This window comes from Balaenoptera acutorostrata, chromosome 4 (genome assembly GCF_949987535.1).
Source record: "Balaenoptera acutorostrata chromosome 4, mBalAcu1.1, whole genome shotgun sequence".
Lineage (NCBI taxonomy): Eukaryota > Metazoa > Chordata > Mammalia > Artiodactyla > Balaenopteridae > Balaenoptera > Balaenoptera acutorostrata.
This window is the reverse complement of record NC_080067.1, coordinates 27,604,018-28,671,747: the sequence shown is the minus strand read 5'-3', so window position 1 is coordinate 28,671,747 and position 1,067,730 is coordinate 27,604,018. Positions and strand designations below refer to the sequence as shown.

The window sequence follows — 1,067,730 nt, the reverse complement described above, 5'->3', positions numbered from 1 at the left end:
CTGTAACTTATATAATATTGTACATCAACTATACTTCAATTAAGAAAATTTACAAACACAAACCGTAAGGCAAAAACTTGAGGCATTTGATTACATAAAAATTAAGGAGTTTTATTAAACAAAGGCCATCACGGATAAAAAAATAATAGATTACAGAATAGTAGAAGATATTTATAGTGTCTCAAAATGGAAAAAGATTAACATCTCTAATATATAAGAACAAAAAATCATCAAGAAAAAGTCAGCAACTTCATAAGAAAAAGGGGCAAAGAATATGAACAGGCAATTTAAGAAGAGGAAGCCCAAAGTCCACCAGGCACATGCAGAAATATTCAATTTTATTAGTATACTTCTAAAAATCCAAATTAAGTAAAATATTATTTATACCTATAAGATGGGTAAAAATAAGAAAGCCAGATTATGTCAAGTGTTGGTGGGAATGTGAGATATGTCAGGGGGGGAAATATCACTTATCTATTGCTGCATAGCACAACACCCAAAACTTAGTAGCGTAAAACAACAAACATTTTATTTAGCTCACAATTCTGTGGGTTTGCAATCTGGCCTGGGCTCTGCCAGGCAGCCTACCCTCTGGTCCCACTACTCTCCACTCACTCCCGTGTCTGGGGCCTCAGCCAAAGCGGCTGGGGCACCTGGGTCCTCTCTCCGCATGGTCGCTCATCCTCCAGCAGGCTAGCCCGGGCTTGTTCACATGATGGTGGAAGGGTCCCAGCTCAACAATAGGAGTTGCAAGAACTCTCAAGGCCCAAACTCAGAACTCAAATAATGTATTTTCTGGGCTTCCCTGGTGGCACAGTGGTTGAGAATCTGCCTGCTAATGCAGGGGACACGGGTTCGAGCCCTAGTCTGGGAAGATCCCACATGCCGCCGAGCAACTGGGCCCGTGAGCCACAGCTACTGAGCCTGCGCGTCTGGAGCCTGTGCTCCACAACAAGAGAGGCCGCGATAGTGAGAGGCCCGCGCACCGCGATGAAGAGTGGCCCCCGCTTGCCGCAACTAGAGAAAGCCCTCGCACAGAAATGAAGACCCAACACAGCCAAAAATAAATTTTAAAAAAATAATAATAATAATGTATTTTCTGCCATGTTCTACAGTTCAAAGTAAGTCACAAGTCAAATCAGATTCAAAGGGAAGAGAAATAGTTTCCACCTTTTGATGAGAATTTGTGAACACGTTTTTGGCCCTCTGCTATAGGAGGTACAGATTAGTTCATCCATTCTGGAAAACAACCTGGTACTATAGTCAAATTAAACATATTCATATTCTATGGCTCAGCAGTTCCATCCCTCAGTATATATCCCAAAGACGTTCTCACTCAGATTCATGAAGAGACAGCATTATCTGTGGTAGCAGGGAGTTAGAGACAATTGGTTATCCATCTCTTGGCCAGTGGATTGTTAAAATGGTAGATATACATCATTTAATATTATGCAACAGTTAAAAACAATGGATGAAGAGTACACACAGCAATATAAATAGATCTCAGAGGCATCTGCTGAAGCAAAAGAAAAGGAACAGAATGAGAGATATACTGTAGTACCACTCAATTAAAAATACATGTACACAAAACAATTATATATATTTTGCACGAAACATACACACAGATACACATTAAACACATAATAATAGTTGCCTTTGGGGGAAGGCTTAAAGGGAAGCAGATAAGGGAAGAGGAGATAACAAGTAAACTATTTAATAAATCAGTCAGTCACAAGAGGAACCCTACCCAGACAATGATGACAATGTACCTTGAAATGAGAAGTATGATTATTTGAAACCTCTGCATCTGAGATCCAGGATGAAAAAGATAGACATGATACCTCCTTCATCTCTTCCATTCCTTCCTGTACTAGTGTTCCTTTCTGTCACTAAAGAATTGTCAACTTCAGAAAAGGCAAGAGCCAAGAGAAAGGAAGGGCTAGCCCAGGGACCAAGTCTATGTAAGGACCTCTTTCACAGGTGGTAAATCCGAGAAAATGTGGCATGTTAGTATCCTGTGCATTTTTGCCAGAGTAAAGGCATTGGAACTGGGTGTTCTTCCTTGAAAAGAAGTCCACACCTATTCTGTTTTCCTTCCACTGACATGGGTGGAATTGTCAGTCACCTCCATCAAGACGGCCCCCATTCACCCCACTCTGAGCTGAACTTTCCATCCTGTTGGACAAAGCTGCCCTCAGAAGACCACATCCCAACACTCCTTAGGTTTCCAGTCTTCTTCAAAGAGACCCTGGTTTACCATCACCAGACCCAAGGAAACTTTGCAAACAAGGGCTTTGACCATCAAATCACCCTCTGTGATACACTTTCTGAAAAAATTCTATGACTTTTGTTCTTAGATCACTTACTAAAAGCAGGCATTCTTTCATTAACCAATTCCAATGGCTATTTACTTTATGATGCATCCTTTGTTTCCTTCCTGGGCAAATTAGAATTAGTTTTCTGCTTCCAATCCAATTAAGTTATCTTTCTAACTAAATCTAAACTTTGGAAAGTCACCTTTGATCTGTGTATTTGGCTCCAGAGAGATGGATGGTAAAGTAAGTTAAATATGTTTTGATCGTTTTCTTCCTTAGCTACTATTTGTTTCTGATTTAAGAAATGTACCTACTGTTATGGGCTGAATATCCGTGTCCCCCCAAAGTTCACATGTTAAAATCCTAACCTTCAATGTGATGGTTATGGAGGTGGAAACTTTGGAAGGTGATTAGTTAGGCCATGAGGGTACAGCCCTCATGAATGGAGTTAGTGCCCTCATAAAAGAGACCCCAGAGAGCTCTCGCGTCCCTTCCACCATGTGAAGACACAGTGAAAAGACGTTTGTTTGTGAACTAGGAAGCAAGTCTTCACTAGATACCAAATCTGCCGGTGCCTTGATCTTGGACTTCCCAGCCTACAGAACTATGAGAAATAAACATTTGTTGTTTAAACCACTCAGTCGATGGTATTTTTGTTGTAGCAGCCTGAATAGACTAAGACATCTGCTATGTTTATGTTTCTCATAGCTTTTTTGTCTTTCACTTTAGAACTGAGTTTTCACTCATATTTTTAAAACACAGACCTTCTTTTTTATTAATTTATTTTTTATTGAAGTATAGTTGATTTACAATGTTGTGTTAATTTCTGCTGTACAGCAAAGTGACTCAGTTATACTTATATACATTTTTTTTCATATTCTTTACCATTATGGTTTATCCCAGGATATTGAATATAGTTCCCTGTGCTATACAGTAGGACCTTATTGTTTATCCATTCTATATGTAATAGTTTGCATCTACTAACCCCAAACTCCCAGTCCATCCCTCCCCTTGGCAACCACAAGTCTGTTCTCTATGTCTGTGAGTCTGTGTCTGTTTCATAGATAGGTTCATCTGTGCCTTATTTTAGATTCCACATATAAGTGATATCATGTAGTATGTATTTGTCTTTCTCTTTCTGACTTACTTCACTTAGTGTGATAATCTCTAGTTGCATCCGTGTTGCTGCAAATGGCATTATTTTGTTCTTTTTTATGGCAAGTAGTATTCCATTGTATTATATATAGGTACCACATCTTCTTTATCAGTTCATCTGTTGATGGACTTTTAGCTTGTTTCCATGTCTTAGCTATTGTGAATAGTGTTGCAATGAACATTGGGGTGCATGTATCTTTTTGAATTATAGTTTTGTCTGGATATATGCCCAGGAGTGGGATTGCTGGATTATATGGTAATTCTATTTTTAGCAAAACACAGAAGTTCTTGATTCTTGAGGAAAGAAGGGGCTGGTGCGTTTGAGAGTGTTTTCTTTAACCACTAGAGGGCACACTACATTGGGTATTTTGGTTCTATTTCACTTCTGGGTAATTTAAAATGTTTATTTCAAGAGTACTCAAAGAATAAGAGGAAGAATAAGAGAACTTTGATTTTTCAATGTGAATATTTCTTTTTTTAGCATCTTTATTGAGGTATAATTGCTTTACATTGTTGTGTTAGTTGCTGCTGTTCAATGTGAATATTTTTTAAAACCCTCATTAACTTAACGATAAGCATGAAGAAAGGGACAAAATAAGAGGGAAAGAAATCAAAATACTTGAAATCTAAAAATTGGTAAATCCAGATACTGTACTTGACAATCAAATAAATAAATACATACAATTTTCCCTTCAGTTGCTAAGTAGTAAGAGGGTAAATCTAACTCTCTAGAAAGCAAAAAGAGAGAGTTGCAGCACCAGGAAAGAGTTAAACTGTGAAGTGTAGGCAAAAGATGCTCTATGGTATTGTGATAAGAGGTAATTTCCTACTTAAAAAGTCATTAGATGTTTTATTTGCTTTTATTGGATTGACAATATATATGGGTCATAAAAAACTTAAAGGTACAAAATACTCTCTTCTTCCCCCAATACAGTTCCCCTCCTTAGAAGCCACCATTGTTACTAGTTTCTTATACAACCTTCAAATAAATCTATACATGTATAAACATAGAACTGAACAAATATATTGAGCTCCATCCCCAACAGAAATGGCAGTGTGCTACCTACACTGTTCTCCCTTCGCTTCTTCTCTTTTTTCCTTTTTTTTTTTTTAACTTAATGCTATATCTTGGAGATCCTTCTCTGTACGTTTGGATCTGCTTTATATCTGCCTTACTATTTTTAGCGGCTGCCTGCTATTGAAGTTACATGATTATTTTATAATCCTATTGAAATTATACTCATCATGTATTTCATCACTCTCTAGTAATGAACATCTAAGTTATTCCCAATTATTTCTTGTATAAACATTATTGCAGTGAATACTCTTTTACAGAGGTGATTTTGCACTGTGTGTATCTGTAGAATAAATATCAGGATTGAGTCAAAGCAAACACACAATTAAAGTTTTGATAGACACTATCAATTTGTCTTTTACAAAGGTTGTACTAACTAAATTCCCATAACCCTGTTTTCCTGTATCTTGCCCACACAGTTTATACTTAATTTTTTTTTAAATCTTGACCAATCTGCTACGTGAAAAATATCTCCTTGTATTTTGCTTTGTGTTTCTCTTAATATAAGTGAGTTGAGCATCTCTTTTACATATTTAAGGAAAGGCTAGTCTTAATTAGGGTGAACTCTACCATATAAAGGAATAGGATGTGGAGACAGTATCACCCAAGTTAAGACTAGAGGGGAGTACATTTTCACGGGGAAAAGAGAATCTGGAAAGTCCTGAGCTGACCCCGCAAAGAAAGCCCTCGACATCACCCCAAGCCATACTACTGCTTTCTAGGCTGGGACCCCAGGCCGTCAGCAGGTCTCGTAGGGGTCCTTCCCATCAAACTGAGAGAAGACCGGACACCACCTGGGACCAAAATGTACTAAAGCACCTCTTATCCCCACAATCCTCAGCCCTGCTCTGACCTGATCTCCCTCTCAATCTTTTCCCCTGCACTTTTTTGGATCGACTCTGTCCAACAGAAATATAATACAAGTCACATATGTAACTTAAAATTTTCTAGGAGCTACTTTAAAAAAGAAGCAGCTATAATTACTTTTTTAAAATGTCATTGAAGTATAGTTGATTTACAATATTGTGTTAATTTCTGCTGTACAGCAAAGTGATTCAGTTATACATATATACATTCTTTTTCATATTCTTTCCATTATGGTTTATCACAGGCTATTGAATATAGTTCCCTAAGCTATACACTATGACCTTGTTGTTTATCCATCCTGTATATACTAGTTTACATCTGCTAATCCCAAACTCCCACTCCATCACTCCCCCACCCTCCCTCCCCCTTTGTAATTACTTTAAATTAAATAATATTTTTATATGATGTAATATATGCAAAATATTATCATTTCATGTAATCAATATTTAAAGTTATTAATATTTTATATTCTTCTTTTGGGACTAGGTCTTTGTAATCCAGTGTGTATTATGCTCACAGCACATCTCAACGGCTCAGTAGCAGCATGTGTAGACTAACATTGTCCAGTAGAACTTTCTGCAATGATGGAGATGTTAGATCCTTGTTCCCATAAATACCTTCTAACCTCCTATATATTCAGTCTTTCCCCAGAGCACTTTTTTTCCTCTTCTTGCATCATTGGGATCCAGGTCCTCTCCTAAGGCCACTACACCACCCCTGGGCGTCTCTAGCAGAGGCCACTTATTCTTTTATACCTCAAACTACCAGAATCGGTTCCTCATGCAGCTTCAGGCTAGCTCTGTGTTGTCCAATGTGATAAACACAAATAAGCATGTGGCTACCTAAATTTAAGTTAATCAAAATAAAATAAAAAACCTCATTTCCTCAGTTGCACTAGCCACATTTCTAGTGCTCAAGAGCCACATGTGGCCAGTGGCCTTCATATTGGACAGTATTTCTCTTCTATTTCCCTTCCACCACCAGATAAAGCCATCTCTCCTTGGAGACCATTCAGCTCTAGAACCTCCAGCTATGCCCTCGTGGGAGTCATGGAGCTGCCTCTCCTGATGAAGACTTTCAGAGGGTCTTTCAGCCTTCAGAGCTGCCCCATGCTGTCCCAGCCCAGCTCCCAGCATCACACTGGGGCTTTTTACCACGTGTGTAGCTCTGGGTAACAGCTTGACTCAACACGTCTGGTACCTCCTTAACTCCAGCTTCACCTTCACTACATTTCAATCACCTACTCCCAGAACCCAACCCTTAATCTGGTCATCACCTGGCAGTACTCCACCCAAGATATATTTTTTATTCCTTTATTTATAACTAATTCATAAATAATGCATACTACATTCTTCTTTTTAAAAAAGAATTGACCCACACAGCTAAAAGGAAAGTTGCCTTTGGCCAGCCCACCCCTAAAAATCAAGCCCCCCTCTTGCGCCCTTCTCCCAATCCCCTGTCCTTATATTTCTAAACCTTGATAAGAGTCTGCACGTTGTTATGCAGCGTGCTCGTTTTTCTTAACAATTTGTCTTGCAGACCTTTTCATGTCAGAATATGTAGACCCACCTCTTCCTTGTTTTGTGTATGTAGGGGCGGGGGGAGGTAGTATATTCGCATAGTTAAAGCCCCAAAAGTATTTATTTTTTTATTTTTTAGCCCCATGGCATGCAGGATCTTAGCTCCCTGACCAGGGATCAAACCCGTGCCCCCTGCACTGGCAGCACTGAGTCTTTTTTTTTTTTAATACAAATTTATTTATTTATTTTTGGCTGCATTGGGTCTTCGTTGCTGCACGCAGGCTTTCTCTAGTTGCAGCGAGCAAGGGCTACTTTGCGTTGCGGTGCGCGGGCTTATTGCGGTGGCTTCTCTTGTTGCAGAGCACAGGCTCTAGGTGTGCGGGCTTCAGTAGTTGCGGCACGTGGGCTCAGTAGTTGTGGCTCGTGGGCTCTAGAGCGCAGGCTCAGTAGTTGTGGCTCACGGGCTTAGTTGCTCCGTGGCATGTGGGATCTTCCCGGACCAGGGCTCGAACCTGTGTCCCCTGCACTGGCAGGTGGATTCTTAACCACTGCACCACCAGGGAAGCCCGGAAGCACGGAGTCTTAACCACTGGACCACCGGGGAAGTCCCCCCAAAAGTATTTGAAAATGTACAATGAAGCTTTCCTCCCCATTCTTGCTCCTCATCTACACCATTCCCATAAAAGTTTCATAGGTAACCACTGTTGTTAGTTTCTTATTACCATCCGTTATTCTTCATGCATTTCAAGCAAATATGAATAGAGATTCCTATTTTCCCCCCATTTTATGCACTATTCTGCACCTTACAGTGACTTTACATATCTTGAAAACCCTTCCATATCAGAGTATTGAGAATATCTTCATCCTTTTTTCAGCACCATGGTGTTCCACTGTATGGCTGTACCATAATTTAATCAGCCTCCTGGATGGATGTTGATGGAGTCCTGGGTTGTTTTCAATGTTTACTATTAAGATGAGTGCTATAATAAAGAACTTTGTACCTCTGTCACTTCCCTTGTGGAAGTATACCTGTAGGGTGAATTTCCAAAAGGGAAACTGTACAAAGCGTTTTTGAATTGCTAATTTTGATAGATATTGTCAAATTGCCTTCCACAAGTACTGTACCAATGTATACCCCCATCAGCGTGTATCTCAGTGTTGCCAACTACTGCATAATATTCTGAAGACGATGGTCTCCCGGTATCCGCGGATACGGAGGACCGACTGTACAGAGGATATGCATTGTAGTGGATAGGCCCTTTTCTACTGATGCAGGACATTAGGTTGTTTTCAGTTGTTGTATTTCAAAGTTGCTTCAATAAACGTCCTTGCACATGTTTCCTTGTGCATGTATTTCTCTGGGATAATTAAAACAAAGAGCAAAGGAAGCAGCTGTGCAAAGGTTCCAGGGTGGAACAAAGCTCAGAGTGATGAGAAATGGGAAGAGAGCCGTTGTGCCTGGAGCACAGGCGCGAGGCTGGAGTCCTGAGGGCACATGTTCACAGGGGCCCGTAATTGGGCCAGGAGGCCATGGGTAAGATTTTGGATTTTATTCAAAGATCAAGACTACCTGATTTACAATTCAAAAGATCGGTCTGGCTGCTGCACGAAAAATGGTTTCCAGGGAAAGAGTGGAAGCAGAAGACCAAGAAAGGATGAATGTCAGAAGGGGCACCAGAGGCCTGGCTAAAGTGAAGGAATAAATTCCTAGCAGGTTGCACCAAATGGGAAGTAAATGGAACAGGAAGTGCCCTGCTCCCAACAGAGGACTCTGTAGAGGGCAATGAGGGACACCTGGATCCACAGGGAGACACAGCCTCTGCCCTCAAGGAGCTTGCTCTCTAGCAAGGGATTCAGAGATTAAGCAAATAATTTCAAGTGTAGACAACAGTCCACACACAGTGTGACAGAGAATAGAGCTCTGGCTTTGACCTCAGATCGCTCCACTGCATTCAAAACTCTGCTCTCCCACTTACTAGCTGTGCTACATTCACCAAGTATCTCTCTCTCTCATCTGATTTCTTCAACTGTAAGGGTTAGTCAGAGGATTAAATGCAATCCTTTTTGAAAAGCACCTAACACTGGTAAAAAGGAGGTACTTAATTATATTTGGTAAATGCACAGAAAAACACATTCCCTTTTCTCTGCCATCTGTCTTCTTGTGCCCCTGCTGCCTTTCCAGGCAATCATTCTGGTTCTAAATTCCTGCCACCCCCTTCAACTACGGAATGCGGCTACCGACTGAGTCATTAACCCTTTGCGTGTGGTTTGCCAGAATCAGGAGCTGCCAAGTAATGCAAATGAATAGTGTACACTCCTTTGGGTCTATTCTTTTCCCAAAGTTATCCTTTGTAAATTGTAAATATACTCGAAACCGTGGATGGATGAATTAATTTATTTGACTAATGGATACCAAATTAATATGGCTAAGTTTATTGTTTCAGACCACAGCTCCATGGGGACGTTAATAAATGTGATTGCTTTTGCTAGAATATTCGTTAATCCTGTGGTTTAGTGTGCTGATAGTGGAACATGCTGTTCCCCTGACTTTTAATGAGTGTGCTCCACTGACTAGCAGAGAAGCAAAGAAAATAATTTTATAAACATATACACATTAAGAAGAATAAGGTAGCTTTTAAATCTCCTTATGCTCTCAGAACATGGCACAAAGGTGCTCTTAAATGTAATTTCCTTTTCCTATAGGCTTTTATCTGTAGATCTTTCTAAAATTTAAACTAGAAATCTGAGGAATAGTGCTCTTAAATTCTGAAACAAGATGCGTTATTCCTAGCTATTGGGATTTTAAAAGACTTTCTTTGGCTGGGAGGCCTTAATTAACATGATGTGTTTTGGCAGCTTTGGGGTTTTACCTTCTTTGTGAGTACATAATTCAAAACTGACAAATTAATATGATGATAATAGATATTGTACCTTAGTTGATTCAGGTCACTGAATCAGTTTCAACTGAATCAGATTCAATCTGTTTACAACGGATATCCACAGTTGTAAAGTGAAATAATGTTATTTACAAAATCATGGGAGCTTTCCACTCAAGGACAATAGATTGCCAATGTGTCAGTTCAAATGTTAAGACTCACTGTGTACTCTTTCCTACTTTCCTCTGCCCTCATACAAATCTATATAAATCAATGCATGCAAGTGCAGGGCAGCTTTTTCCCTCTTGTTTAACAACATGAAATTAAAGGATTCTGGTTCAAGAGAGTGGACCAAACATTTGTCTCCTGTTGTTCCACAGACAAACTGTATAGATAATTGGGGGCGGGCGGGGGGAGCGGGGAGAGGGATAAAATTAAAACACAAAGAGAACAAATAAGGAAGTCACCAATGGACAATAATTTCTGGAAGACAATTCAGATAAAACAGAGCAGAGAAAGCCAAACCCCGGAATACACCAGGGAGGAGGATGCAGATCCGGTGAGAGAGAACCCTGATAACAGATGTTTAATGAAGAGACCATATTTAAATGGCTTAGCACACTGTAAGTGCTCAATAAATGTCAGCCATCATGTCATGACTCAGGAACTTGCTTTTGTTACTCCAGATCAATACATAACATGGAATGTATTCTTTGTAGACATAATAGTCCATCTCTTGTTCATCCATTTCTCTATTTGAGAAATCTTCAGATTATTTCCAGTGGTTTTTTTTTTTTTTTTTTTTTTTGAGGGGATGGTCTAAAAAATTGGTGTACCCAATTACTGAGCCTGCGCGTCTGGAGCCTGTGCTCCGCAACAAGAGAGGCCGCAATAATGAGAGGCCCGCGCACCACGATGAAGAGTGGTCCCCACTTGCCGCAACTGGAGAAAGCCCTCGCACAGAAACAGACCCAACACAGTCATAAATAAATAAATAAATAAATATTAAAAAAAAAAAATTAAAAAAAAAAATTGGTGTACCAAATTCCCTTATACACCTATCCTTTAATGATTTGTGCTCTCATTTCTATAGGCTAGAGTTGCAAAAGTGGGATTTCTGGGTCAGAAGGTATGTGGAAGTTTAATTTTAACTAATTAGCCAACTGATTTAACTTTACCAAGAGTTGTAGCAGACATACTCTGGCCGGCAACACTGGGGACCACCTGTTTCTCTATCCTCCAGCCAGAGCTGGAGGATAAATTTACAGATTTTTGTCAGTCTGTTGGATTAAAATAAAAAGTCAACTCAGTACTATTATAATTTGCATTTCACTGGCCTAGTGTAGCTGAGCATCTTTTCAGACATTTCTCAGCTATATAAAGTTCTTAATTTGTGACCTGATCATTCATACCCTTTGCCCATTTTTCCTTTTTCTATTTTCTTTTCAGATTGTAGGAGTTCTCTGTATTTTAAAGATACTAATTTCTTGTCTGTCCTATACTGACGTTGATTACCATTTTTTCCTAGGCAGAAGTTTCTAATTTTTATGTTGTCAAACTCATCAGATTTTTCTTTTATGGCTCTGGGTTTTCTGTCTTCCTGCAGGCTGTCTCCCTCAAACTGAGATTATACAAATACTTTCCTATATTTCCTTCTGTTATTTTTATTGTTTTACGTCTTAAACAGATCTTTAATCCCTCTGGGATTTTTTGTTATTTATTTATTTATTTTGAGGGGGAGAATACAATCTTTTTTATTGAAGTATAGTTGATTTACAATGCTGTGTTCGTTTCAGGTGTACAGCAAAGTGATTCAGTTATACATATATATATATTCTTTTTCAGATTCTTTTCCATTATAGGTTATTACAAGATACCCCTGTGCTATACAGTAAGTCCTTGCTGTTTATTTTATATACAGTAGTGTATATCTGTTAATCTCAAACTCCTAATTTATCGCCCCCCGCTTTCCCTTTGGTAACCATAAGTTTGTTTTCTACGTCTATAAGTCTATTTCTGTTTTGTAAATAAATTCATTTGTATCGCTTTTTTCGATTCCACATATAAATGATATCATATGATATTTGTCTTTGTCTGGCTTACTTCACTTAGTTTGAGACTCTCTAGGTCCATCCATGTTGCTGCAAATGGCATTATTTCACTCTTTTTTATGGCTGAGTAATATTGCATTGTCTATATGTACCGCATCTTCTTTATACATTCGTCTGTCGATGGACATTTAGGCTGCTTCCATGTCTTGGCTATTGTAAATAGTGCTGCAATGAACACTGGGGTGCATGTACCTTTTTGAATTAGAGTTTTTGTCTTTTCTAAATATATGCCCCCATCTGGGTTTTATTTTTATACAGTGAGAAGAAATAATAATAATGAGCAACAATAATAGCTGAAATTTACTGAGCAATTTCCATATGCCAGGAGCTCTGTAAGCACTTGATTCAGTTCACATAGATAAGAAAATTAAGGATTAGAGAATTTAAGGAACCAGCCAAGTTTACACAGCTACTAAGACACAAAAATGAAATTTTAACCCAAGCAATCTCACTCAGGACCTTATCCTTCCAAACATCCAGATGAACAGTTAATTGTGCTAATCCCATTTAAGAAACATCCTTCCCATTTAACTGAAACACACATTTCATGGCACAAGTTCTCAAATATAGCCTGACTAGTCTATCTCTGGATTCTATTGTAGTTGTGTCACATCTATATTGTTTTGATTTTAGTTGTTTTATAGTACGTTTTCTCTCTCTGGTAAGGCGAGTACTCCCTTACTACCCTTCTAAATTTATCCAATAAATTTTAAATATTTTTATTCCATACAAAGGTTTAAATCATTTGTTCAATTTCAAAGAAAAGATATTTTCACATTTTGATTTGGATTGTATTAAATATGCCTATTAATTTGTTCAGAAACTGACACATATATTAAATCTTTCTATCCATGGACATGGTGTAATGCCCCATTTATTTAGGTTCTTCAAGAAAATGTTAGAGTTTTTAAAAATAAAATTCTTGTGCCTTTATCATTGAATCTGCTCTTTCTGTCACTATTTTGAATGGGATTTTTCTCCATATCTAATAGACAATTGCTAATATTGAAGAAACAATGATTTGGGCATATTTACCTGGCATTCAGCAACTGAGCTAAAATCTCTAATTGTTCTAATTGGTTTTTAACAGAATCTTGAATTTTCTAGGTATATAGTCACACCACTGCAAAAAGTTTATCCTCTTTTCCAATATTTATACCACTTGTTAAATTTATGGAAGAGTCCCAAACACATTAGTTAAAACTTTCAAAAAATGTTGAATGGTGGTGAATGAGCCTATCCCAGGTTTGTCGCTGATTTTAATGACAGTAGCTTTGATTTTTCACTCAATAATATGATGTTGCCGATTGTAATTCATAATTATTAGCAAATTTAAGTAGTTTCCTTTTGTTCCTATTACATTTGGAATTTTTATTAGAAAACCTACTTTGTCAAAGTTTTTTCATCTACATCACCATAATCACATAAATTTTAACCTCTAATGTTATAATATTCTAGACAATGTTGATATACTTCCTAATGTTATAAAATGATACAATTCTGGAATAAGCACTACATAATTATTCCTATCCTTCCCAAACCATCCCAGACCATGGAAAAAGACAGAAAGCACTTTATTTCACTGTATGATTTTACCATATCCTTAATACCAAAACCTACTACAAAATACACAACACAAAAATGATGGAACAATTTTACTTAAGAAGATGGGGATAAACAATTCTAAATAAAATATTAGCAAATTAAATCTAGCAGTGTGTTAAAAGGATGATAGCAAATGATGTGAGAGTATAATGAGAAGACATAAGAGATTCAACAACAAAAATATACTAAAGGATTTTGAAAAAAATGGCTAGATATCAAAAATTAATAATATCAAAAATCAATAGCTGTTCTCTATATTAACAACAACCAGTTGGAACTGGAAATGGAAAAGAAATCCTATTCATGCCATAGTTTTATGTTTTTAATAGATTTTTTGGAAGAAAAATTATTTTCCGTGTTATTTGGGGATTTGTGAAACATAATCTTGCAGATGGAAAGTAAACATGGGTGGGGCCCTGCCTGTGGTCTAACGATTAATTCACGAAAGACCATTTAGAGATAGAGCCCTGGCTGCATGGCTGACTCATCAGATCTTCATTCCCTCAACCAAAACCGGTGCACCAGCAGAATTCAAAATAATCCTGCAGGTTCCCTAGAAAGTACTGATTAAATAGCATTTCCCGAGAGAATTTCTGGAATTAATTTCCTTTTGTTTGGGCTGGTCTTTACATCGGGGTATGGTTGATGTTCACATCACGTCTGCTAAGTGTTGTGTTGTCACTGTTAACTATTAAAGAAAAGCAAGAAAGCTTCTTGGATAGAAAGTCCCCTGGAGAAAAAGAACTGGGTTGTCTCATTGATTTCCTATTTCTGGGCATACATTCATTCATTTATGAATTTAGCAGGTATTTCCTGCACTTCAGGTGCTGTACCAGGTGCTGGGAATAGAGAGGCAGCACAGCTGGACAGGGACCCACCCTCATGGAGCTTACAGACACATTTGGGATGAAATTGTGATGCACTCACCACTTTCCTTTGGAACAACCAAACGGAGAGCAGTTGGTGAATGAAGAATCGGTTATCTCCACCTTTAAATGAACAAATAGGATCTTTTATCATTAAAAGACCTGATAACAGTATAGTACAGTAAATTCTGTTACTACACATAGGAAAGTCTTTTTCCAGTTCAGTTCTGTATCCTGTTTCCTTCTACCATATGTTTTCTAAGAATCAATAGAAAGAGAAGCAGCATTTCTTCTCTGCCTTCTCTCTCGGGCTGAGGTCAGCCTTGGGCCGAGGCCAGCATGAGTCAGTTTGCCCAGCACCAACTCTTACCTCTGCCTCGAAGCCGGCCTTGCTCAAATCTTGATGCACACATGAAGTGTGTCTTCCAGGGTCCAGGGCAAAGGTGGGGTCATGTCCCTGTGGAACATGGGATGTGAGACCTATGTGGGCTTTGGGTTGACAGGGCATTGAGGAGGGAGATCTCAGGGGTTTTTTGCAAAAGAAATTTGTCAATCATGTCAGAAGCCACCAAACTGTTCATATATTTGATCTCATAATTCTGCTTTGGGGCATTTATGGCAAAGAAACAACGTAAAAGGAAAAAAATGGCCAAAGATATTCTCATAATAGTGCAATTGGTAATTATGATAAATTCTTAGCATCCCCAATACTTCCAGTGGAGAACTGTGATATAATCTGGATGAAAGATTACAGAGGCATTAAAAATGGAAAGGGTGTGTACTCTGTTAATTCATGGAAATATCTACATTTAGAACAGAAGATGGAATTCACACATGGATTATAATTACGTGAAACATCTGGAGGAATATTGAGAAAGATTAGAAGAGCATTTAGACTATTTCTTTTTTTTTTTTTTTAAAGAAATTCACGTTCTTTTATTTATTTATTTATTTATTTATGACTGTGTTGAGTCTTCGTTTCTGTGCGAGGGCTTTCTCTAGTTGCGGGAAGTGGGGACCACTCTTCATCGCGGTGCGCGGGCCTCTCACCGTCCCGGCCTCTCTTGTTGCGGAGCACAGGCTCCAGACGCGCAGGCTCAGTAATTGTGGCTCACGGGCCTAATTGCTCCGCGGCATGTGGGATCTTCCCAGACCAGGGCTCGAACCCGTGTCCCCTGCATTGGCAGGCAGATTCTCAACCACTGCGCCACCAGGGAAGCCCCATTTAGACTATTTCTAACGGTTTAGAATTTAATTCGGTTTTTTCCCCAGAATTCTCTATTTCTAAAAAAATGCTTTTATGTAAATAAAAATAAATGGCAACTGACACATCGACATACACAAGCTACTCTTGCCAGACTTAAAAGGGAAGCACAGAAGCAGTTGTCTGCTGTTGGGATTTGTCGGTCTGCCCACCGCCAACCTCTCCAGGACTGAACATGAGAACAGGTGCTATGGTCTCCCCACCTCCTGACGGATCGCCCTGAGGTCAGCTACTCAGACTTACAAGTGTGCATCTCAACTCCTCCAGGTTTCTGGTTGCTGTGCCGTGTCCCTCTTCAGGCTAGCTAGATGGCTAGCTACCTGCCCTAAGGCTGCCTGTCTGCCTGGACACCACTTTATCTGTCTTCATGTGTTCACGCGTCCTCCTCGCACTGGCTTCCTCCTGGGCCCGTCAGGGGAAACTGTTCCCCTAACACTTAACCCGTCCCCCTGCATGTAGCTGGACCATGCCCAGATGTCCATCCCATTACTAAAGTTAATCCCTTTATATCTCAGTGGCTTTTTCTTTTCAAGGATCTCTACAAAAAAATAAATACTCTTGAAAGCTCTACCATCTTAAACTAGTGTTTTGTAATATCTGTGGCTGGGTTTGTTTTTCCTTGACTAAGGTTTTGGGGGGAGGGCATAGGAACAACAGTAACAGCTACACTTTATTGATACCTAGTCTGTATCTAGCACTTTTTATGCATCAATCTTCCCAACAAACTTGCAAGACAACATTACGGGTTCCCTTTGCAGATCAGAGAGGTTAAACAACTTGCCCAAGGTCACACAGTCGATATATAACAAAGCCATGTTTCAAGCCCAGGCCATATGATCTAGCAATTTCACTCCTGGGTATATATCCAGAAAAGATAAAAACTTTAATTCAAAAAGATACACACACCCCAATGTTCATAGCAGCACTATTTACAACAGCCAAGACATAGAAACAACCCAAGTGCTCATCAACAGATGAATGGCTTAAGAAGATGTGGTATATATACACAATGGACTATTACTCAGCCATAAAAAAGAATGAAATTCTGCCATTTGCAACAACATGGATGGACCTGGAGGGTATTATACTTAGTGAAATAAGTCAGAGAGAGAAAGACAAATACTGTATGTTATCACTTATATGTGGAATCGGAAAAATAAAACAAACAAATGAATAGAACAAAACAAACAAGACTCACAGATGTAGAGAACAAACTAGTGGTTACTAGTGGGGAGGGGAAGAAGGGAGGGGCAAGATAAGGGTAGGGGATTAGGAGGTACAAACTATTATGCATAAAATAAATAAGTTACAAGGATATATTGTAAAGCACAGGGGATATAGCCAATATTTTATAATAATTTTAAATGGAGTATAATCTATAAAAATATTGAATCACTACCCTGTACACCTGAAACTAGTATAATATTGTGAATCAACTATACTTAAATTAAAAAATTTTTTTAAAATTAGTGTTGTGGTCCTAAAAGCTCTTTAAAATTTGCAAACCTCCAAGCATTTTAAATCAGACTTTCAGGAAAAGGATCTGTTAAGTTCTAAAAGCTCAGGCCATAGGGAAAGAGGGTGTAAATTTTTTATATCTCTGTGGCACTATATCCACGCTGACATTTGCTTCTTTATCTCAGTTAAGGTGAAACCATGGTGAGACAATCCTAAATAGCCTCTGCAGAGCTGCCCGGGTGCAAAATGATGCTATTAATAGAAGAGATTTGAGGAATTCTCTTTGATACAAACTACTTTGTTAGAATTGACCTTTAAAATTCAAATCAAAGCACTGGTAAGTCTTCCTATCATAATAGCCCACGTTATATGTTGTTTCTTTCCAGATAAATGACTTGTCCACCAAGTGAACAGGGCTCTTTCCAGAGGTTCAGCTGAGGGGAGTGGTGAGAGTGGGGTGGCATGCCTCATTTGGGGGTTTTGTTGTTAAGGTCCCCAAGTGATTGATTCTGAAGTGCAGACACCACAGCCCTAGTCACAGGTTCTCAGCCAACAGCTTTTGTGTTTTCTATTTTTGGTTTAGCTTTTCTGGGTTGTGGAGATCAGTTAATTAGAGAAGAGTCTGCTTGAACAGGGTCAGTACAAATGTTCTGAACTGAGCCTAACTCTGGACTTAGAAAGCCTTGGAAATGGGTGTTTTTAAACATTTCACAAATGTTGATTCAGTGCCTTCTCTGTGCCAGGCCCTCTGATAGGTGCTGGGGATACAGCAGAGAGCAAAGTTCCTGCCCTCACAGAGCTTATATTTCAGGAGGGGAGAAAGAATGAAGAAGTATATATCATGCCATATATTACACAGTGTCAGCTAGTAAAATATGAAGAAAATAAAGCAGGGTGAGGAGGCAGAGAGTGACGGGGGCTGTCATTTTAGATCGGATGGGTGGCAGAGTTTTCTGAGAGATGGTGATGTTGATCAGAAAACTGAATGAAGGGAGAATGTCAGGGCAGAAGGCATCTGAGGCAGAGAGAAACAGCAAGTGCAAGGGCCCAGGGGCAGCTGTCAGCCCAGCAGTGAGTCAGGGAAAGGCACCCTTTCTTCTGGGGAGACAGCCCATGCCTGGGCTCAGAGTGTGGCCGGCAGATTACAGGCTGCCTGTCAGACCTCCCTGCCCCTGCTGCCAGGCTGTGGTGCAGGGGACAGCTTGCGCACAGCGACACGAAGCCTCTCCTGGTGGCACATGCTTTTAGAGGGACAGCAGGAAGCCTGGTGCAGCGGATGAGAGAGAGGATTGAATGAGGGAGCACGGTAACTAGCAACCTCTGTCTTAAAAGATGAGTGATGTAGATTAAAAATCCCTTTCTTCCGTGAGCTGACCACCAACCACATGGGACAGGATTTAGTAGCCCCCCCTCCCCCCGACAAGGGACTCCCCTCCGTCCCCCACCGGGGCGATGATTCTCTGCCATCAACCATGAGGCTGACGTAGAATTTAAGAACCACATCAGCCCTAATACAATACCATTCCAATTTGGAAACTAAGGCAGGCTATTTCCATGCCCCTCTCACACAGAGAAATCCTCTCCTTCCTCCCCATTTTATTCCTTCTTTTATAGTATTTGTACCATGCTTTGTCTCTCCTGAGATAGAACATTCTTCACAGCAAAGTCAAAAGATTCTTGACGTGGGCTTCCCTGGTGGCGCAGTGGTTGAGAATCTGCCTGCTAATGCAGGGGACACGGGTTCGAGCCCTGGTCTGGGAAGATCCCACATGCCGCGGAGCGGCTGGGCCTGTGAGCCACAATTACTGAGCCTGCGCGTCTGGAGCCTGTGCCCCGCAACGGGAGGGGCCGCAATAGTGAAAGGCCCGCGCACCGCGATGAAGAGCGGTCCCCGCACCGCGATGAAGAGTGGCCCCCACTTGCCGCAACTAGAGAAAGCCCTCGCACGAACCGAAGACCCAACACAGCCAAAAATAAATAAATAAATAAATAAATAAAGTAGCTATAAAATTAAAAAAAAAAAAAAAATTCTAAAAAAAAAAAAAAAAAAGATTCTTGACGTAAGTGTAAAATCACTACCGGTTTTTAAATTACCAAATAAAACAAGAAAAATAGCCTTTCCTCACCCCTTCTTCCATCTCTAATCCCCTTTTTTATGAGATTTTCATTTTCTACTTTATTTCTGAATTGTTTAAAATGTCTTACAAATTTATGGTTTTGACAAGCCCACATCTAATTACTCGATATTTGTTTTAATTTTGTTTAATAATATGAGAAAACAAAGTGTTGTGCTGACATCTATCAGACCTGGATTAGCCTGTCTCCCCTAAGTTATTGCAAAGGAATTTGATGCCAGTAGATAGAATATATGTACATTACTGAAGGACCTGTTAGAAATGTTAATTGAGGATTTCCGATGCAGTCTGGAGCTTGCAATATGAGATAGAATTGTAAGCCGGAAGAGTCATTCCATTCCCACCCCCCTTCCCTCCCAACACTGACCCAATTAAATAAAGTTAGTATAATCAGGAAGCTTCCAAAACATAGGAGTGGACATTCATGCAATTTAAAGTGGAAAACAAAGTCAGTTTCATGCTCTTGCATTCAAAGCTGTTAATTAGAAGTGATTGTATCAATTTACATTCCCACCAACAGTGTAAGAGGGTTCCCTTTTCACCACACCCTTTCCAGCATTTACTGTTTCTAGATTTTTTGATAATGGCCATTCTGACCGGCCTGAGGTGATACCTCATTGTAGTTTTGATTTGCATTTCTCTAATAATTAGTGATGTTGAGCATCTTTTCATGTGCCTCTTGGTCATCTGTATGTCTTCCTTGGTGAAATGTCTATTTAGGTCTTCCTCGGTGCTTTGCAATGACCTAGAGGGGTGGCATAGGGAGGATGGGAGGGAGCTCAAGAGGGAGGGGATATGGGGACACGTGTATGCATATGGCTGATTCGCTTTGCTGTGCAACAGAAACTAACACGGTATTGTGAAGCAATTATACTCCAATAAAGATCTATTTAAAAAAAGAAGAAGAAGAAGTGAGCCTGGGCATTGGTACAGTAAAGGAGAAATCAGAGAACAGAGATGGAAACCAAGGGACAAACAAATAATCCAGGAATGACAGTTCTCTTTGAGATGAACAAGTGTGGATGAGTCACGACTCTTCATTTTCCATAGTTTTCTTGCCAGATGGTGCTTAACCCTCACCCCAGCCCTGACCTCCGTGGGTGGGGTGCAGGTGTCTGTCTAGCACATTACTTAGAAGTAAAAACATCAGAAGCTTAATGGTGTTTGAAGCAGCATTGAAACGTTCCTTGTTTCAAAATGGCTGCATTAAATAAGTAATCACAAAGTGGTTGCATTAGAACATTGTGGACCCATTTCCCCTCCAAGTGAGAAGAGGGATGGTTCTGACTTCTCTTTGTTGTGCTCCAACTTGCTCCTCTGCCTTTCCATGCCCTGAGCAATAGGTACCAGCTATGTGCATAAGTGGTGTTTATCATCGCCTGTTAAATAAACAACTGGCCTGTCTCCTGAATGCTCACTATAGATTTATTCAATAATCCCTATCCAGCACTGGGTTATCTCTAATCAGTGAGTTTAGTGTGTGTGAGAATGAGGTATCTAAAGCTGAGTTTGGTGGAAGTGTGGAGGAGCAGGGCAGGGACCAAGAATAAAACAAAACTAATGCATTTTGACCATAGAATTCTCAGAACACATGGCTCAAAGGAAACGTGCCACTGGGTGACCAAGGGACTACGCATGTTCCTTAAAAAACGCTCCTTGTTCATCGTGTAGAAATGAATTAAATGTGTGGAGGAAAGTCCTATTATTAACCACATTCTTGTGGTTTTCACATGAATGGGGTACAAGGTGAATGCAAGATCACACTCTTTAAAAAATCAATATATGTAAGATACGATACCTTCAGTTAGTTTTGTGATTGGTCCCAAGATAATTATGTTGATAAATATTTTCAACAAATAGACATTGTACCTCAAAGAAAAAGAAAATCATTATATTAACAAGCTAGATGTACAAGTACATGAAAAGATGCTCAACATCACTAATCATCAGGGAAATGCAAGTCAAAACCACAGTGAGATATCACCTTACACTTGTTAAACTGGCTATCATCAAAAAGGTAAGAAATAACCTGTATTGGAGAAAAGGAAACCCTTGTGCACTGTTGATTGGAATGTAAATTGGTGCACCCACTGTGGAAACAGTATGGAGGTTTCTCAAAAAATTAAAAATAGAATTACCATACAATCCAGCAATTCTACTCCTGAGTATTTATCCAAAGAAAACGGAAATGCTAATTCGAAAAGATATCTGCACCTCCATGCTCATTCCAGCATTATTAACAACAGCCAAGATATGGAAACAACCTAAGTGTCCACAGATGGATGAATGGATAAAGAAGAGATAGATAGATAGATAGATAGATGGATACACCAATGGAATATAATTCTGCCATAAAAAAGAGTGAAATCTTCCCATTTGTGACAACATGGATGGACCTTGAGGACATTATGCTAGTGAAAAAAGTCAGACAGAGGAAGAAAATAACATATGCAGGGGCTGGGGGTGGGCAAGATGAGTGAAGGGAGTCAAAAAGTACAAATTTCCAGTTAAAAAAATTAATGTCCTGGGGATGTAATGTACAGCATGGTGACTACAGTTAATAATACTGTATTGCATATTTGAAAGTAGCCAAGAGAGTAGATCTTAAAAGTCCTCAATGCAAGAAAAAAAAATTTTTTTGTAACTATGTATGGTGATGGATGTTAACTAGACTTATTGTGGTGATCATTTCACAATAGATACAAATATCAAATCATTGTGCACCTGAAACTAATATAATGTTGCATGTGCATTATGCCTAAATAAACATTTTTTTTAATTTTTAAAAAGAAAAAAACTAAATGAAACCATAGCAGAATATTTTCCTTTCTGTATTAATCAATCACTGTAGTCAATAATATTGTACTAAATGCAAGGATCATCTCTGAAATCACAGAATCTGCTATTTGCCTCTTTGTAGAGATCGAGGGTATGGCAAGCCCCCTGGTAACAACAGATGTTAATTGTTTACAGGAAAATGCTCTTTGTATGAAATGTACCTTCCAGCCATGGATAATCAATACGCAGCTGACACATACTGCATGCACACACGCCTAATTTGGCATCATTCTTTTCGGGGACTTTCTAACCAGATCCAACCAGTGACCACATTCAATAACACTTATGGTTGAGCTTTAGGCCAAGACGCAACAGTGGCTTTTTTATCATCAGTTGTGCTCATTTAATTATTTACAAAGTTCTCCAACAACAACCATTTAAAATGCTTAAAATGGAAGGGGAGACCATATGAGGTAATAGGTGCCTTTGCTGGAGATGTTCAAGGCTCGCTACACCATAGCCTTGCCGGAGACAGTGCCCCATAAAGGAAAGAGTGGGGAGTTTGGAATTAATAGTTTGACTCTGGCTCTGCCACCCAACTGCTTCACATCTCTGAGCCTCTGATTTCTTGTCTGAAAATGAGGACAGTGGATTTACCTTACAAAGAGTATTCTGAGATTTAGAGATAATATAGGTAAAGTACCTATCCCAGTACCTGAATACAGTGTATGATCAATAAACTGAAACAACTATGATAAATGGGAAGAGAGTTGGACTAGATGACGAACTCTGTAGATGACCAAAGGGTTACAGGACATGCCTATTCTAAGATTCTAACCTTTTAAAGATCTACAGTACTGAAAAGAATTGCCCCAATCGCAAGTACATGTTGAGTACTTACTATGTGCAAAGCACTGTGTCTCAAGGAAAACTGTCAATAAATAATGAGAAGCAGGCACTGAGAAGCAGGCACTCAGTCATCTATCTTACACACTTGTATCACTGTTTCTAAAGTTAAATAAATGGAAGCCACCTCAAAGACACTACCAAAAAAGTCTCTTCCCCAAAGGGTAACTCTGAATTAGGGTGAATGTTAACACATAAATACGAGGATTTTATAGGAAGACAATACAGGCTCTAGTCAGGAAACAGAAAGGGCAGAAATGGGAGAAATAACTCCAGAATGGAGACTGCATTAGCTCAGGAAAGCTGTGGGAGGGGCTGAAGGCTTGGGCAGGGCTAATCAGAGCCTAGGGACTGTAGGAGGACAGACGGTGACTCCGAAACACCCTTTCCAGCAACCTGAGAGGCAGGAAAGGGGAGTCCATCCTGGATCTGGGACAGGGGATGGAAGCAGACCAGACAAACAAGGGCAATGGACTCTAGGGCGGAAGTCGTCAAACAGTTTCGATCACGTGCCCTTTACCTGCCAGTGTTTAGACGCTCCCCACGACCCAACATATTATTTGTAAGTTACCTCCATGGGTTCCACATTAAGCGTATTACACAACCTTCACAGAGTACGGACATTCAGAAGGATGAGAGCTATTGAAACAGAAGTTGTGACATCTTATTCTTCACCTTAATCGGTCTTCATGTGCAGACCACTCTGGAGACCACTGGTAGAGAGCAGGTGAACTTGTGGAGAGAGGGGCATATGGAATTGTCACTCCCGGCATAGAACCTCAAAAGGCAAAAACACCCTCAACAAGGCTCCCTTAGCTTTCCTTCAAAAGAGATCCCTGTTGGGAATTCACTGGAGGTCCAGTGGTTAGGACTCCACACTTTCACTGCCGAGGGCGCGGGTTCAATCCCTGGTCAGGGAACTAAGATCCCACCAGCCTTGCGGTGCGGCCAAAAAAAAGGGAGAGAGAACCCTGCCACCATGTCGGTAACCAGGCAGGAACGGTGCCAGGTAAGAACTCAGTCTCCCACCACTCTCTGTCTCACTTTGAGCCCTCTACCCAGGCTTTGGATTGCACTTTGCCCTGAAAAAGTTGCCATAGTTACACCTGATGCCACTGCCAGAAGCTTTTCCACCATTAGGAAGCCGGGACCCTATAATCTGGTAGTGACCACATCTGACATGGAAGTGATTGTTTGTTTTCGTTTTTTTTAATTTGTATTGAAATATAGTTGATTCACAATGTTGTGTTAGTTTCATGTGTACAGCAAAGTGATTCAGTTTTATATATATATATATTTTCTTTTTTAGATTCTCTTCCATTATAGGTATATTGGAAGATACAACATATTACAAGATATTGAGTATAGTTCCCTGTGCTATACAGTAGGTCCTTGTTGGTTATCTATTTTTTTAAACATCTTTATTGGAGTATAATTGCTTTACAACGTTGTGTTAGTTTCTGCTGTATAACAAAGTGAATCAGTTATATGTATACATATATCCCCATATCCCCTCCCTCTTGCGTCTCCCTCCCACAGTCCCTTTCCCACGTTATCTATTTTATACATAGTAGTGTGTATATTTTAATCCCAAACAGCATGGAAGAGTTTGGATGATAACATTACGACTGTTTTCAATTTGAGGAAAGGGAAGCACTTTGTTTAGACTGTATATTCTAAGGAGAGGGACCAAACCTTATAGAATTCTCTTCATACAGAGTCATGGGTGCATTTAAGCACTGGGTCCAGAGTAGGTTTTGTTTGGTTAGTTGATTGATTTTCTAAAAATGAGACTAGCAAAAAAATTACTTCCTCCAAAACCAGGTGTAGTATTAACAAATATCATAGCATATTTTTTTCTGCAGGTTTTACAAATATCTCATCATCCTTATTAGAGGACATCACATTTGCTGGGGAATTTTTATATATGCTTCATCTTATTACTGTAGAGAGAAACACAAATAAACCTATAGTTGGTCTATAAGAACATCACCAAAGCAAACCACAAGGGCAAAAGCCATTTGTCCTGCTTGCTACAATTCCTACCTATGACTGCGTTTTGCAGCCAGGACCCCTCAGCACCCAAATGTACAGAGCCTCCACAGAACTGTGAAAAACACATTTGTAGCCTTGGTTTGACAAGATTTCAATTGGGAGAACTAGCTGGTTTCTGCCTCTAAATGCTGGCACTGGCTTTCCAATGTAATATCTGGTGACTCCTCTCTATCAGGGACTTGGTAGTTCTGGTTACCTTAGAGATGCCTTATCTCCCAGTGCACCTTCAGGGAATGGCAGCCAGCCCGCTGCTTCTATCTGTTTAGCCAAGCCCAGGGGACGGAATCGTGGTTCTCACTGACAAGAGGCAGTTAGTTTACTGGAGTTAAAATAAACTACAAAAGCCAGCCTTTGTAAGGTTTGGGGAACACAGTTTTACATCTCAAAAACCTTAAGAAAAATTAATTCTATAGATTGGTAGTAATTAAGGAAAAATCATAGTTTTTTTTTTTTTTTTAAGTAAGTTAGGTGAATTTTGCAGTTTCCTTAGTTCCTTTTTACTTGGCTTTGTCAAGGTACAGCCAGGACACCTGTCTTGGCTGGCATCAGAGAGCTTTCGGGAACACCACTTCAAGGCAGCAGCTGATTTTGTGCCTCATGTGCGGTGGGAGACGCATGAGAAAAGAGAAAAGCAGAAGTCACAAAGGCTTTCCGAAAGACATAAGAATGTTACAACAGATCTTTTGACTTTATAAAATACTGAGTGTTTTAAAGAACACCATCTTTTATTATAGCCAGTCTCACCACTCTTAGTCATAAAGATAAATGTTATTCCATCTAACCAGAGTTTTTTCACTTTCATTTACAGTCAATTCCATTATTTCACTTGATGTGAACTTTCTATGCTTTCTCCCCGATTATGTAAGTGAGCTGATTATGCAACTAAGAGGTTGGTAAATATGGGGTTTATTATAAGATCAACATTTTTCTACAGCTCAGGTTGTTTGTGGAGTAACAAAGAAAATAGAAAAAAAATTTTTTTACCAGCCTGCCCTGGATTCAGTTTTATCATTCCCAGGTTTGAGTTATAAATGTCTGAATCTTAATCCCTTTTACAAATTAGCCTGGATCCTTAGTCCAGATGTGAAAGGAAACTAGGTTTTGCTTTAAAACAACAAGGCTATAGACAGTGGCAAAACAAAATACTAGTTAAGTAACTACGGCAAAATCTCATTTATTTAAAATCCAATAAGGAATTTGTGATAGTTCAGAAAGGCTCAAGACCCAAGTGTACCTTTGGTCTAATTGTGTAAGAGTCTGCTAAAGCAGTTACTAATGGAAAACACTTTTTTGAAAGAGAAGGCGGAAACTTCTAAAGGGACTGTTTCTACTACCTTTAAGTAATTTTAGACATTTACAATACTGAATGATTTCTTAGTTATAAATAATTCTTATCCATAACTTAAGTCCTCTGAGCCACCACTAAGTAAATCTTCCTTGACATACCTACAGGATTTGTTATAGTGATGAAGGTGGCCTTTCACTTATAAAATTAAAATGAAAGGCTTTCCTCAAATCGGACTATCCTTCCCTACTAGTTTCCTTTGAGCAAATCAGGTTGTTGGATGTTCTGCTTTAAGTACACGAGATCAAGAAGCAGCTTGCTGGGTTCAAATCCCCCTTCTGCCAATTGGGCATATTATTCACCATTGTGGTGCTTCCACTTCCTTACCTGCAAAATGGGAAAAATAATAATACCTAAAAAAATTTTAAACTGTAAAGCACTTAGAACAGTGCCTGGTTTCTTAAAGATTAGCCCTTGTTGCCATGACACTATACAGCAGGTCAGTGATGCAAGTCAGACTCAGTCACACCCCCAAGGCATCACTAAGAGAAACTTCCGTGAAATGATAAACATTTTACAGGAGGCAGGTTTTTTAGCCCCTCTTTTCACAAGGCTTACGGGCATATTTTCACAGCGCAGTTCATCACAACTGTTTTCCATTCTTCAGTCTTCCTTTCTTTTGGGCTCCAGCCACCAAACTTAGCCTGCCAGGTACTTCTGCTAAATTATGCATAAGCTTTTTCCAAGCCACCCCTCCGAGTCTCTACGAATTCGTCTCCGTTCTCTTTTCATTTAGGGCCAGAACGCACCTCCTCCCTGAAGTCCTCCGTCATCAACGCCCCCCACTTATGATCAGCCTTTGACTCAGGCGCAGCCCTGCTTGGGAACCCCTTCTTAATAAATTCCTCAGATCGTTACAGGCTTTCTGAATCACCTGGTCTTCACCTGAAATTTTTGATTAAAACGTGGAGTTTGAGCAGCCCGCTCTGAGTTGTAGGACTTTGGGCTCCAAACAAAATTCCTAGTTAAAGACACAAGAACAGGAGCACGGGTGAGCTGCGGCCCCCGAGGCCTGGTGAGTGCGACCACAGGCCGGTCTAGAGGACCGTTCGTTTGGACCGGACAAGGACGAAAGGAGGTTAGTGACGCACCTGAATTAAGTCCGCTAGACGAAAGGAGACAAACTAATGCTTGATATGGTGCTGAAGAGTGAGGACCGCGCGCGCGGGCGCGCGCACACGCACGGAAAGAGAGGAGCAGTCCCAGGTATCTGACAATGACACGCCCCGATCCAGACATGGCCTCAAAGGCCCCCGATTTCCGGAGCGCCCCCGCCCCCTCCGGAGATTACTGTCAGCGCATCCCTCCGCCCTGCCCCGGCTCCGGCGCGCAGGCTGCGCTCCTCTCCCCTCCCCCGGCGGCCGCAGCTCCCCGCCCCCAGCGAACGCGGCTCTCCGGTGTCCTGTCGAACGCCCGCGTGGCTGTCGGGTTTCGAATCCACGCGCCGACCCTCGCCCTCGGTGCGGGCTGCCGAGTCGCGGGCGCAGCCTTTGGTCCCCCGCATCAATCATTAACGGGCCAGCTCGGGCTTCTGCGACCCGAGGGAGGGAGGGATGGTACGGAACTCGAGCCCAGGAACAACTCTATCCCCCGAGGCCGCCGCGAAACACTAGCCAGAGAGGCCCCCGCCCTCCCCCAGTGCGCCCGTCCCTCCCTCCCTCCAGCGCCTCAGCTCCCACATCCCCTCCTCCCGCGCCGGGGGCGGCTGCTGCTGCGCCCGCACCGCGCGATGCCCAGTCACCGCAGCAGCGCCGCCGTCAGCCGCTCCGCCACCGCCGCTGCAGCAGCGCGGGCGGCCGAGAGCCGGTAGCAGGGCGCCTGGCGAAGGGGCCGCCGAGCCCCGTGCGCTCCTACCGGTCGCTACGCGGCTGCGAAATCGATGACTATTTTTATTTACTTATTTATTTATTTTTTAGGAACGGCTGCTCCGACGCTCAGGTCTTCTCTGGAACCTGCAGCGACGCCCCCGGCGCGTGCACAAAGGCTCCGACGGCAGCCGGCGGGGACTGGCGAGCGCGCCGGAGCCGGCGCCAGAGGTCGCCTGTGCGCGCCCTAGCCAAGCCCCGGGCACCATGCCGCGGCGCCTGCAGCCCCGGAGCGCGGGCACAAAGGGCCCGCCCGGCACGACCGCGGCGGCTTCGGAGGCCGCCTCGCGCCCGCACCCCTCACTCTCCGGAGACCCTCCGGCCTCCGCCAAGCCGCTGCTGCGCTGGGACGAGGTGCCCGACGACTTTGTGGAGTGCTTCATCCTGTCGGGCTACCGGCGGCTGCCGTGCACGGCGCAGGAGTGCCTAGCCTCGGTGCTGAAGCCTACCAACGAGACGCTCAACTTCTGGACGCACTTCATCCCACTGCTGCTGTTCCTGAGCAAGTTCTGCCGCCTGTTCTTCCTGAGCGGCCGCGACGTGCCCTTCCACCATCCGTGGCTGCTGCCGCTGTGGTGCTACGCTTCGGGCGTGCTGCTGACCTTCGCCATGAGCTGCACGGCGCACGTGTTCAGCTGCCTGTCGCTGCGCCTGCGCGCAGCCTTCTTCTACCTGGACTACGCGTCCATCAGCTACTACGGCTTTGGCAGCACTGTGGCCTACTACTACTACCTGCTGCCCGGCCTGAGCTTGTTGGACGCCAGGGTGATGACCCCGTACGTGCAGCAGCGCCTGGGCTGGCACGTGGACTGCACGGGCCTCATTGCCGCCTACCGCGCGCTCGTGCTGCCCGTGGCCTTCCTGCTGGCCGTGGCCTGCACCGTGGCCTGCTGCAAGAGCCGCACCGACTGGTGCTCTTATCCGTTCGCGCTGCGCACCTTCGTCTTCGTCATGCCCCTGAGCATGGCCTGCCCCATCATGCTCGAGAGCTGGCTCTTCGACCTGCGGGGCGAGAACCCCACGCTCTTCGTGCACTTCTACCGCCGCTACTTCTGGCTGGTGGTGGCCGCCTTCTTCAACGTGAGCAAGATCCCCGAGCGCATCCAGCCGGGCCTGTTCGACATCATTGGCCACAGCCACCAGCTCTTTCACATCTTCACTTTCCTCAGCATCTACGACCAGGTGTACTACGTGGAGGAGGGCCTGAGCCAGTTCCTCAAGGCGCCGCCGGACGCGCCCACCTTCTCGGGCACCGTGGGCTACATGTTGTTGCTGGTTGTCTGCCTGGGGCTGGTCATCAAGAAGTTCCTCAACAACACCGAATTCTGCAGTAAAAAGTGAGCCTCCGCCTTGGAGGAGACTGCCGGCTCGCCCACCTGTTTGTTTGAAGTTTCTGTTGTTGGTTTGTTTTCAAGTTTTGTTGTGTTTCCTTCTTTGCTCGAGGAGGGTGCTGCAAAACCACAGGGAAAAAGTTCAGTGCGACAAGGGGGTCTCAGTGCACTTAGGGCTTTGGAAGAGGGAGGTGGGGCAAGCAGGAGGGAGAGGGCGGCTGGTTCTTGCCCCTGGAAAAAATGCAGGTGGTGTCTGTGACATCCAGGGATTCTTCTAAGGCAGCGAATAGAACCCCACATAAAACCCCAACCAGTTCAATCTTCCAGTCGTCTTTTCTGCCAGAGGTAATAACAAGCAGCCCTTGTGAGGTCAGGCATGCAGTAAAGAGGGTAAGTAGACAGAATCCCTGGGTACTTCCGTTTCGGTGTGAGGAATGCTTGGATTTGTCAAAGAATAGAGCTTTGTAGGAAAAGAGCACAGAGACACTAACCCAGGGCTTAACCTGCTAGAAAATGCATGGAATGTGAACACACGTTAATTATTTCAAAATGTTTCTTAGATGTTAGTTAAATAGTAATATATACAATGATTTTTCATAATTTATCAAAGCCTGTGATCTGCACTGAATTTTCTTTGTCACGTAGTTTTGAATCTTGCAGCTCTTCTGCATTGCATATACTTGAACTGGACATCAGGGCAAGCTGCTTGAGAGTTCTCAGCTACTTTTTTAAACAGTATTTTTTGAAGGCCTGTGTGTGTCATGATACAACTGTGAATTATTCTACCTTAGGGACTCTGGTTAAACTATTGGGAAGGAGCTAAGTGGTTTGTATAGGTCCCAGATTGCTATTTACTTTAATGTATTCCACAAAACCCATCCTATTTTTTGGTTTTGTTTTTAATCTTATTCTCTCTTTCTCTACTGATTCAAATTGCCACTGGAATAAATGTGCCTTTTGAAGCAATGCCCAAATGACTGGTCCTCAAACATAGTTTCTTGCATATGGAGAGCAGTAGGTGTAAGCTTTTCTTACTTTATTGCAAATCAAGGTTTAACATTCTACTCAGGAGGGAAGGAAGATGGTATGGGTTGTAAGTTTTTGGTAGGACCAGTAGTGGCTTCCTAGGACCTGCAGAGCATTTGGCTTCTCTTAAAAGGAGAAGAAATCAACCCACTAATGAGGCTGTGGTTCCTAATGCTGCCATCGGGGAAGGTGAAAGGACACTGTTCTAGACTGAGCCCATCTAGCCTTGCTTAAAATTAAAATCGTAGTATTCAGGAGTAAATATGGCAGTTGTAATATGAAAGTCAGGAGTATGTTACTTGAGTTATAGCTGAAAATTTTGAGTTAAATAAGATGACCTTTGCCTAGTTAAGCACTGAAGTCTCATTTGGATCCAGACTATGGAAATGAATGGCGGTCACCCTAAATCGTTGAGAAATTAGGGAAACACGCTCCTGAGATCCTATCTGACAACCACATTGGCCAGTGTTACTTAAGACATTTCTCATAAACGTTATCCTGGACTTGAGATGGCAAGTCTAGACTAACACAAACTACTGAGGTGGCTTATTTAAATACTTAAAACACTTCTTGACAAGTCCTTTGGGTGAAGAGCCAAATAAGTCATTGAATGGGGAAGTCTTGACTTCATGGTATAATTTAGATCAAGCACAGAAGGTAGATGAACACTTACCTCAGCACTGGTAGGCTGGTGCTCCTGCCAAGATTGCTCTTTTTGTTTATGCTTTTAATCACTACTGTACTTGTAATCAGAGAGGCTCAGCACAATTCCCTGGAGGAACCAGTATCCTTGTGTGTTAATTGCACACAGAAGTTAACGTTATATATGTCTATATTTAACTTAGGACCTCAATGAGATCGTAAATACACTTTGCACGTTTTGCTGATGGGTGTCAGTGTCTCATGTTTGGCAAAGTGCAAGGAGATTCCTGTTAGGTTACAGAGACTGAGAGTTGTGCCTGCCACGGATGTTAATCCTCAGCTGTAACTTAATTCAGTACATGTATTCAAGGACAATTGTGGAAATCAGGCTATTTCCACATGCAAACTCATTTGCATGTCATTGTTGTCTCTTCCAGAGCCCCCAGAAATGTTGGTTGGGAAGCTAGAAAAACAGGTTGAGGAGCATTTTGGATCTTCCTTGTAAACTAGAAGAAACTCTCTAGAGACAGACTTCTAAAAAAGGTTGATGAGTTTGAGAACAAGAAATAAAGCCTCTATTTGTCACTTTAAATTTTTGTTGGCCATCTTCCAGGTCCTCAAAGAAAATTCTCTTCTTGCCTTGTGTCTTTGTCCTTAAGCAGAGGCCACTTAAGGATAAAATCATACCCATATAATTTTTCAAGTGATTATGATGCATGAGCCCAGTAAGATAACACACTTTTCCCCTGGAAGGTTTCAGCAGAGTGGGGACTGACTTTCCTTCCCTTTGCCTCTTCCCTCCTGCACTTTCCCTTTCCCATTCCATCTTCGTTTTTATATACCACATACAGCACTGACAAAGGACATTCTAGTTGAAAACAGTGGTTTGGCTCTACCTCATGTTTCCAAATAGGTACCGTATGCACTACATAAGACCAGGGTTGATTTGTGAAGCTATATATGTTATTTGCTAAATGATATCGGATTTCGGTCAAGATAAATGATGATATTTGAGAATCAGCAAATATTTACTCAGTCTCCACATTTGCATGGAACTCTCCAGGTATATTACATATTTCGGGGTAATATGACAATCAGAATAAAATCGCTTTTAAAATATTTTTTCACACTCTTCATTTTGCCACATCCTTTAAAATTCAGTTTATTGTGTTCAGCTGTTAGAAATGTAGGACAAATGATAAGAATGCACTCCCTTATCTCTGTACAACCTATTTCAGCAGTAGAATTTTGAAGCCCGTTATGTAATGCATTTTATTTTTACTTGTTAGTCATGATCTGGATGACATCTCAAGGAGCAACATCAGAGAGTCATGCCTGGGAAATGAGGGTGTTTGACTTCCATGCCTGTCAACCTGTGGGTTGGTCTCTGGAATTGACTCAGGCTGAGTTAGGTGGCTAAGGGGAGGTTCCTTTCTTCCCTGCCATTCTTGTATCTGCACCTTCAGGTGAAGAGGGTGACCTCCCAGAGAGAGGAAGTGAGTTCTTCGGTCATGTCATGACTGGCTTGTAAAAACAAACGTGATCTTTTCCCCTGGCCATACACTTTCTGTAAATAGCCCAGGAAGAAAGTATGGGGCTTCAGAGCTGGCCAGAGTGGCCTTTCCATGTTTCCATTCATAAATCCTGCCTGTTAAGTGATCGCAGTCAAAAACCATTTCACTTAATTCATCATACTACTTCAGGGGAATCATTTTGAAGAATGCAAATTTTGAGGATAGAGGTGATTTTTATAACTTTTTCTGATTTGGTGCTGAATCTGAGAGCTAACAGCAATAACAAACAGGGATTTTAATCTTCAAATCTCTTCACAACTTGATTTAATCTGCACAAAGCTATAGTGGGAGACATACGGTAGGAGTTGTCTCCACTTCAAGGTTATACCGTTGGTCCAAGGTGGCAGAATTAGAACGTGGAGACGGTTGTGTGCTCGATTGTGAGTGTTACTAGTTCGCATGGCTGTGATGCCTGGCCAAGCACACCAACACTAATTGGATATCTATATATTTTCCCCCTTTAATTGATTACCTTATAATTGTAAAACAGCGAGGTTAGAGATGGCTATCCTTGAATTTAGGTGATAAAATTTTAAACAAAATGTTATCGGCTATTTAAGTACTTTCTATCATCTTGGATTGTTCTTCATCTGCTGAAGTCTGCCACTGCTGACTTCACTCTGAGTTGATTTTCACTTGCTTTTTCGTGTAATCCCTTTAGTGATCGTGAGGAACCTTCTGCATGTAAGATGCTGGGCAAGGAACCAGCCATATTATTATAGCCATTACCCTTTTATCTGCTGGTGGAACAGAGGTAGGAGCACCAGAAAGGCCCTCTGGCCAGGGATCCAGCTCTGACCTTGGCCATAAGCACAATGTCCCAAGCCACTGAGTTTGGTTCTTTTCTCCTATTAGCCTAAGAGCAATGCATAGACTCTTATTTCAATTAACATGCTAATTTACCCACAATCGATTTCATTCCTTTTTTTTTTTTCTGTCTGCTCCTAGGCCTATGTGAATTTTCTTGGTAAAAATAACTAGAAAGTTTAATGCATAATCCAGGTGAAGGGAGAGCAGGCATATGTACAAAGAGTTGAAAAATTTATCATCACTGCTAATAAATAAAGATACTAATAACGATCACTTTTGGAAGTTTCATGGTTTTAAACCACTATGAAGCAAGGTTCATCCAAAGTGCCTAAACCGTGATATCATTAAGTGTCTGCATTTCACAGATAGCATATTTAAGTTTTTTAAAATGTGAGCTTAAATGCTTATATCTCCAAAGATTAGCTGAGATTACCTAATGTTCTTTAGCCTTTTTCCTCTTTTCAGGTCATTGTGTTGTAACCTATGAAACCTGTTTTAGAAAAAAATTAATCTGGAGAAAGCTACATAGAAAAAGTATCAGATGTGAAAAAGATAGGAAGCAGGCATGGGAGAAGGGAGAACAAGGGGGATTAGATTCACACAGTTAGAATGGGACAAGTTGAACTACGGACAATTTGCCTGAGTTTTACATTTTGTCCCTAGAAAAGCATGTGCACTCCCAGGTCATTAGTGCTCAGATAGGCAGGCGAGGAATTCTATTTGGCAGCCTGACCACATCCTGTAGCTTTTGACCTGAGCACAAGTGCCTAGGTATATTTTGAGTAGTAGATGTACTCCTGGTTTACCGTCTTTAATTTGTCTCCATAAAATTAGGGCATAAGGCAAAAAAGCATGAGGGGATAGCATCAGCCAATTGTAAATCACCTTTTGAATCATTTTCTTGAAGGATTGCCAATATTCTCTGACCTATATAGCCTGAGAAAAAGCGAACAAGTCTAGACAAACTGAAAAAGGCAGCAATCATTGGTGGAAGCCGAATGCTGTACTCTGTTGTGATAGGCTGCGTGTCTTCCTACTGAAGATTTTATTCCTTCAATATTATGGATAATTATTTCTTAATTGTGGAAGTGGGTGTCCACTCTTTTTTTTTTTAATAAATTAATTAATTTATTTATTTATTTTTGGCTGCGTTGGGGTCTTTGTTGTAGCACTCCGGATACTCTTTGTTGCGGTGCGCAGGCTTCTTATTGCAGTGGCTTCTCTTGTTGCGGAGCACGGGCTCTAGGCGCACGGGCTTCAGTAGTTGTGGCTCGCGGGCTCAGTAGTTGTGGCTCATAGGCTCTAGAGTGCAGGCTCAGTAGTTGTGGCACATGGGCTTAGTTGCTCTGCGGCACCGGACCAGGGCTCGAACCTGTGTCCCCTGCATTGGTAGGCGGATTCTTAACCACTGCACTACCAGGGAAGCCCCTGGTCGTCTACTCTTCTTGGTCACTATTCCAAAAGCCAACACAAATTTTTGTCGTTGTTAAAAGGAGGACAAATGTATTGCATTTCTGGTTTGCAGATTTCTAACCGGTTCGTGGGCTTCTTTTGTTTCCAAACAGCTTCTTCAGAGCCTGTGAGTGAGTTGCAGAATTAGTGTTTACGGATAGGTCAGAGGCCGAGAATGCTCATTTGGCTGTTAATTGTGGCAGGATGTAACTTTTGAAAGCTCTGAACACATACCTAGAGGCAGCAAAAATGCTGATTTATTGACTGTTTAACTCAGTGGAACACAGCTTTGCGTTTGAGCTTTTGAAAATGTTCTCCAGTGTATTGTGCTTCTAAATGTAACACACGACCTTTAATACGTTTTGTTCTTGAACAGTCTCTGAAAGCTATTCCAACCGTGGCATTTCTTGAATGTGCAGTGTTATTCTCCAGCGTGTAAAAGTGGCTGGCCACCTTTCTCATGCCTTATACTCCACCTAAAATATGCAATAAGCACTCAAGCAGGAGTGGAGGGGTCTTCGGTTCGTTTTCTAACCATGCTGTAGAGATGGCCCTGCTCCTCACAGCTCACCACAACATTGAGAAAGCACCCCATGTAAATAACCCTTGTTTCCAGATGGAGTACAGGGACACATTAATATCATTTCTCCTTTTAGGTCCATCTCTAGTTAGAAAGCATGATCTGTTTGTAACATGCTGGATGCAAAAACGAAAATTAATAGGCAAAATTTTTAGAGAAGAATTCTAATTTTATATATTAAAAGTTTATAATAGCAATTTGTTTGTAAAAACCGGCCTTTGCACATAGATGAGAACCAGCGCTTTTTGGAAAGCCTCATCTTTGTCCTGGGAGTTTAATCACCTGGAGCTCTTACCCAAATGATAAAGACCTACAAGGTCTTGAAAAATGTAAATAGTGTATAGTTTAAAAAAGGATAAAACAATTTTTTTAAAAAGAAGAAAACAGGTCAGCTATGTTATAGGTGTGTCACAAGGCTAAATTTAAGTCTTTTTAAAATTCTAGTTAGAAACATCATTAAATTCATTCTCCCAGCAAGGCTTAGCACAGAAGGTCTCCTTTTCTACCAGGTTGGTCTTTTATGGAGGCTATGAGCAAAATTATTCCAGCTAAGCAACTGAGTACCAAGGCAATAAAGAAATGAGGCCCAGTTGAGTTTGATGAGGGTTCACTCACAGTGGATAACATAGCCAGTAAAATGTATAGCGCTGGACACTCCGCTCCTAGTTTCTCTGGAGCGGAAAGAAGAATAAAGCCTCATGCCATCAATCCAGAGACCAGGAAAAGGCTGTGTTTCAGGGCTGGGGGAGGACACTATGGCCGCTGTCTTCTCTAAATAAAGCACGTGGTAGCTCTGAACTCTCTTCATATCAGCCTTCTCCCAGACCATGGCCATCACCCCTGAAGCCTTCACTTTCCAACTCAGCCTTGAAGACAAAAGGTTTCTAAAAGGATTCCATGAGTATTTAGGCCTTCTCAAACCATCTGCCTTAGGAGGTTCATCCATTTCTAAACTGAGGATTTAAATACAATGACTGTACTCAGATTTACAAGAATGTACAACCAGCAGGTCCCCTTTTGCAGTCAAGGGCATTAACTGAAGGACCATACTCATTTTGTTCCTCAAGTCAGAGACAGAGGGAGGATTTAACAGTGACCAAATAGAGCCCTCCTTGTGTCAGTATTTTTGAAGTTCATTTAATGGTGATAATGGAGGAAGAAGGGAGTAAAGGAAAATGCAGGCATGAAAAAAAGAAACTAATAGTTTCTAGTTTTTCCACTGCTTGCTAAATTAATTCTTCTTAGGCTACCTTAACTCCAGTCACCACCTAGATCTTAAACAGCTGTGTTTAGCTAGCAGGCGAGGCTTTCTCAGGATGTGTGAGCAGGGACTACAGTGTGGTTTCAAATTGTTGGTGTATTCTGCCAGGAAAGGATTATTTAATCATAATCCCCTATTACCTGATAAATTAAGCAAAATAATCCATAGAAATAACGATCACTTGGTCAGTTCTGTGCATGTAGCTGAACAAAATTGTGACTCATTTCTGTTGTATCATGATTTGGGTTTTCTGAGACATTTGTTCCCTACGATCTTGAATATGAAAATCTGTATAAATAACTGTTCATTTTTTGCTGAAAAACAAATGTATGAAATAAGAATAAATTATTTGTAAGCATCGTGTTTAGGACTGCATTTGTACGCCTCTGTGCATGTCCAGAAGATATCCTTCAGCAAACAGATTATTCCTAAATTAATAGTATGTATGACACAGACATCAGCAGGCAGAAGGGAAGAATGTTAAGTTTGTCCTGAAGAAGCACCCTTAGTATATTACTTTTACAATTTTAGTTAAATGAAAAAGAAGATTCATGGGAATTCCCTGAAGGTCCAGTGGTTAGGACTCTGTGCTTTCACTACCAAGGGCCTGGGTTCAATCCCTGGTTGGGGACCTAAAATCCCACAAGCCACTCAGCAAGGCATCCCCCCACCCCCAACAGAAAGAGAAAATTCATGACTTACTTTGAAACCATATCTTCTAAGAAAATACATAACCCAGGTAATGAAGTTTCTCCTTACACCTCACTATATTTCAAGGGCACATGTGGTCCATGGACTTCTGTGCAAATACAGCCTGTTCCAGAACCCTGTGATCTGTGTAACTTTGCATCATCTCTGTCCTAAATAATACTAGCAAGGGAGATTCAACTTCAGTTCTTAAGCTCTGTGGTGACTGTGAAGTCTTTAACTCATGTTGACTCTTGTTTCAGGGGTTTGGGGTTGTTAGGAACAGAAAAAATCAATTAAGCACGAAAAGGTTTGTAGGAAGAATACTAGGGAGTTCCCAGAATGCACAGAGCTGACCACCCACACCTCAGGAAGGACGAAGAGCAGGAGAGAGCTTGAGATTCCAGCTGGGAACTCCGGCCCCAAGCCAGCGTCTTTCCAGGGTACTGCTACCAGAGAGAGGCAACTTCAGCTGTCTTCTGGCCCTGTTATATCTGTCCTCAGTTCAAATTCCTGGGAGGGAGTATCTGATTGGCTTAGCTTAGGTCACATGGACTCTTCTGATGTCAGGGTATGGGTGCTTGTGATTTACAGCTCTTTCCAGAACCGCAGGGAGAAGAAGAGTTAGTTCCCCAAAGGAAGGCATGATGGGCAGACAAAAACAACTGCTGTCCACCTCATCATCCATCCCCTTGGCTGTCTGGTACACAGGCGTACCTCTGTAATCCCAACTCCTGGGGAGTGTGAGGGCAAGGACACTGGGAGACCGAAGGTTTGGGCCAATGGGCACTATGTAAGGCGCTTGTCTAAGCTGAGTGTCTTACCAATGTGGGGTTCCCATCCAAGTTTTGGAGCACCCGCTTACAGAAGGAAGGAAGAAAATGCATGCAGGCAGCCCCAAACAATAGCAACCACAGCCCAGCACCTGGCTGGCTAGCCCACACTGTCCTTTCCATATATGCTTGCCTTACGCAATAGACCCGTTACATGTATAATCTAAGTGTTCTTGCCCCCTTTCCCAAAATCAACTCAAAGTCCTGGCTTAGAACTGCAGCCAGCTCCCAGCACCTAGGATCTCCATGTGATAGGAGTTCCTCTCAGTGAGACATTCAGCTACACCCCAACTCACTGTGCGTGGAGAAGAATTGGATCACTGAGAGGCAAACTCCTGCTCACAATATTGTACCACTTCTAATAGCATACTATGCCACCAATAAATGGCAGCCATCACCTCCCATGATCTAGGAAGGCCGAGCCCTCCATGAGCTGGTTGTAGGACGAGTTCCTCAGGTTCTGTGTGCTGGGAGGATTTCTGTCCACCTTAGGCCTGTGCCAGATATCTGCCTGTTTGCCTTCAGATCCATTTCCCCATCCCTCCCCTCATTTGTTCTGTATTGGAGCTGATTCTAGGCCCCTTTCTCTCTGGCTTTTGTTAGGTCCTGCCAGGGAGAGAAATGGTGGGAGATTGGATGGAAGGAAGATGGCAGGAGGTAGGTATTTTTTTCCCTTTCCCTCCCCCTCTTCCTTTATGGTTCTAATTTTTTCTGGGATCCTTAACCCTGGCAGCTGCTGGTAGTCTAAGTGTAACCCTGAGGGAAGCCAGAATAAGAATACAGCTAGCACATGGAGTGGGGTCAAATAGAGTAAATCACAAAAGGAGACTTGATCAATCTATGCCTGAAGCCTATACATTTTTGGACTTTTCCTTATAAACCTTCATTATATAATCTAGTTCAAGTTGTATTTATTGCATGTAATCAGAAACATCTTAACTGATCCATAAGGTTTGCTAGCGTCCCAGTTATATATAATAGGACTTGCACAGCCCCCATCTCACCTTCACTCAGCCAGTTCCCCATTCTAGGATCTGTATGTCAGGTATTTGAAATATCTTCTTAAAGTACAGATTTCTGTTGATATATTAGGACTCGGGGCTGCCCAGTGACCCTCCTGTTCTCCATTGCAGGTATTTCATCTCTTTGATCCTCCCACTCCCACTCTTTCCTCAGATCTCTCCTCCTACCCCTTCCCATCTCTTCAGGAACCACACTCCATGGATTGCACATTGTTCTCCTGTATGTTCAACTACTTCTACTCAATAGGATTCTCCCTATGAACATTTTAACATGTGCTACTAGTCTTTCCCATCTTCTAAAAAAAGAGTCACCCTCTCCCCACTATGTCACACTCTAACGACCACTCCCCTCTCTCTTCTCCTTCACAGCCAGGCTTTTTGCAAGAGTGGTGTACACTTGTCTTTGTTTTCATACTTCCCACTCACTCCTTCACTCACTGCATTCTGGCTTCATTAATCTCACCAAAATGGTTTTTTACAAGATTTCTAACAACCTCCTTATTGTGTCCTGGACATTTCTTAGATCCTCTTTTCCATTCCCTTCTGCTGAAAGTCTTCCCTCGGCCTCTGTGACCCCATACTCCCTGGATTTCCTCCTACCTCTCTGGCTACTCTTTCATAATCTCCTTTGCTGACTCCTGTTCCCCTGTTGACGCCTGACGTCGATGTTCTCAAAGTATGAATGCAGACCCTCTACTATGTATAGTATACATTAAGGACTCGGTTAGCAGCTTGATTCTGCCACTTCCTGTCAGCTCTCTGACTCACCAAGGCATTGTAATTCTAGTTCCAGGAAGCTCAACCTTGAGCCTACTCCTCCAATCCTTTCAGTGGGTGTCTAAGCCAACCAATGCCTGTTAACAAATCCCCTTCAGCCCCAGCTAGCTTGAGTGGACTCTGTTGTCTGCAACTGATTCCAAATTGATAAACTAGCTAAGCAGAGAAAGATGGTGATCAGGAGTGCTGGAAATGGGAAGCCATAGCTCTTTATTCCCCAAACCAATCATTAGCAACTAGTCAATTAGGCCTCTGATTTTTCACCCTTAATTCTCCTTGGAAGACAAAGCAGACTCTGGATCAGGCAGAGACTGAACTCTCTTCAGAGATTTGGTTCTACTTCAAAGGAAAAAAGGAACATTAGGAACAGAATTACCTAGGATTTCTTTCCCTTAATGTTGACTTTAAATAGATGAAGGGAGATAGAACATGGATACTTAGAACATATGTCAAGTGAGAGAAATCTAAAATAACAAAACTCACAAAAAATAAGTGACATTCCCATGTATCAGCATAGTGTTTATAATTTTCATATTGAGACTCAGCCCCTAATAACCAAAAATCCATTAAATATAAAGAATATACAGAATTATAACATTGGAAAGGAATTCCATGAGTCTCTGATCTAAAAAATTAATTGTGGTCCTCTATCCCAGTGAAAGGCCATCAGAAGTGAGTTGGAACTTCAGCAGCTGCTTGGTTTCCTCTTTCCCTTGGTTTCCTTCTGTCCTTATAATACAACCCCCTGCTTCTTCTAGCAGTACCCTAAATTTCCTTTTAGGAAGAATCCCTCCCACTCAACCTTGGTGGGACTGCTCTCCCTGGCAGTGGCGGGGTGCGGCATGTGACCCAAGGTAGGCCTGCGAGCCCAAAGTGTCTCTGGATTCTGTACTTTCCATGACTTGCCTGCATATGACTTTATGTAATCCTGTGAGGCACCCATAGCCTTCAATATATTACTTCTTTTTAAATTTTTTTCCCCTTAAGTTAGCCAGAAGGTTTCCATTTCCTGCAACTAAAGAACATTGACTGAGGACTTCCAGTTTCTGGTCTGGCATGTAAAAAGCTTACAAATTGTCACTCTATCCTAACAACAACTAAAACTCTGAATAAACCAAAAACATCAACAACTCTTCTTGGATCCATCAGAGAAGTGAGATCACAGAGCAAACCACTGTCCTCAAAATTAGAGATCCAGACAGGTGGATGCAAAGAATTAGAACTTGCTGCGTTAGGAATCCATGAGCAGAAACCTCTGCAGGAACAAGTACTGGGTTCCTTTTACCTGATACGCATCACGTCTAGCTTTAAATAAAAAACTACAAGGCCACTGAAAGGCCAAAAACATAGTTTAAAGAGACAGAGCAAGCAGCAGAACCAGACTCAGATAAGGCAGGGATACTGGGATTATCAGACTAGGAATTTAGGACAACAATGATAAGGGTTCTAATTTAAAAAGCAGACAACATGCAAGAAGAGATGGCTAATTGTAAGCAAAACAATGGAAATTTTAAGAAAGAATCAAAAATAAATGCTAGAAATCAAAAACATGGTGACAGAAATGAAGAATGACTTTGATGACTCATTAGTAGACTAGACACTCAGGAAAGAACCAAGGAGCTTGAGGATACATCAGTAGAAACTTCCAAAACTGAAACGCAAAGAGAAAAAAGACTGGGGAAGAATGGAACAGAATATCCAAGAACTGTGGGACAATTACAAAAAGTATAACATATGCGTAATGGGAAGGCCAGAGAAAAAAGAGAGAAAGGAACAGAGCATAGCGAATGATACAACACCCACTCAAAATCTGTACAAAGGAAATTCTACACGTAGACATGACATGACTTTTTTAAAAAAATTTTTATTGGAGTATAGTTGATTTACAATGTTGTGTTAGTTTCAGGTGTACAGCAAAGCAAATCAGTTATACATATACATATATTCACTCTTTGTTAGATTCTTTTCCCATATAGGCCATTACAGAGTATTGAGTAGACTTCCTGTGCTATACAGTAGGTCCTTATTTGTTACCTATTTTATATATAGCAGCATATATATGTCAATCCCAATCTCCCAATTTATTCCCCATACCCCCCCAAAACCATAAGTTTGTTTCTACATCCGTGACTCTATTTCTGTTTTGTAAATAAGTCCATTTGTACCATTTTTTTTAGATTCCACATATAAGCGATATCATATGATGTTTGTCTTTGTCTGACTTATTATACTTCACTCAGTATGACAATCTCTGGGTCCATCCATGTTGCTGCAAATGGCATTATTTCATTCTTTTTTTTTTTTTATGGCTGAGTCATGACGACTTCTGAAGCATTTGTAAATAATTTCTTTCTCTCCTTTCTGTCTGAGGAGTCCACTCACAGTTTCTGACCTCCAATTTTTTTTTTTTCCAAGAGCTGAAAGAATTCCTAAAAGAAGGTAGAATTTAAGAAATTGGACTACCTTTGCAAATATAAGTACTTCTTAAAATCATAGGACTAATAAAAGAGGTCCCATATCCTGCCTGCTCACACAGTACCCAACCTTCCTATCCTGAACCTACATAACAGTAAAAATGTATGTAGAAAACTGAGAGGTAGGGAGAAGGCACGTGAGCATTTATTAGTACAAAATGTAATTCTCTAAGAGCTACATTATTAATTAAAGGTGCTCTGAGTGGGTTTTTACTCCTGCTCCTAATTCACTGGTTCACTGTATTATTTCATCCTTACCATCTATAAATCTGTTTTTATGGTAATCTATAAATATCAGTTTAGAATTCTTTCATATTCTTATTTTAGTTACACAGAAATTTCAAAAAGTACAAAAAGAAATAAGCTTAAGGAAATAAATATTTCTACAGATATATGCATATAATACACCAACTATAAGAAGATCATGATCATATCTTGCATGTAAGGTAAGAAAAAGGTGCATGTCCTCATTTTCTCTTGCTGTTTGTTTTGGTTTGATTTTTTGGTTTTCATCTGAATTTTTGCTTTTGGTTATGGTGTTTTCTTTTTGTCACTTCTAGATCCTAGGAAAGGGTCACATGTAAAAAATGGTAGATGTGAAATCCTGTCAGAAGCCCCTCATTTTGATCTCAGATGTTACCTATGTCTTGGCAAATGTAAAGCTTGTTAATTTATAGGCGCCTATGTATCACATGAAAGCGTAAGGAGATCCAGGGCAAGTCCTATAAATCATGGTGCCTCCCTTTAATTTGGTTACACAGATGGAATCCAGCTAAAATGAATTTAAAGAGAATAAAAAGGAAACGTTGAGGGCTTTTCTTAGCACCAGGTGGCAATTCTACCCTGTCTCCCCGTCAGACTGGTTCACAGAATCGTTTCAGCCCTGGGGCCATCATTTGCTTCTTCGCGGCTGGGGAAGTAGTCCTGGAAGAATGAGTCAGAGCTGTGCTGTGAGTCAGACTCAGGTCTGGTGAAGATGAAGTTCTCCCTTTCTTCCTGGGCGTAACAACACGGGGCTCGTCATGTGAGCAGCAGGGTACTTTAAAAACGGAACCTTTTCCTCCCCGTCCTTGCTGTTCGATGCCATAAATAGGTCTGACAAAGACACCTGTCAAGGCTGGTGTTGCTTGGCTCCACCTCCCAGCCCACCCCGAGGTGCTAGTGACTCTTCACAGCCCCTCCTAAGACACCCCAAAGAGGAACTTAACATCCAGCTTGCTTGTTGTGTCTGGAACGATGTCCCCACTGTCCCCGCTGCGGCCATGGCGCTGGATGACTGCACACTCAGGCAGCTTTGTGGAGGCGCAGAGCCTGAAGTTCTGGACAATCGGGGAGAAAAAGCTGGACCCCCAAGGTGGAGGTGGGGTGGGGATCCTGCCTCTCCAGAGAACGGTGTCTAACGAGCTGTGGACAAATATACACACACCAGACTCAAGCACCCTGGTCACTCCAGATGGCGAGATGACCCTCGAGCGATAAAGGTCTCCAGAAAGGCCTCTTTCAGAACCACGGCTGGCGGAGCAGATGGGGAGATGCATGCAGTAGGCGAAGGGGGAGGAAATCGGCTCTCGCTGGATTTTTTGCAGGAATTCCTGCAGGGCCGGCGCTGGCTCGGGAAACACATTTCGAGCAGCCAGAGGGATGCGGGGTGCTCTCCGGTGTGCTCGGGGAGTAGTCGCCAGGGGACAGGGGTTGGAGCGGCAGCGGGGCGAGGGCCGAGGGTCATTGGCGCGCGGGGCACGCGGGGCAGGTGGGTCCCAGAGGACGAGGGCGCGGGCGGCGGGGTCGGCCTGGGTCTTGGGGAGGTCGGCGCCTCGCACTTGGCCTTGGCCTTGGCCTGCGGGAGCTGCTGGGAGGGCAGCCGGAGCCGGCGCAGGGGCGCGGGGCGCGGGCTGGACGGTGGGACGGCGGTGGGGACCAGGGGACCCGCACTCCAGGACCCGGGAGGCTGCAGGAAAGCCCGCGGTGGTCCCGACCCTGTCCGTGCTCTAAACTCCGGCCTCCTCCCACTGCAACTCCTGGCCTCCCGCTCATCAGACCTGGACGTGGGTCTGACTTCTCACGCCATGATTTCGTTGTCATCTCAGGAAGTTACTTGGCCCCTGTAGACCTCCATTTCCTCATCTGTAAAATCGAGTTGGAAATATTTATGTCCTAGCAGTGTGAGAATTCAAGGAATGAATGTAAAGCAATTTTACTAAGTGCCTGCTACATGCTAACTGTTCAGTACATTTTAGCTAGGGTTATATTAGCTCACACTCTTAGGAACTCATAACATCCCCAATCCATAAGGACCCTCAGGGGCACGTGTGCAGTCTGGAAAAAAACTGGAATTGAATTAACTTTCTTTCTAGATCAATGCCATCCAATAGAAATATAACGCAAGCCATATATGTAATTTTCTAATAACCACGTTAAAAGGGTCAAAAAAATCAGGTAAAATTAAATTTAATGATACATTTTGTTCAACCCATTATATCCAAAGTACTATCATTTCAACCTGTGGCACCAGCCCCATTTCAGGAGCTTCAATCTCCCGTGTGCTGGACAGCACAGCTCAGACCCCTTGTCACCATTTGAGTCTCAGCTCAAACGTCACCACCACCTTTGACTCTGTAAGTGGTGGCCCCTGTCTCCTCCCTCCCTTCGTACACACACATTCACCATGGCCTTACCTTATTTTATTTTCTACACATTATTTACCACCATGTGAAATTACCTTGTTTACTGTTTCTGTCTCCCCATTAGAATCTAAGCTCCAAGGCTGCAGGTTTAGATCCTCAGCACCCAGCACAGTGCCTAGCACATTGTAGGCAGTTGCTTAATACTTGTTGAATGTATGAGTTAATGAGTTAACTGAATAAATGACTGGATGTGGTAGTATCTACCTACTCTACAGACAGAACTACCCAGTTCTGACTAAGAAGATCTCTCAGCATCATGGAAATAATATTATATTTGAAGAATAAAGAATGCATTATACTCACAGGAATATGAAAACAGGCTTCTATAAATCTGACAATCAGGCAACGACAAGTGACTTAGCTACCACCTTGTGCCTAAGGTTATAAACTAACTCTCCCAACTGTGATGACGTAAGTTTCAGATGTTCTTCAACTGCCATTTATTTACTTCATAGATTATCTGAAATGTAATGCCAACTCAAAGATAAAAGACTTTTAAAAAGAGTGTTAAAATTAAAGATTAATATAGAAAAATATTAGACTGAGTCTAAATGGTGAAGAGCCAATCCACTATGGATGGGTTAATCTTCACTAAAAAGAGAGTAGATGGCCAGGCCTAAGAGTATGTATATCTGCTCTGCTGAGACCATTTAACACACGAGCTTTCTGGATAAAACTAAATATTTGGGCTATGGGTCAATAACAATGGTTAAAACCTACTTCTGGACAGACTACACAATTAAGGCAACAAATGTGTTTGTGGTACTAGTTCTAATGGACTCATATGCTATTATAAATTGGTTAGTAAAATAGTGGTGTCCAAACCTAGCTGCACAGTAGAATTGCCTAGGGAGTTTCACAAGACAGAGATTCTAATTCAGGCACTCTGTTGGGGCTTTGCAACCTGTCGTTAGAAAATTCCCTTGGTGTCTTGAATAATCAGCCAGGTCTGGGAACCTCACAGCAGAATTGTCCAAGTGTCACCAGAGGCAGATTCACCAGGACACCAAGGAGACTCCATTTTCAAGGGCCTCTCATCTGCACGGGTCCCTCCCAAAGCCTTGTATCTAATTTCGTATTTGTAATTTTATATTATTTTTTAAAAAGAAGGACCCCTTAAGCTAAAGAGATGTGCAGACTTTACTTATGACATGACCTGGATGGCATCCTGTACTGAAAACAGTCCTACATAGGACATTATTGGCATAATTGAATAAAATGGAGTGGGGATTGTAGGTTAGAATAAAGTATTGTATTACTGTTACATTTCATAAATTTATTAGTTTTACTGATGTTACTTAAGAAAATATCCTCATCCTTAGTAAATGCAAATTGAAACATTAAAATGATAAACTGTTAAAAAAAAAAAAAAAGGCCCCCTTGTAAAGAGTTCTCTCCTCACAAAATCTGGATCTGCTTCTGCCTTTAAACTATACTGTCCCAGAAAACCACAGCTACAGAGCAAATCCAGCCCTTTGCCTCTTTTTGTACAGGCCATAGAAATGGTTTTTACATTTTTAATGGTTGAAAAAAATAAAAAGAAAAGTAATACTTTATGACCTGTGATAATTATATGAAATGCAAATTTCAGTATCTATAGGTAAAGTTATATTGTTCACAGCCATGCTGATGCACTTATAAATTGTCTGTGACTGCTACACAGCAGAGCTGAGTAGTTGCAACAGAGATTGCGTGGCCTGCAAAGCTTAAAATATTTACCATCTGACCCTCCAAATATTTACTATCTGACCCTCCAAAAAGTTGGCCAACCCTGACCTATACCATCGAATGATTACGTCATAGATACAATAGAAAATTGATTTGAAAGGGTTACTTTATTTAATGTGAAAAGCATGATAGGGGAACTGTTTAACATAAGCAACTTATAAACACTCCCACTGTAGAGAGATTTATTCTATGAATCTACAAGTGATTGCATTCAGATGTGAATATCAAAGGCTTTACAGAACCATAGCATCTTATTCAACATTATTTAGAGTAAGCTGTGCTTGGTCTGTAGGTTAGGAGCAATGTAATATAAGACAGAAGGGTTTGTGAGATGATACAGGATAGGATGATTATCAGTAAAAACCTTCCCAGATAGAAAATACTGGAAAAATCTTGGAGGATAGTTGCAAAAGATGTATGCCATTAATGATTAACCATTAAGCATAAAATAGTATGTACTCTGGGTTGTGGAAAAGTATAGTAAAATGTTGCTAAAGTTATACTTCAAAGTTTAGCTCAGAGGTAGCTTATGAAACCACTTAACCCAATACTTCAAACAAAGCTAAAAACATTTGAACAATAATGATTAGACGAATTGGGCAAGAACTGTGACAGATCATCGAATTCTGGCAGCAAAGGAGAGCAAAAATATTGATTTAGCTGTCCCTCTTCAAAGACATATGATGGAAACCTATGCAGAGCAGTGAGCGTACCTCTGAAGATCTGAGATGGAGGAAAGAAGTCTTTGAAAGGACAGCCAGTGTAGCAACCTGAGTTGGTGTGAATGCTGACTGGTCAGGTTCTGTAGACATAGCAGATTTCCCAGTCAGACAAACAGCAGGTAGAAAATTAGACCAAAGGGCAAATCAATTGGGAAGATTAGTAGGTGAAATGTTACTAGGTTGGGAGGTCAATGATAAAGGCAGAGCTTTTTTTATCAGTCAGTTGACTTTACAGAATTTATGATTGGATCATACAAAAGAGAACAAGAGATCTTCCTTAACTGATTCAGGGACCCAGGTACTTTGAAGATCCAAGTAGTCTGCTACTGCAGCTTCTGACGGAATCTTGGCTGTTTGAAGACAATTGCTTCTGTGTCTTTGGAAGGAACGCAGTCCTCTGCGTTCCAAAGACTACCTGGGAATAATATCCCAAATGTAGTCCACCCTTTCCATTTTCATGATAAGAGAAGGGTCGTGAGAGCTGGAAGATAAGAGGTTTGTTGAGTCAGTCTGAAGGATGAGTGATTTACCGGGCAGACATAGGGAAAGAGGGTAAAGCAACATTTTGGAGCATCTGCCATGCGCTAGGTACTTTGCATATGTTACTTCATTATCTCCACATCCCCTCAGTATAATTATCATTGATTCCACTGAACCCCTGAGGAAACAGAGAGGATCAGTTTCACACTTGCAACCAGCCAGCCAGTAACTGTAGAGCTGAAATATGAACGCAGGTCTGTCTGGCTGCCTGGCCCTGAGTCCTTACTCCTTCCTTCACCATCCTGTTCCTGGCAGGCTCTTCAAGCAGAGAAAGCAACAAGCAGAAAAGCACAGCATCATAAATATGTTTTCCCACTTTTTTTTTTTAATTAATTAATTAATTTTTGGCTATGTTGGGTCTTCGTTTCTGTGCGAGGGCTTTCTCTAGGTGCGGCAAGCGGGGGCCACTCTTCATCGCGGTGCACAGGCCTCTCACTATCGTGGCCTCTCTCGTTGTGGAGCACAGGCTCCAGACGCGCAGGCTCAGTAGTTGTGGCTCACGGGCCTAGTTGCGGCTCACAGGCCTAGTTGCTCCGTGGCATGTGGGATCTTCCCAGACCAGGGCTCGATCCCATGTCCCCTGCATTAGCAGGCAGATTCTCAACCACTGCGCCACCAGGGAAACCCTGTTTTCCCACTTTGAATGACCACTAAGACATTCCTTTAAGTTTATTAGAGTTATAAAAATAAAACTAAACTAATACACTTCATCAATTAATAATACTGTCTCTAAGGTGGAAGGTCACATTACCCATTGTAGTCTTTCTTAAGCTAAGTGTCAAATACTAAATCTCAGAAATGTCCTCAATTTAGTCCCTTTGAGAGTTTCTACAATTTAAACCCCCAGATTGGCTGCAAAAATTGTCTCATATGCTGATGCAAAGCTTTGCTGACTATTGGTTGCAAGACAAGACAAGCAGCCATCCTGACCCCTTGTTCCAGTTGTAACTAGTGTCTTTTTCACCACACTCCAATTAGAAATGAGGCTGTACAGGACATGGAAGCAACCTAAATGTCCATCAACAGATGAATGGATAAAGAAGATGTGGCACATATATACAATGGAATATTACTCAGCCATAAAAAGGAATGAAATTAAGTTATTAGTAATGAGGTGGGTGAACCTAGAGTCTGTCATACAGAGTGAAGTAAGTCAGAAAGAGAAAAACAAATACCGTATGCTAACGCACATATATGGAATCTAAAAAAACGGTACTGGTGAACCTAGCAGCAGGGCAGGAAAGAAGACGCAGACATAGAGAATGGACTTGGGGATGCGGGGAGGGGGAAGGGGAAGCTGGGACGAAGTGAGAGAGTAGCACTGACATATATACACTACCAAATGTAAAATAGATAGCTAGTGGGAAGCAGCCGCATAGCACAGGGAGATCAGCTCGGTGCTTTGTGAGGACCTAGAGGGATGGGATAGGGAGGGTGGGAGGGAGGCTCAAGAGGGAGGGGATATGGGGATATACGTATACATATAGCTGATTCACTTTGTTGTACAACAGAAACAAAGCAACATTGTAAAGCAATTATACTCCAATCAAGATATAAAAATTTTTTTAAAAAAAGAAATGAGGCTGTAGTTCTAAGTCTTTCCTCCCACGGGGGTTTCTTTATCTGGGCCATTACAGCAAAGAGTCACATGATCTTTCTTCCCTTAGGTAATGGTCAGTGGTAAAAACACATTCAGTAAATCATTAGAGGAATTATTACCAGCTCCTTTAAAAAATGGTTAAAAAACATATGCTACCATTTAGAAGTCCTTTAGTTTGTTATTTGATCAATTTGTAGATATTTCGATTCCCTCTAAAACTGCATCCTCCAATTTGTCAAAACTTATTTACATTTTGTTACCCATTCACGAACCACTCAGAAGAGGCTGTAGGAAGAAACTACTACCAAGTAATGCTGTCTTAAAGCCTTCTGTCTACTCTAAATTTAGTAAATTTTTTGTAAACCTAGGCCTAATCTCAGATTAAACAAAACAAATGGTAACTAAGTAGATGGCCTCTTTAAATCTGTTTGCTTTACCACAGATGAACAAGCCAAGACTATCTTAATTTGCAGTTCAGAAAGCTCTCTTCCCAACTTAGAAGCAGAGGGAAAAAGAAGACCGAGCAGCAACTTAAAACAGACATTTCATAATTATAGGATTTAGGTTTGGAATCACTTCACTTAATCTTTGCATGACCCAGAACTCAACCCAGAAGATGAAAAGAACAGTATTTTCAATTCCATTCATGAAAATTAAGGACTTGGCTAGAGTTAATAAAGCTGAGAAAAAATATATATAAGCTGTTAGTCAAGGCAATGTAATCCTCATCCCAATGCCAAGCGAAAAACTTTTAGTCATATGTTATTTCCATTATAATAGGTAATACTTTTGCTTATAGATTTGTAAAAGAGGACAAATAATATCCTGAAGGTGAGTCGCTCCATGTGGGAGAACCATATTAAGATGCCACTGCTGGAGCAACCCCAGAAGCTTATCAGATCTAAATAAAAGATTGATGGTGATTCTGAGTTTAAAATTTAATGTCCAAGGCTAGCTACTAAATGTTACATTACAAGAATGTTGACGGTACTGTAAATCAATAAAGTCAATTATGCTCTCTTATGGGATTAATTTTATAAGATAAAAATTATTTACATATTACTGTGTTTTTTTCCAAGGACATTATTTATTTATTTCACTTACTGTCATTTGTCAAGATTTTCATTTTGATGGATTTAATGGATAATATTTAATATATGGTACATTAGAAGTTCCTACCTATAAACATGGCATACTGGGTTTGCAGATACAACGTAATAACCTGATATACCCAAATTCAAGGAAATAATTACCAACTTTTAATTATATTTAAACTGATCCTCTCCTTGGGAAAAGGAGCTCCAAGACAGCTATATTGTGCTCTGAAGACACAATCAAAATAATACTCATAGCTATGAGGCATCTTTGTAAATAAATGGTAAGTGTCTGTTTACCCAACACCTTAGTTACTATGTAAGTCTTTTCCCAAAACCAGGTTACCAATTCACAGGGGCTTTACCTTTGACTAAACCCATCTCTCAAGTGGGTTAGAGGCTTGGAGAAAGTAAATGACCTTTTGTGGGTTTAAAATGGGCTGTGAGGTTAAGACCTGTGAAATGCCACTCAAAGGTAAGAGCTGGCAGTGTTTTCTCCTGGCTCTGTCATTAATGTTCTCACTGACCTCCCTTCCCCAACTTCCAGGAGGGAAAAAACCATCTTACTAAATAATGCAAATGTAAATACTGTAACAACATATGCCTCGAATTGTGTTTTCATAAAATTATAAGATCTAGTTTTTTTTTAAATAAATTTATTTTATTTATTTATTTATTTATGGCTGCGTTGGGTCTTTGTTGATGCACGCGGGCTTTCTCTAGTTGTGGCAAGCGGGGGCTTCTCTTCGTTGTGGTGCACGGGCTTCTCATTGCGGTGGCTTTTCTTGTTGTGGAGCACGGGCTCTAGGCGCGAGGGCCTCAGTAGTTGTGGCTCGCGGGCTCTAGAGTGCAGGCTCAGTAGTTGTGGCGCACAGGCTTAGTTGCTCTGCGGCATGTGGGATCCTGGGACCAGGACTCGAACCTGTGTCCCCTGCATTGGCAGGCGGATTCTTAACCACTGGGCCACCAGGGAAGCCCCAAGATCTAGGTTTTTGATTTAGGTTGATCAGACCCTTGGTTACATTTCTAATCAAGAAATAAAAGATGCCAGTGTGAAAAAAAGTCTCAAACATTATCAGAAGGCATCATTCAAAGCATATTTCATAAGTTATAAGAAGTTATAATTCGTTTTTTAACTCAGAATTCAAATCTGAGAAAGACAAATTTCCATGACAATAGTGAAATACTTTATTATTTTGTTTTCTTTTGTTTTCTTAATATAGGGGTGGGTATATTTTAATCATGGAGGAGAAATCCTGTTTCCTATTCCTAAATACATTGAATTAAAGCCATATGTGCATCAGGTTAACTAGGAATAAGGACATTTTTTAAAAGCTTTAATCATGTGCATTCAAAATAAGGATATAAAAAGCAATAATCAATTATATTTAAGTTCTGAAATCAAGAATTAACTCATAAAAGTTTTACTAGGTTTTCATCAGCTGATATGATTATTTGTTTTAAAATGTTTCTAGTATCAAATTTAAGCTTTTTTTTCTTTTTCTGGGTAATTTGCGCCATTTCCCCTTTTATAAATTCCCGTATTTGAAAAAACACAAAACATATGAAAATTTATAGGGTTTTAAAAATTGCAAAAGATACGAACACCTGTGTGAAAGTCAAACATTACAGATATGTATAAAGAAAAAGTTATTAATCTTCCCTTCACTCCCTCCAATTCCATCCCCCTGAGAAGCACAGTGTTAACAGTTTAGTGTATATTCTCCTCACTAAAGAAATATGTACATTTATTCAAACACAAATGCATAATTGTAAAGGCTTGTTTTATAAAGTCAGAATCAAACCATTCACATCATTCTACATATTAATCAGGACTCTTGGTTGCAAGTAACAGAAACAGAAAGTAGTTTAACTAAAAGGGGGGATTTATTGGTTCACTAAACTGAGAAGGCTTCAAGAATAGCTGGATCTAGGGACTTAAATCAACACCTGGTTTTGCTTTGTCTTGGTGCTGGTCTTCTCTATATTGGTCCATTCTTGGGCAAATCTTCCCTTGTGGTGGCAATAACTTACATCTTCACAGCTCCAAACCCGGGAAAAAAAAGAGTACGTTTCTCTTTCAACAGAATCAACGAAAGTTCTGAGGTTTTGCACTCACTGCCTCTGATTGGATCGATGAAATGTCCATTCCTGAGGCCAGAGGAATGCTCTCATTGTGATCTTCCTGTCATGTGTCATGGGTACACATGGACTGAGAATAGGCTCCCTGTCTTAGTTTGGGCTTCCATAACAAAAATATACTAGACCCGGTGGCTTGAATAACAAGTATTTACTTCTCATAGTTCTGGAGGTTGGAAATCCAAGATCAAGAGCTGGATTTGATCTGGTGTCTGGTGAGGATACTCTTACTGGTTTGCAGACTCTGAGAGAGAGAGAAACAGAGACACAGAGACAGAGAAAGAGATGGAGATGAAGGAGGAGGAAGAGGAGGACAAGAAGGAGAAGGAGGAGGGGGAAGAAGAGGAGGAGGAGGAAATGGAGAAAGCTCTCATATCTCTTCTTATAAAGGCACTGATCCCATTCATGAGGCTACACCCTCATGAACTAATATCCAAAGTATCCAAAACATCCCACCTTCTAATATCATCACATTGGTCGTTATAATTTCAACATATGAATTTGGCGGGGTGGGAGCCATGGGCATAAACATCCAGTTCATAATACTCCCAAAAGGAAAACCACATTTACCAGAAAGGTTAATGAATCCTGGGTCAGCAAAAACAACACATTGTTTATTATTTCCTGTATCTCTCTTTCTTCACTTAATAGTACATTATGGACATCCCTCCATATAAAGTAATCAATGTAATATAATGTCAATAATGGAAAAAAACCACCTCATTTTTGTAAATTCCTGTAAAGTATACCATTTCATTACTGATGAATGTTCAGCTGTCTCTGCTCCCCCCACTTCCCATAAAGTTTTATATTATAAGCAGCGCCGCAAGAAACATCCTTGTATTGGCTAGTTCATTTATTTCTGCAATATGGATTCCTCAAAGCAGGATTGCAAGTTCTAAAGATGAACATATTTAATGTTTTAATATTTGTTACCTGATGTTGGGGGACAGAAGGAATGAAAAGTGCCCGCAAAACTGGGAAGGCATCTTGAGACTGAAAAAATTAGCAGGCAGCCCCATCTAATCAATGGATCAATTTATTACAGGGTAACTTACAGGGTGTAATGGGGATTGGGCAGACAACCATCCAGCATTCGCAGCTGCACTCAGCACCACCGAGGGGCCACTGAAACAACTTTATAGTTAACCTAGGGTATGCGGGTTGGTGCTTGGAAACAAGACATCCATTCCTAAGTCAAGATTTAGGAATGGGTGACTAGTCTCATGGGCACCAGGAATACGTCAGTGAAGGTCTTCATCATTGTTTGGAAACTAACAGAGCATAGAGGCCACCTGGTCCTAATGATTATTAAACAATATCTTAACTACAAAGCCCTTCACGACAGAGAAGTGATTTACCACACAGTATAGTCTTAGGTAGCATCAGTGAAGGGACAGGACGAACTAAAAGGGGTCCAAGAATGTGTTAGTTATGCTAACAGCCATATAGCTGATTATATTTCAAAATCTGTTGTTTGCATTCCCATCCACAACATGGGATGAGAATGTTGGTTTCCTCACATCCTTGATAATGTTATTATATATGTTATTATAATCTCTTCCGTCTTTTCAAATCTCAAGGATAAAAATGATATCACACTCGTAAGAAGAATGACAAATCTGCATACATGAGAACATTTAAAATCTGCATGTCAATAAAAAGACAACTTTAAAAAAATTTGAAAACCAGATTCAGAGAATATTTGCTGCAGATGTGACGACTGAAGGTCTCTAATTTGTGTTTCCTTAACAATTTAATGACTATTTACTGTTCTTTCATATTTTGATTGGTCACTTAACCTCTTCAGGTCGTTGGCTTATTCTTTAATTGATTGCTGATTTTTTTTTCACCAACTTTAGAAGTTCTTTATATGTTAGGAATGATTTCTGAATTTTATCAATTCCTCTTCTAGGGACATATGTTTATTCTAACATAGGATTCTTTACTTTTAATTAGTTGATGCAGTATATTGAATAATGTTGATATATTTCTTAAGACTGAGTCATCTTTGCATGTGACTGCAGGACATTTTTCTCAATCCACTTTTAGATTCAATTTCCAGTTATTTTATTTTGAATATCTCTGTATAGAGATATATGGTTTTTCTTTGTTTATGCATTTTATTTTTAAGCTTTTTTCTACATATATACATTTATAAAAATACCTAAACATAATCATAAATTTTTGCATCTTTTGTTCCTTTTTTGCTTTGCTATTCGCAACCTCCTTCTCTTCATCACCCACATCATTCTTTCTCCACCCTCACCTTTACCTCCATGCCCATATGGCCAGGTTAAAAATATATTGTGCATCCTTCCATATTTGTTCTTCAAGCTGATGTAATCTTATAAATGCAGATATGTGTATATGTATATATATTTTTAAATTTTTTATTGAAATATAGTTGATTTACATTTTGAGTTTATTTTTGTGTATGGTGTTAGGAAGTGTTCTAATTTCATTCTTTTACATGTAGCTGTCTAGTTTTCCCAGCTCCACTTATTGAAGAGGTTGTCTTTTCTCCATTGTATATTCTTGCCTCCTTTTTCAAAGATAAGGTGACCATATGTGTGTGAGCTTACCTCTGGGTTTTCTATCCTGTTCCATTGATCTATATTTCTGTTTTTGTGCCAGTACCATACTGTCTTGATTACTGTAGTTTTGTAGTATAGTCTGAAGTCAGGGAGGCTGATTCCTCCACTCCATTTTTCTTTCTCAATATTGCTGTAGCTATTCGGGGTCTTTTGTGTTTCCATACAAATTGTGAAATTTTTTGTTCTAGTTCTGTGAAAAATGACATTGGTAATTTGATAGGGATTGCATTGAATCTGTAGATTGCTTTGGGTAGTATAGTCATTTTCACAATGTTGATTCTTCCAATCCAAGAACATGGTATATCTTTCCATCTGTTTGTATCATCTTTGATTTCTTTCATCAGTGCTTATAGTTTTCTGCATACAGGTCTTTTGCCTCCTTAGGTAGGTTTATTCCTAGGTATTTTATTCTTTTTGTTGCAATGGTAAATGGGAGTGTGTCCTTGATTTCTCTTTCTGATTTTTTGTTGTAGGTGTATAGGAATGCAAGAGATTTCTGTGCATTAATTTTGTATCTTGCAACTTTACCAAATTCATTGATTAGCTCTAGTAGTTTTCTGGTGGCATCTTTAGGATTTTCTATGTATATCATGTCATCTGCAAACAGTGACAGTTTTACTTCTTCTTTTCCAATTTAGATTCCTTTTATTTCTCTTTCTTCTCCTATTGCCGTGGTTAAAACTTCCAAAACTATGTTGAATAACAGTGGTGAGAGTGGGCACCCTTGTATTGTTCCTGATCTTAGAGGAAATACTTTCAGTTTTTCACCATTGAGAATGATGTTGGCTGTGGGTTTGTTGTATACAACTTTTATTATGTTCAGGTAGGTTCCCTCTATGCCCACTTTCTGGAGAGTTTTTATCATAAATGGGTGTTGAATTTTGTCAAAAGCTTTTTCTGCAGCTATTGAGATTATCATATGGTTTTTATCCTTCAGTTCGTTAATATGGTGTATCACATTGATTGATTTGCATATATTGAAGAATCCTTGCATTCCTGGGATAAACCCCACTTGATCATGGTATATGATCCTTTTAATGTGCTGTTGGATTCTGTTTGCTAATATTTTGTTGAGGATTTTTGCATTTATGTTCATCAGTGATATTTCAGGTGTACAGCAAAGTGATTCAGTTATACATACGTATATATATATGTAATAACCTTTTCCATTATAGGTTATTACAATATATTGAGTATAGTTTCCTGCGCTGTATGGTAGATCCTTGTCGGTTATCTTTTTTTTAACATATTTATTAATTTGGCTGGGCAGGGTCTTACTTATGGCATGCGGGATCTTTTTTTTTTTTTTTTTTAGTTGCAGCACTTGGGATCTAGTTCCCTGACCAGGGATCAAAGCCAGTCCCCCTGCATTGGCAGACCAGAGGCTTAACCACTGGACCACCAGGGAAGTCCCTCGGTTACCTATTTTATATATAGTAGTGTGTATATTTTAATCCCAAACTCCTAATTTATTCCTCTCCACCCCTTCCCCTTTGGTAACCATAAGTTTGTTTTCTATGTCTACAAGTCTATTTCTGTTTTGTAAATAAGTTCATTTGTACCATTTTTTTTAGATTCCACATATAAGCGATATCATATATTTGTCTTTCTCTGCCTGACTTACTTCACTTAGTATGATAATCTCTAGATCCATCCATGTTACTGCAAATGGCATTATTTCATTCTTTTTTTTATGGCTGAGTAGCATTCCACTGTGTGTATATACCACATCTTCTTTATACATTCATCTGTCAATGGACACTTAGGTTGCTTCCATGTCTTGGCTATTGTAAATAGTGCTGCTATGAACATTGGGGTGCATGTAGCTTTTTGAATTAGAGTTTTCTCCGGATACATGCCCAGGAGTGGGATCACTGGATCATATGGTAACATTTTTGTTTTTTTTTTTTTAAGATTTATTATTTGTTTATTTAATTTACTTTTTGGCTGCGTCAGGTCTTAGTTGCGGCATGCAGGATCTTTTGTTGTGGCGTGCAGGCTTCTCTCTTGTTGTGGTGTGCGGGTTTTCTCTTCTCTAGTTGTGGTGCACAGGCTCCAGGGCGCGTGGGCTCTGTAGTTGTGGCGCATGGGCTTAGTTGCCCCACGGCATGTGGGATCTTAGTTCCCTGACCAGGGATCGAACCCGCGTCCCCTGCATCTCAAGGTGGATTCTCTCCCACCGGACCACCAGGGAAGTCCCTATTTTTAGTTTCTTAAGGAACCTCCATACTGTTTTCCATAGTGGCTGCAGCAATTTATATTCCCACTATATGTATATGTTTTTAAATTTGTCTTCCTAGGGATTTTTCTTTGTGGGGGGAGGCAGGGTTAACGGGAGTGGAGAAGGCTCTTTGAATCTATGGATTTTTTTAATTAGTTCTGGAATTTCACACAAACACACAAATTCCAAGAAACAGACAACCATCAGGCAAAAATAGTAAATATACTAGGAAATAAGGCACCATGAGCAAGATCCAGCAGAAAGGGTAGATGTCAATAAAGGACTCCAAAGACCTCATATTGGATATATCAAACACAAAATATGAAATAACTACTTTTAACTATTTTAGAAAAATACAACAAGCTTGAAAAACTGGGCAGGCAATACGAAATCATTTTAAAATGTCAAAGAGACTTAAAGACCATTTGAAACTTATAAGAATGAAAAATATAGTAATGAAATTTAAAAATCAATGGAAGATTTCCATTTATGACAATATGGTTACCAAGATATTTTGGACCACTCTCCCACTGAAAATAACAAAAAATACTGGCTAAATTAGAAAAAAGACATCAAAGAGCTAACAAAGTAGTAAGAAATAATCAAGCCAAAATCTAGGTCCAAGTGGAAACACAGAAAAATAAGCATAGTTATGAATCCAGTAGTTATTTATTCAAGGTAATTTCTAAATGTACTCTTACTTTGTGTGTAATGTACTCTTACTTTCCTAAATGTACTCTTACTTTGGGCATTGCCTCATAACCTAATGTCGTGATAACCCTATGAACAAGGACTCAACACTGAATAGCTGTCCCGTACACCCTGGGGATTCTCAACAAGTGCGCTTATCTGGAAAGGGGCCAATTGGGAGGGTGCTTTCCTGGGCATCTCAGAATTAGACCTAGCACTTGAAAGTCTAGACCCTAGACAGCCAACCTTGCTGAACCAGCACAATGATAGGCATGCAAACCCTTAGCTAACAATATCAAAGTTGAATGGGATTGGGGTAAGGAGAACACATGATAATTGGAAAGGATAAGCTAGCCTGTCACTCTTCCTTCATGCTTTACCCGCAACAAAGAGGGCAGTGGAGAGGGCATGATGCTTATCCTCAGATCCAGGAGGAGCCAGGCGGCAGAGCTAAGTTCAGACCTGCAGTCCTTTCCGTACTGTGGTCACCACATGACTATTGCCTGCCACAGTCTCCTTGCCTGCAGCAGATGCACTGGACTAAATTCAACTTTGCACACGCCCCACTCTAACCATCTGTTTGTTATTGCTCAGAGCTCTGATAACACTTATTGCCAGTACTCCTGCATCAGTCAGGGTGCTTCTGGCTTCAAGGAATAGGAAGTCCAGCTCAGATGGGCTTAGACAATAAAAGGGGATGTTCTCGCTAAAATTTTTAGAGAGGATTCTCAGTTTAAGCACTAAAGATGGATTCCAATTGACTTAGGAAATAACAAATTTGTTGGTAGGAAAGAATATTGGGTAGCTCAAAGGTCAGGTAGAAAGAACCACAGCCAAAATTAGGCTACAGAACTATTTTGGTAAAGACAGTGCACTACATCTGACCCAAGTTTCCATTCTGTCCTGGGCTGTTAGCTTCTTATCACCCTGTCAAGTGCTGATGTGCTGATCACTTCCTTCTGAAATAGCAAACAAATACACAAAACAATAATAAGCTGTTTTCCATGAACAAGAAATCCTCAGGAACAAGGACCTAATTTATCTTGATCTCTATCTACCCTCCTGCCTAGAAAAATGCCAGGCCTAAGGTAGGTGCTTGGTAAAATGGGTTGAGTTCACACACACACACACACACACACACACACAAACACACACTTAAAATGATGAAAAAAAATTATATGGTCTTTTCATGGTAAAAGCTCCAGCTGGAATTTATCTACCTCAAGATAACAAGCATAAATGTAGCTTTGTTCAGCACCAATTTTTGCTCACAAAGAATTGATTTCCCTCATCGGGACTATAATGGGTGATGATATTCAGTGAGCAATAAGTGCCAGACACTCAATTATCTCATTTAAAACCCATGACAACCCTATGACTTAGGTACTCTCTTATCCTTATTTAAAAGAAGAGAGAGAAGCAAGAAAAACTACAATCCTGCAGCCTGTGGTCCAAAAACCACAGTTACAGAAAGACAGAGAAGATGAAAAGGCAGAGGGCTATGTACCAGATGAAGGAACAAGAAAAAACCCCAGAAAAACAACTAAATGAAGTGGAGATAGGCAACCTTCCAGAAAAAGAATTCAGAATAATGATAGTGAAGATGATCCAGGACCTCGGAATAAGAATGGAGGCAAAGATTGAGAAGATGCAAGAAATGATTAACAAAGACCTAGAAGAATTAAAGAACAAACAAACAGAGATGACCAATACAATAACTGAAATGAAAACTACACTAGAAGGAATCAATAGCAGAATAACTGAGGCAGAAGAACGGATAAGTGACCTGGAAGACAGAATGGTGGAATTCACTGCTGCAGAACAGACTAAAGAAAAAAGAATGAAAAGAAATGAAGACAGCCTAAGAGACCTCTGGGACAACATTAAACGCAACAACATTCGCATTATAGGGGTCCCAGAAGGAGAAGAGAGAGAGAAAGGACCAGAGAAAATATTTGAAGAGATTATAGTCGAAAACTTCCCTAACATGGGAAAGGAAATAGCCACCCAAGTCCAGGAAGTGCAGAGAGTCCCATACAGAATAAACCCAAGGAGAAACACGCCGAGACACATAGTAATCAAAGTGGCAAAAATTAAAGACAAAGAAAAATTACTGAAAGCAGCAAGGGAAAAACGACAAATAACATACAAGGGAACTCCCATAAAGTTAACAGCTGATTTCTCAGCAGAAACTCTGCAAGCCAGAAGGGAGTGGCATGATATACTTAAAGTGATGAAAGGGAAGAACCTACAACCAAGATTACTCTACCCGGCAAGGATCTCATTCAGATTCGATGGAGAAATCAAAAGCTTTACAGACAAGCAAAAGCTAAGAGAATTCAGCACCACCAAACCAGCTCTACAACAAATGCTAAAGGAACTTCTCTAAGTGGGAAACACAAGAGAAGAAAAGGACCTACAAAAACAAACCCAAAACAATTAAGAAAATGGTCATAGGAACATACATATCGATAATTACCTTAAATGTGAATGGATTAAATGCCCCAACCAAAAGACATAGACTGGCTGAATGGATACAAAAACAAGACCCATATATATGCTGTCTACAAGAGACCCACTTCAGACCTAGGGACACATACAGACTGAAAGTGAGGGGATGGAAAAAGATATTCCATGCAAATGGAAATCAAAAGAAAGCTGGAGTAGCTATACTCATATCAGATAAAATAGACTTTAAAATAAAGAATGTTACAAGAGACAAGGAAGGACACTACATAATGATCCAGGGATCAATCCAAGAAGAAGATATAACAATTATAAATATATATGCACCCAACATAGGAGCACCTCAATACATAAGGCAGCTGCTAACAGCTATAAAAGAGGAAATCGACAGTAACACAATAATAGTGGGGGACTTTAACACCTCACTTACACCAATGGACAGATCATCCAAAATGAAAATAAATAAGGAAACACAAGCTTTAAATGACACAATAGACCAGATAGATTTAATTGATATATATAGGACATTCCATCCAAAAACGGCAGATTACACGTTCTTCTCAAGTGCGCACGGAACATTCTCCAGGATAGATCACATCTTGGGTCACAAATCAAGCCTCAGTAAATTTAAGAAAATTGAAATCATATCAAGCATCTTTTCTGACCACAACGCTATGAGATTAGAAATGAATTACAGGGAAAAAAACGTAAAAAAGACAAACACATGGAGGCTAAACAATACGTTACTAAATAACCAAGAGATCCCTGAAGAAATCAAACAGGAAATAAAAAAATACCTAGAGACAAATGACAATGAAAACACGACGACCCAAAACCTATGGGATGCAGCAAAAGCGGTTCTATGAGGGAAGTTTATAGCTATACAAGCCTACCTAAAGAAACAAGAAAAATCTCAAGTAAACAATCTAACCTTACACCTAAAGAAACTAGAGAAAGAAGAACAAACAAAACCCAAAGTTAGCAGAAGGAAAGAAATCATAAAGATCAGAGCAGAAATAAATGAAATAGAAACAAAGAAAACAATAGCAAAGATCAATAAAACTAAAAGTTGGTTCTTTGAGAAGATAAACAAAATTGATAAGCCATTAGCCAGACTCATCAAGAAAAAGAGGGAGAGGACTCAAATCAATAAAATCAGAAACGAAAAAGGAGAAGTTACAACAGACACCGCAGAAATACAAAACATCCTAAGAGACTACTACAAGCAACTTTATGCCAATAAAATGGACAACCTGGAAGAAATGGACAAATTCTTAGAAAGGTATAACCTTCCAAGACTGAATAAGGAAGAAACAGAAAATATCAACAGACCAATCACAAGTAATGAAATTGAAACTGTGATTAAAAATCTTCCAACAAACAAAAGTCCAGGACCAGATGGCTTCACAGGTGAATTCTATCAAACATTTAGAGAAGAGCTAACACCCATCCTTCTCAAACTCTTCCAAAAAATTGCAGAAGAAGGAACACTCCCAAACTCATTCTATGAGGTCACCATCACCCTGATACCAAAACCAGACAAAGACACTACAAAAAAAGAAAATTACAGACCAATATCACTGATGAATATAGATGCAAAAATCCTCAACAAAATACTAGCAAACAGAATCCAACAACACATTAAAAGGATCATACACCACGATCAAGTGGGATTTATCCCAGGGATGCAAGGATTCTTCAATATACGCAAATCAATCAATGTGATACACCATATTAACAAATTGAAGAATAAAAACCATATGATCATCTCAATAGATGCAGAAAAAGCTTTTGACAAAATTCAACACCCATTTCTGATAAAAACTCTCCAGAAAGTGGGCATAGAGGGAACCTACCTCAACATAATAAAGGCCATATATGACAAACCCACAGCAAACATCATTCTCAATGGTGAAAAACTGAAAGCATTTCCTCTAAGATCAGGAACGAGACAAGGATGTCCACTCTCACCACTATTATTCAACATAGTTCTGGAAGTCCTAGCCACGGCAATCAGAGAAGAAAAAGAAATAAAAGGAATACAAATTGGAAAAGAAGAAGTAAAACTGTCACTGTTTGCGGATGACATGATACTATACATAGAGAATCCTAAAACTGCCACCAGAAAACTGCTAGAGCTAATTAATGAATATGGTAAAGTTGCAGGTTACAAAATTAATGCACAGAAATCTCTTGCATTCCTATACACTAATGATGAAAAATCTGAAAGAGAAATTATGGAAACACTCCCATTTACCATTGCAACAAAAAAAATAAAATACCTAGGAATAAACCTACCTAGGGAGACAAAAGACCTGTATGCAGAAAACTATAAGACACTGATGAAAGAAATTAAAGATGATACAAATAGATGGAGAGATATACCATGTTCTTGGATTGGAAGAATCAACATTGTGAAAATGAGTATACTACCCAAAGCAATCTACAGATTCAATGCAATCCCTATCAAATTACCAATGGCATTTTTTACGGAGCTAGAACAAATCATCTTAAAATTTGTATGGAGACAGAAAAGACCCCGAATAGCCAAAGCAGTCTTGAGGCAAAAAAATGGAGCTGGAGGAATCAGACTCCCTGACTTCAGACTATACTACAAAGCTACAGTAATCAAGACAATATGGTACTGGCACAAAAACAGAAACATAGATCAATGGAACAAGATAGAAAGCCCAGAGATTAACCCACGCACCTATGGTCAACTAATCTATGACAAAGGAGGCAAAGATATACAATGGAGAAAAGACAGTCTCTTCAATAAGTGGTGCTGGGAAAACTGGACAGCTACATGTAAAAGAATGAAATTAGAATACTCCCTAACACCATACACAAAAATAAACTCAAAATGGATTAGAGACCTAAATATAAGACTGGACACTATAAAACTCTTAGAGGAAAACATAGGAAGAACACTCTTTGACATAAATCACAGCAAGATCTTTTTTGATCCACCTCCTAGAGTAATGGAAATAAAAACAAAAATAAACAAGTGGGACCTAATGAAACTACAAAGCTTTTGCACAGCAAAGGAAACCATAAACAAGACAAAAAGACAACCCTCAGAATGGGAGAAAATATTTGCAAATGAATCAACTGACAAAGGATTAATCTCCAAAATATATAAACAGCTCATTCAGCTCAATATCAAAGAAACAAACACCCCAATCCAAAAATGGGCAGAAGACCTAAATAGACATTTCTCCAAAGAAGACATACAGAAGGCCACGAAGCACATGAAAAGATGCTCAACATCACTAATTATTAGAGAAATGCAAATCAAAACTACAATGAGGTATCACCTCACTCCTGTTAGAATGGGCATCATCAGAAAATCTACAAACAACAAATGCTGGAGAGGGTGTGGAGAAAAGGGAACCCTCTTGCACTGTTGGTGGGAATGTAAATTGATACAGCCACTATGGAGAACAATATGGAGGTTCCTTAAAAAACTAAAAATAGAATTACCATATGACCCAGCAATCCCACTACTGGGCATATACCCAGAGAAAACCGTAATTCAAAAGGACACATGCACCCGAATGTTCATTGCAGCACTATTTACAATAGCCAGGTCATGGAAGCAACCTAAATGCCCATCAACAGACGAATGGATAAAGAAGTTGTGGTACATATATACAATGGAATATTACTCAGCCATAAAAAGGAACGAAATTGAGTCATTTGTTGAGACGTGGATGGATCTAGAGACTGTCATACAGAGTGAAGTAAGTCAGAAAGAGAAAAACAAATATCGTATATTAATGCATGTATGTGGAACCTAGAAAAATGGTACAGATGAGCCAGTTTGCAGGGCAGAAGTTGAGACACAGATGTAGAGAATGGACATATGGACACCAAGGGGGGAAAACTGCGGTGAGGTGGGGATGGTGGTGTGCTGAATTGGGCGATTGGGATTGACATGTATACACTGATGTGTATAAAACTGATGCCTAATAAGAACCTGCAGTATAAAAAAACAAACAAAACAACTAATACTAAACTTTCATTGGGTTATTTGTATGGAAATATGTTAATATAAATGTTTCAGACATTACATGAAATTTCTAAAAATGTTATATTTGTATTTGTATGGAAATATGTATGGAAATATGTTAATATAAATGTTTCAGACATTACATGAAATTTCTAAAAATCTTATATTTGTAAAAAAAAAAATAAATAAATAAAAAAAATAAAAAAAAATAAAAGAAGAGAAAGTTGAAACTTAAACAGATGTAGTAACATTTAAATGACGGCTAAATCTGGATTTTTAATCCCAGGTCACCTGACCCCAGAACTCTTGGATGAACCTTTGAAACTCTGGTCAGCTTCACAAAATAAAATGTACTAACGTTGTATCTGAAACAACAATTACTCTTCTGAATATTGTTTTTTCTTTTCTAGACCAGTCATTAGCATCCATAGGTTTAAGCAGGTTTTAAGGAACTGAAAGCTTTTCACTATATTGTAATCATTAAAAAAAATAAGGTTTGGGACTTCCCTGGTGGCGCAGTGGTTAAGAATCCGCCTGCCAATGCAGGGGACATAGGTTCGAGCCCTGGTGCAGGAAGATCCCACATGCCGCAGAGCAACTAAGCCCGAGCGCCACAACTACTGAGCCTGTGTGCCACAACTACTGAAGCCCTCATGCCTAGAGCCCATGCTCCGCAACAAGAGAAGTCACCGCAATGAGAAGCCCGCGCACCGCAACGAAGAGTAACCCCCGCTCCCTGCAGCTAGAGACAGCCTGCGCGCAGCAACAAAGACCCAACACAGCCAATGAATAAATAAATAAAATTAAAAAAAAAAAGTTTACAAGACAGCTTGCTAGTGAGCAGCAGAGAAAAAATAGAAGTGAGCTCTTCCAGGTCAGAGGCTATTCTTTGCACCGTGAGTCCACGTTTGTTTTCATTTTAGTTTCCAGCTTTGAAATTCCCTTTTTTCGCTCTAGTTTTCCTTCTTTTTCTCTGTGCTAATGGTTTAATTATTTTTTTTGTGTCCATAAAACAATGTCTGAGCATTGTGACAATTTTGCTGCAGTCAGCATTCTTTGTCTGAGTCTGAGTTCCCTGGAAATTAGATCCTGAGGCAAATTTTACATTCTAAAGCTTTACTGGAAGAACGCAAACCCGGGGAAGCAAGAGTGAAGGGGAACAGGGCACTGAGGCAGGAGGAAGGGGAAGCAGACCGAAGGTGATCTTTGGCTGAGCTGGCCCCCCGCACTTCACTAGAAGGCCCAGTTGGTTGCTCAGTCATGTAGGAAATTTCCAGAGACCACATGGAATCATTTCTTAGAAGACTCCTTTGGGGAGAGGATGGAGAAAAATCATCCATGGATTCTTTTCCATCCTCTCAGTGGTTGAAATGTTTTTTTGATTTTTTTATTGAAGTAGAATTGATGTACAATATTATCTAAGTTACAGGTGTACAGTATAGTGATCCACAATTTTTAAAGGTTATACTCCATTTACAATTATTATAAAATATTGGCTATATTCCCTGTGTTGTACAATATATCCTTGTAGCTTATTTTATACATAATAGTTTGTACCTCTTAATCCCCTACCCCTATTTGCCCCTCTCCGCTTCCCTCTCCCCACTGGTAACCAATAGTTTGTTCTCTGTAAGATGTGGTATACACACACACACACACACACACACACACACACACACACACAATGGAATACTACTCAGCCATCAAAAAGAATGAAACTTTGCCATTTGCAACAATATGGATGGACTTGGAGGGTTTTATGCTAAGTGAAATACGTCAGACAGAGAAAGACAAATACTGTATGATATCACTTATATGTGGAATTTAAAAAATAATGCTAGTGTATAATAACACTAAATATAACAAAAAAGAATCAGTGGTTAACACTTACTTCACTGGGGTATTAACATCCTGCACTTCCGGCATTGTTTGTAGGCTTCTCCTGGCAGCCCTGAAGAAACAGCAGTGGCATCTGCCACCTGTGAGCGGGCACAAGCCAGGGACCTCCCCTTTCTGCCTGCAGCCCGCAGCATCTGGGCCCTCTCAAGCCAGCGTGCCTCCAGTGGTTCTGTTGTATCTTGTACCTCCGTGGTGACGGGGAGGGTCCAGGGTGGGAAAGAAGGGGCTGCAGTGTGAGGTTCGAGGCTGGGTGATAACTGGCTGTACCACGGTGACCTGGGAGACCCGGAGCAGCTAGACGATGGGCGCAGCTGGCTGAGCAGGAAGAGCGTGACAACAGCATGGCTTCTGCAGAGGTGGAGTTTCATGAGCTTCCCTACGACGATGGTCAAAACGACCTCCTTGTGGCTCCAAAGAAGGTGCTTTTCCTGGGGGGTCTTGAGAAAACCGCGGCTGAGCCTAAGAAACTCAGCCTGTCCGAAACATCCTCACACGTCTCCTTGTGCACATACACGAGATTTCCCTTGGGTGTATATTTAGAAGTGAATGGCTAATTTAAAAAAACAAAACAAAATTTTGCCATTTGCAAACATGCATGGACTTCGGAGGGCATTATGCTAAGTAAAATAAGTCAGACAGAGAAAGACAAATACTCTATGATATCACTTATATGTTATATGTGGAATCTAAAAAATATGACCAACTAGTGAATATAACAGAAAAGAAGCAGACTCACAGATAGAGAGGACAAACCAGTGGTTACCAGTGGGGAGGAGGGGGAGGGGAATGCAGAAATGGGGGAGTGGGAGGTGCAATCTACTGGGTGTAAGATAGGCTGCAGGGATGTATTGTACAACACAGGGAAAATAGCCAATACTTTGTAATAACTGTAAATAGAGTGTAACCTTTAAAATTGTATAAAAATAAATTTTTTAAAAAAGAGAAGTGAATGGCTGGATCGTTGGGAATGTCTATCTTCAACTGTACCAGGTATTGTCATATTACGCTCCTAAATAATTACTTCTTACTGATTTGGTCTCATTCTTTTCCTGTCCTATGGATATGTCTAAAACTCATCTACCGTTTAATAAATTCACCATGGAGTGAGGGGAATCACTGAATATACCTTCCACAATTTCCCCCTGCTTACGGAAATCTCTTGCCAAACTCATAGGGAAACTGAAAATATGAATTAAATGATGTCTGTGAGGTATTTTGAATTCGGAGAAGCTATTTAAATCCACATTAATTTTCAAACCAAAATTTCCCATTGTTTCCAGGAGAGGGCACAAATTCGTTTTACATTTATTCTTACTGCTTTTCTCCAGCCTCCCTAACCTCACACCACAGGCAAACATGCCCGTCTGCACGCATACACACCCTGACTCCTATTTCGCACTCACCCAATAGACACACAGCCTCTGCCATCATCTCAGAGTCTATGATAAGCAGCCTTGGGCAGGCTCCTCACCCGGCTGCAAGATCCAGAGGGTGTGCAGGGGCTTCTTGAGGCTCCCACAGCTGGGAACTGGCCTGGAACAGAGAGGCAGGGAGGGTCTTACCAATTAAATACATGTGGCTTTAAGTTATAGTTCCTATATTAATTTTCCTCACTTCCTCTGCCATTGGTGTTCCAAGAGTAGTCACACGAATCGTCCCAGGCAATAAGGGAGTGAATAGTCTGTAGAGAGATTTAAAACAATAATAAAACAGACTAAGTTGGTCTGCTTTTACATATTCCCACACTGGCAATTCTACACAATGTCAGATACAATGTGAAATACTCTTCCTCTCCCAAAATCTTTTGTTTGTCTAAATTCTGGAAAAGTTCTGTGGTTACTATTCAACTTTGTAATAAGTAAAATTAGCACATTTTGTCACTTATCGTTCAATAAACATTGTATTCTACATGGAAGTTAACTCACAGAAGCCTTCACATAACTGGACTAATCTGCACAAGTTTGTTTGATAGCTTAGTTCCTAATGGTTTGGAATCATTCATGCTTGCTTTGGGCACATTTCATGTCTCCAATTCCGGTGGAGTTCTCTGCTTTTGCATTTACACACTAGATTTGAAATAAGAGGCAGTCTTGATTATAACAGAACTTGAGCTACTTCAATTCTCTCATTCGGTTTAATTCTCTCATTTTTCTGTGACCACTTGGAGCTTTAATTTGTGATTAAAATTCTAAAGTGAAACAGTGCAGACTGCAAGGTAGAACATTTTTGTCTGATAAAAATAGAAATTAGTTCATACGTGAAATTTAACAGCATTTGAACAATACCTTTAAAAATTGAAATTGATTCCTTTTTAGTTGTCATTTTCCTTATTTGCTGTTTAATTGCTATTCACCTGCCAAGTTATTAGTTTCTGTGGCAGACTAATATGTAGGTATATTTTCCCCCTCCGTTTGAAAAATAGTAATGTAATTAAAAAGTAGTAATCCATTACTTTTCCCCCTTTTTTGATCCTGGAATCCTTTATTTTATTACCTATTTATTTTTATTGGCATGATTATACATACAAAGTTCAATAAAGGAAAAACGTCACAGTGGGTTTTTTTCTGCTCATATTATTTTTCTCATTGTATTACTATTACTGAAAATAAGGTATAAAGGAGGATCTGTAAACCAATGCCGTGCTCTGTGTGTCAGATACACAGGGCACACCACTGACCCCCAGAGCTAAGAGCCAGGGGTCAGGGAGAGCTGCCAGGGAATGGGGAGAGCTGCCCTGGCTGACAAGGCTTCCCCCTGCCTGTGTTCCTGTTTCTGAGCATTTAGCGCGAGCGTTCCCAGCATGAGATGGGACCCCATTGAGAGCAGACATCATGTATTTTGCTTCTTTTGCATCCTCCCCATGGCTACCCCCAGCAGTGCTGGAGTCTCCACAGTGGCAGACTGACCAATTGACTGCGAGGTCAAGACTCAAAACACTATTCTGAGGAACTTTAAAATGGCCAGGAAGTTAAAATTCAATAAAACAAAATAGCATTTCTTGTTCTCTTCTTACCCTCTTTCGGATTTCTTTTGGAAGGCAGGGCTACTCATTAGAAAATAAAATGCTTAACTTATCAAAAGATACTATACCTGATACTAATCTTTGCCAAATTTTAATAATGTATGGCTCATTTATATAACTGATGGAAGGGGGGTGGGGAATACATCTAACTATGTGTTAGAATTACCAAAGGTTCTATTCAAAGTAGGAAAAGAGGGAAAATGTAACTTTTAAAGGTTCTGAGCAGCTCAGATAAGATGTTCTTTCATCTGAAGATTACATAATCCAGACTCGGTCTGTAAATAAAGACTTCAGAGCCCAGAGAACACAAGACTTCTGTCCAGTGTCACAGAAGGGGGAGAGCCAGGACAAGGAGTCAGCAACACTGACTTTTATCCCAGCCTCTTTTTCTATATGACTGAGCTTCTGAAGTACAAGAAAATGGCTCTTTACCTGTTTATTGTATCAACTTGCTTAAAGTAAGATAGGTGCTCCAGAATTATAGCTGTTTATGGTAGCCACTGACTAAACAATGAAACAGAAACTTATAACGATATGCTTACATTGGCAAATAACAAGATACTGATTGAAGAAGATTTGAGGATACTTTTAAGAACCACTTATTATAGCACATACATTTACAAAGTAGAATTAATAAATATTTATTGATCATCCACCACGTACATGACCTGAGTTATTTCCTACAGAGACTACTGAATGAATAAATAATAGACACACTTGCATAACACTCACCATATGCCAGTCTCTGCTCTAAATGCTTTATATTCATTAACACATCAATCTTCACAGCAACCTGCTATTATCATCATCCCCATTCTACAGATGAGGAAATTAAGACACAGAGAACTTCACCAAGATCAAGCAGCTAATAAGTAGATCCTCTACTAATCTGATCACCTGGCACCATAGGCTGTACAAACTGTGATCCACTTCTTGCCTCAAGGGACATAAATATAGGAAAGGTGAAGGGCAGTGCAGATTTAAAGAACAGTTAAGGAAGACTCTGATGTGCACCAGGCAGTACACAGAGCTGAGGGAGTGGTAAATCAGAGCTCTTTGGGTCCAAGTGGCAGAAACGAAATTAGAAATAGCTTTTAAAGAACGAAATAATGCCATTTGCAGCAACATGGATGCAACTAGAGATTGTCATACTATAAAGTCAGAAAGAGAAAGACAAGTACCGTATGATATTACTTATATGTGGAATCTAAACTATGACACAAATGAACTTACCTTGAAACAGAAACAGAATCACGGACATAGAGAAAGACGTGGTTGCCAAGGGGGAGGGGGCTTGGGGAGGGCTGGAGTGGGAGATTGGGGTTAGCAGCTGTAAGCTTTTATATATAGAATGGATAAACAACAAGGTCCTACTGTATAGCACAGAGAACTATATTCAATATGCTATGACAGGGACTTCCCTGGTGGCGCAGTGGTTAAGAATCCACCTGCCAATGCAGGGGACACGGGTTCGAGCCCTGGTCTGGGAAGATCCCACATGCAGCGGAGCAACTAAGCCCGTGCGCCACAACTACTGAAGCCCGCGCGCCTAGAGCCCGTGCTCCGCAACAAGAGAAGCCACCGCAGTGAGAAGCCTGCGCACCGCAACGAAGAGTAGCCCCCGCTCACTGCAACTAGAGGAAGCCCGCATGCAGCAACGAAGGCCCAACACAGCCAAAAATAAATAAAAATAAATTAATTAAAAAAAAAACTCTATGACAAACTGTAATGGAAAAGAATATATTTAAAAAAGGAATATGCATATATATCTGAATCACTTTGCTCTACAGCGGTAATTAACACATTGTAAATCAACTATACTTCAATTTAAAAAAGAGAAAGGAAAAAAATAAAATAAAATAAATAAAATAAAAAAGAGAAAGGAATAGCTTTTATAAAAAGGAAGAAAGAAAGAAAAGGAAATGTTATTTATTCAATACTTGCTGTCCATACATGTTGTTACGGGCTAAATTTGGGGTCCCTACCCCACCTCAAAATTCATATATTGAAAACTTAACACCCAGTACCTCAGAATGTGACTGTGTCTGAAGAGGGGGGCTTTAAAGAGGTAATTAAGGTAAAATGAGGTCATTAGGGTAGACCCGCATCCAATCAGACTGGTGTCCTTATAAGAAGAGGAGATTCTGACACAGACAGACACAGAGGGAAGACCATGTGAAGACACTGGAAGAAGACAGCCATCTGTAAGCCAAGGAGAGAGGCTTCCGAAGGAACCAACTCTGCTGACATCTTCCTCTCAGACTTTCTAGGCTCCAGAACCATGAGGAAATAAATTTCTGATGTTTAAGCTAGGTACTTTGTTATGGCAGCCCTAGAAAACTAATATAGAAAGATACTAGGTAGCCTATAGAATTGAAGGAAGAGTTACCGGAACCAGTCAAAGCCAGTAACCTCCAGTACTAGATACAGGGCCTCAACACACACACACACACACACACACACACACACACACACACACACACACACACAAAATCTCTCTCATCTGTGTTTGACTTCATTCTTTTCTTCTAACTGCTTTCTCTCCCAGCTTCAGAATATAAAAGTGTCAAGGATGGACACAACTGACCCAATGTGGGTTGCATGTCTAACACTAGACCAATCAGTTAATTCTCCTCTTTCAGTGCGGAGTCTCTGTACACCCTTGGCTGGTCCATATCCCTGAGTCTGGAGCCTCCTGTGGTTCACTTTCCCCAAAGAGTAAACCTGGTTTCTGCTGGGGTGGGAGAAAGGCAGTCATTGGCTGTGGAGAGAAGGAATTTGGGGATCTGACTGCCCCTTCAAAAGACTTTCCATGAACCTTCTGTTTGCAGCCCTGCCTCCTACCCTCTCTTTCAGAAGATCTGTGCCCCCAATCCCAGGGCCTTTCTGGGGTGCAGTGCCATGAACGGGCTTCCTTCTTAACAGTTCCCCGTCTGCAGACGCCGGGGTTGCCGTTTTCTCAGCTCTGCTGGGTTACTCACCACTCACCTGGTCCCTGTTTCTGTTCCCATAGAACTGACACTGACTCCACCTCTTCCCTCTGTCCTTGTGGACTTGGGCCATTTTAGCTTGCTTGCTGTCATTTTAGTGGCGTTTTGGAAGGGATCAAAGAAAAGTGCATGTTTTTAAACAGCAGTGTTTAACCAGAAGTCTATTCTGGGGATTTTCAACTAATCCTCTCTGAACATGCCACAGTGACTGCCTTCCGGCTTGGGAGTAGGGGGTGGAGGTGGTGGGATAGAGGACAGAGAGGAGGAGGGAAGCGTGGGCAGGCTCTGGACCCCACCCCTGCATCAAGCAGAAAATCTCTGCCTTTTTCTGTTTTATATTTCGGGGCTTCTCTGATTTCATTTGGACAAAAAGCCTTTAACTAAAAATAGAAAACCTTTAAAACCACTGCACAAAACAAGGCTGTCTCCTACATATTTTACAGAGTTGTAATCATAGTGTACACCCAGTTTGGTATTCTGGTTTTGTTTATTTATTTATTTTACATTACACTGCATTATAAACATGTATTCATATTTCTGTAGCTTTTTCATTACCAGTTTCTTAAGCCAGTGCCTGGCACATGATAAATCCTTAGTAAATAGTGATTGAATGAGTGAATGAATGAATGGTAATATTTAATAGCTGCTGTTTCTGATTTTTTCGTTATTGTAGTAATAACTACAGCTGAGTTCATGCATTCATTCTAACACTAACACGTATTTGTTGAGTACCTACTATGTGCCGTGCACTGGCGAATGGTGCTGGGAATAAGGCAATGAATAAGATAGACATGGTCCTTTCCACACCAAGTTTACAGTCCAAACGAGGAACATGGCAAGTGAGTTGACAATCACAGTACAGAAGCATAAACGCTATAGCAAACAAAAAGGACTAACCAAAAACTGGAGCACTTAATAGGGGCCACTAACCTAGACTTGAAAGCCTGAGAAGGTTCCCTGGAGGAAGAGACCCAGGAAAATCATTTAAAAAGCAAACAGGACGTGACAGGTGCAGAAGGGAAGATAAATGCTCCATGCAGAGGAAGCAGCAGGTGCACGGCTGGGCACAGAGGAGACCATGACACATCCCAGGACCTGGAAGAGGTTCAAGGTGACGGGAGGGCAGGGTGCATGTAAGTGAAAGCCCAGGGATGAACGGAAAGGCAAACAGGAGCCAGAGAATGAAAGATCTGATGGACTCCCTGCATTTGGCCTGCATCCCGAGGCATTAAGCACTCTTAGGGTAAAACCCACTTGCTGTTTCAGGGCCAGATCTGCAGATCCTGTAAGGCCTGTAAGCTGTGATGAGTCTGCAGCTCATCCCTAAGAGTAATGGGTACCATTAAGGGGACAATATTTTCACTGCAAAAAATAATAAAAAACCAATATGATGGCAACATGAAGAATGGACGCAGGGAAAAGGAAGACCACTTAGGACTAGCAGAGAATATAAGAGAACGGCAATGGGGATGAAGAGAGGTAGATGGGTTCAAGGAACAGGCACAGGTAGAAGCAATAAGCCTTGGTGGCAGAATGTGGGACATAAAGAAGAGGAAAGAGGCTCAGATGACGCTGGATTTCTGGCTCAGGTAACGTGTGGGGTGTGGAGCCATTTATTAAGACAGAGATCACAGGATAGGGGTAACCAATGAGTTCAGTTGGGCACATTGGGATTAAGGTGCCTGAAGAACCTCCAAGAGGAGTTGTCTGTAAAGTAAGTGGAAATGTAGCTCAGAAGCAGATGCGGATCTGGGTACCCATCCTCAGCACGGAAGTGGTAAGGGGTGTGGAAATGAAGAGGAGCAGTGAGATCCGTCAGGAAGAGATGCGGAGAAGGGAGGAGGCATGTGATCAGATCCCCAAGGTGTCCTGATAGTTCAGGATGGGCAGAGGGAGACTAGCCTGCTAAGGAGCTGAGAAAGAGCTGCTCGAGGTGTTAGATGAAATCCAAGGAGGTGCTGGTTTATGGAGGCCGAGCGAAGACAGTGCAGGAGGAAGGGTCAGTGTGTCAACGTGATAGGGACTGCAAAATGGCATCAAGAATGTCACTGGTAGCACAGGGAATGATAGTCAATATCCTGAGATAAACCATAATGGAAAAGAATATGAAAAAGAATGTATATGTATGTATAACTGACTCACTTTGCTGTGCAGCAGAAATTGACCGACATTGTAGATCAACTAAACTTCAATAAAATAAATTAAAAAAAAAAAAAAAGAATGTCACTGGTGCACTCAATAAGGCAGTTCCAAGCAGAATGACAGGACAGAAGCCAGGCTGCAGTGGTTCAGAGCATCTGAATTTCAGACAAAGTATTTAGGCAAGACTTTCAAGAAATATGGCTGAAAGGGAGAAGAGAGAGATAAGACCTATCCGGAGGGGAAAAGAAGGTAAAAGAGACTTGAGCATGTTTGAATGCTACCATTGGCTCCCCATTACTACCTGTTTAAAACCAAAACCAACCAACCAACCAACGAGACTCCCTAATCTACTTACTATTCAGGGCTCTCCAAAGTTTGATTCCAACCAGATTTATTTTCTACTATCCCCTCACCATCACCCAGTGCTTCAGCCAAATAGGTTAGTTCCCCAAACGAATTGCACAATTCACCACCTCTTTTTCTTGCTTTATATTGTTCCCTCCCCTGAAATGTCCCTGTCCCCTGGTCCAACCCTACCTACCTGTACTGCCTACGCCTGGCTCTCAGGAAAGCCACGATGTTCCACCCTGAGACTCTCCACAGCTCACACTGCTTGTCCCACACTCAAGTCCCTTCTTTTCTTCTGTCCCTAAGTTGTTTGGATATTTCCCTCATGCCCCAACTTGACTATAAATTTCTTGAAAGCATGGGTTGTAGCTTACCTAGCACTTTGGAAGCTCTTTTTTATACAGTATGAGTTCAACAAATATGAATGAGTAAAAGTTCCAATGAACTTCATGGAAGTGTTTATCATACACAGTTGATGCCCTGCCAAGAGGTAAGCCTCACTCCAATCCTGTTCTGGGCCCCTGCATTTTCATTAAATAGTAACTCCCTGGGCATACACGATGTGCTGGGCATATCATCTATTTTACTCATCAATCCTATGAGGTGGCTGCTATCATCACCCCATTTTATAGATGAGGAAATTAAGGCACAGAGAGGTTAGGTAACTTGCCCAAAGGTCACACAGCTAGTGAATGGTTGAAGCTAAACTCCAAATTCTGATCTCTTGACCCTTGGAGCTTGTGATCTTATCCAGGACAGCACATTGACCTTGCTGTGTTCTCTCTGCTGTCCTTGTTGACTTGAAGAGTGGAGAAAAAGAATTTTAAGAAATGTTTTAAAAGTGCTCTCAGTAACAGTCATATAAAAGATTGTAAAATATGCTACTTTAGAAAGCCCTTTCAGACTGGTAGAAAAGTCAGTGGATTCTGTCATTTTTTCCTTCTTTAAAATTTGGTAATGAGTAAATAGCATAAACAGTAGGAACCTCCAAAAAACAGCCAAGTAGAATATAGTCGGTGAGAAAGCAAGATATTGGAATACTAGAAAGAAGGGAAGTAGCTAGATAGGAGAAATATTCATTTATCTTGGCTTTTATCTGGCAACACTTAATATTTAATAAATTCTGAATGTTCAACTCCCTGGCATGATTCTGAAAACAATTTTTTTTTTAAATTATATTTGTCAGTGAGTTTCCTAGGAACATTCTTTGGTGATGACACAAAATTTTGTGGCTTTAGTTTTCCAAACTTGTAAAAATGACTCTTTGCTTACATGATTTTGTTTTTCTAGTAGAGAAACATAAAACATAACAACTTATCACTGCCTGGAATGAGAACCCTGCCCTCATTCCTAGGTAGTGATCCAGAAGTTGGATTGTATTTTCTGTTTTCACCAACATGTTGGGGTCAGCCTTTTCCATTCATCTAATAACATTACTCATTATTTCTTGACAATAATTATTTAAGAACTCATTTGTTTTTCTTTGGGGTACCATTTCTAATTAGATATTCATTATAATGAAATTAAAACATAGTTCAATTTCTGCTAATGGACTGTGGCATTCTTCATATTAGGAAAAGCTTCTATCTCTATGGCGTTATAAAGATATTGAGTTCCAGGAATATTCTGAACAAAGTCAGAAACATCCAGTAATAGTTCCTCCTTTGGCCAGATTCCCAGGAATGTCACTGTGTCTTTTCCCCAAATAATCTATTAGAATGCTGGTTCCTCATCTTTTAAAGATGTGCAGTCCATCCTTGTTTGATGTGAAAGATTTCTCTTTCGGTCTAACTCCTTTCTTCTTTCTGACCACCTGTCCTCCATCAAAAAGTGCTTCATGAAACACTTTTAAAAATAAAAGTGAAATTAAAATAGCTGTGTTTTGAGAATTTTTTTCCCCCACAAAATTCTAGGTCAGGCTTAGAGAATTAATTTCGGTAAAGATACTTTTTTGACCCTTAGTGAATCCTTTTAGATTCGCTAGCATCTAAAATTTTTATAACTGATTTACTATTTATTCCTGTTCACTTAATGAGAAATTTAGAAGTTGGTCAAAATAATTTTCTTAAATACAGGGTTTTAGAGAGGCACTCAATGTCCTGTTTTTATCCATGCAGCAGCTGGGCTTTATTCTCAGTTCCAAGCCCCAGGGTAGTGGGTGGAGTACATCCCATCAGGCAACTGGGTGAGGCCAAGGCAGGGATGAAAACCGGAGGGTGACCTGGAGTGGGTGCAACGTGGCTTACCTTAGCTGTGTTGTATCATGCAGAACATGCCACTGCAGTGCCGGCCAAAGGCAGACCAGGATTCAAACCCCAAAGAACCACTCTGTGACCTTGGGAAATTCCTTAACCAACACGAACCCCTGTTTTCTCATTCAAAAAATGGAAAAACTGCTATATCCATCACGGTCCAGTCAGGAGACAGGAAACCATACCAGTTATCTGAACAGTGAGAATTTAATATATACATATACATTAAAAAGCTGTTAGCTAGGTCTAATGTTGTTAACTAGGGGACTGGAAAGGTAGAAAGAAGACACTAAGAAATCACAGCAGTAGCAACTATGGGAAACAGCTACCTCCCCTAGAGGTGGGGAAGAGAGGAGGAGGGTGCAGGTGGGACCTAGGACCTCTGCAGGATGGGGCCCGTGTCTCCAAGGGGGTGTGATCAAGCTGCTTCTGCAAGTGAGGGGGGAAGTGCAACCTGGATTCAGACTGCCCCTGGAAGGGATGAATAAGCGTTGCTGACGTGAGGCTCACAGGAACAAGAAGTAGATCCCAGCCCCCAGGGAAGGAGCACGTTCCTTCTCCCTCTTCCAGCCTTGTAGTCTCCCTCTGGTTTCCCCATTGGCAGAGCCCAACAAGGAGTAGCTGGTAAAGCAAAACTGTGGTCTGCAGAGTCCCAGACCCACAAAGCAGAGCAGACAGTGGTAGGTTTAGAACTGAGAGACAAAAACCAAGTAACTGACACAAATATCACGTACGGCGCACTCACTTCATGCCACGCACAATGCCAAGTGCTTTACACGCATTACCTTATTGATCTGAACAACTTAGTGAAGTATCCCCATTTTACAGATGGTATGTCAGGAAGCTGGGTTTATCTGACTCCTTAACTCCTCTGCTGTACACAACCAGACATTGTCTGGATCGTATCTCAGTAAGCAGATGTCCCTCCCACGTTACCCTCCCTCCCTGTTCTAATATATTCAATTTTCTCAGAGCTTGATGGTTCCTGGGGAGAGGCAAGGGGAATGGACAGTCAGGCAAATTTACAGAGGAGCCGGGGGGAGGAAGTGGACCCATTTCCATTTCGTGCTTCAGATGTGCATAATGTGGCCCTGACAATAGGCAGATGGAGAAAGGAAGAGCAAGAGACTCCAAGGAAATTCACCTGGCAGGAAGGAGAAGACCGAACTCATGGCCATTGGTTCACTGGGGAACAGTGGTGCTAGTAAGTGATGCCTTGGCGGCTGTTCTGACCCAAGAGGGTTGCCAGGGTGGAGGGTTCATAGGAAGGTCTGTGAAACTGGGGTGGAGCTCCTGAGAGAACCTCCAAGGGTAGAAGCTTTCTTCCTTGTGTCTTGAGCTATCACTGTGGCCTGGGGCACTGGGACAAGAGAGCCATCTCTGGCCATCAGGGCTGAACAAAGAGTTCCAGCTTCAGTGAGAGCAGCTGTGATGAGAGGTGGCATCTTCCTGAACTTTGGAGGTTTCAGGGAGGAAGGCAGAGGCTTTTGCGGCGCCCATGGCCATGTCACCTCAAACAGTTCTAGAAAAAGAGCCAGTCTCTAGAGAGGATTGTTGAGGTGAGAGCCACAAGGCTGAGTGAATGACACATTCCATCCGCCTTGGATCAAGCTGCCTGGAGAAAAACTCTGAGATAGAGATTTGCATGCAGGTGGTTCACTGAGGGGTGTAGTCAACAGTAACAGCTATAGAGAAGTGAGGAAAGCGAGCAATTATACTCCAATAAAGATGTTAAAAAAAAAAAAGGAGGAAAGCAAGACTGGGTAGAGAGAGAGACTGAACTGCAATGGAGATGCAACAGAGGCCTAACTGATTCCATCTCCAGTGGGACCTGGGATGGCCCTTCAAATTGGGACTGATCTTTTAACTCCCACATAGACCAGCCACTGGGTGCCATCCTTGGGGGAGGGGTTGTAAATCTTGTCCTGTGGGAAATTCCTAGACATGTGCCAATTGGGAGATGTTAGCAGCTGACACCCAGCAACTGGGGGAATGAATGTCTTGGTCCTAAATGAGAGACCAAGGGGGCCCACCACAGCATCCCCTGCATATGCATCAATTTTAAAAGTATTTGTTGAATAACTCCTCTAAGTCAGGCATTGTGCTGAGCACCGGAAACACATCAGTGACCAAGACACACAAATATCCAGTTCAAGGTATAGTTACATCTACTAGACCTCTCTTTGCCTCGGCGCCCTCATCTGTAAACTATGGATAATAATAGTTCCTAACTCAGGGAATTGCTGTTACGAGTGAAGAAGATAGCACACACAAAGCTCTGCCTGGCACATAACAAGCTCTCAATCAGTATTAGATGTTGTTATCATTATGTATAATGCCCACTCTACAGTGTTTGAGGACTGCCTGGAGGACCAGCAGGGCAGTCAACTCCACTGCTACCATCCTTTCCAGGCATGGATTTGCATGAAGAAGAGGACATCCCTTAAGGGAGAAAGAGTTGGAACCCTGGGACCGGTCCAAGAGCAATAGTAAGCAACTCCTGCAGAAAAAGCATGGTTCTCAGCCATCTACCCTGTCGACTGATGGCCAGCCCAGCCCGCAGGGACTCACAGTGGGAGAGGACTGCAGGAAAGAGTAAGTAATAACATACAGGGTGGTTTGACTAATCTCTGTGGCCAAATAAGCACAGTCTCGCCCAGCCAGCAACTCTGGGAGAGGGGATACTCATCAGGCAATCAACTCAAGCTCAAGTCCATTTCTCCACATTGGTGCTCCTCAACTATCTGCCCACCTATGTCCCTGGACTTGGGCTCTGAACTGGGACTTGAACAGGGCACTGCATCCAGGAATTTCCCTGGGCTCCATTCCCTCGGCTTTATAACCACAAATAGCTGTGCTCCAGCTCCATCCCCTGGCTTACCTGTTGGCTGGGCACGCACCACCTGAGCCCCGTCTGTCAGGTAAGAGGGGCTGATGGCAAAAATGGGAGTGAAGGGTGTTGTCTTCACATGGAGTCCCTGTTGGAGAAGTGAGAAGAGACACCAGTTTTTAAAGGGTTTGATCCTTTCAGCAACACGCACACCATCTCTGCTGCCCCTGGAGGGCATTGTACACTGTAGCAGCAGCACTGTGCTTTGCATACCTTGGCCTTGGCAGCCACGGAAAACATCACAAGAGGCCGCAGCAAAGGGGGAAGAGGTTACAGGTCCTGAGCAATACCCAGAAGAACTCTTTCACAAGTGTATATGGGACTCCTTGCTAAAGTCTCCAGGGGTGGCACAGTGATTAAGAATCCGCCTGCCAATGCAGGGGACACGGGTTCGAGCCCTGGTCCGGGAAGATCCCACATGCCGCGGAGCAACTAAGCCCGTACGCCACAACTACTGGGCCTGCGCTCTAGAGCTGGCGAGCCACAACTACTGAGCCTGCGTGCCACAACTACTGAAGCCCGCACGCCTAGAGCCTGTGCTCCGCAACAAGAGAAGCCACTGCAATGAGAAGCCCGCGCAGCGCAACGAAGAGTAGCCCCCGCTCTCTGCAACTAGAGAAAGCCCGTGGGCAGCAACGAAGACCCAACGCAGCCAAAAATATATAAATAAAGTCTCCAGGGACTCCCTAAATAATAGGGGAGGAAGCTGAGGGTCTGGAGTTCTCACATAGCAGGTGGGGATTAAACCAGAGAAATTCTAGTTTGTATGCTCTTGTGACCCTCTTTGTCCCTCCCATCTGCCTCAAGCTGCTATCACCACTCTTGTGTGGCCTGAGGTCTTAAGAGTTACATATGGGTAATTGACATCTGTTGTTTTGTCACTTAACCTCCGTTCTCCCTACTGGTAACCACAGCACAATTTCCCTTGGGGGATCACCAACTCTTCCCCTCTCAGTTCATGAAATAAGGGTGGGGTTGATTGTAACCTTGGCTCAAGGTATGGGCATGTGACTCAGCCTCACCAATCAGAAAAAATATGACATTTCTTTTGGTCACAATGATTGGTTTGGGGATGGGCACATGATCCAAACAGTCAATAAAACTCAATGACATTTTTACTGGGACTCTTAAGGAAAGGATAATTACTCCTTTCCAACAGACTTGAATGAGGTCTGCTGCTCCTGGAAGCATCTTGTGACCACAAGGGACAGTAATATTTGGAAACTGAGCCAACACTGAGGAGAACAGAGGTGAGAGAGATTGGCTGGGTTCCAGTGATGCCATTGGAGTCCAGATCTCTCTGGGGATTTTTCAGTTATGAGTGTCAGTGTATCTTGTTTTCACTTAAGGTTGTTTGGCTTGTTTTTCTCTGTCATTTGCAACCAAGAAAATCAAGACAGATGCAGTCTGTAATATGTGCAGTATAGGATAGGGAACTTAAAAGGTGTCCAATCTCACTTCAGTTTCCATTTCTCCCTTCATTTAATCCTCATTTCAACTATGAGATGTAGGTAGGGATGATGGTTTTATTGTCCCACTGAAAAGGTGATAAAATTATACCCTTGATATGCTGAATGACTGGCCCAAGGTTTCCTAGCTAGTAGATTACAGAGCTTGGGGTTGGTGACCTTCTGATTTGGGAAATAGGAAAAGTCAACAAGATCAGTACACCACAACATGAGAGGTGATCAGACCTACTTACTGATAGTATTGTCTTGAGGATACTTTTGGTGCTTCAAATGATGCTTCAAACATTTTCTGTTTACATTCACTAATGTCATCTTTTTATTTTGCCATTGGTCATATTTGCAACTCCAAGTGGCTTCTCATATTAATGGGGACAAAAGAAGTTCCTATAGGAAACAAATTCAATGGAGCAATAAGAACTTATTAAATGCTTAAAAACTGTTCCATCACTTTCCACCTCATTCCCTCAGCTTTTGTGCCCTTGGCTCTCCAGAGCTGCTCACCAAGATGCCCACCTGAGAGAGACAGAGCAGAGTTGGGCAAGGATTGTCACAAAAATCAGTGCTGGGCATAGGTGACATTTAAACAGCCCTGAATTTCCTATTCCCAAGCATGAGTCACTGCCCCAGCCTGGGGATCCCAGTTGTGAGTGATGCCTAAGGAGATTCAGATAGACAGACTGACTGAATGACTGACCGATGGACAGATTGGTTCCTTCCATTGTGTATCCCAAATTCTCCATGGCCTTACTCTGTCCACCTGCTGAGATGTGAATATCACTTATACGAAAACTTGGGTGCAGACTCTTGTGCTATTCACTCATTCATTCATTCATGTAACAAATGCTAGTTATGTACCTACTATGTGTCCGACACTGGGCTAGACTCTGAGGATACAAAGCCCACAAATGGACAGTTCCTGCCCTCAACAGCTTTACAGCCTCATCGAGAGAGAGCCACAATGATAAGAATAAGTGTTCTAAAGCAATTTAGGTGCGATGATACAAATGTGTACAGAGTACAGTGGAGGAAAATAAAGGAAGGGTCAGTTCCCCCTGAGACAGGAGAGCCAGAAAAGGCTCATAAATGATTGGTGCATAAATTGAGTCTTGAAAGAGAAGGAGATAGTTGCCAGTCGATGGGGGTGGGTGGAGGTATTCCTGGCAGGGGAAGCAGCAAGAGCTTGCCATTCCAGTTGCATGAGACAGAAAACCTGAGCCCAACTGGTTTAAAGAAGAAGGGAATGTACTAGGGAACCAAGTGAGCAAACAAAAAGGCCAAGGATGGACTCATCAGGCATGGCCGGATTCCGGGCCCAACCACTGTCTCCAGGACTTGCTGTCTATCTGTCTCTCATCTGATTTCCTCTGAGATGTCTCCAGAAGTATCAAGATGGTGACAGCAGATCCGACCCTACATCCTCTCAGGTTTCAGCTTCAGAGCAAAAAGACTTCCACATCCCATGCTTCTCAGAAATGTCTCATTCTCCAAACATGTTTCATGGCAACCCATGGGCTCTGGGGAGGAAGCAGTCATATGCCCATCCCTGAAGTGATCGCTGCGGCCAGGGGAGTGTGAGCTCTGATTTACTGCGGCCTGAGTCACTGCTTTCCCCGGAGAGTCAGGGTGGAGCCGTCCTCATCAGGACAACTTGCACTGAGAGTGGGGAAGGACAATCCAGGCGCTGTGATCACAGGAATGCAGAGCTGACCACGAACGTCCGTTTCAGCTCTAGCGCTACCGACCTCCGCTGCTGCGTGTCATTCTGACCAGGAACCTGGAACCAAGCAATCCAACACCACAGAGTCCCAGGTGACTAGCACCAAGTCAGAGTCTCCAAAAGGACCAATTTCTGGTCATCTCTTTTGGAAGCATTGTCTTCTCTGGAGCCCACACTTTGGGAAAGGTTTTTATTTCATTCCCACCAGAGACCCCCAGCCTCTGGGGGGAGCCAGCGAACAGCTGCCGTCCGGAGAGGCCCCTGGAGTCCCAGGGGAGCCCTGGCTGCCCCCCAGGACCTACCAAAGCCAGGCCACAGGTAGTGCCATGGCAGTTTTCTATTTTTATTATACCCTATTGGAATCTACGAGCCGAGAGATAGTCGGAGCAGCTAGAGGCTTTACCCCCCCAGGAGCTGAGCTTCAAGTTTGTGCAGTGGTCTCGCTCCAATATTTTGGAATCTATTTCTACCCGCTCATTGCATGTTATCCTCAAAGCTAAGAAATATTCTCATTCTTGGTACAGTTTCTTCCTTGTCTGGAACTTTCCCTATATCCCCAGAGCCCTTCTTATACGGATGAGAGGGAAATTATGCACACATACACACACATGTGTATATACAATTCATAGGTAGATATGTATTTTTACATTGTTTTTATTGAGATATACATTGCACCCATTTTAAGGGTACAATTCAGTGAGTTTTGGCAAAAGCATACACCCGTGTAACCACCACCATAACTGAGCTATCGAACATGTCCACCACCCCCAAAAGTTACCTTGTGACCCTTTGCAATCTACACTCACTCACCACCCGCTCCCATTTCTGGCCGCAGACAAACACTGATATGCTTTCTGCCACACCAGATTAGTTTTGCCTGATGCAAAGTTTCATATAAATGGAATCATATCAGGCACTCTTTTAGGCTGGCTTCTTTTGCTCAGCATAATGTTTTTGAGATTCATGCATGTTCTGGCATATATCAGGAGCCCATTCCTTTTTGTGACTGAGTAGTTTTCCACTGTATGCATATACAGCAGTTTGTTTATCTACCCTCCTATTGATGAACACCTGGGCTGTTGTAGCTTTGAGCTACTATGAATAAAACTACAATAAACATTCATGTATAAGTCTTTGTGTAGACATACATTTTTATTTCTCTTGAGAAAATATGTGGGACTGGGGTTTCTGGGTCAAAAGTGTATGTTTAACTTTATAAGAAAGTAGGCAAAGCAACAAGGGTATATTGTACAGCACCAGGAATTGTAAGCTTTCTTTTGCAATAATTTTGAATGAAGTATAATCTATAAAAATACTGAATCAGTATGTTATGCACCTAAAATTAATATAATATTGTATATCAACTATACTTCAAGAAAAAATAAATTTTATAAAGAAAGTAGGCAGATGGATTTTTGTTTGTTTTTTTTTTAATTTTTGGCTGTGTTGGGTCATCGTTGCTGTGCACGGGCTTTCTCTAGTTGCGGTGAGCGGGAGCTACTCTTTGTTGCGGTGCACGGGCTTCTCACTGCGGTGGCTTCTCTTGTTGCAGAGCACGGGCTTCAGTAGTTGTGGCTCACGGGCTCTAGAGCTCAGGCTCAGTAGTTGTGGTGCACGGGCTTAGTTGCTCCGCGGCATGTGGAATCTTCCTGGACCAGGGCTCAAACCTGTGTCCCCTGCATTGGCAGGAGGATTCTTAACCACTGCACCACCAGGGAAGCCCAGGGAGATGGATATTTAATAGAGAATGGAGCACTCATATATGTCAATACCCCAGGCTTGGTTTCCTCATTAGCAAGATGGGAATAATATCTACCCTAATTCTTGCCACCATTGCAATGGGTAATGCATGTAATATCTCATAAAGTGCTAAGCTGCCCAGCATGCAAAAAGGGCCAAAAGGATTCCGAGGGAAGGGAGACAGGTAAGCGTTAAAGGAGGACTGAATGAAGAAGGACCTCACTCTTGGATGTTCAGTGAAATGTGCCCAACAGGTAGATGGATGTATGGATGATAGTTGGATGGACAGATAGATGACATAGCCTCAAGGAATAAATAATAATTCAAAATTTTTAGGGAGAATATTAGATGTATTTTAATTGTGATACATGTTTTTTAGAATCACACTGGCATAAAGAAGTTCCCTAAGAACTTTTCCATATGTATTGTGTTGTTTAGGTGCTCAACTGAGGCAAGAGTGACAATTGGCCAGTGTGGTCCTGCAAGAAACATAATGCTCCTGGGAAAGATAAAGCATCATCTTGGCTCTTGCTTCAGCTTACGTTGTTCCAAGCCCTAGACTTTCTTAATATTATTTCTATTTTCCACTAAAAGTCAAAAATAAGTAATGCAAGGAATATAAAATAAAAGGGGAGAAGTGAACAAGTTATCAAAGAATGTTTACTCTTGTGTGGTGAAAGTCTAAGATAATATTAAAGTTTCTCTTTCCTAGAACAAACATATGGACACCAAGGGGAGAAAGTGGCAGGGGTGAGGTGGGGTGGTGGTGGGATGAAATGGGAGATTGGGATTGACATATGTACACTAATATGTATAAAATGGATAACTAATAAGAACCTGTTGGTTCTTTCTTATTATTCAGTTCTCAGCTTAAATACTACCACAGTGAGGATTCCCGGCTCGCCCAGGCCTCTCCACCACAACACCCTATTTTCTCTTTAGAGCTTTTACTAGTGTCAACATTTTTCATGTATTTATTTGTTTGCTTTCTTATTGTCCTCCTTCCCCACTGGAACGCATGCTCTACAAGGGCAAGGACTTTGTCTTCTTTGTCCCCATATCCCCAGTGCCTAGTTCCTGGTAAATAGTAGCAGCTCAGTAAATGTTTGACAAATGAGTGAGATCACCCCTTGAAGAAGAGGAAGACAAGGGAAGTCATGACCACTGAGTAACTACCCAAAATAAACTGATAAGAAACTGGCAGTGATTTAGGTTTCAATTCAGTAGGTAAGACGAGGCTCTCTGCCTTCTAGGGCTTGAGAGATGGTGTAATTTCAGCTATAGAAGCATAGCGAAATTTCCATTTTCATGACATCTAGCTCATACACACTGCACAATTGATAAAGTGAATGAATGTTTTTACTCATGTAAAGGTTACTCTATTCAAAGTTAGTGTCTGATTTGATAGGCAAGATTTTATTAATGATTTAAGCAATAGACCTAGTGTCCCTAATTGTGTATATAAAAATATTTCTGATTTCTTTAAAACACTGGTAAGATTTTTACATATTGTAAACATTTTTAGAATTATGTCTTCAGAGAGCAGCCATTGATTTTTTTTAAAGTTTCCTCTGAAAAGATAGTTAAAGCTGTTTTGCCTAACGTTCAAATATATTTTTCTTTTTTTTTAAATAACTCTAAGTTCTTTTTATCTTTACTTGGGTAAATAAAATATAGGATTAAGATACTATGATTTTGTTTAATTCCAAAACCTTTAATTTAACCTGACGGGAAAGCTCATTCCCAAGAGGAAGGATACAAATCTCATAGTTGGTTACTATGAAATTTTAACTGATGTAAGGTCTATCTTTTCCTTTGGGCTTTAGACAACAGAGGTGGGAGGGGCAGGCTAAACCTGCTGAGAATGTTTGGGAGCATGACTGGTCTTCACACCAGACAGCAGAAGAATAAACAAAGGAAGGGAAAAAAGGACTAGGGAGGAAGGAAAACATGGAGGGGAGTTCTCAAAGCAAAGAGAGAAGTTATAAGCATTTGCTGAAGGGAAATGCACTATTTATTTAACCACTTGCAAGTGAGAAGCTGTTTGACTATCCTGTATATTAGGCCAACTTATTTAAAATCTAATTAGTCATCTAGATCAGCACTGTGGCTATGGGGCACTAGTACAACTGCAGAACTGAATTTTAAAATTTTACTTCATTTTAATTAATATAAATTTAAATTTAAATAGCCATAGGTGGCTAGTGTCTGTCTTACTGAACGGCACAGATCTAGATACTTAGCTAAATTATACCGTGTTTTAATTTACTGTTTCTTAGAATAACATTAAAGACATCATAGTTATGTTTCAAAATTAACTCATGTAAGGAGGTAGTATTTTGGATAAGTGGAGATCCAACCACAGAAATGTCGAGGAGCAGCGATAATTAGAGACGATCTCCCAATCACCTTCTCATTGTGTCTAATGTTCTCATATTTCCTTTTTTGGAAGCCAAGAAACAAGTTTCTCCTGTTTCTCTAGTGCTTTTTGCAGAGATTAAAAAAAAAAAAAAGTCCAACCACCAGATATTCATCTGAAATACTACCCATCTGGACACTTACTATTCGGCTGTTTGTTTTTGCCCTGAAGAGTTCAGACGACTGCTGATTGTGGTATTTCAATTTTTCCTTGGTGGTAATCTTTTTGAAGGCGGAGAGTTGTTGGCCTGGTATGTTGTTGTTTAAAATCCTTTGGGCTGTCTAAGTTTTCAGACCCACTAGAGCTATCTGATGAGAGGGCAAGCTGGAGGAGGGTTCAACTGAAGTGCAGTTGGGTATAATTATTCTGGAGATAATTATGTCATTTTGTAGCTTTTCTTTTTTAATCGATTTTTCTTGCTTGGTCTTTCTTTTCCTCAGCTACAAGTGTTTTGGTGGTGGTGATGGTATGGGATGGTGTGGTTTTGGCTTTATTTTGCTTTAAAACAAGAGGAAAGGCAATCCAAGATGTCCTAGATTTGTAGGTGACACAAGCAATCTAGAAGAGATAGGTGTTACAGGATGCCTCCTGTGTATCTAATTCTACACCTTACTGCTGGTAGGTGTCTGTTGTGGGACAAGAGTGAAATACAGGATTTGGAGCCTTAAGCATCCGAAGAAATGCATCATTACAAAATAGCCCTATATGTATTTTCAATGGAGTTGGACCATATAATGACCTCTCTTCTAAAACTGGGAAGGACACAGGTATGTACTTGTTTGGGTGTCACAAAGTTAAATTCTTTCTTTTTTTCACACAAAACTATTTTTATTAAATTTCACCTTTTTAATTTTGTACCATCATTGCCAATTCATAACCTGAACTTTTAATTCATATTATTTCTTCTTCTTTTCAAAAAAAAATATTATTGAAGTATAGTTGATTTACAATGTTGTGTTAATTTCTGCTGTACAGCAAAGTGACTCAGTTATACATATATACATTCTTTTTCATATTCTTTCCCATTATGGTTTATCACAGGATACTGAATATAGGTCCCTGTGCTATACAGTAGGACCTTGTTGCTACAAAATTAAATTCTTGATATCACCATCTTTCCATGGAGGCAGCAGTGAAATGTTTCTCCTGCTCCCACTCCCACCTCTTCCAAGAACTTGAAAATAAAGTTGCCTCTGCATATAAAACCCTAAAATTCACCCATGTGGTAGCCATGGAGTACACCATATAGATGTCCCTTCAGGAGAGAACCTGGCGTAAGGACTGTCATTAGCTGTCAGCCTCCAGCTGCTGTACTTTAAGGATGTACTACAGGATACATGCCAAGGCCACCCAGGCTGTTCCCAGCCAATGGCGGAAGTACTAGAGCCAACACAGGTCTCCTCTAACAGGCTCCTTGCTAGAGGTCCTTGTTGTGCTGGCCCAGCTTTTACTCAGGGCTGCACTGTCACCTAAAGTTCTTCCAACCCAATCCCACTTCTTTCCCTAACTCCTTTCACAGGGGCCAGACCTGCATTGCAGTCTGAGGCTCCCTACCTACTCATGCCTCCTCATCCCTTTATCCTCCACAGGTGTTTCCCCCAGTATATCTGTGGCCATCTAAGTCTGTACTAGTGACTGTCTCTCAGAGGACCCGAACCAACACAATACAAAATGAATGAGATTAATTACTTAGAGAAATAAACTTGAAGGACCTTCTCAACGGTGAGGATACAAACTGGGTCTGTTCTATTCAACACTGTATCTGCAGGGCCTAGGGCAGCAGTTGGCATAAAGCATAAAGTAGCCTCTCAAAAACTTATGAAAGGAAGAGAGGGAGAGAGGAAGGGAAGATTTTGGATTAGCTGAGATTAAAAATCTAACTAAGCTTTAGTGAATGTTAAAAAAAAAAACAAAACTGGAGCATTAGAAGGAAAAACATGTAGACAGGAGAGGATGGTCAGTTTTGAATTGAGAAAAGGGAACGTCAAAGAGTAAAAATTTGTTATTACTTCCTCAACACTGTCTGGAGAAGATACACACACACACAGATGCATACACACATTCCAACCTGCATCCATATCTATATATGCACGAATAATAATGTGTAGGGAATAATGGATATATTATACATATATTCATATACCTATTACCTTGCTCAGAATTCTCAATATATACCAAGAATATACCACAAAGGTCAAAGGAAAATGAAACAAACAAAAAAATCTCCTCTAGATACTGCCAATGGAAACATTACCAATAGAGAAAACAGACAATCGTCAGCTGCAGGCACGGTCACAGCACTTCTGTTGCTACAACTTCCCATTTGTGCAATTAGCTCTACACAGCAGGCCAGAGTACTCCTGTCATTAGCGTCTGGCAAACATCCCTCAGTTAAGATGTGGAAATTGCAGTGTCCCTGAGAAAAGGCTCTGGCCTCTATCAAGAGCTGTAATCCTATTAAATTCCATCAAACAAGTCTCAGGCTAATTTTTAAAATTAATAACCGTTTAATGTCCACAATAAATATATGTTGATGTTCAAGCATTTTGGCTTTATTTAAATTTACCGAAAGTGATGTTTTCCCACATATATCTTCTTTTGCAACTATCTTAGTGGAAAACTGTGTATTCAGAGTTTGACTTGTTTCTTAGGAAAAATGAAGTTTTTGTTTGGATTATTAAAAAGTATTTACAAGATTATAAAGTGTTTTTAGAACTCTGAGGGCAAAGGACTCAGGACACATACTTGAAACTAGTTTTATTAATATCATGGATTTAGGACTATGTTCATGCCATAATTTTATGTATATTTATATATAAACATATATTCATATACTGTAGTATATATAAATCCTTTACATATAATTTTTTATATTTATAAATTCTTTATATATAAAGTTTTTAGAGAAATTCTTAAATTTTAATTTCATTTAATTTTAGTTAATTCTTAAATTGCAAATTCTCTACAGAAACACTTAAAAGAAAACCAACTGCAAAATTCACAGAACTCTGAAGAATCTCGTAATGATTCAGTCTCATAGTTTTAATGTCTTTGTTCGCATATAATATTTATTTGGATAATGCCTTTTAGGTAGTTATCTTACCTTTTCAAAAGCAATAACCTTTAGCAGTCTTGAAACTCATAACAAACCAGACTCAAATTAGAAATACAAATTCTTTTATTCCAGATGTTTAATGAGCAATGAATGTGAATCTTTTCCTTGAGGAACAAATAAAAGGCAATTGCATTGAGGTAGATTTGTTGGTTCTGCCTGTGTTTAGAATTGGTTTCTCCAAACAGTAGTTTAGAAGACCAATGAGTAAGCAGGAAGTGACTTGTGAATGGAGAAAATAGAAAAAGATCCACTACTATTCCTCTCAGGAAATCATGTTCAGTCTGTCACCGCAGTAATGTTGACACTATAAGATCATTATCATTGATTTTCTTTATTGGTAACTTTCCCAAAATCGAAGAAGGACTTGGAATGAAAACAAACTCTTTAAATCTCTAGATATAATTTCATAGTAGAAGAGGCACATCAGAAAGGACGGAAAACTAAAGGGACACTAGTGTCGTCTTTGGGTGGCAAAGTTAATGGTGATTTTCTTCTTTCTCTTTTTACATATTTTCCTGAGTTTATATAATGAGCATGTATTTCCTTTCTACTCAGGGAAATTTTTTCTTAAAAAATAAAAAGAACAAGAGATGGTGACCAAAGATGGAAACCCACGCAGCTTAAGAGAGAGCTTCAGTTTTCATTCCTTGGTGTTGGTTAGGGTTGGGTGCTGACACCAAATGCTTGCCTCGAGCTTTGAGAATCAGTGAGGAGGGCACAGGAACCGCGGGGTAGTCTGGGGCAAAGGGATCTGGGCTAATACCCTCTGGTGCTCTGGCATTTCTTGTTCCAGACTCCTGGTTCCTTGTTAGTGGGCAGTCATGGTGGCATTCCTCTCACCTTTGGGGTCCCAGCACTTTCCTCCAAGTAACCCTATCTTCCTTGAAGACAACTACCATCTTGGCATGACTCATGATTATGAGTAATATTGAGTCCTGGTGAGAGAACCAGATGAGTTAATTGCAAAAAGCATCCATATCTGGAGCAATTTATTGAGGTTATTTAATTATGGGAAGTATACCTAACAAACAAAAAAGATATTTCTTACTTACAGTTAATACTAATCTATCTAATAGACATAGACTCATCCCCCAAAGTCAACATAATAAATAATTCCAAGGCGTTTTGGTTTGATTTGGTGGTGTTAATTATACTCTTCACTTCATGGCCCTCATTATCATCAACGGCCCACACACTGAGGATTTTTTAGGATCAAGTTCGTTTTTTTATTAACACTGGTACTGACATCTTTTCTCATGGCCAAGTCTCCATATTATGTGGTAGAATCCTGTGTTCTCAACAGAATCTTTTTCGAATTCTTGGAGGGCCATCTTCATGTGGAAGTTGGGTGTCCAGTTGCTCTGAATCATTCACCTCAGGCTCTCTCTTCCTTTCCCGTAATGTTTGCTTACACGCTGCTTCCAGAGGAGGAAACAGGGTAGCAGAACCTTTTCCTCAATACCAATGGTAGAAAAGTCCTGGGAGAGCTCTCTGATTGGACAGTCCTAGGTCACATGCCCCACAGGGCAGGTGAGGCGGGGGCCCGGAGGAGCAGTGAATGGAATCGGTGATCCTTGGTGCCTACACAGCGTATATCCATCCACTCCAGGCACCATCTCCATCTCCACTGAACTCATGGGTCCCAAATGAGGCTCTGCTGGATTGGCGTGCAGTATTGATGAAGAGCTTGGGTTTTCCAGTCAACCGGGGTTCAAATCCCAGCATTTCATTTACGTCTGGCAGGTTTGGGATTAGCGGTTAACCTCTATAAATCTCAGAATCTTCACCTGTAAAATAGTGATTATCACTCTTACCTTATAGGGTTTTTGGCAGAGTTAAATGAAATATTATTGTAAAGCATTTATATCACAGTTCCTGGTGTATAATAAGTGCTCAGTAAAAGTTAGGGATGATGATGAGGAGGAGGGTGATGATTTATCGCGGAGTGCTTCCATTGGACAAAGTTTCATTCCAAACCAGCAAAGGGCTGCTGACTTCTTTGTCCAACGTTGGCAGATGAGTGGAGTTGGTTTCATTCAACACACATTACGTTGCCTTGGGACCCTTATACATAAAGACTACCTTGGAGCCGTTTTCCTCAACAGAGACAGGCTAATTGAACTTTGTATATCCCTGTCATGGACATTAATCATACTTGTGCCTGCCATTATTTTTTGAGTAGCTTTCTAATATTTGGGGAAATTTCTACAGCATGCAGACCTTATTTCCCACAAAGAGTTGTGTTCTTAGCCTCTCTTGAAGCTGAGATGCCGGCATGTGACAGAGACATTACCATATGCACTTGCATGAGACTGATTCAAGAGATCCATCTGAGCAAAGAAGGTCAGTGATGAGCTTTCATTTGTAGGTGACAGCAGAGCTGTCTGGCCTTTGGGGTACAAGTATTGGGAGATTGAATTTCTCGGGGCAGAAATGGATCTGCTGTGTTCACAGGTGTCACAGTGTCGGCAAGTGGAAGTACCTGTGTTTAGTACTTAGCCTTGGTGGCAGTAGTGGCAACAGATTTCTCACAGGGGCATTTCTGAAGCAAGGTTTTGGCCACTATTCTGGGAAAAATAGCCTTGGAATAAGTTTCTCCAGTTCTCTTAATGGTAATGTGAACTACCTTGTGTTTCAAAATACATCCCTTATACTGCTTGAATCAGCCAGAGTGGACTCAATTGCTTGTAGCTAAGAAGCCTAACCAGTACAATTCCCCTCCAATGTTCTATTCTTAGGAGGAATAGTATGCTTCCAAACATCAAAAAATATTGAACTAGGGCTTCCCTGGTGGCGCAGTGGTTAAGAATCCGCCTGCCAATGCAGGGGACATGGGTTCGAGCCCTGGTCCAGGAAGATCCCACATGCCACGGGGCAACTAAGCCCGCACGCCACAACTACTGAGCCTGCGCTCTAGAGCCAGTGAGCCACAACTACTGAGCCCGCATGCCACAACTACTGAAGCCCGCACACCTAGAGCCCGTGCTCCACAACAAGAGAAGCCACCGCAATGAGAAGCCTGTGCACCGCAACGAACAGTAGCCCCAGCTCGCCGCAAATAGAGAAAGCCCGCGCGCAGCAATGAAGACCCAACACAGCCAAAAATAAATAAATAAAATAAATAAATTTATAAAAATAAATAAATAAAGTTATAAAAAGATATCAAACTAACTTTTAATTCTAAAAATCCTTGTTCACAAGAGTATCTACTGATAGACCTGTGCACAAGAATTCAAAGATTACAGAGTTCCTAAACGTTGATAGTATCTGAAAAGCTGAATTCAGAAAAGGCACTTCATCAGTAAAGTACTAATATCATAACTCTACACTATTATATTTTCCTAGGTAAAAGAACATGCGGAAATTCCAGTTTGATAGTTTTGCAGAACGACAGATGTTATGGAAATGTCACGAACAGTATTGTCACTAAGTTGGGCTGCATAAAAGAATTTCCACACTATTTGCTTTCCAGATACTTTTCATTCCTTTTATACATTTGGAGCACTTATAAATCTAGAGACTCATGTGGTGCAGCTGGAGCAGTGTCACGTTCAAGGAAGCACAGACCACACCTGAGTTCCAGATATGGTTCATGCCTCTAAAAGAACAATGGGAGGGATCCCGGGATAGAGCCCAGCCCACCGTTACGTCCTGTCCCGGCCTCTCCCCCTCAATCTGATGCAGTCCCCTGGATTGTTGCTCAGGTGCTTTTCAAGATAGTTGGAAAAATTATCTGAGATTTTGAATGAATCCATACCTGAGATTTACTGTACTGGAAAAGACCACTTACTTAAAACAGGTTCCAAAGTTTCACAGCAGACATTGAAAAAGTGTTTAGGGTTTTACCTTCAAAAATGAAGCTGAAATTTTTAAAGTTAAATTTATTTTGTATTTAACAAAATTTCGTCTATATTTGCAGCTATGTGCCAATTCTCATAATAAACAAAGAATGAATCAAATCTGGATTTTTTAGCATAATTTTCCCTACAAAATTACAGTCGAGCAAAATATAAACATTCTTCCCTTCACTTTTGATTTTCACAACATCATAAAGTAGAATGTTACTTTTGAAAAAGTAGCATAGGGAATCAATTGTTCGCATGGGCATCTCTTTAATATTTTTGGCATTAAAAATCATTCTTTTTTGGTCAACGACCTCTAGTTTTTTTTCCTTCAGTTGTTCACTGGAGTGATTCATCAGGTGTTCATTTGTCAAAGAAGTCCATCATTCCTCCACTTCTTTCAATATCACTTGCATCCATCTTATGAGATTCTGGATCTTTTACAAGATCAGTACTGCACCATGGATTAAATGTGCATTGTATTTATGTTGCATTTTCAGATGTTTGCAAGGTTGATGAAATGACCAGTGACTAACCAACAAAGATGTTGACATACTGGGCCCAGCTAGGTGCTAATATTATGCAACAAAGTACTTTGAGTGGGGTCTAATTTTATAAGTGGTCAGTTCATTGGTGAATATTCTCCTATTCCCATGATTGTGAGTCTCTGTGCAACTTGGTTAACTGCAGAGACTGGGTAATATATACTTTGGACAACAAGGATCACTTCACCTACCACTCTGCACCCACAGGGGTTTGGCTATCTCCACCTCTCTCCTTTCCTAGTGCCTGGAGTTTTGCGGCTTCCTACCATTACACCAACGCTGCATCTCTGAAGTCCAGAAATTGGTCTCACAGAAATGAACCTTACACAAACCTTCAGAGTCCACTTGGGTGTGTCTCAATTTTGACACATTAAGCTTCTCAGGACATTTAAGTTTTATAATTTTGGTCAGAACTGTAGTTCCAAGTTAAATATGCGTTTCTAAGGGCAAATAATAATGTCTTAGTAAATTTTTTAAATCACATGGTAACATCAGTGTCTTTCTACATGTCTCAACAACAACAGAACTATCAGTGTTGGAACCCTAACTTTTTAGTGAGGATATAAACGCAGTCATCAGTCTGTAAATTAAGAAAAGAGTTGTCGCATATTTGTGTTCAAATAGTTTTCTATCCACTTAGTCATATTTCACACTTTGTTTTTTAATTTTAAATTTTGAAAACTTAGCTTAGTTTTGAAGAATGAAGTATTTGCTGGCTATGATCACTTCAAATCATTACCAGAAAGTGAATTAAGCAATATTTTCACTTCGTAATTTAAAACTATGACTTTTTAATAAAATATCATCTAAAATATGTATACTGTTGGACAGCATATTCTTGAAATGTGTGCAAAATAAACAATCATTAATTTTCCTATTTGCTCTTTTAAAACAATTTTATTGCGTTGAGGGTGTAGGTTTCAGGAGGTAATGTAGTTTGCCAAATTCTGTAATCCTTTTTTTTTTTTTTTTTTTTAAGTCATACAGGGTGTGGTGCCTTCAGAAAATTTTTAACAAGTTGTAATTCTTGGTGTTTTTTTCCTTCGCATTTTCAAAAATAGTAAGAAAATCTAAACCCCACAGGGAAATTCTGGCTCCTACTATTGACTCCTGGATTCCCCTCCTCTAAAAAGTGAGATTATTCTCTGCCGCCAGTTGTTGCTTATTTCCTTGCCCGGAGTATTTATGTTCTTAACACTGTAGGCTCATTGTTAGAAAAGAAGTCTTAGGACTTCTCTGGTGGCACAGCGGTTAAGAATCTGCCTGCCAATGCAGGGGACACGGGTTCGAGCCCTGGTCCAGGAAGATACCACATGCCGTGGAGTAACTAAGCCTGTGTACCACAACTACTGAAGCCTGCATGCCTAGAGACCGTGCCCCACAACAAGAGAAGGCACCGCAATGAGAAGCCCCGCAATGAGAAGCCCGCGCACCCCAACGAAGAGCAGCCCCCTCTGGCCGCAACTAGAGAAAGTCTGCGTGCGCCCAGCAATGAAGACCCAATGCAGCCAAAAATATATGAATAAATTAATTAATTAAAAAAAGAAAGAAATGAAGTCTTGATAAGTATTATTTTAAGGCTTAATTCTTTTTGCTTAGAATGGTGAAAATACTTTAGGAGGAACAACACAAATGAGGCATCTGAATTCAGCTATATCCCCTTGTGGTAACGTGGTCATTGAAAAACCCAATGACTCCATTCCATTCTTGTTTTTCTTTTATTAATCCCTAGTTATTGGGAAGCACTTAGCAAAATAAATATTTAAAATTATTTTTAATTTAAATTAATTAAAAGTAATAAAGGAAAGCCTTGATTCCATAAGACTGCAATTGTTCTTAGAAAAACAAATTCTCTGTACATCTCAACTAATCAATACTACAGAAAAAGGCATCGCTGGGAAAGATCTTTGAAGAACAGAGAGGCACCAGCAAAGAAGCGCTATTCTCAGGACGTAACATGGGGTGGTGAGAGCTGACGATCCGGAGTTTGTCTCCGTTATTTGTCACGGTAATGACAAGTCACTCACTAATCACACGGCTGAAAACTCACTTCTAAACCGCCCCCCGCCTCCCGCTGAGAACCTATCTCCCTATTCTCATACACCAGTAAAAGCAAAAAGAATCTACTGAGATTGTGTGTGTGTAAAGTAAGAGAATTAGAGTAGGAGTTAATATATAGTAGAATCTCTCTTCTACTTTCTCTTTTCTTTCTTTGGATCTAGACGTCGGAAGGAGGAACCCTCTTTTCCAGCAATCAGCAAGCACGAATACTTTTTATTTAGAAGCAACTAGAGAAAAACACTCCCCAAAGCAAAGCAAACCAAGGCTACCCCCCTCCAACCCTCCTCCCACCCCATCATCTGTGGATCAAGGCGCCAGGTCCCATTTGGGTACCACGCGGCAGGGGGTTCCCTTTCATCCTTCTCTCCACCACCCCTGCCCGAGGGATGTGAGCGGGGTGCGGGTCCCGGGGTGCCAGCGAGGAGCCGCCCGCCCCCCCGCCCGCCCCGAGAGAGGAGGCGGCTCCGGCCAGGGAGCCGCCCCCTCTCGCCGCCGGAGAACAAACGGGATATTCAGCAGTGGCCTGTGGCTGCCAGAGCAACTCCTCAGGGGAGATTAAGCGGCGAGGCAGACTGCACCGTAATCGCCTCTAGAAAAGCGCCGCGGCCCCGCCTGCCGCGCACGCCCGGCTACCTGGGCTGCCCCGCGGCGGCGCGTGCGAGAGAGCGGGAGAGGGCTCGCCGGGGTGCGGGGCGCGCCGGGCCGGGAGTCCGGGCCGGTGCGGAGCGCGCGGTGCTCCGGGGTGCGCGCCGGCGTGGGGCGAGCCCCGAGCGTCTCCACCGGCCATGAGGGGCGCGGGCGCCTGGGCCCCGCTCTGCCTGCTGCTGGCCGCCGCCGCCGCCGCCCAGCCCTCGCCGCCGCAGCCCCCGGAGAGGTAACGCGACCCCCGCCCGCGCTCGCTGCCTTCCTCCCTCTCTTTCCCTCGCCCACGGCTTGGCTTTACCCACTCCGCTTCGGGGCGCCGGGGGACCCACGCGCCACCAGGACCCCGGGGTGGCGCCCGTCCTCGGGGCTCCTTCCGGCGCCCCCCAGCTCCGCCCGCCCCACGGCCCCGCAGCTGGCCGGCCACCACCTCTCCTCTCCCCGAAGGTTCAGGCGGGCGCTGGGAAGCACTGGGACCCAAATGTGTGGACTTTGGTTTACTCCTGTTTTCTTCCCCGGAGAGGCTTTGCCCAGAGACAGAAGCCTAGGGGGAAACGCGAGTTGCCCGGCGCCCGGGGAGCGGCTTTTGGCAAGTTTAACTCTTCAGCCTCTGAGCTGCCAGATGGCTCCAGGACCTGGGCCGGGAGACCTGCCCTATGGCCAACTTTGCCATCTCCTTTCCCACCTCCATCACCATCAACCTCCCTTTTCAATGGGAGGCTCTGCCAATGGCCAACGATTTTCAAACAAAGAGAGAATTAGGCATCTCTCCAAATCCAGGAAATTAAAACTTTTTCATATTAACCAATTACTTGTCTAGCTTTAAAACCATTCACTTCACGGATCCTAGCTCTCACCCTCTCTCTCTCTCTCTCTCACTCTCTCACTCCCCGCAGTTAAATTTTCCATTTACCATTTTCCTGTAAGATCTTACCACTTACGTGGAGGACTTGATTGCATATGGATGGATGGATGGAGAGATTGATCTTGTTATCATGGTGGAGACAGATGGCAGCTGGACTGAATGTTTTATCAGGCTAGAATTTATTCTAAGAGCTAACAAGTATTTCAAATCCCGTATATGATGCAGGCAGTTAATTGTCAGTATTCACTTTATCCATATTAATAGACTGCATCTTTCTGAAATTGACATTAAATTGTTAGACAGTGTTTCAAATTTCTTTTCCTCTTTTATTTTCCCAGACCTGTTTTCACATGTGGCGGCATTCTTACTGGAGAGTCTGGCTTTATTGGCAGCGAAGGTTTTCCTGGAGTGTACCCTCCAAATAGCAAATGTACCTGGAAAATCACAGTAAGCATTTTTTAAAAGGGTATTCTCCAAAAGTGAATATTGGAAACAGTGGAAGAGCTGCTGCTTTTTTCTTCTGCTGTCAGAATTTGGGTTGGGGACAAATGTCTGTAATAGTGAAATGTTGGATTTATCTCAACTATTTGGGAGATTTTTAATAGAACTAGCGGTGCCCTGCATTAACAGTTAGAAAGGGCTCGAGATAATGCTTGGAGGGATAAATTCTTAAAGCAGATGTGTGTCTGAAAACCCAGTCTAACTCAGCTGAGTTTCATGGATTCAAAATTAAGGCTATCTTCAGGCAAAGACCCATCATAAAGACTTCTAGAAGCTGTTTGTTGCCTGTGCCTTTCATAAATGTCTCCCAGTGGCGGATAGAAGATCAAAGGTAGTACTCACCTCTGACTACTTTATAACCATTAGGGGGGAAAAAAGGGGAAAGGAAAAGAAAAAAACAATCCCACTTAATGTCTCTGACTTAAAACCACCACTAAAGGCAATCTAAGAATAGAGAATAGCAATAACTTAGGGGAGAAAAAGCCTAAATATCAAACAAAAACTAACAAAATGCCCAGGGTGGTTAGTAATGGCATAGATTATGCTGAGTCAAGATAAGAAATCAGACTTAGAGACAGCCAGCCTTAAAAAAGTAAGTCCGGATTTAGTCAGCCAGAGTGAGTCATCTTTCCAAGTGAGCATAGTAGTGACCATTATCTTCTTCATTTTTTTCAATTTTGGGAAGTTGTTTGGTAATTGAACACATTAGTTCACTGAAAGCTTCATTCAGTCAGATTGTACCACCCATGAATTAATGATTTTTAAAAGTAGGTACCTCTTATTGAGCACTTACTGAGTGCCAGGCACTGTGCCAAGTAGGTAACAAGCATAATCTCACTGAATCTTTGAAATCACTGTGAGGAAGTATTATTATCCCCATTTTACAGATGAGGAAGCTGAGGTCTAGAACAATGATATAAACTGACTTGATCAAGCACTGGGTAAGTCCAACTTTCTACAAAGTAAAGCCTATTTTGCAGTGAGGCCTTCCCACCAAGAAGGTCATTTGACAGGCAGATATGAGGGGGTCTCCTTCCTTAAATAAAAGTCAGCTCCTATACACATTGATGCTCTCCTATAAAATATCGGCTATCTAATGAATTGGTACAGATTTCATTACGTTATTGCAACACATGGGGCCAGGAGAGGATGGTCATGAAAAATAGCTCTGCAATATTGATATTAGCATAAATGTGAAATAAGGCTTCGAAACAAACATGTAACTTGGTTTTTATGTTATAGTTGTGTTTCAGTTATGATTAAATGGCTGTAAGTTTAAAATGACCCAAGGAAATTAGTGACTGAGAGGCACCATGTGCCTAGCAAGTAGACTCATGGTTAGCCCAGCGTTTTGGGTCTTCGGGGCATTGTTAGTGTTGGAGGTGGGGAAGGGTGTCCAGTGAAAGTTGTCCTTGGTAAAGGAGGGGTGTGCCCTCGCAGAGGCCTGACTACCTTATTTTTATGTGTGGGGAAGAGGACGTGTAATGGATGCTGCTTATGGATACAATGTAAAGGTGAGGCATGCTGGCTCTCATTCCATCACTCATAAGCCGTGTGATGGATTTATCTTTAAACCTCAGGACTGTTGTGAAGATAACATGAGATGGTATGTATAAAGCTCTTTGGCTGAGTGTCTGCGATATAAGTGCTCACTAAACGTTAGCTACCACCGTTACCGCTGTTGCTGGTATTGACTCATCCTTTCTTCTGACTGGTAGGCAATATGTCAGATCACTGCCACCCCCTTAGTATATTGGTTTGGCTGGGCTTGGCATCAGCTTTAAAGCAGCTCAGACTTTGATGGAACAATAGACTTTGTTATGTGTATCTAGGAAGCACTTATTTCTGTGCTTGGGTTCTCCTGTAATCTTACTGGAGAGATTCCGTGTGCGTTAGGACTAGTTTGGCTCCTAGTAACAGAGATCCAAAGTAACAATCTCTCAACCAGAAGCTTGGTTCTCTCCCGTGTAAAGGAATCTGGAGGTAGGCAATCCAAGATTGGTGTGGCAGCCTCAAATCATTAGGCACTCAGTATCCACTTAGATGTGTGCTCAAGGTCCAGCCATCAGGTTCATGGTTTAGCCAACAAAAAGGAAGAGAGGAAGGGCACAGATCCTCCCTTTAAGGACATTGTGCAGAATTACCTGCACCTTGCTGTTTACATTGCACTGGCTAGTTATTAGTTACATGGCCACTTCTAGCTGCAGGGAAGCCCTGAAATGAAGTCTTCATGTCAGGAATCCATGTGCTCCGCTAGAATTCAAGAGTCTTCTTTTGAATAAAAGTCTTCTATCAACTGTGGAAAGAAGGGAAAACAAGCAAACAACAGGCAGTCTCTGTGACATATTTATTTGTGGTTTGCCCAGGCTGCCTGAACTAATGCTCAAAAGTTGAGTAGCAAATGCCAGCCTTTTTTGAAAAATATATATTTTTAGAAAGCATAGGTAAGGCACAAGAAAGGACTGCACAATTTGCTTTTCTAGTGAAAAGCTTTATAGTTTTCACTCTTAGCCATTTGATTCTGTTTCAAGGGGCTGCCTCTTTTATGTTTGCATATGCGTAGCAACAAGGACTTCCAGAGGAGCCCAGCACATTCTCCTGGTTATAATTACAGCCTCAGCAGAATGTTCCCAAAGGCCTTGGATGCTCTCAAGATCTCAGTTTCAAAATATCTTCATTTCTTTGTATTTCACAAGGAAAAGCACTGAAGCGTTGGGGAAAATATTCCCAGTTCTTCTTCATGGTCCTCTGGTGTGTCAGAGTAGAAGAAGGGAGCTCCCCGGCTTCTGTATATCCTTGGGTTGATAAAAGAAGGGGGACTGTGGTAGCACTAAAGCTTGTAGAAGCTGGTAGCCCTAAGGTCTGTCATTCATTCAGCAAATGTGTGTTGGGTCTTGGGTGCTACTGGAGTTTTGGTGCACAAGGCAGCCAAGCTCCTTGCCCTCATGCAGCTATCATCCTAGTTTGGAGAGACAGGCAGTTAATGTTTAAACAAACAAGTAGACAAAAGATTACATAGTGATAACTGAATTATAAAAATAAAATAGATACTACTTCATATCCATCAGGATGGCTATTATTAAAAAAACAGAAAATAATAAGTGTTGACAAAGATGTGAAGACACTGGAACCCTTGTGCATTGCTGGTAGGAATGTAAAATGGTGCAGCTGCTGTGGGAAACAATAGGATACTTTCTCAAGGAGTTAAACTTAGAATTACCATATTATCCAGAAATTCCACTTCGGGGTATATACCCAAAAGAAGTTAAAGCTGGGACTTGAACAGATATTTATATACGTCCATATTCATGGCAGCGTTATTCACAATAGCCAAAAGTTGGAAGCAACCCAAGTATCTATCCATAGATGAATGGACAAACACAATATGGTATACAAAGGAACATTACTCAGCTTTAAAAAGTAAGGAAATTCTGACACATGCCACAACATGGGTGGACCTTGAAGACATTATGCTAAGTGAAATAAGCCAGTCACAAAAGAACAAATATTGTGTGATTCTGCTTACATGAGGCACCTACAGTAATCAAAATCATAGAGACAGGAAGTAGAATGGTAGTTTCCACAGGCTGGGGGGGGGTAGAGGAATGAGAGTTAGTATTTAATGGATACAGAGTTTCAGTTGGGAAAGATGAGAAAGTTCTGGAGATGGATGATGGTGATTGTTGCACAACTTAATGCCACTGACCCATACACTTCAAAATGGCGAAAATGGTACATTTTATGTTGTTTTACCGCAATAAAGAATTTTTTTTAATAAAATAAAACAGAGCAGTGGAATATTAGATAATAACCGTATAATTCCAAAAGGGCAAATCTGTAGAGACAGAGAGTAGATTAGTGGTTGCCTGGGGCAGGGGATAGGTATGGAGATTAACAGTTAATGGTCATGAGGGATCTCAGAGGTGGAAATGACCTATGGTGATGGTTGTACAACTTGGTATAGTTACTAAAAATTATTTAATTGTGCTGTTAAAATGGGTGAGTTTTATAATATGTTAAATATACCTCAAGAAATATGTAGAAAAAACCTAACAAACATAACATAGTGATGGGATAGAAGTAGCTATGGATGAGGTGGTTGGGAATGGCCACTCTGAGGAGGTGACATTTGAGCTGAGGCCTGAGTGGTAAGGATCCAGCCATGTGAAAGTCTGGGGAAGAGCATTTTAGGCAGAGGGACCGGCAGGTGCAAAGGCCCTGAGGTACAGACAAGCTTGATTTGTCTGAAGAACAGCCAGGAGGTCACTGTGGCTGGAACAGAATGAGTAAGGGGGACGATGGGAGAAGTAAAAATGGTGAGCAGGGCCCTGTAGGCCATGGTGAAGAGTTGGAATTTTATTTTGAGTAGGAAGCCACTGGAGAATCTTAAGCAAAGGAGTGAGATGTTCTGATTTTAAAAGATCATTCTGGCTGCTGTGTGGAAGATGAATTGTAGGGCGTTAAGAGTGGAAACAGGGAGACCAATTAGGAAGCTGTGTGGTCTCCAGGAGAGAGAAGATGGTAGAATGGGCAAGAGGGGTAACCAAGGAGATGAAGAAATATGGTCTCTTCTGCCTAAAGCAGTTGTCTTAGCAGTTCTGAATGCAGCTAGGGTGGAGTAGCATCAGCCAAGAGGCCCAACGCACCAGGCTCTGGACCCTTGCTTGACATCTGCTCCAGACAGGGCTGTGCTCTGGTGTAGCCTCATCCAAGGCAGTCCGTTAAAGGCTTTCTGGAAACCAGTGGATCCAGTCCATTTTCCAGCTCCTGCAGTCAGTAAACCAAGAATAGAATTCCCACTGGTTATTCAACATCGTAGAGACCCCTAAAGACGGAAGAGCCTGAGAGTAGCCCCCAAACTCAAGTTCCCGTAGCTAGAAAGGTCCTGCTTCTCACCACTCATCTGCTTCGCAGTTCATTCTTCCAGACTGGAGAGCTGTGTCCCAGCAAGGTGGCTTTCACCACCAAATCCTCTTCATCAAACTCTGTCTTATCAGTGGGGGTGTGGAGGTGGGAAAAGCCTAATGTTAAGGTCTGTATACTTTGAGAAAGGTGAAGGCTAGTGGTCACAAGCAAACTTCCTAGCCATTTGTATTGGACTTTCTGAGATGGAAGTACAGCTTGCAGAATGGAAATTTAGATTTGCCCTTAAATGATAGGACTTTAACATTTTCCTTGCTATTTCTTGGACAGCTGCACTGTCTAAATATACTATCAACGTTGGCTATTTAAATGTAAACTAATTAAAATTAAGTTAAAAATTAAAAATCCAGTTCCTCAGTCACCCTGGCCATATTTCAGATGCTCAATGGCCACATGTAGATGGCAACCACCATATTGGACAGTATATAATATGAATATTTCCATCATCACAAAAAGTTCCTTTGGGCAGTGCTGTTCTAGAAAAATTTCGAGGTTAGTTTTACTCACGTGAAGATATGTTGAGGGCGCACGTGCTCCGTGCTGCTTACTTCTGCTTTGCAGACGAGGAAGCTGACGCTTGTTCTGTGTAGTGCTGAAACTGTGCCTGGAACTCAAGCCTCTTGACTCAACTCTATCTTTCTGGCCACCAACTCTTGGTGACCTCAACTAGTCTTAGACTTTACTAATTAATTTTGCTGAGTGTGTTCTAAACAACGTATGGCTAGAGTTCAAATCGGAGAATTTGAGGGTTAAGAAATTGTTAAATATTTTGTTACTAATGATGGAGTTGAGGGTTTCTTAGTTTCTCCTAAGAGTTGAGGTTCAAGACTGTAACCTAAGGGGCATCTGCATAAAATACCAAGTCTGCATACATGGGGGGTGGGTAGGACTTAAGTATGATTTGACAGCTAAGGGAAGTATAATTTTTGGAAAATGGTGGCTGGTCTTCTAAGCAGGCTTGGAAGGACAACGTGACTGAGTTGAGGCAAAAGTCACCCAAAGCGATTGAAGGATGAGAGCTAGTAACTGCGCCTGTACCAAGTCCGGCACCAAGAAATGAAACTCCAAGTATTGACATAGCACCACCTGGACCGCTCTATCACAGTGGTCCCCCGGCTGGGTACGTGTGCCCAAAGGGGCAAGACTGTGCAGGAGACAGTAAGAGACCTCTGAGATCCCTAAAACAAGTCAGGGAGAGTGGACCAGTGTCAAAAAGAGCGCAGCCGGTGGGCTGTGGCTCACTGCTACACTGGCAAGGCGCGTTTACCAAGAGCCCACCAAGCACGGCTGTAGGTGCTGGGGACACACAGATGAATACCTGGGAGACGTGAGCATGGGAGGCTGCCTGAGATGACGCACTCCCCAGGCTCTGGGTGGGAAGGGAAATAAAACCCAACAGGCACCTTGCCTTCTTGGCTCCGCCGGCACAAAGATCACCATTCTATTAACAGTTTCCTTATAAATTCATTGCAAACGTGGCAAGTCACCCAATCCTTCGGTTCCTTGATCTTTTCATCAATAACTTCTTCATTTTATAATCCCAGGAGAATTAGAGATTCATATTGATGATTTGACACAATTTAAAAAAAAAAAAAAAGAGAAGAGGCTTTAGTAGCAAAATAATACCTTGTGAAAGCAACTCTATTCAGAGTTTGACTTGGGCTGCATATGGTATGGCCAGCTAAGTGGAACCAGCTGAAACTTGGTTTATAGCAACTATGCAAATTAGAGGAAACTTGAAGCCTAGAACATTCTGGGAACTCTCCTCGAATAGGTATGTAGGAATTGTTATTTTAAATTGGTTCCCGAAGTTAAAACTAAATATTGCATCTGAACTCCTGTTGTTATCTAACAGAAACAGCAGTTGGTATGCAGATGTCAGTGAAAATGATTTTGTTCTTAGATTTAAAGGTGGGCATAATTTACAAAACAGTTTTTAAAAATGAGATTATTCATGTATGTGATCTTATTGTTATAAAACATTATCAAAATTACAAGGTATTTGTTTATGATTTACATCTCTTTTTTATTTCCAAAAAAAGTTTGAAGGTACTGAAATTAGAGAGCAGATGATTGAAGGTTTCAGTTATTATTTTGAGCAGAAATCTGGCTTAGGAAAAAACCAGCAAACATTTGAGCAGTTTAAAATTTGGTGGCTCCTTTAACTCTGAAGTAAATAATGTGGGCCAATCAGAAAGTCACAGACTTATGCCAGAGATGGAAGGAGAATTATAGCAATGAATAGAGTCAGTCCTATTTAAGCCGAAAGTATGTGGCAAATTTTTCCTTATTTAGCTAATTCATGCAGAGGAAAAAGGCATAAATTGTCATATGTAGAAGGTCTTCAGATACCCCAGGTAATACACGTACTGTCATTTTGATAACTACCTTTTTTTTTCTATGCAACTGGAATTAAATATACTGGTTATTATATAGGTCGCAGATCTAAAATAATAACATGTGGTTACTTCATCTGCATCCAGTTCCGTGATGTCAGTGGATACATGTTAGTATGTCCATTTCACAAATGGCAAAAGTGAGGTCTAAAGAACTTGTATCTTGCCTAATATCCCTGCAAATGGTTTGAAAAGACTAGCGCATTTTCTGACTCGGTGACACAAATGCACTATTATGCACTTATTTAACAAATAAACATTCGATCAATGCTTATTGAGAATCCGCTATGTACTGAGCATTGGGCTGGGCCCCAGGGGTAAAAAGTCAAGGCATAGTTTCTATGCTTACAGAGTTTATAATCTGGTAGGGAGTAGCTAGATAAGAAAATCAGTAGCAATTATGTTGTGTAAATAATTATGCTACTCACTGTAAGTAGTTTTAAGTATTGATAATGTGGAATAAGGCTTATTGACATTTTAAAAATTATTGAAGTTCTTAGATTATTTAAATGAAAACAATTATTACCACATGCAAAGAGTAAAAGATGTTATGACCCATTTTACATCTGTGCTGCTCTAAGACTTGAGAAATTGTTATATGTCCTTTGTCTGACAGCACAGGGCTGTTTTACAGCACATGCCTTGATATTTCCAAATACACCTAATAAACAATTGTGTAAAGGCATTCCTTACCATGGGGTGATTTTGTTACTTATGTGTGTTAAAGTCATCATACTGAATCCATCCTCCAAAAGCCTGATTAAGTTTAAATGGCATTCACATTTACTTTAGAGAAATGATAGATTGAAAATGTGATTGGGATTTACATCTTCCCACTAACCTTCATATGGCTTCATGAAAAGCAGGTCAGCAGTGGTGGGGCATGGAATTGCATGAAAATTGAAACATATAGTGATGTTCTATTTAGATTGGTGCTAGGTATATAATTTGAGAAAACAAATCGTGAATTTAGACAGGAACTCAACATTTAAGTCGCTTAATTATACCTAAGGGTATGGCAAGGGGTTCTAAAATTACTGTAACTGTTATTTGCCTGGCATAACCACAGCAAGACAGATAGCGGAATGGAATTTTGGCCTTAAACACATATTTCCTGGCTTTACAATACATGTAGGATTTAGAATTATATCGAGATTTAAATTCCAGTCAACTATGGGGTTTGTTTTAATGTACCTATACATTTGTTGGACTAAGCTTCGTTACTTCAGCTGCCTGAAGAGTAATTTAACCCAATGCTTGACTTAATATTATTTATATCTAATTCCTTAGTAAAGATGAGTGCAATTAACAGAGAATGTCTGCATACCCAAACTTGAGCACTATATGAATGGGAAAAGAGCACTATAGCTACATGTTGTCTGTTTTTTAATTAGGAGAGAATAATTCAGAAACTTTGTGATTCTTATGACACTTAAACTGTCCCAGTTAGGTTTCAATTGATAAAATACTGGGAGCATTAAAACATTTTCCATGCTGCCTTCAGTCCTTCTGAGAAGCAGGGGAAATATAAATCCTAAATAAATAAGCAAGTAGGTGACGTTTTCCCACTGGGGCCTCAGCCCAATTTTTCTAATTTTGTTTAGTTTCCTGCTTGCTTTTAAGGGGCTCTGTTGCTTGTTTTGTTTTGTTTTTCTTTGCTGTCTCACATGGAAATCAAATATGTTTTTATTGATTGAAAACATGATGTTTTATTAATGTGCTTATTTGTACCGCTTGTATTTTTAGAGCTGGTCGAAGGCAGATGCCTTAGAAAGGGCTTAATGAGTAGAGAAGAAAATGAAGTCCTCTTTGGGTATTTCTTTTTTCTGAAAGAGATTCTCTTTAATAATATATTAATGACAAAAAGTCATTTTTCCTGAAACATCACTATAGTAATAGAGCACAAAGATAACACATTTAAAACCCCTCTGTTAAAGAGCTGTATAATGAGAAAGCATTTAACAGAAGTAAAACACCCGGAAATGGTTTTAAAGATTGTATTATTAAAAAGACTGATGGAATTAGTTTCACACTCCTATCCCAGAGTTCAATGTATGATATGAAATTATAGGCAAATTTGAATTGTTCCATAAATTTTCAGATTCCTTGCAATATATCAGGTATTGACAGAAAAAAAAAGAGAAAGAGAGTGGTTTCATTGGTTGGTTGCTGTATGCTGGAGACCAGAGAAGCATTTGCAGGGCTCCTAATTCTAAGGCTTTCTCTCTTTTTTTTTTTTTTTCACATTGTCCTGCTTTTAGAGTTTGGAAAGTGTTCCCGTGGATAGCTGCTGCACAGTCAAGTTTTATCTGTGTGGATCATTGTTCCTTGATCCTATGAAAAACGTAATCACTAAAACGCCCCTGCACGTTATAATTTAGCAGCTTTATTGACAGTGGCAATGGCGCTTTGGGGGTACTCTTGAATTTCTTACTCTAGGGACTTGGGAGAATAGAAGTGTTTTCTTCAGATATATTATTTGTTAGCTCCTAAGAGTCAAGGTGGCAAGTCTCTGTAAAACCAATATAAATATCTAAAAATAAATGGAACAACCACAGAGACGTGGGGAGTTGCAATTAAAGCTGCACAAGCCCTGCCACTAAATATCACCTCTCTTTCACCACCTCAGCCCCAAGACACTCCTGGACATGACATATAATAAAATAGTGTTTCCCAAAGTGCAGAGGGAGGGAGAGACCTTTTAGTCACAGGTGGTCTGTTCTATGGACCAAGCTGATAAGAAGCACGGGGAAGCCAGTGGAGATTTGATTGCTGCTTACTTTCCTAGAAGTGAATTGATAGTGTTACGGACTAGGGTTCTTGACCTTCCTTAATCGATAGAAATTGATACGAGGCCAGACAAGAAATTCAGGCCATGCTTTATTGGGGCCCCTGCTGCAGCAGGGGGGGAGCGAAAACAAGTAACGTGTTCCCTTGCTCATTTCTGGGGGAGGGTGGCGAGCTGGTTCCTTACATGGAGTGAGGAGAAGGGTGTGTCCAGGGGTCGGGCTGGAGGTGTGGCTTAGGTGGCTTGCCCACCCTTTTGGTGGAGTTGAGTGCAGGTGACATGCACATTACCCCTGTTTTTGCTCCTGGCTCTTCAGAAGTGGCAGTTGGGTTTTTGATCTCTTTGTATCTTGTTGTCCATAATTTGCCCCAACTGGACATGCATGCAGTTATTTTTAGTCCCTTATAGTTTCTTTATATTTTGTTGCTTGAGGAGACATTTTTCCAGGTGCAAGCACTGCAGCAGAGGGTCCCTGGTCCCAGCCTGTCTCAGTAAGGGTCTGATAGAGGTCTGATATAGACTTTCTAAAAGCCCTGGGCTATGATTGACCTTCTGGGAAGAAATCATAATTCATTACAACTATTTTTAAAGTACCTTCCAGAGATCAGATGCTGGGTTGGGCAGAGAGACTGTAATGTTTGGAAAACCATGTCCCAGAACAGGGTTTGGGGTGGCAAGGAGGCTTTCACTAGTCTGGGAAATGTCCCGGAAATGAATCACAGTAGCACAGGGTAACAAGGTTCACGGTGGAGGGTTGTAAGTATGGCATCACTCAGTGACTAGTAGAAAGGGCATTGTCAAGTCATACTGAAATATTTTTCAGCTATTTACTAGGAATGTGATGCAGTTCCCAGAACTTTCCAAAGTTGGTTATCATGGCCAGACCTGCATCGTAAAGGTAACGTGAGGATTGAAGGAGGTGGTAGATGAGAGGCCCTTGGCACGGCCCTTGATGCAAGAAAGTACTCAATAAATGTTTTTTTTTCAACCTCTCTTCCAGGACTGTAATAAGTCATAAAAGTGTGGTGTTTGTGTAGAACTTGTCTGCAAGCCAACGCATTTCAAGCTGGATGGTAATCCTTTTGGGGCATGGCTAGCTCCCATGGGTATTGGAAATACCCATTCCTACTCACTATGTCCTTTCTTCACTTAAAATATGGTCTTTCATAAGACTTTGTCCACAGAAGTGCTTCCAAACCTTCCCTGATTCTCCTCAAGCTAACCACCTCCCACCCAGCACCAACTGAGAATGCCCCTTAACTTTTAAAACTAGGGTGTTTAGAGGCAGAGAAAGGATTGTCAGTTAAGAATCACAAATAATTTTCTGTCTTTAGAGATGGGGATTTTAATTCACTTTTGGAGGCTCAAATCATCAGAATAGTCCCCACTAGTTATACAAATTAAGTAATGAATTTATTCATTTATTCCTAATAGAGATACCCCATGATATATTATTGATAGTTAAGAGTGCAGTTTCTGGAGCCAGACTGCCTGGGTTCAAATACCAGCTCTCCTATTACAGTGGTGAATCTCCGAAGATGACCCCTAAATAACCTCACCTCCTGGTATTCACGCCTTTTTCTAGTACCCCCAAACATTGAATCTTGGTTGGCCCTATGAAAAAATAGAATGAGACAGAAGTGATACTACAAGACTTCTGGGGTTGGGGCATAAGAAATCTTAAAGCTTTTGCCTTAGTCTCTTAAAACATGAACTCTGGGGGAATCTAGCTGCCATAAAAGGACTGCCGTGCTATGAGGAAGCCCAAGCTAGCCTCGTAGTGAGAGAGAGAGAAAGATGCTCAGACAGCCCCCAGCTGTTCCAGTATTCCCAGCTGGGGTGCCAGACATATGAGTGAGAAAGTCATCTTGGAGAACCAGCCCCAGTTAAGCCTTCAGACAACTTAAGCCCTAGCTGAGAACTGATACTAATTGCATGAGATAATTCAAGCAAGAATCACCCAGATGAGACCAGTGAAGTCACAAAACCATAAGAAATAAGAGTGCATTGTTGTTTTAAGCCACCAAATTTTGGGGTTGTTTGTTATGCAGCAGTAGATTACCAAAACAGTTACTTACTAGCTGTATGACCTTGAGTTTGTTAGTTAACCTCTTCATGTCCCAGTTTCCTCATCTATAAAATATGGCTAATAATACTCTCTACCTCATAGGATCATTTTGGGCATTAAATTAGTTATTGCATGTACAGTATTAAAAACCGTGCTTAGCACATGGTAAGTACTTGAAAAAAAAGTATTATTCATCCATGAAATATTTATTGAATGCTTAATATGTGTCAGGCCTTGTTTTATATTCTGGAGATATAATAGTGAAGGTTCTTGTACTGATGGTGTTTACTCTCTAGGGGGGAAGAGAGACAATAAAATAGATCACAAATAGTAGGGTGGGAATAAGTACCATGAAGACAATAAAACAAGGTGATGTAATAGAGACAGGCTGACAATGTGACATTTGAACTGAAACCTGGGTGATGCAAAGCGTCTCCCCACTGATGGTTCCTGAAGAAATTGTGAGGTCATCACTGCTCTGAATGCAGATGACTAGGTACGTGGCGTTAAGCAACTTCTGACGTTTCTTGCCCATATGAGTACAAAACGTCTTCTGGATGATTACGAGTGGAAAGGCCTTGCTCATGAATTAAGGTTAACTCCTGTGGAGAGGAGAGGAGTGGATTTGGTTTGCTTCTTTGCTTCTTTCTATTTGGTTTGTTTGGCTTTTACTTTTGAAAGGTGCTTTGGGATGTGGACAGGGGAGGAGCTGAAGGGTCAGTTTTTGTGCGTAATGTTGTCTTGGGTCCCAGGTGACACGGAGTGCGGCAGAGTTGGGAGGAAGGTGTTGTCCTCATCCTGGCTCACAAGTCTCTGCAACTTGGGAGGGTGCAGAATCTTAGGCACATCAGAAAATAACACCCTTGAAACAGATAGATGCTTCCTCTTCATCGGCCCGTTCAGGGGACTTGGTGGGCACATCCATCACCAGGAACATTCTACTTATCCATTCATCTGTGAATGGACACTTGGGTTATTTCCACTTTTTGGCAATTTTGAATAACGCTGCTGTGAACACTGGTGTTCAAGTGTCTGTTTGAGTCCCTGCTTTCAATCCCTTTGGGCATACACGTAGGAGTGGAATTGCTGGATCATGTGCTAATTCTCTGCTTTATGAGGAGCCACCGAACTGCTTTCCAGCAGTAAGAGAGGAAAGACATGTGAACGCTGTCACTAGGGAGCCAGACAGCTTTGTGGGCCTGTGTAGACATCCCTTGGAGGTACTCCAAAACAACTGAGATTTTAGGGGGGATTCTGGCACAGTCATCAAGCTAATAGGAACTTGCACCGTTGTTCTTTAGGGATTACAACTAAGCATTTATTGTGTGGGGGATACATATATGTGGTAGAAAAAAAATTTTTTTTAGTGCAGGGCAATTATCAGGAGCCATGCAGCTACCCTAGGAATTGCCCAATATACTTGTTTTAATTATTATATTATATTTGTGATTTATAATTTTAATGAACTTGCTTTATTATTCTCCATAAGTCTTATATATATTTATCCCTATAAATCTGAGCAATGCATATATTGTTTTATTACTCTCTATAAATCTTAGCTATTTATATATCTGAAAATAATGAAACTATATTTCTTAGTAGAGAAATAAATCATAGAATTATTAAGTCAGAAAGGAATTACCAGAAAGCATTCCTGACTGTCTATCCCCCAGTGCAGACTGGAATCTACTTCCTCTGTGTTCCCATAGCATCCAGGGAGTATCTTTATTGCAACACTGATCACTGATCATCTGTTTACTAATCTGTCTCCTCTACTGAACTGAAAAGCTCTCGAGGACAAGACCCTTATTTTAGTTGTCTGTTCTGCTAGTAGCTAACATAGTGCTTGACACAGGCAATAGTTGCTGATGAAAGAATGAATGTGTAAATGAGTGAATGTTCGAATGAATGAGTGAATGAATGAATAGATCAATGACTACACCTCCTTTTAGGCAGAACAGCACAGAAGCTATAGATCTCTGCAGAAGAGTATCAACTTATTGCCAAAGATCTCTAGGGAAGGAGACGACTTATTCTGAAAATGTTTGTAATCTGCAGAATGCTACCATTAAAAGAGATGCTCCCTTCCTGCATCCTCCTTGCTTCTAGTTGTGTGCTGTATGTGTGCTGTTTGCACCTCCCCCTGCGTTTGTGCATTATCAGTCACCTTATGGTTGTACTGGGTGACCACCAGTCAGTCAGCATAACATCAGTGACATGGACAGAACAACACACCCTGTGGATTTAATGTCGATTTCTGAATATTTACTTTCCAACATGGGTGAGCATTCTTAGATGCATCATTGTGTGAACTTCTTCTTCGGTGCCTTCTGTTCCACTGCACGGTGTCACTATAAATGTGCATCACACTTCTCATATATGCAAAAGTACAGTGCTGCAATATTAATGTTGACTTTGTAAGCTGTTCGTTTTGTGTATAAAACCATACGGGGTTGGAATTTGTAAATAGTTAAGTAGAGAAATAGATAAACAGTTAATATGAATTAAGAGTGTTCTTTTTTTTTTTGAATTTTATTTTATTAAAAAAAATTTTTTTATACAGCAGGTTCTTATTAGTTATCCATTTTATACATATTAGTGTATATATGTCAATCCCAATCTCCCAATTCATCCCACCACCACCACCAAGAGTGTGTTCTGTTAGCTACTTCACTTTGGTAAAAACGTCATTTTCTTTTAAAGCCAACGCATCCTTATAAAAATGTAAGTGATAGAAGGCTGAATGAAAGAGATTAGATTATAGCATAATTCTCACATTTGTAGAATTGCTTGGTTGAATGAGCATTTATAACATTGAATAATATCACCTTAAGTATTATATTTAAGTTTAGGTATTTCATTCCATTTAGTCAATAAATCTTTTGAAAAAAAAAAGTCATTTGGGAGGAATTCTTCACATCTTGTGAGGATGAATTAACAGTAAAATTGTCATCCTGTTGATGATGATACTTGCCTCTGGCTGAGTAGTGATTTTCACACTTCCCCAAGATATGTATTCAGTGATCCTGGGGGCTTTTATGAGGGAAACAGACATGGTAGCTTCTGTTGCAAAGCCAGGCAACAAGAGGCAAGATTTTTCTTCCCACTTAGTGTTACTTTGTGAGCTGTGACGAAGACACAAGATGGAGCACCTATGAGGGATGCAACAAGGAAGGATGCTGGTATGGGAATCAATGAAATTATTTTATCTGATTTAGGCAAAAAATATTTACTGAGCACCTACCATGTTCTAGGCAGTGTTTGGGCACCAGGGATATATCAATGATCTGGGCAGACAGAGATTCTTGCCCTCAAAGAGCTTTGCATGCCTGGCATTTGCTGGGAGCAGCAAAGAAGCCTGTGGAGTGAACAAAGGGGAAGGGAGCAGACGCTGAGGTCAGACAGGGAAGGGTGGGGTAGATCCTATAAGGCCTGGAGACCAGTGTGCGTGAGATAGAGAGCCTATCAGTCAGGGTCTCCATGGAAAACAGCATGCTTGAAATAGCATGTTGGGGATGGGGTGTTGTTTACAGAGAAGCTGTTTAAAAAGGGTAGGGAAGCCTAGAGGAGAGAGATATTACTAGAACCCAGGAGTCAACCCAAGGGGACCTCACAGAGAAGGAGCCAGGGAAGTTAATATCCTGACCTAATTCTTTTCCGTGTTTTCCGTTTCCTGTTGGGGCTTCCCATGGCCACAGCACCCGAAGACAGTGGTTGATGCATTGATCTAGGTCAACCACCCAGTAAGGGGAGTAGGATGGAGCTGGGAAGAGAATGGATCCAGAGGGACAAATGGAAGACATTGGGCACAGGAAGCCTGTATCAGCAGTCTCCAGAGAAACAGGACCAGTAGGACATGGATATACTTATACACACATGCATATATACATACAAACATATACACATGTACATATAATGTACATATATGTATACATATAAACACACATACATGTATATATAAATATATACACACGTATACATATACATACATACATACATACATATATAAAGAGATTTGTTTCAAGGAATTGGCTTATGCAATTATGGAGGCTGGCCAATCTGAAATTTGTAGGTCAGGTCAATTGGCTGGATTCTGTCAGTCGGGAGCTGAGATGCTGCAGTCTTGGGGCAGAATTCCTTCTTCCTCAGGGAAAGGTTTTGCTCTTAAGGCCATTCAGCTGATTTGATGAAGCCCACCCACATTATCAAGACAGCCTTCTTTACTTAGTGAGCTGATTGTAGATGTGAACACATCTATGAAAAACCTTCATGGCAACACCTAGGTTAGTGGTCGATTGAATCATTAGGTGCTACAGCCCAGCCAAGTTGACACGTGAAACTAACCATCCAGAGCCACATCAGGGTTCTGGGCCAGGAGTGACATAATGTGACTTGTGCGTAAAGGATCACCTGGATGCTGTGTTGAGAATAGAGCATAGGATGCTGGGGTGGAAGAGGGGAGACTAGGTGGGAGGGTCCTTCTGTAATTTAGATGAGAGGAGATGATGGCTTGGACCAGCATGGGAGCCACGGAGGAGGTGAGGGATGGTCAGTGTCTGGATATACTTTAAAGTAGAGCCAATAAGAATTGTCGATGGACAAAATGTAGGGTGGAAGAGAAACAGAGGAGCCAAAGATGGCTTCAGAATTCTTGGCCCGAGCAAACCGGAAGGAGGAGATCAAGGTGGCACAGAAGGTGGGTGTGGAGCGGATTTGCCGGGGTGAGCAGGGGTTCCGTTTTGACATGTTAAGCTGGGGTGTACATCAGACCCCACAGCAAAATGTCCTTCCAGATAATGCTTAACCAGCAGAGAGAACAGGGGGCAGGTAACAGATTGCTTCCTATTCTTGATTCAGTGCCGCAGAAAAAGTAACGAAAATGTTACAAACTTGATCAAATGGCAGCAGTGAGCCCCATCTTTAAAGCGTGGGGTTCAAGGAACTGGCTGCAGTATAGGACTATGCTTAGGTGTGCTGGCAGCTGAAGATAAAGGTGCTCATGAAGCTTTTGAAGTGAAGGTATATAGTAAAAAACAAAAAAATCACTTCACTTCACTGTTAATGTCTATAAAGACATTTCTTCTGCTTCAAATGACCTGCTCTGGTGTATTATAGCAATAAATCCTATTTCTTGCCTACCCTAAACCTATTATTCAGAGCCATAACGTCACTATTTTACATTGAAAATTAGGAATTGTAATCTTTTGAGTTTGAACTGGGGTACAAAGTGTTTGGTTGCTGAGACTTTGGCATATTCCCAACACCAGATGTTTTCCTTCACTTTTCAGAGAAATAAATCAATAACTTAACATTGGGCATATTTTTAAGATACACCCAAATACTGCAGCAGAAAGTGAAAAAATACTTTTTAGAGCTAAATATTATCAAGACAGAATCAGGAACCCATTCACTGCTCTTGCCCAAATTGAAACAGTCAGCTTTCTAGGCCTTGAGTGTGTTAAATCCATCAGTCTAACATTTTACAGAATGCTGCCGTGTGTAATGAGAAATCACTCTGTTATTCCGGGTCCTAATTTGATTTGACTCTCCAGAACTTTCTGACAAAGCCAGCAAACACTTGCTGCCATTCTTGACATCCTATGATGCTTAGGATTTTCTAACTTTTAGAGACAAGAATAAAAAATAAAACTGACTGCCTTTGGTACTATTACCAAATGTATTGGCACACTCTAGAATCATCCCTTTTGTTTATGCGAAAATTCTATTAATTGTAAGATAGTAAATGAATTTAATTTTAGACTTTTAAAAACAAGCCTAGAGTTGACAAACTGTGTACATTGCCTGTATCTGTTAAATGTTCCTTGGAGGCCAGAAGTTTGAGAAACACTCTTCAAGACAGTGCTCTCCTTAAGAGCAGAAGCCACAGTTATGTTTATCCTTTCCTTAGAGCCCAGCAGGTGACCTGACACATAGTAGGTCCTTGATAAATATTTGATTAATTTATTGAAAAAAATTGGATAGCCCTCCTAGAAGAAACAAAAGAATTATCATTGTTCCCTTGTGTTTTTTGTCCTGCCTGCAAGGAACTTGCATTCGTTTGGGAAGAGTTTACAGCCATCGCATTCCTGTGTTTTACTGATGAGTTATTGTCAACACATTCTGCTGCACTTTCCTCACACGTTTCAGGTACTTTGCTGAGCAGAGACAAAGAACCACAAGTCACAACCCTCTACAACAATTCAGCTTTAACTCCCTTGGGAAACTGTCAAATTAACCACTAATATTTTCTGTTTTCACTCATTTATGAAATGGCTGTTACTTCAGATTAAGAATACAGTTGATATTAATGCTACTGAACTGAACTTGGGTCCACTTACCTGCCCACTGTGCAGCAAAGCCAATCTGCTGACACTGGTTTGTGGTGAAGGAAAGTACAGTGTTTATTTGCAGGGCACCAAGCAAGGAGAATGGGCAGCTCATGTTCAAAAGACCCAAAATCCCTGATGGCTTTCAGGGAAGGGTTTTTAAAGGCAACATTTGGGATGAAGGTTGCAGATCATGGACTTTCTTCTGATTGGTTGGTGGCGTGGTAACAGGATGATGTTTTTGGAATCTTAGCCATCAACCTTCTGGTTCCAGCCAGTCTGGGGTCTACAAGCTTGTGGTCAGCATGTAGTCACTATTCTCCACTTTAGTGTGGGCCTTAGTTTCTGCAGAACAACTGGAAGATATGCTTCACATTGTTATGTCTATCCCTTGAGGAGGAACTAGGACTCTGTTTTATCACTGAACTATTGTTTAGGCTAATGCTACTTTTCTTGCTTAACTGCTTTTCCTTTGTTTCTGAATTCCACCACTTCTCTAATTAGTAACTGGTTGAGTCTGTGCTTTGGAACTAAAGGAAGGCCCAAGAGACTAAAGCCTTTCTCTGCACACAAGAAACAGGGGACACGGAGGGGGGTGGCTTTTGTACCTCTGTGGGCTCCACGGGGTCCTGCTCGATTTTACTTCCCCCTTTTCTTTGATACTTTTCAATCCTGAGGGGAACAGGGGCAGGACAAGAACGGAAGTAAAGTTTTGGATAGAGAGGTTAATCGTAAACTTGGCAGGGTAACTCAGTTTTAGGGAGACTGGGTTTCATTAACAGGACAGCATAAATTAGATATGGCTTGTAGTAAGTTGTGAGATTTTTATACTGGATCACAGGGCAATGGACTATGACTAGGCTTTATAGCAATTTCTTGTTCAGGTTCATATCAATTTCACAATTCCTCAATAGCAGGTTTCAAGTTTGCACAGTGTTGTGGATGGCATTTAACTAGTGGCTGTGTTATGATACATAATACTTGTAATTTTAGCCAACATTTATTGAGCCTTAAGTAAGCAGCAAGCACTGTTCTAAACTCAGTAGACTGATACATATATGTTCCTACCATCTGCATGACATTGTGTATTTCTGCTTATTTTAGTTTTGGAGGGTTTTTTTAGGTATACTTTACATAGAGTGAAATGCACAAATTTAATATTTATAATTCAATGTATTTGACAAATGCATCCACCTGTGTAACTGACACCTCCATTTCTAGTACCCAGAACCTTCGCTTTCACTCCTTCCCAGACAATTCAACATCCCTCCACGGTACAAGCACCATAGATTAGTTTTTCTTGTCCTAGAACTTCATAAAAATGGAATAATTTGGAAAGCACTCTTTTTTCTTCTTCAGAGTTTACTCGGCATAATGTTTTTGGATTTATCAATACTGTTGTGTCAGTAGCTTGTTTCTTTTATTGCTAAATATTATTCCATTGTATGAGTACACCACAGTTTGTTTATCCATTCTCCTGTTGACGGACATTTGGGCTATTATGAATAAAGCTGCTGTGAACTTTTTGTGTAGGGCTTTTTAATGCATATGTGTTTTCTTTTCTCTTGTGTAGCTACCTAGGAATAGAATTTATGAGTCATGGGATAGGTACACATTTAACTTCATAGGAAACTGCCAGATCAGTTTCCAAAGTGGTGACCCTTTTACACTCCCACCAGCAATGGCAGAAAGTTCTGTGTGCTCCACATTCTAGCATTTGATATCATCATCAATCTTTCTTTTTATTTATTTATTATTATTTTTTTAAACATCTTTACTGGAGTATAATTGCTTTAAAATGGTGTGTTAGTTTCTGCTGTATAACAAAGTGAATCAGCTATACATAAACGTATATTCCCATATCTCCTCCCTCTTGCATCTCCCTCCCACCCTCCCTATCCCACCCCTCTAGGTGGTCACAAAGCACGGAGCTGATCTCCCTGTGCCATGCGGCTGCTTCCCACTAGCTATCTGTTTTACATTTGGTAGTGTATATATGTCCATGCCACTCTGTCACTTCGTCCCAGCTTATCCTTCCCCCTCCCTATGTCCTCAAGTCCATTCTCTACATCTGCGTCTTTATTCCTGTCCTGCCCCTAGGTTCATCAGAATCATTTTTCTTCTTTAGATTCCATATATATGTGTTAGCATATGGTATTTGTTTTTCTCTTTCTGACTTACTTCACTCTATATGACAATCTCTAGGTCCATCCACCTCACTACAAATAACTCAATTTCATTTCTTTTTATGGCAGACTAATATTCCATTGTATATATGTGCCACAACTTCTTTATCCATTCATCTATCAAGGGACACTTAGGTTGCTTCCATGTCCTGGCTATTGTAAATAGAGCTGCAATGAACATTTTGGTACATGACTCTTTTTGAATTATGGTTTTCTCAGGGTATATGCCCAGCAGTGGGATTGCTGGGTCGTATGGTGGTTCTATTTGTAACTTTTTAAGGAACCTCCATACTGTTCTCCATAGTGGCTGTATCAATTTACATTCCCACCAACAGTGCAAGAGGGTTCCCTTTTCGCCACACCCTCTCCAGCATTTATTGTTTGTAGATTTTTTGATGATAGCCATTCTGACGGGTGTGAGGTGATACCTCATTGTAGTTTTTTTTTTTTTTTTTTTTTTTTTTAAATTGAGGATCTTGAATCAGATGCGTATGTTTGATTGATTGATTGATTGATTGATTTTGGCTGTGTTGGGTCTTCGTTTCTGTGTGAGGGCTCTCTCCAGTTGCGGCAAGCGGGGGCCACTCTTCATCGCGATGCGCGGGCCTCTCACCGTCGCGGCCTCTCTCGTTGCGGAGCACAGGCTCCAGACGCGCAGGCTCAGCAGTTGTGGCTCACGGGCCCAGCCGCTCTGCGGCATGTGGGATCCTCCCAGGCCAGGGCTCGAACCCGCGTCCCCTGCACTAGCAGGCAGACTCTCAACCACTGCGCCACCTGGGAAGCCCCCTCATTGTAGTTTTGATTTGCATTTCTCTAATGATTAGTGATGCTGAGCATCCTTTCATGTGTTTGTTGGCAATCTGTATATCTTCTTTGGAGAAATGTCTATTTACATCTTCTGCCCATTTTTGGATTGGGTTGTTTGTTTTTTTGATATTGAGCTGCATGAGCTGCCTGTATATTTTGGAGATTAATCCTCTGTCAGTTGCTTCGTTTGCAAATATTTTCTCCCATTCTGAGGGTTGTCTTTTTGACTTGTTTATAGTTTCCTTTCCTGTGAAAAAGCTTTTCAGTTTCATTAGACCCCATTTGTTTATTTTTGTTTTTATTTCCATTTCTCTGGGAGTTGGGTCAAAAAGGATCTTGCTGTGATTTATGTCATAGAGTGTTCTGCCTGTGTTTTCCTCTAAGAGTTTTATAGTGTCTGGCCTTACATTTAGGTCTTTAATCCATTTTGAGTTTATTTTTGTGTATGGTGTTAGGGAGTGTTCTAATTTCATTCTTTTACATGTAGCTGTCCAGTTTCCCCAGCACCACTTATTGAAGAGGCTGTCTTTTCTCTGTTGTATATTCTTAACTCCTGTATCAAAAATAAGGTGACCACATGTGTGTGGGTTTATCTCTGGGCTTTCTATCCTGTTCCATTGATCTATATTTCTGTTTTTGTGCCAGTATCATACTGTCTTGATTACTGTCGCTTTGTAGTATACTCAAGTCAGGGAGCCTGATTCCTCCAGCTGTTTTTCTTTCTCAAGATTGCTTTGGCTATTCAGGGTCTTATGATATCTTAGCTATCATTTCCTTCATTTCTTTTTCATTTATTTCTGATCTGATCTTTATGATTTCTTTCCTTCTGCTAACTTTGGGGGTTTTTTGTTCTTCTTTCTCTAATTGCTTTAGGTTTAAGTTTAGGTTGTTTATTTGAGATGTTTCTTGAGGTAGGATTGTATTGCTATAAACTTCCCTCTTAGAACTGCTTTTGCTGCATCCCATAGGTTTTGGGCCATCCTGTTTTCATTGTCATTTGTTTCTAGGTATTTTTTGATTTCCTCTTTGATTTCTTCGGTGATCCCTTGGTTATTTAGCAGGGTATTGTTTAGCCTCCATGTGTTTTTAATTTTTACAGATTTTCTCTTGTAATTGATATCTAGTCTCATAGCATTGTGGTCAGAAAAGATTGATATGATTTCAATTTTCTTCAATTTACCAAGGCTTGATTTGTGACCCAAAATATGATCTATCCTGCAGAATGTTCCATGAGCACTTGAGAAGAAAGTGTATTCTGATGCTTTTGGATGGAATGTCCTATAAATATCAATTAAGGCCATCTTGTTTAATGTGTGATTTAAAGTGTCTGTTTCCTTATTTATTTTCATTTTGGATGATCTGTCCATTGGTGAAAGTGAGGTGTTAAAGTCCCCTACTATGATTTTGTTACTGTTGATTTCCCCTTTTATGGCTCTTAGCATTTGCCTTAAGCATTGAGGTGCTCCTATATTGAGTGCATAAATATTTACAATTGTTATATCTTCTTCTTGGATTGATCCTTTGATCATTATGCAGTGTCCTTCTTTGTCTCTTGTAATAGTCTTTATTTTAAAGTCTACTTTGTCTGATATGAGAATTGCTACTTCAGCTTTCTTTTGATTTCTATTTGCATGGAATATCTTTTTCTATCCCCTCACTTTCAGTCTGTATGTGTCCCTAGGTCTGAAGTGGGTCTCTTGTAGACAGCATATATATGGGTCTTGTTTTTGTATCCATTCAGCCAGTCTGTGTCTTTTGGTAGGCACATTTAATCTATTTATATTTAAGGTAGTTATCGATATGTGTGTTCCTGTTACCATTTTCTTAGTTGTTTTGGGTTTGTTATTGTAGGTCTTTTCCTTCTCTTGTGTTTCCTGCCTAGAGAAGTTCCTTTAGCATTTGTTGTAAAGCTGGTTTGGTGGTGCTGAATTCTCTTAGCCTTTGCTTGTCTGTAAAGGTTTTAATTTCTCCATCAAATCTGAATGAGATCCTTGCTGGGTAGAGTAATCTTGGTTGTAGGTTTTTCTCTTTCATCACTTTAAATATGTCCTGCCACTCCCTTCTGGCTTGCAGAGTTTCTGCTGAAAGATCCGTTGTTAACCTTATGGGGATTCCCTTGTATGTTATTTGTTGCTTTTCCCTTGCTGCTTTTAATATTTTTTCTTTGTATTTAATTTTTGATAGTTTGATTAATATGTGTCTTGGCATGTTTCTCCTTGGATTTATACTGTATGGGACTCTCTGCGCTTCCTGGACTTGATTGACTATTTCCTTTCCCATATTAGGGAAGTTTTCAACTATAATCTCTTCAAATATTTTCTCAGTCCCTTTCTTTTTCTCTTCTTCTTCTGGGACAACTATAATTTGATTGTTGGTGCTTTTAATGTTGTCCCAGAGGTCTCTAAGACTGTCCTCAACTGTTTTCATTCTTTTTTCTTTATTCTGCTCTGTGGTAGTTGTTTCCTCTATTTTATCTTCCAGGTCACTTATGCGTTCTTCTTTCTCAGTTATTGTGCTATTATTGATTCCTTCTAGAGAATTTTTAATTTCGTTTATTGTGTTGTTCATCATTGTTTGTTTGCTCTTTAGTTCCTCTTCGTCCTTGTTAAACGTTTGTTGTATTTTCTCCATTCCATTTCCAAGATTTTGGATCATCTTCACTATCATTACTCTGAATTCTTTTTCAGGTAGACTGCCTATTTCCTCTTCATTTGTTTGGTCTGGTGGGTTTTTACCTTGCTCCTTCATCTGCTGTGTATTTCTCTGTCTTCTCATTTTGCTTAACTTACTGTGTTTGGGGTCTCCTTTTCATAGGCTGCAGGTTCATCATTCCTGTTGTTTTTGGTGTCTGCCCCCAGTGGGTAAGGTTGGTTCAACGGGTTGTGTAGGCTTCCTGGTGGAGGGAACTCATGCCTGTGTTCTGATGGATGAGGCTGGATCTTGTCTTTCTGGTGGGCAGGACTGCGTCTGGTGGTGTGTTTTGGGGTGTCTGTGAACTTATTATGATTTTAGGCAGCCTCTCTGCTAATGGGTGGGGTTGTGTTCCTGTCTTGCTTGTTGTTTGACATAGGGTGTCCAGAACTGTAGCTTGCTTGTCGTTGAGTGGAACTGGGTCTTAGCATTGAGACAGAGCTCTCTGAGAGGGCTTTTGCCGTTTGATATTACATGGGGCCAGGAGGTCTCTGGTGGACCAATTTCCTGAACTCGGCTCTCCCACCTCAGAGGCTCAGGCCTGACACGCGGTTGGAGCACCAAGACTCTGTCAGCCACACGGCATTGGAACCCATATTGAATCTCTAGTCCAGGGTCTTTTGGAGTGAAAATGTGATGAGCTCTGGAGCAGCACCAATACACCACTGAGGTGCACACCATAGATAAACCTTAGATGATCATCAATCTTTCTAATTTTAGTTATTCTAGAGGATGTAATGTCTCATTGTGATTTTCGTTTGCATTTCCCTGATGACTAATGAGGTTGAAAGCTTTTCATGTGCATATTGGTCTTTCCTTATGAAATGCCTGTTCAAGTCTTGTGCCCATGTTTCTTATTGGATTATATGTATTTTATCATTAAGTTATAGGAGTTCTCTGTTTATTCTGAATATAAGTTATTTGTTAGATATACGTATTGCAAATATTTTCTTACCATCTGTGGTTTATCTACTCATTTTATGAGTTTCTTTGGATGCCCAGAAATTAAAAAATTTTTGAAGTCCATTTTTCAGTTTTTACCCTTGTAGTTAGTGCTTTCTTGCTACCCAGGGTTGTAAAGATACTCTTCTATGTTTTCTTCTAGAAGCTTGTAGGTTTAGCTTTTGCACTTATGTCTATGATCCATTTCAAATTAATTTGTGTATGGTGTGAGGTGGGAGTCAAGCTTCATATTTTTCTGTGTGGGTTTCCAGTTTTTCCAACATCTTTTGTAGAAATTGTTGTGGATTGAGAAATTAAAGTGAGAAACCAGTGTTCTTAACCAATGCATTCTTTGAAGGATACTGTTGTCAACTCACAGTTCTTTTGTGTAGAATAACTTCATCAAACAAACTTGTTAGGGGTGCCTTGTCCCTCCCTCTTGGCGTGAAATCGATGTGCAAAACCAGATTTTGCAGTGTGACTCAGATGCTCATCTTTATTACAAGTTAAGTTTTGATGCTTTTCTTTCTATTTGTAATTTGAAAGCAATTTAGGGTTGACAATTTAAAAAAAAAAAAAAACAATGGGCAAAAGATTTGAATGGACATTTCACCAAAGAAGATATATGAATGGCCAATAAGCACATGAAGAGATGTTCAGCATCGTTAGTCATTAGGGCAATGCAGCCCCAAACCACGATGAGATACCACTTCACCTCCACTAGGATGACTATCATCAAAAAACAGAATAATAACAACTGTTGTTGAAGATGTGGAGAAATTGTAACTTTTGTACACTGATGGTAAGAATGTAAAATAGTGCAGCCACTTTAGAAAACAGATTCTTTTAAAGTTAGACATTTACTATATGATCCAGCAATTGCACTCTCAGGTGCAAGAAAAATGAGAACACACATCCACATAAAATTTTGCACAAATATGTTCATAAAAGCATTGTTAACAATAGCCAAAAATTAAATACATCTCAAATATCCATCAACCAATGATATGTGTTATGTCATACAGTGGACTATTACTTACCCATAAAAAGGAATGAAGTACTAATTCATGCTACAACATGGATGAACTTCAAACACGCTATGCTAAGTGAGAGAAGCCAGATGCAGAAGACCACATGTTATATAATTCCATTGATATGAAATATCTGGAAAAAGCAAGTCTATAGAGATTAGTGGTTGTCTGAGACTGGGCATGAGAATGAGGAATGACTGAATGGGCTTGAAGAGTGATGGAAATGTTCAAAAATTGGATTGTGAGGGAGTTTCCTGGTGGCCAGTGGTTAGAATTTCGTGCTTTCACTGCCATGGCCCAGGTTCAATCCCTGGTCTGGGAACTGAGATCCTGCAAGCCATGTGGCACCGCCAAAAATTTTTTTTAAATTAAAAATCAAATTAAATTAAAAAGTAAAAAAAAGATTTATTAAAAAAAAAGATTTATATTTTAAAAAATTGGATTGTGATGATGGCTGCCCAACTGTAAAAATTTACTAAAACTCATTGAAATGTACACTTAAAATGAATGAGTTGTATGGTTTGTAAGTTTTACCTCAATGAAGTTTTGTGTTTTTTTAAAGTGTTTTAGGATTGGGACATTTTGGCCTGAATGGGGTCTGAGATATCAAGGAAACACCAAGACCCTACCTGACACTTGTGGCCAAGTGGGGAATGGTACAAGCAGAACTGCCGTGTCCGGCATTATAGGACTTTGGTTTTAAGAATCACTTTCTTGGACTTCTCTGGCGGTCCAGTGGTTGGGACTCCACGCTTCCACTTCAGGGGGCGCGGGTTTGATCCCTGGTCAGGGAACTAAGATCCAGCATGCCGCACGGCCAAAAAAAAGAATCATTTTCTTGAATTGAAAACCCACAAGATAACACCTCCCCTCAACATCAGCCCACACTCTAGGGCAGCCAGGGGCTTTGAGGAAAGGGTGCTTGGTGAAACTTGGGTCTTCTCATTTTATGAATAAGCCCAAGGTTTGCAGTTGAAGAAACAAGAACAGACAGGGGACAGCATGGAGGTGGAGGAGAACACCATGCCAGGCCACGTTTGAACGTAATGACCCCTGCCCTGCCGTGACTTTTCAAGCCATCTGTGCCAGTTACAAGCAGTCTGAACTAGTGAGTTTATTCTGAGCCTCTCTCCAATTTTGTTCTTCCCATCCACGAGTGTCTTCTTTTTATGATTTTTCCTAAATGTGTTGTCACAGAACATTTAATTTAAATGTCACACCATGTGAGCAGGAGGGTTCAGTGCCTTTTCTCCTGCTGACTAAACTCTCCTTTGGGAATCCTGAGGTTTTTCTTAAATAGCACGTTAGTTTATCCATTTTTCTTTTGTTTTTAATTTCATTTACGTTTTTTGAAAAGTCTCCTTGCGGGGTGGGGATCTGAGGGGAGGAGAATTTATAAGCAGAGTTAGCTAGGTTGTTGGTCTTGGGAAGACAGTTGTGGAAATAATGGAGGTGCCGCCTTTGTTTACGCTGCTCACCGCCATCCCCAGGATGTGCCCTCCGGGTTGTGGCTTCTGGCATCTCTGAGCCCCACACACACCCTCTTTCTCTCTTACCCTCTCCTTATGGCTCCGCATTTGGGAGACATCTGGCTACAGTAAGCGTCATCTCTGGCCTCAGATTGTGTTTTCTCTTGTAAAAGTTTTCCACATCCTCTTTCCTGACAGAACGACACCTTTTTTTTTTCTTAAATTGGAGTATAGTTGCCTTACACTGCTATGTCAGTTTCTGCTGTACAGCAAAGTGAATCAGCTGTACCTATACATATAACCCCTCTTTTTTGGATTTCCTTCCCATTTGGGTCACCACAGAGCACTGAGTAGAGATCCCTGTGCTATACGGTAGTTTCTCATTAGTTATCTGTTTTATACATAGTATCCATAGTGTGTATAGGTCAATCTCAATCTCCCAATTCATCCCACCCCTTTTCCCCCTTGGTATCCATACATTTGTTCTCTATGTCTAGAACTACACCTTTTAAACTCATTCCCCTCCCTCCAGCCATCGTTCCAGCTGCCTTTTGATACGGAAACATGTACCTCTAATATCTTAAACTTGCCAAAAGCAAACTTATTACACCCTCTGTCCCTCCACCCTGCTTTCCTCTAAAACAAAACAACACAAAACCTTTCTCTCCTTCTCACTGTCCTTCTGATGTGGATGGTGCCTGCGGGGATTGAAGCCTCGAGGTCATCTTTAGTGAAGCTTCTCCTCCCTGCCATCCTCCCTCTCATCCCCACCACCTCAAGTGAACCCAGCGTTCCGCTGCAGATGCTCACTGTGAAATTAAAACAACAAAAAAATGTCACTTTTGCCTACCAGATTGACATGTCTTGACAGCATCTGTGTAGTTGAGGGTGTGAAACATGGGACTGTGAATTAATTCAGCTTTTCCTGGGTCTATTCTGTAATCATCTAAAATGCCCATACTCCTTGACTTAGGAAATCCATTTCTAGGAATTCATCCTACAGAAATATTCTCTTAAACACAAGAAGCCCTATATTATTGTGATTATAATAGCATTATTTATAGTAATGAAAAATTAGAAACATACTAATTTTATTAGAAATTATTAGAAACATATAAAAGCAGAAAAATATGTGATTGTTTCTGTAAATTATGGTACAGGCATACATTAGAATAAAGCCATTAAAAATGGTAACGTAGCTGTCTTTTAGTTCTTTTGAGTCCTCCATAGCAGGGGTCCCCAACCCCTGGGCCACGGACAGGTACCGGTCCGCGGCCTGTTAGGAACTGGCCACACAGCAGGAGGTGAGCGACGGGAAGGTGAGTGAAGCTACATCTGCCGCTCCCCATTGCTTGTGTTACCGCCTGAACCATCCCCCTGCACCCCGTCCGTGGAATAATTGTCTTCCACGAAACCGGTCCCTGGTGCCAAAAAGATTGGGGACCGCTACTCCGTAGCATCTAGCATAATTCTTGGTATTTGATAAGTGCTTAATAGAATCTGGCTTTCCTTTTTTTTTTTTTAAAGTTTTACTTGATTTTATTTATTTATTTATTTATTTTTTTATTTTTGGCTGTGTTGGGTCTTCGGTTCGTGCGAGGGCTTTCTCCAGTTGCGGCAAGCGGGGGCCACTCTTCATCGCGGTGCGGGGACCGCTCTTCATCGCGGTGCGCGGGCCTTTCTCTATCGCGGCCCCTCCCGTCGCGGGGCACAGGCTCCAGACGCGCAGGCTCAGCAATTGTGGCTCACGGGCCCAGCTGCTCCGTGGCATGTGGGATCTTCCCAGACCAGGGCTCGAACCCGTGTCCCCTGCATTAGCAGGCAGATTCTCAACCACTGCGCCACCAGGGAAGCCCTGGCTTTCCTTTTTTAAATGTACTCTTGTACATAATTTTATAATGTTATACCTAACATACTCTTACAAGTAACCTAAGACTATAGTGTCATATCATTCTTATTACTTCTTAATAAAAATCACCTTAGTGACCTCTGGTTAAGCATGGTAGATTAAACACACGTGTTTATATGTGCCCCCTCTCAAGATCCCACCAAAATTACAGTAAGGAAATTTAAAAATTCAAACCCACAAAGACAAAGGGAACTTGAATGGTACTAACAGTACATGAGAGATACCAACAAAATTTTGGAGGATAAGAAAGCAGATGGTCAATGGTAACTGAATTAGCAAAGGAGAGAGAATGAAATGGTGTCTTTCAGAGGGGAGGGGGCGCTGCCACTGAGGAGCAATCTGATTTGTGCCACGGAATCCCTGCCACGGAATTGGAGGCACCAGGTTTCCTGGAAGGCAGCAGAGCAGGGGAGGTTATAAATTGGAGTTATGTTTCTTTTTTTAATTTTTATTTATTTATTTTTATTTTTGGCTGTGTTGGGTCTTCGTTTCTGTGTGAGGGCTTTCTCTAGTTGCGGCAAGTGGGGGCCACTCTTCATCGCGGTGCGCGGGCCTCTCACTATCGTGGCCTCTCTTGTTGCGGAGCACAGGCTCCAGACGTGCAGGCTCAGTAGTTGTGGCTCACGGGCCCAGTTGCTCCGCGACATGTGGGATCTTCCCAGACCAGGGCCCGAACCCGTGTCCCCTGCATTGGCAGGCAGACTCCCAACTACTGCGCCACCAGGGAAGCCCTGGAGTTATGTTTGAAAGCCTTTTAAGAGCAGTAAACCTCCCAGGTTCCCTCCCCAACTCCCAGCAGCAGGGGGGCTGCCTCCCTTCCCTGTCGCCCTCCGTCATGGCAGGGCTTCTTCTCTGGGAACCAGAGAGGTTCCGGACTTGGGAACTGCAGGTCCAGCAGAAGGGGCCAGGCTGTTGGGGAGGTCCTCCCAATCCCCTTTCCTTCTGCTTCTCTCATGAAAGCTGCAGCAAAGTCTTTACCCCTCGGACAAGACATTGAAGGATCTCAGCAAAAATAAACAGCCCCAAGGGAAGGACCTCCAGACACTGACTTTTGGGAGACCCCGGGAAAAAGCCAGTCTGTCCCCGGTCACGCTGTGGTGACTAGCCCTGCCACAGATCTTCCCATCTGCCTCGCCTCAGTCGAGGGTTCCTAGACATTTGAGGAAAGCCTCTTACCTGAAAGAGTGGAGCCCAAACAGACAGAAACCAAAAAACTCCAAGGAAACAGAGACAATGCAGAGGGCAGAAGAAAATTTCGAAATGAATATTGTTCTCCTCAGAGAGATCAAAAAGGATATTGTTCATGTGAAATAAAAGCAGGATGCTTAAAAAAAAAAAGAAAAAATAAGTTAAACACTCTTGGAAATTAATAATTTGGTAGAAATGAAAAATTAATTTCAATTAATTTTTAAATTGATAGAAGGGCTGGAAGATAAACTTGAAGAAGACACTCAGAAAGCAGAATATTAGAGAGAAAAAGTAAGAAAATTAGAGGATCCAGGAAGCCCCATATGACTAGGAAGAGTTCTAGAAAAAAAGAACAGAGAATACGAAGGGGAGGGAATTATCAAAGAAATAATACTCAGCACAATGAATGAAAAAGATAAACACCAAGGCACGTATTTGTTAAACTTAGACGAGAAAATCCTGCAAGCTTCTGGAGGAGGCGGAAATCACGTAGAAAGGGAAAGGAACATTAGTTTATTGGAAGCTAGAAGTCAGTGGAACAATGCCTTTAAAATTCTAATGAAAATTATTTTTAAGCTACAATTCTATACCCTGCCAAACTGTCAGACAAATGTGAGCACAGAATTAAGGCGTTATTTTTTTTGTTTCTTTATTTGTTTGTTTTTGGGTTTGTTTTTTTTTTTGGCCACACCATGCGGCTTGTGGAATTTTAGTTCCTTGACCAGGGATCGAACCCAGGCCCTCGGCAGTGAGAGTGCTGAACCCTAACCATTGGACCGCCAGGGAATACCCAAGGCGTTTTTAGAAATGGAAGATCTGAAACTCTTTATCTCTGTATACCCTTTGTAAGAAAACTGCAAGAGGATGAGCTCCAGAAAAATGAAGGAATAAAGCAAGCAAGAAAGAAAACATAGGAGCCCCATGGGGATTTCCTGAGTTAATGGCTAAGCAAAATCCCAGCCTAACAGCTGTGCAGCAGGACTTGAGAGTAACCAGACCAGACCGGAGAGATAGAGGGCAGGAGGGTGGAAGGCTCCAGAATCGATATTTCAAAGAGGAAAATGGAACTGATAAAACACCCATGGCTGACCATTACTGAGAGGGGTTTTAGTGACAGGCACGTGGAAAACAAAGGAAGCTTAAAGAACAAGGCAATAAATTAGCCCTAAGAAAAACAAAAAATTGTGCAAGAAATGTAACAGCTTAGTTCAGCAGTGAATAATAATTATGTGGTCGTAGTACTGGAAATCCTAAATATTGATTTAACCAGAATTTTCATGGGGGAAGAGGGGAAATAGTAGTAGGTAAAGAGATAAAGATTTAGAAGGATAAATCAAGAAATAGAAGCACAAGCATTTTATTAAGAAGAAAGGAGGTAAATGCCAGATAAAACAGTCGAAAGAGTTAAATTGGTTATCCCTGAGGAATCAGGGATAGGAAGAGGGGCAGGGCTGTTATTTTCCGTTACAGCCTTGTAGTGCTATTTTAAATTATAAACTATGGACATGATTTTTTTGGATAAAAGAATTAGGTTTAAAAACAATTTGAGTTCTTTCTTGTAACAACCTAATGCGGCCACGTGAACCCTGTTTCTTACTCCTTCAAGAGAACATTAGATGCTCACATTTGCATCTGTTCTGCTTGAAATGTGTTTATTACCTTCCTGTGACTTCTCTTATCCCAGAAGGGAAAGGCTTTCTCTTTCATTCCTAGTAAAATATAGAATTTTGTGTTCCTGGGCCATTATAGATTTTTCAGATGATATCACAGATTACCAAAGGATTTTCTTGAAAATATCATTTCAAATTTTTTTCTTAGGTCATCGCATAGAAATCAGCGCTATCCTTTAAAAGCTTTCCAAAAAATTACACCCACGTGTCATTAAGGAGAAAACACGGGTTCTGTATGACCCAAAGGCCCCTGGCTAGCAAAAAAACAACCCTGGCTTCTATGTCTATTACCCTTAAGCCTAGCTGTCAGACGACACAGACCAGTAGCTTAGGTTAGGGATGCTTTTTCTCCATGAATCTCCACCAGTCATGTTTATCCCATTCTGGATTAACTCATGCTGACAGCTTCTGGAGAATTGAAAATATATCCTAAAATGACTTAAGTGCTTTGTTCTATTTTTTGAAGGTGTGAAGAAATTTGCTAGATTTAATTCTATGACCTATCTGCAGTCTTTTATCATGAAACACAGCTAAGAAAAAAGCAATGACTGTCCTTTCTTTAAAAAAGTTATAATCCATCATAATGCAGATTGAGAGATTATAGCAAACCGGACTGCTTGGGATGGGTGTTGTTTTTACAGTCTTTCTCTCTCACATGTCCTAATGGAGCCCTAACCTGATCCAGGGAGGCACTGCCAGGTTCTGTGTCACAGGGACCCTCGGAGTTTATGTTTTCTCCACCTGGATATGTGTCACTGTGCCGGCTGCTATTATTTAACGAATACTTGCTGATTTGCAGAACAAATAATCAAGTGGCATAGAAAGTCCCCAAACTGTTTGCAGATCTGAGACTAAAATGAACATAGAAAACTCTTCCCCATCTCCGTCCTCACCTTCCCTGCATGTTTTTGATGCCTGGACTCCAGCTGCCTGTGGGTTCAGACTCAGATGAATCAGGATAGAGCAGTCCTGCCCCTGAAAGGTTCACAGTCTGCCTGGAGACAGAGCACACACCCCAGACCCTGTGGGCCCCTGTGGGCCCCGTAGATGCTGAGGGATCTACCAAAAGAGAGGCGAGAACAGTAGAACAGTGGGCTCTGGGAGTGGAAAGAGGGAAGATAACATCCCCCTGAGTGTGGACACTGGGCAAGCAGTGGGAGGCTGGTGGGTTCCTAGAGAAGGTGCATTTGGCCCAGATTTTGAAATCGGGGTGGCAGTCGATAGACTGAGATGGGGAGAGAAGATTCCAGGCAGGGGATACGCACGTGATCTCATAGAGATGCGAACAGAAAGGAGCTGGCTGTTTTCGAGGATGGGGAGATTCGAGCCCAAGATACAAAGGACTGGGTAAAGATGAGACCAGAATGTCAGAGGGGTGGGCCTCACACAGCATTAGTGTAAGGAGTTTGGACTTCATTCTGCAGGTAACAGGAAGCCATTCTCTCATCCTTTTACCCATTCAGCAGCTCTTCATTTAGTCAACCTCTGGTTTTCACTGGGGCAGCTTCAAATTTTAGAGGAGGGACCCAGATGCCCTGCAGCCAGGATAGCCAGGCGTCCTCATTTGTCCTGGACAGTTCCGATGTGTACCTGTCATTCAGGGCATCTCATGTGATTTACCATTTGTCATGGATATTTTATTGTTTTAAAAGAAATATTACTCCTGAGAGTTGCTTTAAAATAATGCAAGCTGGGTCTGGTAGAGCTTCCCTTTGTGCTTCCATCTTCTGCCGTGGTCTTGTCTAGAAGGGCATCGTACACTTATGCAGTAGGCAGAGTTCTCTCTTCAGCACGTGGTTGAATGTGAAAGACAACCAGTGCAAACTTGTCTCTTTTTTCCCAACTCAGCTAAGACCTTTCAAGGACAGCATTCAAGACACCCACTAATCACGTGAAATAGCTTGGGCTTTAGCCACTAGGTTCAGCCACTCCTTCTAGTCTTGGGTGGTAGAGGGATGAGCGTTTGATGCTTCTGGTCCCAGAAGCCAGGTGGCACCAGTGCTGTGGCGGGTGCTGTGACCAGTGAGACACACGAAGCCACCAGGCTACCAGTTGGCTGGTTCAGTGGACAACATGGGAAGTATAGGTTCATTGTATGTGAAATATATGCTGGGGAAAGGAGGCTGAGCTGTCCTGCTGTAAGACAGTCTGAGTGCTCTTGCTACAGTGGTTTCATTATTTATGGCTTGGTATAAGTCTACAGCTCTTTATTTTATAAATCAATATTTTATTGTATGGTAGTGCTTTTTTATTTTATTGTTGGGTAATGCTTTTTTATTTTGCAGTAAACCCTTTCAAGAACAAATAGCTAAAAAGACAGCTCACGTGTAGTGAAAAATTAAGCAGTGAATTTCCAGTTCTCAGGAAAAGTGATGACGAATGCATAACTTGCCCAGAAGATGTGTCACCACTTACATCCACGGTAGGGTCCTAGTGATATCATGAGCCACAGGAAAAGCAGAAGAGGCACATCTGTGAAAAGATGTGAGCAGTATGGAGGTTCCTTAAAAAACTAAAAATAGAGCTACCATATGATCCTGCAATCCCATTCCTGGGCATATATCCAGAGAAAACCATAATTTGAAAAGATGCACGCACCCCAATGTTCATTGCAGCACTATTGACAATAGCCAAGCCATGGAAGCAACCTAAATGTCCATCCACAGAGGAATGGATAAAGAAGATGTGGTACATATATACAATGAGATAACACTCAGCCATAAAAAAGGATGATATATAGCCATTTACAGCGACGTGGGTGGACCTAGAGATTATCCTAAGTGAAGTAAGTCAGACAGAGAAAGGCAAATACCATATGATATCACTTATATGTGGAATCTTAAAAAAAAAAGATACAAATGAACTTATAAACAAAACAGAAATAGATCCACAGACACAGAAAACAAACTAATGGTTACCAAAGGGGAAGGGGGAGAGGGATAAATTAGGAGTTTGGGATAACATACACACACTACTATATATACAATAGGTAAACAACAAGAACCTACTGTATAGCACAGGGAACTATAGTCAATATTTTGTAATAACTTATAGTGGAAAAGAATCTGAAAAAGAATATATATATATATATATATATATATATAAAACTGAATCACTTTGCTGTACACCTGAAACTAACACAACATTGTAAATCAGTTATACTTCAATAAAAAGTAAAAATAAATAAAATTACTTCATTCAGAGTTTAAAAAAACAAAGGAATACTCTACATTTTTAAAAATTTCTATATATGTTATTTATATATATATATATTTTAACATCTTTATTGGAGTATAATTGCTTTACAATGGTGTGTTAGTTTCTGCTTTGTAACAAAGTGAATCAGCTATACAGAATAGTCTACATTTAAACCTGACTTCTTCTCCTCCCCCAGGCAAAACCTATACGAGTAGCTTTTTGCCCAATTGCCTGTCTCCGAATCCTGGCTGGACTCCCCTCAGAGTTCCTGTTGCCCTGGGCGCTGCTTCGTTGTGCCTTCACATTTCTCCCATCTGCATTTTCCCGTGGCAGACTTGAGTGGCCCTGCCAGAGCCACCTTGTCCTCTCTGGTTTTTCCATCTTCACCCTCAGGCTTAGGATGCATGACCAGCTTCTTGTTCATTTCACAGCCAGGTCTTCCATCAGAAGACTCATTTCTTTTCCCATCTCGAGCAGTACCCATGGCTGCTGACGGTCTTCTCACCTTCGCTGCCCAGCCACAGATAAAGGCGTCAGGGGTCACGACGGTGGTGCCAGAGGAGCCAGTTAGACTTTGCAGGAGCCACTGAATTTACAGCACGTACCTCGGTGATGCCTCTGAATTCACTCTTTTCTGACTGCTTCAAATCGTCTGTCACCTCCCCTGCTATTCACACAGCCTGAGACCGTGTCCGCTTTTTGGTGGCCATATTACAATGTTGATTCATATGGAACTTACAGGCACCAAAAAACAACAAAGATATCTCCACAGTTGCCTGTCACCGAGCTGCTGGGTCAGGACAACTGGCACGTGTCACTATCCATGTGTCAATCAGGATAATTAACCCAAAGTGTAAAGCTGTACCAAACAACCCCCCAAATCTCAATGGCCTGACACAACAGACGGTTATTTCTTTTATACATTTATTCATTTTTTTTCTTTATTTTTGGGTGTGTTGGGTCTTCGTTGCTGCACACGGGCTTCCTCTAGCTGCGGCGAGCGGGGGCTACTCTTCATTGCGGTGCGCGGGCTCTGGTGCGTGGGCTTTGGTAGTTGTGACACATGGGCTCAGTAGTTGTAGTTCTTGAGCTCTAGAGCACAGGCTCAGTAGTTACGGCACACAGGCTTAGTTGCTCTGCGGCATGTGGGATTTTCCCGGACCAGGGCTCAAACCCGTGTCCCCTGCATTGGCAGGCAGATTCTTAACCACTGTGCCACCAGGGAAGACCCAAACGGTTATTTCTTTCTCTTTTTTTTTCTTTATTTTATTCAGGTATAGTTGATTTACAATGTTGTGTTAATTTCTGCTGTACAGCAAAATGATTCAGTTATACATATACATTCTCTTTCATATTCTTTTCCATTATGGTTTATCACAGGCTATTGAATATAGTTCCCTGTGCTATACAGGAGGACCTTGTTGTTTATCTATACTGTATATACTAGTTTGCATCTGCTAACCCCAAACTCTCAATCCATCGTTCCCCCACCCCACCTCCGCCTTGGCAACCACAAGTCTGTTCTCTATGTTTGTGAGTCTGAACAAATGGTAATTTCTTGCTCATGCCACAGTCCAATGCAGTTGGATGGCTGTCCCGGGCAGCTCTCCTTTGAGCATTAGCTCCTGTGTGGCTCTCCCATCTCCTAGAACCTTCCTGTTTCCTCCGTTGAGTCCCCTCCTTAGAGCAAAAAGAGAACTCCGAAAGGATTGTGCAGAGGACTTTTATGGCTCGGCCTGGACGTGGATACCTCACTTCACCTGCATCCCACTGACCAGGACCCAGGCACCTGGCCCCAACCTAACTGCAGTGCAGGCTGGAGCATGTCAACTTCCTGTGTGCCTGGGGAAAGGAATCGAGATCAGCGAGCATCTCCTCAGCTTCTGCCACGGTCAGGCCATGGGAAACACAGTCGGGTAGAAGTCAGGACACCTGGGCTCTGCCGCTGACTTGCTGGGTGGCTGTAAGTCATCATAACCACTCTGAGCTGTTTCTTCCTTTTCAGAAGGGTGCCACTACTGCTTACCTTGTACCTGTTCGTTAGTTTACATTGTTATATAAACTTATGTGCTAGTAATAGGAGTTGTGGTCTGCATTGCTTTTTTAAAATTAAGATTATAAGGATTCCAGTCATTTATTCAATAACTACTTTTTGAACTCCTATAATAACTAAGTCTTGAAGTAGCTGTGGGCAACCTCTGATCTCTGGATGGTACATTCTGGTGAAGAGACAGATGATAAATAATCTGTAAAGAAATAACACGGTTATATGGTCAACATGATCTAAAGCAACTGAAGGGCTCGGGAGAGACCCCTCTGGAGAGGTGACACTTGAGCTGAGAGTTAAATAATGAGGTAGGTAGAGGCAGACTTGGGACTATCAGGGAGGAGAGTGCGCCGAGTAGAGGGGCCAGACTGTGCAAAGGTCCTGAGGTGGAGAACCAGCTTGGAGGGTTCCTTGAACAGCCAGATTGTTGCATGACAAGGAAAGATGAGGTCGGAGAGATAGTCAGGGGCCATATCATACAGGACCTTAAACCTCTCATTGCTTCAGTTTCCTTACCTGTAAATTGTAAAACTGGGCTAATATCAACTTCATAGGGTTACTGTAATTAAGTGGAATAATATGTGTAAAGGGCTTAGAAAAATACCGGCACCTTTTATACACTACTTAAGTGTGTAATTATAGGTACAGTGAGGATTTTATTCCTGCCACGCTGGGAAAGCTGTGGACAGTTTTCAGCAGAGGAGTGTAACCTCATCTCCACTGGTTCTCGTGGGCTGGGCTTGAGGTAGTTGGGGGTTTCCACCCTCCTTCCAGATGTAAGGGTGTAAAGGGGGGTTTTTTGGTAAAAACCCTAACCAAAAAAAAAATTTTTTTTTCAAAACATCACATGTTATTTCCATGAATCAAAATGTATGTTTTATTTTCCAAATGTTTATAAGATTCCATCTTTAAAAAGAGGAATATTTAAATAGACACAGACGGGGCTTCCCTGGTGGCGCAGTGGTTGAGAATCTGCCTGCCAATGCAGGGGACATGGGTTCGAGCCCTGGTCTGGGAAGATCCCACATGCCGCGGAGCAGCTAAGCCCGTGAGCCACAATTACTGAGCTTGCGCGTCTGGAGCCTGTGCTCCGCAACACAAGAGGCCGCGATAGTGAGAGGCCCGCGCACCGCGATGAAGAGTGGCCCCCGCTTGCCACAACTAGAGAAAGCCCTCGCACAGAAACGAAGACCCAACACAGCCAAAAATAAATAAATAAATAAATTTAAATAGACACAGACGATGGGAATTCCCTGGTGGTCCAGTGGTTAGCCTCACTTCCATTGCAGGGACCACAGGTTCAATCCCTAGTCGGGGAATTAAGATCCAAGCAACATGGCACTGCCAAAATAAATAAAATAAATAAATAGAAGAGACACATGAATAAGATCGTGCAGTTTCTGATTGATCCCCCTCTTGAAGCCTAGCCAAATATTTGTGCGTAATTTGTACATACATTTCTCTGGATTACATTTGGAGATGTAAGTGAGTTGACACAGAGCTGCCGTGCCTCTTGAACTTGCTGTAAATAAAAATGTGGCCTGCATTTTAGAACACGCTTTCCAAAAGGTCTTTTTGTGGAAGAAGAAAATCTAAGAAGATTAAAACGAGGGCTTTTTAAAAAAATCAGACAGGCTGCAGCAACAGATCTTTTTGCTCAAATTAGTAAATGATGCATTGGGGGAAGAAAAGATACAGACACAAAGGAGCGTTCCCACTTCTACCGAAATCTATTCCTCTACACCAAAGAAGCTGTCTTCTATTTGCATTTGCTCATAGTATCCTGAAAATGCAAATGACCAGCTCAGAATGCAATTCCCCATTCATTCTCTGGCAGCAAGCCTGGCGTTGGCATCCAGCAACTTGGCGTACTTGCCTCTGACCATAAGGACACCCCAGGGGCTGTGGGGTGAGCTGAGGTCACTGCTGCAGTGCTGGGCTTTGGCCCACACAGGACTCGGCTACTGGTAGGGAAAATCACAAGCCCAGAATTATTTTTCTACAGGCAGATAATGAATCTCTTGGTCAATAGAATCTCAACAACTCGGTAGCCTTGTCTAATTTGCTACCCCAAAAACGTATCTTACTTGAGTTTCTGCATTAAGTGTTAGCATTTACGGGAGATTTGAGATATAAAGTTTCCCCAAAGATATGTGTCTTCCTTTTTTGGTAAAGAAAGACGTAGAAAGGAGAGGGGCCTTCTGGAGTTTTGTTGCTTGGTGGGATATGAGATTAAAACCCAAGAGGCAGAGCCACCCAGAAGGTGCCTCGTCCAGGATTTGTGCAAAGAAGCCGGTGTCCATCTAGCTTTTAATGGATTCATTCATTTAATAAATCTTTATGGTGCACCTCTACTTGGGGCCACGTGCTGTCCAGAAGATGGGGATGCAACAGTGAACAAGGCAGGGGGTATCCTTACCTTCTAGAGCTCCCTCTTTCAGGGAAAACGGACACAGAAACATAACTATGTATTTTGCATGGATACATATACAGGTATATAAAGGTATTTTGCATGGCGCAGAAGAAAACTCACTAAATTTGTGACAGTGGTTGCTTCTGAGAAAGGAGGGAGAATGAGGCTATGAATGAGGACAAAGGAAAACTCATTTTATCTGAAATTATGTATTTACTTTTTAAAGGAGACTTTAAAAAATGTGTTGACAGAATGTTAACAATAATCAATTCTGGCTGGTTGATACCCAGGTGTGTGTTATATTACTCTCTGTTTCTTTCTATATTTTTTTATATCCCTAACAAAGAAAAATCAAGGGTACAGACCGTAGATTCTTCAAGTAGAAGGTCATCTTCAGAGAATATGCTTTCCAAAGTCCTTTAGAATGAGAATCCAGGAACTCTTAGCAAAGTTCACCTCACAGAGCATCAGACAATCTTGGTTCCTTATATAAATATGAAGAACAGCTGTTGTGTTACAGCGAAAGGGTTTGATGCAGTGTGCATCTCACTTGCAGCAGAATTTCTCTTTGGCCTTCAGTGTGAGATGGCATTCGTCTGTGGTTCCAATAAACCCACAATGGGTACAGATCTCCCCCTGAAACCTTCCTTCCAAAGAGTTTTTGTCAGGGTTGTTGGGTTTTGTGTTCAAAGTTATACGATGTAACCCATTTTCTGCTGCTGATATATTTGTGTCTCATTCTCAGAGAAATTTCCACTTTTCATTGCATCGAGACCAAATAAAGAATGTTGGAGAAGGAAAGATTTATCCCACTGGGAATGAGTATCCAAGGCTTGGATTCCATTTCAACAGCCTGACCACAGTCACCCAATTTTCTCAGTGTCAGAGAACTGAGAAATTACCAATGAAACAAGACTGTGATGCCCCGTGTCCCTCCTTGTTGCAGTCGTCCAAAGACTCCAGGACAGTCTCCCTCCTTTCTTGTAAACTTCAGCCCCTGGCTCATGGTCACTGTCTTCAGCACCTTCCTTGTCATCATTTGCAGGAATTTCAATATCTACGTGGATGATCCCTTTGGGTCTTTAGCCTCCTCTCCTCCATCGCTCCTCAGCCACCCACTTCCATTGTCATTGTCCTTGCCTCTACCATGATCTAGGTTGTTACTGCCCTCACCCTACTGAGTCCTGATTTCTAAGCTTATAACCCAACTTGGATTCCATGGTCCACCATTATGGTCATTCTCCTGCCTACGTCCTCTGCCCCACCATAGTCCTCACTTGGCAAACACCCTTCCACCTCCCAACCTCCCCACCCAGCAGTGCTTAAATCCAGCTCCAGCCGCTCTGCACCTCCACCCAGGGAGGTGAACGCAGCTGGGGAGAAAAGGAACGCAACCATGAAGAGAGGACTCACTTTTTTTCCCTTTTTAATGAAGTATAGTTGATGTACAAGATTATATAAGTTACAGGAGTACAACATAGTGATTCATAATTTTTAAAGGTTACACTCCATTTATAGTTATTATAAATTATTAGCTATATTCCCTGTGTTGTACACTCTATCCTTGTGGCTTGTTTATTTTGCACATAATAGTTTGTACCTCTTACTCCCCTACCCCTATCTTGCCCTTCCTCCCTGCCCTCTCTCCACTGTGGTGTACTCTCTACATCTGTGAGCCTGTTTCATTTTATTCACTACTTTGTTGTATTTTTTAGATTCCGCATGTAAGTGATATCATACAGTATTTGTCTTTCTCTGTCTGACTTACTTCACTTAGCCTAATACCCTCCAAGTCCATCCGTGTTGTTGCAAATGGCAACATTTCATTCTTTTTCATGGCTGAGTAGTATTCCACTGTATTTATATATACCACATCTTCTTTATCCATTCATCTGTTGATGGACATTTAGGTTGCTTCCATATCTTGGCAATTGTAAATAATGCTGTTAAGAACATTGGGGTGCATGTATCTTTGAATTAGTGTTTAGTTTTTTCGGATATATACCCAGGAGTGGAATTGCTGGGTCATACAGTAGAAAGGCCTCACTTTTAATTCATTTACTTCAAGTGGACCCTCAGCACTCACGGCAGCCCTGCTACATTTCCCTCATCCATTTACACACCTACTCTTCTTTTCTCAAACTCCCAGTAGCTCCTCTCACATCCACTCTTGCTGCTGATGACCTTGTTTCCTATTTCACTGAGAAAAGCAAAGCAATCAGAAGAAAAGTTTCACATGCCATCACAACCTTGTGTACTAACCTACCTGCATCTGCCTTCCTTCCTCTCACTGGGCCGACCATCGGTGCTGCTATCTAAGGCTGCCCCCTCCATCGCTGTCTCAGATCAAATCTCCCCTGGCCTGCTCAGCGACATTTCTCCAGCAATCCTCCCTCTCTTTTACTTCAGTTTTGCCCTCTCTACAGAATTATTCCCACTGGCCTGCAAACATGCCTTAATACAGCCCGTTTAAGAATCCTGTCATCATATCCCCTTCCAGCTACAGATACCCTCCTATTACTCTGTTCATCTTTCCAGCTAAATTCCTTGAAAAGCTTGTCTACATTCATTATCACTAATTCCTCTCACTCCATTTTCTCTCGATCCTTCTCTTAGCAGGCTTTGTCCCTACTGCTGCACCAAAACAGCCGTGTCCGAGTCACCGGTGACCTCTGGTTGCTAACCCCAGTGGTCATTTCTCAGTCCTCATCTTCCTGACTCAGCAGCAGCACTTGACTCAGCCAATCAGTCTTTCCTCGTTGATCCACTCTTCTCATCAGGGTTCTGAGCACCACATCCTTCTGGTTGCCTCCTACTTAACTGACTCAGCCTCTGTGGTGGTTTGACCTCATCTTGGAGACCCAGTGACATTGGAATGCTCCAGGGCTCCATCCTGAGACCTCTTCCCTTTTTCATCTACACTCACTCTGTGGGTGGATGAGTCTCATAGCTTTGAATTGCCCTCCATAGAGTTTATCGATACATTTATACAAATAGTCATTATTCATACAATGATGGTCCTAACTAATTCAATTCAAAATGTTTTTCCTGGCTGGGAATGTTTCAGTGATTTCATAGAAAGCTTGCTTATACTCAGGGTTACAGACGTGGCATCACATTTTGATCATTTTCTGATCATGGGATAAATAGAGATTGTATGCAACAAAGCAGAACATAAAACCAAGGCATTCTACAACAGCTATCTCCGTGAGCATGCTTAAAAATTTAATTGCATTTTTTGCTATCAGCTTCTTAGACTGTGGCTTTAGAGCTTCTGATATTCACACTTAAGATAAGCTTCGAGCAATTAGAATGCAACCATGTCAAAGCCAAAATATCCCTCTTCTTGTGACTACTCTGTTACAGCTTCTACATTGGGTGTGTATGTGTTTGACAAAAAAGGCAAATAACACTGAAACACTTCTTATTATAGGAAAAAAAATTCATGGCATTTACCAGCATGGGGAAGCCATATTTATATGAAAGCATCTGTTGATCTTTGAGTCTGAGATAGTTAATTAAGATGAAGCAATCAGTGTTGCTTGTGTTTTTTTTTTCTTTAATCACTGACCTTTGTCATCTGTATGCTTTTACAGAATGAAATTCTTATTCTATTGAGTATGAAACAAAGCTGATCAAGACTTTAAACAGCTTGGATGAAGAAATTAAAATAGTGTGAACTGGGAAATAAATGGGGCTTTTGTAAGAATCCTGACAAATGCTTTTATAGCCTATTTCCTCTACCTATTCAGGGAACAAGGAGAGAGGAGGAGATTATGGTGAAGAAAGTCTTATGAGAGAGTGAAAACACATCTTTTTCATCAGTGTATTGTGTTTCAAGGCTGCCTGTTATACAAAGTTTTCACCTGGAAAACAAATAAAAACTCAGCGACTTTGAAAAGAGATGATTCAACAATTACTCAATTAATATAATCAGTGTAGATAGTTGATCGGGATTATTCAGGATCCAAAGTGGATTATCTGTAAATTAACTGCACAATTGCCAAATCACCCCTTCAGTTTGAACTTCATAGAAACATTCTGTATATTGAGATCGTCCTATTGTAATATTTGTGAAAAATGGCATTTCAAATGTTGCTTTGCCAAGCACCATCTCTGAGTGCCATGGTGCTTTAAAATATGCAAATGTGTGCTAAGGTCCAATCAGGACTGGTATTCTTTGTCAGCAATGACTTATCAATTAATAAGACTGATCCAATATTTTGCAGCTTTGTTGAGACAAACTCCCTAGGAATAAGCTCCTGTGCCCTAGAGAACTGTGGAATTTGTCAAAAGAGAAAAAATGCTTATCTTTTACTAGGAATGCATTATGGTAGAAAATCTTTTCTGGCCTAGTTCAGAGTTGAGGGAAGAAAAAGCATCATTTTGGGTATTAAACTTTTATCTGCTCATTTTAGTAATTGGCTAGATGTGAAGATTTCACATGTTTTCATGACACGGTTTTCCACTTGGCCCTTTTCTTGGCAGGTCCCCGAGGGAAAAGTAGTAGTTCTTAATTTCCGATTCATAGACCTGGAGAGTGACAACCTGTGTCGCTATGACTTTGTGGACGTGTACAATGGCCACTCCAATGGCCAGCGCATTGGGCGCTTCTGCGGCACGTTCCGGCCCGGAGCTCTTGTGTCCAGCGGCAACAAGATGATGGTGCAGATGATTTCCGATGCCAACACAGCTGGGAATGGCTTCATGGCCATGTTCTCTGCCGCTGAACCAAATGAAAGAGGTATCGTTTCCACATAACAGCAATAATAAGGGCTCACGGTTGTTGAATGCCTCCTGTGTGTCAGGCACTGTTCTAGGCACTTTATGTGGATTTACTCATTTAATCTAAAGTTTAAGAGCAATTCTTCTCAAGCAAAGAGCTAATAAATACCACCAAACCATCAAGAGACCATTAAAAAATCAGTCTTGGGACTTCCTTGGTGGTCTCGTGGTTAAGACTTCGCCTTCCAATGCAGGTGGTGCAGGTTCTATCCCTGGTCGGGGAGCTAAGATCCCACATGCCTTGCGGCCAAAAAACCAAAACATAAAACAGATGCAGTGTTGTAACAAATTTAATAAAGACTTTAAAAATGGTCCACATCAAAAAAAATCTTAAAAAAAAAATCAGTCTTGCCAAGGGGAAGGGAGGGTTGGGGAGGGATGGAGTGGGAGTTTGGGATTAGCAGATGCAAACTATTACATATAGAATGGATAAACAACAAGGTCCTACTGTATAGCACAGGAAACTATATTCAATATTCTGAGATAAACCATAAAAAATATCAGTCTTTTACTCTGACAAGTACAGGTTTCTGGTAACTGACTCTATTGCTGAACTGAATGAATAAGCATTTTCAGAACTCTAATGAAAAACTGATGAACTCATAAAAGTGCTAACAAAAGATCAAGATGAAAAAAAAATTAATTACATGGGACTGAGTGAACTGATGAGGATGAGTATAATTTTTGTGACTTTCTGTCTGAATTAAAAAAAAAAATCCCACAAGGACTGAGAGGCAAAGAATATACAAATCAATTTTCACTGCAAAGTAAAGGAGCTGTTACAGTGGAGGATTACTGGACTGAATGTCAATATTATGACATAGTATGAGTGTGTTTCATGTTTGGTAATTGCAATCATTGTTGCTTTTGTTGTGGTCATCCATGTACAATGCTTGGTGTCAGTCTATTTATCTCTTGTAAAAATAAAATACAGTGTGTGTGTGTGGAAAAAAAAAATCAGTCTTTTTTAAAGCCCATATATATTCTTATAAAAATTCAAATGTAGAAATTCATGGAGTAAAAATGTGAAGCCTGCATACAGATATACACATGCAGCTATAGAAACATTTCACCCCATTGTAGTCCCCTCTTAGAAATAGCCATGGCTGGTAGTTCCCATACCGTCTATGTGCACTTACTTATATGTATGAACTTTTGCAATAGCTTTTAAAATATATAAGTGGTATCATACGTTCATATTGTTTCACAACTTCTTCTTTACACTTCATGGTACAAGTTGGGATCGTTTCGTGTCAGTACATGTGCGCTCCCAAGGGTAGAAACCTCTACCCTTGGAAGACAACCACAGTGGTCAAGATCTGTTAAACTTACAGCCTTCCGCCTACAGGCACTCCTAATCTTTTCTTGCCTTGGGCTATAGTGCAACATCGCTGGTTTGAGAAAGCAGCCAGAACCTTTGGGAGGAAATCCCAAAGAAGAATTGAGACACAAAAAATTTAGGTATAATCCAGCTAAATCTTTGGCTAATGGCTAAACTCTACATATATGAGGGAGAACTCAGTTGGCCTGGCACAAAAGCATCATCTGGAGGATGAAAAAAACAGAGATTACAACTGCCGCCCACTGCCAAGGCAACAGACTTTGAGCTTGGGTCTAGCCAAGTTGAATGCCTGCTAGAACAAAAGTCACTTTTTATAGGAACACAACAGAATCTAGAGACTTTATAATGTATCATTCATAATGTCCAGTATCCAATCATGTGATGAAACCAGGAAAGTGTGTCCATATTCAAGAAAAAAAGCAGTCAATAAAAACTGACCCCAAAATAACCCAGAAGTTACAGTTAGCAGACAAGCACTTTAAAACAGCTATTATAAATGTTTAAGGATTTAAAGGGAAATATATGTGTAAAAAATAAACAGATTGAGAATCTCAGAAAAGAAACTATATAAAAAAAGAAAATGGTAATACTAGAGCTGAAAGATACAGAATATGTAATTTTTTAATTTACCTGATGGGCTTACAAGCAGATTGGAGGTGGTAGAAGAAAAAGGCAGTGGATTTGAATAGAAATGATCCAAGCTGAAGAACCAGGAGGAAAAAGATGAAAGAAAGAGAGCCTCGGAGACCAGTGAGACAATGTCAAGTGGTCTAACACATGTGTAATTTGTGTCCCAAAAGAAAAAGAGAGTGATAATAATGCAGAAAAAGTATCTCAAGAAATGATGGCTTGAGGCCATCCAAATTTAGTGAAGAACATCAATTTATAGAGCCAAGAAGATCAACAAATCTAAATTAAGATAAATAAAAATGAAGCCACACCTAGGCACATCATAATTAAATTACAGAAATCGAAAGATAAAGAGAAAATCTTAAAATCAATTAGATAAAACCCAAATTACGTACAGAAGAACAATGGTATCAAGGATGGCTTTCTTTTAATCAGAAACAGTGGAGGCCAGAAGGCAGTGGAACAGCATTTTTAAAGTGCTGGAATAAAAGTATCAACCCAGAATTCTACAGCTAGTCTTCAAAAATGAAAGTAAGTCAGAAAGAGAAAAACAAATACTGTATGCTAACACATTTATGTGGAATCTAAAAAAAAAAAAAAGTGGTTCTGAAGAACCTAGGGGCAGGTCAGGAATAAAGACGCAGACGTAGAGAATGGACTTGAGGACACGGGGAGGGGGAAGGGTAAGCTGGGACGAAGTGAGAGAGTGGCATGGACATATATACACTACCAAATGTGAAATAGATAGCTAGTGGGAAGCAGCCGCATAGCACAGGGAGATCAGCTTGGTGCTTTGTGACCACCTAGAGGGGTGGGGTAGGGAGGGTGGGAGGGAGACGCAAGAGGGAGGAGATATGGGGATATATGTATATGTATAGCTGATTCACTTTGTTATAAAGCAGAAACTAACGCACCATTGTAAAGTAATTATACTCCAATAAAGATGTTTAAAAAAATGGAATAATAGTAACGGTAAAAAAAAAAAATGGAAATGAAATAAAGACATTTTCAGATAAACACCTGCATCACAAGAAATATTTAAGGAAGTTTCTCAAGTTGAAGGGAAGTGGCCCCACAGGGTAACCCAAAGGTAATGGAAAGATTGAAGGCCACTGGAAATGGTAAATATAGAAGTCTATATTTTATTTTATTCTCTAATTTCTTTACATGTGTCGTTCAAAACAAAACAAACAAAAAACTACCACTCTATTGTGGCAAGCGTACTGTATGACATAATATATATGACAACAATAGAACAAAGGATGGAGGAGCAAATGGAAATATACAGTACCTGAAGAAATACACTGTTAACTCTAAATAAGCTGTCCTTGGAGAACCCATTAAAAACACACATATTTTAGCTAAAAGACAAAAGATTAAAATAGAATACCAGAATTATTGAACAGCCCAAAGAAGGCAGGAAAGGAAGAACAGATGGAATAAGAGAAAGGTGTGACAAATAGAACAAAATAGTAATTGGCACACTCAATCCAAACATGTCAATAAATACATTAAAGGTAGAGGATTAAATACTCTCATTAGAAGACAGTAATTATTAGAATGGGTTAAAAAGCAGAGCCCAACCATAATTGTCTAAAAGAAAGCACTTGAAATACAAAGACAAAAATAGGTTCAACATAAAAGGATGGAAAAATATGTACCATGCAAACTTCATTAAAATCAAAACTAATGCTTATAAAAGGCAATGTTACAAAGATGGATAGGCAACCTACAGAATAGGAGAAAATATTTGCAAAACAACCTCATAAAGGATTTGTATTCAAAATATATAAAGAACTCAACAGTACAAAGATAAAGATCCCCATAAATATAAAAATGGGCAAATACTTGAACAGATACTTTCCGGAAGAAAGTATATGAATGACTCATAAGTACATGAAAAACTGTTCAGTGTCCTTAGTTAACAGGGAAATGCAAATTAAAACCACAGTGAGATACCATTACATACCAACCGGGTTGGCTAAAAAAACTGACGGCACTAAATGCTGGCAAGGATGTGATGCAACCAAAGTGCTCATCCCTTGAGAGGTAAAAAATGCTACAACCGCTTGGGGAAAAAATTTTGGTAGTTTCTTATGAAGTTAAACATCTACATCTACTCTTGGCCCAGCAATTGCATTCCTGGATATTTATACAAGAGAAATGAAAATACATGTCCCTAAAGAGATTTATACAAAAATGTTCATAGCAGCGTTATTCACAGAAGCCCAGACTGGAAGCAAGCCAAATGAATATCAGCAGGAGAATAGGTGAACAAACTCTGGTTTCCACACCCCAGAATACTACTTAGCAATGTCAGGGAACAAACTACTAGTACACACAGCAACATGAATGTATCTCAGAAATTGTACTAAGCAAGAGAAGTCAGACACAGAAGAGGACACACCGTATAATTCCATGTATATGAAGCTCTAGAATAAAACTAATCTAAGGTGAAAATTTTTAGAAAAATGGTGTGAAGAGCCAGCAGATTGACTGACAAGGGATATGGAATTTTGTGGGAAATGATTCTATTATCATCATAGGAGTGTGGTTCACACGGGCAGATCCATTTCTCAGATTTTTACAGCTAAGACTTGTGCATTTCAGAGTATTGAATTTACCTCCCCCAAACCTGTAAAATGATAATAATAATAATAATAATGCAGGTGGTGAGCATTGGGTAGTGATATTGATAGAATAGTAAAATGATGATTATTGTTGAAATTGGATGATGAATACATAGAGATTCATTATATTGTTCTGTTTACTTTGTATATGCTCGAAATTTTCCATGAATTAAAAGTTACAGATGGACTTCCCTGGTGGCGCAGTGGTTAAGAATCTGCCTGCCAATGCAGGGGACACGGGTTCAAGCCCTGGTCCGGGAAGATCCCACATGCCGCGGAGCAACTAAGCCCGTGCGCCACAACTACTGAGACTGCGCTCTAGAGCCCGCGAGCCACAACTACTGAAGCCCACGTACCTAGAGCCCGTGCTCCACAACAAGAGAAGGCACTGCAATAAGAAGCCCGTGCACTGCAACGAAGAGTAGCCCCCACTCGCCGCAACTAGAAAAAGCCCCTGCACAGCAACGAAGACCCAACGCAGCCAAAAATAAATAAATAAATATATTTTTTTAAAAAGTTACAGAAATTACTCCAGGCTCAATTTTTATAACAGATTGTCTTAAATTTAGAGACTTCTTTTAAGAATGATTAGCTTCTGGGCTTCCCTGGTGGCGCAGTGGTTGAGAATCTGCCTGCCAATGCAGGGGACACAGGTTCGAGCCCTGGTCTGGGAAGATCCCACATGCCGCGGAGCAACTAAGCCCGTGCACCACAACTACTGAGCCTGCGCGTCTGGAGCCTGTGCTCCACAACAAGAGAGGCTGCGATAGTGAGAGGCCCGCGCACAGCGATGAAGAGTGGCCCCAGCTCGCCGCAACTGGAGAAAGCCCTCGCACAGAAATGAAGACCCAACACAGCCATAAATACATACATACATACATAAATAAATAAATAAATAAATAAATAAATAAATAGAATGATTAGCTTCTGTGTTACAGAAATATTTTTATTAAAGTATATTAATTCCTTTCAGTGTTTCTTTGTTAGTTAAGTCCAAGTAAAATTAAATGTAAAACTTGTATTAAAATGTCTTTCTAAAATTACTTCTGTGAACCTTTTTGTGTTGGGTTGACCAAAAAGTTCATTCAGGTTTTTCCATAAGATGTTAACAGGAAAAACCCAAACGAACTTTTTGGCCAACCCAACACATACGCATAGAGATTGGTCTGAAACGATGTTTGTCACATGTTCATTGTAGTTAGTGGGATTTGAGGTAATCCTACCCCGAATTTAATTTTAATTTTTTTTTCCCCCACCAATGAAGAAACAGCTTTACTAGGAGTCTAGGCGTATTTGGGAAACCCAGTTCAGTCCCAGAGAAGTGAGGCTAATATCGGCACAGGGCAGGAATCTAGCACTGCAGAATTTTCTCTTGAAGACCAAGTGTGAAACTAAACCTCCATCTTAATATCCTAACCATCAGAAATGCTGCTGAGTTTAGCTGTGGTGAAACTTCTAGAAGCTCCTAGTGAAATAATGAGACTTGTGCATAAAGGGAGAGCCTCCAGCACTGCTGAGTCTGAGCTCTACCTGAGGTTATGGGTCTGGGGTGGGAGGGATAGAGGAAAAGGTAGGGGGATGGTGTCATCCCCACACAAGGCCATCTCAGTGTGCAGGTGAGGGAGGAGCCGTGGGTTTGGGGACAGAGGGCAGCAGAGGGACACTGGCTGAAGAAGCACAGGGCCCGTGCTGTCTGGCGTGAGGGCACCTCCAGCAGGTCCCGGCAACACCCGGTGACACCCCTTCCTGAGGCCCCTGGGACAGAGCCTTCTTGGTTCTGTTCTGAGTTCATTCAGAGCAGAACTGCCCATGCCTGGCAGCAAGTCCAGGGTCATGGTCAGCTGCGCGGGACGGAGCGGCCCCCCTGTGACACCTACACCTGTTAGTCCAGGAGGCTTTTCTGGAGCAGTCACTTTCTCAGACCAAGAGGGAGCTTGCCCAACACAGGCCCAATCTAGAGATCACTCCCACCTTCTTTAATGCTTTTCTGTATTGCTGAAAATTTATAAACATGTATTGTTTTTACAAACAAAATTATTCTTAAAAATGGTGAAAGATGTATAGTATAAAAAGTTTTCTAGGAATGAGAGTCGTCTATAACAGCTAATTCAGATTTTGTCCGTGGACATGGACAAAAATATTATTAGTAAATAATACCCCTGCCTTGAGAGTTCTAATGAGCCTGCATGATTTCTGAATGAGTGCATGCCCAAATGTTTTGTCTCATCCAAAATAATGGGAAAAAGAAAAGAAGCTATGGCCCTGATTTCACTTCTTCTCTCTCTTATGCTAATATGATATGTCAGGTAACCTAGAGATCATTGTGTGTGTGTCTGTATGTGTGTGTGTGTGTGTGTGTGTGTGTGTGTGTGTGTTATGGAGCGGGGTGGGTTTAGAGGAGACTAATCATTTTTTTAAGAGAAAATTTAAAAGCATCTGCCATTGTCTTTATTATACTATCAATATTCCAAATTCCTAATTTCCCCATGGTTGCATTGCCATAAACTTGGATTTTCTTGTTTCATTTTTAATAACTTCAGGGGATCAGTATTGTGGAGGACTCCTTGAAAGACCTTCCGGCTCTTTTAAAACCCCCAACTGGCCAGACCGTGATTACCCTGCAGGAGTCACTTGTGTGTGGCACATTGTAGCCCCAAAGAATCAGGTGAGATTCCCTGAAAACATGAAGAAAGTATGCATGTGTGAGTTAGTGTGAATTGTTAAAGATACAGGGTGAGGAAGACCCCCTGGACACAGTATTTCTTCATGCAAAGGCCGAGGTTAAATTTGCCTTTGTGCCATTTGACTTGCAAAGTCATGGATTTAATTTCCTATTATAGAATTGTAATTTTCAAAACAGGTTTTGAAATACAAATGGTCTGCAAATTCCACATGAGATTGTTTAACCCTGTGGAAGATGTTGTTAAGCATGGGGTTATAAGCATCAGTGACTAACCATGGGAGCATAACAAATCCCCAAGTACATGTACACTTCAGGTTACTATTTGCTCACAGAGCATTATGTCCTGATAATGGCCCTCTTAGTCACCAAATCAGAAACAGCCTGAATGCTTCACTTTAACAAAGCCAATGCAAGCATACCACATCATCTTTTCTAAGAACAAGGTGTCTGATGAGAAAACTGGTGGTGTGTGGTTGTTTTTTTTTTTGGGTGTTGTTTAAAATAAAATTTGTGTAGGTTCCCCACAAATAACTTTATTCATTGCTCTAAAACAATCAACAGAGAAGCTCTAGTTTTCCATTGTTTATTAGTATGTGGTTATATGAATTTTTACCTTTTTTGGGGACCACTTTCAGATATTAATTGCAGGGTAGAACTTAGCATGAGAATAGACCAAGCTTACGTTGTGGAATTCTGAAAATAACTTTTAAAAAATTGTTGTTATTACAAACATTATAGACTTTAATCAAAACACTGTATGGTGAGCATTATAATACTGTTAAAACAACTTTTCTAAATTGATCTTTTGTATTGCTTACACAAATATTATTTGACATATATTCATTTCTTTAGTGGAAAATTATTCAGGTAAATATACCCTGCAAGTTAGTGATTTGAGTACACACACACACACACACACACACACTTCACACACTTTGATCATAATCCCAAAACTCAGTTTTATTTTTAAGATGAAAAATATGTTCATTTATTTGATAATGAAAGATTCTATAGATCTATTAAACATTTTATAGTTTAAAATAACATTAAAAAATTAAATTTCTCAAACATTTAAGCCATTATGTAATTCTTGAGATTGTATTGATCATTTTTCTCTCTGTGTCATTTGTAAATATGTTAGATTAAATAATTTGAATTTAATTATACTCACAATTACAATTTAGCATCTTTTTTCTATTGTTTTTCTCTTGGATTATTTAAATTTAAATTTGGGTTTTATCTTATTTATATGACTTTTGGCTTCAGCCAGCTGAGTTTTTAATCATGGTTGTAGTGTCTGAAATCACTGGAAAGTGTCCAAATGAGAAAAATAATATGAGAAAGTTAAGTCCTAAGTAATTTCTATGTAAATCTACGGGCATTTTCTTCTATTAAAGACTTACTTTTTAAAAAATCATAGCTTTCCCCTTTACCCTCCTATTTATTTACTTATTTTTATTTTCTCTTCAAAAGTTCTGTGACTAATTTCTAAGTAGAAAAAGTTCAGCCAATTTTTTAGTAACCTAGAGCACATTTTATTACTAACTGGTAAGGAGTTACAGGACCCAAAGAGGAAATATTTTAATATAACTTAAAGCAGTGTTAAGTACGAATAAGCAATTATTCACCCATCACTGGTGCTGACTTTTTAAAGGTGGATAAATATGTAGATAAGTGGCAATGATGTTCAAAGCCACACTTTACCTTTGTGTCTCTCTGTGGTACCATTGCTGTTATCACCTTCACCCACATTACTGTGTCTAAATCTTTGCTAGCTAACAACTAGTAACAGCGTGCCTGTCCTAACAGGAGTTAATGCCTATTATATTCCATAAGCAGCAAGGAGGGTTGCCTGCCCACCTGCCATCCAGCAGGAGTGGGGACCAGCTCTCTGGGTGCCATGGGTATTTATGAACCCAGTGAGACTTCCTCTGATTTACACGTTGGAGGGAGTCTTGAAAAATCTGCTTATGAGGGGAATGATTGCTCTTACATCAAAACTTCTTATTGATTCGAATAATTTAGGACACTATTACTGGTACCAGTGCAAAAAAAAATAAAGAAATAATTCAGAAATCTAACACTGACTTTGTGTATCCATGCTTCTATGCACCCTCTTCAAAAATCAACCAGATCACCAAGTAGACTGTGTTTGGCAGGCACAGTTTTCAAACATACTTCCAGAAGACATCATAGTCAGTTCCCTCTTCCCTGAACCTCTGGTCCTAAAGAATTTGACTTCTTTACATGTGGTGGGAATGTGAGTCTCCTTTTCTTGAAAGGGGAACTGTTGTGTCCACCCATCTCACGCACCCCAACACATGCTACTATAGGGGACATTGTAGATAATATTTTTATTTCTATTAGTTTTCCTCTAGAGAAGAATGAAGTTGGTGTATAGCCCTGCTTCCCACTCCAACACAAGCCCAATTTAAGTCTTAACATAGGTTTCTGGGGTTATATCGTGTTTTTATACTTTCTTAGCTGTAAGTGAACAGAGTTCCCATGTTTAAGATCCTAATTAGGATTGATTTGGGCTTGAGATGGTCTTTTGGAATTATTAAAAATGAAAGCAAAAGAATACCACAATTTTGATAACTAATAAGTATGTAAACACTAAGAAAAAATTCAAACACGGTGAATACATTTTTTTAAGAAGGAAAATCGTGGTACCCTACACATCTGGGGAGAGGAAGAATTCTGTTTGAGGTTGTTCCGCACTGCTCCTCTGACACTTCTAATGTTGTGCTTTCACTAAAGCTTATAGAATTAAAGTTTGAGAAGTTTGATGTTGAGCGTGATAACTACTGCCGGTACGATTATGTGGCCGTGTTTAACGGTGGGGAGATCAACGACGCTGAAAGAATTGGGAAGTATTGTGGCGACAGCCCCCCTGCGTGAGTAGCACCTGCTTTATTTCATTAATATTTTAGGGGCTCTAAACTTGTTTCTTATTAAATTGCCCAATTATGTTGTATTTTCTGGAAGATTTTGTGGTGTTGTTTTGTTCTCAGATTCTTGGGTTCCATGGCAGTGGAGTCCCATACATCGTCAACACAAAGAGTAGCCAACCCAGAGAGCGAGGCAGCATTAGCAAGAGTGTAGAGAGGGCTCGGCAGCCAAACAGATAAACCGAAGTAGAGTTGGTGATATCCCTGGGGCAGATGCTGAGCCAGAGAGCTGACCTGGATACCTCACTGCCCTGCAAGGGGGAGCTGAAGCATCAGAGTGGAATGAGGAAAATTCTGAGCAAAAACTAGGGGGCTGATTATTGGCAATCCAGACGAGGAAACCTGGAAGCTTATGACAGATCCAGGTGATCTTACCTGCCCTGGACTTTGGGGGCTTTACGCCGCCTCGCATTGTTGCTCAAATTCTTGCTGAGTGAGCCTGAAAGGTACTGTGTATTTATCAGCAAATATTTATGGCGCTAAGAGCTCTGCCACTTACTAGATGCATGACATTGGACAAGTTACTTAACTCCTCTGTGCTGTATTTTGGTGCAACACATGACTGTTTTGGTGCAAGATATTTCACACCGTCACATACAATACTAGGAAAAGTGGCAATGACATTACTACAGCTTGCCGGCAAAGTCACCACTGTGCCAATTTAAATAGCCTTTCTTATTCTGTTGCTTCAACATAATTAGAATATCTGCATCACTTGATCTTACATGCATTTCTATGATTTTCCATAGACACATTTGAGTTAAAGCAAGGTACTTTAAAGATGTTAAAAACATCCAGAAAGAAAAGATAGATTATCACAAAGGAAAGAGCCTAACAACTGACTTCTCAATAGCAACAGTGGAAGTTAGAAGATCTTAGAATATCTTCAAAGTGTTGAGACAAAATTACTGTCAATCTTGAATTATTTACCCAGAAAAACCTCTCTTCTGTGAATGTGGGTGAAATAAAGACATTTTCAGTTAAATAAGAGCCGAGACAGTTTACTACCAACAAACCCTAACTAAAGAAACTTCATTATGACTTTACTTCAGGCAGAAAGATGATGATCACGGAATAAAGGACAGAGCTGCAGGAAGAAACACTGAGCAAAGATACTAGTTGTAGAGTTGAAGGATTTTCAGGTCCTTGTATTGTTTGAGAATAGGGTGGAGATATTGTGAAACTTTATAATATGCCAGAGTAAATATGGATGTTAAATTGAGGCAACCTCTAAAAAAAGTAGAAATAGAGTCTTTAACTTCCAAAACAGTGGAGGGAAAACATGCAATGAGAAAAAGTTCAATCCAAAGAAAGCAACAAAAGAGAAAAAGAGAAACATTTTAAAAGACAGGACAAATAAAAAGCACGAAAGGCGGACTTCCCTCGTGGCGCAGTGGTTAAGAATCCGCCTGCCAATGCAGGGGACACGGGTTCGATCACTGGTTGGGGAAGGTCCCACAGGCCGCAAAGCAGCTAAGCCCGTGCGCCACAACTACTGAGCCTGAGCTCTAGAGCCCGCAAGCCACAGCTACTGAGCCTGCATGTCACAACTGTTGAGCCCACACACCACAACTACTGAAGCCTGTGCACTCTAGGGCCCACGTGCTGCAACTACTGAGCCTGCGTGCCACAACTACTGAAGCCCGCGTGCCTAGAGCCCATGCTCCACAACAAGAGAAGCCACTGCAATGAGAAGCCCGCACACTGCAACAAAGAGTAGCCCCTGCTCGCCACAACTAGAGAAAGCCTGCGAGCAGCAACAAAGACCCAACACGGCCAAAAATAAATAAATAAAGATTTTTTTTTTAAAAAAGCACCAAAGGAGACCATGGAAATATATCTAGACGTACCTGTAATCAATATAAATGCAAATGGATCAAATCATTGATGAAAAGACAAAGAGTGTCAGGCTGGATAACAAAGTAAAATCCAGTTATATGCTATTTATAAGACACATCTCCAAAAAATAAGAACACAGAGTATTCGAGAATGAAAGGATAGAAAGATCTATTGTAAGCAAATGCTAACTGAAAGAAAACTGGCATAGCTTTATTGATAACAGGGAAAAGAATTTTAGGCAGAAAGCCGTTCTGAATAGTTCCTATGTAATGATAAAAGGTGCAGTTTATCAGGAAAGTATAATAATTATAAACTTGTATGCACATCAAAATATCTAATTCAGAAAAATAATAAAAATTAAAAGAAAAATCTACAAAGTCCACTGTTACAGTAGGAGATTTTTAACACATCTCTTTCAATATGGGAAATTAGGATGTAGACGATTTGAAGGCAACAGGCTTGGTCTAATGGATAGAGAACATTGCATTCAACCATTGGAGAGAATACTTTTCCTTTTTTTTTTTTTTTAAGCAAAATGGACGCAGGCAAAAGAAAAAGCCAGAATAATGATTAAAGAAATTTGATCTGTAGTTGAAAAGTCTTCCTATCAAGGGGGGAAAAAAACAGGCCCCGGTTGGTTTTCTCCATGGGTTCTAACCAACATTTGAGGAACAGATAATTCCAACACTGCACAGATTCTTCCAGAGAGAAATAGGGATTGTTCCACAACAAATTTTACAAGGCTAGTATAAAGTGACACCAAAACAAGATAAGGACAAAGAAAAGAATACTGAAGACCAATGTCACTTATGAATGTGATGAAAAATAAATCCTAAAAGAAAAAATATTAGCAAGCCAAATCTAACAATCAAAAAATACTTTATGACCAGGAGTTCAAGGTTGGTTTGAATTTAGAAAAATCTATTAATTTAATTTTATATATTACCAAATTAAAGTGTGACTTGTAAACTTATGTTTTTATTAGTTGAAAACGTTAACTTATATAAGACTATCTTAAATAGCTTGAATAAAAAAGTTTGTATTTTTAAAAAGGTATCTTAATAGCAATAACAAAAAAAATAACCTCAAGAATCAATCTAACAAATCATGTACAAGGCCTTAATAGAGAAAATTATAAAACGTTACTAAAAGATATTTTAATAAGACCTAAATAAATGGAGCTATGTGCTATTCTCATGAATAGGAAAAATCAGTATTATTTAAAAATTTTAAAGATTGGCTTTCCATTAAACCTGACAGTCCAGCTGTAAAATGTACATGGCTTTGCTAGGGGAGGGGACAAAACTAAGACAGTTTTGAAGGAGAAGAAACCGGCAGGAGGATTTGACCAACCATAGTGGAGCCAGGTCAGAAAGCTGTTGTAATTAAGACAGTGTGGTTTTAACAGAGAGGTAGAAAAATTGACTAATGAAAACACCACAGAGAGGCCAGAAACATCTCCACATGTCTCTGCAGATTAGACATATCCCAGAGACGCACAGATCAGCAGGTAAAGGATGACCCTGTTGAAGTATGAGGCAGGGACAACTTTTGCTTCTATGGGAAAAGTGAATTGTATTCATATCTAATATCACACAAACGTCAATTACAGATGGATTGGGAACTGAAATGAGAATTTCTGCTCATCAAAATACACCTTAAAGGGGCTTCCCTGGTGGCGCAGTGGTTGAGAATCTGCCTGCTAATGCGGGGGACACGGGTTCGAGCCCTGGTCTGGGAAGATCCCACATGCCACGGAGCAGCTGGGTCCGTGAGCCACAACTACTGAGCCTGCGCGTCTGGAGCCTGTGCCCCGCAACGGGAGGGGCCGCGATAGTGAAAGGCCCGCGCACCGCGATGAAGAGCGGTCCCCGCACCGCGATGAAGAGTGGCCCCCACTTGCCGCAACTAGAGAAAGCCCTCGCACGAACCGAAGACCCAACACAGCCAAAAATAAAAATAAATAAATAAATAAAGTAGCTATAAAAAAATAAAAAAAAAAAGAAAAAAAAAAAAAATACACCTTAAAGAGAGAGAAAAGAGAAGGCACAAAACGGAAACAGATATTTGTAAAATATTTGATATATTTGACAAAGACCTAGGTCTAGGTTCCAAAACATATCAAGAAATCCTTAAAAATTATTAAGGAAAAGATAACAACTCAGAAAAAATGGGCAAAAGACATGGAAAGGCATTCCCCAAAGAAGAAAGCTGCACAGTGAATAAATCTTTGACAAGAATGTAAATTGGTACGATCACTTTGGAAATCAGTTTGGCAATATCTAATAAAATTGAAAATAAAGACTTCCCTAGTGGCTCAGTGGTTAAGAATCTGCCTGCCAATGCAGGGGACACGGGTTTGAGCCTTGGTCCAGGAAGATCCCACATGCCGCGAAGCAGCTAAGGCCGTATGCCACAACTGCTAAGGCCGTGCGCCACAACTACTGAGCCCGTGAGCCACAACTGCTGAAGCCCGCGCGCCTAGAGCCCATGCTCCGCAACAAGAGAAGCCACCGGAGTGAGAAACCCGTGCACCGCAGCAAAGAGTAGCCCCCACTGGACACAACTAGAGAAAGCCCGCACGCAGCAACGAAGACCCAATGCAGCCAAAAATAAATAAATAATTTTTTTTTTAAATTTGAAAATGAGCTTGTATCCTCTGACCTGGTATAGAGCATATACCCTACTCTCCTCATGGACAGTTTTGTCCCTGTGCATCACAAGACATATACAAGAATGTTCTCATTAACATTATTTGTACTGGGGGGAGAGAAAACAGCACCATGTTTATCAACAAGAGAATAGTTCGATTCTGTTATAGTTCACACTATACAGCCCCGAGCACAGTGGATGAATCTCACAGTTATAATGTTGAGGGTGAAAAAAATAACAGAAAAAGACACACTATACTCTTTCATTTATATCAAGTTTAAAAAACTGCAAACCTATAGAATATATGGTTTCATGATGCATATGTATGAGTAAATCTGTAGACAAAAGGAAAGGAGAAGCACAAAACTCAGGGTGGGTGGGGGCAATGGGGACATCACTTCAGCGTCCCTGTGCCTGGTTCAAATCAGTATCGATACCATTGGATTCAGTTCAGAAACATTTACTATATATACCCCAGCCGTGTGGTAGACACAATGTTAGGGACCTGGAACACAAAGATAAAATAAAAGATACAGAGGTAAGTAGTGGGAAGGACCAAAACAAGGCAGATAGGTAAATTGGCAACGGAATGTCCTGGTGGATTTCTGACAAGGAGTCCTTTGGTCCAGTCGGGACAAGTGGCGGGAGGTCAGGGGAGGTTTGGGAAAAGAGATTATGCCTCTTGAAGCTGAGTCTTGAAGCAAGAGAGAGAGTTAGAGGCAGAACTTAGGACAGACTCATTCCAAGCAGAGGGGACTCCGTTATTGAAGATCCACAGGGGAGATATATGCTCTTCTGGAGCCTGAACCTTGCGTGGGTGCACAGAGAGCGAGGAGGCGGAGAGTGGAGTTGGGTTCCACATCCTGCAGACATGGGAGCTCTCGAAGTGCAGTTAGGGGAAGTGACAGGACCGGTGCTTCTAGAACGCCCGCCCTAGACAAGAGGAGCAGGGAGCTGGCAAGGAGGCTGTAGCAGTGGTCCCGGTAAAGCTGAGGTGGTAGAGATGAAGAGGAGGTGGATCAAGGAATATTTAGGAGGCAAAATTGGCAGGACTTGGTGGCTGGTTGGCTGTAGTGATTGAAGAAGAGGAAGGCTGTGGATGGCAAAGCAGAGACCGCTCACATAGCCGGCTCTATAAGACACCGGTCAGCATCCTCAGTCCATTCCTGGGATTTGCCCGTGGGGAGTGGGTCCACGTGAGATGCCCCCTTGCCTTCCTAGCGATTTGTAACATTAATTTGCAGATGCAACACTCTGCCCTCAGTATATTCACGGCACTGTGACTCTGTCACATTCATACTAAAGCTCAGTAGCAGCATAACTAAAGATACCTTTGTTACTAAAATACTCTTCCTTGAGAAAATTCAGCTTCCAATATCGTGCTTCCAAGATGAGTTCATAGAAAAGGCAGTGAATGATCACTATGATTATAACATCATGCCTAGAAGGCTGACCTGGTTGGATCTTAAGGTTTTCTTTGCTGCTTATAAGAAGTGCTTTTTGTAATTTTATCATCTAAACAAGATTAACGTGTCTTATTCGTACTTGTAGTTGAAAACTGTGTTTCCTGCACACTGTATTTATTCAATGGAATGTGTTTTCAAAAGCAAGATAAAATATTTCTGTTCCAGGCTTGATTCTCAGAAGCATTATTTAAATGACCTTGGTCACTTCTGTGACTGGAACTCTAAATGTGGGTCACAGAGCTTGCTCTTAGGTTTGTCTCAGCCCTTGGCTAAGAAGGCAATAACCTTCAGGACAGAAAAGATCCTGCAGTTTTTCTAACTGGTTGGGTCAAGTCCAGATCTACCCTCCCCTCCACCCACTCCACTCAAAATAGCTGATAGGTTGCCTCATTACTTACTGTCCGTGAGGGCTAAGAAGTGATTCAGCTGAGAAGACGCCTCAAAAAAAGGAGTTTAGTCAAACCACCAATTAACTCAATTAAATAAATTTTCCACTTCTGAATTAAATAGTTTTAAAATAGAATTAGCCAAACAGCATTTTTAAACCATTGTTTAAATAACAATAGCAAGATTAAATGAAACTACCGTCTTGTATAATATAGTTATCCCCTAAGATTTAACAGAGCTTCTGAGCCTCAGTTATTATCGCCACTAAACCTTTAGTACCAGCACGCCCCTAAAATTGCTTTAAAATTAGAATTCTTAATGATGTCGTTCATGACCACCAAAACAAAGTAATCACTTTCTCTTTCTCCTTCACAGCATTTTGCTACCCAGATTATAAACAGAAAGGTTTCCATTTCAGGCACGCGTAAGAACTCTCATTAACAATGAAATGAAAGTCCCATTAAACCCTGCATGGCTTTCTTATCCCTAGGTGACCAGCCCACTGAGGTGATCCCTTTGGTGGTGTCTTCACAGGGTGTGGGAATTTGTTCACCGAAGTTCTCTATCTGATTCCCCAGGGCCAGCACCACTAGCTCCCCAGGCCAGCTGGAACCCAGAGTCTTAGTTCAAAGAAGCTGTGTGGTTGCCAAGTCAGGCCCAACCCTGCGGCGCTTGTGAGGAACCAGCTGCAGCTTCAGTGTTTACATTGGTCCCAATGTCTACCAGCGTCTCTAAACGCACCTGGTCCTTTCAAAGGCTGACTCTCCCACATACTAACCGAGGGCCTTGGGCAAATCACTTGAACTCTCCCATCTTCACTTGCCTATTCCATGAAAAGGGGATAATAACAGGGTTGTTGTGAAGACAGAATTCAACGGTTTTCATAAAGCACGTGCCTAACTGAGCAAACGTTCAGTAGATGTTAGCTATTTGCATTAATGCTGAGCAGATTAAGACCATCATCTTTTTAAGTATTTCAGCTTTTCAGCTTAAACAAAGAATAACCTATCGTCAGAAATTGATGGAAAGTTAGAAAATTCTACATTTCAGAGATGCGTCACCTAAATTTTTAAATATATATATAGTTACATTTTTTTTTTCTTTTAGGCCAATTGTATCTGAGAGAAATGAACTTCTCATTCAGTTTTTATCAGACTTAAGTTTAACTGCAGATGGATTTATCGGTCACTACAAATTCAGGCCAAAGAAATTGCCGGCAACTACAGCACCACCTGTTACCACCACCTTTCCTGTGACTACAGGTAAGTTTTTCTCGTTTGAAGTTTGTACACACACTTGAGGAGTATAAGAAAAATTCTTCTGAAGAAAAAAAAACAAAAATTAAATAAGAGGAAAATACTTAAGACTAAAATAAGTTAAATAAGATGAAAACTTATGGAAGAGAATAATATGATTCCATGAATTAAAGAAAAGTGTAAGGTGTAAGAATGCTTCTAAGCTAATAATTTTAAAATGTTATCTAAGAAAATTATGGTCACTTAAAAATGCTAGGAACCCTATTTTGGCACAGATCATTACAAGCCTACTTTTTCTTTCTTGGCACTTATAAAATTATGTTTTTCTATTGATTACATAGAACTGTAGTGTTTTCGGTTAAAGTTTCAGGGCCCTGATACCTGCCTGTTTTCACATCTGCCAGTATTTGGACTTTTTTGGGAAGGGGTATGCTCCAAAATGTGTCATACAAAATGTATTATTTTTTCAAATTGGAGTAAATCAAACAAAAATATTTGAGGTATTATAGAAGCCAGTTGGGAAACTCTGGTATTATCTAAGAAATGGAGAGGCAAGTGTGGGTCCCTGTATCTTGTCTCTACACCCTGTCAGCTCTACCCACCAGGATTTCAGGCCTGAGATTTCAAAATCTAAATCCAGGGAGGAGAAAAAAAGTGGGAAGGAAGGACCTAAGGTTAAGATATGAAATAGTCTGAGATAAACCCAGCTTGACTGCCCACCATTTTCTGCAGGTACCCTGAGCAGGGCTCTCCTGAGTACAGGCACTTCTAGAAGGGCTGATTTTTCTGAGCACTCCACAGTGTGCCACCTTGTGGCCTGCAAGTGTACTGCCGCATGTTACAGCAATATTTCTCCAGCCCATCTCAGTGGACCCTGGTGTCCTTATTCTATCCAGTGAATTATCTGTCTGCACTCATGTGGTTCCCCAGCTTTTATCCTGTGGTTCCCCAGCTTTTATCTCCAGTCCTAAACTTTCTCTGAAATTGCAAACATGAATTTGTAATTTTCTCCTAGAGTTTTGCAACTGCTAGACATTTCAATTAAAACATAGCAAAGGTAACTCATTTCTATCACATTATTTTCTGCCTCAGTTCTGCTTCTCCACCCGTTTTCCCAAACATCGTCCGCAGCAACCGTAGCCACACTCTTAGGGTCCCCTTCCTCTGTCTTAATTCCCCACTGAATGCCCCATACACACACACACACACACACACGCACACACAGAGCAGACTGTGTCCTTCTCCCACTTAAATTCATTGTCTACACCTGTGCCATGCAATACAGTGGCCACTGTTGAACACTTGAAATGTGACGAGTGCTACTAAAGATCTGAGTTTTTAATTTAGTTAAAATTTAAAAGCCTCCGTGGCCAGTGGCTACCATATTGGACGGCACAGGGGCCAAACTCCTTCGCACTTTGTACCCTAGCCTCTCTTGCTGGCTTCATCTGTAGGCCCTACCACCTCGCTCCTGATGCTCTAAGTAGTTGGGGTTTTATCCTAAGTGCGGGGGGAAGCTGTTGGTGGATTTAAGCAAAGTTCAGGATTCGATTCACACTTGGTGAAGATCACTCTGTGAGGCCCCAGTGAGGTGAATGGACTGTAGGGGTCAGGAGGGTCAGCGTGTTCTTGGGGTTGTCCAGGGGAACTGCACCAGACAGAAATACAGGGACGGTCAAGAGACGCTGACAGTTGTGCAGGCCAGAGACCTGGGGAGATATTGACAGGGCTTGGCGTTAATTGGACTAGGGCGATCCAGAAGCATGCCTCCCGGGTCCCTGGCTTGCACAACTCAGAGGAACAAGGTTACCATTCATAGAAGTAGAGTCATAGGTTGAGGGGTAGATTCATAAGTTAAGCTGTGCTTATTATGAGGTTTAAATGAAATAACACGTACAATATTCAGCTGACTCTTTGGCAAATAAATAGTAAATATCCAAGCATGTTAGCATAATATTATTAAAGTTATTTGAATATGTTATTATATGGCAAGAGCATTGACATAAGAATATATACAATATGTATAATAAACTTAAATTTGACTTTAAAAAAAAATAAGTTAAGCTGTGCCCTTGTGGGGTTAGAGGTGTCTGTGAGACAAGCAAATGGAGCTGTTCTGTAGGCAGTTAGATCTACGGGCCTCCAGGCCAGAAGAGAGATGTAAGCAAGAGATTTAAATCTGAGCCTTCAACGTATATGTGGTTGACACCATGGTGCAGGATGCGATTGCCTAGGGAGAGGTTACGGGGAAAGGAGAAGAAGGGCTGGAATTAAATCTCTAGAAACTCCAGGTCTTTGAAGAGGAGGATCTGCTGGCAGAGAAGAATGAAAAGAGCAGCTAAGGGGAGGCGGCGGACGTGGGGGGAACCCAGGTGCCGGGGAAGTGAGTGTTTTGAGAAGGGGGTAGTCAGAAGAGCCAAGTGTTGATGAGACTTCAAACAAGGGCAGGACTAAAATGTTACCATCTCATTTCATGACGTGGAGGCTACTGGACACCCTGGCAAGGGTTGTGAATGGAGCTGTGCAGGCAGAAGCCAGATGGGGGTGAGGGGCGTGTAGAGCAAGGCAAGGAAACTGACACTAAGTCCAGCAACTCAGTCCACAGGTTCGAGCCTAAGGGAGGGTGTGAACGTGGTAAAGCCAATGGGAAGTAGCCGGCACAGCAGGAGAACAGAAGGGCAGAGTGAAGGAATAAACTGAAGAGGAAATTTCCACATAGATGAGAGGGTCTGGCCTCCGGAGGACGCACGGAAGGACAGACCTCAGACCAGACGTGGGCAGCCTCCTCTCTCAGGGGAGGAAAGAAGTGAGGGGGGCAGATAAAGACAGCTCGGAGGTCTGGTGGGGCTTCGAGGACATTTTCTTCTGTGATCTCTGTTTTCCCCAGAAAATAGGCACGGTCACCTGCTGAGAATGAGAAAGAAGGGAGGTAGGAGCCCCGGGGGGCTTGGGGGAATCCGAAAAACAGCTGTGGAAATTGGAGACAGCTTGTCATTTGGACGAGGGTCCATTTGTGTCCTCAGCTGTCTATGTGCAGAAAGAGAAGCAGAGGCTCCTTCAGGCTTCCTAAGGGTTGGAGGGCAGAGGGGAAAGGGAGTTTAACATATTGTCAAGAAAGTGAGATAACAGACCATGGAAACTAAGTGGAGTAGCTAAGGAAGTGAAGACGGGCCAGGTTGGTGGAGTGAGAAGAATGCGAGGGGTCAATGTGTTGAACCTCTACAGACAGAAAGCAAGTACTCATGAGAGTCTGAGAGTAAATAAATAAGCTTGAAGGAGAGGAGGCTACACTGGCTGACTGGGTGTCTACATTTGGGAGATTGGTGATGAGACTTCAGCAGGAGGACATGTAAGCCTGGGACTGGGGGGCGGAGATGGAGCAGAGGGGACGTGTCTGGGAAGGATGGGACCGTGGCGGCACCGAGAGGGATCGTCCCCGAGGAGGGAGGACCCACCGAGATGGGCACGGGAGCACATGGAGAGGAGGGCTGAGACCCAGGTGCCATGCTGGGGGTGCAGGGCAGCAGAGAGAGGACGGGAGGATGAGGAGGGTCAGGGTGGGACAGCTGATGGCTTAAAGGCAAGAGAGCAGGGATGTCCCCAAGGGAGAGAAGGGGCCATGTGGGACACCCACCCAACCTCCAGACTAACATTCTGAGGCCGAGAAGGAGCTGGTTTCCAGTGGCCCACGTGAAAAGATGCTCTTTTATCAGACAGGGAGAACCACTAATGCCACTACCTTTTGACTCAGCGAATTAGGTAAATTCAGGTCCCCACCTCCTGGAACAATAGTCCCTGTAAATGCTTTCTGAGCTCTTTCTCCATATATATGTATATATGCTATTGTGTATATTTTAACATTAAATTGTGTGTATTTTAACATTAAACTGTGTGTATTTTAATACTATAATCCACTTTGGATCCTCTTTGGAGTTAAGTAGGGGTACAAATTAAGAGTAAATTCACAGAAAAGTTAGCAGAACATATTAGCAGGGCAATATTACAGTTGTAAATTCTTACCCACCAAGTACTGTTCTGTGACAGCTTTGTTTAGTTCTTCCTAGCACGTTGCCACATATAAGTGAATCATTAGGAAATATTTTGGAAACATTTTTAATGATGATAATGAGGATTATTTTCATTTCATTTCATTTCGTTTCATCATATTACAGTTTCTCAACCTTGGCACTATTTACATTTTTGGCCAGATAATTCTTTTTTTCTTTTTTTTTTTTTTAAAGGGTGAGTACTGGAGTTACTTTTCTTTTTTTTTTTTTAATTTATTTTTGGCTGTGTTGGGTCTTCGTTTCTGTGTGAGGGCTTTCTCTAGTTGCGGCAAGCGGGGGCCACTCTTCATCGTGGTGCGCGGACCTCTCACTATCGTGGCCTCTCTTGTTGCAGAGCACAGGCTCCAGACGCGCAGGCTCAGTAGTTGTGGCCCACGGGCTTAGTTGCTCCGCGGCATGTGGGATCTTCCCAGACCAGGGCTCGAACCTGTGTCCCCTGCATTGGCAGGCAGATTCTCAACCACTGCACACCAGGGAAGCCCCAGATAATTCTTTGCTGTTGGGGGCTGTCCTGTTCACTGTAGGATGTCTAGCAGCATCCCTGGTTATATACCCACTAGATGCCAGTGGCATCCCCTAGTTGTGATCACCAAAAATATTTCCAGGCATTACCAAATGTCACCTAGTGGGCAAAATCACCCCTGACTGAGAACCACTGTGGTTATCTATTTAGTTGTACTTTCAAATTTGTCTACTTCTCAGTTCTTAAGATCCTTCTAGGCAATGAATAATGCCTTACTAATAATCCTTCCAGGCTCAAAATAAATGTTTAGTGACTGGTTGCATCTGATTACAGCTATAGCACACTTTACCACATGAGCAGTGTTCCCAGAAACCTGTACTGCTCACATTTGGGCGACTGTGTATTTCAGATGCACCAAGAAAGCGCCCTCTACCCTCAGCGGGAGCCCCATAGGATTCCTTTTGGAAAATGAGGAGTTAACCTACATCTCCTGTGTTCATATCTGTTGTACTGGGTTTTTCTAAGCAGGGTACATGAGACTGTATCTATTTTTGGTACAGCATTAGTTATATATAAAGGAAGAAGAGAATAGGGCTAAATTTGGGTTATCTTTGATCTCAGGTTTAAAACTCAGCAGAGGGTATTGAGTTACCCTGAAGAAATTAGAGCAGGAGTTGATAGCATGAAGAATTGCCTTTGCATGCTTTTTAATTATTTCATTGCAATGACAGATTGGTGGCCCAGGGAAATATATGGGAATTTTAAATTGGTAGATTCAGATCTAAACACCAATTATACTTGAATTCATTTTCCTGAATCTTATGTCTTTCTTCTTTGAATGAAGGTTTAAAACCCACCGTGGCCCTGTGTCAGCAGAAGTGCAGACGGTCGGGGACTCTGGAGAGCAATTATTGCCTGAGTAACTTTGGTAAGAAATAAAACCCAGCCTTTCCTCTTTAATCAGAAACCTGAAACCGCATGCTTAATCGCAAAGGAATTGCCGTGAATGTGATGGTAAAGGGTCAGTTACACTCTTCATTTACCCAAGAAAATATTTTCTTACATACTAGGGTATGTTGACTTGTGCCTTTTGAAGTGTTAGATTTCACACCTGAGAAAAATTCATGTACAGAAAATATACATTTTTCCACGTAAACTTAATAGTTTGACTCCTGGTACGTGATACTACCGCTCTGTGTATTCTGACTGGCTCCGTATTCCTGAAAAAACCTGTACCCCTTTTTTCTCACATAGTTTTCATGTACTGAGTATTTTTTCACACATCTGTAATTCAACTGAAGTTAATTAGAAACATATCCAAGCTGGCCTCTCTCAGAAGAAATTCAAGTGTTTCCTCTGTAGTGTCCTTCCAAAGTAGTAAATTAAAACTTGGAAATCTGAAATCCATTTGGAAACTCTTATAAACTGGAACCTGAGGAGATATTACCTAATGACTTAGAATTTCTAAGAGTTTTTTCCAATTAAAAAAAAATTGCACTCTCTGTGAAAACCACTTAAGAGCAAAAGATTCCAAGTTTAATTATGTTGGTTATGTTTAAAAGGAACATCGAAGAGAAGTCTTATCAGGAAAAGAAAGTTGGTACAGCCTTTAAATAGGTTACCCAGAACAAAGGGCCTCCCAGATGAGGCTTTGCTTGCTTTTTCTTATGCCTTCAAGTGGTAGCTGCAGCCCAGACGGACTATGTTGTAGAGAAGGTATGAAGGCACTAAAGAATCTAGGGCCCTAAATCTAACTGGAGTTTGCATGTGGAAATTCAAATAATGGCATGAAAATGAAAACCAGTAGCACGAGGTGTCATTGCTCCCACACCCAGTGTGGTCTTCTGTAGGAGGTGCTTAAGGAAATCTCCCTTCCTGTCCCTCAGAGCCACCTGATTTCACTCGGCTACTGACTGACGTTTTGCAGTAAACACTCATGACCGAGAGTCAAAGTAAGGCATGAGAAGAATTCTGATGTTATGAGCTTTGCGTTCTACATAAGCAGTGAGTTCTCACTTTATACTGAAAGGGTCATATCAGCCAAGTCCAAAACTCGACCTATTCCACTGTGACTCACTTCCATGGCAAAATGACCCAATACTATCACCAGTGGCCCATTGGCTCCCAACCAGCATTGGTAACACTCCTTTAGGGGCAGGTTTTGATTGTCACAATAACTTCTGGGTGCTACTGGTTTTCTGCGTAGAGACAAGATTCATCAGAAAGTCATTCAATGCAAGTTCTGCCTCACATGCAATGTCCCCTGCCCCCCCATCCCAGAATGCCAAAAGCACACCTTTGAGAAACACAGCATCTTTCTTTCTGTGGGTCAGAAGTGAGACTCTTCTCTGAGTGTCACATAGTAAAAAGAGAGAGTGACATAATGAAAAGCAACTGAATTTTGCTAGAGTTTTTTTTTTTTTTAAGCAAGAAAATGTCTTAAGTTATACCTCAGTTCTATACTTTGACTTGTTAAATACGTTAAACAGGATGGATTAAAAAAGAGAATATGAAAGACCCAGAAAAAGACAGATATTTACTGATCATTAGAGGGAGATGGGGATCTATGGATGAATCAAAGTTCAAGGAGAGACCACCTGATATCCACTGAGAGAAGGCAAATAAGGGATGAAGGGGGGGGTTGCTCTAAGGAACAAAAATAATTCTGGTTTTTGCTAACCCTGATTACCTTCACTGCTTTTATGATACTCTTTCTTGAAAGGGGCTTCTATTTTCTGACCCCCCTCTTCCCTCTTCCTTCCCCCCACCTCCATCCCAACCTGCTGCTTCCAATTCTCTTTAGTTTCCTCCAGCACCTGCAATTGGTCATTTGCTGTAGAAGCCTGGGAGAAGGTTTAAGGGAGTGGATATTTGTAAGACTGATTCTTCATTTAATAAATATGTGTTTTATTTTAAAAAGTTCAAGGAGAGAGGCCAGCCAAAGAGAGGAACCAGGGGGAGACACAGAACGGTAGGCGCTCACCCACACAGACACAAGGACTCAGATCTTCGTGGCTCAAACCCCCATCATGCAGCCTCTTAGTATGGTATTGCCTCTAAAGGTACAAGGTCCTGTTGAGTATTCACAGGTAGAGGCGCATGAGCCCATCCCTTATTTGGTAATTGATCCATATGTTGGATAAAACATTGGAACGAGTCCTCGTCTCAGCAACTGACTGCAATTCCGCAGTTATTTTGGTTTTCCTACCTCAGTATCAATGCCTAACAGCTGCGGTAACATTACAGCTTCACGACTCCTTTTTTTCAACCTGAATTTTGATGACAAATGTACAGAATCAAATTCAATGGCTCTATTAGGACCTTCTTTCTAACTTTAAAATGTTTCCCATCTGAAACTTAGAGAAATGTACAACTACGTTCAGTTCTGCTTACATTTGCCTTCACTGTCCCATTATTTCAAAAATGTTTTCTTTTGCAGTCTTGGCCGGCACTGTTATCACCACCATCCCTCGAGGTGGGAGTTTGCACGCCACAGTCTCAATCATCAACATCTATAAAGAGGGAAATCTGGCAATTCAGCAGGCCGGCAAGAACATGAGTGCCAAGGTCGTCGTGGTCTGCAAGCAGTGCCCACTCCTCAGAAGAGGTGAGTCAGAGGAAAACTTCAGTCTTTCTTCCAGGGGAGCTCAGGGGCAGAGAAGGGGACGGGAGAGCCTCTCTGAGAAAATCATGGATCTTTCCATGCCATGGCTGGTCTAGGGAAGTAAAGTCAGGGCTAATGTATTGCCCACTTGTGGTTTCAAAGGAGGGCCTTTGGAGTCAGCCAGAATTGGGCTCCAATCCCAGTTCCGGTAACTTGTGGAAGAAGACGAGGTAATGGAAATGATCAATGAGTCCAAGAAACGTTTGAAGTTGGATCCACAGGGAACAGACAGAGAAGGAGCACATCAGGAGAAAGAGATTTTGAATTATTGCACTTAAGGTGCCACTACTATGTGTAGAGGAAGATATCCATCAAGGAACAGGAAATTCAGAGCTGGAGTTCAGAAGAGAGAGGTATCTATGGGCTAGAATGAAAGATTTGGGATTCATTTGTAGATATAGGATTATTAAATCCATAGATGGGGATGAGTTTATTAAGAAATTTTGGAAAAAGAAAAGCTACTCCAGAGCCAAAGGTACATGATATTTTTTTTAAAACAGGTTCTTTAACTTATAAAAGTAATGTATGCTCTATGGTTTTTAAAAAGTTTAAATAAGTAGAGAAGGATATAAAATAAAAAGTGAAGCCCTTTCCCTTTCCCCAGAGGCACAATGAACAGTTCCTTCCACAAAGTTCTATCCATATAAAGCCTGCACATACACACGTAGACAGAGGAATCATGCTACACATGTTCTACTGAAACTTTTCCCCCACGTGATGTATATGTGGACAGTTTTCCATCAACAGCACGTATAGATCTCTTTTTTGGCATGGCAGTAATGCCTGGCATTCCACTGTGTGCTATACCATGATTTCTCTATCCAATATCAGCTCATTCCTTTCCTCAGTCTTGTTACACACCTCTCCTACAAGTGAAACAAACCAAACCTCTGCCACACACACACAGAAATATAGAATATCCACCTCAAGAACGCTTTACTATGAATTCAGATTGTTGAGAAAAGTCGGGAGGCCAGCAGCCTCACATTGACTCTTTAGAGGGAATAGCAAAGACCCTGTAAAAGGTAACACTTCTTTCCAGAACTGTCCGGAACAGCAAATAATGCACATCTAGACACGATCAAATCTCATAATGATGCTAGCAGTGCAGCCTTTCGGTGGCATCTACCTGCTCAGCCTACCAAGCCTTCACAGGCTCAAGACCACTATGATGCCAGTGTTGGCCCACAGAGGAAGGCCTATGCAAGAGAAAAAGGAAACACACATTTCTCTTATGACACACCGGGGAGAGGGAGAATAAAGGGGGTGGTAAGACACACTTCCTTTATGACAGTTTTCTGAAGCAGTATAAAACTTCAGAGTTGAACCCTACATAGCTCAGCTTGGGCCCCAGTCTAGGCCTACCTTAGCCAGACACACTGATATATAAAAAATACTATAACAGAATAAAGTACTTTTTAGTACTTATCTTTTTGCAAGGGACTATAAGAATGGAAAGAAGTATATGATCCAACCATGCCCTCAAAAAACTTACATAGTATAAATGTTGGAGATGTTAATAAAAAGTTCAAGACAACAGCAACAGAAGACAATGGATCATTAGTTGCCAAATGCCTGGGGAGATCCAGAAGCCTTGTGACACCAGGAGAGGCCATCTGAAGATGGCGTGTCGGGGAGCCCTGGAGGCCCCTTGAGGAAGAAGAGCCTTTCACAGAAACAGTGTATTGTTCATAGCAGACACTCAGTAAATACATCAGACCTTCCGCAGAGCTGGACATGACCGGATCAAATCATTCCATCCACTTTCCTAGTGTTAGCAGAGCTGGAACATGCTATTCAGTTAAATTTAGATTTTTTTCCAATGAGAGTCTTAAACCAGATTTTATCCTAGATAGGATAAATGTCTAATTATACCATTTACAGACCATTTACCTAGAGGTGAGTTATAGTCGAAGTTGTTTCAAACCAACACACATAGAGAAAAAAATTAATCTTATATTCTCTTTTAGGTCTAAACTACATTATTATGGGCCAAGTGGGTGAAGATGGGCGAGGCAAAATCATGCCCAACAGCTTTATCATGATGTTCAAGACCAAGAATCAGAAGCTCCTGGATGCCTTGAAGAACAAGCAATGTTAACAGTGAACTGTGTCCATTTAAGCTGCGTTCTGTCACTGCCTTTAAAGGATCTATTTTTTTCTCAGTAGGAAAAGAAAATTTATAACCTGAAATATTGAGCATTCAGAGACATTTACTCTTCACATGATGTAGGTAGGAGAGCTCCGGTATCACTGATGGAAGTTCTGTTGCCTGCATGGAAGAGGAGCAGATAGTCGATTGGAAACCTGCAGACTTAGTGAGGTGATAAGAAACTAAACGTATCAAGCGTTGACAGTTTGGAAGCAGTTTATTTATACATCTCTGTAAAAGGATATTTTAGAAATGAGTTGTGTGAAGATGTAAAAAAGAGATTTTATATGTGCAATATTTATAGTGATATTTGTTTTACCTTCAAGCATTTGCTCTGAGTTGTTATATTCTTCTCTTGCATTTTTAAAATCAATGCTTAATAAAATATTTTTAAATGATTATATAACAGCCATTAGACTTGTTTTTATAGAAAGTGGGACACTGTAAAAAGAATATTCCCTGCTATTTACACATAAGGTTGTCCTTGTATCAGTTTATACTTTGCTAAAACAACATTCCAAGAACCGCAGGGATTAGATGGACTCAGGAATGTAAATAGACTATAATCCTTCTCTGCAGAACCAGAGAATGTTAGAGCTAGAATGGTGTCCCTCAGGAATCTGATTCAGGTCCTTCATTTTGTGATAGAAATGGAAGCTCAGGTATATTTAGTGACTTGTGCAGAGCACACATCTCCCAAGAGACAGAACAGGCAATCTAGCTCAGAAGTCCTAATTCTAAACCCAGTGCCCTCACTGCCACTAGAAGAGGCCTTCTCTGCTCCAGAGGAAAACCCTCTTCTCTTGCAGAGTTCAGTCTTTGTTTTCCTAGCCTAAATCATAATTCGTTGTTTCATAGGACTTGAAATTAGAAGTGAGCCTGACACCCTTATCTTGTTAATCCCTAGTTAACTGGACGAGATTGTATCAACTGGGATGCATTCTGCCATTGCCTTTGAAAGACCTCTTCTCACTCAGTAAGGGAAGAACTGTGAAAGGGTTCCCATCGTTTGCACAGAGCTGCTTAAAAGGCAGCAGTACCTGCAATGATTGTGGCAACCAGCCCTCAGGAGGTTGCGGGCCAGGAGCTGCAAAAGAGGGGACAACCATCCCTATCCAAGGAAGGTAGAAAGAATACTAGGGATAAACACAGGCTTGGGTCACAAGGTCTCTCATAGTTGAAGCAAAGTTTTGGAATTAAGGGAAGATATTCTTTGGGGTGAAAACAATAACTCCCAGCTCTAGAAGTGACCAGACACTCAAAGAGCAGAAAATAGAAGTTCAAAAGGTAGAATCCTGTTTGGGCAGCTGAGGGAGTGCAAGAAAACAATGAATGGGGGCTGGTTGGCAGGGTCAGGAATCATTCCTAAACTCTCCCACCAGGATGCCCATCAGTACCAGGGCACTCACCAGCCTGAGGAAGTGAATGAACTAGAGGAGCCGGTGGGTGGCTTCCCTGGCCAGTGCCACCTTTTAGAAAAAAGCCCTCTCAACCGGCTGAGGGCACAGGGCAGCTGTACCCAGCCAGGATGTAACTGTGGAATCCTGATGGATTCCAAACTTCTCTCGAAAAATCAGTACCTTTCAAGAATGCATGTTGTGGGACTTTGGGGTGATTACTAAAGATTTTAGCATGTCTTCTCTTTTAGTAGAACCTTCTTATTGGTGCACTAGGGCAGCAGGCTTGCAGCCATCAGCCTCCTGCACAACCAGTGAAAAGACTTCCATGGGTTTCTGAGTGGGGGCTGGAGTCACAGAAAAGTAAAAAGTTATCCAAAGTATTCATACCATTGGCATCTCTGACACAAGACTTACAACTGTTGATGGGCTTTAGAGTTTAATAACAGATGACAATGGTTTGGCTTTTAATTCAATTATTCAAAACAGACATAAACTAAATAGTGGCATGGCTCTTTCCGGTCCAACAACCATCCCTTAATTTCTTTTCTTGTTTATTATATCATTTATTTTAACTGAACTTCAGTTTCCTTAGTTATAAATTGAAGGAGTTAGACCAGATGACTTCTGGAGTCCCATATTATTTTCTCTTTTAGGAATCATTTCTTTTAAATATTTTGTTTCTTTTTAAAGAACAGTTGATAAAGTTTTGGTTTTGTTCTTAGGTATTTGTACTTGGGAAATCAAATACATGTAACCAACAAATGGGTGACCATACTAAACCATCACAAAACAAATTTCAAAATGATAAACCAGACTCTCTGATGTGTTTCGCAGGGTCCTGCTAGCTTAATTTTCATTCTTTGAATTCAATTCAATTCCTATAACAAAAACAAAAGAATCTTGCAAAGTTCCCAAATCTTAAATTCTGTCATATTACTTACTTGATTGAAGGTTAAACTTAGTTGGAAGAAAGTTACCTTCTTTCTTTCCTTTCCGTAGGGAAGTGCTGCCAGGCTCCCATTAGACCTTTTGGACTACTAAATGTAATAAACCAATGACAAAATCTTCTCTAAAGAAAAGCCCTATAATAAAACAGCTACTAATCAGGAAGCTCTAATATGAGCTAACTAATATTAACCAGAAAATTCTTTTGCTTAAATGCATGGACATATTTATATGCATGCAAACAAATTTGCAAAAATAGTAAGTTCATGTGGAAAACAAACATTAAAAAAAAAGACTTGACCTAAGTGTTCTAAGCCCTTTATATTGAAAAAGAGAAGGATAAAAATATTGATTAATTTGATAACTTAAGGATTTACATTAAAATATCTAGGGTAACCATAAAAGAACACTGAGTTTGAAAATTTATTTTAAAATAGCAGAGGAAAAAAAGGTAAGAAATTAAAGAAAGTGAAATAAGGGAAAATAGAATAACATATGCTGGTAGAAATGAAAATGTATCAATAATTCCAATTTATATAACTAGACTAAAAAATTAAAAGCCAAAGTTTATCAGACTGGATTAGAAAAACAAAATACAACAATATGCTATTTGAAAGAGACACCTAAAGCATAAGGACACAAAGAAGTTGAAAAGAAAAGGATAGAAAAACATAAATATACCAGGCAAATATTAACCAAAACAAGACTGAAGTGGCTTTATTCATATTAGGGAAAAAAATAGACTTTAAGGTATTTCTCAAGATGAAAAGGGTTACAAGGAGATATAACAATTCTAAAATTTGCATGCAGTTAATAACATGCAAAGATATATAACTAAAATATATTTTTTTATCCTTCAATATAATATAGGCTTCAAAACATATAAGTCTGGCATAGTATAAATGGAAATTGACAAGTTTACCATCATAGTGGGAGATTTTAACACACTTCTCACAGTAATTGGCAGATTTAAAAGAAACAAAAAAAAGATATAGATTTTTTTTAATAACATCTTTATTGGAGTATAATTGCTTTACAGTGGTGTGTTAGTTTCTGCTTTATAACAAAGTGAATCAGTTATACATATACATATATCCCCATATTTCTTCCCTCTTGCGTCTCTCTCCCTCCCACCCTCCCTATCCCACCATTCTAGGTGGTCACAAAGCACCGAGCTGAAAAGATATAGATTTGAACCACACAGTTAACTAGATTTACCTGATGGACATAAAACAGAACCAAAAGCTCATTTTTTTTTTTTTTTTTTTTTTTTGGCCATGCTACCCAGCTTGTGGGATCTTAGTTCCCCGACCAGGGATCAAACCTGGGCCCTTGTCAATGAGAGCATGGAGTCCTAACCACTGGACCACCAGGGAATTCCCCAAAAGCTCATTTTTAATCTCAGTATGGAACAACTTCAAAACTTGACCACTTACTGCACCATGAAACAAATCCCATTTAAAGAACTAGTGTCGCACATACATCCTTCTCCAGCAACAATGAATAATTAGAAATTAATAACACAAAGTACACAATAGTTAAAAAAATAAGAAAAAAAAACCCTGATGTTGGAAATTGAGAAATGTACTTTTAAGTAACTCGTGATCAAAAGGAAACTGTCATGGAAAATAGAAAATATTAAAAACTGAACAATAATAGAAACACTGAATTTTAAAATGTGTGGAATGCAATTTATAACCTTAAATGTTAATATTCTAAAAGAAAGACTGAAAAATATTTTGTGACTGATACAAATTATGAAGGTTAGTAAAAGAACAACAGAATACACTTCTAAAAATTGGAGGAAATAAGCATACAAGCAGAAATTGAGTAAAATAGAATCATAAATAGAGAAAATTAACAAAATAAAAAATTGGTTCTCTCAAATGACTCATATAATTGACAAAACTGACAAGATTAAGCAAGGAAAAAAAGTGAAAAAGGACAAGAAAATAATTTAGGCATGAAAAGGGACCTTACAACAGATGTTACACACTCTCAAAAAGCAGTTAAGAGGATATTATGAGCCATTTATGTCAGAAGATTTGGAAACTTAGACGAAGTGGACAAATTCATGGCCAGGGGGTGAGGACTTATCACTTGGACTCAAATAGAAATAGAATACCTAAATAGTCTTATAGCGGCGATCAGCGTGGACCCCAGAGACGGGCAGGAGACGCTAAGGCTGCTGCTGCCGCCACCAAGAAGCCTGTGTGCGAGCACAGGTCACTCTCCACACCGCCCCTCCCGGCAGCCGGTGCAGCCCGCCACTGCCAGGGTCCCGGGATCCAGGGACAACTTCCCCGGGAGAACGCAGGGCACGCCTCAGGCTGCTGCAACGTCACGCCGGCCTCGGCCGCCGCAGGCTCGCCCCGCCTCCTCTATACCCCTCCCTCCCCCCGGCCTGAGTGAGCCAGAGCCCCCGAAGCAGCTGCTCCTTTAACCCCGTCCTGTCTGGGCAGAAACAGACGCCCTCAGGCGACCTACACGCAGAGGCGGGTCCAAATCCAAAGCTGAACCCCAGGAGCTGTGCGAACAGGGAAGAGAAGGGGAAATCTCTCCCAGCAGCCTCAGAAGCAGCGGATTAAAGCTCCACAAACAACTTGATGTACCTGCATCTGCTGAATACCTGAATAGACAACGAATCAGCCCAAATTCAGGAGGGGGACTCTGGGAGCAGGAGATATTAATTTTTCCCCTTTTCCTTTTTTTTGTGAGTGTATATGTATATGCTTCTGGGTGAGATTTTGTCTGTATAGCTTTGCTTTCACCATTAGTCCTAGGGTTAGGTCCGTCTGTGTTTTTTTTGTTGTTGTTTTTTTTGTTTTTTTTTTGTTTTTTTACTTAAAAAAATTTTTTTCCTAATAAATGTTTTCTTAATAATTTTTTCCTTATTTTCTATTTTTAGAAATTAAAAAAATTTTTTAATAAGTTTTTTCATATTTTTTATTTTAAAAAATTAAAAATTTATTTTTCTTAATAAATTTTTTTCTTAATAATTTTTTTCTTATTTTATACTATAAAAAATTAATAAATCTATTTTTAGAAATTAAAAAAAAATTTTTCTGAATACATTTATTCTTAATAATTTTTTTCTTATTTTTTATTATAATAGCTTTATTTTATTTTATCCTCTTTCTTTCTTTCTTTCAATTTTTTTCTCCCTTTTATTCTGAGCCGTGTGGATGAAAGGCTCTTGGTGCTCCAGCCAGGCATCAGGGCTGTGCCTCTGAGGTGGGAGAGCCAACTTCAGAACACTGGTCCACAGAGACCTCCCAGCTCCACGTAATACCAAACGGTGAAAATCTCTCAGAGATCTCCATCTCAACATCAAGACCCAGCTTCACTCAACGACCAGCAAGCTACACTGCTGGACACCCTATGCCAAACAACTAGCAAGACAGGAACACAGCCCCATCCATTAGCAGAGAGGCTGCCTAAAATCATAATAAGGCCACAGACACCCCAAAACACACCACCAGACGTGGACGTGCCCACCAGAAAGACAAGATCCAACCTCATCCACCAGAACACAGGCACTAGTCCCCTCCACCAGGAAGCCTACACAACCTACTGAACCAAACTTAGCCACTGGGGACAGATACCAAAAGCAACGGGAACTATGAACCTGCAGCCTGTGAAAAGGAGACCGCAAACACAGTAAGATAAGCAAAATGAGAAGACAAAAAAACCACACAGCAGGTGAAGGAGCAGGGTCAAAACACACCAGACCTAACAAATGAAGAGGAAATAGGCAGTCTACCTGAAAAAGAATTCAGAATAATGATAGTAAAGATGATCCAAAATCTTGGAAATAGAATAGACAAAATGCAAGAAGCATTTAACAAGGATGTAGAAGAACTAAATAGTCTTATAACCATTAAAGAAATTCAATCCTAATTTTAAAACTTTCTTCAGACAGTTTTACTTAGAATCTAACATATACTATTCCAGAGTATAAACAAAGAAGTAACACTCAGCAACTCTTTTTATGAGATTAGTATAATCTTAACATCACAACTTTAGCAGACAATAGGATCTAAAACCACTAGTCTGATTTTACTTCCGAACATAGGTGCAAAAACCCTAAACAAAACATTATCCAAAAAAATCCAGCAAACCAACCAAATAGGTGACAATCAAGTTGGGTTTATCCCAGAAATACTTGATTAATTTAACATTAGAAAATCAATGATCATACTTCACTGCGTTAACAGAACTGCAATGCCAACTAGGGAGTCTTAGGGGCAGCTAAACATCCAGACTTAACAGTATCACAGGCCTCCCTTGGTACCAATATCCTCAGAAAGATACTGTATAGCAACGGTACCAGAGCTTAACGGCACAATGTCACACTTTCTTCGCTGGGAGTCTTTGCAGACATCTGGCAGCAGTTCACACCAGCTATCCATGAGCTGTTTTCTTTGCCTCCCTAGATAAAGTCTCAGATGCCAGGAGACAAGATTCATGCCAGATGGACGTAGACACCCCAGTTTAAAGGTCGCATCTCCACAGAAGCCAGTAACTCTTGTAACAACTCCATAAGCCCAGCTCCCAGACGCCTCATAGATGACACACCTGGTTATAAGAGTTACTCAGGAAAGCCCAGAGCTCTGGCTCCCCTATCGGGTATTTCTAGTTCGCTTATACTGGATTGAATTCCTCCCAATCCAAAGCAATTTACCAATCAGGGATCATTTTTACCAGAAACAAGTTTGCCTAGCAACATAGTTGACATACTGTATTATCAGATTACTAGGTAAACGAAGCTAGAGTTAAGCAAAGATCATCTTTTAATGGGGAAAGGTTCTGTTAAGCCCTATTCACAGTTGATTAAAGAAGAAAAATAATTTGATCTTAGTAATGCAGAAGCACTTGATATAATTCAACATTTACTCATGACAAAAATAAACCCTGAGCAAACTATGAATAGAAGGGAACTTCCTTAAGTTGAGAAGAAAACTTGCAGCAAATCTTATATTTAATGGTAAAGTATTGAAAGCATTTCCTTTAAGATCAGTGATAAGACAGGAATGCTTGAAATCACATTTCTATTAAAAATTGTACTGGAGGGTCTGGTCAGTGTAGTAAGTCAAGAAAAAGAAAAAATGATATTGGAAAGGAAGAAACAAGACTATTATGCAAAGATGATATGATTATCCAAATAGAAAACCTGAAGCAACCTGCAGGTGATTAGAATTAATAGTTTCACAAGTTTGTCTCTTAGCCCTAGCCCAAAACAAGATATAAATATTATTTTATCATTTATAATTAAGCATCTTGAATTAAGTACATGAGGGTCATTATTCACACGCTAACAGCCTCTTTTTAACATAGAAACTATGGGGGTGTACATGGATGTACAGAATTAGGGATTCAGATGGGGCAGCTCTGGGACATACATAGAAGTTTTTCTGAGGGATTTTAAAGTTACTATGTAAAATTCTGACTTTGTTTTTGTAATTTGCTTCTTCCCTGAGTCAATAATTAGGTTTAAAAAGGCTAAAATTTAATTAGATATAAATTTGAAACAGTATCTTTTGCTTGAAGGCTGTCCCTGTGGCATTCTGATACCAACATTAAGTTAGATTTAAACAGTGAGGTTTTTTTTTTTTTAACATCTGTATTGGAGTATAATTGCTTTACAATGGTGTGTTAGTTTCTGCTTTAAACAGTGAGTTTTTAAGTATAGAAACCTATAAAGAAAAATTACAAGCTTAACGTATGACTTTATAAAGCTGATTAATTTATCTCACGAACAAGAAATTTGTATTAATAGTAACATAATACAATGAAGAGCCTCCTGGATGGGGAAAGACTTGGATTCTCCTTCACAGTGCAGCATTGGGGAACCTTAGTTTCCTTATCCATAAAATGATAAAGTTGAATTGGATTCTTTCTGAGATCCTGTATAGGTCTTCAACTGTTTCCAGATTCTTGAATAACCAAACTGATAAAGATATAAAGTAGCACAAAAATAAAATTAACCACTTTCTCCATTCTACACCCTTGGTCCCTCCATGGCCTGGCTTGTTTATTTTCTAAGACTGACTCTTTCCTTTTTATTTATGTTTACTACCCCACTGTGCATCCTTTCCCTCTGTCTCTTGCTCATCTCACTGGTCTCTGCTTCTGACCTTGGTCCTAAACTTAAAGTCTTTAATAAACTAGTCACTTAGAAAATAGGGACTGGACATCTTAAGTTCTGTTCTCTGACCAAGATGAAACTACAGTGAGAAATTCATTCAAAAAACCAAAGTGTTTGGATCTATCTTTCCCAACACAAATAGTAAATTGAGCTCAAGATCTCAAGTCAGTCATTGTACAACCTGGACAAATTACTTAAAACGTCAGTTTTCTTTCCTATAAAATGAGAAGGTTGAAGTAGGTGATCTAAGTTTTCTTCCAATCCAGTTTGATGGAATAAGACTTAGAGATTGCAATTGTTAGAAGGATATCTGACTGGATATCATTTCCAGGATATTTACACAAATAGATAATGGCTAAAGTTTCATTTAACAAACTTGTGTCATTTAATATCAACAACATACTTAAGCTGAGGATACAGAGAATAAAAGAACTGCCCCTTCCTATGCTTAGTTTAGATTTGTACCTTAAAAAAAAAAGAAAAGAAAAAACCCTCTGTGTTAAAACAAGCAATGTGCTTGCTATTTCTACTGAAATATAAAATGGGGGAAATGAGTTTTAAAATATGGAGTTGAATCATCTCCCAAATTAATTTAATTTCTGAATGAGTTAATGGGGTGGCTAGTACATTTTCTTCCTCAAAACCCTTTTCAAATGGCACCTGATAGTTTTACTATCTTAGAATAATTTTATCTAAAACTGAAAGGATTGATCAAATAGTCTTACTAATGGAGAGAGACAGAGAGAAACGTCTAGATTGCTGGTAGCAGGATGAAGAAACCTGTCATTATCTGGCTGAAACAGTTTTTTGTTTTTGTTTTTTTTTTAGAAATTCACGTTCTTATTTATTGATTGATTGATTGATTGCTGTGTTGGGTCTTCGTTTCTGTGCGAGGGCTTTCTCTAGTTGTGGCAAGTGGGGACCTCTCTTCATCGCGTTGCGCGGGCCTCTCACTATCGCAGCCTCTCTCGTTGCGGAGCACAGGCTTCAGACGTGCAGGCTCAGTAATTTGTGGCTCACGGGCCCAGTTGCTCCGCGGCATGCGGGATCTTCCCAGACCAGGGCTCAAACCCGTGTCCCCTGCATTGGCAGGCAGATTCTCAACCACTGCGCCACCAGGGAAGCCCAACAGTTCTTTTTTGAAACATACATTTACCTCCTACCCAACCATGCTGTTTTGCCTCTTGTACTACTGTAATTTCATTTACATCAGAAACCATGTCTCTTAAAGATGGTTATTTTAAACCATGTAACTAACACATAAAATTTTTCCTACTTTTGAGTTCCATATTTGAAGCACGTATTTCAAACTGGAGGCAGGGGGAGTAGGAAAAGGAAAAAGTAGTGTGAAATGACCAAATGAAGACAAACACTGTCACTGGCAATTCTTCTAAATATCTCTTCAAGAAACACAACATATTTACCCACAGGGCAGTGATGCCAGAAAGCTAACAAATTTACTTACAAATGAGAAATCCACAGCAGCCATTGCCCCTGGTACTGTTAAAATTTTCTTAGTGTAATTTTGAATAATTAGACTCCCTACAGCCTATAACCTCGGCCTATTTTTTATTTTATAAATGTAGTTTCTGAGGAAAAGAAAAATTTCAATATCAATGCAATTCCAATCAAAATCACCACAAGGTTTTTTTGGTAGAAATTGACAGGCAGATTCCAGAATTTATATGAAATAGCAAAGAATCTAGAATTGCTAACATAAATTTTAAAAATACAAAATTCTTCACCCTGGCATTTACTACCATACTTCACATGACTGTGTTATGTTACTAATGGGCTACCAACTTGCATATTCAAGCACTGTTTTCTTCTAGAGTGGTAATAAATCATAAAATTCCACTGTTATTTTCTTAGTTTTCTTTCTTTCTTTTCATTGAGGTATTGTTGATTTACAATATTGTGTTAGCCTCAGGTGTACAACATAGTGATTCAGTATTTTTTTTATTATATTCCATTATAGATTATTACAAGATATTGAATATAATTCCCTGTGCTATACAGTAAATCCTTGTTGCTTGTTTTATGCATAGTAGTCTTTATCTGTTAATCCCATACTCCTAATTTGTCCCTCCCTCATCCATCTCCCCTTTGGTAACCATAAGTTTATTTTCTATGTCTACGAGTTTTGTATATAGATATGTTTTTTTTTCTAGATTCCACATATAAATGATATCATATAGTGTTTGTCTTTCTCTGACTTATTTCATTAAGAATAACATTCTCTAGGTCCATCCATGATGCTGCAAATGGCAGTATTTCGTTCTTTTTTATGGCTGAGTAATATTCCAATATATGTGTATATATGTGTATATATATATATATATATATATATATATATATATATATATATATACACACACACGTGGTATATATATACCACATCTTTATTTTTTAACATCTTTATTGTAGTATAATTGCTTTACATTGTTGTGTTACTTTCTACTGTATAACAAAGTGAATAAGCTATATGTATACATATATCCCCATATCGCCTCCCTCTTGTGTCTCCCTCCCACCCTCCCTATCCCACCCCTCTAGGTGGTCACAAAGCACCGAGCTGATCTCCCCAAATGATGCAGCTGCTTCTCAGTAGCTATCTATTTTACATTTGGTAGTGTATATATGTCAGTGCTACTCTCTCACTTCTCCCAGCTTACACTTCCCCCTCCCTGTGTCCTCAAGGCCATTCTCTATGTCTCCATCTTTATTCCTGTCCTGCCCCTAGGTTCATCAGAACCATTTTTTTTTCTTTCAATGCCATATATATTGGTTAGCATATGGTATTTGTTTTTCTCTTTCTGACTTACTTCACTCTGTATGACAGACTCTAGGTCCATCCACTACAAATAACTCATTTTTATTTCTTTTTATTGGTGAATAATATTCCATTGTATATATGTGCCACATCTTCTTTACCCATTCATCTGTCGATGGACACTTAGGTTGATTCCATGTCCTGGCTAATGTAAATAGAGCTGCAATGAACATTGTGGGATTGCTGGGTCATATGGTAGTTCTATTTTTAGTTTTTTAAGGAAGCTCCATACTGTTCTCCATAGTGGCTGTATCAGTTTATATTCCCACCAACAATGCAACGGGGTTCCCTTTTCTCCACACCCTCTCCAGCATTTACTGTTTGTAGATTTTTTGATGATGGCCATACTGACTGGTGTGAGGTGATAGCTCATTGTAGTTTTGATTTGCATATCTCTAATGATTAGTGATGTTGAGCATTCTTTCATGTGTTTGTTGGCAATCTGTATATCTTCTTTGGAGAAATGTCTACTTAGGTCTTCTGCCCATTTTTGGATTGGGTTGTTTTTTTTGATATTGAGCTTCACAAGCTGCTTGTAAATTTTGGAGATTAATCCTTTGTCCGTTGATTCATTTGCAAATATTTTCTCCCATTCTGAGGGTTGTCTTTTCATCTTGTTTATGGTTTCCTTTGCTGTGCAAAAGCTTTTAAGTTTCATTAGGTCCCATTTGTTTATTTGTGTTTTTAGTTCAAATACTCTAGGAGGTGGATCAAAACAGATCTTGCTGTGATTTATGTCAAAGACTGTTCTTCCTATTTTTTCCTCTAAGAGTTTTATAGTGTCTGGCCTTACATTTAGGTCTTTAATCTGTTCTGAGTTTATTTTTGTGTATGGTGTCAGGAAGTGTTCTAATTTCATTCTTTTACATGTAGCAGTCCAGTTTTCCCAGCACCACTTATTGAAGAGGCTGTCTTTTCTCCGTTGTATATTCTTAACTCCTTTATCAAAAATAAGGTGACCACATGTGTGTGGGTTTATCTCTGGGCTTTCTATCCTGTTCCATTGATCTATATTTCTGTTTTTGTGCCAGTACCATACTGTCCTGATTACTGTAGCTTTGTAGTATAGTCTGCAGTCACAGAGCCTGATTCCTCCAGCTCTGTTTTTCTTTGTCAACATTGCTTTGGCTATTGTGTCTTTTGTGTTTCCATACAAATTGTGAGATTTTTTGTTCTAGTTCTGTGAAAAATGCCATTGGTAGTTTGATAAGGATTGCATTGAATTTGTAGATTGCTTTGGCTGTGTCTTTTGTGTTTCTATACAAATTGTGAATTTTTTTGTTCTAGTTCTGTGAAAAATGCCACTGGTAGTTTGATAGGGATTGCACTGAATCTGTAGATTGCTTTGGGTAGTATGGTCATTTTCACAATGTTGATTCTTCCAATCCAAGAACATGGTATTATCTTCCCATCTGTTTGTATCATCATTAATTTCTTTCATCAGTGTCTTATAGTTTTCTGCATACAGGTATTTTGTCTCCTAAGGTAAGTTTATTCCTAGGTATTTTATTCTTTTTGTTGCAATGGTAAATGGGAGTGCGTCCTTAATTTCTCTTTCAGATTTTTCATCATTAGTGTATAGGAATGCAAGAGATTTCTGTGCATTGATTTTGTATCCTGCTACTTTACCTAATTCATTGATTAGCTCTAGTAGTTTTCTGGTAGCATCTTTAGGAGTCTCTATGTATAGTACCATGTCATCTGCAAACAGTGACAGCTTTACTTCTTCTCTGATTTGGATTCCTTTTATTTCTTTTTCTTCTCTGATTGCTGTGGCTAAAACTTCCAAAACTATGTTGAATAATAGTGGTGAGAGTGGGCAATCTTGTCTTATTCTTTTTTTTTTTTTTTTAAACATCTTTATTGAAGTATAATTGCCTTACAATAGTGTGTTAGCTTCTGCTTTATAACAAAGTGAATCAGTTATACATATACAATATGTTCCCATTTCTCTTCCCTCTTGCATCTCCCTCCCTCCCACCCTCCCCATCCCACCCCTCTAGGTGGTCACAAAGCACCGAGCTGATCTCCCTGTGCTATGTGGCTGCTTCCCACTAGTTATCTATTTTACATTTGGTAGTGTATATATGTCCATGACACTCTCTTACCCTGTCACATCTCACCCCACCCCCTCCCCATATCCTCAAGTCCATTCTCTAGTAGGTCTGTGTCTTTATTCCCGTCTTGTCACTAGGTTCTTCATGGCCTTTTTTTTTTTTTCCCCTTAGATTCCGTATGTATGTGTTAGCATACTGTATTTGTTTTTCTCTTTCTGACTTACTTCACTCTGTATGACAGACTCTAACTCCATCCACCTCATTACAAATACCTCCATTTCATTTCTTTTTATGGCTGAGTAATATTCCATTGTATATATGTGCCACAACTTCTTTATCCATTCATCTGTCGATGGACATTTAGGTTGCTTCCATGTCCTGGCTATTGTAAATAGAGCTGCAATGAACATTTTGGTACATGACTCTTTTTGACCTATGGTTTTCTCAGGGTATATGCCCAGTAGTGGGATTGCTGGGTCGTATGGTAGTTCTATTTGTAGTTTTTAAAGGAACCTCCATATTGTTCTCCATAGTGGCTGTATCAATTTACATTCCCACCAACAGTGCAAGAGTGTTCCCTTTCCTCCACACCCTCTCCAGCATTTATTGTTTCTAGATTTTTTGATGATGGCCATTCTGACCGGTGTGAGATGATATCTCATTGTAGTTTTGATTTGCATTTCTCTAATGATTAATGATGTTGAGCATTCTTTCATGTGTCTGTAGGCCATCTGTATATCTTCTTTGGAGAAATGTCTATTTAGATCTTCTGCCCATTTTTGGATTGGGTTGTTCGTTTTTTTTTTATTGAGCTGCATGAGCTGCTTGTAAATCTTGGAGATTAATCCCTTGTCAGTTGCTTCATTTGCAAATATTTTCTCCCATTCTGAGGGTTGTCTTTTGGTCTTGTTTATGGTTTCCTTTGCTGTGCAAAAGCTTTTAAGTTTCATTAGGTCCCATTTGTTTATTTGTGTTCTTATTTCCATTTCTCTGGGAGCTGGGTCAAAAAGAATCTTGCTGTGATGTATGTCATAGAGTGTTCTGCCTATGTTTTCCTCTAAGAGTTTGATAGTGTCTGCCCTTACACTTAGGTCTTTAATCCATTTTGAGTTTATTTTTGTGCATGGTGTCAGGGAGTGTTCTAATTTCATACTTTTACATGTTCCTGTCCAATTTTCCCAGCACCACTTATTGAAGAGGCTGTCTTTTCTCCACTGTATATGCTTGCCTCCTTTATCAAAGATAAGTTGACCATATGTGTGTGGGTTTATCTCTGGGCTTTCTATCCTGTTCCATTGATCTATATTTCTGTTTTTGTGCCAGTACCAAACTGTCTTGATTACTGAAGCTTTGTAATATAGTCTGAAGTCAGGGAGCCTGATTCCCCCAGCTCCATTTTTCGTTCTCAAGATTGCTTTGGCTATTCGGGGTCTTTTGTGTTTCCATACAAATTGTGAAATTTTTTGTTCTAGTTCTGTGAAAAATGCCAGTGGTAGTTTGATAGGGATTGCATTGAATCTGTAGATTGCTTTGGGTAGTAGAGTCATTTTCACAATGTTGATTCTTCCAATCCAGGAACATGGTATATCTCTCCATCTATTTGTATCATCTTTAATTTCTTTCATCAGTGTCTTATAATTTTCTGCATACAGGTCTTTTGTCTCCTTAGGTAGGTTTATTCCTAGATATTTTATTCTTTTTGTTGCAATGGTAAATGGGAGTGTTTTCTTAATTTCACTTTCAGATTTTTCATCATTAGTGTATAGAAATGCAAGAGATTTCTGTGCATTAATTTTGTATCCTGCTACTTTACCAAATTCATTGATTAGCTCTAGGAGTTTTCCGGTAGCATCTTTAGGATTCTCTATGTATAGTATCATGTCATCTGCAAATAGTGACAGCTTTACTTCTTCTTTTCCGATTTGGATTCCTTTTATTTCTTTGTCTTCTCTGATTGCTGTGGCTAACACTTCCAAAACTATGTTGAATAATAGTGGTGAGAGTGGGCAACCTTGTCTTGTTCCTGATCTTAGTGGAAATGGTTTCAGTTTTTCACCATTGAGGACAATGTTGGCTGTGGGTTTGTCATATATGGCCTTTATTATGTTGAGGTGAGTTCCCTCTATGCCTACTTTCTGGAGACTTTTTATCATAAATGGGTGTTGAATTTTGTCAAAAGCTTTTTCTGCATCTACTGAGATTATCGGATGGTTTTTATCCTTCAGTTGGTTAATATGGTGTATCACATTGATTGATTTGCATATATTGAAGAATCCTTGCATTCCTGGGATAAACGCCACTTGATCATGGTGTATGATCCTTTTAATGTGCTGTTGGATTCTGTTTGCTAGTATTCTGTTGAGGATTTTTGCATCTATGTTCATCAGTGATATTGGTCTGTAGTTTTCTTTTTTTGTGACATCTTTGTCTGGTTTTGGTATCAGGGTGACGGTGGCCTCGTAGAATGAGTTTGGGAGTGTTCCTCCCTCTGCTATATATTGGAAGAGTTTGAGAAGGATAGGTGTTAGCTCTTCTCTAAATGTTGGATAGAATTCACCTGTGAAGCCATCTGGTCCTGGGTCTTTGTTTGTTGGAAGGTTTTTAATCACAGTTTCAATTTCAGTGCTTGTGATTGGTCTGTTCATATTTTCTATTTCTTCCTGGTTTAGTCTCGGAAAGTTGTGCTTTTCTGAGAATTTGTCCATTTCTTCCAGGTTGTCCACTTTATTGGCATAGAGTTGCTTGTAGTAATCTCTCATGATCCTTTGCATTTCTGCAGTGTCAGTTGTTACTTATTTTTCATTTCTAATTCTGTTGATTTGAGTCTTCTCCCTTCTTTTCTTGATGAGTCTGGCTAGTGGTTTATCAGTTTTGTTTATCTTCTCAATGAACCAGCTTTTAGTTTTATTGATCTTAGCTATCGTTTCCTTCAATTCTTTTTCATTTATTTCTGATCTGATCTTTATGATTTCTTTCCTTCTGCTAACTTTGGGGGTTTTTTGTTCTTCTTTCTCTAATTGCTTTAGGTGTAAGATTAGGTTGTTTGAGATGTTTCTTGAGGTAGGATTGTATTGCTATAAATTTCCCTCTTAGAACTGCTTTTGCTGCATCCCATAGGTTTTGGGTCATTGTGTTTTCATTGTCATTTGTTTCTAGGTATTTTTTTATTTCCTCTTTGATTTCTTCAGTGATCTCTTGGTTATTTAGTAGCGTATTGTTTAGCCTCCATGTGTTTGTATTTTTTACAGTTTTTTTCCTGTAATTGATATCTAGTCTCATAGCATTGTGGTCAGAAAAGATACTTGATATGATTTCAATTTTCTTAAATTTACCAAGGCTTGATTTGTGACCCAAGGTATGATCTATCCTGGAGAATGTTCTGTGAGCACTTGAGAAGAAAGTGTATTCTGTTGTTTTTGGATGGAATGTCCTATAAATATCAATTAAGTCCATCTTGTTTAATGTGTCATTTAAAGCTTGTGTTTCCTTATTTATTTTCATTTTGGATGATCTGTCCATTGGTGAAAGTGGGGTGTTAAAGTCCCCTACTATGATTTCATTATTGTCGATTTCCCCTTTTATGACTGTTAGCATTTGCCTTAAGTATTGAGGTGCTCCTATGTTGGGTGCATATTTACAATTGTTATATCTTCTTCTTGGATTGATCCCTTGATCATTATGAAGTGTCCTTCTTTGTCTCTTGTTATAGTCTTTAATTTAAAGTCTATTTTGTCTGATATGAGAATTGCTACTCCATCGTTTTTCTTAGTTCTTTATTTTAGTATGTTGTAGCATTATGTAGTTTTGTCAGGTTTACTGAAGCATAATTTCCATACATTAAAATTCACCCTATTAAATGTATAGTTTGATGAGTTGTGTAATCAGTCTTCTCTTCCCACCAGATCCTGGTAACCAATGATCTGATTTTGGTTTCTATAGTTTTGTCTTTTCTAGGATGTCATATTAATGGAATCACACAGTGTGTGTAGCCTTTTGTGACGAGTGTCCTCACTTGGCATAGTACTTTTAAGATTCATCTGTGTTACTGCATATATTTCACTAGTTCCTGTGTCAACTTGGGTAGGCTGAATTATGTTTCCCAGAATTCTCTCCCGTGTATGCTTCTAGGTAGGGTGGGCACAAGACACATTTCAGTGTGAAATTTGGAGGGTAGAAATGGAGCAGCAGCCATTTGGGGTTTTTTTGCAGGCACTTGCATTGTTTACACACGTTGAAACTTATCTGCTGGCTCAACCTACTGGTGAAGGGCAGCGGCCAGGACTCTAATCATTCCACCTTTCCTTGGCTTGTCCTTCAGTTTCTCTAATTCTGGGCTAGGTGTGTTTAGCAATGTGGCAAAGGGTAACTTCTTCCACAGGATTCCCACATCATCAAGGTTGGAGACAGTGACAAGTGACAAGGGTCTCAGACCGTCCTCATGGGTTCCAGCTTATCCGCATTTCTTCCACCTATTTTCCTCTTCCAACAGCCAACCTGGTGAACTTCAAGCTCCAGTATTAGATGCAAAAACAACAGCCTCGGAGACTGCTTAACCAAATCCAACAATTGTGTAATGTCAAATCCCTGTAAACAAATCACTGTACACACAAACATATGTGCCTGCCAATATCTTAGTAGTTCTGCTTCTCTGATTGAACTCTGACTGATACAATTCCTTTTTATCACTGAGTAGATTTCCATTGTATGGATGTACGATTTACTTACCCATTCACCAGTTCATGGGCATTTGGTTGTTTTCAATTTGGGATCGTGAATAAAGCTGCTATAAACACTTACATACAGGTCTTTGTATAGACATATTATTTCAAAATATGGTATTTACAAATATAAGAAGAAATAGTTAAAAGAGTCAAATATCATTGCCACCAGAGGCAGGAAGAGGTACAAAGGGGTCTGATGTTGATGCTTTGCATTTTAGACCTTTGTTGCCATAATTTAAAAAAACAACAACAGTGAACTGTATACTTTAAAAGAGTGAATTTTATGATATGTGAATTATATCTCAATAAAAAGTATAAAAGTATACAATAATACAATGAACAAACTCTGTCAATTTATAATCTAATGTCAAGTTTTATTTACCTTTTTTCTTACAATATGCTGTCATTCAAAATATACCTCGTAACTCATGCATACAGTAGGCACTCTATAAATATTTTGATTTAATAATTAGATATTTTTTAGAATGACTAAAAACCCTGATGTAAAATCCCAGTTGGGAAGTGCATAATCCCATCATAGACAAAATATATAACTTTACAATAAACATTTTTATAAGAATTTGCCCAAAAAAGGGAACACTTACAATTTGGAAATTAAAAAATAAAAAGTAAAAAGCAAGATGAAACACAACACTAACATATTTCAACAATGATCCCTGGATCGGTGGTACTTATAGACCAAGGGCTACCTGCACCCTGTGGCCTTAAGACCATCTGACATTCAGTTAAGAAGATAATTATATACATAATAACCTCTTAACTAGAAATGCTGCAAGAATAAATAAGGAATAGCCTGTGAAAAACTGTTAACTATATCCCTTACATGAACACAGGAAAAAAATTTAAATATATACTTTATTCTCCAATTTAAAAAGTCAATGCTTTTCACCCTAAGCATCAAGAATGAGCCACAAATAAGCATGAAGTCCCGTTTATAGAACTATGTTAAATTCTGTGGAAAATACTTTCGGATATAAGGTCAAGAACCTTAGTCCAAAAATAAAACAAATCCTTGCATTAAAGGGTCTTCCAATGTTTACACAAACAAAACAGGCTGTGACCATACATGACAAAGAAATACCTTCTAAATCCTTATTTTGGGTTAGCTTTATAACTAGGAACATTCACTCCAACTTGAAAAAAAATTATATCACTTTTATGATAATAAAAAATTAAAAGCCAATAAATACCTAATCTTAGAGAAGTAGCTGTGCAAACTTATAAACATAATCAAATACTCTATAGCTACAAAATGAAAAGTCTACTAACTATATTTTTCAAAAACTATATAATTCTATAAAAATTTAAATATGTGGACTCTATCAATACATGGAAATGTATATATAAAATACTATTAAGTGAAAAAAGCAAAATTAAAAATATAAAGTGATTACAACCATGTAAAAGTAAATATGTTACAGTAACAAACATTGGGGTGAATTTAAATTTATAGACACAAATAGATTCAAACATTCATTAGGGCTTTATCTTTGTTGCTTAAGATTATAACAAAAGAAAAAAGAAAAAATAGACTACTGTTTTAGGTAAACCTATACTCCTAAACAATAAATACTGAACTATATATGTAAACTCCTAAAGCAAAGATTTTAAAAAACAAGACTTCTATATCTCAAATGTACCCTATGGAAGGAGATCAGTCCACATTTGCTGATCTTCATTTTTACAAAACTTTCTGGCAATAGTCACTACAATTCTAACACTGCCCTTCTTAAGCAGAAAGAGAAAAAAAATTTAAGCACCGTTTAAATAAGAAAACTAAGCAGCATGCTAACAAAATCTATCTACTTAATCTGTTTTATTACTGCAAAAAGCCACGAACAGAGGGTTTTAAAAAAACTAATCATATATACATATTTTACATAACATATATTTATGCTATAAATATTTTAAAGAATGGCTTTTACATAATTCTTTATTTCAATATATATCTTACTAATTTAATTGCAAGTTATACAAATGCAGTCTTTCAGATTTATTATTGAAAATTATTCTCTACGTGATTTAGAAAATGGCTAATTTCTTGGATAAAACATAGCATATTTAGAAGTCCGAAAGCCAAGTAAATCCCTTATTTCATTTCGGAATTTTGACAGATCTTGGCGCAGTTCATTTAGATTTTCCACAGTTGCCTGATCTGTACTTTGCATCTTTTGTCTCATGGAAGTCAAGTAACGATGCACTAAACAGCACATCACTTTTTGGTAGTTTTCATCTCTCTTTTGCTTCAAATTTCTCCATTCCTTCAAAACAAAAAATATGATATTAACAATGTGCATAAAAATATTTAGATGAGGTGGATTTTTTAAAAAAATTTACAGATACAAACACTATCTTGTAATGCTTTATTAGACTATATTTTTGCCACTACATGTTACAAAATAATATTCAACACATTTGAAACATGCCATGCATATTTGTTTTATTCATTTACCTGTACACTTACCTTGATTTAAGATCCTTAGTTTGTAGCAGGGATTAGCAAACTATGACCCATAGGCCAAATATGACCCACTTCCTGTTTCTGATGGCCTGTGAGCTAAGAATGGCTTTTACAGATGAACCTTTTGTAATCAATTTGATGATGGGGACTACTAACTTTGAACTCCAAATAAACAAAATGTTATTCCCTGCCAAAATGGAATTCCATTCATTAATAGAGCTGTATTATAAAAAAAATATTACTCAATTATTCTCATATGTTTAATTTCATCAATAAAAATTTTGTGGAAATTTGTTTTCTCTCTTGTTATATTACTACCCACATAAAATCTACAATTTTTTCACAGCCCACAAAGTCTACAATATTTATTATCCAGTCATTTACAGAAAAAGTTTGCCAGTTCCTGGCTTATAGCAACATGTATTGAATTATTCATGTATTGAACAACTTTCAAGAAGAACCAGAAAAATATGCATTGACTCTAAGAGTCACTCTTATGCTGACAGCCTAGGTATTCTGAATATTTTCCTTGTTTTAAAACTGTGAGATGAGAATTCATGAAAAAAATCACAGCTCTCTCTCTCATTTTCAATAAGTATTTATTGAATCCTTACTTTATGTTAGATACTATGCTATGCATTAGGGATACAGGAGTGAAAAAAAAAAACAAGTCTTAGCCCTTGTTTTTTTGTAAGCTGTTTCGCTAATTGCTTTATAACCACAACAAATTAGTGCAGAGAATGCCCTGTACAAAACAACACAAGTCTTAGCCCTTAGGAACCTGCATATTTATGCTTTAGGAAACATCTGAGATTAGTAATTATTAAAATTATCATGTTGCAGTTCAACCATCTAACTTCTTACCTTTAAGCTGTTCTGCCGTTTAACCTTGCCTTTTGATGTATGAGAGCAAATCCATTTACTGAGGCTACTAATCATATAGCAGATAGTCTTTGGTGAAGGAATGATGTTGAAAGGTGGGGGTAATGTACATTTGTCATCAAAGTAGCTAAGCCACAACTTTGCTCGAGCAAACTTCCATTCTTTGTCTTCATGATTCTATAAGAGGCAAGTGAAAAAGGAAATGAATAGGCATGCACACGTGCACACACACACGGTAGGGCTGGTATGAAGAGATTGTTTAAGATTGTTCAAATGTTTCCACACCTTGTAGGTAAAAATTTGGTTCAAGACTTGCAGTTAATATACATTACTTACATTTTTTAAAAAAAATCTATATTTAATTTTTAAATGACACACTCTTAATTCTTTTAAATCTTTGCCTTATCTACTACATACATTTGGTATGGTCTGAAGAGAATATAAAATTTTTAAAAGAATGAACACTTACTGCTATCAACTGAAAACTTTTATGAAGCATTGCCACCAGCAGCTTGGTAAGCACAATCACAACCACAACATTGTATGTCCCAACAATAACAGCTCCGACGAAGGACTGTAATTCTTCTCCGTAGCTAAATCTTGTGACAAAGATTGCCACATGTGCTAAGGAGAAAATATACCAGAACAAAGCAAAGCAAGTGCCGATGAACCTGTAAAGACAATTACATTTCTGTTTAAAAGGAATTTTAAGTTAATTAGTGAAAATAAAGAATTCATTTATATCAACATTACATAAAGAATACATAGATAGCCCAGGAGTAATATTTTATAAAGTAACTGAGGTTGGACCCAACATCACAGATATGCCTTACTTTAAACAAAGAAACAAACTCAAAAGGAAGATAAATTATTCCTGTTTAATCTCTTACTACTTCTCTGTCTTTTCTCAACACAGCAGCCTATGATCCTGTAATACTTAATTAGATTTTGCCACTTCTTCGCTCAAAAACTTCAAATGGCTCTCAAGCTCAACAGCCCGAAGTCCATACAAGGGCCAACAAGGTCCTACATGATCCCATTACCTGTCTTTCTTTTTTTCCCTCCCTTTATTTCTTTCTTTCAACTGAAGTATAGTTGCTTTACAATATTATGTTAGTTTCAGGTGTACAACATAGTGATTCAGTATTTTTGCAGATTATACTCCATTATAAATTATTACAGGATAATGGCTATAATTCCCTGTGCTATACAATATATCCTTGTTGCTTATCTATTTTATACATAGTGGTTTGTATCTGTTAATCCCATACCCATAATTTGTCCATCCCTGCTTCCCTCTCTCCCCTTTAGTAACCACAAGTTTGTTTTCTATATCTGTGAGTCTGTTTCTGTTCTGCATATACATTCATGTGTATTATTTTTTAGATTCCACATAGAAGTAACATTATACAGTATTTGTCTTTCTCTGACTTATTTCACTAAGCATAATATTATCTACGTCCATGCACATTGCTGCAAATGGCAGAATTTCATTCCTTTTTATGGTTGAATATTAAATTGTGTGTGTATTTATATGGATTAAGAAGATGGAATATATATATCCATCTTCTTAATTCATTCATCTGTCGACGGGCCCTTGGGTTGCTTCCATATCTTGGCTACTGTAAATAGTGCTGCTATGAACACTGGGGTGCACTTATCTTTTCAAATTAGTGCTTTCATTTTTTCCTGGATATATAACAAGGAGTGGAATTGCTGGATCATACAGTAGTTCTAGTTTTAGTTTTTTAAGGAATCTCCATACTATTTTCCACAGTGGCTGCACCAGTTTACATTCCCACCAACAGTGTATGAGGTTTCTCTTTTCTCCACATCTTCTCTGACATTTGTAATTTGTAGACTTTTTGATGATGGCCATTCTGACTGGTGTGAGGCGATATCTCATTTTTGATTTGATTTGCATTTCTCTAATAATTAGTGATGTTAGGCACCTTTTCATGTGGCTGTTAGTCATCTGTATGTCTTCTTTGGAAATATGTCTATTCAGGTCTTCTGCCTATTTTCTGACTGTGTTGTTTGTTTTTCGATATTGAGTTGTATCAGCTGTTTACATATTTTGGATATTAACCCTCTATCAGTCACACGACTTGTAAATATTTTCTCCCATTTTGCAGGTTGTCTTTTCGTTTTGTCAATGGTTTCCTTTGTTGTACAAAAGCTTTTAAGTTTAGTTAGGTCCATTGTTTATTTTTGCTTTTATTTCTTTTGCCTTAGGAGACTGATACAAAAAAATATTGCTATGATGTATGTGAAAGAGTGTTCTGCCTATGTTCTCTTCTAGGAGTTTTACTGTGTCGTGTCTTACATTTAGGTCTTTTAACCACTTTGAGTTTATTTGTGTATATGGTCTGAGGGAATATTCTAATCTCATTGTTTTACGTGTAGCTGTCCAGTGTTTCTAGCACCACTTGTTGAAGAGAGTGTCTTTTCTCCACTGTATATTCTTGCCTTGTTTGTCACAGATTAATTGACCTAAGGTGCATGGATTTATTTCTGGGCTCTCTATTCTGTCCCACTGACCTGTTTTTGTGACAGTATCATGCTGCTTTGATTTCTGTAGCTTTGTAGTATAGTCTGAAGTCTGGGAGGCTTACACCTCCAGCTTTGTTCATTTTTCTCAAGATAGCTTTGGCAATTCAGGGTCTTTTCTGGTTCCATATGAATATTAGGATTATTTGTTCTAGTTCTATGAAAAATGTTATGGGTATTTTGATAGGGACTACATTAAATCTGTAGATTGCTTTGGGTAGTTTGGCCATTTTAACAATGTTAATTCTTCCAATCCAAGAACATGGGATAACTTTCCATTTCTTTGTATCATCTTCAATTTCCTACGTCAATGTTTCATAATTTTCAGAGTACTGTCTTTCACCTCCTTGGTTAAGTTTATGGCTAGGTGTGATTTTAAATCGGATTGATTTTGGTTTTTTACTTTCTCTTTCTGATATTTCATTATTAGTGTATAGAAACTAATTAACATACACAGATTTCTGTATGTTAACCTTGTATCCTTCAACCTTGTTGAATTCATTTATTAGTTCTAATAGTTCTTTGGGTGGAGATGTTAGGGTTTTCTATATAAAATATGTCATCTGCAAATAGTGAGTTTTACACCTTCCCTTCCAATTTGGATATGTTTTATTTCTTTTTCTTGTCTGATCACTGTGGCTAGGACTTCTAATACTTTGTTAAATAGAAGTGGTGAGAGTGGCCATCCTTGTCTTGTTCCTGAATTTAATGGGAAAGCTTTCAGCTTTTCATCATTGAGTGTGATGCTGGCCATGGGTTTGTCATAAATGGCCTTTATTACGTTGAGATATGTTCCCTCTATTCCCGCTTTGATGAGTTTTTATCATGAATGGATGTTGAATTTTGTCAAACACTTTTTCTGAAACTATTGAGATGACCATGTGATTTTTATCCTACCTTTTGTTAATGTTGTGTATCACATTGATTGATTTGCATATGTTGAACCATCCTTGTGACACTGGAGTAAATCCAACTTGATCATAGTGTATGATCCTTTTTACACATTTTTAGATTCAGTTTGCAAATATTTTATTGAAGATTTTTGCATCTATATTTACCAAAAATATTAGCCTGTAATTTGCTTTGTACTGTCTTTGTCTGGTTTTGGTATCAGGTTAATGGCGGCCTCATAGAATGAATTTGGGAGTGTTCCATCCTCTTCAATTCTTTGGAATACTTTGAGAAGGATAGGTATTAATTCTTTATATGTTTGGTAGAATTCCCCTGTGAAGCCATCCCATTCTGGACTTTTGTTTGCTGGGTTTTTTTTGTTTGTTTGTTTGTTTTACAAATCCAATTTCAATTCTAGTGATCAGTATGTTCAAATTGACTGTTTCTTCTTGATTCAGTCTTGGCAGGCTGTATGTTTCTAGAAATTTGTCCATTTCTTTTTGGTTGTCCAATTTGTTGGCATATAACTGTTCATAGTATTCTCTTATGATTTTTTTGTATCTCTGTGGTATTGGTTGTTACTTCTCCACTTTCATTTCTTATTTTGTTTATTTGGGTAAAGGCTGGCTTTTTCTTCTTGGTAAGCCTGGCTAAAGATTTATCAATTTTGTTAATCTTTTCAAAAAAACAGTTCTTGGTTTCATTGATCTTTTCTGTTTTTTATCTCTATTTTATTTATTTCCACTCTGATCTTTATTATTTCCTTCCTTCCTTCCTTCTGCTGACTTGGGGCTTTGTTTGTTCTTTTTCTAATTCTTTTAGGTGGCAGATTAAGATATTTGTTTGAAATTTTTCTTATTTCTTCAGGAAGGCCTGTATTGCTATAAATCTCCCTCTTAGAACTGCTTTTGATGCATCCCTCAAATTTTGGAAAGGTGTGTTTCCATTTTCATTTGTCTCGAGCTATTTTCTGATTTCCTCTTTGATTTTATCATTGACCAATTGGTTTTTTAGTAGCAGTTATTTAGTCTCCACGTGTTTGTTCTTTTCCCATTTTCCTTTCTATAGTTGATTTCTAGTTTCATACCATTGTGGTCAGAAAAAAATGCTTCATATAATTTCTATTCTCTTAAATTTATTAAGGCTTGTTTTGTGGCCTAGTATGTGATCCATCCTGGAGAACGTTCCATATACATGTGAAAAGAATGTGTATTCTGCTGTTCTGGGATGGAATGTCCTGTAAATACCAATTAAGTTCAACTGGTCTATGGTGTCATTTAGGTACACTGTTTTCTTGCTGATTTTCCGTTTGGATCATCTATCCATTGATATCACTGAGAGGTTAAAGTCCCCTACTATTATTGTATTACTGTCAATTTCTCCCTTTATGTCTATTAGTATTTGCTTTATAAATTTAGGTGCTCCTGTATTGGGTGCATATATGTTAATGAGTGTAACATCCTCTTTTGTGTTGATCCCTTTATCATTATACAGTGCTCGTCTTTGTCTTTTGTTACAGACTTTGTTTTAAAGTCTATTTTGTCTGATATGAGTACTGCTATCCCTGCTTCTTTGTCATTTTCATCTGCATGAAGTATCTTTTTCTATCCCTCACTTTTTCTGTGTTTCTTTAGCCCTGAAGTGAGTCTCTTGCAGGCAGCATATTGAAGGGTCTTGTGTTTTCATGCAATCAGCCACCCTATGTCTTGATTGGAGCATTTAGTCCATTGACATTTAAAGTAGTTACTGATAGGTATGCAGTTATTACCATTTTATTCCTTGTTTTCCAGTTGTTTTTGTAGTTCTGTTCATTTCTTCTTTTTGTTTCTCTTGTTGTGGTTTGATGATTTCCTTTAGTAGTATGCTTGAGTTCCTTTCTTTTTGGCTTTTGCATATCTATCATAGGTTTTTGATTTGTGTTTACCATAGGGCTCATATATGTTGTCCCATAATTATATCTACTTGTTTTAAACTGATAGTCATTTAAGTTCAAACACATTCTAAAAGATCTACATTTTTACCCCCCTCACCCACATTTTGTTTCCAATGTCATATTTTACATCTTCATGCTTATCTCTCAACTGTTTATTGCATTTATAGTTGCTTTTGTGTGTGTGTGTGTGTGTCTTTTCATCTATGTACTGGCTTTTTAAAGTGATCTTCAATCCTTACTATGTAACTGCCTTTCCTAGTGGGATTTTCCCTTTCCTATAGATTCTTACTTCTTTTCCATTTAGAGAAGACCCTTCAACATTTTTTAGGTTTACTATTGATGAATTCTTTCAGTTTTTGATTGTCTGGTAAGTTCTTTATTTCTCCTTCTATTCTAAATGATAATCTTACTGGGTAGAGTATCCTAGGTTGTAGGTTTTTTCCTCTCAGCACTTTGAATATATCAAGCCTCTCCCTTCTGGCCCACAAAGTTTCTGCAGAGAAATCTAAACTGATAGTCTTATGGGGATTCCCTTGTATATGACTGTTTTTCTCTTGATGCCTTTAGAATTCTCTCTTTACCTTTAACTTTTGCCATGTTGATTATGATATGTCTTGATGTGGGTCTGTTTGGTTTCATCTTGTTTTGGACCCTCTGTGCTTCCTGTACCTGGATATCTGTTTCCTTCTTCAGATTTGGGAAAGTTTCAGCCATAATTTCTTCAAATACATTTTTGATCCCCTTCTTTCTCTCTCTTCTCCTTCTGGAACCCCTATTACGTGAATGTTGGTATGTTTAATGTTATCCTAGAGATCTAATGGACTGCTTTTGTTTTTTTGTTTATTTTCATTTGTCTTTCTTTCTGCTGTTCTGATTGGGTGATTTCCATTATTCTATCTTCCAGATCCCTTATGTGTTCTTCTGTGTCACTTAGGCTGTTATTCAGAGTGTTTTTTATTTCAGATATTGAATTGCCTATTTTTGTTTGGGTCTTTTTTATATTTTCTAGTTCCTTGTTAAAATGATCTTTGTTTAGATCAATTCTCTTGATCTGAGTGGATCAAGCAGCCCATGGTCGTGTCTTTTCCCTGGTATTGGCCACCCCAGATCTAGCGCTGCGCTATGGCGTGAAGTGAGTGGGGCCAGAGCATCCACTCAGCCGGGGCTTTGGCACATAGCAAGGTGGTCACAGGAAACCCAGCAGCTGTGCTGCTGTCAAAACTCTGGGCTGCTTCTGGGGTGCCGCTGGAGTAAGCTCCAACAATGGCAGCTGCCGCACCACCTGGGCTACGCTCCAGGACTGGTTGCCTCTATGTCACAAGGATGAGTCTTTTGCCAGGTCCTGGATGCCGTAGATCCAGTGCCATGCTGTGATGTGGAATGAGCGGAGCTGGGGTATCCTCTCAGTTCGGGCTGGGGAGAGCAGCAAGGTGGTCACAGGAAACCTGACAGCACTAGGGCAGACCTCTATCTGCCAGTACCTGCACCCCTCATGAGTGGCATCCAGGCTTCTCCAGCCTTTCTATCTCTCCCAGGGGTTCTCCAACCAGTTAAGGGGGCTTGTCTCCTATGTGTAGAAACCAGACTGGAACACCCAGTCTGTGGCTTGACCCACTAACTCCCCAGGGCGAGTATGCACCTGTGTAATCTCCCTTTTCCTTTGAATCCCTTCCCGGGGCACAGGTCCTGACCAATCACTTTCTTCTCATCCTACCCGATTACATGTATACCTTTCTTACAGCCTTGCTTGTACAGGAGTCCTTCTGCCTGTTTCCAGCTAGCTTTCAGTGAGAATTATTCGACACGTAGATGTATTTTTGATGTGTTTGTGGGGGGAGGTGAGCTCCAAGTCCTCTTACTCCACCATCTTGATCCGCTTTATTCCCCATTACCTTCCTGACCTAATCTACTACAACTCTCGCTCTGATTCACTACATACCATCCACGCTGACTTCCTGGCTTTTCCTTGAACATACCAACCACACTCCCATCTCAAGGCATTTGCATTTGCCATTCCCCTATCTGCCAATGCTCTTGCTTCAGATACCTTTTCATGGCTTGATCCTTCACCAGCTTTATATCTTTACTTGGATGTCATCTTTTGTGAGGCCTTCCTTAACCTCCTACCTAACTAAAGCTACACCCTCTCACACAAAAATCCTCCCTGGCCCAAGCTTTATTTGGGCTACAGGCAAGGGCCTGTGTAATACTGATATACACTATACCAATACTGTGTAATATACTATATATTTTATTGCTATTTTTATTGCCTGTATCACCTCACTTGAATAATAAACTCCATGAGGGTAGTTTTGTTCACTGATACTTCATTTATTTAGCACTTAGAACAGGGTCTGGCATACTGAAGGTGTTAGATGAATATTTATTACTCATTTAATCTTATTCCTTAAACAAACTAAAGAATAGTTGGTACATAATAGGAATACAACAAACGTGTAATTCTACACCTCCTCTCCATTATTTTATCTAAGAATGTGGGGAGGTATTTTGTCTGCCTTACAACTGGTTGCTCAATTCCTTCCGATACAATAAATTAGAGGAAAAAAATGTTCTTGAAGCTTTAACAATCTCAACCCTAATGACCTCCTAAGAAGTGTTGAAATCTGAGAGTGCTTTGGTTGTAACAATGACTGAGAATTGCCACTGACAATTAATACTTGAAGGGCAGAGACATGGAACATCTCACAATACATATATAGGGCCCACAAAGAACTGTCCTGCCCAAAATGCTAAGAGTGCACAAAATGCAAGAGTTCCTCTGTTAAGATAGACTGTAGTCGAGGAGACAATGTAATAACTCAGGCCACTAATTATTTAAGATTCTATGTGTAAAGATGACTATCAAATGATTCATGAAAAATAAGTATTTCTTATTCAAAACGCATTTCTTAAAGAAAATTTGAAGTTCTAGTTCTGTAGGTATGAATTCATACATAACACAACAGAAAGACAGACATATATTTACTAAAAATTTAAAAGACACTCACGAATGGAAGGTATCATTGCTTTGCTGTTCACAGAAGATGCCTACACAGTCCTTCTGTTCTTTTGGAGTATAGTCTTTATCATACAGTTGTGTCAGTCCAATTGTGAAAGAAAACAAAACAAGAAGAAACATTCCAAGAAATTTTCCAAAATCTTGTAACATCTGTCCCATTGAAATCTGTGGAATACATTACATAGGCATTCATTAAAATCATCAGGAAAACAAAATATGAAAAACTAAATGACCAGGCAAGAAAACATATGATCCACAAGGCTACTCCTTTTTTTCCACCTGTTTGAGATATTTCATCACTTTTAAAACATCAAAAATCCAGTTGCCAAACAAAAATGGTACATTCCTTGAATCTGGATCAAGTCTGCAGAGGATAATTTTGCTATGAAGGTAGAGGAAGAGACATAGAGATTTAAGAAAAGGCCTAATTTGCAAGGGATGAAAGGAAAATTATTTGCTAAAACCTAAAGGGAAATAAATGCTTATATTTATAGTTTCTCAAAGTTTACAAATATAAAACCATTAGGACATAAAGTATTTCATTTGATTTTTGCAACCAATTCTAAACCACTTCCTGAAGAACAGCATTTCCCCCTCTAGGACTGCCCTAATCTCTTTTGCCAAGGTGATCAATTTTCTTTCATTTGGGGTCTATTATAAGAAAAAATTATATGTGTTAAGTCAAATGAGAGGGTCTAATACTTATGTGAGTATCTACCATAATTTAGACATGTGTAATGCATCTGGGAGCTTTATTCAAGCCTGATTTCATTCTCCTTTAATACTCTTTCAAATTCTGGGGAATAGGTACTTTTCATAAATTCTTGTTATTTAAATTGGCATACAAATTTGGGGAATAATTTAACATTACACTTTGATCCCGAAATTCTATCCCTAGGAATTTAGCCAACAGGAAGTACACAAAGATGCATTACATACAAGGATTTTCATTGTAGTGCTGTAGAATAAAAAATTAGAACATCCTAAATGTTGTTGTTAAAAAGAATGAAGTGCTATGTGCTGGCAAAGAAAGGTGCCTACAAAACATTAAGTCAAAAAAGCAGGGTACACAACAGTATTAAACAGCTATTTTTTAAAGAATAGGTCAGATATATATTTTCATATAGATAAGGCTTGATATGCACAGGAAATTTCTGGAAGTTTACACAAGAAACCATTAACAGTGCTTATCTATGGGAAGTAGGACTAGGGGTGTGGTTTGAATCTTCTTTGCTATATGCATTCATTACTTTTAAGATACAAAAATTAGTGTTTAGAAATAATCCCTCCTCAAATGCAACCAGGCCAAATTTATATAATTAGTGAAATCCAACTTCAAATAAAATTCCAAACTCCCTCGAGCCTGCCAACATAACACATGCCAATCACCGACGATACAAAGTAGTAGCAGCAGGCAAGTGGCCAAGCCCCTCCAGCCCACTATAGTGAGCCAGCTAATTAAGTCGAAGAGGTGTGCTAAAATTTTTAGGCACAGCACAAGCTAGTACTCCCGGCGACTTGAAGTGGGGAGGTCCACTATGCCTGACTTTTATGCACTTGACTAGCATGTGGCTCTTTTCAAAATCTTATGCTTCCCTCACTTGGCCCCCTTGAAAAATTCTGATGGAAGAAACAGAAAACTTTTAGAATCAGAAAGCTCAAAATGTGTGAGAAAGAGAAGAAATACATTTCTCTCTTAATCAATGATAGCTTTATTAGGTCACTTTGGAAAGAAATCATTTATTCAGATTGTGAGTGCTTAGAATAAAGCCGTATCGTGTTAGTAGAGAACCTAATAATGTATGACAGTAAGAGTACAATAACTGCTTTAGGTAAGTACAGAAAAGATTGGATTTGAAGAAAATTTAGACACTGTGAGCTTAAAGGTAAATAAAGTTTTCCAAGAGTGACCATGTATGCTGTTATAATTTTTTTTTTTTTTTAAATAGAAAGTCTTTATTTATTTATTTATTTATTTATTTATTTATAGCTGTGTTGGGTCTTCGTTTCTGTGCGAGGGCTTTCTCTAGTTGTGGCAAGTGGGGGCCATCTCTTCATCGCGGTGCGCGGGCTTCTCACTATCACAGCCTCTCTTGTTGCGGAGCACAGGCTCCAGACGCGCAGGCTCAGTAATTGTGGCTCACGGGCCCAGTTGCTCCGTGGCATGTGGGATCTTCCCAGACCAGGGCTCGAACCCGTGTGCCCTGCATTGGCAGGCAGGTTCTCAACCACTGCGCCACCAGGGAAGCCCTGCTGTTATACTTTTAATTTCAAAAATTTAGTCCCAAAGTAAAAGCCTTAATTTAATATTACTGTTTTAAAGATAAGAGTAATTTAATTTCAGTATCAAGATGAGCAATATTTAATGAGAACACTACAAACTTCATGACTTGTTTTTTAAAAACATGATATTAGTTCTTGTATAACATGGAAGAACCAAAATTAGCTACAGTGGATATCACTGAGGTGAACATTAGCTTGAAGAGCACACTAATGAAACATTCATGTGAAATGCAAACATTAAAAGCAGTAAATTAATTTTAGTCTGAGAAAGATTATAAGGCTCATTTATTTGTAAAAATAACAATCACGCTTTCTTACATGTTTACTTATTTAAAACTACTTAGTAGTTTTAATTGAGAAATATGAACAGTAAGTACTAAAAACAAGATGGTAGTTTAAAAATTAATACTGAAATTTACACAGAAGTTAACACTAGTACACACAGAAAAAAATATTTTCCTAGTAATCAGAAGAATGGAAATTAAAGAAAACTACTAAGATAGTATAACAAAGAAAGATAGCACTAAAGCTATTAACGTGGTGAACTGTTTGTGTGCTTTTACACTGTTTGTGTGACTGAAAATTAACACATCCTTTTATAAAGAAATAGAAATACTGAGGCACTATAAGAATCCTATCTTTTGATATGTTAATACTACTGAAGATGTATCCTTAGGAAATAATTTAACAGAGGAAAAAGCCTCATACACAGAGCACTATGTAGAATAGCAAAAACATGCTAAATGCCTGATAGAGGAAAGAGGTGTTATCATTAGGGTGCATATTAAGTGTTCAATTATAAAAGTGGCTGACAAAAGGGAAGAAATAAGAATAACTTCCAGTCATTCTTTTTCCAAATCTTTCTCCAGAAAAACCCATAATTATCTGTAGGAAAGATAATCCATCTATCTAATCAAGCCATTCATGCTCAAGATGCCCTTTATATGTGTCAAAAGAATCAAACTGCCCTTTATATGTGTCAAAAGAATCAAACTTCTCACACCATATACAAAAACCTGAAACCATAAAACTCCTAGAAGAAAATATAAGCCAGTATGCTCTTTGATATTGGTCTTAGCAATACATTTTTTGATATGTCCCCTCAGGCAAGGGAAGCAAAAGCAAAAATAAACAAATGGGACCTACTCAAACTTAAAAGCTCTTGCGCAGCAAAGGAAACCATCAACAAATGAAAAGGCAGCCTACCAAATTGGAGAAGATATTTGTAAATGCTGTGTCTGATAAGGGGTTAATACCCAAGATTGTACAAAGAACTCAGACAAATCAAACTTCCTGACTCTCTCCAAGCACCCCCTCAGTCATGCTCCCAAGTCCTTTGTATGTAATCTCTAAAACAGTATTCTTCACTTTATACTTTATGTTTGTCTCTTCTAGCAGTCTTTAAGGGCAGGCACAATGTCAGTAAGCTCCAGAGCCTGGCATATTAATTAAAATACTGAATACATAACTACTTTTTATATGTCTTTTATCTAACTCTTTACCATTTTCCAAGAGGTATCACATATTTTTATTTATCTTGCAAGGTGGGGAAGGCTAGCATTATCTCCATTTCTCCAAGTGACAAACAGAAACTCAGGGAGATTTAGTAAATTGCTCAGGGTGAAAGAACTAATAGATGGCAAAGGTGGAATTGAATTCTTGCTTCTGACTCCTCGCAAGGGCTTTTCTAAAACATCTCTTTGCGGTTTTTATCTTAGCTCTCCCATTAGAAATTTGGGGCTGGGTACAATTAAGAAATATTTAGTTCTCATGCATTTTGCCTACACAGCAGGGCTTGTTGAATTAATACACGAATAAATGTATTTTAAAAGATGTAATTGTTAATTAACATTTTGCACCGTCTTTTTTCTAACACTATGTGAGCTGGGCCTTACTTTCCTGACCTATAAAAGAAATGGCCACATGCTGCATCAGACTTGCTCATCTACATGCTATTAAAAATTTGTCAGACTTCACCCCAAACTATTTAATCAGCATCTCTGAGGGCAGGACTGGAGAATGTAGGTTAAATGTGCTCCCCACACCATCCTTGCAGCCTCTCCAGTTTTTGAACCCCTAGACTATACACGACTTCTAAGTTTCCCTCTAGCTCTGACATTCCATACTCCCTTCAAGAAAAAATATCCGTCCCCAGTATACCCTAAAATGCAAAACACCTGAAATCACTCTTTACTCACAAAGAACAATACTTTACAAACAACAATAATATGCCATTTATGTTATACAGGCCACTAAACTAAGTCTGATAATTATCCAATAAAAACAAACAATTCACTAGGAATAAAGGATGCACTCGTGTGTCACATACTACATTCACTTTCCAAGTTTTCTTGTATAATTTTTCAGGTCGGTCACAGTTACCTCCACTACTCTAAGGGAATGGAGGAGTGGATCTAAACGTTTATGTAAAGCCCATGATGCGTCAGGTACTCTGCTGTGCATCTGGTATACGCTGACCCATTCAATCCTCACAACAGATACAGAAACTGAGACTCCAAGAGAAGAGGTAACAGTAAGTTATGGAGCAAGATTCTGAACCAAGCTGTGTGATCCTGTCTTTTCCTTCTTGTCTAATCACCCAACTACCAGTATTAAAGGCTGTGTAAGTCATTTGACACACATGGATAAATGAAGAAGAATTTTAAAAATCTATAAATTATGAAAGCCTGCCAACAGAAGTATTGTACGGTAAAAGTTAATGAGGGACTCGTATTACTCAAGAAAACTCTGAGAAGCAATTCAGCAGAGTGGTTAAGACCACTAGCTCTGGAGCCAAACTACCTGGGTTGGAATCCCAGTTCTACTACTCACCAGCCGTGTGACCTTGTACAAGTTACTCAATGTCTCTACGCCTCAGTTGCTTCCTCTGTAAAATGTAAATAAAAGAGTCTGCCTCTTCGAATGGTTGTGAGGATTGAATGAGGTCATACATGTAAATAAAGATCTTAGAACAGTATCTGACACACAGTTAAGGACTCAAATGTTCACTGTTAATATTACTTTAACAAGATTATTTATAGATTGTGTCTTCTTTTTTTTTTGGTTGTTGAAGTATGTAACATTACTGATTTATGCCCAATCATGTCTCTTACATCTGCTGAGGCAGATTAGCTGGCATCCTGAATTCAAAAAAGCGGGAGAGCAAACTTCAAAGAGCAGGCTGGCCTCTGGAGTCAGACAGACGCAGGTTCAGCTCTTGACTCTGCCACTTAATAGTTCTGTGAACTGTTTCTCTCCCTAAGCCTTAAACCCTCCATTTGTAAAATGAAAATAAAAAATAACAAGGGTTGTGATGAGGGTTAAATAAATGGAAAACATATAACAGAGTGCCTGGCCCACATGAAATGTTCAATAAATGTTAGTTGCTGTTATTATTGGGAACAAGCAGGTACAGCAACAGCTAGGATGTAGCCCTATTTCTCCATCATATTTTTTTGTTTTCTCAGACCAATCAGTGCTTATATTTACTCAACCCCATCTAACAAGTTTTTCAACTCAATTCAACAAACAGACATTAAGTAACTACTATGGCAAGGCAATGCATAAGGTGCAGACCAGAAAGTGAAGATATATTCCCAATCCTCAAGGAATTTTTAGTTTAGTAGAAACAACATAATTTAGGACAAGCTAAATTTAAATTGTCTTATGATTAAGACTTAGCTATAGGAAGTGCTCATTAGAGGTCCAAAGTACTAAGTCCATCATATGGAGAAATTCATTCTCACGGGAGTACGAGTGTAGGAATAGATTTTCTAGTGGTGGGGACACTAAAGCTGGTGCATGTTCCCTCTCCCTGGAATGCCCTACAGCCAACCTCCTTTCAACTCATCTTTTAAGGCTTAATTTCAGTGTCATCTCTTCTGGGAAGTCTCCTCTGATGCCTTAGGCTGAAGTGAGTACCCTTCCTCTGAGCTCTCTATTACAGCATCTACTATTCCAAATGTTGTCATTGGCTCGTCATCCTCAGTGAACTATGAGTTCTTTAAAAGGAGACTGCAGCATACTCACTTTAGTATTCCCAGTGTCCAGTACCTATCAGGCACTCAATAAATGTTTATTGAATGAATAAGTAAAGTTTCAAGAAGCAGAGGATAGTCTGGGACAGCGGTCCCCAACCTTTTTGGCACCAGGGCCTGTTTTCGTGGAAGATAATTTTTCCACAGATGGGGCGGGCGGTGGGGGGGATGGTTCAGGCGGTAATGCGAACGATGGGGAGCGGCAGATGAAGCTTCACTCGCTTGCCTGCCGCTCACCTCCTGCTGTGCAGTTTGGTTCGTAACAGGCCGCGGACCGATACTGGTCTGTGGCCTGGGGGTTGGGGACCCCGGGTCTGGGACATTCTAAACAGGGTAATAACACAAAAAATGACAAGGAAGTGGGAAAGCACAGGACCTGTGTGAGATCAGTGACTGGTCTTGGCCCAGATGGAGAAGTATTTCACGAAGAGATAAGGAGATGAGTACAGTGAGCAATGGCTAGAAAGTAAGGCCCGATTGTAGAAGGCCATCTTCCAAAGTCTACCTACAACATGCCAGAAATTTAACAAATACAATCATACAAATTTCAAGTAATAGAATAAAGGATTCAATCACTGCTGAATCAGGATCATTTTAGGTATTCTACTACAGGATAATTCCACGAGCTTGCTTTGCCTGGTACAGTCCCAGTTCACAGCTGTTGTCCCAACTTGGTAATGAATAATATCCTTTTCATTCTCCAAAGTGTCTCTACTTGGATGATAAATTATAGTCATTCTAACTAAGGGAGAGATCTGGACTCCTACTGCAGGTTATATAACCAGCTAAAATAAAAGTCTGTCAGCTTCTAAATCTACAAAGATTTGGAAGGAAAAAAATGTTAGTAAATGGAGATAAATTTAACAAACAACTGCAGTAATCACATAAAAACATTATCTGACATCACATGTTATGTAAAGAAAAAAAGCTGCACTTTAGCTAAAGTGGTTAACTTATTGCCAATTTTCCTTTTGCATTTCTTTTAGCTTTATATTCGTAACTGGATCACTCTTTTAATTGAGTTCCTTGCTTCTGATTAACAAAATGGAAGAAAATGTATTATAAATCTTCTGCACAAAATTATTCTAGAGTTCTTTGTCACCAATATGTTATACAAATCTGTCATGTCGGGCTTCCCTGGTGGCACAGTGGTTGAGAATCTGCCTGCCAATGCAGGGGACACGGGTTCGAGCCCTGGTCTGGGAAGATCCCACATGCCACGGAGCAACTAGGCCCGTGAGCCACAATTACTGAGCCTGCGCGTCTGGAGCCTGTGCTCCGCAACAAGAGAGGCCGCGATAGTGAGAGGCCCGCGCACCGCGATGAAGAGTGGCCCCCGCTCGCCGCAACTAGAGAAAGCCCTCGCACAGAAACGAAGACCCAACACAGTCAAAAATAAATAAATAAATTTAAAAAAAATTAAAAAAAAAAAAATCTGTCATGTCAATAAGATTACACTGGAAAACAAATACCTTTATTGGAGAAATTTTTTAAGGAAAAGCCTGAAGATAGGACTCTACAGATTCTTATTAAATATCTATTTTTCATCCTCTTTCTGACTAACCAGACCTTGGTTTCTTGGGGGGAAATATGCTCAATTAAAAGTACTCATCTCGGGGCTTCCCTGGTGGCGCAGTGGTTGAGAGTCTGCCTGCCAGTGCAGGGGACACGGGTTTGAGCCCTGGTCTGGGAGGATCCCACATGCCGCGGAGCGACTGGGCCCGTGAGCCACAATTACTGAGCCTGCGCGTCTGGAGCCTGTGCTCCGCAACCAGAGAGGCCGCAATAATGAAAGGCCCACGCACCACGATGAAGAGTGGCCCCCACTTGCCGCAACTAGAGAAAGCCCTCGCACAGAAACGAAGACCCAACACAGCCATGAATAAATAAATAAATAAATAAAAATTGTATAACTTTAAAAAAAAAAGTACTCATCTCCTCAGAGATACAAACAGCCATGTGACCCAATTCTGGCCAATGAGTTATAAGTGGAAGTATTTGGTAGGCCTCGAGGAAAAATAATTGTCCTCTTGTTAAAAAAAAGAAAGACAGCTGGCTCATGCTTTCTGCCTTTCCCCTTCTTCCTGCTGGATGCAGACTTTATATAATGACTTGGAGCAGGGAGCCTGCACCATGAGAACCAGTCACACTCGAAACAAGTTTATATATTTGCAAAACTGATCAAACTATACAGTTAAGATGGGTACATTTTACTGTATGGCAAATTATACCTTAAGATAATTTTTTAAAAAATCATTTGCTGGACTAGATCATAATATTTAAACATATATTATGATTAACCTGTAGACCTTTTAAAAAATAGGAGCACACTAAATATTTGTTAGCTTCACTTAAATTATTTGCTAGTTCTGTGGCTATTAGAACAATATAAAGTACCTTGCTGGAGGAGAAAAACACACACCACAGCTAAAAAGACAAATACCCACTTATGCAGTATTTGTATACATGTCTATAGTTCTTTTGGGAAAAGATTAAGTCAGTAAGACCTGACTCAACAGTTCTAAGAAAAAGAAACAAATAATTTGCTAAGAAATAATAATATACTTTTTCCTTTTTAACTCGTTTTAAAAATCTGTAAAGAAATTTTCAGTATAGAAACTTAGTGATACCATCAGTTTTTAGCTAAAAAACAAAGAAAACAATGTGCATATAGAAATACTGTGGACTCTTGATTAAAACATTTATAGACGATATTAGTGATAAAATTAAATCAAAATAACAGACAGTCTAAACCAGTGTTTCACAAACCATGTCTTGGAGAAAAAAAGAGACCTGAGCATATTTCATGAAAAATGGGTATGATGTTAACTGAATTTAGGTGATGACAGTTTGAACAAGATCAAACAAGTTTCTTTACTTCTTTCTCATAGGCTTTAATGTGATAATGTGCACTGTGAATTCCCAAAAGAGGTTATATGGAATGCAGTGTATCCCAAACTTATTTCAGTCAGAGCATCTCACAGGACTTGGCTAACAGAGAGTCACACTTCAGGAAACACTCTTGGAGGATGACAGCACAAGCCAAATCAAATGGGGTTTTTCCTACATATTTTGTTTTCATATCTCTGTTGGAGAAGGTAATTATGCATTTTATTTAAAATATCTCCTTTAAAAATACAAAAAAGAATCTAAATTGTTAGTAAATTTTGACTCAACAAGGAAAAATGAATATTGCTCAGGTTTTCAGACTTATAAAATAACAAAGTATTATGTAGAGCTGGTCACCAAGCAGAACTGACTCCACCTTTCAAGAACAATCAACTACTAAAATCTGTGGGGTACATGCAACCAATTATGAGTCCTTTCTTTAGTGTAAAGAGGCTTAGAATTTAGTCCTGGACTCTCATGTATAATAATCATACTACTTTGAAAAAATAAAAGCTCAATTTCTTTAACTATAAAGTACTGTAAAGCATAAAGTTGGACTACATAAGCTCTATGAAATTTTTTAGCTCTAAATACTCTATTTTCCAACTTATTACATTTGATATTTATTAAGCAAAGTAAAAGAGTATTTTGTTAAAATATAACTTACATGTTTTCAAAATCATCATGAAGTATGAATTCTGTTTGTACAACATCTCCCTTATATTTATCACTTAAAACTTTAAATGTGAAATTAATTTTGGTAAAAAGCAAAATGTTATGTTCCTCTACTATCTGAAATATAACTATATTTTAAATACATCTACGTCTATGAACTCGGGGGAGAGGGACAATGGACCACAGCTTAACAAAGTTTGGAATATCTAAAAGCAAAGGATTATCATTCAGCCAGAAGCAAAGCAGATGAACATGCTGTGACTTTTCAACCGTTAACTATTTTCAAAAGCAAAGTTTAGCTTTAATATCATGAGAAAACAACGTTCCAGTGGACAATTAAAAGGTGTAGTAGTTTTAAAAAATTTTCTTCAAGAAATTTTAATTACTTACCTGTAATGGACCCAAGATAGAGCTTGTTGTATACATAAAAAAGAGACGAAGATAACTCAGAACATTGGCAAATGCAAAAAGCCCTTCTGCCACCAGTGTAGGATGGAATGCGTCCCAGTCCTTTCGGTCAGCAAAATCATGAAACTAAGGTTAGGGGAAAAAAGCCAAAGATAAAATAGCTCTCTCAACTTAGGAAAATAAAAACAAATATTCTGACTGTTGAAAGAAAACTATTTTATGTCTCCTTGTGGGGGAACTCCATTTATGTTTTATAAAGTTCTCTTCTTTTAATAGAAATAACATTGTTTTAAATAAATAAAAGATTTCTACATATGTGGGGCAATATCACTTATGCTATATAAAGAGGTTTTCTCAAAAATTCTTATGTTTTAAAAACTGTCATTAAATTTTTTATGAATGAAATTTTTGCTAGTTTTTCTTAAATTCCACAACACAAACTTTAAGAATGTGTGCTGTCAATTAATTAGCTATTACATTAAATTAACCTAGCCCTTTGACTCAGGATTCTACAATGGCCCATAGACGCTTTCTCCCTTCTAAATAACAAGAAAAAAAAAAGAGTGTATTATTATACTTAGACATAGAATGACCACATGTTCCAATTGCCTGGGACAGTCCCAGATTACATACCAGTTTTCCTGGCATAATTATTAATTGTGCCCCCTTTCATTTGTAAAGTGTCTTGGTCTGAATAATAAACTATATGCACACCCTGCTTCTAGAACTAAAGAGACCAGTCTAAAAAAACCAATGACCATCAACTTCTCTATCAAACCATCTATCTATATATGATCAATTTTTATTTTCTTAATAACTTCACAACTCTGGTCATTGAACATACCTAATAAACATGTTTGGTACTACTGATCAATTACAGGAATAGAGGTTTTTAATAAAGTGATATAAGATAACCAGTTTGCTTTCTCTATAGTCTATAAATTAGTCAAAAACCAAAAAGTATTATATAAATAGTTCCTTGAATGTGACGCCTCAGAATTCTAAACTCAGGTGTAAACAAAGATAGTTAACATAATCTCCATTACCTTTCCTGGGCTTTTAATAAATCTTTATAAAAGTAACATTATAAGATGTCTATAAGGTTAGATTTTTGTCAAATTTTAAATTTAAAAATATAGGAATCAGAAAATAACTAAATTTACGCAACTTTTTAAGCTGTGGAAGATAATAGTCATGATTAGGAATGTGTAAAACACTATATAATGAGTTCCATTCAGATAAACTTTTTCCTGATAGATATAAAGATATCTAACACTAATCAATTTAAGTAACTTTGTGTTACTTAGGTTAATGAGGTAAGTGAACCTAGCTCAGATGTAAGGAATTGGCATTTGGTAGAAAGAAAATGCCTAGACAGACCTGGATTTAAATCCAGTCTTGGTTTCTTACTGTGTGGTCTTGGACAAGTTACTTATTATCTCTGAGCTTCCTTTTCCTTATGTGCAAAATGGGGATAAGGACATCTGTCTCATAGAATCCCTGTGAGAATAAAATGAGATAAAGTATAGCAAGTATCAACCATGGTGCCTGGCATAAAATAGGTAACCAACATTTAATGGTAATTAACACCCTTGAAGCTATTACAAAGGAAGGAAACAATGTGTACTATTTATTCCCTTGCACAAGGATAGGTTTAGAATGAAAACACATCAGACCCAGATTTGGGCCAAAGTAACTCTGAAATACATAGCTAAATATCCTGGGTTTTTCCTAAATAAACTTCACTTGTGCCTCCAGTTGACATAGTTAATAGTCACCTTGTTGTGAGCAACCACTTTGAGGGCAAAGGTTGCCAAATAAAGTGAATTCATGACAAAACTGAGTTGATTACGTGATTCTTCTAAAAAGTCTTCCAACCCTTCATACCAGAGTCTTTTAATGTCTGACCAAATCATCCCTAAAGAAGGAAGAAAAAAAATCAGATAATGCTCTCTTAATTCAATAATAAACTAAAAAATACCTTAAGACTCAAAGTACTAAATAAATAACACATGTCAGTTGTAGCCTCATTCAGAAGAAAAAAATAACATTCAGTAAAATGTTCTTAAAATATGAAAGAAAATAACCTTAAGTTTCATATGATAATATCCTTCCCAGAGAGGGATTTTAATAAATGATGTGAAACAAGCATAAGAAAGCAAATTGATGTTAAATACATAACCCCCAAAAGGCTCAGTTCCTGATTCTTTTCTCTGTCTACACTCACTCCTATAGTGACCTCATCCAGTCTAGTCTAATGGCTTTAAATACCATCTATGTGGTAGACTTTCAAGTTGTTATCTCTGAACTCAACCTGTATTTACATAATAATATCTCTAAACTTCTTTCCTAAACTTAACTTGTATAGGTACCTGGCTACTCTACATCTCAAACTGGATGTCCTAACATGTCCAAACTGAACTCCTAATCTCTGCACCCAAATTCACTGCTCTTGAAGACTTCCCCATCTCACTTGATGGCAACTCCATCCTAGCTGTTCACTCTAAATGTCCCTGAATCATCCTTGACTGATATTCTTTTAAATCACACATTCAATGCAGTAGTAAATCCTGCTGGCTTTACTTTCAAAATATAGTTAGGATCTAACCTTTCTCACCACTATTTCAACTTCAAGCCACTATCTTCTCTGGCCTGAATTACTGAAATAGCCTAGTCTCCCTGCTTCTACCCTGTTCTCCCTAAAAGCTATTCTCAACACGGCAATCAGAGTGATCCTTTTAAAATGCAAGTGTTACTTCTCTCCTCAAAACACTGCAGTAGGGCTTCCCTGGTGGCGCAGTGGTTGAGAGTCTGCCTGCTAATGCAGGGGACACGGGTTCGAGCCCTGGTCTGGGAGGATCCCACATGCCGCGGAGCAACTAGGCCCGTGAGCCACAATTACTGAACTTGCGCCTCTGGAGCTTGTGCTCCGCAGCAAGAGAGGCCGCGATGGTGAGGGGCCCGCACACTGCGATGAAGAGTGGCCCCCGCTTGCCGCAGCTAGGGAAAGCCCTCGCACAGAGACAAAGACCCAGCACAGCCAAAGGTGAATAAATAAATAAATAAATTTAAAAAAAAACAAAAACAAACAAAAAATAACACTGCAGTAACTCCCAGAGGAGAAAGAATTAACTGCAGGACAGAACTCTTTTCCCATGGGAACAAAATCTCATGTTATCATCTATTTAAGTATTGCCTTGGAAACATACTACATTAAGAAAAATATGGAAGGTCAGCTGTGCTGAAGATTGTTAGAAAAACAACCACTGACCGGGAAACTGCATCTGGCCTGGGAGGGCTATGAGTGGACTCAGAGACCCTGAACGTAGACCCAACCAGGACCATATGAAAACATGCTGAGAAACACAGGCCTCAGCCTCTCTGTGTGATGTCTCTCTTAACGTAAAGTGTGCATGTAGCGGGAGCTACATTCTGAGGCTTTCTAAGATATCCTGATGGATTTATAAGAAATCCTGGTAGATTTCAGCCTTCTTTGGCTGGGGTAGCCCACACCTCATTCCACGCAACTGAGTGTGCCCCTATGGGGCTGGGAAGCAGCCCCGTCTTTTGTAAGAACTGCCAATAAAGATATATTTGAAGCTGTCATGCTGACGTGCTCTATTTTCTGTCTTACATCTTCCAGAGGTAAGTAAACCTGGTGCCAGGTTTCTGCCTATCGTGTCCGGCGAGTGTGAATGTTAATGAGAACCTAAGACCACCGCCGCTGACTGTGCAGAGTGGGCATTGCACCTTCCCTTATAGCTCATTTTATTCAGAGTCAAAACCAAATTCCCTACAATGGTCTACAAGGCCCTACATTACCTCTTCTCTCTGATCTCCTCTCCTATCAATCTTTCCCTCCACTACTGGCCTCCTTGCTTCCTTGCTGTTCTCTGAACACACAAGACTCCTGCCTTAGGGCCTTTACATGGGCTTTTCCCTCTGGCTGGAAGCTCCTCACCCAGACATCCATTTGGCTAACTCCCTCACTTTGCATCTTTGCTCACCACCTACTCTGATCCTCCTATTTAAAATTGCAAACCCTGTGCCCCTCACTCCCAATCCCCCAACTCTTCTTTCTTTTCCCTTAGTACTTATCACTTTTAAACAATGGATATAGTTTACTTATTATGTCTATTATTAACTGACTATCTTCCTCCCACTTCGGGTAAACTCTTCAAGGGTAAGAATCTTTGTTTTATCAACCAATGTCCTAAATGTCCTATATAGTGCCTGATACACAGTGGGTGCTCAAAAATTGGCTCAACAAATAAATATACATAAATAAAAACCAATCGAACCAAATAACTCCCTTCCCCTTCTTTGGCCAGAAGTTTCTCCATAGTTATATATTCCTGGGAGTAACAGAGAACAGTAGTACAATCAACAATAGCTTTATGACACATTCCTCCACTAAGGTATTTTTAAGGAGAATGTAAAGTGACAAAAGAACAGAGTGCTACAACCTAAATATGGATGAAGATCAAGTTAAGCCAATCAGAATCATCCTCTGACTTACCAGTGAACAGAATAAGTCCCCTGGGAAACACATGAAGTATTCTCAAAAAACTCTGTTCATAACATCTTAATTATACAGTACCCATATTTTATGTAGAAAAACATTTTAAAATATTTGCAGGTCTGACAGGGAAAACACCTTTTAAAAATTCCACTTGGATGAACTTCTATTTAAAATGAATAGATAAAAACTAACCAAAAATGTTAAACCAAATAGTTTACATTTTATTAACCCAAACACTGTAACAGTAGAACACTAAGCCAAGAAAGATGCTTACAGAAATAAGTGTTTTATTTCTGTAAAATATAATATTATACCTAAAGGGAACGCTTGACAAAAATTACAACACGAATTGGAGAAGATTTTGATCAAAAAAGGCAGACATATGAAAGAATATTAAGTACCACTGACAGGTAGTTTCCCAGCTCCTGTGCAATATCCCACACCAAAGTGAAGCTAATACACTTGATGTATTTCACATTTCTGAGCTGGATTGGAAGAACACAATAATTTTAAACTATTACAAGCAATGCAATCACTACATAATCAATGGACTACATTTTGGGGTCCTTTTTTGTTGTTTTTTAGAATTAGTAAGATTAGCAAACCATAATCCCATCATTCTGGGAATTCCTCGAGACTTGCTCCTAGGTCCTCTCTTCTTCTCATCTTATACTTTCTCAAGTGTCTCATGTGTGCCCACAGTTTCGTCTACAACATATATGCAGATTATTCGCATACTGCTAACTCAAGCTTAAACTTCTTCTTGAGCTCTAGACTATGATATCCAATTGTCTGACTGACATCTTTTGAATTTCTCGAAGGCTTTTCAACTTCAACATACCCAAAACCACACTCAGGATCTACTCTTTCACAAATCCCCAAACCTAGTACTCTTCTAGAATACTTAGGTTGCTTAATAATTTCCTCCTCCCTCACTTCATATATATATATATATATATATATATATATTTCTATGTCCTACTGGCTTTACTTTGTAAATATCTCTCGAATCTGTTTCCTTCTCTTTCTATGGCAACCGTCCTAAGTCCAAGGCACCATCAGCTTTCATCTAGAGTACTGCAACAGGCTCCTTATTGGTCTCCCTCTACCTACTCTTGCCGCAGCCCTTCCTCCCAACCCAGCGTTCTCTACACTGTAGCCAGAACGATCTTTTCAACATGAAAATCTGATCATGTCACCCATCTACTTAAAAACGCCAGTGGTTTTCCACTGCTCTTAGTATAAAGTCAAAATTACTTAATATGGCCAACAAGGCTGTCCATGGTCTAGTATAACATCCACTTCTATAGTTTCATCTCAGATCCCACTTCCCTTGTCCTCCTTCCTCCAGCCTTTACGCAGTCCCTTCTTTGCACTATGCTCCCTCTTGCCACAGGGCATCTGAATGTAACTTTTACATCAGCCTAGAATATTTTTCTCTCCCAATTCTCCTATAATACTTTTCTTTCCCGATTCTCCAAGTAGACTCCTATTTATCCTTTAAATCTTAGCTTATCTATCACTTCTTCAAGATAGACTTTCCAACCCCCTGAGTAGGTAAAATGCCCTTAAAAAATGCTTGCTCTCCTAGCTCCATGACCTTTACTTAGTAGCACTTAACTCATGTGTAATTTTTTATTTTATCTGTGTGATTTTCAAGTTATTGGGTGTTTTTCTTTTAAACAATAATTAGACCATAAGCTCCATGAGTGTTGGGCCATATCTGTTTCTGCCTGTGCTTGGACAAAGTAGGTAGACAACATTTCAAAATATACATTTCTGTAAGGGCTGTTCTATTATATTCCAATGGTAAAAAATTAAGTAAATGGATACCATTAATATTCTGTGGATTCATCAACACATTGTTTTCTTTTTTTCTACCTTGATTTTTATAATTTAACCCTACTTTCTTCCTGGAGGGCTAAAGAAAAGAACAGGAAACAAATGTACAGAAGCCAGGCATCATGAGTCAGAAGTCCCTGTGCTCATTGCATGAAAAAGTAAATTGAACCAAGGAGTGACTTTGAACAAGTAGGCAAATGATTCTTACATGTTTCCTTAGAGCAAGTTCAGATCTATATATTTAAGAAAGTCAGAGTGATCTAAAGACATAACAGGTTCAGAAAACATCCTTGGCAAGGTTTATTCATATCTAACTGTGTCAAAGCAGAAGCTGTGCTGAGAAAAGAAAAACACTTCCAGGAATTTTACTGGCATAATTCATACTGCACTCTTCTACTGAGACAGAGTATGTTTAGAAAATTAATAATACTGTGTGTGTGTGTGTGTGTGCGTGTGTGTGTTCAGGACCATTGTGATTAGAAAAGAGTAGCCACAGTTTTACCATTTGTTGTGAAATTCAGTGACAGCAGCAATATTTATGCTATCCAAGGAGTGGTATGACTCTCTGACTTCAATGAGTTTTTACTCACTGCTAAGAAATATAAACTTTACTTCTTATACAGACTTGGCTACAGACTTGTTTATTTTACAAAACAAAGAAAATATTTTTTCTCTCTCACTACTATTTAAACAATAGGTTATAGATAAATGATATAAATTTTCCCTTTTTTATGACTAAGGTATATATAACAATCTTTCAGAAGCAGTTTAAATAGAGGAGAAAAGTGCTTCTAAGAGATTCCTTTCAGCCTAACCTACCTAATTAAAAATATAAACAAATTTCACATTGAAAAGATCTACAACAATGTAATTTGGAGTCAAATATGATAAAGTATAAATTATTTCCTAAATTAAAATATTAAATTTTAGATAAGGTAGTGGAAATATCAGAAACACGAAAATATTAACAAGAAGAAATTATTTAATTCTCTTTAACCTAAAGTTCAAATGTGTATTATTTTTACTGTATCTACCTAATTTTAAACATTAATGCATAACTCTGATTTAAGATCAAGTTACTTGAAATGAACTAATTTCCAAATAAAAATAAAAAATCCCAAAATACACTTTTATATCTGAAGAACTAAAAGTGAGCACTGTACATTAACTCTTCTTAAATTATTTAATAACTGAAACAGTCAAGAACATATTAATCATTCAGTGCTTTATAACATAGAAAAGAATAAATTTCAATATTCCTTTTACTCTATAGCAAATAGTAAAAAAAAAAAAAAAAGGTGGGAAATGCTGAGGTTAAAAACAAGGTTGAAGATCCAGAGGTAAATAATAAAGGGGATGTCATTAACAGACCATAAATAGACAATGTAATTATACCTCAACTTCCCTCCTCCTCCCACCTCTCCCAAAAAGGGCAAGGGCAGTAAAAACTGCAGAAGATCATTAAAATATTTATTATACAGCATAATACTTATAAAAAAAACAATTTTCAGAAAATAAAATGTCTTTTCTTTTTTAAAAAACTGTCGTTTCTAAAGAGATCTGGCTGTCATTACAAAGAACTGATTTATAGAGTGAGTCACCAGGGAATGTTTTATCTATATAAGGTAATATGTAACTATAAAAGTTCATAGGTTCTTAAAAGAAAAACTAATGATATAATAAAACAGAATAGTTCTCTTAAAATGCAACCGAGCATAAAATGTATTATTACATTTCAAAATACCTAAGAAAATGTTCATATTCTTATAACAAAAAAAATTCATCAGCAAAATTTGTTTTTCTGTTTTAACAATCATGAACAATTTTAGCAACTGAGAAAGAATTTTTAACTTCCATGTAATTAAGTAATATTAAGTAAGAGATCTGCTTCCTTATCATCAAGTTCAAGAACATTTATCTTTTAAAAAAAAATGTTAGTTAAGTCTTCAATGATCATGGAAGCATTCAAATTCTTCCTGTATAAACAGTGTAAAATTACAAGTTGAAGGCAGCTTATAATGCCACCAAGCAAGGGAGAATTAATGGACTAAATAAAGGCAGAACCTTTTAAACTAACTTGATACTTACCAATAATCCACAGTATAAGAAGATAGTCTATTCTTTCAAGGGCTGGCCCCATTGTGTTTTTCTTATCCTCATTGTAGACAAGAGAGTATAGGTTTAGTAATAGCAGGAATGTAAAATATGATGCTCCATGAATAATAAATTTCATAAAAGGTGTGTGAATAATTCTGCCAAACTGAGATTTGGGAGCTATCAAATAACAAAGTGACAAAACTGGCCAAAACATGCCAACTGTCAAAACAGTCATTATCTTCTTACAGGTAGGCTTACGTCGGTAACCTGACATCTGTCCAAACCAAACAGTGTTCAGGAACTGCTGACAGTTGGACTGGGAGACAAACTGAAAACGAAGCACACACATATAAAAAAAGTAAAATATAACTTGTAAATACGATCTGATAGTACTATTATTTAATTGATATTCAAAGTTTTAATAATAGTTTGAAATCAATTCTATACAGTCCAGTTCTTTTGTTTTGTTTTGTTTTCTTACGTGTAATAAAAGAGTGTAGTGGTTAAGAGCATAGACTCTGGAGCCAGATTACCTAGATTCAAATCCAGGCTCTGCCACTTACTTACTAAATGACCTTGAGCAAGTTTTTAAACCTCTCTAAGCCTCAAATTCCCCATCTATAAAATAGGGATAATAATAGTATCTAGTCATACACTTGTTATGAGGATTAAATGTAAAGCTCTTAGAATAGTGCCTGGTCATAGCATGCACTATATAAATATTAGTGATTATTACTAGCCTACTCAGCCCTTTCAAAACATTTAACTTATACAGACTCATAATAGTGTTTATGAAATTTCAAAATTAACAAGCACAATCCACAGAAAGAGACTTCAGCCTAGAAAAACTGATGATTTCAGTTACAAGAAACCAACATGTCAAGACAGCAAAGCAATTAAAGTCTAAACATCAGATATTTTTATGCTCCACGAAAACACTGAGAATTTCTTAAAATGTATTAAAGATACTCTTAAATCTTCTTAAAATGGAATTCTATGTGAGAAGAAAAGGAAAAATATTCCCAAATAAGAGGAAAATTCTAGTTCAAGTATAGAAATGAATTTACCAAAGTTTATGAAGCTTTTTAGTTTACAAAATTCAGAAGCAATATTTTCCCAATATAATGCTCACGTTGTGAAGTATAAGTTAAGGATTCTGATAACTCTGGACACAGTAATGTAATCAGGTTTGAAATCACCAAAGTAAAGCACAAGTGATCATAATATCATTCAGATATTAAATAATATTTGGTCAATGTTCTGTTTTAAAATGATTTATCCCAAGATAGAATATAATCTATAGAATGCAACCCTGTAGTTTAAAAAAGCAGACAGAGTTTTGTTGTTGTTTATTGTGCTTATCAAGAAATTTCCTAATATATCAATACTATACCTATTTTTGGCAGTTAAGTCTTCATTATTTATCCTTCTGCTTAGATTCCAGTGTTGCTAGGGAATCGTAATTTGTCCCCCAAGAGGCAATATCAGGGAGGAAAATAGCTTTTCTTCCCACCAACTACCCAGTTTAGTAGCATCCCAAACTTAGTGGTTTCATCCTTCCCCCAAGTATCAAAGCAATCTCAGGCATGACTGCTGCCCTTGCCATTCTTCTATATAATGATGATTTAATTAACAGTAATGTTAAATATGTAATTGGAAGAACAAATTTTCAGTTGGAGATGTTCTGTCTGTGGTGGTTTTAAAACATAGACACAAATTCTTTGATACTCCTCTCATCAATAGGTGGGCTACCAATATTACCTATCCTTCAATTCAACAAGCTTATGATTGCTTTAACCAGTAGATTCTGGAAGAAGTGATGCTATGTGACTTCGGAAGGTAGGTCTTTTTTTTTTTTTTTAATTTTTTAATTTTTTATTTTTTTAATTTATTTATGGCTGTGTTGGGTCTTCGTTTCTGTGCGAGGGCTTTCTCTAGTTGTGGCAAGCGGGGACCACTCTTCATCGCGGTGCGCGGGCCTCTAACTATCGCGGCCTCTCTTGTTGCGGAGCACAGGCTCCAGACGCGCAGGCTCAGTAATTGTGGCTCACGGGCCCAGTTGCTCCGCGGCATGTGGGATCTTCCCAGACCAGGGCTCGAACCTGTGTCCCCCGCATTGGCAGCCAGATTCTCAACCACTGCGCCACCAGGGAAGCCCGGAAGGTAGGTCTTAAAAGGCCATTCAGCTTCCACCTTATTTGAGAAACACTTGCTCTTGGAGCCAAAAGCTGGCAGGTAAAAAGCCCTCCTACCCTGAAGCCACCATGCTATGAGGAAGACCAGGCTACATGTAGGCACTCCGGTCAGCCCTCAGAGGCCACTCAGACCATCCCCCTGCAGCCAGCCCACCATGAGGGCCATGCCCCTCCAAGGTTCCAGTCCTAGGTTCGTAGGAGACCCAGGTTCTCTGGACCCACCCACCTGAGCACCCAGCCCACTCAGAGCTCCCTGTCTGAATCCTCAGCTGCTGCTCAGGCACCAGACATATGAGTGAAGAAGTCTCCCGAATGACTGTAGCCCCCCATCATCTGAGCTATCTCCAGCTGAGTCCTTGACATGGAGAAGCAGAGACAAATCAGCCTTGCTGTGCCCTTTCCTAATTCTCGACCTAAAGAACCCAAGAGCATAATAAAATGATCATGAAATTACTACAAAATGACTATGAAATATTGTTTTATGCCACTAAGTATCACAGTAGTTTGTTATTCAGGATGTATGACCTGAACAAAGTCTACCAACTATTTGGAAAAATATTACCTTCCCCTTTGATTATATTTAGAAATCTAGCTTAAAAAACTAATTTACATTTTCATTAATTCTTAAAATTACAGAGTACCTTCCTTCCAACTAAAAATATTACCACTACTTCTTTTTCCTTTTCTCTACTCTTCTTTAGAATGGAACATTTGGTTATCCTCTGTGAGTTCTTCAGGGATATACATATATATATCATTAGGAAACTGCCTCTTAGTTTTTTCTTCCCTTACCAGGATAATCTTGGTTCTTTCCACCTTTCTTTGAGGTTCTTTTTCCAAGCACTTAAGTTGGTTTTGTTTCTTTGTTATATCTTTATTCTATCATTTTCTAGTATTTCGTGTCTATTTTAGGTTGTGCAACACATAAGTAAATAAATTAACATAAGATCTAGTCAAAATGTATGTTAGGGGAAGATTACATCAGGGTTCCTATTTTCTCTGTTTCTACATATATACATATTAGCATTGTATTTCCTTTTAAAGCCACATAGGTTATGTTGTTGATTTATAATCTTACAGCTACACTGATCCAAATTCTTCTACTTAATTTTTTTTTTTCCTATAAATGGCCTACCTTAAGCAAGAACACTGGAGTACTAGAAAAATTATAGGATTTGAAGCCAGAGATCTAGATAAGAAATATAATATTTAGGTTATTTTATTTTATTTTATTACTTGTTAACATCTTTATTGGAGTATAATTGCTTTACAATGGTGTGTTAGCTTCTGCTTTATAATCTAGGTAATTTTAAAGTAAACATCTTAAAATTCCTTTATCAAACTCCCGAGTCACAAAGCTATTGGGAGGCTCAAACTGTCAACCAAGATAATCAAAAACTCTGTCCCTAGCACCAAAGGTCCTATATCTTGCCTTCTACCATAATCTATTTGGGGCCCCATTTTTATATTAATATAAATTTGATAAGCAAGTTTTATTCCAATATCTATGTTGATAGTAAGAATAATGGGTCTTAGAAGAAATACCTTAAAAGTACCATTTACCAACACCCTCTACTGAACATCATTATCTACATATAAATATCCATGTCTAATAAATTATCTCAAAAAATGAAGTTAAAAATGCATACCTTCCTTCTTCAAGTTCCTGAATCATGTGCATGTGAGTGTATGGGGAGTAGAAATAGGTATTTCCCTTAATAGGAAGGGATGATGCCAGAAGAGCCAGATTCAACTTAGTTATCATAGCATACGTCTCTCCACCTTTGGGTTTCACAATGAATTAACAAATAAGAATAAGGAACATAATATCTGGTATTTTATTTTTAAACAGAAAGGCCCTATTACTATAGAAAGGACTACTTATAAACAGGTCAATAATACAAACCCATGACAGACAAAACACAAGATGGAAACTTCATTAGGAAGGCATTTACTATACAGGATCTTACCTGCATAGCTACTATTTAGCAAAAACATTACGTTAACATCCATATTTTTATTATTAATGTTAATTGTTAAAAATAATAGCAACTACCATTTATTGAGTACTTGCTTAATGCTAATACTCATTGTACTAAACTCTAAATATATATATCTTTAATTAATTCTTAAAACTAAAGCTCAGACAGATTCAATAACTTTCCCAAGGACACAGTTTTTATGAAGCAGAACTAGGATCTCAATCTAGATGTATTGCTCCAAAGCCTCTGATCTGAGCCACCAGACTACTGTGGAGGAAATAATTTAAGTATATCACAGAAAACCTCATACCTCCTTTTGGTTATATTTGATAGCAAGTTTTAGACGACTTAAATTCATTCTTTCTTCTAGTAGTCCCCGTTTGTCAAGAGGCTCATCACTAGATGTATGGTTTAGGATAACTTCTAATTCGCGAGAATTCCGGGCTTGTGCAAGTAAATCTTTAGCAAACATTTTACATTGCCGGGCTAGTTCCTCATAATCATTCCTGCAAAGTGCAACAGTCTATTATTAGAAACGTCACTTCCATCTTCTAATTAAGCTGTTTTCACTAGAACATTTTTTACTCAGTAACATTTTAATTCTGATACTGCTACACAACATCTTTTGTGCTGACAGTCAAAGGAACCTACTGGTGCACAAATTCTCCTTTGGGGAAAACTGTAACACAATTATGTTCTCTGTGTTCACACTGATAGCCTTACGTAAGCACAATGTTTTCTTACATATACTGATATTCCTAGAAGTTCTGATAATATTTGTCAACCAGCTCTTCACTTAACTAATTTGCCCTCATTCTATAATAGTTTTATATAAAGCTTCCTTTTATATTATTTATCTAAACAATAGATAGTAACATCTTGATGCTATCCAATAAATATTATTATATAATTTTTAATAGAAGTTTTTTCAAGGATAGTCTATAATATGTTTATGCTACTTCTGATATTAAAATAGTATTCTGTTTCATTTTTAAAGTGCTCATTTAAACAAAATTCAAGTTAGAAAGAAAACTACTGAAACACACCTAGTACAGAATTCTTTTTCAGAATCACTATTCCTTGAAAGTTAGGACTTACCTGCTTATTAAAGGCAAGCCTAAATCACTTCTGAGAAACTAAGACATTTTAATAGATAATTCTTTTTAAAATATCAATTACATTAAGCTTATGGAACAGCTTAAGCTTATATTAAGCCTGAGTGGAACAACTTAAGAATAAAGTTAGAAATAAATAATTATGAATTAATTGGGGTTAGATTTCAGAAAATAATTTTTCATTCAGTTTTTTTAAAGGGAAAGGAAGGAAAAATAGGGAGATTTCCCATTGATTAATCTTTTTTTTTTCCAATGGGATTTTCCATGAACTGGCTGCATAAAATTATAACTCAAGGAGTTAAAAAGTTTTCCTCACCAGCTAACATTTTTTCATCCATTCTTTGCACTTACTATGTAACCAAAATTACCTAAGAATAAGTAGTTGAATTTCTTTTTTTAAAAAATAAATTTATTTATTTATTTATCTATCTTTGGCTGCGTTGCTGCATACAGGCTTTCTCTAGTTGTGGTGAGCGGGGGCTACTCTTCGTTGCATTGCGCGGGCTTCTCACTGTGGTGGCTTCTCTTGTTGCGGAGCACGGGCTCTAGGCACGCGGGCTTCAGTAGTTGTGGTGCATGGGCTTAGCTGCTCTGCAGCATGTGGGATCTTCCCAGACCAGGGATCGAAACCGTGTCCCCTGCATTGGCAGGTGGATTCTTAACCACTGTGCCACCAGGGAAGCCCAGTAGTTGAATTTCTTTAACAAACAAAGTATTACCTACTTCTTAGTCTAGGAATCTAATTGCAGTCTAATCAATTTTATGCCTACATGTTATGTTTCTCCTACTAGAAAATCTCACCAAACAGTGAAAAGGGACAAAGTCTGGGTGTGTGGAATGTACCTGACATACAAAAGCATTCTATATGCTTCTGAAAGTTATGAAGGATCGGGCTCCAAGGATGATTACAGAACCTAGGAATGAGGGGAGTAGGACAGAGAGCAGTTATAAATAAGTTTGCTCTTGCTTAAGGCTACCATTCCCACTACTCTTCACACTGCCCTAGAATGCCTCCGGCAATGTTGAACAAAGTAGGGATTTAAGGGTGGTGGAAGAGTGGAAAAAGGAAGATGGGGAAGGAGTGACGTAAGTGGTACTGGGGTCTATTCCACTGAGGGAAAAGGAAAATCTCAAGTATGTGGCAGCAAGGTTTGGTCATTTTGGATCAAATGTAGATAAATAAATGATAATTTGGCCTATGAAAAAACTCAGGCTGAAAATATTCTGGAAAACAAAGAGATAATTTACAATTTCCAGGGCTTCCCTGGTGGTGCAGTGCTTAAGAATCTGCCTGCCAATGCAGGGGACATGGGTTCGAACCCTGGTGCGGGAAGATCCCACATGCCGCGGAGCAACTAAACCCGTGTGCCACAACTACTGAGCCTGCGCTCTAGAACCCGTGAGCCACAACTACCGAGCCCGCGTGCTGCAACTACTGAAGCCCACGCACCTACAGCCCATGCTCCGCAACAAGAGAAGCCACTGCATTGCAACGAAGAGTAGCCTCCACTCGCCACAACTAGAGAAAGCCCGCGCATAGCAACAAAGACCCAACACAGCCAAAAATAAATAAATAAAATAAATAAATTTTTTTAAAAATTTACAATTTCCATTCATTCCCACCTGAATTCCACCTCCACAAGGCTTAGTTCTTTTAAATCAGCACTAAGTTCAAATGCTCGCAGAATTGGATCCTCCTCTGTTAACATTATTAAAGCTGGACTGGCCAAGCAGCGATATATATCAAGACGAAACCTGTGATAAAATTTGATTCCATAATGTAAAACAAATTTATTAGATAAATATGATCAGTATCTTTAGCCTATAATTTTCATAAATTTAAAATTAAAGTATTATAAAATTAAAAGAAAATAAAACAACTATAAAATACTTATTATAAGGTAATCTGCATAAAAAGAAAAAGACTTAAAAATAAATATTTTGAAATATAAATATTGCAATTTTTTATATCTACTGCTTATAAAGAAATTGTTTTAGTATTTGTTTTCATAGATTCAAAACTTTGTATCCTTCAATTCAATTTAATTAAAAAATTTCTATTCCTGAACCCAGTATTATTTTAAATGAAATATGTTAATAACTAATACATTTTGAATATATGGATGATCATTAAATTTTCCTTCCCCAGTGACAAGTTTACTTTAATATGCTACATATATATAACACATGACTCATTCAACCAGGTTATTTTTGAAAGTCCTTTCAAATCTTAAGAATGAAATCACTGATTTATGTCTAACTGCTAACTAATAGAAAAGTACTCCCTTTACCTTCCATAAACTAATTAATGTTTATAATCAATATCTAAATAGGAACCAAGTCAGAAAAATTTTGCTATAATTCTTTCATTTATAAATATATAATTCTTAATTTAAAATTTGGTAGATATTATATAAATATTTTTTCTTTTAAATACAAATTTAATATATGCTTGTTTAAAAAAAAAGCAAGCAGTTTAGAAACATAATGCTCCCCAATTCTCCTCCTTCCACCAACTCCACTCCTCAGAGAGTCACATTTCAGAGAATTATGAAAATCTCTCCTGATATTTTCTATTCACACACAAACATAATCAGGCATACTGTGTACAGGGACAACTATTTCTTTTTTTTTCTTTTCTGAGTATGTTTATTGATTTTTATCAATTTTTGGTTATTCATAAGGAATCGGCTTTCATGCCACTTTCGTGACAAGCCTACAACCCTAAAATTCTTAGGTAAAATTTATTGCATCTGAATTTCCAAGACACTTTTTAAATTTTTTTTCTTTTTTTATTTCTTTTTTAAAATTAATTTTTATTGGAGTATGGTTGCTTTACAATGTTGTGTTAGCCTCCACTGCACAACAAAATGAATCCGCCATACATACAGATATCCTCTCCCTTTTGGACTTCCCTCCCATTTAGGTTACCACAGTGCATTAGGTAGAGTTCCCTGTGCTGTACAGTATGTTCCCATCAGTTGTCTATTTTATACATAGTATCAGTAATGGATATGTGTCAATCCCAGTCTCCCAATTCCTCCCACCCTACCCCTTTCCCCCTTGGTATCCATACATTTGTTCTCTACGTCTGTGTCTCTATTTCTGCTTTGCAAATAAGATCATCTGTACCACTTTTCTAGATTCCACATATACGCGTTATTATACGATATTTGCTTTTCTCTTTCTGTCTTACTTCACTCTGTGTAACATTCTCTAGAAGGGACAACTATTTCTATGTCACTACATATAGAGTCATCTCGTTATTTCCTAAAACTGGATGGTTTTCCATTTGATGGCAGTCCATCCAATCTCCATTAATGGAACTTTAGGTTGCTTCTGATTTTTTACTTCCATAAATAATGTAAAAATGATTATTCTTTAGTTCACATACCCTTTGCACATTCAGAACTGCTGGATAAAACAGCATGTGCATTTTAAATTCTGGTAGATGTTTCCAAAGCACTAACAATAAGGAGAGCTCATTTTCCCCTACATCTTCATTAGTACATTGCTACCCTAACAGATGAAAAATGGAATTTTATGAGTTGTATTACTCTGAATTTCTTTAGAAGCTTAAGCATCCTTTCATGTTTACTATTTGTTTATACTTCTTCTGTAAACTACCTGTTCATTTGCATTAGCCTATTTTTCTGGTGTGTTTTTTTTTTTTTTTTACATCACCAATTTATAAAACTTCTTTATATATAAAAGAAATTAGCCCTCTGTCTAGTCAAAAATGTTTTAAATACTTTTCTCTCGTTGGTTGTTTGTCTTTTTACTTTGTTTGCAATGGAATTTTTCTGTATGGAAATTTAAAACTTCTATGTAACAAACTTATTGAAATATTCCTTATTTACCAGATAGGTCTCATGTCTTACTTAGACACAAAAATAGACCCTATACAATGCATTTTTTTTCTATATAATGCATTTCTAAGAAAACAATTTTTATGAAATCCAGCTCTGATCTAGATATTTAATTAACAAGTACAATTACCTGTATCTTAAGTAAGGATTTCTACTGAGGTATTTGCCTATACCAAAACTGTCCAAAACCTTGAGAAAAATATATATAATTGAGCAACTTATCTTTCTGTTTCCATCATTATGTCTATAGCAATTAATTTTTATGGTAATTAATTTTATCAGATTGTCTCTAAAAATGACTTTTGTATTAACCTACATAGTCATGTCTCAAAATATAGATTAATGACAAAATGCACAGGAAGAGTGACTGCTAGTACTGATGGCAACCAACTATGCTGGAGTAATAATGAAGAGCCATAGTATGGAAAGCAATTAGATATAATCTGAAAAATAATGAGGCTGCCTTGCTTTATTAAATCTGTCATTTTTGGTATTCAAAACACTATCAAAAGTAATGGTGGGATATGAAGAGGTCAGTGATTTCACTACACAAAATATATGCATAAAAATGGACAAAATTTTTTTTAAAAAATTAACTATTTCAGGTCACTGGAAATTGTCTATTGAGAATCAATTATTGGAAAACTGCCAGAGCTTCAGGCAGGAATGGCTGGAATCTGCGACCTTCTCACCTGAGGCTACCTCTTCACCTCTGCCTCTAGTTCACTCAATGAGAACTGCAGTTTTCCAGCCTGAAGCTGGTAAATCTGTATCTTTGTGCTAAAGGGGTAAAAATCAATTCATTGGGAAGCAAAAACCTACAGCTCTGCTGGCTGAAAGGATTAGACTTAGTAGAGACGAACAAGGAAAACCTGCAGCTTTGCAAGACCAAGCTTGCAGTCTGATTTGAGACAAAGAGTGGACCAATCAGAAGTTTAATAGGGAGATCTTGGAAACGAGAAAAGATATACAAGGATTCATATATAGTCTCCACAAATCCCTGGCTGACTAAAAAATTAGGCCTGTGTGCCAAGCATCAGAAAGTCTGATAAAAAGAAAAAGACAAGGAACTCTTGAGAAATGGCTGCAACTCTGAATGCCTTCTCCAACTAACCCACAGACTGTTCGTTTGTGTCTTATATTCCACCAACAAGTGAAATCATATGGTGTTTGTCTTTCTCCGTCTGACTTATTTCACTTAGCATAATGCCCTCAAGCTCCATCATGTTGTTGCAAATGGCAAGACTGCATCATCTCTGAAATTTAAAACCCAACATCTTAGAAATACAGATTGTCTCTCTTCCTTATTGCTACTATACTGACTCTTCAACATCACTGAAACCTTTGCCCATCCCTTACTCATTTTGTTAGCTCCCTTTTCTCCTGCAGGTCTGCTTAGCAATTCCTGGAAATGACTTCAGTCAGATCCCTCTGACATCTGCTATAACTGTTTTCTCAAACATTAATAACAAACTGTCTCAACGTCTTCAACAAATATACCAGACCATCCCTAAATAAACCACACTCACATACTGTGTAAAATGCCTTTTACCTGTTAATTCTCATCTATACTTAAACACTGAGCTCAAGCCACAGCTCCTCTAAAAACTTTGAAAACAAGCTTTTTCCACACCTCACACCAAGACAGGTAAAGCGTTTTCTCCAGCTCCAACCCCCACCTCCAACTGCTTAAACTACACACATATTTAATAAGCATACCTAATAATATTTAATAATATTTGAAAAATATTTATATTTAATATTAATAAAGGATTTTAATACTAGAAGAAGCCTTAAAGATTATTTCTGCTTGTCATTTTATAGACTATTTTATTTTATTTGCCAAGCTGCACGGCTTGCAGGATCTTAGTTCCCTAACCAGGGATTGAAACTGCCCTGTCAACTTCACTGACACTGCCCTCGGCAGTGAAAGCACAGAGTCCTAATCACTGGATTGCCAGGGAATTCCCCATAGACGAGTCATTTTAAAACTAAAACGTTAAATGAAATTGGCATAGCTATTAACCAGATCTTATCAAAGAAAAATACAGATCTCATTGTAAAATAGACTTGAAAATAGAGGGACTTCCCTGGTGGCGCAGTGGTTAAGAATCCGCCTGCCAACGCAGGGGACACGGGTTCCAGCATTGGTCTGGGAAGATCCCACATGCTGTGGAGCAACTAAGCCCATGCACCACAACTACTGAGCCTGTGCTCTAGAGCCAACACAGCCAAAAATAAATAAATTAATTAATTAAAAAAAAAAATAGAAAAAATTTCCAGCATAATCTCTGCAAGTAAACATTAAATTGATTCCCAGGAGACTTTTCCAGTTTATGAATTTGTGACTCTCTGTTTAAAGGTGAGGAAGGAGGGAGGGTGGATGGTTTGCAGCTTTAAAGCTAATTTCAAATATACTGTACAACAATCCTTAACTAGAAAACAATGTCAACGGATGACCTGGGACTTCCAAACCACATTTTCTGTAGTAAATGCTATACTTGATACTATTTCAACTATATTTGACTACTATATAGATAATATATACATAAAGGCATATGCTGAAAATTAGATCCTCAAGTCTAGCCCAGAACCATACACCTTATACAACATGCACATGTGTGATCTTGCTCAACCCATCCAAGAAGGGGTACTTTCTTGTTCATTCACTCCTCAGTTGTTCTTAATATTTTTGACTGGGGAGAATGGGAAGAGAAAAAGACTCAAATACTGTGTGAGAGGGGAAAAAGAGGCATAACAGGTTGAATATCTAGCTAGATAGATAATAGTTTTTATTTTCTTATAAATAAGACAGGAAGTGGTATCTCCACCCCTTCCAGTGCTTGGAAATTCTCTTAGATTAATAAACTCTGCTTTTAAAAAGCAAATAGTGACCCCATCCCTGACCAGCAGAAGTATGAGATAAACCTTATTCATAATTTGAAATTTTTTCCTAATTATTCATCATTTAGTAAATACTTCTTTAAAATGCAGAACTCATTGTATTAAGCAAAGGAGCTAGAAGTTTGGCTTTCATTAGTCATTGCAGTACCATATTTCTTAAAGTAGACATAGAAAGAACAACAACAACAAAAACTTCATTGACATATACCTTACTGCATCACACATCTTAATTTAAACCTTAATTTTCTGACCTGGAATGTCGGAGGCTGTCCTTTTTGTTTTTTGCAGAACACAATGTACATTCACAGCCAACCGCATGGGGCTTAGGTAGAGATACATCCTGTTTTAACAGCATTGTAAGAATTTCATAGTTGTTACGATGAGCAGCTAAAATGACAGGTGCAACATCCATAGTTGTTGAATACTCAGGATTCTGAATTCGCTCCATTAGTTTCTGAAAAATATTTATATAAACATCCAAAAGTTCTTATTTGTGACTTCAAAAAAACATTTATCTAAAAAATGTAATGAAAAAAATTGAAGGCACAAAGAATATAAAAATTATTTTGAGGAATATGATAAACATTTTCCTAGGATCAAATCTTTTTTGAAACCTCAAAACTTAACTTTAGTTAATAAATGCAATATAATCATGACAGACAAAATCTTCAACAGGAAATGTTCATACAGCCAGACTTCTGTTTTCCTAACAAAGAAGAAGTGTGGATATCTAGAGAAATACTTTAGGAGAAAGTGTTTCATTTTCACAGGATTATGGAAACATGCATGACAAGGATAAAGAACAAGAATTTTAGAAAAACAATATAATGGAAAAACAGAAATGTTAAAAGTAGGCAAAATATAAATGCGTGAGAAAGAAAATTTTAATTCCACCTCTATGGCAAAACCTTGCCAAATTGATAGCAATGAAGTTACTTGAAAGGGATAAGTAAATAGGAGGCACTCTTCATTTTGTGTAATTCTCTACATATTCTCAAACACCACCTATACAAATGCACAAAAACACTAACAATCATAGCTCCTGGAACTATTAGGCAGTTTACATTTATCATCTCATTTAATCCCCACAAAAGCCTGCAAAATTGAACATTATAATCCCCATGAAGAAACTGAGGCTCAGAGAAGTTAATGTGCCCGAGCTACACAACAGAGTGGCAAAGTGCAGATAGACCCCAGTTGAGTGTTACTCTGGAGGCTGAGCTCCTTTCACTGCATGGGCTCATGCCTGGTGATTGCATGACACGAGGAAAGAAACATTAGTAAATAAACAGCAGGATTAAATAAAGAAGGTTGACTATTTTATGACTATTACATATTCTTTCTAATACTTATCACTTTTTCACAGATGTTTTTCTGTGAGCTGTTCGATTCCATAGTATAAGCTTATCAAGTTCACCGTTAATTTTTATAATTTTTAACATTGTAAAAGTAGTGCACACATTATAAAATATCTGAAAAATATGCAAAAGCAGAAAGAATAAAAATGCCCATATTCCTACTACCCAAAACATTTTACAGTATTTCCTTTTTTTTTTTTTTTTTAATTTTGTTTTAGAAGACTATTTCCTTTTAGTCCTTTCTCCACCACACCCGCTCTTTAAGGGCAACTTTGGCATGAATGACTTGGCACCAACGATTAAAAACAATGGTCCTTAATATTTTGAAGATCAAGGACCCTTATAATGATCTCGTAAAGCTATAACCCAGAATCTTCTGGAAAAAGAATTCATGTACAGAATTTTGCATGCAATTTAAGGAAGTTCATAGACTCTATGTTCAAGATATTTTATTTTGCTAATATAAATAATACTACCACAGACAAATTTATGAATACAGCTTTTTCAAAATTCAGGATTATCTCATTAACATAGAACCCCTGAAGTGGAATTATAGGTCTGAAGGCCATGAACAATTTTGAAGCTTTTTATACATATTATCAAAGTCCTTTTAATAGTTTATGTTACCAATAATATAGGAATGTACCCACCCACTAAGGTTTACTCACCAGCACTGAGCATGATCACTCCCAATTTATGAGTGAAAAAACTATCATGAAATATTAATTTACTTTTCTTTGATTACTGGTAAATTTTAGTATTTTCTGACATTCTTACCTTTTTTTTCCTCTTTTATGAATAGTTTGTTTATACACTTCCCATCTATTTATTGGGGACTTCAAATTAATGAATTTATTTTAAAATTACAGAAAAATCTAAAAATTTACGCCATTCCCCCTAATTACAAAAAAAGAGGTTATAAAGAGGAGAAAATCATATTTAATCCCCTAAGAAAAAAAAATGGTCCTTAGTTTTCCTAAGAAACATAATTAACTGTATGAAAAACACTATTAGATGATTAAAGTTCCTAATTTCAATGCTCATAATATAATCTACACACTATCAAAAAAAAACTGTATTTGAAAGTGAAAATTTATCAAAAGACAATTTTGATAAGCCAAGAATATACAATGAATTCACTGAGATGGTAAAAAAAAAAAAGTATATAAAAATATTTGATACTGCCTGTCCAGTTGTAATGAGGCCGTTAAAAATGTGATCTTGTCACTGGAAGTACTCAGGCAAAGGCTGGATAACTTTCTTTGTTAGAGATAGTGTAAAAAGTGTTCTTTCATTGAGTAGGTGAGGACTGCCCAGCCTTACAACTCAGTATTCAATTGGCAGTGGCAATGGTGATGAAATGATATCAGTCAGTTGCTCCAATACCCTGGCACACTACACTCACCCTCCCCAAGAGTATAAATGGATTAAAAGGCTAGAAGGTGGAACAGGTATACCAAAATATACTAGTAACTGCAGGATAGGTGTCAGAAAATTGAATAGGATTTCTGATCATTTCTGATCTTTTGGATAGGAGTTATATTATTGGCCCTTTTTTCTCTACTCTTGTTGGCTGCTTACCACCACTTAAACTAGTTGCAACTATCCTCTGGAGAAAGTCATGCTTACACAAACTTTGTAATAGTTTAAATGAGAGAAAAATATTTCAGTTAATATATGATAAAGTATACAATTTAGGGGAGCTTCTCTTCGCTCTCAGAAAATGGCAGATAATTTGCAACCAATTTATAATTCTTTCTTTTTTTTTTTTTTTTTTTTTTTTTTTAAATTTATTTATTTATTTATATTTATTTTTGACTGTGTTGGGTCTTCGTTTCTGTGCCAGGGCTTTCTCCATTTGTGGAGAGCAGGGGCCACTCTTCATCGCGGTGCGCAGGCCTCTTACCGTCGCGGCCTCTCCCGTTGCAGAGCACAGGCTCCAGACGCGCAGGCTCAGTAGTTGTGGCTCACGGGCTTAGTCGCTCCGCGGCATGTGGGATCTTCCCAGACCAGGGCTCGAACCCGTGTCCCCTGCATTGGCAGGCAGATTCTTAACCACTGCGCCACCAGGGAAGCCCCTATAATTCTTTCTTAAAACAGTATTTTTCTTCTGAGTATAGCCAGGTTACACTCCCGGAAATTATTTTTTACTGATTGTTTTACTATATCCTCACCAATAATGAATGTTATAACTTTAAAATTTTGATACACAACAAATATCTCATTTTTACAGTAGAATTTATTTAATTATTAGTGACTATATTCCTAGTTACAAAAGCAATAAAGAAAAATTTAAAAGTAAGGAAAAATATCCTTAATTTGGCAATGTGATGACTGCTGTTAGGTAACATTTTGCTACATTTCCACACAGTTCCTTTTCTGTGCATATTTTTAATCTCAGATCATATTATATGTACAGTTTACTGTTCTCATTTTTTCCCTTCTGTATCATATTTTTTCATGTTCCTAATTATTCCTTTAAAAAATATCATGTTAATATATATGTAATTATTTACGTTTAGAATCTTCTATTTTGGGATGTTTAGATTGTGTCACATGGTTTTTTCATTGCTACAAATAAGATTATAAGTAACATTTCTGTCCACATTTCTGACCATTTCCTTGACAAATTCCTAGAGGAGGAAGCACTAGGTTCAAGAATATGAACATCTTTCTTGTTTATGACATATCCTGCCAAACTGCTTTTCAAAATACCCTCTTCCAGTGGTGTATGAGACTGTACTACGCCTTTGCCATCAATGGTTATTAGTTTTCAAAAAAAACTTTGCTGTTTGATAAGCAAAAATTAGCACCTCGTGTTTGATTATTAGTAAGATTTAATATGTTGTACTTTCTTTTGAGATTTTTCCATGTCTTTTATTGATTTTGATGTTTTTCATCAATTCATCTAATATTAAGATTATGAATTTGAGATATATGCTGGAAATATCTTTTGAAAGTTATCCATCTGCTTTCTAAATTTTGCCTGATGTTTTGATTCTAGAAGTTTAACTTCTATACAGCCAAAGGCTGTGCCACTGTGATTTTTCTCCAAAGTCCTTCCCTCCCAGTCAGTTAAATATTCACCTACATTTTCTTCCAGTTCTATGGTTTCACTGTTTATATTTAACTTTTAAACGCACCTGGAAACTAATCTGTATTTTCAACTTAACCTGCAGAATGTTCCAAACTAAAAATACTGGATCACACTGGTAAAATTATAGAAATATCATGAATTTTAAGAAGGTTTCCTGAGAGCAACATTAATTATTCTTGCAAATGTCTACTTACTTTAAAGCAATATTTTACAGAGTAAAAAAAAAAAAATCTATTTCTTTAAAACAAAGTAAATTGGAGGGGAGGGAGAAAAAAATGGCAGTGGGGCAGGAGATCTATTTTGGTTTAAAAATCCAAATTAATAAATATTTAAGAGTACTAACTACTATAGTTGGTCTTGATGATCGTTTTGGTCGATGATTAAGTAGTATATCAACAGCTCCCACTACTTCAGAGTCGATTGCCACCAAAAGTGCATCTGCGGACTTTAAACAAAAAAAAAAGGTTAAAAATGAAAATGGAGGATAAAAAGGTAAACTATTTATTTTTACTAATTCATAAAGAAAATTATTTTTTTAATTTAAACTGTATTATATACAGTAATACTGAATTTTTTAAAATTTAGACTGTCCAAATAGTACATTTGCTAGCCTTGGCAGTACTTCAGTGTACCACAACACACATATTTTTGTCCTGGTTTCACTGAATGAGCTGGTAAAATAATGAATGCTTGATAGTGGGGTTTATTAATGAAACAGTGCTGATCTATGTAGTATTTAAAGTTGATATGTTATTTTTTTCAAGATGTTTACTCTCGAACTTTGGACCAAAAGAATCTTCATCACTCCAAATCTATAAAAGAAATTGCCAAGAACAATTACTACAGGTAAAGGATTGTTTTCTGTCTGATAAAAATGATAATCAATGCAACCATGAGGCTAGGGGACAATGAAAAATATGTTAACAGAAGGCGGAGCCCCTCTGCTCTCATCTTTAAAGCACACATGGCCGACTGAAATGGTACAAATATGGCATTAATATTAGCAATCTTTTTCTTTTTTTTGGTGGTACCACACTGATTGCGGGATCTTAGTTCGCTGACCAGGGATCGAACCCAGGCCACAGCAGTGAAAGTGCCGAGTCCTAACCACTGGACCACCAGGAAATTCCCAACATTAGCAATCTTATCTAGTAAAAATCACAGAGAACTAGGATACCAATGTCCTTAGAGACAAGAGGGAGAAGTGACTTTATAGTTTTACTCCCAAACTACAGGTCATTTTGAAGCTCCAACTTTGACAGGAGGAAAAAGTAAATAAATAGAAGCTGAGGAAACGGAGATTTTTCAACTTTTCAATATAACAAACTCTTCAGTCCTACTGTGATACTTGGCAACTGAGACATCAGGTTTGGGATTTCTTTTTGTTTTGCTTTGTTTTGTTTTTTAAGGAAAACCATAAAGGCAGAAGCAAAAAGTGGGGATAAGTAATGATTTAATCTAAGAAAATACCCTGATTATTTAAAAATGTACCCTGTACATTTTTAAACTATTAAAATGTTTAACAACTATTTAAATCAATATTCTCTCCCATGAAAATGAAATTATAACAGATCTTTAATATTCTTTGTAGCTGAAAAGAAAGCTTTCATCCACTTTCTCTAGACGTCAAAAACAGGACTAAAAATGGCAGACTTTATCTGGATGTCTAAAAATAGGACGAAGTACTCCAAATAATTGGGTTGGGGTCACATTCAACCATTAGGAACTGCCTATGTATTCCTATAGGAAAAACTCCCCACCCTCATGGGAAATTTAATTCATTATTTTATCCCTTAAACATTTTAGGGTTCACTGGGCTGTAGCCTATTCTTTAAAAGCTACCGCTATTATTCTTCTGCTTTACAAACGTTTCTCTTCAGTTTTTACTGTACTTGGTCAGGTGAAGCAAACAAGCAAAAAGAACCATGTGTTCATTACTACTAAACAGTTTATTTATGGTTTTTAATTTTAACCTATAAAGCTAACTATAGTAATGCCACTGCTCTCAAAGTCAAAACACCAGGCAACTCCAATCATCTGAAACATAGCCATGGATCTAGCTGCAAATTTCTCCCCAAACCATACTGAGCTGTCACAAACTAACTTCATGGGCATTATTTCCTAGAAGCAACTGCCTCACCCACACCGACTTAAGAGTTGTCTATAAATGACAGACACCTGGCTTTCCCAAGTACCCTTCAGGCTAGGTTAAAACCAACAAAGAAGGGAGGAAGGATGAAAAACGGCTAAAAGTTGATCATTGAGAAGATAAAATATCAGCATAGCAAAATCACTATCAATACAAAGCAGTCTGAGGCCACTTAATGTAAGGAAAAACATGTCAATAGTTTCAGACTAATGAAGCAAAGTAAAATGATTAAACTCTCAATGATTCCCACTTACGATGGTAAAGTTAAATTAAATTCAGATATACTATTTAGTAAAGAATAAAGAAAGATTAATGTTAAATCTTTCAATGCTTAAAAGGATAAGCTTCAGGTATAAAAAAATTTATGTAAAAAAGTCATGTAAGGAGTTGCCCTGGACTTATTCTGCACAATGCTGTTACTTGATATATCAAACGCAGCTCTGAAGGGAAAAATGTTTTAAATTATTTTTTAAGTATCTCTAGGTATACGAATGTCCTCAATAGTTTTGCTTCCTAATTTTTCACAGATATTTGACCATTCTTTATTAAAAGCTATTCAGTACACACCTATTATGTATTAATGAGGTTACTATCTCCCTTCTCACCTCAGAATTTGTCTTTTCAACAATTCCCATACTCTCTCTTCTAAGCTCAGATACTCATCTACTTCCTTCCTTCCCAAAGCTAAATTTTCCACCTCGGTATTCTATTTAGCGCTCTGGTCTTCTACAGGACCTTGGTCCTTCCTTCGCAGAAACACCAGTCCCAGCCTCCACCTCCCCAAACCTCCCAAAACATGAAATACTTCCTTACTCTTTGCTAACTTGACATGATCCTCTCTTTCTCTCACCACTAGAGTTTTCTCTCACTCTCACTCTCAAACTCCTGCGTGTCATTTTCTCTAATTCTACTGATGCCAGTTTCAAAATCCAATGGCCTTTCCTACCATTTTCCTTGATTTCTCAGCAACATAATAAAACCGTTTCTTTGGTTTTCACAACGTTGCGTATCCTAACTCCTTTAATGAAACCCTTTCCTTCTAATGCCCTTTATTAATGTAGATGCTCCCTGAGAAAGAATCAGCACTAGTTGTTTGCTCTTCTCTATGATTTCATCCACTCTCATGATGTCGGGTCATCCCCATGGCCACGACTGCTGTATCTCTCCAGCCCAACCTCTCCCTAGAGATGTCAGCTTTCCACTGGAAACTGCCTGATAGCCCCAAAATAAACAAGGCTAAAACCAGAATTCAGTTCTCTGCCCCAAGTTTGACTTCTCTTCTTAGCTTCCTGTTTTTCTTTCATCATTCTCCCAGTAAACCATGTTTAAGATTTTCAAATCATCTTGGACTCTTTCTCAATCCCCCCCTCCAAATTTAAATACTCACTAAGTTCTATCAATTCTTCCTTCATAACATCTCTCACATCTGCCATTTTTTCCCCTATTCTTATAGCCGCTATTCCAGTTCAGGCTTTAACCTCTTCACATCTGGATTATTATAAAAACTGCTCACCCAAGCTATTTATAGCCTTCCTCACTTCCCATTTTTTAATCTGTACTGAACACAGCCACTAGATTAGTTTTTCTAAAATACCATTGGACACATCACATCCTTCCTCAAAAATCATTTAATGATCTCACTATCATATAAAAGGCAAATTCCTTAGACTGGCATTCAAGCCCTTTTCATCAGTTTTGTCTTAGTTATTTTTCCAGATATTTTCCACTACTACCCAATCCAAATATTTTGTTCAAAAAGGCTAAGTCAGTTCACTGTCTCAAGAATATACATTTACATGCCTTTGTTTACGTCCTTCTCCACCTCCTGTTCCCACCTATCTACACATTGTTTTACAGTAGTTTTAGGTAGCAGGTAAAAGCATGGACTCTGGAGCCAGAACCTGGGTTCAGATTCCAGATCTGGCATTTATGGAGTAACTTTGGGCATGTTACTGAAACCTTCTGTACCACGGTTTCCTCCTCTATAAAATGGGGATAATAATAGCACCTATCTCATAGAACTGTTGTAAGGATTAAGGAAGTGAATATATTTAAGATTCCTGTCACACAGTAGAACTATATAAATATTAGCAATTATTAATATTTCAAGGCTGAGCTCAACTGCCATTCTTGCATGAAACCTTTCTTGCTAGCTCTAAACCACAGAGATCTTCTCTTTCCTATGTCTCCAAAACATTTACTGTGAACCACAGAAGTTTAAGTATAAAACAGGGTTTCTCAATGGTGGCACTATGGACATTTGAGGCCAGATAATTCGTTATCATGGGGGGCTGTCCTGTGCACTGTAGGATGATTAGCAGCGCCCTTACCTTCTACCCGCCAGACGCCAGTACTAACCCACCCCCAAGCTGCAAAACCAAAAATGTTCCCAGACATTGCCAAATGTCTCCTAAGGGACAAAACTGCCGGTTGAGAGCCACTAGTATAACACAAGATAAAATACATGAAAGCACTTTGTAACCTCAAAACGATATACAAGGGTCAGCATTTACGAAATACACTTTTGTATCATTTGATTGATTTAAAATTCATATGCACTTTCATTGTCCAATTAGTTTTAACATCCTCTAGTACAGAACTCATGTTTTACATATTCATTTCCACAATCACACCCAACTAAAGGCCTTGGACATCTGTTGATTGACAGATAAGACATAGGTAATTTAAGACAGAACACAGTGAACTGGAAAGAGCATGGGATTTGCAGTCAAAAGATTAGGTTCAAATCTTAGCTTTGCCCTTACTTATTTTAGAACTTTGGGCAATTCATTACAGTCTATGAGCCTCAGTTTTCTGATCTATAAAATATAACATCTAGACAGGCTGGCTATGATGTTCAAATGTGATCAGGTATGTGAAAGAACCATGTATATTGCAGAAATTTTATATACATAGAATCTTACATGTAAAAAGACAAAATGATTATTATATCAATACCCTAATACCTCTTTTACATAGAATCATCAGAGACTTTCTTTGCGACATTATTTTATAGGTAACTGAAGCTTATGCCTTTAAGTGTTTAACTCTGAAATTTAAACAAATTTGATGGAAGTTTTCTGCTTTCAGAAGTACTATATATATTCTTCTTTCTTCTAAAGTAATACGTACTGAATATAATTTAACTTTCTCTTACTGACTCTGGGCCATTGTTATAAACATCAATTACCACTCTAACATACAGTTCCCTTAGAGATTATCAGGTATCTAATGCTATTGACCTCTTTAAATAGAGTCAGAGGTACTGTGCCTAATTTTTTTCCACTGCAGCCTCATGCCCTTTCTGTTGCCCCTGTAATTCTCTATGGATTAGAAAACTAAGTAAGTTTGTTAAAGCGGAATCTAAAGTAAGAAAAAACAGATTTTGAAGGAGGACTCCAGAATTACCCCTATGATAAAGTTCATAAATGGGAAACTTCACCGCATCTACCCTGGCTGCTCAGAGGTATTTTTCACTTACTTCCTGGTTCTCGGGGGTGTTCTGGATAAATGAAATTTCTGGGAAAGCAATTTATTTCTACTCTAAATATGTATACATAGAGACAGTACCACATGTTTTAATATATATATGTATTATTTATATATATAATAGAAACGTACATAGGACTAACCTACTTATTTTTTAAAAATCTTCTATGAGCGCTTCCTGATACCACTCCCAAAAGAGTCTCATTAGTTTAAAGCTACAAAAGAGCAAACAATCATACTGTTTGAAAGAAAAAAAAGAGCCAGAATTCATATGCTAAGTCCCATCATAAGCAAACCAAAAAGGAAGGAAAATAATATTATTAAATTTCCTTCCGATCTCTTAACTGAATTCTTTCAAGACATACACATGCCTGCTTTTTTACACGAACTGATATGAAGACAAGCAGAAAGGTCAATGTTTTCCAGTTTAAAAAATCCATTCACCTTTAGCTATAAGCAAACACTAAATTTCAGACAAAAAGGACAATTTAATAAAACTTTGGAGAAAATCAAATTGAAAATTGCTTTGTAAGTGAGGAGTATTCTGTTTTTATGCTTGTAAATTATATGGGCCACAGAAATACCTGTTCCCCTGATACTTCCAGAACACCTGTACTATTTTTAGATATATAAGGTAAATAGTAATATAATAATGTAAGTAATAAAAACAAAGTCATCTTTAATAAGTGATGATAATTTACCTCTGTCGGATGGTTTAAAACATATAAGATAAGGGGCAGGAGTGAAAATTGGGAAGAAAAAGATAAATCAAGTCAAAATACTATACTTTTTTAAAAAGGGTTTTTTTGGTTTGTTTTTAAATTTTTAGTAGCTCAAAAGAAAATAAAAGGTGAAAGAAAGAGAGAAGAAAAATATAGAGAGAAAGGAAGGAAAGAAGGAAAAAAGGAAGGAAGGAAGGGAGGAAGGAAACTAGAAAGAAAGGAGAAAACATGGCATATCTAACAGTACTTAGAAGCTACTGGATAAAATTATCTAGCCTTGTACCTGACAACCGTAGTCCAAAAGAAGCTGCAGTATATCCAAGTTTTCGTTTTCAATAGTTATGGTAACAGCATTTCTCCCAAGCACATCTACGCAATTTATGTTCAAGTCACCTGAACTGTTTTCCTCCAAAATCTTTTTAACCATATAATAGTCACCTAAATAACAATATACAAACATAATTTAATATCCATGACATATTAAATAAGAATGACTGTAAAGAAAACTTAGCCTGTTGATTTAAAAGATTAAAAAACGTAAACTCATTTTTGTATATGGAAATGTGCAAAGAAAATGTGACCATTTCCTTGCTGAAAACTTATACCCTGATAAAAGAATATGTACATCAGTTGCAAACATAAAAAGTAGAAAAAATTTAAATGTACAGTTTAAAATAAAAGTTGTTTAAAATTCATAACTGATTATAAGGAGAAGAACTTTCAGAAGATATTTAAAGTAATAAAGAATGTCTAAAAACATAGACTGGGTGCTAGCAAAATAAGATATAAGCTTCAAGGATTTAAGTTTTATATCTCAAATACATACACACATTTAACTGTTAAACGGTTAAAAACGAGATCTAGTAATAAGTGGAGATGTTATAAAGAGGTTTTACAAGGGAAAATACTTTGGAAAAGCAGTGTGAACGTGTATATGCTTGCGGGTATGTATAGTAAAAGGGAAAGATGTCCAAAATTCCTAGTACCCTCCCCACTCTCCAACACACACACACACACACACACACACACACACACACACACATCTCATTAATGAAGCTGTTTAAATAATGACAGAATATTCAGCTCACAAAACTCTAAAGCAAGACTATGACTAATGCTGGTAGAGGTCAATGTCAGAATGTTTCAAAGCGAAATTTGACCTGTCAGCATTATGCAGATTAGCTTCTGCCTCACTCTACCCCACAACAAAACAGCTAACTCATAGGGGGAAATGAGAATAATTATGGAGGTAATCATTTTCACAGAGGGCCCACTATACTTGTCTGCTAACCAGCTGGTGTAGCAGGTAAAAGGGGAATAAATCAAAAGAGAAATGCTAATTAAATGGAGAAAGAAAGCAAAGTGGGTTTTGTTTTATTTCATCTTACTTTTTAAACATACGATGAATAAATGATTTTAAGTGACTTGCAAATATAGCTGTTCCTTCGAAGTCTATGAATAAGAAACAGGAAAAGAACAATCAGAGTGGAAATCAGAAGGAAAAAAAAATGATTTCATGATACAGAAAGAGAAAAGTCTAAAACTGGACTAAATGAGTGAATAACAAAGAAAGGTAACAGATTTTTTTGGTTAAAATTTCAAATAAATTATGCTATTATTTTTAACCAGTGACTTTAAAGTCCCCACACATTTTGGAAGATGTTGAATGGTAGTTTTCTTGATGGTGTATCTCCTTAGTTCCCTCAAGAAAACTAGTCACAAAAAGAAATTATTTCCTCATAGAACTACTAATTAATATTTAGACACTAATGCTCCATGGCAAAAAACTTATCAAACACTTCACAAAGTGAAGTCTTAGTCACAAGTTGAACCAATATGAACATGCAGATAGATCAGTGAAAACTTATCACTAATACCGGAAAATAACTTTAAAATCTTACTTCAGGTGAATTGATTTCAATATCTTAGTTGTAGGAGAATGCTACCCATAAAAACCCTTGCTCTATTTTCTTTGATTTCATGATGTGTCTGGGTGAGGATTAGATTTTATTTATCCTTCTTGAGACTCATTAGGCTTTCTGAAGCTAAGGACTATGCCCTTCATTCATATGCAATATTTTCGGCCATTCTCTCTTCAAATATTGCTTCATCCCCTTATTATTTTTTCTCCTATTGGAACTTCTTTAGACATTATGTTAGATTGTCCCATTCTAACTTCTGTGTCTCTAAAGATTTATTTTTCTTCTTCTCTCTCTTTTTCCTGCATTCTGGATAACTTCTTCAGGTTTCTCTTCCACTTATTCCTCCTTCAACTATTTCTGCTGATTATTCATTAATTTTATTTTTAATGACTACATTTTTTATTTCTCTAAGTTTTATTGGATTCCTTTCCACATCTTTGATTTACTTTCTTATGTTTTAATTTCCTTATTTTAAGCTTTTTGTCATTTTAAACATACTTATTTTATGGTCTCTATATGATAATTATCTGGAGGTCTTAGGGATTTAACCCTATTCGTGTGTCTATTGTGATAACAGCTGACTGTCTTCTGAATTTTTTAATTGGGTATTGCAAACTCAACTTCATGCAGGTTAACTGTGGGAAACTAGGCAGCCTAGTTTGGAAGCTTGTCCCACCAAGGATGTTTTGTGTTTGCTTCTTCCAGATAACTCAGAGGTTTTGCTACCCTATGAATCCTTTTTATACTAATTTCTCAGTTTAGGTTTTCCCAGATCAAGTAGGTAATATTAATTTAAACCCCAAGCCAACAAGAGGCAGGAGCATAGTTACGAGTTCTTAGGGAAGTCTTATTTAAAAGGTTCTTTGTAGTCTCCCTGTGCTGATGGACCGGTTCTTTTCCTCATCTACCCCTTTGCTAAAAGTGTAGCCCTTTAAGGATCCTGGTTTCATGTTTGGATGTTGTTCCAATTCCCCCACTTTGTACAAACTCAAGGCTTTGTAACCTGTTTCCACAAGGGCATTAAAATTCAAATCCCAACAATGCCCAGACCAATAACTCTTGCTCCCATCCACGGAGCAGTCAAATGTCAGCTCACACACTCCTCTGTTTTTCAGTCTTTTCTTTATGTTTGAATCTGTTTTCCTTACTTTCCTGAAAGCTCAGCTGTTCACTTAAATGTATGTTTATTATATTTTATCTAGCATTTCTAGGTGATTTAAAACAGAAGGGTTTTCAGATTATTTAGTCAGCCATGTTGCTAGAGACAGAAAAGTATAGAGAGCTGTATAAATACAATTCTTATAAAATTTTATCAATTTCACATACAGCTAATGGTCAAAAACAACGGCTACACATTTTTAAAGTTTAGATTGCTGTTTAAAAAGTAATTGTATTGCAAATGTCAGATTCTACAGCTTTAAGGTTTCATACACTATTCCCATTATAGTTAGGGGGCTATACAAGGAAAAAAAACCTTAGAAATCAAAACCAAATAAGTAATTTTCATCCCTAAAAATAATAAAAATTTCCACCCTGTCATGGCTGACACACTCACGCAGATGAACAATTATAAACTATAGTCACAGAACCTATAGGAAACCTAGACTGGTTTCTAAGCATTCTACCAAAGTTTATATTTGCAAGCCATTTAAAACAATGTACTGTATTCAGAAAGCCCAGAACAGTCTTAATATTTAGGATGAGTGTATATGTAAGAAGAGGTGAGTAAATTTAAAATATATAGCAAGAAGCTAGTTATAGAGCAAGGATTACAAGTAAAAATGCCTTCTTGGGTCAGGCAAATTTAGAAATGTTTTTCATTTTACACTGAAGTTGCTTTTAATAGTTACATACATCTTTCATCTTTTAGAATATAACATATAGAAGGAAACACAACATGATCCATTTACTTTTTTGGCTAGATGGTTGTCTTTTTTTCAGTGAAGGAAAAAGAAACCTTTTCGATCAGTTCCACCAGTATCCAAATTCAACAGCAAAACTTCTCAGTCCCCTCTCCAGAGTATCTCCCATACTTATCCACTTGTACCCATGTACACTGTAACCCCCAGTTCAAGACACCATCATCTCTCTCCTGGACTCTGCATTAACGTCTTTACTGATACAGCTGCCTACACTCCAGTACAGGGGTCAACAAACTTTTTCTATAAAGGGCCATATAGTAAATATTTAGGTTTTTGGGGCCATATCATCCCAGTTGCAAACACTCAACTCTGCTCTTGCAGCACCAAAGTGGCCACAGACCAAATGTACACGATGAGCTCCAATATGTTCCAATAAATATTTATGGACACTCAAGTTTCAATTTCATATAATTTTCACGTTATGAAATATTATTCTTCTTTTGATTTATTCCCAACCATTTGAAATATAAAATATAAAAGTCATTCTTAGCTCACAGGCCTTCCAAAAACAGGTGGTGGGTGGATCTGGCCTGTGGGCTGTAGTTTGCCCACCTCTACGCTAGCACCACCTCTTTAGTCCACTCTCCACCCAGCATTCACAGTGATCATTTTAAAATTCAAATCATATCAGGTTTTCAATCCTCAAGATTTTTAATCACACTTTAAATGCCACAATCTTTTCGTGGCTTACTAAGCCTTATGGGACCTGGGCCTTGCTATCATTCTGCGTTTACCTTGTTGCCACTCTCTCACTTACCCACTATGATTTTTCTACACCAATGTTTCCCAAACTGCAGGTTGAAACCCATTAGCAGTCATGAAATCAATGTAGTGAGTCCTAACCAACAATTTAAAAAAATGAAATAGTATAAAAAAATACTGTTGCAATCCCATGGATCCTTAGCAACAAATTCACCCTGGCCAACTGTGATATATTCACCCTGGCCAACTTGAGAAAGACAGTGGAGATATGTTATAGTATCAGTGAAGAACTGGTAATCATCTTTTCTTCATTGGCATCTCATTTTATTTTCTGACATATGATGGTAAATTTCAACATCACTGAAATGGGAGTATTAATGTCGGTCAGTTTAATTTTATAGTAACCAAATTTTCAGTTAGTTGTGAAGTATGGGAGAATTTATCTGTCAAAAAATCTGTAAAGTTTTTCAAACCAAGTTTTTCTAACAAACTTTTTGACTATGGCAACTGCAACATTCTTATTGAACTATTACTAAAGACACTTAAAACAGAAAATTTTATTATTAAGAGGAAAAAGAATGATGAAGTAAAAAAATACAAAGCCATGATCAAATTCAATTGTTGGATCTGGAAATATAAATAGTGACAATACTGATTAAAATGTTAACTCTACAGCAAACTTCAAATTAGTTTGAACCAAATACTAAAAAGAAAAAAAAAAAACACACATGCAAGACTTTTAGAGTGAAGACAATTTAAAATGTAGTTTTACCAAATGTGCAAAACCCAATATTTATCATAGACCCCAACATGTTTGTAATCACATTGTTGTGGATGAAACCTTCAAAATTAGATACTCAGAAACATGGTATGCTGAACTGCCCGTAGTACTCTGAATATTTTTGGAAAAAGACAATTATTACTATAATTTCTTAGCCATTTATGTCTGTTACTTAAGACTATTAGTGATAATGAATATCACCTGGCAAAAGAGCAGACTGCTGCAGGAAAAAATTATACTTATAGAAGGTAATGCTGATTTTTTTAGAGTAAATCAGTTTATAAATTAAAAACTATTAACATATTCTTGAATCTATTAGAAGCAATGTTTACTTTGTAATTAGAGTCTGGTATATGACTTGAGATCTAATTAACAGTGATGTTACAAGTTGTATAAAACTTTAGTTAATATCAGGTATGCAGTAATACAGTTTCATAAAGGATTTATTGTGTTGCTTAAATTTAATCTCACATACACTTAAATTATACATATTTATAGAACTGAAAAAGTACACTATGGATCAATATAAATTAAGCTACAAAAAATATAAAAGGATTAGTGATGGAGCAACAAATATGACCAGAAAATAAACATAGGAGTTTTTTGGGTTTTTTTTTAATTAACAGAAGCTATTAATAACAGTGCTATCACCACTCTATAGGTCACAAAGTTTTGGCATCCAAAGAAATTCCACTGAATCTCATACTATACTGATATGGTATTGGAATTCTTTTAGTCCTGATAATTTGTTTAGGCTCTTAAAAGTCACTACTTACCTCTTAGTGATAGCTTTTGAACTCATTACATATTAAACTACTAATCCTAGATCTTAAACTTCTTAGTATCATTAAATTTGGTGGTCAGTTATAAGGAAGATATTTCTAACACTGGAAGCATGGAAGAAGAGGAATTATTCTTAGGTTGCAACAATACCCATACAATAAAATTTAATCTTTTAACACCCTTCCCCAAAGTTTATAATATACTAGGTAAAGGGGTTTGGCTTGGGTTACATTTTTTTAACTGCCCAGATAAAAGACTGACTGTATACTAAGAATATCCCATCTTCCAAATCATAAATAGGCCATTTAAGTTAAATTGAGCATTTGTTTCTGCCCTTCAGACAGATCTATTAGGCACAAACACACTTTATTTCCCTTACTGCTCCTCACATGAGCACAAGAGAGCATCTCCAGTACAGAAGAAGCTACTACAGGACAGGGATGTAGTCAGTTATTTCTTGATAAAGCACCTTTCTCCAGTGTCCTAACAAAATTAACCTGATAAATAGTCAGATGATGAATTATAGAAAAGAACAGCAAGTTAAAAATGAAATAAAGAAGCACACTTCTGGAATCACTACAAAGAAATGCCAGTATTATACTACTATGAAGCAGCTAGCTGCTCAATGATTAGCCTCTTATAATAAAACTATCCACCAAGATTCTGGTGATTTAAGAGTCTTTTTTGTTAAAATAAAGATGAACCATACACTATGGCACCACTGGTGATTTGAAAAACTCTCCTGTACAAAATACTTAAATGCTTAAATACTAATGACAATTTGTGAAGTGCCTGTAGAATTTTGTATATAGTACCCTCTTTACCTCTCCCTTCTGCAAAGTTTTCTTCCCTCACAGCACATACCTCTTAACATTAGGTGTCCCTTGTCGACATAAAGCTTCTTGGCAGTACCCAGTACTCTGCACTTTTTCTTCCCACCGCCATCCTCTCCAACCCCAAACACTTCAAAATCTCTTTTCAAATAGCTTTTTTTAAAAGTCCCATTAAATATATTAAGTGCTATTAAAACAACAGCTTAATATTACTTCTCCCAGAAATGTTACCCATTTCAAAAGCATGCTAAGCCAAAGGTATGCAAAGTTTAAGCAGAATTCAGGCATCAAAGCACCCTCCATACAATGCAGCAAATCAATACCACAAAGGTGACACAAGATCTAGATTATTAGACTGAGCCCAAGAATAAAGGGGAAATTCAGCTCTCTCCATCCCTCCCCTGACTCCATGCTGAAATTTCAAGAAGGGCCTCCTGACTTATTTATTGCAAATCGAATTTCCTGAAAATGCTCTTCATGAAAAGTTGGCAGGGACTGAATCCAGACTGAATCCTTTCATCATTTTCTTTTTCTACACAAGAACTGATTACTGATCATCAGCAAATTAAAGGGTTTAGTACTAAAGCTACCATCTACTCAACAGTTACTTTCAAAGAGGTGAATTAACAACTATATTTAGCTTAGGTGCTCCCTAAATAAAGGTATTAATTCTTTCTCCAGCCAGCAGGTCTGAAGTTAGACCCCTGTCTCCCACAAATAAAAGTGGCTCATTACCATACTAATTCTCAGTGTGAAAGGAAAAAGACTTGGGTGGTAAGAATCACTGCTTAATATTCCATAAAACAACACTCTTGTTTCAATTAACCTTTACCTCTGAATTGCACCATTCTACGTCTAAAAAGAATATGTGTACTTTCTAAGAATTTTATGTTGGGTGGGGGTCCAGACTTAGCTTTATATAACTGGCATAGGAGCCTTCAATTCACTTTTTCTTCTAAATTTTACGAAAAAGAACCGATGTTACCTTTGAGATGATTCTCACCCACTTTCAAGATCAACAATAGCCACTATTAAGTGGCCACTACCTGGATCTGCGCTTGCCTAGATCTATTGGATTAATAATTTACATAAAAGCTAGAAATCAAACTATAAAATCGTTTTCTTTCCTACCTTTTTTTCTTTACTCCTTAATCTGTACACACCTTTCAAAGCGTCACCCATCCACTAACAAACACATAACCCCATCTCCACAATTTTTGCTTTAGGAATTCTCCTTAAGTGGAATACATTACGGACATTTTACACATGTAGTGTAAACTTGATAAATGAAAAAAGGATGAGAAACATAGATGTTCTAGAGTGGATCTGCTCTTGTGCTATTAAAGCTTTTTACTTTTACTGGATAAATATAATCCATGGAAACCACAGTTAATAAAACATTCACAGAGAGCAAGTTTAACTTCCAATTAGTAAATCCAAATATGGATGTGTCTTTTCTAACACAAGTGATTTTCATTCATTCAACTACAACTAGATCAAAACTTAGTGGTTAAGAGTACAGGCTCAAAATAGATCCTAGTTCTACTACTAACTAATGTAACCTTGGGCAAAGTAATTCTAAAATTTTGCTAAGCCTCATTTTCCTCATTCATAAAATGGGGATAACAACATCTGGCTCATGGGGTTGTGAGGATTAAATGAAATCATCTATGAAAAGCATATGCACTCTACCCCAAAAGCTGTCTCAGTCAATGTTTGCCATTTGGCTTGATGAAAGCTCCAAAGTAATAGTGGAAACTATAGTTACTTCAGGAAACTTTTCACTTTTAGATCTGGTTTGGGTAACGCTAAAAAAAGTTTAACAATATTAGTGAATATAAACAAGTAAACAAAAAAAACTGCTATAACTCAAATATATTTTTTCAGCATAAATGTATACCATAAGTACATGTAAGAAATAAGCCATTTTTCCAAATCTAACCTAAGAATTCATTTCAACATACCTGAAACAGAAAATACCTATTTAATCTCACTTGTTAAAAAAAGTTTTAATTTATATGGGGGAGAAAAAGCATGCATATTTACTTTCCACCCTACCCCCAAAAGCCAAATCTCTCCAAGGACCTTAATGATATTATAAAAGGGAAACTGACGAAGAAAGAACATCAAGGTTATTTCAACTGGCACTACTGGACAGGCTACAGAACTGTCATACATTCAAAGTCTTTTGAGATAGGTCATGCAATAATCCTAAATATACACACCATACAAGTACTTATTCGAGCTATGTTCCATTATGACATTCCTCTGTCCTCAGTTTGACAGGAATATTAAACTGCCTTTCTTGACATAATTTCTGTTTGTTTTAAAATAACCATAGCTCAGTAAGCTGGGGTAGATGTAGCACCCACTTACTAATTCTAGTACAACACAATCTGTTCCCTTCCCCTCTCTAGAGAATTTTTGAAGGAAGAGAACTCAGACTATCCACTCCAGAAATACTAAATAATTTTACATAATCCACAGACTGATATTTATGAGGTTATAGACATATATTCTATGTTTCTTCACATTTCCAAGACTGTATGAACCTGTCCATGGTGGACGTTCACAAATGTTTTCATAATATAATTTAATACTATTACATAAGATCATAAAAAGACTCATGATGGACAGGGGTGGACTTTGTTTATACATCAATGTGTTTTCAAAAAGTTGCATAAATAAAATCCTATCTCAAAGCAGTAAAGGAGGTTAAGGAGGCTGTCATTTATTTTAAAAAAAACACATACAAACAAAAAAAATCCTCTGTAGTTAATCTTTTCACAGTGTAAGTTGCCCTTTGGGTTTATGTTTTGGAAGTTTGCATGATCCTAAACATTTTTCCTAAGCAAGCATGGCCACTGGAAGGCAAGCTGAATAAATTTAGAAAGAGAAAATTTACAGCACTTTTTTACACGTAGGAAATAAAAGCAGTCTTAGGGCAATCAATTTCCCATTCTTTTTATTATATTCATCAATAGAAAGCATGCTTAAGTGAGGAGACTTCGTTATGGCCATAAAAGTGATCGATTTCCAGATTTTTTTAAAAAATGAAAACGCATTAAATATATTCCACATTTTTGCCCTGTAATTATTTTGCACTACCTTTATTTCCCAAAGAAGGATGAGGAGCAATAAACCTTCCTCTCTAATAAAAAGCATGAACAAAGTTGTTCCATAAATTTGGAGAAACTCTGGAACTTAGGCAGAATTTCTCCATAAAGTGCTGTCTTTATGTCCACCTAGGATATTGACATACCTAATGCCATTCGACAGTCACTGAACACCAAGGCACCAGGTGGCTGGAGTTAAATAATACAAGTAAGGTTTTAAAGAAAAAAGAAAACAAAAAACCAGCTGAGAGCCCATAAGCAGGAGAAACCTTAAGCAAGGACATGGGATTTTTTCGGACTGAAAGATCCAAAACTAGACAAAACCTCTGGGCTTCCAGAAAGAAAGAACTAAAGCCCCAAGCGGGAGACCAGGTCATGCAAGTGGTCAGTAGCGCAGGTGAGGCTGAAACCCTACGGTCCCGGCCCCCACGACGCTCCCTGAACACCTGACCGCACGAAAGGAGACCACCGGGCTGGGCCGCCTCCCCAGGTGCGGCGCTCGGAGGGCGCCACCCGCGGCTGCTCCCGCCCGACAGCTCTGCACTCACAAGGCAGAGGCGGTGCCGGGCAGCCCGGGAGGTGCAGCGGGCGCGGCGCGAACAGACGCTCGGCGCACGAGGAAGAGGGAGTGCCCCGAGTTGAGGCTGGGGGGAGGATGAGGGGTGTGAAGGACACGGGCATCCAGAAGCAGAGAAAGGGGCCTAGCTCTCACCCTTGTCGCACGCCAGCAAGAAAAGCTTCTCATTCAGGGTGTTCTCCTCCTTCACCTCCCGCACATCCTTCAGCGCCATCACCTCGTTCGGCGACGAAGAGGAGGATGGGGAGGAAGGCAGGGAGGAGGAGGAGGCGCCCGAAAGGTCCGTGCTCGGGTACAGGGCCGCCATCATCGCGGCCCATGAAGGGGGCAGGCCAGGAGACGGGGGCGGGGCCCCCACCAGCCCCGACCCCGACCCCAGCCCCGACCCCCGGCTGGAAAAGGGATGAGTCGTTCCCACGGCCGCCTCGGCGCGCGGCCCGTTGGCCCCGAAGGGCGTCGCCTCCCCACGGAGCCAGCACTCGCCCTCCACCGACAGCCCCAAATTGGTGGCGGCGCATGCGCGGCCCCGGGGCCAGCGCCCCCTCCCCAGCCGCCGGCGCCCAGGCCGAGCAGGTCCGCGCCCGTCCGGGGACGGCAGAGTGGCCCGCGCCAGGGCGGCAGCCGAGCGCGGGGCCGTGCCAGGAGCCGCAGGGGCCGCGCGGGGGGCGGCCCGGCCAGAGAGGAGGACGAAAATCGGTGGGAGAGGAGCTCCAAGAGGCGATTCTGCACCAGCCGGGCTCCAGGGCTGTGGAAACCGCCGACCGAGCTGCGCCCAGAGATGTTCGCAGCTCTCCTCACGTCATCTTCCGCTCGGTGAGAGCGACGACCACGGGGCGGGCTCGGTGGTGGGCGGGACCTGGGGCGGAGGCGGGGTCCGCGAGCGCACCGCCCCCTGCTCGGCTTCCAGCCTCGGAGGAAAAGGCGAATGGCCGGGTGTACTCTCTGCACAACCAGGTTGCAGGTTTGAGGTAATTTCCCCGCCGTCTCGGGCTGCACACAAGTTAAACATGCAGCGGGGTGGTTCACTGAGCCTCTGATGACTTAACGTTTAGTCGAAACCCCCCCGTGGAATTGTTGAATTATTGCATATTCCTTTGTCCTCTGCCTAAAGCAGAAAGGACAGGGCCCTCGCCACGCCACCAGACTTGTGTTCGTCTGTGTGTAATTATGTTGGGCTAGCTACCCTTGTTTCTAAAACCGTATTAAAAAAAAAAAAACTCCTTTGTGATATAAAATTGGCATAACATTTCTAGTATCATACATTTATTCGCATGTAACCATTGGATAAGCACATCTTTAGGATCTACTCTACGTCATAGTCCTTACCGTGGTTTCTTGTTCATCTTCACGTTTATAACTCGGATTTTAGAAGATGAGTGTTATTTAAGCAAAAGCTAACCGAAGTGCAGTAAGTGCTACTTCCTTGAATATTTTTTTTTTAAATTAAGCTTGTATTTAAAGCAGATTCTTGCACCTTTAAAAGCTGAGGGAGGGGGACTGGAAATTGTATCTCGAATAATTATTGCTTTCCACAGCCAACTGTGCAAAAATCTAAATTGCGCCCATAGTGCTTAGGTTTTTAAGGCAATACATAAATTTACTTGAGTACATGTATTTGAGAGAAATACTTCCTATTCTGTTCAGGTTGATTTGTTCCATCACTGTCCCGGCCAACTCTAACTCCCAAATTTCCTAAATATATCTTTCTCATCATTCACAGTGCTCTTTCGATCTTCTCTAAGAGGCCTTAGGTAGACAAGATTGCCCACCTTTCCAAACATTTTTATGTGTTTACTTCAAAACAGTTATCTATTAAATCATTTTAGCTTTTTCTTTCTTATCTCTAGTAGATCATAAATCTGCCCCATTCTCTAATGTTTAATATAGTTCTAAGTTTGTGTATTTAGTGGAATGTCAAAATTGCTCATTGTAAATCTGTGGCCAGTGAACGGAGTGGTACATATTTGGGTTTATCTGAGTGTGCTTACACACTCTTTGTAGTCCAGTAAAATTTTTTTCTCAGTAGCAGAACAACTAACCCGGACCCATCCAAAAGTTCCAGAGTGTTTAAGGGTAAAAATTCAGATGGCTCAGAACTATAGAAACCATTTTAATCTGAAGTTTTTTCAAGCTTCTGTGTTTAGGTGATTACTTTTCCATAAGGCTCCCACCGGGGCTGGACTGATTTCTTAGATTCAGGCGAATTCCAAGTTTACTTTAGGAGATAATCCTAGGAGGCATTCCAAAGTATTAGAGGGTTTTTCCTCATTCAAAGTAAGCTAGTGTTGCAACTATATCTTCAGAAGTCTTTTTGAATCATCTCAGATGCAGAATATTCTCTCTTGTTTCTTGGATCCTTTTTCATCCAGTGTAAATTGGGGTATTTTAAGATCCTCTATATGATTTATTTTTCATCTGTGATATGGAAACCGATGATAGAGCTATGATGAACATGCAAGATTCAGAAGCATGCAAGATTCAGAAGCAGCACGTTACTTAAAGCAACTCACCGAACCTCATATACTGAAGAGCCATCACAACTCCAGTTGTGATGGAGAACAGAAAATCCAGATTCAGATCTAGACCTATAAGTAACAGACCCTGTCTTCATCTCCAAACTCTCTACCTCTCCCTCACTACTTTTAGGCCACATTTGCCTATTTCTTTTCTTAAAATGCCTGCAAGACTCTTCCTGCCTCACAGCCTTTGCACTTGTTCCTTCTACTGAAGTTTTCATCTGGCTGCTCCTCCTACCATGCATACCTCAGCCTGACTATCACAATCTTAGAGAGACCTTCCCTGACCCACCCAAACTAAAAGCATCTTCACCCCAGTTCCTAAGTCTCTATCACATTTCCCTGTTTTATTTCTCTTAGTGCATTTATCACCATCTACAAATCCTATTTGTTTACTGTCTCTCTTTCTCCACTAGGAAATAAGATTCATGAGGCCAGAAAACTTTGTATTTTTCTCAGCTGAATCCGCAGTGTCTAGTATCATACCCGGATCATAATAGACAAATTTATGTTGATTAACTCAAATTATTTCATCACAAACTAAATTTGTAGTAATCATGTACTTGGTCTTTCCTAAAATTCTTCCTGTTAAAGAATCATAGAACCATCTTCACTCCTCCCAAAACAATAAATTTTTTGTTGTTGCTTTACTCATTAGTGTAGGAATTGTTCTCTTTTCTTTTCTGGAAAATAAGTTTATGATATATTAATTTTCCAGGTTATATATTTTTCTTTAAATGAAATAAATACTGACACATTTGTACATACACAGAATTTTTATTAAATATATTTTGTGAGAAAAAGAACACTCTAAAGTGCCAAAGTTCATGTAAATCAGATAACTTAGTGAATATAATGGTGAAAAAATCAAGAGGAAACGATTTAAATAATCTCACAAAAGAGCAAGAACATATTTTAATCTTCATGTAAGAAAACAATCGTCAAATGATAAAAGGAAAGGAAATCTCTTTTGTAGAATATATTTCAAAGTTCCACCTGTTGATGATTTCATTTAAAAAATTCTATTCTAAACACATGAGTAGTTGTACTCTTACCATCACGTATGTTTTAATCCATGGTAGAAGGGGGGTTTAGACTACTCATTCCCAGTGAGATAAAGTGACAGCATTTTTTGTTGCACAGCAGTACTGGTCACTGGCACTAACAGTGGAAGATGAAGGAAGTAAACTTCTGAACTCAATTGTTAGCAGAATCGGTCTACTGCTAAAAAATTCAGACAAAAATAGGTCTGAAGCATAGCTACTGCCAAGTAACGTAAGCATTAACCAAACATTGCCAATTTGAAGGAAACTGGGAAAAATGTGAAAATATGTTGAATATTAGCTTTGTGTTACTTTCTACTAAAGATATTCAGTGGGCATATTCTAAATTATTTAGGGCTAGAATATCAAAAATTAGCACGTGTAATATGAAGCTAATAATATGGTATCAACATGTTTTGAGAGCTGTAGCCAGTGTTTGAAGTCAGTTGAAAAGTAACTATATGCACATCCAAAATGAATATTTCTAAAAGAAATCTTCATGTACCAGATAGCTACAAACTGAAAAGTGTTATGCACCTAGTGGGAGCACAATAATTACTTAATGTTGGTTAACTGACCAATACAGTCATCCTTCAGTATCCAGAGGACTGGTTCCAGGACCCCCCCAAGGATACCAAAATCCGCAGATGCTCAAATCCTTTATATAAAACAGCTTAGTATTTGCATATAACCTACACACATCCTTGCGTGTACTTTAAATCATCTCTAGATAACTTATACCTAATATACTATGTAAATAGTCGTAAATACAATGTAAATGCTATGGAAATAGTTGCTGGCACTTGGCAAATTTAAGTTTTGCATTTTGGAACTTTCTGGAATTCTTTTTTTCAAATATCTTTGGTCACCGGTTGGTTGAATCTGTGGATGTGGAACCATTGGATATGCATGCATCAGATATGGAGAGTTGACTGTATACATACCATTTAAGAAAACCTGGGTAATTCAGGTGCAAAATATGTATATGTACACACATATTTCTCTAATAACGTCTTACCAACATATATATGCTGCATGTCATAGTTAAAGCTGTATTACCAAACCAGTACATGTAAAGTATCGATGCAGTTAAAATTAAGTTTTAAGTAAAAAGCTCCTGCTACTTATACAAGAGAATGTACTCTGAAGTTTATTCATGAGTTAGTCCTTATATATAAAAAAGTTTAATGTTAATGAACAATACTTGTCACTTAAAAATTTTAGACAGTATAGAAATTTACAGAAAAGTTAAAGTTTTGGACCACTTCACATAGTTGAAGGAAAAAAAATAAAAGGATTAAACTGGATTATGACTTTGAATACATTTATGATCAAAATCAACACACACACAAAATCAAAACACATTTCACAGCAGGACCTGCAGAAAAAGTTTTGCATTGATCATTTTTGAACCATGAAAAAGAATGAATTAGTCTTGTTTTAATGAGACTTTCAGGAAACAATAATTTAATCATAAATATCATCTTGAAAATGAACACACTCTTATTAATATCGACTGGTAAATTAATTGTCAACAAATCCTAGCTAGTATGAACAGGATATTAAATTCATTAATGATTCATACAACTGTGTTGAGCATACAAATAATCTCTGGTTTTAATACCCACTACATTTCAGAATTCTGTAAACTGTGAGGCATTCAATGTGTTTAATGTGGCAGAAAATCATAATAAATGTTTCATTATTTTATTTTGTTCAGTCCTTTTCCCATTAAGCATGCAAACACTGTCATAACCATCTTGGGTTTCACTTCCACGAGGTCATCAGGTAAGGCATATATCCGGGCACCGATCTTTCGAGCAACTGAAATGGCGTATCTTGAAAAGACAAGAAAAATATCTTGCTATTTGTTTTCACTTAATATATGTTAACAAAAGAATGAAACATTTTGACAAGGTTAACTTTACAAGAAAGTTAAGTTTGTGAGTCTTTAAATCATATTCCTCACATAAATTGTACTTAAAACTGTGAATTTTAAGGACATAATAGCCTCACCTGCAAGGATTAAGAACAAAAGAGCCACTATGTTCTAATATAAACCATAAAGGCTTACTTAGCATTGTTCAGCTTGTCCTCATCAGAAAGGTCTTCTCTCTTGATCATTTCTTGACGAACTGCATTTGGTGCAATGGCATCTATTAAATCCAAGACAGGTAAACTAGTGCTAATAGATTTGTCCTAGAAAAGAAAGAATAGATGAACATTCATAAACATCTTTTGTAAATGTCAGACCAGAAGATCATAACCATATAACTAAAATCAATTTATAAATTTTCATTATACTTAACATTCAGCTATTCTGCAAACAACATACATCACAAATCATTTAAAATATGCTTTTCCTTTCATCCTTACAGAGCTTACAGTATAGAGAATTGTCATCATACCTGGAATAAGGTTTGTGGATGTGACAATTCCTAAAGTATGCTAACTACAGTATCCATTCTGAAAAAATAAACAACTTTTGAAAGGGAATAGGAGATGAATTTTAAGTGAATAGTTTTGCAAATTCTAGTAACATTCTTCTTCTTACACCATGGACTCCTAAGCCTTCACTTAATATTTTTCAGAAAGAAAAATTAAAGTAATAGTGGAAAGGAACTAATATTTATAAAGGCATTATTCTTGTTGCTTTACATGTTCAGTTTGTTTAATCCTAACAGCCTAGTAATAAAGAAATTATAATCTCTCATTTTAAAATGAAGAACATGAAGGTCAGAAAGCTCAAAAGACCTGTTCACACAACCAGTACGTACAGAACGAGTATTTGAACCCACGACTGTCTGACTCTAATGCCCAAGATTCTCTCCACTTTTGAAGTTTCCTCCAAGGCAACTAAAAATGGACAACGAAATTCTAGTGGATAGAACACTGCTACTGAAGTCAGAAATCCTGGTCTGAATTGATTGTACAACTTACCAGCACTTGAACAAATTATTTGTTTTGTCTCTCAGCATGAATAGTAGCAACTGTCGCTTGCCTACCCAGAATCCACTCCTTACTACTTTCTCCATCCTACCAGAACCCACATGTTTGCTCTGTATCCATATATGGACGTGTGCTTCAAGGAAAATTAACCCCATCCACAGCTCCAAGAGCGACCCTGAATTAGTGTAGACCGTTTATTCTGTGGGTAAGGTGATAAACTTATTCTTTTTATGTATAGAGCAATACAGTGAATAACAGATATACTAATATCTATGGCATTAAAATGTCATGGGGGGAGGGGAATTTAGGAAGAAAATGTCTAAAAGACTCATTAGGCAAACAATAATGAAAAAAGGTTGGAAAAAATAGTCTAAAAAAGCCAAAGGGAGGAATCCCATCTGATTGCCACAGTGATTTATTTGGCAATCACTAATTTAATTTAACTTAATTTAATTTAATTTAATGTGAGGCCCTTACTATCCAGGAAGAGCTATGGAAAGCTAGCAACACCCCCTCCTGAATGTGAATGAGAGGATGAAACCTCTGGCACAACCAGCAGCTATCCAATGAGCAAGAGGAAAACCAACTTTAGAGGAAACCACTTTAGACGGCAAAGCAGAGATGGACAAAAGCTGACTGACATTCCTCAATTACTGGCTCAACCAATCCTAATGTCTACCCTGCCTCTGGATCTTTGCTATTGTTGTGTGCCTTTACTTTTGGGTTAAATCACTTTGAGTTTCTGTTACTTGAAGCCAAAAGCACCCATTCCTAATCACTACAATGGAACTGTCACAGGATTCTTGGGAATATTAAGATAAGTGAAGACATCTAGTACAGTTCCTGGCCAAAAGTGGTTCTTTTTTTTTTTTTTTTTAATTTATTTACTTATTTTTGGCTGCATTGGGTCTTCGCTGCACGCGGGCTTTCTCTAGTTGTGGTGCGCTGGCTTCTCATTGTAGTGGCTTCTCTTGTTGCAGAGCACGGGCTCTAGGCGCATAGGCTTCAGTAGTTGTGGCTCACGGGCTCTAGAATGCAGGCTCAGTAGTTGTGGCGCACGGGCTTAGTTGCTCTGCGGCATGTGGGATCTTCCCGGACCAGGGCTCCAACCCGTGTCCCCTGCATTGGCAGGCATATTCTTAACCACCGCGCCACCAGGGAAGCCCCCCAAATGCGGTTCTTAATAAATGTTTGATAAAACAATTTGAAGCCATGTGAAGAGTACAAAGTTCTTTTTGGGGCCATGATCTACTACATTTATTAATTTTAGAAAAATTTATATTCTTCATTTTCAGGAATGTTCATTTTATGAAACAGATTTTTGGGGGTGAAGTAGAAATAGAGGGATAAAAATAATAAGGGTCCTTAAGTCTATATGATGCTGGTAATCCAGATCTGGTTTTTGGGCATCTTTTCTATTTCTGAAAAACTCTCACACATACGTTCTCAATGTGTAGCCTGCAGACCGCCTACATGAAAATCACCTGAGGTGCTTAGTAAAAGCACAAATTAATCCTTGCGCTCAAAGTAATGTCAGATTATTTGTGGATGGGGCTAGGAATCTACATTTTTAATAAGCTTTCTAGAAGACTCTAATGTACACTGTTATACTCTCTAAAATTAAAGCTTAACATGCATGTCATTCTATAATAAATTAAAAATTTCTATGTGCTTTTCATATAATATTTCTATGATGATTCACAATCAGACAAGTGGCTTAATTGTGCTATATTTTGATTACTTGTTTACATATTTATGAGGGTGTTATTAAGTTTGGGGAAAATTGTTTTGTTTTTTATTCAGCTTTATTGAGTTAAAATTGACAAATAAAATTGTAAGATACTTAACGTGTACATCTTGATGATTTGATAAGATCCCTCCCATCTAATTAATTAATACATCCATCACCCTCACTTATGTATGTATTTTGTGTGGTGTGTGTGTGTGTGAAAACATTTAAGTTCTACTCTCTTAGCAAATCTCAGTTATACAAAAGAGTGTTAACTATAGCCACCATGTTATATATTAGATTCTCAGACCTTATTCATCTTATAGCTGAAAGTTTATACCCTTTTGTGGTATTTTAAATATTTCTTAACTTAGATTTAGGAAACAAGGATTTTTCCACCTATTTCCTTATGATTCACCTTGAGAAAAACTTTTACTGAGTTGAATGAAAAATTTAAGTTTCTAAAGATATTGGATTCCTTATCTTCCTATTTCCAAAAAAACAGGCCTATCTTCCAGCTCCCCTGATTTGCATATTATCAGTGAAAGACATTTTACTGCAAAAAGGGCAGGGGTTATTGTAAAACCCTTGGTTTAGTATATAAATACATTTTCATAATTTTTCTTTCACTTTCCTTAAGTTAATCATATAGAAATTACTTAAGCAAAAAGAATTTCTAGAATATTAAAGATAACTAGTCTAGAGTTTGGCTTGATTTTCTTTTTTTTTTTAAATATATTTATTTATTTATTTTATTTATTTTTGGCTGCACTGCGTCTTCGTTGATGCACGTGGGCTTTTCTCTAGTTGCGGCGAGCAGGGGCTACTCTTCGTTGTGCGCAGGCTTATTGCTGTGGCTTCTCTTGTTGCGAAGCATGGGCTCTAGGCACACAGGTTTCAGTAGTTGTGGCACGCTGGCTCAGTAGTTGTGGCGCACGGGCTTAGTTGCTCCACTGCATGTGGGATCTTCCTGGGCCAGGGCTCGAACCTGTGTCTCCTGCATTGGCAGGCGGATTCTTAACCACCGAGCCCCCAGGGAAGCCCTTGATTTTCAAGTTAGTGAGTTGTACCATCTCTTCTCTTAATTTGATATACATAACTAGTAGGACATTACATTCCATTGTTCCTCCTGTCACTTTTGAAAATAAAAGTGGAAAAACAGTGTTGTGGCCGCCAAAATTCCCTAAAAAAATCACAACAGGAACCTCTCCATTATGCCCTTTATATATTGGCAGTACCAGTAGTATAGTGTAGTAAGCTCCATTTATTGAGCCCTTAATGTGTGCCAGGTATGACTGAGCTATTTACATGTGTTAACTTATTTAGCTTGACAACAGACCCAGAAGATAGATACTATTAATACCTCCATTTTAAATATGGGGTAACTCAGGTATAGAGAAATTAATAATTTGCCCAAGGTTACATAGATACTAAATGTGAGCCAGAGATAAAATCAGTTTTATTCATCAAGAGATGTAACCCAGCTGTTAGTATAAACTGCTAAGATTTCTGGAAAACACACGCCCTCCTCACATGCTCCCTATTCTCCTTAGCTGATTTCTGTAGCACTGCTAACACCCCATACTGTGATTCCTGTTTTCTTATTTGCCTCCTTTCCTAAACAGTGAGCTCTTTGAGAGCATTTTGTAGTCACAGCACCTAGCAAAGTACCTGACACGGAGTAAGCTTTGAATATTTATGGAATGAATGAGCAGTATGTCACATAGCTAAGAAGTGGCTAAGCCTGTGTCAAACCCGGGGCCATACAACTCCATAGCTTGGCTTTCAGCCTGCAGTTAGATCTGGATATGAAATCCAGCTTTCTGCTTAATAGTTGATGACAGTGGACAAGGTATTTAACTTTTCTAATGCTCACCTTTTTGCTTATAGAGTTGAGAAAATTAAAAGAAGCAACAATGTGTGAAATGCTTAGCATAATGACACATAGGACTCAATAAATGGTAATTATGATTATTGTCATTAGCTGATATACCACCTCCTCATCTTCTTGGTGAGGAAAAATTACTTTGCAACTAAAATGGGTAAATTTGTCTTTTCTAAAATTTCTGGGTACAGCACTGCCTTGATTATGATTAATAGGTTCTTACTAGTACCATTTATCATAGCTTTCAAATATAACACACTGAGTTGGAAAAAACCTCCCCAGCCCGACTATTTTTTAGCATGCACTGCTATATTTCTTATTTATATTCTGTTTAAAGGTTTTATTATCAAGCATATATAAATACCAAGCACTTGTGCAATATGTTTCTACCACCTCAGTTCTAGTAAAACCATAGTCTCAAGTCTGCTTTTCTCTGTGAGCTCTCTCCCTTAAATGGGTTGTGTACTCCCATTTTTCAACTCTCTCTTCTATTCAACTGATCACCAAGCTTGTAATCCTAGTTTTAATATCTCTTTTCATCCAACTCTTCATTTCCTGAAAATTACCTCAAATTCAATAAGCTTAAAACTGAATTCATTGCCTTTTTTAGAAAGCAGCTGCACCTCAGACATCCCCATTTTTGTTATCAGTTTTCCAGTTACCCAGGCCCCAAACATCCAGTTTTAACTCCTCTCTCTTTCCTGTGCTTCCCTAAGTCAAGAAGCCAAACCCTACCTGTTCTTTTGCAAATAACTATCCATTCTTAAAGTTCCCAGTGCCCATCTGCCACCCCTACCCAGGATCCTTATCACCTCACACCTTGAGTTCTGCCTCAGCACTTTCCTTGCACTTACACCACTCTTGCTCCAACCCATCCTGCTCCCTACCTTCAGAACAGTATTCCTAAAGTACTGTGCTTATGTTACTCCCCTTATCAATGTCCTTTTTAAGGCCAGATTCCTCCACAGTCTTGGCCCAGCCTATACCTTGCACTATATCCCTTAGAAACAATCCTGTCTAGCCAGACTATTTCTCCTAACCTTCTCAGACTTGCCTTTATTCAAGGTGGACCCCCTTCTAGCTTATTATTACCCTCTTGTTCTCCACCAATTCAAATCCTGCCTCCATCTCTGATGCTCAAATAAAGTCCAACTGTCTCCACTAACCATTCAGTTGGAAATGATCAGTTAGATTTTTCCATAATATTAGTTGTATTATTTCTTTGGATTTTAACATTTACCCTGTAGTATTGTTACCTTCTCGGTTATACAAATTTTGTCTTTGAAGTAAATGGCAAACACTGTGAGAGCCAAAATAATTTCTTACATCTTTTTCTTTACCAAAAATGTTACTTAATAGTTAGAGCTCAATAAATATTTATTAATGTGCTTCTAAATATTTTCTCATTGTATTTAATGATATACATGCTTATTTTTCACAAATTAATGTACAAATGTATATAATTTCAGTATAACAATTTTAAAGAGTAACTGTCAATTAGAGAGTTTTATATGTCCCCTTTCCTGTTTTACATTTTAAGTTGTGTTTTATATCTAAAATATATAAAGACAAATCACGGACTAAAAATTCTTTTTTTAAAAAAAAAATAAGCAACAACAAAAACTCAATGTCATTAGTTCCTTCCAAGATGGAAAAGAAAGAAACAGTTGAACTAGGACTCAGGCAACATCTCTGTCAACATCCAGCTGTCCACTTTGGGGCTCAGTTTTCGATAAAGAACAGAAGATTGAATTTATCAATTTCTGACATTTCTTCTGCTCTACCATGTTGCCAAACATATATAGCAAAGGCAAAGAAGAAAATAAAGATGGTTAGATAACTCTTGGGAGAGCTTAGGGTTTCATCTATTTGCACTCTTATTTCACTAAAAAAAATACAAATTGATGGCTAATTTTTCACATATAATAAAATCACAAACACAAGGTTCACTGAACGAATGTGTACAAGCAGACATGCTTATTTTTAGCTAATATCAGCTTGCATGCAAAAGCAAAACACAATGGAAATGCATGAGAATTAGTCGGTATGTATGTGCAGACTACATTTTGAGTGCTTTATGAATCATCCACAAATGCTCGGAAGTGAGCGTTAAGTGCCATTATGAAGCCAGATGACAAGATTTTGTTTTTCCTACCAGTTTTCTCAATTCCCACTTGAATCGGTTTGGCTGGCTCTGTTATGCCTTGGAAATGATGTCAATACAATTCTGAGACTGCTGCTGGGGAGCACAAAACATTATAGGTCCTATATAAGCAATGTCTTTTTATCTTTCTTTTTTCATTTGACAATTGGATTTTTGGCTCAATTTCTTTTTTAAGATTAGATGACTGAAGTCCGATAATATTAACCTGCATTTATACTCAATAGGCTAACCAGTCAAAAATATAAGAATTCAAACTGAATATTTCTGGTTTACACATGCCAAATAATTAGTATGCCTAAGCTCATCAATTGTGTGTTTCTGAGATACAACATTGATGTAATTCTAAACCTAAACCAATGTAATTCCCAATACAAATTCCTTCTTAAACTTAGTTTCTCCCCACCCCCCAAACTTTTAAATAGCTTTTGATTACCTTGAAGCTGGAAATAAAAGTATTTTTGTTTGCACTTTTAAGAGTCTGATTGACCCATTCAATGATAATTGCATCATTTACTTTTTCACCCTCTCCAAGATCCGATAACACATTCAACGTGTACCTGTAACAGAAGAGATGCATATTTAAGACTGAAAGGGGTAAAATTTGCTCTCACATCACATATCAATATTTAGATGAATATTTAAGAAATATTTCAGTTCTAATAAATATTTCTAATTTTAGTCTGGTAAGCTCTAGTACAGAGCTTAGTAATCAGAAACAAAAAATACTATATGGTATTTTTAAAAATTAAAACAACTCCTTACAAAGCAGTGTTTCAGAGGCATTAATAAAAGTAATTGTGTTTCTAGAGATTGACCCACTTTTAAAACAAAATATAATTTATGAAAAATTTATTATCAACAACAAATCATTTAAAAATTAATATATTTCACATTGTATGTTTCTTCTGTGTTTGCTATTCTTCAAAAATAGCTAAAGTTTTAGTTCAGTGACTTGTTGAAGGAAACGGACAGTGATGTCACAAACAAATCAGCCTTTACCTTCTCATCAGCTGCCACACCAGTGCCAGAGTAAGTGTGGAATTCCCTTCATTTAAGTCCTGCCCAGCAATGCCAACCAAGGAGAATTTGGCCTTATTCTTCCCAAGTTCCACTGCATAGTTACAGTTTTCGATCTGTAAATAATAGTAAGTAAACGTTTTGGTATAATACAAATTTTTTAATATATTTCTTAAATATGCCAGCCTAGTTCAGTCATCTGAAAAATCATTATGATGACACTGAAAATTTATATGACAGAACTTCATTTCCTAATACCCAGTGAAATTAAGGAAATAACTATTCCCATTTTATAGTTGAACATATCAAAGCACTGAGGGGTTAACCTAGATAGAGAAACAACTGGCTGAAAAGTTTAAAGATCCTCTCTTACTCTAAAAGTCTTGACTGTCCAAGATTACACAGCTGATTAGTGGCAAATCTGAGACTAAAAACCCAGTTTTCTGCATTTCATCAATAGAGGTAATCAATGTTGTTTTGTCTACATTTAAAATTAAGGAATAGAGAAATTGTTTCATTAAGAATCTAACTTCATCTCCAGTATTCTATATCTAGATCTCACTCATCCTTTAAAATTAAGCTTTTAGCCAATTTTCTTCATCAAAGGATTAAGCTTAACTGTATCATCTGCATCCCTTGATGAACTGCCAATCATGGTTATTTTATAATGCTTATGCACCATCTTTTACTTATACTTAGCATTTTATGAACTTTCTTTTGCCAACCATACATAAGCTCCTTTTAAAGGGCAAAAACTATAAAGTGTACAAATCTGTATCATACTCTACCCATCCCTAGCCCAGGACTCAGCACAGTGCCCTGTCTACAGTAAGAATCTGATGAATGAACACCAAGTAAATTATCTACCTAACTACTTCTTTCCAATGGTATAAGTACAATTAAATTTTTTTTGTCTATCCTGGGCTCTACAGAAATTTATTATCTCCAGTCATCTAGTACTATACTTCTTACCTCAGAACATATATATATAAATGTGTGTATGTACATATATATATACACATACATATATATATATACCTTTCCCCCAGTGAAATTGTAAGATCTCATAATATCACCAGTAATAAAAGGTGATTAAATATTTTTTTAGACTAAAGTAAACATTTAGTTAAGAAAAACAGTATAACTGGTTTCTCCTGATTTTCTTTCCCAAGTTAGTTAAGGCCTCATTAAAAAACAAGTAAACCTGAGATACAAAGATACACTTTTTTCTAAGAAGAAGAAAATATTTCCAGGAAAGGTGAGAAAAGGACCCCACAATAACAGAATTTGTACAAATTAATGGATACTGTACTTGCAAAAAGAGAATCCAAATTCCCAGAGGTCAGCCTGTTACAAATAAAAATGCAAGAAGATACTCTGAACCTGCTGTAATATTTGCCTGGTTCCCTTAATAAATCAAATCTTTGATATGTATTCATCTTTTTACATGCATGGAGATAATATTCCAAAATTCTCTTTCCTACTAGTCACTTAATATTATAGATTTAGTCTTCCAAATAGAAATATGCACATATTAAAAAAATGAATTCCTAGTTTATGGAAAATAGCAGAGCCCTGATTATGTAATAGTGTGAACAGGAGAGATAAAAACCAGCATATTTTCCACTGCCACTCATTTTAACAGGAAAATTTTCTAGCAAATTGTAATAACCACTCATGTAAAATGTGTTCCAATGAAGGGCCATCTGTTTTATGGTTAGTTTGACCAAAGTTCCTGAGGGGAATGACAGTGAGAAAGGAGCTCAGGGTTAATAGTCTAGAGGGCTAAGATGTTGATGTGACCAGCAATGAAAGAGAAACTGGAAATGGATGCTAGCGTAAGGGAAACGGTATGTTCTACTTTTCAGCAACATTTGATTTCAAGTTTGGCAAAATACTTTTAAGATCTGGAGAGGTACCAAACTAGAGAAAGAGTAAGAAATTAGGTTCCTAGAGGTAACCATATTTATGGTAGTACTTAACACTCTAAAAAGGGATCTGCTCCCTGAGGATGTAAATACAGAAAGTTAAGATATTAGGCCAAGAACTGAGCCTTGGAAATTCCTAGAGTTGTCGGGCTAAAAGTTGAAGACCCTGTGAAAGGTAAGAATGAATACAAAGCACGAAAAAATTGCAGAATATAGTCTTCATAGAATTAATGGAAGAAATGATTACCAAGCACTTCAAAAGTGAGGCTTAGATCATTTGGAAAATGAGAAAAATTACATAATGGGATACAGAGTTCCAAGAGAAAAGCAATACTGAAGAAATAATGAAGAAAGACTATTCAAGTGGTGCAGCTTTATGAACTTTACAAATGAAGCAAGTGACATCCGCTGATGAATGCCAAAGTCCATAAAATAATTCCCTGGATACCATTTCATGAAAGTACTGCTTCTTTAATTTTAAAACATCTTGAACTTATTTCAGGCCTTGTGTTTCATTCTATAAATAGCTAGTATTTGCTGAAAGGAAGCATTCTACATATGATTGAGATATCTTATAATTAACAAAAAATTCCAGATATAATGAATGAGTGGTTCAGTTTTGTTTTCCTGTTACATGTAAACTGATACAGCCACTATGGAGAACAGTATGGAGGTTCCTTAAAAAACTACAAATAGAACTCCATACGATCCAGCAATCCCACTACTGGACATATACCCTGAGAAAACCATAATTCAAAAAAGAGTCATGCGGGGGCTTGAATGAAAAGAAATGAAGGCAGGGGCTTCCCTGGTGGCGCAGTGGTTGAGAATCTGCCTGCCAATGCAGGGGACACGGGTTTGAGCCCTGGTCTGGGAAGATCCCACATGCCGCGGAGCAACTAGGCCCGTGAGCCACAACTACTGAGCCTGCGCGTCAGGAGCCTGTGCTCCGCAACAAGAGAGGCCACGATAATGAGAGGCCCGCGCACCGCGATGAAGAGTGGCCCCCACTTGCCGCAAGCAGAGAAAGCCCTCGCACAGAAACGAAGACCCAACACAGCCATAAATAAATAAATAAATAAATAAATAAATAAATAAATAAATAAGTCATGCACAGGGAGATCGGTGCTTTGTGACCACCTAGAGGGGTGGGATAGGGAGGGAGACGCAAGAGGGAGGAGAAATGGGGATATATGTATATGTATAGCTGATTCACTTTGTTATAGAGCAGAAACTAACACACCATTGTAAAGCAATTATACTCCAATAAAGATGTTAAAAAAAAAAAAACCAACCTATGTGAAATTAGCTAACGAAATTTCCTGAATTCTACTCCGAGAATTATAGGCATATCAAATAAAATATAAAACGTAGACAGTCCAACCACTAGAAATACTGAAAAATATGAATATATATATAAATCTCTTGTAATTATACTACCCATTTAATTACTTTAATATTATGATGCCTTTCTTTTTTGTCATTCTTTCAAAAAAATAGGGCTTTTAAAAAAATCTCGAAGTCTATAAATACATACATATTCTAGGGATCTGGAGGAAGAAGACCTTTTTGAATGCACGTGTGTGTGTGTGTGCGTGTGTGTGCATGTGTGTGCGTGTGTGTGTTTTAAACAAATTAGATTCATATGTATATATACAATTTTGTATCCTCATTTCCATGTCACTATTACTAAAACACTAAAAACGCTATTTTGTAATAGTACCTTTTACTTCATTTTAGGGTGTATCCCAATTTATTACCCCTTTGTTGAACAACTAAGTTGTTTTCTTTTTTTTTGTTCTATAAACATTGCTATGATGAGCATTTTGGCACACAACTTCTTGTCTGACTTTCTGATTATTTCATCAGGATAGATAATAAGTGAAATTATTAAGTCAAAGGACTTTTTGAAGATTATTGATATGTATTACTAAACTGTTCTAGAAAGGTTACACGAATGAACACTCCCTCTAACACTGAATGCAGTGCAATCCAATTGTTTCTTATTTTAAATTGCATTTCTTTATTGTGGGTGAAAAGTTTTTCATGTGTATATTATCCATCATTATTTCTTTTTCTACAATTTTTTCACTCATATTGTTCACTCCCCAATTTTGCTATTACAGTTTTAGTAATAGTAATCGAGTTTTAGTAATTGACTCATGTGAACTATTTATATGTTAAGGATATTAACCATTTGTCGTTTTGTTGCAAATGTTTCCAAGTTTGTTTTTATTTGCTTTTTAATTTTGTTTATGGTGTTTATTTTTGCATACAGAAGTTTTAAATTTATATGTATCTACTGTATCAATTTTTTCCTTTGTAATTTATCACACAAAGAGTAGATTATCACTCACTTCTATTTTCTTAAAGTTTTATTAAACATTTACCCCTTTACTTTCATTCCATTGGAATTTATTTTGGTGGATGACACATGGTGAAAATTGCTTTTTTCCCCTAACAAAATAGTTAACCAGTTGTTCTGGCATCATGTTTTGGATGATCCTTTCTTTCCCTACTGAATTTAGTAAGCACCTTGTCATATATTAAGTTCTTATATTCTAGGATAGGTTTCTAGGCTACTCTATTTCATTCCATTCTTATATACCTATTAAACTATTTCAATTACTTTAGCTTTATAAGTTTTTTATATTTTCTAACAGTTCCTCCCTCAATATTCTTGGAAAATGTTCTTGATGATTTAGGCCTATTTCTTTTTCCAATGGAACTTTAGAATCACTTTATAAATCCCATCCCCCAACACACACAAACACACACACACACACACACACACACATATACATAAAAGGAGACTTCTTCTAATTCTAACTGGAATTATTTTTCATCTGTAAGTTAATTTGCAAGAATTTTATAATATTTAGTCTTTTTATCCAGGAATATGGTTATATTTCCATTTATTCCACTAGAGATAGTTATTAAGTCATACAACTGCAGGTTGATTTCATAGTAGCCATATTGATAAGTTATAACAATTTGAGTCCATTAATTTGTATTATATATTTAAATTATACACATCATTTATTTTATTTTATTATTATTATTTTTTTGACTGTGCCACACGACTTACAGGATCTCAATACCCCAACCAGGGATTGAATCCAGGCCACGGCAGTGAAAACCCATAATCCTAACCACTGTGCCACCAGGGAACTCCCATATACACATCATTTTAAATGAAAGGATAAAGTTAAATGAAAGATTCCATATATGTGCGTTAGCATACAGTATTTGTTTTTCTCCTTCTGACTTGACAGACTCTAGGTCCATCCACCTCATTACAAATAACTCAATTTTGTTCCTTTTTATGGCTGAGTAATATTCCATTGTATATATGTGTCACATCTGCCCCATCTTCTTCATCCATTCATCTGTCGATGGACATTTAGGTTGCTTCCATGTCCTGGCTATTGTAAATAGTGCTGCAATGATCACTGTGGTACATGTGTCTTTTTGAATTATGGTTTTCTCAGGGTATATGCCCAGTAGTGGGATTGCTGGGTCATATGGTAATTCTATTTTTAGTTTTTTACAGAACCTCCATATTGTTCTCCATAATGGCTGTATCAATTTACATTCCCACCAACAGTGCAAGAGGGTTCCCTTTTCTCCATATCCTCTCCAGTCAGTACTGATGAACCTAGTGGCAGGGCAGGAAAAAGACGCAGAAGTAGAAAAAGGACTTGAGGACACAGTGGGGGAAGGGGAAGCTGGGACGAAGTGAGAGAGTGGCACGGACATATATATACTACCAAATGTAAAATAGATAGCTAGAGGGAAGCAGCCACATAGCACAGGGAGATCAGCTCGGTGCTTTGTGATGACCTAGAGGGGTGGGATAGGGAGGGTGGGAGGGAGACGCAAGAGGGAGGGGATATGGGGATATATGTATACATATAGCTGATACACTTTGTTGTACAGCAGAAACTAACACAACATTGTACAGCAATTATACTCCAATAAAGATATTTAAAAATAAATAAATAAATCATCTACTTCTTAAAAAAAAAAGTTAAATGAATGTATAAAAATTTTAAAGTCCTACATACTTTTACTTTATAAAGCAAATGAACCTGATATAGAAGGTAGAAAGGAAAAGTTGAATATTAAACCAGCAATTCAACAGAACAAGCAGGTACACCAAGGATACCACAGATCCCCTATTTGAGGAAGGAGAATATTGGAGACAAGCACTTCCTTTACCACTCATCTGCCAGCTATTCTCCCACCAACTGTAATCAAGTCACTGTCCTGCTCAAAAACGTTTAACGGCTTCCCAGTGCTTTCAGTTTAAAACCCAAACTCTTTAATCTGACATTCAAGGCTCTCAACATCTGGCTTCAATTCAAATTTTTGGCATTCACACTCACTTCTTACCTATCAGAAACCTCTGCTATAGCCAAACTATTCTTCCTAATCGTCAGCCCCCTCTCCAGTCTCCTTCTGCCAAAATTCTATCCATTTCTCAGAGTATAACTCAAGACTACCTCCTGCATGAAGCCTCTGATAAGTGCAGCCTGTGGCTTTTTCTTCCTTAAAACTGATAATATTCACTTTTGCATACACTGTACTGTATTGTAGTTATTTGCACACATATCTCATTTCTTTACGGTTTCCTAAGGGCCAACTCCATGCCTTTTACTATTTTATATCCTGGCATTGCACTGTACAGGTCATAGTTAGTCAATAAATATTTGTTGAAAAATATTAACAAATAACCAGTGAAGATCTGCAAGTTCTGGTGATTATAAAATAGGAATTCATTTATGATACATCTCAAAGAACGTTAAGTATCACAACTTGCTAAAGATAAAAACAGTTACATACAGTATCTGACTCGGGGGGACTGCCTTCATTTTTCCAAACATTAAAGCTCACTTGTAAAAAGGCTATTAAGCTTAACACATTTTGGGTTGAATCTGTGGGGACAGACCACACTTTACTAAGCTTTATGAAACTCTAAATCCTCTGTTTTCTATCTGAACAATAATAAAATATCCATAGTCATTATTTCATTCACCTTCTTCATGTTCCCTCCAAGAGCAGGATACGGAGGTTTGTTGACATGGCTCCAATCGACTGGCACGCGGATCATTTCGTAGAGCTGAAAGATGACTAAAGCATCTGCAAGGTCACTAAGACAGGAGGAAAAGAAAATGAAGGAGAAGGAAATGTTGGTACTACCTGATTCTATTAAGTGCACTGGAGATGGGCTTATATCTATAAAAATACAACAGGGTCATTTAATGCTTAAAGAATGGCAGGCAGAACGGATCCTTTGACCCAAAAATTCTAATCTAGGAATCTGTCCAAATTTTTTTTTCATAAATGTTTACAAAGATATATGTACAAGGATATTCACTCCCAGAGTATTTATTAATTTGCAAACAATCTAAAGGCCTGGCAGTAGGGGCTGTTGAATAAATTATCCATACCATGGATTCCTGGGCCACCATAAGACACAATAAGGTAGATCTCTATGTACTAACATGAAAAGCTTTACACAACATATTACGTTTAAAAAAGCAAGAGGCAGAACACTGCATACAGTTTATTACCTATTAAAAATATTTTCAAAATTAGTAGTATTTAAATACCTCTGTGTGATATGGACTGTTAATAGCAATTACCTCTGGTCAGGAAAAAAAGGAATATGGGAGGAGTAAAAAGGGATTATCATATTTTATTTTGTTCTACTTAACGTACATACTTCCTGAAGCTTGTGCAGTGAGAATGAGTTCATCTATTACTTATGTATTATGGTTTTTAAAACTTTAAAAAAATAATTATATAAAAATCACAATAGCTACTCAGTAGGAAGCTGTTCATGTTAAATAGCGAGCATTAAGAGGAAGGAATTTATGAGCAAGTAGGAGTTACTGAAGTAATAATACTACTACTTTGTATTCAGAAAAACACATTCTTCTGAGGTACGCAGAGTATGTCTATTGAGTCTGTTTTCAATTCTGTATGCTAAGGACATAATGCAACAGTGATTGATTTTTTAATTGCTAGCTCTGTGATGAATTACCTGACTTTTCTCCCTCGACAGCTTGTTCATTGAGTTATGTTTTGCTAAGGTTCATATTAAAGTTACTTTGCATCTCTGAGCACACACCATATGACCGTGAAGGGGGCTGGACCCTGTGCTGAGTGAAGGAGGGAGAAAGTCCTCCTTTGATGAAGGTAATTAAGAGCTAAGTTATCTATCAGCACATGGAGAACTTTGTATGAAAAATAAATCACTGAAGTAGTTGTATAGGTTCTGAAATCTCATCTATTTCATGAATTTTTTCTTTTTTACTCTGAAGGAATTCATTCTTATTTCTATGTGGTATGGTTTATTACTCATGTCTTACAAATAGGGAAACTGATGCCCAGAGAGTTAAAATGATTTCCAGAGAGTTTAAGATGTGCTCCAGAACCAACTTGTCATAGAAAAATTCTAGGACTAGTAGTTCTTAAAATATATTTAATAACCTGTTGAGAGGAGAGAATTTTCAGTTAAAATCAATCTAAATTTTTATTTTGCTTTGGTCTGGGTTTGGTTTGGTATATGTAGGTGGGGAGCTAAAATCACTTAGAGGTGGGTTTAGAAATATGAGCCAGACACAAATTCATGGACACATAGTTCTGGTGCCAACTAGACCTCTGGTTATTGTTTTTCTATATCCCGATGGTTCTTTTTAAGGTTATGTTATTTTTGAGAATTTTCTGAATTCCCTTTCCCGCTCCAAAAGTTACATACACCCAGAAGCCCTGTGCTAGCAGTTCAGGATCTAAATAACTAAAAATAATCTTTAGCTAAAAAAATTTGGTCAGTTCTTCTCCACTGTCAACCACAGAGAACTCTAGTGTTCCTGACATATATGAAGTTACCATGAAGTTTCAACAAAGCCTAATCCCCTAGTTTTAAATTTATTTCTTAATTTAAAAAGAAAACACATGCTCATTGTAAAAAAAACAAAACAAAAAAACCCCATATTTAAGTTACTAAGTTTGAAAATAAAAGTCTCCTCACTACCCTACCCTCTCTAGGTTATATACAGTTTGGTATTCATCCCTCCAGATTTTTCAAAAATTCATATACACACATGTATATACTCAATTTTAAAATAATAATGATATCACGGTAGCCCTATTATTAGTTTCTCTCAATTATATATCATAGACATTCTTTCAAATGAGTCCATAAAGATCTAACCCCTCTTTACCTTCAGCATTTGAGTCTTTTACTGCCCTGCTACTATTACAGAAGTTCCAGTCTAAATATGTATATCTCTTATCATCTAGCTAGGATTTACACACTCCTATTAAAGACTTTATTAAATTAAGTCTGTCACATCAACGCTAGTTACCAGAATCAGGCAATACCGGTTTTAAAGACTATTTTGAATATACACCAAGAAATAACTGCACCATAAATCTCAGCCAGTGAACGTGGTCTTTTGTGGAATTAATCTTCAGTTCATATTTTAAATAATAATGAGTTTCCTTGGTGTGTAAATTATTAATAGGTTTAGTTAATTAGACCTTTTTCCTAAAAAATATACAGTTAGCTGAAGTTGAGTTCTTTTGCATTTTTAAGGCATGCTGGTAGATCTTATTATAAAGAGAGAAGGAAGGTTTCCTCTCATCTACACCTAGAAAGACACATTGTTAGCACTACCAGAGAGCACAGAAAATGATTCAATAAAATATTTTCTTAGTCCTACCAATGTTAATAACATGTCATCATTTTTAAACAAGAAAGAACAAAATAAACAAGTACTCAGGGAAACCAAGTTATTTCTACAAATTAGAAAAAATATGCTGAACAAATTATGGGACAGTTGAAGTTTTGGGCAAAAATAAATAGAAAGAATGTGAATTATAATGAAAAATACTGATAAAATGGTAAGAGCAATTTATAAAATATTACTGTTCTTCTAATCCGTTAAAGTTGAAATAATTTATTATTTTCCTGATTAGTAATTATTAAAAAGCAAGATGAACTGATTATCTTTACTAAATTGGTTATTTATGTCATCACAAATTATAACTATTATCATAATCTTCTCTTTTCAAATAATACTTTTCTTTTAAAATCTAGTGTATTGCCAATCCCCAGCATTCTGCTACTTTAAATGTTGGCTAAAATTCTTGAGATTTTTAGAAAATGTTCTCATGTAAACATACCTACAATTTGAAACTAGAAAAGTTGGACCCTGGCCATAAAGCTGAATCACCTAAAATATTTACCTGTACAAATGATTAATGTATGGGTTGACTCCCAAGGAATTCATCCAGTTCCGAAATGTCCTCTCTTCCTTGCTTTCTCCTAGAGTAGACACAAGTTCACACTGATGATTCAGGACAAAAGAAATCAAGAAGTATATTTTAAACCATTGTGGCAGGTACAAACTGGCCATATATACTTTGCCATGGTTCCTACGATACTACAATCTTTTTAGGGGGAAAAAATCTCCTACTGCCAAAGTCCTTGTTTTCCCTGTCTAGAAAGCCTCCATTTGCTTTCTAAATGTCTCCATCTAGAATCCCTTACTTGATGTCTGTGAATTACTGAGCCATGGGTTTCTCTGTTAAGAAAAGTAACAGATAAACTTATGTGGTCCTATCTGTAGTTAATGATTACATGCAAAAGGGATTGGCTAAAAATTAATAAAGCAGTCTTTTAAGGTAGCATTAGCACATTAAACAAAAATAGAAAAGCTATACCTTCCTCAATGCAGTATCTCTAAATTTGTACAGATTATGGTTTTACACAGGAAAAGTGTCTGAGCACACAAACCTGCATTTTAATCACACCAAACAGCAATGAAGGGGAGAGGTAATATAAAAACAAGCAACGAGGGGCTATAACTATTTTACAGGCTTCCTGAGTTATTTTAGATTGTCCCTACTGAAAATACATAAGGGACACAGTCCCCATTCAGAGTGCGAAGAGAAAGACACATTTCATCATAGTAAGTCACTAGACCTCAAAGATCACCTCAAGAAGAAACTCCTGCAGGCACTATTATTGAACCTGTGATTACCTACGCTCCCTGAGCAGTCTCTTCACAGCAGTGCTTACCCCATCCATAAGGGAAATGTGGGCTCTGGTATGCCACAAAGTGGGCAGAGAGAGATGGGGGCTCTTTTTGCCACGTCTGCTTTCTGGTCATCCCCTGGATTGCAGACTGTCCTAAGTGACCATCTATAAATATTATTGTTTGTTTTTCAGCCAAGTTAGGAGACAATGGAATGGCCCTGCCTACACCTCATCACCAGACTCTTGAAAATTTGAAACATTTACACTTCTCACCACTTCTAAGCCACGGGCAAGTCCAGGTCACCATCTGGACTTTGGCTCATGTGGGATCCCCAGGGCAATTTGGCACATTTAACCACCTGAGCTCCAGGGGCCCAGTCCTATGCAGTCATCCCTGCAGTCATCTTCAGACTGAGTGCCACACATAGTGTACACCTGCACACCCAGAACAGAAATCCAAACCTTGTGAAATCTAAATGATTCTGTTTTTTTGTGCCGACTGTTCAGGAAATAATCTGCCCCCTGTATTTTCATGTGGTTTTCAATACCATTACCTAAAGCCTTTCCCAGAATCTGCTTTAATTCTTGCTCTATTCAATTACATAGCCATATAATTTCTTGCTTAACTTTTGTTCCCTCTGGTCTGTAAAAGGTAACTGATCAGTCTGTTGTATCTGCCACTGCCATTTTATAATACATAACTGATATGAGAACGTTTTTAAAAAGAACCAAGTTAAACTAAATACTCCTAGAACCCACGCTTGCCTTGTTTTAGGAGTTATTAAATAGGTTCAAATTAACTATCTGAACTTTCCTGGAAGTGACATAAATATAACCATACTATGATCAACAGCTTGATGCATTGGGTTCACCTTTTAGTTGTTTCTCTATTACATTCTATTATTTTGCTATGTATATAAATTTTTTTCTAGTAATTAGAGAATTTTTACATTATTTCCATCTAGGAAAATCCAAATTATGTTTTAAGATTACAAACATCGATAGTGTATAACAATAATTTAATTTTTACTTAAAGTAATATGCAATTTCTGCTGAACCTGATGATAAAAGACATTAACGTTGTATTTTGACTGAGTTCTGAAACTATTACAAACTTCAGTGTTTCCTATTTCTTCCTATTGTTCTAAACTAATTATATCATTATTTTAATTTTTGATACCTGGAAAGTGAAACAGATTTTATAAGTGAGCATTTATTTATCTAATACCATTTCAAATTGTCTCGGTAAATAAATGCTAAAAGCCAGAAGCACTATGCATTTGTGCAAGAGCCATGGTAAAGCATTACAAACACATATGTATTCCGGACTGGAAATGTTGTCTGGATTTCAGACAACTGAAGCCATGTTCGAGGTAAAATCTTAATTGCTGACATAAAAGAGAGAAAGAACTATAAAACATTCTTTGCACGTTCAGGGCCAAACTGACACTGCAATTGATAAAAGTTTCAGAGAAAATAACAAATATATTAAAAGTAGGCTACTAAGAGGAAAGAAAAGGAACATCTATTGAACACTCACTACATGTGCTAAGTGATGTATTAAGTGTTTTCCTCTTCCCGACCCGAACATTATTGAGCACATACTGTATGCTAAACTCATTCATTCATGAAAGGTCATTTTAACTTGCTCTGGAATTCTTCAAAATAAGTATTATTAGTCCTGTTTTATATATGAGAAAATCAAGGCTCACAAAGGTCACTCAGTTATTAAATGGTGGTGCCATGATTGGGACAAAGTCTAATTCCATGGTCTCTGTATTTTCTATCACCACAAATGAATTCTGAGATTGTCTCTCTATATGTAGCCCACATATTTGGCTCAATTTAATACAAAGATTTAATATTTAACTGGGCTTTTAATTTTCTTTAATTCCATACAGATAAAATTCTTTGCCAATGAGGACATACTAATATATGAATATGGGATGTGATAAGGTCAAGCTTCAAATTTCATAAGGCTCTACAAAAACAAATGTACAGAGGAAAAAATTCCAATGACAGTCAAAGTCAAATTCATTTTTGGCAGATGTATCAGGACATACATATGTTCTAAATAAAGGTGACTGATAAATATTTCCCACAGTATCTTTTTACATAAATAAAGTAAATACTAATGGAAATATTTAGCAATCCTATTCACACTGAAAAATTCCAAAAGCATGCTGAACACTAGCAAAAGAATTCAAACGTGACAAATAGGAGAGCGAGCAAGTTGGAAAAGGTATCTAGCAAGAATTCAGTGACTATAAAAAGCAGATCATTTTTAATATGCCACTCTAAACAATGCCTTCTACTGTAAGACACAGAGGAATTTTGAAATTTCCCAGACCGATAAAAGCACAGCAGTCTCCCTTTAAATTTTTTAAAAGTTCTAATCCCTCACCCTAAATTTCTCTGCTGAAAAATCAACATTTTTTAACCTATCTTACCTCTCAGTTACATATCTATGTAGAGAACACAATCTTTATTTTACTGAACTTCTGAAAGAGTGAATTAATCATATTCCTCAAAGAACATATTTGTTAAATCTGAAACTTCTTTCATTAGTCAAAAAGCTGTAATCATAAAGTGACCAGGACCTTGGAACTCTGGTTGTGGCAGTCAAAGAGAAAAAGACGATGAAGCTGATTTCTCACTCTGTCTTACTGGGGAAGAAGGGAAGAAGGTGGGTGATGTGAGAGAATGAACAACACTGCAGTATCAAGTTCTCCCCACCAGGAAGAATCCTCACCTGAGGACCAGCTTCTCCAAACCAGGGCAACCATGAAGACTATTTTAGGAGTGGCCCTAACCTCTGACAACTGCCACCACTGCTGCCACTGTTTTTACTCTTAGTGCTGGTACTAATGTGGGTTTTATTATGCATGTGAGTGAGTGTGAGGATGGCAGAAGAAAAGGAGAGAGGCTGAAACAGATAAGGAGAAAGAACTAGACACTGAGAATGTTTTTGTCATTATGATGATTCATATATTGTAAGCGTCAATGACATTTAGTAAATGTAATGTAGCTAAGTAATACAAAATGATCTATGTTATAGAATCTAAACAGATCCTGCCAAAGATTACTTAAGATAAAAGATAAGTTTGTTTATTCACAGCAGAGGGATAAAGGCTTTACATCAAATCATGAAATCCAGTTGTCAAAATTGATTTCTAATGTGTTAACAACTACACTATTCCATCATTATAGAAGGCAAATTATGTGGAGAGTTTACATAATCAAGTCTTGCTCTGCTATTCTAATTAGGTTTCATTTGTGTTTCTTGCTTGTCATCATTCATTCTTTAGGCATATTAAGACAGAAAAAAAAAAACACAACATGAACAATGCAAAAAATAAATATCAACCCAGACAGAAAGAATAAATGGTACTAATAAAAAGAACATTCAGAATGAATATATTTATAGAGTATAGAAAAGTACTAAATACAGTACCTACATTAGGAGGGGTCAAATCTGCATTTCATGAAGCAAAACAGGAAAGTATTATAAATTATGAGACAGATAACAATAGCCCACACACAAGACAAGTAATGAATATTGTAAATTTTTTCATGTACACTAAACACATTAAAAAGAGAACAATACTGGAGTCAAACTGTAGCTTTCAAAGGAGAAAAAAGCTACAAATAATTATTTTTTCCAATAGCTATAATTCATTGCCCATATTGGTGGTGTAATTATGTTATGTGGTCATTTAAGAGAACGTTTTAAATGTATGATAGTTTCCACTAAACTCTTACGGAGAAGTGACAGACATGTAAAATCTACCTCAGCATTCTCTTTTAACCAAAATGAAAAACGACTTTAAGTTGAACTTTTTAATGGATGCACATGCCTACACACAGTGAACTTCATCTCCCACCACAATCCCCTACCTCTGACAGTGAAGTAGGACAATACCACAAAAAGATACACACAGTGAATCAATTAAAGACAGAAAGAGCATACCTTCCAATAAATTCATATCGATGTCATTATTATCAGGCTTGTGTAGGCTTGGGTATGTGTTAAACAGGTTAGCTACAAAAGCTAAATTAAGTTTAGGATTGCCTGAAACCACATCTGCAGGAGTAACAAACTGTCTGCAGCCCAGTTTATCTGCTTCCCGAAGCATGAATTCAGCACGCTTCAAGTCATTTTCCTCCTAAACAATGAAATAAAACAAAAACGTTCAAGATTAAACTTTTTACTGGCATAATTTTTAATTCATATACATATTTATAAGCAACTACTTTTTTGGAAATATATCAAATAATGGCTCGAAATAGGGTAAGAATGTGCAGAAATTCCAAATTAACTTCCCCATTTCTTTTAAATCGGTAAGAACAAGTCTCCGAGTTTTCTTGCTGGGATCAGAGGAATATTTCACCCTCATTGCTGAAGTACTCAACAAAACTCTCAAACATTATATCAGTAAGCTTCTACTGGCTGAATTATAGGTAACTTGCTCAAGGCCATATACTAGAATGCTTTCTGGCTAAGAGGCTTAGCTATCTCACCCTTTCTACTCTGGTATTTCCAGTAGACTCTTTTCTCAATGAAAAACAAGTTGGGATACATATAAAAAATATTAAAATCAGTAGGAACAGCACTTTTCACAATTGCAAAACCCTGGAAACAAACCAAATGCTTATCAACAGGAGAGCAGATGAAAACTGTGAAACTGTCTTATATTCACACAATGACATATAACAATATGAGTGACTCATTAATATAATATGTTCAAAATAAGTATAGACATTTAAGTACCTGATAACTTTATATGAAGTTAAAAAGTAGAATAAATTTTGTAGAAAACAAACTTATGGTTACCAGGGGATAAGTAGGGGAGGGATAAATTGGGAGATTGGGATTGACATATACACACTACTATATATAAAATAGATAAGTAATAAGGACCTACTGTGTAGCACAAGGAACTCTACTCAATACTCTGTAATGGCCTATATGGGAAAAGAATCTAAAAAAAGAGTAGATATATGTATATGTATAACTGATTCACTTTGCGGTACACCTGAAACTAACACAACATTGTAAATCAACTATACCCCAATAAAAAAATTTTTTTAATTAAAATAAATTTAATTTTGTAAGAAATACATTTAGTTGAAAGAAAACGATAGCAAAAGAAAGGCAAAAAACGATGAACATAAGATTCAAGATGGTGATTATCACATTAAGGGGAGGCACAGAGATGGCATAGGGAAGAACTACACAGCTAAATGTAAACTGATGTCAAAGTCTTAGCTTTCTTGTTGGATTGAGTGTTTGTATGAGCTTGTTACAATTTCAATACAAACAAACAACTACCAAACAAAAATAAATAAAAAGAGGGACATGCCTGGACCCATGATGAGAGTATATCATGACCAAGGATTATGACTTATCTAATTCTGTGCACCAGAGTTGTAAATAAAATGTAACTGAAATCAGAGAAAGCAATAGGTTCAATGCTATTAAACAGCAATAAAAAGCTCCTCAGGTAGACATGAACAAATCACAATATGTGGACCTTACTTAGATCTTAATTCAGATAAATTATAAAAAGAAAACCTGACATTTATGAGGCAACAGGAAATGTCAACACTGACTAGTTATTTTGATATTACAGATTATTATTAATTTTTTAGTTATGTAAGGTATTATGGTTATATTTTTAAACGGTCTTTATCTTTTAGAAGTACATATTGATGAAATGATATCATGTCTAGGATTTGCTTCAAAATAATATGGAAGAGGAAGCAAATAGGTAGGTGATAAATGAAGAAACAAGACTAACCATGAGTTGATAGTTGTTGAACTTAGGGGATGAACACATGGTAGTTCAGTATATTAAGTCCATTCACTTTTGAATAGGTTTGAAACTTTCTGTAAGTTTTTTTGTCTTCCTAATTTTTGTACTCAAGCTAATTTGTAAATTTTGCAATACTGATTTTTTAGATTTTATAATAATGTAAAATATAATTAATTAGTGATGACTCAAGTTGCCTTTAAAACTAAATATTCTGGATATTACACTTTAAGTACTTAATAGATTTTCATACAAACTATAATCTGACCAGATTTTAAGGTTTCGATAGAACCATCCCTGGTATTTACAACTTATGCTAAAAGAATGGGCTTCCTATAAAATGTGTTAGATGGGTCAGGATTTGTATCAGTTCTTCCTACACCATAAATACTAGGAATTGCCATTTTTTATTTTGTGTATTGTCAAATATAAGTTGGAAGAACTGATAATCAATTGCTTAGAAATCTCATAACAGCTTGTTGCTCCCTTTCCTTGTGCACAGCCGCAAAAGCACTCTGGTGAGTTCCAGTGACGTCGCACCAGGGAAATGTGGGTGTAGGGTTGATTCCACACATACTCAAGGTCAGAATTCTGCAATTCCCCTTCCTCACTCATGATAGCCAGATGGCTTAGCATGGAAATTTGGAGCCTAGGGCATGAAAAATAACTTCTGAAAAGCAAAGAGCCAAGGTTTAATGAAGGGCTGAGGACGCCACCAGGGAATGCTGCCTGAAGCGAACTGTACTCTAAATATGACTGTACTCGCTAGTCAAATTCATAGAGATGCAAAGTAGCATAGTGGTTACCAGGAGCTTGGGAGAGCTTGCACTTACTGCAAATGTAATTAACGCCACTGAGCTGTACACTTAAAATGGTTAAAATGGTAATTTTTATGCTATGCATATTTTATCAAAATTTTTTAAAATTTTAATTAAAAACTATACTCACATTAAATCCTGAAAAGTCAATGGCAATGGCAGGTCCATCATCCCGGTCACCTTTAGGTGCAATCTGATTAAGCAGATGAAAATAGGCTCTTGAATCCTTTAAGGAAAGAAACAAAACAGAATTTTTCAAATGAATAAAATCATCATTGGATTTAGGGGGGAAAGTATTCAAATTAAAGCAACTGTCCTCATCTCAAAGAATGGAATAATAACTTAGTAACCTTTACTTATTACTTACAGGATCCTGAATGCACTATGCTGTTTCACACTTGAGAGCTTCTAGCAACACTGTTTCCTAAACCTGGAATGCCCTTCCTCACCTCTTTCATTTGTTTACACTCCTAAGGATCAGCATCAGTTAAGATTAGGGTCAAGTTTCCTTGACAAGTCTCTTCCAGTGGGGAGGAAAGTGTTTCAAGCTACTTCAGTTCAGAGACACACCTGAAGACCTCCTTTTGTCTACTGATTCCCTATGCCCTCTGATACTTTGGTTTCCTCTTAGCTGGTTGTTGAGAAAGTAGAAGTAAGTATTAAACTGGTCAAGCCCACAAGGGCCTCTAGTCTAGCAAACAGATGCAATTCTCAGTCCAAATTAACAGACATTCTCATTAAAATCTAGTCTATCTGTGGCATACAAAAAGGGAAACGATGCTTTAATCTGCTAATGCTAGCATCTCTTTCCTCTCACAACCAGTTGTATTTCTTTTTAAAAGCCAATAAACCAGTTTTTTTTTTTTTTAGTAAAAGATTTTGTGATTATAAGTGGGGGATCCACCGCACACAGAGAAATGCAAACATTTCATTTTCTACGCTGTGTGCTTGTGAATTAAACTTCAATTCAAATTTAAGTCTGTGATTGAAGTTCTTTTTTGTCTTTGTTTAAAAAATCACAGCCATAACACACACACACACATACAAATTAAGTCTGAACTCCTTTTGCTTTTGACATGCATTCTACATCCTTTTTTTATGTCACAGATTTGAACATTAAAATATGAACCTTAATGTCCTGGCTGAAGTTGCTGATGGTACGCCATCCTGCATTGGTCAGATGGTAGTTCACCCAACGCAGCAGTAATTCCTCTGGAGAAAGCTTCATCAACTCTTCTAGATCCTCACCTTCATTTAGCAATGCAATCAGGGCTGAGAGGAAAACAATGAAATATAAATTCTTCCCATAGTAAGTATATATCAATGAAAAGTAAATATTTTTGATGACCTTACCTTCATTCCTGGAAATCTCAATATCAGCAAAAAGACCAACTTTGATGATCTGCCAGAGAAGTCCCAAGACCAAGTGAGGTTTTCCTTCTTTGAGATCCTGTGCGCCAATGTTGACCACTGTACAACCAATGGCTGAGGCAGAATTCAGGGCTAGGTTTAAATTTTCCTGAATCACCACAAAGAAAAATACACGTGAGAAAGTATTTTCTAAACTCTTATCAACAAGTTGTGAAGGTAAATAAGACACAATGGATGGTTAAACTTCCCATTTTTTAACATAAGTAGTACTTATATCACCTCTATATGCCAATGACTTTCAAAGCCGTATCTCCAGGCCACACTTCCTCCCAGCACTACACCTGTATACATATTTGGTTATGTCTACCTGGATGTTTCACAAGTATCTCAAACTCAACATGTCCATAATTGAAGCAATTTTCTGGCCATGCTTCCCTAGTCCTCCTCTAATCCTCTATCAAAACTGGCTTTTCCTTTATTTCCTGTCTTGGTTGATAGGACCAACCTTCATTCTTGCTTCTTTCTTCCTAAGTCAGAAACCTGAGCAGAATCCTTGTTCTTCTTGCCTCTAACATCCTATGACCAATTTCTGTCAATTCCACCTTCTAAATACCTCTGGAAACTGTCAGTGCCTTTCTTCAAGTTTCTTAATTCCTTCCTAACACCCATGCTCAGACTTACTCTCTAAAACCCACCTTCCATAGTACCCTGCTGTTGGTAACCTTATTAAAATATGGACCCTATGGCATTCCCTAGCTTTAAAACCCTACAAATGTTCCCCATCATTCCCACTATCTCCTCTCACTCACTCTGTTCCAGCTCTATAGGGCCTTTGAACTTGCTGTTCCCTCTGCCTGGAACACACTTTCCTCAAATATCCACAATTCCTTTATATTGCTCAAATGCACCTAATGGCTTTCTCCAGTTGTCCTACACAAAATAGCAAGCATCACCACAGCCTTTGCAGGCACTCATTATTCTCTATTTCACTCTGTATCATTCTCTGACATGTTATATAGTTATATGTTTATTTTTATATCACCCCCAATTAGAGTATGAGCTCTAATTATGATGAGAGAAAGAACTCCTACAACTCAACAACAATAAAACCTGATTAAAATATGGGCAGACAACATGAACAGACATTTCTCCAAAGAAGATGTCAGATGGACAGTAAGCACGTGAAAAGAAGATCAACATGACTGATCATTAGGGAAACGTCAACCAGACCACAACGAGGTACCACTTCACACCCATCAGGATGTCTATTATTAATAAATAAATAAATAAATAAAATAACAAGTGTTGGAGAGGATGTAGATAAATTGGAACCCTGTGCATTGTTAGTGGGAATGTAAAATGGTGCAGTTTCTGTGGAAAATAGTATGGCTATTCCTCAAAAAATTAAACACAGAAGTACCATATAGTTTAGCAAATCCACTTCTGGATATTTACTCAAAAAAACAAGCAAGCTAGGACTCAAACAGATATTTGCATACCCATGTGTGTAGCAGCATTATTCACAAAAGCCAAAAGGTGGAAACAACCCAAGTGTCCAGCCGCAGATAAACAGATAAGTAAAATATGGTATAGGCATACAATAGAATATTACTCAGCTTTAGAAAGGAAGGGAATCCTGCACAGGCTGCAACATGGATGAATCCTGAAGACATTATGCTAAGTGAAATAAGCTGGTCATAAAAAATAACTACTGTATGATTCCATTTATATGAGGTACCCAGAGTAGCCAAATTCATAGAGACAGAAAGTGGAATGGTGATAGCCAGGGGATGGAGGAGTGGACAATGGGGAGCTTTTTTTTTAAAATTAATTAATTAATTTATTTATTTATTTTTGGCTGCACTGGGTCTTCGTTACTGCACGTGGGCTTTCTTTAGTTGAGGCGAGCGGGGGCTACTCTTCTTTGCGGTGCATGGGCTTCTCATTGCGGTGGCCTCTCTTGTTGCGGAGCACGGACTCTAGGCACACGGGCTTCAGTAGTTGTGGCACACAGGCTCAGTAGTTGTGGCTCACGGGCTTCAGTAGTTGTGGCATGTGGGCTCAGCAGTTGTGGCTCACAGGCTCCAGAGCGCAGGCTCAGTAGTTGTGGCGCATGGGCTTAGTTGCTCCACGGCATGTGAGATCTTTCCGGACCAGGGCTTGAACCCATGTCCCCTGCATTGGCAGGCGGATTCTTAACCACTGTGCCTCTAGGGAAGCCCCAGGGAGCTATTATTTAATGGGTATAAAGTTTCAGTTTGGGAGGATGAGAAGAGTTTTGGAGAAGAATGGTATTGATGAATCCATAGCAATGTGAATGTATTTAATGCCACAGAACTGTACACTTAAAAATGGTTAAAATGGTCAATTTTATGTTATGTGTATTTTACAACAATGGAAAGAAAAGGAAAAATGGCCCAGAGCCATCTTGAAGGTGCTCTCTATGGCCAAATCTGAGACAAGTTAAGCACCAAAATAATCAAGCACAGTAATGAATTAAGCCACTGGAACAAGTAGGAATTCCTGAGTCCTATCAATGACAGAGAGAGAGAGAAGAGAGGTCTCTGGGTTACAGACGAATGCCAAATAATAGAAGACTGGTAAATGTGGAGGAAGTGCTGGAGTTGAGAAAAACCCATAATTTTGCAACCATCATGGTAAAGACCAAGTTAGGAAAGAATCATCAATCTAGGGAATCTAAAATCTAGGGGAAAATTCTGTTACGGAGCAGGATATCTGCATAGCCTTCAAGTGTTTCCTCATGGACTGCTTATTAGTTGCAAGGGAGAAAAAGAAAAGGAAACAGTAATTATACAGTGGAGAAACTGGGTAACATCTTAACCTGATGATAAAAACTAACATCAACTATAAGAGACATACAGATATCTTGTGCCTCTCAATATATAAATTTATAAACTTGATAACTATACTGTGGTAATGTAAGAGAAAATCCTTGTTCTGAGTAAATATATGCTAAGGAATTCACTGGTAAAGAGTGACGAGGTATGTAACTTATCCTCAAGTGGTCCAGGAAAAAATGTTGTGTACACACGCACACACGAGGGAGAGAGCACAAATATTAAAGTGGAATAAACCACTAACAATAGGTGAACCCAGGTAAAGGATGTATGAGTGTTTTTGTACAGTTTTTAGTTTTGCAACCTTTTCTAAGTTTTAAATTATTTTCAAATAAACCTAAAAAAAGGGTAATTCAAAGTTTTTTTTATCCAAACATGCCATTAATTTTAATCTAAAAGCTTACTTGAAGGCAATATTTATTTAATAATATTTATTAATTTTTGCTTTAGTTGTCATCTATCAATGCTATACCAGTGATCAGAAACACAAATGTACAGAAAAAGAACCACCAAACAACAACAAAAAACAGTTTGGGACAACACAAGGCAGCAAATTGGAAAAGACACTGAATTAGAAAAATTTACAGTTACCTTGGCTTTTAACTTTTTTTTTTTTATTCCCTCCTCAAATTTCTTCCCTAAATAACAAATGCATACTATGTACCGATGACATTTTTCTGATCACCTTTTCACCTTTTGGAAAGGCACGGTGGCCTGTTTGCTACTAGGCCTTATTTTTGTGGCCATTTAATGGTGATAAATAATCAATACAGTCAGACTTTTAAGTCACCAAAGGTAAGAGGAGGTAACTTTAAGAGCTAGGGGATTTGTTGTTAATTGTGTTTGATTTGCTTTGGGGAAAAGGTAGAGGTTGCCTTTTCTTCTTTTATTTCTACAGTCCACATTCGGGTGGGGCCCCTGCTCCCACAGTTTGTTTACATTTTTATGTTTACTAGCCAGAAGTTACACAAAGGTTTACAAAGCAGAGTGATTATTTCAATGGCTTCCTCTTGCAGTATGCTGAAGCAATTTATCTTGCTGGGCTCCAAGTAAATGGCTGTATCTCTTGGGGTTTAGTCAAGGGTAATTGAAGTAAGCATTTGGAATTAAATTATTTTTGTAGTGGTATTAAGCAATATTCATTTAAATGCAGTTCTCCCAAAAGAAGGCAGGACCAGAGAATCCTTCAATACATTTACAACCTAAATAAACATGATAAATGTGAAAATATTTTCAGTAAATTTCAAGTATTTTCTAGATATTCAGAAGATTTTTCATACCTTCAGATATGTTTAATTACCTTAAATCAAATCAATATAACTTTCAAGAGACAGCCTCTGCCAATTTACACTAGACCAGTAATATTTTTCTCTCTTCATTTCCAAGAGCATAAAGAATGTTTGCTCTGGTTGTGATTCCCCAGAATGCATTAGCTGGGGAAAGAACTGGACTGAAAATTATTCCAGTAATAGTGTTAATCTTGCAGTGACCCATTACCTTGACAGCATGGTACTGTGGCCAAAAGAGATATGTAATTTCACCAAATTGACCATAATAACTAGTGAGAACCAAAACCTTCCACTGCTTTTCTCAGCCTGGACAGTGACAAGGAAACCACACCTTAATGTGACTTTGCACTTATTCCTGTGTCTTCACTGGCATGACTTTATTCTTCCAGGAGAAGAAGGCAAAATATTTGATTGTTCATTGCAGCCACTACTTGCAAGACCTATCAACTCCGCAGTGGAAAGCATCAATGGACAGTTAATCCTCTAAAAGATCCTTTGACACCCTCACCTTGAAATCCTCCCCTTGCAATTTCCACCAGTTCTGACTGTTGCATCAGTTGCATCATCATCCTTACCCAGTCATCCGTCTCCTCTCTTCCCCTCTCCCACAGTGAAAGACCCACCTTAAACCACAATTCCAAATCATCAATTCTAACCTCAGCTTGAAGACACTGCCACGGCTTTGCAGGTGGTGTTTTCTCTTACTGCTGTAAGCAGTAAAACTCAGCTTTGTCTTATCAACAGGTTATGTTGGTGATATATGGAGAACCAACTTTTGATGTTAATTTTATTCAAAAATGTTGGCTTTACAAGTATAGTAAATGACTTATGAGTAATTGGCTAAAAATGGATTGAAAACAAGGAGCTAAAATATGTTTCCTCAAATAAATGGTAGTTTCTAATTGGTAAATACATTATTGCCCTACTGGAAATGAGGGAATGGAATGACCACTATTGTCTAGAGCCAATTCTAAGGAACAAGAAGTAACAGGAGCACCCCATACAGAGGTTGCTCTCCAAGTCCTAACATGGACAACTACCCTGAGTGCTCAACCTTCCTTCCTGAAGACCTGTTTTGGTGGGGACAGGCGAGAACAATGGGGAACCTTCACCAACGGAGACATAAGAGAGGTGTTGTTCCTCCTTGTGTTTCAGTGTCCTAATCTGTAAAATAGGATATCTTACCTTACAGAGATATTAACAAAACAATCAAGCAAACATGGCAGTTTATCTTGGATAAGCCATCCATTCTCTCCCATCTATTTTGTGCATCAGTGAATTGTCTGTGTCTAAGATAGAGTCCACTTTACCAGGCAGAAAAATTTACACTGCTGTGTTAGATGGTTTCTCATGTCCCTTCTATTTTGATTAACTATCCAGCTCTTTACTAACAGTCTCAAATAGGGATTGCAAGTTTTCTTTCTTTTAATTCATACCACTTTGCAAATTTTCATTTCCAATAAAGCTTCAATTCCAGATGAGCCCACTTTTGTTAATGATTTTTTTTAGAGGGCTGTGCTAAACACTTATCGGGTAAGGACAAAGGCATTCTTTGTTATTCAGATTTCATCCTTATTTTACATACCATCACTTTCACTGCATTTGTAACGTCCAAATGAGATTTATGTTTTCCCAACTTAAAGTGTAATTGAAGTTAAGGTTATACATGTGTGTGTACATTTGTAAACATATGTAAGTGTATAGTATATACATACACACCTTGTATATATGTGAGTATATCAATTGCAATGGATTTTTTACATTTATAAGGAACAGATTCAATCTCCTATACCTACTCTTGTGTTAGTTTCCTGACTTTTAGGTCCCTAAATCATTGGCATCTGTTTGACTCTTACTCATATAATTATTTTTCTTTCAATAATGACAAATAATCAAAAGAATGCAGCTCAGTAACACACTGGGTAGAAAGAGAGATGACAAAGTATCCAAGATCATAAGTGAGTCCTGCTCTTAGCTACTTGATCACTTTCCCTTGCTTTCATAGTTATTGTATGTCATTTTCATCCTTTTATATTTCTCTTCTTTCATACATCATGATACTTTACCAGCCTATCATCATGAGGTGAAAAACTATATTATCACAATCCTTTGCAAATGAATTAGGCTTCTTCGAGATAAAGTTTCATGGGAAATGGGTAGCTGTCTAGCAGATCTATTCCCAGAGCTCTAAAATTACTGAATAAACAAAACAGATTTAATAACCACAGTAACACTCTGCCCCTTACCAGAGGGCTATCTTTTCTCATTCTACATTAGTACACTTTTTCAAGCAGCTTAGAGACCTCGACTATTACCCCTACTCATATTGGAAGAATGCTATCTCTAAAAATAGAAATATAAAAGACTTCGCCCCTCAGACCCATCCTATAGTATTGCAAAAATAGTTACAGAACATTTTTCTTCATTTTCTCCAATGCACTGCATATAAGTATTAAAAGTAAAACCGTACAATTAATTTATACAGTAGTAAGAAATGTTGTATTTCAGATTCAGGGCCATAAAAAAATTGTGTGACACATGTATTCTAAAAATAAGATGTATATTTTCAACAATGATAGATATTAGAGGAAACATCCTGACACAAGATATGAAGGAAAATAAACTTCTGGCAATTGCAGTCAGAAAGGGGCTTCTTCAAGAATGGTAGTTTCTGCTAGGAATATGTAACATTATTGGAAAATGGGGGTCAAGAAAGCCATGTTAGTCAACAGCCAATTCTGCACTACTCAAGCATAAAGGGAAATGGGAGGACCCCTTGGATAGTCTGAGACTAACCACATACCACTACTCCAAGGTCATAGCTTCCTTATAGAAGAGTCTTAACAACCTTAGCAAAATCAAGAATTATACCTGCCAATAGAAATAAAGGAAACAGCCTAGCAGTAGCTCACTTTTAATAGTTACAGCTGTGACTAGCACATTAACTTAGTTGCTTATTACTACCACTACGTGAGAGTGGCAGTATAGCTTGGTGATTAAAAGGATGGGCTCTGGAGCTAGACTACTGGGACCAGATCCTGGGTCGGCCACTGTGCAACCTCTCAGTGCCTCGGTTTTCTCATCTGTAAAATCATAGTATCCACCTTATTTTAAGGCTGCTGGGAGGAGTCAAAGGGATAATTCATGTGGTGTGTTTAGAACAGTGACTGGTACCTAGTATGTACTTAGTAGATACTGATATTCTCCTATTGATCTAGAGATTTTGAGGGAAAAAGTGTGGTGGCTATAAATTCCTGGACTTTAACAAGATCTGAATGGAGAAGCTGACTACAGAACAATCTAGTACAGAAAGAATAGCGAAAATTTTGTGAAATGGTAAAACATGTGGTAAAACTATGGAGTATTCTTATCTCAATCAACCAACAAAAACACTGGCATCAAGCAAATATTCATTAATAAAAATAACTCAGTAACTACAATAGTTGAGTAACATAATCTGAATACTACTTTGTTTCATCCACCGTACTTTGAATCTTAATTTCTTCATTAAAAAATGCAGCTGAATTTTTACTTAGTAAAAACCTAGTTTTTAATAGGAAACCAAAATTATGTTAAATCAAAGGATTTGCCTGGGCCTAAAGATCCATTAGTAAGGGATCCATGATCCTTACAGTAACATGATTACTAGCAAAGGACAAATACTTACAGAAATAGTGAAAGGGGTGAGCTTCTTCTTATTAATGGCTCTTTCATCAATTGTATCTGGTTCAGATAAGTTGATCATTTTACTAAAGAGAAAATGGGAATAATTTAGTTTAAGACTCCCAGAAATGTTTTCAGTTTATTTTTGCAAGTAGACAATAAAGTTAAATTTTGAAAAGTAACCATCCATTTCTTTGAAATATTATACTATAATTCATGTCAGGGACTTAATTTTAAAAATCTAAGAAATATTCCCTAACCTAAAACACATTCATCATTCACTGCAATTGTAACCTTAGCATTTCCTTCTAACTGTTTTCAAACACTCTTGCATTTTCTTTATGTGAATCTTGCCTTTATTTCCTTTAATGATCATCAACATTCAGCAGCCTGAAATATTGAACAAAAAAATCCTCAAGAAGGCAAATTTCATAAAGTGGTATCAACAGTGTTAAAATTACTGTTGTTGCAGAAAGATGAAGAGCCAGAGACTTGGTCTGAAATTTCAGTAATTCAAACATTTTAAAAGAAACTAATATAAATTTTATCTCTGCATTTTAGAATACATTTTGTATTTTAAAATAAAGGTAAGAAAATACCCATTCAATTCATAATAGGAATCTCCTCTGAAGGTCAGAGGAAGAGATCAGACTTGTAGGTAGAATTCAAGGTATATTGTATACGTAATGTCCTCAAAACTAATATCCTGTACTCATGGATGGTTTTTTATTTTTAAGTAAAAAACACAGAAAAAAGACTGAGGAAATGTGCCAGAATATCAATAATAGCTATTTATGGGCGCTAAGAATATTTGTGGTGGTTATTTTCTTCTTTGAAAGTCTTCTGTTTTTTTAATAAACTTAAAAAATAAAAGACATCTGCTTTGTTCAAAGAAGTATGCTGGGACTTCAGTACACACAACAAGGGCAAAGACATGCCCTTAGAGAGTTTACAATCTAGTGAGCAGAAATAGATTGCAAAGAGCCATGGATATGACAAGATTGAATTAAAATGTTAATCTAATTTAAGCACAAATGAGATACATAGTTCTATTATATTTCCTCACGTTCCTGTCCCAGTCAACGATCAACAGTCCCACACTGAGAAGTGAAGAAAGAAACCATGGGGAATTCCCTGGCAGTCCAGTGGTTAGGACTCTACGCTTTCACTGCCAGCAGGACCAGGTTCAATCCCTGGTCGGGGAACTAAGATCCTGAAAGCTGCGTGGCACGGCCAAAAAAAGAAAAAAGAAAGAAAGAAACCCTGTGAACATTATTAAATGCATCAGAGGAGTAACTCAAAAGTTTCCTGGCATCGTTAAGGAAGCAGATGAAAAAGATACCAAATAAGAGATTGCACTTGAAAGAAAATGTTGGAAAATATATAGTACTTGATTTTCTATATAATATATATAGAATATAAAAATTTCAAGACTAATGTAGCTACTTGTTAACTAATTTCAAAAGACAATGGATTCACTGAATTGTAGTTTTCACTGAATGCTCTTCAGTGGACAGTAAGAACATAGCTCCCTTAACGCAATGCTCAACTCACCAAAGAAGGATGCCATCGGCAAGTGATTTGAAAAGACTGCCATCATTGGGATTCATAGGTATGAGATGCTTACAGTCAGCGTCATTCTCCAGGGCTTTGTTTACCCAGTTAACAAATGCCACTTTTTCTTCCTCTGAAAACAGAAAATCTTAGTTGGCATACCTCATTTCACAAAATTAATTGCACTGCAAAAACATAATTTTAAATTTCCGTTCAAAAATAATAAATGCCAATTTAAAAAACCCTATTGAAACAATAAAGGGTTTAAGAGGGCGTAGGTTTAAAGAAAAAGGGGAATTCATTCCACTTTTTTCATCTGATATATCAGGGAAGAGTAAGTCATATAGCTTAAATGAGCACAATAAATATTCGGTTTGATTCTAAAATCTTTCCAAATATATAGTGCTTCTGAGAGCTAGTAGATCAGGAACCAAACACCAGAGGTCAGATTACACACACACACACACATACACATATATGCCAGGGGGGAAAATACAAGAAACAAATAACCACAGCAATAAATTCCACCTGCCCCCAAAAAAACTTTTATAGAGTTGTGATTTGGAACTTACAACAGAAATACTAGTTTTAATCAAGAGTTATTTGAATGAATAAAATAGCTCCGTTTCTGTAGAATGTCTGTTATAAGAAAACTGACACATCTAGATACCAGTCCTACTCTCAGCCATCTTCATCCTCAACTTCTCAACCCATGGCTTCCAGCATAAAAACAGTGATCTTTAGGCAGAAAAAATTGTTGGGCTATGCAGTGGGGAAAATAGGAAGGAACTTAAAGGAGAAATGGTCTACTGCCTTATTATTATTCTGTAAATATAAAAATGATTTAACAATATAAAACTTAAAGGAAAATAATTCCAATTTCCATCACAGGGTAGCTGGCCTTTCTCTTTATTGCCCCAATTCCTAGAACTAGGTAATTTTCCTAAGGGCATATTTGGCAGATACCCCCAAATTCAATCCGACACACACACACAATCAATAAAGACACAAACATTTACTTCTGTACCTATCATTATCTGCCTTCTTATCTTCTTACCTCACTATGCATACCTGCTTAGGAACTTAGAATCTAGGGATTTAAAGATCACTAAGATACTGTACCTCCCATCAAGGAATTTTTAGAGTAGTGATAAGATAAAACAGATATACGAAGAAATGCAACTAAAGGGAAATGAACATACCACAAGAGTGATATAAGTAATGTTTCAGGGAATTTAAGGAAAGAATCATTTCTCATTAGGTTGATCAAGAAAAGGCTTTATGGAGAAGGTACTATTTGAAAGATAGATATTTAATAGGTGTAGATGGTCAGGGAAAGGAAATGTGTTCCAGGTATGAGATACCACTTCCCAACTACTGGATGGCTGTAATAAACAAAATAGACAATAACAAGTGTCAACGAGAATGTGGAGGAATTGGAACTTTCATACGTTGCTCGTGGGAATGTAAATGTGTGGCCCCTTTGGAAAACAGTTTGGCAGTTCTTTAAAATGTTAAACATAGAGTTACCAAAAGACTACTCCTAGGTATATACCTAAGAGAATTCAAAGCATATGTCCACACAAAAAATGTGTACACTAGTGTTCATACAGAATTATTCATAATAGCCAAAAAGTGGAAACAATCCAAATATCTATCAGCTGATGAAAGGGTAAACAAAACATGATATTAGCCATAGAACAGAAATTATCCAGCAATAAAAAAGAATGAAGTCCATCAACAGACGAATGGATAAAGAAGTTGTGGTACATATATACAATGGAATATTACTCAGCCATAAAAAGGAACGAAATTGAGTCATTTGTTGAGACGTGGATGGATCTAGAGACTGTCATACAGAGTGAAGTAAGTCAGAAAGAGAAAAACAAATATCGTATATTAATGCATGTATGTGGAACCTAGAAAAATGGTACAGATGAGCCAGTTTGCAGGGCAGAAGTTGAGACACAGATGTAGAGAATGGACATATGGACACCAAGGGGGGAAAACTGCGGTGAGGTGGGGATGGTGGTGTGCTGAATTGGGCGATTGGGATTGACATGTATACACTGATGTGTATAAAACTGATGCCTAATAAGAACCTGCAGTATAAAAAAACAAACAAAACAACTAATACTAAACTTTCATTGGGTTATTTGTATGGAAATATGTTAATATAAATGTTTCAGACATTACATGAAATTTCTAAAAATGTTATATTTGTATTTGTATGGAAATATGTATGGAAATATGTTAATATAAATGTTTCAGACATTACATGAAATTTCTAAAAATCTTATATTTGTATTTGTATGGAAATATGTATGGAAATATGTTAATATAAATGTTTCAGACATTACAGGAAACTTCTAAAAATCTTATATGTTCTGGTATAAGGTTATAAGTAATAATCCTAGTTATTACTTTAAAATGTATATCTCAGAAATAACTAATTTTCTTGTCAACTGCATTATTATGAACTTTCATCAAATCTTTAACCATGGTCATTTTTAAGTCTTCTGTCATTTACAGACAGTTCTGGGTGTACTCTGATGATTTTGCAAGTATGTTCCTATAAAAGGGTTTCATCTTCAAGAAATTCATGGAAAAGACTCTGACAAGTACAGGTTTCTGGTAACTGACTGTACTGCTGAACTGAATGAATAAGCATTTTCAGAACTCTAATGAAAAACTGATGAACTCATAAAAGTGCTAACAAAAGATCAAGATGAAAAAAAAAATTAATTACATGGGACTGAGTGAACTGATGAGGATGAGTATAATTTTTGTGACTTTCTGTCTGAATTAAAAAAAAAAAAAATCCCACAAGGACTCAGAGGCAAAGAATATACAAATCAATTTTCACTGCAAAGTAAAGGAGCTGTTACAGTGGAGGATTACTGGACTGAATGTCAATATTATGACATAGTATGAGTGTGTTTCATGTTTGGTAATTGCAATCATTGTTGCTTTTGTTATGGTCATCCATGTACAATGCTTGGTGTCAGTCTATTTATCTCTTGTAAAAATAAAATACAGTGTGTGTGTGTGAAAAAAAAAAAAAAAAAAAAAAAAAGAATGAAGTACGATACATGCCACAACATGAATGATCCTTGAAAATATCATGCCAGGGAAGAAGCCTGTCAAGTGAAAGGCCACTACTGTATAATTTCATTTACATGAAATTTCCAGAATAGGCAAATCTATACAAATAAAAAGTAGATTAATGGTTGCCAGAGCCTGGGGGGAGGGGAAATGGAGTGGCTGCTAATGAGCATGGGGTTTCTCTATGGAGGAATGAAAGTGTTCTAAAATTACAAGGTGCTAATGACTGTACAACTCTGAATATATTAAAAACTACTGAACTATACTTTCAAAGGATGAACTTATGGTATCTCAATTATATCTCAATAAAGCTGTTCTTTTTTTAAAAGCCATTAAATATTCTGTATCTGGTTCTAGATAATGGTTACATGGGTGTATTCATAGGTTAAAAAAATCCTCCCATATACTTAAGAATAGGGCACTGTATGCACGTTACTCTGTGCATCTTATACCTCAATAAACAAGTTAAAAAAAAAATCTATGGTGATAGACATCAGAAAGTGGACAGTTACTGTTAGAGGCAAGAGGGAGACACCCAAGGTGATAGAAATGTTGTGTTTTGATCTGGTTGGCAGTTGCATGAATGCAGCTACACGATGCATACACACGTGAAAACTCATTGAGCTGCACAGGTAAGATCACAGCACTTTGCTAAATGCATATCACACCTTACTAAAAAGTTTTTTTTTTTTTAAATGGAGAAGCCATTTCATTAGAATGGACAGGCAGAAATAGAGTTAAGGAGTAAGTACCTTTCAAAAAATGGAGGTAGCAGTTATAGACCACTGCCTTCCCCACTACACTTCCCTGGTGGGAAAAAAGTTAGGAAAATATATACAATGGGTAGGACAAGTGTGAGTATACTGTTAGAGGAAAATCCATTTAGAAAGGAAGAGAACCAAGAGGATAATTAACAAATTCAGATCTCAAAGGAAGAAAGAGGGGGAAAAGTTAAAGTGAGTTTTTTATCAAAAATTTTAAAAGCATAGTTCTAATTATGTTAACATGAACAAAAGGAACTTGGCCAAAGGCTTTTAGGCATCTTGATCCTGAGAAGCAAGCCTAGCATGGGGCAAGCCATCTCCTCTTAGGAGTTAATGTGACTCTGGATTTCCCACTGGGCTACAATCCAGTGATCCTATCAGATCAAGCAAATCAGGTGCTGTGCTCTACCAGTCATTTGGTTGCTTGATAAAAGATGAATCAGGAATCTCAGTTCCCCAAAATGGTAAGTCCTTGCAATAAACCTCTCCACCATCCCTAAAATAGGTCTAAAGTAAACTCATCTCACTGGTCAGGATGAAAAATCCATTCCAAGGTCATGATTAAACACATTCAGTGCTGAAATATAAATAACTTCTATTTTGCCATTTCTAATCTCTGTTATCCACTGTTCCTGACACATAGTAAAAACTCATTTATTATTACTTATCATAAATTCTAGGATTTTTCATTCTGACACCTCTGAAATTATGATACATTTCAAATCTGATGGCACTTTATAATTTAGTCTCATTTTTCCTCAAGAACACATAAAACAATGGTGTGAATTACAATAAATGTCATCTTAGATTTGATGAAATACAGGACTTGTTGAATGAACCAATGACTGAAAGATTAAATTTGGAGCAGGTGGTTGGTTACCTGAATAAGAATGCTGTGTGCCCTCACTGGAAATGGATGAAGTTCCTCCAATAGCAGTAATCCCTTCTCTCTTGTTAATTATTTTTCTGAATGTTTTGCTGATGTCTTTGCTTTTTAACTCTTGCATTAGCTGGAATGGGAGAGAAGTAAAATTGACTCGATTAAATAACCATTAAAATCCGTGCAGCGTAAAGGATAGTTATTTATTCGGAATGACATCAAAATAAATACTAATCAGTTGTTCTTGCGCTTATTGCTTGTGTAGACAGATAACTCTCATGTCATTTTATAACAACACGAAATGGACAAATGTTTGCACCCCAACCTATAATTAAACTCAAAGTGTACACACTGAAATTGTTCGCCTAGACTTGCCATGGTCTTTTGTACTAAAAACTAAAGAATAACTAGCTACATGATGAAGATTTTAAAATGCCTTAACAAAGATATTATCCCATCTGAACAGCTCAAACGTATACATGTTAAAGTCAAGAAGTCAGCTTTTGTTGGAAATTACACAGGCATAGAGAGAAACGCCCCGTCAGTCCCTCTGTCACTGGCTGCCCTAGAACCTGGATAAACTGAATTCAATCAGTTCTCCATGCAGCAGACAAAGTGAGTTTTAAAAAATGCAAATCTGATCATGTCAATTCATGCTCTATTCCACTGGCTTCCTACTGCTCTTAGGATAAAAGCAAAAATCCTACAAGACCCTGATGACCTGACTCACTTCTCTACCTCATTCCTAACCCTCAGCATCTCAGCTCCAGCCACACTGATGTGTTTTTCAAGTGCTTGAGAGCATTCACCACCCCTAAAGGCACAGAGGCTCTACACATGCTGTTACCTCTGCCTGCCTTGCACAGTACTCATTTCCCCCACCCACCCCTTTTATCTGTTCCTTCAGCTGGCAACTCCGTCTTCACAGCTTCAGGGACAGTCTTCCATTTCCCTGAATCTCTGAGTTCCCTAACCTCCCCACCAAGTTCACTTCCTCCTACTACAAACTTTCAAGGGACCTGTCCTGCTCTGTCACAGCATTTATCACAGTTATCTTTTATCCATCTGTGTGAGTCCGTCTTCCCCTCCACCTGTAAACTCCAGGAAAGCTGGAGCTACATCTCTTTTTGTTCAGCACATTACTCACAGTGCCTGAGTTCCTGGCAAGAAAGGAGCTCAAATATTTGCCAGATGAATAAAGAATGCAAAAGCAGACAATTTCTATTTCATAAATATTTATTCAATTATATTAGTGAATAAATTAGTTCATTAATTTTAATATGAAAGACACAGTCATGGTGGTGTTGATGGAAGGTGGTGACAGCTCCACCTCAACTGCCAGCTGGCAGTGGCGACTCAGTCATCTCTCTCAGCCTGAGAGGTTTGAAATACCTGATATGCAATATTCACTTCTATTTTCCTTTTATTGGTGGAGTCATATATTATTTTGCATCTTCTTCAGTTCCCTGAGTCTCAAGGTAGTTTAATAATGAAACCATAGCTGGCATCAAAATTCACCTGGTGGCTTTACCGAAACTGAAGATATAACCAATCACAAGGAAACAACCGGTTTCCAGGAGGTATATCTTCCATACCTTAGCTATTTCAGTTACAAAATAATATTCCACTTCTCAAGACCAAGTACTAAGATACAAAAATATTCTGCATACAGAGATAGTCAATAAGCATTTAAATTCAACTGTAGTTTTAGTAGGGCATGAAAGATGATTATCTAAACCTGACTTCAATTCCAACAATTTGAGAATAATTTTTTCCTTTGTTTTATGAATTATCTGTGGAAATTATTGTTGTTATTGTTACCATCATCATCATCACTTTAAAGCAGTGCATTATCTGGTCTCTGAAGCCAGATTTAACCAAAGAGAGCAATGACGTTACTGAAATTCTGCTTGAAGCAAAACAGTCAGTAGCCAGGAGAGGATTTAGATTACTTACTGACACAAACTCTTCGAAGCTGATTTTGCCATCTTTGTTGTTGTCAGCAACTGCTAGAATTTTCTCCACGATTTCGCGAACCTTGTAGCCAGGCAGAGGGAGGCTTGCTTCCTTAAACAGGTCCTGGAGTTCATAGTCACTGACATACCCACTGTTGTCAATATCTAAAAACATAAATTATGAGCTATCAAATATCACTCAGATGTGCACTCAGAAGATGTGCACTCAGAAGGCTGTTTGGGGACTTCCCTGGTGGTCCAGCGGTTAAGAATCCGCCTTCCAGTGCAGGGGATGCAGGTTCGATCCCTGGTTGGGGAACTAAGACCCCACATGCCGCGGGACAACTAAGCCCACGTGCTGCAACTACTGAGCCCACGCACTCTGGAGCCCACGCACCACAACTAGAGAGAAGCCCACATGCCGCAATGAAGAGCCTGCGTGCTGCAACTAAGACCCAATGTAGCCAAATAAATAAATAAATAAATATTAAAAGAAAAAAAAAAAAAGAAGGCTGTTTGGGAGATTCACAGGCAGGCAGAACCTTTCAGGTTTGTTTCTCAAGTGGCAGTAATCTTTTCTCCTACACCTGAATTGTACAAGGTATGCTATATACTTTACCAAAAAATTCATATTTAATGAACTTTACTCCCATAGATTTAGGGCTACCCTATGTATTTTAAGTGTATAATAAGGACATCGTGCTGACAGACAAAAAACTCAGGTTTAGCACATGACTAAGTTTCAAAGAATTAAGCATGGGGAGGTCTCAGATATCTAGAAGAAATATAGCAGCCTCGGTCATAGGGGAACACCCACCCAGACTTTGACTTCTTTATGTAATTTATGAAATGGAAATGCTGGTCCCACATTCCATATAAAATATGTGCATCATGTAAAATACACGTAAGGCACTTCTGGTCTACATTTCACTTGGTGGCAGTTCTGTTTCACTTGTCAATAATTCATTGCTTCTTCATTAGGTATTTATGATACCATTATGTAGGCTGAATCATGTTCGATGTCATTTTGAGATTAAGTGTTCAAGAAATAATTTCACACCTACATTTGGACTTTTGGAAATAGGTTTCTAGGTGTTTTCACATCATCACTGAGATACCCTTCCCTGGGTTTTCCCTAGAGACTGGATATCAATTCTTGACACAGAACAAAGGCAACACAAAACACTTCTGGACAGAGGTGGCAACAGGGCTTTGGATTGTTTGGTTAGTTGCCTGGATCCACCTTGTATAGGCTCTCTTTACTCATCCGGTAGTAGTTGCTTTGTTTCCTATATTTCTTTTTCCTCTCAGTATAAGAGCTATCAACACTAAAACTGAATGCATTACAAGACAGAAACTTTTCCTTTAAACACTCATACACAAGTTTTAGAATTAATACTGTTCAGAATGATGAAAAATTTCTAAACGAGAATCTACCAAGAACCAAAATTGTGCTATAATCTCAAAAGGAAGCTAAATTGCTTGAAATTGCAATAATTGCTTTCTTTGAATTTAGAGTAAAATCACATTATTTAGTACATCACCAGTTCAGAATTGTTTCCTATAATTCTGAAATAGACAAATAGACTAGGCAGACTTACTGCCTAACAGCACTGTGGTGGGGAGTATTTAAAAATAAACAACATCAAGAAAAAGTTACTTACATGCTAACCGTCATGCTAAACTATCATTAAGAGTTAGGGCTAAGAAGATGGACAGATCTGTGTGCTTAAATCTCAGCTCCATCCCTACAGCCTCTGTGGTTTGGGTGTGACATGACAAGAAATAATAGATATCACTTAATGAGCATATATTCTGTGCCAAGTGATTTGTTAAGAACTTGACTTATCTAATGAAATCCTTACAACAACTTTGAGGTAGTTAATAGTATTATTCTAATTTTAAAGATGAGGAAATCAAGGCTTAGGATAAATATCCATAAAATCAGTTTAAAAAGAGACAAAACTTTCCTATAACTCAACAACAAACAACCTGATTTAAAAATGGGCAAAAGACTTGAATAGACATTTCTCCAAAGAAGACATACAAATAGCCAGTAAGCACATGAAAAGATACTCAACATCACTAATCATCAGGGAAATGCAAATCAAAACCGCAATATTTTATACACATGAGGATAGCTGTTGATAAAAACAAACAAACAAAAACAGAAAGTAATAATCATTGGCATGGATTTGAAGAAATTGGAACCCTTGAGCATTGCTGGTAGGAATTTAAACGGTGCAGCCACTGTTGGAAACTGCTTGGTAGTTCCGCAAAAAAATTAAACAGAATTAAATTATCCAGCAATTTCACTTCTGAGTATATACCAAAAATAACTGAAGAGAGAGACTTGAACAGATATTTGTACACCCATGTTCACAGTAACATTACTCACAATAGCCAAAAGGGTAGAAACAACTCAGAAGCCCATCAACAGATGAATGGATAAACAAAATGTAGTAGAGACATACAATGGAATGTTATTCCGTCTTAAAAAGGAAATTCTGACACATGCTACAACACAGATGAACCCTGAAGACATTATGCTAAGTGATATAAGCCAGTCGCAGAAAAACAAATATTATATGATTCCACTTATATGAGCTACCTAGAGTAGCCAAATTCACAGAGAGTAAAGTAGAATGGTGGTAGCCCCAGGGGGCAGGCATGGGGTGGGGAGGTGGATTGTTGAGGAGTTAGTCTTTAATAGTCTTTAATGAGTATAGTTTCAGTTTGGGAAGATGAAAAAGTTCTAGAAATAGATGGTGGTGAAAGTGCATAACAACGTGAATCTACTTAATGCCAACAAACTGTATACTTGAAAATGGTTAAAATGGTAAATTTTGTGTTATGTATATTTTACCACAATTGGAAGAAAAAAGACAAATATTTTAACTTCTCACTTCTCCCTAGAGACCCAAAAATATCCCATCTAGCAAGGTTGGATGGGCATGCCCCTCTCTCTCTGAGAAAAGCTGTTTGGTACAAATTAGCAGAGGATTACCGAGTTCATGAGTAAAAATTTATCTTGTACATAATGTGAGGAAGTATAAATTCTGCTAGTGTTAGCACTTCCCTCACACAGAGCAAATTATCTTGCTGTCAGAACTGTTCCATCAATGAATTATTTATTCAAAATATCATTAAATAAATATTGCAAGATTATATGTCCATGAGTCATAAAGATTAAAGTTGGTGTGTGAAAGAAAATAGAACTAATTCATTCGTTTTACTAAGACCGAGGTAGCACTTTTATTCAAGCTGCCAAACTGTACCTATAAAATAACGAAAAATACCAAACTAGGAGATACATTTTTATTACTTCCTCTGTTTCAATGTTCGAAATGAGCAGAACATTCCAATAATTGCCCAATTTTTGTCTTGGAAAGACTCTGTGCACTGTATACAATACTCCATAAAATGTATTTTTAACAATAACTTTTTAGAAATCATGCAATGCTCTACTGCCTGCAAAATAACGAGCCTAAGGCGGCCACCATGTGGACTGTATTCTGAAGGTCTGAGTTACTCTGGAAACAGCTGTGCAGGGAGAAGTGGAAAGGCCCAGAGATTTGTAGAATTCACTTTATTTCAGTGCAATAGTTTGTAAGTCACGAGCTTCCTGAGAACTTTACTCATTTTTTTTTTCAGAGAGAGCTTTATTTTTTAAAACTTAAATCTTTCTTTCTTTATCTTGATCTCTGAAACTTCTGCACTGCATTTCACCTACATTAATTTTAGTCATTATTCACTAGGTTTGTGAGAAATCTAGGCACAAGACCAACTGTGATCATTCCATCCTCCCTGGTCTACCCTCTGACTCTGCTTTCCAGAGTGCTCTAATGCACCAGCAAAGGAGCCCACTGATGCAGGGGCAAGGTTGAGGGTGTTACCATCTCAATGTCTATTCACTGCACTCACCTTTCCCTAGGTTCACCTTTCACTTGCACGTATGTACAGACTAGAGCAAAAGATGGTATTCATACTCTCAAGGGTTTCCTAAGAGCAAAATGCAGAAGAATCGTGATCTGACAGAGGATGGGGGAATTTTCTGGAAGAAAAAGACAAAGCTGTCAAAATGATGTCGTAAAGGCAAAACACTGAATGGCTTTAAAAGTGAAAGAAGAAATATAAGAGGTGTGGCCTTTAAAAGCAACACTAAGATTTTTAAATTATGCATGAGGGAGAAGGAAAATAAGACATATGGCCTTTAAAAACTATATCAAGGGCTTCCCTGGTGGTGCAGTGGTTAAGAATCCGCCTGCCAATGCAGGGGACACAGGTTCGAGCCCTGGTCCGGGAAGATCCCACATGCGGCGGAGCAGCTAAGCCCGTGCACCACAACTACTGAGCCTGCGCTCTAGAGCCCGTGAGCCACAACTACTGAGCCCTCATGCTACAACTACTGAAACCCACGTGCCTAGAGCCCGTGCTCTGCAACAAGAGAAGCCACTGCAATGAGAAGCCTGCGCACTGCAATGAAGAGTAGGCCCCACTTGCCACAACTAGAGAAAGCCTGCACGTAGCAACAAAGACCCAATGCAGCCAAAAAGAAAAAAATTAAATAAATAAATTTTTTAAAAAGATTTTAAAAAAATAAAATAAAAAATAAAAACTATATCAAGATTTTAAAATATTCTGCATGAAGGCAAAATGTGTTATTGTTCGTGACAAACACATGGAGGCCAGAGTTCAGTTTACAGACAAGGAAGTGTTTCTATATTTTCTCTGTAATGAGAAGATCGTGTTAAGCATATTCAGTTACACTGTCATTCATTAACCTGGCGTATTCTCTGCAAAGAAATGATCAAAGAATTCAAAGTCCAATTCTCCTAGAAATTCAAGCCAGTCTTAGTCTATCTTTCAGAAAGAAAGAAAGAATCCAGTGAAACCCAGATGGGGAAAAAAAAAAAGGAATAAATCTGAGGGTTAAGGCGTGGTGGTGGAAGCAATAGAAGGTATTGTTCCTTCCTGGAAGGCTGGTATCAAGCAGAATAGTAACTGTGTATTTAGTTTTTCTCAAGCATACCTATTTTATTAAATGCTTCTTGTAGTTCTTCCAGCTCCTCCCGAGAAATGGTGGTGGTGCTGTTCTCCATCTCTGAGTAGGAAAGACTACCTTCAGGTCTTTATATCTAGAAAAAGCAATGTTAGAAAGAACGTTAGCCCTCTAGAAACATTTACCTAAGCAGTAACAGAGGACACAGGCAGTAAAATATCTAGAAGAAATCACCTGAGAGGTCTGGCTGACAAGGAACAACTAGGAATAGATCCCCTGATAACACTCTTTCCCAGCATAGGTGAGCCAGACAATAACTGAGATTCAGTAAAGGGAAGAAACACCAGTTTTCCACACCCTGTGCTTATCCAGGGCATAGGCATTTCTCAATGGTTTGTATAATTTTCATTTACATTTGACCCACCGTTTCAGTAAAAGAAGCATTTCAAATTGAGGAAAGTATAGCATTTAAAAATACAAAGGGTGTGGTTGGAAAGTAAAGTTTTAGGACATGAATAATGTCCACAAAAAGAATAAAGTAAGTTAGAGCTGGATCATCTTGGGTGGAGCTTGTGGCTCGAATGTTTAACTTTACAGCATTCAACCACTGCCACCTCCTTTCCCTTTCCCTGTGCTAGGTCTTTCCCATATCTGCTGGGCCCTTCTTACTCTGAGCAGGTGAGACAAACTAAAACAATCAAACAAACAAAAATGATGTAAAACTGGGTTGTAAGAAAAGCAAGCATGTGATATTCATTACAGAAAATAATTGGTAACAAAGGCACAAATCAGAAATTTTAAATTATCCACAATCCTACTATCCAGAAATATCAACTAGTATGTTCTGTTATCTACATCTTTCTGGTTTGCTTTTCAAATGCACCTGTACCTTTACTCTGGTGTGAAAATCTGAGTATATTATAATTTTTTGTACTAATACATTGTATGTATCAACATAATATTTAATGGCCACATAGTACTATGTCATAACTTATTTGGTAAATCCCTTGTTTCATGGTATTTGCATTGCTTCCAATTTTGCATTATAAACAAATGCTACAATGAACATCCTTACAGATAAAGCTCTGTACAGATCCATGTTTATTGCTGTAGATAAATATTTCAAGATGGAATTACTTACTGTTTTTTTTTTTTCTTTTGGCTGTGCCACACGGGTTGCGGGGATCTTAGTTCCCTGACCAGGGATTGAACTCGGGCCGAGACAGTGAAAGCGCCGAGTCCTAGCCACTGGACCACCAGGGAATTCCCAAGAATTACTTACATTTTTAACGCTTCTAATATATAGCAGGACAACTCATTTTTAAAATGACTTCATGGTTTGACTATTCAATGTAAAGTTACAGATGAATACAAATCATGTATTCCTCTTAAACACACCTAATTACATTAAAGTTATATGTATTTCAGAGAGTAAGTGAAAATGAGCGTTTTATAAGACAATAAGAACTGAAACTAAGTAGGAAATTCTCTTTTTTCACACACATATTTATATAAGAGGTTCAACATCATCCCTGAACATTCCTAATTTGGGGGGTAAGCACATAATTTTTTTATTATTATTATTTTTTATTATTATTTCTGGGTGCATTGGGTCTTCATTGCTGCTCGAGGGCTTTCTCTAGTTGTGGCGAGCGGGGGCTACTCTTTGTTGTGGTGCACAGGCTTCTCATTGCAGTGGCTTCTCTTGTTGCAGAGCATGGGCTCTAGGCACATGGGCGTCAGTAGTTGTGGCACGCGGGCTCAGTAGTTGTGGCCTGCAGGCTTAGCTGCTCCGCGGCATGTGGGATCTTCCCAGACCAGGAATTGAACCTGTGTCCCCTGCATTGGCAGGTGGATTCTTAACCACTGAGCCACCAGGGAAGTCCCAGCACATAATTTTTGAAATAATTTATTTATTAAAATTTTCACTGATCACTTAAAAATTATATTAAATTATGTGAAGCCCTCTAAGAGTACAGTGCATTTGTCATTCATGATCTGTATACCAACTTGTTTAGGACTTTTGTTGTTCTTTCAAAATGACAGATTTTTTTTATTGAAGTATACTTGTTGTACAATATTATATAAGTTACAGGTGTATAATATAGTGATTCACAATTTTTAGAGGTTATACTCCATTTATAGTTATTATAAAATATTGGCTATATTCCCCGTTTTGTACAATATATCCTTGTAGCTTATTTTATACCTAATAGTTTATACCTCTTAATCCCCTACCCCTATATTGCCCCTCCCCCTTCCCTCTCCCCACTGGTAACCACTAGCTTGTTCTCTGTATCTGGGAATCTGCTTCTTTTTTATTGTATTCACTAGTTTATTGTATTTTTTAGATTCGACATATATGTGATCTCATACAGCATTTATCTTTCTCTGTCTGACTTATTTTACTTAGCATAATGCCCTCCAAGTCCATTCATGTTGCTGCAAATAGCAAAATTCCATTCTTTTTTTATGACTGAGTAGTATTCCATTGTGTGTGTGTGTGTGTGTGTGTGTATCTTCTTTATCCATTCATCTGTTGATGGACACTTAGGTTGCTTCCATATCTTGGCTACTGTAAATAATGCTGCTAGGAACAATGGGGTGCATGTATCTTTTCAAATTAGTGGGGCCTTTTTCAGTTATACACCCAGGAGTGGAATTTCTGGGTCCTATGGTAGTTCTATTTTTAGTTTTTTCAGAAACCTCCATATTGTTTTCCACAGTGGCGGCACTAATTTACATTTCCACCAACAGTGTATGAGGGTTCCCTTTTCTCTACATCCTCATCAACATTCGCTTATTTGTTGTCTTTTTGCTGATAGCCATTCTGACAGGTGTGAGGTGATATCTCATTGTGGTTTTGATTTGCCTTTCCCTGATGATTAGTGATGTTGAGCATCTTTTCATGTGCCTGTTGACCATCTGCAATTCCTTTTTGGAAAAATGTCTATTCAGTTCTTCTGCTCATTTTTTAATTAGGTTGTTTTGTTGGTTCTTTTTTTTTTTTTTGATGTTCAGTTGTATGAACTGTTTATATATGTTGGATATTAACCCCTTATCGGTCATATCATTTGCAAATATTTTCTCCCATTCAGTAAGTTGCAAAATGACAGATTTCTATCTCTTACAGTTGTTCTGGGGCCTGGTTCTAACTAAATCTGTAATTAAATCTTTTGGTTTTAAACACACACACACACACACACACACACACACACACACACACCACTGCCCATTATTTAATTCTACACTGTTTTTAAAAAACTGAAGAGCTCAAGTGAGTAGGAAAAAGGCGGTAAATGGAATTCTTACTTCCTGGATGCAATTTCTTACATGTCAGCATTAAATACATGTCCACATTTTTATTGAATTCTCACTGTTACAATATTTTACTGTATTTAATACTATTTACAGGCATGCTTATTTTGTGTTGAAAGAGATGACACAATCCTTTTAGGATTTTTAAGGATAACCCTCAGTCTGCAAAATGCTAATTCTGTCATGGCTGGCTTTGACTCTGTGGTTTTGGATATCCTGCATATCCTTTCCCATATTCAAAATGGTTTCTATCCCTTGCCTCAAGTTTTAAAAATAGTGGTCCAATTTTAGCATTCGCACTCCACAGAAAGGCTGCAAATTAACAGTCCTTGTGTTGACCTTGCATTTGAAATGATAAATATACCTGGAGTTCTATTCTTTGCTCAAGCCTATTCAAATGTATGTCACTTGTTAATTACATAAAATATCTTTATTCTCCCACAATCAGACAAAACCAGCACAGCACATAAACGCAGTGAAAAAGCAACTTACCCAAATGATATTATTTCATAAGGATAAAGAAGTTTATAGCATTATACAAGTCCTTTAGTATTTAAATGAGAAAAATACAGAACAATCTTTAAGATATATTCTTAAATGAAGAAAGCAAGATGCAGAAGAATAAGCATGGTTGGGGGAAGGGGAGCTGTATCAGTCGTGTATTTATAAAAGCATTTCCAGAAGGATACAAAGAAAGGTAACAGTGATTGCCTCTCGAGGGAAAATGGGGGATTGGAGGCAGAATGATAAAGGGGCTTACTTTTCATTATGTATACTTTTAACTTATTTTTTTAGACTATAAGCCTACCAAAATCAAAAATAACTGAAAAACAATAGAAGTAATTGTGGTAAAACACTGGAAAAAAATAAAATAAATACTAGTGGTCTGAAAGTATACACTATTGAACACTGACAGATAATAAGATTAATATATACAGTACCTATATCTATATGTTACAATTTTAAGTAAGAGCACCTATATTTCCTTACAAAGCAAAATACTATGATTAAAATAGCAAGGTGATTTATAGCCTTCCACAAAGGCATGACGATTTAGCAGTAGAATGGTTAATGGAAAATATATTGCCTCTTTTATAAGTGTAGACTCATGCATAAACATCAATATTTTTCTAAGGTTTTGCAAAATTATGATAATATTAGGATTCTTCAGAAACTAAGTACAGTATATAGCCTGCCTTAACAAGCATGTTTTTTTTGGCTGCTCCGCGTAGCATGCAGGATCTTAGTTCCCTCATCAGGGATTGAACCTGCACCCCCTGCATTGAGAGCATGGAGTCCTAACCACTGGATCGCCAGGGAAGTCCCAACAAGCGTTTTTACATAGTACAATAAACTTATCGGGAGCAATATACACTGTTGGCTGAGAAAACATTTGATATGCAAAAGACTGTTACATGATCCCCAAATAAATTGCTTACTATGATATTTTTCCATGGAAAAATGTTCCTGCTACAATAAAAAGCACTGACGTTTAAAAACTTTATGGACGAGAATTAAATTTTCAAAGTAGTATGTTAAAATTTTAGAAGAAAAGCCCAATGACCCTATAACTAGTATCCCCATATTTATTTTTCTTACTACTCCCAGACTTAGGTGATTAATGCACTGTCCTAAGTGCTTTGTGTCCATTCTCAGTTACTCCTCACCACTCCATGAGGTAGGTACGGTCCTCATTTTATCACTGAGAAAGGGATGCTTCATAGGATTGAGTAACTTTCTCATGGTCCCAAAGTGAGTAACTCTCAGAGTCTCCTGAGTTATGGCAGAACCTGACTGTCTCATTCCTGCTCTAGGCCAGTATGTTCTGCAGTCTCCCCCATATAATCTGACATCAAATCATAAAAACATGTCAATATGTGTTTGTACAATAATCACACAATAACTTACATAATATATGAAGCACATATTATATACCTGTGAAATAAGAATTTGCATTTTAAAAGAAATCAGCTTCTGTAAAATTCTTTGTAAAGTTTTGGGGAAAAAATTCTAGCTAGATCAACTTATTTTTATTTACCACATAACCTGGCGGTCCTGAAACACTGTAGAATACACAGTTACTAGAATTCACTTTGTAGTTTTAGAAATGAAGAACACATCACTAACAGGTACCCAAACATGTAACACTGAAACACATATACCTGGATGCCTGATACAGCTCAGAGCATAGTTTTCCAAAGTCAGTCCTGAAAGATGCAGCCCAGAGGTGGCCAGGATCACTGACCAGAGACCCACCAACAGGGCAGGTTATGCTGAATTCTCTAGACAGGTACATTTTCCCATGGATTTTGACATGTGCCCTATACATCTTCAATAATTTCAACTCTGCTTTCCTCCTCTGCTTTTTTTTTAGCCCATATAATTTTAAGTAAAACCTTCTTTCACCAATTAAAGCCCCTTTTTTCCCCGTCTCCTAATCCTCAAGTGTACCTGACACAACCAAACATAAATTTGGAAAGTTAAGAAAGTATATACTAAAAATGAACTTCTTAATTTAGATGAAATTGGATCTCATCTTTTCTCCTCCCTCAAATTTCTAACTTCCTTGAACCTTTAAAAGCTTTACCAAAATTAGTCTAAGTAGCCCTTTACAATTGGCAGGATCTAAAGCTCTTAGGACAGTTTCAGAGAAAAAGGCATTAGAAACAACCCTGAGGCCAACAAGACTTTGATGCCTTTCTACCAATCCCAAAGGTCCCAACTTCGAGGGATCAAAGCTGTCTTTCCTGGTACCTTTTGGCTTCCCCGCTATTCTGCTTTCCCTCCTCCCACTGTGGTCCTAGACCAGGACACCTCAGATTCTGAGTTCTCCAGGGAACCACTGGCCCAGGGCAGGCAGCCTTCCCAGAGCCCATTCTCCAAAATTCCCTTCTTCCCTTCTTCCCCCTTCTCTAGTCTTAAAAACAATAATTGCAAATATTTAGAGAGGACTTTCAATGGGGCTGGAACTATGCCACCTTCCTCACACAAATGAGCTCACCATTTATCTGTTCCGCTGATGGAACAAGCATCCTCCCTTCAAATGTAAATTAGAGGCCTACAAAGATTAGGTAACCTGCCCAAGGAAGGTAGACAAAATAAAAGATTCAAAATCAAATCTGTTGGGCTTCCCTGGTGGCGCAGTGGTTAAGAATCTGCCTGCCAATGCAGGGGACATGGGTTCAAGCCCAGGTCCGGGAAGATCCCACATGCCACAGGGCAACTAAGCCGTGCGCCACAACTACTGAGCCTGCGCTCTAGAGCCTGTGAGCCACAGCTATTGAGCCCACGTGCCACAACTGCTGAAGCCCGCGCACCTAGAGCCCGTGATCCGCAACAAGAGAAGGCACCGCAATGAGAAGCCCGCGCACCGCAACGAAGAGTAGCCTCCGCTTGCCACAACTAGAGAAAGCCCGCGCGCAGCAATGAAGACCCAATGCAGCCAATAAATAAATTAATTAATTTTAAAAAAAGAACATAAAGAAATGTGATATTTCTTTCCTACCTGATTTTTTATGGCAAAAGCCTTGATGGTGTCTTTCTAGAGAAGTGACCAGGATCAGAGTTTCCAGAGCATTTCAGTACCTCTGGTGAGTAGCAGTTCTACTGGTGTCCTGTCTCCTCCTTCCCTTCTCCACAAACTTAGCTCCCACCACAGCCCTCCTCTTTTCCTTTCACATCCTATATTCAGCTCTCCACTACAAGTTGAAAGATCACAGGTGAAAAATTTTAAAAAAAGAAAGAAAGAAAGAAAGGAAGGAAGGAAGGGAGGAAGATAGATAGATCACAGGGTCACTGGAATAAATCACTACGTGAAAAAATAAACAGCTAAGAAATACAAATCAATTGAAGAGTTTTCTTTCTAATTTAAAGGAAACCTGGAAAATATATATATATATTTTTTTAATTTTTTGCTTTTTTTTTTTTTTAATTTTATTTATTTATTTTTGGCTGTGTTGGGTCTTCATTTCTGTGCGAGGGCTTTCTCCAGTTGCGGAGAGCAGGGGCCACTCTTCATCGCGGTGCGCGGGCCTCTCACTATCGCGGCCTCTCTTGTTGCGGAGCACAGGCTCCAGAAGCGCAGGCTCAGTAGTTGTGGCTCACGGGCCCAGCCGCTCCGCGGCATGTGGGATCTTCCCATACCAGGGCTCGAACCCGTGTCCCCTGCATTAGCAGGCAGATTCTCAACCACTGCGCCACCAGGGAAGCCCATAACCTGGAAAATATTTTTATCTATCTATAATATTTCCATCCATCTCCTTTTTAAATTACATTTCACAATAGGGAGCTGCGTCATTCATTTTGCAAAAAGCCAACGTCATATTCCATATCAACCTGTTAATTTCTTCAAATCAGATTTTCTTTAGTTAACTGGAATGTCCACTGACTCTCTAATATAAGTATGAATTGGGATACCATTGACTTTGTTAAATATTAGTCTCCTATTCTACACACCAGCCTGGAGTGCCCTTTGGACAAAGCAAGTTGTTAATGGGTACAGCGTAATTCACATTTTCCCTGAGCATCTTTCTGCTCTGACGGAACTGAGCTCAGCTTTCTCATTCACTCTACAAGGGGCAGCCACGCTAGGTTTCCTAAAAAGTGATCGATTGGATCGCCAACAGCCAGGATTTTCCAAGCCCCAAACTATTTTTTAAAAGGTAATGTTAAAAAGAGTTCACGTTATTCTCAAATAAGCAAAATAATTTCCTAAGTGCCTGCACAATCCTAGAAACATAATTAGGCACCATTATGAAGAGTTAAGACAGGTTTAACACCTGGGATGAAGGGATAGTTGGCTCCAAATTGACTCATTTGTGACCTCTCAAAGGGAGGCCTGGTAATCTCCTGCAAAAACAAACAAAACAAAAAGTAACAATATACTGTTATCTTAATGTTGGGGCTTTTTTTCCGCTTCAGTTTTTCCAAGTCTTAACCATCTCATTACTCCCCACACTACCAAGTTAACACGCTCTCTGCTGCCGATGCTCAATCCAAAAGTCCACTCACTAATGCCCACATCTCCTTAACCCCTCTCACCTGCGTTAGACACGATCGCCTCTGTCTTTATCTTGGCTCTTACGTATTATTCACATACGCTAATGTATTCTTGATTATGTGTTGTCTTGTAATCGTCACATTTTGCTATTTTATTCTTATTCGCCTTCCTGACTTCATTGCTTGCTCTTTGCAGGTAAAAGATACATATTTTCTTCTTTTTATGTTCCCCATGGCCTTACTGTATTATGTACATGGGGAAAGTTTAGTTAAATTCGTTATCAGGGCTATTTCCCTTCATAGAGTAGGGATAGTACTAGGTCAAAAAAGGGCCAAACAAAACAGTGGTCGGTGGGAAATGCGCCACCAACAGATGAGTGAAAAGACTGAGAGAGGGCTTCCACACCTCGATAATCAGTCTTCTTCATTCACTCACCTCATGATTTATTCAACAACAACTTATGAACACCTGTTCACTGTGCTGAGTATTAGGGGCACAAAGATGGCACTGCAGTTTTTGAACCCACATGGGTTGAAAATCTTTCAAAATAATCTTTCCCCTAAATCTTGCAAAATAATTTTTGTCAACTTTTTCCTAATCCTTTCACAAAGGAGTAAATAATATAGCCCCGATTCTTCCCTAGGGGAACCTTTTAAGTGTTACTCTTGCAAACACCAGATAGAGAAAGAAAGAAATCCGCCGGCAAAGTAGAGAAGAACAGAGAGAACTTGCCTACATCTTGTACCCACTGCCTCACTGCGTGGGCCACCACGATGGTCACCTCCATGACCAGCTGCAGTTAAATTCATCGTAGTCCTGTGTATTTGTACACTTGGGCTCTGACTTGGGTTGGCTTCTGAGCATTGAGTGGCTGCTAGGGTTTCCACCAAGGCCTTTCTACATCCATTTACTTCAAAGTCCCAATACGAAGCCCCTAGTAAGGGAGTTTAAATTGATTCATTCAAGTACTCAACAAATAACGTACTATTTGACTGGACTAAGCATGGAGATTTAAAGATGAATAAGAATTAGTTTCTTCTAAAACAACATTCAATGTAATGCTGACCAGGTTCAACTATAAATGCCTGAGAAGTTTGACTAAAACTGATTATTTTTTTTTTATAAATGATATAAAGTAATCTTATGATGACTTCTCTTGGATAAACAAATTAGAATCATCCCCTAATTCATCTGCTGTTTTAATCTGGATTTAAAGGAACCTCTCTGTATACTATATATCACTTATTGTAGAGGTTATTCAGCGTATATCATATATAATCCTGGGTTGGAAGTTTCTAACTGTAGCCAAGGCAATTGTAGTATATGGAATGACAATATGAGAAGGCTAAAAGGGGTGTGTGTGTGTGGGTTTGTGTCTGTGTGCACATGCACGTGTATCTACACACATGCACATGCAAACATATGCACTGAAGAGAAAATAAGAATGGGAGAGGGCTTCCCTGGTGGCGCAGTGGTTGGGGGTCTGCCTGCCAGTGCGGGGGACGCGGGTTCGAGCCCGGGTCTGGGAGGATCCCACATGCCGCGGAGCAACTGGGCCCGTGAGCCACAATTACTGAGCCTGCGCGACTGGAGCCTGTGCTCCTCAACAAGAGGCCGCGACAGTGAGAGGCCCGCGCACCGGGATGAAGAGTGGCCCCCACTTGCCACAACTGGAGAAAGCCCTCGCACAGAAACGAAGACCCAACACAGCCAAAAATAAATAAATAAATAAATAAATAAATAAATAAAAATTTAAAATAATACAGACATACACTTTATAAAAAAAAAAAAAAAGACTGGGAGAAAGAGACAGGGACCAAAGACTTTTGAAGAAAACAGAAACAAAAGTTTTTGGAAAAGCATTTAGCATGTGAAAAATTCATGTAACTCTCTTTCTTCATTAAAGCAAAGTGCAAGTCAGAGGCAGGCAAGACCCAAACCAGAATACCTATGTAAAAGCATGTGGTGAGTCAACAAATATCTGGAGTCCAAAAATGGACTCAGACACAAAAAAAAAAAAAGTAGATTATACAGAAGGACTTGGAAAAAATAACTTTCCCAAGAACAGACACCGGAAGCTGCTGGCACCACAACTCTGACCTTCACTACTTTGTGTACGGGATTTGGTCACTCAAGCACAGAGGTTCAAATGTCATTTGACTTGTGCAGTTGAATGAATAGGTGTGAAGAGTTAGAGTTGCTCACTGAATGGTTAAATCAGCATGTAAAAAAAAAATTGATCTCTTCTCACAAGGCCCTTACTCCAGAGTTCTCCCCATTATCCCTGACTAACACCAAACAGGTGCCGACTCAGGTTTGACACCCAAATACTTAAAGTAGGTACAAGTGCAGAAGTGGTAAAGGGATGGCCTAGGCAGAGAGGGACAATGTGCAAAGCTCACCTCCCACCCTGTGCCCTTAGCTCCACCCGGACGGGTACACTAATGGATCCACCATGCCTCAACGGTGTAGACACAGGTCCTCCACTACAGCCTGTCCAAGGGGCAGGGAAACCTCTGCCCCCTTGTTAGCGAAGCCAAGGTTAATAATATTTTTTTAGTTGAGAAATAGGAAACTACATTAAATGTATACCTAAAAGATACAAAGTAGAGTTTATTGATCCAAGCTTAAGTCAAGAATATCCATAGGAGACCGTGATTGGAACCATTTGGAAGTGTGAAACGAAGGAGAGGCCTTAGTCCCCAGTACCCCCCTGAAGGCTCACGCTCTAAGTTCAACATTAAATGAATATAACTAACTTGTAAACTGAGGAAATTACAATCTATGAAGTGGGAATCAGTTCTTCTCAGGGCCTACTGACCCATGATACCCCATGGTCCCAAGCTCAGCAACACTTCTGCTCTGAAGGTTATGAAAATTCTTCCTGGTCCCTAAAGTCCTAGATGAGGGAAGAGGTCCCTATATCCGACTCCCTAGCCTTCACCCCTTTTCCTGATGTTTCCACGATGCCAATCAGGGCTCTGAAAGAGGAAGCCATGGCTGAGCTCCAATGGACTGTTGCCAAGAGGAATCAGGCCGAAGTCGCCTGATCTTCTGATGTTTAAATGGAAGCAGAAATCCATATTTTTATGTGCACTCTGATTTTTAAATCTGGCAAACAATTTGAATGATTATAAACACCAGGGGTGTCAAACTAGAACTCCAGTCTATTAATTTTGGTTCTATACCTCCCTAATTTTGTTACTTCCCTTGGCCTCCCAAAGGGTCTTGGAGGAAATGCTGTGTTTCTCTAGAAACACTTCAAGAAAACTAGCTCATTCTAAGGGCCAGAGGAAAATATTTAGTCCCTTAATGTGTCAAAACCCAACCTCGGTTATGCACGACTTACCATATGATCTCAATGAGGGACATTTCCAAGTGTCAGCTCCTCTGAAAGAAGAGGGTCTAGCAGGTCAAGAGCCCATCAATCAGATTCTTAGCTCAGGTAACTGGATCTGCCCACCATCCCAGGATCTTTTTCTTCTCATTTATTATTTACATCCCATCTACTCTCCCCCAACCCCACCCTGACTTTGGACTTCTCTGGCTAAGAAAATTCAACACACAAGTGTTACCCAAGTTCCTATCATATAATGTTACAATATCATCAACACTTCAAGTATAATTTTCTCAACATATTTTGTGTTCTTCTCCAGCAACTATTTCTATACTTCTGGTAACAGCACCAATTTTAGTTTTGGGGTTCTACTCATTCCTTATAATCTATCCATGCCATTTGAGTGAAGCTCCAGGTCCAAGCCAGTCAGCACATCACACTCTCTGGCCATAGTGATTTGGTTTAGGGATGGCCATATCACCCAGTTGGAGCCAACAAGACAGAAGGCTTTTGTGGAGCTTTCTGTAATGAGAGTCCCACACACTCCCCTTGACCCGTATTCATGAGGATGTAGAGGCCAGAGTAGCTGCAGCCATCTTGCCTCCACGAGGAAAGAACCCAGGGCTGAGAAAGAAGCCCAAACCAACACTCAGCAGAAAACAGTGACAATGAGTGAAGAGAAAACCCCACACCTGGCAGGGCTGAGTCTTGAATCCCACTGTGCTAAGGCCTTTGTGCTTCTTTAGTTACTTGAAACAATATTTTTTAAAGCCAGGTAAACTGGGTTTCTATTACTTGCAACAATGAGTCCAAACCAATAACAAAGAGCAATAACAGACATAATTTACAAAAAGAAAATGGAAAAAGGGGGGTGTCAATTCCACAAAGGATAGAGAGTATTTGGAGATCCCTAATTGGGAAAGAAAATTAACCATAATTATATTTTCTGAATAGATTTACATCTAGTAAGAAGTATTTTTCTTTCATAATTTGTTCTTTACCACCACCACACCTAATCTCAGAAATTCAGTGTTATCAGTGAACTACCGAACAGTCAGTTTATGGTTGCTCCCATAGCAATCAGCAGTGTTACAGATTATATTCATAGCCTAAAGGCTTCCTAGCCTATGGCTTCTTTGTACCTTTTTTTCCTTCCCTTCATCTACAAAGGTTCTCCCCACTTCTCTCTTAAGTCACCTCTAGCTAAAGATGACAAACTGAGTAGTAATATAGTATGAGAAATAACAGGTATTTCTGGTGTGAGGCAGGGCAGGGCAATCTAGCTGTAACAACAGACATTCAAAGTCAACAAATCATTAAAATCAGGACATTACTAATTCACTGCAGGTAGAGGGAAAAAACAAGTAATTTATCCAGTTCCTGAGAGTAAAAAAAAAAAAAGACAAGCAAGATGTTTGCAGGTTTATCCCATGGCCCACCCAAAACAGGTACCCCCAGGCATCAAGTCCCTGTAAGTTAGTTCAATTTCCAAAGGGATACTTAACCCAGACCTCAGCAAGACTCATAGTATAATTTGCTGTGTGGAACAGTAATGTGCTTCCAACGTACAAAGGGAACAAGAAAGATGCATGGCAGACAGGAATTCAGGAATGAATGAGGCTGAAAATTAAAACTCTCCATCTATTCTTATAATAGCATTTTTATACACTATCAGTAGTACGGCTTCACAAGGAAATTGGCCTGAAATAAACTTTGGGTAGGAACATTAGAAATGACACGTTTCTTTCTTTCTTTCTATCTTTTTTCTGTACACAGATAAGATTTAATCCTGCTGTTTAAATCTTCTAAATCCTTGATTTTTTGGTCTCCTTGTTCTATCAGTTACTGAGAATTTTCTCGTCGTTAAAAATCTCCCAATGTGATTGCAAATTTGTGTCTTTCTCCTTTTAGTTTGGTCATTTTTTTGCCCTCACTCTGTGTGTGTGTGTGTATGTGTTAGGTGCATACAAATGTGGAATTGTTATAACCTCTGGTAGACTGACCCTTTTTTATTATAAAATGTTTATCTTTAGGACTGCTTCTTGCCTTAAAACCTACTTGGACGTTAGTACAACTTTCTTTTGATTAGTGCTTTCTATTTTCAATTTTACTGAATCCTTGCATATAAGGCGTATCTCTTATATAAGCAGTATATTGTCAATTTAATATCATCAAATATCCACTCAAACAATTTTTATCTCTAAATAGGAATACTTACTCAATGTAAACTTAATGTAATTACTGATGTGTTTGGGCATCAGGTTACCACCTTACAATTTGTTTTCTATTTTTCCCACCTGTTTTATCTTTCTTTTTCTGTCCTTTCTTGATTTCCTTTGAATTAATGGAATATCTTCTATTATTCTAGTTGTTTTCTCCTCTGTTAGCTTCTTTATCAAATCTATTTCCTGCTTTTATTGTTGTTTTGGACCTCCAGTTTACAATCATTTCCTGAGATGTCACTATATTGCTGTCTAAAATTACACAAGCTGCCTCTATTTTTAAATTCTAGAGGAAGAAAACATTCCAAAAACTGATGTCTCCCAGAACTGAATATTCTCTTGTCCTTTTTTGTTCTTTTAAACTATATTTCAAACAATTCCCTTCATCAGAGTACAGCCTCAACGATTTTGGCTAAACCTACGCCTCTAGACTCTACTCTTTCTCTGTGAACAATTCTTGTTTCCCACTCTACCCTGAGAAGGGTCTTCTCTTTCTGTAGAGGCCTCTTCCTGATGGTCCCATCACTTTCCTTCCTGCCACTTCCTGTCGCTAAGCACAGCTCAAACTCCACCATGACTTCCTTCATTGCCCTCATTCCATTTTAGCACATGTTTATTGAGAAGATCTGAGGTACTAGGTATTGTACCAATATCTGGAGGCAATCAAATGGTGACTAACACCGGGACCTGGCTCTCAAAGAATTTACAACCTAGGAAGGGAGTCAGTAAACCACAGATGACAGCAATGGTAAACGCACGGGACTCCTTCACCCACTGCCGACGTCACTCCAATAGCAGTTCTAACCCACGGAGCCTGGAGTTGCCTCAGGATTCCCTTTTCAGCATGGCCCCCCCACACAGCCCCTACCAGGGGGCCAGCCCTCAAAATGAACTGAATGTCACCTCCAGAACCGCAGTACAAGCTGGAATGAAATAAGCAGGAAAAGAAGAATCTTCTGACTGGAAGATTCAAGGAAGACTTTACAGAAGAGGCACCCTTTGAGACCTTGAAAAATGAGTAAGCATAGAGAGAGAGATGCAAATCCCAGTTAAGGGAGAAAAGTCTTAGAGGTCTCCCCACAGAGCACTGGGTCTGACAAAATGGAGTTCTTAACTAAGTATCTATGTTGTATTACAGCATCGTATCACCATGTAATTTTTAATTACAGAAGAAATGTAAGATACACCATTGCCCTCAAGAAACTTAAACATTTTCAGGGTGATAAAATGATGCAATACAATATAAATACTTATTTTACACTTTTTATTTTTATTTATTTATTTATTTATTTATTTATTTATTTATTTATTGGCTGTGTTGTGTCTTCGTTTCTGTGCGAGGGCTTTCTCTAGTTGTGGCAAGTGGGGGCCACTTTTCATCAGGGTGCGCGGGCCTCTCACTGTCGCGGCCTCTCTTGTTGCGGAGCACAGGCTCCAGGCGCGCAGGCTCAGTACTTGTGGCTCACGGGCTTAGGTGCTCCGCGGCATGTGGGATCTTCCCAGACCAGGGCTCGAAACCGTGTCCCCTGCATTGGCAGGCAGATTCTCAACCACTGCACCACCAGGGAAGCCCTAAATACTTATCTTAAAAATCCACTTTTAACTTCTTGGTGACAATGATGGTGAGTGATCCTATTCAAAAGGTGTCACTCCTTTGAAAGCCTTTAACTTTTCTGTTAGTTCTTTTGCCTATTGGTAATTTCCATCTCTGACATATGAAAAATAACCCCTGTCATCTCCAAAGATGGCTGCATGCTACACCTTGTATTCGGAGCAGACCAATGCTGGCCAACCTGAAGACTTCCTCTTTCCATTCAAGTAGGCCAAAATTCACTTCTTTTGCACCTCAGAAAACAAATGACATTATCCTCCAAGCCATACTTTCTAAAGAGGACGTTTCTATGACTTCTAGGACTCTTGGCCTCATCTGTGTCCCCTTACCTACTGACAATACAAACATTTAATCTATCTACTTGGTATTTGTGCCAATTAAGGTATTTTGATTGTTAGCAATAAAACTGATTCTGGCAAAATTTGCCCAAAAAGGACCCGCACTGGAAGGGCACTGGGGGTTGGCTCAAAGAATCAAGAGAGGGCTAAACACGCAGGCTCTGGAAGGACGGGCGCCAGGAAGCTCCAAGGAAACCCACAGTGGAAACTATAATGTTCCACTTTGGGCGCTAGTTCCAGTTGCTTCAACCACCACCATCTGTGGATGACAGTATCATTCCCAGGATGGGGAGTCTTATTGGCAGAGCTCAGGCCACATGCCCATCCCTGTGCTCAGAGGATACCAGGAAGACAAGGCCTACAGCTGTAGAGAATCTCATTTGCCTTCTGCACGCCTCTGTGTTTGCATGAAGCAAAGACAAAAGTTTAAATCTGACTCCAAAACAAATGCAAGCATTCCATCCTAATAGTCTTCTCCTGACCTGAACTCATCTCACCCAACCAAAAACACCTGAAGGTCACATAAACCTGACTCATAAAATCTCTCCCAAGTTCCCCACTCCAAAACCACAATACACAGCACTCATACACAATGGCAGTCTGAACAAGGCAAGGAAGACTTGGGCGCTCACTACCGGCCAAGCACTGTTCTGAGCAGTACACATATTGTCTCATGTAATCCTCATAGCAATACTATCAGGTTGGTAATAATACAATTCCCATTTTACAGTTAAAGCAATTGAGGCCAAAAGCTTCACAATAAGTGGCAGAGCTGGGATCCAAACTCAGGGAGTCTGCCAAGTCCAGGTCCTTAATTATACATTGCCTTCTCAGTGGTGGTGTCCATCCATCCCCTTTCATCCCTATATCTCAAGTTATACACCCTGTGGCCTTTTCCTGTTAGAAGCTGCCCTAGAACCCTTCTTGTCAGTATGAACTGTTAGGATGTAGTGTGGACACAGTGTGATGTGTCTTATGGAAACTAAGGTAATGGACGGAAGAGTTTGAATGAGCTTTGGGAAAGTGATATGAATTATTTCACATCACATTTTTTTTGTCTCTGGAAAAGTACTTTGCTCCTTTTTTCTGTGTATTATTTGGTCACAGGAAAGTATACACCAGGGAGATAATTGCCTAGATTGTTATTGCCTATATTGCCAAATATCTCATTCAGAACGAATGCCTCAATACCAACACCAAAGTGTTGTCAGGGAACAGGAAGACATGAGTCATTTCTAAGTGCTCCGGAATAAACCGGGCATTACCTCCTAGTTTATAACCCCCTTTCTCCCCGATTCTAGCCAAGAATGTCTATGTAAATGATTCACAGTGACACAGAGCTTCTGGTCCAACCTGTATCCAAGTGACCAGTGGAGTCCTACCAGGATGTTTCCATGTCAGTGTTTGAACTTTAACCTCCAAAGCACACACTGTTTGTGCTTTGAACACACTTAAAGTCTTCATGTTTTATGCAGAAAAACTAAACCAGTATTTTCAGGAGTTGAACCTCTGAGGTACTTTATATTACAACCTGCAGAATCCAACTCTGACATTTCTGTAATAACAAAACAAGCAAAAGAAGGAATTATCATTATATGTGGGTGTTTTCAAGGATCCATAGAAATCTTTCCTAAAATCCTAAGTTTCTATAAATTATGGATAAAAATCATTAGTACTGAAAAATATTTTCAAACAATTGCAAAGGATGCCATATAACAAAGAACTAACAACTATCAAATTATTGACACAGTTTTCTTAAAAAGTACCACTAGATAACAAATCTACAGTTTTATCATTCTTTTAACAGCCTGCCTGCTACCAATGAAGGGTTCTACCAGCCAAACATAACAGGTTAGAGTTTTTTTCCTACTCCCAAGAGATGGACACCCTCATAGTACAACTAGATATTTGCCCAAGAACTATGAGGTACCTTTGCTATCAGAGAATGGAAGAAAGCAGTACCCACTACCAGCTCTGGAAATTTTCTCTCACCAGAATCTTGGCATTACAAAATTAATAGCAGCACTAAATATTTGCCAAGCATTTTATACTTTCCAAAGCAGATCCACATTGATTACCTCATTCTTAGACATAGGTACCCCAATAAAGGAATCGAGTCACAATGAATTTTAATGATTTATAACATTTTTAAAATCCAGGCCACACTCCTCTCTCTAGAGACAAGAGAGCTGGCACCTAGACTGAGGGGTAAAATGACGTGCTCAGAATTCCAGAACAAGTCATCGACAATGCTGGATGAGAGGACTTACATCAAAAGAGAACTCAAAGGAAAAACCACTAAAGAAAAATACAGTCAAAATTAAGACACATAGGCATTAATGTTTATATGCCATGAGTTGTACAGCTTTAGAAATAAAGAAATTAACAAGAGCACTACTACTGTAGAAGATGTTAAGTACTGATAGTTTAATTAGTCAAGAGCAAATAAGGATATAAGAATTTGAATAAAATTAATAAGTTGTAATAGTATAATATTTTCTACAACCCTCAGATTATACTCCTTCTTTTCCTAAATTAAATCAACGTTAGCTCTAAGGCCTACCCAGTATCACTTGAGAAGACCAACACCAAATGTTATATAAATCCCTCTCCATTCTCTGAGTTATACCAGGACCTCAGAGAATATATGAGAATAAAACAATGAGAAACTAAGCCCGTGCGCCACAACTACTGAGCCTGCACTCTAGAGCCCACGAGCCACAACTACTGAGCCTGCGTGCCACACCTACTGAAGCCTGTGCGCCTAGAGCCCGTGCTCCGCACCAAGAGAAGGCACCGCAATGAGAAGCCCGTGCACCGCAACAAAGAGAAGCCCCCGCTCGCCGCAACTAGAGCAAGCCCGCGCGCAGCAACAAAGACCCAATGCAGCCAAAAAAAAAAAAAAAAAAAACTTCTCTCAATTAAAAAAAAAAAAATCCTACCAAAATAAATTCAGGGGAATCATCTGCTCAGTGTAGTTTTTCTCCTTTAGCCTCAGAGAAGTGAACTGGATTCATCTACCCACTGTCTGCTTACATCCTCTTGAATAATTGTCATCACAAATAGTATTGGTTGGGTCTTTTTCTGTCCTTGTTTTGTTTCCTATCTCTGAAATGACTGCACCATGTATGCAATCACACTCATTTTACCTTCCTTCCTTATTCTATAAAACGCTCCCAGCTGATTAAAAGCAATACCTTAAATCAGGGGTCCCCAACCCTAAGGCCCGCGGACCGGTAGCAGTCCGTGGCCTGTTAGGAACCAGGCGCCACAGCTGGAGGTGAGCAGCGGGCAAGCGAGCGAAGCTTCATCTGCCGCTCCCCATCGCTCGCGTTACCTCCTGAACCATCCCCCCAGCTACCCTGGCCATGATAAAACTGTCTTCCACAAAACCGGTCCCTGGTGTCAAAAAGGTTGGGGACCGCTGCCTTAAATCATTTTCAATGAGCAGTCTGTAGCAGATATGGCTTTTCTAGGCTTCTCTGGGCACTGGAAATACATGTAGAAAGAGTTAACATAAAATGACTCTCAATTCAATTAAATTAAGTAAATCGTTTGGGATTGCTCAGTGTTCAACACTATGTTAAGCATCATAGGAGGTATAAAAGAAATATTAGATGAATTCTCTGTACTCAAAAAGTTTAAATTCATTCATTTATTCATTCAGCCGATATTTACTGAGGACCAGCTATGCACTCCACCCAAAGCTAAGCACTGCAAAGAGCATCAAGACTTTGAATCCCTGACCTGGGCATTCCAGGAGCTTACATACTAGTTGAGAGGGATGTAAAAAACACAAATAGAAAGTTAAATAGCAATGTTAGTGTTCTGCATGTAATCAATAACATTCAGCAGGAAAAAATGTTGAAAGATTGTAAATGATGTTAAGATCACTTTTAAGATGTTACAAGAGATGTCTTTGGGTAGGTGGTGTGGTCTGGACACAAAGAATTAAGAGGGGGAGGCTTCTGTGTGCCCAAATGATCCAGAAAAGGGTTCTAGGTGGAAGTGGGAATTGGGGACAGACTACATGTTATCTCAAGTACAATAGGGTGAAATTGCTAAATAGTAACTTATTGTTTTACAACCCTCACTACCCCATACCCCCCGCCATTCCACTAGTACCAGGTGGGCTTGAAAGGGATTCAAGGTCTTAATGAAGGGACACCACATGGACCACAGACCAAGTGGGAATTCAGACACTTCAGCAGACATCAGCAGGGAGGGACAGCCACACCCAGGGACTAGGCAGAAACCAAAGTCTCAGCAGAAGCCAATGTCAGAGAAACAAAGCCCCGAACTAAACTCCTTACCCTTATACCCATGCCATGACAGGATGAAATTTCTGAAAACTAAATACCACTCAGGGAAGACAACTGAGTTCAGTTTTATTTATTTTTTCTTAATTAATTAATTTATTTTTTGGCTGCGTTGGGTCTTCTTTGATGCGCAGGGGCTTTCTCTAGTTGTGGCGAGCGGGGACTACTCTTTGTTGCAGTGCACAGGCTTCTCGTTGCAGTGGCTTCTCTTGTTGCGGAGCACGGGCTCTAGGCGCTCAGGCTTCATTAGTTGTGGCACGCGGGCTCAGCAGTCGTGGCTTGCGGGCTCTAGAGTGCAGGCTCAGTAGTTGTGGCGCACGGGCTTAGTTTCTCCGTGGCATATGGGATCTTTACCGACCAGGGCTAGAACCCGTGTCCCCTGCATTGGCAAGCGGATTCTTTTTTTTTTTTTTTTTAATTTTATTTATTTATTTATTTATTATTTTTGGCTGTGTTGGGTCTTTGTTTCTGTGTGAGGGCTTTCTCTAGTTGCGGCGAGTGGGGGCCACTCTTCATCGCGGTGCGCGGGCCTCTCACTGTGGCGGCCTCTCTTGTTGCGGAGCACAGGCTCCAGACGCGCAGGCTCAGTAGTTGTGGCTCACGGGTCCAGTTGCTCCACGGCATGTGGGATCTTCCCAGATCAGGGCTCGAACCCGTGTCCCCTGCATTGGCAGGCAGATTCTCAACCACTGCGCCACCAGGGAAGCCCAAGGCAGGCGGATTCTTAACCACTGCGCCACCAGGGAAGTTCCTGAGTTCAGTTTTAAATGACTGAATTTTACCCTGTACAACTAGAAGAGTCTTCCATTATATGGGTGCTGATGACGGAAACTATGTTGTAGAAAAATAAAGATGTTTTTTACACACCTAAATTTTGAGGCCTGAGAATTTAAATCCTGATACAGAGGTTTTAAAAATCAAATATAATACAAGGTAGCATACCATTACATTCCAAAATGAGCCTCAAAGACACAGATGATATGGCTAGAGTGTAGCATGTATACTAAACGCCGCACCCAGGCAGTCTGTTTAAAGCAGGTCTTATGTTTACCTATATAGTACCATTTCTGGTGCCCTTCTGTCCTTTGTATAGATCTGTATTTCCATATGGTATCATTTTCTTTCTGCCTGATGGACTTCCTGTAACATTTCTTGTAGTGTGGATCTGCTGGTGATGAATGTTTTCACTTTTTACATGTTGGAAAAATCTAATTCATCTTTGTTTTTGAAATATATTTTTGTTAAGTATAGAATTCTAGGTTAGCAGTTTTTCTTTCAGTACTTTAATGACGGTCCTCCACTGTCTTGTGTACTTTGTTTTCAACAAGAAATTTACATCATCTTTATCTTTCTTCCTCTGTATGTAATATGTCTTTGTTCTTTGGCATCTTTTAAGATCATTATCACTGCTTTTGAACAATTTAATTATAATGTGCTTTGATGTAATTTTCCTTATGTATCTTTTGCTTGGGTTAATTGAGCTTCTTGGATCTGTAGGTTTATAATTTTCATCAAATCTGGAAATTTTTAACCATGATGTCTTCAAATATTTTTTCTCTTCCCTCTCCTCTTTCAGGGACTCTAAATACATGGATATTAAGTGACTTGAACTTGTCCCACAGATCACTGATATTTTAAAGTTTTTTGTAATTCCTTTCCCTGTTTCATTCTGGACAGTTTCTAACGCTGTGGCTTCAAGGTCACTATTCTTTTCTTCTACAATGTCTAATCTGCCCTTAAACAAATCTACTGTATTGTTCATCTCAGAAGTAATAGTTTTTAATGTCTAGAAGTTCAATTTGGGTCTTTTAAAATATTTTCCATGTCTCTATATGGAACATAATAATCCTTTTAATGTCATTGTCTGTTAATTATAATATCTGTGTCAGTTTCTAGGTCATTTTTATTGGATAGATTTCATCTCTTATTATAGGTCATATTTTCCTGTTTCTTTGCATGCCTGGTAAATTTTGATTGGATGAGACACTGTAAAGTTTCCTTTGCTGAGTAATTGATATTTTTGCATCCCTATAATTATTCTTTTTTTTTTTTTACTGTGGAAAAAATTTTAACATTAAATTTACCATTTTAACCACTTTTAAGTTTACAATTCAATATGTTTAAGTATATTCACATTGTTGTATAACTGATCTCTAGAATTTTTCATCTTCAAAAACTGAAACTCTATATCCATGATACACTAGTGCTCCCCTCCCCCAAGCCCTTGGCAACTATCTTTCTACTTCCTGTTTCTATGGTTTTCATTAACTTAAATACTTCATCTGACTGGAATCATATAGTACTTGTCCTTTTGTGACTGGCTTATTTCACTTAGCATAAAGTCCCTGAAGTTCACCCATGTTGTAGCATGTGACAGGATTTCCTTCTTTTTTAAGATGCATATTATTTCACTGTATCTATATACAACATAGCCTTTATCCCTTCATCTCTTGATGGACATTTGGGTTGCTTCCACCTTTTGGCTACTGTGAATAATGTTGCAATGAACATGGGTGTGCAAATATATCTCTTTGAGATATTGCTTTGAATTCTTTTCAACATACACCTGGAAGTGGGATTGCTGGATCATATGATAATTCTATTTTTTTTATTTTTTGAGGAACGATACTGTTTTCTGTAGTGGCTGCATCATTTTACATTCCCACCAGCAGTGCACAAGTGTTCCAATTTCACCACATCCATGCCAAAACTTATTTTCTGTTCCTTTGATATTGACCATTCTAATGAGTGTGAGGTGATTTTGTGGGTTTGATTTGCATTTCTCTTATGATTAGTGATGTTGAGCATCTCTTCATGTGCTTATTGGCCATATGTGTATATTCTTTGGAGAATTGTTGATGCAAGTCCTTTGCTCACTTTTAATAGGGTTATAGGCATACCTCATTTTATTGTGCTTCTCTTTATTGCACTTCACAGATAATGCATTTTTTAACACACTGATGGTTTGTGGCAACCCTGCATTGTCAGATGATGGTTAGCAATTTTTAGCAATAGAGTATTTTTTAATTAATTATGTCTTTGGGGGCATTATGCTATCACACACTTAATAAACTATAGTATAATATAAACATAACTTTTACACGTACTGAGAAACCAAAAAATTCATATGACTTGCTTTATTGCAATATTTGCTTTCTTGTAGTGGTTTGGAACCAAACCTGCAGTACCTCCGAGGTATGCCTATATTGGGTTTTTGTTGTTGAGTTGCAGAAGTTCCCTACATATTCTGAATATTAACCTCTTATCAGCTATATTATTTGCAAATATTTTCTCCCATTCCATAGGTTGCCTTTTCTGTTGATTGTTTCCTTTCATGCACAGAAGTTTTTAAGTTTGATGTAGTCCCACCTTCTACTTTTGCTCTTGTTGTCATATTCAAGAAATCATTGCCAAATGCAATGTCCTGAAGCTTTCCTTTATGCTTTTTTCTAGAAGTTTTACAGTTTTAGGTATTACTTTTAGGTCTTTGATCCACTTTAAGTTAATTTTTGTATATTGTGTAAGGAGAGTCCAACTTCATTCTTTTGCATGTAGATACCCAGTTTTCCTAACACCATTTATTAAAGAGACTGTCTTTTCCCCACTGTGTAGTGTTGGAACCCTTGCCAAAAATCACTTGGCCATATACACAAGGGTGAATTTCTGGGCTCTCTATTCTGTTCCATTGGTCTATACTCCAGTATAATACCATCTTGATTATTGTTGTTTTGTAATAAGTCTGGAAATAGGGAAGTGTGAGGCTTCCAACGTTGTCCTTCTTTTTCAAGATTGTTTTGGCTACTTAGTATCCATTGAGATCCCGTTTGAATTTTTGATTTTTTTTCTATTTCTGCAAAAAAAAAAAAAAAACGCCCTATAACTACTCTTGATTTTGTTTTCAGATGCAGTAAAATTCCTTGGAAAGAGTTTGATCCTTTGGGGTCTTATATTTAAGCTCTGTTAGGCAGGACAGAGCAGAGTTTAGTCTTGGGCTGTGGTTCTCAGCAGAAGGTGATTATGCTCCTCAGAGGACATCTGGCAATGTCCAGAGACATTTCATGAGTGAAAAGGTGTTACGGGCATCTAGTGTATTGAGGCCAGAGAGGCTGCTAAATACCCTACAATGCACAGGAGATTCCCTTATAACAAAGGATTATTCAGTCCAAAATTTCTATACTGCTGAGGTGGAGAAACCATGCTCTAAGGGCTAATTATTCCCCACTATTGATATTGAGGTAAGATGCTTCTGAGTATTCTACCCAATACCCTGTAAATTACTACTTGTTTTTCAGTCTGGCTGATGGGAACAGGTACTATTCCTGGCTTGGTTTGACTGCCTACCATTTTTCTTATTAATCCTTTCAGGCGGTTCTTTCTCAGGCCTCCGTGTACTCTCCTCACACCACTCGTCAGAACCTGGTGACTACTTGAGGGGGACGCTCTGCAGATCTGTGGAGTCCTTTCTGTGTAGTTCTCTTCTCTCCAGTAGTTTGTACTGTGAACTCCAGCTGCCTTTGCTCCCCACCTTCTCAGCTCTGAAGACCTTCAATACTTATCCCCTCCTTGACTTGCAGCCTGAAAACTCTCTCGAGACTGTAAATGTGGCAATTGTCGGGCTCATCCTCTTTTTTTTTTTTTTTTAAAGAATATTTTGATGACTCCAATTTTTTTTTTTTTATAGCTACTTTATTTATTTATTTATTTTATTTTATTTTTTGACTGTGTTGGGTCTTCGGTTCGTGCGAGGGCTTTCTCTAGTTGCGGCAAGCGGGGGCCACTCTTCATCGCGGTGCGCGGGCCTTTCACTATCGCGGCCCCTCCCGTTGCGGGGCACAGGCTCCAGACGCGCAGGCTCAGTAGCTGTGGCTCACGGGCCTAGTTGCTCCGCGGCATGTGGGATCTTCCCAGACCAGGGCTCGAACCCGTGTCCCCTGCATTAGCAGGCAGATTCTCAACCACTGCGCCACCAGGGAAGCCCAGGGCTCATCCTCTTTATTTCCCATCTCTCCAAGATCACTGTCCTTTTCTGCCTGATTTCCAGTATTTAAAAAAATTTTTTTCATATATTTTGTCTTTTGATTTTTTCTTTTTTTTTGGTTGTTTCAGTCAGGAGGGTAAATTCAGTCTCTGGTACTCCATCTCGGCCAGAAGCAAAAGTTTAAACTGTACATTTTATGTTTATATATTAGAAAATATTTCATGTTCAGTAGAAAAATCTAAAGCAACTGCAGTACTTGGGAGGTATCTTTCTGGACTATTTTAATTTACAAGTATTCATTTATATATACATACCTAGATACATATATGATTTTTTAATAGAGTTACGCCATAGATCTTAAACATTATTCTAATAGCTACATAAAATGGGAAAGGCAAATGAAAACAATGACCTAACATCCTAAAAACATCCGGTTGCCAAAAATGACACTGATGGAAACACCACATGCTAGAGAGGATATAAGAGATCAGAAGCTATTGCTGCCACATTGTTCTCCAAAGTGGTATATCCGAAAGAGGTGAAGGTATGCATACTCTATGACCCAGAATTTCACTTCTAGTAATTCATCCCAGAGAAACTCTTGTACAAATAAACCAAAGTACAGGTAAAAGCGCAGCACTGTTTATAGTATCAAAAATAATTGGAAACAATTATGGAACATTCATTTAGTGAAATACTCCATAAGAGTTAAAATGAAGTAGATATCTGTATTAATATGAAAAGATCTTGGACCTATATGTTAAATGGGAAAGGTATATAGCAGATATTTGTAAAATTGTTTAAGTATTTAAAATAGTACTTTTAATGGAAAGTGTTAATGGAAAAATATAGTAAGATGGGTGTAAAGAATAATTAACACATGCCAATTTTAGGCGAGGAAAGGGATTAAAATGGGAGAGGGCCTTCAATCATATCATTAATGTTTTATTTCTTACAGAAAATAAAGAACTGATGCATAAAATAAATGGCAAATTGCTGACATTTCTTAAATCAGGGCAGAGAAAATGAGGGTATATTATTCTCACTATTCTTCTGCATGTTTCATTATTTTATAACTAAAACTATGAAAGGAAATTTAAACAGAATAATATTAGGGAACATCCTACAACCATATGTATACAGTGGCCCTTCTTTCCATAGAGCATTTTACTTAACCATCCTCTTCATTTGGTCTTAAGAAAATACAGCGGAAAGCCTGTTTTTATAGCAGATTATGTAGCAACTTCCCTAAATTAACATTTCAATTTGGGAATACAGAGGAAAAGCTTAAGAGTGGCAGGATTTGTTCTTAAGCTTAAATAAAGAGCATCTGGAATGAAAGGCTAAATGATGAATGGGGTTTATAACAACAGACCTGCCTGGACACAGGAATGCACAAACATGGAATAGGGCAATTTTTTTTCTTTTTTTACAGTTGATACTATGCACACATGAAGAGAATCTACTGCCAAGCACTTGATATAAATTATCTCTAATCCTTAAAACAACCCCCAAAAGTAATGGTTACATCTATATTTATTGATAAAGAAACTCAAGCTCTCTAAGGTTAAGTAACTTGCTCAATACCACTCAGCTGGTGAGCACTAGAGTCATATAATTCAAACAGCGGTGTCAAGGTCCATGTTTCCACTACTCCATATAAGGCTGGGTCCAGGAAGGTACTCTGGACCTGCCCCAAGGGAATTTAATCCTTCTGCTTACAAAGTCAATCTGACCCTACCCAACTTCTACAATCTTAGAAAATTTTAATTAAATTAATTTCAGTATCTTAATTTAATTGGCTGATCCCATGTTGTTTGTGTGTTTTAATGTGATGGGTTTTTCCTGTAAGTCTGTTTATTCAGTTAGTATAAGTGTCCCAGGCAAATTCCCTAGAGATTTTATTCTCAGCTAATAATAATGATCTAAACTTTGTGACAGAAAAAATAAGTACAAAACTGATTCTTCAGTGGCCTAAAACCAAAGACTAAGGAAGACCACCACGATATAAGGAACATGTGTCATATGCTAGAGCACTAAGTCTTACACCTAAGTGCTTTCTAACTTACAAAGCGCTTTCACATATATTATGATATTCGATTCTCACATCAATCCAGTGAGTTAAGCAGAACTGAAAATATTATGATGATTATATATACGTACATACATACACACACACACATTATAATAGTATTATCTGTTTCCTCATATTATTTTATTCCCATTTTACATATAAGGAAACAGACTCAGAGAGGTGAACCTACATAGCCTAGGTCATCCGCTGGTAAGTGTCAAACTGGTACTATTTATTTATTTATTTATTTATTTTTGGCTGTGTTGGGTCTTTGTTTCTGTGTGAGGGCTTTCTCTAGTTGCGGCAAGCGGGGGGGCCACTCTTCATCGCGGTGCGCGGGCCTCTCACTATCGCGGCCTCTCTTGTTGCGGAGCACAGGCTCCAGACGCACAGGCTCAGTAATTGTGGCTCACGTGCCTAGTTGCTCCGCGGCATGTGGGATCTTCCCAGACCAGGGCTCGAACCCGCGTCCCCTGAATTGGCAGGCAGATTCTCAACCACTGCCCCACCAGGGAAGCTCAAAGCTGGTACTATTTTCAGTGTGCCTGAGTCCCAGGCCCACGTTCCTTTCAATAAACCACACTGCCTCTTGTATCATGAGATATTAGTTAAGGATATTATAAAATCCTTCTAATTAACAATACATTTTTTAAAAATCACCTTATTCTTTCAAATTTATTTTTATATAGGCTCTAGTGTATATAACATATACATTAAGTAGCACTTGAATAGAATAATAAATTAAAAATATATACCTTGAAAGGGTTGTTATACAAAACACACAAAGCTTTTTTACTGGTGGGAGTAGAACAATGAAAAAAGCCTATGTTCACCTGAGACTAACACAACATCGTAAATCAACTATAATCCAATATAAAATAAAAAGTTAAAGAAAAATGAAATAGAAAAAAGCCTAAAGGCCACTACTCCAAGGAGAAAGAGTTCAACTTCCCACCTCTGCTAGAGTAGGTAAAGGGATAATTTTCTACTACTCGTTAATGACAGCCTCTCTCCTATCCTGCAAGACTGAGAACTGGGTCGGAAACTTTTGGAACGAAAGAGAAAGAAGGCACCCTAAAAACCTCAACGCTAAAGAAGGATGTAGTCAGAAAAGGCCAGTAAACTTTTATAATTCTCAAAGCAATTGAGGCCCAGGCACACGGAGCGTTAGAGATTAAAATCAGCACTTAGAAGAAAAAAACAGGCATCAGGTACTCAGTAGAACATATTCAGGAGTTCAAGATGTATGCGCCTGCAGTGCACACCTAACCCCAAGTGCTTCTCCCTCTCCACAGGCTCGTATTACTGGGGTCCTTAGCAATAGGGCCTTTTACAACATTGACCGTAAGTCAGCATGAACATGGACTTTTAAACGGCTAGATAAGGCCACGCCATTAGCAACATTTGTAGCTAAGCAAAGTAACATAATAAGGGTAATCAAATATCATGCTTTGGGTGGTAAGCTGATCTAAACTGGGGATCATAAAGGAATGTTATCCCCCTCCCCTGTAAGAACACAATTGAGCATTTGGCTGGTTCGTTATGAAAGGACTGGCACAAGAGCACAGCCTTTGTTGGACTCCGGGCATAACACAGGAACAGGAATTCTGGCTCCTAAGAAAGCCATAAAGGGTTGGTGGGTTTTTTTGTTATTTTAAGAATTATGTGGAATTTGTCCATGGCACTCACTTTCCAGAGTTAATTGGTCATGATGTGTTTGTTTCTCTAAGAAGAGCCAAGGTAACTCTATTCTATTATGCCTAAGAATAAATTTAAACGGTTGACTGCTTCACAAAGCTGAGCAGATAAGTCTTAACTTTCTACTTAGGTTTGAGAGCTCAGGTCATTGCACAAAGGAAACATACTTAACTTTTTAAAAGCTGGCCTCTCTCAAGAAAACCCAAGAGTCTTACATTCTTTGGCAGTAAGACCTATGCAAATTGCCAGCGGTATCAGTATCCAGGTTTCCTCGACATGTATCATTCAAGAGCTTCTCAGCTTTACATGGGCTGGGAACTGTTCATTTTCTGCTTTACTGAGAAAAGAGCTAAAGTAAGGCAGCTACAGGTGCCAGGACTGTGTAGGGTGAAGATACGTGGTTCTTCAGCCAACTTCAGAAACCATTACAAAGGCTCACTGTGAAAGGCAACCTGCTTATTTGAACACAGTTTATAGGAAGCTCTTTCTGAAAGCCTTCAGCCTCTTCCCAAATTCAATGAAACAGTGAAAAAAGCTTTGAAGCAGGAGTGCTATCTCCAAGACTTAAAAATATAGACGAGCAAAAATAATGATAAACAATGTATTTCAATTAAGATGTTTTCTTCAGACTCCAGACGGTTGGATATAATCGTGCCATAGCCTTAGCAGCGACAATATCCTCTATTAACATTTGTTTTCTGTATCTGTGGAATCTCTTTAGAAAAAAGAGGAGTTTTGCTTCTCCATGTCTCAACTATGGACAGGAAGTGCTGTTTCATCAGATTGAAAGAATCTTCGAAGCAATAATACATATATATTCTAGATGACACAAAAAGTATATTCAGTCACTTTAGCGCTTTCCTAACATTGTATATATCTTTCTAAAGGGAAAATTAAGGCCAAAACAAAAATGACGAATTTAATTTTTTTATCCAACCCTGAATAAACCAAAACAGTTCTTTCTTACCTAACAAGTATTGCTTAAGAAGTAAATAATTTTTAAGACAGAAAAATTAAAAGAATAAGAAATTATGTGACCCTCACACCATGGTCACTATTTGCATTGATTATGCAAAGCTACCTAGACCCCTAAAGCAAGAATGCACTAAAACAAACAAACAAAAAAACCAAAAACATGAGGTGGTTTATCTCTATTTAACAATCATATAACAAGGCAGCTCTAAAATCTGAGGCTGTATTATTGCTATTAACATAAGGGAAAATTCTGCATGCCTGTTTCTGTTGTTGTTATCACCTGAGATTTGGAGATCCAAGAGAACAATTCAGAAGATTCAAAATTCCGTTTTTTTAAACTGTGCCTATTTTCAAATAATCTTCTGCCAAAGTCAGCATCTGACCAAAGAAAACAAGCAACTAACTCCACACTTAGCGTTCTGCCTACTACTACAGATTTTAATCTCAAAAGAACTTGGTCTCAAGTAGAAAGGCCAATCGGCAATGGGTGTGGTTTGGAACTACAAAAAAAAAAAAAAAAAAAACAGCAATAGGCGGCTGTCATCACCTTACCTGTTTGATTATGACTGTAGTGCTTAAAATACACCAGGATATTCACTGTATAAATATATATAAAACAGGATATTCACCCTTTAGTTCCACTCAAACAGGTCTTCTTCCTATGACATGGGACTGCCTGCCCTATGAGGTCTTATATGAATTTTATAAATATTCCTTTGCCACTTTAATTTTGAAATGGCAATTTCTTTTTCACCATGTGAAAAATCATTAAGCAATTACGTATACATTGAGATTCCTAAAATGATTAGGAAACTGTGTTAAACTTTAAAAAGCAACAACAAAAACCCTACACCCTACTGAGTTTTCAAAAAAATAGTCCCTGGACTAATTTCAATCAATGCACAAAATTAGCTTTGATTAGTAACTAGCAACATTACATAGAATTAAACAGTGTTAAAGCTGGAAAGTGCCCTCAAGGGTTCTAGTCCAATTCTACTTTTTAAGTGAGGGAAGTTTCACTTATTAACTCTATAATACATTTTCACTGAACGGTGAGTTCTCTGAAGAGGAAGTCGGAAACACCTTTCACGATGGCTCCATAAAAGTAAAGAATGGTTTTTATGAAGCAAAAATGCTTCATAAAGTGAAAGAAAAAGTTAAGGGTTTGTTATGTTACAAGCCAGTTTTAAAAAGAAAGTACCTACTGCGTGGTTCCATTTATATGAAATTCTAGAAAATGCAAACTAATCAATGGTAACAGAAGGTAGATCAATGGTTGCCTGGAACAGGGGCAGAAGGAGGGACGCACTGCAAAGGAACACGAGGAAACTTTAAGGAGTGATGAAAATGCTCTGCATCTTGATTGTGGCGATGATTTTATGGGTGTATACTCTGTCAAAACACATCAATGTCCACTTTAAATGGGTACAGCCTATTATACCTAACTTACACCTCAATGATTGTTAAAAGTACACATACCTGTATTTAAATAGTTAAAAGGCACCTGTGTTGAAGAAGGCTTTCTCTTGCTCTATATGGCCACAGGATGGTAGAACTAGGTCCATTAAGCAGAAATACTCAGAGACAAATTCCACATCAACATAAGGAAAAATATTCTGTCCAAGAGGTCCAGAGCCAACCTAGGCTACCTCTGGAACAGTGAAGAGGTTCTCTTCACTGGGCCTGCCAAATACAGGCTCAAAGTACATTTTGGGCAGATGATGTTGTTTTGGGGTTTCTTACATAGATAATTGGATGAAGTGAACATTAATGTTTCTTGCACTGAAAATTCCATTATTTCAAGGATGACCATTCATTGATGGATGTTTGTGACCGCGCTGCTGTGGTGTGGAGTTCTGCTAACCTCTTGACTAACCAATGTATCCGCCATTTCTGATTTCCCCCAAAGACTTCACTGCCCAGGAAAAGTCAATTATCTGCCCAATGCATCCTTTTTTAAAAAAAATGGATACTGTGTGGTTATTTTCTGATTTTTGAAAAGTTATTTATATATATATATATATATATATATATATAATGAAAATATATAAATATATAAAATGAAAATATAAATATTTGGAAAATAAAAAATCTAAGTTGCACTCAAGCACACTATTCAAAAACAACTAGGGCCAACAGGTTATGAATTTCTAGTCTTTCTTCTATGCACATGTGCATGAATACACTTTTTTTTTTTTTTTTACAAAGTTGGTAGTTTTCAATATATAGTTTTAGTTTACTAAGAAATTTCTCGTATCATTAAGCATTTTCTTTGGAAACATGCCTTTTGTTTTTCATAATTGTCCACGTTATGACTATATCATGATTCATTTAAGCACCCATGTTGGTAGGTAAAGTGGTTTCCAGTGTTTTACATTTAGAAATTATGTTTCAACATCCTTGAACACAGAAAATGAATAGGGAATGAGGGAAAGACAGCCCTGAATCCAGCTTCTCTTAACGTTTTATCCACTTTATTTTGCTACAAGCAATTTTTCTTCCACTCAGCTAGGAAGTGTCGTGGTAGACAGTTAAGAATATGTGGTACGGTGGCTGCCACCTTTGCTGACAATAGTTTTCTTCTTGAGTACCTACTATGAACCTCAACCGAAATTCGAGAGAAAATATACTAATTTGTTCTCAATAAAAACTATGTAGAAACTGATGTGGTGTCACATCACTGCCAAGTGCCTGGTGCAGTTTTAACAACTTGTGAGTATTCGAGGCAAAAGGATTGTTTGAACCCTTACAAATACTCAATAAATATTGAGAAATAATCTGACTCCAAGTTGCTTTTGTAACTCAAACTATTTGATAAAGTAAGAATATTTAGAAAAGAATTTACTGTTCCATGTTTAAATGCACCTTCAGGGCAGGAGAGATTTTTCAAATCTCTGTAAACCCACATACCCTTGTTTAGGAATTTGTTCACAAGAAGTATTTTCACAATAATTATAAGAATTTTTTCTGTATCTTAAAAATAGTCCATTTCTCGGGCTTCCCTGGTGGCGCAGTGGTTGAGAATCTGCCTGCTAATGCAGGGGACACGGGTTCGAGCCCTGGTCTGGGAAGATCCCACATGCCACGGAGCAGCTGGGCCCGTGAGCCACAACTACTGAGCCTGCGCGTCTGGAGCCTGTGCCCCGCAACGGGAGGGGCCGCAATAGTGAGAGGCCCGCGCACCGCGATGAAGAGCGGTCCCTGCACCGCGATGAAGAGTGGCCCCCACTTGCCGTAACTAGAGAAAGCCCTCGCACGAACCGAAGACCCAACACAGCCAAAAATAAAGAAATAAATAAATAAAGTAGCTATAAAATTAAAAAAAAAAAAAAGAAAAAAAAAGAAATAGTAATTAAAAAAAAAAAAAAATAGTCCATTTCTCAAACTTCTAAAACATCAGGTTAGTGATTACCCTTGAGAGTAGTAATCACTGGAAGGAAGCAAGAAGGTTTCTGGGGTGCTGGTAATAATTCTGGTTTCCTGATAGAGATGCTGATTTCGTGGGAGTATCATTTTGTGAAAATTCATCAAGCTATGTACTTACCATATGTATATATTTCTGCATGTATACTATACATCAATTGAATATTCAAAAACAGACCCCAAAAAAGTCCCCTTGCCCCCAGTATACTGCTAGGTAATCTGACAGAATATGAATTAATATATTCAGTAAAAGAGAATTGGAAACTTCATCTCTAACAATACCAGTTTTCCTCACTTACACAGGACATTCCTAGCAATGTTCTTTTTCTTAACAACGTTGAAAGGAAACATTAAGTACACATATCTTGCAGAATTGGGGTGTATAGATGACATAATCACGATCATTTAAGTTTTGCACTTTGAATCAATTCAATTAGTAGTTTTGAGTACCAACTACGTCCAAGATGTAACAGGGAATTTTTCAATGCTGTACAGACTTATGGGGGAAGACATCACAGAGAAGAACTCAAAAAGAGCCTCTGAAAGACTGGGAGATAACATGGATTCTTTTTATCATTTGAATTCAGCGACTGGGAAAAATGAGTAGATGCCATACTTTTTAGCACCTTGGAAAGTGTTTCCGAGAATGAGTAGGTATCAAAATTTGTCATAAATATGTACTATTACAGATAAATGGGTAGAAGGCTAGAAGGGCAGACCAGGCAATTGGAAGGGTTTCAACAAACCTGTGGAAGCATGAGAGCATGTGGCATAATGACTAACTGAAAGCCAATATCCTGGCTGAATGACTGTGCCTATTTCACATCATTTTTTTCTGAATCTAAATCACCAGAGAAGCAGGCACTCTGTGCATTACCTCCTTTGTGACACACAGAGAGAAGTGATGCTGCAGCTCTGCGTGACTGGACTAAAGCCCTGAAACATCCTTTCCCAAACTACTTGTTTAGGAATCTGGCCTTGAGATGATTTCAATTGAGAAAACGATCCAGTTCAGTCACATTTTCTCATACACATCAGCATGAACTCCTGAAGCCCCACTGGCAATGATAACCACTGCTGTCTTATTTGTCAACCAAGGCAGACAATGTGTCTGTGACAGGCAGGATAATTCCCCCTCCCCCAGAAGAGGCCCATGCCCTAATCCCCAGAACCTGTGAACTTGTTACCTTACGTGGCAAAAGGGACTCGGCAGATGTGACTACGGGTATGAACGGGCCTTGGGAAAGGGCTGATTATCTTGGATTATCTAGATAGGCCCAATCTAATCACCTGAGTCCTTAAGAGCAGAGAACGTTCCCCTGCTGGGTAGGAGAGATGAAATAGAAAGAGGAGGAGAGTGCGAGGGGCGGTTGCTGGTTTTGAAAATGGAGGAAAGAGATCACAGCCAAGGAATGCAGGTGGCTTCTAGAAGCTGGGAATGGCCTTCAGTTTACATTCAGTAGAAAATGGGGGCGCTTCCCTGGTGGCGCAGTGGTTAAGAATCCACCTGCCAATGCAGGGGACATGGGTTCGAGCCCTGGTCAGGGAAGATCCCACATGCCACGGAGCAACTAAGTCCGTGCGCCACAACTACTGAGCCTGCGCTCTAGAGCCCGCGAGCCACAACTACTGAGCCTACATGCCACAACTACTGAAGCCCGTGCGCCTAGAGCCTGTGCTCCGCAACAAGAGAAGCCACCGCAATGAGAAGCCCGCGCAGCGCAACGAAGAGTAGCCCCTGCTCGCCGCAACCAGAGAAAAGCCCACACGCAGCAACAAAGACCCAACACAGCCAAAAACAAAATAAATAAAAATTTTTAAAAAAACAAAAACTTTATTTTTTTAAAAAAAGAAAACGGGGCTCTCAGGCCCACCACCTCAAGAAACTGAATGAGCCATGGAAAGGATTTTCCCCTAGCGCCTCCAGAGAGGAAGACAGCCCTGGTGACACTTTAATTTTAGCCCAATGAGACCCATATTGTACTCCTGATCTATAGAACTATAAGATAATAAATTTGTGTTGTTTAAGCTGCTGAATGTGTGGTATTCTGTTATGGGAGCAATAAAAAACTAATACAAGCTTAGACAGTTTGATTCCAAACAGGATGCTCTTATCACCTTGGCCTTGGATTGCCCACAAGAGAGAATGGTTATCATGTAGGAGAAGCAGAGAGAGAGGAAGAGTATATTTGGGAGAAGAGCCCAATGTTGGCTTTACAATTCTCCTTAAATAAATTTTCCCTCCAACAGGATATACGTACAAACATATTGGAAGTCAAATATTCAGTTTAGCAGCTTAAAGAGAAAAACATTACAAAAATTAAAATATTCAGTAATGGTGAGCAGAAGTGCCTTTGTCTGAACCCTACCTAATAGACTGGGGCCTAGAGATCCCTGCAGTAGACATTAAATGCTACCCAGAAATTAGGTGCGGTGGTTCTCATCGGTAGTCACAAGAACAACCTGTGGAGCTTATATTAAATGCAGGTTCGTGGATCTCATCCCCAAAGATCCTCATTCTGAAGTTTTAGGGTAGGGCCCAGGAATCTGAATAGGCTCAAAATGAATAATTTCTGAATCCTATCCTCTAACAAATGACTAATATTGCTGGAGCATTCTCCACGTCTCCCACCAACCACCAGAGATCTCTGCTATTCTGACCACGGTCCAAAATACAATTCTTATCAGGAGTTAGCCCAGGAGGTAGCCCATCTAGTAGACCAGATGGTTCAGGGTATAGCTTTGATAGAAACAAACCTGGATTTGATTCTGCTTTTACCTCTTAGTGAGGGAGTGTTTGAGCATTCTGGGGCAAGTTACTTAAGTTCCCTGTACCTCAATTTCCTCATTTGTACAAGGGGAATGACGTAACTACCTACAGGGTTGTTGTGACAGATTGAACACAGTTCTTGGGATTAAGCAACTATTCATTACCGTGATTTTAACACCACCATAATTCCATCTCTGGATGAAGTCAAGCAAAATATTTATAAGCAGAGGTAGTTAAAATTCTTTAGCAATTTCCATTCCTGTAACAGTATCTGGAAAGATTAGTATTTAATGGAAACCAGCTTCTCCTCTAGACTGCATGGAATTGGGTGTGTTTATAAGTGGTTGTGTTGTGGGGAAAAAAATAAAGGGAACTCTCTTTGAGGTTGCACAGAATTTCATACCAATGCTCTAGAAAGGCTGGCTAAGGCAAAAAGACATTTTTCCCAAGCACAGGCATTTAGGAAATGTATCTCTTTTTTCACTTTCAAATATGAAATGCCAACTATATGGATTGTTGAGATCACTCCTTGTCATCACTGAGTATTTTCGTGGCTGAGCGGGCCTCCATTCTGACTTGAAGACTGCTGAGAGTGAAACAATTTCCTGCTCAAGGTTACAAAGCAAGTTAAATAATCTCAACTGCCACAGTCTCAACTGACTATGAAGGACATTAAGAATCATGTCACTGAACAATACACATGATTCAATAATGTGAAAATGAATAGATACAAATAGGAAGCAAACAGCACAGCACCGTCGAGTCCATGCCAACAACAGAGGATTCTACCACAGTCAAATGGCCTGTAGTTGGGGTCACAACTAGAAAAATAAATCAGAGACTAAAAACTAAAGTAATAAAATACAAAATAAATGATGAATTAACTGTAAAGAATGATGTTGGAAGCAATATAATACCTATTTATTACTTTCCTTTTATATCTTTTAGTGTTTTTCCTCTCTCTGCTTGTATTTATTCCTTCATCACTCCTTTTTCTCTCTTTTATTCTTTCTAGCAAAGGTAGGAAAGATTAACAGATAAGAAAGGGACATCTGAAGAAAATCTTCATGTTTGCATCTGCTGGTCCTTCTCAGACTATAGTCCTCTATAGAGGGCAGGATTATCTGTTGGGGAAACCCATTCATGGAATCTTTGTTTCCATAAGGGCCTATTATTAAAGCAGCACTTCTGGCCTCTTTCTCGGCACTCCTTTCTTATTCTCAAACTTTTAACTGCAACAGGATCACAAGGAGGGCTAGTTAAAACACAGACTCTTGGGTCCTACTCCCTGGAGTCTCTGATTCAGTTTGTCTAGGTTGGAGACCACAAATCTGCATTTCTAACAACTTTTAGGTAATGCTGATGCTGGGTACTGAGGACCACACTTTGAGAAACACTGCTATTGTGAATGGGGCTAAAGTGTTCCACGTTACTGTCCTCACGTCGCTTGCCCCTTCCCTAATAGCAGTAGCTTGTCCTCAGGACGCTAGCTCTCCTCTGCTTCCACATGGTAAGGAACCCATGGTAAGGAAATGTCCAGCAGGTCTGCCTGCGATGGGGTGGGTAGAAGCTAGAATTCTGGGAGGAAAGGTATGAGGAAGACCATCTGGCCACCAGCCCAGCCTGCAATCCTGACCAGCTCCACCAGGAATCAAGTTGATATTTTGAACTCTGTGTAAGAAAGAGGCCTCTATCAATTTCTCAATCAGTTCAGAGAATAAAGAGAAGAGTCTGAACTATCAGCCTCCTCAACCCATGAGCATCCAGCATAACAGCCATGGAAATGACGAGGGACATGACTAGAAATTCCAAAGGCTGTGGCCTCGATCTGGAAGCAGAGTGACCCTGTCTTGTCTAACCCGTAATGCTGAAGCCATATCACATCAACTGTGCATATAATAAATAAAGGACTAATGTTCCTGCTCTTGAAGAACATGTAGTTATCACCAAAGTGGTGTAAATGGAGACCAGAAGATACAGGGCCTTCAGGAAATTCAGCCTAGATTACTTCTCTGGGTCAGTCATCAACAACCGTCCAGACCCGGTTGGCTGGCTCAGCAACTCCTTCCTCACCCGCAGCTAAGTCAAGCCCTTGGGCTATTCTTTAGCACCCTGGGAACCTCGCACCACCCTTTCAAGCCCCACTTTCCATCCTTGGGCCTGGCCGCTCTACTTCTATGCCATGCTCTGCTCACCTCCCCAGATCCTGCAGAGATGCGTTTGAGTCTCAGTTCTCAGAGGGCACCCGGGTTTCAAACCCTGCAGTGCAGCCAGTCTTGTCGCACCTCTGCTCAGCCCCACTCAGCTCCTGGAGCCCCCAGCTGCGTTCAACAACCCCAGGTCCTCCTCCTCCAGCAGGAAAATCTGGATAGCACAAGGTTTTCCTTAAGAAGAGCAGAAAATTTACAACACAGCCTCATCAGCCAAACAAAAAAGAAAGAAGAGGGTGAAACCCAAGCCAGGTCTTGCGTTCTGTGGCCTCCGTACTCCGGGGCACCCATCTCAGTTTAGTGAAAAAGAAGTTACAAGAGCTTCCGGCTGCCAAAGGGACAAAGTGGTACCATGGGCCAAATCCTGCCTGGACATGTGTCCTCTGTGGCTCATTGAGTGTTCATTAACTTTTGGAGCAAATATCTAAAAATGAGGAGGTTAACATAAAATTCAGATTCCTATTTTCTCCTTTCAGATCAGAACGTCTGGCAACACTGAGCCCACATTTCCACATGGTAACACTGGGTTAGGCCAGTGACAGTCGTGCCCTTTAGATAAAGGGTAAACGTTCAAGTTCACCACAATCCTTACAATCCCCTGCCATCCCCATTCTCCCACAGCTTTTCTTCCACAGAACATACATGAACCAACAGTGGTTAAGCACAAGCTCTACTATCTGCCACTGTTGATTTCATCAGGTATCCTTAAATCCAAATTAAAGTACTGTGATCATGAGAAAAAGAAACATATGTATTTTTTTTCTCTTCAGCTATTGGTTGCTTCCATTCTCAGTCATGAAGCCATAACTGTAGGAATCATGAACAAATGGGCAAGTGCTTACCCCAAAGTGGCCCAGACTCGTGCAGGGTGAGGAGAAAGAGGGTAAAGGGACTGAAAATAAAAAGGCAATCACTTTTCCAACATCTCGAGCTCCTTAAAAGATGAGGACTCACTGAAAGCAAAAGTAGTCATAACCTGTGTTGTTACAGGACATAAATTCCATAATCCGAAGTCACCAGACGTAGAACTGTATGGCCCATTTAATTACAAATTATATATAAAGCAAATAAAAGTTTACTGCTTTCAGAAAGACTCTGTCACCTGATGTCCCTTTTTATTTAGCAATAAGCTAGACCACAGAAAAACTTAGAGGAGAATTATTATCTAATTAGGATATGATAACTGTGCAATAAAAGCGTACAAAGATCTTTTCTTATCTCAAAGCATCTGTTATTTGCACGCACAATGAACTGGTTGAAAGTACTGCTGTGTCACCACCAAATGACTGCAGTGTCACAGCCAGAGACTCGCCCCAGAGTGGCACAAGTTTGGGTACCTTTTGAATTCTTGGTCTTTGCCCATAAGATTAGATGAGTGGGGCTTCCCTGGTGGCGCAGTGGTTAAGAATCCGCCTGCCACTGCAGGGGACATGGGTTCGAGCCCTGGTCTGGGAAGATCCCACATGCCACAGAGCAACTAAACCTGTGCGCCACAACTACTGAACCTGCGCTCTAGAGCCTGCGAGCCACAACTACTGAGCCCACGTGTCACAACTACTGAGCCTGCGCTCTAGAGCCCATGCTCCGCAACAAGAGAAGCCAACGCAATGAGAAGCCTGCGTACCGCAACGAAGACCCAACGCAACCAAAACCAAATAAATTAATTAAATAAATTAAAAAAAAAAAGATTAGATGAGTGAGTCAGTGTCAAGGTAAATATTTGATTTTCAGAATTCTTCCTTCATCTTTCTCACTTCTCTCCCTCTACAGCCAACTGAATGGGAAAATAAAATGTGTCAGGCCTTACTTCTCAGAAACTTCCCAGGACAAGAATGGATTTTGTAGTCCTTTTCCTCCTGGTTCAACATAAAATGGGTCCACAAGTAAATGAGGCAAATGTTAAATGGTCCACTAAGAATCTTTCACAGTTTATGTTCCCTTGAGATCTAACCTTTTCTACTGATCCAACTTAAGGAGCAATGAAAGTAGGGCTAAGGCTATATCTACAGTGGAATAGCCCACTGGAATGACTAACAATGATCCCTATGGAATACAATTTGCAGGTTACAAAGTGCTTCCACCTAGTGTGTCACAAGCAAGAGAGTATTTTATAAGTGCTATACACAAATATAAAGTATCTGTACTATGATTTTTGAGCTACACATGATGCACCATTCTACTGTAAATCCAGCCCTGCCCTGATGATTCAGTTCAGGAAAGAGGAAGTTCTCAGCACACTGCTTATCCGAAAGCTAGAGTCTTAAGTTGATTACCTTCACTCATGGACAGAAACAAGTTAAAATTAAATCAGTGAAAACTATTAGAACACTTGCTTCCTAAATGTTTCCTTTTGCAATCGCATTCTTGCTTCTTAGAAAAAATAATTTTTTAATCTTTATTCACCACTTCTACTTTCTTCTATTGTAATTTAAAAACACAGTTTACTTTCACACATGTATTTCAGTACCAAGGAAGGCATAATTTATCATTAGAATCCCTGACTCTGGAGTCAGAATTCTTGAGAATGAATACAGGCTCTGCTTCCTATTAACTATATCACCTCGGGTGAGTCATTCTGAGTCTTGGTCTACACAGCCAAAAAATGAAGATGATGATGATGATAATTCCAACAGAGTTTTCATAGAGTTTTGGGAAGGATTAATTAAAATAAGCAGCAAAGGGCTTAGAAAAGGGTCTGACATATAGTAAGTGCCTAATAGATGTTAGCTATTATTTTAAATATTGGTGATTCATGATTTTCATAGCATTAGTGGTCCTCAAAAGTAATACAGCTGTGTACACACCTGTATATTATGTGTACACATACATATATGTGTACATGTATGTATACACATAATATATTTGGAGGAAAGGGAGGAAGGGATGTAAAAATCATCTCAGTCTGCAGAAACGACATTCCCCAATAACTGATGGGAGACTTGTTTATCAAATAAAGGTCTGGATGAAGTTAATTATCTTTAAACACTGAACTTGAATAATTTAAGTAATCATTAAGGCAGTTCACTATCTACTTGTGAGAAGAAAAACATACAGAGCTTTACAACTAAACTCAAACCACTTATATGGATTGTTTTTTAGAGATTCTGTTTTAAAAAAACAAAAACAAACAAACAAAAAAGAAAAAACAATAAAACACCATACAGAGCTGATTCTACACCAGGGATGAGCAAACTCAGCCCTCAGGCTAAATCTGGCCCACTGCCTGCTTGCATACTACCTATGAACTAAGAATGGTTTTTACATTTTTAAACAGTTTTTTAAAAAACCAAAAGAATAATAGTTTGTGACATGTGACATTAAGGAATCAAAATGTTAGTGCCCACAAATAAAGTTCACTGGAATACAGCCAAGCTCATTCACTTACGTATTGTCTACAGCTGCTTTCGTGCTACAAGAGCGGAGTTAGGTAGTCAAGACAGAGACCATATGACCCATAATGCCTAAAACACTTATTATCTGGTCCTTTACAGACAAAGTTTGCCAACCTTTGGTCTAGACTGTTGTTTCTATGAGGGCGGAGACTGTAGGGCCTAGCTCAGTTCCTGGCCCAAACTGTGTTCAGTAAATATTTGATGAATGAATATGGCATCAACATAAAGAGCCTGAGGTGGGGCTCCTTCTATGTGGTAAAGAGAGTTGTTCTCAAACAACAGAGAGTCTTTTTCGGACAGAGAACAAGAGAGGACTGCTCCGGTCTGTGTGGCCCAGCTAGGGTCCTTGATATCTTGTAATTCTAATGGTAGAATTTTAGGCCACAATGGAGAATGGGGAAAGGGCAGATCATAAGGACAAACTACAGAGGAGTTCTGCATTTACCGGCAGTATATTTTTAAGAAAAATAAAATGGCATCACAAAAACACAACCAAAGAGGATTACTTTGGAAGAAAAACATTTATAGATCCAAAAAAAAAAAAAATCCTATGGTCTTAAGCCTTAGTTCACAAGCCTTATTTCTAGATACAGCTGCTAAAGAGGTTTGCAAAGTCTTAAGTTGCATATATACGAGTATGAATCCAAATCACAGTAAACATTGGGTCTCACTGTAATCCACGCTAGTTAGACAACATCCAGAGTGCCACCTTCAACCTAAGAAGGCTGTTTTTAAGACAGTATGGTGACAATCTGGTTTCTAGAGGAGAACTACCAGCATGGTGATGGGTCTAATCTAGGCACCATTTCCAACAAGGCAAGTTGATAAAACTGGAGAGGATTTACCATGGAGATGAAATCACAGTCCTCAATCTGAATTAATTTAATTCACGTAAAACACTTAGGACACCTCACTAAATACAAGCTTTGATCACCAGCACCATCGCCTGAAGAATTATGATATGAAAGAAGTACACTTTGTTATCCCCTTGGAAGATGTAGCCTTGATATCCACAAATGGTATCAAGTCGCTGAATCAGCCATACCTAAATTATTATCAGGTAATTATCACTATCTTAGTAGACTTCTCTCTCTTTATTGGAGGTTTCTTCCCCACCCCCACCCCCAAACTAACCAGTTCTCTTACTCTAAAGTGGTGAAGCAAAGACATGTATTGTTCACTGAATAGCCATGTGCTGCCCCTCACCTCCAGCAGGTCATGTGGTTAGTTCCAGCCAATGGGCTGTGAGTAGACGTGACTTGTGTCCCTCTAGCCAAAGCATTTCAGAGCCACGTGATCCTCTAGCTCCCCTTTCTCTGCTGCGACAATCTGGAAGTCCCATGTTAAAACAGCAAAATCACAAAAATCACAGCAGCCTGACTCTGAGTCACTGCATGCAGAACAGCTACCCTGGAGTAGAGCCAATGCACACTGACATTTATGTGAATAAGAAATCAATGGAAATATCAGGGTTGATTTGTTACTGTAACATAGCCCACTATCTTGTCTCATACAGAAAGTCTGAGCAGAAAGAAGCCTTGTATCCTGTGATCAACCAATTTCAGACATTTACCAGGATGAATTAGGGAAATTTTCCAAACCTTCCTCAGACAGGTATCTGTGCAACTTTATTATTTCATTTCAAGTTCATTCATAGATTATTACCACACCTACTCCTATTCTAAGATAAGTATTTAAAGCCAAATCCTCTATGCCACTCACTGACCAATAAAACTTAAGATCTTACTGAGATATATACTGAGCTATGTACCTTGAGCGATGTTCACCGAACAATGTTACCACTGACAAAGCTTAGCTGAATCTGTTGTTCTCCCGCATGGCTCTTGTCTTGCCTTATGACTCTCAGACTTCATTTTCAGGAGACACATTTGGCGGTGGGGTTACTGCTCTATGGATAAGATGGTGGAGGGCCCTGGGCAGAGCTGGCCCAGTTCTCTTTTGTTAGCAGGAACAAGTATGCTGTTCATTGGACAGACTCATTTCGGTGGGGCTTTGAACACAGAGAGATGCTATCTCCTCCAGCTGGCAATAAAAACATCCAGAAAGATAAGGACTGAATCCTGTGTCGTTTGATACATTCCTGATTTAAAACCACTGGAAACTCTGGAGCCTGGCCTGGCAAACAGTAGGGTGTAAACTTCCACAGCCCTGGGTTCAAATCTCAGCTCAAAAACTACAGCTGTGTGAGTCAGGCCAAAAGACAAAGACACAGCCTGTCAGAGCCTCAGTTCCCTGACCCCTCCACAAGGCATCTGGGAGGATTAATGGAACTGATGTAGATCGAAATACTCACTGTACGTTGGACCCTTGCTGCCTCCGAACCGTGGAATTCTTCTAAAAGTCAACTGGAATTTCTATTCACTTTATGTTTTATTACAAGCAAAACAACATTCTCAGGTACATTTAAAGCAGTGAAAAATATACCTTCAGCTTTATCCTTAAATTAGATGTTGTCTAATGACAGTCACAAAAATTAATTCTATTACTTAATCTGATCCTCTTCCAATGTGATCAAGCCCTTGCTAGGAAAATATATCTTGAGTTAAATTTCTGCTCATTTTCCAGAGGCAAATGAACCTTTTAAATTCCTAAGAATTTCCTATTTACCATACTTTTGCTGATTTCCAATTCTGATTATGTATTTTTATGCTCCAAGTAAATTGCTCTCATGTTTTTATGCTAAAAATCAATGTCTATGCAACCTAATCATAAAAAAGAATGAAAAATTAGACAAATTCCAACAGAGGGGCATCCAACAATGTACCTGACTACTCTTCCTCAAAACCCTCAAGGTCAACCAAAAACAAGGAAAGTCTGAGAAACTGTCACAGCCAAGAGGAGCCTGAGGAGCTAAATGTCAATTAAATACAATGTGGATCCATCAGGAATCCATCAGGATTCTTAGATGGGATCCTGGAACAGAAAAAGGACTTTAGGCAAAAACTAAGGAAATATGAATAAACCATAGACTATAGTTAACAATAATGTAACAATATTGGTTCATTAATTATAACAAATGTACCATACTAGTGTAAAATGTTAATGATAGGGTAAACTGTGTATCAGTGTGGAGGCACATGGAAAATCTCTGTACTGTCTATTTTCTCCGTAAAGCTAGAATTGCTCTAACAAAAAATGAAGTTTACTAATTTTAAAAAAAAGTCAGCACAATGAGACACCACTTCACAGCAAGATGGTCATAGTCAAAAAGACAGATAATAACAAGTGCTGGTGAGGATGTGGAGAAACTGGAACTTTCATACATTGCCGGTAGGAAGGTAAAATGGTGCAGTCACTTTGGAAAACAGTCTGGCAGTTCCTCAAAGTGTTAAATGTTGAGTCACCATATGACCCACCCAGCAATTCCATTTCTAGGTATACACCCAAGAGAAATGAAAATGTATGGCCCCCCAGAACTTGTTTACAAATGTTCATAGCAGAATTATTCATAGTAGCCAAAAAGTGGAAACAACTCAAATGTCCATCAACTGATGAATGAATAAATAAAATATGGTAGATCCACACAATGGAATATTATTCAGCCACAAAAAGTGAAGTATTGGTGCTACAACGTGGATGAGCCTTGAAAACATTATGCTAAGTGAAATAAGCCAGACACAAAAGGCCACACAGTGTATGATCCCATATATATGAAATGTCAAGAATATGCAAACCTATGGAGACAGAAAGTAGATTTGTCATTGCCTGGGGAGAGGTACAGGATGACTAACAGGATTTGAATTGCAGGAGCAAACATTTCCAAATAAAATACTGTCCACCATATTTTTAGAAAAATGAGGAAATGAGGAGTGAATGCTAGTGGATATAGGGTGATGAAAATGCCCTAAAACTGACTTATACTTTAAATGAGTGGATTCTATGGTATGTGAATTACATCTTAATAAATAAAGCTGTTAGCTTAAAAAACATCATGTACACCAAGAACACTGATGGAACACATTCAATCCTATTCAAGGCAAATATTTTGACATCGTCTGGTTGACATGAAACCTTTAATTTCCCTGAGAAGTCTTCTGTTTGATTTTGTAATGCCCTTAGTGTAATGCCTAAGGGCGTAACATAATGAAAAGAACCTGTGCACACAGAAGGTTTGAATGAGGCTTTTCAGATTAAATGAGCAAACTATATAAATATAAGGCCTCCCTAAAGTGTGCCTGAGATGTGAAAGAGGATGCAAAAAATATTCCCACTGATATTTAACAATAAATTAACTTACAAAAAATGAGTATCATTGTGTACTCTTTTAGCACACTACCTCTGACTGCAATCATTTCCTCTGAATTACTAGAAAATTACAATGCTTTCAGTTCTTCCATTATTTGTTGTCCTGGTCCTATGAGAAATGTAATATTCATCTTGCAGAAATATGTCAATTAAACTTTAGTCTCCCACAGCACAATACATATCACATAGGTAGCATATAACTCAGTGAAAATTTAGAAAGTTTAATCTTTTTTATCCTACACATTCCAGATGTATATTAACAGGAAATATAATTTTAAAAACCAAACTACCTTGTTCACAACGAAAGAGATGAACTTTTTTCCCATATTAATCAAGTCTAACTTCATTAATCTAGAACTGAATTACTGTTAACATTAGAGAAACTATAAAACCTAAGGTAGAATAAAGTTACTTTTAGTTCTTGTTTCATTTAACTGCAGGTAAAACAGGTATCCAAGCCTCTAGTAGATTAGTGTATTAATATACATTTCTTTGAGCATCTCTATAAACTACTGTCCTACTCACCTCTAATCTGATTTCTCTTAAAACAATAAGAAATACTTCAAGAGGAATATAACCTCAATTTATATATGTCAGTTTCTTTCAGAGGTGAATGTTTTATGTATAAGCATCATCTACATGTGAAACATTATTATTACATATTATTATTTAATTCATTTCTGGAATTAGTCTAGAACGCATGTGAATCTACAAAGATTCTTATACTTTGAATTCAAGCTATGCAGCTGTCTCCTGGGTAAAGCTGGAGTCTCTCTCAAGATTTAATGTCAATAAAACACAGGCCTGGAGTTAGCAGTCTGAAAATAAGGCACCATGGATAAGTCTCTACAGGCAAGTACAAACTAGAAAATATTGGCTATGTGGGTGGGGTGGGGGTGGGTATAGATTCATCCATTCATTCATTCCTTTTCATGTTCCATTCATTCAACAATTTATCAAGTGCCTCCTTGCAGAGCAGGCATTCAGGCAATGAGGATACAAACTGAAAATGACACAATCCTGCCCTCAAGAAACTCACACTCTGCGTGGCCACAAATGTGGCCACAAGAACTTATAAAAAAATAAATCTTAGGGCTTCCCTGGTGGCGCAGTGGTTGAGAATCTGCCTGCTAATGCAGGGGACACGGGTTCGAGCCCGGGTCTGGGAAGATCCCACATGCCGCGGAGCAGCTGGGCCCGTGAGCCACAACTACTGAGCCTGCGCGTCTGGAGCCTGTGCTCCGCAACAAGAGGCCACAATAGTGAGAGGCCCGCGCACTGCGATGAAGAGTGGCCCCCGCTTGCCGCAACTAGAGAAAGCCCTAACACAGAAACGAAGACCCAACATAGCAATCAATCAATCAATCTTTAAAAAAAATAAATAAATAAATCTTAGTATTGGAAGATTTTGATCTAACATGCATATTGTATCATTCCTATTTTATCTTATTTAATCCACAACAAAAACCAAAATGCAAACAACAGCAACAAAAACCAAGGTTCAGACAGGCTGAATGACTTGGAGATTCTCCTACCCACTGAACCTCTCAGCTGTGGATGAGTCACTCAGCTCTGTCCCACTCACCCACCTCTTCTACCAATCAGCTAGCAAGTGACAACGCAGGGTAGCAGCTTCTACTTACGAATCCACCTTTTTTGCTTTTCCCACCACACTGTAGTTTTAAACACAGGATTCTTTTTAGGAGACACACACGGAAGATTCTCAAAATCTCCACTGAGACACAAATGTCTTTACCATCTGTGGACGTCACCCCAAAAAGATGAAGAGAAGGCCTTAGTACCTTCTATTCTCCAGAGACAAGCTTTTCTAAACCAGTACTCAACCAGTAGAATCTCCCAATGTATAGCTAAAGCATCCCAAAGAGACACCACGTCGCCTCTCATTTTTACCTCTGTAATCCTTCAGCACTTGAAGTCAGTTTGAAAGTATCTGTAGAACACCATGCTTACAGCCTTAGCCTTCACTTTTGAATTCGCTTCTCTTCCCAGAACAACCCTGAACAAGTACTATAATCTCTTGACTTGGTGATTTATTTATTTTTATCTCGTTTTTTATAATCTGTCTCTCAGAAATTGAAATTGGTTGTCCTTTTATATTTTACATATTTTTGAAAGACACAGAAGCCTTTAATATGATGGATTAATTTTGGCAAGTCTGTAAGATGACTGAAATACACATATTAAAATCAGGGAGTTCCCTGGCGGTCCAGTGGTTAGGACTCTGCGCTTTCACTGCTGAGGGCGCGGGTTCAATCCCTGGTCAGGGAATTAAGATCCTGCAAACCAAGCAGCACGGCAAAAAAAAAAAAAAAAAAAGAATTAAAATCAGAACCAGGTAAAAAGCATTTTTAGGTGTTTTTCCAAAAGAATATGAACCACAGGTCAATACACGGCAAGAAGTGGGGTTCCTCCTCTTCCAACGTGTTGGGAGTCAGGAGTAAACTGGAAGTGAAAGTAAGCCGAGATAAACCTGTGACTCACACTGCCTACAGAATAAAGTCCAAATCCCGCAACCTCATACTCAAGAGGTTCCACCATCTTCCCAAAACGCTTTTCCAGTCTTATCTCCCTGTACTTTCCGTAATGAACTGGAGAACTCAGCACCGGCTGAACCCGCGTTTCCCCGTTGCACCTCTGTTTGGAGGTTCAGTTGCTCCTTTGTCTGGAACACCTCTCCCCATAACTCCCCCAGCTGCGCACTCTACCTGGTGAGCACCTGCCCATCCTTCACTGCCTACTTCATATGCTTCCTCCTCCACTATTTTCTTTATGTAGACAAAAGGAAGCCCTCTTATCAGCTGGCTCACAAAGATGGGTAAAACATCAGAAGACAGCATAAATGATCACCCCATCAACTCTGCCCTGCCTGCCCTAATTGTTCCAATGGAAAGTGAAACTTCCTCCTACTCAGACCTATCACAGGTCGGTTCCTATCTTTCTTATAGCACTTAGCACCAGCTGCCCTGTACTGGAGCCAGGAATTCATATATCTTAACTTTCCTACAAGACTGCACGTTTTCTGAGGGGCAAGGAAGGAATTTTCTGCAATTGTGTACATCCTACCTCTGACCTCAGATTTTGCAAGCTATTCCAAAAATACTTATAAAATGAAGTTTAATATTACATCCAGATTAACAAAATAAAATCCAAAAACATACTCCTTGAGTTTAGTAGTCATTCACACTTGGTTTGGGTCAACTCCTAACATCTTCTAGCTCATGTCAGCTTTTCAGCTCTCCATAGGTGGAATGTCATACTGGCTGAACCGCAGTTATTTCAAAAATATGGAATACAAGAAAAGGGCTGGTTTCTTGGGAGAACTGGGGGGTTGGGGTCAGGGTGGAGTGGGTAAGGAACTTCCAGAGGGCAGCAAAGGGCACAAGGCAGCAACCACTTGGTAAATGAAACTAATTTAAAAAGAAAATAACAATTTAAAAACCCTGTAACAACAGTTTTATGAAGTTAGTACCATTTCCAAAGAAAACCACTTGTTTCTAGCTCTCCTATCTAACCTACATTACTATACTCTCGTCCAGTGGCTCTCAAAGTGTGATTCCCAGATCATCAGCCTCAGCATCAGCTGGGAACTTGTTGAAATGAAATTCTCCAGCCCAGATGAACTTATTTGCAAAGCAGAAATAGAGACACAGATGTAGAGAACAAACGTATGAATACCAAGGGGGGGCCAGAGGTGGTGGTGGGATGAATTGGGAGACTGGGATCGACATATATACACCACTATGTATAAAATAGATAACTAATGAGAACTTACTGTATAGCACCGGGAACTCTACTCAGTGCTCTGTGGTGACCTAAATAAGAAGGAAATCTAAAAAAGAGGGGATATATGTATATGTATAACTGATTCACTTTTCTGTACAGCAGAAACTAACACAACACTGTAAAGCAACTACACTCCAATAAAAAATTTTAAAAAAAGAATATAGGAATAGCAGACATAGGAAGCAGCCTATATTACTATATTCTCTCTGCTACTTATTACCCAATCTCTTATTACTCCAGTCCCCATTATAGTTAATAATTCTTTATATTAAACTTTCCCTGCTCAAAAAAATAAAAATAAAATAAAATATAGACCTAACTCAAAAGAAAAAAAATTCTCTAGCCCCACCCCAGACCTAAAGAATGAGAAACTTGGAGTTGGGACCCACCAACCCATTTGTTAACAAGCTCTCCAACTGATTCTTATGCCCTATCACCTGTTAGAGCACATTAAAGTACCTGCATTTTCCTGAACAGGTCAGCTCCATCCTGTCTCCGTGCTTTTGCTCATGCTGTCCCTTCCCCAAGGAATGCTTTTTCCTCTATCTATTCTCTGTAGATTGAACTTGTGCTTTTCTTTCAAGGCTCAGCTCAAAAGTCTTGACATCTTCCTCAACCCACTGAACAGAATGAACTGCTCTCCATTCGGGCTCCCCCAAAGCCTCATTCTGCCCTTCCTCCTGGTGCTCACCTGTGTCACAGGCTGTCTCTGTGTCTGCTCCCCCAGCTGACTGAGAACCTGTGAGTACATGGACCGTGCCTCACTTACAGTGCTGTCGCAGCCCAGCTCCCTTTCGGCAATCAAAATCCTTTGATTTTGCAGAGGAAGAGGGAAAAGTATTCTTCCGCAACAAGCCCCTGAGAAGGATGCTGAGAGGAATCCAACTCCTCTCTCCACAATGGAGATGAATAAATACCCTGTCAAGTGAGATCTGAAGTTTAGGGAGCAGTTGTTGAAGGCACCTTTGGGAACAGAGAAATCACTTAAAGAGCTCCATAGTCGAGGCTTAGCCATAAACACATTTAAGATTTTATAAAAGCCAAATGTCAATTTCATAGAGAAATTATTCCCTCTGGTCAGTACAAGAAGGAAATATGGATTGACTGAAAGAGCACTGTACTTGGGGTGCAAGACGCTCCATGAGGACAGGGACCCTATATCTGTCTTGGCCATCACTATAGTCCCAATGCTGAGCCCTAACATTTTGTCAAATGTTGAAATGAAAAGACACAGATGTGAGTTCCATCTCTGCCATTTCCAAGCCAGGTAACCTCAAGCAGGCAAGTCATTCATTCTCAAAGTCTTGGCCACTTATCAATGAAAGGCAGCGAAGCTGGAAAATTATTATATCAATAAATACCTTACCTCCTCACCTTATAGGTTACTAATTGCTTTCACATTTACTATCTTGTTTAATCATCAAACCTGCAGCTGAAGAGGAGGCCTCTCTTCTCATGGGGTCAGAAACAGAATCACAGACTTTGACTTCTCATCCATGGACCTGATCATAGGCCAACTGATTTCAGATATCTAAACTTTAATTACCCTACGGGGCTCATTTTGATTGAGCAATACACATTCAGAGATTCTCAGATTACCTTTTTTCCACAGATGGTGATCTTGGGTTTAACTTGGGCTGTTCAAGGATAGGAAAAGGGATCAGGCCAATTGATGCTAGTGCTGTTTTTCCAAAATTAATTCACTTGGCACGACAACTTTTGCTGAAAAACATCATTCGGTTTTTGTGAGCTGTGTTTCATGGCTAGCACCTCATTGACCTAATAACACTTCAACTCTGAAATAACTGGGCCACTCTTGGCAATACCCCTTGGACCAAAAGAGTGTCCCAATGACCCTCTGAGGGGAGAGGAAGGAAAAGGGAGACTTGACCAGGATAAAATGCTGAGAGAGTTTTCAAGTGAAAGTATTACGGAGTCTTTGAGAACTTTTGATTTGTTCCCAATGGTTATAAATACTAACTTGCTATTGAGCTGAAGGTTCAATTATGTACTAATTTGATATTATCATTCCACCAAATTATTGATGAATAGCATTAAAACCCTAAGCAGAGACATTTATCAAACCTCAGAATTCTAGTTTGCATTGATTTTTACCTATAAACAGTACACAGTATATATCATCAAGGACAAAAAAAAAGAAAAAAAACCCCAATATAGCCATAAAAGGTGGCATTTAAGATGACAAAGTAAAATGAGACAAAAAGTCTACTTGTGCCTTTGATCATTCACTGTAAACGAGTCAGTTCTGAACCTGTTTTTCTTTCATTTTTAACAATTTAATCTAGATTCTGAGCACCAGCTATGGGAACAAAGCGTGAATGCAGCCAGTACTTTCTGTCTAAGGCATTCAAATTTCCTTGATCAACATCAGTTTTAGGTCACAGACTGTCATGCATCACTTTGGGTTTTACAATTGTGATCCATGGAGATAGGTTTACTCTTTTATTCATGGAATGCAGAGGCCCCATGTGGGAATTCATTGTAGGGGGCAATTAACATGAAATCCTTCTACATACATTTACCATTACCAATGTTTTAAACTCAGATTCAATCCAAATTCTATTTTGACAGTTCTGCTAAAATCTCTTGTTTTTTGGTTCTCTAACAAATTGAAGGGGCTTTCATCATTTTTCTTTTGAATGTTATTTCCTGGGACTGGATCTTTAAACAATTTATTGAGTTTCTCAATAATGAAGTAATTCTGGTTTCCTCTAATACTGAATTTCTCCTGTCAACCATTCCCCAAAAGCTTTTACTTTTTTGCTTCCACCTTACTAAGATATCCATCCACCTTACTATCAGAAAAAGACAGTTTCTTGTGTTTTCTTTGTGGTTGGCTTGGATTTTCTGAAGAAGGCATGTCTCTGTGCAGTGAGTCATAACCCAAATATTCTTGTAGTTTTATAGCTCTGAATTGCTCAAAAAGAAAGATCTAGTTTATCATAAAGGTTAAAGTCTCCTTCACAACTGGACTTTTAACAAATAACACATAACTCTCTTAGAAAAGAAAATACTTTCTGATGAAACAAGTGTTTTAAATAAGAGAAAAACTCTCCTTATCAGTCTTCTCTCACCCTTTCTGTGCCCACAGTATTACTAAAGAGCAACTCGCTTTCACAGAAGCCACGTTACATGTTTCTCACCAGAAAAGGCAAGTAGGCACTTTCAGACACAGTAGTACTGAAAAGAAATAAGACGATCAAAGTTAACACAGCCTCACATCTCATGTGATTTTATATGTCAGCAACAGTTCCAGCAATCAAAACTGTATAACCATTTTATAAGCAATAAACCGGTAGGCATCACAAAGGCCTCTTTCTCCCTGATTTTCATCAAAAGTTTGATTTGGATTTTTGGATGTTGAAACACGTAATGGGTAAGGGCCTGAAGCAGGCGGCCTTTCCTTTCACGCCCAGAGACAGGCCCTGAGAATGCACAGAACCAGCACAGAGGCCGAAGCAGGAAACGGACAGAGGGGCTCAGGCAGCACCGGGAGGAGAGGAACATCCTCAGCTGGATTCTATTCTGAGCCTCCCATGAGAGAGTAATGTGGTACACCAAGCAGGAAGGTACGGGACATTTTCTCACAGCCAAGTCAGCTGGTCAAGGCTGAGGCCTGGCAGCCCTGCCTCTAAATCACTTGTCTCTGACCCGGGGCCTTCCCTGAGGTATCAACACCCACCTCCAACTGCAACGTGTCCACACTGACGTCAGAACTCCCTGAACTGAAGGATCCCGGAAGAAGTGTCCAGGTTTGGATTCAGCCTGAGGGTTCTGACCACAGTTCAAAGATCTGAGATCAGGGTTAGGGTCAGGACCCACAGATCTTCCAGGAGCTCCCAACGGTGGGTCCTGCCACCCCAGGTGAAAAAATCCTTATGAACTGTTCACCCTAGAGTCCTTAGGCTTATACACAAGGTGAGTCTCACCCCCCAACTCCAGAGGCATCTCCTGGATCCCTACCAACTCACCTCCATCACCCCAAAAGAGCTTTATGGTGCACCCAGAGAAAGAGCTGCTGTCTCTGCCTCCAGGAAGTCTTCAAGGGTGAAAAGGAGATAAAGACTGAGTGGAATAATTTTAAAAACAAAACCCAGAAAGATTCATCACTGTTGTTTTGTTTCTCTTATGAAAGTCTGGCTCAAAGAATGTTGGGAGTGTCACCAGATAAAATCTGTAGCCATTCTAAGCATCTGTTAGGGTTACCACATTTATCCGTTTTGCATTTTGTTAAGCTATTTGATTAAGTTACTTTAGCTCTCAGTGCCTGAAGTCAGGTAGGCCTGGGATCCAAGCTCAGTTCAGCCACTTTTCCATGATGTGTCCTCAGAAATGTGATTTTTACCTAAGTCTCAGTTTTCTCGGCTGTAAAATGGGAATAATATTTGCACCAACTTCATCAGATGGTCTGTAGAGATTCAACGACATGTTGCTTGTAAAGTGTTTAGTACAGTGTCTGGTCCATGTAAAACATTTTAAAATACTAGCTACTAATATTAGTATTATTATTTGGAGAAAGTTACATAGTACAGTCATTTTACACAGAGTTATGATACATTAATCTGGAATTTAATACCTGGGCGTTAAGTGTATGAGACATTAACTTCAACATACTGCTTGGTCTTGCATTTCACTGTCCAATCAATTTGGATTAACGTCAAGATTAAAAAAAAAAGTAATTCCTCTAAACTTAGCCAACCCTTCCCTGCCCCCCAGTAATCATCTCTCAAACTCCGTATCTCCTCCCAAGTGCTCTCTCTTCTTGACTCATAAGAAGAGGAATCACTGCCAGTTGAAGATGGTGATCAACTACAGTGTGATTGTCAACAGAAAGGATGTGTGCCCTCCAACAGCTCCCTCAATGCTGTGTGCAGCTCAGTGAAAAGGCTGTGTTTTGATTTGCAAAACGGCTATTTGCAACATCTGTTCCAAGTAAACAAATATACCAAACTACTTCTTGATCCAGGATTTGGGGTTTGGAAGCCCTGCCTTCTGTCTTGTTTTTCCAGGTGGAGAGTCTGATCACAGTTCTCTCTCTCTCAAGCTTACCTCACATTCCTGGGTCATAAACACCACGGCCATCACTCACTACCTCCCGGTAGTGTAAAATATCTCTCCCCAATACACTCTCAATCCATGAACTTGGGCTCCACCCGTTTGTATCTTCTGCCACTGACAAGCTAAGCTACCATGTCCTTTCCAGACTCCTCCTCGACTCCAGATCCCCAGGTCTGCAGCCTTGCCCCCCTCATTCAACCTTGAACTGGCCAGTCATCCTTTGTGTGTCATCTCTTCCAATGACACAGACATCCTCCCATTGGCCACCAAGTTCCCCTCTTTAGATTAGGTCTCTGAGGGCTTTTGATCCACAGAACATCTCCAACTCAAATTAATCTTGGGGTCATCAACCTTGAAAAGTTAGGGACTCACAGCGATGAGACTAGGGCAGAGGCTCTGGCTAAACCACTAACGAGCTAAGCACATCTCAGCTCCACCTCTACATCATGAGGGGATGGTCTGGATAAAGTGCTACCTTATAGCTCTAAGATCCTAAACTCCCACCCTCCCCATGTCAAAATACACTTGTTTGTTTATTTATTAATGCAATAATTATTGAGTATCTAATACTGCAAAGCTATGTGCCTGGCACCGTGAGGGATTAAAGGTCATCTCCCAAAGAACTTATCATCTAGAATGGCAAATGAGACAATCACATCAACAACTGTAAGAAACAGAAAGAGATGTCACCGTTGGAGGTTATTTATAAAATAAAAAGAACATTACCAACACCCCAAACCTGAAGCTAAAGCAACTTTCAGAGCATCTTTTCTTCTCTGCATCTAGTTTCTGGCCGCGCGGCACGGCATGCGGGATCTTAGTTCCTCGACCAGGGATCGAACCAGTGCCCCCTGCAGTGGAAGCTCAGAGTCTTAACCACCGGATTGCCAGGGAAGTCCCAGCATCTAGTCTCTTACAAATGCTTTCCCCTTTACAACACTTCTCACATCTGTGCTCTCCACTCAGCACTTAGAATCACATGCTTAAGTCCAGGCCTTAGGCAACTCTCCCCTGTTATGATTTGACTCCTGTCACCAGAACTGCCCTAAATGATCCATCATGACCTCTCATGAAGATATGAGAATCATCCCATCAGGCTGGTTTGACTTGGCCACTGTCTTGCTATAGCTCTAAGGTGGCCTCCCTCATTTCACAGAACATCCACATCAAATCGCTTTACCAAACCACCCCTACTTCACTTCCTCCCTCCCACAAACAGTACCAAGAACATTACTGGTGCTTAGTTCTGGGTGGGAAGTCTAAGTCATAAGCTTGAAGCTCCAAGAGCTTACACACACTGGTCAGGAAGTTGGGTTATGTACTAAAATTCAACAATCCGGGATACTAAAGATGAGGGATACTAGCACAGCCAACAGTAATAAACGTTAGAGGGTTCAGAAGGGGGAGAGCTACTTTCTGGCTGCAGTAATCAAGGAAGGCTTCTAAGAAGAGGCACACCTGAGCTACACCTTGCAGCATACGCAGGACTTCAACATGGAGGGAGGCAAACAAGCATTCTGAGGCAAGGAAGGAGGGCGGTTTCAAGACCAGCCAATTGTTAGGTGGGGCTTGAATGAGAGGGTACTCTCTGAGAGGAGTTTACAAGGTACTAGCAAGCTTAGTAGCAGGAATAGCTAATCTTCTGCCTAAGCCAGATTACAAAGTATAAGGAGGTAGAAGAGAAGAAGAAAGTGTAATAATCTAACCGAACTCTGAGGAGAGTATCGGGGATGGTAAAAAGAGCCCTGCAAATCAGAAAACCTGGGGCCCGGGCCCAGCTTTGCCAAGGAGGGGCTCCAGCAGCCATAGCAAGTCATTTAACCTCCTTGGTTTCGGTTTTCTCATTTGTAAACTGAAGCAGCTGAACTGGCTGACCTCGAAGGTCTCCACAGGCCAAAACTAAACCAACTGTATATTATTTCTGCCATTAAAACATTCATCATGGGCGGGGGCAGGCGGGGGGTGAAGGAAAAGGCAGATATCTGTATTCCCTTTCCATATAGGTTTCTCCTCCTGAACTAGAAATTTTTTCCCTAAACTTATTAATTCTATGTACACACCTCCCACATCATAAATTTGACACTTAAAGAATGTTCAGTGTGTGGTCCCCAAATTTTGTCTATGGCTTACAGGTTATCCAAGAAATTTGTGCAGCATAACCTTAACCTCGTACGCGCGTTTACAATACCGCAGCCCCAGGGTAAAATATCTCTGTGTGAACTATTAAATGTGACAGGGTAAATAAAGGGGAGGAAAGTGAGAATTCTGTTACTCATCTAAAAGACCGCTTCCCGACATGGATGGATCTAGAGATTGGTCATTTTGGGTGAAGTCAGACAGAGAAAGACAAATACCATATGATATCACTTAAATGTGGAATCTAAAAAAATTGGTACAAATGAACTTATTTACAAAACAGAAATAGAGTCACAGATGTAGAAAACAAACTTATGGTTACTAAGTGGTAAGGGGGGGAGGGATAAATTGGGAGATTGGGACTGACATATATACACTACTATATATAAGATAGATAACTAATAAGAACCTACTGTACAGCACCGGGAACTCTACTCAGTACTCTTTAATGACCTATGTGGGAAAAGAATCTAAAAAAGAGTGGATATATGTACCTGTGGAGCTGATTCACTTTGCTGTACAGCAGAAACTAGCACAACATTGTAAATCAACTATACTCCAATAAAAATTAATTTTAAAAAACAAAATAAAAGACCGCTTCCTTTTAAGACCAAACGATGCCTGAAATAACAGTAATGTAGAAAAGTAAGGGGGGAAAATCTTCAACTTTACGAAGTCTCTACTTTAAAATACAGCTGAAATGCAGAAAGTTTTGGGCACTGATATGCGCTGAAAGTTGGCTTTTTTTTTTTTTTTAATGCCGCATCCAGGGGCCCCCTGCTCCAGGAAAGGCACCAAAACCAGAAACCACGGATGCTGATTTCACTCCAGTCCTACTGAGCCTATGCACCAAAAGACCAAAGGCAAATAAACCAGTCACAGAAGTCCAGAGAAACAGGCTGGATCAGAAAGCCTCACCAGCGGCCACTCAAAGTTTAAAAGAGAGGAAAATAGAAAAGTTAACGAAATGCCTAACTTCATGCAGAGAATCATAATGCAGTTCTCAGGCTTACTGTGTAAACAGCATAAATACACGATTTAACACCTGCCCGCACTACATGCTGCCCAGACTGAGCAGGAGCGCGCCCTGAGGTCGGCGGGCGCCGCACTGCACAGCGGGCGCCGGGAGCCACCTCTCCAGCGAGGGAAACCCGGAGAGACTCCCCTGGAGCTGCCGCCGAGCGCCTGCGAGGAAGTAAAGCTTTGTTTTCTGCCTGTCGGTTCAGGCTTCCTCTCGGACCCCACCGCCGCGCCACGTACCTGCCCTCCAGCCCGCAGCTCCCGATCCAGGCACCCGCAGGTCGGTTCTGCGGCTACCTGGCCGCGCCCGCCTAGCTGCTGCGCTCGCGCCACTACGCATGCCCGGCCGGCACCCGGGTCAGCAAACTCGAAATCCACTTGCCGGGTTTTGGTTGCGGCTCCCAGGGGAAAGGACCCGAGGCCAAGAGCTGAAGTGGAGCTGCAGGTGCTGGGAGAGGAGAGGAGGGAGTGGTGGAGGGGCGCTGCGGCAACCTTATCCTTACTGCCCAAAGCTACCCAGGACGCACCTTCCTCCAAGCCTAAAGATGACCATCTACACAATTGGAATGATCTTAGCACAGTGCTTCTCAAACTTGAGTGTGGATCTGAAGCACGTGGAGGGCTTGTTGAAACACAGTTCCCACGCTCAAGAGCTCAGATTCAAGTACATCTAGGATGAGGCCCGACCATTTGTATGCCTAACATTTTCACAGGGGAAACAGGTACTACTAATTCGGATACCACACGTTGCGAACCTCCGGTCAAAAGAAAAGATATACATATTTGGTATTAAAAGAGGAAAGTTTTCTCTCCCCTTCTCCCTCTTTTTGGGATTTCACACACACTTCCTCTTCATTTAACAGCCACACCTGCTTAAAAAATAAGTAACTACAGCTCACACGCAAAGGTGGGATATTTCCTCTAGCATGTGAGTCAAGTAAGTGGAATGCAACAAGTTCTCAAGTATTTTGCCTGTAGCATAACCTATGGTTGTGGTCTCTCCAGCTGTGTCCAGGCAACAGGAGGGGGCCCTAATTTGTTGCCACTTTAACTCAAAGTCCTGTGTGACCCTTTAGCGCCTAGCACAGTACTGCGTACAAAATAGGTACCCAAGAAATCCTGAGATGATATTAGTATGGCTTGATAGATGAAAAAGAAGGATGTTGGAATTATTTTAGGAACCCAAAGGAGTCGATAATCAATTAAATATGGAAGTACGTGGGCTAAGGCTGAGGAAAATAAGGATTTCTCCCTGCCTTACACCTAGAGAAATCAGTGGCTTAAGTATCCTTATCTGAGCCCAGATGTAAAGGAGTTGTGAGTTCTCACAATACATTTCTTAAAAGGTTAAACACACATCTGCCATATAACCCGTCCATTCCATTCGTAGTTATTACCCAAGAGAAATTAAAACATATGTTCACACAAAGGTTTGAATATGAATGTCCACAGCGGCTTTTTTTCACAATAGCCCCAACCAGAAGGAACCCAAATGCCCACCAACAGGTGAATGGATAAACAAATTGTGCAATATCCATCTATGCAATGGAATACTACTCAGCAAAAAAAAAAAAGGAAAGAATTACTCATATAGGCTTCAACATGGATAAATCTCAAAATTATTATGCTGAGTGAAAGAGGCCAGAGACAAATATATGATTCCATCTATATAAGTTCAAACTAACCTAAAGTGACAAAAAGCAAACCAGTAATTGCCTGGAGCCAGGGGTGAAGGGAGGAATGGGCTGTCAAGGGGCAGTAAAAATCTTTTCGGGGTGACGGAAAAGAAATCTTGTCTTGATTATAGTGGAGATTTCACAGGAGTCTACAACTGTCAAAACTAAATTGTACACTTTAAATTTATTAAATGTATTTTATATAAATTATTTCCCCATAAAGGTAAAGAAAAAAATGGTGGGGTTTTTTTGGCTGCGTTGGGTCTTCGCTGCTGCCTGTGGGCTTTCTCTAGTTGAGGTGAGCGGGGGCTGCTCTTCGTTGTGGTGCGCGGGCTTCTCATTGCGGTGGCTTCTCTTGTTGCGGAGCACAGGCTCTAGGCACGCGGGCTTCAGTTGTTGTGGCGCGAGGGCTTAGTTGCTCCGCAGCATGTGGGATCTTCCTGGACCAGGGATCGAACCCATGTCCCCTACATTGGCAGGTGGATTCTTTTTTTTTTTTTTTTTTTAATTTTATTTATTTATTTATTTATGGCTATGTTGGGTCTTCGTTTCTGTGCGAGAGCTTTCTCCAGTTGTGGCAAGTGGGGGACACTCTTCATCGCAGTGCGCGGGCCTCTCACTATCGCGGCCTCTCTTGTTGCGGAGTACAGGCTCCAGATGCGCAGGCTCAGTAATTGTGGCTCACGGGCCCAGCTGCTCCGCGGCATGTGGGATCTTCCGGGACCAGGGCTTGAACCCGTGTCCCCTGCATTGGCAGGCGGATTCTTAACCACTGCGCCACCAGGGAAGCCCGGCAGGTGGATTCTTAACCACTGTGCCACCAGGGAAGTCCACGAGATACTTGTTAAAAGAAAAAAATATCTAGGAAAACAAGAAAAACTGCCATGAACAAACCAGAAATGTTGAGAAAAGACAAAATACAGAGAGGATCACATCTCAGAGAACGAAGATGGAAGGAACGTTCAGCTCAAATCATACAGAGGAAGAGGCTAAGGCAAAGGATGGAGCAGTTGGGGGAAGGGTGTGCAAACTCAGCTAACAGATCAAGAAATGGAAGGAGGGCACTGAGGCACTGCTCGGAGAGAGTAACTGGGGAAAGAGATTTAGAGCAGCTAGGCCAGTCAACACCTTTTTTCTCCCCAGCGGGGTCTAAACTGTGGTCCTGGTAGCTACAGACTTCCAGGAAGAACACGAGTCTCCCACACCTGGAGGGTGAGCTGCCAACACATCCTGGCCTCTCGAGTACTGTTCCTTACCCCAAATTGGCAAAGGATGGCTACAGTGAATAAAAAGGTAAAATGAATAGAGATTCTAAAATACAAAATTGTTAAATCAACACTACTTCAATAAAAATAAATAAATAAAATAAAATACAAAATTGAACAGATAACTAAACATTATATCACACATTTGAGGAAAAAATGACTATGAGAGAAGCACAATTGCTACAACTAACAGTAGAGAAAACAGAGCTAGACAACCATCAGAAGATGACATTTGGAAAGTATAATTAATACCTTCAAATAATCATGAGAAGATGTCGCAAGTACAGAAATTTTGACCAGATAGTTGGGAATTTAAAACTTTGATGACTGAGATAAAGAACTAAATGGATGATCCAGGTTTCAGAATAGACGCAGATGATGAGCAGGTAGGGACTGGAGATCAAGCTGAGGAGTTATTTCAGGATGAAGTCAGCCTAACAGGCATTGGGGGGGAAATGGCTTTAGGGCACAGAAGGATGATCTGGGGCAGTTTACTACATTCTCTCTCCTCCCTCCACACCCTGCCCATCCTTAGTTGAAAAAAATAAGCTCATGTACAACCTTAACTGAAACAGATGGGAAATAGGAAAACAGCTGTGGAGTGTGGCAAAGACTGATTGTCCCCCAATATTTTTTCATCTATGATGTACTTATGAAAACGATGATACATCACAATAATGGAAAAGTGATGGACTAGTTGATAACACATTAACAGACACTGTGGATGGCCCTAACTCGCTTCTTGAATCCCTTCCTGGAAAGCCAAAAACTACATTTCCCAGATTTACTTGTAGGTATGGTTCCAGATATGATTTAGGTTTCATCAGGTCATGTAAGACTTTGGTTGAAAATTGAATCGCATGAGGAGAGAGGGAAAGCATGATCCTCTTCTGGCAGCTTCCTGATCCTGTCAGAGTTAGCAACTGCCTTTACGGTAATTTGGGGAGTTCTTGGATTCTCATGATGAAGTCTGTTTCTCCCAATGATTCCATATATTATCTGCATCTCATAATAAACCTCTTTATTCTTAAACTAGCAAAAGGGACTTCGATACTGACAAATGCATGGTCCATCTGGGAAACACGTTGTCTTGTTCGAAAATGATCAGTAAATCAATGAGAAAATGAATACTAGGAAACTCAAATACAAAAATCTTAGTAAAAAGTACAAAAGAACACTTTTAACCTTGGGGTTAACCTTCCTAGGCAAGACTCAAAACCCAGAAGCTGTAAAGGAAGATACGGACAGATTTGATACAATAAAAATTAAAATTTCTGTATGACAAGAAGCAACTGACAAAGAAAATATTTTCAGAGTATCTATCAGAAAAGGGTTAATGTCCATAATATATTAAAATGCTCCTATAAATCAATAAAAAGATGCAACCAAAATAAAACTCATAAAGTCCTGAGTAGGTAATTAACAGAAAACAAAATCCAAATGATTAATAGACATATGAGTAGATGCTTGAGTTTGTTGGTAAGTAGACAAATGCGTATATATATATACACCTTACTCCAAACCAATCAAATCAGAATCTCTGGGAATGCCCAGATACTTTTTATTTTTTATATTATTTTATAATTTTTTCTTCCAGTTTTATTGAGATATAGTTGACATACAGCACTGTATAGGTTTAGGGTGCACAGCATAATGATTTGACTAACATACAGCATGAAATGATTATTATAATAAGTTTAGTGAGCATCCATCATCTCATAGATACAAAATTAAAGGAATAAAAACAAAATTTGTTTTCTTGTGATGAGAACTCAGGATTTATTCTCATAATAACTTTCATATATAACATATAGCAGTTAATTATATTTATCATGTTTTACATTACATCCCTAGTACTTACTTATAACTGGAGATTTGTAACTTTTGACCACCTTCATCCAATCCCTCCTCCCCCAACCCTTCTCCTCTGGTAACCACAAATCTGATCTCTTTTTCTATGTTTGTTTATTTTTGAAGTATAACTGACCTAAAACACTATATTAGTTCCTGTTACACAACATAGCGAGTTGGTATTTCTATATATTTCAAAATGATCACCACAATAAATCTAGTTATGATACGTCACCATACAAGGATGTTACATATAGACTATATATCCCACACTACACATAGCCATATATATGTGATTATTTTAAGTTGCTGATCCCTTAAGTTCAAAGGTATTTTAACAAGCCTGCATTTTTTCTCCCCACCCCACACTTACTGTTTTTAACATCATATTTTACATTTTGTGTGTGTGTGTGTGTGTGTGTATCCCTTCACTACTTATCGTGGATATAGATGATTTTACTGCTTTTGTCTTTTGACCTTCCTGTTGGCTTTATACATGGTGGATTTACTACTTTTATTGTATATTTGCCTTTGAGCTTTTTCCTTTCATAATTTTCACGTTTCTAGTTGTGGTCTTTTCTTTTTTGCTCAGCAAAGTCCCTTTAACATTTTTGGTAAAGCTGGTTTGGTGGTTCTGAACTCTTTTAGCTTTGGCTTGTCTGTAAAACTTTTGATCTCTCCATCAAATCTGAATGAAAGCCTTGCCAGCTTGAGTTTTATTTTTTTTAATAAATTTATTTATTTATTTATTTATTTATTTTTGGCTGCATTGGGTCTTCATTGCTGTGCGCGGGCTTTCTCTATTTGCGGTGAGCGGGGGCTACTCTTCGTTGCAGTGCGCAGGCTTCTCATTGCGGTGGTTTCTCTTGCTGTGGACCACGGGCGCTAGGTGTGTGGGCTTCAGTAGTTGTGGCTCACCGGCTCTAGAGCACAGGCTCAGTAGTTGTGGTGCACGGGCTTAGCTGCTCCATGGCATGTGGGATCTTCCCAGACCAGGGCTTGAACCTGTGTCCCCTGCATTGGCAGGTGGATTCTTAACTACTGCGCCACCAGGGAAGTCCCGGCTTGAGTATTCTTGATTGTAGGTTTTTCCCTTTTATCCCTTTAAATATATCACGCTACTCTGTTCTGGCCTGCAGAGTTTCTGCTGAAAAGTCAGTTGATAGGCTGGTGGGAGTTCCTTTGTACATAACTTGTGGCTTTTCCCTTGCTGCTTTTAATATTCTCTCTGTATCTTTAATTTTTGTCATTTTAATTACAATGTGTCTTGGTGTGGTCCCCTTTGGGTTGATCCTGTTTGGGTCTCTCTGTGCTTCTTGGACCTGGTTGTCTGTTTCCTAACTTGTTAGGGAAATTTTCAGCTATTATGTCTTCAAGTATGTTTTCTGTCCCTTTCTCCTCCTTCTGGGTTCTCTGTAATGTGAATGTTAGTATGCTTGATGCTGTCTCAGAGGTCTCTTAAACTGTTCTCATTTCTTTTTTTTTTCTTTTTTCTGTTCAGCTTCAGCGATTTCTACTACTCTGTCTTCCGGCTTGCTGATCTGTTCCTCTGTATTATCTAATCTACTGTTGCTTCCTTCTAGTATACTTTTCATTTCAGTTATTGTATTCATCTCTGTATGTTCTTTATATTTTCTAACTCTGTTAAAAACTTCTCATGTCTCACTCTGTTCATCCAATCTTCTCCCTAGTCTTTTTAACATCTTTATGATCATTACCTTGAACTGTCTATCAGGTAGATTGCCTATCTCCACTTAGTTCTTCTTCTGGGGTTTTATCGTCTTCCTTCATTTAGAACATATTCCTCTGTTGCCTCTGTTTGCCAAATTGGCTGCTTTTATTTCTATGTATCTGGGAGGTTGGTTATGTTTCCTGACCTTGGAGAAGTGGCCTTTTGTACGAGATGTCCTATGTATCCCAACAACACACTGCCCTCTGGCCTCCAGACCTATATATTCTAGGGGTGCTCCCCATTTGGGCTGCATGGGCCCTTCTGTTGTGGTGGGCGGTCTGGTAGACATGGCTGGTCCCTGGTCTGGTTGGTTGCCAGGTCCTGCCTTGTGCAGAGGCTGCTGGCTCTGGGGCCCTGGTGGGTCTGGGGGCTAGTGCTGGCCCACTGGTGGGCAGGGTCAGGTTCTGGAGTACAAGATTACAGGGCTGTGGGTCCTGGATCTAGTATTGGCCTGCTGGTGGGTGAGGCCAGTTCCTGATATAGGGTGTCCCAAAGCTGGTGTTGGCCCACTGGTGAGTGTGGCTGGATCCCAGGGCAGCTGGCTGAGGGTGCCAATGTGCCTCAAAGCTGGCATCGGCTTGCTGGTGGGCAGGTCAGTGTCCGGGTGGGGGGGTGGTCCTAGGGCTGGTGTTAGTTTGCTGGTGGGCTGGACTGGGACCCAGAGGGTCCTGGGGCTGGTGCTGGCCTGCAGGATGGTGGGCTGGGTCCTGGTATGGCAGGGTGCAGGGCTGTGGTGGTCCTAGGACTGGTGTCCACCTGCTGGTGAGTAAAGCTGGGTCCTAGGGCTAGTACCAGCCCACTGGTGGGCAGAGCTGCATCCTGGGGTCTCTGGTTGCAGGGCTTGGGGGTCCTGGAGCTGGTGTTTTGGCCCACAGTGGGTGGGGCTGGGGCCCAAGGGGTCATAGGGCTGGTGCCTACCCACTGGTGGGCTAGGCTGGTCCCTGGGCTAGTGCCAGCCCCTCGGTGGATGGAGCCAGATCCCAGGGTCTCTGGCTCTAGGGCTGTGGGGTCCCAGGGCTAGTGCTGGTGCACTCTCCTGGGCCCTCTGCTGTGTGGGGCTGGGTTAGGGTGGCTATGGGCTCAAGGGGTCTTAAGGCAGCAAGCCTGCTGGTAGTGAGGTTGTGTCTCCATCCAGTTAGTTGCTCGGCCTGAGGTTTTCCAGTACTGGTGCCAAAAGGCTGGTGGGCAGGGCTGGGCGCTAGTGCTAATAAGCTAGAGTCAGGACTTCAAAATGGCATTCGCCAGCTCCAGTGTCCATGGGGTAGATGGTGCTCCCCAAAATGGCTACTACCAGTGCCTTTGTCCCCAGGATGAGCTCCAGATGCTCTTGCCTCTCTGAGAGGCTCTCTAAGATCAGCAGGTGGGTCTGACCCAGGCTTGTTTCAAATTATTGCTTCTGCCCTGGGTCCTGGAGCGTGTGAGATTTTAGGTGTGCCCTTTAAGAGCAGAGTCTCTATTTCCCCCAGCCCTCTAGCTCTCCCGCAGTTGCCTTCAAAGCCAAACTTTCCGAGGGCCCCTCTTCCCAGTGCAGGACCCCCAGGCTGGGGAGCCCAATGTGGGGCTCAAACCCCTCGCTCCTTGGGGAGAACCTCTGCAGTTGTGATTATCCTCCAGTTTGTGGGCCGCCCACCTGGGTCTTGACTATACGGTCTTTCTGCCCCTCTTACCCATCTCACGGTGGTTCCTTCTTTATATCTTTAGTTGTAGAAGATCTTTTCTGCTAGTCTGCCAGTCTTTCTCATCAATAGTTACTCTGTAAATAATTATGATTTTGGGGGCTTCCCTGGTGGCACAGTGATTAAGAATCTGCCTGCCAGTGCAGGGGACACGGGTTCGAGCCCTGGTCCGGGAAGATCCCACATGCCGCGGAGCAACTAAGCCCGTGAGCCACAACTACTGAGCCCGCGTGCCACAACTACTGAAGCCCGCGTGTCTAGAGCCCTGTGCTCCACAACGAGAGGCCACCGCAATGAGAAGCCCGTGCACCACAACGAAGAGAAGCCCCTGCTTGCCACAACTAGAGAAAACCCGCGCACAGCAACGAAGACCCAACGCAGCCAAAAATAAATATTAAAAAAAAAATTATAATTTTGATGTGCCTGTGAGAGGAGGTGAGATCAAGGTCTTCCTACTTCGCCATCTTGGACCCTAATGAGGCTCCATCATCACCCAGATACTTTTAAAAAGCTTCCCAAGGGGATTCCCTGGTGGCGCAGTGGTTGAGAGTCTGCCTGCCGATGCAGGGGACACGGGTTCGAGCCCTGGTCTGGGAGGATCCCACATGCCGCGGAGCAACTGGGCCCGTGAGCCACAACTACTGAGCCTGCGCATCTGGAGCCTGTGCTCCGCAACAAGAGAGGCCGCGATAGTGAGAGGCCCGCGCACCGCGATGAAGAGTGGCCCCCGCTCGCCGCAACTGGAGAAAGCCCTTGCACAGAAACGAGGACCCAACACAGCCAAAAATAAATAATTAATTAATTAATTAATTAATTAAAAAAGAAAATAAAAGCTTCCCACTCACATAATTTCAATGCGTAGTCAAGGTTAAGAAATGCTACTCTAGAACAGTGCTAACTCAGAGAGCGGTGCGTGTACAAGCAGCATCAGCACTACCTAAGAGCTTGTTACAAATGCAAGTTACTGCATCCTCTTTCAGACCCATTGAATCAGAATGCGCTGGGGCTCAGAAATCTGTTTCAGTAAGCCCTTCAGGTGATTCTGATGCATGCTCAAGTTCCAGAACTCAGAAATCTCTCCTCAAGCTTTATTTACATTACAGAGCTACTGGGAGGATAACAGCAGATGAAACAGATGAAAGGATTTTGAGAAAAGTAAAAATAATGGTTGCAAATGTAAATAATCATTACCATTTGAACACATTTGATATAATCTTAGGGTCATGCTTGAGACCTTAGCAATGTAAGTGCCAATAACTCATTACTGAGATAGAAATCTCCTGGACACATGCGAAGGTACTCCATGTCATTTCTGAATTGTATCCAAATACAATGGAGTTCTCCTAAAATACAGCCTTAGCAGATGTGAAACTGCCACATGGATAGGAAGACAAATAGCTTTACATTTAAGTTTCTTCAATACTTTAAGTTCCTCTATGACAACTAGGTGTTTTCTGATAATGGGCTTTTTCAGTGTTTCTACTAAATGGGTTTAATAGAATTAAATTAATTCATTAATGCAGTTTGGCTGTACAGGATCATTTGTTCTGCTTTATTAAGTTTCAGAATGTTGACTTGTGGTTATGTTGGTCTGTTATTTGAGGCTTTAGCCAATTAAAACCAATAGACATGTGCCCCTTTTTACCCACTAATTTATCTGACAATATTCAATACAGTCAAGCTACTGAAGCAGGGGAATGGCATAATCATACTTGGTTTTGAAAAGGTGCTCTGTCTGCCATGTAGAACAATTCCAAACAACACTGGCATCATCTAGGAGCAAAGTTTTAAAAACTATTAAAAATGCAAATTATTAAATAATAAAAAATAAATAACTTTTAAAATTATTAAAAATGAGGGACTTCCCTGGTGGTCCAGTGATAAAGAATCCGCCTTCCAATGCAGGGGATGCAGGTTCGATCCCTGGTCGGGGAACTAAGATCCCACATGCCGCAGGGCAACTAAGCCTGCGCACCACAACTACAGAGCTCGTGTGCCTCAATGAGAAAGCCCGCGTGCCGCAAACTACAGGGTCCACGCTCCCACGGCCACAACTAGAGAGAGAAAAACCCGCATGCCACAACTACAGAGAAGCCCGCGCCACAACGAAAGATCCCACATGCCTCAACGAAGATCCCAGGTACCTCAACTAAGATCTGATGCAGCCAAATAAATAAATAAATAAAAATTATTAAAAATTAAAGTTATTAAACATTATTTAAAATGAAAATTTGTGTGTGTGTGCGTACCAAGGAGGTGTATATTGAAGTCCATTCAGTTGTAGAAAGGAACATGGAAAATTGTTTATATTTTAAAATCTCATTTCTTTAAGATTTCTATTTTAGTGTACACAGTAAAATCCTGACAAAATGGAGTTTAAAAAACAAAAAAACCCAGGGACTTCCCTGGTGGCGCAGTGGTTAAGAATCCACCTGCCAATGCAGGGAACACGGGTTTGACCCCTGGTCTGGGAAGATCCCACATGCCGCGGAGCAACTAAGCCCGTGCGCTGCAACTACTGAAGCCCTTGAGCCTAAAGCCTGTGCTCCGCAACAAGAGAAGCCACCGCAATGAGAAGACCGCACACCGCAACGAAGAGTAGCCCCCGCTTGCCACAACTTGAGGAAGCCCCGCGCACAGCAACGAAGACTCAACACAGCCAAAAAAAAAAATCCAATGCATTACAATGGAACTTGCAGAGCTAGGCAGCCAGGGGTTTGGGCATCTGACTGAGAACCAGTCCATCTAGGTCTCATTTGGGTTGTGGTGCCACCTGGTGGTCATCTCCCATCTAGTTTAATCATCCTTGGGGACAATTCTATATACACAGGCCGGCTGAAACTTCCAGGACATTGGTTGGTGCCCTGTTGTCGACTTGATCTGAGATGCTGGGCTTAGGAAACCAAGGTCCCAAGGACATAGGAACCTGCCCACCTCAGCCTCTCAGCTTCCTGCTTCACTCTCCCCACACACTCCACTCCCCAAATGATAAAAGGGGAGGGGGTGAGAGGAAGACAGGAAGCAATCAACAGCTGCATTATGTCCATGCATATTAGAATATATTACTAAATATATGTGGTTAGTAAATATGCACATATTAGGGTGCATATTTTAAAAATTTCAATAATACTGTTGAAGAGAAAAAAAAGTTGTAATACTTCAGTGTAGAGAATACATTGGAGGGGAAACAAGCCCAAAGGAAGAAAGGCAAGCTAGAATGTCATGTAAGTAGTCTGGGCACAAGACAGCGATGGTCTGAAACTAGAATGGTGATAATGGGATTTGGAGGGAAGTGGATGGGTTTGATATTTAGTAGGCAGAATTTAGTCCTTATCTTTAAGAGATACAAAAAAAAGTGTTTACAGATGAATTGATGAGTTGTTTGAGATTTTCCTTAAAATAATCCAATTAGAGAGAGGGGAAATGGGAGGGGTAGTTATAGATGAAACAAAGACTGGTCATAGGCTGATAGTTGTTGAAGTTGGATGATGGGCATAAGGGGGGGGGTCCTTATTCTACTCTCTCTACTTTTGTATATATTTGAAATTTTCCATAATAAAAATTGAAACAAAAATAAAATGCCTGGGGGGACTTCCCTGGCAGTCCAGTGGTTAAGACCCTGTGCTTACAATGCAGAGGGCGCGAGTTTGATCCCTGATCGGGGAACTAAGATCCCACGTGCAACACGGCAGAAAAATAAAATAAAATAAAGTAAAATACCTTGGAAAAATTCAAGGGAAAAAAATTCAGTAGAAAGGAAGACAATGAAATATAACGCTCAGAGAGAGATCTGAACAGAAGGAAGAATTTGGGAGAGATCAGCAGGTCACCCAAATATAACAAATTGTAGATTTGTCATGGTTAATCCAATCCTATTAAAAGAAAGCCTTCACAGATATGTTGAAACCTTCTCATTTCATTCCCTTCTCTCCCTCTCCAGAGGTACAACTCTCCTGGAGTTGATGTATATCCTTCCCAACCATGTTTTTATACTTTTATCATATATGTATGTATACAAAATTCACTCACTAAAAGTCTTATTTTGTGGTTTTAAAATGGTATGTGATTTAATATTGTTATGTATCCCTTTGCCATTTGCTTTTTTTTTCACTCAACATCGTTTTCAGAATTCATACTTCATTCATTTTAACTAAGAAATGGTATTCCACTGTAGGACACTACCACCTCTTATTTAATCTTTACTATAATCTTACAAGATAGATATTACTAATCTCATTTTATAGATGAAAAACTGAAGTACAGAGAGGTTATATAACTTTACTGAGTAACTGTAGTAACTATAGTTGCTAGCAGGTGAAATGAGAACTTGCACAGGGCTTCAACTTCTAATCCCATGTTCTTCCCACTATAGCATTGCACAATTTTACAAATATTTAGTACACACCAACTATGTACCAGGCACTGTTTTAGGTCCCAAGTATCTAAGCAGTGAATTAAACAGACAAAATCCTGCTCTCAAGGAGCTTATATTCTAATTGGAGGAGACAGTCAATAAAATAGTATATACTTTGGTTCTATGTGTTATGAAGAAAATAAAGCAGGATGGAGGGGAAAAGAGTGTGAGTGTAAGTGTGCTAGTCTATGTGCTCTCTGGTGACATTTCAGCAAACATCTGAAGAGGGGTGATGAAAGAGGGGTGTTTAAGGTCAAGACAAAGGACACAGCAAATGCAAAATCCCTGAGGCGGAAGCGTATTTGGCTGTCACTCAATCACTTTGCTTTTTTTTAGGATACTGTATAACGATTATTCTCATGGGTAAGGAACCAATGTAAGCACACTGCATGGCCTTGCCTGATTAAATACATAATTTTGACATGTTAACAGCTTCTTATGATGACCATTTTTCGTATAAACAAACTGGGTTGAGCTAGAAAATGTCTACAGCCAAAAGCCACTGATTTTACTTTAAAAATTAAATCATAGGTAATAGACGCCCGTAACGGTGACATAAAAATACATAGTACTGCTGCTGACTAAATGAGACACAAATAAATATAATTCAACCCTCTTTTTTAAATATTAAACGTTGGGAGAATCCTCAAGGAAACCTAAGGGAGACTTCAAGTTGGGAAAAACAAAGAAACAAAAAAAAACCCCTGCTGAAACAGAAAGGACAAGGAGGAGCCCATCTTTTGCCCCGTATCTCTCAGAAAGGATGTCAAGAGAGTGGTAGAAAATGAGGGACCGGGAGGTGTGACTCCGCGAGGAGACCTGAGGTGTAATCCTGGGCCTTTAGTTGCTGAATTGTCTCAGTCTTCACATTTGTGACGCGAGGCGTTCTGCGCTGGTGCCCACCATGCCCCTTTCCTCCCCAGATCCAGGGGTCTGGCTTATCTGAGCCTCTCAGGCTGGGAGTGAGTGACAGAGGAGGACCACTAAAAACCAAAACTCTCGCGAATCTCGCCTGCCCAGCGTTCCCGGCTCAGAGCGCACCCAACGCTGCAAATTTGACCGGAGCGCGCCCCGCCCCTTGCCCCGCCCCCTCGAGTCCTACGCGGAAAAGAACTCTGGCCTGGAGGGCGGATCGGCCGCGGCTTCCGGGAGGAGTTTTGGGCCCCGCGAGCTTCCGTCGGGCGCCGCGCTTTCTCACCAGAGACAGCTGTGGAGACGCCAGGAGCCCGCCTCGGCGTGGTTGAAGAGTGCCTCGCGTCCTCACCATGGGCGAGCACAGCCTGGAGCTGGCGTCTATGATCCCGGCCCTGCGGGAGCTGGGCAGGTAGGGCCGGGCCGGTGTCTCACGTGCTCTCCCTTCCTAGCCGCGCGCGTCCCGGCCCCGATCCCCTCAACCCCGGCCGCGGCCCTTGTGGAGATGCTCCGCCGCTGACTTGAGCGCTTCTCCCTGAGAGAGGCCGTTGGAAGGACGCGGGGCGTCGCCGCAGACCTGCGGGATGCGGATCCGAGGGGAGGGGTGGTCTGCTGGCCCCACTTTACCTCAGCGGCGCCGGGGAGCTCGTCCCTCTCTCCCCCTCCCCCAAACCCCAGTGGGATTGCCTCCGCGGCGGGAGGGAAAGGCCCCTTCCGAACACTTTCTGGTCACTTTCCTACATTCATTTGCTTCTCGAAAGCCTCTTCCCTTAGATGGAGTGCTTGACCCGTGGACTTTCCCCAGTTTCTGTGCTTTATGATCGCTGGTGGAGTTGGTTTTTACCTTTACGTTTTGACCCAAAACTACCCTCGGAAGAAAAATCACTGGTTCTGATTTCTGGCAAGGAAAGCCACTTGCTAGGAAAAGTTCGTTTCTAAGTGAAACCATATGCCATTCTGGAGATGGGACCCCTTTCGTATCGATCATCCAGTCCTCAATCCGTTATTTTAGTCAGAAATCCCAGGGATCGGCCACAACGTCCACAGAACATAAATGTGCACAGAGTATTGCCAACATTTGAAGATAATGTTCCATTTGCAAAAGCTCTTTTTTTTTTTTTTTTTTTCCTTTCTGTAAACCCAAGAGTAAAATCGTGTAAAGCAGTATTCTGCCCGAAGAGAGTAGGTGGATGTTGATGGCTGCTGCCCCCATTCAGGACACACACAGCCTTTCCTAAACCTGACCTAATGACGAGAAGGCAGGGTTTTTGTTTGTTTGCTTTAAAAAAAAAAATATTTGTAATCCACTGTGAACAGAAAATAAGTGAGCTTGTACCACTGCTGCAGTTGAACTATCAATTGGAATATTTGCCTTCCAATTTCTTGAACTGGTTGGAAACTTAGCACGCAGCCACAACTGACGTTAAGCCCATGGGATATTTAATTCCCTTTCTTTTTGCAGTGCAGCTGTGTCCATCTCCACTTGTTGACCGTACAGAGACACTGACATTTAGTCTTCCCCGATTACATACATAAGAGGGTATAAATGAAGGGCCCATACTTGTCTTAACTGAATCATCATATTGTTGTGTGTATGGGTTTTTTTTCCACTTTGTATGAATGTTGCAAGCATACTTGTGTTAACATTTTGTAAAGTAACATCTACCTTTCTAAAAGAAGATGAAGGCAGGTGTTCATATGGGAAGCTGATGCACAGATTTCATCTTTCAGGCTCGATGTGAAGCTCAGTGTACTTTTCCCACCTTGCTTTAATATAGAATTTGCTGATTAATACTTCTCTTCCCTTTTCTTTCTTCCTCTGTGATACTTGTTAGTAAAAATAATAGGATCTTGGATTTATTTTTAGTCTCTTTCATCAACAGAGCTTATAGTTACCTTTCACTCATTTGAAGCCATTCTAAGAGATGGAATAGAAAAACTGACCGTAGTGAATTGTCTAATAATAGTTTTTAATTGTCATGACGTTTTCATTGCAACTGCTTCATTCAAGCTTATTCAGTCTCACAGTATCTCCATGATATAGAATGGAGCAAATATTATCACTGTTTATTAAGAATCAGAGTCACAGAAATTGAAGTACCAAAGTCAAAGAGATAGCAGTTAGTATTAGAGCTGGGTTTCAGATTCAAGCCATCAAGACCTTTCCTCCTCAGTTTTTTTTTTTTTTTTCTTCATTGACCATGGCAGTTAGATTTCTGAAAAAAGTAAGATGTTACTGTTTTAACGTGTGGGCTCTTCTTCCTCTGTCTCTCAGGGATAAATTTTGCTTCAGTGTTTTTTTCTGTTAGCACTCTTTTCTCTGCCTAGTCTCTCTGGGTGATCTTATCCACTCTTCCTGCCTTCACCTACCACCTGCTATTTGATGACTCCAAATCCGTGTCTCCAAGCCATATTTCTTTCATATAGAACCATATATGCAACTGTATACTGGCAGACTATGTTAGTATAACCCATTTGTTCCCTGGATGTCCTATATGCAGTTAAGACTCAATATATCCAATTTAAATTCTCTGCATATCCCAACCTTCCCAAGCGGTTTTTTTTTTTTTTTTTTTTAATTCCTCTTATTCACTGAGGTACGGATATCTCAGTACATGATACCGTGTTCACTTATTTTTCCAAACTGGAAATCTAGGAATCATTCTTGACTCCGTATGTGCTTTCGGGCTATGTCATTAGTCCTCTTTCAATCTTCACTCTCTTCCTCAGTAACTTTGTCTAGTCCCATAACTTTAAATACCATCTATATGCTGATAACTCCCAAATTTATCACTCTAGCCCAGAGATATATATTAGGTTGCTTAGTCAACATCTATACTCAGAAATGAAAATTAACATATCCAAAGCAGAACTGCTGATTTATTGTCCTTAAACCTGTTCCTTCCCCAGCTTATTGTAAATGTAGGAACCAAAAGCCTAAGAATTATCCTTGATTTTTTTCCCTTACCCCTTAATAATCCATCAGCAAGTCCTGTCAACTGTACCTTTAAAAAACACTTTTCACCATCTCCACTGCTATCACCAAAATTTCTTATCTGGACTATTACAGTAACCTCTCAGCTGATCTCTCCAGTTCCACTTTTACCCACTTACAGTGGATTTCCCACTCAGCAACCAAAGTGATTTTTACAACTATAAATCATATTGTAGATTATATAACATTACTCCCCTGCTCAAAATCTTCCTTTGGTTTTCCAGCATACTTAGAATAAAATCCAAACTCCTTCCCAGGGCCTCTGAGGTCTGCCATAATCTGGCCTCTGCCTACCTCTGACCTCATGGCGTTGTATCCCTCCCTTGCTCACTCTACTCCAATGGCATTCGCTTTATTTTTTTAATACACCAAGATCATTCCTGCCTTCATTCCTTTGCACTCGTTTCTTCTATCTGAACACTGGCTAGTTCCATTCAGATGTCATTTCCAAGAACCTTCTCTGATCTTCCTGTTTAAAATTACTTTGTAATCGCAAGATCTTTTCCAACAGTGATAGTTGCCATTAAAATGTTAAATGGGAAATGAGAGGGAGATGAGGCGCTGGGGAGCAGCATTAGCCCCTAGAGGAGGTTTGGATGGTGAGAAGAAGCCAGTCATGGGAAACTGGGAGGAGAAGTGTCTGAGATGGAATAGAAAATACAGAGATCTCTAGGTGGGAATGAGGCTACTTTTTAAAGAGGAGGAAGAAGCCTGGAACATAGGGAGCAAAGACAGGAGTAGCATTAATTAAGAATGGAAGAGTAGGCAGAGGCCAGATCCTTTAGCACTTTATAGGGCAGAATGAGGAGTTAGATTTTAAGTTCAGTGGGAAGCCATTGGGGTGTTTTAAACAGAGAGATAACATAATTGAATTCATGTTTTAAAAACATGTTTAACCTTCACTCACCTGCTTAGAACCCTTCAGTGTCCCATTGCCTTCAGTACAAAATTCAAACTCGTTAGTCCTTTGCGCTTAGACCTTATCTTCCCTCTTCAGCTTCATTTCCAGATACTACCTCCCTGTTCTTTGGCCATGTAGAACCTCTGACAGTTTCTAGAACGGCTTATGTTCTTGTTCCTGACCCTTTGCACATGTTTCCTCTGCTGGAGTACTCGCCTTACTTCCCTTATTTTACCTGCCTAGCCCCCTAGGGACTCAGCTTTGTGTCACCTCCTCCAGGGAGCCTTGACTGATAGGTCCTGCTCAGGGCTGAGTGTCCCTCTTACGTTCTATCTTTGCTCTATTAACGCTTAACCATGCTGTGTTAAAATTGCCTGCTTACTTTTTTGTCCTTTAAACTATGAATTCTTTTAGGGCTGATACATGGTACCTTGGTTTTCCTGGCATTTGATACTTGCCCCAGGGGAGGTTTTCAAGTGTTTGTTAAATGTATCCGAACTTTATGTGATAAATTACCACCCAAATATTTCTGTATACTTTTGAAAAAGTATACCCTCTTAGCTCAGTTCCAAGGTAGAGGTTGCAAAATAAGAAATCCTTACTCTCCTGTGAATTTCTTTATTCTGATAGTACATCTGATAAATGACAATCACTTCACCTTTATAAAAACACTGATTTTTTAAAATTATGCAAATGACACATGAATGCATAATCTTTTTTACAGAGTTAAACTTTATAGGAAACTCTGACCACCAGCCACAATCCTGGTTCCTCTCCACCACAAACGTCCTCATTAACATTTTTAAATGACACTCGTCAAATTGCACTTGGTTTATGACAAAATCTCCTGACTTTGTCTAAAACAATTCATGTTATCTTGTAATTTCAGACTTAAAATTTTTTTTGTTATATTTAAATCTGTGATGTCCTATAACCTACTGTGGACACCAGCCAAATGTTGCCACTGAGCGTTTCACATGTGGCTAATCTAAACTGAGATGTGCTCTAAATGTAAGATACTGGGTTTCAAAGACTTAATTACCACCCCCCTCCAAAAGGAATGTAAACAATCTCATTAATAATTTTTATATTGATTACATGTTCAGATAATATTTCGGATATATTATTGGGATTAAAATTGCCTGTTTCTTTTTACATTCTTAATGTGACTACCAGAAAATTTAAAGCTACAAATGTGGCTTGCATTGTATTTCTATTGGCCAGTGCTGGTTTAAATAAGATAAAAAACACAAAATTTTTTCGATTTCACATATAAATACAACTACTTGTTCTTTGATTCTGTACACCTAGAGTTTATATTACTTGTAAATATTTATTAACTTCAGTAACTTAGTTGTTTTCTATCAAGCAAGACACAGTTCTAGGTGGGGTATAGGGGATGCAAAGGGAAGTGAAACACATTTTCTCTCCTGAAGGAGCTTATGGTCTAGTAGTGCTGCAGGAATTCATAGAGAAATAAAACATAGTCTCCACCTCTAGGAGCCTATGGTCTAGTGGCAGAGAACAGGTAGATAGATATTCCACAGGTCCGAAAAAGTTTATACATTAAGGATGAAGGAGGCACAAGATGCAGAAAGATTCTTATGAACCGTTCATTCATTCAGCAAAGTTTTTTGGAGTGTTTACCATGTACCAGGACCATTTCCATCATGGCAGTTATTAGCTGTAGATGCCTTGGATCCTGTACGTAATCAATTAGGATTGGACTTTGTGATTGAATAATCAAGAAAATAACCTTCTCATTTTTTCTTTTAGCATTGTTTAAGTGGGAAAACATATGTACATTTATAGTACTATATGGATGTTATAAGTTGTTATTTATATGAAATACATAATTTTATTTTTTGTAAATAACCAGCTTACCTACTATATCCTCAGCTGTTTTGTCAGTAGAAGTGATGGAGTGAGCTAATCATTTATACACAACTTTCCATGAATCCTCTATGCAGAGCTAGTTATTTCCTGCTTTGGGTGTATATGACACTTGATTAAAATTATTTATGTGCTTTCTTACCCTCTCCCCAGTGACTTCCTTGAAGCAGGGCATCTGGTTTTATTTGTGTTTTGAATTTATTGTATTATTAATGTCTGTACTCATCCTTTCCTCCTGTATTAATAAATATGTATTAATGATTATCATTAGGATGAATGATAATCATCCTGTCCAAGGATTATCTCTTTACTTATACATGGTCCCAGGAAGGAAAGCCAAATTTCAAGAATCAATTGTTCAAGTGTTTCCATCTTAAGGGAAACAAAACAAAACCCTCTTGACCTCATATATTCCTTGAGTTACCACTAACTCCCAGTTCTTCATTTCATGGTCAAGCTTTAGAGAGAGCATGCTATTCTCAATATTCACATTTCATTTGTTTTTCACCCTTTGCAATCTGACTTCTGCCTTTACCACTAAAACTTTAAAATCCAAAGGACATAAAAAAATTAACTCAAAATGAATCAAAGACCTAAATGTAAGACTAAAACTATAAGACTCTTAGAAGAGAACTCTTAGGCGAAAAGCTTCCTGACATTGGATTTGGCAGTGATTTCTTGGATATGACACCAAAAGCATGACAGCATATGAAAAAAAAAGATCAAATTTAAAATTACAAATTATCAAAATTTAAAACTTTTGTGCAGCAAAGGACAGTATCAACAGAGTGAAAAGACAACCTATGGAATGAAAGAAAATGTTTGCAAGTCATATATCTGATAAGGAGTTAATATCCCCAAAATATTAAGAACTACAGCTCAGTATCAACAACAAAAAGCAACCTGATTTAAAAATGAGGAAAGGGTCAGTAGAGTATGAGACTCTCAAAAATGAGGAAAGGACTTAAATAGACTTTCTCCAAAGAAGAAAGACAAATGGGCAAAAAGCACATGAAAAAATGTTCAACATCCCTAATTATTAGGGGATTGTGAATCAAAAGTACAATGAGATACCACTGCAGACCCATGAGGATGGCTGCTATTTCAAAACAACAACAACAACAACAAAAATAACAAGTGTTGGTGAGGATAAGGAAAAATTGGAACTTTGTAAGTTGTTGGTAGCGATATAAAATGGTGCAGCTATTGTGGAAGCAGTATGGCACTTTCTCAAAAAATTAAACATGGAAGTACCATATGATCTTGCATTTCCACTTCTAGGTATATACCCAAAATAATTGAAAGGGACTGAAACAGATACTTGTACACCCATGTTCATAGAGGCATTATTTACAGTAGCCAAAAGGTGGAAGCAATCCAAGTGTCTATGGAAACATGGATAGATAAATAAAATGTGGTATAAACACAGTAGAATATTATCTAGCCTTAAAGAGGAAGGAAATCCTGACACATTACAACATGGATGAACTGTGAAGATGTATGCTAAGTGAAATAAGTCAGTCACAAGAGGACAAATATAGGATTTAACGTGTAGATGTAAGTAGTCAAATTCATAGAGACAGAATTGTCGGCGGTGGGAATGGGGAGATACTGTTTAGTGAGTACAGTTTCACTTTGGGAAGATGAAAAAGTTCTGGAGAGGGATGGTGGTGATGGTGTAGGATAATGTGAATGTACTTAATGCCACAGAACTGTACACTTAAAAATGGTTAAAATGGTAAATTTTATGTTGTGTATTTTACCATAATAAAAAAATATATCCAAAGGACATGTTAACAAACTAATTTTATTTGATTGTGTTGACAGCTTCCTCCTTAAAATTCTAACCTCCTTGGATTCTAGAACACATCTCATTGTTTTTCTTTCTGTTTCTCTGGCCCTTTCCTTTTCTCCTCATGCCTCTACTAACCTTAACTTTGGGTTCTCTCTTTGGCTTTCTTATTACTTATTACATTTGCGTTCATATCCAAGGCTTCCACTACTACTAGCTCTAATAGGGTAGATTATATAATCTCTCTAAGCACCAGTCTCCACATATGCAAATTAGAGTCTAATATCCCTATCTTATTTCTTGTGAAATATGAAATAATACAGTGTGTTTAGCCTTGCTTGATATGTACTATTATATATCGATAAGTTAATCTATATCTCTAGGCTAGAACTTGAGGTCTAGAACTGTAATTCCAAAAATCTTTTGGACATTCCACTTAGTTGTTCCCTTGAGACCTTAAACTCAGTATTTCTAAAACTGAATTTTTTTTCTTCCCATACGTGTGCTTCCACCTGTGTTAACTGTTTGGGTGAATGGCCTCATAATCCAGCCTGGATAGAGGGCTAGATTGATTTATCAGTCTCCTCCATTAAACTGTCTTTCACCTTCCCAACAGTAGCTTCTGATGTGTTGTATGGCGCATTATAGGTACTCAGTAAATGTTTGTTGATTACACGAATAACTGTATGATTCCTCATTATGTAGTGGAACACAGGCTTTCTATTACTATGTTCTATTCCTTGGTTATTTACACAAATCATGGAACTCAAGTTGAATTCATTCAGGATTCTAGGATACTCTTCCTCTGCTTAATTATTCTATCTTCTTTTAATATTATTTTTTCTTGATTGTTCTTAAGACTCAATATGTGTATTTTTCCCTAACATTTTATTGACTTTTTATTGTGGAAAGTTTCAAACTTACAATAAAAGAGAAAATGGTATAACTGATTTCCCATTTCACCTAATAATGATCAATTCATGGCTCTCTTCCTCTCCTCAGAGTACTTTGCAGCAAATTCCAGGCATCATTTTACCAATAAATACCAGTATTTATCTCTAAAGGATAAAGACTTTTTTGACATACCACAATACTGTTATCACACCTAAAAATATAATTTCTTAATAGCATCAGATATCTAGTCTGTGTTCAAATATTCCCAATTGTCATATATAGTTTGCTATTTTTATTTTTGATTCAGAATCCAATGTAGGGTCATATATTATAATTGGTTGACATGGCCCTTAAGTTCATTATGGGTTTCTCCTCCTCTCTTTTTTCCCTTTGGAATTTCTTTGTTGAAGAAACTGTTTTCTCTTGATTTTCTAGAAGTCTAGATCTGTTCAATAGAAATATAAAGCAAGCCACGTATGTAATTGAAATTTTCTAGTGGCTACATTACGAAAAGGAAGTAAGTGAAATTAATTTTAACAATATATATTATTACCGTATTATATCACTTATATGTGGAATCTAAAATATGACACAAATGAATTTATTTATGAAACAGAAACAGACTCAGACATAGAGAACAGACTTGTGGTTGCCAAAGGTTGGGGAGGGGAAGATTCGATTGGGAGTTTGAGAATAGCAGGTGCAAACTATTATATATAGAATGGATAAACAACAAGGTCCTATTGTATAGCACAGGGAACTATATTCAATATCCTGTAATAAACCATAATGGAAAAGAATATGAATCACTTTGCTGTACATGAGAAACTAACACAACATTGTAAATCGACAATACTTCAGTAAAAAACAAGAAAAACTTTAAAACCTCACAAAAACCCCAATGTATATTATTTAACTCAGTATATCCAGATATTATCATTTCAACATGTAATTAATATAAAATTATTAATGCGGTATTACACATTTTTGGTAATGAATATTCAAAATCCAATGTGTATTTTATACTTGTAGCACATCCCAGTTTGGACTAACTACATATCAGGTTCTCACTAGCATGTGATAAGGGCTACCATATTGCGCAGGGCAGGTCTAGATTTTGCAGATTGGATACTTTGCAGAAGAATACTATCAGTGTCAACATTAAAACTAAGCACTTTGATAAGTTCAACTTTAGAGAATTTTTTACAAATGACACTGTGAGTCCCTTTAAAGGTTAAAAACATTTTATTTCTATTTTAGTTCCAGTCCAGAGGAATATAATACCGTTGTACAGAAGCCAAGACAAATTCTTTGTCAGTTCATTGACCGAATACTTACAGATGTAAATGTTGGTAAGAAACAATTATTTCTGATATAAATTTTATAAATTAAATTGTGTTCTTTTCCATGTATACACATTATACTAGCATTTTTCTCCATATAATTTTAGATATATAGTTAGTGTTTATGTTAGTTACTATTTTCAAGCAAGTTCTTTACAATATTACTTGTTACATAATGTGATTTAGGCTTAATGTGATTTAGGCTTTTAAAGTAATTCTGTTTTCCTCTTTGTTGTCTAGATTTTCTGCTGCTTGCTATGAGTTCTTCTTTGATATATGATATTATTATAGATAAAAATATTTGGCCAGTTCTGCTTTAGCTAGGTCTTGTGTCAGTGATTGAGAAACAGCAAATGCCATTAAAAAAAAACTCTTTAAATAAGCGTTGGCACCTTTGTCTATGGGAGGTAATAAGATTCTGTGAGTTGTTGAATCAACTATTTCCTGTTTGTGACAATCTAAAAGACAAATATTACCAACTTGGCAAGATGGTGTCATATGTGTCATGTCTGGTAAAATTACTTGGAAGGGATAATACAGAGTGGCATTTGGCTCATGGTTTATAAATTTAATTCCAAATTTGACACAGATTTCATGACTTAACAATAGTCATTTAGCCTTTCTTTTTCGATTAGTAAAATTATGAGTTCCTGAAAAATAACAAACGACTACTGAATCCTTGCAGGATGTGTTTTCATATGGTACTCCATCTGTTTAGACCACTTGTCCTTACCCTGTCTGTTTTACCAACTCATCATCTAGGAATCAACTCCTTCAAGCATCTTCCCAGACACTTGTTTCCTCTATTGTAGATTAGTGCAGTTAACATATAATTACTAGTTTATTTGTCTGACTCCTTCACCTGATTGTGAGGGTTTTTTTAATCCTCAGATTTTCACACAGTGCCAGGCGTATTGTAGGCCTATAGCACATGTTTGGTGAATGGATATATAACAGATGAATACATGTGATTATTAAACATTTAAAATTAGAAAGATAGGATTGTAGTGTGTTTTTAGCCCCATCAGTTTATCATGAGCACTGTGTTGGACATAATTCTTGTCACCAAAGTCTAGTTTCTTAAAAGGACTGCCATTTAATTTGTCATGACTCTTTTGTTTTAGTTGCTCTGGAACTTGTAAAGAAGACTGACTCTCAGCCAACCTCTGTGATGTTACTTGATTTCATCCAGCATATCATGAAGTCCTCCCCACTTATGTTTGTAAATGTGAATGGAAGCCATGGGCAAAATGAGGCCAAAGGCAGTTGTATTGGTAAGTCCTGCTGTTTGTGCATTCATTTTCAATTTCTTCTATGAATTCTACCCTCTTCTGCTCTTCTGAAATATAATGTACACATTGTTACACATATTTTGGTCAAATTTGGTATAAACTGAGGGAGCAAAATGGTAATGGTTAGTTTTATTTCATGCATCCTTATTGTGTTCTTATGAACTAGGTACCCAGAATGGAGCAGAAGTAATTGAATATGTTCATATGCCATTGAAAACTTTAGAAGTTTTCTTTTTTCTGTTTTTGGTAATCTCTTTCTTGTAGATCAGGCGTTAGCAAACCATGGCCCACAGGCTGGCCGCCTGTTTCTGTGAACAAAGTTTTATTGGAACACAGCCATGATCATTCATTTACTTATTGTCTGCACTACTTCAAAGCCAACACTGAGTAGTGGACATGGATATCATATGGCCCTCAAGCCTAAAATACTACTTTTGTCTCTTTATTGGCTTCCTCATAAAGAGGTGTAAAGCACATAGCTTTTTTTTTTCTGTACAATGCATAGAGTATTTAAAAATTTTTTTGCTTGAATTTAAGATTCAACTTTGATAGTATGTACTTTAAAAAGTCTTTTCTGACCATTACTGACTGCCTACTCTAGGACTGGCTTAGTTGCTCTTTCTTTATGCTGTTAGTACAGAGTGTTCTATATTTCTTCTATCATAGTAGTTTTTAAACTATATTATAAATACCTGTCTGTCTATATTCTTTGCTACACTGATTTTTAAAAAACAGGTTATAACCCATTTAGTGGGTATTGAAGATGAAATATAATTGACTAGAAAATATTATAGTATACTGCATGTTATAAGTACTGTTTCATGAAACTTGTTTCATATATTTAAATTTTAAAAATATGCATATGTATACTGGGTTGTGATATAAAATATATCTCTTAGTTGCAGTTAAGAAGTTCGAGAATCTATATTATAGGATTCAGGAGGACAGGACTATGACTGATTTGTTCTTATGCATCTGAGACAGAGTCACTACTCAATAATATTTGTTGAAGGAGTGATAATTACTATTTACTGAGCCTTTATTTAACTTGAAGCACTATGCTGAGAATTTCAAATATATTATCTTACTTGATCAGGGTAGCATATAAAGTAGGTGTCATTATTCCCCTTTCATAGATGAAGTTACAGAAGCTTAGAGAAATGAAAAGTTCACACGACTGATAAGTGGAGAGCTAGGAACTTGTCTGACGCCAAATTTGGTATTCTAAATTATTATAATATGTTTCCATTGTGTAGGCGATGTTTTAGACTATTTTGTTAGTGAAGTTTACACTTTAAAAATAAATCATCAAGCATTTAGCAAATTGATTGGCACTCTGATGTATTTATTTATTTATTATCTTTTTTGTTTGTTTATTTCAAAGAATTCAGTAACTGGATCATAACAAGACTTCTGCGGATTGCAGCAACTCCATCCTGTCACATGTTACACAAAAAAATCTGTGAAGTCATCTGCTCATTATTATTTCTTTTTAAAAGCAAGAGTCCTGCCATTTTTGGAGTACTGACGAAGGAATTATTACATCTTTTTGAAGATTTGATTTACCTCCACGAAAGAGATGCAACGGGACACTTTGTGGAATGGCCAGTGGTAGTTAGCCGATTTTTAAGTCAAGTAGATGAACATGTAGGCTATTTACAACCAGCTCCTTTGCAGTTCATGAACATGCAAAATTTAGAGTTTATCGAAGTCACTTTATTAACGGTTCTTCTTCGTATTATTGCAATTGTGTTTTTTAGAAGGCAAGAACTCTTACTTTGGCGGATAGTTTGTGTTCTGCTAGAGTATGGTAGTCCAAAAGTTAAATCCTTAGCAATTAGCCTTTTAACTGAACTCTTTGAGCTTGGAGGACTACCAGCACAACCGGCCAGCACTTTTTTCAGCTCATTTTTGGAATTATTAAAACACCTTGTAGAAATGGATGCTGACCAATTGAAACTCTATGAAGAGCCATTATCAAAGCTGATAAAGACACTATTCCCCTTTGAAGCAGAAGCTTATAGAAATGTTGAGCCTGTCTATTTAAATATGCTGCTAGAAAAGCTCTGTGTCATGTTTGAAGATGGTGTGCTTTTGCAGCTTAAGTCTGATTTGCTAAAAGCAGCTTTGTGCCATTTACTGCAGTATTTCCTTAGATATGTGCCAGCTGGGTATGAATCTGCTTTACAAGTCAGGAAGGTTTATGTGAGAAATATTTGTAGAGCTCTTGTGGATGTGCTTGGAGTTCAGGTAGATACAGAGGTAAGTCATTTTTAAGGTTACTTGTTAAGCATGTAATTTGTTCTTAATTTAAGTGTATGCATATATACAAGATTAATAATGAGAAAATAAAATATCTTTAATAATGTACATTCAGAATGGGATGATTTTTATAATCTACTTTGGCTTCCTATTATGGATTTTTAATTTGATTTTAGAAACATTTGTGCACTACATTGGTAATGAACTGCCAATGGAGTTTTAAAGTAGAGTTTGTGAAGTGTAAACATGTTTGTTGCATTATTAATTAAAAAGGGGCCAGTTATCACCTTCATTGCAAAAACTTTGAGCACTCACATAGATTTTTCTTTGACAGGTTATAATCAATCACTTCTAGAAAACCTATAGGTATATAGTACTAGTCATGCCAAATTGTGCCTTTTTTTTCTATTTGAACTGTGGGAGACAGTCAGTACAATAAAATAGATATACAATAAATTGATTAAATATTTTAGTTTATTTTATCTGTAAGTCTTGCTAGATTTGTAGTATGAAAGAAGTTAGTAATTCCCTTGTAGAATTTTTCTTTGTGGCATTTTGGTCTAGGGAAAAACAGGTTATAGAGAGAAGGATTTGTCTTAGGCCTTCTAAGACTATAGACCATAGTTCTAGATATAGAACTATACATATGTCGATGTATAGACTGTGAACTAATATATAGATTAACTTAGGTTTTTGTTTTGTCTTTGTTTTGTCTGATGAGACTCTGAAAATAATTTACCTTATTTGACATCTTAATACCTAATGCATTTTTGCTGTCTGTCTATGAATAATATAAACTTATTTTCTAAGAATTAGTTTTTTATTTTTGCTTTCTCAGTATTTGTTGGGCCCACTTTATGCAGCCTTAAAAATGGAAAGTATGGAAATCATTGAGGAGGTTCAGTGCCAAATTCAACAGGAAAACCTCAGCAGTAATAGCGATGGAGTATCACCCAAAAGGCGTCGACTCAGCTCATCTCTTAACTCTTCCAAAAGAGCACCAAAACAGACAGAGGAGTATGACCCTCATTCAGTTTGTATTTAGCCACTTAATAAAACTTTAGTCACTTAAAAATCATCTTTACGTAAGTGCTTTGACTTAAATACACAAAGAACATTTGTTCTTTCTATAAGTAGTCAAAGGAATGCTTAAAATATCTTAATAGTGCTTGTAGTCTATTCTATATAAAAGATTTCATGGCTAAATATGGTTACTTAAAAGACTTTTTTAAGTCTTTACTTGCCTAATTTAACTTTTTAATACATGAAAAATCTCTGAGACTTTACATCTATCAGCAATTTAGAAAATGTTAACAAACTATCTTTTTGTAATGTAGCCAAAGAATTCCCATGCTTCAGCCAACTATAAAAGTTGTTTTAAATTTCAATAGTTGTAGGGCCCCTGGCAGTCCAGTGGTTAGGACTCAGCGCTTTCACTGACGTGGCCCAGGTTCAATCCCTGGTTGGGGAACTAAGATCCCAGAAGCCGCACAGTGTGGCCAAAAAAAAAAAAATTTCAGTAGTTGCCATTACATGCTGTCTTTTGTTTTAAATATTTTTTGTATGTGAGCAAAATTATATAAATTCATATGAATATGAATATCTTTATACTCCTGTTATAATTAATTACAGAATTAAACATGTGGATATGAACAAAAAGAGCATATTATGGAGTGCACTGATACAGAAGGCTGAGTCCCTTCAGGTTTTCCTTGAATTCAATAACCTGAAGAATCCTGTTATTGAGACTTTAGAAGGAATCGCTGTTATCCTACAACTGACTGCTCTGTGTACTGTTCATTGTTCTCATCAAAACATGGACTGGTAAAACAACTTGTATTTTCTGGGTGGGTTTTGTGTAATAAATTTGAATTTATTGTTTTGGAAGACCTCTTTATTCACTTGATTTTTGTGACCTTAGAACACAAACATTTCAGTGAAATAGAAATTTTTTATTTGAGCACCTGCTAAATGCCAGATACTGTGTTAGGTACTATACATACCTTATTTAATCTTTACAAGAGTTCTGTGAAGTAAATGCTATTATGTCCACTTTACACACTAGAAATTGAGGCTCAGAGAAATTGAGGCTCGTTTTTGTCTGAAGCCTAAACTAACTTTCATGGGCAGAAAAGTAGAACACATTTTTATACAACTCAGAAGCCAATGCTCTTCTAGCCAAACGTTTCGTCAAGAGAACTTTGCCCTTTGATCATAAAAGTAGGAATTTAAAACTCATTAGAGGTATATTTTCAGTTTAGTATTCTTAATATAGGCTAATTATCAGAAGAAACAAAGTGTGAACCCTCCCTGAAGATGTATTCTTATTTTTACTGCCACATTATAGACCAACACTCCTTGTTAATTTTTTACATAATCATTTATTCTGTATTTTCTGACTCTTAACTAGCTAATACAAAGTTATGAAGGAGATTTTAAAGAAACTATATTAATTCAGATTGCATTAAATTTGGAATTTGAGATAACTTGAAGTAATAGCTAATTAGGTTGAAGTCTGCCTTTCTCGTATAATTAAGAAACGGTTTACACAGGCATATCTTCTGTTATTTTAAAGCCTGGTGGTGTCACATTTAAGTATCATAGATTAGCTTTACCAAATCCTGAGTGATTTAGGCATAAAGGGATTAAACTTAAAAGAATGGGCTCAGTAGTTGTGGCACACGGGCTTAGTTGCTCTGCACCATTTGGGATCTTCCCGGACCAGGGCTCAAACCCATGTCCCCTGCATTGGCAGGCAGATTCTTAATCGCTGCACCACCAGGGAAGTCCCATACTCAAAGTTTCTTTTGGCTTACTATGATACTAGTTTTGACTATAACAAAATTCATTTTAATTCTATGTCCTAAAAAATGTTTTAACTGCAGCTGCTGTGATTTCAAGGACTGTCAACAGAAATGTAAGAAGAAATCTTCAGTAGTGATAACTTGGATGTCTTTGGATTTTTACACAAAAGTGCTTAAGAGCTGCAGGACTTTGTTAGAATCTGTTCAGAAACCTGACCTGGAGACAATTATTGACAAAGTGGTAAAAATATATGATGCTTTGATGTATATTCAAGGTGAGCACAAAAAACCAATAGATCAAAATAACCTTAAAAGGTAATCAGTATAGAAATAGGTTTTCTCTTTTGCCTAAGGCTTAAATATGCAATTGTTGGGAATACCCAAAATTTTTCCTTGATTTCAGTTCTATTAAGCTTATCAGTAATTTGTAAGTTCTAAATTTATTTGTCTAACATTTTGATTTATTCTTTTTCAGTCAATAGAAACTATATATAACTTTAAAAGTTTTGATTTGAGAATCTGAAGAATGCTATGATTCTTCTCCTAAAAAACATATAAATGCATATTTTTATAAAGTCACATTTAATTCCTTTGGATTCACAGACCTCAGAACATCATCTCTGTGTTAAGAACCCCTGTTTATTGAATGTTTGCTGTAATTCCACTTGTAAAAGATGTTTAGAATGTCTTTTTTTAATTGAAAGAAGACACAGGTAAATATGATTAAAGAAAAGGTATAATTAATCACCTATTGTGTATTTCTGTAGTAAAAACTTCATTTGAAGATCATATCCTGGAAGACTTATGTGGAATGCTCTCGCTTCCATGGATTTGTTCCCATTCTGATGATGGCTCTTTAAAGTTGACCACATTTGCCACCAGTCTTCTAACAGTAAGCCAGAGGATTTCAGATAGCTACTGTAAGTGGTCACAAAATTCTATATGTGTGATTTGTTTTCTTTTCATTTATCTCTATATCGGACTTCTAACACTTATTTCTATTTTTTCAATAATTACAAGAGAAGGTACATTTTTTTAATAACTTAAAAAGAAGGAGTTAGACATGTAGAAAGGAATAAATTGTAGGATTTGTACATCCTCAACTCTATTCTGCCAACATTGTTCTCCAAAGATGTCATTCCAGTTTATATTTCTGTTAGCAGAATATGTGAGTTCCTGTTGTTTCATATCCTCACCAGCACTTGGCATTGTCAAATTTTAAAATTTTTGTTATCTTAAAAAAAAAAAAGAGGGAATTCCCTTGCGGTCCAGTGGTTAGGACTCCGTGCTCTCACTGCAGAAGGCCCAGGTTTGATCCCTGGTCAGGGAGCTAAAATCCCACAAGCCACGCAGTGCGGCTAAAAAAAAAAAGAAGAAGGAATGTCAGAGACATAACTACCTAAACAAATGCATGTTTTTTGCTATCTGATGGGTGTTTCAATTTGGATTTCCCTGATTATCTAGTAAGATTGGGCATAGACCTTTTTTAGTGCACATGCTTTATTTTTGGAAAAGGAGCTTTTAATTAAATACTATATGTATTTTAAATGTTATTTGACTTTACAGCAAAGAATAAATATATATGTATATATATATAAAATTAACACTTAGAAATCTTGATTAATAGACTTAATTTTTTCAGCACCGCAGGCACAGTCACGATGCGTATTTCTTCTAACTCTTTTTCCAAGAAGAATATACCTTGAGTGGAGAACAGCAGTTTACAGCTGGGCCCTGCAGAGCTCCCATGAAGTAATCCGGACAAGTTGTATTAATGGATTTTTTATCTTATTACAGCAGCAGAATTCTTGTAACAGAGTTCCCAAGATTCTTATGTATGTATTAATATTTTAATTTGAATATACAACTTGATTGGACAGATATCATATATGCAAATTTATGTTTATTGCTGGGTATATAGAGCTAACATTGCCTTTAGTTTTAGAATTAAATATTTTTTCCTTCTACCCTTTGTTTTACCAGTACTTTTGCCTCAAATTAAACAAGACTATTTAGACCACAAAATTAAGCAAGAAGGTTTAGTACTTTTTGTTTTTTTCCCCATAGAGATAAAGTCAAAGATGATTCTGACATTGTCAAGAAAGAATTTGCATCTATACTTGGTCAGCTTGTCTGTACACTTCATGGCATGTTTTATTTGACAAGTTCTTTATCAGAACCTTTCTCTGAACATAAACGTATTGACCTTTTATGTAAGAGCCTAAAAGTCACTTCTCAACATGAATGTTCATCTTCTCGACTAAAAGCGTCTGTTTGCAAGCCATTCCTTTTCCTACTGAAAAAAAAATTACCTAGTCCTGTGAAACTTGGTGAGTGGTTTGTTATGATTTATTTAATATTTTAAAGCCTATTTAAGCTCTGTTTTTAAAATCAGTGGTGGAATTAGGCTAAAGCCTTAAAAAGTTAGACTTGCTTGATAGAGTCAATGCTTATGTAATGATCATTCTTAAAAGGGATGTCTGGTATTAGACTGTATCAGAGAACTAACAATGGAAGTAATTTTTAGATTTTCTAAATACTTTTGTGATTTGACAGTGTAATGGGGCGTACCTGATGTTTGGTTCAATATTGTGAGGTTCAGTACTCTGTATCCTCTTCAGTGATCCCAGGGACCTTCTTAATGTGTCCCTTGCCACTACTTTGGACCTTCAGAACTTCAAATAGTTAGATACTTTGCCCAGCTGAGGAGTATGGATTGTATCTTTGCCGCTTTCTGATGGTAATGGTGTATGAATTTGTTGGGAGCATGAGATTTATACACATACTTGGAAGATTGCTTTGTTTGGGTAATAAATTACAACTTGTCCTCAAGTTTTCAAAACAACGTATGATAGGTGATTTCTAGGACTCCCTAAATCTAGTAATGTAATGTAATGTAATATAAGATTAACAGGGACTGCCCTGGTGGTCCAGTGGTAAAGAACCCGCCTTACAGTGTAGGGCACGCAGGTTCGATCCCTAGTCAGGGAACTAAGATCCCACACCCGCGGGGCAACTAAGCCCCTGCGCCACAGCTACTGAGCTCGCGCGCCCTGGAGCCTGCACACAACAACTAGAGAGAGAAAACCCGTACGCCACAACTAGAGAGAAGCCTGTGCACCACAGCGAAGAGCCCGAGCACTGCAATGAAAGATCCCGCGTGCCGCAACTAAGACCTGACGCAGCCAAAAAATAAACAAAATAAATAAATAATAAATAAATCTTTAAAAACAAAATAAGATTAACAGTAAGGCTAAGCTTGCCCTTAATTCAGTTCTTTAGATTAGTGAAATGTGCTTTTAAATCTCTCCCAGTAATATAATGATCTACAAAATCTAAGTGACTAGTCATTATAAAACTTTAAAAAATTCTAGAATTTATTTTAGATTTAAATTATGTATAACTTTTACTAAGTAAAAGTAAATTTAAATTTATAAGTATTCAGTTTTATAAGTACTCAGTATTTATTCGTTTTAATCCTCCACAATTCTGTGTGCTTTACAAATTTAAACACTAAATATTGACTTTATAAGACAACTTAGCATTCTTTGTAGTATATTATTTATTGACAGTATTTTTATAGTAAAACTTTTCTGTTTACTGTGTTAAATTAAGTATTATATGCTTTTGCCCTTTAGCTTTCATAGATAATCTGTATCATCTTTGTAAGCACCTTGATTTTAGAGAAGATGAAACAAATGTAAAAATGGTTCTTGGAACTTTATTAAATTTAATGGAAGATCCAGACAAGGATGTTAGAGTGGCTTTTAGTGGAAATATCAAGCATATATTGGAATCCTTGGATGCTGAAGATGGATTTATAAAAGAGGTTGGTGATTTTTATTTTAAATTTAAATTTTATTTTATTTTACTTTATTTTTATTTGTATTTTATTTATTTTATTTTATTTAAATTTTATTTTATTTAAATTTTATTTTTCTGTGTTTTCATAAACCTGGCTTTAAAAATTTCTTTAACTAGTTAATTTTATTGGTCTAGCTTTTTGTCTTAAGAATGAAAGAAGCATATACACATGCTCAGATCTCAAGAAATAATGAGTTGAAGGATACCTTGATTCTTACAACAGGAGATATTGGAAGGTATGTTTGGCAGCTATTGTATACTTCCTTATTTATTTTGGCCATTTTCCTTTTTTGTTTGCCTGCTGTTAGAAATGGTGATATGAGAGATGTGATGTTATAGGAAGAAGTGTGATATCAGTATGCATTTATTTGTGGATTTCCATTTATTTTCAAAACATTGATGATAACTTTTTTTTTTTTAATAATTTTAGGGCAGCAAAAGGGGATTTGGTACCTTTTGCACTCTTGCACTTATTGCATTGTTTATTATCCAAGTCAGCATCTGTCTCTGGAGCAGCATACACAGAAATAAGAGCTCTGGTTGCAGCTAAAAGTGTTAAACTGCAAAACTTTTTCAGCCAGTATAAGAAACCCATCTGTCAGGTGAGAGTCAGCATTGACCTTGACTATAGGAAATAGCATTACTTTGCAAAAGTTAAAAAAAGAACACATATATGTTTTACTTTTCTTGCTTTAAAAAAGAGGTATTTTTAAAAATGGTTTATTTAAAAGAACCTAAATCTCATCATTTTTATATTTTCGTATCTTGGTCTGAAGATATTGTTTATAAATGGGAGAGGGGAAAAATCATCTTATAATAATTATTACGCTCTATTGTTAATCTGTTAAGAGAAACCTTTCTGTATTAGCCTTTCTTTTAGTGATAATAAACTTTTTTATGCCTTGATATTATGGATAAGGCACTTTGTTTTAAAAAAGATTGATTCAAGGCTGAAAAGTAAGGATATGTTAAAATACAGGCTTTGCACTGTGTTAGTGGTGTAATCCTTAGCAAGATATTCAAGTTTCTTAACTAAGCCTGGTTACTTCATCTGTAAAAGGGCGTATGTACATAATCTACCTCATTAAGGTTGTTACAAAAATTAAATGAACTAATTTAGGTAATATGTTTAGAACACTGTCTGATACCGTCCTTTATGTTAACTTAAAACATATTAGTTAAATGTTCTTCCTTGTGTGAAAACTAATAAATCATTTTGCTTTAGTTTTTGGTAGAATCCCTCCACTCCAGTCAGATGACAGTGCTTCCTAGTACTCCATGCCAGAATGCTGAGATGAGGAAACAAGATGTGGCTCACCAGAGAGAAATGGCTTTAAATACCTTGTCTGAAATTGCCAATGTTTTTGACTTTCCTGATCTTAATCGTTTCCTTACTGTAAGTTGCAAAGTATGGTTGACTTAATTGAGGTTTTCAATTTAATATTTTGTGTTTATTCCATTCTAGATTTTTTTAAAGAAAATCTGGCAAGTATAATGTAGACCATAGATTTTCAAATTTGCATGTTTTCCTTTGACTTTGATATGATAATATTACTTATGTTATAAAAGTGAAATACGTGATTTGAGTCATTGCTCTATAAAGTTAGCTATCTTGAAAGGTTCATACTATTTAATTAATGCTAATTAATTCAGTTTACTGAGCCCTTATGTCTTTAGTGCTATGATTGGTTCCATTGATAATGGAAAGTCTAATATGATCTTACCTACCCCTAAGGAGTTGAAGTAATATAGTACAAACTAGTGCTATAGATGACCTGTGAATTCAGATGATAGAGTTTGTAGTATGGAGTAGTTTGGGAAGCCTTTGAAAAGTCATTAGTGCGGCTGAGGTTTGAAAGATGGATGGTGTAGATTATCTTCTTACGTTTTCCCGAAGGCAAAGTTTATTATTCTTAGTTAATATTATAATAGTGATCCATGCAGAATTTTCCTCTACAGTATTATCATATTTTAACAAACTTAAATTGCATGTAAATTGGACAAATCCTAGAAGGAAATATGATACTATACACTGAGGACCACAAAGATATTTTTACCTTTTCCCTCAGTAGTTCCATCTGGGAACCCCAAAGCACAGATGTTTATTGCAACATTTTCCAAGTAGCAAATAGACAAAACCCAGACAAGAAACTAAGTGTCTAATATTTAGGTCCTAGAATATTATGTACCTTAACATAATAATTATAAATACTTTAGAGAAACTACCTTATAATGTCATAACAGTCTTACAGGATTAATATTAAGTTGAAAGGCATAACACAAATAAGGTTTAAGTGTCTCTGAGGGCAGGGCCTGAGTGTTATTTGCTGTCACATCTTCAGTGCCTAGGATAGTGGCTGACATGTAGTAGTTGTTCATTAGATACATAATAAATGAAAGACCAACCATTTTATGTTTGGAATTTTGTGTATTATTTTATGAATGAGATCTTAAAGGAAACAGACCAAAATCAAAGTAGATTTGTTGCCATGTTGGAATGGTGGGTGTGTTAAAAAGGTTTTCTTTAATATTGCAGCATCAACGTTTTAATTTAAAAAATTAAAAATATTGTATTTATGGCTACTCTTGCTTATTGTCTAAATACTATAGTTAGGTCAAATAATAAATCAGGCTTGGAACCACTGCCTTAAACGCATGAGTACATTTTAACACATATTCATGAGAAATTATTTTCTTTGCTACTTGTACATTAGCTTATTTATTGTCTGTCTCTCCCCCTCTGCAGTGTAAACTCTGTGCCATCAGGGACCTTGTCTATTTTTTCACTGCTGTATCTGAAGTGCCTGAATCATAGTAGATGCTCGTTAAATATGTGTTGAATGAATAAATGGTATATCTGAATTCAGATATGTTATATGTGGACTCCAAATTTGTGTGGCATTTTTAATTATTTTTGAACATAGCTTATATGAATATTTTATCACCTGGACAAATGTACTTTTTAGTAATTGTAGTGTTTCTTTTTCAGAGAACATTACAAGTTCTGCTACCTGACCTTGCTGCCAAAGCCAGCCCTGCAGCTTCTGCTCTCATTCGAACTTTAGGAAAACAATTAAATGTCAATCGTAGAGAGATTTTAATAAATAATTTCAAGTATATTTTTTCACATTTGGTCTGTTCCTGTTCCAAGGATGAATTAGAACGTGCCCTTCATTATCTAAAGGTAATTGAATATTTGTTTGTATTTTACTCTTTTGTTTAAATTAGCATTATAGGAAAGCTGTTGTGACATTCTTGTAGGAAATAGAGTGAGTAGTTTATAGTCTATCTGTAGTTTATAGTCTATCCTAGGGTACTATAAGTTCAAATGGTACGTAAATAAGCTTTGCCCTGGGCCAAAGGAGAGTATTAAATAGAATTATTCTTTTGTTATATTCTTTGATTGTTTTACCATAATGGTATATGATAGGTAGTCATCCATTCGTGGATCAGATTCTCAGCTAATTTCATTTTACTTTTTTTAAATTTTATTTATTTATTTATTTTTATTTTGGCTGTGCCGGGTCTTAGTTGGGGCATGCGGGATCTTCACTGTGGCATGCAGACTTCCTAGTTGCAGCGTGCAGACTTCTTAGTTGCGGCATGTGGGCTTCTTATTTACAGCACATGAACTCTTAGTTGTGGCATGCATGTGGGATCTAGTTCCCCGACCAGGGATCAAACCTGGGCCCCCTGCATTTGGGAGCACGGAGTCCTTCCCACTAGACCACCAGGGAAGTCCCAGCTAATTTCATTTTAGAATTTATTAATTGATTGGAGCTGTAAAATGACTAATGATATGCAAGTAATTACATCTATTGGAAGAGGCAGTATCCTTCAACTGTAGTACAATGTCAGCTCTGAGTTTAGTTACTTAGTGCTCTGATTACAGTTTGGCCCAGTTTCTTGCTAGTTTTCAAATTTAAAATTATAGCTTGTGCTTCTTTTTTTGGTGTTATAGTAGCAACAATATCTGAGGAATAAGAGGCTACATGGGAACAAGATAACCTGTCAGATATGCATATGTAACTCTACTGTTTTTCTCTGATGTTAATTTATTTCACATATTTCATGATATGCCAGCTATGGATCTCTTTCCACATGAGACTTTTTGAATATTGAGTGTATTTATTCAATTTGAGAAAGAAAATCTTTATTGTAAAGGTGGAATGATGATAACATTTCAGTGCTTCTTACTACATGTCAGAAACTTTGCTAAACAATTTTTATGGATCATTTCACTTGGCTAACTCCTCAGTTACCCAGTGAGATAAAAGTAATATTTTTCCATTTGATAGATGAGAAAACTAAGGCAGAGAAAGGTCAGATTAGGTTACTTATCTAAGTCACAGCACAACTAATAAATGATAAAGCTGGAATTTAAATATCAGCAGTCTGAGCAGAAAGACTGTGCTCTGAGCCACTGATTTTCCTGTCAGGGTTACATTTCCATGAATAATGAGTGGATGACATCTTGAACCTTTATAGAAAACTAGACTCCCTTTTTAAATTTTTATTTCAAAATAAAGTCTGATCACTTGTTTTCATTACCTGTAACCCATGGCAGACCTACCAGGAGAAATCAAGGTCAGAATCCTTTTCCAATGACTCTTTTATATCATTAGTAATTCTTGTCACCTGATCTAGAGCTCCTGATTAACTAATAGTGTATTAAAATCAGTATACTTATTTCCAAGATATTAGTATGGAGAAAAAAAACCCTTTTTAAAAAAATTTTTGAAATATGTCTTTGGGTTAGAATGAAACAGAAATTGAACTCGGGAGTCTGTTGAGACAAGATTTCCAAGGACTGCATAATGAATTATTGCTACGTATTGGAGAACACTATCAACAGGTTTTCAATGGTTTGTCGATACTTGCCTCATTTGCATCTAGTGATGATCCATATCAGGGCCCAAGAGATATCACGTCACCCGAACTAATGGTAAGGAATATGTTGTATGGGTTTTTTGCTTGGTTTTTCTCCTTTTTGTAGCTTAATTATGAAATTGGAGAAACAGGTGTTTTATATATTTTCCAAATGCTAGAGATTTATTTGAATTTTCAATTGGGATTTTTATTTTGAAAAGGGTGATGATTTAAATTGCATGGTCACAGCATACATATTAGCATTGAAAAATATGCATTTTCAAATGATCTTAGATTTTATTTTTTCATTGGGTAAAAATGTTCATTTTTCTTCACCGCTTTTTCACTGTAGATTGGAGTGCGTTTGTAGCTCCCCCCACTACCCCTTCCATGGCATGACATGCTAACTTTATCACTTCTAACTATATTTAAATCCATTGTTGGATTTAAGATAAGTTAGAAAATATGTTATTCCTTTTTGTCTTTCCTTGTCTTAAATTTGTATCTGAAATCATCTTACTATTTTATTTCTTCACCTGAAAAAACATAAATCCTGAGGCTTACTATTTCTTCTTTTGATTGCTTTCATTCTTTCAAGAGACTCAAATTTTGCTGATATTTTGCTGATATTTTGACTATCAGCGAAATATCTTGAGAGATTTCTATCTCTGCTTTCTCATTTCCCATTCATTCTTTAGCTTATTCTAGCCTGACTCTGTTCTAAATATTCTACTGAAATTCTCATCTTGTCAAGGTCAAAAACAGTCTTCCTGCTATAAAATCTAATGGTCACTTCTCTTTTCCTATCTTATTCAGCTTCCAGTAGCATTCAGTACAACTGACCATCCTTTCTTATGTGGCATCTGTGACACTGCATTTTCTTGATTTTCTTTTTGCTTCACTGTCTACTCATTCTTTTTTTAAAAATTTATTTTATTGAAGTATAGTTGATTTACAATGTTGTGTTAATTTCTGCTGTATAGCAAAGTGATTCAGTTAACATATATATATTCTTTTTCATAGTCCTTTCCATTATGGTTTATTACAGGATACTGAATATAGTTCCCTGTGCTATACAGTAGGACCTTGTTGTTTATCCATTCTATATATAATAGTTTGCATCTGCTAATCCCAAACTCCCAATCTATCCCTCCCCCACCCCTCCCCCTTGGCAACCACAGGTCTGTTCTCTATGTCTGTGAGTCTGTTTCTGTTTGGTCGATAAAGTTCATTTGTGTCATATTTTAGATTCCACATATAAGTGATAGCATATGGTATTTGTCTTTCTCTTTCTGACTTATTTCACATAGTATTCACATAGTATGATAATCCCTTGGTTCATCCATGTTGCTGCAAATGGCATTATTTCATTCTTTTTTATGGCTGAGTAGGATTCCATTGTATATATGTACCACATCTTCTTTATCCATTCATCTGTTGATTGTCCACTCATTCTTTTCTTTTTCTTTTTTTTGTCCACTCATTCTTAATCTTTACTTTATCTACTTTATCCTCTAAATGTTAGATTGATTCAGTGCTGTGTAATTGGGTCTTTTTCTCTATAAATATTCACTCTTTAAATGAGAGAGAATCTGAATTCATCTGTTCCTGTAATAAGATTTACGTTTTGTTGATTTCATAGTGGAAATTCTAGTCCAGACCTCTCTTGAGCTTTGGACTTTTGGGCTTATGCAAGTTAGGTCCTGGGAGGAAACAGATGGCATACACAAAAATGTTTCACTGAAAAGAATTTAATGAAGGGACTATTTTCATTGATATGGGCAAGGTTAAGAGAACCAGCAGGGAATGTTAAGGAACCCAGGGACTAGAAACGGCAGAAAACATATGCTCCCCTTAGTCCTGGGCAGGAAGAAATGGAGTTACCAGAGCCTGGTTGAGAGCTAGAACCATGGTGCGGGGGAAGGGCTCTCATTGTATATAACCACTGCCAGAACCACCTCACAACGCAGAGAGAGCAGGAAGTATAAATACCACACTCTCTCCTCCTGCCCTTTGTTCCCTTGTTGGTGCCTCCTGTTGACTGAATTTAGTGGGAAGCCAGAGGGAAAGATATCGTGAGTGATGAAATCTGGTTAGCCTCCTAGGCACATAGCAAGGCAGAAAAGAGCAGAGAATGGATCTGAGGATGAGGGAAGATGGCAGATAGAGACTGTCCAGCTTCCTCTTTGTAATCTCTATTTGTCCGTCTTTTAAGCATCTCAAACAAGTCCAAACATTACATGTCCATTAAAAAATCTTTATTTTCCCTTTAACCTGTTTCTCTCACAATCTTCCCTTCTCAGGAAATGGTACCAGTGTCTACCTAGAAGCTCAGTTGCTTCAAAACCTGGAAGGTATTCATGAGCCCTTCATTTCTTATATCCTTTAAAATTAAGTTTCAACAAGTTCTTTCAAGTCTAGCCCCAAAATATATCTTTCCATCTCTGCCGCCACCACCCTTATACAGGTGACCATCATCTTTCTCCAGGAATGCTGTAAAAACATCCTAACAGTTCTCTCCTTTTGCTCTTCCTTTCCTGCATCTTTAATCAGTTATTTACACAGCATTTGAAGTACTCTTCTTACAACTTATACTCACATTATCCCCTGTCTAAATTCCTTCTATTGTTTTCATTGCTCTTATAAGGCTGTACGTGGTCTGTATATCTTTCCACCCTCATATTGTGCAACTTTTATCTTCCTTTCTCCCTGTATTTCAGCATTGTTTTGTTTGTGTTTCTTAAACATGTCAAGTTTTTTCCTGCTTCACAGCCTTTGCAGTACGTAGTTTCTTTACTTGGAATATTATCCTGGATCTTTTTCATTCTTTAGATCTCAGAGTTTCCTGATCACCCTATCTAAGTTCCTGATCACCTCATCCCAGTTCTCTCTCATGTTATCATGTTTATTTCTTTATAGCACTTGTCGCAACCTTATGCACGTATTTACTTGTTTAATGTCTTCTTCTCATATCAGTGTCCCATGTAAGCTAGTAGGGAGAGCTTATCTCATACACCTGCACCTGGCACAGTATTCTAGGCATACATAATAAATATTTGGTGAGTGGCAGATGAACGAACTATTTGTCTAAATGTAAGAGCTTTAAAATTAGAATGTTGACACAGACTATGTGAGTATCATCTATATCTGCTTTTCATTTAAGAATGGGCTGGAACCATGCGATTAGTGAATTATGGCTTATTAAACCTAAGTTGAGTCTTAATCCAAATCAGAAGTTTGTAAATTAAATGTAATTTTAAGCTTTGGTAGAACAGGTGATTCTCTGTGCTTTGGAAGAGAAAAAATGTTTATCCCAACATCTAACCTGGAGAACGTGTTGGACACCTAATTTCCTCTCTACTGTGAGGTAGTGCACACCCTTCTTACTGCCCCCTGACCCCAGCCTGGCAGTGTGTGTAACCTAGAGATACTTAAATTAGGTGCCTCAATGCCAAACAATGCAACTTTCTCCTGGAGTTGGAAAATATTCTAATTGCTACTTCTCCCCAGCACCCCCGCCTTTTTTTTTTGGTCCCTTTTCTTGCCTATACATAAAGATTTTTAAAGGGGGGAAAATTCTTCTTTGCAGAGTACTCACATTCCCAGTTTTTAATAATACTAACTTAAGTTTATTTAACACTTTACTATATTCTAAGTGCTTAACACGTGTTATTTTATTTAATCTCTACGACAACTCTATGCAGTTGGTGCTTTCATTGTCCCATCTTATAGACCCAGAGGAGCTAAGTAACTTATCCAGCATCAAATACTAGGAAGGGTCAAAACTGGGATTCAAACCCAGGTTTGGCTGATTTAAAGTGCATACCCTCTCCTCTAGGACCCTTTTTCAAGAAAGAATTAACCCTGTCCACTTCAGGAGACCCAAAGTGCCATGGACAGTGATACCTAACCTGTAATTGTTGATACCCAAGGCTTGTACCCCTTTATTACTATTACATCAGGGGATATTGACCTCTATGTCAGACCTTCATTCTGGCAGGGTACCTGTTCCTTAATCAAGTACTTTTTTTTTTGTCCACCTTAGCTCTAAATGCTCTAGATAAGGACATTCACTTGTCTTTCTCTATTCTTCTTCTCCTTAAGATAAATATCCTCTCCACTCTGGATGCTGACATGAGTCAGATCCTGAGAATCCCACCGTAGCTCAACTGTAATTCAAAAGCTTATGATTTTCTCACTGTACAGTACTATTTAATCATATTTTGATTGTAAATCAGTTTCACTAATTTTTAAAGTATTACATGTGAAAATATATGCTTTGGGAAAAATTTAATTCACCAACTGTTTATTTCCAATATTCTATGTAGTTAGATAAAATAGAAATAATCTAAATAAATTGTTGGTTTATGAAATTTGATCTGTATAAAACTTATGTAGTACCTTTTTTATGTGGGTTTTTTTTTTCCCCCCCCAGGCTGATTATTTGCAACCCAAGTTGTTGGGCATCTTGGCCTTTTTTAACATGCAGTTACTGAGCTCCAGTGTTGGCATTGAAGATAAGAAAATGGTAGGTGGTGATAGTTGAGTTGCAAAGTGCCAGAACAGAATTCATATAGAATATGCAGGAGACATGACTTCTCCTTCTAGCTGCAAACATTCAAAGATGAAAAATAATCAAACACATGATATTCTGTGTTCCTGAACAACTCACATAAGCTTTCGGGGAATCTAAAAAGAAAAATTATATCATTTACTGTTCTTTTGTTTATAAGGGACAGAAAACTCACCCAAACTGGCTTAGAGGAATTTGTTGGCTCTGTAACTAAAAGTGTAAGGATAATATAGCTTCGAGCATAGCTTGATTTTGGACATGGTGTTATCAGAATTAACCACTTAGCTCATATTCCTTTGGATTGGCTCTAACTTAAGTGCTAGGTGATGGCCCCAACAGCTTCAGGCTCACGTTGTCACAACATCTAGCTCAGTGGGAAGAAAAGAGACCAGCACTCCCTGATAGCTCAAACAGAAGTTGCATTATTGAATGCATTGGCCCAAATTGGTCTCATGTGAGTCATGGCCCATGGTGCTTTTGAATACCAAAAATGTTAAGTTACAGAAAGTAAAGTAACTTCAGTATTTGTCAGTGTATGTTTAAATGCATTTGGCACAGTGAAATTTCCTTATGATTGCTGTCACAATTGGTCACCCCTGGAAATTTTTGTCTGTAGATTGGGATAGAATTTTAGATACTGATTAAATTTCCCTTTTTATTGGTCTCCACTCTTCAGTCAGTAAAATTATAATAAAAGCCCATGAAGGGAAGATTTTATTTCAGTCTGTACTCCCTTTCTCTTAATTAATTAACCTCTAAAAATTTCAGCAACCAATACTTGTCCTTTTGGTGTCAACTGGTAAATTTAATCCCCCAAATAACTTCTATCTATGTGAAATCTTTCTTACTGTTATCCCAAGTGAGAGAATAACCTCAAAACTAAGAAAACTAAAGTTTGTTTTAAATCATAAAGAGTTTGCATATTTTGGCACATAGCTAAGGTTGACTGGAGAGTTTCTTTACCCCTTCATTAGAATCTGGAGCTATTCATACAAGTCTGATTCTGTATTCCACACCAATAAAAATGTGTGTATTATTTTCTGAGTATGTCATTAGTTACCTATTTGTTCTATTACTAAATTAGAGCATGTTGAATTTAGTACCATTAGGACAAAAATGCATGTGCTGCATAGCAGTTCGGGATGGATATGAAGAAGATTAAACAGTAGGTATTATGTTCTTAATAAATTTGAAAATTACTGCTTAAGAGGACCACCAGAACCAAAATAACAAATCACCTTCAAAGAGGGAAAAAAAAAGAACTCAACTTGTGTTTTTCAAATTCATAACTCTTACATAAGCACTTGGACAAAATAAACTGCCAACATTTATTAGACCTTGTGTTGCCAGAGAATAGGTACTCTGAGATTAGTGTGGGAAGCACTTGTCCTTAGGGCTCATCTGCTCCTGCCAGCTTCTTAATGGCTTTATTTTGAAGCCCTGCTTACTTTATAGGCCTTGAACAGTTTGATGTCTTTGATGAAATTAATGGGACACAAACATGTCAGTTCTGTGAGGGTGAAGATGATGACCACGCTGAGAACTGGCCTTCGTTTCAAGGATGATTTTCCTGAATTGTGTTGCAGGTAAATGACTGCCTGAGTTCGTTAGATTTTTTGCATTTCCCAATAGCACTAACTTGATTTCTTATCTCTTTGAGGGAATTTGGGTTCAAACCAGAAATAAGAAATAGTTAAGACAGAAAGGCTATTTGTATTGAAAAGGGAATGTGTTTCCTTCTTTAAAAACATTTTTCTGTGAAGTATTTTAATATACTAGGAAATAGAATAATATAATGAACCCCTATATACCCGTTTCCCAGCCTCAGTAGTTATCAATATTGTTAATCTTATTTAATCTTTCCACCTCTACCTTTTTTATTGTTACTTGGAATGTTTTAAAGAAAACCCAGTATCATATCATTGTACTTCTAAATATACCGCAGATGTATCTAGAGGATAAGGACATTTTAAAAAATATATAGGGGCTTCCCTGGTGGCGCAGTGGTTGAGAATCTGCCTGCCAATGCAGGGGACACGGGTTCGAGCCCTGGTCTGGGAAGATCCCACATGCCACGGAGCGACTAGGCCCGTGAGCCACAACTACTGAGCCTGCGCGTCTGGAGCCTGTGCTCCGCAACGGGAGAGGCCGCGATAGTGAGAGGCCCGCGCACCGCGATGAAGAGGGGTCCCCACTTGCCGCAACTAGAGAAAGCCCTCGTACAGAAACGAAGACCCAACACAGCCATAAATAAATAAATAAAAATTAAAAAAAAATATATATATAACCATCATAAATTATTATACTTAGCAGAACTAATAGGAATTCCTTAATATCATCTAAAATTCAGCTTTCCCCAATTGTCTCAAAGATGTTTTTTCCCAAAGATGTTCGTTTGCTTGAATTAGAAACCACATAAGATACACATGTCACACATTTGGTTGTTTGACCCCCTAAGTAACTCTTACAAATAGATGCATCCCTTAAGTCTCCTCTCCACATTTCTTTTAGGCCACTGAGATTTTGGCATGTAGGATTTAGCTGATTGCTAATTTAACTTAATTTCAGTAATACTGCTAACAATAAAACTACTGAATGCAGTTTAAGCTTCTGAAAGTTTCTTTTTGTTCTTGGCTATATTTGATTGGAGATGTACAGTCAGAATAATATGTTTTACTATATTCAAAATCCTGTGATAAACCATAATGGAAAAGAATATTAAAAAGAATTTTTAAAAAGAATATGTTTTAAAGTCATGTGAAATAATTCTTTCCTGTATAGCTGTGCCATCTACTTGGTATTATTAGGTTCAGTTTAAGTTTGCTTAAAATTTTTAGAGGTTGCTTTTTCCTTCTATTTTATATAATTTAAAAATCATATAAAACATTTACTTTGTCCCAAATTCAAATTTGTGTAACAAGTTACACTCAGAGAATCTAGCCTTCATTCCTGAATTGCTAAAAATAGATGTGTCTATTTTTATTAATTTTTGTATAATCCCCCCTTCCTAAAAGTATAAGCAAATGCACACTTACTCACAGATACTTTTTTTTTTCATGTTAACCCTGCGCCAAAAGATAGCATATTATAAGCATTGTTTTTCACCTTGCTTTTTTGACTTAGTGTATTATAGAGATCACTCTATTTGAGTGTACAGTACTCATCTTTATTCCATTTTTACAGCTGCCTTGTAATCTTTTTGCTTGTATGTATCATTGTTTGTTCATCTAATAATTAACTGATGAAGCTTTGCAAATAATAAAAATGATGTGACTTTTAACTTTTGTTTTTTCATGTAGGGCTTGGGACTGCTTTGTTCGTTGCCTGGATCACGCTTATCTAGGCTCCCTTCTCAGTCATGTAATAGTAGCTTTGTTACCTCTCATACACATCCAGCCTAAAGAAACTGCAGCTATATTTCACTACCTCATAATTGAAAACAGGTATTGTAAATGAAATTAATAAAGATAACAGCTTTTTATTACTGCATTTTTATGTCTCAGGGTATTAGGGTTACTGTTGGTAGTGTGGCACTGTTCACATTCTTTTTAATTTAGAGTCCGTTAATAAACAGAAGTAATTGACATGCTTTAAGTCAATACATACCAAACTGATGCTCTTTCAGTTGTGACATGGCTTTTATTATTATTATATTTTAAGCTTAGTAGTTAGTAGGTCAATAACTCAAAATTATTTTTCATCAATTTTGAAAGGGGTGAGACTAATATTACCTTTCTTCTCACAGTTAAAAGGCAGACAGTTGAATGCATGAGAAAGATTAGGAGAGCTAATAACTTTTTTTCTACAGCTTACCTTAGTTGAAACCCTTATTACTTCATTACATTAACCTTTTAACCAGCCTCCCTTCCTTTAAGATTTTATTATGTTTCTTCATATTGTTCATATTTTAAAACATCTCTTTATCTGTATCATTTCAGCGCACAGAGACATTCTGTTTTTCTCCATTTCCTAGCTGATAAATTCCAAAGTGTTTATTTTGATATTCAAGGCTTTCTAAAATCTGGCCACATCTTATTTCTTAAAATCATTTCCCAAGATTTTTCAAAGCAGATATAAGGCTGTAGCCAATCCAGACTGCTAATGCAAGAATATACATTACTCCTTCCCATTTTTATTTTTCACTCAGGCTGCTTTTTAGCCTGGAATGTCTTTCTATACACTTAAATTTTTTTTGTCCATTTTTGCACATACTGTTGTATGTCATAGTTACTTCTGAAAAATTAGGATTTAAGTACTATTTATTTACTTACTTATCCTTATGCTATTGCAGTTCCATTAATTATTTTCAGTAACTGTTCAATCAGGGAGAAAATATAGAAGAAAAGGTTAATGGAGTTTTTTCCCAATTAAAATACTTTTATTTTTGGTATTTTGTACATAATGGAACAATATAATTACTGATCTAGATCACTTTTCAAATACCTTTTGGATTATTATGCAAATAGTATATCTTTGCTGTTTATTTTAGAGGAATCATTTCTCTGCCTTTTCATATAATAAAAAAATTCTCTTTCACTCTGCCAGATAGAAGACCTTAAGCTCTCTGAGTGAAGGAGTTACTGCAGCTTTCTTTATTGTTACATCCCCAGTTTCTAGCAAATAGTAGCACATAGTAGTTACTTAATACCTGTTTGTTGCATGAGTTAATGAAGACTAGAATTTAGAAACACTTTTATTTGGACCCAGAAATATTAGGGCTTTATATTTGAAGCAAGTTAAAAATTGTAGCCTCAGTAAGAATTACTTACGTATTTTTCTCTAGTATATCTTTGTGAGAATTTGTGTTTTGGGGTTGGGTTTGTATTGCCGCGTTATACACCACTCCAAAACCTAATGTCTTAAAACAACAAGCATCTTTATTTACTCATGATTTTGCAGTCTGGGCTGGGTTCAGCTGGTCAGTTCCTTGGCTGTTCTTACCAATGGTCATTGCAGTCAGCCAGCAGGTAGACTTGGCTGGGCTTCTCCCTCTTTCATTTAGTCTCAGAGCTTCTCTCTCTCTCTCCATGTAACCTGTCTCTGATGGTAGCCAGACTTCTTACGTGGTGACTCAGGACTCTCATGAGGACAAAACCAGAAGCTTCCAGACCTTTTTAACACTTTGGCCCCAAATAGGCCCAACATCTCTTCTGCCACATTCTGTTTTTTAAAGCAAGTCACACACCTAGCCCAAATTGAAGATGAAGTGACTATACATAGGAGTATATACCAAGACATAGAGATTATTCAGGCCCACCAATGTAGCAGACTGCCACAGGGTGATTTTGTTAGATGTGATTATTTGCCACTATTACCTGAACATCCTAGACATGGTTAGGAAAAATACTTTGCATGTCAACAGTCAACTAGCACTTTCAAGTGTGAATTAAGTTGGCCTTAGTTTCAACGTCTGCTTTGTATTTTTTTTTTATTTCATATTCGGCAAATAATTCTTTTTCTTCCAACTAACTATTAGGGATGCTGTGCAAGATTTTCTTCATGAAATATATTTTTTACCTGATCATCCAGAATTAAAAAAGATAAAAGCAGTTCTACAGGAATACAGAAAGGTATTTAATTTTTTATGTATGGTTTAGGAGATCATTGATACAAAATTATGCCTAAGTTCCAGAGCACTGAGTAGAGATTCTTTAGAATCATATCTAAGGATATTATAGTCATATTCTGATGGCTAATTTCTGATGACTAGATAATCCTATCTTGAGTCCATGATTTTTAAAAGGAAGTTTTAGCATCTAGATCAAAGATTTAATAGGATTAGATAGAACTGAGAGCAAAGGATACAGTTCTTATGCCTTTACTACCCAGATCACTATGTTCTTACTTACAGTCCCTAAAAGAAGTGACTGTAGCTGCATACTCTGAGTAAAGAAAAAAAGCTGTGGGAGGATTCCAATTTTTTTGTGCTACAAACCATGTTATGGAAGTGTCAGATCTGATTCTGAGCTTTAGAAGGGGAATCATCTGTAGTTCCAACATCCTGAAGTTCAGTGAACTCTCTGAAATTATAAAAATATTAGTGGTGATTCCATAGAATTTTAGGGCAGGAAGTGGGATACCTGACCTTGGGTCAGAGTAGCAGATGTATTTACTACAGATCGCAAGATTGATTCTGAAGACTTTATATGCTTTTGTACTGGGTAAATCATCAGTCATAAGAAAGTAAGTAGTCAAAATAAGGGGTGAATTATCTGCTTAATCTGTAGACCTCGTTCAAGGCTATTGTGTAGCCCTTCGTAAATTAAGGGAAACTTGCCTTTCTTACCAAGAAGGATTTATTTTGGATAAGTAAATTCTTTAGTTGAAATAAAATTTTTCTCCAGATCTAAAGATTTTAGAATGAAATCCCTTTCCCTGAGAATTACTAGAAGTTCATATGCTATACAAAGGAAGAGATAGAAATTATTTTTTAAAACTGCTTTCAATTGGGGTACAGTTTAACTACTTTAATGGTAACTATGTAGGAAATACAGGCCTTCTGAAATGGTTCCTGAAGTGGTTAATTGATAAGGTGTATCTCTCTGTGCTCTTTATATAGGAGACCTCTGAGAGTACTGATCTTCAGACAACTCTTCAGCTATCCATGAAAGCAATTCAACATGAAAATGTAGATGTTCGTATTCACGCTCTTACAAGCTTGAAGGAAACCTTGTATAAAAATCAGGTATACTAAGATATAATTAAAGAGCTATAGAAAAGAAAGGTTGGAAGTTTAAAGAAAAGATGACCGATTGCTGTATTTGCTTGAGATTCAGTAGGTTCAATGAAAGAAGTGATTTTTATTTTACCAAGATTATCAGATATGACTTAGAATCAGTAATTCATGAGATACCCTTTGAGGCTGAAGAGGTTTGCATATTTTTTTGTTGTTTTTGAAGGGTCATGATTTGGCAGTTATATTTTAGGTTTACTGCATCTTCCTGAGGAAGGGTTGTATGTGTTTGTACAGCAGCAGTTTCTGTGAGTTTTCTCATATAATTTCCTGTAGCTATCTTCCATATACAATTTCCGTAATTATGCCATTTTACATTTTGATGGAATTAACTGTGTTTTAATGAAGCTAAATTTTTAAATTTCCTTTTTTATGGGACCAGTGAACTTTATTCTTTTCCTTGTCAACATAATGTAGATTATCCCTAACCTTGGTAAGAGTGAGAATTGGTATTTAAAATACCAGATCACTATAAATCTATAAAGGGGAAAAATTTTAAATGAAGTATTCATTTTTGCATATCAAGAACCCATATGATGGGTCTTCCCTGGTGGGCCATTGGTTGAGACTTCGCCTTCCAATGCAGGGGGTGCGGGTTCCATCCCTGGTTGGGGAGCTAAGATCCCACGTGCCTCGCGGCCAAAAAACGAAAACATAAAACAGAAGCAATATTGTAACAAGTTCAATAAAGACTTTAAAAATGGTCTACATCAAAAGAATCTTAAAAAAAAAAAAACCCGTATGATAAGATGTGAGAGCCTAAGACCCTCGGGAGTTAGTGAATTGCAAAACTGTGTTGTATTTGTTTTCATGATAGAAGGAAGCGTTTACTTAGGACAAAAGATATACATGATGGTAACAAGTACGTCCTTCAGAGTCAGTGCACTTGTGTAACCAGTGTGGGAAACAGCCAACATGGAGATGATCCTACCACATGTGAGGAGCCTTGAATCTCCTTCAGTGTAGGTTTCACGCCCTCCTAACTAGATCTAGATTATCAGTAGATAATACAGTCAGTATACTGGCCCAAAACACCTAGGAAAAAAGAGAGAAGGAAATGGTTTCTTTTCCAACTATGGCAAGAAGGTAACATCAAAGTTGAAAGCAGTTCAGTTAAGTTCTTGAATAGTGCTATCCAAAAGAATTTTCTGTGAGGATGGAAATGTTCTGCACCTACACTGTATAAGCATTGCAGCCACTAGCCACATGTGACTCTCTGGAGGACTTGAAATGTATGATTGAAGAACTGAATTTTTGATTTAATTTTGCTTAATTTAAATTTAAACAGCTGCATGTGGATAGTGGCTATCTTATTGGACTATCTTAGTGCAGCTCTAGAAGAACCTACAGCAATAACCAGAGTATGAAACTGATGTAAGATAACAGGGTTAGAGATCAAGAGAGTCTTTGTAGCGATGCTGTGAGAGTCCATGAAAGAACAAATGCAAAAGATATTCTTTAAAAAGTTCAAGTCTTAGCCACAGAGAGAGGAAAAGATACTTTAGGAGTGCATTGAAAGACAGTATTTATCTAAAAATAGATCTAAAGTTGTATAACTGTATAAACAAATAATTTGGTATAATGTAGTAATAAAGCACACTTAAAGATGGTGTGACAGTTAATAAGGTGATGGCTAATGTAGCCTTGGATACGTAACTATTTTGATGGACTGACCTTGCAAAAGTGCTGTACTCTAGGGTAGTCACCAGAGGATCATTGACATTAAAGAAATGACAGTTTCTACTCCTTACTTTTAAGGAGGAATATACATATTTGAAGGAATATAGGACAGCTAAGCTCAGTGGATAGCAGAAAAATTTAACTTCTATGTCAAAAAAATCAGGCTATAGATCAAACTAAGCAACCATATAACCACTTTCTGAAAATTGATGCTGCTCAGGTTGAAGTGAATCCCTATGGTGAAATCCCAGAAGGACAAGTTGTTTGTGTTGAGACCAAAATAAACTTGGATGACAATGCAGAATAAATAATAAGAACATATATTTACTAATAATTACAAATCTGAGAATGAGCCCATTGAAAATAAAGCTGCTAGGGACTTCCAAGTTATCCTAGGATAATGGTGGATGTCTAAATGTGAATCTCTGTATACCCTGCAAAACGCCATAAATAGCAAAAAGGAGAGGAAATAAAACCACACATAAGTCACACCTTCCACATAACTGTGAGACTGAGAATACTATGAACTTCAAATTACCTGTAATCAGCAGAGCTACCTCTGGAGCTCTTGCCACAAGCTTGTGTTGAGAACAGTTAGATTCTGAGGAGACCCTATGAAAAAAAAGTGGAGTGAAGGAACTATGGATGATGATAAAGCAAAGACAAAATCACCAACTGAGACGATCCCACTCTAGGTGCAACGATACTGAAAGTTGGTCTAAGATGTGGTACATCAGAGAATTGGTTATAGGGAAGGTACCTGAAAGTGTGTAGATCCTAAGGCTGCAGTCTTTGGAAGTCATTATCTCTGGGGAGAAGTAAAAGAATAGGAAGGGGGAGGCACTTTTTGGAGAGAGTAGTAAACAGAAGGAAGAAAGTAAGAGAGAGAATTTTAAGAGTCCTGCAGAAACAAAAAGAAATCCACAAAATCAAAGATATACCTCCCCATACTACTCTCCTGCCAATAAAAGCTACTTATGAAAAAAACTACACTGAACTATGCTGACAGAAAAGAGTACTTACGAAATCAGAATCTTGTAAGCTACTACAAAATCCTTACTGTTAACTGCATACAGCTATTATGAAGGGCCCACAATATAAATAGAAAAAAATATATGTTCTATACATACACAAGGTTACTATAAGACAAAAACAGAAAATGAAAATTAAATCTTTGGTTGATGACAATTTCTCCCCCAAAACCAATCATAAAGCATAAGTAAACTAGACTTAGCACTATACCCTGATTTAAATATTTCAAGCGAGCATTTGCAGATATAAAAAAAGAATTAAGGGAATTTCCTGGCAGTCCAGTGGGTAGGACTCCACATTTTCACTGCTGAGGGCCCAGGTTCAACCCCCGGTCTGGGAACTAAGATCCTGCAAGCTGTGTGGCGTAGCCAAAAAAAAAAGTTAAGTGAGAAATTTAAAAAGAGAAATGGATAAAAAAACAAGATATGGAACAAGAGGTGACTGAACTGAAGAAGTTGAAGAAATGAAGGTTAAATTATAAGGACCGTGGGGGAAGAATATATATGACTAAAACTTTAGTAAGGAGCACTGACGAAAGGCAGAAGAATAATCAAGAGAACAAAAATGAGATTAGAGAAAGGAGTACAAAGGATCAAAGAAGTAGGTGAAATGGAAGCTTGGCAAAGATTTCACATACAAATAGAGTTTCTAAAAAAGAAAAATAAAACAATAGAACATAATTAATATTTAAAACTATAATCCAAGAAAATTTTCTGGAAATAAAAGACCTAATAAGTCTGCATATTGAAAGGATCCATTGTGTACCTGCAAACATTGACCCCAGAATAGTCAACCCTGAGACATATCTTAGACTTTAATAATAAGAAATCTTCAGGACCTACAGGTAAAAAAATATTTTTAAAAAATCACTTAAAAGGGCAAGAAAAGTAAGTTAGTATCAGAATTCTCAACAGCAGTATACAGAGTGAGCCTAGAGGATAGCAGCATTTTCAAAAATGTAAGGGACACGAAGAATAAGCCAAGCTGTCCTTAGAATATCACAGATAAGAAACATAGTTTTAACGTACAAGAATTGAAGAAATATGAGTTTCACAAGCAAGCTCTTCCTAAGAGGTATGCTAGAGAATGGCTTCACTCAATCAAGAGATGACTGGGGAGACTTTGGCAAAAGAACTTATGGTTACTAGTTATATATTTAACTAAAACAACAGTGGGGACAAATTTGGGAGAATTCTATGTAAATGCTATATATTTTAATAAAATAGAAATTATGCAATTTTTTAAATGGGAGAAGAAGAGACTAAGATATAAATAAAATGAGCTTAGTCACTATTGCATAGGCAACAACTAGGAATCAAAATATACTATTTAAAACTGGTAAACAGTTAAAGAAGGTTAAATAAAGAGACCAGAGACATTATAAAAGGTATTTGTGTAAAGGGTACCTCTAGAACAAAAGTATAAATTTTCTTCTATACCAAAAGAAATTAATTTTTAGGAGCTAATTGTAATTTTAAAAAACTGATAGAATTGAGGCCCGGCATATCAGTCATATTAATAAATGTGAAAGACCTTAAAAGAAAAAATATTACAAATTGACTTACAAAGCAGGAAACAACTCTGTGCTGTTTGTAATACACACGTATAAAATAAATTATTTAGAAAGGCTAAAAATAAAGGAGTGAGCAAATTTTTTAAGTTGAAATAAGAAAGCAGGAATTCTGATTCTGCCCCTAGACAAAGTAGAATAGAAACCAAAAAGTATTAAATGTGACAAAAAAGGGTACTTTATAATACTAAAAGCCGTAATTCACAAAAATACAATAGAAGATATGGAACTTACAAAGACGATACATTATGAATATATATACTCCTGAGCGAGCAAACCCACAGAGACAGAAGATAGATTAGTGGTTGCCTGGGGCTGGGAGGTTGGGAGGAAATGGTGAGTGAACTAATAATAGAATTAATGAAAAAAATCATACTGTTATTTTCATAAATGCTGAAATGGCCTTTGACATACTGTACCATCCATTTCAGATAAAAACACTAAAGAAAATAGGAATCAATGGATAGTACTAATATATTATAAATGTATACATATGCATATGTGTGTTTATGTATACTGCATACACACATGCACACACATACACACATGCACGCATGCACGCTTGATGGGGAAATAAGATGCATTCCCACTGAAAGCAAGCTTGCTCATTATCTCCACTACAATTTAACATTCAGTTGGAAATATTGGCCAGTGAATTTAGATAAGAGAAAACTCAGAGGCATAAGATTTGGAAAAGACATGAAACTATCTCTATTTGCAGATGGCATGCTAATATACTTGGAAAACTCTAGAAAATATCAATAAACTAGCTCAGACAACAAACAAATTCAGTAAGATAGGAGAATATAAAAATCATAATCTTCATATAGCAACAATAACCAGGTAGAAGACTTGTTGGAAAACCCTATTTACAGTAGTAACAGAAAAAGATAATATACTTAGGAGTAAGCATAACAAGAAATGTATAAACCAGTAAGAGGAAAACTTTGAAACACTCCTGAACGACACAAAAATGTAATTGATTTAAACAAACGGAAACACCCCTTATTTATTGGGTAGGTTGACTCAATATTACAAAGATTTTAATTCTCCCTAGGATAATTTATAAATTTAATGCCGTCCCAAAGAAATGCCAAGTTGTTTGTTTTTTTAACTAGAGAAGTTCATACTAATGTTAAGATGGAAAAACAAACATGTAAAAAATAGCTAGGAAAAATCTGAAAAAAAAGCAACTATGGGAGTTCAGTAGCCCTCCCAGACATTAATATACTCTACAGCCTCTATAATTATAACAGTGTGATACTGGTACATGAGTAGACAGACCACTGGGAAAAAAAATAGAAAGTCTAGAAATAGACCCAAGTATATATGGACATTTAGGACATGATAAAAACATGGATTTTTTTTTCTTTTCTTTCTTTCTTTCTTTATTGAACACCTACTCATTTTATAAATTCTTTTGGAATTGAATATTTTTTGCTGAAAAATGAAACCCAGTTTATCTAACCTAGAAGTGAAGTAAAAACATTTTTAAGCACTTAGGAGAGAAGTATATTTTAAAGTTACCTTTCATTTAGTGTTCATGTATTTATTGTCTTGAGTATGAACTGCATTTATCTTTGCCAACTAAAATGTTCTTTTCCTTATTGTTTTCTACTTTTAACAAGGTAATATATGTCTATAATTATATTAGTTTTGCTGTTTATTGGTTACTAGTTCATCTATTTTAAGTATTTATGCCTGAATTAACCTGTAATGTTATTTAAATGAGTTAATGTTGAAGTTTCTGGATGGCATAAAATGTCTTTATTTTTCTTTTGAAATGTATTATTCTAATTTGAATCACAGTTTTAACATGGAATTTGAGATGCTCATATATGCTTTACTTTTGCTAGAAGGAAAATTATGTAAACAAAGTAGTTCTAAAGTGGTCACACAGGTGCAATATCTAAATCTAACTGGCTTGAGAATAGTCATTTCTTACGCCTAACAGTTTTTCATTACAGCATCCTCGGTAGATAGATGAAAAAAGATTACTTGAACCAACATATTTTTTCATAAAGCCTACCTCTTTCTTCCTACGTCTTTTGTTTTAAATCATCCCCACAGGACTCTTTTCCCGTATCTTTTTCTCCTGTAATAGCTTTTTATACACTCTTCAGTTTTCTTATTTTTTTTTTTTTTTAAGGATTTTCTTTTTAATTAATTAATTAATTTATTTTTGTCTGTATTGGGTCTTCGGTTCGTGCGAGGGCTTTCTCCAGTTGCGGCAAGCGGGGGCCACTCTTCATCGCGGTGCGGGGACCGCTCTTCATCGCGGTGCGCGGGCCTTTCTCCATCGCGGCCCCTCCCGTTGCGGGGCACAGGCTCCAGACGCGCAGGCTCAGCAATTGTGGCTCACGGGCCCAGCCGCTCCGCGGCATGTGGGATCCTCCCAGACCAGGGCCCGAACCCGTGTCCCCTGCATTAGCAGGCAGATTCTCAACCACTGCGCCACCAGGGAAGCCCAGTTTTCTTATTTTAATTAATAGCTCTTCCTTATTGACTTATTTACTAAAATATCTATTATCCTTGAAAAGATACTCTGAGCTCTTTTTCATCTTCATTTCTTCTTTACTTTGTACACATATTTGTTATTGTACATATTGTATGATATTTTATCTGTTTGCATGTTTATTTTCCCTTTAGATTGTAAACTCATTGGGATAAGACTGTCTTATTTCTGTATACTGATGTAATAATACTCAGTAACTGTTTATTTAATGGATTAGTGATTAAAACTTTTAAGCACACTTAATGATTCTAATCCCACAACATATTGTGGACTATATTATGTGAACTCAGCAAAAACTAGGTGAAAAGACTGAAGATATTTAATTTTTGAAGAATTTAATTTTGTCAATATTTGTCAGATATTCCTTAATTTTTTTAAGCTTTCTGGTTAGGACAATATACTAGTTTGTAGAAGTTATGTATAAACTTTCTACTTTTATTTTAGGAAAAACTGATCAGATATGCAACAGATAGTGAAACAGTGGAACCTGTTATTTCACAGTTGGTGACAGTGCTTTTGAAAGGTTGCCAAGATGCAAACTCTCAAGCTCGGTTGCTCTGTGGGGAGTGCTTAGGGGAATTGGGAGCAATAGATCCAGGTCGGCTAGATTTCTCAACCACTGAAACCCAAGGAAAAGATTTTACATTTGTGGTAAGTTTTGGTAATTTGGAATGACCAGAAGAGTTCTCTGTCCTAATGGGGTTTCTATATTCCATTTACAAGAAACTATTCAGGTTATCCTTAGTGGCAGCTTGATCTAAACTAGACAATTTAGGTAATTTCTGAGTTTATTCCTTAATACTATTGCAGAGACCTTTAGCCAAAAACTATAAAGTTGGAGTCCAGTCTAGTGTGCTATGTTCTTTTAAATAAGCTTTCTAGGGACTTCCCTGGTGGCACAGTGGTTAAGAATCTGCCTGCCAATGCAGGGGGCACAGGTTCGATCCCTGGTCCGGGAAGATACCACATGCTGTGGAGCAAATAAGCCCGTGCGCCACAACTACTGAGCCTGTGTGCCACAACTACTGAAGCCCATGCACCTAGAGCCCGTGATCCGCAACAAGAGAAGCCACCGCAATGAGAAGCCCACGCGCTGCAACGAAGACCCAACACAGCCAAAAATAAATAAAAAACAAAAACAAAAAAATAAATAAATAAGCTTTCTAACCTAATCATGACAGATACTTAAAATCTAATTAATTATTTAAATTTTACTATTTAAACACAATTGCTAAGTGTCTCCATGGGAAACTGATTCCCAGGGTGTTTTAATAGTGTGTATATAAAAATGTTTCCATAGTCAAATGAGTGTGGGAAGTCTTATAAAACAAAATTAAACAGAACTTTTAATATATTGGGGAACGTTATGAATCTCCTAGAGAAGAGTGTGTGAAAATTATTTTTTGGAGCTTTTCAGTTGGCCAAGGTTCTACAGAATGCAAGTTAGGAAATTCTATACATACAATTTTCTTTCTAAGAGTTAAAAAACAAAAAATGCAAATTGCTGGATTTATGTAAAAGGTGAATGAGTCTAACACTTTATAAATAGTCTGAAAAGCCTTAGATTTGGCTTCTTAGCTACAGATTATATTTTAGTCGTGGTACCAAACTTTGTTTACACCTTACTGAGCTTTCCTTTTCGAAGTTAAATTCACTTAGGCGACTAAGTTAAATTCACCATGGAATGAGGTACAGTTTAAGAAAATTTATACAAATTATCCTGTAATTTTTTCTTGTTCTTATTGAGACTGGAGTAGAAGATGCAAACTTTGCCTATGGATTATTGATGGAACTAACAAGAGCTTACCTCGCATATGCAGATAACAGCCGAGCTCAAGATTCAGCAGCTTATGCCATTCAGGTAAGAGTGTATATAGACATTACTGGCTTTATGTTATTAAATTCTAGTAAGAAAGTTGTAAATTCTATGCTTTAGAAACTCTTATTTTTTTTTGACTGTCATTTTTATTATCAAAGTAATACACGTTCTTAACAAAAATTTCAAAGAGTACAGAAATGTACCCTCCTAACAGATTATTATATGTACTTGGAAGTTTTTTCTATGTGTATACAAATACATATGTTTTCTCCACCAAACAAGCAGATCATAGTACTTGATTTTCTTCTGTGCTTAATAGTCTTATCTTGTGTAATTTTCCATGTCAGTACATATATCTCTAATTCATTCTTTTCAATGACTTAATATTCAATATGAACATGCCATAATTTAAGAAATTTATTTAACACATTTAGGTTGTGTTCAGTGTTTTGTTTTTACAAAAAAATGATTTTGAAAACATACATAATTTCTAAGTACTTGAGTGAATATATCAACAATAAATATCCAGAAATTAAAATGTCTCAGAGCAGATACAGAGTTTACATTTGATAGATTTTATCAAAAAAGTTTCACCAGATAATATTCCCTTGACAAACCTGCCCTTAATTAAAATTTTAAGTCTTTGCCGATGTGACAAATAAAAAATGATATTGTTTCATTTTAATTTGCATTTAATTATGAGAGAGGTGTAACATCTTTTATATATTTATGGCTTTTTTGTGAATTTTCTCTACATGATCTTTTCCCATTTTTCCCTTGGTATTGGTCTTTTTTTTAATTGATGTTTTAAAACCTATTTGGATGTAGTGGAAATTAACCCTGTGTCTACCATATGTGTAATAAATATTTTTCCAGTTTGACTTTTTTGGCCCCTTTTCATGATTTTTTTTTAATTAAAAGATTTTTTATTTTGTTAGATATTCAGGTCTGAAATTCATGGTTAGAGGTATGAGTTAAACATATTTGGAAGTTTTCATAGTTCATAGTAGAGATGGCATTTACAACTGTGATTCTGGATGAGACGATCAAGAGAGGGAGTATGTATAGATAAAAAGGTTCTAATAATTGAGACCTGGATAATGAGAGCTCAGTGAGAAGAGGGAAAAAGTAAGAAAACTGAGAAGGAGCTACCAATAAGGTAGGAGAATATGGTGTTCTGGAAGACAAGAAAGTGTTTCAGGAAGTATGGAGTGATCCAAATTCTGATCATAGGTTTAATAATTTCAGGGTTGAGAATTGACCATTGGCTGTATTAACATAAAGGTCATTGGTGACCTTGACAAAAGCAGTTTCAGTGTAGTTTAGAAAGGCTCGTTAGAATATTTTTAAGAACATGTGGGAAGAGAGGAATTAGAGAAATTACAGAAACTCTTTCGAGGAGTGTTGCTATTAAGGAGAGCGGAAGAATGAGATAGTAGCTGGGGAGGAAAAGGCGTAAAGATGGGGAAAAAAAACATGTTTATCCGTTGTTTGGGAACAGTTCAGCGGGAGGAGAATAGCGATGCTGTATAAGAGAATTGGTATAATACTATTTTAAATAGGTAAAGAGATGTGGAATATAGTGTACCAGTGGAAAGAGTAGCCTTAATTAAAAACAAACACAATTTGGGACTTCCCTGGTGGTCCAGTGGTTAAGACTCCACACTCCCAATGCAGGGTGCCTGGGTTTGATCCCTGGCCAGGGAACTAGAGCCCGCATGCTGCAACTAAGACCTGGCACAGCCAAATAAAAAAATAAATATTTAAAAAGAAAAAGAAACAAACAAGGGACTTCCCTCGTGGCACAGTGGTTAAGAATCCGCCTGCCAGTGCAGGGGACACGGGTTTGAGCCCTGGTCCGGGAAGATCCCACATGCCGCAGAGCAACTAAGCCTGTGTGCCACAGCTACTGAGCCTGTGCTCTAGAGCCCACAAGCCACAACTACCGAGCCCAGGTGCCACAACTACTGAAGCCCACGTGCCTAGAGCCAGTGCTCTGCAACAAGAGAAGCCTCCGCAATGAGAAGCCCGTGTACTTTTGGTAGTGTATATATGTCCATGCCACTCTCTCACTTCGTCCCAGCTTACCCTTCCCCCTCCAGCCGCATAGCACAGGGAAATCAGCTTGGTGCCTTGTGACCACCTAGAGGGGTGGGATAGGGAGAGTGGGAGGGAGACGCAAGAGAGAGGAGATATGGGGATATATGTATATGTATAGCTGATTCACTTTGTTATAAAGCAGAAACTAACACACCAGTGTAAAGCAATTATACTCCAATAAAGATGTTAAAAAAAAAAAAAAAAGAGGAAGAAGCTCACGCACTGCAACGAAGAGTAACCCCAGCTCGCCACAACTAGAGAAAGCCCACGCACAGCAACGAAGACCCAATGCGGCCATAAATTAACTAATTAATTAATTAATTAAAAAATAAAACATACAATTGTGACTCATTAAATTAGAGTAAATTAAAAAGGAAAAAACCAATTCATCTGTAGTAACAAAAAAGAAAGCAGAGCATATAAGCACTGATACTGATATTGCCAGGCTGGGGAGATATTAGCATGGAAGTTGTGGAGATCTCTTGTGATTGCTTGTTTTCTCAGTGAAATATGAAGCAAGATCTACAACTGTAAGTATATTAGTGTGTTTTGTTTTTTCTTACAATTTTATTGAGATATAATTGACATACAGCGCTGTATAAGTTTAAGATGTGCAGCATAATGATTTGACTTACATACATCGTGAAATGATTATTGCAATAAGTTTAGTGAACATCCATTATCTCATATGGATACAAAATTAAATTTTAAAAAAGATATTTTTCCTTGTGATTAGAACTCTTGTGATTTATTCTCTTAACAACTTTCATATATAACATATAGCAGTGTTAATTATATTTATCATGTTCTGCAATACATCCCTAGTATTTATTTATAAGTGGAAGTTTGTACCTTTTACTGCCTTTATCTAATTCCCCTCCCCTAACATTAAAAGTATAAATGGTCCCAAGACCAAAAAGTTAGAGGATTGCTGATTTACTAAGTCTGTTATTGGAGGTTGATTATGAGGACTTCTGTAGCCAGAGTGACTTTGCAAACATCAGAAAAAGCTGGCTTCAAACAAAATTTTAATAACATTTTAAAGTTAAATGAAAATGTTTTGAATACTTCTGTATTTGAACTTTCATAAACTTCCTTACTTTTATTAAAAAATGCTAAGTATAAAGTACATATTCTATTAGACAGTATTTATACTTTACAATTATTAGGAATACATCTATTGCATGTGGTCCTTTTCAGTGAAATTAGAAAGAAAGAATAGTAGATGATGGAAGATATAATACCCTAACATATTTGTCTTGTTTTAAAGATTGATATTGGGAGACAAAGATTTTTTTTTTTCTTTATAAAATCCCACTTGTTTTATTTTCAGGAAAGTAAAATATAACCATTTCATTGATGGACTTGAATAGTAAATTGGTCTTTAACATTTGCATCTTATTTTCAGAATTTTAAGATCAGTACTTTATATATAGAATTTGAGATATCTTGAATTTTTGAACTATTTTGGATTTGTAGTTACGTTCATTAAAATTCAGAAAAGGTCAAATTCTAAAAGTTCTGCAAATATAGAAAATTCCAATTTTTTTCCTCCAAATAGCTTAGTCATTTGTTTCAATACATGTTATGTACAGCACACAAATTGCATGTTCAAATATTACCACAGCTTTGTGACCTTGAGTAAGTCACCTAAATGGTTTGAAGCATTGAGACAACTCCAAAATTTTATCATTGTATGTATTTTTCTATGTATTTTTATGGCTGTAATGTGTAGAATGTTGATGGATGTAAAGGTTTATCTGTTTCATTGACGATTTACAACTGTAAAATATGTATTTGTAGGAGTTACTTTCTATTTATGACTGTAGAGAGATGCAGACTGATGGCCCAGGTCACCAATTGTGGAGGAGATTTCCCGAGCATGTTCGGGAAATACTGGAACCTCATCTAAATACTAGGTCTGTAGACTCATTAAAACTATTTTCATAAAATTGTTTTTAACTTTATAAACTAAATGTTATTTTTGATATAACTTTTTAGCATTAAAAGTATTTTTAGTATGTTCTAATATGTATTTTGCACTAAGATTTATGCTTATAATATTGTCAAAATGAGAAGTATAGTCTGCTCATTGTTTAAATTCTGTAACTTTAAGTATTGAGACAAATTCATTGAAGCTGAAAGGATTGATTTTTTTTTTTAATTCAACTGTCAGTAGTACTTTGAAAAATCTACTTTAAATTGAATATGAGTTGAAACTTTTGATAGGTCTAATTAACACAGAAATTTAAGAATTTAAAGTTAGTCCCAAAGCCTTTAGTAATCCCAATTAGAGATTAGAGATTTTTAGCCCTACCAATTTCTCCTCATGAAAATATTTTCTCCTTCTACTTTTAAAAAAAGTATTTTCTACCTTTTTGCCTCCCCATTTTAATAACTTTGTTAGGACTGATTGAAGGCCATAAATAATTTTTAGTTAGAAACTTTAATTTTAGGTAGTCTAAGTCACAAGCTTATTGGGTATGTGACCTTGCATAAATTTAGTTTTTGAACCTTAGTAGACATGTAGTAAAATTCTTTATAAAAGCCCTTAAGTATGCATACTTATTTGCTAGATACCCTTTAATGTTTAGAAACCTTTTAAACATCATTTTATTTCTTATGAAGAGCATTGTTTAAAGATATAAAATAAATGCTTGTTTTTTCTTTTTTGAGGACTCCATACTTCTCCATTTCTTTATCTATATTTTATAGCACATATAGATGCTTAAGAGTTTCTGTGATCTTGTGGAAAGTTTATGGCTTTTAGAGTCATGTAGACCCAAATTTGAATCTTGACTGCATTTGCTCACTCTAAAATCTTGGGCAATTTACTTAATATTTCCAAGTCTCAGTTTTTTTCATCTTGAAAATGTGGATAGCTTTACTTACGTTATATGATTGTTAGGAATAGAGAAGATAATGTTAAAAAGTACCTAGCAGAGTGCCTGACATTTGACTTAGACTCAATAATAAATGCTTATTCAATGTCAGCTTGTTGAATTTTGCTTTTTTTGGAAGGGGTAGTGTGGCTATTCCCTACTTCATGTGAAGTAGAAGCCAGCATTTCTGCCCACTTGTTATTCAATGTAGTATTTCGTAAGAAGCGAACATTTTCTGCCAACTTCTTGTTCTTTCATAAGAAGAATATTTAAGTGGTCATTTATAAGAGTGATCTTAGCAAAGCAATGAGAATTCTTATGATCCTTCTACTTTTATATCTGGGAGTTTGAAGGAACCTCTCAGATGGTCCCTCAATGGTAGAAGTTAGATTTATCTAGCTGGAATCTGCTCATTGAAATCACCACCTCATAAATGTAAGAAGTCAATAGAGAGCAATATTAATGGAATTGACTCACTTTTGTATGAAACACCAAGATACCAGGTTAGCCAGTAGGGCAGTTTTATAGCTTGGACTGCTTGATATTTTCTCCACAGGGCCTAGGAGAAATAAAAGACTTCCTACCATATCCTTGTTTTTGCTGCTTTAATGTTATATTCCTATACTCTCCTTTAATTTTTCTTCTTTCACTTGGGCTGTTTATATGCAGTCACTAAACCTAGATCAAAGGGATGGCTATGTTTGGGAGATTTGATTTTTAGAACTAGTTAGATCAACTACAGTTCAAAATTGCCACAGAAATAATTTTAGGAGAAAATATCAGGATGTGTCTTGATAGAACCTGACTTGTACCCCAATATCAGTAGTTTTCTAACTAAGTTCACCATAAAACTTGGTAAAATCATCTAGAGAATTCATGAAGATTCAAAATAGTGATGGTTAACTGAGAGATTATTGGATTTTTCAGTTTTTAGCAATTTGTGATACAGTAAAATACATAATGTTTGCTGAGAACCTTGAGTATAGGGCATTAATTATATTTGTCATTTCCTAACCTTGCATTGGTGATTAAAAAGGAACCCACTCACCTCAAAATATTGCTGTACACGTGTAAGATGAGACCTGTTTGAGCATGTTTAAGTGTTAACACTGAGGAGCAAATAGAAAGGATCATGTTGAAATTATGGAAGAGAGAAGTGGTAATTGATATAATAAGGACCCCGAGGGGCATCCAAAATGGTAGCCATATATCTAATGGAAGATTAGATTAGAGGAAGTGAAATCTCTTTCTCTGTAATAGGGGAAGATAAAATAATGGATGGAACTTAGCAGATTTTACAGATTTAGTTGTGGGATTGTGTTAATGGTTTCTTCTTTTTTTTTTTTCCATGAAGTAAGAAGTATAGGAGATGAGATTATTGGCTGAAAGTGGCAATGGAGTTGTTATAGGTGATGTAAGGAGAGTGGTGATGATTTGAAATAACCACTGTGGAAAAGAGAAGAGAGAGCTGATAAGGAAAACTTAAAAGGATTTCTGGGCAGCGTAGAGGTCCATTGAGGTTGAAGACTAAGATATGTAGTAGTACTAATCTCATAAGCAATTTAGTGATTTTTCCTCTATCAATGCAGTGGCCTAGGTATTTCAGTGAAGGCAGGCATTTAGACTGATCCAAGGTTGGGAGCTTGGTGGATGGGTACTGCTGGTAAAGAAAATGTGGCAGTGGGGTGCGTACAGGATATTACCAAGAGAGTACTTGAAGTGAAGTACCATGGAGACCAAGCTGGCTAGGGAGAGAGGTAATGAAAGGAGGGTATTATAGATCAGGAGAGTTTAGCAGAGTCAAGGGACAGAAGATCTCAGTGAGAGAACAGATGTGTCAGAGTAACTGAGCAAAAGAACTGGAACTTTGGGAAACTGGCCATAAAGTGCGGTCTAAATAGTACATTTTGGAAGTGAAGAAGTTTCTCTGTATTGGCAAGGGAGTCCCGATAAAGAAATAGAGGGGAAAGTCATTGAGAAGTTTTCAGTTTGACTAGATGGTTCAGCCAGACATTGAAGTCACTCAGGATGATAAGACTTGGTGAAGAAAGAAAATGCAGAGCAATTTACTAAATTTATCAGTGAGTTTGGTAATCAGTGGGTTTGGTAGATGCCCATAATGAGGAGTAGAGAATAGTATATATACCTGGGTGGCTTGAACCTCAAAGGAACAGATCTTTCTTGTACAATGATGGGGTTGGAAGGATCTGAAAGGAGCATTGAGGAAGGGAGGAAGCAGACTTAAATCCTTTGAAGTACTTGGGGTGTGCATGAATGACCTACCGCCCTGCCATTAAGAAGGCTTTAGGGAAAGTAGTGTCTTTAGCCAGATTTCAGTAAAGGCAAGGCAGTAGTGGGGTAGTCAGTGAAAGAGTTGATGTAGTTTCTTATGCTTTCTTTACTAAAGTTCTAAACAGATGGATATATATATATATATATATTTTTTTTTTTTTTTAATAAACAATTTTTTAAATTACAGATATAAGAGTTCTCAGAAGTCAACAGATTGGTCTGGAGTAAAGAAGCCAATTTACTTAAGTAAATTAGGTAATAACTTTGCAGAATGGTCAGCATCTTGGGCAGGTTATCTTATAACAAAGGTAAGAACTCTGTTCAGAATTTGACTGAACAGAAATTGTAAAGGAAACGAGAGCATCTATCTGAATGCATAGTACACACAGTAGGAATTATAATATTTGTGCTGATATAGAAGTTTTCGTAGAAAATGTTTACTACTAGAGAGTAACAATTTCTCTGTTGTTACTAGTAACAGTTTCTGAGTAACAAGGTAGTTGTTTTATCAAGCAAATTACTATGTTCTTCATGTGTTTGTAAAATGTCTATTATATTATGTCTGTTCATTTTAGGTTGTAAAATAATACTGTTTAAAAGGATATAAATGCTTTATCAGACTTTTTTACATAATAAAAAGATTTCTTAGGTAATAAAAAGATAATATTATCCCTTAGTGGCTACTTCTGAAAGAGGATACATTATCTGAACTTCCTCCAAAATAAAAGTAGAGGTTTTTCTTTTTGTTTTTTTTTTCACACACACACACTGTATTTTATTTTTACAAGAGATAAATAGACTGACATCAAGCATTGTACATGGATGACCACAACAAAAGCAACAATGATTGCAATTACCAAACATGAAACACACTCATACTATGTCATAATATTGACATTCAGTCCAGTAGTCCTCCACTGTAGCAGCTCCTTTACTTTGCAGTGAAAATTGATTTGTATATTCTTTGCCTCTGAGTCCTTGTGGGATTTTTTTTTTTTAAATTCAAACAGAAAGTCACAAAAATTATACTCATCCTCATCAGTTCACTCAGTCCCATGTAATTAATTTTTTTTTCATCTTGATCTTTTGTTAGCACTTTTATGAGTTCATCAGTTTTTCATTAGAGTTCTGAAAATGCTTATTCATTCAGTTCAGCAGTACAGTCAGTTACCAGAAACCTGTACTTGTCAGAGTCTTTTCCATGAATTTCTTGAAGATGAAACCCTTTTATAGGAACATATTTGCAAAAGCATCAGAGTACACCCAGAACTGTCTGTAAATGACAAAAGACTTAAAAATGACCACGGTTAAAGATTTGATGAAAGTTCATAATAATGCAGTTGACAAGAAAATTAGTTATTTCTGAGATATACATTTTAAAGTAATAACTAGGATTATGACTTATAACATTATACCAGAACATATAAGATTTTTAGAAATTTCATGTAATGTCTGAAACATTTATATTAACATATTTCCATACAAATAACCCAATGAAAGTTTAGTATTAGTTGTTTTGTTTGTTTGTTTTTTTATACTGCAGGTTCTTATTAGTCATCAATTTTATACACATCAGTGTATACATGTCAATCCCAATCGCCCAATTCAGCACACCACCATCCCCACCCCACCGCAGTTTTCCCCCCTTGGTGTCCATATGTCTGTTCTCTACATCTGTGTCTCAACTTCTGCCCTGCAAACCGGCTCATCTGTACCCTTTTTCTAAGTTCCACATACATGCGTTACTATACGATATTTGTTTTTCTCTTTCTGACTTACTTCACTCTGTATGACAGTCTCTAGATCCATCCACATCTCAACAAATGACTCACTTTCGTTCCTTTTTATGGCTGAGTAATATTCCATTGTATATATGTACCACAACTTCTTTATCCATTCGTCTGTTGATGGGCATTTACGTTGCTTCCATGACCTGGCTATTGTAAATAGTGCTGCAATGAACATTCGGGTGCATGTGTCTTTTTGAATTACAGTTTTCTCTGGGTATTTGCCCAGTAGTGGGATTGCTGGGTCATATGGTAATTCTATTTTTAGTTTTTTAAGGAACCTCCATATTGTTCTCCATAGTGACTGTATCAATTTACATTCCCACCAACAGTGCAAGAGGTTTCCCTTTTCTCCACACCCTCTCCAGCATTTGTTGTTTGTAGATTTTCTGAGGATGCCCATTCTAACTGGTGTGAGGTGATACCTCATTGTAGTTTTGATTTGCATTTCTCTAATAATTAGTGATGTTGAGCATCTTTTCATGTGCTTCGTGGCCGTCTGTATGTCTTCTTTGGAGAAATGTCTATTTAGGTCTTCTGCCCATTTTTGGATTGGGGTGTTTGTTTCTTTAATATTGAGCTGAATGAGCTGTTTATATATTTTGGAGATTAATCCTTTGTCCGTTGATTCATTTGCAAATATTTTCTCCCATTCTGAGGGTTGTCTTTTCGTCTTGTTTATGGTTTCCTTTGCTGTGCAAAAGCTTTGAAGTTTCATTAGGTCCCATTTGTTTATTTTTGTTTTTATTTCCATTACTCTAGGAGGGGGATCAAAAAAGATCTTGCTGTGATTTATGTCAAAGAGTGTTCTTCCTATATTTTCCTCTAAGAGTTTTATAGTGTCTAGTATTACATTTAGTTCTCTAATCCATTTTGAGTTTATTTTTGTATATGGTGTTAAGGAGTGTTCTAATTTCATTCTTTTACATGTAGCTGTCCAGTTTTCCCAGCACCACTTATTGAAGAGACTGTCTTTTCTCCATTGTATATCTTTGCCTCCTTTGTCATAGATTAGTTGACCATAGGTGCGTGGGTTAATCTCTGGGCTTTCTATCTTGTTCCATTGATCTATGTTTCTGTTTTTGTGCCAGTACCATATTGTCTTGATTACTGTAGCTTTGTAGTATAGCCTGAAGTCAGGGAGTCTGATTCCTCCAGCTCCGTTTTTTTCCCTCAAGACTGCTTTGGCTATTCAGGGTCTTTTGTGTCTCCATACAAATTTTAAGATGATTTGTTCTAGCTCCGTAAAAAATGCCATTGGTAATTTGATAGGGATTGCATTGAATCTGTAGATTGCTTTGGGTAGTATAGTCATTTTCACAATGTTGATTCTTCCAATCCAAGAACATGGTATATCTCTCCAGTTGTTGGTATCATCTTTAATTTCTTTCATCAGTGTCTTATAGTTTTCTGCATACAGGTCTTTTGTCTCCCTAGGTAGGTTTATTCCTAGGTATTTTATTCTTTTTGTTGCAATGGTAAATGGAAGTGTTTCCATAATTTCTCTTTCAGATTTTTCATCATTAGTGTATAGGAACGCAAGAGATTTCTGTGCATTAATTTTGTATCCTGGACCTTTACCATATTCATTAATTAGCTCTAGCAGTTTTCTGGTGGCAGTTTTAGGATTCTCTATGTATAGTATCATGTCATCTGCAAACAGTGACAGTTTTACTTCTTCTTTTCCAATTTGTATTCCTTTTATTTCTTTTTCTTCTCTGATTGCTGTGGCTAGGACTTCCAGAACTATGTTGAATAATAGTGGTGAGAGTGGACATCCTTGTCTCGTTCCTGATCTTAGAGGAAATGCTTTCAGTTTTTCACCATTGAGAATGATGTTTGCTGTGGGTTTGTCATATATGGCCTTTATTATGTTGAGGTAGGTTCCCTCTATGCCCACTTTCTGGAGAGTTTTTACCATAAATGGGTGTTGAATTTTGTCAAAAGCTGTCTCTGCATCTATTGAGATGATCATATGGTTTTTATTCTTCAATTTGTTAACATGGTGTATCACATTGATTGATTTGCGTATATTGAAGAATCCTTGCATCCCTGGGATAAATCCCACTTGATCATGGTGTATGATCCTTTTAATGTGTTGTTGGATTCTGTTTGCCAGTATTTTGTTGAGGATTTTTTCATGTATATTCATGAGTGATATTGGTCTGTAATTTTCTTTTTTTATAGTGTCTTTGTCTGGTTTTGGTATCAGGGTGATGGTGACCTCATAGAATGAGTTTGGGAGTGTTCCTTCCTCTGCAATTTTTTGGAAGAGTTTGAGAAGGATAAGTGTTAGCTCTTCTCTAAATGTTTGATAGAATTCACCTGTGAAGCCATCTGGTCCTGGACTTTTGTTTGTTGGAAGATTTTTAATCACAGTTTCAATTTCATTACTTGTGATTGGTCTGTTCATATTTTCTGTTTCTTCCTGGTTCAGTCTTGGAAGGTTATACCTTTCAAAGAATTTGTCCATTTCTTCCAGGTTGTCCATTTTATTGGCATAAAGTTGCTTGTAGTAGTCTCTTAGGATGCTTTGTACTTCTGCAGTGTCTGTTGTAACTTCTCCTTTTTCATTTCTAATTTTATTGAGTCCACTCCCTCTTTTTCTTGATAAGTCTGGCTAATGGCTTATCAATTTTGTTTATCTTCTCAAAGAACCAGCTTTTAGTTTTATTGATCTTTGCTATTGTTTTCTTTGTTTCTATTTCATTTATTTCTGCTCTGATCGTTATGATTTTTTTCCTTCTGCTAACTTTGGGTTTTGTTTGTTCTTCTTTCTCTAGTTTCTTTAGGTGTAAGGTTAGATTGTTTACTTGAGATTTTTCTTGTTTCTTTAGGTAGGATTGTATTGCTATAAACTTCCCTCTTAGAACTGCTTTTGCTGCATCCCATAGGTTTTGGGTCATCGTGTTTTCATTGTCATTTGTCTCTAGGTATGTTTTGATTTCCTCTTTGATGTCTTCAGTGATCTCTTGGTTATTTAGTAACATATTGTTTAGCCTCCATGTGTTTGTGTTTTTTACATTTTTTTCCCTGTAATTCATTTCTAATCTCATAGCGTTGTGGTCAGAAAAGATGCTTGATATGATTTCAATTTTCTTAAATTTACTGAGGCTTGATTTGTGACCCAAGATGTGATCTATCCTGGAGAATGTTCCGTGCACACTTGAGAAGAACGTGTAATCTGCTGTTTTTGGATGGAATGTCCTATAAATATCAATTAAATCTATCTGGTCTATTGTGTCATTTAAAGCTTGTGTTTCCTTATTTATTTCATTTTGGATGATCTGTCCATTGGTGTAAGTGAGGTGTTAAAGTCCCCCACTATTACTGTGTTACTGTCAATTTCCACTTTTAATAGCTGTTAGCAGTTGCCTTATGTATTGAAGTGCTCCTATGTTGGGTGCATATATATTTATAATTGTTATATCTTCTTCTTGGATTGATCCCTTGATCATTATGTAGTGTCCTTCCTTGTCTCTTGTAACATTCTTTATTTTAAAGTCTATTTTATCTGATATGAGTATAGCTACTCCAGCTTTCTTTTGATTTCCATTTGCATGGAATATCTTTTTCCATCCCTCACTTTCAGTCTGTATGTGTCCCTAGGTCTAAAGTGGTTCTCTTGTAGACAGCATATATATGGGTCTTGTTTTTGTATCCATTCAGCAAGCCTGTGTCTTTTGGTTGGAGCATTTAATCCATTTATGTTTAAGGTAATTATCGATATGTATGTTCCTATGACCATTTTCTTAATTGTTTTGGGTTTGTTTTTGTAGGTCCTTTTCTTCTCTTGTGTTTCCCACTTAGAGAAGTTCCTTTAGCATTTGTTGTAGAGCTGGTTTGGTGGTGCTGAATTCTCTTAGCTTTTGCTTGTCTGTAAAGCTTTTGATTTCTCCATCAAATCTAAATGAGATCCTTGCCGGGTAGAGTAATCTTGGTTGTAGGTTCTTCCCTTTCATCACTTTAAGTATATCATGCCACTCCCTTCTGGCTTGCAGAGTTTCTGCTGAGAAATCAGCTGTTAACCTTATGGGAGTTCCCTTGTATGTTATTTGTTGTTTTTCCCTTGCTGCTTTCAATAATTTTTCTTTGTCTTTAATTTTTGCCACTTTGATTACTATGTGTCTCGGCGTGTTTCTCCTTGGGTTTATCCTGTATGGGACTCTCTGCGCTTCCTGGACTTGGGTGGCTATTTCCTTTCCCATGTTAGGGAAGTTTTCGACTATAATCTCTTCAAATATTTTCTCGGGTCCTTTCTCTCTCTCTTCTCCTTTTGGGACCCCTATAATGCGAATGTTGTTGAGTTTAATGTTGTCCCAGAGGTCTCTTAGGGTGTCTTCATTTCTTTTCATTCTTTTTTCTTTAGTCTGTTCCGCAGCAGTGAATTCCACCATTCTGTCTTCCAAGTCACTTATCCGTTCTTCTGCCTCAGTTATTGTGCTATTGATTCCTTCTAGTGTAGTTTTCATTTCAGTTATTGTATTGGTCATCTCTGTTTGTTCTTTAATTCTTCTAGGTCTTTGTTAATCATTTCTTGCATCTTCTCAATCTTTGCCTCCATTCTTATTCCGAGGTCCTGGATCATCTTCACTATCATTATTCTGAATTCTTTTTCTGGAAGGTTGCCTATCTCCACTTCATTTAGTTGTTTTTCTGGGGTTTTTTCTTGTTCCTTCATCTGGTATATAGCCCTCTGCCTTTTCATCTTGTCTGTCTTTCTGTAAATGTGGTTTTTGTTCCACAGGCTGCAGGATTGTAGTTTTTCTTGCTTCTGCTGTCTGCTCTCTGGTGGTTGAGGCTATCTAAGAGGCTCTGGTGGTGGGTAGAGCTGACTGTTGCTGTGGCGGTCAGAGCTCCGTAAAACTTTAATCCACTTGACTGTTGATGGGTGGGGCTGGGTTCCCTCCCTGTTGGTTGTTTGGCCTGAGGCAACCCAACACTGGAGCCTACCTGGGCTCTTTGGTGGGGCTAATGGCAGACTCTGGGAGGGCTCACGCCAAGGAGTACTTCCCAGAACCTCCACTGCTAGTGTCCTTGTCCCCACGGTGAAACAGAGCCAGCCCCAGCCTCTGCAGTAGACCCTCCAGCACTAGCAGATCGGTCTGGTTCGGTCTCCCCCAGGGTCACTGCTCCTTCCCCCGGGTCCCGATGCGCACACTATTCCGTGTGCGCCCTCCAAAAGTGGGGTCTCTGTTTCCCCGACTCCTGTCGAAGTCCTGCAATCAATTCCCACTAGGCTTCAAAGTCTGATTCTATGAATTCCTCCTCCCGTTGCCAGACCCCCAGGTTGGGAAGCCTGACGTGGGGCTCAGAACCTTCACTCCAGTGGGTGGACTTCTGTGGTATAAGTGTTTGCCAGTCTGTGAGTTACCCACCCAGCAGTTATGGGATTTGATTTTACTCTGATTGCGCCCCTCCTACCGTCTCACTGTGGCTTCTCCTCTGTCCTTGGATGTGGGGTATCCTCCTTGGTGAAGTCCAGTGTCTTCCTGTCGATGATTGTCCAGCAGCCAGTTGTGATTCTGGTGCTTTCGCAAGAGGGAGTGAGAGCACCTCCTTCTACTCCGCCATCTTGGTTAATCTCCCAAAGTAGAGGTTTTTTAAAAATGAAATTTCATGGAAAAATAGAGGTATATTTCTGACGTTCTCCTAATATGAAATTTTTACATACCTGACAGACAAAAAGATACCCTGTGTTCACCCAGAATGTTTAAGGCATATTTAAATTTCACAACTTTTGTTTTTAATTCATATTTCTATTAGTGTTTTAAAATATTATTATAATAATTTGTACCTGGTAATTTCAAGAAAGTGTCTCTCATTTTTTAATGAACATACTGAAAATATAATATGTGAAATATTAAATTAATACTCTTTAATTACTTTCAGCTATGGAATATTTTATTTAGTTGTAGTTTAGTTTGTTTTTTTTTTTAAGTGAAGGATTTGTATTTGAAGAAGAAAAAACCTTTAAACTTTTATAAGAGAACAGTAATGTTGGTAAATTGAAGGTTAGATTATACCAATAAAATTTGACTCTAACGCCAAGTAATTTAATTTTTTTATTTCTTTCATTTTCTTTCCTATAGTTAATCACTGTTTATTACTTAAGAAAAATGTGATCTTGTACTTAATGTGCTGGCCCAGAGAATACCTTCTGGTTACTTTCCTCATCTATATGCTCAAGGAATAAATATACTAAATTTAATGTTAGCTAAGTAAAATATACTGTATTTAGGGAAGTTAATCTGTAACAAAACGTGATTCATTTTAAAATGAACTGTAAGGGGAAAAGACCATTTTTGCTGAGATAGTTGGCAGCCCAGGTAGCTACATTGCCTGTAGGGGTCTCAGCAGTTCAGGCACTTGACCAGAGGGATGGTGATCTGAAATCCTCCCCGCTTTGAGTGCCTTTCTCCATAGAATACCCACTCTGCAATGTTAAATTAGCTCACATGTTGTTTTTTGGCATTAATCAAAAGAATAAAATGAATAAAACTACTTACTCTCTCTAAACCATTGGAGTTTATAGGTGCGGCATGATCTTGCCAGTAAAATCTTCACCTGCTGTAGCATTATGATGAAGCATGATTTCAAGGTGACCATCTATCTTCTTCCACATATTCTAGTGTATGTTTTGTTGGGTTGTAATCAAGAAGATCAGCAGGAGGTAAGAAATATCATTTTATTTGGTTTCTGTTTGTCTAAACATTTATGCAATGTAATTAGTATTAAAAAGGCTACATATTAGTAGGAAATGTAGATCAAGGTATGCTATAATATGTAAGTACATATGAAAACGCTTACAAAATCCTTTTTTTATACTTTTATTTATCAAAGAGTTGTATAATGCTTAGTTCATATCCTTTACCTATTTGTGGTTGTGTATGTGTGTGTCCTTTTTAAATAATTGGTGGGAGTTTGATATGTATTCTGGATACCAGTTTGTGCCAGTCATATCTCACAGAAATTTTTCCAGTTAGTGGTTTTCTTTTTAAACATTGTTTATATCTTTTGCCATGCAGAAATTTTAAATATAAATTCCAAATTTATAAATCTTTTATAACTTTTTAATTTAAACCTTTTATGTGATGCCTTCTCTTAGCCAATGTCATGAACATATTTTCCTACATTTTTTTTGATCCTTTTGTTTTTACATGCCCTTCAATTACTCTGAAATTGATTTTTACAGATACTGTGAGGTATTGTTTAAAGTTTTATTTTCTACTAGTTAACAAGTAGTTTCGTGATCATTTATTGAATAATCTAGAAGAATTTTTAAATATTTTTATATTTACTCTCGTGACTCTTTTACAGTATATTTTCTTTTCAGGGAAACATTTTATTGGCTTAATTATAGATGAGAAAAATGATTTATTATTAATCTATGATGGATTTTTTTCTTTTGAAAATTATTACCTTAAAATGGTTAGTCATATGTCAGGTAATAGTAAAATGATATTATGCAGACATATTATTTACCATAAAATGGTCCTTCTTAGGTTTATGCAGAAATTATGGCAGTTCTAAAGCATGACGATCAGCATACCATAAGTACCCAAGACAGTGCATCTGATCTGTGTCAGCTCAGTACACAGACTGTGTTCTCCATGCTTGACCATCTCACACAGTGGGCAAGGCACAAATTTCAGGCACTGAAAGCTGAAAAATTTCCGCAAGGCAAATCAAACAGAGATAAGGTGGACTCCATGAGTAAGTCATAACTTCTGTATACTTCCTTCTCTTAATTATTAACCAGTTAGCTCCTTTCTGTATCAGTTCTGTAATTTAAGCATTAGCTTTTAAAAGACCTATGTTTTCTTGCATCCCTTTTTTTTCCCCCCTTAAGATGGCCCTTTTACTGAGAAAGAGCAGTGAATTTATAGTTAGAAAACCTCTCTTTAAATTCTTACTGTCACTTCCTTAAGCAAAACACATACCTAATTTTTCTTTGCATAAAATAGGGTTGATTTTATCTCCCTTAGAAGATTGAGGATTAATTGGGATGGTGATGATATAAATCATTAAATGTGTATATATATGAATAGTGAAGTGTTCTTTATACTTTTTCACTTATAAGATACTCTTTGCAGTCTTTTTCACACTTAAGTTTTAAATTTCCAAGAGTTTACTTTCATTCATTTCATGGCCTATTTTTTTTTCTTTTTTTAATTCATCTTATTCTTCTTATTCTTCTTTTCCCTTTCTCTGGTGGTGTTTGGTATCCAGCAGTCTCTTCAGATATGCTTAATATATGTTACTATACTATACCCTGCTACACCTACTATTGTGCTATTTTTTTCCCTGTGATATTACAACTCCCACAAAGGTGACTAAAAGAGGAATCTCATTAGAGTTTAAAATGACACTTGCCCCTATGATACAAGCACTTCGTGAGAAGAATTATATTCATCAGACATTAATAGATACTCTTAATGTCTTTGAACTTTTGTGTGTTTCATTCTTGCAGCAAGTGGGTAAAGTATATGATACTTCTGCTTCTTGTATACTTTAGCCATTTTAGTGGGATCACATGATTTTCCCCCAAAGCTTCGAGGCTAATTGGAAAAACTGACTAAGACCCTTAAAGAGGCCTTCACTTACACCAAGTTCTCAGTTTGTGAGCATCTCCCTCTTGTTCCTGTGTCTGTGGAAGCACATACATTCCTGTTGTTAAGCACAACAGTTTGTTATTTTTCTAAGATTTTTTGGACTTGCAAATAATTATGTTTAGGGGAATGTTTTTCTCTGCAATAAGACTAATTATTGATATATTTTACATTATTTCAACAATTAAATGTTTGTTTCTGTTTCTGCATGTGAAAATGATAACCAAAAAACCAAACGCGAACTCCGTTATTACTGTTTCTTACTAACATAGTAATGAAAATTCTAGCTTTTAAGAGTAACATTTGTAATGTTTCAAAAGTACAATACTTTAACATTTCTCATAATTTGAAATGATTTACAAATTTTGATGGAAGTAAAGAATTTATTTTAAATATAATTTCTTTTAAATTTACTATCTTGATTATGAAATTTATTTGTTTCCTGTTTTCTACATGCTGTTATGAGTCATTATTAAAATTTATAAGTTTTAAATAAGAATTCTTAAACTGGATAGTCCAGAAGTTTCTCAGTTAGGTCTTTTCTTAGACTCTTTAAAAAAATTACCATTTTAAAGTATTTGTGATTTTACTTGAAAGGTACTTTTACTTTTTATTTCCATTGTATTAGTTAATATTGTATATATAGCAACACAGGAAAAAAATAGATTGTTATCAAAGAATTCTAAACTTTAAAATTAAAAAGAAAGATATTTCTATAATTCTGCTTTTTCCCTACTAATAGCTATACTTTATCAGTGTTTTTATAGTTATTAATAATAAATAACTCATTTTTGTATCTTTTGTATCATCTTTATATCTCCTCAACATTTAATATAAATTTACATTTAATTGTCACAACAACATTGTAAGTAAGGCAAGACAGATACTAATATTTCCCTTTTATAGATGAGGAAACAGAAGCTCAAATAAGTTAAATGACTGTTCAAGGCAAGATAAGTCATAATGGTGCTGTTGGAGCAGGAGTCTTCTGAGCAATCTTCTTGTTGGTAGTTACATTCTAAATAAGATACCCTAATACATTTAGATTAATTTATTTCATGAAATAAATTAAAAATATATAAATTGAAATTTAAATGGATACTTTTAAAATTTCATCTTCTCAGTCTTTAATTACTCAATTATCTTTTTATAATCTAGTACCTACTGTGGATTATGAAGACTATCAGAGTGTAACTCGTTTTCTAGACCTCATACCTCAGGATACTCTGGCAGTAGCGTCCTTTCGCTCCAAAGCATACACACGAGCTGTAATGCACTTTGAATCATTTATTACAGAAAAGAAGCAAAATATTCAAGAGCATCTTGGATTTTTACAGGTTTGATATTCATATAGTGAACTTAATAATGACATTTAATATTGCCAGTCTTTTGTGTTTAGATTGTTCATTTTATTGGTTTAGACGATAATCCTATGACTGTGTAGGGAAGAAAAGAAAGTAAGGGCCAGTGGGCCTAATACGCTGGATTAAATAAGAGATCAAGATTGTTGGGCTTCTTTTCAGGTCAAAAAGCAGAGTGTGGTGAGAGAACTGGAAAATGAGTAGCTTGTAGTCTTTGGGTGATTAGCCCTCTCCTGTCTTTTTCTTCCTTGTCTAGCTCTGAGTCTCTTGTTCATTGTTAAAGTCATTCCTTTACAAGGATGTTCAGCTCTCTCATCTTTCTCCCTCTGTGTTGTATTCACTTTGTAAGACTCCAGTCCTGGATAAACTCACCCATCTGCTTTCCCAGTGTCTGCATGTAAGCAGCTGAACATCACTGGAGAAAAATCACACAATGGATTTCTAACTGGTTTTCCTTTCAATTCATAATCTCAAACATCAGTGGGACTCTTTAACACTGCCTTCAGTCATTCTGTTTCTCTAGTAAAGACTACTTTCTCACTCTTCAGGATGACTATTTTTTACCTTCTCTTCATTTCTCTGCTTCCACCTTACTTACTCTCAACAGATGATCTTGCTTCATTGTTCATTAGGAAAGTAGAAGCCAGATGTCTACCAAATCCGAAAATACATTGGCTTCTGTACCATATTCTCTTTCTTAGCTTCTCTTGTTCCTAAGGAAGGATCCCTTCCTGCCAAAATTCAGTTCTTCTACTTTTGTTCTTGATTTCAATCCTTCAGATATTCCTGCTTTCTCCAATATCATTAATTTTTCTTTCTCAACCAGAGTACATAGAGCATATAGACATGCTCTGGTGTTGCCTATCTTAAGTTTTTATGATTCCCTTGATCTTACAGTATCTTCTTCAGATACTTCCCATCTTTCTGTTTCCTTTCACAGTCGGTTTTTAAAAGAATTGCCCATCTTCTCTGTATTCCTTCTTTACTTCCCATTTACTCTTTGCCCATTCCAACAAGAGTTCTTTCTCCATTACACTGACTCTACTCTTGCTAAGAAAATTGGTGGCCTCCATGTTACCAAATCCAATAAATGCTTCCCGGTCCTCATTTTCTTAACCTCATGGCATCATTTGACCACTTCTTTATTAAGGTATTTTCTTTTCTCTCACAACTTCTGGGATACCACATTCTCCAGGTTTCTTCAAACTACTCTGGTTTCTCCTCTCAGTTTCATTTGTTAGTTCTTCCTTGTCTATAAATATACAAGTACTCTGATGTCCTTCCCCAGTCCTCTTTTCTTCTCTCCCTCTATTCATTTCCTAAATCATTTCATCCTTTCCCCTGCCATCTTTGTGCTAATTGCTCCCAGATTTTTATCTTCAGCCTGAATATTTCCTTTGAACCCAGATTTAGTGTCTTGTGTTTCTTGAAAGCATCTCAATATGAATATATTAAAATGCTTGTTTAAAATGTTTTTAAGTTTTAAAATGCAATAAAATACTTATAAACTATACTCAACAGAATTTATTATATATTGGATTTTTAAAAGAGTTCAGGACTTTGAGGTTCTTTACAGCTCTCATTATCAATAACAGTTACTAGTATAGATTTGTATTTAAGTGGAATATGAGCATATTTAAGTGGAACAGAATGCCTGGAAATAAGTTTGCAGTTTCACTGTGAATCTATCTTGAAACAAATACATATTGTTGCTTTGAGAAAATAATTCTTATTTTTTTTTTACATAAACTGGTGGCTTTATAGTTTTATTTCCAGTTGTGTTTTTTTCCTCCCTTGATTGTTTTTTAATGATTGAACAAAGAAATTGTATGCTGCTATGCATGAACCAGATGGAGTGGCTGGAGTAAGCGCAATTCGAAAGGCAGAACCATCTCTAAAAGAACAGATCCTTGAACATGAAAGCATCGGCTTACTGAGGGATGCCACTGCTTGTTATGACAGGGCTATTCAGTTAGAACCAGACCAGGTAAGAGATAAATGAAAGGCAATGTAACAAAAAGAACTCTGAACTAGGAACTTTGGAAACCTTAATTTCAATACTGTCTCTACCAGTGTCACAGTGTGTCTGGAAAATATTTAACCATCTCTGAACTTGAGTTTCCTGATTGATAAAAATAGAGACATGCTAGAGGATCTCAGAGATCCCTTCCAATACCAAATTTCTGTGACCTTACTAATCTCCCAAATAAATGAGATTTACTGTGAAGTATACTTACATTAAACTCTATGTTCCATTACTCTAAAATTGATATAATTTTAGTTTGCTATTAAAAGTATAAGACTTGCATCAATTTTTAATAATAATAGTGATTCTTTGCAGCCTAAGAAACTTTTTCAGATTACACATGCCCCTATCACCATCTGGGAATCTCTGAAATGGTCCCTTAGAATCACTGAGCTACAGTTGCTAACGGGGGGACGTTGCATATCTCATGTATGTTGGAACAGGAAAGGGGTTTAGAATCACTGATTTATAATCTTGGCTTAGATCCTCTCTCATCTCAGGGTATTCCTTTTTGTCATAATTGACGTTCATTTTCTCAGAAGTTCAGTGTATAGGGCCTTTATTTTTCACAGGCTTGTTTTCAATTTTAAAGAATATTTCACAATCCTATCTAACTTTTCAGTTACTAAAGCCCAAAATCGATATTAATAATATTGTGACGTTTGAGTTTTAATTTTTACATGAGAAATTATATGACAAATAATCTTTAAACAAAGTATTAAGGAGTACTTGTTACTTTTATATTTGATCTGAACCAAAAATCAGACCATATCTGGAAAAGATAATAAATGCAATCTGAGGTTTTTTGTAGGTTGTCTCCATTAAAAAAAAAAAAATTCAGATGTGTTTAGGACATCGGTAGAGGGCTCTGCCATATAGCCAAGCAAGTCAGTTGTTAAACTAAGAAAGGTAGGCTCAGTGAGGTAAATAGCATTTTTTAATGAATATCAGTTAAACACTTTTTGGTTCCGAAGATGTATTTGAAGTAACAGTTGCTATTTTAAATACTTTTAAATTTCCAGATCATTCACTATCATGGCGTAGTGAAGTCCATGTTAGGTCTTGGTCAGCTGTCTACTGTAATCACTCAGGTGAATGGAGTGCATGCTAACAGGTAATGTTTTTTAAAAAATGATTTTCTTTTGTTGTTGGTTTGGAATGGGAAATTTTTAATTAATTGGGTTGAAGTAATGTTTACTAAAGTAATGAAATCTTTTTTGTTTTCATGGTGTTGGAGATAAACACCAAAAAATAATTTTTCCTACTGTCTCTTAAGTCAATCTAGCACTTAACAGCTTATCTTCTATGCAAAGAGTCATCCTTGAATTAAATTTGCTTTATGACAGGAACCTGCAAGACTTCACCTACTATTGGTGAAGCTCATATTAGTATTTCCAGAAGATATCTAAGCTCTGCCTACATTATCAGCACCAGTTATTTTCTGTGCTGGGGAGAGGGGAACTTTGTGACTGAACTAAGGAATACCACTCTAGAATGTGTGGGTTGATTTTCTCCTAAAAGACTAATAAAAATGAAAGCAGCCTTCCTTTCCTAAAGAAAATGGGTTTCTTGTAGCAAACCAAATGATACCCCCCCAAAAAGTACTTACATGTGGCAGAGATTAAGACATGCATGGTTCTTCTAGTTTAGAGAATTACTAGGGAGGTTGGTTGTGCTCTTGAAGCTGCCTTGCTCTGCAAGCTAAAAGCCTTACTCCTTAATGTATTTACCAGACCCCAATTGACTTTTCTGGACAGAGAGATCTGATCAAAAGGGATGGGATCTTAGTTTGCCAAAGAGCACAGGCCACTGTTTTTAGTTAGTTCGCGCTGAAAACAGCTCTTCTAAGTACAGTTTCTATAAATTCCAAACTGTGATTTTAAAGACCACTGTTCTACAGTGTCTGGGAGTAGAGAATGGTTAGTGGATTTACGAAACGATGAAAGAAGCTTTACAGAAGCAAGGAAAGATTCGTTATATGTTTTAGATATGTTTCTCCAGATTAATTGAGAGACCTTATGAATAAAGGGGTTGCAGAAATTTGGGAAAGTTTGTTTTGGCTCAAGCCAAGGTGTCATGTTTCCTTATGATGCACACTGCACAGTCTTCTCTTTGGATCTGGGATACATAGAGCCTCCTGATCGTTGGATTGTGAAAAGGCAAGTTTCAATATTCAATGAAGGATACTGTATCATTGAAGCAAATGGTCATTGAGGGGATGAGTTTTCCTTGGGGAGAATATTTGCATTTAAACAAATATTTCTCCAAAATTATTGACTGTGCTTAACCTACACAATCATTTTTTTAATACATTTATGGAAGTAAGTTCTCACAGCCTGATCCTCATTGCCATTTGGTACTTCTTGGTGTGATATATCCCCTCTGGAGAGCAACTTCTGCTAATTCTACTCAGATTTGTATCCTAAAATTTTGATACTTTGGCATCGAGTGATAAGCTAGTGAAGTTATTCAGAGTTGGACTTTTGAAAATTATATTTCTATTGTATTTCTTTTAGCTTTGTTCTAAATTGTTCTTGGTGGTATTTAGACATTAGAGAATATTCGATATTCATGCTACTACTTTAGTTTTTTTTAATTGACTCATTTGTTATGTTTTATGTGTTTTTACTACAGAAAGAACAAGGAGGGCTTTTAAGGGCATTGATCCCAGCCTCCCTGAGTCTGTTACCTTATTTATAGTATGTGTACCTTTGGTATTATTAGGTAATTAAATAGAAAAATGTGCCTAGCTGAGGGTCTAGCATATAGCAGGTATTCAAATGATATGATTTAATAAAGAAGAAACATGGGGAAGTATAGCTTCTTCTATACAGTCATGATCTAAACATCACTAGCCATCTTAGTGTCACATAAGTAGGATACTTAGAAAAAATAATTACCTATATAATGCTGCTTTTAAAAACCCCAATTTTAAAGTAACTGAAAATAATTTAAGAATAGTTATGTATTTTATGTAGCTAATTTTGTATCATTTGTCATACTATTGAAACATAATTTGTAACATTGTTATGCCTTTATTATTGAGTGTCCTATGTACCCCAGTGCTCAACCTACCCCACCAGCTTCTATGTTTTTTGTCTTAAATTTAATTCAAAATACCAAGTTATTAGAATTGCTTACCTCTGAACGCGTGTAAGTTCAGTTGGCTCTTTTTTCTCCCTGCTCTTTGTTCAAGTTAAGCGTGCAGCTCATTTTACAACTGCTCTTTGTAATTATCCAGGCATTAATTCTGCTCTAATGTATGGCAAATTTGTCCAAAAAAATGGCATTTTTAAATGGCTGTATCAGAAGTAATTATTGAAAAAAATGTTTTGGGGGACTGGAAACATTAAAATTTGGGGGATTGTTTTGGATAGAGAGAATTATTTTGTACCTACATACAAAATACAATACAATACAAATACAATGAATAGAGCAATAAATAACTACAATAAATAGAGTATCTAAACCAATGAAAAAATCTCTAAATGCCACTTTAAATAAATGTTTAAGTGGTACGGGTTTCTTTTAACAGGTCTGAATGGACAGATGAATTAAACACATACAGAGTGGAAGCAGCTTGGAAATTGTCACAGTGGGATTTGGTAGAAAACTATTTGGCAGCAGGTAAAATTACTTCTTAAAATATAAGCAGTTTTAATATGCCATAAATATTTAGACTTAAGTAGCTAAGCAACATTGGTAATTATTCTCTCAGCTTGTTTTATGATTGCCTTGTTTAAGTTCAAAGTGGAATGAAACCATCTGTTCCAGATTTCTGTTGACCATTTTATCAAATGAAATAAAGCTTGTTCTGGGATCCAGCTATCATGGCATGCCTTGACTCTTCATTTGTTTTTCAGATGGGAAATCTACAACATGGAGTGTCAGACTGGGACAGTTATTATTATCAGCTAAAAAAAAAGATATCACAGCTTTTTATGACACATTGAAACTAGTGAGAGCAGAACAAATTGTACCTCTTTCAGCTGCAAGCTTTGAAAGAGGCTCTTACCAACGCGGATATGAATATATTGTGAGGTATTTTGAGGTTTCCATTTTTATATTCCTGGTCTGTAGGTGTCATATGACAGGCTTGGAATTTTGTGCTTGCTAAATAAGTGATAGTGTGTTTGGTGTTACGCAGAGCTCACAAAATGGCTCTTTTCATTTTTTTACCTCACAATCACCCTATCTATAGTTTTTTAAAAATGTTCTAACATACATCCTTTTAATTAGAAAGGCAATTATGAGACTTCTAAAAAATAGCAAAAATATCTTACATTTGTCTTATTGTAATGTCATAGTTTATTTTCTATATAACCTAAATAACTAGACGTCTACTCTGCCTGGCACATTGGTGCTCAGTACTTGTTGGTTCCCTTTCCTGTTTCTCTTTGAGAAATGCATTTGACATTTTCCACTCCCCCTCAAATGTAGGTATTACATTACTCACAAGTAATATTAATATTACAAGTAATATTAATTTTTAGAGAGAAGGAAGAAAATGATGGAAAACGTTTTAGGTCTGTTAATTTACCTGAAGAAAAGAATAAAATATATGTTGTAATTGAACAACAGTAAATTAAAAAGAAAAATATGCTATTTTTTAAATTATATTTTGTATCAGCCCCTTTGGTAACAGCTTAATGAAACCAGAGATTGGACCACTGGGATTAATTCAGTTCTGTAGCTACTCAACTGCATGCTTGAACACTGGGTTATAGACATGGGAAAAAGCTAATTTGAATGTATCACAAATGTTTCCATCAGCCTTAGGAAAAAAAAAACCAATTAAAATTGCATTCATTTCACAATTTTTTACTGGCATCTACTATGCCAGGTCCTCTTACAATAGCACCAGCAATATATACAAATATTTACATTGATTTATATTTTCTTTCATCTTTATACAGGTGGTAAAGTCTGGCTTTCACACATTTGAATTTAGTTTTATATACCCTTCTCCAATTTAATTAGAGGGGTCTAGGGATCATAGCAAAGCGCTAACTATTCAAATCAACATAAATTAGTGTTTATACCCAATTTGAAAAGTTATAAATGTTACTGTTTATATACCAAGAATATATATTCGTTAAAGTTCTTCCAAAGAAAACTGCACATTTCATATTCTTCATGGTTAATTTAAAGTACATGCTTTATATATCAGATTAATATGGTTGAATATGATAACATATTAACATAGGCTCTATCTGTCTTCAGATTGCACATGTTGTGTGAGTTGGAGCATAGCGTCAAACCACTTTTTCACCAGTCTCCAGGTGAAAGTGCTCAAGAAGATTCACTAAATTGGGTAGCTCGACTGGAAATGACCCAGAATTCCTACAGAGCAAAGGAGCCCATACTGGCTCTCCGGAGAGCTTTATTAAGCCTCAACAAAAGGTTTTACACACTTTTTTTTGCATGTCAGTTATTGTGAATTTAGTATTATATTTGCATATTACTTGGGAATATTTATCTTTCCTAATTTTCTCTCTGAATCTGTATTTTTCTATTGTCAATTGTCAAGTCTACACTATATAGTTGAAATGAGCCTAGAACTTAAAAATTACTTTTATGTGCAATATATCATTTTTTTAATGTTGAAAACGTATCTGGGGGAGGTACAGATATAAGTCAATTGTAAGGTCTTCATAGGCTTGTAACTGATAACAATGGAGAACTCTAAGAAAATTAAAATTAGTTTTTTAACAAATAAATATTCTTTGATTCCTTTGAAAAGATATATTGAGAAGGTTCCATGTTGGGAAGAGATATTTTAATTAAGCTGTTGAATATACTTAAAAATGCTCTTTCCCCACCATTTTGTCACATTCCTTTAGACCAGATTACAAGGAAATGGTTGGAGAATGCTGGCTACAGAGTGCCAGAGTAGCTCGAAAGGCTGGTCACCACCAGACAGCCTACAATGCTCTCCTTAATGCTGGAGAATCACGACTTGCTGAACTGTATGTGGAAAGGGCAAAGTGGCTGTGGTCCAAGGTAATGGCCAAGGGGACGTCATCGTATGTACTTCCATCATAGGTACTTCCTACAGAGGCATGACAGAGATTAGATCCCTAATCTAAATTCAGAACCTTCTTTTTCTGTCACCTTTCTGCATCATTTACCTACCATCATCTGGAAGAAACTTCCTTCTATCCTGAAGTCCCCAAATATTTTCCCGTTTCAAGACTGAAAGTGCAGTTCTTTCTGTTTTCATCTGTCTTCCATTTTTTTCTTGAGGGAAATGACCAATTTTTACTTTGTTTTTACCTTCTCTCTATATATATACATACATGAGTGCACTCAAGAAATGTTTAGGTGAACATAACACTGTCCTTATTACATTCTTGGCAGATAATTAGTTTTGTGTAGACTTGCCACTGTTGCTGTAAAGATCCACTTCTAATCTAGCCTGTCAGAAAGGGCTTAGCTTCAGAACAAACGTCCTCAGCAATCCTCAGATTAAAGCTACAGTTATAAGAAGGGGGCTTTTAAAATATACAAACTCCTTGAAAAACTCATGCCACAGATTTAAAGGACTCTTACTTTCATATCTCCTCATGCTTGCCACCCGTCTAGAATTAGTAGTAGGCATAGCATGTTCTGAAATTGACAGTTAGCAACTAGAGTTGGTGCCATCTGTGATTAAACCAACTTTTATGGTGGCTAAGAAAAGACAGGGGAGGAGATGTTTCCTGGATGGGAGATGAAGGTAATAATTCAGCCTGCATTAGTCAGGTCATTTTCAGAGCTAGTGCTAGAACATGTATGTATTGTAATACCTTAAATTCAGTATGCTCAAAATGCAATTCATCAGTGAAATTCACTGTCTGTTTCTCCTCCCATATTCCTTATTTTTCTGAGTAGGACTCTATCACATCCTCTCATTTATGACAGTAATCTGGGCATCATCTTGAACTTCTTCCTCTCCCTCACTTTCCATATCAAGTTGGAGACTAAATTGACCGTAGAAATATCTTTTGAATCCTCTCCCTCTTATTTATCTTTGCTGCTTTCCTTCATGCCCTTAGCATTTACACCCTCTGGCAATATTAACAGTTTTTTTTGAGGTCTCACCATGTCTTGGTGTTCATTACTGCAGTCTGTCATCTTCCTAAAATGCACACTGAATCATGTCACTCCCCCAGTTAAAATCCTTCAAAGTATTCTTCATGGCTTTAGGATTAAGTCAGAACTCTAGAAAGTACACAAGGCCCTTTCTCATCGAGTCTCAGCCTACCTCTTCAGGTTCAGTTGTCACAAACCCTTTAGTCTTCACAAATCCTTTAGTCTTCACAAACCCTTTATCTCACAAACCCTTTAATCTTCAGCTAAAACCAGACTACTTGCCTTTTTCTCAATTAAAGTTATTATTCCTTCTACCAAGAGTGTCCTTCACTGAATTCATTGCCAGGAAAATTTCTACTCATTTTTTAAGACCTAATTTAGATTTTCCTCATGTGATTACTTTGCCTGACCACTGGTCAACTCCATTTTCCTATATCTTCAGGTAGATTTAGCAGACTGTCTTCTCTTTCCTACATAATAGGCATGTATATTCTTCTGTTAATAACACTTAGCACATTGTGTTGTTGTTTTATAGTTTATTTCCTCACTTGACTGTGAACTTTCTTAAGCCAGAGATTTTGACATATTTATGTTTGTTTATCCCTAATCATCTACATATATCTTCAGTTCCCTGCACTTTGACTGACTGTAAAAAACAAGTGAATGAATGAATGTAGGAGTTCTATATGAAATGAAGCAATGATTCCTTTTTAGGATTTTACTTTCATAGGAGGAAAATGAGAGGTGAACATGAAATTACAAATAGATTTATACATAAAATATCTTATGAACTTTAAATTCTAACAATTTTATTTGCTTTTCAGAAAATGGAAATATGTTCTTAAATTAAAAGGCTTGTTGTTGCCTTTTTTCTTTCAGGGTGATGTTCACCAGGCACTAATTGTTCTTCAGAAGGGTGTTGAGTTATGTTTTCCTGAAAATAAAACCCCAACCGAAAGTAAGAACATGTTAATCCATGGTCGAGCTATGCTACTAGTGGGCCGTTTTATGGAAGAAACAGCTAACTTTGAAAGCAATGCAGTTATGAAAAAATATAAGGTAAGTGAATGTACAATGCAATTTCAGTTAGAAATTCACTTTTTTTGTTGTTTTTGAAAATAGATAAAATTATTTTAAAGTCCATATGGGAAGAGCACATGTATAAAAATAGCCAGGAAGCTTTTTTGACTTTTTAGTGAATATATAACGTAAGTATATAGTTGGAGGAATTATCACAAAATAAATATAGTCATGAAACCACCACCCATGTCAAGAAGTAGAATGTTATTAATGCTTTAGAACTCACCCTTTCATCCTCCTTCCCAAAGTTAACCACAGCCTGGCCTGAAAATTTTTGAACAAACACAGTGTATACCTTCCTTACTAGGTATTAAGCCTTACATAGATGGTGTTAGAAAAGAGATACTTCTCAGTAACCCGTGGGTCAAAGAAAAAATTGCAATGGAAATTAAAAAACTAAATGGAAGTTAAAAAACTTAATGGAAATTAAAATTACTTTGAACTGAATGATAATAAAAATATGACGTAGCAAAACTTGGATTCAGCTAAAGCCATTCTTACAGGGAATTTGAAATATTATTTACATATGTTAGAAGAAAATAAAGGCTCAAAATTAATAAGCTAAGAATCCATCTCAAGGAGTTAGAAAAGGAACTGAAAAAAAATTAAAAACATAGAATATAGAAGATACAAAATAATAAAATAAGAATGGATGGCTGGGGACAGGTGGTTACTAGACTTATCATGGTGATCATTTTATAGTGTATGCAAATGTCAAATCATTATGTAGTACACCTGAAACTAACATGATATTGTACGTCAGCTTTTATTTTTTACTTAAAAAATTAAAAGAATGTATTTTTTAATAAATACTTTTAAAAAGAATGTAAAGGTAAGCGATAGATTACAAGATATTTGCAATACATAATGATGAGGCTTATATCCAGAATATAATAAGAACTCTTAAAAGTCAATAAGAAAAATACAGACAACTCAATTTTAAAATTGAATAGAAGACTTAACAGAAGGATATATATAAATGACCCAAAAAAAGCAAAAAGAAAATATGTTCACTGTAGTAGACAGGAATAGATGCAAATTTAAAAAGTATTATGATGAAATTAATACAATATTATAAATCAACTGCCATTCAGTTTAAAGAAAAGTATTATGAGCTAACACTATATACCTACAAGAATGGTTAAAATTTAAAAGATTGATATTTTCAAGTGTTAGCAAGGCTATAGAGCATTTAGACGCTCATACAGTGCTGCTGGAAGTATAAGTTATTACAATCATTTTGGAAAACAGTTTGGTGTTTTCTCCTAAAGGTGATAATACTGTGACAGCCACTTTACCAATGCTCAACACGTCTCCATAGAACATATACAAAAATGTTTATACCAACGTTATTTGTAGATTTTAAACTGGAAGTAGAAATGTCAATCAATTATAGAATGGATAAACGAATTATAACATATCCCTATAATGGAATACTGTATGTATAGCAATGAAAACCAACAAACCAAAGTTACATCCAACAACTTGAATGGTTCTCCCAAACTTAATGTTGAATAAAAAAAGTCATATGAAAAAATCATACATGTAGTATGATTCCATTTATATAAAGTTCAGAAATGAGCAAAACAAAATTATTGTATCAGAAATGGAGATAGTGGTTGTTTTTAGTCCATTTGCACTGCTATAATAAACATACCATATACTGGGTAGCTTAAGCAACGTTTATTTCTCACAGTTCTGGAGGCTGGGAAGTCCAGAATTAAGGTGCTAGCAGATTCAGTCTGGTGAGGGCCTGCTTACATAGACAGCCATCTTCTCCTTATAACCTCACATGGCAGAAGAGGCAAGGGAGGTCCCTGGGGCCTCTTTTATAAGGGCACTAATCTTATTCATGAGGGTTCCACACTTGTGACCTAATCACCTCCCAAAGGCCCCACCTCCACATACCATCACATTGGGGATTAGGCTTCAACATATGAATTGGGCGAGGGGGGAGGGGGGACAACACACAAATATTTAATCTGTAGTAGTGGTTATTTGGGAGGAAAACGAAGGGAGTAGTGTTTTGGAGGGCAAAGTGGGAGGCTCGTGTTTCTGGAGTTCTTATGTAGGTGTAATCACTTTGTGATAATTGAGCAAGCTTTGTGTATAAGATTTATCTTTCTGTATGTAAATTTTATTTTCCAAAATAAAGTTTTAACTTAAACCAGGAAGGAAGGAGGGAGGGAGGGAGGGAGGGAGGAAGAAAGGAAAGGAAGGGAGATAGATGATGAAACCAGATTGAAAATATCTTTTTAGAGCAATCTTAATTAGTATTTTCCTTCATTCCCTTTGCTTCTCCTGTGACTAGATGGGAAAAGCACACTGGGAGCCTCGTCCCTGTGGCCGGTTTTAGGCACATGAATCTAGCATCTGTTCCATACATCTAATCATGTCATTCTGTCCTCTACCCACAAGCAGGTTTGTACCTGTAAGGTTTTAGGATTAGATTTGGAGGAAACTTAAGATCTCATTTTAAGGTTCCTGGTCTAAACTGTGTTCTCAAATTTGCTTGAATTAAGAGTAGAGCTTTATTTAAAAAAAATTTTTTTACTCAGCTGTTCTATGTATTTTCCATCACATTTCAAATAATATAATTAAAAATTAATAAACCGCACACAATATACAAATATAAGGGAAAGGGAAAGGAAATGACAAAGGCGACTGAGTAGGAGTGGCCAGAAAGGTAGGAGAAAACTTGGAAGACTGTGGCCTCACAGAAGCAAAGGGAAGAAAGTGATTCAAAGAAGAAATGGCACGGACAACAGAAACATGCTGAAGAGAGCTCACTCACGTGAGATCAGAATTGGAAAGTATGTCTGTTTAAGTTGCTACTTTAGTGGAGTGGTGTCTACTGAACCAAAAAGAAATAGTTTGAGGAATGACTATGAGTTGGAGAATTCTTTTCAGAAGCCTGATTATAAAGGAGTTGAGAGAGAGGGCAATATCTTATAGATCTTAGAGAAAAATAAGATATGTGATTTCTTTCTTAAACCATATTTGAATGCCTTTAAAGTCCTGTCCTCTTCAGAGATTTGATACTCTTCTTTCTCTGAGGTTTTTTTTTAAAACAATAAACATATACCTGCACACACATACATGAAATACCTTAATCCATCTGAAAATTATTTTGATGTATCATATAAAGTGGCAATGTAAGTGGAGTTTTTTTCCCCGTATAGCGAATTATCATGACATGTTGATCAGTGGGCAACCCACCAGAACCCACCAGCTATCCTGAGAAAACCTTTGTAAGAAAGTAGCTATTCCTTATTTACACCAGAGTCAGTCTGCCTTTGACTTTGCTCTGCCTAGATGTCGGTCTCATACTTTTGATCCCTAATTATCTATTCATACTTTACTTCCCAACATAGTGGGGGGTTTTATTAAGTGGGTATTCTCTGTTATCTTTTACAGGATGTGACCTTGTTCCTGCCAGAGTGGGAGGATGGGCATTTCTACCTTGCCAAGTACTATGACAAATTGATGCCCATGGTCACAGACAACAAAATGGAAAAGCAGGGTGATCTCATTCGGTATATAGTTCTTCACTTTGGAAGGTGAGAGTGAGAACTGCATGTTTGCTGATTAAATATATCAAGGTGACTCTGTTGATATTGAACTATTATCACAGATCTTAGCATATGTAGGATTTTTCTGCTTTATGATTATCACCTTGGATGTGATATAAATTTTTTCTTTGTACAATTTTTTCCTTCCCTTTAAATAATAACTATTTTAATGGAATAAGTAATATATGCATGTTTTTTAAAATTCAGTAGTACCAGGAATATACAATGAAAATTAAGTGTCCTTCCCATTCTGGACCCTCATCCTCTGGGTCCCCTTCCCTAGAATTCCAGAAGACGCTAAATCTAGTACATTTAATGGTTGTATTTAATTGCCTGTGGAATGTTTCCTTCCAGCCCACGGTTTTGACATTAGACTTGTAGAAGGAGCTTAGCACTTAAACTAGGTAACAGGTAAAATGTAACTTAATTTCATATATTAGTGTATTATAGTCAAATAGTATATTGTCTCATGCCTACTGTTTATATTATCACAAATTATTAATTCCTAAGAAGTAATAATAACGTTCCACTCATTTTCTTGTCATACTCATGGACCATTGCTTTACACTGATGAATAACTTACTTCATAGTAATAAATTTATTTAAAGTTGCCTATTATCAGGTATTTTGACTTCTCAGTTCAATATTTTCAGGAATCAAAGCAATATATTTTTGTTCATCAGCAGTGTTAGGATTGCAAGATTTGGCCAAGACTTTCTTCCCAAAATGGAATTCAGTTTTTGTTTGCTTGCTTATTTGTTTGTTTGTTTTTTGGCCATGCCATGTGGCTTGTGGGATCTCAATTCCCCAACCAGGGATTGAACCTGGGCCACGGCAGTGAAAGCCCGGAATCTTAACCTGTAGGCCACCAGGGAACTCCCTGGAATTCAAGTTTTATAAAATCCAAACCTAATTTAATTTATTATTGATTATTAATGACTTGTTATTGAGGAAGAATTCCTGGCATATTGGCATTTTGAAATGGAAGCGTAAGCCGAGGAGAGTTATTAAATGCATTTTTCTTTTCTAAAATGAGTAATACCTCTCATTTGCTCTTTAGTCTTGGCGTATATCATATGCATTGGTATACAGAATTTATTTAATATATTTCTTCTAAAACGAGTTATTTGGAGTCCTTGATATGCATAAAACTATTAGGTATAGTATGAGATTTTTAGAAGTACAGTTTAAGAAAGTAAGACTATTTTAGAATATGTTTTATCCATAGTAGTTAAAATAAAACATGTGGATGCTTAAAGGAGTAAATAAGTTCAGTTATCGATACTTTTCCCCTGAGTCATTGAATTACTGTGTTATTACTAATTAAGCATTAGTGTTTGCCCTCAAGGAGCTACAGTCCAATTGGATAGAGAAACCTTAGCAGACAAAATATTCAAATAATGGTACATAGTAGAATGTGATCAAATATCAAAATAAGTGGTATAAATATTAGAAATATCTTTTTGATATTAGCAAGGTACCAAAAATGAACCAAACAAGTCCAGGAGGAGTCATGGATTTGGGGCAAATCTGAAGTCAAAACTCAAACCACTGGCTTCATGATATCAAAAGTATCTCTTTGCACTGCATTGCTACAGAAGTTTGGTAGGCCTTGTGAAAAAGGTAGGATTTAAAAGGTAATTAAATTCAAGAAAGAGAGGACATTACAGGCATATCTCATTTTATTGAGCTTCACAGATACTGTGTGTTTTTTTTTTTTAATTATTTATTTATTTTTGGCTGTGTTGGGTCTTCGTTTCTGTGCGAGGGCTTTCTCTAGTTGTGGCAAGCGGGGGCCACTCCTCATCACGGTGCACAGGCCTCCCACCATCGCGGCCTCTCTTGCTGCGGAGCACAGGCTCCAGACACGCAGGCTCAGTAATTGCGGCTCACGGGCCCAGCCGCTCCGCAGCACGCGGGATCCTCCCAGGCCAGGGCCCGAACCCATGTCCCCTGAATTGGCAGGCAGATTCTCAACCACTGTGCCACCAGGAAAGGCCCCAGATACTGTGTTTTTTACAAATTGAAGTTTTGTGGCAACCCTGTGTTGAGCAAGTCTGTCAGTTCCATTTTTCCAACAGCATTTATTCACTTCAGGTCTCTGTATACTCACATTTTGGTAATTCTTGCAATATTTCAAACTTTTTCATTATTATTGTGTTTGTTATGGTGATCTGTGGTCAGTGATCTTTGATGTTAACTATTGTAATTGTTCTGGGGCACCATGAACTGCACCCATACAAGACAGCGAACTTATTCCATAAATGCTGTGTGTGTTCTGACTGCTCCACCAACTGGCCATTCCACCATCTCTTTTCTTCTCCTTGGGCCTCCCTATTTCCTGAGACAACAATGTTGAAATTCGGCCAATCAATAACCCTACAATGGCCTCTAAGTGTTCAAGTGAAAGGAAGAGTCACATATCTCTCACTTTAAATCAGAAGCTAGAGATGATTAAGCTTAGTGAGGAAGCCATGTCAAAAGCTGAGACAGGCCAAAAGCTAGGCCTCTTGTGCCAAAGAGTTAGCCAAGTTGTGAATGCAAAGGAAAAGTTCTTGAAGGAAATTAAAAGTGCTACTCCAGTGAACACATGAATAATAAGAAGGTGAAACAGCTTTATTGCTGATATGGAGAAAATTTTAGTAGTTTACAGAGATCAAATTGGACACCATATTTCCAAAGCCTAATCCAGAGCAAGGCCCAAACTTGCCTCAATTCTAAGAAGGCTGAAAGAGGTGAGAAAGCTGCAGAAGAAAAGCCTGAAGCTAGCAGACATTGGTTCATGAGATTTAGGGAAAGAAACCATCTCCATAACAGAAAAGTGCAAGGTGAAGCAACAAATGCTGATGTAGAAGCTGCAGCAAGATATCCAGAAGATCTAGCTAAGATCATTAATGGTGGCTACACTAAACAACAGAATTTCGATGTAGACAAAACAGCCTTATATTGGAAGAAGATGCCATCTTTCATGGCTAGAGGAGAAGTCAATGCCTGGCTTCAAAGCTTCAAAGGACAGGCTGACTCTCTTACTAGGGGCTAATGCAGCTAGTGACTTTAAGTTGAAGCCAGTGCTCACTTACTACTCTGAAAATCCTAGAGCCCTAAGATTTATGCTAAGTCTATTTTGCCTATGCTCTGTAAATGGAACCACAAAGCCTGTATGACACCACATCTGTTTACAACATGTTTTACTACATATTTTAAGCGCACGGTTGAGACCTACTGCTCAGAAACAAAGATTCCTTTCAAAATGTCAGTGCTCATTGACAATGCACTTGGTCACCCAAGAACTCTGATAGAGATGTATAGTGAGATTAATGTTGTTTTCATGCCTGCTAACACAGCATCCGTTCTGCAGCCCATGAATCAAGGAGCAATTTCAACTTTCAAGTTTTATTGTTTAAGAAATACATTTTGTGATTGGAGTGACGTCAGCAATATGGCAGAGTGAAAAGCTACCTTTGTCTCACCCCATCAGTCTACAACCAGTAAAACATCCAAGTACAACAAAGGTACTTCCGCTCAACACACCAGCACACTGGAGAATCCACATATTGGTACATCTAAAGGTGGGTGGACTGAAACACATAGAGGAGGTGAAAGCAAGAGAACAGCAGAGGTGGTGCCTGCAAAACCCAGCCCTCCAGCCACAGCAGCTGAGTCTGCAGCCCCAGAGAACCCGATAGTAGCAGAGGAGGGAGGTACACATGATTCCAGCCTCCTGGCCCCAGCAGCTCCTGTGGCCACGGGTAACTGGGAAACAGTGGCAGTGGGGCCTGAGACCCTGTCCCTCCAGCTGCTGAGGCGCCAACAACTCCAGGTCCATTGTGGCAGAGCCCCACGAACCTTACAATACCAGACACAGCAGAGGCACCCACGCAACCTCAGCTCCCCTCCCAACTCTCCTCATTCCCCTCCCCCCATGGCAGTGGAGCCTGCAATTCATGGGAGCCCAGATGAGATGGCAGAGCCTACCATCTAGATGCAGCAAGCAGCAACACCAGTGACAGTGGGAGAAGGAAGGTACCAACGACTCCAGAGGCACAAGGTGCAATAATGAGGGCAGGGAGTCGCACCTCTAACAGATGAGGTGGAAGGTGGAAAGGGCAGACTCTCAAATAGAGCCAGAGGCGCCTCAGGTGAAAGAAACCAAAAACCTATGCTATAGTGCCACCTACTGGAAAACAAAAGAAAGGCCTCTAATCTCTAACCTGTCCCTACTTCAAATGTACCGACAGAGGAACAACTCATCTAGCACCATGAAGAACCACAGTGACAGTGTACCACAAAAAGCAAATGATGATTTTCCAGAAACCAAACTTAAAGATACAGAATATTGCGATTTGATAGAGAATTCAATATAGCTGTCATGAAGAAACCCAGTGAGCTGCAAGAAAACTTAGAAAGGCAGTTCAGTGAGCTCAGGAATAAAATTAATGAACAGAAGGAGTACTTAACTAAGAGAGTGAAACTCTAAAAAAGAACCAAACAGAAATTCTCGAGTTGAAGACCTCAATAAATGAGATGAAGAGTGCATTTAAAAGCTTTGGAAATAGAGCAGACCATATGGAAGAGAGAATTAGCAAGCTTGAAATGGTACAAGTAGGACAGGAAAGAGAAGATATTTTAAAAATGAGGAAATTCTAGAGAGCTATCCAAGTCTTTTAGGAAGGGCAACGTTAGGGTAATGAGTATCCCAGAAGAGAAGAGAGGGAGAAGGGAGCAAAGCATCTATTTAAAGAAATAATAGCTGAGAACTTCCCAAACCTGGAGAAGAAACTGGGTATACAAGTTCATGAAGCCAAGAGAACACCTAATTACCTTCTCTAAGACAGATTGTATTAAAATTGTCAAAAGTCAATGACAAAGAAAGAATTTTAAGGGCAGCTAAGGAAAAAGGGATGATAACCCACAAAGCTACCTCATTGGGCCATCAGATTTCTCAGCAGAAACTACAGACCAGGAGGAAGTGGAGTGACATTCTCAAAATACTGAAAGGTAAAAGTCATCACTCAAGAATACTCTATCCAGCAAAGTTATCATTCAGATATGAAGGAGAAATAAAGACTTTCCCAGACAAACAAAAGCCAAGAGAGTTAATCAACATTAGACCTGCCTTACAAGAAATGTTGAAATGAGCTTTTCTACCAGAAACAAAATGGCAAAAAGTACACAAAACTTTGAGTAAGGTGATAAGTAGACAGAATCAAAAGTTGCAAGTCTTTATCACAATAGGTTTTTAAACACTTTGTTATAGCATAAAGGTTAAAGGGGGAAAGTGTTGAAAAAACAAATATAGCTGCTTCAATTCAGTAACAAACTCACAACATAAAAAGGGATAATTTGAGACAACAAAAATATAAAAGGGGAAGAGGAAAAGGATGGAACCTACATAGGTAAATGAAGATAAGATCCTATGAGCAGAAAAAGGACTATTTTATCTATGAGAGGGTTCATACAAACCCCATGGTAACCACAAAACATAAATCTAGAGTAGAGACATGAAACATAAAAAAAGAGGAAAGTATGAAAAACAGAAAACCTCCAAACCAAAATGGCAGACAGAAACACAAGGAAAAAAATAAAACAACAATGGATATATAGAGCAACCAGAAAACAAAAGCTAAACTGGCAGTGCTAAGTCCTCATCTGTCACCTAAAATGTAAATGGATTGCATTCACCAACCAAAAGACACAAAGTGGTTGGATGGGTTAAAAAAACAAGACCCAACTATATGCTGCCTCCAGGAGCTCAGCTCTAAAGACAAACATAGGCTCAAAGGGAAGGAATTTCCAAGAAAATGGAAATTGACAGCAACACAGTAATAGTAGGGGACTTTAACATCCCACTTGTGTCAGTGGATAGATCATCTGGAGAGAAATTCAAGGAAACAGCAGAACCAGATGGATTTCATAGACCTATACAGAACATTACATTCAAATGCAGCAGAATACATATTCTTCTCAAGTGCACATGGAACTTTCTAAAGGACAGACCATTAGCCACAGAACAAATCTCAATAAATTTAAAAAGATTGAAATCATATCAAGCATCTTTCCCAATCACAGTGGTATGAAACTAGAAGTCAACTACAAGAAGAAAGGTAGAAAAATGACAGGCATATGGAGACTGAACAGCATGCTACTGAAGAGCTATTGGGTCAACAAAGAAATCAAAGAAGAAATTAAAAGTTACCTGAAGACAAATGAAAATGAAAATATGACATACCAAAAAAATCTATGGGATGCAGCAAAAGCAGTACTAAGAGGGAACTTTATAGCAATACAGGCCTACCTCAAGAAACAGGAAAAATCTCAAATAAACAATCTAACCTTACACCTAAAGGAACTAGAAAAAGAAGAACAAATGATGCCCAAAGTCCATTGAAGGAAGGAAATAATAACAATCAGAGTGGAAATAAATGAAATAGAGACTAGAAAGACAGTAGACAAGATCAGTGAAAATAAGAGCTGGATCTCTAAAAAGATAAACAAAATTGACAAACCTTTATCTAGACTCACCAAGAAAAAAGAGAGAAGGGTCTGATAAATAAAATCAGAAATAAAAGAGGAGAAATAACAACGGATACCACAGAAAAACAAAGGATTGTAAGAGAATATTATGAAGAATATTATGAACAAATTGGACAACCTAGAAGAAATGGACAAATTCTTAGAACCATACACCCTTCCAAGACTGAATCATGAAGAAATAGAAGGACCAGACAGCTTCACAGTGCATTCTACCAAACATTTAAAGAAGATTTAAGGCTCAAAGTCTGCCAAAAAATTGAAGAGGAAGGAACGCTTCCTAACTCATTTTATGAGGCCAACATCACCCTGATACCAAAACCAGACAAAGACAACACACAAAAAAGAAAATTATAGGCCAATATCTCTGATGAACATAGACACCAAAATCTTCAATAAAATATTAGCAAACCAGCTGCTACAGTGCATTAAAAGGATCATACACCACGATCAGTGGGATTTATTCCAGGGATGTAGGGATGATTCAACATACACAAAGCAACCAACATGGTACACCACATTAACAAAATGAAGGATAAAAACCATATGATCATCTCAGTAGATGTAGAAAAAGCATTTGAGAAGATTCAATATCCATTTTTGATAAAAAGTGTCAATAAAGTGGGTATAGTAGAAACATACCACAAATTAGTAAAGGCCATGTATGTCAAACCCACAGGTAACATCATAGTCAACCATGAAAAACTGAAAGCTATCCCTTTAAAATCAGGAACAAGACAAGGATGCCCCCTCTCACCACTCTTATTCAACATAGTATTGGAAGCCGTAGTCAGAGCAAATAGGCAAGAAAAAGAAATAAAAGGCATCTAAATTGTAAAGGAAGAAGTAAAATTGTCACTATTTGTGGATGACATGATTTTTTATATAGAAAAGCCTAAAGAATACACTAAAAAACTATTAGAAATAATAAACAAATGCAGTAAAGTTGCAGGATACAAAATCAGTATACAAAAATCTGTTGCATTTCTATTATACATGCTAGCAGTGAGCTAGCAGAAAGAGAAATTAATAAAACAATCCCATTTACAATTGCAATAATAAGAATAAAATACCTAGCAGTGAATTTAACCAAGGAGGTGAAAGACCTGTACACTGAAAACTATAAGAAATTGCTGAAAGAAATTGAAAACGACACAAATAAATGGAAAGATATTCCATGCTCATGGACTGGAAGAATTAACATAGTTAAAATGCCCATACCTAAAGCAACCTACAGATTCAATGCAATTCCTATCAAAATCCCAAGGACATTTCTCACAGAAATACAACAAAAAATTCTTATATGGAACCACACAGGACCCCAAATAGGCAAAGCAAACCTAAGAAAAAAGAACAAAGCTGGAGGTATCACACACCCTGATTTCAAACTATATTACAAAGCTGTGGTAATCAAAATAGCATGGTACTGGCAGAAAATAGATACATAGATCAGTGGAACAGAATTGAGAGCCCAGCAAAACACCCAGGCTTCTATGGACAACTAATATTCAACAAAGCAGCAAAGAATATACAATGGAGAAAGGATAGTCTCTTCAATAAATGATGTTAGGAAATTGGACATCCACATGCAAAAAAAAAAAAAGAAACTAGACCACTATCTCATACCATACACAAAAATCAACTCAAAATGGATTAAAGACTTGAATGTAAGACCTGAAACCACAAACCTCCTAGAAGAAAACCTAGGCAGTACAGTCTTTGACATCCACCTCAGTAATATCGCTCTAGATATGACTCCTTAGGCAAGGGAAACCAAAGCAAAAATAAACAAATGGGACTACATCAAACTAAAACATTTCTGCACAACAAAGGAAACCATCAACAAAATGAAAAGACAGCCTACCAAATGGGAGAAGATATTTGCAAACGGTATATCCAATAAGGGGTTAATATCCAAAATAAATGAGAATTCACACAACAACAACAAAAACCAACCCAATTAAAAAGTGGGCAGAGGAGCTGAATAGACATTTTTCCAAAGAAGACATTCAGATGGCCAACAGACCCATGAAAAGATGTTCAACATCATTAATTATTAGGGAAATGTAAAACAAAACCACAATGAGATATCATCTCACTCCTGTTAGAATGACAATTATCAAAAAGGCAAGAGAAATAACAAGTGTTAGAGGATGTAAAGAAAAGGGAACCCTCCTACACTGTTGGTGGGAATGTAAATTGGTGCAGCCACTGTGGAAACAGTATGGAGATTCCTCAAAAATTTAAGAATAGAACTAGCATATGATCCAGCTATTCCACTTCTGGGTATTTATCCAAAGAATATGAAAACACTAATTTGAAAAGGTATGTGCACCCCTATGTCCATCGCAGCATTATTAAAATAGCCAGGATATGGAAACAACCAAAGTGCCCATCAACAGAAGAGTGGACAAAGAAGTTGTGGTGTATACATGTATACAATAGAATACTACTCAGCCTTAAAAAAAGATGAAATCTTGCCATTGTGACAACATGGATGGACTTTGAGGGTATTATGCTAAGTGAGATAAGTCAAACAGAGAAAGACAAACACTGTATGATTTCACTCATGTGTGGAATATAAAAAAACAAAGACACACAAAAACAAAACAAATGAACAAAACAAACCAAATAAAAACAAACAGGTAGATACAGAGTAGTGGTTACAGAGGGGAAGGGGAGAGTGAAATGGGTAAAGGGGATCAACCGTATGGTGATGGATGGGAACTAAATTTTTGGTGGTGAGCATGCTATAAGGTATATAGAAGTAGAAATGTAATGTACACATGAAACTTTTATAACGTTATAAACCAATGTTAACCTAAATAACATAAATAAATAATGAAAGTAAATTTTTTAAAAAAGAAATATTGTATTTCTTGTATATGATATATTGTATCGTATTGTAATAACTGCCATAAATAGTGATTCCTCTGAAGGATCTGAGCAAAGTAAATTGAAAACCTTCTGGAAAGGGTTCACCATTCTAGATGCCATTAAGAATATTTGTGATTCATGGGAAGATGTGAAAATATCAACATTAACAGGAATTTGTGTGAAGTTGATTACAGTCCTCATGAATGACTTTGAGAGGTTCAAGACCACTGTGGAGGAAGGAACTGCAGATGTGGTGAAAGTAGCCAAGAGAACTAGAATTAGGAGTGGAATCTGAAGATGTGACTAAATTGCTGTAATCTCACAATAAAAACACAATAAAACGAATGAGGAGCTGCTTCTTATGGATGAGCAAAGAAAGTGATTTCTTGAGATGGAATCTACTCTTGGTGAAGATGCTATGAAGATTGTTGAAATGACAACGAAGGATTTAGAATCTTACCTAAACTTAGTTGATAAAGCAGTGGCAGGGTTTGAGAGGATTGACTGCAGTTTTGAAAGAAGTTTTCCTATGGGTACAGTGCTATGAAACAGCATTGCACGCTACAGAGAAATCGTTCATGAAAGGAAGAGTCAGTCAGCGCAGCAAACTTCATTGTTGTCTTATTTTAAGAAATCGCCACAGCCACCCAGCCTTCAGCAGCCCCCACCCTGATCAGTCAGCAGCCACCAACATCGAGGCAAGAGCCTCCGCCAGCAAACAGATTAGGACTCGCTGAAGGCTCAGGTGATGATTAGCATTTTTTAGCAATGAAGTATTTTATAATTAAGGTATGTATATTGCTTTTTTTAGACATATGCTATTGCACACTTACTAGACTACAGTATAGTGTAAACATGACTTTATATGCATTGGGAAACCCCAAAATCCGTGTGACTCACTTTATTGTGATATTCGCTTTATCGCAGTGGTCCAGTACCAAACCTGCAGTATCTCCGAGGTATGCCTGTACTAACTTTTCACAGATTTGGCAGAGACATGGGGTTGAGTGGTTTGTTGAGAGGATGGTGAGGAAATTGGACTTGATGGAAGATGTATGCAGTGAATAGTGAGAGACTAAGATTGCAAAGTTATAAAGAAAAAGGGTTGTATATATTTGAATCCCAACCAGAGTCATTCATATAGTCTTAATCTATAGGTAAGTGATTGCTGTTTTTCGAACGGGGGGGAGTATGGTGAAGCTAGAATTTCAGAAATGTTAGCCTGGAATTTATTGAAGGGAAGAAATGTGGAATTAGGGAGACCAAGTTAATGTAATTTCCCAGAAATCGAGTGATTGGGCCTGACCTAGGCTTATGATCATGGAATACAAATAAAGGCACAGATCCTAAGGACAATTTAAAAGAAGTACTGGGGCTTCCCTGGTGGCGCAGTGGTTGAGAATCTGCCTGCTAATGCAGGGGACACGGGTTCGAGCCCTGGTCTGGGAAGATCCCACATGCCACGGAGCAGCTGGGCCCGTGAGCCACAACTACTGAGCCTGCGCGTCTGGAGCCTGTGCCCCGCAACGGGAGGGGCCGCGATAGTGAGAGGCCCGCGCACCGCGATGAAGAGCGGTCCCTGCACCGCGATGAAGAGTGGCCCCCACTTGCCGTAACTAGAGAAAGCCCTCGCACGAACTGAAGACCCAACACAGCCAAAAATAAAGAAATAAATAAATAAAGTAGCTATAAAAATAAAAAAAAAAAAAAAAAAAAAAAGAAGTACTGACAGGAGTTTGACCAGGTCAAAACTTGAATTATTTTTGGTCAGTGTATTGATAATATAGAGGTTAGTGAGGAATGAAGAAAGAAAAAAGTGGGGAGAGAGGAGTCAAAGATAATGTGTACTAGGAAGAAATACTGATACTATAAAAATTTTTGTCAGAGGCCATATATTTCTCAAGTGGTAGTTTAAGTCTTTATATTTAATTCATATAATGTAAAAAAGAATACTATGTTAATATATTTTCTATGTAATTGCAGGTCTTTACAGTATGGAAATCAGTTCATATATCAATCAATGCCACGAATGTTATCACTATGGCTTGATTTTGGTGCTAAGGCATATGAATGGGAAAAAGGTATAATTTTTTTGGTAAAATTTTTAAGGAACTGAGAAGAATTATAATTTACGTGAGAGCAAGAAATCAAATGTTAAAAAAGAGGAGAAAGACTAAGCATAGACTTTTTTAAGTAGTTGGAGTTGCAGGGCCTGCAAGTGTAAATCTGTTCATTCCTTGGTAAACCTAACACATTTTGAAAAATATTAGTTTAAGCCAAATAATTTACCTTAAAAATTACAATGGACTGTGGCTTGTTCTGTTTGCTTCTAGTGAAAATATATGTATATGTATAGCTGATTCACTTTGTTATACAGCAGAAACTAACACACTGTTGTAAAGCAATTATACTCCAATAAAGATGTTAAATAAATAAATAAATAAAGTCTGTTTAAAAAATTTAAACAAGAAACGGGCCTTGAGTTTTTCAGTGGACTTAAATATTTTTTCCTACCTGGACAGAGAAAAGTATCTTTTCACAAATTGGCAAGTGATCTAGCTTTGGACATGGGAATAACATATATCTTAAAGCTGTTTTTAAGACAAAAATTTTTTGCTGTGAAATTGATATACTGTTTTATTTTTTACTGGTATTTTTAACTTTGGTTTCTTTTTCCAGCTGGCCGCTCTGATCGTGTACAAATGAGAAATGATTTAGCTAAGATAAACAAAGTTATCACAGAGCACACAAATCACTTAGCTCCATATCAATTTTTGACTGCCTTTTCACAATTGATCTCCCGAATTTGTCATTCTCATGATGAAGTTTTTGTTGTCTTGATGGAAATTATAGCCAAAGTGTTTCTGGCCTATCCTCAACAAGCAATGTGGATGATGACAGCTGTGTCAAAGGTGATATATTAATCACAATAGTGTCTTTTTCCATTTTAATGCTAATATGTAGATACAAGTTCCAGGGTTTCTCTCTTATGTTAGATTTGTAACAAGAAAATAAATTTTAGGAATTTTTAAAAAGAAATTATAGCACTATGTCTCATTATAAAATTTAGAAATATTTACTATATCAAATGAAGTGACTAGTATGTTTAAGATTGAAGGATTTATCATGTGTTTTCTTTATGAAGTATAGTAAACTGTTAGTGCTTGGTATAAAACAGTAACCTATTTTTTTTCCAAGTTTTTTAATCCAAAGTATCAGAACTATTAATACTAGAAAATTTTTATTGCATTATTAATAGGAATGTACAAATTGGTAAATATATTGAATTAATAAATATTTTAGAGAATTTAGAAAATACAGAGAAATATAAAAAAGAAAATTAAAATTCACTGTTTATATCATTAATATTTTGATGTATTTTTGTATGCTTATTATCTATGCATATTTTAACACTAAATTTGGATTGCATAGATATGTAATTTCATATTTTTCACCTAAAATTGTTACCATAATCATGTTCCCATGTTCTTAAATATTCTTTGAAGACCCAAATTTTTTAATTTTATAAAATTCTTTAATGGTTAGCCATCTATAATTTATTTAACTGTTGTTGATCATTAAGGTTGTTTACTTTCTTTGCTGTTACAAAACATCTAGACACATCTATATTTATTCTCATTTCTGATTATTTCTTCAGGATAGATCCTAAGAAGGGAATTCATCAGGTCGCAGGATAGCAGCATTTTTATGGCTATTGATAGTATTGCCAAATTGATTTCCAGGAAATTTCTGTCACTGTAAACTCTCATCATGCATACTGTTTAAGTTGATTTTTGTCAATCAGAAGTTTTGTTATCTTTTAAAAATCTTTTAACAATTGCATTTAACTTTTTTTTTTTATGACAGTCTTCTTATCCCATGCGTGTAAACAGATGCAAGGAAATCCTAAATAAAGCTATTCATATGAAAAAATCCTTAGAAAAGTTTGTTGGAGATGCAACTCGCCTAACAGATAAGCTTCTAGAATTGTGCAATAAATCGGTACTATCATAAATCTTACTACTTATAGACCAAGTTAGATGAAACTTCTATATGATTTCAGCTGGTTTTATTTCATTTGATTAATTAAATTTAAATTCTCATATGTGTTGGTATACATATATATCAAAAGTTATCAAATTGTATACTTTAAATATGTGCAGTTTACCTTAATAAAGCTGTTTTTTAAATTTCTAACATATGTCCCTCTCTCAAACGTCATCTAAATTTCTAAAAGTTCTTCTTAATGTAAATTCTTCTGAGAGTAAATTATCCATATTTATTAGAAGTTTCTTTAAATAGAGGATATGAAATATAAGTATATAAAATACTCAGTTAAAGTTCTCTCTGATTGTTTTCTGTCATATCTTTGAACTTTCAAAACTCATATACATTAACCTACATACATGAGAGGAAAGAAGACTGGAACTTTGGGTTTCATCCTTTCAGTAACATTTCATTGTCTACCAGGGAACAAGCACCGTGCCTAAGGGAAACAAAGATGAATAAGACATGTTCTCCTGCCTCGAAGTGCTCACAGTCTCATAGGAAGCCACTCAGATGGTTATCATATAGTTTATAGCTACTTTTTTCAGTAGGTTTATGACTAGAATATGGACATGCTTATAGGAATGAACTAGTATTCTACCCAAGGAGTTGGAGGGAAAAAAATCCTGAAGAATGTGTAGGAAAGGTAAAAGTGGGGGTAGGGGTAATTATAAGGAGGGACAGACTCTATAAGGTAAATAACTAGACTTCATTTTACAAATATTCACTCTATCATCTATTTACAGGTGAGAAAATGTAGACTACTCTATTTCTCACCTTCCCTTCCAATAAGCATGTTGAAAGTATAATCTGTTGTTGTTATCTGCATTAATCCTGTTTGTCCTCTGACACCCTTGACATTATGAAAGATAGTGTTATGATAATGGCCAACATCTATTAAACACTGACACTTTTCCAAGTGCTTTACTTGTACAAACTTTCAGTTCTCTATGTGAAACCTTTGTGGCCAACTACATTTAGAAATTCAGGATTTTTTAGATTTTTAAAGGTAATGCAGTACATATACTTTTTATTAAGTAGCATCGCTAGGGGGAATCTGGTAGAGTATCCTGTAATCAGATACATAACTATTTCTTCAGTGAAACATATTAATCTTTGTACTAAGTGAGAAGTTCAGATATCTTTTTGCTGCCAAATGAGATTTGGTACAAACAAAAAATTTTGATTTACAGAGCTCTTTGGAATTTGTAATGTGTGATAACAAATTGTAGGCCGCTATTACCTACCTTAGTCATTTAACATCCTATAATGTAGGTACTATTTATTGATGAGTAAAAGTACAGAGAGGTTTAAATGAGGTGATGTATTTTTAAAAATTAGAAAAGTACAGACTGCTGAGCCATTGTAATTAAGATATTATAGAAGTGAAATTTTTGTTGTGAGTAAAAGTAAGCATTCTATAATTCAAGGTAAAACAGAGAAATTAAAATGTACTACTTTTTTTCCCCCCAGGTGGATGGAAGTAGTTCCACGCTGAGCATGAGCACTCATTTTAAAATGCTTAAAAAGCTGGTAGAAGAAGCAACATTTAGTGAAATCCTCATTCCTTTACAATCAGTCATGATACCCACTCTTCCATCAGTTCCGGGTGCCCATGCTAACCATGAGCCATTTCCTGGGCATTGGGCCTATATTGCAGGCTTTGATGATACGGTAAACTGCAATTTTATATAACTGTAACTATGCTTTTAAAATTAAGTTGAAATTTCAAATTAAGTTTAAAAGTGTTTTTCTCAGAGACTAAGTGGATTTTATTTGCAAAGAAAAAATGATTGGAAATACAGAAAAGTAAAACTATATACTGATTAAGTGATAAAAATCTTACGTTCAACCTAGTATTTTGATTTTTTCAGATGTTCATATTGTTTTAGTAAGACTAAAATCTTTTTTTTCCCATAATTTGATATTTCTGTATTCATCTTTGTCCTAAAAATGGGGAAAAGAGAACGAAATACAGTTTTTGTTTGTAATTTGTATTTTGGGAGGAAGTGAATTTCAGCTAGGAAGAGCTTGATTCTTTTTTGTTGTTGTTACTATCTTAAAGAAAAGCACTTCTGAGTAAATACTTTTGAAAACTCTGTATTTATTCCAGTACTTCTGTGGCTCAAAACATTTGTTTAACTGCTGCAGACCAGTTAATAAGCCACATAATGAAATCATTCTTGTTACTTATAGTCATGCTTTGTTTTTAACTTAATATTATTCAACTTATTTACTTACATCTTTAGTTGGACATGATATTGGAGGCGTTTCTTTTGTCAAAAATCAAATTACTTTCCATTGATAAACATTTCTTACCATTAAAGAAATTTAAAAACCATCTTAGGTTCTGCAGAAAAGTCCTAAGAAAATGTTTCAAAAATCTTTTAAACATTGTGGCTGCTTTAAGAGGCTGCCTAAATTTGAATGTGTATGTATTTACTTACACTGCTGACAGAGTAATCCTTTTTTTTTAATATAAATTTATTTATTTGTTTGTTTTTATTTTTGGCTGTGTTGGGTCTTTGTTGCTGTGTGCGGGCCTTCTCTAGTTGCGGCGAGCGGGGGCTACTCTTTGTTGTGGTGTGCGGGCTTCTCATTGTCGTGGCTTCTCTTGTTGCAGAGCACGAGCTCTTGGCATGCGGGCTTCAGTAGTTGTGGCACATGGGCTCTAGAGCGCAGGCTCAGTAGTTGTGGCGCACAGGCTTAGTTGTTCCATGGCGTGTGGGTTGCTCCATGGCATGTGGGATCTTCCCAGGCCAGGGATCGAACCTGTGTCCCTTGCATTGGCAGGCGGATTCTAAACCACTGTGCCACCAGGGAAGCCCCAGACAGAGTAATCCTTTTACTTCAATAGCCATTTCTAATGGGTGAAAATGTGTCTCTATTTATGTCCAACCATTCTTTTCATAGATCATAATTAAGATAAATTATTAAAATAATAAATTTGCTACATAATATGTTATTATATTTTCCTTTTTATTGTGTTAGGTAACACAATATTTATAGTACACATAGAAGTTTAAACAAAGAATTTTGACCTTTATTTATATATAACTCATTATCTTTTAGGTAGAAATTCTTGCTTCTCTTCAGAAACCAAAGAAGATCTCTTTAAAAGGATCTGATGGAAAGTTCTACATTATGATGTGTAAGCCAAAAGATGACTTGAGAAAGGATTGTAGACTAATGGAATTCAATTCCTTGATTAATAAGGTTTGGATATAGTTTGCTTTTATTTTAGAATTGCCATTATAATTACTATCAATGAGATATGGGCAAATAGATCTCTTAAAAAGAGGAAATGAAGTACACTGCCTTTTTCATTTTCACTTAATTTGTTTTATTGGGATAAAATATATGTAACATAAAATTTACCATCTTAACCATTTTTAAGTGTTCAGTTCAATTCAGTGGCATTAAGTACATTCACATTGTTGTGCAACCATCCCTCTCCAGAGCTTTTTCATCTTCTCAAACTGAAACTGTGTATCTGTTAAACAGTAACTCCCTATTCCCCTTCCCCCCAGGCTCTGGTAACCACCATTCTACTTTCTGCCTCTATGAATTTGACTACTCTAGGTACCTCGTATAAGTGGAGTCATATAGTATTTGTATTTTACTGGCTTTCTTCACTTAGCATTATGTCTTCAAGGTTCATCCATGTTATAGCACATCAGAATTTCTTTCCTTTATAAGGTTGGATAGTATACAATTGCATGTGTATACCAATTTTGTTTATCCATTCACCCATCAGTGGATACGTGGGTTGCTTCCACTTTTTGGCTATTGTGAATAATGCTGCTATGAAGGTAAGTGTACAGATAACTGTTCAAGTTCCTGCTTTCAATCTTTTGGATATGTGCCCTGAAGTGGAATTGCTGGTTTCACTTAATTTTTTTAAAATAAGATACTTTTGTTATATTGAGAAAAATGTATAAGACATATTAACAAAGGAAAATATTTTCTATTTAATGTTTAAATTATCTATAATATACTTTTTCTATCAGATTTATGTTTTATGTTTTGATGCTAGAAAAAAAAATGTTAGGTTCTGTTTTTACCAACACACTTTTTAGAGGTGATCGTTAGTATTTTTTTCAGTTCTGTTGGTAAGTGCTTGATTTCTATCTCAGAGATGATATGAGAAATCTCACTAAAGGGTTATTATAAATGTATGGTCTTAGGGGTTTTGAATTATTCTCTAGCCAGGTATTTATAAGTGCATAGCATCTGTTTTTCCATTGGTAAAAAATTAAACCATACTGTGAAAACTTTATTGTTTTCCTATAAGCTCTTTGTTCTTCCTCTCTATCCCCTTCCTGCATTTTACTGGTACCTCTTTTATTAGCAGGAAAAAGTTATGGACCTTTAACATAGAAAAGAAATAGCAGCAGATGAGTTCATTTTTTAAAAAGGAGAATTATGGTTTGTGCTTAGTTTAACCAAACTAATTTAAAAATTAATACCACAATAAAAACCCATTTCATAGGTATTAAGGGAAAGAATATTTTTATTTAAAATGTTGTTTGGTAAATTGGTTACTTAATTCACTGGTATTAAACCATCAGTATGTTTGTCCCAAAGCTCCCTGAGTGTGTTTCTAGTTGGGAGTATCAAGTGGCCTGGCTTTAATTTATAAATTTATCTTAATCAGCCTTGTTACCAATTAAGTTGTTTCATTACCTTTCCCCCACATTAACATGGTCAAATAAAATAGCCTGATTGTGAAAAACTCGTCTCATTACATTGGTCTAGGAGGCCATATACTGATCTTTACATGTGATTCTCATGCCATACTATTTGGCTGACATTTATGTAGCCTATCTATTCCTAAAGTTTAAAATGTATTTTTGGTCAGTGATTGTGCTTTAGAATTTGACAGGTTACAATTATAGATGTGTGCTTAGTTTGTTTATTTCATACAGTTCCAGAATTAAACAAAATACTGTTTATCCTTACCTAGTATATTTCAGGATTAATCAGATGAGATGTGTAAAGCTTTCTTCTGCTAGGAGATAATTTTTCAAATGAAGCTATAATATTAAACTGTAAGAGTAAGATATATGTTTTGGGGATATCATAAAACTCATACTTTTCTGTTCATGCATTTTTTTAGATAAAATTAAACAGCATTCTCTGCGCCCAAGGACTTACCGTTTCAGTAATATCTTAGAAGCAATTTTTAAAGAGTATTTTGTCATTGTTAAATATATAACTATAACATTTTTGAACCCAGTATTGTTGTCACATTAATACTGAATAATTAAAAGAAGTACTTACCCAAGGCATTTTTAATGATTTGGAAATAAATTAAGGATATTGTCCCTGTAGTTTCCTGCTCTACCTTTCTGAAGAATTATTCGTCTATACTACATAATAAGCTTTTATGGACATTATTTTGCTATGAAATGAACAATCTTTAGATAGGTTTGACATAACATTTAGAAATTTTTAACTTTTAAGTTTATGTGTTTTTTTTTAATAGTGCTTAAGAAAAGACGCCGAGTCTCGTAGAAGAGAACTTCATATTAGAACATATGCAGTTATTCCACTGAATGATGAATGTGGGATTATTGAATGGGTTAACAACACTGCTGGCTTGAGACCTATTCTGACCAAACTATATAAGGAAAAGGGTACTAAAATTAATTCTTACGATATAAGTATATAATATGGGTATAATAGCTGCTAACATATAATATAGGTATAATGGTTATTATCATTGTACATTTTTGGGTATAAGCCATAGTAAAATTTCTTGGTACTATTGATATTTACAGAAGTAGTTAAGTGATTTCTTCTTTCCCTCCTTGTGTTTTAATTCTTTCTCTGTCTTTATCCCAAAAGGATTTGAGGTAGCTTACAAAAATGTATATGAAAATGTGTTTTTCTAGGAGTTACGTGTAAACTAGACTTCAGCAAATAAGTAAATACATTGTGGCTAATGAGAGCTAGTTTTTCATATTAGAGAAAGAAAAAGAAAGGGAAAGCTAGAATGAAACCGGAAGTGTTAGAGTCTCCCACTGGCCAAACCTGGGATAACTTGAGCACCAAAATAAATAATAATAGTATTAGATTATAACCCATGGAATAAAATAGACAGGAGTCCACACTTATGTAAACAAATACTTGAATGAATAAATAAATAAATAGGAAGGTAGGAACAAGTTCTTCCTTACAGTAGAATTACAATGAATAAATGTAGAAGAGATGATGAAAACAGAAAATTGCCAATTAGTAAATATCACAGTAATAATTGTTGCAGGCAGTGATTTATCAATGACTGCTGAAATTCGTTGGCAAAAGTATAATGGAAAATAGGTTATTTGCAGAGTCTCAAAGTATCTCTCCACCAGATACTTATTAATTACAAAGGGGAAAAAGTAGTAACTTTACAATGAAGAAACAAAAATATAACAGGTCAGAACTCCTTAAAAATTTCATGGTAATAAAAGACAAAAACAGAAGTTTCCCAGATTTGAGGACATTAAGGAGACATGACAACTGAATGCAGTAAGGGATCCTGAATTGGATCCTGACCCAGAAAAAGGATGCTAGTGGGACAATTGGTAAAATTTGAATAAAGTCTGAAAGTTAGTTAATAATACTATGAAAAAATAATTTCTTGGTTTAGGTAATTGTATTCTGTTATGAAAGAGATGAACACTGACAAAATCTGGGTGATGAATATATGGGAACTTTGTATAATTTTTGCAATTTTTGTAAGACTAAAATTATTTCAAAATAAAAAGTTTTAAAAATGTTTATGATGCAATACATTAAAAACAAATAGATCAAGTTACTAGAGTAAAGTAAAAAATAAGTATATTAGTTCCCTAGGACTGCCATAACACATTACCACAAACTGTTCACAAATAGAAATTTACTCTCTCACAGTTGTGGAGACAAGGAGTCTAAGATCACTGTGTCAGTAGGGCCACAATATCTCTCAAGGCCCACAATATCTCTCAAGGCCCAAGGAGAGAATCCATTGCATGCCTTTCTGTAAGTTTCTGGTGTTGCCAGCTATCTTTGACATTCCTTGGCTGTAGATGCTTCACTCCATTCTCTGCCTCTGTCATCACACAGCATTCTCCTTAAGTCTGTATGTCCCTGTTTTCTCTTATAAAAGTATCAGTCATACTGTATTAAGGGCTCACCGTAATGACCTCATCTTAACCTGAATACATGGGCAAAGACCTTATTTTCAAATAAGGTCACATTCACAGGTACCAAGGGTTATTTTTTTTGATGGATACAATCAACCCACAGCATTAAGTAATATTGATAAATTACTATATTATGGGTATTATGCTAAGTATTTTGTGTGCATCAGTTTTTTTTTATTATTGTTAACAAGCCTAATTATCACTATTTTATGGACAGTGAAGTAACTTAATCCAAGTTACTAATGTGTTGTAGAGCTGAAGTTCAAACACACTTGAATCTGATTTCAAGGAACTTGCTATTGACTATTTTATTTAAAGATGAAATATTATATGTGTTAGTTATTGCTATTGGATTTTTAAAAATATATATATTTTTTCCATCCTATCATGAACATAGTTGAACTGTGCAACATTTGAGGCTAAAAATCTCTAATCTCAAACTTGTCTATGGAAATTTTAGCTGAACCTTGGGTTCAAAAAGCACCAAACCAAGGTGGGCCTAAAAGGCACTTTATAGACTGGAGTCATGTCAACCATATAATACGAACTCACAAATATATCAGAAGGAAATTTTCTTCTGCTTCCACATATGATTTGAATTGTACAAGATTAGTTTTAAAATCAGGTATGCTATGAATCTTATAGGCTAGCCTTCACACAGAGTAAATTATTTCAGAGCACCATTGTAGGTTTCTTAGTAATGATTCAGTGTGGACCCATACTGCCTGCTGATTAACAGAGAGATCACTGTAAATTTAGTGAGGGCTGTAGCATTTTTACATGCAGGGGCACTATTCACATTGGATTTATCCTGAGTGGTATCTTCTGGTATGTGTGGTCTTACTTGGCATTGATTATCATCAACAAGAGGGCTCACTCTAGATGAGTATTAAGTGAAGATAATGTGTTTATTATTTTCATATAATATCAGAAGAAAGTTTACCTATGCATAATTGAAATGTTTCCATTTATTCTTGCTTTTGAATAAAAGTAGATATTTCCTGTCCTATTTTCACCAAAAAAAAAATTGCCCCTTTTCTCATTTGGCTTGTGTGATTAATGGAAATCACTCTACCTTGCAGGAGTTTATATGACAGGGAAGGAACTTCGCCAGTGTATGCTACCAAAATCGGCAGCTTTGTCTGAAAAACTCAAAGTATTCCGAGAATTTCTCCTGCCCAGGCATCCTCCTGTTTTTCATGAGTGGTTTCTGAGAACATTCCCTGATCCTACATCATGGTAAGTTACCAAAAATATAATACATCGTTATGGTTAGATTTTTAAAAAAAATATTTTAGATGTATGTTGCCCCATATGATACAAGGATACTTGATAGGCATTGTGTTTCCTTTAGGTACAGTAGCAGATCAGCATACTGCCGTTCCACCGCCGTTATGTCAATGGTTGGTTATATCCTGGGCCTTGGAGACCGTCATGGTGAGAACATTCTCTTTGATTCTTTGACTGGTGAATGTGTACATGTGGATTTCAACTGTCTCTTCAATAAGGTATGTGATATGACCTACTGTAGTTAATTGTATGTTTTCTCCTAATTTCCTTTCCTCAACAACTGTTCTTCCTAGACATACCTGTTAGTAGCAGCTATAGTCACACTGAGAGTTTGTTGACTGGTTTTGATCAGTGGATCCCATAGCCCTCAGTAAAGCAACTTAGATTGGAGAGAACTCAGAAGAGTGATATAGTAAAACTAGCACTGAACTTGAAGTCCAAAAGCATAGATCCAAGTTCTGACTTATTAGTTCTTGGTTATATGAACATGGGGTGTTCATATAATATATATGAACAGTTCATTTTACTGAGACTCAGTTTTAGAGAGACAGAGTAGTTTAATGTGATTGTTTCCAAACCTGGCAGCAGCATCTAAGATTTTTTTTTTTTTTTTTTAATGCAGATACCTAGGAAACATCACAGGAAATTCAGATTGTGTAGGTCCAGCTGGGGTCTGGGAATAAATTGAGGTCATTCGACTCTCCTTAAGGCCCCCCTCCAATTTTCCAATGTTATGATCCTGAAAGGCAGACTAATTATTAAACCCACTTTTTCCTTCATCCTTATTCTCTATGGGTTGCCATCTGCTATCACAGGAAACCAAGACAGGTCACAGACCCAACTGAAAACAAATCAAAGATAAACCACTGGTATAGGGGATTCATACAAGAGAGGAATTTAGGGAAACTGATTGGAGGGATGAAAAAGCCCTAGGAAAGGCAGGTGTTACAGTATGGAAGAAAATAAATGAACTGGACTTCATTATATTACTTGTTACACTTCCTGTCTCAGGGATCGTGAGCATCTAACACTTGGCTATTACTTTTCCCGTCCTGTTTTAAACTGAAAGCCTTAAAGAAAAGAAGAAAATTATGAGAGTATTTTGTTTGTACTTTATACTATTCAAGAAGGACATTAAGGGAGTTAATATAAGGCTAAATATTGAATGCCTAAATATTGCTCTATAATGCTATTCACTTTAGTAATTCAGTGAAAGATGAATCCACCCATCCTCTAGATCTTATCCAAGGAGTTGTTTCAGCTCCTCAAAAGCAAAGGTAGAGAGTCATATGGCTCCTTCATGATGTAGGCCTGTAATGTAAGTTGCAAATACAAATATTTTGAGGGTATGTTTGCTCTCTCCTAAAAGCTTTAAATTTTTTGCATAAAGATTTTTAAATTCCAGCATCTTTACTTTTTAATGAAATGCATTGTTTTAAGGGAGAAACCTTTGAGGTCCCAGAAATTGTTCCATTTCGCATGACTCATAATATGGTTAATGGAATGGGTCCTATGGGAACAGAAGGTCTTTTTCGAAGAGCTTGTGAAGTTACAATGAGGCTGATGCGAGATCAGAGAGAACCTTTAATGAGGTAATCATCTATATTTTGTAAACAATTTAATAGTAACGTTGAATGTGATTATTGGTTTCTAAGTTGTTTTCTTTATATAGAGCTACTTTGTACTGGTTGAAGTAGATTTTTTTTAATAATAGCTTTTATTAAGATATATTTTACATACCATAAAATTTAGTCTTTTTTTTTTTTTCTTAATTTATTTTTGGCTGCATTGGGTTTTCGTTGCTGCTTTCTCTAGTTGCGGCAAGCGGGGGCTACTCTTCCTTGCAGTGCGTGGGCTTCTCGTTGTAGTGACTTCTCTTTGTTGCGGAGCACAGGCTCTAGGCACACGGGCTTCAGTAGCTGTGGCATGCAGTCTCAGTAGTTGTGGCTCACAGGCTCTAGAGCACAGGCTCAGTAGTTGTGGCGCACAGGCTTAGTTGCTCCATGGCATGTGGGATCTTCCCAGACCAGGGCTTGAACCCGTGTCCCCTGCATTGGCAGGTGGATTAACCACTACGTTACCAGGGAAGTCTAAACTTCGGTCTTTTAATATATATACTATGGAGGTTTCAGTATATTCACAAGATTGTGCGACCATCATTGCTATCTAATTATGAAACATTTTCATCACCTCCAAAAGAAATTAGCAGTCACTCCCTAACTCTACTCCCCACCATCTCCTAGCAACCACGAATCTCTTTCTGTCTCTATAGATTTGCCTATTCTGGATATTTCATATATAAGTAGAATTATACAACATGTGGCCTTTAGTGTCTCTGTTCTTTCAGTAGCATGATGTTTTTAAGGTTTATCTATGCTCTAGCATGTATCAGTACTTCATTCTTTTTTATTGTCAAATAATATTCTATTATATGGATATACCACCTTTTGTTTATCCATTCATCAGTTAATGGACATTTGGGATTGTTTTGGCTGTTGTGAATAGCGTGGCTGTGAACATCTGCATACAGGTTTTATGTGGATATATGTTTTCAGTTCTCTTGATTATACCTATGAGTAGGATTCTGGATATGTTAACTCTAAGCTTAACATTTTGAGGAACTTTCAAACTGTTTTCCAAAGCAGATGTAATATGTTATAGTCCCACTAGCAATGTCTTAAGTGTTCCAGTTTCTCCACATCCTTAACCAAAACTTGTTATTGTCTATCTATATTATTTTATCTGTCTTGCTGGGTATGAAATTGTATTTAATTGTTGTTTCAATTTGCATTTTCCTAATGACCAGTTATGTTGAACATCTTTTCATGTTTATTGGTCACTTGCATAACTTCTTTGGACGAATGTCTATTTAAATCCTTTGACTGTTTTTTTAATTGGATTATTTGTCTTTTTTTTTTAAACATCTTTATTGGAGTATAATTGCTTTACAATGGTGTGTTAGTTTCTGCTGTATAACAAAGTGAATCAACTATACATATACCTTTATCCCCATTTCTCCTTCCTCTGGCGTCTCCCTCCGACCCTCCCTATCCCACCCCTCTAGGTGGACACAAAGCACCGAGATGATCTCCCTGTGCCATGCAGCTGCTTTCCACTAGTTATCTATTTTACATTTGGTAGTATATATATGTCCATGCCACTCTCTCACTTCATCCCAGCTTACCCTTCCCCCTCCCCATGTCATCAAGTCCATTCTCCACGTCTGCATCTTTACTCCTGTCCTGCCCCTAGGTTCTTCAGAACATTTTTTTTTCTAGATTCCATATATATGTGTTAGCATATGGTATTTGTTTTTCTCTTTCTGACTTACTTCACTCTGTATGACAGTCTCTAGGTCCATCCACCTCACTGCAAATAACTCAATTTTGTTTCTTTTTATGCCTGAGTAATATTCCATTGTATATATGTGCCACATCTTCTCTATCCATTCATCTGTCGATGGACACTTAGGTTGCTTCCATGTCCTGGCTATTGTAAATACTGCTGCAATGAACATTATGGTACATGACTCTTTTTGAATTATGGTTTTCTCAGGGTATATGCCCAGTAGTGGGATTGCTGGGTTGTATGGTAGTTCTATTTTTAGTTTTATAAGGAACCTCCATACTGTTCTCCATAGTGGCTGTATCAATTTACATTCCCACCAACAGTGCAAGAGGGTTCCGTTTTCTCCACACCCTCTCCAGCATTTATTGTTTGTAGATTTTTTGATGATGGCCATTCTGACTGGTGTGAGATGATATCTCATTGTAGTTTTGATTTGCATTTCTCTAATGATTAATGATGTTGAGCATTCTTTCACGTGTTTGTTGGCAATCTGTATATCTTTTTTGGAGAAATGTCTATTTAGGTCTTCTGCCCATTTTTGGATTGGGTTTTTGTTTTTTTTTTTGATATTGAGCTGCATGAGCTGCTTGTAAGTTTTGGAGATTAATCCTTTGTCAGTTGCTTCTTTTGCAAATATTTTCTCCCATTCTGAGGGTTGTCTTTTCGTCTTGTTTATGGTTTCCTTTGTTGTGCAAAAGCTTTTAAGTTTCATTAGATCCCATTTGTTTTTTTTGTTTTTATTTCCATTTCTCTAGGAGGTGGGTCAAAAAGGATCTTGCTGTGATTTATGTCATAGAGTGTTCTGCCTATGTTTTCCTCTAAGAGTTTGATAGTGTCTGGCCTTACATTTAGGTCTTTAATCCATTTTGAGTTTATCTTTGTGTATGGTGTTAGGGAATGTTCTAATTTTGTTCTTTTACATGTAGCTGTCCAGTTTTCCCAGCACCACTTATTGAAGAGGCTGTCTTTTCTCCATTGTATATTCTTGCCTCCTTTATCAAAAATAAGGTGACCATATGTGCGTGGGTTTATCTCTGGGCTTTCTACCCTGTTCCATTGATTTGTATTTCTGTTTTTGCCAGCACCATTTTTGAAGAGATTATTTTTCTCTATTTAATTGTCTTGACATTTCTGTTGAAAATCAATTGACCATACATGTAAGGGTGTATTTCTAGATTCTCAGTTTTATTCCATTGATCTGTATGTCTAACCTTATGCCAATAGCACATTCTCCTGATTACTATAGCTTTGTAGTATGTTTTGAAGTCAGGAAGTGTGACTCCTCCGACTTTTTTTTTCTTTTTCAAGACTGTTTGACTGTTATGCGTCTCCTGCATTTCCATATGCATTTTAAGATCATCTTGCCAATTTCTGCAAAGGCCACCCTGGATTTTGATAGGAATGGCATTGAATCTGTAAATCAATTTAGGGAGTATTGCCATCGTAAGTCTTTTGATCCATGAACATAGGATATCTTTCCATTTATTTAAGTCTTCTTCAATTTCTGTCAACAACGTTTTGTAATTTTTAGTTTGCAAATCTTGTATTTAACTTTTTAAAAATGTGTTCCTAAGTATTTCTAAATGGAATTTTTTTCTTAATTTCATGTTTGGATTGTTCATTGCTAGTGTATAGAAATATAACTAAATTTGTATATTGATCTTGTATCCTGCAACCTTACTGAACTCATTTATTAGTTGTCATAGTTATTTTTGCAGATACCTTAAGATTTTCTCTCTACAACAAGAGGTCATCTGTAGATAGGGATAGTTTTATTTTTTCTAATCTAATCTCAGTGCCTTTTCTTTTTCTTGCCTAATTGCCCTAGCTAGATCAATGTTAAAGAGCCATGTTGAGACATCTACATCCTTGTCTTTTTCCTAATCTTGGGGGTGAAGAAGCCAGTCTTTTACCATTAAATATGTTAGCTGTGGGAAGTAGTTTTTCAAAAGGACATTTAAAGCTCATTTATTCACTTTTTTATTTAAAACCTGTCTACCAGGCATTATGGTAAAATACATTGGATAGTTTAGACGTAGGCAAAGGCAAATTCTCTGAAGGAGGAAGCACAGCATTTTCTGAAATGGTAGTAATGTGTTTGGTAAGAGTATTACCATTAGCTTCTTATCCTTCAGTAGTTATCCTTCACCTAACTGTTGACATTAATGAGAGTTCTTTTTACAAAGATAACATTGTATTATTACCATAATATTTGTTTCCATTTTAGTGTCTTAAAGACTTTTCTACATGATCCTCTTGTGGAATGGAGTAAACCAGTGAAAGGGCATTCCAAAGCACCACTGAATGAAACAGGGGAAGTTCTCAACGAAAAGGTTAGTAGAAGGTGTAGCTTGATATGAACTGATACTGTATATCTCTACAAATGGGAACTGATTCTAAATACTGTCAGTGACTGACCATTGAATACTCTGAAATTTAGTTCTCTATCTAGTATGACAATGGCATAAGTTTTCTTTATTGTCATTACTAATGTTAACATTCTTATCATTTGTATAATAAAAACAGTTCAAAGCATGCTTGTTTAACCATAAACAAATCACAGTTATGATATAGAATGGGAAAAACTTGAACACAAATTGCCTGAATTTATAGAGCAGCAGGTCTCAGCTTCAATATGTAGAACTCTTTACTAACATAGTAGTCCCTTGTCCCTTGATTTCCACGGGGGATAGGTTCCAGGACCCCCCTATGGATACCAAAATCCTGGAATGCTCAACTCCCGTATATAAGATGCTGTAGGATTTGTATATAACCTGTGTATATCATCCCATATACTTTAAGTCATCTCTAGATTACTTATAATACCTAGTACAATGTAAATACCATGTAAATAGTTGTAAATACAGTATAAATGCTATGTAAATAGTTGCTGGTGTATGGCAAATTGAAGTTTTCCTTTTTGGAACTTTATGGAATTTTTTTCCCCTGAATATTTTCAGTCCGTGGTTGGTTGAATCATTGGCTGCAGAGAGCTGACTATATTAGTTGAATCCTCAAATTTTCCAGATAGTTATTTTAAATAAGTTAGAATAGATTTGAGGGTTGTTTTTCTAATTACATCATTCTCACTTTTGCATTCTGATATGCTTTCTTGATTGAGAAAAATATGTAGAATTACAAGTAGCTCACTTAGAACTCCCATTTGCATACAACATAATCTAAATATTAGGCATTAGAGTATTGTTGCTGTTATTAGAATACTAATATTCAAATGTTTAAGTCCTAAACACTTTTCAGAGTAGATTTTTTTATATTATTATTTTTCTAGACTTCTAACATGGAAGAGATTCCCTGGTATTTCACAGAGTCCTGAAAAATGTCCAAACAGTTGATGTTAGATCAAAATTGCAAGCCTCGAGATCAGTATCTCAAGTTATTGTATTTGTTTCATTTCTTCTCTCTTTTGTCTGCATTTGCTCTTACAAAAGGGGTAATAATCAGTAAAATGGCATTAATATGTTAGATAAAAGAAAGGCAGTAATTCCAAATTATAAACATCTACATGTCATTGGGTCCTTAGTCCTTATGATTTTCAATTTCTTTTTAGGCCAAAACCCATGTTCTTGACATCGAGCAGAGACTACAAGGTGTAATCAAGACCCGAAATAGAGTGACAGGACTGCCATTATCTATTGAAGGACATGTGCATTACCTTATACAAGAAGCAACTGATGAAAACTTGCTATGCCAGATGTACCTTGGTTGGACCCCATATATGTGAAATGGAGTTACTTCAAAGAATATGTTAATAATCTAAAATCAGTGCACTTGGATCATTAATCTGTGTTTGTATCTATTCAATTCCAAATTACAACATATGTTTATGTTCTCACAGTAACTGGTATTTCTCCCTGATTGTTAATAATATTTAAAATAATATATGTTGTTAAGAAATAAACTGCTTTCTTAATATATACTGTGTATTATAACTGGAGAAATGGAACATCTTATGTTCTTATGCTCTTAAAAAGATGTATTTGCAAGAAACAAGCCAGCCTAATTTCATTTTACAACTTTCATTGATTTTAAGTACTAACATAAGGATTCATTTGAACAAAAAATCATATTGAATAAATACTGTAGACAAATCATGGTTCCCCTTACCTCTGGGAACTGTCTAGTAAGAGAGATGTAAACATAAATAGCACATCATTAAGTTCACTTAGTAATACTCTCTTTTTTTGTATTTGTTGAAAATGTGATAGGGAAAAAAAAATTAGCCAATTAACATGAATATGAAAACTGTATAAACATTCTGTAATTTTAAAGATGCTGCCATACTAAAAGTGTACCAGAATGCAGAATCCAGTGGTTGGGGGAAACAGCATTACTTAAAATTTCATGAGGTTTTAAAATCTAAAAAATTTTAACGTTAAATTTGGGAGTACATTTTATTGCGGAAGATTTAAAATAATTCATAATAATTTCAAAGCAAAGAGGTTATTAAATACAAATAAACGAAAACATAATCTTTTTGTAACAGATAATTTCACTTAGGTTTACCTTACAAAATTCTGCCTTTTTGTACAGTTGAAGTGTGATGGGGGAAAATATAATAACCCAAGAGGTATAAATGTGAAAACTAAACGTATACTTTCCTATCGAAGGCCTAATGTTAAGAGTTAAGGAGGAAGCTGGGTGGAGGGGAGTTAGGAAATCATTTTACGCAAATAATTTGGAAAAGAACGTTTTTAAAAGAAACTTTTGTATCCTGAAAGAAAAAATTTCCGCTCACAAAACAAACTAAACCAAATAAATCATCAGACCTTTTCAAATCTGTGTTGAAAAACAGAGATTAGTAATCCCAGAAGACGGAAGCAGCCAGGACTCTTCCAGTCGTCTCGTGAGGTTTTCATCCCCTTCCAAATCCACTTACAGCGCTCAGGTCTGTCAACTGGCATTTTCAGAACTGGATTTCACACACGCATTCAGAAACGCCTGGGCGCTCTTCAATGTAACCAGGCAGCTCCGCCGCGGCGAGTTCGGGCCGGGGCTAGAGCCCCGCCCCGGAGATGCGGTCTCGAAGCCGGCCGCTCTAGGCCCGGCGTCTGCTCTCTATGGTTAGGTGGGCGGTGTGTTGTCATCTGCGGAGCGACGGCCGGAGGCGGCGGCGTAGGCCCCGGCGGGGCGTTTGGTTTCGGTTTTGCCCCGACTTGAGTTAGCACTGACGGTCGAAATGGGAGTCCCCAAGTTTTACCGATGGATCTCGGAGCGGTATCCCTGCCTCAGCGAAGTGGTGAAGGAGCATCAGGTGGGTGAGCAAGGGGGCAGAGGCCCAGAAGGCGGAGGACCCGGGGCTCGGGGGCCCTCTCTCCACCCTGGGACTGGGGCTCTCCGCCGCCTCCTTCTGCTCGTCGTCAGCTGGCTGAGTGGCGAAGGGAGGGGAGCAGAACGTTTGCGGATACCCTGGTGATCTGAGTGGGGGCGAAGACGCAAGTCGCTCTCCTGTGGGCAGAGCGGCGGGGATGCGGCGGTTCTGACAGCTCCTGCCCGGGCCGGGCCTGCCGCGACTCCGCAATCAAGTTCGGGGGAGGAGCGCTTTCGGGAGTGCTTCCCTTTCCTTCCCAGGGAGCTGCAGGTTTCGTTTTTCTTCTTGGAGGTGGGATGGTTGTCCTCCTAGGACCTAGCCCCAATCCCCACCCAGAGCAACAGGCCCACATACAAACAATAATACCGGCCTCCGCAGTTGAATCCCCTTGTTTACTTTCCCTTATCTAGAGCTGCATCCCGCCCTACCCCCAACGCCTAGACTTTTTGACGTGGCTGATGGTTCATATTTATGATACAGTTCGTTACTCTTTTTCTGTTACCCCAAGGACCGTACCAATCCCCCGTTCCAAAAGAATAAAAATACATTTGGACGGGGCCAGGGCAGTTATTTGGAAGCTTCATTGTGTGACTGTGTGTGTGTGTGTGTGTGTGTGTGTGTGTGTGTGTGTGTGTGTGTATGAAAGAGAGACGGGGGAGAGAGGGAGGAAGGAGATGAGGGAGGGAGGAGACGTGGGGTGAACGGAGAGAGAAACAGATTGTTAGAGCACTAATACTAGGAATAGTAATGTTTGGTATATAATGACCCCAGGGCAGCGTTTATGTGCAGACTTGAAAAATGTAATTCAGGTATTGGAACTGCGGAAAAAAATAGTAAGCAGTCATCTATTAGGTAAACTAGATTTTGGGTCTAGTGTTTGTCACATTTAATGGTTTTGGTAGCTCTTTTGCCCATTTTATATTTTACAGAAAAAAGTCATTTTTGTCTCCGAATGGAGGCATGGGTTCAAATCCCACTTCTGACACACACATACACACAAAGTCATTTTTGAAGTTTGTACAGCTAATTGAGTTAGTTGAGATGGATAGCATTGTATTAACATGGAGGGAAATAATACAGTGAACACCATCATGCTGTCTATTTTTTTTTTTTTTGGCTTTTTTTTTTTTGGCTTTTTTTTTTTTTTTTTTTTTGGCTGTGTTGGGTCTTCGTTTCTGTGCGAGGGCTTTCTCTAGTTGTGGCAAGCGGGGGCCACTCTTCATCGCGGTGCGTGGGCCTCTCACTATCGTGGCCTCTCTTGTTGCGGAGCACAGGCTCCAGTCGTGCAGGCTCAGTAGTTGTGGCTCACGGGCCTAGTTGCTCCGCGGCATGTGGGATCTTCCCAGACCAGGGCTCGAACCCGTGTCCCCTGCATTGGCAGGCAGATTCTCAACCACTGCGCCACCAGGGAAGCCCAGCCCTATCTATTTTTAACCATAGAATTCTAATGTTGTTGGGATCTTCCCAGACCAGGGCTCGAACCCGTGTCCCCTGCATTGGCAGGCAGATTCTCAACCACTGCGCCACCAGGGAAGCCCAGCCCTATCTATTTTTAACCATAGAATTCTAATGTTGTTGGGATCTTGAATTATTTTGTGAAACCTTACCTGGATAAGAATCAGCGTTGCTTTATCTTGTTTGCAGTCAGAATAGTTATTGGTTCAGTGTTTATGGTCAGTTAAAACATTTTCATAATTTGGTTGATGGTGGTGTTTAGATCTTCTGTGTCATTACTGATTTTCTATTGTCAATTTTTGAGAGATGTTGAAATCTCTAACTGTAATTATGGATTTATCAGTTTCTCTTCGGAATTTCTATCACTTTTTGCTTCATGTATTTTGAAGTTGTGTTTTTAGGTGCATAAAATAATTCTGAACATATGGAATATAGTTAAAATGTATAATGTAGTAGTCACATAATTTTTACTGTTCTGCTGTAATCCTGTAGAAGTTTTGTTGCTCTTTGGTTTTTCTTCTCTGCATGGGTCATATTTTCCTACTTTTTTGCATACCTAGTTAATTTTGATTGGATGCTAGATATTGTGAATTGTACCTTGTTGGTAAAATTTTACCTTGTGGATGGGTATTTTTGTACTATAAATATTCTTGAGCTTTGTTCTTGGAATTTGGTTAAGTTACTTGCAGATAGTTTGATCCTTGATCCTTTCAAGGCTTTTTTTTTTTTTTAATAAAGTTTTCACCGAAATTGGATTTCTGTTAGTGGAAGGGATTTGCTTTTTATTTATTTATTTATGGCTGTGTTGGGTCTTCGTTTCTGTGCGAGGGCTTTCTCTAGTTGCGGCAAGCGGGGGCCACTCTTCATCGCGGTGCACGGGCCTCTCACTGTCGCGGCCTCTCTTGTTGTGAAGCACAGGCTCCAGACGCGCAGGCTCAGTAGTTGTGGCTCACGGGCCTAGTTGCTCCGCGGCATGTGGGATCTTCCCAGACCAGGGCTCGAACCCGTGTTCCCCGCATTGGCAGGCAGACTCTCAACCACTGCGCCACCAGGGAAGCCCCATGCTGTCTACTAAATTATGGTTTATTATTTTTAAAAAGTACTGTAAGCATGAAGATGGGGTTAAACTTCTGGAAAGGATTCTTTGTTGTTGGATTCCAGTCAGGTTTGGTATATGAGGAAAAGCTTACCAAAAATTCCAGAATGGTGGTTTGTCTTTAATATATTTGAAGCATGGGTTGAATTAGATTTAGGGAAACATTTCTTTACAGAGAAGAGGATAAAAATGGTGACAACTACTAGCTTAGGCTTTTCCTGGATCCTTCACTCAAACATGTGAGTACCTGCCATGCATCAGGCACTTTATCTCTAAATTGAAAAATTCAGACTAACTTGACAATGCACAATCTGTTCAGTAATATTTTTACTCTGTACTCTTTGGCACAGAATTTGGTTTGGTGTAAGGATCTTGGATTTTCTCCCTCTTGAGGAACTTTGTTACTGAACAAAAATAATGGCTTTAAGGCAGTTTTATGACATGAACACTAACAATAGGTTTAAAACTTGGTTCATCAAAGTGATGTCTTTCAAAAAGCAATCACCAGCTACTCTCTCAAGCAGTACTTAAAAGATGGTAGTGCCTAAGTCACAGCGGTTCAAAAGCTAGTCCTTGGGGGAAGGGACTGGATGGAGGGGTGGGTTTTGGGAAGATGGTGACAGTGGTGACATAGCATAGTTTTTGGTTTCTCTGAATCCTCATTTAAAAACAGAAAGAGAAACTAGATAGCTAAATTTAAAATCCATAGAACAGTTACAACAAAACCATGTGACATGGTATCCCCATGAACCCCAAGATACAATTCGGTGGGGACAGACTACCGATAGCCTCTAGACCCAGTTGGTATTGGCATGTCTGCAAGAGGAAGAAGGAGAAATGGGGCAACATCTGATGAACCTGAGAGCAGAACTCCAGAATATTCACTAAGACTCTACAGGCCTATTAGATAGCAGTAGCTTCAACTGGGGGGGTTTTAAAGGGCAGGAGCAGTCTAACTCCTGTGAACGCTCAAAACTGACTTACCAGGGTACCATTCTAAGGCAGAGCCCACCCTAAGGAGAAACTGCTGGGAGTGAGATAAAATTTTATCAGGAAAGGGACAAGAGAGATAAGAGAAGAAGGTCAAGATAAAAGTGGGGGAGGGTTACAGAGTCAAGAAATCTTAGAAAACAAACCAGGCAAACCATCATATTTTTTAACACTACCCCAAAGTAGCAGAAGAGGGAGCTTTGTAAAGTTAAAGCTTTCCTGAACCCCTCCTCATTCCAAAAGTTCAGGAAAATTAAATTTACATAAAAATGCACGATAGAAAAGTGTCATGGTCAAATAGTATACAAAGTTATTATGGGGGAAAAGGGGAACAAAATAATATTCGTACTGACAATAAAAGCATGCACACATAACAGACCAAAACTATAACCTACTATTTCAGAATGAGCTAAAAGGCACTAAGAAAATAAGACATGAAAGAAAAACATATATCAATTACAAAAACTCAGGAATAAGGTGACAGAACCTAAAGAAAATTAGACATAAATGGCAAAATCACATCAGAAGTGAAGCCTAAAGTAGTAGCAAGGCAAAAGCAAATGATGCCATAAGAAAAAAATAGAAGGTGGAAATAAGAGAAAATTTTAAAAGATTAAAAGGTTCAAGAGAAAGTAATAAGATAGGCAAAGAAGACAAATAATAGGGATTCTTGAAAAAGGAAATCAAAGCAATATAACAGAACAAATACTAAAACTATAATTAAAGAAACCTTCCCTGAAATTTAAAAAAAAAAATTGAAGCCATGTTGAAAGAATACACCATGTACCCAAGAATATTGACTCAGATGACCAACATCAAGACATGTTCTAGTTAAATTCATGGACTTTAAAGAAAGAGAGAAAAAAGCTTTCATCACCTACAAGAAAGGAACATATGACTTATAAGGGAAAGAAAATCAGGTTCCCATCATAGTTTTTCACAGTAGTGCTTTATGCCAGAAGAAAATGGAGTAACATAAAGATACTCAACTGACTTTTAAGTATAAACGATAAGCTGGTCAAATGATCAGTGTAGGAGAAGTCAGGCAATATTGTTCCTTTGAGCACTTTCTTGAGGAATCTGCTAGAGAATGAGCTTCAGACAATCAAAAGGACTGGGGAAATATCTACATAAATACCAGTGGTGAACATTAAATATAATTTCCTGTAGAACAAAAACAAAATAAGAGTGAAGAGGGAGAAAGTTTAGTATATGATGGCTATGTGTTCTGACAATGTTTAGATAGCACAACTATAAAATAAATGGGAGTAAGAGAGAATGGGGAAAAGTTATGCAAAAAAAATTATATTACTATTAATCATATTAGTGGTAATATTAATATTGTTTTTCTGAAACTCGTGTGTGTGATATGATAAATACCTAATTATAGAGTATTTTAATTCTGTCATCTCTTATAACCAAGATTCTTGATGTGTAAGAAAGCAGTTACCGATGTAATAGAGAAAATGTTAAGTAAAAGCTCTATAGTCTAGAATTTGAATTGAAAGTATCAGTATAATCTTATGAAACACACATGCCCGCATGCACACACACACACACACACACACACACACACACACGTGTGTAAATTTCCTAGCTCTTTCTGATCACAGAAAAGGCCTAGAAACAATGACCAATCCAGTAGCAGTTGCATTCATAGTGCCTAAATTATGGTTTTGAAATACCATTATTCATCAAAACAAATCAGGATTTTATGGAGAAATGACTGATTCTAGGTCAGAGTCAGGAAGTATTCTAGATGAGCCTGAAAACTTTTGTCATATCATATAGCAGGACCTCTACTAAAGACTACTAGGAACATCTCAAAGGATTGAAGAGATAACTGGAAGAGGCTTGGAATCGCCCCAAATGGGACAATTTGATCTTCAATAATGATAATAATGATAATCCAGTGGATTAAAACCCATCAAATATGCTTAAATCCTTGAGTTTACAAGGGTACTTTAAAAAAAGGGTCCCCTTCCGAAGGTGATAGACACAGTTCCCAATTTTGAAAACCTTTCCTGTACCACTGGGTAACCAAGAGGCAGAATGATCCCCTTTATAAAAGTATTACAATTAATAAAAAAAGAAGTGATAGAATATCACCATTTTGCAACCTCAAATAAGTTAATAGAAATAGGAATTAAGCACTAATGGCTGGTAATATTAGAAAAAAGAAAGAAAGGTGACACAAACAAATAGTAGAGCTTAACTCTATTGCTATTTTAGAGAATTCTTGACATGGATAGTGTATACAAGACTTATATTGGTGTTTGAATGTGTACACACCTAGAACTATTTTTGATGCCTAGTTCAAGTGGTCCAGTAGTTTGGTAGAAGTATATTATGACTATAAAATTATAGTTATTTCATAAATCTGTATTGAATATAAAACTTATGTACCATAGGATCGAAAAATATGGAGATATATAATATTTTGTGCAGTCTTATCTTACTGTTAGCATATTTCTTGTTCAGTGAAGGCTTGGGAGTGAGGAAGGAGTTAAGTAAATAAGTAAATAGGGAGAAGGAAAGGAAGGAAGGGAGAGGAAGGAGGGAAGAAACCAAGCAAAACATTATTTTTTAAAAAAACACTTTCCTTCAAGTTGAGGACAATAGACTAGACCAGAATGTGGAAATTACAGAAAGATTATAAAATACAAAACAAACAAACAAACAAAAAACAAAGCCTAATACAGAAAATCCAAGGGGAAGTTGCACATCTACTGTATGCTTACTCAATGTCCTAGGTTACTGGAGGTAGATGGGGGAAAAGAATTAAACCCTCTGACCAATAACACTTACCATTCTAAGAAACCACAAATTGCCCATACACTACGGTCCAGTTTCTATGCAGATACACATGTAGATAAATATTTTCAATAAGTGGGATAATAATTTACCTGCTGTTTTATAACCTACTTTTGTCACTTGACCATATGTATTGTGTACATTATCCCATGCCAAATATGAATCTATATCATAATTTGTAATTGCTTTGTAGTATTCCCTTGTGTAGATGTACCATTATCAATTTTCTTTATTATTAGGCATTGTTTTCATTTTTTATCTTTTCTTTTTTTTAACTTTTTATTTTATATTGGAGTATAGTTGATTAACAATGTTGTGTTAGTTTCAGATGTACAGCAAAGTGATTCAGTTACACATATATTGACATGTATCCTTTTTCAAATTCTTTCCCATTTAAGTTGTTACATAATATAATTTTTTATCTTTTCTGAACAATACTGCCATGAATAATCTTGTACTTATGTCTTTGTGCACATTTCTGCTTATTTCTCAGGATAAATTTCCAATAGTAGAAGTCCTGGGTCAAAGATGTGCACATACACACACACACACACACACCCACACACACAAAAGATGTGCACACTCAAAATTTTGATATGTATTTTCACATTAGTTACACCAGTTTATATTCCCATCCCAGACTATTGGGTATATGTCTATGCCACCTCTCTCCTTTCTAGCCCTGTGATCTTCCTCTAATATAAAATGGGGAGTCTAAATATGTCTCTTTTAAGATTGTTACCATAATTAAGTGAGAGAATGAATGTGTTTAGCCCAATGTTTGGCACCTAATAAGTGCTTAATAAATGCCAGCTATTGCTTTTAATAACATGAAATATGCATTTCTCCAAATCCTTACCAATATTGGGTAACATCCATCTTTCTAATCTTTGCTAACATGATGGGGAAAATGATGTATCATTTTACTTAGAAATTTAGGAATGTTGAACCTTTTTCTCATGTCATTTACACTTTTCTGTTTCTTCTTTTTTGAATTGCTTTGCATTTTCCATACTTACTTTTAACATATGCTCTTTTTCTTACTTGATATTTGAGGGTTGTTTTGTATATTAGGAATGTTGACTTGGTCCTAATTTGCAAGTATTTTCCTGCATTTTGTCATTTTCAGTTGGGCTTGTTTATGGCACTTTTTTTCCCTTACAAGATTTTAAAAGTACATTTTTAGGTAGCCCACTCCATTATTTGTTTGATTTATGATTTCTAACTTTCCCCACCTGAAAATGGCCAAAATATTTGTATATAACTTTTTTTAAACATCTTTATTGAAGTATAATTGCTTCACAATGGTGTGTTAGTTTCTGCTTTATAACAAAGTGAATCAGCTACAGATATACACACGTTCCCATATCTCCTGCATCTCCCTCCCTCCCACCCTCCCCATCCCACCCCCCCAGGCGGTCACAAAGCACCGTGCTGATCTCCCTGTGCTATGCGGCTGCTTCCCACTAGCTATCTATTTTACATTTGGTAGTGTATATATGTCCATGACACTCTCTCATCCTGTCACATCTCACCCCTCCCCCTCCCCATATCCTCAAGTCCATTCTCTAGTAGGTCTGTGTCTTTATTCCCATCTTGCCACTAGGTTCTTCATGGCCTTTTTTTTTTTTCTTTTTTCCTTAGATTCCATATATATGTGTTAGCATACTGTATTTGTTTTTCTCTTTCTGACTTACTTCACTCTGTATGACAGACTCTAACTCCATCCACCTCATTACAAATACCTCCATTTCATTTCTTTTTATGGCTGAGTAATATTCCATTGTATATATGTGCCACATCTTTATCCATTCATCCGATGATGGACACTTAGGTTGCTTCCATGTCCTGGCTATTGTAAATAGAGCTCCAGTGAACATTTTGGTACATGACTCTTTTTGAATTATGGTTTTCTCAGGGTATATGCCCAGTAGTGGGATTGCTGGGTCATATGGTAGTTCTATTTGTAGTTTTTTAAAGAACCTCCATACTGTTCTCCATAGTGGCTGTATCAATTTACATGCCCACCAATAGTGCAAGAATGTTCCCATTTCTCCACACCCTCTCCAGCATTTATTGTTTGTAGATATTTTGATGATGGCCATTCTGACCGGTGTGAGATGATACCTCATTGTAGTTTTGATTTGCATTTCTCTAATGATTAATGATGTTGAGCATTCTTTCATGTGTCTGTTGGCCATCTGTATATCTTCTTTGGAGAAATGTCTATTTAGGTCTTCTGCCCATTTTTGGATTGGGTTGTTCGTTTTTTTGTTATTGAGCTGCATGAGCTGCTTGTAAATCTTGGAGATTAATCCTTTGTCAGTTGCTTCATTTGCAAATATTTTCTCCCATTCTGAGGGTTGTCTTTTGGTCTTGTTTATGGTTTCCTTTGCTGTGCAAAAGCTTTTAAGTTTCATTAGGTCCCATTTGTTTGTGTTCTTATTTCCATTTCTCTAGGAGGTGGGTCAAAAAGGATCTTGCTGTGATTTATGTCATAGAGTGTTCTGCCTATGTTTTCCTCTAAGAGTTTGATAGTGTCTGGCCTTACACCTAGGTCTTTAATCCATTTTGAGTTTATTTTTGTGTATGGTGTCAGGGAGTGTTCTAATTTCATACTTTTACATGTACCTGTCCAATTTTCCCAGCACCACTTATTAAAGAGGCTGTCTTTTCTCCACTGTGTATGCTTGCCTCCTTTATCAAAGATAAGGTGACCATATGTGCGTGGGTTTATCTCTGGGCTTTCTATCCTGTTCCATTGATCTATATTTCTGTTTTTGTGCCAGTACCAAACTGTCTTGATTACTGTAGCTTTGTAATATAGTCTGAAGTCAGGGAGCCTGATTCCTCCAGCGCCATTTTTCGTTCTCAAGATTGCTTTGGCTATTCGGGGTCTTTTGTGTCCCCATACAAATTGTGAAATTTTTTGTTCTAGTTCTGTGAAAATTGCCAGTGGTAGTTTGATAGGGATTGCATTGAATCTGTAGATTGCTTTGGGTAGTAGAGTCATTTTTACAATGTTGATTCTTCCAATCCAAGAACATGGTATATCTCTCCATCTATTTGTATCATCTTTAATTTCTTTCATCAGTGTCCTATAATTCTCTGCATACAGGTCTTTTGTCTCCTTAGGTAGGTTTATTCCTAGATATTTTATTCTTTTTGTTGCAATGGTAAACGGGAGTGTTCTCTTAATTTCACTTTCAGATTTTTTCATCATTAGTATATAGGAATGCAAGAGATTTCTGTGCATTAATTTTGTATCCTGCTACTTTCCCAAATTCATTGATTAGCTCTAGGAGTTTTCTGGTAGCATCTTTAGGATTCTCTATGTATAGTATCATGTCATCTGCAAACAGTGACAGCTTTACTTCTTCTTTTCCGATTTGGATTCCTTTTATTTCTTTTTCTTCTCTGATTGCTGTGGCTAGGACTTCCAAAACTATGTTGAATAATAGTGGTGAGAGTGGGCAACCTTGTCTTGTTCCTGATCTTAGTGGAAATGGTTTCAGTTTTTCACCATTGAGGACAATGTTGGCTGTGGGTTTGTCATATATGGCCTTTATTATGTTGAGGAAAGTTCCCTCTATGCCTACTTTCTGTAGGGCTTTTATCATAAATGGGTGTTGAATTTTGTCAAAAGCTTTCTCTGCATCTATTGAGATGATCATATGGTTTTTCTCCTTCAATTTGTTAATATGATGTATCACGTTGATTGATTTGCATATATTGAAGAATCCTTGCATTCCTGGAATAAACCCCACTTGATCATGGTGTATAATCCTTTTAATGTGCTGTTGGATTCTGTTTGCTATTATTTTGTTGAGGATTTTTGCATCTATATTCATCAGTGATATTGGCCTGTAGTTTTCTTTCTTTGTGACATCTTTGTCTGGTTTTGGTATCAGGGTGATGGTGGCCTCATAGAATGAGTTGGGGAGTGTTCCTCCCTCTGCAATATTTTGGAAGAGTTTGAGAAGGATAGGTGTTAGCTCTTCTCTAAATGTTTGATAGAATTCGCCTGTGAAGCCATCTGGTCCTCGGCTTTTGTTTGTTGGAAGATTTTTAATCACAGTTTCAATTTCAGTGCTTGTGATTGGTCTGTTCATATTTTCTATTTCTTCCTGGTTCAGTCTCGGTAGGTTGTGCATTTCTAAGAATCCGTCCATTTCTTCCAGGTTGTCCATTTTATTGGCATAGAGTTGCTTGTGGTAATCTCTCATGATCGTTTGTATTTCTGCAGTGTCAGTGGTTACTTCTCCTTTTTCATTTCTAATTCTGTTGATTTGAGTCTTCTCCCTTTTTCTCTTGATGAGTCTGGCTAATGGTTTATCAATTTTGTTTATCGTCTCGAAGAACCAGCTTTTAGTTTCATTGATTTTTGCTAGTGTTTCCTTCATTTCTTTTTCATTTATTTCTGATCTGATCTTTATGATTTCTTTCCTTCTGCTAGCTTTGGGGTTTTTTTGCTCTTCTTTCTCTAATTGCTTTAGGTGCAAGGTCAGGTTGTGTATTCGAGATGTTTCCTGTTTCTTGATGTAGGCTTGTATTGCTATAAACTTCCCTCTTAGCACTGCTTTTGCTGTGTCCCATAGGTTTTGGGTCGTCGTGTCTCCATTGTCATTTGTTTCTAGGTATTTTTTGATTTCCCCTTTGATTTCTTCAGTGATCACTTCGTTATTAAGTAGTGTATTGTGTCGCCTCCATGTGTTTGTATTTTTTACAGATCTTTTCCTGTAATTGATATCTAGTCTCATAGCGTTGTGGTCAGAAAAGATACTTGATACGATTTCAATTTTCTTAAATTTACCAAGGCTTGATTTGTGACCCAAGATATGATCTATCCTGGAGAATGTTCCATGAGCACTTGAGAAAAATGTGTATTCTGTTGCTTTTGGGTGGAATGTCCTATCAATTAAGTCCATCTTGTTTAATGTATCATTTAAAGCTTGTGTTTCCTTATTTATTTTCATTTTGGATAATCTGTCCATTGGTGAAAGTGGGGTGTTAAAATCCCCTACTATGATTGTGTTACTGTCGATTTCCCCTTTTATGGCTGTTAGTATTTGCCTTATGTACTGAGGTGCTCCTATGTTGGGTGCATAAATATTTACAATTGTTATATCTTCTTCTTGGATCGATCCCTTGATCATTATATAGTGTCCTTCTTTGTCTCTTGTAATAGTCTTTATTTTAAAGTCTTATTTTGTCTGATATGAGAATTGCTACTCCAGCTTTCTTTTGATTTCCATTTGCATGGAATATCTTTTTCCATCCCCTCACTTTCAGTCTGTATGTGTCTCTAGGTCTGAAGTGGGTCTCTTGTAGACAGCATATATATGGGTCTTGCTTTTGTATCCATTCAGCCAGTCTGTGTCTTTTGTTGGGAGCATTTAATCCATTTACATTTAAGGTAATTATCGATATGTATGTTCCTATTCCCATTTTCTTAAATATTTTATGTTTGTTATTGTAGGTGTTTTCCTTCTCTTGTGTTTCTTGCCTAGAGAAGTTCCCTTAGCATTTGTTGTAAAGCTGGTTTGGTGGTGCTGAACTCTCTCAGCTTTTGCTTGTCTGTAAAGGTTTTAATTTCTCCATCAAATCTGAATGAGATCCTTGCTGGGTAGAGTAACCTTGGTTGTAGGTTTTTCTCCTTCATGACTTTAAGTATATCCTGCCACTCCCTTCTGGCTTGCAGAGTTTCTGCTGAAAGATCAGCTGTTAACCTTATGGGGATTCCCTTGTGTGTTATTTGTTGTTTTTCCCTTGCTGCTTTTAATATGTTTTCTTTATATTTAATTTTTGATAGTTTGATTAATATGTGTCTTGGCGTGTTTCTCCTTGGATTTATCCTGTATGGGACTCTCTGTGCTTCCAGGACTTGATTAACTATTTCCTTTCCCATATTAGGGAAGTTTTCAACCATAATCTCTTCAAATATTTTCTCAGTCCCTTTCTTTTTCTCTTCTTCTTCTGGGACCCCTATAATTCGAATGTTGGTGCGTTTAATGTTGTCCCAGAGGTCTCTGAGACTGTCCTCAGTTCTTTTCATTCTTTTTTCTTTATTCTGCTCTGCAGTAGTTATTTCCACTATTTTATCTTCCAGGTCACTTATCCGTTCTTCTGCCTCAGTTATTCTGCTTTTGATCCCGTCTAGAGTATTTTTAATTTCATTTATTGTGTTTTTCATCGTTGCTTGGTTCCTCTTTAGTTCTTCTACATCCTTGTTAAACGTTTCTTGCATTTTGTCTATTCTATTTCCAAGATTTTGGATCATCTTTACTATCATTATTCTGAATTCTTCTTCAGGTAGACTGCCTATTTCCCCTTCATTTTTTAGGTCTGGTGTGTTTTGACACTGCTCCTTCACCTGCTGTGTGGTTTTTTGTCTTCTCATTTTGCTTATCTTACTGTGTTTGGGGTCTCCTTTTCACAGGCTGCAGGTTCATAGTTCCCGTTGCTTTTGGTATCTGTCCCCAGTGGCTAAGGTTGGTTCAGTGGGTTGTGTAGGCTTCCTGGTGGAGGGGACTAGTGCCTGTGTTCTGATGGATGAGGTTGGATCTTGTCTTTCTGGTGGGCACGTCCACGTCTGGTGGTGTGTTTTGGGGTGTCTGTGGCCTTATGATTTTAGGCAGCCTCTCTGCTAATGGATGGGGCTGTGTACCTGTCTTACTAGTTGTTTGGCATAGGGTGTCCAGCAGTGTAGCTTGCTGGTCGTTGAGTGAAGCTGGGTCTTGATGTTGAGATGGAGATCTCTGAGAGATTTTCACCATTTGGTGTTACGTGGAGCTGGGAGGTCTCTTGTGGACCAGTGTCCTGAAGTTGGCTCTCCCACCTCAGAGGCACAGCCCTGATGCCTGGCTGGAGCACCAAGAGTCTTTCGTCCACACGGCTCAGAATAAAAGGGAGAAAAAAATAGAAAGAAAGAAAGAAAGAGGATAAAATAAAATAAAATAAAGCTATTATAATAAAAAATAAGAAAAAAAAATTATTAAGAATAAATGTATTAAGAAAAAAAATTTTTTTTAATCTTTAAAAATAGCTTTATTAATTTTTTGTAGTAAAAAATAAGAAAAAAATTATTAAGAATAAAATTTATTAAGAAAAAAATGTTAATTTTTTAAAATAAAAAATATGAAAAAACTTATTAAAAAATTTTTTTTAATTTCTAAAAATAGAAAATAAGGAAAAAATTATTAAGAAAACATTTATTAGGAGAAAAAATTTTTTTTGAGTTAAAAAAAAAAAAAAAAAAACACGGACGGACCTAACCCTAGGACTAATGGTGAAAGCAAAGCTGTACAGACAAAATCTCACCCAGACGCATACACATATACACTCACAAAAAAAGGAAAAGGGGAAAAATTAATATATTCTGCTCCCAAAGTCCACCTCTTGAATTTGGGATGATTCGTTGTCTATTCAGGTATTCAGCAGATGCAGGCACATCAAGTTGTTTGTGGAGCTTTAATCCGCTGCTTCTGAGGCTGCTGGGAGAGACTTCCCTTTCTTTTCTTTGTTCGTACAGCTCCCGGGGTTCAGCTTTGGATTTGGACCCGCCTCTGCGTGTAGGTCGCCTGAGGGCGTCTGTTCCCCGCCCAGACAGGAGGGGGTTAAAGGAGCAGCTGCTTCGGGGGCTCTGGCTCACTCAGGCCGGGGGGAGGGAGCGGTATGGAGGAGGCGGGGCAAGCCTGCGGCGGCAGAGGCCGGCTTGACGTTGCAGCATCCTGAGGCGCGCCGTGAGTACTCCCGGCGAAGTTGTCCCTGGATCACGGGACCCTGGCAGTGGCGAGCTGCACAGGCTCCCAGGAGCGGCGGTGTGGAGAGTGACTTGTGCTCGCACACAGGCTTCTTGGTGGCGGCAGCAGCAGCCTTAGCATCTCCCGCCCGCCTCTGGGGTCCGCACTGATAGCCGCGGCTCACGCCCGTCTCTGGAGTTCGTTTAGGCGGCGCTCTGAATCCCCTCTCCTTGCGCACCACAAAACAAAGAGGCAAGAAAAAGTCTCTTGCCTCTTCGCCAGCCGCAGACTTTTTCCCGGACTCCCTCCCGGCTAGCACCGAAGCCCGAGCCTCAGCTCCCAGCCCCCGCCCGCCCCGGCGGCTGAGCAGACAAGCCTCTTGGGCTGGTGAGTGCCACTCAGCACCGATCCTCCATGCGGGAATCTCTCCGCTTTGCCCTCCGCACCCCTGTGGCTGCGCTCTCCTCTGTGGCTCCGAAGCTTCCCCCCTCTGCCACCCGCAGTCTCTGCCCACGAAGGGGCTTCCTAGTGTATGGAAACCTTTCCTCCTTCACAGCTCCCTCCCACTGGTGCAGATCCCGTCCCTATTCTTTTGTCTATGTTATTTCTTTTTTCTTTTGCCCTGCCCAAGCACGTGGGGATTTTCTTGCCTTTTGGGAGGTCTGACGTCTTCTGCCAGCGTTCAGTGGGTGTTCTGTAGGAGCAGTTCCACGTGTAGATGTATTTCTACTGTATCTGTGGGAAGGAAGGTGATCTCCGCGTCTTACTCTTCCGCCATCTTGCCCCTCTCCGTATATAATTTTTTTACTTAACATTTCTCACATTAAAATTTCTAATCCTTCTGGAATTTATTTTGTTATAAGGTGAAATACAGTTTTGTTTCCAAATAGTTACCTAGGTGCCCCATCCCTTTCTTTCACTGATTTGAAATGTCTCTTATATACTAAATTTCTGTGTACACTTGGACTACTTCTAAACTATTTGGTTAAATTAAACTGTCTATTGTATAATTTAAAATATCATATAGGGCACGTTTTCCTTCATTACTCTACCTTTAGTATGCTCCCTTACATGTTTATTCTCCTAAGGAAACTTTGTAATCATTTTGTAAAGTATCCCCACCCCCTCAAAAAAAATCACATTGAGGGCTTCCCTGGTGGCGCAATGGTTGAGAGTCTGCCTGCCAATGCAGGGGAAACGGGTTCGAGCCCTGGTCTGGGAGGATCCCACATGCCGCGGAGCAGCTGGGCCCGTGAGCCACAACTACTGAGCCTGAGCGTCTGGAGCCTCTGCTCCGCAACAAGAGAGGCCGCGATAGTAACAGGCCCGCGCACCGCGATGAAGAGTGGCCCCCACTCGCCGCAACTGGAGAAAGCCCTCACACAGAAACGAAGACCCAACACAGCCAAAAATAAACATAATAAATAAATAATAAATAAAAGTTTAAAAAAAAAATCACATTGAGATTTTTGATTGAGGTTTTTAGATTTCTTGAAACAAACAGTAAATCTTGAATGTACATTTAAAACCTCATGATCACAGTTGTCATTTCATTCGAGTCTAATACTCACTAAGGGCATTTAAATTTTTTTTACTTAGTACGATCCTATGTAAATAGGTGTTTTATAAATATATTTTTATGGTGTTCATTGATTCAAAGACCAAAACTTTTCACTCCTAAAACTCAAAGGCATGTTATTTTCTCAGTAACAGGAAAATGTATTGTTACCTATGCATATGGTAAAATTTGAATAATTGTTTCAGAGATAGTTTTCATTAAGTTTATACAAAAATGCCCATTATGTTTTTATGTTTGAAAATTCAAAATACTTTTCTTCAATTAGTATGTAAGGCAGACTACTCTCAAATCCCTTAATTACACTAGTTATTAAGTTGTGTGCCGCAGACCGGCTGCAGAAAGCTAGAAGTTCCTGGCGGTGAGGGGTAAGGAACTGAAAAGCACCAGTATGGGGTCAGAAGGGCCAAGACAACTGATGGTTGCAAGGCGAGTTTATTCAAAGAGCATGAATGTATATATAGGTTTAGTATGGAACGAATATTAGACAATAAATCAGTAAACCTTGTATTTCCACATAATTCTGTCGCCACTATCTATGCGCCACTATCTATGCGTCAGCATGCCTTATGGGCCATTCTCTGGAGATACAGACTTCCCCTTCAGGGCAGCACGTCCTTCTTCTGGGGAACAACCAGGGGCTCTTAGATCCAGAGCAGGCACCTGGAAGGAAACTGGCCGCAAGCCATTTTCCTTTTTTACGCTCAATACCGCAGCGTCAGGAGTGCATACCAAGAAAGAGACAAGCAGTTCTCCGGAAAGCAGAAAGCTGAATAAGCTTACAGCTTGGGGGCCACCACATTTCCCCCTTTTTTATTATTTTTTAAAGCTTGATAATGTAGCTTTAAGCCATGAACATCCTGACGCAAGACAGCGAAGCGCCCCATTACAAATCTAACAACACAAGGTAATAAACCGATCACCAATAAAAGTAGTACACCAATTGATATCAGGCCTGAGAGCCCTCCATGAATCCATTGTATCGGGTTTAGCCCTTGTAGTTGATCTAATAATCCTTGAATCAAATTCTGGGGTCCATCTTCGTCCAGGTGGGCCTCTTGAATAGCTTGTATTTCGGCATTTAACTTTTGAATATCAAGGCTAATGTGTCCATCAGTCCATACACTTAATATATGCATAGAGAGTGATCCAACGAAGTATTAGAAGCAAGCTTAGTTACTCTAGCATTCATGTGAATGGGAACGTTATCCTTATACCAAAATACAAAGGTGGATAAATCTTCTCGTCTAGAAACAGTCAAGTAATTTGATTTCGATCTCCCCTCGCCTCCCTGACAAGTTGTCTCCTACTTCGTCGCTGCATTCTTCTCATCCGCCGGGGGAACCGGTTGGGGTGTGCTGTGGTCGATTGCGAGAGCCTCAGGCGACGCATTCTTTGAGTCAGGGTGTTTATTGGTGATGGCATGATAATGTCGAACCAAGCGCTCCGGGAGCCACCGCGGAGAGTCTGCCTCCCTAGGGAAAACACAAACATGGCCTCGGCCCCATACTAAAACAGGGTCTGGTCCATGCCAAAGGTTAGTCATGGGATCTTTCCATTTAACAAGCGCTTTTTCAGGAGGGGTTCCAGAAAGACCTGTAAACAATCGTTCATAAGGCGTGTGACTAAATGCATCTAAAGTTAAAAAATTTAAAATAAATAAAGCATGATTAAGCATAATCTGAGGAGATCTATCATATTCCCCCTTTTTTATTTTTTGTAATGTAATTTTTAATTGTTGGTTGGCACGTTCTACAATACCTTGACCCTGAGGATTGTAGGGAATGCCTGTTTTATGTGAAATATGGAAAGTTGCACAAAAATTGGCAAAAGCTTTACTCGTATATCCTGGAGCATTATCTGTTTTTAAAGCTTTAGGAATTCCCATAGATGCAAAACAATGAAATAAATGAGTAATTACATATTTAGTAGATTCCCCAGCCAAAGGCGTAGCACATATAAAATTAGAGTAAGTATCAACAGTTACATGAACAAATTGTAATTTACCAAAAGAGGGAATATGAGTAACATCCATTTGCCAAAGATGATGAGGGAGTAAACCCCGAGGATTGACTCCAAATTGTGGAACAGGAAGGTGGGGTAAACATTTAGAGCAGGACTTAACAATGTATCGGGCTGTTTCTCTAGAAATAGAGAATTGTTTTTGAAGCATAGCAGCAGATTGATGATGTAAATTATGTGATTGAGTAGCAAGATCCTGAGGTTGAGATAAACTTAAGGCTATAATCTTTGTATTTTCATCAGCCAATTGATTTCCCAAAGACAATGGGCCAGGGAGACCTGAATGGGCTCGAATATGTAATATGGCTACAGGAAAGTCATGCTGACGAATAATTTTTTGTAGTTGAAAGAAAGTCTGAAACAATTGAGAATCAACAGTATTGCCAATTATAGCAGTTTCTATGTTACGCAAAATAGTAACCAAATAATGGCTATCCGTATAGAGATTAAAAGAACAATGTGAAAAGATTTGAAAAGCCAAGGAAATCGCATGTAATTCAACTCGTTGGGCAGAGGTATGATCTGTTTGTTCTTTATGAAGTAAGTCATCAGAAATAACAACAGCGATGCCATTGGCAGAACCATCAGTAAAAACATTTGGGGCATTGAGAATAGGAGTTGAACAGATAGTTTTAGGAAAAATAAATAGATGTTGAGTAGCAAAATGAAGGAGCTTATTAGAAGGATAATGATTATCAATAATTCCTGAATATCCAGCAAAAGCAAGAGCCCAAAAATCAGAGACAAATAATAGCCAAGAATATTGATAAGTAGTATAAGGTATAATAATAGAATTTGGTTCATACCCTACCAACTGAATATTTCTTTTACGACCCAATTGAACAAGGGTTGCTATTAACTCATAATAAGGTGTAATGACTTTATTAGGCGTATTTTTCATATGAATCCATTCAAGAATTCCTGTTTCTTGCCATAATAAGGCGGTAGGGGTATGTGACGTAGCACAGATTATTAATAGTATAGGTAAAGAAGGCTCAATTCTAGTTAGCTGAGCAGATTGTATTGCTTTGTTTACAAGCTTGAGTGCTTGTTGAGCTTCAGAAGTTAAAATACGAGGGGAAGAAGGATCAGGACTTCCCTTTAGGATATTAAAAAGAGGCTGTAACTGACCCGTAGTTAATTTTAAAGAAGGTCGCAGCCAATTAATATCTCCTAATAACTTTTGAAAATCATTTAAAGTTTTAAGAACGTCAGTCCGTATCTCTATCTTCTGAGGTGTAATATTATAATTTGTGATATACTTACCAAGATATGAGAAAGGTGGGTTCATCTGTACTTTGTCAGCAGCAATGACTAGTCCTGATCGTGACAAATGACTTTGAAGGGAATTATAAGCCTTAAGTAAAATATGTTTATCAGAATAAGCAAGTAATAAGTCATCCATATAATGAATAAAATATATCTGAGGGAACTGTTTACGAACAGGGGCAATAACTTGAGCTACAAACTGTTGACATAAAGTAGGACTATTAGCCATACCCTGAGGCAGCATTTTCCATTGATAACGTTGCATAGGTTCTATAAAATTTAAAGAGGGTAAGCTAAAAGCAAATCGCAACTTATCAGCCGGAAATAGAGGAATAGTAAAAAAGCAATCCTTAAGATCAATAATAATAATCATATAATTTTTAGGTATAGCTGCGGGAGAAGGCAAACCTGGTTGCAGAGCTCCCATAATTACCATAGTTTGATTAACAGCACGTAAATCTTGCAATAAACGATATTTTCCCGATTTTTTCTTTATAACAAATATAGGAGTATTCCAAGGGCTATTAGATTTTTCTAGTCTGCCTAAAGCAAGCTGTTCATTAATTATATTATGGGCCGCCATTAATTTCTCCTTAGAAAGGGGCCATTGGTCCACCCAGACAGGATTATCAGAAATCCAAGTTATAGGGTCAGCATGTGGTGGAGGAGAATCCAAGGCCCCTAGAAAAAACCCAAGCCTGTTTTATCCGGTTTATTATCAGTCTGTAAGGGTAATTTATTTCCCTGTTGATTTTTTCCCAAACTATTCCTAGGATCATACCCTTGATTTAACAATATATTAGTTACAGTAGGGTTGGGACTAAGCAATAGGATTCCCATTTGTTGTAATATATCTCTTCCCCAAAGGTTAACTGGCAATCCGGGCAATACGTAGGGTTTGAATATTCCTTGATTACCTTCAGCATCCTGCCAATGTAGGTATTGAGAACTTTGTTGTGGAGAATTAGATTGGCCAATACCTTGTAACTGTGTAATGGTTTGGTGCACAGGCCAATTTTTTGGCCAATGTATAAACGAAATAACAGAAACATCAGCACCAGTATCTAATAACCCAGAAAAAGGCCTTCCATTTATTTTTAATACCAATTGTGGTCTTTCCCTACCAATTTGTTGAATCCAATAAACTGCATCAGAGGAACCGAAAGCCCCAGTTCCTCTTTTGTTATGTTGTAAAATTTTTCCTTCTGGTATATATGGAATTAATAGAAGCTGAGCTATTCGCATACCGGGCGTGATAAGAAAAGATCCTTTTGATGTTTGAACCATAACCTTTAATTCCCCTTCATAATCAGCATCAGTCACCCCAGGAATAATAGTTAAGCCTTTCATACACATACTACTTCTTCCAAGGATTATACCAACCGTTCCCTGGGGTAAAGGCCCAAAAGTTCCCGTAGGAAGGGCTTGGGGTCCCATATCCGAGGTTAATAAGAATTGGGTGGAGGCACAGAGGTCCAGTCCTGCACTATTTGGCGTGGCCCTTTGAAGGGAGGAGATTCCATTCCCTCAGGAACAAAGGTCTGAGCTGGAGGCGGTGGAGCAGGTTGTGGGGAGATTATTGACATTGCTCCAATTGTTTGATGGGGCCGGAGCAGGCCCCTCCGGAAGTTTCCCGACAAGGGAGTTCCATCTTTATGAGTCACTGATCGACATTCTTTAGCCCAATGCCATCCTCTTTGGCATCGGGGACAAATTGTGGGAGGAGGAGATTTACCTTGAGGCACAGAATTTATGACAGGCATATTAGGAGTATCAACAGTACAATTTTTTGCAAAATGCCCTGGCTTCCCACATTTAAAACAGTTTTTACTTTTAGCATTTGGCCCAAATCCTGCCTTAGTTAGGGCTGCAGCTATAGCTGCTCCCTGTAAGTAAGATGATCCAATATCAGAACAAACTCGAATATAATCCTCTAAATTTCCTTTCCTTTTCCATGGACGTATAGCTGCTTGACAAATATTATTAGCATTTTCGAAAGCCAATTGTTTGACGATAATTGCTCCAGAAGGACCATCAGAAATAATTCTATTAACAGCCTGTAATAATCTAGCCACAAAATCAGCATAAGGTTCATCTGCCCCTTGCCTTATTTTAGCAAGGTCTTCAGTCCTAGTGGAGGCAGGTAAATGTTTCCATGCATGTAGAGCTATATGATTGATCTGAGCATAAGCCACAAAAGGGAAAGCTAATTGATCCTGTAATAACTGATGTTGTCCTTCCCCAATCAACATCTCATAATTTACTAGCACATTATGTGCAGTATTTCTTTCAGCTTGTTCAGCAGCCTTTTCATAATATTCTGATTTCCAAAGTAAATAGTCGCCACCAGTGAGACAAGCACGAGCAATAGATTTCCAGTCTGCTGGAGGCAATGCTTCTGTTGCAATAGTATCCAACATAGTAATAGTGAAAGGGGCTATAGGCCCATATTGTGCACAGGCTGCTTTTAAATCTTTCAAAACCTTAAAGGAGAGAGGCTGATATTCCCGATTATTTTGTTGTGGATTTTGAGGATTGGGTCGTTCCACCACCGGACAGCAGAATAAAGGATCCTCCCCTCTATTAAGAGCTCCCCGTACTGCTTGTTGTAAAGGACTAAGCTTAGGAGGGACAGGGACAGAGACATGTAATTGCTGTAACCGCGGAAGAATATTTTCATCAGGATATTTTTCAGCCTCATATTTGGCTTCTTCACCCGCTATATCAAAAGAAAAGTCATCATCATCAAGTGAATTGACACTCTTTATCCTCGGTGGCAACGGAGGAGCAGTAGCTACTGCAGCAATATGTTCTACAGATTTAGCTGTTAATTTTGGAACTGAATCATAAATTGGATTAAAACAATCTTTTATTAAATTCCACAAGCTAAAAATGGAATCTGAAACAGAAGATGGTCCATGTACTTCATGATATTTAGATAACTCATCTCCTACACGAGTCCAAATTGCTAAGTCCACTGATCCTTCTTCAGGGAACCAAGGACAAGCATCATATACTAATTGCAAAAATTCCAGAAGTTGTGAGGTAGTTACCTTAGTTCCACGGGCTTTTAACATTGAAAGCAAAACCTGAGCAAATAAATCACGCTCCTTAGAGCCCTTTTGTCCCATATTATTTTACTTCTGACTCTTTCTCGAGTTACCGTCCTAAAAACGAAATTATTTCTTGTGGCCACACTATCTCACTCGAGAGTTCTACTTACCTGAAATCTTCCGAAATGCCTCACGCACTCAGGTCCCTGTTCGGGCGCCACTTGCCGCAGACCGGCTGCAGAAAGCTAGAAGTTCCTGGCGGTGAGGGGTAAGGAACTGAAAAGCACCAGTATGGGGTCAGAAGGGCCAAGACAACTGATGGTTGCAAGGCGAGTTTATTCAAAGAGCATGAATGTATATATAGGTTTAGTATGGAACGAATATTAGACAATAAATCAGTAAACCTTGTATTTCCACATAATTCTGTCGCCACTATCTATGCGCCACTATCTATGCGTCAGCATGCCTTATGGGCCATTCTCTGGAGATACAGACTTCCCCTTCAGGGCAGCACGTCCTTCTTCTGGGGAACAACCAGGGGCTCTTAGATCCAGAGCAGGCACCTGGAAGGAAACTGGCCGCAAGCCATTTTCCTTTTTTACGCTCAATACCGCAGCGTCAGGAGTGCATACCAAGAAAGAGACAAGCAGTTCTCCAGAAAGCAGAAAGCTGAATAAGCTTACAGCTTGGGGGCCACCACAGTTGTGCCCATTTTAGTTCCTTGTTAGTTTATATTTGTTTCAGTAGTGTTCCCATTACTTGTTCACAGACATTTAAATAGAAGAAACGTCAATCAGAGTCAGAACCATGAAGGCCTTTCTATAAAAGTGGATGCCTGTTAGCCAAAGTTTAAAAATTATTTAATCCACCTATGAAAAACAAATCAGTTTTCAAAGTTTCCTAAATTTCTTGGCATAATCTAAGCTTTTCAAATTAATATAACCAAATTAATGATTCTGTTTCAGTAAAACCAGATATACAATAAGGCTTTAAATCACTTGTAAAACCTTTTAATGACCATGTACAAATAGCCTTTTGATATAAATGGGAATTATGTTACTCATTTATAGAGGAAATTGAGGCTTTGAGGAGTTAATGTCAAATTGTAGGAGGAAAGGAAACTAATATTTTGAGTACCAAATCAACCAAGAGCTTTATTTGGTGTTTTCTCAGGTTATCTTATTTTAAATAAGTAGATAATTTCCTGACAGTAAATGTGATCAAGCTTTTGGTGCATAATGTAACCACGTAATATGTCTCTGTCTTACTTATTCCTCCTGTTTGTTTACTTTCTTTATTCAACTGTGATTGTTTACTCAGTTTTTATATAATAAGAGTAAGCCCCTATATCCTGCTTTTGATCAGATGTCTAGGTATCTGTGGTTGATTATAATAATGATCTTGATCATTTTTCTTTGTTTTTTAGATTCCTGAATTTGATAACTTATACCTGGATATGAATGGAATTATACATCATTGTTCCCATCCTAATGATGATGATGTTCACTTCAGAATTTCAGATGATAAAATCTTTACTGATATTTTTCACTACTTGGAGGTGTTGTTTCGCATTATTAAACCTAGGAAAGTGTTCTTCATGGCCGTTGACGGTGTGGCTCCTCGAGCAAAGATGAACCAGCAGCGTGGGAGGCGTTTTAGGTAAAACATTTATGGTTTATTTTAGAGTACTATTTAGATTAATAAAATATATTACTTCAAAGGTAATTGACTTAACACAGTGCCATCTCCCATTCACGTTTCTTTTCTGCTTAAATTTCCCCCCAGAAGTGGAAGTATCTCAGACTTACAATGTCACATTTTATCAATCAAGTAAACGAATTAGGAATTCAAATGAGGTGTCATTTCTCAAGATATATGATGGGTTGTATAAAGTTACTCTGTTGTTCTCTGTCACAAATTTTTCAGACTTCCTAAAACTTGGTAATTTGGAAATGGTAGTAGTAGAGAAAGTTTCTGGAGTATTTCTTCCTGAGCTGTGGAACTGCAGAGTGAACTGAGAGATTGTTCTAATGAGAATATCACTGACATTTAATGTGACCCTGGGCTAGATGCTGACCCTGCTTGAACATGGGCCCCCACTGGGTAGAAAGGCAAATGACATTAGAAGGGGATGGATAGAGCATGAGAAGAGAACTAAGTTAGGACACTCGAGATATTATCAGCCTAGTGTATGACTTGGGTAGTAGGAGAAGCAAAAGGTTGAAAAGGAGTTGTATACAGAGAGAGGATTTTAAAGTCAAAATCCTGGACCTGTGGAATATTTCTAAATAACAATGAAAACATGCAGTGTCCTTGTTATGAGTAACAGGAGTAAAGTTAGGAGGGCTGTTGGAACTGAAGGAAAGAAACCCTGAGTCTAGTGAGTTTGATAGGTCATTAGCATAATAGATCCTTTCCTTTCATCACAATGGCAGGTAAAGAAGTAGAAAGGGCACCTATGAATCAGATGTGGAAATCATCAAGGAAGGTGGGAGAGTACCTTGGAGAAGGCTAGCAGTGAGAATGGGAAGAGGATGGTAAACTCTACTAATTTAAATATCAAAAGAGAAAAGATACTGAAGATATTGGAACTGTGAAATCCTTGAAGACAAGGGCCATCTCTTACTAAAATTTAGATTCTCAAGTACCACCCAAGACTTACTTAATCTGAACCTCTTAAAACTAGGCCCTGGAAACTATGTTTACCAGATTCCCCTGGTATTTGTTAAACTAGTTTTGGGGCACTGCTGGGCTAGATAATCTAGTGTTGAGAAAGGGTTATATAAGCCCACTGTATCAGTCAGTTGCAGGTAATAGAAATTTAACTATTCTGAGCAGAAAGAAATATAATACAGAGGATTGGGTGCCTATAAAAATCATTGTAAAAGCCAAAAGGTTGTGAATTTAGGTTCGCCTTTAAGAGTGACTTCCAGAACAACACCATAGAACTCACCCACTGATGGCATCACTACTGTAACATTCAGGAAGGTGAGGAGTTCAGAGGCCCTGACCAGAACAGGTAGTTCTAGGAATTTATTCCTTTAGCTCTGATCCAGAGATTAAGAAGCTAAGTCATATCCAGAAGCCTAGCTGCAGGGAAGCCTGAGAGTTTAATTTTTTTATAGCTTTCTTCCAACCTCTCTGGTATCAGAAGACAGACTAGGAGAGAGGAATGGGCGTCGAGGGCCAGTTGACGCTAACCACCTCAAGCGCTCACTCGGAACTGCGGCGGCATCGAGTGTGCCATGTTTCCCCCAAACCCCCCCCCGCCCCCGTCAGCTTTTCCTCGTTCTCCACAGCGACTGTTTTCTTCCCTCGTAATCTTTAATCCTTATCTCTTCGCATCTCTGCCGCCATCTGTCTTTCATCCCCACCGTGCCACTGAAACTTCCTTACAAGATTATTAATAGACTCCTTAAAGGGGCTAAATCTAGAGAATAATTCTGTCTTTATATTACTTCATTTATCTCTGGTATTAAGCAGGGTTGACCATTATTTCTTTCTTGAACTTCCTTCCCATGACCTTCAGGTAACTATACTCTGTGACCGGGGATTGAACCCGGGCCCTGGCAGTGGAAGTGCCAAGTTCTAACCACTGTACACCAGGGAATTCCTTCTGACTGTACCTTCTTAATCTCCTTGTTATATTCTCTTCCTCTGCTTTGTCTTAAATATTGATGTTTCTTAAGGTTCTGTCCTGGGTCCTGAGATATCTTATCCAATGACTTTAAGTACTGAATCTGTACTGGTGACTCCCAAATTTATCTTTCTGGTGGATATCTCTTTCCAGAGCTTGTATACATCCAAATGCCTGCTAAATGCCTCCTCTGGATACCATAGATACATTTCAGGCTTAACATATTCAGAACTGAACTCATCTTTGCCTCAAACCTGCCTTCCTTCTATGTTTCCTGTTTCCATGAATGATAACATCATGTAAATAGCTGCTCAACTCCAAAGTCCGAGAGTAATTGGACTTCTCCCTCTTCCTTATTCCTCACATCTAAGTCATATCTACCTACTTCTTTTCATCTTTACTGCTACTGTCAGCCTAGGCCACCATAGTCTTCTACCTAGATTACTTTAATAGTTTTACCTTGCCCCTGTCCCAAACATTCTCCGTATTGCAGCTACATCAAACATTATGGCTGTTTAATTTCTATTTCCCCACTAGAGTGTAAACTCCGAGGAGAGGAATCATTTCTTTTTTGTTGTATCCCAAGAACTTGTCACATAGTAACATTGAATAATCATTTCTTCAGTCAAAGAAGGAAGGGGAGAAAAGAGGAAAGAATGGCTTCCATTGGAGAGATTACAAATGAGTTGATATCTTCAGAGTTTTTGTTATATTGAAGAGGTTGGTAAGAGAGAGGTTAAATACGAAGAAGAGTTTGTTTATCACAGAAATAGAATTCCACAGGGCACAGTAGATAGAGCTATAGTAACAAGGCTGTAGAAAATGTACATAAAGCAGGACTTCCTAACTTGTATGCCATGTGGCATATTTGTGTGCCACACATGGGTTACTGGAGAAGCCAGATTGGAATTGGGATGCCAGTATTCAAACCTGTGTCTATCGGACTCTAAAAATCATGTTCTTCTTAGTAAACCCTGTTGCCTCAAAAATGAGATCATTTTGGCTACTGATATCATTAATGTTATTAGGCTTTCATTTTAGATGTTTTCATGAGGAAACCCAAAGATATACATTACAATTTTATAATTATTTTTATATAATATTCTTAGAGATCATTGTAATGATGTACTTCTTATTTGATATTATTAAATGTAGTGTGTATAATGAATGTTTATGCTATACTTTTGAAATTATTTCTAGAACTAATATGCTGTATATTTGTGATTAGAAAAGAATTACTTTATAATAAGTATTTGTAACATTCTTTGTCAGTTTTATACTGTTATAATGTTCTACTTCTATAGTCCCTAGCTGAAAAACTCAATTCTTTAAATAAAAAGAAACAATTCTGAGGCTCATCTTTATTGATTATAGACATTTCAAAACTTATATGTTTTGAACTTAAAATTGATGAATTAGTATTTTAGTTACAAAAGCTTCTAAATAACCGTTTACTTTATGTAGAGATCTCTATTTTTTCCGGAAAGTTGAGCACTTCTTTTCCCCCTTAACATTTAAGGTCAGCAAAGGAGGCAGAAGACAAAATTAAAAAGGCAGTAGAAAAAGGAGAAACTCTTCCTACAGAGGCCAGATTTGACTCCAACTGTATTACACCAGGTAAATTCACTGAGAGAAAAATTCTGGCAGATTTAAAATATAAATGTAAATTTATTTCTCTTTTCTAACCTCTGTTTATTTTGTCCTTAGGGTTCTATTTGCTGTATTTTCCCAGTTATGTCTCTTCATGAGATGGTTTGGTCACCTTGGTCATAAATGCCCCTATGGAGACCCACTGTAGGGTTTTATAGATGCTGATAAGGGCACCTATGGACAGGACTCTCCCAGATGCACAGAATTCCTGATCTAGCAGGAACTTACAAGATCAGTCCTACTTCTGCCGTTTATTTGTATGAAAGCTGACTCAATGAGGTTGTGGTTCACCCAAGTTCATAGAGCTAGCTTGTTGTATTCAGGAGAAGAAACCCGTTTTCCTCGTCTAGAGTGCTTACTGTTCTTCTCAGAGGCTGTTAAGATTTCTGTGACTTTAAGGCTGAATTACTTTATCAGTATTACAAATTTAATCTTATATGCAACAGCACAGTCTGCCCTTCCTAGAGTTTTGTCTAACATCATTATAATCCTTTACATTGAAAAAAAATCTTATAATCGTACTTTCTGATTAATTCTTTACTATGGTAGTTTTCTCTTTCATTAAGTCTCCTAATGACACATTGCCCAATTTAAGAACCAGTTTTATCGTTATACAGTTTAAGACTGTATTGTCTTTGACTATTGACTATCTGGGCTTTTCCTGAAACATAATCATTGTAGACTCAGTTTCCAGATTAATAGTAATTTTTCAGGTTAAAAATAGTAATGATAATAGTTGTTGTTATTGGCAATCTTATTGAAGCTACATGCCTTAAAAAAAAACAAAAAACTTCAGAATCCAGCAGAGAAATAGAAGATTGAAGTTTGTTGGAGTGTTGAAACTCTGCCCTTCTGTGAAAATATTTGAAGCATAGTCCTGAGGCAGCAGTAACATTCCTTGAATTTCCCCATCTGACATTAACTTCATTTTGGGGTGCCTGGTAAAATTGGAAATAGTTGTGATATTTGCTTGGGAAAGATACAACATTACTCGCTTTTCAAGATAAGCGAGAGAGCTTTCGACCTCCTTGGGAGATCTTATACATAGCTATTCCCTGGATACCCATATCCAATTTCATGCTGTCACTGGGAACTCACTGTTTTTATATCTCTCTCAGATTAAATTTTTAAAAACCTTTTATTTTTAGGGACTGAATTCATGGCCAGGTTACATGAACATCTGAAGTATTTTGTAAATATGAAAATTTCTACAGACAAGTCATGGCAAGGAGTTACCATCTATTTCTCAGGCCATGAGGTTATTATCTTATTTTATTTAAAGAGTTTTTTAAATTTAATCTTGAGAAACATAGCATATTACCGCATTTTTTTTTAAACATTATATTTAGACTCCTGGAGAAGGAGAACATAAAATCATGGAATTTATCAGATCCGAGAAGGCAAAGCCAGATCATGATCCAAACACCAGACACTGTCTTTATGGCTTAGATGCTGACTTGGTAGGTATAATGTTTATTGTATTATAATCTTATGCCATTGTAGTTAAATATCTAAGAAACTTGGTCTTAATAAAAGAAGATTTCTGGCTGTGGGAACCAATATCGAAGACCTAATAATGATGGCTACTTCTGCTATTACCAAAGTTCTAAAACATTTGGAAAAGGAGTTCTTTTGCCATAGTTTATGATGAACAGGTCTCTATAGTTAGTGTTCACACCTGACTGACCCTAGTGCTATGAATACTCCGCTGAGGTCAGGGTAGAGGGCCCTTTTTACTCTCATGCTTAATACACGATTTTTAATACCACCTGATCTGATGACTCCATAACCCAAGTTTACTAGACTTTTTTTGTTTTAACTTTCTATTACAGAAATTTGCAAATATAAACAGATGTAAAGGAGAGAGCATAATGAACCTCCTTGTGTCCTTCATCTGTCTTCAATAACCTTCAGCTCCTTTCCCTAATCATCTGTCTCCTTCCTCCTCCTCCCCTGGATTCCTTTTTTTTTTTTTTAAGACTTTTTTCTTTTTTTAAAATAAATTTATGTATTTATTTATTTTTGGCTGCATTGGGTCTTCGTTGCTGCGCGCGGGCTGTCTCTAGTTGCGGCGAGCGGGGGCTACTCTTCGTTGCGGTGCACGGGCTTCTCATTGCGGTGGCTTCTCTTGTTGCGGAGCACGGGCTCTAGGCACGTGGGCTTCAGTAGTTGTGGCACGTGGGCTCAGTAGTTGTGGCTCGGGGGCTCTAGAGCACAGGCTCAGTAGTTGTGGCGCACGGGCTTAGTTACTCCGCGGCATGTGGGATCTTCCCGGACCAGGGCTTGAACCCGTGTCCCCTGCATTGGCAGGCAGATTCTTAACCACTGCGCCACGAGGAAAGCCCATCCCCTGTATTCTTGAAGTATATGACATGTATTATTTAATCTATAAATATTTCATGATGGAGAATATTAAAAATAATGATAACCCCAGTGACATCCCACATAAAATAAAAATTAACAAATCACTGTTTAATATATAAATAACCATTTAGTATTCTCATTTCCCTGATTGCTTCGTAAATGTTTTATTTCGTTTGAATCCGGATTAAAAGAAAATAAACAATATACATTGCAATCGGTTGATATGGCTCACTAGACTATTTGACTTACTTTGGGGATTAGAATACTGTGTGAGAACATTAACTGAAAATATCCTTTTCCAGTTTTTTCTGAGTTTTCACATACTAAAGGTATCTTGGCCTCCAGAATAGTCCTGTATTCTTCTGTCATGGAAATGCTGTTGCCCTAATTCCTTACCCATTCCTCCGTGGCAAGTGGAAAGGTGTAAAAACCAAGAGAACATTTTTGGGATGTTTTTTACGGGGGTACAGTGAGTGGTTATAAAGGTTATGTGAGTCTAAAGTGAACATTTTTTTCTTAGAAAAGTACACACAATTTACCCAATTTATAGCCTATAGATGGATCATATTTTGATATTTATACATTTAATTTGCTAATGAATTGTTTATTTTCCTTAAATAAGCGTGTTCTCTACATAGAAACGTTTTTTGATTGCTTTTGTGAACCCAATGCTATAAAAAATGAGAGAATAGAAACATTTCTTCATCATTTTTCAACAGATTATGCTTGGATTAACAAGTCATGAGGCACATTTCTCTCTTTTAAGAGAAGAGGTTCGGTTTGGTGGCAAAAAGACACAAAGGTAAATCATACTACCTATGTATCAGAAGGTAGAACAGAAATTAAATTAGGAATAGTAATCCCTTAACAGGTATATGACCTGTAAATATTTTCTCCCAGTCCATGGGTTGCCTTTTCACTCTGTTGGTAGCATCATTTGATGTACAAAATTTTTAATTTTGATGAATTCCAATCTATTTTTTTCTTTTGTTGCCTGTACTTTTTAGTGTAATATGCAAGAAATCATTGCTGAATCCAATGTCATAAAGCCTTTTCCCATTTTATTCTAAGGGTTTTATAAGTATTAACTCTTACATTTAGGTCTTTGATCTATGTCGAGTTAATTTTTGTATGTGGTATAAGGTAATGGTCTATCTTCATTCTTTTGCATGTGGATGTCCAGTTTTCTGAACAACATTTGTTGAAAAACTGTCTTTTCCCCATTGAATGATCTTGGCTCCCTGGTCAAAAATCACGTGACCATATATGCAAGGGTTTGTTTCTGGGATCTGTATTCTATTCCATTGTTCTATATGCCTGTCTTTATGCCAGTACCACAAGTATTTCGATTACTGTACCTTTGTGGTAAGTTTTGAAATCAGGAAGGATGAGACCTCCAACTGTGTTCTTCTTTTTCAGGATTATTTTGGCTGTGTGGGGTCTCCTGAGATTAATAATTTTTAAGATAGATTTTCTGTTTTTTTTTGTAAAAAAATTGGGATTTTGATCGGGACAGCATTGAATCTAGAGATCCCTTTGGGTAGCATTCACATCTTGATATCAAGTCTTCCAGTCTATTAACATAAAATGTCTTTCCATTCATTTATGTCTTCTTTAATTTCTTTCAGTTATGTAGTTTTAGTGTACAAGTCTTTTGCCTCCTTTCTTCTTTTTTTCTTTAATTGAAAATAATGTTTTTAAATATAGTTACCTGCTGTGCATTACATCCCCAGAACTTATTTATCTTATAACTGGAAATTTATACCTTTTCACCACCTTCACCCATTTCACCCACCCCCATCCCCTACCTTTGTGAATCATCAATCTGTTCTCTGCATCTTTGAGTTCAGTTTTTTTGCCTCTGGCTTTTTCTTTTGCTTCCTTGGTCAAGTTTACTTCTGAGTGTTTTATTCTTTTGGATGGTATTGTAAGTGGAATTGCTTCTTAATTTCCTTTTTAGATTGTTTATTGCTGGTATGTAGAAACACAACTGATTTTTGTGTTGACCTTGTACCCTGCACCTATGCTGAATTCATTTTTTAGTGCTAGTATTTTTTTTTTTTGTAGGTTCTATGGGATTTCTACATATAGAATTATACCATCTGTAAATAGAGTTTTACTTCTTTGCAGTTTGGATACTTTTTATTTCTTTTCTTGCCTACTTGCCCTGGCTAGACTTCCAGCATAATGTTGAATAACTATAGTGAAAATGGGCATCCTTGTCTTGTTACTGATCTTAGGAACAAGAATTCCTTTCCTTGGGAGGAAAGCTTTCAGTCTTTCACCATTGATTATGACATTACCTGTGGATTTTTCATAAATTCCCTTAATCATATTAAGGAAATTCCCTTCTGTTCCTACTTTGCTGAATATTTTTATCATGAAAGGGTGTTGAATTTTGACATATGCTTTTTCTGTTAAATGATTATGTGGGGGTTTTTCTCCCTTTGTTTATTAATATGGTGTATTACATTGATTTATTTTCTTATGTTGGACCATCTTTGCATTCCTGCAGACAATCCCATTTGTTCATGGTGTATAAATGCTTTTAATATGCTATTAACAGCTTATATTCTTACTTGTAATTAATCCTGGAGTATAGGCCAACAGCCAGGAATATAGACCCCTATACCAAGCCCGGAAAAAGTAAGAGGAGGAAGTGATGGTGCCTCAACATTGAAGCCTTGGACTGTACTTCAGTAGATATAAAAGTATATGTACTCACTTACCTGTATGCTTTCTGCTGGTGGCCAGCCTTGAATGGGCCGGATCCCACTGGTTTATTACATCTATTATGTATTATTTAGACTTTCTCAATTCTGAGAGCCCTTCCACAGAAAGCATATTGTAAACCAATTATTTTGAACTTTATCTCTGTTGTAATTGTAGTTATATTTTTATCTTAACATTACCCTGCAGCTTGCCTATAAATTACATGCCTTAATGACAAGAATTAACTATCTTCTAATGATAAGTTTTATTATAAGCTACGTTTTTAAACTTGAACCTTAAAAATATAATAAGCTCTGTGTTGATCATCTGACTAATTACAGGGTATGCGCACCAGAAGAAACCACATTTCACCTTCTACACTTGTCTTTAATGAGAGAGTATATTGACTATGAGTTTTCAGCATTAAAAGTAAGTATTAATATAACCATGGGCCAAAGATGAATATGCAGAAATTTCCATAGGATTTGACTCTTTTCTTCATATTGCATAGGACAAGATCACATTTAAATATGATATTGAAAGGATAATAGATGATTGGATTTTGATGGGATTTCTTGTTGGCAATGATTTTATCCCTCATCTACCTCATTTACATATTAATCATGATGCACTGCCTCTTCTTTATGGAACATATATTACCATCCTGCCAGAACTTGGGGGTAAGAAAAGTTTAATATTCATTTGAAGCTACTTTAATTTAGCACTCAACTAACCCTAAAAATGTCACTCAGTTTATTAGATTATGGCATGCACAACTGAAGTAGGAAAAGAATTTGGAGTTTCTTTTAGTCTAAGGTGCCAAGCTCTCTAAAGTTGTAATTTTCAATGGTTCACAAGCACAGAAGATGATGCCAGTTAAGCAGTCTCATTTATTGATACCTAACTAATTTCCACCTTCAATGGCTTAAGAAAGCCAGCAGAGGTTGCTGGCTCTTAGCTCTTGCTAAGAGTGGTTGCACTTAGCTCTTTTCGTATTTAAGCATAGAAATTTAGTTTTCTGAATGGATAATCATCAGAGTATTTAATATGAGGGAGAGATTTTCAAGTTAAAATGGGAAACTGACGGATAGTGGTGATGCTGAATAAAACAGACGACGGGGAATTCCCTGGCCATCCAGTGGTTAGGATTCCGCATTTTTACTGCAGAAGGCGCGGGTTCAATCCCTGGTCAGGGAACTAAGATCCGGCAAGTCACGCTGCACAGCAAATCAATCAACTAATCAGTCAATCAACAGAGTAGCAGGACATTAGTCTTTTCCTTCTTAAGTTAACATATCAAATGAATGACCTAGATAGATTCTAGAACATGTTTAACTTAATTAACTGTCTCCCATGTTGTTTGGAAATTTGGGAAGATTATTACTATGTAAACCTGGAATTTTTTATATTTTCTGTCAGTTCTTACATACTGTGTATTATAGTAACATCAAGTTCATAGAAACTAGGGCCACTTACATAGTCCAACACTGAGTGTTTTTTCTTGATTAGCAGAATGTCAAAACTCAATGTTTTGTAAAAAGAATTGTGTAGAATTGTTTAGAAAAAAATGTCAGCTTTTAGTACAAGTTTAGATTTTGTTCCTTTTAGGTTATATTAATGAAAGTGGGCATCTCAACTTACCTCGATTTGAGAAATACCTTGTGAAACTATCAGATGTAAGTAACTAGAAGTTTTTGTTTTCCTGTCCCAGGGTAGCTATAAATGGTCAGTAACCAATTACATAATACCAGAAGAAAAAGTTTTTGTGCTTCTACTCAAGTTGGTCATTCTGTATAAATAATTTCACCTAAGTTATTTTTATTTCTATTTGCTTTTTATTTTTAGTTTTCAGAGTAGTGGATGAAGTCCCCATGTAAAAAAGTAATATCCTCTGATTTCCTATGCCCTAGAAGCAGTCACTGTTAAAAGTTTGGTCTGTATTCTTCTAAACATACTTAAGTTATTTTAAAATAAATGTAAATATTTCTGTACAGTTTGATCGAGAGCACTTCAGTGAAGTTTTTGTGGACCTAAAGTGGTTTGAAAGCAAAGTTGGTAACAAGTACCTGAATGAAGCAGCAGGTGTCGCAGCAGAAGAAGCCAAGAACTACAAGGAAAAGAAAAAATCAAAGGTGTCCATTTTTTTAGGTGTCCTTTCATTTTTTTAAGCTGTGAAGGTAAAACTGATAGTCCTTGTTTCTCACTTTCTTTCTTATGATTTTGGGGTTGCCTCATTTTAGTTTCATTTCTTCTTTTCCTCTATGGACATTTTAAAAATTGTTTTGGTTTCTTTTTCTCTATTAGATTCTATCATTTAAATCTGATCTTTAAAAATCAGTTTATTTTTACCATCGAAGAACATTGTGTTTTCTTTGTTCTTCCACTCTATTAATAAGTGTATAAAACATTTCTAAATATAAGAGCCCAGAAAATTAGTTAAAGTGTGGATATTTATAGCATTTAATGTTATGAGACATTAACTAGATCAGTGATTTTTCTCTAGAAGTAATTTATATATAAAATCGTATGTAAGGGCTTCCCCGGTGGCGCAGTGGTTGAGAGTCTGCCTGCCAATGCAGGAGACACGGGTTCGAGCCCTGGTGTGGGAAGATCCCACATGCCGCGGAGCAACTGGGCCCGTGAGCCATAATAACTGAGCCTGTGCGTCTGGAGCCTGTGCTCCGCAACAAGAGAGGCCACGATAGGGAGAAGGCCCGCGCACCGCGATGAGGAGTGGCCCCTGCTTGCCGCAACTGGAGAGAGCCCTCGCACAGAAACGAAGACCCAACACAACCATAAATAAATAAATTAAAAAAAAAATGCAAACCATTAAAAAAAATGCTGTTATTGGTTTAAAAAAAATCGTATGTAAAATACAGTGATAGGCTAGGCTAAGAGTAGTTAATAGCACAATATCTGGTAACTGTTAGGTCCTCAATAAGTGACTAGAGTCAGAATATGCTAGTACCCTGTAAAACACCTCTAAGAAGCCCTAAAGAACGTCTTATGTGTGTTAGCTTGGAAAATAAACCTCTTCTGAAATTTTCCTCAGCTAACCCATAGTTACTGGATTCTGGTGAAACTGATGAGTTTCCTGCACTCTCTTTGCTGTACTGGTTTTATTCAGGCTCAAGCCCAATATCTCTTGCTCCAGGAAGGGCAACTGTCCTGATTTCCTTTAGTGCAGTCTTTCTAATTGCTTAACTTTTCCTCAGTGGAACTTAGCAGTAGTCAGTCTGCATTCTACTCTGTTTCTTATCTTAATAAAACAGGCTCTGCAACTTTTGGGGGACCTGTACCCACAAACTTAAATATCAGTAATCCATGGCTCCGCCCACCTCAGCTCAGTCCGTAAGCTTCACCAGTCATCCAGGGGTGTGTAGTTAACATTAGAGACACTGGTAGAATGAAAGGAACTGGAGAAACAGCCCAGACACAGAAAATTGGCAGAGGCCCTAGCTTGGATGAAGAAAAGGAAATTGGGAATAAGGGAGTAGGAAGAACTAATGAGAGGCACTGGTAGTTGATAGGCAGTTAGAAGTAGAGGAGAGGAAGGATGAAATCACAAGGAGGAAGAATAGACGGGCAGGATATGAAGGATGTGATGAAATGGAAGAACTTTAGAAAAGCAGATGAGTTACATGGAAGAAAACTTAGAAGTGGCTGGTAGAGTCATAGGAATGATGGGATCCAGAGATACAGAAAAATAGGTAATATTTGTAGTTATTGGATTCAATCATAAACAAACAGATTGTGTTAACAATAGCCCAGAATTTGACATATAAAAATGTTAAAGTTGAGGGCTTCCCTGGTGGCGCAGTGGTTGAGGATCTGCCTGCCAATGCAGAGGACACGGGTTCGAGCCCCAGTCTGGGAAGATCCCACATGCCACGGAGCAGCTGGGCCCGTGAGCCACAACTACTGAGCCTGCGCGTCTGGAGCCTGTGCTCCGCAACAAGAGAGGCCGCGATAGTGAGAGGCCCCCGCTTGCCGTAACTGGAGAAAGCCCTCGCACAGAAACGAAGACCCAACATAGCAATCAATCAATCAATAAATAAATCTTTAAAAAAAAAAAATGTTAAAGTTGAAAGAATTTGATATTGATTGTGTACTTTTCTCTAAGTAAATGAAATATTCTTGAAGTGTTTTTTTCTTGGAACACGTATATAATTAAATTAATTTATCTTTTATATTGGTGAACATTACTTGTTATTTATCATTGAGGGGTCTGAATGTTAAGTTCTACATAATAAAGATTTATAGCTTCAGGAAACAAGTGATATAAAACCAAAAGCATTTACACAGCATTTGAAGAATATTTTTAAAACAAACTTTTGCAGTGTGTCACTTAAGGATCATTCAGTTATCTTTAGTATTTTTAAAATATCCCTGTTAAATGTCTCACCTTGAAGTATATCCTGCCTTAATTTTATATTGACTTATAATTTGTGTAGGGCCAGGAAAACTCCGTATGTTGGGCTGCTTTAGACAAAAATGGAGAAGAAGTGGTAACTTCTAAGGGTGAGTACGAACTATGTATTTTAATATATGCTATTTTTTTTGACAGAATAGTTGTTATATCTTTCCTTTATTAGTACTAATTCAATAATATTGGATGAAATAGATGTCTATGATAGTTTATAAGCATCTGCTTTGATATGTATTTATCAAAGCATTAGATGGAAAAACGGAATATTCGTAATTGTCAGCCACTGTCTTTCTTTTTTCCAGACAATTTAGAAGATGAGACTGAAGATGATGACTTGTTTGAAACCGAGTTTAGACAATATAAAAGAACATATTACATGACAAAGATGGGAGTTGACGTAGTTTCTGAGTACGTTTTTGCCAGTGCTTTTACTTTAAAGTAGAAAAAAATTAGACTTTGCAGTTTCTTCAGAAAACAACATAATTTTAATAGTTACGGTAATGGGTGGAAAGGATTTTTTGTTTTCGTAAATTATTGTAGACCTTTCAACTAGTACCATTTTGGACAAGGTAGCATTAATTGACGTGTATTATGCAGTTGACCTTTGAACAACATGGGTTTGAACTGCACAGGTCCACTTATATGTGGACTGTTTTTACTAAATACTTAATGCAGTACTATGTGATTCACAGTTGGTTGAATCCACAATTGGTTGAATCCACAGCTGCGGAATCGCAGATACAGAGAGCCAACTAGTTATAGGTGGATTTTCTACTACACAGAGGGTTGACGCCCCTAACTCCAGCATCGTTCAAGGGTCCTTTGATAAAAATTGCCAAATAGATAATGGTTAGTGCTTTGCTTCCCATCTTCTAAAGCTCACATGACACTTATCTCAAAGGGCACCTGGCTCAGCCCCAGGTTAATAACTAGTACAAAAGTTCCTTAACAGCTTGACCTCTAGAATGGTGGTCCACACTTCTAAACTACAGCCCACAGTATGAATTACATATATTCGTATTTTATTTATTTATTTATTTTTTTTCCCAAACATCTTTATTGAAGTATAATTTCCTTACAATAGTGTGTTAGCATCTGCTTTATAACAAAGTGAATCTGTTATACATATACAATATGTTCCCATTTCTCTTCCCTCTTGCATCTCCCTCCCTCCCACCCTCCCCATCCCACCCCTCTAGGTGGTCACAAAGCACCGAGCTGATCTCCCTGTGCTATGCGGCTGCTTCCCACTAGCTATCTATTTTACATTTGGTAGTGTATATATGTCCATGACACTCTCTTACCCTGTCACATCTCACCCCACCCCCTCCCCATATCCTCAAGTCCATTCTCTAGTAGGTCTGTGTCTTTATTCCCGTCTTGCCACTAGGTTCTTCATGGCCTTTTTTTTTTTTTTTTTTTCCCTTAGATTCCATATATATGTGTTAGCATACTGTATTTGTTTTTCTCTTTCTGACTTACTTCACTCTGTATGACAGACTCTAACTCCATCCACCTCATTACAAATACCTCCATTTCATTTCTTTTTATGGCTGAGTAATATTCCATTGTATATATGTGCCACATCTTCTTTATCCATTCATCTGTCGATGGATGTTTAGGTTGCTTCCATGTCCTGGCTATTGTAAATAGAGCTGCAATGAACATTTTGGTACATGACTCTTTTTGACCTATGGTTTTCTCAGGGTATATGCCCAGTAGTGGGATTGCTGGGTCGTATGGTAGTTCTATTTGTAGTTTTTTAAGGAACCTCCATACTGTTCTCCATAGTGGCTGTATCAATTTACATTCCCACCAACAGTGCAAGAGTGTTCCCTTTCCCTCAGAATGGGAGAAAATATTTGCAAATGAAGCAACTGACAAAGGATTAATCTCCAAGATTTACAAGCAGCTCATGCAGCTCAATAACAAAAAAACGAACAACCCAATCCAAAAATGGGCAGAAGATCTAAATAGACATTTCTCCAAAGAAGATATACAGATGGCCTACAGACACATGAAAGAATGCTCAACATCATTAATCATTAGAGAAATGCAAATCAAAACTACAATGAGATATCATCTCACACCGGTCAGAATGGCCATCATCAAAAAATCTAGAAACAATAAATGCTGGAGAGGGTGTGGAGGAAACGTATTTTATTTATTTTAATTAACAAATGCTTATAAAGTGCTTACCAAGTGCCAGGCACTATTCTAAACATTTGAAAAATATTAACTCATTTATATTTTAATAATATAAACATATAAATATATATATATATAAGATGAAAATGTTAACTTGTAATTCTCACAATAATTCTTTAAGATAAGTAGAATTATTATTACTTTAAAATAGAGGAAATTAAGGAATGAGAGGTTTAAGTGATTTGCTCGAAGTGACATGCATAGGTAGTGAGTGGCAGAGCCAGGGTTTAAACACAAGCAGTCTGGCTCCAGAGCCCATGCTTAACCACCAGATGAGGCTGCTTTTCTGTAAGTGAAATGAGAGTTTCATGAAATGCTGTGTACCCTTATTACATTAGCAAGGACTTTTGAGACTTGAAAAATAACATATTTAAAATAGTATGCTTTTAATCCTTTTTTCCTTTGTTCTTATATTTCCTTGATTACAGTTAGATAGAACTGTAGTACATGCAGTTGACATTAAATGCTTAATTTGATAGGAAACTAGTCTTATGTTTTATTTCTTTTTCCTTTTATATAGTAAAATATAGACTTATGAAAATGAGATACTATCTGTTTGCCTAGCAAATAAGCAAATCTTTTTAAGTTGTTACATTCAGTGTTGGTCCAGGAGTGGCGGTAGATTTCTTCCCTTAATTACTGGTGGAAATATAAATTGGTAAAATTATTTTGGAAACTACATATTCAAAAGCCTTTAAAATAGTCATCCCTTTGACCCAATAATTCTAATTGTTAAAATATCTTAAAAATATAAAGTTAAACACAGAAGAACCTTATCCACAAGGAAGTTTATTACAAAGGTTTTTAAAAGTAAAAAATTAGAAACAATGTACATGTCCAGTAAGAATGTTCACCATAATTGTCTCCACCTCCTCCTCATTACAATCACTATCTCTGCCATTTCCAGTGTTTCCAGAATATGCAGAACTGTTAAACTGGTACTTATGGAAAGTTCATAACAATTCAGAAAGATACTTTCAGTATATCATTAAGTACAAATTTTAAAAGCAGGATACAAAAATCATAATGCATAGTATCGTCTCATTAATACCTAAAAAAAAAAAAAAAAAAAAAAAAACCTGGGCATAGAAAAGACATTGAAAAAAATACCAAAAGGTAATAGTGATTGCTATAAGGTGATAAAAATGCTTTTCGTCATTATCTGTATTCTTAGTAATGAGGAAATATTTCTTTTATAATAAAAAAGTAATGCATTTCATTTTAAAAAGCATAGCTCCCAGGACTTCCCTGGTGGCACAATGGTTAAGAATCCACCTGCCAATGCAGGAGACACGGGTTCAAGCCCTGGTCTGGGAAGATCCCACATGCCGCGGAGCAACTAAGCCCATGCGCCACAACTACTGAGCCTGCTCTCTAGAGCCCGTGAGCCACAGCTGCTGAGCCCACGCACCACATCTACTGAAGCCTGCACGCCTAGAGCCCGTGCTCCGCAACAAGAGAAGCCACTGCAATGAGAAGCCCGTGCACCGCAATGAAGAGTAGCCCCCACTCGCCTCATCTAGGTAAAACCTGCGAGCAGCAATAAAGACCCAGCGCAGCCAAAAATAAATTAATTTAAAAAACAAAAAAAGGGCTTCTCTGGTGGCCCAGTGGTTGAGAATCTGCCTGCCAATGCAGGGGACACGGGTTCGATCCCTGGTCTGGGAAGATCCCACATGCCACGGAGCAACTAAGCCCATGCGCCACAACTACTGAGCCTGTGGTCTAGAGCCCGTGAGCCACAACTACTGAGCCTGCGAGCCTAGAGCCCATGCTCCACAACGAGAGAAGCCACCGCCATGAGAAGTCTACGCACCGCAAAGAAGAGTAGCCCCCACTCGCCGCGACTAGAGAAAGCCCACGCGCAGCAACAAAGACCCAACGCAGCCAAAAATCGATATATAAAATAAATAAATATATTTTTTAAAAAAAGCGTAGCTCCCAGAAATAATGTAGATCTAGAATTTTAAGTGTATCTCTACCTGAATTTTGGTAACAGACACTAACAAGGTTTATAGCCACTTTGGGGTTTAACCTAGAGTGCTCTTTTTTGCTCTGTGTGTGTGTGTGTGTGTGTGTAATGTGTGTGTGATTATTTTACCTTAAATGATGGTTTTTGAGAAAAAGGGATTAGAGGGAATATTGTTCAGTGGATATAGCACTTTTCAAAGTGTGTTCTAGCTCTATAACCAGATTTTAAGATCTGATTTCCTCCTGTGATTCTCTCAGGCATCCTCCCAAGTAAAGAAGATTCCCATCCCTATCTCTCATCACACCCTGAATGTTTAAGGAATTGGTAGTGCCACATTATAGAAAGCTTCATTAACTAAATCCTCAAACTTTAAACCAAAGACACAGTACATTGACTGAATAAATATGCACAGCATGTTTAAGTATTCTGATAGTTGATTTAGGAAAACTATAAGGCAAACCTTTAATCTGGCATGATGGAATTTTTTAAAAATAATATTTTGGAGTTTTTCTGATTGCAGTTTTTGGCTTATTCATTGATTAAATAAAACATGTGAGGCAGAATGTGGTATCAGGAGATATGCTCTAAACACAGTGGCCTGTCTTCAAAAAATAATGTTATAATGAAAATATTCTTTTCTATTTTCAGTGACTTTCTGGCTGATCAAGCTGCATGTTATGTTCAGGCAATACAGTGGATTTTGCACTATTACTATCATGGAGTTCAGTCCTGGAGCTGGTGAGGGAATAAAAACAAAAAGTTTTGTCTTTATAATGGTTCATTCTAGTGTAAACTCATTTGAGAATCTCTTTTCTTTTTATTTCTATTTATGATAGTATTTTTAAAAAGATACAGCCAAGTTTAAATGAAATACAAGTAATCTTTTTTTATATGAAAATACTTTAAAAAGACCCTTTTATAACAAAGATACTTCAAGCTATAGCAGATGGCCCATAATAAAAGCTCTATGTTAATCTAAGGATTTAAAATTTTCTGTCATAATGAAGTGTGACAAAGTCTTGATAATTATTGGGTCTCAGCAGTGGTTAAGTGGGATTGTTTATTATATTCTTCTCTACATTTTTATGTGTTTGAAAAAATTTTTCTATCAGGAGTAATTATTGAAGAATGGGTTATATGAATGTTAGACTGGGAAGGGTAAAGAAGAAAGGAGAAAGGAATTACTTGCTTTTCCTGGAAATAATAATAATTTCTCTCGTTTCCTATTCCAGCAAGTTCCATCTACATTTCCAAACCATCCACTGAAATAGAAAAAATAACAAGCCAAAATACGCGGCAGGGAAAAGCAGAGACTTTTAAGTGATGAGATAGCTTGTTTTGTTTTGTTTTGTTTTGTTTTCAGAACACCTGCTAGGCTCTGTTTTAAAGCACCAACAGCAAAACAGACCAGTGCAAAATAATGTGGCATTAATTTCACATGATTTCACTTACTAATAGCCTTTAAAAATCTTTGCAATAACTAACATGATTCTCAGGGCATCTCTGAAGAGTATTCTATGACAAAAATCCTTGATTTGCCATTTTTTAAGAGGGTGAGTATAAGTTATCCCTATTATATTACCAGGAGTTAAGGCCAGGCACTTGAAAAGCATGTTCTCATATAATCCTCACAACTATTTAAAGTAAGCATTGTTCTCTGCCTTTTACAGATGAGGATTAGAGAGGTTAAGTAATCTTTCCAAGATGACATATACCCAAGAATCAAGTCCAAGGCTATCTGATTCCCAAAGTCTATACATTTTGCCTTGTTTCACATGCCATTCTGCCTCCTAAACTTCCCCACCCTTTTGAAGTATGACATAATTGTGGAATATAAAAATATTTCTTCATTGTTTTGTTGGTATCTTTAGTCAAACATTAAGAACATTGAAAGTTTTTTAAAAATTGTATGTTTCAAGTTTTGTAAAAATATTTTTTCTGTAGTTAAATATGGGAAGGTACTAAAAACAAAAAAGTTAGTGTGTATGATTGATAAATGGTTTAATCCTTACCACAAACACAATATATATATATACTAATGCAAAGATAAAAGTTCTTAGAACTGACTAGTAACAGCCTATGAGCTCAGACTCACTGTTCCCTCTGTCCTTATGAGAGAAGCTCAGGCCCACATGAGCTAACTGAAAGCCTTCTGACTACCTCATTACTTCATTCTAAGAATCTATTGTTTGGAAGACTCACAGTCAACATTTTGGAAACTAAACAGCCATTATACTATTTACATATATAAATAATAAATTATATATTATATATTTATATATTATTAATATATATATCCTTGCATGCATCCAAATTTTGAGTGTGAAACTGCACTTTAAAAATTAAGGAAATAAAATATTTGTTGCCATCAAATGACCTAAATTTTGCAACATTGCTGATTTTTTATATTCAAGTAGCAGAATTATGAATGATTTTTTTGTCTTTAGAATTATTGCCATGTGTTGTTAAAATAGAATATGGAAAAGTATATACTTACTATTGACCTCTTTCATAAAATTGCCAATTGTTTAAAACTCAGTTTTGTTTTATAGGTTTTATCCGTACCATTATGCACCTTTCCTATCTGATATCCGCAACATCAGTACACTCAAAATCCATTTTGAACTAGGAAAACCTTTTAAGCCATTTGAACAGCTTCTTGCTGTACTTCCAGCAGCTAGCAAAAATTTACTTCCTACATGCTACCAGGTGAGTTTTAGAATTAAATGTGTTTACAGTCTTTTTAATATTTAGGAGCTCCTCCTGCAAACTTAGAAACATCATACCCAAATTTCTTTAATAGTTAAATATATTTATTTTCAGTTTCAAATATAAGATTCCTTAAACAAGTCCCTTGAAAAGTAATTGCTTTGTTTTATATTTTATTTTTATTTATTTATTTATTTATTTGATTGTGCCGGGTCTTAGTTGCAGCCTGTGGGCTCCTTAGTTTCAGCAGGTGGGCTCCTTAGTTGTGGCTCACCGGCCCCTTAGTTGCGGCATGCAAACTCTTAGTTGCAGCATACATGTGGGATCTAGTTCCCTGACCAGGTATCAAACCCGGGCCCCCTGCGTTGGGAGCGTGGAGTCTTAACCACTGCGCCACCAGGGAAGTCCCCAAGTTAGCCTTGTTTTAAAAATGCAAACGAATTTCATAAGCCATTCAGAGCATAGCTTCTTTATTTTCAGTATCTTTAAGCACATCTTCAATTTGTCTCTGCACTGATGAAAGTAAACTGAGATAGGCAAAATCCGAAGCCATCTACTTTGTCCAAACGTTTACAGATTTCATTTCAGTTCTCTTTTACCCTCTACCTATTAGAATACAGATGATTCTAATAAGTTATTTATATCAACAAAAGTATTACCTCAGTTTATATTTGGATTTTAAGTATTTCATTTACCAAATTGTGGAATAAAAGGCTTTGCTCTGGTTAACATATTTCACATAACAGGAGAAAGATATTTCAGGGGTGATTGAGTCACCAAAATTACACTAAGCCTGCTAAGCTGATTCTGAGAGTAAACTTCATTTAGTTCTTCTAGAGCATCAATCTCTTCTTCTAATTCCATGGTCTGGTACCAGGAACTGGAATAGACACATAAACACAAACACACACACCTGCCTTCACTGCTTGAACAGTATCAGGCTTCCTTCTGTATCTTTCTGAAACTTAACCTGTCCTTCATCCTGGCCCCTGGCCTTCCTTTCTTAAGTTTCTTTGATGCTTTTTTCCTACCTTCACATACATTAAGGGTTGATGCTCAACCACTCTGGACCAGTAACCATGTAGGGTTTTATAGCCACATCTGTTTTGATTGTTCTGTGCTCATGACTTGCTGATTATTAAATACTTTGAATATTACCTTGAGAAATATGCTGTTTCTTTAAATTTTTTATATCATAATCTTCCATATTCCTTTCCTAGAAGACATCTTTAACTTTCTTTATCTACTTCTGTTATAAAATCTCTAATAAAAATGTCATATTGAACTTCTTATCTTTGCTATTGGTAGTAAAGAGATTTTGGATTTCAGGATTTTTTTTCTTTTTAAATTATCTTAGTTCTTATATAACTTAATAAAATCAGTTGATTAGGACATGAAAATAAATTGCCTAAGGTTAAAAATGGAGTGTGTGAAATGAACTGAAGTCTGAATGGGAAAACAATTTAGATAGGCCTTGTAAAGTGAAAAGACAATAAAAGATAGAAATGATAAAATTCAGAGTAAAGATAGTTTTGCTACATAATTAGGTTAGTGGAACAGGAAAGTGGTGAACGGTGTTGAAATTAGAAGCCTCATACTTGAAAATCAAAATATTACAAGTATATTACAACATATCTAAGATGTGAAAATTTACTTTTGCTTTGCTTAGAAATTTTAAACTGTAACAATTGAGGAAATATTATAAATATATTAACAGAAAGCTACATTGATATTAGTTGTTAACATTTCTATTACACTATTTTATATTTTCACAGCATTTGATGACCAATGAAGACTCGCCAATTATAGAATATTATCCACCTGATTTTAAAACTGACCTAAATGGGAAGCAACAGGAATGGGAAGCTGTGGTTCTAATACCTTTTATTGATGAGGTCAGTGCATGAAATAGTTATATGTACATGTATATTTTAATCAGATATTATTTCACATAAATTAATAAGCAGTGGATTTTAATTACCATTTGTGTTTTGTTAATGAGTTTTAACTACTCTCATCTTCATTATGTGCATCAAAACTTGTAGGTATGCTAATTATAAGAAAGCTGGCATTGCTTTACTAATAGTAGACAAAGTAGGCTTCAGAACAAGGAGCATTACCAGAAATCAAAGGCTTGAATAACACTGTAAACTTACTCAACCTCATTAATATATGTAGAACACTGTGCCCAACAACTAAAGAATGCACATTTTTAAGTGAAAGAACATTCACCAAGATTATTTGGTGAGACATAAAACATGTCTGAATAAATTTAAAAGGGTTGAAATTATAAAGAGAATGTTCTCTGACCACATGGAATTAAATTAAAAATCAGTAACAACTCTCTGGGAAGTTTACAGATATTTTGAAATTAAATAACACACTTGTAAATAATCCATAGATTAAATTAAAAGGGATATTTGAAAATACTTTATCTGAATGATAATGAGAACACGTATCATAATCTATGATAAAGCTAAAGCAAGGCTTAAAGAGAGACTTAAGGTTCTAGATGCTTATGCTAACCAATAAGACATTTTAAAATAAATTAAGCTTCCTACCATAAGAAGCTAGAAAAACAAGAGCAATTTAAGTCCAAACTAAGCAGAATGAAGGAAATAAAAAAGATAGCAGAGGGCTTCCCTGGTGGCGCAGTGGTTGAGAATCTGCCTGCTAATGCAGGGGACACGGGTTCGAGCCCTGGTCTGGGAAGATCCCACATGCCACGGGGCAGCTGGGCCCGTGAGCCACAACTACTGAGCTTGCGCGTCTGGAGCCTGTGCCCCGCAACGGGAGGGGCCGCGATAGTGAAAGGCCCGCGCACCGCGATGAAGAGCGGTCCCCGCACCGCGATGAGGAGTGGCCCCCGCTTGCCGCAACTAGAGAAAGCCCTCGCACGAACCGAAGACCCAACACAGCCAAAAATAAATAATAAATAAATAAATAAAGTAGCTATTAAAAAAAAAAAAAAGATAGCAGAAATCTATGGAAAATGAACAAACAATAGAGAAAAATCAATGAAACCAAAAGTTGGTCCTCTGAAAAGATTAATAAAATTGATAAATCCTAGCTAGACAGATCAAGAAAGGCTGAAAAAAGCCAGAGCACAAGGGGAGAACACATAAATTGCCAATATTTGGAATGAAAGAAGAGGTGTCCTATAAACTCTATAGCTATTAAAAGAATCCGTAAGGGATATTGTGAACAATTTTATGCCAACGAATTCAGCAACCTAAGTGAAATGAACACAGTTCTTTAAAGACACAATTTAGCAAAACTGACCCAAAAAAATGTAAAAATCTGAGTAGTCCTATACCTTTTAAAGACATTTAGTTTCATGATTTAAAATCTTCTCACAGAGAAAATTCTAGGTTCAGATGTCTTGACTTGTGAATTCTAGCAAGCATTCAAGGAAGAAATAATACCAATTTTACACAAACTTTGAGAACATAGAAGAGGAATAATCACTTCCCAATATATTTTATTAGACCAGCATAATGCAGATACCCATAGTAAATGATGTTACAAGAAAAGAAAATTACTTGCTAATATCCCTCCTAAAAGTAAATGCAAAAACGTTTAACAAAATAAAGCCAGATGGGATCCAATAATATGTTAGAAGGATAATACTCATAACCAAATGTCCTTTGTTTTAGAAAGACAGTGTTGATTTGTGATGTGATTTACCACACTATCAGTATTCAACATCCAATTTTAATAGAAATGCTCAACATACAGTACTAGAAATAAGAGGACACTTCCTCAACCAGATAAAGTGCATCTTAAAAAAACTTACTGCTAACAATATCCTTAATAGTAAAATTTTGAATGTTTTCTCTGTAAAATCAAGGGTAAGACAAGGATGTTTATTCTAACCAATTCTAATACTGTCCTGGAAGTCCAGTGTATTAAGTCAAGGAAAAGAAATAAAGGCATGCAGGTTAGAAAGGAAGAAGAAAAATTGTTTTTATATGCACATAGCACTATTACATATATAAAAAATTCTAAGCAATCTTCAAAAAGATACTCTAACCAATAAGTAAATTTAGCAAGGTCACAGGATATAAAATCTATACAAAATTCAATTGTGTTTCTCTATACTAGTAGTAAACAATTGGAAAATATAAATTTTTTTAAACAAAAAGATTTTTATTCTGCTTTCAATAGCATTAAGATATATAAAATACACAGTTACAAATTTAACAGCATGCACACTGAATACTACAATAGTGTTGAGATATAGAAACCTAAATAAATGGAGGGACATACCATGTTCAAGGAATAGAAGATTTAGTATTGTTAAGATGTACCCTCTTCCCAAATTGATCTTTGGACTCAACATAATCCCAATGAAAAGGCCAGCAGATTTTTGTGTAGAAATCAGAAATCCTATTCTAAAGTCTTTATGAAATTGCAGAGGATCTAGAGTAGCCAAAGCAATCGATAGGAAGAAAAACAATACTGGAAGACTTTCGTTCTCTGATTTCATGACTTACCATGAAGCTAAAGTAATCAAGGGAGTATGTTACTTACATGGCAATAGACAGATCAGTGGAACAGAATTGAGTCCAAACATAGATCTATACTTGTCCAGTTAATAAATTTTCAATTAAGACATCAAAGCTATTCAATGGGTAAAGAAAAAGCTTTTCAACAATTGGTGCTGAAACAGCTGGCTATATATGTTGAAAAAACCTGTACACTAGTGTTCAGAGCAACTTATTTGTGATAACCCCAAACTGGAAAAAATTTGAATATCCTTCAAAGAGTGAGTGAATAAAAAAACTGTAGTACATCCATATAAAGGCATACTACTCAGCAATAAAAAGAACTATTGATATATATATACAATGGATGGAAAAAAGTTCATTTGAGTGAAAAAGTCAATCTTGGAAGGTTTTAGATAGTTCCATTTATATAATATTTTTGAAATGACAAAATTATTGTAATATAAAACACATCAGTGGTTGTTAGGAGTTAGGGTTGGGGATAGAGTGTGACTATAAAGGGATAACATGAAGGGGTTTCTTTATGATGATGTGACAGTTCTGTATTCCAGTTTTAGTGGTGGTTACATGAATCTATACATATGGTAAAAATTCCATAGTACTGTATACACACACAAAATTTAGATATAAAAACTAGTGAAATCCGAATAAATCTGTAGTAGTGATGTACCAGTGTCAATTTCCTGGTTTTGATGATGTACTGTGGCTGTGTGTAAGATGTTTTCATTGAAAGGTACATGGGAACACACCATACTAATTCTGCAAATTCTTATGAATCTTAATGTTTTTTGCCACTGTACACAATGCTATGAAAAAAGGACTTGTGTGTTTATGTATTCTTTTTGTTTGTTTGTTTGTGTGTTAATGCATTCTTATATATCAGAGATTTTATTTTTGTAAGGTAGAATCCCCAAAGCAGGAATGCTTGGTTAATAGGAATGTGTATTTTTTGTTTTTCAAAAGTGTTCTTTTTCAAGAAGACTGGTCTAATTCACACCAGCAATATTTAAGTGCCTACTTCTCTGCTTTTCTAGTCCTGAATATTATTGCTTTATTTAATTTTGATGATAAAGTCTACTGATGATAAAGAATGCCATTCATTCAAATTTATTTTTCCCTGATTCCTAATTTAAGTATATTTTTATGTATGTTTGTCTTTTGCATTTTCTCTTTTGTAAATTGTCTGTTTATATCCTTTTCCTCATTTTCTTTTTTTGATTTTGAACAACTCTTTTTATATTAGGAATATTTTTCCCCAGTGTGGCATTTGCCTGTTGATTTTTTTGTGACATCTTTTATCACATACATTTTCTTTTACTTGAAAAATGTCTTTTTCCTTAAAGCTGTTCGGCTTTTTCCTGCCTTACTTAAGAGTTTTTCACTCCAAATTATCAATAATCTCCTAGATTTTTTCCCATTATTTTTGTTGTCTCATTACTCTGATACTTGCTTTTGTATATGGTATGATATTGGAAAGTATATGTGCTTTCTCTCCCAGCTGGATAGCTAGTTATGACAAAAACATTATTTAAATATCTGAAATACTGTGTTTGACATAGATTTGGATTTGTTTTTGAACTCTGTTTTGTTCTTCTGGTCTGTGGGTCTCTTGTGGTGTCAATACTTAAGTGTTTTGCTTACAGGTAGTTTTATAAAAAGTGATAGGATCTGGTAAGACAAGTTCCTGGTAACTTTTTGCAACTCACACATTCATCCTTCCAATATGAACACTAACGTCATTTTGTCCTTTAAAAAGAAATATTTTAAACCATTGTGATTTGATTGGAATTATGTTAAATACAAAAGATAATTGGGGGCTTCCCTGGTGGCGCAGTGGTTAAGAATCCGCCTGCCAATGCAGGGCACACGGGTTCGAGCCCTGGTCCCGGAAGATCCCACATGCTGTGGAGCAGCTGGGCCCGTGAGCCACAATTACTGAGCCTGCGCGTCTGGAGCCTGTGCTCTGCAACAAGAGAGGCCGCGATGGTGAGAGGCCCGCGCACTGCGATGAAGAGTGGCCCCCACTTGCCACAACTGGAGAAAGCCCTCGCACAGAAGCGAAGACCCAACACAGCCAAAAATAAATAAATAAATAAAATTAAAAAAAAAAAAGATAATTGGAAAGATGAACATACCTATACCATTGTACAATTTGTAAAGTAAGAGATTAATGAGCAGTGAATTAAGATAAATTATAATTACAATCAATTCATATTTAAATTTTGATTTTCTGCTGATTTTATCCACACGTTAGTGATTGCTGTTGGAGTAATAGTTTCAGAGGAATTTGTAGTGACAAGCAGTATTCTAGGGCCCTTTGAAACAAGAATAGCACATCAGTTTTTCATGTAATGAAATGGAAAAGAATTGTATTAGTTAAGATTTTTGTTTTTCAAGAACACAAATAGTAATTCTGTATTCCGAGGGAAAAGATTTATTCTGTATGTTGAGATTACAGAATTTTTGTATTTTTAACCCCTCTCTCCAATCTTTATATTCAGAAGCGATTGTTGGAAGCCATGGAGACATGCAGCCACTCCCTCAAAAAAGAAGAGAGGAAAAGAAACCAACATAGTGAGTGCCTAATGTGCTGGTATGATAGCGAGACAGAGTTCACATACCCCTCTCCGTGGCCAGAAAAGTTCCCTGCCATAGGACGATGCTGCGCAAGGTAATGTTGTTTGGTAATTTTTCAACAACAGAGAGCCCAAAAAAAAAAAAAAAAGCAAGCTTTTGAATATCTACTTAGAGAATTAACAAATAATTTATGACAGTTGTAGTCAATTGATAATGAATTACATGCAACTTGCAAAGGATCATAGCATCTCTCTCTTTCTCTCTCTCTCTCTCGCAGTTGTTTCTGTAGTTCTCTGCTTTGGTCCAATTCTGCTTCTCTGTTTTCGTCTTCTGTTAAAGTTGTCCCCTCCCCCCGCAGTACATATCTGTTCTCTCCCTCAAGAGGATGTATGAATTTTTGTTTCCATTGCCATTGTCTGCTCCCAGCATTATTTGACATGCTATGACTTTGCCTCTTATACTCCCCAACCACCCAACTGGAAAGAAGGAAAACAAGAAATAAAAGAGCTCCTCTGTTTCTTGCCTCAAACCTATTTCTACTTTCTCTTCCTCATTAAGATGTCTTCCTTGTTTTTTCTCTTCTCTCATCTTCTCTGCAAATAATATCTAGATGGCAGTTGTGTTGCAGATAAAGTAAACATTTCTCAGTTATGATTTTTCCTTTTGTTAAAGCAAAGGGAAAGATGAAATAGACATTATAAAATGTTTATTTTCCATTCTGGGTTTTGGAACATGGAGGATATAGAGATTTGTAGTATGTTTTGTATGTTCCTTTAGTATAAAAATCATGTATATATACATATATAATTTATATATTTTATATATTTTTTATATATTATATATATATTTTTTAAATTAATGGGAAGAACGTCCACTCAGTATCTTACAGGCATGGTTGTGTCTGGATCAATACCAACGAAGAATCTGCTGCTCTATATTTTCTTTGTCTTAAAGGACGAATTGTTAATTCTCCTGTTAAAAGCAAGGAGGACTCTTGGAAAATACTGAAGGGAATGCTGAAAACCTGTGATTGCTTGTAATGTATGAATTTTAAATTAAGTGCCTCCATTTATTTTCTAGGTATAAAATAATATCATTAGATGCTTGGCGTGTAGACATAAGCAAAAACAAAATAACCAGGGTTGACCAGAAGGCATTATATTTCTGTGGATTTCCTACTTTGAAACACATCAAACACAAAGTCAGTGGTTATTTAGTTCAAAATTTTTTCACTTTATTGAATGTGAAGTGATTATGGAGAAAAAATTAAATTCTATGACTTCTTTTAAAGTTTTTTTTGAAGAAAAGTGGGGTTCAAGTATTCCAGCAAAGCAGTCGTGGAGAAAACATGATGTTGGAAATCTTAGTGAATGCAGAATCAGATGAACTTGTAAGTATTTTCTTCATTATATATTTCTTTGGTGCTTATTATGCGTAAAACTGTTTTAGCTGCAACATGTTTTCCAAAGTGGTATAACATGTAGTAACTCCAGAAGTTCACAGGAAATAAGGATAAAGTAAAGAAACATTTACACAAATTAAAGGACATGTGACATAATGTGTCACATAATTGTGACATAATGAGCAAAAAAAATGCTGTAGGAATTGAAGAGGAGATGAGCCGTGTGAGCTAAAGATTAAGTACAGATCTGTAGGTGAGAATAGGCTTGAGCTGGGTGCTAAAAGAAAGATTATCACAAAGAGGAAAAAGCAGGGGAAAGGTATTCCAGTTGAAAAGAGTAACATGAGCTGGGAGTTATAGTAAAAAATCAATGTGATACATTATCTTATTTTTTTTAACCTTTTTGTATGTCTGAAATTTTTCTTAATACTTTTTCTTTTTTTGGAGTAAATGTGATGTATTTGAGGAGAAGGAATAGATAAACCTGACTGAAGCAGAGGACTTGTGTTGGGGAATAGTGGAAGATAAGGTTGAAAAAAACAGATTGAGGCCAGATTATGGAGGACCTTGAATACCAGGCTAAGGAGTTTGGACTTATTTTTTCATGACTGTTATCTTAAAATTGGTATTTTCATAAAGATTAGTTTGGTGGCAATATAGTAGACTAAAGTGCATAAAAGAGAAATGGAAGAAAATGGAAAAGCCTGCAAGTTGAGGTTGTGGTTATAGAAGCCTTAGACAATAAGGACATAAACTGTGGAAGTGCTAATAGGTCTAGATGAACAGGACTAAATAAAATTCACAAGTTTCATCATTTGTTCAAAAATAGGGGATGAAAAGAAAAAGAAAATATTAAATGTGAATCACTCTTAGATATCAGACTAATTAACTGAAAAACAATTACTGTTTATTGGAATAAAGAAGTTAAAATGGGAGAGGCACTGGCTTGAGGAGATTAATGATCAGTAATAGAATTTTAAGTTGGTGCTAGGACATTTAACTGGAGCTGCCCTTTCAGCCTTTCTCAACAGGGTTCCACAAGAGGTTTAAGCCCTCTTGCCCTAAGTCATCCATTCGTTTATAATAGATTAATTTACCTTTTGTGCATTTAGAATGGTACTAGTTATGTACCATCCTTGGAAGAATTGGGGAAATACATAGTCAAAATTGTTTTTTGTGTTCTGTGGTTCAGATGAAAAACTTCAGTCAAGAAAGGCAACTTATACAAAGTTGAATACCTGGAGCTAGAGCTTGTAAGGCAATAGGGATATGTAGGGCGTTAGCAAGGAAGTGATGGCTGGGGCCTCAGGGCTCATTTCCTTGAAGAAAGGGGATTCTCAGGTTTCAAGGCCCCAGCATGAGGAAGTACCCATGGGTGGAAAGGGTGGAAAAGGAACCAGTAAAAGTTACATAGTGTTCAGAGAAGAAAGAGAATAATTCCCATGTTTAGTAGTGTCACAGAAGCATGGAGTAGATGGTACATACAGTTCAAGAAGAGTGAAAACTAAAATAAGGTCTGTGAATTTGTCCTTTGGGCATCATTACTGGACTTTGAGAATTTCATTCCCGTAGGTTGTTGGAGGCAGAAGTCCAATTCCTAAGTACTAATCCGGGACTCGTTAGGTGGGAAGTCGAGGTAGCAGGTCTTAAGCCCTTGGTTAAGAAGTTTATCATTGAAAAGAGGGCTAGAAACATAACTGTAGGTAAAGAAGAGGCAGCTCATTTAACAAATCCGTACAAAAGAAGAGAGGTAGAGCTAAAGAAAGGAGCTCTTAAAGGCACTGTAGAGGGAAAGGATGTGAAGTAATAATGGATTGCGTCTAGGGCTTACAGGAAAGGATTAATCTAGGAAAGAAGGACAACTTTTCCTTCAAATGAAGGGAAGTATGGGAGAATGAAATTAGAAACAGATGTATAGAAGGGAAAAGGATAATTAAGGGAGCCTAGTTCTAATGTTGAAACTTGTTTTATTTATCAGAGTAGTCATTCTTTTGTATGTTCACTGTAAGAGATGTCTAAATATAGTAAATAAAATAAAAAGTTACCCCCAAAAGTCTAAAAATAGTCATCTCTATTTGTTAAAGAAGTATTTGCTAATAATGATTAAGCATAATGAAAAGAAAAAGTGTGAATCAAAATTTATATTTCAACTTCACTTTCTACCACAAAGTTGTTGTCTAACCAACAGTAATAATAATAATAATAATGTTTCCTTCTAAGAATTTTTACTTAAGGTGTTATTCCATACAGAATATTTTTACAGTTGTCCCTCAGTATCCATGGGGCATTGGTTCCAGGACTCCCCACTGATACCAAAATCTGTGGATGCTCAAGTCTCTTATATAAAATGGTATAATATTTGCATATGACCTACACACATCCTGCTTTATACTTTAAATCATCTCTATTACTTATAGTACTTAATACAATATAAATAATTGTAAATACAATGTAAATGCTATGTAAATAGTTGCCAGCATTTGTTGAAACTTTCTGGAGTTTTTTTCTTTTTTTGTTTAAATATTCTCCATCAGTAGTTGGTTGAATCTGCAGATGTGGAACCCATGGATACAGAGGGCCAACTGTGCAGCATTTTATAGTTTACAAAAGCTTTTTTGTATATTATTTTATCCTTAAGTAAATATTGTGACGTAGATGTTATAACTTCTTCTCATAAAAGAAAACTGAGACTCAGTGGGATTAAAGGATTTGCCTAAGAGTCCATAGCTGAAGAGAGGCAGAACCCAGTTTTGGACCTGTGGTTTCTAACTTGAAATAAGTCTAGTGTTCTTATTTAATTATACCAACCACAAACTGAAATGAATTACATTTTTTAGATTCTGTTTTATGCTATCTGATTATTTGATATGAAATAATAATAGCCCTTTTCTAGACCTCTATGCTGTTCTTTTCACTTTTCTCAGTTTCCATGAGAAAAATAAGCTGATAATCATGAGAATAATAGAATCATAGAATTTTACAACTGGATGAAATTTTGTGAAGCAACTAATCCAGCTCATTAATTTTACAAATTAAAAAACTTAAATGGAGATTGGAAAAGGGACATTCACTCAGCTAGTTAGCAGCAGAACTAAGAACCTAGGTTTCTTGCTGAACATTTCTACTAATGTTGGCTATTATTGTGAACAGTAATACTCACATTATAGGTCAGTGTTCTTCTGTTTGATTTTACTGAAACCTGTTTTCTCGCCAAGTAATTTCATGTAGGATTAAAATCAGTGGGCCATCCTTCACTAATAACTGCCAGTGCTGTTGAAAAAAGGAGAAGGAGGCAAGCTTCCTAGGGTTGAGATGTTTATACTGCAGAAAATTACTTTTAAGGTGGTCATAGTTCCCTTCTAATAAGAAGAGATTGGCAGAGAGGAAGGTAAAGTTGGTAAACTTACACAGATTCCTAATAAATTAAAGAATAAAGAAAGGCAGATAAGTAAAAACAACTGAAAATTATTATTTTTTTTTTAAGAAAGAGGACTTCCCTGGCGGTCCAGTGGTTAAGACTCCATGCTTCCATTGCAGGGGGCTAGGGTCCAATCCCTGGTGGGGGAACTAAGATCCTGCATGCCACGTGGCGTGGCCAAAAAAAAATTTTAAATAAAAATAAAAATAAATAAATTAAAAGGAAAGGGAAAAAAACAAAAATCTAAAAGAACAGAAATCCTGGAAAATGTACTAGAAAGACAAAGAGTAGTTGGCAATAAAGGCACAACTTAGAGAAAAGAAATTTTAAAAACTGAATTCAAGTGCATGGAATAATTAAGTGGGAATAAAGCTGAGAAAAGCAGTTACTAATAGGGAATAATTGGCCTGAGCCATCAAATAATATTTTATATCTGTTTTAATTACTAAGGCATGGTTTTTATAGATTTTAAATACACTGTTATAAACACAAGCCAGTTTTAATTATTTAATTTTACCTCTGTAAAATTCTCTCTTGGACCTAAAACATGAATGAACTTTTCTGCTTTTACTTTAAGAGTGTAGAAAATATAGCTTCATCAGTGCTCGGGAAGTCTCTCTTTGTTAATTGGCCTCATCTTGAAGAAGCTAGAGTTGTTGGTGTATCAGATGGAGAAACTAAGTAAGATTTTATTTATAATTTTTGAAGTTTATATGTGCTTTGCTATTTGTTGGCTTTTATTCATACATTTTAACTAATATAATATTTGTAAAATATTTACACTCTATAGTGAAAATGAAAGTCCTCTAATCATACCACTCCAGGTTCAACCACTATTGACAGTTTATTGTACATACCTTGAGATGCATATTTTTTTATTAGTATTTTATTTTTTAAATTAATTTTTATTGGAGTATAGTTGCTTTACAATGTTGAGATGCATATAATTTAGATGCATATATTTTTATTAGTATTTTATTTTATTTTTTAAATAAATTTTTATTGGAGTATAGTTGCTTTACAATGTTGAGATATATATATTTTAGATGCATATATTATTTTTTCCCTTTTACCTTCTTTTCCTTTCAGTAGCTTGGAAGTTCTGTATCCTAATTCTTTTCTACTGGTTATCATTATAAATTAGCAAATATATTTCTCTTTCTGACAAGAATAAATAGCATATGTAACCTTACCTTTTCCATGCCTTTCCCAGGTTTCATTTAAGTAATATATTAAAAAACACGTATCTTCTATTCTAAAAATAATTTCTTAACATTTTATTCAAGTTCAGAATCATTTTATCAGTGATTATTTAGACAAGCTATTCTTTGTCATCTTTTACTTGGTCTGATATCTTGTTCTTTTGTTATTTTTCATGTCTAGAACTTTCTAAAGTAATTTTTGTTTTCAGAGAAAATGTGAGGCTGTTAATGTTTTCTGAGTTATTACATATCCAAAAGGGTTTTTTTGTTGTTTTTCTCATGCATAGGTTTAGAGTTAGAGGCCTAATCCTTTTTCCTTAGATCTCTGCAAACACATCTCAATTGTGTTTTGTCGCGTAATTTGGTTGATGAGAAGTCAGTGCCAGTATGAATCTTGAACGTTCTTTTTTAATCATCAAAATTCAGTTCCCCTGCCTTTTTGATGAAGTCCAGTTTATCAGTTTTTAGTTTTATGGATCGTGCTTTTGGTCTAAGAACTCTTCACCTAGCCCTAGGTCCCAAAGAAGATTTTCTCCAAAAAGTTTTATAGTTTTACCTTCTCCTTTTACATTTAAATCCATGATCCATTTTGAATTAATTTTTATATAAGGTATGAGGTTTGGGTCAAGTTTCATATGTTTACCTATGAATATTGAATTACTCCAGTACTATTTGTTGAAAAAACTCTCCTTCCTCCATTAGTTTGCTTTTACACCTTTGTCAAAAATAAGTTGAGCATATTTGTATGGGTCTACTTGTGGGTTCTCCGTTTTCTTCCATTTGTCTCTATGTCTATTTTTTATGCCCACACCACATTGTCTTGTTACTGTAGCTATGTAGTAAGTCTTAACCTTAGGTAGAGCGATTCCTTCTATTTTTTTTATTTTTCAAAATTGTTTTAACTATTTTTGGTCCTTTGCCTTTCTATATATAGTTTAGAATAAATTTTTTTATATTTATAAAAATCTTTGAGAAATTTTGATAGGAATTGTACTAAACTTATAATTTGTGGAGATTTGACATCTTTACTATGTTGAGCCTTCTGATCCAAATGGATAAATGAAGATCCATTTATCTCTCCATTTATTTTAATCTTTGATTTCTTTTATCACTATTTTGTTTCCTCAGCATACTGAACCTGTACATGTTTTGTTAGATTTATACCTACCTAAGTATTTAAAATTTTTTGGAGCTACTGTAGGTAGTATTATGTTTTCAATTTCAGTTTCCCCAGCTGGTATATAGAAATATAATTGATTTCTGTATGTTGATTTTATATCCTAGGACCTGGCTAAACTTACTTCCCTGCCTTTTTTCTTAAAGTCCAAGCCAGTTATTTTGTAGAATTCTGAATTTACCTAGTTATTTCCTCTTAGTATCATTTAAGTTGGTCCTCCATCCCACATGTTTCCTGTAAACTGGGAGTTAGGTATAGTGGCTTGATTAGAATCAAGTTAAACTTTTTTAGCAAAACTACTTTATTGAATTTGAGAGTATTAATTCTTTAAAAATTTATATTTTTATTATGTATTTAGTTTAATTTCTTATAGAGAAAGAATAGTAATATGTTTTAAATTTTGATTAAAATTTTTTACAGGTGTTTGTTCTGAAATTCATATTACAGTTTTAAAAAAAGGAGGCTTTTTGTTTTTTGGTTTTTTGCTGTTATACCATGTAGAAATCTTTTCACTTTGAAGACTCACACTACTAGAACTCTATATTAAACCACAAATTTGGGGGTAATATAATTTTAATTTTTAAGGTTTTACTTGGAAGAACCTGCAGGAACACAGAAGCTTTATTTGGGGAGAACTGCACCACCCTCTAAAGTGGTCCATCTTGGAGACAAAGAACAATCTAACTGGACAAAAGAAGTACAAGGAATTTCAGAATAGTGAGTGTCATAAATAGTATTTCATGTCATTGAACTAGAATGTGGTGGTCTCATGTACTTATTTTTTAACTTATTTTCCACTTAGTGTGATTACTCTGAATACTGACTGCATCTTCATTTTATGGTCTAAAAAAGAAATGAGTTCTAATTTAAAATAAAATCTGGTTAGCAGCAGTTAGAGCCTTGCCCAGTTTGTCACTAAAATACTTCATGATATACAAAAAAAAAGAAAGAAAAGACATAATCACTTACACTAGGAATACACAGTTCATAAGTTGCCTGAATTTGAGAGTTAATTTCACTAACCATAAGGTCATTGAATTTCTTGGCCACTTGTAACTAATAAAAATAGGAGGGCATACTCTCCTTTGTTCTTCACCCTCCCCTCCTCCCTACTCCCCTACCCTCCCTACACCCAAGTCCTTTATGCTCTGAATTCAGAAATGCAAGGTCTATACCAACCAAGTAAGGAAGAAGCTAACCCTCCTTGGAATGCTGATTTGCAGGGTGCTTTGTGTCCCATGATCCCACCCTAACAGTACCTCTCCTTTTTCATCCGAACACTAGAATTCCCTAAACCAAAACAGAATAATAGAAACTGGCAGTGGCACATGAAATGGTGTTATAAATGTATATCCATCAGCCCTCCTGTTTAAACTGTAATAGCATCCATTGATAAATGGGAACTCAAGGAGATAACCTCTTCTACAATTATAGGGGCTAATACCAGGCCATAATATCCTTATTCAAAGATGATTAAACAGGAAATATGTAAAAAGACCATGAAAAGCTATCCAACATAAAAGGAGATGAACATAGCTGTCAGGGGGAGAAGTGGAGCATTTTTGGCCTCCCAGTAGTGTAAGTTAGATACCCCTGTCATAGCTCACATCATTCTGAATTTTCTTTTATAGCACATAAATAGAATCGTAATAATAAATTTATGAGTGTGGTTACTTTAATGACTCTTTTCATAGATATTAGGCTCCATAAGGGTAGGGAACATATCTGGTTTTTTCACCATAATTTTAATTTTGCTATATAAAATATATGTATATATAATAACATTATTTAACTATATACTATGTAACTATATATAGTATATATTATATAATACAGATATATTTGTATAAACACATATACAAAAATAAAATTATGATTTCTATAATGAGCTCAGTAGATGGTCTGAATAGTAATATGGGCATACTGAAAACTGAATCAGTGAGCTAAAATATCAAGCTGAGGAATTCCTTCAGCACATAGTACAAAAAGCACAAAGAGCTGAAAATAGTATAGTCAGAATTTCTGATATCTATCTGATAGGAGTTCTAGAAAGAGGAAATGGAAAGGAGATAAGAAAATATCCCTCAGATCAGGAATCAGCACACTTTTTCTGTAAAGGCCAAATAGTACATACTTTAGGCTTTGTAGACTTTACAGTTTTTGTCACAACTTCTCAACTCTGTTGTTATATCACAAAAGCAGCCATAGATATTAAATAAATGATTGACTGTGTTCCAGTAAAATTTTATTTATAAGAATAGGAGGCAGTCTGGATTTAGCCCATTACTAGTTTGCCAACCCCTACTTTAGACTGAAAAGGCCCACTGAATGCCCCTCCCTGTCAATCTCTATTTTCTGTCTTTCTGGATTTACCTATTCTGGGTGTTTCATATAAATAGAGTCACATAATATGTGACCTTTTGTGTCTGGCTTCTTTCACTTAGCATGTTTAGGGGGTTCATATACATTGTAGTATATGTCAATACTTATTCCTTTTTATGGCCAAATATTTCATTGTATGGATATACCACCTTTTGTTTATGCATTCATCTGTTGGACATACAGCTTCTTTCCACCTTTTTGCTATTGTGAATAGTGCTGTTATGAGCATAGGTCTATAAATATTTGTTTGATTACTTGTTTCCGGTTCTTTGGTTACATACTTAGGAGTGGAATTGCCAGGCTGTTTGGCAGTTCTCTGTTTAACTTTTTGAGGAACTGTGAAACTGTTTTCCGCAGTGGCTGCACTGTGTTACATTCCCATCAGCAGTATACAAGTGTTCCAGTTTCTCCACATCCTTTCCAACACTTCTTTTTTTTTTTTTTTTTTGGCTGCTTTGGGTCTTCGTTGCTATGCGTGGGCTTTCTCTAGTTGTGGCGAGCGGGGGCTACTCTTCGTTGCAGTGCGCGGGCTTCTCATTGCGGTGACTTCTCTTGTTGCAGAGCACGGGCTCTAGGAGCACAGGCTTCAGTAGTTGTGGCACACGGGCTCAATAGTTGTGGCTCACAGGCTCTAGAGCGCAGGCTCAGTAGTTGTGGCACACAGGACTAGTTGCTCCGCGGCATGTGGGATCTTCCCCCACCAGGGCTCGAACCCGTGTCCCCTGCATTGGCAGGCGGATTCTTAACCACTGCGCCACCAGGGAAGTCCCCCAGCACTTCTTGTTTTCAGTTTTTTGTTATAGCCAGCCTAGTGGGTATGAAACACAGGAGTTTCTTACAACTCTATGAGTTCTTGTTTAATCTTACAGACTTTGGGAAAGGTAGCCACAGGATAATGCAAAAAGTCTTAAGTTAGGTACTCAGAACTGCTAGCATATTTATTTAAGTTTATTTAAGCATTTGATTATGAGTTGGTAGTTTGAATGTGATTATCATCTTAGAATATATGCACACTCATACACATCTATATTTCTTTTTTATTTTTTCTTTGAGCTACCTGAGAAGAAAAGGAATAATAATAAATGAAACATCTGCAGTTGTATACGGTCAGTTACTCACAGGTCATAAATATCAAATAAATCAAAATGGTGAAGTCCGTCTAGAGAAACAGTGGTCAAAACAAGTTCTTCCGTTTGTTTATCAAACTATTGTCCAAGTAAGTCTCCATCAGGTCTCAATTCTATCTTAATGTACACTGTTGCACACTGTATAAAGAAAACACTATATCATATTAATATGCAGCAATATATAATAGATATTATTATTTAATATAATTTGCAAAATACTGTAGTGTTTAAAAGGAGTATAACATGCTCAGACACTCATTCTGTGTATGGTTAGGAAGCTTTTCTTTTGTATTTATTTATTTTTATTCTCAAAAAAGTTTGCTTTAAATAAATTAGTAAATACAAAAAGCATTTGCTTTTGTATTTGTGATCTTAGATGTTGTAAGGGGACAAAGTTTTTTAAATGCATGTAGTGATCATGTAATTTGGGGGAAACAGTATAGCATAGTGATTAAGAGTACTGACTGAGTTGACTTCTCAGCCATGTGACCTTGGGCAAGATCACCTTCTTTCTGTGCTTTAGTTTCCTCATTTATAAAGTGGGACTAGTAATGGTCTCTGCCACAGAGGGTTGTCTTCAGGATGAAATGAACTAATAAATGTGTAGAGTACCTAGAAAAGTGTCTGGCATATAAGGAGATAATAAATTTTAGATTCTGGTATTGTTATGTAGAAAATCTTTACATTTGACGTTTGTAGACAGCATAGTCATAATCCCATAGGAAAAAATCTTGATATGCAGTCTATAGAAATTTTGACTGTGATGATTCACTTTTATATTTCATTCTACATAGGACATCCGAGCTTTTGACTCCCGTTTCTCCAATATTAAAACATTGGATGACTTGTTTCCTCCGAGAAGTATGGTCTTTATGCTGGGAACACCCTATTATGGATGCACTGGAGAAGTTAGTACCTGTTATTATTACTAATTAAATTTCTTTATGGTTTCAAGTTAATACAGTTATTTAACTTCTCTTCATTTAGGCATAAAATAAAATGTAATACTGAAGGGGAAAAAAGAAAGAGTTCATTCATCTAATTTATAAACACAATATTTGGCTACATATCTTTAGTGTTGAGCACACTGAGATTAGGAGGTGGTGGAAGAAGAATTCAGATTCTAATCTCTTTTTTCGTAGGTTTACTTATTGTGGTAGTATGGATGAAGCAATTCTGAAATTATTTTCAATGTATTATTGAGTTGATGAATTTATAAATGTGTTGATGTTTTGGGAAACTCCAGCTCTTACATGGGAAAAGGTACTTGTAAGTATAGAACAGGAGAGTGCAAGAAAGAACCTGTGGGGACAGATTAGAATTGGAGGTATTAATGTGAACTCATGATTGCTAAAGTACTTTATACGGGTGTATGTGTATGTATATAGGCACATGTATATGGGTATATTTATGTATGTTTGTAGATAAATGAATGCATATGTGCCTATACATACATATATTTTCTAGCCCTATTTGCTCATAAGGATTGGAAGCGAAGACACCCTGGTAGCATGTAACACTCCGATCTTGATCTCTAACACCATATCCCACTAAAAGGAACTGGCCTTCTCAGAGAAATGGCTGATTACAGGGCTGAGGCAGAATAAGTACAAGATGAGCCTAGAACCTCTAGTTATGCGGGAAAGCAAGGGGGTACTCACAAGAATGATGTGAGCATATCACAAACACAGGAACCAGGTTGAAGAGGCTCCTACCAGCCAAATCTGGGACTGTTTAAGTACCAAAATAATAGAGTACATATTGAATTATAAACCATCAGGGGCGGGGAATAGGAATGCATGATTCCATAGTGATAATAAATAGGTAAATAAATGGAGAAAGGAAAGGGTTTTGCTTATATTATCATCTCAAGGATAATTGTGGAGGGAATGAGGGAGTTGGAAAACCATCATTTAGCAAGCATTATGATTCAGATTGAATCAGGCAACAATCATCACTGGAAGCTAAATCTAAGGGGAATTTTTGACCAGGAGCAAGATATTTTCATGGTCTTAGAAAGTGTCTCCCCACAGATTGTTTATTTAGTTGCAAGGAAAACAAAAAAACTATAATTGTGCAGAAATTAAGCAACATCTTGATTGTATAATCAAAATTAATATAACAGTGAGGAACAGATGAACACCATGTACCTCCAGATGGGATACCCTACAAAGGACACATCCTCTGTGCACTATTCTGGCTGAGAATATATAACATTAACCTAATCATGAGAAAGCACTAGACAAATCTCAAATGTAGAAATGTTTTTAAAAAGTCAGGGTAGAGAGGGAGGAATGAACTATATTCTTCAAAATGTCAGTGTGTGAAAGACAAAGGCTCTGGATATATTCTAGATTAAAAGAGGCTAAAGAGATATGACAAATAAATGCAATATCTGATCCTTGCCTGATCCTGTAGTAGAGGGAGTAAAGAGTTTTCTATAAATATAGGTCACTTTTAGGTCAACTGACAAAACTGGTATATGGACAGTGGGTTAGATAAAAGTATTGTGTCATAAATTTATGTATTTAATAACTGTACTGTGGTAATATAATATCCTTCTTCTTAGGAAATTTGCACCAAAATATTTAGGGATAATGACATGATATATATAATATACCCTCAGAAAGTTTAAAAAAATAATTATGTGTATGTAAATACACACATAGAGCACAAATGTTAAATGGAGTTAAATGTCGATAATAGGTGAATCTGGGTAAATGTTCTTTGACTTGTTTTATTTTTGCAACTTTTTGGTAGTTTGAAATTATTTGCAAATTAAAGTTAATTTTTTTTAGAAAGGCTGGTTAACAACTGCTTAAAGCAAGGTACAATGACTCAAATTTATAATATAAGCACATCCACTTACAAATTCGAAGAAAATTTCCACTATCTACTTTTATTGTCTTACTGTATTTCAGAAATAATAAACACTATTCAAATAAGTAGAAAAACAAGTAAATAAAATGTAGTGAAAGAGACTAAAACATACTGGGATTTTTTTTTTTTTTTCCCCCTCCAAGGTTCAGGATTCGAGGGATGTGATTACAGAAGGCAGGATTCGTGTGGTTTTCAGTATTCCATGTGAACCCAATCTTGATGCTTTAATACAAAACCAGCATGTGAGTACTATAGTCCGTATTATTTAATTTAGAATTGATTACCTTTAAAAATGTTAGAAGGATATTTTTGGTCCCTCCTTTGAATTATTGCAAATATTTTATTTAACACTGATTAAATTCTCTCACAGTTGCATCTAATATTAGTTAAAAATAAGTGGAATCTGTGCTCAAAACTTCATGCAAATCTTTGGGGGAAAAAACTGCTGAAATCCCACTATTAATCTATAATGGTTGTTGTTAATGGTTGTTGGTAGTGTGGCTTGTGGGATCTTAGTTCCCTGACCGAGGATTGAACCCAGGCCCTCGGGAGTGAGAGTCCAGAGTCCTAACCACTGGACCGCCAGGGAATTCCCAGTGGCACATTGATTAGCATACCCTCTGGGAATAGACTTGGGTTTTTTTTTAAACCTTTCATAATTAATCAAGGTCTGCATTTTTAGTTACAAGTAACAAATGACCTTCTTGCAAAGGTTATATGTCTCTACTCAGCTAAAGATGAACAGTCCCTAGAGAAAATTGGGAAACTGCACTTAAGTTCATGGTGCCCTTTTATTTTTCTCTGTTAAAATAAGGGGATGATCCCGATATCTGTCATTTGTTTTTATTGATTGATTAGATAGTTAACTTGACTGAAATTAATTCACATTCAGCCAACCGTTGCTACTTATATTTTATTTTTGCTAGTAGTAAAAATCTAAAACTTTATTTCCTGTGAAATGAATTTAAGGCATTAGGCATCAGCATACCCATGAGGAGCCTTTATGGAAAGCAGAGAAGTCCCTAAAGTCTTGCCATCAGGTCTCTTTTGGAGAAATAATTCAGAAGGCATAGTCCGGAAATCAGGAGAGTGGCCCTTTAGATGAAGAAGCTGGAACTCTTTTTGGGAGTCAGTGGAGGCAGAAGAACTTGTTGCTTCATCCCTGGCTTTTTTTAGATCTGACAGAGCCTACCCAATTCTAAGGGTACAGTGTTGCTAGGCATACCTTCTCCAGTATACTTTCTTTCTCTTTACATATCTTCTTTATCTTTTACTCAAGCCTTCTTTCTCTACTTTTTATTTTATAATTTCTAGAATATTTGTGGTGATTTAATTAACTTTAACTATACCATAATCCAATATTTTTCAAAAGGAGTACTAATTGTATTTTGAGCAGGACTACTATGTATTAAATAGGACTGCCCTGTATATGGCAAGACAATTGGCATCTTGGTCCCTGGACACTAAGTGTTCTTAACCTGTGTCAATTATTGTAACTGAATGTGCCTCAACACATTTTCAGATGCTTATTAGAAAAGTGGTACTACCTGTGATAGAGAACTATTGCCTTAATTCTTCCTTTCTATTCTGAAATTATTTCTAAATCTGATAATATTTTTGATTGTGTTGCATTCTTTACTAGCATATTAATGTATTTTAATAGTGACTTTATGTTCCAGGCCACTAAAAAAATTTATCCATTTAGGGGTCATTGTAAACATGACCATTAAAAAAATAATGGTGGAAAATAATTCCTTACCAATCTCTGTAAATTTTGCTTTGCCGATGATAAAATATCCTTACATTCCCATGAAATAAGAATATAAAATATTTGTATAATTTATTAAATATAGTATATTTATTATATTTATATATTCATTTACATGAACATAGTATATGAAATCCGTATAAAATAAGTATGTATTATTATTATTACATACATAATGTTAGGAGTATATGGTAGCTTACCATAGTTGGTACTGGATTTGTAAGTAATTTGCTTCCTGGTTAAAAATTGTATGATCTGATAATTTTTTTTTTAATTTGACTGTCTTCATAGTTTCTTCCCATAAGTACACAAATAAAGGTTACATTTCATTGACTGAATTATATTAACAGTGTATTAATTATGAGCCTATTCATACTTATTTTCATATGATAATAAATGATTAGGGGAAACAAATATTACTTATATCTATATATGAAGGACACTCAGTTTTGCTCAGTAGCAACTATTTTGATGACATACTCATGTTTTCATTCAATGTAATAATTATCAAGACCTCAGTTTTTCCCAGGTATTTTACCAGTTCCTTCACCAGGTCCTTCTTAGAATATGAAAATTAATTTTTAAAAAATAGTTCTTGCCTACAGAGTTTGCCATTTAGTACTTACTGTAGAGTTTATTTCTTGAGGCAGTTTCACAAACTGTATGTTTCCTCCCCCTTTCATTCATCCCTGGGAATTCTGTTCTTTAAGGAGAGAGAGGAGCAGAAATATTCTGCCTAGAAATCCTTTAAAAAAAAGCAGGGTGGGGGGTAATAGGTCACTTACTTTTGAGAATCCTTACATTGCCACAATCCAAAATGTTAGTGATGTCTTATCTCCAGATTTTAAAGGTAAAGAAATGCTGCTTTAATGCTTTGTGTTTCCATAATTGACCTTTTTGTTTTTATATTTAAAGAAATATTCTATAAAGTACAACCCAGGATATGTGTTGGCCAGTCGCCTTGGAGTGAGTGGATACCTTGTTTCAAGGTTTACAGGAAGTATTTTTATTGGAAGAGGATCTAGGAGAAAGTAAGTTTATGTTAGAGAAATTTACTTAAAGTGGCAGAAAAAAATTAAATAATAAAGATAAAATGGTTAATATTTCAGTACTTATTTTCTCTTATTAATTGCTCTGAATTTGCTTTAAAAATTATGCATAGATTCCTCTGATGGTGATCTTTTATCTAAATGGCACATGCTTTAGGTGGCTGGAAAGACAGTTCTTATTTTTAGCAGCTAACAAATTGAACCTTGAAAAAAGGTATCAGAAGGTGTGTGTGAATCTCAATTATATATTCCCCTGCATTTCCTTATTTCATTCTCCTCTCAATTACATAATCTATTTGTATGCTTTGTTAACTTGGGTTTTGAAGCCTTTCCTCTAGTTTTTCCACTACTGCTACTTTGGAAATAGCCATGATAACTAAAACGTAGAAAACCAATCAAGACTAAACTTTTCTAAAAATTGAAAGCAAAGCTTTTTATTCTTTGAACAAAATTTTAAAACTTTTGTGTGTATGTGTGTGTGTGGTTTAAATTCAGCCCTCATGGAGACCATAAAGCAAATGTGGGTTTGAATCTCAAATTCAACAAAAAAAATGAGGAGGTACCTGGATATACTAAGAAAGTTGGAAGTGAATGGATGTATTCATCTGCAGCAGAACAACTTCTTGCAGAGTACTTGGAGAGGTAAGTGCCTAGCAGGATCCTACTGGGCATCCAGAAACGTAGGAATGTGGTAACTATTTTGCCTTGCTGATAAGAAAAATGTTTCCTTTTTTAGTAAAATGTGACATATGTTAATATAAACTTAATTTAGTGTCGTGAAGCATCATAGCCACTAGTTAAAATAGAGTAGAAAAATACTGTACTTATATTATTCAGAATTAGAAAGGATGATGAGAATTGGCCTCCTTTTAATTAAAAATTTCCTTAACTTACTATCATAAGTTATTCACTACTCTGCATGTCTGTGTCAGTAGTAAGAGGATTGATACGGATAAACAAAACAACTCTTGGCATAGTGAATTTTCTTAAAACTCCAGCTGGACAATAGATTACTATCCTAGAATTACTGAATTTTATTGCTGAAATAGTCTAAGAAATCAACAAGTCTCAGCTCCTCGTTATAAAAATGAGAAATCTGAGTACCAAGATTTACTGAGTTAGTGTCAACGATTCATAGGAAATGCTCTACTTCTGATTAACAGTTGAATGTTCTGTCCATTGTTCCACTGGTTTCTAACCTTCTTATATTTGAGGATCCCTGTATTAGTTTCCTAGAGCTGCCTTAACAAAATACCACAAACTGGGTGGCTTAAAATGACAGAAATTTATTGTCTCACAGTTCTGAACACCAGAGTCCAAAATCAAGATGCTGATAGGGCCATGCCTCCCTTGAAGGTGCTAGGGAAGGACCTGTTCCATACCTGTCTCCTAACTTCCTGTAGCCTCACGAGTTTTGTTCCTTAGCCTATGGATGCATCACCCCAGTCTTCAATCTTCACATGGTTTTCTCCTTATGTGTCTTCATATCATCTTTTTTTTAATTTTAATTTTATTGGAGTATAGTTGATTTATAATGTTGTGTTAGTTTCAGGTGTACAGCAAAGTTATTCAGTTATACATATATTCATTCTTTTTTAGATTATTTTCTCTTATAGGTTATCACAGAATATTGAATAGAGTTCCCTGTGCTATACAGTATGTCCTTGTTGGTTATCTATCTTATATAAGTAGTGGGTGTATGTTCATCCCAAGCTCCTGATTTATCCCTCCCTGCCATGTTTCCCCTTTGGTAACCATAAGTTTGTTTTGGATACCTGTAAGTCTGTTTCTGTTTTGTAAATAAGTTCATTTGTATCATTTTTTTAAAAATTAGATTCCACATATGAGTGATATCATATATTTGTCTTTGTCTGACTTGCTTCACTTAGTATGATAATCTCTAGGTCCATCCATGTTGCTGCAAATGGCATTATTTCATTCTTTTTTATGGCTGAGTAATATTCCATTGTATATACGTACCACATCTTCTTTATCCATTTCTCTGTTGGTGGACATTTAGGTTGCTTCCATGTCTTGGCTATTGTAAATAATAGTACTGCAGTGAACATTGGGGTGTATGTGTCTTTTCGGATTATGGTTTTCTCCAGATATACACGCAGGAGGGGGATTGCTGGATCATATGGTAGTTCTATTTTTAGTTTTTTAAGGAACCTCTATACTCTTCTCCAGAGTTGTTTTTCCAATTTACATTCCCACCAACAGTGTAAGAGGGTTCCCTTTTCTCCACACCCTGTCCAGCATTTACTGTTTGTGGAATTTTTGTTGATGGCCATTCTGACCCGTGTGAGGTAATACCTCATTCTAGTTTTGATTTACATTTCTCTGATAATTAGCGATTTGAGCATCTTTTCATGTGCTTTTTGGCCATCTTTATGTCTTCTTTGGAAAAATGTCTATTTAGATCTTCTGCCCAGTTTTTGATTGGGTTGCTTATTTTTTTGACATAGAGCTGCATGAACTGTTTGTGTATTTTGGAGATTAATCCCTTGTCAGTCGCTTCATTTGCAAATATTTTCTCCCATTCTGAGGGGGTTGTCTTTTCGTTTTGTTTATGGTTTCCTTTGCTGCATATCATCTTTCCTTTGTTTCTGTCTCTGTGTCCAAATTTCCCCTTTTTATAAGGACACCAGTCATATTGGATTAGGGCCTATCCTAATGACATTTTAGTTTGATTACTTCTTTTAAAATCCTATTTCAAAATAAAGTCAGATTCTGAGGTACTAGGAGTTGGAACTTCAGTATGTCTTATGTTGGGGTGGGGGTGGGGGAGACACATTTCACCTGCATGTTACCATCTAAAAATTTAGATAATTTCTTCTATTTACCCCCATGTTTCCTTAAAAATGTCATGTTTAGACTGCTTTTTCTTGATTTTTCAACTTGACGTATGCATTGATTTCGTACCATGAATGATGAAGCTTTAGCTTTCTTTCAGCAGCCCCACTCCCCATTCCCTTACCTCCCTACACACATGAACACGTTTCCCCTCTCATTATAGTTTTATCACAATTTTTTAAATTAAATCTGTATTTAAGGTTTAGTTGATTAAGATAATGTAAATGGTCACCTCTGGATCTTGTAGAGTATTGCATTTCCTTTCTTGTACACATTTTTGTTTTGTCTGTGTTGTTCATTCATTTCTTTCTTATCTATGTTCACGTAACTAATGCGGCCCCAAACTCTGTGCCATAGCTGGAAAACTTAATACAGTCAAACAAATCATGTGACCTCTCAGTTCTGTTTTCTTCTTGTATACTTCCTCTTAAAACTGTCTTTCTTCCTGCTTCAGTGTGAACTAATTGCTCTCCTGGGCTGTTGTACAGCTTTCATTCAAGTTTCTCTTTACTGTCATCCTAGGAATTCCCTTCACCATTCTTCTGCCTAAGATTCCTTTATTTCCTGGCTTTCATGCTTTATTCCTTCTGATTTATGTCTCCATTTTGATGGAGCACTTATGCCAGTAGCTTCCTGAGAAAGCTTACATGTCTGGAAATTTCTTTAAACCTCCCTGATACTTGGTTGATAGCTCGCCTGGGTCTAGAATCCTAGATTGGAGATTATTTTCCTTCAGAATTTGAAAAGCGCTGCTCCATTCTCGTGTTTCCCTTGCTGTCAGGAAGTCTTGTGTTATTCTGATTCTTAATCTTTGTGCATGATCTATTTTTCATTTTCAGAAATCTTTTTAGAATCTTCCCTTTACCAATACTATTTAATAATGTGAAGATGTGTGCCTTGGAATGGGTCTTTTTTCTTTTATTTTGCTGGTCAGCCCTTTCAGATTTGAAACTGATGCCCTTCCATTCTGAGAAACTTTCTTGTATTATTTCTTTGATAATTTCCTCCTCACCATTTTGTTGTTGTTGTCATTCTCTCTTTCTGGGACTCCTTTTGATATATGTTAGACCTTCTGGATTAATTCTCCTAATTTTCTTATCTCTTTTCATCCGTTTTCTGTATTGTTATACTCCTGTTCTACTCTGTGGGAGATTGCTTCAGCTTTAACTTATTTTTTATTTTTATTTAATCATTTTTAATTTCTAGAAGTGTGTCCTTATTCTCTGGCATTCCTTTTTTATAGCATCTTGTTCTTATAACGAATGAAATGTCTTCTTTTATTTCTCTGAAGATAGTAATCTAGATTTTCTTCTATTCTTAATATTTTCTGTTTACTACAAATTGCTTTTTTTTCCTTTTCTGTTTAATTTGATCTCTCCTTTCATGTTAAAGTTTTTGTTTTTTTTTTTGGTCTGGTGCTTCTTTAGTGTCTTACCATATTTACTATTCAGTGATTAAAAAGCTGACGGGAAATTTAATGTGCTTCAGTGAGGCTTCTCTGGTGGGACTTGGCTGTTTCAGCAGAGCATCTCCGAATATCACTACCTATATGTATATCTTTTCTCTTGAGCTGGGTAGTTTTCCCAGAAAGGTATTCTGCAGCCTTTTTCTTGGATGACAGATATGGAGAACAAAACTGACTTCCAGTGTTCTGGAAATTAACCAGAGAAAGGGGGTCTCATTACATAGTGGATACTGTGGTACACACCCAGATGTCTCTTCACGACTCAGGACCTATTCCCTGGGCAGCAGGAATGCTGCTGTCTCACAGCCCTCAGCAGTGAGCCTTTTCAGGAATTGCCCGACAGAAGAGAACTGCCTCACCTACAGTTATGTCCCTTTGCCACAACAGCCACACATCCAATACCTCATCAACAAGAAGATGTAAAGGCTCAGCCAACCTGATTGCCCCAGTTCAGGATAAGTCTGAGGAGCCATCCTACTTTGAGATCTCTATGCTACTGGCCAAGGAGTTCATTAAGATTGAACCACAGCCCAACTTCTCCCTGTGCCCAATTCCACTTCCTTCCTTCCCTTCCACAGGTGTTGTTTCCACAGAACACACTAATAAACTTCTTCCATGTTTATCTCCATCTCAGAGTCTGCTTCTTAAAGATGTTATACTTCCTAGCCTGCTTCCTAGTGGCATGTTGTATAGCAGTTATATTTTCATTGATCCCCTGTTTTCAGTAGGGCACCTATCCTCTCTTCCTCATGCCCCACCCATCCAGTTTCCTGTGCCTGGAGTACCCAAGGCTCGAGCAGCCCCTATTTAGCCTCTCTGAAAGTAAACTACAGGATTTACGCTGAGGTGGAGGTGACTGCCTAACTGCTTATTATACAAAATTTTCAACTAAAAGCCAGTTAAACCCACCCCATACTGCAACATCAAAATGTACGGAGCCCGTATCTCCTGAGCTTTTGCAGACTTCCACAGTTCACGTCAACTTGCTTCTTGTTGACTTCCCACTCTGGTGACTTAGGGTACAGCTTATTCCTATCTGTCAAGTCAGTTCATACTTACCTATTCAGTTTTCAGTTTCTAAAATTTTGTTAACTCAACCTGTACTATCAGATTCTCTGCTGCTCTCTTCATCTGTCTTTATAGGTCCATGCCCTTTTTTCTACTTTACTATTCTTTTAGCAGGCTAGGATGGGAGCAGAAATAAGCACATGTGTTCAGTCTGCTATGTGTATTTGAAAGTACTACAGTACACTGTTAGAAAACAATGGAATTTTGAGGAATATCAGAAGAAACTTTTAATGGATTTTCATTTGCTCTTTTGTGGAGTGCTCTAGCTTTATTGTGAAAACTAGAAAATGAACCTGTATACATTATTTTTGTCCATTTATCACCTGTCATTATAGTCTAAGAGGGATAGAGTCAGTGATTGAAGTTTATAAGTAATCATAGTTTAATTATACTTAAGAATTGAATCATTTCTCCCTCATCTTTTTTTGAGGGCCTATGAATACTTTCAATCTTTTGGTCTCTATCCCTTATATGTGTACATAATTAGTCCTCAATATATTTAATATATCCCCTTAGGATCCAGAAATTTGATAGGAAGTTTATATGAAATTAGCCATATTTTTAAAAGCAGTATTTTTGTTTGTTTGTTCGGCTAGAGCTCCAGAACTATTTAGTTATATAGCCAAAAATAGCCAAGAGGATGTGTTCTATGAAGACGACATTTGGCCTGGAGAAAATGAGAATGGGTAAGCAAAATTTATGAGATTTATTGCTGCATAGTTCAACTTAGTGGTTCTACTGAAGGGTAGTAGTTAGTTTATCAAGAATTTATATTACTTTTGGGGGGAGGGTTTTGTATTATTTTGTTCTTGCTTTAAGATCTTAATATAATTTTTTATTTCATTTATATCAGTAAAATACTTTTAAACTAATTTTTGTGGGTTTTTTTAATTACTGAGAAATAACATGTCCATGTTTATATTGGATTTATAATTAGCCCCAATTAAGTGTTGTGATTAATTATATATTTGATATCTTTTATAATTCACAGCCCTCAGAAAGTTCATATCAGGCCTTTTATGTAAACCCTCAGAAAGTTTCAATTAATGTGAAAAAATTATTGTTTTTAATATAGTGCTGAGAAAGTTCAAGAAATTATTACTTGGCTAAAGGGACATCCTGTCAGTACTTTGTCTCGTTCTTCTTGTGATTTACAAATTCTGGATGCAGCTATTGTTGAGAAAATTGAAGAAGAAGTTGAAAAGTGCAAGGTACTAATTTTCAATAACGAAGATTATTGACGAGATTTGAAGTTAAATGAACTATATGTTATCCTACAAATAATTTATTTGTATTTCAATCAAATAAAACATATACTCAATGATTCTAAATTATGTCAAAATATTCTGTAATTTAAAAAAATATTCCAGCCTTTTCCAGTGTCCATTAAGTTTGTCTAAATAAATATAAATGCACATCTTTTTTCTTTTGGCCCCACCCTGTGGCATGTGGGATCTTAGTTCCCCAACCAGGGATCGAACCCATGCCCCTTGCATTGGGAGCGTGGAGTCTTAACCACTGGAACACCAGGGGAGTCCCTAAAGCCATAGCATTTAAATTTTATGTCCTTGTAGTGTTTCTAATTTTAAGAATTAATATTTTTTGAGTCTAGTCAATAGAAAGTTTGTGGTTGAGAAATAAGGTTAATTCCCTATTCTTTCCTATTCTAAGTTCTTTAAAAGATACAGTTCATGTTTTTATAGAACATAAAAATTATATTTATTTCACTTTTGTTTCCCACTGATAAACTCATTCAGTTACTAAGTATTTTTGAAATCCCACTTAAACTATCCTTTTTTTATGTCTTGATTTTAAAAAGCAGTAACCTGTGTAGGCTTAACTGTTTTATCTGTTTTGATTCCCTATCTTGATGCAATAGAAAATGGGTTAATTTTATTCCTTTTTTTAACTTACAATTTTATTTTTCACATATTTGCCTTTTTATTATAATGATGTTGCTTTCCTAACACAGTGCTCTCTTGTTTGAACTAATAGCAGAGTAAGTTAAGAACTGGTCTTTCACGTCATTTTCCCCCATCCCTCTTTCAGTACTTAAAACCTTAGGCAAGATAGTTAACCTTTCCATGCCTCCATTTCTTGATTGGTAAAATAAGAATAAAATAGTCCTCATATAGCCCTCAAAAGAATTAACTGAGTTAATATAAACTCCTAATAATGCCTAGCTATTATTAATGCTTAATAATACTTAGCTGTTATTATTTGAATCCTCTTATCACATGCTCAAGAGCTGTGAATTCGGTGTGGAAAATCACCACTAGATGACTCTTTAAGAAAAAATGTAAGGCTCAGAGCCAAGAGTTTGATATTTTGAAAGGTTAATGATATTCAGCTGAGGATAGAAAGCCTGCATTTCTTTTTAATGTCTTTCATTGTAAAGTCTATTTGTCCAGTATGGTTTTTGAAATGAGTCTTCTACTTAACAAAAGTTTATAACTTTAAGCCCTCAAATTTTATTTGATCCCATTTGGATGCAGAGCTTTCTAAAATGTTTTACACATTCTCCTCTTACTTTGCAAACTGAAGATACACATACAAAGTTGTAGTCTATTATTTTGATTACAACATTTTTTAAATGTATGTACATATAGATAAGACAGGACTTTTTTATTAAAGCTGTTAATGAGTCAAGGAGGACCAGTTACGAGTGACTCTTTCTTTTTCCCTTTTCAGTGTTATAATGTTATTAGGGTAATAAAGAAAAGAAGGAGAAAAAACTAAAAAATGAACATAACATTCTGAATATAATTTAAACTTTTCTTTTTAATGCAGGGTCATCATTAAAAGTATCCCTAGTTTTCTTATTGACAGTGGTTCCCAGACTCAGCTAATTATCAAAATTACTTGAGGAGCTTTTTAAAAAACACGCATTCTGAGGATTCCACCCTCAGAGCAGTACTTCTTGAACTTTGCAAATGAATCACTGGGGGATCTTATTAAAATACAGATTCTGATTCAGTAGCTCTAGGATGAGCAGCTCTTGATATTCTGCATTTCTAACAAGCTCCCAGGTGATCACACTTTCAGTAGTCATTCCCCAGAACTTCTCATTTTAGTAGCTGTGGGTTGGGGCCTATAGTGAAAATGCCATAGTCTATTAATTTGCCTGATGACTCAGGTTTGAATGCCATATTTTCTAATTAATGCTGTAATTATAGTAATAACGCCTAGGGATGTGTTAGAACATATGGGTTGTTTTTTCATATGCAATCCTCCAGGCACAGTTCTTGTGTCTGCTTTTTTAAATTACTTTAAATCTTTTCTCATATTCTTTTTTCTTGCTATTGTCAGTAGGCACCAGTTGTACTCTATCAGTACTTCTAGTCTGCTATGCCCTGGAAACATAGACACCTTGTCAGTAAGACCTTCACTTTTCACCCTATTTACAATTTCAGTCTCTCCCCACACTGCTGATCCCCCTTCTCTGCTTGATTTTCCTCTATGCTTTTTACCTTTAAACATGCTATTTTTTTCCCTCAGTTTGTTTCTTGTATGCCTCCCTCAACTAGAATAGAACAGTTCACTGTTCTATCTCCAGTACCTAAATCAATAAACGGCACATAAATAGAACTCAGTATTTATTGATAGAAATGAAATATCTCTATAATAAAAGAAAATAGACTCTGTTTAAAGGCTGGAGCATTTTACAGTATATAAATACAAGAACTCTATAGTACATAGACTCTGTAGCTTAGGGCTGTTTTGTGCCCTTTTGTACTTATGTCCGTAAGCTATGGTCTAAAAATAGGTGACTATCATTACAAGTAAACTGCTGCCATTTTTCCTATCAGGTAAGAATTCACTTTTTGAAAATATTTAATGTAAATCATAGTAATGGATTGCAATGGTTATAAAGTATTCTCACTTTTTTTTTTTTACATAATGTATTTTTCCCTGTTAATTTTTTTTTAATAGATCTTTATTGGAGTATAATTGCTTCACAATACTGTTAGTTTCTGTTGTACACCAAAGTGAATCAGCCATATGCATACATATGTCCCCATATCCCCTCCCTCTTGAGCCTCCCTCCCACCCTCCCTATCCCACCCCTCCAGGTCATCACAAAGCACCGAGCTGATCTCCCTGTGCTATGCGGCTGCTTCCCACTATCTAACTATTTTACATTCAGTAGTGTATATATGTCAATGCTACTCTCACTTCACCCCAGCATCCCCCTCCCACCCTGTGTCCTCAAGTCCATTCTCTATGTCTACATCTTTATTCCTGCCCTGCAACTAGGTTCATCCATACCATTTTTTTTTCTAGATTCCATATTTATGCGTTAGCATACGGTATTTGTTTTTCTCTTTCTGACTTACTTCACTCTATTGACAGACTCTGGGTCCATCCACCTCACTACAAATAACTCAATTTCGTTCCTTTTTATGGCTGAGTAATATTCCATTGTATATATGTGTCACATCTTCTTTTCTTTTATAAAGTGAAAGGTGCGTTTTTTTAAATTTATTTATTTTATTTTTGGCTGCATTGGGTATCTTTTGGGACGTGGGCTTTTCTCTAGTTGCAGTGAGCAAGGGCTACTCTTCGTTGTGGTGCGCGTTGTGGTGTGGTGGCTTCTCTTGCTGCGGAGCATGGGCTCTAGGCACGTGGGCTCAGTAGTTGTTGTGGCTCGCGGGCTCTAGAGCCCAGGCTCAGTAGTTGTGGCGCACGGGCCTAGTTGCTCCGCGGCATGTGAGATCTTACCGGACCAGGGCTCGAACCCGTGTCCCCTGCATTGGCAGGTGGATTCTTAACTGCTGTGCCACCAGGGAAGCCCGCCACATCTTCTTTATCCGTTCATCTGTCAGTGGGCATTTAGGTTGCTTCCGTGTCCTGGCTATTGTAAATACAGCTGCAATGAACATTGTGGTACATGACTCTTTTTGAATTATGGTTTTCTCAGGGTATATGCCCAGTAGTGGGATTCCTGGGTCATGTGGTAGTTCTATTTTTAGTTTTTTAAGGAACATCCATATGGTTCTCCATAATGGTTGTATCAATGTACATTCCCACCAACAGTGCAGGAGGGTTCCCTTTTCACCACACCCTTTCCAGCATTTATTGTTTCTAAATTTTTTTGATAACTGCCATTCTGACTGGTGTGAGGTGATACCTCGTTGTAGTTTTGATTTGCATCTCTCTAATAATTAGTGATGTTGAGCATCTTTTCATGTGTCTCTTGGCCATCTGTATGTCTTCCTTGGTGAAATGTCTGTTTAGGTCCTCTGCCCATTTTTTAATTGGATTGTTTGTTTTTTTGATATTGAACTCCATGAGCTGTTTGTATATTTTGGACATTAATCCTTTGTTGTTTCATTTGCAAGTATTTTCTCCCATTCTGAGGGTTGTCTTTTTGTCTTGTTTATGGTTTCCTTTGCTGTGCAAAAGCTTTTAAGTTTAATTAAGTCCCATTTGTTTATTTTTGTTTTTATTTCCGTTACTCTAGGAGGTGGATCAAAAGAGATCTTGCTGTGGTTTGTATCAAAGAGTATTTTTCCTATGTTTTCCTCTAAGAGTTTTATAGTGTCTGGTCTTACATTTAGGTCTTTAATCCATTTGGAGTTTATTTTTGTGTATGGTGTTAGGGAGTGTTCTAGTTTCATTCTTTTACATGTAGCTGTGCAGTTTTCCCAGCACCACTTATTGAAGAGGCTGTCTTTTCTCCATTGACTGTTTTTGCCTCCTTTGTCGTAAATTAGGTGACCATATGTGCATGGGTTTATCTCTGAGCTTTCTATCCTGTACCATTGCTCTATATTTCTGTTTTTGTACCAGTACCATATTGTCTTGATTACTGTACCTTTGTGGTATATAGTTTGAGGCCAGGAAGCCTGATTCCTCCAACTCTGTTTTTCTTTCTCAAGATTGCTTTGGCTATTCGGGGTCTTTTGTGCTTCCATACGAATTGTAAAATTCTCTGTTCTAATTCTGTGAAGAATGCCATTGGTAGTTTGATAGGGATTGCATTGAATCTGTAGATAGCTTAGGGTAGTATAGTCATTTTCACAATGTTGATTCTTCCAATCCAAGAACATGGTATATTTCTCCATCTGTTTATGTCATCTTTGATTTCTTTCATCAGTGTTTTATAGTTTTCTGAGTACAAGTCTTTCGCCTCCTTAGGCAGGTTTATTCCTAGGTATTTTATTCTTTTTGTTGTGATGGTAAATGATATTGTTTCCTTAATTTCTCTTTCTGATTTTTTATTGGTGGTGTATAGGAATGCCAGAGATTTCTGTGCATTAATTTTGTATCCTGCGACCTTACCAAATTCATTGATTAGTTCTAGTAGTTTTCTGGTGGCATCTTTAGGATTTTCTATGTATAGTATCATGTCATCTGCAAACAGTGACAGTTTGACTTCTTCTTTTCCAATTTGTATTCCTTATATTTCTTTTTCTTCTCTGATTGCCGTGGCTAGGATTTCCAAAACTATGTTCAATAAGAGTGGCAAGAGTGGACATCCTTGTTTTGTCCCTGATCTTAGTGGAAATGCTTTCAGTTTTTCACCATTGAGTATGATGCTTGCTGTGGGTTTGTCATATATGGCCTTTATTATGTTGAGGTAGGTTCCCTCTGTGCCAATTTTCTGGAGAGTTTTTATCATAAATGGCTGTTGAATTTTGTCAAAAGCTTTTTCTGCCTCTGTTGAGATGATCATATGGTTTTTATTCCTTAATTTGTTAATGTGGTGTACCACATTGACTGATTTGTGTATATTGAAGAATCCTTGCATCCCTAGGATAAATCCCACTTGACCATGGTGTATGATCCTTTTAATGTGTTGTTGCATTCTGTTTGCTAGTATTTTGTTCAGGATTTTTGCATCTATGTTCATCAGTGTATTGGTCTATAATTTTCTTTTTTTGTGATATCTTTTTCTGGTACTGGTATCAGGGTGATGGTGGCTTCGTAGAATGAATTTGGGAGTGTTTCTCCCTCTGCAATTTTTTGGAAGAGTTTGAGAAGGATCGGTGTTAGCTCTTCTCTAAATGTTTGATGGAATTTGCCTGTGAAGCCATCTGGTCCTGGACTTTCGTTTGTTGGAAGATTTTTAATTACGGTTTCAATTTCAGTGCTTGTGATTGGTCTGTTTATATTTTCTAATTCTTCCTGGTTTAGTCTTGGGAAATTGTACCTTTCTAAGAATTTGTCCATTTCTTCCAGGTTGTCCATTTTATTGGCATATAGTTGTTTGTAGTTGTCTCTTATAATCCTTTGTATTTCTGCGGTGTCAGTTTTGATTTCTCCTTTTTCATTTCTAATTTTACTGATCTGTATCCTCTCCCTTTTTTTCTTGATGAGTCTGGCTAAGGGTTTATCAATTTTGTTTATCGTCTCAGAGAACCAACTTTTAGTTTTATTGATCTTTGCTATTGTTTTCTTCATTTCTATTTCATTTATTTCTGCTCTGATTTTTATGATTTCTTTCCTTCTACTGACTTTGGGTTTTCTTTATTCTTCTTTCTGTAATTGTTTTCAGTGTAAGTTTAGATTGTTTATTTGAGATTTTTCTTGTTTCTTGAGGTGAGATTGAATTGTTATAAACTTCCCTCTTAGAACTGCTTTTGCTGCATCCCATAGGTTTTGGGTCGTCGTGTTTTCGTTGTCATTTGTTTCTATGTAGTTTTTTATTTCTACTTTGATTTCTTCAGTGATCTCTTGGTTATTTAGTAGCGCACTGTTTAGCCTCCATGTATTTGTGTTTTTTACAGTTTTTTTCCATAATTGATTTCCAGTCTCATAACACTGTGGTCAGAAAAGATGCTTGATACAATTTCAATTTTCTTAAATTTTCTGGGGCTTGATTTGTGACCCAAGATGTGATCTGTCCTGGAGAATGTTCCATGTGCACTTGAGAAGAAAGTGTATTCTGCCACTTTTGGGTGGAATGTTCTATAAATAGCAAATCTATCTGGTCTGTTGTGTCATTTAAAGCTTGTGTTTCCTTATTTATTTTCTGTTTGGATGATCTTTCCATTGGTGTAAGTGGGGTGTTAAAATCCCCTACTATTGTGTTACTGTTGACTTCTCCTTTTGTGGTTGTTAGCAGTTGCCTTATGTATTGAGGTGGTCCTATGTTGGGTGCATAAACATTTTTTTTTTACTTTATTTTATTTTTGGCTGCGTTGGGTCTTCGTTGCTGTTAGTGGGCTTACTCTAGTTGTGGCGAACGAGTGCTACTCTTCGTTGTGGTGCATGGGCTTCTCATTACAGTGGCTTCTCTTGCTGTGGAGCACGGGCTGTAGGCTTGCGGGCTCAGTAGTTGTGGCACACGGGCTCAGTAGTTGTGGTTCGCGGGCTCTAGAGCGCAGGCTCAGTACTTGTGGCGCACGGGCTTAGTTGCTCCGTGGCATGTGGAATCTTCTCGGACCAGGGCTCGAACCCGTGTCCCCTGCATTGGCAGGCGGATTCTTAACCACTGTGCCACCAGGGAAGCCCCATAAACGTTTATAATTGTTATATCTTCTTCTTGGATTGATCCTTTGATTATTATGTAGTGTCCCTCCTTATCTCTTGGAACAGTCTTTATTTTAAAGTCAATTTTATCAGATACAAGTATTGCTACTCCAACTTTCTTTTGATTTCCATTTGCATGGAATATCTTTTTCCATCCCTTCACTTTCAGTCTGTATGTGTCCCTAGGTCTGAAGTGGGTCTCTTGTAGACAGCATACATATGGATCTTGTTTTTGTATCTATTCAGCCAGTCTCTGTCTTTTGGTTTGGGCATTTAATCTATTTACATTCAAGGTTATTAGCAATATGTATGTTCCTATTACCATTTTCTTAATTGTTTTGGGTTTGTTTTTGTGGATCTTTTTCTTCTCCTGTCTTCAGCCTAGAGAAGTTTCTTTAGCATTTGTTGTAAAGCTGGTTTGGTGGTGCTGAATTCTCTTAGCTTTTGTTTGTCTGCAAAGCTTTTGATTTCTCCATCGAATCTGGATGAGATCCTTGCTGGGTAGAGTAATCTTGATTGTAGGTTTTTCTCTTTCATCACTTTAAGTATATCCTGCCACTCCCTTCTGGCCAGCAGAGTTTCTGCTGAAAAATCAGCTGATAACCTTATGTGGATTCCTTTTTATGTTATTTGTTGTTTTTCCCTTGCTGCTTTTAATATTTTTTCTTTGAATTTAATTTTTGTTAGTTTGATTAATGTGTGTCTTGGTGTGTTTTTCCTGGGGTTTATCCTGTATGGAACTCTCTGTGCTTCCTGGGCTTGGGTGACTGTTTCCTTTCCCATGTTAGGGAAGTTTTCGACTATAATCTCTTCAAATATTTTCTCAGACCTTTTCTTTTTCTCTTCTTCTTCTGAGACCCCTATAATTCGATTGTTGGTGAATTTAGTGTTGTTCCAGAGGTTTCTGAGATTGTCTTCAATTCTTTTCATTCTTTTTTCTTTATTCTGCTCCTCGGCAGTTATTTCCACCATTTTGTCTTCCAGCTCACCTACTTGTTCTTCTGTCTCAGTTATTCTGTTACTGATTCCTTCTAGTGTATTATTCATTTCAGTTATTGTGTTGTTCATCTCTGCTTGTTTGTTCTTTAGTTCTTCTAGATCTTTGTTAAACATTTCTTGTATTTTTTCAATCCATGCCTCCATTCTGGTTCTGAGATTCTGGATCATCTTTACTATCATTACTCTGAATTCTTTTTCAGGTAGATTGCCTATTTCCTGTTCATTTATTTGGTCTTGTAGGTTCTTACCTTGCTCTTTCATCTGTGACATATGTTTTTGCTGTCTCTCTCTTTTTTTTTTTTTTTTTTAATGAGCGGGATTGTGTTCCTGTCTTACTGGTTGTTGGGCCTGAGGCTTCTAACACTGGAGTTTGTAGGCTGTTGGGTAGAGCTGGGTGTTGGTGCTGATATGAGGAACTCCGTGAGACCTCACTCCGATGAATATTCCCTGGGGTCTGAGGTTCTCTGTTAGTCCAGTGGTTCCGACACGGAAGTCCCACCACAGGAGCTTCAGCCCGACCCCCGGCTCGTGATCCAAGATCCTGCAAGCCAAATAGGGTGGCAAAAAAAGAAAGAGAGAGAGAACAATAACAAAGTAAAAGATAAAATTAGACTAGGAAGCTAACAGATATGTTAGAAAGAATATAAAAATTAAAATATAGATGAATCAACAACTGGAAGGTACAACAATACAATTGTAAAAAAGAGGCAGAGGGAAAAGAGGAAAAAAAAAAGGTGGGGTGGGGAGGCCTTGGCTGTGGAAGGCGGGGCCTAAGCAAGGGCAAGGTTTGGGTGGTGAGTGGGGCCTGTGCTTAGGACCCACAGGGCTGGAAAAGGCCCTCAGGGCTGTGTGGGGTGGGGGGGTGGAGCTTAGGCTCAAAGGAACAAGAGGGGCCCAGGCGTGCCCCCCACCCCCGGTCTCAGAGGGCAGGGGCCTCACCTGGGAGCCCAGCAGGCCCCCTGGGCCTGAGTGGGAGGGGCAAACTCCCTCTATTCCCCTCCCACTCCTCCTGGAGGGTGCCTCCCGCCTGCCTCTTCTGATCTCCCCGGCCTCCCTCCTGTGCCCCTAAGGACCCACACAGCCTGGAGGGGGCTTTGGAGGGCAGGGTCCAGCCTGGGAGCTCAGCAGGCTCTCTGTGCCCACGTGGGCGAGGCAAACACCCTCTGCTCCTCTTCCACTCCTCCCAGAGGGCCCCTCCCGCCTGCCTATCCTGATCTCCCCGGCCTCCCTCCTATGCCTCTAGGACCCACGTGGCCTGAAGGAGGCATTGGAGGGGGTGGCTACCGGCCTGGGAGCTCAGCAGGCTCCCTGGGCCAGAGTGGGCCGGGCGATCACCCTCCGCTCCTTTCCCACTCTTCCTGGAGGGCCCCTCCTGCCTGCCTCTCCTCATCTCCCTGGCCTCAGGGGCGCTGATCCTGTCAGGCCTCCACTTCTCCAACCCCCCTGAGTTCCCCCATGTCCTACCAGTTCATTTGGGGGTTCCTCCCGTCTCCTTGGGCATCAGGGTCCCCCACCAGCGGCCGACAGGCATCCTAGTTGTGGGGCGATGCTAACTTGGCATCTTCCCACACTGCCATCTTGACTCCTATTCTCACATTTTTATTAGGTAGAACAGGTATTATTTCCATCTTACAGATTGAAGGAAGCTGGTGCTTAAGTGTGAGGTCGCAGAATTAACAAGTAGCAAATAGAGGAGAAAAGTCTTCTTCCAGCATTTTTAGATAGTCAAAAATTTAAACACCAAAGCCAGTTTCCAAAAGCAAAGACTTTGTATGAATGTTACCTTAATTTTTATAAGTAGCCACAAAACCCAAAGTATTGACATAGATCAATACTTTATACCTGTTTTTCCTTTACTGTTAATCTTTATTGACCATTATATATAATTCTTCTTAGGATAAAAAAGCATTTGAATAGGATAGCATTTACATAAAGTTCAAAACTGACAAGTTTAATCTTTAGTGTTAGAAATAAGGTTACATTGGGGAGGGGTAGTAACTGGGAGACAATACAAGGGTTCCCTATTTTTAATTTCTTTTTTCAGGGTCTTTTATGTTGTGCTTAGTAGTGTTCTGTTTCTTGAACTGAGTGTGGATATATATAGATATGCTTATAGTATAAAAATTCATCAGATTTTATACTTATAAGTTTGCATTTTTCTATATGTCTTATATATCAACAAAAAATTTTACTTTAAAAAATGTAAAAATTTATTCATTCTTGCTTGCATCTAAAGAAATTCAAAAATCTTAAAATTACTCATTTCTTTTGGCTTTTTAACGTTCAGTCATGTCCAAATACTGAATAATAATTTTAAATTTTAATATTTTAAAAATATTTTCAAATTCTTCTTTCCTCAGCAAAGAAAGAATAATAAGAAGGTTCGAGTGACAGTGAAGCCCCATTTGCTATACAGAGTAAGTTTCCTGTCAGAGAATTCAAAGTTGTTGTTTTTGCTTTGAAAGTATAGAAGGAACAAAATGTTTTCAATACATTAGTAGAAAAACTTCTTAAAATTAGAGTTAATAATAATAATTAAATCTTTCTTCTCTTCAGCCTTTAGAACAGCAACATGGAGTCATTCCTGATCGGGATGCAGAATTTCGTCTCTTTGACCGAGTTGTAAATGTGAGAGAGAACTTTTCCGTTCCAGTTGGCCTTCGGGGCACCATCATAGGAATTAAAGGGGGTAATAACTCAATACTTGACGTGTCTCCAACTGCGTTTATATTGTAGAGTGAAACACAAACTTGTGTGTCTTATATGTAAGCAGAAAGCAACTATAAATCAGGAAAAACACTAAATCCTTTTATGTTTTAGTTAAGTTTTTTCCAGCTTTAGGTTTCAAAGAAAATTCTTCTTCTCTATCTTGTGTAATCATCTGGGAAGTGATTAAAACGTGGGGAAGTTGAGGAACAGCTGCTTAAAATTTGGTAGCTTATGTATAGCACATTAAAATTATCTGAAACCTTGGTGAGAATACATACATGTGTTTTCATGAAACTAAGAGAAACATTTCATTGGGTTTCATCTAACCTTGTTCAGGGCTTTACCTTAATTGTCATTGTAATCTCTTGATATCTGTGGAGAAATAAACAAACATGATGCGTCAGCTTATTTGTGGTTAAAAGATTTGCATATTTATTTGAATTTTATGAATACAACTAGATATTGTATGTAAAACAGACCTATCTGTTGTACAACAATGTACATATACTTAACACTACAATACTATATACATTTTAAAATGGTTACAATGATAAATTTTATATTATGTGTTTTTTACAAAAAAAAAAAAAGAAAAATGAGGATATGGAAAGAAAAGGGAAGAATTAACTAAGGATCTAGAAATGCCTCAAAGGGATGCCTGGAGTGAGTAGCTTTGCAACATAGATTCCAAAAAAAGTCAACCCAGCATGAGGCAGCAAATCAGGTACTTAGAGGTCAGCGCGCTGGCAGCACTGTCCCTCCGTATCCCAGGCACTCAGCCTTGGTCTCACTGCCAGAAAGAAGGAAGAGCAGACAGGCCATGAGCCTAAGAGAGCTGCTTATTTATTGCCAACAGTGTGCCCAGCACTTTTACATTTTGCATTTAACCCTCCCAACCATCTGAGAGGGAGATATTTTTCCTCGCCTAAGAGTTTAAGTGACTTTCCTGAATTTACACTAATAAGTGGCAGAGCTGGGATTTGAACTCTTTGCCCTGATTCTTTTCTAACTTTGAGCAATGGTTCTCCACATTTGCACATCATCTTGGGGTCTGCCTCTAAAAGAGAATTTTCTTCCCTGATTTTTCTTTGAATTTTTTTGGATACATTTCTGGTGCTGAAAATGGAGGCGGGAAGGTTAAGTAGGTAAAGCCCAGGCTAAGTATGGTAAGGGTCAGATGGGTGCAATGAAGCAACCCTCCTGCTGCTGTCTGTTCAGGCTCAGGCATTGGCAGTTCAAATGTTGAGCTTACTGGATTGTACTCTAATTAGATTGTCCTGAAAAAGCCTTAGGACTCTGATAACATAGAAGTTTCCTTTCTTCTGACAACCCCTATCAATAGTAGTGACCACTTGGAATTTTGTCTTGACAGAAATTTTAAAGCTACACCTACTCTGAGTGGAAAAAGCTCTGTCATTGATTAACCATGTCTGCCATGGACATGGAATATAAAGGGAAATATTTGTCTTACTGCCTTCAGCTGATACTTCATCTCCGTAGTCATCTCCACTAAAGGGGGGTGAACAATCCTCTTGTCAATAATCTTTTGAGTCAGTGGCTTCTCCCTCAGACGGGAAACAGGAACTTAGAAAGTGGACCTTAAGCCTTCAGAGGAGAAACTCCTGCCGCCCATTGAGCCCCACTTTCTTGGGTTTAGATTTTAGGTTTAAGTGTCAGGTGAAAGGTACAGCCAGATGGGGGAGAATGAGTAAGCTCTGCAGGCCTGGTTTCATTTGGGCAATGAGGGACCAAGAATGAGGGAAACATCCCCCAACCCCTAACATAGTATCAGGTATGGTATTAGCATTCTCCCGAGAAACAGAACCAATAGCATGGAAAGGGGTGGGGATAGAGATGGGGAGAGAAAGAGAGAGAGAGTCAGTTCTGAAGTTATGTGATAGACTCTATTATTAATTTGGGCTTAGAATTCAAATATTATTATAGCTAATTATTTCACTTTACCTTGGCATTTTAGTAAACTTAAACTTTCCAGTTATATCCCATCATCCTGTCTGCCAAAATTTATCCTTCTCTGTTCCTCCTTAAGTTTATTGCACCACAGTCTTTCTCACGTGTCTCATGTCTCAGTCATGCCATCCATTGTCTACCAAGTCATCTCAGCCAGAACTTTGGAGTAATCTTTGACATCTCCATTCTTTTTGTCTACACAGGTCACAAACTCCTGCCAGTTCTATCTAGTAGTATATCCGTTCTCTCCATTCCGTTCCTTTCATTACTGCCATGTCTTCAAATCTTCATTTCCTTTGTCTGATTGTAAGACCTTCTAAACTGCAAATTCCAAAGTTATCTCTTTTATTAACTCTTTTTATGAATAATTTCCAACATACACCAAAACAAAGAGAAAAATATAATTAATTCTCACAGTACCTAATTTAAAATAGTATTATTTTACTTTACATTAATACCAGTAAGGTAATCTGTGAGCTTATTTTCTTTTCATTCACTCTCTGTATTGATAGTTGTAATGCTTCTTATACCCCAAAAACTTACATGCTGATTTTTCTTTTATCGTATGATTTTTCAGTCTCTCTCTTTTTTAAACAGCTAATAGAGAAGCTGATGTACTATTTGAAGTATTATTTGATGAAGAATTTCCTGGAGGTTTAACAATAAGGTTTGTATTTCCAGATGATAATTACACTTTGTAAATATGCCCATGTGGCCAACAACTACATTACTTGTTTATTTGTCCACAATTTCAGTTCCTAGTATGTACAAGACATCATACTTGCTACCAGGGATGTAACAGTGAATAAGACAGACATGGTTTCTACCCTCATAGAGCTTTCATTTTAGTAGGTGGGGGAATACCTTGGGTTGGCCAAAAAGTTCGTTCGAGTCTTTCGTAAGATGGTACCAAAAACCCGAACGAACTTTTTGGCCAACCCAATAATTAACTAACTACAATATTAATTTTTTAATTAAAATGTGACAAGTGCTGGGAAGAAGTATTTCAGGTGTCTATAAGAGTGTGATCTGTCCTGAGAGTTCTAGAAAGGCTTTCTTTAAGAAATGACGTTTAAAATGGGACATGAAGAATAGGTAGCTGGAGGAAGAGTGACAAGTAGTCAGGAAGAAAGAATAGCATATGCAACAGAGGACGTTTTCACTCATTTAAAAACTAAAAGAATGCAGGTGTGTCAACTTCAGCAATTGTGTAAGATTAGCGTAAGGGAGAAAAGCAAGGACCACACTGCAGGAACTGGTAAGCCACTTTCAGGACATGCTAAGGATCTTGGTATCTTGGTCTTTATCATTAAAGCAATGTGAAGCCATCAAAATCAGAGATGTGACATGATCAGATTTGCATTTTTTTTTATGGTTAAATAACTTGAGGAATAGAAAGTTTCGTTCTTTGAATTGAGTGACATTTTAAGTCTTTGTCATTTGTTTTAGTGGAGTTGTGGGTGCTCAAGCTAGATTGGGTTGGTTTGAGGAGTGAATGGCAGGTGTAACAAGGGAGGCAAGAAACTGAGCTGACCCTTGAGAAGTTTGACCATGAAGGGGAGAAAAGATAACTGGGGGTGAGGAGGTTTAAAGGAAGAGGATTGGATTGTTTGTTTTTAATTTAACATGGTGGACACTTGTTCATATCTATTTTGGAGAGCATTAATAGAAAGAAAGTTTAAAGTTATAGGAAAAAGATCATGTTAGAATGAGAGGTGTCATGGAATATTAGAAAGTGTGGGCTCTTTCACTTAACCTTTGTGTTACCTTAGGTAGGTTAGTTAAAAGCATTCTGACCCTCAATTTCCTCATCTATAATGAAGATGTGCACTTCACTAGGTGATTGTGAGGGTTAAATGAAATCCTTTCCAGTTTTCCTTTCTCCCTTCTAAACACCAACTGGAAAACTGAACTGAAGTTAGCTTAGTTTCTTTTTCTCCTCTGTTTTGATTAGTGGTAATTAAAATAAAAAATTAATTACTCTTATTTAGCCTATGTGTATAAAATCACAATCTTCAGTCCTTACAAGTAGTGATCACATTCAGAATGCTATTATTGTTTTGCAACTTGAATGTGCCTATTACCCAAAGACTTTACTGTCTGCACTCTTAAATGCAGCAGCGGGGTCTGGATCCCATGTCTGATTTTATTTTTCATGAAAATGTTTGATTACCAATAACTTTAGGCGAAATAACTTTGAAATATATTTTTAAGATGATTAACTTTTTTCTCAGGGTTTTTTTTTTCCTCTCCTAGGTAGAGACACTGGATTTCTTGACTGACTGAGAGCTGTGTAAAAGATTACATGCCTGCAATATATTCATTTCTGTAATGCAGAACCTTAAACTGTAGTTCTCACGAAAATATTTTCTAGAAATCTTACAAAGATTTCTCATGAAAGAATTCTGCTTCCCCATGATCTCAGAATATAAGAAAATTACATTCTAAAGAGGTGATAGAGTTGAAAACTTTTGACCAGAGAAGGCTTATTTTAATATCTAAACACTTTTATCAAGGCCAGGAAGGAAGGAAATCACAATACTTGTCTCTTAGCCTTCCCAGTTCTGGAACATTAAGATGGGAAGATGAGGATAAAAAGAGCTGGACTCAACAATTGATCAGGAGACAAAAGTGATCAAAGCTAACATTTGCCCTGTTGCATAGGTAGAGCCACACAGCTCCACACTGGGTAGATTCATAACCTTTTAAAGAAGTTTGACATTTAATTCATGAATTTTTGGTTAACTCAGCTATTATGTTGCAAGCCTTCTGAGGACAAACTAACACACACACGCCCCTACCCACACAACTGTACCTCTAGAACATTTTTCCCCCCACTTAGTAGCACGGAATACTCTATTCAGAAACTTTTCAGAAATCTTATAAATTGAGATCTTTCTATGATTTCAAGTTCCTCTACTGAATTTAAAAGTAATATTTATTAATCCGGATTATGGACTGTCCACCCCAAAATTATTTGATTCTTTTAGCTCCCTTTAGTATTAATTCCCTCTGACCCTGATAAAACTTTTTACTTTTAGGTGCTCACCTGGTAGAGGTTATCGACTGCCAACAAGTGCCTTGGTGAACCTTTCTCATGGGAGTCGCTCTGAAACAGGAAATCAGAAGTTGACAGCCATTGTGAAACCACAGCCAGCTGTGAATCACTATAGCTCAAATGCATCAATTTCATCTGGGCATTTGGGAGGTCTGAACCATTCCCCTCAATCACTTTTTGTTCCTACTCAAGTAAGACTTTTATTTAAATAATGAGCTTGAAAATATCTGTTTTCTCTTTATATATTTACTTGGTAAACTAACACTTCTATTTTGTCTTATATCACCCAAATGTCCTATATTATCTCCTACAAAATGACATTAATTTGAAAGGTAAGGGAGAGGACTATATCATGTTTATCAAAAGCAATTTTCAGATTCCTACCATATAACTCATGGGTGATTTCCTTTATTTCATCTTCCTGAGGGCAAAACTTGAATTGTTTTGTGTGAGATACTTAACTTTATTTAATTCCATGGCCCCAAATTTTAACCAAACTTTTTGTTTTGTTTCTTTTGTTTTGTTTTTAAACATCTTTATTGGAGTATAATTGCTTTACATTATTGTGTTAGTTGCTGCTGTATAACAAAGTGAATCAGCTATAGGTATACATATATCTCCATATCCCCTCCCTCTTGCGTCTCCCTCCCACCCTCCCTATCCCACCCCATCACAAAGCACCGAGCTGATCTCCCTGTGCTATGCGGCTGCTTCCCACTAGCTATCTATTTTACATTTAACCAAACTTTTTAATCCAAATAGCACATGTTTATTATAGACTAATTAGAAAACAGATAAATAGATGATAACAAAGGAAACAAGCAAAAATCCTCTCAAATCTCGTAGGTAACTTACCACTGTCAAATTTTGGTGCATATTTTTCTAGATTTTTAATTTGCATGAAATCAGTTCTCCATAAGTAATAGCTGATTTTTTTAATCAGATTATTTTTGTGTAAGATAAAAATTTTTTAGATTTTTTTTAATTTAATTTTATTTATCTTTGGCTGCGTTGGGTCTTCGTTGCTGCATGCGGGCTTTCTCTAGTTGCAGCGAGCGGGGGCTACTTTGTTGTGGTGCGCAGCCTTCTCATTGCAGTGGCTTTTCTTGTTGCGGAGCACGGGCTCTAGGTGCACGGGCTTCAGAGTTACAGCACGCGGGCCCTAGAGCATGCAGGCTTCAGTAGTTGCAGCGCGTGGGCTCAGTAGTTGCGGTGCATGGGCTCTAGAGCACAAGCTCAGTAGTTGTGGCGCACGGGCTTAGTTGCTCCATGGCACGCGGGATCTTCCTGGACCAGGGATCGAACCTGTGTCCCCTGCATTGGAGGTGGATTCTTAACCACTGCGCCACCAGGGAAATCCCAAAAATTTTTTAAATAAATATTATTAAATGTTAGCTTGAATAAGATAATATGCCAGTATACTGGAAGACCAAAAAAAAATCTTTTGGTGGGATATTGATTCAGTATAATCTTTTATAGCATTTGTAATGCTTTAAATATTTTTTAATAACCAATTACATCTGTAGAAGAACATTTTCACTCCAGCAGTATACTTTTATGATTACTATACTGAGCTCCAGAAAAAAAGAACTGAGATAACAGATAATGAAATTTAAATATCCTGTCTACTGCTAAATGGCTTTAATAAATAAATTATTTGATTTTTAATCTGAATCTTTATTTTTTCATGTTTCAGTTTTCCTTAAGAAGTTTTTTGTACTTTCCCAGGTACCTGCTAAAGATGATGATGAATTTTGCAACATTTGGCAATCCTTACAGGGATCTGGAAAGGTTCAACACTTTCAGCCACCTCTACAAGAGAAGGTTAGTATACCTTGCTTGATGGACATTTAATTTTTTTAAATTTATTTTATATTTCTCTTTTAGGTATGCAGTGATTAATTTTCCTCCTGAAATCTTATAAAATAGAAATAACACTTTGATCTTGAATTTTCTTAGTTCTCTTAGGCTACATGTGTTTTTGGACTAATGAGTAAGAATGTAGACAATTTTTCTTTTTAATAAAGGCTTTAATGGCACTCATTAACTTACTCACTTCCACTTGAATGTATAGCTTTATGCTGGCAGTTGGTTGTCTTAAATGTGTATGAGCAAATTCACATTCCTTGATAGAGTTTAAGAAGAGGAAAGAAACTCTGCTAAAAGAGTAGACTCAGGCACCAAAAAAAAAGGAAAAAGAAGAGGAATGAATTCTTACTACATTTTTTGCTAATTACTAACCTAACTTCTCAGCTTAGGTCAAAAAGGAATGTCCTCTCAGGTTTATAAACCAGTAGCCTGCACCATGAGGGCCTAATTTATTCTAATGTCCTCCCGTGATGGTGGCATCATCAGCGCTAGGGAGGGGAAAATAGCGAAGGGAATGTTCGTAAAGTAAAAATAAAAAGTGAGAGTGACAACAACATTGTAAGTCAACTGTACTTCAATTTTAAAATAAATAAATAATAAAGTGGGAAAAATAATCTAAACAAAGTAAAAAAAAAAAAAAAGTGAGAGTTACAACGCACAGGTCACTTCTGCCAATATGCTATTTTAAGTTTTCCTTAGATCATTCATAAATCTTTCTACATAAATGTAATCCATAACCAGATTTTTAAACCCTCTTTTCCTCTCTTATTTATTTAATATGGCTAATTCCTCAAGAGTGCTTTTTTATCATTCATTCATTCAACATGTATTTATTAAGTGCCTACCATGTGCCAGGCGTTGTTCTATGCACTGAGAATATAGCTGCAAACAAAACAAAAATCCTGGCTCTCATACAGTTAGTACTGTAGGGAGGAAAGGACAATAAATAAGACCAAAAAAAAAAAATGGTATATTAGATGATAATATAAGTTTGAGAAAAATTGCAGGGAAGCAGGATAGGGAATTTTGGGGAGGGGGAAGGCAAGGTTTTGCAGGGTTTTTGTTTTTGTTTTTGTTTTTTTAAACACCATGTGTTTATATTTTAATGATTTTCATTTTTTTTTAACATTTTATTTATTTATTTTTGGCTGTGTTGGGTCTTCGTTTCTGTGTGAGGGCCTTCTCTAATTGTGGCAAGCGGGGACCACTCTTCATCGCGGTGCGTGGGCCTCTCTTATTGCGGAGCACAGGCTCCAGACGCGCAGGCTCAGTAGTTGTGGCTCACGGGCCTAGTTGCTCCACGGCATGTGGGATCTTCCCAGACCAGGGCTCGAACCCGTGTCCCCTGCATTAGCAGGCAGACTCTCAACCACTGCGCCACCAAGGAAGCCCCTGTTTTTGTTTTTTTGTTGTTGGTTTTTTAGGGGTTTTTTTGTTTTTTGTTTTTGTTTTTGTTTTTTTGCTTTGTTGATTTGTTTGTTTTCTGGTTTGGGGGTTTTTTTTATTTTGGTTGTGCTGGGTCTTGGTTGCAGCAGGTGGGCTCCTTAGTTGTGACTCATCAGCTCCTTAGTTGCAGCACATGGGCTTCTTAGTTGCAGCAGGCGGGCTCCTTAGTTGCAGCTCATCAGCTCCTTAGTTGCGGCACGTGGGCTTCTGAGTTGCAGCAGGCAGGTTCCTTAGTTGCAGCTCACGGGCTCCTTAGTCGCGACTTACTGGCTTCTTAGTTGTGGCACACAGACTCCTTAGTTGTGGCATGCGAACTCTAAGTTGCAGCATATATGTGGGATCTAGTTCCCTGACCAGGGATCGAACCCGGGCCCCCTGCGTTGGGAGTGTGGAGTCTTAACCACTGTGCCACCAGGGAAGTCCCCTGCAGTTTTAAGTGGAATGTTCAGGTAACATTTGAGCAAAGATTTGAACGAAATGAGGAGTGGATATACAGATATCTGAGGGGAGAGTATTCAAGACAGAGTCAAAGGCCCTGTTGGGGGTGGTGATCCCTGGCATACACAAGGATGAGAAAGAAGACCATTTGGCTGAATCAATAGGGTGAGTTGTAGGAAATGTAATTAGAGAGGTAAGAGATTGATACTATGTAGGACCTCCTGGATCATTATAAGGACATTGGCTTTTACTCGGTGAGACAGGGAATCAGCAGAGGGTTTTGCACAGCAGAGTGACATGATTTGACTTACATTTTAATAGGATCACTCTGCCTGCTATCTTGAGAATAGAATGTAGAGGAACCAAGGTGGAAACAGAGACTAGTTCAGAGACTACTGAAATCATCAAGATAGAGTTGATATTGACTTGGACCAGGGTAGTAGGACCCTGTGAAAAGTGGTCAAATTCTAAACATATTTGGAAGGGATTTCCAGCTGATGATGAATTGGATATGCGGGTAAAAGAGAAAGAATGTATTAAAGGACATGACTCTTAAGGTCTGAGTAACTAAAAGGATAGAGGGGCTATTAACTGAGATGGGAAAGACTGCAGATCTGGTAGGTTTGTGGGGGAAGATCAGGAGTTCAATTTTGGTAAGTTTAAGATGTATACTAAACATTAAGAAGAGTTATTGGAGTTAGATATTTGAGTGGAGATGTAGAGTTGGACATTGAGTCTGAAGGTCATCAATGTTATCCAGGCTGGAGAGAGAAATTTGGGAATCATTATATACATATATATGTATATACACCCACATATATACATATACATATATGTGTGTATATGTGCATATGTGTGTGTGTGCATATATGTGTATATATCTATATTTATCTATATCCAAGAAAGTGGATAGATAGAAAAAAAGTTCAACAACTTAGCCTTAGAGCATTCCATCCTTCAAGAGTCAGCGAGACTAGGTGAAACTAACAAAGAAGACTGAGAAGGAATGGCCGGTGAGACGGGAAGAAAACCAGGGAAGGGTGGTTTCTAGATGCCACGTGAAGAACAGATGTCAGAGGGAACAGAGTAATCAACTGTGTCAAACGCTGCTGATGGATCAATTAAGATGAAAACTGAGAATTGACTATGCACAGAATTTAGCACATGAAGGCCATTGGGAACCTTGACAAGAACAGTTTCAGTTAAGTGATAGGAGCGAAATACTCATTAGAGTGGGTTTAAGAGAAAAGAGGAAGAGAGAAATTGGAGGCAGCAAATATGGGTAATTCTTTCAAGGAGTTTTGCTCTAAGAGAAAACATTACCCTGAGTCTCTCCTCTTTCCTTTCCCTATTTGTTCAGGTTCTTTGTTAACCTCTGTTCTTCCAGCCTTTCACAGGGGGCTGTTTCCCAAAACGCAACAGTCTTCTTTTCCCTTTTGCCTTATTCCTTGACTGGTGACTTTGGCTCTTACTTCTCTGCTAATTACCACTTAATCTATGTCTCTAATTCCAACCTCTCAATCAAGATCTAGCCCAATATCTCCAACTTTCTAGAAGACAGGTATAGATGGATGCTCCGCCATCACCTCAACTTCAAGATATCTCACAACTGACCTCATCTAAAGCCTCTTCTCTTATCCTTATTTTCTAACACAACCATTTACTCAGGCATATAATCTGAAAAGCATGAAGTCAAAAATTTTTGCTTCTTCTCTCTAATATTTTTTGCATTGAGTCCCCAAACCTTTTTACCCTTTCTCAGTTTTTACAACTGGACCTTAAATTGTCATCCCAGCCCTAGATTAACCTCCTATCTGTGCTTCCTATTTCTTATGTCTTTCCTTTCTAGTTCTTCTTACATAGTACTTCCTACCTAATCTTTCCTAAAGATCCTTTCACCAGTGTTGCTCAATCATGGCATAATTGAGCAACCTATCTAATTAATAAGGACTCCTGCTTTTGAACTCAGTTTATGCACTGTGGCAGTGTAGTGAAGATAAATCTGGTATTAGACTCAGAATCAGGAAATGAGGTTTTGTGCCTCAAGTGGCACAAATCTGATTTCCCTGGGCTTCTGTGGCCTCGTGTATAAAATTAAGGCTTGGACTTAGATGAACTCTGAGGTTTTTTCCAGCCCTCAAATAGTGTTGTTCAAATACTCTAGAATGTATAGGGCTCCCTGTTTAATACTAGTGGAATTCAACCTCAACTCAAACTAATATTTAGGCCTTGTATAATCCAACTCTGCATAGTTCTTATATAAAGTATGTCAACTATTTGGTAAAATGGTCTGTTCTAATCAGATTGGTCTCCTAACTTTCCCTTTCCCATAAACAGGTAATTTCCAGTTCAGATTATGTGTTTGCATTGTTCCTTCCACTTAGGATGCCCTTTCCTCTCTCACTGCCAAAAAGTCTACTAGCTATTACCACCAATTTCCTTGAGATGGAACGCCACACTTGATAATATATTTCCTCAGAATCTTCTGTATGCATCTCTTATTATTAGGTGCTATTTCATTATTTATATCAGCTGAACACTCCCATGTTTTATCTCCTGTATATTCTAAGAATTATGAGCCACCACATATAACACTTATATCCATGAAGCCTTAATAAGCAGCCTGGAATTCATCTGATAAGCAAATTATAGAGAACGCAACATGATTTTTTTTTTTTTAAAGGTATTCAAGCTTCTGGAAAAGGCAAAACTATAGAGTCAGTAAAAATATCAGTGGTTGCCAGGGATTATTGGGAATGGGAGAGGTGAATTGGTGGAGCACAGAAGATTTTTAGAGCATTGAATATGCTCTGTATGATACTATAGTGATGGATACATGTCGTTACACATTTGTCCAAACCCATAGAATATATAACACCAAGAGTGAACCCAGTGTAAAATAAGGACTTGGGGTAACAATTATGTGTCATTGTAGGTTCATCAGTTGTCACAAATGCACCACTCCAGTGGGGATGTTGATAATGGGGAAGGCTGTGCATGTGTGGGACAGGAGGTATAGGGGAAATCTCTGTACCTTCCTCTCAATATTGGTGTGAACCTAAAACTGCTCTTTCAGAAAGTCTTTAAGGGCTTCCCTGGTGGCACAGTGGTTAAGAATCCACCTGCCAATGCAGGGGACACGGGTTCGAGCCCTGGTCTGGGAAGATCCCACATGCCACAGAGCAACTAAGCCTATGCGCCACAACTACTGAGCCTGCGCAACTAGAGAAAGCCCATGCCCAGCAACAAAGACCCAACACAACCAAAAATAAATAAATAAATTTATTTTTTTTAAAAAAGTCTTTAAAAAAAACATTCAAGTCTTTATTGGCAAAATATGACAATGTGACTGACACAAATAGCTTTATTTAGACATCAAACAATAACTCAAAAAACCATACTTAAAAGTAGGATATTTTCTTTCTAATTAAACTTAGGGCACTGTTTCTCTGAAATGGTACTGTGAACTTGGGTTTTAGAGTTAGAGCTCAGATATCAGCTCCTATTTAGTTCTGTAACCAATTACATTATCACTTTGAGCCTCAGTTTACTCCTCTATAACATGGAATCAAAATACACCATAGCATTTTTATGATTATAGCATTATTATAATGATGTTAAGATAATGGATGCAAAGTACATCTTAACCATGCCTGGCACATAATAGACACACAGTATTCGTTCACACCAATTTATTGATCCTGATGTTCTAATTCCCTTCTTTAGAGTCAGAATCCCCCACCAGCCATTGTGCTATGTGGATGGAAGTCTCTTGGCCCTTTTTTTTTTTTTAAGAGTAAAGAACCCTAGATGTTCTTGTGCATATGAGCTCATCAGACCTTCCTTCACACTTTGGTGCATATCACAACTATTTTGGAGCATGTCCACTGCCAACTAAGACACGATGTGCCTTTGTACCCAGTGTTCATTCGTCTGTGCTCAGAAAAAAATAAATAGGGCCCACCAAAAGCAAAATTGTGTAATCATAGTAAAGTGATTAATTTGTATTGAACATCTCCAGCCCCTACTTCTGCTTCCCCTTCCCACTTCAGCTGTGGCAAGTTATCTGTCTCTTTTTGCCTTCAGGCCTCTTCTCCCTATCAGAAAGCAAAAGGATCTGCTGTGATCTTTATATGAAACTTACTCATGTCATTTTGCTAATTTTGTCCATTCATGCACTGTCTCAATTACAGTAGCTTTATAATCAGTCTTGCTATCTGGTAGTGGTAATAGTCTTCCAGCATTTGAAAACCTTGACATTATAAATATTAATTAATAAAAATCAGGTATTAGGGGAAAGGATGTGAAAGGGCTAATAATATCCTCAACTTTTATAACATAGGGACAGGAATGATGAATTTTTTAAAACTCTAATGGAAATTTTTAAAATAACGAAGTCAAGAAAATAGTATAATAAATCTACATGTACCCATCCTTTACCTTGAACATGTCCAGTTCTGTTTCTTCCATGATACCTATTCATTTCCTATCCCCACATACCCCAGAGATAGGATTATTTTGAAGCAAATCTAGAGAGATCTTTAGAGGCTGATACTTCTGTTAGGAAGAAACATTCACCTAAAGTTTAATCTTTAGTTTCTGTATTAACTTCAAACAAAATTAGATTGAATTCTTTCTATTGAAAGCATTTTTGTAAAATGATTGTTTCCTGTGTACCTTACTATCTAACTAATGCATAGAGAAACGTCTGGAGTTGTGATCATAATGTTAATAATGGTTATTTGGGGGCGGTAGAATTTGAGTGGTTTTCTTAAATTCTCTGTACTTTTCTGCATTCCTTAAATCTTTTTCTAGTGAGCTCTATAACTTTTATAAAAATAATAAAGTATTTATTAAGCATTGAGGAAGAGAAGTAGTTTTAATATTAAGAGTTTGTTTAAATCATTTATAAGAATTTTAATTTTCAGGGTGCAGTTCTACCTCAAGAAGTAAGTCAAGTAACTCAACATCACAAATCTGGCTTTAATGAGAACAGTGTTAAGCAAAGAAAACATGAGCCTCACAGAAAATGTAAGTTATGAATTAGAAAGTATACTTGTGGTGCTAACTGCTTCCTTTTATTTGTATTAATTAACAGCTTTGTTGAGTTGTAATTCATACATGATAAAATTCATCCTTTTAAAGTATACAATCAGTGTTTTTTGGTGTTTTCACAAAGTTGTACAACCAATGCCACTGTCTAAATTTAGAACAATTTCATCTCCCCAAAAAGAAATACCATACTTATTAGTAGTGATTCCCCTAGTCCTGGCAACCACTAATTTACTTCTGCCTCTATGGATTGACCTATTCTGGATATTTCACGTAAACAGAATCATGAAATATGTGACCTTTGAGACTGGCTCCTTTAACTTGGCATAATCTTTTCAAGGTTCATCCATGTTGTAGCATGTATCAGTACTTCATTCCTTTTTACAGCTGAACAGTATTCTATAGTATGAATACTATATTTTGATAATCCATTCATCCATTGATGGACATTTGGATTGTTTCCACTTTTGGGCTGTAATAAATAATGCTGCTGTGGATGTTTATGTACAAGTTTTTGTGTGAACGTATGTTTGCAGTTCTCTTGGGTATATATGAATGAATGGAATAACTGAGTCATGTGTTAACTCTATGCTTAACTTTTTGTGGAACTACCAAACTGTTTTCCAAAGTAGCTGTACCATTTTACATTCCCACCAGCAATATATGAGGATCCAATTTCTTTACATCCTCCATAACACTTGTTATTATCCATCTTTTTTATTATAGCCATCCTAGTGAATGTAAAGTAGAGTCTCCTTGTGGTTTTCATTTGTAATTCATTAATGACTAATAGTGTTGAACATTTTTTTCATGTGCTTATTGGCTGTTTGTATATCTTCTTTGGAGAAATATATATTCAAATCCTTTGCTCATTTTAAAATTGGGTTGTCTTTTTATTCTTGAGTTGTAAGACTTCTTTTTATGTTCTGTATCCTATATGCTGAGCAGATATTTGATTTGCAAATATGTGCTCTTATTCTCTGGGTTGTCTTTTAACTTTTTTTAGTGTCCTTGAAGCACAAAAGTTTTTAGTTTTCATCAAGTCCAATTTATCTATTTATTTCTACTGTTTCTTTGTTTGCTTATGCTTTAGGTATCATATAAGAAACCATTGCCTAATTCAAGGTCACACAAATTTACACCTATGTTTTCTTCTAAGAGTGTTATAGTTTTAGCTCTAACGTTTTGGTCTTTTTTTCATTTTTGAATAAGTATATACATGGTATGAGATAGGGGTCCATATTCACTCTTCTGCATGTAGATATCTAGTTGTCCCAGAACTACTTGCTAAAAGGCAGTTCTTTCCCCCATTGAATTCTCTTTGCACTCCATTGAATTGTCTTGGCACCCTTGTCAGAAATCAATTGACCATAGATGTATGGGTTTATTTCTAGTTTGTCAGTTCCATTTCAACTATCTATATGCCATCTTTTTGTGAATAACACACCGTCTTCATTACCATAGCTTTGTTATCAGTTTTGAAATTGGGAAGTTTGAATCCTCCAACATTGTTTTTCTTTTTCAAGATTATTTTGTCTGTTCTGGTCTCTTGCATTTCCATATGAATTTTAGGATCAACTTGTCTATTTCTGCAAATATGGCAGCTGGAATTTTTATAGGGATCATACTGAATCTGTAGACCACTTTGGGTAGTACTGTCATTTAGCAATATTAAGCCTTTCTGTTTCTTTCAATGATGTCTTGTAGTTTTCAGTGTACAAGTCTTGAACTTTTTTTGTTAAATTTATTTCTAAGTATTTTATTCTATGTAATACTATTGTCAGTGGAACTGTGTTCTTAATTTGGTGGGGGGGAGATTGTTCATTACTATTTATAGAAATAAAACTGACTTTTGTATATTGATCTTGTATCCTCCCACCTTATTGAACTTATTTATTTGCCCTAATTTTTTTGGCTTCTGCAAATAGAGATAGTTTTACTTCTTCCTATACAATCTGGATGCCTTTTATTTATTTTTCTTGCCTAATTGCTGTGGATAAAACCACCAGTACAATGTTGAATAACAGTGGTGTCACTTTTAATTTTCCTCCTTTTTACAAGAATTCTTCCTTACCTTCCTCTCTTCCTTTCTTTTCCCCTCTCTGTTCCCTCTCTTCCCTTTCCTTCCCTTCCCATCTTTGTCCCTTCCTTCCTCTCTCATTCCATCCCCTCCCTCCCCCTTCCATCCCTTCCCCTTACTTCTTTCCTCATCCTCACTTTCCTCTTTCATCTCTCCCTCTCTCCCTTCTTCCTTCCTTTCTTCTTTTTTCCCTTTCCTCCTTCCTCTTCTAATCCATCCTTTTCACTTTCTTTCTGTTCCCGTCATTTCCCCTTAACAGGAATACTAAAATAGCTTCCTAATTGGTCTCTTACTCCTTCTACCTAGCTAATAAACCACTGCCATATTATAATTTTCTTAAGGCACAATTCTGATCAGGTTCCTACCAGCTCAAAACCTTTCTGTGATTGTGCCCATTGCCTACCAGTATAATTCTATAGTCTTCAGTCCTTTGCAGATTGTGGCTGCAGCCTGCTTCTCTAGTTCAGTTAAGCTGCATTATACTCCTCAACCTCCAGCAGAACTGGTCTGTTTTTAGTTCCACAAATATTCCTTGCTTTCTGCTTCTACTATTATTTGTCTTTTCTCCTATTATTTTCTTTGCTGGAATACTTAGCCTCTTATTCTGCCCTTTGGAAACCTGCCGTCCTGCAAGGTTCAATTAGATGCCACCTTTCTTTTTCCCTTATTGTTGTCATCTGTGAGTTTCTCTTCTCACCCTCATCTAAATAATAAGTTCCTCAAGATCAGGGCCTTTGTCTCCTTGGAATTCTGTGAATTTTTTACACAGTGCCTTGCTATGGTAAATACTTGGTAAATTTAATTGGTGTGCAGCAAATTTCATTTAACAAAATTTCTGTTTTTTTGTCTCTAGTTAAAGAAGAGTGTAAGAGTCCTAAAACTGAGAGTCGGTCACAAAAAATATCAAATAGGCAGGTAAGCTTCTTAAAATCACATTTCTAGTAGCCCACTTTTTTTTTTTCTTTTTTTTTAAACATCTTTATTGGAGTATAATTGCTTTACAGTGGTGTGTTAGTTTCTGCTTTATAACAAAGTGAATCAGTTATACATATACATATGTCCCCATATCTCTTCCCTCTTGCATCTCACTCCCTCCCTCCCACCCTCCCTATCCCACCCCTCTAGGTGGTCACAAAGCACCGAGCTGATCTCCCTGCTCTATGCTAGTAGCCCACTTTTTATTGTAGTTGGTGGTTCTGTGGCATCTGACTGAATTTTGCAGCCCTTTCAGCCAGATTCATAAAGTGCATGACAAGAGGGTTGCTGAGCCTGTCAGTCACTTGGATGGGAGGTTGCACAGCTAGAGTCCAGGATTTGGAACTAGAGATACCTGAAGTTCTGGTTCTGCCATTTAACAGCTAGGTGGCCTTGAGCAATTCACTACACTTCTCACAGCCTCAATTTCTTCATCTTTAAAATGGAGATAAAAATATATCACTTGTGTCTCTCATTATATATAGTCTATATATACATAAATACATACAAACATACCTACATATATGAATATATGTGGGTACATTATATGTATAAAATATGTAGAAATATGTTTGTATATTCAGTGAAAGTATACGTACCAACATGGCAAAGTTAACAGTTAATTCTGTGGAGTTAGGTTAATGGGGGAAACTGAGATCATTTATGTTTTATTTTATATAGTTTGTTGTTTGATAAGGAGTATGTATGTATTTTATAATCAAAAAAACATTTTAAGTCTAAAAATATCTATGTACACTTATGTGCATTTTTATATGCATATTATATAGCACAAAGTTTTTAAAAATTAGATCTCTTATAAGCTATAATATATTACATTTTTAAAAGATACTTTAGCAGATATCTTGGCACATAACAGGTTCTCAGCCCATTAATTTTTAGATACCAATAAAGGGTTGAATTGCATGACTTTCAGAGTCATCTCTTTCTGCAACTCTTATGCTATAGTTTCCTTTCTTCTAGAGAAGGGGTTCATAAACTCTTTGTGCCATGGACCTCTTTGGTGAAGCCTATGGACTCTTTCTCAGAATAATAGTTTTAATGCTACAGTAAAATACATAAGATTTGAAAGAAAACCAGTAATATTGAAATACCATTAGAATCACCACCATTGTGTTTTATTGCCTACATTCATAATTGAAGGGAATGCTAAGTCTCATTTAGAAATTAATGAAAGTAAAGGTGGAATTTTTTCCCTCATCAAGTTTATGGGCCCCCTTTTTTCTCATGGTATAAAAGAGAAAATAACACATTAAAAAGTTTGCAGCAATTTATTTAGAATACTATTAAGTCGGAATTATAATTTTATTTGCACAAAAACTCATTCTTCCTCTCTTACAGGCGTTTGAAGGGCCTGCCAAATGTAGTGTTAAGCTTTTGAAGAGAAATGAGAGTGCAGAAGTCTCAGAAAACCGAAAGGTTGAAACTAGTTATCCAAATGCCATTGATCAGCTAAAAGACTGTTTATTCAAGTTCTCTTCCCAAACTTTAACACCTGGGAAGACGATTGAGTGAAAATTAAATGATCATTTTTGTACATAAAACTCTCAGCTATTTTCCTGTCCTTGTACTTTCATCTTCATGCACAAAATATTTATTCTTTTAGCCTAATCCTGGAATTGAGAACTTCTTAGCATCCTTGAATATCTCCAAAGAAAATGAAGTACAGTCATCTCATCATAAAGAGCCTCCAAGCGAAGAACATTTGTCACCACAGTCATTTGCTATGGTTCGTATTTTGTAAGAGCTTGTACACTATGGTAATTTCATTACTGTTAGCCATACATACCCTGTGCAACAGTTAAAACATTTTCTCTTATGTAGACTGGTGTGTGGCATTATTATTGTCATCCTGTGAGAAAGATCGGGCTTCCCTGGGCAATTTAGCCACCATAGCTCCCTTGCTTTTCAAACATTGCCACTAGACAGTTTGGTCAAAAGTTAAGCAGAATGATAAGTATTGTTTCTTTGCCAGGAAACGTGAATTTTTTTTTTCAACTCTATTTATTTTCCTTATTCTCTATCTGAATGTAGTTATCGTCTTAATTTTTAACAATGGAACTTATTAAAAGAAACATCAGTAAGGTCTGTAGCTTTTAACTTTTCTACCCTATCCCCACTATCTCCATACCAATCATTTTCAAAACAGAAGGGAACTCGGATGCTTAAAGAAATTCTAAAAATTGATGGCTCTGACACTGTGGACCATAAGAATGAGATGAAACAATTTGGTAATGAAGTCACTGTTTCCTCTAATAGAAGAGATGAATATGGATCTTCCTCACAGCCTAAACAAAGTAAGAAATTAAGTAAGTAAACTAAGTACTAGTACTAATAACCAATCACTTCAAAAATTCAGTTCATTTATTTTTTAATCATGTGATTTTTAAAGATAATTAAGTATAAGTAAGAGTAACAAATAAGAGTATAATTTTATACTTGTGTCATTTATATAACAATGTAACTATGTAACCAATAGATCTGTAGTCCCTAAATGCCTTCTTGTGACTACGTTTTTTTAATATTTCTTTTTTTTAATAAGTTTATTTTTTTAATTTAATTTTATTTATTTTATTATTTTTTTTACCAGTATTTTCATTGTGGCATTTCTTTTTTTTTTTTTTTAATTTTTTTTTTATTTATCTATTTATGGCTGTGTTGGGTCTTTTCGTTTCTGTGCGAGGGCTTTCCCCAGTTGTGGCAAGCAGGGGCCACTCCTCATCGCGGTGCGCGGTCCTTTCACTGTCGCAGCCTCTCTTGTTGCGGAGCACAGACTCCAGACGCGCAGGCTCAGCAATTGTGGCTCACGGGCCGAGTTGCTCCGCGGCATGTGGGATCCTCCCAGACCAGGGCTCGAACCCGTGTCCCCTGCATTGGCAGGCAGATTCTCAACCACTGCGCCACCAGGGAAGCCCCTATTTTATTATTTATTTTGGTTGCACTGGGTCTTAATTGCAGCAGGTGGGCTCCTTAGTTGCAGTTCACTGGCTCCTTAGTTGTGGCACATGTGCTCCTTAGTTGCGACCAACAGGCTCCATGCATGTGGGATCTAGTTCCCTGACCAGGGATTGAACCGGCATCCCCTGCACTGGAAGGCAGATTCTTAAGCACTGCGCCACCAGGGAAGTCCCTCCATGTGACTACTTAAATTATACTATTACAGATACTCATTCTGGAGATTCCAAACCTGGAAATGTTTTCACATTTTAGCTTTTTCTCAGTAATTTAAAAATGATTATGTAACTTAAATACATTATTTAACTTTTCTATAAATTCTTTTATCTATAAAATAACATTGCAAATGACGGTTGTGATAATTGTATGCCATATATAAAGCAGTTAGCACTGTGTCTGACACATCATAGGTGCCAATAATTGATATTAGTATTATGTTAAAATAACTTGACCCGCATAAAAATAGAAGAAGCTGTGAAATCAATTTAAAATAATTAATGGAGGCACACACTGGAAAGTGGGCACTTACCTTAAGTCTAAGAAACCTATAGCATAACATCTGGCACATAGCTGGATTTCAGTAGATGTCCATCATTACCCCTACCTTTTACGTCCCCTGTACTTTAATATTTTGACTGTCTAATTATCTGCAAAAGCCTACCAGGAAAAATGACTCATGCAAAAGTAGGTTGGGGACAGAAGTTTCTCAGAGAGGTAAAAAACATTTTGAAATAAGCTAATCTGAGTTTATTAAGTATCAAAATCAGAGCCTAACTTCATTTATGCTCCCCTGAGTATTGGGATAAATAATTTAAAATTCCAGTAACTGTCAGGAAACAATATTTATCATAGGGGCAGATATGCTCTTGAAATAGAGCAAAATAAAATTTTAAAACAATATTGGATAAATATGGTCCCACTGTCAAAAACAAGTAACTTTTACTATACTTCAGTATAGTGAAAAATATCATCTACCTTAGAGTCAAGAACTCAGAATCCAGCCCATGTAACAGAACTAATGTGTGACTTCAGGCAAGCCACTTAACTTTTTTTAAATCTATAACAGTAAGAGGTTTAGATTCATTCTTCACTGGGGTGTGCTTTTTGTTCTGTTTGTGAGTTTGTTGATTATAAAGAATGTGAACTTTCAGAATTTTTAAATCATAATAAAGGCACTTAAAAGACTTAATTTCAGAAAAACTTTTAAGAAGCATTATTTTAGAGCAAATAAAACATTCATCCATGTGTCTCAGAAAGTAGGATGGAATTTTGAGAAGACTGAAGCTAAAGCCTCAGGACTTAAGAATTAATTGTAAATCAGCTCAAGAAAGCCATTTGCGTGTTTAGATTTTGCCTGTAAATAACTATGTAGTCATTAACCTCTCACGATGCTAATTTTTGGCAGTCATCTACTTATCATATTTTTAAATCTTTGTCTTAATTATATATCAGTAATTAATTGTAATCATCTAAAATCTTCATTGAATTCTAGTCATTTTAGGCAAAACTAAATAGTTAGTTTAATAGTTAGTTTTGGGAGATTCCTCTTCTCACTTTTTAACAATGTCCTCCGTGCTATTCTGTAAAGCTGTGGATATGTCCTTTTCTCTTTTTTGGCAGCATCTTATGTGAACAAGCCTCACAGTGCTAGTGAGTACCATAACATTCAGTCTGTGGACAGTGTGTGCTGGCCTGCCGCCAGCCAGATTCCTCCTGTGTCCACGCCAGTAACTGAACTTTCTCGAATTTGTTCCCTTGTTGGAATGCCACAACCAGATTTCTCCTTTCTGAGAACACCACAGGTATTGTATATTACCGTTCTTCCATTTACATAAGTTATTGAACACTGAGCTTAAATAAATTGACTGAAAATCTTTGGCTAGAAATAATATAGTGGAGCTGATTTTTTTGACTTTATGAGCAGCATAGATTAATACCTCTCACTCTGGGTCTTCCATTTATGCCTAACCAGACCCCTCAGAGAAACTGATAGAGGAACCTGGGCAGCAGGTAGCCTCGCAAGATTCTTCAGACTGATAGAGCTAGGGATCTTGGTCTCCAGCAGCAGTTTTCAAACTTTTTGGTCTCAGAAACTCCCCATCTTTTTTTTGAGGACCCCAAAGAACTTTTGTTTACCTGTGTTATATCCATATTTACCAAATAAAAAATTAAAACTGAAAAAAACAATTTTAATGTTGTTAATTAAAAATGACTTCGAAAAAAATTTAATGAGAAGAGTCGCATTGCTCTACTTTTTTGCAAGTCTTATCCATCTTCTAGCTGAATAGAGAAGCTAGATTCTCATATCTGCTTCTTACTATCAATCTCTTGTAATACGTGGTTTTGGTTGAAATATATGAAGAAAATCTGGCCTCACACAAATAGATAGTTGGAAAAAGGAAGAAAATTTTAATAGCCTTTTCATATAACTGTGGATATTCTTTGATACTACATTAAAACATGGTATTTTCTTAAAAGTTAGTGCAATGTAGAATCTGAAATTATATCAATGAACTTTTTGTTCTCTGTATACTTATGAGAAAATGAGAGTGAAAAGGGCAAATAGCATTTTCATATTATAATAAAAATAGTTTGAACCTCAAGGATCCCCAGAAAGGGGGCTCAGGGACCTCCAGGATCCCCACACTGCACCTTGAGAACCATGGCAGGAAGGCTGTTTTCTCCTTTTTACATCCAGATTCTTGACACATTCTCACCTAAAGCAGAAAGCATGATTAAACTAATAATACTACATAAAAATGGCTACCTTTTGAAAAAGTAACATTTTTTAAAAATCTTTTTTATAAAAGAAAAGCACATACTGTAAAGAATTATCATTTAAATGTAAATATAAAATCAGTCAGAACCCCTGAGTCTTTTAAATTTTAGCAGTTAATTCATATAAGCGAAATATGTGCTATTTAAAGGATGGTAGAAAGCAGAGGTCAGCAGATTTTTTCTCTAAATGGCCAGATAGGAAATATTTTAGGCTTTGTGGGCCATATGGTCTCTGTCACAACTACTCACCTCTACAATTACAGTATGAAAACAGCCATAGGTGATACATAAGAGTGGGCTTGGCTGTGTTCCAATAAAATCTTACATACAAAACAAGTAGAAAACCTAGTTTCCTGATCTGAGATACAAAGAAAAAAGTTTTGCTGGCTTTCATTTACATTATGATGCTTGGTCCTTCAGCTAGCTTAGAGATCATTTTAACTTTGTAAACATTGAAAGATAAGGCAACAATTGTAAAGTTTTTGCATCATAACCCAGAACTTAAGCTGATAGTCCTTTTTTGAATTCTTAAATTTTTTTTTACAAAATGTTAGATGAAATTATTCCATTTATTTAAACTAAGCTTTGGAGGAGGAGGTCGACTTCCTGGACAGATAACTTCATAACCATTCATGTTCTTTTTTTTAGACAATGACAGTTTGCCAGGTAAAATTATCTAACGGCTTACTGGTACATGGGCCACAGTGCCATTCTGAAAATGAAGCCAAGGAAAAAGCTGCACTTTTTGCTTTACAACAATTGGTGAGAACTGTCCATGAATTCTCTACTAAATCTTTAATTAATCCCTCTCGATGTTTTTGTTGCATTGTTTTATAACTTTTAAATACTTCCATAGGGCTCCTTAGGAGTGAATTTCCCTTTGCCTCCACCAATATTTCCAAGTTATCCTCCTGCTGTACCACCTGGAACCATTCCTCCAGTTTTTCCCCAACCTACTGGTAAGGTATTTTGCTCTTCTAAGTATTTGTTATTGAATTATATTATTTTTAGAAAGTTCTTTTAAGAAGCATCATTTTGAGGAAACCAAAAAAATTACCAGAATGTTTAGGTAATTTAAGGAGTTGTGAGAAGTAAGCCTGAAACCAGAGCCTGCAGGTTCATCTAAAAATACCATTTGCCCTCCTACAGTCTCTAGTGTGGCTAGATAGAGTAGGAAGGACTGTTCTCTGTTTTGGGCAGCCCAGTAGCTGCCAACGCATGAATTTGGGTTTAAGGTAGACATCAAAAACACAGGGACGGGGGGTGGGGGGGGCGGGGGGGTGGTTGTAGGGAGTGGGGGGAGGTGTGGGAAGAAAAAACAGAGATGAAGGGAATAAGAAGCTGTGGATTTGAAAGAAACTGCCCTTGGTGATGAGGGAAATGAAGAGCGGAGGGGATTTTGAACTTACTCTATGTGTGTTTCTTAATACTCTCTCACCTTAAGGATAGGTACATAGAAGACTAAAGAGCTTTTAAAAGATAATTACTCTTAAAAGAATTTTTTTTTAAGTTTTACAAAAAAAAAAAAAAACCATAATCAGAGTACCCTACTTGGCTTTGCAGTAATAATATTTATACAGTCACATATCATAAACACTGTTTATAATTTTAAACAAACATTGTAATATACTTACATTGGGAGGACAGGGTAAGTAGTGAGGGGTGGTATAAAAGAACTGAATTTTGATCTATCATAGCAGGAAGTCTAAAAATGCCTAAAATTGAAAAATCAACTAGCAGTATAAGCAAATTATTGAACAGTTTGGAAATAAACAGCTAAAACAGTTAAACCTGGGATGGACCAGATGACTGCTATATTATGTTGAAAACCCTTTTTATTACGATATGTATGTGTATAATTCTCTTTACTTTGATTTGTTTAAAAATTCAATTTATCTAAGGTCGTAAGTTACTAAGTAGCAGTAGTAGCATTCAAAAGCAAATATATCTAATTACAAAGCCCACAATTTTGTTACTGTACTACACTGGCATTCCTTTGCCTGTATAAACAGTGTTTAGTCATAAAATTTTTATGGCGCAGTGGATCTGAAGTTTTCATATAGCTCAAGGTAGTAAGTCCACTATAACCTGGAAAATCTAATTTAACTGCTTTTTCACTTTCAAAAATGAATCCAGCAACTATATATCAATTAATTTTAAGTAATTAGTTCATGCAGGTTACCTAAAGGTCTACCCACAAGCTTCTCTCAAAAAGGATTTGTCTTATGAGAATATATTATCTAAAAGGAATGATTGTTTTCCCATTTATTATCAATATTTTATAGCTTGATATTTTACCTTTTTAATGTTGATTATTATGTTTACGTTCATTATTATATCATGTTTATTAGTGTATTTTTACCTACCTAGAATTTTAAAGTTTAATTGGAGTTCTTTTGGTTTTGTGCTCTGCAGTGTTCCAATAATAATATATGATATAAAAGCCATGAGATTTGAATGTTAATCAGGAGAAAACAATTTATGCATCAGATTAAGATTTTAAAGTTATTTTATAGATTTCCACTTTATGGTATGAAAGGGTCCCAATGGAGAAAAATATAGTTTATATTTAGGACAGTGATTTTGGGAAATGGTTGAGTTGACCTATGCATAAGATTACTATAGCATCTTTTAAATAGATCTTCTTGGTCTTATAACTGCCACCAAAGTTGCACATAATTTTCTAAATCTTACTAGTGTGTTTCATATTAAAACTGTTCTTTATCCTGGAATTTTTACATCTGTAATTCATAACATTGAAATATATTATGATTCTTCTCTCCTGATCCAAACATTTTTTAAGTAGCTGAGTTTTAGTTAAGCTATACTGTCTTATAATTCTGGCTGCCTTTTTCTCTCTTTAAAAGGAAGGTTTGAGCACAGTACATACCTTCTTTGGTGGCAATGTGCTGGTGTCTCGATTGTCATTGTTTAATGCAGTAGTTCCCAAATATTGCACTGGTGCTGACTGCGGAAGAGTCACCTGTGGAGCTTATTAACAATACAGATTACTGGGCCCCTCAGAGTCTGATGTAATAGGTCTGGAGCCTTGCCCAGGAATCTGTATTTCATAAGCTCCCTATGTGATTCAGATACACAAATCAGTCTTGGGAACCACTGATTCAAGGCGCTTTTAATAAGAAAATGTAAATTTTTTTTAAAATTCTTGAATTACAAATATTAGAATAGGGAAAAAGATTCTACATGTTATATGAAAGTGATCAGATTTCAAGACTTGAGCTTTTTTGGTTTTTTTGTAGGCTGGGATCACTATGGAAGCAACTTAGCATTGGGGGCAGGTGAGATTCTTAAGATTTCTCTCTTTGTGCCCTGGCTTTTCTCCCCCAAGGGACAGTTTCATGACCCTTTTATTATTTTTTAAAATATTATTACAAATATTCCTAAAGCTTATATCAGTATATGGTACTATTGGCCTTCGTAGGCCAGACAGCATAATGATAAGCTGACTTCTGTAGATGATTCACAGTCCTTAAGGGGCTCCTGAGGTTGAACATTGTAAGCAAGGGTAATCAGAAATTAAGTGTATATGCCCTTCGCCAAAGCAAAAAAAGCCAAAAAAGGGTAGCAGAAGGAGGTCTTAAATTTCAAGGCTTTTATGATACCATTTTACTAAAACAGCTTTTCCATGATTTTTAACAGCTAATATAATGCCCTCATCATCTCATCTCTTTGGCTCAATGCCATGGGGACCACCAGTGCCAGTTCCTGGGAAGCCCTTCCATCATACTTCATATGCTGGGACCATGCCCATGGCTGGAGGAATGCCAGCTGGTGTGCACAATCAGTTCATACCTCTACAGGTGAGACCTGAAAGAGAATTATTATATTTTTTTAAGAGAATTAGTTTCTCACTGCTCAAAGACCATTGATAAAATTTTGTATATTCAGTAATTATTCAGTGCCAACTAGAAGTCCATTCATTACTGGTCTGAGTACTGAGAATATATTTTGACCAGTGGTGACCAGTCTGACCTGTTCCCTGCTGTCTGAGTTTGTGTTCTAATAGATAATAATAATTGCAACAAGTAATAACATCCTTTTCTAGAACAAAGGGATTTAAAATCAGGAATATGAATTTTCTTTATATTTAAGTTACGGATAATTTTTAAATATTTTATTTGTAACCTTATTCCTTGAATTTCTAAAGTCTGGTTTGGAGGTTATAAGTGGAAGTCACAAGTCAGCAGTGATTGACAAGTATTAGCAGCATGGTTTATGGTATTTTCTGACACTAGCTTTTTTGGCCTACATTGTTAATTAATGATGCTTTTACTCCTCAAAGGTAACTAAAAAAAGGGTTGCAAGCAAAAAGAACTTTGAGAACAAGGATGCCCAGAGTTGTCAAGCCACCCTACTTCAGACTAGCCAGTCAGCATCTTCTGATGTCACCAAAGTGATTCCACAGGAGAGTTTATCAGCTTCCTTAAAGTCCTCTCAGATTACTCAACTTGCGTCTCCTTTTCAAGTTGAAGCTGCCTCCCCAGGCCATAGTGTGTCTCACCATAAGTCAACACCAAGCTCCTCAAGAAGAAAATCAAGAAAACTGGCTGTCAATTTTGGAGTTTCTAAACCTTCTGAATAAATTTGGTACTTGGAATTAAATTAATTTCGTTCCTTTCCTCCCACCTTTTTATAAATCCATATCTGTGTCTCATAAAAAATTACAGTGTACTATTTTAAAACAATATATTTCAATTAAAATTTTTAAAATTTTTAGTTGTCAGGCACTTTTCATGCTATTTAAAAGACTATACATCAAATTGTGCATCTTAAGTATGTGCAATTTGTTTTACATCAATTATACCTCAGTAAAGCTGTAAAAAAAGACTAAATTCAACCTTGTGTTAAAATGATATCAGTGGACTAAGCATTCAAATGTACCACTCTAACCATTGGCCTCATCATTAGACACATCCTAAACTATGAATTAGACATCATATTGCAATAATTATAAACATTTTTTACACTATCATTGAGGGATAATTAAATGGAGCATGAAAATTGGGCCTCAAGTATAATTTACTGAATGTGGATTTTATTTCTCTTTTTAATGATGTAGCAGAAGTGTCAGGAGAATGGCTCTTATTTATAGGTATTTTAACTTATGTTTTATTATATCTGAGGGTCCTTTGGACCTGCTGTGAAGTGATCACACTTGTGGTGGTGCTGCCAGTTTTGCTTTATTCTCAATTTTGTACCAAAGCAACTTCAGAATACTGATCAGAATATTTCATTTAACTGCTTAGAATTATAAATAGCAATCTAGATTTGAGTAAATAATGACAATTTTTTAGATTATTCAAGAACCAGCATTAGTAATTTCTAATAAAATTAAGTTTCAAAATCTACAGGGTATAATGATTACAAATTAATCTTCTAATAGAATAAAGTACAAAATATTAATCATGTTGTTAATTAAAATAAATTGTGTTATCAATTTGTATAGCTTTTTACCTGCTTACTTAAACATACATGAGAGCTCCATTGTTGGTCCATGTGTAGTGCTTCCTGGAACTGATGAATTCTAAATTTTTAAAAAATTCCAAGGTGTGCACAGGCACCATCAGTGTATACTGTACATTATTTATATGACAAGTGCCCGTCTCATTCTCGTTCCATATTTTTAGCTTTATGCTGAACTGCCCAGGGACTCTGGCATTTTGTCTTTGCATGTCACGTGTGGGTGTGTATTGTTCAAGCTGTAGCTGTTGAAATTATTTTGGAGTTTATGAAAATGTCTCAGTGGTACCAGGGGCTGAGTTTTTATATGTATGTTTGTGCTTTCATTTTTGTGATATGCTTATATTTTTAAGGAAGTAAGTTATCATACTTTTTTAAAAGTAGGAACAACAATCTTTGTATGGAACTTCTTATTATTATATTTAGTTTCATTTGGCTCACTGAAAATTCTGCCATGAGTCTTCGTCTGTTTGTTTTTAAAAATGCTACTGTTGGATTAAATGGATTTCTTTCTCTAACTGCTAAATGTTAGAGTTTCTCTAACTGTTAATAGGATATTTGTATATTAGTAGTGCCTTTAGTGTAAGAGATAAATGTTCATTATTTGTCATTTATCACAGTCATGTGAGTTTCTGTGATTTTATTTTCTGTTAATTTTCCTAGATTCAGATGTTCATTGGTTCCCAGAATTTCTTTTTTGGGGAATATTTGTTTCTCTATAATGGGATCTTGAGTAATGAGGCTCAAGTAATTCTCAGTGTTTGTCCTTACTGCCTCACGAACTTTTTTTTTTTTTAAGGGAACATCTATTTGGGGCATACAATACAAAAAAGTTAGATTGTGATGATAAGATTATGTCAACCTCTTACTACTTTAAAGTGTATAATATTTTTCACCTTATGTAACTTTACAAACTCCAGCATTCAAGAATTGCCTCACTCATCATTGCTCTTTGACCACTCTATAAACAGTGTACAGCCCACATCTTTTTTAAAGCCCAGAAGAAGGAGCATGTGCCGTCTTCTGAAAACTCCAAGAGAAATTTTGGTAAGCACAGTGCCACTGAACCCATATGAGGATGTTTCCTCAGTATTCAAGTAAAGCAAGCTGACAATTCTAGGTGGATAGGCAGTAAAAGTGTTTTCTTTTCATTCTTTCTTCTCTTTTTAAAAAATGTATTATTCTAAAAGTCAAGACTAAAGAGAGATTAAAATGGAAGAGAGCTCCATAATGACTAGATAGTGTCAGGCATTCATCTATATTCTCTTCACCATGTACACCTATTCTAAATGTGGGCCTGAGAGCAGGAGATGTACCCTCTCTGGGGAGGATGTAAGAGGCAGAGACTGTTTTTATCTCATGACAGTCTTGAGGAGACTAGATCCACTAATAGACTGGGAAACTTACAGTTTTTCCTTTTTTGGATGGTGCAGACTAAGAATACCCCAGAGTTTAGAAATATGCCCATTCAACTGTTGAATGTGTTGTGGCCTTTCTGTGGAAACCATGGGCTGTATAGGGCACAGAAGAGCAGGTTCCCCAAAATGCTTCATGTTTCCACGTAATAAGAGCAGTTAAATGTATTTAAACCTTCCTCTCCTCGCTGAAACATTATTTCTAAATATCCTTGTTCAGTAAAGTTTTTCTTCCTTTTTTTTTTTTGCGCAAATTAAGTGAATTTTGAATATTGGTCCTTCAGTCTCATTGTTCCTTTTCACCGTTTCCTACGTTACCTGAGCTTTATAATTTTACAGATAGACTGTATTAACTGACTGAAACATCGTGTAGACTCAAGTCTTAAACGTCTGAGACTCAGTTGCCTGAAAAATTAATTTCACCTCTGTGTGTGTCTTGGTTTCAGTTTAAGACTTTCCTTGCTGTTCAGAGGGATAAGTGGTTCTTTTAGAACTAAAAAGATAAGGAGATCTTTTTTTTTCCTGTTGGTGGGAGAGATGAAAAACTCTTGAGGCAGGTTTTTTGTTTTTTATTTCCTTTTCTGTAATCAGGTAATTGCTTTGGTTTTAGACTGATATTTTTCAAACTAATCTAAATTTTGGGGGGAGGGGTCAGAGAGGGAGGCAGTTGGAAGCAGGAAACAGTTAAATAAGACCTATCCAACACTGCATTTTTAGACTATATCTTTCTAGGTCAAGGAAATAGATAAGTTGCAGGGTCTTTTTTATTCACTCACTTTTAAATCATCTGTTTTATTTGTATTAATAAATCATACATTTTCATAGTGATTGTCTAATTTTTACCTTTAAGATAGCTGGGACTGTCCAGCTGTCCATTGAAGTTCATTGTAATATGCTTCATCTCATTGTCCAGAGCCCCTTTTTTAAAGCAACTGTGTACAATCTCCCAGCTTTTTGAGTTTGCTATATTTCTTAGTACCATCTTGCTTCCAAATTGTGTTTTTACTGTGGAGGAGAATTAATTTATTGGAGAGGAATGACCATGACAGGCATTCTCAACCTTTAAAAAGAAATGAATCACGGAAATTCCCTTATTTTTTTTAGAGACAGTGATAGAACTCAAACTGGCAGTGTTCTTATTTCAGAAGTTTTGTCAGTGAAACAGTGTTTTTTTTGTAGGAGCTTCCTTTCCTAGTTAGGATAATGCTTAAAATTCCAGAAATGAATATGTTTCAGACAGAGCTGGTTCAGATTTCCATCAGACCACTCCGTCTTCTGCCAGGGAGCAGTGTGGGACAGCGTCGAGACAGACAGAACGGGGGCAGGCGGAAGTTTCACCAACTTAACTCCAACACCACTGATCCTTTGTTTAGAGGGAGAGAAAAAACAGGTATAAAATAGTTTTCGTAGTTAAGAATATCACCAATCCATAGCTGCTTTTTGTGTTTGTGTGTGTGTGTGTGTGTGTGTGTCAGTGAACCAGCAGTAATGCCTTGCTCAATCGCATTCAGCCATCTCAAGTGCAATTCATGATGGAGACTCTGGTTTCCAACAGATAAAGTTTTACATAGTTAAACCTGTAAAAATTAATCTTTTTTCAACAGTACACCTATTGCTATTATTTCAGCAATTGGTATACTATTAAATTGCCCAGGCCAAATAATTAAGTTTCTGTAGATGTTTTACTAATTTGAGCCAAATCCTCATACTGTTTTCTCATAAAGTAATAAGAATGAGAATTTGGTCCTCAGTTTGCTTTAAGTTCTCTTATTCCTTTCTTTCCCTTACAGTTAAAGGACTTTTTTGTTTGTTTTGGAGCTTGGGGGCTTTTTTTTGCCTTAAGTGTCGTACATTTTCTTTTGCCTGCACCCAGTTGCTTCTTTGAGTGTTTTCATCTATTTTGATATATGAGTAATAGATAGTATACTATATCATCAAAGTGTTCCAACATTTTGTTCTTTTAAACAATGTAAGTAAGTATAATTCATACATACATATCTTAATTCCTTTCTTTCCTCACATAAGTATTTTATAAGTAACTGGAATTTTTCATTAGATCTTATACAGAGCAGTATTTTATTAAAAGTTCAAAAGGGAAGACTTTTATGTGCTCATTTTGTAGTTTTTGTTTTTTAAATATCTTTACATTGTCTGCAATTAAAGTGTTTTAAACTTGCATTGGAATGGACTCCGAATGTATTTTTGTGTTAAGCTGTACATTTGTACATTTCTAGCATGAAGGTAGCCTCAAAATGTGTGCAAAAGGATTTTAAAATGTATGAATCACTGAAAGAGTTTAAACATCTATACATGTTAAATGCTATATGGATTTTAATTAAACCTTTGAGAATGATTTCATAAGCTGTTTGTTCTTGTATGTTTGCAGTGATATTAAAAGTAGAAACATTACAGTATTCACTTAAACCCCATATCCTTTTTTTTTAGCAAGTTTTTTAAAAATATTTATTTACTTACTTACTTATTTGGCTGTGTCAGGTCTTAGTTGCAGCACGTGGGATCTTCGTTGCAGCATGTGGGATCTTTTGTTGCAGTGCACGGGCTTCTCTAGTTGTGGCACACAGGCTCCAGAGCATGCAGACTCGGTAGTTGTGGCGCACGGGCTTAGTTGCACTGCAACATGTGGGATCTCAGTTCCCCAACCGGGGATCAAACCTGCATCCCTTGTGTTGGAGGGCGGATTCTTACCCACTGGACCACCAGGGAAGTCCCAAACCCCATATCCTTTTATATTGGTATTTTGAAACTGTCAGTTAGCATAAACTAGACAGCACGATTGGTGGAGAAAGTCGGATTATAGATTCTGTTGGCCACTGTTCAGATCCTACCTCTACTTCTAATTGTAAATAAATCATTCTCATTTTAGGACTGGCAAGTTATGTAATACCTAAGCCTCAGTTTCTTCATCTCCTAAAGGAAGAAAACAACACCCCTTGTATGGTTAATATGTTTAAAGCACTGGGTACATAGCAGGTATGTTACAGATGTTAGTAAATAAGGATTTGTCACATGTACCTAAACACACAGAGTCCTGTACGGTGCCAAATACCTCTATGCTTTTCCCACTGAGCCCCTCTCCAGTGTTCCGTTCATGCAGAGTCCCCACGCCTCACTTAGGCATCTGGGAGGCTTTCCTCTTTCTGTTCTTCCTTTTCCCTGCCATTGATCCCCTCTATCTTTTCTACCAAGGGGAAGGTTCTTACAGAGCCATGTTGGAAGAGGCTTTAATTCTTACTCATAAGACCGGGGAATCTACAAGACTAACATCTCGCTAATTGGCCATGTCTCACAATATAACTCCAATGCATTATTATGCATATTACCAAAATCTCTCTATGGTAGGGGTGGGAAGGAGTTGGAAAGAGAGGGTTAAGGAGGGAAGAGAATCTCTACCTACTAAATCTGCTTTCAGCTCTGCCCCTTCAACCTGAGTCTGTCTCTCCTGTTGTACTTTTACTCAAGACCCCAAGGAGTGGTCACATTCTGCTACGGTGTTTGGCCGCCTGCATGCAGCAGAAGGCACGAGGCCTGGGATCACCAGTGGAGACGTCGCCAGCTGCTCTTCCACTTCATCCCCCAGACCGCCAGCTCCCCACGGTAACCACCCCTGTCCGCCCCAACTCTGTAGCATCACTGGGCTCCCCCAACCTTGGTGTCAGTTTTTTTACTTGAGAATCAAAACTAAACAAACCAAAACCCACTCAAGCTAGCTTAAGAAAAGGAAACTTGCTGTAAGAATATGGGGCTATCCCAGAGAATCCAAGCAGGCTTCTCAGGAACTGAACCTTAGTCGAGGTGTTACCTTCCAATTCACTCGCTGTCTCCTCTCCACGGGGCCGTGGGCTCTATAGTGTCCGTGACTCTCTGTAGATCAGGTCTTTGCTCCAACATCTATATTTGGGGGTGGGGGACAGGTCACCTTGAGGGGCTACTCCTACTGGACTGTGGGTTGATGAGGAAATTTGGACCTATCAAAGGCAGGCTCTTAAGAAACAACCACATTCTGGGCTGGCAGTCAGTCCTCATAGTTCATACATAAAAGAAGGCCTGCAGGGACTTCTCTTGTGGTCCAGGATGTACAAAAACCACCTAGAATCCAAAGGCAGAAACACGGCTGAGCTTCAAAGGGACCTGGACCAAGAGCAAGAAAGCTATCAGAAACATAGATACCTAACTTCTCCAGTCTCACCTCTGCCTTTCTGTTTAACACTCAAGGCTTCCGTATTCCCTTTGTACATTGCTTTAGTTCCAGCAACCAGCCTCGGACTAGCATCTCTCCATCTCAACTCCAAATGGGCTAAGTTTGTATCAGATGTCCACCTCCATGTAAGCAAGTAACATCAACTAACACAAACATGGCTGCCACGGCCCATTCATGTGGAGCGATGTTCTTCGGAGCAAGAAAGATCAGGATGTGAAGATACCCCTAAAAGCTGTTCTCATAGGAGCTATTACATGATTGTAAGTAGGGGTTATTTGCTTTCAAAATGAAAACTGGTGGCATTGCAGAGAATTGATTAGAGAGAGTGGAAATCGTAGACAAACAGAAAGCTGTCTCAGTCATCCAAGTAAGAATGGTGCAGCTGCACTAACTCTTAGAAGCTCCTATATTGTTCAGTGTGTTGGGTATCAAAGAGAAACAAGACATGTGGAATCAGAGTTTCCAGCATCACCCTCTCAGGGTGACCCATTAATATTTTACCAGAGATTCTCTCTGGCGTATTGCAATTCATGGCGTAGCTGGTCTGGAAACAACACAATAGATCCAAGCCTTCCTGAGGACAATTAACGTTCTCCCACATCCTCCCGTGTATGACCTGCTGACTTTCTTTATTATCTAAGAAATATGAGCTCTTTCCAAGAAGTCTTTCTCAGCCTGATGACACTTCCTAGAATGTCAAGCAAACATGACTTCTACAACTATATTCGTGGATAGCAGCAGCAAAAACTATTTCTTTTTTTTTTTTTTTTAATATTTACTTATTTATTTATTTATTTATTTTGGCTGCACTGGGTCTTAGTTGTGGCAGGCGGGATCTTTTAGTTGCAGTGTGTGGGCTTAGTTGCAGCATGCAGACTCTTGGTTGCGGCATGCATGTGGGATCTAATTCCCTGACCAGGGATCGAACCTGGGCCCCTTGCATTGGGAGCGCAGAGTCTTACCCACTGGACCACCAGGGGAGTCCTACAAACTCCTGTTTCTTACCAAGAATGTATCTCATGGAGTCAGAGCTAGCCTCAATCACAAAATCCTGAATGACAGTAGGTACTCTTTGCTCATTATGTTAGAACATTATGTTCTACAAAAGACAACTGGGCACAAACTGATGGAGCTATCCCTCGCATTATGGCCAAGGCTGGGAATTTCTCCACTATGTCGGTTGCAGGGCAATATGTATTGTTCAAAGTCACAAGTCACATCATTAATTATGTCTCTATGAATATAGCACTGAAGGTTTGTGCTCCAGGCTCAGTGATAATAACAGTTACCACTTACGGGCTATCTGCTAGGTACCATTCACTTTATATAACACTTTCAATCTTCTAAACAATAGTAATATAAAAATAGTATAACTCATTTCACAAAAAACGAAAGTAAGACACAAAAAAGGCTAACTTGCCCAAAGATACAATATGCAGCTGAGTTGGAATTCAGAAGAGATCTGTTGAATCCCCAAACCCATGTTCTAGTTTACTTTCTCTTTTGAAATTAATTTCTAATTGTTTAGGTAACATACGGCTGCATTTCCTACAAATTTTGAAAGTATGGCAGGTCAGAGTAAAATCTTTGGACCACCTTCTAGAGGTAATTGTTGTGAGCATGTGGTGCGTGTCCTAGCCTTTTTTGGTGCCACCCTATCTGCACATATAACTACTTATAATTGCTTTTTTATTTTACATAAATGGCGTCATGCTTTAGGCATCATTCTGAAACTTGCCTGTTTCCCTCAGCAAGTATCTCTGAGACTTGGCATGCTCTGCCACTCATGCTGTTCCCCTTCCTAGGCCTACCTGCTTCTCTGAACACCTGGCACAGCAAGAGGTAGTGATGAAGATCTCAGCTAATCACTACTGACAGCACCAGACACTTTAAGGGAATTTTTTTCTTTTTTCCAACATTTCATTATGAAAAATTTCTAATAGAGAGCAAATATTATACAATGAACATGCATATACCCAATACCTAGATTCTACCATTAACATATTACTATACTTGCTTTATTACATATCCATCCATCCACATTAGCAGAGCTCCCTGAAGCACCTCATTGAGCTATCAGCTCTGCTCAGGTTGTCAAATGACCAATATGACACCTAACTGGATGAGTGGGGAGCAGTGGTCAAACTACCTGTGGAACCCAGTTTGCTAGATGTCAGCAGAGTTCTCTATCCTGGAAAGGATGTCTTTTATGGAAAAACTACCTATCCTGCAGGACATCCAAGACTATTTGACTGAAGGAATCACTCAAAATGGCCTAGAATTGTACTTAAGGTTGAAAAGACCATAAGAGAATGGATTGCATATCAGCCTGCCAAAGCAAACTATCCTGGGTCCCTACTTTTCGGGAGGGCGGCACCAAGAGCTCCATCAGGAATCCAGACTGACTTCAAGGAAGCCATCATGGTCGATAGCTTCCCCAAATGGATCCAGGTCTTTCCCTATCCAACTCAAACCTCTGGAGCGACAGCCCTGAGAGAGACAGCTGTTTGCAGCACCAGGATGGCAGGAACGACCATTTATGACAATAAGTCTATCTTTATTTCATTTGACATGAGGAAATTTGTGGTCAAGATCCTTAGTGTGCAGTACAGTTGGACAGGTTGTAAAGACAGTACAGATCTCCAAGTACAAACTTGCCAGGTTTTGTGTCCCTCCATAGCAGATATTTTTTTAAGGAATGTGGCCAAGAGTGAATGAATGAATCAATGTTTTTTAAAACAGAGCATTATCTCAAAGCTGGCTTTGCCTACTTGCAGCAAAACTTAACGGGCATACAGCATTCTGGTTGCAGTTTTGTCTGAAGGGATTCTTGAGTTAGGTTTATTCCAGGAGTATATTCCCACCCTTGTGACTCGGGTTATTGGGCCTGTGACATGTCCTAACAGGCCATTGTGGCATCCCCACACATAGCTGAGGCAGAAGTGTTCCTCACGGAATGCAAGGGGTGATACGGCACCAGAAGAGGTGAGCTTTCTGGCAGAGGGCAAGAAATTAGTGGAGGGAGTGCCAGCAGGGACCAGGGATAGATTTAGTGGAGCTGGCAGTGCAGAAGGGAAAACGTCCTATACTGCTTGAAGGAGATGCTTCGATATTGTTCCACAAGTATTAGTTGAGGGCCTACTATGGGCTGGGCACTGTCAGGAAACCCAGGCTTCCAGAGAAGGACTCCAAAGGAAGGAGAAGAGAAGCCAGGACTCAGCCAGCATACAGACTTTATTCCCTTCACATAGAGGTGACTGCGTATTTATCACACAAGGCTGCTACCTCATTCAGGACCCTCAAGGTCAGTTTTCTTTTTCTCTTTTTAATCAGAACATTTAAAAGTAAGCTGACATGATTTCCAGCCAAAGAGGGACTTTTGACAGGGAATTTTGCTCTCTTCCTTTGCTGCAAAATAATGTATGTTTCTCTTCTGGGGAATGAGCACACAGACGATTGCTTAAGCACAATAGATATTAGTCACAGCTCACTGATTTCATCTATTTCTCCCCAGAAAGAAAAAAAAACATTACAGGGTGATAATCAGATGAGTCCCCATAAGGGGACTTGACTGAGAATACAATGCAAAGCTCAAATTAGCAGTATCAGACAAATGAGGGTGTCCATAGCAAGGAGTCTGGGAGCTAAAACCCCCGGGTCTGCACACATTGCAGAATAAGCTATGAGACAAATTATTTTTTTTAAAGTAGAGAACATTATTTATTTAGGCTGCGCCCGGTCTTAGTTGCGGCATGCATGCAGGATCTAGTTCCCCGACCAGGGATCGAACCCCGGCCCCCTGCATTGGGAGAGCAGCGTCTTACCCACTGGACCACCAGGGAAGTCCCTATGAGACAAATTATTAATGCAGCTTCTGTGATCTTTGCTTTTCTTCTTTAAGCTGTAGTTCACCATTGCTAGATAAATGCTTCCGGAGTTCAACACACGCAAACAACTTTCCCCATCTCAATAGCTTAATCAAACACCAGTGGAGTCTTAACCCGTATCTCTGGGGTTGTCAGATGATAATTTCCCAATGACACTTCCTTAGCACCACTAAGTGAAGGAAGTCATCATTTTGGCCTGAAATGTCATCATGTGATATTTCTACATTTATTGCTAATAATAGAGGTCACAACCGCATGAGTCATCTTTGATTCCTCCTTTTCTTCACCCGCCACGCGCAGTTCACAAGTCGTGGTGCAATGTCATCTCCTATATCTGCCCTCTTCTCTCCATCCTCATGGTTACCTTACCTTAATGCAGGTTCTCTTCTTCTCAAGCTTAGCCTATTGACATGGTCCTCTTTTTTTCCTGCTTCCAGACTCCAGTCCGTAAAAACTACAATAGTAAATACTGTTTACAGACCAAGTGCTTTATAGCATTCTGCCATTTAACTCTCACCACAGTGTTGTGAGAAAGGCATTTTTAAAGTTTTTTCTTTTATTGTGGTAAGAACACAACATGAGATCTACCCTCTTTACAGGATTTTAAGTATAGAGCACAATACTGTTGACTGTAGATGCAATATTGTACAGCAAATCTCTAGAATTTATTCCTCTAAACTGAATTCATGTAGAACTTAACTAAAACTTTATGCTCGGGACTTCCCTGGTGGCGCTGTGGTTAAGAATCCGCCTGCCAATGCAGGGAACACAGGTTTGGTCCGGGAAGATCCCACACGCCACGGAGCAGATAAGCCCGTGCGCCACAGCTACTGAGACTGCGCTCTAGAGCCCACGTGCCACAACTACTGAAGCCCGCGTGTCTAGAGCCCCTGCTCCACAACAAGAGAAGCCACCACAATGAGAAGCCCACGCACCGCAACGAAGAGTAGACCCCGCTCGCCCCAACTAGAGAAAGCCCGTGCGCAGCAACGAAGACTCAACGCAGCAAAAAAATAAATAAATAAATGTTTTTTTAAAAATTGAAAATAAATCATTAAAAAAAAACCCTTTATGCTCATTAACTAGAAATTCTTCGATTTCTCCTCCTTTCAACCCCTGGCAACCACCTCAGATTGAAATTTTCCTCAACTACCCAGCAATGAATGAACATATGCTAGGGTCCCTCATCATGGCACTTTAAGATACTGAGGCAAAGAAGCTCTTGAAAGTTTCAAGAAAAAAAAGATCACATACAAAGGATTAGGAGTAATAATGAGTTAAGACATCTCAAAGGTAGTGCCAGAAGCTAGAGAATAATGGAGGAAAGTCTTCAAAATACTGAAAGGAAATAATTTCTAACATAGAATTCTACACTCAGCCGAAGTATTGATAAAATATTAGGATATAATAAAGACATTTTCTAACATAAAAGTCTCAAATAATGTAACTTTTTTTTTTTTTGGCCACACTGCACAGCTTGTGAGATCTTAGTTCCCCAACCAAGGATTGAACCCGTACCCTCAGCAGTGAAAGCACGTAGTCCTAACCACTGAACCACCATGGAATTCCCTCAAATAATGTAACTTTTAAGTGTCCTTTCTCAAGAAACTACTAGAAGATATGCACTAACAATGTGAGAATGTGACCCAAGATTGAAGATTTAAACCAGATGGAAAGAGAAGTTCTAATCTAATTCACACAAGGTAATTTCTTCAGCGATAGCAAACGGAGATTTCAGTATGAAAGCTGTCCATCAGGTCTAGAGGTTGACTAGTACAAACTGGAAAAAGTTAGAAAGCCCCAGAAGAGATGGCTTTAAGAAAATGAAACTGAGAAAAATTCCTGATGTTTCTGAACATCCTAAGGGGAGATTTATAAAATTATAAAAGGTACTTGGGTTGAATTAATAATAAATTTATAGAAAACCAGAAATATCAGATTAAATATTAACTCCAGAGAAAATAGAAAAGTTTTGCAGGAAAGGAAAATATTCATAATTTAGGTCTAGCAGAAAATAGATAGCATAATTCAGGAGACCTTAATAAAGACACTAAAAACTTGTAAGGGTGTAGGTAGACTTAGGAAAACTAAAAAGACTAATAACAAATAAGAATTGTTACCACTCCAGGACAAAAAAGGCAAAAAGAGCACGCCATTACTTGGCTCCAAAGAGACAGAGGGTGTTGCCTGACAAGAGCTGTGACCTTTTGTAGAACTAAACAGCTAACCCATGGCCACCTAGTAGGGCAGGAGCTGGGGAACATATACTATGACCTCCTTGTTTCTCCCTCCAGTGTCCTGCTGGTGCTTTCTATTGGTCAAACCCAACTGAGTAACCATGGGGCAAGGGAAACCTTTGACGGAGTCCATGCAGGTCAGCCTCCCAAGACACAGCAGAATGGAGACGGGTGAAGAGTGACTCTGGAAAGGGAAATGGAAGAGACACAGCATAGTACTGATACACTGGGTCAACTGTGGATTATGGTTATAATAACCATGTTAAAACATGTGATTATAATAATGGAAGCCAAATAGTCATCTAAACAAAAGCATGTTATAACTGTATTAGGAAGATGGAAAGGGTGCACATATGTGGTGGCGGATGGAAATGTATGTGTACTCTTCCATGGTGAACGTCAGTAGATCATGCCCCAAACTGATAAAATATATCACTAATGGAAACACGAAAAGAAAATTAATGTAACTGCCTACAATAAAATGAGATAAAACAATAAAAGAATTAACCGAGAAGACCTCTCACATCTTTCTCAGCCCTAACACCATATTATTATTATTCTCATGGTCCATAGGTGGAAAATTCTACATTTGACTAGTGAAACCTCCACCTCAAGAATGATTAGAAATTTAAAAATCCTAAATTAGGGACTTCCCTAGCGGTCCAGTGGTTAAGACTCCACACTTCCAATGCAGGGGCCGCAGGTTCAATCCCTGGCTGGGGAACTAGGATCCCGCACGCCGTGAATAGAAAAAAAATAAAAATCCTAAATTAGGATTCTCACAAACTGGATTCTCACAGTCTCAAAAATATCACTCCATGGAATACTTATTAAGTACAGAAGGGGAGAAGGTACCTTCATAGTGTGGAGATTTGGCAGTCACTATTTTAAGCAAATAGTCAAGCTTGGCAACAGTTGCAAGAGTAGTAGGGAAGGACTGACATTCTATACTTCTTGATGTGATGCCAGTGGAGGACTCAACATCTCCAATGTGGTATTCTTGCCAAAAATGCTTGCCCTGACTCTAGTGGAGGGAAACATGTGGGATTTACAGCATAAATCCAGGCCAGATAACTGACCTGTTCTCTCCAAGGGAGGTTGGGGGCAGGGAGGGCTGGGAGAGATTAAAGAAAACTAATGGTCGGATACAATGTGTGAACCTTGATTGGATCTAGGTTAGGAAAAAATAACATTTATAAGGCACTTTATGGCTCAATGGGCTTCTTTGAATATGAGTGATGTTACTGAATTAAGGTCAGTTTTCTCAGGTACAGAAATGATGCCGCAGTTATGTAGGAGATGTTCATAATCTTGGAAGACACACACTGTTGTATTTAGGTGTGAAGTGTCATGTACCTGCCTCCCACTTTCAGATGGTCTGGCATAAAGGAAGCATAGAAAAAGATAGAGGGAATGTGGTCAGATGTCAACAATAGCCCTTTTGATGAGGACTATTCAGGTAAGAATACTGAAGACTATTCTTTCAACTCTTCTGCAGATTCAAAAGAAAAGATTTTAAATGCTTCTGAGGAGGGACAAATGTAGGGATTGGTGGGGTATTGTTTCATAATAAGCCTTGTTGAGCATGGGCTCTATCTACATAGTACATATTTAACCTTGATAAGGATAGAAACTAATAAAATAAAATCAGTCAAAGCCAACAGGAGGGACTTCCCTGGTGGTCCAGTGGCTAAGACTCTGCATTCCCAATGCAAGGGGCCCAGGTTCAATCCCTGATCAGGGAACTAGATCCCACATGCCACAACTAAGAGTTCACATGCTGCAACTAAAGATCCCTCATGCTGCAAGTAAAAGATCCCGCATGACACAACTAAGACCGGGCACAGCCGAATAAATAAATAAACATTAAAGAAAGAAAGCCAACAGGAGAAACATTACAATTTTGATAAATGTCATTTGGAAATTAGTACTTTTTACATTTAGCAGTTGAGTCTTAGGGCTGGAACTTGCCTGGAGAAACTCTCAGCCTGCCTCCTCTGTTGTAGAGATTAATAAAGTGAGGCTCAGCAGAGTTAAGTGACTTGCCCAAGGTCACACACCTATGTAGCAGCGGAGCCAGGTCTAGGGTTGCCACACTTCTGCTCCAATAATCTTTCCTTTATGTACCGTGAATCATTCATCTTCTATTGAATACTATTACTGCATAGTGAGTACACCACTGTGCAGTGATCTGTGCTCTTTCTTAAGACCGATAACACCAACAGCGGTGAAAGGGGAGGAAGAGGGAAAACCAGGAGGCTACAAAGACCACAGTCCAATATTGGCTGGGAAGGGAAATTGACACTGACATTGCAGAGTGGTCCCTCTCAGGCAGTAAAGAATCCATTCTACCAAATTAGAGGGTTTCATCAGTTCACACTCTAATTGACCATTAAAGCTTAGTAACTGATACTAAGAGGCTTGTAAGCCTTTGGCTCCCAACGTTTGGCCCAGCTGTCAAAAGTCAGCGCAGTCAAGACAGACAATGAAGCTTTGTTGCTGCTTGTGGTCATCACTGAGATTTTTAGACAAAGAGAAACAGTTCTTAGAATTTGGGGCACTTGGCTAGTTTTAAAAAATATCTGTCCAATTTCCTTGCCACGTTTCAAGACTCCAAACAATAAGGGTGGGTTTGACGATGTATATTTTATTCTTTTCCCCTATATCTTATTATAAAAAGTTTCCAAACACACTAAAAAAAATTACTTCTGAACATCCATATACACACCACCTAAATTCTACCATTACTATTCTACTATTCTTACTTTATTACGTAAGATCCATCGATCCATCTCTCTTATTACGTAAGAGCCATCGATCCATCTCTCTTATTACGTAAGAGCCATCGATCCATCTCTCTTTCTATTTACCAGTCCCTCTTGTTTTTGTATGCATTTCAAAGTAAGTTGCAGACATCAGTATACTTCCCCCAGATACTTGAGCAAGCATATCACTAACTAGAATTCAATATTTTATGGTGCCTTTTTGTTTCTTTACAGGTAAAATTTATATAAAGTGAAATGCACAAATCTTAAGTGGGCCATGAGGTCTGGCAAATATACACACACATGCAACCTAAATCATCACCAAGGCACAGAACAGGAACATTACACACACAAAATTCCCTCACACCCTCTCCCAATAGATCCTCAACTGCCCAGAGGCAACCATTGTTCTGAAATCTTTTCACCAAAAATTAATTTTGCCAGCTCTAGAACTTCATATCAATGGAAAAAAACAGTATGTACTCTTTTTTAAAAAAAATTGAAGTACAGTTGATTTACAGTATTATATTTGTTTCAGGTATACAACATAGGGATTCAGTATAGAGTATATACTCTTTATGCTAGGTTTCTTTTACTCAATATAATGTTTTAGCATTCGTTCATGTTGTTGTGTGGATCAGTAGTTTGCTTCTCTTTATTTCTGAATAGTAGTCCATTGTGTGAAGAAGATAGCTTAAGATTTATTCTCCAACTGATGAACAGCTGATCTGTTTCCAGTTTGGGGTTCTTATGAATAAAGCTACTATGAATGTTCTTGTACATATCTTTTCATAGACATTTGTTGGTTTTTTTAAAATATTTTTTTTAATGTACTTTTTAAAAAAAATAAATTTATTTATTTACTTTTGGCTGCGTTGGGTCTTCGTTGTGGTGCGCGGGCTTCTCATTGCAGTGGCTTCTCTTGTTGCGGAGCACGGGCTCTAGGTGCACGGGCTTCAGTAGTTGCAGCACCCAGGCTCAGTAGTGGGCTCTAGAGCACAGGTTCAGTAGTTGTGGAGCACGGGCTTAGTTGCTCCACGGCATGTGGGATCTTCCCGGACCAGGGCTCGAACCTATGTCCCCTGCATTGGCAGGCGGATTCTTAGCCACTGCACCACCAGGGAAGTCCTAGACATTTGTCTTCATTTATATTGGGTAAATACCTAGGAATGGAATTTGTGGGTCATAGGATATGCATATGTTTAGTTACATAAGAAACTGTCAGACTTTTTCGACGTGGTCATACTAACTCATACTTTCACCATCAATGGGTGAGAATTCAATTTATTCCACATGTCCACCAACCTTTGTCTTCTTCTTCTTTAATATGAGCCATTCTGTTGGTGTGTATTCTTTATTCTTTGATAAATGCATTAATACCATTAAAATCAGTCTGTTTTTAGAAAAAAGGTGTACCCTCACTTAGAGAAGTCAAGACTTCGCTTTCTTGCACTCACAGGAAATTGACATACTTTAAAACATATACAGGGCTTCCCTGGTGGCGCAGTGGTTGAGAATCTGCCTGCCAATGCAGGGGACACGGGTTCGAGCCCTGGTCTGGGAAGATCCCACATGCCGCGGAGCAACTGGGCCCGTGAGCCACAACTACTGAGCCTGCGCATCTGGAGCCTGTGCTCCGCAACAAGAGAGGCCGTGACAGTGAGAGGCCCGCGCACCGCGATGAAGAGTGGCCCCCGCTCGCCGCAGCTGGAGAAAAGCCCTTGCACAGAAACGAAGACCCAGCACAGCCAAAAATAAATAAATAAATAAATTTATTAAAAAAACATATACATGCAGTCTCTCTTTTGTTTCTTAGACTCTGTCTTTTTTTTTGTCTTTTTTTTGTAGTTTTTTAAAAATGTGGCAAAACACACATGACGAAATTTACCACTTTAACAATTTTAAAGTGTACAACACAGTGGTATTAAGTACATGTATGATGCTGTGCACACATCACTGTATCTAGCTGCAGAACTTTCTCATCAGCCCAAATGGAAACTCCACTTTTCACTCACCCTTCTCCTTCCTCCCAGCCCCCAGCACCCACAAATCTGATTTTTGTCTCTATGGATTTTCCTATTCTGGATATTTCATATAAATTGGATACTACGAAATGTGGCTGTTCTATGATTATAAGATAGTAGGTATGACTATAGACTCTTTGGTTGCCAGGACACAACACAAAGGCACTCTGGGTAGATGAAAGGCAGAACATGTTGTTACTTACAGCTCCAAATGAGAGAAGGCTTCCTTGCAGGAACGCACTGGGTTGGCAGGGGACAGGGCAGCAAGAGGCCAGAACCGTAGGAGGCAGCTCAGGTGTGGCAAGCAGGGTGGGATTGAGCTTTGTTTTATGGACTTCCTGGGAAGTGGGAATTTTGAAGAATTATGTAGGTCTAAGGAAGAAGAGGTCACCCCTGTTAGGTATCTGGGAGCCTCTGGCAGTTGGGAATGTTTGTACATAACCCAGGAGTGTCAGAGCCCCAGAGGGAAGTAGTTGGGGTGGATGCTTAGCAAACTGCCCACAAAGGGGAAATGAGAATTTTCACCATGACTTCAAATTGAGTCAAGAGAGCACTTGTGAAATATTATAGTACAGCAACCTTTTGTGTCAGGTTTCTTTCACTGACTACAGTGTTTTCAAGGCTCATCCATGTTGTAGCACGTGTCACTACTTCATTCTTTGCTATGGCTGAATACTATTCCATTGTCTGGATATACCACATTTTGTTTATTCTTTCATCCACGTAATGGACATTTGGATGGTTTCCACCTTTTGGCTATTAGGAATAGTGCTGCTATAAACATTCATATACAAGTGTTTATTTGAACACCTATTTTCAATTCTTTAGAGTATATTTCCAGTATATTCTTTAGAGTGGAATTGCTGGGTGGTATGTAATGTACTGAGGAATCTCCAAACCATTCTCTGAGCAGCTGCATGATTTTACATTTCTGCCAGAAATGGACAAAGATTCCAACTTCCCTACATGCTCACCAGCACTTATTATTTTCCACCTTTTTATTATGACCATTCTAGTGGGTATGAAGTGGTATCTCACTGTGGTTTTGATTTGCATTTCCCTAATGATGGACGACAGTGAGCACCATTTTCTGTGCTTGCTGGCCATCTGTATATCTTCTTTTGAGAGACGTCTATTCAAGTCCTTTGCCCATTCCTAAATTGGGTTGTTTGTCTTTTTGCATGAAATCTATCTTAACTCCACAAAGCAACTTTCTTTTTTCTAAATAATTTCCTCTTATTTTCAATACAGGCATACCTCAGAGATATTGCGGGTTTGGACCCAAACCACCGCAATAAAGCAAATATCACAACAAAGTGTGTCACATAAATTTTATGGTTTTCCAGTGCATACACAAGTTATGTTTACACTGTACCATAGTCTCTTAAGTATTGCATTATGTCTAAAAAAGCAATGTACATACCTTAATTTAAAAATAATGCTGTTGCGGGCTTCCCTGGTGGCGTAGTGGTTAAGAATCCACCTGCCAATTCAGGAGACATGGGTTTGATCCCTGGCCCAGGAAGATCCCACGTGCCGTGGAGCAACTAAGCCCGTGCACCACAACTACTGAGTCTGCTCTCTAGAGCCCATGAGCCACAACTACTGAGCCCGTGTGCCTCAACTGCTGAAGCCCGCGCGCCAAGAACCCGTGCTGCGCAACGAGAAGCCACCGCAATGAGAAGCCCGCGCACCGCAACGAAGAGTAGCCCCTGCTCGCCACAACTAGAGGAAGCCCGCGCGCAGCAACGAAGACCCAACGCAGCCAAAAATAAAATAAAATAAATTTATTAAAAATAATAATAATAATAATGCTGTTGGAAAAACGGTGCTGATATGTGTGCTCAATATGGGGTTGCCACAAACCTTCAATCTGTAAAAAATGCAATATCTGCAAAGTGTAAACAATAAAAGGAGGTATGCCTGTGTTTGTAGTTTTAACTTAATAAAAGATAAAGGTTTGCTTATTCCAACATGCAATATTTTTAAAAACACGGTTAAACAAAATATGTGCACTGTTTACATAAAAGGATCAACTTTTCACATGACATTACTCTAGTTTTCAGAAAAGAACTGAATATCCTGATTAGAAGGCATTAAATTAAACTGAGATTCAAACCTTATTATCCTATTATCAGAACAGGTGGCAAAAACACTATTCTTTTTTTTTTTTTTTAACGACTTTATTGGAGTATAATTGCTTTACAATGGTGTGTTAATTTCTGCTTTATAACAAAGTGAATCAGCTATACATCTACATATATCCCCATATCCCCTCCCTCTTGCGGCTCTCTCCCACCCTCCCTACCCCACCCCTCTAGGTGGTCACAGAGCACCGAGCTGATCTCCCTGTGCTATGTGGCTGCTTCCCACTAGCTATCTATTTTACGTTTGGTAGTGTATATATGTCCATGCCACTCTCTCACTTTGTCCCAGCTTACCCTTCCCCCTCCCCGTGTCCTCAAGTCCATTCTCTATATCTGCGTCTTTATTCCTGTCCTGCCCCTAGGTTCTTCAGAACCACTTTTTTTTTTTTTTAGATTCCATATATATGTGTTAGCATATGGTATTTGTTTTTCTCTTTCTGACTTACTTCACTCTGTATGACAGACTCTAGGTCCATCCACACCACTACAAATAACTCAATTTTGTTTCTTTTTATGGCTGAGTAATATTCCGTTGTATACATGTGCCACATCTTCTTTATCCATTCACCTGTCGATGGACACTTAGGTTGCTTCCATGTACTGGCTATTGTAAATAGAGCTGCAGTGAACATTGTGGTACATGACTCTTTTTGAATTATGGTTTTCTCAGGGTATATGCCCAGTAGTGGGATTGCTGGGTCATATGGTAGTTCTATTTTTAGTTTTTTAAGGAACTCCCATATTGTTCTCCATAGTGGCTGTATCAATTTACATTCCCACCAATAGTGCAAGAGGGTTCCGTTTTCTCCACACCCTCTCCAGCATTTATTGTTTGTAGATTTTTTGAGGATGGCCATTTGGACTGGTGAAAAACACTATTCTTGAACGTAACCGGAGATGTTAAATACAATGGAGAAATGATGAGTCTCCTCAATTAAACCTAATTAATCCTCCAAAATAATATTTTATATGTGGGCAAAAGTTCATCAAGCTATAGTAAGAAAGCTGAATTTTAATACTATTAAAATTAATCAAAAAACAGGCCTTGGCCACTATAATTCTAGGTAGTTTTTTTGCCTGCATCAGACAAACTGTGTCATAACCAGGAAAATCATACCCAACATGACCAACTGAGGGATTTAACTTTTCACATACATACCAAATTGCAAACACCGAAGAGTCAGGGCACATATGAAAACTAACTCCTAGTAAATACTAATTGAATTCAATCCAGTTAGAGACCACAATTTCTCAAAGTAGAAAAACAGGCCAAAGCAGTCCAGTAGACTTCTCTCAAGTGCTGAATAAGTGGACAGAAAACATGTAAACAAGGATAAAATTTATTTAGTCTAGAAAAATGAGTGCAACTAAGCTTTATACCAAAATCTCTTTTAAGAAAATAAGAGGTTCCTTGGCCTAAAGGAAAAATTATCTGGAGAACTGCCTTAGAGATGAGAAACAGGGCAAGAAAAAATGGACTCCTCTTTTGATCTCAGGAATCAGGGTGCACACTTGTTTCATTTAACATACTGGTACTAAATCTGGGAAAGGAAGGTCATAGTGATATATTTAGGTTGTTTGATGAACCCAAATTGTTGTGTTATAAAAATGTCAATCAATAAATCAATAAATGTAGAAAGAATGATGGAATGAAAAAAAATCACAATTTGGCAACCATCTTAATAACCGATTAAGGCAAGAATCATCAATAGATGCTAAAATTATTGGGTGAAATTTTGAAGAGTGATAGGATATTTGCATAGTCTCAAAGTATCTCCCTATAAGACATTTATTAATTACAAAATGAATTATAGTATCTGCACAATGAAGAAATCAGGCTGACACCACCTTAATCAAGTGACCAACAGACATCATACTGAACTAATAGATACCACATACCTCCTGAGATGATGTACTGAGAAGCAGGGCTGGTACTCGGTTGAGGCAAGCAAGGCATTTGTAGCTTACCCTGTACTGGCTGAGAATGAATATCTCCTTAAATTTTGTGCACTGGGTACATCCTTTGCCTTATCCAAGGCCCAGCCCCGCTAAGAAGAGCATGTTGCTTTGGGCTGTTCTGGCCCAAAGTGCATAACCACCTGAATCTAATCAAGAAGAAACACCAGTCAAACTTAAAATGAAAGACATTCTACAAAATGAGTAGCCTGTACTTTTCAAAAATGTCATTGTCACTAAAGACAAAGACTGAGCAATGGTGCCAAGTGAAAGGAGACTAAGAAACATGACACTGAATTCAACACACAATCTGGGATTTTCTTTTTCTGTAAGAGACACTGTTGTGACAATCAGTGAAATCTGAATAAGAACTCTAGATTAGCTAACAGGATTGTGTATGATGATTATACAAGAGAATATACTTGTTTTTAGGAAGTTCTGACTCAAGTATTTTGGAGAAAATGGGCATCATGCCAGCAACTTACTTTCAAATGGTTCAGAAAAACATACAGGTAAATAGATAAATAGAAAAAGATAAACTTAATGTGGTAAAGTGTTAGTGTTTGGGAAATCTGGGTAAAGGGTATATAGCAATTCTTTGTGCTATCTTGTAACTTTTCTGTTAAGTCTGAAACTGTGTCAAAATAATTTTTAAAATCAAATATCTAATAGGAGAAACTAGGGAGACTAGGAGGAGGCAACGTGTACAAAGCAGTACATTTTCCAGAACTGAAGGACCCAGGTCTTCAGTCTGAAGGATAAACTAAAAAGAAGACCACACCTGTGAAGACCAGAAGACTGAATCTGAATAGAAAATCTTAAAGGCACGTGAGAGAAAAGACAAGAGTACCCACAAAAGAATGAGAATTAGACTGGCAGCAGACTTCTCATTAGTAATTACAGCTAGAAGCCAATGGAACAATATTTTCAAAGTGCAAAAAGAAAAGCTGTAAACCAGTATTCTCTACCATGTCAAACTATCTTTTAAAAGTGAAGATATATGTGTAGATATTCAAAAACTGAGGAAGCTCACTCCCCAAGGATCCTCACTGAAAGAACTACTTACTTGTATCATCTGAGAGAAAGGAAACTGGCTTAGAAAGATGGAAATTGAATGAGATATGAAAGGCAATGCTGGGAAAACAAATTGATATACATGTTGCTAAGTCTAAATACGGAGACTTAGACAGAGAGAGAGATGTGCACATTCTCAGCTGAGCTCAAATAAGATGACATTCTGCCTTCTTCTTTCAGCCTTCATACTGTAAACAGATGTCCTTTCTACTGTCTATTTAGTGCCACATTTTTCACATGCTTGTGCTTTTTGTTGGTGATTTTGTGTTTAAAATGGCCCCGGCATAGTACCGAAATGCTCTGAAGTGTTTCTAAGCCCAGGAAGGCCACAATGTGCCCTGCAGGGAGAATACATGTGTTAGATAAGCTTCACTCAGGTATAAATTATAGCGCTGTCAGCTGTAAGTTCAATGTTGATGAATCAACAATATATATTAAGTAACATGTCTTTAAATAGAAACACATATTGAACAAGGTTATGTATTGATCAGTGGTTGGAAATGTGACCAGAGGCTGCAGGAGCCTAACCCTATATTTCCTCCAGCAGAAATGATTCGCTATTTGCCAATTGTGTTGGCCATAACTTTATAGAACAATAACTACTGCAAATAATGAGAGTCAACTGTAATTCTTTTTCAGTTAACTTAAAATCTACTGTTTTTTTATGGCTCTTTATTTCTAGTTTCTTTACTTTGCGGTCTGAATTAATTAGATTTCATTCTGAGTTTCATCTCCTTTATAGTTAAAGGATCTATCTTATTAACAAAGCATAACAGAGATTATTAAGGCACACTATCTAGAGCTACAATTTGTGAAATACAACCTGTAGTAACTGTATTTCAAAACAGGGCTTTTCCTTCCTTGACAGGATAAAATGTAAGCTTGCCAACTGAATGTTCTCATTGCTTAGAATCACTTCAAGTAGTGTGGATTTACTCAAAACATATAAAGGAACCAGGAATTGTCAAGCTATTACACTTAGCTTAATGTAAGCATGTCATTTGGTGAAAACCCCAGGTCCACAATCTGGCCCACATGTCACGAGGACCAAGCTCATTTACAGTCAGTCTGGAACTGGCAACTTCTTTTTGGGATGGGTTGCATCTAAAATGACTGAGATCAATCTGCTAAATTCAAGAGTTCTGAGTTACGTATGCAGATGACATCACCTTATGCTCATAGTAAAGGATTCAGAGTACTGTGTGCAAAAGGGAGTTTTTAGAGTGATGGAGATATTTTCTATATTAATGGTGGTGGTGATGGTTTCAGGGCTGCATATGTTTGTCAAAAGTCATAAAACTGTGCATCTCAATAAGTATGACTTCAGGAAAAGAATCCTGTGGGATCTGGGGAAAAAATAATGCCAACAGAGGCTAAGCAATATGTAGGGAGATGTTTCCTTCCTTATTCTGGCTTATTCTTAGCCAAAAGGCCGAGACAGAAATCTTTATTTTTGAAAACTTACCTCAAATCTAGTAACAGCTACTTTTCTTCATTTTCTTCCACAGTACCATTCTTTATTTTGGATTTAAAATTGCCTTCTACAAAAATTCAAAATTTTTGCTCAAAAAACAAAGTTTTATTTGTATCCATGAATTCAAAAGTGTTTTCAGCCGTTCTCTAATGTGGTTTAAATCTTAACTCACAGAACTCATTCATTTGAGACTTTATAATGTCCCTAGCTGAATAAAGGCTTCTGACCACAAGTGAAACAGGATGATTGGGATGAGGAGGGGAGGTAGAATGCTCCTTTTAAGCCATGGCCTCTCTTTAGAACTTTCCAGCTCTGGGTGTTCACAAACATGAGAAACCTGGCCACATAAGGCTTCTTCCCCTCCCACAATGTATACAGACAGGTGAGTGAAGGAAAAGATTTCCTGTCACTTAATCCACTTCAGGAGGGGAGAAGTTAAGACACGGAGCAACGAGCCAGCTCATGTTTCTGACACTGGATGCCTCAGAAGGGCATGGAGATGGGCAAATACCTGGGCAGGTGTGGCAGGTGTGGCTCTGGAAAGGACCTCAGCGGAACAATGATGAGAAATGGGCAGGGTCTGGATCTTAAGTTGGCTTGGATGGAGGAGGCCAGGGCTTCTAACCATGATTACTCAGAGCTGTGTAGGGAGGACAGACTTCATCAGCTGATGACAGTATTCAGGGGGTTCCGAATGGTGACCTGGGGACTATGTAACTCAGAGGCATGCCGACAGCATCCCACACCACCACACTGGGATCCAGAAGAGGAAGTCTGGCTTTGAGGACTATACAAAGGTGGGGAGGACTATGGATTTTGGGTTTTCTTAAAATTTTTATTGGAGTAGAGTCGATTTACAATGTTGTGCTAGTCTCAGGTGTACAGTAATGTGAATCATTCATGCATATACATATATCCACCCTTTTTTTAAGATTCTTTTCCCATATAGGTCATTATAGAGTACTGAGTAGAGTTCCCTGTGCTATACAGTAGGTCCTTATTGGTTATCTATTTTATATATATAGTAGTGTGTATATGTCAATCCCAATCTCCCAATTTATCCCTCCCCTGCCCGCTTTCCCTCCTGGTGGGAGGATTATGGTTCTGTGGGAATCGAAGCTTGTACAATTTGGAGGGCCCACTTTAGGAAAAATAATACAAAAAGAATCCACTTTTGCAAATGCCATATAAAGCACAGGACACTCAACAGTTTGCTAGGGCTCTGCTCAGGGCCTCAGTAGGGGCCCATGCAAAGTGGGGGACATGAAGACATACTACGGTAAGTCTACCCCTGTGTTGAGGCCAGGGCTGCAGACGCAGTCAGGAGTGGAGGTACAGAGCAGGAAGCCGAGGCGGGAGTCCAACCCAAGTTAGGCGGAGCTCTGAAATAAGGGTGAAGAGAAAGGATGTGGTTTGACGCTCACATGGGGATCTGGGGCTCAGTCCTGGTGTTCCAGGCGCCAGGCTCAGGGCAGGCAGCCTGACCTCCCTTCCACATCAGAAGGGCTGCATCGGTGGTCAGATGACAAGAAGCCCAGATGAATGCAGACGTTAGGAAGGGTTCACTGCCCTCTGTGTCCTGTGGCCATGTCAGGCAGAGGGTAAGGTCTGATAAGGACTTGCAAACATTAACTTGCTTGTTCATTTAGTCATTCAGCAGGTACTTTGTGCCTCTTGGAGGAAAAAAGACTCAGGCCCTGTTTCTGTCCTCAGGGAGCTCACTGTCTAAAAGCAGTGGCTGACACCTAAACATGAAGTAGCCGGCATCCCAAAGGAAGTCACCTGTGGACCCCAAGAGTCTCTGAGTGGTGAGGAGGACCGTTCTGGTTTTAACATCGAAAGTCCTGTGTTTCAAGAAATTCCTCAGTCCCTGGCAAATAGGGACAGTTGGTCACCCTAGGAGGGAAGGACAGTGATTTGTTTCCTTGGAGGGAGGAGGGCATCGAGGGAGGTCCCTGGACTCAGCCTTGAAGCACCATCCACTTCCCTTCAGGGAGTCCCAGGGAATGCTGGCCTCACACGCTTTCTGATCCAGCCCTGAGTAACCGCATCCGCGTTTCTCAAGAACCTGGGAGGCTGGTGCAAGTTGTAATTCTGGGCCTGCCGCCAGAGGAGAAAGTGTAAGGAGCGACAGTGGTGGGGAATGAGCCTGGGAGAAAGCCTCAGCGGCCACCTCTGGGCCAAGCCCAGAATCTGAGGGGAACCAGCAGCCGAGCCAGAGGCAGACCAAGGCCATCAGGTGATGGAGCTCAGAGCAGCAGTGGACTCTGAATCAAGAACAATGAACCGACCCACTAGCAAAGGGACTTTCAGAGTTTCTGAGCTCTGTGCCCCGAAGCGACTTGCTCCTTTCCCTGAGGGCGGAGCAGGGTGAGAGGTGCTAGCAGAGAACAATGACGGAGGAGGAAACACAGTATCCCTTTGTTCCCCCAGGCCTCTCCTAGGCAACAGTCTGTCCAGGTTAGGGAATTCACTCTGGATTTTTAATCTGAGATCTTCATGTTTAGTTTATCCCACACCCACCTGAAACCTCATGCCAAGTATTCTGTATATAAGCATGTTCTTGGGAAGATAGCATCATCAGGATCTCAGAGTTGTTCAAGATCAGAAACAGATTAAGAAACACTAGACTAAGTGGTTGCTAAGCTCCCTGTTTTCACAGTCTATGATTCTTTGATAATACTCAAGATCACTTGATGCGGATGTATAAAAAGAATCACAAAAGAAGTTACTGTAGGTGTCCAAGAAACCCAAGAATTATCACTTTGAGAAATATGCTAAATGTTCATATCAGGAATACAAAACAGCTTTCTCTCTTGTGAAAGGGGACCTGTGATGGTTAATTTTATGTGTCAGCTTGACTAAGCTAGTGGGCACACTGTGAAGGTGCCCAGTTGTTTGGGCAAGCACCAATCTAGATGCTGCTGTGAGATATTTTTTAGATGTGATTAACATTTAAATCAGTAGACCTTGAGTAAAGCAAATGACCCTTCACAATGTTGGTGGGCCGCATCCAATCAGTTGAAGGCCTTAAGAGCAAAGATCGAGGTTTCCCAAAGAAGAATTCTCCTTAAGATTGCAACATAGGAACCCTGCCTGCGTTTCCAGCCTACTGCCCAGCAGAATGTAGACTCAGACTGTAACATCAACTCTTATCTGAATTTCTAAACTTCCAGCCTGCCCTAGAGATTTCTGGGACTTGCCAGCCCTCACGAGCATGTGAGCCAATTCCTTAAAATAAATCTCAATCTCTATCCTATTGGTTCTCTTTCTCTGGAGAACTCTGGCCAGACTACGTGACCCATTAGTCATTTATTTCAAAATTACAATACTGGGGATTAACATAGTATATATGACTCACCAAAATGGTCACCACTGGTGAAGGCAGTCCTGGGGCCATTTGGAACAAATGAGTACCATTAGAGAGGAACAGGGTACGAAGACAAAGATTAAACACAAAAACAAAAACCATACTCTTCCAGGTGCTTGTTCCAAGTTTCAAGTAATATGGCCAAAGAACCATTGGTCAAAGGCCATTGGTCAAATGGGCTGAAAGCCAGTGGGTTAACATGACAATTTGTTCAAAAGAACGATTTGGCTTAAAATGAATATCCCTTACTTTTTAATTGATATACCACTCTGCACTGTGAAACTTTTTCACAAAGAGCACATATCCATATTATTTTCATAATTTTACAGAAAGAAGACATTGAATATTTTCAGACACTGGTTTTTTTTGGAGCGCTGGTGTGGTGATGGTGGAAAGGTGGCTGAAGCAGGCATTAACGCCTCCGCACTCCCCGCATATAAAGACCACCCCATGGGACTCCCCCTGGGCTCGAGGCTGGTGACCAGAGGTGCAGGAAACTCGAAATTTCCGCAGGCCTCCTTCCTGTCCCCTGCGTGGAAGAGCCCACGCTCTTTGGGCAGGAGTGAAAGGTAAAGGGCCCTAGAGGGACTTTCAGGTTCCTGAAAAGGCAGTCGTTGGGGTGGAGCTTGATGGTAAAAACAGCCACCCCTGGCTTTATCCCTTCTTCCCCACCAGAGGGCTGGGGAATGTCCAACTCATTTGAGTGTTTATTTCATTTGGCAAGTATTTTTTGATGTGTATTATATGTGCAAACCTGACCAGGTTTTCTGAGGAGAGAAGTCTTGGGGGGAAAACCCTCAGTTTATTAATGAATACCTTCGGCGGAAGTTTGAATTTCTTTTCAGGTCACTTTATTTTTCTTAATAGAGATTCATAATATGTAATTGGGTTGAAAGAAATGCAGGCACTGCCGAAGGGTGCGTGGAGTTAGGAGGGAAATCATGAAAATTACGGGCCAGGGCAACGCTGAGAGCTGCCGGTGTTTGGAGAACCGGGCGGTACGGGTGACCCGGGACTCCAGGGACCCGCCACCGCCCTGCTCGCCTCCACACGCCCCCCGCCGCCGCCGAGACCGCCCCCGCTCCTGCAAAGGGTTCCTGCGCAGCCGTGACGTCACGGCGTCGGGGCGGGGCCCGCGGCGGGGGCGGGGCCGCTCCCGGATCTCGCGGAGGGGGCGGGCTGGGGGCGGTGGCCCGGCGGGGAGCGCTCAGCCTCTGAGGTACGGGCGTTTAGAGCGCGCCCGCTCGGCTGGAGGCAGGTGCGGAGAGCTGTGGGGGTCGGGATGTCAGGGCCGCCCACAGTCCCGGAGCAGACGCGCCCCGAGCAGAACGCGCCGGACCCGCGGCGCGCAGGCTTCGTGCTGGGGCTGGACGTGGGCAGCTCGGTGATTCGCTGCCACGTCTATGACCGCGCGGCGCGGATCCGCGGCTCCAGCGCTCAGAAGGTGACCGAGGAGCTGGCGTCGGGGCAGCGGGTCTGGGTCGCGCGGGGCACCCGGGATCGGGTCGCGGGGGGGCGAGAGGGCGGGACCTCCTCATCCGGCTTGGACGCAGCCACCTGCAGCACCGCGGGCCCTCCGACCTGAGCGGCGCGCCGGGACAGCCCAGGTCCCCGCATTCCCTCCCCGGGCAGGGCTGAAACTTGCGCGCCCTTTCTGTCCCGGCTGAAGACAGCAGGGGCTCGGTTTGTGACCTGGGACCGCTCACTCGCTTCCGCTCACCTGAGGATTCGCCTCTCTGGCCTCACCTGGGTGGGACTGCGGTGACTCCCGGGGCAGGGCAGGGCAGGCTGCGCGTATCCAGTCAGAGGGTGCTTTGTGACTTGCTTGGTTTTTCCTGCACTTCCTTGATAGGTGTCCAACCCTGTCTTTATTTACATTTAGGATTTTCAAATCTTGATGGAATTTAAGTTTATGTTCGTAATTCAGTTATCATCATTAACTGCTTCTCAAAGTGCTGAGCAACTGATTTCCAGAGATATGGGAAGTATTGGGCAAGTTTTGAAGGCTGTGTTGTCATTACTTTTCTCATTTCCATCTTTGACAATTCATGAAAATATCTTTTTTCTGGTTTGAGAAACCTATCAAGTCATTAGTTGTTATTAGTAAAGCAACTAACAGATTGGTATTCTTCTGTCCTCGTTTTAATGAAGTGTTGATTTCTACACCGTTGACAGCATGCCAAAAATAATGTTGATTCCATGTGATGTTTTTTATTTACTCTTCTTTCCAATACAAACATCTTTTTATGTTAGCGGTGTTGGGGGAACAGGAGCTATTAGTTACCTAACCCATCCCCAGCAGCCCTGGACTCCCTCATTTGCTTGGTTCCCACCCTTTTTCCCATCCCCTTAGAAGTGTTTCTCAGCCGCAGGGGTTGCCCAGGAGCAGGTCCAGCCAAAAGACTGCTTTGAGCGTTTGTTTTCAGGACTTCCTCATTCTGGTTTCAGGACCAGGACAGGGAGCTGGGACTAGAGCAGCTCCCTGGTCCCTTCTCTGTTCACCTCTGCAGGAACACTGCCCACCTAGCCACACACCCCACCCCTAAACCCACCTGAAAGGACTGCTGAAAGGCGGATTCTGTCCTTCAGCGACTATGTCCTCCTTATCTTTTTATGAGTCTTTATCAGAACACGATGATACTTTACACACAGTCTCCCTTACAGTTCTAGACACAAAGTACTTTTGTTTTAAGCAGTGATTTTTTTTTTTCCAAAGAAGTTGAAGTGTTTGGAACCGAAGGGATGCAGAAATTGTTAGAAGATCACGTTTCACAGTTGCTATATAATTTGGGGGGAATCATTATTTTTTTAGAAATGAGGTAAGAGTCTCAAAGATGAATCAAGATTGCTGTGAGCAGCAGAATGGTTTGCTCAGACTCAAAACTGTGGCGAAGGTGTCTGGAAAGGTACATGAGTAAATAAAAATACAAAAATTCCTTGCCCTCAGAGGATGAAGCACTATGTCTTAAATTAAGGAGCTGAAAGCAGTGCCTGTCAACCTGTGATAGGAGTTTACAGCAGTGCTTCTGAAAGTGTGGCTCCCAGCTGCTGGGGTTGAGAGAGAGAAACTAAGATTTAGAAACTTGTGTAGCAACTTGGCAGAGTCATTTTATGTCTGTTGACCTCAATAATAAAACATTTGGGATTTTACTTTGTATGTCCTTTTTTCCTAGAAAGTTGTTTTAATTGTGTCTTAAAAATTGTTGGTTCACAATGAATTACAAATCAGAAAAAAAAACCAAACAGCAACTGGTCCTTTACTTCAGATGGCTTGAGTTTTTTGGGAAAATTGGTCTTGTTGGTCTACATTGCTTCTTAGCACCAGGCTTATTACTTCATGAGTGCAGAATAAATAACTGAATTGCATTTAATCAAAGTATTAGGAAATCAGTTTGCTTCTTGGGACTCTATGGATTAGACAGAGAACTTGTGTTTATTTACTCAAGTGAAAATCACACCTCTGCTAAATTATGTTGGAAAGAATATATAATAGAAACCCAAACGTCTTAGTATAGGATTTGATTGATATTGCTAAATAAATAGCTTAAAAAGGAGAGAAAGAAAAACTGAACAGATCACCCTTTAGAGATAAGAACAAAATAGGCTTTGTTGGCCTTTTAATTAAAATTGAAATCCCAAACAGGAACCTTTACATTAGAAGGCTGGTACTAGGCCTCTCAGAAGACTTTAATTTTATCTCTTATGGCATTCATTTTTTAAGAGCAGAGGCACATTTTTAGCCTTTTTCTATAAGTTATATATTTTTAAAAATCTTTCTATGGACTCTTAAATATTGGCATTGTATACTAGAGTAGTATTCAGAGTTAGGAATCCCACATGTGAATATTTGATATTTTTAGTTTTTCAAAATGAAGAAAGTTCATCATGTTCCCCGTTGAAACATCATGCCATTGTGAGAAACCGTAAAAGATGATAACATCTTGGTTGGAAGAACAGGACAGAAAGGCCACTCCAAAGAAAACAGTGGACTCTCCAGTACCGTGTACCCTCTGGACATTCTTGAAAAACACTGGTTGTTGTCTTGTCTTTTGTTTTTAATCAACAAAACACGTTTTCTTCTTAGCTTTGATTATATTCTTGATCTAATTTCGGTTTGGTCTTCTAAACTATTGTGACATGTTTAGGGATGGTGAGCTGTCCGGGTTGGTGGAGTGGGGCGGAAGGGACCCTGAAGTGCCACGGACCCTGGTTTGTAGGCTTGACGCGATGGTGGCCACGTTGAGTTTTTTGGCGTGAGGAAGTGTTTATTGCAGTTGAGCCATTACAGTCTGTGGTCATGAAAGTATTGCATGGAAAGAACAGAAATGTTGTTTGATAGAAGGGGAATAGATTTTGTTAAATCTGTTTGTTTCTAATGAGTTCACTGGGGAATAATAGATTCTTTTTTCATATCATCCCCATGTCACCCTCATGCTCCCCACATTGTCACTGTTTTCTCACGGTTCCTTTTATTTCTCTTTATTTCGGCCTTTTCTTATGTGTTAGAGGTTTTCCTTAAATGGTGATCTTTGGTTGGTTATCTGTTCATATTTTCAGTACTATGTCTTACTTTTCTCAGCTATATCTGGTATTTGCAAGTAAAGAACTTACCTGGTTCAACCCCTCCAGAGAGTAAATCTCACACCTTCTGCCCGGTTAGGGAGGGGCAGTGGATCGGGCTGGACAAGGAGAATTGAGGATCCTTAGAAAGACTGAATCAATCCTCTGTTCAGCCCCCTCTGGCCTCCCAGCCTTCTGAGGTACCTCTAATTTTCAGGGTTCTATCCTAGAATCTGCCAGGGGTTGAACAGAGATTGTATAATCTGAGCAGCTAGTGAGGTATCCAGTTTTCTCTTCTGTGCTTAGCCCTGTATAGTAAGTCCCCTACATACGAACCTTCAAATTGCGAACTTTCAAAGATGTGAACATGTGTTCGCATGTCCAGTCACATAAGTTAGTCCGCATGTCTGGCGTACATTGTCACTTGTGTACATCCTCTACAAGTGGTTGTGCTTTTGTGTACTTTACAGTACTGTACAAGCCCAAGTAGTACAGTATCTTTATTTCTTGCTTCTTTATTTCGGAAGTAAGCGTAAAAGCAGAGGTTATGTAGCTGTTACTGCTGAAGAACTGAAGAGATTCACAATGAAGGAAATGGCAAGGGGATTTTCTTTATTTGAGGAGGCACTGTTAGTTTTTGAGGCACAGGATCCGAATGTAGAAAGGTACGCAGAGGTTGCAGCAGCCGTGCAGAATGCAATCCAGTGCTACCGTGTCACCTGTGACGAGAAAAAAAGAGCTACTACCCAGACATCACTGGATCGTTTTTTCAAGAGGGTAGATAGAATTGAATCCAGCAAGGAACCAGAACCTGTGCCATCAACGTCAGACGTGAGTGAAATCGCAGCTTGCCCTCCGTCTCCTATTGCTGATGATCCTTCATCTCTACCATCTCCCACCTTCTCTCCCTCCTCCAGTCAGTAACTCTTCTTGCCTGTTCACTCGATGCCAGCCCCTGTATGCCAGCTGTTGTACTGTACTACTGTACTTTTCAAGGTACTGTACTGTAAGATTAAAAATGTTTTCTTTATTTTTTGTGTTTGTTTTTCATGTATTATTTTTGTGAAAAGTATTATAAACCTATTACAGTACAGTGCTATATAGCCGATTGTGTTAGTTGGATACCTAGGCTAACTTTGTTGGACTTTCAAACAAATTGGATTTACCAATGTGCTCTCGGAACGGAACTCGTTCATATGTAGGGGACTTACTGTACCCACTCACTGATCGTATTAAAAACATTCGTTAAAACCTGGTCTGAGCTTCCTTGCTCTCTTCTTGCATAAATCTTTTTCATGTTTTTATTTTAATGGAGTCTTGAGAGGAATTGGAGATAAAACGCTTATGTTCAAGCCATCATTTTAACTTGAAGCCATAGATTCTTTTTATTGTATTTTTTAAATTAGCGTATGGTAAAGTTGACTTTTTTGGTGAATAAGTCCTGTGAGTTTTAGCACATATGTAGAAGTAACCCAGAAAACTCCCTTGTGCTAGCCCTTTGTAGTCAGACCCTCCTCCCACACCTAATCTCTGAAAACCCCTGATCTGTTTCCCATGACTATAGTTTTTTGTCTTTCTGAGAATGTCATATAAGTGGAACAATACAGTAAGTAGCCTTTGGAGACGGGCTTTTTTCAGCATAATGCCTTTGAGATTCATCCATACTGTGTGTATCAATAGTTCATTCTTTATTATTTCTGAATAGCAATCCACTATATGGATGTACCACATTCATTCACCTGTTGAAGTACATTTGGGTTGTTTCCAGTTTCTGGTGATTTTGGATAGAGCTGCTATAAACATTTGTGTACAGATTTTAATGTGAATGTAAGTTTTCATTTCTCTGGGTTCAATACCTAGGGGTGGGATTGTTGGGTCACATGGTAAGTAAATATTTAACCTAACAAGAAATTGCCAAATTCCCGAGTGCCTCTACCATTTTGCATTCCCACCAGCAATGTATATGAGTTCTATTTGTTCTTTACTAACACTTGATATTGTTAGTAATTTTTATTTTAGGCATCCTAATAGATGTAGTGATATCTCATTGTGGTTTTGATTTGCATTTGCCTAATTGCTAATGATGCTGAATATTTTCATGTGCATATTTTCTGTCTGTGTATCTTCTTTGATAAAGTGCCTGTTCAGGTCTTTTGGCCATTTTTTAATTGAGTTGTTTTCTTACTGTTGAGTTTTGAGATTTTTAAAATATCTTCTAGATATAAATCCTGTGTTGAATATGCGATTTGCAGATATTTTCAACCGGTCTGTACTTGGTCTTTTCATCTTCTTAACAGTATCTTTTGCAGAGCAAACATTTTTAATTTTGATGAAGCTCATTTTTTGAATATTTTTGTTCATGAATTGTACTTTTGGTGTCATGTCTAAGAACTCTTCACCTAACCCCAAGTCACAAAGATTTCCTGCTGTGATTTCCTCTAAGCATTTTACAGTTCTACATTTTACATTTAGATCTGTGATCCATTTTGAGTTAGTTTTTTGTGTAAGACGTGAGGTTTAGGTTGAGGTTAGTTTTTTTGCATGTGGATGTCTCTTTCAACTCTGTTGAAAAAGCTGTCTTTTCCCCATTGAATTGCCTTGTATATTTGTCCAAAATCAATTAGCCATACTTATGTGGGTCTATTTCTGGATTCTCTTCTGTTTCATTGATCTGTTTGCTATTTTTATGATTACACTATTTTGATTAATGATTACACTATTTTGATTACTATGGCTTTATAGTAAGTCTTGATATTGCATAATGTGATTCTTCCAATCTTTTTCAACATTGTTTTGGCTATTTTAGTTCTTTTGCTTTTCCATATAAATTTTAGAATCATCGTATCTATATCTATTAAAAATCCTAGGATTTTGATATAGAATTGTGGATGGAAATTCTTTTAGCACTCTAAAAATGTTGAGCCACTTCCTCCGGGCCTTCATGGTTCTGATGAGAAAGTCCACAGTCATTCGAATCATTATTCTGTGTATGTAATCTGTCTGGTTGCTTTCAATTTTGTTTTGTTTTGTTTTCAGTTTTCAGCATTTGAATTATGCTGGATCTGGCTGTGTAGTGCTTTGGACTTATCCTGGTAGGAGTTTTCTAAGCTTCTTAAATATTTAGATTTTAAATCTTTCACTGAGCTTGGGAATTTTTTGCAGTATTACTTCCCTGAAGTAATTTTTTTCTGCACTGAACTCTTTCTTTTCTTCTTTGGGGCCTCTGGTGACATAAACATTGTCCCACAGATCCCTGAGACTTTATTCTTTTTTTCTTTCTGTTGTTCAGATTAGAGAATTTCTATTGACCTATCCTTAAGCTTACTGACTTTCTTCTCTTATCTCCATTCTACTATTGAGCACATCCAGTATGTTTTTTATTTTAATTATTATATTTTTCTTTTTTAATTGATTTTTTCCAGCTTTATTGGGGTATGATTGCCAAATAAAAGTTGTATATATTTAAGGTATATAAATTGATGTTTTGGTATATGTATACATTGTTAATTAAATAACATAATTAATGTTAATTACTCATCATGAGTATACAGATGAGATACTCATCATCTCACATGGTTACCATTTGTGTGTTTGTGTATGTGGGTGTTGAGAACACTTGAGAACTACTCTCTTAGCAAATTTCAAGTGTATAGTACATTATTATTAACTCTAGTCACCATGGTGTACATTAGGTCTCTAGACCTTATTCATCTTATAACTGAAAGTTTGTATCCATTTCCCCCACTCCCCTAATAATTGTATTTTTTAATCCTGAAATTGTTAGAATTTCATTTTTCTTTTTTCTTTTGTTTTTTTTGGCCATGCTGCTCAGCTTGTGGGATCTTAGTTCCCCGACCAGAGATTGAACCTGGGCCTTGGCAGTGAAAGCGCCAAGTCCTAACCACTGGACTGTCAGGGAATTACCAAAATTTCGTTTTTCTTCATGTCTTTTATTTCGTTGCTGAGACTTTCTATCTTGTTTCAGAAGAATTCACCCTTACTTCTTGGAGCATTTTTGTAATAGCTGCTTTAAAGTCTTTATCAGATATCTGTGTATGGTGGTATTGGTATCTATTATCTTTTCCCATGTGAGCTGAGATTTTTCTGATTCTTAATATACCTTGTAATTTTGGATTATATCCTGGGCATTTTGATTATCATGTTATAAGACTCTGGGTCTTGTGTAAAGTCTATGACAAATGTTGATATTTTTCTTATAGTAGGCAGTTAATGCAGCTGCGTTCAGGCTACAAATGCTGACCAGCCTTCCTTGGACTTTGGTTTCAATGTTAATTCTGTTTTTAAGATCTTGGAGGTACTATTTGGATCTGCCCTGTGTAGTATGTGCCACCTAGAGGTCAGTCTGGGACCTGGGCAGTGGTCTATTTTTTCAGTTCTGCTTTTAACATCGTTGCTATGCTGTCTGGTATTATATTCATATACGTGCAGCTTCCAGGTGAGCCTAGGAATTCATCCACAACTTTCTGGAGTAGCTTTCCCAAGCTCTTCCCTCTCTGAGATCTTCCTGGGATTTTTGGTTCCCTGAGCCTCCCCCTTTTGGGTCCTCTTGCCAGAAGCTGGAGCTTTCATTATCCCATTCTGCTGGACACTTCCTATGTCCACATCTGAGGCTAGGCGTCAGGAGCACACAGAGAGAAAAACGCCATCGGGGGTTCACCTTACCCTCTTGGGCCCCCAGCTCCTCTGATTAGAGAGGAAGTTTTACCTCCCTCAGTATTTTGGGTGCTTGTGGTTACTGCTGCAGCCATCACGATGGGATAGCCAGGATATAAAAGTATGGAGGTGGGGGGGATAAAAAACAAAAGTGAGGGATTTCTCACATTCCCTCTGAGTGTTAGCAAAAACTCTACAGGTGTTTTCACTGCACCCTGATACCCACTTCTGGTTTTCAACTGCCTTGAGTCCAGGCCAGGGGGTACCAGAAGAAAAGTGGGAAACTCACCACCAGTTCAGTGGTATTCTAATTCTTATCTTCTTCCCCAGTCTGCCTGCCACCGCATACTTTTTGCAGTCCACAGATAGCTGCTCCGTGCATTCTGTCCAGGTTTTATATCTGTATTCAGTGGGAAAGAGGGGCGGGGGGGGAGTGTGCTTACTCCATCATAGCCTGAACCAGAACTCAGTACTTTATTTGCTAATTTAAGCTTTTTTTTTTAAGTTTGACTTTTTTTTTTAATTACAAAAACAACACATCTTCATTGTAGAAAACCTGAAAAATAAAGGTAAACTTAGAAAATAAAATAAAGCTAAAATCTTCTGTAAACTTATGAACTGAAGAAAACTGTTATTTTGGTGTATCCTTTTTTATTTCATATATGTATTTTTAAAAATTAGTTTATTTATTTTTGGCTACATTGGGTCTTTGTTGCTGCACATGGGCTTTCTCTAGTTGTGGCGAGCAGGGGCTACTCTTCACTGCAGTGCGTGGGCTTCTCATTGTGGTGGCTTCTCTTGTTGTGGAGCATGGGCTGTAGGTGCGCAGGCTTCCATAGTGGTGGCACGCAGGCTCAGTAGTTGTGGCTCGCGGGTTCTAAAGCTCAGGCTCAGTAGTTGCGGCACAAGGGCTTAGTTGCTCTGCAGCATATGGGATCTTCCCGGGCCAGGGCTCGAACACGTGTCCCCTGCATTGGCAGGCGGATTCTTAACCACTGAGTTACCAGGGAAGTCCCTATATATGTATTTTTTCCATGTTAACAATAAAAATCAATTAGGTAATAAATAAAATCTTGTTTTAAATTATTTTAACCAGTAACCTTAAGACCCAGGTGCTATTGACTTGATCTAATGTTGTTTATACTAAATCTTCTCTTTTCCTAAATAGGTAAAAAGTCTTTATCCTCAAGCTGGCTGGGTTGAAATTGATCCTGATATTCTCTGGCTTCAGTTTGTTGCTGTAATAAAAGAATCTGTCAAAGGTAATTGGATTTATAAAAGTAAAGATAGTCAGTAAAGTGTGTTTTGTGTGTAATAAAGAGTTTTCCTCAGGCGTCTGTAGAATTTTGTGGGTTCCCTAAGTTATACATACAGTATTTTATTGGGGTCACAGTTTCCCAGTAGTTTGGGGAGGGGAACATTTGTGGTTTACAGTGAACCACTCTGTCAAGGGAAGGTAACAGCAGCTCTGTCCTCTGCTTTAACTCTTTTTGAGCTGCAGTATTAAAGTCTCACCTTCCCTCTTGGTTCCCTGTTGTAGCTAGTGCCCATTTGATTTCCTGTTGTTTTAAAATACCAGAGGGTTATAAACAAAGTTACAACACTCAGTTCCTGCTCTCAGGAGTTTACAACTGAGTTACCTTTATTGTAAAATAAGTTTTTGTTTTGTTTTTTCCTGAGCAGCCTCTTAATGCAAAGTGCTCTCCTGGCCACAGCCAGGGTCTGAAATCTTAGCTCGTTAAGAACATTTGCAGTGCAGCCTTCTTTAAGAATATGGCGAAAGAGGACTTGTAAATTCGAAAAGGTCTTTTACTTCATTTTTCTGACTGAATTGCTTCTCCTTCTCACCTTTCTGGTTTGAAGTATTTCAAAACCTATAAAAAAGAGTTCAGAGAATACTACATTGAACAGCTGTGTACCTTCTCCTAGATTCAAATGTGTTTTACAGTGTTTACATTACCATCCTCTACAAACTTTTTTTCTTTTTGGCTGACCAATGTGAGAGTTGGTTGTGATGTAATAACCTGTCATCCCTAAATACTTCAGCATTACCTCCAAAGAAAAGGAGTATTCTCAAATGGAAACACAATGCAGTTATCACACAGGAAATTTAACATTAACCCAGTGATATGTTCTAATACTTGGTCCTCAATATTCCCCTCTTATCTCAGTCTTGAATAACTTTTTTTTCAATCCAAAATCCAACCAGAGATAAGGCATTGCCTTTAGCAGTCAGTCTGTTTAGTCTCCTTTAATCTAGACCATGTTCTTCATGACACTGAGAGTTTTCAAAAGTACAGAACAGTTAAATAGACTGTCCTGCATTTGGAGGTTGTCAGATTATTTACTTATGATCAGGTTAGGTTAAATATTTTTGGAAGGAGTACTGAAAAGAGGGGGGATGTGTCTTCCTCATTGCTCAAACTGAAGGTGTCCCTAATTTGCTCAGTGGGATAAGTTGCTTTTTTAAAAGAATATCATGAAAACACTTGAGCTGCTACATTTTAAGAAATTTGGACCTTCCAAAAATCCAAGTTTTTATTTGCATTCTAGCATCTGTTTGTGTGGAAAATAAGATCTGTGCTTCAATATTTATACTACATTCCCTGAGGACTTTCTCTTGTTGCCATCAACCAGCTTATGGCTTATATCTTTGCTTAAATTAAGATCCAATTTTTTAGTATCAATATTATCAAGAAGAAAATACAATCTGACTTACTTTAAGTAGTGTTTGTTTTTTTCTAATCTTTAAAGCAAAAAGGCCGTTTTATTATTATTACTTATAAACTTTTTTCCCTTTAAGTAAAAAAATACTACAAAATCATCCTGGTAATGCTTTATTTATTAGCTCCAACTGTGTTATTAAAATGCTAAACCCAGTTGTTTTTCTTAAAGATTATATTAAATGATTTCTTTTCCATATGATAGTATTATAAAGAAAAACTTCCTGGGCTTTTAAATGTATCTTATCTATCTTTATTTTTAGCTGCAGGACTAGAGATGAATCAAATTGTCGGTCTTGGCATTTCAACACAGAGAGCAACTTTTATTACGTGGGACAAGTAAGTGCATTGTGCAATAAGAACTCTAATGCTGGGTTCATACCACGGTGAACACATTGCTGAGAAACCTGTTTGGGTAGTTTTAAATTTGTGAAGTAAGAACAGTTTTGCTTGGTTAAGAGGGATGAAAGTGGACCTACTTTCTGGCTTAATTAAATATGCTCACTGACAACATCGTTCTCAACGGTGAAAAACTGAAACCGTTTCCACTAAGATCAGGAACAAGACAATGTTGCCCACTCTCACCACTATTATTCAACATAGTTTTGGAAGTTTTAGCCACAGCAATCAGAGAAGAAAAAGAAATAAAAGGAATCCAAATCGGAAAAGAAGAAGTAAAGCTGTCAGTGTTTGCAGATGACATGATACTTACCATACATAGAGAATCCTAAAGACGCTACCAGAAAACTACTAGAGCTAATCAATGAATTTGGTAGAGTTGCAGGATACAAAATTAATGCACATAAATCTCTTGCATTTCTATACACTAATGATGAAAAACCTGAAAGAGAAATTAAGGAAACACTCCCATTTACCATTGCAACAAAAAGAATAAAATACCTAGGAATAAACCTACCTAAGGAGAAAAAAGACCTGTATGCATAAAACTATAAGACACTGATGAAAGAAATTAAAGATGATACAAACAGATGGAGAGATATACCATGTTCTTGGATTGGAAGAATCAACATTGTGAAAATGACTCTACTACCCAAAGCAATCTACAGATTCAATGCAATCCCTATCAGACTACCACTGACATTTTTCACAGAACTAGAACAAAAAATTTCACAATTTGTATGGAAACACAAAAGACCCCGAATAGCCAAAGCAATCTTGAGAAAGAAAAACGGAGCTGGAGGAATAAGGCTCCCTGACTACAGACTATACTACAAAGCTATAGTAATCAAGACAGTATGGTACTGGCACAAAAACAGAAATATAGATGAATGGAACAGGATAGAAAGCCCAGAGATAAACCCACACACATATGGTCACCTTATTTTTGATAAAGGAGGCAAGAATATACAATGGAGAAAAGACAGCCTCTTCAATAAGTGGTGCTGGGAAAACTGGACAGCTACATGTAAAAGAATGAAATTAGAACACTCCCTAACACCATACACAAAAATGAACTCAAAATGGATTAAAGACCTAAATGTAAGGCCAGACACTATCAAACTCTTAGAGGAAAACATAGGCAGAACACTCTATGACATAAATCACAGCAAGATCCTTTTTGACCCACCTCCTAGAGAAATGGAAATAAAAGCAAAAATAAACAAATGGGATCTAATGAAACTTAAAAGCTTTTGCACAGCAAAGGAAACTATAAACAAGGCGAAAAGACAACCTTTAGAATGGGAGAAAATTAATCTCCAAAATTTACAAGCAGCTCATGCAGGTAAATATCAAAAAAACCCAAACAACCTAATCCAAAAATGGGCAGAAGACCTAAATAGACATTTCTCCAAAGAAGATACACAGATTGCCAACAAATGCATGAAAGGATGCTCAACATCACTAATCATTAGAGAAATGCAAATCAAAACTACAATGAGGTATCACCTCACACCAGTCAGAATGGCTCTCATAAAAAACCTACAAACAATAAATGCTGGAGAGGGTGTGGAGAAAAGGGAACCCTCTGGCACTGTTGGTGGGAATGTAAATTGATACAGCCACTATGGAGAACACTATGGAGGTTCCTGAAAAAACTAAAAATAGAACTACCATATGACCCAGCAATCCCACTACTGGGCATATACCCTGAGAAAACCATAATACAAAAAGAGTCATGTACCACAATGTTCATTGCAGCTCTACTTACAATAGGCAGGACATGGAAGTCACCTAAGTGTCCGTCGACAGATGAATGGATAAAGATGATGTGGCACATACATACAATGGAATAATACTCAGCCATGAAAAGAAATGAATTGAGTTATTTGTAGTGAGGTGGATGGATGTAGAGTCTGTCATACAGAGTGAAGTAAGTCAAAAAGGGAAAAACAAATACTGTATGCTACCACATATATATGGAATCTGAAAAAAAAAAGATCTGAAGAACCTAGGGGCAGGACAGGAATAAAGACACAGACATGGAGAATGGACTTGAGGACATGGGGAGGGGGAAGGGTAAGCTGGGACCAAGTGGGAGAGTGGCATGGACTTATATATACTACCAAATGTAAAATAGATAACTAGTGGGAAGCAGCCGCATAGCACAGGGAGATCAGCTCAGTACTTTGTGACCACCCAGAAGGGTGGGATAGGGAGGATGGGAGGGAGATGCAAGAGGGAGGAGATATGGGTATATATGTATATGTATAGCTGATTCACTTTGTTAGAAAGCAGAAACTAACACACCATTGTAAAACAATTATACTCCAATGAAGATGTTAAAAAATAAAATGCTTGCTGCATGTCAGCTGGGCCTAATTTATATAAAGTAATAGTAATAAAAAGACTGTTGCTTTCATTAAAATTCAAATAAGCACGGATTGAAGATCTGAAAAATTAGTTTATACTTAAAAAGATTCAGGAGAACCTGACAAATTTCAGAAACACAAGACTATATAATATGATTTATATTTTCAGTCTACTCCAAATTTAATACTGAAGTACCTACAGCATATGAGGTATGTGTGGATTAAACACAATAATAATACCATAATGGCTACCATATAGTGATTACCTGTGATACTTCCTTCAGGTTCCAGTGTCCTTACAACAAACCTGTTATTTAGTTGTTAAGTGTATTTTTACAGAGAAAGAAACTGAGGCTCAGAGAAATAAGTAAGTTATTCAAGGTCACTCAGTTAATAAATCAAGGCAAGATTCCAGATTATTTTTTTGATCCCAAAGAATATGCTCTTTCCACTACCCCCATATTGCCTTCAACAGGTGTTTCTTGTCTTAAAAACAATAACAACAGAAATGCTGTAAAATGTTCCTCTGTTACAAAGCCCTAGATCCCAAAGGGCACCTTGAGCTTGGGGCAGTGGGGAAGAAAAGTGGTGGATGTAGGGGGTAAGGGTAAATCTAAGAAGTATAATCAGGGTGAATTCATGCGGACTTGGCCTTTAATTCAGTTTGAGGAAAGAGGAAGAAGTTTATATTTTCCAGTATTTGACTGGGTGGGATCAAGATGGTGGAGTAGGGAGACCCTGAGCTCACCTCCCCCCACAAACACATCAAAACTACAATGACATATAGAGCAGCTCTCTCTGAGAACAGCCTGAAGACTAGCAGAATGGCTCTTCTACAACCAAGGTTATTAAGGAAAGTGGAGTCTGGTAGGAAGGAAGGAGAAGTGATCTAATTGGGACCCACACCCCTAGTGGGTGGCCCAGAAGAGGAGGGGATATCACAGGCTTGGGCATCCTCCCTAAGGATCAAGGGGTTTGAGCCCCATATTGGGCATCCTAGCCCTGAGGTCAAGCACAAGGAAGATAAGCCTACTTGGTTTGAAAACCAGCGGGGCTTTATCATAGAGCCATAGAAACTGAGACTGCAGTTTTGAAGAGCGTACACAGACTCGCCTGCTCCCAGTCCCAGTGCAGAAGCAGCAGATTGAAAACACCTCATGCTCTGTCTGTCCTGCCAGGAGTGCCCCAGCACGCCTCCCAGCCCGAACTGGTCTCCTGCTCCAGCCCCACCTGCTCTAGTGCTGTTCCCAACCAAGGCAGTAACAACCACTGCACCAGGGAGAAGCTGAGCTAGCTCACATTTGCAGCTCCAGCCCCTCGGGCCCCAGCCCTGCCTCTGACCAAAGTGGAGACCGCCATCACACTGGGGAGAAGTGGCACTAGCTCAGATTTGCAACTCCAGCCCCTTTGGCTCTGGGCCTGCTCTAAGCCTGGGAGAAGCCCCAGCTCACACCTGGCTCCAGTTCTAACTCTTCCTACTCCAGCCCCATGCCCTGCTAAGGTGGCAGCTGCCAGTGCACCCCAGGTGAAGACATGGTTAGTGCTCACTTCAGGTCCAGCTCTCCCACCAAAACCACTGGGCACATGCAGACTGCATGGGGATACTCCCACACAAGGACATGCCTTTAAGACTGGGATAGGTAACTGTTTCACCTAATTTCATAGAGACAAAAAGAGAAAGTCAAACAAAGTGAGAAGACAAATGACTATGTTCCAAACAAAGGAATAGGTAGAAACCCCAGAAAAAAAAAACCCTAAAGAAACAGAGAGAAGTAATTTACTTGATAAAGAGCTTAAAGCAATAGTAATAACAATGCTCATTGAACTCGGGAAAAGAATAGAGGAACACAGTAAGAACTTTAACAAAGAACTAGAAAATATAAAAAAGAACCAATCAGAGCTGAAGAATACAATAATTGAAATGAAAAATTCACTAGAAGGAATTACCAGCAGATTAGGTAATACGCAGGAATGCATAAGTGACCTGGAAGACAAAATAGTGGAAATCACACAATCAGAACAGCAAAAAGAAAAAAAAATTTTTTTAAGTATAGTTTAAGGGATCTGTAGGATAACATCAAGCATACTAACATTCACATTATAGGGGTCCCAGAGGGAGACGAGAGAAAGGGGCAGAAAACATATTTGATGAGATTATGGCTGAACCCTAACCTGAAGAAGGAAACAGATACCCAGGTCCAGAAGCACAGAGAGTCCCAAACAAGATGAACCCAAACAGACCCACATGAAGACATATCATAATTGAAATGACAAACGTTAAAGAGAGAATTCTAAAGGCAGTAAGAGAAAAACAAAGAGTCACATACAAAGGAACTCCCATAAGGCTACCAGCTGATTTTTCAGCAGAAACTTTGCAGGCCAAAAGGGAGTGGCACGATATACTTAAAGTGCTGAAAGGGAAAAACCTACAACCTAGGATACTCTACCCAACAAAGTCAAAGTGTTTCCCAGACAAGCAAAAACTAAGAGTTCATCACTACTAAACTGGCCTTACAAGAAATGTTAAAGGGTCTTCTTTAAGTGAAAAAGAAAGGCCTATAACAAGAAATAAGAAAATATTTGAAGGAAAAAATCTCACTGGTATATGTAAATGTATTGTAAAGGCAGTTGATCAACCACTTAAGTAAGCTACTATGAAGGTTAAAAGACAAAATTGTAAAATCAACTATTAATCAACTACAACTACAATAAACAGTTAAGGGATATTCATAAAAATGTTAACTATGATACCAAAACATAAAATGTTGGGGGGGGGCTTAGTAAAAAAAGTAGAGCTTTTAGAATGTGTTTGAACTTAAATGACTATCATTCTAAAACAAGTAGATATATTTATAGATATGAACCTCATGGTAACTGCAAATCAAAAACCTACAGTAGATACACAAAAAGCAAAGAGAAAGGAACCGAAACATAATATTTAAAAAGTTATTAAACCCAAAGAGAAGAGATTAAAAGAAGAAAAGAACAAAGAAATACAAAAACAACCAGAAAACAAGTAACAAAATGGCAATAGATACATACCTATTAATCATCACTTCTAATGTAAGTAGACTAAATGCTCCAATCAAAAGACACAGGGTAGCTGATTAGATTAAAAAACCAAGATCCATGTATATGCTGCCTACAAGAGACTCACTTCAGAGCTAAAGACACACCCATTGATAGTGGAGGGATTAAAAAAGATATTTCAGGGGGCTTCCCTGGTGGCGCAGTGGTTGAGAATCTTCCTGCCGATGCAGGGGACACGGGTTCGAGCGCTGGTCTGGGAAGATCCCACATGCCACGGAGCAACTGGGCCCGTGAGCCACAACTACTGAGCCTGCGCGTCTGGAGCCTGTGCTCCGCAACAAGAGAGGCCACGATAGTGAGAGACCCGTGCATCGCGATGAAGAGTGGCCCCCGCTTGCCGCAACTAGAGAAAGCCCTCGCACAGAAACGAAGACCCAACACAGCCAAAAATAAAATAAAAAAAAAGAAAGATGAAGAGTGGCCCCCGCTTGCCGCAACTAGAGAAAGCCCTCGCACAGAAACGAAGACCCAACACAGCCAAAAATAAAATTAAAAAAAAGAAAGATATTTCATGCAAATGGAAATGAAAAGCTGGGGTAGCAGTACTCATATCAGACAAAATAGACTTTAAAACAAAATCTATAACAAAAGACAATTTAGGACATTAAATAATGATAAAGAGGTCAATCCAAGAAGAGGATATTAGACTTGTTAACATATATGCACCCAATACAGGAGCGCCTAAGTATATAAAGTAAATATTAACAGACATAAAGGAAGAAATTGACAGTAATACAATAATAATAGGGGATTTTAATACCCCAATCACATTAATGAATAGATCATCCAGACAGAAAATCAATAAGGACACACTGGCTTTAAATGACATTTTAGACCAGATGGACTTAATTGATATCTGTAGAATATTACATTCTAAACCAGCAAAATACACATTCTTCTCAAGTGCACATGGAACATTCTCCAGGATAGATCACATGCTAGGCCACAAAAGAAGTCTCAGTAAATTTACGAAGATTGACATTAAATCCAGCATCTTTTCTGACCACAGCAGTGTGAAACTAGAAATCAATAGCAAGAAGAAAACTGGTAAAAACACAAACAAGTGGAGACTGAAAACATACTATAAAAAAGCCATTGGGTCAACAAAGAAATTAAAGAAGAAGTCAAAAAATACCTTGAGATGAATGAAAATAGAAACACAACGTCCAAAATCTATGGGACACAACAAAAACAATTCTAAGAGGGCAGTTTATAATAATAGAAGCCTACCTCAAGAAAAAAGAAAAATCTCAAATTAACAACCTAACTTTCCCTCTAAAGGAATTAGAAAAAGAAGAGCAAGCAAAGTCCAAAGTCAGTAGAAGGAAAAAAATAATAAAGATCAGAGTGGAAATAGATAAAATAGAGACCAAAAAACAATAGAAAAGATAAACTAAGAGCTGTTTTTTTGAAAAGATAAACAAAATTGATAAACTTTAGCCAGACTCATTAAGAAAAAGAGAGAGTGCTCAAATTTAAAACATAAGAAATGAAAGAGAAGTTACAACTGATAGAAGTTACAACTGATATCACAGAAATACAATCATAAGAGAATAATGCAAACAGTAATATGCTAACAAATTGGACAACTTAGAATAAGTGGATAAATTCCGAGAAACATACAGTTTTCCAAGACTGAATCAGGAAGAAACAGAAAATCTGAATAGATTGATTATTAGTATTGAAATGGAATCAGTAATCAAAAGACTCCCAACACACAAAAGTCTGGGACTAGATGACTTCACAGGGGAATTCTACCAAACATTTAAAGAAAAGTTAATATGTATGCTTCTCAAACTGTTTCAAAAAATTAAAGAGGTGGACTTCCCTGGTGGTGCAGTGGTTAAGAATCCGCCTGCCAATGCAGGGGACATGGTTTTAGCCCTGGTCCGGGAAGATCCCACATGCCATGGAGCAACTAAGCCTGTGCACCACAACTACTGAGCCTGCGTCTAGAGCCCGCGAGCCACAACTACTGAGCCTGTGTGCCACAACTACTGAAGCCCGCACACCTAGAGCCTGTGCTCCGCAACAAGAGAAGCCACCGCAATGAAAAGCCCGTGCACCGCAACAAAGTGTAGCCCCTGCTCGCTGCAACTAGAGAAAGCCTGCGTGCAGCGATGAAGACCCAGTGCAGCCATAAATAAATGAATAAACAAACAGACAAACAAATAAATAAATAAATAAAAGAGGAGAGAACTCTTCCCACCTCATTCTATGAGGCCAGCATTACCCTGATACCAAAATCAGATAAAGATACTACAAAAAAAATATACAGGCCCATATAGCTGATGAAATAGATGCAAGAATCCTCAACAAAATATTAGCAAACCGAATTCAACAATATGTAAAAGGATCATACATCATGATCAAGGGGGATTTATTCCCGGGATGTGAGGATGGTTCAATATCTGCAAATCAATCAATTAACATGATACACCACATTAACATAACCAAGGATAAAAATCACATGATCATCTCAATAGATGCAGAAAAAGCATTTGGCAAAATTCAATATCCATTCGTGATAAAAACTGTCAACAAAGTTGGTATAGAAGGAACAAACCTCAACATAATAAAGGCCATCTGACAAACCCACAGCTGGCATCATACTCAGTGGTGAAAAGCTGGAAGTATTTCCTTTAAGATCAGGGACAAGATGAGGATGCCCACTCTTCCCACTTCTATTTAATATAGTATTGGAAGTCCTAGCCACGGCAATCAGACAAGAAAAAGAAATAAAAGACATTCAAATTGAAAGGGAAGAAGTAAAACTACCACTGTTTGCAGATGACATGATACTATATAAGGAAAACCTTTGACTCCACCAAAAAAACTGCTAGAATAAACGAATTCAGTAAAGTTGCAGGATACAAGATTAATATAAAGAAATTTGTTGCATTTCTGTACACTAATAACAAAAAAATGAATCCCATTTATAAATCAAAAAGAATAAAATATCTAGGAATAAATTTAATGAAGGAGGTGAAAGACACGTACTCTGAAACCTATAAGACATAGATGAAGGAAATTGAAGAGGATAGAAATAAATGGAAATATATCCCATGTTCATGGGTTAGGAGAATTAGCATTATTAAAATATCCATACTGCCCAAAGCAATCTACAGATCTAATGCAATACCTATCAAAATACCCATGACATTTTTCACAGAACTAGAACAAATAATCCTAAAATTTGTATGGAACCACAAAAGACCCTGAACAGTAAAGCAGTCTTGAGAAAAAAGAACAAGGTTGGAGGTATCTCTGCTCTCTGACTTCAGACTATACTACAGAGCTAAAGTAATGAAAACAGTGTGGTATCAGCACAAAAACAGATACATAGATCAATGGAACAGAATAGAGAACCCAGAAATAAACCTATGCACACATGGTCAATTAATCTATGGCAAAGGAGGCAAGAATATATAATTTTTTAAAAAGACTGTTCAATAAGTGGTATTGGGAAAACTGGACCAGCTACACATAAAAGAATGAAATTAGAACATTTTCTCACACTATTTACAAAAATAAACTCAAGATGAATTAAAGACCTAAATGTAAGACCTGAAATCATAAAACTAGAAGAAAACATAGGTACTACACTTTTTGACATTGGTCATAGCTATATTTCTTTGGCTTTATCTCCTTAGGCAAGGGGAATAAAAGCAAAAATAAACAAATGGGACATAATCAAACTCAAAAACTCTTGTACAACAAAGGAAACCATCAACAAAACAAAAAGGGAACCTACCAAATGGAAGAAGATATTTGCAAATGATACATCTGGTAAGGGTTTACTATCCAAAATATATAAAGAACTCATACAACTCAATATGACAAAAAAAATAGCCAACCCAATTTAAAAAGGGCAGAGAATCTGAACAGACAGTTTTCCAAAGAAGTCATACAGATGGCCAAAAGGCACATGAAAAGATGCTCAACATCACTTATCATCAGGGAAATACATTTCAGAACCACAATGAGCTATCACCTCATACCTATTAGAATGACTGTTATCAAAAAGAAAAAAAATAACAAATGTTGGCAAGGATGTGGAGAAAAGGGAACCCTTGTGCACTGTTGGTGGGTAAATTGGTGCAGCCACTGTGGAAATCAGTATGGAAGTTCCTCAAGAAATTAAAAATAGAACTACCATATGATTTAGCCATTCCACTCCTGGGTATTTATCTGATGAAAACACTAATTTGAAAAGATATGTTCACCTCAGTGTTTATAGCAGCATTATTTACAATGGCCAAGACATGGAAGCAACCTAAGTGTCCATCAATAGATAGAAGGATAAAGAAGATGTGTTATATATATAGAAACATAGGACTATATATATATGTGTGTATATATATATATTTATATATAGGACTATTACTCAGCCATAAAAAAGGATGAAATTTTGCCATTTGCAACAACATGGATGGACTTGGAGGGTATTATGCTTGGTGAAATAAGTCAGGCAGAGAAAGACAAATACTGCGTTTCACTTAATATGCAGAACAAATGAAACATATACAAACAAATGAACAAATATAACAAAACAGAAACAGGCTTACCGATACTGAGAACAAACTAGTGGTTACCAGAGGGGAGAGGTGTCAGGGTTGGGCCAAGATAGGTGAAGGAGATGAAGAGCTACAAATACCAGGTGTAAAATAAATAGGTTTCAAGGATGTTATGTACAGCACAGGGGATATAGACAGTATTTTATAATATCTTTCTATGGCGTATATTTTATAAAAATATTGAATTACTATGTTGTACACCTAAAACTAATATAATATTGTAAGTCAACTATACTTCAGTTAAAAAAAACTTAGTTTAATTTAAAAAAATAACTTACCAGTATTTCTGGTCTTGATGTTTGGGAGGACGTGAAAGAAATTACAGAGAATATAAGAGGAGGAATGAGTTAGGTGATGATGAGGGTGGGTAGAAGGAAACTTGATGAAGTGTGTGGTTTGGGACATGTGAATGTGGAGATATCCCACAGTTTTAGACAGGCATGGCTTATTTCCTCCAGAGAGGTACTCTTCCTTTTTCTCGTTTTGTTTTGTTTTGTTGTTGTGGTTTTTTTTTTTGCTGCACCATGGGACATATGGGATCTTAGTTCCCCAGCCAGGGATGGAACCCACACCCCGTGCATTGGAAGCACGGAGTCTTAACAACTGGACCACCAGGGAAGTCCCTAGGTACTCTTTTTTTTTTTTTTTCAGCTGCATTGGGTCTTTGTTGCTGTGCACAGGCTTTCTCTAGTTGTGGCGAGGGGGGGCTGCTCTTTGTTGTGGTGCGCGGGCTTCTCATTGCAGTGGCTTTTCTTGTTGTGGAGCTCAGGCTCTAGGCATGTGGGCTTCAGTAGTTGCAGCATGCAGGCTCAGTAGTTGCGGCATGTGGGCTCAGTAGTTGTGGTGCATGGGCTCAGTTGGTGTGGGATCTTCCCAGACCAGGGATCGAACCCGTGTCCCCTGCATAGGCAGGCGGATTCTTAACCACTGCACCACCAGGGAAGTCCTCGTGCTCATTGCTGAGAGAAAAAGAGAGACAGATTTGACCCTGTGGAACAACCTATTGTTCATCTAGCCCCAGCCAGCGCCTCCTCTTCCCAGCTCATTGTTTTTTCCTCCAGTGTCCATGGTGCATTCTGTCATCATGGCCATAGAAACTTTGTTTTCCTTAGAATTGCTGTTAGGAAGTCTAAAACTTTGAACTTTCTTTTCATTTTTCTCCTCATTCCCCCCCCCCACCCGTCAGATGCCAGGAAACTCTTTTTGTTTGTTTGTTTTTATTTCTGTTACTCTAGGAGGTGGGTCAAAAAGATCTTGCTGTGATTTATGTCAAAGAGTGTTCTTCCTATGTTTTCCTCTAAGAGTTTTATAGTGTCTGGTCTTACATTTATGTCTTTAATCCATTTTCAGTTTATTTTTGTGTATGGTGTTAGGGAGTGTTCTAATTTCATTCTTTTACATGTACCTGTCCAGTTTTCCCAGCACCACTTATTGAAGAAACCCTTTTCTCCATTGTATATCCTTGCCTCCTTTGTCGTAGATTAGCTGACCATAGATGCATGGGTTTATCTCTGGACTTTTTATCCTGTTCCTTTGATCTATATATGTGGTTTTTTGCCAGTACTGTATTGTCTTGATTACTGTAGCTTTGTAGTATGATCTGAAGTCAGCGAGTCTGACTCCTCCAAGTCCGTTTTTTTCCCTCAAGATTGCTTTGGCTATTCGGGGTCTTTTGTGTCTTCATACAAATTTTAAGATTTTTTTGTTCTAGTTCTGTAAAAAATGCCATTGGTAATTTGATAGGGATTGCACTGATTCTGTAGATTGCTTTGGGTAGTATAGTCATTTTCACAATACTGATTCTTCCAATCCAAGAACATGGTATATCTCTCCATCTGTTTGTGTCATCTTTGATTTCTTTCATCAGTGTCTTATAATTTTCTGAGTACAGATCTTTTACCTCCTTAGGTAGGTTTATTCCTAGGTATTTTATTCTTTTTGTTGCAGTGGTGAATGGGATTGTTTCCTTCATTTCTCTTTCTGATCTTTCATTGTTAGTGTATAGGAATGCAAGAGATTTTTGTGCATTAATTTTGTATCCTGCAACTTTACCAACTTCATTGATTAGCTCTAGTAGTTTTCTGGTGGCATCTTTAGGATTTTCTATGTATAGTATCATGTCATCTGCAAACAGTGGCAGTTTTACCTCTTTTTCAATTTGTGTTCCTTTTATTTCTTTTTCTTCTCTGATTGCCATGGCTAGGACTTCCAAAACTATGTTGAATGATAGTGGCGAGAGTGGACATCCTTGTCTTGTTCCTGATCTTAGAGAAGATGCTTTCAGTTTTTCACCATTGAGAATGATGTTTGCTGTGGGTTTGTCATATATGGCCATTTTTTGAGGTAGGTTCCCTCTATGCCCACTTTCTGGAGAGTTTTTATCATAAATGGGTGTTGAATTTTGTCAAAAGCTTTTCTGCATGTATTGAGATGATCATATGGTTTTTATTCTTCAATTTGTTAATGTGGTGTATCACATTGATTGATTTGCATATATTGAAGAATCCTTGCATCCCTGGGATAAATCCCAGTTGATCATGGTGTATGATCCTTTTAATGTATTGTTGGATTCTGTTTGCTAGTATTTTGTTGAGGATTTTTGCATCTATATTCATCAGTGGTATTGGTCTGTAATTTTCTTTTTTTGTAGTATCTTTGTCTGGTTTTGGTATCAGGGTGATGGTGACCTCATAGAATGAGTTTGGGAGTGTTCCTTCCTCTGCAATTTTTTGGAAGAGTTTGAGAAGGATAGGTGTTAGCTCTTTTCTAAATGTTTGATAGAATTCGCCTGTGAAGCCATCTGGTCCTGGACTTTTGCTTGTTGGAAGATTTTTAATCACAGTTTCAATTTCATTACTTGTGATTGGTCTGTTCATATTTTCTATTTCTTCCTGGTTCAGTCTTGGAAGGTTATACCTTTCTAAGAATTTGTCTGTTTCTTCCAGGTCGTCCATTTTATTGGCATAGAGTTGCTTGTAGTAGTCTCTTAGGATGCTTTGTATTTCTGTGGTGTCTGTTGTTACTTCTTTTTCATTTCCAATTTCATTGATTTTAGTCCTCTCCCTCTTTTTCTTGATGAGTTTGGCTAAAGGTTTACCAATTTTGTTTGTCTTCTCAAAGAATCAGCTTTTAGTTTTATTGATCTTTGCTATTGCTTTCTTTGTTTCTATTTCATTTATTTCTCCTCTAATCTTGATGATTTCTTTCCTTCTACTAACTTTGGGTTTTGTTTGTTCTTCTTTCTCTAGTTGCTTTAGGTGTAAGGTTAGATTATTTATTTGAGATTTTTCTTGTTTCTTGAGGTAAGATTGTATTGCTATAAACTTCCCTCTTAGAACTGCTTTTGCTGCACCCCATAGGTTTTGGATCATTGTGTTTTTGTTGTCATTTGTCTCTAGGTATTTTCTGATTTCCTCTTTGATTTCTTCAGTGGTCTCTTGGTTCTTTAGTAATGTATTGTTTAGCCTCCATGTGTTTGTGTTTTTTACGTTTTTTCCCCCTGTAATTGATTTCCAATCTCATAGCATTGTGGTCGGAAAAGATGCTTGATATGATTTCAGTTTTCTTAAATTTACCAAGGCTTGATTTGTGATCCAAGATGTGATCTTTCCTGGAGAATGTTCCATGTGCACTTGAGAAGAAAATGTAATCTGCTGTTTTCGGATGGAATGTCCTAGAAATATCAATTAAATCTATCTGGTCTATTGTGTCATTTAAAGCTTGTGTTTCCTTTTTAATTTTCTATCTGGATGATCTGTCCATTGGTGTAAGTGAGGTGTTAAAATCCCCCACTATTTTTGTGTTGCTGTCGATTTCCTCTTTTATAGCTGTTAGCATTTGCCGTATGTATTGAGGTGCTCCTATGTTGGGTCCATATATATTTATAATTGTTATATCTTTTTCTTGGATTGATCCCTTGATCATTATGTAGTGGCCTTCCTTCTATCTCGTAATATTCTTTATTTTAAAGTCTATTTTATCTGATACGAGTATAGCTACTCCAGCTTTCTTTTGATTTCCATTTGCATGGAATATCTTTTTCCATCCCCTCACTTTCAGTCTGTATGTGTCCCTAGGTCTGAAGTGGGTGTGTTGTAGACAGCATATATATGGGTCTTGTTTTTGTATCCATTCAGCTAGACTGTTTCTTTTGGTTGGAGCATTTAATCCATTCACGTTTAAGGTAATTATCGATATGTATGTTCCTATGACCATTTTCTTAATTTTGGGGGGTTTGTTTTTGTAGGTCCTTTTCTTCTCTTGTTTTCCCACTTAGAGAAGTTCCTTTAGCATTTGTTGTAGAGCTGGTTTGGTGGTGCTGAATTCTCTTAGCTTTTGCTTGTCTGTAAAGCTTTTGATTTCTCCATCGAATCTGAATGAGATCCTTGGTGGGTAGAGTAATCTTGGTTGTAGGTTCTTCCCTTTCATCGCTTTAAGTATATCATGCCACTCCCTTCTGGCCTGTAGAGTTTCTGCTGAGAAATCAGCTGTTAACCTTATGGGAGTTCCCTTGTATGTTATTTGTCGTTTTTCCCTTGCTGCTTTCAATAATTTTTGTTTGTCTGTAATTTTTACCAGTTTGATTACTATGTGTCTCGGCGTGTTTCTCCTTGGGTTTATCCTGTATGGGACTCTCTGCGCTTCCTGGACTTGGGTGGCTATTTCCTTTCCCATGTTAGGGAAGTTTTTGACTATAATCTCTTCAAATATTTTCTCTGGTCCTTTCTCTCTCTCTTCTCCTTCTGGAACCCCTATAATGCGAATGTTGTTGCGTTTAATGTTGCCCCAGACGTCTCTTAGGCTGTCTTCATTTCTTTTCATTCTTTTTTCTTTATTCTGTTCCATGGCAGTGAATTCTACCATTCTGTCTTCCAGGTCACTTCTCTGTTCTTCTACCCCAGTTATTCTGCTATTGATTCCTTCTAGTGTATTTTTCATTTCAGTTATTGTATTGTTCATCTCTGTTTGTTTGTTCTTTAATTCTTCTAGGTGTTTGTTCTTTACTTCTTCTAGGTCTTTGTTAAACGTTTTTTGCATCTTCTCGACCTTTACCTCCATTTTTTTTCCGAGGTCCTGGATCATCTTCACTATCATTATTCTGAATTCTTTTTCTGGAAGGTTGCCTATATCCACTTCATTTAGTTGTTTTTCTGGGGTTTTATCTTGTTCTGGTACATAGTTCTCTGCCTTTTCATTTTGTCTGTCTTTCTGTGAATGTGTTTTTGTTCCACAGGCTGCAGGATTGTAGTCTGGTGGAAAAGGCTATCTAAGAGCCTTGTGCAAGCTTCCTGATGGGAGGGACTGGTGGTGGGTAGAGCTGGGTGTTGCTCTGGTGGGCAGAGCTCAGTAAAACTTTAATCTGCTGTCTGCTGATGGATGGGGCTGAGTTCCCTCCCTGTTGGTTGTTTGGCCTGAGGTGACCCAGCACTGGAGCCTACAGGCTCTTTGGAGGGGCTAATGGCGGACTCCGGGAGGGCTTATGCCAGGGAGTACTTCCCAGAACTTCTGCTGCCAGTGTCCTTGTCCCCACGGTGAGCCACAGCCACCCCCCACCTCTGCAGGAGACCCTCCACCACCAGCAGGTAGGTGTGGTTCAGTCTCCTATGGGGTCACTGCTCCTTCCCCTGGTCCCAGTGCTCTCACTACTTTGTGTGTGCCCTCCAAGAGTGGAGTCTCTGTTTTCCCCAGTCCTGTCAAAGTCCTGCAATCAAATCCCACTAGCCTTCAAAATCTGATTCTCTGGGAATTCCTTCTCCCATTGCTGGACCCCCAGGTTGGGAAGCCTGACGTGGGACTCAGAACCTTTACTCCAGTGGGTGAACTCCTGTGGTATAGTTGTTCTCCAGTTTGTGAGTCACCCACCCAGTGGTTATGGGATTTGATATTATGGGGATTGTGCCCCTTATACCATTTCATTGTGGCTTCTCCTTTTTCTTTGGATGTGGGGTATCTTTTTTAGTGAGTTCCAGTGTCTTCCTGTCGATGATTGTTCAGCAGTTAGTTGTGATTCCGGTGCTCTCGCAAGAGGGAGTGAGCACATGTTCTTCTACTCTGCCATCTTCTGCCTATTCACCGAAACTCTTTTTTTTTTTTATTAACTTTTTTCAGTCCTGAGTTTTCTTCAAATGCTTCAGGTTAAAATTTTTTTCAACATATTTGATCAGTGGTTATGTTTAGCCTGTTTTCTAAAACAACTGTAAATGATAACTCCTCCATTTTCGTTGTTTCAAATTCACTTTGTTCTAAAAAAAAATCTTGAGTTGTTTTATTTCTTCTGTCACTGTGTCTCTCAGTGAGGCTTCTGCCAACTAACCTCAGATCAGGGTGTGTGCCAATTAGTAATATAAACCATGAGTCCCTGCACTGGGATACACTTGGTAACTGTTTGAGGGCTCATCGCGAGTAAGGCATTGTGCTAGTTGCTGAATTGAATATAAAGATGCATCAGAACAGCAGCCCTCCAGGAATTTACAGTCTCATAATGCAAGTATCTAAATTAGTCTGCATTCACTCAGCACCAAATATAACTTTTATTGTGGCACTTGCTACTTGTGTTAATGGTTCTTAGCAATTATTTATGGCACAAAATAGATTAAGAGCCACAGAATGGTACACTGTGTTAGAGAGGTTTAAGACAGTTCATTTACAATACTGCATTCTTGTTTTCCCTCTCTTTCTCCTTTTACTGTTGATAGAGCTAAAACAAACGTAAGTCACTGCAAGTGAATGTTGAAACATGTGCCATTACTTGAGATCAGCATTATATATCGTCTTCTACCATGTTATGAGTTAATGATGCCACATTCACTTTGTGATCTTCTCCCCTCTTTGTTCTTCAGCTACACCAGCCTTTAGGTGTAAGGTTAGATTGTTTACTTGAGATTTTTCCTGTTTCTTTAGGTAGGCTTGTATAGCTATAAACTTCCCTCTTAGAACTGCTTTTGCTGCATCCCATAGGTTTTGGGTCGTCGTGTTTTCATTGTCATTTGTCCTAGGTATTTTTTTATTTCCTCTTTGATTTCTTCAGTGATCTCTTGGTTATTTAGTAACGTATTGTTTAGCCTCCATGTGTTTGTCTTTTTTACATTTTTTTCCCTGTAATTGATTTCTAATCTCATAGCATTGTGGTCAGAAAAGATGCTTGATATGATTTCAATTTTCTTAAATTTACTGAGACTTGATTTGTGACCCAAGATGTGATCTATCCTGGAGAATGTTCCGTGTGCACTTGAGAAGAACGTGTAATCTGCTGTTTTTGGATGGAATGTCCTATATATATCAATTAAATCTATCTGGTCTATTGTGTCATTTAAAGCTTCTGTTTCCTTATTTATTTTCATTTTGGATGATCTGTCCATTGGTGTAAGTGAGGTGTTAAAGTCCCCCACTATTATTGTGTTACTGTCGATTTCCTCTTTTATAGCTGTTAGCAGTTGCCTTATGTATTGAGGTGCTCCTATGTTGGGTGCATATATATTTATAATTGTTATATCTTCTTCTTGGATTGATCCCTGGATCATTATGTAGTGTCCTTCCTTGTCTCTTGTAACATTCTTTATTTTAAAGTCTATTTTATCTGATATGAGTATAGCTACTCCAGCTTTCTTTTGATTTCCATTTGCATGGAATATCTTTTTCCATCCCCTCACTTTCAGTCTGTATGTGTCCCTAGGTCTAAAGTGGGTCTCTTGTAGACAGCATATATATGGGTCTTGTTTTTGTATCCATTCAGCCAGTCTATGTCTTTTGGTTGGGGCATTTAATCCATTCACGTTTAAGGTAATTATCGATATGTATGTTCCTATGACCATTTTCTTAATTGTTTTGGGTTTGTTTTTGTAGGTCCTTTTCTTCTCTTGTGTTTCCCACTTAGAGAAGTTCCTTTAGCATTTGTTGTAGAGCTGGTTTGGTGGTGCTGAATTCTCGTAGCTTTGGCTTGTCTGTAAAGCTTTTGATTTCTCCATCAAATCTAAATGAGATCCTTGCCGGGTAGAGTAATCTTGGTTGTAGGTTCTTCCCTTTCATCGCTTTAAGTATATCACGCCACTCCCTTCTGGCTTGCAGAGTTTCTGCTGAGAAATCAGCTGTTAACCTTATGGGAGTTCCCTTGTATGTTATTTGTCGTTTTTCCCTTGCTGCTTTCAATAATTTTTCTTTGTCTTTAATTTTTGCCACTTTGATTACTATGTGTCTCGGCGTGTTTCTCCTTGGGTTTATCCTGTATGGGACTCTCTGTGCTTCCTGGACTTGGGTGGCTATTTCCTTTCCCATGTTAGGGAAGTTTTCGACTATAATCTCTTCAAATATTTTCTCTGGTCCTTTCTCTCTCTCTTCTCCTTCTGGGACCCCTATAATGCGAATGTTGTTGCGTTTAATGTTGTCCCAGAGGTCTCTTAGGCTGTCTTCACTTCTTTTCATTCTTTTTTCTTTAGTCTGTTCCGCAGCAGTGAATTCTACCATTCTGTCTTCCAGGTCACTTATCCGTTCTTCTGCCTCAGTTATTCTGCTATTGATTCCTTCTAGTGTAGTTTTCATTTCAGTTATTGTATTGGTCATCTCTGTTTGTTTGTTCTTTTATTCTTCTAGGTCTTTGTTAATCATTTCTTGCATCTTCTCAATCTTTGCCTCCATTCTTTTTTTTTTTTTTTTAATTTTTTATTTTTATTTTATTTTATTTTTATTTATGGCTGTGTTGCGTCTTCGTTTCTGTGCGAGGGCTTTCTCTAGTTGCGGCAAGTGGGGGCCACTCTTCATCGCGGTGCGCGGGCCTCTCACTATCGCGGCCTCTCTTGTTGCGGAGCACAGGCTCCAGACGCGCAGGCTCAGTAACTGTGGCTCACGGGCCCAGCTGCTCCGCGGCATGTGGGATCCTCCCAGACCAGGGCTCGAACCCGTGTCCTCTGCATTGGCAGGCAGATTCTCAACCACTGAGCCACCAGGGAAGCCCTGCCTCCATTCTTATTCCGAGGTCCTGGATCATCTTCACTATCATTATTCTGAATTCTTTTTCTGGAAGATTGCCTATCTCCACTTCATTTAGTTGTTTTTCTGGGTTTTTTTCTTGTTCCTTCATCTGGTACATAGCCCTCTGCCTTTTCATCTTCTCTATCTTTCTGTAACTGTGGTTTTTGGTCCACATGCTGCAGGATTGTAGTTTTTCTTGCTTCTGTTGTCTGCCCTCTGGTGGCTGAGGCTATCTAAGAGGCTTGATGGGAGGCTCTGGTGGTGGGTAGAGCTGACTGTTGCTGTGGCGGTCAGAGCTCCGTAAAACCTTAATCCACCTGACTGTTGATGGGTGGTGCTGGGTTCCCTCCCTGTTGTTGTGGCGGTCAGAGCTCAGTAAAACCTTAATCCACTTGACTGTTGATGGGTGGGGCTGGGTTCCCTCCCTGTTGGTTGTTTTGCCTGAGGCAACCCAACACTGGAGCCTACCCGTGCTCTTTGGTGGGGTTAATGGCAGACTCTGGGAGGGCTCACGCCAAGGAGAACTTCCCAGAACCTCTGCTGCCAGTGTCCTTATCCCCACGGTGAAACAGAGCCACCCCCCGCCTCTGCAGGAGACCCCCCAACACCAGCAGGTAGGTCTGGTTCAGTCTCCCCCAGGGTCACTGCTCCTTCCCCTGGGTCCCGATGAACACATTACTTTGTGTGTGCCCTCCAAGAGTGGGGTCTCTGTTTCCCCCAGTCCTGTCAAAGTCCTGCAATCAATTCCCACTAGGCTTCAAAGTCTGATTCTCTAGGAATTCCTCTTCCCGTTGCCGGACCCCCAGGTTGGGAAGCCTGACGTGGGGCTCAGAACCTTCACTCCAGTGGGTGGACTTCTGTGGTATAAGTGTTCGCCAGTCTGTGAGTCACCCACCCAGCAGTTATGGGATTTGATTTTACTCTGATTGCGCCCCTCCTACCGTCTCACTGTGGCTTCTCCTCTGTCCTTGGACGTGGGGTATCCTCCTTGGTGAAGTCCAGGGTCTTCCTGTCAATGATTGTCCAGCAGCCAGTTGTGATTCTGGTGCTCTCGCAAGAGGGAGTGAGAGCACGTCCTTCTACTCCGCCATCTTGGTTAATCCTCTCCTACACCAGCCTTTAACACATCATGCCCCATCCTGCCTTAGCACCTTTGGACATATAATACATTTTGTTGGGAATGTTCACCCTCCTTGTTTGTTCCTACTTATCCTTCGGAGCTCAGTTCTGTTGTCACTTTTCAAAGAAGGCTTTCCTGACCTCCCAGACTAGGCAGAGTCTCCCCGTTAAGACACTCATGGTACCCTTTATTTCTCCTTCATAGGACTTATTCCTTTTGTAAGTAAGAAGTTGAGTAATTGATTATTTGTTTGACTTCCCTGGTAGAAAATATATTCATAAGGGCAACAATGCCATGTCTCTGTTCACAGCTGTATCCCCAGCTTCTGGCAGAAATTGCCGTATAAATATTTGATGAACCAGTGAAAAAATCAGATTTAAGTGTGTAAGTAGATGCTGTTGTAGAATGGCTCCAAATAATCATATATCAATAGATTTCATTTCTGACAAACCCAACCTGATAGTTCTCATTAGCAGAGCAGCGTTTATTCATTTATCAAATACCTCTTTCGTATCTGGGCTAGGTGGTGAGAACCTGAAAGTGAATTCACTGTTCCCTCAGGAGGCTCACAGTCTAGTGTTAGATCCAGACGTGTACATAGTGAGGGTGCAGCTGACAGATGTCTGCTCTGCAGGACTGCTTTATACCTTAATGAGGGAGCCGTAGTGGGTGACTGAATAGCCTAGAAGTGGGAGTTAGGGAACGTTTCACAGAGCCAAGTCTCGAAGGATGAGTAGGAGTTCCCTTAGTGGGGAGAGCAAATCACTGGCAGAGGCGGGAGATGCAAGAACATGGTGCGTCTGAAGTATCTAAAGGACTCTGGAGGGAATTCCCTGGCAGCCCAGTGGTTAGGACTCCACGCTTTCACTGCTGAGGGCGCGGTTCATCGGGAAACTAAGATCCTGCAAGCTGTGCAGTGCAGCCAAAAAAACTAAAAATAAACAAGATAAAGGGCTCTGGAATTCAAGCAGTGACATCGGGAAGGCACCACACCCAAGTGCTCTGACTCCTTCCTGACTCTAACCTCCCCTCTGACCAACCCTCCTCCTATTCTCTGTGCTGCATCCACCCTGCGGCCTGCTTCTTGAGCGCTCCCCACCGATTCCTGCCTTCAAGCTTTGTGCCTGCTGTTCCCCCTGCCTGGAGCTCTTGTTACCCAAGATCTTCCCTTTCTCATCATTTGGAACTCACCTCAAAGAGCACTTCTTCTAAGGGACCTTCCCTGACCATTTTATTTACCTGTAACTTTACCATTTTATTTTCTTCATATCACTCATCACTAAAATTTTTCATATCTAAAATCACTTCATGTCTAAAATTTTTATTTACTTATTAACACATTTTTAGAATTACATCTCTCCCATAGAAGTAAGAAGTTCCATGAGTGTTGGGACTTTCGTCTGCCCTGTCCTCATGGCGTCCTTCACACCGAGAACAGTACCTGGCACATAGTAGGCACTCAAGGCTTTGATTGCGATGAACCTGGAGAGGAAGGCAGGGACCCAGACCAGAGAAGGCCATTGGTTGTGGTAAAGAGCTTACCCCTTATAAGCAGTGGGAAACTCAAAAGCTGTTAAGCAGGAGAGCAGTGTGACCAAATTTATATTTTAGAAAGAGTATTCTTAAAGCAGCATGGACAGTGGGTTTGAGGGAATGAGGCTGAAACTGGAAGTCTCTTTGAAAGCTATTGCATATTCAGGTCTCTGATCTCATATCAAAAAGACACCTCAGGGACTTCCCTGGCGGTCCAGTGGTTAAGACTCCGCACTTCCAGTGCAGGGGGCGCGGGTTCAATCCCTGGTTGGGGAAACTAAGATCCTGCATGCCACGTGGCCAAAAAAAAAAAAAAAAAATAATAATAATAAAATAAAATACTTTAAAAAAATAAATGCTGATAAAAAAAAAAAAAAAACTCACCCCCAGTTACTCTATTCCTTTACCATGCCAATGTTTTCATAGCATTGTCATTGTATGAAATAATATTTTTTATTAACTCATTTGTTTCTCACCCCCCATTAGAATGTAAACTCCAGGGACTTTAAGGGCTCTCTCTGAGGACTTAAGATGAACCCCCCCCACTCCTCCCTCCCGCACCCCCTGCCAAGTTTTTGGCTGAAGCCCCTGAAGGATACCACTGGCCTCAGGTGTGACACACTGGAGGAAGAGGAGCAGCAAGTTTGGTTAGACGTGTTGCATTTGAGATGGTGTGGGCAGTCTTGGGAGGTATGAGGCAGGCCGCTGTCTATGTGTGAGGGGATGGAACTTAAGTGAGAGGCTGGCCCCAGAGATGAGGATTGGGAGGGTCTATGAGTGTGGGTCAAATTGCTCTCAATAGAGAGCAGCTAGTTGAAAAGAGAAGGGGACCACGGATGCAGCCCCCAGCAAATACCAGCATGTACCTGGCAGTCAAAGGAAGAAAAATCTGCAGAGCAAACCAGGAAGGTGTGCTTAGAAAGGCAGGAGGAGAAACAGTACAGCGATACCATGGAAACTTAGGAAAAGTGACAGTTCTAGGAAGGAGGAAGTGATTGTCTGGAGCCAATACTGCAGAAAGGTCAAGTCAGATGGAAAAGGATCCTGTAAATCTGGGAATTAGAAATACATTGGTGGGAATTCCTTGGAGATCCAGTGGACTTGGCGCTTTCACTGCTGAGGGCGAGGGTTCAATCCCTGGTCGGGGAACTAAGATCCCGCAAGCCACTCGGCCAAAAAAAAAAAAAAAAAAGCAATACTAAATAAATAAATAACTCCATTGATGACCGTAGTGAATGTAATTTTCATGAATGATTGGGAATCTAAATTGCATTTGAACTGTATGTAGTTGAGGTAGTAGGAAGTGATACGGAAACCCCTGAGAGGGCTTAGTTGGGTGGGGAGGCATCGTGGGTCAAAGGTGGGGAGATTTAAGCAAGTTTAGAGAAGACAGTTGCAGGAATGTTTGCGAAATGAAGTGATAGAAGAGACAGGAAGGCATGGATAAAGAGAGTACAGGTGGAGGTGCCAGCCTTAGACTTGGAGAGGGAAAGCTTCTCCTCTGACCCGAGAGAGATGCACCATCGCTGTAGGTGTAGCTGGAGGAGTAGGGAGTTGAGGAAAGTCATTCCCTGTGTCCTTACTTCCCTTGAGAAACAGGAGGCAAGTGGTGGCCTAGGGCTTGAGAAATCTAGTGAAAAGTTAGATGTGCCATTGGTGGGGAATGGAGAGGAAACTAATTAGGGACAAGAGAGAGACTTTCATCATTTTAAGTGACTTTGAGAGAGCAGACGAGCTTGTATCCCATAGGTATGGTACCAATTCACAAGGCTATGGGACTTCCCTCCAACTCCTCTCAATGGTTCTGACATTGAAAATGAATCCAGAAGAAAGTTAGATTAATCCCAGATTCGGTATTGAAAAGGTACACAGTTAACTTGTAAGTCAAGGGGTAGAGAGTGACATCACCAAAATAGCGGAGTAGGAAGCTATAGGGGTTGGTCCCTCCACCAAAGCAACTGTTGATTTGGAGAGTTTGGAATAAGCTCTTTCAGAACTCTGGAACCTGATCCGACCTTATAACAGCTAGGGGACTGCTGGATAAAGGTAGAGGCTGCTATCCTTGGGTAAGAGAGGGCATGTGCAAACCAGCCACCGGCCTCAATTCTTCAGCCCTACTGCACATGTGGGGAAAGCGGCCCACATTCCAGGAACGAGGGCTGAGAACTTTGTCCTACCAAAATGTGTGCCTATGTACTTTGGTAGATTTTGCAATGCCCAGCAGAATTGGCACAGATGCTTACCTAGGTTCTGGCCGTCTCAGCTGCAGTTGCTTCCTTTGGCAGCGTCTATTGAAAGATTTAAAGGGCCAGTATCTTTTGGGGGTTTCCGAGGCCACACATTTTAGAAAATGTTTGTCAGATCACTAGCCGATCACAGAGAAAACATAACAGATGTTTCAGAAACTTCAGCGACCACACACCAACGAGGAATACATACTTTGCCCAAGTAGTTTGGAAAAGTCACAAACTGACAGCTCCAGCCCTCAGCCAGGAAGAACTGGCAATCCCTGAGGAGTGGGAAAACCAGATTTCTAGAGTTATTACACTTATTTTCAGAGGAATAAAAGTTTAAAAAACTCACTTACCTGAGTTAAGTAATTAGTCAACTTAAGGAATGTTTGAATTTATCTGTTAAAAACTGAAATTATACATTAAGGTATAATATTACACATTATAAAAACTGTATAAAACCATACGGTTCAGGATTCATGCCTTTCCTTAAAACCTTTTCAACTCCTTTAATTACTCTGTCTTTCCTGTAAACAGCACCTCCCAGTATTCAGCCTCACAAGTTATTAAAGCAAAGTGCATTTTTATATCTTAATCTAACAAAAAGAAAAATCAATGTGTGTGAGATTATGGCAGATTTGTTTCACTCATGCATTACTCTCATATTCTATAATATATTCATGTTTGCTTTCATCTAAAATTAATGTCTCCAAACACTTATTAAGGAAAACTGTTGTTCCAAACACTGCCCATGCACCATCTGGAAGGGGCAGCCTAGCTGAGAAGGCATTTAACTGTGTGGCATTAAAAGTGTTAAAACAATCAGTATGCAATATTGATTATAAGAGCAAATATTGCAGGTTTCATCACACTTGAGGAGCTGGAAAATTATCTTACTCTTTGACTTAGTAATCTCACACTTAGGAGCGAAGGAGATTTGGGGGAAATAACTCAACAGCAATGCCTCAAAACGTAACCTTTGGAAATAGGGTCATTGCAGATGTAATTATTTAAATTAGGATGAGATCATAATGCAGGATGAGGTAGACTCCTCATCAAATATGACTGGTTTCCTCATATGAAGACTGCCATGTGAAGACAGATGCAGGGAGAACACCATGTGAAGAAGGAAAGATTGCTGCAAACTACCAGATCCTCCCAGGCAAGGGAGGATCCCCTTACAGGTTTCAGAGGGAGGACGGCCCTGCTAACACCATGATTTTGGACTTCTAGCCTCCAGAACTGTGAGACAATACATTGCTATTGTTTTAGTCACCCAATTTGTGACCTTTGTTATGGCAATCCAAGGAAACTAATACGGTGGTCACTGGGTTTTAAACCAGGGAGCCATGACCAGACAACAGGGAAAGAACAGTCTTTTCAACAAATGATGCTGAGAAAACTGGGCATCCACTTGCAAAAGGAAGAAGTTGGACTCTTATCATACACCACATACAAAAATTAACTAAAAAAAATGGATCAAACACTAACTTTAAAAGAGAAAACTATAAAACTCTTAGAAGAAAACAGGAAATCTCCATTACTGTGGATTCAGCAATGACTTCTTTTTTTTTTTTTATTTATTAATTTACTTTATTTTTGGCTGCATCGGGTCTTCATTGCTGCCCTGTGGGCTTTCTCTAGTTGCGGCGAGCGGGGGCTACTCTTCGTTGCAGTGCATGGGCTTCTTATTGCCGTGGCTTCTCGTTGCAGAACACAGGCTCTAGGAGCACAGGCTCAGTAGTTGTGGCTTGCGGGCTCCAGAGCGCAGGCTCAATAGTTGTGGCTCATGGGCCCAGCTGCTCGGCGGCATGTGGCATCCTCCCAGACCAGGGCTCGAACCTGCGTCTCCCACATTGGCAGGCAGATTCCCAACCACTGCGCCACCAGGGAAGCCCCAGCAGTGACTTCTTAAATGACATCAAAAGTACAGCTAACAGGGACTTCCCTGGCAGTCCAGTGGTTGGGATTTTGCGCTTCCAAAGAAGGGGGTGCAGGTTCGATCCCTGGTCAGGGAACTAAGATTCCGCATGCTGCACGGCCAAAATAAGATTTAAAAAAAAAAAAAAAGAAAAAGTGCAGCTAACAAATGAAAAAAATAGATAAGTTGAATTTTATCAAAATTAAAAACTTTTGTGCATCAAAGAATACTCTCAAGATATTTTCATCTATTTATGATGAGTAATTTTTCTTTAATTTTCTTAACTATTGGAACTGTCCAAAGTAGAAACTGAGAATAGCCCTAAATTTAATACAGAATAATAAGAAATAAAGTCGTGCTGAAATTATTTTGACATAACATATAATTTGCATTTTTAAAATGTCTGAAAAAATTTATAGCCATTGATATCTTAAATCTACAGTTAGATATCTGAAAACTGACTGAAGCATGTAATATGGAAGGTATGTGTCTTGGTATGTTTGGTTTGTAATTTAAGATGGAGGACTAAAACAATAGGAGAGGGACTTCCCTGGTGGCACAGTGGTTAAGAATCCACCTGCCAGTGCAGGGGACACAGGTTTGAGCCCCAGTTCGGGAAGATCCCACATGCTGCGGAGCAGCTAAGCCCGTGCGCCACAACTACTGAGCCTGCGCTCTGGAGCCCGCAAGCCACAACTACTGAGCCCGCGAGCCTAGAGCCTGTGCTCCACAACAAGAGAAGCCACCGCAGTAAGAAGCCTGTGCACTGCAACGAAGAGTAGACCCCTCTTGTTGCAACTAGAGAAAGCCTGTGTGCAGCAACGAAGACCCAACACAGCCAAAAATAATTAAATAAAAATAAATAAATAAATAAATTTATTAAAAAATAACAATAGGAGAATCACTTCTCTGATTTGTAGTAATGATAATCGTGATCGTTTGGATCACTAACAATGATCATGTTCATGATATATGTGAATGTATGTGAATGCTGTGATCCCATTAATAAAGGTGAAATGTATGTGATGTATGTGAATGCTGTGATCCCATTAATATGTGAATGCTGTGATCCCATTAGTAAAGGTGAAAAACAGAAAGAAAAAAAAAAGGACACTTTAAAGTAAGTGAAAACTCATAAAATGGGAGAAAATATTTGCAAATCATATATTTGATAAAGAATTAATATCCAGAGAATATAAATAACTGACAGCTCAGCAACAACACCAAAGCCTAAACCTAATTCATAAATGGACAAAGGGTTTAAATAGTATTCAAATGGTCAACTAGCACATGAAAAGATGCTCAATATCATTAGTCACTGGGGAAATGCAAATCAAAACCACAATGAGATACCACTTCACATCTCCCAGGATGGCTATAATTTTTAAAATGTAAACTAACAAGTGTTGGTGAGGATATGGAAAAATTGGAACTCTTACATACTGGTTGCTGGAATGTCAAATGGTGCAGCCGCTGTGGAAAACGGTTTGGCAGTTCCTCAGAAACTAAACATAGGGGACTTCCCTGGTGGCGCAGTGGTTGAGAGTCCGCCTGCCAATGCAGGGGACACGGGTTTGAGCCCTGGTCTGGGAATATCCTACATGCCGCGGAGCAGCTAAGCCCGTGCACCACAACTGCTGAGCCCACGTGCTGCAACTACTGAAGCCCGTGAGCCTACAGCCCGTGCTCCGCAACAAGGGAAGCCACTGCAGTGAGAAGCCCTCGCACCACAGTAAAGAGTAGTCCCCGCTCGCCACAACTAGAGGAAGCCCCCGTGCAGCAATGAAGACCCAACACAGCCAAAAATAAATAAATAAATAAATAAAAAAGAAACTAAACACAGAATTATCATATGACCCAACAATTCTAATCCTAGGTATATACCCAAAGAAATTGAAAACAGGGACTCAGATATTTGTACAGCAGTGTTTATAGCAGCATTATTTACAGTAGGAAGAAGGTGGAAACAGCCCAAGTGTTTGGAAATAGTGCTGATGGTTACACAACATTAATGCCACTGTACTGTGCACTTAAAAATGGTTGAAATGGTAAATTTTATGTTATGTATATTTTATCACAATTTAAAAAAGAAAGAGTCAAGGGATAGAGAGTGTGTGAAGGCAAGTTATTAAAGTGATAGACCATGTAAGTAAGCCTAGTAGGAAAGTAAGCCTAGGAGGGGTCGGTAAGAAGGAAAGGGAATGTTTGAGGGATTAAAGGATGCAGTAAGTTTGAAGGGAAGGTATTTAGGGGGTAAGATTGAGAGAACTGAAATAATAGCAAGAAGTATTGACTGATATATTAGAATGTTAGGATTTCTTTTTCTTTTGGTTAATTTGCTTTATTTATTTACTTTTTAGCAAATTGGGATTGCAATATATGTAAAGTTTTTATCCTGATTTTTTTCCCTTTAATATTATACTGTGGGCATTTCCCTGTCATTAACCTGTTTTTTTGTGTGTTTCAGGTGTATAGCAAAGTGATAGAATTTGGTGGTAGAATGTTTCCAGGTGATAGAGTTGAGGATGTAACCATGGGTGAGGACTGCTTAAAAAGAGTGGGAAATGACAGTCTTGGGAATTGAACGTGGTCACAGTCACACAGGAGGAGGCCTGGAGGGAGCACAGAAGGCCAGCCTGGGCTGGATGTTGAAGCTGAGTGGATGGCAGTGGTTGATTTGTAGGAGCCTCAAAGGAAAAAGAATTTATTTCTACTCTATTTCTTAGTGCTGTGCTTTTATTGTAGTATTGACCCAGAGTTTGTTGAATTTCTTTTTCTTGGACAAATTTTGGGAAGCCTGGGTAGGTTGCCAGTCAGGGGCTGAACCAGTCCTAAAGTTGAGAGGTATAAAACAGGCTCAGGGGTTTCCCTGGTGGTGCAGTGGTTAAAAATCCGCCTGCCAATGCAGGGGACACAGCTTTGAGCTCTGGTCCGGGAAGATCCCACATGCCACGGAGCAACTAAGCCCATGCGCCACAACTACTGAGCCTGCGCTCTAGACCCAGTGAGCCACAACTACTGAAGCCCGCATGCCACAACTACTGAAGCCCGCGTGGCTAGAGCCTGTGCTCTGCAAAGAGAAGCCATCACAATGAGAAGCCCGTGCACCGCAATGAAGAATAGCCCCTGCTCGCTGCAACTAGAGAAAGCCCACGTGCAGCAACAAAGACCCAACGCAGCCAAAAATAAATAAATAAATAAACTTATAAAGAAAAAAAAAACAGGCTCAGGCTACATTTTAGCTCTTCTGTAGGTACAGAAGTTTTTATCTGATTGTGTATATTAAGATAAGTACAATGAAAAGAGAAAGTACTGGCTTCTTTTTCTTGCTTTTAAAATTGTATAAGCAAGTCTTTGAAGGCTTTTCATCAGTTTTGTTTTTGGAAGTGTACACATTGTAATGCTTCAAAAAGAATAGTTTTTGGATAGAATCTGATCTAAAATTTTATACTGTACATCACATAATTGTTACAAAGTGTGTTCAATTTATCAAATCAAAGAGAAGAAGGCATTCAGAAAGCCCCAATTAATTAAATCATATGTTGAAATTACAGTTTGGCTTCTAATTTTGTTTTCTCTTGTGACAGATCTTTTATATAATATAGTCTCTGATTTATATTGAGTCTCAAAATATTGTTTCCATCTTTCTTAGGAAAACGGGAAAGCATTTCCACAACTTCATTAGTTGGCAAGACCTAAGAGCTATTGAACTTGTAAAATCTTGGAATAGTTCTCTTTTAATGAAGGTAATCTTTTTCTTATGTTCTGTGATTTGGATGTTACTGTTTTTCCTGTAAATGTCCTTTAGCCGTAGGCAGAACTGTATCATCTACTGATGATGTCTTAGGACATTAAGAAGAGAATACACACATGCACACTCCCCACCCCAGTGAAATTTAATAGTAGTCACCCAAGGGCGTGGTGGTGGACTGAAGTCCTTAACAGCTGCACGTCAGGAACCGCTGAGGAGGTTTGGGGTGGACCAGAGGTTCACAAGTGAGTGAGAATTCATTCCCGTTCCTGGAGAAATCGAAAAAATACAGACTATGTCCAGATTTTATCATCTTTTGTTATAAAAATGGTTAATGGATATTGAGATAGGTAACTAGCTGACTGCCACAAGCTTTCACCATGATGCCTGGCAAATGATGACGCTGATGACGACAGTGACAGCAGTAGTGGCATCTCACTCCGAAGTGTGAGACTACCGAGTTAAAGAGCGAGACAATTTTCCAGCTCCTCAAATATGGTGAAACCTGCAGTATTTGGTCTTACAATCAGTATTGCATATAGATTGTTCTAATGCTTCTAATGCCGCACAGTTAAATGCCTTCTCAGTTAGGCTGCCCCTACCAGGTGGCGCATGGGGAGTATCCGGAGCATCAGTTTTCCTTGATAAGTGTTCGGAGACTTTAATTTTATATGAAAACAAACTTGAATACTTATAGAATATGACAGCAATGCACGAGTGAAACAAATCTGCCATAGGCTCACCCACAATGATTTTTTTTGTTAGTTAAATATATAGAAATGCACCTTGCTTTAATAACTTGTGAGGCTGAATACTGAGAGGTGCTGTTTATGGGAAAGATAAACGTAAGAGTAAGAGTAAGAGTTGAGAGTAAGAGAGTTGAAAGTGGTTATAAGGAAATATTGAGTAAGAGAGTTGAAAGTGGTTATAAGGAAATATTGCGAACTTTGAATGATATAATTTAAAATTATACTATTTATAATGTGCAGTGTTATACTTTAATATATAATTTTAGTTTTGAATAGGTCAAGTCATTAGATGTTCCTTAAGTTAGTCAGTGAGGTGTTTGATAAAACTTTTCTTCCTTTTAAAATAAATTGTGAAAACATTTATTTCTGTAGTATAAGCCCCAGATCTCAAATCGTGATGAAAAACTGACATCAAGCACAAAACTGAGCATTTAAAGCACTTGTCTACTTGATATTGAACAGGTATATGATATAAGTTTTGGCCTCTCTTAGCAGAGAAATGCACACAAACAGGCTCATGGAGTTTAGCGCACAAAATTGCAGAGCTGGTCCTGCCAGTGAAGGAACTCTACCCTATAATCATCCTTTTCCAGATGCTTATGGTCTGTTGACTCAGGTTCTTGGAAATGTTTAGGGAGCATGTGCCAGGGCTGGCACCAAGGTCGTGCGTTTAGCCAAGGCTGCCCGCAGGCAACGTGGTGAAGTAATTGAGGCGTGGTGGCAATCTCCTGGCACCACAGTTTCCTCCAGTCATGCCAGGCACCCATGCTTCCTCTCACTGTTCCGATTCTTGCCTGTTGGTTGCTAAGGCTTCTCTTTGCTTTTAGCATAAAAGTCCCAACTCCTTATTGCTGAGTTGTATTCAGTGGTAGATGTACCACCTGTTGAGGGACATCTCTGCTAATTCCAGTTTTGGGCTATGGCAAATAAAGCTGTTATGAACATTTGTTTATGGAATTTTATGTGAACATAAGTTTTCATTTCTCTGAGATAAATACCTCAAGAGGATGATTGCTAGGTTATAGGGTAACTGTATGTTTTATTTTGTAAGAAACTGCCATACTTTTTCCCCAAGTGGTTGTACCATTTGCATTCCCACCAGCAATGTATGAGTTATAAGACATACATTTTTTTTTCCAATTTTGAAAAGGATGATTTTTAACTAGGATACATTTTTTAATCATCAGGGGTTTTTCGGTCATTTTAACCATAAATTATATCTTACAATTATGTCATAATTTAACTAGCAGGATTTTTTTCTTTTTTGCTAGTACATTAAATAGTGGTTCATCTTACAACCAGTGTCTTCTTAGATTATCTCATTTATTGATTTGATTAAGTATTTGTCTGTCTCTTCCCACTAGAATGTAAATTTCAAGAAGGCAGGGATTCTGCCTCTTGTTCACTCTGTTTTCTCAGGACCTAGCGCAGTTCTTGGTACATGGAAGGTACTCAATAAATATTTGTTAAATATATGAACAAAAGTGTTCCTCGTTCATATGTTGACTAAAAGTGCAGGTATTAGAACTCTTAGTACTTTTTGTGTGCCCCCGCCAAAGTATCTGCATTTTAACAGAAGATCCCTGAAGGATCCTAAATCTAAGTTTTTATACAGAAAAGTATAGTTGCTTATGGAAGAAGAACTCACTTCAGTTTGAAATGTTTCTTAACATATAACACATCAGAAGAAGGATTCTGGGTGTTCACCTTAAATACTTTTAAAAAGTCTTATATTTAATAAGTAATATAAAATATAAGGAAGTGCAGAAGGTTTGAGTACTGAACAGGGTGAAAAGGAGGGTACAGACTTTCAGTTATACAATGAATAAGGTCTGGGGATCTAATGCATAATATGGTGACTAGTTCATAATACTGTATCTTATAACTGAAATTTGCTAAGGGAGTAGAACGTAAATGTTCTCACCAAAAAGAAAAAAAGGTGAAAAAAATGAAAATGAGCCTCATTGTTCAAAAAAAAAAAGGACAAAACTGAAATGTAGAGAGAACTGAGTCTACACATTTCTTGATTGATGCATTATGCTAAAAATGAAAGAAAAATAAATTTATTTCTATTTTAAATAAATAAACCAAAATCTTTCCATTTATTTTGGGGAGGGATGGGAATAATAGGAAAAAATGCAAAAAGTAGGTAAATTCTCTATAAATGAATGTTTTGTGAAACATCAGTTTCAGAAGTTGAATTGTCCATCTGCATCCTTCTAGTTAAGTGGCAGGATAAGGGTTTATTTTACTGTTGTTTTTTGGGTGTTTTTTAGTATGTCTTACAAACCTTAAAACTCAATGCTAGGTTTCTGTATAAGGCTTTTTTTTTTTCAGTTAAAGATTTTGCATACGAAGAAGTAAGTTGAAAACTGTATGTTTCATCTTCAATCATTAGATAAATATAAATAGTATTAAATAAAATCTCTTATCCCAAATTTTAAGCACTTAATGTATAGGGGAGCTTCTCTTCTGGGTTAATAGTAACTTGATTAAAAATATATTTCTAATAGAAAAATAGCCTTCTCCCTTGACTCTCTACCTTTACTTTCATAGTTAAAAATAGGTAAAGAGGTAGAAAACAGTTATTTTTAAAAGACTTTTATAAGTACTTGAGCCTCTAGTGTTTGCTAAAGAAGTTCATAGTAGATGTGTCACATTTCATATTTTAGAATGCAAATTGTCCTCTTAGGGTGCTTTGCTTGATCTCCTTAAGTGCTGAGAACACTTTATAAGTAGTTAAATAAATTGTTTGCTATTGGGTTGGTTTGCATGTGTATGAAATTTAATATAGAAACATCAAACACCATTAAATGCATTTTCCTAAAATATCTTTTTAAAAAAAAATAGCTCATACACAGTTCCTGCCGAGCGCTGCACTTCGTCACTAGAAGTAAACGATTTTTAGCAGCCAGTTTGTTCACTTTCACAACCCAGCATGTTTCTTTGAGATTGGCCTGGATTTTGCAGAACCTGACTGAGGTAAGGAAAGAGTGTGCGTGTGTGTGTGTGTGTGTGTCTAGATTATGGGGATAAAAAAATGCAAGGAATAAAGATAATAATTTGATTTTTTGAGGGAAAATTAAGTGTCCACCACATTGCGATGGAAGACAAGGAATCCTTACTCAATTTGGTTTTTTTAAACCTTTTTATTGTGAGTCATGGCACATATAGAAAAGTGAACAAAACAAAAATGTATCACTCAGTGATATTTTGTGGAGCAAATATCTGTGTAACACTACTCAAATCAAGAACTAGAACACTGTGGCACTATGTATTACATTTTCTTTCCACTTTTACAATTTACATGTTTATTCCTCACCACTACACTTTAGCTTTCTTTGCCTGAATATTTTTGAATTTTGTAAATGGAATCATACAGTGCTTATTCTTTTGTGTCTGACTCCTTTTGCTTAACATTATATTTGCTAAATATGCCCAAATTGTATGTAAATTAATTTCCTTATATTTTCATTGCTATTTAGTGTTCAGTATATGATTTTATGTAGTTTATCCATTTATCCATTTTGTTCATGTACATTTGAGTTATTTCCAAATGTACATTTTGGGCCATTATGAATAATGCTATGTAAATGCGTTTCTGCTGTGTCTATACATGGGAATGGAATTCTTAGGGCATGAATGTGTATATATATTTTCACCTTTAGTGGATAATATCAAACATTTTTCCACAGTTTTTGACAATTTACACACCCCTCATCAGTGAAGGAGGGAATTTATAATTTCATTTACCATCATAATTGATATTATCAGTCTTTTTAATTTTAGCCATTTTGGTGGGTAGGTAGTGATATTTCATTGTGGTTTTAGACTGGATAAAAAAGCAAAATCAAACTATATGCTGTCTTATGGGAGACATACTTTAGATTCAAAACTACAAATCAGTTAAAAGTAAACGGATGGAATCTATGAAACAGAAACAGACTCACAGACATAGAGAAGACAGGCTTGTGGTTGCCAGCGGGGAGGGGGAGTGGGGAGGGAAGGATTGAGTGGTTGGGATTAGCACATGCAAACTAGTATATATAGGATGGATAAACAACAAGGTCCTACTGTATGGTGCAGGGAACTATATTCAATATCCTGTGATAAACCATAATGGAAAAGAATATGAAAGAGAATGTATATATATGTATATATGAATATGAAAGAGAATATATATATATGTATATAGAATCACTTGGCTGTACAGCAGAAATTAACACAACATTGTAAATCAACTATACTTCAATAAAATATTTTTTTAAAAAGCAAATGAATGGAAAAGATTTCCATGCAAACAGCAACCACAAGCTAAGTGACTATGCTAATATCAGACGAAACAAACTTTAAAAACAAACAAAAAAATGTTACTAGAGAAAAAGAAGGGCATTTTATAATAAGAAGAAGTCAATCCATCAGAAATATATAACAATTGGGACTTCCCTGGCATTCCAGTGGTTAAGACTCCACACTTCCACTGCAGGGGGCACAGGTTCCATCCCTGGTCGGGGAAGATCCTGCATGCTGAGCTGCGCAGCCAAAAAAAATATATATAACAATAATGCACCTAATAACAGTGCTCCAAAATACAGGAAGCAAAAACTGACAGAACTGAAGGTGTAAATAAACAATTCATCAGTGCTAGTTAGAACAACTAGAGAGAAGATCAACAAGGAAATAGAAAACTTGAACAACAGCATAAACCAACTAGACCTAATAGACATTTATGGAAAACTAATAACAGCAGAATATACATCCTTCTTAAGTGTACATGGAACCTGAGCCAGGATAGAACATATGCTACACCATAATACAAGTCTCAATAAATTTGAAAGGACTGAAATTATACAAAGTATTCCTATGACTACAAAGGAATGAAATTAGAAATAAGTAGCAAAAAGAAATTTGGGAAGTTCAAAAATATGTGGGAATTAAACAAAGCACTTTTAAATAATCAATGGGTAAAAGAAGAAGTATCAAGAGAAATTAGAAAATACTTTGAGATAAATGAAAATGAAAACACAGTATACTAAGATATGATGTAGCAGGAGTAGTCTTTACAGGGAAATTTAGAACAAGACTGTATTACATAGAGAGACTACATGAAAACAAATCTAATATTCTCCCTTAAGACACTGGAAAAAGGTGAGCAAACTAAACCCAAAGCAGGCAGAAGGAAAGTAATATAAAGGCTAGAGTGAAAATTGATGAAATAGAGACTAGAAAAACAGTTGAAAAAATCAACAAAACCAAAAGTTGGTTTGAAAAGATTAGCTAGACTGACAACAAGAAAAAAAGAGAGAGAGAGAAAGATCCAAATAACTGAAATTATGAATGAAAGAGGGAACATTAATTCCAACTTCACAGAAGTACAAAACACTATTAGGCAATACTATGAACAAGTGTATGCCAAATTAGATAACTTAGAAAAAATGGAAAAATTCCTAGAAATGCACAGACTACCCAAACTGACTCAAGAAGACATATACAAGCAGAATAAATCTTTTGTCCTTTAAAAAAATTAGTACATGTTAATTTTAGAGGAGTTTTAGGTTTACAGAAACATTGAGCAGAAAGTACAGAGTTCCCATATTCCCCCCAACACGGTTTTCCTGTTATTAATATCTTGCATTAATATGCTACATTTGTTGCAATTGATGAATCAGCAGTGACACATTATTATAAAATATTATTAATGTAATGTATCTATGATTACAGTATCATACAAAATAGTTTCACTGCCTAAAAATCCCCTGCACTTCATTTATTCATCCCTCTCCTCTTACCCCTGAACCCCTGGCAACCACCAATTTTCTTTTTTTAACTGTCTTTATATAGTTTTGCCTTTTCCAGAATGTTGTATAGTTGGAATCATACAGAATGTAGCCTTTTCAGACTGGCTTCTTTCACTTAACAATATGCATTAAAGGTTTCTCCATGTCTTTTTGTGGTTTGATAGCTCATTTCTTTTTACCACTAATTAGTATTTCATTGTGTATCACAGTGTGTTTATCCAGTCAGCTATTGAAGGATATCTTGTTGCTTCCAGTTTTTGGCAATTATGAATAAAGCTGCTGTAACATTTGTGTGGAGGTTTTTGTATGAACATAAATTTTCACCTCGTTTGGGTAAATACCTAGGTATGCGATTGCTGGATCATATGGTAAGACTATGTTTAGCTTTGTAAGAAACTGCCAAATTGTCTTCCAAAGTGGTTGTACCATTTTGCATTTCTACCAGCAATGAATGGGAGTTGCTTCACATCCTTGCTAACATTTGATGTCAGTGTTTTGGATTTTAGCCATTCTGATAGGTGTGACGCAGTATCTCATTGGTTTAATTTGCAGTTCCCTAATACAGGGGGTCCCTAACCACTGGTACTGGTCGGCGGCCTTTTAGGAACAGGGCTGCACAGCAGGAGGTGAGTGGTGGGCAAGCAAGCGAAGCTTCATCTGCTGCTCCCCATCGCTCCCCATCACTCGCATTACCGCCTGAACCATCCCCCAACCCCCGTCCGTGGAAAAATTGTCTTCCATGAAACTGGTCCCTGGTGCCAAAAAGGTTGGGGACCCGCTGCTCTAATAGCATATGATGTACAAATATGACTCTACTCTCATTTCTTTTCCTTTGCATTGACAAGGACCTCCAGGATATATTGACTAGAAGGGATGACTACAAACATCCTTTTCTCATTCCTGATCTTGGAACAAAAGCTTTCAACATTTCACATTTAGTATAAATTTCTTTAGCTATCCTTTATCAAATTAAGGAAATTCTCTACTTTTCCTAGTTTGCCAAGACATTTTGTCATGACTGGATGTTGACTTGATCAAACACATTTTCTGCGCTTATTATCTAGGTGTGACAACCTGCTTGGGGTTTGTAGGGTGTCTTAAATTCATTGTTTGATATCTGTTGTTGATTTGGAAAATTTGGCAGCCATTATCTTCACATATAAATTTCTGCTGCATTCTGCTTATCTTCTTTCCTTCTGAAAATCTGATTACATGTATGTTGGACCTTTTGACTAAATCCTTTTTGTCTCTCACTCTGTCTTACATATTTTCTATTCTTTGGTCTCTATGGACTTTATTCAGGATATTTTCTTCTAACCTGTCTTCCAAATCTCGTATCTCTTTGTTTCTAATGTTCTATTATGAAAACCCGTCCATTAAGTTCTTAATATTTTTAGTTCTAGAATTTCACTTTTTTTCCCCACATAATTAGCATGGTATTTTAAAAGTCCATGGCTATTAATTCCAATATCTGTAGCTCCTATGGACTGTCTCTTTCTCCTCCCCCCACCCCCTGCAATGTTCTCTTGTTTCCTTGTATGCCTGGTTACTTAATAGGTTTTTTTAAAAAATTGTAAGCCACTTTATTGAGGTATGATTATTGGCATACAAATAGCTATGCATATTTAATGCATACAACTTGATGAGTTTGGTGAACCTGGCTACTTGTTTGTATGTATGTGTGTGTATATATATACATATATATGTGTGTGTGTGTGTGTGTGTGTGTGTGTATATGAACTAGACATTATATTTGTGAGCTTGTGTGTAGAAATTATGAGAGCTTTAACATATCTTGCTCTGGATAGTATCTATGTATGCTTCTTCCATTCTTCTATGCACCAGCATTATCTCAATCCAATTTAATTATTGAGTTGGTTTAAAGCTGAGTTGGAGTTCCTACAAGAGCCCATCCTTCTAGTTTACCCTTTCTCCTAGGGTAGAGCCATTTGGAGTCTTAACCCAATGTGTGGAGGATTGCCCTTGGTCCTCCTACCTTAGGAAGCCCTGATACCTACTCTGTGTCCCTCTAGCCTCACAAGGGCCTACTACCTATCAATCAGAGGGCCTGGCTCTCAAATATTTTTTTAAATAAATTTACTTATTTTATTTATTTATTTTTGGTTGCATTGGGTCTTTGTTGCTGTGCACGAGCTTTTTCTGGTTGCAGCGAGCAGGGACTACTCTTCTTTGCAGTGCGTGGGCTTCTCATTTCAGTGGCTTCTCTTGTTGCGGAGCATGGGCTCTAGGCACGCAGGCTTCAGTAGTTGTGGCACCCAGGCTCAGTAGTTGTGGCACACGGGCTTAGTTGCTCCGCGGCATGTGGGATCTTCCCGGACCAGGGCTTGAGCCTGTGTCCCCTGAACTGGCAGGCAGATTCTTAACCACCGCACCACCAGGGAAGCCCTCAAGTATTTCTTGAATGAGCAAATGAACTTACTACCTGGCACGCATTATTGCTACTTGCTGAAATTCAGATTAACCTTTGTCTAATCTGAAACAAATTTTAGAATCACAATTTCTAAATTTAAGAATAGTTTGAAATCTAATAATATTACTTTAAGTACTCCATATTTAAGTGGTATAGTACTTGACTCTTCAAAATACTTGTTTTAAGTAATCTACAGATGACTTATTTTTTTGGAACTCATGTCATCTGTCTTCATTTTATTGATCCTTTCTACTGTTAAAATATGATTCATTCTTAAATGTCTCCATTTGCTGTTTTTAAAAAATCTCATTTATTTAGCAAGCTTTATTTTTTTAACATCTTTATTGGAATATAATTGCTTTACAGTGTTGTGTTAGTTTCTGCTGTATAACAAAGTGAATCAACTATATGCATACGTATATCCCCATATCTCCTCCCTCTTGCCTCTCTCTCCCACTCTCCTTATCCCACCCCTCTAGATGGTCGCAAAGCACTGAGCTGATCTCCCTGTGCCATGCAGCTGCTTCCCACTAGCTAACTATTTTACATTTGGTAGTGTATATATGTCAGAGCTACTCTTTTACTTCGTCCCAGCTTACCCTTCCCCCTCCCCGTGTCCTCAAGTCCATTCTCTGCATCTGTGTCTTTATTCCTGTCTTGCCCCTAGGTTCATCAGAACCATTTTTTTTTAGATTCCACATATATGTGTTAGCATACAGTATTTGTTTTTCTCTTTTTGACTTCACTCTGTATGACAGACTCTAGGTCCATCCACCTCACTACAAATAACTCAATTTCGTTTCTTTTTATGGCTGAGTAATATTCCATTGTATATATGTGCACAGCTTCTTTATCCATTCATCTGTCGATGGACACTTGGGTTGCTTCCGTGTCCTGGCTATTGTAAATAGAGCTACAATGAACACTGTGGTACATGACTCTTTTTGAATTATGGTTTTCTCAGGGTATATGCCCAGTAGTGGGATTGCTGGGTCGTATGGTAGTTCTATTTTTAGTTTTTTAAGGAACCTCCATACTGTTCTCCATAGTGGCTGTATCAATTTACATTCCCACCAACAGTGCAAGAGGGTTCCGTTTTCTCCACACCCTCTCCAGCATTTATTGCTTGTAGATTTTTTGATGATGACCATTCTGACAGGTGTGAGGTGATGCCTCATTGTAGTTTTGATTTGCATTTCTCTAATGATTAGTGATGTTGAGCATCTTTTCATGTGTTTGTTGGCAGTCTGTATATCTTCTTTGGAGAAATGTCTATTTAGGTCTTCTGCCCATTTTTGGATTGGGTTGTTTGTTTTTTGATATTGAGCTGCTTGTATATTTTGGAAATTAATCCTTTGTCAGTTGCTTTGTCTGCAAATATTTTCTCCAATTTTTTTTTTAACATGTGCTATATGAAAGGAACCCTCCTAGGTGCTGGGGTTATAAATGCAATCTAGTTCCTGCTCGTAAGGAGCTTAGGGAAGTAATGATGCTGTGAGATAATGGCTATATGGAAGATGTCCGCGTGGTAGTGGGTTAGGCACACCCAAGAAATGCTAGTCTTGAAGGACAAATAGGAGTTGAAGAGGTGATCAAGTAGGATTTGCGGAATTGTTTTCCAGCAAGTTAATGATATCTTTACAAGCATGCCAATTTCTCTATTAGCTAGTTTAAAGAGGTTTTGATTCTTTTGTTTCCTTTGGCAGATTTTTTTCTGTGACATTCCAGGTAAGTAATATTTTAGGCTTTAAAGGCCATGAGGATTCTGTCACAAACAGTCTGCCATCGTAGCACGAACGTAGCCATAAATAATACATAAATAAATGAGCATGGCTGTGTTCCAGCAAAACTTTATGTAAGGACATGGAAATTTGAGTTTCATATACGTCTCATGTGTCACAAGGTATTCTTTCTGTTCTTTTAACCGCTATAAAATTACAAAAAGGTTCCTAACTTGAGGTACAGACAGCAGGTTGGATTTGACCTGTGAGCCATACTGTGCCATGCCATTTTAGACTTTCTATATTTAGACATATTTCTATATCTAAACTAAAAAAGACGTATACTTTGTTTTTTTCATCACAAAAGTAAACATTCTTGGTGTAAAACTAAAGCCTTTCATACCCTATAGTAATTGCTTAGAACCATTGGGGATAAATTCTAGAAATTATTTCTCTGTGTATATATTAATTTTTATAAAAAATGGGATTATATTGTATTTAGTGGTTGGCGCTTAGTCATGCACTTAATAATTTAGCCTTTTGAATTGATTTTGTGCTTCTGTGTTTTCAAGGTGCAAAAGGCAATTGAAGAAGAAAATTGCTGCTTTGGGACTATTGATACCTGGTTGTTACATAAGCTCACAAAAGGTAAAGATGATTTGATAGATCTGTATCTCAAGTAAGTGGCATTTGACTGACAGAAATGATTTATCTGAAAAAAGTGGAAGTTTGAAACTTTTTCCCCCATATCCCAGACATACTGTTTCTTTGGTACCGTAGTAACTTCATATTATACTAAAGCTAGATTAATTTCAGTTTTGTTCTAAGAAGAGGGTGATTTTAAAATTGTGATGAAACCTCAAACATAAGACCAAGGAACAGTCGTAATTTTGAGAGTAAGACTTGAGTTCAATTCCTAATCTGCCACTTTGCAGCTATACCTGTAGTATAGCTATAGGTAATCACGTTGCTTCTCTGAGCCCCTTTCCACATCTTTAAATTGGGAATCATGATATGGAAACGTGCCTGAAAGTGCTTTGGTAAAGTATAAAATTTCAAAAAGGTTTAGTGGGAAATTGCTTTGGAGACTTTGCACTGGAAATACACATTTTGTAATGAATTTGAGGGCAGACAAAGGTCGAGACTATAAACTAGGGATAGGTGTTGATTTATACTACCTGATCATAAATAAATCGTTTCCAATATAAATTTAGGTTCTGAATTTGCCACAGATTTTTCAAATGCCAGTACAACTGGACTTTTTGACCCATATGAGGTAAAGTTTTTTTCCCTTCTTCTTTTTTTTTTTTGAATTTATTTATTTTATATATTTTACTTTTGGCTGCATTGGGTCTTCATTTCTGCACACGGGCTTTCTCTAGTTGTGTTGAGTGGGGGCTACTCTTTGTTGCTGTGCGCGGGCTTCTCATTGTGGTGGCTTCTCTTGTTGTGGAGCACGAGCTCTAGGCGTGCGGGCTTCAGGGGTTGTGCACGTGGGCTCAGTAGTTGTGGCTTGCGGGCTCTAGAGTGCAGGCTCAGTAGTTGTGGCGCATGGGCTTAGATGCTCCTGGCATGTAGGGTCTTCCCGGACCAGGGCTCGAACCCGTGTCCCCTGTGTTGGCAGGTGGATTCTTAACCACTGAGCCACCAGGAAAGCCCCTTCCCTTCTTTTTGAATCACCAGTTTTTCTGTAATTTAGCTTGGATTCTGATGACATGTTTCTGTGCTCAGATGTGTTGGAGTAAGCTCATCACCTCCCTGCTTTCAATCCCGCTCTCTCTCCTGCCTCCCGTGAAGGATACGAGGTAATAATCAAATCAGACATAGAAACCAGCAAAATTGTCCCTGAATTCACCTGGCCTGTGTGGGGAAAAGCATCTTATTACACGTTTGAGGTGCTTGTATGTTCATTATGTAACTTTTTGGCCTATGCTAAAAACAATTTGCTGAATTTTAGAATTAATATTTCTAGAGCTATAACTTACTTTTTAACCAATTTTATTTGAAGCCACAATTTTGGATCAGTGGATGAAGAGATATTTGGCGTGCCTATACCAGTAGTGGCCTTGGTAAGTAGAAAACTTGAGGGCTTCTCCTTGTATAGTATAAACTAAATGAATCTATATGAATAGTTAGGATTAGATTTAAGAAACAAAAAAGGTCCTTGCAGAATAAAGTTAAAATATATTTTTTCTTTTTAACTTAAAGGACTCTCAATATAATCAGAAGTGTTCTCCACTTTCTGGAAAGGGGACCCATGGGCCAGTGTTCTATCATGGAAATACTTTATAACCTTTTCTGACTTCTCTATATATAGTTTTTCAGAAAACTGTGTTAAATTTTTTTAAAATGTTGTATTTTGAGTAATGTGTGGCTTATTTAATACTCTGAGACAAAAAACAGTGATGGGGCCAATGCTTAGTTTATATATGATATAGTATAATGATAAACCGTGATAGGGCAATTAAAGTGAAGAAGAAATATATTTACATTTTATAAAATCCTTCATCAACATCTACTTAGCTGGTAAAGAATTTGTGGATGAGTGCAACATTAGCTGTTTCTGGTTTTTGAGGTTTCTTTCTTGATTATAGAAACTCAGATCTTGCCTTTAATTTCCTGTAACAGCTTAAACAGGAGGTATAGAGCATCTGTCCCTAGATGGACAGCCACTATGGTAGGTGGAGAAATCAAGTGAGGGGAGGGGAATTAAATTCTCAAGTTACAAATTCCTGGAGAGGATCAGTCTTATTCAACTCAGGGTAGGCTCAGGTTTAGATTAAGGTATGGCTAGAAGACGTAGATTAGTGAGAAAGCATTCTTCAGATGAGTTTTGGTCCTTAAAATATTGCTGTATATATATCTACATGTAGGTACGTTAACAAAATATTATAGGGAAGTCCCTGGTGGTCTAGTGGTTAGGATTTGGCACTTTCACTGTCATGGCCTGGGTTCAATTCCTGGTTGGGGAGCTGAGATCCTGCAAGCCGTGAGATGTGGAAAAAAAAAAAAAAAGTTATAATTTTTTTTAACAAAAATGTATGTTTGGGAAATGTGTAGTTTTAACCTACATCTACTTATACACCTATCACTCTTATTAAAAGAGAAATTTGTGTGGCCAGTTATTTTGACTAATGAATGAAAATGCTTGCAAGTTGCAAATGAACAATCTTAGTTGTTTTTTTCTGGACAAATTTTATTCTGACTTTTATTTCTAAGATTATTCTTATGATACTTAAAAGTGATGAAGTAGGTTGACTGCTGAAAATTCCCGAGACACGTTAGTTATCCCCATAACGTTAGTCCTAGAGAGACTCCTATCATATAGTTGTTGCTCTCTGTTTCCTTTTTTTAAGGAAAAGGAAATAAAATGGTGAACCATGAGAATACAATAAGTAAGACAGTGGGATACAGTGAAACGGAACACTGCTAAGGGCCCAAGGTCTTATATTTGAATGTTTTTGGCAGGTTGCTGACCAGCAATCAGCCATGTTTGGAGAATGCTGCTTCCAGACAGGAGATGTGAAGTTAACCATGGGAACTGGGACATTTTTGGATATTAATACTGGAAATAACCCTCAACAGAGTGTTGGAGGTAGGTAGTTAGAATTTATCCTATTTATTAATAAAATATCCCTTCTTTTTACTTGTTTAACTTTTGTGACACTATTTTCTTATTTTATATTAAGGATATTGTCTAATATTTTTCATTATTCTTCTTAGAGACAGTTAATCCCCATTTCCCTTTTTTCTTAAATTAAAAGCACTAAAAAATGAGAAAGCTTTTATGGAAAAGTTCAGAAGGACTAGGGTATTTTGGTCAGCGTTCCAAATATTTACCTATAATACATGTTATGTTTGTTGAAAACATCTTTCTAGGCCTCTAAAATTTCTTTTATGTGATAGAATTTCTTCTTTTTGTGATACTTTTTGGGGGTGGTACTTCTCAACTAGTGATCCATGCATATTTAGTGTTTTAATGACAATTGCTAAGAATTTGCTCTGTCTAATGGAGGAAATCCTGGAATGCACAAACCAAGAAATTTAGATTGTGTGACTGCACCCAGGAGGGCTTGGGGCTCTTAGTCTGAGCTCTGGTCTCCTAACATGGTTACTAAGAGGTGGATTTAAAAACGTTTTTCTTGCCTTTCATTCCCCCTAAAGTTCTTCCTTTTCCCCTAACTGGGAAAATGAAAGCTGGAAAAATGATCATTATAAAAATTAAATTAAATGAAAAAAAAAAAAACAAAAACAGAAGAATGATCATTGTTTCTATTTAGGAACCTTGTTTAGAAACTACAGATAGGGGACCTCCCTGGCGGTCCAGTGGTTAAGACTTCGCCTTCTAATGCAGGAGGTGCGGGTTCAATCCCTGGTCAGGGAGTTAAGATCCCACATGCCTTGGGACCACAAAACCAAAACATAAAACAGAAGCAGTATTGTAACAAATTCAATAAAGAGTTAAAAAAAAATTAGAAACTACAGATAAATGCAATAGCATGGTTAGTTGTCTGACAAACCAATCTCATAATAACCTTTAATTTCTCAGTTAAAATATTGTTTCTGTGTTTCTAGAGACATAGATATGCTTGTAGCTAGTAAAAGCTAATATTTATTGTTCGTTTTCTATGCCAGGCACTGCCCTAAGTCCTTTTTCAGTTTATTCTCACAGAAGTTCTCCGAGGTAGACCACTTTACAGTTGAGGAAACTGAGACTAAGAAACTAGAAACTTGTAAGACCACAGCTAGAAAATGAAAGAGGGCTGGGATTTGAACTCAGGCAGTCTGACTCCACAGGCATGTTGCTAGTCTTTGAGATAATCAAATTGTTCCACTCTAGACATCTCTGTAATGAATTCACTATTTAGTGTGTGACTTATATTGTTTATTTGTTTTTAAGGCTTTTATCCATTAATTGGGTGGAAGATTGGGCAAGAAGTGGTGTGCTTAGCTGAAGGCAATGCAGGAGACACCGGTACTGCCATACAGTGGGCTCAACAGTTAGGTGAGTCGTCTGTTTCGACAGATTTCATAGGCCAGACCTAACTCAGGAAAGCCACAGGATCGCAGATCAGCACAAATGGATGATTCAAATGAAATGAAATAAAATGACGTGCTAGAAGAAAATACAGGATGTTATTTTTATGACATTGGGATGGTAAAAGGCTAGGCATTAAAGCCAGATACCATAAAGAAAAAGAATAATAGATGTAAGTATAGAAAACATTAGAACGTGTAGGGAGAGATGCTTTAGCAAAGTTGAAAGACAAACTGGTAAGGACAATTTGTAGCATATGTTAGAAAAATTTAAAAAGATGACCAAAAATTTAGACAAAAGGCAGAGGAATAGGTATTTTATAAATCAAGTGACTATTAAAATATGCTGTTTAAATTCAATAATCAAAGAAATACACATTTAAAAATTGATGTCTCCTATGATTGTCAGATATTAATTAGTTCTACAATGCTCAGCATTGATGGAAACATAGAGAGAAAAGTATTCTTGTTTTCCATTGGGATGAATGTTAATTAGTATGGCCTTTCTGGAGGGCAATTAGGCAACACATATCATTTTATAGAGTACAGACCCTTGGCCCTCAGGTCTATTCTTTGTTTCCTAAGAAAAGAATCATACAGGTGTGCAAAGACATGTGTACATACATGGGTGTTTAACACGGCAATTGGAAATAAGTTCCTGTCTAATAATAAAGCATTAAGTAAGTAAATGTCAGTACATCCATATAGTGCAACATTGTACAAATAACACAAATACTGTAGTCACAAATAACCGTGTAGTTGCACATCTTACTGACATGCAGCATTGTCTGTGATACATTAAGGAAGGGATGAAGCAGTCGCAGAACAGCCTGTATGAATGTTTTTTGCTTTTTTTTAAAAACAGCTTTTTGAGATATAATTCACATGCCGTATAATTCACTTACTTAAGGTGTACAATTCAGTATTTTTTAGTATTTTCAAGGGTTGTGTAGCCATCACCACAATCTAATTTTAGAACATTTTTGTTCTCCATAAAAGAAACCCCCCTACCCATTGGTGGTGACTTCCTGTTCTACCCCCCAGCCCTAAGCTACCATTAATTGACTTTCTGTCTCTATGGATTTGCCTATTCTGGACATTTCATATGGATGGAATCAAACAATATGTGGTCTTTTGTGACTGGCTCCTTTCACTCAGCATGTAATGTTTTCAAGGTTCACCCATGTTGTAGCATGTATCATTACTTCATTTCTTTTCATTGCTGAATAATTTTTCACCATATGGATGAACCAGCATTTATCCATTCAACAGTTGATGGCCATCTGGGTTGTTTCCACTTTTTGGCTGTTGTGAATAATGAAGAGTCTATATATTATATAACCATATTTAATGCATACAGTATGTAGTGTTATATACCAAAGTATTAACAATAGTTATCTCAGATGATTAAATTATGAGGGGCTCTGGCTATCTACTTTGCTGATTTGAACTAAACTGACTTGTTTAAAGACAAAGATAATTCTGTTGGCAGAAAACATACACTTCAGGAGGAAAATGCCAATTCATTCCTTCCTTTCTTCCTTTCTCTCTCTTTCTCTATAAGCCTGCACCTGCATTATCAGCATAAGATTACTTATTAACAACAACAACAAATTGTTTATTTGGAAGCTTTTTATCACTTAAAAGTCTCTTCTTCCTTAAATGTACTTCTTTTAATTTTTTTGGACATGTATCTTTAGTCAACTCAGAATTATCAGAAATAGAAAATATAGGTTACCTATTTCTTGTCTTTTAGTTATACCTTTTATTAATTTTACTCCTTCCCCCCCCAAAAAAATGCAAAGAAAAAGCAGAATAATTTCACATTCCTCATTAAAAAAAAATCATTCCCAAGTTCCTTTGACATCATGTGCACATTATCAGGGGGAATCATTTCCACTGCTTTGCTGGGTTGGGGCTCATTCACTGTGATTCTCAAGTGATGAAAACTCTTTTCTGGGAGATGGAGCTAAATGGCCCTGACCTAGAAAAGTGGTGTGATTTCCAGTGGATGCATAAGCCCCTCCTGAAGACCAGTCCCATCTCTGGCAGGAAGCAGGACCATTTGTCTGACAGGAGAGAGAGAGAATTCAGAGTTGAATTATTTACTTAAAAATTTCAATCATTGGCGGAGCTAAACATTACTGGTACACATCTGTCTGAAATGTAAAAAAAAGTTGACCTTTATTTGAATATATCTCTTTCTGTTCTGAGAATTCACTTTAATGAGTATATCGAGAAAATAACTGAGTTATGTTCAGGAGAAACACGGTGCGTAAGAGCCTGAGTAACCCTGTCATTTCCTTAAAGATGTGTATTCTGAGCGTTTATGTCTGTGTGACATGCTGGGTTTGTTCCACTCTGAATGGTGGCTTCCTCCTACCCCTTTACTGGGTTGAATGCCTCAGTTGAGTTCAGGCACAAAAGCTCTTTTAAGCCACTTTCATCTTGACTTTCAGATTTATTTTCTTAATCTTTTTCACACAGGCCAATTCTCTCACTTTTTTCCCCCTTGAGTCCCTATGGGATCATCTCTTTTTCCTTTTCATCCGGTCCATCTTGCTCCCCTTCACTCTTTGTTCTCTATTTTGCTATCTCAATCTTAGAAATATTTTTATGTTTTCCAGCTTTTATTCAGTTAACAAGTAATTAAGTGCTAAGTACGAACCTGGACCTGTACATGCTAGGAGACACCAGTGGATAAGACAGTCACTCCCTGCCCTCACGGAGGTTATAGTCTAGCAGGAAAGATGTATATTAAATGAATAATTGAAAAAAACAAAAGAAATTAGTGTTAAGTACCAGGAAAGAGAAGTAGAAGTAGAATCAGTGATCTCTTTCTAAAGGGAGGGCTTTGTTTGGTCTGGGGAATCAGAGGGCTCCTTTAAAGAAGTCATGTTTCAGGCTTCCCTGGTGGTGCAGTGGTTAAGAATCCGCCTGCCAATGCAGGGGACATGGGTTCAAGCCCTGGCCCGGGAAGATCCCACATGCCGCGGAGCAACTAAGCCCATGCTCCACAACTACTGAGCCTGCGCTCTAGAGCTCGTGTGCCACAACTACTGAGCCTGTGTGCCACAACTACTGAAACCTGCGTGCCTAGAGCCCATTCTCCGCAACAAGAGAAGCCCGCGCATGGCAACGAAGAGTAGCCCCCGCTCGCCGCAACCAGAGAAAGCCCGTGCACAGCAACAAAGACCCAATGCAGCCAAAAACAATAAATAAATTAAATAAATTATTTATTTATTTTTAAAAAGTCATCTGCAACTAAAAAAAATAAAAAATAAAAAAAGAAGTCGTGTTTCAGCTAGGACTGAAAGAAGAACAAGAGTGGTTGGACAGATGGGGGAAGCACTTGGTCAAGGAGCAGCCCAAGCAGAGAGGGCCAGTGAAGAAGGCCCTGAGCAGGGAGAAGCATGGCCTATTTGAGGAACTGAAAGAATGCCCTATTTCTTTTCTACAACTGAGACAGTTCCCATCTCTGTTGTCCTCCGGTAACGTGGGTCAGGGGACATCTTTTCCCTAGCAATTCCACTTTTAATTGCTACATGTCACATCTGCCTGCTCCAGGCAATCCCCATCAGACTCCCAGTATACATTTTAAATTACCCAGGACTCTTGTTTACTAGAAATAAAGGAAACTGATTTCTTCTCTCTGGGTCTCTTCCTAAGAGAGATAACAGCCTCTCTCATTAGAGGAGATGAGATAAACATTCTCTCATCTAGGAACTAATTAGGTGGTGGTGAATGGTTACATGTTATTGCTAGTGAGTAGGGTCTTTGTTCATGGTCTTGCATCCCTCTTGCTTCCTGCTGGGATGACACACAGTAAGATAAATATGGCTGCAGCTGGAGTGGAGCCCAGCCCTGAATGAAGCCTTGAGTTGTCAAGGAGACTGTGCAGACCCAGGGTCTGTAGAGGGCACCAACTGAGTGTTATTGGTGAAACTACCAGAGGCTGGTGAGGACCCTGTAGAAGTTCTCTATGGATCGAGCCTGCTGAGCCAAGAGAAAATCCCCTCGGATGTGGAGAAGAAAAAGCTGGGCCTCCCCACTCCTGGGAGAACCTGATAACAGTGGACGTCAGTACTGATTGGTCTGAATTGCTCCTCTTCCAGGCTAAGTGGAGAGACCTAATCTTTCTCATACTTTGAGAAACCCGAGAGCCAAGGGTATTCGTTCCCTTACCTCTCACCGCCTGCCAACCCCATAAGCCTGACCTGAAGGAGAGCACAAAGCATTCAAGAACATACAGTACCTTGAAGGAGGGTGACCAAGTTCGATAAAGCACAACAGGTGGCTCCCACAGAGGCAGATGTCATGGAGGAAACAGAAGATTAAAATAACAACAACAGTGGGCTTCCCTGGTGGCACAGTGGTTAAGAATCCGCCTGCCAATGCAGGGGACACGGGTTCGATCCCTGGTCCAGGAAGATCCCACATGCCACAGAGTAGCTAAGCCCGTGCGCCACAACTACGGAGGCTGCACTCCACAACAAGAGAAGCCACTGCAATGAGAAGCCCATGCACCGCAATGAAGAGTAGCCCCTGCTCGCCGCAACTAGAGAAAGCCTGTGCGCAGCAACGAAGACCCAACGCAGCCAAAAATAAATAAATATATAAACTTATTAAAAAAAAAATAACAACAACAAAAATAAAACAGTAAATGGATAAAAGAAAATATTGCAAAGAAATGTTGGGAACACATAAAGAATTTCAAAGGACAAAAACCGTGATATATAATATGTAAAGAAATTAATAAAATGTAAAATGGACAGTGCTGAAAACCCAAGTAGGAATCAGGAAGAATTTAACAACAAAAAGGAAAAAAACAGAAAATAAAGCTGAAAGGTAAGAGATATAGAGGAAAGATCAGAGGAAAAAAATATGTGACTAATTGTCTCTTTTCTGGAATATGAAAATGGAATTATGAAATGTAAAAATTGAAGAGAGAATTGAAAATAAATGTCCCTGAGCTGAAGAAAGACCTAAGTTTTCAGAGTGAAATGGCTTTACCAAGTTTAAAAAAGTCGCACACTAAGACAGTCATATGTAGATGAATTGTCTGAATCCCAAGAATGAAGAAAAGAGTCGAGACAGGAAGAATAGTTGATTTATAAAGAGAAGAGAATCCGGCCGGCCAGGAAGTTAGCTGTAAAATTTGGAAAGTGGAACAACATCTACCCATTACAGAGAAAAAAGAACAGGGAGCCAATATTCCAGGGTCCGGCTAAGACATCATTCAGATTAAGTGCAAAAGGCACATTTCTTGGCCATGCAGTATATACTTTCTGAAGAAATTACCCAGAAGGAGCTAGAACAAAGATCTCAAAATGGAGAAAGCAAAGGATACAAATAAAGTGTTTTCCAAATAAAAATATATTTTTTTCCTGGTAGTAGGCCAGACTTCTCTTTGTTCTATTTTATTTGAGCTGCTCTTATACCAAACTGATTTAAGTTTTCTTTCTGTAATGTAAACACTTTATTTCCATACATTAAGAACATAGTTTTGGATATCCTTTTAAGAGATTGAAATGATCTTAACACTAAAAAGAGCCCCTGATTAAGCTGGGCTTAAAGATTTTATGTGTGTGCGTGCTTGCTCTACAAAAGAAAGTAATGTTCCTGTCCAACGTTTCAAAATGGTATTCTTTTTTTTTTCCTTCCCATAAATGCTTTTAATTCTATGATGTGTAATTTATGGGGCAAATTGTTGGTCAAGAATAGACAACAGAGTGTACATCTTTTCTGCTCTTCATTCTTCTTCTGGTTCATTTATGTTTTTATTTCAATTCTGTGTAAATCCCTTTTCACACACACACACACACACACACGCACGCACAGAACCAAATCCTTTTCTCAGTGCCATACTTAGACAGGCAATAGTGGAACATCTCAGCCTGTTATGTAATACAGTTAGAAATGAATAGTAAAAACAGTATTTAAGTGGTACGTAGCCACATGGAAATTTGAAATGTCTTTTCTTAAGTAGCATAGGGCCAAGGAAAACATTTGAAACACAATTTAATAGTGTCCAGAAAATAAAGAAAATGACTATAATTCTGTAAAAATCAGTAGTTATATGAAAATGATGAATGCTTATTAATATGCAAATAAGGAGAAGCATTTTAAATTTCCAGGCCAAAAATGATAAAGGTATGCAAATCATAAAAGTTAGATTGATAAACTAAATCTCTTTTGAGCATATCTAAGTTACCCTATATATGTTTCAGTGAGTATATATACGTATATGTGGGGGCGTGGAGAAAGAGAGAAGAGAAAATGAGAACTGTTTTAACATTATGTTTTGAAATAATTTCAAACTTGTAAAAATAGTACAAAAATTCTTGTATACCCTTTATCCCGGATTTGCCATGTTTCAATATTTTGCCATAATTGCTTTACCTATCTATCTATTATCCACCCATCCATCTATGCATCCAATATGCTATAGGATAGATAAATATCTATATAATTTTGTGAGCTCTTTGATAATAGATTGCATGTATCTTACTTCTTTCCCTGTAGTATTTCACTATGTATTTCCTAAGAACAAGAATATTCTCTCACATAGCTAAAGTATGGTTATTAACTTCAGAAAATTTAACAGTGGGTACAGTACTTTCATCAAATTTATAATCTATATTCCAGTTTTGTCAGATGTCTCAATCCTGTCCTTCATGGCAGTTTTTTTCTAATACAGGATCCAGTTCAGGATTGCTTATTGTATAATTTCCTTTAATCTAGAACAGTTTCATCAACTTTTCTGTTTCTCATACCATTGACATTTTTGAAGAATATAAGTCAGTTATTTTATAGAATGTCCCTCAATTTGGGTGTTTCATGTCTAGATCCAGGTTATATAGTTTGGACTGAAATTATACATAAGTGATAATGTGTCTTTCTCAGAATACATACCTGGAGATGCAAAGTGCCTCTTACTCCTGTTTTGGTTCTGTCAGTTTTGTTCAAGTGCATAAGATATTTTCTTATTTCTCCATTGTATAATTACCATTTTTTTGTAATAAATAATACAGCTAATAATAATTATTTTGTAATAAATAATACAAAGTGAGATACTTTGAGATTAGCTAGATACCCCTTTTCTCACCAAACTTCCCCCATCCCCTAAATTTAGCTTTCATTGATGATTCCTACCTGGATCAGTCTTCACTCTGATGGTTGCAAAATGGTATTTTCTAACTCCATTTTTCCCTCTGTTTATTAGTTAGCATTCTGTTATATAAGGAAGAGCTTTCCCTTCTCCTCTGTTAATTTATTATTGGTATAAACTCATGGTTTCTTATTTTATTCAGCAGGTTATAATTTTTACAGTTCTTATTTGTTTATTTTTTTTCATGCTCAAATAGCCCCAGATTTGGCCAGTGAAAACCTCCTCAGACTGGCTTCTATGTCTTTGAAGTGTCTATCTGTATTATTTTTGAGCACTTTCTTAATTTCTGGCACAAGATGGTTTTAAGCTCATCTTGTGTTTTTTGTATCCCTGCCCTGGAATTAGCCACTTTTCCAATGAGCCCTGCCTCCTTTTAGTGGGAAATGGTATTTAAAAACAATGAGGCACTTCCCTGGTGTGCAGTGGTTGAGAATCTGCCTGCTGATGCAGGGGACACGGGTTTAAGCCCTGGTCCAGGAAGATCCCACATGCAGTGGAGCAACTAAGCCCATGAGCCGCAACTATTGAGCCTGCGCTCTAGAGCCCGCGAGCCACAACTACTGAGCCCGCGCGCCACAACTACTGAAGCCCGCGCGCCTAGAGCCCAAACTCTGCAACAAGAGAAGCCCCTGCAATGTGAAGCCCGCGCACCGCAATGAAGAGTAGCCCCCGCTCACTGCAGCTAGAGAAAGCCCACACTCAGCAACTAAGACCCAACAACGAAGACCCAATGCAGCCAAAAATAAATACATAAATAAATAAATTTATTAAAAAAATAAAAACAACGACTGGGGGAATTCCCTGGCGGTCCAGTGGTTAGGACTCCATACTTTTACTGCCGAGGGCTCGGGTTCAATCCCTGGCTGGGGAACTAAGATCCCACAAGCTATGTGGTGCAGCCAATAAATAAATGTACAATTTGATAAATTTAAAAAAATTAAAAATTAAAAAACATATAAGAACAATGACTGCAGTGCCTTTGTAGCAGAGGTGGAAATGTGTGTGTGTGTGAGAAGGGTCCCTGTTCTATATTTTTGTCTCCCTTTTTTCCACGTCGAGAGCCCTGGCTCCCAACAACATTAATATCATGTACTTATTTGCTCAATCTTAAAATATACACCAAAGGGTTTGAGTTACTAGACCCATACCACTCCAACAAACAATGTTTAAGGGTTTTTTTTTCTTTATATTAAGGGTATATGGTCCAAGCATGCTATTCAAATTACCTGGATTAATTCTTTTTCTTCTCCCTTCGGTGAGTTTATTAATTTGAAAAGAACTGGGTTCATTTGTTTCTGTTACCATTCATTTTTAGTTTTTTTCCCTCTGCATCCTTTTTAAAAACATCTTTTTAATGTGGAATTTTAACATGACTTCCAAGTCAAATTCATAAAAGAAGGAGCAGTTGACACCCTCTTCTCTCCCTTCACCCTGTCTTCCTACCTCTTGTAGATAATCACTCCATTTGTTTTACCCTTCCTATTTGTTTTTGCAAAAACATGAAGATACAATGTTTTTTCTCTCTCATTCGGGTAGAATGAAAAAACATTCAAAAAACCAAAAAACAGGAACATTTCCCCACTCTCTGTCCTGTGGAGACCCCTGACTCCCACTCCTCAGACCAAAAAGAGGGGACTTCTTCAGAAGCTCTTCATATTTGTACCTGGTGTACAGACCCAAGTTTCAGGTTTCAGGCTGTCCCTGATTCCAGGACAGGAGATATCAGAGAAAATAAAAAACAGGAAACTCACTGCTGGTTTGGTGGTACTCAGAGTTCCTTGGTTGGACCGCTAGCTTATTCTTTTGAGTCCTCAGATAGCTTTTTTGTGTATTCCATTCAGGATTCTTAGTTGCATTCACTGGGAGAGACAGAGTGAAGTCTGCCTACTCCACAGGACTTTCCATTAATCAGCTCATTTGTGAGCATTTTAGGTAGAAGATTATTTGGAGAAATTCTTCAAGCAAGGGCAGAACAACCAGTAAAGAATGTGGACAAACTAGATTTTTTTCCCCCTGTTTCTTTGTCTGTTACCAAAAACTTTCCTCAAACCAGCCATCTAGTATGTTTTCCACATCTTGGTTGAAAAATTTAGACATTTGGACATGATTTCTTCAAAGTATAGATTTTAAGAGCAGTGGTTTCTTCTTAATATATTAGTTTTTGAAGTGCTGTCTATTTTGATGTGTTATCGGACATTTTGAACAAATGAATGTAACTTATGAATCTGATAACTGTCATTTTGAGTAAAATTTGTAATAATTATTGAGCGATCCTCATTAACCATAGTTTTATCATAGGTGTTCCTTAAACGTCTTGTCTTTAATCAATTCTTCATTATAAGAATAACAAAACATATAAGAAAATAAAACCAACTTCAGTATTACTGTATAAGGCCAGCAATATTTATTATGACCAATTCCTGATCTTTTGCATCTGATCTATGCTGTCAGTCTCACATGCTTATTCAGGAGTCACATTACAAACAAGGGTACCCAAATGGCCAATGAAAAGGATTTCAACTTCATTAGTCAACAGAGAAATACAAAAGCAAGCTATTGTACAATACCACCAAACAGTGAAAATGAAAACCATAGACAGTATCAATTGTTAACAAGAATATGGGATAACTGGAACTCTCATATGCCTGGCAAGAGCCTTAAATTGGTAAAACCACGTTGGAAAATGATTCAGCAATATCTGCTAAAGCTAGTCCTAAATGTGAAGATCCTAGGACCAGCAATTCCATCCCTTGGTATATAGCAAACAGAAATATATACATATATACATATGCTTACCAAAAAAAAGGTACATTAGTGTTCAAAGTGGCCTATTTATATTAGCCCAAAACTGGAAACTACCCATATGCATATCAGCTGTAGAATAGTTGAATGGATTGTGTATGGTGAGAATGGAATACTATACAGGCATGAGAATGAATGAAGTACAACTACTTGTAACAAAAGGAATCTCACAAACATGATGTTGAACAAAAGAAGTTGGTATCTTGACCTAGGTGTTGGTTTCCTGGGTGTATTCACACTGTGAAAATTCATCCAGCTGTACACTTAGCATTTGTGCATCTTCCTATATGTATACTTCAATAAAAAAGTATACTAAATAAATTAGATCTTGATTTTTTGTTTGTTTTATAAAGATTGACTTATAGTGTATCTGTGTGTTACTGGCCCTTTACTGAACTCCTTAGATGGAATAGTTTTTCAGTTGACTCTCTTGGTTGTTATAGGTAGATGATCTTTTCATCAGAAAACTAGAATGGGTGTAATCTTTAGGAGAATAAAGTTTTTAATGCCAAAAAACACATAGAATTGATTCTTAAACAGCCCAATTATCTTTAAAGGAAAAAAGTAAGGCCTGCTACATCTAGAGCCCATCTAAGAGGGTCTTCTGTCTCCCTTGTCCTTTCCATGGGCCATAAACCTCTGCAGTGGGAGAACCCAGATAGCACTAGAGCAGATTGCCTTTGTGTTGACCCTTTTAAGTGAGCGACCTCTCACATTATATTCGTAATAAATGCTGATGCAGGTGAATACTAGTCATATAACATAATTCTGTTTGTCCCTCCCCAACCCCTTCGTTTTGTTTTAGGGTTTTGTTGTTGTTTGTTTGTTTGTTTTTGTTTTTGCAGATCTGTTCACAGATGCTGCTGAAACTGAAAAAATGGCCAAAAGTTTGGAAGATTCTGAAGGAGTTTATTTTGTTCCATCTTTTAGTGGATTGCAGGTATTTTTTTTTTAAGTTAATGGCAATTACAAACATTTCCCTCTTCATACTCACACCTAATATTATCTATCTGAAAATGTGGGCACTGAACAGAACTGAGGTGAAAGGTACTTTCTAGGGCTGAGAAGTTGTGTTTTGACCTAGCATGAATTCCACGAGAGGGCAGGGCAAATTCTGCTGGCTTCTGCTCAGAACTCCATCTCTGTGAAAACTAAAAGTTGGCAGGTTTGTTATAGAACTTTTACATAAGACCCATGGTTACTTTATCATGACCAAAAATAGCCATTTCCCAGTGGGGGAAAATAGATCAGCATTCTTTAGTTAGAGGAGGTGTACCATTGAGAATTAGAAAAATAATGTTAAGGTATATATTATACCTTATTTTTTTCAGTTGTTTATAAGTTTCATTAATTTTTTTTTTTTTTTTTTTGGCTGCATCGGGTCTTTGTTGCTGCGTGCAGGCTTTCTCTAGTTGCGGCAAGTGGGGACTACGCTTTGTTGTGGTGCATGGGCTTCGCATTGCCATGGCTTCTCTTGTTGCAGATCATGGGCTCTAGGCGCGCGGGCTTCAGTAGTTGCAGCACGCAGGCTCAGTGGTTGCGGCACGTGGGCTCAGTAGTTGTGGTGTGTGGGCTCTAGGGTGTGTGGGCTTCAGTAGCTGTGACACACGGGCTCAGTAGTTGTGACTTGCAGGCTGTAGAGCGCAGGCTCAGTAGTTGTGACGCACGGGCTTAGTTGCTCTGCGGCATGTGGGATCTTCCCAGACCAGGGATCAAACCCGTGTCCCCTGCATTGGCAGGTGGATTCTTAACCACTGTGCCACCAGACAAGTCCCTAACGTTTTAAAAAAAAAATCAGAATTTCTTTTGGTTAACTGTTATGATGTGGGATGTTGGTTACCTTGCCTAACTAAAAAGTGAACTCAGTAAAATACTTGATTTTGTAATATTTAACTTCATATTTAATTGAAAGATCTGTTGATACTACCTTTAATTTTAGCATAGTGTTACAAAGACTTTTAAAAACTGTTTTCAAGTATATTATTATAAACAAAATTCCTTTTTGGGGGGATAATTAGTCCTTTAATACTCCTCTAAATATTTTTTTCTTTCAAAAAATAAAAATTTCCCTTTCTTCTAGTCCATCCATACTCAAGCAATCAGTTACAAAAAATCCAAAATTTAAAAGTTTGGATAATATAATGTAGAACCTGGTGAAAAGGAGTTAGATCAGGGTGGTTTTAAATCCCTAAAAATACCATATTTTCAAACTAGATTTTTAAATGAGCATTATTTTAATATCTGTAATAATTTCCTTCTATATACTTTATCATAAAGGGCTAAAAGTTTATAAACTGCATAAAGAGATTGCATTGCATCCTCTTCAGGGTGATGTGAGGCACCTAAATAGCATCCATGATAGGACAGGTAATGAAGAATATTTGTCTGATTGAGGTTTAAGGAGGAAGGTTGGATGAATAGTTGTCATCAGCAAAGGGAGGGTTTAATTAGGTTACTGTGGATTCTTCCCTTTATGAAAAATGTGCTGGGGGACCTAGTTGTGACTCTATCTTGGCAACTCTAACTTCTCCACCAGTTCATATGCCTGTAAAAATAATGTAAACTATGTGATTAAAAAAACCAAAGTATTGCTAAAGTCCAAAAGATTAGACAACACTATCACAGATGTGATTTTAATTTCATGTTGCTAACAAAATGTCCCTGTCCTGCCATGATTGCAACCTTGCAATATGTTGAAGTGGGTGGGGTGGGGTAGGACCGCAGGCTAGTTATTTCCTGATGTAAAATGAAACTCTTAATTGGAAACCAAAAGTTAATTCAAACAACAATAGTGTGTTGATACTAAGCTGTTCAGAAAATAGTGGGGAGATCACCTGTAAGTTGCCAACGTCAACAACTAGAGAAAATGCGGGCTGGGAGAATGGAAGGAAGGAAGGGTCAAGTATCTGTGATACTGCCTTTAATTTTAGAATATTGTTACAGCTGCGGGTAATTGGGGGCAGGATATTGAAGGCTCCTAATAGCCTCAGGGTCATCAGCTGAGAAAGGGGCGTTGGAGGAACTTCGAGGACAGGGGAAACTTGTGGGGCAGCCACTTTAGGGAATGGGCTGGAGCATAGGGCTGTACACAGAGTGGCGTCAATTGGTGCGGCCACTGTGGCTTTGTCTAGGTTTGGGGAGGGGCATGCTAGAGCAGAGCATCCCTCACAGGTATCGGAGGCAAGAATCAGTGGTCATCTACCTGGCGTTAAAGTTACTGTGATGTTGGCCATACATAGTAGGATGGGCAGGACCGTGAGCCAAGTGCCAGTCTTCAGTGGATGAGGAGTCACGCTCCAGTGAAGGTTCTTGTGTTTGCAAGGAACAGGCTTGCTTGAGCACCTCCCTCTCTTCCCCTGCCCGCCCAGGAGGAGCTGGCTGTCCACACACTCCTGAGCACCAGGCTTGGGAAGGAGTTGGCAACTGACTTAGCAGTTCTCAGCGTTCTTCTCTGTGGTTTCTGCCTCTCTGTGGCTCTGCTTTCCCCTTCTCCTTACCAGCTTTGCTCTGTACCCTTTCTTCCTCATAGCTTCTGTTTACTTGTCATTCTTTTCCTTATACTTTCTGCCTTTTCACAATTTGGATATAAACACAACAACCTTTTGCCATCTTGCGCATCCTTTTCGCGTCAGTTCCCTCTGAAGTGCTTCCTCGCTCAGATTCCAGGGGAAGGAATCTGATTGGGCCACCTTGTCTTTTCAAGCCTTGGGCAGACTTGTGCTCACCCCCTGCAGTTGTGGTGGCAGCAGTAGGACTAGGGCATGCAACATGGCCGCTTTAGACAAGGATTCAAGCAGTTTGCTGAGAACCCCTCCCCCTGTAATTCTCCCTCTAGTTCTGTGAGTGACTGGGATATCTGAGCCATGGAAAGGTAAAGGGATATAGAGCACGACATTGATGCGGACCTAAGCAAACACGGGGGAGGCGACGTGTCTGCTGACAGCAGATGCATGGTGGTGGACGGTGGTCATGGGAGGCTAGAACAGTCCTTCTGGTCCTTGTGTATGGAAGCCTGTGGACCTGCCACTGCATAGCTGCAGCTGAAGCCATTTGCCCAGCACAGAGCCAGGCTCGTTATAGCAACCAACCACAAAATCAGTGGAAGGCACGTCTCAGAGTTGTTTAAGGGTTAGAGGAGTTTATTTACAACAGAAGGAAAAGTTGAAAAGGCATAGTAAAAGAGTTATGAAGAAAGTGAGTAATAGTGGGAAGGCTTTGAGTAAGAAATGACAATTAAAAATTACAGTGGCAGCTAACCTGTGAATACTCGCTATGTCTCAGGCACTGTCCTAAATTCATCACATGCATCATCTCATTTAATCCTCAGTCACTCAACAAGGTAGAAGATACTCTTATCATCCCATTCTGAAGCTGAGGAAGCTGAGGTTTGGAGCTGTTCTATCACTTGGGCAGTGTCACACGGCTAGTGAGTGACAGAGCTGGCTTTAGGACTCCGGAGTCCAGGTTCTTAACCGCTCTGCTGTTTCCTGGGAGAGCATAAAATATTCTGACAACAGGAATACATAACTGAAGCCAGAGGAACTTACTTTTAGGGTCTAGGTTGACAAGGACAAGAGGCATGGTGGCCTTAACCATTGTGCAAGTCCGCAGCAGATTAGGCTGAGGTTCCAGTGGGGACAAGGGCCTGCAGGTAGTCTGTGCCCTGGGCAGGAGTCTGCTGGTTTTGCTTAGAGAGCCACACACAACTTTGCTGAGTCCTGCTGTTCTGGAAAGCTCACTTGATGGGCCTGGTGGTGATAGATTGGAGGTGTGGCTGGAGGCTGTCTGCCCTGGCAAGATGTGACCAGGCCCTTAAAAGTACCTTGCCAGTGTTTTTCCTACTTTATCATCCCAAAGAGAGACTCAGTTGGACTAACAAATGCAGGGACACTGTAACCTATTAAGAAATTTTTAGGTTTCTCTGGAATTTATAACCCCTTAAGTTGGCCTATTACTAACGGTAAATTATGTTCATACCTATTTGTACAAAAGTGATTTCAGGCCAATTATACCAGGATTTTATGTGATATATTGGAAGAAGTAATTTTTACGCAGAAAAAAACCATAGCAAGGGAATTCCCTGGCAGTCCAATGGTTAGGACTCGGCTCTTTCACTGCCGGGGCCCAGGTTCCATCCCTGGTTGGGACCTGAGATCTTGCAAGGCACGCGGCACAGCCAAAAAAGACACAAAAAACCCATCACATACTACTAGGGACTAATTGAACTGGCTGAGTCTGGCCCATCTTTGTCATACAGTATTATATCACTTGGTATATAGACCAGCTTTACTATATAACTTAGCTTTTACTGAGTGAATCACCAAAAGATGTTTTAATAAATTTGAAAAATTATCAAGATAAGATCACAGGGAGGAAAATCATGGCTATGATAAAGCTAAGATGTAATGTAGAATTTCTTCATTTAAGGCATTAGGAAAAGTATTATTTGTTCATGGATTCAACAAATGCGTATTGATCCCCTGTGTGGGGCTAGGTGCAGTGCTAGGCCCTGGATCCTTTACTGTTATTGCCTAATATCATAAATGACCCAGCCTAGGACTTCCCTGGTGGCGCAGTGGTTAAGAATCCGCCTGCCAATGCAGGGGACACAGGCTCGAGCCCTGGTCCGGGAAGATCCCACATGCCGCGGAGCAACTAAGCCCGGGCGCTACAACTACTGAGCCTGCGCTCTACAGCCCGCGAGCCACAACTACTGAAGCCCGCGTGCCACAACTACTGAAGCCCGCACACCTAGAGCCCGTGCTCTGCAACAAGAGAAGCCACTGCAATGAGAAGCCCATGTACCATGAGGAAGAGTAGCCCCCGCTCGCTGCAACTAGAGAAAGCCCGTGCGCAGCAAAGAAGACCCAATGCAGCCAAAAATAAATAAATATATAAATTAAAAGAAAAAACACTATTTAAGCTAAGAAATAGAGTTTACTTTGAAAGTCTGACAAAATATTGGGTGTAAGTTATGACACTGGAAAACACATTTTTTTGTGTTGTAGTTTTTTTATCTTAAGTCTAACTTAATATCCTCAAAAAACCACTCTACATAGTAAACAATTTCAGTGTAAACACTTTACAGTTGGAGAAAAGGGGAAATACTGGCATTGCTTTTCATTTTCCTCATATATCAAGCTAAGCATTTCATAATCTGTTACTCTGGGCTTCAGTCCCTTTTCTTGGTACAGGTGCAAACAGAAGATCCAGCCCATAAGTCTAATGTCTGTGACTCGTCCTTGCTTAAATCCTATCAAAAGGTTATTTGAATAGTTAACATCATTTGGGGGCTATCATTTATGTTAAAACTATTTATCTCTAAATGAGCATTCTTTTTTTTCTAACATGGCTATGTTTTTACTGTATAATATACCTTCAAGTCTATAGATATAATTTTGAGCAGTAATAATATATTCTTACTGTCTTTTACTTCAGGCTCCATTAAATGACCCCTGTGCATGTGCCTCTTTTATGGGTTTGAAGTCTTCCACCAATAAATACCACCTTGTACGAGCAATATTGGAGTCAATAGCTTTCAGGTACCAGAACCTGCCCGAAACTCCCCCCTCCCCATACAGTATTGCTATTTCCTTTTATTAATTTCTACTAAACTAAATTTTAAAATTTCTTAATTTTAACTGTTTATACCTTTAGTTTAATTCATACTGTATATGATATAATCTATTCTTATTACTAATTTTTTTGCATCTCTTTTTTTTCACATTTAACAGTACCAGTACCACTTAGATTTGATATCTGAAAATTGAACGATTTTTAAAATATCCAATTTATTAAGCATAAAAGATTCAAAATTTGGACTTTCAAAAGCTTTTATTTCCTTATTCATGAAGGAGAATTCTAACTAGTAATGCTTCTGTTATACTCAAAGATTGACTCATTATGTATATTTCCTTTGGTCTTTTTGTTATGGGGCAGGTGTAGCTCATTAAAATTAAGAACGCAGCTGTCATGAATGGAACAAATGGAACATTTGTAATGTTTAAAGTAACATTTTCTCTGATTACAAAATCATTATTTTTATATTTGATTTCTATTAGATGCTATTTATGGTGTGTCATCCATACCTATTAAATGGATGCTTGCTTTAAATTTTTATTTGCAGGAATGGTAATAGATTAAATTTAGTTCTGAAATAAAAATTACGTTCTTTTGCATCTCAGTGCAAAACAGAAGGCCCTGAACCTCTTGTTTACTTGACCATCTGTTATTGACATCCAGTTAGCCTAATATATTTCTTTAATGTTTTCTTTTGCATATTTTATAAATATCATGTAAATAAAGCCACAGTTATTCTTCTAGATTGGAAAAAACCAGAGAATTATTATGATATGAACTGCCTCTAAATAGTTTCCTTGTTTTTTTAACTAGAAACAAACAGTTATATGAGGTGATGCAGAAAGAGATCCACATTCCTGTAAGAAAAATCCGGTAGGTAAGCTTTGTTTCTAATAGATTTAATTAGAAATTAGAAGTTAAGTGGTAGCTGCTGTTGGCATTTTCATGATTATGATTATTCAGGATTTCAAAAAGAACTTATGCTTACCTTCTTTGCAACAAAATTCTTGGTCATAGGAATTTGGAGAGGAAGGAAAGCTAATTTTGGATTTAAGGAGAATATAACCCAGTATGGAATCTGAGAGGATCTTAGCACCCATATGTTTATTATAAGAATCTTTAAACTTTAAAAATAAAATCAAGGATCTAAAAATAAAAATGTGTGGCTTTTTAAAAAAGAATTAATAATGTATTTATGCTTTTGTTACAGTAATTTATCTCCAACGTCTTTCTCCCCACAGAGCAGATGGAGGAGTTTGTAAGAACAGTTTTGTCATGCAGATGACTTCAGACCTGATTAACGAGATGATAGACAGACCCGTCCACGTTGATATGTCCTGCGTAGGTGCAGCTTCTCTAGCTGGCCTTGCTGTTGGTATGTGTGGGTTTTATAAAAACGAGAGCTGTCTTGCAAAACCATTTCTTACAGATAGCATTTCTCCTCCCAAATCACAAAATTATAGATAGAGAGGGTCTGGAAAGCCTTGGTGTCCATTAGACTCCATACACATATACACATCACTCACAAAATACTCCCATGATCTCTTCTGTGGGTGGGTCTGGTTGCACCTCTTCCATCCTTGGTGCTCTCCTTCAGTCAGAAGTATGAGGCCAGGAAAGCTAATTCTCAACTGCTCCGGTCTTTAGCAAGGGAATGTCTCTGGGTAAACTTTCTGATTAGATAAGCTTGTCTTTGGCATTAGAAACCACTCCACTCTTTCATTTAGTGAACATTTGTTGAGCACCCGCTACATGACAGTCGCTGCTGGGAATAATAGAGTTTAAATGATATAGTCCCTGCTATGGGAGTCTCCAGTGGGAGCAGTCAAGCAAGTCAACCCATTATTATTCTTGTGTGATAAGCCCAGCGAACAGCCACAGTATCAAGCAATTGGTGTAGGCTTTCCCAGAGGCGACAATGTATAGTTCAATTTTGAAGGGGTTAAGCAGACAACCAGGTGAGGAGAGAATAGAGGTGAGTGGTCTAGTAGAGAAGGCAGCTCGTGCAAAGATACTGGCCCATTATGGTGCTGATAGGATGAGAGCAAGAGGGGAGGCTGGAGAGGTACATAGAGGTCCAGTCATGGTGGCCTCTTCATAAAGAGGAGTTTGGACTTGATCTTGAATGCACTGGAGAGCCACTGAACAATTTTAAGCAGAAGGGCATGGTTAGATCTACATTTGAACAAATCACTTTGGCAATTAGTGTTTTCACTAATTAGTTGGGAGGAGTAAAGAACAGACATGGGGAGGCCAATTAGAGGGCTCTTTAGGAGCAGGATGATGCCTTGGGACACTGGGAGTGTTTTCCTGTGTTCCTATATGGAAGGGAGGAGTGTTTGTACGAAACAGGATATCTTACACTTAAAAGTTTAGGCTATTATTTAGCAATTAAAGTTATGGACCCAAAAAGCATCAAATCTTGGTAAGTTCACCTTATACTTTATTCTACTAAAAATCTGTTAACTTTGAATAAAATTGAAACAATCACTTTCATTTGTTCATTGATTGGTGTTTGATTAATTCAAGCTGAAGAAAATAACTTCCCCTTAAATAGTCATTCCCGTTTACAAATTTAAGTTCCTTTGTATATTTCAACTCTTAAGTATAATATAGCTGATGTTATTTTTAGTAATTTCGCATGACTAATTGAGCAAACTTAGAACTATAACAAGGAAATTTCTCCAGTACTTAAACAACTCTTGAAAAATGAATAAATTAAGCTTATCATTACAGTAAGCCAAATGCTCATAAGCATTCCAGTATTGTTTATAAAGTTAATCAGATTGATTAACACTTATCACCTTATAAAGCTAAATATGTCAAATTCTCTTGAACATTTAATACACTTTAAATAACAAACACATGCAAGTTATTCTTACACATAACATAGTGGCTTGAGTTGTATCTACTTCACTTTATCTGTATTTAATTTCAAAACTTTTCAATACAAAGATACTTCACTAACTACAGAGAGCAGTTTTACCTTCTCAGAAAATCTGAAATTTCTGGTTGGATTACTTCTCTGTCAGAAATATGAGACATGAAGGCTACGCAAATTCTCTGTATTTTCAAAATTCACCCAGAAACTGGGTCTGTTCAATACACATTTAATAAAGTGACTTTTAAGAGTATGTATGCCGTTAAGTGTAAATAATAAATTCTGGAAATAAGAATTTTAAGAACATAGTTATTTTCATGACTAGATTTATCTAATTGTAGTATACTAATAAAAATTATTCTTAGCCTTTTAATAACTTCCATAAAATAATTAATATCTTTAAATATAGACAGTCTAAAACACTGACTTTGTAAATAGAATGTGACCTGATGGAAAATTTTAGAAGAAAGAATTTTATGTGTCAGCTTTATTGGTAAGAGAAAAATGTACTTCTTGAAGACTTGTCAACTATGTTAATACATCAGAGTAAGTGAGATGTACCAAGTTTATTAACAAGAGATCGCTACCATTTCAGACTACGTATAATCGTTGTTATAATATGTTTTCTTGCTGCTTTTTATTATAAATCACATGATCCTCTTTGTAAAGAACAATATATGCCAGAACTACAAGATTATCTTGATGGGGGCTTCCCTGGTGGCACAGTGGTTGGGAATCCGCCTGCCAATGCAGGGGACACGGGTTCGTGCCCCGGTCCGGGAAGATCCTACATGCCACGGAGCAACTGGGCCCATGAGCCACAACTACTGAGCCTGCGCGTCTGGAGCCTGTGCTCCGCAACAAGAGAGGCCACGACAGTGAGAGGCCCGCGCACCGCGATGAAGAGTGGCCCCCGCTTGCGGCAACTGGAGAAAGCCCTTGCACAGAAACGAAGACCCAACACAGCCAAAAATAAATAAATAAATTTATTTAAAAAAAAAATTATCTTGAACTGGAATTTAAAAGCCTTGTATGAAATGCAATAGTTTGAAAAAGAACTATTTTTATAGTTCTTAAAGAACTATAAAATATAAGAACTATAGTTCTTAAAGAACTATTATATTTATTATATTAATCCCCAACTTTGAATTTTATGCATATCCTGAGGAGTTGCCTCTTACCTCAAGATATATGACAAAAAATCTTAACTTGGGGAATTCCCTGGTGGTCCAGTGGTTAGGACTCTGTGCTTTCACTGCTGTGGGCCCAGGTTCGTTCCCTGGTCGGGGAACTAATATACTGCACAAGTTGCAGTGTCCCCCCAAAAAAAGAAAAACCTTAATTTATCATTGTTTTGCTTTGTTTTTTTTTAAATTTATTTATTTATTTATTTATTGTCTGCGTTGGGTCTTCGTTGCTGCATGTGGGCCTTCTCTAGTTGCGGTGAGCAGGGGTACACTTTGCTGCGGTGCGCTTGCTTCTCATTGCAGTGGCTTCTCTTGTTGTGGAGCGTGGGCTGTAGGCGCGTGCGCTTCACTAGTTCTGGCACGTGGGCTCAGTAGTTGTGGCACACAGGCTTAGTTGCTCCACGACATGTGGGATCTTCCTGGACCAGAGCTTGAACCCGTGTCCCCTGCATTGGCAGGCGGACTCAACCACTGCGCCACCAGGGAAGCCCTATCATTTTTTTTTAATTGTATAAAAAGAAAGTATACTATTTCTTACTTGGGTTGTTTTTTTTATTTTTCTTAAGAGCTAGTCATGAAATTAAATGATGGCAGGATGTGGTCGCTCTAGAAATGATTTGGTGCTCTTCCACACAGAAATAAAGCTGCTAGTTAGAAACCAAAAGATTTTTAAATCCTGATGTATTTATTCCCAGGGATAGTCAATCTAACCAAGCTCAAAGCAACAAAATATTTTGAATTGTGTTTTAAAGTAATAACTGTTCACCTGTGCACCAGTTCACATAGGTTTGTGGATAAACTTTATGGACTCATTATTTGCCTTCAAACTTGAGAGTAAATTTTTTCATCTATAGGATTTTGGACTGACAAGGAGGAACTAAAGAAACTGAGGCAAAGTGAAATAGTTTTCAAGCCACAGAAGAAATGGCAAGAATATGAAAAGAATATGGGAAATTGGGTCAAAGCAGTGAAACGCTCCATGAATTGGTATAACAAGACATAGCACTAACGGAATGACTGAAACCACGCGTGGCTGGTTGTGTGATGTGCAGATGAGACAAAGCTCAGGGACAACAATACGACCACGACTGAGAGAAGACTGGAGCCGAGCTCTGCAACCCGAGAGAAAAAGCACTGCTTTTTTGAAAACAAAACAAAACCCCTCATTGAAAAAAATTCTAAACCTTGGTAAGATTGTAAGGCAACAATACCTCAGAACTTTTAAATCTTCTGTTTTGTAGCAAATTCCGAAGGACGTTAGCCATTTCCAACCATGTTTTGACAGTCACGGGTCCTCCTCCTGTTTGTACTGGGCCAATATGAACATAATTGTTTACTATCTGAGTAAATAGTTCCGGATCAAGCACCGTTCGTGTTTTGTTCCAAAATGATGTGAAAAGTGTTCCCTTAATTCTTTAAAATGAAGTGGGCTATTTGAAGTCCATATAGCTAAAAAGAAAGAATAACCAAGAAAATGTGGAATTTTGAAACATTAATATTTTCTATTTAAAGCCATAATTGTTCAGTGTTGTATCCAAATATGAGCTCAATATGTCTCTCTTAGATAGGCTCATTTGGTAGTCAATTCTTTCCTTTATTGGGTTTAAAGACACTGCCTTAATTTTTCCTTGTTTAACCAAAATCTGAGCTTTCTTTATATATTGAAAAACACTGAAAAAAATCATTTTAGTCAATAAAACCAAAAAGGGTATTGATTCATAAAGAATAGGAGAATACTTTCCTTCTCAGATAGGATTTCTTTCAAAAATTTCTGGGTAAAGTATAAAATCTCATTTTTTTACAAAATACAGGTAGTATATATAAATCTTGCCTTTCTTCTCCTCTTCTCTATCCTTCTTACTTGTTGAGATGCTGGTGTAAACGTCTTTTATTTTTATTAAGTGCCTAGATGACAGAGCTTAAGTTGAAGAAAGCGCCCTAATTTATTGGTGACTTAAGAATTGCCTTCATTTGGGTATTTTGCTTGTCCAGGTATCTTCCTTATTTTTGTCCAATCTACTCATCTCTCTGAGATTTGTGCAGTGAGGTAGCTGACAGAGGGGATGGGAGTGTGGTCATGCTAGTGACTGCCCCGCAGCCACTGAGCCAGAGATCCACAGAGAGGAACAGCGAGAGCCCTACATTTTCAAACTCACTTGATAGAAACAAGGTAGAGTAAGGTAAGACGTAAGAGTTGCGAGTAGCTTCAGGCCGGATGTAAAATTGTCCTAAGGCAAGTTGACCACCTTCCAACATGTTCTCATGTTATTTGCCCCTCCCTGTTTGTGGGCTAGGTTCCTTTTAGATTTGCAGCAATAATGTATTTATTTCCCTCTTGGTCAGGCTTTATCATATCACATAAAGTCCTACTGTTATAGAGCTCACTGTTAAATAATAATATAATTAAAGATGTGACTGTTATAGGGAAGTTTGCTGTTACTATCATGTATGTCCATTTCAGAGACAGGTAATAGATATTAGACTTGGAAATATTTTTGTTAAGTCAAGATGTTTTGTTTACTGTAATAAGTCAGATCCCCTTATGTAGATAATATCTTACTCTTCTTTTCATTCTTTCTGTTATTCACATCCTTTTTTACAAAGCTTAGTGGCCAATTAAAAGCTTTCTTATCAAAGTCATATGAAAGCCACTCTGTTTTACTATTTCTTATAGAGTCTGCTTCTCAGTGGGTATGATGTCCATAGGAAGTAATTGTCTTTTTGTATTAGGATGTACTGAATTGTGATATTATTAATACCTAAACATTTGTTAGTTCATTCATTTTCCACATTGTTCTTTCTCATCATGAAACCACAAAATAAAGGAGAAATATCTTTTAGATAATGTGGAAAAATAACTTTGAATATCTTTTTACTGGAATTGAGCATCTCCTCAAAAATGAGTGGCTAATTTTTTCTTCCATTAATTTAGAAGTTAATCTTCTATTTTTAATATGTCTGGCCTTTTTTTTAGTAACACAGTTTACTAAATCTTTTGTCAGATTTGACCTAAATCAGAAACATGACCACATTTGCTTTTGTGGTCGTAGAAAGTGTTGATTATCAGAATCAATTGAGCAAACAATTGTCCTCTCAAGTTTATTTTTCATATGTATGCTAATAATTGAAGTTAAAAAAATTTCTATGCTAATATTTCTCAGCATATTTTATTTCCTCACTATGGGTCTATCAGATAATTTTAGGAGATCTGTAGCTATCTTATCAAGGAGGAGAATCTTCCTGTACAATCCTTCCTAAAGTGGTACTAAATGCTTTTATACTATAGACTTACTGATTTTTAAATTTTTTTATATCCAACCATGACATGGTTTCTCAACCTCAGCATCATTGACATTTGAAGGCAGATAATTCTTTGTTTTGGGGTGCTATGTATTATAGGATGTTTACCAGATCCCTGACCTTTACCCACTGGCATCCATCTACTTAATGATGGCAAAATGTCTCCAAACATTGCTAAATGTCCCCTGGGAGACAAAATCACCCCGCAGTTGAGAACGAGTGATGTAGACTGTTGGAAGAAAACTGAAGACTCAGTGAATGTAGAGTGTCTATCGTACTCCTTTTCTCTCTGCTTCATTTTTACCTTAAGGAATGGTTGTTAGCAAAAAGAAGTAGGAGTATCTTAAAATAAATAGCGTTTCTACTTTGCTGGTTAATGAGGTGGGGAAAAAATGTCATGTTGTAATTGTCTTCTGCTGTTTTTATCCACCTACCCTCACCCCCATGTCTGCATTCTCTGTGGTCTTAATGAGTGAGTTTATGACTTCAGTATGGGATTAATGTAGTCTCCAGATCATCTTTGATTTGATCTGCCTTTTTATTTCCTTTTCATCTCTGAACAAAGGAGATGATTACTCTTTTATCTGCCTCTGCGCAAGCCTCCACCAAACTAGAAGTTCCCTGAAAGCAGAAAACATGTCTGCTTCCACAGAACTTAACTCTTGTGCCTTCATATTTGTGGGATGAATTTTTACTTTGTGTTTGTAAGTGCAACTTTTTTTGCATATACATTTTGTCCGTGATGTTACATATGTTTATTGATAGGGAGCAGCTTCTATTTGTTACAGTAAAGTATGTTTTGTTGGATTAAGAAGGACTACTGGGCTTCCCTGGTGGCGCAGTGGTTGAGAATCTGCCTGCCAATGCAGGGGACACGGGTTCGAGCCTTGGTCTGGGAAGATCCCACATGCCGCGGAGCAACTAGGTCCGTGAGCCACAATTACTGAGCCTGCGCGTCTGGAGCCTGTGCTCCGCCACAAGAGAGGCCGTGACAGTGAGAGGCCCGCGCACCGCGATGAAGAGTGGCCCCCACTTGCCACAACTAGAGAAAGCCCTCGCACAGAAACGAAGACCCAACACAGCCATAAATGGATACATAAATAAATAAATAAAATTAAAAAAAAAAAAAAAAAAAAAGATAATCTTCCCTTTAAAAAAAAAAAAAAAAAAAAGGACTACTTTGTTATGAGAACTAGAATCCTCATACTGTTTATTTTAAAATTCTTTGTATGTTTATATATTTGCATATCTATTTGTGTAGAGATACACATATTAACTTTCGAAGGTACAACTGAAGCCTTTCTATTCACAGGTTTTGTGTATTTGACTGCAGATGACTCACAGATTGAATCTTAGGAACGCCAAACACTCTCATGTTAGAGGGAAGAAACTTCAGAAATACCCCCTTTTGCAAGGCACTTATACTGAGGACCAGTCTTTAATTAAAAAAATAATCTAGCCCAGGAGTTTGGCAGTAATTTTAAAATTCTTTGAGGTGAGACATAGCTGGACCCTGGGGCTCCTCAACTTTAAGTGATTCTAATCATCCCAGAGATAGCCTAGAAGGCTTCAATCTATCCCAGAGGATTCTGAATCCCTTTGGAAAATTTATATCATGTTTCTCAATTAAAATTAAAAGCCCAAAACACACCCTGGATCTATCTGGTCCCAGAGTCCTCATCTTGCATACTCAAATCCAGGTCATCTGGTTCAAACCAGCCTAAAGGGGTAACTCCAAAGAAACCAGCATCTATTGTGAGTCACTGGTTATTTTGTCACCATATTCCCATGGGACCTTTGCCCCTAGAGGGATGCAGGAATGATCATGGGAATGGGAATGATAGAGGCAGGAACCTGCAGAATCAGATGTTTCTGAAATTCTCTGTTATTCTATTTCCATTGTCTTTCCCCCCACTTTACATTACATTTGGTTTATTAAAATAAAATGGATGTGTCTGTATAGATATCTATATTGTGTAGAAAATAAATGATAAGGTTTCCAATTTAAATGAGCCATATCTTTACAAGAAACTGCCAAACTGTTTTCCAGAATAACTGTACCATTTTACATTCCCACCAGCAATGTATGAGTGATCCACTTTCTCTACGTTTTCACCAGCATTTGATGTTGTCACCATTTTTTACTTTAGTCCACTGTGATAAGTGTGTGGTTTTCTCATTGCGGATTGAATTTGCATTTCCCTAATTAATAATGATGTTGAACATCTTTTCATGTGCTCTTTTGCGTCTGTTTGTCCTCTAGTGAAATGTCTGTCCATATCTTTTGTCCATTTGCTAATTGGGTTGTTTGCTAAAGGAGCCATATCCTTAAAGGAATATCCTTTTTAAAAACTTAAAAAAAAAATCAGTCCAGTGACTTAAGAAGTCATTAAGTAGCATTTTCAAATCCTTCTGGGCAAAATGTATATAGCATTTGAACATGACTTTGTAATGTACTGAGCAGAAAAGCTCTTGTATTTCTTGCATACTTATTATGTAGTGTGGTGTTAACACTGTATAATAGCAAAAAAGTTTCAAAGATACCTTTACTTAGAATGTTAAGTAAAGTGTACAAATACATGTTTTGTACATAGGTATCATAATCCTAAAAATATTTTTTATTTAAAATAAGCTGATTTGTGTAAGTATTTCAGAATGACTTTGTGGAAAATTAATTCAAAATTTTCCTATTTGTGCAAGACAGTTAATATAGATTCCACTTTGTATGCATCAGTAAATTTATAATTTTATTTCTCTGATGTTCTTTATGAATTTCATAGTTTTATTAAATGGTCATTGAGAACATCATAAATCATTGTTAAAATCTGTAGATAAAATCAAGGATGTAGAATAAAAGGAATCCTTTTTCATGTGTATGGGAATTTTCCCGTTACCTTTTTGTCTACTTTAACTTTTGGATTTATTTTTAAATTTTACCTGGAAATTCTTATTTAATACCATTTCCTGTTTCGGTTTTTGCACACTAAGAACGTCACAGAGAACTAAGCATATGTAAACTTCAGTTGTGACTCAAGATAAGTTTTGGCTTGTGTTTCCCTTTTAACTGGAAGAAGAAAAAAATGAGGCTTAATATGGTTAGAGAAGAAAGGTTTTCTGTAACCCTGCCTCTTTAGATCCTGTTTAGGCTTATTCTATATTCTGCATTCTTGCACAGAGGAAATTACTAGAGATGAGAGTTAATTCTTTGTAGTGGAAAAAAGATGATACAATCTATTGTGAAAATATGCTGTATATATAAATGTTTAGAAAAATTTTAAATAACTGGAGGAAACATACTTTCAAACACTAATGTGACGGAATTAACCTAGCAGCTGTTAAAATCCATTATGAAAATTATCATTAAAATTATTTGGGAAATTATAACGAAACAGTGAGTGATCTGTACATATTGTGTATTAAAGCCATTTTTTTTTAGTGTTTCTCTGTTCGTTGCTTCACATCCGCACACATAAATAGCAACATCCCGATGATGGCAGAGGATTCAGTCAGACAATCTGGATTCCATTCCCTGACCGGAGGGGAGCCCATGGTTCATTCTGTAGTAGGAATTTTGAAGGATGATAAACATTCAATTATTTGAAGAAAGGAAGGGGTATGGTTTTGATTTTATTGTAGTTCAAAGTCATATTAGTCTAATGAGGAGGACAAGGAATGGGCAGATATGTGGAGCTGACTTTTCTGAAATGTATGTGACTATAAATTGTATTAAATATTATAAAATTATTTTTAGGGAATTCGCTGGCGGGCCAGTGGTTAGGACTCCGTGCTTTCACTGCCAAGGGCCCGGGTTCGATCCCTGGTCGGGGAACTAAGATCCCACAAGCCGTGCAGCGTGGCCAAAAATATACATATATATATCTGTGTGTATATATGTATATGTACGTATATCTACATATATGTATATATATATGTATATCTACATATATGTGTCTATATCTGTATATATATGTATATATACGTATATATGTGTATATATATATGTAAAGAATCTGGCTATGTAAAAGAAATTGTAGGAAAAAAATAAATGAGGGTGATAGGGACAAATAGTGGATTCTTTACTATTTAGAAACAACCCATTAGGATGTGGAGATTGTAAGGTAAATACCTTAGATTTGCTAAATTACCCCTCCCCCTTCCCCACCACTTGGGCAAGGTTATTAGCCACCAGATCCCAGGGAATTCTCATATTCTTTAACCCAGCCCACAGGGTTGTCCTGTCTCTCCCAGAAGGTCCTGTCTCTGTCAGCATCCCAGTTTCATCACCAAACTCTGTCAAGAACTGAGAAGAATTTGAAGTTTTTCTGTACTTGGAAGCTGATGAGTTAGCCTCCCACAGCTCCATGGATACTGGCAGCAGATATGAGACTCCTGGGTCAGAGACTAAAGACTTTATTACTCATGACATAGCAAACATCATAATCTTCATATTTGCATTGGTTTTCTTTGCCTCTTAACTCCTGTGTGGATTGTTCGGGTTGATGCTGTGCACACAGTGGGTTTGCAGTACAGCCAAGCAATCTCGAGCTTAGGAAACTTGAGTCGTTTGTAATGGGCTGCAAGTAAGTGTGCCCGATGCTTGCTCCAGAGGAAATAATTTTTATTATATTGGACACGAAACAAAACCGCCCTCTACTCTGGAGGGAGACACTATCTCTATTTTACAACAGAGGCCTCAGTACCTCTGCTTACCAGACAAGCAGAAACAAGAAAGCCATGTAGAATTGCCTGCCAACAATAAATTCATTATCTTGACTCTGGGAATAGTTTCATGGGTATATACATATGTCAAAACTCATCAAGTTACTCACTTTACGCATAGTTTATTGAGTGTCAGTTTCACCTTAATACAACAGGAGGGAACAAGTCTTGCTACTCAAATATGTTGTTGGGACCAGTAGCCTCCGTGTCACCAGAGTGCTTTTCAGAAGAGCAGAACTTTAGGCTTCATTCCAGATGTACTGAAACAGAATCTGTGTTTTAATAAGATCCACCAGTATTTAGTTTTTTTTTAAATTGAAATATAGTTGATTTCCAATATTTAGCTTTTTAGCTTTTTATTTTGAAATAATTTTAGACTTAAAGAGAAGTTGTAAAAGTAGTACACAGAGTTCTCCTTTCCCCCAGCTTCTCCTAATTAACATGTCACTTACATAACCATAATATAACTACTCAAAATTGGAAATTCACATTGATACAGTAGTATAAACTAATCCACAGGCCTTACTTGAATTTTGTCAGTTTTCCAACTATTGTCCTTTTTCTGGTCCAGAATTCAATCCAGGATCCCACGTTGCATTTAATTTTCATCTCTTCTTACTCTCCTCCAATCTGTGACAGTTCCCTAGTCTGTCTTTCTTTCATGACCTTCACATTTTTTAAGAAGACTGGCAGTTATTTTATAGAATGTCCCTCAATTTGGGTTGGCCTGATATTTTCTTGTGATTAGGTTAAACTTCTGAATTTTTGTTAGAATCCTGCAGAAGTGATGTCCGTGGCCTTAGTGCATTCTATCAGGAAGACATCAATATGTCTTATTATTGTTGTTAACCTTTATCCTTTGATTAAGGGGGTGCCTGCCAGGTTTTTCCATCGTAAAAGTACTATTTTCCCCTTCGTAGTTAAGAATCTTGTGAGGAAATACTTTTTTCTTTTTTTAAAAAAATTTTTGTTGGAGTATAGCTGCTTTACAATGTTGTGTTAGTTTCTGCTGTACAGCAAAGTGAATCATTTATACATATAAATATATCCACTCTTTTTTAGATTCTATTCCCATATAGTTCATTGCAGAGTACTGAATAGAGTTCCCTGTGCTATACAGTAGGTTCTCATTAGTTATCTATTTTATATATAGTAGTGTATATATATCAGTCGCAATCTTCCAATTCATCCCACCCAGGAGATACTTTTAGACCATGTAAATATCCTGTTTCCCATCACACTTTCACTCACTAGTTTTTAGCATCCCCGGATGCTTCCTGTCTGCAACAATCATTCCTGTAATATTTACCTAATAATGGTGATTTTCTATTTCCATTATGTCTTTTTTTTTTTATAAATTTATTTATTTATTTATATTTATTTTTGGCTGTGTTGGGTCTTCGTTTCTGTGCAAGGGCTTTCTCTAGTTGCGGCGAGCGGGGGCCACTCTTCATCGCGGTGCACGGGCCTCTCACTGTCGCGGCCTCTCCTGTTGCTGAGCACAGGCTCCAGACGCGCAGGCTCAGTAGTTGTGGCTCACGGGCTCAGTTGCTCCGCGGCATGTGGGATCTTCCCAGACCAGGGCTCGAACCCGTGTCTCCTGCATTGGCAGGCAGATTCTCAACCACTGCGCCACCAGGGAAGCCCTCCATTATGTCTTTACATTTATTCATGGAATTCTACTGTAAGGAAGAGTTGTTGCCTGTCCTCCATTTATTATCCAATTATTTATATCAGTATTGGTCATCTCTTGCCCCACTTCACATCCTCTTAGCCCACTTTTTGATTCCAGTTGTAGCAACCAGCTGCCCAGGTGTAACCTGACAGCATTTTACTTTACCATATTTCCGGTTTTATGAGCTGGGATTTCTCTGCCTCCCGGATTGGAATAGTCATTTGAACTCATTCTGTCATTTTTCACCCATGGTCAAGCCTGGAATGCTAGAGAGTTGACACCATATGGGTAATGTTTAAACAATGGGGACAGGAGCCAGTGTGTAAATATCCTCCTCTGTATTAGTTAGCAGATGTAATAGTTTGCGTCTGCTAATCCCAACCTCCCACTCCATCCCTCCCCCATCCCCCTCCCCTTGGCAAATGCAAGTCTGTTCTCTATGTCTGTGAATCTGTTTCTGTTTCGTAGATAAGTTCATTTGTGTCATATTTTAGATTCCACATGTAACTGATGTCATATGATATTTGTCTTTCTCTTTCTGACTTCCTTCACTTAGTACGATAATCTCTAGGTCCATCCATGTTGCTGCAAATGGCATTATTTCGTTCTTCCTCTGTCAATGGACATTTAGGTCGTTTCCATGTCTTGGCTATTGTACATAGTGCTGCTATGAACATAGGGGTGCATGTATCTTCCTGAATTATAGTTTTGTCTGGATATATGCCCTAGAGTGGGACTACTAGATCATATTATCATTATTTCTTATACCTCACATATAATTTATATTTTTAGGATAAATAAGATATTTATCTTAAAATAATTTTAGGTTTAATATTAAGAAAAGTTTACTTCTATTAATGGTGACTGTGAAATCTTTCCACTGCCTGAACCAAGTCATTCCAGAAATGAACTGAGGAGAAAGCTGTGTCCCTCACTGAGGAAATTCCAAGGCTTTGATTCCACTCTGCAGTTTAATGTGACTAAACTGCACATAATAGGACTGTCTCTGGAAGACAAGGCCTTGCTGTAACAGTTTTCACTTAAGTGATATTTCTTTTGCCTGTCACTGAATGGATTAGGTGTGAAAACAGGATGGTTTTTAAAAAGTCATCTGCAAGATTTCCCTGGTGGTGCAGTGGTTAAGAATCTGCCTGCCAATGCAGGGGTCACGGGTTCGAGCCCTGGTCCGGGGAGACCCCACATGCCGCGGAGCAGCTAAGCCTGTGCGCCACAACTACTGAGCCCGCGTGTCACAACTACTGAAGCCTGCACGCCTAGAGCCCGTGCTCCGCAACAAGAGAAGCCACCGCAATGAGAAGCCCGCGCACCACAGCGAAGAGTAGCCCCTGCTCGCCGCAACTAGAGAAAGCCCCCGTGCAGCAACGAAGACCCAACGCAGCCAAAAATAAATAAATAAATAAATAATAAATTTATTTTTTAAAAAAGTCATCTGCAACTACAAAAGTCTAGACAACTACGGGTTTTGGGGAATGGTAAAAAGGTGTCACTAAGGCCCTTGTCACTCAAACTGTGGTGTTGGTGAAGCAGTACCAGCACCAGTTGGGAGTTTGTTGGAAATGTAGACTCTACCCCACTCTGAGGTGGGATACCTCAGACCTGCTGATCTAGAGTCTGAATTTTAATAAGATCTCTACGTGATTCCTGGGCACATTAAAGTTTGAGAGACACTGGTCCAGGAGCCCTATAGCTACGCCTCTAGAAAGCAGCATCCAGCCTCAGGAGAGGGGCAGCACAGGGAAATTCCTCAGGTTTAACTCTAGCAGATCTGTCTCTTTCATGGCCGTCTGTTTGTTGCCCCGCATATACAACTAGAGACTTTATTTATGCTCGTCTCCTCTTTCCAACGTGCTAGGCTGTGGCACTCTCATCCATTCAATAAAAACTTACTGAGCTTCCCTCAAGCACCGAGGATAATGTAGTGAATAGAATGGCATAGATCCGAATCGCAGGGAGCTTACAGTCTAACAGGATACAGGTACTAAATGAGTAATCACAAGTTTGATGAACGTTAGAAAGACAATTTTATGGGCAAAGAGCTGGAGATGGGGAGACAGAGGAAGCTTTTCTGGAGAGAGTGTTGTTTCAGCTTAGATGAGAAGGCATGTGTAGATGAGGTGTGGATGAACTGGGGGATTGTTCTAAGCACAAGGAACACCCATGAACGAAGCTCTTTGGACATTTATGTGTGTATTTCCAATGCCTTGCACTGTTGGTGGCATACAATAAGTGCTTAATAAGTGTTTGCCAAATCAGTAAGTGTTCTGTCGTGTTTCAAACATCTACTCTCTTGCTTTGGAGATAGTGGAAGCTTTATTTTCCTTTTCAAAGGAAATCAGATCTTTTAATGGGGAAATGAGAAGGAAGAGAGAAAGCTGACTGTTGTGCAAATTGCTAAATTGGAACTGTGAGTGGGAATGAAAAATTGATTTACATGAATTTTCCTCCCTGAAGCAACTTGACAATTTATTCTGTTCTGGGGAATTTTCAGTTTTTGGCTTGAAAACCAAGCTGTTCCTTATTCTGAATTTCTTGGCCTGCTGTGAAACTAGCATTTCGTGTCTTTTACAGCATACCCTGATTAGGTCATGGAAATTCACAGCTAGATCAAACCAGTATATGGAAAATTTGAAATTTGCACTGCCCATTTTACTTCATGGTGTTGGAAGGTATTATGAAACATTGACTTTTAAATTTATTTATTTATTTATTTTTGGCTGTGTTGGGTCTTCATTTCTGTGTGAGGGCTTTCTCTAGCTGCGGCAAGCGGGGGCCACTCTTCATCGCGGTGCACGGGCCTCTCACTATCGCGGCCTCTCTTGTTGAGGAGCACGGGCTCCAGACGCGCAGGCTCAGTAGCTGTGGCTCACGGGCTTAGTTGCTCCGCGGCATGTGGGATCTTCCCAGACCAGGGCTCGAACCCGTGTCCCCTGCATTGGCAGGCAAATTCTCAACCACTGCGCCACCAGGGAAGCCCCAAAACATTGACTTTTAAATCATTCTTTTCAAAAGCACTATTATCAAATGATCATAATAATCGCCATCATTTATTGAACGCTTACTATATGTATTACATAGCAAAATCCTCATGTTAACTCTACGAGTCATATGAAAATTGCCAAATATTAACAATTTCATGTGGTTTAACTTAATATTATCTTCCGACTCTCACCTTGAAAATTTACAAAGAGGTTAGAGAATCCCTGATTGCCATAGCCTTACTCCAAAATTTAGCACTGAGTTGTCTTCATAGATAAAGAGATTCCGAGGTACAGTTCCTTAATAACATCCACTGCTTCTCCCTCCCCCATTAGCCCAAGCACAGCTCTGCATCTACTTCTACTTGGACAGTTTACACTTTGACCTGAGGTGGTTAACAATCCATCTCTCCTGCTAGACTGAGCTCCTTGAGGATGGAGGTTTTGTCTGTTTTGCTCATTTTTGTATCTTTGTGCTTACGATGTTTGAAAAGTATTTAAGTTGAAACCTTCACAAAATTTCTGTGGAAACTAAATAAATCTTATTGATTTGTTATTGAAAAATGCAGGGTAATGACTCCATTGGGTTTTTGCATTTTAGAATGAGTCCAAGGAGACTGCATTCGGCATTCTTGACCACCTAGGACTTTATCTACGTACAATTATGCAGAAATTATCTCTCCACTCCACCCCAGAGAAAGGTCCAAAGGTGCTTTCTCACCTCCCCCAGTTCCTTTAAGTATTTATTTAAATGGCGCCTTTCCTGCTGCCTTCACTGAGCACTCAATATTTAAGACAAGCCATCCCTCAAACACCTTCTCTACTACATATTTCCCCCAAAGCATGTCCCAGCATGTAACATAGCTTATATTTTGCTTATTTCTTTTGCATATTGTCCTTCCCACCCCACTAAAATGTAAGCTCACACATGGTTTTCAGATAGGCAGAAAAATGTATTAATACTGAACTAAATGGACAGGTATTTGGGGGATGGGAGCCGCGATTTTCTCTTCAGCTTCCACGTGACATGGTGACCTGGCCCGGTTTGGATCTTACTTGCCTGTGTACTGAAGAAGCCACATGCCCAGCGGTATCTAACCCCTGTCTGAATAATTTACCGCATACTCGTCCCCACACGTGGCCTCAATCACTCGTCCCCATGCCCCTCCATGCTGCTGCCCCGGAGGTGACCCATCAAGTGACTGGGGACGGAGTTGTGCTTGGGAACTAAGGATGACCTAGTTCCTCCTTTTCTAAGAGAGATGGGGGTTTTCCTGCTTGGGGCCGGGGGGGATGGGGGTGGATGGAAAAGTCAAGATTCCCACCCATGCCGGGGGAAGGGGCGGGGAAGGGTGTGTCTATAAATTTTAGGCCTCAGGCCTGTAGCCTGTCCCGGAGGCGGCTGGGGAGCCGCGTTGGCGAGATCCCTGCGGGGGACCCACTGAGAACCTCCAGTGGACAACCCAGGGACCCGGCAGAGCTCCTCTACCTCGCGGCCCCCTCCTCTCTTTGGGAAGCCTCGGGGCGGGGTTTGTTTACTCCTCGCACGCACCGCAGGCCTGGCCAATCCGTGGGGAGAGGCGCCTTACGTCATTCATCCCGAGGACCAATCGGCGCTCACCGTGCTGCTTCGCCGCCAAAGCTCGCGCGGGGGAAGCGGGGCAGTGGCTGGGCCGGGCGAGGGCGGACGGAGCCGCCAGCGGTCTCGGCTGCAGCCGCCGGCGCTGCTCGGTGCGCGGGCGCGCCCTGACCCTTCCTCTTTGGGCAGGCTCAGGGGCGCGCGCGCGGTCGGCGTCCCGGGGCCTCGAACTCCAGGGCCTCGACTGGGCAGGCCGCGGATCGCCCAGCCTGCCCCGCGTGTGAGTCGGCCGGGACCCGGCCGCCGCCAGCCGCGGGCGCCACTGGAGCGGCGGTGCCCGAAGACGCGCCCCAGGCTCGAAGAACAGCCCTGCGCGGTCGCCTCGTTCTCTGCAGCCAAGCGGCGGTAAGGTTCAGGGTGCGGGCGCGGGCTCCGTGCCGAGGGCCTCCGGACCCGGCCCGGCGTGTTCCTGGGCAGGTTCCCCTCCTTGCGCCTCCGGGCCCCCTTGTCACCCCGAGTCCCATCTGTTTATTCCCACGCATTCTTCCAGGCCTGGCCGAGTAACCCTTGAGTGTCTGGGGAAGAGAGTCGGAAAGCGGAGACCGCCCCTCCCCCCCTGCCCCCCCCTCCGCCCCAGCCACACACAGACACACAGAGCAAATTGGGGGAGGCACCGTCCCTGAGTCACGCCTCGTGGAAGAGAGGAAGGGCTGCTTTCTACTTTCTCGGTATCTTCAGGGAAGAAGCATGGCTTCTAAGTCTGGTTTTCCATCTCTACCAGGTGTATTTCAGAGTTCCAAAGCCTCGTGCGCTTGGAAGAGCCTCGTAGCCTCTATAAGGGAACTTTTCTGTCAAGTAGAGGGTCACTTTTGGGGCCCAGACTCCTTTGAGAAATTCCGGAGAGCCAAGGTCTCTCTCCACAGAAGAGGGTAAAGATTTTTGTAGGCTCTTGTAGGGAGACAGTGCACCTAGGAGGATGAGTGCTCAGTCTCTGGTACCAGTCTCTGTGACCTGGCGTTGTGTGGTCTCAGTTTCTTCATCTGTAAAATAGTATCCACCTATTGAGGGTGTTGCCAGGAGGAAATGGACTAATCGGTGTAACCATTTGGAACAAAGCTCACCTCCTATTAATTGCCCTGCCCTGCATGAGTTAGGCATTTAATTGACCCCGGTGAATGATGGTTTAGAAAAGTTCCCCGTGTTGTTTCTCTTTTTACGTTGAAACAGTTACAGGGTCGTCCCTTTCCCTATTCACTGCTGAAGCTCCCTTGGAGCCTTTGAATACTTTTCCTCATTCTGGCTCTGAGGGCTCAGACTTCCTTTCCCACTTCTTTGCTCTCTTTTTAGTAAGTCAGTAGCTCATTCCCTTCCTTCCCCTTTCTCCCCCAAATCTTAGTGTTGTGTTTCTTCATTTGACTTCTTTAGCCTAATTTTTTTCTGGGCCACTTTTCTTTTCTCTTAATGGCTTGAAATCATCTTCACCTAATAGATATAGTTGAGGTTATTCATCTGTCCTGTCTACGGTGTAATCATAACCCTACCTCTGTACAAAATTATACAGAAAATAATTTAGTTGATCTGATATTGCATGTTGCTTTTCCATTTCATTGGTTGGCCTATAATTTAGCTAAAGCTTTATCACTATCCTGTTACTGTAATAAATCTTTAATGGCAGTGTCCATTCTCAAGTAGCACCCGGAGAAAAATCAAATGCCTAGACCGCAGATTCTGCCACACTTCTGTGCTGGCTCTTGATGCATTTGTTATTTATTAGAACATCTTGTTCCTGGAACTAGAGTCTAGTCTCATGGCAGACATGGTGTCTGTAGCCCTGTTCTGACAGTACAGTTGCAGTTTCAGCAATGTGGTGCTTATATTTAATAAAGGCCCAAGACTTATTAAACTCTTATTTTTGAGTTCTCTTTATGTCTAGTTGTTTAATTAAGAGGGAAAACAGAATTTTTCAAGTGTTCAATACTTCACGTTACCATTTTGTGATCATGTACCTTTCCCCCCAACTCTTGGAAATGTGTCGTCCAACTGGCACCTTCAAGTTTTTCTCTTGCCGCCAGAATTCTTAACTGTGAACTATGTCCCCTCAATACAACTTGAAATTGGGTGCACAGATATGTTTATCCTTAATATGGAAAGCATTTGTGGATGGAAATTATACATTAAAACACAACCTGAAGGATTCAAAGATTGCTTTTTGTAATTAGGAATTGAAATGTGAATATACATTTGCTTTTTTTTTTTTAGCATTATAGAAAGACTGGCTTTGTTTTCTTGCTGTTGATATTTTATGTTTTATGCATAATGCATGAGTCATATATTTACATTGCACTTCACCATTTTTAAAGCCTATTTAGGTATATGAAAGTTCTTAGAATGTGGTGAGGAAACAGACTAAGCCAAAATTAAATTCATGGCAAAGATAGTGAAGTAGAACCTAGTGTTCTGATTTCTAGCCCATTGTTTCTTAGTTTGTCAACCTTAACAATTAACCAGGACTAAAAGATGAGAAGGGAGAGTTTAAGATGAAGTCTTAAAGGCAGAGGGGGAAACTTTCTAATTTGGGCATTAAATATTAGATATTGAGTAGTATGTTAGCACCTCATTTTTTAATCTTTAAACTTAGGTATGTTTCTTTTAAAGATGAAGTAGTAAGCCATTATTACTTACAGTCAGAACTTACTTATAGTCAGTTTACGTTGTTGCTTGGCAAACTTGATTTCACTTTTTTTCTGAACTTGTCATCATATTTTAAACTCTTATTGTAACATGTATCTTAATGTGTCTTAGAGGAAATTAGAAAGCATGAAGTTCAGTGTTTTTTAGATCATAAAGTTTTAAGCTGTAATCAGTTTTAAAGATTATTAAATATATTTGCCTCTTCATACTTGAATCTTTTCCGTTTTAATCTGGGATAAATGATTCTAGGGATGGGGCATGAATTCAATTAAAAGTAGATTTGTGAACCCTTGGAAATTTTATATGCATTTGTATATTTTTCTGGAGAGAAGATTCATAGTTTCTGAGGCAAAGATATTTGGACAACTCTAATTTTTATAAAATTATTTCTTTTACTGAACTAGAAGTTATATCTTCATTGGTTCTAGTTCTGTCCCCTCTGTAGTGGGTTTTCAAATATTTGAAGATACTTCCTATATTCTCCTGATTCTTTTCTTTTCTAGACAGAATATTCTCAGTCTTTAACCTCCTCTAATGATTTTGTTGTTTTGATTTGCACCTCCTCAAAATACTTATGGCTCATCTGTGGGTTTGTGTCAGTTTATCCATATTCTTCTTAAAAGTGTAGTACCCATAATTAGATATTAACCAGTAGAGAAGACCGTAAGTTACCGCTCTGATTTAAGATTAAGGGTAGACTTGCTTCTTTGGCAACCACGCGGCACTGTTAATTTACAATAATGTCCTGTCAAGAAGGCGAACTCTGGGGCTGGCCTGCCTGGGTTTAAATCCTGGTTCTACAGTTTATCAGCTGGGTGACCTTGAGTAAATTATGTAAACATTTTGGGGCCTCAGTTTTCTCATCTGTAAAATGGGGTTTATCATAGTACCTATCTGATAGTGTTCTTCTAAGGAATAAATGAATGCATATATGTAAAGCACTTAGAATAGTCCCTGGCATTTAAGTGCTATGTGCATTACCCATTATTGATTTTGTAGTCACCTAACATTCTTGAGTTGTTTTGTCCATGCTCTCCCAGTTCTTTAATAGAATATTTTTTGGTAGGACTTCATATTTATCCCGATTAAATTTTGTCTTGTCAGATTGGTTCCAGTATGTTGACTTTAAAAAAAAGAAAAAGTCTGGATTTGGTCATTCAATAAAGAAGCTTATTTGTTTATCCATAGATTTGATAAACTATAATTTTGATAATGCTGACATAGCCTTCATGCAAATATTATTAAAATGTTGACTAGGTGGGCCTAGGAGCAGAGCTCTTACCCTGCTAGAGACCTCATAATGTTGATTTTTAAAAACCTGTTAATTCTTTGATTCAAGTTGTTCAGCTAATTAGAAATCCAGCTAATTTATCATTATCTACCTCAAATACTTCTAGGTTTTCACAAGGAAAATATAAGGAACTTTAACAATTGCCTTCCTAAAACCCAGGTAACTTTATATACTTCATTTAAAAAAATCCTATCTGTTTAATCTGTCAAAAAAATAAAAGAGCATTAATCTGTCACTACTGGTCCTTAATGAAACTATACTGATTTCCAGGAGCATAGGTTGGTTATTGCTTTTTCTGTGTTCATAGACTTCTCTCAGTAAAGACTCTAAAATCTTGTCTAGAGTTACATTTAACTTCAGTGATCAATAGTTGGCAGGATCCCCTTTCCCTAGCAGCTGCATGGACATTTTATCAGAAGTGATATACCTTGTTGAAGGTTTCCTTAGAGCAGTTAGGAACTCTCTTTAGAATCTTCTCATCCATATTGAGCTTTGGTTTCCATTAATTCATTGATTAAATTTATTAATTGCCCATTTTGTGCAAGATACCAATGCTCATTTAACCCTGATAGAGATACCTGAAGCAAAAAGGTAATCCATGTCCATTTTCTCGCCATTCCTACTGTTGTTACCATAATCTGGGCCTCCATTCCTTTTCTCTACAATAATAGCTTCCTTTTGACCTTCCTTCTTTGATCTCTTTCTGTCTCTAATCCTTAAGCACTGCAACCAGAATCATCTTTTTTGTTTTGTTTTGTTTTTTGCTGGACTGCACAGCATGCAGGATGTTAGTTCCCAGACCTGTGCCTTCTGCAGTGGAAAAGTGGAGTCTTAACCAACTGGACCACTAGAGAAGTCCTTCATGTTTTTTCTTTAAATTAATTAATTAATTAATTAAGTTTTGGCTGCGTTGGGTCTTTGTTGCCGCGCGTGGGCTTTCTCTAGTTGTGGCGAGTGGGGGCCACTTTTCATTGCAGTGCGTGGGCTTCTCGTTGCAGTGGCTCCTCTTGTTGCGGAGCACGGGCTCTAGGTGCCGCGGGCTTCAGTTGTTGTGGCACGTGGGCTCAGTAGTTGTGGCTCGCAGGCTCTAGAGCACAGGCTCAGTAGTTGTGGCTCTCGGGCTTAGTTGCTCTGCATGCGGGATGTTCCCAGACCAGGTCTCGAACCCGTGTCCCCTGCATTGGCAGGCGGATTCTTAGCCACTGCACCACCAGGGAAGTCCCTGTTTTTAAAATGCATGTATTTCTTTAAAGTCTTTTCTTCCCCACTGGAAAAATCTTTAATGATCTAATTAGATTTTAATTTTTGACTACTTTCCAACTCCCTTATTCTGTTTTCTGTTTACTAGCCTTTTAAATTCAAGCCTTCCCCACCCTCTTTATTTTTTACCTTACTTATTCTTAGAGATGATATGAACCATCAGCCAGATAGTAGGCATGGAGCAATGGTGATTCCTCACCAGCTGGTCAGTGTGTGAGTCACTCAGCTGACAGATATGGAGTGCTTACTATGTTACAGGCACTGTGTGAGCCACTGAGCTGACAGAGGAGCATGACATAGCCTCAGCCCTTGAAGAATTCTAAGTGCAGGAAAAGATAGAATAGGGGAAAGTATTTGGAGAAGAGAAATCTTTCTTTCTTTCTTTTTTTTTAATACTCAAAAGCATAATAAGTTTATGTAACAGATTCCATTTTACCTTGAAAAGAGCCAAGTATGTTGTTATTAAAGAATGAGTTTGTGGGACCTCCCTGGCGATCCAGTGGTTAAGACTCCGTGCTGGGACTTCCCTGGTGGCACAGTGGTTAAGAGTCCGCCTGCCAATACAGGGGACACGGGTTCGATCCCTGGGCCGGGAAGATCCCACATGCCACTGAGCAACTAAGCCCGTGCACCACAACTACTGAAGCCTGCTCTCTAGAGCCAACGAGCCACAACTCCTGAGCCCGTGTGCCACAACTACTGAAGCCCACGCACCTAGAGCCTGTGCTTCGCAACAAGAGAAGCCACCGCAGTGAGAAGCCCACGCACCGCAATGAAGAGTAGCCCCCGCTCGCCACAACTAGAGAAAGCCCATGTGCAGCAACAAAGACCAACGCAGCCAAAAATAAATAAATAAATAAATTTATTAAAAAAAAAAAAAGACTCCATGCTTCCACTGCAAGGGGTGCGGTTCGATCCCTGGGAACTAAGATCCGACATGCTGCATGGTGGGCCAAAAATAAAAACTGGGGGTGTAATGTACACCATGATAAATATTATGAACACTGCTCTATGTTATGAACGGAAGTTGTTAAGAGAGGAAATTCTAAGAGCTGTCATCACAGGAGAACAATATTTTTCTGGTTCTTTAGTTTTGTATCTGTATGAGATGATGGATATTCACTAGGCTTATTGTGATAATCCCTTCATGATGTATGTAGATAAATCATCATGCTGTCCACCGAAACTTTTGCAGTGCTTTTGACAGCTATATCTCAATAAAACTGGAAGAAAAGAAAGAACATATGCAACTAACGAATAGCAGTCAATAAAATGATTTCTAGGCTAAGGAAAGTTTGGAAAAACTGTTAGATAAATGATTCTGCACTAATTGATACATTTTAAGCTACAAAGTCTTTGCAAGTAGGAACATTTTGTGAGCATAGTGATTATGTATTTTTTTAAAATTTATTTATTTTTGGCTGTGTTGGGTCTTCGTTGCTGTGCGTGGGCTTTCTCTAGTTGTGGAGAGCGGGGATTACTCTCCATTGCGGTGCACGGGCTTCTCATTGCGGTGGCTTCTCTAGTTGCGGAGCACAGGCTCTAGGCGTGAGGGCTTCAGTAGTTGTGGCGCATGGGCTCAATAGTTGTGGCGCACGGGCTTAGCTGGTCCGTGGCATGTGGGGTCTCCCTGGACCAGGGCTTAAACCTGTGTCCCCTGCATCAGCAGGCAGATTCTCAACCACTGCACACCAGGGAAGCCCCGTGATTATGTATTTTTAAGTTGAACACATCAGTGTTCAAAGGTAGCAGAATATATTACCTGTGGAGACATTCTAAGAAACATACAGTGAAAATCTTTGTGAAAAACACCGTAACTTCTTCCACTGACCTTAAAATTTGAGCAAATACTTGCTAACTTAATTAGTAAACTAGTTAATTACAATGTAAAAGCAGCTAAATATTTCTTATAAATGAGCTCTTTCTGAAAGAACTTTAAATATTCCCTCTTCCCAAGTCAAATTATTTTCTTTTACTGTTATTATATCAGATCCAGCAGTATTCTTGGGATAATCTGGACTATTAGATACTACAACTCTAAGATCTGTTCCGAGTTATTAATTTCGTAGGCTAATTTAAGTTACACTCTGGGGGAAATGTTCAAGACAATTGAATTTCTTCTCTTGATATAAGTGACATAAAATAGGAATAAATTTCAAGAAATTGAAATACTAAGCAAAAGCATGTGAAACTAATGCTAAGGAAAAGACTTTTTAGAAAGGGGTCACTACCTACAAAACCCTTCTTCCCAATAACAGAAAGTAATTTCAAGTGAAATGAGAGAGATCATAGTAAGTAAAGAAAATAAGAGATTCTAATATAAGCAGCTGAATTGAAAAAAAGTGAAATCCTGTTTACAAGGCTGTTCTTTCATAACCTACAAAATGTTAAAAGACCACAACATATTTTCTAGGATTAAGTGAGAAAGTAAAGATCCAAAATCTGAAAGCTTTGTATTCATTATGAATTTTAATGGCTTGCTTTGCAAACACTGACAATGTGATGAGGACCTCATGTAGTCCTGCCCAGCTGTGTGTGAGATAGGTTTAACTGTTTTTCATTTTATAGGTGAGGACATAAATTGCTTTACTGGGATTAGAAAGATAGTGACGGCAGAGCTGGGGCTCAAACATGAATCTGACTGTCGTGCTAGCCACTCCACTATATTGCCTCACTGAAGTGTTTAGGCCTTTTCTTCCGTAGTTGGCTGTACAGCAGATATTAGCACAATCTTGTAAATCAACTCTACTTCAATTTAAAAAAAAAAAGTCACTCTGATCACCCAGCTAAATAAATAAATAAATAAATGCTCTGCAAAAATAATAATAATAATAATAAAATAAAATACTTAGGCCTTCAACATTAATGCAAGAACCCAGACATCTTTATAGGTTCTTCTTAGTTGAGTCTTTCCAGTATAGTTTCTGTTTTTCCTAGAGCATTGTGAATTGATCCAAATATAAGTAAGTGATTTGAAAATTAGCCACCGTTTTTGATTGATCATCCTTTCTCTAGCGTCACTGTTTACTATAATTTAAAAAATAGACCATTTCTGTATGATGTTGTGGTATCCTCATTTCAGCTGTATTTCAGTTAATTGGTTAAATCCTGATTATGAGCTGTGTGACTGATACACTGACTGGTTTACTGTGAATAGAAACAAGTACATGCTTAGATAAGACGTTAACCTAACTCCTTTGTAACATAAATTTTTAATTTATTTTAATGCCTATGTTATATGCTACGTGTCCTTTTGACTTGTTTAAAAATTGAATATGTATGGGCTAAAAGAAAAAAAGTTGGGTATTATGAAATGATGTAAAATCTTGAAGTTGTGATGAAAGAAGAGAAAAAGGCTAAAAGTGTTCTGAAAAGTAAGAAGAATAAAAATATAATAGCAAATAATAGGGGCGGTGTTTATTGTTCGTCACAGAGCAGGAGCGCGTGTATTTCATAGTCAAAAAAAGTGGTGGGTAATGATGCTGTTATCACCAGAGGTGTGGATATGCCTGGTGAACTGAATATGCAACAAGGAATGTGTTTTGTTTTTTTTTAACATCTTTATTGGCGTATAATTGCTTTACAATGGTGTGTTAGTTTCTGCTTTATAACAAAGTGAATCAGCTATACATATACATATGTCCCCATATCTCTTCCCTCTTTCGTCTCCCTCCCTCCCACCCTCCCTACCCCACCCCTCTAGGTGGTCACAAAGCACCGAGCTGATCTTGAAAATAAGAATGATAGTACATATCGTTTCACCAATGTAGAAAATATTGTACAGAAGGATTTTTTTTTTTCTCTTCACGTTTAACTCTAGGTATATATTGAAGCATTCTGATCAACTGTAGCATAGAGCTCAGACTGGCTGTCTGTCTATCTATCTATCTAGTTAGGTATCTATCTTAGGGTCAAAAGCCTCTGACTTATTTAATACCTCTTCCTGTTTGTGTAAAATTCACTCCAGTACTCACCCTGGAAAGAAACACTTTGACTCAGATTGACCTTGAGTGGAAACAGGGAACTATGACATTCATTTGACTTAGTAATTTGTGTAAAACTTTTTCTGTTTTTTATCATCCTAATTATCTCAAGGGTAGAGTAATTCTCAGCTCACCATCTAGTTATTTTTTAGGCTTTCTGTAACAATATGAAGCATTTTTTCATGTTGTGACTACTAGCAACTTTGATGAATTTTTCACATTGAATCTACATCTGTCTTAAGTAACCAGTGTGTGTTTGGTAAAATTTTTATGTCCAATATCAGAAGCTCTCTCACGGTTTACATTATCTAGTGCTTACTGTGTGAATCTTGTTGTGTCTGATAGTTCCCTTGAAGATACTCCTTGTTATATCTACTCTTGGTCTTAGCTCTTGGTTATCTTGCACAAATCCCACTTTTTCTCAAGAGGAATATAGGAGATCAGTTGCTGAGGATGGCGAAATAAAATAGACCAGTTGTGCTTTCTGGATTCGTCTGGGCTTAGGGTCTCATGCTTGCCTTTCTGACTTCTTGTATTAATATTTGGCAGTTACCAATTTAAAATTTTCTGAAAGAAGAGTCTTCTTCATATTTTTCATCCCACTATCCAGAGGTAAAACTATGTTTTTAAAAAATGCTTTTTTAATGAAAGATGATAGGTATCTAAAATTGGACAAATTTTCACTAACTAAATAACACATCAGTGTAACTAGCACCCTAGATCCAGAAACAGACAATTAACAGCACCCTACTGTCCCTTTCCAGTCATGAACACCTCTTCCCCAAGGGGAACTATTTTGATTTCTAACAGCATGAATTAGTAAAACTACCTTTAACCATATCTGCTTTTAGTTCTTTTGATGGTTATCACTCTTAGCGGTATAATTATTGCTGTATTTCTTTTTTTAAAACTTTTTTACTTAAACTAATTTTTGACTTGCAGGAAAGATACAACTTCCTAATGTTAACCTTTTCATAACCGTTCTATAATTATCAGGAGCAAGAAACTAACATCAGGACAATATTATTAACTAAACTACAGACCTTAATTTGAATTTCATCATTTTTTTCTGTAATGACATTTTTCTGTTCCAGGATCCTGTCTAGCCTCCCACATTGCATTTAGTTGTTTCTCCTTAGTATTCTCTATTCTCTAACGGCCTTCAGTTTTTCTTTGTTACATGACCTTGACACTTTTGAAGAGTACCGATCATATATTTTCCAGAATATCCTTTATTTGACTTTGTCCAATGTTGTCTCATGATTAGAGTATGGTTATGCCTTTTTAGTAAAAATACCACAAAAAATGATGTATCTTTCTTTCACAGAGCTCATCAAGGGGTTCGTCATGTCAATATGTTTTATCATTGGTGATATTTACCTTAGTTACCCTTGTTTACCTTGGTTAAGTTGATGGATGCCCACTTTCATTTTTTAAATCTTGATCTCTAATCCTTTTGGAGTTTATTTGTGTGTATGGTGTGAGATATGGATCTAATTTTATCTTTTTCAAAATGACTGCCCAGCACCATTTATTAAAAAGTTCATCTTTTCAGTTGATACCAAAAAGTATTTGATGAAATTCGACACCCTTTATGATAAAAACACTCAACAAACTAGGAATAGAAGGAACTACCTCAACATGTAAAAAGGCCCTATAGGAGAAGCCCACAGCTAACATCACACTGAGTTTTGAAAGACTGAAAGCTTTTCTTCAAGTTCAGGACCAAGACAAGGATGTCTGCAGTCACCACTTCTATTTAATATAGTACTGGAAGTCCTAACTGGAGCTATTAGTCAGGAAAAAGAAGTAAAAGACATCTGAATTGGAAAGGAAGAAGCAAAATTTTCTCCATTGGCAGACAATATGATCTTTATATGTAGAAATCCCTAAAGATTCTACATACCCAAACCTATTAGAATTAATGAACAAATTCAGCAAAGTTGCAGGATAAAAAAATCAACACAAAAGAATCGGTTGCATTTTTACACACTAACGTAGTGAACAATCCAAAGGGGAAATTAAGAAAACAATTCCATTCAGGATAGCATGAAAAAGAAAAAAGAATAAAATACTTTAGGAATAAACTTAATCAAGGAGGCAAAACACTGGTACATGGAATTACAAAACATTACTGAAATTAAAGAAGACACAAATAAATAGACAACTTGTGTTCCTAGACTGGAAGACTTAATATTGCTAAAATGTCAGTACCACACAAAGTGATGTACCGATTCAGTGCAATCTTTATCAATATCCCAATTTCTTTTTTTTAACAGAAACAGAAAAATCCATTCTAAAATTCATATAGAATTTCAAGGGACCTCACATAGCCAAAATAATCCTGAAAGGGAATAAAGCTGGAGGACTCAGACTTCCCAATTTCACTACTTATTACGAAGCTACAGTAATCAAGCAATGTGGTACTAGCATAAAGACAGACATATAAATCAGTGGAATATAATAGCCCAGAATAAACCCTTGCATATATGGGCAAGTTATTTTTGATAAGGGTGCCAAGACCATTCAATGGGGAAAGGGTGGTCTTTTCAACAAATGATGTTGGGGAAACTGGATATCCATGTGAAAAAAATAAAATAAAATTGGGCCTTTATACCATATATAACAATTAACTCAAAATGAATCAAAGACCTAAACTTAAGAGCTAAAAGTATTAAATTCTTAGAAGAAAACATAGGTAAGAATCTTTATGATTTTGGATTTGGCAGTGATTTCTTGGACATGATACCAAAAGCACAGGTAACAAAAGTAAAAACAGGTAAATTGGACTACATCAGAATTAAAAACGTCTGTGCATCAAAAGACACCATTAAGAGTGAAAGGCAGGGCTTCCCTGGTGGCGCAGTGGTTGAGAATCTGCCTGCTAATGCAAGGGACACGGGTTCGAGCCCTGGTCTGGGAGGATCCCACATGCCGTGGAGTAACTGGGCCCCGTGAGCCACAATTACTGAGCCTGCGCGTCTGGAGCCTGTGCTCCGCAACAAGAGAGGCCGCGATAGTGAGAGGCCCGCGCACCGCGATGAAGAGTGGCCCCCGCTCGCCACAACTAGAGAAAGCCCTCGCACAGAAACGAAGACCCAACACAGCCATAAATAAATAAGTAAAATTAAAAAAAAAAAAATTAAAAAAAAAAAAAGAGTGAAAGGCAGCCTATGGTATGGGAGAAAATATTTGAAAATCATATGTCTCATAAGGGGTTAATATCTAGAATATATAAAGAACCTCTACCAGAACCCAAACAGCCTGATTCAAAAATTGGCAAAAGGACTTCCCTGGTGGTGCAGTGCTTAAGAATCCGCCTGCCAGTGCAGGGGACACGGGTTCGATCCCTGGTCCGGGAAGATCCCACATGCCGTGGAGCAACTAAGCCCATGTGCCACAACTTCTGAGCCTGAGCTCTAGAGCCCAAGAGCCACAACTACTGAGCCTGTGCCACAACTACTGAAGCCCACGCACCCTAGGGCCCAAGTGCCACAACTACTGAAGTGCCACTCTAACGCGCCTAGAGCCCGTGCTCCACAACAAGAGAAGTGACAGCAGTGAGAAACCCAGGCACTGCAACGAGGAGTAGCCCCCGCTCGCCGCAACTAGAGAAAGCCTGCATGCGGCAACGAAGACCCAACGCAGCCAAAAAAAAAAATTGGCAAAAGACTTGAATAGACATTTCTCCAAAGAAGATATACAAATGGCCAAAAAGCACCTGAAAAGATGTTTAACATCCACTAATCATTAGGGAAATGCAAGTCAAAACTGCAGTGAGATACCACCTCATACCTATTAGGATGACGCCTATAAAAAAAACAACAACCCAAAAAACAGAAAATAACAAGTGTTGGTGAGAATTGGAACCTTGGTTGGTGGAGAAATTGAAACCCTTACACTGTTGGTGGTAAAATTTATAAAATGGTACAGCCAGTGTTGAAAACAGTATAGAAGTTCCTCAAAAAATTCAAAGTAGAATTACCATGTGATCCAGCAATTCCACTTCTGGATATATACTCAAAAGAATCGAAAGCAGAGCCTCAAAGAGATATTTGTACACTCATGTTTACACCCATGTTTATAGAAGATAGAAGCAACCCACGTGTCCATCAATAGATGAATGGATTAGCAAAATGTAGTATATACATACAGTGGAATATTGTTTAACCTTAAAAAGGAAGAAAATTCTTACACATGCTATAACATGGATGCACCCTGGGAACTTGATGCTAAGTGAAATAAGCCAGTCACAAAAAGACAAATACTGTATGATTCCATTTATATGAGGTACTTAGAGCAGTCAGACTCATAGAGACAAAGCAGAATGGTGGTTGTCAAGGGCTAGGGGGAGGGGTGAATGTGGAGCTATTGTTTAATGATTATGTAGTTTCAGTCTTTCAAGATGAAAAGAGATCTGGAGGTTGGTTATACTTCAGTGTGAATGTACTTGATGCTGCTGAACTCTAAACCGAAAAATGGTTAAGATAGTAAATTTTATGTTGCGTATATTTTACCACAATTTTTAAAAAATCTGAAAAGCGTCCATCTTTACCCAATGATTGGGGATGCCAACTTTGTCATATATTAAATTTCCATATGTATTTAGGTCTAGTTCTGTACTTTCTATTCTGTCCACTGGTCTACTGGCCTATTTGTGCATCTGTACCACAATGTTTTAATTATAGAGGCTGTATAGCATATTTTAATATCTGGTAAGGTTATTTTCCATTCATAGTTTTTCTTTTCCAGTACTTTCCTAGTAATTCTTGCATGTTTGTTTTCTATGTCAACTTTATTTTTTTTAATTTTTAAAAAATTATTTACTTATTTATTTAGTTGGCTGTGTTGGGTCTTCGTTGCAGCGCGCGGGCTTTCTCTAGTTGTGGCTCACGGGGGCTACTCTTCGTTGCGGTGGCTTCTGTTGTTGTGGAGCACGGGTTCTAGGCATGCAGGCTTCAGTAGTTGTGGCACACAGGCTCAGTAGTTGTGGCTCGTGGGCTCTAGAGCACAGGCTCAGTAGTTGTGGCTCACGGGCTTAGTTGCTCCGCGGCACGTGGGATCTTCCCGGACCAGGGCTCAAACCTGTGTCCCCTGCATTGGCAGGCGGATTCTTAACCACTGTGCCACCAGGAAAGTCCCTCTATGTCAACTTTAATGTCAACCTGTCCAACTCTATAAAATGGGTTGTTAGTATTTTTATTGGGATTACATTGAATTTATAAATTAACTTAGGGAGAATTTATATCCTTATAATGTTCAATTGTCTTATCCAAGAACAGGGTATGTCTTTCCATTGTTCAAATCTTCTTTAGGAGTACTGAAAAATTTCCTCTTTTTTTTAAAAAAAGCTTTATCGCATTATAATTATCATACAATTCACCTTTTAAAGTATATGATTTGGTGGGTTTTGGTATATTCACAGATATATGCAGCCATCACCACCACCTAATTCCAGAACATTCCCAGTACCCTGAAGAGAAACCTGTGCCCATTAGCAGTCACTCCTTATTCCCTTCTCCCTCCAGCCCTGGGCAACAACTAATTTACTTTATGTTTCTTTGGATGTGCCTCCTTTGAACAGTTCATGTAAATGAACTATTCATGTATAATATCTAAATCATCTTTAAATTAAATCATACAACGTGGCATTCTGTGGCTGCCTTCTTTCACTTAGTGTAATATTTTCTAGGTTTATACATACTGTAACATGTAACAATACTTCATCTCCCTTTTTATTGCCAAATAATACGCATTCCATCGTAGAGATGTAGCCCTTTTTATTTATCCATTCATCAGTTGGTAGACATTGGGTTTGTTTACGCTTTTTGGCTATTATAATAATGTTGCTATGAACATTCGTGTGCAGGCTTTTGTGTCGACATGTTTTCAATTCCCTCATACAAGTTTTTATACATTTCTTGTAATTTATTATTAAGTATTTAGTCTTTCCTACTATTGGACTTTCTTTACCATTGTAATCCTCCTAGTGTTTATTGATTTTTGTGTTTTTCTGTATTGATTTTGTTGCTGTACGTAAGTTAAACTCGACTGTAGTTTAACATATTGTTCCTATTATCTGGCTTTGTTGTAAAGGTTATACTGACCTCATCAGATGAGGCATTGTTTTGAAGAGAATTCTTTGGGAAAAAATGTGTATTCTCCCATTTTGGGGGCAGGTTGGTACATATGTCTCTTAGACCACACTAACTAATTGTGTTGATGAAATTTTGTGTATACCCTTACTGACTTTCTTATTTTGTCAGATGAGGCATTGTTTTGAAGAGAATTCTTTGGGAAAAAATGTGTATTCTCCCATTTTGGGGGCAGGTTGGTACATATGTCTCTTAGACCACACTAACTAATTGTGTTGATGAAATTTTGTGTATACCCTTACTGACTTTCTTATTTTGTCTGTTCAACTCATCATTACTGAGAGGTGTATGTTAAAATCTCCTTTATAATTGTAGATTTCTCAGTTTCTTCTTGTAAATTTGTCTTTTTTTTTCTTTATACACTTGTGAACTGTTATAAAATACATTCAAATTTAGAATATTTGTGTCTTCTTGCTGAAAAGAACCTTTAATCGTTATATCCTCTTTATCCTCTATAATACTCTATAAAGACCATTTATCTGTTTATAGAGTCACATTGTCTTTTTTCATTTTATTACTTTCTGTGGAGGTATGTGTTAGATACTGCAAAGAGCAGTTGGATTTTGTTCTCCATTTTATTTATTTTAAACCCAATGTGACAAACTTTTATTTATTTATTTATTTATTTATGGCTGTGTTGGGCCTTTGTTTCTGTGCAAGGGCTTTCTCTAGTTGCAGCAAGCGGGGGCCACTCTTCATCGCGGTGCGCGGGCCTCTCACTATCGTGGCCTCTCTTGTTGCGGAGCACAGGCTCCAGATGCGCAGGCTCAGTAGTTGTGGCTCACGGGCCCAGTTGCTCCGCGACATGTGGGATCTTCCCAGACCAGGGCTTGAACCCGTGTCCCCTGCATTGGCAGGCAAATTCTGAACCACTGTGCCACCGGGGAAGCCCCCTGCTTGTTCTTTTTTTTTTTTTTTTTTTAATGAGGATCTTGAATCAGATGCGTATGTTTGATTGATTGATTGATTGATTGATTTTGGCTGTGTTGGGTCTTCGTTTCTGTGCGAGGGCTTTCTCCAGTTGTGGCAAGCGGGGGCCACTCTTCATCGCGATGCGCGGGCCTCTCTCGTTGCGGAGCACAGGCTCCAGACGCGCAGGCTCAGCAGTTGTGGCTCACGGGCCCAGCCGCTCTGCGGCATGTGGGATCTTCCCAGGCCAGGGCTCGAACCCGTGTCCCCTGCATTAGCAGGCAGATTCTCAACCACTGCGCCACCAGGGAAGCCCCCCCTGCTTGTTCTTAAGATCTCTTTATTTTTAGTGTTTTACTGTGTCTGGATGATTTTTTTTTTTTTTAATTGGAGATCATTATGATATCTGAATCTGAGGATTTTTAGGAGACCTCTTTTTCCCCTAGTTTCCAGAGCTAGATAGAGACATTTTCTTGTCTTGTCTTTGCTGGTGGTTGATTTCCTTACCCTTCCCTAGTCCATCCTTTCACTGAGAATGTTTGAAACGGGATGGAAAAAAAAAAAAAAGAAAGGGAGTGGGGGCCTTAATTCCAACTCTTCACTTCATGTGATTCCCAAGGCCTCATCTCTTGTCACTTTAAAGCCATTAAAAGTTAAAAATTTTGGTTATTTGTGTTGACAAATTCCTCCATGCAGCTGAAAACTTCGCTTTCTTGTGAGCTCAGCATTTGAGAGAATTTGTATTTTAATTTATCCAACATTTCTAGATATTTGTTAAGGTGAAGTTTACAGACCCTTTAGTTCACTATGTTACCAGAAACAAATATGTTCTTTTGGGGGTATAATTTCTCTCCTTCTTTTCTCTTTTCTTCTGAAATTCCCTTTTAGTTGGACATTCTAGATTTGTGATTCTTATTTTTTTCTAATTTTAAAAAGCTTTTTGTTCTAGTTTGTAGATTTCCCACCCTTCCTTTGCTTGCTTTCTTTCTTCCCTTCCTTCTTTTCTTTCTTTCTTTCTTTCTCTCCTCTTCCTTCCTTTCTTTTCCTTCTTCTGTTTTGTTAATTCAGTCTCTTTATTTCATGTTAGAGACTTTTCCTCATTTGTTCAGTAAACTTTGGCCATCTGTTTAGATTAAAGAGTGAGACAGTAAAAACTCTGTCCGTGGGGAGTTGTTAACTTCAAGTCTTAATACAGGGTGATTGAGTGATTGAGGGTCATTTCTCTTGGGTCAGATTCCCTAATGGAGGAATCTCCTAGTCTCCTGCTTGATTGGCTTGTGTTCTGGAAGCTGATTTGGGGAAGAGGGCTGGGGTCCACTGTTCAGCCTGTGAATCTTAATTTAATCTCTTTGTGGTATGCTGTGACACACAACCCCTGTGTGTACCTGGTTTCTACATCCTGTCTAGTTTAGTGTCTTAAGACAAATCACTTGTCTCTTGCTAGGGTGCAGGAGAAGCCATTTCTTGGCTACATGATAAGGCTTCTGGGTGAAAACTGTTCCTTATACAGCCTTTCAACCAATATTCCTATTTTCAGCCCCGACACAGATGTCTCCATTCTTAAGCCTTTCTGTGGTGTTTGCAGCTTATCGGTTTCATACCCTCACCTGCCCTCACATGCATAGGGTTTGGCTTGTTCTATTTTACCAAGCCAAGTTCAGCTACCGTCTATCTAGCTTCAATAAGCTGTATTTATGTCCCTCATGTCTCCTTTCATGCTACATATGTGTATGTTTTTTAAAAAATATTTATTTATTTATTTGGCTGTGCTGGGTCTTAGTTGCGGCATGTGGGCTCTTACTTGTGGCATGCGGGATCTAGTTCCCTGACCAGGGATGGAACCCGGGCCCCTTGCATTGGGAGTGTGGAGTCTGAACTGCTAGACCACCAGGGTAGTACCAATATGTATATTTTTTTGATGGTTTTATCCTTTTTTAGTCCTCTAGCTTCATTTTAGTGTAGTTTCAAAAGAGAATGGATATAAACCTGTGTTTTCATATTTAACAAAAGAACCTTATGGAGAACTACATGTAAAAGAAAGATATTAGAACATTTTTTCACACCATATACAGAAATAAACTCAAAATGGATTAAAGACCTAAACGTAAGCCTGGAAACCATAAAAATCCTAGAAGAAAACATAGGCAGGACATTCTTTGACATAAATTGTAGTAACATTTTTTTGGATCTGTCTCCTAAGGCAAAGGAAACAACAGTAAAAATAAACAAATGGACCTAATTAAACATAGAAGCTTTTGCACAGCAAACGAAACTATCAACAAAACGAAAAGATAACCTACTGTATGGGAGAAAATATTTGCAAATGATATGACTGGTAAGGGATTAATACCCAAAATATATAAACAGCTCATACATGTCAATATTAAGAACAAACAACCCAATCAAAAAATAGGCAGAAGATCCAAACAGACATTTTTTCCAAAGAAGACATATAGATGGCCAACAGGCACGTCAAAGGATGTTCAGCGTTGCTAATCATCAGAGAAGTGCAAATCAAAACCACAGTGAGATATCACCTCATACCTGTCAGGAATGCTGTCATCAAAAAGACCACAAATAACAAATGTTGGCCAGGATGTGGAGAAAAGGGAACCCTTGTACACGGTTGGTGGGAGTGTAAATTGGTGAAGCCACTGTGGAAAGCAGTATGGAGGTTCCTCAAAAAAATAAAAATAGAACTACCATATGATCCAGCAATTCCACTCATGCGTATATATCTGAAGAAAATGGAAAACACTAATTCAAAAAGATGCATGAACCCCAGTGTTCATAGGAGCGTTATTTACAATAGCCAAGATATGAAAGCAGTCTAAGTGTCCATCAGCAGATGAGTGGGTAAAGAAGATGTGGTACACACATTCAATGGAATACTACTCAGTCGTTAAAAAGAATGAAAACTTTCCATTTGCAACAACATGGATGGACTTGGAGGGTGTTATGCTTAGTGAAATAAGTCAGACAGAGAAAAACAAATACTGTATGACATTATTTATATGTGGAATCTAAAAAATGAGCTAGTGAATACAACAAAAATGAACCAGACTCAGAAATAGAGAACAAACTAGTGGTTACCAGTGGGGAGAGGAAAGGGAGAAGGGGCAAAATAGTGTTAGAGGATTAAGAGGTACAAACTACTGTGTATAAAAATAAATACGCTACAAGGATATATTATACATCACAGGGAATATAGCCAATATTTTATAATAATTATAAATGGAGTATAATCTTTAAAAATTGTTAATCACTATATCATATACCTAAACTTATATAAAATTGTAAATCAACTACAATTTTAAAGCAAAAAGAACCTTATAATACGTTTTAAATATGTTGTATTCACTTAAAATAGTATTGTTATAAATTCAGGGATTTCTTCTATCTTCCTTTTCCACTAATGTTTATTTCAGTTTCATATCTTGGGTGAAGAGTAGAAGGATAGGTAAATACAGGCACGAATGCAGAAGGGCAACAGGAGAGGGACATAGAGAAAAGGAAAAACAGGTCTCTTAATAAGACCTTGAGAGGCTTACATGTAGGTACCAGTGAGACTTTAATGAAGTAATAGTGCCATCTTCTGGCTTTTTAAAACCTGTGTTCCTGTAATTTTATCTTGGAATCCCACATGTCGCTACATTGCAGTGTGTGTCAGATTTGGTGAATTTGGTCTTGTTTAGTTCTCAACCTTATTGTAGAAAAAGGCTTTTCTTTACATAGGATTTGATTAGAATACAATAATTCTGGTTTTTCAAACTCCTTAAGCAAGGATTCTATCTAAAATGTTACAAAAACCATACCCTGACTTTGTACTTCAGATATTATTTCTACTTATTTTTTGAAAGCAGTATCGTTTCTCTCTCTCTCTCTTTTTTTTTTTTTTTTTTTTTGGCTGCATTGGGTCTTCATTGCTGCTCGCGGGCTTTTCTCTAGTTGTGGTGAGCGGGGGCTACTGTTCGTTGCGGTGCATGGGCTTCTCATTGTGGTGGCTTCTCTTGTTGCAGAGCACGGGCTCTAGGCATGCGGGCTTCAGTAGTTGAGGCGGGTGGGCTCTAGGGCATGTGGGCTTTAGTAGTTGTGGTGCGCAGGCTCAGTAGTTGTGGTGCGCAGGCTCAGTAGTTGTGGCTCGCAGGCTCTAGAGCACAGGCTCAGTAGTTGTGGCGCACGGGCTTAGCTGCTCTGTGGCATGTGGGATCTTCCCGGACCAGGGATCAAACCTGTGTCCCTTGCATTTGCAGGTGGATTCTTAACCACTGCGCCACCAGGGAAGTCCAGAAGTATTGTTTCCGTATGAAGGAAAATTAAAAATTAAGTTGGTGTGTTACATAGGTACTTTGTGTTTATGGGAAAAATACAGAATGTATAAAGGATGTAAGTAGCTCATCTTATTATTTCATTAAAATTGATCAAAGAAAAGAAAAATGTGTTCTTCCCACTCTTTGCCATATATCCATCCAGTTCCTTGCCTAGGAGGTAGTCTTTTTATACAAATGCTAGTATGCTACACGTACTTCTCTTTAACTTGCTTCCTTTCACTGAAAGGTTTACATTGGAGGTCATTCTTTATCAGTTCACAATGCGCTCCCTTATTTCTTGTTTTAGGCCATGATTTGTTTAACTAGTCTAATATTGGTAAACAGGGTTTGTCTTAACTTTTGCTATAAAAGTGACACCATAGTGAGTATCCTTTATATCTACGGTTTCACATGACTCTAGAAAAAAACTTCATGGGATATATGCATGTATAATTTTCATAGATATGGTGAAGTTACCCTGCATAAAGATTGTACCTATTTATTCTACCACCAGCAAGTATGATAAAGTCTGTTTTCCCTCCTTTTTCTCAGTACAGTATACCAGTGTCAATATTTTTGATCTTGTATATTACAGCTTTATTTTGTATTTCCCTTATGAGAGAGGTTGAATATTTTTTTTATGTTTAAAAGCCATTTGTGTTTTCTGTTATGTATCTTTTGCCCATTTTTCTTTAGACTCTATTTATGTTCTGTTTATTTATAGGAGCTTTCATAGGTTAGAAATTAACTCTTTTTCTGGAATGTGAATTGCAAATACTTCTTTCCAGTTTATTTTTCTTATGACTTGCATTGTGGTGTCTTCTTTAAATGTAAAAAAATGTAGTCATATCAGTTTTCTTCCTTTGATGACTCCTGGGTTTGGGTTCATATTTTAGAAGAGGTTTCCACACAGATTAAAAAATCAAGCTCCCATGTTCTCTTCTAGTACCTAAAAAATTGCATTGGATTTTTTGATCCATCTGGAATTTGTTTCGAACGAGGTACAAATTATGGCTCCAATTAATTTTTTTTATATAAATTTATTTTATTTTATTTATTTGTTTTTGGCTGCATCGGGTCTTTGTTGCTGCTTGGGTCTTTGTTGCTGCTTGGGGGGCTTTCTCTAGTTGCGGTGAGCGGGGGCTACTCTTCATTGCGGTGCGTGGGCTTCTCATTGCGGTGGCTTCTCTTGCTGTGGAGCCAGGGCTCTAGATGTGCGGACTTCAGTAGTTGCAGCATGTGGGCTCAGTAGTTGTGGCTCGCGGACTCTAGAGCGCAGGCTCAGTAGTTGTGGCGCACAGGCTTAGTTGCTCCACGGCATGTGTGATCTTCCCGGATCAGGGCTCAAACCCATGTCCTCTGCATTGGCAGGCGGATTCTTAACCACTGCGCCACCAGAGAAGCCCTCCAATTAATTTTTTTAAGATGATTACTCAACTGTCATGTATCCATTGCTATTTATTGAGTAATCTACCTAAACCGTTAATACCTAACTAATTTGAAGTGTCAACTTTGATATATACTAAATTTCTTTGTAGATTTAAATCTATTCTTGCACTTGTTTTTCGGGTCCATCCGTCTATACGCTTTTTCATTTACAGTGTATAACATTTTAATTGTTGTAACTTTATAACTGGTTTTAATAATTAGATGGGGCTAATCCTTACTCTGTATTTTCCAGAATTTGTGTGGCTGTTTTGCTTATTTTATCGTGTAAAGTTTTTTGTTTTTGTTTTTGCTCATCTCCTACTTTATTCTCTGTTCATTAAATAATTTTTTTTTTATTGTGGGTAAAATACACATAACATAAAATTTACCACTTTAACCCTCTTTTAGTATGTAGTTCATATTGTTGTGTAACCACCAGCACTCATATCCATAACTCTTCATCTTGTAAAACTGAAACTCTATACACATTAAACAGCAGTCCCCCGTTTCCATCCCCTGTCCCCCAGCCCCTGGCAACCACCATTCGGTATACTTTCTGACTCTGTGATTTTGCCTACTCTGAGTACTTCATGAGAGTAGAATTACAGTATTTGTCTTTTTGTGACTGGCTTAATTTGCTTAGCAGAATGTCCTCACGGTTCATTCATGTTGTAGCATGTGTCAGAATTCCCTTCCTTTTTAAGGCTGAATAATATCAGCCTGAGAGCAGATAAATTGAGAACCTGGACAAAATGGATGATTATCCAGGAAAATATAAACTACCAAAAACTACCTCCAGAAGAGGTAAAAAATCTAAGCTGTCACGTTACCATAGGAAGAATAAAGTTGTCAAAGGGTTGCCCATCTAAAGAGCAACTGGGGCCAAACTCTTACAAGTAAGTTCTATCAATAAGAAAACATTTTAAGTATTTATTAGTAATTATTATTAATTTTAACTATTAATGCCTTTTAAGCAAATGCTAAAATATGCTTTTAAAAGATTTGAAAAGGTTTAACATGCATTCATTATACAGTCTTGTTAAATTCTCATTATAAATATTTAATAAGAGAAAATGATTAATATTTAGTAAGATTATATTTTATGAAGAATGCATATGGAATTTTATCAAATGTCCTTTCAGCACCTATGGATATATTTTTCATTAAGTATCATTAAAGGAATAGTCTGATTAAAGAATAATAAGAAAGAATGTCTATTATTACCACTCACCACTGTTATTGTACATTGTACTGCAGAAATCAGCCAATGCAATCAGAGAAAAGAATGATAGAAGTATATAAAGTGGCTGAAGAGGTAAAGTAATCATTACTTACAGATGATCTGACTGTTTACAGAGAAGCCCCAAGAGAATCAACTGGAAAGCTCTTTCAGACAAGTGATATGGCAGATTACAAAATTCATACTCATCCTAACAGCTTTCTTATGCATAAAAAAAATGCCTTCTATAACAACTAGTTAGAAGAAATAATGGTGAAAATTTCCCCATTTACAGTAGCAAGGACAAAAAAAAATCGGGAAAAAACTCAACAAGAAAAATATAGGGATTAAAAAAAAGGAAAAAATGCCAAGTTCTTGAATAACAAAATGCAAAATCATAACAAATAAATCTCTCCCAAAATGACCAACACATATAATGAATCACAATAAAATTAACAATATCTTACTTTTCTAATTAGATCAAATGACTTAAAAATTAATATGGAATGTAAGACCTAAAACTATAAAACTCTTAAAACATATGCAAAAGTTGCATAACATTGTATGTGGCAATGATTTCATATATGACACCAAAGGTACAGACAACAAAAGAAAAAACAAATGGGACATCATGAAAATTAAAAAATTTTGTGCATCAAATGACACTACCCACAGAATAAAGAGCAGCCCACAGAAGGGGGAAAAATTTGCAAACAAAAATCTGATAGGGATTAATATCTAAAATATATAGAGAACTAAAACTCAATGACAATAAAACAATCCAATTTGAGAATGAGCAAAGGACTTGAATGGACGTTACTCCAAAGAAGATATACAGATGGCCTATAAGCATATGAAAAGATGCTCAACATCAATAATCATTAGGGAACTACGAATCAAAACTACAATGAGATACCACCTCACACCCAACTGGCTACTATCAAAAAAAAAATCAAACCAGACAACAGTCAGTGTTAGTGAGGATATGGAGAAAATGGAACCCTTGCACACTGTTGGTGGGAATGTAAAATAGTATAGCTGCTGTGGAAAATAGTACAGCAGTTTCTCAAAAAATTAAAAAAATTAAAAACAGAATTATTATACAACCCAGCAATTCCACTTCTGGGTACATACCCCAAAGAATTGAAAGCAGGGTCTCAAAGAGATATTTGTACACCCATGTTCATAGCAGCATTATTCACAATAGCTAAAGCATGGAAGCGATCGTGTCCATCAACAGATGAATGTATAAGCAAAATGTGGTACATATATACATACAATGGAATATTATTCAGCCTTAAAAAGGAAGGGAATTCTGACACATGCTACAACATGAATGAACTGTGAGGACATTCTGCTAAGCAAATTAAGCCAGTCACAAAAAGACAAATACTGTAATTCTACTTACATGAAGTACTCAGAGCAGGCAAAATCACAGTCAGAAAGTATACCGAATGGTGGTTGCCAGGGGCTGGGGGACAGGGGATGGAAACGGGGGACTGCTGTTTAATGTGTATAGAGTTTCAGTTTTACAAGATGAAGAGTTATGGATATGAGTGCTGGTGGTTACACAACAATATGAACTACATACTAAAAAAGGATTAAAGTGGTAAATTTTATGTTATGTGTATTTTACCCACAATAAAAAAAAATTCCTTAATGGACAGAGAATAAAGTAGGAGATGAGTAAGAACAAAAACAAAAAACTTTACACGATAAAATAAGCAAAACAGCCACACAAATTCTGGAAATACAGAGTAAGGATTAGCCCCATCTAATTATTAAAACCAGTTATAAAGTTACAACAATTAAAATGTTATACACTGTAAATGAAAAAGCGTATAGATGGATGGACCCGAAAAACAAGTGCAAGAATAGATTTAAATCTACAAAGAAATTTAGTATATATCAAAGTTGACACTTCAAATTAGTTAGGTATAAATGGTTTAGGTAGATTACGCAATAAATAGCAATGGGATACATGACAGTTGAGTAATCATGTTAAAAAAATTAATTGGAGCCATAATAAGTATATGGAATAGTATAATGAACCACCGTCATAACCTATAACTCTGCTTATACAATCTAACATGTAGCTGAAACCTTTGTTCCTCAGCTTAAATGCTTTCCTTCTTTGACATGGGGAGGAGAAATTTGGTGTCTGTAATTCCTGTGTGCTTCTTAATTTTTACTCTCTAAGCATTATGCATTTTTTGTATGGCTTAACTTACGTAAATGTAATCATGTTGTATATATACCTTTTAACTTGTTATTACATTTGCAAGGCTCATCCTTGTTGTGGCATGTACTCAATGTGGCAATACTCAATGAATTAATTTTCATTGCTATATAATTGTAGTGGATATTCCGGTACTCTGCCTAGACCTTCTCTTCGTAACCGAGTTACCGCATTCTCCACCTACGCAGGCTGGTGGCTCATAGCTGCATCCCTTACTGGGAATTGCCCTTGGCCGAGGTTATGCTCTCTCCCAGAGGTGTCCTATGAGAACTAACTGGGTCTACAGGCATGTGAGATCCAACCAAACTTGCCTCTGTTAGGGACAACTCTAAAGTGCATCCCAGCTCTAGAGCTCTGTTAGCATCAGCTGAAGCCCCAGCTGCACCCTCCTTGGGCCAATTTCTCCCCATTCCCGTTTCTGCGTCCTTCACTTACTTACAGGTGTGTCTCCTAAGTGCATTTCCCAGGAAACTTCCTGCATGCTAGTCATCAAGCATCCTGTCTCTTTTTCAAAGGAATGAGTTTAAGACAAGTTGCTTTTTTCTTTCAGATGGATGATGAATTGTGTAAGTAACCCTTTACTAAGTCATCTTTACGAGGCATGCATACAGTATATTATATACCTTATAATGCTACATACTATTTGTCATTACTATGTGTATTATGTTATATTTACTGTCTTTATATGTTCTCTTTGCTTTTTTTAAGCATCTCTTTTGGTATTTAGGAACATTTGTATCTTTATTCTAGTAGTATTATTATGTTAGTAATTTTTATAGTGCCCTTAATCTTTTTTCTTACTTAGCTTTTTACTATCAGTTTTATATGGTATCATTTGACTCCCACCTATTAACTATATAACAGTCAGTGATCTCTCCTTTTCTCTCCTCTCTCTTCCCAGTTCTTTTTATTAATATTTTTTGGCCACACCACACGCCTTGGGGGATCTCAGTTCCCCGACCAGGGTTTGAACCTGGGCCACAGAAGTGAAAGCCCGGAATCCTAACCACTAGGCCACCAGGGAACTCCCTCCTTCCAGTTTTTAGTTGCATACTGTCTACTTTGTCAGAAAAAGAATGTTTACACATTGTCCTTCACTCCATGACCTCAAATCTTGTTTTAGTTTTACCTCTACAATGAATATATAAAATGTTCACTGCCAGTCTTCTTGCAAAATTTACCCAGGCAGGGACTTCCCTGGTGGCGCAGTGGTTAAGAATCCGCCTGCCAGTGCAGGGGACACGGGTTTGAGCCCTGGTCTGGGAAGATCCCACATGCCGCGGAGCAGCTGGGCCCGTGAGCCACAACTACTGAGCCCATGTGCCTAGAGCCTGTGCTCCACAACAAGAGAAGCCACTGCAGTGAGAAGCCCGCGCACCACAACGAAGAGTAGCCCCTGCTCGCTGCAACTAGAGAAAGCCGGCGTGCAGCAACAAAGACCCAATGCAGCCAAAAAAAAAAAAAAAAAATTACCCAGGCGTAAAATTTTGGTTGGATGAAGCTCATTCTCTAACAGATTCCTCAGAAGGGGCACACATCAATAGTATTCCCATTCAAACTATTTTTTTCCAGTTTTATTGATGTAATCGACATATAAAGTTGTATGAGTATGAGGTGCACAATATATTGATACAAGTTTATATTGCAGATGATGGCCACAGTAAGTTTAGTTTATCAACTCACATAGTTAAAAAAATGTTTTTTCTTGCTATGAGGACTTTTAAGATGTACTGTCTTAGCAAGTTTCAGAAATGCAATATAGTGTTGTTAACTGTAGTCACCATGTGGTACATTATATTCCCGGAACTTATTTGTCTTATAACTGGAAGTTTGTACCTTTTGACCACCTTCACCCAGCCTCCCCCTTCCCACCGCCCCCTAGCAACCACCAGTCTGTTCTCTGTTTCTGTGAGTTCATTTTTTTAAGATTCCACATGTAAGTGAGATCATACAGTATTTGTCTTTCTCTGTTTGATGTATTTTGCTTAGGGTAATACCCTCAAGGTGCATCCATGTTACTGCAAATGGCAGACTTTCTTTCTTTTTTGTGGCCAAATAATATTCCATTGTATGTACACCATGTTTTATTTATCCATTCATCCATTAGTGGACCCATAGTTTGCTTCCATGTCTTGGTTATTGTAAATAATGCTGCAGTGACCATGGGGGTACAGATATCTCTTTGAGATGGTGATTTTGTTTCCTTTGGACTTATACCCAGAAGTGGAATCGCTGGATCATATGGTAGTTCTATTTTTAATTTTTTGAGGAACCTTCATGCTATTTTCCATAGGGTCTGCACCAGTTTACATTCCCACTAACAGTATATGAGGGCTCCCTTTTCCCCACACCCTTGCCAACACTGAGATAATAGCCATTCTAACAGGTGTGAGGTGATATCTCATTTTGGTTTTGATTTGTATTTCCCTGACATCTAGTGATGTTGAGCACTTTTTCATGTACCTGTTGATCATTTGTCTTCTTTGGAAGAAATGTTTATTTAGATCTTCTGCCCATTTTTAAAATCTGATTATTTGGGGTTTTTTTGCTTTTGAATTGTATGAGTTCTTTATATATTTTAGATGTTAACTCATCAGATATATGATTTGGAAATATTTTCCCCCATTCAGTAGGTTGCTTTTTAATTTTATTGATGGTTTCCTTTGCTGTGCAGAAACTTTTTAGTTTGATATAGTACCACTTGTTTATTTTTGCTTTTGTTGCCTTTGTTTTTGGTGTCAAATCCAAAAAATAATTGCCAAGACTGATGTCAAGGAGCTTACCCCCAAAGGTGTTTTTTTGATGTCCTTGAAACTTGAAGTACAGCTGGGCAGGAAATAATATCCTTGGTTTATATTTTCTTTCCTTAAGTTTCTTGAAAATGCTGTTTTCTTTCTACTGTTTTCTTGCTTTATATGTTATTTTTGAGTCATTTGATGCTGGTCTATTTCCCTTGCCTTTATAAATTATTTTATCTTTTTGCCTGAATGCCTTGAAGTGTTTTGTTTTGTTTTGTTTTTTCCTCTTTAAACCATATTATAAGGATATGTGTCACAGTTGATCATTCAGGGTCAGTTTTCCCAAGTATCTGTTAGGCCTTTTAAACATGTAGATTCAGGTCTTTTATTTCCGGAAAGTTTTCTTGTTTCATAGTTTTTGTTTTTGTTTTTTTTTTTAATTATAGCTACTTTATTTATTTATTTATTTATTTTTGGCTGTGTTGGGTCTTCGGTTCGTGCAAGGGCTTTCTCCAGTTACGGCAAGTGGGGGCCACTCCTCATCGCGGTGCGGGGACCGCTCTTCATCGCGGTGCGCGGGCCCTTCACTATCGTGACCCCTCCCGTTGCGGGGCACAGGCTCCAGACGCGCAGGCTCAGTAGTTGTGGCTCACGGGCCCAGCTGCTCCGCGGCATGTGGGCTCTTCCCAGACCAGGGCTCGAACCCGTGTCCCCTGCATTAGCAGGCTGACCCTCAACCACTGCGCCACCAGGGAAGCCCTTGTTTCATAGTTTTAAGTTTTAGTGCTGACCCATTGTTTTGATTTTCTTCATTAGGGACACCAGTAAGGCTCTACTTCCTCTGCCTATCATCTATGTCAACCAGTTTCTCTCTGACCCTTTTGTTTCTTTTCTTTATTTCATTTTCATTCTCTTTATTGTTTTCCTGCTTCTCTCTAACACCCTTTGTTAAGTTTTCATTAAAATCTATTCTCCCTTGTTTGCCTTATAATTTAGTTTACATTTTTATATGATCTTATCTTCTTTTTCTTTCTGAATTTCAGTCAGCTGTATTTAATTTCTTTCTTTTTTTTAAAAATAAATTTATTCATTTATTTATTTCTTTTTGGCTGTGTTGGGTCTTCATTGCTGTGCCAGGCTTTCTCTAGTTATAGCAAGTGGGGGCTATTCTTTGTTGCGGTGCGCGGGCTTCTCATTGCGGTGGCTTCTCTTGTTGCAGAGCGTGGGCTCAGGCGCATGGGCTCAGTTGCTCTGCAGCATGTGGGATCTTCCCGGACCCGGGCTCGAACCCATGTCCTCTGCATTGGCAGGTGGATTCTTAACCACTGCGCCACCAGGGAAGTCCCTTCTTTCTGTTATTTTTCTTCCAGTTTTATTGAGATATAATTGACAGACAGCACTGTATAAGTTTAGGGTGTACAGCATAATGATCTGACTTACATACATCACGAAATGATGACCACAGTAAGTTTAGTGAACATCCATCATCTCATATAGATATAACATTAATGAAGTAGAAAAATAATTTTTCCTTATGATGAGAATTCTTAGCACCCAGTCTCTTGACAACTTTCATATATAATGTACAGCAGTGTTAATTATATTTATCGTGTTGTACATTACATCCCTGTCTTTCTGGTTTTGTCCATTTTAGTTCTTAGTTTTTAAATTTCTGACTCAAGGTTTTTTTTATATCTGTAAAATCTTTTTTGAGAATATTTAATTCAATATTAGGTGTGAGTTGCAGTTTTTTCCAATTTAGTAGTTGGTTTGTGGGGAGAAAACCATCAACACAAAATCTTTCATTTGTATTTTTCTGACTTTTTCCAGCACTTTTCATTGTTGCTGTGTCTGTTCATTTTTTGGATGGAGTTCCTAGTTTGAGAGTTCTTCTTTTGTCACTCTTCCCTCTTCTCTTCAGTATCTTTTATGAATTTGTGGTGTTGATGGTGAGGAAGAGGGGTAGAAGAAGGCTTAGTATGTTTTGTTTCTATTTCCTTTCTGCAGGACCCTTAATTTTCCCCGTTACTGTCTTCTTTCCATTCATTGCCTTGTCTCCAAGAGGTACCCTCTCTTCTCTTCCATCTATATAACCTGATTTTCTTCCAAAAGCAGTTTCTCGGAGGCTGCCACTGCTGGTCTAGCAGTTTCTAGACCGTTTCACATCACTAGGCTATGAACTATAAGTCCCGTACATACAAATGAGTTCAGTTCCGAGAGCTCGTTCTTAAGTCCAATTTGTTTGTAAGTCCAACAAAGTTAGCCTAGGTACCCAACTAACACAATCAGCTATATAGTACTGTACTGTAATAGGTTTGTAATACTTTTCACACAAATAATACATAAAAAACAAACCCCAAAAATAAAGAAAACATTTTTAATCTTACAGTACAGTACCTTGAAAAGTACAGTAGTACGTACAGTACAACAGCTGGCCTACAGGGGCTGGCATCGAGTGAACAGGCAAGAAGAGTTACTGACTGGAGGAGGGAGAGGAGGTGGGAGATGGTAGAGATGAAGGATCATCAGCAATAGGAGACGGAGGGCAAGCTGCAATTTCACTCACGTCTGACGTTGATGGCACAGGTTCTGGTTCCTTGCTGGATTCAATTCTATCTACCCTCTTGAAAAAATGGTCCAGTGATATCTGGGTAGTAGCTCTTTTTTTCTCGCCGTAGATGACACGGTAGCACTGGATTGCATTCTGCACGGCTGCTGAAACCTCTGTGTACCTTTCTACATTCGGATCCTGTGCCTCAAAAACTAACAGTGCCTCCTCAAATAAAGAAAATCCCCTGCCATTTTCTGCGTCGTGAATCTCTTTGGTTCTTCAGTTACTTCTTCCTCTTGTCTCTCTTCGTCCTTTCTCTGGGCCTCCAATTCCATCAGGTCTTCATTAGTAAGCTCCTTGTGTTGCAGAGCAAGGAGTTCAATGAAATCATCCTCTTACAGATCTAGCTCCAGCTTCTCACTGAGGGTCACTAAGTTGCTGAAGACCTCTTTGGACGCCTCATCCACCTTCTCAAATTCACGAAAATTGTGAACAAACTGTACAGTAAAGTACACAAAGGCACAACCACTTGTAGAGGATGTATGCATGTGACAATGTACGCCAGACACGTGAACTTACATGACTGGACATGTGAATGCACGTTTGCATCTTTGAAAGTTTGCAACTTGAAGATTTGTATGTAGGGGACTTACTGTATCAAGTTCTAATTTTTTTTTTTGGCTGCGCCTCGAGACTTGCAGGATCTTAGTTCCCGGATCAGGGATTGAACGCGGGCTCACGGCAGTGAAAGTGCTGAGTCCTAACCACTAGACTGCCAGGGAATTCCCTATCAAGTCCTAACTTGTGTTCACTGTTTTTGCTTTTATTGTTTTACTCTTTTAATCAATAGAAATCCATAACTTTCTTTTTTTTTTTTTTTACAAATTAGATTTTTTTTTTTTGCTTGCTTATCCTTTTTTTAATTGAAGTATGACTGACATACAATGTTATATTAGTTTCAGGTGTACAACAATCATTGGGCGTTTGTACACATTGTGAAAGGATCACCACAGTAAGTCTAGTTATCATCAGTCACCATATAGTTGCAAATTTTCTTTCGTATGATAATAATTTTTAAGATTTACTTTCATTTTTAGAATACAGTATTATTGACTACAGTCACCATGCTGTCTGTACCTTACATCCCCATGACTTACTTATCTTATAACTGGAACTTTGTACCTTTTTACCCCCTTTACCCATTTTGCCCACCCCCAATTCCCCTCCCCTCTGGCAACCACCAATCTGCTCTCTGTATCTACGAGTTTCGTTTTGTTTGTTCATTTGTTTTGTTTTTTAGATTCTACATATAAGTGAAATCATACAATATTTGTCTTTCTCTGACTTATTTCACTTAGCACAATACTCAAAGTCCATTCATATTGTCACAGGTGACAAGATTTCATTCTTTTCTGTGGCTTAGTAATATTCTATTCCATTATATTATATATAAATATATATATGTAACATCTTTATCCATTCATCCGTTGATGGACACTTAGGTTGTTTCTATATTTTGGCTACTGTAAATAGTGCTACATTGAACATAGGGGTGCATGTATCTTTTTATTTTTATTTTTTTTCCTTTTTTTTTCCACACACACACACACACACACACACACACACACACACTGTATTTTATTTTTACAAGAGATAAATAGACTGACACCAAGCATTGTACATGGATGACCACAACAAAAGCAACAATGATTGCAATTACCAAACATGAAACACACTCATACTATGTCATAATATTGACATTCAGTCCAGTAATCCTCCACTGTAACAGCTCCTTTACTTTGCAGTGAAAATTGATTTGTATATTCTTTGCCTCTGAGTCCTTGTGGGATTTTTTTTTTTTTAATTCAAACAGAAAGTCACAAAAATTATACTCATCCTCATCAGTTCACTCAGTCCCATGTAATTAATTTTTTTTTCATCTTGATCTTTTGTTAGCACTTTTATGAGTTCATCAGTTTTTCATTAGAGTTCTGAAAATGCTTATTCATTCAGTTCAGCAGTACAGTCACTTACCAGAAACCTGTACTTGTCAGAGTCTTTGCCATGAATTTCTTGAAGATGAAACCCTTTTATAGGAACATATTTGCAAAAGCATCAGAGTACACCCAGAACTGTCTGTAAATGACAAAAGACTTAAAAATGACCACGGTTAAAGATTTTTTTTTTTTTTTTTTAATTTATTTATTTATTTTTGTCTGTATTGGGTCTTCGATTCGTGCGAGGGCTTTCTCCAGTTGCGGCAAGCGGGGGCCACTCTTCATCGCGGTGCGGGGACCGCTCTTCATCGCGGTGCGCGGGCCTTTCTCCATCGCGGCCCCTCCCGTTGCGGGGCACAGGCTCCAGACGCGCAGGCTCAGCAATTGTGGCTCACGGGCCCAGCTGCTCCGTGGCATGTGGGATCTTCCCAGACCAGGGCTCGAACCCGTGTCCCCTGCATTAGCAGGCAGATTCTCAACCACTGCGCCACCAGGGAAGCCCACGGTTAAAGATTTGATGAAAGTTCATAATCATGCAGTTGACAAGGAAATTAGTTATTTCTGAGATATACATTTTAACGTAATAACTAGGATTATGACTTATAACATTATACCAGAACATATAAGATTTTTAGAAATTTCATGTAATGTCTGAAACATTTATATTAACATATTTCCATACAAATAACCCAATGAAAGTTTAGTATTAGTTGTTTTGTTTGTTTTTTTATACTGCAGGTTCTTATTAGGCATCAATTTTATACACATCAGTGTATACATGTCAATCCCAATCGCCCAATTCAGCACACCACCATCCCCACCCCACCGCAGTTTTCCCCCCTTGGTGTCCATATGTCTGTTCTCTACATCTGTGTCTCAACTTCTGCCCTGGAAACCGGCTCATCTGTACCATTTTTCTAGGTTCCACATACATGCGTTACTATACGATATTTGTTTTTCTCTTTCTGACTTACTTCACTCTGTATGACAGTCTCTAGATCCATCCACGTCTCAACAAATGACTCACTTTTCTTCCTTTTTATGGCTGAGTAATATTCCATTGTATATATGTACCACAACTTCTTTATCCATTCGTCTGTTGATGGGCATTTAGGTTTCTTCCATGACCTGGCTATTGTAAATAGTGCTGCAATGAACATTCGGGTGCATGTGTCTTTTTGAATTACGGTTTTCTCTGGGTATATGCCCAGTAGTGGGATTGCTGGGTCATATGGTAATTCTATTTTTAGTTTTTTAAGGAACCTCCATATTGTTCTCCATAGTGACTGTATCAATTTACATTCCCACCAACAGTGCAAGAGGTTTCCCTTTTCTCCACACCCTCTCCAGCATTTGTTGTTTGTAGATTTTCTGATGATGCCCATTCTAACAGGAGTGAGGTGATACCTCATTGTAGGTTTGATTTGCATTTCTCTAATAGTTAGTGATGTTGAGCATCTTTTCATGTGCTTTGTGGCCATCTGTATGTCTTCTTTGGAGAAATGTCTATTTAGGTCTTCTGCCCATTTTTGGATTGGGGTGTTTGTTTCTTTAATATTGAGCTGAATGAGCTGTTTATATATTTTGGAGATTAATCCTTTGTCCGTTGATTCGTTTGCAAATATTTTAAAGATCAAATTTATAGAGAGAATGTTTTGCTTATCTCTTTTAAATTTTATTTATTTATTTATTTATGGCTGTGTTCGGTCTTCGTTTCTGTGCGAGGGCTTTCTCCAGTTGTGGCAAGTGGGGGCCACTCTTCATCGCAGTGCGCGGGCCTCTCACTATTGCGGCCTCTCTTGTTGTGGAGCACAGGCTCCAGACGCGCAGGCTCAGTAATTGTGCCTCACGGGCCCAGCTGCTGTGCGGCATGTGGGATCTTCCGGGACCAGGGCTCAAACCCGTGTCCCCTGCATTGACAGGCGGATTCTTAACCACTGCGCCACCAGGGAAGCCCCATAACTTTCTTATGTACAAAAAGCTTGGAAGATATAATGGAGAATTCCATGTCTAATAGGAATAGCAACCAGCTTAAAAAAAAACTCCCAAACCAAAAATAAAACACCTAGGAATAAGTATAACAGGAAATGTGTAAAACCTACCGTATCAGTTTCCTAGGGCTGCCATAACAAAGTACCACACCTTGGATGGCTTATAACAAAAGAAATTGATTCTCTCACTGTTCTGCACACTAGAAGTCTGAGATCAAGGTGTCAGGATCACTCTTCCTCTGAAGCCTTTAGGGAAGGGGCCTTCCTTGCCTTTTTCAGCTTCGGCATTTCTTGTTTATGGCAGCCTAACTCCAGTCTTTGCATCTTTCTTCACCTGGCCAACTTCCCGTTGTGTCTTTGTGTTTTTTTTGGCCGCGCTGGGTCTTTGTTGTTGCGTGTGGGCTTTCTCTAGTTGCGGCGAGCGGGGGCTACTCTTCCTTGCGGTGCGTGGGTGGCTTCTCTTGTTGCAGAGCACAGGCTCTAGGAATGTGGGCTTCAGTAGTTGTGGCATGAGGGCTCAGTAGTTGTGGCACACAGGCTTAGTTGCCCTGTGGCATGTGGGATCTTCCTGGACCAGGGATCAAACCCTTGTCCCCTGCATTGGCAGGTAGATTGTTAACCACTGGACCACCTGGGAAGTCCCCGTTATGTCTTTGTATCACTTCCTTTCTAATCAGATCACGGGTCATATTGGGTTAGGGCTCACCGTAATGCCAGTATGACCTCATCTTAACTCGATTACATCTGCAAAGACGCCATTTCCAAATAAGGTCATATTCATAGGTACCAGGGGTTAGGACTTGAATACATCTTTTGGGGGGACACAGTTCAACTCATAACACCGGTATAAGGACAAAATTTAAATACCCTTGAGGGGCACAGAAATAAATTTGAATAAATGGAAATATATACTATGTTCTTAGATAAGAAGACTCAACATTTTTAAGATGTGAAACTTATAAATTAAATTAATTTAGGGAGGATTGACATCCAATAAAAACACTGACAAGCTGTTCCCCCCGCCCCCCCCCCCCCGGAACTGGACATGCATACTGCAAAGTTCAAATGGAAAAGTAGACAGGTAATGAGAGTCAAACCCTGTAAAAGAACAAAATAAAATTGCAAGCAAATGCCATTTTAAAAACCTATTGAGTAAACACACTAATACACACTCTGTACTGGGGAGGCTATGGAGAAATGAGTACTTTTATGTGCGACTGGTTGGAGTGCAAATTTGTACACTTATGGAGGACAATTTAGCAATATCTCTAAAAATGCATATATTATTAGATCAAAGAATTCCACACGCAAACTTACATAAAATTATTCACTGAACCATTGTTCATAATAGCAAAAGATTGGAAACCCAAATTCCAGCAAGAGTACCTGGTTAAATAATGTCATATAACAGCATATTAGGCAGTTGTAAAAGGGAATGAAGATATTCTCTTTGTACCGATTTGACAAGATCTCAGTGCTATATTAAGTGTAATAAAGCAAGATATACTACTAAATACTCAGCTTTTTTAAAAATGGGAAAACTAGAATGTTTCGTATTACTTGTATGTGCTTAAAAGAAATCTGGGGCAGATACAGTAGAAACAAAGTACTTTGGCTGTCCATGCAGGGGTATAAATGGGGCAGATGGGAAATAGGCAGATGGGGCAACAACATAAGGAGAATAACATTTCGCTGTATACCTTTTTGTACTTTCTGGTTATCTTCTTTTAAAAAATTAATTAATTTTTAAACCAGTATTAAATTAAAAATATGTTATGTGATAGCTCTAAGTGGATAGAGGGCTCATATAAATAAGACAAATGTTGTTTTTCTAAAAAATATTTATTTATTTATTTATTTGTTTGGCTGCGCTGGGTCTTAGTGGCGGCATGCGGGATCTTTGTTGTCGCATGCAGGCTCTTCAGTTGCGGCATGTAGGCTCTTAGTTGTGGCGTGCGAGATCTAGTTCCCTGACCAGGGATTGAAGCTGGGCCCCCTGCATTGGGAGTGCGGAGTCTTAATTGCTGGACCTCCAGGGAAGTCCCAAGACAAATGTTCTTATACTCTGCCATTTTTCTAGAAGTCGCTTTTATTTAATTAATTAACTAATTAAATTTTTATTAATTCTTTTTTTTTTAATTTATTTTATTTATTTATTTATTTTTTGGCTGTGTTGGGTCTTCGTTTCTGTGCGAGGGCTTTCTCTAGTTGCGGCAAATGGGGACCACTCTTCATCGCGGTGCGCGGGCCTCTCACTGTCGCGGCCCCTCTTGTTGCAGAGCACAGGCTCCAGACGCGCAGGCTCAGTAGTTGTGGCTCACGGGCCTAGTAGCTCCGCGGCATGTGGGATCTTCCCAGACCAGGGCTCGAACCCGTGTCCCCTGCATTGGCAGGCAGATTCTCAACCACTGCGCCACCAGGGAAGCCCAAATTTTTATTAATTCTTATTGGAGTAGAGTTGATTCACAATGTTGTGTTAGTTTTTTTAAATTAACTTTTATTGAAGTATACAGAAGTCAATTTTAGATCATTTAAAACTATATAATAGTTTATATTCTTCAACATTTATATACAATACAAACTTTCTTAAATGTTTTTAAAATCTTAAATTACTTTAAAATGAAAACTGCTTGGAACTCATCTTTTTATGATATCATGGAACATGTATGTAGTAACTTAATTGCAAATTTTGGTTGTATATGACCTTGTGCAAGTTATTTAAGCTGACTGAGTTTTCCCTCCTGTAAAATGGAGGTACTAACTATTCTGTAGGTTATTTTGGGTAATTATATAGTAAGTAGCTCTTGTGATGATGCTGGATATAAAATTGTTTCATTTCCATTTGGATATAGATGAAGTATTTATATAAGAACAGTGCTGTTTTAAATGAGGATTAGAAACTATGCTGTTTTCTTCACTGATTGCTTCCTTTTTTTTAGCTTTTTTAAAAATTAATTTTATTGGAGTATAGTTGCTTTACAATGTTGTGTTAGTTTTTACTGTACAGCAAAGTGAATCAGTTATACATATACGTATGTCCACTCTTTTAGATTTCCTTTCCATTTAGCTCACCACAGAGCATTGAGTAGAGTTCCCTGTGCTGTACAGTAGGTTCTCATTGGTTACCTATTTTATATAGTCAGTTGCTTCCTTTTGATTGCCTCCATTTTTCTTTTCTTCTTGGACCCTTAGGTGAATTGAACATTTTACACTTGCATAGTTTTTTGTACAATACTTTGTCTGTAAATTATATTAATACCCAAATGATGTTTTAAAAACTCATCTAGTCTGTTGTGATGTATCAAGTAGGGATAAATCTTAACATTTGTATTACTTATCTAGAGCTACATTTATCTGGAAATAAGACTTTGCTAAAGAGCATGTGGACCACAGGTGATCTAATCCATGCATTGTGCATAAATTGATTAATGGTTTAAAATTTGGCTTGTACCACTTGATAAAAGAATCTTTCTGTTAGGTTCTTGGCAGGATCTTGAAATGTGATTTTTTTCTAAATTTGGGTAATTTCTTCTGATGTTGCTTGTTTGGTCAGGGCAGAAATAAGTTTTCTCTCTTAGACTTTTGTTTTCTGTAATTAAGAACAAATAATAAATGTTATGATCTATGAAAATGTTCTAAACAATAGTATTCCTTAGGTTTTATTGTGAAAGCTTGCATAAGACCATGTCATTAATGCGGTTTTGCCAGGGAATGAGGGAGGAATTTTTTTTTTTTTTTTTTTTTTTGCGGTGCCACATGGTTTGCGGGATCTTAGTTCCCCAACCAGGGATTGAACCCGGGCCACGGCAGTGAAAGTGCAGAGTGCTAGCCACTGGACCACCAGGGAACTCCCGGGGGAAATTCTGTTTCAGTGAATTTACTTGGTAAAATATAATAATATGTCTAGTTTTCCTTAGTATTAAGCTGCCAGTTGTCAATTACTTTGTCAATGTACTCATCTATAGCAGTGCCTAACCCATTTGCTCCCTGATATGCACATCCTTTCTACTGAGTATAATTGGCTTGAAGCCTGAAAATCAAGATAAGCAAATTTACTGAGAATTTTATTTTAAATAAAATCAATCAAGTGAAGAAAGGCCTATGTACTTGAGTGACAAGTGCATAGGTTTTATGAAAGCTAGTTTGAGAGCTGGGGACTTTTTTTTTTTTTTTTTTGGCTTATTTCTGAGCTTTGAGTTTTGTTATAATAGGGTAAGGTGTTTGTTAGATAAATGAATTGTAGATGATGAATATACACCTACCTGGTATAGTCAAGAAGTGAGTGAATATTTCAGTTACCAAAGAATTAAAGAATATTATAGGTGATATTACCAGTTTTTAAAGAATTAGAATGCACGTAGTTTGTACTTAATCTTTGGTGAATGTAATTTAGTATCTCTGGTTCAGATGTTTGGCTCTTAAAATCTTTCCAAGGCTTCCCACTAATTTAATTAAAAAGAAAAGAAAAAAGTAATGTCCTGCATGATTGGGCTTCCAACCTTCTCTCTCAGTCTTTCCTCGTCTTGCCCTTTGTTTTCAGGTACATAGATCTTCCTTCAGCTACTGGAACTTGCCATATGTTTTTCTTCCTCTGAGCATTCCCCTGTGATGTTTGCACCCTCTGGCTGTGAGGTCCCCCTCTCTCTTTGCCAGTGGTTTACTCTGTTTGTCTGTTGAGCTCAGCTCAAACTTCACTTCCTCAGAGGAATCTTCTCTAAAACCACCAGAGTTCCAGACCCTTATTGTATGTGCTTCCTTTGCATCTTTTTTTTTGCCTCTGTAGTAGCACTTATAGAATTGTAATTACATAGTTAATTGGGAAACATTGTTGAATGCCTACCTTCAGAGTTAAAATGTAGGCTCCATGAAAGCAGGGACCGTGTCATTGTTTCTCGAAGTATCTTTAATGCTCAGCCTACTGTTTGACAAGCAGCAGGCAGTCAATCAGTATTTACTGAATAAGTGAACCAATGAGTAGTGCTCAGACAACATTATTCATAATTTCCCTGCACATATGTAGAAGACTGTTAAAAGTTGTTACTGATTGCTTGTAGTATTAACCAGTTTTTATCATTGTGTAGCGTCCTGGGTGAAAGCTTATGTAAACCTGGACACATTTTTTTTCAATTAAAAAAGGTGAGCAATGAACATAAAAGTAATTATCTTTTTCTTTTTAAGTGTAAGATGTTGATGGTTTCTTAGAAGGGCAGCTTGTAAATTTTTTTTTTTTTTTTTTTTATAAATTTATTTATTTATTTATGGCTGTGTTGGGTCTTCGTTTCTGTGCGAGGGCTTTCTCTAGTTGTGGCAAGCGGGGGCCACTCTTCATCGCGGTGCGCGGGCCTCTCACTGTCGCGGCCTCTCTTGCTGCGGAGCACAGGCTCCAGACGCGCAGGCTCAGTAGTTGTGGCTCACGCGCCCAGTTGCTCCACGGCATGTGGGTTCTTCCCAGACCAGGGCTCGAACCTGTGTCCCCTGCATTGGCAGGCAGATTCTCAACCACTGCGCCACCAGGGAAGCCCCAGCTTGTAAATTTTAACTCTTGGGACTTCCCTGGTGGTCCAGTGGGTAAGACTCTGTGCTCCCAATGCAGGGGGCCCGGCTTCAATCCCTGGTCAGAGAATTAGATCCCGCATGCATGCCACAACAAAGAGTTCTCATGTTGCAACTAAGAAGTCCGCATGCCTCAACTAAGAGTGCGTGCCGCAACTAAGAAGTCCGCATGCTGCAATTAAAGACCCAGGTGCCACAACGAAGATCCCGTGTGCCGCAACTAAGACCCGGTGCAGCCAAAAAAAAAAAAAAAGAAAAGTTAACTTTTGCCTACTGTTCTTTTCACCTTAAACATGAGTGAAATTAAATATACTCTATTGTAAAATTTTTCCCATAATAACATTTTTTGAAATTAATGAACACAGATATAATGCTGGCTCCAAAACACTTTTTGTTCATAACAGGAAAGTGACACAACATTCTGCTATGTAGCTTAGTGGCATTTCGGATGTGTGAATGTGTTCAATGTTCATATGTTTTCTCATTTTCTGCTACCAAGTCATATTAAATGAGATTATCATATATTATTAAAGCATGAAAATAAATAAAATATTGAGTACATAATTAATTTAATGAATATTTCTTAAAAAGCAAACAAAAAACAAATATTTCTTGAGTTCCAACCATGTGCCAGACACTGGATATATAATAAGTGAACAAAATGGATAGGGTTGGGAATTCCCTGGAGGTCCAGGGGTTAGGACTCTGTGCTCTCACTCCGAGGGCCTGGGTTCTATCCCAGGTCAGGGAGATAAGATCCTGCAAGGTGTGCGATGCGGCCAAAAAACGAACAAACAAAATAGATAGGGTCCCTGCCCTCATAGGATTTGCTCCTTAGTTGTAGAGATGGGCCACAATCTGATAATCACACAAGTAAATAGATAATGACAACCAGATGTGTACTATGAAAGGAGAAGGTAGGAGAGCATTAACTGGAGACTCCTGACCTAGTCTGGGTAGTGGGAGAAGGACAGTTTTCCCCGAGAAAGTGACATTTGAGAAGAGATCTGAAGGACGGAGTGTTAACTGCTGGGGAGAGTTCCAGGCAGAGAGAACAGCATGTGCAGAGGCCCTGAGGCAGGAGCAGCCTGTCTTTGAAGAACGGACAGGAAGGCCAGTGGACCTAGATGAGAGAAGGATATGGGAAAGTGGTTCAACACAGAGCTGGCACGGTGGTCAGAGAGCAGATCAGACATTGAGGATTGAGTCACTAAAATGTGATTATTGTCACCAGTGTAGAAATGTAGGAAATCTAAATGTCCATCAGTAGGGGACTAGTGACATAAGTTATGGTGTAACAATGTGAAGGAATACTATATAGCTGTAAAAAAAATGAGGAAGTTTACTACCTACCCAGAAAAATAAATGTAAATTTAATACTGAAATTTAAATAAAGAACCTTTAAAAAGGGGAAAAACCTGACCCAATGATATATGATTTGTACTATATGAAAATAATTCTTTTGGTATAATAAGTTATCCTTTTATATATGGATTTATTGTAATAGTAATTATGTATTTTGTTTTATTTATTTTTTATTTATTTATTGTTTGAACTTATTTATTTTATGTATTTATTTTTTTGGCTGCACTGGGTCTTCATTGCTGTGCACGGGCTTTCTCCAGTTGAGGCTAGCAGGGGCCACTCTTGGTTGCGGTGTGCGGGCTTCTCATTGCGGTGGCCTCTCCTGCTGCGGAGCATGGGCTCTAGGCACGTGGGCCTCAGTAGTTGCGGCTCACGGGCTCTACAATGCAGGCTCAGTAGTTGTGGCACATGGGCCCAGCCGCTCCACCGCATGTGGGATCCTCCCAGACCAGGGCTCGAACCTGTGTCCCCTGCATTGGCAGGCGGACTCCCAACCACTGCGCCACCAGGGAAGCCCTATTTTGTTCTATTTTGAGGATATATTTATTGTATCTCAAGGCAAATATATTTTACAAATTAGCATAGTAGTTAAGAACATGTCTGCTGGTCTAAGATCCTGGCTTCATATTCTGGCATTGCCATTTTACACAGTTGATTAACTGGGCAAATTACTTCAACTCTCTAAAGCTCAGTTTTGTCATTTGTAAGATGCGAACAGTAATAACATTTACCTGATAGAGTTGTGATATGAATTGAATGAGATTATATAGGTGAAGCACTTAGATATGCTCATCACCTAAGAAAAAGTTACATACTGTCACTTTTTATGAAAATATCTTCTAATTAATACCATTTATCAAAAGTTAGAGTGCAGAAAGAGAATACTGAAGAAAGTTATGTCAAAAACTTATGATAATTGCCTTTCAGAGGTGGGATTATGGCTGCTATTTGTTATCTGTTTTATTGTTGTGTATATTTTCCAAACTTTGAAACGTGAGCATGTATTTAAAATTACTATTGCCTTCCATTGAAATATGCTGGCTTTGCTGAAATTTAATTTTTAGTAACATCTTTTCAGCAGTGTGAGAAAGTCTACAAACCCCGATTCAAGTGATGTTAGTTCTGTAAATGTATTCATAATTATTTTTGCTTTCTTCCTTATATTTTGATTAATGTTGTAGCAATTTAGAAGGCTTTGTGCCCACAGCTGCTAAGTTGTGATTGGAAAGGAAAGGGGCTTGCATTTTGAGACCATCTGTGGGAGTTGAATTGTCTGAGTCTGACAAGAGATCATGGCAGATGGTGAGGTCACTAAGATTGACTTTTTGAGCTTGACATAATGTGTTCATGAAGCTGGAAGAAGAAATCTGACTTATTTTTTTAACCAACAGCAGAGCATGGTGACAGAAAGAACAGTACAATTGTTGAGTCGGGATGAAACATAAGGCATCAGTGCACATGACTGGTTTATCTTTGAGAATCACCAGTACTGCCAAAGATGGCAGTTTCTTGAAACATTCAGTGCTGCATTTATTTACTCTCTAGGCCCTTGATTTAAGTCCTATACTGCAAATGATTTTAGATTGAAGACAATGTAAAAGAAAGATAAAAGCTTTAAAAATACTTAGAAATGTATATTTTTAATTAAAAGTTTATAGGCTATCACTCAAAGCCAGTACAGCATACTTCTTCATTTTTAATTGAAGATGTCTGTTGCAATCCCATTTCTTTTTATAACATTTATCTTAATGTAATTTTATATCATTTAAATTACACTTGAAGGTCTATGCTTCCTGTTTCTGTCATCTACTAGGAGATCTCCAGTACCTGGATTTGTGTTTTGCCCATAGTGGGTATTCAGTAAATGCTGGATAGATAGATAAATTAATGAACGAAGTTATTGCTGACTCTTGTTAATTTTAGATGAGTTTTTCTTAACCACGGTTAAACACTTGTTTTTTCTGCTTTAAACTTGGATTTAAATGTAATAGCATTTTACCACATTTAAATGTTTTAGTAACATTTTACCACATTTAAATGTTGTGGTATTTATCACTTCAACTATATGTGAATTAAGTATTTATTTTGGAGGAAGAAACCTTAATTTGTCATGAGTCAGTGAACCACTTTTTTCTTTTACATTGATTACCTTTTGCTAGGCAGTGTCCTAATTATTTTCCATGTCTTGACTCATTTAATTAAGTAGATGTACTAATACTATTTTGTAGATGAAGAGATTGAGGCACAGAGATATTAATGTAAATGTGCTCAAGATGTTCATGTACTTTGGCTCTATTTCAGACTTTTATCATTTAGGTAACATTTAGAGGTTGCAGTTTATGCTTATCTTTGGTGAGAAGATGCAAAGGGAATACTAAACAAAATTATGTTTTGTCTTATTAAGCTCAATTAATGTGGCTACAAAGTATTTTTATTGGTTGCCTCCTGTTACAGTATGTTCAAATAGTAACACCCTGTTAATTTCTTCTTGTTTGCATGAGTAACAGTGTCACTCAACAGCCTGGCCCTTAGGAAATATAATCCGGTACTGAACACTGAGTATAATAAGGGAGCAGATGCATGGAAACAAGGAGCATTAGCCATTACAACCATACTCTGGAAATGAAGAAATGGGGAGGGGGGGGAAACGGCATTTACTAGCTGAATCTAGTAGCCGAGCCCAGTGATGGTCTGCTTATATTTCATTGGCTAGAATTATGTCATGGTCAACCCATCTGAGGGGGAGACACAATGCAGTAGTTTCAGTTGGGCATATTGCTACCTTCAACTTCTCCTAAAGAGGAAGAGGAAAATGATATTGGGTAGGCAACAGGATCTGCCTTAGGTAGATACAGCAGGTTTCTAAAATTTAGCAAGTACTTTGGGTAGAAAAGAGTTTATTTTGTTGTTGTTGTTATAACTATATTTCAATAGGTCATAAGACCATTAAAAATATTTAAAACTGATTTTTTTTGGCTGTTTGGAGTGTTCAGTGTTTATGTATTTATAAATTGGAGGACATCTGTTACACTGGCTTGGGTGATCTGTTGCTTTTGACTTTGACACAATGTATCTAACTTACTCTTAATGAAACAGCACAACTCAGATGGGACTCGAGTCCCAGATTGGGACTTGAACCCACAAATCGGGACTCAAACCCAGCCAAAACCCAGATTGGGACTTGAGCCCACTGTCTTTTAATTGAGATCACACATCTGGTCTCAGGATGTAATGAAGCTCAGGTTCTTTATGTCTCATCACAGAAAGAATTTAGTGAGAGGCAAAGTGATAGGTAAGAAGTGGATTTATTTAGAGAGATACACATTCTATAAACAGAATGTGGTCCATCTGAAAAGGTGAGAATGGCCCTGGGGGAAACACACTCCACGGACAGAGTGTGGGCCATCTCAGAAGGCAAGAGGCCCCAAAATATGGAGTGGTTAGTTTTTATGGGCTGAGTAATTTCATAGGCTAACGAGTGGGAGGATTATTCCAACTCTCTTGGAGAAGGGACGGAGATTTCCAGGAATTGGGCCACCACTGTCCACTTTTTGGCCTTCTTTGGTTGGCCTCGGAACTGTCATGGTGCCTGTGGGTGTGTCACTTAGCATATGCTAATGTATTACAGTGGGCATGTAATGAGGCTCAAGGTCTCCTAGAAGTCGAATCTTCTGTCCTCTTGGACCTAATTGGTTCTAACCTGTTTTATGTCATAACCTCAAGGGCTATGCCATTCTTTCAAAGGTTGTGCCCTGCCCCCTTCCCTCCTGTTTCACTAGTATAACCCTGAAAAACTCTGTATACCTATTTTTCAAATGAGGACACTGACGCTCAAAGAGGTTAAGTCACTTGTTCAAGGTCACACAGCTAGTTAAGTGTCAGAGCTCAGACTGCGCCTAAGTTAAAAAAAAAAAAAAAGCATGCTCTTTTCACTCTGCTGCACCGCTGCTTATTAGATGTCTACTTCAAGCAGGACACTTAGAACCAGTTGTTATTTTGATTTTTTTTCCTATTTCATTAATTCTTTTTTTTAAAATTAATTTATTTATGGCTGCATTGGGTCTTTGTTGCTGTGCGTGTGCTTTCTCTAGTTGCAGTGAGCAGGGGCTACTCTTCTTTGCAGTGCCTGGGCTTCTCATTGAGGTGGCTTCTCTTGTTGCGGAGCTCAGGCTTCAGTAGTTGTGGCGCACGGGCTTAGTTGCTCCTCGGCATGTGGGATCTTCCCGGACCAGGAATCGAACCCTTGTCCCCTGCATTGGCAGGCAGATTCTTAACCACTGTGCCACCAGGGTAGCCCCCTATTTCATTAATTCTTAATCTTTTGTTTCTTTTCTTCTTTCTTTGAGTTCCCACTGATCTTTTTAAAAAGCTTTTAAGTTGATTACTTAATGAATGAAGAGAAATGTAAATTTACTTCTAAGTACTGTTTCAGCTGCACTTTACTGTTTTTTTATTATTGTTTTCATTGTCATTCAGTTCTAAACATTTTAAATTTCCTTCTCTAATTCATGGATTGTTTGAGCAATGCTATAGTTTTATTTTCTAAATATACAACTTTAGAAAAAAATGACTCCTAATTCAATTTCATTGTGGTCAGAGACCATAACCTGTATAATATTGTCTCTGAAATTTGTTGCTACTCCGTTGGTGATTTTGTATGTGGACAAATTTTGTAAGTCTGTGCTTAAAGAGATGTTTCATATCTGTTAGCTACAGAGTTTTATGTAGATCTATTAAATCAAACTTGCTTAAAATATTAATCTTCAAAATGCAATACTTAACATTTTAGCCTTAAATTCCTTAGTTTGAATATGTCAGGTAGTTTGGTGAATAGGATGTCAGGAACTTGTGCTTCATTATTTACGTCATATTTGTAACACTGAAGAGGACATAACAAATAACTGATAAATGTGAAGCAGTTCCAGTGTAGGAACTTGATTTTCATATTAGGTCATGACAGACGTGAACAAATCTGCAGCTACAGTGGGAAAGCAGAAATCACAGGCGTAGTTCAGGTCTTGCTTGGGTTTTTAAATATATGTTTTCTTTATCATTGAAAAATTACATTGCTTTACTGAAAAGTAAAAACATCTCCCCACCCCCCCAACCCCGAACAGTTTGACTTGTAGATTCAAATTCTAGCATAGAAGGCGGACGCATGGGGCCTCCATTTCTTTAAGCCCCTATTATTTATGGTCTTTTTGAGGTGAAATTTTATTTTACCCTTCCCCTTGAATGTCTTATAAAAGTTTTAATTTTGAAATCATTTTAAAATAAAAGTTGCAGAAATAGGGCAGAGACCTCCTGAGTACCCTTCACCCAGATTCACCAATTGTCAACATTTTGCCACATATGCTTTATCACTCCCACTTTCTCCATATATAGAGATTATATATTTTTTTCATCATTTGAAAGTAAGTAGCTCCTATCATACCCTTTCACTACTAAATATTTTGGTATATTTTTTCTAAGAATGAGGACATTTACTTAAAAAAAGAGCACAATCCTCTGATCAAAAGCAAGAAATGAAACAATACAGTTATCCAGCCTGTGGACCATATTTTGATTTCTCCAATTGCCCCAGTAATAGTCTTCATAGCAATTATTTTTTGTGGTTCAGAATCCAGTCCAGGATCACGCATTAAATTTAATTTTCATATGACTTTAGTCTTTTAAAATCTGGACTGTTTCTTTAAGCCTCCTTTGTCTTTCATGATACTAATCTTTTTTTAAGAGCTCAGGCCATTATTTCATAGAATGTCTCTCAATTTGAATTTCTCAGTTGCTGCCTCATGATTAGATTTAGATTATACATTTTGGGAAATACCTCAGAAGTGATACTGTATCCATTGCAGTGCACTTGAGGAGATGCATGATGTTGGTTTGTCTCATTGTTGGTTGTCATTTGGTAGCTTTGATCAACTTGGGTGAAGTGGTATGTGCCAGGTTTCTGCACTGTAAAATTTGAATTAAGAGGTATTTTGTAGGGAAATATTTCAAGACTATGTAAATATCCTTTTGCTCACCAACTTTCATCTACTAGTTTTAGCATCTTTTGGTGATTCTTGCCTAATCCATTAATATCACAGTGTTTACAAATTGGTAGTTTTCTAACTGCTTCATTTCTTTATACATATTAGCTGGCATTGTATTGCAAAGAAGAGCTTTCCCTTCTTCGTCGTTATTTGTTTCTATCAGTGTGGACTCCTGGATTATTATTTTATTTAATGGGTTTAGAATCTGTTATGGTCTGTTGCTGTCAGTATATACTTAGGTGCTTAATTGCCCCTTTCAGCTGGCTTAAGTTGTCCCTTTAAGTTGTAGACCCTTTAAGCTGGCTCCTGTATACTTTTTTTTTTTAAAGTAATTAATTAATTAATTTATTTATTTATTTTTGGCTGTGTTGGGTCTTAGTTTCTGTGCGAGGGCTTTCTCTAGCTGTGGCAAGCGGGGGCCACTCTTCATCGCGGTGCGCGGGCCTCTCACTGTCGCGGCCTCTCTTGTTGCGGAGCACAGGCTCCAGACGCGCAGGCTCAGTAGTTGTGGCTCACGGGTCTAGTTGCTCCGCGGCATGTGGGATCTTCCCAGACCAGGGCTCGAACCCGTGTCCCCTGCATTGGCAGGCAGATTCTCAACCACTGCGCCACCAGGGAAGCCCTCCTGTATACTTTTGATACGTCGCCATCATTTTTCGAGCCCATACTTACTTGAGGTACAATGCAATGTTCTAGGTTTATCTTATACATTACCTGCCCAGTGCTGGAATTGGCTGTTTCTCCAAGAAGCCCTGGTGTTGCTTTCAGTGGATTATCTAAAACAGCATGGTATAATATTTCACAGCCCAGTCTTTGTCACTTCTTAGCTGAGTTGATTTGGTCAAATTATTTAACATCTCTAAATCTCAATTTTTATCTGGAAAATGACAATTAGAATGGTACATATCTTACAGTGTGGTTGTGAGGGTTAATTTAGATAATTTAAAGAACAATGCATGCCACATAGTAAATATGACATAAATGTTGCTTATTATTATTATTATTACATTATTATTCCCTTTTTTCCCTTTAACAGGATGTTCTTTTAAAGAATATTGAAGACGAAGTTTTTTGTTTTGTTTTGTTTTTTTGTTTGTTTTTTAATGGCTTTACAGAATTTTAAATTGAATACAATTTGACATGACGGCAAAAAATGTAAGTATTTGTAAATTTTTAAATGTAAGTATTTAAAAAACGAGTTGTACTTTTTCGTATGCATATTTTCTTTGCCATTCTGATTAATGAAATTCAGTTTACCGGCATTAGTTTATCACTGTTTTTGTTCCCACAAAGAATGAGATAGTAAACTTTAACACTGTTGAATATTGTGCTCTCATGGCCGTTGCAAATCGCTGCCAGGTTGCTCCGTCTCAACAGCTGCAAAATTGCCATCTCCAGAAAGTTTCCCACCGCCCCCCCCGACTCCTCCTGTTTTGTGTGCTGTGATAAATTTGTTTTGGTGCTTGCTGGAGACTTACTTGGCATTATTGAGAAAAATCACTGTTTTCTTTGGCTCACATTTTTTCTTTTGGATTTACTCTTGGAAATGTGTACAGTCAGATGTTGTTCAGAAGAAGCTTGCTGTCCTCCATGAGATGATTCCTGAGGGAACATTAGACTTAGTTTTTTTGGAGAAGTTATTTCTGTTCTTCTTTTGCTTAAGGCTCTCATTTCTGAATCTACTTCCTTTCAAGTTACATTCTTATTATCACCCTGTATCAATGGATTTATTTCCAGTCATGGTGAAGGATTATGACAGAAAAGAAATACTACAACATATAGGGAAATAATTTATTATAATTACTGTTCCCAGATTATGTTGGAATATTTGATTACAGGTAACAGAAACCAGCTTGGGCTACCTTAAACAAAAAGGGAATTTATTATAAAGATACCGGATGTCTCAAGGAATTCAAGAGTAGGAACTTAGTGGGTCCTCAGAAAGATCTGGGTCCAGAAACTTGAAATCTACCAGGAATCGAAGCAGTATTTGGTTTCCATTTGTCATCTCTATTTGTTTCTGTGCATTGGCTTCATTACTCTGTCTCTCTGCAAATCATCTTCCTGAGTTTTCAGTCAGCATCTTGATCTACTTGTTACAGTACCAGCCTATTCAGAGAGAGAGAGAGAGGGGTGAAGGAAATGGGGGCAGGCAGCCTGACAAATCCTGTCTGCCTATGTCAGCTCTAATTTCAGACTCCTTGGGAAGGACCTCTGGCTCTACTCCAGCCTGATATCTGCTAGTAGTCTGGCTAGTTGTGACCAGAGGCAAGTGTCATATTGTATAAAAAGATCTTGTGAGCCAGACAGATAGTTCCAGATACTGCCCATTATACATTTAAAGAAGAGCATCAAAAACAAACAAACAAAAAACAGCCAAAAACCAGAAAAACACCCCGATTACTATCTCTATTTTCCCATTGTTGACCTTGCTTTTAACACACATGAGTAGCTATAAGCAGATATAGACTTTGGTTCATTATCATCTAATTAATTTTTTTAGCATAAATTATCAGGAGTAGTCTCCTTTTTAAAAATTTTTTTCATTGGGATACATTTGTTTTACAGTGTTGTGTTAGTTTCTACTGTACAGCGAAGTGGTGTTGAGTTCCCTGTGCTATACAGCGGGTCCTCATTAGTTATCTGTTTTATACATATTAGTGTATATATGTCAGTCCCAATCTCCCAGTTCCAGCTTTCCCCCCTTGGTGTCCATACGTTTGTTCTCTACATCTGTGTCTCTATTTCTGCCTTGCAAACTGGTTCATCTGTACCATTTTTCTAGATTCCACATATATGGGTTAATATGTGATATTTGTTTTTCGCTTTCTGACTTACTCTGTATGACAGTCTCTAGGTCCATCCACATCTCTACAAATGACCCAATTTTGTTCTTTTTTATGGCTGAGTAGTATTCCATTGTATATATGTACCACATCTTCTTTATCCATTAAGAGTAGTCTGCTTTAATCTATGGCTCTTGTATATATTTGTTTAAGTGCTGTCTGGGGAAAAGAAGAAGCAAATTTTTAGTCTGTGTATTGGGAATTTTCTTCCAGGATATTTTCTTGATTTTCTCTCCTCTAGAAAAAAGAGAATGTAAAAGTTATCCTGAGCAACAAGATGGTTAACATTCAACTAGCAAGTATATTTTGGCTTAAAAATGTACCTTAAATCTTCCTAGCCGTATGTACAGTTTGCTATATTAAAAGTTGTTTCCCTAAAGTAACAAAGCATTTGAACCAGTGGTAACTATTCTCCCATTATTTCGTTTGTATATTTGGAAGTAATCAAAGAGTATGCAAACAGTTTCTCTTTCTGCTACAGCAACCTAGGGGGAAAGGGCTACGTCATGAGCTGACCCTCTTCTGATTCCCTGGAGTTGGGGACATGGAGAGGTCGGGCCTCAGACTGGGCTGAAGCATGTGGGAAAGAATTGAAGTAGGCTAAACATCTAATCAGGTTCACTAGCCATTCTGCAATAGATAAGAACATTTTTGTGACTTTTAATATGTTTTGTCGAGGTACTTACTGGAAGGCTCATACCAGTTTACAATGCCATGAGCAACTCATTCTCATCTCCCCCCTCCCCATCTCTCTCCAACAAATAGAAGTGTCTGACGCTGTTCCAGGCTCCTACCTTCTTGGGGTTCATAGTGTAGTGACAGAAGATGGTAAATATATAATGTCAGGTAACGATAACTGTTACGAAGAAAAGTAAAACAGGGTAAGAGGAGAGAAAGTGACAGCGATGAGGGAGATCTCTTTCAACGAGGTGTTCAGAAGAGTCCTCTTTAGGGAAATGATGTTTAGACAGAAGAATGCTCTTCAGTCTCAGTGCGAGAAAGGAGCCAGCCATGTGAATATCTGGGGAAAGAGCGTTCCAGGTAGAGGCAGGAGAAAGTGTGGTTGTTCAAAGAGCAGCAAAGGACCAGTTGATAAGACGGAGCGGAGCAATTAAGCCGGGGAGAGTGGGAGGAGCCCGGTCATGGGGAGCCTCAAACACTGGGGTGAGCAGCGTGTGCTTTAAATGTCAGCGGGGAGCTTTGAAGGTTTTGAGGATGGTTTCATGTCCTGACTTAGCATTTTCAAAAGCTTGTTCTGGCTGCTGAGTGCACAGACTGAAGAGGGGCATAGTAGAAGTGGGGAACTCATTTGGTACTTGTCCCAGTAGTTCAGACATCAGAGTATGATGACTTGAGCTGGGGTAATGATATTAGAGATGGGGAAAAGTGGTTGAATCTAGGATGTATCTGAAGGGACAGCCACCAGGACTTATTGAGTAATTAGGATATGGGGACAGGGAAGAAGTTAAAGATTGCTCAGCATTTGGCTTGTATAACTGGGTAAGTGCCTTTGCGGTTTAATGAGAAGAGGAAACCTTGGGGAAGTACAGGATTTTGTGGCAAACTCAAAAATTGTTTTGAATATATTAAAGTTGAGGGACCTGAAAACATCCAGGTGGAGATATTGGCCAGGCAGTTAATATAATGATCAATAATGACTCTGGAGCTCAGGGGAAAGCTTGGGGCTGGATCTAAAAATTTTGGAGTCATTTCATATTAGATTGATTATTTTAAAGCAGTATGATTCCATGAGATTATATAGTTCATGCGTGGCTAGAGAATACATAAGGACCAAGGTCTGAACGCAGGGAATCTCCAACAACGGGGGAGGAGGAGAGGCAGCAAAGGACACTGAAGGAATGGACAGAAAGGAAGGAAAGAACGTTACCCTGATGATGTGGAAGCCAAGTGAAGACAGTGTTTCAAGAAGGGGGGAGTGATAATTGTGTCACATGCCGCTGAAAAGTGACTCTTAGATATAGAAGAGGTTGTCCAGGTTTTATGGAAGCATTATTAAACATACGTTCAAATATTTGCATCTTCAGTTTCTGTTTCTCATTTTGCATTTCTCTTATGAGAACAGTTTTTTGTGAAATGTTAGTTTTGCCTCAGCCAAGCCATCCTAGGTCCCTTATGGTTACAGGTGTTAGAAACCCTATTCAGAATCACTTCAGGCAAAAAGTGGAATGTGTTGATTGGCATAACTGAAAAGTCTGGAGTACTATGGCTTCAAATACAACCGGGTTCAGGGAAATGATGGGCGTCAGGGCTCTGTCTCCCTTTTTCCATCTCTTGGCTCTATATGGTGGCATAATAGCCTACATTGGCCTCATAATGCTTATCTCAGAAGAAGAGAGGGAACTTTTCTTTTCTAGCATTTATATTTCAAATTCCATGGAGGAGCTTTGGTTGACTCTGCTTGGCCCACACGCTTAGACAAGTCATTGTAGAGAAGGAAGTAGGGTACCATAAATGGTTTGCTGCTTCACTGTGGGTCATGGGTCCACTCGTGTTGTTGTAGCACATTTGAGGCTCTAAGATGAACAGCCCTACCAGAACTGCATGGAGTGTGGGATGTTTCATTTTGCAAAAGGAAGTTCTGCAGAGCTGGCAATATATTCATTGTATCTGGGATAAAATTGTTATCAGGTACTATCTAGTATCCAGTGATACTCTTCTAGACCAAAAATGCAGATGTGTTCTCACTTAAGTTCACTTAGTATACAATAAAGGATTTGAAAGATAATTTGAGGTGTAATTTTTTGCCTTGTCAAAGAATCTTTTAACAATATGTAAGCCATAATACTCATTACAGAAAAATTAGAAAGTACAGATAAAGAAAAGAAACTAGCCTAGAGATTATCAGCAAAATTCTGCCTAAGAACACATCTGGTATATACACAAATACATATATAAAAAAAATATAATACACATAGATTTTGGTATATATATATATATGTGTGTATGTGTATATATATACATATATACACATACACACATATATATATATATATACCAAAATCTATGTGTATTATATTTTTTTTAATAAAAATGAGGCCGGACTGTTTTGTAACCTACTATTTAGCTTAGTCTCTATGATGAAAACCTTTTCTTGTCTTGATAACTCTGTAACATCATTTTAAATGGCTCTTTTATGTTATCTATTCTATGGACATTACACTAGTTTCCTAATACTGGCCATTATTTCCATTTTTTCTCTTTTTTAAACTTTTTGTTTATTTCTGTTTACTCATTGGATTATTTCCATGAAACAAAAGTCTTATGAAATTACTGGCCCAAAGAGTATGTACTTTATGGACTTTTGATTCATATTGCTAAATTGCATTTCAGAAAGATTGCACCAATTTACAAACTCACCAGTGGTGTATGAGAGTGCCATTTCCCTTTATTTTCTTTCTAATCTTTGTCAATCTAATCAGCAAAAAAATGGTATGTAATTTACTACATTTCTCTAATTGCTAGTTAGGTCAAATTGGTATTCTCTATGTTTATTGGTCATTTGTGTCTCTCTTATGAATTGTCTAGGTCAGTGTTGAAGTAGTAAAGCCATTGCCCTTTGAATTAATAACCCAAACTTGAATATTGCTTTGCCATTAACAAACATGTTCACATAATTATTTAATTTGGTCTGAAGAGCTGTCTGAGTTTGTTGTACACATGTGTATCGTCATCCTCATTTTGCAGTGACTGTTCCAAGAACACCTTGCTTGTGAATGAATGGTAGAGCTGAACTTTGACCACAGACCATCTCACTTTGAATCTTTCAGTTATGTCAATCTGAAATGTTAAAGATCAGTGAAATTATAATGCTGTTATTGGGGAATATCGTTTGACTCTTAACATTTGGGCTTTGGATATATTTTATTCAATAGACATTTAGTGACTGCTTACAGTATGCAGCACAGTGTTTGAATATCCTGATAGAAAACTTTTCTCAGTATCTTATTAGATGAAAAATTTTACGTAAAATTAGTTTACTTTTTTCTCTTGATCTGAGAAACATTATATAGAAAGATCCTTTTTAAATGGACAGAATAAAGAAAGAATAGCTAATATTTTTAAATGGCTTTCCTACCCAACTTTTTCTACTTGCAAATCTACTTTTTCTTTGAATCTTTATACAGTGTTTATGAAAGCAGAAATTAATACATGTTTGAAGTTTTAATTAAATAAATTTTAGTAGTATTTATTTAAGCTCTGAATACAAACACTTCCTCTCCATCCATGAGACCAAAATTACACACACTATTGATTTACAATTGACTTTTATCTTTTTGGGGTATAACCTGTTGTTCACTAAGGTGCAGGTGTACAGCTGCTTAAAACGTTTCCAAATCCGTTTGCTACTTCACTTAGAAGTAGCAAAAGTTGAACAGTAAGAGCAGGTGTTTAAATGTAACAGTTCCAGTAACTGAACTCTCGACTGTGAATATGTGGTTTTGGTTGAGGTTTTTGCCGTTATCTTTGTATAATAAGAAAAAGGTATAAACTGATACTTTTGAAGTTATTGTAATACATGTATTAAATTATCACATTGTATTAAGCATGGAATATATTAAAGGCTGTCTTTGCCTTCTTTGCTTTCTGTTTACAGTAGAGCACCAACAAAAATTTCGCCTTTCTCTTTTTTTGTAGTAGAAGAGCTTAAAAAGGAGAGGCATGTTAGTGATGCCACAGTAAACTCTTGGCATTTACAAATTGAACGCTTAACGTTAGTATTTGTGAGCAACTCTGGAAATCCATGCAGTGGTATTTTGTTGGAAATTGTGTTGCAAAAGGTTTACTTTACTTCTAATAGAATACTTAAGAGAAGCTAGACAGGATTAAGGATCTGCACCATTATCTACATAGAATTAGGCTATGTTTTAGATGCCTCTGTCTTCAGCCGCTTCCATAAAAATTTAATATTAGATGCCAGACATAGGTTTGCATCAGAATTACTTTTCTATGATGTGAACGATATGTAGAAATATTTCTGGTAGCATCTCTTGAAAAAAAGAAATAGCTATTAGTAGAACATCTGAATTCCCAAATAATGAAATAATTAGCTCTTATATTATGAAATTATAAAGTATCAAATGAGTGGTTTTGAAGAATATACAGTGTTAAAGCAGTGGATAGTTTAAAAACATAAAGCAAGTACAGAGATATAAACTTACAGAGCTTTGTGTGCCTTAAAATCCTTTCAGTGTGTTAGTACTTTGAGAGGATGTTTGGGGTACCAAATTAGCATGGATGTTTCAAGGTTACAAATCTACAAGGATTAAAACAATAATACAGTAGTAGTAGTAGAGCCATTTATTGGATACTTGCTTTGTGACAAGTTTTTAAAAATAGGGTTTTTTTTCCTGCTGGCTCTATCTATAATGAAATTTTAAAACTCCGCTTGATGATACTACCATATTCAGCTTATGATTCCAAGTAGTCCAGTAGACATCACATTAAAAGAAATAAATTGTCTAAAGGAGAATTCATAAACACACTTGCTTTAGGTAGTCCCTCAAGTATCTTACAAACAGTAATGAACATTAAAATGGATTGAGCACTTTTTGCCAAGCCCTGTGCTTTACATGAATTCTTTTTCTTAATCTTTCTAACAACCTGAATTGGTAAGCGCCTTTAGCGGCCTCTAATTTATGGACGAGGAGACCGAGATATAGAGAGCTTGTGTGACTTGACCACGGCCATACACATAGTGGGCTTGATGAACTGGAGAATGAACCCAAGGCCAGTGGACCTCACGTCTGCGTTGTGGTATTAATGGTCTTTATTTGGTCCATTACATGTCATAATGTTTAAAAGCATTATATGCAGTGATTGTGAACAGTAAAAATTAAGGGCAGCAATGAGGGTGGAATTTTGGTATATCTTTTGGCAACTTCACAGTTGCCAGATTACTTGCTTAAAAAAAAAACCATCAGTAAAATCTGTAGATCTCACATCTGCTCATAAGTAACATTATTTCATTAATTTTTATCTTCATCTGGACAGTGCATTATTTTTCCCATTTCAAGCAAAATGACAATGTTTTAATCCAACTCCTATAGTTGATATCATTAACTCATCTTTATGTGACAATGTATAATATTTGATATGAACCTCTGGTGGAAGGTTATTAATAATAGCTTATTAAGTGATCACATATTATTTAAGATCCTATGTATAATTTTTTAAACTATTTTATTCAGGTTGGTTTGACTTCTACAAATGCAGAATTAAGAGGATTTATAGATCAGAATCTCAGTCCAACAAAAGGTAAGGACAGTTGAATAAAAATTTTCTGCATTGAGCTAGTTTTATTGCATTTGTTTTATGAAATAAGCAGTTAAATGAAGAATTACTTTATGTATAATAATTATATAATATTACTGTGTTATCATATTCCAAAGAACTTTTATCATATAAAAGTCAGTTACCTCTGAGAGGTGGAGAGGTGGGGAGAGAGAGAGAGAGAGAGAGAGTGTGTGTGTGTGTGTGTTTTGAGAGACCCTATTTGCTAGTGGTTTAACTTGTAAGGAATACAGTAGAATGAATGAATATATATGTAATTCCTTTGTGTAATAGATGGTTTACTGGGGGAATGCTTATATCAGAAATCTGACCCATCCATACAAGAATTTGTGCAGGACACTTGTCAGTATCTTTCACTATGTATCATTCAACAGTATCTTTTAGTATGTAGAAATAACATCTGAAATCTTTATGGTTGAAATGATATGGTGTTTGGGATTGGCTTCAGAATAATCCAGTGAGGGAAGAAGAGTAAAGTGAGTGGAATTATAGATAAAACAGAATTGTCTGTGAGTTGGTTAATTGTTTAAGCTGGGTGATAGTTATACGGGGTTTCATTATTCTTTTCTCTCTTCCTTTGTATATGTTTAAATTTTTCCATTATACATATACAAAGGTAAAAACAAAAGTGTTTACTATTACAATACAGATAGCTATGAGAGAAACATCAGCTTCCTCAAAGGCTTTATGTCTAAGGTGGAGAGAAGGCTAGAGAAATCTGTATTTCAGTATAGAAATTGCTAGCTTAAGAGTAGAAATGGTCTGTAGAAGTATTCTAAGAATTTAAATGTATTCTGAAGCAATGAAAGAGATACTTGAAGCCTTGATGCTTGTCATTTTTTCCCCAATTTTTTTTATTGTGGTAAAACACACATAACATAAAGTTTACCACTTCAACCATTTTTAAGTGTACAGTTTGGTGGCATTTAAGTACATTCATATTGTGCAACCATCACCACCATTCATATCCGTAACTCTTCATCTTGCAAAACTAAAATTTACACCCATTAAACAACAATTCCCTATTTTCTCCTCCTCCTTTAAACCCCTGGCAAGAACCATTCTACTTTCTGTATCTATGATTTTCCCTACTCTCTACGTACCTCATATAAGTAGAATTATACAGTATTTGTCTTTTTGTGACTGGCTTATTTTGCTCAGTGTCCTCAAGGTTCACCCATGTTGTAGCATATGGCCTAATTCCCTTCCTTTTTAAGGCTGAATACCATTCCATTTTAAGTATGTACCACATTTTGCTTATCCATTCATCCATCAGTGGACACGTGGGTTGCTTCCGTATTTTAGCTATTGTGAGTGACGCTGCTGTGAACTGGGAGTACAGAGATCTTTCTGAGACCCTGCTGTTAGTTCTTTCGGATATATTCCTAGAAGCGGAATTGCTGGGTCACATGTCATATGGGTCAAATAATAGAATTATCTTTAATTTTTTGAGGAATTGCCATTTCGATTTTTACAGCAGCTGTACCATTTTACATTCCCATCAACAGTGCACAAGGGTTCCAGTTTCTTCACATTCTTGCCAACACTTAACTTATTTTTATTATAGCCATCGTTATAGGTGTGAAGTGATGTCTTATTGTGGTTTTGATTTGCATTTCCCTAATGACTAGTAATATTGAGCGTATTTTCATGTGCTTGTTTGCTATTCATATATCTTCTTTGAAGAAATGTCTATTCAAGTCTTTTTGCCCATTTTTGAATTGGATTATTTGTTTTTTGTTGTTGAGTTCTAGAAGTTTTTATATGTTCTGGATATTAATTCCTTATGAGAGAAATGATTTGCAAAAATTTTCTCCCATTCATCAGGTTGTCTTTTTGCTTTCTTGATAGTATCCTTTGATGTGCAAAACTTCTTTGTTTTGATGGAGTCCAATTTATCTATTTTTTCTGCTATTGCCTGTGCTTTTGGTGTCATTTCCATTCAATGGTTGCCAAATCCAGTGTCACGAAAATTTTCCCCAATGTTTTCTTCTGAGAATTTTAAAGTTTTAGCTCTTAGGTTTAGGTCTTTGATCCATTTTGAGTTAATTTTTGTATATGATACAAAGTCAGGGTCAAACTGACATAAGGATATCCAGTTTTCCCAGTACCATTTGTCGAAAAGACTGTCCTTTGACCATTGAATGGTCTTAGTACCCTTGTCAAAAATCAGTTGGCCATATATGTGAGGATTTATTTCTGGACTTTTTATTCTATTCCATTGGTCTGTATGTCTGTCCATATGTCAATACCATAATGTTTTAATTACTGTAGTTTTGTAGTATGTTTCAAAGTCAAAAAGTGTGAGTCCTCCTACTTTATTCTTCTTCGAGATTGTTTGGCTATTTAGGATCTCTTGCAATTCCGCATGAATTTGAAGATTATGTTTTCCATTTCTGTGGAAAAGGCTGTTAGATTTTTGATAGAGATTGCATTGAATCTCTAAATCACTTTGGTTTTATTGACATCTTAACAATGCTATGTCTTCTTATTTGTGAACATATTCAACTTGTCTAAGCCTTCTTTAATTTTACCATTTCTTTTTGAAGTCATGAAAATGTTCTGGAAATAGTGGTTGTAGCTATACAACCTTGTGTATATACTGGAAATCAGTGAATTTTTGGGTATGTGAATTATACCTTGATTTAAACAAAAAACATTTTCTTCAACTTAATCTCTACTTCCAGCTCTCATTTGTTCTCCCCATCATTATCAGACTTCTTGGAAGAAGCTATACACTTACAGTCCCATTCTCAGCTTTCATTCATTTCTCTGCCCAATGTAATCTGGCTTTTGACTCCATTAATCCATTGAAACTGCCCTTGATTTTGTCTTTTTTTGTTTTCGGTTTATCAGCTTTTGGCACAGTTAATGTGCCCCCCCCCCTTAAAAATAACCTTTTAATTTTAGAACAGTTTTAGGTTTACAGAGAAATCACAGAAATAGTACAGAGAGGTCTCATAAACCCCTCACTCAGTTTCCCTACTGTTAACATCCTACATTATTCTAGTACAGATTTTATAATTAATGAGCCAATATTGATACATTATAATGAGTAGAAGTTCATACTTTATTCAGACTTCCTTAGTTTGTAGCTAATGTCCTTTTTCTGTTCCAGGAGAGCAATCAGGATACCACATTACATTTCATGATCATGCATCCTTCGCCTCTTTTGGCTGTGACAGTATCTCAGACTTTCCATGTTTTTGATAACTTGACAGTTTTGAGGTGTACTGGTTAGGTATTTTGTAGAATGTCCCTGAATTGGGATTTTTCTAATTGTTTTTCTCATACTTAGATTGGGGTTATAGGTTTTTGAGAGAAAGACCACAGAGATAAAGGGCCATTTTCATCACAACATATTAAGGGTATCAACATGACTTATCATTATTGGTGTGAAACTTGGTCACTTGGCTGATGTAGTGTTTGTCATGTTTCTCTACTGTAAAGGTACTCTCTACCCCTTCCCCCTTTCCATACCATAGTCTTTGGAAGGAAGTCATTATGTGGAGCCCACACTTGAGGAGTGGAGAGTTTGCTCCACTTCTTTGAGTTGTGAGTATCTACATGATTTGTTTGGAATTCTTCCACCCTAGATTTGTCTCTTCTCCTCCATTTACTTATTTATTTAGTTAGTTAATTCTTTCTTTATACCAGTATGGACTCATGGATATTTAGTGTATAGTCTGGGTCATAGTCCAATACTACTTCAGTTTTTTTGCTCAGATTGTTAGGACTATGGCCATTGGGAGCGTTCAGTTGCTTTTCTGTGTCCCTTTGACATATTTCCTGCCCATTCCTCAGATCAGCCATTTTCTGAAAGAGTCCTGATTGCTTTTTATAGAGAATGTTGTTAGAAATCAAGGTCTTGCTGCTAAGTGAGCTCGTCATTACTGGGGTGGTGTCTTTCTTTTTGAATCACTGTTTTTCTTTCTGTCTATGATACCACACTTTTTAAGTCTTATAGGAAGCAGTACAGTGTAGCGGTTAAGAACAAGGGCTCTGGAGGATGAGGGTGTAATCTTGGTTGCACTTCTTATACTCCACCAAATGTGTAAATCTGAGCAGGGTGATCTCTCTAAGCCAAAATGTCCACATCTGTAATGATGCAGATAATAATGGTAAATTGCTCATAGGGTATGTAAGGATTAAATGAGGTAGTGCACGTAAATCACTTAGTACAACACCTAGCACATAGTAAGCATTCATTAAGTGCTTACTCCTTTTCCTCTTGTTAATATTTTCATCTTCCTTTTCGGCCGTTCCCTTCAGTCTACTCTCCTAGCTCTCCTTTTGTTTGTCTTCTAAATGTTAGTGTTCCATGGGGTTTTTGTCTTAGTTTTTTTTCCCTCACCTTGTACATTTTCCCTAGGCAATTTCATCTATTCTCACTGCTTTTACTTTGTATATGGTTGATTCTCAAATCTGTACCTCCGGCCCAAACCTTTGTCTTGAGTTTTTGTATATTTAACTGCTTATGCGACACCTTCATTTGAATAACTTATATGCATCTCAGACTCAATCTGTCCATAATTAAAGTGATTATTTCACCCTCTCAAAACCTACTTTTCCCTTTTCTTTATCTTACTGGATAGTACAGTAGTACCTTTCACCCTTTGCCCAAACCAGAAACTGAAGCATCATCTTTGACTCCTTTTTGACCTCTCTACTCCCAGTCAAATCACTTACAAGACTTGTTGATTCCAGCACTTACAAGACTTGTTGATTCCAGCGAAATATCTCAGTTCTCCCCACCCACTTTCTCTATTCCATTGCTATTATCTTAGTTCAGGCTACTATAAACTATTTCCTGGATTACTGTAGCTGTTTTTCTTGCTTTGAGATTTTCTTTCTTTCTGTTTCATTCACTGTACTATAGCTACATACTTTTTCTCAAACACAAATCTGAACAAGTCTTCCCAAGTTAAAAAAACATTTTTTGTTCCTTATTGCCCTCAAGATAAAGTCCAAACTCCAGTTTAAAAGATCCTTCATGATATGGTTCTTGCTTTCATCTTTAGCCTTATCTCAGACATTTATGCTTCTGCCACACTGAACTGCATTCTCTCTGTCTGTCTGTCCCTCTTCTCCCTCCCCTCCCCTCCCCTCCCTTTTCTCTCTCTCTCTCTCTCTGTCTTTCTGTATTCTCTTCTCTGTACCTATAATGCCATACCTCTCTGACAGCATCCTCACTTCACTCCTGATAGAAATACATTTCACTTGGCTAATTTCTGTTCATTCCTAGAATCTAGGTTTAGGTCTCGTACCCACTTGGCCCATAAGCCTCTAATACTCTCTACTTATCCCGATTGCAGTATTTATCACACTGGACTTTAATTTTACTGATTTACTTATTGATCCCCACCTGACTCCATGAAGTCAGAGACTTTTTATCTTATTCATCACTGTTTCTCTAGAATAGATATTTCAAAGTAACTATTCCATAGTAGCTGTCCCAAACTGGAACTTTGTTGAAAGAATGTGTGTCTTTCCTTCTACCTATAATTCCCTTGGCCACTGGGCAAATTCCTGTTTATGCTTTAAAATCTAGCTGAGCACGAATTCTTCTGTACCTCCTTGTTACTGAGCCTCCTTTGTGTTAACCTTTGGACCCTGTACATACTTTATTATTGTCCTTATCACATTATATTGTGTTTCTTTATAAGATTGTCCTTTCTTTTTTTACTAGACTGAGCTCTTTAAGGGCAGGGTCTTTTTATTATGTATATAAATTTATTTATGTTTTATTTATTTTATTTTTGGCTGTGTTGGGTCTTCGTTGCTGTGTGCGGGCTTTCTCTAGTTGTGGCAAGCGGGGGCTTCTCTTTGTTGTGGGGAGCACGGGCTCTTGTTGCTGAGCACGGGCTCTAGGTGCGCAAGCTTCAGTAGTTGCAGCACGTGGGCTCAGTAGTTGTGGCTCACGGGCTTAGTTGCTCCGTGGCATGTGAGATCTTCTTGGACCAGGTTTCTACCCTGTGTCCCCTGCGCTGGCAGACGGATTCTTAACCATTGCACCACCAGGGCAGCCCAGGGTCTTTTTTCATATTTTTGTCTTTAGAGTCTAGCTTGGCATCTAGAGCAGTTATATATACTCAGTAAATTTTTAAAAGTTTATTTTTTATTGAAATATAGTTAATTTACAACATTGTGTTAGTTTCTGGTGTACATTAAAGTGATTTAGTTATACATATAAATATATTCTTTTTCATATTATTTTCCATTATAGGTTATTACAAGGTATTGAATATAGTTCCCTGTGCTATACAGTAGGACCTTGTTGTTTATCTATTTTATATATAGTAGTTTGTATCTACTAATCCCGAACTCCTAATTTATCCCTCCCCTCCCTTCCCTTTTGCATACTAAGTAAACATTGAACTGCAAGAGCTTGTTTTGCCATAACATTTCCAGACTTTTAATGCAAATATTTATTTATCTAACCTTTGAGAAACGTATAAAGACGGAACTTACTTTGAATGCTTTTTGAAACAAAGTGTTAAGGTATTCAGTGAGGGAGGTTTCTGAGCTTTTTGTCTTAGGGCATCTATCTAAGAGTTGGACGTCTAAAAGTTACATAATTAATTAAAATAAGAACAAGCCTGAAGATGATTATATTCCGCCATAGCCAGGCGAGTTGCAGAGGATTCGAAAGCAGTTGAGTATTCGTATATCCTTGTCATAAATCATGTAATTGTGTATTATTTTTTATTTTATTTTACTTTATTATAAATTTATTTATTTATTTATTTATGGCTGTGTTGGGTCTTCGTTGCTGTGCGCGGGCTTTCTCTAGTTGTGGCGAGCGGGGGCTACTCTTCATGGTGGTGTGTGGGCTTCTCATCATGGTGGCTTCTCTTATTGTGGAGCATGGGCTCTAGGTGTGCAGGCTTCAGTAGTTGTGGCTCTTGGATTCAGTAGTTGTGGCTCTCGGGTTCAGTAGTTGTGGCTCATGGGCTCAGTAGTTGTGGCTCACGGGCTCTAGAGCGCAGGCTCAGTAGTTGTGGCGCATGGGCTTAGTTGCTCTGCGGCATGTGGGATCTTCCCGGACCAGGGATTGAACCCATGTCCCCTGCATTGGCAAACAGATTCTTAACCACTGCACCACGAGGGAAGCCCTGTATTATTTTTTTAAATGAAAGAAAAAGATACTGTAACTCAGGGCTTCATTATCTATAGTGTTGAAAGCCCAGCGGAACCTTTGTTGAAGATCAGGGATTCCTTCATTATCTGAGAGGTACATGCTGTTTCTTGGGCTATATCTTTGGGTGGTTCTGGCATGCGAAAGAGGCCATATTTGCCTGTAAGCTGTATGCGTTTCTCGGGCAGCTGCTGTGGGCTAAATTGCTTGTGTCCCTGCAGGTAGATGAGCCCTGCCGTGTATCCTCCTCTTGCTCCTTTATGTCCTCAGCAGAGCTAGCAGTGCCACCTTGCCAACTCCTTCATTGCTTGCACATCAGATTGAAAATATGTGTATCTTTTACTCACTGCCAGTTCCGCACTGTCCAAGAGATTGCAGTAGCCTACAGCTGTGGAAATGACAACCTACTAAAAGGAATGCAGCAACTCAAAAGAGGGAATATCCCTGGATAATCAGATTCCTCCTATGGGGGCAGAACTAATGGAAAAGGTAAGAGAAAGCATGACGGGAAGAAAGAAGAATGGAAGCTCTCAAGAGGATACAGTTGGAACACCGAGAAAGTTGTTTTGGAACTAAAAATATATTCACAAGTCTTGAATCTAAGGAAGATTAAAAACAAAAAAATGGCCAAAGATGTACCATGAACAAAACAATATTGATACTAAATAAATATACTAACAGCCTCAAGCTATTAAAGGGACAAAGAGAAATATTGTATTGTGATGAAAGGAACAATCTACCCAACAATCCAATTTTTAGGAAATGGGCAAAACTTATGAATAAACAGTTCACAGAAAAATATTAATGGTTCTTAACACAGATAAAAAGGCACTCTACCTCATTCACAAACCATACGTAATTTAAAATTATACTTGAGTACCATTTTTCACTCTGTAAGGCTGGCGAGTATTAAGAAGTTTGATAAAACCCTGTTGTCAAGGGTGTAGGATAATGTGCTCTCTTATACTGCTGGTGGGAGCATAACCTTTATGGGAAGCAATTTCACAGTATTTATTAATTTAACATTCACATTTCCTTTGACCAAGTAGTCCCAATTTTAGGAATGTACTCTACTGATATGTTTATAAATTTGGGAAATAACATTTAATCTTTGCGGTATTGTATGTAATAGCAAAATATTGGCAACAGTGTAAATCCATCAGTAAGATCTGGCTAAATAAATTATGTTCAATACATATCATGGAGTACTATGCAGGTGTAAAATTGGGAGTGAGAAAGCTATGTACAAATATGGAATGATCTACAAAGACACATTATTAAGTTAACAAAAGAAAATTGCAGAACAATGTGCCGAATAACCATTTGTTTAAAAAGCAGTGACATACAAACACACGTATCATGTTTCTTGTAAGGATACACAAAGACTTGACATTCCTTATCTGGTAGTTAGAGAAACAGTATCTTTCACAGAGAAGTTTTAATCTTAATGAAGTCCAACATTAAAGCCTCATTTTTTTTTTTTTTTTTCATGGATCACACTTTTTGGTGTTGTATCTATAAAGTCATTACCACACTGAAGGTCAGTTAGATTTTTCTCTTATTTTTCTTCTAGGAGTTTTACAGTTTACATTTAGGTCTGTGATCCATTTTGATTTAATTTTGTGACAGGTGTAAAGAATGTGTCTAAATTCTTTTTTTTTCCCTGCATGTGGATGTCTGGTTGTTCCATCCTCATTTGTTGAAAAGACTGTCCCTTCTCCATTGAATTGCCTTTGCTCCTTTGTCAAAGTCTAGTTGAAGGTATTTGTGTAGGTCTTTTTCTGGGCTCTCTATTCTATTCCACTGATCTATTTTCTTATTTTTTTGCTGATACCACACTGTCTTGATGACTGTGAGTCTTGAGGTTGGGTGGTATCAGTCCTCCAACTTTTCTTCTTCAATATTGTGTTGGCTGTTCTGGGTCTTTTGCCTCTCCGTATAAACTTTAGAATCAGTTTGTTGATATCCACAAAATAACTTGCTGGGATTTTGATTGAGATTGCATCGACTCTGTACATCAGTGGGAATAACTGACATCTTAACAATATTAATTCTTCTATGCATAAACGTGGACTTCTCTCTCCATTAATTAGATCTCTGATTTCTTGCATCACAATTTGGTAGTTTTCCACATATAGATCTTATACGTATTTATTGGATATATCCTTAAGTATTTCATTTTTTGGTGCTAATGTAAATGGACTTGTGTTCGTAGTTTCAAACTCCAGTTATTCATTGCTGGTATATAAGAAAGCAGTTGACTTTTATTTATTAACCTCGTATCCTGCAACCTTGCTATAATCATGTATTAGTTCCAGGATTTTTTTTTTGTAAATGATATTTTTGTTATTGGTGGTGTCTTTTTTTCTCCTTTTCTTTTTTTGGCCACGCTGCGTGGCATGTGGGATGTGGGGTCTTAGTTCCCTGACCAGGGAGCAAGCATGTGCCCCCTGCAGTGGAAGTGTGGAGTCTTAACCACTGGACCGCCAGGAAAGTCCCTGTAAATGGTATTTTTAATTTCAATATCCAGTTGTTCTTTGCTAGTATGTAGACACACAGTTGGTTTTTGTAGCCTGCTCCCTTGTGAAACTTATTTCTAGTAATTCTTTTGTAGATTTTTTTAGGATTTTCCTTATATACTCTCACGTCCTCTGTAAATAAAAAGTTTAACTTTTCCTTTACAATTTGTATTTCCTTTTCTTTCCTAATGTCACTGATTAGGACTTCCAGTTCAAGGTTGAGTAGAAATGGAGAGAACAGAAATTCTTGCCTTGTTCCTGATCTTAGGAGGAAAGTATTAAGTCTTTTATTATTAGGTATGATATTAGCTGGTAGAGTTTTCGTAGCGCCACCCTGCATCTGGTTGAGTAAGTTTCCCTTCTAAGTTTTCTGAGTGTTTTGATAATGAATGGTGGATTTTGGTAAATGTTCTTTTTCTGCACCTATTGCAGTGATTATATATGGTGGGAGTAATTATAGCCCATGAATATGGTGAACTACATTGATTGATTTTTACGTGTCACAAAAACTTTGGATTCCTTGCATAAACAGCACTTAATTTTTTAAATAATTAATTAATTAATTTTTGGCTGCGTTGGGTCTTTGTTGCTGCACGTGGGCTTTATCTAGTTGCGGCGAGCGGGGGCTACTCTTCGTTGCGGTGCGCGGGCTTCTTATTGTGGTGGCTTCTCTTGTTGCAGAGCATGGGCTCTAGGCGCGCAAGCTTCAGTAGTTGTGGCACGTTGAGCTCAGTAGTTGTGGCGCGCAGGCTCAGTAGTTGTGGCACACGGGCTTAGTTGCTCTGTGGTATGTGGGATCTTCCCGGACCAGGGCTTGAACCTGTGTCACCTGCACTGGCAGGCGGATTCTTGACCACTGCGCCACCAGGGAAGCCTAACACCACTTAATTTTGAGAGGAGCTTATGAATTCTCCATTTGGAGAGTATTGTTGATCAGAGCCTGTTTTGTACTATTTTTTTTTTTTTTTAAAAGACTGTTGCTTTTTTTTTTTTTAATTTTATTTATTTATTTATGGCTGTGTTGGGTCTTCGTTTCTGTGCGAGGGCTTTCTCCAGCTGCGGCGAGCGGGGGCCACTTCTCATCGCGGCGCGCGGGCCTCTCACCATCACGGCCTCTCTTGTTGCGGAGCACAGGCTCCAGACGCGCAGGCTCAGCAATTGTGGCTCACGGGCCCAGCCGCTCCGCGGCATGCGGGATCCTCCCAGACCAGGGCTCGAACCCGCGTCCCCTGCACTGGCAGGCAGACTCTCAACCACTGCGCCACCAGGGAAGCCCTGTACTATTTTTAATCCCTTATAATCTAGAGATGATTCTGGAATCCCTGTGTAACAGCAGGGATCCAGTTGAGGTTAGACAGAGTACATAACATTTATAGTGGAACCAATTGTTCAGGTTTTGTAACATTTTTTGAAAAGATCTTCACAGCCTGGAAACAGGAATAAAAGAAAGCATTTTGTGGGTAAGGCAGTAGAAAGAGAAGGAATTCAGAGTTTTCCCAAAAGTGTTGCTGGAATGACTCCTTATAGGGACCATATGAATGTATGTCTGCTAAGAAGGGAATGTGAGAACTTACCTTTCTTGATGAGAAAAAGTTTAAAAGGAGCTGGAAAGGTGAAAGGGTAAGGAACTGGTGTTAGAGATTATTTCAGTACTCAAAATCTTAAAAATAGAGTAGCTTGTATATTTTGGATTTATATGTTTCATTAAAAAGGCTGCTAACGTTTGCCCCCCTTTTTTTTTTAATTTTACTTCACAGATTTAAGTCCTCAAATATCTAGTAAGCTTTGTTTTAATTTATATTACTTTGAACAGTAGGTATAAGCAACATTTGGTTGCTATTTCTATGAAAATTCTTTGGCAGGCTTCTAAATCTGAGGTCATGTTAGGGTAAGTTTGGCCTCTCTTGCTGTGTGAGGCTTACTGAGAGATTGTATTTTAATAAACACAGTGAATGGTTCTGGCTTTGCCTTTTGAATCTGAATTTGGTTTCAGGATATTTAAAAATATCTTAATGATCTGATAATAGACTAACCCATTCTACAAGTAGTTTTATCAACCTGTTCAGTCCAGTAGCTTGCTTTTCCTGTAGGACCCGTGCCATCTGATCTTTTTCTCTCTTGTATTTTTCTGATCTTTTTTTCTCTTGTGTTTATCTACAAGGTAAGTTTTATTTCCGTAATCATGTTTAGTTTACCAGACTACATAATTAAATACTAAAATTAAATAAGAATTATCTTTTAGAAATAAAAGTTAAGTTCCTGATTTAAAACGAAAAATTAAAATGTTTTTAAATAGACTGTGCTTACTACATCTTTTATCTTCCTGTTAACTGCTTTTGCAATGTATATTGTGGTTAGGTAGAATTACATAACTTTGTTCTGTGTTTTGATTGCATGTTGTAGATTTATAAATAATTTTGATAACACAGTATGTTGTACCTGAGGCCAAATAAAATGGCTTTTTTTCCCATTTTTTAATATAAATTTTTATTCTCTATTCTGATAGTTAATATAAATTGCTTTATTTTAGAGCGTGACATGATGATACCTATTTTTAATATCTTGAAATAACTAGTCACTATTTCTTATGAAAGTATGATAAATGGATATTATTCTTTTTGGAGGAAAGGATATCTGCAGTCTTGCTTCTGTAGTATTTCAAAGTTCATTTTCAGTGAATCAGCTTGTAACTTAGTTGGCAGAGTAGAATACTGTTGATGTTAAAAGGTCCTTCTTTATGTGATTTCTTATTTGCTAGGTAGTTGGAAAATGGAGTTGATCCAATTGCCTGTTTTTATTTCCTATTCCTATATGGCTCACTGTCTTCTAGAAGAAAACTTTTCCACACCTTTAATTTAGCTAGCCATCTTGCTTACTATTGGTAACAACTATTGGTACTGGTTAATTTCAAACCCACAGCACTAAGGGAAGATGATAATTTTGATTGTCAATTGGAATTTAGTTCTAAAATCAACTTCTTAAATGTTTTGTTTTTTTGAATTTCCTCATTTAAATTTATCTTGTTTATGACCAACATAAAATTTGCATGAGTTGCCAAATCTAAAAGCAAAATATCAAAAATCATGCCTTAAAGTTGTTTAACAGCTTTGTTGCCAACACAGTGTTTTGGCAATTTAAATTGCAAATGTTATTTAGGAAAGACTAAATTGCCTCTTCTGCATTTAACCTGGTTTCTCCTCTTCTTTATAAATTACATAGTAAATAAAAATGGTAGCTAAAATATTCTTTTCTAAAGCTGTGTCTTTAAAAAATACTAAATAGGAAAACTAATAAAATTTGCTAAAATTTTACTAACTGTATTTCTTTAGGAGTTTTTAATTCATTCTAATGAAAACACATTGTATTTTGCTTCATGTTGTAAAGTAAGTTTGATATATTTGAAAAGGCTCAGGTTTTGGAATCACTGAAGCAGAGCTTCAAATTTCAGCTTTGCTATTTACTAGATCTACAATTGATAACATTGAAAATATACTAAATCTCTCTGATTTTCACATTTGTGCTTTGGTGATTGTAATACCTACCTTGGAGGGATTGTATTTTCTCATTTAACTCTCATGTGTAAAGCTTTATGCATAATACTTAGCATGTAGTGGGTGCTCAATAAAATATTAATTCTCTTCTCCTTTACTTCCTTCAGTGTTCCTTTGATATTTGAGCCTTTCCTTATCATTGTATCAATTATGTAGAAAATGTCTGCAAGTTGCTGGTTAAATTATTGAAAAAGACCAGCCTGAATACATTTAGTTACAAACTGTATTTTGAAGTAAAAGGAAATTGCTATTAGGATTTACTGGTAATACAAATTACTTCTTTCATTTTCTGCCTGTGAAACTAATTAAATCCAGTTTTTGGCATATCTCAGAATAAGCTAGGAACTGTTTTGTCATCCCTTTCTTCAGTGACATCCTTTACATCCCCTTTAGTGAGTCCATTTGGGACCCATTAAAGTGTGACGAGTAGCATGACTGACACTGCAGACATGTAAATCACAAATCTAAAAGAAGTGGAACAGAAGATGAAAACACTTATCTAACACGAAGACCCTCAGTCTCTCAGATGAGCAAAGTGCAATTAGAATAATAGTTTCTAAAAATTATTTATCTTTTTTCCATTCCCTGATTAATAAAGGTGATGTTTTCTTAGTATGCCTGGAGGTGTAGAGTGCTTTAGTCCAGTAGTTCTTAAATTTTAGCAAGCAACAGAATCACCTGGAGGGCATCTCATAAAGATTGACTCCAGAGTTTCTGATTCAGTAGGTCTGGGGTGGGGTCTGAGAATTCATATTTCTAACAAGTTCCTAGGTGAAGCTGATATTGCTAGCCCTGGACCACACTTGGAGAATTACTACTCTAAGGGTATGTAGAAGAAGTGGGGATTAAGCAAAAGGTAGAATCAGACTGACTTCTCTGCCTAAGATTTTTCACTCAATTCAGAAAACTTTTTCCAGTACCTTCTGTGTGTCTAGTACTGCAGTATCATCAAGCCTCACGTCTTAGACTTTCAAACCACAGATTTTTGCTTTACGAAAGGACTCTACTGCCTAAGGAGCACTTCTAAAAGAAAAGACGAGTGAAGAAAGGAGGATAGGCTATCCATTTTGTTGCTTTTTCAAACCTCTGTCCTCATGTTATAGCAATATTTTATCTTTTGCTAATTTTAATGCAAAAACATTGGCTCTTGTAATTCTATCTCTAGGTATCTCTCCTAAGGAAGTAAATTTTGACTTATAATTAATATAGACAAAGACAGATATTTATCATAGCATTGTTTGTAAATAGCAAAAATGTAGCTCACACACAGAAGTATATTACTAGGTGATTTTAAAGTAAATTGTGTATGTATGTATATGATAGCTAAATTTGTAGTCATATTTTGCTTATGAAGAAAAACATTTTGAAAATAGAAAATGCTTAATACACATAATTATTTTATGTAGGTATGTTTTGATATAATTTAACCTCTCACATTTAAGTAAAATTGTATGTATTCTATGTTCTTAACTATGTGACATTTTTAGAAAAATGAGGAAATACATCAAATTACAGGTATCTTTTAGAACATGAGATTATGATTGATTGGTACTATATATTTTCTGCATTTTGTAATGTATCCAGAATGGGGTATTTTGTAATGAAAATATTCATGTCGTATATTTACACACACATATATATATATAAAGTTTTAGTTGAAATATATAGAGAAAAGTACAAATACAGGTGTACAGTTCAGTGGAATTTAACAAACCAGCACTCGAAACTAGAAGCAAAATACCAGCACCCCAGAAGCATGCTTTGTGCTCCCCTTGAAGGCTAAGTGCTGTCTTGACCTCTAACAGGATAGACTATTTTTGTCTGTTTTGGTGCTTTACATATGGAATCATGCAACATTTATTCTTTGTGACTTGCTTTTCTTGCTCAAAATGTTTGTGAGATTCATCCATATTGTAAGTAGTTGTAGTTGATCTTTTCTCATTGTTATGTAATATTCCATTGTGTGATTAAACCATAATTTATTTATTCATTCTAATGCAGTTGGGCATTTGGGTAGTTTTCAGTTTGGGGATATTACAATTAGTGATCTCACAATATAATTGTAAAATACCGAGTCTGTCAAGTGTATTTTCGTAATTGAATTTTATTTTCCTATTAACTTATATTATAATTGAAGTTATGTTCTCATATGAAAATTCTTCAGTAGAATGGGTTTACATTTTTTTGGCAAAGACAGATAAGTTGATAGACTGTTGACGATTGTAATCAGGAACATTACTAGACTCAATACTTTTAAAGCACTACACGGATTAAAAAAAATTTTTTTTAATTTAATTTTATTTATTTTTTTATACAGCAGGTTCTTATTAGTTATCCATTTTATACATATTAGTATATAAATGTCAATCCCAATCTCCCAATTCATCACCCCTCCCCCCCAGTGCTTTCCCCCCTTGGTGTCCATATGTTTGTTCTCTACATCTGTGTCTCAATTTCTGCCTGCAAACCAGTTCATCTGTACCATTTTTCTAGGTTCCACATGTATGTGTAACGTACGATATTTGTTTTTCTCTTCCTGACTTACTCTGTATGACAGTCTCTAGATTCATCCACGTCTCTACAAATGACCCAATTTCGTTCCTTTTTATGGCTGAGTAATATTCCATTGTATATATATACCACATCTTCTTTATCCATTCGTCTGTTGATGGGCATTTATGTTGCTTCCATGACCCGGCTATTGTAAATAGTGCTGCAATGAACATTGGGGTGCATATGTCTTTCTGAATTATGGTTTTCTCTGGGTATATGCCCAGTAGTGGGATTGCTGGGTCATATGGTAATTCTATTTTTAGTTTTTTCAGGAACCTCCATAGTGTTCTCCATAGTGGCTGTATCAATTTACATTCCCACCAGCAGTGCAAGAGGGTTCCCTTTCCTCCACACCCTCTCCAGCATTTGTTGTTTGTAGATTTTCTGATGATGCCCATTCTAACTGGTGTGAGGTGATACCTCATTGTAGTTTTAATTTGCATTTCTCTAATAATTAGTGATGTTGAGCAGCTTTTCATGTGCTTCTTGGCCATCTGTATGTCTTCTTTGGAGAAATGTCTATTTAGGTCTTCTGCCCATTTTTGGATTGGGTCATATTTTTAATATTGAGCTGCATGAGCTGTTTATATATTTTGGAGATTAATCCTTTGTCCATTGATTCATTTGCAAATATATTCTCCCATTCTGAGGGTTGTCTTTTCGTCTTGTTTGTAGTTTGCTTTGCACAAGCTTTTAAGTTTCATTAGGTCCCATTTGTTTGTTTTTGTTTTAATTTCCATTACTCTAGGAGGTGGATCAAAAAAGATCTTGCTGTGATTTATGTCAAAGAGTGTTCTTCCTATGTTTTCCTCTAAGAGTTTTATAGTGTCCGGTCTTACATTTAGGTCTCTAATCCATTTTGAGTTTATTTTTGTGTATGGTGTTAGGGAGTGTTCTAATTTCATTCTTTTACATGCAGCTGTCCAGTTTTCCCAGCACCACTTATTGAAGAGACTGTCTTTTCTCCATTGTATATCCTTGCCTCTTTGTCACAGATTAGTTGACCATAGGTGCATGGGTTTATCTCTGGGCTTTCTGTCCTGTTCCATTGAACTGTATTTCTGTTTTTGTGCCAGTACCATATTGTCTTGATTACTGTAGCTTTGTAATATAGCCTGAAGTCAGGGAGTCTGATTCCTCCAGTTCTGTTTTCTTCCCTCAAGACTGCTTTGGCGGGCTTTCCTGGTGGTGCAGTGGTTGAGAGTCTGCCTGCCAATGCAGGGGACACGGGTTCGAGCCCTGGTCTGGGAAGATCCCGCATGCCGTGGAGCAGCTAGGCCCGTGAGCCACAAATACTGAGCCTGCACGTCTGGAGCCTGTGCTCCGCAACAGGAGAGGCTGTGATAGTGAGAGGCCCGCGCACCGCGATGAAGAGTGGTCCCCACTTGCCACGACTGGAGAAAGCCCTCACACAGAAGCGAAGACCCAACACAGCCAAAAATAAATAAATAAATAAATAATAATTAAAGGTGCTAATAATTAAAAAAAAAATGACTGCTTTGGCTATTCAGGGTCTTTTGTGTCACCATACAAACTTTAAGATTTTTTGTTCTAGTTCTGTAAAAAATGCCATTGGTAATTTGATAGGAATTGCATTGAATCTGTAGACTGCTTTGGGTAGTATAGTCATTTTCACAATATTGATTCTTCCAATGCAAGAACATGGTATATCTCTCCATCTGTTTGTATCATCTTTAATTTCTTTCATCAGTGTCTTACAGTTTTCTGCATACACGTCTTTTGTCTCCCTAAGTAGGTTTATTCCTAGGTATTTTATTCTTTTTGTTGCAGTGGTAAATGGGAGTGTTTCCTTAATTTCTCTTTCAGATTTTTCATCATTAGTGTATAGGAATGCAAGAGATTTCTCTGCATTAATTTTGTATCCTGCAACTTTACCAAATTCATTGATTAGCTCTAGTAGTTTTCTGGTGGCATCTTTAGGATTCTCTATGTATAGTATCATGTCACCTGCAAACAGTGACAGTTTTACTTCTTCTTTTCCAATTTGTATTCCTTTTATTTCTTTTTCTTCTCTGATTGCCGTGGCTAGGACTTCCAAAACTATGTTGAATAATAGTGGTGAGAGTGGACATCCTTGTCTTGTTCCTGATCTTAGAGGAAATGCTTTCAGTTTTTCACCATTGAGAATGATGTTTGCTGTGGGTTTGTCATATATGGCCTTCATTATGTTGAGGTTGGTTCCCTCTATGCCCACTTTCTGGAGAGTTTTTATCATAAATGGGTGTTGAATTTTGTCAAAAGCTTTTTCTGCATCTATTGAGATGATCATATGGTTTTTATTCTTCAGTTTGTTAATAAGGTGTATCATATTGATTGATTTGTGTATATTGAAGAATCCTTGCATCCCTGGGATAAATCCCAGTTGATCATGGTGTATGATCCTTTTAATGTGCTGTTGGATTCTGTTTGCTAGTATTTTGTTGAGGATTTTTGCACCTATATTCATGAGTGATATTGGTCTGTAATTTTCTTTTTTTGTAGTATCTTTGTCTGGTTTTGGTATCAGGGTGATAGTGGCCTCATAGAATGAGTTAGGGAGTGTTCCTTCCTCTGCAATTTTTTGGAAGAGTTTGAGAAGGATGGGTGTTAGCTCTTCTCTAAATGTTTGATAGAATTCACCTGTGAAGCCATCTGGTCCTGGACTTTTGTTTGTTGGAAGATTTTTAATCACAGTTTCAATTTCATTACTTGTGATTGGTCTGTTCATATTTTCTATTTCTTCCTGGTTCAGTCTTGGAAGGTTATACCTTTCTAAGAATTTGTCCTTTTCTTCCAGGTTGTCCATTTTATTGGCATAGAGTTGCTTGTAGTAGTCTCTTAGGATGCTTTTTATTTCTGCAGACTACACAGATTTTTACATTACTTTTAGAGCTTTGATAACTTTGAAATGTTCTTATCATCTTGATTTTCTTTCTGTTTTATCCGCTGATACCCTTATTCCTAACTCTAGAAGTATAGTTCTCAGAATTTATTCCCTTCTTCCTATTGGCTGAGTCTTTAGAACAAGGTGGAAAGCACAAAATAATTCAAATTCTCCAGTAAAAAAAAATCCAGGTTATATATATAATATGTAAATTATATATGTATAATCTTATTAGCCTCATTGGTATTTTAAAATTATATTGTAGTGGCAGGCTTTTGAGACAAAGTAGGACTTGTTCCTAGCACAGTGCTAGATAAGTGACTCACAGGGGCTTAACATCTATCTATCTGTTGAGTGGATGAAACAAAGACAAAATTCCACTATCAAGTTTTTCTCTTCTCAGGTTTTGTTGGCGTTTCCACTTGCCCACTCCCCTAAAATTTTCGATCTTTAGTTTAAAAACGGGTATTTGAAATGAATAAGAGAAAATTGTCATTAGTGGAATTTTTTAAAGTGGAACTTTTTCTCAAGATAACCCCATAGACAAGTCAGAGGAGAGAAAGGTAAAATCATGAAATCACTGGAGATATTATACATTTTAGTGATTTTTTTTTAATAGTTCTAATTTGGGAGAGTCTATTCAAATTCCCATTAAAATAAAAAACAAGGTTAGTGTTATCATAATATTAGTTAAGGTGTATCAGTGAAGTAAATTCTACAATATATATTGGATACTTACGAACAAAGAGAACTAGGGGAAAAAATGCTTTAAGAGGAGGAAAATAAAAGAAGTTCCAAATACGAGGAAAGAAAGCTAGAGGCAGAGAGATCAGGAACAGTGAAACTGTCTGACCAGCATCTGTTATCCTAGATGACATTAAAGAGCTTTGTGTTGAATGTTTTTTTCCTCAACTCTCTTCTACTTTGGATCACAAAATTTTATAGTGTATTGTTTAGTTAGAAAAGACAGCTAATCCTCTAGAAATTGTTATTTGCTGCCAGTTTTTAAAGCTTTCCTTGGTTTTTGGTTCCAGATCTTTAAACCTCACTATGAACCAACCCAGTTGTTGAGAAACATTGGATACAGTCATTGGAAAATCTTAACCATATGTGTTAGAGTGGCTACAAAGAAAATGCACAGGGCTTAGACCTGAAACTTCAGTGCTTTGTTTAATGTGTGTTTCAATTTTATATAATTGATCAAAGCAAATATATAAAACTGCTACTTAATTTTGTATAAAAATATCTAAGTAACTGTTGCTTTATTCTGTAATATCAGATACACAAATTCAAAGATAGTCTAGATTTTAGTTGTTTAGGTCGCTGTGTTCTCTCTTGGATTAGTATCCCAAGGTGATTGTTAAATGAACTGGATATTTTAAAACTTGTCGGCTTATACCTGAAACTAATATAATATTGTAAATCAACTAACTTTAATAAAATAAATAAATAAAATTTAAAAGTTTACTTAAAAATATTAATTCACATAGAAATTTCTAGAAAACATAGGTTAGATCAGGCTTTATTTAAATCAGTGAATTGTACTATCCTGGAGAGGTAAGTTTTTTAAGGCAGTGTCCTTATCTCAGTTTCTGTGAAATTTGAATTGGGGATCTTGTTAAGATAATTGTGACTGTTTTACAAACCATAAGGAGAAAAGTAACATCTGGTATATCTGGAACACAGACTTTAAAGGATTCCAGCATTAACTCATACTAAGCTCAGTTGGTGCTGAACTGGCCTGGGGAATAATGTGTCATAATAGCATATGACCTCTGAGATGGTTTGGATAGAAAACCTTATTATGTAAAGCCAAGGGGGCTGAGTCTGGGGCCTGTGGTCAAAGAAAGCTTCTAGCATCTCCCTGCAGCCACATTTAGTTCTACTGTTATTACCTACTCCCTTCCAACTCATCCTGTATTTTTGGAAAAGGAAGGAAATGTCTTTCTCTGAGATTTTTCTATTCGTATTAGATAATTAGAATGCAATCACTTAATCTATTGGAATAAAATAATATATGGAATTCATAACACTCAAATTGTTTCAACAGATACTCTTAGAAATTCTGGATTAGTTGATTAACCACAGTTCACAGCTCTTCAGTTGCACATTATCCTTAAGTTTCAGAAATTCCTTTCTGGATGGGAGAGTCAAAACAACCCACCCAGGAACAAACTATTTTCTTGGTTGGCAGAGCAGTTTCCATTCTTAACGTACATGAAATCAAGCTGAGAACCAAGATTTGGAGTTTTCTTAGCTCTGCTAATTTTTTCTCTTATTTTGCTTGTGTTTCTATTTTCACACAGTTCCCTTAAGTGATTAAGCTGATCTCAGAGAAATATTTTTTATTTTGTAATTTTAGAAAGATCTTTTAAAAGTATTTTGTTTCAGAAAGGATAGGCTGTCGTTAACAAACTTTGTTATCCCATGGAGGCTGTGGAAATACACCATTCAGATCTCCTGCTTGAAGGGAGGCGTTACCTGACTGACAGTGGCAGCTGTGGCCCCTCTGGATCCACTACCTCATTCTTGTTGAGGCCACCCACACTGATGGGGGCCGCTCTCAGCCACGAATGAGCACAATGGAGTACTAGCATAGGCCCATTCTTACAGGATGCAGAACTCCTCTGATGGGCAGAGCATTTCTGTTGCCGCATAACAAATTACCCTGAAACCTCACAGCTCACAACAAACATTTATTATCCCACACAGTTTCTGAGGGCCAGGAGTGGCTTAGCTGGACGATTCTGCCTCAGGGTCTCTCGTGTATTGTAATCAAGCCCTCGGCCAGGGCTGTCGTCATCTGAGGGCTGGACTATGTCTGGAACATCTGCTTCTAAGATGGCTCACTTATGTGGCTTTTGGCATGGGCCCTCAGTTCTTCCCCGGCTGTTGTCAGGGGGTTTCAGATCCTCGCCGCATGGGGGTCCCCAAATTTGTTGGGGATAAGTAATACTGATAATTCATTTTCCATCTTAGGTATCATTTTGTCTAAGACACTTTTCTAAACATCATCCCCACATAGGGTTGCCGGATATAGCAAATAAAAATACAGGACAATATTAGGGGCATACTCTAGAAACGCATTCATTGTTTATTTGAAATTCAGATTTAACTGGATGTCTTGGAGCCCTACTTCTGGGCTCTCTGGGTTTAATTTGTCTCGTCTGTGCTCCTATGGCCCCCTGTGCTGTCCTGTCTTTGCATCCACACTATATTTTAATTATCTATTTAGTTGTCGGTATCTTCCTACTAGGGTGAAACTTCCCTTGGGTAGGAACTACGTCTTGTTTGTTTATTCACCGATATATCCCCAGTGCCAAGTGCTGTGTTTGACCTTTATAGGTACTCAGTAAATATGCGTAGGCTATTCAAAGAAGGAAAATACTTGGCCTTATAATTCGGTGTACTTTTTCTCCTCCTCCATCTTTTTGTCCTCTTCACCATCATCATTATCATGACGAATGTCAAAGTAATACTAGTGTAGAGAAAAGGCAAGGAATTCCAGGATTCAAAAACTTGCTTTATCACTTTATATATAAACTTTAGTTTCCCCTTCTGATAGCTGGAGGTAATACCTGTTTCCTGCCTATCTTAGATCATAGCTGCCTCCTGTCTCCCTTAGAAAAAACCCCAAAATTACTAAGCCTACTATTTTCTAGGAAATGTGCTAGTTTCAATAATTGGAAGCTGGGCTTTTATATAGTGGCAATAGGCTTTAAGTAGTGGTAAGGAAATGGAATCAAAAGCTCTGAGTTTGAATCCTAGCCTTGCCACACTAATGTCACATACTAATGGGCAAATTACTAAATTGTGTTTCGGAATATCAATTTTCTCATCTCTGAAACAGCTAGCTGATACCTGATAAGGGCAATTGTGAAGATGGTACACATGTGACCTTGCACATGTTTTTGGCACATGGTAGGTACACAGCAAAACCCTAATGAAGCCTCTCAGCCTCGCCGTATTGTAATTCTTTGAGTGACTTTGGCTTTTGATTTATAGACATTCATAATTCTACCAACTGTAAATTCTCAGCCAAACACATATATAAAATATTTGATCCTGTGATTTCTCTTATTGAGATGGATTACTATGGTAACAACATATCCGTAGAGTGAAACTAACTTGTTTTATATCAGTCTAAAATAGCTAATTTTCCCTATATGTAGTGCTTGTTGGATCCTGTTCCCAGTGATGGAAGGAAACTACATTGAAGGATCAAAAATGGATGTTTACTATGATTATTTTTCTGCCCTGTGGTGACTTTTGTGATATCTCCTGCTTAAAAGCCAAAATATAAGAAGGCTCATGAGATCCCATTTTCTTAGTCTGTGGTTCTTCTGAAAAATCAAGTTCAAGTGTAACTTTTGGCCCTTTGCTTCTCAAGAGGTTTCCGTGCTTACTGGCCTCACATATATTAGGATTGCTGGTTGTACCACCCCAAATCCCCAACGTTGTCTTTCCCCACTTTACCCCAGTGCTGTTCAGTTTAATGAATAAGGAAACTTAGTTTCATATAGATTAAATGACTCACCACAGGTCACCCACGTAGTCAACTGGGATTTGAATCCAGGTATTCTGACTGCATTGTGGTATGCATAGTACATTCCACTTGTTTTATTAAATGAGAATTATGCAGCCTGTGGATTGATGGACAAATATGTGGTATTATTTTTAGTGTTGTGAAGTGCTGTACAGAGATACGCAGCAACCCCTATGGTGGAAGGGTTTGTAGTTGATTTAAGGAGACATAAGTTAAATAACAGAAGATGGTAAGTGCCAATGATTCATGTAACCAAAAAAAAGGCTACTGAAAATCAGAATTATTTTTAGCCATATAGAATATTTTAATATACTTTATTAATATCATTTGTGTCTAGATTCTTGTATCAATACTTAGGATAATGCTTTTGAGATTTATTTGTGTTGTGTGTCAGTTCTTTTTTGTTCCATTGTATGGATGTACCACAATTTGTTTATCCATCCATGAGCTGATGAACATTTGTGTTGTTTCCAGTTGTTGACTATTACGAATAAGGCTGCTATGATTAACATTCAAATACAAACTTCTGTGTTGACATAAGTTTTTGTTATGAGTGGAATTGCTGGGTCAATGGTATATGTATATTTAACTTTATAAGAAATCACCAAAATGTTTCCCAGAGTGTCTGTACATCAGCAATGTATGAGAGTTCTAGTTGCCTTGCATCCTTGCCAGCACTTGATATAGTCAGTCTTTTTTCATGTTAGCTATTCTAGTGGGTTTATATGATATCTCAGTGTGGTTTTAATTTGTATTTCCCCAGTGAGTAATGATGTTGTGCATCTTTTCACATGCTTATTTGCCATCAGCGTATCTTCTTTGAAATAACAGTTGAAATTTTTTTGCCCATGTTTAAATTGGTTTGTTTGTCTTATTCTGGATACAAGTCTTTTATCAGATATATATTTTGCAAGTATTTTCTCCCAACCTGTAGCTTGCCTTTTCATTTTCTTAACATTAAATTTTGAAGAGCAAATACCTTTTCTATTTTCTTTATTTTATTAAAAAAAAAATTTTTTTTTTGGTTGCACCATGCGGCTCTTAGGATCTTAGTTCCCCAACCATGGATTGAACCGAGGCCCCCTGCAGTGACAGTACCGGGTCCTAACCACTGGACTGCCAGGGAATTCCCCATCTTTTCTATTTCCATATGCAGTTTGTCAATTTAAAAAATAGTTTGTTCTTTATGTCCTATTTAAGAAATCTTCGTCTAACCCAAGATTACTAATGTTTTTGCTTATATTTTTTTCTTGGAGTTTTATAGTTTTGGCTCTTAAATTTAAGCTTGGTAAGTTTTTTTTTTTTTTTTTTTTTTTTAAATTTTTATTTATTTATTTTTGGCTGTGTGGGGTCTTCGTTTCTGTGCGAGGGCTTTCTCCAGCTGCGGCAAGCGGGGGCCACTCTTCATCGCGGTGCGCGGGCCATCTCACCATCGCGGTGCGCGGGCCATCTCACCATCGCGGCCTCTCTTGTTGCGGAGCACAGGCTCCAGACGCGCAGGCTCAGCAATTGTGGCTCACGTGCCCAGTTGCTCCATGGCATGTGGATCTTCCCAGACCAGGGCTCGAACTCGCATGCCCTGAATTGACAGGCAGACGCTCAACCACTGCGCCACCAGGGAAGCCCAAGCTTGGTAAGTTTTGAATTAAATTTTTACATATGGATTGAGGTGAGGGGTGAGGTATATCTTTCTTACATACGAATAACCAATCATTACAGCATCATTTATTGAAAAGATTATCCTTCCCCATAGAATTGCTTTGTGCCTTTGTCAAATATCAACTGATACATAGTTGAGGGTCTATTTCTAGGTCCTATTTTGTTCCATTGATTTAAATATCTGTCTTTATGACAGTAACACACCATACTTATATAGCTTAGTGGTTCTCAGTGAAGGGCAGTTTTGCCCTCTATGAGATATTTGGCAGTGTCTGGAGGCATTTTTAATTGTCACAACTTGGGGTGTGGAGGATTTGCTCTGGTAGAGACCAGGATGCTGCTAAAAATCCTGCAGTACACAGGACGGTTCCCCATCACAAAGAATTAGCCAGTCCAAAATGTCACTGGTACCAAGGTTGAGAAACTCTGCTGTAGCTGTATATTAAGTCTTAAAATCAGGTAGTGTAAGTCCCCCAAGTTTGTTCTTTTTCAAAGGTGTTTTGGCTATATTAAGTCTGGCATTTTTATATAAATTTTAGAATCAGCTTGTAAATTTCTACTGAACTGCCTGTTGAGATTTTGATTGGGATTGCATTGAATCTATAGATGAATTTGGAAAGCTTTGACAACTTAATATTGAATCTTCTAATTTATAAACGTGGTTGATCTGCCCATTAATTTAAATCTTCTATAATTTGTCTCAGCAAAATATTATAGTTTTCATTGTACAGGCCTTGCACATATTTTGTTAAATTTATCCCAAGTATTTCATGTTCATATTTGGTATTATTATGAATTATATCTTTTTATTTCAATCTCTGATTTTTTAATTGCTAGAATATAGAAAAAGAGTTGATTTTTTTTATATTGACCTTGTTGCCTGTGACCTTGCTAACAAACTCACTAGTTTACTAGTAAGTTTTTATAGATTCCATAGAATTTTCTGCATAGACCAACGTTTTGTCTCTTTTACTTATTCCTTTATTTTTATGCCTTTTTTCCCCTTTTCTTGACTTATTGTACTGGCTGAAACTCCTCTTCACTGTTTAAGTAGTGAAAGTGGACATCACTGTTCCTGATCTTAGGGGGAAAGCATTCATATTTTTACCGTTAAGTGTGAGTTTTAGCTAAACGTTTTTTGCTGTTGCCTTTTAGCACATTGAGGAGGTTCCCATCTGTTCCTTGTCTGCTGAAAGTTATTATCATGAATGGTTGTTGAATTTTGTCAAATACCTTATCTGTTGATAGTGTAGTTTTTCTTTTTTATTCTGTTGATATGTGGTGAATTACACTGATTGATCTTTTGATATTAAATCAACATTGCATTCCTGGGATAAACCCCACTTAGGCATGGTATGTATTATCCTTTTTATATATTCTTGGATTAGTTTCCTAAAATTTTGTTTAGAATTTTTGAGGGATATTGGTCTGTAATTTACTTTTAATGTTTTTGTGTTTTGTTTTCTTTTTATCATGATTCTTTTTCTGAAGTACCATTTGATTTTAGTTGCCACCTTGTTTAATTTCAGCATTTTCAAGGGATTAACACTGAAAGAAGAGGTCAGTTTACTTATTATAAAAAGTCTGTTGTGTTTTGAGTGCTATTTGCCAGGAACTGTGCTAAGCTCTTTGTGTTCATTATTTCATGTAATCCTCACAATTTCCTTATAAGTACTATTATTGCATCCATTTTAGAGATGAGAAAACTGAGGCTTTGAGCAGTTAACTAACTTTCCCAAGTGATAGAGGCAATTCAAATCATGTCTTTGAGATCAGAGGTCAATCTTCTAAACACATTGCTACACATTCATATCCTTCTCAGGAAATTTTTGATTAACATGGAACATTATTGACAAGACCAGAAGTAATTTAAAGAACTATACCACTAAGTAATCTCAATGCCACTTGTTTTGCTAACTGGTTTTAGTATTATTTGTTTGCTAACTTATTTTTCAATTTATTTGGAGAGTGTCTCTGATAATTGGCCTATTATCTCACCAGTTTATAAGTTTTATCATGTACACTCTATTGTGGAGGAAGTTGAGATTTTCTAGTTGGTTGCTACAGTTGCTTAGGTTTTTGGTTTTTTTGTTTTTTAAAAAAATTATTTATTTTATTTTTGGCTGCACTGGGTCTTTGTTGCTGCACGCAGGCTTTTCTCTAGTTGAAGCGCGTGGGGGCTACTCTTCGTTGCGCTGCGTGGGCTTCTCATTGTGATGGCTTCTCTTATTGCGAAGCATGGGCTATAGGCACATGGGCTTCAGTAGTTGTGGTGCGCGGGCTCAGTAGTTGTGGCTTGCAGACCCTAGAGCGCAGGCTCAGTAGTTGTGGCGCACGGGCTTAGTTGCTCCACAGCATGTGGGATCTTCCCGGACCAGGGCTCGAACCTGTGTCCCCTGCATTGGCAGGCGGATTCTTGACCACTGCGCCACCAGGGAAGCCCATACAATGCTTAGGTTTAAACCTTAGATCTATTGGCAGTTTCTTGACATTTTGATCTGGATTAGAGCTTCCTTGAGAGAAAAATAACACTTTCCTTTTTAATATGCTCTATTCTATATGCTCAGTAATATCCATGAACATTTCTGTTTATGTAAATTCGTAGTGTGGTTGAAAGTTAAGGGAGGCAAGAGTAGATAAGAAGCTATTTCTTCCACTTATCTGCTGTTCCCAGGCTGAACACGTGCCAGGTTATTGTAGGGCATTTTAGCCTCAAGATTTCAACTGTGGGAAGCCTGGGTTTAGCTGGCAGCCAGCTAGTGGGACCCAACTTAATTTCCTCTGTTCTCCCATGGTCAAATAGGTGAAGATACACAGAGAAGCAGGATTACAAATAGAATCAGAAACTAGAAATACAAATTAAAATATGCCAGGCATCAGGAGGTTTTTCTAACAGTAAAAGTAAAGACAGATCCCCAAGACAGAATAGCAGGGACAGGCAGGAAAAAGGTAATTTCCTACCCATCTCTACTGCATACCTACAATTTAAGGAAGTAGGTTCTTTGCCAACCAGAGAATTGCCAACTACCTCCTGCGGTGTTGCAACTGCTATCTGCAGCCTCCAGGGCTCTTTTTCTCCCGCCCATCTTTCTTATCATTACCTCTCTACTTCCCTTGGTGACCACAGTTCTGTAAAGGCGGGGGCAGAGGTGGACTGGTTATGGTGTATTTTCAGATGTGAAGTAGGAACAGGCAGGGAGAGGAAAACCCATGGGGTGGTATGCATTTTTTTAGGCCCTATACACAAATAAACTCAAAAATAAAGCTTTTTATTTTGAAATTTTCAAATATTTACAAAGAGAAGAACAGTTTGATGAATGCCCTTGCACCAGTCACCAGCTTAAACAACTCTTGGTTAAGCCCTACTTTGGACTAGGGAAGAACTATATTCTGTTTCAAAGTAGCCAGGATTAAATTACCAGTCATATGCATCACATACAAGACAACAGGATCAGGAGAGCCTTCGTTAGCTAATCAGAACCATAGTAAAGGAGGGGATCCTTAACCTAGAATCCATGAATTGACTTCAAGGCATGACAGACTGAATTGGTAATTAAAATTCCATGTTTTGGAGAGAGAGTATATAATTTTAATGGGATCCTCAAAGAGATCCTTAATCTCCAAAACATATGATAGCCATAATAATGATGAGACTGCCTAGCACCGGAAATTTGGCTAAGAGTTGTGTGAATCAATCTTTTCTCCAACTTGAGAACTAAGAGTTAAAAGTCAAATAATGTCCAAGTGGACAGTAAAGGGGAGAAACCAACTAGAATTTGCCTAACTTTTTTCTTAGCAAACACCAAACCTAGATAGTTTTCTCAACTTTCAAATAATTGACAGCATTTTTAAAAAAGGCATCATGGGCTTATTAAAAATTCTGCAAAATAAAAGAAGGAAATTCTATATTTAAGACACAGGGGAAAAATCATACTTGGAAAAAATTGATGAAGGAAACAAGAAAATATTAGATGGGATTTGCTTTCTTCTCAGAATTATCTAATGAATCTGAAATAGTATGTAAAAGATAACAGATTGACATAAAAGGGAACCAGCTGAGATATTAGTGAAGATTATAGTAATAATAGCTAAATATTTATTGAGTACCAGATACTGTATTAAAACCCTTCATGAATTAGCTAATTAAATAATTAAATGATTATTCCCAAGAAAATTGAAGTAAATAGGTTAAATTACTTCCCCTGAGATTTTACAACTTGTCAGAGGTAGGTTTCATATTTGAATCCAGATAGACTGACTGCAGGGCCCTGGAACTAGAGCAAATAAAGATGATTGCAAAGGATCTTGAATCATTTTGTACTTTTCTGCATTTTAAATTTTCCTCAAGACTACTCAAAACTCATAAAGATAGTGAAATTCAATGTACTATTAAAATCCACAATGAAGGAGTCAGAAGATGGTGAATGGTGAAAATCAAGTAAGTGATGTGGAAGAGAAGCTGGAGAAGGTCTTCCAAAATACAACAATGGAAAAGGGTCAAAAATGAAAATGATAGGTACAGAGGATAAAGACTCAGTATGTAGATAAGTAGTATTCCTGAATAAAGGAGTATATAGATAGAAGAGAAGCAATAACCAAAGGTAAAATGGAAGACAACATCCTTGAGCTGAAGAAGGACCAAAGTTTATAGTTTAAAGGATTTCACTGATATAGGGAAAGTACTCAATATATCACTGCAGATTTTGAGGAAGATTAAAAGATGTACTGTAAACATCCAGGCAAGGGGTGAAAAGGATACTGCTACAAAAAGCAATCTGTTCACTACTAAATAGCAAAAGACAATGGAACAATATTTAAAGTGTTATTATGAAAAAGAAAATGTCTACAGTGTGATTAGACAGGGACAGAAAATACAGGGGATAATATTAAAAATCATCAAGAATAACGGTGACCAAAAAAAAAAAAAAAAAAGAATAACAGTGACAGAATATAAGACCACCTAATTGGTAATTAGAATAAAAGTGAATACATTAACATATAAGTTTAAAGGACAGAGACTCAGGTTGGGTCAAAAAACAATACCCAAGACTTATACTACCTGATTTTGAGGCTACTATAAAGCTACAGTGATCAAGACAGTATAGTATTAGGGAAAGAATAGAAGCATAGATCAATGGAGCAGAATAGAGAGCCCAGAAACAGACCTATTTATATATACAAATACAGTCAACTAATCTTTGACAAAGGAGAAAAGGCAATTCAGTGGAGAAAGGAGAGTCTTGTCAACAAATGAGGCTGGAATAATTGAAGTCCATGTGCAAAAAAACTAGATGCAGACCTCACACCTGTCACAAAAATTAACTCAAAATGGATCATAGTCCTAAATGTAAACACAAAAAGATAAAACTTCTAGGGACTTCCCTGGTGGCGCAGTGGTTAAGAATCCGCCTGCCAACGCAGGGGACATGGGTTTGGGCCCTGGTCTGGGAAGATCCCACATGCTGTGGAGCAGCTAAGCCCACGAGCCACAATTACTGAGCCTGTGCTCTAGAGCCCGCGAGCCACAACTACTGAGCCAATGTGCCACAGTTACTGAAGCCCACATGCCTAGGGCCCGTGCTTCACAACAAGAGAAGCCACCACAATGAGAAGCCCATGCACCGCAACAAAGAGTAGCCTCCTCTCGCCGCAAGTAGAGAAAGCCCGCACGCAGCGCCGAAGACTGAACACAGCCAAAAATAAATAAATAAATAAATTTTTATTTAAAAAAAGGATAAAACTAGTAGAAGAAAAATAGAAGAAAATCTAGGTGACCTTGGGTGTGGCAATGATTTTTTAGATACAACAGCAAAACATATCTTACAAAGGACTTAGTGAAGTTAGCCAATTGCAAAGTTTGGGAATAGTGCACAAAAGGCTGCCCTTAACTTCTGACACCAGTTGCAAATTCACAGTTCTCCAAAGCCACCTTTTAGGTTTGCTAATACTCTGGAAAGACTCACAGAATTCACTGAAAGCTGTTATACTCACGGTTATGATTTATTACAGCTGAAGGATACAGATTAAAATCAATCAAGTAAAAAGGCACATAGAGCAGAGTCCAGAAAAGTTCCATATGTGGAGCTTCCAGGTTGTCCTCCCCATGGAGTCATGGACAGCATTACTTTCCTGGTATTCATGTTTGACAGCTCATGTGGAGGATTGCCAACCAGAGGAGCTCACATGAGCTTTATTGGGATTTGATCATCTAAACCTGACCAGCTACTCATGTGGCAGATTTAAGTCTCCACTCCCTCAGGAGGTCAAGCTGATACCACATGGCCCAAATGCCCCCAGCCTAAATCTCATTGTTGATGTGACTCAAAGCCTCCACCCTAAATTATATTGTTACTCTGTGGCTGGCCCAATGCCCCCAGTTAAGCAAAGGCACTTTTATCAGACAAGAATTTCCAAGGGTTTAGAGATTACCTCCCAGGAGCTAAGGGCAAAAGGCAGACTGTCTTTGGGTAAGATTAAATTCTTTACTACCTAGACTTGTATCCAAAATATAAAAAGAACTTAACAACAAGAAAACAAACCACCCAGTTAAAAAGTGAGCAAAAGATCCAAACAGACACATCACCAAAGAATGTGTACAGACAGCATATAAGCATATAAAACCACACTCAAATCTTTTATAATTAAAGGATTGCAAATTAAAACAATAGTGAAACAGTGCTACATACCTTTTAGAATGAGCAAAATCCAAAAAGCTGACGATACCAAATTGTTGACAAGGATGCAGAGCAACAGGGACTCTCATTCATGGTTAGTGGGAATGCAAAATGGTGCAGGCACTTTGGAAGACAGTTTGGTAGTTCCTTACAAAGCTAAACACTCTTCTAGAAGTTGTTCTTCTGGATCCCATTATCCTTTATATGTCTACTTATGTGCTTTATCTCCCATTTATAACTACTTTCTCATCTCTGCCACCCCACTAAGTGAACACCTTCCTCACGTTACTTCAGCTCTATCACTGGGTACCTTACAAAGAATACCCCTTCTCCTCAAGCGTTCATGGAACATTTATAGAAGGTAACCATGCTAAAAAACAGAAAAATCTCAGTGTAGTCTATAAAGCAGAAACTTGATAGACCATTGTATCTGGCCACAGTGCAATAAAATTTGGAATTAATGAAAGAAGTCCACTTGTTATTTCTTCTCCTAAATAGCTATTAAATCAAGGCAGAAACCTGAACTGCAATGACTATTAAAAATAACAAATTGTAATTTTATATAAATACACACATATACACATATTTATGGGATACAGCCAAAGTTGTATATGTGCATTTATGTTTTGTTTTTTTTTTAAGATTTCTTTATTGATTGATTGATTGATTGCTATGTTGGGTCTTCGTTTCTGTGCTAGGGCTTTCTCCAGTTGTGGCAAGTGGGGGCCACTCTTCATCGCGGTGCGCGGGCCTCTCACTATTGTGGCCTCTCTTGTTGCGGAGCACAGGCTCCAGACGCGCAGGCTCAGTAGTTGTGGCTCACGGGCCTAGTTGCTCCACGGCATGTGGGATCTTCCCAGACCAGGGCTCGAACCCGTGTTTCCCGCATTAGCAGGCAGATTCTCAGCCACTGCGCCACCAGGGAAGCCCATTTATGTTTTTTTAATTAAAAAAAATTTTATTCACTTATTTATTTATTTTTGGCTGCGCTGGGTCTTCATTGCTGCGCGCGGGCTTTCTAGTTGCGGTGAGCGGGGGCTACTCTTCATTGCGGTGCACGGGCTTCTCATTGTCATGGCTTCTCTTGTTGCGGAGCACGGGTTCTAGGGCACACGGGCTTCAGTAGTTGTGGCGCTAGGGCTCAGTAGTTGTGGCTCGTGGGCTCTAGAGCGTAGGCTCAGTAGTTGTGGCACACAGGCTTAGTTGCTCCACAGCATGTGGGACCAGGGCTTGAACCCGTGTCTCCTGCATTGGCAGGCAGATTCTTAACCACTGCGCCACCAGCGAAGCCCTGCATTTATTATTTTTAAATGAAAGAAAAAAATGTATTCACCTCCCAAATTTAGCCAAAGGTTAGCAACAGGAGGCATGTAATAAAAATAAAAACAAAATTGAGCAAAATCAGAAGATAGAAAAGTGTAGAATTGAAAGATCCAGGTAGATTGGCCATAATAAACTCTAGGAAGTCACTTAGCAAAATATTGGAATATTAGGAACATTAGAGAAATATTAGAAATATTAGAGGATTTTTTAAATTAACGGAGTCATATAATAATTATGTTGAAGAATTTGAAAATACTGATAAAAAATTATTTGGAGGAAAATATCAATTACCAAGATTGATTTTTTTTTAAAGTAGAAAACTTGAAAATTCTAATTATGTTGGTAGAAATAGCAAATGTTGTCCAAAAAAATTACTTTAAGAAAGACTCTATTCCTGACAGTTTTATGGGCAAGCTTTTCCCTGTTTCTAAGAACAGATAATCCAGCCAATAAAACATGCAAAGTATAAAACCAAAGACTTCCAGTACATGGAACAAAACTGATTTAACTCATAAATAAAACTTAACAGTACAGAAAGTTATAAACCAATTACACAACTATAGAAGCAAAAAACCTAAGTATTAGCAAATAAGATTAACACTATATTAGGAGAACTATATGCCATGAACCAGAATTTGCTTCAAGAAAGTAAGGATGGTTGGTTTAATATTAAGAAATTACCAATAATATGTTTCCATAGGTAGATTAAAGAGGAACCATACTTTTGTCTGTAATACTTTTCAGGCTACATTTTAAAAGATTTGGCCACTTTTTAAAAAAAATCCTTATGAACTAGGGATTAAAGATATTTAAAAATATATTTTTAAAAATGTCTATCATTATTAGTCAATACTATATTTAATACATTTCCATTAGAAACATACTATATTTAATACATTTCCATTAGAAACAGACATTCTCATTTAAGATAGGAACAAGATAAGGAGATTCACTGGTACCACTATTATTTATTTGGTTTCCTGTTGTTTTGTTTTTTAAAGTCAGATTTATTGAGGTATGATCTGTGTGCAGTAAAGTTTACTATTTTTTGGTGTTTTTTGTATATTGTATACTTGGGGCCTGCTACCTTGCTATAAACTCATTAGTTTATTAAAATTTATTACTTTTGATAGCTTTTTTCTAGATTCTTTTGCATTATCTATGTCAACCAGCATTCTTTGGATAGATACCACTTGCTTGTAATGTATTATCCTTTTTTATCTATTGCTGGATTAAGTTTGCTAACATTTTGTTAAGGATTTTTTTTGGGTACTTTTGAAAAATTATTTAAAAAAATTTTTTGGCCGTGCCACATGGCATGTGGGATCTTAGTTCCTTGACCAGGGATTGAACCCGTGCCCCCCTGCAGTGGAAGTGCAGAGTCTTAACCACTGGACTGCCAGGGAAGTTCTGTTAAGGATTTTTTATGGTGGTAAAATATACATAACATAACATTTACTTTTTTTTTTTTTTTTAATTTTATTTATTTATTTTTGGCTGTGTTGGGTCTTCGTTTCTGTGCGAGGGCTTTCTCTAGTTGCGGTGAGCGGGGGCCACTCTTCATTGCCGTGCACTGGCCTCTCACTGTCGCGGCCTCTCCCGTTGCGGAGCACAGGCTCAGTAGGTGTGGCTCACGGGCCCAGTTGCTCCGCGGCATGTGGGATCTTCCCGGTCCAGGGCTCGAACCCGTGTCCCCTGCATTGGCAGGCAGATTCTCAACCACTGCGCCACCAGGGAAGCCCAAAATTTACTGTTTTATCCAGTTTCAAGGTATAGTTTGGTGGCTTTAAGTACAGTCATAGTGTTGTGCAGCCATCACCACCATCATCTCTAGAACTTTTTCATCATCTCAGAATGAAACTCTACACATTAAATAATAATTCCCTATTCCCCTTCCTCTAGCCACTAGTAACCACTGTTCTAATTTCTGTCTCTGAATTTGATGATTCTAGGTACCTTATATAAGTGGAAACATACATTATTTGTCCTTTTGTATCTGGCTTATTGCACTTAGCATATTGTTTTCAACATGCATGAATGTTGTAGCACGTCTCAGAATTTCATTCCTTTCCAAGACTTGTTAAGGTTCATGAAGGCTATTGGCTTGGAATTTTCTTATTATTTCTTTGTTTAGTTTTGGTATCAGTGTTGTGCCGGCCTTACTAAATGAGTTGGGAAGTGTTTTCTACTGTTCTGTTTTCTGGAAGAGTTTGTACGTAGCCATGTAGGCCTGAAGTTTTCTTTGCGAAGAGGTTTTAAACTGGAAATTCAATTTCTGTAATAGGTATAGGGCTTTTCAGGTTGTCTATTTTTCCTTGAGGGAGCTCTAATAGTTTGTATCTGTCAATGGATGTGAAAATGTGTTGTTCAGTTTCTAAATGTTTGGAGATTTTTTTCCAGAGATCTTTTCTGTTACTGATTTCTAGTTCAATTCTGTTGCTGTCAGAGGACATCCTTTGGAGATTATTTGAATTGTTTTGCAGTTTTGAAGTTTGCTTCACAATCTCTTGCATGGTCTAGCTTAGTAAATGTTCCAAGTGCACTGGAAAGAATGTGGATTTTGCTGATGCTGAGTGGAGTGTTCTATAAATATCAATGATGTCAAGTTGATTGCTAGTGTTGATCAGACTTTCTGTATCCTTTCTATCTGTCTGCTTATTCTGTTAATTACTAAGAGAGAAATGTTGGTCTCCAATCATGATGTTGATTTTTCTATTCTGTGAGTTCTGTCAGTTTTTCCTGCATATATTTTGAAACTCTGGTTTTGGGCACATGCACATTTAGGATTGTTATGTGTTATTCTGTTCATTTGTTTGTGCTATTTTCTTTTATCATTATGTAATACCTGTCTTTATCCCTGGTAACATTCTTTGTTCTGGGAATCTCTGGATTTAATTAGGGTCTCTAGATAATTTATATTTAATATAATAATTGATATGATTGAATTTAAATCTGCCATATTGCTAGTTTTTTTCTCTATATCCATCTGTTTCCCGTTCTGTTTCTTTCTTTTTCTTGATCTATTTTGGATAAATTGAATTTTTTTTTGTGATTCCATTTAATTTACATTCTATTTTTGCTTATTTGTTATATACCTGTTTTTAAGTTTTTGTTTTATTCTGTTTTGTTATAATCATTTGTTTGTTTTATTTTTTAGATTCCACATATAAGTGCATACAGTATTTGTCTTTGATTTATTTCACTGAGCATAATACCCTCTAGGTCCATCCATGTTGTTGCAAATAGCAAAACTTTATTCTTTTTTATGGCTGAGTAGTATTTCTGTGTGTGTGTGTGTGTGTGTGTGTGTGTGTGTGTGTGTGTGTGACATCTTCTTTTTCCATTCATCTGTTGATGGATACTTAGATTGCTTCCATTATCTTGGCTATTGTAAATAATGCTACTATGAACATTGGGGTGCATGTATCTTTTCAAATTGCGGTCTTCATTTTCTTTGGATATATACCCAGGAGTGGAATTGCTGGATCAAATGGTAGTTCTATTTTTAGTGTTTTGAGGAACCTTCATACTATTTTCCATTGTGGCTGTATCAATTTACATTCCCACCAACAGTGAGTGCATGAGGGTTCCCTTTTCTCCACATCCTCATCAATATTTGTTATTTGTGGTCTTTTTGACAATAGCCATTCTGACAGGTGTGAGGTGATACCTCATTGTGATTTAAATTGCATTTCTCTGATGATTAGCATTATTGAGCATCTTTTCATGTGCCTGTTGGCCATCTGTATGTCTTTGGGAAAATATCTATTCAGGTCTTCTGCCCATTTTTTGATTGGGTTTTTTGCTTTTTTGATATTGAGTTGTATGACCTGCTTATATATTTTAGATATTAACCCCTATTAGTTGTATCATTTGCAAATATTTTTTTCTATTCAGTAGATTGTCTTTTTGTTTTGTTGATGGTTTCCTTTGCTGTGCAAAAGCTTTTAAGTTTAATTAGGTCCCATTTGTTTATTTTTACTTTGTTTCATTTGCTTAGGAGACAGATCCAAAAAATATTACTACAATTTATGACAGAGAGTGTTCTGCCTATGTTTTCTTCTAGGAGTTTCATGGTTTCAGGTCTTATATTTGTATACAGTGTGAGAAAATGTTCTAATTTCATTCTTTTACATGTAGCTGTCCAGTTTTCCCAGCACCACTTGCTGAAGAGATTGTCTTTTTTTCCCCATTGTACATTCTTGCCTCCTTTGTTATAGATTAATTGACCATAAGTATGTGAGTTTATTTCTGGGCTCTCTATTCTGTTCCATTGATCTATGAGTCTGTTTTTGTGTCAGTACCATACTGGTTTGCTTACTGTAGCTTTGTAGTATAGTCTGAAGTCAAGGAGCATGATAACTTCAGCTCTGTTCTTTTTCAAAATTGCTTTGGTTATTTGGGGTCTTTTAGGAGTATTCTAGTTTGTGTAAAATGCCATGGGTATTTTAATAGGGATTGCATTGAATCTGTAGATTGCCTTGGGTAGTATGTTCATTTTGACAATATTAATTCTTCCAATCAGTGAACAAAGTGATCTCTCCATCTGTTTGTGTTGTCTTCAATTTCTTTCATCAGTGTCTTGTAGTTTTCCGAGTACAGTTCTTTTACCTTCTTAGTTAAGTTTATTCCTAGGTATTTTATTCTCTTTGATGCAATGGTAAATGGGATTTTTTTCGCTTAATTTCTCCTCTTCTGATAGTTCATTGTTAGTGTGTGTAAATGCAACAGATTTCTGTATATTAATTTTGTATCCCACCACTTTACCAAATTCACTGATGAGTTCAAAGTTGTTTAGTGGCAACTTTAGAGTTTTCTATGTATAGTGTCATGACATCTGCAAACTGACAGTTTTACTTCTTCCTTTCTAATTTAGCTTCCTTTTATTTATTTTATTTTTTCTTGTCTGATTGCTCTGACTAGGACTTCCAATATTATGTTAAATAAAAGTGGTGAGAGTGGGCATCCTTGCCTTGTTCTTGATCTTAGAGGAAAGGCTTTCAGTTTTTCACCTTTGAGTATGATTTTAGCTGTGGGTTTGTCAGAAATGGCCTTTATTATGTTGAGATATGTTCCCTCCAGACCCACTTTGATGAGAGTTTTTATCATGAATGGATGTTGAGTTTTGTCAAAAGCTTTTTCTGCATCTATTGAGATGATCATATGATTTTTGTTCTTCAGTTTGTTACTGTGGTTTGCCCTAGGGTGTACATATTTAAGTTATTACAGTCTGCTTTCAAAGAATTTATACCATACCTTGTATACTTCCATTTCCTCTCTCCTCTTTTGTGCTATTGTTAGCATACGTTTTATTTTTATGTAGTTATAAGACCTGTAATACGTTATTAGTGTTCTGGTTTAGACTTTCAATTATCTTTTCAAGTGATGACTAAAGATAGGAAAAAATTTTTCTTCCAGTCTAATAATGAGAAAGTTTAAATAGTTATTTTAAAGCCCCTGTCTGATATTTTCAACATCCAGGTCATATATGAGTCTGTTTCTATTGGCTGCTATATTTCTTGCAGTGGGTTTTTTTTCCCTTTTGTGTGTGTTTTACAATTTTAATTTAATGCCAGATGCCTTGTACAGAAGCACAGTAGAGCTTGAAATAAGTAGCATTTATACATGGAAATGGGCACACTTCTACTTCTGTTAGGGCAATTGTCTGTGGGATTGAGTCAGTCAGTCAGGAGTTGAGCTGGATGTGGGTTTTGATGTTGCCATGATTATGTTCATTGTATCTCAGAGGGAAAAAGAGGTTGAATAAGAAAAATCTTGGTCTTTGGAAAAGGGAAATGATTCTGAATATTGCATGGTGGTAATTACTAAGTTTTGTCTTATGGCCAGGCCTATTCAACTCATGTGTGAATCCTATGAGAATAGGGTGGGTATGGTTTTTATGAAGACAATAAAACAGTTATCTTTTAAAACATAATTGAACAAGAATCATCTTGTTAAGACACAAGCAGTGCTGCTTATGTGTATCTCTTATACGGCAGTCTAGTAAGGGAGCAAAATATTCTTCCTTATTTCAAAAAAGGCAAAACTTGAAGCTTAGGCATTTTATGGATGCCCAGTGTTTCTGCAGAGGAAGGGGGAGGTGATCTGTGCCTACTGCAGGCAGCATTGCTCAGCAATACTTACTGGTAATGAGCTTTCATTGAGGCCATGAAACAGACTAAGGTGGTGTTTCTCTAGCTAAGATACACATTATAATCACCAGAGACCTTTAGAACAGTACTTCCCACCCTCAGAGGTTCCAATGGAATTGGTTTGAGATGTGACTAGACATGAGATTTTTAAGTTTCCCAGGTGATTCTAATGTGCAGCCAAGGCTGAGGCTCACTCCTCTAAAGGCTCACAGAAATCCCGTGGGCTGTTGGAGACTTTGTAAGGTCTGGAAGATTTGCATTAGCAGATGGAGGAAATACTAGTGGTATTTAAATTACTATCATTGCTGTGATGTACAGAAAAGCAATTGTTTTATTATGCTAAGAAACAACTTAGCACAAGGCAAGTCTTGTCTTTTAACAACTCAATAAATGAAAGTTATTCCATATTCCTAGCAGAGAAAAATAAGTATTTTAAAGTTGACAATTCCTTCCAAAGCAAATAACAGTTATATAATGCCATTTCAGTCAAATATTTTTAGAGTTTTTAAAAGCCAGTGATGTCACTCACCGCCCAGATCTTGGTTTCTAATACCGTTCTCCAATAAAAGCATCCAGGACTCCTTGGAAAAATAGCTAATCTATGTTTGCACAGGAAATATACAAAATGAACATGGTACCAGAAAGTAAGGAAATATTAAAAAAAAAAAAAGAAAAAAGTGGAACATGCCAAAGCAACACAGGAGCCAACCTGAAAAAGATCCCAGTGGCCAAAACTGGAGCAGTTTGAGCAACAAAATAAATGACGTAATGTTGGATTTTAACCTAAAGTATAAAATAAAAATAAACAAGTACATAGTCATATGAATAAGTGACTGAATAATTAAGTGGGAGAGAAGAGACAAGTCTCCCGTACAGAATCCCAAAAAATTTATGTAGTTACTCCCCGCTCAAGGAGGTAGAGCTTTAACCCTCCAACCTGTCCTTGAGTGTGGGCTACATTTATTGCAGTGCTTCCAAAGAGTGACTTGTGTCTATATGGGGAGGAGGGGGGGAGTAACTTTACCGTGGGGAAGCCTAGAAACACCAGCTTGTCCAGGAGATCCTCAAAGTTAATGTTAGTAGTCATAAGTCATTCTGATAGCATGTGTCCTCCATGTGATGTGAAGAGATCTTCCTCCCAATAACCCATAACCCTAGCCTAACAATGAGGAAAAAAAAAAATCCGAAAAACCCAGATTGAGTGGCTTTCTACAAAATGCCTGATCAGTACTCCTCAAAACTGTCAAGATTTTCAAAAACAAGATCTGAGAAACTGCCAGAGACCAAGGGAGGCTTAGTAAACACCATAGCTAAATGTCATACAAGTATATAAATTAAATATTGGCATTACAAGAAAAAACGGGGCAGCAGAGTGGGAAATTCACAGAAGAAATGCAAATGGATAATAAAAATATGAATATATATTCAATTAACCAGTAATCAAAATGCAGATTTAAATGACAAAGCTGATGTTTGCCAGTCATATTATTAGCAAAGTGAGTTTTTTGTTAATACTCACTTTGGGGAAGTAGAGGAAATTATGGGAACTCATAGAGTGATACAACCTCTTTGGAGGATAATTTGCTCAGTACCTATCAAAAATCTTAGAAATATGCAACCTCTGACTCAACATTTTTTCTTTTGTGGATTTATCCTAATTAAAGAAAGATCTGTGGGAAGATTTGAACAAAGAATGTTTACCATGGCATTATTGATAAGAATGAAACATTGGAAGCAGTGTGATAAATGAGTATATTGTGACACTCTTGTATGGTGGTATTCTATAGATAGTATAAACTAAGCAGTGTATTAAGTTCAAAAAGTTAAGCCAGCATATACAGTATGATTATCCCCTTCCTTTTTTAGAAAAAAAAAATATGTAGCATAGAAAAGGACTTGATATATGTATATAAGACATTAATTATAACTGTTTCTGGGTGTTTGAATTATAGATGATGTTAAATTTCTCCTATGTGCTTTTATATATTTTGTAATTTTTCTGCATTGTACATATGTAGTATTTTGGACATCATGTAAAAAGCTATTTAAAAACAAAATCTTAAGCCTCTATCAAATTAACAAAGACTTTCTTAAGATTATGACCTGTGTTGGCAAAGGTAAGAAAAGTTGATTATCTTCATTTCATATCCACTTCTTGTTATCCTATTTATTCTTTTCTTCTTATCTACTTCTATTAGGAGTGTGAATCAGTACAAGCACTCTGTGAGAAAATTGGTAATACCTATCAACCCCCTTAAAGTAATTTATATTCTTTCACCCAGTGGAAACCGTTCCGGGATTTTGTCATTAGAAAAGAAAAAGATTTGAGTGTAGAGGTGCTTATTACGTAATAGTTTATTATGGCAAAAATATGGAAACTATGGAAATATCCATTTATAAGGAAATAAAATATGATACATCCACACAGTGGAATATTATGCAGTCATGATTGTGTTTTAGAGAATATTGAGGTTTGAGAATCCTCTTGTTCCTTTTTAGTCTTCTGGTCAGAATGGCATTCATGATCCTGATTTTTTTTTTTACATCTATATTGGAGTAAAAAACGTTTATTGATAGTTGTAATGTATCATTTTATAGATGAGGAAACGGGGGCTTGAAAATGTTAAATGAGGTGCCCAAGTCATGTGGCTAGTAAGTGGCTGAAGTAAGAGTTTTATTTATTTATTTATTTATTGGCTGCATTGGGTCTTCGTTGCTGAGCCCGGGCTTTCTCTAGTTGTGGCGAGTGAGGTCTACTCTTTGTTGCGGCACGTGGACTTCTCATTGCAGTGGCTTCTCTTGTTGTGGAACGTGGGCTCTAGGTGCACGGGCTTCAGTAGTTTTGGCACGTGGGCTCAGTAGTTGTGGCTTGCGGGCTCTAGAGCGCAGGCTCAGTAGTTGTGGCTCACGGGCTTAGTTGCTCTGCTGCATGTGGGATCTTCCTGGACCAGGGCTCAAACCCGTGTCCCCTGCATTGGCAGGTGGATTCTTAACCACTGTGCCCCCAGGGAAGTCCTGTTGTGTACTTTTTAAATACACTCTATATATTTTTAGCAAAGTTTTAGGTTCACAGCAAAATTGAGCAAAAGATACAGCTGTTTCCCATATACCCTCTGTCCCCACTCCTATGTGAGTTTTTTTTTTCTTTCAATTTTTAAAATTGCTGTAAAATACACGTAACAAAATTCACAGCCTTAGTCATTTTTAAGTATGCAGTTCAGGGGTACTGAATATATTCATAATGTTGTGCAGCCATCTTTAAGACAGTTGTTTTAAAGTCTTTGTCTGATATATCTGCCATCAGGACTTTTTCAGGGACAGTTTCTGCGATTTCTTTTCTCCCCTTGAGTTGGCCATAATTTCCTGTTGTGATTTTTCGTTGTTGAAAACTGGGTGTTTAAATCTAATAACGTAGTAACTCTGGAAATCAGAATTTCCCTCGTCCCCAAGGTTTGCTGTTGTTTGTTAACTGGCTTTGTTCATTAAAAAAAAAAAAAAATGTTGTGGGCTGTCACTGTGCCAAGGATCAGCCTGAGGTGTAAACTTAAGGTCTGCTCAGGTCTTTTCTGAGCCTTTCCCTGGGCGTGTGTGGTCACTTTCTAATTTTCCCATATATGCAATGTCCTAGTCTTTAATGTCTGGCTGTGGAAAGGGTAAAAAGAGGAGTATGAAGGAGGGAGGGAAGGCCAGGAGTCCTTTCAGTCCCCTGGAAGTCACTTCAGCTGGAGGGGGGCACTGGCGGGGGGTGGGTGGAACGATGTGAGGAGGTACAACAGCAGTGCTGCCTGCTTCTTTGTCTGCACCTCTGTGAGCAGGAGCCGTAGTCCCCAACCAGGACACACATGCCTGATACTTGGAGACCGGGCCCTTTTTGCCCACCCTGGCTCCCACATGCTGTGTGCAAACTGCTCCAGGAACAGTGTACAGCTGCCAGCCACATGGCTGGGGTTGGGGGAGGGGTAGCTACTACCACACCGTCAGCTATAAATTGACCAAAATTAGCTGAAATTTACCATCCAAGCCTTCCTCTGGAAGTTGCAGGACTTCATTAGACTCCAGAGTTTCAAAAGAGTTGTATGAGACAGATTGTGCCAGTGCAATTGTTGCCCAGGTGAAGAGACGGATTCCTGATGCTTCCTATTCTGGCATCTTCTCAGAATCCTCTTTCCAACATGAGTTTTTAGGACAGAACTGCAGCGATATCTCTGGCATGTTTGGGAAGCCATTACAGAAAATTGTGGATTACTAATGGAGAGGACAGCTAGTTGATGGTAATTAGTAATGGAAAGTTATTAGTTATAAAAATTCATCTGGGTCTAATCATTAAGAGCCTGGAAATCAGGCAAAAGCAGATAAAATTTCTTCTGCTGTCAGTGGAGTTCTTTTAACAGATGGGAAGCAACTGAAGGTATTTGATCAGTAAAGGACACTTATTCATTTATTTGTTTAATAGGTACTGTTTGAATATATACTGTGTACAAGATGGTTTTTTAGACAGGAAGGGTACAGGGATGGAATGGGAGGGCTGGAGAGCCAAAAACCTGTTGTGGAGGAATTCACAGACATGTAACTTACAAAGGAATATGATGTGGGAATAGGAATATGGGAACTTAAAATAAGACCAGGTCTGCTTTAGGGAATTGGGAATATCTTAATTGAGGAGGTAACATTTTATGGTTTTGGAGGAATACTAGTTTACCAGGTGAAGAATATTGAGAGCGTAACAGTAAGGTCATGGGCTGCTCAGGGAATGGTAAATAATTCATGCCTCTGGAGTTGTGGGAAATAGACCTTGAAAAGCAATTTGGGATCCGATCATTAAGGGTGTAGTGTGGTTTATTTGATGAGGGAACCATCAGATTTTTAGGCAGGGGAACTGAAATGATTTTCTTTATCTTTTTCTCATCTGGAATAGTTTAATTGGCATTAATGAACTAATATTTGACACAAAGAACAATACTAGATTTTAGTAAGCCTTTTGATTACATCTACTCATTGAATTTATATCTCTAATTAATATCCGTAGACTTTAAATGTGTGGACTTTAAGAAATTAAGAACTGGATTAGAATCATAGTTCTACCATTTTGTAGCATTTATACAAGTTATTTGATGTGGTAAACCTCCATTTTCTCATCTAAATAATTGGGCTTCTTAGTTTCTGGGTACTATTGACAGGGGGGAAGTAATGAGATTTCTGTTGAATGGGGAAGAAATCAAGTGAGACTCTCCACTGGATGTAATGTAGTCTGAGTGTACTCTGAGGACTGAGTGAAGGCCATAAAAAAGGTGTGCGTTTAATCTGTAAGAGACAATTAGTTCTAAATAGGTTTTTGTATGCTATGCTGAAGGATTTGGAGAAGGGAACCACTGAAGGTTTTTAAGCAGGAATCCATATGATCCAGTTTTTCCAAACTGCTTCAGTTGTATCCCAGTATAATTATTAATAGTGTGCCCCCTTTAACTCTCAATGGTTAACCCAGTGTGGATAATAAATTTTGTGGCCAGTCACCTTCTAAAACAAAAATATAGTAAGAACAGAGAGCCGTGGTTGAGCCATTTAGAATACAAGTAATGAGAAGAAAATAAAAGGAACCAGCCTAGAAGGTTGGGGTGAAACAGAGAAGAAATAGTCTTTACAAAAGTCTTTACAAAAGCCAAGAGAGGATAATTTGAATGGTATTAAGAACGTGAGATTTGTGAGGTCAGCAAGGTCCAATTCGCAAGGTTATGGAGCGTAAGTGTACATTGATTTACCAAGTAGAGCTCCTTGTCTGCTCTACACAGTACAGTTTCATTTGGGCACTTGCAGAGAAGCCAAATTGGGTTGTTTCTTTGAGGCTAAGGACTATGCCCTTTATTTTTATATCCCTAGTGCCTAGCACAGTAGGTATCATGTAGGAGGCACTTGGTGCCTTTTTTAAGAATTGAAATATAATTAATAGTTTGTAAAAAGGTGAGAGAGCAGCTATGGATATCACACTTTAAAAAAATTCGGTCAGACGGCAAGGAGGATGTTTTCAGTTGGGCAGCAGTTAGAAAGGAACGATCTCTGCATCTTAAACGTTAAGATGAACTCAGTGAAGAGGGAAAAATTAGTTTCTGAAAAGGGAAGGAAGTCTGAAAGCTAAAGTTCTTGCCGTTTAGGGAAGAGTCTGTTGCAAAGTGAACAGTGTGGCCTTAAAGAGGTAAGTGGATAACATACCCTCACCTACCCTCCAACCCCACCCTCCACCCTCACCCCCAACCCTTTGATGATTTAGGAATATTCTAATGAAAAGAGTACAGACATCAGAGTCAGAAAACCTAGAGCGAAATCTTGACTTTACCTTTTACTAGATTAGTGGCAAATCATTTACTCTCTTATATTTAAATGATTCAGCTAGAGATTTTAGTGGCATCTGTGAGATGCCTGGAAACCCCTCCACAGATCTCTTCCTCATCTACCTAGCTACTCCATTTTCGTGATTATGTCCTTCTGGCCACAGTTGATTGTTTCCCAGCACATCATCGCTTTGACAGCATTTCACTGGCCAGGACGAGCGCCTGACCCAAATTCAGCCAATGAATGTCTTCCTGTTATGTTAAGGCCCAGGCTGAGAGAGGGTTAGTGGAATCTGTAAGATACAAAACTAGTGACACGTCAATGACCATGTTTCCCACCAGCTGAAGAATACTGATCTGTAGTGAAAGAGAATGATGCTGGCGTGAGAGAAAAATCAGAGGTAAAAGAAAGGAGTCAGACAGACCCAGTCCTAGCAGCCTGAGAGTTCCTGAGACCCTGCTGCCCCCTGACCCTCCTAGTTTGGTTCTCTAACCTTTTCTTGCATTCGGTGAGCTAGCCAGTTGAGCCAACTAATTTCTTTTCAAGTCAGACTAGTGTGAGTTGAGTTTCTTTACCTTATAACTCAACTAATACCTGAATTTGGGTGAAGTGTTGTGACTCCAATGCTCATGCTTTCTCTATTGTAACATATTCTTTCTCTAGGGCTGAAAATCTTAGGTCTAAAGTTCCGTCCCTTCCTAACTTGTGAGGGCTTTAGTGAACTATGTCGGTCCTCTCTAGCGCCTTTGGTTTCTTCCCTTTCCACAGATCCTTCTCTGAGGTACTGGCAAATGCCTCCCTCATCCTGGAAAGCCTTCGGCTTGATTCATTCGGCTCCGCTAATTCAGCTGTGACTAAAGCACGCAAAGGGATTTTGGTAGAAGATAAGTTTAGAAAGGGGCCAGATTGAGGAAAATTTAGACAGCAGTCTTAGGTCGTTTGCTATTATTGTCTAGACCAGAGATGTTTAATAGAACTTTCTGTGATGGTGGAAATGTTCTGGATCTGCAAGCTGTTAGCCAGATGTTGAGGACTTAACATGTGTCTAGTGCAACTGGGAACTGAATTTTTAATTTTATTTAAATTTAATCCGTTTAAATTTAAATAGCCGTATGTGGCTGAGGCTACCACTGTTGATAGTGCAGCTCTAGCCATCAGGAGGTCATCAAAAGGTGTATTTCTTATTCCTTTTGTTTTGTTTTTTAAATCAGGGAAATGATGTGTGTTTTAGGAAAAAAAAAAACAACAACTGGAAACAACGTGGTCATTTGGATGGTGAGGAAGAGGCAAGAATAGAAAATCACTTTCTTTTCAGGGTGGTGATGCCTGTAACAAGGATGGGGAATGCCGGAGGGTGAGCTGCTTTGGGACAGGAGACGCGGAGCTCAGTCCTGCAGAAGTTGCGTTGACGTCGTGGGACTTGCAGACAGAGATGTCCAATAGGCCATTGCAAATAAGAGTTTAGAGCAGAGAAGCCCAAGACTAGAAGTATACATTTTTGTAGTCGTCTACATAGAGGTGATAAAGCCATAGAAATGGGTAATGTCCTCCAAAGAGGAAATATAAATCTTGGAGAAAGGAGCATCAAGGGCAGAACCTTGAAAGATGTCTACATTTCAAAGGTAGAAAGAGGAAGAGGAGGTGCAAAGGTGAAGTTCACTACAGTCACTATGCTATACATTAGATTCCTAGAACTTATTCATCTTATAGCTGGAAGTTTAGATTTAGATTACTTCCATGTCTGAGCTATTGTGAATAATGCTGCAATAAACATGAGAGTGCATAAAAAAATACTATATGATATTTTTAAGAAACCGACACTTACCTGTGCGAGTGGTAGCAGGAACTCTTTGCTTTAGGCATAGCCCTCATCAGGGAGATTAGACATTTTACTTGAAAATGTGAATAAGTATGTCCCTCATGATATGGATCTGGTAGATAGTTATATTTAGCAGGCATGGGGCAAGTAAAAACTATTATTGTGCTATCATAGTGTAATTTCTGCCTATAGAGTCACAAGTGTATCTGTAAAATATGGTTAATCGTTGGTCAGATGGCCAATAGACATAGCAAACCCTAGTCCAAATAAGTTAGCTTATAAACTTGGGGAAGAGAATGGCTTGTCCCCTTTGGTGTTTGCTAGATAATCAGTAGTTGTAAATAATATAATGCTTAAGTAGATTTTCTTTCTTTTTTTGGCAACTCTGTGCGGCTTGCAAGATCTTAGTTCCCTGACTGGGGATCGAACCCAGGCCCCCTGCAGTGGAAGTGCAGGATCTTAACCACTGGACTGCCAGGGAATTCCCTTAAGTAGATTTTCTATCTAAGATTAAGGAGAAATTGTTTGGGAGAACCTACATAAGATGCATTTTATTATGCCGGTGGGAAGACTCATGAACTTCCCCACAATGTGTCGTACACTCATGAAGGCATACAGAAGGGTAGTGATCAAGCTGCCTGCTGAGAAAGGCTTGGGAGTAGATTGAAGAGCAGTGTGAATGAAGAATGTGGGAGTTGAAAGGGGGCACTGGCAAGGAAGGGAAACAGGGACAAGGAAACATGGTAGAGAAAGGCTTAAGGTCAGACCTCTGGAGCAGACAATAAGGAGCAGGTCAATTTGCTGCCTAGCTCAGTGCCTGATACATAATAGGTGCTCAATAAGTATTTGTTGAAGGAAAGATGAATGATGGTTAGGGAGAAAAAACATTGCTCCTGCAGGACCAATGGAATCCTACTTTGGGCCCATGTTATTTTATTCATTACTTGACCTCAGTCATCACAATGTCTTCCTGACCTTGGGTTACTGTTAATTTATTGTTAGAATATATACTAACTATTCCAGGTAGAATATTTGAACATGTAAATTACGGTCCAGCCCTGGGGGCGGGGGAGGGGATGCTCTGCCTACTTCCTACTACTAGAAGTAGTAGGATCAGTGTACCTGAGTATTAGAAAGTTTAATTTCCTTTTAAGACTGTAGCAGAGTAGGTATGACAATATCTAGCCCCTGAATATCCTGGCCTTGGGTGACGTGGGCAATCACTTCTGGCTAACCTCACAGGTTAGAGGTATGTGCTTATTTACTCTGTGTGGTTTCTGGTAAGGCGATCAAGAATGGTGAGAAGCAGGATAGGGAGATTAAAATTATTTCCAAATGTGGGTATATAAACAGATGTAACCACGTTAGATTTTAATACACAAAACTGATTGGATGCTGGGTAATTTTCAGGTTTCTTCTTTTTTTATTCAAAACTCCTCTGAAAACTGATAGTCCACAAAAACCTTAGTGTATAGAATTTTAACTGATTCCTTTACTCAAATATTATAGTGACCTCATATTTGATATTGAAAACAGATTTTAGAATCTGAAAAGATACAGAGCCATAGAGGTTGTATTTTCAATTTTAAGCTAATATGTACTTGCAGCTCAATTTAATTTATACCCTATGCTATATTATTTTTGACATATCTCTGTGTGTATATAAGTGTAATGTGTGGTACATAGTCTGTTTACAAAGAAAAACTTGACTAAGAAAAAGCTCTGTTTGATCTGTTTCATTCAGTATATGTTTATTGGGGTGTCTAACAGGCTCTGTTTTAGCCACTGGGGATACAGCACTAAACCAAGCGCAAGATCCTTGCCCTGCTGGAGCTGTTGTCAAGACATACTTTCAGAGAGGAATATTTCAGATTAGGTGGTACCTAATCAAAGGAGGAAAGGTAACCTTATTCATCCAAGAGAGCTACACTTTCAGGGAACTGAGATATAAACCACTGAAGACAGGGATTTTCATTTGGCTTTTGTCTCTTGTGTTCACTGCTGTATCCACAGAGCCCAAAATAGTGCTGGGCTCATATGTCTGTTGATTGAAGCGTTTATTGTTTTGAATTTGTATAATCAGAGACATGTACTTTAATAAATGATCTTTACACCGAGCTGGTTGAAAATTTTATAGTCTCCTTTACCTTATTTTTATGTTTGTTACCTACTTTTTGTTTCTCTTGGTGCCCATTGTCAGGATGCAGGAACAGCTTATTAATATTAATAATTAGTCATATGGTAATCTGATATTGCAAAGGTTAGATTTGGAAAGGAATTTAAGAGGTCGTCTTTTGTTCAGCTTCCTGCCTAGGAAAAACCGAGTAAGATAATTAGGTATGTATTTTTAATTAATCATTTAAAAAACTAGGACAACATAATTGGGTTCTCTCGAGAAAATGGAGAAAGGTACTTAACCCTAGATACAAAGGTACTAACCTGAAAAAGTTGGAACTTCTGACTGTGTGGGAAAGTGAAAAAAATTCGAGCACCACTAAGCTGTTCTTTGTTGATATCAGAAATGGGCCTGTCATTCATTTTGGCATTGAAGCATAGCCTCCTATCTCAGGGGGCAGAACCAGGACTTTTTTTTTTCCTCCCAGAGGAGCTGGACAGTTATTACAGGTTGAAAAGCCTGACTAGTTTTTCAAGAGTTTCTCCTCCTTTTTTTTTTTTTCCCCCCTGAAACTCATGGTGCTTTTGCTCTGCTTTCAAGATGCACTAAGGTCTCCTGCTTTGTGACTGCTTCGGAGCCCGCAAATACCCTGACATGTATAATTCGAAATATGCAGGTTTCATGAGTAAGTTCCATCTTGGTTTTTAGCCAGTTAAAATTCAAGTTATTTTTAGAAAAATGTTAGGGTGGAGTTAGGCATTGTATTGTTTCACCACTTCTATTTTAAGCCTATTTCTAAAACAGTAAGACCTGTACTTTGTTCGTTTTTAAGTGTCTTTGTTGCAGTAGACAGTATTCATATGTCTTTTGAAAGCCAGTAACGAAACTATTTTCTTGAGCATCTTTTTAGTTTTACTGAGAAGTATTTTAAATTGAGTGTTTCTGAGCTCGATTGCTCATGTCTGACACAGTCTCAAGTTTCCACTGAATGGTAACAAAGACTGTAGAGTGTTGTTGGTACTGCAGTGAGAGGCATGCTTCTTTAGACCAGGTAAGAGAGATCATTTTGTTTCTTACTGCTGGGTGCGTTTTTACAGGGTTTATTTTATATTCTTTCAACAGCAGCAGTGTTAAATTGATAAATAGCCAGGAGCACGCTGAATTCAAGACGTCCTTGCTTGTTGCAGACAGGAAAACTACAGGGTATGGGGGTTGGGGTGGGGGGGGGAGGGGTAGAGTAAGCTTAGTTTATCACTCAGTTACTTATATAAATCAATTGAAATATAAAGATAATTCTGGAGCTCCATTTTCTCCGTGCAAGAACTAAAGAAGCAGTTAAAGAAATGAATAATATTAAAGGTACTTCGTGGTTCTTACTTGTGAGTGCAATTCAGATGTGAGTTTTTACTTTCATTTCTTTCCAGTAGTTAATAAAAAATAAGCTTTGCCTCTAACTCTACATTTTTTTTTCCATTTACTAAAACTTTGAAATTGTCAACAGCAAAATATGCTTCCTCAGGATCTTTGAAATAAACCTGACACTTACAAAAACGTTTCAGCTTTTATAGCTGTTTCATTCTCCTTTTCTCCTAGTACATTTTTCTTAAAAGTATTTGTGCTTTGAAAATGTCAGCTGTATTCTAATGAAGCTCAGGCATTGTTTGCTCATAAAGGGGCCGGTGCATTCCACTGCTTTATGGTTTATTACGAGGCACAGTGTGAGAGTTTGGGTGACACCATTTGGTGTCTGCCTCTTGGGGTAGTGACTGCCATTATGTTCGCGTTGGATTGGCAAAGAAAATATAGCGTGCAAGATCCTATATGAATCTGGATCCTGTGAAGAAAATCTTTACCATAAACCATAACTGCGTGAGCCTGGAGTGTGTGACAACTTGAGCTGATCACTTCAAGTGTACTCTGGAAGCCTGCATTTTAGTTATAATTAATAGTCTCCCAGTCACATCTCTGGTTTTGTGATGTATGTAATATTTACTCATTATTTGAACTGTAGTAAAGTGAATATCTCTAGATAAACTATGACATTTTAAATGGACACGGTACAATTTTCAATCATACATTTACTTTTAAAAAAAGTTTGAAGGAACTTAGTGTGGGGGGGGGGGCGGGGGAGTGGGAGAGGAGGTCAGGCAGAGAGGCTTTCTTTCAGTTGGGAAAGCCCTGATGAAGAGAAAAAGCAACAGATGTTTCTTCTGTTACAAATGAGGTTGTTTCATTCAAAATTCACAGTAGCTGGAAACGGGAGGGGCGGCCATAAATCTGACTTAATCAGTGAATAAAGAAAACTTAGTCATTTCAAATTTATTCTTTTACATTCAGGATTTGAGAAACAGTATAGAGTAACATATTCTGAGTAACATACTTTTTGAAGAGGCTTTTCTTAATCTTAAAAATTTTATGTGTAATTAGTGGAAATGTGAGAAAGCTAATTTTAGTGCCTTTAAGTGATGGAGAAAATGATTATTAAGTCATAAAGAATATTAGGGAAAAAAACGAAGCCATTATAAAATATATAAGGAATACTTAGGTGGCAAAAGTTTGTAATTACACAATAGGTATTAAGGCTCAAAATGAAATTGCAGTATGAAACATCATTTGCATTTAGTGAGAGACTATTTTATCTTCAGTGTGAAGCCATGAGACTTATTTCTAAAGATCTTTGAATAAGAAATGTGGGAGAAATATTTTGAGTTTAATTGAAATGATGTGTTGCAGTTGCCCTCTTTAAAAAAAAGATAATGAGGTTAGAGTAAGCTAATGGAAAGAGGGAAATGTTTATCTGCTGAAAAGAATAAGAAGGAAGAGCTTGGACGCGATATGCATGTAATGAAAGCAGTCAAAAAAATAGTTTTTTAATTCCTGGAGTTCATAATGAGTAAAGTAAAAATCTGTCCTTTTACAAGTAACACGTAGAGAAGTTCTATGCTCCCATATACTGTGTTTTTATACATTACAACTTTATGTATTTCTTAAAGTTAGCTCTTAGAAAACCAGTGCTGAGCGCCAGATCTTTCACATATTAGGCACTTACTAAAATTTTGCCCTACCCTACACTGTAAAGTTAGTAATAACATATAATAGCCAAAAAATTCTTTGAACCGTAGTTCAAAATTTGCATATTGAGCAAATGTTAAACGATTTTCTAAATGTTTAGTTGGTCTAAGGAAAGGACTGGGAAAGATAGCAAGATTCAAGGAGGTTATTAAAAATGTCTCTTGCTCTGAGCTAGGACCTGTGGGCTTCCCTGAAGATTTTCTTTGCTTCAAATAATGACAATAGAATTTAGAGATTTCAAAACTTTTCAGATCATTGTTTGAATTAAGATTGAGTTTAAAATCGATCTATGTACATTTTGCTTTTTTAAGGAATAGCAATATGGAGCAGTTGAATTTTTTTCTAAGATAACCAACTTACACGGAGTTTAAAATGGATTTACCAAGTTATAGGTTTGATTAGAGTAAGAACTTTTATAATTTTGACCAAAGAATGTATAGTTTTGATGGAATAGAGAGCCCTAAAAAAAAGTTGGTGACCTCACATGTGGTACATAACTTTGACAGCATCATAGATTGCAGTTATCAAAAATGTGTGTCAGCGGCTTCCCCGGTGGCACAGTGGTTGAGAGTCTGCCTGCCAATGCAGGGGGACACGGGTTCGAGCCCTGGTCCGGGAGGATCCCACATGCCACGGAGCAACTAAGCCTGTGCGCCACAACTACTGAGCCTGCGCTCTAGAGCCCATGAGCCACAACTACTGAGCCCACGTGCCACAACTACTGAAGCCCATGCGCCTAGAGCCCGTGCTCCACAACAAGAGAAGCCACCGCAGTGAGAAGCCCACGTACTGCAACAAAGACCCAACGCAGCCAAAAGTAAAAATAAATAAATAAATTTATATTAAAAAATAATATACTTAATGATCATAAATGTAGGCATGACACTTAATACTTAATGATCATAAATGTAGGCATGACAGTACGTTACAGCATCAGCAACAACAGCGCAGAAGTAATTGAGGCTGTTAACCCTTCAGTTTAAGAACAATGTACTGGCTGAAAGAAGACTTCTAGAGTGAAGTGCCTGTGGTCCCTGCCTTATGTGTGAACTCTTTAGCAAAAACTGATGTCTGAGGCAGTCTGAGCCTTCCCTATTCATTGTTCTCCAATTCAGAATACCCAGAGAGTGACTGATGTAGACATTCTCTCTGCCTTACATATTTTTATGCAATTAGAACCTATTGATGGTGACCTAGAAATCTCTCATTTCTGGTGTGGAAGTCAGAGGGAAGATTTGCTGGACACCTACATCTTTCTGAAAAGAAAACCTTTTACGCTGTTGTTTAGGAGCAGGTATGAGTGTTGTGCCTTAAAGTGTATTATGAGCTAACTCTGTTTTGCAAGTGGCTCCAGGAACCGATGGTGTAATAGCATTCTTCCTTTCTACCAAGTTTTAAGCAACCAGTTTTCAAGTGAACTTTTGGGTCTTGACTCTAAAGCTGGAGATCATCAGCAGGGGGCTTTGTTTTCAGCATTTGGCTCTCTCTTGCAAAGTTTGGCAGCTCTCTTGGCAATTTCTCTGACAGAAAGATGAAGAGGCTTCTAACTGAGCACTTACTGTGTGCCAAGTAGACCCAGTAGAACTTATTTATAAAAGTTTGCAGAATCTTTTAATGGGCAAGATTTTAATACAAAAGAGTTTGTTGATACTGGTGTCTAAGATTTCCTACTCTTGACAGTATGGTTTAAATGTAGCTTCAGTAATAGCTCTCAGTGGAACATATTATTGAAATAAGAAATTTGTAACAATGCAATTTTGAATGAGCTACTTAGCATGACATATAGAATATAATGATCCCTTTTCTTACTTGCTAAGGAAAAGAACTGCCTTTGAAATTCTGATTCACAGGTGGTCTTTGGTCTTTTTGAATTTGTGTCCTAAAGTTTTAAATTTATTTTAAGAACACACCTTTTAAACTCTGGATCTGTCTGCAGTCATTGCCACCTTTTGTAAATATTAGAAAAATAGCTTCTCTTGACTGTAAACTTAAAATGATTTATTTGTTAACACTGTCTGGGGCAGGTTACCATCTCAGAGGGTTGTGGGCTTCTTCTTGAGAGTGATCTCCAATTCAGTGCCTTTGGGTGTTCTAATGCTCATCAGTTCTGACCCTTGTGGTTGCACCCAGCTGCGTTGATCTACTCTAGCCATTCAGTGGCTCTTGGTACCAGATAAAATGTGCTGCTTTCTGTTCACACTCTTTTCTAGGCGTGCAGACAGCGTCTGTGTGCCAGCTGGCAGGTGTGTTGGCTGTGGTGATGGTGCTAAAAGTAGTGGTTGAAAATAGGCTAAACATTGAAAAGATACAACATTTAAGAACAAGAGACAAATGATGATGATAATAATAATATAAGGGTCACTTGGCCCTTTCTCTTTTTAAAATGAAAATAGAGGTAAGTGTAGTAGAAAGAGTCTACTTAGACTCCATTACTTCCTTAATTTGAACAGAGAGGAAAGGGACACTTGCAGCAGTTTGTCCCAGTCTTGCTTGATCCTAATAATCACCTGAGGCACTTGTTTAAAATATGCATTCCCACCTGGTTTCTTTAGGTGTTTAGTGGAGCCCAGAAATATGTATTTTGAATAAGAGGGACACTGCCCTCTCCCACTTTTGTTCACCCCCTTTGTATCCTATGTCCAAGCACATTTGGTAAGAATTACTGGGAGAAGGCTTGGAAGAACCAAGTTGTTTGAGGCCATATGGTAAACTAATTCAATTATTAATCAGAAGATAGAGTGTCCAAAACTGGGAAATTCTAATTAAGGAGGTGGAAGAGAAATGAGAAAATTAAGAATTAAAAGACGTCCTTGTCTGAGCAGGGTAAATAGAAAAAGGACAAAAGGACATATTTTAAATAAAGATAAAGAAGCCAGTGAAGAAGCAGTAGGATCCAGCCTCTAGATGAGATGCATGTTTTTGGATGGACATCGACAAAGTATTGGAAGGGAAGGGTCCTACAAAAGAAACCCAGTGAGAATGGACTAAATGATTTCTAAGATCTTTTAGCTTTGAGGTTTGACGAACTAAATGAAAACAGTTATAATATTCCAGATACTAGAGCTTGAATTGAGGAGTTCATCTAAGAAATGAATAGGCCCTGTTTAAATCCTGACATGTAGGAAGATGGAAAAAGAAATGTTTTTCTCCTTTCAAGTTGAAGAACCCGGGGCATTTATGGTTCTGGATACCAGAGAAAGAGGGAGCTAGCTAATTGTTTTAAAAGGTGTCCTCCAAGTAAAAATGCTTATCAAAGCCGAGAGAAAAGACTTGATCCTCTAGGGAAAGTATGTAGGAAAGACTGACGTAAAAGATTTATTGACCCATTAGGAGTATACCCTGAGGGCTGTAGAGCTGTTTTTTGTTATGGTCATTTCAAGGGTCCTTTCTGTGGTTCTTTGGAAAGATTCTGGTGAGGTGGTCCACTGCGGGGAAATCCCAGAAGTCCTGTGCTCTGACAGCTGCAAAAACATCCCGGCTTTGGCTTCCATGCCTATGATATGTAGGAATGTGCATTGCAGATCTTCTGTCTTTATCTATGCATTAAGGATACTTGATTTCCATTTTGGAACCACATACAGAGAGGGGGGTTCTAGAGGTCACTTTAACCATTATACTTTGGAGATGTTATGAACTTATATCTTCTATTTCTCTCCCTTCCCATTTGCAGTGATATTATGGTCACCCACGTTAAAAAGTTTAGTAATGGATGGTGGCCTTTGGATTTAATCTTGGCAACTTTGGTGAACATGATTGAGTACAGATGCAACAAAATAGAACATAACAGTGTTATAGGGTGCATATAGATAACGCACATTGTAGTAGCTAACCTATAAATAGAACGAAAACAAAAAAAAAAAATGTGAGTATATTTAAACAAAAACAAATGAAGTCAGAGTGACTGCAAGTTGTATTTACCTTCAGTTCCCATTCCTGACATGCACCTTATACATGGATGTGCTGTATTTTACAGTCTTACAGATTTGCTGTTTCCAGTTGGATATGTTGTCTTTTCAAATTAATTACGAGCAATTAATATGCGTTTCATTTATGAAGATAGTGCTGTTGATCTATTGGGCCTGAGTTATTTTTCAAATAAAGGTGGTAGATATCCCCAGAGCCATCATATTGTTCCCCCTACTTTACTCTCTCTTCAGTGACATATGTTGCTTTCTAGATGGCCGGCTGAAATTAGAAATAGAGTCTGAAGGTTGTGGAATCTTTGCTCTTTGCAAAATGAATGGGCCTATTCCAGAATCGACCTGTGACTTGACCTCATTAGTACTGTATTTGAAACTGATCGATAATCCTTTAAAACAATTATTAACAAATAATTAAAAGGTAGTGTGGGAAGGAAAGAGATGCTTGACACTTTTCTTTTTCTGAGTCTCCTTATTCTCTGTTTGAAATGTTAATTGTGAATGAAGTGAAGCACATGATACTGTCACATAAGTAGGCAGATCAGTGGAGCAAATAGAAAGTCAATAAGGTAGACTTTCATGTTAGCATGGGGGAGGGGGAGTAGATTACTCATTAAAAGTAGCCATTTAGGAAAAATAAATTGGATCATTCACTTCTCACATCAAATAAATTCCAGATGGTCAAGGATGTAAAATTTAAAATGAAGGCATCGAAGTATTATAGGAAAACATGGGGGATGTTTAATACAGTCTTTAGTATGTAATGAATGATAATTAAATTCAACGAACAGCATATCCAACTGGAAATACCAAACCTGTAAGATGAGTAAAACATAGCACACCCACGTATAACATGCAGCTTCAGGGTGGGAAGCGAAGATAAATAAATAAACTTTGCAGTTACTCCGACCTCCTTTATTTTTATATTTAAACAGACTCACAGACCTTTTTAATGACACTAAAGTCATAAAAGGAAAGAACTATGAGATTGACAACATTCTTTTAAAATGTGGAAAGAAAATCATATATAAAAGCCAAAGACAAATGTCAAATTGGGAAAAATATTTTCAGCAGGCATAACAAAGAATACTCTTATTCCTTCAATATTTAAAGAGGGTCAACCAATAAAAAAAATCATCAACAGCCAATAGAAAGTTGGTCATAATTCTCAGGAAGGAAAATTTAGATGACTTTTAAACGAAACACGTCAGCCTTATTCATAATAATAAAACCAAAATAAAATCAATGTGAGATACTATTTTTAACCTAAAGGTTGACAACAATAAAGTTTGATAACACGCTGAGTTGGTAAGGATATGTGGAAATGAATACATTTCATACATTTCTGAACAGAGGGTGAATTGGTACAGCCAGTTGGTACAACCCATGTGTGTAAAGACATGTGTGTAGTCATTGCAGTATTATTTGTAGTAATAAAAGATTTTACTGTTAATAAATGTTTGTAACACTAAAAGCTTTCCATGATTAAGGGACTCAGATAAGCTGCTAGAGCCATAAAAAGAAGTATTGCATAGCTAACGAAGTAAATATTGAAGCAAAATTACATATGTATGTTCGTAGGTATGGAAAGACATCTAAAATAGATATAGTATTGTTAAGTGGTAAAAAAGCAACATGCAAACCGTATGTGTAAGGAAAAAAGGGTATGTATGCATATATGTTTGTATATGCCTAGAGTATTTCTGAAAGGTTATATATGAACTGGTGCCTGTAGCTGTCACTAGGGAAGGGAATGGTTAGGTGGTGTTCGGGGATGAGAGGAGACTTAGTTTAACTGTATACTCCTGTCTCCCGAATTTGTACCACATGCTTCCATGCAGACATTCGTGTATTTGTGCATTCATTCATTCATTCATTCATCCATCCCACAAATATTTGTTGAACTCTTGCTATGTCCCAGGCACTGTGCTAGGTGCTGGAGATACAGCAGTGAATGAGATAACGAATCCCCTGTTCTTATAGAACTTAACATTCTGAGAGTGGGTGCTTGTATGATTATAAGCAAGTAAATATAAATTTGCAGAACATCATATACAGATAAGCACTCTGGTGGAAAGTCGCAGTAAGTGAAGAAGTGCTGATGTAGGGTGATCAGGCATCTCTGATACACTGACAACTGAGCAGAGTCTTCAAGGAAGCTGCGGAATAAGGCATGTAGTTAATCTGGGGGAAGAAAGTTGCCGGCAGAGGAAACTTTTAAGGACAAAGGCCACGAGGTAGAAATTTGCTTGTCATGGTTTGAGGAACAGCAAAGAGGCCTGGGTGAATGTAGTGGACTGAAGGGAGAGAGTTGACAGCTGATGAGGTCAGAAAGGAGGGGTCAGGTGGCACAGGGCTCTGTAAACCATCACACAGACGGAGATGCAAAGGCCACTGGAGAGTTTCAAAGAGAATTACTCCACAAAGCAGGATCACTCTGACTGCTGTGTGATGGTAAATAGAGCAGTGCTGTTCAGTAGGATAATATAAGTCACATAATTTAAAATTTTCTAGTAGCCACATTTAAAAAGGTAAAAAGAACGTAAAATTAATTTGAATGATAGATTTTATTTAATCCAATATCCGAAACATTATCATTGAACATGTAATCAATCAAATTTTTAGAGAGTTAGGTTTTGATTACTTAGCCTTGAAAATCTGTATTTTACACTTAGAGCACATTTCTGTTTAGATGTTAAATTTTCAACAATTGAGGTGAAATGTAGAACTACCGAAACAATAATGCTGTTTTTAATGGGAAAATATTTTATACTGCTTCAGTTTTTAAATTTAAATTCGTTAAAATTAAATACGTTTAGAAGTTAGGTCCTCAGTTGTACTGACTACGAAAGTCGTGCTTTATAGCCTCTGATCTAGTGACTACTGTATTGGGAAGCTTGGGGGTAGTTCTGTGGGGTGAGGTGGGCCTAACGCAGGACGGGTGGGTGAATCAGGAAGATATTGCAATAATTGAGTCTAGAAACGGTGACTTGGATCATAGTGGTAGCAGTGGAGTGGATGAGGAGTGGTTGTATTCCAGATAACATTTTATTTTATTTTTTGTAAACATTAAATCATTTTTTTTTAAGATAGTAGTCATCTTTTCTTTTAAAAAAATTTATTTATTTATTTATTTATTTTTGGCTGTGTTGGGTCCTCGTTTCTATGCGAGGGCTTTCTCCAGTTGCGGCGAGCGGGGGCCACTCTTCATCGCGGTGCGCGGGCCTCTCACTGTCGCGGCCTCTCTTGTTGCGGAGCACAGGCTCCAGACGCGCAGGCTGAGTAGTTGTGGCTCACGGGCCCAGTTGCTCCACGGCATGTGGGATCTTCCCAGACCAGGGCTCGAACCCGTGTCCCCTGCATTGACAGGCGGATTCTCAACCACTGCACCACCAGGGAAGCCCAACATTAAATCATTTTTATTGTGGGTATGGATACAGACGTATAGCAAAGAACTAAGTAAAAATTTAAAAGAAGGACCACCATCATAAATGTAAACCAGCAGTGTTCTGACACAGCCACCTCTTGCTACATAGATTGTTCGGGGTTTTTTTTTTTTTTTTACATTGTCCATCTGCCTTTTTTTTAGTATATACAAGTTTTAAAGGTTATTTTCCGTGAACGGATACTACAAAACATTAGCTATGTTCCCTGTGTTGTACAGTACATCCTTGAGCCTATCTTACACCCAATAATTTGTGCTTCGTACTCCCCCACCCCTATATTGTCCCTCCCCTTCCTCCCCACTGGTAACCACTAGTTTGTTTTCTATTCAGGTTACACTTTTAAAGATAGGACCAATAGGGTTTATTAATGGATTGTATGTAGGCTATAAGAGAAGGTCAACAGTGATCTCTTTTGGTCTAAACAGTTGAAGAATGGAGTTGACATTTAATGAGATGAAGAGAGAGATGGGAGGAGGAGGTTTCTGGGTGGGATGGGGAGCAGTCAGGAATTATATTTTGAGCATGTTAAGTTTGAGATGCCTGTTAAACATCAAAATGGAGATATTTGAAATGACAGTTGGATACATGAATCTGAAGTTTGGGAGAGAGAGTTAATCTGGAGAAATATACATGGGAGCTGTCAGACCACCTAGTGAGGAAGAGATGACAGAGAATAGTCGGAGGACCGATGTAAGGGGCTCCCGAATGTTTTTAGAGAGGAGGGTCCAGCCACCAAGACTGAGAAGGAGAAACCAGTGGGTTTGGAGGAGAACCAAGAGAGAACGGAGGTTTGGGTGCCAAGTGGAGAGTGTTTGAAAAGAAGGTGTGTTTTTAAAAAGTATCAGATACGGCTGGTAGGTTAAGGTTAAGTTGAAAACTGAGAATTGACCATTGGATTTAGCAATGTGGAGGTGATCTTGGCAAGAGCTGTTTCAGTGAAGTTGAGGGGCGGGAATGGGAGTGGGTTAAAGAAAACAGAGTGGAGAAGTGGACACAGCAGATGTTGACAGATTTTGTGAGTTTTGCTGTAGAGGGCAACAGAAATGAGTTGGTAGCTGGAGAGCTGTGTATGGTTAATAAAAGTTGTTTTTGTGTTTTGTTTTTAAGATGAAAGAAAAAATACATGTTTATGTGCTGGTAAAAATGATCCAGCAGAAGGGGAAAGATTGTGATGATGCAGGAAGTTTTCAAAAGAGAAGGTAGCTGGAGGGATGTAATTTAGACAAATCCATGAACTACCTGTTTATAAAATAAATTTTAAAAGTAGATAGCAGAAGGTAACAGAAGAGGAAAGGCAAGAGGATTGTATAATCTGTAATTAGCTTCTTACTAATAGATAATGAAATTGCCTAGGTCACTTTTTCCCATTTTTTAAATTAAGGTGTAATTTACATGTATATAGTAGAATTAACCCTTTTTAGCCTGGAGTTCTCCGAGTTTGACAAACACATACATACACCACCACAATGTAGGTCATTTTTTTAAAAAATAAATTTATTTATTTTTGGCTGCGTTGGGTCTTCGTTGCTGCGCACGGGCTTTCTCTAGTTGCGGTGAGTGGGGGCTACTCTTTGTTGTGGTGCGCAGGCTTCTCATTGCAGTGGCTTCTCCTGCTGCGCAGCACGGGCTCGAGGCACGTGGGCCTCAGTAGTTGCGGCACGCGGACTCAGTAGTTGTGGCTCGCGGGCTCTAGAGCGCAGGCTCAGTAGTTGTGGCGCACGGGCTTAGCTGCTCTGCAGCATGTAGGATCTTCCCAGATCAGGGCTCGAACCCGTGTCCCCTGCATTGGCAGGCGGATTCCTAACCACTGCGCCACCAGGGAAGCCCAATGTAGGTCATTTTTAAACTTATATTTAGGGCTGTAAGTTTAGCTTGTCCTGTGAAGTTTGGACCCTGTATATATGGGGTATACACTACTTCTGATTTGAGGTATTTATAAACCCATAAAATAAGCATATTCTTTCCTATAATAAGTTACTAATTAGGTTCTTCTGTGAGAATGTGATATAGGCTTGGGTGAAGATTTTCCCCAAAGCTTATTCAGGCCAAAAATAATTTTTCCCCCAGAAGGTCAGTACTGTGAAAAATAATTTATATTGGCTTCATGTAGACAAACCACAATTATTTGACTGAATTTTTCATTTTAATTGGACATATTGAAGGTGATTAACTATAACTGAAACCCCCCAAAGGATTATGAGTGAAAGAAATCTTTGGTGTCTGGAGAATTCTAATGGAAAACAGAAGGATTCCAGTTACTCAAGAAATCGAAATAAAATTTGAGCCGAAATTTTGTGCCTGTGCAGGGTTTGGCATAAGTGTTAGCTCTTCTTAGCCCCTTTCCTAGGTGATCGATCTCATTTTAGTTAATTCAGGGAACTGCCAGCACCAAAATCCAGGCAAGTCTTTAAAGTTTTGTTTTTAATAAATACATCAAGTGCCACGCATTGGCTTTTGGACAGTGTCAGGACCCTGTTACCACGGAGCTATGAATTAAGGCCAGGTACTTAAGAAAAATTGTTTAGACTTGGTTTGGTTTACTCCTAATGTGGCTGAAATTTCAGGAGACTGGATGTTTATAACCTATTTAAATGTCCTTTTGAGTCCAAAAAATTATATTTCTGCTGCTGAACCTAGTTGATTTGATGAAAGCAAACTATGTCTAAATATGTGGCTGTTATTTCTGGATATTACAATTACTGAAATCCCAGTAGAGCCCCTTTAACTGCTTCTAAAACAGATTTCATTTTTACTAATTCTAAAACACAGATACTTCATTTATAGATCTTCACCTTGTTTCAGCAGCTGTGGCTGATTCTCTGTCACTGTCTTTTTTTCCCTTCAGAATGGCAATAGCTTTTCACATTATAAGACAGGTGCACGCATGTTCATAAAACTTTATTAATAATAAAGTATAAAACAAAGTAAAACACTTCTCCATACTACTCACCCAGAGCTAACCTCTATTATTGTTATCTTGCCAGACTCTTTATGCGTATGTACTTATGTGTATATGTAGTTTTTAAGGTAAATGCAATCATACCATTTAATCATCCTCTCTTACAATGGGAACATTCTTCCATGGCAATACATACTTGTAATTTTTTTAGGGACTTTATAATATCCCATCATATGCATGTACCAAAGATGTTTAAACATTTAAATTGTTTCCAGGGTTTTGCTTTTATCCACAGTGCTGCAATCGTAGGACATGTGTAACTGTTCCTAACTGCTTAGATTATTAGGATACACATCCCGCAGAGGAATTGCTGGTCAGAGGGTATACCCATTATTAACTGAGACGTTGTTGCAGAGGCCAGGGATCACCTTGCCACTTAGGCAGCAGAGGGCAGTTGAAAGATTATTTGTTGAGGTAGAAAGAGCCTTTAAAATGTGTATAATTGTTTATAAAGCATTACGTAAAAATTTATACTCTAACACACAATCCTCAAACTCCTCTCTAATTACACTGTCGGACTGCCATCCAGAAAGGCTCTCCAATCGTGTTAGCCCCTTGACTGCAGTGGACAGTTCACTTGCCCTGAGTATCTGTAGCGCTTAGCATTAGTACTTGGCATACAGTAGGTGCCAAGTAAATATTTTTTATCTTTTATTTTTAAAATTTTTGGCTGCACTGCACGGCATGCGGGATCTTAGTTCCCCGACCAGGGATCGAACCTGTGCCCCCCCTGCAGTGGAAGCAGGGAGTCCTAACCACTGGACCGCCAGGGAATTCCCTAAATATATTTTAAATGCACCCATTTTGCCACATCTTTACTAACTCAGGACATTATCAGACTTCTTAATCTTTATCAATCTGGTACATTAAAAAGTTTCTTTTTGTGTGTGTGAATTTTTTATTTTTAAAATTAAGCATCTATTCCTGTGCAAATTTGTTTACCAAGTCTGAGATTTGTCTTAAGTGTATTGGGTCTTTTGCTATTTAGAAAATATTTATTTTTAGGTAGTCAAATCTGTCAGTCTGTTTTCACTTAAGGTTTCTGAATTCTGTAACATGCTTGGAATGTTTAATTTTTATATTTAAACATTTGGTCTTTCTGGGATTTATTTTTGTGCGAGATGAGAAATCTAAGATTTCTTTTATCCAAATGAACAATTTCTTGTCTCAACAACATTTCTTAAGTAATCTACCCTTTCTCCATTCATTTGAAAAGCTATTTTACCATGTATAAAATTTTCATGTATAAATGAAGTAAATTTTGGACTTTAACTTCTGTTTTGTCAATTTCTTTGTCTGCATCTTAGCCAGTGTCGCATGATTTCGGTCCCTTTAGCTATGTAATAATTCTGAAGTCTGGGAGGCTACAGTTCCTCTCTTCCCCATTATTCCTGTTTTCAAAATTTTCTTGGCTGTTCTCTGTCTTTACTCTTCCAGAAACACTTTAGAATCAATTTGTTAGGTTTATTAAGTTCCATCTAAATTCTTTGATATTAACTGCCATGACAGATCTGGCTTTAACGAGGTTTTTCTATTTTTTTTTTAAGATTTAAATTTCTTTATTTCTTTATTTTTGGCTGCGTTGGGTCTTCATTGCTGCACGCAGGCTTTCTCTAGTTGTGGCGAGCGGGGGTTACTCTTCATTGCAGTGAGCGGGCTTCTCATTGTGGTGGCTTCTCTTGTTGCGGAGCACGGGCAGTACTCGGGCTCAGCAGTTGCAGCATGCGGGCTCTAGAGCACACAGGCTTCAGTAGTTGTGGCTCACGGGCTTAGTTTCTCCGCGGCATGTGGGATCTTCCTGGACCAGGGCTCGAACCCGTGTCCCCTGCATTGGCAGGCGGATTCTTAACCACTGCGCCACCAGGGGAGCCCTTTCTTTTTTTAATTTTATTTTATTATTATTTTTTAATTTATTTATGGCTGTGTTGGGTCTTCGTTGCTGTGCGCGGGCTTTCTCTAGTTGTGGCGAGCGGGGGCTACTCTTCGTTGCGGTGCGTGGGCTTCTCATTGCGGTGGCTTCTCTTGTTGTGAAGCGTGGGCTTCAGTAGTTGTGGCACATGGGCTCAGTAGTTGTGGCTCGCGGGCTCTAGAGCGCAGGCTCAGTAGCTGTGGCACACGGGCTTAGTTGCTCTGTGGCATTTGGGATCTCCCCAGACCAGGGCTCGAACCCGTGTCCCCTGCATTGGCAGGCAGATTCTTAACCCCTGTTCCAACCAGGGAAGTCCCCTTTCTTTTTGTTTTTGACCTAAGTTTTATATTCTTAATTTGTCTTTACTGTTAAGTTTCAATTTAGGGTCATTCCCTAACCTTAATTGTCTTTTTTTTTTTTTTTTGTATGTTTCTTGCTTCACTGCTTTTTGTAAGTTTTTGGCTTTTGTTTCTAATATGGTGTATCACAGATGATCTCATCTTAAACATTCAGCAGCCTTAAGGTCATTTGAAAAAACCATCTGAGAGCCAGACTTGATCCTGGCTGGGTTCTTCCTCACGTGGGTCCCTGGTGTTTCCCCTCCTGTCTGGGACTGAGTTGATGGCACATGTCTATCAATTACAGACCTGTTCCTCCCTCTGGAATTATAAATTAGTATTCTCCAGTTAAGTGAATTCTTAAACAGGTGAATAACCGTATTTGGGTTATAATATCAAATATCAAACCGTATTTGATAACGTGTACGCATGTTGTATAAAAGATCAGTTGCACAGTTACAGAGTAAGGAAACTATTTGCTAATACCAGTTGGTCAGTCATGTTTAAAAAAAATAAACAAAGGACCTGGTGTTTAAATTTATTTCACCTGTTAAAAAGTAACAAAAGATACAATTTAGGCTACATTACAGGAAGTATGGCATCCAGATTAGGAAAGGTAATAGCTCCAATCTGTGCAAATCAAACAGTTTTTATTGTTTCCTGTACCTCTTTGGTGCCAGGGACTAAACCAGGTGCTAGGATACAAAGCTGACAACATAGCCTACTTATAGTAGAATTACAAGTAAATAATAATAGGTTTTATGAAAAGCCAGAAGAAGGGCATCCAAGACCTAGACCCTAGAGGCTGGAGACGCGTAATAAGGGGGAGGTGACACAGAGAGGAGTAGCTTTGGAGGTGGAGCTATGGCCCTTTACTGCCTGTGGGACCTTGTACCGACTGCTTAACCTCACTCTGTGTTAATTTCATGTGTAAAATGGAGTCGTCAATAATATATGTCTCACTGTTCTCCTAAGCATTAATGAGATGATGTATATATGGGAAGCCTCTAGAGCAGACTCTGGCACATGGTGATTTCTCAGAAAATGGTAAGGAGTACCATTTTGAAGTGCTGGAAGGTAGGCCTTGTCCCAGTAGAGAGAGACTTCCCAGCAGAAGGAAGAGTGTGCATCAAAGCTGGAGTGGTTGATCTGGGGCCTTTCTGGAACTGCAGAGTATTTAATCTGATCGGAGCCTAGGGTACATGTGGACCAGAGTAGCTGAAGATGAAACTGGGAAGGGAGGCGGGGTGAGATCTCCAAACGGGAGCTTCTGTGTCATGTGAGGAGTCTGAGAGGCATTTAGGGAGTGTCGTGGAATCTCTGAAGGCCTTAAATAGGGGAGTGTCCAGAACAGTTTCATCCGTGGAAAGACTGGTTTGTCACAGATGTGCGGAGGGGTAGGAAAGCTGTTTGAGGGAGGATATCCAGTCGGGGAAGTGGGGCTCAGCTCTGGCTGCACCTTGGAACTATCTGGAGAACTTTAACAGTCTGATGCCCAGGTTGACTCCAGTTCAATTATATCAGAAGCTCGGGGGGTAAGACCCAGGCACTGGCATTTTTTATTGCTTCCTAGATAATTCCATTGCACAGCCAGGGTTTTGAACCTCTGGATTAGAGAGTAACTGTTTTCAAACCAGATTTGATAAAGTTCCAAATTAAACAAGCACCGGCAATATAAAGGAACCAGGGTAAGAAGGTAACAAGTAGGATGTGGTAGTCGGTTGAATAAGGAGGGGTTGATGGTTTCTGGTTCGGGTCACTGGGTGCATGATGATCTGTACCAAGAAGGAGAAGCAGATTTGGGTACTGGGCCTTGCTGAGTGGACATGAGAAAGATAAAGAATTGATTTTGAAATGTAGACTTTGAGGGGAAATAATACAAGGCAGATGGGCAGAGAGAGAAACTGAGGGAAGGAACCAGTGGTATAGTTGAAAACTCAGAAGACAGAGTAAATAATTGATGCGTGAGTTCCCTGAGAAGACAGGAAGTGCAGAGCAGACATGAAAGAAGTAATTCATATGAGAATCTTCCACTCAGAGAGAAATAAGTAAAAATATGTGAGGGTGCCGGTAAGTTCCCAGGTTGAGGAAGAAGGGCCTGGTGGCCTGAGTTCCTTACTGCAGGAGACCTACTCAGAGTTAGGAGATAAGAGAAGGGCATTCAGGAGCTGTGCAAGCTTTGGAGGAGCTCAGGAAGCGGGAGGGAGAGTGAGAAGGAGGTGCCTTTCTGGTCCTGCCCTTAAATGTTGTTTTTTCCCCAGAGTTTCAATATTGACCCTCTTTCACGTACTTCCTGTGTGATCTCCTTTCTTATATTGGATTACACTCTTATCTTCTAAGAGAAACATTGGTAAACTGAAGTTTGTCCAGAGAAGTTAAGTAGTTGACATGGTAGTTCAGAAAATTATTGGTTGGCTTTTCATTTGGGGGGAAGGCATTTTGCTACCTTAATTTGAAATTTAAATTGTTGAAATCACTTGAAAACACGATACAGATCTCATAGTTTCCACCATCAGTAACTAGGTGGCATCATTTATTTCTCCACTGTGATAAAGTCTCAAAACACTGCCAACTCAACATTTTGAAAACATGTTAACTTTTAGTATAAAATGTTATACTGTAAAGAAATTCTAATAGATATTTATTTTATTTCATGTTATACTTCATGCATTTATTTTTGTTCTATGATTTCTAATAAAGATCTAACTGGAATTCTCAACTCTGATATAAACTATGATGTGCATTATGAACTCTCAAAATGTTTTTTCCTCTAAAAAAACAACTTAATGTTCAGTAGTTTTCAGATAGACTGAACTATTTATTTTACAGGTGTGCTGTTCAGCAGAACTAATGGTCCTCACTACAGCAAAGCAATAGTTGGTTGGCTTTTCAGTATGGCTTTTTGGTCTTAACTTCCTTATCAAGATAATTATAAATTACTTAAGCACAGCTGGTTAGGACCATGGATGTATAGATAGGTAGAAGGTGGTCTTGATATTGCAGAACATTAACCTAGTGTTTTGATATAATTTCAGGTAACGTTTCATTTGTTGCATTTCCAGTTTCCAGCACCAACTCACCAACAAAGATTTTACCAAAAACCTTAGGACCAATAAATGTGAATGTTGGACCCCAAATGGTAAGAAAATCATCATATCTTAGGACTTGAAACTTTGCTTAGGCAAAAGACTTATTTAAAGGATAGTTGTACCAAAGATGCTTGGTCAGATATTCCAGTTAATTTCTTATCTCAGTCACTTATTTTTTAAAGTTTTGTTTTTACCTGAATGTAACTGATTAGTCTTAAGAAAAAGAAAGGCATTGTACTCTTCAATGTTTAATTTTCACATATTTGAATCTGTGGATTCTGAATGTGTTAATATTAAGGTTTTTGCTCCCTATATGAGGCTTCTCTTGTTTTCAGTTGTTCGATTAAATTGATTTGAAATCTGTTACGTTTTATGTTCTCCTTTTTCTTTTTCTTGTAAAATAGCCTTTACTGCACTAAACCATGTAATCTCATATAAATTGAATATCATATAAATTGAGTATGACCCAACAGTTAATCTATATTTGGAGCTACTAATTTGAAACTCTTTGATGAAAGGACATTTAGGAAGAAACAACTCACCAGTTCATTTTAATCTTTAGCAGTAGAAATAATGAATTAAAATGGAAAGTATTTAACTGTTTCTCTGAAGGTATTCCATTAATTATGCTAGAGCTTAAAGTATATAGCACTTTTAAGAAAGCCTTATTTATAAACAGTTGCATGCAGCTAATCTAAAAACTATACCTAATTTAAATGGCCTCACCCACCATTAGCAAAAGTATGGAAACATTTGAACAATAACTCTTCATTGTCAGTGTTTGCATCTTCTTATCTATAAAGCAATAAGTATAAATTTTGTTTGTAATGTACGGTACTGTGGACTGTGTTAAATGCACAGTTATTTAGACAAGAATCTCTTTTAACATACTGAATGGCTTCAGAAAGTCTTTGAGATCTTAAGCCATTCTAGACACAACATTTTTCTTGATCCCTTGAGGACTGTTAATCATCTGCAGAATCCAAGCTAAAGATGTTGCACAATACTGTAACTATGTGAAGAATGTAATCTAGCTCCAAGCCTCGTAGAAACTTAAGCTCAGGTGAATATCTGCATTTCAAGGTAGTTCAGGGTATATTTTCAAACGTTTGCTAAGCATTTGCCCCTCACCAGCCACTGCAGTAGGTGCAAATGAGATTATACACCTGACTTGAACGTCGGTATTTTGAAATGTGATTATATAAACATCAACATTAAACAAACAGATGTGAACTTTCATGACTTTGGCTCTTACAGTACTCCTTTATTTTGAAAGACTGTTTCCTCTTGGTATTTCAGTGATACTGCTATGGCTCAAATTTGAATTCCTCTTTTAGAAACATAATTTTTCTTCCCATTGTCAATTTAAACTAATGTACATGTAAGACTTTACACACTTCAGTTCTAACAATGATAAGTAGTCCTCTATATGACATACCCAATTACTGCAAACCTCAGAATCAGCAAAGCAAAGGTCAGACAGAGAGATTTGGGGCTCTCCTTTGAAACAGGCCAGCCCAAGACCTTCATTTGTCTCCCGAATTCTGAGGTGCTTTTTGTAGTTCTTAGTCCCTAGGCAGGAATCAGAGTTTTCTTTTTGATTTCCTAATATATCGTGGAACCCCAGCGAGAGCCACTTCTCTCTCCTCTTGCTTGTCTCTTCTGAACGTTGTCCACTCACATTCAATCTCTCATCCATGATTTAAAAAAATTTTTTGTTAGAAAATTCTTAAATAAAACCTCACCTGTTTCCTTCTTACAGTTGTCTTTCCCTACTTGCCCTTTAAATTTTACATGTCCCTTTGGAAGCCAAATCTTCATGGTAGATAGAAATTTCAAAAGGCCTCAAGAAAAAGTTGTTTTCTGTGTTTCTAGAAACTAGTTTAGCAGTAACTTTTACTTTGGGATACTTGCTCTTTTCTTAAAGTATCTGGTTTTATGGGAGGGGAGTTTGGGGGAGAATGGGTACATGTATATGCATGGCTGAGTCACTTTGCTGTGCACCTGAAACTATCACAGCATTGTTAATCGGCTATACTCCAATATAAAATGAAAAGTTTAAAAAGAAAAAAAAAAGGTATCTGGTTTTTTATATAAGATAATCTCATGATTATTTTAACATGGTTAAAAATTGCTTGTTTCTTACAGTGAAAATGAAAATTTTGTCAAATAATGAAATCCTTTAATATAACACTTTATAGTTATATAGATTCTTTCTTTTCAAAGTATAGATGCTCTCTTGGCTTTTCTTACTGTAGATGGCAGTAGTACATAAGGTATCTTGATTGAAGGTAGAAAAATCTTCAGAATGAGGTTCAGTTGCTATTTGATTTATGGCTAACTGTAATCTATTGTCAAAGAAACCACATGATTACATTTAAATTAAGGATGTCTGGGTTTTTTCTGGGGAGGTGGGGAAGACTTAATTTTAAAATAAATGTTCATTTTCCTTATCAGATCAACTGGATACTATTTTAATTTGGGATTTCAAAATTAAGGTTCAGTTTTATAAAAGCATATGTGACTTATCACCTATAAGAACTAATTTTCCTGTGTTCGTTGACTCCTTTGGTTTTGTTTCTTAAGGCTCAGTCACTGTCACTGTCCTGTTTAAGAACTCATCACGTCTCATAGGGACTTCTGACTTGTGGTTCCAATTCAAGTCTAGCATCCCTCCAGTTCATTCGTTCATGAAATGTTTGTTAAGGACTTCTATGTACCAGGCCCTGTGCTAAGAGAAAGGAACAGAGAGTATTGCTAATCACTCTCGGATCAGGAAAGAATAGCAGCTGACAATCTGACATTAAGGAAGAAAAATAAAAGTAGAACATAACAATTTATTTCCAAAGTCATTCTCAATAAAGATAACCAGCTTTTCTCTATGTCCTATTTCCCTTCCTCCTTTCTTCGTCTTCTTTCTTTTTTTTTTTCTGCAAAGCCCTTTAAATCAGGTAAAACCAAGCCTGTAGGGTCCTAATAACAGATAAATAAAAAACTCCTTAGTAATAATGCTGCACAAGTAATGCAGTCTGTTTCACGGGTAAGTCAGAATGCTTAGAGTTGCTTTCTGGAGACTCCTGTTCTGGGACTAGAGTAGACCAGAGACTGATCAAACGCTCAAAATTTCCCTCTCAAGCTCTCACACTCAGGGTCAGCATGATAGAGAACATCTGAGTGTGTGGTGCAGTGATTGGTGAGAACTATGCCCTTTTCTTACAGGATTTTATATAATCCTTTCTAGCATATCAATGAACAAAGAAGCTACTGTTTTCCATCATTTTAAAAGCTGGGTCTTCTGTCTCAGTTCAATAAATATTTATTGATTCTTTCCTATGAGAGTCCCCTAGCACTATGGTAGGCCCTGCAGACACTCTCTACCTTTAAAGATCTTGCATTGAAATGGAAGTGAGGAGGTGGTGTGGAATATGTGCAGGGCTAGGAGGTACAAACACCTTGTCTAGTGTTCATATTTTCTCATGAGGCGGACTTCTGAATGCCCTCTTTAATAATCCTTGGCATATTATGAGAATCAGAATTCCCCAGACATCTATCAGTATTTGTTGTGTTTTGTTTTTTTTGAACTATAGACTCAACATATTAAAATCATTTCCTAAGCATTTGTATGTAGTAACATGTCCCTAGCCCCATTAATATCCCCATTCCCTGGAGCATGCCTTTATTCTATTTATTTATTTATTTATTTACTTATGAAAATACTTAAAGATATTACTAGGGTGCCAAATTATTTTCACCAATGAAAACTGTAAGACCTGGAAAGCAATTTGGCAACACAGATCAAGAAATGCTTTTTACAAGTCCATATCCATGTACTTCCCTGGTGGTGCAGTGGTTAAGAATCCACCTGCCGATGCAGGGGACACAGGTTCGATCCCTGGTCCGGGATGATCCCACATGCCACGGAGCAGCTAAGCCCGTGCGCCACACCTTCTGAGCCTGTGCTCTAGAGGCCGCGCACCACAGCTACTGAAGCCCGTGCACCTAGAGCCCATGCTCCGCAACAAGAGAAGCCACCGCAATGAGAAGCCTGCACACAGCAAGGAAGAGTAGCCCCCGCTCACCGCGACTAGAGAAAGCCTACGCGCAGCAACGAAGACCCAACGCAGCCAAAAATTAATTAATCAATTTTAAAGAAAAGAGCAAATTAAACCCAAAATAAACAAATAATAAAAAGTGAAAATCAATAAAATAGAAAACAAAAAAATATATAAAAACAATAAAATAAACATTTATTTTTGGCTGTGTTGGGTCTTCATTGCTACGCACGGGCTTTCTCTAGTTGCGGCGAGCGGGGGCTACTCTTCGTTTTGGTGCGCGGGCTTCTCACTGCGGTGGCTTCTCTTGTTGCAGAGCATGGGCTCTAGAGCGCAGGCTCAGTAGCTGTGGCACACGGGCTTAGTTGCTCCGTGGTATGTGGGATCTTCCTGGACTAGGGCTCGAACCCATGTCCCCTGCATTGGCAGGCAGATTCTTAACCACTGTGCCACCAGGGAAGTCCCCAAAATAAATAAATTAAAAAAAAAAAAAAGTCCACATCCTTAGTTCCATTAATTCCCTTTCTGGAGTCTATCCGTAGGAAATAGAAATTAAAGCCAATATCATTTTACAAAAATGTTTATCACAGCATTATTTATAATATTCAATATTTGAATATTCATAAAAATAATAATAGGGGATAATTAATTCACATGACAGAGTGTTTTATGGTCTTTAAAATGTCTTTGAAGAATATTTAATGACATGAGGAAATGCTCTTGAAAAAAACAGGTAAAATTGTATCTGTATAAGAATCCAAATTGTATAATGTCTTTGTATATGTTTTGGACTGTGAAGAATTAATTTGCTGTTACCCCAGTTCTAGTAGAGTTCAACTGAAATTAATTTCCATAATTTCAAAGAAAGCTTTTCATTTTTCTGATTTTTAAAATGTTGTCAGTTGCCAACTTAATCCCTCCCAATTGCTATTCACTTGCTGAAATCTACATTGTGACTTCATATCAGTATTCAGGATACTTGTGCTGTAAGATCTTAGGATATAAGTGTATCAGAGGTATTGCTTATATTTAGATGATTGATATTAAGTACATTTTAGACAGTAAGGTTTACTCCTTGTGTGTAGGTTAGCATTCAGCATTATTTTCTGCCTGTAGGTTTTCCTTAATAACTAAGAATATTTTTTTCTTTGTATTGACTTTACAGATTATAAGCACACCACAGAGACTAACCAGTTCAGGAAGTGTTCTGATTGGGAGTCCATACACCCCTGCACCAGCAATGGTTACTCAGACACACATAGCAGAAGCTACTGGCTGGGTCCCTGGGTAAGAGTGGTACTGCAAACTACCATTTTTAAAAACTTTTTTTTTTTTAAGTTCTGATCTTTTTTTCTCACTATCTTGTCTTCTGTTCGTGTTTTATGTTCTTAAAAACTAATATGTTTCCTTTAAAATCACCTATTTTATTTCACTTTATATCCTAGGTATAAATCAGCTCTGGAGCAACCATTTTTATTTTATTTTATTTTATTAATTAATTTATTTATTTATTTGGCTGCCCCACACAGCATGCAGGATCTTACTTCCCCAACCAGGGATTGAACCTGTGCCCCCTGCAGAGGAAGCGCGGAGACCTAACCACTGGACCGCCAGGGAACTCCCTGGAGCAACCATTTTTAAACAGAAAAATAGAACAATAACTTGTAACTGAATCTTCTTTCTTCAACTCTGAAAGAAGACTGCTTTTTATGATTATGACATTCAGCCACTTTGGAGATGTAAAAAGTGCATTTTATATTGTTTTAACAAACATAAGAAAGGAGTTTTATATATACGTGTGTGTGTACTCTGAACTTCCCCTTAAAGCCAGCATGTTTATTTCCTTTAAAACCGGAAAAGGAACTAGGAAAAAGAGCCCAAATATATAAAAACTTTCATTGAGTTTTATCTTCATTCCTTTAAACACTGGGCAATTAAATCAGTATCCCTTCTTTGTTACTCATTTGCCACTTTTAGTATCAAATCTCTACGTTTCTTTACCTGTAAAATACCTTTATTCAACCTTTCTCCACTCCATATCATTTTAGCATCTCATCCTTCCATAAAAGAAAAGAAGTAGTAAAAGAAATGACTCAAAATTTTAGTTTGTCACTTTAGAAGTTATTTCCAAGGTGGCATGCCACACTGGTGGTTCTATCATTGATTTACAATTGTGAGTTCTAGCAAACACAGTAAATCTTGGTTGAGTAAGAATCTCCTTGCTTCAAGGATATTACAGAAATGAATGAAATAACAATCCTGGCAAAGTTCTTTAAGCCATACACACAGAGACAGAAGAGTTTCATGTGTATACATAATGTCTTTTCCGTTATCAAATAAGATGAAGTGACAGAGTCACCTGTAATTCCTTTGCCTTTATTCAGTCGTTAACAACATTCTCATGTAGATCTAAGTTACCTTGGATTTTTTCATAGCCTTGAGAGATAATTTAATGAAAGCCAAGCCTGTGCCAGTAGTGTTGGCCTACTTTGGAGATGACCAGAGTTTGGCTATTTTCAACACCAGCTGTGCTTTATGCTGGGGGTAGTATGATTATCTAATGTTTTTATAGTCATTTCTCCCAGAGCAAATAAAACTTTTCTATGCCTTCTCCTCTATAAATCTGCAGTATTTTCCTCCCTAAAGATTCATTGAGTTCATTTCAAACTATTTCAAACTATGGCTATCATGTTGGTGATAAAATTTAAGTTTTTATTTCATGTACGTATCTTTTATATTTGTTACTTTTGTGTTTGGATATTTTCAATGTGGAATTAGACAAGTTACAATAAATTATTCATGAAATAAAGTTCTTTATGCATGTTCTTTTTATGGTATCTTTTTTTCTTTTCAGTGATAGAAAACGGGCTAGAGAATTTATAGACTCTGATTTTTCAGAAAGGTGAGTATAAGTTTAACTATTTTGTTTAGGAGATGCTACTGCATAGAGACGGGTTTGGTACCCAGATTCTAATGAGATGTTTTTCTTCATATAACTTTAACTTCGTTGAGTTTCTACCGTTATTTCATTCCACATTGAGTATTCTGCTTCACTCATCATTACATAAATTTATTGTATTTGTGTGGTTTCAAAAGATGCTATTCTGTGAGTAGACTGTCTGTTGGCAGTATGCCATTTAGCCCCCTCCCTCCTTTTGGGAGTTGAAGTGTTTTGCCAAAGTGAATACTCCCGATTACCCCCAAATACACAAACTTTTTAAAAACAAGTTTCATTGAACACATTTAAAGATCATAGTAAATTCTCACTTCTTTTTTTTCCTTCCAGTCTTATTGAGATATAATTGACACACAGCACTGTGTAAGTTTAAGGTGTACAGCATAATGACTTGATTTACATACATCATGAAGCAACTATCACAGTAAGTTTAGTGAACATCTACCATCTCATATAGGTATAAAATTAAAGAAATAAAAAATAAAATTTTTTTCCTGTGATGAGAACTCTTAGGATTTACTCTTAATAACTTTCATATATAACATACGTCAGCGTTAATCTATCGTGTTGTACATTACATCTCCCTTTTTTCTTAAATAAGACATCCAGTGCAATATAACCTTTCCTTAGACTATTAGGACAGTGGTTCTCAGTTCTTGGTGTGCATCAGAATCACCTGTGGTCTGTTGAATAAACTGTAATTGCCTACTAAGTCAGAAACTCCAGGATTGAAAACTATCACTTTAGGGTCGTTATTTGAACTTAAGTTCAGTGTTCCACACAAGCCACTCTACTGAATATCGTATTAATGTCACACTATGTTAAAACAAGACACGTAATCTCAGAGGCTGTTGAATTCTGTAAGATGGTTACTATTTTAGATAAAACCTTGTCATCAATGCTTTTTAAAATTTACTTTTGATTCTGAGATTTTGGAATTACTTTTTTCAATTGTGTTTTCATCTCTTCTGTTAGGTCGTCTGCTTTCAATACAATAGTTTTCTGTTTCTCCAATTTCTAGTTGCTTTCTCTGATTTGCTGTGCACTGAGAAACTACTTGGCCAGATGTGTTAGAATTCAGTCTAAAATAAAAGTGAATAGGTTCTGAGTGAGGACCTTGGGGCTGTATAAAAGAATGTGTGTTTTCTTGCATTGACACTAGCTCTGCTTTAGTTCCTTGGTGGCCTTTGTTACTTCTTACATCTTAACTGTTTTGAACAGATAAAATCATGTCTGAGGAACTGCTATATCATATAGACATATATGGCGAGATGGTCTTTTCTCTCTAATGGAAATTCATTTTTCCAGCTCATACTGGTTTTTCGTCATGTATATCCTTGGAAAGGACAGCAGCACAAGTTTTTTTAACCATATATTTAGCACTGTTTAAGGCCTTAAAATGGAACTATTCATAGTTATGATTGGTGGCACCTATGTATTGCAAATAATATAAAAAACAAGGTTCTTTTTATTCTTTATAAGAGAGAAAACTCTAAAGAGCGCATGTAAAAGTACCAGATTAAATTCATTGGTATAGCCAGTGATTTGACTTTCCCTTTCTGCATTTGGTTCAGTGGCCTTTTTTCCTAGTGCTTTTTATTGTTCTCTTTTTATTCTTTAATATAACTTTTCTATAATGAATCCCATTCCCTCTCCCTAATCAAGCCACAAAAATTACTACGTGTGGTTTTCTTTTGTTGTTGTTGACCTTACAAATGTTATTTTTCTCCTAATTTATGTGTTTTTCTGTAATGCCGTGAAAAGTCTTCGGTTCCCTTTTCCCAAGTGCTGAGCTTCAAAAAGCCAGCTCTCAACCCAAAGTAATCTTCTTCATCTCTTTAATGTCTTATATGTTGATTTAGTATCATACGTAAGTATTTGTATTACTGTTCCTCAGGGATATGGAGAGAGAGAGAGATAAAACACACACACATACTCCCACATAGATAAGTATCACCTTTTTATCCTCATCTTACCACTTGACAGTACAACCTTAAGTATGTTTTACACAGCTATTCCTTCGTCAGGTTCATTTGCAAGAGTAAGTCAGTTTCTGAAGAAATTTTTTGTTGGTTAGAGATCCATTGAAGTATTCTCATTAGTTTTTTCCCTGTGTTCTGATCCACTGGACTTCTTTGCAAAGAGTTTGTGGAAGGAGCTGCGAAAGCCCCCTTTCTGGTCTTGCCTGGGGTTTTGATCCTGAAAGATGTTTGTTCACTTTCTCTTTCTCCCTTTGGACAGAATCTGGTGTTGTCTTCTAAATGCATCTCTTCCAAATAGGGAAGGGACCTATTTGGGATCTCTTGGGGGAAAGAAGGTCCTGGATGTGTGATGGGCAATGGCAATAGCCTGCATATGTTTTACTTTATTCTTGTCTTAAATGACTAGGATTTAGCACAGTGGTGTTTCACTCTTCCTTTGTGCTCATGTAATCTTAAGACCTTTTTTAAAAAATTCTGTTGGAATACAGTTAAAACCCTTTTATTTAGAATAAACTAATAATTTATAATAACCTAATATAATTTAAACTATAGTAAGCTAATAAAAATCAGTATAATATCTATACTGCTTCAGTGATGTTTATGAAGTTGTTTGTTCAACAGTTGTTTTAAAATTACTTTATTTATTTATTTGTTTTTGGTTGTGTTGGGTCTTTCTTGCCACGTGTGGGCTTTCTCTAGTTGCGGCGAGCGGGGGCTACTCTTCGTTGCGGTGCACGGGCTTCTCATTGCAGTGGCTTCTCTTGTTGCAGAGCACGGGCTCTAGGCGTGCAGGCTTCAGTAGTTGTGGCACACGGGCTCAGTAGTTGTGGCTCGCGGGCTCTAGAGCACAGGCTGAGTAGTTGTGGCGCACGGGCTTAGTTGCTCCGCGGCATGTGGGATCTTCCCGGACCAGGGCTCAAACCTGTGTCCCCGGCATTGACAGGCAGATTCTTAACCACTGCGCCACCAGGGAAGCCCTTCAACAAATATTTTGATGTGCTAAGTGTTGGTATGTTCTAGGCATTGGCAAGAATAATAAGATAGATAAGTCTCTGCCGTTAAAGAGCTTGTATTTGGGATGGGGGAGCAATAAACAAAATAAGCCAATTTTAGATTGTGATAGGTGGTATGTAGAAAACTAAGAAGGATGATTTGTAGAGTATTGGAAGGATGGTGGCTACTTTAGAAAGACCTTTCTAAGGGGGTGACATTTGAATGCAAGGAAGACAGGCATGTAAATACCCTCGGGGAGCCAGGGATTCTAGGCAGAGGGAATGGCAAATGCAGAGCTGCTAAGTGAGGAACCAGGTTGTTCTATTTGGGGAAGCACAGTGGCTTGGAGAGAGTGAGAAAGTCAAAGAGTGATGTGGGATGAGGATGGAGAGGTAGGCAGGGGTCAGAACATGAAAAGCCTTGTAGGTCATGGTAGAGAATCTGGTTTTTATTCTAAACAGGGTTTTAAGTAGGGAAGTGACATGATCTAATTTACACTGACTGCTGAGGGGAAAATGGACTCTGAGAAGACAAGAACAGAAGCAGGGAAATCAGTTAGAAGGCTGTTGCAGGGGGCACTGGCCTGGCAGTGGAGATGGAAAAAAAAAATGGATAAATTTTGGAAGTAGAATCAACAGGATTTATTGATAGATTGGATGAAGGGAAAAGAGAAATAAAAGATGGCTCCTGTTTTTTTGCAGTAAGAGCTGGGTGAATATTGATGCCATTTAGACTTACTGTAGTTAGGAGTAGGTTTGGGGAGGAATTGAGTTTTGTTTTGGACATACGAAGTTTGATAAGTTTATTAGTTATCTAAGTGATCATATCATTAGTGTATAAATAGTATCATCAGCTTGTAATTGGTCACAGGCCTGGATGACATAACCCAGGGAGGGGAGAGAGTGAAGATCTGTAAGTGATCAACATTTATTTCCCATTCAACAATCCCCCCCAACACACACACAATGAATACATATGTACAGGAAAGTGGGGTTTGGGGTTTTTTTCCTAAATTATTTTACTAAATTACTAAATTATTTTGCTGATTTAAACATTCTAGTGAACTTATTCGAATGGGAAATGAGGTTTTTATTGTATATTTTATATAATTTATTATGTAAATGGAATACATTTATTATAACTTATACCTGGAGTATACTGTTATACTACAAATTTGAGTTTTATATTACTTTTGTAAATAAATATAAATTATTATGGGAAAATATAAAAAGACAGTGATTGTGGATTCTAGTTAAGTGCCTGGAAAAAGAAATACTTTTTATTCCTTGGGAGTAATTCTTTTAAATACTTCATATGAAATATGAATATGAAATTATGAATACTTCAAATGAAATAAAATACAACATGCTTTTCAAACTGTGCTGTAATAGTAGTTTTATTTTCTTAAATATTAAAAAAAATTTCAATTTGGTTTTATTTGGCAAGGAATGCTTCCTACTGGTTCTTTTTTTTTTTTTTTTTTTGATTTAGGGACTAATAGAGATGATAGTGTTTACATCCTGTGGCCAAATTTTGGTGTTATTTGGAAAGAGGGTCTTGGTGTTTCAAAGAGCTCAGGTTTTAAGAAAATGTGTAAACTCTACTTATTTAAGATTTAGATAGGGAGCTTCCAGTTTGAGATGATGGACTGAACACCTATTTTTAATCCCCAGCCCCTAAGATCGTAATGAAATTTTTTGTGTAAAAATATAATAAAAAATAAATCTCTTGAATTGCCATAAAACTGATAGAGATGTAGATTTTCCAAGGACTGGAAAGTGAAAGCTGGTGTGATTATAATGATGACAAGTGAAAGTAGAGAAATCCACATCCCAAAATATGCATGGGAGAAGTCAGATTTGGAAGCTGTTCTCGCCTGCACTGACATGGAGAGGCCCCAGGCTCAGAGTTGACAGGTATAAAAAGCAAGAAGGAATTGGCAGGGGAGATGCTGAGGGCAATGAAATGAAAACTATCCAAGGAGCACCTGGGCCAGTGGAACCTTCTCAACCCTCCAGATCCACTGTCCCTACCATCCTGTCTCCACACACATAAAAATTACATGTTGTGGCATATATTAGTACTTCATTCCTTTTTATTGCCCAATAATATAACATTGTATGGATATACCACATTTTGCCTATATTTGTTCATTAATGATGGACATTTGACTTGGTTTTACTTTTTGCCTATTATAAATACTGCTATGAACATTTGTGAACAAGTTTTTACATGGATATAAGTTCTCATTTCTCTTGGATTATATACTTAGGAGTGGAGGTGCTAACAGACAAATTTCTAGAGTGGCTGTACCATTTTACATTCCCGCCAGTAAAAGGTTCCAGTTTCTCCACATCCTTGCCAATGCTTATTCTCCATCTTTTTTTATTATAGCCATACTCGTAGATGTGAAATGGTATCTCATTTTGGTTTTGATTTGCATTTCCTTAATGGTTAATGATGTTGAGCATCTTTTCATATCTTGTTTTCTTTTTATTGAAGTATAGCTGATTTACAATGTTGTGCCGATCTCTGCTGTACAGGAGAGTGACTCAGTTATACACGTATAGACATTCTTCTTTTTACATTCTTTTCCATTATGGCTTATCACAGGATATTGAATATAGTTCCCCGTGCTATATAGTAGGACCTTGTTTATCCATCCTGTATATAATAGTTTACATCTGCTAATCCCAAACTCCAGTCCCTCCCTCTCCCACCCCCTCCCCCTTGACAATCACAACTCTCTTCTCTGTGTCTGTGAGTCTGTTTCTGTTTTGTACATAGATTCATTTGTGCCATATTTTAGATTCCACATACAAGTGATACCATGTGGTATCTGTCTTTCTCTTTCTGACTTGCTTCACTTAGTATGATAATCTCTAGTTACATCCATGTTGCTGTAAGTGGCATTATTTCATTCTTTCTTATGGCTGAGTAGTATTCCATTGTATATATGTACCACATCTTCTTTATCCCTTCATCTGTTGATGGACATTTAGGTTGTTTCCATGTTTTGACTATTGTGAATAGTGCTGCTGTGAACATAGGGGTGCCTGTATCTTTTTGAATTATAGTTTTGTCTGGGTATATGCCCAGGAGTGGGATTGCTGGATCATATGGTAGTTCTATTTTTAGTTTTCTGAGGAACCTCCATATGTTCTCCATAGTGGCTGCACCAGCTTACATTCCCACCAACAGTGCGTGAGGGTGTTCTTTTCTCCACAACCTCTCTAGCATTTGCTATTTGTAGACTTTTTAATGATGGCCCTACTTTTTTAAAGATTTATTTATTATTTAATTTATTCATTTTTGGCTGTGTTTGGTCTTAGTTGTGGCACACGGGATCTTCGTTGAGGCATGCGGGCTTCTCTCTAGTTGTGGTTTTCTCTTCTCTAGTTGTGGCATGCAGGCTCCAGGGTGCGTGGGCTCTGTCGTTGTGGCACATGGGCTGAGTTGCCCCACAGCATGTGGGATCTTAGTTCCCTGACCAGGAATCGGACCTGCATGCCCTGCATTATAAGGCAGATTCTTTACTACTGGACCACCAGGGAAGTCCCAGTGATGGCCATTCTGACTGGTGTGAGGTGGGTACCTCATTGTTGTTTTGATTTGCATTTCTCTAATAATTAGTGATGTTGAGCATCTTTTCTTGTGGCTACTGGCCATCTGTGTGTCTTCTTTGGAGAAATGTCTATTAAGATCTCATGCCCATTTTTTGATTGGGTTGTTTGTTTTTTGTTGAGTTGTATGAGCTGTTTGTATTATTTTGGAAGTTAATCCCTTGTCTGTTGCATCATTTGCAAATATTTTCTCCCAGTCTGTAGGTTGTCTTTTTGAGGATTTTTTTTGTGGTTTCCTTTGCTGTGCAAAAGCTTGTAAGTTTGATCAGATCCCATTTGTTTATTTTTGTTTTTATTTCTATTGCCTTGGGAGACTGATCTAAGGAAACATTAGTATGATTTATGTCAGAGTATGATTTATGTCAGAGCATGTTTTGCCTATGCTCTCTTCTAGGAGTTTTATGGTGTCGTGTCTTATGTTTAAGTCTTTAAGCCATTTTGAGTTTCTTTTGTGCATGATGTGAAGGTGTGTTCTAACTTTATTGATTTACATGCAGCTGTCCAAGTCTTTTTTTTTATTTTACTAGTATAAATATTTTATAAATAATTTCTGGCAGTTTCTAACCAATGGAATATATTGCACAATAAACCACCTCACATCTTCCAGGAAGAAAAAAACACTAAATTTGGATAGTAATGACATCACCCACTGAATTAGGACACAATTGAAATTTGCTTTAAATACTTCTTTGGGGGAGGGGATACACACTTCTACTCAATTAAGAGAAACATTTTTACAGTTCGGAGGTCTTTTGTGGTTTGTTTTTTTTTTATCATGCCATGAATTCATAGGCACTGGGTTCCGGCAGCTCAGACTCCTTTCCGTTGGTTCTCACAAAGTGTGCATCTCTAGGTGGAGCAGGCTGGTGCTTCAGTTGAACCCAAGTACCTTCCTCTTTGGCTTTTTTCTTTTTCTGATCATTTTCCTTCACACGTTTCAGGAAGCCATCTTAGCTCTTAGAGTGCTTAATTTGCTTCATAATCTCTTTGCAGGACTCTTGCCCTTAACTCGTTTGTTTACAAGAGTGCCAACAGCAGCTGGGTGACATTGTAGACTCTTCCGGTGTTGCCATGGCAGCATTTGTGGGGTGTTCCTTTTTGAACAATGCCCATTCCCTTGATGCCTACAATATCACCTTTCTTGTAGATTCACATATTTGTAGCCAAAGGAACAACTCCATGTTTTCTAAAAGGCCTAGAGAACATATAGCGGGGTACTCCTTCATCCCTTTGTGTTGCTCATTTTGGTGAATTACTAGAAGATGGCATTCTTGCTGAAAGGAAGTCTAAATATCTTCCTTGAAAAACTATTCCGATTTTTTGGGTCGTTGTTGTTGTTTTTTCTGTTGAGTTGTAAGAATTCTTTATGGATTATAGATACAAGACCCTTATCTGATACATGATTTGCAAGAAAATTCTCCTATTCTATGGATTGTTTTTTCACCTACTTGAAGCACAGAAGTTTTAAATTCTGGTTATGTTTATCTTTTGGTTTTTTTTTTTCTTGTGTTACTTATGCTTTTGGTGTCATATCTTTTTTTTTAAATTGTCAAATCCAAGATCACAAAGACTTACGCCTATATTTTCTTCTAAGAGTTTTATGGCTTTGCTCTTATATTTAGATCTTTGATCCATCTTGAGTTAATTTTTGTCACATGTGACATTATAAGGTTAATTTGTCTAATGTAACCCAAAAGCATATAGAAGATATGTGAAAATCTAGACATTTATTTTTATAACATTTTTCAACCATTTAAATTTTTAAAATAAGCCTGGTTTTAAGTTTATCATTTTAAATTATTAGCTAAATTAGAAAAGTTTAAAAGTTTTTTTAAGTTTAACAAAGCTAAATTAACTTTGGGTTTTTTTGGCCACACTGCGCGGCATGTGGAGCTTCCCCCACCAGGGATTGAACCTGCGCCCCCTGCAGTGGAAGTGCGGACTCTTAACCACTAGACCAATAGGGAAGTCCTGAGTTATTTTGTTTTTAACCCTCATTTTGTGGTGGGGAAACAAGCATTCCTGAACTATTTTCGTCAAGAAAAGGCACATCTTTTCTGAATGTGGTGACAGTAGTAGTAAGCCAAATGTGACAATGGAAATAGTTTAGAGAATGAAGAACAATAAAGTTTGTATTTGTTTTGCTCAGAAGCATGATCCCTTGTATACTGAGTTTGGCTTGTTTAGAAATAATTAATGATGAAATGCTAAAACCACAACATCTTATTTTATAGATATTCAGGCTCATGAAGCCATCAACACTTAAGCACAAAAGACAACAAAACATAAATAAGTTGAAAACCAAAAAAACCACTGAGAAAATAAATAAATTATTGTGCATCTGTCGCCACTCTCCATCTGCAGAACTTTTTCACCATCCCATGCTGCCACTCCATACTGATTAAGCAATAACTCCCCACTTTCTCCTCTTCCAGTCTCCGGTAACCATAGTTTTACTTTCTGTCTCTATAAATTTGACTATTCTAGGTACCTCATATAAGAGGAATCATAACAATATTTACCCTTTTGTGTCTGGCTTATTTCACTTATCATGTCTTCAAGGTTCATTCATGTTGTATCAGAATTTCATTTTTTTAACAGCTGAATAATCTGTTACGTGCATATACCACATTCTGTTTATTCATTCATCTATTGATGGATATTTGGGTTGTTTTCACCTTTTGGCTGTTATGAATATTGCTGGTATGAATGTGGGTACACAAACATCTGTTTGAGACAGTACTTTAAATTTCTTTGGGTATATACCCTAAAGTGGAATTGCTGGATCATATGGTAATTATATGCTCCGTTTTTTGTGGAACTACCATAGTATTTTCTACAATGGCTGCACCATTTTACATTCCCACCAGCAGTGCACGAAGGCTCCAATTTTTCCACATCCTCCCAACACTTACTGGTTTTTTTGTTTTTTTTTTAATAATAGCCATCCTAATGTGTGTGAGTGGTATCTCATTGTGGTTTTGATTTGCATTTCCCTAATGATTAGCGATGTTGATCATCTTTTTATGTACTTACTGGCCGTTTGTATATCTTCTTGGAAGAAACGTCTTTTCAAGTCCTTTGTCCATTTTTGAGTTGAGTTGTTTTTGTTGTTGTTGAGTTCTTTATATAGCCTTTTTCCTTTTAATGTTCTTTTACTAGAGGTGTTGTTCACTTAAATTTTAAAGAAGTGGTTTATAGAATTGGTTCCAGGACCAAATCTCCTATCTGTGTACTGCAGGTATTAGCTATTCTAAATTCTGTTGAATTTTAATGTAGGCATTGATTGGGTTTTGGCATGCTGCTCCACCAGCCTTCCAAAGATCAGGCTTAATTTCTTTCTTTAAAAAAGTTAATTAACTAATTAATTAATTTATTTTTGGCTGCGTTGGGTCTTCGTTGCTGCGTGTGGGCTTTCTCTGGTTGCAGCGAGCGGGGGCCACTCTTCGTTGCGGTGCATGGGCTTCTCATGGCAGTGGCTTCTCTTGTTGCAGAGCACGGGCTCTAGGCACGCGGGCTCTAGAGCGCAGGCTCAGTAGTTGTGGCGCATGGGCTTAGTTGCTCCACGGCATGTGGGATCTTCCTGGACCGGTTTTATATGTGGTGTATGATTTAATCCTCACAGTGAGATGGGTATTTGTGTCTCTATTTTTCAGATCAAGGAAGACTGTGGGATCAGAGTTAAATGAAGTAAACTGCTGAAAATATACAGCTAATAAATAGTTCACCAGTGTTGATACTTAGCCACAGCTTTCTTCAAGTCTATCAGTTCATACACTGAACTGACCGTATAAAACTCATACTGTAGTCTTGTATCTGTGTTTCGAGAATATGTCCATAAGCATTTAATAGTTGTTAAAAAATCTAGTTATTCCTATTTAGTTTCTTCCTTTAAATATTATCCAGGTATGATTGTAGAGGGCAAATTAGTCAAGTGATCCCCCCAAAACTACTGTATGGTTGTCTTATTACTCCCTTTTTAAAAAAGACCTAGAATTATATGAAAAACAATGCTTCATCCCTGGCTTTTAAAAAATATGTAAACACTGAGTTAAGGATTTTATTTACTTTAAGCCATTGTCCAATTCTTAACATAAATGTAAAATCCCACACACAACATATTTCTTTCAAAATAACTCCTGTGCTCCTGTCTCTAGCAATTCTTATTTATTTTGTTACCTAACTTGCACTAGTTATGTAAATTTAGGTGTGACTAGCCATTTATGTCTAAATACACTAAACTCTAAGGGCAAATCAGCATAGAGTGGGCTTTGTGGGGAAATGTATGTAGCAGACAGGAATTGATGGATTCTTTTGAGAAATGAAATGACTTAGTCCAATGACTGGTACACACTTACCATTCAGGGAGTGTATGCTCTTTACCACCATTAGCACCAGGTTATCAGGGTTATGTAGAAAGGTCACCAGGCTGGCCATGTGGAGGAGGGATTGAAAGTCCTCGCCTCTACGTAGCACAAAGGAAAACAGTTATATGGCTCTAGTTATATTCTTTTTTTTTCCTTTTTTTTTAAAAAAAAACTTATTGAAATACAGTTGATTTACAGTATTGTATTAGTTTCAGGTGTACAGCAGAGTGATTCAGTTATATATTGTGTGTGTCTGTATATATATATATATATTTTTTTTCAGATTCTTTTCCCTTATAGGTTATTACAAGATACTGAGTATAGTTCCCTGTGCTATACAGTAGGTTCTTGTTGGTTATCTATTTTATATATAGTAGTGTGTATATTTTAACCCCAAACTCCTAGTTTATCCTTCCCTCACCCTTTCCCCTTCAGGAACCATAAGTTTGTTTTCTACGTCTGTGAGCATATTTCTGTTTTGTAAAACTAAGTTCATTTGTATCGTTTTTTAAAATGTTCTGCATATAAGCAATATCATATGATATTTGTCTTTCTCTTTCTGACTTCACTTAGTATGATAATCTCTTGGTCCATCCATGTTGCTGTAAATAGCATTATTTCATTCTTTTTTATGTCTAGTTATATTCTGAGAGAGATTATGAGGGCCTGAACTAGGGCAGTGGGAACAGAGAGAAGAGGTTGAATTTAAGAGCTCTTTAGGACAAGACTTAGATTAGATTTGATAGAATTAGATTGATTAGATAGAAAGGGAGATTAGGATGAACCTGTTGTTTCTGGCTCGGGTGGTTGGGTGGATGGTGCTGTCACTCATCTAGATGAGAACTGGAGTAGGATCAGGAGTTATGGGTTGGACATGTTGAGTTCTCCTTTGTATTAATTAATATGGTATTGTGATGTATAAGGACCCCTTCCTGAGAAGGCTGGGCTGAGTGGAGGAAACTGAGCCTAAGGACTAAATCTATGTAAATAACCGAGGATATGCTAGAACCATTATTTTTCTCTTCTTTTTTAAAAAACTCTTTATTTTGGAGAATTTTAAATATAGAAGTAGATGATTCATATTATGAGCCTCCTGTGTACCCATCTCTGAACTTAAGCAATAATGGTGTCTCTTGTTTTGTATATACCCCTTCTATATTATTTTATTTGTTTATTTTTTATTTTTGGCTCTGTCAGGTCTTAGTTGCGGCACCCGGGAACTTTTGTTGCCGTGTGCGGGCTCTTCGTAGCGGTGCGTGGGTTTCTCTCTAGTTGTGGTGCACGGGCTCCAGAGCACACGGGCTCAGTAGTTGCGGTGCACAGCTCTCTAGTTGTGGTGTGCAGGCTCCAGAGCACATGGGCTCTGTAGTTGTGGCACGCAGGCTCTCTAGTTGTGGTGCACGGGCTTAGTTGCCCCACAGCATGTGGGATCTTAGCTCCCTGACCAGGGATCGAACCCGTGTCACCTGCATTGGAAGATGGATTCTTAACCACTGGACCACCAGGGAAGTCCCTACCCCTTCTATATTATTTTAAAGCAAATCCAGGACGTCCTATCATCTTCATCATATCTCAGTATTTATTTCTAAAAAGACTCATTTTTAAACATATCATTATTATACCTAAGAAAATTAGCAGTAATTCCTTAATATCAAATATCTAGTAAGCGTTCAAATTTCGAGTTGTTTCAAATGTCATGTTTTGTTTGTTTGATTTTTTTTTTAATTTTGTAAAATAAAATACAGATACAGAAAATCACCAAAAAGCAAATGTATAACTAATGAGTTACTTTAAGGCAAACACTCTTGTAACCATCACCAGATGAGGAAGTAGAACCCCAGAAGCCCCTCCATATGCCCCCATCCCCTCTCTCCCCTATAAATAACCATTATCCTGATTTTTATAGTTATCACTTCCTTGCATGTTTGATTAGTTTTATCACCTAAATGTGCATCCTTTGGAACATTTTAGTCTTGCTCATTAAAAACAAAAGTTGATTGTCTTTTATATATAGAATTTTCCTCTGTCCCATTATTTTCCTATACTTCAGTTGTGGAAGGAACTAGGCCATTTGACCTTTCAAATTTCCCACAGCCTAGATTTCGCTGGTTGCATACTCACATGCATCTCAGTATATTTCTCTGTTCCCTGTATTTCTGTAGTTTGGCAGTAAGATTCAGAGGCTTTATTAGACTGACGTTTGATCCTTTGGCTAGAATATAGATAGTAGTGTGTTCTTCCGTTATAAGGCAAATAACATTTGATTATCTCTCTTTTTTTGATGTGAACGCCACTGATGCTTAATGCTTGTATCTATTAATTCATTGTGTGTGGCTATTAGTGTTATTCTGTCACTTCTACTTCATTTACTAATGGCACTACTTTTATATAAAGACTCTTTGCCTCTTCTACTATTTGTTTACCTGAAGGGACAGTTTATATAGGAAAGCAAAATAAAGCTTGATCCCTTCCCTTTACTGACCAGTTTTCAAGATGATGAGTTTGTTTCTGTCTTCCTCCAAAGGTGAACAAGTCTTCCCTTTAAAAAATATCATTATAGGGACTTCTCTGGTGGTCCAGTGTCTAAGACTGTGCTCCCAATGCAGGGGGCACAGGTTCGATCCCTGATCGGGGAACTAAGATCCCACATGCTGCACAACGTGGCCAAAAAATAAAAAATAAAAATAAAAAAATCATTATAAACTCATGAATGTAAACGTATTTGATGGGTTTCATACAATGCAATTATTATCGCTATTGAAACTTAAATTGTCCCGTCTTAGGTCTGTGGGAGCCTCTTCTATAATACTTGACTCATAAGTCCTTTTGATATGACCGTAGATGTCTTTGATAGCTTGTTTGTTATCTGGTGTGACAAGATGTTCCGGGTTCATCTTGTCCATTTCCTGCCCTGTACATGGAATCAGCCATTTCTCTAAGAAGCTCTGGTTTCCTTTAGGGTGAATTATATGTCAAGCTCCAGTTAGGGGCTAAGGATGCTCTCTGCTACTAGGTTGGTCATATTTTCTAGTCCTTTTAAATGGAGAGAGCTAAGATACACACCCACAAAGATACAGTACTTCATGAGTTCATATTGATATTTCCAATTCAAATCTTATTAAACCTCTTCTCCATTACATCCCAATCCTCTTTTTTCCATTCCAAGAATCTTGATCTTTAAGGACCTTGGGGATGAGATGTTAGAATTAATGTATATGGTAATTACTCATTGAATTTATCCCACATTATGTGCTCAATAGTCCCAAATGTTAATACTAATATAACCATTAATGTGTTTATTGAAAACATTAAAAAATTTTTTTACATATGCTCTCTCCATTCTCGTCCCATTTTTCTAATAGTCATACATAATAGTCCCACAGTATTTGAACATTTGCCTATTTAAATACTATACTGTCTGCCTCTTAGCCCTCATTTTGTCTCACGTCTACAGGTAACTATACGTAAATACTCACAAGGCCTTTATGTCAATGTTTCTTTAGTCATTTTGATTGTCTAAGTCAGTTATGCTGGATACAAAAATCCTTGGCTCATAACTTTCTTTCAGACTCTTAAATATATTAATTTTCTTCTAATGTAACAATTTGCTGTTGAAAAAAAGGATACTCTCTTTTTCTAGATACCTAAAAAGTCTTTTTCTTTGAAATACAGCAGTTTTACTAGAATATTTTGGTATATGTCATTCTAGGTTGATAGTCTCTTTTTTCTTTTATTTCATGAACATTTTCTTGACTTACTTAGCATTTAGTATTCTGTTCCCTTGCCTTGATTTTCTTCTTCAGATACTCTTATTGTCTATATATTCTTTGCCTACCTCTAATATTTCTAATCTTCTCTTGAATATCACTTGTGGGAGTCATATGGGCTAGATTGTTGCAACCTCTTCAGTCTTTGTTGCAGCCTCTTGCACTCAGCTGGTACTGAGAGGTCAAAACTCCTTCTTATTTCAACTGCTGCTCTCAAATTGGCCTGTTGTGCTTTCTAGCAAATTCTTGTTGCCTATTTTGGGCTTATCCTGTTCTGAGTTCCATTAAATGCAGCCTCATTGAATATTTCTTTTTCTGTCCACACAGACACTACTGTGTAGGCCTTTTGGCTATTGGTAGTTTGTATTCTGGCATTTGTTGAAGGTACTTTGTCATCTAGTTTTGTTGTAAATGTTGTCAAGGGGTTCAGGTTTTGCTGCCTAGTTCCATTGGTTTTTATGTGGGGATTTGGAGAGTTTGAGAACTATGCTGCTATTGCTGTCTTCCCAGACTCCCCCATAACTGGGGTGTGTGTGTGTGTGTGTGTTTGTGTGTGTGTGTGTTTACAGTCTGTATGAATCAGAATTTAAATAAATTGATGTCTTTTTAATCTGTAGATTCCCCCTCTGTATGTCGCTCACTCTTTCGCTCCTCTTTTCCCTTACAAATTATTAGTTGAAGAAACCACATTATATGTCCTGAAGAGAAATCCTAAAGATTTTGCTTATCGCATCTCTCTTGTATAGTTTAACGTGTTCTTCTGCCCTCGGTGTTTCCTTCAAACTGGTAGGTGGAGCTGGAGTCTTGAACAGATTCAGCTTCCATGATAGGTTGTACATTCAAAACACAAACAAAAAACTGGATGGGCCAGCTCAAGGACAGCAAACAATACAGAAACAGAAGCACTCCATTTGCAAAGTTGACATTGAAGAATAGGCAAATCTATAGAACTCGAAAATAGAATAGTGGTTGCCAGGTACTGGGGGCAGGGAGGTTGAGGAATGACTGCTCATGGGTACAGAGTTTCTTTTTAGGATGAAGAAATTAGGTTGTGGTGATGGTTGCATAACTTTTGAAAACCACTGAATTGTATACTTTAAAAAGATGAAGTCCATGGTATGTGAATTGTATTTCAATAAAGCTGTTATCTTGTAAAAGGAAGTTAGATTTGAAAAAGAAGAGGGTTACCTAATTCTCTGAGACTGGTAGGAAGGAGAGTTGGCTTGGGTACACGTGCTGATAAGTTTGTAAGTGACCTCTCCCACTAGCTGTAGACTAATATATTCAACTATCTATTGAATATACCCATTTGGATGTTCTATAGGCATGTCAAACTCAACATCATTGCTGCCCGATAGAATGTAATACAAGCCACATGTAAGTTTTAATTTTCCAGCAGCCAATTTAAAAAGTAGATGGAAATATGTGAAATTGATTTTATATCTTTTATTTAATCTAATATATCTAAAATAATATATTTCAGCATGTAGTTAATATAAAAATTATACATGAGCTCTTTTACCTTCAGTTCTCATGAAGGTCTTTGAAATGCAGTGTGTATTTCACACTGACAGCATACCCAATTCAGACTTGGCACATTCCAGGTGTTCAATAGCCACATGTGGGTTACACCTAGAGTACTGGACAGTGCAAATGAGAAGGTTCATAATGGAATTCATGAATTCATTCCTGGGTCCTTGATCTCAGTAAATGACCCCTCCTTTTAAGGATCATTGTCCTATTCTTCCTTACAATCCACACCAATCAATCGTTTAGTTCCACTGATTTTTTTTTTTTTTTTTTTTTTGCTGCGTTGGGTCTTTGTTGCTGTGCGTGAGCTTTCTCTAGTTGCGGCGAGCGGGGACTACTCTTTGTTGCGGTGCATGGGCTTCTCATTGTGGTGGCTTCTCTTGTTGTGGAGCACAGGCTCTAGGCACGTGGGCTTTAGTAGTTGTGCCTCCCGGGCTCAGTAGTTGCACAGTGCGGGCTCTAGAGCGTGCGGGCTTCAGTAGTTGTGGCGTGCAGGCTCAGTAGTTGTGGCGCACAGGCTTAGTTGCTCCGCAGCATGTGGGATCTTCCCGGACCAGGGCTCGAACCCGTGTCCCCTGCATTGGCAGGCGGATTCTTAACCACTGCGCCACCAGGGAAGTCCTCCACTGATTTTTATCTTTAACATTTTTGCAAATCCATCTCTTCTTATCCAGTCCTACCAGTTTCCTGAATTCCAGGACTCAGCATTGCTTGCCTGGGCTATTACAGTAGCCTCTCAACAGGTCTTCCTGTTTCTGCTTCTGCCCTTCGTAAGTTACTCTGCTGCCAGAATCTCTGCCTCACTGAAAATTTCACCAGGCCACTCCCCTACTCAGTACCATTTAGTGGCATCACAGTATTTCAGTAGTAGTCTGTGACCACAATGAGTGCTACACAGATGATTGGGAATGTGGGAAAAAGAAAGTAGACATCTGTCCTTATTCTTCGGAAAAGTACATTTAGCATCTATTTCTTAATGGACATAACACAGTAGAACATGTAAATAACTTATAAATGAATATAATTATATTGATGGAATATGATAAAGTCTAGGTTCCTTTGCATAGCAAACTCCCCATTTCCCCTTTCCCTCCAGCCTCTGGCAGGCACCATTCCACTCTCCGCTTCTGTGAGTTTGACTATTTCAGATAACTCATGTAAGTGGAATCATGCAATGTGTGTCCTTCTGTGACTGGCTTATTTCACTTAGCATGATGTCCTCCAGGTTCATCCATGTTGTCACATATGGCAGGATTTTATTCTTTTTTAAGACTGAATAATATTCCTGTGTGTGTGTATATATACACATATACACACACCCCCCCCCCCCCCCCACATTTTCTTCATCCATTCATCCATCTATGAGTTTTCCATATCTTGACTATTGTGAATAAAGCTGCAATGAACATGACCGATATATCTCTTTGAGATCCTGATTTCAATTCTTTTGGGTATATACCCAGAAATGGGATTGCTGGATTATATGGTAGTTGCATTTTTAATTTTTTGAGGAACCTCCATATTTTTTTTCCATAGCAGCTGTACCATTTTTACATTCCCACCAACAATGTGCAAGGGTTCTATTGTAATTTCTCTACACTCTCACCACTTGTTATCTTTTTTTTTTTAATAATAGTCATCCTGACAGGCGTGAGATCATACGTCATTGTGGTTTTAATTTGTGTTTCTCTTACGATTAGTGATGTTGAACACCTTTTCATATACCTGTTGGCCATTTGTATGTTTTCTTTGGAGAAATGTCTATTCATGTCCTTTGCCTATTTTTTAATTGTGTTATTTGTTTTGCTATTGAATTGTAGATGTTTCTTAGATATTTTAGATATTAACCACTTACCACATAAAGGGTTTGCAAATATTTTCTCCCATTCCATGGATTTCCTTTTCACTTTGTTGATTGTTTTCACTGATTCTTACTCAGGAAGACTTCCTCCAGTTAGACTAGATATCCCCGTTCCCAATTCCCATAGAACATTGTGAATAACTCTCACTTGGCACTTACATTATTATATTAGAATTATCTGTCATTATATGTCTGTTTTGTCTCTCTTCCAGCCTCAAGACTCATTGAGGGAAAGGATTTTGCCTCAGTTATCATTTTTGTACTTCTGGTCCCTAATACAGTTCCTATGATATAATTGGTACTCAGATATTAGTAGAACTAAACTGCACCCCTGAAATTTTAATGATTAAGTTATCAAAGGTTAGACCTAGGCATTAACCTAACTTAAGATAACCGAAGATGTAGATTCGTTATTAATACCAGTGACCTCTGATTGAAAATTGAGTAGATAACTGAACCTGAGAATAGTGGTACTTTTAATTTTAGGTGGGGAAAAAAAAAAAGCTGTAGCATACGTAGAATACAAAATGATAAGTATTGAGAATATAAACTCTGCAAGTGCAGAGTTTTTGTCTGTTGTTTTCACGGATCTTCTCCCAATGTGTAAAACAGTACCTGGCACATAATAGTAAGTAACTGGTCAGTAAATATTTATTGAATAAATGAGTGGGCATAGAAAAGCACTCTAGCTTTACACTTTATTAGGCTTTTAAGGCAAAAATTAAGTTTAAAACATTTCCTTATCTCTAATTCAATGTGAAATTTATCAAATTCCTGTCTTCTCACATTATTTTATGTTTTGTAAAGGAAATCTCTAATAAGTATAATGGAGTATAATTTTTTTTTCTCTTTTAGCAAACGAAGCAAAAAAGGAGATAAAAATGGAAAGGGCTTGAGACATTTTTCAATGAAAGTGTGTGAGAAAGTTCAGCGGAAAGGTACAACATCATATAATGAAGTAGCTGATGAGCTGGTGTCCGAGTTCACCAATTCAAATAACCATTTGGCAGCTGATTCGGTAGGTAGATCATGCACTTGACATTGACTGTGTTGAGTGATGCAGCAGTGTACCTCTCTGGGTTGTCTGTGTCAATTCGAGGATTCAGACAAGCTAGGGAATCCCCAACTCCTCCTTTACTTGAGGGTTTCATATTGTCTGTTGGGAAATTTTGTTGTTTTGATTTTTTGTTGTTTTGTCTTAGAAAGAATTCTTTTTTTTTCAAACATCTTTATTGAAGTATAATTGCCTTACAATAGTGTGTTAGCATCTGCTTTATAACAAAGTGAATCTGTTATACATATACAATATGTTCCCATTTCTCTTCCCTCTTGCATCTCCCTCCCTCCCACCCTCCCCATCCCACCCCTCTAGGTGGTCACAAAGCACCGAGCTGATCTCCCTGTGCTATGCGGCTGCTTCCCACTAGCTATCTATTTTACATTTGGTAGTGTATATATGTCCATGACACTCTCTTACCCTGTCACATCTCACCCCACCCCCTCCCCATATCCTCAAGTCCATTCTCTAGTAGGTCTGTGTCTTTATTCCCGTCTTGCCACTAGGTTCTTCATGGCCTTTTTTTTTTTTTTCCCTTAGATTCCATATATATGTGTTAGCATACTGTATTTGTTTTTCTCTTTCTGACTTACTTCACTCTGTATGACAGACTCTAACTCCATCCACCTCATTACAAATACCTCCATTTCATTTCTTTTTATGGCTGAGTAATATTCCATTGTATATATGTGCCACATCTTCTTTATCCATTCATCTGTCGATGGACATTTAGGTTGCTTCCATGTCCTGGCTATTGTAAATAGAGCTGCAATGAACATTTTGGTACATGACTCTTTTTGACCTATGGTTTTCTCAGGGTATATGCCCAGTAGTGGGATTGCTGGGTCGCATGGTAGTTCTATTTGTAGTTTTTTAAGGAACCTCCATACTGTTCTCCATAGTGGCTGTATCAATTTACATTCCCACCAACAGTGCAAGAGTGTTCCCTTTCCTCCACACCCTCTCCAGCATTTATTGTTTCTAGATTTTTTGATGATGGCCATTCTGACCGGTGTGAGATGATATCTCATTGTAGTTTTGATTTGCATTTCTCTAATGATTAATGATGTTGAGCATTCTTTCATGTGTCTGTAGGCCATCTGTATATCTTCTTTGGAGAAATGTCTATTTAGATCTTCTGCCCATTTTTGGATTGGGTTGTTCGTTTTTTTGTTATTGAGCTGCATGAGCTGCTTGTAAATCTTGGAGATTAATCCTTTGTCAGTTGCTTCATTTGCAAATATTTTCTCCCATTCTGAGGGTTGTCTTTTGGTCTTGTTTATGGTTTCCTTTGTTGTGCAAAAGCTTTTCAGTTTCATTAGGTCCCATTTGTTTATTTGTGTACTTATTTCCATTTCTCTGGGAGCTGGGTCAAAAAGAATCTTGCTGTGATGTATGTCATAGAGTGTTCTGCCTATGTTTTCCTCTAAGAGTTTGATAGTGTCTGCCCTTACACTTAGGTCTTTAATCCATTTTGAGTTTATTTTTGTGCATGGTGTCAGGGAGTGTTCTAATTTCATACTTTTACATGTTCCTGTCCAATTTTCCCAGCACCACTTATTGAAGAGGCTGTCTTTTCTCCACTGTATATGCTTGCCTCCTTTATCAAAGATAAGTTGACCATATGTGTGAGGGTTTATCTCTAGAAAGAATTCTTTTACTGATTTATTTAAACATAAAGATGGACAAGTATTTTTTAAATGTCTTTGGGGGTTATTGAAGAAACATACTTTTTAAAAATATGCTTTTTATATTTGAATGACTTCAGATACATTTCTGAACCTTTTAGTGTTTCTTCTATGTCTAAGTCAATAAGAAAATTTTATCTCGTTTTTAATTGAAAAAATACTACATGAACATGTTTATAAAAATCCACTTGTACCGAAGAGTATGTAATAAAAAATATCTCTCTTCTACCACAGACCCTAATCTGCCTCCCCAAAGGCACTATTCACTATTACCAGATTCCTGAGTATCAGTCCAGACATTCTTTATGCATATATATAATAAAATTTATTTCTTTTATTATTGTAAACACAAATGTGATTATGCTTTTGTATGCTTCATTTTATTTTATTCACTTATTTTAAAAATTTATTTATTTTATTTATTTTTGGCTGCGTTGGATCTTCATTGCTGCGTGCAGGCTTTCTCTAGTTGTGAGCGGGAGCTACTCTTTGTTGCAGTGCGCGGGCTTCTCATTGCGGTGGCTTCTCTTGTTGTGGAGCATGGGCTATAGGCGCATGGGCTTCAGTAGTTGTGGTACATGGGCTCAGTAGTTGTGGCGCACGGGCTTAGTTGCTCCACGGCACGTGGGATCTTCCCAGACCAGGGCTCGAACCTGTGTCCCCTGCATTGGCAGGCGGATTCTTAACCACTGCGCCACCAGGAAAGCCCACATGCTTCATTTTAAATTTTATTTTCTTAACAATATTTATCTTAGAGCCTCTTTTTTAGCACGTATAAATCATTCTCACTTTTTAAAAATGGAGATAAAATTACATGCAGGGAGGGAAATACACATGTCTTAAGTGTACAATTAAATTATTTTTTCCTTATCTATTGTGGAATAATTTACATACAGTAAGATGTATTCATTTCAAGTGTAAAATTCAGTGAGTTTTGACAGTTGTATGCACCTGTGTCATCACCACCATAATCAAGACACAAAACATTTACATCACTCCCAAAGGGTTCTTCCTGCCTTTGTCATCCATCCCTCCCTCGCCCTCTATCCCCAGGCAACTGCTGATATGCTTTTTATCATTATAAATCAGTTTGCATTTTATTTAAATGTAGTCATACTATATGTATTCCACAACAATATTAAGTAATAGTAGTAACTGTAGTCATATTGAGTCTTTAATTCTTGACGTTAGTGGAAATATTTGTAGTTTTGCAACCTTAATTATGATAAAGGTTTTATTTTGAGATGACAGTAACCATAACTTAATTTTTTAATGAATGTTGATTTCCTTTTTCTTAATTAAAACAATTAGGAGTGGATGCTGAATTTAATCAAGTTCTGGATAGTTTCCTGAAATTTTAGGATTTTTACACTGGTATTAATGAATGAGATTGGTGAGGGTTTTTTTTACTTTTGTTTTTACCGTCTTTGCTGTTTTTTTAATAACTTTTTTCCCTTTATTCTGCAGTTCACATATGAGTCCTAGACAGGTTTCTCTTCTGCCTTAGTTATTCCTTCAGTGTAATAACTTTTTTCCCTTTATTCTGCAGTTCACATATGAGTCCTAGACGGGTTTCTCTTCTGCCTTAGTTATTCCTTCAGTGTCTTTGTCAACACAGACATTTCTCCCAGTAGCATATGCAGTTTGATCTTTATCCAGTGAGTACACATAGGCCTTCAAAGTTCCTGGTTCTCCAGCATCAGAACCTGGGTCCTCCTTTTTGACTGCACCCATGTCTGTCTGTGCTGGGACTCTGCCGCCTTGGTCCCATTACCCTTGAGGTGTCCTTAGGCCAGGAATGCCAAACACATTAATGTGTCAAGTCTGAATAAATACGGGAACTACTTCGATCTTAGTGTTGAGAGTAGGGAAGCAGACCATGTCTGAGTTCTGTTACAAAGAATGCTGTGCTCGATTAGCAACGTCTGCCTTGGCAACACTCACTAGACATGTCGGGAATGGGGTATTGGGAGAAGAGGCTACGAGCTGGCCCAGATTCAGAAAGGGACAAGGGGTATATTCCATCCTCGCCTTAGGTGGTGGTTCTGCTGCCCAGGCTGCGTTGTCTCACTGGCCAGGTGGCTGGGGAGGCCGACTGAAGGCCACGAAGCTTCAAACAGCCTCCCCAGGCTCTTGGTGGAAGAGCAGAAGCCCCAAGCTAGAGGGAGCTTGGCAGGCAGCCCAGGCAGGGCCCTAAAGGGGTGCACATGCTGCAGGCGACCCTGGCATTAGCTCCTTGTCCTCTGGAGTCAGCCTCATGCAGGCAAAGGCAGCTGGATGGCTGTCAAAGAGGTAGATGCAGCTCAGGGGTGAAAACACTTTCCCATGTCACTTACCCAGAAATAACCTTAATCTCTGGATAAACTTTCAAAAATTCCCAGTGCAAACTAAAATGGTTTGCCTCCTATGTGCTACCAAGAAATCAAAATAGAATAAAAGGACAGTCTTACTTTAATCAAGTCCAGAATGAGGGCACACTGCTTTGAAAAGCACCGTCTTAGCAGAAGACACAAGGGTGTGTGTAAAAGAATGTTTCTGGAAAATACCAAAGGCACCAAACGTAACCCCAACTTTGCCTTCTGCATCCCTTCCATGCCACTGCATACCCTGGGGCAGGGAAGCCACTTTGCCCAGCTGACTCTGGGCATGTCATAGTGGTCCGTGAGCGTGTCCAGGTCTCTGTTGAGTCCTCTGCTCTCGGTTTGTGGGTTTTGGATGCTTTCTTCAGGATCCTCTGCATTTGCTGCATCTCCTCCAAGGCCACCTGGGCCGAGGTCCACTTTTCCAGGCCGTACCTCTTCTCCTTGTCCTGTGTGCTCATTCCCGTCGCTTCCAGGCGTTTGGCCTTGTCTTTGCTCGGTCATGCTGAGCTCTGCGACGCCTTTCAGCTTCAAGGGCCCCTTTTGGACCTGCTCGCAGGCCTCCGTGGTGCCCGTCTGCAGTTCAGTACCATCTTTGCAATTTTGATTAGTACTAGTGTTATGCTGGCTTTATAAAATGAATTTAGAGGTTTTCTCTTTCTCTTTACTCCATCACAGATTTAATGGCATTGGATGTCTAGTTCTGTTCCCCGAAATTTTATAGAAATAGGCCTGGTGATTTGGTAGGGAGGCAGAGTTTAGATAGCTTTTTCCGTTTCTTTTTTGGTAATTAGTCTGTTTACAATTGCTTTCTCCATTAAGAGTCAGTTTGGTATTTTATATTTTCTTAGAATATCCTCCATTTCATCCATGCTCTCAAAATTATTTGCAATTATATTTCCAAAATAAAAAAAAACAAACATCTCTTAGATTTGTTTGTATCGACCTCCTGTTTTGCAGTTGATTTCTGTTTTTATCTGTATTTAATAGTCTGTTCTCTTTCCTGAAGTTACTTTTATTTCTCTACCCTGCAGACTATGATGTATACTTTATTTACTTTTATTATCTTTGTTTAGTAATGGAAGTCTTTATGGCTGTGACTTTTCCATTTATGTATGTATGTATGTATGTATGTATGTGGCTGCATTGGGTCTTAGTTGTGGCACGTGGGATCTTCATCGTGGCATGCGGGGTCTTTCGTTGCTGTGCACGGGCTCTTCATTGTGGCGTGCTGGCTTCTCTCTAGTTGTGGCACGCAGGCTCCAGAGTGCATGGGCTCAGTAGTTGCGGTGTGTGGGCTTAGTTGCCCTGCGGCATGTGGGATCTTCGTTCCCTGACCAGGGATCGAACCCTGCATCCTCTGCATTGGAAGGCCGATTCTCAACCACTGGACCACCAGGGAAGTCCCACCTTTTCCTCTTGTGCATGGCTTTAGCCATATCCCATTGATTCCGATATGTTATTCTTTAGATATTCTGTAACTTTGATTTTAATTTCCTCTTTGACCCAAGAATTGCATTAGAAAAGTTTCTTATAGTTCCAGGTGGTAGGAATTTTTGTTCATTGCCATGAATTTTTACCTTTATTACCTATGATCGGAAATTGTGAGTTGAACTTTTTCCTTTTTGGGGGGATTGCTTTGAGATTTTTCTTGTGAGCCATTATGTGGTGATTTCTTTTTCTTTTAATTTCCCTGGGCACTTGAAAAAAAAAGTATACGACATTCTGATTTTCAGTGAGCTTCAGAGTTCTCTAAACGGTCTCCCAGCCCCCGTGCGACCTGGCCCAGCATTATCGCTCATCTCCTACTATCCACTCCCTCAGTTCCTACACTCCAGCCACAGATTTCGTGGATATGCTCCTAATCAAGCCATTGCACTTGCTGTTTCCTTTGCCTGGAATTCTCTTTGCTGGGGATCCATATGGTTTCTCTCTCCTCTCCACCGAATCTTCACTCAGCTGTCACTACAATGAGGCATTTCTTCCTAGCACTTCTCAACATCTAACATACACACATTTTTACTAAATACCCACCCCACTCCCAAATATACGCAAGGGTTGGGTTTTTTTTCTGTTTATTCACTGCTTTGTTGTTTTTTTCTGATAATTTGGAAGGTTTGTAGTCTGTAGTTCTTTGTTTGTTTTTGTTTTTTTTTTACAATTTAAGTAACTTCAGTATTTTATTTCTTATCACCTGTAGACCAGTATCTGTTGATTATGGAGGGAAAAATAAATCAATATGCCTATTATTTATTCCCATCTCCCAGTTTTCCCCTCTACCACAGGATTCAGATTGAATATATTAGTGGCAGTTGTTAAAAGAATATTATTATTATTGTTGTTTTTATGACTTTAAACGAATATATTGTACCCAAATTGGTACTTAGTTCATCCGCTTTGAATTCATGCCCCTTCCAATATCAAAGAGGAGGAAACCAGCAGACTTCCTTTGCTGCCTCCTTCTGATATTTGTTGTTGTATTATCATTATTTCTACAGTGTCAGGATTTCTAATATTTACATTCAGTCCTATAACTTAAATCTCCCATTTATTTAAGTTTAGTTCTATACTTAAATTGATTCAGTGCTCCACCATCCTTTATTTTCATAGATTGATTGGCTTTGGTTCTTATGACCCACCTGGGCACAGTGAGATAAGGGGCTTTTCCACAATGTAAGTTAACACAGTTTCCTTCATTAAGAAAGTCTTGCTAACCGCCCCCCCCCCCAAAAAAAAAAGTCAGCTGAACTAAACAGTGTGTGTAGTGATCTGTGTGATTATATTTTGGTGCAAGTTCACTATTTTCATTGTATATTAGTAATAGTTCGCAGGTCAGCACTAGTGCATGGACCACGTTTTGAGAAGCACTGTTTACTGGAGCTTAAAACATGGGTCCTGGACTTTTCAAAGTCTGATATCCTCCTAGCACTGCATGGCCTTAAGCCATTTTAACTTCATTACACCTGTCTCATATATGTACTATTATTGTCCTGTATATTCTATATATATTCTAGACTCTACAAGATACTGTTTTATTACAGTGAGTGTTGAGATTTACCTTTTGAGTTGGTCTTCATTCCATCCTATATCTCCAAGCTCCCATCTTAGATTATCTTTCTTTTACCTAAAGAAGGCCCTTTAGTATTGTTTAATTTAGATCTGTTGGTAACATAATCTTTATTTTTAAGATTGTTTTATGTTTTAGATTGCTTGAAAGTATCTAGTTCATCTTTACTTTTGAAGGATACTTTCACTGTGTGTACAGTTCTTTCAGGACTTTGAAGATATTATAATAATATTAATTAACTATTCTAATATCCTGTGACTGTATCTTAACCTTTAAAATTTATCACTCAATAAAAATATTTTTTAGCAGGCTTATGACCAGAAGAACATTAGGCGAAGAGTTTATGATGCTTTAAATGTGCTAATGGCAATGAACATAATTTCAAAGGAAAAAAAAGAAATCAAGTGGATCGGCTTGCCTACCAATTCTGCTCAGGAATGTCAAAACCTGGAGGTAAGTGAGGAAAGTCTGTTTCCAGACAGTAGTTTGCTTTCTTTTACATCGGAGACATTTTAATTTAGAAATATAATCACATAGTATTAAAATATTCCTAATTGTTTGTTCATGTATAGTATGCCTTTTTTTTTTAGCAGATTCTTCTATGTAGAATTTTAGAACTGGAAGGAGATTTAGAGAAGTCTAGTCTGACTCATGTCCTGATGAAACCGAGGGACAGAGAAATTAAATGACTTGATTTTTACTGTTTTTTTGGAGATCTTTATTTTATTCTAATTTCATTATGAGCACTCTACTAATAAATGTTTGGTGACTCGTGTGATAGAAATGCTCTCTTATTTGATGAAATGTTTGCTGTATCCATCCAAAAAAGTGGATCAAGTTGGCTGTTTATTTCTTGTATTTAACCTTTGACTCTAGAATCAGTGGCAACAGAATGGTATGGTATTTCATTTGAATCCTTATTGGAATGTTCAGCTTACACGAATTTGTGGATGATATATGCCAAAACATTGTTTATTCTGTTGAGTTTAATCATTAGGCAAAATCTTTCCTAAGTGAGCATGTGTCCTGACATACTACTTCTAAATTGATTTGACATAATTTTACTGTCATGGCCATTGAAGGTAATAGACCAAGGCTGACTACAGCTTTAGAGGTGAATATGGTTGATTTCGTGTTTTTTTTAGTCCCTTTTTCCCTCCAGCAAATCAAAAAATTTTGGTATTATTACACTTGTGGATGGAGGGAGAAACCAGGCAGTCATCAGAAGTTCTAGAATAATGTTCTTCATGTGCTGCAGTGGATATGTCCTTTTTTCTCCTCCTGATAGAGTGAAATTTGAGGGTTATATTAATTACCAGTAATATTAAGCCGATAACAAAGACTCAGGAAGCAGTAATCTATTAGCATCTACCATGTGCTTAAACAAAGATTATACGAGACAAAATCTCTGACCCCAAGGAGCTTTCATACTAATTGAGGAGAACAGAAAGGTAAAAGGAGTTGACCAGAAATGTGATGACTCCTGCGAAAGGAGTATGTACAGATTCTCTGGAAAGGGAGATATGGGAGGGCTTTACCAAGAAAAAGACATCCCTGTGCTCAGTCCTCAGGGAGGAGTAGGAGTCTGCCAAGTGGTTCAGGGCAGGGAGGGCTCTCCAGGCAGAGGCACTGCCCGGGCTGAGGCAGGCTGAAGAGGGCATGCCCGCAGTGGGTGTGGCCAGGGTACAGGCGAGGAGAGGGGGCATAGGTTTCTGAGTGCTAAAGCAGTAGGGACCTGATCCCATAAACAACCGAAGCTGCTGGAGAATGATAAGGAAGAGGGCTGAGGGCGTGTGTTCGAAAGGATCACTCTACCAGTGGGTTGGAAGTTGAACTGACAGGAAGATGAGGAGGGAAAGTGAGGGCGGGTGGGTTGGAGCGGGGCTGAGTTCTGGCTGTGGCAGTGAGGCTGGAGAAGTGTTTTAGTGGCAGCATCAGTACAGCTTGGCCTGGCTGGGTGCAGAGCATGAGGGGCAGATGGGGGCTGCCCTGTCACAGCTTCAGACACAGGGGGAACCCCCTGCAGCATCTTTTCAAACGGGGGAGAGCACAGATTTTACAGTGGGTCTTCAGTGTTTTAGGATTCAAGTGTGGTAGTGGTTAGAAGGCACCATGAGAGAAACTCTTGGTGCGGACTAGATGGGGAGCAAACAAGAAAGACGCTGCTTAGTTCCCTGGCGGTCCAGTGGTCAGGACTCGGCGCTCTCACTGCTGTGGGCCCGGCTTCCATCCCTGGTTGGGGAACTAAGATCCTGCAAGCCACGCGGTGCAGCCAAAACAGACAAACAAACAAAACATATTTATGGGACTTCCCTGGTGGTCCAGTGGTTAAGACTCTGCGCGTCTGGTTGGGGAACTAAGATCCTGCGTGCCACAAGGCGTGGCCCAAAAAAAAAAAAGAAAAAGAAATACGCTGCTGGAGTAGATAAGAAAAATGTCTTATTAGATGTCGTTGGCTTTTGCCCAAAGACACAGTGAGGAATTCATCTACGGGAAATTCAGACCCCAATATATGTTTTCTAGGTAGCTGTGAGAGTGAGGAAAATAATAGTTATTTGAAGCTGGGAGATTTGTCCCATAAGCATGTTTCTTACAACAAGTAGGGATTTCGTATTGAATATGTAGCCGCTCTGTATTAGCAGCTGTGCCCGTTTAAAAGGCAGTTAAACGGAGATCTTAAATGAGATCTTACCTCATTCTTGGGGGTTCATAGAGCAAAGGAATTAATAATAGGGTCTCTGAAACCAGGTGGCTTAGGTTCAAATCCTGGCTCTTGCCACTCACCAGCTGTGTGACCTTGGGCATTTACTTAACCCTCTCTGTGCCTCCATTTCCTTACTGCAGAAGGGGTAACAGCAGTACTTACCTCTAGGGTTTTGTGAAGATGAATTAAGAGAACATGTGTCCAGGGCTCAGCGGAGTGCTGGCAAGTAGAGTAGGTATTCACCGCGTGTTAGCTGTTACTCTGATTAGCACTTCTGTAATGAATAGCAGCAGGTACTGCAGAGCAAGTGTTCACTAAGGGGATGGTTGTCGTTATGATGGCAGTTGCCACAGTTCTGCTGTCTTGCCTGCTTGCTCACCCAACCCCAGAAGGTGTGATTTGCCTTTATTGATGTTCGTAGTTAAAACGGCTTGAGTGTCTCTAAGGAAAATTCTCGATATCTCAGAACTGGGACCTGAAAAGCGAGCAGTACTTTCTACTCTGCATATGTTCATTGCTATTTTGTAACCTGTGTTTTAAAGATAGAGAAGCAGAGGCGGATAGAACGGATAAAGCAGAAGCGGGCCCAGCTTCAGGAACTTCTCCTGCAGGTAAAGAAGCGGGGATGTGTTTCATTACTTTCTCTACCTGTATTCTGCCTCTCCCCTTACTTGCTTTGAGTCGGCGTTTTCTGCTTTGGGTGCCTTTGAGTATCTGGTGGGGCTGTGCTAGGGCAGCCTCCGCCACGCCCGAGCTCATCACCGTGCTCATGACCTGCCTGCCCCATCTCTCGCCGACATCAGGGGGCCTCACAGCAGCTCTAACGTGGAACATATTATGCAACAGTTTACTTTTGACTCTTATCCTTACTCTGAACAGAAATTATTTTAGCCCTTATTTGGAACATCAAGGAGTAAGGCTAGTTAAATTTTAGGCACTTTGAGTAAAATAATCTAATCCACCTGTAATACTTATTATCTGTAAGTGACATTATAACACAATAAGCTTTGTAGAAATACCAAAACTTAAAATGCATTTCTGTTTAGGAAAATTAAATTTTATAGTGTAATAAGGATCCCTGTATTTATGCTTTTTTTTGATAACTGTCTAGAATCTGGGTAATTTAAAAAAAATATCGTAGAGGCCTTGTATAAAATCATGTGAGGTAAAATCACAGGGTAGATGGACCTTTTTTTTCCTATTTTTGGTAATTGCAGTTGGTGTAAAAATTCACTTTGAGCAGTACAGAGAGTCATTTTCAGTCCAATCAGAAAGACTTTGTAAAATGAGCCAGCAAGTCTTTATACTTTTGCTTTTAATCAGCAAATTATCCTTATATGAAAAGCTTTCAACCAATCATGAAATCCATGTGGATTTGAACAACCATAGGTCCTATTTCATTTTGGGTGTAATCTACTTTTCAGAAACAAAGGAAGCAATAAATTACCAAATAATTGCAACATTTTTTTTTCCCCCCTAAAATACTCACTTTGTCTCATGGACAGAATAGGTTAAGTATTCCTACACGTTCCAGATTTTTGTTTTTCACTTTCTAGACGTGTATTTCTTTTTCTTTGTTCGTTTGTTTTTCACATCTACGTGCACATCAGAGAGGAAGGAGAAGACCGCTAGCCCTTCCACAGCTGCGTGTGGTCTGGGGAGGAAGGAGGGGAGGAAGCGGGGCAGGGGAGCAGTAGATGGAACAGAGGCTCCCCCAGCACAGGCAGCCCACCCCCCCCCCCCCCCCCCGTGATGTTCCCTCCTCACTAGGCACCGCCTTCTGGCTGCTCTGCGTCTGCATCTCGCGCTGGCCCCTGTGGGAACTACCTCTGGAGCAGGCGTCTTCTGTACTTTTCATACTGGATTTCCAAAGTAGGCTTTGTTGGAAGAGAGCATTCTGCAGCTTACAAGAAAAACAAAACTTGAAAGCTGACAGTTTCTTCCTGTGCTGCTCCCCGTACAGCTCTGCCTGCTGAGAGACCTGGCCTGCCTCGCCGTCACCTTCGCCGGCTGCCCCCTCTGTCGTCCCTGTCCCCGCAGTATCTGCAGTATTTCCCTCCCAACTCACAGGCCCTAAAACCCTGTGCCAGGCCCTCCTCACATTTCCTCAAAACCCTCATGGAACATTTTGGAGCTTGATTTTTGGCATATGTTATTCTAAAAACCTGTTTATCAGTATGCCTGTAATTATCTGTTTATCAGAAAGACTTGCGTTGGGCAGAATCGCCCTCATGTATGTGGGGCTTTCGCATCCCTAGATGGCCAGCACAGAGGATGAACTGGAATATTTTTTCCCCTGCTTATCTTTATACAATGAACATTGCTTTTTTTTTTTTTTTGAAGTCCTAAGTTTCTTTTTTCTCTACTGTCTCTCAAAGTAAATGTTTATGGAAGATTTCAACCCAGGCACAACCTAGCTGTCAACATTTATAAAAGCAAGTCTCTCTAAACATTAAAATGAAACCCCAAGAATAACTTCTAATCTTCTGGTAGACATATAGCTTATTTCTTCCTCGTAAAATTAAGCAAGTTGTCCCTAAACAGGAAAAATTTGCCTCGCTGTGGCTAAGCTAGCTTAATTTTTTTTAACAAGTTAAGGTCACAGCTACTGACATCACATGACCCAGGTCACTTTTACTTACATAGCACCACTTCTGTTTCATCCTTGGTGATGTGGGAGAGGAATGGTGTGAGTAGATTCTGCCTACAGATCATCTAGATGCCCTGCTTCTGTCCGTATCATTGTCCCTTCCAGCCAGTAAATTCCAGAGCTCCTAATGCAGGGCAAAATGAATGTCTGAATACACCTGAAGCTGCTTAGCCTCTGAAATGTTAATGAGCCTGGAAAAGAACAACAGGCTGAAGGAAATCAATCAAAGGGCAACAAATAAGGAAATCAGTTTAAAACAAATGGGAAATGATTTTTCTTTTTACTATCCAAATAACATTATATATGTATTCACAGTGCTTTGCACAAGAAAAATCTTTGATGCTATTAAATGTACACAGTATTTAACAATGAATCGTACATATATAAGAACTTTTACTTACCGCTGTTTATATTCCCCGCTCTACCGAGGCCCTCCCATGGCACTAGGACCACAAAGCTAGGAAGAGTATGGGGGTGTCTCCGAGATGCTTTTTCTAGAAGAGTAAGGAAGCTAGGCAGAAGTATTCAAACATATAATTCTTTTTCCCAGTGTTACAGTTTCAGCATATTTTTCCTCTATTAAGTGAACTAAGCATTGAATATAAAATAGCCTTAGTTTGTTAGCAGCAGAAAAGAACAAATTAATAAGTATGACTTAAGTAATGTTTGGTAATGAATGGTGTTGACAGTGATGGTTCTGGACACACTGTCAGGGCTAGAATAAATTGGTTTCCCTTCTGTTTTGTGCATTTTAAAAGAGTAAATGTTTACTTTCTAGGGAAATAGCACCCAGCCATTTTAAGATGACAGTAATTTTAATCAAGCTTCAGTTAAGGCCCAGGACCTAAAATAAACACTCATAGGGTAAGGTTGCTAAAACATAGAAAATAATTTAAATGCATCACTACTGGGTGAGAAGAGGGAACACGCTGATGGAAGGGTTGAAAGGCTGTGACTTCAGGAGCTTTTTAAACCAGTATCTGTTCCACAGGCAGATGAAAGACTTCAGCTGTGTAAGGTCTTTCTAGCTGTGGAATTCTGAGATACATTTGCCTTATTTAAAGGGGGGTGGGGGGGGCTTCCCTGGTGGTGCAGTGGTTGAGAATCCGCCTGCCAGTGCAAGGGACACGGGTCCGATCCCTGGTCCGGGAAGATCCCACATGCCGCGGAGCAACTAAGCCTGTGCACCACAGCTACTGAGCCCGTGCGCAGCAACGAAGACCCAACAAAGCCAAAAATAAATACAGTAAAATTTTTTAATAAATAAAAGGGGGTGGCAGGGTCTCTTTCTTTGACTTTTGATTAATGGCTATAACTAAAAGTAGCAGCAAGATTCATTGTAAAGATTCAGGCCTTATATACCTTATAATCAATGCTAAGCCTCAGTTCCCTCATCTGGAAGATATCAGGTGGGGAGGGGCTTGGACCAGATTCCAAACTGTGCCCTAAAGATGCTTAGAAGTTCTGTGAAGGAACCTAAGCGGTGAATGAGGGCAGAGTTGGCAGGGCTCAGGACTCAGCCCCAGTGCAGCCAACCAGAGCAAGGATGCTTTCATCTGTTTTATAAACAGTGGGTGTCCCAGAAGATTTCATTTGAAGAGAGCGTTCTGTGGCTTTATAAAGTTTGCATATTTCTGGGCTAGACAATCTAAGGGGCGTATTTAACCCTAAACTCTCAGGAGTCTGTTAGATAAACAGAAAACAAGTCCTTTTGCTGTATCACTCTTAAGAAGAGTTGCAGGTGCCACTGGCTCTCCCAGATTTGTAAGATCCTGTTTCTATGTTTGATGGAAACTATGGGCCCCATTTTTTGTATTAGGATATGTTTGACACCATTTAAATGTATACTTTTTTCCCTCGAAATACATTTATTGAGTTGGATCATTCTAATCTTTTTTCTTAAATGTTTAATTAACTCGTAGGTGAAGGGCCTCTTTAAATGCTCTAATTTTAAACTATATTTTAAATGTATTTAATTCATTTAGTTCCAACTCACTTATCCACGTTAAATAACTATATGTGTAATTTTGTTGATCATTACAGCAAATCGCTTTCAAAAACCTGGTACAGAGAAATCGGCAAAATGAACAGCAGAACCAGGGCCCTCCAGCTCTGAATTCCACCATTCAGCTGCCATTTATAATCATCAATACAAGCAGAAAAACAGTCATAGACTGCAGCATCTCCAGTGACAAGTAAGTGGAGAACCAGCGGCAGAGGGCAGGGCTGACCTTCTGTTAACCTGATTCCTATCATTTGCAAAATAAAGAAGGTTGTACCCATTATCTGAGCCCACCAAGGCTAACTTCCTTGGGGCTCATGCAACAGCTTTTCAGACGTGGAGTGCTGTCATCTAGTAGCGCTTGCTTCCTCATTCACCCTCCGCAGCCCCCTCTCTTGAGCCTGGCACTGTGCTGCCGGTGCTACAGGCATACTGGTGCCCAAGCCAGGATGTGCATGTATGTACACGTATGTGGTGTAAGTCTGGGCTAGTCACTGCAGTAAAGTAGAGCATCACTAGGGTCTGGGACAAGGTAGGTTCACTAGTGATTACTGTCATCATTTATGGTGGAAATAGTTGAGATCAACCTGTGGCACTAAAGCAGTTGTTTCTTTTGCTATATCATATTTGAGTGTGCTTCTGTTCATAATGAATGAATAGACATGAAAGTGCTAGATGCAATCTCTGCTTGCTTGCTTTCCTATTATCTTATAACTTGAAGTTTGTACTTCTTATGGCCTTCATTCATTTTACAAACCCCCAACCTCTGGCAACCGCCAGTCTGTTCTCTGCATCTATAAGTTCGGTTTTTAAGATACACATGTAAGGTCTATCATCCATGTTATTGCAAATGGCAGAATTTCCTTCTTTTTTTATGGCTGAATATTCCATTTTCTAAGTACACCACATTTTCTTTATCCACCCATCTGATGAGGTTGTTTCCATGCCTCGGCTATTATAAATCATGCTGCAATCCATGAACGTGGGAGTACAGATATCTTTTCAGGATAGTTACTTCATTTCCTTTAGACGTATACCCAGAAGTGGGATTGCTGGATCATATGATAGTTCTATTTTTAATTTTTTGAGACACCTCCATACTGTTTTCCAGTGGCTGCACCAGTTTACATTCCCACCAGCATGTTTTTCACTTTAACTAAGACTGATGGCAATATTTATCATAGTAAGTGAGAAATAGCAGTTTTCAAAATACAGAATTTATTTGTAACTTATTTTACCCTTCATGGAAACAGTAGTGGTCTTCAGGCTGTGACCAGTATCGAGGTCGTTAAGGGCATAGGGTACAGAGTGAGGCAGACACAAGTGTGGGTTGTGGCTTCCCCCATTTGACTGCTTCAAAGCTCTGTGTCCAAAGAACAAATGGGGATGATACCAGGGCCTCTGTCACTTCCTTAGCCTTGTTGTGAGGATGAAATAATATTATGCCTCTAAGAGGTCTGACTCATGGAAAGTGCTTTGTAAATATTAGCTACTTTTCCAAGGAGTCAGCATATAACTTATCATCCAAATTGGGACACGTTTGAGAGCAAAAGGGGGCTCAGTAACCACATCGGTGCCAGAGGCATAGCCTAGGACTGTCCTGGGGACTGGAACTTCTAGTCTCTCAGAGCTACTGCATCACCGTGGGGCTTTACCATTCCTGGTTTTTCCCACTCTTTTCTCTGGCAGTGTTGCTTCCCTGTCTTGATTGCATACAGAGATTACGGGTCACTTAAATAAGAAGGAACCAAAAAAAAGAAGAAGAAGAGTAAGAGAAACAACAGGGATTTCTAGAGCATTTGGTAATTAAGGCTATAGACACAAGTAGAAATAGTAGGGACCGTGCGGGCTGTGATGTCAGAAGATGCATTTTGCAATCTTTCCTCTAGTTGTATAGTTTCTTAACTTCCCTGAGATCTCATTTCTTCCTCTATAAAAACAAGAATTATAGTATTTAACTTGCTGGTTTACAGACGTTAAATTCATAAAGGACCAGCCCAAATGGTAGATGTATTATTATTCACACACTTAAAATTCTTTACAGAAACATGTGTCTGCAAGGACTTGTCACATATTCTCATAAATCTGAGAATTATAGAGAATGGTTAACATATTTTCGGGGAAAACAAACTGTTAGAATTTTAGTTATTCTCTCTAGTTAGTCTCTTGTTTAGTGGGAAATCATTAAAATTCTCTTCTTTGGTTAATCTTTGAGGTCTAAAAGAGTAGCAGGAAAGTGTGGGGACCAGAGACCTAAGGGAATTACGGATTCTTGTCCTTCTTGGGTGGTTACTGGCTCGTGCCCTTTCCTCGCCCTCCCCTGAGTGGAGGGAAGGAGGCTCTGAGCTGCTTGTAGGAGCTTGTTATTCAAGGCCAGGTGCAAAAGCCTGGTCTTTCAGTTACTTTGGTGATGCAATCCTTTCCTCTTAGCCAGGAGGCTTTCCCACAATGACAATTACATTTAGGAATCCTTCAGCTTTTAACGTATGCCTGAAGTCACCCCTGGGGCAGGCATCCACTCCAGATTTTGTGTGGTTTCTTTTTTTTCTGAATTTCTGTGAATGTACTTATTTAAATTCATATACTTCAGATTACTTAAATGTGGCATTGTGCTTTAAGTTTTAAATTTTGCCCTTAAGATCTAGCATAAAAAGTTTTACCCTTACGTGACTTCAGTAGAATTTCATGACAACGTAAGCCCACCCCTGTCCCAGAACTTTGCCTGCACTCTGTCCCTGAGGGGCTGAGGCTCTGGGTGATGGTGCCCCAGGGCATAGCCTGGGAGTCAGATGGACTGTTTCTTCTTACAGTCACCTCTTTATTGAAAGCCTGTGCCAGGCAGCTGGGCATCCTGATTTGGTACTTTACAGAAACGTTCGGAAACGTGCTATGTGTTATATATGACACTTTTTTCTTGTGGCGTTTTTACTCCTTAGGCCCTCAAGACAGGATTTGGGGGTTGGTTAGTTTGTGAAAAGTCTTCCATTTTCTGCTCATCTAAGGTATGGTGTAGCTAACACTTGACTCATGAAAATGAAGTAAGCATCCAACATGATTTTTCCTCAACCCTAGTTAGGCCAACTCATAGTAGGAAAGTTAGATATTAAATTGGAAAGGCTTTCTTTGCGTTTTTGTTTTTTTTTAATGACTGCTTTGCTTGCTTTATTTGTTTTTATTGAAGTATAGTTGACATACACTATTATGTTAGTTTCAAGTGTACAACATAGGGATTTGACATTTGCATGCATTACAAAATGATCACCGTAATAAGTCTAGTAACCATCTTTCCCCGTACAAACTTATTACAATATTACTGACCATATTCCTTATGCTATATATTATATCCCCGTGGCTTACTTTATAATTGGAGGTTTGTACCTTTTAATCCCCTTCACTTATTTCACCCACCACCGTCAGCTCCTCCCGTCTGGCAACCGACCACCCATTTGTTCTCTATGAATCTATTTTTATTTGTTTCATTTTTTTAGGTTCCACATATAAGTGAGATCATATGATATTTGTCTTTCTCTGCCTGGCTTATTTCATTTAGCATAATACCCTCTAGATCTATCCATGTTGTCGCAAACAGCAAGTTTTTTTTTTTTTTTTTTTTTTATGGCTGACTAGTAATATTCCTCTGTGTTTTTGTATGTGTGTGTGTGTACATACCACATCTTTATTCGTTCATCTATTGATGGACACTTCAGTTGCTTCCATATCATGGCTATTGTAAATAATGCTTCAGTGAACATTGGATGTGCACTTTATCTTTTTGAATTAGTGTTTTTGTTTTCTTCAGGTAAATACCTAGAAGTGGAATTGCTGGATTGTACGGTAGTCTATTTTTAATTTTTTGAGGAAACCTCCATACTATTTTCCATAGTGGCTGCACCAATTTACACTCCCAGCAACAGTGCACAAGGGCTCCCTTTTCTCCACACCCTCTCCAGCATTTGTTATTTGTTGTCTTTTTGATGATAGCCATTCTGACAGGTGTGAGGTGATATCTTATTTTGGTTTTGATTTGCATTTCCCTGATGATTAGCGATGTTGAGCATCTTTTCATGTGTCTTTTGTTCACCTGTATATCTACTTTGGAAAAATGCCTACATGGAAAGGCTTCCTTAATATTTTATCTTTTGTGACAAAGTTATAGACAGCTTTGAAAGTATTAGATTTAGACCAAAATTTCTGTCTCCAGTCTGCCACAGCTTAATGAGGGCTGAAATTTATGGATTCCTGTTGTCTGTCACAGGAAAGGTGTTTTAATTGGCAAGTGGTTTATGTGAGATGTCATTCTTCTGAACCCAGCAGAATGACTCATTGCCCTAAACGGTAACAATTTCTAGTACTGTAGCTGAGCTTAGGTCCTCATTCTTTTATTGAATATGCAGAGTACAAAACTATTCAGACCTCCCCAATACCGCAGAAAACCCAACACTAACTTCGTTTCCTGATGCAGGTTTGAATACCTTTTTAATTTTGACAACACCTTTGAGATTCATGATGACATAGAAGTGCTGAAGCGGATGGGAATGTCCTTTGGCCTGGAGTCAGGCAAATGCTCCTTGGAGGATCTGAAACTTGCTAAATCACTGGTGCCAAAGGCTTTAGAAGGTTATATCACAGGTATGTTAACTCATGCTTTTTCAGTGTTGTCCTTGATTAAATGTCAGACCCTAACTTGCTAAAACCTTTCTCATAGAAAATTAAAGCCCACTGTATGCCCGTCCTCAATTCTGTGCCCTTCCCTACCCCAAAATGTAACCTCTCTCTTGAATTTCTTGTTTATCACTACTTGCTTTTCTTTAGAGACACAAACACAAACAAATATAGTAAGCTAGAAACAATTTATTAGTTTTGCCTAATTCTCACCTTTACATAAAATAGAATCATAGTGATACATTCTTTTGTGATTTGACTTTTTTCACTCAACATCATGTGCTTTAGATTTGTCCACATGATTTCATATAGCTGTAATTGATGCACTTTTACATAGAATTCTAGTATGCATAGAATTCTAATATGTGGGTAAAGCACAATTTATTTGTTCATTTTACTGATCATAAACCTTTAGTTTTGTTTCCAGTCTCTTGATATTTAAACAGTGCTGCTTCGAACATTCCCGTAACTGTATCCTGGTGACCGTGTGCAAGTGTATAGAGTGAGATTGCTGGGTCAGAGTCGGGTGCGTCTTCATCGTTACTAGATGATGCCACAGCTTTCCAATTTGATTTTGCCAAGTTACACTCTCACCTGCAGAGTGAGTTTTATCTTCCCAAGCAGGTGGATGCGAAATGGTATTGTAATTTTTTAAAATTGAGATTTAATTCACGTACCATAAAATACACCATTTTTTAAAAAAATTTATTTATTTTTGGCTGCATTGGGTCTTTGGTGCTGCGCGCGGGCTTTCTCTAGTTGCGGCAAGCAGGGCTACTCTTCGTTGCGGTGTGTGGACTTCTCATTGCGGCGGCTTCTCTTGTTGCGGAGCACGAGCTCCAGGCACCTGGGCTCAGTAGTCGTGGCTCACAGGCTCAATAGTTGTGGTGTGCAGGCTTAGTTGCTCCGCGGCATGCGGGATCTTCCCAGACCAAGGCTTGAACCCGTGTCCCCTGCATTGGCAGGCGGATTCTTAACCACTGCGCCACCAGGGAAGCCCAAAATACACCATTTTAAAGTGTACAATTCAGTGGTTTTAAGTATATTCACAGGGTTATGCAGTCATCACCAACCATTATCTCATTCTAAAATGTCTTATCACCCCAAAAAGAAACCCCACATACACTAGCAGTCACCCTTTAGTCCTCCTTTCCTCCCGGCTCCTGGCAACCACTAATCTATTTCCTGTCACTGTGGATTTGTCCATTCTGGACCTTTCATATAAATGGAATCATATAATATGTAGCCTTGGTGACTGACTTCTTTTATTAGTGTAATGTTTTCAAGATTCATCCATCCTGCTTCATCCCTTTTTATTGCCATTTTGTGGATATACCACATTTTTAAAATCCATTTGTTAATTGGAGGACATTGGGATTGTTTTCAGTTTTTAGCTATTATGAATGATGTTGCTATAAACATTCTTGTACTTTTTTTATGAACATAAGCTTTTGGTTCTGTTGGGTGTTTACCAAGCAGTGGAATTGCTGGGTCATATGATAACTGTATTTAACATTCTGAGGAACTGCCAAACTATTTTCCAAAGCAGTTGTACTGTTTTACAATCCTACCAGCAATGTACCAGGGTTCTGATTTCTCCATATCCTTCTCAACGCTTGTTCATCTTTTTTATTGCAACCGTCCTGGTGGATGTGAAGTGGTGTTTCACTGTGGTTTCAATTTGCATTTCCCTAATGACTGATGATGGTGAGCATCTTTTCATGTGTTTACTGGCGATTTGTATATCTTCCTTGTAGAAATGTCTATTCAGATCCTTTGCCCATTTTTAAATTGGGGTGTTTTATTTTAAGAGTATAGTGAGTATACTTGAAAATGGAAACACTATGTTTTGCATGTTCTAAAATTCAGATTTTCACTAATTCAGAAATCTTGTTTATGATTGTCCTAGTTCCTAAGACTGTGGTATATTCTGCACATATAACTTGGATGTTTGGCCAAAAGCATTCTTTTGCCTTTGCTTTTTCCAGTTTCCTTCATTTATAAGCATTACTACCTAGAACTAATATTAAAATGCCTTTAAAACATGATGAGAAATTCTAAAGTATATTAAGTCAAATATAAGCAAAGAGGTAGTTTTTATTTTGTTTTATGGTTTTGGCCCTTTAGTCACAACACAAGAGTCTGTTGATTGAGATTTGGTTTCTGTTGGATTTAGTTCTTCAATTCGCACCACCCGCCTCCTGCAAATGTGACCCCCTCTTCTTGCCCCTCAGCGACCCAGCCCGCCATCCTCACCCCGACCCGCTCCGTTCTCCCCTCGCTCCCCCCAGAGAAGGACCTCCTGTTTTATTAGCAGCTCAGGCATCCTAGCCATCCAGCAGGGTCTGCATACAGCTCTTACTCCATAAATCACCAGGACTTTATTTTAGCTCATTCTCAGTGAAAAGACTCAGGGCGCTTAGGCGGGCTCTGTGGCTTTGATCTCTTCGTGACCTTGTTTGCAGACTGGGATGCAGACTTTCTGGTTAGTTCAGAAGCAGAAGCGTGTGCCTTCTGTATGTGGAGGGACAGGGTAGCTCTTGAGCGTTGTGAGAACCGTTGTGTGGGTGCTAGGAAGGAAAGAAACGTTGGCTTTTCAGAGCCATTGTGAAAAGAAAATGTGTTCTGGCAGAAGGTTTCCATACATACTAATTAATAACACTTAGCACAGGATTCTGGCTTTAATTTCATTATGTACGGACTTGTTCTTATTGTATGCGTTTAAAGTCTACTCTTCTTCTTAGAATTGAAGGGTTTTTGTTGGTTTTTTTTTTTTCCCCCCACAGCTGCCTTAGTTCGCCTGTGAAGAAAAGATCCACAAGGCCATTTTAAGATGAATGTAGTCATTTAGTTTACTTTTTTCCTACGTGGGAAGCCTCTCACTTGGTCAGGTAGCGCCAGGATAGTGGAGTTTCCAATCCCAGTACACAGTTTCTTTTCCTTTTTGCACAGTGATTATAAAACTATTTTGATTAAATATAATAAAAGCTCATTTGGCAAATTACACTTTCTCAGCATACACTTGGTCTTATCTCACAACATAAGTCAAATAAGATTCTTTTTTAGGAATGCATTTCTGCTGTACCTACCACCTGTGTTGTAAACTCACTGTTGAAAGAGATGATACTCCTTCATGCAGTGACACTTAGATCTTAGATGTTCCAGTCACTGCCTTCTCTGAGCTAACATTCTAGATAAGGAGACAAGGGTTAAACAAGTCGAAGTACAATAAGAATTGGTCAAGGTTGTGATAGGAGAACTATGGTAAATGCATAGAAAATGAGATTGCAAGGACGTAGCCAAAATATTTCATACAGACTAAAACAGCAACGCCTGTCTCGCCCTCATGAAAAACGCGACTGTGCATGGCCTTTTAAAATAAGGTCTAGTTCAAGTTATAAAGCAGAGGGTACCAGGAAGAAGACTAGACCTCTGGTGCCTAAGAGCACTGAGTTCACCAGTGGGCACGAAAAGACGGCGTGCTGGGGGGCTTTGGCAAAAATGTGTCTGTGCTTCTAGCCCAAGATACTCTGACTTGACTTTGTTTCCACCCACTCGTGCTCGGCTCGTTAACACCCCGGCCAGAGGCTTTTGTGCTGAGTCCGGCGGGTGTCCAGGAGTCGTACAGCTCTGTGTACTGCGTGAGCTGCCCTCTCGAGGGCTTCTGTAAGAAAAAAGAACGAAGAGAGTCTGTGATTGGTTTAATTTGAATTCTTTCCTGCTGTAGTCTGCCTTCCTGTATTTTTCTCCCCCCCTCCCCCGCACTTATGTTCTAGAAATTTCTTTTTTCCAAGCTAAAGAAACCGGGGTTCTTCCCAGGGCAGGAGACTCGTCCGGCTGTAATTTAGAACAGGCCGATGGCCTTACTTGTCTGTGTTTTCTTCATGCCATAACAAAAGCAGCCATGGAACTTACAGCGCTGCCATCTGTTTTTGTTTTTCCCTGTAGATATCTCCACAGGACCGTCGTGGTTAAATCAGGGACTGCTTTTGAACTCTACCCAGTCAGTTTCAAACTTAGACCTGACCACTGGTGCCACCTTGTCCCAATCAAGGTACGTATTTTTTCAGGGTTAGAAGGGCGAGCCGCGAAGCCCTGACCCTCCCTGGAGGGGAGAGCCAGCGCGCTGCGGCCGGCCGGGTCCCAAGCGGCTCCGGCAGAGCTCGCCCGCGGCTCCCCGCTTCCCCGGGTTCTTTTCCCTGTGTTTTCCAAAACTTAAAACATCTACCACGTTAATGAGCCTGTGTGTTTTCAATTGTTTGCTAGTGTAAACCAAGGGTTGTGCTTGGATGCTGAAGTGGCCTTAGCAACGGGGCGGTTCCTTGCCCCAGACAGTCACCAGTCCGGCAGTGCGGCCTCTCACTGCTCTGAGTCCCGAGGCGAGACCCCCTGTTCCTTCAACGACGAAGACGAGGAAGAGGACGAGGAGGATTCCTCCTCCCCAGAATAAAGACAGGCGCAAACCCACGTTCTACTTTTTGATGCTCATGTGTGTTTTTAGTGTGAGCTCTTGTGTTTGAAACGATTGCTTCGGTCTTTGCCTTTGTTTGCACTGTGTGTTCAGTGAAAACTAGGGAAACACAATAAGCAAATTACCTGAAGGCTGAGAGGATTGAGATGAAAGTTAACGTAGTGTGAATGAAAACTCTGAACGACAGAGCAGTAGATCACATGGCAAACAAAGCATGTACTCGGAGGTGGCGGAGGGGATAGTCCCTGAATTGACAGCACGAACGCAGCGCATTTATCTTCCGTGAGGCGGGGCGCCGCGGCCCCCAAACCCACGCAGCCCTCCTTGTTGCCGAGGTGGCTCGGTGAACAGTCCCCAACGGCCGTGTGCCCCACGCCCCGCTCCCTGCTCTGCGCTGCCTTTCGCGAGGCGGAGCTGAACACGAGAGGTTCCCGGTGGGAGGAGCTGTACAGCGAGGGATGGAGACCCTCGTGGCCCAAAGAGCGCAGATTGAACCGCTGAACTAGGTGCAAGTCTAGTCGAGGTGCTTTACGCATCAGCTGCCTTAGACGGCTTCTAGAAAGGAGCGAACGCTAATTCTTGAGTACTTAAGTGACATTTAGAATAATTTATAGTCAAACTGAAATGATCACTATTAGCCAATGCATTGGTGCATAGAATTTTCTAGGGCTACTTCTGGAAGCCAAAATAGAATAGCATTTCCACGTGCATTAAATACTTTGCCAGCACTGCCTTTCGCCAGCAACCTAAATCTGGAGTTTTACAAGAGAAGGAAATTGTCTCTATCGTTTTAATCAGAGCTATGCATTTCATACAGCTTTTTCACCTAGAACAAAACAAAGGAACAAGTCCCCGTGACTGAGTTGCTTGCTTATAGTTCCCTGCCGTAATTGTATGATTTCACCCAGTGTGCAATTTGTGAAAATGAACTGTCATTACTTTTGTCTGAAAAGTATTTCCAGAATATGAACAGCAATGTTTTCCTGTACATGTCACCTTTGGTACATTCTCATTCATCAAAATGACTATATTGGGTTGATTCCTGGGTCAAACGCATTTCAAAGTCACCCGATATTCAGTGTTTCACAGAAACACCAAAAAAGGTTGAGCACTCCAGGTGACTGGGTGTGCAGTAGATCAGGACATAGACTGTCAGGTCAGAGCCAAAGATGCCGCTGGGAACCGCTCACTGCTGGGTTCGCTTCCCGCCCCTCTGAATACGAGTGTGGAGACACTGCCACCACGGCCAGACCCCAACTTACTTAAGCGCACATTAGTTAAGGCCTTGGAAAGGCGCAAACGATAATGGAAGATTAACTCTAAATCTCTGACTTGAATCATTTGGATTTGCCCTGAGATTATGCATCCAGCGTCTATGGGCTCGGCGCTGAGCTCAGCCCAAACCGGCTGTTTCCTAAGCCCCGTGGGGGAGCTCGGGGGCCGGTGCCCACAGTGAGCCGGCGGGGAGGGGCCTGGCTGACCCAACCAGTACATACACAAGGATGTACAGCGCTAAGTTCCTTTGAGACACACGCATTCCGTCAGGAATAAGCCGTAGCGCAGACTCAGAGTGCCGAGGGGCCGCAGAGGCGGAGGCAGGTGCGGGAGGGCCCCCCTGAGGCCGGGGTGGGCGGGTGGGAGGGAGGGCCCGAGGGCCTCCAGGGCACGTTCTGCCTGGAAGGTGTCAGTTGCACCATCAGGGAAAACTGGGTCTCCTTCAGGCTGCCTCTCTCTCTCCCAAGCCCAGCTTTTCTTGCCCCTGTACTTGAAAGGGGCCCGGCGGGGACCTGGAGAGGCCCAGGGCCACGGCGGGCTTTTCAGCCTTCAGACTACCATGCCGCAGGTCCCAGGGCCGCACACCAATCGTGAGCACTCCTCTACCAGGTAGCAGGAGCCTTGCCAGAGTTCGTGGGGCACTGATCCCTTTCTCTGTTCTCTCTCTGCTGCTGCTGATAAAATATGGGTTTAAAAGAAAAAGCAACCAAAGACTCTTACCATTCATTACTGGTGCCCCATCGGCCACCGCAGCCAGCGGTGTGTGGTGTTTGGCAGGAAGTGGCCCTCCGTTCCTCAGTGACACACTTGGGTTACTGCTGAGGACGCCCAACAGAGTCACACAGTGGTCACAGGACGTGTCACTGGTGTAAGGCTTTACCTGAGCAGAAAGCTAGACTCAGATGTTTAGAAGGAGAAATTATGTCATTCTTCTGCTTCTCCCCTAAACAGATTTATGTGGTTCTAAACTTCATTACTCAGTCACAATTTCATATAGAAATCAAACGAAAAAAAAAAAAAGGAAATTGTGGTTACAACATCCAGGCTTCTCTATAGGAGTAGCACTTGGGGTTATTTGCACACGCACGTGTACACACCCGCGAACACCCCTCCCAGAGGGTGCTGGTTACACGCTGCTTGGGGGAAGTTCAAGAGTCCCCTTTTCCCTCAAGCGCCAGTGTATCCGGTAACCTTTCCTGCGCACAGCGTCACCCGGTCAGTGAAGTCGTGATCCGTTTAGCACCCGCGCAGGTGGCACCAAGCCTGCCGTCTGTGGCCCTGATGTGGGAGGGTCCAGGCAGTGCCCACGGCGCCCAGGCACCCGCCCACACTTCCTGCCCTTCCCCGCTGTGCGTCTGTCTCGCCCGCTTCATTTTCTCTTGTGATGACAAGGTGGTGGGAGCAGCTTCAGTAAGTGTTGACATAAACTGTGCCTTAAGATCATGGAGGACCTCGGGGAGGGGCCAGGAAAGGAGGTGCTAAGACGGTGATTCCTCACCTCTCAGCGCCGCCCGCCCCCCTGCAAAACTTTACAAATGACCCCTGTCTTCTAGAAGTGGTGGGGAGAAAACTGTCTGCGGTTGGCTGCCATTTTACCAGGATAAAGAGGATAACTCTTCATTAGCAGAACTTACAGTTGTCACCATACTCTGCCCTACTTGAGAAATGAGGCCGGGGTCAGCCCCCAGACACACACGAGCCCCTGCAGCTCATTCAAGCGGAGACACTCCACAAAGGAGTGGCTCACTTTAGCCATGCAGACATCAGAAACTCGGCTGTTTGCTAAAACACAGCCCTTTCTGGGCCGCTCAGGTTGTAGAGACAGCAAAGTTTGGGTGTAACCTGGGCCCTGGGACGGTCAGAGCATAGCGGGCATGGGTGGGGCAGGGTTAGCAAAGGAAGGGGACTGCCTCAGCTCTTCCTACCAGAACCACACACGGGGAGAAGCCTGGGTGAGTCACTTCAAGTGGCCTTTGACACCTCGCCAGCCCCCTCCCCTCGGGCACATCTGTGAGGTGGCCTTTAAGGCTGCACTGCCACAGTGGTCCCGGCAGGGTAGGGGCTGGCCGGTGAATGGAAGATTTAATCCTTCAGTAAGTGAGTGAATACAGAACAAAAGATGTTCAGGTTGATTCGTGCTATGGAAAAAATGACAGGGTCATGGGGCAGTGGTGGAAAGGCTACTTTGGCTGGCGGTGTCCAGGGAAGGCCCCCTGAGAAAGTGACTTTTGTTCTGAATCAGACAATTGAAAGGTCTCCCTACCAGGCCACTCTCCCCCATAACGTGCACTTGGAAATCTCTGCTAAATTCCAAAGGCCCCGCTCTTCCAGCTTCCAGTGTACATTTTGGAGTCTGTCAGGGAATTTCTAAGATTTATTAATAAAAGAAAACCAAACTTAGCTACCAGCAGTAGCCATAAACTAAGAGAACATTCTAACCCATGGAGGTCTCCTTGTTCGCTCTGTTACCTCCCAATTGAACCTACACAATAGGAAAGTGAGTAGAAATGGAGAACTTTTCTAGGTGTTTTCTTCTAGTTTTACAAGTTGTTTGTTAGATACATAAAGATCTACTTTTTATATTAGATGTATAAAAGAGAATCAGTTATCCTGCATATGGACTAGTTTTAGCAGAGCTGAAGACTACCTGAGGATCATTCCCCCCACTAGGTTCCCCATTTTCAGGCACCCGAAGCAGTGGTCCCCCAGCACTGACGATCACTCACACATATTTATCCAGACCCACGGTGTGTGCCAGGACCCTGCATGATGCCGCTTGAGCGGCCCTCAGAAACGTGCCTCCCTGCCCTCTGATTCACAGTCATACAACGTTCAGTTCATTTGCTTAACTTCCATTCAAGCCGAACACTATTACCCAAAAGGAAAAAGTGTCTTGACGTTGACTTTACCGTTTTCTAAAAAATTCAAGCTAATGCCCACGTAAATTACATTTCTCAGGAATTAGCCAAGATCTCTCTGGAAAGCTGTGCGTAGATAACCTTCGGGATCCCGTTTTCCCACCTACTTCTACACTCACACTGTGCTAAGGAAGAAAAGGTGAGGGCATAAACTCTGCCCCTCCGGTTCTGACCTGGGAGTCCCTGGCAAGTACAGACGTTTCAGTGGCCGCAGGTGTTCACTGACCGCGCTCTTGTGACAGAAGAAAGTATATTCGCTTACTTCTGTGCAGCTGTACTTTCAGATACAATCCTGTATTGTTCTTACAGGGCCTTCGCTTTACACGAAGGCCTGTGAATTCCATGCTGTCGTGACCCCTTGCTACCCTAGCAGATCGGACTTTGGTCCTCTGCTTGTAGCTGCCTTAGAAGCCAGTGTAGCGGACACATGGGGGCAGGACTCGCCCCTTCTCCACCAAGGGCCTCAGAATAGGGGCGAACCCTCCCCACTCACTCAGGCATGTGAAACCAGCCGGGGGCCTGACCTGCCTGATGCCCCTCAGCCTGTCTGGCAGAGCCTGCCCTGCATCCCGAATCTCCCTCCTCCCGGGGCCCCGCTGCCTCCTACAAACCCAGCCCTCACCCCGGTCCTCCCAGAGGCCTTCTGGATTAGCATCAGCCCTCTGTCACCCCAAGTGCTAAACAGCTGAGGGGCAGGAGTGGGACACTGCTCGTGAGTCCCGGCGTGAGGCTGTGGTGTCGGCTTCGGGCCTCTCCCGGCTCGGAAGACCCAGGCTTAGAAGAAACCCATTCCTCCCTCCCTGGGCAGAGACCTTCACGCACATTGGAGGTCAACTGGCCCTTCTGTAGCAATGTTAGCTTCTTTCTGTCCGTGTCCGTCTCAACAAGGAGACGTCCCCAGATCATGTTTGGGTTTTAAAACCCATCGCTTTGTCGCTTCAAACTCACCATGTTGTCACTTCCCATGCGCTGTCTTCAACATGCCGGGCACTAATAACAAATGGCCTGATGGTTCTGCGTGTTCACGACTGGGGTCAAAGATTTTTCTCAAACCCAAAGTCTCTGGGGACCCAGATTCTCTTCTGCTGAGAGACTTCTCTGAGCGTGTTGCAGTTCTGTTTGTCCCAGTAGAACCGTGGCGGCTTCAACCGCTCGGTGTCCCGAAAGGCGGACCCACCGGCCGCGCCGGAGCTCGGAGGCCCGCCGCTCAGCACTGTGAGGTCGCTGCTTGCCGTCACCACCCTGACTGTAGACAAAAGAGAAAGGCCATGAGCCCACATCCCCAGCTAGTTCACCTTTTCATTTGGAGATGTCGTACTCTGATCATGTGCTGTTAGGTTTTATTTCCAGAAAATATAGTTCTGCTTTTTTCTGCATGAAGGAAACATGGTGGTGCCACGTGCTTTAAGCAGTTTAAACAAGAGAAACACGGGGAAAATGCAGACACCACATCTGACCTGCCTAATGTAGACGTTACTAGATTGAAGTCTCTAACCTAATATGATTATTATTTTGTAGCATTCTCTAACTTTGTAAATAAATACCATTATTTTTATATGGAAATTTTATAGAAGAGCTATTTCTGTATACTTAATTATTCCTGGGTTTTCTGAAATTGCTTCCAATAGGTAATGGACAAGCCCTAATCTGTGTTCCTGTAAGGATGGTTCAAGGACCACCCACAGCAGAATTGATGGGGGGAGTTTTAAAATTTTGCCTCCCTAGGACCCACCCCAGAGGCTCACTCAAAAGCTCTGGTTTTGGGGTGGGGGGGGGTGGAGCCTGGGAAGCTGTATTTTTAATAAACTCTGAGTGGGTTTTTTGGTCCATTAAAGTGTGAGTGTCTTTGTCCATCCTGAAAGATTAAAAGAAGGAAAGAAAGAATAAGCATTTGAAATGAGTTTAAGTTGTGCTTGAGGAAAAAAATGTATCAGACTGTTCCATGATTTGAATGAGATGTACTATAGAAAAAATAAATAATTTAAAATAATTGTGGTCTCATTATTAGCAGGCTGATGGCGGTGGTGGTTAGTGAATACTGTGCAGTGCCCAGACCCCGGCCCCATCTGAGTCCCTCTCCCCAGGAACTGCCCTTAAAAGGGAGCTGCCTCACCCAAGGTTATATACCACACGCAGCCAGTGAGGGGTACAAGAGGCCCATCCGCCTTGCCCCAGCTGGGGTATCTGAAGGGCCATCTCCGCGTCAGAGTGCCTCGGGAAATTGGCTGGTGCCTCCGGCGGCTGTGTCACAGCTCAGCTACCCTCCACCCCACCCTGCCCCGCTCACTACTTACAGGTCACGTCCCCAGAGCACTTCAGTGCACATCCACCCCCTGTCCCACCTAGGATGGAAATGTCAGGCATTGAAAAGGTTCTCTGCGTTGGAGACCTATGAGTTTACATCTTTATGAGGTCACTTTAGAAGATAATCGCCTAAAGAATAATGTCTTTACAGTCTCAGAAATGACCGACTGGAATACAGTGTTTTAGGGAGAATGCTCATCTTCCCTTTAACCAAAGTGGCATCAGAGAGAAGAGCTACACTGATGAGTGCAGACCACCGTGGCCCCCAGTACCTCCTGCTCAAGCAGTCTCCGCCTGCCTTGGGAGAGGTGGGAGCCCTTGATAACGCTGTCTTATATGCAGTCTGAGCTGGGTGCGTGGTGGGCACGTGGACGGCCGGAAGGAAGGGTTTGGAGCAATTTGGGGGTCGCAGGATGGGGCCACGTCTTAAAGAGACACTAGGAAATGGTTAAGAAAGCACTCACTTGAATGTTAACGTCCAGTGGGACTTCCCTGGGGGTCCAGTGGTTAGGACTCCACGCTTCCACTGCAGGGGGCACGGGTTCGATCCCTGGTCGTGGAACTGAGATCCTGCAAGCCATGCTGTATGGTGAAAAAAAAAGAATGTTAATGTCCAGGAAGAAAGGCATCCTCCCTTAAAGACTCTCACTTGAGTTGAGCAGACAAGTCAGTGATGGTGGTGGGGACTGTCCAGTGTTGAAGTGGGGAGCCAGTGCCCGCCCCTTTTCCCAGGGACTTCCTGGAGTGGTGAGCCCAAGCTGGTAGCAGGTCCTCTCTGCTGTGCAGCATGACCAGCTACTTCCTAGGGCCATTTGGCGAACGTGTCCAGGGACCCACGTGAGTAACGCTGAATCACTTATTTGGCCATGAGGACGTGCTTTGCTTTTGTGGCCACATGGGGGATGTTGTGAGAGACTGCTGGGAGTGTCGTTGGTAGCTGTCAACACAGCCAGTGGCCACGGGGGTGACCGGGGAGGTGTCCACAGAGCCCCAGCAGTTGTTTACTTCAATACCCAGCTCCTTGAGCTGGGCTCTGCTGAGGCGACAAGGCATCAGGGAGGAGACAGCCTCAGGCAAGGGTCTTCCCCAGAAGCCAGAACTCAATCTGACAATCGACTGTTGCCTTTTTCGGTTCCTGCTCCCAGAAGCTAGTTTTTCCCCATTCCATCTGACAGACGAACTGCTCCTGTAGTTCCATCCTTCTTCCATCTCTGTGTCTTATTTATTTGAACGCTGGCACCTCTTACTGCTGCTTCCGCCTGAAGACACCTCGAAACTTCCCCAGTTTCTTGCCTGGGAAGAGGGCTCCGTGTGTTCATATTGTGAACAACTGCCAAATGCCCGGGAGCTCCCTGCTCACTGCCAGCTCAGCCTTCTTCCTGAGAGGACTTTCCAGCTTCTTGCTGAAACTTGCTTTCAGGAAATCTAAGCGTATAAAATGCTCTGTGGTAAAGGAAGGCCTGTATCAGGGTGGGTGAAACCAATCCCACTGAATGCAAAGTACAATTTGTCATGATCCCTCTTTCACTGTCATGCAAATCACTGGGACATTTTTGCCACTGGGGCGCAGCTCCCATCACCAACCACTTCCTTCTCGCTTGCTTGTCTCCTGCCTTGCTCAAGGGCCTCGAGTACTGGATGCCTGTCGTACTGAGGTCAGGAGATTTGCTTTCATGCCCTAGCACTTGGCCATGGCCCCCAAAAGCCAGAATTTAATTAGAAATCCCCAAAAGAGTGTGCACTAAAGCCCCAAAATAATGGTCCTTAAAAAGGTACCATCTCCACAGGAATTTTCAAATTCTGCTAATAAATAAATAGATTTGTTTTTGAACCTCCAGTGAACAAAGGCTTGTATTGCATCTTTTTTAAAAAAAAATTTATTTAATTTTTGGCTGCATCGGGTCTTAGTTGCGACACACGGGATCTTCGTTGAGGCACGTGGGCTTCTCTCTAGTTGTGGCGTGTGGGCTCAGTAGTTGCAGTGCGTGGGCTCTCTAGTCGTGGCACGCGGGCTCCGGAGCGTGTGGGCTCTGTAGTTGCGGCATGCAGGCTCTCTAATTTTGTCTTGCATGCTCAGTAGTTGCAGTGCATGGGCTTAGTTGCCCCACAGCATGTGGAATCTTAGTTCCCTGACCAGGGATCGAACCCACGTCCCCTGCATTGGAAGTGTATATTCTTAACCACTGGACTACCAAGGAAGTCCCTTGTATTGCATCGTTAATCTGAATACAAGAAGAAGTGCTTTCACAGAAGGTGTCTGTAGAACATCTAGGTGCGGCCTGCTTCGTGCGACGGGTCCTTGGAGCAGAGACCAAGGCCTTTTTGCCATTGGAGCAGTGCTGGGCTCTTCCGCTCCTGCCCATCCTGCGATCATCTAAAAGATGAACAGTTTCCTCAAGGTTTATCAAAATTCAGTTTATAAATCACTATTAACAGTTACAAGAATGATAGATTTTTCACTTTAAAAACACCTGTGTACCCACTTCCTCTTTCTCCTCAGGAAAAAAAAAAAAAACTTGTGTAGGGCTTCCCTGGTGGCGCAGTGGTTGAGAGTCTGCCTGCCAATGCAGGGGACACGGGTTCGAGCCCTGGTCTGGGAGGATCCCACATGCCGCGGAGCGGCTGGGCCCGTGAGCCACAATTACTGAGCCTGCGCGTCTGGAGCCTCTGCTCCGCAACAAGGGAGGCCGCGACAGTGAGAGGCCCGCGCACCGCGATGAAGAGTGGCCCCCACTCGCCGCAACTGGAGAAAGCCCTCGCGCAGAAACGAAGACCCAACACAGCCAAAACTAAACATAATAAATAAATAATAAATAAAAATTAAAAAAAAAATACTTGTGTAAATTATTTTTTAAGAACAAAAACCAGGGATTTCCCTGGCAGTCCAGTGGTTAAGACTCCGCGCTTCCACTGCAGGGGGCACTGCTTTGATACCTGGCTGGGGAACTAAGATCCCGTATGCCGTGCAGCACGGCAAAAAAAAAAAGGACACAAACCAAAACATGGGCCCAGTGGACACTCTTGAAAGTCAGACTAAAGGCATGTATGTAAGGAGACGGAGACCATCAAACTGCAGTTCCTCCTGGGGGCGGTTGGTGTCCCCCCGCCTCGTCAGCCAGGCAGGCGGGCCGGGGGGGGGGGGAGGCCGTGGGCTGCCTGCTTCTCCCACCTAGGTGTTGGCTCTGACCCTGGCGGCACCGCGGAGAAGACAGGCATCTTCAAAAGCCCCAGGCTCTGGCTTCCTCACCTGCACTCCTGGATGCGGACCTTTGGAGGAGGCATCGGTCTTCAAAGACAGTGTTTGTTAACGGGCAACACCTTCTCCAGGGCTTCCAGAGACAAGTTTCTCAAAAGGCATTTCTAAAACCTCTGGCTTGAGGGTCGGTATCAGGGCAGCTGTTCCCTCCCTGTTGGGCCTCTGTGCCAGGAACCTGGCCTGTACGTAGACTGGGCAGGTTAAGGACAGGCCTGGCCAAAGAAATCCACTTGCCGAGGGGAGAGAATTTCCCCCGTGGCTTCCCCACCCTGAATCCCTTTTGAACGTCTTCTCAGAGCCTGGAGGGCAAAAGCAAAAGTTGCAGGGCTGGCTGGCGTTAGGCCGGGGAGGTAGGTGCTTGCTGGGGCAGGCTGGGACCACTCCCAGTCGTCATGATAAAGGACACCGAGCAGATGGAGAAAAAAGTCCAGGGAGAAACACCACGGGCAGAACAAGCACAGAAATGAAAAATTGCGACACCCACGTAGCATGAGCCATGTGGGCCGTGGAGGCAGGCGCTGGAGGGCCTGGCCCGTCAGCCAGTAGCGGCTGGAAAGCAGCACTATCTCCTGTGCGGTGGCCGTGTGCTTTGCTTAGGTTTTTGCTTGTAAGACTCAACAAATACCAGCTGCGGCACTGGGAGTCCCTGATGGAGTTAAGTCCTGCTGGGTGTACGGTAATGGACTGACCAGACAAGCCAGTAACACAGTCTACTCACTGGATGAGCTTGGATAAGCTTGGATGAGCTGGCATTCGAGAAATTTTAGTTGACGTTTTTTTACATTTGCGTGCGTGTACACAAATTCCATAATTCCTAGGCATCGTCCGATAACAAAATTATAATTTTTCTGTAGGATTTTGTCATGTTCAATAAGCAGTATTAGAACACACTCAGCAGTTGACAGTCTGTTGACTTTCTTGGCAGATTTTTATGTGAAGAGAGACACAGGCAGGCAAGTAGGGAGTGTAGTTTGCACACCTTGACCTGTCTTCCTCCCACTGATGAGAGCATGTGCGCACGTGGGGGTGGGCTGGCTGGGGCCGTCTGAGGGACCTCCGTGCAAGGGGAGGCAGGGAAGCCCCTGCAGCTCACAGGCTCCAGCATCACAAACCGGCACCCACCCCACTCGGGAATTCTCAAACTTCACTGTCAGCGGGAGGGAACCCAGGGAAAATCTTTGTCTCTCAGAAATTAGAAGTTCTCTGAAAATAACCGACAATCAGGAACTTGTTTCTTATACATGGACTTTCTTTCATCTTTGTAAATTCAGGGCCTGGCACAGTAGCTGGTATGTAATGAGAGGTTCTTAGTCTTTATTGAATGCGTGAATGAACGAACGAATGAACGAACAGGTGAACTACACACTCTTTATGTTGACCCTTTGTTCAGCCCGAATAATCAAACAGCACTCTCACCTTCCGCATGAATGATCTGGCCAAAGCCTGGCTAACCCGGGAAGACTGGCCTCTTAACCATCCTATGTTCTGCTGGATTGAGTCAGGAGAGGACAAGATGGTGAAAAGAGTGAGACATTTGCCTGGCTTTGGAAGTAACTGGGTGATAGGAGCAAATAAGCTGATCCAAGGAGAAAAACTCTGCCTCTTGGGGAGAAGGTCGGGGGTAGCAGGCCTCACTGTCACCCGCCTCTGGGTCCTACCTGACAAATCCTTTCTAGCAACTCGCCCACAGGCCCGACTGTGCTTTTGCAACCAGCCCAGGCCCCTACGTACTATACACTTCTCTCCCAACCAGGACGTTAGTAGTTTATTTTCTATGAGCCAGTAAGAGACCATGGAAAGATGAGGGCTCCACTCTCTGATAAGTGTCAAGCCAATATGGTTTGTGTTTCCAATACAGAAACAGCTGCTTCATGCCCCACCCCACCCCAGTCCAGTACCAGCTAGTTCTGTCTTTCCACTGCTGCCATTAACACACTTGTTCTAACCAGCAGCCACTGGATTTTTCCATACTTGAGAGTGGGCAGCTGTTAACAAGAGAACACTTGCCCAGAGAAGCCAGCAAGCATGGGAAGGAGTGAGCTTGTTACACAGTCAACAACAGATGACTAGGAACTACATGGAGAAGTCCGTAGCACTTCCAGCTGCTTTCCACGTGAATTTATCAGTAACAACTCCACAGGAGAAGCTTGAGTGGGAGAGACGGTGAGGGACTATCCTAAGGTCATAAAGAGACTAAATCACTTGCAAAGAGAGAGTTCCAGCCGGAGAGCTTACCTCACCCAATCTTTGTATCCAGGGAGGGAAAAGCCAACACGAGGCTCCCCCCAAGCTCTCTCCTTAAGTTCAGAGTCACGTTTGAGATGCCTGGTTTAAAAGGTGAACCCATCCCAGGGACATTCACTCAGAAGCCCGTTTAAAAAGGCCTCCTGGGGGCTTCCCTGGTGGTGCAGTGGTTGAGACTCTGCCTGCCAATGCAGGGGACACGGGTTCGAGCCCTGGTCTGGGAAGATCCCACATGCCGCAGAGCAACTAGGCCCGTGAGCCACAATTACTGAGCCTGCGCATCTGGAGTCTGTGCTCCGCAACGAGAGGCCGCGATAGTCAGAGGCCCGCGCACCGCGATGAAGAGTGGCCCCCGCTTGCCACAACTAGAGAAAGCCCTCGCACAGAAACGAAAACCCAGCACAGCCAAAAATAAATAAATAAATTTATAAAATAAAAAAAAAAAAAAGCCCTCCTGGGACCTCCCTGGTGGTGCAGTGGTTAGGAATCTGCCTTCCAATGCAGGGGACAAGGGTTTGAGCCCTGGACCGGGAAGATCCCACATGCCGTGGAGCGACTAAGCCTGTGTGCCACAACTACTGAGCCCGCGTGCCACAACTACTAAAGCCCGTGCACCTAGAGCCCGTGCCCTGCAGCAAGAGAAGCCACCGCAATGAGAAGCCTGCGCACCGCAACAAAAGAGTAGCCCGCGCTCGCTGCAACTATGGAAAGCCCGTGCGCAGCAACGAAGACCCAACGCAGCCAAAAATAAAATAAATTTACAAAAAATAAATTAATTTAAAAAAATAAAAGGCTTCCTGGGCCAGGCACAGAGCTGTTTTCCTAGACTCTGCACCCATAGGTGTATTCACAGGCCAGGGATGCACCTCTCTTGGGGCAAAACTCTTTTAGTCATTTGTAGGTTGAATTAGCGACTAGTCTTTGATGGGGGGGCAAGATACTTTTCTACCCCAGGGAACTGCCACCAACCCCGAGCGAGTCTCCCAAGCTTAACAGCGGGCACTGGCTCCAGATGCCCACGGTGGTCAGAGTGCAGGGATGCGTCTGGACCAGGGAGACGCTGAGGGAAGACAGAAATCCTTTGCTCCTAAATAACGGATCTTCTTTAGCAGTAATAGCTCTCTTCTTCGGCGCTGCCTACAGAGGTGGCAGCAACTCCTACCTGGGATCATGGCAACCCTCAGACCACTCGTGAAGCCCAAGATGGTCAAAACCTGATGAACCAAGAAGTTCATCAAGCACCAGTCAGACTGATATGTCAGACTGAAGCGGAACTGGTGGAAACCCAGAGGCATTGACAACAGGGTGCGCAGGAGATTCAAGGGCCAAATGTTGATGCCCAACATCGGTTATGGAAACAACAAGGAAACAAAGCACATGCTGCCAGTGGCTTCCGGAAGTTCCTGGTCCACAGTGTCAAGGAGCTTGAAGTGCTGCTGATGTGCAACAAATCTTTCTGTGCTGAGACTGCTCACAACCTCTCCTCCAAGAACTGCAAAGCCATTTTGGAGAGAGCAGCCCAGCTGGCCGCCGGTCACCAATCCCAACGCCAGGCTGCACAGTGAAGAAAATGGATAGACAGCTCGTGTGCACATTGTGTTTGTGTTAATAAAACCATGAAACGTGGCCAAAAAAAAAAAAAAAAGACACACCAGTAATAATAAGTAGCTAAGGCATCTAGCACTAATTGCCAGGCACTCTTCTAAGCACTCACCCTACTTTACAAACAAAACTAAGAAAACAGAGAGATTATTGTCCAAGGTCACACAGCTCGAGCAGGGGGCAGAGCAAGGACTGAAAGCGAGCAGCCTAGCTCCAGACTGTGCTCTTAAGGATAAATTAGAGCTGCCCCTAGTCCCTCCAAGGCAGTCTTTTCAATTCTGCTAAGTGTTAAGTCTTAAGTTTTATACAAAGAAATCCAGGTCAAACAGGCTGTCACTTGGCCCAGAGTGAGTTGGGGGCGGGGTGAGGGTGGTCAGTTCTCTGGGTTTTGAGGGGAACGAGAGTCTGGTGTTGAGATGTGTGCAGTTAGCTGGGACAGTGGCCCAGGAAAGAATGACTAAGGCCGAGAACAAAGCCCCTCTCTCTCCTGCGCCAGCCTCTCCCAGGGAGGGAAGTGTCTTTTGGAAGTGGGGTCCCCAGCAGGCGGTGTCTGAAGGTGGCATGGCTGTGCCCACAAGTCTCCTGTGTTTGCCTCCCTGCCCACCTCTTGACCCTGTGAGTTTCTTTCTCAGGCAAGCTCTCCCCAGATAGTGGCCAGATGGTCCCCAGCAGCCGCTGGATTCCTCACTGCCCTCCAGCCCTCCAGCCCAGAGGTGAGCGCTTCTCCTGACCAGTGTCTTGGGGTTTACTCTTCTTGGACCAGCCTGGGCCACATGCCACCCCGACACCAACCGGTGTGACTGCAAAGAGCGTGCGGATGAGCTTGGCCCGGGCAACCCCTCGCCCTTGGAACGAGGTCGGTGTGGCAGCCCTGCCTGGACCGCGTGGCCTGAGGTGGGGGACATCAAGGCGCTGTGATGGGCCTGGCAGAGACGGGTCAGGGCAGGAAGAGACATGGACACCCGCACTTAACCCAGAGCAGCCTTGCTGGAGGAGACCCTCTTAAAAGCGAAAGCATTTGCATTCTACAGCAGCACTGTTTTATGTGCTGCTGTGAAGTTAAACCCAGTGGTGGTGGTCTGGGAGCTTATAAAAACTGCCATGCTTTTCAATAGTGCGTTGAAACGCTGGAATTCATGGGATGGCAGGTCTGGAGCAAAGACCTGGATTTCCAGTGCGGCTCCACTAAAAGTAAGTCCCTGGGCTGGACTTGTTTCCATCCTTACAGAAGGGGGGAGCCTCACCTCCGCCCTCCATGCCTCACAGGCATTTCAGGGGAAGTAGGAATGTGAAAGTGCTTAGCCCTGTTGCAGGAATGTTCAATTCTGAGCAAAATCCCTCAGGAACTGGGGCAAAGTGAGTATGGCCAGAAGTCAGTATGACAGATGACAAGTGCAGGGGCCTCCGGGGCCTTGGAGGATGGGATGTCACAGGCAGCACTGGGTGGGAGGGGAGGAGACCAGAGGGCCACAGAGGGCAGGCTCCTGGGCTCGCAGGACTGACAATCACAGCTGAGAAAACTAACACATAACTTCACAGACTTGATACTTCTGCATCAGGAAACGGCACGAACGATCAGGTCTAAATAGAACAGAGAAGCACTGACCAGCAAACAGCCAGCACCTGGATAGGCCTGCGAACACAGCGGGCGGGCGTGGAGCTGCACATCCCTGGGGCAGGACAGCTGTGGACAGAGGCATATTCCTGGCAGGCAGGGGACAGTCGGGCCGGCAAGAGACTGAGTGCTACCTCAGAGGACCACCCGTTTCAGAGGCCCTGTAATTAGGAGACACACAAAAGATGGCGACATAGTACATGGAGAGAGCTGAAAAGGGTGAAAAGACCCGACTGCTACCATGTATAAAATAGATAACCAACAAGGACCTACTGTATAGCACAGGGAACTATACTCAATATTTTATAATAATCTATACAGGAAAAGAATCTGAAAAAGGATATATATATATATCTATATATATATATCTCCTGTGCTGTATACCTGAAACTTACACGATATTGTAAATCAACTATATTTCAATAAAAACAAAAGACTTTGAAAGAAAATAAAAATAAATAAAACACCCAGCTGGGCGTGTCTGCACTCGGTCTCTGCAACAGTTCAGAGAACAGGCTGTGCTTACCTGCCCAGGCCAACCCTAATTGGCAGGCTCTTCATGGAAAAGACATCCAAGAAACCCATTCAGACTGTAAGGAGAAAATGCACCAGTGGCTGCTGTTCGCATCTGCAGTTTCAACACGGAAGGTAACCACGAGTTGGGGTTCCTCTAGTAAAGCTGCCACAGAGGTCTTGGGGCTCCCCGAATCTGGCCGATGCTTGGGGTCTGCTAGGGAACCACCTTACTTAGGATGCCTCGTTAACAAACTTCCTTGGATGGATTTTGGGACAGTCCCTCTTTAAAACAGCTGCTTCTGAGGGATCCAGATGATAGTCAAATTACCACAGATGAGATTTTCAAGGAGCCTTTGTGCTACTTTTAAACCCTAATATGCGTTTCTTGTATTTACTTGCCACGCACTTATAAACATCACACTATTCTCTTCCAACTAATACGGATTTTAAATTCTGCTCGCTACACCAGATAAACTTCTTGTCCATTGGAGTTATTTAAGGATCTGATAGAATCTTCTATAATCCTTTCTCTCAGAGCATTTATAAAACGCAAATATCAAATTAAAAAAAAAGGGGGGGGGGGAATCCCCTGGCGGTCTAGGGGTTAGGACTCCACATTTTCACTGCTGAGGGCGTGGGTTCGATCCCTGGTTGAGGAACTAAGATCTCGCAAGACGCATGGCTCAGCCAAAAAAATAAAAAATAAATAAAAGGCAAGTATCCTGAAGACTGCGTCTGCAGGTGTGATTATTGCCATCCTTCTGGGTGGCTCCAGAATTAAAGCCATTTGAAGTCAGTTCCAACATGTCTCCTCAGAAAGAGGCTCCCCAGACCTGCCGCGTGCTGGCTGAGGGCTGTGGACTGAAGGTGAGAGCAACGTGTGGACCAGCCTACTCTGGCCAGAGGCCATCACCTCCTGGGAAGGGCAGCAAAGACAGCCACCACACACAGAGCCTACCAGAAGCAGTTTCAGCCTTGCTGTAGTCGCTGGGCTGTTAAGTTCCACGAGGGCAGGGATCTTGTTTTGACCCCCAGTGTATCCCAAGCTCCTAGTACATTGCCTGGCACACACTGGGTGCTCGATTAAAAAAAAAAAATTTTTTTTTTTTTTAAGTGAATGAGTCCATTCCTTCTCACTCGGCGATAGCAACTTGGCAGAGTTTTCTTTGTTGACGAGGTGGGTCCCCGTCATCTCCAAGCTGGTGGCCTCCAGAAGCTGACCTTCTATGCAGCTGGGGGAACGGGCACGCTGGCGAGGGCGCTGTTACAGGTCAGGCTGGTACCATGCTGTCCTCAGGAAGCTGGAACCACGGCTGCAGGCTCCTGTCCTCCCCCAGGGCCTCGGAAAATAAGCAAAGGACATGGAAGTGCCCCATCTGTAGCCAGGTCCCGCCTGCCGTGCAGGCCACGGATCACAGACGCGAGGCTCAAGGTCCGAAAGCCAGGGGCTCACAACACAGGGCAGCCCTCCACCTCAGCCTCTGTGAATATTAGTTCACAGCGGAACCATACGTATCCTAGGCCTTTCTTCTCTCAGTTCTCCTTTCCTCCCTCCTCTGCCCTGGCTCTGAATTCCAGGTGCTGCACTGACCAGGACGGTGCACAAGAGCCTCGTGGGCAAAGGTGATCCTCAGAGTAGCGGCACATGGGAGCTCGTCAGGAATGCGGACCCTCAGGCCCCACCCTAGACGCGGCTGCATCAGAATATGCATTTTAAACAGGATTCCTTGAATGAATCACATGCACCCGAGACTTGAGAAGTACTGGGTTGGAGCATACAATCTTCATTGAGAAAATGACCATCTTAGCTTTCTATGTGCTGCTGAAACAAATGCCCCCAAATTTAGTGGCTTCAGATAATACTCATTTTTCCTCTCCATAGCTGTGGTCCGCAGTCTTGGTGGGCTGGGCTGGGCTGGGCTCTCCTCTGGAGGCTCGGGGAAGACTGGGCTTCCAGAATTCGGTTCCTTCTCCGGTTTCCACATGGCCCCCTTCATTATCAGAAGAGCAACAGTGTCTCCTCACACTTCGGACCTGACTTCTGCTTCAGGCTCCCACGATTACACTGAGCCCTCTGGATGATCCAGGATAATCTCCCCATTTTAAGGTCAACTGATTAGTAACCTTAATTTCATCTGCAAAGTCCCTATTGCCACGTGATGCAACATAAGCACAGGTGTGACACCAGAAGGCAGAGGTCATGGGGGCCCAAATTCTGCTTACCACAGTTGATTTCATCAGCAGTAGGTCCAAACCCGGATGAATGGTCTCAGAAGGGCACCCCCAAGTGCTCTGAATGTTCGGTCATCTCTGTTAGCGTCTCTCCCTGCCACACCTCATTTGGTTCTTCCTGCCTGACCCTTAGTTTCACTCCAGTTACCACTGACCACCCCCCCCCCACCCTGCCTTACAGTCTCAACACATCTCAACTCCCTCCCACCCAAGAGAGCTCTTACCTGAGGGTGCACATAATCCTGCAGGAAGTCCATCCTTTCCGCACCATCTCGGCTCTACTCAGCCACCCAGAGGGAAGGTCACAAGGAACAGGGCTCATGCCAAAAAAAAGATGGCATCCACGCCTGCCACTTCATGTCACCCCTCACTCTCCCTCAGCTCTGGCATTAGAGACCTGGGGCTCTGACCTGCAGAACAGAAGGGGCACTGGACGCGTGAGTGTCAGCAGAAGGTCTCTGGGAGCTCAGCACCACCCCCAAGATCACCTGAGCCAGCAGCCCTGCATACTCTCCAATTCCAGACAGACTCATATTTGAGTGGATAAGAGTGGTCCTGTCTTCAAGCAAATCCAGAACTAATGCTAGCCTGTCACTAGCTGGTTGGTCACCAGTCAAATCCAGTTTATTCTTATGAAGGCCCTTCTCAGTTATCCCAAGGCCACACAAATAATCTGGAAAGAGAGAGTTAGGAGACATTCTCCGCTTTGGTTTTCATACTTAAATATCAGCCCTTACCAGTCTTGACTCCCTAGTGAATTCTGACTGTTTCTAAAAAGCAAGCCCGTCCTCAATGGACAAATCCTGCCATCCGTGACAAGGGTTAAAGGCTGTTCCACGCTCCTGAAAGCAAATCCAAAAATCATTCCCGAAAAGTTCTGAAGGGACTTATTTGAAGGACAAGTCACTGGAATGTGAGGAAACTGGCTTGTCCAAAAAGCAGACACACTGATCTCTCTGTGTGACCTCCAGTATGAAGGAAGCCCTCCTGGGAACAGATTCTCCCTCCCTGGAGTACCAGTCACCCGCAGGCCGGTCTCAGGGAGGCGCACGCGGAGACCCACTGCTCAAAACACAGCTCCTCCTGTGCGGGAACCAATGGAGCTAAAAAACTCTGAAACCAACACAGCAAATTCTGTTGAGTCTTCTTTAAACTCCAACTTGACAAATTTATTAAAGCAAGAAAAGCCAAGGGAAATTAACAATTCCACGTAGACAACAGTTTCAAATTCACCCATTTGTGACCGCCGCCCTCATACAAACCTGCTGCACAAGGCCACGGGCAGCCAGGAAAGACTTGCAACTCCTTCTTTACCACACCGCTCCCGGTGATGAACAACGCGCCAATGCAGCAGCGACACTGTACTTACACGCCCGGTTTCCAGTTACCAGGAAGGAAACACTCCCGAAAAACCTGAAACCTCGAAAGGAGGGGGAGCCTTTGGAAACGAACATTTATAAACATCTACTACATGTTGGCGTGGCGTATGTATTTTCTCATTTAATCCTCACAGCCCTGAAGGGTGGCCACACCCTCACTGTACAGTTAAAATGAGAACCGAAGCTCTGAAGGGTAAGTACCCTGCCTAAGATTTCCAAACAATCAAATGCAAATCAGGATTTAATGCCAATTTTCCCTCCCTCTCCTTCCACAATGAATGATGGAGGATTTCCCATGAATTTCTCTCTTCCAACAGACTCTCCACGGAATCTGGGAAGTCCTCCTCACAGACTGTACCTTCAGTGATAGGCAGTCCTATTGGATTTCGTGAAGAGGACAGACCAGCCTTTCTTATCTCACTGCTGCACATGGCGGGGAAGCTACCACTAAGAAAGGACAACGGGGCTTAAGTTATAGGACGAACTACACACGCTCGAGGTAGGGAGAGTATCTTGTACAGAAAACCCTACTAAGAGACACTATGATACAGTCTAAGGCTGAGTCTGTATGTCCAAATTGGGATTGAACTATACTGTAATTTGTTCCCTCCCACTCATGGAAGTGATCAAAGTGAAATAGAGTTCATTTGTAGAAAAAAATTCCAAGTATAAAACAGCTTGGAGATCTAAGGAAACTAACCCATAATTTTCTTTGAGCTAGATATATAACATACCTGTTGAATTTTAAGTATCAGCTAAAGTCAACTGACAGTAGAATCTTCTCCATCCAGTAATCAAACTAGTGCCAGACTCAACCGCTTGAGGATGCAAAGCTGATTGTCTTTAGTCCTTTGTCCCCTTGCTATTCAACCTGTGGTCTGTGAATAGCAGGCTAGGCATCACTTAGGAGGTTGCTGAGTGTACAGAATCTCTCCTATGGAATCAGAATCTGCCTGTTAACAAGATGCCCAGTGAAGCTCTGAGGAAAACCTGAAATGTAGCAGAAATGCAGACTCAAAGCACGTCCAGGGCCCCCTTCATTCCTAGTCACCCTTCGCATCGGTCCCATACAGACCCAGCCCCTTCCCATACTGACCGTCTCGGGGGACCTTTGGAATAACCCAGGCCCCCCCCCACCTCCCTCACACGTACCTACCATCATCTCAGAGCCTGTTCCCTCCTAGTTTAAGATCTTCAAGAGACCACGTCTCTTCATCTCTTTATCCTCATTATCCTCAGAGTCTGGCAACTCATTACTTGGCCCACAGCAGGCTTGTGATAAAGTTGCTAAACTCCCCTAATTTCAACACAAAAGAGAGCCAGGAAGAGTTGGGTAGGTCAACTAAGGTCACAGGCAGTCAGGGGCCAAGCCACGGCCAACCTTCTGAACCAAGGAGGCACAAATGGGACTCATGTCTATGTCCCTTTTTTCTTTCTTTCCAAAACCCACTCACCCATTTTGGATAGCTCAATTCTTGTCACATGTTCTGAGAACTACTTTGCTTTTGCCTAAGCTCATTAAAACAAAAATTCCACCCACACTATACTTCAAAAGATACAAAAATACAAATTTAATTGAAAATTTAATGATATGGATTTCACACGAGCCCAAGTTGACAGGTGCTGAGGACCTGTTCACACCTGGCCAACTAAAATGATGCCCTGGTTGCAGCCCCTGACACTGCTCTGCCATCACAGCACCTTTTCTCCTTGTTTTATACTCTTAAGAGATAGGGTAGGTTTGCTTTATTAACAACTCCAAGAATCGTTTTCTTCAGTTGCAAGGGAGGCTTCTAAAATGAAAATCTGTTATCACTAAGATCTTAGTGACAGAGCAAACCTCCCAGTGGGGCTGAGTGACAACTAGCGAAGCGTTCAGGCTGCTCCTGGGCCACCAAGGCCCATCTGGCCAGTCAAGGCCACCCAGAGCACTCATGTTTTCTCCAGACAGCCGTTCCTGAGCCAGCTGGGTTGGGTCCCACTCGTCCTGGCTTGCACCAACACAAAGAAAACCTCAAGAATATTAGCCCTGCCTTTTTTTAAGGAGAAAAGTAACAATTTCAAAAAATGGGCTTAAAAAAAAAACACAGATCATGTGGGAAGCACACCTTTCTCAATAGAGGAGAAAGTAGCTCACATTATGACAAAGAATCATACCAAACACCTCAGACTGAAGGAGGAAATATTTCATGACACTCATCAGACAATGCTGAAATAAAACTGTTTGGTTTGAAGCTTTGAATAAGTTCCAAGTTTTTACATTTTACAATTTGTAGAGTCCACAGTCTGCTAAATAAAAGCAGTAGTAAGATTTCACAAACTATTATACAATTTAAATCTTATGAATTTAATTTCATAAATATTTAGGTGCACATATTCATACCGGCTAACCTAAAAATGCAGTTTTTATCTATGGTCTAAAATACTTTAACCTTAATACTTTAAAAGATTTAGTTCCAGCACTGAAAATAATCCCGTCACTTTTTTTGTGTTTGTTTTTACATGTTTTACAACAAAAAGGTGTGCTCCTAGTCAAAAAGATCCACAGACTAATTCAGCATGTAAAAAATAATTTTTACAAAACATCCAAGACAACCTTTCAAATCCACTTTTATTTTCCTTTTTCCTCCTCACATACAGAGCTTCTCCATACACCGCATTTCTTGCAGCTATAAAGTCGTTTGACGTTGGTCAGGTACCATTTTATCCCCTAAAACTTTGCTGGCATCAAAATATGACAGTTAACCAGTGTTAAATCTATAAAATATTTACATAGCACAGCACATTAAGCTTTAGACACTTGGCAATTAAACCACATAAAAATTGGACAAGACCCCCATCCTACATGTTCAGAATCAGGTGTTCACAGTCCCTATCTGGTGACTGTACATCGTTCAAAACGCAGCAGAGGCAACAGGCAGTTACTTTGAAGGAAACCGAACACTACGATCTGGAAGCACATTATGATGCTACCCCAGTGTCATGTACCACTCCACCTTTCTCCAAGGCGGTCTCATAATTCTGGAATGGCAGGTCCAGCTGATACAAAATGAAGACAGACAACACAACGTTTACTCTGTGGAGATATCTTAACTCCTACTATGGACGCATGGTGATTTTGAATACAACTCGTCCTAAAAATTTGTCACGATCATCCTGGTTTTTTAGGTTGGGTGATCCGTCAATCTTGCACTCAACTGTGACTTCGTTTACGTCATTTCTATTACCAAAGATGAGCTGGACGGCAACTAATGGCTGTAGATAGCTCCCCTGGCAAATAAAGGAAAATACATTAATTCAAATTCTGCAATAACTTTACACTTTATCAGGAGTTTGTTTATTCTGTAAAATTAAAAAAACAAAATTTTAATTTAATAATTAGATCTATTTTTAATCCTCTACTTTTTTTTCCCCCTTTAGCTGGATATTCATTTATCTTCACTTTAATTTTTATTGATAAAAGTGTTTATGACTATGAATTTTCCTCTAAGCACTGCTTTAAATGTATTCCATAGGTTGTGATTATGTTGTGCTTCATTATTTTTTAGATATTCTATAATCTTGGTTTGAGTTTCCCCCTTTCCCCAAGAGTTGATTAGAGAGTTCCCACCTCCTCGCTCTTTTGGAAGGGCCCTTTTATTTCAGTAATTTCTAGTTTTCCTGCATTGTGATCAGAAAGTATTGTTGTAATATATTTCTATTTTATGAAACTTGAGCATGCATTTTTTATGATAAAGTTTTGCGACTGTTCTGGGTGTTTGAGAAAGATATGTATTGTATCTATCTATATATTAGTATGTTTGATAAACATGCAGAAGATCTACCTCACTGATTATGTTACTTAGGTTTCTAACATCCTTACTTATGGTTGCTGTGGGACTTGGTACAAATATACTCATAATTGTTTTGCCATCACTGTGGTTTCTAAATACAATTCTTCACTAAAAGGAACTAGGGGCTGATTCCAGGGCGGAGGCAGGGAAAGTATAAGAACCTGGAACATCTTGTGGTGTCAGAAAGTAAGGAAGTGCTATAGGAATCAAGGGAACACGTCTATAAAGGACACAGGGGCCAGAGCCAGCCTGAAGGTCTCCCACCAGCCAAATCTGGGACAACATTAGCACCAATATAAATGATTATAACATATAACCCCTGAATCAAATAAGAATCCATGAGAATATACTGATATAAATAATAAACAGTGGAGAAGGAAAAGCTCTTCCTTAGAGTGGAATGCCAACTAGTAAATGGAAAAAGAAAAGATGAAATTAGAAAAAACATTTGAGAACAATTCTATTAGTAACTGATTGTGCAAAGAATTGACAAATGCTAAAGTTATAGGAGAAATAATTTTATAAACTCTCCAAGTATTCGCCCCACATGATACTTATTGATTACAAACAAAAAAAAAGTATAACTTTACATTAGGGAAATCTGGCTGACACCACCTTAACAAGGTTAACATCACCATTAATGGGACTCAACACCACGTCCCTCCTGATATATGCTATTCTGAAAAGGACGTAACATTTCTTCTGAGGCATTCCTGCCGAAGATGTACAACCTACATTTAATCATGAAAAACATCAGATAGACTCAAACTGAGGAACATAAACCAACAAAGTAAGCCAAAAAAGGCCTATACTCATTTTTGAAGAGCTCAAGGGCATGAAACAGACAGATGGAGGAACTGTTCCAGGTTATAGGTGACTAACAGTGTAACATCCTAGACCAGGAAAAAACTTTTTTTTTTTTGCAATAAAGGACATTATTGGAACAACTGGTGACATTTCAACAAGATCTGTAGATTAGATAATAGTACAGTATCAATGCTAATGGTTATATATGATAATGTCCTTATTTTTAGGAAATTTAACGTAAAGAGCATTTAGTGTAAAGAGGCACCATGTTTATCACTGAGTGCCAATGATGGTTCAGGGGGAAAAATTATATGTATATATTTTATATACATATATATACATATACATACATACATACATACATATACATATATATACACATATATATATATGGAGACTGATAAGACAAATGGGAAATCTGTGTAAAGGGTCTATAGGAACCCTTTGTACTATTCTAGCCACTTTATGTTTAAAATCATTTCAAAATAAAAAGTTTACTAGTATACATACAAAATGCTATTTATATACATATACTTAAAAGAAAAACTATGGAAGAAACTACACTACAATAATAGTTATCTCTGGGTAGTGACTTCTTTACTACTTCTCTATATTCTTTAAATAAGCACACCCTAAGAAATGAAAGAGAAAACTGTATTTTGAAAATAATCATCCTTTAACTTAGCTGCTTCGGTTTGTGCTTGTAGTTAAGATCTGGAGTCTCCATTTGCCATCACCATTTGTATTTAAAAACCAGAATAGATGATGCACACGTTACACAGGGCATACGTCTACCTAATCCAGACAACTGGCATTTTAATACAGACTACCAATTTTCCAAGAGTCACTACCACTTAAGAACTTCTAAATACTTACATGCAGTTTTTTCCCATAATATGGAAAATATTTTAAATCTATCGTTCCATTGGAAGGATAAGTTGATAGCATTGCTGTGTTTTCACCCTAAAGTTGAAAACAAAACAAACCGTTTTTAGGTCACAAAAAATAGTTTTAAACAATGTATTTTTATTAAAGCAGTATCAATTATGGACAGTATGAGGAAACTACAATGCTGCTCCAACTGCATCCACAACAAGTGTGTTTTTGAAAAGAGACTTACTCATGTTGACTTAAACCCTTTGACACAAACTGTCCTGATTTCCTGATATATCTTATATACTTTTCCATGACACTCCCTTTAACTTACAGCCAGATCTACTCATGCAATGTCTGTAAAATCTTATCTGCTTTCCAACTACCAAATGCCAGTTCTCCAGCCACTGACAGCAGGAATGCACAAGTAGGTCTGGGACCAATGAACGCTAAGATGAATAAAATATTGTGCTTCCAGACTGGAAAGCAATAGCTGCCACACCTAGAAGGTACCACTCAGGCCTGCAAGGCAGCAGGTCCAAAAGCTTCACATGATTAACAACCATGATAACTGTAACCAGAGGTGGAAACTATGATGCAGCTGACAAACTGTTAGGGAAAATTTAAAGTACTCCAAGGAATACCCTTCTTAACCAATTTAAATACCACATTTCCCTTGAATAATTTTTATGAGCACATGTAAATCAGTTAGAAGTATTATATGTCTACTGCAGTTATATTCCATGTATTAAAAAAACTGATACAGGGACTTCCCTGGCGGTCCAGTGGTTAAGACTCTGCACTTCCACTGCGGGGGGCACGGGTTCCATCCCTGGTCAGGGAACTAAGATCCGGGATGCCGCTAGGCACAGCCAAAAAATAAATTTAAACAAGCAAACAAAAAACTGATACAACAAAAAAGAAATAGACTCTCAGATATAGAAAACAAATTAGTAGTTACCTTTGGGGAGAGGGAAGGGGAGAGGGGCAATATAGGGGTAGGGGATTAAGAGGTACAAACTACCATGTATAAAATAAATAAGCTGGGCTTCCCTGGTGGCGCAGTGGTTGGGACTCCGCCTGCCAATGCAGGGGACACGGGTTCGAGCCCTGGTCCAGGAAGATCCCACATGCCGCGGAGCAACTAAGTCTGTGCGCCACAACTACTGAGCCTGTGCTCTACAGCCCACGAGCCACAACTACTGAGCCCGCATGCCACAACTACTGAAGCCCACGCGCCTACAGCCTGTGCTCCGCAACAAGAGAAACTACCGCAATGAGAAACCCGCTCAGTGCAACAAAGAGTAGCCCCTGCTCACCGCAACCAGAGAAAGCCCACATGCAGCAACAAAGACCCAACGCAGCCAAAAACAATAAATAAAATAAAATAAATTTATAAAAAAAATAAAAATAAATAAATAAGCTACAAGAATAAATTGTACAGCACAGGGAATATAGCCAATATTTTATAATAACTATACATGGAGTATATAATATTTAACAATTGTGAATCACTGTGTTGCACACCTGAAACTGAGGTAATATTATAAATCAATCATACCTCAAAAAAACCTGATATACATGATAACGATATAAATCTAGTATTCTTCTTGAAAAATAAGCAATTTATGAAAATTCTCATGTAACACATTCTGAATAGGCCCAATATTAATGACTGTAACCTTTACACATACTGAGTAGATGACAGACAACAATGATTAAAATCAGTGGCAACTTCACAAGGCACTAATTAAAATAAAACATTACTAAATGTTTGCATTCTAGATTTGAATAAATGAATTTCTACTTTTGAAAGCATACATGAAACACTATAGCAAAACTAAGAATCTCCTCTAAGGGAAGCCGTACTCTCTGCTTACTTCACTTAACGACCACGAAGTAGCAGATGTGCATGGGGTGAGAGAAACACATGGACAAGCGACACAGGCAAGACAGCAAAGCATAAAGCGATGACCACCCACAAAAAGGGCAAGTTCTAACAATCCAGATGAACAATATTTAAAAAGAACAGGAGAGGGGCTTCCATGGTGGCGCAGTGGTTAAGAATCCGCCTGCCAACGCAGGGGACATGGGTTCGAGCCCTGGTCAGGAAAGACCCCACGTCGTGGAGCAACTAAGCCCACGTGCCACAAGCACGGCGCGCCTAGAGCCCGTGCTCCGCAACAAGCGAAGCTGCTGCAATGAGAAGCCCGTGCACTGCAAGGAAGAGTAGCGCCCGCTCGAACGAAGACCCAATGCAGCCAAAAATAAATAAATAAATAAATTTATTAAAAAAAAATAATAATAAAGAACAGGAGATAACAAGGCTAAGGGAAACTGTAGAAGCCATTTTTCAATCACTATTCAAACACCACCCTACGTCTGTACGCCTTAATTTAAAAAAAGTTAAGTCTAAAAAGAATCTAAAAAGGAGTGGATATATGAGTATGTATAACTGATTCACTTTGCTGTACACCTGAAACTAACACAACATTGTAAATCAACTATACTCCAATAAAAATGAAAAATAAATAAAAACAGAATACATGCTAAAAAAAGGTCTAAAATAACATTTTATATAGGAGAAAAAAATAGTCACTTTGATAAGTACTTTCGTACATTAATTACTTTTAACCTATTTTTCCTTAATAATTCATACAAACACAGAGATGTTCCCCAAAATGTAAATTAAAGGTTTTCTTTAATTAATTAATTAATTAATTTATTTATTTAGTTTTGGCTGTGTTGGGTCTTCGTTGCTGCGCGCAGGCTTTCTCTAGTTGTGGCGAGCAGGGGCTACTCTTCATTGCGGTGCGTGGGCTTGTCATTGCGGTGGCTTCTCTTGTTGCAGAGCATGAGCAGCACTCAGGCTCAGTAGTTGCGGCACGTACGCGCGGGCTTCAGTAGCTGTGGTGCACGGGCTTACCTGCTCCGCGGCATGTGGGATCTTCCCGGACCAGGGATTGAACCCATGTCCCCGGCGCTGGCAGGTGGATTCTTAACTACTGTGCCACCAGGGAAGTCCTGGGTTACAGTTTATTGAGCACTTCAGTGTACATTTTCAGCCAGATACCACACTCAGTTTATATTTACCTCATTTAGGCCTAAAACCCTTAAGTGTGTAGGATCAGTTATAGAGAGGGAAACTGAGGCTCAGAGTTATGGTCACATGCTCAATTAATTGTTCTACGGGTGTGTGCCTAAGCCATCACGTTGGCAGACTTTTACTTAAAATTAACATTTAGAAATTGTGAAATAATAAAATGCATATCTGAACAATGATGAGATAACTTTTACAGTGAAGCTACATATCATGGTTTTCTAAGTATACGCATGGTATCATATTGGAAACCATGAGCAACTAGGTCCAAGAGTCTATTAGCAGTCACTAAGTTCCACTGAAAACAAAATAAAGGTTTAAAACTAATGTATTTTGGTTCTTCTGTATAGTCATCACCTGTAAATAACTTGAAGAACACATACCAAATGTTCTAAGCAGTGATTAGCTCTGGGTAGCATTTACCAAATGTTTTCCTTCTGCATTTTTCTAAATTTTCTTAAATGAACATGATTCATTTTTGTAAGAAAATTAAAGAAAAACACTAATGACATAAATATGAATATTACATCTTTTGCAGGAACCATCCTTTAAAATTAAAGGCCACCTCTAAAAGTATGTTCTGTCATCAGTGTTTTAGTGTTTCTAGGACTCTTAACTTGTATGAAAGCAATTAAGGGACTGCCCCAGTGGCACAGTGGATACGACTCCGTGCTCCCGATGCAGGGCGCCAGGGTTTGATTCCTGGTCAGGGAACTAGATCCCACATGCGTGCCACAACTAAGAGTTCGCATGCCACAACTAAGGAGCCCACGTGCTGCAACTAAGGGGCCGGCAAGCTGCAACTAAGAAGCCCACCTGCCGCAAGTAAGACCAGGCTCAACCAAATAAATAAATTAAAAAACAAGACCAAAAAAATCCTTAAAAATAAATAAATAAATAAAAGCAGATCAAAGTTAAGAATACAAGACAAAATAAAAGACAAACGTATTATATAAAAGGTAAGTCAACTAAAGAATTTACACTAAGAACACTTGATTATAGATGAATCTACTGGAAAACAGCAATAGGGTGATAAGCAGTAAATGTTGCCATCTGTTCAGAGCCACACCTCGAAGACTTATGGATTCCACCTGATTACTCCTTTGTGACTAGCCTACGAGTAAAATGCAGTTTTACAAAGATTTCCGCCAATTTTGTGTGTTGTTTCTAAAAACAAAAATATTCCACAACTAAATAAACAAAACAAAAACCCCATCTATTATTTGGATTATTTTATGTACTTTCCACACAACTCTTCAAAGCAAAAGGGACAGCAAATTGAAATCTGAGTCATTAGACCAGATGTTCCCCCAACTATTCTAGAATAGTTCCCCCAACTATTCTAGAAGCAAAAGATACATAACAGATAACAAGGAGAAAAATCCATTTATAATCCTAAGTGAAGAGTTAACATGGAGTAGTTTATACTGGCCAAAGGCTTACAGAAGTGAAACCTTAGGAAACCAGTGGAAGGCTTTGGCCCTTGTGTGTGTGTGTGGGGGGGGGGGGGGGAGATGGGTGGGTGTGTGTGTGTGTGTGTGTGTGTGTGTGTGTGTGTGTGTGTGTTTTCTTTTCTTGATGGTGCTGGCTCCACAGACCCACCGTTCCAAGTATATCTACACTGTCTGCTCACATGCAGAGGCAAAAGTCCCTGCACACAGGACACTGTCATAAAATCAGCACTTCCACCTGGCTGAAGGCTCACACCCAGCCTCGGGAACCTTCTACTGGAAAGAATTGCAAGCAAGGGGGATCACAGAGTTACACAATACATTTCTTAAATCTGTCTTGTAGGTGTAATGTTTTCTCCTGTTTTGAGATGACAGTAGAAGCTCACTAGATTTTTAGAAGGATTTGTATACCAAGAAAAACTCAGCTTAGATGCAGCATCTGGTTTTAAGTGAGATTCTGATTTTTTATCCAAGTTTCCTGCTGAGCTGACTATGGCATAAGGAGATAAACTGAGTTGCCTATGGTCACACATGCATACTTCAACCCAGATGAGAAAACCACAAACTTCCCAGCTTTTCATTCTATTCTAAGTCGTGAATAAATGCTCAAAATAAATCAATAGGATATTCTAGAGCAGGAGTTCTCAGAGTGTGGGTCCCAGACCAGCAGCATCACCATCACCTGGACACTTTAGTTAAAAACGCAAATTTTGCAGCCTCACCCCAGACCTACTGAGTCAGAAACTGCAGAACTGGGACCTAAGAAACCCTCCAAGTGATTCTGATGCATGATCAGATTTGAGAACCACCCAGCAAGAAGTTTCTGCGCAAATAAGAAATCCATTCATCGTTAAAAGGGATTACAGTTTTCTTTGGCAAACAACTTTAGAAGTGATTTCAATGTAACATTTCAAGTAAGACACTTCTGACATATTAACTGGAGCTGGAATGCTAATATTTTACACAATGATAAAATTAAATTTAGAACTTAACAGTTTCTCCTGAGAACTCTTACCCATCATTTACATATTTGTCTTAGTTGAACTTTGCAGCATGGAGAGAAAACAAAAGAAATTATGAAAGGAAAACAGCACAGCGCTCTGGAAAAAATAAAGTAGGGATGAGAGAGCAAAATAATGCCTCTACCTTAAGGAAAATGTACCATGTTTCATTAAATCTCAGATGCCACTGATGTACACCAATTTATGTACTATTAAGAAAGAAAAAATCTTATACACTATTAAGACACTATCAGTTATAAGGCCAACCCCAATTTTCGTGTCATCAAGCTAGAAAAAAGAAAATGAATCTTAAAATCAGTGAAATATGGTATATGTAAATATAAAGGCAAAGTATGTGAAATCAAATGCACATGGAAAATAAGTCTTTTTGAATTATCATTAGCAAACAGAGAAGGGCTACCCCCAAAGGTCGGTGGAGTTTTATTCTTCTAAGAATGGCACTACAATGGACTTTAAAAATGTGACAGGGAAGAAAAAAATGACTAAATTCATTAGACTTCTAAAGTATTTTTAAGATACACTAAAGCTTTAACAGAAATTGGGTTATTTTCTGAATACTAACCTTCAAAATACATTCTATCCTTGGTTCTCCTTGAGGCTTTAATCCAATTATCTAAGGTAAAGAAACGTTGATTAATTGAAACATCACTACTGTATACAACAGAACCTCTTCCTTCATTGCTGGGGACACAGGGGTGGGAGGGTTGAGATGGACACTAACACCGCATTAAAACCCTGTTACCTCTGCCTTTTACTTTAATTTTCTTTTAGAGGATTAGAACAGACTTTTCAATATAATAATCTTACCAATTATCTATCTTATTATAGCACTGGGGCAATTTAGAAAATAAATCAGTTATCAAAGAATTGACCAAAACACAGCATTGCACTTTGCTACCTTTATAAAACAAGAAATAAATAGAAACCTTTACATTTCATTATTTATATGAACACATCATTAATGCAAATAAGAATGGCAAAGGCAAAATATAATAACTGTTCTTCATGAAAATATATTAGGTCACAACCCTACCATGTTTCCGTAAGGCTTCCACAGAGCCCTGCTGTATTTCACATGTATCTGTTCTACAAAACACATACACTTAATGAATCCCATTTTGAGGACTCTCACAGCACCATTCAGTTCTATGTAATGAGGCTTTCATCTATGTGGTTGATATAACTAACTCTGTATGAATGCTAACATATTTATCCATATATTTTGTGAGAGGATTTTTTTGCCTTTTGAATTATATGCGTTTTAATTTATATTTTATAATTTTATAATTTATATACACTTTAATGTGAATGCCTGTAAAATGTAAGTACTCCTCCTGAAAAATAAGTATTGTTGCAACTGAAATAATAATTTCGAGAGCAATAACTATCGGTGCCCTCGCAATGATTTTGGAACAAACTACACTGGGATTAAGTGCCCTGCTACACCCTTATGCAACATCTCACTGCCGATCCCCTGTGCCTGATGATGTCTTCCTGTCATGCTTGCAAAGTTCTGCTCTATCAGCAAGTATAATCTCACATCCTCATCATTCAGAGGACATACTGACAAAGAAAATAAACTCAGAAGGTTGGTCCTGTGGGAGAAGGAACTGGAATTTCTTCTCTTGGCTTTATATTGGGAACAGATTTTCCATCAATCTAGGTGTTGTGAAGATACTCCTAGGAGGCAGGGATTGCAAAAGGCATCCCTGTTGGAGAGAATGGATTTAATTCATCTTACAAGCTAGATCACCTGGTTTCACATTACAGTTGGCCCTCCCTATCCAGGGGGGGTTCCACATCTGCGGATTCAACCAATCGCAGATCAAAAACATTTGGGGGAAAAAACTCCAGAAAGTTCCAAAAAGCAAAATTCGAATTTGCTGTGTGCTGACAACTTTTTACACAGCACTTACACTGAATTAGGTATAAGTACTCTAGAGATGCTTCTGCGTACACAGGAGGATGTGTGCAGGTTATATGCAAATACTACGCCATTTTATATACGGGACTTGAGCACCCCCAGATTTTGGTGTCCTCAGGGGTCCTAGAATCAATTCCCCACAGATACCGAGGGATAAACTATCTGGATTTCTTGTGTAGATTGTGAAAACGCATTTCTACTTTATTTAACAGTATGTGGTATGTATGAGCTCCCTAGCATTTCTGAGGAAAGTAGGGGTCCCCTTGAAATAGTTGTTCAGATTGCTCCCACTTCCTGGCCTACCCATCTTGCCTTCAGTTTCACCTCCACTTTGTTAATCTTAGTGCTTAAGTGTTGCTAAAACATCCCATTAAATGTTTATTGAGCGCCTACTATGTGCCAGGCAATGTTTCAGAATGATTTCCAGAGTGCTATGGGATAATCAGAAACTGTCGCTGACCATGGGGACAGGGGAAGGAGAGGCTGGAGGGAAGCCAGTCTGGGCGCTTAAGGGTCTAGCTGGCTCTCCCTACAGGTAAACTCCTTATTTAGCAGTGCCAACTTCAGAAGACTCAAGTTTTACTTTTATTAGGGATGGTAACTTTTGTGATATGTAAACTCAAGACCTTGAGAGGCCTGCAGCTGTTTAGGAGATTGCCTTTTCTCTGCGTAAATGACCAGGAATGACCTCATTCTTCAAGGGAGACCATACAGGCCTCAACAGATTAACTGTATCAGAACACAACTCTGCAGTACCATTTATAGAGCAGCAAGGCACAGGGTTTGGAGATCACTTCATTATGCAAGGAAAGCATCTTCCTTTTGCACAATGACTCCACAACATTGTTACTTAGATGTAGAGAACATTAGCTTCTTGGTTTGCTAATGGCTATACAATTCAGGCACTTTCTCTGGACAACATGGCAAAATGCTGCTGGGTTCATTTTAATGCAAATTTATCTCTATTTCTACTATTTAATTACATAGACATATACTATAAAGCTATGCTTTGCTACTAAATATTCAGAAAAAGTTAAATAAGCCAAAACTTTATAAGTTTGCCGAGGGATTTTAAATTACATTGCCACACAGGATGCAAAGGTGAGCACAGCACATTAACACAACCATGCTGTGGGCACGATCCCCAGAATACCTGATCCCTGAAGCTCCGATCTACGCTTAAGTGCATGTAGCTAGTTCCAAAAGAGAAAAACTGAAGTTGTGTTACCCCCTAATTTACGACTAATTTATGAACCAATTGTTTTTTTCTGTATTAATTTTCCAAAGGTCAGTATCACTGTTAGCTTTTTACACAAGCTACCACCAAGTGAGAGAGCACTGAATAAATAGTTGCCAGCTTCTTAAAAGAAGAGATTTGGAAAAAGCAGCAGCAGCAATAAATTATGTACATACTCTGTTCATTTTCACAAGAATACAAGGGCTTCCTGTGGAGTAGCCAAACTCGGGATCATTCACACCACTGCATGCTTCAAGTAAGACAAGAGGAAACTGACATGAAGTATATTCTGGACCCTTCTGCTCATGAAACGCTCCACTGCGACAATTTGTGAGATTCTTCTGTTCTTCTAAGCCATATGCTAAAAAGGAAACAGCCGAAAAGGACCTTAAACACAACCAGAAATATATCATCCTTTGGACAACATTCTTCAAAGACAAAAACAGCAATGCCATTTACTGGAAAATTTTAGGGAAAGAATGTTAAGTCTGTTCCTTTAAAGTCTAACTGCTCTCCAGCGCTTTGCAGTTCATTTCATTCCAGTACAAACTGGGTGACAGACGGATCTCTTTTGTCACCATTAGGTGGCACCAGCCATGGCTACAGCATTATCTGAATGCCTTCGATGCTCTTGGCCCAAAAGGTACAATGGTGAGGACATAAAAACGCATTACCTCTGCCCTTATGGAGGTAATTTACAGTGTAGTGGGTAAGACAGGTGTTGAGGATAAAATCATAAATGAAGGGCCTAAAGAAAGGGGTACATGTGAGCTAATGTTAGCTTACAAAAGGGTGTTTTCAGCAGAGATGGAGGTAACGAGATAGATCCAAAGGGGATGAAGGAGTAAAATGGTTACAGCTTGGAGACAGGGAAGGAAGGAGAGGGGGACAATTCAACGATTTTTCGAATGTTTGCTGTGCGCTTGGCACAGTGTTAGACAAAAGGGGCATAACGGGGAGCCAGTCTGCGGTGGACCCTGCCCGCAGTGAGCTCAGGCTACTGCAAGGCACTCGCTAATAAACATGGGGCCACAATGCCTCAGTGAGAACTGTTGGTGTGTGGGCATAACTGGTACCAAAAAAAGGCCAACCTAAAATGAATTCAACCAAAAACAGGAACCAAATTTCAAAGTACTCACATTTACTTATTTAACTTTATTTATTCATTTAAATTTATTTAAATTTGTTCGTTTGCATGCTTGCCATGCCAAGAGGCTTGTGGGATCTTAGTTTCCGGGCCAGGGATTGAACCCAGGCCCTGGCAGGGAAAGTGCTGAACCACTGGACCACCAGGGAAGTCCCAAAGTAAACACATTTAAAAGGAAGTATGGATCTTTCCCTTTAAAAAAAAAAAAAAAGTCAAAAATTTTGGTTTCAACTTTTATTTATCAAAAATTAGGATATCATGGGAACTATGTACCCATTAAATAGCCAAGAATGACTCAGGTATTGGGGAGGGGGGATAGGAGTAAACTTTTACAACAAAACAGTACCATTGACATCCGTCACTCGTTTTTGACTTTTGTGGCACAATCATGAATGTCATTCGGCAGAAAATATTCAAGGCCTACATCAGTTTCCTCCAAGGGCTTCTCCTGCATATACTCTGTTGGTACAGTTCATCAGGGACCATTTTTGTATGATGCCAACTTCCACTTCTACACAAAACCGCTCTAAGTCAAGGAGTTGGATGATGAATGGTCAGAATATGAAGACCCCTGCCTAGCGCATGATGGGAACAGAGAAAGGTCACCATTCCCAGAGAGAGCACAGAACCCCACATTCCTGAGGAAAGCCTAAAGTAAGATAGAAAAAGGTGTAGGCAAACAGGGGGGAAAGACCTGAAAGAGATAACTTGAACAATATAAGATTTTAAATTCTAATTAGTATTCAAGGGGGGAAAAAAAAAGAAAACAACCCAGAGCAGATAATGTATCTTTTAACAAGAGACTGTATCTTTTAAACACCAGAAAGGCATTCCTAAGAGCAACAATGACAATTCAAAGTTTAAAAAAAGGGAGGGGGGGAGGGCATGCTGAACTTTAAAGATCTAAAAGTAAATCCCCAGTATAATAAAGCAAAAGTAGAAAATGAGAGAAAAACAAGAGATCCAAAACCCAACAACTAACAGAATAGCTCTAGAAAGAGAACCAGAAAACTGAGGTGAGGAAATTTTCAATAATAGTTTCCTCCACTGGAGAATCTAACTCTTCATCCTGAAAGACCCCATCAAGTTTCCAGCAAAGTGATATTTTAGAGACTGACACCAACACTTGGAAATTTTAGAACCCTAAGGAAGTACATTTAAAAACAAAAACAAAAAACCAACACTGTTGAGCAGAAAAAGGCAAATACAAAGGAACTAAAACTCTATATACAGCTAAACTACGAACAATAAAAGCAGAATTAAGTCATTTTCAGAAATGAAAGGACTAAAAACCTACATTCCATGTATCTTAAAAAATTTTTTTTAATTTAAATACAAATTGAGATATAATTCACATATAACATTAGTTTCAGGTGTACAACACAATGAATGCTTGAATATTTGTACACATTGTGAAATGATCACCACGGCAAGTCTAGTTAACATCTTGTCCCTATGTATAGTTACAAATCTTTTTCTTGTGATGAGGACTTTTAAGATCTACTCTCTTAGGAATGTCCCAATACGCAATACAGTAGGTGTTAACTATCATCACCATGCTGTACATTACATCCCCAGGGCTTATTTATTTCTAACTGGAAGTGTGTACCTTTTGACCTTCCTTCACCACTTCAGCCCTGCCCCCTGCTGCCTCTGGCAACAACCAATCTATCTGTCCTCTGCATCTATGAGCTTGGTTTTCTTATTTGTTTTGTTTCTTAGGTTTCACATATAAGTGAGATCATTTGGTATTTGTCTTTGTTTATTTCACTTAGCATCATGCCCTTAAGGTCCATCCCTGTTGCTGCAAATAGGAAGATTTCATTCTTTTTTATGGTGAAGTAGTATAGTGGTATACATACAATGGAAGAGTATTCATGTATCTTTCCTTACAAAGTTATTTGAGAATATACTCCATCAAAACTAGGGAATAGGGGCTTCCCTGGTGGCGCAGTGGTTGAGAATCTGCCAGCCAACGCAGGGGACACGGGTTCGAGCCCTGGTCTGGGAAGATCCCACATGCCGCGGAGCAACTAAGCCCCGTGAGCCACAACTACTGAGCCTGCGCATCTGGAGCCTGGGCTCCGCAACAAGAGAGGCCGCGACAGTGAGAAGCCTGTGCACTGCGATGAAGAGTGGCCCCCGCTTGCCGCAACTAAAGAAAGCCCTCGCACAGAAATGAAGACCCAACACAGCCATAAATAAATAAATAAATAAATTTATAAAAAAACAAAAACAAAAACTAGGGAATAAAGAAAGAAAAAGAAGGCAGGAGCCAAGAAACAGTGAATCCAATCCGAAAGGGATCAAACGAACTCCCCAAATGACAGCTGGGTAGTAGAAGCCCTAAACAGAAACCAGTACAGACTGCAGCAGAGGGGAAGGACTCTAGGGAGGAGTTCTCCAGAAAAAAAGGGATGTAAGAGAACATCTCAAACGACAGTATACAAATAAGGGAGTTAGACGAGAGTCTCTACAGATGGTAGAATATGACGTAAAGACAAGTATAAGAAGGCAACCAATAATGAAAATAAAACAGTAATTCAATTACTTTTGAATTGAGATTAGGGGAAGGTCTGAGGCATGTGAGCTAAATCCTCATCTAACATGGCAGGAAGTAAAGACAATGTATAAAAGTGATAAATCAAGAGCCAACAGATTGTATTTAAAGATACAGAAGAAAAATCCCGTAAGAAAAAGTTCAAAAGCATGAAGTTATTTCCTGTTGGAAATGTATCCAGAATCAGACGATTTCTCACAGCCTCACTGCTCCCGACCTTGCCAAGCCACTATCTCCACTCATCTAGGTGACTGCAATGGCCTCCGAACCAGCTTCCCTGATTCCCCTCTACAGTCTAGTCTCAAAAAACAGCCTGAGTGATCCTTTAACAATCTGAGTGAGATGATGTTAATTCTCTGCTTAAGAACCTCCATCTTGGTCACTGTGAAAGTCAAAGAACTGAACAACAGCCTCTAAGGCCTACACAATCTGGTCCTCCTTTAACTCCCTGACCTCAATCTCCTACTACTCTCTCCCCACTTACTCCATCCAGCCCCTCTGACTTCCTTGATGAACCCTGAACACACTGGACATTGTGAGCCTCAGGGCCTTTGCACCTACTGCTGGGTAGTTCCATGGCTACTTCCCTCATCCTTAGATCTTTCCTCAAACATTCCCTTTCAATGAGGTCTTCCCAGACCACTCTGCTTAAAATTGCAGCCCTCTCAACTCTCCCTATTTCCCTTCTCTGCCTTATTTTCCTCCACAGCACTTATTACCTTCTAACACCACTAGATTATAAAAACTCCACAAACACAGAAATTTTCTGTTTGTTCACTGATGTAAATTAGAAGAGTGCTTGACACAAAAAAGACCCTCAAAAAGAAGTATTTGTTGAATAAAGGAACAGGACTGCAGCTAGAACAGAGTATGGCAGGGAACTACTGTTCTACTTATAAGCCTTTCTTTACTATTTGGTTTTCAAACCATGGATTATACTCTCACAAAAACATCTCTATTTAAATAATAAATATATATTTAACTTTCAAGGGCAAGAGATTTAGGAAGGTAGGTAGTAGAAGACGCAGGATCGAAAGGTTTTTGATTTAAGATAGGAGGGAGTTGAGGATTTCTACATGTTGACAGAAAGGATCCAACAGAGAGGCTAAACATATATGAGAAGGATTAGTAATTAGCATAATGCTTGAGGCAGTGAGAGGGGATGAGATGCAAAACGTGACCGGGACAGGTGGACTTAGATAAGAGGAAGGGCAGCCCCCCTTGTCAGAGCAGGAGGAAAATCACAGACAAAAAGGCTGCAACTGAAGGCTGGTTTTACTGGTAACGAGGAAACTGGGGGAGTTTCCACCTGAGTACTTCTAGTTTCTCTCGAAGTAGGAAACCAGGTTATATGAAGAAAGTGAGTTATAGGGGAAAAGGTAAGGAGCTAGAGTTTTGAGTAGAGGCTGGAAATAATCCCTTCAGAGAATTACCCAGGGAAATTCAGCAGGATTGCCAGGCAGTAGATGGGATCCATTTGAGGGAGGTGATCAAGTATTCACAGTGCTAATTAGTCTACAGAGGGCAGGCTCAAAGGAAGAGCTCCATCCAGGAATTACAGGGCTTCATCTAGGGTCATTACACGGCTTCATCTACTTGCAAGTTTTATGACAAACAGGCTAAGAGGCGAGGGATTTTAGAGTACTGGCTTGAGTAAAAATGAAATGAAAGACTATGGAATTGACAAGCTTGACCAGAAGGGAAGCTGAGCGGGGAGAGGCTGGGATAAAATAAAAGGGTCAGTGAACTGGAAGTCCCAGTGAGGGAGACAAAGAGCGAGGGCAAGTTAAGCAAACGAGAAGGTTGCGTAGGAGCCCCATCAGCGACCTTGGCAATGGAGTCCTGCACATTCTAAGAAGCAACTGCAGGAGAGCATGGCTGAGGAAGAGCTGTGGCAACCGCGAACCCAGAGGCCATGGCGCTTGATGGCTATTCGCGTGAATATTAATAACACGGAGTCAGGGCAGACAAAACGGAAGAGAAAACTGGGCCAGGACGGCTATTAGAAAGCACTGCAAACCAGTAGCTCTGAAAAACTCACAACCGATACACAAACTTTTTTTCTTTTAATGACGAACACCATTCCTCGTCCCCACGCCGCAAGCACTACACTGGATCCAAAGGTCCAGATCCTTACGGGCATCATTTTATAATACAGTTTTGCTCCATTAGTCACATGCTATTTGTTTTGATGCAGATATAAATGTTATGCTTCAATGAACTTACTCATGTACTTATTAAAGGGTAGATAAAAAAAATCAAATCAACTGCCCATTAGGGTTAGGCCCCTATGCTTTCCGTAAGTCAGAATACGGACTAATCATAAATTCATCATGAATAATCGTAAATTCTACTTGCTAAGTCCTCTCAATTGACTGTGTTTCACAGAAAGAAAGAAAAAGGCAAGACAAACTCTAATAATAATGTTTCTAAAAGTCATCATAATTTGGTCCTAGTTTCTGCAATAACTAAAATCTTTAACTTACTCTAAAAAAAACATACTTACACTTTAGAAATTTCTTAAGGTCATTAATGTACCCTCTATAGGACTCTGGATTAGACACGCTGAATGAAAAATCCAATGCTGTCACCGGTTTTGGAAAAACCATAAGCCCTATAGAGATAAAAGAAAAGGGGGGAAATTAATTACAGCAAATTCCCTTCTCTCCTTCCTTCTCCTTCCTCTTATCTCTAAAAAGGAAGATCTCAGTAAACTATGTGGAAATTGTGTTCACGGGTAGGTTGAAATTATCAAGAACCTCCCACTTCTATCTGACTATGAAGAGACATCTAAAATGAAAAAATTCCACGTCTTCAAAATCACGTCGGACATTACCAATTAGAAACCTCCTCTAAATCTTAGTTAGAATTGCTCTGTTCCTTAATTTAAAAGATGCAAGTTTTACTTTGTACTTTCTACATTCATTTTCTATTAAATATTTTTAGGTTTTGCCAATTTGCCATTAATATACGGAGAAAATTTTAGCAAATCAAAGTCTAAGCACTTTTGTCATTCAAATTACAACTGTATGAAAACATTCATAAAGAAAGCTTACCTTATCAATGAAAGAGGCCTATACAATTTTAACTCTACAGTTAAATATTCTTCCTTCAACAATAAACACTGCTCGATAACTAAAATGTGGTTTTCTCATACTGAATTGACATATAACCACCAACAATTTCATATTAGCAATCAACACCCATGTATATAGAATATGTTTACATGAGTTTATTAACAGAAAATGTAAGCCTATGTATCTGTAACAATCAGGCGTCCAACTTTAAGCTTTCCTTGATTTAAAAGCATTAGCTCAAAAGTGTGTCTGTACGTGTATAACTGAGTCGCTGTGCTGTACAGCAGAGGTTAGCACAGCACTGTAAATCAACTCTACTTCATAAAAAAATTTTGTTTAATTTAAAAGCATTAGATCTACATTCAGCCTTGCACAAAGACTTAAACAAAAATATCCTAAAATTCTCACTAGTTTCTAAACATTCCCCATATATCAAAGTTATTATAGATAAGCCTTGCATTGAATCTGAAAATAAATAATAAGGTTGTTTTAGTTTTCATTAAAATTGCTTTTGCTGCTCTCCATGTACTGCAACTGCTGAAGCCCACGTGCTGCAACTACTGAGCCCGCGTGCCTAGAGCCCGTGCTCCGCAACGAGAAGCCATCATAATGAGAAGCCCGCGCACCACAACGAAGAGCAGCCCCTGCTCACTGCAACTAGAGAAAGCCCGTGCGCAGCAATGAAGACCCAATGCAGCAAACAAACAAAAAAAAAATTGCTGCTCATAAACATCTAATTCGTTTTAGATCAAACCCAGTTTCTTTCAAATCCTAAATACTTGCCTTTGTTGATCTGCATGGTTCTTGAGTTAAACTACAATAGATCCGATGCTACTCAACTATGATGAAACACTCAATGTTCCCAAATGGCAGAGCAAATCTTATTCCATATACAGCACAAAAGAGCCCCAATTAGATTCCCCATTCACCTACTACCTCAACATACCAGGTCACTTGGATTTGGATGATCTCATATGCCTATTTTTCCTTACCCCTCCACCAACTACAAAATCAATAGTAACCTTCTGATTTTTTAATAAAAATGTTCAATGTAGAAATAAAGCCTGACCATCCAGTATATGAAATGACCATCTGTGTATGTCTGAAATTGTATGTTTTCATTTTTAAGGTTTTACAGGAGGAACAAGACATAATATACTGTAAGTGAAAAAGTAACAGAATCAAGGCAGCTTATACATAACTGTATAAAAACACCCAACTTTAAGAAAAACCCAACTTTTAATAAATCATCCAGTTTGAAAGAAATTTTAAAGAAAAATGTGAAAATGTCTATGCTTTATAAAAAAAAAAGATTACATTCCTTTAACATGACTTATTTCTATGGGAAGTTTTAAATGACTCAATTTACAAAAACTCTGCAGACCAGAATGTCTAAAACTGAATTTCTGATACAAGTTACTTCTTAGATCTTGCTGAGCAATGCTCCTGGAGCCTTAGTTCATTTAACAGCCTGTCTGAAACTCTTAAGTAAAAAAAAAACACAGCAGGAGTGTGCCGTACGGCTGCATTTTTGACGCAGTACACCTACGTCCTCCAAATAAAGTCAGCTTACCCCAAACCATGAACATCAATAGAATGTGAAAACTACAGTAACTCTTACGTCTTTACAATTTAAACCATCGGAGCATGAATATGTGTGTATGCATGTGTGTGCATCTATAGGGGTGTGCATGGATGGTACGTGTTTATGTTATATGCATGTATATGTTAATACACATACCAATTTCAAACTAGCATTTATTTTACCAGGTGCAAATACATTATTGAAATGATGCCATTTAAAAATAAACTTAATAAGGTCATTGTTAAAAAAAAAAAACAAAAAAAACCTTAGAAAATACAAGTAGAAATAAAATTTAATTACCCATTATTCCTTTATGAAGAGAAAATCATATTTAACAAACTAATATACATTCATCTAATATTATATTGATATATAATATGAATAAGTGTGCATATATATTTGTTTATTTGAACTAATATTTAGTTTTTAAGTACTATAATACACTTGGTGAATGATTTTAAGGAACTCAGTTTAAAACTATATACTTAAAAAAGTATATTGAACACATTTTACTGCTTATATTATTCATGCAATTATAAACGGTTTAATATTTCTGAAATAGATCAGCTTATGTTCAATAGTAATAGTCACATAACTTAAGGCAGCAAGAGAAATAATTATCTTAGAATTCATCTAGGTAGAAAGAAAACAGGGCTACAATGAGAGATGAGGAAAAAATTAGCATGGAGCTGGTCTCAGATACATGGTCAAACAGACCAAAAGAGTTATTCATGATATTTAGATAAATATTAGCTGCAAACAAAGGAAAAGCCATTAGAACAAATTTTCTAAGAAAACTGGTTGGGGAAATTGGTTCAATCTCGCTGCTGATATAGCTGAGAAGTCCATGCAGTGGGCAAGGATCTAGGCTAGGGTTCCTCAGCCGTGGCCCTAACGACATTCTGGACTGGATGAGTCTTTGTTGTGGGAGGTTGTCCCATGCACCGTAGGGATTTTTAGCAGCACCCCTGGCCTCTACTCACAGCAGCACGTCTGCAGTTGTGACAACCAAAAATGTCTCCAGACACTGCTGAATGGCCTTGGGGGGCAAATCACGGCTGGAAGAGAACCACTGCTGCAGACAGAAACCTCCTGCTGCAGACTCCCACCTTCCCTGGCCTGCGTGCCCACTCTGCCTGCTGCCCAAATCACGCTCCTCCATGGAGAGCCGTCCCTTTGCTACCATCTCTGGAAGTTGTTCATATTTCTGGGAATTAGATACACTGGAGTTCTGCACATTATTGTTATTTACTTCTATAAAAATTGCCAGCACCTTGAGGACAAGGGCCGTGTGTACCAACGAAAGCGGAGCTAGCATTCAAAGACCAACTGTTTGAAAAGAATAAAATCAGGAGGGAGAAAATGTGACTTAAACAAGTGATCCAGTTAAGATTTTCTTCCGTACGAAAGTACATTCTCCAGTATCCTAGAGGAAATTTTTTTCCCTAAGACAATCAATAGAGAATAATTCAACATATTAAGAGTATACTCATTTTATTCTCTATTGACTTCTTACCATTTCCATACTAAGCAATTAAAAACATGAAGCATGTATTTTATAAGACCAATGCTCTAACCCACACCAGAGCTGAAACATATACTTTATAAGTAAATTACTCAGAGCAAAGTGAAACTACTACACAATATTCATAAACACCATTCATAACTATAACTATATTCATCAATCTGGCTTCACTTTAACTCTCAATATTCACTTCTGCTTACTCTTGGCAAAAGACTCAAGATTTATCAGCCAGGTTTTTGTATCACTGTGTAAATATTAAAGGTTTTTATATCAGTATGTAAATATTAAAGGTCTTTATATCACTATGTAAATATTAAAGGTCTTTATATCACTATGTAAATATTAAACAACAAACAAAATCAAAACTTTCACATTATCTAACCCTGAAGTTTAACATCTTCTACCGGCTATATAATACAGACTTACGGAGAAGATAAAGTATAACCCAATTTTGTTAGAAGCCATGCTAATCACAACATAATTAATTACCTGGACTAGGAATCTGGTCACGATATTTTGGAACCTCATCGTTCAGAGTCTGAAGCATAGCCCACATCGTGAATGAAAAGAGTGCTGCCAGGAACCCATAAAAGACTAGGTAGAAGAGCAAGATCAAACCTGTAAAAGAAAATAAAACTCATGAAGTTGAAGATATAGTGTGTGTGTGTGTGTGTGTGTGTGTGTGTGTGTGTGTGTGTGTGTGTGTGTGTGTGTGTGTGTGTGTGTGTGTGTGTGTGTGTGTGTGTGTGTGTGTGTGTGTGTGTGTGTGTGATGTGGCCAGGGTCAAAAAACAGACCCATCATTGCAAGGCTACAGCTCCAAGCTCTGCCATGCACACAGCCAAGTATCTTCATATTCAGAACGATATGAATTCACCCAAGCAAGGGGTATTTCAGCAGGCAGCACCCACCCACATCCTGTGACCCCCTCCTCTCCTCTGATACTTCCAAGTACAAGTAGCTTCCACAGATCATACTGATTCAAGATCAGAGCTTTAAAATTCCAGCACATAAGGGAGTGTTTCCCGAAATGGATTTAATGCTCTCTAGAAAGAAAAAAGATGAATTTTAGGTTGGACAAAACCCCCAGTATGTATATGTGACAAACAAAAAAATTAACACATAGGACTTCCCCAGTGGTCCAGCAGTTAAGACTCTGTGCTTCCACTACAGGAGCCATGGGTTCAATCCTAGGGGAAGTTCTGCATGCCGCACAGGCGGCCAAAAAAAAAAAAAAAAGAATTAGCGCATCAACCCTGTATTTCACAGTAATTATTAGCATAAATTTGGGCTTTAAAAAGTGAGTTGATTTAGAGAATAGCCAGGAAACATGCAGAGAAGGTAAATCATGAAGGTGGTATCAATGAATAAAGTTTAGGAAAAACTGGTTGAGTGGAAGCGTCATGCAAAAGTGAAGAGAGGAGCATCCCAACCAGTGGGACTTGACAACTCCACCGCTAAGCACGCAGCAAGAGCTGGCAGACGCAAGTTTCAACACCAAGGGCTTAACCTTTTTTTCTTCACAATCTGGAAACACTAAGATCTATCCTAAGCCAGTGATTTATTTTGTGAACATCTAGAATTATTTTTCTCAAATGTCTATATTCAAAGATCTAACATCATAAGTGGTCACCATCAAGATTATATACTAGAATATATTGTTAACGTCACACATTTATATTTGAACATTTAAAAACTGATCAAAGGGGACTTCCCTGGCAGTCCAGTGGTTAAGACTCCGCGCTTCCAATGCAGAGGGCACGGGTTGGATCCCTGGTCGGGGAACTAAGATCCCACATGCCGCGCAGCACGGCCAAAAAAAAAAACCTGATCAAAGAATATTCAATAAATCCCCAGTTACAGCAATAGTAGAGAACACTTAATTCCCCAAAGTTGAATTAACATCAGCTTTATTTTCCAGTCTTAACACAAAACCTGCTTATTAATATTTGTCCTAGCAGAAGGGCTAGAGCAGGGGTTCCTAACCTGGACTCTATGGACCCTTCACCCTCACTCATCCCCAGAAGGATTAACTTCAGAGCTTCTATGACTTCTGGAATAATACATTTCTGAATATACCCATTTTTCTTCTGCGGAGTGGCTCTACAACGTTCTCGTGATGCTCAAAAGACCCTGTGACCCCGAAACAGATTGTGGCAAAAGCTTAGATAACTTTCATTTGCTACCTGTGGGCCAGGAAACTGCCTCCCCTTTTTTTAAGCAAAGGGGAAACAGTTAAAGCAATTTCATTTTAATTTAGACCAGCATTCCCCGTCCTCCCCCTGCCCCAATTACCAGGAGGCCAAAATAGGGAGCGAAAGGACAGAAGGAAGAAAGGAGCACAGGATGTCGCCTCCAGACAGCATCACTTCCCTATCACACAGAGCGATCCTGTTGCAGAAACACAAAGGAAGACCAATCTCAAAGAAGTGATCAGTTTACTACAGAGGTAGATGAAATACGTGCAAAGCCCAAAGGATGGTTTAATGAGATACAGGAGAAAAACCATTCTTTCAGATCTCGGTATTTGTAGGAACTAATGGATAAAATCCTCCACACAGCAGACCAGGGTACAAATATATAAATGTGATAATGAGTGGGGGATGTGTTCCACCCAATAAAGCCTCACTTACAGAGGAGGCAGATGGAGGCCACAGTAGTTTGTCAACTGACGCAGTAGATATTAAACTGGAGAAGTTTAAAACAGAAGTGCCAAGAGTTTAATTATTTAGCGGTGTTTCAAAGTCATCTGAAAATATGCTTACCATTTTCAAATTTGATTTTAAATTTTCAGGAAAAATAATATAAAGCGGATTTATAAAAACGGTCACAAAGCAAATGAACATATAGCAAACACGAACAAAAGTGTAAAAACTTCCTATAAAGAGTTGGGCTGGGACTTCCCTGGCAGTCCAGCGGTTAAGACTCCACCTTCCAATGCAGGGGATGCGAGTTCCATCCCTGGTCAGGGAGCTAAGATCCCACATGCCTCGGGGCCAAAAAAAACAAAACAAAACAAAAACCACAACATAAAACAGAAGCAATATTGCAGCAAATTCAACAAAGGCTTTAAAAATGGTCCACATCAAAAAAATCTCAAAAAAAAAAAGTTAGGTTCATAAAATAGATGCACAGATTAACAGCCATGTCCCAAACCTGATGCCATGTACTAGTGTCCATTAAGTCAATTTTGAATGTAGGGAGTGTACCGATAAGTGATTTTCAGCACTGAAGCCAATTTCCCCTGCTTGATATGATCCTCTCACCAAGAACAAACTTAACATTTAAAAACTAAAATTAATCTCACTTATTAAAACCACATATGAAAGACCACTCACAAGGATGGCAGTACTTTATCAACTTAACCGCCTTTCTCCTACACTAAGAAAAAAAATACCTGAAAATAAAAACAGAAGTTGTAAATTGCTGTTCTTATATATCGGTATCTTGCAGTTATTTACTCAGATGCATTCCTGACAATGACAGGGATGAAACGAATTGAGCTACCCTAGCTGAGTAATAGGTAGTGCAGATGGGCCCTGTTCAGTGTGCCACGTCTGCCACAGCGCTAGTTAATGTAAGCAGGGAACAGGTCAGTCATTAGGCTTCATCAAGGCCTGGACATCCACACCTGTTCAACACACTTCTGCAAACTTCCTAGTTACCTGAGGGTACCTAGACAATAGAAAGACTATGCCTTATCCTCAGAGAATTCTGATGAGAAACAACTTCCCCTTGGTAAATAAATTAACAACCTGTTTATAGTTTTAAAAAACTTAAAGCAGAGGCAGGTATAATTTTAAAAAAATCAATTATATGGACAAGTACAAATTTAAAGTCCTTTGTATATTCAAATTTTTATAAGGAGCTATTTATTGAGGTATAATTCACATTTCATTCACCTATGAGTGGAACTGCTTGGTCATGTGGTAGCTCTGTTTAGTATTTTGAGTTAAGTACCAAACTGTTTTCCAAAGCATCTATAACATTCTACATTCCCACCAGCAGGATTCCAATTTCTCCACATTCTCATTAATACTTCCTAGTGGGTTTAATTTGCATTTCCCTAATGACTAATGATGTTGAGCATTTTTTCATGAGCTTATTGGTCATTTGTATCTTCTTTAGAGAACTGTCTATTCAGATTCTTGGCCCATTTTTATATTGGGTTGTCTTCTTATTGAGTTCTAAGAGTTCTTTATATATTATAGACACGAGCCTCTCGTCAGATACATGATGTACAATTATTTTCTCCCATTCTGCGGGTTGTCTTTTCACTTTCATGACAGTGTCCTTTATTATTATTTTTTTCAGTAAAACATTCCTATTTTAATCTCAGCAAATGTTCTCATTTGGCACCCGACTGGCATCAAACCAAAGCCCTTAGGCCGACAGGCATGGGCTGAGACCATCTGCAAACTTCCCATGTGTAGGTCTCAATGGCTATGCGCATCAGAGCACCTGTTCCTCTCTCTAGTCCCTTAGAGTGGCCTAAGGTCTCAGGTGCGCTAACAGTGCTGGGCATGAGGTGGTGGAAAAGTCGTGACACTGCAGTCTGCTGGGATAGGAAACCAAGCAGTGCCTTGAAAGCTAGTTCTTTTCTCAGGCGACAGATACCCAGATAGGGTCCTAATCATGCTTATTCAACATACTCCTGTCTGCCTGGGCTGGAATGAAGAAAGAGCCATCCTCCCCAGTGCCACTGGGGAGGAGACACAATCTGGTTCACACTTTTTAGAGCTCAAGCATCTAAGGAAGTCTTGTCTCGGGGGATGGGGCAGTAAGCTCTCAGGTCAGCACTGCTGGCCCGGGGAAATCCCGAGTCCAGCTTTGCAGCCTTTGCACAGTGGGTACTTTCCCAGGATCCATGAAAATACTCAGAGCCCATCAGGACATTTTACTTATATGCAGTTTCCAACTGTCAGAGGAGTTCAGGACTGTCTGGCCTTCTCAGGACCTCAATTCAAGATTAGCTATTCAAAGCATAAGAGGGAATACGTTTAAGAATCAAGGCTGCTCTTTTCAGCCCTGCTGAGGGAACAATTTCAAACATGACTGATAGAGAGAAAGCTGGGCACTCAGCAGGGCACAAGGTGGCTTTCAGCCCAAGACTTCTCTGGTGCAGCGGAAGTGGGACCTCAGCGTGGGGTCCCGCCTTCTAGCTTATCTCCTGCGAGGCTAGTTGACCCGGCAGGCAGGGATCATGCGCAGCTGCAGGAGAATGAAGACTGGAGACGTGATCAGGCCGAACCGGAGCTCCGAGTCTGCTCCACCAGCTTCTGGCACAACAACATCTCCAAGACGAACTTCAGGCTAAGAACCGTGAGGACCCAGAAAAGGCGGAGCACGGCCAGCCGCTTCTCTCTGTCCTGGGAAGAGGTGCACGGAGACGACAGTGGTGAAGAAGGTGCTGAGCCGGTCAGCGGCGAAGAAGGGCACGAACACGTTCCACCAGGAGAGGCCGGGAGCCAGGCCGTCCACACGCAGGGCCAGCAGCACGGAGAACACCGACAGGGCCAACAGGTGCACGAAGACCTCGAAGGGAGCGAAGCCCAGCCACTGCACCAGCTCCCCAAGCGCGGGCCAGGGCCTGGGCGACGGTCCCACCCGCCCGGCTGCGCCGCCACTCCCCACAGGCCTCGCTGGCGCCTGCCGCCGGCGCGGCCAGCGAGAGGCAGAAAGCGGCCCCGCCTGCCCCGGCTCTCGGCCCCAGCCCGGGACCCAGCACTGGCCACCAGCCGACGCCCGCCTTGCTTGGACGCCATGCCCCGCCGGGCGCCGACAGTGTCCTTTAAAGCAGAAAAGTTCTTAATCTCAAGGAAGTCCAGTTTACCTATTGTTCTCCTTGGTTGCTTGACTTTTGGTATCATATCCAAAACAACATTACCTAATCCAAAGTCATGAAGACTTGCAATTATATTTTCTTCTAAGAATTTTTAGTTTTAGTTCTTTAAGTCTCGGTCTTTGATCCACTGTGTGTTAATTTTTGTACATGCTATGAAGAAGGGAACACTGGGGCTTGGGATAAAAACTGGGCAAGGTCCTGGATGGGTTGGTAAAAATCTGAAGGAGTGGAGAGAATCTCCATACCTGACCAGCTCTTGGCTACCTACGCCTCATCCCTGAATGCTATGACAGGGAGTCTAAATACAAAGAGGAGGTGCAGAGATCCAATAGTTACAAAATATTGAGAAGAAAAACTAATCCAATAAAGTATCAAACGCAACAAAGAAAGTAATGCCTGAAAAAACTGGGTTATAACAGGGTACAGAACAAGGGGGGGAAGCATGAGTATAATTAAAATACAGAGTATAAGGTAAGAGAATAATTTTTCAAAATCTGATTTCATATTCTGATTGTTAAAACTTTAAAACTTAGTAGATAAGCTGAACTGGAGAAGAGTCAAATAATAATAATAAAAAAAAATCCAGACACCTAACAAAAAAGCAAACCAAAGACTGGGAAAAATATTTTGCATAATATGAAACCAATAAAGTACTTATTTGCATCTAGAATATATAAAGAACTCTTACAACAAAACAAATTTCTAAAACATGGACAAAAGTTTTGAACAGAAACTTCATCAAAGATGTAATGAGAATTGCAAAACAATACAGTTCATGAAAACATATTCAACATCACTAGTTATCCAGGACGGGCAAATCAAAACCACTACATGCTCACCAGAATGCTAGAAATTCTAAAGACTGACCATACCAAGTGATGAGCTAGAAGCGGAGCAACTGACACTCTAATACACTGCTGGTGGGAATGTGCCAAAACAAAAACCGATTTTGGAAAACAATTTTTTGAAAAGTTAGTAGCATATACCTATGATAGGATCCAGCCAATCCATTCCTAGATATTTAACCAAGAAAAACGAAAGCACACGTTCGCAGAAGAAAAAGTATATGAATATTCGTAAATGCTTTATTTGTAATCATTAAAAACTCCAAACAACCCAAAAGCACATCTACAGATGAATTAATAAATAAATTCTGGCATATAATACAATGGAATACTATTCATGAACTACTTCTCAAAATAACTGTGCTGAATGAAAGAACTCAGCACTCCTGACCCCAAAGAGAACACGCTACATGATTCCATGCATTTAAAGTTTCAGAAAATACAAACTAATCTAAACTGTCAAAAAGCAGATCTATTTTTGCCTGGATACTGGGGAGGTAGGGAAAGAAAAGAATTACAAATGAGAAAGAGGAAATCTGGGGAGTGATGAATATTTTCATTATCTTGATTAGAGTGATAGTTCCATGGGTACAATATGTGTATATGCATATAGGTGAATATACACCAAAACTCAAGTTATACATTTTAATTTTAAATACGTGCAGTTTACCATATGTCACAATTATACCTCAATAAAGCTATTTAAAAAACAAAAATTTGGAAGAAGGCCTAACCTAGAGAACTAGCCAAGCCAAAGAAAAATTCAGTGAGCTAAAAGATCAAACCGAGGTGTTTTACAATACTGGGCAAAAAGAGAGAGTATGGAGATTGTTGAGACACGGGAGACAGAACCAGAATATCAACAAATCTAACAAGAATTCCACCAGAAAAGGGGATGGGGAGGAATGCCCAAAGAAATAACACATTTTGTGTCTAGATTGGAAAAGATTGAAAAATACTAGAAAACACCCTATACCTAGACAGAAATAGGTAACATTTCAGAATACTAAAAATAAAGTGAAAATTTCTTAAAGCTTCTAAAAAGATAAAACGGGTTTTACCTAGAGCAGAGAAATATGACTGACAGATATCTCATCAGCCAAAAATAAAACAGTATATTCCAAACCGAGGAGGCTTTAAGTTTTAGCTACACTGTCTTCATTTCCTTCTTTTTGGAAGAAAAACTTATATATTATCTAACCTGAAAAAAAAGGACAAAGTTCACAGACTAAATTCTAGAAAAAGCTAATATAATTGTACATTTTTCATTTTTTAAAGTTTTCTTTAAAAATTTAAGACAAAGAAGAAAAATATATAAAGCAACGGTGAGCAAAGAAACCAGTAAGACTTGCTGGTAACATCTAAGTAAGTGTTGATTTTAATTTCTTTTCCTTATCAGGTCTGAGGAATAACTTACACACAATAATTTTCATTGATTCCAAGTGCACAATCCCAATGAGTAGACAGCTGCATGTATTGTGAAACCACCACTACACTAATGATACAGAACATTTCTATCACCTCTGAAAGGTTCCTTGTGCCCGTTCGCAATCTGTACATCCTTCAGCCAGCCAATGATCTACTTTTGCCACTACATTAGTCTGTATTTTACATAGTTAAAATTTGACTTTAATTTAATAACAAGTTAAAATCCCAAAAATATTAAGGTAGGAATAATTTAATAGTAGTCTAATAAAAGACATTCTCAAAGTGGGTTAAAGAAAACCTTATAGCACTATAAATAAATGCTATTTATAGACAAAAACCTAAAATTATAACACATACTGGTTGAAAATAAAGTAGACCTTGGCTCACAAAAAGAAATGTAGATGTGGCATTATTACTGTAAGCAAACTATTTAGAATTCAAGTCAAAAGGCATTAACAAAGCAAAGATAATCTCTATTAATAAAAAGTAAACAGAACACATCAAGAAGATACAGCATAAAAGCCATGAACATTTGTGATGCTAAGTGGCTTAAGATATGTAAAGCAAAATTTATCACAATCATCTGTAGAGATTTTAACGTACCTCTTCCAGAATTCCACAGATCAGGTAAACAATAACAAAAAGGATAATATTTTAAAAACACAACTAATAGTTATTTAATATATGTAAAACTTTGTAGTCACCAGAAAATATACTCTTTATAAACCTGGAACATTGCCTTGAAACTGACCATGACTTAAATTTCAAAAAACCAAACCAAAACAAAATAAAAAATAACAAACCTAAAAAAAAAAAAAAAAAAAATCAAGGCCACATTTTTCACAATCAAAGTATGTTAGAGAAGTATAACAAAAATTTAGAAAATGGACTGCTAAATAACCTTTGGATTAAAAAGACAACAAAACCCAAAATATTCAAAATTCAAAACAATCACGTAGCAGAACACAAAGGAAAATCCATAGCCTTATATGCATTCACTAAAAATCAAGACAAACCAAAAAAGCCAGGTTTTAAATTCAAGACTAAAATAAATTCAAGGAAAGTAGGAGATTTAAGATACAAGCACAAGTTAATGGAAACAAATGCAAAAATAAATCATTAATTTTATCAATAAAACCACTTTCCAACTAGTAAGCTCAAAAATAGATGAAATATATGATTTTTAAAGAAAATAAACACATTCAAATCAGAAGTTCTTACAAGAAATAAACAGAGCTCTATCTCTAAAAGAGACACTATGTCCAAATGGCTTTAGTTAGTTCTCCCAATTTTCAATAAGTAGATCTTTCTCTACACACAAGCTATCCTTTTTGTATGCTCCGTAAGTTACCTAAATCTTTATAAGGCTAGCACTCTCCAGATACCAAAACTAAACAGACAGTACTCTCACAAATTTCACCAATTTATTTTATTTTAAATGCTTACATAGAGCTTACATGCTATAGAGTGATAATGACACAGGAACAGAGATACCAATTAATAACAAAACACAACAATAATCAAGAAAGGATCCATATAATATCCATGTAACAAAGCTGGCATTTCAAATCAGTGAGAAAATGATGAATTATTCAATATATTTTGGGATAAGTGATCAGGAACAGCCTATAAAAGACTGTTAAATTTGTGATAATATTTATTTAAACAAGTACAATTTTTAAAATAAAAGAATTAAGAGACAAAAGACAGCAAAAAGATGAGCAGGTCACTGTAAAGAAATGAAAACTGAGCAAACATAAGTTGCAGTTATCAGAGATACTGCAAATTAAACCAACCAAGACATCAGCGTCCCATCAAACTGGCAAAAATTTTTAAAGAGTGATAATAACCAATGCTCAGAAAGTTGAAGGGAAACAGGGAATTTGATCCCTGCTGGTGGGAGTATACATTGGTACAGCTTTACTGGAGGACAATAAATTAATATAAAAATAAACATATACTATAAACCGGTGATTCCATTTCTCAGTGTCTACCCTGGATAAATAGTTGCACACATGCACTGCACAATGTGCAAGAGAAAAATTGGAAACAATCTAAATATTCATCACAAAGAAATATATATATATATATCTTGGATATATATCCCTACACTATGGAATATTATGCAATGACTCAAAGGAATGAGCTAAATAAATAGGGGCGGGGGAGAGAGAGGGACAGAGACATGGAAACAGTCAAGACATATTAAGTGAAAAAAAGGAAGTTCTAGAACATACATTCTTCCTATTACTCATGTAAAGTAGAAAATTAATTATTCCTACATAGTCCATATATACTCATATACATACACACACACACACACACACACATATATATACATATACACATATATAAGTGTGTTGAAAAAGGACTGGTAGGAAAACTGATAAGCAATCATTATCTGTGCAAAAGACTGCGATTGGTAGAAGGTAGTGAAGAGAAACATGAATATATTCATGTATTCTTTTTTCTCCAACATCCAATTAGGAATATTTACAAATACACAGAAAAGTTAAAAGAAATATGAGTGAACACGCATAAACCCCACCTAGATTCTACAGTAAAGTCTACTACATTTATCTCATCTATTCACCACCTATTTTTTTTAAGAATTTCAAGTTGCAATGTCAGTACACTTAACCCCTAAACACTTCAACATGCATATTAACTAAAATTGAGGGAAAATTACATTCAGTGAAATATACAAATCTCCAAGGTACCATGACATGGTTGTTGAGAAATCCATTCACCTCTATGATTCAAACAGCTATCAAGATACAGAACGCTGCCATCACCCTATAAAGTTCTCATGCCCCTTCCCAGTCAATCCCCATGACCACCATCCTAGAGGCAAACACCATCGTGGGCTTTTCCCCAGCATAGTTAAGTATTGTTTGACTTAGAATTTCAAAGAAATGAAATTATACAGTAGTATATTCTCTTCGGTAGAGCTTCTTTTCTGCTCAGCCTAATTGTGGGATTCACCCATGTTTTGTGTTATCTGTAGTTTGCTCCTTTTTACTGCTGAGTAGTATTCCACTGTGTGGACATTGGTTTGTTTATCCATTCTACTGCCGGACACCTGGGCTCTTTCCAGTTTGGAGCTACTATGAATATTTTGTGTATTTTTGTGGACATATGTTTTCATTTCTCTTGGGTAAACACCTACAGCTGCTGGGGATCATGGGGAAGTGTATATTTACTTTTACAGGAAATTGTTAGACCTTTATCCAAAGTGGATATACCACATATGTTTTAAAAAGTATGATAGGTAACAGTGGTTACCCAGGGAAGAAGCTGAGGATGACAGTGGACTTACTGACTATTCACATCTGTACTATAAAAACTCAAATAATGAAGTTACTTTTGTTATATGAAAAGGACAAAGCCAAGAGTCCACATTCCATTTAAGACACGTTCAGCTTTCTTGGATTAGCCTACACTGACCACTAACTTCTAAAGCATAGGGTCAGCAAATCACGGCTGCTGCCTGTTTTTGTAAATAAAATACTGAAACGCAGCTAGGCCACTAGTTTACATATTATTTACGGCCACTTTCAAGCTACTAACAGCAGAGCTGAGTAGCTGCAACACATATTGTATTCCCGGCAAAGCCTAAAATATTATCTGGTCCTTTAAAGAAAAAGTTTGCAGCCTCCTGTTCAAAAGCATTTATATAGGCCTTCTTTTTCATTCCAATGCGACATCTGAAACTATCTCGTGCAACTTCTCCCTTACAGAGGAAACTAAGACCAAGAGATTTTTAATGACTTACCTAAGCTTAGATGGAGATGTGGAATTCTAATTCAGGTCTATATTCTGAGTCCTAGTCTGATCATCTTCTCAGTATACTGGTAAACTTCTAAGACTTATCAAGCAAAAATACATAGGCCCACAGGCTCACTTTGACTACGATGCCCTAGCTGGAAACTTAAGTGAATTAGAAATTTAGTGGAACAGAATCATGGTGAGCTGAGGGGAATGATGAACAAGTTTCTCCACAAACAAGACTTTCATGGTGTGGAGCTATACCAATTAATCAAAATACTCTCAACTTTAGCCCAAGGACCAGGTGAATCACAAGTGGAAACTGACTAAATGACAATTTATTCATCAAAAAAATAGTAAGTGCTTACTATGTGCTAGATGTTGTAGGGACATAAAATGCACCTGTGATTCCTGCTCTGTGAGAACATCCAGCTAGTAGGAGCAATGTATATAAACAACTCTAATCCAGGATACAAAATTTTTAGGTGTTATAGACGATAAATGTATTATTTTCACCTGGGCAAGTCTGAGAAGGCTTATGGCAGAGAGGGCGCTAGATCTATGAAGCAGGGGAGAATTTATGATGCAGAGAATGAAGGGCATGGGAGAGGGAATGAGTAGGGCATTCTAGACCAAGGGGCCTTAGACATACCCATTTGGCTATGACATGTGGTATACGGGGAGCAGGGTGTAAAATGACAGATTATATAAGGTTGGAAATGTAGTTCTAAGCCAATATGTAATATATCCGGAATACCAGGCTGTCTGGAACTGATTTAAACCTTCTGAAAGCAGTGGGGATCCCAACAGCTTTGGGGTACAGGGAGTAGCTTGACCAAAGCTGCAGCCTTAGAAATACTCTGATAGCAGTGAAGTTATACTGGTTTAGGTCACAATGATTCCAACTGATTACCTGGATCTTCCTGGGGCTGCACCAGAAGAGCCCAACTTCCCCAGTCAACAACACTACACTTTTTATAAGCAGCAAATAAAAGTTGGAAAGCCAGTGGTCTCTTTAAACTCAGACCAATTTTGAAAGAAATTTACAAAAGATCTTCATCTGGTGCTTTAAGTTTTTTAATCAGAGAATTTACAAGAAAAGGCACTACCAGATCCTGAAGAAGTAGGGCAGGGTTGGTGGGAATGTTGAGGGCTCTGCAATGTGCAACAGGTGGTTAGCATTATGAAGCTAGGAAAAACAAGCACCCTGGGCTCCCTCTGAATGCCTGTTTTCACGAGATACTGGAGGGTGGGGTGAGGTGGGGGAGTGGTGAGTAGGTCAGAGAAAATTAATTCCTGAATTAACTGTAGCAGTGGTAATGAGGGTGTGGGTCACCAAGAGATTCAAGAGATGTTATGGAAGCACAACTGGCATGGTTTGGCCAGGTTCAGAGCCCAGATGACAGAAATGGTAGTGACAGTCTTCAAAAACTGCAAATACAGAAGCCACTCACAACTTCAGTGGAGGAAGGGGAAAGAGCTCTGTTTATCAGTTGATAAACAAGGTACTGGAGTTGTCTAAGCCTCACTCTCAGGTTTATGGGATATGCAAGAAGCAACTGGAATCTCAGAGAGATGTTAACCAAGAAGTAAAATCTGTCAGTAATCTTTGCAATTGTTTTATGAGATGAAGAAGATGAAGAGAAAACAAGGCCAAAGACAGCACCTGGGAAATCTACATTTAGGAAACAAGAGAACCAGGAAAGGAATGGCTAGAGAAGTATGGAGTAGGGGTAAGGGCCACTTTTTATGGACCAGATACTGCCAACCGGCCAGAAACCATCAAAAGAAAAGTACCTCATGCTGTGGACAAGGGTCAATTCCTTACCATGGCATCAGCAAAATACTAGGAGGAAGTCATAAGTAAGAGCCAGCTCCACCAATGACTCAGTAACAAAGTTTAAACAGATATGGGGAGGTTGTTAAGTTAGGGAATTCTTTTTAAAAATATTATTAGTTAAATAGCACCCTGTAGGGAGAGGATGACACTATTAAATAAACCCCCATTAAATCTGAGAGCAGGTAAGTTTAAAAAGAAAAAAAAAATCTTTATGAAGTTCTCGTAAGAGCCATGTAAGAAGCGGAATAGAGCAATAAAGCAGGACACAGGAGGCCTGGATAATTACCCTGGTTCTGTTATCCTAATCAGATGCACGACCCAGGCATGTCAAACTCAGCTGAGTCTCCCCTGAGAAAGTTAAGTGGAAGCTTTTTCTGAACACTGAACTATGAAAACCATCAGTGCTGTAGCAAAAAGGAAAAAAAAAAAAAAAAGGAAAATGCCCAAACACTGGGTGAACCATTATGCTATGATACACCAAAACCATCAAAGGCATTAAAAACAATGTTGCAGAAGACTAATTACATTTAATTAGACTGGGAACATCTCATAATACTGTTCATTCATTCAACCAATTTTTATTACATTCCCACTAAGTGCCGGGCAACAGGCTAGGTGTTAGGGAATTCAAGACAGGTAAGATGTGAATAAGAAGCTTATGTCTAATAAGCGGGCAACAACAATACTGTTGAAGTCATAAATACTATACTAGAAAAAGGTGTCATAGAATACACTGGAGCACTTGACCCAGTCTCAAGGCAAAGAATGGTTCGAAAATGTTTACCAGAGATCAGGCCATCACAGCTGACATCTGAGTAGCCAGGCCAAGTTGAAGGAAGGAGAGGCTCAGAAGCTAGGAAACAGGCCCAAAAGCGGTGGGAGAGAACTATGTGGAAGAGCAGAGATGACAGGAGAGAAGTGTGCCAACCAGACTGCAAAGAGTCTGCACGTCATGCTAAGGAGCCCCGAGGGCAACAGAGTTACACGAAGAGGTGCCCATGAAACATCCAACTGAAGATTTCTGACAGGCATTTGGTAATAAGAATGTAAAAAAGCCTTAGGGACTACAAATGCAGATTTGGGAGTCTCAAATGGAGATAATAACTAAAGCCACCAGAACATGTAAGTTCTAGCAGGAAATGTGGACAGTCCCCACAGAGGTGATGGAGAGGGCCCGGGATACCTCAACAGAAAGTGGCAGAGGAATAAAAAACATTCCCCTTAAACGTTAAGTGATAAAACTAGGTATCTAACTGTGTATTTTCAAATTTTATTTATACATTTGAAAAAACTTCATACATAGGAAAATGTTAACAGTGGTTACTCTATGTGATTAAAGATGACAGGTTTTACTTCAAAATCAATGTAATCAATGCATAATTAGAACATAATAAATTTATCTTCCAAAGTTAATTTTTTTTTTCTCCTATTACACAATTCCTTTTTTTTAAATGCTAGGTTAGTAGAGGCTTAACCATAATGGAAATGCTGGAAGTCGAAAGAGGGAGGGGAAGGGGAAGTGATATCTCCTAAGACTAACCTTCACTTTTTAAAATTATTGTACATGTGATTTTTTTTTCCTGCTCATACATGTGTGCTGCCCATGTACTCTTGGCATATTTCAATAAAACTGTAACATAAAAGCGTTAAACGGTCCTTAATCAAACGCGATGATAAATCACAGTAAAGTTATTACTAAGGACAGGAGGGTTTTTAAACTTCTTTTAGTACAACTAAATTAATTCTAAACATATAAATTCAAAAGTCAATTTCAAAGAAGTGGAATTACTCCGGGGGTGAGGGGAGGCTGCTCTTTAACACAGTAAAGCACACACTACAGTAATCACAAAGGGATCTGGAACATCACACACACACTTGCCCCCTCCCTCCCTCCCTCCCACTAGCGGTCCAGAAGTGCTGCCTCCTGCCGGGGGAAAGCTCGATTAGCCTCAGCTGCTGCCGCTGCCACACCCACCACTGCCCTTCATTTACAGCCTGCACACAGGGTAAGGCAAGTCCTGTTACTTTCCCAACAGTGCAAATTTTTGTAAAGTTTCTTTAATATGTCACTCCACAGGACAAAGAATACCTTACAAAACTGGGAAAATAAACACACTTGCCTTCTCCCCTACAGTCAGACACACAAGATGGGATGGAGCCTGATCTCCAAAGCAGAGCATTTACTGAGGCATGACCCAGAATGGGAGCAGGTGACTGAAAAAAGAGCACTTCATGGACCTATAATAAAAGAGAAGCACATGAACAAAATGTAGATATTAGTAGTTTTGGTCCAGAATCCTGACCCTGCTTGGAATCAGTAACTTGAGTTTTAGGTCAATGTTAAAATAAAGCATGTATTGACAGATAATCTTAAGATAATGAACTCCAAAGAAGCCCACAAGCAGATGTCATTAAATGACATCACATCATGTTTAAAAAAAAAAAAAAAAAGCTCTGTCCTTGGACAGTCTGAGGCCAAGGATTCTATCACTAGCTGAGTAAGTGAATTCTGACAGATCAGATCTGTGGGTTCAATTTTCTCACGTATGAAAATGAGGGCACAGGGCTAGATTAGTGGCTTTCAAGCTTTTCTTGATTGTGAGCCACAGTAAGAAATACATTTTACATCAGGGTATCTGAATGTCCAAAATACAAAAAGTTTCACAGAATGACATTTTCCCTTAGAATAAACTTATCAGGCAGAATAAACTTTGATAATTTTTCTATTCTATTTCATTATTTTTTAAAATGTTAACTGCAACACATGGTCCACTGTTTACAATTAAATAACACTAGATGATCTTTGAGCTGGCTTTTACTCTAATTGTACGTAATGCATTTAGGTTTACTATATGCAACACAGCCACAAGGTGCTAAATTTTCTTTGTCCCGTGTTTTCATAAAAGGCAACTACTTATTCCTGATGCATCCTTACTGTCCAGCTTGAGAAAACAGCTCTTAGGAACACTTTGATCACCTACATGGTGTGCATTAGAAAGTTGTGAAAATGGAATGAGGTAAGTACACGTATATAAGCATTTTGAAACTGCCGTAACCAAGTGTAACATATTAGCCAAATATACAAGAAGCTAATCAAATTCTTCACATAGCTGTTTTAAATAAGGCAATGAGATGAAACATGTATTTTCACTTTAACCCCAAGGTAAACTGCAAAATTGCTTTTTAAACATGTGTTTTTAATATATATAACGCACTTGGAGAGGAACCTCAGATTACATGAGACAAATATACTAAAGACTTGAATGTAAAAAATAAAATCAGGAAACATCTTAAATGAATGTCTTTATAGAATCCCTGAGGTAGAGAAAGGTTTTCTCTATATGCCAGCAGCCCAGCAAATTTACCTAGGTCAAAAAAATATGTAATAATTCCCCCCCCCGCCATTAATTTCAAAAGCGACTAAAAGAAAAATTTGCACAAATGAGGTTTAAAAAAAAAGCCTATAACATGCTTTCAGAATATAAAAGGTACATATATTATCCACAACCCAGAAATTCCACCAGTAGAAACATATCTCAAGGAAATAAATTTGCAAAAATGTACAAGGATGAAGGGAATGGGAGGAGGAGGGACCAATACATACAATAATGCACTGGTTAAAAAAAAAATCAGGAGTTACTCCTATTACCCTGGGTATCTCCCATGTATACATATGGTACACATTAGTAAACTTAAAAAAACAAAAAAATCCCAGTACGTCTAACTATACAATGGAACACTAGCCAGCTATTAAAAGTGGTGATATAGGTCTTTATTTATTAACATGGGAAGATGCCCACAATATACTCAAAAGATTATAAAGCAACACTTACGGTATGATCTCTTTTTGTTAAAATAAATTAATAACAACATTATACACATTTTTAAAGTCTGCCCAGACATATACCGAAATATGAATGGTGGAAATCTCTGGGGTGATGAGATCAGGCAGCTCGCTCATACACTGCCTTTCTGAGAACTACAAGAAGATATGCTTTCTCCACGCAGACCCCACGCTCTAGGGTACACAGCCCAGTGAGCTGAGTATGGATTTCAGCCTCCAGGCACCACTCCTCCACATTTCCTTGGAGTGAGTGCCCTTATATTGGGATAGGATTATGGATAGTTTTCACCTATTTATGCCATTCTCCGCTGGCTTACTATTGTTACAATAAACCCAGAAATTTACTATTTGTTGATATTTTCGATTTTGAAAAAAAGGTCTTGCCTTAATCCTTCCAAAACTAATCCCAACTTTACCTCTACTACTCCCACTGCCCTTACATGATGCCGCATACTCTGATAATTTGTGCGTGTCATCTATTTAAATGCACGTACCAAATAAAATCTCTACCCCAAAAGCATATAGTTTTAGTGCACAACGTGCACTAAGAAATGTCATTCTAACACAAAGTGCAGATACTTATTACTGGAAATGAGAAGGCACTGAGAAAGGTAGTCTACACAAATTAACCCCTCTCCACCACTCAAAAATTCCTTCAGCAGAAAGTTAGTACACTCTAGAAACAATAATAACTGTTTACAGTTTTTTCCCCCATTTAATTCCAGATGCAAGATCTATTTCCTCATCACATTAGTGGGCTCCCCACAGACAGCCATTCGAATAAAAATCGTGAGTGATTACCATGCAGTTAGGCAAGGCATCTGTAAAATAATACCACCGCTGGACTAGGATTAAAGGACAACTGGTTCTTTTCTTGGCTCTTTGTAATATGTAATTTTACACAAAGCAAAATCGCAGCCTCTCTGGGGCTCATTTTTCTCGTCTCTAAAGCAGGGTTTGGGCTAAAAAACCTCCAAGGTCCCTTTCCGCTTGTGATAGGACTTTAAGCCGCCTTTCCACTCTGGAGGAGCCGATTTCAAGCAGCAGCCAGTCTATTTTCTAAGTCAGAGCAAATTTACTCTCTTCGTGCTTCTCTTGACAATGTCGTGCCCAAATTGTTCTCAACTCTAGAAATATTCTCACTCAGTAAAAAAGGTCTGTCATGACCAACTAACAAAATGTCTTTCAAAAGGAAAGAAAAAGTAGTTTACTTAAGTGTACAGGGGGGAGGAGGAAGAGGCACTAGTCCTTATTCAGACATTAACATAATTTTTCCAAAAAAAAAAGTCACTCTAAAGCAGCACCACACTGGCGGATGGTTTAAATATTTCTTTTAAAACAAAGAACCCATGCAGAGGAAAACTGCTAGCAAATTCAATCATCACACGTTTTGAAGGCACAGGAAAAAAACTGCCATTCAGACCGGATTTACTTTCCCCCAATGAAGCATGTTGGTAAGAAAACCTGTGTCATTAAAAAGGAATTAGGGAGAAAGCAACCTTTTAAAGGGTCTTTTCACTGTCCAAACTCAAGCGCACTTTCGTGTACCGCGTACTTGTGTGCTTAAAACATGCGTGCAGACCACACACTTAACACTCACACTCTTCCGACCCGCTGGGGTGGCAGCGTGGACGAGTCACAAGATAGCGGCGGGAGTGGAAATTTCCTCTCCCCGGGCGTGGGGCAAGGTCGGGCTTCCCCAAACAGCTCGGCGCCGCTGGCCGCCTCCGCCAGGGCCTCCCAGGGCCGGCGCGCTCCGTACAAAGGAGGCCGGGCACTCGGCCCCCACGCGCTCAGGGTTTGGGACAGGGGTTACCGGCTTCCGGCGCCGCAGGCCCGGGCAGCACGTGCGCCCCGCTCCCGGCAGGGAGGAAGGAACCGGCGCGGCCCGGCGGCTGCTGCCAGCGGGCCCCGCAGCCTCGCTCGCCCGCCCCCCGACTCCGCGAGAAATGAATGGGGCCGCGTTCGAGTCTGGCGGCCGCGGCGAAAACCGCTGCGGGCGGAGGCAGCGGCGGCTCCCGGGGCCCCCGCGCGGGGAGCCGCCTCCCGCCTTCCCTTCCCACCCGACCCCGCCCGGCGCCCCCCGGACCGCGGCCGGCCCCGGCGCCCAACCGCCGCCCGCTCACCCCAGCTCTTGGCGGTGCGCCCCAGGAACTCTCCGGTGGTCGGGTTGTAGATGAAGAGCTTCCACTCGGCCAGGCTCTGGTTGAAGGACTTCTTCTCTTTCTTCGTCATGGTGTGTGTGCGGACGTCGAGGAGAGCGGCGGCCGCGGGGGTGGAAGCGGCGAGGAGCGCAGAGGCGCGTCCGGGCTCGAGCGGCGCAGCCCGGCGACGGCGGCAGAAGGCGGGACGGCCTAGGAAACCTCCTCTCTGTGGTGAGCGCTCGACCCGACTGCGCTGCGCCGCGCCGAGCCGGGCCGCCGCTCCGGCCGCGGGAGCCTGACGTCTCCGCCCTCCGCAGCCAATCCCCGCGCCGTTCAGGCCCCGCCGCCGCCGCTACCGCCTCCCGCCGGCGGCACGGCGCAGCCGGACGCTGTGAAGACGCCCCGCCCACGGCCACTGCCCCGTTCCGTGGTACCCGGCTTGGCTCCGGGACGCTCGGGGCTCCCTCTGCCCGGCCAGAAGAAGCAAAAACTACGCATAGCAACTTAAAAACTCATGAGGGCTTAATAAGAAGCAGATCTATAATGACAAGCAAAAGATGAGCATCCCTAACCCGCTGGTTTTTCAGGAGAACTCTGGGGAGATGCTGCGGGCAACCGGGATCCGGAGTCCCCTCGCTGCCTAGCCTGCGGCGGCGCGAGACTAGCAGAGAGCGGAAACGACTCCAGTCCACGGAGGAGGGGACTTCACCACCCTCTCCCCAAACCGTTTCCAGGCGTTCTCCTCTGGGCTCTATGACGTGACTAAAAGATAATCTGCTGTAGTATCTCGTGAGGGTGCACGGTGTATTACATACCTCTGCTCAGAGAATGCCCTGACTTCGCTCTTTTGAAGGAGTCAACTGAGAATCTCGGGTCAATGAGAATTTCATCCTAAACATGCCAGTATTAAGTAAATGCAGTATAGTTTTCCCCAGATTTAATTGAATTTATCAATGAAATCAATACACATGCTTTCCTGAGTTTCCTGTCAACCGCAAGACCTGCTTTTTCTCAAACACTCAGACTCTTTACAGGAAATCAATTCTAAGTTTAGTGTTGATGCCTAAATACTGTTCGCGGCTTTTCATCTTTTCCACTGTATTGGTTGCTCCCCTTGGTCAGAGCTGAGGGTGCAGTCGATGTTTTCCTACACGAGATGGAGCTGAAGAGTACAGTGCTTTGAGACTGTTGGGACAGCATGAAAAGAGGAGTTTGGGCAGGAGGTGCTTTCTTTTCTTTTTTCTTTTTTTGGAAAAAAGAAATGGAGCACTGCCTATGTTTTATTAGCAAATAAAAAATTATGAATGAAGAAATGTAGCACACATCTTACCGTTTGGAATGATGCATTGTGATCCATCCGACAGTTTAAACAGCCTGCAAATGCTTTAAAGCAGTAAATGGATAACGAAATTCTGGCGTTGCTTTTGTTTCCTCACTTTGTTTATCAAAGCAAGGAATTATGAATTATGTCTTTCACAAATGGAAAAGGAATAGAATATATTATTATAAAATGATTTTCCCCCCTGCGCTTACGAAAGCTAGATTTAAAATTATGACCTTGGGAATGATAACCAAATCCAGTTACTTTGTTGAGCCAATGACAGCAAAATATTTGTAGAAGCATTTTGTAAAATTTGGCATGAAAATAGTATTACAAATAGCAAAACATCGTGCAAGCAGACTAGAATGCATTTCTTTAGTTCATAAATAAGGTCGAAAGGGAACTGAGGAATGGAAGTAGTTAACTATTTTTGTCTCATTAAAAATCTAACTACAATTAGAGGACAGCTTTTAGCTGTCCAATATTTTACCAATTTTTAGCAATTTTTTATATTGGTAGAGCTGATAACAGGCTTTCTAGTTTGGGTAAGAGGGAAGATACAGAGTCTGTTTGGAATAAAATATAAAACTGCTTGGACTTCCCTGGTGGTGCAGTGGTTAAGAATCTGCCTGCCAATGCAGGGAACACGGGTTCGAGTCCTGGTCCGGGAAGATCCCACATGCCGCGGAGCAACTGGGCCCGTGTGCCACAGCTACTGAGGCTGCGCGCTGGAGCCCGCGTGCCACAACTACTGAGCCCACGCGCCGCAACAAGGGAAGCCACCTCAATGAGAAGCCCACGCACCGCAACGAGGAGTAGCCCCCGCTCGCCGCAACTAGAGCAGCAACGGAGACCCAACGCAGCAAAAAAAAACACAAAAAACAAAAAACCCTCTGCTTTATTTATTTTGTGTGTGAGTTAATAACACACAATAACACAATAAGCACACTTCAAGAAATAATTACCTGGCACATACAACGAAAACATGGTAATCAAGAACATTATGAAATAGTGTTTCAAAGATACTGAATGCTGTCAGACGTTTGTGGTCATTAATATGCTTTTCATATGTAGTGCTTTGTGGTTTTCCAATTAAGTATTTAAATACAAATATAATTCAGTAAGTATTTTCAAAACTCATGCTTAGTTTAGTATAATACCTGATCCAACAGATTTCAGTTTGGGGAAAAGTTTACATCCTAATCCAAAACACAGGAACTATTTGTTTCTGTGATACATGATACTTGAGCATTACTTGCAAGAGAAGATACTAAGTGTTTTGGGGGATATTGACCTACCAAGTATGAACAGATGAAATATCAAATTTAATCAGCGCTTTATTCCCTGTAGATTTACTTTACCATACCCAAGTCTCCCTTTTATTTTATTTTATTTTTTAATTTTTTAATTTTATTTAATTTATTTTTTTTATACAGCAGGTCCTTATTAGTCATCAATTTTATACACATGAGTGTATACATGTCAATCCCAATTGCCCAATTCATCACACCACCACCTCCACCCCCCTGCCGCTTTCCCCCATTGGTGTCCATATGTTTGTTCTCTACATCTGTGTCTCAATTTCTGCCCTGCAAAGCGGTTCATCTGTACCATTTTTCTAGGTTCCACATATATGCGTTAATATACAATATTTGTTTTTCTCTTTCTGACTTACTTCACTCTGTATGACAGTCTCTAGATCCATCCACATCTCTACAAATGACCCAATTTCATTCCTTTCTATGGCTGAGTAATATTCCATTGTATGTATGGACCACGTCTTCTTTATCCATTCATCTGTCAATGGGCATTTAGGTTGCTTCCATGACCTGGCTATTGTAAATAGTGCTGCAATGAATATTGGGGTGCATGTGTCTTTTTGAATTATGGTTTTCTCTGGGTATATGCCCAGTAGTGGGATTGCTGGGTCATGTGGTAGTTCTATTTTTAGTTTTTTCAGGAACCTCCATACTGTTCTCCATAGTGGCTGTATCAATTTACATTCCCACCAACAGTGCAAGAGGGTTCCCTTTTCTCCACACCCTCTCCAGCATTTGTTGTTCGTAGATTATCTGATGATGCCCATTCTAACTGGTGTGAGGTGATACCTCATTGTAGGTTTGATTTGCATTTCTCTAATAATTAGTGATGTTGAGCAGCTTTTCATGTGCTTCTTGGCCATCTGTATGTCTTCTTTGGAGAAATGTCTATTTAGGTCTTCTGCCCATTTTTGGATTGGGTTGTTTTTTTTTTAAATATTGAGCTGTATGAGCTGTTTATATATTTTGGAGATTAATCCTTTGTCCGTTGATTCATTTGCAAATATTTTCTCCCATTCTGAGGGTTGTCTTTTCATCTTGTTTATGGTTTCCTTTGCTGTGCAAAAGCTTTGAAGTTTCATTAGGTCCCATTTGTTTATTTTTGTTTTTATTTCCATTACTCTAAGAGGTGGATCACAAAAGATCTTGCTGTGATTTATGTCAAAGAGTGTTCTTCCTATGTTTTCCTCTAAGAGTTTTATAGTGTCTGGTATTACATTTAGGCCTCTAATCCATTTTGAGTTTATTTTTGTGTATGGTGTTAGGGAGTGCTCTAATTTCATTCTTTTACATGTAGCTGTCCAGTTTTCCCAGCACCACTTATTGAAGAGACTGTCTTTTCTCCATTGTAAATCCTTGCCTCCTTTGTCATAGATTAGTTGACCATAGGTGTGTGGGTTTATCTCTGGGCTTTCTATCTTGTTCCATTGATCTATGTTTCTGCTTTTGTGCCAGTACCATATTGTCTTGATTACTGTAGCTTTGTAGTATAGCCTGAAGTCAGGGAGTCTGATTCCTAATCCAAAATACAGGAACTATTTGTTTCTCTGATACATGATACTTGAGCATTACTTGCAAGAGAAAATACTAAGTGTTTTGGGGGATATTGGCCTACCAAGTATGAGCAGATGAAATATCAAATTTAATCACAGCTTTATTCCCTGTAGATTTACTTTACCATACCCAAGTCTCCCTTTTAAAAGAGAAGTTATTTTGCCAGATAAAATACAGGATGCCCACTTAAATTTGAATTTCAGATAGGTGATATGTATAAGTATATTCCATGTAATATTTGAGACATACTTACATTTAAAAAAATGATTCTTGTCTATCTGAAAATCAAATTTAACCGGATGCCTTGTTTTCTGATTTGCTAAATCTGGCTTCCCTACTGTAGAGGATACATATGAATCCCACAGCAATAATAACAATGATCATTTATACATACCAAGTCCTAGGCCCTGGACCACTTGCTTAGTGTGATTTATTTCTTAATCTTCACAAATACCCTAAGAAGAAGGTATTAGTTCCCTAGTTTTGTAAATGAGGAAACTGAGGTTTAGAGAAATTAAGTGACTCACCCATCATCGAAAAGGTATCAAACAGCAGCACAGTGTTTTAATGCCCATCTCTCCTCTACCACCCAATACTGCTTCCACAGTGAATGACGGCACAGTTCTGGGAAAACTTCACAAAGCTGAATGAGGCAGAATGAGAGAGAAATGGTTGTAGGCCACTGGCTGAGTATGCTCTCCAATCAGCAGAATCCATTTTCTACTTTCTGTGGGCATAAACAAGGTATTTTGGCTCTTAATTTTCTAAAACTCTTTGTTTATTTCCAAATTTTATTTTTTAATATTATTTATTTATTTATTTTATTATTTATTTAGGCTGCGCCGGGTCTTCATTGCAGCATGTGGGATCTTTGTTGTAGCATGTGGGATCTTTGTTGTGGCATGTGGGATCTTTAGTTGCAGCATGCATGCGGGATCTAGTTCCCTGACCAGAGGTTGAACCCGGACCCCCTGCATTGGGAGCACGGAGTCTTACCCACTGGACCACTAGGGAAGTTCCTATTCCTGAATTTTAGAATCGTGTATACAGAAAAAAGTATTTTAGTTCTTAAAACAGCATTTTATTTATAACTTGGTGTTATAACTAGGACTGTGATACTAAATCACTGAAAGACCATTGTCCCTCAGAGAATAGATATTAAGATTTCCTTAGAAATAGTCCTTTCTTCCCCACAAGCAACAGCTATAATTGTGTTGGCATTTTATTGTATCTGAGAAACACAGTCATGAATATATATTCTCTTCACAGAAAATGTCCTTTTCCACACATTGATTTTAATATTGAATACTTTTACTAATCCTTTAACAAACAGCATCTCTACATACTTTGCAGGTTAAAGGGCAGACACTTGCATTGTTGATTATCTTGAATAAAATGAACCCGTGCTTTCATAAAGCATGAGCACAGTGTCTGGCACAGAAAGCGCTCTGTAAATGGTAGGGGTTTTTTGGGTGTGATTTCTAATACTGTCATAATAAATACTGTGTTAGGTGTTTTATGAAAAAGTGTATGATATGATCTAACAGAATTTTTTACTAAATGAAAAATAAATTCAAAAGACCAAATCAATATGAAAGAGTATTTAATTAATAATTTGGTTATAAAACTTTACAGGAGTAGATGAAGTTGTAAGTGAAGCAAGAATGGCAGAATATTGATGTTTATTGAAGCTGGGTGATGGGTGGATGAAGTTCATTATACTTTGTTTACTTTGTATATCCTTGAAATTTTCCAGAATAGAATGTTTTTTTAAACTGGGGGCAAAGGATAGGAAATTTTCTTGATGCACAAGAAAAGTTCACTTAGTTGAAAAATAACCGGAAGAAGGTATAGATATAATGTTTTCAAAAGAATGATTTAAAAAAAAAAATAGCTGAACTAATGGGAAACAGATAATTCTGGGAACATAAGATAATTTTTTTGTATTCTAATTAGTAACCAGAGGTAAATTTGAGAAGCTATTGTATCCATAAGACAAAGACAAGTATATGTATATAAATATATATGTATGCATGTATATATATGAGACAAAAAATTATTGGAAATTTAAAATATAATTAATTCCTATAATTTAAAAAATCAACATAAGGGCTGAAAGAAAAGGTCAATGGAATCTCCCAGAGTGTAAAGCAAAGAGACAAAAGGAAAGAAATACTGTAGTTTTAAAAGTCCAAAAACTATCTAGGTTCAATCCAGGAGGGACAATAGTGAACTAATAGTTCCAGAAGGAGATAAGAAAATGTGGGGGAGAAAATAGTGAGAGAAATACAGAAAAAAAATGTCCTAGAGTTGAGAAAAGATAGGAGTCTTCAAACTGAAAGAGCTTACTGAGTGCCAAGCAAAATAAATAAAAATAGACCCATACTTAACCCTAACCTTGTGATTTTATAGTACATTAAATACTAAGAGAAGTTCTTAAAAGCTTCCAGAGAACAAACAACAGGTCAACCACAACAGCACAACAGAACAAAAACCGGATTGGCACCAGTCTTCTCATCAACAACAGTGCTAGAGACAGTGGTGGACTGCCTGCAGAGTTGTGAGCATCAGAATTCCATACCCAGCTAAGCTATCACTCAGCTCTAAGGGTAAAGTGAAAACACGTTCAGACATGTAAGAACTCAGAAAGTCTACCTCTCAAAAACCCTTTCTGAAAACATCAGTTAAAGATGGACCAGTAAAAAGGAAAAGGAATCCAAGAAAGAGAGAAACCTGGGGTGCAGGAAACACTGGTCCTAACCCAGGAGTGCTATGAAGGGAAGGTCTAAAATAACAACTGTACAGCAGGCTAAGAGAACAACTGATTTTAAAGGGAGAAGAATATCTTCAAGCAGAAAGTAGATTCCATGGCCATGGAGACTGGAATTAAGATCCTGAACAAATTTAGTCATATGATGAAGGCATGTGCTTCTTTTGTTAAATGGAAGGCAATTAAAACCAGCAGAAAACTGTGTTCCAAATATAAAGCAAACTAAAATGTGGCAACTCATGGAGCATTTGAAAATGTAATTATATAATCTCAATGTTTGGAGCATCCTTTATTTTTTATAAATTAATTAATTATTTTTAATTTTTGGCTGTGTTGTGTCTTCGTTGCTGCATGTGGGCTTTCTCTAGTTGCAGTGAGAGGGGGCTACTCTTCATTGCAGTGCGCGGGCTTCTCATTGCGGTGGCTTCTCTGGTTGCGGAGCACGGGCTCTAGGCGCACGGGCTTCAGTAGTTGTGGCACACGGGCTCAGTAGTTGTGGCTCGCAGGCTCCAGAGCACAGGCTCAGTAGCTGTGGCTCACGGGCCCAGTTGCTCTGCGGCATGTAGGATCTTCCCAGACCAGGGCTCCAACCCATATCCCCTGCACTGGCAGGCAGATTCTTAACCACTGCGCCACCAGGGAAGCCCTGGAGCATCCTTTCTATTGGCACAGGGCTAGTGATATGGATTTACTTTTTCTTTTTTTTTAATTTAATTTTTATTTTATATTGGGGTATAGTTGATTTACAATGTTGTGTTAGTTTCAGGTGTACAGCAAAGTGGTTCAGTTCTACATATACATATATTCATTCTTCTTCAGATTCTTTTCCCATATGGGTTATTACAGAATATTGAGTAGAATTCCCTGTGCTATACAGTAGGTCCTTGTTGATTATCTATTTTATGTATAGATTTACTTTTTCTATTCTAACAGATGCATTTTGTTCTACAGTGAATACTATTTTCATAATCAAAATAGTAAAATTGCAGCTTATTGACTTTCAATACTTCAGAGTCAACTGAATGATCATTCACAGAACAAAATGTAAATGTTGTAAATTATGACAATATAAAAGTAATGGTGGGGTTGACAGAAGTCAAGGGCTTTATGGAGGAGAGAGTTGAAGGAAAAAAGTTGAAAGGAAGTGTAGAAGTGTTCTTTTTTTAACATAATAAATAAGGAGGTAAGAAATGTTAAGAGTTAAAGAGTTTAAAGATGGTGGAACTGGAATGGAGGTTTAAGTATGTTCTTTAAAGTTATAACTATGACCAATGGAAAAATAAAGTAAATACTAAATAATAGGACTTCCCTGGTGGTGCAGTGGTTAAGAATATGCCTGCCAATGCACGGCACAAGAGTTTGAGCCCTGGTAGGGAAAGATCCCACATGCTGCGGAGCAACTAAGCCCATGCACTGCAACTGCTGAGCCTGCGCTCTAGAGCCCGCGAGCCACAACTACTGAGCCCGCGTGCCACAACTACTGAAGCCTGCGTGCCTACAGCCCATGCTCCACAACAAGAGAAGCCACTGCAATGAGAAGTCCGTGTACCACAACAAAGAGTAGTCCCCACTCGCCACAACTAGAGAAAGCCCGTGCTCAGCAACAAAGATCCAACGAAGCCAAAACACAAAAACTGGATAATACTACATATTATTAATAATAAAATAATACTACGGCTAAAAAAACATGAAATGGAGGATAAAGTGGGATATAGTACATAAATAGCTCATTTATCATCTTCCTTGGCAGAGAGTTAATAGTGTTATAATTTGACAAATAAAAAGATAGGTATGGGCTTCCCTGGTGGCGCAGTGGTTGAGAATCTGCCTGCTAATGCAGGGGACACGGGTTCGAGCCCTGGTCTGGGAAGATCCCACATGCCGCGGAGCAACTGGGCCCGTGAGCCACAACTACTGAGCCTGCGCGTCTGGAGCCTGTGCTCCACAACAAGAGAGGCCACGATAGTGAGAGGCCCGCGCACCGCGATGAAGAGTGGCCCCCGCTTGCCACAACTAGAGAAAGCCCTCGCACAGAAATGAAGACCCCAACACAGCCAAAAATAAATTAATTAATTAATTAAAAAAAAAAAAAAAAAAGATAGGTATATCAGGAATTCCCTGGTGGTCCAGTGGTTAGGATTCCCTGCTTTCAGTGCCAAGGCCATCGGTTCAGTCCCAGGTTGGGGAGGGAACTAAGATCCTGTAAGCCATGCAAAGTGGCCAAAAAAAAAATAATGTATATAAGCATATTATTTGGAGCTAAGGAGAGAGTGACTGACTTCCTTAATCCATTCAGGCTGCTATAACAAAATACCATAGACCAGGTGGCTTATAAACAACAGAAATTTATTTCTCACAGTTCTGAAGGCTGGTAGTCCAAGATCAGTGTGCTGACATGGTGATGTGAGAGCCCTCTTCCAGGTTGCAGACTTCTAATTGTACCCTCACATGGCCGAGAGGGGAGGGATCTCTCTGTAGCCTCTTTTGGAAGGGCACTACTCCCATTTATGAGGGTTTCACCCTCGTGACCTAATCACCACCCAAGGGCCCCATCCCCTAATACAATCATCTTAGGGGTTAGGATTTCAATTTATGGATTTGGGGGGGCACAAACATTCAGACCATAGCAGTGACCAAATGAAATAAAGCTAGAAAGGATTTAAAGTGATTACCTCTAGGGAGTTCAGTGAAAATCATGTATGTTTTTCCAGTGGGATAGGAGAGAGGATATGTGTACTTTTCATTTGTAGTTCATTTCATCTTGTAGTTTGATTTTTTTTAAACCATGTACATGTTGTTCTACTTTGATAGTTTAAGTGGTTGGGAAAAAAGCACTTTAGTGTAACTGGCTCCTCCCATTACAAACCCTGAGACCCACAATTCCTAACTGCAAACCTTTTTTTTTTCCTCCTTAAAGGAAGATTTAGGGCTTCCCTGGTGGCGCAGTGGTTGAGAATCCGCCTGCCAATGCAGGGGACACGGGTTCGAGCCCTGGTCTGGGAAGATCCCACATGCTGCGGAGCAACTGGGCCCGTGAGCCACAACTACTGAGCCTGTGCCTGCGCGCCTGGAGCCTGTGCTCCGCAACAAGAGAGGCCACGATAGTGAGAGACCCGCACACCGCGATGAAGAGTGGCCCCCGCTCGCCGCAACTAGAGAAAGCCCTCGCACAGAAACGAAGATCCAACACAGCCAAAAATAAATAAATAAATAAATAAATAAATAAATAAATAAACTTAAAATTACCTTTCTCTTCTTTAAAAAAAAAAAAAAAGGAAGATTTAAGTTCTTCAGTAACAGGCTAAGAACTAACACCTTAATAAATGAGTTACAAGGTATTATGTGAAAACAAATGAAATTTTGACCTATGAAGATAGCAATTTCATATCATTCAAATTAATATATGCTTTTTTCACTAAAAAAGTGCAAGTGAAGCCAGAACTGTAATTATAGCCTGTTAGGCACCATACATTTAGTCTTTTATATTGATTTTTCTACTTAATTTAATTTAAAAAAAAATTAAACCCCACAGAGCTCTGTCAAAAACACAAAACTATTTTCAATTATAGAAAGGGCTAAGCCATCAGTCTCCAGAGAATTTTGGTTTACTTTTTTTTAAATTAATTTTTATTGGAGTATGGTTGCTTGGTTTTCTTTTGTTTGGTATGTCTCTTACAAAGCAACCTGCTAATTTAACTCAAATTTGAAACTAAAAAGATGTCATATGAAGCCATCTATTTAATATTCAGGCCCCTTGTACATGTAACATGCTGAAGTAATATACCCTGTAATTTTTCTATTTATTTCTTTCATGACAAACTCTAACCAAAGAGGGGCCAGGAAGAATTTCCTTATACAAGGGCAAGGTAGACTTAACAACAATGTCTTATACTTAATCACTGTTTTTCAGCAAACCTTGAAAGTACCTGAATCTCAAAAGTTAGCCCTAGGCTTTTTTTTTTTTTTTTAATAAAACCCAATGCTCCTCCCAAATTTGAGGTATTTGATTCCCTAACTGAGAATCCTTCTCGAATACTTTCATCCTATACCAGACAATTTATTCCTGATTGTTACTGTGAAGGACTAAAAGCTGTAGAGGATGTGTAGTTTCAAATTATAGTTCTTGATATTATAGTAGGATAAGCGTGTTGCTCATAGACTCCTCGATCTCTAGAGAAGGGACCCTTAAGTTCAGCTGATCTGTTCACAAACGAGGAAACTGAGGCCTAAAGAGACTGAGAAATTTAGTCTACACAGAAAGTTAATGAGATACATAAAGTGATCAGAGAGTGTTCAGCTCCCGGTGAGACCTTTTTTCTGTTATACTGTGCTGTTTCCTTAACTCAGAAATTCACCATCAAAAATATCCAGGGTTGGGCTTCCCTGGTGGCGCAGTGGTTGAGAATCTGCCTGCCAATGCAGGGGACACCGGTTCGAGCCCTGGTCTGGGAAGATCCCACATGCCGCGGAGCAACTAGGCCCGCGAGCCACAATTACTGAGCCTGCGCGTCTGGAGCCTGTGCTCCGCAACAAGAGAGGCCGCGATAGTGAGAGGCCCGCACACCGCGATGAAGAGTGGCCCCAGCTTGCCGCAACTAGAGAAAGCCCTCGCACAGAAACGAAGACCCAACACAGCCATACATACATAAATTTTTAAAAAAAGAATGTAAGTAGACAAGAATCTCATTAAAATATTAAAAAAAACAAAAAACCCCCCTAAGAACACAATGAGTTCTCAATGACTACTAGCCATTTCATTATTAAAAAAAAAAAAAAAAATCCAGGGTTTTTTTTTTAATTTTAAAAAAACTAGTCAAAAATGGACTTTTGTAAACCCAGAAAATCATGATTCTCCAGAAATTCTATAAATAAAAAAAAGTTGCCCCTCAGAGGTCAGGAATAATGGTGGTAAACAAAATACTTTCCATATCTTGAAGTCTGGGGCATCCTTCAGTGAAAAAGGAAATGTGGGCTAAAAGAATAGTAGACCCTATCTTTCCGTATTTCATCTTTATTTGAACAAAGGTGTCTCACAAATAGTGATCAGGACTCATTTCCCTCTATTCAAATAAGCTGTAGGCTTCTGGTATGTTTGCCAGACAACTTCTAGGGCAAAATTGGAGCAATTCAAAACTTGAATCCAATTTTTTAGTTGCCAGGATTGCATTACCTGATAGCATTAATAAATAACTGACTTATTATTTAAACAATCTCTTTTCCTTTCAGTTTGATGTTTTGTTTTCAGTGGAAAATAATTGTGTCAGAGAAGTGACTATTTTCTTTTAAGCAGGAACTATCTGTCACAGTCTGACTAAGAGGAACATGAAGGAAGGTTTAAATGTCACTTTAGGTAGTATTGCAACAGTATTTCCTAAGAGACTTGATAATATCTCCAGGGCCATGGGAATTCAAGTTCCTTGACTCTAATTATTGTGTTGCAACCGACTCCTGACATGACCACAGCTACCATAGCTTAATTAGTTTTACACAAATTCATTAACTCTCATGCATTGTGTACAAGTATATAACTGCCTTACTGGATATATTATGAGGAGAATGGTCTTTTGGTTAAATGACGGTTTGGGAGTTAGGAAATCCCCATAAATGAATATTGTGTTTCAACTTCCTGCAAATCACGTAAGCTTATATCAGCTAATGATCTTTCCATAGCAAGAAACAGAAAGCAAACTCCTAGTGACTTAAACAATAAGGAAAATGTACAGGTGAACATAGTGTAAAGTCCAGCTTTGAGAAAGGTTTAACCCAGGGCCCAAATGAAGTCTATAAATCCTGGATTCTTGCTTTCCATTTATTAGTTTTTAGGATTAGTTTCCAGAAGCTTCTGGGCCTACTTATTTCCATGTTCAAATCCAGAAGAAAAGAGAGACTCAGCATCCTCAATAGCTTAAATAAAACTCCCAAATGTAGCCTCATTGACACACCCACTGCCCTGACTCGGGTACTGTGTTTGTCCTAAACCAACTGTGAAGACCAGAGAGGGAGATGGGATATACTGATTAGATCAAGCCCAGGAGGGTCCACTCTTGACCTGGGGTTGGGGTCAGTCTCTCTCAATTGCATGGTTCAAAAATTTGGAATAGTGTTAGGAAGAGGGAAGGGGAGATAAATCCTACAGACTTCTATTTAAATAACTGCCTTCAAAAACTAAAATTTCAGGGACTTCCCTGACGGTCCAGTGGTTAGGACTCTGCACTTCCACTGCAGGGGGCCCGGGTTTGACCCCTGGTCAGGGAACTAAGATCCCACAAGGCGCACAGCCTGGCCAAAAAACAAACAAACAAAACCCCACGAAACCAACCCCCCCCCAAAACAATAACTAACATTTCAACCTAGAGTCATTCTTGCCTTCATTGATTCATTCAACTAACATTTCTTCAGGGCTCTCCATATGTGAGGTCTTTTTTTTTTTTTTTAACATTTATTTATTTAGGCTGATGCCGGGTCTTAGTTGTGGCACATGGGATCTTTAGTTGTGGCATGCACACTAGTTCCCAGACCAGGGATCAAACCTGGGCCCCCTCCATTGGGAGCGCAGAGTCTTAACCGCTGGACCACGAAGGAAGTCCCTAAAGTGAATGTGTTTTGATTTTTGAAGTTAACTTGGGGGTTGGAAGAGGGTTTTCATACATCGAACACAAGACATTGTCTTCATAATTTTTTCCAGAGTCAGCTCCTTTTAGATCTAGGAGATAAATAAGTCTTCTTGTAGCAGTAATTTATCAGTCAGCAGTTGAGGTTCTGAGGAAGCAGTTCATTTGTTTAGTGTAGTGAACTTGTCTTAGAGCTCTTCCTTGGCTCCTGACCACTCCCACCTCCCACCTCCAGGCTCAGTCTCCCTCCCACTCTAGGCAGGATGCTTATGGGCAGGAGACTCCAAAGCCCTTGTTGGAAATTCATCAGCTCGGGATAGAGTTGGTCTTGCTCTTTCCTGCGACTGCCTCGACCTTGGTTTCTGGATTTCTAGTAACCAAGAACTTTTCTGGTAACCAAGATAGGTTGGTTATCTATCTTCTTGTTCTTGGCTGACCCTTGCTCTGTTCCTGAGTCCCTGGTAATTGCATTTCCCTCCCAGTTTCACGGGGAGGTTATTGCCCTCTGTTCTCTCCAGTGACTACATTTGTCTGACCTTGACTCCTAAACTCCTACACCTGAGTTATCTGCATACATTTCTCCTCTCCTTGGCATGGAATCATTCACCTAACACAGGTGTAAGAATGTTCGTGTTTTTATTGGGGCATGTATTCTACTTAGCTTTTTTTAAATCTTAGCTCCCCAACCAAGGTTCGAACCTGCGCCCCCTGCAGTGGAAGTGCAGTCTTAACCACTGGACCACCAGGGAAGTCCCAGAGCTAGTACATTTCTTGCATGCCCTGAATCTCACTGAAAACAACTCATTAACTTTCTAGCATTGAATTATATCAGCTGACAGGAACAAAAACAAGGTGGGCTAAAAAAAAAACAAAAAACTGGATGATCACTTAACACCTCATAACATAAGCGGTGTGATATGGACAAAAAGAAGTGCAAACACTTCAATAAAATCTGAACTAGTTATAACAGCCATCTGGTCAAGAATCCTATTTTAGTTTTTACAAGAGATCAAAAGCTTAAGAATTAAGAATCATAGGCATAACAATTTCCATAATCATCTCACTGCTTAAAACAGGAAGAAAAAAACATTGGTATACTCTGTTTTTTCTCTGAGTTATCTTGGCAGAAAAAAAAAGAAATGTGATTCAGTTTTGCAGATAAGAATTTTTTTGGAGCATCTTTCTTAAAGACAGGGGTTTCTGCAGACTCACAGATATAGAGAACAGACTTGTGGTTGCCAAGGGGGAGGGGGAATAGGGGAGGGAGGGATTGGGAATTTGGGGTTAGCAGATGCAAACTAGTATATGTAGAATGGATAAACAACAAGGTCCTACTATATAGCACAGGGAACTATACTCAATATCTTGTGATAAACCATAATGGAAAAAATATAAAGAAAGAATATATATATATCTATATGTAGCTAAATCACTTTGCTGTATCACAGAAATTAACACAACATTATAAATCAACTATACCTCAACAACAACAACAACAACAAAAGACAGGGGTTTCTGTCTCTATTTCATCATTGAAATAGTTCAATAGACCAATTGCAGTATAGGATTTAAAAGACAAAATTCCCTTTAGAAATGGTATATGAAAGTATCTAGTTGTACTAACAGAATTATGCAAGACCAGCACAGGCAAAATTAGCTGCAAAGCTCTTGAACTTTTTTGGGTTCTGAAACCATTGATATTACCTGGGGTATTTATGCTGTAAAAGTTTGATAGACCTCACATATTTTACTTAGGGCATTCTCAGCTGCCATTCACCAAAAAATCAAAGAAAAGTGGTTTATATGACAAGAATATATTTTTCTCATGGAGGAGGGCCCAGAGTTGGCTCAGCACTCAACAGTGTCACAGAGAATCCAAGTTCTTCCTATCTCATTCTCAATGGCTCAGCCGAGTGTTCCCTCAGGGTCACATGATGGCAGCAACAGGTCCACAGGGACATGGCCCCAAGCAGGGAGGAGGGAGCAGGGTCTCCTCACACATCCCTCTCATTTTATTGGAGAAGAAAACCTTTCCCCAAAGCATGTAACTCTCTTTCCCCTTCTTTCATTGACCAGAACTTGATCCTACAGCACTGTTCACTGAAAAGTGATAGTCTGCTATTGGCAAGCTTTCCACATTTTACTAACCCATGGAACATTTCATATTACATGAGGTTCATCTCCTCCTTGAAGTCTTGATAGTACTCAACCTTACGGGCCACGTGGACTTTCTTTTGTAAAGGTAGACCTTTGACTACCTATTCCTTATGTTATTATTGGTGATTTCAGGCTTTCTATTTATTTAGTCAAGTTTGGTAATTTGTATTTTTCTGGAAAGTCATTCCCCATGGTCTAGATTTTTCAAGTCACTGGAATGAAGCTGTACGTAACATTAAAAAAAAATTTTTTTTTAAATATCTGCATCCTGTTTTCATTTCTAATGAATGTTATTGTGTCTTTTTGCTTCTTTCTTTTCTGGAACAGACTTGCCAAAGGCTTTCTATGTTTTGATCTTGTCAGAACATAGACGTTAAAGCTATTGTTTTTTGGCGTTCTATTTCATACGATCTATTATATCTTTATTAATTCCTTCCTTCTACCATCTTTGGTTTATTTTTTTATTTCTTCTCTGGTTTCTGGGGTTGAATGCTAAGTTCATTTATTTTCAACCTTTCTTGCTTTCTAACATCTGGATTTAACATTATAATCTGCTCCCTGAGAAAATATTTTGTTATGACTCAGAGCTGAGATGCTTTGTTCCCATTGTCACTGATTTCTAAATAATTCTACTGCCCCACCCTGTGGGAGAATTATACTTCCTTATCCCATTGATGCTAGACTTGGCCATGCAACTTACACTTTAGTCAATAAAATACGAGTAGAGACGAAGCCTACATTTTATGAGTCATAGTGTTGTTCCATCATCTTTCTTTTCCTTTGGCAAAAAGACAAGCAAAGTCCTAGATAGGGCTGCTTCTTCGGTCTGCATACCAGACTGAAGGTGACGAGAGAGTGGCCGCTGACCCGGGATAGTGATGTAGTGTGAACGAGAAATAAATGATGGTTGTTCTAAACTCCTGAAACAGACTTAAATGCTTCAGCACGCATTTCTGAAGGATAAGAACTTCTTCCTATGTAGCCCAAAATGACATTTCACAGCTAAAAAAAATTAATGATGATTTCTTAATATTATCCAGTACTTAACACATATTTGAATTTCTTCATTTGGCCCAAAATGTCCTTCATAGCTGGTTTGTACAAACCAGGAACCAATCCAGAGCCACATATTCCATTTAAGTTTTTTTTTTTTTTTTTTTTTATTTATTTTTATTTATTTATTTTTGGCTGTGCTGGGTCTTCGGTTCGTGCGAGAGCTTTCTCTAGTTGCGGCAAGTGGGGGCCACTCTTCATCGCGGTGCGGGGGCCACTCTTCATCGCGGTGCGCGGGCCTTTCACTATCGCGGCCCCTCCCGTTGCGGGGCACAGGCTCCAGACGCGCAGGCTCAGCAGCTGTGGCTCACGGGCCCAGCTGCTCCGTGGCATGTGGGATCTTCCCAGACCAGGGCTCGAACCCGTGTCTCCTGCATTAGCAGGCAGATTCTCAACCACTGCGCCACCAGGGAAGCCCTCCATTTAAGTTTTTAAAACTGTCTTTTAACCTAGAAGAGTCCCTTTTCTTATTACCCTAATTTGTTGAAGAGCCCGGGCCAGCTGTCCTAAAGAATGTGCCATCTTTTAGATTTGTTTGTTTCCCCATATTTTTGTTTAGCTTGTCCCTGTATCCCCCCTATTTCAGTAAATAAGTTAGATCTAAACATTTGGTTAGGTTCAAGTTAAACATTCTTGGCTAGAATACAGTATATGTTATATTGTGTGCTTTGTATTGTATCACATCAGAAGACACACACAGTTGGTTATCTCACCATTAGCCATGCTAAGGGGATAGAGGACCACTAGGTTAAAGTGGGAGCAGCCTGATGTCTCCATTATATCGTTATGTTTTTGTATCTCTTGCGACCAGAAAGTAACCCAAACGTTATCACTTTAATAGGCTATGAATAATCAAGTATCCTTCCATAGAGGTTTTAACAACAATTGATGATCCTTGCCTGAATCAGTAATTTCATTAGGTACTATAAAATGACTCTTCTGTACAGTAGAGCTTCTCCTTCTAAATGGAGACATTTGGTTTCTGCAATAAAGTTGCTACTAGAAAGGCAGGATAATGTTCCAATATTCACTGCAGCACTGTTTACAATAGCCAAGACACGGAAACAACCTAAGCATCCACTGACAGATGAATGGATCAAGAAGATTGGTATATATACACAATGGAATATTACTCAGCCATAAAAATGAATAAAATAATGTCATTTGCAGCAACATGGATGGACCTAGAGATTATCATATTAAGTGAAGTAAGCCAGACAAAGACAAATATCATATGATACCACTTATCTGTGGAATCTAAAAAAATGATACAAATGAACTTATTTACAAAACAGAAATAATCAAGACTCACAGACATAGAAAACAAATTTACGGTTACCGAAGGGGAAAGGAGGGTAGGAGGGATAAATTAGGAGTTTGGGATTAACAGATATACTCTACTATATATATATAAAATAGATAAACAACAAGGACCTACTGTATAGCACAAGGAACTGTATTCAATATCTTATAATAACCTATAATGGAAGAGAATCTCGAAAAGAAAAGATGTATATATGTATAACTTAATCACTTTGCTGTACACCTGAAAGTAACACATTATAAATCAACTGTACTTCAATTGAAAAAAAAGAGATTTCAGACACTGAGAATATCTTGGAGCATGCAGGAGCCACTGTGGCTACTACCTAGTTGAGAAAGTGGGTAACATGTACTCTGAATCACTGGTCACAGTGATTCTGTGATAAACTTAGCTACATGAGGAAGCAGTACTTAATTTCATTTTGGTTTAGTTTAGTTTTTAATCACAAGCGAGGGTGGGCATTGTGCAAGAGCACAAGAGGGCCGCTTTGACCCAGCCTCTGCTCCCCTCTTATCACCACGTGACCTTAGGAAAGACACAACCTCTCCAAGATTCAAGTCCCTCACCTGTAAAGTAAGGACACGAACACCTTCCTTACAGGGCTTTGGTGAGGATTTACAGGAAAGTGCTGTGAAGCCCCATGTAAATGAAACCTGTGAAAAATTAATACGTTAAAAATGTTTCGGGTTCTGGAAATGCATGGATTCAGTTCTAATTTTTAAAATCAGGACTTGTCTGTGACTTCCTGGTACAGAGGGTGGATGGGCAGGTCTGACAGACCCACCCACTGCTCGGAGCAGCGCCTTGGCATGCCAGACTTGGAGGATGGAAACTCACAAAACCATCACAAAGGGTCAGAATCCCCCTCTCCTAGAACAAGTAACTTATAAGAGATTTTTAAAAAAAATTATGCACAGGTTGGAGCTTTCTAATTGATAGGCTGGGTTTTGCTGTTCTCATCTAGCTACCGGGAGCGAAGAATCACTTACCTCTTTTCCTAACCTGAGCTTGGACCAGCAGCTGTTCCCTGGCACAATCACATTCTAGAGGACTGTCTAAAGAACTCCTTAGTTTCTGGTTGGAGATCTGAAGAGTGATTTGTGGAATGTCCCCTCTGGAAAGCAAACAGTACTACAGAGCACGAATTTAATTCTTATGCGCAGAAAGTTCAGCTTTGATATTTTATTATAGACAACATTAACGGAAGCCACTGATTTCTCTGGGGACTGCTTTGGAAATGGTGTGGAAAAAATGGAACATCGGAAGGACTGCCCAACATCTCTCCTCATTTTGCCATTTATATACAAGTCCTTATTAGGCAACAGGGAAAAAGTCGCTGCAATTTCCTCAACTGTGATCTGGAAAGTAGCCACACCCTCTTCTCAGAAGTTCCCTCTTCCCCCACAAAGCTTTTTCCTTTTGAAAATGAGATTTTTATTCTATTTATAAAAGAAACGTGTGCTCCTTTCTCCAATTACAGTCTACAATTAAATCAATTTCACATCAGGTGAAAGCCAATCCTTTCTTCGGAATGGCAACATAAATGTTCATGGAACTGGTGATTTTTGCTAGTGAATCATGTCCTAGAACAATCATGTCCTAGAACAGAATTAACAGATTGCTTTCATTTATCTGAGGGCAAGGCCAGACGAAGGCACACACCAATGAAAGTAAATACACAAAGAAGAAGATATAAACAAAGGAGAAACCAATGTGCTTTTAGTACTACATTAGGAAATTGTTTTATATTGTCATTTCTACATGCTAAATACTTTACAGGTATTTTAGCATTTAATGCAACAACCCCATAAGATAAGTAGTATTATTATTATCCCTATTTTAAGATAAGGAAACCTCAAACAGAATGGTTAAATAACTTGCTTATGGTAACACACTGAACCCTATTTGCTAAATATTTACTAAACTCTACTTGCTAAATATTCCTCTTTGTTGCATCAGGTGTAGACCCTGGGGGTCTTAAAGATTTTTGTTCTCTGTCACGTTTTCCAAATTCATGGTAATTTCAAAACTCATATGCACAACCTTTCCAATCCCTGTTTGCCAGCATCTCAGCCTCCTCTTTTCAGTGATCTCGTTCTTTCCCCTTACCTGTGCCAGAGGCCAGCTGTGACTCCCCAAATCTGTTTCCTCTCCTTCCTGGGCAGATGACATTTCCCCTACTCATCTGTAGTTAGATGTGTCATCGTGACTGAGTTCTGCACAAAGGAATATGGAAACTGCCCTCTGTTTGCTCTGTTATCTGCAGCCAGGTGGAGAGCGTCCAATGGAGGGTTCTGAGGCCCTAGAACAGCACTGTCCAACAGAAATGTCACGTGATTTTATTTAATTTATTTTTTTAAAATTTATTTATTTATTTATTTATGGCTGCATTGGGTCTTTGTTGCTGCGCACGGGCTTTCTCTAGCTGTGGCTAGTCCGGGCTACTCTTTGTTGCGGTGTGCGGTGTGTGGGCTTCTCACTGCAGTGGCCTCTCTTGTTTCAGAGAACTGGCTCTAGGTGTGCAGGCTTCAGTAGTTGTGGCACGTGGGCTCAGTAGTTGTGGCACGTGGGCTCAGTAGTTGTGGCTCGCGGGCTCTAGAGTGCAGGCTAAGTAGTTGTGGCACACGGGCTTAGTTGCTCCACAGCATGTGGGATCTTCCCGGACCAGGGCTCGAACCCATGTCCCCTGCATTGGCAGGCGGGTTCTTAACCACTGCGCCAACAGGGAAGCCCTCACAAGTGATTTTAAATTTTCTAGTAGCTGCTTTAAAAGAAAACACAAAAAGAAACTTGGGAAATTGATTTTAATAATATATTTTATTTAACCCAATATACCAAAAACATTATGATTTCAACCTGTGATCAATATAAAAATTACTAAAGAGGTATTTTGTATTCTTTTTTCATATTAAGTCTTTGGAATCTGGTAATTTGCACTTTTAGTACAAATCAATTCAGATGCTAAGTTCCCATAAAAAACACTTGATCTGTATATAATTTCATAAAGTAGATGCACACACTAAAATCATTCCAAACATTCTTTCTTGGGGGGAGGGGACTTGGACTTCCATAGCATCTTATATACTTAATTGAAGTATAATGGATTTATAATATCATGTTAGTTTCAGGTATACAGCACAGTGATTCAGATATATATATATAGATATTCTTTTCATATATAAATGTATCTTTTTCAGATTCTTTTCCCTTATAGGTTATTACAAAATACTGAGTGTAGTTCCTTGTGCTATACAGTAGGTCCTTGTTGGTTATCTATTTTACATAATTATATATTTATATTTTATATATAGTGTATATGTTAATCCCAACCTCCCAATTTATCTCTCTCCCCTCAAATATTCTTTCAAATTTTTAAATGAATTAAGTATAAATAAAATTTTAAATTCAGTTTCTTAGTTGCACAAGTCACGTTTCGGGTGCTCAGTGTTGAAGAGTGTGGGCCTAGAATCTGAGCTGCCGTGGAAAGAGCCTAGGACTGGAAATGACTTTAGGGAACTGACTTTTGCCCCCACCGCCTCCATAAGCATGGGACTATGGCATGAGCGAGACGCAAACTCCGTGTTTGTTACGCAGCTCGTCTGCCCAATATACAGCCTTAGCCACACCCGCATTTACACGTTGTTACCAATAGCTCTGCCTCCCCCCAACCTCCATTTCAATCTTCCTCCTTTTCTCACTTGCTATATGTTCAGCTCCTTTCCTCTAATTATCAAAACTCTAATAATTTGCTGTCCCCACTTTCTTCCTCACCCATGGACCCTCATTCTCTGGCTCTTACTGCCTTATATACACCCTCAGCTCCCTGGTCCTCGCCTCCTTCCACTGTGCTTTCCTAGCAAACCCCCACTGGGGTGGAGTCCACCTCCCTGCCTGCAGTCAGTGAATGTGGACACCCAGAACCGTGCTGATTTGCCTCACTTTAAATGAATGACCAAATACTTTACTAGGGCATTTAGTACTGCCAGGAAATCCTCCATTCCACACTGCTCTTGCCAATTTTTCTTCTCTTCAACTCTCCACTTCTTTCCCTCTCCTCTGTATCAGCTTCTGACGGGCTACCTGTTTCCAATGAGAAAATAGCAACCATCCAAAGAGCAATTCCATGCACTTCTACTATCACACCAGCCAAACTATGCACTCACCCCATCCACTCTTACCTCTTACACAACCTTCCAACAACTGTCTCCTCTTTCCTGCATCATTTTTGTTTTCTTTTAGATTTTTTAAAATGTATGTATACTTTTAAATAGAGCAAAACACACCAATCTTAAGTGTAAGGTTTGATGAATTTTTGCATATGTATATAGCTCTGTTATTACCATTCAAGACAAAGAACACTTCCAGCACTCCTGAAGGCTCCCTCATGCTTCATCCAAGTAAGTACCCCCTCAAGGGTATCTACTATTCTGACCTCTATCACCCTAGATTGATTATGCAAATAAAACTTCATATAAATGGAATATGACAGAATGTACTTCTTTTGTGCCTGACATTTCATTTAGCTTTATGCCTGTGAGGTTCACTCACCACAAGTAGCAGTAATTCATTTTTTTTATTGCTGTGCAGTATTCCATTGTATGAGTGCACAACAATTTGTTTATCTATTTTATTGATTGTGGCAGATTTAAGATGGCTGTAAATTCTTTGACACTCCTCCCATTGACAGTGGAGTCCCTGTCTCCTTGAATTGGGCTGGCCTGTGACTGCTTTGGCCAATAGAGTATGGTGGAGGTGAGCCTAAGCTGGTTCCAAACCTAGCTTTTAAGAGGTTGGGCAGTTTCTGCTTCTTTCCTCTTGGAGCCCGGAACCGCTATTTAAGAAGACTGACTACTCTGAAGGCGCCATGCTGCACAGAAGCCCAAGCTAGCCATGTGAAGAGGCTGAGGGTAGAAGAAGAGAGTTTCCTTGCCAATCCTCACACCTTCAAGTCATCCCACTGAGGCCCCAGAGATCACAGAGCAAACATGAGTGCCCTGTCTGACTTCCTGACCCACAGAACCATAAGATATACTAATACTGATATACTGTTGTGTTAAGCCTCTAAATTTGGGAATTGTTTGTTCCACAACAATTAATAACCAGAAAACTACTGTTAAATATTTTGGTTGTTTCCAATTTCTGGCTATTAGGAATAAAGTGGCTACGAACATTCTTGTACGTGTCTTTTGGTAAATGTAAGCCCTGTTACTCCTGCATATTGCACCATCACCAGTTTTTCCCTCTTGCCTGGATCATTCCCATCAATATGCAAGCATGCTGCAATTTCTCCCATCTTAAAAAAAAAAATGTTCTGGACCCCAGCTACTGCTCCGTTTCTTTGCTCCCTTCGTAGCAACGCTCCTTGAGTTATCTACCCTTCCTGTCTTCACTGCTCCTCCTCCCTTGCATCCACTCCAGCACCGCTTTTATCTCCTCTACTCCATAGAAATAGCTCTTGTTGATGTCCCAAGGGCCTTTATACCCCCAAGTCCACTGGGTATTTCTTGGTCCTTATTCTTACTAGACTTTTTCAACAGCACTGGACACACAAGATCCCTCTCTCCTTATTGCAGCACCTTCTTCGTTTGACATCTAGACTCCACTCTTGGTTGTCCTTTCACTTTTCTAGTCATTCCTCTTTAGCCTTGTCTCATCATTCCAAATCTCTAAAGGTTGACATCTCCCAGAGCAGTGGCCATACTCAATAGATGTTCACACCTAATCTCAAGGCTTTAAATACCATCTATTTGCTGCTGACTTTCAAATATATACCTCCAGCCTGGACCTCTCCCCTGACCCGTAATCAATTGCCCAATCTGATGACTTCATCTCTTACCTCTCTTCCCCTCACCTTACCACTCTCTAGCTTCACTGGTCTCTTGCTTTCTCAGGAAATCCCAAGCTCAATTGCACTTAGAGCCTTTGGTTTTGCTGTTTCTGCTGCACGGAATGCTCTTTCCTAGATCTGTGCCTGGCTGGCTCGTTATCTTTCAGGACTGAATGAGTAAACAAATGAATGAGTGAATTGTTTGAAAGATATGTTTTATAACTTTAATAGTATTGTTACTAGCATCTTTTATCATAGCCTATATCTTGAATATAAAGATGAAAAGACTGGCTTCAATCAAGTAACAATTCAGGGGATTTTTTTCTTCAAGACACCAAAGAGCTAGGTGATGGACATTTTCCTCTGCAGGGTGTTTTGGATCAGAAATAAAAAGACTAGAAAATTTAAATTAGACATCATTAGACTTTACACTCTCTGCCTTCTCATTTATAAAAGGAATGTAACCTGGAATTTTCTACCAGTCTTGCCAAATCATCAACCTAAGACATTGGATCTCATTTGGATACTGCCTATTTGGCAGATATATATATGTGTGTGTGTGTGTGTGTGTGTGTGTGTGTGTGTGTGTGTGTGTGTGTAGGTGAAAAGACCACTTGGGGTTCAGCATCAAGTATTTCACTCTATGGTTTGGTATCATTAACTAACCTCCTTATAGTTCCACTAATTCAGGAGGAAGCCCAAGGAAAGAATAAGACCTAAGGGTCAACCAGCTTTTTCATTAAAAAGGCTGCTTTCCTTACAGGTGAAGACCATCCAGCCTTTAGAGTGTATTCCTTTGTAGCTCCAAAGAAGATGGAAACTTACCAGGCTGCCACTTAGCTAACACGGTAGATTGTGGGTGAGTGGAAGAAACTGACTAGTTTACATGGCTAATTAAAACCAAATTAACAGGGTTTCCCTGCTGGTGCAGTGGTTAAGAACCCACCTGCCCATGCAGGGGACACGGGTTCGAGCCCTGGTCCGGGAAGATCCCACATGCCGCAGAGCAACTAAGCCTGCGAGCCACAACTATTGAGCCTGTGTGCCACAACTACTGAAGCCCGCATGCCTAGAGCCCGTGTTCTGCAACAAGAGAAGGCACCGCAATGAGAAGCCTGCACACCTCAATGAAGAGTAGCCCCTGCTCGCTGCAACTAGAGAAAGCCAGCGCACAGCAACAAAGACCCAATGCAACCAAAAATAAATAATAAATAAATTAATTAATTTTTAAAAAATCATAAAACAAAACAAAACAAATTAACAAGGACAAGATTCAATGCACCATATATCCAGAAACAGTAACTGGATGGGAAAGGACATTGAGATCCTTGCAGGGGTGTTTAGAAGAGAAGATTAAGGTGAGTCATGATGCAGGGAGGGGTGCAGTGCAAATATGTGGAGTGCTCTTATGTGGGAGAACGAGTGAATTTCTGCCTCATTCCAGAGTGTCTAGCCCGACTCTCTGCAGGGCTAGATGTTGGATGCAGTCCAACGCCAGCATGCTTGCTCTAATGCACAGGCAACTTCTGAACTGTTTTTTTTTTTTTTTTTTAATTCCTTCAGGCCCCAGTTCATTTGACTCATTTTCTATTTGAGGCCTGGAAGCTGGCTCTCAAATCCAACCCTGGTCCAACCTTTGGCCTAGCAACTTCTACCTTCATCCTGACTGCATTTTCCCCCTAGAAGGCTGCCTCCAGCTGCCTTTGGGTAAATACCTTGCTGGGTTTGCCAGGACTCACCAGTAGGACTTGGACTCAGAAGAGAAACTAGGACCAAGGAATTCAAGTTGCAGGGGGTAGGTTTCACCTCCAGGAAGTGAAGGAGACTGTCCTTCACCCTGTCACTGGACATATGCTAGAAGTGACTGGAGGGTCACCTCTCCGAATGGAGCAAAGGAAACTCCTGCACTGTGATGGGGTTGAAGGCCAGCACCTCTTCCAAATCTCACCTCCCAAGGGCCCAAGAACTGACAATACAAAGTGGTCTAGGACTAGCCAAGGATATGACTCTTCATGTTCACGTCCATTTTGTATTCCAGAAGATGGTGAAGGTGTTCCAGATTTAACCATTTTGAGTCTGTTTCTTTAGCTCTAAAAATCGGGAAAATAAAAATACTATACCACAGGGGTTATTGTGAGAACTAGAGCTGTTTGTTTTGTAAAACACTTGAAAATATAAATAAGTCTGGAAGGGAATAGACCAAACTGTTGACAGTGGTTACTCCCAAGGAGTGGCCTTGAATAAAAACTTTGAATTCTTTTCAATGAGCATGTATTAACTTTGCATTAAAAATGTAAAGATTTTAAAACATTGCACATAGTATATACTGATTCTGTAATTACACATGAACCCATAAGCGTGTTTCTACGAAGACGGATATCCTTTCAGTCTTTTTCCCCCTTTGGGATGATAGTGCTAACCATCATGTTATAATGTGAGTTAACACCACTCCGTGCTTTTACACATTCTTTGATAACATTCCTATAACGATGTCCAGAGATTTACTTAACTGGTTCCTTATTGTGTCTGTCTGGGTTGGCTCCAGTTTTTCCATATTATAAACAATACTGTGATGAATATTCTTGTGTCTATTTCTGATTATTCCCTTAGGATGGCTTCCTAGAAGTAGAATTGCTGGGTCAAAGGGAAAGCTTGTTTTCAAGGCTTCTGATTCTTGTTACCAAAAAGCCCTCCAGAAAAATGGTACCAATTATGTTTCTGCCAGCGGTGCATTGTCGAAAAAAATTGAAGTCCAATGTACTGAAACCATGAAAATGCAAAATAAATGACAGCAGCTGGATGGTTTCTCTGCCAGATGACCCAGGAAACTTGGAGTTGAGGAGGGAGATTCGTGGGCTGGTTCAGTCCCTGAAGGGAAGTCTTACTTTACTAGAACCTTGTCATTTGTAAACTGCTGTAAGCTTCCATGTTTCATTTCCCCAGTAAGAAGCCCACTGGGTCAGATACAACCCCCTCCAATGCGGTACCTCTTGATGTGAGCAGGGTGGGAGACACTCCCTCTAGCTCACCCAGGCCCACCTTCTAGGAGCCAAGCTGATAGAGTGAACTGGTAACCCAGCCAGCCTGGCCAGCTTCCTGCATGGCCTGCAGCTAGAATGAGCCTCTTTGCTGCCGGCCTCGCTGTCCTTCGCCCCCAGATTATCTGAAAACTGGCTGTGGATCAGGTCCTGCAAAGGAGCAGAAGCCCAGCCCTTTCCCCTCTCCTTGTGCAGAAGTGGATCCACCCCCCCTCCCCCAACCCCCAACCCTGCTTGAGGTTTTTAATGAACCTGGGCCCGGCCTCACCAGCAGTACTGACAAGGTCAGCACTTTCTCTCCTATTCCCCACCACCACCCCAAGACCTAGAGGAAATGAATAACAATTCTTTTCATGCTTTCAAGTATTTGTTGTTGTTGTTGCTATGGTTATCAGGAGTCAAATCTGAAGCAGAAAGGAAGGGAGGCCTCTGGAAAGTCTTTGACCTCTTATTTCTTCAATAGCTTTTGGTTCCCAGCTTGTACTGTAATGTTTTGCCATTTCCAGGCTAAACAGCAGATGATGTGGTAGGGGGTGGCGTGGTGTGTGTTGGGGAGAAAGCATCATTTCTGGACAGTAGAGACATAGAAAGCACCTGTGGATTAGTGAAAAAGACCACTGGACTCAATATCCTAGGCGTCTTCACACTGTTCTTCATTATAGACCTAAAGTGGAAGAATCAATCCCCATGTCTATCCATAGCAGGTAAGTAAATTGTGGTATAGTCACGCAACAGAATACTATACAGCCATGAAAAAGAACAAATCCCATTTACACAGAACATGGGTGGCTCTCACAAACATGATGTTGGGTAAAAGAAGCCTGACCCAGCCTGACTCTGGGTATCATATGACCCCATTTATACAAAGTTCAATAAGAGGCAAGATGTAACTACAGTAAGTCCCCTATATACAAATGAGTTCCATTCTGATTACACATTCATAAGTCCAGTTTGTTCGTTAAGTCCAACAAAGTTAGCCAAGGTATCCAACTAACACAATCGGCTGTGTACTTTAATAGGTTTATAATACTTTTCATGCAAGTAATACATAAAAAACAAACACAAAAAATAAAGAAAACATTTTTAATCGTACAGTACAGTACCGTGAAAAGTGCAGTAGTACAGTACAACAGCTGGCATACAGGGGCTGGCATCGAGTGAACAGGCAAGAAGAGTTACTGACTGGAGGAGGGAGATGGTAGAGCTGAAGGAAGGTCAGCGATTGGAGACGGAGGGCAAGCTACAATTTCACTCACACCTGACTTTGATGGCACAGATTCTGGTTCCTTGCTGGCTTCAATTCTATCTACCCTCTTGAAAAAACAATCCAGTGATGTCTGGCTAGTAGCTCTTTTTTTTTCGTCAGAGATGACATAGTAGCACTGGATTGCATTCTGAACAGTTGATGCAACCTTTGTGTACAGTTCTACATTCGGGTCCTGTGCCTCAAAAACTAACAGTGTCTCCTCAAATAAAGAAAATCTCCTTGCCATTTCCTGCTTTGTGAATCTCTTCAGTTCTTCAGTTACTTCTTCCTCTTGTCTCTCTTGGCGCTTCTTAGCAGTACCAGCTTACATCACCACTGCTTTTACGCTTGCTTCTGGACATCCTGAACTTGAAATAAAGATATTGTACTACTGTACTCTATACAGTACTATACAGTAAAGTACACAAAAGCACAACCACTTGTAGAGGATGCATGCATGTGACAATGTTCTCCAGACAGGTGAACTAACTTATGTGATTGGACATGGGAACGCACATTCGCATCTTTGAAAGATCGCAACTTGAAGGTTCGTGTGAAGAGGACTTGCTGTTTAGTGTTTAGGAATGCCTATTGGGTAAAACACTATTAAGAAAAGCAAACAAGTGATTTCCATAAAAGTCAAGGTAGTAGTTACCTCTGGTAGAAGAGATGATGATTGGGAGGGGGCATGATGGGGCTTCTGGTTGCTGGTGATGAGCTATTTCTTTTTTTTTTTAATTGAGGTGTAGTTGATGTACAATATTATATAAGTTTCAGGTGTACAACATAGTGATTCACAATTTTTTAAAAAAAATTTATTTATTTGGCTGCTCCAGGTCTTAGTTGCAGCACGTGGGATCTTTGTTGTGGCCTGCAGGATCTTTAGTTGTGGCATGCAGACTCTTAGTTGTGGCATGTGGGATCTAGTTCCCTGACCAGGGATCAAACCCGGGCCCCCTGCATTGGGAACGTGGAGTCTTAGCCACTGGACCACCAGGGTAGTCCCGTGATTCACAATTTTTAAAGGTTATATTCCATTTATAGTTATTATAAAATATTGTCTATATTCTCCATGTTGCACAATATATCCTTATAGCTTATTTATGGTGATGAGCTATTTCTTGACCTGGGAGATAGTTGTATGGATTTTTACTTTATCATAATTCTTCAAGCTTGCATTCTATGTTTTGTCCATTTTTAGGCATGTCTGTTGTTTTTCACAACTTGAAAAGGGTGTCTGTGTGTTTTTGTGTCTGTGTATGTTTAGAAAGATTAAGAATCACTATTTTCCAGAGTCAGTCACTAGCTGATGCAAACGTTCTATGTCTCTGATGTATTTCGAGAACCCCTCTGAGGCCACACATGTTAGACCACCCTGGTGAAGGACAATTAGGACTGTGTGACAGGGCAGAAAAAGGAGAGCAACCCAACCACTGAGTCACAAAGCTGTTGACATACTTACCTATTTTACCTTCTCAAAGACTAGAGCAGTGGGAATCACAAAAGAATCATTCCTGTTTAAAACGTGGAGCATAATCTACTAGAAAGAAATGGAGTCAAATAGCCCGGAGTCAAAACTTGTCCAAGCCTGAGAGCTCTGTAAGACAGAGCAGAATAATCCCTTCTTCTAGGGCTTTGGAGAGGAATAAGCGAGCTAATCGGTAAAGCGCCTGAAACATGTAGATAATAAATGGTAGAAATAGTATCCTCATTTTACTCAAGAAGACACAGAGCCCGGGTCTGGCTGGGACTTGCCCAAGGTCACCCAGCTAGCAAGGGGAGGACTAGAGAGTCAAGCCTGGGCATTTCCCTTTTGCAGCTCAGGGCGCCACCTCCCCACAAGCTGTGTTGTAATAGAAGTTTCCTCTGGGAGCTCAGGGGAGGCAGCAGGTACACGGCTGGGTGGGAAGGCTTGTCACAGAGGATGTGACTTTTGAGCTAATCCTTGAAGAAGATGAGGGATATGTTAGGCAGAAGAGAGAGCACAGACCAGCCTAGGAGGTGTGAAAATTTGCAGAATCACAGGGGAATGGTTGGTGAACGATTAAGTCACTGAACTATCCTAAGCATCAAGTTCCACACGCATGGGGCTGAAATTAAGAGAAGCTGCCTTGCTTTTTTCAAAGTGTTATTCCAAGGATGGAAGGAAGGTGTATTTGAAAGTTCTTTATAAATTGTTCAGCATTACACACACGTAAGACCGTGTGTGTGTGTGTGTGTGTGTGTGCGCGCGTGCACATGTATCCCAGGGAAAATTTAATACTTGGCTCCTGTCTGTGGGTAAAAGAAGGAATCATGACCTTTCCTTTTGTCCTATAGAGACCACTCCCAAGCCTGGGGCACAGAGGACTAAAGGAAAATTCCTGGAAGTTACTTAGCAAAACCATTAAGCCTAGAGTATATGTATATACTGTTAGGCCAAACGTTGGTTTATTGTTAATAAGAGTTTATTGTTAATAAGCATGGAATTGTTAACACAAACTCTAGGATGACTAGTACCTGCTGGTAGCAAATTTCAGGGGGCAAGGATGAGCCCATCTTCTGGGAAAACTCTATGAACAAAGGACTGGCTTCATTAACAAAATCATTCACATTCTCCTGGCATCTTGTGCTCCTCTGAAAGTGTTAATAGCTAACACTTCTTCTGTGTTTACCATGTGTCAGACACTTTTATAAGTACTTTATATGATTTCTTACTATTAAATTAATAATTATAAAAATATTGTTAATCATCACAACAATCCTGTGAGATATGCTACTTTGCTCACCTCCATTTTACAGATGCGGAGACCTTAGGTAACCTGACCAAGGTCACACAGCTAGTACAAGGTGGAATTTGAACCCAGGCAGGTCTGATCCTAGAGTTCACATGCTTATCCATTTCTCTCTACTATCTTTCAGTATGGTTAATTTTATCAATGACAGTGACCGTTTACAAGAAGAGACTGATTATTTACTTTATCTTTTTCAAATTCAGCCTAGAATCTCTACACTTCTTAAAGCGAAACTTTCGTCACCAATTTTGAATTCAATGCCACATGTAGAATACAGGTGAGGGTCACCTGTATCTCTGAGAGGTGCTTCTGAATGTTTATTTACTTGTTCATAGCTTTGAGAGTTTCAAAAAACATAAAAATGGCTGACCCATGTTCAAGAACTTTGAGAAATCCTAACGAAACCACCGATGATAAAGGCAACAGGTAGGACTGAATGAAGGTCTGTGATGATGGTGAAGCGGAGAAAAGAGTGAAGACAGAGGAGAGCCTGGGAAAGATGCAGAACCTGAGAACCATGGGGCTCATCCGAGCTGTAATCAACAGGCACCATTCCCGGTAACGTGCGATGTTGGAGACAGCATGGTGCACTTTGACAGAAATAATGATGTTTAATTAATATCCATTAAGATATGCCAGCACAGCCCACCAAAACACACGGATAGGTAAAGACAATTTGGTTGGTTTGTTTGACCAGGTTACTCTCTATCCTGCTTTCTTTTTTTTTTTTTTTTTAAAGAAATTCACGTTCTTTTATTTATTTATTTATTTATTTATGACTGTGTTGAGTCTTCGTTTCTGTGCGAGGGCTTTCTCTAGTTGCGGCGAGCGGGGGCCACTCTTCATCGCGGTGCGCGGGCCTCTCACCATCGCGGCCTCTCTTGTTGCGGAGCACAGGCTCCAGACGTGCAGGCTCAGTAATTGTGGCTCACGGGCCCAGCTGCTCCGTGGCATGTGGGGTCTTCCCAGACCAGGGCTCGAACCCGTGTCCCCTGCATTGGCAGGCAGACTCTCAACCACTGCGCCACCAGGGAAGCCCAATCCTGCTTTCTTAACATCCTTTTTAAAATTACCTTCTGAGCTTCAGCCGGAAGTGGGTGAATTGGCAAGTGGGCTGTATGGCTAACTTTGTGCTGATGCCCTGGAGAAAGGGAAGGGTGTCCAGGCTCTCTGTCCCCCAGCTCCAAGTCCCAGACATCACAGAACCTGTCAACCACGGCTCCTTTCTGCTACAGATGATTAAGACGCACCTACCTGAGCTGTGCTGCAGGCAGGCTTCGGCACCAGAGACAGAGGATTAACTCAAAGTGAGGTTTTTCCTCCAGCAGAAAAAAAAAATTGGCAATTGACAGAACTAAGGAAACGAGCTGAGAAAAGGCCAGACAAAGAATAGTGGTTGGATGATTCATAAGGTGGGGTGCTCCTTTCCGGCAAAAGTATTATTATTATAAGATTGTAATCTTCTGGTGGCTGTCTTGTTCTTTAATGACTAAGTTCTCCTTCAGAATTTGAAGTGTAAGTTAGGTCTGGAAGGGGGAAAAAAGTTGAAGGGAAGGACTTTTGCTATAAGTGGGTCCTTCACCTGTGCCTTCCCTTTCTGTGAGCGCTGTGGCCATGACCTTGTTGCCAGCCTTGCAACCCTGCCCAGGTGATGTAATTCATTAGGTTTTTCCACCTTGGAAGACGCAAGGAGGAAAGAGCTTTTAAAATTCTGCCTTGGTTTGCTCCAAAGAGACCTGGGGATTATTTGCTGGTTACTTGCTTTCCCGGTCCAGTAACATTTTCCCCTGCTATTGTGAGGGCTTTCATTGTTTTAAGCAAATAATAGTCCAGGAGTGGCCAGGACTTTTTCTTTTTGACAGGAAGACCCCAGGAAGAGCTGTCAATTAGTAACCATTCACAACATACAATTGCTGCGTGTCTATCATCGTTTCCAGTGCTGCGGAAGAGCTAAAAGTTTGGACATCCAGCTCTAACTGGATTAACGAGGGGGAAATCACAAACATTGTCCTCTTGGGTTCTACCCGGAGAGGGTTTGCTTTGAGAATAGTAGTTTCTGGGACTTCCCTGGCGGTCCAGTGGTTAGGACTTCACCTTCCAATGCAGGGGGCGGGTTCGATCCCTGGTCGCAGAACTAAGATCCCACATGCCTCACGGCCAAAAAACCAAAACATAAAACAGAAGCAATATTGTAACAAATTCAATAAAGACTTTAAAAGTGGTCCACATCAAAAAACCCTTAAAAAAAAGAAGGAATAGTAGTTTCTATTATCGATCAGAAAAGAAGTTTAAGAAACATGAAGTTCCATAAAAATCCTTCCATTAGGAGGAAGTGAGCAGTGACAGGCGTGAGGGGAGGTGGAGGTATAGAATAGCAGCGACAAGATTCCGGTCACACGTGTACTCCTGGAAAACGGGGTGGGGACCAGCCTGGCCTGAAAGGAATTTTATTTATTTATTTATTTATTTATTTATTTATTGGTTGCGTCGGGTCTTTGCTGCCGCGCGCAGGCCTTCTCTAGTTGCGGCGAGCGGGGGTTACTCTTCGTTGAGGTGCGTGGGCTTCTCATTGCGGTGGCTTCTCTTGTGGCGAAGCACAGGCTCTAGGCGCGCAGGCTTCAGTAGTTGCAGCATGTGGGCTCAGTAGTTGTGGCTCGCGGGCTCTACAGCCCAGGCTCCGTAGTTGTGGCACACGGGCTTAATTGCTCCATGGCATGTGGGATCTTCCTGGACCAGTGATCGAACCCGTGTCCCCTGAATTGGCAGGTGGATTCTTAACCAATGAGCCACAAGGGAAGTCCCTGAAAGGAATTATTGATTCAGTTTCCCTTCCAGGATTAAAAATAAGGGATGTGCTGATGGTTAAATTGGGGTTTTGGACGTTATTTGCCTGGATTTGAATCCGGGATCTTCAAAGTATTTGCTGTGTGTCCTTTGTCTAGTTACTTCACCTCTTAGTGCCTTCTTTTTTTTTTTTCTTCTCTGTCGCTTTAGCTTTTATTTTTAGTGAAGTGGTAAACATCCATAATTTTAAAAAGTCAAATGGTTCTACAAGGTCAATTGTGAAAAACACAGCTCTCTGGTCCCCTTCTCCCTCTATTCCTATTTCCCAAAGATAACCCATTTCATCTATTTTAGCTGCTTCTTTGAGTGTATCCATATTGCTAAATAATTTATTTTTAATAAATCATTTTTTTTCTGATTGAATACCCTGTGTGAAGGATGAAGATTTCGTCCTCTTACTTGCTACTTTAAACCACATGAATACATCCCTCCCCCATCCTCCTGTATATAATTTTTAGTTTGATCTATATTCAGTTTTTAGATTATTGTGACTGACAAGTGACTTCTCAAATGTAAAATGGGGAGGGACCAAATAATGAATCATGAAAAACATGGAGTAAGTGCTCAACAGATGTTAGCTATTATTATTAGGCTACATCATTGTAATAAGTCTTCTGTAGCACAGAAATTCCAGAAAGTTTTCGATTAACTGTAGGACCTTGGGGTTGAATTTTCTCATCTGTAATATTCGGAAGCTGGATCAGATAAGGTCTGAACTGACCTTAAAGGCCTCAAATTACATTCTTTGCATTTTCCTAATGGAAATACTGAATCATACATCCTAGTAGTACCTGTTCCTGATACATGGCAACCTAGCAACAAGCAGGCTGAGGAGGTAGCTGGCCACCAAGCCTTTGATTCTAATAGTTTTCTATTATCTTATCAGAAGATCACAGCCCATGGTTCATGAGAGTGCAACCTGGTATAACATTTCTGGAGGTCAATCTGGCAATATTTATCCAAAGCCTTAAAATTATGTATACCCCAAATTCCATTTCTAGGAGTTTATCCTAGGACAAAGATAAATAATAATTAAAGATGTTGCAAGATAGTTAAAAGGATGTTCATTACAGGATTATTTATAATAAGAAAAAACTGAAAGAATAGTGATAATCAAAACAGAGGATTGGTTAAATTATGGTGCATCTATGGAATGAAATGCAGTTGTAAAAATGATTAACAAGGAATTTTTTGATACGGGAAGATGCTTATAATGCATTGTTAAATGGAAAACACATTCTCAAACAATATATATACTGTGACCCCAGAGTGGTTAAAAACCAATATGTATCTCTCCACCACAGTTCACCAAATCCACCAAATATATAACCAGTCCACTAAATGTATCCACCAAAATCTACCAAAATATAAATGGTTTGCTTAAGACAGTGTTTCTTTTTTGTATTTGGTTTTTTACTAATTTTATCCAATGAATATTTTTTTCTGAACTTTTAGTTTTTGAAAAATTAAAACATAAACAAAAAATAGAAAAATTGTGATAGCCCCCCTCTTCACTATCTACCCATCACTGAATTTCCGTAATTTTTAACCCATGATCAATCTTGCTTCATCTTGTATTACTTTCTAATAGGAAAAACAAATGCTACTTAAAATTTTTTTTCAAGACTCTCACCTTATAAGAGGAATTACTGTTCATTTCACCCCAACTACAGGACAAATAATAAAGAAATTAGCTCAAGATTCATAGTGGTCCAGTGGCATTTTTAATCATATCAGGAGCAAGTAAGAGCAATTCTGCACAGACCTAGGCCGGGTCTTGACCAGGCAACCATACCAGTCAAGAGTAGCTTCTGGTACAAGTACAGAAACCCACGGCTACCAAGTGAAGGTGGGAAGCAACTGGCTCTTGTGATCCCATGGGAGTGGGAGTGGGGGGCAGACAGAGGTAAAGTGTCCCTGGGGATTCAGGGAATTCCCTGGCGGCCCATTGGTTAGTGTCCCAGGACCCTAATGCTCCTCTCATGCCTCTGACCTAAGTCACAGGAGCAGCAGCTCACAGGCTCTCAGCAAATGATACGGGGAGTCCCACTGCTGTCAGTCACACAACCTCGAGTGGCCTCTGTCTGGTAGGCCTTGGGTCAAGTGACTTCCCTATGACCAGAGGGCAGAGAGCCAGGGCCACACTGAGGTCGTTAGAGGTTCTCACTATAATGTTAACAGCAACAGCTTCTCAACATAAAGCACCTGCTCTGTGCCAGGCACTGTCTAAACACCATGTACAGATACACTCATTTAAGCCTCACAACAACCCTAAGATGTAGGTGCTAGTATTAGCATCATTACCCTATTTTAGAGATGGGAAAACGAAGGCAAAAAGAAAAAAAAGAAAAAATCAAGAAACTCGTCCAAGGTTGTAGAACTAGTAAGTGACAGAACAGGATTCAAACCCAAGCAGCCTAGCCCTAGGTGCAGTGAACCCCTCTGTGATTCCATTGCTTGAGATTCTGAGCACCAAAAGTATTGTGCCTCTGGCCATTTATAATCCAAATCCAAATCACACTAAGTTCTGAAGGAGGGTAAGAAATTTAAAAAATTTTAAAAATGTTTCCTATGACGACTATGATTTTTGCTATTGCATGCTTTTCTCATGCTTCTGGTGCTGGTGCCCTAAGTAAATAACGCTTTGTCTGTCACTTGGATAACCGGCCCCAGGGTTTGGAAAGGGATTTCAGGTGGGCAAAGAGTGCACAGATGTAGTTCTACCAGCCAAAGGTGTGTTGGGTGTCCCCTGCCCCCCACAGGGCGTCCTCCAGTCAACTTTGGGGACTCACTTTGAAAGCTTTGGCAGCAACTGTAGGCCTGACAGTCCACTTTTTTTTTTAAAGGGTGATTCAGGAAACTCCCTGGCAGTGCATTGGTTAGGACTCAGCGCTCTCACTGCTGTGGCCCGGGTTCAATCCCTGGTTGGGGAACTAAGATTCCACAAGCTGTGTGGCGTGGCAAAACAAAAAAAGGGTGATTCAAATGTTCAATGTCTTTATTAGGGTGGTGGTTACACAGTTATATACCTAATACAAAATTCATCAAATTGAATACTTAATGGTGAAGTTTCAACAATTTTAGATTTATTTTTTACTGAGGTGACATTGGTTTATAACACCATACAAGTTTCACGTGTACAACATTATATTTCTACTTCTGGATACCCTGCAGTGTACTCACCACCAAAAATTTAGTTTCCATCTGTCATCACACAGTTGATCCCCTTTACCCATCTCACCCTCCTCTCCACCTCCCGCCCCTTCCCCTCTGGTAACCGCTCCTCTGTTCTCTGCTTCTATGCGTTTGTTTTCTGACAGCCCACTTCCGTAAAAGCATGATGTGCATTCCTCTGGATTTCCATCTTCCTTCTTCTTTCTTTTATTCTTTAAGTGTGTTTGGCAGCAAGTAACCATAATCTTGACTATCAGTGCAAATCTAAGCCTTAAGAGGCCTATTATATTCTTCAGAAGTCTGAGGGTGGTAGGTTTGACAGCTCAATAGTATCATCAAGAACCCAGGCCCTGAGAATTCCCTGGTGGTCCAGTGGTTAGGACTCTGTGCTCTCAAGGTCAAGGGTCTGGGGCGAGGCTGAAAAAAAAAAAAAAAAAGAACCCAGGCCCTTTCCATCTTGCCACTCTGCCTCATGTGTTAGCTGTTATCTTCAAGCTCATACCTTATGGTCTCAAGATGGCCACCTCAGGGCAAGGCATCATCGTCCTCTTCTAAGTTAAACATTAAAAAAGAAGTGGGCAAAAGGACTTCTTTTTCATGTGGTTCTTTTTATTTAGAACAATGACCAAAAAATCCATCCAAAAAGCATCTCAACAGGCATCTGTTTACTTCTCATTGGCCAGGAAGAGGTCACATGACCATGCCTAGACCAGTTATTGGCAAAAGGGATGCTGGGCTTAGACCAATCAAGATTCATTCCCTAGGCAAGGGCATGCAGCTTCCCTGAGCAATATTTGGCATCCGTGTGCAATGAAGAAGAAGAGGTGGCTGTTGGGTAGGCTGCCATGTAACCTCTTTCTCCTTCTTCTCATGTCCTTCCTCCCAAAAGGCCTAAAAAATACCCTGCCCTCCCCTGGGGCAGGGTCAAGGTCAGGATTGGAGAATAGGGGGCATCCTTTGCTAATTAACACAATTTATAGTTATTCCTTTGCAGAATAATTGACCTCTGTATTTTCCTAATTCTCCTAAAGCCTCTGGAAGTTCTTTAATTCCAAGGCCAGAAAAAATATGTTGTACCTTGTATTAGTTTCCTATGTCTGCTGTAACAAATTACCACAAAGTTGATGACTTAACACAAATTTATTCACTTATAGCTCTGGATTCCAAAAATCCAAAATCTGTTTCACTGGGCTAAAAGTCAAGTTGTTGGCCAGACTGGTTGCTTCTTGAGAATCCAGGGAGAATCCATTTCCTTGCTTTATTCAGTTTCTGGTAGCTTAGTGCCCCTTCCGCCATCTTCAATGTGGGTAATTCCACCAATGGCATCTGCTTCCCTATATCCCACAGCCTTCTCTGACAGACTCTTGCATCCCTCTCAGAAGGAAGGTTGTGATTATTAATGCAGGATAATCTCCGTATCTCAAGATCCTTTTTTTTTTTTCACTTTGTCTCCAAGACCTAAAACTGAAAGCCACCAATCAGTCAGTCACGTGGTGCTGGAACTCCTGTAGCACGGGAATGGAACTGACAGCCACAGGCAGACTCGAGATTCTTAAGTTAATCACATCTGCAAAGTCCCTTTTGCCATATAAGGTTAACACTGACCAGGAATTAGGACATGAATATCTCTGGGGGCTATTAATCAGCCTACCTCCCACCCTGATACCTGATCCTCCAATCTCAAAAGTTTCTGAAGGGGGAACTTACTAGGCAGGAGGGAGTTCTAATGTCTTCTGAGTGACGTTCAGCAGCCCAGCAGCTCATAAGTGTGGTCTTGGGGTCTGTGGCTTAGGTTTGTGGCAGATGCTTGGGGTGATGTTTGTGCCTGAAGGACAGAACTCCTAGCAGAAGGAAGTCTTTCTTGGGAACCTGTGGGGGACACTTTAACTCTGTGTGTTTTGTATTTTTGCAGAGGAATGAATCACATTTGCTTTAAGTCAGTGCACATGGAAGAGGTGGCAGATCCCATTAATGTGAAGTAACTTCCATCAAATCACATGCCCACATTAGCTTTGTCACATTTTTAATGAATCCTTATTGTGGAGTGATGATTCCACAGGACATCTTAGGACGTTAAGTAAAGTTTTGTAGTGAACTTACAGGCCACTTGGACCGTTTTCCTCTCCCTGCCTTTCTTTCCTTTTGTTCTGGTTTTGGTGGTTGCCCCTCTTTCACGTTCTCTTACGGTCATCTTTCAGATATTGGTAGCCTTGCATCCAGCTTTCCCTGGCATTTCTCAGCTTCTCTGGCTGGTGAGTATCTCCCATGGGCAGTGGCTTGTGACTCTTTAGCTGGTTTCTCCCCTGCAGCCTTGCCCACCCCCTGCAAACAGAAACAAGTCTTGGGGCAGAACCTGTGGGGTCCTGGGCAGAGTCATAACTTAATCAGACACAGTATGTTCCAGGGACAAGTCAGTGAAAAGCTGGTAATGCTTAACAACCCTCTCTCTAGAAAAAAACAAACCTGATTTGTCGGATTTGCCAATTTTCGTGATGCAGATACACCCACTGCTGTCCAATCCAAGCTACTGAGGTCACCTAGACTGTGGAGTTGGGGAGAGATGCACACACCGCGGGGCCAGTGCAGACACGTCCTCATGACACAATATTTCAATAGTCCGCCTCTTCCGAAACAGGGAAGAACTAGTCAAACACATTCTCTCTGGAATTTTTTCTAAAGGAAAGCTTCCACGCTCTCACATTCTCCCCGAGTTAGTCTTTGGTGCAAGGGTATGATTAGAAGTAAGCTTTGGGGCTTCCCTGGTGGCGCAGTGGTTGAGAGTCTGCCTGCTAATGCAGGGGACACGGGTTCGAGCCCTGGTCTGGGAAGATCCCACATGCCACGGAGCGGCTGGGCCCGTGAGCCACAGCTACTGAGCCTGCGCGTCTGGAGCCTGTGCCCCGCAACGGGAGGGGCCGCGATAGTGAAAGGCCCGCGCACCGCGATGAAGAGCGGTCCCCGCACCGCGATGAAGAGTGGCCCCCACTTGCCGTAACCAGAGAAAGCCCTCGCACGAACCGAAGACCCAACACAGCCAAAAATAAATAAATAAATAAATAAAGTAGCTATAAAATTAAAAAAAAAAAAAAAAAGAAGTAAGCTTTGATGTGGAATTGCACTTTGCTTTTAGTCTTTCCCACTGCCCCTCCTTCTTCCTTGTGTCAAGGGATGCTGGCTTATAGTCACTTTTACTGGCAAGATGGTCACCATGCCAGGGAGGAAAAGGGCTAAATATAGGCGATCCAGCTCCTTTGTGTCTCATGTGTTACACACAAGAAAATTCCAACTTAATGTAGCCTCTGAGGTGAATTAGCTGAGTTATCTTTTCATAAAAGAAAGGGGGGTGGGTGGGAGATGTGAGCAGATAGAGTACGTCATTTAAGTGCTAAGAATCCGGAATCCAGTTAATGGTTTTGGCCCTCTTCTTAAATTCCTGTCCCAAAATGGAACGGATTTATTGCTCTTCCTTTCTGCAGCCCTGCACACAATGGGGTAGGGCACAGTGAGTGACAAAGTGACCCAAAATGCACTGTAGGAGGGAGCGGCAAGGTGGCCAGAGAGTCTACAAACTGCATGTGAGTCTTAAGTGACTTAGAATTGATCAAGCACTCAACTGTGACAGGAAATGCCGACATTGTCATAAAGTAATCATAATCATGAAAACTCCACATGTCTGGGCCAAGCTCTGCCCTGCGGTATGTGCTGTGCTGTTTTACGGGCCTAGCCCAGAATACAACGAGGCAGAGGCGAGGGCCGGAGGGCACCCCACTCCCTGGGAAGCGAGGCGCAGACAAGGGCATCCGAATGTTTGTTTGGTTGAGCTGCTGTTTCACTATTGTTTGCCTCGTTACCAGTTATGACACGTGCCAGGGAAGGCTTTGCCCCCTTCATTCCACTGGCATTTGTTAAAACAACATTCACCAAGATCTGATCTGGATGTGTCTTTTGGCCTGCCTGTAACTTTCCACTTTCAGGGAGATGTAACAAGGAGTTTACAAGTCTTGATTTCACAGCTTTTTAAGGACAAGGATTTTAAAGCATAAACCTGGGAAAATTTTATTATTTATTTATTTTTTGGCCATGCCGCGCAGCATGTGGGATCTTAGTTCCCCGACCACAGATTGAACCCGTGCCCCCTGCAGTGGAAGCTCGGAGTCCTAACCACTGGACCACTAGGGAAGTCCCTGGGAGAAATTTTTTAAAGAGGAAAGGAAGAAGGGAAACTGAATTTCAGTTCTTAACTACCTACCCCCTGGGCATTGTGCTTCCGAGTCCTTGGTATCAACTAAAGGATGATAAGAGAAGGAGGAAAAATTAGTGATCGTGGGACTTTCCTGATGGCACAGTGGTTAAGAATCCACCTGCCAATGCAAGGGATGCGGGTTCCATCCCTGGTCCGGGAAGATCCCACATGCCGCGGAGCAACTAAGCCCATGCGCCACAACTACTGAGCCCACACACCACGACTACTGAAGCCTGCACGCCTAGAGCCCGTGCTCTGCAAGAGAAGCCACCACAATGAGAAGCCTGAGCACTGCAACGAAGACCCAACGCAGACAAAAATAAATAAAATTTAAAAAATATATTGATCGATATTGCCTAACAGAGATCCAGCCAAAAGGGGACACGTTCTGGACGTGCGTGGTCTGTCTTGGGTGGTATTCCCGTCTCTTACAACAAGGCCTAGCATATGGTAAGGCCTCAATTAGAATTTGTTGTATGAATGAATGTAGATGATTGTGAAGAGGCAGAGAAATAAAGAAATGTAGCTTCGAAAGGATTTTGCTAAGTATCTACACCTGAGCTGTCTAGGCCACAGGCCCAGAGTTAGGGTGAGTGGAATGAAAGGTCTAAGGTACAGAACTGAAGGGGGCACTCACTTCTAGTTTTATGCAAGTTTCAAGGCTGCATTTACTGGCATGATCCTGAAAGTGAGAGCCATCTTACATGTCCTAAATATTGTGCCCTGCTGCCTCACTCACCTCACTCCTACCCCCGCCCTGATAGTCCAATTAGAACTGACAAAATGTATTTTAAAAAATTATTTCCCCTTTGGGCTTGGTCCACTAACTCTGCTCTGAAACACAGGAGATGTTTTAGGGAATAGGAACAGAGGCTGTTCTTACCTAGGAAACCAGTGACCACACAGCCAAGAGCTGTCAGGTAGACCTGGGTTTACTCAGCACTTACTGTGTACTTGGATAAGTCCGTTAACCTCTGGAGCTTTCCTTCTTCGTCCATAAAATGCAGATAAGAATACCCACTTCACAGGACGATTGTGAGCATTGGGAGTAATATACAAAAACTGCCAAGTGCAGCACCCGGCACATAGTAAGTGCTCAATAAACGGGAGTCTTTATTGTGTTACTATTAGTGGTGATGCTGGCGATGCCACTTAGCCAACTCTTTAGGTGACATAGAGCACACATACGCACTTGTCGAAAAAAACTCACAGCAGCTGTGTAGGAGGACAGAGCCGACATGTTTAGGCAAGTCAGGCAGAGCTCTGACCGTGTGCCAGGTGCTGTACTGGGAGTTTTCCTGCATTTTCTTTAATCCCAGCCACTGATTTTTCTTAGTTGATTATGTAAATATACTCGTGGACAAGAGATATGTTTTTAGTATAAGCATATCCCATGCAACATTTGGGACATACTTATATTAGAAAAAAAATGAATTAGTTGTTTTCTGCAATTCAAATTTAACAGGACATCATACATTTGAACTGGCAAACCTCGGAGGGGAGTCATTAGTCCAGGGACTCTGAAATGTTGCCTGCTGCTGGGTGTGACTCTGGAATGCACGTTTGCACTGATGGCCTCAGGCTCAGCACCCTGCCCTAATAGCAGGTGGACTTCTGAAGCTGTCTTTGGTTCTTGTGGCTCCTGGCTCTCTCCTCCCTGCCTCTTCTTCTCTGATAGCTTCCCCTGCTGTTTGCAGGAACTGTGGGCACGGCAGGAATGTGTGTGACAGCTGGCCATGCAGACAGGAGAGGCAGGGTGAGGAGAATAGGTTTAAAAATATAGACTAGGCAGCTGGCCCCATGCACCTCAACCAAACTCCCTGGGAAATGCTAGCGGCTTTCTGGGCTCACCACCGCTCCCACCAGCCCTCTGTTTAGGGGCTCTGCTCTCTGCTGTGTGTTTCATAAGAGAACAGAAAGAGAGAGGGCTCTTGCTGAGAACTTTTGCTTATGGAAGCAGAATTGTAAAAATGTGCCCCAGGTTCCATGATGGCATTGTGACATTCTGCCTTGTGCTAATGGATAATTCTCAAAAAAAAAAAAAAAAGGGTAAAATCATGACTGTCATACAGAAATAAAAATGAAAACATGTTAAAGATTTTATTTAACTCTTTAAGGAGGAAACTGGCTTTTCAACCAGTTCAGAGAAGCAATAAGACCCACAGATTTATATGGGGTAAAGGAATGTTGAAACGAACGAGCAAATGGACATAAAATTGGCTTAAGGGGTGTTACAGGCTGAATTGTGTCTCCCCAAATTCATGTGTTAAAGTCCTAACCCTCAGGTACCTCAGACTGTGACTGTATTTGCAGATAAGGTTTTTAAAGAGGTAATCAAGTTAAAATGAGGTCATTAGGGTGGGCCTTAATTCAATATGACTGTTGTCCTTATAAGGAGAAGAAATTAGGACACAGACCCACACAGAAGGAGAACCATGAGACAGAAGGTGGCCATCTAGAAGTCAAGCAAGACAGAGACCTCATAAGAAACCAATTCCCATGACACCTTGATCTCAGACTTCTAGCCTCCAGAACTGAGATAAATTTCAGTTGTATAAACCACCCAGCACTTTGTTATCATAGCCCTAACAAACTAATTCAGTGGGGAAGGGTTATTTGAACATCTATAGACAAGAATTAATTTACGTCCCAATTAGTTATCTAAAATTTATAGAGTTGTAAAATAGCTCTGTTAGAATCAGATAACCCAGCCAGTTTAATAATGAGACTTATTTACAACTACAATCAGTAAACTACAGCTTGTGGGTCAAATCCAGCTCCACCACCTGTTTTTGTAAATAAAGCTTTATTGGCACACAGACAGTCGGTCCTTTCCCTTGTCTGTGGCTGCTTTCCCACTACAAAGTCAGAGTTAAGTAGTTGTCATCTGCAAAGTCTAAAATATTTACTATCTGGTCTTTTACAGAAAAAGTTTGTAGATCTTCCTCTAGAAAATGCATCATTTCCCACTGAAGCACGGTTTCCCTACAGTTGGAATGCCCTTCAAGGTCATCCAGTCCAGTGGGTTCCAGATTTTGAAATCTCATGCATCAGTAAAATTTCAAAAAAATACTTGAGGGATAGTCACTGGTCTTCAATTTTTACTTCTGTCAAATATCAACTACTTCATAAAAGAAGACATTTCAGCTACGTCATAAAATAAGATATTTTGAAGAGCATAGCTCCTGATTCACTGCATTGTCCTTTCTTTTTTTTCTTTGAGGTTTGGTAAAAACTTTGCCACCAACTAGCCACAGATCATGGTCTGGATTGTGGGACCACTAATCTGGCTCAACCTTAGGCACCAACTGCTGGTTCTGTCCAGGGAGAGTCTGTTGGCTCAGGGAGTCCTGGACTTACTCCTGGTACCCAGGCTAGTTCATGTATTTCGGCCAGGAAGGAGGTCCTCAGGGTCTGGTTATTGCCAGAGCCAGCCTGGGCACACACCCAGCTCCAATTATGACAGGGCCTGCCTTGCTTTAAAAAATATACCTTTTCTTGATTTTTAAAAGAAAGATACGTTCAGTGCAGAAAACTTAGGAAAAAATGGAAAGAACAAAACTCATCTCTACCCAGAGAGATATAAAGGTTTAATGATAAACAGGGTGAACAAAAGTGCTTTCCAACCTAAAAAGTTTAAAGGGGCAAAACCCATCATATCTCCCCAAACTAAAATGAGGCCTGGCACATGGCAGGCACCAGTATTTTTTTTTTTTTTTTTAAAGAGTAGCTTTTTTTTTTTTTTTTAATTTTATAGCTACTTTATTTATTTATTTATTTATTTTTGGCTGTGTTGGGTCTTCGGTTCGTGCGAGGGCTTTCTCTAGTTGCGGCAAGTGGGGGCCACTCTTCATCGCGGTGTGGGGACCGCTCTTCATCGTGGTGCGCGGGCCTTTCACTATTGCGGCCTCTCCCGTTGCGGGGCACAGGCTCCAGACGCGCAGGCTCAGTAGTTGTGGCTCACGGGCCCAGCTGCTCCGTGGCATGTGGGATCTTCCCAGACCAGGGCTCGAACCCGTGTCCCCTGCATTGGCAGGCAGACTCTCAACCACTGCGCCACCAGGGAAGCCCCATAAGCTCATTTTAACTGTTTAAAAATAAGCAAGTATCATCCCTTTTCAAAAATCACTTCTTTTCTTTGATAAAACATCTGGTTGCGTCTTATTTCAGTCTTGAATCCCACCCACAACCTGAGCCAATCCCTTTGCACTGGCTTATTTCTCTCCATCTGTAACATTTAATCTCCATGCTGAGGTCTGTCCCTTACCTGCCCTGCCCTTGTGAGCCTCCTGTACTCTGACTTGGCCCAGGTGGATTCCCACCTGGCATATGACGGGCAGGAGACCTGGGATGGGCCCCCATGTCTCCACTTATTCCAATTAGATTTTTCTTTCATTGTGTGTAAAAAATTTCCTTCTCAACCACTCCCCAGGAACCAGCTCTCTTGCTTCTCTCACCTCCTCTGGAACTTTTCATGAAGGTTCAGGTCTTAATAGTTTGTCCTTGGACCAGGAATCATTTGACCTGCTGCTACTTACTGACCGTGGTCTTCAATTTAGTACGCCCTTACTATATGCAAGTCAAGCACTATGTGCTTCCTATACATTATTTCTAGTCTTCACAACAATCCTGTAGAGCTGTGTGACCTTGGACAAGGTACAAAACATCTATGGGCATCAGTTTCCTCTTTTAAAATGTGAATAATAACACCCACAGGAGTCTGCATGCTACACTACACCACAGGGCCTTTCTTAGATGGTTGTCTTATTTCTCTACTGTGTCCCCAACATCACCCAGAGCAGGGCTCAATGTATAACTAGAGCTCAACACATACTTACTTGGTGATTGTTTGAATATAGTTATCTTATTCAATTATTTTCCTGAGTTACTTCTAAAACATGAAACAGATTTGCATTTAAAGTTTATCAAAAGCAGTAGGCATTCACATGAAAGAACCAATGCAAGTAGAAGTCACTTTTTAAAATGTCTGATGTTTATAAAGCTAAATCCTGAGATCTCTACTCTTGGAATGCTCTAGTTAATTGAATTTCTGTTAACTGTTGATTAGTTTTTGCTAAACAGACTTAGAAATTTTATCAAATTTTAATCTACTTTCTTGCCTTAGGAAGAAGAATCTGCGGGACACACCTGTATTCTGCTTTGGTGATTCAAGACTCTACAGTGTCTCTAGGGTAGGGTTTGGAGCTTCAAGGAGCTCACTGAGGATGGAGGATGAACAGGCGAGTGGCAGGTGTTCTAACCCAGGACTCACCTCCATGGGGGTTTCTTCCTCCTTGTTCCAGATATGGTTGATGTTGTCTGGTAGTTGAGGATTACTGTTAGCTGGATTCCAGTTAATCAAAAAATTTTTGGCCAGTGTTTTTGTAATTCTTGGTACCCTTACTCAAGGGACAAAACTTTTAAAATAACTTCAGCCAGGTTTCTCACCTTTGGGACAAGAGGGATTTCCTTAGGCACACATACATCTTTAAAAAAATAATAATAATAAAAAATAAATAAATAAATATATATATATATATATACATACACACACACACACACATATATATATATGGTCAACCCAGATGTATATTTGTGTCAGAGACATATATATATATATATATATATTGGCCTTAAAATTCTCACTTTGGCTGTGCTTTTGAGAAGTGCTAATTCTCCTATAAAGTGCTGGCTGGGCAGCCACCTGAAATGAGGGCCACTGTTTGTTCAAATCAGTTTCTAAACCCATATGTCTCCTTCAGGTCTTGAAATAGTCAAGAGATCTACTTCCCAAGATATGTGTGAAGAACTAAAGTGTGCAAGGGCAAGGAAACCTACAAGATGAATACAGATTATCTTCAGTTTCATTTAACTGCAATTGCCAAAGTTATGCATTTTTGGGGGTATTTGAAAAGTTGTTGTCAAAATGTAAGACTGAGGTTTTGAGCAACCAAAACAAGGACCCATATGTAATAACATTTAAATCTGCATGACTGTGGTTCCCAAACTTTGCTGCACACTGGAATCACCCGGGGAGCTTTTGAAAATCTAGATGCCCAGGTTGTACTCCAGACCAATTAAAATCTGGGAGTGGGAGTCACATGTTAGTATTTTAAAAGATTTCTGGGTGATTCCAAAGTTCAGCAAAGTTTGGGAACCGATGGCATACGGAATTATACAGGTAAGCAATTTGTAGAATACTACTTAAAGAACTCAACTTACAGAATACTTTAATCCCCAGACCTCATGTGTATTTACATTTAACCTGCTTCAACATTATAATGGTAGAATATTTCAGAAATATGAAAAAGAGACTCTATAAATTAAAAATTATTCTGTAATCTGAAATATTTCCAAAATAGTACAATCCACTCCTTTTTTGCAGGGAGGGGGAAAATCAGAAATATTTATTTCCAGGTTCAAAATCCCTTTTATAAGTACAGAAGCAGGAGAAATACTGAAAGATGAAAGGAAGAAAAGATATAAACAAAGAATTGCAAGTGCTCGTTTTCTGAGCACAACACAAAGTTCCATTCTCTGTTCCTAGGACTTTGTGTAATTATCAGGGACATGATGGCAAAGGCTCACGCTTTTAGTTTAGCAAAATAAACCTGAGTGTTCCTTTTCCCAGGTCTCAGTGAAAACTGAGACTGTACTCTTCTTTATGAAGGAAGAAGGAAAGAATAAAGAAAGGAAGTAAGTTAGGGAGGAAGGGAGGAAGGAAGGAAAGAGAGAAAATATGTCTTAGTGGTGAGCTCACCTATCCTTTGAACTGTTTTGTGGTTGAAATGCCCTTCCTGACTGATCAGTGCTCATTCAACAGATTTTCACGTACTAGGAACATTCGAGGATTATGTCAGCTGAGACTCCTGCTGCCCGTGTGGTAGAGAGAACAACTTATAATAGCAAATATATACCAGACTTAGACGAATTACCCTCCCCGCAACCTGCGGGCCTGTTGGGGTCATTCAATTTGGCAAACAGTCCCGTTTCTATAATCTCTTCCTGCCAAGCTACAGGGACAGCAGCTGTTGCAAATCTTTGGAAGAACTGCATATCTTTATCATCAAATTCGACTCCTCGAACCTCAGAGAAATCTTCAATTTCATCGATATCTTTGGCATAAACCACTGATGGGTCTAGCACAAAGGGAGGCTCAACTAGGCCAGCTTCCAGGCGAGGAAAGTTGATGGTTTTGAAGAAATGGTGTTTCCTGGGATCATCAGACTTTTCTCTGTGAAGAAAGGAGATGGCCAGCCTGAGACACAGTAACAAACCCAAACAGGAACTGTTCTAGCAATTCAAAATATGTGGTCTTCTTTTCCTAGAATACATTTCATTTTAATTGCAGAGACAATATAACATAAAGAACAATTTAGAAAAATTACAACTTTCAAAACCACCCACAGGGAATTCCCTGGCAGTCCAGTGGTTAGGACTCCACGCTTTCGCTGCCGAGGGCCTGGATTCGATCCCTAGTTGGGGAACTAAGGTCCCATGAGCCACACATGGCCAAAAAAAAAAAAAAGAAAAAAAATTACCCCTCACTTCAACTATATGCAGATAGTAGCATTTTCATTGTTTGTAGATCACCTTCACATTTAGATATAATTTTTAAACAGCCAAGTAGTTGACATGACTTTTGTTCTTGGTGTTTCATGGAAACACCAGCAAAATTCAGTGGGGTCAGAACCTCCTTGCCTGCAGCTTCCAAGTCACTCACTGCCTCTTGCTCTGTCCTTCAGGGTTACATAGAACAAGTGAAGCATGTCTCTTCTTACCTGACCACCACTTACATTTTAAAAGACAGCAGTCATATCTCCTCACTCTTCATATGACATGATTTCTTGGAGCCCCACCTACCTCCCTCAACTGCCACAGTAATCTTTAAAGACTTTTAAATAATCCATTAGCAATTTTTAGCAGCATAACTGAGCATACATTCGGTGCTCAAGACTACAGTTGTTTGTTATCAAAGCCTCCTTCCCCATGCTAGAAATTATTCTAGTATTTGCCTTAGAATAAGGGGGAAAAATGTGTGTTTCCAGTTAGTTGTGTAACCTTTTATATTAGTTACCTATTGCTGTGTAACAGATTGCCCCAACATTTAGTGGCTTAATACAACAAACATTTGGGACTTTCCTGGCAGTCCAGCGGTTAAGATTCTGTGCTCCCAGTGCAGGGGGCCCAGGTTCGATCCCTGGTCAGGGAACTAGATCCCGCATGCTACAATTAAGAAAGAGTCCACATGCTGCAAATAAGAGTCCGCATGCCACAACTAAGAGTCCGCATGCCACAACTAAAAATCCTGCATGCAGCAATGAAGATCCCGTGTGCTGCAACTAAGACCCAGAGCAGCCAAATAAATGAATAAATAAATTTTTTTTTAAAACAGGCTTTATTTAAAAAAAAAAAACCCAAAAACATTTATTATTATCTCACAGTTTCTGTGGGGCAAGAATCTAGACTTGGCTTAACTGGGTGCCTCTGACTCAAGGTCTCTAGAGACATCACAGTAAAGCTGTTGGTCAAGGCTGTGGTCTCATCTGAAGGTTCGACTGGGGTGGGGGGTCAGGGTTGGGGTAATCTGCTTCCAGGCTCACTCATATGGTTATTGGAAAGCCTCCATCCCTCACCATGTGAGCCTCTTCACAGGGCTGCCTGATGCCATTGTAACTGTCTTTCCTCAGGACAAATGGTCATAGCAAGAGAGAGACAGAGAGAGAGCTCAAGATATAAGACACAGTATTTTTATTACCTAATCTTGGAAATGACATCTCATTACTTCTGCCATATTCTACTTGTTAGAAGCAAGTCAGTACATACACGTAAGTCCAGCCCATCCTTAAGGGAAGGGGTTACTCAAGGGTGTGGATGGCAGGAGGTAGGGATCTTTGGGGACCATATTAGGGGTGGTCTACCATACACTTCTCTTGGTTCTTCTTGAGTCCAAGTTTTAAAGAAATAAAAAGAGGGTTGTTTTGTGGCATCAGGTTCAAACGATTTTTTTCTCTTTTCCATTTTTTTTTCTTTTTTTTTAAAGATTTATTATTTATCATTTATTTATTTATTTTATTTATTTTTGGCTGCATCAGGTCTTAGTTGCGGCATGCAGGATCTTCGTTGAGGCATACGGGATCTTTCATCATGGCACACAGGCTTCTCTCTAGTTGTGGTGTGCAGGTTTTCTCTTCTCTAGTTGTGGCGTGCAGGCTCCAAGGCGCGTGGGCTCTCTAGTTGAGGTGCACGAGCTCAGTAGTTGTGGCATGTGGGCTTAGCTGCCCCACAGCATGTAGGATCTTAGTTCCCTGACCAGGGATCGAACCCATGACCCCTGCATTGTAAGGCAGATTCTTTACTACTGGACCACCAGGGAAGTCCCCTCTTTTTCTTTTATATGAGTAGGTACGCTGGTCTGACTAAGAGATGTCTTCCTTTTAGAAGAAGTCAATTTCTGTCATAAATCAACCTTAATAAAGCTAATTACATTCATGGTCTTCCCTTTTTCATTTTTGTTCTAGTAATCAGAAAGCTTTTAGGAAAGGGATTGAGGGATTCCCACATACATCCCCTTCAGAGACTCCCTACCGTGTTTGAGGATTACTACAGCAGACTCTGTCCAGTAAGATGACTAGAGTCTAAACTCAATAATGACGTTACTAATAACAAGTGGAAATAACCAACATTTATTCAGAGCTACTCTTGGCTAACACGTTATGCTCTTCACTTACTTTGTCACATTTAACCATCACAACAACCCTATCTGTCTTTTAACTGTATTTTAAACCTCTTTTAACCTCTTTATACTTGCTTTTGCATTTATAAATAGCTGTGTATCTGAGAAAGCCAGCAAATATAGGTGAATTTTTCAAAGGAAAAATTGTAGTCAAATATTATCATGGAAAAGAGAAACTCAGTCGAAGGCTTCTGATGTCCAGTAATTCCCCAGTTCTTGTTTTGTGATTCAAGCCTAGCCCCATCCAGAAAGGCCCATCCAGGACTCCTTGGACTTTTCCCATTATGACCCCACTGAAAAGAGAGGTATGGAAAACTGTATCATAAGATACTATAAGGTAATTCTGTTCTCCCCAAAGCCACTGAGTCTCCATGAATTGAAAGAAAGGGAAATGCAGTCTTGCCATCTATTAGAACCTACTGACCAGACTTCCCTGGTGGCACAGTGGTTAAGAATCGGCCTGTCAAAGCAGGGGACACGGGTTCGATCCTTGGTCCAGGAAGATCCCACATGCCACGGAGCAACAAATCCCGTGGCCACAACTACTGAGCCCGCATGCTGCAGCTACTGAAGCCCATGCGCCTAGAACCCATGCTCCCCAACAAGAGAGCCCACCGCAATGAGAAGCCCACGTACCGCAGTGAAGAGTAGCGCCTGCTTGTTGAAACTAGAGAAAGCCCACGCACAGCAACGAAGACCCAATGCAGCCAAAAAAAAAAAAAAAGAACCTACTGACCAATGTCTGTGTGGTTTACATCCTGTAGAGTAAGAGCCTTGAGGGAGGGTTACTAAGATGAATTGAAACTTCAAGGATGGATTTTTTTAAAAAGTCAGATCTATTGAGGTATAATTTACACAGCAACATTTTAAAGTATCAGAAAGATTTGAGGAATGGGGGTTGGTACCAGATTTTAAATGTGTCAGAACAAGGATAGAGGTAAAATTCCACCCAAGTAGATCAGGAATGAACCTCAGGCCTGCGTGTCTCAGAACAGAGGAGTTAGAATGGGACCAGGTGCCATGAGGAAGGAGCTTGTACCATCTTGATGGCCGCTGGCAGGTACGAACACACTGTACCAGAGGTCAAGAGGGCAACTTTAAAGTCACTCTGAGCAGATTTAACTTGGATAAAGGAGAGTGCCCATGGGCTCGGTGACCGTGGGGAACTTGCCATACCAGTCCTCACGTCAAGATGCACAGTTCTCTTATCTAGGAAATAGACTCACAGATGTAGAGAACAGACTTGCAGTTGCCAAGGGGCAGGGGTGGACTTGGAGTTTGGGATTAGCAGATGCAAACTATTATATATAGAATGGATAAACAACAAGGTCCTGCTGTATAGCACAGGGAACTATATTCAGTATCCTGTAATAAACTATAATGGAAAAGAATATGAAAAAAAGAGTATATATATGTATAACTGAATCACTTTGCTGTACAGCAGAAATTAACACAACGTTGTAAATCAACTCTACCTCAATAGAATAAACTTTTTAAAAAATGCACAGTTCTTAACTAACATCTCAGCCAGGCCCGGATGGCCTTGGCTTGTCCATTAGGGATGGCCAACTGCAGCCTTTTTGCAACTAGTCACAGAAGACGGGGGAAAAATGGGCTACATTGAGGTTTTCTTTATGTTCTTCCACATCCCCAGCTAGATGCCCCTGGAGGGCAGGGCCCATGCCTTATGCCCCTTTCCAATAAATATCTGTGGCTGCTGATGCTAACAGCAGAAGACTAGGTTCTCCAACTTCTGCTCCTTTCCCTCTGTGTCCAGGTACCGGAAGGCTGATCACTTGGCTCTTTTGCACTAGCCATGCTTACCTCAGTTGTGTAATTAGAGTGAAGGTTATTTGACTCTTGAACCTTTCCCTGGCAGATTTGTTCAGGGCTCTTTTGGGCCATCATCATGCAGTGCCCTTGGGCAAATAGAGGAGACTATTGAGGGTGGCAGCACCTTTTGTAAGGGCCAAATCAGCAGCTGCAGGGAGACTTCTCCTGCTTATTGAATATATTTCAGAGCATTGACAGGGGCTATTGTGTTACCAAACCCCACACAGAGATTACAATGGATTTTCTAATAACAGTCAATGAAGGAAAGATACCAGCTGCCCATACACGAGGACCACACTGTGGGGTTTGGTCTGCCAAGAACAGTGGCTCTTGGACTGAGAAGCACTTAAGTCAGAGACTTGCATGGTTATTTGCCCTTATTTGGCTGCACTGTCTGATCAGAATAAATCCTGCAAAATACTTAAGTCTTCACCTTTTATTTTATTGGGAAACACCATAGTTGACCCTATCTGGAGTCCCTGTGAGATGATCAGAAAAGCTTTTGGCTTCTCTGCAAAATTAATTCACAGACCCATAAAGGCAAAAGAGGAGATTCCCTTCAGTGATGTCTAAGGAAGGAGAAGGTTTTTTTTTATTTCTTTCAAATGCTCGTGAATGCAACAGGGAGGGGGCACTTGACCTCTCTGCTGTGTAACACATTGTCTAGGTATTTGCTCGGCTTTGGAGGATGCCCACGAAAGTAATCAAACATTATCTCATTTAAATGAATGTTTAAAAAATACAAAGAGTTGAAATGAAAACGTTGGAAGGTTTTTTCTTTCACTGAACAGCTGGTTTTTATATGCTTTCTCTCTAATGTTGTAAACAGTTTTTATACAAAACAGTCACAACAACAAATGCTTTTTAAGAAGGTTTTGCTTGACAGAGCAGCTTCAGGCCATGATCCACTGCTTTAAGGTGGCGTTTTCCTGAAGAAGTTAGTCAATGTTTCATTTTACAGATTCAAAGTGTGCTTATAAAGCACTGAGATAGATTTTTATTCAAAGACACCAAGTGGGTTGTGTTCCCTTCAGGGAAGTCATCTAAAGAGACCGTTCGCTTCTTTCACTGCCTTGCCACTGTTGGGACATCCTCTGATTCCCCCCGCATGGGCTTCAGAGCCAAGATGGTAGAGATGGTCTGTGTTCACCACATCCAACTCTCCTCTCCTTCCTGGACAGACAGAAAGCGGCACTAGCCAGCTCCCTTGCCCTTAGGCAGGGTCCGAGGACTCATTCCATCCGACAGAAGTGTATCTGAAATGACCTGTAAAGTGGGTCTGAGGCAGGACAAAGCTCCCCAGGTTCTCTGCATTCTCTCTTGTTGCCATAGCAACCGAAACCACCAGTTCCTGGGGGGCTGAAAGATGGAAGCAGCCTGAAGCTCTGAGTCACCATTCAGAAGGGAGATACCTGGAGAACCCTTGGACCCATAAGGGACTTCATGTGAATGAGAAATAATCCTTTAGTTTTAAGCCGCTGAGACTTTGGGATTTGCTTGTTATCACAACATGGTCTATTTTGACCACACTAATACAACAATGTTGGAATCTACACAGGAAAATCACTTCCACATTTTACTTTCACATCAGTGAAGAGTTCCATCTCATTTCAAAATACTCATTTGTTACTTTGGTTATCTTTGAGATGCTTTGAAAGTCATTACAAATGAATTTTGTTTCGCTATTTAAAAAAATCAGATCAAAAATAAAAAGCTTGCCTCCATACGTAAACATTGTGAGCTAAGGCAGCCCTGTTCTAGAGCCTCCACTGACAACTACTCAGAAGATTTATAGTAATTTTGGCTCTCTAAGTTTTGGTGTAATATTACAAATCAGTCATATTACTTTATGGTTGTAACTTTCTTTTTGTATGTATTTTTAGATTTTGAAAATTCAGTCCAAGTAATTTAAGACACACAAGCTCGTAGTTTAGTCAAAATATTATCTGATATCACCCTTAGAACTAATTAATAATAATTGCTATCACACTGAATGATTCCTAACCTATGTTATATCTAACTTTGCAAGCATTATATCTAAACCTCAAAATATCCCACTGAATTAGTTAAGGTTCTTTAGAGAAACAGAACCAAAAGGGCGCTGAAGGGGTCCAGAATGAACAACAGTGACATAAAAATTATTTTGAGCTGAAGTTATTTGAGAGTCAACAGATGCAGGTTTTGAACTCCTCTTGTCTGCCTTTAAGATAAGCAGAGCCTTGGAAAAAAACTCAACTTATAAATCTTCTCCCCGGGAATTTCAGGAGTTTTGGAACCAGGAAAGATTGACTCTTATCACCAGTGACAGAACTCAGCACCACACCTAAACAGACATTGCCATAAAGCTATCATATCTCCCATCTATTCTCCTAAGGGCCATTTATCTTTCCTAAAAGTCAACTGTTCTCCCATAAGTGCCCTTACCCCACTATTTCAAAGAAGTCATTTGTTTTCCTGTAAGTGACCTTCTCCCCATCCCCTTTCCCTATTAAATGGAATGTAAGCCCTCAATTCTAACTGCCACATAGTCACACTTTTTTGTGAACTCTTGTGTATGTACATAAATAAAAATCTGTCTTTTCTCTTGCTAATCATCTTTTGGCAGTTTAATTTTCAGGCTTCCATTCCTAAACCTAAGAGGGTAGAAGAAAAGTTATTTCCTCTCCCCCCAGTACGTGTGTATGTATGAGAGAGAGAGAGAGAGAGAGAGAGAGAGAGAGAGAGAGAGAGAGAGAGAGAGTTTATTTTAAGGAACTGGCTCAGGCAATTGTGGAGGTTTGGCAAGTTCAAATTCTGCAAGGTAGGCTGTGTGGCTGGAGACTCAGGCAAGAGTCACAGTTCAAGTTCAAAGGTGGTTTGCTGGCAGAATTCCTTCTTCTCCCAGGGAGGTCAGTCCTTTTCTATTAGGGCCTTCAACAAATCGTATGAGGCTCATCCACATAATGAAGAATAACCTGCTTTACTCAAAACCTAATCATTTATATATTAATCTTACCTAAAAAATACCTGCACAGAAACATCTAGAATAGTGTTTGATCAAATATCTGAGTACTGTGGCCTAGTCAAGTTAAGATGTAAAATTAACGAGCACACCGACAAAAAACCCCATTTTATATATGAGGATATTGAGACTCCAAGAAAGTAATTCAGTTGCTTGGGGTAAAATGATCAGTATGTAGCCAAGCTGGGATGTGAGTCTATGTCTGTGACTTGAAAACCCTTGGTTTTCTCCTTACATAACACAGTTACTCACTGCCAAGGGTCTTTTCATAGGTTAGGTTTTTTAATTTTTTTCTTCTAAAATATCTTGATCTTATTATTCCTTTGTACGCAATAAAACTTGACTTTCCTCAAAACTAATTTCAACTGCACTTAACATAGCTGGCAACATCATATGTACTTAATAAATATCTGTTGACTGATTAATGATACTTTACAGAGATGTTTAAAAGGGGCAGAATCTTTCACTTTAAAATACATCTTGGAGGACTTCCCTGGTAGCACAGTGGTTAAGAATCCACCTGCCAATGCAGGTGACACGGGTTCAAGCCCTGGTCTGGGAAGATCCCACATGCTGCAGAGCAGCTAAGCCCGTGTGCCACAACTACTGAAGCCCGCGTGCCTAGAGCCCATGCTCGGCAACAGGAGAAGCCACCGCGATGCGAAGCCAGCGCACGGCAACGAAGAGTAGCCCCCACTCGTTGCAACTAGAGAAAACCTGCGTGCAGCAACAAAGACCCAACACAGCCAAAAATACATAAATAAATAAATAAATTAAATAAAATTTAAAAACTGCAGTATTTATTTAAAAAAAAATACATCTTGGAGATTGTTCCATATCAAGTGTTCATAGTGTTTGAAAGTGTTGAAAATACTTAACCACATTATATACAATTAATAACAGGAAAATACTACTACTACTTAATCCCAAGCTTTTGTCATTAATCCAAAGTATTCTCCAAATCCCTGTGGAAATGCTGACATCACTAATCATGTCTTTATATGATAGTTACCTGCTTCCTAAGCGTTGCTCTAGTGTCTTAGCCAAGAAGAGTCTGCAAATGTCTTTTGCTTCCTCTGTGAAGTTATCGTGTTGGAATCTGACTTCCTCTTTCAGTGTTCTTTGCTTTAAATCCTCTTTACTGACTTTTTCCTTGTAATCTTTGAATGGTGTTCGTCCAGCAACCATTTCATAAATGCTGCATCCCATTGCAAACCAGTCCACAGGATAGGAATAACTCGCTTTTTCCATTAGGATTTCAGGAGCCATATAACCATTGGTTCCAGCCTGTAATGCCCCAAACAAAAACAAAACAAAACAAAAACACTAATGTGAGTGTAACAGACACTGCTGATAGCCTACACAATACCCATTCTCCTTTTCTTTATTTTTTTATTATTTTAATTATTTTTTGGCCATACAGTGTGGCATGTGGGATCTTAGTTCCCCTGACCAGGGATTGAACCCACGCCCCCTGCAGTGGAAGTACGGAGTCTTAACCACTGGACCACCAGGGAAGTCCCTGATTTTAGGACTGTAAGTCATATAATCATTGGTTCTAGCCTGTAATGCCCCAAACAAAAACAAAACAAAACAAAAACACTAATGTGAGTTGAACAGACACTGCTGACAGCCTACTCAATACCCTTTCTCCTTTTCTTTCCTTGTTGAGGGAACCCTAATTTACTTGGAGTGGCCATGTGTCTAACCTATTCTATTCCCTGCTTTCCCAGCAGCCTCTGGTGCAGTCAGGACAGGCCATGCAATCCATTCTGGCCAATGAGACATAAAGAGGATTTGGCTGGAGTGCATTATAAAAGAGACAGATACGGCTGATCTTGAAGTGGGAAAATCATCTAGACTCTCTTAGTCCCCTCACCTCATCTTTAAGGTAAAAAGTTCACGCAGCTGTCTCTAAGATTCCCTAAGTTCTCCTTCTGCTTTTTATTCACAGATAATAGAAAATTAGATGCATGATTTTTTTTTTAAGTGGAGTTCTTTATTGCTAATATTGGACGTTCACATAATACTATCTAGTCTATGATTTTTTTACTCTATTTGCTATGTAATGATACTAATATATCAGCCATCTTTGCCTGTTTGTCTCTGCACTGAAAATTTAATACAGAAATTTTAATCCATAAAATTTCACACATGAAACTTCATTTAACATGCAAGACTATATATTGTAGGCACACTTCTACCGACAATATATACCAAATGACCATTGGGTTAATGTGTGTATATATGTGTATATATATTTAAATACACATAGCATACAATTTACCATCTTACCATTTTAAGTGTTTAGTTCAAGAGTATTAAGTACATTTATGTTGTGCTATGAATCTCCAGAACTCTTCAGCTTTAAAAGCTGAAACTCTATACCCATTAAACAATTCCCCATTGGGCTTCCCTGGTGGTGCAGTGGTTAAGAATCAGCCTGCCAATGTAGGGGACACGGGTTTGAGCCCTGGTCTGGGAAGATCCCACATGCCGTGGAGCAACTAAGCCCGTATGCCACAACTACTGAGCCTGCGCTCTAGAGCCCGTGAGCCACAACTACTGAGCCCAAGTGCTGCAACAACTGAAGCCCATGCACCTAGAGCCTGTGCTCTGCAACAAGAGAAGCCACTGTAATGAGAAGCCCGCGCACCGCAAGGAAGAGTAGCCCCTGCTTGCCACAACTAGAGAAAGCCCGCGTGAAGCAACGAAGACCCAACGCAGCCAAACAAAACAAAGCAAAACAAAAAAACCAAAAAAAACTCCAAAAAACAATTCCCCATTACCCCAACTCCCCAGGCCCTGGCAACCGCCATTCTACTTTCTGTCTCTATGAATCTGACTATTCTAGGTACCTCATATAAGTGGAATCATGCAGCATCTGTCTCTTTGTAACTGAGTACAATTTCAATACATTCATTCATTCAACAAATACATACCTTGTAATTATAAAGTATATACTTACATTATAATATGTTTTCATAAAAACTAAGCTGCTTTTGATTAAAGTATAATCTATAACCTTTACAGCACTTAAAAATGCAAAGAACACCCTAAAATGACAGTAAGCTTCTATTAATATTTACATAAAAATGAGAACATAAATTATTGGCAGAGTTGTGAGAAACAGATGTGCTCTGTAATTTGACTCAGATTTTTAGGAGAGCAGTAAGACACAGAGCATAGAAAATGAGATGTATCAACTGTTCCTGTTCTTCAACCAGGTCACTTGACTTTGGAGCAAGTAGCTCAAAGAATTGACTCAGAAGAAAGGGGAAGGAAACTACATCGCGATGTTCATAGCGTCATTATTCATAATGGTTGCAAGCTGGAAACACCCAATGCCTTTCAATAAAGACAATAGACCAGGAGACTTCCCTGGCAGTCCAGTGGTTAAGACTCTGTACTCCCACTGCAGGGGGCACGCCCACGTGCCCTCCATGCGGCCAAAAAAAGAAAAATAGACTAGAGTCTAGTGTTAATACCAAGAAGTGCATATATGTAATGGGTTTCGCATACTGATTATAAATGCGAATTCAGTACATCAAAAAAGGTTGGAAAGTGTTTTTAGTTGTTTACTGGGTGATTTTTTTTCTGTCTAGTTGCTTAAATATATGTTTTTAATGTATACAATATATGTAATACCTTAGGAATATTAAATTTCATGGATGATTTTTACATGGATAACAACAATGAAAAACATAAATGATCTAAGTACTAATGAGGAGTAATTGGCTTGAGCAAGAAAATTGTGGAAGTGACCTGGGTCTGACAGGCTGGGCATGAGTCAGCATGGCACTGCTGTTTTCGTAGAAGTGGATATGTAATTTGGGTGACCATATGTTCTGGTTGGCCTGGGACAGTTCCAGTTTACATCTGTTGTCCTGGTATCTTGTCCAGTGTTACATCTGCCCAAACAAAAGGGCGCTGTAGGCTCCTCTGAGGCCCAGGATACAGTCTTACTCATCTTTGTATCAAACTGGGTATTTACCCCCTAGCCTCCCTTGCTGCATGGCCAACAAAATGTTTCTTACGTAAACAATAGTGGAGATGGTAACTAGATGTTTTCCATTCACTATCCAACAAATATTTGTTAAGCCACACCCTGCAGTGATTTCTAGGGATACCAAGACATACTAGGCCTGGCCCCTGACCTTGAGGATTTATAGGCTGGCGGAGACAGGTCAAAAGGTTAATTCAGTAAAGGAGGGTAAATGCCTTAATGGGAGTGGAAAACAAACATAGGGAGGCCAGAGGGTGTGTGTGTGTGTGTGTGTGTCTATGTGTGTGTTGGGGATACTTCACTGAAAAGTGACAGCCGAGCTGAATTATGAGGGAAGAATCTGTCACAAAGAGAAGGCTGTCCAGGTAATGGACATGTGCAAGAGATGGAGTCCGGAAAAATGTGGGGTGCTCGGGGAACTTTAAGTAATTTGGCATTTCTGGAGTATAAGCTCTGTGGGATGCAATGGTGGGAGGGGAGACTGGAGGGGTAGATGTAGATGAAACTGAGAAACACTGTCTGCCAAGGTAGCGAAAGTCCATTCCCAGGCTCCCTTTTCCCTTTGTCCCTTTACTATAGAGCCAGAAGGCTAAGCACTCCATCTCCCAGCCTCACATGTTGCACCGAGGGTGGCCATGGGATAATGTGATATGAGCTTTACTTGAGAGGTGTGCAAGGTGAAGGCACTGACAGTTGGGAAAAAGCTTAAAAAATGGGGGAAATATCCAGTGAGAACACAAGTAAAACTTAAAGTCCTTCATAATGTTTAGTTTTCATGTAAGAAATACACACTCATTTTTTAAATATCTCATTTTTAAAAGCTCATTCTCTAATTTTAAGTACTTTGAAAAGGAAAAAAGTAATATTTATCAGAGGAAAAAGAAAGTTAACTAGGCCAGAAAATAAGATATATATTTATAAATTTCTTATGTCAGAGAGCATGGTATTAAAAATGTGAGGGTCAAAGCACATGTTTAACAAAAAACACTGCAAATTTTTCATTATTGCTCTTATTATCTTATGTGACCTCACCCTGAATGACTCAGAATAAACCATTTTGTGTGTTCAACAACAACAACAAAAAAAAAAATGGAGGAAATACATGAAAGATGTAAGATGGATTAATGGATCAACAGAGGGTTGGATAGATGGATGGACATGTGATAAAGCAAGTCTAATAAAATGTTAATAATGCACAATGGAATATTGTTCAGCTATAAAAAAAGAATGAAGTATTGACACATGTTATGACATGGATGAACCCTGAAAACATTATGCTAAGTGAAAGAAGCCAGTCACCAAAGACCACTTACTGTAGGATTCCACTGAAATGCAATATCTAAAATTGCATGCAACCAATTTTAGTGGTTGTTTAGGGTTGGGAGAAGGGGAATGGGAGTGATTGCTAATGGGTAGGGGGTTTCTTTTGGGGGTGCAGAAAATATTCTAAAATTGTGATAATGTTTGCATATCTCTGTGAATATACTAGAAACCACTGAACTGTACACTTTAAATGGGTCAATTTTATGGTATTTAAATTATATCTTAATAAAGCTGTTTAAAATGTCAAAGGTAAACTCTAGGTTGTGGGTGTACAGGTGCTCGCTGTGAATTCCTTCAACTTCCCTGTATGTCTGAAAGTTTTCATAATAGAATGCACGGGGAAAAAAGGAGTAAGTGGTGGGGGGATGTGATGCCAGATGTTACCACACTGGCTGCTGGTTCATCAGGCACGTGAAACTCTTCTGCAAGAGTCACAAGGAGGAACCACAGGGGACAGCAGAGGAGGGACATCTATCTGCCCAGCTCCCTCCCATCTCCTACTTCCATTAGTCAATAGTTAACCCCATATGATATCACTTGTACGTGGAATCTAAAAAATACAACAAACTAGTGAATATAACAAAAAAGAAGCAGACTCACAGATACAGAGAACAAAGTAGTGGTTACCAGTGGGGCAAGGGAAGGGGGGAGGGGCAATACAGGGGTAGGGCTTTAAGAGGTACAAACTAATAAGTATAAACTAAGCTACAAGGATATATTGTACAACACAGGGAATATAGCCAATATTTTATAATAACTATAAATGGAGTATAACCTTTAAAAATTGTGAATCACTGTACTGTACGCCTATAACATATAATATTGTGCATCAACTATATTTCAATTAAAAAAAAGAAATGTCACTTTGAATTCCCTGACATGTAAATGTTTAATCATATATTGAGATTATATATCACTAAAAATAATAAAAAACAGAATTGTTAAAGCATGAAATAAAAAAGAATTACCCCAAAGCTAGCTTGTCTCTATTTCCAGATATGTCATCCCGACCCTTAGCAGTTGCCTGGAAAACCAGGTCCCACATCATACTACAGTATAATATTTCACCCAGCTCTAAAAGTGGAGGAGCAACTTGGCCTACAAGTGGTGCCAACAGGGTGTTGCCCAAGAGAGAGAGAAAAGGAGGCTGTAGAGAGAATGTAAGAGGGTGTGTGAGGTTTGTGGCCCAGTATACCAACTTCATGAAATTTCTCAGTGATAGGCTTTGCTGTAGGGTTTTTTTCATCCCTGGTGCTGGCTACTGGCTGGCCTCTCAATCCAGAAACTAATGGCTGTCAGTATTGGGAAATTTTCTCAAATTACTTCTTTGATCATTTTCTCCCTTTCATTTTCTTTCTTCTCTCTCCCCTCCCCCCCCTTTTTTAAATCCTGAACTTATCCTTTGTGTTTCTTATTTTTACTCCTATTTTCTATCTCTTTGTCTTTTTTTTTTTTTTTCTGGGAGACTTCCTCAATTTTTCTTCTAACTCTTCTGTTTTTTTAAAGTACTTTATTAATGGGAAATTTCACACATACACAAAAGAAAAGACTCTAGAATAATAAACCCAGTGTACTCTATACCCAGCTTCAACAATTATCGACACATGACCAATCTTATTTTCTGTGTCCCTACTCACTCCCAATGCCCCCCACCCCTGCCACTAACTTAGATATCATTTGTAAGTATTTCACTATGAATCTCTAAAAGGTAAGGTCACTTAAAAAAACAAGCAAATAGGGCTTCCCTGGTGGCACAGTGGTTGAGAGTCTGCCTGCCAATGCAGGGGACACGGGTTCGGGCCCTGGTCTGGGAAGATCCCACATGCCGCGGAGCAACTAGGCCCGTGAGCCACAACTACTGAGCCTGTGCGTCTGGAGCCTGTGCTCCGCAACAAGAGAGGCCGCGATAGTGAGAGGCCCGCGCACCGCGATGAAGAGTGGCCCCCGCTTGCCGCAACTAGAGAAAGCCCTCGCACAGAAACGAAGACCCAACACAGCCATAAATAAATAAAATTTAAAAAAAACCAAACAAGCAAATAAACACAAAGCACTACAAACACCATTATCTCACTTTAAACATAACAATAATTCTTGAATATTATCAAATATCTGTACATGTTTACACTTTCCCACTTGTCCTATACACTTGCCCTCTAAATAGTTTGTTTAAATTTAGGTCCAGATAAGGTTTACACAGTGTGATTGATTGATATGTCTCTTAAATCTTTGTGACTATATAAGTTTTTCCTCTCTCTCTCCTCACCCCCTGCAAGATTTTGTTGGAAAAAAAAAACTGGTTAAACTGCAGAGTTTCCCATAGTCAGATTTTGCTGACTGCATTCCTGTGGTGTTATTTAACATGTTACTCTATTCTTTGTATTTCCTGTAAGCTGATAGCTAAATCAACTTACAGGAAATAGCTAGATCTAGAAACTTCTACTGAACTTTTCATTTCTGCAAATATGTTTTTATTAACATATAATTAACACAGAATAATGTGCTTATACTTTTGGTTCAGTAAATTTTGATAATTGACTACACCCATGTAAATACAACCCAAACAAGATAAAGAACATTTCCATTCATTTCCTTTGTGCCCCTTCTGGTTCATTCTCCTCCCCTCTTCCCAGGCAACGACTTTCTGATTTCTGTCACCATATATTAGTTTTGTTTGCTCTTGGATTTCACGTAGATGGAACTGTATGGTAGATACTCTTTTGTGTCTGACTTCTTTTTTTCAACATAATGTTTTTGAGATTTATCCACGTTGTTCTGAAAACATATTTATATATTTTTAATTTCCAAATGTCCTTGTTCTTCTCTGAACGTTCTTTGTTTTACAGCATCTGTTCTTGTTTCATGGATGCAGTATCTTCCCTTAAATCTCAAAAGATACTAATTGTAGGTTTTAAAAAAATTGTTCTTTTCTGCTCCCTGCATTGTTCCTGTTTCCTACAATTTCTTTCTTCTGTTTGTTTTGGCACTATCTTTCATTTGGAGGGTTTTTTCAAATGACAAGTGATCTTTGACTCTTTGTTTGTATTTAAGAGTGCAACACCAAAAAGCTGACAAGAAGCTTGTCAACTGATGGGCTTCACTGTAGGGTGATTATGCCAGGCCATGTCACTGGGGACCCTACCTGTATCTGTAGACCTTCTGGGTTAGGCTGCTCAATTTCCCCAAAGGGAGATCCTCCAATATCCCACCTGAGAGATGTCAGCCTGCTTGCCCTCATTGTGGGAGCTGAGATGGGAAAGGGGCTGAGGGTCTCCCTGTATGTAGTATTTCATTCTCTATAACTCTGAGTTGGGCTATATGTTCCTGGGTCAGGCTTCTCTTGAGCTGGGGTGGGAGGGGCATGAAGAAAGACTATAAACAACATCCAACTGCATTGCAGACGGTGGTGATTGGTAAGTTCTACTCAGCCACGTTTATTGTGAGCTTGCTCCGTGTGTGGCAAGCTTCCAGTGAGCAGATTTCAGAGGCGAGTGACTCTGAGGATTAAAATCGCTCATCAGGACACTGGATAAACATCAGTCGCTCAGTAGAAGGTGTAGGGTAAAAGTGGAGTGCATATGCCAGTCCTGAACAAAGGATTGTGAGACACACACCAGGAGAAAAATTGGAAATAATAATGGGCAATACTTATTGAGTGTTTATTACATGCTAAATATTTTGTCAAGTGCTTAACGTGAACTTCTTGTTTAATCTTCATGATAAACCTATGAGATAGAGACTATTTTATCCTCCATTTTGCAGATTAGAAAACTAAACCACAGAGAGGTTAAATCTTGCCTAAGGTCACCCACCCAAGATTCACGCATAGGCTTGCACAGTGAACCACTACATTACACTGCCTCTGTGGAAATAGGCGAGGTAGCTTTTTCTTATCCTTCCAAGTTCCCTTCAGGATTTCTTTTCTCCCTCTAGAGTATCCCCCTTCCCTCTCCCCATCTGCCAGGTACTAAGTCCTCATCTTGGTCCGTTCTTGCTTAAGCTGCTTCTCTTCTTTTCCCAACAAGTTCTCTGTTCTTTGCCTGCATCACTGCTCAGTCAAGCTGGCTGGGCTACTCCACACCACAGAGGTTGCTGGTTGGTGGGGACCAGACCCTGAGCCATGCTGGGACCAACTTGCTCCCTCCCCCAGGAAACAAGTGAAGAATCGCCGGCCGTCTTTACAGCACTATAGCCCCTTGGAATCGTGGAAAGAGCGCTAATAGCATGCAGGGTAACCTCAGATTCATTCCAAATAATTATCAGGACTCTACCTCTTGGCCCTAAAGACAGAAAATGTCAGTGATGGAATTCTGAAGGGCACCACCTCCTTGAAGAGTGGAGGTATTTCACAGAGGAGAAGAATGGAATTAGCAGCATACGCCAGAGTCTAAGCACCCAAATTCCATCGCAGCCTCCAGCTGAAAAAATTAATTGCCTGCCCTTTATGCCATTTGTCTTCTGCATGTGAACTGCCTCCTCAGAGTGGGGTGGGAGGAGAGAATGGGCCAAGCAGCATGGGGCAGGGTCTAACCACGCTGACCTCTCGTGGCTCAGTTTAACTCCTGCAGTTACACAGGGCCCCCGCACATCAGCCTCTGTGGCATCAAAACAATCTCTTTCAGTCCGTGAGACCAAGAACTGCCATCGCCAGGGCTGTAGGGATCACCCAAGTGTCAGCAGCAACAGAACTCAGTGGAGGTTTTTGTGTATAGTTTAACTTTTTTTTTTTTTTTTTGCTTCATTTTGTTTTGCTTTGGTTCTATAGTGCCCTTTGGTGACCCAACTCCGTCACCACCGGGTCAGGCAAAACAAAGTATGCCCAGCATTCAGGGCATCAAGCATCAGGAAGCCAGATGGGGTCCAGATCCCTCCCCCCGGTGGGCAGCAAGAAGTCCATCTACCACTGTCATCACGTGTGGGTTGCTTAGTCCCATCAGGGCCACCTGTCACCTACAGGTGTCCAGATTTTGAGGAAGGTGGACACCCCAGGCTGGGATCGGGATCAGAGCCAGCTTGTGGGGACCTGTGCGGGCACCCCCTGCCTTGCTCTTGCTGTTGGATGCTGGCTTCTGCTGACCCTGCAGTTGTTGTCACTCTCACCCCTGGGCCCACGGGAGCTAAGTGGCAGGGCCAGGCTGGGCGGGGTCTGCCCTGTGAGTAGCCCAGGGTGGCTCTGGGCAGGAGCGAACTGTGACCTCATCCGCAGTGATGAGAACAGGGAGTGGCCTTTCAGTGGGGGACTGAGAGGGCATAGTTCTCATCTGACTAGGTTAACACGTCCATTAAGAAGTGTGCGTGTCCCCGCGCATGCTTGCGTGTGTATGTGCAGGTCCTTCAAGGTCAAGGTCACTTCCAGGTCCCAGTGAACCTGAAAAGTTGGCAACCTTAAATTCCATCATTAAAAGAAATGCCTGTATCCTGGTGCCCTTGGTGTGGCCAGGCCAGGCTGGATCTACTGAGCCGGGCGGGGAGAAAGACGCGGTCAAGGAAGCTGTTTCTGCGTTTCCCGATGGCCCAGCAAACCGGCCGGCGGAGCAAGAAACCGCCCGCGGATGCCTCTTCCCCCCAGTTCATCACAAACCAGATCCACTCGACAGCACAATCCAAACAGAAGAGGGAATCAGAATGTACATCTTTTGTTTGCCGTGGCAGGAGAACTGTTGAGCAGAGGAAAAAAACAAGCTGAGCTTAGCGCTATCGGCTGTTTCCTGGGGCTCGCTCCTTCCTTCCTCCAAGGGGGGCCCGGCCGCTTTGTTCTCGTTCCCAGCTGCTCCTCTGCGCCTTTAAGCGGTGGCCTTTGCAGACCTCAGAGGAATGCGGCCCGGGACCCCAGGGGACTTTGCTCCGAGGCTCCGCCCTGTGTGCTCAGCCCCTGGCTGCAGCCTCCAGAGCGCGGACCTAACTTTTGCTCCTTGCCCTCCCGCCCCGTCGCTTTCTGCCAGCCACTTCCTGGGCAGGAGGGAGAGCCTCAGCTTTCCTGCTCTCCCTGACACCCCTGGGAAGAGGGGATCCAAAAGAGGGATCCCTGCAAGAACTAATTCTGCAGCTATACAGTCTGGCATCAGTCTGCTCTGGTGCAGATCTCAGCTCTACCAATTACTAGCTGGTCACCCCCAGGCCAGTTACTCAACCTCTCTGAGCTTCACAGCTCTTACCTCATAGGACTGTGATGAAGATTAAAGCCATAAGACACACTGCGTGCCTTTCCAAAGCCTGGCACGTAGCAGGCCCTCAATAGGTGTTAGCCACGATGGTCACCAAGCCAGGTTCTGGTTGTCTCAGGCAGGGCAGCTACACAAAAAGAAAAACCCAGAAGCCTCTAAGACTCCATCAGATTGAAAGACGGGCCTGGTACATCATCAGAGATCAATAGCTGTGATTCTTCCACTGGAGTGTGTTCTTTTGGTGGTTTCATATTCTGCGAATCTGGCCAGCAGCAGGCTGACGCCTATTTTCCATGGTGCCTCTAAGACACTCAGAATAAAATCACAAACGAAGCTCCACGTGGCTGTGAGGAAGTGAGACGATGGCATGTGCCTGCTCGGCTCAGCTTCCAGGCGAGCTGCGCCTTCATCCACTGCCCACCCGGCTGCAGCCTTGGGGTCCTGCTGGCTCCTAGTGTCCCTCAGAGAACAAAGCACAGCAGCAAAGGTCCTCTGAGCAGCTACAGTGCCTTTCAGGTGAGGCAGAAACAATGCAACAGCGGGGATCGTGGCAGAGGGTCTAGCGCTGGGCTTCTCGTAAAATAATCATAGCGATCATTTTGTGAGTGCCTACCAAGTGGCTGACCTCTGCTAGGCATTCATCTACTTTAATCTTCTCATCAAGCCTAAGAGGGGAGCAGTATTAATCAGGCTCAGAGAAGAGGCATGACTTGTCTGGGGTCACATGCAGGGCTATGGCAAGCCTAAGCGGCACGTCTGGGCCAGTTAGAAGAAGGTTCTCTGCCTGGGTTTGTGGTCAGCCTGTGCATCTGTACACAGCAGCCATAGTGAGTGGCAGAACCAGATTGGCAGACTCACTCTCCTTCCATCTTTTTGATCCTGTGGACCGTATTTCATCAGCTGCACTTGATCTGAAAGGATGCTCTGAGCTTCCAACGTGTCTACCTCAAGTTAGGTGATGCGGCAACGGTTTGTTCCCTGGATCGCATCATCCTGCATGACAGCCCTCTCCTGCCGGACCCTGCAAGGCTCACGACTCTCTTTCTCTCCTCACTGCCACAACCCAACAGACAATGTGCCAGCCTGGCACTTCCCAGGGAAGACGGAGGGCCGACCCATGCTCCACGCACCAAGCCATGCGAGTGCCAGATTCTCTTCCCTCTCCCCTCTGTTTCCTACATCTGTGAGTCTGTTTCTGTTTTGCATATACATTCACTTGTACTAACTTTTACATTCTCCATATAAGTGGTATTACACAGTATTTGTCTTTGACTTATTTCACTAAGCATGATATTCTCTAGGCTCATCCATGTTGCTGCATATGGCAGGATTTCATTCTTTTTTACGGAGGAGTAATATTCCATTGTACATATATATTATACCCCATCTTCTTAAGCCAACTGTCTGTTGATGGGTGTTTCCACGTCTTGGCTATTGTAAATAGTGCTGCTATGAACATTTCACTCCCCTCCTCTTTACCCTCATCCCAACTCCCTCTTCCTGTTGGCCCTTCTAAGGCTGATTTTGTCACTTTCCTGCCTGGAAACCTTCAATGGCTCCCCAGCACCCTTGGCATTGGGTTCGAATGCCCTTGTCTGACTCCTCCAGCCCCCTAGGGCCTGACACAGGCTCCGCTCTCATTATTTGGGGGGAGGGGCCATGGTGTGCGTTGTAAGATGTTCGCAGCCTCCCTGGCCTTTACCCACAAGATGCCGGTAGCAACTCCCCAGTCATGACAACCAAAAAGGTCTCCAGACATTGTCAAAATGCTCTAGGGGCCAAAATCGCCCTCAGTTGAGGACCACCACCCTATGCCGATCCCTGTGCCAAGCCCACTCTCCCTTCTCTTCACCTGCCTCACTTCTTTTGTTTTAACATCTTTATGGGAGTATAACTGCTTTACAGTGTTGTGTTAGTTTCTGCTGTATAACAAAATGAATCAGCTATATGTACACATATATCCCCATATCTCCTCCCTCTTGTGTCTCCCTCCCACCCTCCCTATCCCACCCCTCCAGGTGGTCACAAAGCACCGAGCTGATCTCCCTGTGCTCTGCGGCTGCTTCCCACTAGCTATCTATTTTACATTTGGTAGTGTATATATGTCCATGCCACTCTCTCACTTTGTCCCAGCTTACCCTTCCCCCTCCCCATGTCCTCAAGTCCATTCTCTACGTCTACGTCTTTATTCCTGTCCTGCCCCTAGGTTCTTCAGACCTTTTTTTTTTTTTAGATTCCATATATTTGTGTTAGCATATGGTATTTGTTTTTCTCTTCCTGACTTGCTTCACTCTGTATGACAGACTCTAGGTCCATCCACCTCATTACAAATACCTCCATTTCATTTCTTTTTTTGGCTGAGTAATATTCCATTGTATATATGTGCCACATCTTCTTTATCCATTCATCTGTCGATGGACACTTAGGTTGCTTCCATGTCCTGGCTATTGTAAATAGAGCTGCAATGAACACTGTGGTACATGACTCTTTTTGAATTATGGTTTTCTCAGGGTATATGCCCAGTAGTGGGATGACTGGGTCATATGGTAGTTCTATTTTTAGTTTTTCAAGGAACCTCCATACTGTTCTCCATAGTGGCTGTATCAATTTACATTCCCACCAACAGTGCCAGAGGGTTCCCTTTTCTCCACACCCTCTCCAGCATTTATTGTTTGTAGATTTTTTGATGATGACCTGCCTCACTTCTGTTTGCCTTGTGAGTCTCGACTCAGTTGTCATTTCCTCCTGGAAGCCCTTCCTGACCCCATGACCCAGTGTTGGGCTGGTGCCCTCCCTATGCACTCAACTTGGACAGTCTGACTGTTGTATTGTCAGTGTCCTTTGACTTATCAGTCTCTTCCCTGTCCTGGGCTTCATGAAGGCAGGCATTTGTTTGCCTGGTATCCTGTTGTACTCAGGGCCAAGTCTGTATCTGTGACACAACTTCACCTAGTAAATCACCCTTGACACCCCCCTCTCCCTTAGCCCATGTCCAAACTATCACTGAGGTCCAGTCATTCTGGAATCTCCTCCCAGTTCAAACACTGGGCTCTGGCTCCACCACCCCTCCTGTTGGCTGAGCTGCCATCATCTCTCACCTGGATTACAAATGACCACAAACCACCCGAATCCCCTCTGATCTGCTCTCACTTCAGATGGAGTGATTCTTTTCCAAAACAGAATTCTAAGCTTCTTGCCCCCTTTGGTTAAAGGCTTTCAAAGGCTTTCCAGTGTTCTTAGGCAAAAAACCAAAGTCCTTAACATGGCCTGTCATGCCAGGTTTGGTCTGGCCCCCGCCACCACTCCAGCTTCATGTGAATCATGCCTCCTCTTGCTTTGTGCATTTAGTTTCCTGGCTTCCTTTCCCAAGCCGCATACACTTTGCACTGGCTGTTGCTACTGCCTGGCATGCTCTGCCCCATCTGGAGTGGATGCTGAGGTCTTCTGCCCGGTTCCTTCTTCAGGATCTCGGCCTCTGCTCCCCAGCTGCTGGGCCCAGGGCTGGCCTCCAGTGCAGCCCAACAGGGCCCTGTGCTCAGAAGCAGTCCCGTGCTGGGGTCTCATGCTGTGTGGAGGCTGTCTTGACAAATTTTTGTATTTGTATCTTGTAAGTTAAGTCCAATGAGACAGTGGAGCATGAATTTGGGTCTTGGAGTCTCAGCTCACACACAGTGCCATCTCTTGACACTTTCTTGCCTCCCAGTGATGGGTTCAGGGCTGTCTCCCTGCCCCCCACCCTGACTCTGCTCAGCAACTGTTGGCTACTTTTTGCCACCGGTGGGAGCCTGCATTTGGTGCAAGGAGGGCTGGGGTCAGGCATGTGCTTCCCTGGGTCCAGTTGTAGAGTGAGGCCCTGAGTGTCTGTGAGGGTCTCCACTGAATCCTGGTGGATCGCAGAGCCTGAGGGAGTGCAACATGAAATAGCAAATAACAGGGAGTTCCCTGGCGGCCTAGTGGTTACGATTCGGCACTTTCACTGCGGCAGCCCGCGTTCCATCACTGGTTGGAAAACCATCCTGCATGCCACGCAGTGTGGCTAAAATACAAAAATAAGTACAAAAATAAATAAATAAATTAATTAAATGTTTTAAATGTTTGGGGCAGGGGGAAAAAGAAAGAAATAGCAAATAACAAAAACACCACTATCTGTTGAAAGATTGAGCATGGAAGAAAGGAGAAAGCTTTTGCCAGATATTTGGATAAGGGGCCCCTCATTTTCATTTTGCTATGAGCCCTGAACATCAAGTAGCCAGCCCTGGCTGCGGCCATTGGCTGCCGATGGCTCAGAGCTGCCCCCTGCCCCCTCCACCTACCACCCCCCTACCCACCCCCCCTCACCCAGAACTGCCCTCTGTAGCAGGGAACTGCTTCACTCCAGCTTCTTCCTTCTGGCAGCTGCCCAAGATCACCAACTGACCTTGGAGAGATACTAAAGCCTGGACCCTACCTCAGTTTGGGACAACTTGGAAGGGCCATCCCAACTCCAGAGCTTGCTGAAGAAGTAACCTCACTGAGGGTCAGCTTCTCCCTCTGCCCAATTCTGCCTTCCTCATGCACTTATGAGAGTGGAAATCTGTCTCAAAGTAGTTTCCAGGGAACCCAACCAAGATACCACCCCAACTGCTTTGCTGAGTGAATTCCTGTCTGTCCTCCTGATATCAGTAAGTTGTATTGCCCCTGGGGTTGATGCTCGGAGCCTCACATGTTAAGAAAAATCCTCCTTGGAGAGCCCCATGTACCACATCTTCCCAGCGGTTGTCATCATTGAAATGTTACATTCATTTGGGTGATTATGAAGTTCTGTCTCCCCCACTAGACTGTAAGATCCATAGGGCAGGAAATCATGTCTGTTTTTGCTCATCGTTCTATGCCCCATGTATTTTTTTCTTTTTTTGTTGTTTGTTTGTTTATTTGTTTGAAATTTTTATTTCATATTGGAGTATAGTTGTTATTACAGAGTATTGAGTAGGGTTTCCTGTGCTATACAGTAGATCCTTGTTGGTTATCTATTTTATATATAGTAGTGTGTATATGTTAACCCCAAACTCCTAATTTATCCCTCTCCCCGCCAGTTTTTTTTTAAATGGAATAAATATGCATACTTTATTACTCCATCTTGAAGTATACTGTAGCTTAAATATTTTACCAATTCAGTAAATCTAAACTTTATTTTTAACAATTTTTGAGACCAAAGTCAGGCTATAAGTTGCTATATTCACATATTTTAAAATAGAATTGACAGGGTTGGTTAGGCATTGTGTTCAGCCAGGATTTGTGGGTAATGTCTGGATACTCTTATGATAAAAAATTTCTCATCTGACCAATAGGCTAAGACATCGGACATGGGCTAAATAAGTAAGACATAGATAGATAATAAGCAGGTTTCTGGCTTTGTTTTGACACAATTCTTCCTGTGCCTTATGTTTAGCACTGTCCTGGCATGTGGGAAATGCTCAATTAATATAGGTTGAATGAGTGAATGCATGAATGAGTTAATGAATGCCTTTTGAATGAAGAAATGTTAAAAAATAATTCCAAGACTGTAATGAATATTTCTGAATGCCCTTAAGAGTGGTAAATGCTTTGAGAATGGATGTGAAATTTTTGGAGTGGTCAAAAGTTACTAAGAACTAAATTTAGTTAATAATGGTGGTTAGGATTTTGGTAGAGACCAATATGTGACCATGAAGTAACCAGAATGCCTGTCCTGTCTGATTCTCAGAAGTAAATTCTCAAAGAGAAAAATTTTTGGAGCAGGGTCATAATGGTTGTGATGTATGTAGGTATTAACGTCTGAAGAAACACACTCAGAGATCTTTTTAAAATCACTTATTCAGGGCTTCCCTGGTGGCACAGTGGTTAAGAATCCGCCTGCCAATGCAGGGGACACGGGTTTGAGCCCTGGTCCAGGAAGATTCCACATGCCACGGAGCAACTAAGCCCGTGCGTCACAACTACTGAACCTGCGCTCTAGAGCCCGCAAGCCACAACTACTGAGGCCAGCGCGCCCTAGAGCCCGTGCTGTGCAACAAGAGAAGCCACCGCAGTGAGAAGCCCGCGCGCTGCAACAAAGTGTATCCCCCGCTCGCTGCAAATAGAGAAAGCCCACACGCAGCAACGAAGACCCAATGCAGCCAAAAATAAATGAAAATAAAATAAATTTAAAAAATAAATAAATAGACAAAATCACTTATTCAGTGTGTCACTAGCATTGTAGTCAACACGCCAGAAGCTTCAAAATAAATATTATGCCTAAACTCTATTACATTATCCCTATGAATGTGAGGAGTTGGTTAGAGGCAGGACATGGTAACCAAACATGTCACAAGCTTTTGGGTCACTGCACTAACTTCATTCCAATTCCTGACAATATAGCAAGTTTTAAGGATTGACTCATGTTCCACAATATCTGAAGGTCACTGTTCTCCACATAGATGGTTGAATTTGAAAAGTCCCAGCACGAGTCCCATTGCCCAATTTTCCTGTTATATTTACCTGGCAGCTCTAAAAATGCTAAGAGTTAGTTTTATTGTGTGCACGTGGATGTCAGCTGAGAACAGGCAGGAGTGCTTATCACATTTATTAAAGGTTAATATCGACAATGGCTGGGACCATGTTTAATGATATTGTGCCTGGGTGTGGGAAGGCTGACTGAGATATTAGTCACATCGTTCCCTGTAAAGGTTGGGCCAATCCTTTTCCAAAGTCTTAACTCCATTAGAGGTTCAACTAGGCTTGAGGTTGGGATCCATATCAGACCAGACTGAGGAAGATATGCTATGTCATCACATGCACTCATTCTGAGTTTTACTCAGTGGAGGGCCTTTTATAGCATTACAAACCAGAGACCACATTCTGCTCTGTGTGTGAAGTTGACAAGGCGGAGTCAAAACCGTAAGTGCTCTTGAATCTGGCATACCTGGGTTCATCTCACATATGAGAGATGTGACTTTGGGTGGGTAACCTAACCTCTCTGAGTCTCAGTTTCTCCATCTCCGTAATACTCCCTATCTTGTAAGTCTTTCTATAAAGGCTCTAGATCCCATCATCCCTTGATTAAGAGGTCAGAACTCTTCCAAACTTTTCAAACCATTGAGATAACAGCAGTTATTAGGGGTACCCACTGTTTTTGCTTATCTGAATTCCATTTCACCATTCTCTTCCACTCCTATTTTCTTTCTTTTTCTTTTGGCTGCACCACGCGGCACGTGGGATCTTAGTTCCCCCACCAGGGATCGAACCCTCGCCCCCTGCATTGGAAGCGGGGAGCCTTAACCACTGGACCACCAGGGAAGTCCCTCCATCCCTACTTTCCATTGGAGAACACTTTCCTCTGCCCTCAGTTCCTGATATATATATAGGACAGAACTTCTCCCTGGCTCCTGAGCACAGCAGAGATCTAGCCTGGCTAATGGACTTGGTTATGGTTGGGCATGTGACTTGAGCTGTCCATTGAGAGTCTTCCCTGGGAATTTGAAGGAACTGTTCGTAAAGAACTGTTCTCTTTCCACGGGATTGCTCGGTTGGTAGGATATGCGTGGAGCTGTCAGTGGCCTCCACTCAGGAGTCCCTGAGAGTGAGAGTGAGGCCAACACCGAGGAGAGCAGAGCTGGGGCACAGAGGGAGGGCTTCCCAGTCATAATGCTCAGACCCTGGATCACTCTGGCCTTCTTAGTTATGTAAACCATTAATTTCATTTTCTTAAGTAACTTCACTTTGTCCAGTAAGAACCCTTACTGATATCCCAGTAAACCACAGTAAAACGTATGCCATGTGTTCACCTTTGGCGTTTGTGAGTCTTTTCCTACAAATAATTCAAAGACTGTCTCATAGACTTATGAAATCTTAAGGATGTTCTGGGGCCTGCCTGAGATGCCAGGCACAGTGAGTCAGTGATAAGTCTCGACAGGAAGCCAGAGTTTCTGCCTCCCAGGCCAGTGCTCTTAAGCCTCCCTGCCTCTTGTCGTGTGTCTGCCTCAGTCTTTCTCAGACTCGGGCAGAACTACCCTCGCCTTTCCTTCCTGAGTCACAGCCCAATTACCAGCAGCCGGGGGCCCCATGGGGCAAAAGGCACCGCCTTCTAGAAGTGGCTGCATTCTCTCCACAGCCCCGCCCCCTCCACTGGGGACAGCCGTGACTTAAGAGAAGTGAGGACAGACGTGGGTCTTGATGGAGCCTAGGTGAAGTCAGGCAGCTGAGCTCTGGATGTAAGACTGTTCAGAGCCTTGGGCCCTACTTCAACCCTCATTACCTCATGTGGGAATTATTACAGTAGCTCCTTACCGGCCCCCCTTTCTCCTGAACCCCAGGCTCCCTCTACCTGAATTCATCATAGTGTCAGTCATCTCCTTAAAAAATCATTCTGTACACCCAGACAAAACTACAATTCAAAAAGATACATGCACCCCTATGTTCATAGCAGCACTATTCACAATAGCCAAGACATGGAAACAACGTAAATGTCCATCGACAGATGAATGGATAAAGAAGATGTGGCAAATATATACAATGGAATATTACTCAGCCATAAAAAAGAATGAAATAATGCCATTTGCAGTAACATGGATGGACTTAGAGATTATCATATTAAGTGACGTCAGAAAGATAAAGACAAATACCATATAATATCACTTATATGTGGAATCTAAAATATGACACAAATGAACTTATCTACGAAAGAGAAACAGACTCACAGACATAGAGAACAGACTTGTGGTTGCCAAGGTGAAAGGGGGTAGAAGGATTGGGAGTTTGGAATTACCAGATGCAAACTATTGTATATAGGATAGATAAACACAAGGTCCTACTGTATAGCACAGGGACCTATACTCAGTATCCTGTGACAAACCATAATGGAAAAGAATATGAAAAAGAATATATATACAAAACTGAGTCACTTTGCTATACAGCAGAAATTAACACAACATTGTAAATCAAATATACTTCAATAAAATTAAAAAAAAAAAGAATCACTCTGGTCATGCCATTTCCTGTTGATAAACCTTCAATGGCTCCCTGCTGCCTATAAAGCAATGTCCAAAGTATTTCACCTGGTGTCCTGAAATAACCTGACAGGGCCTGTGTCCCTCCAGCGAGGCTCAGCTCATACCTAGGGAAGGGTTACCCACTGGGAAGAACCACTTCCAGAGTTTCAAATTCAATTAAGAGTTTCAAGTTCTATTATACAGACATACCTCGTTTTATTGTGCTTTGCTTTACTGCACTTTGCAGATATTGAATTTTTTACAAATTGAAGGTTTATGGCAACCCTGCAAGTCTGTTGTGCTATTTTGCCAATAGCATTATTTTTAAATTAAGGTATGTATATAGTTTTTTAGACATAATTCTATTGTATACTTTGTAGACATAACTTTTATATACACTGGGAAACCAAAAAATGTCTGGAATCAAACCCTCAATATCTCTGTGGTGTGTCTGTAGTAGATGGTAGGTGTACTGATCCCTGCTGGAAAGGAAAACATTGTCCCTCTAACAGTGTCCAGTACCTTGCTATCGTCACCATTAATGTTGATGCTATTTTTCATCTTTCCATTGGCTATCTTCCTTTATTAATGACTTGTAGGAGTTTTCTATTGCTGTGTAACAAATTACCACAAACCTAGTAGCTTAAAACAACACCCATTTATTACCTCACAGTTCTGTAGGTTTGAGCACAGCATTGGAGGGGTTCTTTGGTCAGGATCTCACAAAGCCAAAGTCAAGATTCTGCTGGGCTGCACTCTCATCTGGAGCTCAGGATCCTCTTCCAAGTTCATGTGGTTATGGCCGAGTTCAGTTCACTGTGGTTGTAAGACTGAAGTCCCTGCCATGTTTCTGGCTGTCATTCAGAGGCAGCTCTCAGCTCTGGAGACCACCTACATTCCTTGCCATGTGGTTCACTCCATCTTCAAAGCCAGCAATGGTGTGTTGAAGCCCTCTCATGTTTTCAGTTTCTGAGTTCTGTTGTCTCTGACCTCTATACCCATATTTAAAGGACTCATGTGATTAGGTCAGCTCCACTTGGTTAATTTCTCTTTTGAGTAACTCAAAATCAACTGATTAGTAACCATAAATGCATCTTCAAAATCCATTTTGCCTTATAATGCAATACAGTCACGGGAGTGATATCTCACCATATTCACAGGTCTTGCCCACAAGTCAATGGGAAAAAATTATACAAGGGCAAGGGTCATTGGAGGTCATCTTAGAATTCTACCTACCCCACCACTGTAACAATTATTTGCTAATTTTAATGCCTGTGTGAGTTAAAAACTGAACCAGATTTCCTCATCTTTATCAATATTTTTTTCCTGGGGCCTGGTGACAGATGCTGTCAGCTCATTCAACATTTAATCTCACTCCCCATCTCCCTTATCATCCCCTGCAATAGAGGCTGGACAATGGAAAACTATTTTTCAGGCTCCCTTACAGCTAAAGGTGAACATGTGGCATGGTCCTGGCCAATGGGGTGTAAGCAGAGTCTGTTAACATTCTCCTTTCTCCTCCTTTCTTCCATCCTGGAATGTGGACTTGATGTTTGGAGTTGCAAAAGCCATCTTGTGACAGGAGGAAAAGGCCAGGAGATTTTCACAGAGACCTTGGCACTGAAATTGTTGAGAATCTGGCATTCTTTCATATGTAGCAGAAAGCAGTGCTAGCTTACAAAAGACTGAATGAGTAGCTGAATGAGAAGCAGCTAGCCATGTCTCCAAAGCCACGATGGCTTAACTTTTCTGGAAGGATTGCACAGAGTCCAGGCAGGTATCAACCTTCATAATCAGGGTGATTTTTCCTTCACACCTTCTTCATAATGTTCACAGTAATTCTTTATACAGTATCTTGACATCACAACAATGTTAGTGGTTACAGAAGCCCTGTAAATATGCTCCTTTTCATTTCTTCTGTGAAATGTTGTGAGTATAATGACCTTAAAATCCACTTGGGGGCCCAGTTACATGTGTGGGAGCTACAGTAAATAGGAAACCGAGGGGCTCTACTTAGCTATGTGGAGGGGTAAACAGTGAAAGAGGGATGCTTTCCTTTTCTTTGTCTTTCTTTTTATGGCTTCTATACTTTCCCTCTGACTCTTCCCCTCCCCACCCTGCACCCTTCCTGAGGGTCCCCTGGGCTTTGGAGGCAGGTCTGAGGACTGGGGCAAGTGGTCTAAACTCAGAAGTTTGGTCTCATGGGACAAAGAGGGACTCAGGAAAGGCAAAAGGGCGAGAGGTCTCTAGTGAGTAAACTTCTCCACCAACTGCATTCATTATAGAGGACAATACTGAGGAGGCACGGAAAGCTTCCTCCAGTTTCCAAAAGAGTCAGACAGCTGGACACAGGAGCCACTGAAGGAACTGTCCTTAAATATTCTCTTGGCCCATGAATAGAGCTGGAGGAAGACTGAGAAAGGATTTACAAGAGACAGAGCTATGTGTCTCCTCAACCTTCAGCGAGGTGGAGATGTACCACCGATTAGCATGATACATGCCTATGAGACACTCAGAAGGAACACTTCTCCTCTGCATAAGTGACAATGCGAATTCAAAATCCTGAAGAAATACACTTTGGTTTTTTCATGCATAGACAGACATGGATTCACGACGTTTCCGTTTTTTGTTTTTTTTTAAATTTTATTTTTATTTATTTATTTTTGGTTGCGTTGGGTCTTCGTTGTTGTGCGTGGGCTTTCTCTAGTTGCAGCAAGCGGGGGCTACTCTTCGTTGCAGTGCACAGGCTTCTCATTGCAGTGGCTTCTCTTGTTGCGGAGCACAGGCTCTAGGCGCGCGGGCTTCAGTAGTTGTGGCTCGCGGGCTCAGTAGTAGTGGCTCGCGGGTTCTAGAGCTCAGGCTCAGTAGTTGTGGCACACAGGCTTAGTTGCTCCACGGCATGTGGGATCTTCCCGGACCAGGGCTCGAACCCGTGTCCCCTGCACTGGCAGGCGAATTCTCAACCACTGCACCACCAGGGAAGTCCCACAACGTTCCTGTTTTCATAGCAAAGTCCCATGGAGGCAAACACTCTGCTTCCCCGCCATCTTCCTGCTTCTTCCACCCCAACTTAGGAGACAGTGATACGGAAGTCCTCCATCCCATCCCCACCTCTTCCTCGGTTTCTCCACCCTCATTCAGCCTCTCCTTCCTACAGAACCAGCACTTTATCTCCTGATTCTTGTCTCAGCATCTAAATCTCCCCTCCTTAAAACTCCATCCTCCTCCCTGTGTCCCCCTGTAGTGACCAGCCTCCCTCCTTCCTTTGTCTCACTCTCTACTCCCAGGTCAATCCAACCTCCACAGTCTGAGTTCTGACCTTGAACATCACTCTTCCTGAAGGACACTGTGGTTTCCTGACTGTCAAATCCCACAGCCTGCCTGACCTCTTGGCAGCACTCGACAGTGCTGACCACTCTCCTCCCTTAAATCTTCTTCTCCTTTGGCTCCTGTGGAGGCGACTGCCAGTTACCTGCTCCATATCCTGCGTTTCTCCTTCCAAAAAAAAAAAAAAAGTCATTTATCAGCTTCCCCTACAGGCGGGGTGGCCAGATAATAGTTCTAGCCAATGAGATTTAAATGGAAGCTGTCAGATGGGCCTTCCAAGGAAGTTCATATTCGGAGACATATTTGGTTGCTGCGTGCATACCTATTTACTCCTGACATTTCCTCCTTTCTCCTGCCTGGAACATGGACCTGATGGCTGGGGCTAGGGCAGCCATCTTGCACACGTCGAAAAGGCCAAAATGACAGAGATGTCGATCCCATTATCCTGGAGCTGCGGAACTAATACCAACCACGCTTATCTCCACACTACTTGTTACATAAGAAAAATAACCCCCTCTCTTGTTTAATCCACTATTATTTGGGTTTTCTGTGATATGCTGCTGAAATCAACCTTTAACTGATACAGCTCCCATGACTCTGTCACTCTCGTCCTACTTCTTTAACCTCTTCAAGGCCCCTTTTCTTCAACACCCCCTACATGTTGATGTTCCTTAGCTACCATCCCTGGTCCTCTTCCTCCACTGTTTCCCAAATGACCCAGTGGTGTCTGCTGCTTCCCAAGTCATGATGACTCCAAATCCCAATGTCTAGCTCCGACCTTTCGTCAGAGCACCAGATCTTTATCTAAATGTCTACCTGCCTGTCACATAGGAGCCTCATATACACCACACTCACCATTAAACTTACCAGCTTTCCTATAATTCTGCTCCTCCTTCTAGCCACTGGAGCTAGAGACCTTCCCCATCACTTACCCTCATACCCAGCTGGTCCTGAAGTCCCATCAGGTCTCTTTCCAACAGCTCCGCTTTATTCCCACTTCTTCAACCCTACTGTCTTATACAGGCCTCATCATCTCTTCCTGAGCCACCGCATACGCCTCCTAACTAGCTCCTCTGCCTCTCATCTACAATCCAAATTGGTGTTTAAAAACATGCAAGTCTAATCACACCATTCCCTTTCTTAAAACCCTTCAATGGTTTCTTGTCCCTCACAAGAAAGAATTCCAATGCCTTTGCATGATTTGAGCCCTACACGTCTTGTCAACATTCCTTACATTATAGCCACATAAATTCACCTGCGGTTTCCCAAACTTGCCATGATTTTTCTCACTTCCTTGCCTTATTGTCCTCTCTGACTTGTAAGCTAGAAACTGCAAAAACAAAGTTTTAAGTGGATATTTAGGAACCTGACTTGGGCCCTTATCTTCCTGGGAATTCTCCCACCTTTGTGCACAGAAACTCAGTGGTAAAGAACTGTCAGAATTCAAGAGATTTTTGTATTGTTCACTTAACATAATTGCTTAATTATAATTCCCTTTTTAATCAAAGAATTCTCCGCCAGTCACCTTGAACCAAATTGATCAAAATAAACATCAATTACCTTTGTTGTCTTGTATATATATTTTCATTTAAAATTTCACCTTTGTCCAATGTAAAACATTCCCCCAGTGCGCACTCAACAGAAAAGGAGATATTTACTTTAATGTGCTAAGTGCTGGGGTTTCTTCTATTTCTTATCCTATTAAATTTTACCTCCTAGAATCCTGAAATTTTAGGGTCCAGCCCCTAAAATTTTCCAGAAAAGGAAACCAAGGCTCTATTGACTCAGGAACATGGCAGCAGGGAGGTGGTTATTGGTGGGACATACCTAGATCCTGGCTACGGCTTCAGCTCTTACCATCTCACGGTGAAGGCACAGATCATCTCCAACTCACAAAGAAGGCTCCCCTCTGCTTCCAGTGAGAGGAAAGCAAAGTAGCCCCCAAATAGCCAGTTAAGCTAATCCTCTTATACCACTCCACTTAAGGCAAGATGACAATATAAGGGCTTTAAGAACAAGGAAATAGAAGCATTAAGTCCAAGGTTCTGCTTGCCCTGGGAATAGAACGGCCCTCTCCCCTCCTCTCCGACTCTGTGCCCCACCTTTGGGCCCTTGGAGAGCCACTCACCCTCTGGATAATGGGCTTGCCATCCTGGATCTCCACAGCCAGCCCCAGGTCGGACAGTCTGCAGTTGCCAAGGTCATCCAGAAGCACATTCTTGGGCTTCAGGTCCCGGTAGACGATGCTGAGGGAGTGGAGGTGCAACACGTCGCAGGTCATCTGGGCCGAGTAGAAGACCACCCTGCTCATGTCCGGGCCCTGCTCGCCCACGCTGTAAATGTGGAACTTGAGGTCTCCCCCATTCATCAGGCTCATAACCAGGCAGAGATGGCACTTGCTCTCAAAGGCATAGGCCAGAGAGACAATGAAAGGGCTGCTGACCCTCTCCAAGATTTCCTTTTCCAAGAGAGCCATTTTCTCACCATTTTTCTTCTTCAGCCGCTTCTTGCCCAGTTTCTTACAGGCATACATCTTGCCCGTGTTTTTCACCTGGACAGCACATACCTTAAGGAGAGAAAGAAAGGGAGAGGAAGAAGTAGACAGCACTGGAGACAGCAAGGGAAGGGGGGATACAGGGGTTGGAGGAGCAGAAAATCACCAAGATGGAAAGACGGCAGGCTTCTGAGAAAAGAGAAGCTGTGAGTGAGAAGGATTCTTTGAGATAGAGCTGGGACCACAATGAGGTATCACTTCACCCCCACTATGTGAGCCATAATTAAAAAAAAAAAAAAAAGGAAAAATAACAAGTGCTGGCAAGGATGTGGAGAAATTGAAACCCTCACGTGTTGCTGGTGGGAACTTAAAACTTGGAAGAGTTTGGTGATTTCTCAAAACATTAAACATAGAATTGCCCTAAGACCTAGCAATTCCACCCCTAGACATATACGAAAGAGAAACGAAAGCAGGTATTCAAACAGATTCTTGTACATAAATGTTCACAGCAGCACTATTCACGCTAGCCAAAAGGTGGAAACAACCCAACTGTCCACCAATAGATGAATGGATACATGAATTGAATGCAGTATTCCCATACAATGGAATGTTATTCAGCCCTAAAAAGGAATGAAGTACTGATACATGCTACAAGGTGAATGAACCTCCGAACCTTACGCGCAGTGAAAGAAGCCAGCCACAAAAGCTCAAATACTGTATGACTCCATTGATATGACACACCAGAATCGGCAAATCCATAGAGACAGAAAGCAGCCCAGTGGTTGCGAGGGGCTGGGTGGGTCAGGGGAGTGGGGGAAATGGGTGGTAATTGTTAATGGGCACAGGGGTGATGAAAGTATCTTGGAACTAGATAGAGATGATAGTTACACAACATTGTAATGTACCAAATGCTATTAAATTGTACACTCTAAAATGGTTAATGGGTAATGTGACTTTTACCTTAAAGAATTCTTTTCAACTTAAAAAAAAGAAAGCTGAGCACAGCATTGGTGCAAAATGGATTCCAGGCTTTAATTCAAGATGAGTGTTTTCTTAGCTCTCTGAAGTTTTTCTCAAATTACCTCCATGACCACAATTAAGGGGAAAGGGGGATCTCCCATTGTTTGTTGCTATCATTCACCAAAGGGGCATTTCAGTATGTGCCTGCCTGTTGTAGACCCCACGATAAAGATTCTTGGCCAGTTCCACATTTTGTTAGTTTTTCCTATGCCATTCTCATTTTATTTCACGCGGTGAGCGGAAAGAAGACGTGAGAGCAAGCTAGGAATTCTTTCTCCACATGTGGCACTGAGATTAGTTCTAAGTTCCCTTGAGATAAAAAAGAAAAAAAAAAACAACAACAACGAGGCAAAATAAAACTCTATTATGCTGTCTATTTCGTCTTCCAGCCTGGCTATTCTGAAACACTTACCTCCCCAAAACCACCTTTCCGCAGCACCTGGAACTCTTCGAAGTACTTGTCTGACACCGGTTGCATCTCAAAGACTTTCCACTGCAGAAACTTGTCATCGAAGGGGCTGGCCAGGAACTCTAGGAAGGGCTGGTCCTGCAAGAAGGCCACGGCCTCATCCTTGGCCAGCTCCACCAGGGACGCTCGCTCTTCCTCCGTGGTGGCTGCTTGGCACTTGGTGACCAGAGCTGGGCTGAGGAAGGGGTGTGGGCGCCCCGGGGAGGCCGCACAAGTGGCCACCAACCCCTGCAGCGTGCTGCCCTTGGCGGGACCCTCTTCGGCCAGCTCCCAGCTCTGCACCTCCTCCAGGAAGCCCACGGCCTCCTGGTACGCGGGCACCGTGGGTAGGAAGACCCGGAAGAGGCGGCGGCCGATGGGCTGCTGCTCGCACAGGCTGTGGAAGTCGTTGGGCGGGGCCTGGCGGAGCTGCTCGCAGCTCTGCGGCCCGGGCAGCATCAGGGTCCGGCGTCGGCGCTGCAGCTCCTTGCTGTCGGCATCCAAGGACTTCCGCGCCTGCAGGTAGGCCGTGTTGGCGATCAGGTTGTCCAGGCCCCCCATGTCGACCATGGCTGAGCACCGATCGTGCTCCCTCGGCACAGAAAAGGAAGGATGGAGGGCTGCGGCGGGGACGCCGTCAGGCCCGGGCCAGCTGGCTGCTCTCCGGTCCAAGGTGCAGTGACTTCTGCGGGATTTACAGCGAAGCTTCGGGTCTGCGGGTGGGACTGATGGAGGGTGAGGAAAGAGGTTTCTCTTGTAAGAAGCTTTGCTGGCTATGCATAGCCGGCCAGGGAAGGGCGCCTCACAGGTCACCCCCCGAGGGGAAAGCAGTCTGGGACACCTGCAGGGTCTACCTGTTCATCATGGGGCCTTTCTCATCCACACCTGCTCCCTGAATCCCCAGCTACCAATTTCCAAAGGAAAGGAGTCATCGTTAAGGTGGTGTGTTATTTGTTGCTGACAGCAGTGTTTTCAACTGTGTCTGATTTTACGTGTTTCCCAGCAGGTGCAAGCTAAGTAAACTCCTAGGAATGACAGGTCAGGAAGAGGAGCTTTGAGAAGCTGCAGAGGTTTTCCTCCTCGTGTCTGGCAGCCTGATCCAGAGCAGGTTACAGAAGGGGCTGCTCTGAGCTGCGGGTCACGAGACATGTTCCCAGAGGCCCTTGGGAACCCAGGTCGTGGCCCTCAGAGTGGCCTGTGGCTCTCCCATAGCCGGCGACACCCTCTACAGCCTACAGAGATCCTCCAGCCATGGCTTTCTTGGTTCTGAGTAGTCTGTGGCCTACAGTACCCAGTTAAAAAGCAGAAGGTCACCTTGACCCAAAACATCCCGTGAAATGACATCAGCAGGAAAATCACACCACTTCACATCATGTGGTCCAGACTATTCCAAGGGGACAAGCCTAACAAGGGGAATCTGAAGGCGAAGGAGCTGTGTGTGGAGACCCCGAGCCGTGACGTTCTGGGCGTGGCCCTTCGATACCTCGGCCCAGGCTCCCTCATGAAGCCAGGAAGCTTCCCTCCACAGAGATCACTCAGAGCCGCCCCAGACCACGACCTCACAAAGAACAGAAATTGGTTTAGACAAAGATCAGGCTAAGAATCTCTGCTCCAAAAATAACACTTGTGTCCTACAGGGAAAGAACACTCAGGCTTTTTCTTCACAAAGCAAGGCTAAGGCAGCTTAAAAACAAAGTCACTCAGTATTATGCCAGAGTGTTTAAAAGGGGAAAAAAAATAAAAGAGAGAGAGAGAGAGGAAGGAGAAAGAGGAGGAAAAATACCTGGTGAGTCTTTTTCCAAACAAACAACTTGTAGCACACACTCTGTCAAAATATCACCATGACGGCCGTGGTCTGCCTGACAGTCTGCCGACCGTCCCCCAGAGCAGATACACACTTGGCCTCATGCTACCGAGAATTATGTAATGAACTCGTGGGTGCCCTTTGGCTTTGCACTGCTGCGCTGTAAATCCTCAGCCCAATGGCAGAGGTGGGGGATCTGCACGAGGGACCACCGCTCGGGACCATGCCATCTGCTTTGCAACCCACGCTAGAAATGTTGGGACTTTTTTTGTTCTTGATATGTCATTCCAGGCCCACATTTCTGAGTAGTGAAAAATCAGTCTGAGACTCTCTCCTAAGGAGGAAATGTCTTTTCCTGGGGTTCTTATGAATACAGTGGCAACAGGGCAGAACTTTGAGAAAATGGTAGAATTGTCATCACATGACTACTTCACCTTATCGCTGAAAAAAGAACGTTTTTCGCTGATGACCGTATCTGCTATGAGCTGCTTGATCCCACTTGCACTGATACTTTCTTTTATCCCCGAGTAATCACTTAACCCAGCACTGTCCAATAGATAAATGCAAAGCCACATACGGAATTTCAGATTTTCTAGCAACCACATTAAAAAAAGTAAAAAGAAACATGTGAAGTTAGCTTTAAAATATATTTTACTTGGCCCAGTATATGCAAAATATTATCATTTCAATATATAATTGATATAAAAATTGCTAATGGAATATTTTACATCTTTTTTGTGTCCTGAGTTTTCAGAATATGCTTTGTATTTTACACTTACCAGTTCAAGCCACACACATTTCAAATGCTCAGTAGCCACATGTGGCCAGTGTCTACCTTTTTGGACGGCACAGACAAACTTTTTGCATGTAGCTTTGTCATTCATAAATAAGAGAAAGTTTTTCTTATGGTTTTTTTTTTTCTAATCAGAATACCATAGACCATCTGGGTTAAAAAAAACTCTCTTAGTAATTGAAAATGATCTGACTGATGAGAACAGAATTTAAATAATATCTGACACAAAGTTTAGAAGTTATAAAATGATTATACATTGACCACTGGCCATTTTAAACAGAGTACCATTATTTTCAAAGTTTTACCCACCTGAAAAAAAAAAGTCTATTTAAAATGGAACACTCTATGTGATTACTAACAGTTAGGGTCCAGGGCTTTTCCCAACTTGATGAAACAGTCATTTTAGGTCCAATTAAAGAACAGCACTGAATCCTTAGCTTAGAAGCACAGCCAAGTGCTGGGCACATTCAGGGTACCCTGTGCCAAAGGGGAAAAATATCAGAAATCTTGGATTGGAGATGTGGCCCTATGGTTATAAGCACTAACTCCAGCACTGCTTGGGAGAGCTGAGTCCTGGCTCTAGCAAGTCTTAGCTGTGTGACCTTCTGCAAGTTACTTAACTTCTCTGAGTCTCAGTCTCATTATGTGAAAACAGAGCTAATGTTGATTCTTCTTTTTTTTTTTAATTATAGTTGTGTACAATATTACATGTTACAGGTGTATAATATAGTGATTCACAATTTTTAAAAGTTATACTCCGTTTATATCACTGTTGATTTTTGAGTAAGTTCTTGAGAGAATTAAATGCCAAATAGTGCCTGGCACAAAGAAGTTATCAAAAAATATTTGATAAAATACTTTTATCAAAGTACAAAAGTATCACTTTTATTTTATTTATTTATTTTAAAATAAATAAATTTATTTATTTATTTATTTATTTATTTTTGGCTGCATTAGGTCTTCGTTGCTGCGCGCGGGCTTTCTCTAGTTGCAACAAGCGGGGGCTACTCTTTGTTGTGGTGCAAGGGCTTCTCATTGCAGTGGCTTCTCTTGTTGTGGAGCACGGGCTCTAGGCACGCGGGCTTCAGTAGTTGTGGCTCGTGGGCTCTAGAGCGTAGGCTCAGTAGTTGTGGCGCATGGGCTTAGTTGCTCCGTGGCATGTGGGATCTTTCCTGACCAGGGATCGAACCTGTGTCCCCTGAATTGGCAGGTGGATTCTTAACCATTTTGCCACCAGGGAAGTCCCTAACTTTTAAATAATGACTATCAATCATCAAAACCTGATCCAGAATTATGCTTTTCTGATATGCAGATCGGAGACAGGAGATATCTAAGCAATGTGGAAGAAGGTGGGTTCCATGCCCATCTAGCATAGAGCTGCCAACTCAGGGTCTCACATGACCTTGGAAAGCTGTGGGAACCCGTGGAGCAGGAAGACAGGGAGATCGGATTCATTAAGTGATATGCAAGACTTAGAACAACAAACTATTGCAACTAAGCGATTTACTATATTCTGCCATAAAAAGGAAGACTAAACTCTGTCATGTGAAAAGAGGAGATATTTCAGTTTGAAAGAAAAAACACTTTGATGCTAGGAAGAAAAACAATGAAAATACTTTAGTACCTTTTATGTCTAATTTTGTAACCTAAAGAAAAGGAAAAAATGCTCTTTACCCAGGTCTTCTATTACATTTTGTATCATGTGGTTTAAAGCATTATTTATGACATGTATGTTCTTAAATTTTAAAATGCTCTGATGTCATACAACATCTGAAACACAAAGAACATTTTTAAAAAAGTGTAGGTTAATGGTTAGTAATAGGGTATGCTTAGTTTGCTTCTCTTTCTGAGGATTTTTAATTTTGAAAATACACCCTAGGATGAGGAAAATGTAAAGCTAGGTTTCTAGGAAGAACATGACCATCCTTTACAATGCACAATTCTCTGCATGGTCCAATAGCTCATATTTGAGGTTCAAGAATTATGAAATAATAGAGCTTGGTATTATGTGGTCTCAGAAACAGAAGGTATTTTGAGCAGTGTTAAGTTCTGAAGCAGACGAATATGTTAGCATTAAGACATCCAAAGAACCCAGATTGTTCTTCAACTTCTGATTTAAATCCTTCCATAGTAAAGATTTTTGCTTTTTTCGTTCAGTAGCAGCCCTCTACTGGAAGAAAAAGCAAAAGGGTCTTATCCTTCCAACCACAGCTGACTACACTTCACATTTTAATAATTTGAAGAAATCAAGGATATCTCTTGATTGTTAAAATTCACTGACACTAAACAGAGAAGAGGTGGAGCTAGATAAACTTTACTGTTTCAATGTAGTCAGAATTTTCACACAGAAATTTAGTTTTCAAGCACCTTGTCTTTTCGATTGAAATATTGAATAGTAAGACCAGTGGTAGGCCTGCTGAATTGTGTTCAACAGAATTCTACAGACAATTGAGGTTTTCTTAGTGAAGTAAGAAAGGAGTGATACACAAGGTATTTTCATAGAACTAAGTATAAAAATTCTATAAGGGATAAATCACCATTTTGTCACACCATTTTTAGAGATCTTTTTGTTTTGGAAAATCTCAAACGTGCATAAAAGTAGTGAGAATAGTAAAATAAACTCCCATACGCTCATCATTCAACTTTGTCATCAGTATTATTAGCATTTTCCCAATATTCTTTCACTTTCATCTAACACCCCCTTGTTTTGTTTTAAATACTTACATTTTTTAGAGCAGTTTTAGAGTCATAGCAAAATTGAGAAGAAGGTACAGAGCGTTCCCACATGTCCCCACACATGCATAGCCTCCCCCCATTATCATCCCCGCCAGAGTGGTACTCTTCTTACGATTCATGAACCTACATTGACACATCATAATCCTCCAAAGTCCACAGCTTACATTAGGATTCTCCCCAGCCCTTTTTTTTTGCTGGAGTATTTTAAAGAAAATCCCATGTCACTGTATCTGTAAATACTTTGGTATATATAATATACATATATATAGGTACATACGCATACATATATATTACGTATTTTGTATAATATAAACAAACAGGGTTTGGTGAAGCAGCTCAGAGATTAGCTCTAACAGAAAGCTGCTCCCACCCCTAGGGCTGGAGGAGGTGTGTTCTCAGAGCCTAGGGCCACAAACACCCAATGGGCCATGGAACCATGAGGGGGACTATAGTGGATTGAACGATATGTTCAAGTCCTGAAACCCAATACTTGTGAATGTGACCTTATTAGGCAATAGGGAGCTTGCAAATGCAATCAAGTCAAGATGAGGTCATACTAGATTAGGGTTGGCCCTAAATCTGGTATCTTTATTTAAAAAAAAGAAAAAAAAGAGAGAGAGAAAGAGATTTGGATGCAGAGACACAGAGGAGACACATAGAGAAGAGGCCATGTGAAGACAGAGGCAGAGGTTGGAGTAATGCATCTACAAGCCAAGGAACATTGCTGACAACCACCAGAAGTTAGGAGAGAAGCACAGAACAGAGGCTTCAGAAAGAACCAACTCTGCTGACACCTTGATTTTGGACTTCTGGTCTCCTGAACGGTGAGAGAATAAATTTCAGCTGTTTAAGCCACTCATTCTATGGTATTTTGTTAGCAGCCCTAGCAGGTTGATACAACAAGGGAAGCTGGGAGGTGAGCCCCCTGAGATGCAGATCAGAGAAGGGCAAAGTCAGAGGACATAACTGAGAACAAACATGTCAATGTTCAGCATAACTATTATGCCATTATCCCCCCAACACAGTTACCAATAGTTCCTTGATACAATCTCATATCCAGAAATAAACTTTTATGTGTTAAGTGTTGAGATTTGGGGGTTTCTTTATTACCCAGGCCAATTTAGCTTATCCTAAAATTGTTTATCAGCCTGTATGTATTACTACTTGCTCCCAGTCAAGTGCTATTCTAAAACATTTGTGCCTGCATTCATTTGTTTAGAACATTGAATAAGCACCTACTGTGTGTCAGAAATCACAGCCAGGTTGTAGGGGTACAATGACGAATAAGGTCCCTGCCACCTGCCTTCTTCCTCCCTCCAGCATGTCTTTATTGGGGTCTCCCATGTGCCTGGCATTGTGCTGGGGCGGTGGCCACAGTGGGGAGCCAAGGCAGATGTGGTCCCCGCCTCCATGGAACTTATCGTCTAGTGAGGAAGGCAAAGTTTACCACGTGGTTTTTCATTTGTGTGAAGTGATCCAGTGGGATCCAGTGATCTTCTGGACTGGAAGAAACTAGGATTTTATACAGAAATGATTCTTGTGCTTTGTTTCCTGCCAAAATGGCAGCTTTCCTAGTTCTCAGGCTTACATGGTGTCATGGTATAACACCAAGCATTTAGTTCAGCTCTACTGCAATTGATATTGAAACAATCACTGTGCATCTGAAGGAAAAAATCCTTTCATCAACAGGAATCCTGATCTTCTTTAAAAGCCATACCAAGAAATCTTGCTTTTGAGGTTACTTAGGATAGAAGAAGTTGCAAAGGCCCAAAGAATCTGTAGACCTTGTTTAAGGTCTCTTGTTTTGTTTTGTTTTTTAAGATTTATTTATTGATTGATTGCTATGTTGGGTCTTTGTTTCTGTGCTAGGGCTTTCTCTAGTTGTGGCAAGTGGGGACCACTCTTCATCGCGGTGCGCGGGCCTCTCACTATCGCGACCTCTCTTGTTGCGGAGCACAGTCTCCAGAGGCGCAGGCTCAGTAGTTGTGGCTCACGGGCCCAGTTGCTCCGCGGCATGTGGGATCTTCCCAGACCAAGGCTTGAAGCCGTGTCCCCTGCATTAGCAGGCAGATTGTCAACCACTGCGCCACCAGGGAAGCCCAGGTCTCTTGTTTTTATCATAAATTAAGTTCATAAATATTGAACCTTAGGATCCATAATCTGGTATAACATAAATATCTTCCTCTCAAAACAAGAATCTAATTGTTCTAATAATGACTACACACCCATAACAGAGGATATTATTCTTAAACAAAGAGCCATAATAGCTGAGAGAGAAAATTAAGTAATTGGTATATTTGAAGGAAACAGAAAATACTTCCCGATAGAGGTTCAATTTGGAAATGGATCATGGCAGATGTACAAAAGAAAATGAACTGTATGTGTTCACACAATGAGATTTTAAACATCTATAAACAACTCTCCAGAGAGTAAGAGATTTTATTAAAGAAGACTAAGAGATTATTAGAGAAGACCAAACAATATAATGTTAACAAAGAGAAAGCAAAATAAAGTCCACTAAATATATATTTGGTAAGTGGGGGAAATGTGGGAAACAGCAAGGAAAAGTTCTTATGGTTATAAAGAGTGAAACAAGGGAGTAAAAGTCAAAGTTATTTTTAGTAGAACATAAAAGACTATTGTGGAAGTGCAAACTATCAGGTATAAAATTAGCTTAAAGGATATATTGTACAACACGGGAAATATAGCCAAGATTTTATAATGACTATAAATGGAATGTAACCTTTAAAAATTGTGAATCACTCTATTGTACACCTGTAACTTATATAATATTGTATAATACATCAACTATATATCTGTGTATTCATTCATCCCACAGGTAGAGAGAGAGAGAGAGAGAGAGAGAGGGAGAGGATAGGTAAATAGATAGATAGATAGGACATATTATGTCAAGTATTGTTCTAGGCACTGGGTATGCAGCAGTAAACAAAATAGACAGAACTCCCTGTCTTTATGGACATTACATTTTAGTGGATGAGAATGTCAATAAACAAAATAAGTAAAATATATAATATATTAAATGGTGGTGTGACAAACTACCCAAAAACTTCATAGCCTAAAATAATGACATAACTTCTCAGGATTCTGTGCTTTGACTGGCAGCTCTTTGCTGGTCTCACTCAGTGGCTGCATTCAGCTGGCGGGTTGGCAGACGGCCGAGCTCAGCTGGGAGATCTGGAAGCCACTGGAAGTTTTCAGCAGAGGAATGCTATGGTGGATGGACGTTTTAACAGGACCATAGGCTGAAGTGGGCAAGGGTAAAAACAAAATCAATTTGGAGTCTATGACAGTAGCTCTGATGAGAGGTCAGTTGAGGTGGTAAGAGGGTTTGTTCCTGAGTTGAATGTGGGGTGTGGCAGAAAGACAGAGGACAGGGTGAACTCCGGGGTTTTGGGCCTGAGTAATTGGATGGATGAATTTCCCCTAAACTCAGCTGAAAATTCTCTGGAGGGGCAGGTGTCAGGGAAGATGGGGAACTCAGTCTTGTACCTGTTCAATCTGAACTGCGTATGGGGCATCCAAATGGAGATCTTAATCTGCTGGATCTATGGGTCTGGAGCACAGGGGAGATACCTGGGCTGGAGATATTCATTGTCACCCTGCATATAAATGGCATGTAAAGCCGTGGGACTGGATGCAACACCCTGGGGTGATAGCAGAGAGGAAGGCTAAGGACTGAGCCCTAGAGGTCGGGGGGAGGGGGAGAGGGCAGTGGGGAAGAAGGAAAGCCGGCACAGGACGCTAACCTAGGAACCACGTGCAGAAAGGGTGTCCCGGAAGAGCGTGATCAGCTGTGACAAATGCTGCTGGTAGACCAAGCAAGATAAGGATTGAAGAACTGACTGTCGTTGACAGTTTTATTTACTGGTTTCTTTGTGAAGCTGAAAAGGAATATCAAACGGGATGAAAGATACTGATTTTACTTATAAAAGTGGGGACTTAGGGCTTCCCTGGTGGCGCAGTGGTTGAGAATCTGCCTGCCAATGCAGGGGACACGGGTTCGAGCCCTGGTCTGGGAAAATCCCACATGCCGCGGAGCAACTAGGCCCGTGAGCCACGACTACTGAGCCTGCACGTCTGGAGCCTGTGCTCCGCAACAAGAGAGGCCGCGATAGTGAGAGGCCCGCGCACCGCGATGAAGAGTGGCCCCCGCTTGCCGCAACTAGAGAAAGCCCTCGCACAGAAACGAAGACCCAACACAGCCATAAATAAATAGATAAATAAATAAATAAAATTTTAAAAAAATGAGAAGTTATGCTATGTATAAAGGAAAACCAACCAACCAACCAACCAACTAACCTAGTAGTATTGTCAGGTGGGTGGCGCACCAGCATTGATTCTTTGGGCAGATAAATGAATTCTGTTCAAGAGCTTTAATTCAGAGTTTTTCCAAGGTCTAGTTTTTACTAGCAAATTTGACTTTGAAATATTTCTGTTAGTTATCATGATCAAGGATATTTGAAATCACTACTGTGCTGTGCTACATCTTCTGGAGGGGGCCGGGGGTGGTGGCGAGGGAGACAAAGTTAATATAGTTCTGACTAATAGCAATTAAATATGCTATTTTAATAAAATACTGAAACAAAAAATGTTGCAATTTAAAGGTCACTAGGGAGCTTGGCAAGAGCAGTTTCAATGGAGTGATGTGATGAAACCCTTATTAGAGTCAGTTCAATAGGGAATGGAAGGAGATAAATTGGAAGCAGGCAGCATAAACTTCTCTTTTGAGTTTTGCTCTGGCGTGACCACTGGAGTGAGCAGCCAAGGTAGGGGTGGAGAGCCCACGATCACTGGAGGAGAGGAGGTCAGGGGATTGAGAAACCAGGGTATTAGAAGCATCATTCATGTGAATGATGAGATCACCAAGAATTGTCCAAACAGCGGTGATGGAGAGACTGACAGAGAGCCAGGAGCTAGCACCTTCATCCAACAAAGGGGAGTGATGTGTGAGGCCATTAGTGAGCAGTGGCGTCTAATGACATGAGAGTCCAAGCTGGGTGGTTTTAGGGAGGGAAGCAGCAACAGAGAGAAATGAAGACATCTCACGCATTGCCAGGTCCAGCGGCAGGAGGTAGCAGGAGGGTTGCAGAAGGAGCGGTGTTCTTGGGGGAGAAGCAGGTTTAAGCGAGAATAAGAAAGTGAAAGCAACTTTTGGAGAAGGATGAGGTTGGAGGATGTTTGTTGGTGTGAATATCAGAGGGCACAGAGGAAGAGTTTCAGCAGTTGCGGAGGAGTGGGAGACGAAGAATAAAAGGGAATTGAAAGAACTACTTCGGATTAGATTTCAGAGAATGCGAGGTGACTGGGAAAGCCTGGGTTTCTTGCGCTGTCTAAGGATGAAGAGCAGGGTGAGATTGACCGTCTCAAAGCAGATGATGGTGGTCAGACTCTGAGTTTTCCAGGCAGGGAGGGGTGCATGCAGGCTGCTAGAGCTGGAGCTCCCACTGGACCACTGTGGCCAGAGTTGAGAGAGGTCTCATGTGGAGAACTTGGGCCCCTCCCACCTGGTCCGTGGAGGAGGAGCTGGCAGAGGGTTGGTCTGGCCTGAACTGGCAGGACCTGGCGTATTCACATGGTTAGACGATGGGTTTGAGGGCTGTGTGTGGAGACCTCATAAGGACTTTAAGAGTAAACTCCTTTGACTTTGCATCTGCCTAAAGGACCTAACAGCAGGGCTGTGGAGGAGTTGGGGGGACTTCAGCATTCCTAAGCTTTATTAGGTTTCTGTATGCACTCATAAAACCTCAGTTCTGGGCCATCTGTCCAACAGAAACCCAACACTACAGCCTCAGGGCTGTCAAGGGCTGTTTTAACCAGAAGGTCTGGGAAAGACGCACATCCATATCTTTATCCCTAAGAAGATCTAAGCCTGTTAGAAAAGTTCAGAGTTAGTGTTGTTCAGTTTAGAGTGCAGTGAAGAATTTCAGGCTACCCTCAAATTTCCATCTTATAATAGGGGGCAGCTCTAAGATTTTGTACATTTAAAACCCTGAGAAACATTTTAGAAGAGAGTTGGAAAGAATAAAACGTTTGCTCTTTTAAAAAATCACTTCTTGCTTTACTTATTTCTTCTGCATTTTGCTAAACTTCTTGAAAATGTAGCCCTTCTAATGAACTCCAAGGAGCTTTCTCAGATTACCTCCACAGGGGACCAGAACAAGATGAGAAACACAATTATTTTGATTTGAGTGCTTTCTTGAAGAGTTGAACAATAAGACAAATGGAACAACCATTAATGCATTTTCTTGTATTTTCCACTTAGTAGCAAGTGTAAAAGGGTGTTGGCTGTGATCTTAAATAATAATATCCCTTTCTGCTTTCTAAATTTATTTATTTATTTATTTATTTATTTATTTATTGGCTGTGTTTTGGTCTTCGTTGCTGCACGCAGGCTTTCTCTAGTTGTGGCGAGCAGGGGCTACTCTTCGTTGCAGTGCTCAGGCTTCTCATTGTGGTGGCTTCTCTTTTTGCAGAGCATGGGCTCTAGGTGCACAAGCTTCAGTAGTTGCGGCACGTGGGCTCAGTAGTTGTGGCTCGTGGGTTCTAGAGTGCAGGCTCAGTAGTTGTGGAGCACAGGCTTAGTTGCTCCGTGGCGTGTGGGATCTTCCTGGACCAGGGCTGGAACCCGTGTCCCCTGCAATGGCAGGTGGATTCCTAACCACCGTGCCACCAGGGAAGTCCCCATTTTTCTTTTTACATGTGGGTTTATTTTACATAGAGCAAAATGTATAGATCTTAAGTGTATAGTTTGAAGAGTTTTGACAAATGTATAAACTCATGTAACCATCACCCAAGTCAACTTATAGAACATTTCTATCACCACTGAAAATTTTCTTATGCCTTTTCCAGTCAATAGCCCTGCTGAGAAGCTACCATTCTTCTGATTTCTATCACTGCAGCTTAGTTTTGCCTCTTCTTGAACTTCATAGAAACAGAATCATGTAGTTAAGTACCCTTTTATGACTGGATTCTTTTGCTCAACACAATGTTTTGAGATTCATACATATTGTAGCATGTATCAGTTCTTCCTTTTTTTTTTTTCTGCTATTCAATTCATTCCATTCTATGAATAGAACATTATTCTTCTGTTGATGGACATTTGGGTTGTTTCCAGTTTGGGGCTAGTATAAGTATGAAAAAAGCTCCTTTAATTCATCTATGTCTTTTTGTGGACAAATTGTTTTCATTTTTCTTGGGCAAATACCTAGGAATAGAATTGCTGAGTCATAGGGTAGATGCATACTTAACTTTTTATGATACTGCTTTCTGTTTTCCAAAATGGCTGTTCCAGTTTTCATTCCCACCAGCAATGTAGGAGAATTTCAGTGCCTTCACATCTTCACCAAGACGTGGTGTTATCAGTCTTTTAAACGTGAGCTGTCCTACAGGGTGCGTAGAGGTATTTCATGGCTATTTTAACTTGCATTTCTGATGAGGAATGTTAGGCGTATTTTCATGTGCTGACTGCCTATTTGTATATCTTCTTTTTCGAAGTATCCTTTCAATTATCTTGCCCAATATCCAGCTCCTTAATTAAGCTTTTGTTGATAATATGGCCTTATCAGGCAGTATTCTGTTGACTGATCATGTTCTCTAGTAGAGAAGCTGAATGTTTTGCAGGAAGGCAGTGAAGGCAGAAATAAGATAGCTAGGTAAGAGCATTAGATTTATATCTTTCCAAACACTTTAAATTTCTCAGGACGACTGTAGAAGTAACCATTTTTATTTGTAAAAGATTCCATGTGCTATTTCAGTTCGAAGTTTCAAAATACAAAGACCAATTACTCTATAATCTTTGCATACAATTAGAGTTAGGGAAAATATATAAAAGTGGTGTTACAGCCTGTATAACATGATTTTTTTATAGAGTTATATTTTTGAGACATACAATTTTATTCAAGGACTATTCAAATTTGTGTCATAATGGACATGTACTAAAGTCTAATTAAATTCTTTTGCTTTACAAGTCAGCATATTAAAAAACATAAACACACAGGCTTCCCTGGTGGCGCAGTGGTTAAGAATCCACCTGCCAATTCAGGGGACACGGGTTCGAGCCCGGGTCTGGGAAGACCCCACATGCTGCAGAGCAACTAAGCCCGTGCACCACAACTACTGAGCCTGCGCTCTAGAGCCCACGAGCCACAACTACTGAGCCTGCAAGCCACAACTACTGAAGCCCGCGTGCCTAGAGCCCGTGCTCCGCCACAAGGGAAGCCACTGCAATGAGAAGCCTGCGCACCGCAATGAAGAGCAGGCCCCGCTCGCCACAACTAGAGAAAAGCCTGTGCGCAGCAACGAAGACCCAACACAGCCAAAAATAAATAAATTTATAAACGAGACAACAACAGCAACAAAAAATAAACACAAAGATGTCATTTCAGAGAGAAAATGATCTCTAAGATCCTTTCCAGTTCTAAGAGTCTGTGAGAACAAGTCTCAGATCTGCCTCCCTGAAGGCGAGGGACTTGAGATATTTATGGGATAAATGAGCAGAGTGGTCTTAGGCATGGAGAAAGGTGACTGGAGGTAGAGAAACAGTGAGGTAATCAGTGTTCTGTGCAGGTGTATCTGGGTTACATGCTTCTTCGTGGGATGCATGATCAAAAATGGAGGTGCTTAGCATGGTCTGAGGGTGGAGTTTTTGGCCCTCTAACATCAAAAGGTCATTCATGGGACACCTGTGCAGGCCCAGTTTTGAGATCGGTGATCCCAACCAGTCTTATCTGGCTCAAACTGGACAAGAGCTGACTCCAATTTCCTAGAAAACAACTTAAGCCCCCGTTACTAGCAACCCATAGGTCAGAGGTGTTATCTATAGGGGTGGTTAATGAGTCTTGTGATAGATTACCTAGGCTGTGTGAAGCTTGGAGGGTAGGCAATTAAGGAAAAAAAAAACTAAAGCGAGCTTAACCAGTAAAGGCAGGTTACAAGCAGAGGGGTTTTTAACAAGCTGTTCCCTTATTTGCTGTTCTGTAAGACAAGCTCAAGAATTTCTGTTAGTCACCAGCTTCCGTGAACCCTATGGGGCATGGTTTCCCATGTAGCAGCAACTCCCCATCTATAAACAATTGTTAAGTTATTTGCTAACATGAATCGTGGCAGATAATATAGGTTGATTCATTCAACACCTATTCCCAATAACTTTTCCTATTTTATTCCTCTACTGTAACAGCTGGAAAGCCAAACTTCATCTCTCTTTCCCTTTGCATCTAGAAGGGGCTGTGTGACATAATTCTGGCCAATAAGTAATAGACTAAAGACATTGGGAAGGACAGCCCTTCCTGAGTAGGAGTCAAAGTCTTGCTAAAGAAAAAAAATCCTGGGCTTCCCTGGTGGCGCGGTGGTTGAGAATCTGCCTGCCAATGCAGGGGACACGGGTTCGAGCCCTGGTCTGGGAAGATCCCACATGCCGCGGAGCAACTAGGCCCGTGAGCCACAACTACTGAGCCTGCGCGTCTGGAGCCTGTGCTCCGCAACAAGAGAGGCCGCGATAATGAGAGGCCCGCGCACCGCGATGAAGAGTGGCCCCCGCATGCCGCAACTAGAGAAAGCCCTCGCACAGAAACGAAGACCCAACACAGCCAAAAATAAATAAATAAATAAATAAATAAAGGAATTCCTAAAAAAAAAAAAGTAAAATAAATATCCTTTAAAAAAAAGAAAAAAGAAAAAAAAATCCTTTTCTCCCTCACATTTCTCCAAAAATGTGAATACGAGGCATGCAAAACAGCAGCCATCCTGGGACAGTGAGGGAGAGGGCATGGGAATGAGATTTTAAGATGAAGATGTCAAGAGCAGAAAGGAGAGAGTCTGGTTCCTGATGGCACTGCGACCATTGTACTAGCCCTGGACTTCCTACCCTAGGCTTCTTATTGTGTGAGACAATTGTCCTCTATCTTTTTAAGCTGGTGTGGTCAGTTTTTCTGTTATTTGCTGCCAAAAGTATTGCCAGCTGATTCACTAGTGTTTAAAAGAAGATACCAGACCAAACATGAAATTAACTCTTTATATTTTGCACCATTATCTGTTTATCAAACCTGGCTTTATTAAGGACATAAGTTTTTCAAGGAACTCCAAGTATTGAGACATAATTATACTTCTACATGAACAGAAGGGCTTAACATTTTTCACCATGTTATTTACTATGGGAACCAAATTTTAAAACATTGATAAATCTAGTAATAACCTGCTTCAGTATTGTTTGAGCATTCATGAAAAATGTACCAAACACTTTCATACATTATTTTTTTTTTAACCAATGATCTTGTCATATGCACCTACTCTTTTATTTACTTATTTATTTATTCATTTATTTATTTTTGGCTGCACTGGGTCTTTGTTGCTGTGCGTGGGCTTTCTCTAGTTGCAGCACGTGGGCTTCTCACTGCGGTGGCTTCTCTTGTTGAGGAGCACGGGCTCTAGGCACGCGGGCTTCAGTAGTTGTGGCTCATAAGCTCTAGCGTGCAGGCTCAGTAGTTGTGGCGCACGGGCTTAGTTGCTCCGTGGCATGTGGGATCTTCCCAGACCAGGACTTGAACCCGTGTCCCCTTCATTGGCAGGCGGATTCTTAACCACTGCACCACCAGAGAAGTCCGTGATTCACAATTTTTAAAGGTTATACTCCAATTATAGTTATTATAAAATATTGGCTATATTCCCTGTGTTGTACAATATATCTTTGCAGCTTATTTTATACATAATAGTTTGTACCTCTTTTGAATGTTTGAATTTATATCAGATATTACAGAAGTATACTAGAGCACAGTAAAATGGTATAGAACGTGATGAAATGGTACAGAACACAATGAAATGGCTTGGCTAGTAGCTGAAAACGCAGAATATACAGCTCTAAACTACAGCTATGAATAAAGACGTATGCGTGTGTCTTCACAGAACTGAAAACGGAAATATGTGAACGAAATTTACAAAAGCAATTTTGGAGAAAAATATATTCAAATAAAGTATTCTTTTGAGACAATATAAGCTAGTGGTGAAACACAGATTCTAGAACTAGTCTGCCTGGATTCACATCCTGCTTTTCATTTACTAGTGTTGTAAAGTTAGGCAGGTGTTTTAGCTTGGGCTGCCTTAACAAAATACCATAGATTGGGTGGCTTAAACAACAGAAATTTATTTTCTCACAGTTCTGGGGGCTGGAAAGTCTAAGATCAAGGTGACATCAGGGTCAGTGTCTGGTGAGGGCTCTCACTGGTTCGCAGATGGCTACATTGCTGTGTGTGCACGTGGTCTTTTCTCGGTGCATATGGGGTGCCAGGGTGGAAGGAGACACAGAGAGAGAGAGAGAGAGAGAAAGAGAGATCTCTTTCTTTTCTTATAAGACCATCAATCCCATATGACTAGGACATATAAATTAATTTTGGGGGGGACACCATTTAGTCCATAGCAGCAGGTTACTTAGCCTCTTGTGTTTATGTTCCCTTAGCTGTAAAAAGAGTTAATGATAATGGAAAAGGGTTTTTGTGAGGATTAAATGAGTTTATACATGTAAAGCTCTTAGAAGAGAATTTGGTGCATAGTGTTATGCAAGTTTTATCATTGTTATTGGCCATATTTCAGCAAGTTTCTAATAGGGAATTCCAACTTCTCAAAAATATTATAAAAATGTATATAAATTAGCATTAACCAGGATTTCTCAACTTCAGTGCTATTGACATTTGGGGCCCCATAATCCTTTGCTGTGGGAGACTGTCCTGTGCACCGTAGGATGTTTAGCGCCATCCCTGGCTTCCACCCACTAGATTCCAGTAGCACCCCTGTCTCTAGTTGTGACAACCACAAATGTCTCCAGACATTGCCAAATGTCCCTTACAGTGCAAAATCACCCCGGTTGAGAAGCACTGCTATAAATCTATCAAGGACGCAAAAGCAGCTACATGAATTTATAGTCTAAAATATTGTAATTTTGAAAGTATAAGAAATTCTTACAAAACTTAAAGAACAGGAAACTATGTCAACAGTCTTTTTTATACTTAATACTGGGGTGTTTCAAAAAATTTTGAATTTCTGTATTTGGGTCTTTCCCCCCTAGGTACAATAAATTGACCAGCTAAAGGTTTAAAAATGTTTAATTCTTTGCCATCATCAAAAAAGTCTACAAAAAACAAATGCTGGAGAGGGTGTGGAGAAAAGGGAACCCTTCTGCACTGTTGGTGGGAATGTAAGTTGGTGCAGCCACTATGGAGAACAGTATGGAGGTTCCTCAAAAAAACAAAAAATAGAGTTGCCATATGATCCTGCAATCTCACTCCTGTGCATATATCTGGAGAAAACTATAATTTGAAAAGATACATGCACCCCAATGTTCATTGCAGCACTATTCACAATAGTCAACACATGGAAACAACCTAAATGTCCATCAACAGATGAATGGTTAAGGGCTTCCCTTGTGGTGCAGTGGTTAAGAATCCGCCTGCCAATGCAGGGGACACGGGTTCGAGCCCTGGTTCAGGAAGATACCACATACCGTGGAGCAGCTAAGCCCATGTGCCACAACTACTGAAGCCCATGCACCTAGAGCCCATGCTCTGCAACAAGAGAAGCCACTGCAATGAGAAGCCCGCACACCACAATGAAGAGTAGCCCCCGCTCACCACAACTAGAGAAAGCCTGTGTGCAGCAACGAAGACCCAACGCAGCAAAAAATAAAATAAATGAAATAAATAAATTTATTTAAAAAAACAAAAAAACCCAGATGAATGGTTAAAGATGTGGTACATATATACAATGGAATACTACTCAGCCACAAAAAATAATGAAATAATGCCATTTACAGCAACATGGATGGACCTAGATATTATCATATAAGTGAACCAAGTCAGAAAGAGAAAGATAAATACCATATGATATCACTTATGTGTGGAATCTAAAATATGACACAAACGAACTTTTCTATGAAACAGAAACAGACTCACAGACATAGAGAACAGTCTTGTGGTTGACAAGGGGGAGGTAGGATGGGTGAGGGATGGAGTGGGAGTTTGGGGTTAGCATATGCAAGTTATTATATACAGAATGGATAAACAACAAGGTCCTACTGTATAGCACAGGGAACGATACTGAATATCCTGTGATAAACTATAATGGAAAAGAATATGAAAAAGAATGTGTATATATATAAATATTTCATATTTTCTATATATATGACTGAATCACTTTGCTGTACAGTAGAAATTAACATAACACAGTAAATCAACTATACTTCAATAAAATAAATTAAAAACAATGTTTAATTCTTTCTTTGTCAAGGATAAGATTTAATTAGTAAAATAAGGCTCATGTTCAGCATTCTAGCTTCCAGAGATAATCTTTTAAAGGGAAGGTGGAAGGTCACTTAAAACAGAGTTTGATATGCCTGAGGCTCCCATTATTCCTTAATTCTGATAGAAATACCTTACAAATGGATGATCTACACCTGCACTGTCCAACAGAACTTTCTCCCATGAGGGAAATATTCTGTGTGTGATATCCAATATGGAAGCTACCATCCACATGTGACTCCTGGGCACTTGAAATGTGGCTAGTATAACTAAAGGACTGAATTTTACATTTTATTTTAATTAATTTAAATTTATTGGCTAGTGGCTACACTCTTCAATAACACAGATCTATACCCTTAAAGAAAGAAATGATTTTACATATTATTTTCTTCCTTAAGGGAGACTTTTTGTCAATGGGCAGGCCCCTTTCTCCCATTGCCCTACATAGAAGGGTACCACCAGGCAAACATGAGGGTGTGTGGGGTGTTGATAGAACTGACGGCAAGGTTGGTAGGCAATACGAGCAACTACTTTAAGGGGTCGCCTGTTCTCACCCCAGAAATGTTAGGGAGCTCATACATATCACATACTGCTAAATAAAAGAGAAATGGGTTTTCATGATCCACACAAGAAATGAACCTCATAGTCATACGCAGTCATCCCTCAGTATCTGTTGGGGATTGGTTCCAGGACCCTCGCCTGATACCAAAATCTGAGGATGCTGGTGTGGTATTTGCATAGAATCTACACACATTCTCCTCATATTTAAAATCAACTCTAGATTACTTATGCTACCTAACACAATGTGAATGCTTTGTAAATAATTGCCAGTGCATGACAAATTTGTTTTGCTTTTTTGGAACTTTCTGTAACCTTTTTTTTTTTTTTTGAGAATACTTTTGACCTGGATGGTTGAATCCTCGATGTAGAAGCCGCAGATACAGAGGGCTGACTGTACTGTAAATGTTGCAAGAGAATGTGTTTTGTCCCTTCTACTTCCCAGAGCACTGCTTGTCTCTTCGAAGGCTCACTACATTCCACTCCACAATTCCATTGTAAATTGAACATGCCCTAACAGGCCCTGTCGTATCTGAAGATAGCAAACTTCTTTGTATTCAAATTCCTTCTATTGTTATGGCAAGCAATAAATAATCACATTTTATTATCAATATGTAATGTCATACATATATAATGTTTATAAAAGTAGAAAAAGCAGAGCAGTGGTTAGCACTGCAGGGGTTAATTTACAAGGAGGGTCTAAGAATCGCTACAATTCTTAGATGATTGTATACCAACCATGCAAAGCTTGTTCTATGCTATGTAGTATTTGGATTTATGAAGTCACAGCCCTGGTGGTCTGGCAAGAATTCTGATTATTCTATTACACTAAAATTTTGGTAGAGAGAATTTAGTTACATATTCTATATAAGTTCCAATAAATTTAGATAGTTAGTAGGCTTCTCCTTAGAGGCTAGGATAAAATGCATCTGGCATAGAACATTTCGTCTGTGCTAAAATAGTTCCAAATTTTTTACCTGAGATTTTCATCTGGGCAGTTGTTTCTAACTCTCCTCCCTGCCCGTTTGCTACACACACACTTTTTTGGGAATCTTTGTGAGAGAGCCCATTGTTACTGATGGAAATGTGCTTTTCGGATGTGTTGAGGTGGATTAAAAAAAAAAAAAAAGAAAGGTTGAAAACCATTCTCCTAAAAACCCATCTTGACAGTTCTTTACAGGTTGTAGGTCTGCACAAACAACAGGATTCTTACAAGAAGCATCACTGCAAGCAATATACCTTTCCGAAAGGCCATTCTCTAATTAAGCCAGAGATTGGCAGTGGCAGTAGTGATCTATAATGATGGCTACCATTTATTGAGTGCCTAACTCTGTTTCAGGCATTGTTCTAGGCAGTTAACATGCACGAATTCATTTAATCTTCATGGCAGCTCTATAAGGTAGATAATATTATTATTCCATTTCAGTTGAGGCAATAGGCACAGAGAAGTTAAGGACTTTGTGCAATATCACACAGATGGAGCTGAGATTCCAAGCCAGGCTGAGTGGTTCCAGAATTGCCATCTCACTACTACGCTATACGGCAGCTATAGTCACTCAGAGGAAAGCTTGCTTGCAGCCAACCTAGGAAAAGCAGGTTGAGTTCTAACCACTGGCTCAGGTTTGTCAAGTGCGCGGACAAGAGAAAGCAGATCGACTGTAAAGCTTATTCCTGCTTTGAAAGTCTTTCAAGATAAAAACCGAGGGCTGTCAGAAAGACTGATTTTCTAAACATGTGGATATCTCCAAAATCAAGCAGTCAAAAAATGTACTGCTTGATATAAATAACAGACTTGTGGTTGCCAAGGGGGAGGTGGGTGGGGAAAGGGATGGATTGGGAGTTTGGGATTAGCAGATGCAAACTATTATATATAGAATGGATAAACAACAAGGCCCTACTGTATAGCACAGGGAACTTTATATATATATATATATATATATATATATATATATATATATATATATATAACTGAATCACTTTGCTGTACAGCAGAAATTAACACAACAGTGTAAATCAACTATTCTTCAATAAAATTTTTAAAAAGGTACTGCTATATTCGTATCTGCAAGGTCTGATGAAATATTTCTACTAAGATGGGAAACCTAAAATTAAAAATAGAGCTCAACATTTACAGAACCTTTTCTTAATATAAAATCTGGAAATCATGTTGACTGATTAGAAATAAATGTTAACAGGCAAGTCATGAAGGCCTCATTACCATCCTCCACAAAAGCTCATAGAGCTACAAGTAATCTAACATGTTTACGACAATTAACTTTTTCTTACAAAACTTTTGTTGAGAACAGTTAGGAGTGCTTTACCCCATAACTAAAAACACGTTATTTTTAAAGTGCCACTTCTATTAAAGGAGCTTCCAAAAATGACTAAAATGAAGTAACAACAGTAGCACTTACTATGTGCCAGAAACTGTTGTCAGTTTTACATGTGTATTAATCCATTTCGTCTTCAATCCTCAGAATGATCTACTGAGGTAGGTATTATTATTATTATCTACATTGTACATGAGGAAACTTAGGTAAAGAGAGGTCAAGTACTTGCTCAAGGTCACACAAATAAATGGTGGCACTGGGATGCAGATCCAGGTATCCTGGCACTAGAGTTTCAGCTCTCAGCCTTTAAACTGAGTAGCAAAATGCAGAGAAAATACTTTTCCTGTAAGACATATTTTGTTGAACAAAATCTAACCGTGGTAGAAATGGAATGACATAAAGATGGCAAAAGAGGGATGGTCCAGCGGTTAAGACTCTGCACTTCTATTGCAGGGGGCACAGTTTCCATCCCTGGTCGGGGAACGAAGATCTCACATGCCACGTGGCATGGCCAAAAAAAAAAAAGATGGCAAAAGAGGAATGATCATGTAAACATTTCTCATGTATTTTGTTACATCATGCAGACATCCAATATAAAATAGCTTAAATTTTATTTGTACTTTAATTCCAATTTTCCTTACATCCAAATCAGTAATGTTTTAAGTATTTTTTAAAACAACGACTTACTAAAGTAAACATGTAAATTTTCTCATTTTCTTTTCAGAGCATTACCCAAAGTTAGCCCTTGGCAATGTTCTAAAAAAGCAAAAAAGCATTGTTTTTAACAGTTACCCTTCTTATCAGATGTCTACCAAACTTCTAAAGGAACAATTAAAAAAATGTTTTTTTCTGATCGTAAAGCCTCCTACATTAGCTTCAGTTCTATAAAACAATTTTAGGCTTCTTCTTTAAGCCTAAAGTGAGTGTTCACCATCATATGTGTGTCCTAGGTATTAAACACTAATTTAATAGCTGTTCACACCTCTAGAGAAGAGGGCACAGGTCTGTAAGATTTGGCTCTATGAACTCTTCTTTTTAGGATAGCAGTTATTCAAAATTCTGAACGCTTTGTACTTAAAAGAATTATTGTGCGTGTCATATTAGGATTAGGACAGTGGCAGCAAAGTATGTAATTGCCTGTACAAGCACTTAAACCGCTGCTCCGCAGACAGCCAATGCTACCCTTAGAGGGGATGTTTCGGAATGTTCTCTTTGGATGGCACAAAGACGGATAGCACCACTGGTGTTTGGTGGGTGGAGGCCAGGGAATTCTGGTGTCTTGTAACGTGTGAGACAGTCTCACATGAAGAAACACGGTTCGGCATCCTGAGTGACTTTCGAAGGTTCATTCGTGTAGTAGAAAGTCTGTTTATTATTATCTGAGCCTAGAACCCAACTTCTTTTTCCATACAAACACAAAGTACATTTTCGCATCGCTTTAAAATCCATCGAGGTTTCCAAATATGCAACTAAATTGCAAATCAAGATTGTAAATTTGTGTTGTTCAGAACTTTACTAGCACAGTTCACCATTCCGAGGGAAAAAAGTCTTATCAATGGAAATGTTCCTCATGTTTCTGAGTCACAATAGTCTACATTGTTGCTGTCTTCGTGTAGTGATTACACACACTACACACACACGCACACACACACATGCACGCACTCATCAGCCTACTTCATTATGCCTTCTGGTGTAACTGCGCTCAAGCATTTACATACTGAAAAAGAAATGAATTATAAATTACTTTCCTTTTATTTCTACTTTATATTACAATTATTATTGTATACATTTTAATTATGTGTGGAGATATATTTATGAATTTCACTTCAGGATAGTAAAGGGGACTTTTTTTTTATAAAAAGGAAGTAATGGGTTTGGTAGGGTGAGATTTACTTAGATGTCAGCTGTTAATACAAGAATGCAACTTGCATAGATGGAAAGTTATATAGCCAAAGATGACAAATGTGTTTCCAATACACTAGTGAAGTAAAATTCAACATTGTTTAATCAAACGGAAAGAAAAACCTATTCAATGCTTAACCTTTGCATCGGAATTCATAAATGTCACAGCGTGTTCTTTCTGATGAAACGTGTACTGAACTTTCAGATGGCTATGCAAATGAGCTGACATCATCCCAGGTTGGGTAGGATCAGTGCTGCTTTGTCCCAGTCCCTCCTCCTCTTCTACCCTCAGATGCTGATGTGTAATAGAAACAGAGCTTTGTTAGGCGGTGGGCCTGCAGTTTTGCCGTGTGGAAAATCAACTTATTACCACCATCCTTTACATTTCATTTACATACTGTCATAGTGACAGAAATAACTCAACATTCTATTTCTCTTCATTGCAAAGCCAAATATTTAGTTCACATTTTATAGCACAACCTTTTAGAAAGAATAAAGAGCTGCTAAAACAGCTTACTGCACAAGAAACACATTCAAATGGTCCAAACATATTTGCATGCTGTGATCTTTCAGTAGATAATTGTGAAAAAAAGATAATAAAGCAAAATCTACAAGAAATCTCATTAAGAAATAGGCAAGGTGAAGGCATTCAGAATTCTAATTTTTATTTTAATTATTATATTTTTAATATTCTTTTATGTATCCACATTCCTTAGATTCAAAGAGATTCAGGTTGGCAAACTCTGAAACTGCAGAAGTGAATGGTTAAGATTTTGGTTTCTTAAATGCATAGCAGTAGCCTCTATTATGGAAAAATTCATGGGTTCATAAATTGTGGTTCATAAATTGTTCCAAGATAACTTCCACTGAATGTGAGTTGGTTTGATAAAATTTAAGTATTTTCTTACACTTATGTTTCTAGGAAATAAAGTTAAAATTTTATTATTACCAATGAAAGAGCAAATGAATATTTTTTCAAATTAAACAAAAGCATTCACCTGACAAATTAGCTTATTAAGTTGAAGGTTGTGCATAAAATTGCAATAATGACAACTCAAATGAGGTAAACAGAATAAACCGTTTATTAAAACATCGTGTGATAAAATAAACTTTTTGATCCAATGCTACAATGGTAAACATTTTCCCCTCATTAACGTTCCACCTAAAACACAGTTAAATTACAACGCAATATGACCAGAACTTGAAAATACTTCTGTCCTTTACCACTCAGTAATTGAACAGTGAGGTGAGTGCAGATCTAGGTTTTCTTGATGAGTCAGAGATAGAGGATGATAACGTAGAAGACAACTGAAATCTCATACAACCAAAGGTTAAATTTTATTTACCCTGTTCACTGGTCTAAACTTAAAATTCTCATTATATCAAATAAAGATTTCATGAATCATCCCCCTCCCTGCCAAAAATAAATATTAGGAACAGATTAAGGATAAGAGTTGGGTTTTCAACTGCACTTTATTTGTTACTATAATATTGGTTTTTTTTTTTAACTGATCAACCATAAGCATACAAAAAGTTCTCTTCTGAACGGAACTGCTTCCGTAGCTCCTTGGCTATCAGTAGGTAAATTATAAACGTCGTTCAATTTATAGTTCTCTCCTTTATAGCACTTATAAGCAGTGTGTGAGACACATACCACAGAGGTAGGAAAGACCATCTTGAATAAATTATCTTCTTAACTGTAGAGAATTTCTGAAAATAAAACTGAAAAAGGCTAACCCGTGCCTGATGAGTCCCAAAAGACCGCAGATCCACCGCCTCCGATTCAAAGAATTAGTCCCCTGGAGAGTTCTAGCCTTTGTAGGGCACCTGATAACAAGATCCACCAGGGCTCCAAACAACTGTACAAAGGACACCTTCCACTGCTCTCATTTGCCGATTCTTTGGACCACCCAGTCCTGCTGGCAGAGAGGGCAGCGATTGTTCTGTTTCACCCACAGGGACATGCAGCAGTTATGGAAGGAATGATTACATTCTCCCCAGACGACTGAAAGAAAAAAAAGAATATCTGACATTACATATTTCAATTTAAACTACCGAGCTCAAAATTCTAGCTTATTTTAGATTATGTAATAATTAGGGTTCATAATCTTGAATAAAGATGGTTATTAACTGGTCAAAATAATTTTTTCTAGCTATAAGAAATGGAACCTTACATATGTAAATTACACTTACGAAATGAGATAAACCACTGTGCTTGGGAACTTTCCATCACTGTTTAGAATCTGTGGGTGCTGTGGTGGCCCCCAGTTCCTACATAGCTCCACATGGTGTCTTTCTCAAGTTAGGAGATTAAAAGACTTGAGTCTTCCTTAGATCCCAGACTACCTCAGTCAGGCACTGACCCTGGAGCCCTCTGGGGCTTTATTTTACTGAAAAATGTCCTCCTGATTTTTATTTAGCAAGATATAATGAATTTTAAATGTTTTTAGCTCATAGCAGGCTATTATAAACAGGTGACATGCTTCTAAACATTATTAGTTGTACCTCTAATGAGTTGTTTTCTGGAAGTGGTGAGGATCTGTGTTAAGTCATCCACAGGCAGTGCAATTCCTCACGTGACAAACAGAATGGAATTTTCAAAGTGGCTGGCTTTGAAAGAGAGGTCTCTTTCAAGAAAAGGGTCTCTCTGTGATCAAAGAAAGCTGGCCTACACCTCACAATTCCCAAATGAATATTTTTAAAACAAACAGAATCGAAGAAAAAATTTTAACCAAGGGAAATCACCCATAATCTGGGATACAATCTCAAACATGGGCTTCATTTACCCCTTGCTTGACCAACTGAGCTATAACAGAACAATAAAAGAAATAGGAAAAAAAAACATGAGACAAACCTTTTTGTGAAAATTGGTTGTAGGAGTAGGAAGCTAGGGGACTCAATCTAAGTCTTTTGGGAGGAAGAAACAGGATTTGATCAAAACTACATAAATCATTAAGAAGCTGTATGTAAACCACACAAACACAAAGGTAACCTTTCATTTCAGGAAAATCTTTAAACACTTTTATATAGCAATGTAGAAGTGATGACCT

General features: G+C 38.8%; 11 protein-coding genes and 2 pseudogenes across 34 annotated transcripts in view; 6 read left to right on the top strand and 7 right to left on the bottom strand.

Annotated features, from left to right (window-relative positions):
* The first annotated feature begins 28,403 nt into the window (after nt 1-28,403).
* On the top strand, nt 28,404-30,447 carry PAQR9 (progestin and adipoQ receptor family member 9). Its single transcript, XM_007188086.3, has one exon. It carries the CDS (start codon nt 28,404-28,406, stop codon nt 29,535-29,537), a length of 1,134 nt encoding a protein of 377 aa, XP_007188148.1. The 3' UTR covers nt 29,538-30,447.
* Nucleotides 30,448-98,090: 67,643 nt separating this feature from the next.
* Nucleotides 98,091-173,042, top strand: PCOLCE2 (procollagen C-endopeptidase enhancer 2). The gene is made up of 9 exons (XM_057545895.1): nt 98,091-98,483; nt 99,455-99,563; nt 144,158-144,413; nt 151,597-151,721; nt 154,500-154,636; nt 162,142-162,296; nt 167,665-167,748; nt 170,260-170,427; nt 172,455-173,042. Exons 1-9 carry the CDS (start codon nt 98,395-98,397, stop codon nt 172,583-172,585), a joined length of 1,254 nt encoding a protein of 417 aa, XP_057401878.1. The 5' UTR covers nt 98,091-98,394; the 3' UTR covers nt 172,586-173,042.
* An 18,049-nt stretch (nt 173,043-191,091) lies between these two features.
* On the bottom strand, nt 191,092-255,559 carry TRPC1 (transient receptor potential cation channel subfamily C member 1). 4 transcript variants are annotated; one of them, XM_007188082.3, is made up of 13 exons: nt 254,902-255,559; nt 244,414-244,568; nt 238,114-238,215; nt 233,567-233,769; nt 228,166-228,297; nt 225,738-225,933; nt 221,242-221,578; nt 214,568-214,707; nt 212,772-212,915; nt 202,487-202,662; nt 194,574-194,775; nt 194,087-194,281; nt 191,092-193,022 (listed from the first exon to the last, which is right to left on the bottom strand). In XM_007188082.3, exons 1-13 carry the CDS (start codon nt 255,074-255,076, stop codon nt 192,795-192,797), a joined length of 2,385 nt encoding a protein of 794 aa, XP_007188144.2. In that variant the 5' UTR covers nt 255,077-255,559; the 3' UTR covers nt 191,092-192,794. The 4 variants fall into 4 exon arrangements, with proteins under 4 accessions (XP_007188144.2, XP_007188146.1, XP_007188145.2 ...); XM_007188084.2 differs by lacking the exon at nt 254,902-255,559 and adding an exon at nt 245,519-254,895; XM_007188083.3 differs by lacking the exon at nt 238,114-238,215.
* A 2,506-nt stretch (nt 255,560-258,065) lies between these two features.
* Nucleotides 258,066-366,419, bottom strand: PLS1 (plastin 1). 2 transcript variants are annotated; one of them, XM_007188081.3, is made up of 16 exons: nt 366,332-366,419; nt 308,152-308,257; nt 303,121-303,284; nt 301,165-301,294; nt 296,416-296,548; nt 294,866-294,947; nt 287,034-287,199; nt 286,810-286,952; nt 285,811-285,906; nt 283,020-283,215; nt 278,257-278,335; nt 275,036-275,150; nt 268,052-268,185; nt 267,486-267,609; nt 260,400-260,524; nt 258,066-260,163 (listed from the first exon to the last, which is right to left on the bottom strand). In XM_007188081.3, exons 2-16 carry the CDS (start codon nt 308,219-308,221, stop codon nt 260,028-260,030), a joined length of 1,893 nt encoding a protein of 630 aa, XP_007188143.1. In that variant the 5' UTR covers nt 308,222-308,257; nt 366,332-366,419; the 3' UTR covers nt 258,066-260,027. The 2 variants fall into 2 exon arrangements, with proteins under 2 accessions (XP_007188143.1, XP_057401952.1); XM_057545969.1 differs by lacking the exon at nt 366,332-366,419 and adding an exon at nt 361,849-361,965.
* A 13,446-nt stretch (nt 366,420-379,865) lies between these two features.
* On the top strand, nt 379,866-486,718 carry ATR (ATR serine/threonine kinase). Of its 3 annotated transcripts, XM_007188080.2 has the most exons (47): nt 379,866-380,029; nt 389,353-389,444; nt 390,560-390,709; nt 392,112-392,989; nt 393,828-394,006; nt 394,622-394,813; nt 395,875-396,068; nt 396,561-396,713; nt 397,436-397,628; nt 397,861-398,123; nt 399,432-399,622; nt 399,793-399,893; nt 400,088-400,259; nt 400,883-401,053; nt 402,647-402,841; nt 404,417-404,602; nt 408,962-409,054; nt 410,555-410,685; nt 412,399-412,542; nt 414,576-414,669; nt 415,659-415,784; nt 423,074-423,280; nt 424,377-424,490; nt 428,352-428,467; nt 431,910-432,030; nt 440,045-440,182; nt 441,015-441,225; nt 443,280-443,458; nt 445,305-445,469; nt 446,531-446,622; nt 449,044-449,135; nt 449,372-449,549; nt 450,732-450,911; nt 451,352-451,511; nt 453,462-453,641; nt 457,080-457,222; nt 468,626-468,723; nt 469,322-469,554; nt 470,510-470,644; nt 472,163-472,363; nt 473,762-473,905; nt 476,178-476,328; nt 478,944-479,100; nt 479,216-479,369; nt 480,592-480,743; nt 484,727-484,832; nt 486,068-486,718. In XM_007188080.2, the coding sequence occupies exons 1-47, from the start codon at nt 379,971-379,973 to the stop codon at nt 486,239-486,241; spliced, it is 7,938 nt and encodes a 2,645-aa protein (XP_007188142.2). In that variant the 5' UTR covers nt 379,866-379,970; the 3' UTR covers nt 486,242-486,718. The 3 variants fall into 3 exon arrangements, with proteins under 3 accessions (XP_007188142.2, XP_057401781.1, XP_057401782.1); XM_057545798.1 differs by lacking the exon at nt 470,510-470,644; XM_057545799.1 differs by lacking the exons at nt 476,178-476,328; nt 479,216-479,369; nt 480,592-480,743; nt 484,727-484,832; nt 486,068-486,718 and having other exon boundaries at nt 478,944-479,090.
* Nucleotides 486,719-487,592: 874 nt separating this feature from the next.
* Nucleotides 487,593-604,471, top strand: XRN1 (5'-3' exoribonuclease 1). Of its 3 annotated transcripts, none has more exons than XM_007188077.3 (42): nt 487,593-487,771; nt 511,272-511,504; nt 515,002-515,099; nt 516,281-516,390; nt 516,482-516,592; nt 518,216-518,298; nt 520,550-520,637; nt 520,720-520,888; nt 521,817-521,884; nt 522,203-522,340; nt 524,663-524,729; nt 524,940-525,045; nt 529,466-529,555; nt 531,370-531,526; nt 533,302-533,421; nt 538,536-538,705; nt 539,692-539,812; nt 539,903-540,001; nt 544,009-544,112; nt 546,396-546,527; nt 549,246-549,408; nt 550,114-550,227; nt 552,343-552,441; nt 554,883-554,998; nt 555,512-555,658; nt 561,002-561,091; nt 561,481-561,616; nt 572,243-572,299; nt 572,439-572,571; nt 575,157-575,226; nt 577,601-577,808; nt 579,346-579,441; nt 586,299-586,401; nt 589,356-589,417; nt 591,102-591,224; nt 591,645-591,792; nt 594,071-594,252; nt 595,877-595,990; nt 596,085-596,187; nt 598,489-598,527; nt 598,889-599,049; nt 599,532-604,471. In XM_007188077.3, exons 1-42 carry the CDS (start codon nt 487,697-487,699, stop codon nt 599,829-599,831), a joined length of 5,103 nt encoding a protein of 1,700 aa, XP_007188139.2. In that variant the 5' UTR covers nt 487,593-487,696; the 3' UTR covers nt 599,832-604,471. The 3 variants fall into 3 exon arrangements, with proteins under 3 accessions (XP_007188139.2, XP_007188138.2, XP_007188140.2); XM_007188076.3 differs by having other exon boundaries at nt 591,645-591,804; XM_007188078.3 differs by lacking the exon at nt 598,489-598,527 and having other exon boundaries at nt 591,645-591,804.
* A 24,037-nt stretch (nt 604,472-628,508) lies between these two features.
* GK5 (glycerol kinase 5) lies at nt 628,509-709,660 on the top strand. Of its 3 annotated transcripts, none has more exons than XM_007188073.2 (16): nt 628,509-628,721; nt 637,680-637,773; nt 639,498-639,573; nt 669,094-669,187; nt 672,792-672,923; nt 680,464-680,539; nt 681,124-681,167; nt 681,623-681,696; nt 681,900-681,960; nt 683,360-683,486; nt 684,792-684,896; nt 695,747-695,841; nt 701,340-701,443; nt 702,294-702,353; nt 702,722-702,855; nt 706,403-709,660. In XM_007188073.2, the coding sequence occupies exons 1-16, from the start codon at nt 628,560-628,562 to the stop codon at nt 706,549-706,551; spliced, it is 1,587 nt and encodes a 528-aa protein (XP_007188135.1). In that variant the 5' UTR covers nt 628,509-628,559; the 3' UTR covers nt 706,552-709,660. The 3 variants fall into 3 exon arrangements, with proteins under 3 accessions (XP_007188135.1, XP_007188134.1, XP_007188137.1); XM_007188072.2 differs by having other exon boundaries at nt 681,106-681,167; XM_007188075.2 differs by lacking the exons at nt 669,094-669,187; nt 672,792-672,923; nt 681,623-681,696 and having other exon boundaries at nt 681,106-681,167.
* A 10,230-nt stretch (nt 709,661-719,890) lies between these two features.
* Nucleotides 719,891-895,461, top strand: TFDP2 (transcription factor Dp-2). 13 transcript variants are annotated; one of them, XM_057545096.1, is made up of 14 exons: nt 719,891-720,222; nt 768,569-768,687; nt 776,588-776,654; nt 784,182-784,317; nt 844,655-844,731; nt 849,899-850,020; nt 851,588-851,635; nt 870,668-870,830; nt 878,291-878,437; nt 881,231-881,299; nt 885,382-885,533; nt 889,803-889,969; nt 893,951-894,056; nt 894,269-895,461. In XM_057545096.1, the coding sequence occupies exons 5-14, from the start codon at nt 844,729-844,731 to the stop codon at nt 894,450-894,452; spliced, it is 1,161 nt and encodes a 386-aa protein (XP_057401079.1). In that variant the 5' UTR covers nt 719,891-720,222; nt 768,569-768,687; nt 776,588-776,654; nt 784,182-784,317; nt 844,655-844,728; the 3' UTR covers nt 894,453-895,461. The 13 variants fall into 13 exon arrangements, with proteins under 13 accessions (XP_057401079.1, XP_057401075.1, XP_057401072.1 ...); XM_057545092.1 differs by having other exon boundaries at nt 844,628-844,731; XM_057545089.1 differs by lacking the exon at nt 784,182-784,317 and adding an exon at nt 723,906-723,958 and having other exon boundaries at nt 844,628-844,731.
* Nucleotides 874,234-876,356, bottom strand: LOC114238590 (protein FAM32A-like; annotated as a pseudogene).
* A 20,946-nt stretch (nt 895,462-916,407) lies between the features above and the next one.
* On the bottom strand, nt 916,408-958,230 carry ATP1B3 (ATPase Na+/K+ transporting subunit beta 3). Its single transcript, XM_057545724.1, has 7 exons — nt 957,651-958,230; nt 938,445-938,573; nt 934,275-934,382; nt 928,238-928,422; nt 925,463-925,513; nt 919,331-919,417; nt 916,408-917,084 (listed from the first exon to the last, which is right to left on the bottom strand). Exons 1-7 carry the CDS (start codon nt 957,757-957,759, stop codon nt 916,914-916,916), a joined length of 840 nt encoding a protein of 279 aa, XP_057401707.1. The 5' UTR covers nt 957,760-958,230; the 3' UTR covers nt 916,408-916,913.
* LOC103019880 (transmembrane protein 203-like) lies at nt 943,133-944,810 on the bottom strand (annotated as a pseudogene).
* A 47,590-nt stretch (nt 958,231-1,005,820) lies between the features above and the next one.
* On the bottom strand, nt 1,005,821-1,041,826 carry GRK7 (G protein-coupled receptor kinase 7). The gene is made up of 4 exons (XM_007188066.3): nt 1,041,221-1,041,826; nt 1,039,423-1,039,860; nt 1,014,506-1,014,780; nt 1,005,821-1,006,157 (listed from the first exon to the last, which is right to left on the bottom strand). Exons 1-4 carry the CDS (start codon nt 1,041,824-1,041,826, stop codon nt 1,005,821-1,005,823), a joined length of 1,656 nt encoding a protein of 551 aa, XP_007188128.2.
* A 23,913-nt stretch (nt 1,041,827-1,065,739) lies between these two features.
* RNF7 (ring finger protein 7) overlaps nt 1,065,740-1,067,730 on the bottom strand; it is a 6,346-nt gene continuing 4,355 nt past the window's right edge. Inside the window, exon 3 of one of the 2 annotated variants that reach the window (XM_007188064.2) lies at nt 1,065,740-1,066,685. In XM_007188064.2, coding sequence (XP_007188126.1) covers nt 1,066,567-1,066,685 — 119 coding nt within the window. In that variant the 3' untranslated portion in view covers nt 1,065,740-1,066,566. The remainder of the gene's footprint in view (nt 1,066,686-1,067,730) is intronic. The other variant, XM_007188065.3, reaches the window with a different exon arrangement.

Bases quoted from the DNA above. Each gene is read 5' to 3' on its own strand.
- GRK7 (XM_007188066.3), bottom strand. From the start codon at position 1,041,826: ATGGTCGACATGGGGGGCCTGGACAACCTGATCGCCAACACGGCCTAC. The intron at 1,039,861-1,041,220 runs GTAAGTGTTTCA...TCTCTCCTTAAG, and splicing joins GGAAAGGTGGTTTTGGGGAG to GTATGTGCTGTCCAGGTGAA. The intron at 1,014,781-1,039,422 runs GTGAGTGGCTCT...GGGGCATTACAG, and splicing joins GCAAGCCCATTATCCAGAGG to GCTGGAACCAATGGTTATAT.
- TFDP2 (XM_057545088.1), top strand. The intron at 881,300-885,381 runs GTAAAGAAGCGG...TGATCATTACAG, and splicing joins TTCAGGAACTTCTCCTGCAG to CAAATCGCTTTCAAAAACCT. The intron at 889,970-893,950 runs GTATGTTAACTC...TTTTCCCTGTAG, and splicing joins TTTAGAAGGTTATATCACAG to ATATCTCCACAGGACCGTCG.
- PAQR9 (XM_007188086.3), top strand. From the start codon at position 28,404: ATGCCGCGGCGCCTGCAGCCCCGGAGCGCGGGCACAAAGGGCCCGCCC.
- GK5 (XM_007188072.2), top strand. From the start codon at position 628,560: ATGTCAGGGCCGCCCACAGTCCCGGAGCAGACGCGCCCCGAGCAGAAC. The intron at 637,774-639,497 runs GTAATTGGATTT...CTTTATTTTTAG, and splicing joins AATAAAAGAATCTGTCAAAG to CTGCAGGACTAGAGATGAAT. The intron at 702,856-706,402 runs GTATGTGTGGGT...TTTCATCTATAG, and splicing joins TCTAGCTGGCCTTGCTGTTG to GATTTTGGACTGACAAGGAG.
- ATP1B3 (XM_057545724.1), bottom strand. From the start codon at position 957,759: ATGACGAAGAAAGAGAAGAAGTCCTTCAACCAGAGCCTGGCCGAGTGG. The intron at 938,574-957,650 runs GTGAGCGGGCGG...TTTCTTTTACAG, and splicing joins GCGCACCGCCAAGAGCTGGG to GTTTGATCTTGCTCTTCTAC. The intron at 917,085-919,330 runs GTAAGTATTTAG...TTTATTTGCCAG, and splicing joins ATTATGGGAAAAAACTGCAT to GGGAGCTATCTACAGCCATT.
- PLS1 (XM_007188081.3), bottom strand. From the start codon at position 308,221: ATGGAGAACAGCACCACCACCATTTCTCGGGAGGAGCTGGAAGAACTA. The intron at 296,549-301,164 runs GTAACCAACCAC...TTCTGTTTTCAG, and splicing joins CACACAGCATTCTTATTCAG to AGGAAGAAAAAGTGGCATTT. The intron at 278,336-283,019 runs GTATGCTCTTTC...TGTCTACTCTAG, and splicing joins CGATATGAATTTATTGGAAG to GAGAAAGCAAGGAAGAGAGG.
- TRPC1 (XM_007188082.3), bottom strand. From the start codon at position 255,076: ATGATGGCGGCCCTGTACCCGAGCACGGACCTTTCGGGCGCCTCCTCC. The intron at 244,569-254,901 runs GTGAGAGCTAGG...ATTGTTATTTAG, and splicing joins CTTGCTGGCGTGCGACAAGG to GTGACTATTATATGGTTAAA. The intron at 193,023-194,086 runs GTAAGAAGTTAG...TTTGTTTTGAAG, and splicing joins AACGGCAGAACAGCTTAAAG to GAATGGAGAAATTTGAAGCA.
- PCOLCE2 (XM_057545895.1), top strand. From the start codon at position 98,395: ATGAGGGGCGCGGGCGCCTGGGCCCCGCTCTGCCTGCTGCTGGCCGCC. The intron at 99,564-144,157 runs GTAAGCATTTTT...TTTTCTTGGCAG, and splicing joins AATGTACCTGGAAAATCACA to GTCCCCGAGGGAAAAGTAGT. The intron at 144,414-151,596 runs GTATCGTTTCCA...TAATAACTTCAG, and splicing joins CGCTGAACCAAATGAAAGAG to GGGATCAGTATTGTGGAGGA.
- ATR (XM_007188080.2), top strand. From the start codon at position 379,971: ATGGGCGAGCACAGCCTGGAGCTGGCGTCTATGATCCCGGCCCTGCGG. The intron at 412,543-414,575 runs GTATTGTAAATG...ACTAACTATTAG, and splicing joins TACCTCATAATTGAAAACAG to GGATGCTGTGCAAGATTTTC. The intron at 414,670-415,658 runs GTATTTAATTTT...CTCTTTATATAG, and splicing joins TTCTACAGGAATACAGAAAG to GAGACCTCTGAGAGTACTGA.
- XRN1 (XM_007188076.3), top strand. From the start codon at position 487,697: ATGGGAGTCCCCAAGTTTTACCGATGGATCTCGGAGCGGTATCCCTGC. The intron at 525,046-529,465 runs GTACGTTTTTGC...TTCTATTTTCAG, and splicing joins GGAGTTGACGTAGTTTCTGA to TGACTTTCTGGCTGATCAAG. The intron at 575,227-577,600 runs GTTTGTATTTCC...TTTTACTTTTAG, and splicing joins CCTGGAGGTTTAACAATAAG to GTGCTCACCTGGTAGAGGTT.